Genomic DNA, 1,138,918 nt, shown 5'->3' with positions numbered 1-1,138,918 from the left:
TTTCGGTTTAGTGTTCTTTTATTTTAACCGGGGGATTCCCCGAAATTCTGCGCAGTGCTAGGCTCAGAACATAACCTAAGAATAAATGCATATTTAGTTGTTATTCAGTAGAAACAACATGGCGGATTTTCGATGCCAGTGCCCTCGATGGTACGTGGCACAAATTATCTATTTTCGCGGGTCATTTAAATTTACAACACAGAATATTCACTGTATTCTATGTTATTCCTTTCCATCCAGTTCCGATTTCGCAGTTTCCTGAATTCGCGTAAAAAATACCCTATATATAGTTCAGTTGGAATTTCTGGAACCGTTGGCCATATTCACACTGAATACACTGTTTACACCACCACTACACCAACACTCACAATTACACTGTCTGACGCGCGTTTCGATAACCAAATTATCGTCTTCAGAGATTGAAGGTGAACGAAAACCTAATGAGTTGATTTACCGGTTTTATATTAAATTTTCCCACCAATAAATCTTACATCAACGCTTAAGGTCAGATAATTTTGTCGAAATAACACAAAAGTCATAATTAAAACACAAAATACGCACCTTAACAAATGGAGAATAATTAATTTGTTTGGAACCCAGGTAAAATGGCCGACTTGCCAAAGTCACGTGTTGTGAAATGGTCCGTATTAAGAATAGATAGGATTGTTTTCCAATTTTATCATAAATATGAAGTTAATTACCGTAAAATAAAAATAATAGGAAAAATAAGAAGATTTTATAAAATATATTTGAATGCAAATGATGAAAGGATTTAAATAGTATTAGATCATCGAAAACGATATCAAGATTTTTAGAAATGACAACTGACAGGAAGTTTACAGTGACAGTTGACAAATAGAATTTTGTTTATTGCTACATCTTTCCAATATTACGATTTCGTTATAAGATTTTCAAAAGAAATTAGAAAGAAGGTGTGTTCAATTTAACAATGTGTTCCAACTATCATCTTTCTTTCGATTTGTTTAATGTTTTCCAATTACATTTTTAATTACTTAAGGGTTAAAAAAACAATAACGTATGTCTAATATATTTATTAAAATATACAAAATATATTATTCTATTAATAAATACTATAAATATATAATATATAATGTACAATATTAATAAACAATATACAAAATTGACGTATAACTTCGATTTGTTTTTATAAAAAATAATAAAAATTCGATTAGACTAGACTAACCTTTCGATGGTACAAAGTTTATGGCAGTAGAAAAAGCAACAAAAAATGATTTTTGTTTAAATGAAATTCAGGAAAAACCTTATGGAGATTTCCAGCAACAGGGACGAGTTGATGTGTAGTTCTGATAAAAAAATCCGTCCTCAAATTTGCCGTTTTCTATTAAAAATTAGTGTTTTTATAATATATAAAATATAAATGTTGTAACTAGCCAAAATGGCACTTATTTTTGTGTTTTTACCAAGTGGCAGTAGAGTTGACATTCGATAATCGTTAGTACAACACACTCAGTAATCCAACGTCACGCAAATTGTGTTAAAATTCGTTTTTTTTTGTTTTTTCTTGGTTTTTGTGTGTGTTTCTTCAATATAGCTGTAAATATAACAAATGGTATTTTAATTTAACAGATAATTCGAAGAAATGGAACGAAAATAGGCGACATATCGATGGCTGTTAGTCTGTTATACCGTTAATTTCTTGTTATGTATTACCAATAGCAAACATCTGCGTTTATTTAGTTTTGAGAAGTGTTTCAGATCGTGGTGGAACAGCCATATCTGAAATTGATTGCATTGGAAGAGCTACGGTTCACGGCCTTTTGAAAAATAGAGAAAAAATTGAAAATTTCCTTAGATCTGTTAAAAGCGATTCTAAAAATCCTCAAGTTGAGGAAGCCCTCTTTGCATGGCTCCAACAACAGAGAAAGAGACATGTCCCAATTTCCGCAGACATTCTTTTAGAAGCCAACTTTTTTTATCAACAAGTTAGAACAAAATACGATTTTCACGCTTGTGTTGGGTGGTTCGCAAATTTTATTTTTGCTTGATATCACTACAAGGGTTGGAATCATGTCTACCAATGGCCCCGTTTATTTTTGCTTGATATCATTACAAGGGTTGGAATCATGTCAACCAATGGCCCCGTTTATTTTTGCTTGATATCATTACAAGGGTTGGAATCATGTCAATCAATGGCCCCGTTTATTTTTGCTTGATATCATTACAAGGGTTGGAATCATGTCTACCAATGGCCCCGTTTATTTTTGCTTGATATCACTACAAGAGCTGGAATCATGTCAACCAATGGCCCCGTTTATTTTTGCTTGATATCATTACAAGGGTTGGAATCATGTCAATCAATGGCCCCAGTTTATTTTTGCTTGATATCACTACAAGAGCTGGAATCATGTCTACCAATGGCCCCGTTTATTTTTGCTTGATATCACTACAAGAGCTGGAATCATGTCAACCAATGGCCCCGTTTATTTTTGCTTGATATCATTACAAGGGTTGGAATCATGTCAATCAATGGCTCCAGTTTATTTTTGCTTGATATCACTACAAGAGCTGGAATCATGTCAACCAATGGCCCCGTTTATTTTTGCTTGATATCACTACAAGAGCTTGAATCATGTCAACCAATGGCCCCGTTTATTTTTGCTTGATATCACTACAAGGGCAGGAATCATGTCAACCAATGGCCCCGTTTATTTTTGCTTGATATCACTACAAGGGCAGGAATCATGTCAACCAATGGCCCCGTTTATTTTTGCTTGATATCATTACAAGGGTTGGAATCATGTCAACCAATGGCCCCGTTTATTTTTGCTTGATATCACTACAAGGGCAGGAATCATGTCAACCAATGGCCCCGTTTATTTTTGCTTGATATCATTACAAGGGTTGGAATCATGTCAATCAATGGCCCCTGTTTATTTTTGCTTGATATCACTACAAGGGCAGGAATCATGTCAACCAATGGCCCCGTTTATTTTTGCTTGATATCATTACAAGGGTTGGAATCATGTCAATCAATGGCCCCTGTTTATTTTTGCTTGATATCACTACAAGGGCAGGAATCATGTCAACCAATGGCCCCGTTTATTTTTGCTTGATATCACTACAAGGGCAGGAATCATGTCAACCAATGGCCCCGTTTATTTTTGCTTGATATCATTACAAGGGTTGGAATCATGTCAACCAATGGCCCCGTTTATTTTTGCTTGATATCACTACAAGGGCAGGAATCATGTCAACCAATGGCCCCGTTTATTTTTGCTTGATATCACTACAAGGGCAGGAATCATGTCAACCAATGGCCCCGTTTATTTTTGCTTGATATCATTACAAGGGTTGGAATCATGTCAATCAATGGCCCCTGTTTATTTTTGCTTGATATCACTACAAGGGCAGGAATCATGTCAACCAATGGCCCCGTTTATTTTTGCTTGATATCACTACAAGGGCAGGAATCATGTCAACCAATGGCCCCGTTTATTTTTGCTTGATATCATTACAAGGGTTGGAATCATGTCAACCAATGGCCCCGTTTATTTTTGCTTGATATCACTACAAGGGCAGGAATCATGTCAACCAATGGCCCCGTTTATTTTTGCTTGATATCACTACAAGGGCAGGAATCATGTCAACCAATGGCCCCGTTTATTTTTGCTTGATATCATTACAAGGGTTGGAATCATGTCAATCAATGGCCCCTGTTTATTTTTGCTTGATATCACTACAAGGGCAGGAATCATGTCAACCAATGGCCCCGTTTATTTTTGCTTGATATCACTACAAGGGCAGGAATCATGTCAACTACAGTGCACCCTTTTTTTTGGAGCCCGCACTTTACTGGCCTGTAATTTATTGAAATTCTGATATTTTTTGTATATTATTAAAAAACCAATAAATATCATAACAAAATTGAGAGTAAAAATGTTTTCTAGACCAGAATACCCCCTTAAGCGATTACTGAATGATTTGAACCAAAACTACCCGAAGTTGTAGGAGAGATCGGCGCAATTATACAACGCGCGGATTCGCTTCTTGTCACTACATAATATATTTTTGAAACAAACAGAATTTAAATTTCATCAAAATTTTTTTGATAATTCTAAGTAGAGTGACAAAAACATATTTTGTACTGTTACTTTTATACAAGGTGTGGTCAAAAAATAGATTCTCATGGCAGTATTTATAGTAACTATTGTTGAAGTAAATAGTGATAAGTTTGTAAATATTCCGGTTACTATAAGTTAAATTAAGACAATCTTAGTGACTCAAATCGATCTAAATAAACATGCCAGTCAAAGTCATTCACCAAGGTCATCAGTTTTTTTAATTGTGAGGGTAAATTGAGATTCAAATGAAACGAAAATTCTGAATTTTACAGGGGGCTATTGAAACTTTGACTTTGAAGATAAAGACCTGAAAAATGTATCAAAGTACTTCTTAATGGTGAACAGGAGACATAAGGCGATTTTTTTACCAATTAAATCCGTTCTCTTTTGTACTGTAAGTTTGTCAAAACGTGCGGTCTTGTCTATAATTCAACCTGACTTTGGCTATGATATTTGGGTACACAGTTTTCTAGTTCGATGACGTTGGACGGAGAAATAATTGTTAGGTAATAATTTTTTTTGTTTTTAAAATCATAAAGGTACCAATAAGTTTCTATGCATCGTGGATCTTAAATTAATTTTTTTAAAATTCTTTTTTCACGTTTATTCGCATGATTGCCTCGAATTCAACTCTCGATTCGCGCTGGAGAACTACCACTCAGCCTACCTGGAGTTGATCAATCGTGTCAGAAATGGAATTTCGAAAAAGAGACGCGACAAAAGTTTGCAAAGTTGAACTCTTCTCTCTATTATATAAAAGAGGTCACTTCCCTGCAGATTGGAGACTTGCTCGGGTTCAACCCAATACAAAAACATGAAAAAGACAGTTCCCAACAAGTACCGTCTGATTTCTTTAGTCCCAGTCATTGTCCAGGTCATGGAGAAACTCGTTAACCAGCACATCTTGAGTCTGTGTTAACATCATTAGCGATCATCAATACGGCTTTCAGTAGATCGACTGGGGATCTCCTGGTATATCGCACCAACGTATGGACTGAAGCTATAGAGAAATATGGGGCATTCATATATGGATATATCGAGGGTTTTTGATAGGGCTTGATATGCCAAACCTTCTAAATAAATTGAGATCGTACGGTTTGTCGTTTTCACTTATCGACTGGCTTAATAGCTTTCTCAATGACCGATCCATCCGGCTTGCTATCGATGGTCACACCTCAGAAAGGTTTGAGGTCATCGCTGGTGTTTCCTAGGGATGGATTTTATCACCTACTCTCTCCATCCTGTACATCAATGATCTACTCGATCTATAGCTTCGCCGACTGTTGCACAATGATACCGTTATTCAAATCAGTCGCCCCACAGCAACACCTCACCACCATCGATACCAATCTTAACCTTCCATCACTCGCGCACGGTGTGTCAGACCGGCCCTGTAAGGAAATTCCAGTAACTTGTATTTAAGTGGACATTTGGTACTGTCGCTCCATATACCTCTTCAGTAGAAAATCCACCACCGGCGAAGTACGTGTGCTGATTAAGATAAGTTATTAGGGAACAGGTTCTAGTACACCGGGCGCGAATATTGCGTACACATTTTTGTACTTTCCTATGAGATCTGGTAAATTTTAATTGGTAAGTGATGAAGTTGTTCAACGTTTCCTTCCTTATTTATATATATTATATACATATGGACTACGAGAAGGAACAAGAAATTCATTTGTTCGGTTTTGAGGTTAGAGCAATACAATTTCTAAACCTTTACAAGGCTCATATTCCTCCATCTTTAAGTATTGCTCGCACATTTGGAGCTCGGCTCAAAGGTATAGTCTGAGGATAGGATTGAGCTCGACTCACTACAGAATAGACTTATAGGCGATCCTAGAAACTTGAACAGTTTAGAGCATAGGAGAAAGGCCATTGATCTGACTCTATTTTACCGATTCTACTACGGTAGCTGCTCTTCCGAGCTGTCCAACATAATCCTACCTAGAGCACGCACTACTCGAACTACACGAGTGTAATAGGGCTTTCCCCCAAAAATTTTATTAGCTCTTTTGTCGTTTATTTCGTCGAATTTTAGCTATTTAATCAACTTATTAATCATTTTTTACTGTGAAATCGCGTCGAACACTCGTTTGAGAGATTGGAAATGTCGTACATAAATTCTTGGTCTTACTGTGTAAACAATACATGTGTTTATGTGATTTTCAATGTCGCATAAAAAATTTAATATTTTTATTAAAATCAATTGTCTAATCATACAAATGATATTAGCATTTTCCTCTACTACATTCTCCTCCCATTAATGCAAATTAATAAATTTTTTAGTTCTATTTTTTGATCAAACCTCGTATATATTCGATTAATTTGAGGCATAGTAGTTGATTTCCTCTTACTGTACATTCTCCGAGTACTAAAAACATTTTTAATTTATTCTATGCTGCCTCTTCAACGTTTAAATTCACTGGTTCTAACGATCTATCTTTGGTGTTGTTTCTTTTAATTTTTCTTATAAATGGAATCGAACACGACAATAGACTCGAAATAGTTAAAAAGCCGCTAGCTACCAAAAAACCGTGCGAATATGAAAACGATTTCATGATTAATCCATGTACAGGTGGTCCGATTAGAGCTCCGGAACCTCTGAAGAGAATTAAAAGTCCAAAGGCGCTCGTTAATTTTTCCAATCCGAGGAACTCTACTAACAGAATCGATGTCAATGAGATGTAACCAGCTGAAACAGAAAATGTTTCTCATAACGACATCTCAATTGTTTCTACAAAAATTTACATAGTTTAAAAAATATAATTTATATCATTTCACGTTTCATTGAGCTACAGCGTCGAAGGAAGGTGCTAGGCTAAATCCGACAACAGTGCTGTGTTCCTTATTAACCTCAGTCGGCAACTGACTGAGGTTAATAATGAAGAGTACATGTCCGTTCAGCAGGGCCACAATGGTGCATTGCTTTTGCTGAAAGTCGCATGGAAGTTCACGACGAAGAACGGAGTGGAAGACTACCGGTTTCGGATCTGATTGTCCAGAAGATCAGCTTCTTAAAGATTAATTTATGTCAGGTAAAAATTGGGTGATTAAATCCATTTAAAAGCTAAAAATGTACGTTTAGGCTCAAGAGCTGGCCTAAAAACTACAGAAAGGCCCAAAAATGTGAAAATTGGATGATTGAATCCATTTCAAAGCTAAAAATGAATGTTTAGGATCATTAACTGGCCTATAAATTATAGTAAGACCTGAAACTGTGAAAAATGGATGATAAAATCCATTTTAACGCTAAAAATATACGTTTAGCCTCAATAACTTGCCTAAAAATTGAAGTTAGACCTGAAAATGTGAAAACTGGATGATTAAATGCATTTCAAAGCTAAAAATGAACGTTTAGGCTCACTAACTGGCTTAAAAATCACAGTAAGATCCTAAAATGTGGAAATTGGACGATTGAATCCATTTCAAAGCTACAAATGAATGTTTAGGATCATTAACTGGCCTATAAATTATAGTGAGACCTGAAACTGTAAAAAATGGATGATTAAATCCATTTCTACGTTAAAAATGAACGTTTAGGCTCACTAACTGGCCTATAAATTATAGTGAGACCTGAAAATGTGAAAACTGGATGATTAAATCCATTTCAAAGCTAAAAATGAACGTTTAGGCTCACTAACTGGCCTAAAAATTGAAGTTAGACATGAAAACGTGAAAACTGGATGATTAAATCCATTTCAAAGCTAAAAATGAACGTTTAGGCTCACTAACTGGCTTAAAAATCACAGTAAGATCCTAAAATGTGGAAATTGGACGATTGAATCCATTTCAAAGCTACAAATGAATGTTTAGGATCATTAACTGGCCTATAAATTATAGTGAGACCTGAAACTGTAAAAAATGGATGATTAAATCTATTTCAACGTTAAAAATGAACGTTTAGGCTCACTTACTGGCCTAAAAATTGAAGTTAGACATGAAAATGTGAAAACTGGATGATTAAATGCATTTCAAAGCTAAAAATGAACGTTTAGGCTCACTAACTGGCCTAAAAATTGAAGTTAGACATGAAAATGTGAAAACTGGATGATTAAATCCATTTCAAAGCTAAAAATGAACGTTTAGGCTCACTAACTGGCCTAAAAATTGAAGTTAGACATGAAAATGTGAAAACTGGATGATTAAATCCATTTCTACGTTAAAAATGAACGTTTAGGCTCACTAACTGGCCTATAAATTATAGTGAGACCTGAAAATGTGAAAACTGGATGATTAAATCCATTTCAAAGCTAAAAATGAACGTTTAGGCTCACTAACTGGCCTAAAAATTGAAGTTAGACATGAAAACGTGAAAACTGGATGATTAAATGCATTTCAAAGCTAAAAATGAACGTTTAGGCTCACTAACTGGCCTAAAAATTGAAGTTAGACATGAAAATGTGAAAACTGGATGATTAAATCCATTTCAAAGCTAAAAATGAACGTTTAGGCTCACTAACTGGCCTAAAAATTGAAGTTAGACATGAAAACGTGAAAACTGGATGATTAAATCCATTTCAAAGCTAAAAATGAACGTTTAGGCTCACTAACTGGCTTAAAAATCACAGTAAGATCCTAAAATGTGGAAATTGGACGATTGAATCCATTTCAAAGCTACAAATGAATGTTTAGGATCATTAACTGGCCTATAAATTATAGTGAGACCTGAAACTGTAAAAAATGGATGATTAAATCTATTTCAACGTTAAAAATGAACGTTTAGGCTCACTTACTGGCCTAAAAATTGAAGTTAGACATGAAAATGTGAAAACTGGATGATTAAATGCATTTCAAAGCTAAAAATGAACGTTTAGGCTCACTAACTGGCCTAAAAATTGAAGTTAGACATGAAAATGTGAAAACTGGATGATTAAATCCATTTCAAAGCTAAAAATGAATGTTTAGGATCATTAACTGGCCTATAAATTATAGTGAGACCTGAAACTGTAAAAAATGCATGATTAAATCTATTTCAACGTTAAAAATGAACGTTTAGGCTCACTTACTGGCCTAAAAATTGAAGTTAGACATGAAAATGTGAAAACTGGATGATTAAATGCATTTCAAAGCTAAAAATGAACGTTTAGGCTCACTAACTGGCCTAAAAATCACAGTAAGATCCTAAAATGTGGAAATTGGACGATTGAATCCATTTCAAAGCTACAAATGAATGTTTAGGATCATTAACTGGCCTATAAATTATAGTGATGCCTGAAAATGTGAAAACTGGATGATTAAATCCATTTCAAAGCTAAAAATGAACGTTTAGGCTCACTAACTGGCTTAAAAATCACAGTAAGATTCTAATATGTGGAAATTGGACGATTGAATGCATTTCAAAGCTACAAATGAATGTTTAGGATCATTAACTGGCCTGTAAGTTATAGTAAGACCTGAAACTATGAAAAATGGATGATTAAATCCATTTCAACGTTAAAAATGAACCTTTAGCCTCAGTAACTTGCCTAAAAATTGAAGTTAGACCTGAAAATGTGAAAACTGGATGATTAAATACATTTCAACGCTAAAAATGAACGTTTAACCTCAATAACTGGCTTAAAAATCACAGTAAGATCCTAAAATGTGGAAATTGGACGATTGAATCCATTTCAAAGCTACAAATGGATGTTTAGGATCATTAACTGGCCTATAAATTATAGTGAGACCTGAAACTGTAAAAAATGGATGATTAAATCTATTTCAACGTTAAAAATGAACGTTTAGGCTCACTTACTGGCCTAAAAATTGAAGTTAGACATGAAAATGTGAAAACTGGATGATTAAATGCATTTCAAAGCTAAAAATGAACGTTTAGGCTCACTAACTGGCCTAAAAATTGAAGTTATACCCAAAAATGTGAAAACTGGATGATTAAATCCATTTCAAAGCTTAAAATGAACGTTTAGGCTCACTAACTGGCTTAAAAATCACAGTAAGATCCAAAAATGTGTTAATTGGATGATCAAATCCATATAAAAGCTAAACATTACCGTATAGGCTCAATAACGCCTAAAAATTGAAGCTAGACCCGAAAATGTGAAAACTAAAAATGAACGTTTAGGCTCACTAACTGATCTAAAAATCACAGTAAGATCTGAAACTGAAAAAATTGGATGATAAAATCCATTTAAAAGCTAAAAATGGACTTTCAGGCTCAGTAACTGGCCTAAAAATTACAGTGAGCCCAAAAATGTAAAAATTGGATGATTAAATCCTTTTCAAAGCTAAATATAGACGTTTAGGATCACTAACCCAAAAATGTAAAAATTGGATGATAAAATTCATTTAAAACCTAAAAATAAACGTTTAGGCTCAAGAACTGGCTTAAAAATGATTCGAGGTTCCGATGGCACAATGGAGATTGCTTAAACAAGATAACCAGGACACAAGGAGAAACTGTTTGACTGTGTTTTTCAACAATATAAGGGGGTAAGCAACAAAGAGAAGTTGTAGGACTCTATCGTCACAGGAGATGAAACGTGGTTGTTTCATTACATCCCCGAAATAAAACAACAATCCGTCAATGGCGTCACTCTGATTCACCAACACCAAAAAAATTCAAACACGTATTCGGCAGAACATGTTACGACTACTGTGTTTTGATAATCAGAAGGGGGTGTTCCTCTTTGATATCATGTAATCTAGTGGGATGTAGTTTATCTATTTTTACTTAAATGACTATAAAAAGTGTTAGTCGAGAATTTGGACTCAAAGATGTTCATGTCAATTGGTTACTGTAAATATGATTGAGGTAGAAAGAAAGGAGGCAGATCGGTACGAAAATGGGAAAGATCTACAACAGATAAACTTAACAGAAGACTACAGAAATACCCAAAAACAGAAAGAAATGGCGAGCCATCGTCAACAAACGAAATTCACCACAGCTCCTGATGACTTTGATAAGCCCTGTAATAACTGAAACGACAGGTGACGAGCTCTATTAACTATTTTGGTAAATATTTGTGTAGTGCATTAGTTTTAAAATTGGTTGAGTATTTGTTCGTGTTTCACCTTATACATATAACTTTTTATGTGAAACTTACCCATCGCACTGCCGTATATGAAAGTAACAGCAACATACGAAATGTAATGATGACAAAAAGCTATTCCTCCTAGTGCAATCGACATAACTATCATACAAACGTTATTAACTAATAAAGTATTAACTTTCGGAAAATCTGCAATGAAACCGCAAACTATCCGTCCCACGGTGTTTGTTATACCCATAAGGGATATAAGTAACGTACTTTGATCCTTACTGATATCCTAAAAATATATAATACAATAGAGAAATAGTATATTACATAACGAGAGAGGAAAATGATATTTAACCTTTATATATCAGTTATGAAAAGTAGTTATGTAAAAACTTTGCGTAACAGTTTAAGTTTCAAAGAATAATTTATTAATTACTGTAAAAACTGACAATTATTTTATTATTTAAAATGACAATTAGGTACTCATTCAATAGTATTTCAAGATCATTTACTCGGTGAATATTCTCTTGAACTTCTTGTCTAATGTTAATTTCATTTGAAGCTGTGATATCTACATGTATGCCAGGGGATTGGCCCAGAATATTTTATGAAATTCTTCTCTCTTATTTCTAATGAACTCTCAACAAAACCTTCGACCACACTGTTGGATTTCCATCCTCCGTTTCGTTTTATTTCCAAAATTTCCGCTCCTGAGTCTGCCAGGAGAGACGCTCACGAGCATCCTGTGTATCCTTTGACATTAAATAGACCCAGGTACTAAGCAAGTAAAAAATCTGTCGTTCTTTACAGAAGGAGATTTCTATACTTTTTAAGAGATCAACAATATTGATATTACTTCCAGCAGTGACTACAAATTAACGAATAACGTGTGTTTTGCTTTCTGGAATTGTAATTTTGAAAAAAAAGGTGCCTTTATCAAAAACGTCTTATCGTAGAAACGTGATTTCAGCCTTCCGCAATCCCTATAATCGTTGCGTCCTAAGGAACAGTCGTACTTTTGCAAATAGAAATATTTCGTCATCAGTCTCTTTTATAAATCTTTCTACATTCTCCTTCGTCAAAATTTTTCCGCTTGGTATCCTGCTAACCGTCTCTTCAGCCAAGCCAAAAGCATGAGTTCAGATCTCAACATTTAATATGTAGTCCACAAAGTCGACGCCCTTAAAGTTTTTAAATGAAATAAATTTTCAAAATAAGCAAGTAGTACCTTTTCGTTGATGTTCTTTATATTTTTTAAATCGCACCATCTTTCAAATTTTTGGTAGGCCAGAGCCTATCTACTTCTTGATTTTTCAAATCTTACTTCAAATAGAATGACTGAATCGCTATCTGAAGACATTTTAAATAATATTATTTTGAAAAATCGTTGTTTGCTTCCGATGAAGTATTGTTAAAAATCTACATATCTCCTAAACCATAAATATTATTGAGTTAAGCAAAGAGTTGTTAAAAAATCGATTAAAAAAATAATTTTTGCTATCTTTAGATTGTACAGGCTACGGATTATTAACCATTGGACCTCTGCCGCCCCTGGTCTTCAGTTAGTAGTGAAAATTAATAATGTTTGAATGTATATTTAAATAAATGTTTTGATTACGCAACTTTAAAGGCCTATAACTCATAAACGAGGGGTCGTACGAGAGGTCATCACTATATTGCTTAAATATAGTGAATTATAGTGAAAGATCTTGATTGTTTCGATCAGGTTTCCGGAAATTTAAGAAGAGGTTGCAAATTCTAGTCATTGATTTTTATTTGACTCAATTTTTGTTTATTGCACCAGCAATATCGACGATTAGCGCCACTTTTGAAAATAAATGTTGACACTTCACGAATAAATTAAATAATAAATTAATTTTGTTCAGTTTTCGATTTTTATTTCATGTTTTATTTTAACACTGGCCAAATCCAGCGTATGTTATTTTTTTATTTTGATAATCTAAAAAATGCTTACGTCTTTTTCTGTTGCTTCCCCTATAAAAACGAATGGAATGTACAGAGCTATAAAACCCATAAAATTTAATAGAATGATCACTATAAAAACTGGATTCTTGATCAAACTCAAATCTAGTAAATCGCCAAAAATTCTACACAGTCTTGATGAACTAACACCTAAAAGAAAAATTATTACAAATCCACTATGTAACTTTGTTTCAATGCTCATTTAATTCATTCTTCACTTACTGTATTTTGATTTGTCTGTGGGTATGTTCAACATGCTCTGTCTGAAATCATGTAAAGATTTTTGGGATTGATATTCTTTTAGATTCCTTATTGATCCTGTATAAAGGACGTCTTGTCTCGCTAATGGAGGAAGTACTTGACTTTTTTTACTTTTGTTACTAGCTAGTGAATGTCTTGATGCCGATAAATCTGTCTGTAACGTATAGTAAATTGATATGATAAAATTTTAAAACCGAAATGTGTATAGGAGCTCAAAATATGACAATTGATTTGTATAATGAGTTATAGAGCTTAAAATTATCGTCCTCAAAGACTGAAGGTAAATTGTCTCTGAAGACGATAACTTGGTTATCGAAACGAGCGTCAGACAGTGTAATTGTGTGTGTTGGTGTAGTGGTAGTGTAAACAGGGTGCTCAATATGCCTAATCGTCATATTTTGGGTTCCCCTGTATGACTCTGCTCCGTGTTCCGATCCAGGACATCCTGTGTGAAATAATTTTTGTGAAATTAAAATATATCTTTATTTTTGATTTACTGATTATCAAATTATAATCTTATATACAAAATCTCAAGAATTAGAACTTTGTGTGGTTCTTTATAATGTCAGTAAGCTTGAATCCAGGGGGGCGTCATGGAGGTCATGACCCCCTTAAATCCTGAATAATTAACTTGGTTTTTTGTTTCAAAATCGTCGAGGAATTGAGGTTTAAAGTGAAAATTGTCTGTCGATGGCGATCTGAAATCGATTAATCCAAGAATCGATTCCTCGGATCAAATAAATCGATTTTTTAAATTGATATGTTGTACTGAATCGATTTATTGGATCTATATTTACTGACAATAAAAATCTATTGCCATGTTCACTCTATAGCCGTGATTTATTTGAGTATCGAGGCTTTTTTCAATTGCCGGCAACATCGCAAGGGATGATTGGAACTGCTCGGATCCCAGTAGACTTGACAGACTGTTATTTTTAACTTCTTAACTTTTTAATGTACCAAATATGAATATATGTAAATTAGTACAGCCATTCAAGCTTAAAATCTACCGAAACAACGCAATTTTAAAGACCTTTATCGATCTTGTTGAAAATTTGGAATTAAGTTCATCTTACTCTCCTCTTCAAACTTGATTTGGTCGCAAAGTATGCTTTTTATTTTTAAGGGGTGAAAATCACCCCTTACTCCGATAAATTGAAAACTAATGAATTGAAGCGGTAATTGGCTATAGTTATGTTCAAATATAATAAATTTTGATTGTTTTATATCGTGACTTTGATATTTTGATATTTTACAGCTCACCTACCCTTAAAAACAACCCCTCATACAAAGATTATTTAAAAAATTTGGTAAAAAACATGAAATTTTTTTTATTTTGGATCGTAATAGGAGAATTTGTTTTCAAGTATAAGAAATCTGACCCTCAATATTTTTAATAATGCCACCAACAAAAACCACCCCTCAGAATGGGAAAAATTGCAAATTACTAAATGGAAACTGTTATAGGGCTCATTATGTTCAAACATGTGAAATGTTTGTTGTTTTTTAACAATGTATTATTTCTAATTTTTATATGTAACTACCCTTAAAAACTACACTAATACAGTTATTTAAAAAATTTAAAAAATTTAAAAATGAATTACGACGGAAGAAACGCACCTTTATCTTTTATCTTCCACTCATAACATACATATATATTATTTTTTTGCATGTATTATATAAATACTCCAAAAATATCAAAACTTAGACGTTTCGTTTCTAGAAAAATGTATTCGGTTTTTTAATAATAACTCGGCTTCCCTTTAAGCTTTTTGCATTCATCCATATATCATTTTGTAGGGAATTTCATAAGCTACAAAATCATGAGTTGCAACTCTTCTAGGCCCTTTTATTCAGAGAATTTTGATGTTAAAAGGCGAAGAAGACTCTCCCTTGGCATTGAAATTAATACTTTAAACGCTTATATCTCGTTTAATTTTCAAGCTATGTGAGTTTAAAAAAAGCCAAATGTTCAGTAAAATAAAAGCTTAATTTTAGTTCAAAAAAATTTTTTTCGTATATCCAATAGTTTTTGAGATATTTTGAAAAAATAAAAATTTTTTTAAAAATCGAAAAAAAAAATTCACATTAAATAACTTTTTTCAAAATATATGTGTTCCAAACCATTCAAACTTTTGGAACGTGTTTTTAGGGCTTAAACAAAGATAATTTTACATGGGCTACGATTAATTTTAATTTCGCCGCACATGATATCAAATTTACCGACAAACTTTTTTTTCAAATTCGAGTTACTCAACTTATTTTCGTCATAACTCATAAGTTGCTGAATATTATTTAAAAAATTTAATTTAAACTGACTAATTTCTTTGTTTTTTTATAAGCTTCAATTTTGATAAGAATAATTTTTTCCAGAAAATCCGTAGTTTTCCAGTTTTTCGTGAAAAACGCGTTTTTCTTTAAATTTTCAATCGCGAATAACTCATAAATTATTGGGTTAAATAAAAAACTTCATTCCGCATTTTGTGCATATAATTCGATTCTCTATAGATTCCCGGTGTTATTTTGAAATTTCAAATTTCCACCCGGGAGTAAGGGTGGCATTCACCCCTGGGGTGGAAGCATACATTGGCACCGAATCAGGTTTGTTATTTGGATCATTTTTGAGCTTCTGTCAAAATTTCCAACTAATCCATGAAGGTCTTTAAAATTGCGAAGTGATTTACTTGGATCACTGTACTAAATGTTTTAATTTATACCTGATCTCATACTTTGATATAGTAATAAATATAATTAATATTATCGAATTCCCTGAACTAAAAAAATTCCTGATTTTACTGATAAGATATCCCAGAGAATGTTTATTATGGTGCCTTTCTTGTTTTAGACCTCGATTTTTTTATGAATCGATTCATTAGATTACGATTCGATTCGATTTAATAATCGATCTTTTTTGGAAAGAATCGTCATCCGTTTTTGGTTACTGATGAATTGGTTCACGCAATTAAAGACAAGCTTGGGCAAAACCATAAAAGATAGTTGGCAAAGTTAACAATATTTTTGAAATTAAGTATATTTTCCATAAAATGACTTTTGTTGGTTAATTGGAGCATTCTAAACATTGTTTAGACTTTTGACCTCGTTATCAATTAAATACGAATGCATAGCTACAACAGCACTAAATTATTTATGTGCTGTTGAGAATTTCTTACGTGGTAGAGAAGTGAAATCTAAAAATATCATGTGTGAAATGGGGCTTGTCTTTTTTAGTTCGTCCGCATTTAAAATTGAAAATAGGTCTTCTCAATGCTCTTTATCTAATAGTATCTCCCGCTTTTAGTTGGACGTCAATAGTCAAGAGAGATTCACATTTTTAAAGCTTGGTAACCGAAAATCGTTTTTTAAAACTTTTTCTTAAAATTCATCTTCTTTTTGGAGTAGAGTATTTTGATTGAGCTACTCTGGGGGATATTATTTAGCTTCTGTATCTTATGTATGGTTTTTTGTTTTGAAATTTCGTTTTCTAGAAAAAAAAAAACGAATGGGGAATTAAAAGGGCTCAGTTTTCGTCTGGTACCTTGCTTAAACCAAACGCCCTTACAAGTAGATACATTTTACTCGTCTATTTACATTTTATAATTTGATATTCAGTGGTAGCAAGTTCGCGAGGTATAATATTGAATTTTCATTTATCGAGTTCTCACGAAAGGGTTTGCTGTGCATCGTTCACAGAAAATCTGAAACCAGTTGACAAATCTACTAAAGATTTTATACGTAGGACAATTTATAGTTTTTATAAGGAGATATTAGAAATAATACACCAAAAAGTAGCAGATTTTCCAGAATACAATTATACCAGTTTAGAAAAATTGCGTCAAGTTTTGTCAGCATGTGGATTTAAACAAAAAAACTGAATAAATGAATGGCAATAACCGAATTGTCAAGGATAGTTCGATGGCGACAAGATTATTTGCGTCAGATAAAATACTACCGAAGTTCTAATAGACGAATGGAATACAAAACGGGCTCAGTTCACGTCTGGTATCCTGTTTAAGCCAAACTCCCTTACAGGCAGGTACATTTTACTCGTCTATTTACGTTTTATATTTTAATATTCAGTTGTAGCAAGTTAACGAGGTATAATGATGATGTTTTAGATCAAACAAAGTTGTCGACAAGTTTTTATAATCTGCTGATTGATATTGGAAGAACTATATCAGAGAATGTATTTGAATTTCTACAAAATATCTGCTTGGCAACAATGTAAATATATAAACGATGACGTTGGAATATTTTCGAAATAAATTCTTTCGTCTTTTATTATTGAATTAATATTGAATTATTTTTTCATTAATGTCGATTATTGACGATTAGTTTGTTGCTTCGTCTTTGATTTGCGTTTAATAAAAATAATATGAAAATCAGGACAGAATATTGAATGTTAATTTTAAATATTGATTCTCATTTTAATAATCGCGACCCATGGAGGTTAATTTCAAGTTTTAATGATCATAGTTCATTGAATACGGAAATTTAAATTAATATTCTACAGGATGTTTCGTTAAAAGCAGAAATCTAGCTTGAAATCAAAATTTTCATACCAGTATCGTTATTACTCCACATAATTTTCCTATCAAAATATTCAAAAACAAATGTAGGAAAAAATGGCAAAAGCTGCGTATAAATTTCAACGCTCTTTATCGTGAATATCCTAAATACGGAATGACCTTTTCTTGAAATACCTCGTAGAGCATTAGAAAAATTTATAATCATTTGTATTTCCTATATACACTGCTGAACATAAAATTAGGGCTAGTTTATATTAGAAATTTGTACCTGATTGCTTGAATAAACAGAAAGTTCCAGTTGTTTTGATGAGCGTTTGACAAAAACCATTATCGGCAAATTTTTTGTTTTTGTCTTTTCAACTGTTTATTGTAAATTGTTTGTAATGAAGATGGCCGCGGTCAGCGCGAAATTGCAAGATGTACAATGCGTATGGCATTGTACAGGACGAGGCAAGACTACAACAGCTACAGATGACTTCTTTCTCGTTTCTAGTGCTTTGAGAAACCGAACGGTCATTGCAGCTTCCCTTAGAAACCATCTGCAAGAACCAAGAAATGTAAACATACATCATCTTCTCAAACTAGTGCTACTGGACCACCGCTATGGGATCAGATAGACGTGTAGAGAGATAAACTCAAGCGTGTATTGCCGAGCGTCTTCCATTTGGTGGAGGATCAGTTATGGTATGGGGAAGCATATCTTTTGACGCTAGCACGGAGTTAGTTAAATTGCGCGCAAGTAAATGATAGAAATTCTAGAAAATAATGTTTTATCATTCATGCTTATTATTGGAGACGACACAACCTATATACAGAACTTGATTCCCATTAAATACATTTTGGATGGTATGGGGAGACATGTGCATGCCCCTTGAAATTCTAGAGAGTTTCGCGACATACTGGTGCAGGAATGGTACAATCTTCCGTATAATCTATTCCAAAGCTTGCCACGTGGTTTGCTATCACTGAGGACCAGATAGACCTTGATCCATTTATGCAATTGAGAAGATTGTGTTTTACCTTCTGAATATATCGTTTCTTACAAGCATCTACGGTCTGCTTGCAGTTTGTACGACTTTCGGTACTAAGATTTGAACGAAGCAGCATACAGATATATAGTAAATTAAAAATAAAACTATTATACTGAAATCTACTGAAAATGCAGATAAATTCTTGAATGATCCTTCATATTACATTTTTAATCGATAGTGTAAAGCTGGTATCGGAATTTACTTACAAGGCTCGTATAGCTTTTCTTCAAATCGCCCATTATAGCAGGTGTTCCATTTTGATAGACCATAGTCACCGTCTTCTCCGGTTTCTTATATTCAATAGGTTTCATGAGGAATCCAAAGATAACACCGCTGAGACATACCGCTGCAAGTACTAAATTCGCCCCTTTCCATCCAAAAGTAACCAATAGGTACCTTCCGAAAGGCGCGAAAACTATAGTACCAACACCGGAACCACAAACGGCTATTCCGGTAGCTAAAGATCGTTTCGATTCGAAATAATACCCCACGCACACAACAGCTGGTACATACATTAAACCGAATCCTATACCACCGCATACACCATAAACGAACATTAATAATTCCACGGAAGGACATAGAGTCGATAAAGCGAAGGATGCTGATGCTATTATAGCTCCTGACATACAGGATATCCGGCAACCGTATTTATTAGTGACTACACTAACTCCGGGGCCGACTAACATGGTTACGCCGGCTAATAGTGAACCCACCCATGCTAATTTAGCCTCCGATTCTTTGTAATGTATAGATAAGTCTTTTAGAAAAATTCCGAAACAGTAGATGATACCGTCTACTAACATGTTACAAATGAACGAAGCGAAAACGATCACCCATCCGTATCCCCCATCGGGCGGCGCTGGAATTGAATCTTCATGCTCGGACTCTTCTGGTTGGTGGTTTTCTTTTGAATTGTCCTGTAAAAAAATAGAATTTTTACTTTGTTTAAATATCAGGTTGTTTCAGCAGCTTGTATTCGATTTGTTAAAATAATAATGACTGTATTTAGTTAATGTTTCGTTCGTTGAAAGTTCGATTGATAGTGGTTACGTATTCTCGTCTTTACAACTATCCTGACTGAGAGAGATCCCCTCCCATATTCAACGGTAGTGGCAGATGCAACCCTAACCTGTTCTATAATACAAGAATTTTCTACAAAAAGAGTATAAAACATTCCATACCATTTTATCGATAGGTATACCCCGAAGCACGTAATAAGCTGGTTGGCGAATGGGTGGTGAAGCACTTCTGGATCCCTGTGCATAGAGGACTAAATGTGCAATGAAATTGGAGCCACTAAACCCCATGAATGCTGTTAACTTAGTGATAATATTTTATGTAGTTCTGGTCAACAGAATCTACTCCATCAACCATATAAATTCAGGTGCCTGTGATTTGTGGTCCATTCCACTACGATATTTTCAGATCTTAAGAAGTCTTAGAGTCTGTATCCTTCATTTAGTCCTTTGCCTTTTCTACGCCTACGCCTACGTTTCATTTATCTTCGATCTAGTGATTTTTTTTACTATAATTTAGAATTGTATCCAATCCTGTTATAAGATTCTCGCTTCCCAGTACCCATGTTAATGAACTTTAGTATGATCACCCAGTATGTTTAGAGCATACATTCAATCCTACATTAGTTTGTAGTTGACTTTCTATTTCTCAAAGATAAAGACACTTTTCCATGTTCCTATTAATTCATACTTGATCAAGAACAATTATAGAAGATATTTTGTACAAGACTCTGTATCTCATGGTTCTGCTTCCTCCAAAGGAGGCTATTATTCTGAGGTTTTCATATCTTCGCGAGGTATTATCATTATTCCTTCTTCTTCTTCTTCTTATTTTAAGACTATGTCTTGTGTTTTCAAAGAGGCAGTCTAAGTTGTGACTCCGAGGACCAGGTGGCACCTTCGAGGTGCTTAAACCTTTTGATTAAATGGAAAGGACATTCGCGGACTAGATGCTCTGCTGTTTCTATGACTTGCTCGCAGAATTTGCAGTTGATCTCTTCCATGGTTATCATCTCAAGGAAGTATTTGACTAGTAAGAACACTGACCACCAATTTAATGTGTTTTGTCATAAAAAATTTGGTGGTCTTCAGACTTAGTAGAAAACGTATCTCTAGTTTTAGCACCACTGCTTCTGCTTCTACTAGTTCTAACAACTAAATCAACAATCTTCTGTCACTTGAAGGTCATTGAATTAGAATAATATTTCTTCAGGATGTTACACCTTTATTTCGTAGGAGTATCATTGCATTGTTGCCAAGTATATTCGACATAATCGTAAAAAACTTTAACTCGCGTTAAGAAGAACTAACATCTTTCCACGATGGGTCAACTTTTCGTCAACAACAAACACGAATTCAACTTAAAAATGGACACAACAAGTGATAAAGCTGCTCAAGCGGTCATCCTATTGTGACAAGGTCAGAGTCAATTGCGCTGAAAATAAGTCAATCTGCTGTTTCAAGAGATTACCGAGAAATCGGGCCCTTACAGTTCAACTCCAACAAGAGTTCAAAGAAACGCGAGGAGTAGCTGAACAGTCAGAAGAAGACTCAAGGCAGCTAACCTTGAGCCAAAAAGCTACTAGCTCCTAATTAACCCCAGCCTACCGAGCAGTTCGTGTAGGATTTGCCAGAGATCGCGTTAATTGGACTAACGACAAATGGGGCTCTTCTCAGACGAATCTACAGAAGACTTGGAGAAAGATTCGCGTAGTGTTTGACATTGCTTTTGGAGGAGGTTCCTGAATGGTTTGAGCGGGCGGTTCAATTGAAACAATAACCGAGTTGGTTTTTATTGGAACTTTTAGTTTGCAATTTTTTCTTTACCAAAAAAATATACCACTCATTATAGATATAAGACTAATGGGTATGGGATACTAAAATCAGAAATAGAATGGAAGCTGTAGGTTTTTTGCTAGAAACTTTTGAACGCGAGCGTGCGACTTGAGTCGATTTTTTTTCCCTTACGAGTGTAGTTTAATACATAATTTTTTAACACACACTGTATACATAGTTATAAATCGATAAATTTAACAATATCTAAATACCATGTCGACATATTTAGAACCAGTTCGTTGGTATGTCCCTTTATTGACACCATTTTATCTGAATTTAGAAATAATTTTATTGTAAATTTTTTTTAATTTCATCATTTTTTACTCTTTGATCTAATAGGTAAATACTGTAATAAATTATTTGTAAACGGATAACGATAATATTTAATGTATAACCTTGCTAGTGAAGAGTTAGTAGATGTTATTATTATATCCACCTTGAGTTATGTTCGTAATTTTCCATTGAAACGGTTTACAGTGCTCCGCTTTCATAAATTACAACGAATAAATTTTTTTTAATGATTCTTTGACTTCCTCTTCTACCCCGATATAAATTTTTCAACCGTTCCAATACAGAGCCCACGATATTCACGTTTGCAAGAATCTCATCTCACTCAGTCTTGAGTACGATGGTGAAGGATTTTCTCGGCATCCAATCCTTACAAAAAAAGCGCGGAAAGCGATTTCTATCACCTGCAGAAGATGAGAAGATGTTGAAGACTCAAAACTATGTTTCTACGATATCAACTCCAGAGTAGAAAAAATATTTCCAAAATTGGTTTGAGCGTATTCAAAAATGTTGCAGAGACTTTCGGGCGAAACATGAGACGAAACTTTTGTTAACAGACGAGACTCAATACTTTCCACTTTTTTGCGTCTCGTAGGCAATAGTACATTATTTCCCAAAGGCCGCTTGACATGATGCAATACAACGTGCAATGCAATGCAAGACGCAATATTTCTTGATCAAAAGCAACCACAGATGAAGTCCAGCTGATTGTTTTATGCAAGATTGTAAAGGCCGCTTGACATGATGCAATACAACGTGCAATGCAATGCAAGACGCAATATTTCTTGATCAAAAGCAACCACAGATGAAGTCCAGCTGATTGTTTTATGCAAGATTGTAAAGGCCGCTTGACATGATGCAATACAACGTGCAATGCAATGCAAGACGCAATATTTCTTGATCAAAAGCAACCACAGATGAAGTCCAGCTGATTGTTTTATGCAAGATTGTAAAGGCCGCTTGATATGATGCAATACAACGTGCAATGCAATGCAAGACTCAATATTTTTTGATAAAAAACATTCGCAGGTGAAGTCCAGCTGATTGTTTTATGCAAGATTGTAAAGGCCGCTTGACATGATGCAATACAACGTGCAATGCAATGCAAGACGCAATATTTCTTGATCAAAAGCAACCACAGATTAAGTCCAGCTGATTGTTTTATGCAATATTGTAAAGGCCGCTTGACATGATACAATACAACGTGCAATGCAATGCAAGACTCAATATTTTTTGATAAAAAACATTCGCAGGTGAAGTCCAGCTGATTGTTTTATGCAAGATTGTAAAGGCCGCTTGACATGATGCAATACAACGTGCAATGCAATGCAAGACGCAATATTTCTTGATCAAAAGCAACCACAGATGAAGTCCAGCTGTTTGTTTTATGCAATATTGTAAAGGCCGCTTGACATGATACAATACGTTTTTATTCGTTATTTTCAATGTTAAACTATGCACAAAATCTTAGTAAAAATTTGAGGTTAGGAATTTGTTTACTTTTACTGTTTACAGAGCCTTGCATGTAATTTCTTGCACGTTATATTGCATTATGTCAAGCGTCCTTTACTTTATCGATTTGGTGCATCAAGCTTTAAAAGCGAAGCAGCAACATATACAGTGAGTACCGGGACTTAATGCAAAAAACCGGTAGTGTGTAGACGTGAAAATAATGCTGTGACATAAAAAATTTTATCATACGTCCCCTCGTTCTTGAGTTATAGGCATTTAAAGCTGCAAAATTACAATATACACAATACTTATATTTAAGTATATTTTCTAAAATTATACATTCGAACATTGATTGATTACATATGTCCATTTAGTGTGACCAGGGGCGGCTGATGCCCAATGGTAACTTTTACATGGATAACCCTTACAATCTAAGGATAGCAAAAATGAATTTTTCAATCGATTTTTTCAACAAAAGATACTCGATAAAATTCATGGTTTAGGAGATATGTAGATTTTTAGATCGTTGTACATACAGGAGTTATCAAAACATTTCTAATTGAACTGCATATCAAGCGACGTGTGCAATATTAATATATGAATTATTTTGCATGCAATTTCTTGCAAGTTGTCTTGCACCATGTCAAACTGCCTTAACGACAAACAGTATAAAATTAAGTTAGTACATATCTCGTACTAACCTCTGTATATATACATTCTTCATTATTATAATAAACGACTGAAAGGTGACAAATAAACGAAATTTGTTATCGTGTATTATCAGCAGTTGTAAACCAGTTTCAACGTTTAGTGTTGCTGTTGGTATAATGATAAGTATTTTCCAAATAGCAACAATTTAGTTTAAATAACATTATTAAATAATGAACGAGGATATAGATAATAACGTTTCAGTTGTAATGGTCAGATGTTATTTAGATTGGATTATCATAATTAGTGCATTACTTAAAACAATAGATTTATTATAAAGTCTATTTTGGCGACAAACAAGAAATCTCTGACACAAATTTCCTTTTTTATTATCAATATAATGGATAACATATTATAATAATTTCTCCAAATACCAGAGCTACCATGTGATAAAATTTAATCCTGACTTTCATTTTTATGTATTTGAAAATGAACATGCCTATGCTCAATCCAATTTTCCATACAAGGCTATACCATAAACAAATTTTCTTTTTATCGATACAATGGACTATTTCTCGTGGGTAGAGGTTCTTAAGTATGAAAATTTAGAGCACCCAGCTGGAACCGTGGTGTCTTGGGGATATGGGATAACCCCCAGCAAAATCGTACCGACGGAAGGGATTTGATAGCTAGTTTTAAAGAAGCCTTGTTAATACTCATCCCCACGACAAAAACAGGAAATTTTTTCTGTTAGTAAGTCTCGTAAGAAATTAAAGTGTCCTTAAAGAACAAGTTATTTCCACATCCCAAAGCCTTTAGCTTTCTAATGAGTGGTCTGTGTTGTTATTGTTCAATTTGGAGCCAGTAACTTGCCTTTTTGGTTCAAAGGTAGCTGCCTTAAGTCTTCTTCTGATTGCTTCTCCCGTTTCTCTGAGCTCTAGTTGGAATTGAACACCAGCGATGGCCAGATTTCTCAGCGATGTGCTGACAATGAATCTGTCATCTCTGCCTCTTTTAAAAACTATGGAAACAGCAGACTCACTCATGTTCAGCGCATAGGCTACTTCTCGGACACGTATATCGGTTTCAAGACTTTCAAGTGGTGCGTCAACATATTTTTGGACTGTGAGAGCAAGGAGGATTTCAATAATTAATATCATTTTGAAGCTAATGTCATTAGCTTTGATATTTCACCAAGAAAAACACAATTTGGTTTTTAGTTTTTTTGCCAGTGACTTGCAATAGCAGTGGTATCGCCCAAGTCGATTTTTTTGCTCACAAACTTAAATTGAACAAAGAAATAACTAGAGTAATCACAAAAAGTTTTTGTTCCGATTTATTTATCACTAACTATGTTTCAAGACAAACTATTTTTCTCACAAATAATAAATACGTTCAACGAATCTTGAGATGAAATTATTGTGAAAATAGAGAGATGTATTTCTTTTCATTCAAAACAATTACCACTCGTTGAATAAAATTAGTATTATGCAAGGTCCAAAAAGTCTCAGGGAAAGTAGCAGTATACAACATAAAGTTTGTTATTTACATTATTAGAAGATTTATGATATAATTAATCATCTATACAAATTAAAATATAAAGTAATAAGTTTGTAAATTCATACTTTTCTATAAAAATTATCAGTTTGCTTCGTTATTGACGCCTGCCGACACAGTACATATATATTTAATATAAAAAAATATTTTTATTGTTTTTTACTAAAAAATAAATTTAAATTTAGTAATAACGTCCCGAGGATATTTAAGTTGACAGAGAAAGCTGCAGAATCGTTGTAAGTTGATGCAGTGGTCTTCCATATGAAAGCTAGTTTCTGTTGAGCTCGTTTGAATGTTTATAGGATGGATTTTTAAGGTATATCATCTTCTTTAATTCATCTGCCAGTTCGTTTATCAATTAATAGAAGGTGTCTCAAAAGAAAATTCACCTTTGTATTGTATATTGCGTGAGCGCAGCTATTCGAAAGCATGCTGTTGCTTCAAAGGAGAATAAATCATCGTAATACCACATTTTGGGTTTGTACTCTTACAGAAATCAGTTGGTGCGAGAATTTAAACCTTAAGAGGCTTGATTTAAATCAGATGTTTAAGCGGTTTCCAACAATGACCAGCATCTTGGTTTCGAACGAAGCTCATTTTTATCACACAGTTTCAGTGAATTTGTAGCGATATGTTAGACAGTTTCTCCACGCCTAAACTGCAAAACTTCAATCAATATAACCAAAGAACATGGTTCTAGCGCAGGACAGACCAATTTCACAAACGTCTAATAGACCTCTGTCGAGAGTTCGTGGAATTTTTCCTGACAAATTGATTTCCAGGAGAGGTGACATAAGTTGGCCTTCACGCAGTCGCGATTTAACACCTACGGATTTTTTTGCGGTGTTATGTCAAATCTAAATTTCACGATTTTCCTGACATAATTAAAAGAAAATATCTGTCACGAAATGGCGGCCATCAGGTGTTTGATTAAACGAATGCTGTCATCGCAACGTTTTACATTTGGACGATGCTTTTGTTTAGAAATAAATTTCGAAGCAATGTATTTTAATATGTAATAAACTTTTTTTCGTTAAACATTTCTTAAAATCCTTTTTTTAAATGTAAACTTTCTTTTGAAACACATTATATAAATATAGAATATTTTCAACTTACCCCTGTATAATTAATCTACTGATTTTTGTTCGAACACTTGTTAATATATTGAACTAATCATTAAAGTAAAATAACATTCTTAAACACAGTTTGAATTTGATTTTGTTAATTGTATAACACACGTGATAATAAAAATATTTTTTCACGTAAATAATCTAGTATAAAGGACAATGTAACATTATCATTTTATTAATGTAATAAAAAGTATTTAATTTATTAAATATAAAAAAGTAGTGAACTTACGTTCGTCATTGATACAATCTCCTAAAATTGATTCGCGATTAGTCTGTTGTTCACCGCTTTCTATTCCGCCTCGAAGAATTCCTCGTGCAGTACTTATGCAACACACAGTAGAATTCTCGTTTTAATTATTCCAGTATTATTTTATCGAACAACCTTCACCTCTTTTTGACTTTTGAAAAGGCGACAAACACACTAAGTATGGTTTTTGTATGAATATATAATAATGTTGATCGGCTTGCTCGTTATAAACGATTGGACAAACCGAGATAAAGCAGCAGTTTTTAAGGTTATCACTAAATTGTTTTCTGTAATTTATTCAATTCTTGTACTTTCAACGGTTATTTTTAACAACAACCATATTTATTTAATATGAAACTGATAATACGTCATAGTATTTGCAATAAGATTTTTGAAATAAATTTTTTTCAGCATCACAACGGAAGTAGATTTTATTTTATCTTTAACGATAACAATGCTATACTGAATGTCTCGTTCTCAATAATTTTCTTATCTAATAATAAGGTACATACGGGGTGTCCAAGAAATAAATATCGACATTATATTTATCGTTATCTATTGTTGAACTAATAGTCCAGGAACCGGTAACACTGAAAGTCCCGTCAGGGCTCCTTGGTATGCGTGGTTTCCTATTGCCGAAACAATTTTTTTGTATTCGAAACTAAATTTTATTGGATTTTAGTAAAAAAAACGCAAACACTTTTTCTTGGGGCTAAAATTTCTCCATCAATCGGAAACTCTTTTTTTTGGAGTTTACTCCTTAAGAATCGATTTGCATATATAAGAGGCCCGGTATGAGAAAAATGTGAGGAGTAAAATCTATCGATGAATGACCTCGTTACGTTCTTGGTGCGAACCCTATGATGCGCAACTTTCTAATTTGTCAGTGTCAACATACTTATATTGCTGTCATTGTTTTATTATCATTGTGTTCCGCTAAAGTGAACTGAAAGTATTTTCAAATAACTATGGCAGAAAGAGGTGTAGATGATATTGCCGGAACATCTAACAAATACGTGGTTGCAAGGTACGTTATAATTCATGTATTATATATGTATGAGCATGTGCAATTTGTATTTATTAATTATTTTAATAATTATCGATGTAGTTCATATAAATATATATTTGAAAACAACACATAAAATTAGATAATCAACCCAATATGAATTATCGAGCGCATCCACATAAAATAGAAAATTTCTAACCTAACCAAAAATTAATTTTTTTGTCGACGTCAATAAATTCTTCCACGTTATTATGATTTATTTTATAAATAATTTTTAAATATTAACAACTGTAGTCAATAATTCGATAATATTATCAGAAAAATCGACAATATTTTTTAATTATAATAATGTTTTTATATAATTTTCTTTCGAAAAGTTATTTTTTAGTTTATTTAAATAATTTTCATGTACTATTTATTATTGTATGTAAAAGATTTAGTAACATAATTATCTTTTTATAACCATTTTTGTTAATTATTAAGATAATATTATATTTTAAATAAAAAATTAATTATAATAATTTAAAAAAAATGTTTATAAAAACCTTTTTTTATCAATTTTCTTAAAGTCGGTTAAAATTTTTATAATTATGCATTTATAAATTTTCTAATTTTTTTTTATATTTTTTGACTAGGAAAAAATCTAAACCTCCAAAAACTCCAGCCGAGAGACAGCGAGCTTACAGATTAAAAAAAAAATTAATGAACAAAGCCCAAAATATTCTGGCAATCAACCAATCTTTTTTAAGTTAAATAAACTCTTTTTGCGCCTGGTTAGACTATCGAACTTAAGGAGTAAACTCCAGTCGTGCGTCGGAGCTGACACACACAATTTTTTTTAAATTTTATTCATTTTTATGTAATTTTTAAAAATATCTTGCTATGCGCCCTTAAAACGTGCCGGAAAAATGGCGCATACCATCTTGAAGTGCATAAAACATAGATGGGGAAACTGCGGCCTCAAGGCTGCATGCGGCCTCCGCGAGGTTCTTATGCGGCCCTTTGTCACTTAGTACAAAATGGTAGAGTGTTTTTTCTTTTTTCTTATTCTTTTCTTTTTTCTTTTTTCATTTAGAAGGAATATTGGGAATTAAAAGAATTTTCTGGTAAGTGAAAAATTGTCGAGTATTGCCGAAATGTTGGTTTTATGTCGAAATAAATAATTTTAAACTTTACACACATGCTAGCTGACGATATGTTTACATCGATATTGATTGGTTGCATCATCGATTACACAGAATTTAAATTAGCGCTAGTAGCGCCAACTTCCTTGTCTAAGAAGTAAACAAAACTCGGTTTCAGATCTCCCATTTTTGTGTGTCACACCTTGCTTTGGCTTCTCTGAGTCGCATCTCTCAACGCTTCCCTGTTGCGATCTTCAGCAAACTGTAGTTAACAGTGCGTGCTTATAACAGTTAGACGGTTTTATTGTATTTCTAGAAAGTATACACAACATAGGAGTTAGACTTTTTATTTACCGCTGAGAAAGATTAAATGATGGGTTTGTTGTGCAATACAGTTTTAAGTACTTTAAAAAAAGCGAATGCAAATAAACACTACTTGACTCATAGAGAACATTTCGATTTAGAAGGCGAATCACGAAAAGTTGCACTTCAAAAGTTGAAAAATGAGAAGCATCATCAGCAGGCATCTTTTAGTGCCTTTGTAAATCAAAATTCCGCAGCAAAGAATGTATTGTTGAAGCAGTGAGTTTGTTAGATCCAAGAAATGTCGATAAATACAAACAATTACCTCTTTCCAGAAGAACTGTAACAGATCGACAGTTTATTTTTCAATTGCTTCAGATGAAAGCACTGATAAAACAGATTCGGCACAAGTTTTATATTTTATTCGTGCTATAACTAAACATTTTTTAATGTTACGAAGAACTACTTGCGTTGGGTACACTAACTGGAAGAACTCGTGAAGCCGATATTTTCGAAAACTTTAATAAATTACAATTGAATGTCAGTAATTTAGTTACACTGAGTAATGTATTGGTTTATGTTAATTCATTGAAGATGAGTATCTTTAGAAGACCACTCACGTGCGGAAGATACTGTGACGGTGACTAATCCAAAACTTAGTTACTAATCCAAAATTACCATAAATTTTATAGCCATACATAACAATAGAAAGAGTTTAGGAAAAGCCAAAAATATGTGTGTTAAAGATGGTCCCAGAAGTACCTCGCCCAACAATGAAAGCACACAAATTTTGGAATAAAATATATTTATTATTCAACGTAATCCCTTTTTATAATAAGAATCGTCAATCTCCTCAAAATAGCCATTAACTGCCGACATCACCTCTTCATTGCCGAAAAATTTTTGAACGCCTAGCCATTTTAATAAGTCTGGAAACAGAAAATAATCCTAGGAGGCTAAATCTGGCGGATAAGCTGCATGAGGTACGAATTCAAATTTCAGTTCATTAATTTTGGCCATTGCAATAAGGGATGCGTGAGCTGGTGCAATTGTCTTTATGAAACAACATTTTCTTCTCACGCAAATGCAATTGTTTTTGTTTGATTTCTTCGCTCAAACGTTGCAATAAGTTTGCATAATACTCGCCATTGATAGTTATTCCTTTTTCAAGATAATAAATGAAAATTATCACACGCCTCTTTGGAGCCGGTTGTCCCTTTTCATTCCATTGTTTTGATTGTTCTTTTGTTTCGGGTGTGAAGTGATGAACCAACGTTCCATCCATGGTTATGAAATGGCGCAAAGATTTCTGTGAAACATTGCCAAACACTCGATGGAAACATCTTCACAACGCTGTTTTTGTTCCATTGGCCAATGCGATGATGGTTTTCGCAGGTTTTACTGTTAACAACGCAGGATCAGTCTCACCCAGAGTAGAATCTAGTTCAGCTCCTTTATTGTTTGGGCTAATGCCTTTTAAATAAAAGTATTGTATCATATAACGATGACCAATTTTTTCCATGTTTACAAATTCAATGTAAACGTTCATTATTGATGTCTGCCAAACAAATATTAAACAACTTGGCGTCTGCTGAGTAGATTGTGTACTTTCTAATACAATGGTAGTTTTCGAGCAACTACCACCATCTCTAGGGCAGGCCAGGTACTTCTGGGACCATCCTCGTGTCTATTTGCCAATAATAAAAGTTAGAAATTTCGTTTTATTATAATTCCAAGAATCTTTTCCCGAAAAATTTCACCGAAAATACGATTTTAGATTTTTCCATATAGTAACGAAGTCCAAGTTGTATATGCTTAACAGCTTAGTTGCAACTTTCAAGGCGTTGTATACAACATAATCTAATGTGATTATGGGGAATTTGAAAAGACCGCACAAACGCCTAAAAATCGATTCTTTCTGCTAGAAACTGCGATTTACGAAGATATTAAAGAAGAAAAATGTGGTGAGTTTCGAACAGCACAAAAAACTAACCTAACCTAACCTAACCAAAATTTCAAACAGAAAAACATTTGAAGGAAAGATTTCGAGAAAAAGTAGATGCATTCTTCTATAGAAAATTTTTTCCGACAGTAGACAAAGTTTTTGTCATGGTTCGAAGCACTGGAAACTTCCAGAAAGTCTGTTTTAATAGAAATAAGAAACATTGTAGACGGAAAAGAAATTACCTAATCAAAGAAGAAATATATCGGCAGGATGAAACTTGAAGACAAACTTTTCCAAATAATTCATCTACTGGTTTAAATCCATCAACAGGAGCGCAGACTGATAATAGTACACATCGGCAGTTGAAATGGTTTTGTTGGCGGTGGTTTGTTGACTTTTGAATCTACTCGTTCAGGTGACTACCTTGAGGACACAGAATAATTCGTACAAATGATAGATCTTCAACAAAGTTTTGGAGAATATGCTAAATTCGAAGAATATTAAGTTCCATACCGGCGAGAAACTGTATTGTTTTTGTTTCCTTCTTAAAGAGAAATTTTAAAAAATATAAAATTGGTGGAATCGCAGAGAATCGCGGAATGACAACAAATTCTCGAAATGAAAAATAAATTTTGTCATCTCGAAATAATACTTGACTAAGTTACATAAATTCCCAACAAGCTCAAAATCAATAAAATTGTTTACGATTTGAATGTTCCCCATCATAAAAATACCTTAGACGAAAATTGTAGATTATAAAATTATCTACAAAAAACGTGTCAATACTTTTTTTCTGAGATATAATGATTCAAAAAGTTGTAAAAGTTGTCGTATTTAATGGTTTCACCATTGAATTGAATTGAACCGAGACTTGTTGTGTTTGTAAAAAATTTCTGGTGACTGGTTGGAACTGTCATAAGTTCATTAAATAAATTATCAATTGATGGACATGTTTCTAAAGTTCCAGGATGTTGTTTGCAGCTTTGGTATTTCTCGTGCAATCATTATATCCATTAAATACGTAAATTTGAAACATTATAATTTTTACAACTTTTTGATTCTTTATATCTCAGAAACGGTGGCTCGTAAGAAAAAAAGTATTAGTACATTTTTTGTAGATAATTTTATGATCTACAATTTTTGTCTTAGGTATTTTCTTGATAAAACTTACCGTTTTGCCGATAATAGCGAAAAACTCTTTTTTCTATACACGGAAATGATGGGGAACATGCAAATTTTATTTTAAATTGTATTTTAAACAATTTTACTGATTTTCAGCTTTATGATAATATTTATGTAGACTCACTCTTATTTTTTGGTGTAATTTGACCGGACTATACAGTATAAAAAATAATAAACAACTTCTTTTTCACTAATACTCGTATTATAGTAAAGAATAATTAATTTTGACGTCAAGTTGTCGCCTGATAATACACGTTGCACACAGTGTCATATACTTTCTGTTATTCTTAAATTTATGGTGTAATATTCCTCTATGCGAACTATAAATAGTTTTTCGGTATTTGGGACTGTGAAATAAGAGCGGAATTGTCACGTTAAAGTTCTGTAACATTTGTCTTGATGGAAATTACACTTTATTACTTTTTGTCATCTCGACTCTAGCTTTTGTTACAAAGTACAGCACTAACTTATGTTAGTGCTGTACTTTGCCGTTGTCACGTGATACTGAACACATTGATGTAACTTTAGAAGCAATTAGTGCGTGAAAGAAAGCTGCTGCGTTTCACAAAGAAATATGTGAAGTTTATGGTGCTCATTACTTAACAGTGTACCCCTATCAGAATTGGTTTAACATATTCCGTTCTGGAGATTTTTCCCTCGAAAAAGAGCAACGTTCTGATCGGCCTACTGAACTTGATGATGACCAAATCAAAGTCATGATTAAAGAGGATCGTCATTTAACTATTCGAGAGGTGCGAATTGAATTGAAAAACCCTTAAAATGTCTCGGATATTGAAAGAAATTCATTTAACACGAAGAATCAACATTTGCGAAATGAAACGAACCCTTTCTTGAAAAGGGATCATCACTGGTGATGGAAAATGAGTCCTGTACAGTGACATAGTTCGAAAACAATCATGCAGCAAACACGATGAACCGGCACAAACCATATCGAAAGAATTGTCAAATCGTAGTTTTACTTATCCACCATGATAATGCAAGACCCCACACATCTTTGACAACTCGTGGAGATTGGCTGGGAAGTGACGCCACATCCACTATACAACCCTGATCTCGCACCATCTGATTATCATTTAATTCGAAGTTTGCAGAATTTTTTGAATGGTTAAACTTTGACAAATGACACTACTACACACAACAATTCTTCTGAATAGAAAGACAGAATTTACTGAATTTACTTCTGTAGCATAAACTTTTCCTTTAAGAAACGACTAAACTGTGTAATCCAAGGGATTAAAATCGCAGGACCGAAGAGGCCAATAAATCGGAGCTTCTGCACCTCTACCAATATATCAATTCCGAAAAAAGCTACTCAACCAATTACGACTCCTTCTATCAAAGTGCGATGGAGCTTGACATGTGGACTTTCACCACACACCAGTAGTGTGCGTTATGAGTGTCAAACATACCTTATCTGGTAAAATTGGCCTCGTCTGTAATGATAAGGATGTAGCTGTTGCTCTCTTAGTATCCTCCAAGTACTTGAAGAAGACGTTTTTTGTTGTCTTGCCACATGCCACGTTCAATTTTGATCAATTAATGGTTCTTGTTGTTCTTGGCCTAGCAGAATTTATTTTTTTAGGACTTACAATCTCAGTTTCTCGACTACTTCATTCAATGGATCAACAGCTGCACTAGAGTTTCCTAAATACGCGCCTAAGGTAAATAACATGTCAGTGTATTCAAAAAGAAATAACAAAGTTTCAGAAATGTAATTATTATTGATTCAACGCCATAACTATCAATGAATGACAGTTTTCTATGGCAAATTCAGAGAAAATGCTGTGACTGTGAGAAATTCAAAGTTAAATAATTATGGGTACACAGCTATTGGGGGTCTTAGTATGAAACAAACAACAGTTTGAATTCCAGAACCGCACGATCATCAAATTGTTGTTTGTTTCATACTAAGACCCCCAATAGCTCAGGGCCCATACTTATTTAACTTTGTAAAACAAGACCCTTTACTGATTGGACTGGATTTTTGTGAAATGTTACTAGAAACGAAAGCCCTTAGTCCTAATTTTTTTAAATGTTTTCGTATTATGGATGGGGTCTCATTTACGCGACAAAAAATTTTCAATTCACATAATGATTAATAATAACAATTAATACCTTTATCAATACTCTATACCAGTATCGGTTATTACTTCAAAATTTTTTAATCCAAAATATTCCGAAAACGGTACGCAGTATCGAGTTTTTTGTTCTAAAATGAATTAAATTTAAGATAATTTTCACGGTCCCCTCGTTTATGGGTTCTAGTAAATCGAAAAATCATCCGATTTCGATGATTTTTTTTAAGATCTTTGTTTTTATGGCGGATTTATGAAAAAAAAATATGGGAAATATCTGACCTGGAGATTTCATATAGTTTATGAATTGGCATATAACTTTTTTACAAAACATCAAACGCAGTTCGTATTTTTTTTTTGTTAATTTACGGGGTAATTATACACTTTCACGGTCACCTGGTTTTTTGGCTCTAGAAAATCGAAAAATTGATGGATTTTAATGATCTTGGTCTCAAAATGTTCCATTTTACGGCGGATTTATAAAAAAAATTAGTAGAAATAGCTGGAATGAAAATTTCTCATAGTTTTACTGTTTTAAATCGTAAAAAAACGGTTTTGCAAAATAATCCTTTACAAAAAATTATCTCATTATCAGATAAAGTTCTTATATTTTTTTTTTGAATTCTACATAAATTAATAAACAATTTGAAAAAAAAATCCAAAAAGAATGATTTTTTCAGTTTTTATAGCTTAAAATGAAATCGATGAAAAACAATCAATTTTCGTGAATAGTTTCGTACTATATTGTTCAATGTTTATAGTTTTTGGACCATTAAAAATCGAAAAATAGAAAAATTTTATAATTTTGGTCTCAAAATGTTCCATTTTACGACGAATTTATGAAAAACACGGGGGTAGTGGCTCAATTTGCGGTTTTTAATAGTTTTAAACCTTAAATAGTAGAAAAACTTTTTTTTTCTCAAAATATTCATTTTTTTATGTAAATTGCGAAAAAAAATATACGAACTTGATTCCACGACGTCAGAAACAGTTACGAAGGATTATATGTAGAAAGTCATTTTTTTTGTATTTAAAGTAATGAAACTGTAAAAAATATTTATTTTTTTTAATTTTCGTATTTTTTTTTTATAAATCCGCCGTAAAATGACCGCGATTTAAAACAGTAAAACTATGAGAAATTTTCATTCCAGCTATTTCTACTAATTTTTTTTATAAATCCACCGTGAAATGGAACATTTTGAGACCAAGATCATTAAAATCCAGTGTTTAATTACCATTTACGGAAAAAACGAACATTTTGGAAAAAAAAAATTGGTAAATGTTTGTTTATTCATGTTTTATCGCACTTTAAAGATTTCAAATGGTTTTCTGACTTTAAATATTATGATAAACGTTCGAAAAATCAAAAATCATCCGATTTCGATGAATTTGTTTTTTAAAATCTTCGTTTATACGACGAATTTATGCGAAAAAATATAGGAAATATCTCACTTGAAGATTTTATACGGTTTTATGACTTTAAATTCTCTTTAACAGTCAACCTTAGCAAGACACCATTTTTTTAATGGTGAAAGTTTTCAATTTTTCAAAGTTAACTTTTAATATTTTACACAATTAATGATTTCAAGAATTTTTTTGTTCATATAACTTTTATGATTAATTAATTAATAAAAAAGGTACAAACGATTATATGTGGAAAAAGGTCAATTTTAAGAGAAATTATAGATTATAAAAAAATATAAAGTTATTAACAAATTATACACGAATGAGGGCATTTTCATAAACATTTAAAGCCCTGAAACCAATCTAAGTTCTAATTTATTTTTATTTCCATAATATTTTTCGTAAATCCGCCGTAAAAACAAAGATTTAAAAAAAATTTATCGAAATCGGATGATTTTTCGATTTACTAGAACCAAAAAACGAGGGGACCGCGAAAGTATAAAATTACCAAATCTAATATGTTCAATACTACTTGGTACGAACTGTGTAACTAGCGCCCTCTATGAGAATCATATATAAAAACAAATCCATTGAAAGTATCAGCTTCCAGAACATAAAATTTCCATACAATCTGGCCAGTAGTTGCAGTAAAATCGTACAAAATATGTACATATAATATTTTTTACTAAGCAAACCACAAATATTTACAGTTTTATATTTTTCCTAGAGACGGGATCCCTTTTTTTTGAAACACCCTGTATTATTATCTGTGTAATTGTTAGACTATTGACGTACTAGTTTTTCTTTTAATATGTCTTATAATATTTAGGCAGACATTACCTTCTCTTTCGCCCACCTAATTAATACATCTTTTCTAATTACTATATTTTTTCTCTTGCATTCTCCCACGTAGCTGTTAATCGACCACTCCTTCTTCAACAATTACCTACACAACACATCTGTTTGAATTTATAAATCGCCGGTTATTTTTTCCACACACTCGTTAATGTTTTGTAACAGGACCGTATCAGGACTTTTTTTGCGCTACGATCGGAACTCGAGGCACCACCTTGCACTTATTTTTATCATATTTAAATGCTCATTGGGATCAAAAACACTTATTTTGGAAATGTCTATGTGTGCTACAGTAGACTATAGTACTGTTAACGTCACACACAGCCATTGTTATGGCAGGTTAGGGATCACTCTTCAAACAAAGTTTTAACTGCGGTGATAATCGTATATATGTTTAGTGATTTGTGATTTTTTCGTTTTTTCTTTGATATTTTTTGCGAAAATGTACCTTCTGGCACAAAACACTTCTTATACAATAGTAAGTATACTAATTAAGCACTTTTTAAATAACTTTACAGAAGGTTTCGAGGGCGATAAATCGATCCAGCTAGAATACATTTTTAATAAAATGTCGTTTCATTCGAGTTTTCAAAAATTAAAAGAGGTGGAGTTTAGGTATTAGAACTTTCTATCAAACACCTTATGGTCTGTTTCTAAGACTTTTGAACGAGAAAAAAAAATATGCGCTTTAATATAGAGCATTGATTCCCAAATTTTTGTGTTTCATAGACCAATTTCAAAATTTTGCTGGATCCGGTGGACTCCCTGCAGCTACATTACTACCAGTTTACAAATCGTGAGAAAAACTGAAGATTAGATCTATCCATGGAAACTGGCGTTGTGGTTGAGATTCAACGACGAATCAACAGTTTCCGAAAAAAAGAAAAGGTTAGAATTGTGTTTTTTCGAAAATATATGACGAGAGTTCATAGACCACTATCAAAATTTTGCTGGATCCGGTGGACTCCCTGCAGCTACATTACTACCAGTTTACAAATCTCGATAAAAACTGAAGATTAGATCTATCCATGGAAACTGGCGTTGTGGTTGAGATTCAACGACGAATCAACAGTTTCCGAAAAAAAGAAAAGGTTAGAATTGTGTTTTTTCGAAAATATATGACGAGAGTTCATAGACCACTATCAAAATTTTGCTGGATCCGGTGGACCCCCTGCAGCTACATTACTACCAGTTTACAAATCTCGATAAAAACTGAAGATTAGATCTATCCATGGAAACTGGCGTTGTGGTTGAGATTCAACGACGAATCAACAGTTTCCGAAAAAAAGAAAAGGTTAGAATTGTGTTTTTTCGAAAATATATGACGAGAGTTCATAGACCACTATCAAAATTTTGCTGGATCCGGTGGACTCCCTGCAGCTACATTACTACCAGTTTTCAAATCTCGATAAAAAGTGACGATTAGATCTATCCATGGAAACTGGCGTTGTGGTTGAGATTCAACGACGAATCAACAGTTTCCGAAAAAAAGAAAAGGTTAGAATTGTGTTTTTTCGAAAATATATGACGAGAGTTCATAGACCACTTTCAAAATTTTGCTGGATCCGGTGGACCCCCTGCAGCTACATTACTACCAGTTTTCAAATCTCGATAAAAAGTGACGATTAGATCTATCCATGGAAACTGGCGTTGTGGTTGAGATTCAACGAAGAATCAACAGTTTCCGAAAAAAAGAAAAGGTTAGAATTGTGTTTTTTCGAAAATATATGACGAGAGTTCATAGACCACTTTCAAAATTTTGCTGGATCCGGTGGACCCCCTGCAGCTACATTACTACCAGTTTTCAAATCTCGATAAAAAGTGACGATTAGATCTATCCATGGAAACTGGCGTTGTGGTTGAGATTCAACGACGAATCAACAGTTTCCGAAAAAAAGAAAAGGTTAGAATTGTGTTTTTTCGAAAATATATGACGAGAGTTCATAGACCACTATCAAAATTTTGCTGGATCCGGTGGACTCCCTGCAGCTACATTACTACCAGTTTTCAAATCTCGATAAAAAGTGACGATTAGATCTATCCATGGAAACTGGCGTTGTGGTTGAGATTCAACGACGAATCAACAGTTTCCGAAAAAAAGAAAAGGTTAGAATTGTGTTTTTTCGAAAATATATGACGAGAGTTCATAGACCACTTTCAAAATTTTGCTGGATCCGGTGGACCCCCTGCAGCTACATTACTACCAGTTTTCAAATCTCGATAAAAAGTGACGATTAGATCTATCCATGGAAACTGGCGTTGTGGTTGAGATTCAACGAAGAATCAACAGTTTCCGAAAAAAAGAAAAGGTTAGAATTGTGTTTTTTCGAAAATATATGACGAGAGTTCATAGACCACTATCAAAATTTTGCTGGATCCGGTGGACTCCCTGCAGCTACATTACTACCAGTTTTCAAATCTCGATAAAAAGTGACGATTAGATCTATCCATGGAAACTGGCGTTGTGGTTGAGATTCAACGACGAATCAACAGTTTCCGAAAAAAAGAAAAGGTTAGAATTGTGTTTTTTCGAAAATATATGACGAGAGTTCATAGACCACTTTCAAAATTTTGCTGGATCCGGTGGACCCCCTGCAGCTACATTACTACCAGTTTTCAAATCTCGATAAAAAGTGACGATTAGATCTATCCATGGAAACTGGCGTTGTGGTTGAGATTCAACGAAGAATCAACAGTTTCCGAAAAAAAGAAAAGGTTAGAATTGTGTTTTTTCGAAAATATATGACGAGAGTTCATAGACCACTTTCAAAATTTTGCTGGATCCGGTGGACTCCCTGCAGCTACATTACTACCAGTTTTCAAATCTCGATAAAAAGTGACGATTAGATCTATCCATGGAAACTGGCGTTGTGGTTGAGATTCAACGAAGAATCAACAGTTTCCGAAAAAAAGAAAAGGTTAGAATTGTGTTTTTTCGAAAATATATGACGAGAGTTCATAGACCACTATCAAAATTTTGCTGGATCCGGTGGACTCCCTGCAGCTACATTACTACCAGTTTTCAAATCTCGATAAAAAGTGACGATTAGATCTATCCATGGAAACTGGCGTTGTGGTTGAGATTCAACGAAGAATCAACAGTTTCCGAAAAAAAGAAAAGGTTAGAATTGTGTTTTTTCGAAAATATATGACGAGAGTTCATAGACCACTATCAAAATTTTGCTGGATCCGGTGGACTCCCTGCAGCTACATTACTACCAGTTTACAAATCTCGATAAAAACTGAAGATTAGATCTATCCATGGAAACTGGCGTTGTGGTTGAGATTCAACGACGAATCAACAGTTTCCGAAAAAAAGAAAAGGTTAGAATTGTGTTTTTTCGAAAATATATGACGAGAGTTCATAGACCACTATCAAAATTTTGCTGGATCCGGTGGACCCCCTGCAGCTACATTACTACCAGTTTACAAATCGTGAGAAAAACTGAAGATTAGATCTATCCATGGAAACTGGCGTTGTGGTTGAGATTCAACGACGAATCAACAGTTTCCGAAAAAAAGAAAAGGTTAGAATTGTGTTTTTTCGAAAATATATGACGAGAGTTCATAGACCACTTTCAAAATTTTGCTGGATCCGGTGGACCCCCTGCAGCTACATTACTACCAGTTTTCAAATCTCGATAAAAAGTGACGATTAGATCTATCCATGGAAACTGGCGTTGTGGTTGAGATTCAACGAAGAATCAACAGTTTCCGAAAAAAAGAAAAGGTTAGAATTGTGTTTTTTCGAAAATATATGACGAGAGTTCATAGACCACTATCAAAATTTTGCTGGATCCGGTGGACTCCCTGCAGCTACATTACTACCAGTTTTCAAATCTCGATAAAAAGTGACGATTAGATCTATCCATGGAAACTGGCGTTGTGGTTGAGATTCAACGAAGAATCAACAGTTTCCGAAAAAAAGAAAAGGTTAGAATTGTGTTTTTTCGAAAATATATGACGAGAGTTCATAGACCACTATCAAAATTTTGCTGGATCCGGTGGACTCCCTGCAGCTACATTACTACCAGTTTTCAAATCTCGATAAAAAGTGACGATTAGATCTATCCATGGAAACTGGCGTTGTGGTTGAGATTCAACGACGAATCAACAGTTTCCGAAAAAAAGAAAAGGTTAGAATTGTGTTTTTTCGAAAATATATGACGAGAGTTCATAGACCACTATCAAAATTTTGCTGGATCCGGTGGACTCCCTGCAGCTACATTACTACCAGTTTACAAATCTCGATAAAAACTGAAGATTAGATCTATCCATGGAAACTGGCGTTGTGGTTGAGATTCAACGACGAATCAACAGTTTCCGAAAAAAAGAAAAGGTTAGAATTGTGTTTTTTCGAAAATATATGACGAGAGTTCATAGACCACTATCAAAATTTTGCTGGATCCGGTGGACTCCCTGCAGCTACATTACTACCAGTTTACAAATCTCGATAAAAACTTAAGATTAGATCTATCCATGGAAACTGGCGTTGTGGTTGAGATTGAACGACGAATTAACAGTTATTTAATAATAAAATCAAGTAAATAAACGTTCGATTTAATCTAAATTGATTGTGCTATATAGAAAAGGCAAAATTGGATAAGTGACTCCATCCAACTACACTTTTTTGAAATATACAGTGACTCACAGGACAATCACCAATCAATTCTCACAAATTTTATTTAGAAAACTTCCCATTCGGAGTAGTTAAAATAAATTAAGCCCTTGTAATGTAACTTCTGTAATGGTAATTACAAAAAAAAATACAAATTTAATGAGAGGCATGTAATTGATGAATTGACAGCAAATTATCAATATTTGGCTTGAGTTTTGTAAGTAATAATAGCAAATCTCCCTGTTTTTTATATTCGATCTGCTCATTTTTATTGTGAATAAGGTACTAAAATTTTCTAGACAAGATATGACAAGGGAAATGCAATCAGGAACGTTTCCCATAGTATTTCCTCATTAATGCTCCTTTCATCAATCAATCATTAGTGCCCGTTTCATCAAAGGAATTTATGATCCATGGTGGTATTTCCATCGATAGGATATCTTCAAATCTGATTTTAAAATCATCATGCAGGGCAATCGAATGTTGAACGTATGTTTGGGATATCCTCATCAAGGCATTCTACTTGCGACAAGTTTGAAAACTGAAAAGTCGCGACGATCAATATTTTCCTTCCTTCCTTCCAAAACATTAAATGTTTTGAACCAATCTGTCAATCTGCGATGTCTGCTTCAAAGTTCAGGTTTTTTTTAAATCAGAATCTTTAGTTCCAGAAACTCTAAAACTGAGTCAACAAGTAAATAAAATCTTTCGACAACCAGCGTACTTCGATATGTAACTGCAATCGTTGGAAGCCTTCATCATTTTCATGGCAAATTTAATACATTGCTTGTTATTTTGTTAACTGCATCAATCCCAAATTGAAGCGACTAGATGTTACCTGTGGTAAATGACTTATAAATCCCCGATATAGCCCGACCATGGAATCGATTTTTCCGACACTGGAAATCACTAATGCCTATCGATTCACTTTACTTTTCATTTCGAAACTCTGGGGACAAATTTAGTCCATGGACAAAACTAATATCGATTGACTTTATGAAATTTCGGAAACAACGTTTATCTTTGACTTTCTTGTTCCTATTGGTGAAGAATCAGACAAGTTCATGCAAGATTGCATGCACATACACTACAAGTCGTATTAATTTGCATGTCTGAACAAGCGTTGCGGACGAGACAGCGGCCGGCGCGGTGACGGTAAGTCTCAACAATCGAAACTAAAAAAATTTTCATGGACCCTCGTTTTTTGTCTCGTAGACCCCCGTAGAGTCTCCCGTGGACCCTTGGTGGTCCACCTTTTGGTATCACGGCAATATTAGACAATTAGACCACATAAGTCAAAAATGACAACTTTTCAGGAGGAGAGAAAAAACTATGATTTTCTATATATCGCGAAAATAAAATGTAGTTTTTTTTTGAAAATCCATAAACATGGATCGTCTTCAATATTTTTGTCTGTCGATCATTTCGTTCTTTGTGTTTACCGGTGTTGCACATACCCAAAAAAATCGGGTATAAAACTGCCCGAGAACCTCCTGGATTCTAATGAGTTACCAGAAACCAAACTATACATCAAATGCATCTTAGAATATTCACTAAAAGTAAATTCGACCATATTGAAACTCCAAATACCATGTGATAATTATTTTTGACAGGTTTTGAGAAGATTGACAGCAAACTGACATTAACAAATTAAGTCGCTTGCATTTTTTAATTGAATATCACGTAGTAGCTTATTTGATAATCGCTTACTAGATGCAAATTAATTATTAAGTTGGTGATATTCATACTGAACACACTGTTAACACCCCCACAATTGCACTGCTTGACGCGCGTTTCGATAACCAAGTTATCGTCTTCAGAGATTAAATGTAAACAGTTTAACTTCAGTCTCTAAAGACGATAACTTGGTTATCTTACTAAAAAGTTTTCGCGCCACACAGAGTCTGAGGAAAATTACGTCGCCGGCTTAAGAAGAAACTGTTGTATCCCCTCGAAAACTCAAGATTTCGGGACGAAATAAAGTGCATTTTACTCGTTAGAGTCTCTACTCTACAACTGCATGTGCAAAAAAATTCAGACTTGTAAAATTTTCTTTGAAAACTAAACCAACGGGATACGGGATTTTTTTTGTTGGTTGCCTGGATGAACTTAAAACACATGTGTCTGTGACTCTGCTACACCCAGCAGCGACCCCTTGCTTGAGGTCTTCAATTAGACAATTACCTTTAAAAAGAGACCAATTATACCTTTGAACTCACTCTGTGATAGGAAAAAAGTACTTTTAATAATGTTAGATTTTTTCTTAGTTGACAAGTTTGGTTACTTTTTTATAAGTTGTTGAATACCAGACATTTTCGCAAAATAATGAGAAAACTAAAGCATATATTTTGTAGCTGGGTTGTCGAGCTTCAATTTCCTCTCCAAATTAGTTGGTAAAACCTTCGGTTTCCCATCAAAAAGCTGAGAACTCACCAAGAGCTCCAAAACGACATTTTTTTCTTACGTAAAGTGTCGTAAATGCCAGCATTAAAACACTCTTTGATTTGTAAAATGGTGAATTGTTTTTCATTGTTTTGATCGCGATTTTCTTCGATAAATTTGATTCTGTAGAGCCTCTATTTCACGAAATTGATCAGCAAATAGGAAAGTTGGCTTTGCGTGAATACGGTTTCAAGTATTTTCATTGTATCGGTTTTCAAACTCTTAAATGGCGAACCCTAAAATTGGAAAGCACGAATCTCATTCCTGCTGACTTGGGCGAAGAAGAATTTTTTGACAGAGAGACCAGTCCTGCAGGAGAAGACAGTGAAGACACCCTGACGAGCACGGAATTTCTCTTGGAGAAATGCTCGAGAGTGATGATGATATCGACTAGATTGCAATGGATTTCTTATATTCGAATTTTAATATTTTCTCTATTTTTGATGAATATTTAAATAAATTTCTCACAAGAATAGCGTTTTTAAGGATTATCGTTTAGAGTATTTACAACAATCAAGATTTTAAAAGAGCATTTCTGGAATTTTAGAGTTTTTTCTAGGTTAGGAAAAATCATATTTCAACTTTTTCGAAGGTAATTTCCTAAATTTCTAAATTTTAAGTCTTTTTTGAGTTACCCGCAAAAAATGCACTGTTAAAAAAATCCAGTAACACGAAATTCGCTTTTTATAAGAGTAATTTTGAGATTAGGAAAAAATCACAAGGAACCTTTTTTGTAGGAATTTTTTTGAACTACATTTTTGATCCCTTCACTTTTTTTGATATTCGGCATAGATTCCGAGTTATATGCAAAATTCGAAATTTTGCAAAATTTAAACAAAAATATTATCGTTTAGCGGCCAAAATTTTATTGTTAACTTTTACTGTATCGATAGAGATCCGGTAAATCAACGACATAACTAATTTTCGTGGGTTTTGGTTCTAATTGGGTGTACTCACTGGACTAAATATAAATTGTTAACGTTCGGAGAAACACTATTCGATGGTCATTATCCTAATTTAAATCCTGAATTATTCGATAGAAATTACTCCTTAAGTTATCAGAAGAAACTTTAGTTGCTTGGGCGTAACTTTGTTGATGTTGATTTATTTGTTCTAGACCATTTCGAAACAATATCAATTTGGGCATTAACGTGTTAAACAACCAGTTCATATTTTTTTTTATGGCGGTAAAACCGAAAAATATTAATCATATTTCATCTTTTAATCAGTATGTAATTCGTTTTTAAATATAATTTCTAAAAATTGCGCTTATTAGGACTTTTTATACCCGCGTATAATATTTTTCGAAGAATAACGGAAAAGAGATAAAAACTGGCTTGTTGAAAAAATGCCGACAGGCCATAAATATTATGTATTAAATCAATGGTGTCACTATAGTTATTTAATTGTAAGGTATAAAAAAGTTTAGAGGGTTAAATGCGTTCAAATATACAGACCTTATAAGAAAATATACTCATACATATATTTTCATTATGAAATGAAGTGAAAAAATCGATTTCCTTTTTGTACTTATAACTTTTTGTGTGTGTACGTTAAATGCGACTCAATTTCTGACATTTCTTACATCCCGTATATTATTAACGTATGAAAATGTCATAACTTTAATCGATTCTATTTTAAAAAAATCTGATGTATCTCAAACGAATTGCATCACTTTCTATTACGAATCAATTTCATTCGAATATATATTCAGTTGATGACTAAATGTTGGTAGCGCGTGTCTTAAACACAGTTTTACCACGTTTCGAAGCCCGTTTCGATTCATTCAAGAAAACATAACCGGTGCTTTATTCGATACTTTAGAAAAATATAACATATAAGTACGAAACCAAAAGGTATAATCATACATACCAGTCGTGGGTCTTTAGCCATTATCGGTGATAATACAACAAAAATAGATCTTAAAACGAAAGACGATATAAATAAACACATGGTAAGAACGTCAGAGGCCCGAGCAACCGCTACTTTGCAACTGGTCGCTAGAACAGAACTTTTAAAGTGGTACACACACTTCAGGGGCCATATTTTCAAACTTGTTCGGCATGCGAAACATTCGTTATCTTTGTTTAGCAAACGTATTTCTTTGTATCTGCGGAATCTTTTAGCCGTAACGAAGACTTTTAGTATAGAGACAACAACGACCCTGTATCTTTTAACGAACTTTCATTTTCAAACGTCTTATGTAATCATAAAAAATTTGTTCAGATTTAATAAATTATAAATAAAGCGAATCGTTCAGAAATATTCGAATTAATTATACAATCAAACCATAAACTATCGAGAGCAAACGTCCTCCTCATTAATAACACTGGTTAATACAAAAAACACAAACCTTATCTTTGTCAAAAGAAAAATTGTATAAAATTTTGAATTTACTACAAACTAGAGCCACCAAACAATAATAATGTGAATGAAAAAAATGACACGTCATGTTTTCTGCCGACATCAAAACATATATACGAGGAATGTTCGAATATAATCAAGACAAACGCTGTAGATGGCGCGCCTGTATGTTTTGAAAGTCACGGATTGATAATGTGTTAACAACTGACTCCCTTAATAAGGCCGGGCGCAAGTTGAGACGCCGTGCAGTGCAGCACAGTTTCTGTAACTCTTGTTATCTAATGGGGCCGCGTGAATTGAAAGCCAGAGCAGGGCAGGGCAGTACTGCGCCGGACGTGACATCACACTCACACAGTTGCCTACAGATGTTTAGGAAAAATGGAATCTCGTGAAGGAAAATTGATCGAACTAGTGCGAAACCATCCGGTGTGTTCCGAACTATATGAAAATTGAATTGAAACAAGATACTTGGACAACGATTGCATCCTAACTTCATCGAGCTCAGCTCGGCTAAGACGGAAATAATTATTAAAATGTTTATTCGAGAGTTCCCTCGACAGCGAAAATTCCCCGTGAGCTTGTCTTGTTTTTTTTTCATAAATTCACTTCTGTACCGCTTCGATCTTGACTTCTGATACAATAGAAGTATTATTAAGAACTCGTCATCAGAATTCGACTAAGAGCTCAAATTTAAGTTAATCCATGTCAGGAGAAATTTAAAGAGGAGAAAACATGTCCACTTTCGTCGAAATGCAGCAGTGAATTGGTCTCAATATGCGGAGGCAACTGCGCTACACAATTTTCTCGAGATGCTTTTCCTTGCGCCCGACCTAAGGGTGATATCATACGGTACAATTTTTATTCATTTCTGTCTTTCATTAAGAATGAAACGTCTAGGCATTAAATGAATCAAAAGTGATAAATTAATGCATTAGTGTACCAATCCAGCGATGTTGGATTTCGTCATTCGGCATCAATCACTCGCATTCCGAATGAACGAAAAATGAAACGTATGAACACGAAGAGAACGTTCACTCGAGTTCGTTTGACGACATATTCGAGGAAATGAGCGCATAAAGTGTCTTGTGAGCGTGAAATGAAAAAAAAAAAAGAAGAAAGCACTCACTTGTTCATCCGAATGAACTGAAAAGTGAACAGTCTGATATCACCTTAATAATACGGCATAATTTACGTGGAGAACGCATATTTTTCCGAATGAACGAAAAATGAAACGTATGAACACGAAGAGAACGTTCACTCGAATTCGTTTGACGACATCTTCGAGGAAATGAGCGAATAAAGTGTCTTGTGAGCGTGAAATGCAAAAAAAGGAGAAGAGAACATTCACTTGATCATCCGAATGAACTGAAAAGTGAACAGTCTGATATCACCTTAATAATATAGCATAATTTACGTAGAGAACGCATATTTTTCCGAATTAACGAAAAATGAAACGTATGAACACGAAGAGAACGTTCACTCGAGTTCGTTTGACGACATATTCGAGGAAATGAACGAATAAAGTGTCTTGTGAGCGTGAAATGAAAAAAAAAAAAGAAGAAAGCACTCACTTGTTCATCCGAATGAACTGAAAAGTGAACAGTCTGATATCACCTTAATAATATAGCATAATTTACGTAGAGAACGCATATTTTTCCGAATGAACGAAAAATGAAACGTATGAACACGAAGAGAACGTTCACTCGAGTTCGTTTGACGACATATTCGAGGAAATGAGCGCATAAAGTGTCTTGTGAGCGTGAAATGCAAAAAAAGGAGAAGAAAGCATTCACTTGTTCATCCGAATGAACTGAAAAGTGAACAGTCTGATATCACCTTAATAATATAGCATAATTTACGTAGAGAACGCATATTTTTCCGAATTAACGAAAAATGAAACGTATGAACACGAAGAGAACGTTCACTCGAGTTCGTTTGACGACATCTTCGAGGAAATGAGCGAATAAAGTGTCTTGTGAGCGTGAAATGCAAAAAAAGGAGAAGAGAACATTCACTTGATCATCCGAATGAACTGAAAAGTGAACAGTCTGATATCACCTTAATAATATAGCATAATTTACGTAGAGAACGCATATTTTTCCGAATTAACGAAAAATGAAACGTATGAACACGAAGAGAACGTTCACTCGAGTTCGTTTGACGACATCTTCGAGGAAATGAGCGCATAAAGTGTCTTGTGAGCGTGAAATGAAAAAAAAAAGAAGAAAGCATTCACTTGTTCATCCGAATGAACTGAAAAGTGAACAGTCTGATATCACCTTAATAATATAGCATAATTTACGTAGAGAACGCATATTTTTCCGAATTAACGAAAAATGAAACGTATGAACACGAAGAGAACGTTCACTCGAGTTCGTTTGACGACATCTTCGAGGAAATGAGCGAATAAAGTGTCTTGTGAGCGTGAAATGCAAAAAAAGGAGAAGAAAGCATTCACTTGTTCATCCGAATGAACTGAAAAGTGAACAGTCTGATATCACCTTAATAATATAGCATAATTTACGTAGAGAACGCATATTTTTCCGAATTAACGAAAAATGAAACGTATGAACACGAAGAGAACGTTCACTCGAGTTCGTTTGACGACATCTTCGAGGAAATGAGCGAATAAAGTGTCTTGTGAGCGTAAAATGCAAAAAAAGGAGAAGAGAACATTCACTTGATCATCCGAATGAACTGAAAAGTGAACAGTCTGATATCACCTTAATAATATAGCATAATTTACGTAGAGAACGCATATTTTTCCGAATTAACGAAAAATGAAACGTATGAACACGAAGAGAACGTTCACTCGAGTTCGTTTGACGACATCTTCGAGGAAATGAGCGAATAAAGTGTCTTGTGAGCGTGAAATGCAAAAAAAGGAGAAGAAAGCATTCACTTGTTCATCCGAATGAACTGAAAAGTGAACAGTCTGATATCACCTTAATAATATAGCATAATTTACGTGGAGAACGCATATTTTTCCGAATGAACGAAAAATGAAACGTATGAACACGAAGAGAACGTTCACTCGAGTTCGTTTGACGACATCTTCGAGGAAATGAGCGAATAAAGTGTCTTGTGAGCGTGAAATGCAAAAAAAGGAGAAGAGAACATTCACTTGATCATCCGAATGAACTGAAAAGTGAACAGTCTGATATCACCTTAATAATATAGCATAATTTACGTAGAGAACGCATATTTTTCCGAATTAACGAAAAATGAAACGTATGAACACGAAGAGAACGTTCACTCGAGTTCGTTTGACGACATCTTCGAGGAAATGAGCGAATAAAGTGTCTTGTGAGCGTGAAATGCAAAAAAAGGAGAAGAAAGCATTCACTTGTTCATCCGAATGAACTGAAAAGTGAACAGTCTGATATCACCTTAATAATATAGCATAATTTACGTGGAGAACGCATATTTTTCCGAATTAACGAAAAATGAAACGTATGAACACGAAGAGAACGTTCACTCGAGTTCGTTTGACGACATCTTCGAGGAAATGAGCGAATAAAGTGTCTTGTGAGCGTGAAATGCAAAAAAAGGAGAAGAGAACATTCACTTGATCATCCGAATGAACTGAAAAGTGAACAGTCTGATATCACCTTAATAATATAGCATAATTTACGTAGAGAACGCATATTTTTCCGAATTAACGAAAAATGAAACGTATGAACACGAAGAGAACGTTCACTCGAGTTCGTTTGACGACATCTTCGAGGAAATGAGCGCATAAAGTGTCTTGTGAGCGTGAAATGAAAAAAAAAAGAAGAAAGCATTCACTTGTTCATCCGAATGAACTGAAAAGTGAACAGTCTGATATCACCTTAATAATATGGCATAATTTACGTGGAGAACGCATATTTTTCCGAATTAACGAAAAATGAAACGTATGAACACGAAGAGAACGTTCACTCGAGTTCGTTTGACGACATCTTCGAGGAAATGAGCGAATAAAGTGTCTTGTGAGCGTGAAATGCAAAAAAAGGAGAAGAGAACATTCACTTGATCATCCGAATGAACTGAAAAGTGAACAGTCTGATATCACCTTAATAATATAGCATAATTTACGTAGAGAACGCATATTTCACTCGCATTCTACAACCATGAGTGAACCTCAAGTGCCGACCGACGTTGCTCAACGTATCATCATTCGTTTTTTTTTTCTTTGGAAGGGAATTAAAAACAAAGCAACAAAGCGTCACACCAGATAACGTTCGTCGCGTAGAGCAGCTCATTTTGGAGGACCGTAACCTGAGCTCGGCATTAGTATTGGTAGTGTGAAGTCTATAATTCACGAACACCTTCAATATCGCAAAATAACGGAACGATGGGTTCTCCAATTGTTAACTTCGAGCAAAAATTCATGCCGCCGCTTGTTTACGCAACACGAGGCGGTGGGAATCGTTTTTTTTTTTAACGCGAATCATCACTGTATTCTGGGTCCGACGAGGAGTGCTTGACGTGCGCGCACAATGTTCCATAAATGCTGCATACTACTCTAACCTTCTGAAAATACACGCGAAACCCGCTTAAAACAGAGAAGGGTTTCAGTGCGAAGTGTGATTTTTCTTCAGGATAACGCGCTCTATTACAATATAATACGGCGCGTCTCATACTCTGTACAATATCGGACCTGGGGTGATAGATACTAGAGCATCTCCCCTATAGTCCGGACTTAGCACACTGCGACTATCACGTGTTTGGATTACTAAAAGAAGCCATCGGAATTCAAAAATTCAAGTTTTTGCGCCCTTGGCTGACTGAATTGGGAAGGAAGTTGCATAGGGTCAGAGTATTGGGAGAACGTGGGGGATCAGAATAGAATGTTCCAAAAAATGTTTTATAGAGGTCATTATATGAAAAACAATCGATATGAGGCTTTGGGTTACAATTTTTGGGAATACGAGGTTATCAATTTGTTCAGATACAAGGGTAGTCCATAAAGTCAGGTGTCCAAGCAAGCGAGTCGTGTGACTAACTAAGAAAAACACATTTTTTTGCAAAAAATCGATTTTATTCATCAATGTAATCTCCTTCAAGAGAAATACAATAATTTCAACGCTTCTCTAATTTCTCGATGCCGTGCTTGCAGAGAGATTTATCTTTTGCCTCAAAATAGGCTCAGTTTCATCAATTGCTTCTTCATTTGAGCTGAATTTTTTACCGGCGAGCATTTTTTGAGATCAGCGAATAGCCATTAGTCACTGGAGGACAAATCTGGACTATACGCTGAATAAGGTAGAAATTCGAAGTGTAATTTATTCAATTTGACCATCCTTGCCATCGACTTGTATATCGTTGCATTGTCTTTGTGAAACAGTGGTTTTTTCTCGATGTCATGACATATGAGGCCGTTCTTCCTTGATTTTTGCATTCAAACGATTCAAAAACTCTATGTCGTATTCGCTATTGACCTCTGACGCAAAAAATTTGATTTATTACATGTAAACATGACCAAACACTGCTCTAAATCATGAACACGTTGTTTTTTTGGTAGGATGTGGGTGAACGCGGCCACCCACTTTGAAAAAACGTTTCTCATGGTCAAAAGTTCATGCTTATTTGTAAACACATTGCCTTCTGAAATCTTTCCGGCCCCGGCTGTCTAACGAAATTGCAATTTACGTTTTGACATAACCAATTTGTGGACTTTTTTCTATTTTCTGGAGTAACCACCTCATTTGGAGGACCAGAACGTTCACTATCGTCGGTGTCTGTACGACCACGCTTAAATTCAGCAAAGTAATAATAACTAGTTCTTTTCAATGGAGCAGAGTCCCGATAACACTCTGAAGCCATTGCTGACCACGTACAGTATTATTTATTTATCAAGAAGCAATAATAAATCCATTGTAACTTCACTTAAATTGCTGTCACTTCTTTCTAACTAACCGAAATGTCATGAAATTTGACACATACTCTTTTGAAAGTTGAAACTTTATAAACGTCATATGGATTTGACAATGGCAGCGCCATCTGTGTGTCAGTAACACGACTTATTGAGTGATGTATTAGTTCGAATACTAATTCAAAAAATTTGCTTATTTAAAAAATCACTCAGTCCAAAATAATTAGAATGGTCAGCGGTAATTATGAAGTGGTGTTGACAAAGGTTGGATATGTATTGAAAAAAATTTGGATGGTGGTTGGGGTCACGGTATCGGAAATACAAGACATCAAACTTGTTCGAATATTAATAAAAAAACATATGCTTGTTTGAAAAATCGCTAAGTCCAAAATAATTAGAATGGTCAGCGGTAATTATGAAGTGGTGTTGACAAAGGTTGGATATGTATTGAAAAAAATTTGGATGGTGGTTGGGGTCACGGTATCGGAAATACAAGACATCAAACTTGTTCGAATATTAATAAAAAAACATATGCTTGTTTGAAAAATCGCTAAGTCCAAAATAATTAGAATGGTCAGCGGTAATTATGAAGTGGTGTTGACAAAGGTTGGATATGTATTGAAAAAAATTTGGATGGTGGTTGGGGTCACGGTATCGGAAATACAAGACATCAAACTTGTTCGAATATTAATAAAAAAACATATGCTTGTTTGAAAAATCGCTAAGTCCAAAATAATTAGAATGGTCAGCGGTAATTATGAAGTGATGTTGACAAAGGTTGGATATGTATTGAAAAAAATTTGGATGGTGGTTGGGGTCACGGTATCGGAAATACAAGACATCAAACTTGTTCGAATATTAATAAAAAAACATATGCTTGTTTGAAAAATCGCTAAGTCCAAAATAATTAGAATGGTCAGCGGTAATTATGAAGTGGTGTTGATAAAGGTTGGATATGTATTGAAAAAAATTTGGATGGTGGTTGGGGTCACGGTATCGGAAATACAAGACATCAAACTTGTTCGAATATTAATAAAAAAACATATGCTTGTTTGAAAAATCGCTAAGTCCAAAATAATTAGAATGGTCAGCGGTAATTATGAAGTGGTGTTGATAAAGGTTGGATATGTATTGAAAAAAATTTGGATGGTGGTTGGGGTCACGGTATCGGAAATACAAGACATCAAACTTGTTCGAATATTAATAAAAAAACATATGCTTGTTTGAAAAATCGCTAAGTCCAAAATAATTAGAATGGTCAGCGGTAATTATGAAGTGATGTTGACAAAGGTTGGATATGTATTGAAAAAAATTTGGATGGTGGTTGGGGTCACGGTATCGGAAATACAAGACATCAAACTTGTTCGAATATTAATAAAAAAACATATGCTTGTTTGAAAAATCGCTAAGTCCAAAATAATTAGAATGGTCAGCGGTAATTATGAAGTGGTGTTGATAAAGGTTGGATATGTATTGAAAAAAATTGGGATGTTGGTTGGGGTCACGGTATCGGAAATACAAGACTTCAAACTTGTTCGAATATTAATAAAAAACATATGCTTGTTTGAAAAATCGCTGAGTCTAAAATAATTAGAATGTTCAGCGGTAATTATGAAGTGGTGTTGACAAAGGTTGGATATGTATTGAAAAAAATTTGGATGGTGGTTGGGGTCACGGTATCGGAAATACAAGACATCAAACTTGTTCGAATATTAATAAAAAAACATATGCTTGTTTGAAAAATCGCTAAGTCCAAAATAATTAGAATGGTCAGCGGTAATTATGAAGTGGTGTTGACAAAGGTTGGATATGTATTGAAAAAAATTTGGATGGTGGTTGGGGTCACGGTATCGGAAATACAAGACATCAAACTTGTTCGAATATTAATAAAAAAACATATGCTTGTTTGAAAAATCGCTAAGTCCAAAATAATTAGAATGGTCAGCGGTAATTATGAAGTGGTGTTGACAAAGGTTGGATATGTATTGAAAAAAATTTGGATGGTGGTTGGGGTCACGGTATCGGAAATACAAGACATCAAACTTGTTCGAATATTAATAAAAAAACATATGCTTGTTTGAAAAATCGCTAAGTCCAAAATAATTAGAATGGTCAGCGGTAATTATGAAGTGGTGTTGACAAAGGTTGGATATGTATTGAAAAAAATTTGGATGGTGGTTGGGGTCACGGTATCGGAAATACAAGACATCAAACTTGTTCGAATATTAATAAAAAAACATATGCTTGTTTGAAAAATCGCTAAGTCCAAAATAATTAGAATGGTCAGCGGTAATTATGAAGTGGTGTTGATAAAGGTTGGATATGTATTGAAAAAAATTTGGATGGTGGTTGGGGTCACGGTATCGGAAATACAAGACATCAAACTTGTTCGAATATTAATAAAAAAACATATGCTTGTTTGAAAAATCGCTAAGTCCAAAATAATTAGAATGGTCAGCGGTAATTATGAAGTGGTGTTGACAAAGGTTGGATATGTATTGAAAAAAATTTGGATGGTGGTTGGGGTCACGGTATCGGAAATACAAGACATCAAACTTGTTCGAATATTAATAAAAAAACATATGCTTGTTTGAAAAATCGCTAAGTCCAAAATAATTAGAATGGTCAGCGGTAATTATGAAGTGGTGTTGACAAAGGTTGGATATGTATTGAAAAAAATTTGGATGGTGGTTGGGGTCACGGTATCGGAAATACAAGACATCAAACTTGTTCGAATATTAATAAAAAAACATATGCTTGTTTGAAAAATCGCTAAGTCCAAAATAATTAGAATGGTCAGCGGTAATTATGAAGTGGTGTTGACAAAGGTTGGATATGTATTGAAAAAAATTTGGATGGTGGTTGGGGTCACGGTATCGGAAATACAAGACATCAAACTTGTTCGAATATTAATAAAAAACATATGCTTGTTTGAAAAATCGCTGAGTCTAAAATAATTAGAATGTTCAGCGGTAATTATGAAGTGGTGTTGACAAAGGTTGGATATGTATTGAAAAAAATTTGGATGGTGGTTGGGGTCACGGTATCGGAAATACAAGACATCAAACTTGTTCGAATATTAATAAAAAAACATATGCTTGTTTGAAAAATCGCTAAGTCCAAAATAATTAGAATGGTCAGCGGTAATTATGAAGTGGTGTTGACAAAGGTTGGATATGTATTGAAAAAAATTTGGATGGTGGTTGGGGTCACGGTATCGGAAATACAAGACATCAAACTTGTTCGAATATTAATAAAAAAACATATGCTTGTTTGAAAAATCGCTAAGTCCAAAATAATTAGAATGGTCAGCGGTAATTATGAAGTGGTGTTGATAAAGGTTGGATATGTATTGAAAAAAATTGGGATGTTGGTTGGGGTCACGGTATCGGAAATACAAGACTTCAAACTTGTTCGAATATTAATAAAAAACATATGCTTGTTTGAAAAATCGCTGACTCTAAAATAATTAGAATGTTCAGCGGTAATTATGAAGTGGTGTTGACAAAGGTTGGATATGTATTGAAAAAAATTTGGATGGTGGTTGGGGTCACGGTATCGGAAATACAAGACATCAAACTTGTTCGAATATTAATAAAAAACATATGCTTGTTTGAAAAATCGCTGAGTCTAAAATAATTAGAATGTTCAGCGGTAATTATGAAGTGGTGTTGACAAAGGTTGGATATGTATTGAAAAAAATTTGGATGGTGGTTGGGGTCACGGTATCGGAAATACAAGACATCAAACTTGTTCGAATATTAATAAAAAAACATATGCTTGTTTGAAAAATCGCTAAGTCCAAAATAATTAGAATGGTCAGCGGTAATTATGAAGTGGTGTTGATAAAGGTTGGATATGTATTGAAAAAAATTTGGATGGTGGTTGGGGTCACGGTATCGGAAATACAAGACATCAAACTTGTTCGAATATTAATAAAAAAACATATGCTTGTTTGAAAAATCGCTAAGTCCAAAATAATTAGAATGGTCAGCGGTAATTATGAAGTGGTGTTGATAAAGGTTGGATATGTATTGAAAAAAATTTGGATGTTGGTAGGGGTCACGGTATCGGAAATACAAGACTTCAAACTTGTTCGAATATTAATAAAAAACATATGCTTGTTTGAAAAATCGCTGAGTCTAAAATAATTAGAATGTTCAGCAGTAATTATGAAGTGGTGTTGACAAAGGTTGGATATGTATTGAAAAAAATTGGGATATTGGTTGGGGTCACGGTATCGGAAATACAAGACATCAAACTTGTTCGAATATTAATGAAAAACAATTGCTTACTTAAAAAATCGCTCGGGCCAAACTAATCGGAAATTTTTGGCTGTAATGATTGATATTAATATTGAGCTATTGATAAAGGTTGGGTATATGGTGGAAAAAATCAGGACGTTGGTTCGGTTCACAGTATTGGAAATTGTCTTTCAAAAACAAATATTAGAGTTTTTTTCATTTTCAAAAAATCTCTTCATCGACTTTCCTTTTCGATAGTCAAATATAAACTATGCATCCAAAATGTCTGAAATATTAGTTTGAAGTTTTCTCCATCTTCTGGTTGAGATGGTGAACTTCTCAAACATTCCTCGTACTCCCAAAATTTTTTCAAATTAAATGTGAAATAATAACAAAAAGTAAAAAAATAAATAATTTAATCTCTTTTCTTTCATAATATAGAAAGAGTCTCTTACAAATAGAAAAAATACTCTAAAATAAATATAATATTTACATATTATACTAACAAATTTTTCTTCTCTAAATTTCTTCGTTTCTCCCAAGCGTTAATGTAGTTCAAAGGGTAGCACATAACTGCCGAAAATATAATCAATCCACCGGAAAAGTAGAAACAAGCGTCGAAGCTTCCGGCAGCGTTCATAAAAGCCGCTGCTAATGGAGCTCCGATGATCGCCGCAACTCCTTGGAACAGGAGGAGAAGACCGAAAGCGTTCGTCAATTTTTCTAAACCCAGAAGATCCACTACTACTATCGGTCTTATAGATGCAAAACAAGCTGAAACAATGAATATTTATACGATTATTAAAGTTATAAAATCAACTTTTTAGTTAGCTACAAATTAGTGGTTTGTCACTACTGGTCAAATGCTTTTTCCCACCCTATAGTTTGTGTGATACACAACAAATAAAAAAAGCGATCGATTTTGATATTTTTATTTATCTGAGAGATTTGATGTGATTGTCTTTTGCTTTTATAGCTTTTGTACACAATTTAAGGATCGAAATACTTCGAAGAATGCTTGGAATGCTGGAAAATAAATTGTCTGTCGATCAGGCGCTGTCCAGACGTACTACATTTTCCATCAATATTTCTTATTTCCTTCTTTCTTCAAAATTACTTCAGTTTTTACCAGGTTTCCAGTCGCTTTTCCTCCAAAACATCCCCAAACCATCACCGAATCTCCGCCGTGTTTTACAGTCGGGATTACACTTAGATCTAACAACCGTTCTACCTTTGACTTGCGCCAAAACACTCCCATCTTAGACCTAAAAACCTCAAACTTTGACTCATCACTCCATAAAACTCTCTCGCACTCTTCATGTGTTCAATTATCATATTCTTTAGCCCCTTGCAACCTCTTGGTCAAAGGCAGATTTCTAGATTTATTGATCTGAGCTGCTATCTCTTGGCCCGTGAGTCGGCATTCAAGTTTGTGATGTTTTTCGAACTTTTTTCTGAACTTTTTCTATCGCTGAAGCTCTAGATCGATGCATTTTTCCATTGTACTTCAAAGTATTTTTAATTAGGCGGCAATGGTACGGATACTTTTTACGAGAACGAAGATAATTCGTATACGAACTTCACAAAAAGACGTCTTAGTCCGAAGAGTACAAATCACAGCACGTTATTGCGTCTCACAGGGCTAATTGGAACTAAACTACAATCATAAACACAAAAAAATAATTCATAGCTAGACACTCCCCGACAAAACACAAACATTGTTCGGATTCTTATTATCAGCGAATGTATTTGAATTTCTATAAAATATCTGCTTGGCAACAATGTAAATATATAAAGGATGACGTTGGAATAAATTCTTTAATTTTTTATTATTGAACTTATATTCTGGAAAAATTATTTTTTCATTAATATCGATTATTAACGATTAGTTTATTACTGTCAATGATTTGGTGGGCAAAACTTTTGACCGATATATTGTATGTGTATTCTATTGTCGCGTATATTTTTCAGTATTCCCATGTGTTCTCTATGCATTTTTCTTTAGTTTTGAAATGAAGAATTTCATTACTTATATTTAATATGTTTTTAAGAGTTTTCTTCGAAGTACGAAGGTTGCTACTTAAGTTTTGAGATTTGGCAACACTGATGTGAATATGTCTGACATTGCCATCATAAAGTTTGACCATTTTTAATAGTGGGCGTACTAAAAACTTGGTCATATTTTGCTACAAGATGATTTTTGTAAAGGTCGACTAAAATCGGCTGTCGTGCCAGAAAAAATCGATGCTGAGTATAAACTGATATTGCAAGATTATCATGTGATATACCGTGAGATTAAGGCATACTTGGGCATTAGTTTCATTCGCATTCAAATTGCAATTGCAGAAGCAATTGGTCGCCTGTTTTTTCAAAATAACTGGACATGTCCACCACCGTTCTATTGGAGCAACGTAGATCGGTCCATTCTGAATGGTACATCAGCATTTGTTTGCCAGAAATGTTCGAAAAAACCAGGGCAAACGTAGAAGACGAATAATTTTCTACCGCGACAATGCGAGCTCCCACACATCAATTGAAACCAAAACGTTTTTGAACAGTCGTCAAAACATCGAATTGATGGGTCATCCGCCGCGGAGCAGATCCAAAATATATAGCAAGGTCAACGTTTTTTTATATCTGAAAAAGTGGTTGATCACATGTTTCGGAAGTACCTCAATCGGAATTGCAAAAATTGGTTCAATTAAAAATTTTTTTGTCTATCCTAAAAGTTAAGTAGTAATGCCATTTTACCCGTAGCACCATACAAAGGGTAAAATAGTTAATGACATTTTTCATTTTGTTTGCAATAAGATAAAATGTTAAAATTAACGTCGTTCTAAATCGAAAATGGAAGTACTATTCCTGAAGCTTTAAAAAACTTTTTCACTTCAACCTAGTAGTTCCCAGTTTGCAAGTAGCACTCAATAGAAAAAATGGTATGCCTTTTTAGGCCACTTTCCCTTAATATATATATATATATAAAAAAATTATACTTACAAATAGCAAGACCGAAGACGACACAGTAACTGAACTGATATGCGGGAGTCAGTAGTAATCCACTGAATATGGTAGCCAATCCTCCGATCGTTAAAGCGATATTCGTGATAACAAGAGCGTTTGCTTTAGGAAAGGAACTAATAACACCATAAAACACCCTTCCGACTGTATTCGCTATACCCATCGTAGAAACCAACCACACAGCTGTCGTTTTATCAATATTCCCGCTCTTCGCTCTATCAACCAAAAACATATACGGTACGAAGAAACCCATCATGGTAAAGAACCCACCGATAGCTAATACGATGAACGAAGGTGAATTAAACAAGCTCAAATCCAACATGGTACCCAGAACTCTCCTGAGAGCTTCGGGGCAAAATAAACGTTTATTCGTTATCTCTTCTTCTACGTCGTTTTTAGTAGGAGCTCTCGTAACTGATAAATTATATTGTACCGAACTTTGTGACGTATATTGGGGCAAACGTTTCAAACTAGCATTAAAGAAAATATCGTCTCTATATAACGGTCGAACTACCTCGTGGCTCTTATGATTCTCCTTCGGCATTTTTAGTTTTTGTAAATGCGTCAATTGTAATTTTCCTTCAGTCTTGCTTCTCTCTCTTGTCCAAGCTACGTGCGGTCTGGAAGTTACGTTTCCGTTCGGGACGCATATCGTGTGATAAACATCCGATATCCTGGGATATACTGAGTTGTTATTAACACCCAGAAGACGAGGAATTGACGCTTGGTGATCTAGAACTGACGCGTCGGAGCCTCTTTTCATCATCCTAATGGCCGCTTCCATTTTTTGTTGGGTAGCTGTTGGCAGTTGATATTCGCTTTTTGATTCTTCAGTTGTGGGTTCGGGGTCTATTTTCACCGGTTTTAGAGGTCTGAAAATATAAATTAATTCTAAAATTTCGAAAACAAGATTATCAATTTTTATTTACCTATATAAAGAGCCGGCAACTGCGCAAAGTAGTATTAGAGCAGCGTGAACTAGCAGCGTTTGTCTCCATCCAAATTTGGTTATTAATGTAGCAGTCATAGGGGCGTAAAGGAAAGTTCCTATACCGGAACCGCATACTGCAATACCTGTAGCTAATGCCCTCCATCTTTCGAAATAGAAACCTAATATTACTACAGATGGGGCGTAAATAAATCCAAAACCAATGCCTGGAAATAAATGAAAAATAACAACAAAAGAAAAATATGAAAACGTAAGAGAGAAAAATCAAATAGATAGAAAAAGATCGACGGAGTTTAGAATGGAGATGGGTGTAAAACTAAGAGATATTCTCAGTCCTCTTCTATTTATATTCGTCATAGATAAGAAGAACTAGATAATATGGAAATCATATGACATACTGTGAGATTGAGGCATAATTCGAATAATTCCTATCACGATAATGCCAACTCTCACACATCAATTTGAACAAAAATGTTTTTGAATAGTCAAAACATCGAATTGATGAGTAATCCACCGTACATACCTTGTTTGGCACCCAACGATTTCTTCTTATTCCCGCAGATCAAAAATAAATTAAGAGTTCAACGTTTTTCTACACCTGAAGAAGCGGTTGGTACTTCTAAACCAAAATACTTCGAAAATTGGTTCAAACGTATGCAAAAATCTATCGATCTCAAAACTTATGTAGCAACTCTCGTATTTGGAAGGAGGTAGCAGCAGAGTGCAAACAGCTAAGGAAGATAGCAGGGTAAACAAGGATGGATAGCATAAGAAATAGTTATAAGACGTTTGAAGTACGAACACAACAAAGCCTAATAAGAGAAATGACAGAAGCAAAAAGATATAAGGAAAAAAGAAATAGAAAACCTAGAAAAACTTGGCTACAAGAAGCACAGAAAGAAGGAAGGACAAGTGAAAACAATCCAGCAGACGAATGAAGTAGCAAATGATCGGGAAGAGTGGAAAAATGGTTAAAAGAAGAATGAAAACTAAAATCTAAGCAATGGATATTTGTACCAATATATGTTTTGGCTCGGTGGGATGGTACTCTGCTAAGACGGCCCAACTTCAAACTCGTACAATATCAACAAAGACGTTCTATCTGTGGTAACCACGGGTAAAAATTAAAGGTCTCACACGTCCGGTCAAAACAGAAGAAGGAGAAGAAGAATTCTGCTGACAGGTAAACTTAGACTAAAAGATCTATCGTCCTTTTGCTAGATATAGGCTGGAAAAATATGGTGCGCCTCTTAATACAGTCCCAGAGCATTGATGAATGTTAATATTAGAGATGGTGTCAAGGGTAGTTCTTCACTATCAATTTTGTCAAACAGAATAACCCGGTACGGGTCCTTGCTGTTTCAGAGCATGCAGAAATGTTGATTGTTGATGAAAACGGACGATCATCTTCCTTCTTCTATCTCAAGAGGTCACCCAAGTAGTAATTTCTGTTCGGAACGCTACTTAAGCTATTAGAAATTGTTGGGGTATCTGTAGAATTTCGAATCAGTTCCATCAATAAATAGTTTCGTCAATCTAATTGCAGCTTTTACAATAAATGTTATGTAACTAATGCTGTTTTTTATGTTACATAATAACTTACCTCCAATAAATCCATAGGCAACACAGAGGGCAGTAATACTTGTGGCAAAATTACAAACGGCAAATGCTGCTGCACTAAGAAGACTGCCAAAGATCACCACCAATCGAAAACCGTACCTATTTACAATGGCGCTAACGAATGGTCCAACTATTAAATAAAAACCGGACATCAATGACCCCATCTAGAAAATAAAATAATTGATATTAATATCGTTATTTGAAGAATTAATATTTAAAACACTTGAATAATTTGTGGTACAAGTATTTTAAAAATACAATTTTGACAAAATTCATTAAATAAGTGACTGAACTTTTACTTGTATTATCTGAAAAGTTACCGATCTCAACTTGAAGATATCAACAATTAATTGGGAATTATATTCGCAAAAATTGACTACCGAGAGATTTATTTCTGAAACATCATCATCTTTAGCACGTATCTTCTACTACTGGACATAACCTAAATCATTTTACTCAATTTCAAGCACCTCGGATCCATTTGGAAGATATCCATGTCAAATCTTCCGTCCACGGGATCGGCGGTCGTCCCCTGTTTCAGTACCTAACTTGGGACGCCATTCTCTTCATCCATCTATCAGTTCAATTTTAAATGTACGACAATTGCATTCATAACTTTTGTTTTTCTTCATTTTGGATTTTATCTCGAAATCCATCTAGTATAATGGACGTCTCCATGACTCGTTAAATTATTTTATTCTCAGTTATTTCTGTCAATGTCAAATTCAAAGTCAATACTGAGAAGATATGACGGTATATCTGACTCGAATACATGTCTCAGCTTGCAGCCCAAGTTAATCCTATCCGTCTGTTTAGTTCGCTGTTTTGATTATCTTTTCCCAGATAATTTTTAGGAACAGAAAATATTATCCTGGAGGTACTCCGTTCCATAGAATTGTATGCTTGAATTGATCTAGTTCTATTACTTTGTATTTCCATACAAAAACTAGCTATGAAATCGACGGAAAATCGTCATGATTTTTCCAAAAAATAGCAAAGCATTGTCGGAGTAGGGATATACATAAAAACGCATAAATTAAGTATCTCTTTTAATATACAGACAGTTGCTTTGTTCTAGGACAAATATTTAACTTACCAACGTTACTTCCGCCGTTTCGACTCCAAATTCTTCGGCAATTTTCTCAAGGAATGTACCGAATGAAAATATTGTACCATCAACAACCAAATTACAAACAAAAGAAGCGATTACTACTACCCATCCCCAACCTCCATCAGGTGGTATGATTATATCGGGATCACTTGAAACTTCTAGTGCTAAAGGATCTGATTCATCGTTATTTATCACAGTTTTATCTATTTTTTCATTCCAGTCTTTTGTTTCTTCCGATTCCACTAAAGATACTTTTTGGTATCCACTTTTTTCTGGAGTATCGGTTATTGTATTAGGCATTTTGAGGTTATCTGAAAATAAGTAAAAATAATACGTTATTATCCAAGTCGATAAATTAACATTTTATTTAGTGGTGGTCACCATATTGCGACAATGCCAGATGCAGCGAGAAGTGGCCAGTGCTCTGTTTCCAGAGTTTACCGCCGTTACCAAGAGACTGATAACTTTCATCGAAGACGACGTTCCGAAAGAAAAAGGTGCATATAAGACATGACCGATTCATTATCAAGCACATCGCTGAGAAATCGGGTCCTCACTGGTATTCAAGTGCCAACAAGAGCTCAGAGAAACGCGAGGAGTAGCTCTGAGAGGCTGAACAATCAGAAGACTCAATGCAGTTAACCTTGAGCCAAAGAGATAAGCTACTGGCCCCAAATTAACCTTAACCCACCCGAAAGATTTGCCAGTTGCACGTTAATTGGAACGAAAGCTGAGGGTGCCTGTGTGGTAGCGATAGACGAAGACGAATCTACAGAAGACTAGGAGAAAAATTTTCGCAGTGTCGCATTAAAGACAACGTGGATTCAGGAGGAGGTTCATGGTTGGCTTATGCGGGCGTTTCAATGGAAGCAAAAAGCGATATATAGAAGAAGTTTTAGGGGATCACGTCGTTCTATACACCAGTTTCATCGACGAAAACTTCATTCTAAGGCTGGAAAGGTGACCGAAAAGTAGAAATCTTTTTTTTTCGCACATGCAAGTTTGTTGGACATAATTTCTTTACTATATTACGAAGGATGCCAAACAAATTAACAAAGTGAAAAAATTTATCGACATAATTTCAAAATTCAAAAGGAAATAATAAAATTAACTTTTTTATATGAATTTCGTTCCTTTTAATGTAGTGATTGGACAAAAGAAAAAAGTTGGGTTTTCACAGTCTGACAACGCTGCTTAAATATGAACATTTAGTGAAATTTTCAATCATTTTTGTTTAGGGCTCCCCCAATGTCTATTAATTGAACCAATTAAAAGAATCTCTTAATTACTGTATGGCATTACCAGTTTGTATTCAAAATTTAATAGCACTAGGACCTAATGTTATCATTATTCAATTCTTTTATTCGATTTTCATGATATTAGTAATTAGTTTTCTTATTGTTGACATGGAAATTGTTGTGTTTCAAATTCAAATTCAACATTCGATCGGTAAATTTTTGTTCAATTACGTTACGAAGTTCGATAAACGAAAGAAGCTCAATTAAATGCTGCTATGTGGTAAGAAATAGTTTATATATTTCAATTGTTTACAAACTAATATTTAAGTATGTCGTCTAGTTCCAAAATTGCAATATTTTACAACATATCGTTACAAACTCGTCTCCGACTTGTGCCGCGAAGCCGGTCCTTTTTTGTCATAATGAAAGAGATGAATAGATCAACAGTAAACACAAGGTTCCCCATTCTCGCAACAAGATAGATCCTTTGGGTCGCAGTGTATATGACACTCCAATATCTACATAACGTCTACGTCGAGAAGGTATTTTCTCACATGCAGTTCAAATGGACGAAGTCCTGAAACACTGGAGCGTGGATTTGAAAACAGCAGATGCGAGCTTCATAAATTCTAGACGTAGCCAAAAAAAGATCAGTTGAAAAAGTAGTGACAGCTGTTAATTTTTGGTTTTATAAAAATTGTAAATAGCAGTCTCTGAAGACGATAACTTGGTTATCGAAACTCGGATCAGACAGTGTAATAACCTATGGTTACCAAAATTCCAACTTAATTTAGAAAAGTGATTTTCTAGGAAATTTTGAAGAAGCGGAATTCGTTTGAGGATTGTTTTTATATGCGTTTTTATCATAGCGGCGATTTGTTTACTTTTTTCTTTGAACTAATTTCTAGGAAGGTCTTGTTTTTTCACTTTCTGGAATTTTATGATTGTAGTTTTCGATATATATATTCGAGCTTGTTTAGAGGCGAAAGTTAGTTTATAACAAATAGTCATAGTGAACGGGACAAGATAAAAAACTATTTTTTCGTTTCGATTATGAATAATGTATAATCCCACCCATTCTCCAAAATGCTTGTTACTTTATATTAATCCTTAATCCTTAATTTTAAAAAATCGTCCATATTAGAAGGGGTAACCAAAAATATATTTTTATTAGATAGAGTTTGGATGTATTATATTACGAGGGGTATCGAAAAGATAAACAAAGAGACAATTTTTTTGTTATTTTATAGATTTTGAATGTACACTTTATATAACGAGAAATATTCAAAAAAGTAAAACCAAAAAATCGATGTTTTTCTATTTCTATAATTTAGGTGTTGTTTCTATATTTTTACACAATTATCGATTGAATAAAGGTAAAGTTTTTTTAATTTTTCACTGGCAGATTTCACAATTTCATCGTTTAACCGGCAGTATTTACAGTATGTCGAAATCTCCTCCATGGATTGGCCAGCTCGTAACCCAGACCTAAATCCTATTGAGCATTTATGATATGAAAAGTACGGGCTGGAAATTCTGTACCAGCCATGAAGTAGCATCGAGCAAAATCGAGTAAAGACACTTATTCGATCCTTAAAAAATCGATTAGAAACTGTTATTAGGGCCAGGGGAAGAAACACTAATTATTTATAGATTAATTTCAAATAAATTATCATTTTGAGGAAATTGAGGTTGTATTTTTTTCTACTATTAATTTTTGTTTGGTATTTTTCCTTTAGCAAAAAAGCTCATTTGTTCCATTTGAGTATACCTAGTGGTTGAAAAGTTTCGTTCACTACCATTTTAATGTTGAAATGGCAAATAGTAATTCCAAACTCATAAAGAGAAAGTGTAAAAATGCTACGAACGCCACTGATTTTAGTTGTAGCATTTATTTTACAACCTGTCTACAATAAAAAGTCTTGGGAAGATGAAATTCTATTTTTAGAAAATTGTGCCGTTGTAGTCGTCACAAAATTATTTACCTATACGATAGCGGTAGAATGCATCTTCCTTTACCACGTAGGGGAAGATGGGGTAAAAAATATCTCATTATAAAATAAAAGTTTGTTAATTAAACTGCTTCGAATGATATATTATTGAAACAACCACTGAATATATTTAATAATTAATTAACGATTAATGAATAATTGACTACCTTGCACTAATAAAGAATGAATTAATAAAACGGAAAGAGATGAGTTTTCAAATAGCTTAGATCTTTTCAAGTGTAAATATTGTTGGAGTTGATTGCTTTTTCCACAGCTGTTTTCATCCTCTTCCATCCTGTATTTTGTTTCCATCCATCTTAATCCTCATTTTCCTCAACCATCTTTATTTTTTCTGTTCGGCTCCATTTTGGGGTGCGCTTTCAATCTTTTGAAGTAAAAATACCTCGACTCGGGACGGGTATATTTTAGGTAAACGAAAAAGTAATCCGAGTACATAATACATCTCGTAACGTATTCCCTTGGAGTATTACCTTGAGTTCAGTACCCAATCCACCTTCTAAAGTTGGAAAATCCTGAAATTAAAACCTATAATTCCTAATTTCTTAGGTTATCTAACGTAAATTCACAATTTTATAAATAGAGACAATGATTTAACTAATAACATACATTTGGATCTGAAATATCCTGTAAATATATATTTTAGTTTTGTTTTTCATTCCATGATTAAAATCCTGAGGTGCATAATCTTCCGTCACGAGTTGTTTAATCTTAATGACAACCACTATCACGAGTTGGCACGTTGTAACAGAAGTTAAAATTTTACGGCGGGTATTAAAATTACAAATCCCATTTCGTTCTTTCTTTCTTGTTGTTGTAAGCTCATCCTCCATATATCTTCCGTATCAATCTTTCTTCTTCTATTTTCAGGACAAACATCTTAGCGTATCTCTACTTTGTACCGGGCTTTTTTGTGCGTCCACGTTTCTGATCCATATGTCAGTATGGATAAGGCTATTTTTTACTTTGGTATTTCCTTTTTGCCCAGTTGTTCCATTCCTCTCGTTTAAATCTTGTTCCGGTTTTTCATCTAGTTTTATTGTCAAACCAAGGTTTCTAGAACTTTTCAGCGGCTCTATTTTTGATTATTCGAATTCTATCTTATACGTCTTCTTCTCCTTCTGCCTTATTATTATTTACATTTATTTTCCTAATCATACCTGATCCTCATAACAAAATTTTCAACAATTGAGCGAGTTCACAGGTTCTATTAATTTTTTTGATATAAACTTTGAAATGTTATTTCATTATTCTATATCGCATTTTATATTCAATCAGTCTATCAGCGGAAAATCAAATCAAACAGAGTTTCGAACTGTTTTTGCTTCCAATTCTAATTACAGACTCTAAAAGATTACTACTATATTCTGACGAGACTCAATTAACTCGAAACCGGTATAGAGATTATTACTTGTTTTTAAAAGATCGAACTATTGAAGATGTTAATATCGATATTGTCGCATTCGACGTTAGACGTGATTCAATAATCGTCGAAGCTAAAAACTACTAGATCTTTATTTAGTACTCTATTGAAGTAAGAAGAAATATTTAAATGAGGAAATTTCAGTTTATCATTATCGTAAGATCACTACAAATATGAAGATGATAATACAATGTAGAAATGTAGAACACAAAAAAATGAATTTTTTTTCTTCTGTATTTCGATTTTTTAAATTACAATTTAGAAACCGTCTAATTTATCATGTTCTTATTACTTCCGGTTGTATTATATTTCAAGACCAGTAAAAGGTAGACGAGTTTATTTACCAGGAAATTAGATCGAAACGATAAATAGTAACTTCCGGTTTTTTCATAACTAGAATAAATACCACGTGAATAAATTTGACCAAAAAAATAACATTTTCATGTTTTTCTATACAAACATTTATTCAAAATAGGCTTATCAAGTGCGACATACTTGTATTAGCTTTATCTCATTTTCCATACAGGGACGGTTTTCAGGATGACCAATTAAGGAAACAAAATATATTACCGGGAAAGGAATAAACCAAAACTTAGAACAGGTCTGTACGTCATAACTCTATGAGGCTGTAAAAGAAATAAAAACTTATCATGAAGCTATAAAGTAGGGCACTGAAAAATGTATAAAGTTCCATTAACAGAAGTGTGAGACATTGAAAACACGAAATTGTAATACCAAACAATCAAAAAATACAGTATGACAACAAAGATAAAATCAAGATGGTGACAATAAGTACAGAAACGAAGAAATGCGATATCAAAATATAAATCAGAGATAGACAAATAAAATATTTCAAATACCTCGACTCAATGATAGCAGCAGATAGAAAATTGGAGAAAAAAATAATATCCCATGTAGGAGCAAGCCCATCAAACTTGGACCAAGGCTGGGAAACCCGATCTTGGCAAACCAAGCCTGGTTGAAGTCTGGGTAACTTAGCCCCGGTCATTCTATAGTTAGCCAGACTTAGTAGAACTCTGAATAACCATATAAAGTTTTGTTCTAATATATTATTTATAATAGAATTCTTTTATGCATACAAGACAATAAAAAATTTCTTTATATGTCTAATTATTTAACTAGTATTTTTATGTACGTTAATTAGTAGAGTGCATTAATAAAAATTTGTCACAAAACTAAAATTTCATTAACAATATAAGCAACCAGCTGGGATGTAGACCAGTTTTGGATTTATCTAGGCAACCCAGCCTGGTCGAGGCTTGCAAACCAAGCGAGATACATTGTTATCATCACAGAGTCCCACCAAGTCTGGGCCAATAATGGCTTCCAAGCTAGGGCCAGAGTTGTACATACTTGGCCTATACTGGTCTCATCGTAACATCCTATATGGGATAAAAAAACCATCAGCTGTCCACTGTACATCTCGAAAATGAGAGCTTGGTTTACATTACTTGAAAGACACAAAAATATAATTCACAAGGACAGTTACCATCAATTTATTACTATATATCTTGACTAAAAAAACTATCCATATGGATTTAAAATTTCACTTTAAAAGAAAAAGCAGAGTAACGTGGCAGCAAAACTCGATTACCATTGATAATTCCTCACATTCTATACAACACCCTCAACCAAGTAACTTCGCAGGACTTTCTAGACAAAACTTAACCATTGTAAGAAAGGTGAGAATCGGCCGCTCAAGATTCACTCACAGATATTTAATGCCGTCTATCATCAGACCCATTTGAAGCAGCTGTAGTTCCAATTTAATAATAAAGCATAACCTCAATAACCGATTTTTTGGGACCCTAATGGTGGTCGTTATTCGAGGTATAGTAGCGAGTTTGTCAAATTAACTAGGCTTTAATATAAAATATCTGTTCACACGATAGGGATCCAACAATAACCGAAATAGCACTAGTACGCAGAAAAGTTGTATAGAACAACTTATTATCAGTTGAGTGGCGTTACCTGGTTCTTGTTTCGTTTTCTATGATACCAAATTTTGATAAACACCGTAGAGTTGTGAAATTTTCTTGTCTACATAGTGAAAATCTGGCTGAAACTATTTTAATATTGAAGATACAGCTTAAAAAGATGAATCTACGGGAAAAACTGAAGGATACGAGTGATTTGTAAGGTTTATAAATGTTGATTGATAACAAAGACGACAAAATTTTTTAATTGGAATGTTTTCCTGAACATAGAACAACAAAGACTCTATTTGTGGTAGTTAAGGGACTAGTTCATCCGCGATGACAATGCACCAGCTGACACAGCCACAGTTTTTGGCTAAAAATAGCTTTGCCAAGTCGCGGTCGATGTTAGGAGTACATATTTAGCACTAAATGAGTTCAATACTCAGAAAAGATTATAGCAACTGAAGTACGCATTTAATAACAAACGACAAACGTGTTGTATGCGAGTGCTATGGTGGGGGACGGAAACTTGGCCTTGAACTCTCCGATTACACGGAAGTATCCTCGTAGAGCATACAGTAAGTATATATCAAAAATAAACTTATTAGATTTTTGAAAGCATCGATGTAAACCTTCGAGATAATTCTAAATCTCCACCGCGATTTATCTGTTTTGGTCTCTTCCATTCACTTGTTCTGTTCTCACCTTTAGAGAGACGTGGAAGGACATTGATTTCACAATATTAGAAAAGTCAAGAAAGTAACGTTCAAAACGTGAAATAAAATTGAAATTAAATATTTTTTTGAAAATAAATTTTTTTGGTCCTAATAAACGAAAAAGAAATTTTTATCCAAATTTTTTTATGCCAAATCTATACAATAAGCTTTCTTTTCCTTAAAAACAAAGAAGTAGAAGGTTAGAATCGTCATAGTAAACTCAATTTGAGTTTTGTATTCCCTAATTTTTTTTCTATTTTACACATTTCGTAATTACCCAATTTTAGTTAATATCAAAATAAATTTGCCTTTATTATAATCTGAGGAGTATTTTTATTTATATATTTTTTCAACTATCCGGATAAGAAAATATCGACCTTGAAGTTTCTTACTAATGCAACGTGCCCAACTCTACCCTACGTGCGTGTTACAAATCCAGTTTAGAAAAATGATGCAATACTTATAATTTTGACATCATGTCCTACTGGAAGCTACTTGCGGTTAATAATGTTTTTTGTTTTAATTATTATATTACATTTTGTTGGCAAAACTATGGATAACTAACAATTTTAATTTTTTTCCACTCATTTTTTGTATCAAATGAAAAATGTGAAGGTGAAATAATAAATAACTAAACGTTGTTGTTTAATGGATTTTTATAATTATTAGAATAAATAATAGGGAAAACCAGTACAATTTTTATAGGAATATAAAGTAATTTAGTAGATACTTTAATATGTAATGGTGTGAAGACAAAAAATCCGAATATTTTTTGACAGTTTAGCAAGTAAAGGCGTTAACAGAATGTTGTTTCTCGTAATTTGACAGTTTATTTCTCTATTAGAAGTTCAGTTTCAATTAATTAATTGTTAAAAACTATTTATTAAGCAAAAAAACTGAATAAATAAAGTGATTTCAATAATCTAACAACTATCGTTGGATGTCAAGACGATTAAGAACACACTATGCGTGTAAATGCTCTCTTAAATACTAATTCTATTGTATACAAATACAAAAATAAGGGTAATTTGATAAGTGAATGGAACTTTAAGTCCCTAAGGGACATATGGTATCGCTTAACTTCGTTGGTTTCCGTCAGGGGCGGGTCAATTTACAATAAATTTTAACGAAAACAATAGTAACTAAAAGTTAACATTTTATAACTTAACATAACGATGTAAAATAATTATTGACAAGGTTTATGAAAATTTTTTTTCGATTGAAAGAAAGTCAGGATCAGACAGAAGAGCAAAAAAAGAAGAGCTCACAAAAACTGAGAATCAGTTTGAGAAAATTGGGTAGAAAATTCAAAATATAAAGTATGTAGTTCATAAATCAAGAAAACCGGTATCCAAATATTCTGAGAAGCTACAAATTGACTCAAAATCAAAACTTGAAAAGTCTCAGTGACAACTAGTTTTCGCTTGGTAAAGATTTGGAAATCGTTATCGACGACGAGTCAGATTTTACTTTTGTCGGGAGTGAAACAGCAAATAAGAAGATTTATTATTGTCAGAAAGGCAAGAAAGTGAATTCAAAAGACAAAAAGTTCAACTCGAAAGTGATGGTACGGTTCTGTAACCGCCAAAATATATGGAAAAGAATGGTAGATCTAAATTAACGTATTAATCATATTGTATTGTGTATTTTCCATATAAGGCAACTACTGATTACGCAAAGGGCGTTGTTGGACAATATTCCTTTATTGAGAAGTCAAGGAATGTTTCTTATGTGCCTTAACTTGGGTCAATTGAACGTTTTTATGCAAAACGTATATTTTGAAGGTTGGGAAGCAACTACTCACGAACAATTAGAAAAAAAGAAGTATTTCAGATACGTGCGTATGATTAGTAAACTGTTGAGTGCTTTACAGCAGCTCAGGAAAAGTATTTTCATAAGTATATTTCAGCTAGATACAGCAGTCCGGCCTCTGCTTCTTTTATGGTACATCTGATTGGGTCCAAGTTTGAACATGGGTTATCTAACAGGTTATATACGAAACAAAAAAAATATGAATGAGGTAAAAACGTTAAAAAATACACTTTGGTGTAAATAATCTTAGAATATATCACATTTGTAGTTTGTAGAGTAGGAATCTTCAAAAAATAATCAATTCTGTCTTTGTGGAAGGTTACCAGGAAAGATGCTTGACCAAGCCTACTTCTTTTCCGTCCTTAGTCTCAACTCTAATTGAACAGAATTTAATTAAATATTATCTTTTTATAGAAGGATGTCTTCAAGTTTTACTAGTAAAGATTCAAACTTCATATACATATACGGAAAATGTTGATGGAGAATTTCCATGAGGATGTACTCAAAAAGTGCAGACAGATTTATCATTAGAAGACAGGAAGACAGATTTGATCCTTTCAGTAAGTTAGCTTCCAGCAAACCTTTAAGAAACGTTGAGAAGAAAATTAAATAACTACACAGTTTTTGAAATACAGATATTGCTAATAATAATAAAATGACGTTTAAATCTGGTTTACCAGGATTTGGGTTATAGATTTAGAATGTAATATAATTTTTTCTTATTTATTTATACGATTTCTATTCGTTGGATGAATCAATAAACACCCTCTCTTATGTTCTTAATTTATTTAAACACTATACACTACACTATTTTATATAATAATTTATTTATCACTATAACTTAAATAATTTATTTAAATTTTTCGATTTCTTTCTATTTCAGTCTGCTCACTACGACTATTTATTATAATTATATCCCCTAAAGAATTTCAAGAGTTCTAGAAAAATAAAGAAACGAAAGAAATAAATAAATGGACCTTCCTAGAAATTATTCAAAAGAAATAATGTATACAAACCACTTGCTATGAAAACTGATATAAAATCGAAGATTAAATGAATTCCGGGAATTTCATCAAAGATGTCGCCTTCGCCACAACACGTTGTAACGATAGATAATGTCTTTTGAAAATAAATCTCTGGCAATGCAAGGCAACAGAACGCATAATTACACTGAAAAAGTAGCAATAACGTTAAACACGTTGTTTGTCGTTATGGTTCTGGATTGCCATATTGGTAAATTAAGAAAAAGTGAGGTTAATTATACTAATAACTGTTGAACGTCCATTTTAGAATCTTCGCATCTAAATGTTGGGTTTCTATTTTCATTAACCTTGTAACAACTATCTAGTATGTAAAATAATAATTGATAAAATCATAATAATAATAGTTTACTGTTTAACCTGTTTCCACTTTTCATTAACGATACAAAAGAGATCGCTAAATCGTAACGAAATATTCACAAGGTGATTACCATGACCAAATATATTGATGAGGGAAAAAATACGATCTTGATAATAATTTAGAAATGTAGCATGCAAAAACTACATTTGATATAGTCCATTCGTTTATTTTGTTATAGTTTTTTTTTATTTACGAAAAAAGGGCACCATACACGGTCAATATTATTGTGCAATATTTTATATTGAGTGAATTCAAAAAGTTTAGAAACATATTGTGCAGTCAGTCTGCCAGTTCTCTGCCCACCTTCTTATGCTAGTGTTGTTTGAAATTGTGTGTCTTCTGACAAAGTTCTTAAAGTCATTTAGCTCACTTGTTCGAAGCTCATTCAGCAGTCTTTCATGAGTAAATTCACTCCTTCTTTTCAACCATTCCTTCATCCATATCCGCTTCTTCCTCTTCTTCGGCTTGGTTAGCAATGCTACTACCGCGCACGATGCAGCAGATAACTAAACCTCGTCACTGAAACCAAGATGGACGACTACTCAATTGTGGGTTGCGCAAATTTATTGAACTGTGGGTTGTACAATAATATTGACCGTGTATGGGGCCCTAAAGAGAATTACTAATTCAAAACTTAGTAAATTAGAATTATTACTACAAAATGATCTAAATGTACCTAAACTAATAACACTGTAAAGATCAATAGAAACACGTTTGGACTTGTTAAGAGCCTTCTGTATTAAAGATTACGTAGCCGTATCATAAAATTTTGCTGTATTCAAACGGTTTTGTTAGAGATGGTTTATTGACTATTGAATCTACTCGTACCGGTGACAGCAATGCTGATGTCTTTAGAGAATAGTTCGTACAAAGGATAGATCTTATCAAAAAGAAATTTAAAAAATATAAAATTGATGGAATTGCAGAAAATCGTGAAATGGCGGTGGTTTGATTGCGATCTAAACCCGATCGAACTGGTATGAGTACAAATATAAGTAGAAATTTAAAAAAAAAAATAGTTTTTCCAAAATGGGTGATGTTAAACGGTTGTTTTTGGAGGACATTAATAATATGAAGTCTAAAAACTGGAAAAATATAGTAAATTAAAGAAGAAAATAAAATGTGGAAGTAGGACAATGTTTCCCTTTGGTTGCGATAACGATTTGAATTAAAAATAAATCATTATTTCTGAACGTAACGTTGTTTAAAAGTCAAAGTTTAAACCCTTATATCTAGTGAAAAAATAAAATGTTTTAGAAAAACTTACACTTTCTACCTTCAAGCTGTAGTTGTAGATGACAATATAAGTAAACAGTCGTTATATTCATTATATTTATACAATTTTTATTTGCTACGAAAATATTCGATGTATAACCTCAAAAAAAATAGTTTATCTGTTTACTAAAAGAAGCCTGTGGATTACGAATGCTTTATTATTTTAATACTCTCACATTTTAAAAAAATATCTAAAATAGAGCAATTTTATTAGTTTATAAATTCATGGGAATTTGACAGTCTCTGCGTGGATTATAGAAGTATCACTTCATCGGAAGTCGTATACAAACTCTTAGCTATAATCATAAAAAGTCGATTAGGAAATACATGAATGAACTCTCAACAGTCTCAAAGTCAACTAGCGATTAAATTTTCATTTTAGAGGCAATCCAGAACAATATCTATGACCAAGGATTAAACCTGCAGCTACTCTTTGTAGATTTCAAACAAGCGTATTTAATAAAAAACATTTGTTGAATAACACCAATAATGAAGTAGTTGTCGAAGGAAACCTATTGGAAAATTTTCGTACAAAAAGAGGTTTAAAGCAACTATCAATAGTGCTCTTCAATCTTTTATTAGAAATGATGCTGAGATGTAGTGGCATCCGAACCCAGGGTATGATTTACAACAATAAATACAAATCCTTGCCTACGCAGATGATTTGATACTAAACTAAAGAGGAACTACTCTTTGAAAAGAAAGAAACAGAATATGGACTACCATAACCAAATATATGGGGATGGGAAGGGAATAACTCCAATCAATTAAAAATTGCGACAGAGCAAAACAGAGAATTAGATTTGATAAAGTCCAGGAGTTCGAATGCCTAGATGTGACAATGACAAACGAAGGAGATGAGACCAGGAAAATCGACAAAAAACTGGGGAGAGAGAATAAAATTACAAATTTATAGGACGGTATACAACCAACGGTGCTATATGACAGCGAGTATTGCACACTGAACAAAAAATAACAAAACGAAATAAACATATTGGGGGAAAAAGGTATTTAGAAGGATTTTTGGAGGATTATAGAAGCAAAACGAGTTGATGAGGACAGATGCTGGGATGGGCTATGTAATCAGAGCAATATCCAGAATAGATCAGATAATTGAGTGAAAAGATCCTTATTAAGAAGAGAAGGAGCGAGAAAAGAAGGACAAGAGGACGTCCACGGAAAAAATGGGTAGAAGTTTGTATGGAAGGTCTAGAAAGAATACGAATAGAGAACTAGCGTTGAAGAAAACTAAATGGAGGAAAGCAATAGATCTACTACTCCAAGCTTGTGCCTATTAGACCTGTTCAACTGTTTTATATATACAAGGTGTTTCTAACTTTATGCGACAGAATTGAGGAGGTGAATGCTCGGATGAAATTAAGATTGGTGGTGACCCAAATTGAGTTTTTATTATTACTTCAGTAATTTTTCGTGTACTAAGGATAAACCGCGGGTATTTTTTCAATATTCCTGTTACATTATACGGGGGTTAAATTAGCTCTTACTATATTTCAAATAAAAACTTTGGTAATGATTTAGTTTATGTTGCATACACCCGATTTCCTTGAAATTTTGGTATGTTGTGGAGAAAATGATGCTGATTAATTTAATGTATATATATAGGGCGCGGAAATTATTCCTTCACATACTTTTTCGAGGTTGAAAATTTAGATAGGTTAGGTTAAGTTACATTCATACTCAAAATATTGAGTGACGTTTACGAGATATTATTTGTACGTGTAAATAAATGATTATTGTTATAAATTGATTTGTGTCATTACATTAGTCGTAACTAATTATATTTAATGTTGGAGAGGATTAGTGGCGAAGGGAGGTTTGTTAAAAGATAGTCTAAATTTTTAATAGTACCACCCCTCAACCCATAATCCTCTCCAACATCAAGTATTTACAAAATACCAAACTATTGCTAGATAGCTAGATAGTGTACATTTTCTAATGTTCAAACCTTTTTGATGTAAAATATAATACGATTCAAAATAAATGCTGGAAATGACAAACTCTATTTTGTTTTTAATTATAAAGTTTTAGAACAATAGGTTGTTGTCAATTCGATCATTCATTTACCGTATTTACTTAATGTTTATTAAAAATGTAATAGACTGATGCGAAACATTGTTGATGATACTTATAGTTTTTCCAATATCAATTGCAGATTATAAAAACTGGTTCGAAACCCTTGCCGATAATTTTATTTGATCTACCATAGACGTAGATAGCACATTTTATAAATTTATTATTTTTATAAATACTTTTAAAATATGTTTATCTTATGTGAGGAAGTATTCGTTAAAAATCAATCGAATCATTATAAATTGGAGGACATTATACGTCGTTATTCAAACAGATGCACTTAATTATATGGAACTTGGAAAAAAATCATTATTATATTTCGTTAACATGTTACAACTGAATATTAAATTATAAAAACGTGAATAGACGAGTAAAATGTACCCGCCTGTGAGGGCGTCTGGTTTAAACAGGGTACCAGACATGAACTGAGCCCTTTTGTACCCCAATCGTTTTTTATCTGGTAATAATGGTAGTCAGAATCTTCCGAACTAGAATCGTTATTTGATTCAATTATGAAGGGTTGTAAACATAACATGTTCAACTCGCGACTACTCGATAAATGTAAAATTTATTTACTCTAGTTAATTCAACAATTATGATTGCATGTACATACAGCTTCGGCCGATAGAAATGCATTTATGTTTACGATTCGATGCTTTCATTGGTGGAGATGATTAGTCCACGTGGACTGACGGTTTGTTATATGTTCACCGAATTTTATACGGGGAGTAAACATTATTTTTCATTTCTTAATTTGGTATGAGTGCCGTGCGTAGTTTGTAGTTAGTTATTTCGTGTTATATATGCTGAGAAATTTTGTTATAGGAAAGACCCATCTTAATTTCACACAAGCCATCACCTGAATTTTGACGCATGAATTTAGAAACACCCTGTTTATAAATTCAATTAAATTGACATTATTTTGATATTTTCTATTCGGGATTTGTATTTCTGGATATCTTTTATTATATTTATTGTTTGTAGATGTTTTCTGCTTGTCATTATTTAATTTTTCGTAAAATTTGTTTATGTCAATGTTATTGCTAATGTCGAAATAAATCGGTATTACACAAGATGTTATCGTTTCAATATTACTAATTACAATAATTGATTATTTATAATTTCAAAAGTATCATAATGTTACTAAGAAAAGCTAAGGAATATTACCAAACTGATAATATATGATAGTTGGTTGGGTTCATTCACGAGGCTAAAGCAAACTGACTTCCATTCATTACCTTCCAATGTACAAGGTATATCGGGAAAGTAATACGTCAAGACCTAGATTTAAAAATATATTGATCGGTACAATTTGTTAATCTTTTTCAGAATATGACTCTCTGTCATACTACTTTTGCTATCCAGATTTATATAGGCTTCAATGTTGTCCTTTCAACGATATTTTCAGGCAAAGGGACAAAGAGGAGTCTGGCGGGGCTGTAGGCCGGCTGTGATCAATTTTTTTTCACCTGTGACTCTCAACAGGATCAAAAGGATAGCACATGAAGTAATCTTTAGTATCTATATCATTTATCCCGCTTCAAACACTAGGATGAACTTAAAATTTGGCACACGTGTCCAAGACAGATGACAATACAAGTTGTTCTCTATCCTTGCAAAGATTTCCAAGATTAGCTCGATTCTTTACATTGTTTAAATTATAAATCCACACATTTTGCGTATTTATCATAAAACTAATAATTTTTTCTCCGAAGTCCTTATAAAATGAATCTATATTTGTGAATTGTTTCTTGTATCACTCTTTAAAAAAAACTTGTATTTCATCGTGGGTTTTGCAGGTTTTCTGCGCTTTCCCTGTAACCTGGTGAACCGGTTCCACAGCCACGATATGAAAAAAAAATGAGAAGAGCGGGGATGGTTAAAATTTTGTATTTTTAAAAATAGAATTACCACTTAAACCATAAATGTAGCGAGCCTTGATCGAATTTGACGATTGTATCAAGTCATTGTTGAGTTTTAGAGGTTGTAGAATAAAACTAAAGTTTTCTCAGTGTTTAAACCAGGCCAGGACTTAATAGTAATGGCAGAATGTGAAGCTTGTATATCTGGATCACTCCAGGTTACAGATTATGACCCAAAACTGAACCCCAAGGTACACCACTGCAAACTGTCAATTACTGGAAACATTACCATTAGCTCCTACGAGTTGTTTTCTACTTTCAAGGTAAGATACAAACCATTTCAAAGGAACATCTCGGATGCCATAATACTCTAGTTTGTTAATCAGAATTTCATTATCAACACAATCGAAGTTATTAGCGAAATCACAAAAAAACGAAGCCGTATTCAAAATGACAGTTTTGGATTAGTAACGAAGGAATTCTAATATCGTTGACTCTTCATTATTTTTATTTCTTACTACGCTAATCATTAATGAATTAATGTTGCTTAATAAGATCTTTTCAAGGATAAAAGATTATTACGATCACTAATTAACTAGAACTTCCTTTGATTCATCGTATTTGAATCATTAATACGCTAAACAATTTTATTTTTACGATCTTATAATTATTATAAACGAACGTTGTAAAAGAGATGCGAGGCCATTTAATGTACTCTAAATAGAAAGATGATGAAATAATTGGCCTAGTGAAAATCATGCACAAATAATATTAATTATTTAATTTTGGTTGAATTTATAATAAATTTCTATGTTGCTTCATGGGCAGCTGTATCAGCTAACTCGTTGCACACACCCACACGCTCGCGCGCGCGCTCGTGTGAGAAAGCCCTTATCTCTAAACATCCTCCTCTGGATAAATCTATAGATGGATACGAAGAAACCACTCCCTATCATTTCGATAGGTCTTCATCCTCGTCGCAGTTTCTCCTCTGAGTTCTATGGGAGATTCTGGAGGTCTTATGTCTGGATGTGTTTGTGTGTGTGTTTTCGCTGCCTCCGGTAAACCCTTTCCAACCTTGTTTGGCAAGAAAAGATCTAATCCGAATGGTTCTCGTTCTAGTCTTCTTCTAGCTGTTCCTGATGTATAACTCGGCAGTTGCTTAGGAAGTGCGGAAAACCTAGGATCTGGGAAGATTTTTTTTAATTTTTTACTAATTTAAATCAACCTATCGATTAACGAGTTATCTAATTTACCTCCCTTATTTTCTATAATCATGTCTGGTGTACCTGATGAGTTGCCTTAATACCTCGTTAGGGTGTGTTTCCATATCCTTGAATAGCTTTTTGCCATATCGTTCATGGGGTTCTGTCTCTCCAGAAAGTTACTCATCTCTTGTTGTCCACTGGACATTCACGAATAGTATTTGTCTCAGCATTATGTTTTGTTGAGCCTGTAGTTTTTTCCTGTTCGATTTGCATACGTCATAATCGGAAATCTCTAGCTTGCTTTTTCTATCTGTTAATCCGTATAGTTTTGGCGACAGTGTTTTTCACGTATTCGTTTAAAGTGAGACCTTGATCCAATGTTAGATCTACGTATTTGATCTTTTTTTCCAATAGATTTCTTCGTCGTTGATTTTTATGTTCCGGTCGGGTCAGTGGTTCCTTCTTATCTTCGCTTTTCTCGCAGTTTACTTCTATTTTCCATATTTTGCACCATTCATCTATCTCGTTTGGAGTCTTTTCGTAATGTTTTCCATCTTCACGCACCTTCACCAACTCAGCTATACGCCCAGTTTATCTAATTGTAGAGTGTAAGCGAATCAGTCATATTGACCAGTCATCGTTTTCTTTTTTTCTAAATAATGGATAAACTTTGGAATCCCAAAACATCCAGTATCTCGAAATAAATGATATGTACAACAAACAAGTAAAGGTTATCTTTGACAAAAATATAAATACAGAACATAAATAAAAAACATAAGAATTTGATGTCCGTTTTGGATTCTATGGATATCAATCAGTTACTTATCTACCAGCTGGAACAAAGATAAAAGTTATCCTTTTATCGATTCAAGGTTAACTTAGTTAATCTCGCAGATAAATTGATAAACCGACCCTAAAAAGTATAAAATGTTGAACATATATTATTTTAATTATCAAAATATACTAAAACTACTACTAATAGTGTGTTGCATTGAACTCTTGATCTTTGTTCAAGCAAACGAATTAAATTAAGTGATAAAACTGATCAGGATATTTTGGTCTTTTAAATAGTGTCTTTGGAATTTTGAAGAATCAACAAAATTTTGATTTGACCAACAAAAACTAAATCCCTGCTGTATTCCAATTACTATATTTAGAATCATGTTAGCAGGAATCATAGACCAACAGCTTCAAATTGATATACTCATATCGAATTGTTAAGTTCCCGTCTCGACATACCAATAGACAATTCCACTTGAAGTGTTTGAGGATTGGTTACTTAAGTTTTGAGATGTCAATATGTCAAATCTGACATCTGACATTTTTAATGAGCGTACTCAAAACGTGTTGTCATAATGGTGGTATTTGAGTTGTGTGCCAATCAACTCGATTAGACTTTTGGTGATGAAGCTCGACCACCGTGTTACGCCGGTTTTCGGATTTTATTGGACTGTTTATTCGGAATAAATGGATATATCGCCACCTTTTCATTAGAGCAGCGTAGTACTATCAATTCTGAATGGTACCCCAGCGTTTGTTAGCCAGGAGTGTCAGAAATAATCAGTTGCAACAATGGAAGAATTATTCTCCTTCACGACAATTCGAGCTCTCGCACATCAGATCAAACAAAAACGTTTTTCTCAAAACTTAAGTATCAACCCTCGTATTAAACAATATTTCCTTCAAAAACTTATGAAAAAGTGTATGAATTTTGAGCGTCTTATAACATTTTTTCACTCACTGTACTATTAGTATCAATAAAAATATTTCCAAATTTGATATCTAAACTCAAATAGTTTGGAATGTGCTAAATGAATATTCAACATAATTAAAATGTAAATCATTAGTGTAAATTGTTAGGTTATAGTACATGACATGTGATTGTTTTGATTTGAATTATCAGTGTATTAGTTGACCGGAGGGAAGGTCATTTACTACATTACCGATAAAATTACCGAACGAAAATATAACTATACCGTTACAATTAAATTTTTCTTTTTCGAAACTAGACCTTCACAACGGATTTAGACGAACTTAAAATAGATCAGATTCAGTAGTTTTAGTGAGACAAAACTCACTAGAAATCACTGGTGTTTGATACAAAAATTATACTGAAATATGGACTAACCCGAGGAGCAGATCAGGAGTGAAAAAATTTAGAATGGCAGAAAAAAATATACTGAAAGAAGATTTCTATTTGTCCATTGCCACAAAATGTGTACTCCAGGCATTAATATTTTTTTTCTTAAATACTATAACTAAAAATAGTTTTTTGGAAAATTCTCATTAGTATTTTCCCGATTTTTTATATACAGTGCTATTCAAAAGTCCGCTCTTATATCATGATCAAGTAGCTAGAGATTCGATTTGAGATCAGGCGGGAAATGAATTTTTTTTCTTTGTATTGGCACCACTACTTCTTATTTTAAAGGTTACTGTTCTTATTTGTGTTTTTTTTTTTTTTGGAAAAATGAGGTCAGTCTATTTTTCTCGATTTTTACATAATTATTGACAAATTTTAACTGAATATTTTTGTTAATCTAAACCAGTGGTCGCCAAACAGTTGATCGCAAGCCACCGATGGCTCGCTGTGTAATATTGGGTAGCTCGCGGCGACGCGGGTTGGCAACATTGAGTGTCTGGGAGCGCTGCAGTCGATTAGTCATTGCCGGAGTTACACGTTTTTGTTTTGCAGACTTTTATTGTCACGTGTGTAGCCAGAGTGAGGTTATGTCTGTGCGTTATGTGTTTAATTCAAGTGTACACGTTTAAGCTCTTTCCTTGTTTGTCAGTATCATGCAGAGTCGGAAACCGATTACTTTTTTACGCAAGTTAAAGATAAATGTATGTATTTAATTTGTAATGTCTCTGTTGGAAAGAAAGGAAATGTTGAGCGTCATTTAAAGACAGTTCACAGTGGAATTGTAAAACATTATCCTCTGAATTCAGCGCTGAGAAGAGAGAAGGTAATGCAGTTAAAATCTTTTTAAAACACTGTAGAAGAACAAGGCAGCTACCGAGACGTCATTACGGGTTTCCAAGGTGATCCCTCAACATAGGAAAGCGTACGAAGATGGTGAATTGATTAAAACTGCATTTTTAAAAGCTGCAGATACATTATTTGATAACTTCGAAAACAAAGCTGAGATCATGTTTGCTATTAAATCTGTTCATCTTTTTGCTAATACAGTGATTTAGTTTCGCAGCTTAAAACTGATTTTGATATTTGTAGTTATTTTTCCTTACAACTTGACAAATACAGGCTATTTTTACAAGAACGGTATTTGAAGATTTGGAAACAAAAGAAAAGAACTGGTAAAGGTTGTGCCGGTTACTGGGCATACAACTGGAAATGATAAATTTAAAAAGCTCATCGAATCTGACAACATTCCTGTGAAGAAGTTGGTGGCCCTAGCTACGAATGGAGAAAGGATTTATTGCCTTGTGTCAAAGATAGTGACATACCAAAATGTTTGTCTTACCACTACAGAGAACTAATTGAAGAGTTAGAATGCCAGTATGGTGATCTGTTGCTTCATATAGAAGTTCGTCGACTTAGTAGAGGCAGAGTTATGCAACGTTTCAAAGACTTGCTACCTGCACTAGTGAAATTTTTGAAAGATCTGGGTGAGCATCTCACCGAAATGGAAGATTCCACATAGCTACATGATATTTCCTTTCTTACTGATATAACTGAAAAATTGAATAGTTTAAACTTGCAGCTTCAAAGCAAAGATAAGAAACAACGGTGGAATAATTTTAGATGTAACATCATTTTCAAAAAAGTTCAAGCTGTGAGAAAAAAATATAACTCAGTTTGAGAACAAGCACTTTTTTAGTCTGAAGCAAATCGTTGACAAATAAAATCCTCCACAAAACCCTAGAAATAACCAAGAATACGTGGAAATTCTTTCAGACTTGAGACAACAATTTGATCAACGGATCCAAGATTTTAAAAGCACAGTTCGTCAACTCTCCCTTTTTCAGCTCGTAAAACATTTTGGTGGAAATAGAAGTTGTTGATTTTGTTGTTGATATAGAAACAGATTGAGTGATGAACATTTGGACAACAGCATCAGAATGGTGGCTACAACATACTCTCCAAACTTGATTAATATTAGAAATAAATGTTCGTTTGTAATAAACTGGTTTAAATCCCATTTTGGGTACTTTCTTTGGCCCAATATTACTAGGTAGCCCGCTAAAACGTTTATAAATGCTAGGATGGCTCACTAACTCAAAATTTTGGCGACCAATGTTCTAAATTACCTTTCTCAAAATTTTAATAACTCATTAGGCAGTTTTAATGTCTTTCGGTAATATTCGTAAATTTAAAAAAACTATAAGCTAAACGTTTAGTGATAAAGTCCTATTGACTGCGCCAATATAATTTAGTTGTTCGAAATCTAATATATCAGATCAATAATTAAGATTTTAAAAAACTGAAACACAAGACAATAATAACATAGTCAAAATAACCAAAGTGTAAAGAGCAGTGAACATGTCTTCCAAGGTATCGGGCTCGTCGAAGGTGATGGAGACACCTGGTATGAGACAAACGAAAGCACCTGGATCTATTATCAAACAAATGCTCTGATTAAATGCGACTAGTGACACGGTTATCTTAGACGCCCACACCATGGGCATCACGGATGATTCGGAGTGCCGCCGGAACACGTCATCTTTGAGTGCTCAGCACTCAAACCAACGCGGTTCAAATATTTGGACTAGTCTCACAAACAACTTGCTTAATGTCATCACAAGGTTCAAGTCAAAGTGTCTGATCGGTTTCTCAAAACAAATCGGCCTTTGGTAGTGTCAAGTTTGGGCACGACGAACCTATGGACGCTAGTTTTAGGATGATGAAGATGTAGTACAATAAACAAAGTTTGATTACTACTTAAAATTACTATATATACGTCAACAAAACAATATATACGTAGGGAAGTGCTCGCTTCGCCGTCCCGAGAGAGAATGAGCTTCTCTTCGATTTAAAACGTTTCGCCTGGGTTAGTGTAAGTATGTTGGTTTTTCCTAAAATGTATAACATGTATATCGGAGAGAATTAAATTATTGGCACGCCATTAAGAAGGTTGTACAAGAGAGGAAACTTGGAATTCCCTGGATCAGGTATCGGTCAGATAGGGGTAGAAAGATTATTGTTTTATTGGGGAAGGAAAAGGAAAAATGTGTACCAACGTATTCGTAGAGGCGATGGCACATGGCGTGTGCTTAATGGCCCTTTGCCGCTCATAACGCTACTTTGAACTATGAACACTTCTTGAACGTACGAGGGGGTACCCAAAAGTAACCCGAATAGCATTGCCATTGGTGGAGCTTTTGTAGTACTGATTTCTGCATCTAGCGCAACTTTTTTTTGATGGCAAATTTGAGTGAACAACGTGCCGGCGTGAAATTTTGTTTTCTACTCGGTAACAACGCTGCTGAAATTGTTTTAATGTTGAAAACTGCTTACAAAGATGATGCTATGGGAACAACTCGAGAGTATGAGTGGTTTTCTCGATTTAAAAATGGCGATTGATGACAAACCTCGCTCTGGACGTCCGTCAACTGCCCGAATCGATGAAAACGTTGATAGAATTCGATAGTTTGTGCGCACAGACCGTCGACAGACAATTGATCAACTGTCTGAAATCAGTGGAATATCTTGGAGCTCGGTTCAGCAAACAGGTGACTGGTTCTTCCACCATGCACACTCAGCCACCACTGTTAGCCAATTTTTGGTTAAAAATAACATGGTTCCGCTGCTCCACGCACCTTACTCGCCTGACCTGGCTCCGTGCGTCTTTTTCTTAATTCCACGCATGAAAAGGGGCATGATAGGATGGCGTTTTGAAAACATTGAAGACATCAAGAAAACAACGAGACAGGAGCTTGCAGCCATCTCTAAAGGTGAGTTCAAACAATGTTTCGAACAGTGGAAGCACCGCTGGGACAAATGTATTATTTGTAATGGAGAGTACTTTGAAGGGGATAAGGTTGTTTTGTAAATATATAGCATTTAAAAAATAATTCCGGTTATTTTTGTGTACCCTTCGTATATATTTGGTTAGAGTCTTTAATTGTACATCGTTATTAATAGCATTCAATAGATGTGTAAATCGGTGTATTTTTATTTATTTTCCGTATTTAAATAATTTAGTACGTCAAATAAAGTCATTATTTCGAAAATCGAGCTATTTATAACGATTTTATTTCTATTTTTGACTATTTTGAATTAATTTAATTTCCTTAGATTCAATTTGAATTAATACAACCTTTTAATTTAGTTTTTGTTAACGAATAGTTAAAATTCAAGACTTCGTTTATAAAAAATATTTCATATTCAAAAAAATTAAAATACAATGAATGTTCTATACATTTAAAAGAAAATTTCGATTCCTAACATATATTTACAAATTTTTGGGTATAATAAAATCGATTCAACTAAAGACGTACCTGTTTGAAAACAGAAATCAATCCTCTACATTAACACAATCGCACTAATCAACACTGTATATAAAAAATTTCTCTGGTTGTAGTCGAAGCTTCGAATTCTCGCGCTCAGATCTCGAAACTGAACTGAAATCGAAATGCGCGCGGTGTGTTACTCTGTGTTTAGATTTGTACCCCCTCCTACATATCACAACCGTCAAAGAAAAGACGTCTTTCCTTTTGTATTTTTTCATTTGTCGTTGATGTATAAATTGGGAATCGATTTCTGGACGTACATAGTTTTAAATACGCAAAAGAAACGAGAATATAGTCTCTTAGTACACGCATTAGCTCACGTGACTTTTTTTTCCTAATGGAGCAATAGACAAATAACATTAATTGTAGCCGAATATATTTCAATAGAAAATTCTAATGATTGATTTGCTTAAAAGCGTAGACTGGTCAGGTCTTCAGGTTCTTGGGGGAACCCCATGGAAATGGAAAAAGTAGAAAACACGCATAAGTGACTTATAGGTTTTCCTGCACTTTACATGCACTAAAACCTATTCCACTTATGTCTCCGTAGGCCTATAATACTCCATCAGGTACTACTTTGCAAAGGAGGCATTAGATAATTTGCTCTTTCGTCTTTATTACTTCCCTGCATCCACCAATCAATGCTGGTTGGTTAGTTGGAGGTTCAGGATGACGAGTTAGGCGCTTTTTGTTCTTCGTCTTCGTCAATTGGACACGAACCAATTTTCTACGTTCCTCTGCATCAGAGTACGGAACTTATAAATTGTGACACGTCCTACTCTTCGCGTCGAAGGTCCTGGAGGACTTTTGTTGTGAAAGTTTTCGTTACAATCCATTTGTGTAACTATATCTTCATCCCTCTGCATTCTGGGAATCCCGGGAACTTCTCGTACTTGTATTTGTACATGTATGCCCGAAAGCACTCATACCCAGATAGTATCTACTTCAGGTAGTAGTTAACGCTGCCGTGCTTGTGCTGTATCCACTTATTTTCTTGGGAATTAATCGGCAATTCCACCTTTCCTTGGAAGACTCTTTTGTCATCGTTTCTTATTCGTCTGTCTCTTCTCACTTTTGATATAGTTCGCATCCCCATTTAAAAATAGTTCTTTGAATTCTAAGCCAGCAATTTCACGCAAGCTTTGGAGTTCAGCAATGGTATCTTCCGCCAAATTTGCAGCCCGTTTTAAATCAATATTTCGTTGCTGGAAAGCTCTGCATAAAATACTACTGAAGCTAAATACTTGATTTACAACTTCTAAAGAAATAACAAATCCCGATTTTTCTATAGATGTTCCTAACTGATTTACTGCATTAGCTGAATCTTTATCTGTCCATTCTGCTAGTACAACAGGATCATAGAGCTCTAAATAACAGAGTTATACCTTTCTGTTTAATAATAGCTTGTGGTTTTGGAGTGTGAAAAAAGTCATACAATTTTCCTATAGTACCTAAACAGTGTCTTATTAAAGGCAAGTCGCAGGAATTTGAATCAGCTAAGTTCGAGGAATTTGCCGCACAGAGGACATACAAAGCCTTTGGATAAACATCCTGAATGTAGGCCTGAACACCATTAAACTTTCCGGTCTTTGTTGCTGCACCGTCATACCCTTCATCGCGCATTATATCAAAGTCGATTCAAACGCTGCAATACAACGTGCAATGCAATGCAAGACGCAATATTTCTTGATCAAAAGCAACCACAGATGAAGTCCAGCTGATTGTTTTATGCAAGATTGTAAAGGCCGCTTGACATGATGCAATACAACGTGCAATGCAATGCAAGACGCAATATTTCTTGATCAAAAGCAACCACAGATGAAGTCCAGCTGATTGTTTTATGCAAGATTGTAAAGGCCGCTTGACATGATGCAATACAACGTGCAATGCAATGCAAGACGCAATATTTCTTGATCAAAAGCAACCTCAGATAAAGTCTAGCTGATTGTTTTATGCAAGATTGTAAAGGCCGCTTGACATGATGCAATACAACGTGCAATGCAATGCAAGACGCAATATTTCTTGATCAAAAGCAACCACAGATGAAGTCCAGTTGATTGTTTTATGCAAGATTGTAAAGGCCGCTTGACATGATGCAATACAACGTGCAATGCAATGCAAGACGCAATATTTCTTGATCAAAAGCAACCTCAGATAAAGTCCAGCTGATTGTTTTATGCAAGATTGTAAAGGCCGCTTGACATGATGCAATACAACGTGCAATGCAATGCAAGACGCAATATTTCTTGATCAAAAGCAACCACAGATGAAGTCCAGCTGATTGTTTTATGCAAGATTGTAAAGGCCGCTTGATATGATGCAATACAACGTGCAATGCAATGCAAGACGCAATATTTCTTGATCAAAAGCAACCACAGATGAAGTCCAGCTGATTGTTTTATGCAAGATCATGACATAATCGGTTTTGTGCAATTTTTATTGCATGCAAGTTGCAATCTAGTTACTTTTGGCTTAACAGATCAGCTGATTTTAGTAAAACTTAGCTTCGTTATTTTCATTGTTAAACTATATACAAAATATAAGTAAAAATTTGAGGTTAGCAAATTGTTTACTTTTACTGTTTGCAGAGACTTGCATGCAATTTCTTGCACGTTAAATTGCATTATGTCAAGCGACCTTAAGTAACTATTTAAATTAAATACTTTCTTTCAAATTCATGGTAAGAAACCCTAACTAATTTATATCAACTTCTTCGACATTTTCTTTATGGTAGCAGCGCTGCTCATGCTCGTGAAAACGTTCTGCTGATTTCTTCGAATTATTGAAAGGTTTCAAACGTAACTGTCTTAAATTTTCGTGTTTTCCTAAAACTGCACTGACTAATGTATGAAATAAAACACAATATTTGCAATAGGCACCATCATCATCATTTTTTGGAATAGCTTAACCATTTCCACTTGTGAAGCCTTTTGGACTGAAATTTTAAGTTCTTAGTACCTGATAAAGGGTAGGAAAACGTCTCCGATGGATACCACCATTCGTTTAAAACTTTTTTTCTTTCTGGTATTTGTCAATTTTTATATTTAAAAAGTTAGCTATATCGTAGAAATCCCAGCATTCATTACTTATCATCTGATTATTTACTTGCTTAGTCTGATGGTCATTTTCAGGGATATCTTAATCAATCCCTAAAATTAAAATATGCTGAAAGTAAAAACTGAAAAAAATATTTGTTAGTGTAATATTAAACTAACTTTCTTTTAATAAATGTTTTATCTTAATTAAAAGATAATAGTGATACTTCGCAACTTTTATTATTACTGAAAGAAACAAAAATTAAATAGATAAAAGAAAAGTTTCGCTAAGAAATTAATACTTGGTAGCCTCAAAGTTAGAACTGGCAACAGCGCATCATGGATATCCTGTAAAGTCGCATCATAATTTAATTTTGTATAGGTTAGGTTATAGTTTGTACACAACTCAAGAAAACAACCTTTAGAACCTTCAATATAATGACTTTCTGTTTCAAATTCTTCTGTAACTTGTAAAATAACTTTTTTGAAAAAAAATATCAGCATATCTAACTGCCGCTTTGACATTTTTAATATTATAGTTTTTTCAATATCAATTGCAGGTTATAAAAACTCTTGCCGACAATTTTGTTTGATCTACCATAGACGTGGACTGACAGTTTGTTAGATGTTCACAAAAGTTTATACAAGGAGTAAACATTATTTTTCATTTCATAATTTGGTATGAATGCCGTGCGTATTTATGAATTATATTATGACGTAATTGACATCGTGCTGTTAATTTTTGGTCAATAAAGATATTACACCGTTCTGAAGAGGTCAGATTATATCGAAACCTGCTACTAAACATTTTGATATCTACAAAAAAGATCGCCACGTTCTTAGATATCCGTCGAGGGAAACAAGGGTTACGTGAAAAGTTTTTTATTTACTCTAATTAACGGTATATACATTTTTTATGGGGGGAAACGTAATTGACATCGTGTTATTGATTTTTGGACAATTTCAGTAATTCGGGAGTATATTATACCGTTCTGAAGAGGTCCAATTACATCGAAACCTGCTACTAAATATTTTGATATCTACAAAAAAGATCGCCACGTTCTTAGATATCCGTCGAGGGAAACAAGGGTTACGTGGAAAGTTTTTTATTTACTCTAATTAACGGTATATACATTTTTTATCGGGGGAAACGTAACTGACATCGTGTTATTGATTTTTGGACAATTTCAGTAATTCGGGAGTATATTACACCGTTCTGAAGAGGTCAAATTATATCGAAACCCGCTACTAAACATTTTGATATCTACAAAAAAGATCGCCACGCTCTTAGATATCCGTCGAGGGAAACAAGGGTTACGTGAAAAGTTTTTTATTTACTCTAATTAACGGTATATACATTTTTTATGGGGGGAAACGTAATTGACATCGTGTTATTGATTTTTGGACAATTTCAGTAATTCGGGAGTATATTACACCGTTCTGAAGAGGTCAAATTATATCGAAACCCGCTACTAAACATTTTGATATCTACAAAAAAGATCGCCACGCTCTTAGATATCCGTCGAGGGAAACAAGGGTTACGTGAAAAGTTTTTTATTTACTCTAATTAACGGTATATACATTTTTTATGGGGGGAAACGTAATTGACATCGTGTTATTGATTTTTGGACAATTTCAGTAATTCGGGAGTATATTATACCGTTCTGAAGAGGTCCAATTACATCGAAACCTGCTACTAAATATTTTGATATCTACAAAAAAGATCGCCACGTTCTTAGATATCCGTCGAGGGAAACAAGGGTTACGTGGAAAGTTTTTTATTTACTCTAATTAACGGTATATACATTTTTTATCGGGGGAAACGTAACTGACATCGTGTTATTGATTTTTGGACAATTTCAGTAATTCGGGAGTATATTACACCGTTCTGAAGAGGTCAAATTATATCGAAACCCGCTACTAAACATTTTGATATCTACAAAAAAGATCGCCACGCTCTTAGATATCCGTCGAGGGAAACAAGGGTTACGTGAAAAGTTTTTTATTTACTCTAATTAACGGTATATACATTTTTTATGGGGGGAAACGTAATTGACATCGTGTTATTGATTTTTGGACAATTTCAGTAATTCGGGAGTATATTACACCGTTCTGAAGAGGTCAAATTATATCGAAACCCGCTACTAAACATTTTGATATCTACAAAAAAGATCGCCACGCTCTTAGATATCCGTCGAGGGAAACAAGGGTTACGTGAAAAGTTTTTTATTTACTCTAATTAACGGTATATACATTTTTTATGGGGGGAAACGTAACTGACATCGTGTTATTGATTTTTGGACAATTTCAGTAATTCGGGAGTATATTACACCGTTCTGAAGAGGTCAGATTATATCGAAACCGGCTACTAAACATTTTGATATCGACAAAAAACATCGTCACGTTCTTAAATATCCGTCGAGGGTTACGTGAAAAGTTTCAGACTTCGACTTATTTTTCGGAAAATATATTTACGCATGCGTTGAGAGATTCTCAGTTTGAACGCTATCGACATATTTTTTTTAACAAAAAACGCATTCTAATGAACTTTCCTATACTTTATTGACGCGATTTGAAAGAAATTCGTTGGATTTTGTTAGTCCATTCATAACTGAATCTTCCACAACACTTGTGGAACAAAAAGAAGGTCAAGATATTTCTAAGCCTTGACAATTTCATTTGTTAAGTTGATAAATCAGAATTTTTTATGAAAAGGGTCATTTATAGTTCCGAAACAACCTGATCTGATACCAAAAACAGTCCCTATACAAACGTACGGAACGGCTACACTGATTTGTGGGATCTTTAACGTCTCACTGTGTATATATATAATTATTTATTTTTCTATATTACGTTATATTATGAAATGAAATTCGTCTTCCAATTTATACTATTTCACGTTACATTTTCCACGTAGTTGGCCGATTGCAACAAATCGTAACATGACTTGACTATGATGTACCATGCTAGGTTGCCGGATTTCCATATTTTGATTCCAGATTTCAGGGATTTCCACATTGCACTACAAAGGTATTTTCTATACAAAATTGAAAGTTTATAAGTACTTATACCCCAAATTATTTAATATATTTTATATATTATTATATATTTAACATATTTAAATTTTCCCCAAAACCCTGGATGCGCTATTGCGCTGTTAGAGAAGCTAGTTTGAGCTTGACAAAACATGCTGTGATAAGTCCTTCAAAATTTATGACGCTACGTAAAAAATTCTTGTTGTATCACGTTTTTTAAAGTAATCAAATTGAACTTACTTTGTGGATGTACCTCGTATAACAAACAATGACAATATAGTGATAAATGATGAATTTTTAAAGACGCTGATAGTGCAGAATAAGCACTTATCAAACAAGAAACTATTACAAATTTCTTGGGATGGATATGATAATAGATTAATACAACGTAATCTTTTATATGCTTTTTTTTATTTTGCAATTCATTGCGGACATTTACAATTTTTATGTTTATATGCTCAAATTACAAAGAATTGAAAATTATTTCGTCTAAAACATAAAATAAACACGGAATTTTCCTTCTGTTTCGTCTGACTATTCTACAATCAGTGGCGGCGCCAGGCATGTGCGAACTGCGCGATCGCACAGGGCCCCGCGCCTCCCGGGGCCCCGCAGGGCTATCAATCTGTCAGTATTTTTCAGAAAGCTGTGAAGATTTTATCTAATATTTCCCCTATTCTATTTTAATTTTATATTTAAAAATAAATATTTTATAAATAAATATGTATATAAATATTTACTACACGGTTTTAATGTTTTAAAGTCTGGGCCCCGCAAGTATTGAAGTATGGAATCAAACTTTTTAAATCGCGAAACTGCTATGCTACTGCTATTTTCCGGGAAAGGCCCCCCCTTACTCACCTCGCACAGGGCCCCGCGGCGGCTAGCGCCACCACTGTCTACAATTATCAGTCAATCAGTCAATTTTCAGTTTAAAGGACTTAAGTTTGAATAGGCTTTCAAAAAGTAAACTAAATTGACATTAAATACCCAATGCCAATATTTCATAAATACGCACGGCACTCATACCAAATTGAGAACTGAAAAAGAATGTCAGTCCACGTGGATTCATCATCTTCACTGTTTACCAATGAAAACATTTTTAGCCGAAGCGTATGTACACAATTTCTTCGAAATACTCCTGCCAGACAGTCTGTGATAAGCAGTGGGGTCGCTCGGTGAGATTCATTTGATTCATAAATAAATAGACCCTAGGCGATTGAAGACAATGAAATGGCATAGTGTAGTGAGAATAAAGACAGGTACGAATTTAATAATAAAGATTTATATATACAAACCCAGCGAGTTTAAAAAAGGAAAATATTCAGCAATCATAATAAGAATTGTTGAATTAATTAGAGTGTGTGGGCAAACGTAGAAATAAAAATACGAAAATGTAAACTCGTTGTAGTTGTAGCAGCAGACCGCCAAAAGCTTTGGAAAAACTGTGTTTAATATGTTATCAAAGAAGAAGATTAGTATGTGGTATCACTTTACAACCCGACATAATTTAATCAAATGAAGACTTTAGTTCAGACGATTCTGACTACCATGATTATTAAAGGGCTCAGTTCACGTCTGGTACCCTGTTTAAGCCAAACGCTCTTACATTTTACTCGTCTATTTATGCTTTATAATTTAATATTCAGTTGAAGCAAGTTAACGAGGTATAATAATTATTTTTTTCCAAGTAGGACTACAACTAAGTACAACTAACTCCACATTAAATGTCCGTGCCTAGCTCCTCTCCAACTCAACCGATTTAAGTGTTCAAAAACTCAAAAGAAAGAAGGTGTTTCAACGAGTGTTCTGAAACCAAAACGAATTCTGTAGCTATATAAGAACCTGAGATATAGATCTTTGAATGTAGAAAAATTGCCAAAAACCTACAAAAACCCATAACTCCACATTGAATGTCCGCGCCTAGCTCCTCTCCAAATTAACCGATTTAAGTGTTCAAAAACTCAAAAGAAAGAGGGTGTTTCAGCGAGTGTTTTTAAACTAAAACGAATTCTGTAGCTATATTAGAACCTGAGATATAGATCTTTGAATGTAGAAAAATTGCCAAAAACCTACAAAAATCCATAACTCCATATTGAATGTCCGCGCCTAGCTCCTCTCCAAATTAACCGATTTAAGTGTTCAAAAACTCAAATAAAAAAAGGTGTTTCAGGGAGTGTTCTTAAACTAAAACGAATTCTGTAGCTATATTAGAACCTCAGATATAGATCTTTGAATGTAGAAAAATTGCTAAAAACCTACAAAAATCCATAACTCCATATTGAATGTCCGCGCCTAGCTCCTCTCCAAATTAACCGATTTAAGTGTTCAAAAACTCAAAAGAAAAAAGGTGTTTCGGCGAGTGTTCTTAAACTAAAACGAAGTCTCTATCTTGAATAGAACCTGAGATATTGAGGATAGAACGTGTGTATGTGAAAAACTCCCAAAAGTAATGTACAGGAGGAAATCGCATTTGAGTATAACTTGAGAATTGTGAAAATTAGATGAAATCCGATGGTTGATGGCTGATCTGTGCATCAATACCTTTCATTGGAAAAAAAATTAAGCAAATCGGTTAGGTAGAACGCCTGAACGGACTATAAGATAAAATGAGGTATCTACGCCTATGGTAGATCAAACAAAATTATCGGCAAGAGTTTCGAACCAGTTTTTATAATCTGCAATTGATATTGGAAGAACTATATCTCTTTTATGTCCCTTGATATCTTGAGAAATGTGTAAGCGGCGAGAATTTTTCTTCAAACGTCTACTAGGCTAGTTCGTCCTAACGGAAATCAAAAGTCGTGGGTCTATTGGTGTAAACGAAATCTTTTATCCTGCTTCCTTCTAACATGGATCATCGTATTAGTAGGCTATAACCTGATCATTGTTAGCAAGTCTTCCCCGGAAGACGAAGTCTTCTCGCCATTGTTTAGGAGGTCTCCGTCCTCCTGGACTGTTCTTAACAAGTGTACTGTCTTCCATTCTGTTTATATGTTTGTTCCAGATACTGTCTTCCATTCTGTTTATATGTTTGTTCCAGATACTGTCTTCCATTCTGTTTATATGTTTGTTCCAGAATTTTCGAATTTTATGCTGTATCATACTTACAGGCATTTTTTCATAATAAGGTTCCCACTCTCCCCCACCGAGTATTTTAACAGATTATTGTATTCGATTATTGTACATAGTTGGGTAAATTTTGAAATTTTGCTTTCTTACGTGTTTCTTGGGGCCCTGTTTAACATAATTTTTTGTCTGAAGCTATAATATAATCAGTTCCCGAGATATGACCGATAGCCGTTCTTAATTGTCCACCCGGTACATGAAAAAATCGCGTAGAATAGATTCGTGTATTTCAAAATGTCGTACATCATTTTCTACACATGAAATCAATCGCTAACGGGCGGATAGGACAGCAGAATCAATTGAAATTGATTGGACGACTAAGTCCAGCATTCTCGCCATAGTTTACGAGTAGGTGGTCTTCTTCTTTCTGGGTTGTTCAATTTTGCGTTTTTAACGTGAAGTATTGAAACTTTTCTATTTTAATACTTAATTTTTTTCCGTTCTGCAGTACCACACAATCATTCAAGTGAAAATAAAAGCGATTATTCAAAATTTGATTAGGATTCATTGCTTTACGTACTTTTCGAATGAATTATATATTAATAACTATGGTATTAATTTGCCTTGTTTATATCAGTAATTTCATCATCAAGATGTTTATTATTTGTGCCTGAGGCCAGTATTTTGACTTATTTATATAAATTTATTTGAGTTAGAGTAGATCATTTCTTTCATCATAATAAAGGTTATCATTTTGAAAAAACCCATTACTTATAATTTACTAGACAAATATATACATTATAATGTATACCTACGTCAAAAATTACGTAATCCAGTATCTCAATTTATTGGAATAATGTATTTATTTTTTTTTTTTTTTTTAGAATAAATTGATTTTGAAACCCATGGGAAAAGAAAATGTTCACAACGTTTGTTATAAATTCAAATTTTCCCATATGCTCTACTACCATTGATAATCATAATAATTAACGTAGTTTGACATTGATAGTGTTCGTGAACTTACTAGAAAAAAAAGTAATTCAGTTATCGGAAGTTGGAATATATTTGCTGACGTCAAAAAGGTGTTACGGATTCCGGTTCCTGGTGTAGGCGGTTCCCCGTTCCTAATATAATCATTCCAATGACAAGTGTGGGTTAGATTAGATTTAAAACCATCAATAAGTAGTTACCTAAAGTCTATTTTTATCCACGAAAGAGTAATAAAACCTAATTTCTAATGCAAAATTTAATACGGTTATTTTAAATTTTATTATTACAGAATAATATAAATATTAACTGGGCTAATACAAATTTTCAGTTTCTTAACAATAAGATATACAGAACAATATAAAAAAAGTTTGGACTGGACAAAAGCCCTTACATAGCTGTATCATAAATAAATCCACCGTCAGAAAAGGGGCGCAGACTGATATATCTTAAGAAATGTCCCAGCTAACAATTTCATGTTCTATAAAAATCGTAAGAGCGTTTTCAGAACAAATTTTATAGAGCCCTGTTTGTTCTAAGAACAACATTTTCAAAATATTCTTACGACATAAAAATGGGCTACATTCTATAGAACTTTTCAGTTCTTTAAGCTGCTCTGTAAGGTCTGCAGGAAACAATTACGGAACTGTTGAATGAACGCTCTCGCAGATCTTGAAGAGTTTTTATAACAAAGCAATGTTCTGTTTAAAGAACTTTGAAATCGTTTAATTGTATTTGTTGAAAACAAAATGTTGTATCGCATTACAAAATGCTCTACACATGTCAGAAATAATATGGATGGATCTAGAACCAAGACCTCATCAACCTGCTTACGAATACTCACACCATTACAAATTTTTTGATTGGTTTTGTATAGAGTTTATGTGGTAAATAAATGGCGTCAAAAAGAAAGGCTTTATCTTGTACTTCCAGTATGGATTCCTCTATTAGGACATTTTTATATCAATTGCAGCAATTATAGAGCAAATATAATAAGGTATGTGAAAGCATTAAGAGTAAATCGGGCAGGACACATCATAAAAAGGAAACACACAGAAGGAGAATATCACAATGGATACCTCTTTGGCCAAGAGGCAGAGGCAGACCAAGAAATATCTGGAGACATCAAATTGAAGAAGATACCAAAATCCTAGGAATAGTAGACTGGGCAGCCAAATCCAAAAACAGAAAAGAATCCAAAAAAGTGACAAACGAAGTTAGGACCAACAAAAAACTATAACAAAAGAGCAAGGGGAGTAATCCACCCCATAAAGGGATATGTAGGCGCCCCAAGCGCTAGCCATAATCCAAGAGATGTAGCGACATGATGATGAATTGACCGGCTGAGACAGAGGAAAGCACCAGGACTAGATGGCATCACATATAATTTAAAAAAGAACGAAGGAGAAAGTCTAATAACAAAAATCTACGACATCATTAAGGAAATATGGGTAAAGAACCATATGCCCACAGAATGAGATATAAGAGATACCTCCAGCTGTGCGATAGTTATAGACAAATACAAATTCTGAGCACACTCATGAAATAATCGTATATATCGAAGAGAAACTCGGAGACTATCAGTAGAGTCTCAGAGCCTGCACATCAACAATGGATGAAGTGCATGTGATGTCACAGACAGCAGAAAAGTTTTATGAACGCGGAATGGACCTGCATGTGATATTTGTCAACTTTAAAAAGGCTTTTGATAATGTTAACATTAAAAGAATAAAGCAGACGGTTCTCAAGTCAAAATCTTGACAGAGGATGGGCTAACGAAGTGATTCCGGTACAAAGAGAGCAGGGGGACGCTCTCTCAACGACTCCGCTCAACTTCGCAATAAACGGAATAATATATGAGATAGATGCTGGGGAGACTTTATCTCAAAACAGTACGCAGATAGTAGGATTTGCCTTATGACCTCGCCTTTGTGTTAAAGGGTAAGATAAGCTTAGAAAAACTTATATTGCAGTTGATAGAAAAAGCTGGTGAAAGTGAATGTTCAAAAAGTACATGTTGATCACTAGGAAAAGAACAAATATAGGAAAGGAGATAATTCTTGGAGGATATCAATTACAAAGAGCGAAAGATGAAAGATTTCAAGTACTCAGGTGAAACATTAAGCGAAGCAAATAATAAAAACATGGAGGGAATCAGAGCGGAATAGAGAGCTGAGCACGAACACAAATTTAAAAATATACAGAATAAGAATTAGACCAATCATTACATATGCAGCCGAAGCCATGAGCCATGAGTCGGGGAAGGACGAGGAGGATCTTCCAATAATGCAGAGAAAGATCGATGGAGGATACCAAAGAAGGTTAATTAACTACGAGATCAAGAACGAGGTGAAATATGGTCATATAATGGCAGTGATGGAGATCCAAAGGTTTAAATGGTTTGAACATATACATAGAAAAGATCCGAAAGCCATGAAACGAAAGGTGACAGTGTGGAAGCTGGTCATAGAACGATCAAGAGGTCGATCCAAAGCAAGTTGGGAGCAACTGCAGGATATTACAGGAGGGGATGAGGAACTGGAGAAAAGTCGTGAAGGATACAGACAAGTGGAACAGGAGAATGAGAAAAGCAAACAGGAAGCTGTAACAAGCTGGAGAGTAGGCCTAGAAAACTCAAAGCGAAGTGATTCGCCGCATAAGAAGAATCCATAGAGCCCGAAAGGGGTCTAGAAAGAAACAGCGCCCTCTAGCATTCACGTGGCTAATTAAATTGATTGGAATTTATATATTTTGACTTGCTGGACAAAACCTCTTTCAAACAACATCTTTTATTCAAAGAGATGCACGGAAATACTTTTAAATTTATATTTTCAAATACGCGTTCTAGTGGTGGACCTAAAATTCTGAAAATAATTTCTATGTGTTCTTTGGGTCCACTTTTGTGTAGCTTTACGTATACTGGTGAGTTGTTATATTGAAATTATTATTTATGAACCTGTTAGGATTGTTTAAACCCTTATACCTATATAATCAATGCGACACAATGTTCTCCATATCTCGTGGAAAAATTAAACTGAATATTCAAGATATAACTTGAAAAAATAATTTAAGCTTCTGCTAAAAGGAGCGATACGCCTATGGATTACGGATGTTTTATTATTTTAATACTCTCTAATTCGTCAAAATAGACTATGGAAGTGGATGCGATCATTCCAGCATCATCTTAAAGATTTTTTTTTTCTAACAGCAACTGTGTTGGAGTAAAGATGATTTTTTTATCAACTATATCAACTAATATTGTATCCTCCCCTTTTTGATTAAGGGCGTAGGTCTTAATTTGATCGGAATATGAAATACGAGTCGCTCTATACAATTTTTGGTTTCAACTATATTAAATTTTTTAACAACAAACAATAAGCTTTTTTTATCAACCATAGAATGTAGAAAACTAAATTAGTCTTTTTCAAAAATGTATATGAGGAAAAACATGTTAATTTATTATAGATTATTTAATCAAATAATCAGAAATAAACCAGCAAATTATGAATAATTATTATTTTCAATTTAAAATTGGCGACCTTATAAAAATTACTTTCACTAAGGTGTCAATTAATGTTAATTCAACTATTTTAATTATTTTTACGATCTCATAATAAATATTGTTAATAATATATTAAATTTTTTATTTGTTTTTATAGAAACCACTTGAATAATATTGGTTCGTTATGAATGAATGTCTGGGACTGTTAATTTCACCACTTAGTATATATAAGGGCGTTCTTAGTTCGTAGACATTAATTTAAATTCGTGTTGAAGGTCTCTGGATTTATTTTAATTATAATTATCATCAGGCTATTGAAGCTGGTATTTAAATTAAACAAAAAATAGTCTGCAGTTTTAATTCTTCTTAACCATGAAATTTCTAACTAAATTCATATATTTTTTATTTTATTTTCTCCTATTAATTTTGATTGTCGTTGTCAGGATTTTTAATCCGTTGCGATGAGGATGCGCCAACTCGGGGCGGGGACATTTCAGGTAAACGAAAAGACTAGAAAATCCAAAAATTAAAACCTAGAATTTCTAAATCTAACAAATTTCATTTTAACATTGGTAGGTATTAAATAATATACAATAAATAAATAACAGATAACGCGGTTTGGGTGTTTGTGACAATTTAAAAATAACATTAGTAGTAGATTTTATGCTAAGTCAGCGGGAAAAAATTGCTTATAATCAATAATTTTAAATTTAAAAAACAGAAATTACAAAAAATTGGCAAAATTCTTTGAATTATAAGGATGTAAAGCAAAGCCATATCAATAGAGGTTAGGTTAGGTTTTTCATTTCATAGTTAAAATTCCGAGCTACATAATCTTGTAGTTGTCTAATCTTCATAACAACCCCGATCACGAGTTGTAACAGAAGTTAAAATTTTACGGCGAGTTGACGCATTGTCGCCCGTTTTGATTATATTTTGAACTTTGGTGTACATGTACATGTCTTGACTATAACCTATTAACACGTTGACTGAGGAGACAATTTTCAGAATTCTATTTAATCGTATTATTTCATTAAAAACTATAATTTAAATAAAAAGTGGCTGAGGGTAAAAAGTTTACCTTTACTCTCTGAAGACGATAATTTGGTTATCGAAACGCGCGTCAGGCAAAGTGATTGTGAGTGTAGGTGTAGTTATAGTGTGAACAGCTTGACCATATGTTTGACTCTAATTCCCGTTTCAATGCGATTGATAGTAGCACTTCTACTGTCTCTTGGACATTTTCTCTACCTTTAGCAATCCCATCTAACTTAATAGTTCCCTTCCACTTCATAGTGTCCAGGTACCTTTTTTATGTCCTCTGAGGTGTGTCGAGCTAATTACGTCCTCATAGAGGTGCTGTACTGTGGGACTTTCTACTCACTAAACCACAATTCAGAAGTAATGTACGCCGGGAAACAAATACTGTATATCTATCACGCATCTATGATATTTCTCCAATTCCCTCCTCTAGCTCATTTCTTTCCTATCCCATCGTACACGTTCATACAGGATATGGCCTGAGCCGTCCCTTTTCCCATAGGTGGCGCATCATTAGATGTCTTCCGAATTTTATACGTGAAGTTTCCGAACGAACCGTGTCCTTCAAGAACCTGCGTAATGAAATACGAAGTGGACCTGAACTTGCAGGTTACTCATCTTCTTATAATTTTTTTAACCTTTTTCGTTCATTGAGCCTTAGAGTCCAGCCTAGCCCATCCTTTCACGCGCCATATTACCCAAAAGTCTATGAAGCATATCTCGGCTATCATTGGGGTGGGAAAACCCGGTATCACTTGGACTGCTTCAGTCGGTACGGCTCTATAGCTCGCTGTAACCTTCAACAGTCACTTTCTTTGCGTGGAAATTATGTTTGTCTATCTCCATTACAATACCATGCGTTTGCAATACCCAGAGTCACCTTCATTCGGCATCAGTCTCTGTAGTTGCTCCGACTTTTTATTAGCCTTTCCTACCACGTATGCTGTGTGCTATAAAAAATTAGAATTTCTGGTTATTATCCCTAAATACCTGATTTTATTTTTAGCATCGATTATATATCTGTCATCTGCGGAGCTATCCTTGAGGCCATTTGCTCGTTGTCATTGGAGTGCTAGAGCCGCAGCCCTTTCTGAGCTGTTTCTGACCTACGTTTTTTATTACCTTCCATACAGTGCACTGGGTCTTCAATATATGCAATGACCTCCACTTTAGGTTTGTATTTCAACTCGAGGATCTCGTTAAATGTAACATTCTATAGTACTGGTCCTAAAACCGAACCCTGTGGAATATCCATCGTACACTTGACGAAGTATGGGCTTATTTTCTACTCTTTAAGAACCGTATCAATACTCGTCCATTTTGTCGTTATTAATATCTATACAAATTATTAGCACCCATTTTTGACTGCTAGTTTTCATTCTTTCTTGCAATTCCTTTACTACAGACACCGTTGAGTGTTTGGTTCGGAAGAAGTACTGCTTCTTCTTCAATCACCTTAATTAGTCTATTCGCAATCATGCATTCCAGTAAATGTCCAATGGAATTAATTAGACATATCGGTCTGTAGGTGTTTGATTCGTTTGGATTTTTTTCCTTCTTTGGAAGCAGTACAACTCTCGCTCTCTTCCGTGCATCCGGGAACCATTGCTTCTCTAGTAGATTATTTGGGTGGTTCAAAACTTCTTCTGGTTTGGTTTTTACTGCAATTTTTAGAGCGACGATTGTCGAAACATCTCGGAGCCTTACCGTTCTTCATATTACTTGTGAAACATTTCGGTGTTTCTAGACCTGAAGGATTTTCCATATCTGCCCGATGATTTGTTGTTAGAGTCCAGGTCTTTAGCAGAGGCTAACTCCAGTTGTCACGTTTTATATTTTGCGAAAAAGTGTCAAATTATTTCCCCCCCTTAAAGCACATTGGTAACTAGTGGTAAAAACTTTAGGTGCTCGATGTTACCAAAAATACGGATAAAATTCTGAAAAAATGAACATTCCTATTTCGCTGAAACTGTTGCTGAAGATTTTTACCGGAAAAGCCCTGTTTGCCCCCAACTCCCTTCACGATTTCACTAAATATCTCCGAAAATATTGATTTTAGAAAAAAAATTTCAAACACAAAATATAGTTCATAAATAGCTCTATAAAAAAGGTTATTTACATTTTTCACGTAAACTTATTCTTTTGGCTGTTATGACCCAAAATATCGCAGTAAGACACAAAATTGACCATTTTTTTTCCACGTATGATTTCCCACTCTTGATGTAGATTGAGGTTGTGAATAGAAAAGGCTCTAAACTCATCATAATACAAGGTACAAAAATTTTAAAAAAAAATTAGTGTTCATGAAAATATTTATTTACGTGGTTTATCCTGTATATGCAAATTTACGTATACTTTTCAATTTTTTATTGTATATAATAAATCATAAATTTCAATCCGGTTAAAAATAGATGTTACGTGGGAAAATAATTGATTTTCCTAATACATATTCAAACTGGTCATAAAGAAATTCCACAATTCCGTGTACCCTAACCAAATTCCCCACCGCCCAATTCATCGGAAATCTATTGTCAATATTCATGACACGTAACAGTTCGGTAAGACCCAGACAAAACCAGTTTTATCAATTAAATCCGATAAATAAAAGATGATGAAATTATACTATCTTCTGCATCATTAGGATTTCGTAACTGTGTATTGTTTTTTTTTCGGATATTTCAACTGGTAATTACATTTTATTTAACCTCAATTATCAACTGAGACATTAAGAATTGCTACTAGAAACATTTAACGTAATTTAAAAAGTACAGTGGTGTACCAGCTTTTTTTCCAATAGAATGTTTAAGGTTGATTCATAAACTTGACTTTACGTTTGCCGTTGATGACTTTCCGTTTGCGGTTACAAAACTGAAAACATTGAAATGCATAACACCTTTCGTAGTTGCCGTTTGACTTCTCCGTTGATGACTTTCAACATAAACGAATTTTATTTTATCCCGTCGGTCGTTCGTAACAACTTTCGTAGTAATAGAAAAGAACCAATCACATCCGTTTGCGTTTGAAGTTTGACGTTTGACATATGACGTATGAAGTTAGAACGTTAGATTTTAGACCTCTGTTTATTGGTCTCACTTTGAACCTTCTCATATTCTTTTCATTTTCAAGTGTTGTTATTGCCATTGTACAAACGATAAGGCATAATGCTCCCAATAAAAAAACTCTTTTTCATTTCCCATAATATCGTTCATAAATACCAGATTACAAACAAAAACACAAAATATCACGAAAACAAAAAGCAGTAGAAATGTCAAAAAGGATAACAAAATTTTTAGGTTAACGGTAATAACGTCAAGTTTTTAATTAGGGTAAAAAGTAGTTGTTGAAGAAGATCAAATAATTTTACTTTGTGTTTACATACATTTTCTACTATAAGGCAACCAGGGTTGGATCTTACGTACCAGTAACATTCATATTCCGCCCAAACAACGACAACTGACAATTCCCAAGACTGATTCGAACACATGATATCAGTAGCTGGTGAATCGTTGAATCGAGCTGAAAAAAGAAGAATAAGGGCATTTCAGTTGTCGTCGTTTAGTAGACTATAGACGTTACTGGTACGCAGGATCAAACCCTGGTTTTCTTCTGAATGGTAATCGTGTAATCATTTATGCTTATTACACGTACTGAGGTCTCCTTCGCCGACGTAACTAACCCTTTTCCAATTAGTACTCCTGTGCCTATCCGTCGTGATTCCATCTATCATGGTTTCGCTTCGTGCAAGTAGAACAGTATCTTCCTGTACAGCTGCAACACCGTGTTACTCTCAGATGGATAAAGGAACTCTTCTTCAGAACTTACTTTAATGTTTCTGTTTCTATAAAGTCCAATGGAAAACCACGAAGATTCATTATGGTCCTTCCCAGACTCATGTCTATTACCTATTACCTTATGCGTGAATTTTTCCGCACCAATTATTATCAATTGGATTTTTGTTACTTCATTTCAAGTCACTTAGTCTCTTAGCTAGCTTACTTACTTACTTATTTTATTTATACGCTTAAGCTAAGTACACTACACTATTTACTATTCACTAAAATATCCACTAAGATTTAACTATTCACTAACTATAATTTATTCAAATCCACAGTTTACTTTTCTATTCAGATGTATTCGGAATGACATCAGATTATTCAATGACTTCCTCACTGAGAGAGAGGGAGAGAGATTCGTTTATTTTTGGAAGGGGTGAGGAAATTTTTTCATAATGAGAGGGATTCATTGGATTTGGCACTGCTATAGGGATCGGTCCTCTGCAAGGCTGGGATTGTGGTGATTGGTTTGTGATTACACTGCTCCAGGCCACAAAAAAAAACGAACAGCCAAACGGGGTTTGGAGAAAGTTCATAAAAAACGGTTCTTTCCAGATTTGGGGATATATTTTGTGATTTTTGTTGTTTTCTTTTATTTTTTTTTTTGTTCATTATTTAATAGCGAAGCTGATTCCTGATTACAGGAAAACTACAGAAAGCCTGAAACACTGACGATCTTCCTCTCTAATAAACAAGCGTATATTTATACAAAATAAATTTCTCGATAATTCGGTTCTGGAATGTAAGCAAAAAAAAGGCCCTCCTAGAAATTGATTCTACAAAAACGGCCATAACGTACTGTGAATAAGTTATCAAAAACAATATAAAGAGATTGATAAAAGAGATAAAAATAACGCGCGTGGGTCAAACTTTAGATTCTATTAATATAGAATAAGACCAGCTTCACAATCTACGTCAGTAGACGAATTCGTAACAATAATACTTTAATCAAGGTTCTCAAAAATTTTAGCACATTTAAAATTCTTGTGAATATAATTGTTAACAGTTTTATGCAACTAACAATACATCTATTATATGGGTTTGTAATTTTACATATGATATCATCAATTTTGGACACGTCTTAAATAGTTTATGGGAATGAAAAACTACCATTAAAAAACTTTGTTTATACTTCATAATACATTTAATAATTTTTGTTTCTGCGTCTTCAGATCTTTCTGAATCTCCAAAGAATTTGGCAACAGCGTATATCTTTAAAGTGACGTAGGTATCGATATATTTTATTTTGTATTATTGTGTATACTTATTAAAGTGTCGAAGGATAATAATTAGATTAGTTTCCTTTATGTAACAATAACAATTGTTCAGTACAACCTTGTTTAATTTTTTCCAATTCGAAGGTTATTTAAATTGAAATCGCTGCTAATATTTTGAATGCAATATTTGAGAAGTAAAAAGTTAACCAGGAAATTGAAAACAGAAATAAAGTGTGTCATTACTTAGCGGATTTAGTGCAACAAAAAATTATGATGCAGAAGATTCGTTAGTTTCATCATCCTCATTGTTACAATAACAAAGAAATTGTTTTTAATTCCTTTTAACCAGATGATCATAAATATCGAATGGTTCATTAAAGAACATAAAGAAAACAAAACGTCTCCTACATGATATTCAAAAATGCTAAAAACTTTTTTCTAATCAGATTATGTAGATTTTAATGTCAAATATTTTTTCTACTACTATGCGTAAAGTACGTACTTTAGATACAGTTTTAGAGTGCGTAAAATTTTACTTTAGGCACTAGTGAAACATACTTTAATGACTGCACAAAGTGCACCCGTTAAATGTGCGTTTTCACGTGCGTGTTTTTCGCTGGAAATAGAAGGGAAACTCTCCTAGAACTCCCCCTCTTTCGTCACAGTATCAAGTGTAAACGCTTCTGAGAGTTACTCTCAGAAATTCAATTCGAGTTTGACTTTCTTAGAGGACTCTCAAGAATGTCCTCACCAAAAAATGGACGCACGAGAAAGTTTGCAGACTCATCGAGGCATATGAGTCTAATCCAATCCTTTGGGACATTAAGGAGCGCGACTATAAAAATAAAATTAACAAAAACCTACTTCTTGAAAAGCTAGCCAAAGACTTTGAGACAAATATAGTGGAAATAAATGAAAAATACACAACTTGAGAAATCCAGTAAGTTTATTTCAGATAAAAACAATAAAACAACAATAAAAATTGTACATTTCAATTAACAATTCACAATGTATCAAACTTTGTTTTTCTTAATAATTACAGGTTTCTCAGGAACTCAAAAAAATTAAAAATAAGAAGAGTTGAAATGGAACCAGTGAAACAAAAACTTTTGGTTAGCTATTGGTGCTATTTTTCGGTATTGAGTTTTAATGTTCCATCTCTTGAAGCCGCTCCTTATCAATTCAATCTAGTAAGTTTTTCTAAGACAATTTTTATAGAAAATTGGTTGGAATAGAAGGAAGAGCTTATACAACAATACAAGGGGTGATTGTATTCTGTGGAGACACCTCGTTCTCAAACCCACTAGTTTCAATTGGTATTTTCTCCGAATTTGACTTGGTTTATAATTCAAATGAGCAAAAATCAAATAAATAATATGCATAATGATTCAAAACTTAATCAATATTTGTGAATTTCATAAATACTGGGCAGGATTTGCCAATAATAGCAGTTGTTAAAATTTTGATATTTAAAGTGCACTAACACTACTGGAACATGTGTATGTAAGTGGAAAGATCGCAGGGAGGTTTTCGCAATTTCTACGGAATTTGGAGGCGACTTGGTACCAACTGTTTCCATGAGAGGTAGGGAGCAACTGAAACCACAGCTAATTAATGAATATAATCAGTTTAAGAGTGATATAGATCATTGTGATCAGCTCATTAGTTATTACAGTTGTGAACACAAAACTCTTCGCTGGTACAAAAAGCTGGCTATTCACATAATTAAAGTCCCTTTATCCCTTTATTAGAGTGGCCACCTAACAGGCCGGATATGAATCCTATTGAACATCTATGGGACCATCTCAAAGAGAGGATTCAAAGTCTTAATCCCCCTATTTCTAATCACAACCAACTCATAGAGGTCGCTGTTAAAGAATGGGAGAATACCGCAAGCTTTTGTTGAAAATTTTATATCAAGCATGCCGCATGAATACAATGATAAGAAGTAGAGGGAGGGCCTACGAGGTATTAGGATTGAACCATATTCATTTATTCTCTTTTATTGATTTTATTTTCTTTTCACTCTTCACAATTCATTGAAAAAATGCTACTTTACACACTTGTTCCATAAATAACTATTTAATATAACGTTGCAAATCTCGTAACTACATAGTCCCAAATTTTACAGTAGGAAAAAAAACTTAACGATTAAAAAAGTTGAATGAAGACTTGGCCCCTGATTTTTTTCAATAAAGAATTGAAATAGTGATCAGATATCAATTTCAAAAAAATAATTGAAGAAAAACAGTTCAAATAAATTAACAGAAAGTGCGAAACTTTAAACGAAATGGCAGTATGGAGTTGTTTTTTATTTATACTTTTAAATTGTGACGCATTTTTTCGAGTCTTTACTAGTTGTTCTGCAAGATGCATTCAGGGAGCATTCCATTAAGTACTCTCGACAATCATGTTCACGACCAGTTGTTTCCCTTAGTCCAGAGCATAATAGTCGTAAACTTAAGTGGAATGGCTTATGAGGGGTTTTGAGTGTTAAGATAAATATTAATCAGATAAAATAATCGTGGATTGTAGAATATTTTGTAATTAGAATGTTAGATCGTTTTTTTCGACTGTTACGAGTAAAAATTAACAGTATAGAAATATTGGTAAATATTGACATAATTTAAGTTAAGAATACTATTTTTTTATTTGAACACTATTTATTTTTACCTTGTACTATGACGTGGTATTAGGTTCATATATACAGTTGAATGATACCACCCATACTTTTCTAGTATTGTATTAAATTTCATTGGGTTAAAAACAGTTTCATATAAGATTTATATCTAAATGAAATTAACTTGTTAAATACAAATTGTCATGTGAAAAATATTATTTACACGTATTTAAAAGTATTAACTTTACTTGCATATCATTTGTCAGTTTTCAAATAAAACTCGCCACTATGAATATTTCCTTTATATAAGTAGTTGTAAAAGGAATAATAAAAATAGTAAGAGAGATGAAAGATACAATGGAAGGGAAAAATTAGAGGAAAAAAATTGTTGAAAATATATATTGTACATAAAATCAATTATAATTTCCATGAGCTCCCCAAAAAGGCAAATTTAGAATTATTAACAATTTTCAATAATATATTGACAAAGCCAATATTCACGAAATATTTTTATTATATATTGATTAGTGTTATTAATTTACCACACGTGATTGTTTGAAAAAAATCCCAATAGTTATTCACTGTATTTCACCTGTTGCAATAATCAAACACAAACATAAACCAACGTAAATACTTTGTGCCTAAGAGTAATATTCACTAAACATTTTTTTACGTCAAATACACTCATATTACTAAATAAAAATTTAAATAATATCAAATATATTCAAACAAAATCGAATTTAATTAAAAAATTCATATATTCTAAAAGCAAAATTTTCCAGTTCGATCTTTCACTGTCAAAAATGTCAAACGCAGATGACATTACACCTGAGGTCAAATACTTCTGTTCAATGTTACTTGTTTTACTTCGTACTCCAATTAATTACACAGTAATATTATTTTCTGATTTGATCTTGGAAAGTTTTTTATAAAATTAGTTTTCTTTTAATAATTTTCCATTGTAAACATAATATACAACTATCAAAGATACGTTTAATAAATAGTCATGTCGAAACTTCATATTAAATTACAACGATTAGAACATATAGTAATGTATTTTGAATACCACAAAATATGATTAGAATATAAAATTCCCATATTTCTAATTTTAATAGTTAGTAAAGGAATAAGCACAAAAACAAACGCAGTTATCAAATACTTAAGTAGCGGAACGCACCTTCACAAAATCCAAGCCAAGCCATACTTCAATCAATAAAGTCATTTCCCGCTTCGTTCTCATAATACCATTGGTTGCCATAAGTCACGTGCATGATTAGGATTTTTGTCATTTGCTTAGATTAATCGTTTGGCGCCATTAGCGTTGCGTATGCTACATTTTATACAAAGCTGTCAAGACTAATCGTTTGCATTTTAAAGTCGACAAAATACTAGTAATATGGTAAGTTTTCATGTAAATTTAATGCAAGCGTTATTTTTATAAGTTTTACGTCGTATGTATTCCATTGGAAACTACAAAAAATAACCTGTGATAGTGTGAATATAAATAATTGTTTTATTGTTTTAGGCTGGTGGTAAAGCTGGTAAAGATAGCGGAAAAGCAAAAGCTAAAGCCGTTTCCAGATCAGCGCGTGCTGGTTTACAGGTAAGATATTTTTTTATGGTTATATCAAGTGAAAGTGTATTGAAAATATTAGGTTAGTTTATCATAACCCCCATTCGCAAAATTTGTGATAAATGGTGTTTCATTTTACTTAAACAAGGTTCATGGTCATTATTTATAACTTTGTGAAATATAACTAGAATTATTTTATAATCGATATCAATTTTTTTATCTAGGTTAATATGATTCATGGTTTATGTTTTTAGCGGGTACTTTTTGGTAATGTCTAATCGTCCAAATGTCATTTCTGACTATTAAACCGATTAACTGAACTTAACGTAAATCGAAAAGATTATAAGTATTTTTATCATATTTCAAAATAGGATGAATAAAAACATTTATTTCTTCAATTTTGATAAAATATATGTAGATTTTTGGTGGTATTGGATTGGTTTGTATTGTTTTTAGTTTCCTGTTGGTCGAATTCACAGACATTTGAAAAATAGAACTACAAGCCATGGACGTGTTGGTGCAACTGCTGCTGTATACTCTGCCGCTATTTTAGAGTATTTAACGGCCGAAGTGAGTAAATTATAAATAACTTAGAGATATTTTTGTGACAAAAGTAAATATTTTGTTTTTAAGGTATTGGAATTGGCAGGTAATGCTAGTAAAGATTTAAAAGTAAAGAGAATAACTCCGCGTCACTTGCAATTAGCTATTAGAGGAGATGAGGAATTGGATAGCTTGATTAAAGCTACAATTGCTGGTGGTGGTGTTATCCCCCACATTCACAAATCCCTTATCGGAAAGAAGGGTGCACATTCTCAACCAGCTTAAGTTTGAATTTTGTATTTAATACGCATATATTATAGTAATATCAAGACTTGGAAAAATGTGTCGGATGATGTGTTTTAATATTATTCGATGCGTATGTTACTGTATGCAAGGCAATGCAGAAAAGTACTAAAAAAATTTTAATATTACGACTGAGATTTTTTCAAAAATCTACAGTCATTTTGTTTTTTCTTTCCATGTGTAACTAATATAAAGTTTCCGTTGATGTGCCTTGTAATTAAATTTTTTTTCTCTTATTTTAGCATATAGTTGATTTTACATTTAGAATTTAATGTATTTTGTGTTCATTTAATAAAATAATTTCTTACAAAGAGAGTTTTTTGTATTTTTCTATCATCTAACACAGTGTTTCCCAATTTTTTTTCTACCGAACCTAAAAAAAGGTCCGAAAAAATTTTAGGAAGCTCATATGTAGTTATTAATGACAGGTAAAAAAAGCAATAAAATTTGATAGAACATATATTTTTGATATTTCAAAATAATTGATTATATTAATTGTGAAATATTTAAATAAAACATTGATTTATAGCAAAGTTTGAAAAAAGATAAATTTAACAAACTGATTCTTATGTTTTACATTTGGAAAAACTCTTAATGGGATATTTGGGGCTGTTTGATAGAACAAAGCAATTCAAAGTTGTGCTCAGGAGCGCCTGGTTTCGTCACGTGACTACCCACGATCCTCTGTTAGTTGTTTACCTTTAATGCTTTATTTTCCACAGGGTGTTTGGATTGATTGAAAAAGAAGGACACTAGACTTAGCCAGAAGAGAATGAAGAAGTTCTGGGAAAACATGGAACCGTTCATCAGGTTGGAGTCAATGTTCCGGTTAAAGACTGGAAGTCTGAATCTGAAAAAGTGTAAAAAAACTGAACTTGTGGCACTTCAAGTTCAATCCATTAAAAAGGATTATGCTAAAAGAACAAGAAGAAAAATAACATTATGATCCAGTGTGAAGTCTTTTATAGAACTGAAACTTGTCAAGCAAAATCTGTCACAAAACCAAAGTTTGATGTCTCACATGAACTCAAAAGTCATCAACAAGGGAGTTAGCCCTAAAGCTGCAAAAATAAAGGATATTGTAAAACTGCTAACAAAGCATATAAGGGTGAAGAAACCACGTAATGCTAAAATTTTATCGAGGTTTGGAAAACCGAAGAAGAAGCCGAAGGATTTTGATTCTAGGCGCCTCAATTTTAATCTTAGATCAGGTTATCTATTTACCTTTCAGATAAGTCCTTGAAATGCAATCTACCTTTGGCCCATTGTAGCTTTTGCTGCTGTGATTCGTCCATGGTCTGCTGATCTGACACTGTGATGGTAAATATCCCTAGCCACATTAAAGGAGATTATGGAGTGTACCTCTCTCCTTTGACTTCTGTGTATGAAGTTGGCTGCTTGCTGTGTATATACAGATTTTACATTTAAAATTCCGTTTGAGAGGTATAAGCCTGATGTAGAGTGAAAACGAGGCAAACCAAAAAATCGTTTGATAGCTTTGTTTTGCAGAACATTCTAGTGCGGTCCAATAAATTTCCCTGATAAGTTTTTGGATACGTTTGCCGGAATTATGCAGAAAAACTCCTGTGGATGACATCCAGGTTCTAGTGGACTAGACATCTGAGGAGTCGTCGCTGATGCCAGTATTAAGAAGAAGGGTGCAATAAATTTTCCTGATAATATTTATGATCCATTTATAGGAATTTTGATGTAAAACTCCTGTAGATAACATCTAAGTTTTGGTTCACCAGGCTCCCAGAACGGTTGCCAACGCCAGATTTGGAGTCAAATATTCAAAGAAGAACCAGGCTGGAGCTATTTTACAGTTTGAGTGTGAATTCTAGGATAAATCTCGGAGATAATGTCATAAATTCAAGTCGCAGGTTGGCGATTTACATATACGTAGATCATATTTAAGAAAAACGTATGTTTTTTAAGACTGTTGCTGATCTTTCTTCAACTGCACATTCCAAATTTCTTTTGTTGTCCAGTTGAGTAAAAAATTGGTCAGTGTGAACGTAGCTTTAGCTTTATGCCACATATTTTATTCATCATTTGTCATATTGTTCTTTCAAAATAAATGGAACAAAAACTATGAAAAACCTTGTGGAACGATATATATATGAGTAAAAGGAGGCATAAATACTCTGAGGAAGGTGAGGAAAATAAAACAAAAATTGTTATTGTCGAAGAAATATTTTTATACATTCATAAATACTATTATTTTTTAATGTACATGGCCTACGTATAATTTACAGACTAATATTCACAAAAATACTAAGTATCACTAATCACAAATCATTTATTAAATCAATAATAAAAGAAAATATTTTTTACCAGTCACTTTTTTTTGATCAATAAAATTATATAATTATTGGTGCATCAAAAAATACGAATATTCTAAAAACGGTTTTTTAAAAAAATTACTAGTGACAAAATTAGAAAAAAAATTGGTTTTTTAATATATTAAGTATAAAACACGTCCCATTAAATCGTATTTTTGGTATAAAATGTGGTACAAAAAAAACAATTATATTGAATAATTTTTGTATATTGAAATATTTTAAAATGGATTTTGTTTGGAAATCCTCCAGATATTTTTATTGAAAAATTCAATTTATAAAATCACGTAAATTTAGACAAAGACAAAGGCTGTTTTTCTCGATTTTTTCAAAAATCATTTTAAAAGTATGAAAGAAAAATTTAAACGACCAAAATAAAAGAAAAACGTGAGAAAACTGTTTTTCTCTATGAGATGCGTGGTAATCCGACTATCAATTATATATATATATACATATGAGGAGTCCAGTTGCAAAAGTCGCTAATTTACTTTTTTTTAAATTTTGAGCTGGCAATGTCAATCGCCAGCCAATTCTACCTTCTATCGTTCTGTCTACTATATACGGCGCCAAAACCCGCTTATTTCCTACAAAATCAATCACAAAAGTGAAATTGGTTGCAAAAGTCATTAATTTATCACGGCGTTTGACTCCATAACTCATTTATTTTCCGAAAGAGGTTAGTTGTCAAAACTCGTTACTTTTCATATAAAATTTCATGTACCGTTGCATACGTCATTCATTTCTCATTTTTGAATCTGACAATATCATGTTTGACGTTTTACTGTATCAGTGATCGTGAACAATTCAGTCTTCGGCGTTTGTGCGGTTAGAGTGCCGGCTTTGTGAAAAGGTAAATATGAGTGCGTGAAAAATGTAATAATCGTATAGTTTTGTTAATCTAGCTGTGGTTTACAGAGATGGGTCGATGTGTCGGAGATTACGATCGTGGGAAAGGAAGAAAGAGAATTGCAAACAAAAGGGAATGGAAAAGGGAGAAGGCCAAAAGGATTCGGTATAAACTTTGTAATATTATTTACTATTCTTTTTATTCAATTATCTCTTTTTATACACAGGTATAGTGCTCATGCGCCTCCACAACTCCCTTCTTGTAACCACAAGGACACATCGTCATTTAAGTGTGCGAAACTCACGCAGCTTGACATTGAAAATTTCCACAAAATGTTGTATGCAAACAAATCAAAACAATCACAAGATTGTCTGTTGCTCAAGTACACCAATCAATCGCTGCCGAAAAAGCGAAGTGAAACTGTTGATGGCAAACGAAAAGTTGCTTTAACTACAACATACTTTGTCCCGAGAAAAACGGGAAACGTTAAGGTCTGTCAGAAAACATTTCTGAATGCTTTGCGGGTATCAAAGGACAGAGTGCGAATTTTGAGCCAACGCCACTTCCACAAAGGAGAAACGCCAAAGGAGCGACGTGGCGGATATCGAATTAACCAGGCATTCGCTGAAAAAAGACAAACCGTAAAAAATTTCATCGACCAGTTGCAGCCTGTTGAATCGCATTACGGGAGAGATAAATCAACGCGTCTGTATTTACAATGTGATCTAAATATCAGGAAGCTTTGGAGGCTGTACAACAGTGCACAAGGAAGTTCCTGTTCACAAGTGAAATATGAGTTTTTTCGCGGTATTTTTACCAAAGATTACAATATAAGCTTTAAAACTCCAGCAACTGATGCCTGTTCAACATGTATAGAACTTCGGCTCAGTATTCAAAATTCAAATGGTGCCGAAAAAATTCATAACATGGCTATGTTACGAGTTCACCGCCTAAAAGCAAAGGCATTTTATGATGAGCTGCGGACTGAGAAAAGCGACACCTTGATGTTAGCGTTTGATTGCCAAAAGAACTTAGTATTGCCAAAAGTGCCAGATCAGTCCGCATATTTTAGTCGGCAACTGTACTTGTTTAATTTTACTGTATGTGCAGGCTCATCTAAAAGTGAACAAAATAAGGAAACTGTCACTATTTATCCTTGGTTGGAAAATGAGTATTATCGCAATGCAAATCAAATTGCTTCCGCAGTTTTTTACCAATTAAATACCACTGCTTTTGAGACAAACATTACAAATGTCCAACTTTTTGCTGACGGTTGCCCTGGGCAAAACAAAAATATGGTTCTAATGGGAATGCTAATGTACTGGCTGCAAATGAAGGCACCTAAACATGTTAAAATCATTGAAGTGGTATTTCCGGTAGTTGGACATTCATTTTTGCCGCCAGATCGTGTTTTCGGAAGAATTGAACGGAGCATTAAAAAAAGAGAATCTATTGTCAATCCCAATGAATATATTGAAATTTTTGAGGAATCCGGCACCGTCAGACAGTTCGGCAATAACAACTTATTGGTATACAACTGGAAATCAGCCCTTGGCAAAATTCTTAAACCCACAGCGCAGTGGCATTTTAAAATATCACTGTATAAAAGAATTAAAATATTAACATCGTCACGTCAATGAACGACGGTCGTTAAAGGCGAAATTTCCTATAAGAACGAAGTCTCATGTTTTCGTTCTCTTCTGAAAAGGGGTTGCAAACTCAGTGATTTAGATAAGCACCTAGAGATCGTTCCTCCTGGAGTACCATTAAAAAGTGCCAAAGTGAATGATATACATAAGTTACTAGAGAAGCACTTTGGTAAAGATTGGGCTGGTGACGACCATTTGGCTCTGTATAAGTCACTAGTTAATGATAATGCAGAAAGTGAGGCTCAAGAAGAGGTTGAAATGTATGAAATACAAGCAGAAGTTGGTGATATAATGCAAATTTAGAAAACTAAGTATTGACAATATGAATAGTATGATATTATTTACTTTTGTTTTGAATTTTTATTTTTTATTTCTTACGAACTCGATGTTATCTGATGTTTATTAAATTCAATAAACGATGTCCATTTGTTGACAAACCTCAGTTATTTTAATTCATTCCCGTAGCAAAATTCATTCATTTTTGTGCACAGTAGCAAAACTCATTCATTATGATATTTGATCCTTTAGGGACAAGAAACGGCTTGTCTCTGATTTTTGATCAAAGGACACATAAATAACACATACAAGACACTATTGTTTAACAACAATAAATATTTGCAAAAGTATTAGTAACAAAAGTTAAACGTTTTTCCTGATTTATGAAAAATAACAAAAAAGTATATTAGCGACTTTTGCAACTGGACGCCTCATATATACATATATATGTATATATATACATATATACATATATATATATATATATATATATATATATATATATATATATATATATATATATATATATATATATATATATATATATATATATATATATACATTTAAGGAAATTAAATGGAATTTAATTAAATTAAAAATTAAAAGGAATTTAAGGAAAACGCGTGAAACTACAAGGTATATTTGTTTTCCAAAAACTTTTTCACATATTTTTGAAATTATTAAAAAATGATAACTGAAAAATAGAAGAAAAACGCAAAAAAATTGATATTTTGTTGATGTTCAATTGAAGCCTATTATCTATTATGAGTATACAGGGTGACGCAAAAATTAGAAAAATTATAATAAAACGTTCCAAAAAAATAATTGGAAAATTAGAAAAAATTGAGGAAAATCGGGAGAACATTTGGTATTTTTGTATATTAAATTACGTGGAAATGTGATTACAATCTTTTTGGCGATTTTTGACATAAAACTACGAAAATCTTGTGAAAATACAAGAAAAATATATTTTTCAAGGGTATTTTCACAATTTTTTCTTTTCAATCAACTTCGAATGATTGGGGAAAATTACTAAATAAAAGACTAGAAGTAAAACTGGATATATTTCGGTAATTTGTATACCAAATGCGTGAAAATCTTCAATTGAATCCTACTATCGATTTTTTAAATATAGGGTAATGCAAAAGGTAAGAAAAACGAAATTAAAATTGATTCAATCATTTTTTGTATATCTAAAATTAAAAACAAATGCCGTTTGGAAAACTCAAAAATTATCACTACAGAATGGAACTTACGAAAATCACGTGAAATTACAAAAAAAAACTTTTCTTTCCTGGGATTTTTCCAATGATTTATTTTCAATCATTATAAAATGATTCGGGAATATCAATTAGTGACAAAAATAAAAGAAACCCCGAGATTTCAGTGGATCAAACGAGTAGAATAACTCGTATCACGAATATCTGGTATACAGGGTGGTAAAAAGAAAGTTATGAAAAAAACGAGAGCTACATTGAAACCTAAATAACTAAATTTAAATATAATACTTGCTCGTTAAAATGGATTTCTTCTATAGAACGCCCTGTAAAAAATGTACATTAATTTAAAAATAATAATAATTGGTAACGATATTGAAAATCGTCCATAAAATTCTATCAACACACATACACACACTCTAGAAAAAAAAAAGAAATTACATCGTACGTACCTAATAAACAATTACAAAATATAAAGCGACAACAAAAAAAAATTGAACCGTCAATAAAAAGACGTACAGTATATTTTATTCTAATCCATTGCGAAAAATTAACACGCCACGACACTTCTTCTATTATTAATTAATCAATATCCCAAAACATGAGATTAAACGAAATATCAAATACCTTATTTCTTTTCATACAACCCTCGTATTCAAGTTTCTACATTTGATTGAGAAAAAAAATTATTTTCGATGTTATATTGTATTGAGTAACTTCAGATTAACCCTCGTATAAATATTATTGCGGATAAGCGAGTAAAAATTGTTGAAATTGATAATATACGTGGAGGAATCGAAAAATAATTTCAAATGGAATTAGAAATGGTAAATGTTATACGTGGAAGAATAACCGTTTCGAAAAAAGGAATTGAGGAGGTGCAAGAAAGAAAAAAAAGGTGAAAATCAAAAAATAGAGGGATAGACGTCAAATTTTATACGAGCTAGAATCAAAGAAATGAGTCGATAAAATAGGGGAGCGGAAGTAGTAATAAATGAAAAACGAAAATCAGTAGGTGAACGTTAAAAAAAGACAAAATCGTTGTTATACGAGGTAAATTCGAAACAATAAGTAGACAAAAAATTCATTGAATTAAAAAGGGTTAGAAGAAATACAAATCACTATTTTACTACAAGGAAATAAAAAAGTATTGTGACAAAATCAAAGAATGAATGTAAAAATAAGACAGAGACAGTGTTATACGAGGTAGACTCAAATAATCGGTTGTTAAAATAACTATTTTACCAACAGAAACCAAAAAATATTTTGATGAAAAAGGAAAATCAGTAGAATACCGTCAAATCAAAAGTATTGTGGCAAAATCAATAGATGAACATCAAAATAAGACAAAGACAGTGTTATACGAGGTAGACTCAAATAATCGGTTGTTAAAATCACTATTTTACCAACAGAAACCAAAAAAATATTTTGATGAAAAAGGAAAATCAGTAAATTACCGTCAAATCAAAAGTATTGTGGCAAAATCAATAGATGAACATCAAAATAAGACAAAGACAGTGTTATACGAGGTAGACTCAAATAATCGGTTGTTAAAATCACTATTTTACCAACAGAAACCAAAAAAATATTTTGATGAAAAAGGAAAATCAGTAAATTACCGTCAAATCAAAAGTATTGTGGCAAAATCAATAGATGAACATCAAAATAAGACAGAGACAGTGTTATACGAGGTAGACTCAAATAATCGGTTGTTAAAATCACTATTTTACCAACAGAAACCAAAAAAATATTTTGATGAAAAAGGAAAATCAGTAAATTACCGTCAAATCAAAAGTATTGTGGCAAAATCAATAGATGAACATCAAAATAAGACAGAGACAGTGTTATACGAGGTAGACTCAAATAATCGGTTGTTAAAATCACTATTTTACCAACAGAAACCAAAAAAATATTTTGATGAAAAAGGAAAATCAGTAAATTACCGTCAAATCAAAAGTATTGTGGCAAAATCAATAGATGAACATCAAAATAAGACAAAGACAGTGTTATACGAGGTAGACTCAAATAATCGGTTGTTAAAATCACTATTTTACCAACAGAAACCAAAAAAATATTTTGATGAAAAAGGAAAATCAGTAAATTACCGTCAAATCAAAAGTATTGTGGCAAAATCAATAGATGAACATCAAAATAAGACAAAGACAGTGTTATACGAGGTAGACTCAAATAATCGGTTGTTAAAATCACTATTTTACCAACAGAAACCAAAAAAATATTTTGATGAAAAAGGAAAATCAGTAAATTACCGTCAAATCAAAAGTATTGTGGCAAAATCAATAGATGAACATCAAAATAAGACAAAGACAGTGTTATACGAGGTAGACTCAAATAATCGGTTGTTAAAATCACTATTTTACCAACAGAAACCAAAAAAATATTTTGATGAAAAAGGAAAATCAGTAAATTACCGTCAAATCAAAAGTATTGTGGCAAAATCAATAGATGAACATCAAAATAAGACAGAGACAGTGTTATACGAGGTAGACTCAAATAATCGGTTGTTAAAATCACTATTTTACCAACAGAAACCAAAAAAATATTTTGATGAAAAAGGAAAATCAGTAAATTACCGTCAAATCAAAAGTATTGTGGCAAAATCAATAGATGAACATCAAAATAAGACAGAGACAGTGTTATACGAGGTAGACTCAAATAATCGGTTGTTAAAATCACTATTTTACCAACAGAAACCAAAAAAATATTTTGATGAAAAAGGAAAATCAGTAAATTACCGTCAAATCAAAAGTATTGTGGCAAAATCAATAGATGAACATCAAAATAAGACAAAGACAGTGTTATACGAGGTAGACTCAAATAATCGGTTGTTAAAATCACTATTTTACCAACAGAAACCAAAAAAATATTTTGATGAAAAAGGAAAATCAGTAAATTACCGTCAAATCAAAAGTATTGTGGCAAAATCAATAGATGAACATCAAAATAAGACAAAGACAGTGTTATACGAGGTAGACTCAAATAATCGGTTGTTAAAATCACTATTTTACCAACAGAAACCAAAAAAATATTTTGATGAAAAAGGAAAATCAGTAAATTACCGTCAAATCAAAAGTATTGTGGCAAAATCAATAGATGAACATCAAAATAAGACAGAGACAGTGTTATACGAGGTAGACTCAAATAATCGGTTGTTAAAATCACTATTTTACCAACAGAAACCAAAAAAATATTTTGATGAAAAAGGAAAATCAGTAAATTACCGTCAAATCAAAAGTATTGTGGCAAAATCAATAGATGAACATCAAAATAAGACAGAGACAGTGTTATACGAGGTAGACTCAAATAATCGGTTGTTAAAATCACTATTTTACCAACAGAAACCAAAAAAATATTTTGATGAAAAAGGAAAATCAGTAAATTACCGTCAAATCAAAAGTATTGTGGCAAAATCAATAGATGAACATCAAAATAAGACAGAGACAGTGTTATACGAGGTAGACTCAAATAATCGGTTGTTAAAATCACTATTTTACCAACAGAAACCAAAAAATATTTTGATGAATAAGGAAAATCAATAATTTACCGTCAAATCAAAACAATCAATGGATGAACGTTAAAAAAGTTAATATTATACGAGGTACACTTAAAAAGAGAGAGAGAAAAAAAACTTCGACAAGAAAACAAAATTAGTATATGCTCTTCAAAAAAAGACAAAATGATTATTATAAGAGTTAAATTCAAAATAATTTCTCAGTAAAAAGGAATGAATGAATTAATAGACGTGACATGAAATCAAATTAATTATTTTACCGGCAATTATCAATAAATATTTTGACAAAATTAGTGAATAAACATAAATACAAAACAAATTCAGTTTTATACGAGGGAGAATAAAAAAAAGAAATAAGAGAATGGATATAAAAGTAATAAAAATTGCTATTTTACAAGGAGCAATTAAAAAATACTAAGACAGTATAAGTGGTCGATTATGAAAAGGAGACAGAATGAATGTTATAGGAGGGAGAATTAAAAAAAACTAGTTATTCAAAAAATAAAATGAGTAATTAATGTGTTAGAGAAAGTAGAAAATATTTTTATATATACAGAGGTGAAAAAGAAAATAAATGTGTCAAAAGAAGACGACGATGTACATTAGAAAAATTTGTTGATAAAAAAACGAATTGAATTATCAGAAGTTTAAAGATATGGAAATCACTATTTTACCAGGAGGAATAAAAACATTCAATAATAAGTGGATAGACGTCAAAAAAAGTCTAAACCAGTGTTATGCGCGATACAAAAAAAACATTGATAAGAAAAAATGAATAAACGGACGTTATACGAAGTAGAACGACGCCAGAAGAAGTAAAATTCAGGATCATACAATGAAGAAGTGAAACAGTTGAAATGGAAGTAGAAGTATTCATTATACGAGGAATAATCAAAAAATTCTGTGAAAAGAAGTTTTTTAAGTTGGAAAAATCAAAAATAATGTCGAAGGAAATTAGAAATGCTCAAAATCGGTGTTATAAGAGGAAAGATCGAAAAATAATGTGGAAGGAAATAATAGAGAATAAAAAACTTTTGATACGAGGAGGAATTAAAAAATACTGTGGAAGGAAGTAAGAAATAGTCGAAATGAGTATTATTCAAGGAAAATTCTAAAAATATTGTAAAAGACAGTAAGAAAAGGGGGTTATACGAGGGGAAATAAAAAAATAATGTGAGAAAAATTGGAAAAAAACAAAATCGATATTATAAGAGAAGGAAATAAAAAATACTGTTAAAAGAAGTGGGAAACATTCAAAATTCGTGATAATCGATGGAAAAATAATGTAGAAGAAAGTTTACACTTGGTAAAATCCATGATATACGAGGAGGAACCACAAAATATCGTGGAGGGAAGTTAGAAACGGTGAAAATCAATGATATACGAGGGGGAATCAAAAACTGTTAAAAGAAGTGAGAATAGTCAAAATCGGTGTTATACGAGGATCGATGGAAAAATACGATCACAAAGAAGCCGGTGGATATTTTTTTTCAACACTTTGTACATAAAAGCAATTTTTTTTCTCGGCATGTTAACTTTGAGCGTCAGATGGTTGGATATTTTTACAACTCCATCTAGTGGTTATATAAATATTTTTTTTTACAAAAAAAAATGGCATCCATAATATTTGTTAGAACCTGGAAAAATATTTATTATTCACCGCATCATCACCCGAAATAGACGCATATTTACGATTTCTTCATTTCATTTTAAAATAAAACAAAAAAAAAAAAAATTGCCGCCGTCCTCCAACGACTATTTGGAATAAATGTTACAGTTCCTCTTATCACAGTTTAAAAAAACGTTAATAAACATTTTTCCGGGAAAAAATTCCATCAAGTAACCTAATTTCAACTTATTTATAAAACAGATTCCTTCAATTGTATTTCTTTTTCTTCGGGCGACGACGAAGCGGTTTCGGTTATTTTCGGAATATTTTTTTGACCTCCGCCACCGCCGCCTCCCATTGTAATAGGCTCGTCGTCCTCTTCCTCTTCCTCGTCTTCGTCGATGGGCGTAAGCGCGTCTCCATCACCCGGCGAAGGTTCGTCCGATGGTACGAAACCCTTCAAACAGGGGGCTATAAACGGAAACGATAATAATAAAAATAAATTACATTATTAAATTATCGATATTGAACATAATTTAGACGTAAGCAAGAGGGCGAGCCGGATCTGTGTGTAAAAAAAGATTTGAGAACGAAGAAATCCGAAGCACCACGACAACGAACGAGAATCTCGACAATATGGAATCCGGTTTATACAGTATTGCCAAAGATAAAAATTTTTTTTTCCGAATTACAGACAAAAAGAACTCGAAAACCGTTTAAATAAAAATTTATTTTTGACAATAAAATAATAAATTATTCAAATTGATATCAATTTGGAATACAATAAGCTTTATGCAACTGGCTTGAATCATCCTGTCTATTCAAAATTACGCATTTGATTCCAGCCCACGTCAATCGCCCTGTACTTTTCGATTTATCAAATTTAAACCAGATCACTCGAATCACCCTATACCTTTCAATGAATCATCCAATACATTTCGATCTATTCAATTTAACTTGAATCATCCTGTAAATTTGAAATTACGTATCTCAATCAGATGGATCGCACTGTAGTTTTTGACTTTCGAGTCACTATGTACGTTTCAGTTGATTTTATTTAACATAACCTTTAATCATCCTAAATATTTTATTTTTTTTCAAATGAATTCAATTTTCGTATTCACCTTGTAAATCTTAATTTTTGTAATAAGTAAAACAGTAGATTTTTCTTCACTTTGTTTAGTGGTAATACCGCATTCTTTTCTTCTCTTCTTCTGTTTTTCTTTACTCAATTATTATAATAACCTGAACTACAGTAAAAAAACAGAAGAAGAGAAGAAAAGAATGCGGTGTTGCCATTAAACAAAGTGAAGAAAAATCTACTTGTTTACTTATTACAAAAATTAAGATTTACAAGGTGAACACGAAAATTGAATTAATTTGAAAAAAAATATAATATTTAGGATTAAGTTACAGGGTTGTTTGAGTTGAAAGATTTAGGTTAAGTAACTCGAAAGACAAAAACTACAGTGCGATCCGTCTTAGTTATGATTGAAATACGTAATTTCAAATTTACAGGATGATTCAAGTTAAATTGAATAGATCGAAATGTATTGGATGATTCATTGAAAGGTATAGGGTGATTCGAGTTATCTGGTTTAAATTTGATAAATCGAAAAGTACAGGGCGATTGACGTGGGCTGGAATCTAATGCGTTATTTTAAATATACAGGATGATTCAAGTTGAATATAACTAGAAAATCACGTGTAATTTGGACTAAATTCAATAAAAAAAGTAGAAGGTAATTCACGCAAGTTAGAATAAATTTAATAAATCTTAAATATCAGGATGATTCAACTTGGATCAAATTGAATAAAACAAAAAATACAGGATGGTCCAAGTTGAACTAAATTGAATAAATCTAAAAGTACAAGGTGATTCAACACGTAAGTTAGAGTCGAATAAATCGAAATGTACAGGGTGATACGCGCGAATTAGATGAAATTAGACATGAAATTATGCGTACAGGGTGATTCACATAAGTTAATAAATTATAAGGTCATTTATATAATTTGCGTTAAATTTAATTTATCTCTAAGTACAGGGTGATTCACGTTAGTAAAGAGTCGAATAAATCGAAATGTACAGGGTGATACGCGCGAATTAGATGAAATTAGACATGAAATTATGCGTACAGGGTGATTCACATAAGTTAATAAATTATAAGGTCATTTATATAATTTGCGTTAAATTTAATTTATCTCTAAGTACAAGGTGATTCAACACGTAAGTTAGAGTCGAATAAATCGAAATGTACAGGGTGATACGCGCGAATTAGATGAAATTAGACATGAATTGACGTGTACAGGGTGATTCACTCAAGTTAAAATAAATTATAGGGCCATTCATGTTATTCGGATTCAATTGAATTAGTTTGAAAGTACAGGTTGATTCACGTTAGTTAAGATTGGAATAAACCTGAACTGACGTGTACAGGGTGATTCACGTCAGTTGGGTCATTCATGTAATTTGTATTAAAATGAATGTATCTTAAAGTACAAGGTGATTCAAGTTAGTTATAGTCGAATAAATCGAAATGTACAGGGTGGTAAGCGCGAACTGGATCAAATTAAACACTGATAGAAATGTGCAGGTTGATTTATGTAAGTTAATAACTTACCTATGAAGCTTGTGATGGCGGAAAGAGCGAAAAGTCCGCCTCCAACATAAAAAGGTACGGCATAAGTTTGAGTTGCGTCATATAAGGCACCTGCTAGTGGTGATCCCACTATGGCCGCAGCCCCTCGGAATAATATCAGAAGGCCGAAAGCGTTGGTTAATTTTTCCAATCCGAGAAGATCGACCAAAATGATCGACGTTAGAGAAATGTAACCGGCTAGAAAGAAAAAAAAATTATATATGCGCGAAATTTTTAAATAAGAGGAAAAACTTACAAATGGCGATCCCAAAAAATATGGAAACAGTGACGTAGAGGGTGTAGGTGTGACAAAACGGTACCACAGCAACAGATACCGTAGATACAATCAGACAACAATTATTAACGAAAAGCGCGTTGACTTGCGGGAAATCGGCGATGTAACCGCACACCAGACGACCGATAGTGTTCGTTATGCCGATAATCGACAACAAAAACGAAGCTTTCGAAGCGTCGATACCCTAAAAGAGAAAAAAAAATCGTACAATTCGAGTCGGGGTGTATTAAATCTGCAATATATGACTTACATCTAATTTTGCACATTCAACTAGATATACGAATGGTATATACAATCCGGCCATTCCGAATAAATTCGATATTCCTATGAGTACGAAAACTGGATTCTTCAATAAGCTCGTATCTAACATCTGCGCAAGCGCAGATTTAAAACTGTCAGGTAGCACCAAACAGGGGCAGATGTCTCCGGCTAAAATATGAAAATAAAATAAAAATACACAGATTCTAGTCGTGTAAATTATTTTTTTTCGGATCAGTTTTTCTGAAATAGGGTCACGTCAGCGTGATGTGACGGATGTGCAGATTAGATTTTAAAATTTTAGCGCGCGTTCAATGATGTAGGGATGGGAAAACCGCACATTAAAAATTATAAAAACGCGTATAAGCGACAAATACGTTCTTATATAACAATTGAAAGCAAAGGCAAAACAAAACAGAAAACGAACAAAATAACGAACATTGAAAGCGATCAAACTGCGCAGTATAGAGAAAATAGATGAGCCTCTGAAACAACAATAAATGGGACAGACAAACGCTTGTAAAGCGATAAAAATCCGCATAAATAGCGATAGAAACGCGCATTTAAAGCGATAGAAACGCGCATTTAAAGCGATAGAAAACGCATGAAAAGTCAAACAAACACGCATTTAGATCAACAATATTTTTGAAGAAACACTGACAGATAAACGCTTGAAAAGCGAAGGAACTGGTCCAGAAAAAGCGATAAAAATCCGCATAAATAGCGATAGAAACACGCATTTAGATCAACAATATTTTTGAAGAAACACTGACAGATAAACGCTTGAAAAGCGAAGGAACTGGACCAGAAAAAGCGATAGAAACGCATAAAAGCAATAGAAAGTCACAACCAAAGCAAAACTATACGAGTTTTCAAAGCAAGAATATTTGTGAATTAATGCAAAAAATAAGCGCTTCAAAAGCAATAAAAACGCTCAGAAAAAAAAACAATAAGATCGCGCATTTTAAAGCGATTAAAAGGCCAAATATACGCTCATTCAAAGCGACAATTCGTGAATAATCACCGCGTTTGAAAAGCGATGAAAACGCCCTCAAAAAGCGATACAAACGCGCATTAAAAGCAATAGACAAGACCAAAACAATATTCATAAAGAAACTACGACTAAAAAACGCGAATAGCTCGAACATACGAAAAGCTAAGTTGCGCACAATAAGAGCAATAGATAAGAAATAAAAAATATACGTGAATAAAAAGCATTTGAAAGGGATAATATTACCCATAAGAAACGATAAAAACGCACATGGCAAACAAAACAAACGCGCATTCAAAGCGATAGATTCACTTATAAAAAGCCATAGCAGAGCTCTCACAATGCGATAGAAATGCGCATCGAAAGCGATAGAATCGCTCATAAAAATCCATAGAGGAGCTTTCACAATGCGATATAGACGCGCAGTCAAAGCGATAAAATCGCTTTTAAAAAGCCATAGCAGAGCTTTCACAATACGATATAGACGCGCAGTCAAAGCGATAAAATCGCTTTTAAAAAGCCATAGCAGAGCTTTCACAATACGATATAGACGCGCAGTCAAAGCGATAAAATCGCTTTTAAAAAGCCATAGCAGAGCTTTCACAATACGATATAGACGCGCAGTCAAAGCGATAAAATCGCTTTTAAAAAGCCATAGCAGAGCTTTCACAATACGATATAGACGCGCAGTCAAAGCGATAAAATCGCTTTTAAAAAGCCATAGCAGAGCTTTCACAATACGATATAGACGCGCAGTCAAAGCGATAAAATCGCTTTTGAAAAGCCATAGCAGAGCTTTCACAATACGATATAGACGCGCAGTCAAAGCGATAAAATCGCTATTAAAAAGCCATAGCAGAGCTTTCACAATACGATATAGACGCGCAGTCAAAGCGATAAAATCGCTTTTAAAAAGCCATAGCAGAGCTTTCACAATGCGATATAAACGCGCATTGAAAGCGATAGAATAGCTCATAAAAAACCATAGAAGAGCTTTCACAATACGATATAGACGCGCAGTCAAAACGATAAAATCGCTTTTAAAAAGCCATAGCAGAGCTTTCACAATACGATATAGACGCGCAGTCAAAGCGATAAAATCGCTTTTGAAAAGCCATAGCAGAGCTTTCACAATACGATATAGACGCGCAGTCAAAGCGATAAAATCGCTTTTAAAAAGCCATAGCAGAGCTTTCACAATGCGATATAAACGCGCATTGAAAGCGATAGAATAGCTCATAAAAAACCATAGAAGAGCTTTCACAATACGATATAGACGCGCAGTCAAAGCGATAAAATCGCTTTTAAAAAGCCATAGCAGAGCTTTCACAATACGATATAGACGCGCAGTCAAAGCGATAAAATCGCTATTAAAAAGCCATAGCAGAGCTTTCACAATACGATATAGACGCGCAGTCAAAGCGATAAAATCGCTATTAAAAAGCCATAGCAGAGCTTTCACAATACGATATAGACGCGCAGTCAAAGCGATAAAATCGCTTTTAAAAAGCCATAGCAGAGCTTTCACAATACGATATAGACGCGCAGTCAAAGCGATAAAATCGCTTTTGAAAAGCCATAGCAGAGCTTTCACAATACGATATAGACGCGCAGTCAAAGCGATAAAATCGCTTTTAAAAAGCCATAGCAGAGCTTTCACAATACGATATAGACGCGCAGTCAAAGCGATAAAATCGCTTTTAAAAAGCCATAGCAGAGCTTTCACAATACGATATAGACGCGCAGTCAAAGCGATAAAATCGCTTTTAAAAAGCCATAGCAGAGCTTTCACAATACGATATAGACGCGCAGTCAAAGCGATAAAATCGCTTTTAAAAAGCCATAGCAGAGCTCTCACAATGCGATAGAAATGCGCATCGAAAGCGATATAAACGCGCATTGAAAGCGATAGACTAGAAAAAGTTAAAATCGCTCATAAAAAGCCATAGAAAAGCTTCCACAATACATTAGAAACGAGCAGTCAACGCGATGAAAATACGCTTATAAACAGGAAAATGTATGTGATAAAAAACACTTTAAAAGAGACAGAAACGAATAATTATAGCGAAAATATACGCCTATTGAAATCGACAAGCAAACGCCAAACAAACGCTCATTCAAAGTATCAATATTCGTAAATAGAGATGAGAACTAAAATGCAATAAAAACGCTCATAAGAAGCGATAAAAACGGAAAAATGTGAACAAAGAGAAACCAGAACAAAGGATGTTCTGGGATTTGATGCAAAATTCGGGAGTAGATGACGTGAAAATAAAAATATAAAAAAGATACTCGGAAACGTGAGGCCGTATGAGAATTTTTTTTATGTCACGGCATTATTTTCACGTCATCTACTCTCGAATTTTGCATCAAGTCCCGGAACACACTGTATTAACGCATACAAGGCGAAAGTGACGTTTCAAATTTGGAGTTTGTTTATGAGAAAAAAAAGGAGTATGGGAAAGACACCGAGTCACTCCGTCTGACCCTGGTACAAAATTATCGACGTGTTTGTTATGTCACCCGACTTAGTGTCGCTTCAAACTTCTTATTGTTGTTCTCCAGAATTTGATCTCAGATCAACTTAGCAGACGAGTACAAAATTTTGTAATTAATTAATTTTCCATTGTTGTCATTGTTTATTATTAAGTATGACTTCGTTTTTTAGTTAAAAGCTTCCTAATTGTGGCTCAATTATGACGATTATTTTTATATTTACGAAATTTTATAAAACACGTGATAATTGCGAAAAATTTTACCGATAGAATTATCCAAAATTCAGATAGTAAACAAATCCAAAAGTATTTCAATGTCGCTAATAAAATTTTAAATTAGAAAATAAATAACCACCGGACAAGATAAAACTATGTAAACATAAACTAAAAACGTTCATTCGAAATAATCAAAATAAAAAGGATGTAAACGATGACATGATAATTTTTTTAATTATTATTACACTCGCCTATAATTATTCGTGGTATTTTGGAATAAAATTATTTAGCGCTTTAACAAACACCCAAATAATAATTCGACTATACGTTCATTATATACATATACAGTATGTATCAAAATGGATGCGTATAAGAGATGAAACATAAAGGGAAAGATGTATTTAAATTGACATCCTGTATATAAAAGATACTTCATATCAAAACTAACTTTAATAAATTGTTAACGACTTGAAAATTTCCAAATCATCCAAAGGACTAACGTCAAAACGACTATGGGTGATTCTATATTCGTTTAGTTGCTTTTAATGCACTTCTCAGTTTTTCAAAAAAAAAAATGTTTTCTAAATAATGATTTAAAGAAATTTGAATACCTACGTGTGCCATCATCATCTCCTTTAATTTGAGGTATGCTCAGAATGCTCTGCCTGTAATTAGTCAAAGACTTTTGAGATTTGTATTCTGGTAAATTGAGCACAGATCCGGAATAGAAGATGTCCTTTCTAGACATAGGCCTAACCATTTGTCGTTCTCTTTTACTATTTATCGATAATTTTGAAGTATAAGCTAAACTTTCCACGTCGACCTGAAACGTGAAAAGTACATTTCACAGTCGAACTACAAACTTAACCTAAAAAAACGTTCATCCAAAGTAAATCATCAATAGAATTGGTCCTCCAGAATTTTACTCTATTCTTTAAGTATCCGCCCAAGTGCACAAAAATGTAATTTAAAATAAAAAATCAATCGACAAGGGATTAAGCAAAGTTTAATTATTAGTTAGTTGCAGTTTTGGAAATTAAGTTGAAATGTATTAGCATCGAATCCAGTCAGATTTTGAAAGTGGTGAACAAGGAAAAAACATTTGATCTATACGTTCCGTTTTGTCCTATTTTTTAAGCGATGCTTTTCTGTTTAATTTTTCCAAACTCTCGCGGGGCGCCTCTTAAGAGGATGTCGACACGATTTTTGGGGAACAGAGGCAACAAGGGTGGAGTAGCCATTCACACTCTCTATAATCACGTTGTTACGTCCTTTGACTAGTATTAGTGTGGATCGGACATTTAATCTAACGTTTTATTGGATAAGATTTATACGATCTCACAATTAGAGGAATAAGTTGAATAAGGTTTAGCCAGTTCTCCCAAAAATGTGATATTACGGAACGAGCAATAATCTTGGAAACGTAGGAAGTAAAAAAGACGAAGATCTCTGGCAGCGGGAGACATCCTACAGATTGAACTTTCCTAATTATATTTTCGAACATTATCAACTTTTTATGGATGATTACGTATGTCCATGTAGTGAGGTGGACGGAATAAATGATTCTACACTACTATTACTAACTTTTAGAGGGACAACCTGTACAGATAGCAAACATGAATTTTTCGATCGTTTTTTAATAAAAAGTTAATCTTTATTTAAATCGATAGAATTTATGGTTTAGGAGATATGTAGATTTTTAGATCGTTGTCAACAGATTTCCTTGAAAGGTTAGAGAAAGATCTGCTTTGAAAGAGACCCGATTTGAGCCGATGGAAACGGTAAAAACGACAAAGCTCCTAAAGGCACTCACCAAAGAAGACTTTTCCAGCACTACTTCGATCAATAAAAAAACGCATGGGAAATTGTGTGGCATCTCGCCAGTCGTGAGTTTGAGTGGGATCCTGTCGCTGTAGAAGTCTCGGGCGTTTGTTTTTTGACTTTCATCATAAAATTTTTTTATTTTTGTGAAATGTACAGTATGGATATTGAAGTTGTTGTTGTTTTCTACCTTACAGATATCAAAAGTCGTTCCTCTCGAGATATTGCTTCTATAAAATTTGTATTTTGCTTCTTTAATTCACTTTCTAGTAAATTGTAAGCCACGTCGAATTCCTTCTTGGTCATCCTGATATACATTTTGCATCTCGTTAATTTCGGGCCACAGAACAAGATATTCACCACATTCGTGCCTACGTTGGTTTATTGGATGAACCCAGTACTCCCTGGATTCATATTGTAGCACAAGCAATACTGCAGTAACCGCAACCATTTCATCTTCTTCATCCAACCAATCCATCTCTTCTCGTAGGTGCTCCGGAGGATTGTGAATTTGTATTGTGTAAACCTGAAGGCCGAGGATACTACTTAACAGGTTAAAAACATCAAAATGGCAGCTGGCACACACTTTTTTTAACACACTTATGTGTCCGGCCTATCTGATGTGTCGCATTCTGACGTGTCGTGTTGACACGTGTTAAAAATGCGTCATTAGTTTTAATGTTTTCAATCACACGATCCGTCCGATGACAAGTGCGTGACTACAGACAACAGAAACATTTCTAATTGAACTGCATACTATCGAACATGGGGATACTAAAATATGGAGAAAACAAATGAAAAAAAAAAAAAACTATTCTCTTCCGGAGTCTGCAGAACTTGGAAAAGCATTCCGAGATTCTGCCTTATAACGTCACAGTGGAAGTTTAAGATAACTCCAAAATAATGAATCCATTGTATTTAAATCAGGAGGACGTAGTGGCCATACAAATGGACCTCCCCGACTAATCCGCCTATTAGGAAAAATGATCGAAGTATCGCTGACCATTCAGGTTATTACAAAAAGCAATACGGACCTATTAAATTGATGTTCACTGTTTTCATAAAACCGTCTCGTGTGAAATCAGCTTCTACAGAAAGTCTCTTTTTGGCGAACGATCCCCTTAGTATGTACAACGATGTAAAAATCTACATATCTGCAAAACCATAAATTTTATCGAGTTAAACGACGAGTATATTTTTGATAAAAAATCGATTGAAAACATCGTTTTTGCTATTCCTAGATTGTACAGGTTGTCCCTGTAACAGTTACGGATTGTTAACCATCGGGCATGAGCCGCTCCTGGTCTTCAGATCGTAGTTGAGGTGAAATTGAAAATGAATGTGGACTTTGTTCTGATCCCACTCTATCGGTAACAAATTCCCCTTTTTAGTATTCACATTAACCGACATGTGCAGTTAATAACGAATTTCCTAGAATAATTTATTCATTAATTTTCATTGTTTTCAGACTCGAACAAAACTGGCAAAAAGCCATTTCGTTGATGGGAAATGAATCATACAAAGTTGTCGTTTAGTAAAATTCCGTCGTTAGCAGAAAACGATCAAAAAATTTTATTTGCATTTTTATTTTTTCAGAAACGAGCCAATTCCAACCTTACAATTTAATATCACCTCGTTTTATTATTATTTTTTCATTTAATATTGAACGGGGTATTTGAATAAGACGGCGGATGTCCACTCATGACGCCACTTCCGTTCCAAAATCGATTTTGCTTATCTAATCAGAAAAGACTTAAATTTAATATTTTCGTATTTTTTATTACTTTAAACTGTCCTAGGGAAAAAAGTAGTCTAGATAAAGTAGGCCCAAAATTTTATACTCGCATTTCGGGATCGTTTTTAATTTTTTCACCCTAGCCGGTGATTGAGAAGCTTTTTACATTGCCCACATTTTTTTGGTATTTCATAGTCTTCTTCTATTAGACCTTCCAATATAATAATAATACAAAGCTTTCTTTGTACAGGGTGTTTTAATTTGATTTCTTTCGCAAAATTTCAGATTATTGACGCCGGGGAGGTTTTGAAAGCATATAATGTTTTTCAACAACATTTGGGTCAAAGATTTATTGGTTTTTATATACAAAATACCCACCTTAGGTCAAATATGCGTTAAAAAGAACAAAAGAACGAACTCGTATGGGACGGGATATAGGAGGGTCGTTTTTTTTTTCAACCACCGATCGCTCCGTGCAGGGAGAAAAAAGCGGGCATGCTTTGTAGGCTACTGCGAAGCTCTCGCTCTACAGACTCCCACATTAAGGCGTCAGTCAGTCGGCGTTGTGCTACAGCCACGTAAACATGTCCGCCATCATTGATGCTCCCGCCAAGTGTGATTCGTTTTTATACAGGCTGAAGGCAATAGTGCAGCAGAAATCCATCGATGAATGAATCGTGTATATGGGGAAAATTTCATGAGTGATGGTGTTGTGCGTGAATGGTGTCGAAAGTTTAAAGATGGCCGTAATGATGTGCAAGTTGAAGGGGGCAAAGGTTTTCTCTCTGTCAGTAGTTCAAACCATCTTCACTGGTGTTCAAGCCCAACTGGAGCTGAGATAAACAAGAAGAGTAGTTATGAGTGGTTGGACAGTTAGAAAAAGACTTAAGACATCTAACTTTGAACCAACAAGGCCACCTACTGGCTCCAAATTGACCCCAGCCCACCAAGCAGCCCGTGTAGGATTTGCCAGAGAATACGTTAATTGGACTGACGAAAAATGGGCTCCGTTGTCTTCTCGGTAGAAAGCAGAGTGTGTCTGAAAGGTAGCGATAAAGAGGATGAATCTATAGGAGAACTGGAGAAAGATTTGCGCAGTGCTGCATAAAAGAAAACCCTTTTTCATTGTTTAAGATTTCTTTTTATTTTGATACTTTTACTTTAACAAAAAAAGTATCTAAATGACAATATAGACCATTCATTATAAAGCTAAGACTAATGGCTTTGGAATGATGAAGTCAAAAAATGAATGGAAGCTATAGACTTTTGACCACGAACGTGCGACTCGAGTCGATGTTTTTTTGCTTACGAGCGTAAATTTGGTGTGACAATAATGTTTTCGCGAAAAATATTCGATTTTTGGTTGCCTGTTGGCATATTATATTGGCAGTGAACGTGTTAAAGACGTAACAAAAGCTTAAGAACAAATTGTATTTATTCGGACGAACTTGAAATCTACACTTCACAAATTCAGCTTCCAAAACATATTCGAATACAATATAATTACAATGTTGCCAACAGTTTTGGTAAAATCGCCAAAAATGTGCACTCCTGGTTTAGGGGAGATGTAGATTTTTAGATCGTTGCACATGCTAAGGAAAAACCGATGCTGACACTATTCGCCGGCCGCTAAAAATATGGTTGAGGTGTCAATCGATTCGTAATCGCATGTAGAAAGTTATTGAAAAAATTGAAGATACGCACGCGAAAATTACAAGAATTCTAAACAATTAACTAAAAAAGGGGGTTTGATTTTTTGCTTGTATTTCAAAAACTATTTGAGATATTCTGAATAGTTAATTATAATTTTTGCGAGCACATCTTTTCCAAAAATTTTTCACACGCGATTACGAATCGAATGACGACACTTCAACCATATTTTTAGCAGCAGGCGAAAAGGTTTTGACCTAAAAAGCACTTGTTGACTAAATTACTTCAGTTTGAGTGACTGCTGTGCCACAATACGTTAACAAAGGAATATTCAAAATGTTTGAAGAAAAACGTAACAAGCCGAACGGCATGTTACAAGTTGAACCTGATGGACCATCAGGGGTTCACGGGAGACTCGACGGGGGTCCATGAAAATTTATTTGGTTTCGATAGATGTGGAGAACTAGGCGGATAATATTTTCAAAAATTCGGGTAAAAACTAGCTTATTCCATATTCAGTACAACGCGTCGAAACTTACCGTGTCGCGCCGGCCGCTTTCATGTCAAAGCATCATTTTCGCGTACTCACTCCCGAATTTTTTGTATCCCGGAAAACCCAGTATAATATACAGTAGTTTTCATAGAAAAAACATATGCAACACTATATAAGGTGTCCCACGACGATTTAAAACTATGGCAAAATACTTTTTAACTTTCAAAAATAGCCGACGTAAATCTACGTAAAATTTTACTATACTTTTTGTCTATAAACTTTTTTAGAAAAATGCATAATTTTTAAGTTATTAATTTGTTTGTAAAAAATTTGACCGTTGCAGACCCTTATAAATTATTTTTTTACGACGATACCCTTAAGGATATGAAAATGGTTTTTGTTCGGTTGCTTTCAGCAAGGTCAGACGTATTTGAATTTATGTTAAAGAATTTTTTTATTTTTTACAGGGTGTGTATAAAAAGAGTTCAAAGTTTAACTTCATAAATATTAAATTTCTCTATTTTTTTATATAGAACCCATCGGTTTTTTCTATTTCAATGCATTCGGGGGTGAAAAATGACGTAAATTCATGTATACTTTCCCATACCTAAACCTTACGTGCGGGTGTGATCTAAATTTTATTTATTTGTTATTAAATTGAGAACGAGCCGTTTTAATGATGAAAAATGACAGTTAAATAATTGTCATTTCTTAAAAATCCTACTAAAAGTATATATAAATAAATAGAACTGGTTAAAAAATACAATAATAATTTAAAACTTGCTTGTATCAACAGGGTCGAAATAAAATTTAGATAGTATACATGAATTTGCTTTATTTTTTACCTCTGAATGCATTAAAATAGAAAAAATGGGTGGTTCTATTTAAAAAAATAAAGAAATTTGATATTTACGAAGTTAAACTTTGAACTCTTTTTATACACACCCTGTAAAAAATGAAAAATTTTTCAACATAAATTCAAATACGACTAGCCTTTCTAAAAGCAACCGAATAGAAACCATTTTCATATCCTGAAGGGTGTCGTCGTAAAAAAATAATTTATGAGGGTCTGCAACGGTCAAAATTTTTACAAAAAAATTAATAACTCAAAAAGTATGCATTTTTCGAAAAAAGTTTTCAGACAAAAGTATTCTAAAATTTTACGTATATTTCAAAAATGTATTAATATATAGGGTGTTCCATTTAAAATAACAAAGTTACAGTCGACTTCCGGTAGAAATATTTTAGTTAAAAAGATCGTATCCGAAAACAGAAACGTAGAAATTTTCATGATTTTCCTATAAGTATTTTGCCATATACAGATAGTTTTAGCTCGTCGTGGGATACCCCGTATAGTGTCGAAATATGGACACAATTTTTCTTAATCCTTAATAAGATTTGTTGAATACAAATTTGATATATTTTCTTTTTCTGAAGATTATAAATACTTTTGAGGTAAGTGAATGTATTATTTTCGCTAAGATATAATTATTTTTTGCGAGTGCATGTTTTACTCGAAGAAACTAGTACCATTTTTGTGAGTATCAATTTTGATTCTTCAGGCATTCCGCCCTACATAAAACCTAAATACCTACTAATTCTTTAGCTATAAAAAGTCATTATTTTTCTGCATGGCTTTTTCGTAACATTGATGAACTCTGTATATTTAAATAAGATAAACTTACCTCGCTGGCGTTATTCCTGATGAAAGAACCAGTGGAATCGTTCCTTTTCTTCCTCATATCACCGTTGGAGCTATTAACCGCGTTCCTGGAAGAAGATTTAATAGGTACTAACGTAGGTTTGAATTTTTCCCCGAAGGAAGTTTTTCTCATCCTATCGAAAGTAGGCACCGAACCATTTTTCGGAATACCTTGAACGTGAGTACTAAAAGCGGGCTGACTAGCATTCCTAGGCATTATTTTCGTATTCCTCTGTACATCACTATTATCGGAATCCCTTCTAATCCTTGTAATCTGCGCTGGTTCCGCCGTAGGACTTTCCAATTTCACTTTAACCCCTTTAATTTCGTTAGTACTTTCCCTCGGACTGGGCGTACCGGAACTACCGCTATGTTCGGTTACTTTAGCTTCGGCAATAGTCGGTAAAGTAGGAACCGTCGGAATCGGCGTCATATTACTACCAGCTGCTAATTGATCCAACGCCAAACTAGAATGCACCCCAGGGTCCCTATTAATCGGCTGTTTCATCCTCTTCTCCATCGAACCATCGGGAAGTTGAACCATGAAATAAGATCCTCCAATGCTACCTCTCTCCATCGCTAATTTACGTTCTTCCGCCATTCTTTGTAACAACGGTTTCTCCCCGCTATCTTTGGGGTATTCTAAAGGTCTCATTAGAGCTCCGAATAGGATACAATTGAGTATTAGTCCTGCTAATATCAAATTAGCTCCTTTCCAACCGTATTCCTCTAATAGCATAGTAGCTAAAGGTGCAAAAGTAAAAGTACCGACTCCAGATCCGCAAACAGCTATCCCGGTAGCTAGAGACCTCTTAGTTTCGAAGTAATAACCGACGCAAACAACCGCAGGTAAATATATCAAACCGAAACCGATACCACCGATGAAACCGTAAGTCAACATCAACCAATTCACCGTAGGACTGAATATAGATAAAACGAAAGCAATCGTAGAAATTATACTACCCGATATACAAACAGCCCTACAACCGAATTTATTGGTTAGAGCACTGACCAACGGACCGGCGCTTAGATACATTCCCGATAACAGAGATCCCACCCAAGCTGTTCTTCCTTTGGTTTCCCCGTAGAAGAATACTATGTCGGAAAGGAAGATACCGAAAGTGTAGGCGATTCCGTCGACGACCATATTACACATAAACGAAGCGAACACCACAACCCAACCGTATCCTCCGTCAGGAGGTGGAGGGAGATCGTGGTAATAACAATATTCGTCTTCGAAATCATCTTCTTGTTGTTCGGCGGTTAAGCGCGCCGCTTCTTCGCATGCCACTTCACTGTCGGTCTGAAAAAAGAAAAACATCTTATAGACGATAATATCGACGTTTTTTTAAAGTTCTTTTAGCCCATTGTCAACGTAATTTCTACCATTTCAAATATCACCAGTACAAATTAAAATCGAAAGGAATGTACAGAAAGGAAGTGTTTTCTGTAGATCGGAAAATCAACAGATGACCAATCTACATCACGTTGGGATGACAAAGACAGGGCCCAACAAGTGAGGATACTCAACTCTGACCAATCATCGAAAGAAAATAGATATGGGATGCTTTGAGCACTCTTGTTCTGCTCGTGCTTAACGACAGTGTCAAGTCAATAAAGGGAAGATTAGAGACTCTTAAGAAGGAATTGTAACAAATTAAAACACAACAGAGAAATCTGTCAATGCATGTAATGGACAAAGACAAAAACACAGGCCAACAAAAAACTTTTTTATTTTAATAGCTGATCTCTATAGATTTTTATGTACTGAATCCAAATCTGACCTTAGTTTTTTTTGTATCACCCATAGTTTCCAAGCAATATGTATTGTATTATAATCTTTGTCAACTGAAATTTGTCTATATTTTTTCTTTGAAACCTCTTGTGTAACTTTTTCTGCGATGATTCGCTTGCTGAACTTCCCGATGAAGTGACCAACAGTAATCCCCCATCATGTTATTGGTGTTCCAGCGGCCCTGGTAACTTTTTTCCATCACTTTAACATCCTGGTGAAAACGCTCACCTTGCTCCTTACTAACATTTCCTAAATTGTCCGAGAAGTAATCGAGGTAGCTGTTAAAACAGTGAACTTTCAGGCTAATTAAACATCCTAACTCTTCAAACTTTTTTAGCATATTGGCAACAATAGACTTGATATTCTGGGCCTTTTTCATTTCCCAAGAACTTGGTGACAACTTCCTTGAAGGATACCCATGCTTCTTTTTCATTTGAGGTTATTGTGGATTCGAAGTTAACGTCAAACATCATTTTTCTAATATCAGGTCCGGTAAAGACGGCTTCTTTCAATTTAGCTTCTGAAAGGTGTGGAAATTTCTGACAGAGATATTTGAAACAAGGTCCGCCTTTAGGCAAAGCCTTTACAAACTGTTTCATGAGGCCTAACTTATTATTTAGTGGTGGTAGGAGCACGTTTTTTGGGTCTACAAAGTTTTTGCGTACAATGTTCTTTTTTGCACCAATTTTGATTCCTAGCTCTACTGTCCCATTCACACTGAAAACATGGAAACTTGGTAAAACCACCTTGCTGACCAAGGAGCATGTACTAACACTATTTCCAGATTTTCGTAGCTCTCTTTCATATGTATAGAATGACCGACAGGTACAGAAGCATACACGTGTAGTAAAACAGCCTTCAAACTGTTTTTGAATCAATAAACAGCCTTCGTTTTTGTACTCAATTCCAAGAATGTCTGAGCAGAACACCAAATATCACCCTCTTGTTCAAAATACTTTGAAAATTGCTGTTCTCTCTTCGTATACACATGAACGCTAGTTCCAGCCGCCAACAAGTTCTTTTCTTTTGGCCTAGAGCTAAGCCCAGATCCCTAACAAAGTCGTTAAGCTGGACCTGAGTAAACAATTTAAGCTCTACATTTTCCGTAAGACATTGAAATTCTTCATCGTGTAGTAGAAAGGGATTACTAACAACCCGATTGGGTCTAAAGTTATTTTCAGTATTAAGGGATGTATCTGGACTGGTTTGGTAGAGTTTATGTCTGTGAGTGGAAATATAAATGATTTGATGACTTAAACGTCGTCATTTCAACGTTTACTGGTATTGTTTTCATAAATTGATAAAATTAAATATTAAAAATGAATATTTAAAGAAAAATCAATATAGTTTACCTCGCAATAAATCCCGAGTTTATAAAAAACGGAAAAATTGGAAACACTATAAAAATTTACTTACATTTCTAACTTCATATAAAGTTACTATTTGCAAATATAAATCTTTGTCGATATTTTCCGCATGAACTTTCATAAATCGTTGACAGATAATGAGAATGACGTTATTATGTCCGCAATGACGTTGTGTGTCATTCAATGTCAAAATTTGAGGTTATGACAACGGCTATATCTAAACGAACATAACCAATAATTTACATACGATTGGGATCACTTTAGAGAAGAAATACTTAATGATTCGCATATTTGGATTAGATATTTGATAATGAATATTTTCAATTCTATACAATATACAATTTATTCACTTTCTCCGATATTTTACCTTACGAGTTTATCGTTTTTATCCTATCAACAGTTTTCATACTAAAAATTCATCCTGTATTTTGATCCTTTGACAGTACAAACCCTAAATTTTGTAAATATTCAAGATTGTTCGATTTTTTACTGAAATTTGACCCACCTATAGTTTTTTTTTGGAAAATTTCCATAACAAAAGAGTTATGAAACGTTTCCACCCTATAAACTCACCCTTTACGAATCCTGTCATAAGACAAACCCCAAATTTCCTAATTGCTCACGTTCATCAACTTTTTTACTGGAATTTTAGTCACCCTGTAAGTGTTTATTAATAATTTCGGTAATGAAAGAATGATCGATTCTCATCATACTAAAAATTCACCCTGTATAAATCCTGTGTCAATACAAAGACTAAATCTCCTTATTATTCAGGTTTATTCACTTTTTCACTTGAATTTGACCCGCCCTGTAGTTTTTTTTTGGAAAATTTCCATAACAAAAGAATCATGAAACGTTTCCACCCTATAAACTCACCCTTTACGAATCCTGTCATAAGACAAACCCCAAATTTCCTAATTGCTCACGTTCATCAACTTTTTTACTGAAATTTTAGTCACCCTGTAGGTTTTTATCGATATTTTCGGTAATGAATGAATGATCGATCGTCATCATACTAAAAATTCACCCTGTATAAATCCTGTGTCAATACAAAGACTAAATCTTCTTATTATTCAGGTTTATTCACTTTTTCACTTGAATTTGACCCGCCTTGTAGTTTTTTTGGAAAATTTCCATAACAAAAGAGTTATGAAACGTTTCCACCCTATAAACTCACCCTTTACGAAACCTGTCATAAGACAAACCCCAAATTTCCTAATTGCTCACGTTCATCAACTTTTTTACTGAAATTTTAGTCACCCTGTAGGTTTTTATCGATATTTTCGGTAATGAAAGAATGATCGATCGTCATCATACTAAAAATTCACCCTGTATAAATCCTGTGTCAATACAAAGATTAAATCTCCTTATTATTCAGGTTTATTCACTTTTTCACTTGAATTTGACCCGCCCTGTAGTTTTTTTTTGGAAAATTTCCATAACAAAAGAATCATGAAACGTTTCCACCCTATAAACTCACCCTTTACGAATCCTGTCATAAGACAAACCCCAAATTTCCTAATTGCTCACGTTCATCAACTTTTTTACTGAAATTTTAGTCACCCTGTAGGTTTTTATCGATATTTTCGGTAATGAAAGAATGATCGATCGTCATCATACTAAAAATTCACCCTGTATAAATCCTGTGTCAATACAAAGATTAAATCTCCTTATTATTCAGGTTTATTCACTTTTTCACTTGAATTTGACCCGCCCTGTAGTTTTTTTTTGGAAAATTTCCATAACAAAAGAATCATGAAACGTTTCCACCCTATAAACTCACCCTTTACGAATCCTGTCATAAGACAAACCCCAAATTTCCTAATTGCTCACGTTCATCAACTTTTTTACTGAAATTTTAGTCACCCTGTAGGTTTTTATCGATATTTTCGGTAATGAAAGAATGATCGATCGTCATCATACTAAAAATTCACCCTGTATAAATCCTGTGTCAATACAAAGATTAAATCTCCTTATTATTCAGGTTTATTCACTTTTTCACTTGAATTTGACCCGCCCTGTAGTTTTTTTTTGGAAAATTTCCATAACAAAAGAATCATGAAACGTTTCCACCCTATAAACTCACCCTTTACGAATCCTGTCATAAGACAAACCCCAAATTTCCTAATTGCTCACGTTCATCAACTTTTTTACTGAAATTTTAGTCACCCTGTAGGTTTTTATCGATATTTTCGGTAATGAAAGAATGATCGATCGTCATCATACTAAAAATTCACCCTGTATAAATCCTGTGTCAATACAAAGATTAAATCTCCTTATTATTCAGGTTTATTCACTTTTTCACTTGAATTTGACCCGCCCTGTAGTTTTTTTTTGGAAAATTTCCATAACAAAAGAATCATGAAACTTTTTCACCCTATAAACTCACCCTTTATGAATCTTGTTATAAGACAAACCCCAAATTTCCTAATTGCTCACGTTCATCAACTTTTTTACTGAAATTTGACCCACCCTGTAGGTTTTTATCGATAATTTTGTAATAATAGAATTATAGATGGTTAGGTCGTACTAAACACTCACCCTGTACAAATCCTGTGATAATACGAACCCTAAATCATGATCACTTATCACGATTGTTTGTTAAATTTCAAATCACACTCGCTATTATTATAAATATTTGCTGAACCGACAAGTAATTTACAACAATAATTTATATTTATCGTTTAGTCAACAATCAGTGAAATATTTTTGTCCAATTGACTATAATCTAATTACTTTATAAACACATTACGAATACATATTATTTAACACAACAATCATTTACCACACATTTTTTATATAAAACTAATGCGTAGTTGGTTCAAAAATTAAATGATTAAATTATTAAAGCAAACTCATTATTTTCTATTAACCTTTGATTTAATTCGAAACCGAGATAAAAAAAATATGCAAACCAAACAAAACGTATACAGAAATGTTGTACCTTCCCCGTAAAACGTACAGCAAAATTCGTATCAAATTCTTTTGTATAGAAATTAATACCAAGGAGTTGTCGGTTTTACTTCAAAACCATCGAACCGCCATCTTCTCGCGTCTCCGTTCACCCAGAACCCGTATGCATTCTTTCTGTCAAAGTATCAAGCATTTGTCACCATCCTATGGGCGCTTCCACATTAGGCGACTCGGCAACGACAGGATAACGACACGACAACAACGCCGACACGACATCCGACAGTTGATTTACACATTCAACGACACAAACTCAACAAATTGTATTTATTATATTTGAGGCGCAAAAAACAAGGAATTTATGGGTACATCCAATTATTAAAGTGCTTATTATAGTCTGTTTGAGAAGTTGGCCGAATAAGTTTTTTAATTATTTTCGCATGAGCAAAAATACCTTTGACTACATATTAGAGAAAATAATGAAGTTGATCAAAAAGATACTGGATTTAGATTGAGCATACCACTCGAAGAAATGCCGGCAGTGACAATAAAACAAAAATTATTTTGTTTTAAGTTTTATTTATAACTCAGTATTTTATATAAAACAAAACTTGAGAATACGTTCTGATAAGAAATAAAGAAATTAATAAACCGAACAAAAAAAAACTATTCCACAGTGTCAAATGAAGAAGTTTCATTAAATAGTAGCTGATACTTGTTTGTCTCTTTGTAGTTTGTCGAAAATCTTCTTGTTTCTGTTCCATGTGATTCGAAGGAGGAGGCGATTGATAAACGAAACCTTGGAGCGAACTTTGGTAGGAGTCTGAGTGGCTCATCGCAGGCGAAGTCTGTGGAAGATTACACAATTGTTGTGCCGGATTAACAGGTTGCTGTTGGGAAGGCCGTTGATTTTGAATACGTCCATACGACTAATCCATTAATTCTGTTTCAGTCATATCTCGAATATATGGAATAAAGGACATGAGTAATATTTCTTGATCGCACCGAAAATCTTGTAAATGTGAAGCCTGTTTTCCTTTTTTTAATTCCGATAAAATTTCACGTTCTATTTCATCCACTTGCTTTTTTGGTCTTGTCCGATGTTCACCTGAAGTTGATCGAGAGGTTGATGGAGTAGGCTGTGTTTGCGAAATTCAGTTTCTGTGGTCTTCTGTTTGAATCTGACTGAACTTTTTGTTCTTAGAGATCTTAAAAATGAGTCTCTTATATTTATCCATTTAGCCATAATCATCTCCCCTACAAAAAAAACAACTAAATGTTTTTTTTTAGATACTTAGCTACGGGGTGCACGCTGACAGAGCTGCATTATACTTATAGAATTGGGATTTCTACATTAAGCACAAATATAAACTTTGTGTGCAGTCAAATATGGATAGACTGGATAGAAGTAGCCAATGAATTCCAGAAAAAAACCGATTTTCCTCAGTGCCTTGGTGCTATTGACGGGAAACATATTCGGATCGAAAACTTTCCACATGCACGATCGATGATTTTAATTACAAAAAATATTACTCTGTAATTCTTTTGGCAAACGCCGATGTAGATTACTGGTTTTTATTCGTGGATATTGGAGCATATGGGAAGGATTGCGATTCCTCCATTCTTCAAAGTACTGAGTTTTGGAGAAGACTAACGAGCGGTGAATTAAACATACCAGAAGCAAGACCTTTAACACCAGAAATTAACCTAAAAGTTTTTGTTGCCGATAATGCGTTTCCAATGAACGAGTTTTTAATAAATAGCGAATATTCCACAGATCAATTAATGTTTCCAAAATCTTTTCAAACGTTATTGAAGCTTGTGTTGTACTTCATAATATAATACGCAAAAGAAACGGATATCACTCGGAAGATTTGATTATTTCTTCTGGTTCTAGATTACAAAACCTACCGCATACACAAACAACTTTTAAAACAGGACAACGCACTTATTTTGCAAATTATTTTGTTAGTAAAGCTGGACAATTATCCTCGCAGTTGTCAAAAATTTGAATTCTATTAAATAAAAGATATCAGATTGTATTTACCTGTCTTTTTCTTTACCGCTTGGGATAATTCCTCATATTCATTTTTATTACTTTCACTCAGGAATAACTTCACAAATAACATCAGTATTTTGACATCACTCTCGTGCAACCGGGAGGAAAATCGCCACGACACGACAGGACTGCTTACTCCTCGCCGACATGTCGTTGCTTGCAACGACACAATACCGACATATCGGCGAGTGTGAAAGCATTCCAATTCAATTACATGAAATAAAACGTCCACCGACATCGCTGTCGTTGTAGTGTCGCCCACCAGTTACACACAAAGAACTTTTGTTCGTCATCATCAGACAGTATAATCAGAAGTCTATACCTTCCAATCAGGAACTGAGTCCCCGACCTTCTTTTCGGTCCGCGAAAAGATCTTTTATTAGTCGTCGGATCCATTTACCTGATTTTTCTTCTGTCCACCGTTATTACTACGTTTGTCTTGTTATAGCAAGGTTGCCGCATCTTTTCGTCTTATATCTGAGCTGCTACCTTCTTACGCTCGAGAACCAGGAAGTCCTCGAGAATCACATCAGTTATTACTAGGACAGTCCAGAAGGAGCTTGTAATCCCCAACGCACCTTATCTATTTATTATCGTTTTTCGCAGTATTTCTTTATCATTAAGGCCTCTGACCGGATCTTCGCTCCATACAGAAGAATCGATTAGGTCGTCGTCATCAGCATCCTTCGTTTCCCCGGTCTTGGTCCGTTCATGGATGCGGTCCTTTCGTCTGCCTGGTGAACCGTCTCCAGTATAAGTAGTTGGAAAAACATCGTATCCAAGGTCATCTCCAGATAACATCTGGACAGTCTGATCTGTATTCGTTTCCTTATGAGAAAAGTCAGCTCAGACCGTTCGGTAATCCCCATTACCACATCATTAGACGCCAAGAATTAACTGCAGTCTAAGCAAGTTATGGTATAGACCATTCTATAGATCAGGTTCCAGTATTGACCCTTGAGCGACGCCTTACCTGTCCTTCGGTCGTCTGGTAGGTTATTTCTGTTTATCAGTTAATCCTTGGATCAAATAGTCTGAGATCTGGAAGCGCCTCTATGATGTCTACCCACCCGGTCGAGTTGAAAGCGTGCCGTATGTCTAATATTGCTCAGGTCAGGATAGGTCGCGCAGCGTGGAAGTGTCTGTTCAGTTCCAAAGAAAGAGACCGTTTCTGAAGCGTAGCTGCAGGTCTGTTAAGTCTCGTAATGTCTTATCAAGTTAATAGACATCGTTGCCTATGATTACCGTGGTGTGGTCCACATTGAATTCGTTCCAATTGGTGAAATGGTCAATAAGGAGTACTACTTGATGGTATTGAGGAGTCTACGCGAAACTATTAGTCTTAAACAGCAATGCAGACGATAATTCACCACTTGATTCGATTTTTTTACCACAAACGAAACGAGAGTCTTCGATCACCCACCGCATTTGCCAGACTTGACTCCCTGTGAATTTTTCTAAACTCGAAAAAACTCTTTGAACGCGCATGGTTGTGTTAGCTCGAAACGAGCCTATTTTGAAGACGATAATGAAGATTTATATTTTTTTATTAATCGTCGTAATATTTATAGTGTAGACAAAAAAATTCAAATAATAATTACTTACTTTAATCCTTATGGATTGTATCGCTTTATCAATCATTTTCTTTATGATAAAATAGAACAATTTTAACATCTAAGTGTAATTTGTCACGATTTACTTGCATTTTTCAAGCAAATCAACCATTTTATAACGAAATATATTTCCTGGAAAATATTAAATTTTGAGTCTAGATATTTTTTTATTGGTACGTATAGGCCAAGCAAAAGAAAGCTTTAGAAAATTTATTTAATTTACTTCATTTTGATAACAATGATCAAATTTTCATCACTCAAATAGCCTTGAATACACGCTAAAGGCTATGGAATGTATGTCCAAGCTAACGTGGGAGTGTAAACAAACTCTAAAAGCACTAGCAGAAAAAAAGTATCTCTAAAGTAACTACCAGATCACGAGGGTATATCAGGAAGGAAGCAGACACCCTTATGAGATTCCACATCAGAAACCAAATGAACGGTGGGCTAAAGAATTATATGGAGTCTTAATGGAAAAACACCCTACAGATCTAGAACAATAAACATAAGGGAGGCGTAGGTAGACCTTATGGACAGTAAGGTCAAAAAATTGGTAATAAGTGCGTGGGTAATTTATAGAAAAAAGCCATGGAAAGAAACCACAATGAGCCAATCAATAAATGGAGTAGCCTTTGTTCTTTATAATAGAGCAACCAGTAAAGAATCAAAACGTTACCGTTCGTTACCCATCCTTGAGGAAGAATTGCAATCAAAAAGGAAAAAAGGCTTCTCCAGCTCCTCCACCTCTACAAAATATAAGAATAAATGGTGCTAAACATTGGCCAACAGTGGGTGGGTCACTCCGGTGCAAATATCCTAAATGTGAAGGGTATTCGACAATTTCTTGTGAAGTCAATTTGTGTCTAAATAAAAATAATAATTTTTTTGTTTAATGATCATCAAAAATACCCTTCTAGTTCTATTTAGTACCAAGTTAATGATCGAACTTTGCATGATGATGAAAATTTCCATCATATAAACTAAAGTTACAGTTAACGAAACTGTATATCCTATTTTAGAGGAGAAGGTCCTGCTGCTATAGTTTGATTCAAAGGCACGTGCTGAACTGCTACGCAAAAACAATCGAACCCCTGGCAAATTTCCATTTTGGTAAAGTTGGAAAGAATTCACTAAATAAGTAGAGATCACTTGTTTCGATTGACATTTTTGTCTTTACAATCAGATTTAGCTTGCATGTTGTAGTCAAACTAGTGAAAATTATGATACAAATTACAAAAATGTCTCCACCTTACCACGAATGAAATAAAACTCTAATTTCCATACTCTAGCCCATCTTTCAAACCAACTTGATTAGTATTGTTTTTCTTTTCAATTGCGATGCCTAGAAGACAGCCAAAACACATTTCCGAGGTCCCAGATCGATAATACAAAGATTTTCACGAAATGAAAACAACTAGTAAAAACTAAACTTGGGAGGAAAACTGTGTTATGAAGTATGGAAGCATGGAAGTATTACGGACTTACAAGAAAAGACGTTCAAAGTATGGCTTACAATTTAGCTCCAAGAAACGGTATTTAGCATCCTCTAAAAAATGGTGTAGCCGGACGCTCTTGGTTGGACGGATTTTTAAATCGTCACAGAAATCTCTCGTCGACGCTAAGACCAACCGGCGGCACGTCTTTTGCTAGGACGCTAGGATTCAATAAAATCAATGTACAAGAGTTCTTCAACTTTTTGGAAGCTGAATACGACGAAAATAAGTTTCCACCTCATCGAATCTTTAATGTCGTCGGACAAGTTATTGGTAGAAAAGGAAAAAGACAAATAGCATCGCTGACATCAGCTGAGCGCTGATCATTAATAACGTTTATTGTAGCCGATGATTATTTTTCCTAGAAAAAATAGAAATGGCCAGTTTATGAGAGGTGCGCCACCTGGATCTGTATATGCAGTTCACCCAAGTGGATGGGTGCAGCAATCGAGTGGAAACCAACCGCTGAAGCTCCGGTATTGTTGGTACTAGACGGACACACTCGGAACGTACACGTGATAAGGCTAGCCAGAGATAATCACATCCCCACCACATGCTACCTACAAATTACAGCTTTTAGACAAAACAAGGCTTATTATAGCGAAGAGATGGAGTTCCGCCCAGGCAGTGCAAGTAATAGCAGAGACACGCCGCCAATAGATCTAATGGTGGTTGAAAGGTATTTCCTATAGAAAGTAGAAAGCAAGACGATTAGGAAAATGGCACTAGAAAGGACAATCAAATGGACCAGAAGAGTAATAGCGGAACAAACCCCGAATTAATGGAAGTTGTAATAGTCCGGATGACCTGGAACACGCTATATATGAGTGTGCCAGATGGGAAGAAGAGAGGAGGAAAATACAACGGGGAAAACGATGGAAAGCAGTGAAGCTAGGAATAACGTTTTTAACAATTTGGTAAAGATAATGATGAGAAAAGTCGAAGACAGAAAACGTGAAAGGGAGATGGAATAGACCAACAAAAGGAGAGAGCAGGAGAGAGCTGATGTAAGGGGGTAAACCTCATTCCGACTCTTCCTTGCGTACGGAAGAGGTTTGGTGAGGTGAGAGTCCCCATACGAAGCCACGGCATTGCACAGCCGGCTGTGAGGAAACCAACTTAATTTTACTACATTTCAAATTTTTTCTTATGCAACACAATGTTCGACAGTATACAGTTCAATTAGAAATGTTTGATTGTGTAGGTATTTTCAATAAATAATTACAATTTATGTTAATTTTCTTCAGAATGTCTCTTTATGGTGTACGGTAGAAATCTACAAGTCCCGGAATACAGAGTAAACCAACTCGAATGATGACGTAATTCTTTTCAATGTCCAGGTTATTAATTTAGTATACTTCATGTAAATTAAAAACTTTTGGTCGCGTAAACGAGACCCCATCCATGAAACAGATACATGATCCAAAATTAGGATAAAAGGCTCTCCTTTCATGAAACGTGTCACAAAAATCCATGAATCGGTATATCATGTTTTCCGCTAAGAAATAGGAAAACTGTAATTTTTTGAGTTATATTGATAAGTCATCAAAAAATAGAGAATAACGCCCACAATCTCAAATCAAACCTTGAAATAGTTTGCCCACAGACGCCATATTCAATCACGTGATTTTAAAAGCGTTTTAATGACATGTTAAGGTTAATTTGATAGTTTAAACCGCGAAACAAAGACACGTAAATTGACGGTGCTTTCTGTTTACTTTTTGTTGGTCTCCATCCCATAATTTTTTTATCACAACAATGACAGATCTTTTCAATGTATAAATATGTACTTCACGAAAACTCCTTTCTTCATGCCGATACCTATTTCACGATCCATGATTGTTTATTATCCATTTTCTTATACTTTTTTTTTCTTATCAATTTTTTTCTTGTTGTTGCTAAATTGTCTTATTTTAGGTATTTTCTGATTGAAAATTAGTTTTTAAAGCGAGTGAATCGTCAATTTTAAACCTGTTTAATTATTATTACTTTCCATCTTAATATGTAAATTTTCATATAACCGATTTTCCACAAATTTTCTGTTACTTGGCCTAACGACATGTCAAGAATTTCATGTCAATTCAATAAAATTCAATAAATAAAGTTTATATTAAGCCTTCTTCAGCGTAAATATACCTATATGAACTGGCAACACTGTAGTAATTCAAAATAGACGCCTATGTGCGAAGGTTTGTACAAAATTGTTGTATATGTACCAATAAATCAGCTGTATATCAGAAATATTATATCGTTTTACTAAAAGTAATTTGATAAAATCATACTGGACATTTTCGTACGTAAGTTTGGTCATAAATATTTATTTCCAACCATCTCTGATGTAGAAATAAATTTGGCAACATTCTAGCCTTCGAGAAACTGTGGTATGGGTCATTCCGACTAACGTGACTTGAAACGTGTGCCATTTTGTTTCATTAGTGTATAGAAAAATTGATTAATTCGAGTGCATTTTTTATTGAGATAAATATCTTTTAGCAATAAAAAAAAACGAAAATAAAATCCCACTACTACTAATAATAGTTTTAATGTAATGTTTGTTACTCTAGTCAACATGGCGGCTGATTATGACGTCATCCCGAAATAACCTATTCATTATCGATAGAATTAATTACAGCATTGCCATGTTTATGGTGTAAATAAATTTTATGTGTAATAAATATCTAATTTAACAAATATATTATTTTTGGTAATTCATTTGTATAATATGTAGATAAAAAAATAGTAAGGGCCTATTTTGACAGCCTACACAAACAAAGATAGATTGAGAAAGTGCTGACGTCATCAACTGTCTTTTTCACACTAAAATTATGATGAATTACTGCCAAATGTACTTTTCACGTTACTGTAATGTTTTTAACATCTTACAATAAATTATATGATCTAATTTCATTATTTATTTGTTTTTTCTTCTTATTCATAACTTATTAGTTGTTTTATATAATTAATAGAAATAAAACCAATTTTTATTACTTAACCTCACTTCGCTTGTTGTCTTACTAATTTAGATTGAAGTAGATAATAATTTTTACACGTTTAGTAATAGATTTCAACTTATTTTATACGAAAACATAGTAGAAAACATTAATTTCATTAGTTTTAGTAACTATATTTGACCACAACGAAAATTTTCATTCATATAAACTATTTTTAGTACAAACCAGTACTACCAACTTGTTTTATGAAGTCATATTTTTACATTCTATTTTGCTGGTTTGTTTGTTGCATAGAAATATAAGGAATATTAGAATAACGTATTTTGAGTCCGAAATTTCAATAAAATAAAATCATTTTTGTGAAATAATGCTTATTTCAATAATATTTACAAAAAAAGGTTTACAGGTACGCACTAGATAACTGTTTGTAAGTCCTAACCTAAAAATTGTAACGAGAATCTAAATGATTACTAACCTAAAAACTATTTTAACTGGGACGAGATTCTAAATGACTCTTCACCTGGAAATCATTTCAACACTTCGAGATCGTGATAAATTCTAACAAAAAACCTATTTTGATTGAGTTGAGAGTCAAAATAACTCCCAACCTAAAAGCTATTTTAGCTGAAATTACAATCTGAATGATTCCTAACCTAAGAATTATTATGACTGAAACGAGAATTATGACTTCTAACCTGCAAACTTAACTGATATGATACTTATAATGGACTAAAACGGGCGTATCACTACCAAAGGCAGTGTTATTATTAATGGGAATTTCAAAGTTCAAAGGATATACACTTTCTGATATACAGTGGATCAATTGATCATATCATAAGAGATTTATATACAGATATATGACTGAAATGTTGAAACAGAATATTTTGTTTGTAACTTCCCGATAAAAATTGAAATTAAACCTTAAAATATGTATAATTTTATAAAAATTCAAATTACATATAAAAAAAGTCGAATTAAAACGATTAAAATGAAGTTTCTACACAAAGAATGGATCAAAAAGACATCTGCATCGACATATATTACTAAAAAAACAACTAATAAACAGGAATCCAAAAATAGGGCTTTTGAAACAATTTTTTGTTGTCAAGTGTGTACATGTAATTTTAATATTATCAAGTATCTTACTTATATACACATCAAATTTCTTATAGATCAAACTTTTTATAATAAGATAATTTCACTTTTTATACTTTATTTTAAAATAAATTGTTGAAGATCTTATGACTTTGTTAAATAAAAGTAAGTATATTAATTAGCATCTATAATATTGCAGTAAATATTTTTTTAAATATGGAATTTACACGATATTGAGTAAAAACTGTAAAGATATGTGTACTAAAGAAGTTTACAATTTATAATAACCATAAATTTTAAAGTCAGTTTTAACGGAAAGCTTCATACAAAATAAACGAATAATTTACACAACTTTTATTACCTTTTTTATATTAAAATTCCAGTTAACAAGCACAAATATTGAAATTACAATGTATAATAAATTAGTGAACTAACTTATTAATTTCTTATTTCATAGACTATAAGAAAAACAAATTGAAACATCCTTGACATTGACAATACTGACGTTTCAACATGTGATTTGGTACATATATTCGAGAGTTACTTTCATAGAAGGATTTGACATAAAAGTTGATACTAATCCACTTCAACAAAATAAATTAGACTCAAGCCCATATATTTTCCAAGAAATAATTAATAAATTATACTCAAGTATCGAAGTATTTCATCTTTTGTTGAATAAATAGAGAAATATTGGCTGTATAACCGACTAAAACGAGAAGCCGTGGTTACTAGAAAAAGTAGATAAACGTTTCTAAATTATTCTTGAAATAATTATGATAATGAAGTAGTTTTTAAAAATTAATCGAATCTTAGTGTACGACTTGAATAAATACGGATTTACTACTACCAGGTATTTCTTCTAAAGAATTGTTTTGTTTATTTTATTATAAAGTTATAAATAACTGAATATATCGGTGTTGCCACGTCTAAAAATATTATACTATATCAGCTAATTTCGGAAACAATATGGTTTCCTTTATTTATTTTTAGTTTATAAGAATTGTATGAGAATGAATTTTATTATTTTGTTTTTGTTTATCATCTCATTAAAGATCTAACATGCTTTATTCTTAGAATTTGACGATGAATTTGCACAATATTTAAGATGTCTTTGTATGTAAAAACGAAAAAACGAGATTCTTTTCCAAAATAAGAGCATTTAAATTGAACGACTAGAAGTATATTTATAATAAATAATTACAAAATCTCTAAATATAATTAATTGTGTATGTCGAGAGTTTCAAATATTCTAAATACCACATGCTTTTGTTACTAAGTGAACTATGTACTTAAAACAGAAATACCAAAATAAAAATACTTGACTGTTGCCAAAAAGTGTTTACCTAATTTTTATTATATACTGAAAAATGTAACAAAGACAATAAGAAAAATAATCCGAATGAAATTTTTGTTTAGGATACTTACCTAAATTTTGAACAGAATAGAAGATTTAGGAAAGACTTTAGTGTTATTATCACTTGATCGTTTGTAATATATGTGTAAAAAAAGTTGTATCAGCTAGAATATTGAAAGTGCAAAGGTGTGCTAAATACGCTACTGTGTTATTCAAAATTGAATAATTTTCGATATTTTATACTACATTTTGATTCAATTTTGTTTTACATACATATATTTTAAATAAAAAACAATTGAAGTTGACCTTCTAAAATGTTATTTTTATCCACTATTTTTATACAAAATACATATGATTCATTAATTTAATGATATCTGTATTTACAAAGAAAAAAACCACGTGATTAATAGCCTTACCCTGTTTATCTTCCTATTGGTAACTTTACTTTCCGCTGACGAACTCATTTTTCAAAAATCCAAAAAACTATTTTCAAAACACACAAAAGCTTTCGTAACACCGCACGCGGTGACGTCACCCACTACAAGATGGTCCCTTAAGAAGGGTTACTAAGGACACAAAAAAATAACGAATCGCGAACAAGTCCACCCATCATAATATCCGCGATACTGTTGAAAACGATGGAAAATTAAATCGTTGTTACTGTGTTCGGTCGCTACTCGCCTTGAAGTTGTAAATATAAATTCATTAGATATGTGACGTCACATCGGGAACGAGTGTGTGCTCCGACAAGTCGATCAAAAATCATCGTGGACTTTATTGCCATTATACATAGGCGCTGCACAAATAAGGTATTAACATACAAAATTAATACCGCGCATAAATATATATATATATATATATATATATATATATATATATATATATATATATATATATATAAAATTAATTTCAACTATTTTATTTAAATTGACTTATTAACATATCTTCATAATAGTTATGAATTGAAATTAGAACAGGACCGTACTTGTAGTAATCTTAAATTTATTAATATAATATTGCTTCCTTTTTTTTAATTCCAGTGCTAAATAGCTGCTTCTAAAATGCATTTTCATCTCTTTATAAAATATACTAAAAATTGAAATCTGTAATAATAAAAAGCTATAATACTGTATCTGTCCGGCTTAGATTCATAATACAATTATGTTAGTTTAGCATTTTCAAAATTGTAGAAATGTTTGGGAGTGAGGACCACCCTAAATTCGAATTGGGAACTGATATTGCTCAGCAGACCAACGAACGGATCCGTTATCTGATTAGATTAGGCTAGATTAGATTATCATGCATCCTGCACAAAGTGCTTATGAGCTCAGAGGGGTTAAAGTCGGTGAAAGTCCGAAGCCACCCAATAAATGCCAGGAAAGCCGTCGGGTGTCCACGAGGATCTCCCCTCTAACAAAAAAAAAATAAAAGTATCTAAGGTTAGCTTAAGTTAGGATTACTTCACCTTCGGTTAGGTTAGGCTTACGTGAATTTAGGTTAAGTTTATTTTAGCTTCGATTAGGTTAGGTTCACTTTAGCTTAGGTTAGGTTAGATTTACTTTAGCTTAGATTAGATTATCCAAATTGACGATAACTTGAGACAAAGATATTTTTCTATTAAGTGTCACATATTTTTATAAAGATAAAGCGATTCTGCGATTTTGAAAACGCTAAATTTATGTTTTTATTATTATTCTAAGCCGTAGAGAAAATAAGGAACTAATTCAAAATAAAATGTCAAAATCGCAATATAGGTTAGAAATCTTAATAGAACTCCTAAATATAGGGACAGCTGACAGCCAAGTGTATCTAAATTCACCATAGAGGAAATATCAGTTAGCAGCGAATCTGCTTCTTCTATTTTTTTATTATTTACGACAATCGCAAGTTAAAAACATTTATATTAGAAGGAAAAAGCGTTTCACGGTTTTCTTGTCAATATTTTTTCCAATAAAAACTTTTCTCGAAAATCAAATAATATTTAATTATTTTTTATTTTGCAATACTTTTAATGATTTATTTTTATTCAAGTGATTTTATAAAAATTTGAATCAATTTTCTTCAAAGTACTGCCCTGGCTAGCAATGCTAGCAGTACTTAACACAAAGGTTTCCATCTAGTTCCTTTATTGCTATAAAAATTGTTTCGTCATATTTTTTGTTTCACTCCTTATATATCAGTATAATTCAGGCATTAACAAAATCGAGTGTTTTATTGTATTGTTTTCTTAAATAACCAACCGGCGCCACTGCACTCATTCATCTTGATTAATAAGTACTTGGATAAACGTGATACATATAATTTGATTGTGTGTTCTTATCAAACACTTTGATATTTATTCTGATGGATTCTAACAATGAAATCAGTTTTATTAAATATAAAATTATTATGAAACATAAACGCATATTGAAACTATAATTTCAACGAACAAGTCTAATACTTTGATGTTAAAATTTTTATTAGCTTAGAATGCCGACTGAATAGAATGAATTATCTAAAATTAGTTAGAGCTGAATATAAAAAAATTATAATAAGTAACATCTCATTTTATTTCATCATTATATTGTCAAACCTTCTACTTTGTTATAAAACTGTTCTCGCGAATGTTTCAAGGTTACATTACTTTTTGTTTAAATCCGTAGATGACTCTGTCGGTATTAATATAAATCAATTTAGCGAATGGCACGAAAGTTAATCATTATTTGTATTTTTTTTTATAATATTAATTTGTTTCATTTTTGAATGCCTTCTAATAAATTTAGTACTTTGGATGAGCTCATAAAGGCAATTAATTTATTATAATATCATCATAAATATTTGGAATAGTCCACATGATGGCTAGTTGCTACAAACAATGCTAAATTAAAATTTGTGCTTTGACATTTTATGAAACAAATTTTGTAACCAATCTTTTATTTCTTATTATATGAAACAAAACAAATAACTTACTTTCCATCTAGTGATTTGTGTATATATTATGAGTTAAAATAATCAAATTGAAGGGATTCGTAAATATAGTTCATCATTTTCAAATAAGATGGCAGCACTATTAGCAATCTTATACAAAATAGATTACATAGTTTATTAGATTTTCAAAATATTCTATTGACAATACGTAATTAAAAAATTACAATTTACATATGGAAATATGTTCTAATAGTTTTTAGTTATTTTAAAAGAGTCGTGAGGGACAGAGGAGAAAAACATTGATGTATTGTGTGTAGCCTATATTGACATATTATGTGCGATGGTGGGTAGATGACTAAAAAGTGAATGCATTTCCATTTATAATTAATTCGCCTCTATTTTATTATTCATTGTAATGGGTTAATGTACAGAGTATATTTTTAAAAAGTTATAGTGGATGTTTATAAAAATTCTCAATTCAAAATTGTCTTATCGATAAAGAAATTGATCGTAGGGTTTGGTGAGGCTAAATACTTATCGAACTACCCTCGTATTAATAACAAATGACGAGAAAACTATGGTTAAGTGGCAGCCTAAAGATAATGAATATGAACAATCGAAAGACAAGACAAAGATAAATCTAGAAGAATCAAAAATATAGTAGATATGTCAAAAGTTATAAATACTTTGACATGACATGATTTATACAGTTTCTAGAAAAAAAGAAAATACCAAAATAAATAAAAATTGCATTATATATAAAAAAATAACCATATCTATATTGATTTTTTTTATCAGAAACATGGACACATCTACATAGAAATAAAAAATCAACATACAGAAATGATATTTTGAAAAAATAAAGTCCTTTGGTAGCCAACTCACAATTAATTTATAAATGATTAAATATAGATACATTTTTTTGCATAGAAAAATCCAAATATCTCAAGAACTAATGATTTTAGATATAGGAAACGCACTATAAAAAAAGTATCTTGGTAGTACTTTTCGATACTTACATAAAATACAGGGGATTTATTCGAAAAAACCGAGAAAGTAATGTAGTATTAGTATTTTGATTCACCCTGTATCAGATTCAATGATTAATAACGAAATAAGTGATTTACAGAATTTTTATTACTATTCGAATGTTTTGGCCGCAACAGATCACCATTCTTGAATTTTTCTTACATTGTACAGGGTATTTAACTTGTTACGATTTTTATGGAAAATTGGTCACAACTTTTAAAGTACCCCGTAGAACACATCAATCTCAACCGTATATTATTGTAATCGGGGGTCAAGCTGATTTCAAATACACAATAAAATAAAGGATATTTCATTTAAAAAAATGTAACTTTGAAATGGTACAGCATTCTAGAACACCTTGTAAGATTGTAGATTATGATAATGATGGCTACAATTTTTCATCTTCTCTCAAACGAGAGAGAAAATTTGAATTTAAAATCGCCTACGACTTACCTTTTATAAACCGACGAATCCGTTTGATGTTTTTTTTGTATTCGATTTCATAGCAAGCGATTTATTTACATTGTTTCTTTTGAATAATTTCTAGGAAGGTCCATTCATTTATTTGATATGTTTCTGTATGTTCTAGAACTTTGTAGAATTCTATTTGCGGTATATAAATAAGTTTATGTAGCGCAGTTAAGTTCAGTTTATAAAAAATAGTCGTAGTGAACAAGTAATCAAAGAATTTGAATAAATTATTAGTTAGTTAAGTGATAGTGATAAGAGTGAATTATTATGAGTTAGTTAAGTGTAGCGTATAAAATATTAATAAATTAAGAACGTAAGAAACGGTGTTTATTATGAAAATTTGATAGCATTTTCTTCAACTATTTTGTAAAGTAGTAATGTCCAAAGCATTTTCCGGTCGAGTGGGAAATTTTGGAAAAATAAGCATAAATCTGGACCTTCGTGGATACTGGGTGGTCAGGGTGAGGGAGGAGAGTGCTAAGTATCAACGCAAGATCTGATCCACGTCGGAAAAGTTGAAATGACTTTATTTGAAAATAGGAAAAAGGTGAGGTTAGGTTAGGAGGACAAGGTCATCGGATAGTTGTAATCTATAACGCACAATTAAATACCGAAGTTTTTACCATGAAAAAAATGTTATTTTTATTGGGCAAGTTCAAATACATAAAAAAAACTTCAATTATCCCGCGATTCGCGAGTGAGCTTATTATTTTTGTCTTTCTCTATCTAACTAGACGTCTCGAAAAACGCGCGCAGCATCCTACACGAAACTTGAAAAATCTTTTTTTTCTAATAAATATTAAGGGATGAAATTGTCTGAAAAACTTCCTCAAACTATATACTTCCAGATTGTATATGTAATGATGGATAATTAAAAGCATAAACAATGAAAAGTTTCCAAAATTTCCCACTCGGCCGGAAAATTCTTTGGACATTTGGAACGTACTATTGAATTTTAATATTGATTTTTCGCTGACCGGGCGCGAGTTGTACTTCGAGAACTTTCCAAAAAATTCGATTTTGACAAATTTAGTTAAAAACAAACTTAATATTCGGATTTAGCGACCTCGAAAACATATGGATCGATCATTATTAGCCATTAGTACGAATCTGGTAACTATTATATATTTTTGGGGGTAGTTGTCCCTCGCCTATAAGATGTTTTGGTGAATCCGAATGGGAGAAGAAGGGTTAATACGATAAGATATATGAATACAGTAGCAAGCAATGAATACGAAGAGGAAGTTAAAAGTAGAAATAAAGATAAGAAAGAAAAACAAGGATTAAAACAAAATAGAAGGAAAACAGCTCTGGAGAAAGCAGTTTACGCATAGACTTAACTCCTGAATACTCGGATGCATTAAGATTAAGATAATAAAAGATATATAAGAATAAAAAAAAAAGATTCATTACTAAAATATCATCATTTATAAAAGGGAAAACGGCACACCAAGAAAATCAATATTAAAAATAATCTATAAATAGCAAATATCTGCAGCGATTATTAATGAAAAAAATTCTTCGAGTTCTAATAATATTTAGCTCTTATTATAAATCGAATATCTTAAACTGATTAAAAAAACGTATTTCTACAATATTTTTCTCGTTCTTAACCTAAATATCGGAAGGTAAATTCTAAAAACGCTTGTGATATTAAAAAAAAAGCATATATCAAACAATAAAAAAACAAATCTACTTACTAAATTATCAGATTCCCTCCTAGATTCACCACCGTATTTTTCTGGATCGTCTTCATCGTCTCTGCTTTCGGCCTGCCCCATATCCCCAACTAGGGCTCATCAATGAGCCCTCGGGGTTGCGGTTAGCAACCTCCGACGCCTCGACGCCGAACGTTTTCGATCTCGGCAGCAGACAGACGCCACTAAACTAAACGGGATACGCAAGGGCTGGAAAATTTTCCGATGCAAATTGTATACGGCGTTGCCGAGTCTAGAAACTACGATAAAACTGAGTATACGAGATGTAATCAGAAAATACGACTCTTGTTCGAATTATATACAATTACGAGGGTTGTCTGTAGTAACAAATAACAATTCCCATTTTCTCATCGACTGAAGAAAATATCTCCCCTATAAGTGGAACTTTGAGGTTAGGAAATAGGAAAAAATCATTGGGGGTCAGATCTTGTGAATATTATGGATCAACGTGCAATAACCGAAGTGTTGTTGGTTCAAATCCGGCCGCTTTGCTGCAATTTATTTTGTTACCTTTTTGAAGATAGCCGATCAAGACTATCCAATCACTTTTTCGGACGCTGAAACGGTATTCATCTCTTTCAAAGCAGGTTCGTTCTCTGCAATCCGTTGTATCGATTGTTCTTTTCGATCCAGGAGTGTAATGGAAGATCCAGGTTATGAATCGACGCAAAATACGATTTATTTTACAAATTTGAATAAGTCAATCGCCTATTTATGGACCAATTCCTCAGACGGGTTGAAGAAGTTGGAGAATACGTGGGTCCCCGGTTTTTCCTTTTCAAGTACAGTCGACTCTCGTTAATTCGAAACTCGATGGACTCTCAAAATAAAACTTCGAATTATTAAGTGTTGATCAATTATTATTTATTAACTGCTATTCTATAACAATGTCAAAAGCTTAGACGTACATTCGTGTACATACAAGTATTCGTAATGTGAATTAATTAATCTTTCGAAAGAAAAAAGTGCCTGAAATGAGGATCTTGCTTCCTTAACTGACACCTCTTCCAAAGGTTCTGCTGTATCGTCCTCATCTTCATCGTTACTTTTTTCATTCGTATCTGTCGCAGAATCTGAAACAGCAGCATCTTTATCCATTTGAACAAAGTCACAAAAACTCACACCGCTGATGTCAACTAATGGTTCTATTGCTGGTTCTTCATCATCCACAAGTATTGGAAGATCTTCTTTGGAGAAACCGGATTTTTTGAAGCAGTTGAGAATCGTTAGGGGTGTTACAGCTCTCCATGCCTTGTCAATCAGTAAAATAGCTGTCAGAACCGTGATATTTGCAGTTAGCAGCTTGTCGAAAGATTCCTTTGCGATAAAAGTTTGATCCCTTGGTCCAGTGGTTACAATTTGGAAGTTGTATTTGGAGGACTGTTGTGGACAGTGCAATTGTCTAAAATTAGTAAAATTTTCCGCTTTTGTGGTTTCGTTTCATGTCCCCATTAACTGTTAAAAGCCAATTGCTAAAAAGTTCTGTCTTCATCCAAGCTTTTTGTTAACACCATAATCAGTAGAAAACGATTCCATTCCTGTGAAACATCGCGGTTTTATTGCTTTTTTATTTTTCATCTTTAAAAGTAAGCGTCTTGTCCAATAAACATTAGGCCGGTTTCATCAGTATTAAAAATGTCTCGGGCATCATAGTTTTCAATCGTGGTCTTCAATTCACCCACAAACTTTTTTAAACACAACTAAATTTCTCTTTTTGAAATTTGTAAGCCTCCCTTCACTTGCCGCGATGTTTTTGATGCTTAGAGTAGACGCGAACTCTTTTGCTTTTTCCTTCAACAAGTTTCCGCTAATAGACACTTTTTGTCTTCTACACTGTCTTAGCAAAATGACCAGGTTTTCATCCAGACGAGGAAATTCACCTTTAGCAGTTCTTTTTGGAACTCCAGCGGTTTCTGCAGCATTAATTTTCTCCTTGTGCTTTATTATGGTTGAGAGACAGTACTCAGAGGAATCTTAAATTCTTTTGCAACATCAATTTTCTTCTCATCTTCCTCTACTTTTTCGATTAACTTCTTCTTTTCAGCAATCGTCAAAAATTTATCCTTTCTAGGGCCCATAACTATGAAAAATATAACTAAGAGTAACAGTGTAACTGAATGATAACTAAACAAACCCATTCGTGAGAAGTTTGTGTCAAATAGTCAAACAAATCGTAACAAAAACAAAGGCTTGTGTACGTTGATACAAGTTTGAACTTGTCGCAAAATGTACTTCAATATTTCCGGCTCTTTCTCTCTGCAACTCTGTCGAGTGTTGGACGCCTATGAGTTTGAATTAACGCGTCGTTTTGTTGTATAGCAATGATTTTTTCGTACGATTTACCAAATTGCATAAAAATATATTGATATAAAGAGATTTTGTAAGGAAGTTCGAATTATCGCAGGTTTGAATCAACTATATTTATTAAACCACCCTTGTATATGGATTGAAAAATAAATGAACTATAAATGCATGCACAATTGTTAATTTATCGTAATATTAGCAGTTATTGAATTGAATATATCGATTATTTTTATCATAGTTTGTTTTCTCGTCATCTCCCAATATTGAGTGTCAATTATGTCATTAGACGCGTGCTATTGTCGGAATTAATTTATATTAAGTTTGCATAATTTTCATTTTTGCATTGGCAACAATGTTTTTGTAGATCTGATTTCTCAAATTACGTTTAGACGTCATAAAAAAACACCAAAAAGTTTACTTAAAATATATTCAATAGTTGAAGACTATTATTTTTCTATCCCATCTCGTATAAAAAGTGAAATTAATGTGAAAAAAGTGAGGTTAGATAGTTTGAGAAGGCTTTCGCAACCTATTCATTTTTTCGATCCCTTCAATTACTAGATAATCCACCTCATTGGCCAGACTTTACGACGCGTGACTTTTCTCTATTTCCAGACATAAAAACTACATTGAAATTAATAACATATATCGTTATAGAAAGAAAAAAAACTACCAAGTTATTTAGTACTAAGTTAGCTCTATTCGATCAATGTATACTTGTGGTAAAAAGTTTTTGACCTTCAAAATTCATTCTTCAAATTTCACTATACATAATTCCCTTTAACAAATATCTCTTTCATATTAACAAATGAAGATCGATATGGTCATAAATTTCAGTTTTAGAGACCTATCAAAGAAGAAAATAACAGAAATCTGGCATTGGCATTGTTTTTATTTGTTGTATATCGCGCAAATTATAAGATGTGTTTTCTCTATTTAGTTTTAACTATTATAAGACGAATTTACTTACCAAAATTTGTTCTCTAAAAGTAGTACGTTAGCATGGAAACACTAATCGTGTCTTAATGAAATTGAATGCAAGTATATATAATTAAAGATTTACAATTAGATAAGAATTAATCCATTTCATATATGTTTAGTCAAGGGGACTTATTTTATTAAATACCATAGCGACTATTATAATTTATGATTTTTCCAATACATTTCATACAAACGCATAAACTTTTATTCTTAATCTATGAGATGCACTCCAGTCACCGCTATATATTTTTTTTCATTTTCAAACTTTAAAATTACATTCATATAATTATTTCAATTCCGCCTTAGTATGAATGTCATTTTCTATACATATAACTCTGGAGTAATCACCCCTTTTAAGTAGATTACCCTATTGTATGAATGTATATTGTGTTGCCTAACTCCAATTCAAAACTCTTAAATGGACAGATAATATTAATTTTCTCTCTCGTTCGAGACATTTTATCTATATTGCGCATGCTTGAGAATGATCCATCAAACAAAAAGCATTTCAGAATCGCTTTTAGTGTCTAAATTCTATTTTTCGTTAAATTTAACTGAAAATGGAGAATGATATACGGGGTGTTTTTGTTAAAAAGAGCATTCCAGATGCGTCTCTAGTGACTAGTCTTTTCTTACTGGAAAATTTAAGGAAATTAAATTTAAAATAAAATGTAGGGTTATTATTAAAAAAATATTCCAGATCAGTCTTTGAGGACAAAACTGATTTTTTTCTGTTCATTAGGAAATTAATGAAAATTGGATATAAAATACACGGTGAATCAATTTTTTGTCAAATTTATCTGAATATGGAGGAAATCTGGACGAACTACAGAGAGAATTCCAGATCCGGCTTTAGTGACAAAACTCTTTTTTACTGGACATTTTGATGGAATTCAAATTCAAAATAGAAGACAAGGTGTTTTTGTTAAAAAAATATATCAGGTCCGTAGTTTGTGACAAAACTAATTTTTTTCTGTTCTTTACGAATTCCAGAACCGTTTTTAGTGTCAGAATTCTATTTTTCGTTAAATTTATCTGAAAATCGGATGAAATAAGGGATGTTTTTGTTAAAAGCTTTCCAGATCCGTCTCTAGTAACATAACTCTATTTTTACTGGAAAATTTAAGGGAATTACAATTTAAAATAAAATGTAGTGTTTTTTGTTGAAAAAATATTCCACGTCAGTCTTTCATTTAAAATTATATTACTTAACCACAATAATATATCTATATACATTTGCATATATAGGTGCAAATGGACACCCTATTGCGTTTTTCTCTTCTTGAGCGACGGTTTTTCAAATACCGGTTTAACTCCCCCTGCTTGCTGCGAATGAAATTTGATATTTTGCGAATTCTCCACCGACCACGGCGAATCAAACTTAGTCGTATCCTGATCCACCAAATGAGTGTATTTAGTCCTACCAGACCTTCCGAAATTCTTAACTTGCATAACTTTCGGTAGAATCGTTTTATCGAAGTGGTCTTCCAGCGTGGCTTGCGCGAAATCCCTCTTATACACCTCGTCCTCTTTGTCCAAATAAAACGCCCCCCTGTGATAATATTTCTGCAAAAATTTGTATTTTCCCTTCACTGCTTTATTCGTCACCGCTTTCGGTATCAACCTCAAGTGGATCCTCCTCTCCTCTTCTGTCATTGTTCTTAATTTTTCTATTTCCAATTTTTCTTTTTCCAACGCTTCTCTTTCTTCTCGGTCTCGCTTGATCCTTTTCAATTCGCGCAACTTCCATGCTTCATATTCCACTTCGTCGTTTTCGTCGTCGGTACAAACGTCGTCGATATGCGGCTCGTGGGGTTTGTCTTTTGTTAGTTCTTTACGTATGGAATCTTCCACCATTCGTAATGTTTGTCTTCGACGTTCTTCGGCGTTCTTTTGTGCTTCTTCTTCTAATTTTTTCTGTTTTTGTAATTCTTTTTCTTTTTCTATTATAGTTATCCTTTCTTTCTTCCTTACAAACACCGGTTTCAATCGGGGACCTAAGAAAATTTATTAAAAAAAATCTGAAGCTAAAACAACGTTGTCATATTTAAATATTAATATTTTGCTGTAATTTGACACTATGAAATTAAATTTACAAAAATTACATTGAATTACAAAAAAAATTGTTTTTCTAAGATTTTTCTCACGAGTTTTTGTTAAAGTTCTTTTTCAATGTTTTAAGAAAAATTAATACGACAAAAATTGGAGAATACTTCGGGTTTTAGTATAATAAAGGAGTAGAAATATCCACTTGAATTCTGTTATCGATTTTTCATATACAAGGTGATGCAAAAAATAGGAATAACAAAATTATAGGCTTAAATACTTTTTTTGTATACCTAAAAATTTTGAAACCAATTTCCATAGCAAACCCTGAATTTTGTGACTTCAAAATGGAATTTGCGAAAATCCCGTGAAATAATGAAAAAAAATTGTTTTTCTACGATTTTCTTTTCCAATAATATTAAAACGTTTTATTAAAAAATATTAATTCGAAAAGAGAAAGAAAATATGGGAAAAATTCAGAATGTTATATTTCAAACACGTAGAAATGTTCAATAACATCCTATTAACGCTTTTTTATATACAGGATGATGCAAAATTAAGAAGAACAAAATTAAAATTGGATACCCGGTTTTTATACATATGAAAACATTTTAAACTGGATTTACGTCTGAAATAATTTTCTATGGTTAAAACCCAACATCCAAAATCATCTGACAAATCCTCTTGTCCAAATAAAACTTATTTATTTGAGGTCTATTACTTTATAGAAAATATGATAACACAGTTCAAATTGATATTAGAAAAAACCCAATTGAGAGAAAGTTCAAATCATAGAACAAAGTTTTTTTTCACAACATATTTATAAAAAATAAAACAAATAATAATAATATAAACTTCTAAATACCTGTTTCTTCTTCAGATTCAGAATATTCTTCATACTCGGAAGATTCATCAGAAGAATCGTCCTTAATCTCGTCTTCTTTCAACATAAATTCCTCATCTTGTTTATTCAACATTTTTTTCCTCATTAATTCTCTCCTTTTCTCAATTTCACTATCACTAAGTTCATTTTCGGATTCATCTTCATCCGGACCAGCTTCTAGTGTGTGCTTGTGTTCTAAAAAACAATAATTTACAAATAAAAAATTTAAACTATTAATTATTATTTACCTGGTAAGTGTACTTCTTCCACTTCATCTTCTTCTTCAGATGATTCTAATACTTCTGGTTGAAGAATATGTCGTCTCCTTTCTGGTCTAACTTCAGTTTCGGCTTCTAAAATTTTTAATCTTCTTAAACGGGGATCATTCAATTCTTCATCGTCTTTGGTAGGTTCTGGAGAAGGAGGTGCAATTATGATATTCCTTTTTTCCAAAAAATCCTCTTCGCCAGAATCACTATCAGAATGTGCATCTTGGGCGTAATCTGGCCGTTTTCCGGATATGTAACGATGTACTTTAACTTTCTGCATAGAAATTTCACCTTTTTCATTTCTAACAGGCACAGCTCCGGCAGTACTTTGGATAGCGTAAGTCGACTGTGGATTCATCATCTTGAAGCTTTATTAAGATAACTTAACACTATCTAATAATATTATTAATAATTATTTCAATTTGAAGACTAATTATTAATCAAAATATTTTACACGGTAAACATCTAGTAAACATTACCCATATTGACATTTGACGTATTTGACATTTTGATAATGATGGATTCTAAAGGTGTAATCACATAAAAAGCATATTGGTTTCGTAATAGACAGAGTAATAGTGGAAAAAGCTAATCAGAATATTTTCTAAAACAGTATTTTGAACACTATTAATTTAACTGAAATATATTTCTATATTCTCAAATTTTGATGGTATAATGTGAATTCTAATAGTTATAGCATGGAGTTTCGAAGAATAGTAGTGCTGCTTCTTTTACGTTAGGTCTATCCAAAACATGTATTCTTCTCTTGCGACTGCACCTTAATCCAATAGTGTATTTCTTTGGTGATATACGTTATTAGATCATGACATGAAATGACATTGACGTAATAACTAATAGAAAATATTATAATTCAAATTTTAGTGTATTGGCCATGTGTGATCAAAAGAATCAAGATTTTATTATAACATCGAAATATTCGGATCAAATTAATAGTCAGTTACTACAAAATCAGTCATTTCTTTATAAAGAAAATCAAAAACTACAAAAAAATGTCGCTAAGTTAACCAAGCAATTACAAGAAATTAGTTCGTCAAAATTAAATCAAGATTTATTGAACTGTTTCGAAAAAGAAAAAAATAATTTACTATTTCTCAACGACATATTGAAAAAAAAATTATTACATATTACGACGTTGACAAAAACCAAACATTTATACAGTAAGGACATTGACGATAAATCGAAATGCGAACTCTACGATACGATAAACGAATTGGACAGATTAATAGAAAAAATTAAATTAAATGATAAATTCGATATGAAACCTCAGGCAAATCACGCCGAATCTATAATAAACAGCCTTACAAAAAAACTAGAAGAAGAAGAACGATCCAACGAAGAATCCAAAGAAGCGTTGAGAAAGTTACGAGAAGACGACGAAAAGTATATACTACGAGAAAAAATCACTGATGTGAAACAACTTTTAACGAACGTAGAAGTCGAAAATACAAAATTGAAGTTCGAAAATGAGCAATTATTGGAAGATCTAGAGCAATATAAGAAGCAGTTGAATGAAGCGGTCGAAGAATCGAAGAATGTCGCCAAACAATGTTACTTGCTCGAAGATGAAAAAGATAAACTGAAACAAACCATTTCCGATTTGGAGAAAGAGAAGATTCGAATAAAGAAAAACATGATAGAAGAAATGAACGACGCGAATAGAGCGAAAAGAGTATCGATAGATACAGAAATAGCTTTGCAACATATTTCAGAAGCTTACGAGAATAAGAGGAAGGAAGTTAGTAAGCTAACTCAGCAATTACAAGACGCTGAAAGCATCATTAGTCATTTTAAGGAGCAATTTGTGCCTGTGTTGTATTAATAAAAGTTTATCAATTTCATCGCCTTCAATTTTGATCGTTATAATTAGAAAAATTCGTACTTAATATTAATATAATATCATTATTTATAATATATATATATATATATGGTTATAGTTTACGAACGTTCCTCGTATGAAGGAATTTAAAGGCTCATTATTATCAGATTGTTCATTTAGAATTTAATAATAAAATAGTATGCACTACCATCTACATCAATATGTGCATACTTCTGTAATGATATTACAGTTACCTTTATAAGCAATTACTATTGTTCAATAGATGGCGATAAGTTACGAGTGATATATATATATATATTATATATTTATATATATATATATATATATATATATATATATATATATATATAAATATATATAGAAGAGATAATATCGCGTGTTTTCGCCGTATTTATTTTGAAAAAACTGTAAAAGGCAACCTAAAAATTCAAATTAAGAAGTAATTATATAAAATGTAACGCGTATTGCCATCTACATGACATTGTATATACTACTACAATAATTTTATAATTACCTTCATAAACTATAAGAACTATTTATAGTAATGGCCGCTATTGTTCAACAGACGGCAGTGAGATGCTTTCGTAAATATTCATTTTAAAAATAATATTGATAAACTGTGAAATGTAACCTGCACAACATTTATAAAAAAGCGAAATTTTGCAAAAAATTATTACGATACAAAATTGAACTTTAGCATCATCTACATTTCTTTGTGTATACTACTTCAATGATTTTACAGTTACCTTTATATAAAGTTTTATAAATGCAAAAGTATCTGTTTCATTTTTGGGAACACACTCCTTTTAGGTACATTTTTTCGGCATGATTTTTATAGGTGTTTTTCCTAAAAACACTTAGCCTTACATTCTTGTTGGAAAGGTTTTGGAAATTATCAATTAAACATAGTTTGAAAAATAATTTATTAAAAATGTAACCAAAACAGTAATTATTTGTTAAAATATCAATTAGGTTATGTTCAAATTAGGACAATAACAATTTTTTATGCAAAAAAAAATAATACAAAATACTGTTGATACATTTATTAAAGTACAAAAATTTAGAATTAAAAAGGAAACACAGACTATGATGTGTTATTAAAGCTAATGCTGAATAAATAAAAAGGAGTAGTTGATAAGAAATATATTTTTCTTAAATTTTTAATATAATTTGAAAAAAAACTCGATTAATTTATTTAAAAAATGTGTAATTATGTGGTGCTAATATTTCCTATAATCTCATATTTTATTGACGGTTTGGCAATGTAGCATTGTGAATATATAGTGTTTTAACCACAAATTTGAACTTTAGACATATCAACAACAACTTTCCCACAAAATGTGTATTGATATTGTATGTTCATAGATTTTAGTTTATCAATGAGTTCTTGTTCTTCTTCAGTAATTATATCAGTTAATGTCCCTATTTCTACGCATTTTAATGCGGGAAAAGCACGAAAATCTATATATTTCAAAAATACATTAGTATCGAACATGATGTTTTCAAGTAGAGTGCCCTCGAAAAGTTTGTAATCAATATCTGTGGATATTTCGTTATTAAAAATACTAAGATTGCGCAATTTTGTTAATTTTGGTATGCTCCTATAATCAAATTCCCCTATTTTATTGTTCAAAATTGATAATAATGTTGTTTTTTGCATATCTTTAAAAATATCTGATAACCCTGTTAATTTACTATTTTTTAATATAAAATATTCTAAATTTTCTAGGCCGTTAAAAATACCCCCTTTACTATTTTCGAAAACACAATCGTCAATTAGTAAATAGTTCAATTTTTTCAGATGTGTGAAACATTCATCCCCAGAAAATTTCATTTCGATAAACTGTAAACTAGAAATTGTTTCATTGCCTTCAAAAATTTCTTTCTTTATTATGATATTACTGTTTTCTATTGTTACTGATGTTAATTTTTCTAAAAATTCAAAGGATCTCTGCAAAAAATCCAAATTACAATTTTTAAAGTTGAGAATCTTTAAATTTGGAACGTTGCTGAATGTATCAGGCGTTATAGTCCCTGCAACGAAAATAATTTCTCAGTTTTAACATTATTTTTAATTGAAATGATACCAAAAATAATAATTAGCTTTTTATTGAGATTAATTTCAATATAATGATGTACATTTTAATATCATGATAGAATTCTACTAATTTTTCGTCAAAATTGAAAATAATTATTACACTAGAAGCAATCCTCGTATAACTATATTTATTCGTTAATAATAGTCACTTACCTGACGCGTTTTTAACATCCAACCAGGTAATATTATCAAGAACTTCGTTTCTTTTGAACATCAGAAGTTTTTCATCGATTTTAAATTGATAATTTTCACAATGTACGTGATTGCTCATTGCTCCTAAGTACATGGTTGGTTCCATAATTTAATCTTAATATGAGACGAATTTTCACTTTTAGAATTAAAAATAATACATAAACAATGAATCATAAAACATAACCTCTTTATTTATAAGATACATTTATGAAACATAGACAATTATATATCATAGAACACGGTATCGAGAAATATATTCAATAATAGATAAAAGTTGATCAGTTACATTGAATTTCTTTCAATTCAGTGATCATTTAGTTCTGTTATTCTACTTTTATCATGTAACTTATTCTTTCAAGGAACCGTTGGACCTTAACGTTGGTGAGGGGACTCAGCGGGGCTCTGTTCGGTTAACCTTTATTTCTTAGATTATTCCACTGCAAGAACAGGGATCGCAACAAATCGTTCTCTTTCCCCCGAAGGCACTGACCAAACAGGAATCACAGCACCCATTACCTCCAAGGCATAGGTTCCTATCAATGTCGAAGCTTAAAACTGTGATTTTGACAAGGCCCGCTAAAACGCCGCAACGGTGGTGCGGAGAAGAAAACCAAGGATTGCCAAGATGTCTCAAAGTTTAAAGGCCACGGGTCCTAAAGTTGCATTTACCTCCAAAACTCCTTCCAACCTGGAGGTTCAAGTAAAATCTGCCTAGACGCCAAGAACCGTTGGTTCGACGCTCAGCGAGTTGGCCTCACGGAAGAGCAGATGCTCGATTTCATCGAACCAGGTCACCCAAACTCCTCCCTCTTCTGTTGGTCAGGAATCACATCCTTATTATGGCGGAAAACAGAGATAGTTTGGAGTGGCGGCTCAGGGAGCTCCCAAACTTATCACCCTGGAAGAGAAAAATTGAAAGAAAGAATACACTAATCCGACCAGGACACACTTAATGTCCGAGGAAATCAAAACCTTGGCTCCCTCTACTCTCAATGGAGAGACACAAAGTTACACTACTGGTGCTGGGTCTCCAAGTTTCTAATGAGGCGGAAAGACGAGGTTAGCTCCAAGGCCGTCCTCACCAGCGGAGAAACCTTCAGATCTTCAGAGAATGCTACTGCTAGCCAAGTAGCCTCTGCCAAAGGGCGGGAGCCGAAGACGATTAACCTAGATATTACCTCCACCGAGGAGGACTAATATGCGCTCAGGCTTCTCCAGAATGTGACATCAAGAGCGGGCATCTTCCAGTATCACTTTTTTGCTAGAATGTCAAATAAAATTTTTTAATCTACAGTACGGAAACGCTTCAACTGCTGTTCAGTAAACTTTACATAACCGTAGATCTTATACAGGAACCCTGATTTTTTAGAGGCGCCTAACTAAGAACGTGTCGCGCTTCGCACTTCCATATCCTGTACTAGGGACCTAGCAGTGTTAAAGACCTGATAATCTGCTCAACATACCGGATCTCCACCAGGTGCAGTTGCAAGGTAATACGAAAAAATGGAAATCCCCCTTCTCATAGTTTTTGACACTCATACCTTAACCTGTGGGGAAGCAAAGATGAGGATCCCGTTTTGTTAAAATTGAGTAGAACAGAAAGAAGGTGACTAATCATTATTTATTATTTACATATCCGGATAAAAACCTTCAATCTCTCACTATTAAAAAATTGATTATTAAATTAATTGTGGCAACACTGCTGTTAAACTTATCAAATGATAGTAAGATATAACGTAGATTTATATGTATAAGTGAGAGAGAACATTATCTAAATTGTAAACTAGATAAAGACAAGTAATGATTTTTTGTAATCAAGGTGCGTTCTTTTTAAGAACAATCACGTTATCAATAGTTTGAATTCATCGGAATACTAAGGTAATAAAATATACTACAATAATAAAATTATATAGAGAGTGCATCATGAAAAATGATTTTATTTTCCAAGTTTTTCATTTCTTTTGCTTCAAAAATTTGAGTTTGAAATTTTTATATTCTGGAAACATCGAACATTAACTCAAATTTGGGATCACAAACTTCAATCTGCTAGTAAAATTTCAATTTCTTCCATGTCGAAGGAAATCTTTTAACTTCGGCAACACCGCTGTTGTATTAGGATAAATGTGATCTTAAGTTTTTATAATTATTGTTTAAAAATTATTATTACAAAAAGAACGTGACTAATCACTGATGATTATCAATTAATATTATTTCCAAGCTGTTTTTCTTTCAACATTATAAAATTAATGATGACAACACCGCTGTTACACTTATTGAATGATAGCTGGTATATTCAGTAGAGTATAGTGTACATTTATATGTATGAGAAGAGAGAACATTATATAAACTGCAAACTAGAGAGAGAAGGACAAGTATTTATTTTTGTAATCAAGGCGCGTTCGTTTTATGAACAATTACAACGTTGTCAATAGTTTGAATTTATCGGAATACTAAGGTAAATTCAATTTGATATTAGATCGTTCTCAAATCATACAGGGTGGATCATTTTCCCCGAATATCTATCTGCCCGGGAAAGAAACTAAGGATTAGAGGAGGAAATATGGATTATACATAAAAAACGATTAGTAATTGAGATTATGTGTTGATTTACTGATATTTCACAATATTGAATACAATGTAAAATAAAGTTACCTAATTTTCGATAATATGCAAGTACACGTGAATAAATTATCTAATTTCAAATGACAATATTAATAATAGCCAGTTATACAACATTTTCAGCTATACAAGCGCACAAAGAGGGACGACAAAACACCATAAAAAACAACCTCATTCGAAACATGAATGTTACAATGAAAAAATAAACAAAAACGTAAAAAAAATCACATTTTTTCGTACTTTTTGCACATCCAGTCAATTTTCGTATCCCCCTTCGCGTTAATATACCGTCAAAGTGAAAATTTTTCTACTGGATAATAAATTAATTAGCGGCACATTGTACCCGTTGTCCTTGTCCGTGCATTTCGTCGTCTTCGTCGCACGCGTTCTTAGATGACCTTCTTCTCGCTTCCGTTTCCGGATCGAAATCGACGAGCATCACTTCCTCCGCGTTGTCGGATATCATGATTTCTTCTCTTGGAGGCAGAACGTTCTCCAAAGCCGGAATAATTTCCGGAGGAATGGTTTTAGGGAATTGTACCATAAACTGAATGATAAGACGGCCTTTCTCGAAGGGATTCTTATATTGAGGCATACCTGTTTTCAATAAATTAAATAAATAAATTTCGAAAATTTCATCAAACAAATATAATCAGAATTATGGAAATGGATTATTTAAAACTCCCCAAACCACAATGAAATACAGATTTCGAAAGTGTTAATTGTCAAACAAATTGTCAAATTTATTTTGAAAATAAAAAAAAAACATTAATAAACATCGATAGTTTCCAAAGTTTTAATTTAGCCCAGGGGCTACCATGTAAGAATTACACAAAAAGCAAAATCAACCCTACGCCGATGTGTGTTTTTGCCCTAGGAGTAAAAATTTTTATGTTGAAAATTGATATAGAACCAAATTTCAACCAAAAAATGTTTTTAACATATTTTTAAAACATCAATAGTTTTTTAGTTATGTGAGATACCACGTTTTTAATAGATTTTTCAGGAACAACTCATATACTTTTTTCAGAAAAAGTATGAGACACAAAAATAAAGCTTTTAAAAAAATTATAGAGAATGGTTTTTTTAAATTTTCTTAAGGATAAAATACAAACCGAGAGTTGTGACTTATTGAACATTTTTATAGAATGAAAATTTTTTAAAATTCAACGTCGAGTAACAGAAAAACCATCAACTTTTCAAAGTAATTGCATATAATCTTTTTCAAAGTACTTTTAAAAAGCTTTAAAATGAGAGTTAATAGAATTCTCTAGCATAAAAACTAAGAAAGTTATGGGCCAAATAAAATATTTCTTTTGTAGAAAAATACAGAAAAAATACTACCCAAATTGCAATTAAAATATAATCCAGTAATGATTTATTTTATTTAGTACTAATAATGATTTTTGGAAGTTTTAACGACTTAGAATGCAAAATTTCGAAAAGAATTACAATAGATTTCGATTCCAGTCCTGTGAGCTGTAGGACCTTATTCTTAATGGAGTAGCTTACTTATTTCCTTATTTCTTGAATTATAAAGACAAAAAAAATTACAAAGAATAGGTAAAACCAAACTTCAATATGGTATTTGGAGATTCAAATCATTTTTCAGTCAAAGGAAAAGAGAGGAATTGTTTAGTAGGGTGAAAGTCCCAGAAGAAGCTTTAGCAAACATTAAACCCTATTGAATAAACGGTTTCAACTTTGCTCAATCTCGGAGCTAAAATATGATCAAATCAGTAGCTGTAGCAAAAGGAAAACAAAATAAATTTTCTAAGACTAAGCAATACTTGAATTTTTGGTTTCTTGGAAACTCAAAGTGTCTTTGGACTACCCACACATTTCCCAATTAGAAATAAAGATTACATATTAGGTTAAGTTGGATCATATCAAATTAACTTCCCACTCTTGTGATCTGTGGAGCACTTTCCTCAATTGAGTAGCTTTGTTATTTCCTCCTTTTGTAGATTATAAGGATAAGAAAATGATAAATAAAGACGAAAGATTATGTCAAACTGGATTTCCAAGGCGATATTTGGGGACAAAATAGGATCAAATTAATAACTGTAGTTGTAGCAGAAGAGGAACAAATTTCTTAAGCCTCAATGGTCTTATTTATCTGTTGCTAAAGGTTTTTTAGAAGCTCCAAGTATCATGGGACTGTCATCATTTAGGACTATGCATCCTGGAAACTTTTCTCAACTGTTTTTTCCCATTGATTTCATCAACAAAAACAAATGTTATGTAGTTAGTAGGACCTTTTTCTCAATGGCATGGCTTTGTAACATCCTTATTTGTTGCAAGGTTTAAAAAGAACAAATGAAGACAAAGAATAAATGAAACTGGGCTTCAAAGATGATATTTGGAGATTCATTTTTGGTAAAAGGTATTGACTTTCCCCAACTCAGAGCAAAAATAAAATCAAATTAGGAAAAAAATAAATTTTCTTGGACTGAGTAATCCTCAGATCTTTTATTTCTTAGAAGCTTCAGATGTTATTGGATCACTACCATTCAAGTTCCTAATAGAAACAAAGTTTATGTTAGAGTTAAGTTGGATCATATTGAATTCAATTCCACTCCTGTGTAGTGTAGGACTTTTCCCTTAATTAAGTAGCTTTGCTATTTCCTCCTTTTGTAACTTATAAGGATAAGAAAAGGACAAATGGAGACAAAGAATAGGTCAAATTGGACTTCCAAGGTGATATTTGGGGATTCAGACCAATTTGATCCTTAGGAAAAGAGAAGGGTGGTTTAGAAAGGAAGAACTTTCAGAAGAAACTTTAACAAGCATATAAAAATTTTTTTTATCATCCTATACTCTGCTAACACATCAATTTTCCATTACCTCAGGGCCAAAATACAATTAAATTAGTTCAGTTTAAATTAAAAATAGTTTTTATTAAATCACATTTCATTAGGTTAGGTCAAATTAAATAAAAACTGATGCAAAAATTTAAAAAACTATTGATATTTAACACGTTCACTGCCTATTTACTTGTAAATCTGGATTATACTCAATTATCAGTGAAAATGAATATGAAAAATGTAGATTTATAGTAAATTTGTGACTAACCTTCATTCAAAACACACTTATAATCTCCATGTTTGATAACCTCTCCTGGAAGTGCGGTAATAACGAGTTCCCTGGAGTCCAAAGTCCGAATAGTTTTCTGGAAACCGCACAATGCCTCCACCAGTTGTATATCCATTCTCATAAACAAATCATTTCCGTTGTGTCTTCTAAATACTGGATGTTCTTTTTCATCGAGGATAATTATAATATCGCCAGGTTCTAATTCAGGTTCTTGATCACCTTCCCCATTGAATATAATTTTTTGACCATCGGTCATACCCTTATCAATGTGTACTTCTAATACTTTACGTTCACGTACAACTTTTTTACCATTACATTGTTTACAACGGTCTTTAGGATTAATGCGTTCACCTTGTCCTCGACAATCAGGGCAAATTGTCTGAATTTGTTGAAGCATTCCTAACAAATTTATCATTTATTTTTTTCGTGATTTTATGTATAATTTCATATAAAATCAGTTTAATGGTGACATTACAAATTATTTTGGTCTTTTTAAATTGACTTTATATGAAAAGGGAGAGAAAAAAATCAATATGAATCATTAAGAAGGATACATAACAACATCTAAGAAGTAAAAAGTTGAAGAAAGTTAATCATTTATTTACACAAAAATTAAATTTTCGGAATATTTACTCACCTACTCCTAAATGTTGAACTTGTACTTGCATTCCAGTACCTCTACACGTAGGACACTGTTCAACTGCCCCTTTCTTTCCACCACGACCTTCACATTTATCACAAATAACATTTTTTTGTAAAGCCAATTTCCTAACTGCTCCTTTGTAAAGTTCTTCTAGAGTCACTGTTAATTGATGAATTACATCTTTACCTCTTCGTTCTTTTCTACCTCTACCACTTCCAGCGAATCTACCACTAAATTAAAAAACACGTGAAAAGAAATTTTTTTTTTACAAAAATTTTACGTACTTGAAGAACATGTCGAATAGATCCATTGGACTTGAGAATCCTCCGCCGCCTCCTCCTTCTTTTAGTGCCTGTTCACCTCCTTGATCGTAGATTTTCTTTTTTTCCGGATCCGAAAGGACTTCGTAAGCCTGTGAGATTTGTTTAAACTTTTCCCCTTCATTAGGATTCTTATCGGGATGATATTGTAGAGCTAATTTCCTATACGCCTTTTTTAAATCGTTTTGGGAACATCCTGGTTTAACACCAAGAATATCGTAAAATTTCGTTTCCTTAACCATGCTCGAATTCTATACTTTATGTAATCCGATAAAAAGTAGCTTTATAAGTTTACTGCTGCCGTTAAATAACTCGACTAACAACTTTACTTTAAAGGATAATGCACCAAATTAATTATGTTTATAATCCAAACTCTCTGGAAAATTCTACAATGACCTCGAATCACTAAATGCTTTGTACTTCGTCGAGAACCAACAAAAAAAGAGAAATTTCTATTCTAGAATTATCGATAAATCGTCACGATGACGTACAAAGTGAAGCCAATTTTATATAACGTTTCATTTTTAATCGGCTGCATTTTAATATTCATTTATATGTTAAATCATTATCAAAAAATATTTTTTACACTCATATGTATTAAGAAATATAATACATCAATTTCTAATTCAAGTCTTCAATTAAAATTAATAATATATTATAGATAATCGACCAGTTAGGATGCTCGCCAAAAATAGGCTTAACCGATAATCTTTACGAAAAATAAATTTATCTCAAAAATTAACGCGAGTTATAAAAATTTATACTTTGAAATCTTTATTTTATGAATTTTCTTTGTTCATTTATCAAAAATTTATGGAAAAAATAAAGTTAAAAACAAAACAAATAAATCATAGAACTAAACAATTGGACCATAAAAATATATAGTATAATAAATATAGTTTCATCTTCAGCATGATTGATTACCCAGTAGTACAAGAACACAATAAGGAAAAACGAAGATTCTATAATTATTTAAACAAAAAATTAAATTAAAATATTTATTTGATATGAAGATACATGATATCAATGAACTATTTTTCTTGACCACCATTTTGTTAGATTAATCGTTTAAATAAGAATTCATTTTAAATTATTCATTACATACTAGTAATTTCTTGAAAATTGCGTGTTATATATTAAAAAATCATTGTTTTAATAACTTTAAAGAAATTAATGTTGAATTGTATTAATTAATAATAAAAAAAATAAGCCTTCTGCAATATAAAATGAAAATTTTTCAATAGATTAATGGTTTGGTTCTTTTAACGATTAATCGATTAATTCAATAGAAGTAATATATTTACTAGTGATAAAATATTTTATCAAAGCGATTGAAAATCATACATAAAAGATATAATTGAATACATTTTATTTATTATTGTTATATAGATTTATTTACAAAAATTCATTTAGTATATTGTAATGAATCGATACTACAATATATCGATACTGATCGAAATGTATGAAATTTTTGACAGAATCAAGCCTTTATTTGTATATGTAGTGTTGTATAATTATTTGCTTGTATGTGATTGTGTGTGATTTAAAACTTACTAAAACAGTATAATATATTCTCCATACTGTATTATCACTCTAATTTTTAATATATATTTAAAATGAATACCGTGATTCCTACTAGTGGGATTTCTCAAAGTGATAAAGAATTAAATTTAAATAAGAACAAAAGTAAGAATGAAGAAAAATCGTTAAATCGTTTGAACTTTACAGTCACTACTCAAAGAATAATCCTAAATGTATTCCATGCTATAGCAAAAACTCATCATCAATCTATAGCAGTAAAAAAAACTTCCGAATTGACTAACGTCGATATACCGACCATATACAAATTAATCAAAGAAGGAATACAAACTAAAAAATCTCGATTATTACCGGTAAGTCCTGTAATTGCAACGGCAATCGAAAATGCTATACAAGAATTACAATCATCACGTAAAAGTCTTTCAATAAAAACTATTGTGAAACTAATCAAACTCAGGTCACCTGAAATAAAAGCTAGTCCAGCAATGTTGCGTCTTTGGATGAAAAAACTCGGATACAAATACGCGTTAATCCCTCAGAAATTTTCCAGTAGGCAAGAAGTAAAAGATTTCTTAGTGGCACATAATTTACCTTTCGAGGAAACTTACAGTAAAAAGGAATTATTGGCTGTCATAACTAGATATAAATTTAAAGCAAAGAGATATATTTTATATAAAAGTAAACCTGTACCCTAAAAAAACTTCCATGGTTTATGAGAACAGTTTTGTGATTCATGTAAGACAATGTTTATCAGTTACAATGTAATTAAATAAATTGGTAAAACGATGAAATGTGTAATTTAAAGTTGAGTATCTACATTATATTTTATATTTAGAATGTGGTTTTATTCATTTCTTTTACTCATTTACGAAATTAAACATCCATTCCTTATACACCTATTACATGAATTTTGAAACATCTAATTGTGAAGATTGGTTAGGTTATTCTTGTTTCTCTTGTAACTTGGCCTTTGTCTATATGATTACTCAACTAGGAATAACATAGAAAATTAAAAAGTAGTTATTCAGGAAAAAACTTTTGAATTGTAAGTAGAAATTTTGAACCTCACTTTTACTTGCACAAATGTTGATTTGAAAACAGCTAATTATTGAAATTATTTAATATGGGTGGACAAGCATTTGTCCATTTTCAACAGAAATATTTGTTTAAGATATGGAATAACTAACTTTTAGACTTAGTGGATATGATTAATATAAAAAAATCACTTTTGAACTTTTTATTTCCAGTTATTATTTATACTTTAAATTTCAGATATAGATAATTGCAAATATCTTGTTTCTGGGTTTTTTGTCTGGACCGTTTTGTTTTTACTACAATCATAAATATGATTTTTGAGGTGCTTTTCAATTATTTTTGACCCCCCATATGAAATCCATCATTTTTTACTTATAAAATATTGTCAATTAAAAATGAAGCAAACAAAATAATTTACGACTATAACCAAATTAATTATGACCAATTTTTTGAGATATTTTAATATCTACATTTTTAATTGGAACAGTTTTTCACATCATTTCACGTTTCTGAGATATTTACTAATTTTAGTAAATATCTTTTTTGATTTTTGAGGAGATTTTGAATCTTTTTTAAAACTCCTAATCAAATTTAACATTGTTTATCAAGAATGTGTGTCGCATTTTCTAATATCATATTAATTAACCGTTTAATTGAAGTAAAGATTAACTAATGTCACGTATTTGATTGATATTGTCCTACTTATAAAAAATATAATTCTATCGACATGTAAGTTGCCGATCCATTGGCGTAAATGAATGCTGTGTTACATTGAGTATTTTAATGTGAAAAAATGATGATTAATTACCTAGGATTGATCAATATATAAGTTGAAGTTTCGCAAATTACATAATTTTAATTGCTTGCATATCCTTTGGTCCCCGCAAACATTTGTATGAGGTCAAGACACAAAACTAGCATTTATTCTTTAGTCAGTAATGTGAATATTTATTTTTTGTAACTTATATCGGTTTTAACGGTTCTAACTGCTAATAAATAAATTATAGAATAAAAAATATACTAGCATTTCGAAGTTTTTGTTGTCATTCAGTATTCAAAATCAGTCGAGTATAAATTTGCTGTAATGCAAGTTGCAGACCCTCTGGCGTAGATGAATGTTCTGTTGCGTAAAATATTTTTCTGTCATAGATATTTATCGTTGAATAATAAATAGTTTTTAATAAGATTTAAGTAAAAAGGATTGTTCAATACATAGGGGAATGTTTCGTACTTCGAAATTATGTTTTCACGTCACCTAGTGTTCACCAGTATAATTTTGATGTAATGTAAATTGCCAATAGGCCTAGGTGAGTGTTGTGTTGCATACAGAATATTTCTGTGGTATACATAAAAATATATAGGGTTTAATGATATTCAACTAAATAGGGCATGATGTAAAGATTACAAGGTGTGCTATAGCGCATCAGCTGGGAAGCAGCCAATGAGAATTCGCTCCCAAAACGACGCGCCAATTTTGGAGCGAATTCTCATTGGCTCTTGAGAGATGCGCAGAACGAGTCGAAAAATGAGCCCTCGGAAAGAACACACCTTGTAGTCTTTACATCATGAAATAGGGGAAGATTGAGCATTTCGAAGTTGTGTGTTTAACTTCCCAATTGTATTGGTTACTTCAGTTTTAGTTTATTCTTTGTTATTTTGGTGTTTTTTGTATTTACGAAGACTCTTAAGGCCGATTCATAAACTTGATTTTCCGTTTGGCGGTGCCGTTCGCGGGTGACGTTTGCCGTCTGACGTTTGTAGCCAATTTTACATCCTATTCATAAACTTGACGTTCTGTCGTTAACCTAAAAATTTTGTTATTCTTTTTGACGTGTCTACTGCTTTTTATTTTTGTGGACCACCATAAACAAACAAACAGAAATAGAAATAACTAACGTTATACGTCAAAATTGAGTGGCAAACACAAACGGATGTGATTGGCTCTTTTCATAAACTTGACTTTCCGTTTGCCGTTGCCTTTAACGTTTGTTGTTACAAAATTAAAAACATAGAAATTCATGAGACCATTCATAGTTGCCTTTTTGCCTATTGTTCTGCCGTTGGTGACATAAATAAATTTTATCTTTTCCCGTCGTCCGTTCGTAGCAATAGAAAAGAGCCAATCAAATCCGTTTGCGCTTGAAACGTGATTTTGACGTATGACGTTAGTTATTTCTCTTTCTGTTTGTTTGTGTATGGTGGTCTTTTGGATTTCATTGTTTTTTCTTCGTTATTTTCCATAATATCGACCATAAATACCGGATTACAAACAAAAACTTAGAAATATCACGACAACAAAAAGCAGTACATACGGCAATGGCAAACGGAAAGTCAAGTTTATGAAACGGCCTTTACTTAAAGGTATTTTGAAAATATAAAATAAAAAACGTAATTGATAGGGTCTAGAAGGTAATAATTAATTTTATCCTAATCTAATGGAGGAAAAATACTAGAAAATTAATAAAATAATCAACTGGTTTACTTTTTTTGCACTGTATTATATATTTTTAGTATAATTTTGTCAATTTTATTATTGGGAAATAAATGAAGATACTAACGCTCATGTATATAGTTGATTTAAATCGCTATCATTATATCTATAAACCAATCACAATGTAAAATTAACGATATTTTTCTAGGAAAATTTTTTTAAAAACAAACTAATTAGGACACAAAGTGACATTTCACCCTAAACTAGAAATGCGATTCCTTGTTAGTTACTTTTTAACATAGATACATCTATAAGGATGATTCTATATACCCATGGCTATTTTTAATTACTCAAAAATAATCAAAAAGAATTTTTAATGCTTTTGAATTTTGAAAATGGGTTTACAAGAATCAGATATCAATTTTTCAAAAAAATAATGAGAAAAAGGAATATTTCTATTTTATTTTGATAACTGCAATGCAAAAAGTATAGGACTACATAAATTGAAATCGATTTTTAGAAAACTCGCGTTTTTAACAAAATAAATCATAAAATTTGGCGTTAGTCCTTACATATTTTTTGCTGGGGAGTATAGAAGAGATAGCAGTCAATATAACTGCATCAAGGGGTAAAAAAATACAAAATTTCGTCAAAAATTTAATTTTTTTTTCAACTTTGTGTTTTTTTTTTCATAAAGTGTAAACAAAACTTTATAAATTAACATAAACTTGTTTTTCATATAGTCACAGCAATATTATATAAACAATGAAGGTGTTTTTGAAAAAGGTCATAATAAAAGCGGGATGTCACTATTTAAAACGATATTTGAAATATTTTGAAAGCGATAAAGATCAATTAGATATAATACTTACTATTCGACCGTTTTATATGTCATAAATATTTCAATTTTTTTAATTTCTAACTCAACATTCAAAGTAATCTCATTGTTTTATATTTCTTAGACCTCCACATTATTTTCACAATTTGGCAACTTTCGACTATGACGTTTATCATTTTTTTTATAGTCTCGAGATTGAGCCATAACGGACTAAAGCTTAATTTTACAAGTTTAAACCTGAACATGCAAACGTTATCGGCGATCTGAGAGTAGTTTAAACTTCAGTTTAATATGAAATTAATGATTCCAACCTAACTTTTTCAAATTTTTTACGTTTTTATGATGATGCCTTGTGTAAAAAGTTTTAGATTTGTTAAAATAACTGAAGATATGCATTTCACATTTAATAAACTCAACGATGATAATGAGTATTAGCAGCTAAATTGATTGACACACAATAATCCACGTGAAATTCTTACCAACGAGTGATAAATTATCGGATTTTGGGGTCTACTTCTCTGTACTTCCTCGGAATAGTACCGCCATCTAACGAGAAGGAGGTTAATTTATTTTGCTAATTAAGTTATAAGTATTAAAAACAACGTTTTATATTAAAAGAAGAATTTTTTTCTAAATCGCTTTCAAATATTCCCATTGTACAATATTTCTATGTAAGTTTAACTAAAGTCTTTCTAAAAATTGCCACTGTTGAGATAACTTTGAGGTACGATTAACCATTGTCACAACGCTTGATAATCTTGAAGCATTTCAGGAGGTCCTTGATGATACATCGGTTGACAGGAATAAGGAGTCGGCGCTGTAATCGTCTGATAAGGATTCAATTGATTTTGCAATAATCCGCTAGGTGCGTACGTCATTTTATGACCTTCATTTTCACTGTCCGATCCACTCGAATCGAGGTGGGGTTTTTCTGAACTGGTTTGAGTACTGAAACAGACAAATCATCATTATTTGGACGTAAAATCATTCCACTATTATTCGTATTCAGTCGTACGAATATTAAATGAAACACTCGTAGATCAAATCGAACAATCGACGAGAGATAAGGCTCCTTCAATTAGACATAACATTGAGTACATCGAACCTAAAAGAACAAGTATAAAACTGGAGGATATCGAATGAGTCGTCTCTCTATAATCATAGAATAATTTTGTTTAGACTAGAGTCAGAAATAAGTAGGAATCAAAAAAAAAACGATTGGGCAACATATAAAATCAATCTAACTATAACATAGAGGCCTGGAGCAAGCTCTCAGAGAAGTGATTGAGGCCATACTCGATGCATACGAGTTGCCACATACAAAAAAGTAAGAAAGGTAGCGATGCTCCCTGGTGGAATGATCATCTGAAACACGGGACCTCTTTAACAGAGCAAAGTGTTTCGGGGACTGGCAGAGCTACACCAGAAAACTCTTCAAGACTTTACAAAGTCTTGGAGAAGGGCAAAGTCGATACAACCATGGCACTGGTGGAAACCGGATGGCAGATTCACGGAGAGCGAAGAGGACAGAGCACAGCTTTTGACTCACTTTCCGGTAAGTGGCAATCCAGCCTCAGTACACAAAAGAACAGAACATAGCAAAACTATGAGAGAAACTGCAGCAATTGCAAAACAAGTATGTCTTCCGGGGTACGTGTGGCGCCACTCAATTTGAGCGATTCTTCAAACTACAAAAGAGAGGACTAAAGAGCAGAGATTTCTTCCTTCCATAATCATGTTTGAATCCATTTGCGGAACGCGGAGCGCGACCTTTAGTTTAGAATTAGTTAAGGCTCAATATTTTACAATGCAAAAAAATGCACAATCACTTGCCAATTGAAATCAAATCGATATCACCTTTTCCGCATTTCGCAATAATTTAAAGGCATTTTTACTGGAAAGTGCTTTCTACTCAGTAAACGATTTCTATTCTAATAAAAATATTTAATTCCGGACATGCTGATACTAGTTTAATTTTGCTATGGGCTTATATACGACTTGTATTGTAATTATTACCTATTATTTTGTTATTCATTGAAATTTTATTTTATTTGTATCTTTATTTAGTTATTTTTATGTTTTCTTTAGTTTTCACAAGCTTTTATCTATAAATTGTAACAATTTGACAATAAAGCATTTCTAATAAGTGATCCATCCTTCTTCTCTGTTTTTTCTTGCTGGTCAGTCAGCTCCCTCACATGAATGTTGGGGTAGATCGTATTCAAGATCCCGCTAATCAATTCAGAAATCAGCAAACCACCTATTAAGTGATTCTTCTTCTCTATTTTCAATTTCCATACTAGTCGGTCTCTCCCATCTGAATGTTGATGTGAGTCATTATATCTTCAAGTCTTTTTCTGCCGTTCTTTTCTTCAATGTTCTCATGATTAAGTTTCTAATTGAACAAGAAACTTACACTACTTGTTTTTAGGCATCTTTTCTGCTGATGAGGTGCAGCTCAATGTAGTTCCAACTTGAATCTACCTCTAGATACCTTCTACAAACTCAACATCCTTTCATTCTATCTAGAGAACGGCAGGCGGTTCAATAAGTGATCCTTTTTATATATATTTTCATTTTTCTCTCTGGCATAAGTCTCTTATCTGAATGCCGAGGTGGCTGATTATTTCTTCAGATCTTTTTCTGCTGATGTTACCCACGATACCTTGAATTGTTTTTTGGTTCAGCTTCTAAATAATCAAGTAGAGTGCACTGCTGGTCTCAAACAGATTTTCTGCTAGATTTAGAGCATATTTTTACGACTCTTAGTGGTGTAGTTCTTACAGTAGATGACGGCATTGATGAGGTGGATTGTAGTCTTCAATTCCATCTTCCTTGTACTAATTCTGCTCATTTATCTTGAGATTAACGACCGTTCTAATGAGTGATTTGTTCAGAACATTTTTCTTGCTGGTTAGATCTCTTCTGAATTTTGAGGTGGATCATTATTTCTCCATCTGATGGTACTACCCACGTGGTAAATGTATATATGTGTAAGCGGATCCAGCTTCATATCTTCTAATCACTAAATAATCGATGTTTATGCTTCATTTGTTGGTACCAGATGACTTCCAGTTACCTTCTTATATCTTCCTGATTAACACTTGGGTGTACTTTGAGTTGTTTCTTTCTTTAGTAGTATGTGTGGATGGTGCTAGTTCCGCCAAAGTTGAACTAGATTTTTTTTCGTTTAATTAATTTTTGGTGTTAGTTTTTCAGACATTTTGAAACATAAGGCTGGTTAATTATGCCGTTATTGCGTTTTTTGTTTCTGTAATAATAGCATTTGTTGGTAATTTTTGAATAATTGCGAGCTATAGAATTCTATAGAACTTATTTGGGAACAGAATAATTTTTTTTCGTTGTCTACTGACTAGAGATATGAAATTGTTTTATTTGTTATATCCAAAAAATTTTAATGATCTTTTATTTATACAATTTATCTATATTTCTTCACTCTACATACTAATTTGAAAATCTGGCAACGTTGTTAAAATGTCACCTCTAATATTTAATAATTACAATTAAAGAAGAAGAGCATAATGAAGAATGAAAGCACCAGAATAATCAAAATTGCATATTCATATATATTTCGACTTAAAATTTTATATAAATATTATGAAAATATAGTAATTACATTAAATAAAGAAATTAAGTTTGTATGGTAATGTATAGATAATAACGGTTGTGTGTAGTGTTTCTTCCATATTGGATGAAGGAAAAGATATCAAATTACTCGAGTAGGAACAGAAAGAGAATCCCTGATGAAATTCGATATATTAAAAGTATTCGGGCATCCTGTTGATAAATATTCTCATGAAAAATCGCTGCGGTTTTATATACTCGTAAGTATTTTAGAAAATGTTCGCAATTTTGACATTTGTTGTAACAATATAGTAACCGAAATCATTACTCGTGTACTTGGGGAAATTACATTCTAAATGTTGGCAGCCGTGTGGTATCCATATGCGGTGTTGTAAGATTTATTGTTCTCAAAATCCGACAATTATATGTGGGCTTTTGGTTTTTAAATGTATCGTTCATCATTTTACAATCAATTAATTATTGAGTAGTAAAGTACAATTGTTGCTACTTAAGTTTTGAAATAGAAAAATAAAACAATTAAGTTCAATACACTATTTGCATGCATTGTTTCCAGTTCGATTGAGGTACCTCCAAAACATAATTTGAACGCATCAACCGCTTCTTCAGGTGTAGAAAAACGTTGACCTCGCAATTTATATTTGATTTGTAGGAATAAGAAGGAATCATTAAGTGCCAAACAAGGACAGGTAAGGCAGTTGACATAATAAGTTCGATGTTTTGACTGTTCAAAAACGTTTTTGTTTGAGCCGATGTTTGAGAGCTCGCGTTGTCGTAGAGGAGAATAATTAATACTCAATAAGAAGAATAACTATAGGCAACCAAACATACATTTGCGTAACTAAAGGTTCGTTCCCATCTGCTAATCTGGACCGTTCTTGGAACGGTTTTTGGAAGCGTTTAAGTAATATTTTCTGCGCAATCTCTAGACAAAGTACTTGCTATTAACCAAATGTCAAAAAAATTGTCCCGGAAACAGTTCACAAACGATACTTAAGGAGGTTGAAACACAAAACAGAATCGTTCATTTAACGGTAACTGTCCGGTTGGAGCACGTAATATGTATTGCGCAGTATCGTCTCCGTGCCAAGGTCGATTTTTTATGCGTTGAAACAAACTTTCAATTCATGTTGTTCTTGTTGCTATCTTGCCAAACAATAAATTATAAAATTCTTGTTTAACGAATATATTAATTAATTTCATGAGTATTCAATTTATTATTCTACTATAAATTTTAAAATTGCTTGAATACATTACGTTTATGATTGAAAAATTGGAAAATTTCCTCAAAACTAAATAGTAAATTATTAAGCCAATGACCTATTGTGACAGGCAAGAATGATGTCTAAACAGACAACGTTGTTTTGATGAAATATGATATCAACGTTTCTACATATACTCCATTATTTAGTTTCTCCTTCAACCCCAAGTGTGCGGGTAGTGTAGGGTAAGAGGCGAAACGTTCCCTGTCTGAATAAAGTACATCAAATAATAAACCGAGTCTTCCATATACTTTTTGACATAATTTTTATAAATACAAGGTAATAAATAGTATTTCAAATATCATCTATTTTTCGTTATTATAATTCATTATAATATACAAGGTATGTTGTAAATAGTAGTTAACAAATAACCATAATCAGTAATAGATTGGAGTTATTACTTGAGTTTTGAGATATGGCAACACTGATATGTCAAATCTGACATTGCCGTCATCAAGTTTGACATTTTTAATGGTGGGCGTACTCAGAACGTGTGTGTACGGGTGCTATTTGAATTGTTTACAGATACTTGAAACATCCATAATTTGAAGACAAAAGATATGATAATACACCATTTGAAAATCATAAAAAGTGTTCTTTTTTTATATTATTTGCTATAGAATAATTTTTATATAGTTAAACGGATATTATCGTCCGCTATTTGCAACAACCATCCAGGGCACTTTTTTTTATTGTGCCTTCCTTCACTTTTTATTCAATGATTTTTCTATCTTAGCGTGTAATAAGAAAAGAAGAATAAGAATACTGTCAACGTTTTAAGTTTCCAAGTTTTGTTGTTTTATTTTCGATTATATATAAAATTAGTTATTTTAACAAACTGATTGTGCATTAAGAGTGATATAAAAATTATCAAGTGTATTTTGTTGTATTGAAAATCTTATTATGTATACTTGATTCGTGTAGTTTTTCGCCATAATAACAAGACAAATATTTCGGGATATCTATTTACATTTACAAATCAGAAACTTTCAAAAACGGATTTTTGTTTGAATGATATACAATGGGACTAGATGTACAAAATTCGGTAGTGACTAGATAACGTGAGTTGCGAAATCAACTTTTATTCAAGTATATTTTCTAAATTGTACATGAATTTTTAATGAATAATTACTTATGTCCATGTAGTGTGTATGACGGAATAAATAATTAAATAATCGATTGAAAAATGCATTTTTGCTATTTTTAGATTGTACAGGTTGTCCCTGTGAAAGTTACGGATTATTAACCATGGTGTAATTTAGAAAATATACTTACATATAATTTCTGATTTCGCAACTTTAAATGCCTATAACTAGAGGGTCGTTTGAGAATTTTTTTTATGTCTCTGCATTATTTTCACGTCATCTTCTCACTCGTGAATTTTTTGAATTCGGAACACTCTGTATAATATGTAAACAACGTATAATATCGCATTTTTTAAAATAAGAGTTTTTATTATTCAATTATCAAAAACATGTGAGTTTATTACCTTATAATAATCTTTATTTTTCCATTGAACACGTGTGATTTTTGATAAACTATTAAAAGAAGAAAAAAATAGTAAATAGTGGGTTATACATACACGCCTACCTTACATTAATTTCGGGTTCGTAAGAAGGGCAGTAATTGCCAATTTAATGAACTCGTACCTAGTCGCCAGTAGGTACGTAACTAATAGCACTTGATATACTTTTAGTAGAAATTACTTGGGGACTTCATTTTAATGGTTGTTGTGACTCGACAAAACTACAGACGATGACGTCACATTATACAAGGTGTACCTAAACGTACGAGCGATTCTTAGAGATTTTGAATACGTACTAATATTAGCAATTTTTTGTTTATTTAGATTTGTTCATAAAGTTAACATAACTTCCTACTAAACGACACACTGTATTTTGTATTTCTAAATGGGAAAATAAAACTACCGATTACTTAAAATACCATGTTAGTACAAAAAAGTAATTGTCTAATGGTAAGAACCCATCAGGCGAAGAACAATTCAAAGAAATCAGTTTCCGAATCCAGTAGGGAACACTAATGACTGAATAAACAATTTTTGGGACCTTTTTGAAGGTTGTTGTTCTTTTCAGTTTACCGACACCCCACGAAGTATGTGTGTGAGTCAAGTGTTGCACATATGTTTGTCAAGCAATCACAGATGTTTCAATTCGCATTTAACTTTGTTTAGGTACAAATAAGTAAAAGCTAAGAAACTACCTGTCGCACAAAGTTGAATATGAATTGGGCGGTTAGTACATAAGCGCTTTTGTGCTACAGGGCTTTCAAAACAATTGAGAATAGAAAAAATAATAATTTTACATAAATAGTATAACAATATACTATAATAGAATTTTGTAAAGATTTCAACTAAGAAAAGAAAAGAGAGAGATGGGCTATTTTGCAAAAATAAAACCTACACAAGGAAATTCAATAAAAAGACATGAAAACTCCAAATGCCATTTACATAATAACGTAAAATATAAGTCATTGGGATTAACCAATAAGATTGTGCCGATAAAAACATGGAAATTTGACAAATACGTTAATAAGGTGAGTTTTTTTTTGGAAACATTGGTTAAATAACTAAAAATTATTACCAAGAGCCAGTACTGGCATCTATTTACTTGCAAATAGTATTAGATTAATTGATCTAACTCTCTTAAAATCGTATTAGTCCGATCTAATTGTCATCCACGAATGAAAAAGCACTTAAGAATCATGTACCGTGAAAAAACTCATAAAAATATTAAAAAAGTTATATTTAGCATATGTAGTCATAATTGTTTGTATTTAAAATCAATCCATCGTTAAAATTATAAAAATCAATGGTTGCCATGTGGGGTCTGTACGCTGAGCATATATAACTAAGTTGTCAGATTTCTCTAGAACATTTAGAACAAAAAATACAACATACTAACAGTTGGGTTAGGTTACATTAAGTTAAGACAACGTCGTTTTCAATTTTTTAACTCGGCGTACTACGGTAATTTATAGATTTTCATGTAATAATTCATACAAGTAGTGTTTATATTTAAATGGGGGATGGAAATATATTTAGGTGGTTGAAAAATCGGGGAAAACTACCTCAAAAATCAGTTTTTTCAAAAAATCTCAAAAAAATGCGAAGGAAATGTCAAAATAAAAAAATTGTTTGAATAAAAATTATCTATAAAATTGTGTTATTGACTTATTTGCAATAGAAATTGAGATATTTGCAATAAACAATTTAATTTCATTACTCGGTATACGAGGATGGTCCCTTAAGTATCTGGCCTAACCTAGAGATGGCGGTAGTTGCTTGAAAAATACCATTGAATTAGAAAGTACACAATCTATACAGTATATGTTTCAAGTTTGGAGACTCCACGTTGTTTAGTATTTATTTGGCAGTCAACAATAGTGAACGATTTCAGTAAATTTGTAAATATGGAAAAATTGATTTTTGATATGTTAAACGAGGCCGTACGATCTACAAAGACCAGAATCGCGGTGGTCGACCAAAGAAGGCAAAGACAGTTCCATCTGCAGGCAAGATTATGGCGTCAGTTCTTTGGAATGGGATAATTTTCATTGACTAAATCCAGCAAAAATCATTTGGCTAAGAAAGTGTTGTTTCAATGCACCAGCTCACACATCCGTTATTGCAGATTTAACCCTCTCGGATTATTTTCTGTTCTCACACTTGAGAAAAAGGTTTTCCACAATGAAGAGTTGATGTCAGCAGTTTTTGGCTATTTTGAGCAGCTTGCCGATTCTTATTATAAAAAGGGTATCGAACTTGTTGAACATCGCTGGGAAAAGTGTATGGAGCTAAAAGGAGATTACGTTGAAAAATGAATATATTATTTTCCAAAATCTTTGTGTTTTCTTTGTTGTGCCAGGTACTTCTGGTACCACCCTCGTATAGAAATTTTCAGTCGAGTCCTTAAAAACTAATAAATGACCTTGGAGATATCATTTTTTTAAATTTATACAAGTTATTTTAGTTGTAAAATTACGTATATTCATAATTTTTGAATAAATCGAATTACATCTTTAAGATCATTTGTTAAATTCTTTGGTAATTATACACTTTCACGGTCACCTGGTTTTTTGGCTCTAGAAAATCGAAAAATGGATGGATTTTAATGATCTTGGTCTCAAAATGTTCCATTTTACGGCGGATTTATAAAAAAAATTAGTAGAAATAGCTGGAATGAAAATTTCTCATAGTTTTACTGTTTTAAATCGTATAAAAAAACGGTTTTGCAAAATAATCCTTTACAAAAAATTATGGTAATTATACACTTTCGCGGTCACCTGGTTTTTTGGTTAGGTTAGGTTAGGTTAGGTTAGGTTGGCTCTAGAAAATCAAAAAATGGATGGATTTTAATGATCTTGGTCTCAAAATGTTCCATTTTACAGCGGATTTATAAAAAAAATTAGTAGAAATAGCTGGAATGAAAATTTCTCATAGTTTTACTGTTTTAAATCGCAAAAAAAACGATTTTGCAAAATAATCCTTTACAAAAAATTATGGTAATTATACACTTTCACGGTCACCTGGTTTTTTGGCTCTAAAAAAATCGAAAAATGGATGGATTTTAATGATCTTGGTCTCAAAATGTTCCATTTTACGGTGGATTTATAAAAAAAATTAGTAGAAATAGCTGAAATGAAAATTTCTCATAGTTTTACTGTTTTAAATCGTAAAAAAACGGTTTTGCAAAATAATCCTTTACAAAAAATTATGGTAATTATACACTTTCGCGGTCACCTGGTTTTTTGGCTCTAGAAAATCGAAAAATGGATGGATTTTAATGATCTTGGTCTCAAAATGTTCCATTTTACGGCGGATTCATAAAAAAAATACGAAAATTAAAAAAAGTAAATATTTTTTACAGTTTCATGACTTTAAATGCAAAAAAATGACTTTCTACATATAATCCTTCGTAACTGTTTCTGACGTCGTGGAATCAAGTTCGTATATTTTTTTTCGCAATTTACATAAAAAAATGAATATTTTGAAAAAAAAGTTTTTCTACTATTTAAGGTTTAAAACTATTAAAAACCGCAAATTCAGCCACTACCCCCGTGTTTTTCATAAATTCGTCGTAAAATGGAACATTTTGAGACCAAAATTATAAAATTTTTCTATTTTTCGATTTTTAATAGTCCAAAAACTATTAACATTGAAGAATATTGTACGAAACTATTCACAAAAATTGATTGTTTTTCATCGATTTCATTTTAAGCTATAAAAACTGAAAAAATCATTCTTTTTGGATTTTTTCTTAAATTGTTTATTAATTTATGTAGAATACAAAAAAATATAAGAACTTTATCTGATAATGAGATAATTTTTTGTAAAGGATTATTTTGCAAAACCGTTTTTTTTACGATTTAAAACAGTAAAACTATGAGAAATTTTCATTCCAGCTATTTCTACTAATTTTTTTTATAAATCCGCCGTAAAATGGAACATTTTGAGACCAAGATCATTAAAATCCATCCATTTTTCGATTTTCTAGAGCCAACCTAACCTAACCTAACCAAAAAACCAAGTGACCGCGAAAGTGTATAATTACCATAATTTTTTGTAAAGGATTATTTTGCAAAACCGTTTTTTTTACGATTTAAAACAGTAAAACTATGAGAAATTTTCATTCCAGCTATTTCTACTAATTTTTTTTATAAATCCGCCGTAAAATGGAACATTTTGAGACCAAGATCATTAAAATCCATCCATTTTTCGATTTTCTAGAGCCAACCTAACCTAACCTAACCAAAAAACCAAGTGACCGCGAAAGTGTATAATTACCATAATTTTTTGTAAAGGATTATTTTGCAAAACCGTTTTTTTTACGATTTAAAACAGTAAAACTATGAGAAATTTTCATTCCAGCTATTTCTACTAATTTTTTTTATAAATCCGCCGTAAAATGGAACATTTTGAGACCAAAATCATTAAAATCCATCCATTTTTCGATTTTCTAGAGCCAAAAAACCAGGTGACCGTGAAAGTGTGTAATTACCAATTCTTTATATGAGATTTAGAAAAACAAATTCAAAATTTAAAATTTTTCGATTTTTTGTGAATTATTCAAAGCTTCCATTATAAATATCTTGGTTTCTATTCAAAATATGTCAAAAATGATTAGAGACGATTTTATAGAACATTTTAATCCCTACATTTTTTATTTGAATCTTTTTTCCATATCTTTTAACGTTCTCAAGATATTTCCGAGAAATTGATTTTTGGGGTAATTTTTAATTATTTTCTAAAATTTCTTATCGATCCTCATACGATGACCACTTTGAATACTTTATTTCTAGAGGAGTAATCTGGAAACCTTCATTAAGTAGTAAAAGCTCCAAGTACAGTCGCATTGTTGATATTACGATTTGCCATTGGAACATTCGCCTGATTTAGTCAATTCAGTAATTTTTTAAGAGCATTCCAAAAGATTCTAGAATAAGGTTTCAAATTGTGTGCGAAAGCTTCAGTTATTGATTACTTTGGGCATAAATAAAATAATTTCTAGTTTTTTGTTTCTGAAAATATATTGGGGGTCACAGTCGTGAAAAATAATTAAACGTTGATATAATGTGTTGTCACTTGTCCCATTCAACCCCACTAATCATACAATCATTGAGTATTTGATTCACTTTTTAACCACATCATAAACAATTAAAAGTTTTTTTTAATTAAGTTACTTTCCCACTTATCCCCACTAGTTAGGATTTTGAGGTTAGAATAACTTTTCTCGTACGAAATTCAGATAATAATAATAAAATATTTCATTGGGGATTTGATTCACTTTATAACCACAACATAAACAATTAAAAGTTTTTTTTTATTAAGTTACTTATCCCACTCACTCCCACTAGTTTCGAGTACAAAATTTATTACTAATTGTTATGGAAAGTTGAGGTAACGAGTACAATATGTATAACATATCAAAAAGCGTCGATGAAAATGTGTTAATTAAAGGTGGCGCCCTGTACAACTTTTCACACCTTCTTATATAGTTGTTGACATTCAATAATGAACTATGTTATTGAATTATTCAATTCGACATACTTCAATTCATCCACAATCGATACATTCATACTTCTACACCAGTGCCATTCTGGAAAGTTTTTAAACAACTGCACACTTTTCTCCCATTTGATATACTCTTTTTCCTCTTTATCCTTCATACTAATTATACAGTATGTTATTGAGTACTCATTTCACTTACAAATCATACCACAAACTATTGAAGGTTATTTTATATTACATTCCCCACTCACTCCTACCAGTTACTAGTTTGAGGTTATGGTGACTTTTCTTGTGAGAGCTATCAATATTAATTATTTGTTTATATAAATAAATTACAATGAAATAATAATGTAGTTTATAAATTATTTGAAATATTTAATACAATAACTCTTTTTCTAGTTTACAATTTGTTGTACAAATAATTCCGATTTGGTTTGTACGGGGATATAATAGAAACGCGAACCAGATGTGTGTATGTGTGTGAGTGTGTGTGTGTGTATGTAGATATACCACAAATACTCGTATCGGGTGTCGGTTTACTGAGTCATAAGTTAATTTTAACACTACGTCGCGTACTACTGGGTTCCTTGAAACTGAATAACTATGAATGTAATACTGTTTTAATATTTAAATCTAATGGAATTATTTGAACGTATAATAGATAAAAAAGAGATTAAATTTATTCGTTGATTGTTAGTTATTATATTTTTGTTATACTAAAATCGTGAAATTACATTACGTTAAGACAAAAGGTTTGTTCTTGGTAGCTGCTCTGGAACTGTACTGAAGTGGTCTAGTGCAGGCCAGTTCACGAGTGTATAGCATTAGTTCGATCAGATACAAAGAACGATATAGAGATGTAGAGCCACCGGTTCCAAATTACACTTATTGCACTGACTGAACTGACACTAAATTCAAGCAAGCAATATAGTGAACTGGGTGAACTAGTTCTCTTGCACTGCTACTAAAAACATCGACTCTAGTGCTAGTTCTGCTACAAAGAACGCTTTAGTGTACACTTCCTGTTCTGCCGGTGCAGCTACCGAGAATAAACTTATAACTACATTGTCAAACAACGTGTCAAACAGCATCTCCAATATGGCTGCCTTGACCAAACAAGTATGAATTTTATTTTGTTCTAATTATTAATAAAAATATTTTATATTTTAATATGACCTAGTTATTGACCTATAGTTTATTTTTATGTTCGGAACTAAGGAAATTATTACATTACATACATACATTATTACATATTCCTATAACTTGATACCAAAAAGACTAAGTACATGGTCATCAGCAGTAAACGATGGTGACCACTCAACAGAAATAAAATGTCGCATTGGGAAAGCTAGAGCAGCCTTCATTAGACTAAAAAACATCTTGTGTAGTCACGATCTAAGTTTACAGCTTCGCTTCAGGGTATTAAGAGTTTTCTATTCTTTTGTGTGGTGTGAAAGCATAGACACTGACGGAAGCAACTCTTGAAAAGCTCGAAGCTTTTTAAATGGTGAATATATCCTGCAATCCTGCATCTTATCATCCAGGAAAAAATAGAAGGAAAAAGAAGTCCTGGATGCATCATGGTTGGAAAATTTAGGTCAGTGGTTTGGTCAGACAACTAGTTCATTCTTCTTAGTTGCAGTGGACAAAATGATCGCCAACGGACGATAACAGACTCGCACTATAAGAAGAAGAAGAAGAATATGTCTATCTAAAGACTTAAATTGCGACCCTCGTACATCAAAAATTTTCACAATTCCACAATAAACTCAACCCCAACCCTACAGAGAAAAATGTCCCGACAATTTCTAAAACACATATTTAAAAAATGACGCTTTTCTCCCAAAAAACAATAACATCGAACTCTAGCAAACATTCCTAGTAATATAATCCACGGGCATTTTTTTTATATTATTAGTGAATGTTAATATTGACGGAATGGTAGATTTTAATTGAGTTAATCAAAAGTGCGATGCAGGCAACCGTATCAACCGACCGAACCACCAAGTATACCAACCAACCAAACCAATTCAGCAGATGTCTGATCAAATTACCACGGCGAGAGAGGAGGCGCGGAAGCCATAGACTAGAGGTGATTATTTGATATCCCGGCACAGCGACGGAGTTCAAAAGGATAAATAAAAAAAGAAAATTTTTCAAAATAATAGATAGAGAATTGTCGATTTTGAGGTTTGTCCATAAAATGAGCTGCCCAAGGAGATGCGGACGATAGGTACGCTGTTAGGCGGGATTTAGCGTGTTGCTTAGACCCCTTTCTTCTATTTCCAATCTAGACGAGCTGTCTACAATATTATTGTCTTGGTAATCGTGAAAGATGGAGCTTCCAGATTCTCAGGTGCGAATTATGTTCTGTGATTCGTTTTTTGAGACCTTCGGTGGATATTCATTAACAACTGTGTATGGTGTATGGTGAAAAGTGTATGAGTGTGCATATGGTACAGAGAATTCAAAGACGGACGTATAGAAGTCCATGGCAATCATCGTTTCAAGACGAAGTGATTGCGAAAGTGGAAGATCGAAAAGTGATGGTTCGGGTCCTCAACGAGATTATTTCTGATACAATCAAGTCCTGCTTTCACAAAATTTTGGGAAATCACCTAGGATTTGCCAAGGTTTTTGCAAGATAAGTCTCGAACATGCTGACGGATGAGAACAAATGGCAATGTATGGAAGCGACTCTCAATGATTTTTATTTTTTGCCTAAATTGAAGACGCACTTGGTAAGGACACATTTCACAAGTGACGAAGAGCTAAAACACAGGCATAAAGAAGATGGTATTATTCAATACTAATAAACATGTTTTTCAGGTAGCAAATACGAAAAAAAGTTATTGGAATAATTTGTTTGGAATTAACACCTAGTGCCTTATGACGAATTTCGAAATCAGTTGACGACAATAGTTTTCAATTTTTATTATAATTCAAGTTGTTTGTTAGCCAAACCTTTGACAAGGTTCATTACCTTTGAAAAGGTTTAGCAGACAGCATTGGTTTTCAAAATCAAGGAGTATCTTTCCATTACGTACCTGAAATTGGAACCTTGTTATGAAAAAATACCTGAAAAGTCCGATTCTGCTTGGCCGATTTTTCCTAAACTTGATTTCATTTTTTGCTTTTGTTCAACAATATAAAATTATGACTTCCAAATAATTTAATTAGCAACGTGAGTTGGAACAATCAATGGAGAAAGATATTTAGAATTGCCACTTTCAGACATACCCTTAGCCATTCGTTGCGACATGATGGCTGCGCGGCACATTATTCCATGTTTTAGATTATGGAATTGGAATTGCACGTTTCTTAATATGATCACCCAGATCTCCAGACCTAACTTTCTTATATTTTTATTTGTGGGACCTAATAAAACATCTCGTTTACAATGATAGAAGTATTTCAAAGGCAAAAATTCAAAGTGCTGTCCTATCCTCCTTTCAGCAACTGATTTCATGTATAGAAAATGATGGATGATATTTTGAACATTTTGTTTATTTAATGATTTGTTATCATTTTACATGAAAAACCTGGTAGTGACAGTGGTAAACGAAGGAGATGAAACCAGTAAATCAATAAAAGTCTGGCGAGAGGGAACAAAACATTTGGAGCCTTAGGAAAACTATTAAGATCCAAAAAAAATTCAAGAGTAACCAAGGTACGTATTTACAAGAGAGTTATACACCCAACGGTGCCAATGGGAGCGAGTGTAGGGCCATGAACAAAACGGAAGGTCCTTATAAGGGGGAGAAGCAACGAAAAGGAAAAGTGGGCGTCCACGGAAAAAATGGATAGAAAGATGTAGAGAAGAATAGAGTTAGCTGGCGTGAAGCAGCCAGGAACAAAATGTTTCTAAATCTTCTTGATCTTAGATCTCCACTTTTTTTTTCAATTTTTTAAAGACAAACAAAAATTTGACGTTTCGACCTGTTGCTGTCTTCATCAAAATATGCCTTGACACTGGCAATTTGAAAAATTAATTTTTCCTTAGTTTTTACATCTCATAAATACATAACAGCTATCGGTCAAATTATTCGTACTCGTATTTACAAAATAGATCTGTAAATTCCAATTAAATTTTTTAGGATTTTTTTTATCGTTGATCTCGTTTTTATGAATGTGAACCTTTTTTTAAAATTTCTCTCTTTCGTAATTCCGTTTCAAGAATTTTTGAATCTACATAATTGAATTTATGTTTTTTTTTTTGATATTTCGTGGTTCGTTAATGCAGTTTAATTTTTTTTATGGAGAAAACAACTACTTTCCTGGCTAATGCCTCGACGAATATTGAATTACATCTCCTCTAAAAAGCGTGACGTCTATCGATTTTTTTATCGATATTAACATCCCCAATGGCTCGCAATTGCGAGGAAAGGTTTGTAACCACCGACTAGTTTCGACGTTATTACTTCTCATTAGAGTGGTTTAACAACTCGCGGTCAGGCTCTGCAGAAAACATTTTCGAAATATTAAATTTCGAAATTATTCCCGAGGTGAATAGTAGAAATGATTTATTTTGATATATTTTACTCACCACATTTACTATGGGAATTAATATTATCGGCGACTACGCTAGATGTCTACCTGACCAGTGGTGCGCAGTTGTACGTGAGGATGGCGCCAGTAAGCGTTCGCTGAGAATTGCTTAACTACATGAACCGAATAGCGACGCTCTTTAGTTTAGGTCTCAAGCTCGAATGAGGGCTGTTAAACTGCTCTCATTAGACGTAATAACGTCGAAACTAGTCAGTAGTAAAATCTCTCCTTACAATTGCTAGCTATTGGGGATCTTAATATCGACAAAAAAGGCGATTGACATCACGCTCTTCAGAGGAGTTGTAATTCAGTATTCCTCGAGACATTAGCCAGGAAAGTAGTTGTGTCTCCTTTGAAGAACGGCTGGAAACATTTTCGAAATATTAAATTTCGACATTTTTTCAGAGGTGTATAGTTTTTAATTATTTCTGTAATAAGCTACTAAAATTACACAATAAGGGAGATAATGGAAGTCTGAAAACCAAACAACTAATATGGTTTGGAAATGTACAAAGAATGCTAGAGAAGGGGAAGACTAAGAAGAAGCTGGAGAAAGGACATAGATAAGGAAATGCAGAAGATGTATGTCAAGATAGAGACAGATGTCAGTTAGATATCGGAAGACGTCGAATAACGTTGTAAATCGAATTGAAACACAAGATTTGCACAATTTGAGAATAAATATTTTGTGAGCTACCCAGGCGAAACGGCCAACTTGTCACGTGTTTTAGAATGGTATCTTCAAATAACTTAGAATTGACATAACCACATATGGAGACGTAATTGCCAGAAGAAGTTTGTAACTGACTAGTTTCGACGTTAGTACGTCTTATCAGAGTGGTTTAACAACTCTCGTTCGGGCTTGAACCCTAATTGAACACAACGTCAAATTCTCACTACTTTTACTTTTATGCTTCTATTTAAATTTATTTAGAAAAATCCTATAATCTAAAATATATGAAACAATGTCCTCTAGAATTCACGTTGTTAACTGATATACTTAGAAAATGTTTATTTTGTATTACTGAACAAATAATAATAAAGATTATACAAATCGGCTAAGCACAACAAGGTTCCCACTCGCCCCCAACTCTTATACGAAGAGGTAGATCAAAATTTTTGAAAGAAAATATACGCAGAATTTGTTCTTTAATTTGAAGAATTCGATTAAAGTGCCACTTAATTAAGTAAATTTGAGAAAAATTTTGATTTTTCAAATTTATATTTTCGGATACGCTCTCTAGTGGTTCCCCGTAATTCTCGGGGCCACTTTTATCATAATATTATCTTCCCCTGAAACTGTAATATAATCCGTTGCGACGCCGGTTCTTAGTTACCCACCCGGTACGTAAATTGTTTCTGTAACGACACTGTGTCTGTTTATTTGATATCCTAACAGTGTGATGAGCTCGGGATATGAGCAAGGGGATGTTTTTATTTTTTGGTTCATTGTTTTTGTTAAATTGTGCAACGAGGTAGAAACGAGACTGAGGAAATTTTGAAAGGTATCTCGTTACATGTTCGATGGAGTAAACGTAAATAAAATAACTGGAAAGAGAGAAATAATATACCCAAGTCTATAGTTATATGGAATAGAAAATTCGATAAATATGTGAAAACACCGGTGTTACTACGAGGGTTGCCTGAAAAGTTTTTAACACCTCCTTCCGTCCTGTTCTAACGAACATCCTTTTCTGTAACTAAAACTTTAAGGTTAACAAACAGGAAAAAGTCGCTGGAGGTCAGATCAGGTAAATACGCTTGCGCAAATATATTTCCCAACTTACATTGTTGACAGGTTAACAGGCTAACGAAAACGAAAACTCGATTCAAGAGCCACGTCCGCCTGTCGAGTAGGTCCTTCAAAAACTGCTCTAGGTGGGATTATGTTGGACAGCTCGGAAAAGCATCTGTCGAAGTAGTATCGATAAAACAGAGTCAAATCATCGACTTTTCTTCTATGCTCCAAGCTGTCTAAGTTTCTGGTTCACTCTGGATTGCCTATTAGGCGGAATGCTCTATTTTCTATATAGCTACTAGCAATGTGCTAATAATATTCCAAATATGGACCTTGTAAAGGATTAGAAACTGTTGCAGAGTATTTAGCATTTTCATCTTGAAGAGGGCTCCTAGTTTAAGTGAAACTGTCTTAGTTAATTCGGCTATGTTACAACGCAAGGACATATTACTTCCAACCTCAACATCCAACAAGCGAATTTGTGGTGATGGTGATTTTTCATGTCCAAACAGAACAAAATCCTGAGCTGCAGTGTCAGCCTTTTTTGTAACTACTGTAGCTGCATCTTCGGAGAAGCGGCGGGTTTGCAGTTTGTCGAGTAGATCGTTGATGTAAAAAAACAGACAGTAGGTAACAAGATGAGTCCCTGAAGAACACCAGCTTTGACCTCGACTTTTTCTGAGCCGTTTTGATGGTCGCAGACTCAAGATTTGCTGGGACTAGAGCGATCGGACGGTAGTTGTTGGGAATCGTCTCTTTTCCATTTTATAGGAAAGGTTTAACCCAAGCAATTTTCAATCTGCATGGTAGAGACCTTTTTTATATGATAGAGTAAAGAGTTTGCATAGCAAACTTGTTAATTCAGCTGCGTATTTCTTCAATTCGATTGGTAGTATTCCATCGGAGCCATATCCAAACCTTTTTGTTTTGCCACATCTCGGAATGCTGTAGTTTTCCCCGCGAATAAATAGTCGAATTTGAGACAAAGATGCGACTCAACAAGCCTTGGGTGACTGCTTTTGTTACAGACCAGAAAGACCTTGATCCATTTGGTTATTGAAGAGTTTATTTTTCACTTTCTCATTATAGCGTTTCTTGCAAGCATGTGCTTGCAGGTATTTCTCGAGACAACAACATTTGTACGATTTTCGGTACTAAGATTTGAGCGCCATTTGATTTAAGCAGCATTTTTGTTGCAAAGCCCTTTAAGGAGCAAGAAATTTAGCCTTCCATACCTGCTAATATTACATCCGAAATCATTGGAATTGAAACAAACATCATTCCATGGAAACATGCTTCCAGTCGGCCCATTTATAATTCCAAACTTTACGTGGTTTACTTTGATCCTGAGATTAGATTTCAAGTTCACACATTGCTGTAATTAGTTTTTCATCTGATGTTTCTAGGTCTGGGAGTGGTAGTGGGCATCCATTCCTCCCCATCTGCATCCATTCCGATTCAGACTAGTTTGATATGACCCGTAGGGTCATGGTCATTCCCTCAAAATGTAATTTATCTAAAATGTAGTTAGATTAATACTGATTAGGTTGAGTTTGTACGTTTGAATGCCCACTTCGTCTTATCTGTTGTCTCTTTTCGGCGTTCTATCGCTGCATGAGGCAAATAAAACTCTATTTCTACATCGAAGCTTCCCGAAATTTTGGTCCTTTATCCCCTTCCACAAATAAAAGATTTCCTATGCGAATTTCCATATTTCCGAATGTATGCGTTTGCCACAAACCACTTCCTCATTCCATCTGCATTATGTATATGAAATTTCGTCATTTAGTGTACTTAAAAATCATTCTAGATCGTTGAGCTACATAGTAGATTTATATGAATGTATGAGGTTTTATCACAGAAATATCCAGGTTTAGTTCAGGTTCTGCTACAAGATAATGCTAAACCACTTACGCGGCAAAACATGGAAGAACATAGCGGAATAAAAAGCATTTACTGAACATTGGGAACAAATAAACTTACCTATCTTTATGTTCTGCAGCCCTGTCTCGTTGTCTTCGATTTTTGAACCAATTGGAAACTTGTGTTGTAGTTAAACCAGTAGCTTCGGCCAATTCCCTTTTTTCCCTTGGACTTGGGTAGGGATTATGAGAATACCAGTCTCTTAAAACGCTCCTAGATTTTTCTTTGAAGCAATAACTAGTTTCTTCCCCATCCCATATCGTCCTGGGCAGAGGAAATTTTCGCCTCACTCTGTATTTTCCTACAGCTCCTAGCGGTCTACCTGAATATATGCACATTATATTTTATAATAAACCAAATAATATTTTATCTTACTTAACTTAATTTTTGATATTTTGAGAAAAAAGTATTTAACTAGGAAAACATGGATAGAACACAGGAAACAGTCGGATCCACGGAAAGATAAATGTTGAACATAAAACGGTCAAACAGGAAAAGAACCAACTGGTCTCGAAACAAGATTTATGTAAAGAATGTCTCTAGATATGTGGCAAAGTTAAAGACTAAAAGGATTGATATTTATACATTGGAGATCGTGAAATTACAAGAGGAAGACCATAAATGTGTTGGTCAGACGTTTTGGAAAAGCTTGTTGTACCAAAAAGCTGATTAAATGGATAGGATAATAATTACTTACCCCTTAGTCTTTCTGCTTCGATGTAATGTGCTTTCAACCACAACGCTTGTAGTTTAGCGTGATTGTGGGGACTAAACGTGTGACTTTCTAGTATCTTATACAATTCTTTGAAATTACCTCTATGAAATGCTACTATAGCCTTAGCTTTTAAAACCGATTCATTATTATGTAGTTTATCACATGCCGGTAATGACCACAAAAATCTTCCTAATCTTTCAACGTTGCCGGCTTGTTGCAATACCTGGAAATAAAAGAAAATCGTGAGAAAAATAACGTCTAACATACTAGGTAATTTCGACGTCTATCTTCAAATTCAAGACTCAACTGTAGTCAGAACTCACTACTTCAAGACTGTGGTATTCAAATATTCAGTGTTGTCAGCTCTAACTCCTCTAGATTCGTGTCAATTCAAAATATACATAGTAACCCTCGTATGAAGCTTACGCTGAACGTTGTGGAATTTAGATAAAAATTTACGCGCACATAATCTTTGGATTTTATTTCTTCTGGAAAAAATCGATATTCGGGGGACATGCTTCAGTCTGCTGTCTACTGCTAACGACCGTAAACTGGTTTCAGAAGAAAAAAGTACACTCCCAAGAAATATGACCGATTGTCAGCACATCTCCGATGAATCGAGTCCAATAAAAACTCAAATTAAAGCAAGGAGTTGCTATGAGTTCATAGACAGTCAGGAGAAGACAGGAAGCTAAGTTTGAGCCAAAAAGGCCAGTTACTGGCGATAGGACTGACCAACTCCGGCTCCGAACTCTTCTTAGACGAAAGTAGGTTGTGCCTGCATGGTAGTGATAGAAGAGGACGAGTCTACATAAGACCTGGAGAAGATTCATGCAGTATTGCATTAAAGAAAACATGGCTTCTAGAGGAGGTTCAGTTCAAACAAAACCGTTTTGGAACCGTCAAAACATCGAATTGATGGGCAATCCACCGTACAGTCATTGCTTGGCACCCAATGATTCCTTCTTATTCCCACAGATAAAAAAAAACTGCGAAGTCAACGTTTTTCTACACCTGAAGAAGCGGTAGATGCGTGCAAATCACATGTTCTGGAGGTAACTCAATCGGAATGGAAAGACTTGGAGAAAGATTCATACAGTATTGCATTAAAGAAAACATGGCTTCTAGAGGAGGTTCTGTTCAAACAAAACCGTTTTGGAACAGTCAAAACATCGAATTGATGGGCAATCCACCGTACAGTCATTGCTTGGCACCCAATGATTCCTTCTTATTCCCACAGATAAAAAAAAACTGCGAAGTCAATGTTTTTCTACACCTGAAGAAGCGGTAGATGCGTGCAAATCACATGTTCTGGAGGTAACTCAATCGGAATGGAAAGACTTGGAGAAAGATTCATACAGTATTGCATTAAAGAAAACATGGATTTTAAAGGAGGTTCTTGGAAGGTTTGAGAGGGCATTTCAATGGAAGAAAATGGAAGGTTTTTATTAAAACTGGCGGTGGAACGAGGTGATGGTGATAGAAAAAGAATGGAAGCTACAGATTTAAGTCGATTTTTTTGCTCACGAGTGTAGTTTTGTTTTCGTTGGGTTCGACAGTCTCTAGGAGGAGCAAATTATCATCCAACTTTTATCTCATCATTTCACGCCTCATTTATTTATTTATTTTTTATTTCATTGCTGTGAACATTGCATCCTACTGGTAATATTATAAAGTTCACACACACATTCTAGTCCAAACCAAGCTTCCTACCACTATCACGTATGATGCGAGTTGTTCTTTCTTCTACTTTCATACGTTTAGTGTCAGGTTATTGCCTTTACTCATTATATTTGAACTTTTTAGTTGTGTGTTTTCGCAATCCGAAAATAGCAAATCCCTATAATAGTTGGTCCTTCCTCTTGTCTTTACTGCTGGTCATAGGCCTGCTACTCTAAAATCTATGACAGTTTTTATTGAAAATTTTTATGTGAGCTGTTTCCAAGGATATATATATATATATATATATATATATATATATATATATATATATATATATATATATGAGGACGACCTTTTTTAAGGATGATTGTGGTACTGGTATTTACGAATACTAAAACCGATCAAACAGTAGATTTATTTTATGATTGGGTACCAGTAAAAGTAAAAAAATGTTTATAATTTAGTTTTTAATGTAAATTACGTTCAAATACTGTTATTACTTAAAAAAAAGACCCTCGTATATTATAAATTTCATTTTCCTAACTAAATTTATTACTTCTTAGTAGTTAAACGTGTTTAATTTAAAAAAAAAATATAAGGTATGATAAATAATTTAAATATTTGTCGTACCAGCAAATTTTACTCCCTTTCAAGAGTATCAGTTTACGAAAAATGTTATAAAAAAATTTTGGGACGCTTAATTAAAAGAGGCGACTCGGCAACAAACGAGATTTCAAGACATTCAGCATCAGCATCGAGCCCACACAACACACACGTGCAAGTTACTCGTTCGTGCACATTTTCAAAACTCATTTATCAAGTCTCTTAATGTGTTACATATTTTCTAATTCCTGTTAACCATTAAGCTTTAAAAATTTATTTGTAAGGTAGTTATTACGCCATATATTATTTTTCTCCCTCAAAGCTTTAATAAAACAAAATTGAAATCATTGGGGATGGAAGTTTTCTGATAATAATTTTAGGTTAGGAGCTTGGGGAATTGTGGCGACATCTTACTAGGATATACGAAAATATAAACTTGAGGACTCGTGGACCTCATTACATTCTTTTTTTTTGGTTAACATAATTTAAAAAAAAAACGTTTGAAATTAATATTTCTACAGCTTTTTAGATATGGCTAAACATGCTGAAATTTTTGGTCGGTAAAATATTTACATATTTATAAATTTATGTTTTGATTTGAACAAAAAAATCCAATTTAAGTACAAAATTAAATTGTTTTTAAGTATATAAAAAGTGAAAAATGAAAGTTTTTAGGATTTTCTAATAAAACCCTCTCAAAAAAGCAAATCTTAACTTTGAAAATTACCCCGATATACCATTAACATAGGCACTAACAAAATAAGTATAAAATGAGAACTAATGAAGCCATCACAAGTTTTTTTCAAAAATTTCAGTTTGCGATCATTTGCGATCGGTTGGCGATAAAATGCGATGTCATCAGATCATTTTGCGACGCCGCCGTTGCAGCGTTATTCACTATTACGATTGTGTGCTCCAAGATAACCTAACATCTGTTTGAATCCGATCTAAAAGGTGTGTGCTTCAGCGTGACCTTGTGGTACACCATCAATATCGTAAAAAACGCCGCAACGGCGGCGTAGCCTAATGAACTATCGCAAACCGATCGCAAACTGAAATTTTTGAAAAAGGAAAATGTGAGTTCCCAACTAGGTTAAATTATCTTGTAGCACAGCATCATTATCGTAAATAACGCTGTAATGGCGGCGTCGGAAAAGGATCTGATGACGTAGCATTCTATCGCAAAACGATCGCAATTAAAATTTTTGAAATCGAAAGATGTGTTCCAAGGTAAAGTAAACTGCAAAGTGTTGAACTATGTTTCTAACACATCGTAGTCTTACAAGATGAACAGCGGAGTTTTGTTTTCTATCGTTTGATGGAGAACAGAAAGAGCAACGCCGTTTCCTTGGAGGCTCGTCGTTATCTGCAGCTGAACATACTGCAGAGATCTGTAATTTATCTGATTGCCAGTTTGATTCCTTTTTGAATGGTTAGATTTTCCAAGTGTGCATACAGCAATTGTTTGATTAGATTTTTAGCGAGTTTCTGCAGATACCTCCTTCTGGAGAGTTCCTTTTTTCCTTCATTGAAAAGGTGCAAAACCATAGAATTGACGCCAAATTGATTTAACATTCCAAAAAAAACGTCATTTATCAAATGTGTCGGTTCCCTTTTGGTAGAGTTATAAAAGATGACTATTTCTCGTCTGCACTTTGATGTATTATCGAGAGCAATATAACATTTCTTTCTCTTTAGTGGTCGAAAGAGAATAATGATCCAAGTTTGTCAGATTTAGAATTCAAATCAATCAATCAAATCAAAATTATTTGTCCCATATAGTACGTGGAGACAGGTTCTCTGTTTTGGATGTGAGGAACTTTCGTTCAACATGTAACTTGGATTCGACCAACATAACAATTCTAAGCCATACCTAAATCATTGGTTCCCAAAACTATTTATTTCAGAGACCACTTTCGAAATTTTGCTGGATCCGTTGGACCCCTGCAGCTACATTACTACCAATTACTACAATTTCCAAATCTCGATAAAAAGTGAAGATTAGATCTATCCATGGAAACTTGCGTTGTGGCCGAGATTCAACGACGAATCAACAGTTTTCGAAAAAAAGAAAAGGTTAGAATTGAGTTTTTTCGAAAAGATAAGACGAGGATTCATAGACCACTTTCAAAATTTTGCTGGATCCGGTGGACCCACTGCAGCTACATTACTACCAGTTTCCAAATCTCGATAAAAAGTGAAGATTAGATCTATCCATGGAAACTTGCGTTGTGGCCGAGATTCAACGACGAATCAACAGTTTTCGAAAAAAAGAAAAGGTTAGAATTGAGTTTTTTCGAAAAGATAAGACGAGGATTCATAGACCACTTTCAAAATTTTGCTGGATCCGATGGACCCACTGCAGCTACATTACTACCAGTTTCCAAATCTCGATAAAAAGTGAAGATTAGATCTATCCATGGAAACTTGCGTTGTGGCCGAGATTCAACGACGAATCAACAGTTTTCGAAAAAAAGAAAAGGTTAGAATTGAGTTTTTTCGAAAAGATAAGACGAGGATTCATAGACCACTTTCAAAATTTTGCTGGATCCGGTGGACCCACTGCAGCTACATTACTACCAGTTTCCAAATCTCGATAAAAAGTGAAGATTAGATCTATCCATGGAAACTTGCGTTGTGGCCGAGATTCAACGACGAATCAACAGTTTTCGAAAAAAAGAAAAGGTTAGAATTGAGTTTTTTCGAAAATATATGACGAGAGTACATAGACCACTTTCTAAATTTTAGATCCGATGGACTTCCTGTAACTACATTACTACCAGTTTACAAATCGTGAGAAAAACTGAAGATTAGATCTATCCATGCTAAAATTTTTGATATCTTTTTTCAAATGTCACTCTCAGCTCCTCATTAGTGCTAAGCTTGAGTAGCTCCTCTTGTAATATAACATTGTCCACTTCCGTTTCATCAAATTTATTTATTATCCATGGTGGTATCTCCATCGACAAAATATATTCAAATCTGCTTTTGAAATCATCATGCAGGACAATCAAATGTTGAACATATGTCTGGATATCTTCAGGTGTGACAAGTTTGAAAACTGAAAATTGGCACTAACCAATATTTTCCTTTCTTTTCAGAGCTGAAATTACAAAAAATCTGTCCGCTTTAGGGTTCTCTTTTAAATCAGGATCTTTCCAGAAACTCTAAAACTGAGACAAAAAATGAATCAAATCTTTATAAACATGCACCTTTCGACAACCAGTCTGAACGTGCACGTTTGAATAAGCGTTGTGGAGGGGCGACGCGTTGTACTGAATATGAATTAAACAAGTTTCTACCAGTAACAGTCGCCGAGCTTCTTAAAATATTATCTGCCTATATTGATAGGGGAAGTCAAGCCTAAATTTTAGTTCTTCATTATCGAAACTAAATAAATTTTCATAGACCCCCGCTTATGATTTTTGAGTCCTTCCGTTTCCCTGGTGGTGCACTTTGGGAATCACGGTTCTAAATCCATATCGACCACGATAACCTAAAAGTAGCTTATCAATCGGACAAAGCACAAACGGCTTGTAATATTGACGACAGTTTTCCAAAAAATTGTCACCCAAATATCGAATCACAGCTAAACGATCACCATTTACCCTCTATTGCCTAGTGAGTTCATCATCAAAGCACAGAACATATTCAGAAAGAGCCCTCGTGGTGAAGACATAGCAGTTCTGTGAATAGAAAATCCTATAACCATTTCCTTTTTACATGTAACGACTGTTTTACAATGTTACGTATCTGCTTGTCTATCTCTTCGTCGGTCCGTGGGATTATCTGTTTCATCATAGTATCATCAATAAGAAGTTTGAAAGTTTCTTCAGAATCCCAATATCTCAAGCAGCTCCCTTAGGATCAGGCAAATGTATGACAAGGTTTCTTTCTGCAACCCTACCACGGCGTTCTGGTTCTTTGATGTACCAAATAGATTCCATTGGCATTCCTCATTTTCATTGTCACCTTCGTTGTCTTCATTTTCTTCTATTACTTTTAGTATAATTTGTCCAATTTTCACGTGGTCGTTAAAAACAAGTTCGGTTCTGTTTATTTTAAAATTTATTTTAAATCTATTAACCTCTTATTGTAGGTACCTGCCTTAACGATCGATAATCGATAGCCGCCTCACTTAAATTGGTTTCTCTTTGGTGAGAAAAGAAGTGTTTTGTTTTTTGGAATATTATAATCAATAAATCAAATAGAAATGAGCACGCAAGAGTCAACATCGGGTAGTTGTCAAGTTGATTGGAATCATTATCACTTTTACTATTTTGTTTTAGGATTTCTCGCTTTGGCGAACTTCTCGGAATTGTAAATTAGGAGGGACGTTTAATTTTTCTTTTAAATAACGTAAACAATTTTTAATTTTAGAATGTTACGATAAAGGATACCGCTTTTCTTTTCTCTACGTCAATATTATTTTACGTCGTCATAGAAAAATTAACAAAAAAAATACATATTTACAGTTTTTATTACAAGGTGTTACTTTTGAAAATTTTCAACCACCGAAGCAACATTTCTCTCAAAAATCATCTACTAAGCTTAACTACTTATCGTGTTTTTCGATAAGTTGATTTTGGATTGTTAAAAAAATTGATTTAATTTTGATCTGAATTATACTGGAATGTTCAATATTATCGGTGTTGTTTTGAACACTTTTAATTATGAGGTGGAGTACTCTCCAAGTTAATATTTACGTAAATTTTCCTTGGTTTCTTCAATTGTATCTATATCCGCTAACAAAAAATTGATATACCGGGGCAACTTTTATACGAGGTCTGGCTATTAAATAACGAGATTGCGCGCCTAGAGGGCGCTTTAGACGGGTGGGGTAAAAAACGTGTAGTGCGTTGTGTATCTAGATATCTTGTCTTATGTACGTGCCCAAACACGTTTCCATCAGTATTATAGTATTTGTGCAGTAGCTATTTGAAACGAACGCGTCTTTTATCGTGTCGAAAAATCAAACTCGAATTTCTCGTTAAATTGAAAAAAACTCTAACTGAGTGCTATGAATTATTACAAGAGGCATAAGGGGTCAATTATCTATCTCGTGCGCGTGTTTTTGAGTGGTGTAAGCGGTTTAGTGAGAGTAGAGAGAGCACTGAAGATAACCAGCGCTCAGGTCGCACCGTGACTGTTTCCACTACGGAAACAGTGACCAAAATTAACCTAATTTTGCGTGAAGATCGTCGAATGGGCATCCAGATGATTGCAGAGGCTGCAAACGCCGATAAAGAAACTGTTAGAAAAGTTTCACGCGAGGAATTACATATGACAAAAGTCTAGGCGAAGTTGGTGCCAAAAAAACTGACCCCTGACCAAAAGCTCTTGCGTCAACGGGTCTGCTAAGATTTTGTTGAAAGTTTAAAAATATCTGCTTTGAGAGTTACCCGATTTGAATCGATGGGAGCGGTAAAGCTCCTATAGACCCTCACCAAAGAAGACTTCCAGTACTGCTTCGATCAATGGAGAAACGTATGGAAAGGAGCGTGTCGAGGGGAGGGGAGGATAGTATATTGAAGGGGAGCAATCGAATGTAGAAGAATTTTTATAATAAAACCCTTTTTCGTTACCAGTCTCGTTATTTAATAGCCAGACCTCGTAGAAGCTTTTATAATACCCATTTCTACCTGAAGAAAGTACTGAATTTTATTAGTTTTGTATTCTAAGTAACGTCGGTAAGTACCGCCAAAATACAAATGTAACATGGCGGGAAATGAACGATATACAGGGTCCTTCACGACGAGTTGAATCGACATGTATACGGGAAAGTAATGCGACTAGTGTTCTGAAAATTTGCTTGTATGGGTTTTCCGAAATGCTCGTTTCAGCTAAAATAATTTCAGTTTTCTGAAACTTCTGGTTATCCCGAAAGTGGACCCAATCTTCGTTATTTTAAACGGAATGCTATGGTTTTTATTATAGTTTTGGAATCTACGCGAAATTTGAATATAACTTTATATAAGGTATAGTATGCCTAAAGTCCACCATTTTTTAATTATTTCACTTTTTGAGAAATTTTTGGACACATGCAGACCTCCAGTCGGGTCTAATATTTTTGGGATTCGGACAAATAACACTCTTACAGCTTTCAAAATATGTGAAAACCTTGACAAAAATTTAGATAGGGGGTTCAGAAAATGGTGCCGAATTTCGCTATCTGAAAACTTCGAAAACCCATTTTTTTCTTTACCATTGGATTCTACGCTTTAAACTAAGGGGAATTTGTCGGTAAATTCATGTATCTCAAATTAACGGTTATTGTAGAAACTTGAAACAACTGAAATCTTCATGGTGATTTTCAAGTGCGTGTGAAATAAGGAGGGAAAAATCAAGCAGCAAGGAAATGAAAAAGTACATTTCTAAAAATTAAAATTTCCACAAAAAATTGTTGTACGAATTAACAGATCACAAGAAATCTACTCCCCATCGAAATATTGCTGTTTATCAAAAAGTGTAGGTGGATAAAATTAGTAAAAAAATATTTGCACAAACAAAAATCTCAATTTTGAAAATGAAGTTTCTAAAAAAAAATAAAACAAAAAGGTGTCATGAATTGAAACCAATAAACGTATATTGTCATTGATATTCGTGGAGCATTTTTTTTGTAAAAAATGTAATAAAAATGCGTTTTGGCCGTCCATAAACATGATAAGACGTCGATCAACATCAAATGACAATAGGCGTAAATTCATGTCATTTAAGATCATGAGTATTGTCAAGAATTAATAAGGACAAAATATTCAAATAATATTTATGAAATTCCTACGAGTCAAAGAGTTACTTTACTCAAGAGTTTCATACAAAAATTTTTCTACGTCTGTAGACTTAAAAAAATTCGAAAACTCTTTTATCAATTTTTATTTTGTAGTAATAATATTAAAAGTAGAACTGTGAGCATTATTAATTTGAAGTGAAGGAGAAGTTACATTACTATTGACTGTTGAATTGGCAACATTTAACGAGGTCAAAGAAATAACATCGTTTATAATTATATTGGATTGTTGGTAGAATCGTGAACATATACAATGTTGCTTGAAGTCGAACTAGTTGTTCCCGTTAAAATTTTTACTGCGGAATCCATTTTGTTTTTCATTGAACCCTCCGTAACTGTGTTGGATTTCCACCCTCTGTGCTTGTTTAGTTGAATTATATCCGAATCAATCTGGATCACTCCGAATCTGATTCGTCATCTCCACTCTTTCACACCAGCTCAATCAACCTGAATCTATAAAAATCCTTTCATCTTTTTTTTGTTTTCCTTCTTTTAGTTGCTTTTGAGCTATCATCATGGACGAAGTTGTTTTAAATGCAATAGTGTTTCGTAGGAGGCAACGGCGGAAACAGAAAACAAGAAAAGTGTGGATACATCACATGAATAGGAAAAGGCCGGATTTTGGTATGTTTCATCTGTGATTTTTATCACTGGCGTCGTCATAACTCGCATTTTTTTTTTTCAACTTTTAAAATTAATAACTCCACGTCCATATCGTATGGTTGTTGATTCAAGACTAATCGGACGAGGAATCTGATAGGTTGAATCAAGTGCGACCTCGAATCAAACCTGATTGAACCAGATTCGTCCGGTCTGAAGGCGGGAAAAGAGTCCCTTCACATTTAAACGGAGCGCTCGAAGCCGAATCATGGTCAATCAGATTCAACTTGATTCGGAGTGATTCTGATTGATTCGGATTCGATTGGTGTGAAAGGGCCCTAAGAGTACCAAGAGTACCAATCGATGTTGAACATGAGTTTTTGTATCAGGTACTGTGACAATTAAAACATTTCCCGTAATATTAATATTGTTATACTTCATTTTTTATCTTCTTATATACTAAAAAAATTGATGATTTCTATTCCGAGTCCGTTCAGGCGTTCTACCCAACCGATTTGCTTAATTATTTTTTTCAATGAAAGGTATTGATGCGCAGATCAGCCATCAACCATCGGATTTCATCTAATTTTCACCATTCTCAAGTTATACTCAAATGCGATTTCCCACATATGGGAGTTTTTCACATACACACGTTCTATCCTCAATATCTCAGGTTCTATTCAAGATAGAGACTTCGTTTTGGTTTAAGAACACTCGCTGTTGGAGAGGAGCTAGGCGCGGACATTAAATGTGAAGTTATGGATTTTTGTAGGTTTTTAGCAATTTTTCTACATTCAAAGATCTATATCTCAGGTTCTAATATAGCCACAGAGTTCGTTTTGGTTTAAGAACACTCGCTGAAACACCTTCTTTCTTTTGAGTTTTTGAACACTTAAATCGGTTGAGTTGGAGAGGAGCTAGGCGCGGACATTCAATGTGGAGTTATGGATTTTTGTAGGTTTTTGGCAATTTTTCTACATTCAAAGATCTATATCTCAGGTTCTAATATAGCTACAGAGTTCGTTTTGGTTTAAGAACACTCGCTGAAACACCTTCTTTCTTTTGAGTTTTTGAACACTTAAATCGGTTGAGTTGGAGAGGAGCTAGGCGCGGACATTCAATGTGGAGTTATGGATTTTTGTAGGTTTTTGGCAATTTTTCTACATTCAAAGATCTATATCTCTGGTTCTAATATAGCCACAGAGTTCGTTTTGGTTTAAGAACACTCGCTGAAACACCTTCTTTCTTTTTTTTGAACACTTAAATCGGTTGAGTTGGAGAGGAGCTAGGCGCGGACATTCAATGTGGAGTTATGGATTTTTGTAGGTTTTTGGCAATTTTTCTACATTCAAAGATCTATATCTCAGGTTCTAATATAGCTACAGATTCGTTTTGGTTTAAGAACACTCGCTGAAATACCCTCTTTCTTTCTTTTTTTTGAACACTTAAATCGGTTGAGTTGGAGAGGAGCTAGGCGCGGACATTCAATGTGGAGTTATGGATTTTTGTAGGTTTTTGGCAATTTTTCTACATTCAAAGATCTATATCTCAGGTTCTAATATAGCCACAGAGTTCGTTTTGGTTTAAGAACACTCGCTGAAACACCTTCTTTCTTTTTTTTGAACACTTAAATCGGTTGAGTTGGAGAGGAGCTAGGCGCGGACATTCAATGTGGAGTTATGGATTTTTGTAGGTTTTTGGCAATTTTTCTACATTCAAAGATCTATATCTCAGGTTCTAATATAGCTACAGATTCGTTTTGGTTTAAGAACACTCGCTGAAATACCCTCTTTCTTTCTTTTTTTTGAACACTTAAATCGGTTGAGTTGGAGAGGAGCTAGGCGCGGACATTCAATGTGGAGTTATGGATTTTTGTAGGTTTTTGGCAATTTTTCTACATTCAAAGATCTATATCTCAGGTTCTAATATAGCCACAGAGTTCGTTTTGGTTTAAGAACACTCGCTGAAACACCTTCTTTCTTTTTTTTTGAACACTTAAATCGGTTGAGTTGGAGAGGAGCTAGGCGCGGACATTCAATGTGGAGTTATGGATTTTTGTAGGTTTTTGGCAATTTTTCTACATTCAAAGATCTATATCTCAGGTTCTAATATAGCCACAGAGTTCGTTTTGGTTTAAGAACACTCGCTGAAACACCTTCTTTCTTTTTTTTGAACACTTAAATCGGTTGAGTTGGAGAGGAGCTAGGCGCGGACATTCAATGTGGAGTTATGGATTTTTGTAGGTTTTTGGCAATTTTTCTACATTCAAAGATCTATATCTCAGGTTCTAATATAGCTACAGATTCGTTTTGGTTTAAGAACACTCGCTGAAATACCCTCTTTCTTTCTTTTTTTTGAACACTTAAATCGGTTGAGTTGGAGAGGAGCTAGGCGCGGACATTCAATGTGGAGTTATGGATTTTTGTAGGTTTTTGGCAATTTTTCTACATTCAAAGATCTATATCTCAGGTTCTAATATAGCCACAGAGTTCGTTTTGGTTTAAGAACACTCGCTGAAACACCTTCTTTCTTTTTTTTGAACACTTAAATCGGTTGAGTTGGAGAGGAGCTAGGCGCGGACATTCAATGTGGAGTTATGGATTTTTGTAGGTTTTTGGCAATTTTTCTACATTCAAAGATCTATATCTCAGGTTCTAATATAGCCACAGAGTTCGTTTTGGTTTAAGAACACTCGCTGAAACACCTTCTTTCTTTTTTTTGAACACTTAAATCGGTTGAGTTGGAGAGGAGCTAGGCGCGGACATTCAATGTGGAGTTATGGATTTTTGTAGGTTTTTGGCAATTTTTCTACATTCAAAGATCTATATCTCAGGTTCTAATATAGCTACAGATTCGTTTTGGTTTAAGAACACTCGCTGAAATACCCTCTTTCTTTCTTTTTTTTGAACACTTAAATCGGTTGAGTTGGAGAGGAGCTAGGCGCGGACATTCAATGTGGAGTTATGGATTTTTGTAGGTTTTTGGCAATTTTTCTACATTCAAAGATCTATATCTCAGGTTCTAATATAGCCACAGAGTTCGTTTTGGTTTAAGAACACTCGCTGAAACACCTTCTTTCTTTTTTTTGAACACTTAAATCGGTTGAGTTGGAGAGGAGCTAGGCGCGGACATTCAATGTGGAGTTATGGATTTTTGTAGGTTTTTGGCAATTTTTCTACATTCAAAGATCTATATCTCAGGTTCTAATATAGCCACAGAGTTCGTTTTGGTTTAAGAACACTCGCTGAAACACCTTCTTTCTTTTTTTTGAACACTTAAATCGGTTGAGTTGGAGAGGAGCTAGGCGCGGACATTCAATGTGGAGTTATGGATTTTTGTAGGTTTTTGGCAATTTTTCTACATTCAAAGATCTATATCTCAGGTTCTAATATAGCTACAGAGTTCGATCTTTTCTATTATAATGATTTCTGATACTTATTTAATGGATTCGATGCGAGCGAAGCCGCGGGTAAAAGCTAGTAATAAATAAATAATATCTAAGCTTACATTAAAATTTTTTGCTGTCATACCTTTCTTCACAGGCAAATGTTTTTAGATTTTTTTGGGTCTATAGCCAACTGATTTATTTTTAAAATATGCAATGAATTTCGAGTATTTTCTTATGTCTATGTCTTTATTTACCATTGGGTGCCTTTCAGTTTTGGAGAAGTCGACCAAAGTGTTGAAGACTTCCATATTTTGGATTTAGTTTCAAAGTAAGCTTTTTATGCCTTTTTTAGTACGCCACTCCATATTCCTTTAAATATTTAAATACTGTTCCCTGGATTTCTCGGGGAGAAGATCCATAATCGCTGCAGTTGCCGATTCATCAACATCTTCTGGTGTGCAGTTTAAACTTTCCTCACTATTACTCTCCATCACTGATAATAATCCTACACTCTTTTAATTAGACACAAAACCGATTTTTTTGAACGAATATCAAGAAATAAAAGTATGACGGTTTATCGCAGGAACGAATTGACATGAGAAAGAAAGCTTTCACAACCTACTATTTTGATAAAACAATTTTATAATTCCGTTAAAAAATGACACGTTACGGCACTTTTGTTAACGCAAAAGCGTGAAAAAATGAACCGCTACTGTCCTTTTTTTCACGCTTTTTTTCTTTATGAATGTAAATGAATGAATAAAAACGTGAATATTATATATGTATAACGTAGAAAAACGGAATTATCGATATTTTCTTGTTTTATAAATTAAGTTTTTTTTAATATTTGCTGATTGCTAAAGGCAAAAATTGCGTCGAAAGTGCGACGACTTTGTTACTTTGTTAAAAACGCGCTAAAAATATGAACCATCAAACTTCGGTGTAATGATTGTTGAAGATTCCAGTTCTTCAGAGTTTTTTTCCAGATTTAAGATTGGGACGCCGCTGAAAACAGCAGAATTCTATGTTATTATTCACTTCTACCGTATTTTTAGCTCTTTCAAGCAAAAATAGAACCTCTATAACATTAGAACTTGTTTTTTCTCTATATTAACTTAGTTGATACGGCGGTATTTTTTTGAGGTAGAATTTTATGTAATTGTTTCAAAAAGAAATGAAAATCTGTACTTTTATTAATCAATTTTGGCAACGATTAGTCTATTAACATTTTAGTAATTAATTTTTTTTTTGAACTAAGTAAGTGTTAGATGTGTCGCAAGTATTTCAATCGAAAGACAATTTTCAAGCATCCATTTAAGACACACTGAATCCAATCTTCGATTTTTTCAGTTTTATAGTAGTTTTCTTCACACCTTATATAATATTTCCAAATTCAAGTAAGTACTTTCAATTAAATTTAAAAAAACTTTATGATTAGAAATTTTTAGACAATAAAAATATCCCAAACGACTAACTAACTATTTGGCTAACTATTTGGCTACAACAAGATGGTGCATCACCTCACAAGGGTGAGGGATGTTGTAAAATGTATTGCAAAGTTCTAAAAATCGCATTGTTGTATTGAAGTAAAAAGACAACGTGATCCATTTGAAATAACAAAATTTATTATTTTTTCGGAAAAAGGAAAGATCTGACAACAATGTAGATACCACCAATATATTTATAAAAATCGTACAAGACGTTTTCGAGTTAATTAAGGCGTTCCATACGCTCCAAGAAATTCATTTCAAAAAGCCCCCAAAGCCTGGGGTTCTATGCGTAGACGATCTTGTTGACAAACCTTTTGTAGATATTTAGTATTAAATTAGAATAAAATGTTGATTAAGTTGATTGTAATTTGTTAAAAAAATGTTATGGATTGTTTCAATATCATTATTATACATTCATCCGTAGTGATATAAAAATAATAACTATCGACACAAATATGCATTGTTGCTACTTTAGATAAAATTAATGATAATATATAATAATTACTAATGTAATGACACATTATCAACTATCGTATGAATGTGTCGATATCTGTAATAGCTTCCTGACGAATTTGTACATACGTTTTCGTTTATTTTTATTTACGAACAAAATCATCAATAACATTCAAAGATTATTTCATCTTATCTCGATATAAGTACAAATCGGGGGATGTAAGTTCGTCAAATTAATTATCTGACCTAAAGTTTCACAAAAATCGTTTGAAATTCGGCCAAAAAGTGTTACAGGTTAGGTTTCACTTTTTCATGATATGTAAATAATTTGTTGTGTTTCGTTCTCAGTTAAACTTTGGTTTATTATTTTTATATTTTTCAAATTTTATTATATTTGTACGAAATTATACATTTTTCGAAATATAAATTTACATATATCAATCTGACAATTGTATATCTCAACTTCCCTTACTCAATTGAAATATTTTTATATCCAATTCATTTTTTTGGCTTCAAAATGGCACCCTAAAATCTAGCCAAGTTTACATATACAAATATTACACCTCCAATTCCTCTGGCCGAATTTGCCACACCTAAAGGTCACGTACCTGCCGAATTTACCACTATTTGACACAAAAGTCCAGGGAAGCGTGTCCAGGTGATTCTGCGTTGATTTATCAAAATCAAAAACCAGTCTTGACCATAAGAACCAAAGTGTGTTCTAAATGATAAAACAGAATCAAAACTAACAAAAAAAACTTCCGAGCTTTCCAGCCCACCTTTTCTCATAGGATATCAGGAAAGACCTAATGGAAATGGTTAATAATATGTCTGAAATTGCAGGACAAGCTGTAAATGGTTTTTGATAAAAGCAGATCTGATGGAGCAGCACAATAAATCTTTAGTTTACCTGCATTTACTTTGAATGATGTCAGAGGGGATGTTTTGTATACTATTTGACACAAAAATCCAGGGAAGCGTGTCCAGGTGATTTATCAAAATCAAAAACCAATCTTGACCCTAAGGAACCAAAGTGTGTCCTAAACGAGTTTCACTTACAAGAGACGTTCGTATTTTAGCAACAATTTAAGGCATTATTAGTTATATACGATGAGAACAGACATTCAGAATAATATTTACGTAACTTTTCCTTGATTTCTCCAATTGATTTTGTATATATGTAAAATTTTGACAGATAAAGTCAAGAACATGACGTGAAATTAACAACGCATATCTTTCAGCTCTTGTTAACTTTGGTCAAGTATTTAATACACTATAAAAAATGAGAATTTTATTATTTCACACCCTAAAGTTTCACAATAAATCACTTAAAGTTATTATTTATCAGCGTTTAAGGTTAGGCGTTGGGTGAAGGATCATAATTTATTACATGGGGCGTGTAAAGTAATTTTCAACTATTACCCTTAGAAACAGATCCGTAATAAAAACACGTTCACTCAAGTTCGAAGTATATAAGAAACTTTTATTATATATACGAGGGTTATCTAAAAACTTTCCAACATAACAACAAAATAACATATGTTTTTATCAATAATCATTTTGATTCTAAACAGTTTCCAATGATGGTCTAAACTTTTTTTGGTATTTCTTTTCTACCAAAGAATAATGTTTCCATTGTATCAATTAATTTACCCACTTTTCTTACTTTTCCATTGATTTCCAGCTCTATTCAGTAATGGATTAACGCCTTAGCTCGAGAGGTCCAGACCTATGTGGACAAAATTTTTGGAACAACATGATTTTAGACACGAAAAGAAGTAAAAAAAATTTTTACATACATACAAGTACAATCTGCTATAATTATAAAATACGAGGGTTGCTAAACGTATTCAGAATGTGTTGTCATACGAGTGCTATTTGAGTTGTTTACAGATACTTCCGTATTCCGTATTCATATTCCAATTTCTAGTCGAGTTCGTCTACGCTTGGAACGACTTATTCCGAGGCTGATCGTTGGATCTGTGAGCAAATATAAGACACGAATGTGAGGTGGAAGACATAGTCAGATGGGGACGTAAACGGAGAAGAGCTTGGAACGAACACGTGGACAGAACGACCAGAGATCGCACGAGAGGGTAAGCCAGGGATTAGACGACCTTTAGGAAGACCAAAAAGATGAATGGATTCGTGGACATCAACATCTCAAGGATGACAAGTTGGAAACTACAGGATTAATGCCTACAATACGTTGAAGAAGAAGAGGACAGATACTTGAAACATCTTGGTCAAAAATTAGAATTGAATCTATAAATTTTCTATGGCTTTCGATGTGGATTAAACCAAAAGCATTCTGTCAATCAACTCGCTTCGAATATTGATGATGAAGCACCATCTCGAGACACCATGTTTCGCTGGTGTTTCGAATTCAATCATGGTCGTCCAAAATCGGTTTTTGTGCCAAAAAACATCGAGATGCTGTGCGTAAACTGATATTGCAAGATGGTCATGTGACACCAGTGAGATTGATTCAATTTGCATTAACATTTGGCTGTCAAAAAGATTTTTGGCTACATTCACAAAGTATTTATTGGGGTTATCAGGTGAAGTAGAGATTATGCTCGATGAAGAAGCGTTATTTCTTAGATCTATATATTAGGTCTGTAAAGCAAAATATATTGGGGACGCTTTGTTAAGGCATCGAGGGAATAATGGTTTGGATATAATGAACTGTCGCGAGCAATATGTCAGCTATATATTCAGGCCTTCAGAAACGAATCAAAACAATCCTTTAGCAGATTAGGTTATTTGTGCCTAATCTTCAAATTTGGTGCCGTTGAATTGGCAACAGAAGACGACTTCTTTTCTACTAAGTACACCACGTTGGGAGATCTTGGTGTAGCGTACAAATTCAAATGTCAAACTCGTTAATTTTTTCGATATGATGCATGCTATGCATTAGAAAAAGTGTGATCCGCAATAACTGATGCACTGAAATTAATTGAAGAAAGCAGAGATGACAAACCAACTACGCAAACTGAAGCTACGGATTACCAGCGAAAAAGACAACATTAAAAAATAGAAATCCCAGACATTATTAATGATGCTGGTAAGAAGCTTCAAGATTTCAAGCCCAAGCACTATCTGGAGTCTATTATAATTATTATTTTGATAATCTTTGCAAAAAATCAGAAAAATTAAACCAAATGACTCACGACTAAAAAGCACCTTTCTCTGAACAAGAAAATTTTTGCACAAATTTTTATTATCCAATTATGGAAACCCCGAGTGTATTTATCTGAAATAGACCCAAACGAGTAAGTATGTTGATGATTCGGAAGAGATGTGAGGCATTTAATGGAGTCCATTTCCATTATCAACTCAAAAATTCCTTTGCCAAAGCCGAAGATGTATGCTCTGCTCAAAAGTTTACTAGATGTTTTGCCTCATCTAATCTTTTTAACCTTCATAAGAAATACCAACATTTAATGTTGATAGCAGTAGATTTTTAATGCAACAAATCTTTGAAAAACGATTGATGAGTAAGACATCGAGGTTCACTATCTATGAAAAAAAAATCAAATGCAAACTCCAAATGATTAGAAAGCAGTGGCTTAATAATAAAGTGGCCATTCAAATGTCCCGATTTTTCGTCTCTTTATTTAAAAACATAGACAAAAACTCGATAATTGGAATTTGAAAATAAATAAAATATTGATAATAGTAGGCTAAATAACTAGAAAGATACACAGGTTACACAAGATATATTTCTACATATTTTGAGATATTAAAAACTTCATGAAAATTCAAATTTTTTGTTTTTCGGAGATAAAACGATTGGGCTTACCTCGCAAACGCAAGCTACTTGCTCTTGAGTGAATCCGAAGCTCGGAAGAGGGCTGTGTCTGCCTCCGACGTTACTACCGTTCGGGGGTGGACTATAAGGGGGCGTGGAATTTGTCACAGAAATGGAATTTTGTCCACCCCCATAACCAATTCCTGTAGACAGCATTTTTCTTACATGCGCGAATACCGATAAGCGTCTCACATATTACTGCGCGTATACAAAATGGTCAAAGGGAACCTGAAATAGAAAATTTTGGATTAATTCCTGATTTATATTATTTTATTTGATGTAATGTTTATTTATAAATATATTATATTAGTTCACGATAGTAACGTATGACGCCTATTATACGCAAGTAGAGGACAATACTTTCTCCACGACAGAAATCACGAGGATTTAACTCTGGAGATCGAGGAGGCTAATGTTGGACCAATCTGACCGTTGCATCTAAATGTTGCCTAGCAGTCCGACTGAAATGTACTGGAGCACCATCGTGCCTGAACCACATGTTTTGTCTGATACTGAGTGCGATGTCTTCAAGTAGTTCATGGAGATAATTTTCGGAAAAACTGGTGAAACAAATTCCACTTAATGGCTGAGGCAGAGAATGTGTTCCAGTTAAGTTATCTTCTACAAAGACCTTTCGCCATCAAAACACTTAACCAGGTGAGATTGAAGGTCATCGTTTTTTGTGAAAGTTGGACCATTCAAAGAATTCTGCAAACTTCGAAATAAATGGTAATCAGATGGTGCCAGCCTAGTTCCAATAGTTTCCCGCGAGTGGCCAAAGATGTGGGAGGCCTTGCATTATCATGGTGGAACACTAAACCTTTCCGATTTGAAAATTTTGGCCGTTTTTCTTTGATTGCTTCATCCAGTTTCATTAATTGTTGACGGTAAACATCAGAATTTATCGTTTGGTTCCTTGGAAGCAGCTCAAAAAACACAATAAACTATTAGTAAACCTCAATATGTACGCCCTATTACCTAACAACTATGTGGAAATTTAAAAAAATGAAAGTTGTTTTAAATTTTCTCATTCTCAATTCTTTTTCAAAGTTTGGCAACGATGCTGCATGAAGTTTCAAAGTGTAGCACATACCTATGCGGACACAGATGCAAAGTGACTTGTAAGCGCAAAAGGATCAAAAAGGAATTTTCTCGTGAAACCCTTCGAAAAATCGAGGCTTTTGTACTTTGCGATGAAATTTGTCAAATTAAGAAAGAGAAAAATATAAAATTGAAGGCTGCAGCTGAAGAACAAAAGAGACTAGAAGAGGAAACAAGAAATAAAAAAGAATTAGAAAAGTATCAGAAAATGTTTGAAGGAAAGAAGAAGATTAGGGAGAGAATAAGAGAGACGGTATGAAGATGGTATTTTGAAAAAATATTGGTATATTATAGTGGCTGTTTTGTTTGTTATTATATCTTGTAATCCCATCAAACTGACAGCATGAGATTTCTTGTTGTTTTCAGCTTTAGATGTGGTTACAGGATCCATTTTTCATCACCAGTGTTGGACGAATTTCTTTCAATTCGTGAGGTACCCAAATATCAAGCTTACTAACTAGCACAAGACGTTTTAAGTGTTTTTCAATTGATGTATAAGATATATGTAGCCTTTTCGCAACCTTTCGAACAGTTGTATGAAGATCTTCTTCAATTATAACTTTGATTTGGTCATCATCAACTTCAGTAGGCCGACCAGAACGTTGCTAATCTTCGAGATAAAAATCTCCAGAACGCAATTTTTTATACCAATTCTGACACGTGCGCTCTGTTGAGAAATCATCACCATAAACTTCTCATATTTCTTTGTGATCCGCAGTAACTTTTCTTTACGGAAATAAAAAAGTAAAATATGCCGAAAATGTTCGTTTCTGCACTCCATTTGAAATTAACCCACAACGGATAGCTTCAATAAAAATGACGCGCTACTTGCGTCTAAAGTTACGTCAATGTGACCAGTATCACGTGACAAACGGCAAAGTATAGCACTAACATTCAAAATATAAAGCGAAGCTCTCTATCAGTGAAAAGCCAAACTACTTAGTTGCCAAACGTATAAATACAATGCTCAATAAATTTTCGAAAAAATAAATTCTTCCCAAATACAAGCGATACAGTTCAGAGAGAAATTCGTCGTCGTATTAATTGGAGAAGAGATTCAGATAAATTGCAAGAGCTCCATTATAGAGAGAGTCAACCACCTACCCAAAAAAATAGCGTCCGACAAAGCCATGTCGGCAAAAAAACGCCTGCGTAAAGTACGTACTTTAGTGTTGTAAAGTACAGTAAAAAACGTATTATTAAGGTCTCCTTAGTGTAGAGTCTAGAGTACAAGGCTCACATGTGGGAGGTCCCAGGTTCAAATCGTGCTGATGTAATTTTTTATTTCTCTACTTATATAGTAATAATTATTTTTAAGTGACACTTATACATGCCAAAGAGAAGAGTTACGACATTTAATAACACAAATTCATCTGTTGTTGTTGTGTTAATTTGTTCTAATTTTGATTAAAATGTTCAAAATATGAATAAATTTATGATATATTATATAAGAAAAATTACAATTTCTATATTTCGCTAGTAGAAAAAATATTTTTTGCGATTCGTGTGTAAAGGCGTGTAAATTTTTGAACTTAGCTTTGTTTTTAAAACTTACTCGACAGTTTTTCGGCGCATATTATACGGCAGCAGCTAAATACTTTTATGGCTCTCTCGACCGCTCGATAGGGAGGAACTTAAACGTTCCACAAGCTTTTGATTGGCTAAACCTCATTGTTAATTTGTTAATTAATCTATGCGTTGTAGACATGTGATTGTTTGGTGATTTTTAATCGATTTTTTTCGCTTATTGCAGTGATATAACTCGCATACGAACGTTTTGAAAGACCCTGTATATTAGTATTGATATAGTACGAGTTCGTAGCTGGCCAAATAACTCGTATTTGGCGTTCTGGAACAGAATGCAATCTACGAGTTATCTCGTAGTTGGCAGTCAACGTGTTAACAAACGTGTCCACAAAATATGTAGTTTTCATATTCTACGACTTGTAGATTTTTCTCTCTATCCATTTATACTCGCGATTACGTTAAAGATGTTATTTTTCTTTTCAATTTACTCATAGTATACAGGGTGTTTCTAAATTCGAACGACAACGCTATACCACAAAGAGATCTCAATAAATGATTCATTTTGATATAGGAAATTGTGTCCTTACGACGCCTAGTTGCTGAGATATAAATTTTAAATCAAAATCAAAAATTTGCCATAAATCAAGAACGCCCAAATAAAAACATCGATAGGATTTGAGTCAGGTGATCTTGGAGGCCAACAATTGGGTCCACCCCGACCCATCCATTTTTCTCTGAAACGTCTGTTTAAGTAATTTCTTGCCGCTGCAGCTTCTTCGTTTTGAAACCACATGTGTTGTCTAATATTTAACTGTACATTCTCCAACAATTCATCCAGCAATTCCTCCAGAAAGCGCGTATAAATTGCTCTATTTAATTTATTTGGTAAAATGTAAGGCCTGATTAAGCAATCTCCAGCCATAACCACCTACATATTAACCAAATATTTATGCCGAAATCCCTTTTCACGAACAAAGTGCGGATTTTTTTCATCCCAAACGTGACTATTTCTAGAGTTGAAAACTCCTTCCCTAGTAAATCTATCCTCGTCAGTATTACAACACATATTTTGGAAAGTATTTTGTAAATACCAATTTGAAAATTCCATATGAACTTGAAAAACTTGTTCTTTTAAAACTTTCCATACAATAGAATGGTCTACTATTAAAGCTCGACGTACAGTTCGAATACTTATAAATACTTACAAAAAAATCATTTAATATTTCCTCTTCAACACGATGGGGCAACTGTTCATTTTGCTGCAGAGGCAAGAAATTACTTATACAGACGTTTTAGAGAAAAATGGATTGGTCGGGGTGGGTGGACCTAATTGTTGGCCTCCGAGATCACCCGATTTAAATCCTATCGATTTTTTTATATCATCATTCGGAATTAAATGAATAATTAATTTGTAAATTACTTAAGTGCTTGCAGACTTTTGTTTAGAGACAAATTTCTACAGCATTACAACACCGTTCATTTTAGATCCATAAAAGGTTATTAGTTTTTTAATTAGAAATAATCAGGCAATTTAAAACAAAATAGAAAGAAGAATTTGCTCCAGTGGCGTATAAAATAGGGGGATAAAAGTGTCAATTAACCCTGACAGCGCGTCACTGGTTAAATTGTTCCGAAGTTTGTTTATTTCAAAATATTACTTATTAAGGAGTATGTTTGTCACCAAATTTGAAAAAAAAAATAAAAGCGTTCTTGATTTAAGGCAAGTTTTTGATTTAAAATTTTGAACACCTTATATCTCAGCAACTAGGCCCCGTAAGGAAATCTCTCTGTGGTAGAGCGTTGTCGGTCGAATATAGAAACACTCTGTATCGTTTATTTGAACTTTTTAGTCGTTTTTTCATAAATTTTCTGTTCATGTAAACCAGCACTGATTTTTTGTTCTTTTCCCAAAAGCTAATCTACGAGTTATCTCTTAGTTGGCAGTCAACGTGTTAACATATGTATCCACTATGTAGTTTTCATATTCTACGACTATATCTTGTTAAAACCCCAACGATTCGTGCTTGATTCATTTAATCGAGTATTTGTTTTTCAAATAACGCTTCCTACTTTCGGTTTTCAATGTTCCCTCGGGAGTTTATTTAAAGAAAACGACCTGATTGCCGACATATTGGCACTATTTTTAGAACCGCGTTGTCTGTTATTACATGATCGTATATATCTAGTGTTTCAAAACAACGCATATACCTAAATTTAATTCTATTCTTTTGAAATACAAGTTGAATTTGTAGAGGACATTAATGATACAATAAGTTATATTTTTTCAATTAATTAATACGCATCTCAATAACGAAAACTGATAAAAAAATTTAATGGCATTTCAGAAGTTCGCAGATTTGAATAACGAGGACATATCGTCTTAGATCCTCTCCCACATGGGATGTTACGATGGGACCAGTATGGGCCAAGTATGTACAACTCTGGTCCTAGCTTGGAAGCCGTTATTGGCCCAGACTTGGTAGGATACTGGGATGATAACAATGTCTCTCAATGGTTGGTTTGCAAGCCTGGGCCAGCCCTGGTTTTTTTATATTGTTAAGAAAATTATAGTTTTATGACAAATTTCTATTAATACTATTTTTGGGGAGAGTATGATTTCCGTGGCGCCGCGATTTGGCTTAATCAGGCCAAAATAAATCGAAAATGAAGAATGACATTTTTTGATATCTCGCTTCGTTTTCGAGATATCGATAATTAAAGTTATAATCAAACGTTAATTCAAAATTCGCTTTATGGAACAGATGATGTTCAATACTTCGTTTCAAATGAATATTTTATCATTTTTAATTCAATATGAATCTTGTAATTCAATAAACAAAAGATTTTTTATTCAATTTTCATATTATTTACCCTGATATTCCAAAATTATATTGAAAAAAAAAACAGATTTTTATAACAAAATGAGTCATTTTTGATAACTTTCATCACTGTGGTGAATATACGATAAATACATGAATAATTTGATGTTTTTCATAAAGAATTGTCGGTTGTTCTTCATTATTTATAAAATAAAAAAATATTTGATGATAGTTTGAAGGTTTAATTAGTAATTGAATGTAAAAATATCATCTTTCGAGCAAAAAGTACGTTCTGAATGCTTTTAAAAGCCCCCAATCTTCCCTCTTCAAACTCGCGAAGCCCTCCATAAAAAAATAATAATAATAATAAAATAAAACTAAAATAATCCCCACGCGAAAAAAAAATTTTTTAGACAATTTTTGCTGTAAAAAATTCAAGATTTTTGAACTTTTTACACTCAAAGTGCATCACGAGAAGGTTAAGTTAGGTTAGGTTAGGTTGATATATACAAATATTAAATAAAAATAAATTTTTCCAATTTCAAGTATCTATATCTCGAAAACGAAGGGAGATATCGAAAAATTTAATGGCATTGGCGCCACGGAAAGCGTACTGGTGCCCTATTTCTTTTGTCCTTTATGCATAAAAAATTTTATTCATAAAAAAATATTAATTTTAATGTTAAGATATCTATTATGGATAAGATATTAGAGCAAAACTTTATATAGTTATTCAGAGTTCTACCAAGACTGGTTGACTAAAGGATGGCCGAGGCAGGGTTACCCAGAGTTCAGCCAGGCTTGGGTAAATAAGGGATGGCCGAGATAAGGTTACATAGAGTTCGACCAGGCTTGGCTGGCTATAGAATGACCAGGGCTAAGTTATTCAAACTTCAACCAAGCTAAGCCCCATCGTTCAAGTCTAGGGGCTCCTGCATCGGCTTAAGGTGCGTGTCCATCTAAGAGTAATATTCTCGCGAGCTGCACTCCAGACTGCTTAAAATCAATGGACGCACTCTCGAGAGTGGATATCTGAGATATGTCTTTTCTTATCTAGTGGAGAGAAGCTCGCGGAATTCGAACTGCGTTGGAATTGTGAAAGTGATTTTTGGAGAGTCGGTAACAAGATGTCGTCAAAAAACTGGTTCTTGTAAAAAACAAAAGAGCTCATTGAATAATAAGAAATTGATGAAATATTGTGGAATTCGAAGCTGATTGAATAAACATATCCTCAAAGAAATAACTAATACACTGTTTACACCACCACTACACCAACACTTCACGCTGTCTAACGCGCTTTTCGATAACCAAGATATCGTTTTCAGAGACTGAAGATAAACTAAAACCGAATGACTTTACTTAACGTAAACCTAATGGCTTGACACTCAGGTCATTAGCTTACCTTCGGTCTCTGAAGACGATAACTTGGTTATCGAAACGCGCGTCAGACAGTGTAATTATGAGTGTTATGTCACTTGTAACTCTCGAAAGTGCCCCGTAAGCTTGGCCGGATGTGAATACTACGGAACCGATATCCATCACTATATTATTGAGATTTGAGCCCTGACTTTGGTGAGTGACTGTTCGCGATAAATAAAAGCTCTATTAATAATTTCATTTCTAGAAAAATGTACTGAAATTGCAAAATATTTAATTCTGTAATGTTTTTCTTATTTTCTTTTTACGGTTTCTATTCGTGACGTGTCTCTTGCGTTCTTAATTTATTTAAACACTATATACTACACTAACTTATAACTATCACTGAACTAGCTTAAATAATTTATTTAAATTCTTCGATTACTTTCTATTTCGGTCTGTTCAGACCTTCCTAGAAATTATTTGAAAGGAACAATGTAAATAAACCTCAACATTATACGTCATAAACTGTTTAAGCCTATACTGCAAACCGATTTGAAAATGTCTGGTCAAGTTATATAGACAAAGTAAAAAGGATGAAGTTATTTTCTAAAGAGTTCCAGGACATACTAGAGTGGAAGAAAACGGAATAGCAGATAGCCTCATACGCTCCAAACGGTTTCAAGACAAATTAGAGTTAGAAGGAACTGGAATAGCAGACATACTTTACCCAGAAGATGATCATCTTGTCCGATTACCAACACCTCCGAGCTCCAGTGTCATGATATTCAACATGGTTTGAAAATTTCTGGTCGAGTTGTTTAAACAAGGTAAAAAGGATGAAGTTACTTTCTAAAGAGTTCCAGGACATACTAGAGTGGAAGAAAACGGAATAGCAGATAGCCTCATACGCTCCAAACGGTTTCAAGACAAATTAGAGTTAGAAGGAACTGGAATAGCAGACATACTTTACCCAGAAGATTATCATCTTGTTCAATTACCAAGACCTTCGAGCTCCAGTGTCATGATATTCAACATGGTTTGAAAATTTCTGGTCGAGTTGTTTAGACAAGGTAAAAAGGATGAAGTTACTTTCTAAAGAGTTCCAGGACATACTAGAGTGGAAGAAAACGGAATAGCAGATAGCCTCATACGCTCCAAACGGTTTCAAGACAAATTAGAGTTAGAAGGAACTGGAATAGCAGGCATACTTTACCCAGAAGATTATCATCTTGTTCAATTACCAAGACCTTCGAGCTCCAGTGTCATGATATTCAACATGGTTTGAAAATTTCTGGTCGAGTTGTTTAGACAAGGTAAAAAGGATGAAGTTATTTTCTAAAGAATTCCAGGACATACTAGAGTGGAAGAAAACGGAATAGCAGATAGCCTCATACGCTCCAAACGGTTTCAAGACAAATTAGAGTTAGAAGGAACTGGAATAGCAGACATACTTTACCCAGAAGATGATCATCTTGTCCGATTACCAAGACCTTCGAGCTCCAGTGTCATGATATTCAACATGGTTTGAAAATTTCTGGTCGAGTTGTTTAGACAAGGTAAAAAGGATGAAGTTACTTTCTAAAGAGTTCCAGGACATACTAGAGTGGAAGAAAACGGAATAGCAGATAGCCTCATACGCTCCAAACGGTTTCAAGACAAATTAGAGTTAGAAGGAACTGGAATAGCAGGCATACTTTACCCAGAAGATTATCATCTTGTTCAATTACCAAGACCTTCGAGCTCCAGTGTCATGATATTCAACATGGTTTGAAAATTTCTGGTCGAGTTGTTTAGACAAGGTAAAAAGGATGAAGTTATTTTCTAAAGAATTCCAGGACATACTAGAGTGGAAGAAAACGGAATAGCAGATAGCCTCATACGCTCCAAACGGTTTCAAGACAAATTAGAGTTAGAAGGAACTGGAATAGCAGACATACTTTACCCAGAAGATGATCATCTTGTCCGATTACCAAGACCTTCGAGCTCCAGTGTCATGATATTCAACATGGTTTGAAAATTTCTGGTCGAGTTGTTTAAACAAGGTAAAAAGGATGAAGTTACTTTCTAAAGAGTTCCAGGACATACTAGAGTGGAAGAAAACGGAATAGCAGATAGCCTCATACGCTCCAAACGGTTTCAAGACAAATTAGAGTTAGAAGGAACTGGAATAGCAGACATACTTTACCCAGAAGATGATCATCTTGTCCGATTACCAAGACCTCCGAGCTCCAGTGTCATGATATTCAACATGGTTTGAAAATTTCTGGTCGAGTTGTTTAAACAAGGTAAAAAGGATGAAGTTACTTTCTAAAGAGTTCCAGGACATACTAGAGTGGAAGAAAACGGAATAGCAGATAGCCTCATACGCTCCAAACGGTTTCAAGACAAATTAGAGTTAGAAGGAACTGGAAAAGCAGACATACTTTACCCAGAAGATTATCATCTTGTTCAATTACCAAGACCTTCGAGCTCCAGTGTCATGATATTCAACATGGTTTGAAAATTTCTGGTCGAGTTGTTTAGACAAGGTAAAAAGGATGAAGTTATTTTCTAAAGAATTCCAGGACATACTAGAGTGGAAGAAAACGGAATAGCAGATAGCCTCATACGCTCCAAACGGTTTCAAGACAAATTAGAGTTAGAAGGAACTGGAATAGCAGACATACTTTACCCAGAAGATGATCATCTTGTCCGATTACCAAGACCTTCGAGCTCCAGTGCCATGATATTCAACATGGTTTGAAAATTTCTGGTCGAGTTGTTTAGACAAGGTAAAAAGGATGAAGTTATTTTCTAAAGAGTTCCAGGACATACTAGAGTGGAAGAAAACGGAATAGCAGATAGCCTCATACGCTCCAAATGGTTTCAAGACAAATTAGAGTTAGAAGGAACTGGAATAGCAGACATACTTTACCCAGAAGATGATCATCTTGTCCGATTACCAAGACCTTCGAGCTCCAGTGCCATGATATTCAACATGGTTTGAAAATTTCTGGTCGAGTTGTTTAGACAAGGTAAAAAGGATGAAGTTACTTTCTAAAGAGTTCCAGGACAAACTAGAGCGAAGGGAAATGGAATAGCAGACAGACTTGCCCTTCTATGGAATCAGTTACAGCTAAATGGAGACAAGACTAGTAAAGAAAGTAAATGAGAAACAAATTTGTTAATGGGATAATCTACAATGATTGAGAGAGGTTGGGTTTAGTAAAGGATGAATGTGCAGATTAGATTTCAAAAAAAAAATAAATTTTATATGAGATTTAAGTTAACCTATGAATATTCAATATCAAAAAGAATCGGAACTGGTTGGCGCGTATCACCACATTATCTTTTTTTTTAATTTATACTAAAACAATGAATTACTAAGATGTCCCAAAGGATTTTCGTAATTGTAATTTAACATCATTTTATAACGTTATCCAAATGCACAACTTTGTAATTTATTTCGTTATACCAGTTCAAATTGTTTTGTTCTTTTAAGTCGTTTGCGGTCGCTACATTGACCAAGACTTGAAACACTTTGTGATTAGCATCTTCACGCAGATCTTCTTCATGCCTTTTTGCTATACCTCTGATTCCTTCTATCATAGTACGGACTCAATGAATGTCACGACATAAATGCCATGGTTTCGAAAAGTAGTTTGAAAAAGTATTAAATAACTTCGATGAAAAGGCTTGTACGAGGGTTGCTACTTATGTTTTCAGATAGACAAGAAGTACCTCCGAAACATGTTATTTGAACGCATCAACCGCTTCTTTAGGTGTAGAAAAACGTTGACCTCGCAATTTATATTTTATCTGAGGGAATAAGAAGAAATCATTGGGTGTCAAAGACTCTACGACAGATTTTTCATAATGATTGTTCTAAGAATCTGTAAACAACTCAAATTTTACTAGTATGACAACATGTTCTGTGTACATTCACGATTAAAAATGTCAAAATTTATTATGTCAATGTCAGATTTGACATATACACGTACAGTGTTGCCTTATTTCAAATCTTGAGTAGCAACCTTCGTATGATACGAAAAACTTATTAGTGACTTACATTTTACTTAAATTTATATTTTATGTTTATGTTTTACAAAGAAATAGTAACACAATGAGAGCAAGTATTGAATTACATATTATTCGTCTTTTATTTGCGTGGGTGATATATATATAAAATGTACTTGAAGAATGAGAATAATTCATCTTGTGTGGTATCTGGTTTTGTATAAAATGCGACGTTTTCTCTTCTTCATAATCAGTCACCGTTAGATTGATAAAGATAAGTTTCGTTGCAAGTTTTGTTTCTAAAATAATTTTTCGAATAATTAAACAAATTAATTTCGGGATGTTGAAATGGGCGGATGTAATTTGGGCGCTAAAGGATTAATGTACTTTTTACAACATGTAAACTAGGCGCCAAGACCGAAGGGTCATTTTAATCCTATGTGTATTTTGGGCGCTAACCGACTGAAGTACATGATTTATGAAATACAATTATTTATTAAATCACCGACATTTATAATAAGATATATTTTTGTATTTTTAGATTTTCCTATAAGAGAAATGACCTATTATCACTTAAGGTCAGAAAAAATTTACCGTTAGAGGGGGCTACTTTGCACTTTTCTTAAATGAAAAATCTGCTCTTAATAAAGTTTCCTCACAACATTTTTGTAACACTCTACAGAATAAAGTAAATTTTATATTTCTTTATATTTTTATTTAGTACTTAAGTACATATTACATATAAAATAAGAGATTTACATAACCTAACCTATTTAAAAATCTATCAACTTTCCCTCTATTGGGTTATTTTATGACTCGACCTACCTACAATTCTTAGCGCCGAAAATACATGTCGGATAATCTATCCTTCTTGGTCAGACAGGTAAAGAAGGATGGTTAGCGCCTAAATTACACCCGCCGGTTGAAATATGAATTTAAAATGAATTTTGTCCACTTTGCTTAGTTGTTTGACCAGGGTGGAAGCATTTAAAAATAATATAGAGTGAAAAAAATAATAGTAGGATGAAATCTATTGGAAAAGGAGAAGAATTTAATAAAAATGAAAAGAAAAATAATTTACGGGCGATTTGAGGTGTGTTTAAGGGGAAGAGGGTGAGTTTTTAAGGGTGAAAAAGAATTTATTTCGATATCCGGCAAAAGTATTATGGAAAAAAGTTTTTGTTTTTCTATCTTTTGCAAAAACATTTTTTTTATGTAAAAACTCAATTTTTTATGTCTTATATACACTGTAATTTTTATTTGGTTTGGAATATTTATTTTTTCGCGTTATTTTAACATAATATCGAAAACGGTAAATGTCCACGGTAAACTTTCGCAAAAAAAACGAAAAAAAATTCGCATTCGGAAATTTCAGGCTCTAATTACTTATATTGATCAATGTAACATTAAATTTCACGTTTTTCATGTAATTAGAGTGAAAAATTCTACACAATGATTAAAAATTTCGTCTTTTTTCTGCTTTTTCTTAGGAAATTCACCGTGGTGATGGAAATATGTTTTGACACCATCAGAAAGAAGAGATTTGAACAAACAAAAACCTCGTCGACTTTTTGAAAAAGTCGATATTTGACAGAAGAATTTTAGGTTGAAAATTAGGATGCTATTATGTCAAAATCACGTGAAATATATTTTTAACACGTTGCCTGCCAAGGCAATTTTCATAATTTCATTTAGTCGCATTAAATCATAAAAAAAATGATAATTTAAATAAAAAGTTAACACTGAAATGTATATAAACTGTAGGATTTTAAGAAAACTTTTATTTTTTAGTTGTTGTAGTAGAATTTTTAGCCGTTCATTAAAATTTCAGGCTCTAATTACTTATATTGATCAATGTAACATTAAATCTCACGTTTTTCATGTAATTAGAGTGAAAAATTCTACACAATGATTAAAAATTTCGTCTTTTTTCTGCTTTTTCTTAGGAAATTCACCGTGGTGATGGAAATATGTTTTTACGCCATCAGAAAGTAGATACTTCATCGAACAAAAATCTCACCGATTTTTTAAAAAAGTTGGTATTTTACAGGAGAATTTTGGATTGAAAATTAGAATGCTATTATGTCAAAGTCACGTTTCAGATAAATTTTGAGGTTAAGATAAAAAAAAAGTAAATACAAAAGTTGTAGATCTTTTTATTACCTACAACAATTAGTTTTCCTTTCATTTTTATCATATTCTCCAACTTTATGTTTGCTTATGAGTAAATTTCGACACAATTTCGTACTGAATTTTATGGTACTTAAACCCAAATTCTTTTTAACACGTTGACTGCCAAGGCAATTTCCACAATTCCATTTAATCGTATTAAATCATTTAAAATAACAATTAAAATAAAATGTTATCACTGAAAGGTATAGAAAATGTACGATTAAAAAAAACTTTTATTTCTTAGTTGCATTATGTAAAAAAAATTCTTCAGGGGAAGTGAATTATGAGTTATTTTGTAGTTGGCAGTCAACGTGTTAATCATAAAACAACATTAATTGAACTAGTTTACACTAGTACAACAATTGCCGAAGAAATTTAGGCTATTTTCAAAAATATAATTAGATTTTTATCAGCTCAACCTGGCCATTATCACTATGAAGTCTTTTTTTTTTCGCGAGCAGTTTCTCGTAGATCATTGTCGAGAGCTTTGAGCTTTTGTATACGCTTTCTTCTCAGTCCTCATTGCTAATTCTTTGCAAATCTCCGCAACTACCCCCTTCTCAATTTCATGAGATACTTTCTCCTTTTATCGCTTTTCTTTTTTTCTAATTTTTCTTAGCATCCCTCGCTTTTAACGTCGTTCTCTTTTCCTGTTGGTTTTCGGGCGAGGGAGTTTATTACCCCTATTAACCTTCTTATATCTCCATCTTCTAGGTTTTCTGTCAAACTCTTTTATATTCCTGCAAATGGTTTCCATTATTCTATCTTCCCTATATTCCCTAAATTCGTTTTTTCTTTCCATTTTCCTCTGCCTTATTTCATCTGAACTTAGCTTTTTTCGTTTCTACATACTTGTTCTTCTTTAAGCCTAGAAAGATTGTATGTAAGTCACTTTTTGAATGAGCTGTTAATGTTTTCCTCGAACCGTTTCCTTTCCACTTTTGTCTTCTTCCCTGTTCTGTTTATTTCTGTTGGTTTTTCATATAGTTCTCATGACTAGGGTCGAAGGAGTGTCCAGCGAGGCAGTGCGCCATTACCTCGCTAAAGTGGGATATTCTGGGAGGTCCCAGGTATCCCTAGGCACTCATTCATCTACTAGTAACGGTTGTTAATAACATAGGTTTGCGGATTCTTTTATTGAGGTGTATTTCAAAATTTTCAGATTTTGATCGGCTTTCAAAGCCTTTAGTTCTAACTCTGTCAAAGCTGATAAACATTTTCTAATTATATGTTGGAAATAAGCTGATATGTAGTAAGCAACAGCTTAAATTTCTTTGATAACAGCTGTGTTGAAAAACTGGTATAATGAATCAATAAATCTTACCATCAAACATTTTCCAGAAATAAAATTATTGGATGTCGTTTTCGTATATAAAGATTGTCTTAAACCCAAAAAAGAATCACTAAACACAATTTTCCACAGCACTAAACTCTCATATTAAAAATTTATTCACTATTAAAAAAATGTCTTAAAACAATCCCGTAAAATGTTAACACGATATGGAAAGTATGGAAGTATGTTTCAGACAGTTTCTATATACAGAAACATTTCTTGTAAAACTTCGTATTCAACTGCCAGAGGAGAAACTAGTTGTCGTGTGGTGAACCCTCTCTATATTTAGAGCGGTGTTGCCACCAGATATTCCATTTAATCCCGACCGCCATAATTTCTACAGAGTGAACGATTCTAAGATCGAAAGATAAATAATAGTTTGAGGTGTTTAAATATAAGGTAATTGTTTTTTACCCTTTATAATTTATAAAGAATTTAAGGCGTTTTCTTCAGACAGAAATTTTGTAAAAGTGATTTTTCAATATTTTTTCTTTGAATACGTAAATTAAATTATATTGTTTGGAAATTTATTGATGGAAATAATTTATACAGGGTGTTCCGGGATATAAAAAATTCGTGACATTAAAAAAAGTTTTCTCATACTTTGTTTCTGAATTATAGGCACTGAAAGCTGCTAAATCAGAACTTATATTTTAGTATATTTTCTAAATTATAAATTCCAACATTATAAATTTTCAATGGATGATTACTTATGTCCCCGTAGTGTGTTTGATGGTTAAATAACTCTATCTGAAAGCCAGGGGTGGCTCTTGCTCATTGGTTAGCAATTCCTAATTCTTACAGGGACAACATGTACAGTGTAGAGATTGCAAAAATGAATTTTTCAATCATTTAAAAAAAAAAGATACGATTCTATAAAATTTATGGTTTAGAAGATGTGTAGATTTTTAGATCGTTGTACCTACATGTCAAGGTAGTCGTTCGCCATAAAAAGACATTCTGAAGAAAATTATCATAAATTGTGATTGTTTTTTGAAAATACTTACAGGAGGGAAAAACATACACGATTGTTAACGATTAAACAATATAAGTTGAATAAAACAAATAAAAATAGTACATTTAGATGAATCTTGAATAATATTTACGAAAATATACGAAAAAAATTAAGCATAACAGTTTTAGAATTCAATAACAACTACGAATAATGAAAAACTTATTAAACGGTGAAAATTTTTATTGTAATGCTAGAAAAAGTGTTAAAAAAACACCCAAAAACTTTTGTAATGTTTTATTCAATATAAAAGTGAAATCTTGAAAAGTAGAATCGAGTAGTATGTATTCTTAGAAGACCTACACAATTCCCTTATATTGGTCTGAATTTTGTGAAAGAATATCAAGGAAGAACACGTCTAGTCTTTGCTGATATAATTTTGGTAGCTGTAAAGATACAGTCTTAACTTCTTTAAACTGCCTAGAACTCCTCGATATGAAACCAAGAATTCTAAAAGCCCCACAAAGCTGCTTTTTTGGCTCGAGATTTCTACCAATCCGACAATTGAATGCGTGCATCGAACGCACGTGAGTCGAGCGCTCGGTGGTTCGAGTTCGAGCGCAGAGAACTGATTATATAGGAGAGTACATCGAGCGCACATTTGCAGGTGTAGAGACGGTATCTTCACTTCCTGTATTTACCTTGAAATGATTAACCTAACCTAACCATTCTTAAATTCAAAGGTTGTTTTGTGGTAAATTCAAAATATTGATGGTTTTTCGTTTCGTCTTAATGATAATGAAAATGAAAATGATAATGAAAATCGGAAAAAATGTCGTTTTCACGTAAAGGTATTTGATAATGACTAAGTTGATGACTACGTTATTATTATTTGTGTGCAAAACAAGAAGGATTTTTCGAATTTGTGTTAAATATGTCGATTTCACGAAAGTTGTGTCGGAGAAAACCAGCAATCTGGGTTTTTTATTTAATGCCAAAAAAATGTTTTTGTTCTATTGTTCGACAAAATTTTTGGGAAACTTTAGTAGTCCGACGCTCTGAAATTGTCTATTTGACGATAACACATTTGGTGATTAGCATGAGGCGATGTGATCTTGTACTTGAAAATACTCAATACAGGTAAATATTTATCCGAATAAATTTCCTCAATAAAACGATAATCCACTCAAATCTGACTGACCGATACCTGACCCAGGAATTTCCAAGTAACTTTCTTAATATCCAAATAGCATACTATTAAATTGATCCTCTCTATTTTGGAAAAAACCAAAAACCTTCTACTTGATCTTTGTTCATATTTACACGAACCCTGGCGAGGTTTTGGAATCGTGGAGAAATTACACAGATCTAATTGATTTTCGGACAAAATGTAGGAAAAATTACACTAGTCCGAAAAAATGATAAAAAGTGATAATCAATTTTTAAAAGCATTTTATTTGCATACTTGTGTATCGATTGAAATGAAAATTGGTTTTCATTCTCCTTGTACTATCTCCAAGAACGGGATGTAAAATTTTAACCAAAATTTTCCACGAATTAAGGTGACAAAAAATATTTTTTTCTAAAACACACATTCATTTTTCTTTTTCAATTTTGCTCCAATTAGATTGAAAATATGTATAAATATAAATATGAGTTTTTACTAAAATATTTTTTTAAAATTATGGTAAAAAAATTATCAATAAACATTTGTTTAAATTAATTTATTTAAATTCCAGAAAAATGATATATTAGATTATGAACTAATTTCGAACAAAATACTTATTAAAGAATCACTTTCCAATGATTTCTAATCCGCTGCAATTGAATTTTGTAATATTATCGTCAAATTTTTGATTTTTCCTTTAAAAGATGGATCATCACATAAACATGCACCGAACAAACATATTTTACGACCACTTTTGAAAATGATAGATTAAACACTCATTTTTACCTAAGAACACAAGCTTATTTCACACACGTACTAATAAATAACAAAATATACATGTATTGAAATTCTTCTTTTTCTTATGTTATATTTGGTCTCGAACGATAGAGAGAATACACGAATACAATATGAATCTGGCTGGGCGCCGAAAGGCAAAAGGCCATATTTAAGAAGACTTGAAGAAGTAGACAATATGATTTTTTGAGGTTATATCAGTGTTTACAATCAGTGTTGTGATTTATGTTCAAATACATACTAGTGTCTGCAAGATAATTTAATCATTACGATTACTGGGTATTGTATAAAGTAGTTGAATGAAAATTTATTCTCCATACTGAAGGAAAACATTTTCCATGACAGTCTTGATTTTACAAACAGGTAAGTTTATATACTTTTCAACACATGTGTGATATTGTTTAATTGACTTTCTTATTTAAAAAATACGTTTTTTTGAAGAATTTTTATATTGTCGTAGGAAAAATAGTGTACACAAATCGTTGGAAAGAGTATTTAGCACTTGTTACATTACGTTATCAGGCGCACGACTTATTGAAAAACGAGACGAGAAGAAGAATACACTGGATATACCAAAATCCGGACTTCCAAGGTCTCCTAGAACGGTTTAAAACTTTTTTACTCGGCCTATTCGCGACTAGCAGCAGGATGGCACCATTATAAATCAGATGATTGAACGTTTTTCAGCATCTACAAACATCCTGTTTTCGGATTTTATTTCAATGGACACTTCAAAAATCGAACGATCATCAGAAACGGTTACACATTCGCTTAAAGTGACCGTACGGAATGCAATATCGGCGCGAGGAATTATAGATTTTTTTGAAGACGCAAAGTTACAGTGAATTTAGAGCGTTATATGCAGGACTTCTTCGTGCCTGAACTGCAGAACTTCAATCGTTAAAACCAAAAAGCGCAGGACGGAACATCTTCACATACGTCACGAGTTCCTGAAATGTTTTCAATGTAATTTATCTCCAGGATTGGTGACATAAGTTGGCCTCCACGCAGTTACCAAGGACTTTTTGTTGTGGGGTATCCATCCCGAAATGGCAGCTGAAATAAATTCCCAAGCAATGTATTTCAATAAACATACTTTTCTTAAAATTGTTGGTAATTATTTGGTTTTGGCTCGAATTTCTTGAAATTTTAGTATGTTGTATTATGATGATTTGGCGAGATATTCGTAATAACATACCTCGTTATGGAAGAACTAGATCTCATTATTGATATTCAAATAGAATTGAAGCATTTATTAAAAAAATGTCACGAATGTCTCCAATAGAAACTGACGATTATTTTTACAGGGACCTTCACGACAAGCTGAATCGACATGTATACGGGAAAGTAATGCGACTAGTGTTCTGAAAATTTGCTTGTATGGGTTTTCCGAAATGCTCGTTTCAGCTAAAATAATTTCAGTTTTCTGAAACTTCCGGTTATACCAAACTTCGTTATTTGAAACGGAATGCTATGGTTTTTATTAAATTTTTGGAATCTACGCGAAATTTGAATATAATTTTATATAAGGTATAGTATGCCTAAAGTCCACCATTTTTTAATTATTTCACATTTTCGAAATTTTGGTAATTATACACTTTCGCGGTCACCTGGTTTTTTGGTTAGGTTAGGCTAGGTTAGGTTAGGTTAGGTTAGATTAGGTTGGCTGTAGAAAATCGAGAAATGGATGGATTTTAATGATCTTGGTCTCAAAATGTTCCATTTTACGGTGGATTTATAAAAAAAAATACGAAAATTAAAAAAAATAAATATTTTTTACAGTTTCATGACTTTAAATGCAAAAAAAATGACTTTCTACATATAATCCTTCGTAACTGTTTCTGACGTGGAATCAAGTTCGTATATTTTTTTTCGCAATTTACATAAAAAAATGAATATTTTGAAAAAAAAAATTTCAAAAAAGTTAATTTCATGAAACTGTAAAAAATATTTATTTTTTTTAATTTTCGTATTTTTTTTATAAATCCGCCGTAAAATGGAACATTTTGAGACCAAGATCATTAAAATCCATCCATTTTTCGATTTTCTAGAGTAAACGTAACCTAACCTAACACAACCAAAAAACTAGGTGACCGAGAAAGTGTATAATTACCATAATTTTTTGTAAAGGATTATTTTGCAAAACCGTTTTTTTTACGATTTAAAACAGTAAAACTTTGAGAAATTTTCATTCCAGCTATTTCTACTAATTTTTTTTATACATCCACCGTGAAATGAAACATTTTTAGACCAAGATCATTAAAATCCATCCATTTTTCGATTTTCTAGAACCAACCTAATCTAACCTAACCTAACCTAACCTAGCCTAACCTAACCAAAAAACCAGGTGACCGCGAAAGTGTATAATTACCATAATTTTTTGTAAAGGATTATTTTGCAAAACCGTTTTTTTTACGATTTAAAACAGTAAAACTATGAGAAATTTTCATTCCAGCTATTTCTACTATTTTTTTTATAAATCCGCCGTAAAATGGGACATTTTGAGACCAAGATCATTAAAATCCATCCATTTTTCGATTTTCTAGAGCCAAAAAACCAGGTGACCGTGAAAGTGTATAATTACCGAAATTTTTACACACATACAACAAAAAATTATATTTGTAAGTTTAAGTGAATCAAGGTGAATATTTTTGGAATTCGGACACTTACAGCTTTCAAAATCTGTGAAAACCTTGACAAAAATTTATATAGGGGGTTCAGAAAATGATACCGAATTTCGCTATCTAAAAACTTCCAAAACTTAATTTTTTCAAATGGAAACCCCCATTTTTCTCTTTACCATTGGATTCTACGCTTTAAATTAAGGAGACTTCGTTAGAAAATTCATCTTTTTCACCGTAAAAAACTGTATAATATACTAAAATTTCAAGGAAATCAGACGTATGCAACCTAAAATAAATAATTACCAAATTGTTTTTCTAAATTTGAAACACCTTGAACAACTAAGAAATGTTATAGATCACACAATAAAATACAAAAAAATTAACTTTCTCTAACAGTGATAGGCTGATAAAAATGGTAGAATAATTTCTTATTTTTCTATTTTACCCTATTTTTAGCTTATACAAGTGAAAATAGAGCTACAACTCTAAATTTAACGTTATAGTTAATGAATTTCTAGCTAACCCTGTGTCTTTTATACGTCTATTAACATACAACGGGAATGATAATGGAATTGTCACTCACAATAACAAGAATACAATTTCTATCTAGATCACTATTCGAATTTCCGGAACATTTTTGTAAATATTTACGTTTGGCAGCGTCTGAAATGTATAGAAAGGGAGGCGTAGCTTGAACGTAACCAAGGCGGTAAGGGCGGAGTTTGAAATACCTACGTCCAATACATAACGAGGATATAATTTTATCCTGTAACCGGTATCTGAAGGATACGACAAGTCATTTTATTTTCAGGCATATTTTATTGTTAACAATTTATTTATATGGTAATACTCTCTTTTCTATATCTTTAAACATAATTGGAATGCTTGTTCGAAGGGATATAAAAGGGATGTTCCCTAGAAAATACTTGGAATTGCTTAAAATATAATATTCCGATGTCTTATAGGTAAATAATGTTGATTTCCAATGTACACTGTGTTTATTAAATAATTACGCAAAAAGTAAATCTTATTATTCGAAGTCTACCCCTTAGTTTACTATAGGTTTTACCTAACGTTCACCAAGCTCTATGAAACCTTGCTAAAACCATTCTTTTAACAAAAAAAGTCGCATCGCATTGTTAATATCTCCTTTGGATTCGAATTTTGCCCTCACAACAATTTCGCCATGGATTGGACAAAATGGTACGTCTTCTTCTTCTTATTCATCTCTTAACATCTCATGATCTGTAGAAGGTTCCTCTGTAACAGTTCCTGGAGGTAGACTGCCAGCTGTTCATCCATCTCACGTGGACGTACCAGTATCTTTTTCTTTCTCTTCCCCATCTTACGATGTCTTGCACCCCACATTGTTCCCTGATGTCAGTGTTCCTGATGTACTCTTGTTTTTCTCATTACAGTCCTGGGGCGTTTTCATTTCGGCTACCCGAAACGCGCTTTTCGTTTTGTTAGTTTCCTCTCTGGTTTCTATTCCGTATGCCATACAAGTCCTATAGATCCTAACCTTGCTATCCTTTCGAATGGATTCGTTCACCCCAAATAATCGCTCATTAACTAAGGTTACCCCTTCAATTTCACATATTCACCTTGTCGCCTTTTAATTCTAAATAGAACTTAACCAATTGACGGGCAAACCACCTGGACATGACGATATATCATCCACAAGCAAACAGGATATGGTGGAGCGTTTCCAAAGGAAGTTTCAAGCAACGATACGGTGCCATGAAAACGACTAGTGGACAAAAATCGTGACATCGGTCGTAATGGGTATCCCCACAACGAAGTGGTTGTTTCACAATACGAAATAGTATACATACAACCCATCGATGGCATTAGGGAGCTCCACGAGAGAAGCAACGGAATTTATCAAAGAGCTACGCCGGAATTTCGACATCCTACGATCAAAAGACATCAAACGATATTGCACAAGTACACCGTTGGTCTTTGAAGATCTGAAACTAAAAAAAATTTAACATCAAAGTCCTCTGAAAAGAATAGAGCTTAGAAACAATTATCGTCGTCAATTTCTACGCTCATTCCTTTGTATTTTCTTGTTTACTGATATATCTTAAAAAGCGTAGGAGAGATGCAGTGTCCTTTTCGCAGATCCTTGTCAATTCTAAATGTCTGATATTTCATTTTATATTTCTGTCAACGTCAATTTGAATATTGAATTCTGACCTATGCATTTAAAAATTTTTACAAGAATAAATTCAATTGAAAACCGCCGAAAATCTTAATTAATTATTTCCCATACGATGAATACATAAGTATTTGAAAGCCCTGAAAATATATTAGAGTTAGTACACTTTGGCGTTTCATTGCCACGTTCCCAATAAGAAACCGCTTATATATATAATCGAGAGTAGTCAAATCGGGGAATTTAGTCAGTCATTCCATCGTTCCACGTCTTCCAATCCACCTATTGGAAAAAACCTGGTTTAAACAATTTCTAGCTGTTTGTGCAAAATGCGTTGGAGCTCCGTTTTGTTGGTAGTAAATAGATCGATCTATTTCATTTGGATGATTAACATCTAGAAAAATTCTTTCTAATGTAAGCACTAAGAATTTAATTAATCTAGATAAGCCTCAAAAAAATAAGGTCTAATAAATTTATTGTTAATGATACCACCTCAAATGTTCACTTTTTTAGGATATTGAGTGTGAATTTCACACATCCGGTGAGGATTTTCACTACAGTTCTGTTTGTTAATAGAAAATATTTTGTTTATGAACTGCAAATCTGCGTTCATTATGTCTTCTAGAGAGATATAGAAAAATACTTTATTGTCAGAAAATTGTTACAATTTATAGATAAAAGCTTGTGAAAACAAAAATAAAATTTCAATATATAGATAGTAATAGATAAGTCCGTAGCAAAAATTAAACCAGTATCAGCATGCCCGGAATTAAATATTATTATTAGAATAGAAGTAGTTTACAGGGTAGAAGGCAGAAGATGATTTCAATTGGCAAGTGATTGTGCATTTTTTTGCATTGTAAAATATTGAGCCCTCAACTAATTCTCATTATTCTAATAGACTGTTAAGGAGGTGGAAAAGTTCAGTTCTTTGGAAACTGATCTCGGCGTAAAACAGAAAGAACTTAATTTTTTATGTAAGGCGGCAATATGTAACTCACATTTCAAGGAATTATCCACAACAAGCCCTAAGTATCATCTTCATTTAACTCCTGAACCAACTGAACTTTGTAACTCTCATAATAGATGATTTACTTACATCATTGTCAGCGGCGAGTTCTCGAGTTGTCTTATGCAGTTTTTCCTCAATATCTAGAAGTATCTCTAACTTTTTTTCATCAGTAACTTGAACATTTCTACCCGGTTTTCGATATTTTTACATGTTCGGTTTGAACTTTTTTCAATTTTGCTAACTGTAGACTGCGGAAAGTGTTGTGTCTTGGAGTACTTTCTTTAATTTTATGATGGATACGTTATCGAAAGCTTTCAGGCAAAACACATTATCTGTGCATGATCTTACCACACGAAAGCCACATTGTACATCCTCTTCTTGGTGTTTGTATTCTGTTTCTATAAGATCTCTTATTATGCTTCCATAGACTCTACTTATGGCACCGATTAGTCTCTATAGTTGCTACAGTCTAATTTGTTGCCTTTCTTTTGTACCCATGTTATAAACACTACCAAAAACAAGTAAATTCCTTTTAAAAGCTATTTTTCTGGTTTTTATTTCGAGATACCTAAGCCCTTTTGTAAAATTGGCAAGACATGCGCTGCTGTTTCTTCGGCTTGCTCGAGGAATCTACAGTTGTCATCCTCTGCCGTGTTTATATTCTTAAGATTTTGACGTGCTTGACGTGCTTGAAAACCAACCATCAGTTTAATATTGTGTCGTGACATCTCGAGAAGTTCTTCAAACTAAGACCTAGAGTGATTCTAATTATTTAGCCAGTCAGTTTTGTTAGTTAATAATGGAACAATCTCATGAAGTTCCAGTAAGTCTATGGTCCAAAATATGTTGTCGTTGTCTCTTTTTTTGGTAATACTCTGCTTCTTCATTACCTGGTATATCCTGGTAGCCTGCTAGTTACCTTAGGGTTATTTTGCTTCTGTTGGTGCCTCCAGTGACGGATTTAGGCCGCCCTCAATGTTGGAATCAATTTTATTAATTTTGGAATACTGACAGTGCTTTAGCTTTTTCTTCATATCCAGAAAATTATCTGTTTCTCATGCCTTGGAGGAATACAGCCAGAGAACTATAGCTTGAAAATACTTACAGGAAGTATAACTTTTGATAGGACAACCTGTACAATCTAAAGATAGAAGACATTAATTTTTCAATCGATTTTTCGACAGAAAGGTACTCTTTGTTTAACTCAATAAAATTTATGATTTAGGAGATATATTATAGATGTTTAGATTGTTGTACAATTCGTCATAACGAGACATTCTGAAAAAAAATTATCATAAATAGTAATTATTCATTGAAAATACTTATAGGAGGTACTGAAACACAATCAAACATTTCTAATTGTAGTGCATACTGTCGAACATCACGTCACTTACTTGAGGAAAAAATTTAAATGTAGAAAAATTTAGAAGGTTAGACTAGAACTTAACTTATCAAATAAAAACGAAAAATTTATATAATGAACACTCGAAGTGGGATATTTCTTTGAACTTGGAAGAGCATTCCAAGATTTTACCTTATAGCACCTCAATGGAAATTTATTCTATCGATCATTTCATTCCTTGATTGGCATATACCAAACTTTTAAGATATCCATTGTATTTAATTCAGGGTGACGTGGTGGCTATGCAAATTGAGCTCCTCGACCAATGCACCTAGGATAAGTGATTTTTCACATTATTAAGGAAATGTGGAGGGGCTCTATTGTAAGTATCACAAACTATTCAGGTTATTGTCAAAGAAATATAGACCTACTAAATTATTACCACAAAGAAAACGTCCACCCTAAGACTCCATGGAGAGATCATTGAACAAGTGTCATCTCTAAGATAACTGAGCGCGTTCGTCAACTGGCAATGCGACCCAAAACTCAAAATCAGATCAAGAATTGAACAAGCGCGGAAAACCCTAAACAACATGAGGACACTTATGGCAAACCGCAGCCTCAGCCTGGAACTCCGGACCAGAATGCTTCGCTGCTACATCTTTCCTGTTCTTCTGTACGGAAGTTGGACCACAGAGAAGAAAATTGATGCGGGGAAGAAATGTACGCCTACAGGCGAATGCTGCGGATATCTTGGACGGAACATAAGACAAACGTAGAGGTCCTACGGTAAAGAACTTCTCATGACAATCAAGGGGAGAAAGTTGCAGTACGTAGGACATATACTGAGAGGCGAGCGATATGAGGTGATAGAAGGGAAGATCGAAGGAAAACGGTCGATCGACCGTAGACAAAAAATTTGCGCAGTTGGCTCGGACAGATGTCTATAGAAATTTTTAGAGCTGCGGTTTCTTGTGCGCGGCAATAGCCATCTAAATGGCTAAATTATCACTTACTATTCCTGACCACACATTAAGATGTTGATTCTTTGTTTGAATTGTACCGTGAGGTTTTTGCATCTGCCCATGAATGAAATAAATAAAAACCGTCTCATGTTATACCCGCTTCATCAGTAAACAGTACTAACCAACTAAATTTTTCTACATTCAAATTTTTTCCTTGTGTAAATAACACGACGTTTGACAGTATGCACTACAATTAGAAATGTTTGATTGTGTTTCAGCACCTCTTGAAAGTATTTTCAATGATTAATTACAATTTATGTTAATTTCTTTCAGAATGTTTCTTTATGACGAATTGTGCAACAATCTAAACATCTATATATCTCATAAATCATAAATTTTATTGAGTTAATATGTCCTAACAATCAACTGACTCCCGATCAAGCTAACGGGGGTATAAACTAACTTTGGAGTCACTCAGTGATGGATTCACGCCGAGGCACGGGCCTTTTCGAAATGACAAAATTTCAGAGACGGAAAAAAGTAAAATCAATTCAAAATAATTTTTGTGAGGAACTATATCAACCCATCGTAGGGAAATCTTGCAGCGTACAAATTTAAAAGCTTTGTGAAACTCGTTGGTCTGTTTGACATGATGCCTTTTACGCGTTAGAAAAAGAATGGTCCGCAATAATTGACGCCCTGGAATTAATCGATGAAAGCAGAAATTAAAAACCGACTACATGTAATTTCAGATCGATTTAATGCTTCAAGAATCTCAAGCTGATTTATCATCGGGTGTGTTTATCTATAGTTCTCTGGCTATATTCCTCCAAGACCTGAGAGACGGATAATTTTCTGATTCTGGAGGCATTTGAGGGTTGGCAAAATTTTCGAAATGCCAAAATTGCAGAGACGGAAAAAAGTAGAATCGATTTAGATTAATTTAAGTTAAAAATCGATAGAAAAATTTCATTTCTTCTATCTTTAGAATGTACAGGTTGTCCCCGTAAAAGATACGAATTGTTAATGAGGGGTCGTATGAGAAATGTAGATCATATACCATAAAGAAAGTGGATTATGTAACAATAGATGTTATTTCGACTATTAGTTTACGATTTTGTACCCTGTATGTACGATTATAAATGTTTGAATACATTTTGATGTGTTTTAATAGATGGTGGTTATGAACATAAAAAAACTCTACAACAGAATTATTTTTATGGAATCGTGTCAAAAGATTATCCTCGTATATTCAAATTCAGTATAAAAACAGTAAAACTTGTTCGAAATCTTCAAGGTATTAATACGTTCCATAATTTATCCGCGTTCTGTATATAAAATAAAGTTATTGCAAATTGCTTTTATTATTTATGAATGGTCTATAAACTTTGGGAAGGTATTTTTCAGGTTAAACCAATAATAAAACATTATAAATTACAATAACCAGATTCCTCCCTTAGTAAAAGAAATAATGCGATCACTCTCAAGGGAATAAAGATAATCCAATCGGGACAATTGAGATTACACATACACTCAATTCAATAGACGGTGAAGAATAATAGATGACAATAAGAGTAGAATACCCTCACGGGCACGGTGATTATTTAATACAATGAAACTAGTTAGTAAAAGTCATTTATCTTATCTAAAATGGGAATATTTCCCTTTTTCTGGAATTGCACTTATTGTTTGCTACTCTGACTTCAATAATACAAATTTCTTTATCAAAAAACTGATACTTCAACGAACGTTTCTAGTTAATGTTTTAATTTATAAATTCGAGGTTTAAGGGAGAGTGAGAAAAAAATTATATCGGGTTTATTATATTTATGTGAAACGCTCACCCTACTAGGATTTTTTTTAATAAAATGTTTCTCTTATTTATTTACGCTTTTTTTATTCGTGACATGAATTTATAAAAATATTTATTCAAACACTATATAGTACACTTAACTAACTTATAATAATTAATTCATCACTAACACTTAAGTAACTATTAAAATTTACTTTTCTAATCACTATAACTATTTATTATAAACTAACTAATCTGCGCTCGCTCAAATATCCAAAGGAAATTCTCAAAAATTCTAGAAAATAAAACAAATAAAAAAAATAATACAAACAAATCGCATGCTGTGATAAAAACAAACAAAAAACGAATTCCGGGTATATCAAACGTTCCGCGCGTTCCAGACAGGACCGGCTCCACGGCCCATATCGCGGACTTGTTGGTAACAATAAGATGAAATAGAATTTTGAGAAATAATGAGCTCCGAAGTAGAAATTCCAGGCGAAGAAATAAATATAAATCAAAATGCAGTAAAAAATGCAATTAAACATGTAAAATATGAACTGAAAAGCTGTATTCTTTTCTGGATTATCTGGTTACAGAATGAGTCGAAGATGAAAATATGCCTATAAGTTCCTGGGAAGCCGAAACACCACTTCAAACATTGTAGTCCCATCTCATTGAACGCGAAGACGGCTACAATTTATACGATTTCTATTCGTGGGGTTAATTAATAAACACTTTCTCTTACGTTCTCAATTCATTTAAATACTATACACTACACTTATAATTCACTTATCACTATCACTTAACGAAGTTAAAAATTTATTTAAATTCTCCGTTCTGTTCACTACGACTATTTATTATAAACTGAAGTAAACTGCGTTACATAAACTTATTTATATAACACAAATAAATTCTTCAAACTTTTAGAGCGTTAAGAAACATAACAAATAAATAATAGAATTTCCTATCCAAAAGAAACATTGTAAATAAACCGCTTGCTAACGGATTCCGCCGTTTATAAAAAGTAGGTGAAAGGCATCGAGCACGATTTACGAACTCTATTATTTCAATGCATGTGGGCAGGACCGGCTCTAGAGCGGAGAAATGTCTGCGCTAAAACCTGCAAATCGATAAGAAAAATAGCATTCTATACCGGTACTTGTTCCTAGTCAGCACGATATGCGGCCTATGAGCTCTTAATCTAATATAGAAAGGAAGAATCTTTAGAGTCAAAATGTTCGTACACCGCCAGTTCAATTTCATCATGACTTTTAAATTTTTTACCCATTAAGTCGGTCTTCAAGTTTGAAAAAAAAAATAGTGGCACGGGGTCAGATCGGAGCTATATGGTGGGTATTCTATATCTGTGATGCCATTAGCCTTGAAAAACCGAGCAGTGTGAAACTGTAAGAGCTAGCAGTAGGTACCTTCCAGAACAAAGGTTAATTTTCAAAAAAAATAAACAATGACTATTTATTTTCTGTTATATATAAAATTATATTAGAGCTAGCGGCCTAAGCCAGTACTGGTTTGTTTCCAGTAAAATCCAGGTCGAGATATGAAAACGAGTATCAATTTTTCATAGAATGGCGAAATCTCAATAAAGTTAAAACTGCAAGTATTGATATTCATCTAGTTTATTTTGTCGAAAAGGCCAAGAATGAAATCTTCTACGATATGGAATTCTCAGTCAATTCTCAATGCTAAAGAGCTGTAAAAGAAATTTTTGCCAACACCAAAATAAATAAAAACTATTACTTTTTGTTAGGCTGTGGGCTAAATACCAAAAGAGTCTGCGCTACAACGATCCGTAATCATCTTTTTCTTTTCCTTCTTGTGGCACCATGATGACATTATTAGAGGTTTCTTGGATTTCTAACGAAGCATAATTCTCTCGGCCCTGCAACAAAGATATGATGAAAAAAAGTGAGAAAATGAATGAACGTAACTTTAATAAGTATTATGTATTGTTTACAATGGAGAAAATCTCTCAAGTCCAGTATGGAATCACGTACATTGCGCTACGCAAATGTTTTATGTTTTAAATCCACAATACCGATTTTTGTAACTAAAATTTGATTAATTTTAACTTTATCCAACAAATAATCGTGAAGAATGTTTAAAATTCCATAAATATTCAATTATTTAATAAATATAATATATAAAATAATATAAAAAAAATGAAAATAATTACTCACCTTGACTTTAAAACATTGATTTAAAACATTTCTTGCAGTGGCCGCGCAGGATTTTTTCTGGATATAATTCCTTTGCCATTCGATGGCTTATTTTTGTCTGAACACAATTTAAGACATTTGCAGATTAATGTGTCGATATGGAGTGTAAAAACACAAAAAAATATTTAATATATATAATAATTGTTTTTTTCCTTATTAATTTCAATTGTATTCTTTTTATTTAGCTTACAAAAAAATCGGACATCGGGTAAAATTTTCCATGCACTGTTCTGAAAATACCACCTTTGTTTCTTTGTAAAAACAAATTAAAACAAGGTTAGGTTAGGTCAGCTCTACTATGAAATTGAAGTTTTTGCAATTCCGTATTTATTTTTCCAAAATTCTCAAATTGAAATACATCGATAGATTGTAGATTATATTGGAGGCCGTTTCAAATTTTTCTCCTAACGATATTTATTTCAAAAAAGCATATCGTAATTTGTCGTTATAGAGCTAAAATTATATAATTACAAAGAAAGTAAAATATAATGTCGATAATAGGATCCGATAAGCATGCGAAAGAATCACCCGCCCCACAATGAACTTGAAAAGATGCAGTGAACTGAAGAGAGGCACAAAAGGTGCGGGAAATAATGCCTGTTGACAGACTAATTACTAGGACCAGACGTTTTGTCGGGAACAATATCTACCTAGCGATTTTCATTTTTTTATTTTTTCATAATAAAACATTTAATGAATTCTTTTGATTAACTGATTTTTAAATATAAATTATTGCTGTATAACAATAATTTATTATCACGATAATGTCATTCAATAATGAATCTTCTACTCTTCACGTCCCCAAACTATCACACCAGTCGTTTTTTTTTCAACATCCGGCTACAAATATAAGACAGGTTTTTAAACTCTCATTTCGTCCAATATATTGGTTGGTGACAAAGTAATTTCGGTTTTGTAGTATAAAATAAAACGAAATCTTAATTAAAAATAGTTTTTAATCAATCATATATTTTGCCATCTTTCTTTCAGCTTCATGATTCCGCGCTCATAAAATTTCTCGTCCTTATCAGGTCTTCGTCATTTGTGAAAGTTGTTCTATTCAAAGAATTCTGCAAACTTCGAAATAAATGGTAATCAGATGGAGCCAGCTAAGCCCCAATAGTTTCGTACGAGTGGCCAAAGATGTGTGAGGCCTTGCATCATTATGGTGGAGCACTAAACCCAAAAACACAACATGTAATCCCACCAAACTGATAGCTTGAGCTTTTTTGTTGTTTTTCAGCTTTCGATGGGGTTCGTGCTGGTTTATCGTGATTGCTCCATGATCGTTTTAGAACTATGTTACTGTACAGAACCCATTTTTCATCACCAACGATGATTCGTTTCAAGAAAGAATCAGTTTTATTTTGTTTAAGGTGCACATCGCAAATATTGTTTCTTTGCCATCTTTCTTTCAGCTTCATGATTCCGCGCTCATAAAATTTCTGGTTCTTATCACCAATAAACCGAACTAGGTGCGATTGAAGGTCCTCGTCATTTGTAAAAGTTGTTCTATTCAAAGAATTCTGCAAACTTCGAAATAAATGGTAATCAGATGTAGCCAGCTAAGCCCCAATAGTTTCGTACGAGTTGCCAAAGATGTGTGAGGCCTTGCATCATCATGGTGGAGCACTAAACCCAAAAACACAACATGTAATCCCACCAAACTGATAGCTTGAGCTTTTTTGTTGTTTTCCAGCTTTCGATGGGGTTCGTGCTGGTTTATCGTGATTGCTCCATGATCGTTTTAGAACTATGTTACTGTACAGAACCCATTTTTCATCACCAACGATGATTCGTTTCAAGAAAGAATCAGTTTTATTTTGTTTAAGGTGCACATCGCAAATATTGTTTCTTTGCCATCTTTCTTTCAGCTTCATGATTCCGCGCTCATAAAATTTCTGGTTCTTATCACCAATAAACCGAACTAGGTGCGATTGAAGGTCCTCGTCATTTGTAAAAGTTGTTCCATTCAAATAATTCTGCAAACTTCGAAATAAATGGTAATCATATGTAGCCAGCTAAGCCCCAATAGTTTCGTACGAGTGGCCAAAGATGTGTGAGGCCTTGCATCATTATGGTGGAGCACTAAACCCAAAAACACAACATGTAATCCCACCAAACTGATAGCTTGAGCTTTTTTGTTGTTTTTCAGCTTTCGATGGGGTTCGTGCTGGTTTATCGTGATTGCTCCATGATCGTTTCAGAACTATGTTACTGTACAGAACCCATTTTTCATCACCAACGATGATTCGTTTCAAGAAAGAATCAGTTTTATTTTGTTTAAGGTGCACATCGCAAATATTGTTTCTTTGCCATCTTTCTTTCAGCTTCATGATTCCGCGCTCATAAAATTTCTGGTTCTTATCAGCAATAAACCGAACTAGGTGCGATTGAAGGTCCTCGTCATTTGTAAAAGTTGTTCCATTCAAAGAATTCTGCAAACTTCGAAATAAATGGTAATCAGATGTAGCCAGCTAAGCCCCAATAGTTTCGTACGAGTTGCCAAAGATGTGTGAGGCCTTGCATCATCATGGTGGAGCACTAAACCCAAAAACACAACATGTAATCCCACCAAACTGATAGCTTGAGCTTTTTTGTTGTTTTCCAGCTTTCGATGGGGTTCGTGCTGGTTTATCGTGATTGATCCATAGTCGTTTTAGAACTATGTTACTTTACAGAATCCATTTTTCATCACCAGCGATGATTCGTTCCATTTCGTTCAAGGTTTATATCGCAAATGTTGATTCTGTTTGTTAAATAAATTTCGTTCAATTCGGGAGGTTCCCAAATATCAATCTTCCTAACTAGCACAAGAAGTTTTAAGTGTTTTTTAATTGATGTATAAGATATATGTAGCCTCTTCGCAACCTCTCGAATAGTTAAATGACGATTCTTTTCAATTATGACTTTGATTTGGTCATCAACAACTTCAGTAGGCCGACCAGAACGTTGCTCATCTTTGAGGGAAAAACCTCCAGAACGGAATATGTTATACCAATTCTGAGATTCTTCTAATACGATTATTGATCCCAACATATTCTTTATTCACATTATAGGGTTATTCAATGTTGTGGTTCGTAAATTCAAATAGTAGGATTAACCAAAAATATTGTACATCCAATGGCATTATGATAAATTGAGTTTTTGTAAAATTTAATAAATACACATGTTCTAAAATAATTTCATTTTCAGCTTTAATTGAAACAAGTTTAATTTTTTATTCACACAGCCTCTACACTCAAATTTCCCTCATCGTATATATTACATCACTCAATAAGTCGTATGATTGAAACACAGATGGCGCAGCAATTGCCAACTCCATATAACGTTCAGGAAGTACCAACTTTCAAAAGGGAATGTGTTAAATTTAGTCAGAAAAAAGTGACAGCCTTTTAAGTGAAGCTAATTTTGTTATTTTCAAAACAATTTCTCTTTGCTTCTTGATGAGAAAAAATATTGTACAAGCTCAGAAATGGCTTCAAAAGTGTTATCCAGACTCGGCTCCATCCAATAAAAACCTTTTATTATTGGTTTGCTGAATTTAAAGATCAAAAAAGACCAGAAATTGGTTATATCTAATCTTAAATTGAAATTGCGTGAGATAGCTGAGGCTGGAGTTTGTTTACAATTATGCAAGGACATCAAAGATTTTTTAAAAGTGGGTGGCGTGTTTACTCACAGTCGATAAAACGTGTTGATTATTCAGAGTAGCTCATTCAATGGATCAAACGTGGATCCATCAGTTTACTCCGGAATCAAAACAATTATCATCAGTGTGGACTGCTACCGGTGCACAACTTTGAGCTGGGAAGGTTATATGGCTTCAGTATTTTGGGATTCGTATGGAATGTTTTTCAGTGATTCTCTCTAAAATGAAGAGTCAATGGATCGTTTGAATGTACAAATCAAAGAAAAACGGCATCATATGTCGAAGATAAAACCACCGTTTCACTAAGACAGTTACGTGTATATACGAAGTGGCAAAAAAGAGAACTATGATCTGGTTTATTATTGTGTATATAAATAATGTGAAAAATCCTATACCGTTTGGACTCTTTGCATGTATACTTCGTGAGTATGCCCGTGGGAAACGTGGAGTTCTCCATTGTCCATCGAAAAGTTCCTAGAGCAGTTAAACATCTCTAGTTTTAACCATCCATCTCATTCGTCATGTGATTATTCTGTTTCTAGAGAAGAATGAAAGAATGGAGATTTGATTTGGTTAAAGATGTGAAAGACAGACAGAAGAAGTCTCTGTTTTAAACAAACAAAAATTCGCTTGGACTATTGGAGCAGTATACGAGGTCTGACTATTATCGAATCTTCCATTGTTCGAATCAGTCGTTGATTGTCAGTTCCTTGACGACGCGCGTCGCTTTTACTTCCACAGCGTCATTTTGTTCCATTTAATGCAGATTTCATTCGTCATACATTACTTTTTCTAATTAGTTTGACTCATTTTCAATCAATATTTTTGCAAGTATTTTCGCTTGTTGAAATTTTCATGCAAAATTTGGCGTACACATTCTTTATAATTTCCTGTAGATTCAGCAATCGCACGAATACTTAGCAGACGGTCAGATCTAAGAAGATTACCGATTTTTTCTATATTTTCATCCGCTTTGACGTGAAAGGACGACTCGTGAATCGACATGTACATCTTATCGGCCACCTGGAAAACGCTTAAACCACTCAAAAAGTTATAAGTTTCAGTTTGCAGTTTTTTCAAGTTTCTATCTTGTTCCGTTGCTAGTCTCGTTATTTAATAGCCGTATATTGATGATAATAATTGAATACGAAATAAAATATTTAATATCCACGACTTGTATACTACGATTTAAGTATGTGGAATCTTTTTCTTTTTTTAAACTACGAATACATCATGGTTTTAATACCCATAAAATTTAATAATAGACTTTTAGATCTTGTAAATTAAATATCTACCTGCACGAGACCGAATTATAAATTAGAAAACACAAAGGCCACGTGTACATCATTAGTTAACGCTTGCACGTGACCAGATAACAAGATTTGTGGAATATCCGTTACTAAATCTGATAAATTACACCTACCTGCAGCGAGATGGCATGCGGGTATGCGATGTGTAATTTCCAGATTTTACTATAAAGCTGGGAATTAATTTATTATGAGAGAATTTTCTTGGAATGTATCTTCGTCGATTTACAAGTGTATATATCAAGTTCTAAAACTTTTTTTGAAAAACTCAATTAATACGTCATGGTTTTATTTAGGATCGTTGAAAAGATTCCGACCTCAATATGAAAATGTGAAATAATGAGAAATATATGAGAGAAACTCAAATTTCAGCCATTTTGGACACTTAGTATTTGTTTGACAATCGTATGAGTCGTTGTGAAGATTTTTATGAAGACCAACCAAAATGCACACTAACGCGAAGTTGCAGTTTGTACGCGTCCCTATCTGCTTTATCTATGACACAAAATGTTTCAAGAAGAGGAAGCGTCGAAAGGAAGATCGATCAAAATGCACAATAACACGAAGTTGCAGCTTGTACGCGTTCCTATCTGTCAAGATCGTCGGTATGCTTTATCTATGACACAAAATGTTTCAAAAAGAGGAAGCGTCGAAAGGAAAATCGATCAAAATGCACAATAACACGAAGTTGCAGCTTGTACGCGTTCCTATCTGTCAAGATCGTCGGTCTGCTTTATCTATGACACAAAATGTTTCAAAAAGAGGAAGCGTCGAAAGGAAGATCGATCAAAATGCACAATAACACGAAATTGCAGCTTGTACGCGTTCCTATCTGTCAAGATCGTCGGTCTGCTTTATCTATGACACAAAATGTTTCAAAAAGAGGAAGCGTCGAAAGGAAGATCGATCAAAATGCACAATAACACGAAGTTGCAGCTTGTACGCGTTCCTATCTGTCAAGATCGTCGGTATGCTTTATCTATGACACAAAATGTTTCAAAAAGAGGAAGCGTCGAAAGGAAAATCGATCAAAATGCACAATAACACGAAGTTGCAGCTTGTACGCGTTCCTATCTGTCAAGATCGTCGGTCTGCTTTATCTATGACACAAAATGTTTCAAGAAGAGGAAGCGTCAAAAAGAAGATCGATCAAAATGCACAATAACACGAAGTTGCAGCTTGTACGCGTTCCTATCTGTCAAGATCGTCGGTCTGCTTTAGCTATGACACAAAATGTTTCAAGAAGAGGAAGCGTCAAAAAGAAGATCGATCAAAATGCACAATAACACGAAGCTGCAGCTTGTACGCGTTCCTATCTGTCAAGATCGTCGGTCTGCTTTATCTATGACACAAAATGTTTCAAAAAGAGGAAGCGTCGAAAGGAAGATCGATCAAAATGCACAATAACACGAAGTTGCAGCTTGTACGCGTTCCTATCTGTCAAGATCGTCGGTCTGCTTTATCTATGACACAAAATGTTTCAAGAAGAGGAAGCGTCAAAAAGAAGATCGATCAAAATGCACAATAACACGAAGTTGCAGCTTGTACGCGTTCCTATCTGTCAAGATTGTCGGTCTGCTTTATCTATGACACAAAATGTTTCAAAAAGAGGAAGCGTCGAAAGGAAAATCGATCAAAATGCACAATAACACGAAGTTGCAGCTTGTACGCGTTCCTATCTGTCAAGATCGTCGGTCTGCTTTATCTATGACTCAAAATGTTTCAAAAAGAGGAAGCGTCGAAAGGAAGATCGATCAAAATGCACAATAACACGAAGTTGCAGCTTGTACGCGTTCCTATCTGTCAAGATCGTCGGTCTGCTTTATCTATGACTCAAAATGTTTCAAAAAGAGGAAGCGTCGAAAGGAAGATCGATCAAAATGTACAATAACACGAAGTTGCAGCTTGTACGCGTTCCTATCTGTCAAGACGGTCGGTCTGCTTTATCTATGACACAAAATGTTTCAAAAAGAGGAAGCGTCGAAAGGAAGATCGATCAAAATGCACAATAACACGAAGTTGCAGCTTGTACGCGTTCCTATCTGTCAAGATCGTCGGTCTGCTTTATCTATGACTCAAAATGTTTCAAAAAGAGGAAGCGTCGAAAGGAAGATCGATCAAAATGTACAATAACACGAAGTTGCAGCTTGTACGCGTTCCTATCTGTCAAGACGGTCGGTCTGCTTTATCTATGACACAAAATGTTTCAAAAAGAGGAAGCGTCGAAAGGAAGATCGATCAAAATGCACAATAACACGAAGTTGCAGTTTGTACGCGTCCCTATCTGCTTTATCTATGACACAAAATGTTTCAAGAAGAGGAAGCGTCGAAAGGAAGATCGATCAAAATGCACAATAACACGAAGTTGCAGCTTGTACGTGTTCCTATCTGTCAAGATCGTCGGTCTGCTTTATCTATGACTCAAAATGTTTCAAAAAGAGGAAGCGTCGAAAGGAAGATCGATCAAAATGCACAATAACACGAAGTTGCAGTTTGTACGCGTCCCTATCTGCTTTATCTATGACACAAAATGTTTCAAGAAGAGGAAGCGTCGAAAGGAAGATCGATCAAAATGCACAATAACACGAAGTTGCAGCTTGTACGCGTTCCTATTTGTCAAGATCGTCGGTCTGCTTTATCTATGACACAAAATAACAATTCGAATGATAACAAGCGAAAACGTGAAAACGTCATACAGGTTTTATCTCAATACCGGAAAAATCTTTTAGAAGAACAAAAATAACGTCCAATAACAAAATATCATTTGGATCGTCAACAATGTGTATTACCAAAAGATCCAAAAAAGCTCACAGGAGCAAATCAAAAAAACCTATCCATTTGCAAAAACAACGTCGAGTAGAGGTCATCAAAGATATATTACATAACGTAATAGCTCGAAAATCTCGAGAGCCACCATATTCTACATATTTATCTTTTTGTGACTTTATCCTCTTTTCGAAATTCAAAAATCCTTGTTGGAAAACGCACCATGAAGCCATAAAAACTAATTCGTTCGAGATACGGAAGACCTTTCCATGGTTTATAAGTTTATGCAATTTTGACAAGCTTGTATTAGCTCGAGAGGAGTCTATTAGTATTAAAATACGTAAAAATCTTTATTGTCAAAAAATTTCTACAATTTGTAGGCATAAGCATGTAAATAACTGAGAAACAAACATAAAAATAACTAAATAAAGTACAAATAAAATAAAATTTCAATATATAGGTAATAGTAATAGATAATAATTAGTATATGAGTTTATAGCAAAATTAAACCAGTATGCAGCATGCCCGGAAATAAATATTATTATTAGAATGGAATGGAGTAGAAGGCACTATCTAGTAAATATACCCTCAAATTATTGCGAAATGCGGGAAAAGATGATATCGATTTGATTTCCATTGGCAAGTGATTGTGCATTTTTTGCATTGTAAAATATTGAGCCGTTAACTAATTCTGATCGTGGAGTAGGTAGATAAAGGTCATGTCCCGCGTTCCTAAGTGTATAGCCGTGCAAACAACCTTTCTGAAATTGGAGAAGCGTGCTTACGAAATTAAGCAAACAGATTCAAAAATGAATAAGGGAGGAAGGGTCAGATAATCTTTTGAAAAAGTCCCTGTAGTGAGCCCTGAGGTTTAGGCCGAGTACATAACAGCTCTCTTTTGTAGTTTAAAGATTCGCTCAAATTGAGTCGCACCACACGTACCCCAGAAGGGGACAGTAGATCGGAGATGCGACTCAATAGGGGCATAATAAACTGTTAAGGAGGTGGATCAGTTCAATTCTTTGGAAACTGATCTCAGCGCAAAACAGGAGGAACTTAATTTTTGACATAGGGCGTTGGGACACAGAAGATTGGAATCGCACCGTGATTAGGTCACTAGATTTGGTCCTATGAAGTACCGTGAGATCAGGGTAGCTCCAAGAGAGACTAGTATCGTTTGCAAAAAGACATATTTTGCCACTAGATAGGCGACGAAGTTTTTAAACAGTAGAAACAAAATAGGGCCTAGTATTGAGCCTTGGGGCACTCCGCATTCTATTTGTTTGCAAGATGACATCGTTGTATCAACCATTTTAAAATGAAACGTTAATTAAAGTATTAAGGTGATTTAATTTGCAATCGAAAACATTTTCAATGTAAGTCCATTTGTTCTAGATAGATGACTATTTATTTTTGATGTCATTAATTGTACTGCGAAGCTCTGCTGAAACTACGGGCATAAAAAAGAAACTGTTTATCTAATACTATTAATTATTAATATATTTTAGTACTCTTTCGTGCTAAACATGTTGTTTAATATTATTTTCATATTTAGAAAGAACGCATGGTATTTGGAGTGTGAACTATTCCCTTTTTTTTTTCTTCTTGATACCTACTGTAACTACAACAATCTACTGATAATTATCTGTCACTAGTGTAGTGCCCTGATCGACCCCACATTCAGAACTAAATATCGCATAGCAGGGGTCCTACGCAACTTAGATGCTGGGCTGCGATAAACCGTAAAGAGGTATATGGTCTATTTATAGGCATTGTCAATGTTCAGCACTGTTCATTTTAATGTGTTTGTTTTTCTGCTGTGGGAGAAACAGAAACGGGAAATAACAAATGTAGTAGGTTGAAAAGAGACGAATAAGGACTCTTAAAAGTATCGGGTTTCCTATAGTAGACAGCTGTTTTTATTTTATTTTATGAAGAAGGATCGATGTTGGATGTGAGAAAAAGATAATGCATCAACTTGTGAAAATTATTTATCTATCTACTTCACAGTTTGATATATATATTTTTGTTTTTAATAACTAGTTAACCCGATGTATCCCTGAAAGTCTACTAGTGCTGTTATAAAAACGAAGTGTAAACCACTACCTCAATTTTGAACATCAAAAACTTGTTGTGGATTTCCAAATGTAATTACCTATGACTTTATGTGATTTGAACATGACTTTAGATGAATTCAACTGATATTCAGACGATTGTCTTACGATTAATGATTGGTATGACGAGATCGGTAGCACTAGTTTCAAACATAAACACAAAATTAAGTGGATGATACCAGGGACTACCAAGGATAATCACATAGATCGCGTCTTAATAACAAAAAGGATATCAAAGATATAAGATCATACAAAGGATCTGGTGGTGAGATTGATCATCATTTGGTAATAATCGAAATGAAATGAAGTATCAAACGAAACAACTATTAGGAATTATAGAAATGGAAATTCTCAGGTGAATCTCGGAAGTAAGAACGTAGTGCGTTCCATGAGTCCTTGGCCTCATAAAGTAAATAGAGTCCGTTCGCAAAATTTTCTTGCACGAGTCACTGACAAGCTTTACCCAAAGTTTCAACTTGATGCTTGGATCTATTTTATTATAGTAGAGCTCGAACGACCATTCAGTTATTTTGAAAAAGGTTTTAAATTGAGTTTCACACTGTAATAAAAATTTTGGCTAGAGAAGGATTAACACCAACACAAAACAAAAACAGAATAGAAGCTGTTTGCGGTGACTACTCTTCATCATTTTCAACAATTAAAAATTGGTATAAATTTTTTCGCAGAGGACGAAAATCATTAGAACCGCGTACGGGAGGTCCTGTGACTATTACAGAAAACGTTAAATTAGTAGAAGAAATTTTTTCAAGTGACCAGCGCCTAAGAACAAATGGAATTACAACACAGATCGGAATTTCCAAAAAGTGAGCGATTTTTAGAGCTTTGCTGCGAGAACCAAAAAAGTGTGACCCAATCAATTTTGACTGGTCTTTTACTATGATACGATATCCAAAAGAGATTCCATGGAGTGCCATAGATAAGGAGAGCCCGTGCCCTTAAAAGCAAAGCACCAAAAAAATGATGGCCACAATATTTTGAGACTACAAGGGTATCCTTTTGATTACATCAAGGAATCAACTACAGCCGTGAACTTGGCATACTACTATGACTTACTAAGGCAGTTGCGCAAGAAGATTATCGAAAAAAGGCGTGGCAAAATCAGCCAGATTTGCTTCATGAAAATGTTCCTGTCCACAGGGCTTCACTTTACTCTACACGATTGCGACATCACAGAGATCAAAGGCCCACCATATAGCCCCGACGTGGCCCCGTCCGTCTTTTTTTTTGTTCGCAAAGCTAAACGCTGAATTAAGAAATAAAAGATTCAACAGCGATGATGAAATTGAACATTTTGACTCTAAAGTGGCTAAGAAACGTTCTGAAAATTGTGTGAAAATAAAGGGAGACTATAATGAATCACAGTTTTTTTATCTATGAGCTTTCTTTCTATGTTAGGTTAACAACTCATGGAGGGCACTATCACGAAGTTGAGGTCGACCATGAAAGAGATGAAGTGACAAGCTAGAGCCAGGATAAGAAAAAATTTCGAAATAGGATAGGCAGTAGACCTATTATGAAAGAAAGTATAAAGAGAAATTAAGAATGGTAAATATAGCGAACAAGACGATAAAAGACAGAAAATAGAATACAAAAAGCACCTACAAAAGAGAATATTGATAAACAATGGGCAGATATAAAGAAAAGCAAAAAGAATAATAGTCTGGACACTTAAAAAGTCAAATTAGTTCTTAAAAGTACCAAAATTCGTTAAAATATAAACAGTGAACAAAGCTCATGTCAAATTCAACTTTAAGGTTGATCAGTTATTCACGTTATGTCAAATATATCGTTCTCTTTTTACAAATACTACTTCCAATTTAAAGAAACTATTGTGTATGTCTTTTAGTGGGTCTTGTGAAGATGTTAATCGATATTTGTTCGCTGGTCCAATTCCGAATCAGTTTGGAACCGATCGTATGCGCACTTTCAAAATAATCTTTCGCGAATCGATGACTTCTCCCCACCCACGAACGACAATTTGGACAAAGAGAACGTTCACCATCATGGGTGACTTTATGACCACGTTTAAATTCAGCAAAGTAAAAACCAATGATTGTTTTCGATGGAGTAGAGTCCGGATAACACTTTTGAAGCCGTTGCTGAACTTGAAGCGATGATAAATTAACACATGAAATTGTTTTCAGTTTATTACAGTCCTGTTCAAGACTTTAGTTGGTTATACTGATATTGGACAAACTGTATATATCATATTAACTTCGGTAAATAGCAGGTTTCTGCGAGACATAAATACATAAAATGATTTATCCAAATTAGTATACGGTAATGAGAAGTTATATACTACAATTCCGAACAACAGTGGCTAAATGTAAAAACGAAATTAAAGATTGTTATCGTCGAACTTATAACTCAAACTTTAATAAGAAAGCAGTTTAGTCTTATTAATAGTCTGGAAAGTTGGGAATCCCTTTTTAAACTGCCACTAAACACGTAATATCACTATTTGTTACGTTGGTTTTACAGAAAATAGTTTTTGATAGAGTTAAGTAATCCAAAACAAACCTTATCACAGCGGCGCATCATTATCAATTACTTATTTATTATTATGAACTTGAACCTCATTAATTAAGTTTATCGTCACTATAAATTGTTTGTATTTCATATTTCTGTCAGTTTTATAGATTGTCAATTTTAACTCTATTAAGGTATCATCTAATATTTGAAGATCAGTTTGCTAAATAAATTGTTTTTAAAAAGCAATTTGGTGAATTTAGTTATTTAATTATAGCGTTATATTTTATTTATTTATAAAATCAGAGCTATTTGACGGAAATGTGACTTTTCAGATGAAATTTCGCGAATGATTAAGTTTAAATCAAATCTCCGTAGCATTTTTAATTCTTAAGAATGTATGAAAACTACCCTTGTAAAGGCTACTTGCGCACGGATGCAAGTAAGGATTTTGGTGCCTCCTAACGCATTTTGGATCGTGTTTTTTCAATTTTTTTGAAGGTAGGAAAGTAGGTAGGTCCTTGAAATAAAGCAAAAAACTGAACTTATGAAGTTTTATTTACTTTCATAAAATATACACTGATTCATCCAAAACCCCCAATAGAGTTGGGTCTGTTGTTCTTAATTCTTATAAACCTCTCTTGAAATTTGAATTACGTGACGTAAACTTTGTATATTCAGCATTAATATATGCTACCCTACAAGCTTGAGTCGAAATTCAATTAGCAAACCTACAAAAAACTGTAAACGAATCGTTTATTTCAAAAACCCGTTAACTCTTTTAAATTTTCGGAAAACGGAGAAAAACTTATTATCTGTAGTATTAATTTTTGGTTTTAAAAAATCCGAATAATATTTAATAACCTTTCAAAACTAATGGCTTTTGAATTTGATGTATATGTTTTTTTTTACTTACTCTTGAAAAAAATGTTTCACTTAACGGGTTTCCGCAGTAAAATTTGTGTTCATGGCCTATTTTTAGCAATATTTAATTTTTTAAAGTCTAAGTAGGATGTTCAATAATAAAAACACAATAATATAAACTTAAATTTAGTATTATAAACATTACAAAAAAAAGGTTTTACCGATAAATATCTTTAGGTAATTTTATACTTTCGCGGTCCACTCGTTTTTTGCCTCTAGAAAATCGAAAAATCATCCGATTTCGATGAATTTTTTTTTAAATCTTCGTTTTTACGGCAGATTTACGAAAAAAAATATGGCAATAAAAAAAATCTAAACTTATATTGGTTAGGTTAGATAAGGTTAGGGGGGGTTTGCTAAAAATTCAGAACAAATGTTCACATTTGGTCTGCTTTTCAATTCAACATTTTTATATAATTTTTTTTTCAATTTGTTCGTTTTTTTTGGTGTAGATTATGAAAAAAAAATGAAAACTCCATTTGACTATTTGGAAAAAAGTTATCAACAATTATACATTTTTTGTTATTCCCATATTTTTTTTTCGTAAATCCCCCGTAAAAACAAAGATTTAAAAAAAAATTATCGAAAACGGATGATTTTTCGATTATCTAGAGCCAAAAAAACGAGGAGACCGCGAAAATATAAAAATACCCAACTTTTATTAAATTTCTAGCTTTTATTAATTTTTTTTTCGGCAGAATCACTTCTTTTAGTAGACAGTTGAAATATTTTTTCAAGTTATACCTCGAGTATTTTCGTATGAAATAACATTTGAATATATCAAGCGTAGATTTATATTTTCACCTAAATTATCTACTTATAAGTTCAACAGCTGAGGTAGTCCAGGAGCGGTCAATGCTGCCGTTTGCAATCAAAGGGCTAAGGACAAAACATAGTTATTCTTATTTATTTTGAGACACTGACTCTAAATAAGCCCAGCGTTTTGTTTGAATCGAAATTGTTTGAACAAATTATTAATAACTGGTTTTTTCGGTTCGGACAATTTTTTTATGCAAATATGGCCCATTTTAAGAAGATAAGGTCTCTTGTTATTTTTCCGTATAATGCATATTTAAAAATTTATAAATTTTTGAATGTCGTAAAATCGACATTTTTTACTAACTTTCGATGTTAATAACTTTTCTACAACTGAGAATTTTTTAAAATTGAAAAATCGTACTTCTTCTTTGAACCTTACTGTACAAATTGGTATACTTCGATATTAGTGCAGGTCCGGCGTTTGGCACTTATCGCGATTGACAATTAAGGGCTTTCTCAACGTTGCAACGCGTGGCGACAAGCCTCGATCATCGCGCTTAATTGTCAATCGCGATAAGTGCCAAACGCCGGACCTGCACTAATATCGAAGTATACCAATTTGTAGAGTAAGGTTCCAAGAAGAAGTACGATTTTTCAATTTTAAAAAATTCTCAGTTGTACAAAAGTTATTAACATCGAAAGTTAGTAAAAAAATTGTCCTTACCGAAAAAACAATTTGTTCATCATTTAAACAAAACGTACCAGTTTTTGGCAAAAACGCTGGGAATATATGGATTGACCGCTCCCGAACTAAGGGTAGAAAAGTGCAATTTTAACTAAAATACTACATATATAGGTATAAAGGTTTGTCTTTGATTGTAAATCTTAAATATCGGACCAAAAAAATGTAACTTCTTCTGTTAACAATCGTCAAATTATTCGATTAAATAAATATTGGTTCACTCGATCCAATTGTTAACAATGAAGATCTGCATTAACAATGGCAGAACTTGAGACCGTCAATACCGTGTACTTTTCCCCAAAGACGCAGAAGTAGCTTTTTGAAATATAAACCAGCTTCGCAGTATTTTGTGGTGGTTGATACGGAAAGAGCGATGAAAAAACAGATCTACACGATGCAGTCTAAGTAATACGTTGAATATAATATACCCCATTGGGTTTGTTTTCTCGAAACAAGAAACTTCGCAGGAAGAAATTGGGGTTGTAATCCAAAGATCTTACTGAGGTTAAACAAGAAACCAATCATCACATATGGGACTAGAGCTAGTCTGAATACTACCAGAAGCAATCTCTCGATGATACAAAGACTTATGTACAATCGGGACCATTAAATTATGCCCAATAGCTGCACTAGAAGTGATTCTAAATCTCCCACTTCTCCACATAATACTGGAAAACATGTCAGAGAAAACGTCAATTAAATGATGTATGGATGGATCTAAAGCAGCAGTCGGAACTGGAATAGGAATAGAACCAAATATTCTGAGAGCCTGGGCAACACATCAAGCATTTTTCAAATGGAAATCTATGCAATCTATCCAACAGCCAAGTAACCATTAGAGCTTTAAGATCCTATATCATAAACGATTTAGACAAGAAAAATGGGTTTTGGGACACACCGGAGTGAAAGGAAATGATATAGCTCAAAAGCTCACTAAAACGGAGGCATACGAGCCCTTCATGGGACCTGAACCCTTCTGTTGTATCAGCTACAGAACAATAGAAAAAGCATTAGAAAAGAAGGTAGATAGGAGCAAAACCAGATCCTGGGAAACAACCATAGAAGATTTGCTGAATGCATCAACTTAAGTAAGAACGCTAGACTTGTGCAGACACGTGTGTGAGAAACTCTAGAGTATTACACCTGGGTGCGCTTGAAATAGAAGACGAAGATCTCTGGCAATTAAAGTCTGATGGATCAGCTTCAGTATCGTAGCAAAAAAAGGGAACATAATAGATCCTTTAGATCGCAGTGTATATGATACCACCTTATCTAATGGATCAAAAATCGACACGAGTTTGTAGCGCATGCCACTCCACAACACAACGACTATTATGAAACCTTTTTCATACAACTTTCACATATTTATATCATTAGCATGATTTGACGATAATTTGACCACATCGAGCGCTGTGATCGATCCACTATATACCCCGCTCTCTGTCAATAAAGTTTTCAAATTGATTCATATATTTTCTGTTGGCTTGTATATCTGTTGTAATATACAATTCATCGAAAATTCTTTATTGTATTAAATAATTTTTTAGTTGCATGAATAATAATATTTAACGAACTTTACAGTGATAAATCAAATCGGCCGCGGGGTAAGATAAGACATATAAAATCGAAGAAAAACCATTCGAGGTACAAAATTACATTTTTCAATATAATACTAAAGCAGTAAGGTGAGAATAAATATAAACAACCGTCCAATCCAAAGCTAATAATTTAAAGTACCTTGTAATCAAATTGAAAAGCATAAAATGTTGAAGCTCGAGTTCCTGGAAGCCATACGCTGTGTTTTTATCCTCGGGGGGTATTCTCACTAACAACATCTTGTTAGGCACCTTATTTATCACCTGTACCTCTCTTTCTTCCTTTCACAATAACATTTCTTTCTTTCTTTCTTTCTATATCTACAGCCACACACCCCGATAACAAGCAGTTATTTATTTAATTATTTATTTACACTATAATGGGTTCCTTTTACCCACCTTTCCGTTTATTTATGGAGCCACACGCAGTCAGGTATTCCAATTGAAAATATTTTAATATTTATAGTGCAATAACCAATATCTATGCTGATTGGATGAGCTACAAATCGTTATTGTAATCACTAGAATGAATTATAAATTTCTTGTACGCCGGGGCGTATACTTTTTGCTTTTGTTTTATTTTAGATGAGCTATTGTTTGACGCGGTCGATTATTGAACAAATTCATGTTAAATTGTGTATTACAGAAAAAAATCTTGGACAAAAGTTTTGTCTCAACTAATTCAGGCCATTTACATAAGTGAAATAAATCCGTAAACTCCGGAAGTACGTAAAAGTGTAAACTGTCCGTTTCGAACATTTATATTTTTGTTTGTTGTAGGCTAACCAATTGAATTTTTCTCTTATGTAAGTAGATATGCAGTTCAATTAAAAATTTTTGATTGTTTTAATAAGTATTTCAATAAATAATTACAATTTCTGTTGATTTTCTCAGAATGTCTCCTAATGGCAAACAGTTTCGTTGGCATCTACAACGATCTAAAAATCTCCATACGAGAGTCGTGTTTTGTCAACATCCGATTGCTCAGTGCAGACGAAACGCGAACAGAAGAAAGCTGGTATGTGCTGTAGGCGACTGCGAAGCTCTCGCACTACACACTTCGCCACTGTTGCCATTCAGTAGTCAGTCGGCGTTGTGCTACAGCCACGTAAACAGCTACATTGGCGGCAACTTTCTTTCAAAAAGGTATTAAAAAGTTTGTCCACAGATATGACAAATGTCTCAATCCCTCCAGTGATTATGTCGAAAAGTAAACGTAAGACCCGTTTCACACCAAACGAATCCGAATCAAACTGGATCACTCCGAATCAAGTTGAGTCTGATTCGTCATCTCCACTCTTTCACACCAGCTGAATCAACCTGATTCTATAAAAATCCTTTCATCTTTTTTTTGTTTTCCTTCTTTTAGTTGCTTTTGAGCTATCATCATGGACGCAGTTGTTTTAAATGCAATAGTGTTTCGTAGGAGGCAACGGCGGAAACAGAAAACAAGAAAAGTGTGGATACATCACATAAATAGGAAAAGGCCGGATTTTGGTATGTTTCATCTGTGATTTTTATCACTGGCGTCATAAATCGCATTATTTTCTTTAACTTTTAAAATTAATAACTCCACGTCCATCTCTTATGGTTGTTGATTCAAGACTGACCGGACGAGGAATCTGACAGGTTGAATCAAGTGCGATCTTGAATCAAACCTGATTGAACCAGATTCGTCCGGTCTGAAGGCGGGAAAAGAGTCCCTTCACATTTAAACGGAGCGCTCGAAGCCGAATCATGGTCAATCAGATTCAACTTGATTCGGAGTTATTCTGATTGATTCGGATTCGATTGGTGTGAAAGGGCCCTAAGAGTACCAATCTTTTCGGGGTTGCGTTCAGTAATTTAATTTGTAACAAAACAAAATTGTTGTTTTTATTTAAATCCGAGCATTTTCATATTTATTCACCTTTTAAACCTTCTCTGGACTTTCACAAATAATTCTAGATCAAAATTAGCCAAATCGGTCCAGTCGCTCTTGAGTTTTAGCGAGACTAACGACAGTAATAATTTATTTTTATATATATAGATATCAACGTTCACTCATATTATTATTAATAAAAGTGGCAACGTTGTTAAAACGTCACGTTTACTCGCCCTATGACATGCATTAATTTTTATAGAGTTATAAGATGCCCATTTAGCGAATTAATTCCATAGAAAATAAAAACAAAAACATATCGATAAGCCACATGTAGTTAACGGTTCTTTCAGTTTTTACACTTCATAATATGGGTGTGATATTTAAGGAAAGAGATAATTATCCATAGTCGTTACAAATAATATTCCAAAGAGGTATTCCATTATGGAATATTTATTAAATTATCATATATGTAATATTTCTATATGGACAGTTTCTATAAGTGAAAGCTGTTCCGACTAAGGAAGACAGAATGGCAACGATTTCTCTATCCTCCTAGGTTCCAGCTCGGTTTTGCGCATTCTCAAGCATGCGCAGTATAGATAAAGTGTCTCGAACTAGAGAGAAAATTAATATTGTGTGTATTGAGTATTACATATATGTAAATCATATCATCTTAACCTACAAATATCTGTCACGTCAAAATTAAAAAAGACAGTCGAGCTTGAAGCACCAGGTAAATGTTATAAATATCAAGGATTTTTTTAATTTACGAAAAAAAATCTATTGGAAGATTTTATACGGTTTTATGACTTCGAATGTTATCATAAACACACTTCTTTGAATATGATCCTACATAGCTTCTTTAGAAAGCATCAGACGATATTCATATATTTTTTTTTTAAATTATACTTATTTTAAACCTAATCTAACCATACTTCTTTCAAACCTAACCCAACCATACTTACTTTAGAACTAATCTAACCATACTTATTTTAAGCATAACCTAACCTAACCATACATAATTTAAACCTAACCTAACCATACTTATTTAAAACCTAACCTAACTTTAAATCAAGTCAAAAAGTAAGTTTTAAAAGAAGTATAGATAGATTCAGTTGGGAATGAGTATTGCAAGTATGGTAATCATCTTCTTCTTTGGGTATCCTCTTCTACAGAAACCAAATTGTTCATCGCTAATGTCTTGTTCGCATTTCTTGTAGATGCCTTGGTGAATAATTTTTAGAAACAGCTTTAGTATGTGCGACATTAAACTAATAAGTCTAAAATCATACTTAATTCAAACCTAACCCAACATGAAATATTTACGGTTAGGTTAGTTGTAAAAGAGGTATGGTTAGGTTAGATGGGAAATAAATGTGATTAGGTTAGATTTGAAATAAGTAAAGTTAGGTTAGACTTAAAATAAGAATGGTTAGGTTAGTTTAACATAAATATGGTTGGATGAGATTAAATTTAAAATAAGTGTGATTAAATTAGGTTAGGTTAAAAGTAAGTATTATTCAACTAAGTTACAACAACATTTCGTTGATTTTCAAAAATAAACTGTTCTTTTAATTCGTTCCCTTTTAAAAAAATCTAGTGTTTTGGGTTATGATTGAATAGTTGCACCAAAAATAACATATGTAAGAAGTAAATCTCTTTAAAAAACCTTTCGTAGTTGTATCAACTACATCGAGATAGTGCTAGTAGATTTTATGAAACTATTTAATGTCGTTTTTCTCTTTTGTATTTTTTGTAGTGTATGAAACAAATTTTTATTTTTTCTAATAACATTATGAGTATCTCCTATTTCCCTCTAGTTCGCGTTGCCAGTGTTGTTAATTTGATGATATTATAACGAGGTGCACGACTTAAGTGCAAGACTGCTCTTCGGTCTCTAGTGATTTTCGTAATGAATGCCTGCATGATGAAATAGTATGGAGGTTGTTGTATACGTGATTTTACACTGATAATAGAAAATTGATACCTTAATGATCGAATTATCTTTTATTTATTATTTTTGGCTTCGTCTCCTCTTATTATCCACCTCATTAAAATAAATTATTATATCACTTTAATACGTTGCACATTAATTTGTATCCATTTTTGATAAAAATTTTAATCAACTACGTGTCTTAACATTTACATTAATAAATTGCAAAAACTATGCATTTACAGTTTTAATGTGAATCGGGGTGCCAAAATAATGGAACCTAAATAACAAAAAAAAATTTTAATGCTTCTAATCGCTAAAACTAGATTACCACTGGACAATCCTATCGCTATTAGGTGAATCAAATTCTTAACCCATTTCAAATTCATGTTCACTCGCGTTAGATTATAATTAGTAAATTATGTCATTACAATGATATAAAAATAAGTTTTCCTATAAGGGTATTCTTTTTTTTTTTGTAAAAGAATATCTAATAATATATGACAGTCATATCTGGTAAAAGATAGTCTTTAAAGACGGAACAGTTTGTCTTCACCCCACTCTCCCTTACTTTAAAATAAGAAAATTATTAACTTGCTTTTTGTAAAATAAAGTATCATTAGACACTGAATGAGCTATACACTAAAAGAAACCGTTCCAACACCAAAAATCTTCCCCAACTAAGTCTTGTGGAGGAAAAATATTACCACACTTAGTCTTTCTTTGTCTCTATTGGGCAATAATGTGTGCTCACTTGTAATAACTAAACTTAAAAAAAAACAGCAAGATCTAGAAATTTGCGGAGGGATTATTGATTCTTGGAATAAAATAAAAAACAAACTAGAAAATGCTGAGAACGATTAAGAATAATAAATTATTAACAATTATTCAAATTATATTCAACTTGAAATACAAAAATTTTTCTTTACATTATGATATCCTGATGAATTATTTTAATATTTTCTTAATTAGGAATAAAAAAATTCATTTATTATATGTGCATTCCTACTATGCAGTTGTAGACGTTATTTACGTGAACTATGCAACACATAATACAAAAATCTGATTTGTACTTTCTGAAAAACAGGAATATAATTAGAAACGCTTTAAAGGTATCAGTACAGAACAGAATTCTATAGAGCTTTTAGTCTTTTCGAACGTACCTTTATTATTACACTACTTATGTGGATCGTAGTTTCCGAGAATCCATATTGTATTGAATTCGTTCAATAAATTTAATTTTTAATTGAACATGTTTCTTAATACTATTAAGCTTTAAAAGTTTTTTCGAACGTACTTTTGCGATAACACTATTTGATCTGGTTTCTAGTTTCATGCCTTCAAAGCGAACGCATCTTTACGATTATACATAAATTTATAAAAAAAAGAAGATAACCCAATTTTTGTATTGTTGATATGTAATGTATATTTAAAAGAATTTTAATTATAAGATGGCAGAAAATGCTGCGAATTTTACATTTACTCCCCAAAACAGACCTAGTATTTTAGAAGTAATTGCTCAACAGTCGTTAAACAACACTTTACATCCTGCCTTTCAAAAGATCGCCTTGGTAAATATACATACAATTTCTTGGTCAATTTAAAATTCAAATAATTTCAGTTTTTATCTACTAATGTACCTTATAAATTCGGATGGTTAAACAAATATTTTGAGGAAACATTTGCAATATTAAATGGTTTGCTACAATATCATTATTTAACATATTATGGTAAGTAGTTGCATGCAAAAAATTGTTCTTCACTACTTTAGTAAGTAAAACTGTTTCATCAAATTAATTTATATTGTTGCTAGATTGACATATTGTTATCGCTAATTAGGAAACTATTTTAGATGCATCTTTTTCCGAGAACTTTTATGGTCTCAAAAGACTGACTTCTTCAAATGAAACACTGAATAAAAAACATAGAGAACTATCATTAATTTTTTTAGTAGGATTACCTTATTTTAAGAGAAAGTTGGAAGAAAAAATAACAGTTATCAGGATAGAACAAGCTGAAGGTGCATTAAAAAGTGTGAGTATTATCATTGGTATTCAGTTAATAACAAATCTATATGTTATTGAATTGTTTATTTTTTTCATTGTAATTTGTCTTTACTTACACGATTATACAGTGATTGAATATTTTGAAGTGTATTAAGATTTAATAATAAAAACAGGACAAAAAATAAGTTGTTTATTTTGACTAATATATGTGTGTTATAAGACATTTATTTGCAGGATTTGGAGAGTATTATGAAGAAATTTTTGTTATTTACACATTCGACGTTCGAATTTGTTTGGGGGGTGTTTTTAATACATAATTATATAAAATATATGGCACAAAGTACAGAATATCAAACACCAATATATCAATTGATAGATACCAAATTAGTGTATGATAGAAATGTTGAAGATCAATCTGGTTTTTGGACGTCTCTCTTTAAAGGCAGTTTGAGGTAAATATGACATGTTTGAAAGGCACATATATTATTCTTTGTCTTATAATCATTTCTATATTTTTTTGACATTTTAATCTAGAGGGTACCGGAACAAGGTAAGGGGACTGGAGTAAACTAGGATTTAGGTAGGTTATTTGTCTTTTTATTTCGAGAACACTGTAAATGAATTTTAGTATTGACAATATTTTGATACATAATACATTGAAAAATATGAACTTTTTCATTGCTTCATTGGAGAGCTGATTGTGCTTGGTCTGTCCTACCTAAAATTATCTCCTGCTCTGATTATTTGTACACTTCCCTATTTTGTCGGAATTATTGAGTTTTCCTTCAAACAATTATTGTTTCTACTAATATTTAACATTCATTGGGAAAAATATTATTTACCATAAATTCATTCAGACAAATTAATTATAAACTTTCAAAATTTCATAAAAAAAATGTTATAACCAAAGTGATCTGGGACTTTCAGTGAGGGTTTCTAAAACCATTTGAGTTTGTAAAAAAATACATTTGAACGAATTTAAGGGCAAATTTTAGTCGGTTGTAGCAGTTAAATGTTAAAAATTTTGCGCCCCATTTTATGGATGGTCTGCATCACAAAATATTCCTCTAGATTTACTAAAGTAGGGTATAGCATGTCGGGAGAGCCTTACTGGTTCGACTCTAGAGGTGCCTCGCAGTCAAAAGTTTGAAAACATCAAACAATTGAATGGATTATAATTCATAATGTATTAGACCATGGTAGAGGCCTAAAATGATAGTAGGATGAAACCCATTAAAAAAAGGAAGATAATATAACTATAATGAATAATAATTTATAGATCTGAGGTCCAAAAGGAGGTTGAGTTTTTGAGGGTAAAAAACGATTTTACTAGATTCCTTTGGAAAAAAATCATACTGGAAAGTTTTAGGTAATAAAAAGATTTACAAGTTTTGTTGTCACACTTTTATGTGAAAAATTGAAATATTATCTTTTATAAAAAATATTTTTTTCACGAAATTTGGTGAAAACTTTACATTTTATGTCCCAAACACACTATAATTTATTTGATTTGAAATATTTATTTTGGCTTAATATTAAGAAGCACCCTAATTTTCAATCGAAAATTCTCCCGTCAGTTATTTTCAAAAAGTTATTGACATGGTTGCTGTGTAGATGAACTGAAAATTAGTATCTGTAAATTGTGTTTGGCAGGAGAGTTTCAGGACATTTTGTTTATATGCATATTACAAAAAAAGTCATTCAACTCTCAGAAAATTCAAGAGAATTTCTCAAAAAGGGAATGAGTCACAAAAATCCTTATATATTTGTAAAATTAAAAGAATTATCAAAAAAGGGAAAAATTTGAAATAATCAGAAAAATTCGGAGTTATAATTTTGGGAAAAATTTTTCAAAAAAACTCAAAATAATTGAAAAATCTTTGAGTAATTCAAAAGGATCGAAATATAAAAAGGTGTACTGGGGAAAATTGCTTGCTCATTACAATAGTGTTAGAATTCAATTTTTCTTGAAATATTCCACTTTTCAGTTTGTCTCAAATAAATTTTGGTATTATCAGAAACGGAATTTCGACAACTTTAGAAGTGGGCGCATTTTTTTTACAATTTTTGCAAGTATGGAATTCGCAAAAATCCAATTACAATATGACAGATTTACCGAATGTACCAGCACCGATGGTAAGCAAAAATATACAATATAAACCGAAAAATTATTTTAGATTTATCATTATTCAGTATGTCATTTTACTACTTGACAAAAAAATTTAATTAGAATTTGGTTATTGAAAAAAGTATTTTGATTTTAGTTCGAATTTCTTTACATAATCGAGCCCAAACCATTATTTGATAGAAAAAAAATTTGTATTTTGGAAAAAATTTTGATTTTTTCTATTTTTGAAAAAAAAAAATGATGAATGGAGCACTGCAAATTGATTTATCTTTATTTTTCAAAAACAAATTTTAAATAAATCTCGCAAAACAATAAAATAACGATGTTTTGCATTAGAAGGTTCAATTTTTTTACATTTTTAGTTGGATAATAAGGCGAAAAAATACGAAGGAAAATGTCCTTTATGTTTAAAATCCTGGACGATACCCACGGTTTTACAAGTTTCCGGGTAAGTATTAATTTTCTATCAAATGTATTGCCAATTTTTACTGCCGAAGAGAAAAATTATACACGTTAGACGAAAAATACCTGATTGTTCGATAAGATTTTCTTTCTACTCTTCTCAAATTTCAAAGGCTTATTCCAATTATAAATCCCATTCGTTCTATGGTTTCTTTTAATGGAAATGGTTGTCAATGCATCAGTTTTTCGAGACGTTAAAACAGCAACAAATCAAAGGGGGCTAAATTTTGCGAATAGAGTGTACGTTGCAATAATTCACACTTTAAAGTTAGTTGTGTAAGAGAATATAAAAACTTATTTTTTTATGTAAACCAGGTTTGTCTCATCACATAATAATAGTGAGGTGTCACATGATGCATACCGTTAAATAGATGGCGCCATCTTTTATTGAACAATAGAACTTACTTTTTTTTAGGTACATTTTTTGTTTCCGGTGTATATTGAGGCATTTAAACGAGCATCAAAAATGTCCGGTGACTAGTCTTCCAGCTAAACCACTTGATATTGTGAGATTGTATATTAATTAAATGAAAAATGAATTTTCGATTGGGATAAATGTAGATTATAGTGAAATTAATGAGTTTAAGAAATTTGTTCCTGTTAATAAATATTTTCATAAATTAGAGTTTTTATTTATTGCTTTTCAAATTTATCATTTTCTTAAAATTTCTTTTGAATTACATTTTGAATAAAATTCACTAGATTAGCGATAGAAAAATATTAAAACCAATTACATATTGAATATTAAAAAAAATTGAAAAAAACATGGAAAGTAAAAAACTAGTACAAGATAAATAAAAATAAAAAATAAGAAACTGAATCGTTCAAAAATATTTAGATTTGAAAATTCATCACAAAGTCCAGGAATTCAAACAACAAAAAAAATTTGGAATGCACAAGAATAGAAAGGTCGTCGAAAAATTCAAAATAAAACGTTTTCGAACACCAGAAAAATTATTAAAATTTCCATCCGTACAATTCAAAAAGAATTCCACAACTAGGAAATGAGAAAAAACCCAACATAATGGGAGGAATTCTACAAACCGGATAAGTTAGTAGAATTCCAGACAACTTTGGTAAAAGTAGAAAATCCTAAATATAATTTTTAGAAAATTCATAGTTTTTAAAAAAGGAAAAATTGAAGAACATTCATAGGTATTTTAAAACCATGAAAAATATGAAAAAATCGAAAAATATTTGAAAATAACTAGAAATTGAAAAAAAATCAAATTAAGGTTTTATGTTTCGGTAATTATCAAGATTAGGTTACACCCCTCCAATTTCGTTAAAACTTTAGTATGTTATTGAGGACATTATGTTGCAAAATTTGATACATATATGTAGGGCGCGGAAATCATCCCTTCACATAATTTTTCAACTTCGAAGTTCCAGAAAAAGAAAAATAATTTATACATCATAGTTTAGCTTCGCATGTCTCACCTAACTTGTCCACTAATTTTAACTAAGAATATTGATAGAATATCAATCAATAAATAGCAATAGTCAAAAAATTCATAGAATTTTATCTTTTTCATGGTCAAACGCGAAAAAAAAACGAATATTGATAGATTAACTAAGGATAGTCGTATGTGAACAAACTGGAAAAAGTATGTGAAGGGATGATTTCCTCCCTTTACTATGTATATCAAATTTTGCAGCATAATTTCCTCTTATAACATACTAAAATTTAACGAAATCGGAGGGGTATAACCTAATCTAGGTAATTACCTATTATTCTTCAAATATCTGAATATTTGTATACCTGAAATAATTTGCACGATTATCAAATGTATGATACTTACCTAATAAAATCTAAAAATGTAAATGTAACAAAGGGAGGGGTTTATTAATAACAAAATAGTGGAAAAGAAGTTTATTCAAGAATCAAATAGATACAAACAACACAAAAAATAAAAAAAATTAATTATACCTGCAAACAGATCCTCAAATCCTTTGAAACGAACGAAAAATATTTTTCAGAAACGTCGACACTCTTAGGAAAAGCTAGTAATAATATTTCTGCGAAGTATCTTCCACTTGCTCTTTTTATTTAATTTTTTTTTCGAACGTCATTTAGTTACCCTACATATTTCGGAATATATCCTATCTTTATCCTAGAAAATTTCACATCCTGATCCTCTCGGAAGTCTCCAGAATGCGAGACCTACCGCGTGGCAAAAAATAATTTATTTACAAACTTTTTTTTTTACTTTTTCACCGATGATATTGTTGTTAAGATGAGGAAAGTATCTCATTTTTATTTTATTTTTTTAAAAAAAATTAGCGCAAAATTTTTCTCATCTTATCATTCGCACAACACAAACACTCACATCCTAAAAATCATCTTAATATGTATACAGGATTAAATAAGGAATAAATTCGACAAATTAATAAGATTTAGAAGTGTTTAATCAAATTCTGTCACTGTTTTTTAATGTTTAAAATTAAAAATGAGATACGTTGAAGAAATTTTGAAAAAAAAAAAATTGTGTCCGCAACAATAGTTTGTGGTGGGATTAAGATGTGGAAAACAAAACGATTTTAAATGTATGGATTCAGTTTTATTCCTTCCATTTATGATTTTTATTGATTTTTTCATATAAATATATTGAAAATTAAGAATTAATTTCAAGAAAACTCAAATTGAAGAACTAAAATGCAAAAATTTTGTAAAAATATTGGAAAATTGAGATAAAAAACCTTTTCAAAGAAAAATAGAGATTTGATTACATATTCTTTAGTAAGAATTTGGAAGTACCAAAATATCAGTTAAATTTCCAAAAAAAATTAACAATTCGGAAATTGGACACATAAAATTAAAAATGCGGAAAAAACTCGTGAAATTATGAAAAGTTGTAGAGAAACTGGAAATTAGGGAGGACTTGAAAAATCCTAGTGAAAAAATTTAAGACACAAAAAAAGGTTAGTATTATTTGGGTATTAACCGAACTTTACGGACAATTTGGAAAGTAGAGGCAAAAATTGAATATGAAAAAAAAAATCAAAAAATGAGAAAACATAAAAAAACTAGATTGAGAGATTGAAAATTAGTAAAATATGAAATGTTTTAAAAAAAACTTTGAAAATTTATATGAATTCAAAATAATTAGAAAATTCGAATATGAAACTTATAATTTAAAAAAAATACGGAAATACATCAAAAAATAGAAATAGAGAAAATGGAAATTCGAAGAAAGTTGAAAAACTCAAAATACTGAGATAAATTCGAAATAAGTCATCCAGAAATTCGAACAAAATTTATTGAAGAAATCCCACAAATAAAATTAAAATCAAAAAATAATACAGAAAAATTCCTAAATCGGAAATTTCTGCCTTAAAAACGTAAAATTTACATGAATACGAAAAAATTTGGAACTTCGAATAAAATCTCTTGATTAAATTTGAATATAAAAATTGAAAGTGAAAAAATATGGAAAAACATCTAAAAAATAGACTGAGATATTGAAAATCCAAAGAAAAGTCGAAACGCTAAAAAATTCAGTTAAATTTGAAATAAGTTGTTTGGAAATTCGAACAAAATTGATAGAAAAAGTAGATATTAAAATTAAAAAAAATACGAGAAAATTCATATATAATTAAAATTTGAGAAAATACGAAAAAATACACTGAGAAAATGGAAATCTAAAGATAAAGTCAAAACACAAAAACCTTATTGAAAAAATAAAAAAAAACATCAAAATCAAAATAATACCGAAAAAATTCATGAAATCTGAAATTTTTGTCATAAAAAACATGATATTTAGATTAATACAGAATATAAAAGTTAAAATTAGAAAAAATATGACAAAATTCCTGAGATCTCAAAATAAGAAATTTGCAAATTCCATTATAAAAATCTATAGAATTCAAAAGAATTTTTGAGCTCAAAATACAAATATAAAAATTGTAAAATTCCAAGAGAAATTAAACTTATCTTAATTCCACCACCAAGTTCAAACTATTAGAAAACGCAGAAACAGAAAAAAACTAGTTAGTAAAAGAGCGAAAACTGTTTTCATTTTTAATGCATTTTAAAACAGAAAGTCATTTTAAAAATGTTAACAATGATATAAAAATGGTTTATTTACCAGATTATTTTCCTTCCAATTTTTAATATCATCCGAAAATCCTCCTATAGCCACATTTCCTCCTAAGCACTCTCCTCTTAATTCCGAACGTCCAAAATTTGAAAATCCAAAGTATACTTCATGGCTATCCATATTTAATGAATTTATTCATGGCAAAATGACAAAAATCAATGAAATTTCGTAGCAATTAAATGGTTTTTATTATTTTTTTCATGTATTTGTTGATTTTGTTTGCAATAATTCATTTTTTATAAAGAAAAACGATAAAAAATCAAAAATAATCAGTAGCAAATTTGAACCCTTTCTAGATATATACAACATAATTCCATCAATATATTAAATATATTAAAAATACAAAAAAAATTGGAAAATTTGAAATTAATTATTCTATTCAATAGGAAAAAGTTAAAAAACTGGAGGAAATTGTTACAATCTCATAATTAACTCTTTTTTTAATATTAAGCTTTATTTGTCAAAATACGACTAAAATCAATATAAACAGACTATTTTAATATCATGAATATTTGGAAAATATGAGAAAAAACACTAAAAATAGAAATAAATTTGAAGAAAAATAATGGTAAAAAACCGGACATGAATTTTGATAAAAAAAATTCGGTTTATGGGGAAAAATAGGAAGAAATATAAAGACAACGAAAGAAAGTAAAATAAAATAAATTCGAAAATTTGAAGAAATTAAATTTAAATAAAGAATAAAACAAACGTAATTTGATTAATGAGTAAATCATCATAAAATTGAAAAGAATTATGAAAAAAATTTGGAAAAACCACAAAATTACAAATTTTAATAAAAATTTTCAATAATTATGTGAATTAAAATAAATATTAAAATAGGTTTCAACTTTTCCTTGGAAAAAACCGATAATTCAAGTATAACAAATGAAATTTGATCAGTGTATATATTACTCAGGAATAAAAGAATTTCAGAAGGATAAAACAAATATTTTACCTTACTGTAAATTCCTCAGAATAGTTTGAATAAAATTTGAAAAACAGAAAAAGGTGAAACAATTCAAAAAATAAATAATTCTCAGCAATTATATTGTATATTCAGTAATTTTCTCCGAAAATTTATAATTTTGAAAAACAAAAAAATTTGAAAATACGGAAAATTACAAATTTTATTAAAAAATTTATGAGAAATAAAATATCAAAACAAGTTTTGAAATTTCTTTGTAAAGATTAAAAATTAAAAAACTAAAAAGGTGAAAAAATTTAAGAAACTCCAACAATCAGAATGAAAATTTAAACAGCCATGAAATATACTTATCGAAATAAAAATCCAAGCTGTCCAATAATCCTTTCCCGATCCTCACAAATTCCTTTATTTATTATTTGTCCTAATCCTATAAATCCCACGAAAAATCCTAGTTTAGACAAAATCCTTTCCCTCCACTCCTGTCATAAATCCAATAATATATTTATATACATATATTATTCATAATTCCTCTCTCTCTCTCCCTCCTTCCTTATCAGTTTTAACTGGGTGTTTTAACAGAATTCTACGCCATTATTTTTATCTTATTTTTTTTATTTTTTCCAAAATCGTCCAACGCTGATAACACAGGTCAGCAAAGGTACCAGAATCAGAAAACAAAAAATTAATACATTAGTGCCTATTATCTTATCACTATTTTTAAAAATGGGTCTAAAGACGAATTTCAATGACAAAAACCAAAAGTCAAAAAATTCAATGAATTCAATCATTTATATAAAAAAATAAATGAGCGTCGAGAAATTTCTTTTGGTTTTGCAGCGCTTTAAATCCATAGTTAAAATATAGTAGGAATGTACAACACACAAATTTTTCGATAAAAAAAAATTATATAAAATTATCGCATAGTAAATTATTACAAACAAATTCCCAGAGCATATTGTTCCTTTACGATAAAATTAAAACACTTCAGGAATTAATCAAAATTATAAAAAATTCGTAAAATAAAAACGAATAGAGCTAAATCTATAGAAAACTGCCCTGAAAAGAATTATACATACATAATATCCAAATTTAGATAATTATGAACGAGAACGGCTCCTAGAGAAACTTCTCTTGACGGGGCTGTAGGTAGGAGAACCGCGACGACGTGGTGAAAACGAACGGCTTCTTGATCTACCACCAGATCTTCTTTCACTACCCCCTTTGTCTTCTTTGACGCGAATATATGCCACTTCACCCTAATTGAGAATAAGAAAAAAATGTTAACACTTAGTTCTAAAAAAATATTTGAGAGTATATAAAAGGAAATTGTTTGAATATATTTCAGAGGAAAGAAGGTATAAGAAAAAAATTAAGATAAATTTCCAATTAAAATTTGAAAATGTCAAAAAATCTCTGGACGATTCAAAATATTATAAAAATCGAGAAAAGAAATCTTGAAATTCCTAGGAAATGAAAAACAAATTTGAACATAATTGAAGAATACAATCATCAAAATCGAATAAAACTCAAAATTGGGGAAATATGGTTAAATCTTTGAAAAGTTTGATTATAAAAATAAATAAAAAAAAATCATAAAATTCTTAGAAATTTAAGAATGACTTGAAACATAATTTCAAATAAAAAAAAAATTGAAAAACCTTGTAAATCTATAAAAAAAATAAAATGAAAACTATAAAATACATGGTAAATCAAAAATGGATGGAAACATAATTGAAGAATTCAAATATCAAATAAACAAGAATGTGAAAACCTAATTCTTTTGAAAATGAAAAAAAATTGGATTCTCGTAAAAATTAAAAAAATTCTGGAAAATTGAGGAATTGAAATACATAATATCTTATGCAAATTGAAAAAAGAATTGGAACATAATTGAATATAAACACAAAACTCAAACAAAACCAAAAATTGGGAAAAAGTCGTTAAATTGTTAAGAGAAAAAATTTCAACTTAATTGGAGAATAGAAAAAATGCAAAACGCTCAAAAATCTTGAAAAAAATAAACAATATCAAATATACAGAACAAATAGATATAAAAATTAAAGAAATTTGGAAATTCAAAAAAAATGGAAAAATAAAAAAAACTTGTAATTAGCAAGAAATTAAAACTGATTGATAAATCATTAAATAAAAATTTTAATCTAATAATTTCAAAATTCCAAAATATTTTTTGGGAATTCTATAAAAAAAATGGTAAAATTCTGAAATTAGAATTTAAATATAAAAATTCAAGAAATTCACAATAAGTGGAGAATTAGTAAAATTTCAGAAAATAGAGGAAAGGCAAAAATAATTTTAATATTGAAAGTTTGATGAATAAACTTAATAAGTAACAACAGAAACATTTGTAAAAAATTACAATCTATAGAAAATTGTTGGATATATAATAAAAATAAGCGAACATACTGAAAACAAAAAAAAAGAAAATTGAGAATGGGCAAAGTTATTAAAATTCAAGAAATTGTCAAAAATTGGAAAATTCCCAAAATAAAAAAAATGGAGCATATTAAATACAAAAAGAAAATTGTGAAAAAATCGCTTAAAATCTCCAAATAATTAAAAAAAATGAAAAATTCGATAAAGAAATGAGAAGATTAGCAGAAACAACAAGATTCAAATAAATACCTCGTGAGACCTAAATCTGGAATCGTCTAATTTCTTAATTGCATATTTCATATCTTCATATCTCAAAAACTCCACAACTCCTGAACCATCCTTGAAAGAATCCGCAAAACACACGTCTCCTGCTTCCCTCATATGATCTTTCAAATCTTGCCAAGATCCTGACGGTGGTAATCCTGCCACGAAAAAGAAAAACACTCAGCACCTAATTTTTCGATTTATAAATACACTTCTTCACTGCTACTGAGTTTGAAAATAGCAAAAACGACGTTAAACACAATAATTAATACTTATTGACGAATAGTTTGGACTTAAAAATAAGAAATAAACAAAGTACATACTATATGAAAAACTACTATAAAATACCTGTAACTAGAACTCTAAACTGAGATCTGCGAGCAGGGGGTCCTCTAGAGCCTCTTCCTCTATCTCCTCCGCCTCGTCCTCCTCTAAATCCACCGCCACCACCGTGTCCGCCGCCTCCTCGAGGAAATTCAACTCTTAGTCTATAACCATCATAGTCATATCCATCTCTAGCATGAACAGCATCATCGGCATCTCTGTAATTAAAAAAAATTTTTAATTCATTCAATTATGTTAATATAAAAATTATTACCTTGGATCTTCAAATTCGACGAATGCAAATGGCGGACCGCGTCGGTTTTTTAAATCGACAAATGTTACTTTACCGAATTTATAGAATAAATCTTGAATATCTTTAGTACGAATATCCGGTGGAAGGTTTCCAACGTATATTCTACAATCATTACGACCAGCTCCAGACATTATTAATAAAAATTTCCTTCAAAACAACGAAAATGCAAATACCAAGTTACACTCCTCGGGAAAATGGATGCGAAGAGGAAGCTACAAATGTGAACACGACATTTGACAGTTTTGACACGCTTCGGTTCTAAATAGGTTTGTTCCAACTAAAATGTATATCGAATTTGGGCGTCAAAAAGTTCGGATTAAACTATGACATTGAAAAGTTGGGGTTCATATTGGTTTAATTTTGAGATTTAATTTGAGTTATCTACGTTCTATTCCAATTATAATATTATTCTCGTTCGAATCACAGAACTTTGATACTAATAATAATCATAATCATAATTGATACTATTAGTATTAATTCTGTGATTTGAATATTGTATGCTTAAAAATAAACAAATATTTAATCGAAGAAAAATTACAAATTGGTACTCAATTGAAAATTTATAGAGTACATAGATAAAAAGATAAAAATTTTAGCTGTTTTAACACCGATGTGGTTAATGTCTTGTATTATAATTGTCTAGGTCATATTGGAAATAGAAGAGTTCCTTATGAAAATGAAGAATTAATGACGTGAATTGTTTAAGGTTTACGTGTATTAAATTAAAAAAAATATATTAAAAATGGATTTTATTAATAGTATTCCAACACATATGGTATTATTATTTTATTTATTACTACTTTCTGATAGTTTAATTCTTCAAACATAAATTTCAATATACCTACTGTCATTTATGTATTAAAATATTGTTAAAGTATAAATTATTCTAAGAAATTGGAAGAAATTTGTTTTCTGTTTGTTTTATTAGAATATATATATATATATATATATATATATATATATATATATATATATATATATATATATATATATATATATATATATTGAAAATTGAAACTAAACTTTCTAGAATCTATACAGAGTATTCCTTTTTTCAGGACTTTGAAGGCCAGGCTAGGGCAGAAAAATTATCAAGGATCATTATAACTTTATTTGGAGTAGTGGGTCTAACTTGGGGATATATTATTCAACAATTTTCACAAACTGTGTACATTTTAGGCGCCGGATTTGTCCTAGCCGCACTGGTAAGTACTTTTTTCCAGTTTTTTACATTAAACCAAATAATTTCATAAATTTGTATACACGGGGGGTTGATAAAAAAGATTTTTAATTGTTTATTATACAAATTTAGGAATTTTTATCGCTTTTTCAGTAATTTCTTTTTAAATGTATCCAGTCAAATGTATTACCATTTCTTTTTGTTTTGTTTACTTATTGCCCCCCGCCTTTTGATTTGTATATTTAGTGGAAGAAAATAATTTTTTATTTTCTTGTAGTTAACTATTCCACCTTGGCCACTTTATAGAAAAAAATCACTGAACTGGCAGGCAGTAAGAACTTCCGATTGTCAACATAAGGAAAATACAAAGAAAGGGAAAAAGAAGTGATTCTATCAATTTATTTAATTTATAAGAATATAAATATATTATGCAATTTTTCATGTGTTTTTATTTACTTTCCTTGATTTTTAAATGGTAATTTGTTGTATAGTAAACATTTTTTGGTTCGAAAAATAATGAAAATACAAGTTTTAGATAATGGTAAATAGTGCCACCTTAGACAGTCATGTCAAATGATTATGACGTGACATGTCAAAATTTAACAGTTGGTAGTTCATAATCAAAGAGCTTTACACTGTAGAACATATCCTAATTGTCAAAATTATGATCAAAATGGAGAAAGTTTAATTGAAATAATCAATTGTGAAAAGAATGATGAAAAAATTCAAACCTACTGGTTCAGTTAGTGATGCAAAAGCTTGTAGATTCAGAACAACACATCACGGTAGTTCGAGAGAGTATGATAGAAAGGCCAGAGATGTCTATTCATCATCTGATACAAGAATTGGACATCTCAACATGTACTCTTCAACAAATTCTCACTAAAGATTTACAGCTGCTTGCTTAGAAAAACCAACTGCTGCTAATCGACCATGAACAGACAAGAGAATTCACCAATTGGATCTTTGAGCTGCTACTGATTTTTCAAACAAAATCATTTTCAGTGATGAGGCCCATTTTCACTTCGGTGGCTTTGTTAATAAGCATAACTGTCACATTTGGGACTTGAAAATCCATGAATGATTCATCAGAAAGCTATGCATCCATAATGGGTCACTGTATGGAGTGCATGATGGTTTGGAGGCATAATTTGACCGTTTTTTACTAAAAACGAAGAAGGTAATGCAGTAATGGTGGAAGGTGAACATTCCCATGTGCCTCATATGGAAGCTATATATTTAACAGAAAATGTATGAATTTAATTTAAATAAAATTTGAGTATTTTGGATATTGGATTCAAAAAAATTGAGAGAAATGTAATTTATACGGGTATAACAATTTCGAAGTTAGTTTTTCGAAATTGTAATAGTTAAGAAGGGGAAAAATATTTTCTATAAATTCTTAAAGTGAAGTATCGAAAAAAAATTTTTTTGTCTTAAATCGATTACAATACGAGAATTCTAATAACCTCAAAATGACAAATCTAAAATTTTCTCGAAATCGTGAGTGAATTTCTGTTTTTCCGAAGACGAAAACACATTTTTAACTTTTTGAAAGAATATATTTTAGCATTTCCCGAAAATAGAGTTTTCCGAGCTACAAGTCAAAACCAGGCCACTTAAGGCCATGCTGTATGGTCATAATATCAATTTCATATTTCAGCATTTCTGAGGCTTTTCAGCATTTCTGATGCTTCATCTTCCATTTCCACAGCTTGCAGTGAGGTTTTTAATTTCCTGGCAGCCATTTGTAATCGTATTTTGCCGTAATTGCTCCGACATTCCAAATTTATGTTCGTGTGTACAATCCGCTTTAAATCCAAACTTGATGTCCAATAATCCGAGGCATGCGTCGAGGCTTCGCAAAATTAATTTTTTGATGATGTAAGATAGTTAACATCATGATCAACCCCCAATTTGGGGGACCAGTCTATTGTTTTGCTCCAATGGTAGAGCCGAGTTTATGATTTTAGCTTTTCCCACCTGCATTGACTTGGAAGTACCATACAACTCTTGGTACAACCTCCACTTTTTCACCTCTAGGCGAAGTTCCATTACTGGGTAGAGAACTCGTATGCTCGTTTGGGTACCCGGTCACTCGGGCAACAAAGGGAACGACGAAGCGGACTCACTCGTCAGACTGGGATCCGGCGAACCCACCAATGGGCCCAAAACCCAGTCTTGACCAAAAGTGCTGTAATCACGTCTCTTAACAGTCTTCTCGCAAGGCAGAGGCTCAGCAGAGAATTGCTCCAGCTAAATAGTCGCGAAATCAGACTAGTAACCGACTTCTAACCGGGCACTGCCATCTGAGGAGTTACCTTCATACCACGGGCATCCCGGATGATCCGGAGTGCCTTTGGTGCATGGAGGAGGACGAAACTGCAGAACACGTTATCTGTAAGTGCCCTGCAATAACACGGGCGCGGTTTAAACACCTGGGTAAACCCCACAATCTGCCTAATCAAATCAAATGGTTCAAGCCAAAGCTTCTCAAAGGACATCAGCAGATTTATTGATTAGTTGTAGATTTAAAAAGAGAAAGAGTTTTTAAATAACATTTTAAAGTAAGTAAAAACTTTTTGCAATAGAAAAATAAAAAAAATTGGCTAGTGTTGTTGTGTAATGATCAGAATGTTTTTGATTTTGATTCTTTTAAATTATCGGTGACATTTTTTAATAAAAACTTGTTTCTTAACCATCCTCCTGATAAGAAATGAATGATGAATGATTTTGTTCATTTATTTTAATCGCTCCTTCTTATCTATAAATCCACTATTTCTTCTCGTAATTAATTTAATATTATTTTCACAATCACTATCAATTTTTTTCGAAGTTTTAAAAAAAACATTCTCTTTTAATAATTGTTGTATTTCCTCCAAACTTTTACCTCTAGTTTCGGGCACGAAATACATTATAACAACAGCCGTAAATACAGTCAAAAAAGAAAATATATAAAAATGTATATAAATTCCATAAGCTCTTCTTAACATGAAATAAACTTGGAACACCCCTAGAGATGTTAAAGTATGGAAACCGTTACAAAAAGCTATACCACGTCCTTTAATCCTAGTTGAATAAATTTCTCCCAGGATTACGAACGGTACAGTTCCCATACCTAATTTGAACACCACAGCGTATATCATAACGGACACCGCTGGTATCCAATTAACAGCTTGAACATTGTAACCTTTTTGGTTCAGATTCAAAAATATTCCTAATAGTAATAAACATAAAGCTGTTAGCATACTCGATACGAAGAATATAATTTTCCTACCGAATTTATCAATCGTCACAGATGATATAAGAGACGATATTAATAATAATACAGCGAAAATAATCGCAACTGAAGATGGTTTTATATAAACGGAACCAGCTTGATCTAGCATTTGATGCATATTCATCAAAACAACTTCGAAACAACTACACAATTTGGTAAAATCGAAAACCAAAACTATAATAGAAGCGTTTCTATACCGATTAACAACAAATAATTCTTTAAAAGCTCCTTTTTTGTCTCTCATATCGTTATTAATTGCTTCCATTATTTCTTGTAGTTCTTCTTCGACGTCTTCCTTCCCTCTTAATTTCTGAAGTGATTTTTTGGCTTGATTCACGTCGTTTTTCATACACAAAATATACGGAGTGTCTGGCATGAATGAAAATATCACTAATTTGGACATTAGAAGTCCAGCTGCTAAGAATGGAGGTGTGGAAAATGAGGTAAACGGTCCGATGCAGTACATTATAAGAATACCTGAAAAGATCGGTCTATTTTCAATTTATAATTTATAAAATTACAAAATCAAACATAAAGTAAAATTGAACAATTGTAAAACGCGGAGGAAATAAATGGGCAGCTTCACAAAAACTTGAAACCCTCTTTAAGACAAAAACCTATATACCTCGCAACTATTTCTAAACCGCTACAAGGCCCAGATTCGTCCATATTTGGCTCCCGAGCATACCCCTAGGAATTCTGGACTTGTCCAGTATAATCCCAACTAGAGCAATATTTGCAACACTTACTCGACGGGCAGACGTAGTTCATAAGCACCGAGTTCGCCTGTAGATGCCCAGAACCAATTTTATTGGGATTAATTTCTTTGAAGTAGTACAAACCTGTGGAATCCGCCACCAAGTCACTTCTTTATCGAATACTACAACATATAGAATTTTAAGATCGATGTCCACAAGCATCTTCACGGTAGGCACCACTGAAACTACTTTTTGAATAAAAAAATACTGAATATTTTTTCATTTTTCCAATCATAATTGATTATCTTATGTTAATAGAATAGTTGACAGGGAATACTGGATAATTTTTGTAAGAGAGAAATGAAGAAAAGGGTCTGTTAGACACGGAAGAGCGTTTTTAGATTCTTTGTTCTCTGATAGGGCATAAAAGTAGTTTAAGCTGCTTGTATTTATGTCTATATTTACATATATGATGTTGCAAGGAAAGAAACACGACAATCATATACTAGAACCATCTTCTTCGTTATTGATAGAGTCTGAATAAAGACCCGAAATGGGTTTTTTCAGACCACTGAAGAAGCTGCTAAGCATTTAGCTACAGTCTAGAAGATTCTAGATCAAGATTAATTGGATTAGCTATTTCCTCAATATGCTGCAACTTTCACATCCTTGATTCCAACATTCTGATAGCTCTTTCTATTGAAGATAATGCCGTCGCCACCAGGAGTACTTAACTGGTAATGAAAATTTGAAGAAGACTGAAAACGATCCAAAAAGAACAGAAAGTCACCAGAAGACGACATGGACTTCGGAGGAGAAAGATCACCTCGACTACCAAGGCGAAAACATGGGAATCATCCTGGATCAAAGATTGATGTTCAAGAGCTACATCTTAGTAGAAAAAATAATAAGATGAGAAAATGATTCATTAGAAAATGAACGAAATTAAAATGATGACCACTTTCCACGTCATCTGGTAATACTTATCCCCATTAAGCTATACGGATCTACAGCGTTGTAGATAGTCTCCATGTCCATTAAAACACCAGCCTAAGGCAAGCAGTTGTACATTAGGACCTTGGAAATTTACCGACAGTTGGATCAGAAGAAGATATAAGAAATCGTGATCGATACTACTAGGAGAAGATTTGGAGAAGTGAACAAGAGGCTAATTTGATTAGAGAAAACTGCGTCTATTGACAGAACCTCGAATTAGGGCATATTTAGCAATGGGTCTAACCTTTAAAGCCGATTTTAGTCTTCATGAAGACCTGATATTCAAAAAGAAATTTTGTAGAGCTCCGATAAAGCTCCAGCGCAACCATTTGAAGAAGAGGAAACTCTGAATCGAGATCAACTGGATAAGAGTAAGCAGGTGTAGTACAAGAACAGTGTTTTATCCGGTACGCAACAACATGCATGTCCTTAAGACAGACAACATTCTACAGGCACTTTACACAGAAGATAAGTACTGTTTTCGATACCAGGAGTACTGAACTGGTTATGGTAATGTGAAGAAGACTAGTATACAACTTGGTAAATCGACATCAATGAGGAAAAAACTTAAGCGTCATACAAAAAGATCAAGAAGACATTTGAAGACGACATAGACTTCAGAGGAAACCATCTGGAGTACTAAGATGAGTTATTCTTGATTAAAGACTGATGTTGAAGGACTACATCTTAGTGAGGGAAATGAGATGAAAGGATGATTGGGATAATTCATTAGAACACGATTCAAGCTGCAATGATGACCAATTTCCACGTCATTTGGGTCATAGTTACCCCCAATAAGCCGTAGGGAATAGCAGTTCAAGCCCAGCAAGATAGCATGAGATATACTGAAAGATGGATCAGAAGAAGATCCAAGAAATCGTGAATGATATTACCAGGATAAGACTCGAAGAGTTGAAAAAGAACCTGACTAGATCAGGGAAGACTACGTCTATTGGTAAGACCAAGCTTAGGGGCATCTTTAGCTAGTGCGAAAGATATATACGAGATGTTAAAACAGAAGAAAAAAAAGGGTAAAGTGCGTGGCGCTTCCGTAGAGAAGAGGATATATGGACAAGTAGAAAAGAGAGCCAACAGCAAAGACGATTGATGATCCAATTGGATGTGATGGGTCTAGTGTGTGTGTGTGTGTTAAGACAAGATATTTTCCAGAACGCTAGAGTGCCATAGAAGTTTGCTTTATATAATATTGTTTTTTAAGTAAACATATGTTGTATACGTATGAAATAAGGTTTTTGTTCCAATTTTCCAACGAGTACTTTGAAGAGACTGATTCGTTACAGCTTCTGTCCATAGGTCGAAATGGCATCACCAAGTACACGATATCTTTGTCTATCTAAATGGTGGAGACAATGTTTTGGGTGTTGAGAGTAATTTCTGGTACCAATTCGAAGATTGCGCCAGGAGATTTTGAGATCGGATATCGAGTAAATGAATTTCGATGGCTATTGGCAGTGAAAATCTTTCAAAATGAAGGAAATTATATTTAACAATCATAAGGATTGTTAAACAGACAACGTAATCGTAGTTTGGAGTAGTTGCTGACATTGAACCGACTCAAACTCCCATTAAAACATCGTCAGTACACTTTGGGAGACACCGGTGATGAATAAGATACAGAATGTCTTAATACACGTCTTGTTAATGGGTTTTCGATGAGCACGATCTTGTCTGCTGAGGGCACAGCCACGAATTTTTTAGAGTGGTGACGATGCACACTTCCATTGCATATTATCCTGCTTTATCTCTTACTCGAAGTGATGACATCAGCGACAATCCACAGGGCTAGTCGTAGATCCAATTCCTTTTGCGATTGGCTTCGGAATACACTGCACAAATACCTTCCGGTAAAGTGACAGAAAATATTCGCATTGTGACAGCCTTAATGGAAACAACGCTCGGATTGTGAATATCGGCTGGCCTTGCAGCCGTGAACGATTAAGATAGAGATGGAGGGATAACCTGAGACCTTACTAGACAAATGACAGAAAGATCAAATTTATAGTTACAGGAGAGAAACAATAATTTAAATGAGTTTGATTCTTTGGAATATTAGTCTCAAAAAGAAGCTGCCGCGAAGCTGAATATTCCACAGTAGACAATATGGATGGATTTAAAGCAAAGATGAACTTTTAATGCAAATTCGAAGCGCAAATAATTGAAAATCGAAAGTTTTTTAAGCTACAAAATTGTGTAATGGAAGAATAATTTGCAAACCGATTTAACATTCAAAGTTTTTTTGCAACTGATGGTTGCCTGATTAGGAGGGAAAAAACTTAAATTTCGACTACAAAAAGTTTTTTGGAGAAAAAAACCGACACATGGATGATTAACATGTCACTTGAACTGTGTGTAATTTTCATCGTGTACTTCTAGATTTTACTATATTTAGATATGAATAAAGGTACGTATATATTTGAAAGTGACAAATTTTCAAAATAATGAGGAGTTTAAAGACCTCTGCGTTATACAAATAAAATATGAACTACTTTTCTTATGATGGCACCGTTGGTTTTCTGGAGTAATTTATGTCACAACAAAATCCCCGTTGTTTGTCCCAAACGACAGATATTATTGGAGCATCTTTAATAACGGGTAATAAATTTGGCGTGATTTATTCTTATCAAAATGTCCCATTGGAAACTTTAGTAACATCAGATAAAATGAGAAGCATTCATTCTTGTCAAAAACATATTTCAATATTTAGGAAAATATTAAACCATAATTTCTATAAATTGATGTAAAACGATTTAACGAATTTTGTTAATTAGAATGCTGTATAAATTTATATAAGAATCGATGTTAAGTAATTCTTGACAAACGAAAAAAGAAAAGCAAATGCGCAGAGCATAAACGAAAAATTAACTGTGTAAAGGATAACAAGAAATCACTATTTTGAGAAACTACAATCGGCTAAACAATTACCTAGGACGCAATTTTGTTTTACTGATGTGTGGAGTAGTCAAAGAAAGCTTAATCTCAAGTTTGTGGGGTTCCACCCCTTGTCCCCTGGCCACCGTCTTAAATAAAGGGTTGAAAAGCTATATTTGACGATATCTCGCGAACTATTGTCCCTACAAAAAATTCGTACAGACATAAATTGTGGAAAATCGCTTTGCCTACAATTTTGTTTATGACACTTTTTGCCATTTTTGCCATTTGCAGACTTATTTGAAAAGGTATGAGTAAAAAAGTGCCAAAATTTTGTCAACAATTTCTTAAATCGCTCAATAACTTTTTATTTTTTGATTTTTCAATGAAATTACCTCAGAACAATCTTTTACATCGTTTTTTCGAGAATATTTTGAATTCCACTCATTTTTGTGGATCGTAGAGCGCTCCAAAATTGCCGGTCACCACATTATGCCAAAAACACAATATTTGTTATCATTTCAATTTTCTTCATTTTTTCTTTTCTTTTTCAGATTTTTCTCAACTGTGATTTTAATCATTGTTGTTCTTCTTCTAATAATTTCTGAAAGGTACCAAGTCGTTTTTGTTTAATACTTTTACTAGATCAAACAAAACCTCTGAAAATACAAACAGAAGTGATTCTGTTATTGATGGTGGTTTTTTATTGCATAAAGTGGTTTGGAATCGAAATTCGTCAGTACACAACATTCTTGAGAAATCTATTAGGCATGGACAAGAATATTATGGACTATCTTCAACGATAATATTTGATGATATCGCTGGAACAAAATCTTTGGAACGTCTGCGACGCACCAAAAAACATCAATCTACAGAAATTGAGTTTGATAAAACTACTGTACTAACTATATCACAAGAAAAAATTCCTGGGAATTGAAAAAAAAAAAACAAATCTAACTTAATATATCTTCTCAAAACTGCTTTTTCAGAGGCGGGTTTTCATGTCGACCAAGTATCAGATGCAGATCAACTCATTGTCTCTTCTACGCTTATTATATCTCAATCTCGTGATTCTGTCATTATTGCGGCAGAGGACATTGACATTCTTGTGTTGCTTTCGGCAGTAGGTAGAAAACGATCCAACATATTATTTTTAAAACCTTTTAAAGGTGGTGCATCAGATCAGTTATATAGCACTTCAGGTTTTGTTGTTTGGCTCAGAATTTGTTGTTTCTGGTACAACATCAGCAGCCTATAAGATGAGGAAACTTAAATTTACCAAAATTATGGAGAAGCATACAGAGTTAGCTGGTGGTGTCGCGCTTTTTTTGTGCTTGCGATATTAGCGATTTGCCAAAACTGACTAAAGATTCATTTAGCTTGTCATCACTACCTACAACCCAAGATACAGCTCGTTCAGTAGTGGCTTGAGAGATATTAAAGTCCTGAAGATTGGTGCTGGAAGAAGCAAACAAACATGTGGATGCCAATACAAGCTTCCAAGCCTCTAGCTACCCCGGAGCTTATGAAATTAATTTTCTGCAGATGAGAAGGAAATTGTGGAAGCATATGTGCCTGCAGAAAAGCTGTCCTCAAATGCTCTGCAGTATATCTATATATATCTCGCGAAATTTGCAGCAACATCATGAAAATATCAAAGTTAATAAAAGAAAACGAATTAGAAGATGAACTTCCAACTATGACTCCAATTTCAACTCCCGTCATTCCACAAACCTTTACTCTTGACACAGATGTAGATACTGATCCTGAAACACAACCTGGACCATCAAAAAGAATTAAAATAGACTTGGTAGTACAAAATTCCAGGTAAATTCAATCATTATTCCAATTTCTCTCACCTACAACTTATCTGTGGATTGGGCCTACTGGGGATACCACGTAAAAAAACGCGCCTACGGACTCTACCTCATAGTGGCGAGGAAAGAGTCGATTAAAATTGATAAATTATATATAAATATTAAAACAAATCTGTAAGAAGAAGAAAAATAAAAAAAATTGAAATCATAACAAATAATTTGTTTTTGTGATGGGCATAGACGCTCCCCGGCACTTTTTGAGCGCTCTATGAGCCACAAGAACGATTGTTCTCAGGTAATTTTATTGAAAAATCGAAAAATAAAAGATTGTTGATGAAATTTTCGCACTTTTCTGCTCATAACTTTTCAAATTCGTCTGGCAAAAAGTGCCACAAAAAAATTTTAGGCAAAGCGATTTGTCACAATTCATGTCTCTACAAATTTTTTGTAGGAACAGTAGTTCGCGAGATATCGTCAAAAATAGCTTTTCAACCATTTATTTATGATGGCGGCCGGGGGACATGAGGTGGAACCCACAAACTTGGGGTTAAGCTTTCCTTGACCCCCCAAACATCGATAAAATAAAATTGCGACCTCAGAAAAATGTAAGGAGGATTGTAACATTTCTATGGACTATGATTATTCATACATCTAAATTTAATTGTTTTTTATAACAGAAAATCCAACATTTTTCTGTTATTCTTCATATTTTCTCATCATTTTAATCATAATTGATCATTTAATTATTTGATGCCAATGTGACAGATCTCAAGGAAGGTCTTGATAAAGAGGGCATGAAAAAAGGGTTTCTTAGACCTGGAAGAGCTTCTTTGACTCTTTTGTTGCTTAATATAGCACGTAACTAATTTAACTGATTGATCGTATGTTTGAATTGACATATATGGTGTTGCATGGAAAGAACAATAACTTTTATTAGTACACCCAGATTCAATAGGTACCAATCTACTGAAACCGTTTTCTTGAGAATTAATCGAGTCTGCATGGAGACCTGGAGACCTCATATTCAAAATGAGATTTTTCAAATCCCTGACAGAGTTCTTAAGTAACTAGCTGAATTATAGAAGATTCTGTATCATGATTAACAAGTTCAGATCAAACAGACGTACCCCAAACAGCAGTTTTACCTTGGTACGCTACAACCTCCATGTTCTCAAGACAAAGTTCTAAGCACAAAAGATACTGTTAGAGGTTCTAGGAGTACACAACCGGTTCTGATATGACATCAATATGGAAAAGATTTATGCTGTATTAAACAAAAAGAACAGGAAGTCATCAGAAGACGGTATGGAGTTCGGAGTAAAAGAAATCTCCTGGACTACCAAGAAAAAACACCTGGAAATCATCGTAGATTAAAGACTAACGTTAAAAGACTACATTTGGTGGAAAGAGGGATTCATCAGAATTCGATCCTAGTTGAAATGATGACAATTTTCTACGTGATCTGCGTTTTATTTTTTCCATTAAGCTATATGCATCTATAACGATGAGAATAGCTATTCAAGTTCATCAAAACTTCAGTGGTACATACTGATAAATCTACCAGGAGTTGGATCAGAAGAAGATACAAAAAATCGTGAACGACGCTACCATAATAAGAAGATAAATGCTGAAGAAAAGACGGATTCAATCAGGGAAGACTACGTCTATTGGCAGAATCTCGAGTAGGGTCACATCAAGTGGATCCACCCTTTAAGACTGTTTTTGTTTGCATAAAAACTTGATACGAGTATTTAAGATGAAAGTTTCCAGAATTCCGATGAAGCTATTGAATTGATGATTTTAGTTCAATATCAACAGGCTCAGATCAAGCAGGAGTACCACAAGAAGTTGTTGCATATCTTCGACAACATTCTGATGGTTCTTTATACAGAAGATTCTGCCCTAGATACCTGGACTAGGATACAACGTGGAAAATCAACAATAATGTGAAAATTCTCAAGCAAAGAGAAATTCCTGCTATTCCTGAGAAAGTATAATCGGTAAAACATTGTCTAACCTTCCGTTTTTTGATATATATCTTGCCTTTTCACACACTCACACCAGCTGTTACACAGTACAATAAAGTCTATCTTCATTAATTATTGCAGTCGCTGCTTCAATCAATTTCGTGCATCCGGAATGTTAGCTGATCCGGAAACAAATCCAAACTATCTTAGATGAAGCCCCAAAGGTAAAAATCACATAGCGTCAGCTCTGATGAACGTGGAGGCGATGCAAGGCAAGTTCTATCATCAGGATTCTGAAGATAATCCAGTGGTGTTTAACCAATCGCGTACATCATTATGCCACTGAGTGACGCACTATCTTGCTAGAAATTGAAGTTCTGTGTATCATGGTACGATACACCATCATCAACAAAGAAAGTCTTATAAACTTTCCACCGGGATATGGCACAACAAACATTAATTTTAAGGGATTCTCATGTAGTGACGATTTTTTGTGGAAAGGCGATTCGTTGCTGAAGACAACATGACACGTAATCCGTAGCCTGTTGGCTTTAGAGCCTGTAAAAAGTGAAGAAGTGGTTGTGCTTCGTTAAAATCATCAAAACAGTTGACATAGAAATGACTAATTCGCGACTTGTCTTGCGAATTAATTTCTTTAGTCAACCGAACTCTTATTCGTTCCAAATTCTCTTCAATAACTCCTGACCGTGTTCTTTTCAAAGACTGCCGTTATTTACAGATGTTATTATCACTGTAGGATCAGAATCGAACACGATACGGAGCAAACGTTTTGCAGTAGTTACAGATTCCATCTTTGTAAAATGCAAAACGTTTTCTGTTAACTAATGGCAATTACTACTAATTTATGTTTTTAATCACAAAGCGAGAGAAATGAATTTATACACTCGGTTTAATATACTATCATCACTTTCTAGAATCTTCGATTCCTGAAAATCTCTAGTTTGCTATAAAAAACGTAAATGAAAAGAGCCAGCGCGTTCACCAAACTTTAGTTTCAACCCCATTTTAGAACAAGACCGGCTTCGCGGTCTATATCAGTGAACGAACTCTGAACATTGTGTAATTAATAATGTTGAAATTTGAAATTATTACCTATTATTACCATGATCTGCATAAAACTGGTGAGGAATCCCCTGATTTCCTTTTGAGCGATCTCGCCTATATAAACCGGCACGGATACGAAGCCCAAATTAGTGCCCATTCCCATGAAAACTCTGGCTACATAAATATATTCCTTTTTGTAGACGCATCCTATAGCGATCCAGCATAACATTAATACCGTAGCTGCTAGTAAGAGACACTTTTTTCTACCTAATTTATTTGTTAAATATGCTGTTATCGGTATAGCGATAATTACTCCAATTAGGAAGCACGTTTCGATCCATTCCGCTTGGTCTTGCGTCATTTGTATATGACTATTTTCGCTTATGAAATAGGGAATCATGGGAGCGCTCCAAGCTACCGTCATGCCATCTGTTATCGAGATTATTGTTGCTGTAATAACAAAAAAAGGTTTAACACGTTGCCGGATAGCAAAAGCAAATTAACACAATTTGTTTTCGTAATTTTTAGATTATTACAAGTATAATTTCACTCTTTCTTTTTCAATAAATTAATTAAGTTGCAGCTATAATAGTTATGTCACTAACAATTTTTTGTATACAACGAAGTATTTTTAGTTGTTTCACATGAAATGTGAGTTCATAATGAAACAAAAATAAATATAAATGGACAAAAAACCATTATGATTTTTTAATTATTACACATTATTTTCGTTGTGCCATGTTTCAAAACATGGTGAATTTTTGGAGTTTACTCCTTAAGAATCGATTTGCATATATAAGGGGCCCGGTATGAGAAAAATGTGAGGAGTAAAATCTATCGATGAATGACCTCGTTACGTTTTTGGTGCGCACCCTATGATGGGCAACTTTCTAATTTGTCAGTGTCAACATATTTATATCGCTGTTTTTGTTATAAATATCAATAATTCATATTGTTATTGTGAAGTTTTAATTTTTATCATTGTGTTCCGCTAAAGTGAACTGAGAGTATTTTCAAATAACTATGGCAGAAAGAGGTGTAGATGATATTGCCGGAACATCTAACAAACACGTGGTTGCAAGGTACGTTATAATTCATGTATTATATGTATGAGCATGTGCAATTTGTATTTATTAAATATTTTAATAATTATCGATGTAGTTCATATAAATATATATTTGAAAACAACACATAAAATTAGATAATCAACCCAATATGAATTATCGAGCGCATCCACATAAAATAGAAAATTTCTAACCTAACCAAAAATTAATTTTTTTGTCGATATCTATAAATTCTTCCACGTTATTATTCCCTATTATTATTTATTTTATAAATAATTTTTAAATATTAACAACTGTAGTCAATAATTCGATAATATTATCAGAAAAATCGACAATATTTTTTAATTATAATAATGTTTTTATATAGTTTTCTTTCGAAAAGTTATTTTTTAGTTTATTTAAATAATTTTCATGTACTATTTATTATTGTATGTAAAAGATTTAGTGACATCATTATCATTTTATAACCATTTTTGTTAATTATTGAGATAATATTATATTTTAAATGAAAAATTAATTATAATAATTTAAAAAAAATGTTTATAAAAACCTTTTTTTATCAATTTTCTCAAAGTCGGTTAAAATATTTATAATTATGCATTTATAAATTTTCTAATTTTTTTTTATATTTTTTTGTGACTAGGAAAAAATCTAAACCTCCAAAAACTCCAGATGAGAGACACCGAGCTTACAGATTTAAAAAAAATTAATGAAGGAACTTAAGTAGTAAACTCCAGTCTTGCGTCGGAGCTGACATACACAATTTTTATTTAATATGTAATTCTTGCAGCTTTAGGATGTTTTCCTCCTATATCTATGTATGAATTTGGGGTCTCGTTTACACTGCGACCCTAAAGATTATTGTGTCCTCTTATCTTGCTGGGATACCGGAGAATCCAGCTGATCCATCAATCCCACTCCTTTTAAAAAGTCTAGAATGTGGGATGGCTTCCTTTTCCAGAAATTTTCATCTTCTATTTCATAAACACCCAGGTGTAGTGCTCTGGAGCTCTTCAGTGTTATACACTAGAATGTTGATAGAGGTTTCGTTCTTTGTGCAACAAAATCTGCACGCCGCGTTATCTGCTAGGTCTAGCTAGGTATTTTTTGAGGCGACAATGCCCCAATAGAACTCCTGTTAGTACATTGTTCTACTCTGGTTATAGTATCCCAGAAAAGTCTTTGCCCATCTCAGCCCTCGTAGGTTGTTCCAATAATTGATTTTGCTCTTATCTACCTTCTACCTTCCACTGAACACATTTCTGAATTCCATAAATTTCTGCTGGAAAAATGCCTGGTGCGCTGTCCAGGTGTTTGGTTCAAGGCCCGTACACTCCTATTCCAATTCCGTCTGCTGTTTGGGAACTGTTTTGGGAAATAATGGAGATATCAATTGTTTTTCGGGAAATTATAATACAAATTTGGACAAGCAGGTCTGATTTTCAACCGGAATCTCAAAATACGTATGTTCCCTTTGCTTCGGCTTCACATTAAAGTTAGACTACTCAAAAAATTTTTGAAAGCTATGAGTGTAGGATGCAAATATTTAAGAAAAATCTTTTCCAATTTAAAAGAGCGCCACAAATTACAAATTTTATAGAAAAGGTTACCACGAAAGAGCTTGAAACTTGTATTCCAGAGTGTCGTAATTGATTAAATTATTAATATCGACACTACAACTGATTTTAATTGGTACAGTCGTTTAAGTGCTTATAAAATAGAACAATACAACGATACAACAAACTCTTATAATATTATTTTTTAACCACGGCGGCGCCCCCCGCAACGCGGCGCCCAATGCGACGGCCCTACATTGAATATACTGATGTATTAATCAACAACTTTAAGACATTATGTGCTTAAAAAAAGTATGCATTAAAGTTCAGTGCCGATTTGCCGTCCAAGTAAAATCTTCTCTTACTTTAATAAGAAAAAAATTGCTGGCGATTTGGTGACATACAAATCCGTTGATTCCATAGCAAATCCCGATGATGTAGTAAATTATCCAACGGAGTTTTTGAACTCTCTGGAGTTACCAGGATTTCCACCACATAACTTGCAACTCAAAGTTGGTACAGTTATTATGATATTGCGTAATTTGAATCCACCGCGACTTTGCAACGGTACTCGCCATCTGTGATACATAACATGTACTACAAACCAATATTTTAAGTAGATGGTGCTGTATGTGAAAAAAGATTTTCCCGCTTTTCTGTTGAAATTTTTCCTGAATTTTCTTTGCTATGAACCTCACGGACTCCGAGACCTTTCCAACGAATGCAAAACCGTGGAAATCGGTTCGTGCGTTCTGGAGTTATAGCGTCAGGAAGAAAAACCTGACTTATTTTTATATAGTAGATTTACCAGTCAGCATATCAAATACATAGTTAAAACCATGTTTTCTTCCCATGAAATAATCATTAGAATTTTCTCTGATATTTTTTATTTTGATAATTGATTATTTCGGTTCTGCATCTTCAACTTTTTGGGTGTTTCGTACCCGGGTTTAGCCGGTCCTGTTGAAGTTACACCAATTTATGCTCTGATAATCAAGTGATAAATAAATAATTCAATGTCATGTAATATTTTTAGAAAGTCCAAAATTTTACGTATCGGCAAAAAGATACTTTAAGCTATAATTAAACATAAAGATAAATTATCGACCAGCATTACCATAACGTGATATATGTTTTAACAAAGTTTTAAAAAAATTTTCATATTTTCGAATTTGGTAATTAGTCACAAACGAGTTTTAATATAGAAAATGATGTAATTTTGGAAAGAAATGTACCAAGCGAACCAAATAATATCCAAAACATTGTTTATTTTGTGTTTTTTAGTGTCGAAGCGCAAACACAAATAGCTCACTAGTGGAAACATACATTTCAAAGAAACTCGCCGAGTTCGAAGGTAGAAAATTGATTTTTTTTAAACAACGAAGACTTGAGGAACCTTCGAAAGACTCTGAAGACTTCCCCAGGTAGGCGACTGTCTTTACGAGTGGCTCCAGTAGCACAGGAGAAGACACATGCTAATCGCAGGAGAAATTCTTCAATAAAAAACTTTTCTTAAAAAATTAAGAAGGAAGATTTTCTTGGAGAAATTCAATGGTAATGTAATGGTGATGCGGTAGAATCTTACAAATAAATTAAAAAAAATGCGATAAAAAAGTCATAGTTAACACCATATGAAACTTATAATGCAAACGAGAGCAGCTTGCTTTGGAGCCTCTTACCGAAAATGCCTTCGTTTGTCGTAGAGAAGCAAGTGCACCAGATCGCAAACTTGCCAAAGATCTGATAACTTTCATGCCCTCTTCTAAGTGGTACACATAAGCTTAGTTATTGTAAAGCTAAGATAGCTTTCAGATGTTGTACAAAAACCAGAGCAAAGCGTGAATGATGATGATTTCAAGAGCAATTCGTCCCATCAGTGAAACAATTTCTTAAGATGAGGAAGCTGCCATAAATAGCTGTCACTTTTCCAGCCAATGGATCAAAAGTTTTATCAAAAGACAGCTATGAAAATATTGTTCACATTCTCCAAGAAACAAATTTAAAAGATGTAGTTTTTTCTTTGGCCAATTCATGAGAAAAAACTTTGGTTTGCTCTTGGGGTCAGAAATTTATGGTTGCTCTTGGGGTAAGTTATGGCCTTACATGAAGCTTTTGAAAGAATAGAAACTAGGAGAAGAAGACAATGAAGGTTGCTCAGAAACCGATATAGTTAACGACTTTCAAGTTGAGCTAGGGAATTATTGCATATATTAATTGAGCGGTGGTTAGGTGTTAACAATCGAGGACGTTTCTGAGTGGCTTACCGGTGATGCTCAGAAAAAACACCAAATGTTCATGGATAATGTAGATGTAGATGTCTTTGAAGCAGAGGAGAAAGAGGAAGCAACAGCATCGACGCTGATGAAAAAACTAGATTTTAGGACTTCAATTACCACACACTTCTTCGAAAACTGTTTTCGGTTTCAACAATTTGAACCAGCTGCGCATACTGCTAGGAATATTATAAACCTGTTGCTTGAAATTTCTAACGTTTGTCGGATTTTAGAAAATTCAGATTTACACCTTGACCACCTAGTTCGCAAGAGTTAATTGCGTTTTATTGGGATATTTCTTCTTTTTCTTCAGCATTTTCACTTGCGAGTTCGCTGTTCTTGTCTTTAATTTCAGAGCTGTGTCCATGCAAGTTTTTCATTTAAGAGCTGGTTTTTCTCTACGTTTTCTTCCCGAAGAACTCCATTCTAGTATTCGTTTCGGCCACCTTTAGGTACTCTCAAAAGTTGCCATATTTCTGCAGATGTCAGTTTTTACGTCTTCAGTAATAAGCAGTTGACCTTCAATCTCTGAAGACGATAACTTGGTTATCGAAACGCGCGTCAGACAGTGTAATCGTGAGTGTTAGTGTAGTGGTAGTGTAACTAGGGTGTTTAGTAGAAATATATGTCAACAAAGCAAATACTATGATATGAAAAAAGAAAAGGAAATGTTCGATTTTTCGTCCATCGTATATACAAAAGAGAAAATAATCAAAATTCAAGAATACGGAGATAAGGCATCATATTACGAGTATCATTTCACCTCTATATACTTTTCCCTTCTCACATTTTCACAACCAAAATTGTTTTCGCATTCGTTGATAAATTTTTGACCAATAAGAAAGTAATTATGGTTGTCGAAAAATTTTGAAATTTTTTAGTGGGTTGAAACTGACTGGAAAATGTGGCATTTTAATCTTTGGTTTAAGCTTTTGATTAACAATCTCCAATCAAAAGTTTTGTCACTTTATAGATCTATTTTCGTCATTACTTTCTAGGGTGAAGAAAGGAAGAAAATCTTTTTTTTTTTCCATTTTAATATAAACTTAAAGGCATGATTAACATTTAAACATTTTAGACCACCAAAATAACAACGTGGTTCATCGTAGATCCTGGAAAGAGCGCACAGAATACGTTCTTATATCCAAAATGACGCTGCAACAGTGTGAATAAAATGTTCACTTCACTGAGTTGTTTATCAAAATATTACAAGGAGATTGCAACAAATTTTCTTTTAGAAAGAGATAATATTATTATTTAAATTATGTAACTGTCAGCTGCCAAGCATTGCAGGCCTGTTGCACTATAGGCCCCACAAAGTCTGTTTTAACCATAGAGTTAATAATAAAAATAGAGGTTTGGAATATTGTACAAGCAGGCTCAAATCAATCTCTAACTTCTCTACTCTATTCTGATTGGATCGCCATGACGTCAAGTAATCAGAAGCAAGAGGAGAGGGATAGAGAATTTTAAACCGATGCTCTATTATTCTCTTTCAATAGTACATATTTAATATCAACTCTATGGTTTTTGAAATATCTTACGGACGTAACTTAACTTTAAAATATTTCCATGACATAAAATAAAATTAAAAACAAGAGTACTATTGAAAAATGAAATCAAATTATATGTAATATTTATATAAAAAATTAATACTGATGATATCGTGAAAATTCTTATATGAATGTCTTTTTTTGAGTACATATGTAAATTACCTGCTATGCTAACAATAAACTGAATGTTTTTTGCACGAGCCATTGAAACTGTAACTTCAAAAATAAAATAACAGGCTTAGTATTTATCTGTATATAAAACGAAATTGACTATTTAATTTAATATACTTTTAATTATTTTTAGACTGTAGGGTCGATTTGCGCATCAATAACTTGAAATTTTTTAAAAAACAATGAGGGTACTTATGTATCAAACTATATAGGTACTGATGAAGTAATTAATGAAATATTTCCAAAAAAAAATAATAGAATTACTTGAGAAATGAAACAGCTTCCAAGCATGAAAAAAACACGGTACAGAACTTCCAACCTGATTGCAGATATTATTAGCGCTGGTGACTTTAATGTATATTACGTCTGATAGTTGAGTTTTTACAAAAAAACTGTTGATAATGGACGAGAAGCTGAAAACCTTGATCTGTACAACGCGACTGTATAAGCACCATTCGAAACGTCAAATTACAAATTAATTACAGCAACGTGTGAACTAGGAATCCAAACCCAGGATCCACCTAGACCATCCAAAATTAGAATTATAGTTTGCTTAAATGGGTGTATCTAAAGGATTTTCTTTCTATGTTTCTCTGGAATGACGTTTGCTTTAATTGCAATGATTTGTAAGTGTGTGCAAACGATATTTCGGAAGTAATCTTGACAGAACTGATGATAATGGACGAGAAGCTGAAAACCTTGACCTGTACAACGCGACTGTATAAGCACCATTCGAAACATCAAATTTCAAATTAATTACAGCAACGTGTGAACTAGGAATCCAAACCCAGGATCCACCTAGACCATCCAAAATTAGAATTATAGTTTGGTTAAATGGGTGTATCTAAAGGATTTTCTTTCTATGTTTCTCTGGAATGACGTTTGCTTCAATTGCAATGATTTGTAAGTGTGTGCAAACGATATTTCGGAAGTAATCTTGACAGAACTGATGATAATGGACGAGAAGCTGAAAACCTTGATCTGTACAACGCGACTGTATAAGCACCATTCGAAACATCAAATTTCAAATTAATTACAGCAACGTGTGAACTAGAAATCCAAACCCAGGATCCACCTAGACCATCCAAAATTAGAATTATAGTTTGGTTAAATAGGTGTATCTAAAGGATTTTCTTTCTAGGTTTCTCTGGAATGACGTTTGCTTCAATTGCAATGATTTGTAAGTGTGTGCAAACGATATTTCGGAAGTAATCTTGAAAGAACTGATGATAATGGACGAGAAGCTGAAAACCTTGACCTGTACAACGCGACTGTATAAGCAGCATTCGAAACGTCAAATTACAAATTAATTACAGCAACGTGTGAACTAGAAATCCAAACCTAGGATCCACCTAGACCATCCAAAATTAGAATTATAGTTTGGTTAAATGGGTGTATCTATAGGATTTTCTTTCTATGTTTCTCTGGAATGACGTTTGCTTCAATTGCAATGATTTGTAAGTGTGTGCAAACGATATTTCGGAAAAAATCTTGACAAAACTGATGATAATGGACGAGAAGCTGAAAACCTTGATCTGTACAACGCGACTGTATAAGCACCATTCGAAACATCAAATTACAAATTAATTACAGCAACGTGTGAACTAGGAATCCAAACCCAGAATCCACCTAGACCATCCAAAATTAGAATTATAGTTTGGTTAAATGGGTGTATCTATAGGATTTCCTTTCTATGTTTCTCTGGAATGACGTTTGCTTCAATTGCAATGATTTGTAAGTGTGTGCAAACGATATTTCGGAAAAAATCTTGACAAAACTGATGATAATGGACGAGAAGCTGAAAACCTTGATCTGTACAACGCGACTGTATAAGCACCATTCGAAACGTCAAATTACAAATTAATTACAGCAACGTGTGAACTAGAAATCCAAACCCAGAATCCACCTAGACCATCCAAAATTAGAATTATAGTTTGGTTAAATGGGTGTATCTAAAGGATTTTCTTTCTAGGTTTCTCTGGAATGACGTTTGTTTCAATTGCAATGATTTGTAAGTGTGTGCAAACGATATTTCGGAAGTAATCTTGACAAAACTGATGATAATGGACGAGAAGCTGAAAACCTTGATCTGTACAACGCGACTGCATAAGCACCATTCGAAATATCAAATTACAAATTAATTACAGCAACGTGTGAACTAGGAATCCAAACCCAGGATCCACCTAGACCATCCAAAATTAGAATTATAGTTTGGTTAAATGGGTGTATCTATAGGATTTCCTTTCTATGTTTCTCTGGAATGACGTTTGCTTCAATTGCAATGATTTGTAAGTGTGTGCAAACGATATTTCGGAAAAAATCTTGACAAAACTGATGATAATGGACGAGAAGCTGAAAACCTTGATCTGTACAACGCGACTGTATAAGCACCATTCGAAACGTCAAATTACAAATTAATTACAGCAACGTGTGAACTGGAAATCCAAACCCAGAATCCACCTAGACCATCCAAAATTAGAATTATAGTTTGGTTAAATGGGTGTATCTATAGGATTTTCTTTCTATGTTTCTCTGGAATGACGTTTGCTTCAATTGCAATGATTTGTAAGTGTGTGCAAACGATATTTCGGAAGTAATCTTGACAAAACTGATGATAATGGACGAGAAGCTGAAAACCTTGATCTGTACAACGCGACTGTATAAGCACCATTCGAAACGTCAAATTACAAATTAATTACAGCAACGTGTGAACTGGAAATCCAAACCCAGAATCCACCTAGACCATCCAAAATTAGAATTATAGTTTGGTTAAATGGGTGTATCTAAAGGATTTTCTTTCTATGTTTCTCTGGAATGACGTTTGCTTCAATTGCAATGATTTGTAAGTGTGTGCAAACGATATTTCGGAAGTAATCTTGACAAAACTGATGATAATGGACGAGAAGCTGAAAACCTTGACCTGTACAACGCGACTGTATAAGCACCATTCGAAACATCAAATTACAAATTAATTACAGCAACGTGTGAACTAGGAATCCAAACCCAGGATCCACCTAGACCATCCAAAATTAGAATTATAGTTTGGTTAAATGGGTGTATCTAAAGGATTTTCTTTCTATGTTTCTCTGGAATGACGTTTGCTTCAATTGCAATGATTTGTAAGTGTGTGCAAACGATATTATTTAATCTATATAGCTTACTCCTTCAATGTCTTTGCAGACAACAATCCATGTTTGATAGAAACTTCACTAGAGCAGTCATTAATAAAAATGCTGCTTATTATAAATGCAGCTTATATCCTAGTGCCGAAAAAAGAAATACCTGCACCTTTCTAATTGCACAAATGGATCAAGGTCTTTCTGATCTGTAACGAAAGCGGAGGCTTTTGTAAATCAAAATTTCCACTTTTGACTGGAGAAGATGGGTCAATCGCAGTAACCTTCTGCCTGGAGTTGGTTAATCGATCTCAGGAATAGAGTGTGGCAAAACTTCTCAACGGCTTGGATTTCAATCAATAAAGCCACTGGCCCCGATGGAATACCACCAATCGTGAAATGCGCAGACTAACAAGCTCTTTTCTGCAGATTAGAAACTTACTCATCTTCAGCCCATCCCTCCCCCCCCCCCAAAAAAAAGAAGAAAGAACCGTTCCCAACAACTACCGTCGGGTTCCTTTAGTCCCACTCTTTGCGAATTTCATAGAGGAAGTCATTAAACAGCAATTCTTGAGATACCTTTATCCTGCTAATATCATCTGCTACCATTAATACTTCTGGCGTATGTTACCAACGTATGGACTGTAACTTTAGAGAAATATGGGGAATCCCGAATCGTACTGGATATACCGAAGGCTTTTGACACGGTTTGGCATACCAGCCTTTTGAATAGATTAAAATAGTACGGTTCGTCGTCTTCACTACAAACTAACTGTACAAAAAGACATAAGGCCATTAAAAATGAGAAAAAAACGCTTAAAAAATAACTTTGTATATCGGGGCAGTTGTTTTTATTGCAACGAAAATTGAAAAATAAGCGGAGTTGCCGGTTATCAAATGTAGTAGAAACAAAAGAAATAAAAAAAGTTATTTTTCTATTCGAGAAGTGAGTTCGACTCCGAGAAGTTTTTATACCAAAAGTCTGGGTGTAGTACAATGATTACTTTTATAGAAATTGTGGTACAAAATAATTCAAAAAAAAAATACAAACAACAAACAACAAAAATAATTTACAAACAGTCCTATAAATAAGCATAATTCCATTAAGTCCTTAATAAAACCAACGCCAGCAGAACTATTAGCCCATACAACCATATCGTCGACACCCTCTTCCAAACCAACCCCCGACACTAATCCCTTTTCCAAGAGTTCTCTCAAACCAGGCATAATGACATTGTCGATTGGTTCCTCGATCATAGAAAACTTTCTCAAAGACCGATCCATCCAGGTCGCTATCGATGTATACATCTCGGAAAGGTTTGAGGTCAACGCTGGTGGTCTTTCTCTTGTACATCAACGATTTACTACTAAACTGTCCCATCTATAACTTCGCTGACGTTTGCTGCTGTTTATACAAAGAATGCTAGCACTGAAGCAATATTACTTGGCATAGTCACGTGGTCTAATTAGTTAAGGCAGCTTCACAAAAACTTGAGCTATATACTCCGCAACAACTTCTAATCTTTTACCAAGCCCAGATTTCGCAGTATCGATCGCACATTTGGAGCTCGGCTTCCAATCGTATCCTGAGGATGTTCGAATGATAATATAGACAGATGCAGAATAAAGCAATTCGACTTATAAGCAATTCGGAGTTGACCAGAAACTTGAGAGTAGAGATTAGGACAATGGCTGCTGAATTGATTCTGTTTTACTGGTACGATGACGATGATGCTCTTTCGAACTGTCCAACATAATCTTACCTAGAGCAGTGTTAACAAGACCTACTTGACAGGCTGAGATGGCTTTTGAATTCCGAGTTTGTCTGCAGATATCCAGAATGTTAATTTATCGTGACTGCTTTCTTTGAAGAAGTGCAAGTGGACTCAGTTACCAAGGCTTGACTTTCTCTTGAACATAACAACCTACAGAAGTTCAAGATCCCCTCTTGTGCTTGCTTTTTACATAAAAAACTGATTTATAAATATGCTTATTAATTAAGAATACAAATAGAAAGCCTTCATATTCGAACCCAGCAATCTATTTGAGACTTTTTTTTGAGTAAGAATTTAACAATGATTCTGAATAAACACTAATCTGATGATGCAAGGTCCGGACTGAATGCTAAATGTGGCAGGAGTTTAATATCACCAAACTTTCAGATCTGATTCGATGTCATTATGATAAAAGCGAGGGGTTGCTTTCGAATCCAATTACATCTAGACATTCTAGTTCACTCTGTGTATAATAACTGCAAGAAATATTCCTACTGCTATGTCAAAATCACCCGATTCTTCTTTCATTTTCATTTTGAATGTGAATGAACGTGAAGTTACTCCCCATTCGCGTTTCAAATAAAACGCCACTGGTATTATGAATTTTTTCATCCGTCGTTTTCAATTCCATTCTCGCAGATTATCGAATGCAGGTTACGGGAATGTTTTGAGTATTTTCAACTTTGCATATCCTCCTATTAGAATAACAAAAAGGAATCAATAATAACCGAGAAAACGCGCTGTCGTCGACCAGTTTCGACTTATACATTATTTATATTACGAAAAGATTTTTTACTGGAAAATTTATTTAAAAATCGAGTTTAAGTTTCGAAATCGGATTAGAAAAGTTGTTTAACGAATATATACTCGATAACTAGTGTAAGAAATTAATTCTTTTACTAAGAAATGGACATTTTGTGGTAGCAGTGGTTCGAACCCGGGTCCAGACAACAACAGACAATGAAAAATTAACCCTATCACCTCTCAGAAACCACCGATATTTATTTATAATTGTGAGTTTCTTCTATCTGTGGTAAGTGTAGATTCCAACACGATGAAACAAGGCAAAGAAGGCGTTTTGTCAATTTGAAAAGCTTGTGAATCATTTACACGGTTCTTACACACATGTCTCCACACGAAGGCAACGGTGTGGATTTACTTCATGGGTGCGTGATTATCTCAGTGACGGCCAGGTCGGCGTTGTCATAGAAGAATGGATAATCACATGCGCAATGCAGTTTAACGATACGAAATTGGGTTAATCTGATAATAATTAATTACGTAACGTTATGAGAAGAGCTGTACTGTTCAACAAGCGTAATATTTGCCAAAACGAGCAGCAGCTAGTTTTGCAAATTAAGCGAGTTATTATTATTATCATACGAAGAACTAAGCTGACTCTTCTATCAACCACAACGATGTCAGGTCTGTTATTCGTCACCTGTCCATCTTCTACGGCTGGTACTTGTAGTACGGTGTTAGTTGTTAATATTGTAGCTGTTAATGTTAATAAATGATCCTGGATAGTCATGAAGACTTAGTTAGCTATCTGCTCAAGTTTTCTTTGTCAATATACGGCTTGATAAGGTTGTGTAATGCTTTTTGTGACCATGGCTCCGTATTCTCGATGTTTAAGACTAACTTGTAGTCAGATTCTGGCGATTCGTGGTTCGGAGGTGAGTAATACTATCTGCTTGGAAATAATTCGATGTAAAGTTCAGGATTCTACTTTCCTGTAATACTCAGGTAGTTTCATTATCTATCGAGAGTGTAAATTAACAAGATTAATTAAGCACTTTCCACCAGTTTGTCAATTTATTGATTGAAATCACAATTACACTCACGAAATGGAAACTCAGTTAAGACAATGAAAAGTGATATTGACTGTTTTTTTGGAGTAGCTTTTGTTTTGTTTATCGAATATCTACAAAAAGGTGAGAAATTCTGTTATGACAGACTTTCTAGGATGTAACTCCAAGTAAAGCCAGCTCGAAAGAGGACTATAAGCTTCTTCATAAGGATTGGTAGTACTTTTTGGATTAGAATCTTGTTTAGTTTGGAAGATTTTATACACCAAGTGATACTTTCTGCAGTAGAGATTTGGGAAATCTTACGATTTGGCTTTTAAACCTTCTGGCAGGGTCTGCTTCCTCCTACGGTGAAAACTGGAAAATGAATATCCAAGAGAAACGTCAGTTTGCAGAAGTCACGCCACGTTTCCCTTTTAGATTTAAGTAGTTGTCTGCAGTATTTCATTGTGGCTACTCTATTCGCAATCTTGTCCTCCATTTTTCTAAACGTAGACCATCTGTTATAAAGGGATCCGTCTCAAATGTGCCAGATAGTGATTCTATTAGGGCAAGTCTTGCCGAAATTATAAGCTGAGTAGTTTCGGCGGCTACTAACTAGTAACTAGTTTCTAAGTAGTGTGGACTACCAACTCTCTTGGATGTTTTTCATCAACATTGAGGTCGAGAAAAAGGTCCCAGTTTGTGCACCACAGATTTCTCTTTGTTGTTTGTTCCTCGTCATTTGATATATTATTAAAGAGAATGTGCATTTGGTTGGAAAGTGAAGCATCCATGAATACATGCCAATTGCGGATTTTATGTTGGTGCTCGTCAAGATTTTATTTTATTGTAGATTGTGATTTTTGCAGTGATTTATGGAGTTAGAGACATCTTTTGGTGGTGACGCATCATCAATTGCTACCTCGAACTTTATCCCTGCAAATCCGCGTCAATTTTTGTTGCTGCGATATCGCGTTGTATAAATTTAGAACTAGGAGAATTTTTAATATTTTTTAATTAAAAATTAATATTAGAAATATCTTTGAGTTTATTAATGGGTCTTGGATGAAGAGGACGCCGATATTTTCTTTTTGTTTATTGAATATCTGCAGGTGAAACAGGAGATTATTATGTTATAGGGAGGAAACAAACAGGACAATGCACCCTCACAAACCTTTTTACTTTTCCTAACCTTAAAATTCCGCTAGAGGGAAAGAGAACTTTTTAGACAATCCTCGTATTAGACGATCTATGAGAACAACTAATTCTAATTCATATGGTGCATTCATTTCTAAATTTAATATCCTGGGTATAGGCATTGTTGTAATAAATGTGTAGCTATAATTTAGTACATTATTTTTAAATTATCCCGTATGAATGGGATTTAACAAATAATGATAGGGTATTATGTTGATAAGTCTATGAAACTTTCCATTCAACTTCGTCATAATATACCACTCAGTATAAAATACTTTTCATTCATTCTCATCTAACCCTCGTAAAATCTATAAAAAGATATTAATATCTCTCCACATATATTAATAGAAAGTTTTTTCCAAAAATCTGTCTCAATTTAAAAAAAATATGAGTAATCTTCGAGAGGAAAAAATGAAAAATTTACATATATCTGTTGTTTCCAAGGTTTCCAAGGTGATCCGGTCTGACGTTCGCTGGAGCAGGCACGCCGTCCGGGATGCTGGGGATCCTGAGCGTGTTGGAGCAGGGAAGGGCGTCGTAGGGTGGTTTTGAGAGCGCCGTCGCACCGAATTTGCGTCTGGGACGGCGACTACGCGCGCATGCATTTCGCGATGGGGCTCGTCGTGAGCCAGAACAGGTAGAGGGTGTGCGTGACCAAAAATTTCACAAAAATCGCGACTCTACGTTGTTGTTGTTGTGAATTATAAAAATAGACATCGCAATGGCTGTGAATTATGTTCTTTATACTTAACGCGATATGCTGTGCTGCTGGATATACTGTTTGGCTGCTGCCGTGTGGCTGCTATCGGCTATTAGGGGATGCTCATCGGCTGCTACTAAAAGAGGTAAGTGAGTTTTTTTGAGGTGATAACTTTTGAGTTTCACGCTTACGTATAATCGACACGCGTCTATACTTAAACGATTTATCTCTTTTATCTCATTGAAAACGTTTCACTGAATTTTTTATACAAATATCTCGTGTTATGAATCTGCGAATGAAACAACGTTTTTAACTCGAGAAATAATTAAAAGTTGCACTTGATTTTCTGTTTGAAACAGCTTCTAGGTCAATTTCTACATCAAAATTTGTATAAACAGATAGGGAAACAGTTTCTTTTTATTTTTGAGTGTATATTTGTGAAAAATCATTCAAAAATGTCGCTCTATATATTAATTTACTTTCTACAACAAAATTTGAGATATCAGAGACTTTCTGATAAACTTTTTCAATACTCTAGATTCTCTTTACCTTTCGGTTAAAACTTTGTATTTAAATTAAATTTTTTAATTATATAATACGATTAAATAAAATTCATAATTGCTTTGGCTGTCAAAGTGTTAGAATATTATCAATATTTTTATTTTTGGAGTGTATATCTATGAAAAACCGTTTAAAAAATGTCCTGTGATATATTTGTTAACTTTCTACAATAGAATTTCTGATATCAAAGACTTTTTGAACAAATGATAATGGGTTTTAGAGATTTTCATCTATTTTACGAAATAGGCTAGCAGTTTCTTTTTGTTTTGAGTGTATATTTATCTGAAATCATTTTAAAATCATCGTTCCATTCATTACTTAACTTTCTATACAAGAATTACTGATATCAGAGGCTTTCTGATCAACTGATACGGGGTTTTAGAGATTTACTGTTTTCCATCTATTTTACTTATTGTCATGAAATAGGTTAGCAGTTTCTCTTTGTTTTGAGTGTATATTTATGAAAAATCATTTTAAAATCATCGTTCCATTCATTACTTAACTTTCTATACAAGAATTACTGATATCAGAGGCTTTCTGATCAACTGATATGGGGTTTTAGAGATTTACTGTTTTCCATCTATTTTACTTATTGTCATGAAATAGGTTAGCAGTTTCTTTTTGTTTTGAGTGAATATTTATGTGAAATCATTTTAAAATCATCGTTCCATTCATTACTTAACTTTCTATACAAGAATTACTGATATCAGAGGCTTTCTGATCAACTGATACGGGGTTTTAGAGATTTACTGTTTTCCATCTATTTTACTTATTGTCATGAAATAGGTTAGCAGTTTCTCTTTGTTTTGAGTGTATATTTATGAAAAATCATTTTAAAATCATCGTTCCATTCATTACTTAACTTTCTATACAAGAATTACTGATATCAGGGACTTTCTGATCAACTGATATGGGGTTTTAGAGATTTACTGTTTTCCATCTATTTTACTTATTGTCATGAAATAGGTTAGCAGTTTCTCTTTGTTTTGAGTGTATATTTATGAAAAATCATTTTAAAATCATCGTTCCATTCATTACTTAACTTTCTATACAAGAATTACTGATATCAGGGACTTTCTGATCAACTGATATGGGGTTTTAGAGATTTACTGTTTTCCATCTATTTTACTTATTGTCATGAAATAGGTTAGCAGTTTCTTTTTGTTTTGAGTGAATATTTATGTGAAATCATTTTAAAATCATCGTTCCATTCATTACTTAACTTTCTATACAAGAATTACTGATATCAGAGGCTTTCTGATCAACTGATACGGGGTTTTAGAGATTTACTGTTTTCCATCTATTTTACTTATTGTCATGAAATAGGTTAGCAGTTTCTCTTTGTTTTGAGTGTATATTTATGAAAAATCATTTTAAAATCATCGTTCCATTCATTACTTAACTTTCTATACAAGAATTACTGATATCAGGGACTTTCTGATCAACTGATATGGGGTTTTAGAGATTTACTGTTTTCCATCTATTTTACTTATTGTCATGAAATAGGCAAGCAGTTTCTCTTTGTTCTGAGTGAATATTTATGTGAAATCATTTTAAAATCATCGTTCCATTCATTACTTAACTTTCTATACAAGAATTACTGATATCAGAGGCTTTCTGATCAACTGATACGGGGTTTTAGAGATTTACCGTTTTTCATCTATTTTACTTATTGTCATGAAATAGGCTAGCAGTTTCTCTTTGTTTTGAGTGAATATTTATGTGAAATCATTTTAAAATCATCGTTCCATTCATTACTTAACTTTCTATACAAGAATTACTGATATCAGAGGCTTTCTGATCAACTGATATGGGGTTTTAGAGATTTACCGTTTTCCATCTATTTTACTTATTGTCATGAAATAGGCTAGCAGTTTCTCTTTGTTTTGAGTGAATATTTATGTGAAATCATTTTAAAATCATCGTTCCATTCATTACTTAACTTTCTATACAAGAATTACTGATATCAGAGGCTTTCTGATCAACTGATATGGGGTTTTAGAGATTTACCGTTTTCCATCTATTTTACTTATTGTCATGAAATAGGCTAGCAGTTTCTTTTTGTTTTGAGTGAATATTTATGTGAAATCATTTTAAAATCATCGTTTCATTCATCACTTAACTTTCTATACAAGAATTACTGATATCAGAGGCTTTCTGATCAACTGATATGGGGTTTTAGAGATTTACCGTTTTCCATCTATTTTACTTATTGTCATGAAATAGGCTAGCAGTTTCTTTTTGTTTTGAGTGAATATTTATGTGAAATCATTTTAAAATCATCGTTCCATTCATTACTTAACTTTCTATACAAGAATTACTGATATCAGAGGCTTTCTGATCAACTGATACGGGGTTTTAGAGATTTACCGTTTTTCATCTATTTTACTTATTGTCATGAAATAGGCTAGCAGTTTCTTTTTGTTTTGAGTGAATATTTATGTGAAATCATTTTAAAATCATCGTTTCATTCATCACTTAACTTTCTATACAAGAATTACTGATATCAGAGGCTTTCTGATCAACTGATATGGGGTTTTAGAGATTTACTGTTTTCCATCTATTTTACTTATTGTCATGAAATAGGTTAGCAGTTTCTCTTTGTTTTGAGTGTATATTTATGAAAAATCATTTTAAAATCATCGTTCCATTCATTACTTAACTTTCTATACAAGAATTACTGATATCAGGGACTTTCTGATCAACTGATATGGGGTTTTAGAGATTTACTGTTTTCCATCTATTTTACTTATTGTCATGAAATAGACTAGCAGTTTCTTTTTGTTTTGAGTGTATATTTATCTGAAATCATTTTAAAATCATCGTTCCATTCATTACTTAACTTTCTATACAAGAATTACTGATATCAGAGGCTTTCTGATCAACTGATACGGGGTTTTAGAGATTTACCGTTTTTCATCTATTTTACTTATTGTCATGAAATAGGCTAGCAGTTTCTTTTTGTTTTGAGTGAATATTTATGTGAAATCATTTTAAAATCATCGTTTCATTCATTACTTAACTTTCTATACAAGAATTACTGATATCAGAGGCTTTCTGATCAACTGATATGGGGTTTTAGAGATTTACCGTTTTCCATCTATTTTACTTATTGTCATGAAATAGACTAGCAGTTTCTTTTTGTTTTGAGTGAATATTTATGTGAAATCATTTTAAAATCATCGTTTCATTCATCACTTAACTTTCTATACAAGAATTACTGATATCAGAGGCTTTCTGATCAACTGATATGGGGTTTTAGAGATTTACCGTTTTCCATCTATTTTACTTATTGTCATGAAATAGGCAAGCAGTTTCTCTTTGTTCTGAGTGAATATTTATGTGAAATCATTTTAAAATCATCGTTCCATTCATTACTTAACTTTCTATACAAGAATTACTGATATCAGAGGCTTTCTGATCAACTGATACGGGGTTTTAGAGATTTACCGTTTTTCATCTATTTTACTTATTGTCATGAAATAGGCTAGCAGTTTCTTTTTGTTTTGAGTGAATATTTATGTGAAATCATTTTAAAATCATCGTTTCATTCATCACTTAACTTTCTATACAAGAATTACTGATATCAGAGGCTTTCTGATCAACTGATATGGGGTTTTAGAGATTTACCGTTTTCCATCTATTTTACTTATTGTCATGAAATAGGCTAGCAGTTTCTTTTTGTTTTGAGTGAATATTTATGTGAAATCATTTTAAAATCATCGTTCCATTCATTACTTAACTTTCTATACAAGAATTACTGATATCAGAGGCTTTCTGATCAACTGATACGGGGTTTTAGAGATTTACCGTTTTTCATCTATTTTACTTATTGTCATGAAATAGGCTAGCAGTTTCTTTTTGTTTTGAGTGAATATTTATGTGAAATCATTTTAAAATCATCGTTTCATTCATCACTTAACTTTCTATACAAGAATTACTGATATCAGAGGCTTTCTGATCAACTGATATGGGGTTTTAGAGATTTACTGTTTTCCATCTATTTTACTTATTGTCATGAAATAGGTTAGCAGTTTCTCTTTGTTTTGAGTGTATATTTATGAAAAATCATTTTAAAATCATCGTTCCATTCATTACTTAACTTTCTATACAAGAATTACTGATATCAGGGACTTTCTGATCAACTGATATGGGGTTTTAGAGATTTACTGTTTTCCATCTATTTTACTTATTGTCATGAAATAGGTTAGCAGTTTCTTTTTGTTTTGAGTGTATATTTATCTGAAATCATTTTAAAATCATCGTTCCATTCATTACTTAACTTTCTATACAAGAATTACTGATATCAGAGGCTTTCTGATCAACTGATACGGGGTTTTAGAGATTTACCGTTTTTCATCTATTTTACTTATTGTCATGAAATAGGCTAGCAGTTTCTTTTTGTTTTGAGTGAATATTTATGTGAAATCATTTTAAAATCATCGTTTCATTCATTACTTAACTTTCTATACAAGAATTACTGATATCAGAGGCTTTCTGATCAACTGATATGGGGTTTTAGAGATTTACCGTTTTCCATCTATTTTACTTATTGTCATGAAATAGACTAGCAGTTTCTTTTTGTTTTGAGTGAATATTTATGTGAAATCATTTTAAAATCATCGTTTCATTCATCACTTAACTTTCTATACAAGAATTACTGATATCAGAGGCTTTCTGATCAACTGATATGGGGTTTTAGAGATTTACCGTTTTCCATCTATTTTACTTATTGTCATGAAATAGGCAAGCAGTTTCTCTTTGTTCTGAGTGAATATTTATGTGAAATCATTTTAAAATCATCGTTCCATTCATTACTTAACTTTCTATACAAGAATTACTGATATCAGAGGCTTTCTGATCAACTGATACGGGGTTTTAGAGATTTACCGTTTTTCATCTATTTTACTTATTGTCATGAAATAGGCTAGCAGTTTCTTTTTGTTTTGAGTGAATATTTATGTGAAATCATTTTAAAATCATCGTTTCATTCATCACTTAACTTTCTATACAAGAATTACTGATATCAGAGGCTTTCTGATCAACTGATATGGGGTTTTAGAGATTTACCGTTTTCCATCTATTTTACTTATTGTCATGAAATAGGCTAGCAGTTTCTCTTTGTTTTGAGTGTATATTTATGAAAAATCATTTTAAAAATGTCGTGTCACACATTAGTGAACTTTCTTCAACAGAATTTGTAGTATCAGATACTTTCTAATCAATTATTATCATATTTTAGAGATCTAAAGGTTTTTACTATTTTTGTCATAGAATAGGCGATCAATTTCTTTCTGTTTCTAGATGGATATCTATAAAAAATCATTCAAAATCTCCCGTTTGGCGTGGCGTATTGAAGGTTCTTCTGGCTAACTTGCAAAATGTTTTTTCTTTTAATTTTTGCAGTTTAATTATCTACATAAATTCTCATGAAAGTACCCCTTCAATTATATTCAATTGGTTCTTCAAAGAAAAGATTGTGGGAACCTCCATGAAAAGAAAATTACGATTTTCTCAATAAAGAGGTAGTATGAGCTAAATACCCACAACTGTGTTGTACTGTAGACACTAACCATTTTTTTTATACAAGTTTTCAAAAATAAAGCATCTTTGTTATTCCAAACTTTATGGAGAAACTACCAAAAATTCATATATTCTTATAAAAACTTCTACGTTCAGGCCTCAAAAATGATGGCACTTGAATCTTAGTTCTTTAAAACTGATTTTGATATAACCATATCCCTGATTAATTGCTTATCAACATTTTTAAATAATTGATTTTAGATTATTTGGTATTCTTAGATGAAACTCAAATCCATTAGGCTATTGACATTTTTGTCTGGCCTATTTTCGAAGTTGATTCAGCAGCAGCTTTAAAATCAAAGAAATCTCTGGCTTGCGAAAGGTTTATGATAGAAGGATTCCTTTTTTTCAATACACATAATTTAGAGGAATGTCCTGATATTAAAAATTTTGGATTTATGTATTTCCTGTTTCCAAAACACACTCATTTTCAATTCGACCAGTTATTCCTTCATGCCACAGATGCAAAAGTCCCTTAATAGTGTCACCTACAAAAGATATAACATGAAAGTTGTCCAAGATAAAATATTTGCTTGTACGTTAAAGCAGAAAGACATGATCCAGATCAATAGAAAATGTGCACGTGTCAAGTTAGAATCGGTTTTAAGATAGAGAATCTCAGTTACTTTTTCATAAGATTTGTACACCCTGTAGGAGATTAATATTTTGATTGTACGAGTATGTAAGGTACAGTTTATGGATTGATCTGAATATTAGATTTTTTTTATTTTTGAACAACTTTCGTTATTGGAAATGATAAAAAACAAAAATTGAATTGTTTTCATATAGTATTCTAAACTGAAATATCGTTTACCATACCACCGATAAAATTGAAGGCTAATATGGAAAACAACGGTTGAGTTTCTGAACAAGCAGCTACATTTTGATTTAAAATGGAATGTCAAAAGTTTATTTCAATAGTATAACAATCCTCGAACTACAGAAAAAAAATGTTGAATGTTCAAAAAATGGGATATCAACACGAGGTTATAATATTTTTTTGATAAATTTAGTGATGTGAGGTCTTCTAATGACGCAGAATTTCTGGTTTTTTGGAGCAGCCCTCCCGCTTCCTGTTTAATTGAATTGTACAACAAATCTGCTTAAGGCGCTTCTATAGCAAATGGAGATCTTTAAAAATCTAAAGATCTTTATGACTTCGAAGTCTATTGCCGTAACCTACAATCATTAGAATTTATAATTGTTCAATTCGGTTATAAACGGTGTCCAAAAATTGACAAGATTCAAATTTGCCGCCATTTATAGAGTAAAGTGTTGACAAACCTTTAAAAACAACAAGTTGACAGTTGACAGTTTTAGGTTAGTATATGTTAGAAAAACGTATCTCCATAATTGGGCAATAAATCAAACAGAATGAAAAATTGTAAATTCGAAAATATCATAAAAAATATGGTCGGAATGATGTTTAAACTTTGTCAAGTGTCAAACACAGGTCGTCTAAAAACAAATTATTCAAATGTCAATATCGATGTGGTGCGTGAGATTGTCGATGACAATCCAGGAATTCGGCGTCGTGGACAAGAAGCTCTTTACAGCGTATCTGCGTCTCTATGCTTCCAAAATTCAAATATGACAACAACTGAAGCCTGATGACCATGCACAGCAAAAGAGTTCGTTGAATGAATAATTGATCATTGAAAAAATGGATGCTGATTTTTCGAGTAAGCACATTTTCACCATGATGAGGATCTGAGAACCCACATATGATTGTAGAAAAACAATTGCATCCACTATATGTCACTGTTTGGTATGTATTTTGTACTAGAGGCATAATTGGACCATAGTTTTTTGAAAATGGAGCTGGTAAATTGATGTTGCCATTATGTAGTTTCAACAAGACGGTACCACATGCTATACAAATGCTATACAGCTTTATGAACCATTTCAATTACTGCATGAGGTATTTCCATTTCTTGTTTCGGTATTCAGAATTGGCTTTCTAGAAAGTGTGATTTAACATCATTAGATCTATTTTTATGGGGTTATTTGAAATCGAAGGTCTACGTCAAGAAGCCCACAACCACGCGCGCATTGAAGGAGGTTCAACGTTGCAAGAACGAAGCTCAGCCCCATTTACAGTTGTCATAGAAAATTTCAACAAACGAATGCGTATGTGTACGCAAAGCTGTGGAGGTCATTTGTCCTTTTATCTATCTACTTAATAGTTCAATAAAAAGTACAATGGAAAGACTAAAAATGATGTTTTTTATTTAATTAAAATCTTGCGTTACATAATTTATTTGTAGGTATTTAAAGCAGATTAGACGAAGAAGATTCCTATGATTGTACTTTTTAGGTCTGTTTAGTTATTGAATAGCTCATTTTACAGAAAACAACTCCACCTTTAATGATATAGACTGTTGTTATAAGCTGAAGAAATCGAAGGTTCTTCCAGAAACTATATTTCTGTTTATTCTTAAATCCTTGCTTATCTGTTGTCTTTATTGAGTTGGTAGACGATGTACCCACTGAGTTACTTCTTGGGAAAGTCTCACATTTTGTTCTCGTTTCCTTAGATTGCTTAGAAGATAGGTCTTTGAGAGTGTTTATTTTTTTATAACGAATAATTATTTCATCTTTACTAGAATTCACTTGAATTTTTCACAGTAGAATTCTAAAATTCTTTGCAGCTCTAATTGAGAGTACAACTAGGACCATATCATCGGTGTATTGTAGCATATCAATTTTTATTGAAAGTTACTCCATTTTCCCGGTAGGAATTTTGTCTTCTTTTCAAATTTTGAATTGATTTTATCGGCATCTATGTTAAAATAACGTGTTGTTGAAATAGATATCACAAAATACCAAGACGTCTTAAAAAGAATCTTTTGTTATGATAAATATTTCCAAATCATTCTGAATGTTTTTCTATAAATATCCAAATTATAATGATAACTTTGTATCATTAAGAAACGTCATGGAATATTTGCTGGCAAATGGATATTTGGCAAGAAAATTCCATTTTGATTGAAGTCTATGATTTATAACTTCTCCGTTTTGTTTTGAAAACCATTATGAAGCTTGGAAACGAAGTTTCTCCAGAAGTTTTCAATTTTTGAGGAAAAAATACGGATAATCCTGTATGAATCTGCGTTAGGAGAGAGTGAAAGATTGTTTTAAGAATATTCCTACACTAAAAAAATGTAATAATAATTATTCAATTCAACTAAAAACATTTTGTTATTTGGTTACGAGATGAGCACCTCATTTAAAGAAGATCTATGTAGAATTCAACAATGTCTACCTCCTTAATATAATGATAGAACCTTACAAATTGAGGCACCAAGCAATAACAAAAAAGAAAGAGAAATATGGAAGAGACTTTCATAGATAGAAGCCTAGAAAAAGTAAGGCCGCTCTACAGAATTACCATCACAGACACTACGAGAGATGTCTGTGAGACAATGAGATAAAACAGTAACAAAAAACACACAGCTTGGTGGAATGATGACTTTTGAACCCAAGCTAAAATAAAAAAGAGGAAATGTCAAAAATAACTTGGACCAAAAAATGCAGAGAAGTACCCAGAGCACAAAGAATGAAGTAGAAAAGTTGGAATTGCACTCCAAACTAAGATAATGTGAGGAATTTGAGAAAAAATTAGAATTAGAGAGTAGACCAAACCAAAAAGTCTTTATTACGGAAGTCGGCATAAGTCAAGCAACAAATTTGCATTAAGAGAAAAAAATGTCGCATCAGAATTAATTTATTAAGAGAAATTACAAAAGGGATTCGAAAAAGGGTTTCGATAAGCGTCCAAATTGGACTCCATCTTGATGAAAGCATTTGCTTTAACGTTTCTCAACGGACAGGTAGATCCGACGAAGCATGTCAAGCTGTCCACTAATAGTTTTAATTTCTTCTTCAATTGCAGTTCGGAGGTTGGGAATGGTGCGTGGTCCTCTTGCAAAAACGCGGTCCTTAAGAAGGCCCCACAGAAAGAAATCACGGAGTGTTAAGTGAAACTAATCCTTGTCTATCTATCAATTCTCTAAAATGAATCATTGTCAATTTCCCCACGTAAATATTTGAGTATTTCCAGATAACTTGTGACCTTGGCCACACAAACCCCAGACAGGTTTAATTTTTCTTCAATGAAGACGTGAGGATTTTGGTCGTTCAAGTACACGTAGTTATGCCGAATAAAAAAAAAACGTGGAGCTTGAAGATTGATTCATCCGATCACTAAATGGAATGCTAGATTTGTATCCTTCATTCGTGTGAAAAGCGTGGAGGATACGCAGAGGGTAAACTTGATAGTGTACGTCTTTCACACTGTTGAACAGTATGGTATTCTCCGTAGAAACAAAAATGCTAGGAATCTTGGAATCTGTGAAATTGGAGCAGCAGATATGTAAACCTTACAAGAGTGAAAGAATTAATTAGAAATGATAGGATACACAGAAAGAAACAACTAGCATGATGGGGCCACCTACGAAGAAAATATAACAACACCAGTTTCGGGAAAAAAAGTTGAAAAAGAGTCACCGTTGGCCAATTAGAAACCTTACAGGTAGCAGAATCGGTTGTTATTTTTCACTTTTAGCGTATTCTCTGTTTCTTTAAGTGAAAAACGAGGACCGGTAGATATCTCGATGCCTGAATCTCACTCGAAGTGTTCAATATTTTCCTCTCTAAAGTTTGGTATGAATGAGTTCTTATTTGTGAAACACTGTTTAAACAGAGTAACAATCGAGTAAATTCTTTCCACAATACGAAAAAGTTTCCTCTTGGATCTTTTAGGTTATTGCGGTGTATATTCCACTTCTTAATATTAAATTGTATTGATAAAAAAAAACCTTTAAACAACCCGACATATCGAGTGGATATAAACCTCTCAATATTTTTATAAGTACATTTATAGTCGCTATTGGGACTCGTGAAACTCCGCTAGTGGACTATAAACAGAATTTAAAGAAATATATTGATGGTTTTCACGTAAACACTCCAAAACGACACAAACGATATAGACGATGGTATAAAACATGAAAAAAAAAAAAAGAAATAAGTAGCGACAAAAACCAAGCCGTCTTTTAGAAGAGAAAAACTAACTATCCAGACGAAGTAAGCCAGTGGACAACACGTTAAAAACACAGTGGATAAAGTGAGACAAGATGGACACCAAACTCAAGTTTATTAGAACTATAATAATACAGATCGTCACGTACAAGTGTTGAATATCCACTGGACTACCACAAAAAGTTTACGACGTAATGGACAGAAAAGCTAATCGAGAAGCTGGACATACATTCAAATGAGGAATTAGGGAAACTCACGAAGTACACCAGGGAAAACTACAGAAAGCATGAGTGACTGAGAAGGCAATTGGATCAATGAGTTAAGTTGGGAGAATGAAAAATTTTATAAAAAATTATGAATAAAAACCACAGAGGAGTACATCAGATTAAAACAAAAAAATACAGAAAAATAAGATCCTGGAACTTGAGCCAACCCACAAGAAGATTTCTTTTGACACGGTAACTCCATAATTCATAAGCAAATGTCGAGTCGGATTAAATCTTTTCTTGTCGAAGTATGTTCTATTTGAGGCAGCGAAACACACAAACAAAACTCGACGAGTGAATAACTGCGACAACAAGGAAGCTAACTCTTACTAAGTTGGAATTTATGGAACCGTTGGTGATATTCATACTAAACACACTGTTTGATCAAACCCCACACACTAACAATTACATTGTCTGACGCGCGTTTCGATAACCAAATTATCGTCTTCAGAGACTGAAAGTTAACTATAACCTAACGAGTTGATTCACCTGTTTTTTACTAAATTTTCCTACCAAGAAACCTTCTCCCGCGAAAATTAAACCAGCGAGAAAAAACTCCTTGGCGGGAATCTATTGCTGGTCTACTAAACTATAGAATGAGCTGTAAGGAATTGGCCCTTTGTCCTTATTTAAGCTACTCTTACATATAGCAATTTCAGTGCTTTCAAATGCATTCAACAATTTATTATTAGATACATGTCATGATTATGACTGGCAGCGTGATCGATAATATCCTATTTTCCGATCCGTCCATACTTTAAATGAGCTATGTGCTCTTTAAACCGGACAATAACGGATCTCTTAGTCTGCCCAATATACTTTCCGTCACAATCACCACTGCTTATTTCATATATACCCCACTTTTCCAAATTTGTTGTTTTGTCCTCAGTATTGCCCAACAATCGTTTTAATGTATTGTTGAATTTATGAACGAATTTAAAACCCATTCTGTTAAATATCACTTCCAATCGTTTTGTATAAACAGGATTAAAAGGTATCAGAGCAATTTTTTCTTGTTTTTGGGTTTGGAAAAAAATGGTTTCGCCTAAAGGTATCTTCATGGGCTTGAGAAATCTCTCGGAACAAGAAGAGACCTTTCGAAATCTCCCATAGAACTGTAAGCAGTGCGACATACGACAAAGACCTGTCAGACTGACAGGGCGTGGTGGAATGGATGCCTAATTGGGCTTACTTACACGTACGCATAATGATGGTTCACTTAATACCAAGAATTCTGTTATTACATTGCTGTAATGAATGCCGTTTTTTTTTACATTGGGCTTTTTTTTTCATTTTCCATTTATTTAACATTATTATTGATAGCAATTTTAGTGATAGAATGACCTATTATAATTATTTTAGTAGACTATCATTAATGCTACGAGGATGGTCCCGAAAGTACCTGGTCTGACCTAAAGATGGCGGTAGTTACTTGAAAAAACCAATGTATTAGAAAGTATACGATAATATATATATGCAGCGTATGTTTCAAGTTTGAGGACGCCATCTTATTTAGTGTTTGTTTGATCTATAGTGAACGTTTTCAGTGAATTTTTAAACATGGAAAGAATTGGTAATCGTTATGAAAACGAAAATAGTCTAAATAGTACTTTTCAATTAATGGTGTAACTTTTTGACGCTGAGATGTAAAAGTTAATTCTCCATACACATAATAAAAACTGTCCGGGTTATTAGAATACTTTCGCGGTATATGATTTACAATGTTACAAACGTAACTTAGTTAAATGCTAACGTTGTACAATCGCCTAAATTAAGTTATTCAAACAAAAACAAGTAAATTAGGCAAGAAAATAATATATAGCTAGAACAAAAGGATATTCGATAATCTTTTTATAATAAGAATAGTTAAGCTCCTCAAAATAGCCAATAACTGCCGACATTGCTGGACAATCTTTGATCACCAAACCATTTTTTCAAGTCTGGGAACAGATGATAATCCTAAGGGGACAAATCTGGTAAATAGAGTACATGAGGTAGCAATTCAAGCTTTAATTGATTAAATTTGGTCATTCCAATAACGGCTGGTGTATTGTCTTGATGAAACAACACTTTCTTCTTAGCCAAATTGCAATTACTTCGCATTATTCTCGCCGTTGATAGTTTTTCCTTTTCTAAGATAGTCTATGAAAATGATCCCACGCGCATACCAACAAACCGACGCCATGACCTTGTTTGCGAATGGAACAATCTTTGGACTCGTTTCTCTCTTGTCAGTGTAATGTTTCGATTGTTCTTCTGTTTCGGGTGGTGAGTGATGGAACCACGTTCCATCTACGGTTATGAAACGGCGCAAATATATCTGTGAAATTTTACCAAACACTCGATGGAAACATCTTCACAACGTGCGTGTTTTCGTTCTATTTTGAGCAAACGCGGCACCCATCTTGTGCCCAGCTTCCTCATGTCTAAATTTTCTATTAATATGAGAAGAAACACACTTTTTGAAGTCATTACTATCTCTACTAGCTCGCGCACCTCAACTATATTAGAATCTAGTTCAGCTTTAATATTGGTTGGCCTTCCAAATAAGAGTATTCTATCACGTAATGATGCTGCCAAACAAATACTAAACAACGTGGCGTCTTCAACTTGAAACATATGCTGTAGAAGATTGTCTACTTTCTAATAAAGTGGCTGACTTCTAGGTCAGGCCAGGTACTTGTGGGACCATCCATTGTATTACTCTGAAACTCTGGATTTAAACCATGATTTAGAAATATTATAATCCCAAAAAGTATACATTTTGCATTCGCAAATCCTAAATAGAATGAAGGATTTAAATATCCAAGACAAGTCTGTTTCCAGTTAAAACAGGATACGAGTCAATTTTATAAAAAAACTTACCAAGCAAGGACCTTGGAACTGATTCGTTAGTGTTCTGAGGGAATTTTTGTGGATTGATGCAAACAATTAATTAATGAACTATTAGATTGCAATATAAAAGAAAACTATACGCGCTACAGCTTTTTATGACTATTTTCATATTTACTTAGATTTATTAAACTCAAATAATATGGTATTCAATTTTATGTTACAACAAGAAAATGTTATTGTCTCCCAGTGCTATGAACCTCCTTTTGAATATACTTTTTCATAAATATTACATCAATGCTGTTACGAAGTGAGACGCTACTTCATTGATCATATCATAATTTTTTTGCTTCTTTTTTAAGTAAGATACAAAAATAATCTTCATCCTTTAATCCATGGTGACGCTTAACAATCGTTATTAGACCCTTCTAAAGTTAATTTAAAAGCTATCTCGACTTTTTATTCCATTTGAAATTAAACGAGTTTTGAGGAGAAAACCAGCCGCTTCTAGGATGAATTTTATCTCCGAAAATATTATTATAAGCTTTTATAATTTACCGCACCGTCGTTTTCAGATTTTTTATGGGTTTGTTGGACTCGAATTTCGAATCGAACAATATTCCTTTTTGAGCTGGAATAAAAACAGATTTATGGTAAAAAAAAATAGTGATTATACATTGGATTGAATATCGCCATTCACAATCTTACTTCACCTGTCTCCACGGCGAAATATGAACCTTTATTTAGCAAACTCAATTCTTATATCAAATTCAAAATCTCCTTTTTGAAGATAATCGAGAAAATCAATCTCATGGCTTTCAAAAAAACGATCGCTATCAATTTTCTGGCCGCCATTGCCATATATTAAGGGCAGGCCCATTACAAAAAAATCGGCAATGTATTAGTGGATCATAATGAGAATAATATGCGTAATAAGAACAAAGGAAAGCCTCAGGTTCTAGTCTTATTAAAGGATGAAAGTGCATGGGGATGAGAAAACAATTGAGGATTTGATATAGCAACAATTAGAAAGATTGAAGACGCAACCTGCGTCAGACAGTGTCATTGCGTGGACTGTACAGTGTGATCAGTCTGAATATCATCAATAGCTCTAGAAATTCTGTGGTACGAGACCAATAAAGAATGGTTTCTAGGAAGACTTCAATCAGGTATTGAAAGGAAGAAACTAAGCAAAACAGATAATGTTGAAAGATCCAAATGTTAATTCAAACAGAAGGCGGGATAAAAGCCAAGGAAATATCAGAAGACAAAAAACAATGTTTTAATGAAGACTGCAAACAGACATTAGAAAGAAGAAACCAAGGACGTAAGAGAACGAGGAAAGATCCAAATGTAAATTCAAACAGAAGGCGGCAAAAAAGGCAAAGAAATATCAGAAGACAAACAACAATGTTAAAAATATAAGAGTAGCTGTAGGACGGACTGAAAAAACTTGAAGACTATTCCATGAACTAATACATTAGACATGCTTATTACGGGGTAAAATGAAATAAGATACGAAACGCGACTGAAAAGAAATATTAAAAAAAGGCGGCTCATTCATAAGAAGAAAAAAAACTGGACAGGTGGGGAGAATGATTCAATGACCTCCTAAATGCTGAATCAAGATAAAACGACGACGACGAGCTTGAAGAAAAGGAAACAGTTAGAGAATCAGTTTCTATAGAGGAAACACCGTCGAAATTCAAAGTAGAGTAACTAATAAATAATAGACGGAGTGGATATATAGTACAAAGAACAGATACCGAGGGAGGTGTGATAGACTGTGTGAATTATGGGAGCTTCACTTTGTTGGATCTCATATACAGAGTCCTAGCCAGAATCATAAGTGGGTAAGTATCAGAAAGCTTTAAAAAAGAAAGGTCATTCATAATAATAGCTATAACAAAGGACTACACCTGCAGTTCCTTTTTTTGGATTGTGTTACATGCAATAGCAGCGCTCGGAATACCAAAGACAATACTACTTTTGATAAACCGAATAATACCAAGAAAGAGATATCTGTAAAAGGAAGTCTGTCGAGAAATTTTGAAAAAATAGTTCAATCGGTCATTAGAGAGTTTTTATTTTGGGTTCTACTATGATTCCTCAGGGATGTAACTTAGTAGAAAAGTAACTTGCCCCCAATTTTGATATTTTAAGCTCTCCTATACGCCTCTGCTTTGTGTCGACTCTTATACGGAACATCCTTTATGTAAGTTTTTTTTCTTTTAAATATACATAGTTAACTGACGAGATATTCGAAAACTACGCTTCTTTGAAGCTCTATTATATAAAATTTGCAATTCCAAATCAGATTTTGCAAGATCTTTCATTACCGCGTCTCATCCTTGTCTAGAAACTTTAGAAGAAGTAGCACTGAATTCTCAATTGGAAACAATGAGTTTTCTAGCTATTATTAGATTTCAGTTCCACTCAGTTTTCTTGAAGGATTTTCATACACTGCCTCATGCATTTTTAAAATTAACGGTATTAGAACCAAACTTGATTCTGTTAACTACCTAAAAACACTCCGTTGGAGATTTGTTAGGTTGTGATAATGTGAAACCTGAAAATTATGACAAGATAGTATATTAAACGTTTGAAAGAAGAAACGTGTTAACAAAAAATATTATCGTTGTATATCATCAAAATGTCCAGAAGTGATTGTTACTATATATGACAAATAGGTAAGCAAAAAGTAGGCATCGATAATTGATAAAAGAATAATTTCAGAGGTCTATCGATTTCTCAAAGTAAAGTTTTTCTTGATAAAAAATATTCGTTATACTTTTTTAGTACAAGCTCTAGTTTTATGGGAAAAAATTATAGAAACTATCAATGGATACTCTGGCTGCGTAAAATACGAATTCCGCATAATACAGTTGCATTATTAAGTACATGTGACGCACGTTCAACATATGGAATTTTATATTGAAACCATGCATTCTGAAGCGGGAAATTTAAACTTTTCGGTGGATGTGCTAATTTTTTTTAATCGGCTAAATTATTGAATAGAAAATTGTGCATTCCTCGACGAATATTGAATTACATCTCCTGTGAGGAACGTGATGGCAATCGACCTTTTTATCAATAACCACCGACTAGTTTCGACGTTTTTACGTCTCATCAGAGTGGTTTAACAACTCTCGTTAGGGTTTGAGATCCGAACTAAAGACAACGTCAAAGAACGTCGATATTTGGTTCATGTAGTTAAACATATCTCAGCGAACACATATTTCCGACTGCGAATCACCGGTAAGTACATATAATTTTTTTAATACAAGAAAATAACTGTTTTTCTCGATGTGGAGCTCTCCATCATCACTCTATTATGAATTTTGGGTCTGCTATAACGCATATCAAGTAGGTTCAGAAAATGTAAGTATCGTACAAGTAAGAAAGTATATAGGTACAAAATACAATGAGGCCGAACTCCAAAATGAGTCAAGTTAAGAGTGAAAAATCTGATTCCGATATTGGCATTGATGAAGATGTAGATTTTACATGAGTTTTTCAATAAAATATTGTATAATAAGAAGAAATATTGATATGTATTGATTAAAACAAAAATCTATTTGGAAACTTTTCGGAAAAATATCCATTTCTATGAATCAATAAAAACTGATCATTGTGGCCTTTATAGGAGGTATTCATAAGCTTACAGAGAGTGAGAGGTAGGATGAGGAAAATTTGTAATACGAGGAAGTTTTTTTGGAGTTGGCCATAATATATAATTTAATCCTCTGAAGACTGGGGTTGATTTTTTTCGAGAAAACTTTTTTACAAAAAAAGTGTAACAACCTTTTTCTATCGAAAAAACTTAGCCTATCACGTGGTATTTTTCATTTTCTTCTATCTTAATCACTGACTGAATTTTAAAATCAAACTGATTTTTAAAATTTTTTCTTACTTTGGGAAATTGATAGGTCTCTGAAGATTTTCTTATGATATAAAAAATCAACCTTTTTGCTTACAACTTATTCTTTTGAAATATTCTTCCGTACCAGAAACTAGAAACAATAAAAATTGAAATGAAACTAATAGAACCATAAAATGCAGTTACCTCCGCAAACTTTCATTTAGAATTTCCATCAAACTACTACGAAACGAGGTAAAATATGTTTGATAGCTGTTCCGGTATATATCCATGAAGAATTTAATAGCTACAATCCGTATATCGTTAGTTCTTGTATTATTGCAGAAAACAGAATAGGCCAAGCTATAGACAAAATTATAAATTTCTCTCATTTTTTATGTCTTACAACCTTCTAAATGTTCTTGATTGTAGGCCTGTTCTGATTTGAAATTAGTTTATTTTATAATCTGTTCAAGAACATTTGAAAGACTAGAATATTATATAGATTTGCGACAAAAGAATCATTCTACCGGTTCCGTTTGCCCAAATTGGATTTAAAAAATATCTGCATAAAAGTTTATTTAAAAAAGTCAATATCGACACGTATTAAAGTGCCATGACGATCTAGAACTGGGCTTTCCATCGTGTGGTCTGTGGAACTCTAAGGGTCCACCGGTTTCCAAGGGGTCCGTGGCCACCTTCGAACAGCGACAGCGGTTCCCAAGTTTTGACCTGCAGGTAGTTTCGGGGGTCCCATCTTACGGCGCTCGATGTGTAGAAACCTTTTTCTATAATCTTCGGAAATGGTACGATCTCTGTCGATTAATGAGAGTGTCCACTGCCTCGTCTGTTCTTATCGCTTTGTTTGAGGTGGACGGTCGCCTTTTTTTCTCGTTTTTATCGAGACATCATTCACTGTCGAAGAAAGTCATTCGTCAGTACACCATTTGTGTATAACTCCAACCATTGATCTGTAGCTGGAGTCAGGATTATTGAAGAAGCCATCGATTTCTCCAACGCCTCCATAGTAACGAAATTTACTATACAAGTCCTCGATTTGTTGTAGTACCCTGTTGATGTAGAATGAAATTGAAAATGAGCTTTATCAAGACAGAGGAGGGTGAAGCTCAGTGTGTAATTTGCGCTATTAGCAGAGTTAGCGATTTTATTGACCTTTATTCGTTATGCATACTTGTGAAATATTTTGAAGAGAACCACTTATTTTGCAAAGCACAACCTGCCCTTACAACAGGTGCTAGATGTTGCTAGTTAAAAGTTGTTTCCATTGTCTGGATTTGTCGTGGGGTTATTATGGCATTTGTATTACGGTGGGCTTCGACTTGATTTTCATAGGTTACTGTATCATATTTTCTCATACAGCTTGGTGGCTTAAAGAAACTCTATGATTTTCTTCATTTCCTTCGGGCAGTTAAGTATCTCCTTGAGGTTGGTTTTCATATCAAACTGTTGATATGCGGTAGAATATTCTCTGCAGTCGGTGAGGATGTGCTTAACAGACACAGGAACTTGACAACTTTGGACGACTTTCTAACGACATCAAATAGCCTTCAGTAAGTTTTGTGTGGTTGATGCGGAATCTTCTTATTGTCTCAGGTTCTCTCCTATTTAAATTGTTTAGGGAAAGGCGAGAACTAGATGGGATATATCGCGTAAAGATTTTTGAAGTCTTCAGATCATTGGCAAGCTGAACTGAGCTATCAGAAAGATTCTTTGTGGCTTCGTGGCGATCTGCAGATTCGTTTTCAGCGATTTCGGCGTGCGATGGAAGCCAGATGAAAGAGACTGCAATATCAAGAGCAATGAGAGCATGGTAGATGTTAAGAATGTTTTGGACTATTGGATGGTCGGTGAATATGGTTGTAATTGACTGTATGGCGAATGCTTATGGGGAGGAGAGATAAATTTGAAAGCTTGAAAGATACTGTATAGTTCACCAGTGTAAACGCTGCACGTCGATAGTAAGCGGAAAGAGCTTATGAGTTCGTGATTTGTAGTGACTGCGCAACCGACAAATTGTTTATTTACATCATTTCCAAAGACCAATATTTTCATTTTAATTTTTTCATTCCTGCAATAGTTTCCTATTGTAAAAATATTAATAGCAAAAAATGCGATTCCACATTAATACCTTTTTATCTCATCATGTTTTATATGACATAAATCCTCATAGTTTGGCCTAAATATGTTTGATGGATATTCGCGCTTGACTGAATGAACTAGCAGTTACAAATCTGAAGTTATCGACGATAGAATATGTGTCGTTGAACAATTCCAGTTTATGTTCACATTAAAAATTACTAACTCAATTGTGATACATTGTACCTTAGATGAAGGTAGTTTTTATGTTGCGAATTTTTTTGAAAATCTAATAAAGCTGGAAATTCGTCAGTTTAATTATCAATTATATTGTTTAAAATTCATAAACATTTGTGGTTAATAACTTGACTGGAGATTCGCTGGAGAATTTTTAGATAGGATAAGGATTTGTTATAGGAGCAAGGTTTGTTGGAGTTGGTACTGATGTAGGAGCTGTCCCTCTGCAGAGCTGGGGTTGTGAAGGCTGCGTGGAGTTATGTTCGCTTTCCTGCATGGAAAGGAGAAAAAGCGAATGACATTTACTGAAAGAAAACGAAAAGAGAGCTCTAGTAAATAAAATCGATTCTTCTTGGCTTAGAGTTTTTTTTTATCAGTATTTTGTGAGTTTTTCTGTTTGTTTTTGGAAATTTTGTGTTTTTTGAACCCATTCACCAGATTTCAGGGAAAATTGCAGCACCGACAATCGAGGAAGTGATAAGGAAGGGTTTTATCTTATGGATATAAAAGAGTTCTCAAGGAAGTTGAGGTAGATATCAAGGAGGTCTTCGTAAGAGTTTTCTCTTGAGCTTTGAGTCCCAGGACCGTATATTGTTGAGCCACCAGGGGGTAATAAGAGTTTGTTTGGCAGCGGAATTGTTTGGTTCGATGGTACGAATCACCTGGCGGACTTGGAGGTCATTTATTGACATAAACGGTGTTACTGGGGCTGAATCTACACTTGTATTGGAAGTACCTGAGAATGAACTGCTTGCAGGTCAGGAGGAACCTAACCTAACCCAACCTAACCTAACCTCACCTAACCAAACTCAATCTAATCTTACATTTTATAAATTAATGGAATGAAAGTACTAAATCGATGATAAAATTCCACTTTATTTACAATGAAAGTCTGTATATTCGCGACGGATGGCAGAAAGCAAGACCTCGAGAAGATCGCGATTCCATCACCGCCAGAGATACCCACAAAGGGGGTCAGAAATGGTTTATTCAGGAATAGGGGGAGGAAGTCTTTTGCTGGCCGTCACTGAGCCTCAATGCGTTGAGTGTGAACTCCAGTGTTGAGAAAAACCATTACTCTTTCATTTTAACTGACAAACTTTTTGTTGTGGTCAACTGCTTTGTGAGAAAGTCATGTGAAGCAAGGTCACAGTGTCCATGCCGGCTGACTGTCTTTATTGACGATCAAGGCACGACGTGCTCGTCGATTATAGGAGTAAGCACGGTAGTTTTCAGGCTAGACAATCATACGAAAGTCGCGGGCTTCTTTTGAACTAATGCTCAGATCCCAGTGCTCTTCAACTAAGCGGTCGCGGTTATATTCGCAACCTAACCATATTCATGCTAACATCCGAAAAATTGAGTTTCTATTGCTCGATAACTGTTTTCTCTATGTAAACACATAAAATCAAGTGTCCATTAGATGAAAATTATTTTTTTCGGTGTACATATAATGAATTTACGAAATATTTGGAAAACTTAAATTTTTATTTTCTTTTAACTGTTTTTCAGTGTATAGTTCAACATAAATTTTTTTATAATTCGACATTTTCTTGAGTGTGTTCACGCTGACGTACGGAAAACTTCGAGAGATTGAATTTCTATTGCTCTCTGACTGTTTTTTCTATGTAACACATAAAATCAAGTTTGTATTATGTGAAAATTATTTTTTTCGGTGTGCATATAATGAATTTACGAAATATTTGGAAAACTTAAATTTTTATTTTGTTTTAACTGTTTTTCAGTGTATACTTCAACATAAATTTTTTTATAATTCGACATTTTCTTGAGTGTGTTCACGCTGACGTACGGAAAACTTCGAGAGATTGAATTTCTATTGCTCTCTAACTGTTTTTTCTATGTAAACACATAAAACCAAGTTTCCATTACGTGAAAATTACTTTTCTCGGTCCAAATATGATGAATTCCGAAATATTTGGAAAATTGAAATTTTTATTTTGTTTTAACTGTTTTTCAGTGTATACTTCAACATAAATTTTTTTATAATTCGACATTTTCTTGAGTGTGTTCACGCTGACGTACGGAAAACTTCGAGAGATTGAATTTCTATTGCTCTCTAACTGTTTTTTCTATGTAAACACATAAAACCAAGTTTGTATTATGTGAAAATTATTTTTTTCGGTGTGCATATAATGAATTTACGAAATATTTGGAAAACTTAAATTTTTATTTTGTTTTAACTGTTTTTCAGTGTATACTTCAACATAAATTTTTTTATAATTCGACATTTTTTTGAGTGTATTCACGCTGACGTACGGAAAACTTCGAAAAATTGAGTTTCTATTGCCCGCTAACTATTTTCCCTACATAAAAACATAAAATCAAGTTTCCATTATATGAAAATTACTTTTTTCGGTCTACATATAGGGAATTTTCGAAATATTTGGAAAACTTAAATTTTTATTTTCTTTTAACTGTTTTTCAGTGTGCAATATGAAATTTTCTATCATTTGATATTTTTGATTTATATGAATATTATTGCTGTCGAATTAGACACGTGATGGAAGATCTCCAACGTTTCTATTTTATTTTCGTATAAAATAACATTTTTATAAATATAATAATATATCGGATGTACTACATTCTAATTGACAAGTTTTTCTAAAATGTTTCATTTTTCAACAAGGTACATATTCATGAACAACAAGTTCAAGCTTTGAGTTTTAAGCAACGTGGCGTTCATGAAGAATAATTTCAATAAAACAAAATCCAAACGGAAATCAGAATAAGAAGATGGATAAACTATAAAACTATTAGGTACAAAGAATGATCCCATATTATCTATGTCCCGACACGCTTGTTGTTTCACGAAATTACAACTACGATTCCACCCTAACCTCAAAACTTGCTTTCTTGTTTCTAGTTAGGTAGTCAGAGAAAGTGTACGCTTGAAATATTAAACTCGTAAAGAGGAGAGTAGCCCGAAGAACTTAATTTTACAGTCAAACTTTGCACAAATGTTTACAGTAAACAAAAACTAACTCGGTAAATATTCAAACGGCAGCTAAATTCCACCGAAAGGTAGTAAAGCCCTTCGGGACCTTTAGGATATATAGTAATACTGAATATATGTTTTTATTGTATAATTAGCGTGTTTTGAGAAATATTTAATTATGTGAATCACACAAAGGTTGGTTGTTATTTGTTTATACTACCTACCAAAAAAGTATATAATACAACGAGCAAAAATTTCAGTCAAAATTGACCGTTGCAATATTTTATTCAGGGCTATGAAAACAGATAATTTATTCACAAATTTTTATAGTTAGGGGAGCGGGGTGCACGATGTTATAATTATTAGATTATTGTCGAAATGAAAATAGCTAACAAACAAATTATACATTTGATTACTTCTATTTATAAGTCCGGTAAGTGATTTAGTACAGTACGAGTAGATGTTTAGGGACGAGGCGACGAAGGAGCCGAGTCAAGAATATCTAATTAAGTAATAATAACTTCACGAACGTATATCGTAATATGTTTTTTATTCTGTTTTCGGTTTTACCGCAAAATAGCCCCTTTGTTTATTCAAAAATGAAAATAAAGAAGTACATCCAGTAATTCGAACGATAAATGTTTCTGTTGACAGTAGTTTCATCATTACTGTCAATATTCGAAAACTAGAATTAAAGTTTAGTTATTGTATTTTCATTTCCAATTCTTTTAAACGGGATTGGGAGAGTTTAAGAGTACTGTAAACTACAAGGTTTACAGTACTGAAAATTGCTATTTTCCGGACTCAAATTAGTACTGTAAAGTCGACTTTACGGTACTACAGGACTTGTAATTTTTTCACAATGGAAAATTTGAGCGATAAAGTCGATTGTAACAACTTACTCCTGATTTAGAGCTGGTTGTTACTTCTTCGGGACACGATGTTATGTTAAATTAATATTAAAAATCTTCTTACAATTATGAATAATTCGTAATTTCGAAAATGATATAACTTTGGCAGGAACTTTCTTAAACCTTATATAAAAACACAGAAACTTTTTCTGCGAATAACAAATTGTAGTGAATTTATAATTATAATTATTTTAATGAACCTTAATAGCAAACTAAAATACTTTGAATTCTGACATTTTTTAAGGCACTTATAGGAAAAAATATAGTTTATACAAAGGTGGCAACACTAATATTAAATTATTCTTCATCAGAATTGCAATTGGTCCATATCTAGGTAGGAATGAACATTTCTAGTTACACATTTACATGAGCCCACAATTTACATTCTAACAATTCCAGACTACCAGGTCTAGTCTCAAATTCGAGATGCTCTGCGAGGTCATGGGACAGCCAGTTCCTGGATTGGGGCGATCTGTGACATACGACTGTCTTGAAGAATGTCAGGATTTTAGGCCCATATCCGTGTGCATCTAAATCCACTAACAAAAGGAGGAAAACGGGTTGAGCTGGTTAGCAGAAGGCTTGACATGTATGAAATGAATTCATCAATTTTACAATTCCGTCATCCACATCGAGGAATGGCCTGTTTCAAAAAAAGATCTGTGTATCTTATTCTAGGAAATATGAACATCGACGGAACTGAATTTCCAGCAGCATTTATGGCACATGCAATGTTTCAAGTGTCCGTCTTTCGGCAGATGTAATCGCACTGATATGTTTTTGACTACGGGCAGACTTTTACACCGTCGTAACACCTGTTATATCAACGTTCCGTATGCGCGAAGTATTGAATTCATATGTTTGGAGTAAGCCTTGTAGTTTGTCAAAAAAATCCTCAACTTTGGCTTTGTTGAACGACGTTGATTTATTCAAAGATATAGCTTCTGGTGTTCGTAGAGATACAGCTAGTTTTCGGACTACTGTTGGTAGTAAACCAAAATGAATTTCTCAGTAGATAACAAGCTAATTCATGTTTTGTTTCTTATGAGAGGTGCAACGTAACCCAAGGATATACATTCTATTGAGAATTGTAGCCGCTCAAATTGAGCTCTTTTGTGGGTGGTCAGAGCCCACATTTTACCCTATTTAATTACAGCCCACCACATATTTTTGCAGCTTCGACTATTGTTCTCTATTTTTCTCTGTCCAGCATCTGTTTGTTCCAGAAACGTACACCCAGATTTTCCATATCTTGTAAAATCCGATCTTCCTATCTGGTGGTCTACCAGGCCAGGTTCTCCTGTTTTATTTTATTTTAATTTGTTTATTATGTCATTACATTCCGCTTCCGTCGGTTTTTCTTCATTTTCTAGTATGGTACCATTGTCGCTTATGTCATCTTCTTTTTCCGTTAATTATTTTTTGAAATACTCACTCTTCCATTAATATTTGTTGTATTTTGTTTCTCGTTTGTCGTTTATCCATTTTATTCTCTTTGTCTTTATTATGTTTGTGTTTTCTTTTCCTTCTTTTCTATATATATTATAATCATTTTGTTTCATAATTCTTAGCCATTTCAACCTAGCTTTTCTTTTTCTTTAATTTTTATTGTACATCCCATGTTAAGCCAATCGTTTTTTTTTCTAATATCTTTTATACCAATGACTTTCAGCAAGAAATGAAATTCAAATATCTTGGTATAGAACTATGCGGATATGGTGATATTGAGACAGAGGTAAGGGAGCAAACAATTAAAGCAGCAAGAGCAGTCGGATGTCTGAACGACACTATATGGAAAAACAAATACATAAGTCAAAAACCTCCAAAACTGTAATCAGACCCATAATGACGTACATAGCAGAAACTCGGCCTGATACAGCAAAAAAAAGGTTCCTGGAAACAAGCGAAATGGAAGTCCTACGAAAAATTACTTGAACAACGCCCCTAGACAGGGAACGTAGCGACGACATAAAGCCAAAATGCAGAGTGGAAAATATTGACGAATGGGTACTGAGCAGAACTAGAATGAGAGAGGAAAGAATAGTCAGAATAGCACGAGACAACTCACCACTGGGGAAAAGAAATATGGGAAGGCCTCGAAAAATACCATCAATTGAGGAAATGGGCATGCTGCGAAGAATGAACACGTAATCTGCCTAAAATGGAGAAGAAGAAGAAGACTTGCTGAGGTACATTTATAACACTTTTCTTAATGTCTTCCCATTGCTCATCAATATTATCTTTTTCTTTACTTTTTTGAAGTTGCTTTTCTATTTCTTTTCCGTATTTTCTTCCCTCGTTTTCAGTTTCTGTACATTCCTTTTTCTGCTTTTTATCGCCTTGTTCACTATATTCACCATTCTTTATTTAATTTTGATTATTACTAAATGATGATCAGTCTCAACAACTGTTCCTCTGTATGATCTTACATCTTTGATCTCCTTTTGAATATTATGACGAGGTCTATTCGGTTTCCCTTGGTACTACCTGGTATCATCCACGTAATTTTATGTTCTGTCTTATGTTTAAAGCTAGTGCTACTAATATCCTATATACTAATCCCTCGGCTAGACTACATATTCGCCCTCCATTATTGTTAGTCGTTTCGTGTAGGGTGTGTTTTCCTGCTACACTTCTTAAGTAGTCTTCTTTTCCTATTTTGGTATTCATATCTCCAATAATTAATAATGTATCATCCTCGCATACCTTAACCAGGTTTTCATAGAATTCATCTTTGTCTTTTGCTCCTTCTGTTGGTTCGTAAATATTAATTATTGTTATGTTTGCTACACTATTTTTTATTCGAAGCTTTGATATTCTCCCATTTCTAACTTATATATAACATATTCTACCACATTTCTCTCCATTCTGTTGCTGATCTTAAAATCTGTACCGTTCCTCCCTTGTTAATCTTCCCCGCTGTAAAATAAATTATATTTCTCCTTATTTATTTGTACTTTTCTTTTCCATCGTATTTCTTGGAGTGCTAATATGTCTATTTTTTATTCCAACATTTCTTTTGCAATTTCTTTCAATTTACCTATTGTCAGCATTGTCCTGATATTCCATGAGGCCATTCCCACTACATCCTTCCATTTGTTTCTCTTGATTTTACCTTTAGGCATTATATATTCCATTGCGTTGTGCCTTTGTTCTCTGGCTAATTTCATCTTAAGCAACAACTTTTTTCTTTCTATTTGCACTTTCTTTGAGTAGTCTTCATTAATCCATATATTGGTACCTTTCAGTTTTTTAGCTTGCTTCATAATTTCTAAATTTTTGTTCCATTTTTTGATTTTAACTATAATCGGTCTCTTTTTGTTCGTTTTAAATCCGCCTATTCTGTAGCATTCTACTAAATCAGCTTCCAGCTTGAATTCTACCTCTATTTTCCCAATTATCAATTGGATCTTTTTTTTATTTTTTGTTGACTATCATTTTCCCCATCTTCGATTCCTTGAATTATTATATTATTGCGCCTCATTTCTCTTTCTACATTTTCCAGTATTTCTTCTTGTTCGGCTATTATTTGATTAAGCCTTTGATATTCTTGTTTTAATTCATCTAAAAAATATACATTTCTCTCTATTTTTTCTTCCATGCTCTTGAGACTACGTTTTATCTGTAAGAACATTCCTTTTATTGTTCCCATATCGTCCTTTTCTTCATTTTTATCATTCATTTTCTTTTATTTTGTTTAATAGTTCATGCAAATATTCCTGAAGAGAAACAAATCTTTCACTGTATCTAGAGAACTGAGAAGACGCAATCTGGCAATATTCGATCAGAGTGTAGAACAAATGATGTGTAAAGGAAACCTAAAGAATGAAGTGAAAGCTCTAACAACAAAGGCGTCATTAATATGAACTGAAATGCGAACGCTGAGATCAATTTCACCACAAGAGAAATGATGGAATGAGTGAGATATGTGACATCCAGGATGTATTGAGATGGGGGAGAAATCCGCTAAGGGAATGGAGAAACCACGTGGAGAATGTCAGATGAAAGGTTGGCCAAGATTACAAAGGAAGAAAAACCGAATACATCTCTACCACCTACAAGATGGTATGAAAGTTGGTCTTCATTAACTCAGTTGCAGTTAGACAACCATTGATGCAAACACAGGTCCTAACGTACGATGAAGAAGAAGAAGAAAGATAATTAACACCGAAAAATTGTAACTACCTGTATCATGGCACGGTTTTTAATATAACTTGAACTCACCATTAATGGATATCGATATACATTTGAGGGTAAAAATTTTGATAAAATAAAAAACATAGATGTCAGGAATTGGAAATTTTTTTTACTTCATCATCAAGCCTTTCAATCCCATGTGGATTATGGCTATCGCTTTTGGCGCTTCAATTCCTTTTTTTTTGACGTGAATTGTTCCTCGTTTTCTAATTTTTATTTTTTCTATAGTTTGTCGTTTGTTTTGGCTACTTTTGTTATTATTTTTCGTTCTTTTTCGTCTTTCTCGGCTTGCCTCTTCTCCTTGGCCACAATGGGATTCATTGAGTTTTTCTTCTGATCATTTCAATTGGTTTTCTTCTCATTATGTGCCCGACCCAGTTGAGCCTTTTGTGTATCTCACTATATTCTTTCGTTTTTACTTGCTTGGTTGGAATCGAGACGCATGCACACAACATTGCAGCTTAACGCTCGGCGCCTCACTGATCGTTTTCATGAGGTTTAAAATTTTAGTTCTAATCACCTATTTTCTGAGTAATCTCGTAAATATGAAGTTCCTCATATCGCGGTTAGTAGTATTTATTTTTTGAAACAAAATCATTGATTTTAATATTTCTAAGAATAAAATGAATCTATTTTTTAAAATCCTCTTTTCATCTTTCAAAATAAAACGGAAAGAAATCAAAAGATTGATGAGAATTTCTCCTTTTTGATGATATATGCTCTACCGGAACAATTGTGCCAACTTTAAGTGATCTTTGTAGGGTTTCCGTTTCTCTGATGTGTAATTTCTCATACTCAAATTGAGTTATCCACTGATTCGTATGACATATCTTCAAATGGAGGGTTGGAACGATTCAATCAGTAGACAAAAAATTTCTTGTCTTGATATAATGTTAAATAGCATTCCGAATTAAATAGTAATTTACGTAATAAGTATTGTTTTATCGGACGAGTAAACAAGACTCTATGTCGAGGCGCAAGCCTGTCCTGCGAGTCCGAAAAAACATTCATCGATTGTGTTAAGTACATTATTTTTTGACAACCGTGTGGATTAGTTATTAACTTTAATATAAAAATAAGAAAAGCACTGCAATAATTGAATATAGGAATAAATATAGAACATTCATTCTCGGTCATTTTATTTCTTTTTAGTCTGGAGGTCATTAATTTTAACTGCTATCAAGACAGTGTCATCGGCATAACGTATATCGTTGATCCATCTACAATTTACTTTGATAACTAATTGTTGACCATCGAGGACTTCTTGAAATATGTCTTCCGAATAAAAGTTAAACAAGAATTGAGAGAAGACACATCCCTAAGGATTTTCTGGGTTTTTGGAAGTTCGTTGTCAACTCTAACTGCATCTGATTAGTTTCAATACAGTGTTTATCTGGTCTATGTTAAGTCACCTCAGTATTTGAAGGAGTTTATGATGTTGCATTCTGTCAAAAGCTTTTTTTGTAACCTAACCTAACATAACTGAATCTTTCCTCTGGTCGTAGCAGTACTTGCTGTGACTAATGCCCATCTTGTACCGAGACCTCTTCTAAATCCGGATTAAGACGAACCCGGAAACTTGTATCAGGTAAATTTATGAGAATTTTATGAAATATTCTGTAATAATATTCAAAACGTCCGTACTCCGTAAATAAAAATATAAGTAATTTCATTTCCAGTTAAATATCTTTTGAAATAAGTGTCTTTATAAAATTTTTGAAACAAGAAATGAAATTTTTTATTTTTAAAGTTACTGAATACAAATTTTCCAGGTTATAGGGGAACAATTGATTGCAATTATCCAAAAAAGCTTCTTTCGGTGTGGAAAATGTCGACGGTACGCCCGAAAATGAAGTTTGCCGGAAATAAGGTTCTCGTTGATTGTCTGTCGTGTTCGTTTCTTTTTTCCTTATCCTGTCTGTTACTGTTTTTGTCAGATCGAGCAATAAGACACCTGAACAAATAATAAGAATTTTTATATATCACTCGGATTGCTTCGGTTCGGATTTGAAAGAAAAATCGATGACGAAACTTGATTTTCTTTGAAATTTCGTTGGCGTATTATATACTCGAGGAAATTAAAAGAATTTTTTTTAAAATAAAAACGCGACATTCAAGTGATGGGACTGTATTTTACAAGCTACGAAACAAATTAAATTGAGAACGTAGCACTTTATCAACCGTTCTAAATATTGTGTTATACTTAAGAATCGGAGCTCTTATATATACATTTATTAATTTTCCACGTGTACGCACTTAGATCGGCGATTTTGATGTTGATCTGTTCCTCGAAACTACACCAAAAAAGGAGACGATCCTGAAAATTTGAACTCGATAAAAAACAATCAAAAATATTTTTGAAAATGTTCACTTATTTTCATTAATCTGGGACCTAGTGACCCTTGTCCAACGGGTTTCTTTTCAGAAGACTCCCTTTTTTCAATAAAACAAGTTTCTGTGGAGGAAACCCATCGAAACATTTTCTACTGCTAAAAATTATACTCGAGAAACAGGAAAGTTTTATAGTGTTAATCAAGATCTTCAAATTATTTTAGAAGACTCTGACAAACAACGGCGCATTAGCACTAGAGCTTTATCTAGACAGAGTGGCAAATCAAGATTATCTGTATAGTATAGTATTAAACATAGTTTAATTCAACCATGTCATGCACAAAAACTGCAAGAATAGTTAACACTGGTGGGACGTAAAAAAGTACACGTACGTTTTCTACGTTTGAAATTACAGCATAAATATTATTTATTCATAATATCGTTAATTTATTTTCCTGTTTCACTAATCACACTGAAATTCCAAGACTTTAAAAAAAAAAAAAACAAAACGTCCATTGTCCAAACGAGCCATAGCAACTACATTTTCAGTATTTGTCACTTTATTTTTCCATCCGTCAATCAACAATACACATTGGACGAGATCATCATTTTTTACCTGCTTTTTGTACTCATTAAAACAGTTGTTTAAAATAGGCCCAGCTACAGTTTTCCTACAAGGCACATTCTAATGCGAATTCAAAGCTTCCGCGAAATCTCTAAAATACTCTGACTCGAATATAACACAAGGTATGTTTCTACCAAAAAAAAGTTTTCCTAAGAGTGAGTCAATTTCTTTTTTCTTGTTAAAATTGATAGGACCGTTTGCAAATCTGAAAATAAATCGGTTAAAATTTTTATTGGCTCAAATGTATTCACAATTAACATAAATGTATTCAAAAATCGTATTTTCAATATGAAATATGGAGTAGAAAAGTCACTTTTTTACACTTTTTCTCTACATTTTATAAATAAATTGTCCATGGTATGAATTTATACATATCTAATACAGTGTACCAAATTCGGTATTTTTAATTTTTTTTCGAAATTTCGGGTCCTACTTTGTCTTTCTGTAGTTTTTAAGGGACGCAGTTTGGTATAGAGATGAATTGCCTTCAATTACCATATTTTAATTTCCCTATAGGACTCTGCTCTGAATTGGTTATTTTATGGGACACCCTTTATATGTTATTGTCCTTCTAGTACAGGTAAAATAGGACTAAACCCGAAATTAAATTGAGCATTTCCGATTTTCTGGATTCTCAGAGGTTTTCGTTTAGTGAATAAGCCTGGCAACTCTTAACAAAATCGCGGGCATGGGTTTTCGAAATTTTGGTATTTGGAACTCAAAAAAAATTTGAAACATTAATAACTCGAAAACAATGAGGAATTAAAAAAAACCTGTCGTAACAAAACAATGTAGAGTAAAAAAAATTTGAAAGGCGATAAACTCCAAAACTAAGAGGAATTCGAAGAAACCTGACAAAACAAAAAATATAGAGCACAAAATTTTCTACAAAAAAGCTCGATGGTTACTTTTTCGTTCGAGCCACCATTTCTGAGTAAATCTCCCTCAACGCCGAAAGCCGGAGCATTCTCTTCACGCCATTGCAATTCAGGCCAATTTACGTTCCAGGTGCTCATGGAAACTGCTCTGACTCTTGGAAAACTACTTCTTTCCAAGATATTAAAATGTATTATTATTGTTAAGATCTCTATTTTCATTCATTCATATTCACATTCATTTTGTGGTCTACAGTTTTGGCTCCGGCACTTTTTTTTCGAATTCTATGTAGTTTTCGAGTTAGTCTTAGTTTTGAGGCTGGGAAAAAATTTAAACCTTTTTTGTATAGAATGTTGTGCTCCAAATTTTTTGTCCCGGCAGTTTGTATCGATATCATACTTTTTCAGTTATTCGCAATTCAATTTTTGAGTACATGAAACCATTTTACGATGAAACTTTTGAGGTTAGGAAAAAATGCTTGGAGATCAATCTGTGAAGAATTTTGTGCTGCACATTTTTGCTTCAGCACTTTTTTTTGAATTCCTCGTAGTTTTCGAGTTATTCGCGAATCAAAATAATTTTGAGTCGACAAACCCATTTTAAAGTGAAAATTTTGAGGTTAGTTGCAAATACTTGAGATACGTTTGTGTAGAGAATTTTGAACTCTACATTTTTTGTTACGACAGTTTTCTCGAATTCGAGTTTTTCACGTTTTTTTTTTGAGTTTCAGTCCCAAAATTTATATAATTCATGCCAGTCATTTTGTTAGGAGCTGCTAGACTTATCTGAAATTTTGCTATATAAGGGTTTATGTTTCATAGTTTTACAAAACTTAATATGCTTTTCAAATACAGTTTGTTAGTTATAGAAGTTGAATCGTTTTTTCGATTTTTCCTATCTGAAATTTATTATAAGCAATCATAAATAGATCCTTTAAAGTTATGTACAATTTGTATGTCTCAAATCTCAATTTACATAAAAAAAATTAGTTATTACTTCATATTTCATTGTTGAAAGGATTAGGTGAAAAAATAATATAACTATATTTGAATAATAATATAAGAACATTTTCATTTCATTCTAGATTAATTATTCCGATTTAATACTTAAATTTGATTGAAACTCATTTCGAACTTTAAGAACTCAATTAATATCTCCTTAATACCATCGTCTGAAATGCCAAGTATCCTACAGATGTGAGACTAATTAAGATTTTTAATGGATCCTATAACTATACGAGGGCTGTTTATTGGATTTTCCTAGAAAGGGAAAAAGAAGCCAAGTGTCTTATTGCGTTACGAGAAATGCTCCCTTGAGGTCTATACATATTCGCTCAAACCGATTCTGGATTCTCGTCATATAATTGTATTTTTGGAATAATCACTCTGCAGAGTTTTATACACAAGTTCTATCACTAAATAATGCGAATCTACTTATAAAATGACATATTTCTATGCGATAACATATTTGGCACGTAATTCCTAAATCTACTGCTTAAATTTTGAGATATGGCAACACCGACGTGAATATGTCAAATCTCACATTGTCATCGTAAAGTTTGACATTTTTAGCGGTGAACGTACAGAATTTCGCTGGTTTTCCGAATACAATCGTGGTCGCAATTCGCCACAGGTTAAGGTCGTCCAAAATCGGCTAGAAAACATCGATGCTGTGCGCAAACTGATATTGCAATATCGTCATGTGTCATATCGTGATATTGAGGAATTCTTGGGCATTATTTCCATACAATGTTTCAACATTTGTCTGACTAAAAGATTTGCTCGCGTTGGATAAATCGCTCCAAACAAAATTCGTGTCGATTGGTGCAAAAAAATGCTTAAGAAATTCCAACGAGGTGCTTAAAAATACTGCGACAGGCGATGAATCATGAGTCCATGCATATGAATCCGAAACTAAATCACAATGAAGCAAATGGTCGACTTTTTTTCGGAATGTCACCACCGTTCCATTAGAGCAACGTAGAACGGTCAATTTTGGATGGTACACCAGTATTTGTTTGCTAGAAGTGTTCGAAACATCGAATTGACGGGTCATTCGCCGTATAGTGCTTGTTTGGCACCCAATGACTTCTTATTTCCGCAGATCAAAAATAACTTTCTAGGTCCACGTTTTTCTACAAGTGAAGTGTATTGATTTTAATGGAGAATGTTTTGAAAATCACTACAAAGTAGCAACGTTGTATACATTTATATTAATTTCGATGATAAAAACCAGTAGCTTGTATGAAAATATGATTTTGAATTGCATTCATTCAGGTAGATAATGTTAAAACTTTTTTCTCATTTCGAGATACATTAAAATATTCTTTTGACATTGAAGATAATAGAAAATCCGCATAAAAGTCTTTTAATCGCATAGTTCGTATGAAATTCATTTTGAAAATTGATAGAGAATCCAATACAATCACGATTAAAATCACAATAAGTTTTATAAAGTATGAAATATATGAGTTATTTCCGATATACATCCATTAGATTGATTAAAGAAAGTTTGTGGGTTTTGGATGACTGACTAAATTTGAACTTATATGAATATAACTTTACTACGGACTGATACATTTAAAAAAATATATGTAGTATGAGTTCTTGGTTTCATATAGTAAATAGTGCGTTCGCAAAAATATTTAAGGAACTTGCTGTATTCTCCAATTTCTTTAGGCACGATGTCCTTGATCCGGCTCATCTCTTTGGAGGTCGGTCTACCGATCTTCTGGTGATTGGCTTCTCGAATGCTTGTTTCCCCAGCCGATCCTCCTCTATTATCTTGATGTGTGCCTTCCACTCTCGTCTTCTCCTTCGTACACATCTTACTACATCTATTATATGGTCACAGGCGTGTCCAATATTGAAACTGCGTTTTCTGCCCTTTCTTCGACTATTGAAGTTGTTTGTCTCTCGTTTCAGCTGTATAGGTTAATAATAACAATACAACTTTGTTGTATATACGCGTCATAAAACGTTGCGCAAACTTTGAAGATTCTGGCAGCTTTGTTGGTTTGTATGCGTGCTTTCTTTTAGATTGCTTGGTGTTATAGCTTCTAGATACTTGAAACTCATCATTAGTCCCATCATTTTTTAGTCTATAGGTAATTTGCCGCTTCTTATTTAACTATTCTGTCATTTATTTGAATACCAAAATCATTACATGTAGATTGTCTTCGTATTCTGCTATGAGGACAGCATCGTCTGCTTGGTACTGTGGCATATAATTCGGAATTCACTGCTTCCCATCGTATATACTCTTTCTGCAATTTTGACTCTGTTTATCATGAAACCCATGACACAGTTGAAAAGAGAGTGTGTGTGTGTGTGTTGTTGACTCGTTCCCCTCGTGAAATGCGTTTTCGTCTTTGAGTTGTACCCTGCTGAATTCTGCTGAATTCTGATCAAGGTCAACAAAGCATCTATATTTTGCGAGAAGAACTGTTTTCATATCCTCATTAGAAAGTTCCTTATGTTGAGGATTCCTTTTTTCTTGCTGATGACTAGGGATGGTGATGCTAGTTTTTTACTCATTTGGTACTGTCCCACGAAGACATCTAGAAGTTAAACGATGCTGTCAGTTGGTGAGTTGCCAACATTACTTCGTGGTATAGTCCGTACCTTGAAAATTACCTATTTTTTAGCCTTAGGATCGCCGTTTCAACCTTCCTGTCACTGTATTCAAACTCGTGTTCCAGTATGCTGGTGGTATCATCTGAGATTCTCATAGGTTCTTAGAGTGAGTTTTCCAAAATTTATCGTTGGTGTTCTTCTTTTGTTTTTAGGCTTCGATAGGCTTCCCTTTTTTCTGCATCAATGAGTTTTACTTCACTGGTTCTACAACGTATAGCGGATTTACTAGTAGGTACATTTGGCAACGTTGATTTCCCGTAGGTAAATTACTTTTTAGTCGTTTACGTGAAATTTTAATCGACAAATAATGAAACATGTGTCACAGTTTAAATATATGATTCAGTTTCTACATCAAAAACTACTCAGGTACGAATAGAACGTGGTGAACTTCATGATCTCCATGAAATCGATTTCAAATAGATTAAAACTCAACTGAGTAAATCTATGTTGTTGATAAAATAACGCTTTATTTAAATCTCTTGTTGCGAGAACCTGGATTAAATAGAGAAATATAGCAGTCGCCATTTATTTTTTCACTACGCGTTTAATGCCCTCACTCTGGAGGTGAAGAAACAAAATATGGAAAGATAAGCCTCTAACAAATACGATCCCTATTTTCTTTATCCCGTTTCTTTACTTGAAGGACGTATGGAATTAGTTCTCAAGAACTGAACAAATTTGCAAGAGTGCGACTTGAGCGATTGGTCTGGATGGGGTCTGTAAATGGTTAAGCCTAAAAAAACACCGTTAGTCCCTCGAGAAATTTTACACACGTGAATGAAATTGTATGATATAATTTACATTCTAGTCACAAAAAAGGTTCAACGAATTTTCGAGAAAAGTTTGTAACTAAAAATTGAATGACAAATTATCGACAAAAGTAAATTTAGACAATATAAATAGTACATACACACTTTCCTGAAATTTACTTACTTAATCCTGAACCCTTTCTACCTTTTCAGGAGTGAGACATGCAGGAGTTGATTCATTATGTGGACTCTCTTCTCCACATCAGTTTCCATTTTTCTTATCCAGTTTCTTTTGCTTTATAACTCGATTTTCCTTCTGTCCAGCTCCACCTGAGTGTCCCATTTTTTTTCTAAATTCTCGCTTCATATATCTTCCATATTAATCGTTCTTTTCCCTTTCCAATAACTTGACCAAATCATCTTGATAGTCTTTCCTCAATTTTAGATGGAGAGGTCCGAAACATTCTAGGATTAAACCCTACCAATCTAAGGAATAATTGATTACTGAAGACGGCAAAGAAAATTGAGTTTAAAATTGAAAAATGATTTTTTTTTATTTTACCTTTATATCCAGCTGTTCTTATAGAATGGAAGCTTATTTGGTATAAGAGCAGCGCGCCAGCTAACGACCTCAGAGGTGAGCGAGACAGCAGACGAACTTGAGTTAGAAATTAGGGAAATACTATGCCGATCCACGTGTAAGAAGGAGCCCAAAAAATTGGAGGAAAAATTATGCTGACCACCGCAATAAGAAGGGTCCCATTTTGTGATATATTATCTTGATATATTAATTTGAGACAAAAATTGGAGAAATACTATTAGCACTGTGACAAAAAGGGGCCCGTTACGTAATATATTATACAGTGTGATGTCAGGCAATAATATCTAGCATAAAAAAGACGTTAGACCATTACACGAGGTGTGGTTACGTTGCCAAAACGGCTGAGCGAGTTAGCAGAATTTGAGACAAAAATTGGAGAAATACTATGCTTAGCACTGTAATAAAAAGGGGCCCATTACGTGATATAGTATACAGTGTGATGTCAGTCAATAATATCTAGCATAAAAAAGACGTTAGACCATTACACGAGGTGTGGTTACGTTGCCAAAACGGCTGAGCGAGTTAGCAGAATTTGAGACAAAATTTGGAGAAATACTATGCTTAGCACTGTAATAAAAAGGGGCCCATTACGTGGTATAGTATACAGTATGATGTCAGGCAATAATATCTAGCATAAAAAAGACGTTAGACCATTACACGAGGTGTGGTTACGTTGCCAAAACGGCTGAGCGAGTTAGCAGAATTTGAGACAAAAATTGGAGAAATACTATGCTTAGCACTGTAATAAAAAGGGGCCCATTACGTGGTATAGTATACAGTATGATGTCAGGCAATAATATCTAGCATAAAAAAGACGTTAGGCCATTATACGAGGTGTGGTTACGTTGCCAAAACGGCTGAGCGAGTTAGCAGAATTTGAGACAAAATTTGGAGAAATACTATGCTTAGCACTGTAATAAAAAGGGGCCCATTACGTGGTATAGTATACAGTATGATGTCAGGCAATAATATCTAGCATAAAAAAGACGTTAGGCCATTATACGAGGTGTGGTTACGTTGCCAAAACGGCTGAGCGAGTTAGCAGAATTTGAGACAAAAATTGGAGAAATACTATGCTTAGCACTGTAATAAAAAGGGGCCCATTACGTGGTATAGTATACAGTATGATGTCAGGCAATAATATCTAGCATAAAAAAGACGTTAGGCCATTATACGAGGTGTGGTTACGTTGCCAAAACGGCTGAGCGAGTTAGCAGAATTTGAGACAAAAATTGGAGAAATACTATGCTTAGCACTGTAATAAAAAGGGGCCCATTACGTGATATAGTATACAGTGTGATGTCAGTCAATAATATCTAGCGTAAAAAAGACGTTAGGCCATTATACGAGGTGTAGTTACGTGATGATTCGATGCCAAAAAGGCTAAGAGAGACAGCAGAAGATTATGTTTCAGAAACTGGGGTGAAACTATGGCGATACCCGCAGTAAGAAGGGTCCCATTACGTGATGTATTATACAGAGCGATGTCGACTGCCGACCACTTTACCAACCTAACCTAATAGCTTTATTTGGTCGAAATTGTTTAACAAATTAGAAAACGACATGAAAGTAAGTTTTCAGTATTAAAAGAACGTCGAATGCTTTCGTTGAGTATTGAGAAAAAAGCTACGAAGAGTTTAATTTGACATGAGTGAGACAAAGGATTATGAGTATCAGAAGCTTTGTTGAAAGAACTAGCATTAAAGGATCAAGAAGGAATCAGAAATAAGCCGACGATGTCCGAGATCAAATTAAGAAACAAGATTTTTCACATCTAATACACCAATGAAAAAAGTTGTGCAATTCTAACAAATATATTCCTAAATTGCTGCTGAGTTTTTTATTCTCATTACTATTTTCCTCTTCTTATGATTAAATGAATAATGAGGTAACTTTAATGCGATAACATACACGCCAAAGATGATAAATATTCAATTAAATTTATCATAAATAAAACATTGTTGTAGATTTTCTTTGTATAATGGAATTGAAGGTTTTAAATTACTGTTACGAAGTAAAACAGCTTCAAGGCGTGTTTTCCTTGAGTCATACAGAGGGTTTCAAGTTCTATATTTATTTTATATAACAGTTAATCCAAATTATAAGTTAATTCTTTTATAATATCATATATATATTTATTACAAAAAAAAATGCTTCAAATTTATACAGCAAGTTAAGTGTTATTTAATTGAGAATTTGTAAATTCAGTTCTAAAAATTCATTGTTATGTCAGTAAGAATTTAGAGAAAAATTTCTTCTCTAACTATTCGTAGAAGTGAGATTTGGAGCTTTGATACATTTAAAGAAAAAATTAATGCATCTAAATGTTCTTCATTTCAGGACTCTTTTGTTCTAGAATTATTTTTTTTAATAAATTTTGAAAAAAGATTAAAATTTGACGTTTCCACATTTCTTAAGTCTTTATCAAAATATGATATTGACACTGACAATTTGCGTATTTATATTAATGATTCTGAAACAAAATATCCCGATATAAGGGTCCAAAACATGAACCCTTCTAATTTTGCTAAAACTTTTGTTAAAGCTCATCCATGATTAGAGAAGATAATCCCTGAAAGGAGTTTCACAGACAAAGCTTCGTTCACTAACCAGCCTCTGTTAAAATATTGATTTTAAAGAAATGAGACAAATAATGAGGCTCATAAAAGTTTAACGAGAATCAAATTAGCTAACCTAACCTAACCTAATACCTCCCGAGTTTGTAAGCAAGCAACAGCGAGTGTTAGTTACCACAAAAATAGTCAATTTGACTCTAGCCGAGATATTATGGATCATAACAGACAAAAAAATGGGTTTATGAGAAAAATATACATAACCTGTTTTATAGAGGTTTAAATGAGCTTCATTTTTGTTAGCTTCTCTAGGTTACGGCAAAATGGGTAGTTTATCTTTCTAGCTACGCCCTAATTTTCTGTCTGACGTAACATTTAAACACTTTCGCAACAAATATTCGTTGCGGTGTCAAGAATTTAGGCAAGGTAATTTAGACTCAAGTATTCCTAATGAAGTTTGTGAGCTCTATTGTGACTTATCACATTAATATCATCAAGAATACGGGAGGATAATGAAGAAATCTAGTAGTGGATAGATAGAGTCTCGTAATATAATAAATATAAGTTCCTCATTACTGAAAACCCTGTTGTATAGTGGACTACCAGATCATGTTGTATTTTCAAGATCAAGACCATAAAATACGATACAATTAAAAAAAGTTGATCAATGTACATGAGTTTAGCATTAACCAAACATCATGGTATCGATTTACAACATCCTACAAGTCCTATATCTGAATCCTGGTATTGTAAAGTGTGATTCATATTATACAGAAATTTTATAGGCTAGGTTTTCAAATTAGACACCAACCTTTAGTCAAAAAGTTGGTTGGAATTTTTGAAAAGCGACAAAAAGAAAATAACTCAGAATTAGTTAATGAAAATAATATAAAATTTTTTTATCTACACTTCGTAAAGGTTTAAAAGTGGACTGGAAAGTAAAAGATAAGGACAGGATAGGGGTCGTAGCCCACAAGGTTAGAATGCTTTATGAGAGGATATTTACTTGAAATTTAGGCGCCCACACTTATTGTTATGGGAAGTGAGTAAACGGGAAAAAATTGAAGTCAATTCGTTAACGGAAAGTTAGTTAAATATTGATTACAAAATTTTGTACAATACAAACAGACAAACAGTATGAATTGAATAATGTTTGGAGAAAATAAGTGGGTTCTGTTCAATTTCTTACAAAAACCTTCACTCTTTAAAGACTATACGTTCAGGTAGATCCATGAAAATTGAGAAAATCTAATACCTCTGAAATGACCTTTGTACGTCACCGAGTAGTTGAACAATGGTAAGGGGCCTTATGACTGATTCTAGAATTGACAAATCACTTGCATGCATGTACTAGAATCAGCGTTGACGCCTTCTTTTAAGCCAAGAACCTGGAAGGAGTTATATGGCATGGCTTTGAGAAAATAACATTCTCATTTCTAGACTCATATAATCGATAACAAAGAAAGGTCGAAACGTTGCAAATGCGTCGTGTAGAATTCAATTACTACTAAAGTCAGTGAACATTTCATATTTTCTATACGAACGGCTCCACCACTGGGTCTAAGGGTGTCACGAGGGAAGGTGACAAATAAAAATCGAAAAATTCAGGTCACAGATACTATACGAGCGGTGGATAATAAATGAAACGGACATGTATTCATTTAGAACCCTTATTCAGTCCGCCTGTTCGACATCAATGCAATATCTAACTATAATTATCAAAAAGGAAAAAGTGAAGGTATAAACATTTCTTGTTAAAAACATTTCAAAAACTTTTTATTTTTAAAAAATGTGCAATTAATATAAATTCTGAAAAAAAGCTGACAAAATTGAATATACGATGAATTATAAAGAATATATAAGATTACAAATGTATGAAGATAGCACTTTATCTCTCAGAAGAGTCTCTTATCTAAAAAATTGAATTCCGCCTATTTTGGACTGAAATCAGTTTCCAAAGAACTGAATTTATCCACCTCCTTAAAAGTCTATTATGCCATTATTCAGTGGCATCTCAGATATGCCCTTCCCTTCTGGGGTACGCTAACGAATTAAAAATTCCGACTCTTTCTTTCTTATTCATCTTTAAATCCGTTTGTCTGATTCGTAAGCACGCTTCTTCAATTTCAGGAAGATCGTAAGATCGTTGCTCGGCTATCCACTTAGGAACACAGAGCAAGACTTTTACCTACCTACTCCACGTTCAGAAATAGTTATGAGCTCAATATTTTACAATGCAACAAAATGCATAATCACTTGCCAATTGAAATCAAATCAATACCATCTTTTCTCATAACGCCATCATCTTGTATCATAACGCCTGTGTTGTAAGACAAACTTACATTTTTATAAAATCCAACAGGTCTGGGAGCAGCAACAGATTTTGAGACCAATTTCATCTCGACCGATAATTTGTGGAATGGTAGTGTGGCCTTGTAACTCACAACACAGATTGCGATTGTAAGTTTTTTGAAATTTTGACAATCTCAAGTCGTTAATGCTTCTCAGTGATTTGAGCCCTTACATGCCACAGGAAGAGATAACCAAACGTGTGAGATAAAGTTAGGATGGATAGCTTTTGGCAAGTTGAGTAGTACCTTAAAATCAGACTTACCAATAAGCCTAAAGAGAAAAGTATATGAGCAGTGTGTTATACCTGTGATGTCCTATGGGGCAGAGACGCTTACCCTCACGAGACAAACTGCAGGAAAGATGAGAGTGGCGCAACGGGCAATGGAAAGGGCAATGTTGGGAATTACGAGAAGGGATAGAATTACAAATGAGAACATAAGAAGAAGAACAAACGTTAAGGACATTATTGAAATTATAGCTCAAAAGAAATGGAAATGGGCAGGCCATGTAGCCCGAATGACGGATAATAGATGGACGAAAAGAATATTGGAGTGGAGGCCAAGAATGGATAGGAGAAGTAGAGGCAGGCCGCCATCAAGATGGAGTGACGATGTAAAGAAAATTGTAGGAAATTGGATACATGCAGCTCAAGATAGAGATAGATGGTTTAAACTAGAGGAGGCCTATATCCAGCAGTGGATGGAAGATCTGAATGGACATCTGAATTGAGCCCTCGGTAAACTCATTAGATGTACGCATGATAAATTTACAGCTGACGCCTTTTTTTATTCAATGAATAAACACAAAGAAAAACACCAAAAATATTTCATTTTCGATTTTCATATGAGAGCTGACGTATAATCCCTGGCCTTATAGTGAGCTGACTTTTTTTTACTTAAGTTTTATGAAAACTATTAACTTTACTTTTCAACCGGTATGAAATAATGAAATTTGTAATTTTTTCTAACGTTTCCATCGCTGGTGCCGCAGCTGACGAGCACGAGGACTTCGTTACCCAACTGCCTAAATCATTATGCAAATTATTAGTCGAGATGTAATGACTGACAATAATATGCTATTGGCACCCGGATTAAAATGATTTGAAGAGAAATTTGAGTTTGTTCGGAACTAACTAATTGTAATCAATGATTTTTTAAGAGGTATAGAATTTTTTTTGTAAAAAACCAGAAAAAATTTGAAAAAATTGATGAAATCTTTATTTGAATCGATGGAATGATAAGTATAATTTAATGTTTGAAGATGATTTCATGAAAATGTTGGCCGCGGCTCCGCTTTAGATAGCCCATGCGCAAGGTCCAATTTCGGCACACTCTCTCCAACATATCGGCTGGTATTTCACGAATAAATGCTTCAATACTGGCTTCCAGTGCGTCAATCTTTGCTGGTTCATCCCTGTAGACATTAGCTTTGACATGGTACCACAAGAAATAGTCCAAAGGCGTTAAATCACACGATCTAGGCGGCCAATTGACGGGCCCCAAACGTCCTCACTGTACGTGAGGCGTGTTAGTGGTTTAATGTCCAATAGTGTAAACTAAGCTTGAAATTTAATCACAAGCTTTCGAATAGTTCCCTTAGTAGGCCAACCAAACTGCCCATAAATTGGAAAGAATGCGCGAAGCACTCTCTTAACCGAGCATGAATTTTGATAGTAAAATTCAATAATTTGCAAGCGTTGTTCGTTCGTAAGTCGATTCATGATTGAATTATTGTCCAAACTGAACAAGTTTGACAATGACACAAGACACGATTCACGCGTGATCTGTCAAAAACAGTGTTGCCAAAAAGATACCAGCAAAAACATCACTCGTTACAAAAAATACCATTTTCTAATGCCAAACGATTTCTTGATTATGTTCTTAAATTTAACATAGAGGAAAATCTTTTTCTACAATTGTGAGAAGTAGAGAAAGTTGTCAGAAGCTTGACATTACTTTGGCCAATTCTACGTGTTCCATTTCCAAACTTGGCGAGGCAAACATTCATCGTAGAGGACAGTTTTTTGAACAGTTATTTCTGAAGAAGTTTATCTAAATATATCCAGAAATGGGAGATTTGAAACTGATTATTATTTTTGATAAATTAGTGCTTACCAACGTTTTAAATAGAGTTGGGTTTTTTACTAGAAGGACGCAGCGTTGAAAATATTGAGAACCCCTGTTCTATCCCAAAAGGAATTTCTGTCTTAAGGCAAACGTTTACAATACCACTCTGTATATTTTGCTGAACCACCGTAGTAGTAAGTATATTATCAAATACCACCATCTTTACGTATTAAGTTGCTATTACGGAGTGTTCAATACTTTTGACCAAGATTGTATTTAATATCGTTTAACGATCGACATTATTACCCTTTTCTACCCTGAATAAAACATTGAGCAATTGTTTCAACAGTCCCAATAAAAGTTGGGAACAGGACGTCCGGCAAAAGGCGTGATTGCAGTAACAAAACGTGAAGAAAGCTCAAAAAAAAGCAACAAAAAGATTAATTGTGACGGGCCGTTATACCGCGTTGAGCTTTTGCGTGATAAGTGACAATTGTGTATAATTTTTAATGAAATTACTGCTAGATGATAACTTTTATACATCAAGGTAATTTTCTATTCAAAGTTGGCAGCGCACAAGTCTTTAATATATACATACATCAGAAAAATTAACCCTCGGAAGACCAAGATATTTTTGGTTTCATGTTGTATCATGATAAAAAGCATCACCTACTATTTAGTGTGTACTACCGCTTTTTATAGATTGCATGAAGTAGTAAAATATTATGTATAAATAACAAAAACTTCAAATGGAAAGTATTCATTGAGAAATACATTTAAAAAAAAATAATTTCCATTTCAATGGTAAATTCATACTTGTAATCAAAGTGAAGAAAATTTCAATTACATTTTTTTATGAAATACTTCCTGTAGCAAGCCTCACACACGTAAGACTTTTGGGAATGAGTCCCACAAGAAAAACGTTTACATTTGCTACAAATTATTGTAGTTTTTGAAATTTTTTTGGGGCGATATCTGTAACAGCAAATATGACCTCGACTTGTTGTTTCTACCTCTGGAGCTGCATTCGAATATTGTTCGCAACTTTTTACCAAGTATTGACTCCATTACCAGTATTTTGTACGTAGGAATTCCATTTATATTTTCTGATCTTTGCTCAACTAATGGTTTAACAAGAGAAGTCCTGGTTCTTGTAAGTAGATTAGCCTCCGATTTGTTTAGTTGCTATTTCAAGTTGGTATGCTTTCGGGTATTCAATGCCGCAATATCAATTATAGTGAAAAATACAGACAGGGGTCATTTTCTTGTTGGTCTTTTTTGCTTTCTGACCATCTGGTCCACCGTATCTACTCCTCCCTTAGTTGAGTTATAAAATAAATTCACGTCACTCTTATTTTTCAACTCAGCATTGATTTTTGCATCGGAATGTTGAGTGGTTAGAAAAATAAGCACCTTTTTTGGTTTTTCACGAGGTATGTATGATACTAATGTAACGGGTGGTTGCCTTGATGCAGGATCAGTAAACGCAAAAACATTTGAATGTAGTCTTCTGCTAATTCGACAGATGTATAAAACCTGTCAGTGGTCAAGTTGCGCCCTGTAGGTTAGGTTTGGTTAGGTTAACAGGGTGCTCTCCACTTTTCAGCCGAGATCCACTCTGATGCTTTAGGCCCATTGTGAGGCCCTAGCTGACTTTTCACTCAACACCATTTCACTCCCCTTCCCTATCTATTCCGTTGCCAGGTCCTTGTTCCGTCCTTGCTCCCTTCCCAAGCTTTTCCAGTTTGCATGAAGTGATTCAGGTCCTGCTGCTTCCAAATATTCCAATGTTTCACTTCCCATGCATTGTAGTCGTTTCGACGCCAATGCTGTGCAAAGACACATTAGGTGTTCTATTGTCCTTCTCTTCACTACATTCTGCACACAGATCGTTGGGTTCTGATACCCATTTTCCAGAGTCTACAGCCTACTGTGCAGTGACCGGTAATCACTGCTACGACCCTTCGGATCGAGGCTTTCCCATAGCCTAGCACCGTCCCATAGCCTTCCTCTTCTGTAGCACCGGCCACAAGGAGCGTTAGATGACACAGTCTCTATTACTCCGTCTCTTGTCGTGCTCTCCCCCTAATGTTCTATCTATCGTGTCTCTCAGCAATTTGATCGGTGATAATGGTAAGCCCACCGCTTCCTCGTCGCTCCTGGTTCTTAATAAACTTTAGAAATGATTCTAATATAGTTTGTACTTTTCCGTTTCACCACAAACTTGGTTTTACACGCAATATATTCTGTAGAAAACGACGTGAAATTCGAGGTACATCTTGTATATATACCCTACCAAGACAATCGTGTCTTGTTAGAGTTGTCTGGAGCCACTTCTTCTTCACTAGACGTAGCTTCACCTACTTCGCTAACATGATCTTCTTCATTAGTATCACTTGAGGATTCGTCACACTCAATAACCTCAAAGTCCGAAATATTTTCCACTTCTTCAAGCTAGCTCTGAGAGAGATATCGACTCATAATTGCACTTGTTTGAAGAATTGTAAAAAAAACAAACTATTATTATTGTTATTTGCCAATTTGCTATCCAAAAATTAGTCAGCAACGCGCACAGGCAGATTTCAAGTTGAAAACTGAACAGAATTTACGAAAACAAAAGAATCAGCTGATGACTTCGCGAGGGAGCGTGTTGGACCAAGGCATGGCACTTTTTAGCCAACCGATTTTGAGTTTAATTAAAAAAGTACGACGTTGTACTACGCAATTTATGTTCCCGTGGTAGAAACAGTATCGACCTAGGAACAATGTAGAATTTTTTCGAATTTTTTCTTGAAAGATACAAAAAAATTGTCTCCAGGTGCCAAACCTTGATCGTTCTAGTGTTGAGGGAATCATAAAAACTTCACGAAAATTTAGATTATCCTTAATATTTTGGGCTATTTTATCAATTGTGGATTTTCCTTCAGGAGCATCATTGTTTGGATAATGTCATTAGAAAAATTTGATACATCCGTCATGATGCATGAATCGTAGTTTTCTTAGTCTACCTGTTGAATTTTATCGTCAGCTTCGCTAACAAAAAATAGTCGAATGAGGTCAGATCAGAGATATATGGTGGGTGTTTAATCTCCATTAAGCAAAGCAATGTGTCTCGTTCCCGGTTATATTTAATGCCTTAAAGTCAATCAAAAGGATACCCTAGCAATCCCAAAGTATTTCCCAGAAAAACAAGCTCGTCTACAACCAGGGTTGCATGGATTTCAAGAGACACTCCCGTATTTGCCTAGATTGTCCCGCGTCCCGGAACAAAGTGAAACGGGACATTGTTTGTCCAGTATTTTACTTTCACGAGTAACAAAATTAAATGAAAAGTTACATAAAATGTTTTAGTAAACGTTGTATTATACCACAACAAAAAAAATTAATATTGGTACCACTCAGTTCAGTTCACAGCATTTGAGTTAAGCTCTAACCAAGTTAGGTTGTTAATTTATATATTGTTTGAAGGTTTGGCGTGTGATTTGAGAAACTCATTCTTTCATAATATAGTAAATTTAGGTTATCGGTACTGCTGCTAGATTCTTCATACGTACAATGAATCATGAAAAAAAAAAGCTGTAGCCCTGAAGATATGCCAAAGAAAAGGTGGTGCGTACTCAGGGAGGAGTGGATTAAACCACGTACAGGTAATGTACACAAGGCTTGAAGCAAATGTTGCAATAAACATTTCTCTATTGCTCATGGAGGCCGTAGTGGAGAACACAAAACTAAAACTTTTTCTGCAAGTGACAGGCATGATTTGGCCTCTATATTTCATACAGTTAAACATAATTTATCTTCTATATTAACGGATTGTAGTCACAAGTTTTTATCTAAACTATATGATGACTCAAATGTGGCCACAAAAGTTTCTTGTAGAAGAGCTAAACTAGAAGCTATTGTAAAAAATGTACTGAGCTCAATGTATACAAAATATGTAATTAATTGATATATTAGGGACAGTTTCTTTTGTGCGTGCAATATTTGACTAAAAAAAAAGAGCATTTGCACCGAACTGCTTGAGTTTACAGAAGCACCTCATAAAACCTGATAACATTGTTAATTGTGTTAAGATTTGCTTGACAAAACATAATCTAAGTTTAAGCCAAGTTTCAGCTGATAATACAAATGTAAACATGGGTAAGACCCGGTCAGCATTCACTTTGTTGAAGGATGATAATCCAAACTTGTTAAAAGCAGGCTGTTTATAATACTTTCCGTCATGCTATTGACTCGTTAGAAGTTGATGTTAAAGCAGTAGTCCTAAAAATGTATTCTTAGAAAGACTTATTTGAATATATTGATGGAGAGTACAGCTGTAAGAATCTGCTTAAGCATGTTACTACAACGTGGTTAAGTTTAGCACCTGTTGTTGTTGGAGTTATTTGAAACTGGTCGACTGTAATGATATATATCCTTTCGGGAAAGAACAATCTTCCAAAAACATTGAGAAATGTCTTATTTTCGTCAGAAGACAACTCTATTGAAAGTATTGAAGTAAATGCTCTACAGTTTATCAGTAATGTTTCCGTGGTGAAGTTGCTAGCAAAGAATTGCAAAATGAAGAAATAACAGCGGGTGAAATTTACGATTTAATGGTTAAATTGGTCAAGCAGCTAGAAAGCAGGGTGAATGATAAGTTTTATGGGTGCTTTGTATCAAAAGCTCAGTGATAGCAAGCGGCTAGCCGTGCCAAATGAGCTGAATGAATTCCTCCAAACAGCTTATAATTATTTAAAAAAAATTGTTTGATTTTTCTGAAGAAACATCAGAGACCAATGAGCTTAAGCCTTGATTTGAATTTTGATGATTTAACTAGAATTGTGGATTAGCTTCGTATTGAAACAATATGTACGAGGAATTTTCCATTATAAGGGAATTCCTTGAATATTTAACAGAACAGAAAGAAATCGATGTTGGTTCTAAGTGAAAGATGTTGTTTGAGAAGAACAAGACGAATCCACCAAAAATATTTAAATTTCTTATTGTCTAAGCATATCTCCCTCAAATGCCTTTGTCGAAAGAAAATTCCTCATACATGAACTAAAAGTGGACAGATATTAGAAACAGATGCACATCTGAACTTATCAAGGCGGAGCTAAATTGTAGCAATTAATTCATTTGGTGAGAACTGTTCGGATTTTTTCATTATTAATATTAGAGTTGACAAGAACTTCAAAAACATCATTGAAGCAGTGAAATCTAACAACAAATATTAATTTAATGTATACCTCAATGTGAAGTTATATTGCTTTGACACTATTATTAGCGTAATCATATTTTCAGTAGCAAGATTTCGCTTAAGATCTTTTCTATTTATAAAAAAAAGAAATATTAAATATTTGGTTGAAATACTGTTTTAATCGAAATAAAACGAACTTAAAACAAATCATTATTTCAAATAATCAAGTTGAATCAAACCAAACTTTCTTTTATTTACTATTATATTTTAATAATTTGATTAGAATGTAGTTAAAAAATCAAGGATCTGGCAACCCTGGCAACCCCAATTCTTCGAGGGAGGGCCCTTTCAGCTACAACCAGGCCTCAGTAATTCTAAGTCATATGACGATCTTAACTTAGTACTTACAAAACTTAAGAAAATCAAGGATTATGCCCTCTAATCCAATACAAAAAGTAGACAACTTCTTAAAACTAGAAATCAAGTGCTGATCTTTGGGCTGCAGAATAGCAGTTGTATTAAATGCGAGGTTTTTTTCAAATTTTCAAATTTGAACTCTTCGAGTAAATCATCAGGTTTGGTAATTGGGTAGGACGAGAGACTTGTATGGATAGTTTGTTTTTCTACCTATATTACTTAACACCAGGTTTGAACAATCTATAAAGAGTTTCCCGATGGCTTTAGCCTTTCCCATTCACATAACTTGTAGTTTTCAAAATCATATGTGTCTTGAAAGCTCTAAGTACTAGAGTTAATCTATCCTTCTATCCTAAAATCACAGCTCAAAACTTACTGGGAGATGTATCGTTTGGATTCTATCAGTTCGGAAAACGGTTTGATGTAATCTTCAGTTGCTTTCAGATCCGATCTTGAGTCTTCACTAGGCCCGATGACGAAGAAAATGCTGGTCCTGTTCCTAAAGTTGTCAAAATAGCTTCTATTGGCTTTGAACGAGTTTTCTGATTACTATTTTGTGGAAGTGTGTGGGTTGCATTTTAGCAAACCAATGTAAATCGCTTGTGCCTTCTCATCTATGATACTTTGTACTGTAAATGTACAAACAAAACTCACACAACTTATCAAAAAAGCTTCTAAAATGAGGAAAATAAGCACACAGACTAGGGTCTAGTTTGAGATGGGAGAAACTGTTAGTGTAGTGTGCAACTGCTCTCATTTCTCTCTCCAAATACTCCCATATTAGGGACCTCATATAATAAAGTACCACTTAAGCTTCTCAATTTTGTTTTTTGGATTGTCTTATTCTAATAACGAGATTTTTACTAACAAACTGAGATAAAATTTGACTTTATCTGAAAATTGGCGAGCGCTTAATTATATTAATACCATCTTGAAACATTAATTGAATTTTGTAAAGTAAAATACGGTCCAATGATCGATAAACTTGAACTGAATTTGAAATTTTTTGATTTATTTGACAAATCTGTCGATGATTCTCGAATAAAAGAGATGCTTGAAGTATTAATTAAATAAGAATCTAAAAATTTTTGTTAGATCGCTCGATTGCAATAAAATAACTAAGAAGCTAAATAAATTGAGAACTTCTTTTGAAACACCTCGTGTGTTAGATGATCTGAAAATCCCATCGTTTAACGTATGAAGCTATTCACTTATTCATGAGATGATAGCCTGACATCAATAATTCTCTTTATGTGGGAAACTAACCATAAACATAAGCCGGTTACCATATATCGATAGTAACTCCTTGTAATGTCTGTTTAAATCGTAGTTTAGAGATGCTTTGAAACCTCAAGCTATTCTAAGATGTACTTACGTACGTTTATATATTTCAATTCTGACGTTATTGACTGAAAATATCCATTACGAAAATTGTTTTACTGCTCTAAATGTTTCGATTAATATCAGGTTTATTTTAGCAAAAGAGAAAACTGTGCAAATTACCATTTAAATGACTACGGAAAATTGTAGTGGTACTCTTAATTCTTGAAAACACACAAGCATGCCCTGAGGATGCTAAACTCAATACGGGGAAGTGGGGAATTTGACTTAGAGGCGAGTCAGAGTGGACCAGAGCAAAGGTTGCTGATCTCACTTTACTGATAGTACCACGGCAGATGATCTTCCGAGCTATCCAGCATAACATCACCTAGAGCAGTATTTGCAATAGCTACTTGACAGGTAGATGCAAGCCTATGAAATCAGCTACAAAGGCTCAAACGCAAGTCTTTATTATCACTACAACCTGCTGAAGTTCAAGATCGATAGTTACAGCTCTTTCATATGGTAGGCACCATTCGAATTACTTGAAGGACTTTTCGGAAACTGTAACCCGAGTTCAGGTAGATCACCTTTCAGCTTATTAAGGATCCTAACCCAGAACTATATTTAGATTTTCTGTTTCTGAACGTCACATATAATTTTCGGTGGATATTTCACTTTTAAAAGGGGGAATATAAAGTATTTTTATGTAGGAGAAAGTGATGATAATAATATTAATACAAAACTTAGTACCGTCATTTTAAATATACTTAAGTACTGGAAATGTACTTAAGTTAATACAAGTTTTCGGTCTTCAATAACTATAAGCTAAACAAAACAACAGGAAAATGTTTGGACTGGTCAAAAGCCCTATATATTGAACATGACATAGCCCTATTATAAGATAAAAACTAGATATTTTGTTTTATTCCAATTCTAAGGATATAGTAAGGAGGTCCAAGTTGAGTTTATCCCCTGAACAGGGTGTCCCACGACGAGTTAAAATGATCTTTTTAACTAAAATATTTTCAAAGATGACCGGTTCTACCGGAAGTCGGCCAATGGTTATTCTGAATAGAACATCCTGTATATTAATACTTTTGAAATCTACGTAAAATTTTATTATACTTTTGTCTGAAAACATTATTCGAAAAATGCATACTTTTTGAGTTATTAATTTTTTTGTAAAAAATTTGACCGTTGCAGACCCTTACAAATTATTTTGACCCGTTGATACAAGCACTAAGAAATAAAAAAAATATATAAATTTGATTTTAATACATGGTAAATATGGCAAAGTTGTGACAAGAACATGTGGTATGCTAAAAAATTTTATGGAAAATTAAAAGCCAAAGGAAAATAGTCTGATGTTTTAAGGTAAATGTTGAAAATTGCTCCCTTGAACTTCAATGCATATTTCAAGCCTTCTCAGTACGCTTTCATTCGCCACACAGCTCATAATCATCTCAGAAAGGGAATTGGAGGAATTTCGAATTCTTAACTAAGGCTTGTGGGTAAACCTCTTGTTTTGTGTGACCCCATATAAAAAATATAGAAGCGTCATATCGGGAGAACGAGGGGGCCACCGAAAAGGACCTTCAGTTGCTAAACACCTGTCTTCAAATTGCTCTTCTAAAAATGTATTTATGACGATTGTGAGCAGGAGCACCGCCATGAATAAAAAAAAGTTTGTTTAATTCGTCTGGTGGCAAGCGGTCTAAATAATTTTGTTTTAAAGTTTTAAAAATATTAATATATCTTTCATCTAAAAATAAAATAAAAAACATTGAAAAATACAAAAACAGTGTTTTTTACACTTCGTGAATTTCGATTCGTCGCACCAAATTATGTTTTTTTAAAAAATCTTGGTCTTCCTGGCATTTTATAATTAAGCATTCTGCGAGATCTACTCGTTTAATAAAATCGGTTGGTTTTAAATTTTGATACAAATTGTAAGAATAGGGATGCATTTTATGTTTTCGTAAAATACGATAAATCGACGATTTGCTTACTCCAAGATCTCTTACGGCAACAATAACTGGTTTAATTCGATTAACTTTTGCTTCGTATAGCCTCAAATTGTTGACTTGTAACAACTTTATTATCATATTCACCATGTATTAAAAGCAAATTTACATAATCTTCGTTATTAAATTGAGAACGAGCCATTTGAACGATTTTCGAAAGTGTCAAAAATTGACTAATGACAGTTGAATAATTGTCATTTATTACAAAAAGTATACATAAAAAATTAAAACTTGTTCAAAAATATAATAATAATTTAAAACTTCAAATATCTCGGGAAACGACTAGAAGTTGGAATAGAATTAGTAAATACAATTTGATTTGATTTTTTTGAAGACCTTGAGAAGGTAAAGAAAAGTTAAAATGAAATTTAGACCACACCCGCATCTCTGAAAATTTACAGAAAACAGTTATTATCTGGATAGCGGTAATATTTTAGGTATAGGAAAGTATACGTGAATTTGTCTTGTCTTTTATATACACCCTGTATAAAATGAAAAATTATTTCACATAGATTCAAATACGTCTGACCTTGCTAAAAGCAACCGAACAAAAACCATTTTCATATCTTTAAGGGTATCCTCGTAAAAAATAATTTTATAAGGATATGCAACGGTCAAATTTTTTACAAAAGAATTAATAACTCAAAAAGTATGCATTTTTCGAAAAAAAGTTTTCAGACAAAAGTATTCTAAAATTTTACGCATATTTCAAAAATGTATTAATATATAGGGTGTTCTATTTAAAATAACAAAGTTATAGTGTGAAATTACTACCAAACGTAGAAATTTTCATGATTTTGCCATACACAGATAGTTTTAACTCGTCGTGGGACACCCTGTATATTGAACACGTATTATGATATCTATAAGTACATATTTGTGTATAAAAGCTAGAAATTTTGTTTTATTCCAATTCTAAAGATATCTTCTTGGTAAATTTCACCGCTAAAACGATTTTAACTTTTTCTATATAGTAAGGAGGTCAAAGTTAAGTGTACACCCTATATATTCATTATATTTAAACAAATATTATATGATAATACTCGGAGTATTTTATTGGTCTACCATAAGAAGTTTATTACGTATGCTTCATTGAAATAGACGATAATTTTTCATTTTTCGCCAATGAAATCTTGTTTAATAGATACCTTTCCTTAATGTCTTGTTACTTAAAAGTCCATATGCACTTTTCTGTAACATGAAAATTCATAATTGTTCATCAATTGCAGCTGGTAATTATCTCGGCTTCCCCTTATTTTTGTACGTTCAAAAGATCGCTGGAGTTTGTCATCCAATATAGAAATAGATTTTATATGTGATTTAAAAGGGAAAATGCATTATTACTAACCATATTTATAGGGAATCAGAATTAGTTTAAGAAGTTTTCATCAAAAAAATTCGAGGCTATTACAAGAAAATGGATGCGAAACACTCGCTACCAATATCGATCTAGTATAATTCATTTTTGTTCCATAAATATTTCTTTTCTGTTCTTTCTACGAGCTAAGTTTGCCGCGTAAAATGGAGCACATTTCCTCTGCTCAGTGAACGGAAAACAACCCCAAATCCCCCCGAAAAAATCGAGTTAATCATACTTTCTTTACATCTCGATTAGCTTTGCCTTTATACCATCAGATAACTTTCAAAATCGAGCAAGGAAACAAGTCGAGCTAGTTGCTTGTTAAATCGTGGTTTATTCAAGCCGAACTCAAAAAAAAATAACGTCGGGAAAATAAAGGGAAGAAATAAATGGAACGTGATCTCATGATCTTTGTTTTCACTAGGAATCGATTTGGATTGTAAATAGTGGAAAGCTGGTTATTTTGAGAAATTAAACAAACGTCATACAATACTTAATATGTTTGTCGATAATGGAATAATTAATAAAAGTGTTGATTCAGTTGTTTCTGTGGATATTGAGTCTGCAAAAATAGCAACTCCTACCAATAAAATCAGCTAAGCAGTACGATATTGCATATACCAATTTCCTGGTATAAAATGTAAAATGAAGAAGGAAACTTCAATGAACATGTTTTCTTACCATTTTTACAAGAACATAACAAATATAGAACTCATCAATGATACAGTTAAACGCCCTTGTCTACTTATCGAAGAAAAATGATGAACAAAAACAATGATCAGTCCATTATTATGACGTGAACATCTCGGGCGAAACGGGTCCACATTAAAGGCACTATACTGTACCACACATAAAAATCCACGTGGGATAAACTTCTTCCGCATTGCTAGATCATGTATAGTAAAGGGACGGCATTAGGCATCGTCTTATCGTACTGCAGTGAGATTTTTCATTTTTGTCTGTTGCGTAATTTTCCAACAGATGAAGTTATTGAAATTAACTATACTCCACCTAAAAACAGAGCTAAGAGCTTCATTTTAACGCTAGCACAGATGATTATGAATATTTATTAGAATGAAATACAAGAAAATTATGACAAGACTATTAATGATGTTAGTGTCTTCTTTAAGTGTCTACCGAATCGTTCGTAATTGCAGAGCTAAACATTCGATGACCGACTCAAAAAAGTATCTTAAATGAAAAGAAATTGACAATTCAATTGCTGATTTCGACAGAAGCGCCATTCGGGGAATTGTGCACAATTCTTTCTTTCAAATGAGCTACCTGAGAGCAGAATGGAATTAGCGCGCGTGAAATCAATCCTATTGAGTTGCCCTGTGCAGATGTGAAGCAATATGTTGCAACTGAAAATAAAATTTTTAAATTTTCTGTTGATAAAAATATTTTCTCGAAGCTATTCAAAGAATTACACCTGATAAGTGGACAAAGTGTATTCAATATTACCAGGGAAAGTTTGAAACCAAAATATGGGATATAAGGGAAGTAAGAAATTATGTTTATTGAGGTAAAAAATGGAGTTTTCATTTTAATGTTTAGATATTCATGAAACCGCAAACGATTTGTCAAATACTGTCCTGTTACATTCTCGGAATTGACGTTCTTAACTCTGATCACGTGCACTATGCTCGAATATGTTTTGATTTACTATTTTTCTTCGATAAATAGAGTATAGTAGAATTTTAAAGGAAATGGTATATTTAAAACGGAAACGTGAAGCAAATCGTCCCAAAAATATCGAAAAATCTCACACATGAACAAGTTGAACATCAGTCATCAGAGGAGAAATTCTTGATGGGTGAGGTCACAACTATTTTCTGATTATTTGGAGCCTGTTAGCGTAGAGAATGGGTCTGGAACCGATGTCGGGTTAAATTTTTAAATGATTGGTAACATAAATTTAGCTATTTACCGTTTTCTAGCACTCATAATGATATAAGACCGCAATACAACGTGCAAAGCAATGCAAGACGCAATATTTCTTGATCAAAATCTTGATCAGATAAAGTTCAGTTGATTGTTTCATGCAAGATCTCGCACTTGCAATTTTATCGATTTGATGCCATTTTTATTGCGTGTAAATTGCAATTTTAGAGGGAAATGAGTTTTTTCATCCATTCTCAATCAATTTCTGTATATCAATATAAAAATTGATCAAAATGTGAAATTTGTCAGATGACATGAAAAAAAATTGGTGGTCGTATACCCTGTTAAAAAATTATCTTTGAGTGAGCCTATGGTACTTTTAAAAAAATTCGGTATGAGTATTTGAAAGATACTGTCGAGTTCCCCATTTAATATCCAGGCAAGAAGGACGAAAAACGACAGATTTACATATCGAACTACTCCGCACTCTCATGAAAAAAGTTTTCCTTTTATTTGCATATGTGTGCGATTTATCTTGGGCTTTTCACGGTTACGTTCGATTTAAATAATGGAAGGTATTTCTCTCAACGAATATAATTTCGGAAGTATCACGAAAAAATATGAATAACATTTTTGAAATTTGTACAAGTTTATTTTTTCTCTTCAAATATTAAGTAGATCGAGAAGTTTTTAGAAATATCTTATACGTATTTAAGACCACACTATCCAAACAAAAATATTCAATAATTGTAAAACTATGGTATATTGAGACAGACTCAGTAATTTTCGCGCCAGAGTACAGTTTCAAAATAAAGAATCAAATTGGTATTACGTTCATATGTTTCATCTTTTTATATGTTTTTAATGATTAGAGCGATTTCAATTTCCGCCATTGAAATACTTCAAATTGCCTGTCGTTTTATTGGGAGATCTGGGTCCCTTTCACCTATCAGAGTATAGTTGATCTAAAAATACCTAATATTTCTTAAATAATTTTCCCGGAGCCAATCTTGGAATTTCTAGTAGTAGTAGTCACATCCCATAGAGGAAAGTTCCAAGGGCCGAAGCTTGGCCCAAGCTTGGCCCAACTATGTAAAACTCTGGGCCAAGCTTGTAAGCCAGGCTTGGCCCAGTCTTGGTAAAACTCTGGAGTGATAAAAATGAGCCAGGCTTGGTCACCAAGACTGAGCCATGCTTAAATGCCAGGACAGAAATACCAAGACTTATACATTACATAACGTTTTTTTTCTTTATCTTTATCAATTTTTTATTCAATATGATTGTTTTGATAATAAGCAAATAAATTTTAATATTTAATCTTACTCTTACTGTAATTAACAATAATAATATCAGTGAATTAGTTAAATAATAATATTCACTATCAGTTTAACAACTAAAATTACTATTATATATTGAACTTTGGGAAATTACTGTTCCCAAGTTCAATACTGATAAAAAAGAATTAATAAATAAAATAATCAAAGGCTGAAGAAATCCCAACGATATTTTGAAAAAAAATTCAAAATAATTTGAAAAATACAAATTTGTCCTTACAAGTTTTCATAAAAGGAACGATACACCTGAGGAATAAGGTTTTTTTCAAGTAGTTTGAACAAAACTTGTTTTTTGCTCTCTTGGATCCAATTTTTGTCTGGATAGTCTTGTTTTTAGACTAATAGTTTTGTATGTCTCATGTCTTGTATTGGAAACTATTGGGGATGTTTTTAGTAACCCTCAAGAAGATTTTTATGTCAGCGAAGAGAATTTTGTGACCATCTGTATTAATTGTAAAATTGTTCCCCACTCGCGAAGTATATTCTTTGAAATCAAAAAAGTCGCTGTGGCTTAAATGGGTTTTTTTCTTCGAGTCTCTCACGATCCGTGAATATTGTGCCGGTATGTAGATTGGGCTAGATCTCAATGAACTTTTAATTTGTTTTTCGATTACAGAATGTATTACATCGCCCTCATTCTGGTGCCCTTTGATTAAAAATTTATGGGTTATTCACTGTACTTTTTTAAATTTTTTCCAAGGTAAATAGGTATAGCTCAAAAATATATTTATTTTTGTTCTGTCCAACGCAGTTCTCTGATTAAAAAATTACATCGAAATTTGAATCAGGTCTCTCTTCAACTTTTGACTGCAAATAATTCAGATCCTCAGACATTGTAAACAGTTTTGTTTCCGTTTTAGCTGGGAGTGGATGAAAAATTTCTCCTTCAACATGATGAACTATATTTATTATCAATTTCATTCTGTGCATCATTGTTTTTATCTTTACGATTCGACGTTTTCATTGGTAAACAGTAGAGATGATGAGTCCACGTGGACTGACGGTTTGTTATATGTTTACCGAGTTTTATACGGGAAGTAAATATTATTTTCCATTTTTTAATTTGGTATGAGTGTATGAAATATTGATTGTTCCTCGCATAAATATCTTCTGCAATTGATATTGGAAGAACTATAATGGCTACACTTCGGAATTGGTGAGAAAACTTGATCATTTTTGATAATTAATTTGAGAATAATTCAACGTGAGTTTGTTCTTAAAGATAGTAGAAAGAGTTGTAAAGTTTTATTTTCGAAGCGTTTTTTTTAATCCGACAAGGTAATTTCAATACAAAGTTTCGTCTATTGAAAATTCATTTAAGTGACATTTCTGTTGAACTGAATATTTGATCAGTTGTTTTTTAAATAAGGAGAAACAATTTAATCGAGTTTAGAAATAGCGGAAGATGTGTCATTCAGCACATTCTGTTATCGAAAAATAAAGAAAAGAAAGATCGAAACGTTTATTGTGTTCGAGAAATTTGTATTCTACAGACAGAGCAAAGCTTCTATCGTTTTTGGAAAGCTGAAAGCCATTTAACGACTAGCGAAAATTTCCGAAGTTAATACAAAGGTCACTTATAGAGGGCGGTTCTAAAATCACGCGAAACAAATCAGTACATCATCCTCAATCAGCGATATGAAGATATTTGAGTATTGAAACAACTCTTTTTAGTTTCATGGAAATAATAATTTTCTAATTTCCTTTCCATGAATTTAGAAACACCCTATATAGAAATGAATATCATGTTTTTATGGATTCACAAACAATTTTACGAAGCTAACTTTATACTTCAGTTTCTTGTAATACAAACAGGTATATGTTGACGATCTGTTCAGAAGAGTTTCTTAACCTCTCAAAATTGGAAACTGATGATCTGTTCCGCATGCCTGGCATGACCCTTTAAGAAATATTATAGACCTTGACCTATAAACCTTAAAGTGTCATATTTTAAATGATACCATCAAATTTCAAACCAAACCGCTCTAGTAATTTGTTCCTTAGAATGATTTAAAGTGAAAATTCTTCTTTCTAAATTGGTAACGCGTTTGGAGGTAGTTGAGACAAATAAAAAGACATTTTTTATGTTCATTCATAATTAGATAGAGCTGGGATTCACTATTCAATTCCCTAATCAAAACAGTAGGGATTTGAGAGGACTGGAATTAGTTAGAGCCGTCCGAAGCAATCCAATAATCAGCTAGCAAGTGTTTTGGGATGTGAATAAAAAAATCGATCGCCCTAGACAGGTGGAGTAAAAATACACTTAGAAGAACAGGGATTTTTAGTCACAAAAAATCAGCTGCTAAATTGGTACTTGAACTAAAAAGATAGAATCCCTTTAAATATGGTATCAAGAACATTCAATAAAGATATCTCGAGATCTAAAGAGATCTTCAGATATACTATGAGCTAGTTCTACAGAGGACGACATAAATCAGGGTTTATAAAGGCGGAACAGAATTTTATTTGAGTCCTAAAGAGAAACCGATACTTGAGAAAAGAGGTTTCAAAGAGGTTTTACCCCCATGATGAAAGAATGAAAAGAAATCCTGACAGTTTTGCTCACCATCTATGCATATGGTATTTTGCAATCTTCACTTTGCATTTATCTATATAAAAACTATTTGTATCCAATATTATTACAAAAATGTCGAAAGGATGGGTCATAGGAAAGTCTGAAACTGGATGGATATCTTCACAAAATTACTTTACACGTACCTATAATCAACGTTTTGTTCCACAACATAAACGCAAATAACATACCATTACGACTTATATTGTTTGCTACTAACTAACAACAACAACAGACTACAACCGCTGGATGATGGTGTTTTTTTTGGCGTAATATACGAGTCAGTATTGATATCTAGTTAGCCTAGACCAGTTCCATCCATAAACAAATTATTGTGTTACCATAGCAACGAACAATAATTTATTAGAAGTGTTAGTGTAAAGTTTGACGTCAAAAAAGTGAACCAAAGTTACGCAATAAACCAGATTTAAGAAAATATGCTTTATACCCTTGGTGATCAATGTCCTTCGTATGTGAACGTGAAAAATTGAACTGCAAGCTTCAAAACAGGTAAATTTTATATTGAAGATGGCCAGCTTCTGTGTCATTCCCAGAAAATATCGATGCAATTTACGACATGATTTTATCAGACCGTCGAATTGGGCTAAAGTGGATATCTGAAGCGCTCAAAAGCGTTCGATCTGTGCTCGATTTGAAAGCGATGTAGACTTCTTAAACCGCATTGTTACTATGGATGAGACTTGGGTACATTTCTACGATCCAGTAACAAAGCAACAATCGATGGAATGGCGACACTCTGGTCCTCCAAGACCTAAGAGGTTTCGTGCCCAAAAATCTGCTGGAAAAGTTCTTGCATCAGTTTTTTGGGATTGCCATGATTGATTTTTTGGATAAGGGTAGAATAATAACTGGAGATTACTATTCGATTTTACTGACCACTCTACGGGAAAAAATAAAAAAAATCCCATGTTGCCATGCAAAAAATTCTAAATAATTTTTTTTTCATACATGGAAATGATGGGAAACATTCAAATTCTATGTTCAATTGTATTTTAAACATACTGGTTTGCCATCTATAGCATATTTCTGTCATGTTTGAACTGCCTTCGTATTTGAAATTCATATAAAACATGGTGGTGAATTTAATTGAAACATTCCGTTTGTTGTAATCTCAGTTATTGAAATGGAATAGAAAATAACATAAATTCCCCGTATATATAGAAATGACATAACAAGTTCTGAATCACGATGTTAACTTCGTTCTAGCAAATAAAACACATTTTTTTCTCGACATCGCTCGTTATCTGACTTTTACAAATTGCATAATTTTCGCAAACTTCCATCGGGTAACAAATTCAGCGAACTTTAAATTAATTTTATGCTGCTCTTTTACGGTTTTCAAACGATGTGAATTTATTATACAGTATTAATCTTTATTCTCTTTTCCTGGAAAAAAATGTCTTTATAAATTCAATAATAGACTGATGGATTCATGTTAGTTACAACAAACAGACCACTTAATATGTAGTACAGTCAAATTAGTCTTTGAAATAGAAGTAAGGTATGAATTGGTAAGAATGTTCAGAATACTATTATAAATGAATTGTGAAAAGTCCCCATCAATCTCCCTTGTGCAAAAAATTTTATTGATGGAGCAACTTTACAAAAATAGGTTTTTCGCGTTTTTCAGCTAAACGGTGAGTTTTACATCAAAAATAGTTCAGAAAAAAATTGTAGATCATCCGATTCTCTACAAATATATAAATATTGCCAGTTTTTTTAATGCGGTTTTCCCCGTAGGACTATTCCACGATATATTGTGATCCTATTGAATTCAAATTGAGTATTGAATAATCCTCTCGAATAATTGCTGGTGCAGTTTCTAAGATGTGAAATCGCTCTTCTTTTTCATCTGTTTTTTTTTTCGTACCAAGCTTGATTTAAAATATCATGGTGACTATCAATAAAACATACGAATGTTAACGATCCTGATTTTTCTGTAATAATAATTTTATCACCAAACTCCAACTTCAATCGCATTTTAATGGTTGTTGATTGTTCACAAATACTTTTCAATTCGTCTAGTGTGAATTAACAATCATCGTTATTTTCAATATACTTAAATATTTGTAGCTTCATCTTGAGGACGACCGACTTTACCCCCCCAGTGGTCGGTTTCAAAAACGAATTGTAGCCTCGGCAGCGGCTACATCATATTCAAATTCAATTCGAGCAGCAACAGCTTTGGCTATATCATCACAACGAGTTCTAACTATATTTAGTATACTGTCTTTGAACGAAAGTATAGTCACTTACGTGGGTACTGCAGAACTCTTCATTTAATTCATTGCCGCAAAATAAACAACACTGATTGAAGCAAAATGTAGTTTCACTTACTCGTGCTCTAGTACGAAGAGCACTTATTTTTTATGAACCAGCTTCTTATTCTTGGCGCCGTCTTTTCACGGTATCAATGCTACTTTTTCGAGTAAAATTTTTTCGACACTGCACGTGAATTTTTACAGATGTCTGGTCTTTCAGGTACTCCGAAAATACATCACCTATTTCAATACTAGCATCAATTAATGCTTCCATGCAGCGATCAACAGTAACAACTCCACTTTCAGTCAAAGATTGACCACAAATAAAGCAGAATTGCGACATTATTTTTCAAAAACAGTAAAATGCACAAACTGTTACAAAATATAAGCGATAGCCACGAGTTGTCACTACGAAGGAATGCTTGCCACTAACAGTATTTTGTTGACAATTGAATGGAAGACAGATGTTACTCAAGACCATGCAACTAAATGAAAATACAGCCGGAGTTTATGACGTTCATTTATATTCTAAGAGTTTTGGATAGTTATCCTGCCTTAAGAGAATCAAGTTGTGTTGTTGTTGTTGTTGTTGCCTTCTTGTTCTTGATACTTGTATAGGCTGCACTTGGAGGGCTACACCGATTCAACAGTTTCGTTAAGTTCTAAAAGACATGCTTTCAGATAAGATTTCAATTTAGAAACGAAGACAAAATGAGGTGAGTAAATAGATTGAAATCCATCAACCTCATACCCAATTCATTATCTTATTGACGGTGGTGTTACTGATTGCGATCAATTGAATTGTCAAACGAACATACATTTGGATCATTCTTGCACCTGAATGTCTACCGCTACCTACGAATGCCTTAAAACTCTTAATATCCCTGTAGCGCTGCTGCAGTTTCCTCATAGTTTATGCATTAAGCTCAAGTCACAATGTCATTATAAGAATATTTAGAATACGGTGTTAGAGAAATAATTGACTTAATGGCGATCCCACTTGTCATGTCTCCAAGTCACGTGCTTCTAGTGTTTCAAATAACACCTGCCAAAATATTAACCTTTTCAGGGTATTGCATATCTTCTTCTTCTATCCAGTGAGGATTTTTCCTCGATTCTAAAAAGGCGGCTAAATCAACCTAGGTGTGCGCTTGTTTCATCACAATGTTCCACTCCACACTTTTTTGCTTTCCAAGGCCTCTGTGACTTCACATATATTGAACACTCACCATATAGCCTTGAGCTGTCCATATGCTACTATTTTCTGTGTTCTTGAAGCTGATAACCGAATTGAATTAAATTGAACAGGCGATGTACGAAATGCAACATATGTTGTCGAATAGAAGCTTTATTCAAACGTTTTGAAAAGTGTGTTGAAATAAAGGAAGAATATACTGAAAAATGAACACAGTTTTTTCATTAATCCTATCGACATCGTCCTTTTAGAAATTCTTAGTTTCGAACAAGTGGAAAAAAGCTACGAAAATCTAGTAGACAATATTCCTCATTCTGTTTTCGACTCGTAATTTAGAATCAACCTAAAGAACAGGAAGACACTTTCATTTATGTATGTAACCAACGACAATGTCTACTAAACTAAGGTAATAACGTCGTTCATTTATCTTCATTTGCTTGAGATCTAGCAAACACCAGTTATTTTACTAGAGCCCTTGATTTCTAACGAATTTTCTTAACGCTAGACATCAATTTGCACTATGTACTTTATAAACAGACAGCTTTCCAGTAGAGAAAAAAATATTTGCAGTACGATGACATTATTTTTAACAGTATTTCTTCTTAACTAAAATATGAATTACGAGGGTTGAGGTGAAAATCAAGTTAAACATTATTTTCTTTGAAGACATAAGTCATACAGGCTAACGAATAAGATATGAATTAGATTCGTGGAAAATTATTAGCATACTAATTTGTATAATAAGATTGGTGGTCTCTCACGGTGATTGAGCTTCGGGACTCACCTACCACCTTGTGCGAAATACGGTCGTACGAGCTCTGAGATGTGAAAATTTCCATTCGCTCTCTGACCACGAGGGACAAATTCCTTGTGAACAATGCCCTTACAATTAAAAGAAAACAATCAACTTTGTCCTCACATTGAACCATCATTTTGGCGAATTTTGTTCTCGGTTCTCCTGGTAGCTGCCTTACATTGAAATTTGAGCTCCACAACGAATTTGTAAAGCCAAGAATCGTTTTCAGTGATGACTCTGTTGAGAAAGTTCTTTCCTCTACTTCCAACCGTCTCTCACAGCACTCAATCCCCTTTCTATTCTAGAGTCAAGAGCTTCGGTACGATTTTCGTACACAATTTGTTCATCACAAGTTTTTGTTTCATAATTGCGTGAGCGATTATTATGGGAATTGACCTTTCGTCAGTTATCATTTTTATTGTCAATCTACGGTCTTTAATCTTTTCACTGCGACTCTCTACTATAATCGGGTCAGTGAAGCTTTCCCAGCTTTGCCCTTTAGTAGGTCCAGACGAATATTCATTGCTTGCGGACACTCTCCAAAGTCGGCCGCAAGATTTTCAACATCTGACTGCTGCAACTGATTAAAATAGTCTCTTAAACGCATTCTAATGGATTTCATAAATTATTTACTAAATAATACTTAGCAGTGAAAAAGTTATAACACAAGCAACAAAAGTTAAAACACTTCTCGGTATTTCCGGAACCTTTTTAACCAATTGCTTACGGTTAGTTCCTTTAGAAAACTTGTTTCAAACATTCAACAATCTCACGGCCATTCTTGTCTATTTTCGCTTGATGTTAAATCGTTGTTCCTAAAGTAGAAAGAGCACAATGTCTACGACAAGTAAAAAAAGTCACTTTCAACAAGCATAGTGCTCTGACTCGAGCTGAGCGTTGATGGAATTGGATGCAGCAGCATTGGAACCTGGAGGCACCTGCAACCTGTGGAATAAAGTTATTTTCAACTTTTAAACGTATTTTTCGAACTAACCCCGTATGTCACATGCCCAAAAATGGAATATAAAACAAACGTTTGAATCTAAATCAGCCATAGATAAACGCCAAGGAAAACGTGGATTGAAAATATGCAAGAAGCAGCCGATATAACAGGAATAACCTGGATAGGGATCAAAGAGCATATGAAAGATAGAAAGGCATGAAAAAAAGATCCCAAATCGAAAAGTCATACATCTTACGGCAACCTAGCTTAGGATTACATAAAATATCAAAAAATTCTGCTCAACGCGCTCAACTCTCTCTACCGAAACCAAACAATGTTTCGAATAATCACCGACTCCGAAACAACCTACCACGCTTTTACCAAGAGCATGAATTTCCTCGAGTTTTCTCGAAGCCACAAATTCCAACGTTATTCCCGTATTTCACGAATATTGCATCCGGTCACTCCGCAGATTCTTCCAAGGCCAAACCCGTCTGTCCCTCTTGTGTTGCATCGGCGCAAAAACCCAGAAGACGTCCTAAATCAAATTCACCTACTTGTAAAATTGCGGTGGTTCTCACCCCGCTTTCCACCCCTGTTGTCCAGAGAGGATGGAATCCCTTAAAGCCCAAGTCACCCTGGAAAAAACTCAAACTCCCTACGACCTCTCAACTGATACCATAATCCTTATTGAAATTCTGGCAACTACCATCATGAATGCCACCCACACTTCTTGCATGCTAGTAGCCGAAACGCGACAACTCTTCATTTCCCCCTTTACGGAGATACAACTGTACCTTTACGGCCGGCTTAGGTAACCGCATCCATTTCGCTTTTACCCAAAAGCCAAGTACCTTCCACTGAAGTATAACTCTAGGAATGCCCTTTTTGGTGATACTAAAACCAACCTTGCTCGCAGACTTCTCGCCGGTTCTCCCATATCCATCAGATAAAACCCTACCTCTAACACACATCCCACACACTCCTCGTCGATGGTCGGTGTTGCAGGTTTTCTGCGGTTTCCCTGCAACCTGGTGAACCGGTTCTCCAGCCAAATGGCCGACGATAGAAAATAACGCAAAAAATTTTTCAAAGAATAAAAAAAAAAACAAAAGGAAAAGGACCGTTTTTACTTACTTTTCGATTTCCTCTGGCCAAAAATCTTAAACTTAATAATGATAGTTTTTCATTGTTTATATATTTTATTAAGAAATTTAATACTTTTTTTCAATAAAATGAGGAAAACTTGGGATGAATAATGGGAAGACCGCAAGATACACAATAAAACAGCTTCAACTAATGAAAATTGATTAGTTATACAACACTCTGTATATTTGGAGACAATTTCAAGAAACATCTACTATTTTTATTACACAATTCTGTAAACCACTGAGTTGTTATTGCCCATGTCGATGAGAAACGATCTATTAGAGCTAATAACCTTAGGCGTCGATCTTGGCCATCTGTTATCCTGCTTACTTGTCCTTTGCCTCTGGCTCTTCGTGTTCGATCTTCTTGGTGCCATGCTTGGTGATATCTGATAACCGTATCTACGCTTCTGTTTATTCTAGCCGTAATTTGTCGTAACGACAGCCCCAAGATCAACAATTCAATTTCTATCGTACTCAACTGCTGATAATTTTCATTTCTCTACATTTCTCACTTTTGTAATATATAGTAGATCTTTAAAAGCGGCATAGATGGAATATAGTATACACAGTCCTATTAATTCACGTTTTCACATGATCAATTTGTTACTTTATTATAGAGGATGTCAGTTTTCATATGTGAAAATTACTACGACTCAATTTAAACATGTGTGTTAAGATTAGTTTCTAAATTAATTATAAATGATGTTGCTTACTTACAAACAATAGTTTTCCTGAAATACTGCCTGTTTATAAGATTTCAATTTGATATTGTTAATCAATTTAAAGCTTTCTGATAGACAAAAATTTTTTGTTTTGTTATGTGGTGCGCGAATAAACTAAGAGAACACGCGCGAAACAGGGACAATTCAAGTTGATTCCGCAAACTTCCAATGACTGGACTTGCGATTTATTTATGGTCATTGCAAATGCCAGACGTAGACGGAATATACGCAGGATCAATACATCCTCTCCTTTGTATTTCATCTTTATGATTGTTGCCTCAATCACCTTTTTCACAGCTAGTCTTGTTCCATTGTACAGTCGAGGTTGATTAATGTTACGCAAATTGTGAGTGACTTTAAAAACTCTGTGGGTTAGTTGACTACGTCAAGGAAAACCAAAAATCGTTTTTTGTATGTCAATGAATTGTGAAAGTAGCATACTATCCTAATTTTGTGATTGTAGGTTTAGTACTTTGAATTTTACGTTAATAAATAAGTCTTCAAAACAGTGAAATGATTTAGTTTGCTATTAATGACTAAATACCAATAATAATTTATGATATTTTGAAGATTTTGACACATTTTTACGTGGTTTTCCATTTAAAATCACATATTAGGAGCCATCCTTTATACCGCATATTAAGCTAAGATTTGTATTTATCGTAAAACGTCAATAAGTGTATAAACTTTTAAATTAGAATCAAACTTTAGACTCCCAGTTTTGCAATGCATTATTTACTAATATAATAATACAGAATTTAACTTGTGATACGAACTTCAAAGTCCTTAATTATAACATTTTCAGCTTGTTCGTTTGGTTTTGAAACATTAGTTAACTTCATTGTCTCATACTAACTTAGTTCGATATCTAATTTTGAAAGTTGAAGCTATGTTATTACAGAAATATGATACTATTCAACCAGTGGTGATGGATGACATTAAGAAATTTCAATGATTCTTAAGGATTTAAGAAATCTATTTATAATGTGGAGCAGTCTCCTGAGTTGTACTTTCAAATTCAAGTTACCATCCGAAAGGAAAGTCTGCGTTTGTTATCAACCCTATATCGGGACCCAACCTTCGTTTATAGTCCGGTCAAATTGGACCAAAAATAAGAGTGAAGTTACATAAACTCCCATCAATTGAAAATCAGTAAAATTGTTTCAAATATAATTAAATATACTTAGAATTTGTTATCATTTCCGTGTATAGAACATTTTTATAGAATATTTTTCTTACGAGCCACTATTTCTGAGATTTAACGATTCAAAAAGTTGTAAAAGTTGTTATCGTCATAATAAATATGAGTACGCCACGTATATACATTTCTAGAGTTGTAATATACGTCGAAATATTTTTCTGTTCTTTTCTGTCGTATCACAAATCTTCGACAATTAATATTTTATTTGATGAACTTAGACAGTTCCAACAAGTCAACAGAAATTTCAAATGCTCATACCAAGTCTCGATTCATTTCAATGTTGCTGCTGAAAATGATGCTGATGTATTAATTATTGAAACAGCAATGGAACAATTCAATTTGACAAATATAACTATTGTTGTTGGTGAAGATGTAGACTTAATCGTATCACTCATTGCTCACACTCCAACTGAAAAAACTATTTTCTTCTTGAAACCATGAGAAGCTCCATATCAATTGACATTCAACAAAAAGTTGTCAAAATTTTTTTAAAAAGAACATTTAGTTCAATGTACTGAAGTTTTCGAAAACAATAAATCAACTCGACAAGAAGTTATTACCAATGGTATTCGCTTTCTTTTTTCTATATAGGAACCTCCTAAAAAAACTACTTGCATGGATAAGTATCAATATATAAAATAAGTTCAATTGGTTTGTCTTCCTCCAATCTCAGTTGATGCTTACCAACATCTTTTTCGACTATTTTACCAAGTTCAAATGTGACTTGGTTATCAGCTAGACCCTACAGACTGTGAAGTTGGTCAACAATACATTAGAACTAGTTCAAACTTTACTCCGCTGGAGAAACTGTTGAACACACTTTTTTGCGACTGCAAAAAGGGATCCAGTACTAAATGTGGTTGCAAAAAAGTCGGACGTTTTTGTTCTCTGGCTTGAACACCTTGTCATGGGGGGTGGTGCTCCAATATTGAATCACCAACAGTGGTGGATCCGTTTGATTGCAACGAGGCGACATGCGTTACATCGCTATTGACGCAATTTACATGCCCTGATAATGAAGATGAAGAAGAAAAACAGGAAGAAGAATCGCTTTTATCTTTTCAATCACTGCTAATTTCCATTATTTTGCAATGGTTCCAAATTAAAAATGATCACAACAAACCCTACTGAAGAAACCACGTTAAAAAAAACTACCTCATAGATGGCTTGGAAACGTGTGCATATTATGACGATTATAATTTTTGAATCATTATAGAAACAGGGTTTCGTAGGAAAAATTATGGATACGTATTTTGTAGATAATTTTATGATCTACAATTTTTGTCTACAGTATTTTTTTGATAAAACTGTTTTTTCCATACACGGAAATCATGGAAAACTTCATTTTTAATTATATTTTAAACAATTTTACTGATATTCAGCTTATGGGAATTTATGTACCTTCGAATGTCTAAACTAACCGGTCTATTATTGCATCTGGTTTTTTTTAAATCTTATTTCTTGAAGGGGATTTTAGTTATATTACTCCAAAAGCATAAAAAATTGTTGACATTCGAGTGAACCACTGGGTGCACAATTAATTTGTAATAATTGCTTCTCCATAGAAAGTTTGTAATTAATTTCATATATATTTGAAACTGTTTATTAATCAATTCAACAATTCACTACACAAAAAACATATTTTGATCGGTTAGGACGCCTAAATAGGTGATAGGTTGTCAAACAAAGTTTTTGCAGCACCAGCTCCTACGTCCATTGAGAGCATACTGTGATGTGGAAGGCAAAACTTTCGCCAAAGATTCATGGCGTTAATTCACGACACTAATGTGAAGGCGCCATAAGTCCAAAAAATATCACAATATTGCTAGAATATGACGGTGTATTATCGTGGTGAACACTACATGGTTACGACAAATTATTTCACCTACATGGCTCAAAATATGCAGCTCTCAACTGGATTCCCAGATGTTGTAATTGTATGAATTGGTTTGTTTTAGACTTCCAACCTGACAGCTGTATAACTGCGGGAAAAAACACAGATGGACATTACTAAAAAAGGAACGAGTAGGTAGAGCAGATTAGAATAACAAGAAGCTTGCGCTCTAGCATCTTAAAGACATAATTTATATTTTTTTGAAATATAACCAAACAGGAATCTGGTCTATTCTATTCGTTCTGTTCACCAAATAAATAGACAATACCAAATTACACTATTATTCAAAATTTGCTCAAAACAAAAGGAAAATATTGAAGCAAAGTTAAACAGATATTTGAGAAACTTAGCAGCGAACAGCAACTTTAGACTGTAGATAGATAGAGGACGATTTAACAACGAAACAGGAGTTTTATCGAATTCCTAGATTGGAGTGGGTGGTCGATAACAAATTAATTTCCTCAAAAAATCGAATACTGAAGTAAATAAATCGAACTTTGCTACAATACGTGAACAAAGAAATATTCAAATGTTTGAAGAGAAACGTATTAAACCGAATGGCATCTTACAGCTATTAAATAATACTGTTTAGTTACAGTTAGACCCTATGAAACGAATTCATGGTGAACTACACTACAGTAATTGAAGAGAACGATGATTTTCAACCGACTCTGCCTCATTTTTAGAGCAGCATTGTCTAGTTTGTTGGGAAATTTCAACCATACTCATTAATCCACGTATCATCTGATACGTTTGATGAATGTAGGGTCCTCAGCTACAATATTAAGCATTTCTTTAGTGATTTCTACTCGACGGTCTTTTGGCAGGAATCTAGTATTAAAACGCTTTATGACAAAAATATGTTGAGTCGATTCATAAGAGATGTTGGGAGTGTCTGCTATATCTTTGATGCAACCAGATGATTTTCGAACGCCATTTTATCGTAGTTAACAGAATTGATGCGTTAAGGCAAATTTTCTGGGTCTTGACGAACTTAACTGCATATTTTTTACGTCTTCAAGAAACATTTCTGTATTTTTTTAGCGATTCCGTTGCCGTATTTCCATTGGAAGTCTGGTCAAAATCACCAGATATAAATTTTTCGCAGCTTACAATCACTAACTAATTGGAATATGGCGTTCAAACTTCACACGAATATCAAAAGAAGTTGTGCCAACTTAGACAAGAAAATGTAGTTTATATGCACCAGTCGGATCCAATTTCATCAAACTATATATAAATTAATAGTAGATAAGATGAGTTTGGCTGAAATTAAATTTGAGGATATAATCGTTTTGGAAAAGGAAACTTAGGAATGGATCGTTTTTGTAAAGGAATGAATTAATTAGGTTAAAATCACCAATATCAATTTTTTTTATGTGTATTTATCTATAATAATTCAAAAAAATCATATGGTTGATCTATTGGTATTAAATTTTGTAAATAATTCAATTTCGGTCGATGGGGTAGAGAAAGAAATTGAATTCTATTCAAAAGTAAAGAAATAGGGTAGTTAAACCAACTGTAGTTGCCTGTTTTGCTAGTTTGTCGACCCTTTCGTTACCTTGGATTCCCTTGTGACTTAGGAATCAGATGAAATTCACTTCAAGATTTTTAGGTTAGGAAATAGGATCAGAAAAAACTCTTTGCATATGTTGTGAAGCGTTTAAAGAGTCTGTTTGTAATAATGAGTTTTTGAAGGATTACGAAATTGTAGCAGAAAGCTTTGAATAATATTATAGAGTTTGATTCCTAAATTTTATTTGAAAATATTGCAGTTCCTACATCTATAAGAGGGGCGAAAAATTAGTGGGTTTGGATTTAACCATGAAAAATCAAGGGTATGATTCGAATGGTTTAAACGATAATTTATTCTAGGGAATTGATATTGGTTTCTTGAATGGACTCTTAATTATTTATTCGAACGAAAATTTGATACTTTGTAGACTGTTTAAAGAAAAAGTTCGGAAGTGCAGAGAACGCTTCAAAAAATATAAATACTAAATTAAATGTAAGGGATTTGTTATGAAGTTCAAGTGATAAAATTCATTAAAATTAGTTTTAATACTATTCATTTTATGTTACATCTTAATGAATGAATGAATGTTTAGATTCTTAATATAATTGAAGGATTATCATATTTCTTCCAAAACCCGATTTGTCTACATTTCACTCGTTCTTCAAATAACTTCAATACTCACCTTCTAACAAGACACAACTATATAAATTTCTAGATTTACAATGTTTTCCATAATAGTTTTTAGCCAGTATTTTATTAAGAATGTCATATCAGTAGTTCAAGTACAGTCCCCCAGTCGATGTCAATTTGGTTCGAACAAATAAAAATGAAGTGATCCACCTAAATATAGGTTATGTCTACCCAACTATAAAGTTGACGTAATCCAACTATAATTTCCAGAAAGAAGTCAGTGCCCGATTAAGTAAAAGCAGAGCTCGTAGCGAATTCTTACACAGAGCCATCGATACTAATGATAAGATTATAAAGACCGATACAAACAAAATCTGCTACTACTTAAAAAATATCCTTCGTCTATACAAGGACGAAATAATCCCAGCTTATATTAAATTGAACATTTCAACGGATCCCGTTGAAGTCGTCGTCTTTTTTCATTTTATTTATTTTTGTCTTCGTATTCGTAGATGTACAATTTTAAAACGGATACGGATACTTTAGTTGTAATCGATCTAATCTCAGGAGGCCACCTAGAAAAATCTGCTTTGAACTACAGATAACACAATATTTCTGTTTTCCGTGTATCTCAACTTGTAAAATTGATCCTCGCATTTTTTTACATCGGATTTTATGTCTCTACAGTAAAGCTAGAGTCTCAGTGGAGCAGGAGTTTAAATTTATTGCGGTTCGGTTAATACAAAGGTTGTCTGAAAAGTTTACGACATCAACAACATCATTATAAGTTGATACATTGACATGATCGTGGAGATTGTCGTCATGGCTCTGGTTTCTTGTTTCTTGATGGTCTGGTCAACATTATCCAACTTTACAGGTCACTATGGTGGTCACTATTGCGAAATTTTTAGTTAATATGCAATGTATAGCACTTTTGAAATGCATATTGTACTGTATCCTGTACATCTTTGTGGATTATCTTCATCATTTCTGTAGTCGTCCCTTCATGTGGTCGATTACTGCGATGCTGGTCTTAGCAGGTCGTAACGAGGGAGCAATCTCACCCTGATTAGAAATTAGTTCAGCTTTTATATTGGTTGGGCTTAGACCTTTCAAATAAAAGTATTGTATCATATAACGACGACCAATTCTTTCCATGTTTACAAATTCACTGTAAACGTTCATTATTGATGGATGGCAAACAAATATTAAACTACAAGGCATTAAACTTGAAACATATGCTGTATATATAATGTACTTTCTAATACAGTGATGTTTTCAAGAAACTACCGCCATCTCTAAGTCAGACCTGGTACTTCTGGAACCATCCTTGTACGAGGTTTGATTATCAACTAACGAGAAGGATAATAAAGAATATTTTATTTTGATATTATGTATATCTTTTCATAATCATCCTCAGTGTATAAATCTATCCCTACATAGCTTCATGTGAATCTTCCATTGTTCCAAATAGTGCAGGTGTTTATCTGTCAGTTTCTTGAAGACGTGCACTGATTTTTCTCTGGTTTGCCTACAGGCACTGTAGACATCGTATTCGAACGAGTAGGATTCAGGCTAAACAGCTAACAGTCGCAAACATTTGACTCATGCGTACATAAAAATGATTATGGTAAAAAATGTCTTGTATCTTTGTCAGAACTTTCATATACCCCCGTAATTTTTCTGAATTCATTGTTTGAAAATAAGGCTTCGGTTACGTGGAAAGAAGAAGGTTGAAAACTAACAAATCTCTTCATTGAAAAAATTTGTTCCCTTGAAAAAGGTTTCGATAGAATATTTGTATAGACGTGAATATCATTTCTTTGAAATGAATCTATTATCTGTGGCTAACTTTGATTGAATGAATGAATTCGATTCTAAGATAAAAAAAAAATACATTTTTGTCAATTTTCATGTCCCCCTTTCCGCCTTTTGTTAATTAAAATTTATTGCAATACACTCGCACAAGTAGATAATATATTGCATGAATAATTACTTCTTGTATCAAAATCGCTATTGCTAATTAGATTTCCTCAAAGGTATGTTAATATCGACATTCGGCTTTAGATCATTTCACGATTGATAATGGGTAAGTGCCGCTACCTATTAAAGATCACAGAAACTGCGCTGCATTCCTAGTGAGCACTTCTATGATTAATGTACATCAGACTTAATTAACTCGTTCGACCGAATACTCTAAATTTACTTCCGATAAGATGTTCTTGAGCGTGAGTATCGTTTTCGCTACACGTCAAGCTTAAATTTCGATACCGATCATTTCCAATCAACAAGTTTCGATATTGTTTATAGACAATATTTAGAAAGAAATAAGATACGTGGTATGTGGATTGGCAAACGACTTGTAAGTTCGGGTATTTGACAGTTCTAGTCGTTTGAAAATATTTTTTCATCACATTCTATGAATTTTAGGCTGTCACTTTCGAAAAACGATAATGTAGATAATCTAGTTTGTGAAATATGACATTGCCCTTGCTAATACGAGGGAGGTTCAAATATAAGTTAAAGAAAGTTACGGAGATGAAATTTTTCAGTCCCCATCACACGCTGTACACTTATGCCACCTCTTCGGAAGCTTTCAAATGCCTTTTTCATCTTGACACCTAACCATCACGTTTTCGAACCCAATTAGTTCAACGTTTCTATCGTAAATTGAGCTGTATGCGGTCTGGCGTTGTCTTGCAGCAATATCGCACTACGGATTGGAATATCCCACCGTTTTATTTATATACCGTGTTTTTAAAAAAAATATTAGGATATTGCGCATTCAAATCTTGTTGTTCAATGAAAAAAACCGACCGAAGTTATTACTCTCATTTCCCAAAACACAGTACACAACACTGATTCCATAGATGGGCGTTTACTCTCCAGAATATGTTGGTGTACCCTTGTTTCGTCTGTGATGAATATTCAGAGTATTAACTGTTCTTCAAACCGCTGCAGGAGACTCGGCAAACTTGCCAGCGTACTGCTTAAAATTCAGAAGTCTTGGTACGCATTTGGTTGAAATTTAACGGTAAACGAGCCGTTCATGAATTATATCTTCAATACGCAGTACTGGCAGGTTCTCAAAGGTTAGTAATACACCATTCTGGCATGCAATGCACCGAATTTTCGCGCCTCTCTCGTAACAATCGAACCCATCAACTTGGCTTGGCTTGGCTTCTAATGTAGTCTCTACTTCTAGATCTCTCAGTGTGTTCCCCGTGATTCTCCGGTCGCGTTTCTGTTGTGTATGTCATTATTGTTCTGATAACTTTGTACATTCTAGTCTTAGTTTCCGTTCTAATATGTTTGTTTCTCCATATTGTATTATTGCGGCATCCTGCTGCTCTATTGGCTTTCTGTATTTGTTTTTTTACTTTTGATTCCTCATATCTATAGCTTGATAGTGTGATGCCTAAGTAGTTAGTTTCCATAATCTGTTCAATGCTGGTACCGTCAATTTCTATCTTTGCTAATGACCAGTATTTTTGTTTTTCAAGATGGAATTACCATGTTTACCTTCTTTGCTACTATGTTAAACTTGTGGACCAGCCTTTATAGGTCCTATAGCCTTTCTTCCTTCTCACTGCCTTTATTATTTCATCCATTATGAGATTAAAAAGTAGGGGGCTTAAAGAATATCCCTGTCTCATTCCCTACGTTTATTTCCTCTGTAAGTTGTCTGTATTCTGTTGTCCTTATATTTGTCTATTGTATAAAAGGTGAACCACGTCTTTTAATCTAACTCTGTTAAAGGCTTTTGTCAAGTCAATTAAGCAAATTTGTCTAGTTCAAATACTGCGTCTGTACAAGATCTCCCACTTCTAAAACCTTGTTGCTCGTCCTCAAAAGATATTCTTCGATTTATTAGTTGGATTAAAATTTTGGCTGTCATTTTTAGAGTAGTGTTTAAAAGATTGATTCCTCTATAGTTTTCAGGTTCTTTTCTGACACCTTTTTAAACAGTGGAATTAGTATATTTGTTTCACATTCTTCAGGTACTTTTTTGTGTTTTAATATTTTGTTAATGAACAGTACCAACTGCTCAGTCATTGCATTCCCACAATTTAATTTGCTATTCCGTCACTGCCTATAGACTTTCGGTTTTTTAGTTTTCTCTGAGCTTCCTCCACTTCCTTTGTACTTATTCTGGTCTCTTCATCAGTTGTGATTCAGATAGTCTATCTAGGTTTTTATTCCTATATGTTTTACTTCTACTATTTCTTTCATTTCGTGCCTCTGTCCTCTTATAAATTTCCACATTTCCTTTTGTAATCCGTAGAAGCCACGTTCTAGATCTTTTGAGAAGCGTTCCCAGTGGTTATTTTTCATTACTACTTGTATATTTGAATATTCACTTTCTTACTACTTTTCTGGTTTATTTGAATTCACTTGTTACTCTTCTAGTTCGTTTCGTTACTCACTACTCAACAAGCTCGAATATAAATCAGAAGGGATATTTCTAGAATTCTAGAAATTAGACAAATTAAACAAATAAATAAAAAGGTCTTCCTAGAAATTAGTTGTAAAAAAATAACATGAACAGCTCGCGGCTGTTGATAAAAAAGCGTCAAAGGTGCCACTGCATCCATTATAACAGGATAAAACCGGCTCCACGGATCATGTCGTCGACGAGTTAGTAACAATATACTATGAAGTTTTTGGCAAACATAACACAATTCATTATTAGTTATCTGTTCATTCACAACTTTCAATTCATTCACCTATTCCAAAATTTTCTGGCGTCTTATTGGATTGAATGATTGAGCAGAACGGAGTAAAGTCTAGCTCAAAATCGACATTTCACGGTAATTACTAACAATGGCGGATACAGCCGCAATATTTTCTTCGGTCTGTTTCTTCCAAATCAGTAGGTCGACCAAACAGCCAATAAATTGGAAGAAATGCCCGACGCATACTCTTAACCGAGCATGAATTTTGGTAGTAAAATTCAATAATTTGCAAGCGTTGTTCGTTCGTAAGTCGATTCATGATTAAATTATAGTCCAAATTAAACAAGTTTGGCAATGACAGAAGACACGATTCACGCGTAATCTGTCAAAAAAAGTGTTGCCAAAAATATACCAGCAAGAAAATCACTCGTTACATTATGCAGTGTAAACAAGATCTGATACGAAATTCTATTCAACGAAATCAAAAAGGTTAAGGGTCGTGAAGGCGATCCAAATGGCCCATTAGTATCAATCCACTTACGTGGAAATCCGGTATTGAGGTCATTTTTCACAATGACGCTATCAAGTTACGACATTTTGGTGCCAGCTCATTGAATGTTTTTAAAGGTTATTATTCAAAAACAGCTATGTGCAATTTCAGGCCAAAATAAGATATAATTTTTAATATAAAGAGTGAATCAAATATCGTAGATTGAAAATCAGCTAAATATCAAAATACTTTGCATTTTGTTACAGAAAAACGAAAATATAAATCGCCGTATGTGTACATGCAAAAAGTGTGAAGAAAATAATAATTTCCTGCACTAACAGTTCTTTTAACCTATTTGAATTGGGCGCTGTAACTTTCTATGTGTGCAAAAATAATACACATAGCGGAGTCCTACTTATTCATAATGGCCGTTTCCTGACTTTTTCGTCCATCCAGCTGGTTTGGTTTAGTGATCGTTTTTATATTTTCAATCAATAATCCAGTTTTTGATGAGATCAGAATACTGTATTGCGATTCTACGACTAAATTTGATAGATTTGACAGAAATCACAAAAAATATTCCTTAATAAATGGTAAGTCTTTAACAGTAATCAGCTAGTTTTCCTGAACGTTTTTCCCTTAGTAGCGCTTTTCTTTTAAGGAAATATCCTCTAAAAATCTTTTACCTTGTTCGTCACTGACAGCAGCACCAATTTCTCGGGGAAAAATCTAGAAGAGAGTTCAGCATGTGTATTTTCAAAGACATCGTACATCCCAAAGCTTTCTATAAAATAATCAGCTCATTGGTTAAGTCATTCATAAAATATTTCCGGGCGACTTTTTACAGATCATTCAGCTTTCCTATGAACATTGAATCCTTCATGTTCCCCTATTTGTTAATCAATAAATATGCCCTCTTCAATTTTTGTCTCACTGAGAAGAGAAATTTCTCTTTCAGGTAAAAGAATCCACTATAATGTTCAGGCAAAGCTTTCACAAATTTCTTCATAAGACCGAGCTTTATATGCAATAGTGATAAAAGTATGTCACCAGGGTTCACTGAAGAATCATTTTTCTTCTGCTCTAGAGTTAATGATCCTTGCTTGGGACATACTTTCTTTGCGTAGTGTCTTCTTCTATCTCTGCTGTCCCATTCACCGCAATATTTTGTGTAATCAAGCTGTGACCCAAGCAAAAGAGTAATGACTTTAAAATCCCCATAAACATCTTCACTGTATTTAATTTATTCAAGAATGAACTTTATGTTTTTGTAAGTTTCTAGTGTATCAGAACCATGGGCAAGTCGCACTGAAGGACATGATCAATTGTCAGTGATTTGGATCGTAATCAGAATTTAATAAATTCATCATTACAGGAATGTCATTACAATAGACTAAATCATTTGCTTTAAAAATAAGGTTTCATTTCATCGTGACGATGTCGAAAATAGGAAATTTTCGTACCAGGAGAAAGTAAATTCCAGTTGTTTAATCTAGACCCCAGAAGCTTTACATTTTTTGAGACTGAGAAATCAGTTTGTATCAATAAATACTGTTCTTTTGAAGTTGGCGGTTCAAAACTTGGATCACTTTCTTGAGATACCTGATCGGGTTGACTTAGAACAATCCGGGCTAGAAAGAGAATCCTGATTTTTTTGCTGGATTTGGAGGCAGGTCGGCATTATGTAGGATTGGTCTATTGGCCAATGACAAGTTTTGGTGCAATACAGTCTGTTTGGATTTGATTCTAACGCCTTTTGTTTGAATAAAAAAATATAACAATCACTTACATGATCTTTTGGGTCCGAAGAGGAGAAGGCATGTATAAAGAAACTAAACAAATCACAATATTCTTTTTTAAGACTTTGAAAGCGTTACAAACAATTTTTCATCGACAACGCCAGGGTAAAAGACAAGTGATGCCACAGTTGCAAATATCAGGACTATTCTTGTAATGGTAAAGTCTCTCACGAACTGAGGCATGACGATGAATGGCCTTTCCCGTCACAATGTAGATTCACATACAATGTCATACTCCAAAAAAAATTGTACAAGGGACAGTTGAAAATTGAAATGTCAAAGTATAAGGCATTGCAGTATTCAAAAGATTCAATAAGGACCATTGTCTTATCTAGTACAATCTAAAAAAAAGTAAATTCTACTAACATCCATGTGATATGAATAATAACAATAAATTTTTACTTTAGTTTTCAGATTTAAGGTTATGTTTACAGTTTACAGCTATGTGCACGTAAAAAATGTGCTTACCAAATATTGAAATAATTTTTATACAAAATATCCGATTTGTGAATAGAATAATGTTTCGAGAAATAAAATCTGTCAATAATATTTGTTTAATATTTGTATTATTGATAGTGAAAAATAATTTGGTGATAACGTTATTTATATCCCCAAAAATATTATCGAAAATGCTCATACCGACGGTTAATGAACCCACGTTGTTTGAACCATTAAAATAATTAATTTGCCTCAAATGAGGTTACCATCTCAGTGAGGTTTCTTGATAAAAAGAATTGAGGTTATGGTTGCTACGAATTTCAATTTGATATACCTCGAAGATTGAGTTCTATACACGAAGAATCTGGTGGTAGTACACCTGTCAAATGATTGCGGATACTAATTCATATGAAAATACTCGAAGTATACCTTGACAACATATTTTAACTGTTTAATGCTTCATCGTTTTATCACTCTATTATCACTAAAAATAGCCTATAATTTTGTTTTGTAAATGAAAACAGATGAACGGTGTATGCATTTTTAGTCAATTTTAATATCAAAACTCAATATAAACCAATAAGTTTTCCTATAAAAGCTAACAAATATTCTTAAAATAGCTTTGACACAATTCTCAGATATTTAAATTTGAATTGTCACTCATATTTTAGAAGCAAACCAATAAAATCGACCATAAAAATTTCGTTTGACGACTATGTGGAAAAGAAGAGTTTGAGTGTAGGTAGTTCAGATGTAGGTAATAATTTTTATTACTGCATTTGCTTATTTTCTATTTCTAAAATTTCTGTTTCATAGCTAACATATGACATAAAAAGTTGTAGATAACAGAGAAATCTATAATTTAGATTGGTGGTGCTTTTATCTAACCTCAAAAATTTTCTAATAAAATCCAATAAAACCAGTTAAATACAAATTATATAAGAATCATTAAATTACTTTTGAACAACTAACAGTATCTTTAAACCTGTTCCTAATTTGAAATTTTCATACCATCAGCATTAGTTGGTCGAGTATTTTTTTTGTGAAGGGGAAAATCCTCATAAAGACTACCTCGCTAGCTATGATATTATCAACAATATTTTCTGGTGTGACACATCCTCCCTCCCCAAATCGATCAAATGTCTTTCTTGGGAGTGTTTTCTAGAGATTATCAATCTTGCGTAATGAATATAATCAAAATTGTTAAAAATAGCGAGAAAAACTTATTAGCATTGATTTATCCCTCCCCGGGCCACGGAACTCTTATATTAACCCAGAAACGTGTTTGAGGGGGATGTGTGAAAAAATATATGGAATCACTGCTTTCAGATATAAATAAGAATAAAAACTCGAGAAATGTCGTTATTGAGTTTTGAAAGTCCAGTTACGTGAATCGTTTTCATTAATAAATTCAGACAAACTTGTATAAATCAAACGTAGAGACCGGACTTAACGGATAAGTGGAAGGGTACAAAGAAATGAATTCTCGAGAAATCACCATCAAGAAATGGGTATATCTATTTAATCATCGAACTCACGTTGTTTGAACTCATCATCAGTCTCATCGTCATTAGCTGCGTCTTCGTTTTCACAGTCTGGGACTATCACCAGCAAATTTTTACAGACTTCCGTCGTACATTTATTACAAATGCTGGTACATTTTAGACCATTCTTTTTGCATATGCAGGTATCTCTAATAAATCCGGTTGTGCAGTTACAGAAAATCATCTTCAAAATAGAATTTGGAGCAGCTTGAACTATCATTTCAATACATTCCAAAGTGGCACCCTTTTTCCACGTCCAATCGTTAGGGTTCATTTCATAGGACAACCATTTCTGAACCTGCAAATAAACTATAAACAACCAAAAATGTTGTCGCGCTGCATCAACTGTGGATAGCAAACTTTCAAGTTTGACTGCCTTCAAACTCTTTGTGTTATTGGCAACTGCTTTTGCAAACGCAAAATATCGTAGTTTGTTAATGCAGTTTACTTTTGCAGGTACCCCATGTAAAGATAATAAAAATTTTAGGCCGATATCGGAAATAGTTTATTTTTTTTTGGTTAGGAATTTTGATTGGCTCAATCGCTGCTTTCAAATCTGCGTTTTGCACAAAACCATGTACTAGAACCTTTCGAAACTTCGATTTGAACCATCAATAAATGTCGACTGAGCGTCATTTTTACATCGTGCTACTGCTGGCACTGTATCGGTGGTAACTGTCATCGTTTTATTTTGCTTCGTGAAAGAAATCTTGCCAACACCAATTCAAAAATTACCTTTTGCAGATGGACTTGTCAGGATATTTTGTACATATGACTTTGATGTTGGAGGAATGTTTTCATGGCATACGTCCATGGTATAAATTATTGTTACGAAAAAGCTCACGAAATGGGTTCTTAGACCGGTCCTATACAGCTACACTGGAATTTTGATATTCGGTGAAATCGGGCGGCGCCTTCATCTATTTATTATGAATGGCGGACGCGCCTTTGATGTTTCCTTTCAAAAGTTTTTATTATAGCAGGCGGTTTATTTACAGTATTTTATTTAAATTATAAGTGACAATGTTTGTAGATCTCTATTATAAAAAGTCTTACTAAACATACAATACCATGTATTTACATTTAGAATATCATTTTAATAGTATTAATCCACTTTTTGATAATCTTATACAAAAATTATTTGAAAAAACAAACAGTTGGAAATAAAAAGGAAAAACTCGAGTTATATTTATCGCTATCGAGCAATATTTACTCGTAACTTTTATATACGTTGTCATATCTTCATATAAATTTCTAACATACGACCTAGTTGCATAAAATCGTCTTGAGGCGATAACTTTCAATTTTCAGGACTAAATTAAATTATGCCCGTGTTCTTCTGCACTTTGTTAACTTTATTATTATTATTTACTTACGAAAAGTCACGAGGGAAACAATGATATAGTCAGTGTAATATACAGGATGTAGCATTTTGTTATAACTGCCAATAATTTGGTAATATCGGTACTATTGGATTTATTATTCATAATGTTTGTCCAAATATTTACTCCAAAAGTCATTTGGTGGAGAGTAGCTCAAATATGTACGGTAAGGTGATTAGTAATGCCATTTATATTGGTGGAAGCTTTATCAATAAACAAAATATGTATTAACATTACTTTCCATTGATTAATCTCATTCTTTTGGTATCTTCTACGTTGCCACGTCTGGTTCGATGAAATGATCATAATATTCTAAGAATTCTTCTTCTCCATTTAGATCCAGCCACCCTATTAGTCATATTTATCTCCCAGTAATTTCTTTATCTTCTAGAGTATAAACAAGCTCAATTTCAAGGGGCTGGATATCATTATAACTATTTTGAATTTGAAACCCGCGGGTTTCTGATCCAAGATATTCTTCTCTATTTCCAATAGATCTTTTTTAGTTAAATTTTTCCCTAAATTATGAGCTGTAGGATCTAATATTTTGGTTTTCTAATGATGTGGCCAAGATATTCTTTTCACTTCATGAAAGATCTTTACGGTTTCTATTCCTTTTCACAAAAACCAGCATCACATTTTATCTCGCATTAAAAATGTTTATTTCAACTAGGTAACAACAATAATTTCCAATTTAATGGTGCTTTAATGTGTTTTTGAACAGAAGGAAAAATAGAGAGCGACAGATCGAGTACTTTATTACAACCACATAGAAATACCTGAGCTGAGTAGTATGATATCAGAAAAAAACGTTTGCTTTCTGTTCCAGATATTCTTCTCGTTCCCATAGATCATTTTTTGTTGAATTTTCCTCTAAATTATGAGCTGTAGGATATTTTGAACTTTTCATAATGTGTCTAAAATACTCTTTCCATTTCATGAAGTATCCCTACGTCTTTCTCCATTTTTATACATTGGTCACAAGATTTGTACCATGATATTCTCAGCATCCTATGTTAGGATCATATTTCTAAGACTTTTAGTATTCGCTTTCCGCTGTACCTTTCGCTTCCGCATACAGTTGTTCATTGGACGCTTCAGTTTTGGGGACAATTATATATTTGGTTTTCTCAGATCATTATTCCCATCATTTTGGTGAAGATTTCTTCTGAATACATGTTTAGATGGGCTGGAAAAAGACCATAACCCTCTTTGAGCCCTACTTTCTACTGCAGAATAGAGGCAGTTTGTTTCAGGCACAGTTTAGTTATTATTTTTATACCCCTTGTTCAAGTAGAAAATTTGAACAAAGTAAAATCAATATTTTTATCAAATTATATTTCTAACGTAACATATATTTACGAATGGGATGAGTAAGATTGACAATCTTTAACTTAAATAAGTAATCTGTGTATTGGCCCTTAGTAACTTAAAGAAATGTTTCCACAACCTCTATAACATGAAATTATTTGTCAATGAGTCGTTTTGAAAGAGTGTGCAAAACAAAAGGTTAATTGTTAACGTAAATTTTTGGTTTCTTCGAAACGAATGCTTTGCGGCGGTTAGCCTTAAGACAACGGCTTACTTGGATCATAAGTTTTTGATCATTATCCTGGAAATATCGCTTTACCTACTATGTGATAAAACTGGTTCAAATGAGTTCAAAAATAAATCTAGCAACACTCACACCCGCTGACAAATTAAAAGCTTTAGAAGCAATTAAAAAATAAGTGAAAAGGAAAGAAGTTGCGACTCAGTTTGGGAGAGAACATTATCAATGTTGAAGAATTCTTGAAGAAACAAGAATCAGGAGAAAGTCTTCAATGTAAAAGACGAAAAATTGCTGAATTCCCTAGTTTAGAACAATTTTTGTTTACGTGGTTCAGTGTCGAAACAAAAACATGAGTATTAGCGGACCCCTACTGAAAGAAAAAGCGGAAAGAATTCGCTAATTCGCTGAAAATCGAAAATTTCATAGCCAGCAATGGCTGGTTGTAGAATTTAAGAAACGACATTATTTAGCCTTTAAAAAAATGTGAGGCAAAAGTACGAGCGTAAGCAAAACAGTCTTCCAAGAATGGAAATCAGAGGTACAACATAATTTAGTGAATGATGAATAATCCCAATGATGTTTTCAACGCTGACGAAATCGGTCTATTTTTCGAATATCTTCCCGATAAAACATTAACATTCAAAAATGAAAAATGTCATGGAGGAAAGCACAACAAAGAAGGACTTACGATTCTGCTTTGTGCAAATTCTACGGGCAAAGATAAACTGAAACCTTCAATTATAGGCAATAAAAAAGCATGAATGACAGCCGAACTTTTTAAAAAATGGCTGATTAATATAGACAAGCAAATGGTAACTTCAAATAGAGAAATTATTTTGTTTATCGACAACTACACGGGGACATACCACCATTAAAGGTAGTCAAAGGACAATTTTTTCCACCAAACACAATATCACAACTTCAACCTTCGGAACAGGGTAGTGAAAAACTGCTTTAGAACCTGCGGTTTCTCTTCAGAACCTCAAGAAATCATTGAAGAGGAAGATAATAATGTGTCTAAAGAATGCAATAAACACATGTCTGGGTTACACATTAGTTTTGAAGACCTTGTTACTTACTATGATGAAGTAGTCACGGCAGGGACGTTAACAGAGGAAGAAATATTGGAATCTGTAAACAACTGCATTGAAAGTGATAAAGACGATGATTTTAACGACGAGCCACAAACTTCATCTACGAGCGTGTCAATCAATTATCAAAAGATAATTTATTCTCCTCTCTATTTGTTGTTGAAAATCAAATCGATTTAGAAACTGTGAATTGTTTAAAACAAAAGAAAATTACAGACTTTTTCAAGTAGACTAAACCTTTAATTGTTGTTTTATATAACGTGTGCGATGTGAATAAATAACTATGATTATTTAAATTTCTGTATTTGATCCTTCTGACGCATTCGAGTAGAAATAGGGTGAAGGGTACATACATACATATGTACAGGGACCTTCACGACGAGCTGAATCGATATGTATGTGGGAAAGTACTGCGACTAAATGAAAATTTGCTTGCATGGGTTTTCCGAAATGCTCGTTTCAGCTGAAATAATTTCAGTTTTCGGAAACTTGCAAGCAAATTTTCAGAACATTTTATACTTTATATGAGTCCACCATTTTTTGATTATTTAACATTTTCGCCATTTTTGAAAACATGCGGCCCTCCACCAAAAAGTTTATATTTCTAAGTTTAAGTGAATCAGGTCTAATATTTTTGGGATTTGGACAAATAACACTTACAGCTTTCAAAATATGTGAAAACTTTGATAAAAATTTATATAGGGTGTTCAGAAAATGGTGCCGAATTTTACTATGTAAAAACTTCGAAAACTTAATTTTTTTAAATGGAAACCCCCATTTATCTCTTTACCATTAATATCTCAAATTAACGGTTTTTGTAGAAACTTGAAAAAACTGAAATCTTCATGGTTTTTAATTATCGGTTGTCTAGACCGACAAAAAAAACAAAAGATAACATATTAAGATACAAACAAACAATGAAAACAGCTTGACGTTTAAGAGTTGCAAAAGTGTTCATTATTATGTCCCGTTTAGGATTTATTATTTATTTATTATTTCAATTTGCCGGTAATATACAGGGAATATGATATGGTTACCATTTGAAAAAATTATGTTTTCGAAGTTTTCAGATAGCGAAATTCGGCACCATTATCTGAACACCCTATATAAATTTTTGTCAACGTTTTTCACAGATTTTGAAAGCTGTAAGTGTTATTTGTCGAAATTCCAAAAATATTAGACCTGATTCACTTAAACTTAGAAATATAATTTTTTTATTGGAGAGCTGCATGTGTTGAAAAATTTCGAAAATGTGAAATAATCAAAAAATGGTGTATAGAAATTTTGCGTAGATTCCAAAAATTTAATAAAAACTATAGCATTCCGTTTAAAATAACGAAGTTTGGTATAACCGGAAGTTTAAAAAAACTGAAATTATTTTAGCTGAAACAAGCATTTCGGAAAACCCATGCAAGCAAATTTTCAGAATACTAGTGGCAGTACTTCATTGTAAAGGACCCTATACATATTAACCTATCCCTAACATAGATCCTTGACAACAAACGAAAAAAAAGGAGTCTCTGTTTCTTAGCTATATTTTCAGCCGCCAGGAAAAGCATGCATTACAAAATAATTTTTCTATAACATTCAATATTAATTTAAAAATTTGAATAAATTATAGTGTCATCTAGACACTCAAAGGAATCTAGTCCTGCGCTTAGGTACCGAAACAGCCACGCAAAGCCCAATTTTCAACGTTAAATTAAAATTATAAATAATGGAGTTACAACCCCGGAAGACGAGACTTTTTTTACTAAAATTTCCTCCTCTTTTGGCATCTTTTCTCAAATTCCATTTATCTTTTATATTTTCGAAAATATAGCTAAAAAACGGATACTCCATTTTTTCCTCTTCGTTTTTTGTTTATAACAAATGAAATTTTTAATGGTGGATTAATTAAAAAATTCCTCATTCTCAGAATTAAATTCTGAATCCAATGCACCAATCACCATAATTTTAAGAGACTCGTAACTATTTTTTGCAGAAAACTCACTTGTCGACTAGACTATGTATTAGATTTATTAAGCAAAATTTCGAGTGAACTTAAACATCATTTAATTTTACACCAAAAAGGTACGATTGATAAAACTCGATACTGTGTACCGTTTTCGTAATATTTTTATTTGAAATGTATCAATTAAACAAAAAATAGAATTTAGATTAGAGTAGTTGTTCAAAATGTCTAATGTGGTTTTTGAACAGAAGCGAGCGAGAGATCGAGTGGGCTAGAGTTAAGTAATCCAAAACTACCCTCTTCACAACGGCGCATCATCATCAATTACTTAATTATTATTATGAACTCTAACCTCATTAAGTTATCGTTGATATAAATTTGTCTGTGTTTAGTCTGTCTGTCAGTTTTATAGATTCCACTTCAACCCCATTGAAGATTCATCTTCAGTTCATTATTATTAATGTGACAATAATGAACTTAATTAAATATAAAAATAAAAATTAAAAAAAATAAATATTTTCTAGTTTCATGACTTCAAATGCAAAAAAATGACTTTCTACATATAATCCTTCGTAACTGTTTCTGACGTCGTAGAATCAAGTTCGTATATTTTTTTTCGCAATTTACATAAAAAAATGAATATTTTGAAAAAAAAAAAGTTTTTCTACTATTTAAGGTTTAAAACTATTAAAAACCGCAAATTCAGCCACTACCCCCGTGTTTTTCATAAATTCGTCGTAAAATGGAACATTTTGAGACCAAAATTATAAAATTTATCTAATTTTCGATTTTTAATGGTCCAAAAACTATTAACATTGAAGAATATTGTACGAAACTATTCACGAAAATTGATTGTTTTTCATCGATTTCATTTTAAGCTATATAAACTGAAAAAATCATTCTTTTTGGATTTTTTTTTAAATTGTTTATTAATTTATGTAGAATACAAAAAAAAATATAAGAACTTTATCTGATAATGAGATAATTTTTTGTAAAGGATTATTTTGCAAAACCGTTTTTTTTACGATTTAAAACAGTAAAACTATGAGAAATTTTCATTCCAGCTATTTCTACTAATTTTTTTTATAAATCCACAGTGAAATGGAACATTTTGAGACCAAGATCATTAAAATCCATCCATTTTTCGATTTTCTAGAACCAACCTAACCTAACCTAACCTAACCTAACTTAACCTAACCTAACCAAAAAACCAGGTGACCGTGAAAGTGTATAATTACCGAACTAATATATGAAGAAATCTGTAAAACTTATACTTCGTTCATTCAATTTGATTTGGTTTAGTACACCAGTCAAATTAGTGTAACCAATTGTAACTTCAAATTATTAAATCCTCAGTTTGCTAAATAAATTGTTTTTGAAAAACAAGTTGGTGAATTGAGTTATTTAATTCTAGTAAAAAATTTTGCTTCCATCTCAAATATCACTAGTAATTTTTTAGTCACTTTAAATGAGATATCCAATGTAAGTAATTTTTTTTTAGCCTACGAATGTTTGTGAGCGTAAATTTTTCAGATCAGGTACAAATACAAAATGAAAATAATAACTGGTTAGGTTAGGTAAAGAACACCGAAGTGCAATTGCCTTCGGTGTTCTTTAGTTGGAGATATTAAATAGCTGTGTGTTTAGGTCAACAACTATGTAGGGTTTAACTAATTTCTTCATGGTATTTTATTGACGCGTCTCTAAATAAACAAAGTTTGTAAACATGTAGCTAGCTTGGGTTCTTTGCATTTAATTCCTTTATAGCTGTAGATGTTCCAAAACGAAAGAAATTTTGGACATTAATAGGAAAATAATTTAATCAAGAATCAAAATTTGATCATATAGATGATAATAGATGTCAATTGACTTCAATGGACATCAATCAAATTAAACTGAACCCTATAAATGAATTATTATAAACGATAAAACAGACATATACATTTTGGTTCACATTAGCTGCATCAAGACATTGTGGGCAAACAAAGCCTCTCTTGTACCGAAACCATTTCTTAAGCTGATCTATGTATCTGTTATAACTTCTTTCAGCTTTTTATCCTACGATGGATAAATATTAGAAAGACTTTTAACGTGTGGTTCAATAGACTATAGTTTTTTGCATTTTTAAGCTTTAGGTTTCTTTCGAAAATACTTAAACAGGTCCTAAAGTAGACACCTCAAAGAAAAAGTAGAAGAAGAAGACCACGAAGGAGATGAAGAGGATATGGACAGATGGCGGTTGAAGAACGGAAAACGTCGGAGTTGTATGTTTCTATGGAATTGTGACAAAAATTTATTGAAGCCGTTCGGTTTCCTTGGTATATCTCCTGTTGTAAAGATCTTATAAAACGGAGGTAGCTCCTGACAGGACCAGGAAGAAGAAATATATGAAATATTAGTATCAAGTGGAACTACCAAACTCGAACTGTGTTTAAATCTTGCGATCAAAACTAAAAAGAATCCCATAGATCATAGATTTCGATTTTGTTTCCATTGAAACAATTTTTTTACAACAGAATCATATCGCACTCAAGTTACCCCAAACCGAGCACTATATTTTTATATATCCCTTATAATTTTTTATTATAATCTTTTCGTCTATAGAAGAATATTGGTTTTCATTTTATCACACTATAATGCGTTTCTTTATAGCAAGATTGATACGACTCTTATAGTCCGTAACATGAGATTTTTCTTTTAAAATGACAGAAATATTGATAACCTTCACAATTTTTTGATGACTCCATATTTGGTAAGCGACATTTTTAGAGCATCTTCGAGCTTTTATCTTAAAATACGTTTGTAATAGGAAAAAGAATAGCCGAAGTTGAAGGGTAACGTGTATAAACTTGGGATCAAGACGTATTCAATAATTCATGTTATGCTTGTACGTCAAATTCATCGTTAGAAAATAGATAAATTATTCTATAGCTGAATTTTAATTTTGGATTTGACTTTGTAAAAAAAGGCAAAGTATTCACTATACTAAATAAATATAAAAAAAAAGAGCGAACCAAACAACAATCGATGCGTGATCGAAGTATGATCACCACGCATCTGTTGCCACGCTGGCCAATCAGATTTAGCTGCAATCGACCAGGGATATTTATTGATTTTGGTACTTCGCTTCTGGGTCGAAAGTGTTTGATACGGGTGGAGAAACTGATTATTTGGGTTTCCACACTCCACCGGAAAAAGATAAAAAAACTTCATTCCAATATTGATGAAAGAAATGTAATTTTGATCATTTACAAAAATGAAGGTGAAGCTTCAATGTATCTTCGGGCTAAACAATGATCATATTCTTTGTATTAAAACATTAAAACTACATTGTAAAAAACTATTTATTATGCAAAAAAATAATTAATTGAACTTGGTTTCAATAATCCCACTACCATACTCGACGAATGCCAAACTATTAACAACCTAGTATCTGTTCACAAATCGTTCTAAATACCAAAATCCTGTTATTTATAAAAGCTATAAATAATCATATTTATGGTCGTTGGTGTCACATCAGTATAAAATAAAGGTGAGTCATTTGATACGTTAATGGAACTTCAAGTGTCTAAGGGACACTAGTAATCGCAAAACTATGACTTTGGTTCCTATAAGGAACGGTCAATATACAATAAGTCTCAACGAATACAATAATAACTCGAAGTTAGGTAGGTAAATTTATGATTCTTCACAATCACATTAATATAAGACAAAAATTAGGTAATATGAGACTAGTGTCTAAAGAACACATGGAATCGCTTAACTCTGGCGTTGGTTTCCATTAAGAGCGGCCAGTATACATTAAATTGAGTCAGGATTCCATATAGTCATATTAGAATAAGAGACACTTTGTATCATTTAACTAGACGATTAACAGAGGTTGTATCTCTGTCTGGGTTACATTCGTGCAAAGTTGCCTAATTTTAAAGAGGAATTTATTATGTCAGAACAGAAGCGAATCATTTATTGTCGGTCTACTAAATCGTAAAAAAAGTAGTCTCAATTATCACAGTATTTCCATATTGTATTGCTTCTTCGTTCCTTTTTATTTTTATTGTAATTGTCCTTTTTCTTCTGTCACTTCCATTTTTTATAAAATAGCATCACAATATAGAAGTAAATTATCATCATTTCGTTTCTATTTATATTTATTAAACGCATCTTAAATTTTGAGCTATTTGATTCAATTAATTCTGTAGATTATATTTCTTATGAAAAATTACTTATAAATGATATATTTGGTAATATAATTATCAAGTTTTGAGTAATTTATAAACAAAATTGATTCACCTTTCAATCCATACAATCTGAATCAATAGACTCTTTCATTCAAACCGAAAATCTAATTAAACTTCTTCAAATAAATAAACTTTGTACATAAATATTCAATTTGAGACAGTTGTTAATTAGTTTGAGAAACATTTATGCTGGATCTACTACAGGAAAGACTTCGACATTTACATATTCTTAAAATGTAAAGGACTAAAGCGTCGCGTTTTCCTTTGACCTATTTAATTCTTTTGTATTCATTAAGACGGTGCTAATTTCAATTAAAGTTTTCTCTACTTATGAATGCATCAGAAACCATCGTAATACCCGCTCCAAATTCTAGCAAGGCGCCTCCTAGAGACTCAAGGCAGCAGTGATTGCTATACAGATTCTCAATATATTAGTTGTCCCCCAAGTCTACTACAAAATGGATGTGATTCAAAGTAATGAGTAAGCTACTTTAAGTGCTCAACTTTTATTGGCAAATAGGTATTTATAGATCTTGTGATTCGGATATGTAATTTTTAATACAGAGGGCTTTTGACCAGTCCAAACATTTTTCTGTTGTTCTGTACAGCTTATGGTTATTAAAGACCAATAAAAGCCCAAAAAGTTATATTGACTAAAGTACATTTATGAACATTTTAGTAAATATTTTGATTATTCTGTAATAATATTTCAAATGATAGTACTTAGTTGTGCATTAGTATTAAGATTTTATTACTCTATAGTACAGAAAAATGGATTATAAGTAAAAATATTCGATACTTATATCCGTACCTCCACCAATATTTCATTTACTCATTATCCAATCCCAAACGTCATTCTCTTTAATTTTATACTCGTGATTTATTGGATTCCAAATGATTCCATGATGGATGATTGGATTCCACAAATCACTAAACTATACCATTCAGAGTGTTAACAATTACCACAGGAAATACTAATTATTATAATATACATATAATAACATTTTTATCAGTAATTATAATTGTATTGACAAAAATTAATGATTTTCCGGATAGTTGTAGATAAAATATAATATTCTAATCGCGAGTAATGATTAGAATAAATTCAATTCTCACTCGCTCGTTGATTTTTATACTATTATTATTCCTATTATTCCTATTAGGAATAATAAATTAGGAGCAATAGGAAGAGGGAAATGAACAAATTTATATACAAGGCCTTGTTTGTGTCGCAGTCCTTGGTGATTGGCAAACAACTATTGTAATTCTTGAATTGAATTAAACACTGCAAACGAAATCAGAGTCATCTTAAATTTTGTTGCCAAGCAACGGTTGCAGATGGGCGACAGAAAAATCATGTGCTACGCCGATAACGCTATGAAATGTATCGAGGTTAGAGGACAAGTAACCAGATCAAATAAGGTTGCAGGATGCCTTCGGAACGTATTATGGCAAAACGAACAGCTAAGACAAGAAACAAAATCCCGAATCTACAAAACCTAACATAACAATTAGTCCTATAATGACCGATACATCAGAAGCAAAGTCAAACATATCAAAAACGAAGCAACTTTTTGAGACCACAAAAAAGGAAATCGGGAAACACTATTAGACCGAAAAGACTATAGACGATAGACTGGTAAAAATAGCAAGCAATGAATTCGAGTATCGAGCCATCTTCAAGGACCTGTATTTAATAGGGTTAAGAGGTAAGCAGATTTACGAAGATATGCTTAATACCCTTGGTAATCAATGTTCTTCGTATGCGAACCGTCAAAAATTGGATTGCAAGCTTCAAAAGAGGTAAATTTTCCATTGAAGATGATGACCGATCGGAAAGGCCAATTTCTGTGTCAGTCCCCGAAAATATCGATGCAGTTCATGACATGATTTTATCAGATCGTCTAATTGGGCTAATATTTCATACGAATGCATTTATCATATAGTTCACGTCAATTTGGACATGAGAAAAATTGCTGCAAAATGGATCCCCAAATGTTTGAATGTTAACCAAAAGCGAGCAAGGATAAAAGCATCACGTTCGATATATGTGCTCGATTTGAAAACGATGTAGACTTCTTAAACCGAATTGTTACTATGGATGAGATTTGGGTACATTTCTACGATCCATAAACGAAGCAACAATTGATGGAATGGCGACATTCTGGTTCTCCAAGACCTAAGATGTTTTGTGTCCAAAAATATGCTAGAAAAATTCTTGTTTTAGTTTTTTGAGATTACCATGGAGTAATCATGATTGATTTTTTGTATAAGGGTAGAATAATACCTGGGGATTATTATTCAGCATTACTGATCACTCTACGGGAAAAAATTGTAGAGAAAAGACGCGGAAAGCTATCCAAAGGTGTTTTGTTTTTGCAGGACAACGCCCCTGCACACAAATCTCATGTTGCCATGCAAAAAATTCCTGATTTAGGGTTTGAATTACTAGAACACCCCCCTTATTCGCCAGATTTGGCTCCGTCCGACTATCATCTCTTTCCTTAACTGAAAAAAAGAGCAAGAAGCAAGAAGAAACATTTTTTTTTGAAAGATCTAGACACGTTGCAGATTCGGCGGAATAAATCTATCCAATTAATAGGAGAATATGTTGAGTAATAAAATATTTTGACATCGAAATTTTGTTTGGTTCTATAGTAGGCTAAGAATTTTTCAATATATTCTCGTATATCGCGTTGTCAAGTTCGGCTTGCAGAGGAAATCAGTATGTTCTTTTACCACAAGAAAATAAAACCAAAAATATCATTTACAGAGAAGAATTTGAAATCTAAAATAAAAACTCAACTTGGAGTGGATGGGTGGAAAAAGTTACGTGGATGGACGTTATACAGACCCAAATCAAAAATTTTTTTTTTCAATGTAGCAAGTTTAGTTTTAGGAATTATGGAATTTTCTAGTTCACAGACATGATTTGAATGTTACTTAGTTGTTGGTCGAATTTATATTTCATTTATACAAAAAAGGATATTAAAAAACTAAACTTCTACACAATTTTAATATTAATATGAATAAATTAATAGTATGAACTACTGTTTTATTTCAAGATATTAGTTAACCAAAAGAAATTAAATGATACATTAAATAGAACATGAATGATTCTTTTTTTTTAATATCTTGAATTTCGTCATTTATACGATGAAGATCTTACAGCTTTCGCACACTGTATTTGCATGGGAAAGGCGTAGTCAAACTTTGCATTGCTTCCAAAAATACTTTGTTTTACTGTCCTGGCAGTTATAGCCTCTTCCTCTTATTCCTTGATGGAGGTTCCTCTCTTTCTTTATGTTGAAAGCCATTGATTCTTGTAGTCAAGTTGAGTATTTCTCGAGGATGCGCTCGCAGCAGCATGTTAGGTTATAGTAGTAGTAGTAGCCGTCCGAGCTCCTTTAGAAAAGAGGCTGATCCAGGCGGATTTCCTTTTAGAACTACACATGCATTTAGAGCATCTATATTTATAATGTGGTAAAACAAGCTCAAAGGCCATCGCTTCGTGCATCTTGCAACTGTATATTCTGCACATATGGCATCGACAACATCAACGCCACTTTTTGTAGCATTGTAGTAAGTAATATTGTTTGTACTCTTTTGATCTCCTGTATCTGTATCAACTTCATCGTCTCTATGCATTGCTGAGAGTAACCAAATACATTTGTTACATTTTGGTACATATGAGACCAAAGTCATGTCGTTTTAGAATCCAAACAAGCTGGAATATTTTTCCCTTTTGGTGTTAGCTAAAAATGATGGTGGTATTTGTTTTTTTTTCAAGGGTATTTACAATAGTTAATTTGTTAATTTGTTGTAATCAAGAAGAAGATCTGCTGTAGATTCGTAAGATGTAAACCATGATTACATTTCTGTTACTACCTTTGGTAAATCTTACAAATCTCTCAAAAATGTCTTCGATCTTATTGCTTACGTTATAAGGGCCAACGGGTTGTTTTCCACAAAACACTTAAAATATTTTTAACATAGTAGGTTTTAGAGCAAGCCAAATTAAATCTACAGCGACCGCGAAAAGGGACAAGTGTTTCATTTAGGGTTGCGCACTCAGAAATTAAATAGTATGTCTTGCAATTGGAAACAAATAAATCAACTTATGTACAAAAGCGACTTATGTACAAAAGCCCAAAGTAGACTTTCATCTCTTCAATTGTAGTATGATTTGCTAAGTTAGGATCCTTCCGATAATTAGGTCTTACCTCATTTATAAATACCCAGAGCCTGTACATTGTAGGGTTAATCAAGATCATAATAACAGAAATCCATATATTATATATTTTATTTACAATTTTCGAATGGATTTGTATATTAATAATTTAGTTAGAATTTCAATCAACAATTTAATTCACTATCCTACTCTTACAAGACGTATCCAGAAAATTGTCTGAGTAAACGCGAAACGAGAAATATGTCCTACAATCAATAAAAGAGTCCCTCAACATATTGAAAAGCATCATGATATTTCCTATCGAAATTCGTACAAGTTGTATATACTTATCTTGACCTTCTTTTACTAGATTTTATTTATCACTATCGCTATAAAGAATCCAATTTTTTGTGGTCCTCAGTTTTTGTTAGATGTATAAAAGATAAGCAAAAAATTGTTCGAATCCCATTCGGGTGCCGAAACGAGTAAGAATGTTTTTTTTTTATTTTTGTATCTACAGGATGTAGGTTAGATTATATGTATGATATCCTATTAGAAATCTTTTTAATTTATTAAACTTCTGAAATTTCACGTATTTCATGTATTTATCTCTGCTCGGACTATAATTAACTGAAAATTTAAAAGTTATATTATTTTTCAGAAAACGCAAAAACACTTTTCAACAAATTTATGTTGTTATTTACAAAGTGAGTTTTATGTATGAAATGCCGCAATTATCTCGGAAGCGGCTTGTACGATTTTTATAATTTTTTGTGCGATACAGCCGGTATTATGGTAGTATCTACATTGATGCCAGATCTTTCCTTTTCACTGATTCTTTCGCTTTTTGTATTACGTTGTCGATAAATTCTTGGGGTAAACTGTCCCAAAATTCCATCACTGCTCAACGATATTATTATATATTTACAATACAACAGGCCTTTAATATTTTCAACTGATCTCATAATTATACTTTACAGATTGTGAGTCTGTACTTTTGCGCTCCAATTCGGTTCTACCTCTCAAATATCTTTCAAAACTGCATCCACCAACTTTTTCTTAGATCTCCCCTTCCTTTTTACATCTCCTTCCACTTATTCAATGATCGTTTTTGCAAATCTATTTTCTAGCATCCTTTTAATATGCCCCAAGCATCTTACCAACTAGTTTTTCATTAGTTCTTTTTCTCAGTAGTCCTTCGCTTGATTCTAACACTCCTAAAATTTTCGTTAATATATTATTTTCTCATATAATCAGTTTTATTTCTCCAATATTTGTTTAAGCCCATGTTTTACTTCCGTATATAACTGTTGGTCTTATTATTGGTCATCAAGATATTTGAATTCATGTTATGTTCATGTTCATCCTTTGTCACAATAAAGATCAGTGATTATGAGTTCGGCTGATAGAACTATTCAACTATCAGATCCTGAATTTAGATGCTTAGCTATTCAAAAAGCAAAAACAGCATTGAAAGAAAATAATTATCCGGAAAAAATGATAAATAACATATTCAACAACAGACACTACAATCAAGTAAAAAACAGAACAGAAACGAAACAGTACAAGGACTTTCTCAACAACTATCCAATTATTTTAATTAATATGATAGTATAAGTCATAAAGGGCATAAAACGTTATCCAAATATTTCACTAAATTGAAATTTAAAACACCAAAAAACAAAAGAATTAATATTATATACCAAGTGAGGCTGTCTACATAGAGCAGACAACTCAATATTTAGGAAATAGACTAAACGGTCATCAATACGATAAAAAAAACAAAAACTGCGTCAACGAACCATGAACATAAATTCAATTATAAACATTCAAAAATTCTTGGAACGGAATCTAATATACGAAAAAGATAATTTTAAAAATGGTTCATATTTATAAAAACGAAAAATTATAAAGAGACCTGAATAATTTAAGTAAAATTTATAACCCTATTCTGTAAATTCTAATAAAACTACAAATAATTTGATTGATTAAGTGCTGTTATATATTTAAGATCTAAGGACTAAGGAAAAATTAATTTTTTCCTATTAGAACATTCTCTATTTTGTTTTTATTCGTATTTAGATGTTCATGATGTAGTATGACTAATATAAATACGTAAATTGTCAGTGTCAATATCATATTTTGAAGACTTAGAGAAAAGTCGAATTTTATCTTCTAAAAATTATTAAAGAAACTAATCTTGAAACGGAAATCATTATTATTGTTCAGTTCAATTTACTCATTGATCCCCGGCTTCACTGCTTTCGGCTATTCTTTTATTTATTTCAGTGCAGTCTTCATTTTATTTGACAGTGTTGTTCACAGGTACAACTAATCACTTTTTATCTTAGCACCATATACTCTGTTTTCTTTTGGTATATTCATAATCCATATTTTTTCCCGCCTCTTCCAGTTTACAGCATGCTCTTTCCATTTCTCTCTTTATTTTTATTATTAAAGCTAAATCTTCTGCATCAACATTATTGGCGGTTGGAATTCTGTCAATATCTTCCCAAGTAGTTTCAGATAAGCTCTATTAGATGAGCCTCTATTGAAGCAGCTCTTTATTATGCACAAAAATAAAATCTTCATTTATGAATGAGGCGAAAGATTTTCTTTAACTCCACCATAAGAATGAGTTTCGGGGAAATTTGCTGAGTATTAACGTTCCTCCCGATGTCTCCACATTAACGAAATTCACGCAAAAATTGTATTCGTCATTGAACAGAACAGGACTCTACTCAATCTTGATCCTCTCGAGCCTAGGATAATATAGTATAAAGCATTTTTAATTGAATTAAATTCGTAACAATTTTTCTGTGAAATGGATGATTTTTATGAGTCTTCAGCCAATAGTAAAATAGCTTCGATACCTCAATTGACATCAATAAAGAATGCAAGAAAATCTTGAACTTTGTATAAAAAAAAATTGTTCTAAACTCCAGTTACTCTAAATATATATTAATAATTGAATTGTCGTATGAAGAATGGCATGCGACGATGTCAACCTGATAATAAAAAGTTTTATCTCTATAAGAAACAAGGGCTCCAGAGGTCTGGAAAATATTAATGAAAATGTGTGAAAGTTTAAAGGTTACCATTATTATAACAAACTTTAGGAGGATATCTCTCGAGTATGACGTCCCGGAAATTACCGGATTAATTAACGCTTGCGAAGGAAGGAGAAATGGGATGGTGCACGTTTCGGTTCCCGGCCACTAAAAGATTATGTTATATTATATATTAATGTTTGTGTCCAACACGTCCTTTTACTCTAACCATTTATCATCCTGCGCTTTTCGAAATTCTTTTTCTCTTTAATCCATATTTTCGAGTACGTCTGAATAGCGTAATTGTCAAGGATGTCTTTTGTTTTTTCATCCTCTAACGGGATCTCTATAAAGTATATTTCCGGCTTGAGTTGGAAATATTAACAAATAAAAAAAATCGACTCTACATTTTTATTTATAATAATCTTTTCCGACAGTAAATATTTTTTTGGAAAGTCAATTGTTCTTATTCATAACCTAACCACGTAACCGTGAAAGATTTTTCATATTCGCGATATACAGAGAGTTCGCGAGATAGTTCTAGATACTTCGCAGTCACGTTCGAGTTGAAAATTTTGAGTTATGGGTAAATCAATGTATCCAAACCACCACCGCCATGCAGAACGTTGTCAGTTGTAGCCAAAATGAGGTTACATCTGTGAAGTATTTGCTCAAATCTTTAGTTTAACCACGGAACTCTTTATTTTATATTATATTTTTAATGAGTTTATGTATGAATATTATTACAAATTGAAGTTTTTAGATAAATTTTAAAATTTTAACAAAATAAAGTTAAAAAATGGAATAAGAAAGATTCTTTAATAGAATGGGGAATATACTAATAACTATTTTTAAGAACAGTTCAAATATATAAAAATATCAACTACAAAGATTCTTAAGTATAAGTATTACCAACTTCAATACAAATATAAGTAATTCTTTACATACTGGTGAGACACAAGATGTACACTGATGTTGTGTAAATCGGCTTTTTCTTTTGAGGCAATCTTCGAAGAGGAATAGACAAGTTTGGAATGGAAAAGCGCCTGATTAGATGAGGTATTGCCAACTGTTTTGAGAGATCTGAAATAAAAAGTCTCCTTGCTTTTATCTCACCCGTGTTGTGTTTCTAAATTATTCGGGAATTTATTGAAGCAATATTTAATAAAGCATAAAAAATGTTTACTAATTCGTGCTACGGAATATTCGGACTTTAATCGATCTACAACATCTACCCCACCTCTCGTGGAATTATAAAATGTTATAATTTCTGGCCTGTTTGCTTGTTTCGTGGACGAATCTATTGAATCATTTATTAATTCCTGGAATATACGACGCGATTGTTATCTTTCCCGTAAGCATACTGGACGATTTTTTCTTGAACAAACTCGGATAGGATCTCCCGCTTATTCTCTCGCAGTGTACCAACTAAAGTCAATTTGTGATTTAGAAGAAAATCCTTAGCAAGGGGAACTGATGTGGAGTATTTATTCATTGTAACGTTTCGTCCAGTCTTATTAATAGTAAGTATCAAACGTTTCACTACGCTGGAAGCATCGTTTGGCAACTTGTATGGTCCCTCTGGTTGTTTTTCGGCATATATTTTCATATTGTGTATATAAAACGTTCGTGCATATGCTAGACTGTAGATCTTCATGCCATATTTTGCTGGTTTATTGGCAATATACTGCCTGAAGCGGCCTCCAGCATTTCGTCTATCATAGCATACTCTCCAATGGAGAAATATGAATAGCATGCTTTTACAAAATTGTTAAATAGATCCCGAATTGGTGCTAGGTTATCATATTTGGCTCTTTCTTTCCTAGTATTGTTGTCGTCAAAACATAATGCCCGAATTAGTACGTGAAATCTTCTCTCCGACATAACAGTCGCAAAGTATTCAGGTCAGGGGCCGTTATTCAGTAATTAATAAATCGAAAATATTTGAATGTTGAGTTTTTTTACGCCTGCCATGTATAATAGCCCAAGAAATTCGCGAAATTCCTCGATATCAGTTGATGGACAGTCTCTGAGGCGCGAACATGATTATCGCTAGTTTCTGGTTCGTGAAACTAACAAGTTTGTCAATGGTTTAGTCTGAGAAAAATAGTTTCCAGCAATCTAAAATAGTACTAGCTCCTTCGGAAATTGCCTTAACACCAGGTAGTCGTTTTATAAGGTTGTGAGGACGTGTTTTTCTTCTAGGCACGACAGGTTTGTCAGTCTAGAAGCCACTCCTTGAGATTTTTACCTAAAAAAATAGGGTCCCTATTTGTTTCCGTTTCTGTGACACTAGCAGTTGGTCGAGCTGTACTAATGCTTGTCTGATTGCTCTTAACTACGTCAAACGACAGTCTGCCATGCGCTAACATATTGTCGTCTCCAGGCACTTCTAGAGGGGAGAGTATTTTAAACATACTTGTCAAATTTTATGAGCAAAGTATCGAAATTATTAGATTTTTTCTCTCATAGCGACCGATCGCGGGTTAAGAAAAAAGTCAAATATTCAACATTTTCAGGCATAGTAGGATACTAACTAGTTTTTCGCACAAATAGAAAGTGTGTAAGACCGTTGAAATCGCAATTAAATACGCGATATATAATATAACAAGAACGACACAACCACCGAAACCTCATCCTACTTTTTCAAGGCTATAGCCTACCATCAGATGCCGTACGAAGACTTCGAATTGCTTTAAGTTGCTTCATTAGAAGCTGCAAATATATTTGCTGCTTTCTATTCTCATCAAAGCTCAGATCATTCTCACTTAAGATATCATTCAATGCAATATACTTTTCAGTTTCACTAGTGTGACCTAACTTAGTGTTTACCACCAATCTGCACAAGCTGGAAACCGCGTGCTTTAGTGAGTTTTGTGAACTCAGGTTAAGGTTGAAGGACATCACATATATTGTGTGATAATTACAAAAACAAAACCGAGATGATGACGCCATCGAATCTGTTAGGCTCTCTTAATGATGCGAAGAGCTGAAGCTGTGAAATTTGATGGAACTCCTCAGCTCGAAAGTGAAATTATTTCTTACAACTTGACAAATCATTGACGAATCAACTTGCATAGCTAGTTTATCGTTTTTATGAGAATAGTATGTAAAGATTTGGAAACAAAAAAAGAGATGGAGTGGGAAAAGCTTATCGAATGTAGGAGTAGTTCTCTGAAGAAGCTTAGGGAGCTTATGCAATGGTAGATGTGAGAAAGCGTTTTATTGCTTTGTGTAGTAAAGACAGTGGTAATAAATAACGTAAGAACGTGTGCATTTTAAAGACCGTTGGAAAACAAGTGGAAGAGTTAGAATACCAATAGGATTATTTGTTGATTCATCCAAAGCACAGCTATATAACATTTGTAACAATTACTCCCTGCATTGATAAAATTCTTTGAACTTGCAGGTTTAAGACTGTGATAAAGACATTGGTACGATGATTTCACAATGCTTGAGCCATAGCAAAAATATTACATCGATTTGATTTCAATTGGCAAGTGATTGTGCATTTTTTGGCATTTTAAAATATTGAGCCTCCAACTAATTATGAACGTGGATAGCTGTGCAATTAGGCAAACGGATTCAAAGAGGAATAAGAAAGGAAGGGTCAGAGTTTTTGAACTTTTAATGAAGTCCCTGCAGTGAGCCTTGCAGTTTAGTCTTAGTAAATATCTAACAGTTTTCTTTTGTAGTTTGAAAATTCGCCCAAATTGAGTCGTACGATACGTACCCCAGAAGGGAAGGGCACATCGGAGATGCGACTCGATAAGGGCATAATAGACTGTTGAGGAGATGGACAAGTTCAGTTCTTTGGGAAGTGATCTCAGCGCAAAACAGGAGGAACTTAATTTTTTAGGGCGGCAATATGTAAATTACATTTCAAGGAACTGCTCATAACAAACTCCAAGAATTTCACAGATTCAACGACGTCAATGGTGGTGTTATTTAATAATAAAGACTGCAACGTATTTTTATATCATGAAACTTTGGTTTTATAAACGTTGAGACAGAGAAAATTAGAATCGCACCATGATTTAAGGGTGATTAGATATGGTTCTGTGAAGTGCCGTGAGATGAAATAGGGCCTAGTACTGAGCCTTAGGGAACTCCACATTCTATTGGACACCGTTGTATCAACCCCTACCTTCTGTTGGTAAGGTATGACTTAAGCCATGCGAGAGGTGTTTCCCTGAAACTGCAGTATTGCAATTTTATGATTAACACAATCGAAAGCGTTAAAAAAATCACAAAAAATTGTTGTAGTGAAGGTATGGCTGTTTAGGCTACAGTTCAGATTAACCAAGCATTTTTAATATTGGATTTTATCGGAAATTTTGTTAACACTTCTTCATGATCGGAGAGACCTGAATTAAAGACAGTTCAGTCGGTGACGATGACACGATATAGTCTATAGTAATAGAACTGGTCTTAGTTATTCTGGTTGGTAATGACTATACCAAAAGAATCAAAAATTAACTGAAGACATCAATTTGATATACGATTCTATAAATTCAAACGCATTAAAAAGTTTAGTTTCTAATCTCTCAATAAGAATATTCAACAGTGATTCAAGTTGCATTGATTGAGAGCCATTTTTAGCTTTTATATATTTGTGTGAAACATCTCTTTCAATTATAGAAACAGACTGAGCGATGCCCATTTAGACATCATTATAATAGCTGCTGTAACATACTCTCCAATTAAGAAAATATTTTCATTTTCATATGATTTTTTACTCTAATATTCAGTTTCAAATCTATTTTGTTTTTTCGACTGTAGCTTTTAATCCAAGTACAATTTAAATCACATTTTCTTTTAGCAATTTTATTATATTAGAATTTTTCTACAACTTGTGAAAAGCAGTCCTTGAAATATCTTGTTTATATTGGAGAAGTTGTAGTAGCTGCTTCTGTTCTCATTTGGCAGATACTACAAGAAGACTTTTTATACATTTCCTAATCTAGTTCCTCCAAAAAGGGCTTTATCAAATTGGAAGTTAAATTGATATTAACTTTTTATTGCGTTCAAAGTTGAACGCTCAAACTTCGTTTAAACTTATTCGTCAGGTTTTTTATTTATGTAGCTAGAGTACTAATAAAACAATTTTCTGACAAGGATATTTAATAAATTTTTCATTTGTATGCTTTGTACTTACAAGTTTGAATTGCTTCTTCGAATTTGCATGAATCTCTTGAAAATTTTATTCTGGTGGTTTGTTTTTCGTCTGAACTAATTTGACGAGATTTTTGGATAAGTAGAGGGACTTTTGAGTCTAATAATTTAATATTTCTTTGTTTCTGAAGTTATTTTATTTGCTATTTAAAGATAACAACTTTCTTTTTCTCTACAGAAAAGTGCCTTCTATGTGGAATATACTACAAATATTTGTTTTGAATCAAAGTTTACCAAAATCATCGGCTGACTATATTTTTATTTGTTCACTCCAAAATAATAGACAATTTATGAACTATTTCTGAAAACGCTCTTTTCTTGTATGAGAATTGTTATAATTAATGTATGTTTTTCTTGATATTTCATTATTTGATGACTTCCCAATCTAGGTTTTAAATATTGAGATGTTTGTACTATGTATGAGAATTTTTCTTCGTATTTAATTATTCGATGACTTCTTAATCTAGTTTCTAAATATTGAGATGTCTGTCCTATGTAAACAATATCACAATAATTACAAGATATCACTTTTAATCGAAATATTCCACCAAACTAAAATCTAATACACCCAACAGTAAATTACAGATGTAGAAGATTACGGTATGAAGTTTATATAGATACAAGTTTGGACTGGACAGAACGATAGGCCCGGCTTGAAGAGAGCCGAGGGTTTTTTCTTTGTCTCATGAAAACTTATATCAAATTTTGAAAATACTGTGGCCACGAAATTTCTAAAAGCTCTGCCTTGACCATAGTTTCATCGATATATTTATAAGTGAGAAACCAATTTTTGGTTTTCGAAAGTCCAGTTCCTCGTGTTAGTCTTCGTTATTTTTAGATTTAAATACCTATAAAACAACTGGCAGAAAATCATCTTCATTACCGATGTGACAAATTATTAGTTTCTGTCCTTTTCCTAAAATTAAATTTTCCAGGCAAGTATACAACCAAGCATAAAATGTGCTATTAATTGGAAATTATTTAAGCCATCCCAATAATAAATAATATTGAAAAAATCTTAAAATTTTAGTAACAAGCTTTTATTTGAGTGAAATTTTAGAGAATTCGGAATATGGCATTAAAAATGGAAGAAGTTCAAGTAACTTTTGACTGTTTAAAATTAGACAATTAAGTGAGAAATTAGATATTTTATAGAAATTAGAGAAAATAGATATATTAGATATGATTACATACATACAAAGTCAGGTGACATTAAATAAAAGCTTGTAAAATAGTTTTTTGAAATATTACCTACCTGTTGGGTTTTTTAAGTATTTAGATTGTATGAAAAATTGTATGGAAGTCTGCTTTATCTAATAATAAACTGTCGTTCCTCGTTCTCTACTACTACTCTCAGATCTTCATCCACTGTAGGTAACTTATTTTGAAACAAAAAATTGAACACAATTCTTCAGATGGCGTTCCTGTCGAAATAATCAATTGAATTGTTAATTTTCTTCTTGATGGATACTTTTTTGAGTCGGCCACTGAATGATTAGCTCTATACTCAAGAACGATTTGGTAGAAACTTAAAGAAGATACGCCATCAACAGTCTTGTCATAATTTTCTTGCATTTTATTCTCATAAATATACACAATCATTAATTTTTAGCTAATGTTAATAACTTTGATTTTGATTTGGATCAATAACGATGCCATACCGCGTTTCATCAGGTATGTTCACGTGAAAATCATGCACTGATCATTGTTTTGGTTCACTATTTTTCTTCGATAGATCGACTTTAGTTATAATGATACTAGAGATACTAGTAATGTGTTGCGGAGCTCCTTAAAGTTGCAGGCAGTAATGCTAGAAATTATTCTAGTTGTACGATTGATGTACGTAATTAATAATTGTTAAATATTGATAATTGGAATTTCCAATTTCTAGAATCATTATTATAATTGTTTTCAAATTGGGACTACCGAGTAATGAGGGGGCTGGTATATACAAAATACTTCACTTGTTGATGTAATATCGTGGAGGAATTTGTAATAATTGAAATAATCTGTGAACTAGTTTGGGAATTTTCGATCTAAAATGAAAATAAAACTTTAAAAACATATTTATAGAGAGAATTCCTTCTTCTTGACGAGTTTTTTTTAAATTGGGACTACTGAGTGATGAGGGGGTTTTTATATATCAAATATTTCAATTGTTGAGGTAATAACGTGGAGGAATTTGGGATAGTTGAAATAATCTCTAACTAGTTTGCAAATTCTCGATGAAAAATAAAAATAGAATTTTAAAAACATATTTATAGAGAAAATTACTTCTTCTTGACGACTTTTTTTTAAATTGGGACTACTGAGTGATGAGGGGGTTTTTATATATCAAATATTTCAATTGTTGAGGTAATAACGTGGAGGAATTTGGGATAGTTGAAATAATCTCTGAACTATTTTGCAAATTCTCGATGAAAAATAAAAATAGAATTTTAAAAACATATTTATAGAGAAAATTACTTCTTCTTGACGACTTTTTTTTAAATTGGGACTACTGAGTGATAAGGGGGTTTTTATATATCAAATATTTCAATTGTTGAGGTAATAACGTGGAGGAATTTGGGATAGTTGAAATAATCTCTAACTAGTTTGCAAATTCTCGATGAAAAATAAAAATAGAATTTTAAAAACATATTTATAGAGAAAATTACTTCTTCTTGACGACTTTTTTTTAAATTGGGACTACTGAGTGATGAGGGGGTTTTTATATATCAAATATTTCAATTGTTGAGGTAATAACGTGGAGGAATTTGGGATAGTTGAAATAATCTCTGAACTAGTTTGCAAATTCTCGATGAAAAATAAAAATAGAATTTTAAAAACATATTTATAGAGAGAATTACTTCTTCTTGACGACTTTTTTTTAAATTGGGACTACTGAGTGATGAGGGGGTTTTTATATATCAAATATTTCAATTGTTGAGGTGATAACGTGGAGGAATTTGGGATAGTTGAAATAATCTCTGAACTAGTTTGCAAATTCTCGATGAAAAATAAAAATAGAATTTTAAAAACATATTTATAGAGAGAATTACTTCTTCTTGACGACTTTTTTTTAAATTGGGACTACTGAGTGATGAGGGGGTTTTTATATATCAAATATTTCAATTGTTGAGGTGATAACGTGGAGGAATTTGGGATAGTTGAAATAATCTCTGAACTAGTTTGCAAATTCTCGATGAAAAATAAAAATAGAATTTTAAAAACATATTTATAGAGAGAATTACTTCTTCTTGACGACTTTTTTTTAAATTGGGACTACTGAGTGATGAGGGGGTTTTTATATATCAAATATTTCAATTGTTGAGGTGATAACGTGGAGGAATTTGGGATAGTTGAAATAATCTCTGAACTAGTTTGCAAATTCTCGATGAAAAATAAAAATAGAATTTTAAAAACATATTTATAGAGAAAATTACTTCTTCTTGACGACTTTTTTTTAAATTGGGACTACTGAGTGATGAGGGGGTTTTTATATATCAAATATTTCAATTGTTGAGGTAATAACGTGGAGGAATTTGGGGTAGTTGAAATAATCTCTGAACTAGTTTGCAAATTCTCGATGAAAAATAAAAATAGAATTTTAAAAACATATTTATAGAGAGAATTACTTCTTCTTGACGACTTTTTTTTAAATTGGGACTACTGAATAATGATGGGGCTGGTATATACAAAATACTTAATTTTTTAATAACGTGGAGAAATAATCTTCATCGTAAAATATTTTTGGTGATATTTTTTTTGTACAATCACTTATTAACCAAATTAACGTTAAAAATAGTTTCTATAAAATAAAGAATAAGCTACTTATTGAAATGAAGGGTAAATTGAGAGCATTTATACAAGATAATTAATAGTATTAATTTATATACAAACTAGATACACCCCTAACGTTCCTTCAGCTCTAGTACCCCCATTTTATTAATCGACTTCAAGTAATTAGTTCTCCTCAAAATTCCTATAATTAAAGATAACCAAGATTAATTATTTAATAATTCTCTAGAGCTGCTTACTTTGCTTATTTAATAGATTTTCATTTTCTCCTTAATAAGCGTACATATTTAGTAAGTTAAACTAGGTGTAAACACTCGCTTCGCTGGAATTTTTTCAAGCCCTTTTCCTCGCGTTGCATAATTTACACGCGTCAATCCAAGGTCTTAAATTTATAGAGTCCAATATATGATAACAAAAATTGAATTCGGAAATAGAATAAGAGAACGTATTCATTCACGAACTCATTCAACCGAATCTGAAGTCAAAAAACAAAACAATGTTCACATCAAACAGGTAATTTCGTTTCTCGTTTCAATTCCGCTAACAATGCCCTTAAGAAATCTCGACGAAGATATCCTAAAAATAATACTTTGTCCCGAGAGAAACTTGACTTTGATGTGTTAAATCTGTCCCCAAGGTCCTTTTACGGTGCATCACGATCAAAAGGGAAGCCAAAAAGCTTAAGTTTAGATTTTAATTAGAGGGTTACTGCACAGGTACATGTTTTGAATCGAAGGAGCATATGGGTATGAGATTCCAAAAATATTACTGAGCAAAAATGTCTTTCTGTAGCAAAGATATCAATTAATAAGCATAATCAATGACCAAGCGGAGATTCAACATTTCTCCAACAAGTACTGTGAATTAACTAGTGATCGACAGTCACGATAGTCAGTTATTGACCTTAGTATCAACTATTCCGATATTACAAGTCAATTAAATTGTGTAGAATTAAATGAAATATTGGAGCTAAGACATCGTAAACACAAGTTTTGATAAAAATTTGGAAAATTTATCTACAACAAAAACTCTTATGAAGCTCAAACATGGAAAATGTCAAGAATTTGACGATTCTGATTAAAATTGCACCTAGAATGAGGCTTAAAAATAAAAAAGACAGAAAATAAGAGAAAAATTCTAGAAACAAACAATGAGACAAAAGATACATATGACGCAAAATTAGCTAAAGTTATTAGAACTTTCGAAATCGATATCAAAGTGATTTAAATAAAACGACTGTCTTCCAAAACTAGTGCAAATAATTAATAACGAAGCAGAAATATGAGAAAAGAAAGAAATTTACAGTATTATTTCAATTGTAGCAATACTGAGGTGGATATTGAAAAAAATGATGGCAACAAAAGTAATAAAGAAACCAAAAGGAAAAAGATTCTAGCTGGAGCAATATTGAGACTGAAACATGAGAAAAGACAGAAATTGAACAAAAATTTTCGAATAGAATTAAAGATGGAAGAAAATTTTGAAAAAGGAGAGAATTCGGTAACTTTGATTGAAATTGAAGCTTTCATAAGCATAAAATATAGAAGAAGATGACAAATTGAAGACAATGATTGAAAACAGAACCAATAATGGACATGAAATATTGAAAAGACCATGAATCTGACCAAAATGATTGAGTTTGAAACAAGAATGAAGCTACGAGAATAAAGAGCGGATATTGAGAAAAATGATTAGAACTAAATGCAATATTGGAGCTAAGACATAGAAAACGCAAGTATTTGATGCAAATTTCAAAAACTTGATTAAAATAGGACAAAATATAGGACAAAATATAAAATTATTAACGACGTGAAATCATGGAAAAGGCAAAATCTGACTACTCCATATAACAAGGGAAAATAGTGAAAAACGTAATAAAAACTGGAGAAATTATGAATCTAAAACATGGAAAATGTGAAAAGCTGATCTAAATTGAAGCTATAATGAGGCTAAAACATAGAAAAAGTGTGGAAATTTAAACACAAACAATATTGAAGCTAAAACATGTAGAAATCCATGAATTCTGCAAAAATTTGCAATTTGAAGCAATAAGCGAGTTGAAACATGGAGAAAAGCAGAGATTGCAAGAAATAAGAAGCACTAATGATTTTGACAATCAAATTGAAGCAATAATGAAACTCAAATATCAAAAATAGTGCTTGGATTGATTGAAAACACAAAATATAATGAAGCCAAAACAAGGACAAATACAGATTTTGACAGAAGTGGAACAGAAATAGCAGAAATTATGTTGCAAAACCTTAGGAAAATGCAGAAATTCGAACCAGTAATTAGACTAGAACACGAAAAAACGACAGAAAATGAGAAACATGCTGATAGTTATTTGGGATCTTCGACCTATTAACCAATACAGTTTACTAAGTACTTTATTTTGTTGCAGAAGATGCCCGTTTACCATCACAGTTGAAGAGATTCTTCTCTGTTGCATTGAAATCACAAAATAGTATATCATTCACGAGTGTATAATGAAAGTTATTATTCATATGCCATATTATATACACTCATTGACTTTTCCGGCAATAAATTTAATGAAGCAACCTCAACAGCTGCTTGTGTAATTTCTGAGGGTGTCAAAGAAAAGTCACTTTCATTTGATATATTCAAATTCAGTTGATTTTTCAACATAATTTGACATGAATTATTGAAACATTAAGAGATTTAGATAATACAGATTTGGCTCAAATTCATATTGTTTCAGAAGGTACCTAAATTTATAAATTGCTTCAAAGACCATGGTACAATAAGGAACCGAATTACGACAAAAATATCCAATGTCGCTGAGAGCTCAATATTAATGCTCTGTGTATTCAAACTGCAGGTCCCGGGCTCGAATCTGGTTTATAAAAATTTATTTTTCCATGTATACAAAATTAAATTGATAATATTTAGTATTGTTATACAAGGCACAATTTGAAACAACAATTTTGTAGAAAATATTGTAACGTAGCTAAATCAAGGAAGCATCTGACAGCAGTGATTAATGAATTCATTGGGTATTATTAAGGTCTAGCGAGCTGACGTGTAATGAGTATATTATATAACAGTCGTGGATAAATAGATTTATTTTCATTCATTTCAATTCCAAAAAAATGTTTAGTTTCGAGTACATAGCCTCCATGTTTGTCTCCATTATTTGGGAAGCAATTCAGTATACAGAAGATGAAACCCCAAGTGAAACGCCTGACATTATTGCCGTAGAATTATGATATGTTCTTGAATTTTGACTTGAAAATGTCTGTTTTACATATAGGATTAGAAAAAATTTGTTCGATAAGTTTCATTTTGTGACAAATGTATTCTCAATTTATTGTTCATATTTTTCTTTTATGGATAATTTTTGGCGCGTGATGATTCAGGTCATTCCTATCAGAAAAATTTCATGACATTCAATTAATGAATGCGATCCGCCCGATTTTGCCGCTGACAGGTCCGTTAAATAAGTTTTATTTTTTCGTATTGAAATCCGACGCCTACGCTTCGAATTAAAATGTTTGGATCGAATTAAAAACTACGAGCCAGAATACAATTACAACAAAAAAGCTTTTAATTCGGTCACCGAGGGTATTTTGATAGTTTCGTCATTGTATGTTCGGGAAAAACACTTTTTATTTTGATAAAAGCCATCACAGAATCGAAATGATACGTAAAAATGATTGACTCTGCTCTTTTTGTCACAGAAATCAAATTAGATGTTGAAGAAATTATTGAATGGAATTATTCAATAGTACCCGACACTTTTTGAATACGAGGGCTGCTACTTAAGTTTCGAGATATAACAACATTGATGTGATTATGAAAGACTCTTGAGCTAACGTGTTTCGCTGGTTTTCCGAAATCAATCGTGGTGGCACTTAGCTACTGGATGAATTTCTTGAAGTCGTCAAAAATCTGGTATACTGCCAGAAAGAATAAAACTAACCCAGAATGGAAAACAAGAAAAATTTGCTCTGATACCTTTAATCAAATGAGTTGGAAGGAATATTTAGCAGGTTTTAAATTGGTTTATAAATCCAACAATACAATAAAACAAATGTTGGGCAATCCTAAGGATAAAATACCAAATTTGGAAAATAATGATATCTATGAAATTAGCTGTGGTCATTGTGACCGAAAGTATATTGGGCAGACTAAGTGATCCGTTGTTGTCGGGCTTAACGAGCATTTGAAATATGAACGGAGCGGAAAATAAGGTATTGCCGATTACGCTGTCAGTCACAATCATAACATAAATATTAATAATGTAAAATTGTTAAAAAATGTATCCAATAATAAATTGTTGGATGCATTTGAAAGTATTGAAATTGCTAGATGTAAGAGTAGCTAAAATAAGGACAAAGGACCAATTCCTTACAGTCCACTCCATAGTTTAGTAGTCCAAGAATGAATGGAAATATTTATTGGTGGGAAATTTTAGTATAAAACAGGTTATCAAAACACGCATCAGACAGTGTAATTGTGATTGTTGGTGTAGTTGTGGTGTGAGCACTGTATTCAGAATAAAAAATGTATTTAGGGACATTCCATATTAATCTATTGCCAAATTAAGGTCGAAGAGATTGAAGAAAGATTTATAGAGTAGATAATATTGATTAGAAAGGGTTGAGCTGCGATATACTATGGCAAATTATGATTCCTTTCGCTTTAAGAAAAATAAACATCATTTGTCGAATACCAAAAGGACTTCCTTGTATTCATTAGTAAAGGAATTGAAATTAAAAATATGCAGACCAGTTCTAAAAATAAAACATAGAAATAAAATTAGTTACGAAAAAAATTTAATACACGACATACTGTACTTCTATTATTTAGCTAGAATCAAATTGATATCACTCAACAGACACTGTTGCGATTCAACATATGGTAAATACCATAATCGTTAAGACTTTCACAATTTTATGAAATTTTAGACAATGACAAATGTCGAATGTCCTTTGTACCTTTAAACCCCTAATAAATAACTCTCTCTCCGCAAGAGACCAATCGTTAAATTTCTAAAGTGTCACTAATAACTTTCTCTCAAATAAACACAAAAGCAATTACTATTGAAAACCTTTAAAAACCTTCATTATACTTTTACAAACTATTCCAAGTTCATCTGGTCAACCCTTATACAAACAAAAGAGAAATTTCAAAAAAATCTGCTTGAAAAATATAGATTCTTTTTATTGCTTCACGGCAATTAACACAAAATATTACCACGATATTGGGATACTTTTAACCCCCATTTTAGCCCATATAAATAAAATTTAACATTCATGCACGAGACAGTAAGAGAGCAGAAAGTAACACAGTACAGAACAGTGAGAAAAAAGAATCCACAGTAAACAGAAACTAAACATACAGTGCGCGTTAAAACTAACGAACTATATCTAAATCAACTTAACGATTCTCTCTCACTTATCAAATCATAAAAAATCTTAACCTTACAAACGGGCAAAATTACGATTTACCTGAATAATCAAAATATCTCTCGCGTTACGACGCAACATAAAACGTGCAATTTTCTGTTACTTCGTTCAAGTATAACCGGAGAAATATACATATAAACTTCGCTATCTTTTGTAATCAACTATATATCACTGTGGACATTCTTGTTGATTTATCTTGTTGCTTATTTTGTACATCGATTTACGTGTAATATTGTCGTATTTAAGTGTTTTTATTAAACGTTACTTAAAATTACGACTGGTCCTTCATTCCGCAACCTCGTCGAAGAAAACAACACATCTACTTGGGTGCTGTAGTGAACGACAAACTCGACAGTCCACTTCATCCAACTAGTTCATTACAATCCCCCAAGATTGGTCCTTCGAGCCGGATCTAAACCAGTGCAACTCTAAACTAAACAAAATCTCATACACGTAAATCAAAGTGATCTCTCTCGCTAAGCAAAGTGAACTCTCTCGCTAAGCAAAGTGCAAGAAAGTGAAAAGAACAAGTCATCGAGTGTGCCATCAGAAACATACAACCGATCGAATCATCTATAAACTCACACCTGTAGGCAAGAAACCGCAGGTATCTCTCATCGCTGGATTGGAAAAGGTCAGTTTATTCCAATTTATTACTCATCAACATTTCGCTCAAGAAAACTTAAGAAAAAGACATTTATCTTTAAACTCTGTTGAAAAATTGCTTGCAATATTATTCAATTTTATATCTATATATTTAATTGTAAAAACACTGATTTATATAATATATAAAGCATTCCCAGCATCTGATTATATCCGATAAAAATATCATTAACTTTTTCGCTCTTAAACTTAAAATAAACAAACAACAATGGATTTAAAACATTTAATCAGCGAACGTGAATCTATTAAAGGTGAAATCACCAGAATAACTGAACAATTAGAATCAGAATTAAATAGTTTAGATGTCTTTGATCTGGAAATTCTACAAGAGGAAATTATCAAAAACTTTGAACAGTATAAAATCACACAAAATAAAATAGAAAGTTATACACCCAAAAAAAATGAAAAAGAAATTCCAGATCAAGAAGATAGGAACAAAGTAGAAATTTATTATCGTAAAACTAGGAGTCAATTAGCTAGAGCAATCAAAAAATTAACTATATCTGAAAGTAGTTGTAATGAGTCAGTTAGGGAAAACAGATTAGATTCAAACCACAACTCAGGTACTAGATTACCTGAAATAAAAATAAAAAAGTTTTCAGGAAATCACACTGAATGGGAAAGTTTTTACAACTTGTTCAAAACTAGTGTTCTCGAAAATCCGCAACTAAAATCAGATGCTGAGAAATTATATTATTTAAAAAGCTATTTAGAAAGTGATGCACTACATATTGTAGACGTTTTACAAGTGAACGATAGAAACTTGCAAGTAGCTATAAACTTGTTAAGAGAAACTTATGAAAACAAAACAAAAATTGTACATGTATATTTCTCCGAATTATTGAACATACCGCAGTTAAGTAAGCACAATCCTACCGAACTTTCAAAATTTGCTACTATCTGTAGGCGTAACTGGACACTCCTACAGAATCTTGAGCTTGATCACAAAGTTTTATTAGAGGCATTAATAACTTATCTTTATCAACAAAAATTAGATTATGGTTTCAAAAAAGAGTTTGAAAAATGCAGGAACAGGGATACCTTACCAACAGTAGATGAATTTTTACAATTTCTTAAAGAGGAAATTGAAATACTCGACAATGCCACTGGTAAAACTAGCCAATCGCAAACTTCGCAAAACTCATTTTCGCACAAGAGGTCACAAAGTAAAGTAGCGTTTCATTCGCAATCACAACCAAAGTTCAATAAAAACTCAAACAATCAATCATCTCATCTTAAGAATAATTCGATTAAACAAAATCAAAACATGAACGGATGCGTTATGTGTTCAGACACTGCACATAAAATTTATACCTGTGAAACATTCCTATCGTTGCCCATTACTAAGCGTAATGAATTTGCCAAAACCAAAACATTGTGTGTAAACTGCTTAGGCACTAGACACAGTGCTGAAACCTGTCTGTCACAGAAATCATGCTCCCATTGTCATAAAAGACATCTTTTACATTTTCAAAACTCACGCAATGTAGAACAAAGGCATTCGTGCAATAACAATTTCAATCCACATAGTAACTCAGACAATTCTCGGTCGCTAAATTCGAATTTCCAACAAAACCCTCAAACTTTTAATTTGGAAAGTCCTATTCAAATTCAGGACAGGCCGTCCACATCTCAAAGCATCCAAGAAAATCAAGCGCGTCCAAATTCAACTAGCCTATCAGCTCTCTCGATAAAAAACAACTTAGTGTTGTTAGTAACTGCACAAGCAACAATTTATAATCGACAGAATCAACCTGTTAAGGTAAGAATTCTTCTGGATAATGGAAGTCAGAGTTCCTTTATCAGCAAAGAACTTGTACAAAAACTCAACTACACCCCGTATAAGAAAATCTTAAACATTTCAGGTATATCTGAAACTAGTACTTTGTCTAACGAAATGTTGGACATAGTGCTACACTCAAATGTTGACCCCTCGAAGAACTTCGAAATCTCTTGTGCTTTACTCGAAAAAATTACCACGACTATTCCGCAAGTGAAAGTGAATGTAGATCACATAACAATTCCTTCGCGGATTGTGAACAAATTAGCTGACAAAACTTTTGCCACACCCGGTAAAATAGATCTGTTAATAGGAGCAGATGTTTATTATGAATTGTTAACTTATGGTCTCATCAAACTAGGTGACGGCCTACCTACTCTCTTTAATACCCATTTGGGTTACGTTATCTCGGGAAGACTGAACTCCCAACAAGAATCAAAAAACCCACACGCTATCTCGCATCATGTAGCCAGTGAAACCGAAGACCCTAACCCGGACACTGAATTACAAAACACTCTCTGCAAATTCTGGGAGATCGAAGAACTCCCAAACCTAAAATCTCTATCAACCGAAGATGAACTGACAGAATTCATCTTCAAAACCACAACTAAAATTCTCCCGAACGGACATTTCCAAGTGGATATTCCGTTAAAGTCCGTCACAGAACACAAAAAGTTAGGTGACTCCCTCGCAGTTGCCGAAAAGAGATTTTTCTCTTTAGAAAAACGCTTACAACAAAACCCCGACCTCTATTCGGAATATAAGAAATTTATTCATGAATACTTATCTCTAGGACATGCGAAATATGTACCACTATCGTCGCAAAATTCACGTTGCGAAAACAAATATTTTATCCCTCACTTGCCAGTTTATCGACAAGACCGAGTTACGACTAAGCTGCGAGTCGTATTTGATGCTTCTTGTAAAACCAACTCTGGTTATTCATTAAACGACATTTGTCTCAAAGGTTATCAAACTCAACCCAACCTATACGACATATTGTGTAGGTTCAGAACCTTCAAATACGCGTTGATAGTTGATTTGGAGAAAATGTTCAGACAAATTCGAATAAATCCCAAAGACCTATTCCTCCAAAATATTTGGTGGAGAGACTCAGCAAAAGAACCATTAAAATGCATTGAATTACAAACAATAACTTACGGTATGAATTGTAGTCCATTTCTCTCAACGAGAGTTCTGAATGAGATTGCAAGTACCAATAAACATCTCCCTCTAGCCTCCGACGCTGTTCTTACGCAGACGTATGTAGACGACATTTTAACAGGGTGTGATTCAACCGAATCCCTTGAAAAACTCTATTTGGAACTTAAATCAATGCTTGAACCAGCTGGTTTCCACTTGCACAAGTGGGGATCTAACTCTCAAACCTTTCTAAAAAAGATATCGCAGACTCGAATAACTGAATTTGACATAAATTTAGATCAATCTCCGTCTAAAGTCTTAGGCGTAAAATGGAATCCCATAAGTGATGAGTTCCAAATATCGGTACCCACTGAACTCGTCAGTGAGGACAATATCACCAAGAGAAATATCTTATCACACATTTCACAGTGCTACGATCCTCTGGGGTTTGTAAACCCCGCTATCGTTAAGGGAAAAATGCTAATGCAAAAAATCTGGAAATTAAAGTGCAACTGGGATGATAAGATCACCGACAAAGAAATAAATAGGAAGTGGCAAGAATTTCTAAGCACCATCTGCCAAATCAAGGACTTAAAAATTCCTCGTCTTATCTTCAATAACAAAGAAATAAGCAAAATCGAACTTCACTCCCTTTCAGATGCGAGTACTGAAGCGTACGGCGCATGTGTCTACATTAGAACTATCTACACTGATAAAACAGTTTCATGTGTACTGATATCAGCAAAATCACGCGTCGCACCTCTGAAAACTATCACAATTCCCAGACTTGAACTCTGTGGAATGCTATTATCCGCGAACCTGACTCAAGGAGTCAAAAACATTTTGGAATCTAAAGTCGACATAAACTCAGTTAACTTATGGACGGACTCTCAAATTGCACTGTGTTGGTGCAAAAGCCACCCAAGTCGATGGTCGACATTCGTATCAAACAGAGTAGCGAAAATACAAGCGCTAACAACAAATTTCCAATGGCGGCACGTAGGATCAAGCGATAATCCCGCTGACCTGCTGTCGCGTGGAAAATTCACACCTGAAATCTACTCCATGTGGTTTAATGGACCCAAATTCCTCAATGAGTTCAGTTCAGGTTTCCCCCAATACGAGATTAATAAGAATCTCGTCAACGTACCTGAGGAAAGAAAGGTATCCCTGACAACCATTTCCGAACAATGTAACTTTTGGCAAAACACCTTTTCACGCTTCTCTTCATTTTCCAAATTACATCGCACAGTGGCGTACGTCCTACGATTTACACACAATTCGAGAAACAAAGAAAGTCAATTCAAAGGACCTCTGTCAGTTAGGGAACTAAATTCATCATTAAACTTCATTATCAAACAAGTTCAAAATCAGTCCTTTTCAATAGAAATAGCGGAACTTTCAAAAAATAAAAACTTATCAAATAAACAACTTATATCCTTAAAACCATTTCTAGATACATCCGGCTATCTCCGTGTCGGAGGTAGACTGGAAAACGCTGAAATATCCTTTGACCAAAAACACCCTATCTTCCCGCTATCGCGCTTTCTTTCTTAAATGAAGCAGAGACTTCATTTCCGGCGGGAGAATGTTGCGATTCAACATATGGTAAATACCATAATCGTTAAGACTTTCACAATTTTATGAAATTTTAGACAATGACAAATGTCGAATGTCCTTTGTACCTTTAAACCCCTAATAAATAACTCTCTCTCCGCAAGAGACCAATCGTTAAATTTCTAAAGTGTCACTAATAACTTTCTCTCAAATAAACACAAAAGCAATTACTATTGAAAACCTTTAAAAACCTTCATTATACTTTTACAAACTATTCCAAGTTCATCTGGTCAACCCTTATACAAACAAAAGAGAAATTTCAAAAAAATCTGCTTGAAAAATATAGATTCTTTTTATTGCTTCACGGCAATTAACACAAAATATTACCACGATATTGGGATACTTTTAACCCCCATTTTAGCCCATATAAATAAAATTTAACATTCATGCACGAGACAGTAAGAGAGCAGAAAGTAACACAGTACAGAACAGTGAGAAAAAAGAATCCACAGTAAACAGAAACTAAACATACAGTGCGCGTTAAAACTAACGAACTATATCTAAATCAACTTAACGATTCTCTCTCACTTATCAAATCATAAAAAATCTTAACCTTACAAACGGGCAAAATTACGATTTACCTGAATAATCAAAATATCTCTCGCGTTACGACGCAACATAAAACGTGCAATTTTCTGTTACTTCGTTCAAGTATAACCGGAGAAATATACATATAAACTTCGCTATCTTTTGTAATCAACTATATATCACTGTGGACATTCTTGTTGATTTATCTTGTTGCTTATTTTGTACATCGATTTACGTGTAATATTGTCGTATTTAAGTGTTTTTATTAAACGTTACTTAAAATTACGACTGGTCCTTCATTCCGCAACCTCGTCGAAGAAAACAACACATCTACTTGGGTGCTGTAGTGAACGACAAACTCGACAGTCCACTTCATCCAACTAGTTCATTACAATCCCCCAAGATTGTTTGAGATGTGGACGGCCTGTCCTGTTTATAACAGACACACTGTATAATATACATATTTGGATACTCCTCTTCTGTCCTATTTATTTCCTAATATTGAGCCTCTTTCTGAGCTATTCTCGAGACGCTGTGCTTCAGCACTCATACCATATTTCTAATTCTCTGCCTGTGTTGAGTGTTTTTGTTTTCTACCCATTTTTCTCCATTTTCTCCATTTTGGTGCTGAATTTCTAGGTCTTCTCTAATATCCTGATTTCTCATATCTATCTCTGAGGATCACTCCTTTAATTGTTTCCAGCGTTTACATTTAAGTCGTCTTCATTGATTGTTGTTGATGTTTTGAGTTTTAGTATTTGTTGTATTATGTTGAAATACTTATGTCGATCTACCGTTGTTCTCATCCTATATAAGCCAGGACACTTACGAAAAAAAGGCTTTTGGTGACAAAATTAAAAGTAGAAAAGAACGCCATCGTGTTCTAGGGCATAAAACACGCAAAAACCGTTACAAATTTTGTTTTTTGCGTTACTATAGACAATATTGTAGAGAATTGAAAAAAATATTCAAAATAAGCTTTTATAAATTGATTTTCGATAATTTTTTGCTTATATAATTCGACCGAAAAGACAAAATTTTTAATTTTTTATAATTTGTTCGATTTTGAACATATAGATTTCTTATTCACTGAAAACCGAGATGTACTTAATCAATGCTCTAAAGATGGGCCCTGTGGCCCCAATTGTTTTTGCAAAATGACAATTAAACCATAGGAGACCCTTTTTTTTCAAAGGTCCATTCTTGCTTACCAGATAGTCGTATCATCATTTGAAAAGTTGCGTTGGAAAGAAGAAGAGTTAAACTAGAAATCCCTTATTTCATATTTTTGAATTTTTTCTTTTTTTACCTCATAAAAGTGTTAAAAAAAGGGGTAAAAAAATTTATAAACAAACTCAGTGATTAAGAAACCTTTATATTCAAAATCGAACAGATTATAAAAAATTTAAAAAATCAAAAATTTTCTATTTTCGGTCAAATTATCTAAGCAACAAATTATCGAAATTCAATTTATAAAAGCTTGAAGATTTTTCAATTCTCTACAATATTGCCCATAGTAACAAAGAGGAGTTTTGCATAGGTACAGCGCCAAACGCAGAAAACAAAATTTGTACAGGTTTTTTGGTGTTTTTATTGTTTAAAAAAATAGCGCATATACAAAAAATGTTGAATTCCATGCACATAACTTCCATTTAACCCCTAGAACACGATGGCGTTGCTTTTTTTCTACTATTAATTTTGTCACGTAATTTCGTAAATTCCCTGGCCTAATAAAGAAGGTGCTGCAGCTCATATCTTTTCCCTGCCACTAGTACACCATCATCTGCAAAACTTTTAATGATCGATTCAGTAATATGCCTTGTAGTTTGAGGAAAAGGTTACTTTCCTTTTGTATCCCGATCATTTTAAGTTTTTTGATAATAGTTTAATATTTTTGATATTGCTTCTACAATCGATCTGTTCTGACTGAACATCTATTGTCCTTAAAGGAAAGTTTTAGCATTAACCTCGACAAAGTTGGACACAAAAAGTGATTGGTCACCCTATTATGACAAGGCCAGAGTCAGCGAGAAACCTAACCTAACCAGTAAACTGAACAATAGGTTTGTTGTGTCCAGAGTTTACCGTCATTTTCAAGAGACTGGTAATTTTTATTGAAGAAACGGTTCTGAAAAAAAAGGTCTACATCCGAGAAAGATCAAAGATTCAACGTCAGAGCTTACAGAAACGTGAGGAGCGGCTGAGAGTAGCAGACGAAGATAGCTAACCTTAACCCCCAGCTTCTGGCCCCAATTTAACATCGAGCAACCCGAGAACACGTTGATTGTGTGTGTCTCCAATCGTTCAATAATTTACTGAGATTTTTATCGTTTTTTTATCATAATTAGCAATGATATGTATTTTGGAGTTTCTAATATCTTCTTCTCGTGTAAAATCATTCATATATAACATTTTCTATGTATTCTCCCGTGTTTTCTTATGAAACAGCTTTAAACACATCTTTTACTGTTCAATAAATTATCTATTCTGTACATAAAATTTTCTGATGCTCCATTAATTTGTTATTCTATATAAAACTTTCAAGTTTACCCTCACTGAATTCACCCCACGTCGATATCAAATTAATTTTTAGGGATATTCTCTCGGTTCCTTCCTGAAAGGGTCCCAAAACATCGATACAGGAACAGACAATACATTTATTGTGTCATAGGTTTCTAATGAAAGATCGTAAATTTCCTATTTATGATAATAATGTTGATTATGTACCATAGGAACTTATTATTTCTAAATTTTTGAGGCATATCTCAATTTGCGTGTATATTGGTAACGATAAGAATGAGGGGATACAAAGAAAACAGTTAAAATTCCGAATCAGTTTAGAAACAGATCGCATGCAAACTTTCAGAATTGTCTTTTCAATAATGAAGATTTGGCACTTGAAAATCTGCGGGTCCTCTACCTGCTTGGTGATAATTACAAGCAAAGCGGTAGAAAACAAAGTAGTACCAGCAATGGTCGATTATATCGGATTCCCTCCGGCCTCCTAAAGATACCATACATCGCCGTTTTGGTTATGTAAACAGCTCTTTGCCCTGTCAAGAGATAATCGTTTTTTCAACTGCATTATCACTTGCGATGAGAGAATTTATTTATTATAGAGAGAGATTTATCAAATATTGATGTTACTTTAGTATTATCTCTACTGTTAGTTTGTTCTACGCCTTAGCCTTTGTGATGACCATAAATAAATCGCAAGGCCAATTGTTGGAAGTTTGCGGATTCAACTTGGAGTTTCCCTGTTTCGCGTATGGATAATTATACGTGTCGGAAAACCGTCATCTTTGTTTATTTACAAAACAAAAAATTTAATTTATCAGAAAGATCTAAATTGATTAACAGACTGTATCATAACTGTGTGTGTTTTTCAATATCAAATTAAAACCTTATAAATAGCTGGTGTTTCAGGAAAACTCTGTTCTGTAAGTAAGCAACATCATGTGTAATTAATCGAAAATAATAAAACTTCATTCATACCGAGAATTTTCTTTATTTGTCTTAATAAAAAAATGGATACCATTTGTTTGTTTTAAATTCATTTTATACAAAAGTTTAGGTCTTCTATTTATCTGCTGGGTCAGCTAGCCTCTAATAATTTTCTTTTTTGACTACAAACAAGTATTCTAGTCTCTTATAATGCTCAAGAAAATAGCAAAATAATAATGACGTACTGAATCTTTAAACTCTTTTGTAAAAGCAAATGTAAGGGAATTGGAACCATGTGAAGTGTGCATTTTTAACAAATCATCACAAAAAGTAAGTAAATTATCACATTATATCATATGTTGGTTTATTTTTTAATACTAGACATTAGCAATATCTGTTTTCAGTATCGACTACTCTAACATGAAAAATTGTTGATAATTCAATTTAAGTCCCATAGCATATAATTTATATGCAAACTCATGTGAATATTCACTGATGAACATTAGCATAACAAAACGTAATTGTATCCTTTGTTTTATAATCCTCGTATTATGGTCCTTGTCGGCCATATGGTATATATATTTCATATATCATGAATAATTTCGGTTTCCAATCTTCACTTTTTTTTTGTTAAATACTTAATTATATAATAATATAACCTTAATACTTCAATACTTCAACACTTCTTATCTTGTTCCTGTGACATAGTAATAGAAGGAATTGATAAGGAGTTAGCTTAGAACCAGGATAAGGATATATGGTACTTTTTATGCCGTTCTTGTGACTTGTAAATAGACGAAATTTATGAGGAGGTAGCTTAGAACCAGAAGAATGATTTGGAACACGTTTTATCCCGTTCCTGTTACATATAAATAGGAGAAAGTCGTGTTATTTTCATTATTTATAATTGGAGAACGGCCGAAAATTGGTGAGGAGGTACCTTAGAACCAGGAGAAGGATATAGGGTACTTTTTATGCTGTTCTTGTGACTCGTAAATAGGAGAAATTGGTAAGGAGGTAGCTTAGAACGAGGAAACGGATATAGGATACTTTTTATGCCCTTCCCGTGACACATTAATAGAAGGAATTGGTAAGGAGTTAGCTTAGAACCAGGATAAGGATATTTGGTACTTTTTATGCTGTTCTTGTGACTCGTAAATAGGAGAAATTGGTAAGGAGGTAGCTTAGAACGAGGAAACGGATATAGGATACTTTTTATGCCCTTCCCGTGACACATTAATAGAAGGAATTGGTAAGGAGTTAGCTTAGAACCAGGATAAGGATATTTGGTACTTTTTATGCTGTTCTTGTGACTCGTAAATAGGAGAAATTGGTAAGGAGGTAGCTTAGAACGAGGAAACGGATATAGGATACTTTTTATGCCCTTCCCGTGACACATTAATAGAAGGAATTGGTAAGGAGTTAGCTTAGAACCAGGATAAGGATATTTGGTACTTTTTATGCTGTTCTTGTGACTCGTAAATAGGAGAAATTGGTAAGGAGGTAGCTTAGAACGAGGAAACGGATATAGGATACTTTTTATGCCCTTCCCGTGACATATTAATAGAAGGAATTGGTAAGGAGTTAGCTTAGAACCAGGATAAGGATATATGGTACTTTTTATGCCGTTCTTGTGACTTGTAAATAGACGAAATTTATGAGGAGGTAGCTTAGAACCAGAAGAATGATTTGGAACACGTCTTATGCCGTTCCTGTTACATATAAATAGGAGAAAGTCGTGTTATTTTCATTATTTATAATTGGAGAACAGCCGAAAATTGGTAAGGAGGTACCTTAGAACCAGGAGAAGGATATAGGGTACTTTTTATGCTGTTCTTGTGACTCGTAAATAGGAGAAATTGGTAAGGAGGTAGCTTAGAACGAGGAAACGGATATAGGATACTTTTTATGCCCTTCCCGTGACACATTAATAGAAGGAATTGGTAAGGAGTTAGCTTAGAACCAGGATAAGGATATTTGGTACTTTTTATGCTGTTCTTGTGACTCGTAAATAGGAGAAATTGGTAAGGAGGTAGCTTAGAACGAGGAAACGGATATAGGATACTTTTTATGCCCTTCCCGTGACATATTAATAGAAGGAATTGGTAAGGAGTTAGCTTAGAACCAGGTAAGGATATATTGTACTTTTTATGCCGTTCTTGTGACTTGTAAATAGATGAAATTTATGAGGAGGTAGCTTAGAACCAGAAGAATGATTTGGAACACGTTTTATCCCGTTCCTGTTACATATAAATAGGAGAAAGTCGTGTTATTTTCATTATTTATAATTGGAGAACGGACGAAAATTGGTAAGGAGGTACCTTAGAACCAGGAGAAGTATATAGGGTAGTATATATAGAACCAGAAGGATATAGGATGAAACAACTTATGTGCCAAAACTGGATGATTATTTTTAAATAACCGATTTTAAAAACATGTGGCACACGTTTTCAAACAAACATTAAAAAATAAAACCTTTTGAGTCCTCTACGATTGGCTAAATGGCTTATATTTAGGGTTAAAACTAGGGTTATTTCGATTTAGGTTTTATACACTTCCGAGTGCAAATGCATTAAACTCCCTATTTAAATTTGGCGCCTAAGCTGGTACTGAAAATACCGACCTATCTGCCACCATGCCATGGAAACTTTATATGTTGACCTTCGCAATTTCTTCTACCACATGACTCCAGTCAGTTAATAAAGAGAGATGACAGTCTATCTCAATCCCAAAGCCTTTAATCACTTGCATCATGTTGATCGCTGATTGTGAATATCTAATTCATAAAAAAAATGAATAAAATGACATCGGGCGTCTAAATGCAGCATCCCCTTTATGATACTTTATTTTTGATATTATTCTGGCAGCTGGAATTTCCATGATTGTTTTATAATATTTGTTTTAAAAGACTCATAGGGTGTTGCATTTAAATGCTTGAAACGTACATATTATATCAATCTAATAATAATTAGTGTATAACTGTATATATCCGAAACGGTGCGAGATCTGGAGATACGAGTTCATCACGCATGTGCTACAGAAACCCGGAAATTAAATTGACCATTGTACAGAGACGTTTTTCCGGTCGCGTCTGGATGCGTTAACCAGCGCTACGACGCTTCGAATGCAAATGAGGTGTCATTCTAGATGTGCCGTTTTGCAAGCTCTATGCGCAAAGCCTACTGGTTGTTTCTGAATACACATCACACAATTAGATATATTCTGGTGAAAATATTTTGCAGCCTGTGAAGTAGTTAAAATAATTCATTTCACTCAAGGTCACTACAAGCCTCTTTGCTGGTTCTACACTGATTTTGCTATGTGTGGGGAGACATACCCCATTTTTCAGAAAGTGAGTTGGAAAATCTGTAAAGTCAAGCGATTCGCATCAATTGGGTGTACCAATCAACGCTTTTTTTTCACGGTTAATGCCTAATACTAGCTTAATCAGATAAAAACAATTCTATTAAAGATAACCTGCTTCAGTTTTTTATTAATCAAGTTATGGAAATTTAGTTAATCTTTCTGAAAAATTCAATCAGTATGCTAAATTCTTGAGCCCTCAAAATCCTGGCAAGGAGAAGGAAAATATGAAACTTATTTGTTTGAAATTACTTACATATTTCCATATTGATTTTATTCAATGAAGATTTCAGAAATTTGTAATAAATAAAATGAAATTCTCAATATACTACCATTTATTTGGTTCTTTTTTAATATCATCAAATATTTATAGTTATTTGGGGGTTAAGGATTCATAAGGATATAAATCTGAGAACTTACCTCTTTCTATATATTTTAGCTGTAACAGAAAACTGTTTGTAAGTTTATTTTCGTTCTAATTATACAGAGGTCGTCCTAAGGCAACAAATTTCCAATAAGAGAAAAAAAAGTGTTCAAATTGATGCTCATCTTGATCAATGAATTTACAGCAACACAGATACCGGAGAGACCGGTCCTACGAAGCTAGTCAAGCAGTCCGCGAAAAGTTTCAAATTCTTCTTCAGTTGCGGTTCAGAGGTCGGGAAGGATGCGTGGTCCTCTTGTGGTCTTTGAAAAAGACCCACGGGAAGAAATCAGAGGGTGAGATGTCATGTGATCGCGCGGGCCACTCAACGAATCCTCGACTGCCTGTCCATTTTACAGATACTGGTCGTCCAGAACGCAGCGCGTCGGCAACAAAGCCCTTTTTTAAGAATTTTTGGTACAGCTTCCATACTGTTGAATGATTTGGTAGCGATTAATTTAGAAATTCTTGTTGAAATTCGATCAACATAGTTCCGTGATCCGCGTTCGTACATAAAACAATACAAACTTTGTATCTAAACATACACAACTGCCCGAAGCAAGTGAGTGCTTGGTTTTTATCTTTTTCCACAGCGTTGCCAGATTTATGAGCATTGCCGGACGTATGCTGATTTTTCGAGAGCGATGCCTGGTTTATGTCAACCTCCGTATTGAATCTTTAGCAAGAAGCAAAACAAGCTCTAGTATCTCAATTGAGATGTGTGGTACTGTTTTTCTAAATACTAATCTTATTATTTTTCGAAAAACCAGTTATTTTCTAAAGCTTTGAGACTCCGAGAAAACGCAGTTGTTGTTCTACTTTCGAAAGTTATAAACTGCTTTTCGAATTGAAACTATTTCAGTTGTCTTCATAAGTAAAAAATCCAGATAACTTACCTCGAGTGATTATGATGGCCATTCTATTCCTCTTCTCGCTTCAATTCATATACAGTGGGCTCGAAGTCAGTGGGAAAGAATTTAAAACATCTGGTATTACTATGTGTATTCACATGAAATCATTTTTTAAATAATTTCAACACATAGCAGCCTTCATTGACGTACCTAGCGCTGACTTTTGACAACAATCCATAAGCTATAGAAGAACAAAAAATGGAAATTTCGAATGGACCGAGATAATTCTCCAAGAGCTTATAGTGATGGCAGAAATAAACACCTCCACCACTACTACAGCTGAGGGCTATAACCCTTAGCTAGAAAATACATTCACACTCCTTCTCAATCAGTATTTGAGAGACCTGACAGCTATTAACACAACAATAACGAACTGAATGGATGACTGAAAATCAGTTGAAGTCTTACTGAGGATACTATCCAGACAATTCAAGAAATTTATAACCATATCAACTAAAGAATCTGGGGAACTTGTACCTTGGTCTTAAATATAAAATTAAATAAATTGAATATATAAAAATAGCCTCCTTTGAAAAGAGGTTACGTATTTTGGGGACAGGACAATGAAATGCAGAGTCATGTACAAGCTACTTTTTTAAGTTAAAGTGAAGAGTGGCTGGTGTATCGGTTATTAAATAGTGTCATTTCATGTATTAATGGAAAATAATTCCAAAAATTAGTGTCATATGGACATAGTAAAGAGAAGTTAAATGATGTTTTGTCAATAATTGAGCTTTAATTGTATGTGATTCTATAAAGTTATATTTTCTGTCCGCTTTAAGAGATCTCATTTATATGTATTTATATATATATTTCTTGTTTCTTTCAGGTAAGAATGTAAAATATTTGAGTTGGAAAACAAAAACTTCCTCCTTCTCCTACTGTTTTAAACAAAATACTTGTCAGTAGGTAAGTTGTTTTCCACTAATTAATTTGAAGAAAAACATGAATCCAACTTAGATTGGGTCTCTAATAATGCATGGAAGCTACAATGAAATCATTATATATATATATATATATATATATATATATATATATATATATATATATATATATATATATATATATATAAGTTCTACCAATATAAATTCCCTACGAATTGACGTTCGACGATTTCTATATTTGATTTTTGTTGTTGGTTACATCTAAAGTTTTACTATCTTCTCTACATTTCACTTGTGACAATTTTCACATTTGACGTTTTAGTGGTGTCATAAGTCAAAAAACAATCTATCGAGATATAAGTGTTCGAAATTAATTCTTACTCAAAAACTGAATAGGTGGCGAAAATAGTGACTATCCATATGACATCACTTGAGATGAAATTTACTTGGATGATTCAATGGAAGACATTTTAAAATTTTTTGTCTTATACTATTTTAGCGGATGTGCGATAATATGACGTTTTATAACCAGACATTTGGCATTTGACGGTTCGATATTTTATCGTGTCTAACAATTGACGTTTTTCACATGTGATGGTTGATAATCTTTAGATTTGACGTTCGATAATTTCGATATTTGTAGTTCGTTACATCTGACATTTGTCGATCTTCATATTTGAATGGTGACAATCTTCAAATTTGATATCTTAGAATCTTTACATATGACGTTTTATAATCTTTACATTTGAAGTTTAACGATTGATTAATTAATAATTAATTTAGATTTGACTTTTGACGATTTCTATATGTGACATTTGTCGCTCGTTACATCTGACGTTTGTCGATCTTCACATTTGAGTGGTAACATTCTTTGACACATTCGACGTTTTAGAATCTTTTCATTTGAAATTTGATGATTCGATATTTGTCGTCTCTTACAATTGACATTTTCAGTATTTGATGTCTGACAATCTTTAAATTTGACGTTCTCTAGATTTGACGTTTGACGATTCGGTATTTGTCGTTTCTAACACTCGACGTGTCTTACATTTGATGATTGATAATCTTCACATTTGATGTTCTTTTGATTTGACGTTTGACAATTTCGACATTTGTCGTTCATTACATCTGGGGTTTGTCGATCTTCACATTTGACTGGTGACAATCTTCACATTTGACGTTTCAGAATAATTAGATATGACGTTTTATAATCTTTACGTTTGACGTTCTCTGGATTGACTATTTCTATATTTAATAACTGTGGTTCGGTACATCTGAGGTTTAACGAAATTTGAATTTTACTTTTGACAATCTTTACATATAACGTTTTATCATCTCTACATTCAACGTTTGACGATTTGATATTTTTCTTGTTTTTTATATGACATTCCTCACATTTGACATTTGATTCTATTTAATTTGACTCTCTTTACATTTGACGTTCGATTTATTTACATTTGCTAGTTGACAGGTATTCATATTTGACGTTTGACGTTCTATACTTTCAATTCATATGATATTTGAGGTTTTCCATATTTGATCATTGGAGCTCTTTACATTTGATCTTTGACAATCTTCATACTTGACGTTTGGCTATTTTTACATTAGTGGTACTTAAAAAAATCCAAGAACTAACTTAGTTTAGTTTAATCTCCTAGTTGCAATATTTGGAAACTGTTTATTAGATTATAATTTTCAAACAGGGTTTTTTTGTCGGAAATTAATTTTTTTTTTTTTAAAAATATTCAATGGTAAAATTTTTTAGTGCAATGATTTGTTAGTTTCGCATTAAAAACGAGATTGACAATCGTTACTACAGGTATCTTAATATGAATATCAGGAGCGATAACTTCTTCCATAACTAATTGCTCAAAAAGTACAGATTTATGTCATTGTAAGTAAAATTCTTATTTTTAACCTTAAGAGATATAAAGTCTGTACATATGTTTCCAATTATGAAATAAATGATAACCTTTGCGTACTTTTGAGATACGCCGTAGCTAAATACACTCCTGTACAAGTCTAGGCATCAACAATAATACATTTTAGATGTCTAGTTGTAGCACTTCGCTCTAAACAATTTAATTTTGTAGATTAACTTCGCTAGAGTGTGTGAAAGATAGTGCAAATTTGACATACTTCTCCTCATCATATTCTCTTCGATGGGATTTAAATCTGGTGAGAGGGATGGTCATGGCAAATTATTAACGCCTGATTCTTGGAGAAAGCTCATCATTCGACGTGCAATATCATTGCTAGCTTTAAATATCGTAAAGAACAAGAAACAAATATTTTAAGGATTATAAATAGTTTTCTATCGAATGTCAATGTTAATAATCCTGTCTAGTCCAACCTGAATGAATTTTGGAAATAACATAATAATCTGTTAAAGTTTTTCTTGTTGAAAGTAAATCTGATATCTAATAAAGTGAATTAATTCAACCGAAAACCATTTTTGGTTAAAAAATATATACCGTTACATCTGACGTTTGTAGATCTTCACATTTGACTGGTGACAATCTTGGCATTTGACGTTTTAGAATCTTTACATATGACGTTTTATAATCTTTGCATTTGACGTTCTTTTGATTTGACGTTAGGCGATTTCTATATTTGATAACTGTGGTTCGGTAGATCTGATGTTTGACGATATTTACATTTCCCTTTTGACAATCTCAATATATAATGATTTATTTATGATCTCTACATTCGACGATTTACAATTTGACGAATAATATTTCAAGGATTATAAATAGTTTTCTATCGAATGTCAATGTTAACGATCCTGTCTAGTCCAGCATGCATATATTTTGGAATCAATATAATAATCCGTCGAAGTTTTGTTTGCTGAAAGTCAATCTGATATCTAATGAAGTGAATTAATGCAATCGAAAACCATTTTTGGTTGAAAATTATCCACCCACTGTATATTCTAGTCCTTATTGATGTCAATAGTTCACTGATATATATTCTACTTGTTTCTGTTATGATACTAGTAAAATATGATAGTTTTCTCGGCAATAAAGTGGTTTATGAATCTCTGACGATCTATAAAACTTTCATTTATCTGCCTTTTCTCGAAAACAGGTCAAGAGAGAAACAGCTCTAGGCACTAACTGCATTTGTTTCGACCGTTTCCACTTTATTTTTCTTTTCTTCGACAAAACAGGGATATAAGCAGGAATGGTACGGCTCAATGGTCCAGAATAATTTTAGATGACTTGACAACAAATATGCATCTTGTATATATACTGAAACATTGCAAAAAATGAGTATTTGGAAACCTAGTCTTTAAATTATGAAATTTAGTTCAATTTTTATTTGTTGAAAAAAGTTTTTTCTCCTCTTTGTTGGTGTTATTAATGTTTCTTTTGAATCTTTTGTTATGTTTAAAACATTTTGAAACTCACAACCGCACTCTTGGAGGTTTGAATCATTAACATTATATTTTCGAGATCCTATGTAAACGTAAATATATCAAGTCTCCTGTTTTTCTTTTGTTTTTATTTTTTCATCATTTTTGTTCGTTCCATAGTTGTTGCTCCCTTGTACTTCGATTTTTCTCCGTATTCAATCGATTTTTTCCTGATTCCCACTTTTACAACTGATTTTCTTCTATTTTTACTTCTCCCTTCAATTTACATGTTGTTGAACGTTTGTTTTTTCGTTTTTCTTCTTTATTTTATACTTCTATATTTCCTTCTCCATATATTTCCATTATTTATTCTGTCTCCTTTTATTGCTTTATATCTTCTCTGTTTTACGATTATTGTCTCTTATGTTTTTCCTGGCTTCTTTATTTTTTTCCTATTTTTTCTGTATCCTTTTTTCGTAGTGTCTTCATTCTTTTTGTTCGTTTTTGTCCCTCCAGTACTTTATTTCCTATTCGTTTTTGTTTTTCTTCCCTTCTTCCTTGTATTACTTATTTTTTTGATTTTCTTCACTTTGATTATTTATGTTTCCCTTATTCTTTCTGTACTTCCTTTCCAATTTTCTCTTTAATTTCTTCGTTTCTTTTCTTTCCTTTGATTACTCCCTTTCCATATGTTTTCTTCCTTCACGTTTCTTTCGATATTCTTACTGTACTTCCCTTTCCAATTGTTTTTGTTTTGATTCTTTCATCAATTTTCTATTTAATTGCTCCTTTTCTTCTTTTTCTCTTGATTAGTCTCTTTCCGTATGTTTTTTCTTTTATTGTTTCTTTTTGTCTAGTATTGCTTTCTCTTGTTTCTCCTGGTTATTGTTTTTTATCCTTTTTCATTTGATATTACATTCTTTCCTTCCGTTTTTTCTTTCGTTTCTTCTGCACTTTATGTTTTATTTGTTTTTATTCTACTTGTTATTCCCCTTCATCAATTTTCTCTGCTATTGCTTCTACTATCTTTGTTTTCATGTTTCTTGAATTCTTCATAATTTTATTTGTGATTCTACTTCCTCTATTTTTTTGCTTTCTTGTTTCTATTGTCTAGTTTCACTGGCTCTATCTTCGTACTTTCTTTAGAATTTTTCTTCAATTCTTCACCAGTAATTTCCTTCTCCATTTTTCCATTTTACTATGATCGTTACTAGTTTTATTTCGTTTCTCCATATTTAGTTTCCCTCTCCTTTTTTGTATTGTTCCTTCTTCTGCTCTCACGATTTTCTCTAATTACTTTCCTATTCTTCATTCGTTTTTCCATTTCAAATTTTCTTATCGTAGATTTTCTCCATTTTCAACGTATATTGTTCTTTACTTATATTATTGTCCTCATTCTGCTATTCCTTTTCGCATCTTCAATGCTCTGGTCTCAAGTGTGTTTTATTTTTCAATTTTCCTTTTTATTTGATCCCTCTATATTTATTCTGCTCTCTACTCATAAAATTTTACTCTCAACTTCTCATTTTCGTTCTTTTCTATCCTACTTTGTCCTTTCCTTACCACTTCGTTTGCTTTATCTCTTTCACAAGATTTTTTTGAGGTCAATCCATAGTTACAATGAAAAGAGGATATTCTAGTCTAATTTATTTTAATTATCTTCAAAAGTTTTGCGTTCCTGAGAGATTTATTTTGGAGAAGAATATTATCAAAGTTGATGAAACGGTAATCTCTTTAGTCAACCAGAACCAAAAACCTTTATTCTAATCATCATTATTGAAAAAACGTCCAACAGAAAATCATCATAAATATTTCAGCTTCACCGCTACATGTTAAACAGAAGTCCAACGTTTTAGATAGAATTTACAACCAGACTACAACAGTCTGTTCTGTATGTTATTGTCTTAATATGGTAATTCGATGTTCCACATGCAATCCAATGCTATTATTTGCACATATGAACATATGTAAAGCATTTCTGATATTAGATAATTGCGAAATTAGTTCATTTAAAAAATTGTTCTAAATTCATAAAGTCAATTTACTTAAAGTTATGTTCCATTATTTATTGATCAATATATGAAATTGAAGTGGAGAAAAAAATATACTAGGGATTATTTGGAAGCAGAATTCTTATACTAAATGGAATAGAAATTCAATTTCATCCGGATATAAGAGAGATAATTGAGAGGCTTATTCATTTATATTACTTCGTCGGCAAGATTTTAATTTTTGAAAGTTATATTCGTGAAACAAATAAAGTATGGTCTATTAAGAAACAAACCTTTTAAACTTGGAACATTTTATAGAGATTTTACTAAAGTTGTTAAAGGTATTCGAAATAATTGGAATATGAATTATAAAATAGAGACTAGAAGCGATTCGCATTCTTACTACGTGGATTGCAGCTTGTTTTGAGATATGGCAACACTGATGTGATTGTATCAAATGTGACATTGCTATCAAGAGTTTTGACATTTTTAATGGTGAACATACTCAAAACGCGTTGTTACTCAAGTTCTTTTTGAGTTTTTTACATATACTTGAAACATTCAACTTGCTCAGAAAATGGAATTAAATCACATTTTCCGTATTTCACTGGTTTTCCGGAATCAACGTGGTCACACTCCGCTACAGGATGAATTTCATGAAGATCGTTCATAATTGACTGTAGAGTCATAAAACATTGAGCAACGTAGGACGATCAATTCCAATTGGTACCTTAATCGAAACGGAAAAATGCACTTTGTATGTATGTAGGTATCTATGGATTTGAGGTCTCGTATACACTGAGACCCAAAGGATCTATCGTGTCCCCCTTGATTGCTGCGATAATGGAGAACCCAGTTTTTACAGCTTATCCATCAATCCCACTCCTTAAAAAGTCTAGAATGTGGGATGGCTTCATTTGCTCACTTTTCTTTTTTAAGGATTATTGGTTGGGGTAGTCTCAACCCTTTTCCTCATTGACGCCGATGATTGTGTTTTTGTTTCACTAGCCTTGGATCTATGCTCGAGTGCTTTGGCTCTGTGGCGCAAGCCCTTAATTGAAGTAGTGCAACCCGCCCCACTGAGTCTACTCCTCCTAGGGCCATCTCTGCCTCCTGGTTGTCCAGGTACCGGCAAGTTTTTTTCTTTTTCCATAGAAGAAGAGGATCTCTCTTCTCCCTGTTTCCCTGTGGTTTTTTCCTTTTCTCTTATTTTTTCCTCTCTCCTCTCATGGTTGTTCCCACGAGTTGCTAGGTCCATTCTAGCAGAGCCCTCCATATAATGGGGTGCGATCCGGCGCCCCAGGGTAATCGTGCGAGATAACAGTTGCCCTGTTGCCATTCATCCATCGCCACTATGTCTTCCAATTTGGATTTGGGCGACCTTCCGGTCTAGATCAGCTAGATTTAATTTCAACATGGTCACCACGAGAAGGTGCAATCGAAATCGCATACTCGCAATCGTATTCGTAGCTGTCTTGCTGGCCAGTTTAAGGAGGTGCAAAGTTCTAAGACACTCGGAACATCGGAATGGAAAAAATGTTGGTTGAACTAATGCAAAAGTATATTTATCTAAATGTAGTATATTTTGGAAAATCATGAAACCATTTCCAATTATAAATATTTATTTTTATTTGTCTATTTTAAAACTTAAGTAGTAACCCTCGTAATTAACTGTTTGTCAATATGAGCATACGAACGAATTTTTACTTTTTATACTGTTTTTACATAGTTGCAAATAAATCCCGACGTTATCTCTGCTAAATTATCGTACACGTTTACCGTTCGGAGTTGCTCTGAGCGGTATCTTGATAATTCATCAATGGAATTACTAAGCAGATATTAGTAAACCACGGCGTTGATTGAATAACCCTTGAATCTAAATCGATTTAAATGTAGATGACGGCTCTGGATCACGCATACACATATACTTCTCTCGTTCTGGTTTTAATCACATTCGGTAGAAATTCCTTCTGGTGAGAAATGGAAATTCGGAAGTCGGAAATGAATTGCTCACCGCCTAAGGAAATTGAAGTGGTTTAGAGACGGGGAAAGACCTTAAACAAAATTGATGTTTTCGGGATGAGTCGTTGAATGTTTGTTCTGAATTCGAAAACTGAAACAAATTATTTTTTTCATTCGAAAAAATGATTAGTCATTTTGCAATACTGACATCACAAGTTGGACGTGGTGAAGAATACTTCATACCAATCTAACGAATTGATAAAAGTCACTAGCGATTTTTTTTCAATTTCTTCCTTTATGCTTTTTCTTTGTTTATCTATTATTCACCTTTATTTCTATTTTTTAAATTATTCTTCTCTCTTAAGCTTTTTTCACAGTTTATTTTTTCTACTGTCTCCTTTTATCTATTGTAGTAGTAGTATCCTGTTGTTCTTTTCTGTTTTCATCATCCATCAATCTATTGATACTTTCTTATTTCACTTTTAATTCTTCTTTATTCTTCTTTATCTATTATTAGTTCTCAAGCTCTTTCCTTGTTTTTTCTGGATTCCTTGAATGTTTCCTGTTATTCTCGCAATTTTTTTGCTTTAATTCTTTTTGTTTTGATTTTTCATTTACTTTCGACTCATCAGTTTATCCCTTAATTCTCCATTTATCTTTGAGCGTTTTTTCTTCTTCTTCTTCGTTTCCTCCCCCTATGTTCCTTCTGATATTTTTTGTAGTTAATTTTCTATCGATACTCCAATTCTTAAACCCAATCTCCTTCATTCTCGGTTTTATTTTGTTTTGTTGCTTTTTTTGCGATTTTTCATCTGCCACTGTTTCAATACTTAACGTTTTTTTCTTGTATCTTCTCTTCATTTTCACTCACATTCTATAATTTAGTATTATCTTTCATCTTTCCATTAACAGTTTTTTCTTTCACATTTTCCTTGTTTTCTCGTTACTTCTTCCTTTGTTTTCTCCCATTTTTCCCTCTTTTTCCTTTATGTTTTTCTTTGTTACTCTTCTTATTTCCTTTCTCTCTTTTGTATTGTCCTTTAATATTTTATTTTCTTTTTTTGTCACCAATTTTCTAATTTCCTTCTTTCTCATATCAATTTCTAGCACTACCTCTCAGCTTTCCTTTATCTTTTATTTTTTTTTATCTCTTACTCTTATTCTTTACCTACGTTTTATCTCTTTGTTCTTGGTTCCTTCTTTTGCTCTATTTCTTATCCGTTTTTTTTCTGTTTTATTCTTGCTTTCATTCCGTTTCTATATCCATGCTTGTAATTTCTATTTATCCTCTTTTGTTTACTTTTTCTCTTGTTTTATTTTGATGTTTATTTTGTTTTCCATTTTTCTCTGTACTCCTTCTCATCTTCCTCTATCTTTTCGCCGCTTTTTCTTATAGTTAAAAATGACTGAAACTTTCAGAGCAAACTTCGTATAATCTCTTTAATTGTGTCGATGTGCTTTTGAAATACTATTTTTTGTATACTTCAATTTTAATTAATTTTTAATCAAGTTCACCAACTTATGCTGATAGAATATTTTCTAGGAGATTAAACCAATGTTTTTCAATTTCCTTTTCTTGATAAATTCGTGGAGAAACCTCCAAGAAATCTAATTAACGAAAGTCTATAGATATTCTAGCTTGAAATGGGAAAGATAATCTTTATGTTTGAAAGACGTGACAATAAATAAAATTGAGATTTCCAGCACCTGGATTTCCACTTTAACTTTTGAGCAAAATAAATTATATAACGGTACTTTAAACTGTTTTTCTTATTTTTTATATCATTTATTGGTGAAAAACCATAACGGTAAAACAAATTATACAAAGTAGTCTATTGATTTAACGGAACAATATTTTTTTTTTGATTCAAATCCCATCAAGAATCATCCTATAAAGGATTGATTTTCCTTCCGATTGTGTCATATGGTTGATGAGCTACTGTGAACGTGGATTTCAAGATAAACTTATTGTCGATCGATTTCCTATAACATCTACCGATAGTGACGTCATTGAAAAGGTCGGATGACATTTTGAGAAAAGAGCAATCGCAATAATGTATGTACGGGGTCGAAAAGATTACATTACGACGTATCACTTCAAGATGGAAAAGATTGATCAATCACAATGCCAATTGTTACAAATAAGTAAATATATTTAATAAAAATACATTTAACATCTGTGGAAGTATTCATTAAAAAAAATATGATTCTGTCAAAGTTCTCAGTACGATTGAACCGCCTGAAGTGAAGAATACAGAGTGAGTTTTATATATGGAACGACCTAATTATGTCGAAAACGGCTTGTACAATTTTTAAAATTTTCGTGCACAAGAAATATGGATCACCCAATATATTTTGTGTTTCTGTATCTGCAATTTTAATAAATATTGGACGTTTAGATGGCTACGGTTGAATAAACTAGTTTAATTTGAAAATGAAGATCCAGTGTCTGTTAGTTAGAAAAACTTTTAACAAAAATGACGCAGTGAAATATTTATGGCACAGAAAACTTACAACTCTATCCACATTTTCCCGAACACTACACTATACTAGCACTAGCACTAGCACTACACCTGAGTGCGTATGAAATAGAAGACGAAGATCTCTGGCAAGTCAATAAAATTAAAAGTACCCGTAAAAAAGGAATAAGCAATGTTATTCTCCACTTATGTTTATCAATACATTAATCGAAAGAAGATCTAAGGAAGTCGTATATTGACATAAGTTAATTTTATAAATTTGTATCATAATTTATCACCATTCGAAATTGCTTCAGAAACTTTCACAAGTTCGTTATACATTCCTGTTAATTTTTTTTGTCCTATTCTCGTTTAATCTTGTGTTAAATGGCCTGGAAATTTTTAATTAATAGAATAACAGGAAGTTTCTCATTTCCAAAGTTTCCTCCAACAAACTTCATCAGAGACAAACTTTTTTAATTTACCTTGTTGTCCTTTCCAGTTAACTTTCATTTTTTGAATGTTATTCAGTAGCAATCAGATACGCGGTTCAAGGTGAAGGAATTATAAACCCAAATATTTATTAGAACTATAGTGATTTTCATTTATCACGACCTTAGTTGTATCAACCTTTTGTCTATTACGACGTTTAATCTAATACCCTTGAAATTGCAAGCATTCTTTAGTACGTATAACCGAGCTCGAGACAGACCACTGTTATTTTATTAACAAGTTACTAATTTCACCTGTAACTTTGTTAATGACTTTTTGGCCTCTATTTTGCCTTACTTTGGATTCAATTTAAACCCTGCACACTTGTCAATGACTGAGGACATGCAATAATTCGGTCGGAATATCTGATTATCGTGATTAGCTTTGCCAGAATTCATAAATTTCTTCTTGTATTTTTAACATAAGACTGAAAAGGAAGAACTTGTGGGCGAATGACGTAAGCGCGCAGTACCAGACTTAAAAAATCGAGATACAAATATCAACACATTTTGTACATATTAAAATAGCCAAAAAAATACTGTTTTATTAATAAGATTAGTAAAAAGAAGAATTATTTTACACTCTTTCTAAGTTGATGATGAAGTGGTTGATGAATTAATAATATATTCATAGAAATCTTATAAATATGCTGCGAAGTTATATTCAGAGTAGCAATGGCGTGTAAAAATATATTTTTAACAAAAAATTAAGTCTATTGATATCTATTTCTGTTAATTCAGGTCGATTTATGTGGATTGATGTTTGTTCATGATGTAAAGACTGCAAGGTGTGCTATTGCGCACCAGCTGGGAAGCAGCCAATGGGAATTCGCTCACAAAGAGATGTACAGAACAAGTCGAAAATGAGCCCTCGGGAAGAACACACCTTTTAGTCTTTACATCATGTGTTTATTGATATCGACCGAAATCGATTGACGTCAATTCATGTCAATTAAGATCATATTATACCTAGTTTTGTCAATGACGATCGATTTGATGTTTATTGATGTTTATTGATGTCTTTTGATCTATCGATTGACGTCAATTAATGTCAATTGAGATTATTTCATATCTATGTTTGTCAATTATTGTCGATTGACGTTCATTGATGTTCATTCATGGCTTCTGATCTGTATTGGCGTCAAATGATGTCGATTGACTTCAATTAATCTCAATTGAGTGCATTTCATATCTATGTTTGTCAATTATTGTCGATTGACGTCCATTGATGTCAATTGTCAATTGATGTCTTTTGATGTTTATTGAAGTCTATTTATGTCAATTGATATTTACGTTTGTCTGTTGGTTGAAGTCGATTGATATCCGATGAAGTAGATTGTTAATTGATGTTTTTTGATATATGTTTACGTCGATTTATATCGATTGGCGGCAATTAATATCAATTGAGGTGATTTGATTTCAATTTTTGTCAACTCATGTCAATTTAGGCATCTTCTTATCCCCGATTATTTGAAAAAAACTACCAATACCAGTATTAAATTGCTGTTACATATATACTGTAGACTGTTTAGGACAAACATTAATCTTATCAGTTTCTCCACACCATTGAATTTGCAATATTTTGTAGTACGAAAATATATTATATTCACTCAGTTCTATGGAAACAAATGAAACATTTAGTTAGAAAGAGAGTATAGATAATACGAAAACAAGAAATATTGTCTTATTTCTACAAAAATTGAAACCCTAGAATGTAATAGAACTTTTATTTTGATTGATAAATATGATTTCAAATTTTTTTATCGAGATCCTAAATCTATTCAATGAGATTTCATCTAATAAAAAATCGTGTTCCATCGCCGAGGGACACAATTTTCGGTAGCAAACACATCAGTAATTGACAGCTGATTCAGAGAAGACAAGCAATATTTCTGCTGGATAATCATTAATATCAGTAGTCAAGCTGGAAGTATCAGCCAACCAACCAATAACAGTGGCGTGTATAGATCAATATTTTCTGTGTTTCCAATAGATAAAAAATTCACGGCATGAATTAACCTAAGAGATACGTACACTCAAAAAAATATTTCATTAGTATTTAATACAGTCATTTGGTTATTTTACCTGAAAAGTTCTCCAGGACTTTCGAAAATGTTCTCTTTTTAAATGCCAACTTTGCCTCACTCACGTCGCCATATTGTAAAAATGGCGCCTAATAACAGTTTTTGACAATATTTCCTTTCTGACAATAAATTGTAGACATAGAAAAAATTGTTCTACGTTATGTGATACAATACTTTTATTTGAAAGGCATAAGCCCAACCAATATAAAAGCTGAATTAGATTCTACTCTGGGTGAGACTGATCCTACGTTATTAACAGTAAAATATTGGGTAGCAGAGTTTATACGAGATCGTACGACCTGCGAAAACCAGCATTGCAGTGGTTGACAAAATGAGGTGATGACTCTAGAAACGATGAGGAAAATCCACAGAGCGGAACTGGATGATCGTCGATTGAAAGTTCGTGAGCTAGCAGACATAGTAGGCATTTCAAAAAGTGTGGTAGATCGCAACTTAACTCAAAATTTGAACAAGAGAAAGCTGTGCGCAACATGGGTGCCGCGTTTGCTCACAATGGAACAAAAATAGCGTGAATATGTTTGGTGTGTGTCTATCACTTCACACCTGAATCAAAAGAACAATCAGAACAATAGACTGAAAAGAAAGAAAGGATTCCAAAGAACGCAAAGACCGTTCCATCAGCAGGCAAGGTCATGGCGTCAGTTTTTTGGGTTACGCGTGGGATAATTTCCATTAACTATCTTGAAAAAGCAAAAACCATCAACGGCGAGTATTATGCGAACTTATTACATCGTTTGAATGAAGAAATCAAGCAAAGACGGCCACCTGTGGTAAGAATGAATTGTTGTTTAATCAAGACAATGCACCAGATCACACATCCGTTATTGCAATGGCCAAAATAATTGCCACCTCATTATTTTCTGTTTCCAGACTTAAAGAAATGATTCGGTGGTCAAATATTTTCTAACGATGAGGAGGTGATGTCGGGATTTAATGGCTATGAAGTTAGAAGGAGATAACAATGAAGAATAAATAAATATTTTTCCAAAATATATACATATATACAAAATATAACTAAAAACAATTGTCTACAATTTATTTATCAACAGTTTTGATAAACCTGGTACGGCTGCCATATTTTTCTATTTGGCCGAAGTACCTTCCTTCGTTGAGGCAAGTTCAGAGTAAGACAAGTTCAGGATTCGACAAGTTTAATCATGGAGAAAATTTGGGCATGAATCAGCTTTAGAATAAGGCAGCTTTGCCCATAAGTACACTTTAAGATGAGGCAGGTTCTTGCTTAAACTCACTTTTTTGCAAATGCAAGAAGGTATGTGGAAAAGCTTGTGGATACAGAAAGTCTGGGTTAAAGTGCTCCGTTATATACACTAATTGTAGCGATGTGTGTGGTAACTCGCAAGTTATGATAAATTCGAGAACGAAGTGGATTGCGATGAAACTGATAATCGCGAATTATATGGATGAAATTCCGGGCTGTCAAGTTGTTATTTGGTACTACAGACAGTGAATTCGCAACTCCTGGGCCATCAAGATCAGTATAGCGGAGGAGAATGCGCCAAATTTCAGGAAATAGAATTGCAAGTGGATTAAACCTATTGGGTATAACACGATAATGCAAACGCGCCGCCTACTTTACTTTCAAAGTGGTGTGGAGATGATTTTTTGGCTAAAATGAGTGTTGAAGTACAATTTGCAACGTTCGAAAGCAAAAACTTTCGATTTTGATTGCATCTAGAATTGCATCTAGAACAATTTTTCATTTGCCTTTTCCAATATGGCGTCTCGAGCTGTAAAAATTCGAGGGGGCAAAGTTGAAATTCGAAAAATCTATAAAACCAATTTTCAAATCTCTCGAAAAAATTCCCAAGTAATCTGTATATTACGAACCAAACTGTATCAATTGACTAATATCTTCAATATGCTTATTAGTTGGTAATAAAATTGGCTAATACAAGAAAGTTTACTAGTAAGAAAGCCTAGAAAATTTTTTGTTATAGAATGGACCTATCCTAATTTTATATTGAGAAACACCCTTTATATCACAAAAACTTTTATTTTTCTCACAATAAGTGTTGTTCAGTTGTATTGAATCAAAAATCTGGAACAATTTGTTATTAGAATGATTTATTTGTTTTTAAAATTAGGAAAAAATTAATTGATCATACGATCAGCGATTAGGAATTTCATAAATTATTTATTAATGTGAAGAACAACTTGTTTTTGTTATAATAATTAACGCTTTATAGCGAAGAAACATTGATGATGAACTTTATTGACAAGAAACTATGTCTGTGTAAATCAAAATCGGAATTTTTCATAAATAATATAACAATTTTTCTGGTATCATATGACATTTGACAAACAAACCTGAGTTGCCTTTAGAATTTTACTAATACTGTGATGTTTCCAAAACTATATGAAAGGCTGGATCGACAGCTTTCTTACTCATTAAAATAACGCGTAGTAAATTTATTTATTCTCTGGAGAATATGTGCTAAAAGAAAATGACGTTTCAACGTCATCCTATTTTGAAGGTGAAAGCTGATTTAATAAAATTTCAACAGAAACGCTTCCAGTGGCGATGCACCAAAGTAACGCTACTGATTCGATTATTGCTTTGTTTGAACAAAACAATCAGAGTCCAACAAATTTTTCTTGTTACCCAAGTATCTTGCGAACAAAGTCAAACGTTGCTTCTGGTGACCTTGTGATAACCAAACATTTCTGTTAAAGTTCTTTCAATTATACCTTGTGAATTTTCAGGACTGTAGTTCTTTGATCTTTGAGCACTTCGGTGTTGATTTTTTAGATAATAGCATTAGAACTCATCGTTAATATTCGTGCGAGCATCAGTAAAAGCCTTATACCAAATGCGGATGTGCTCGACAGGCATAAACTCTTCAGCATAAACCTCATGGGCGAAAACATGGAAGAGCTCGAGAGTAGGGGAACCACTGTAAACGGCACTATTGTCGAATTTGGTCTTTTCTTTAACCTTGGGAGAGCATTTCAGGATTTTGCCTTATAGCATCACAATGGAAGTTAATTATATCGATCATCTCGTTATTTGTGTTTACCGGTCTTATACCAAGCTTTTAAGATGACACCCAAAAAACGGATCCATTGTATTTAATTCAGGGGAACATGGTGGCCATACAAATGAACCTCCCCGACCAATCAAATCAGAAACGAGGTGTCGTATTAGAAATTTTCTTTCACGTCACAGCATTATGCTCCCGTCATCTACTCATCCCGAAATTTTAGCATCAAGTCTCGGAACACCCTATATTAACCTTACAAAATATGATGGGAATGCTATATTAATATGTCTCAAATTTCCAAGGTCCATATTATTGTGGCATTTGATTCTTCATTTTCATGGGACGCCACTGATATGAGGACGCAACGTTCTGCGACAACAATTTATCACAGCGTGTGTTGTATCGACACTCAATGATGAGTTTGTTGAGAATGTATGTGTGCGTAGATCGCTGCTGTATGTCGATGTCAGATAGAAGCAGCTGTTAAACTGGACCGTATCTCGATTTTCAATCGAATATCCATAGTTATTTTACATGCCATGAACATGCAATATTTCGTCATTTCAGAGCTCTCGAAAATGAAATACTACCTAAATAACGTTTTGGTACTGTTTCTCGTCAGTATATTTCGCACTGGAATATATTTTCCTTTAAACGTCATTATATGTAACGGAATTTGTTGAATTTTCATTCGAGAAATATTAGAGACAAGAATGTAGACACCAGAACCAAATAAATTGAGCTATTACAACTAGGGCGCAAAAAATTTGGATCGCGAATATACTGACTATATATGAATATACTGACGACTCATGAGCCCAGAGGTAGCAGTTCAGATCAGTGAATCTACGGATCTGCCTTTGAGTACTTCTATAGTAAAAAGGAGATTGAGAGAAGCTGGCCCTTTTTGAGAGGGTGGCAATGAAGAAACCTCTTGTAAGATGTCAACATAAAATTAACAAGAAGCTGCAGGACTGTAGAACACATGAACTATGGGAGAGAGTTTTATGGAGTTATGAATCAAAGTTTGAAGTCTTAGAATCCAAGAAAAGAACGTTTGTGCGCAAGTTAGAGAAAGATTTGGTTTTAGATCCATGTGTAACCCCGACTGTAAAACATGTCGGAGATTCGGTGATAGTTTGGGAATTTTTTGGAGGAAAGGCGATTGGAGACCTGATAAAAATTGGAGGGACTTTGAAGTGATAATACTATAAAGAATTATTGAAGGAAAATGCAATACATTCTGGCCAGAAAATTTATTTTCCAGTATGACAACGATTCCAATCATTTCTAGAAGTTATGCATGAAGTATGTGTAAAAATTGATAAGGAAGAATGTACTTAAGGTAATAATGATCATCACAATCGCCCAACCAGATTGAGTTGTGGGACAAATTAGACGGGACAGTCGAATGGGTCAAAATAGACGATGATTAATTGTTGAAATGGTTACAGAGAATGCCTAAATTGTGAACAGAATTAAAAAAAGCATCCATGAAACAAAAATTTGGATATGTAATTATAATTTTATCATTACTATATTTTGTATATGTTCTTTGAAATATAAATCGAACGTATTTCTTTATTTGTTATGTATCACTAAAACTATGGGGTGGGCAAAAACTTCTGACCTTTAGAGTACATACAATAATTATACAAGTTTATCTACTTACTTGTCTTTCAACATCTGTTATTAAATTTTGTAATAACTTGTGCTGTTTGCACATCTTTATGAAAACAGTCCTACAACTGAAGTTCCTCTTTCTATCCTCGTCTCTATTATTTAACAAAATATTTTCTCAAAATCCTTGCCGTATATTATATTCTCCATAATTAGTAACTCTTACAAAGTATACGTGTTCTTATTCCTTTCATGGGATGTTTGCCGTAAAAGGTTTGCACGAAATTTATCTTGAGTTTAGGATTTACTCGACCATAACGAGGTTGAGGAATTTCGTACGACACGACCTCTTTGTCATTGTAATCACAGTGGGAGTTCATTGTTAGCGGTCATTCTTAATTGCTTATTATTGCGGTTAACTCCCAAGTTTATTAAGTCGGAAGGTATTAAGTGAGTGGAACTTCTTGCTTATGAACAACAAGAGAAGAAGTACCATTCGCTATAACAAACATACGATTATCATTTACAAATATATTTAAAAGTGATAGAAAATTTATTGAATATTTGTGAAAATTTCGATTCTATACAATTTACATAAATTATACGTCTGATATTAAGGTTTGAATACCGTCTTCTGTGAATTTTCCATCTCTATAATCAAATTATCATTTAAGTTGGTACAGTACGAGCCAATTAGAGTGAGGTAAAGCTGCGCAATTAGAACTATATTGAACTCGCATTTCAAACGATCAGATAATTAACTTAAATTATGAATAAATATATATTTAACTTTGCTATTAAAAGATAAATGCATAATAGAATGATTGATATATGAACAAAAATATACATTCACCGGTATGCTTATGCGTAAGCGCAATGTGACGTCACGCTGGAATCAAATTGTAAAGTATTAAGTATGCTGTATACCTGTTACTGAGTTTTATTTTGATTTGAGAATTAATATTTGATTCAAAGACATGTTTATATATGTATTATTTATATTGTTTAACCTTCTTAAGACCGCGTGCGGTTTACAACTATTCTCTTCGAAATTAATGGAACAAACACGTGATAAAATGAATAACACATTGATAATCAATCCTATCTTATTATTTCCAACTAGACTAAAACCGTTTTTATTGATAATTCCACAAGTAAATCGACAACAACATAAAATAAGTATATTTATTGGGAAAAAATATGAATCGTTAGTGTTATTTTGTGTAGTAAGACATTTATTAACAATATTTTGAATTAATTTCGTCGATCCTATCCACTGCTTCAAGTCAAAACATTGAAACCTTTCTTATTGCAGCGTGACTTTATGCGCGTGGTGTGTCAAATTCGAGCCGATTACCTTGGATTATATAAAAACTTTTGCTTAAATTGCCCCCGTTCCTATATAGACTTAATAAAATGACTTATACGTATGTGGAACACTTGTTGTCTGTTACCAAATGGTATTTTCATTGCCCTAGTCTAAAATCGCTCCTTCAAGACATTTTTTTTTGCCCAGAGGTGGGGTGGAAGCTAATGCCTTCCTCACAACGGGCGGGTGCAAATGCTGTGAGTTTGTGTGGGACTCTCACCCACTAAACCACCCTCCTCAATCCTCGGGAGTCTCGTTCGCCGGGAGGACAACAAATTGTCATTGCATCAGCGTACAACACTTAATCCTCTGGATTTTTGAGCCGTTTCTTAGCTTCACTCCTCTCCACCAGTCCGTCAAGACGGCACAAGAAGAGAGAAAGTTACTGAGCCACTCCACCAACTTCAAGGTCTTACAGCTCCCAAGAGTGGCTCCTTCAAGACTAGAATAATTCGAAGCTGTTAAAACACAAGGGATGATATCCAGAGATTATCATTAACCTTGAAACATTTTCTTCATCTACTATTTTCCGATGCCACATCGTCTTATTGAACGTTTTAACACGTCATAGCGCGTGTTTTCAATATCTACGTTGGTCAGATTTTCATCAGAAGCGTTATAAAGTGTTGTAGATTATATTTACCAACTGTGCTGACTTTGTTCTGAGCGTGACTGAAAAGTGTTACCTTAACTATATTAGTTTCCGTAATATATCTATAATTATCTTTATGTTAATTGAGGTACAATTTATAGAAGAGGTACGAAAGTATGGGTTTTGTAAAATTTCCGAAATAAGGAATACCGAGAACGAAAACGACAATCTCAAACCAATACTTATGTTTCAGAAAATACTCAAGGAAGTTACTTTTTTAATGCATTGATTAATTTTACAAATTTATAAAACGTTAATCTACTTTTCCAAAAATGTGTCTAGTATTATAATAATTTTATACTCGGTTGTATTTAAGAAAATATAATATTTTATTTGTTGTTTTATACCGTACAGTTATTAAAAGTCGTTCCTCTGGAGATATTGCTACTCTAAAATTTGTATTTTGTTTCTTTAGTTTACTTTCTAGTAAATTGTAAGCCACGTCGAATTCCTTCTGGGTCATCCTGATATACATTTTGCATCTCGTTAATTTCGGGCCACAGAACAAGATATTCACCACATTCGTGCCTACGTTGGTTTATTGGATGAACCCAGTACTCCCTGGATTCATATTGTAGCACAAGCAATACTGCAGTAACCGCAACCATTTCATCTTCTTCATCCAACCAATCCATCTCTTCTCGTAGGTGCTCCGGAGGATTGTGAATGTGTATTGTGTGAACCTGAAGGTCGAGGATACTACTTAACAGGTTAAAAACATCAAAATGGCAGCTGGCACACACTTTTTTTAACACACTTATGTGTCCGGCCTATCTGATGTGTCGCATTCTGACGTGTCGTGTTGACACACGTGTTAAAAATATGTCCTTAGCTTTATTGTCACAAAATTGTTTGCCATTTGTAGTCAAGAGCTTGTGAATAGCTACAAAATAAACACACAAATAACTAAATGAATAGACAAATGAAAACTAAAGTTAACACAAAAAAAGTAACGATAATAATTTTTAAAATATATATTATAAAAATTGTATATGTAGTACAATGATGTGATTGAATCAGATTATAAAATACTAATAAAAATAATAAACGAGGGCTGCTACTTGAGTTTTGAATTGGACATGGCTTAATTGTTTTTCAAGATATTCCAAAACATGTAATTTAAACGCATCAACAGCTTTTTCATGTGAAGACCACGCTATTAATTATGGGTTTCAGAAGAAAACATTGGATGCTAAACAAGGACTGTACGGCGACTGACCCATCATTTCGATGTTTTAACTATTCAAAAACGTTTTTGTTTGAACTAATAAGTGAAAGTTCGCATCGTTGTGGTTAAGAATCAATCGTCTACTGCGATTGGTTTCCCTGATTTTTTATAACACACAAATGCTGGTATATCAATCAGAATTGACCTTTCTATATTGTCCTAATTGAAAGGTGGCCAGTAATTCTGATAAAAAGGGCAACCAGACGCGGAGAAAGTTGCTGCAAATTTGATTTTAGTTGACAAATAATTTTGCATTTTTTTCGTATTGTACAGTATGAGCACTCAACAAATTGTGAGTGTAGATGACTAAGTTGATAAAGATCATACTCAGCATTTCTAAGTGGATGATAAACCTGCAATGATCTCTCTAAAGCAGAAATAGTATGTCTAGGCAAAGAGATTCCATTATGAATAAAAAAGGAATAGTTAATATTTTGAATCTTCTAAAGAAGTCCTTGTAGTGAGTCCTATTGTTTTGACTGGATAAGCTGGAATTGAGTCTCATAACGCGTATTCCACAATAGAAGAGCTTATCAGAGATGCGACTCAAAAAAGACGTGGTATACTGTTGAAGAGGTTGATAGTTTAGTTCCTTAGTTTCAGCGCAATTTTTTAGATAAAGTGGCGATACCTATATATTTTCTAAAATATTATTTACATACTTTTTCTATTATTACTATTTACTGGTTAATATATCAGTAGAAACAAAAGGGAAAAAAAAATCAAAAGCAGACGTTTCTCATTTCCATTATACACGGATATTTATTTTCCCAGTTAGTAGTTGGTTTGTTAAAACGAGAAAATCCCGCAAAGCGCGATACGAAACATCACAAATAAACTTCTAAAAAAGAAGTTCATTTGTAAAAAAAGATTAATTATATCTGTTAATTTTTAATTACATTTGCGGAAGGGTGTGTTTCAATGTTAACACTGAATTGAATACGCCTGAGACTTCAATGTGAAGAGTTACCTCAATTAGTGTTGATAATAACACTGTGTTCTGAAAAGAACGCAGAACACCTAATAAAAAATTGAATATACCCGTTTTTTCACAGATTTTTCCATAAATAAATTTCTTGAATTGATATCTCATCGTTTGGATATTTAATTTATATTTTCATAGAAATCGAACCTTTTCCATTTGTCACATGATACTGGTCACATTGACGTAACTTTAGAAGCGAGTAGTGCTTCATTTTTATTAAAGTTATTAGTTGAGGGTTCATTTCAAATGAAGTGCTGAACATTTTCGACACATTCTACTTTTGTATTTCTGTAAAGGAAAGAAAGCTGCTGCGACTCAGAAAGAAATATGACCTACTGAAGTTAATGTTGACCAAATCAAAGTCGTCGTCAGATAACTGTTCGAGAGGTTGCGAAGAGTCTACATGTGTAGCATACAACAATTGAAAAACACGTCTTGGGCTAGTTAAGAAGCTTAACGTTTGGATATCTCACCTGTAACCGACCCTTTCTAATAGAATCATCACTGGTAATGAAAAATGGGTGAAATAGTTCGAAAACGATCGTGGAGCAAACAGCACTAACCACATCGAAAGCTGAAGAAAAACAAAAAAGCTCTTGAGCTGCTTACAAGGAACCAAACGATCAATTCTGATGTTCACTATCAACAATTAATGAAATTAGATGAAGCAATAAAAGAAAAACGGCCAGAATTGTGAAACCGGAAAGGTTTAGTGTTTTACCATGATAATGCGTGGCCTTGCACATCTTTGGCAGCAATTGGGAAACTATTGGAGGTTGGCTGGGAAGTGATGCCTCATCTCCCATACAGCCCTGATCTGGCACCATCTATTTCATAGTTTGCTGACCTTCGATCGCACCTGGTTCAGTTTTTTGCTAATAAGGACGAGAAATTTTAAGAGCGCGGATTCATTGAGGTGAAAGAAAAATGGAAAAAGTTCATTGAGGAAAATGGAAAGTATATAATTGATTAAAAACTATTCTTTGTTAAAAAACTGTTTTATTTCATACTATAAAACCGAAATTACTTAGTCGCCAACCATTAGTTTTGAGAAATGCTTCAGAAATTTTTGAAAAAATACCTTTTCTGGTGTAGAATAAAGTGGCAAATATTGAGAAATTATTGAAAAAAGTTTCTTACAAACAACAAATATCAAATTTCGAAATAAGTTTCTTCATAAGCTCATTCATTCATTATTTTTTAATAAAAGTTGAAAAATTCAGATTACATGGTAAGTTCCATTGATCCCCCTCATATATGTGCGCATTTTTTAAATAAAACTTTTCATGGAACGCTAAGAAGTTAACAATTGTCTTTTTCTGATTAGCATTCACTTAAGCAAAGAGGAAACGTCGAGAATAGTCGCCGGGAATTGTTTATTGATTGTTAACAATCATGTCACTTATTCGAGAGTTTATCAATTTCTATATATAAGTCAAGCGGTATTTATGGTATCCATTTCAAATAAAATTTAGAACTAATCTAGATTAGCAAGATCTTGTGTAGTAGTTTATTAGAGAATGTTTTTATAACTATAGTTTTGTCGTACTTATTAAAGGATTTCATTTTGTTATTCAAAATAATTTGATGAGACATGAATATGACTAGACAAACAAGTAAAAAAGTCTTTGTACTTTCTCCACGAGAGAATATTTTTTACCGCTAGAAATTAGTAGATTTTAACAGAAATCACAATTTATAAAAGGAAGTTTTCTCATTATTTCTTGACAATTCACATAATAATCGATTCATGAAATGAAAAATGACCTCAAAAGACGTTGATCGATGATATCATATGATCCTATTGATCCCATTTGATCAATAGGATCATATTTTGTTTATTCTAATCAATTTCTTCCTGATAATGCCCAGCGTTTTTTCGTTTTGGCACATCTAGAGCTGTACAGGAATTAAATGCAAGAAACCCGAACTCGCTACCTGCTTCCTATGAGGACGTCGTGCCACTGATCGGTTCATCAGGAGGCGAGAGCAGAGAAATAGCATCAATACCCGAATCGATCCGCTGGTAGTCTGGTTCACCTCGTCAAACTGGAACCTTCTCGAATACAGCTCGTTAAAAGTCAGATATCGTCTTTGAAAGACCTTCAATACCAGATAACTCTCTAGTTAGAATGAAGACAAAAACATGTAGACTTTCTCATCACCCCAAGAAGTTCCCACCCATTTTGACGTGAAAAAGAGAATTATTCCCTATTTACGAGGCCCGACGAAGACAAGAACACCCCGCCTATCCCACTGAGCTTGCCGGAGAATTCTAGCCCTACGAAAGAAGTATCCACCCGACTCCAATCAGAAAAGATTCTTGCGGCGGGGGAATGTGGTGTCACTGGTTGGTTCGGTCAGGAAGCCAGAGCGACGAAATAGAATCAATAAGCGACCGAATTGATACACTGTATACACTGTCAGTCTGGTTCACCTCGTCGAACGAGAACCTTCATGAATTCAGCTCCATCAGACTCCAATCCGGAAATTTTCTTTCGGTGGGGGATGTGGGGGCATTGGTTGATTCGGTCAGGAAACCAGAGCGACGAAATAGAATCAATAAGCGACCGAATTGATACACTGTCAGTCTGGTTCACCTCGTCGAACGAGAACCTTCTCGAATTCAACTCCATCAGGCTCCAATCCGGAATGATTCTTTCGGTGGGGGGATGTGGTGACATTGGTTGGTTCGGTTAGGAAGCCAAAGCGGCGAAATATGTAACCGAATCGATACACTAGCAGTCTGGTTCATCTTGTCGATCGAGAACCTTCTCGAAATTGAGCTCGTTAGAAGTCATATATCATCCTTGGAAGACCTCCAGCACCAGATGACTTCTTAATAGACAATAGCAAGTTTCTTTGCTCATCCCCACAGGTTTGAACCCATTTTAACACCAAAAACAGGATAATTGACGAGGCCCTCCCGAAGACGACAACGACTAGGAGATATCAGCTGCTACAGACGGTATTGGAGGTATTGGAGATGGAAATTGCTTATTATACCTTTCACCAAAAAACAAAACGCACTACTATGGTTTCTGATCATTGCAATGAAATAGAAGAACTATTTATATTTATATGAATGTTATCAGGTACTCTCAAATGTTCTCATAATTCTGAAACGATTAGTTCCTTCCCATGATTATAGCGTACCATACACATTACGCATCAGCGTCTGTAAGATCTTCTTTTTTTCACCTCCGTACCGTGCCGTATCTACCCGACTTAGGATCATTATAAATCAAGTCAAAATATTACCAATAATTTGATTGTTTTATTTCCCATTCGGCTTTTTGAACTGGACTCATGAATTGTACGAAAAGTTTTATTTTGGAATGTAAAGTTTCAGAAGATAAGGGCTGGGCCTACGAGAGGGCCTACGGAGTAGTTTAAGGTTACTCTAGCTTGAATAAGGATATATCAATAAGCCATCTATCTTTTTTCCCTTTTGGTGCTCACTAAGACCTGTTCAGGTATTCTGTTATCTGACATGTGTGTTTGACTTCTTTTATCTGCCTTATTCTATAATTTCATATCCTATCCATCCTGCTCCTCTCCAGAAATCAATTCATCATCATCGTCATCATTCAGAAGTTTGTTTCATCCACTTCTGGACATAAGCCTTGTTTAACCTAAACCATTTTGCTCTTGGGCATCCAATTGGGAGAAATATTTTCAAATCATCCGTCTATCAGAAGCTTTGGATTCTGAATGAATTATACATTTCCCATCAGCTTTATAAGAAAATTACTAATTGTACTTTTTATTTTTGGTGTTAAATTTCAAAATTTAATTCTATTTGCAAGGAGGTATCAGAAATAAGAATGAACCTTCATATATCTTAGAGCCAGGTCAATTTTCTTGCGAATATTTCATAGTAGATGGAACAGATCAACAAAATAAAAAAATCAACAAACTTATAACTGTAGAGTAATCTTAGTAATATTTGAGAAAAAAGGGGAACGATTGTGTTGATGCTGAAGTTCCGACTTGAAGCAAATACTAATGTAAAAATTTACCTTAACTTGAGAATTTACCTTTTTTGAAATGTAAATATTTATTTTTAACGTTCTACACGTCCTCCAAACGAACGATTTAGAATTTTCGTATATTATAATAAGTGAAAAGTTGATTCAATTTACTAGAAAATAAAATTTTGTATTTCATAATAAATATTTGTTTGCTTTGACATCAGTTAAGCTATTTTACAAATGTCGACGATACAGACGGTCTTTTAACTTAAAAAGTACGTTTGGCAGGCACTGGGTGTTAGTCAACCAAAAAATCTCTGACGCCAACTCATAAAACGCATAGCTCAATTTATCTTTTATTTCCACCCCAGGCCCCAGTCACCCTTACAACTTTGTTTCAAAGCCGAGATTAGGTTTTCATCCAAATTCCTCTATGGAAAAGAACCAAAAAATGCGCGTACGTATTTAGCGTGGATTTTTCAAAGAGAGGAAAAGAATAATCCTTGGATTATCTATCACTGAAAATAAAATCGATGATGTAGATTCTACCATTACTGCTCTAACAAAACATATTGCAAGTATATTCATGGATTCAAATAAAGAAAAAAATCTAGAATATATCATTATTTGATTTATATTCCAGGCTAATTATACGTGAAAGGAAGGCCACCTTTTTGTTGTTCTACGGATAATAAGCATTAATTTGGAAGGTTCTTACTTGAAGAAGAAAAAACTACGATGAAAGTTAAGAATAGCGAAAGATTCTGCCGTTTGTATGTTAAATTTAATTGTCTCTCTTGATATTTCGAAAATATTCTTCTTAAAATCCGACGATACGACATGATTTTATACGAGGGCTGTTATTTAAGTTCAAGTCTATTGTTTTTCAAAATACTCTCCATCGAGATCGATACACTTTTACATGAGTTTGTACCAATTGTCCGATTAAGGTACCTCCAAAACATGTGAAAAACCGTGTAGAAAAACGTTGAGTTCGCAATTTATTTTTGATCTGCGAGAATAGAAAGAAATCATTGGATGCCAAACAAGAAATCAAAGATGATGACCCATCAATTCGACGTTTTCACAGTTCTAAAACGTTTTTGTTTGAACTGTGTGAGTTCGCATTGTCGTGGTGGAGAATGATTGCCCTTCTGCGATTGATTTTGGTTTTCTGATTTTTTCAAACACTATACGGTATCCAACGCGAACAAATCTTCTTGACAGCCAAATTTTTATGCAATATTGAATGTATGCAAGTGGAATTAATGCAAAAGTATTCCTCAATCTCACGGTACGACACATGACGATCTTGCAATATCAGTTTATGCACAGCATTAATGTTTTCTGGTACAAGAACCAATTTTGGATGGCCTTGAGGCCATGAAGTGCGACCACGATTGAATTCGGAAAAACAGCTCGAGGTGGTGCTTCAAATTTACATTTTGTAACTTAAGGGGTATCGTTTATTCGTCGAAGATAAATTCTTTCCACGTTCAGTCCGTTCGATTAACTGTCGATTGGTGTGAATAGAGCCATATTAACGTGAAAATTCGGGTTTATCTCATTGTTTTTGATCGAGTTTTGCTCACGCAGCACCCATTTTGAACAGAGCAATCGCACACTATTTCACAAAATGTCCTTATCATAACTTAAGATCTCAGCTATCTCAATCAGCTTCACATTAAGGTTATCCAAAATTATTTTGAGGACTTTTCGTTATTGACAGCCTCTTTGGTGCTTCCATTTCGTGCATTATCTTAGGTCCTAATTTCGCCTCGTTAAAACTGAGTAAAGCACTTCCTGAACGGTTGATTTTGTTTTTTGGGCGAAGTCTGAATTATATACGATATAAATTACAAACCATTAGATGTACAGTGATCAAATTATATGGATTTAATACTAGTTGTGCCATCTATGTGTTTGTTTACGAACTTTTCAGCTCACCTAATCTATTAGCATCTTTCCTATTATGAATCTGTTTTGTTAATGAGTAATAATAATAAGCTTTAACATGATTTGTTATTTTGAATGTTTACTTAGATAAGAAGACTGAAATTTATGCTTGTACATAATTTAGACAGCACATGAGACTGTTGCGATATTCTTCAAGACGAGAGAGAGAGAAGGATAACGATGTTATCCCCGACAGTAACTGAAGTAATCCTGTTTTGTAACATAAACGATTACATGTTAGTGCCAAGGGCTTGAATAAAGGCGTACAAGGGATAAGGGACTGCGACGCTTTCCTCGTAGGAACCAACGCGTATCTTAGACGGCAAATTATGAAAAGAAGACAATTGCGTGATAAAGCATATTGTTAATATTTACAGAGTGTTAAAAAAGAATGAGTGTTTTGATCAGTGCCACTATTTTGATATTAAAGAAAAACAGCTGTGATAAATAAAAAAACTGTAGATATTTTTATCATATTTTGTTTTCTCTTCACAGCTACCGGAATTTCAGTAGTTTCATAATTTTCATAATAATTTATTACCAAATTTAGAATGGACAATAAAATGGCGACAAAGATTTTGCTTGACATGGCGTCAACTTCACGATTGTTATTGAAAAGAATTCATGTATTTGTTTTTCTTACAAAGCAGCTGGAAGTACTTTTCGAAATAAGGTAACTCTCAGCTCCAGGGGCCGATATATAAGGGTGGTAAGTTTTTATATTGACATCCTGTTTGAAGGTCTTGCATGATTTAACTTTTCAGTTTATTTTCTATATTTTCTTACTTTCATCTCTTTTGAACCATTTTACAGTTTTTGCAGCCATTTTCGAGTAATTTCTGGTATTCAAATTTCGGTTATACTGGACATTTTTTTTAATAGAGGATCCTGCATCTCACCGCATTTTCGAAACATGATTTGAATTTCTCGAAAATTTCCTGAGAGCCATATTTGATTACAAACTTCACGATTATTATTAAAAACAATTCATGTATTCACTATTTCTTACAAAGTAGTTGAAGGTACTTCAAAATAAAATAACTTTCAGTCTTCGGGGGCTGATATAAAGGGGATGTGATGCGTTGTTTTATCGACATCCTGTTTGGAGGTCTCTCCAGATTTCACTTTTCAGTTTATTTTCTATTTATTCTTAGTAAGTGTTATCTATTTGGAACTGTTTACAGTACTTGTAGCAATTTTCCTCGATATTTGTCGTCGTTTTCTTTGTTCAATAAGCAGGGCCATTCGAGTAAGTTCTGGAATGCAAAGTATGTGGTCTAACCATCTGGTTCTGTTTGCTCATCTTCTCTTATCACCTTTCTAAGCACTTTTCTACTCAATAATGAGTCTACTTCTGTTTTGCTATACAGAGTGTACACAGTGTGCTGTGTATGGAAACTACTACGCCTGAATGGGAAAGCTAAGCATCTAAATCTAGATAGATACGAGAATAGTCTTATTTCTCTCCACATAGTTCTGTGGGGGATTCCAAAAGGTTTTATCGTCTTCAAAAACTTATCTCTAGTTGCTATATACTCTTGTTGTCACGCTAATTTTCAGTTGAAATCTTTTCAAAACTTCTTCGAGTGGTTCTTCGCGTGTCCTTGTTTACAAAGAACGTGAGGTTGTCTATGCATGAAGAATCAACGAAGAACTAATGAAATATCAAAAAATGATTTTTTCACTTATGTTGAATCTAACATGGTTATTGAAAGAGTCCTTGGAAGGTTTACTCCTGGAAAATACTCTTGACTATATAATTAAGTTAATTAAGTGAAATAAGAAACAAGAAGAAACAGAAAAATTTTTCTTCCTAGTTCTACTGAAGCTTTTCTCTTCAATTGGTACTACAGGGTGTCTTCGACGATAGGTAGAAATCTGGAGAATCTGAATACCAGGTAAGGGGCGTTGAAGAAAAAAAAAAGGTGAAGACTTTTATTACGATTTGCTAAAAACACTGGCAACATTGTAATCAAATTTCATATGTTTTGGAAGCCGATACGTCCAATGAATTTATTTTAATATCTAGTTACACGGTTCGTACTTAGTGGTGTAATTTTTTGTATATTTATTAATACAAATTCAACTGCTGTTACCACCTCAAATTTAAAACAAAAATGATAGAAATGTTGAAATAATGAAGCCCAAATGTTGAAGCTAATAACATCAAATTACACGAAATCGTGAAATGAAAAAGACGTCATCTTGTATTTAGGGTAATTAATGCGGCTAGGCTAATTAATGTTAAATCTGATCAACAACTGATTAATGTGTATAAGCATCTGCTTATAACTACATACTAGTCACAAACTCTAATTGCGTCTGTCAAAGTAGAAAGGGGTGTATAGAGTGAAGAGTAGGACTGAATTAGGTTAAAATTAGAGTTATGGAAATGGTTTGAATCCACATTGGCTTCGTTACATACATTTTGGGGGCTATGATTAAATCAAACATATTATCAATTAAATTTCTAATCAGAGATTTTGTAAATTAGTTTAGAATCGGAACATGTACAGTACATTAAATACATATTTTCAACTCAATTTATTTCAATAGTAAAATAGCCTACAATTTGGACTAGATGTGCAGCTTCTAAATTGATATATCGTACAGGCAATGGAAAACCTGTAAAAACATGTGATTTTAGTAAGATAGATTACAGAACCATCAGCAGGCGAAACCTAGAATCAATACACAATTGAGTGGAACAACCCTCACCACTTGAGTAATCTACTATTAGAATAACCGAAAAAAGAGGGTGGAAGAGGCTTAATTAACCTTATTAACATACACTCGAGCAGGTAATGAAACTACGTGAAACGAAATCAAACGCGAAGAATGAAGTATGAATATGATCTGCCAATTTACTCAGTTCTTATAGATTTTCATAGCTTTATGAAGGATCTTATTTCACAAAAAAAAAACTAATAAGTCTTACCAAAATGACACTCGAACATAAGAAAAAGATGAGAATGGATGATACTTCAAATTGGATTTGAATAGAGTAGGGACACCAAGAACTGGGACAGCGCAGTTACCGGCGACGATGTAGTTATCCTTTCAACATCAGAAAATGAGCTAAAGGAAATTTGTAGAGTCTTTATAGAAACGGCAGAGCTAGTGAATCGACGAGTTAACGAAGATAAATCCAAGATCATAGTGATGACTTGACTTGACTCCAGAACAAGTTCAAAGCTATGTTTATCCTGAGGTTGTTAAAACGGACGACGTTGATGAGGAAGGAGATATAGATGAAAGGATGACGAAGGGAAGTCAACAATTGGGAGGACTGAATACGATAATAAATTTCGAAAAAACTTCAGAAGGCGAAGCTACATCTTTACAAAACGATAATAAGCCCCGTAGTGAGCTCTCTTAACTAAGAAAAAGAAATGAAATTAGAAATATGGCAAAGAAAAATACTTAGAAGGATACTAGACGGTAAAAAGGTGGGATATTTATGGCTGAGGAGAACAAATAATAAAACAAGGATCGACATAGAAGGAATAACAAGAAAAAATGAAGATCAAGGAAAAGATATTACGCGGGGGTGGTGAAAACCTTGAAAGAGAGAGAGAGAGAAAGAGAGATTTAGGACTGGAGAATGGGTGTAAAACATAGGAAAGAGTAGAAGAGAATATCTTACTATGGACCCAAAAGTTCTAATATGGGGTTGAAGCTTCTCGTATTACCTACTTTCACGCAACGGTTTCTGTTTTATAAATAATCTGTCACGAGACCTAATGCTACACCTCTTAGGTAATAGTAACTTCATTTGTCATATAGAACGTTGTATCAAATGCTTTGGACATGCCAATAAATACGACTAAAAACTTATTTAAATGATTCATCCAATAAGTTAAACATTTTTCCCAGAAAACGGTTACTACATCAATACAAAAAATCAATTGCCTCCCTTTTCAATATATTCTCAAAAATTTGGCTTAGGTTATTACTAGTAGTAACCCAAAAAAGCTTGTTATTTGGAACCCTTGGAATTTTTAAAATAATCTGACAGGAAAAGCGTTCCTGTAGTTGTTTTCTATTAAAAATTTGCTTTCAGTACATATTCTTCAACCACCTTGGCAAGTGCCGTTGAATGCAGGTTTATAGTCAACTCGATTTGTTACAGAACCATCGATTCGATACAAATAAAGTCAGTCAAGCAAGCAGCAGCTTCCTCACTTTCTTTCCCAGCTCATTCTACCGCGGCAATGAATTTCTGTTGCAGCCCTACAGGGATATTTCCATTCCATGAATCCATCATTTTCATTATTTCTACGGAACTGAATGCTGTCGAACCTTTTACAGCGATCTGATTGCAGTTTTCGTCGCGGGCAACACGCAATTGTTGGGTCAATAATAGCTTTCATTGCATTTTAGTACTTTTTCTTCTAATGTCCATAGCCAATCAATTCTTCAGCCAACTGATTTTCTTCTAATTGATACCATTGTAAAAGGACCTAGGTAAATGCTTCCCATATAAATTTTCTACTATAAATGGTATTTTTTTGTTTGTTTCTATCATTTTGTTAACCTTTAACTGCTACCTAGCGGTATCTCATACCGTCCGTATTGAATTTCCCGCCTTAATTTTTGAAATGACTTTTTGCTGACCTTGAGACTCTCAAGTTTAGGTTGATGCGTTCATTAGTACCGCGCTGGCGGTCAGTAGAATAACATGTGTGAGTTGGAGCTATTTTTTGAGACATACGGGGGAGTAGCATATAAGTGCTGGAATTTTTGTTATTGTTTTTTTATTTCTCGTTTTTTTAGGACTTTTCTTTTATAAAGATGTCATAGATGACGGAGCCATCGTCAATGCATCCAGATGATCCAAAATTTGAGAAATGCTGGAATCAACAATAATTTTATAAGCGTTGAAGATGAAAGTTACTTCTCTGAAAGTGATCATGATACAGAATCGGAGCAATTCGGAAATGAAGAAGAACATGAGGAAGTAAACAATGAACTTGAAGAAAATGTAAGAAGACAAGATTTTTTTACGGGCGTGAAAAGGTAAACGCTACGAAATAGTCAAAACAACCGCCTCCAGCTAACTCTAGAACAAGAAGTCACAATTTAGTGAAGAGTTCACCCGGGTTACGAGGTCCAGCACAAGCATTAAGAGAAAATGCAAGCCCTCTGTAAGTATGGGAACTACTATTTGGCACAGATACAAGACCATTCATTATTGAAAGATGTAGATGTTGCTTTTTTGGGTTTGCTTACATACACAAAAGTTTTTAAGGCAGGAAGAGAGAGTTTAGAGGGTTTTTTTGCTACTGATGGCACTGTAAGAGATGTATTTAGATGTACAATGACAACAAGAAGCTTTAAAACTTTATCAGTCGCAGTGATATTTGATAATGACACGGATAGAGCAGACAGAACGAAGGAAGATAGAGCTACAGCTACAGTCTATTTAGGAAGTTTATTGATAATTCTCTAAATAACTTTTCTTTGGTGACATTTGTTAGCGTGCATGAGAGCCTAAAAATCCTGCAAAATATGGTATAAAGATTATGTGCCTCACAGATGCCAGAAATAATTATTTGTATAATGCTTACATTTATTGAAGAAAAGGTTCGGATAGTCATGGATTATCAGCAAAAGAAAAAAAATTGTAGGTTCCCACTTAGTCTGTGGTAAGGTTAGTTAGAGTCCATAGAAAAGACCAACAGAATCGTGACAGTAGATAATTGGTTAAGCAGTTTACAACTTGTGACAGAATTACAAAACAGAGGTAGTTAATTATACGGATACAAAGAAAACATTACTCTGCTAATTTCTTCAATGCACCATTCTCCAAAAGATGACCCAGATACCGGAAAGCCAGACACGATTGCCGATTACAATATGTCCAATGGAGGTGTAGATAGCTTAGATAAGAAATGCGAAAATTATTCTTCTTGTAGGAGGACTTGCAGATGGCCCACGGCTGTTTTCCTACAAACGATGAATACGTGCTCTATCAACGTCTACATTTTGTATCAAAGCAATATAAGAATTACGAATCAATAGATCGCTCCGAGTTTCTCAAAATACTGGCAAAAAATCTAATCACACCATTCTTGCAATACCGATATAATTAAATTCTTAGACTACCAAGAGAGCTTAGAAGTCTACTGCAAATAGTAGAAAATCCCCAAGAAACAGATCCAAACGATGAGCAACTGCAAACTAAAAAGACTCGTTTCTTATGCCCCTACAAATTGAAGCGGAAGACATTTTTTGTTTGTCGAGAATGCGAAAAATCAAATTATTTGGATCATGCTAGAAAAATTTGAAACAATTGTGTAAAAAATAAGAAAGTATACATATTTGCCTATATAGAATTCATCCATTTATTTTATTTCTTTAATATGTTTATTTAGCCTTTTCGTTTCATTTTTGCGAATATTAATAAATAGAGAACAAAACAAATAAGGTAGTTTCAATTTTCGAAAAAAAATATGGGTAATACCACATATTATGTATAGCGGTATCTCATACCGGTGCGCGATGTAGTGAGAGTGTGAAAATTTTTCAGGATAGCGGTTAAATTGTGAAATTTTGAAATATTGAATATTTGAAAAGTCAAAATCGAAATAAGTCAATATCCATGGCAACGCAATAGTCCATGGCAACGGTTGTTTTCAGTACCATCTTGTTGTCTTCAATCAGATGACACCAATTTAATTAATTTCATTGGATTTATACTGGAGCAAAAATTTCCATTGTAATATCATTATAATTGTTCAATTTAACCGATTTATACAAAGGAGTGATTCCTTCCATTGATTTGGAATTTCTCCAGAAAGCATTTAAAGGAAAAGTCAAATTTTTCTCAATACAAAATTCTATATTTATTTATCTAACCGTATACTTTTAAAGTTTCAGTATTTTCTATGACCATCTAGTGTTGTTTTTACCATATGAGGTTCTCTAAATATAAGGGGTGGGTTTAGTTTGTTATTCAGAATAAATTTCATAAATAATTTATATTTTCCACTACTCGACCGACAACTCAAGTAAAAACTATGAAATAATGTTATGCATCATCATATAAAACGAGATAAAATGGTTTCTGTCACATCTTCTAATTACATAATCTTGACATGGATTCAGTGTTTCTAAACACAAAAAAAAATGTTACCGTAGGAGATAAAGGGATGATGAATTATTTCGAGCTTCCACGTACCAAAACCTAGCGTTCACTCGCAATGAAACTTTTAATTAGTTTTTCTCTCTAATTGTGAAATTTTGAATAGAGAAAACGATGTTGATACCTTTGAAACGAAACGTAATTGTTAATCCTATATTGATAAGAGTTCTCGAAACGAAGCTTTTTCATATTTCGACGTGTCACTATAACGCCGAAACGTCAAATATATAGGGTGGGTTTGAATAAAGTGAATATCTCACAAAAGATAGAAATTAAATATTATCAAATGTTACATGGTTGCCATTGGAGAAAATATGGAGAGTCTGAAAACGCGTAGATACTTTCTTATATGGAATATCATTATTAATACTCTTAACTTATAATAAGGATGAGCAAGATTGCAGAAGAACCAAAAACCAGACAAGCTACAGACTCATGCAAAACCAAACCTGAGCAGGCAAGACCCTTGCGGTATGTGTCACAATTTTTATTTGTTCAAATATACTAGGGTCGATATATAGACCAAAATAATCTTTTGACCTTTGTCAAATTCTCAAATTTAGTTGTGGATTGTCGTCTAAATTTATTAAAATAAGGGAATATACCATGTTGACTCATTGAGCTTGTTGTGGTTCTGTCTTGCGATGAATCCTTTATCCTCCATGTTCAATGATACGAACTACGGTTTTGATATAAAAGCTAACAAAAACACCAGTTGTTTCATTTCTCATATTCTCCAGATAGATGACATCAAACTATATGCAGCGAAAAAGAGTCAAATCAATTACCTTCTAGGTGTAACATATCACATCGATTTTCCTCTAATATACATAAGTAGAGCTAGAAAAGCTTTAGGTGGACGAAACTGAGACATGGGCTATAGTACTTTTATCCGAGCCTATATAATATATAACTTTAGAAAATAAATAAAAATCTCGAAAAATAGGATGCGTATATAAATTTCCAATATACTCGAATATTAAATTACTATCTGAAAACTAGTTTTTGTATCGTTTTTGTTTTTTTGAATATTTTATTTTGTGTATGTCCCCCATATAGGAAAAATATACTTTGTATGTATGTGTGTATTTTATGGATTTGAAGTCTCATATACACTGCAGAAAAAAAGATCTAGCGTGTCCCCCTTTCTTGCTGCGATACTGGAGAACGCAGTATTTATAGTGAATCCATCAATCTCACTCCTCTTGAAAAGTCTAGAATGTGAGATGGCTTTATTCGCCTAAATTTCTTTTGGGATCTTGGGTTAGGGTAGTCTCAACTTTTCCATCTTTGAAGCTGAGGATAGTGTTTTTGTTTCACTTCCCTTGGATCTATGCTCTAATGCATCTAGCTTCCTCTGGTGCAAGCCCATTGTTGAGGTGCCACAAATACCATCGGCAGCCCACTCCGCTGAGTTCACGCCTCAGAGGGTCATCTTTGCCTCTTGGTTCTTGGTTGTCCAAGTTCCGGTAGGTTTTTCTCTTTTTTCGTAGAAGCAGGGGATCCCTGTTCTCCCTGTTTCTTTTTCTTGTGAGGTATTCTCACTTGATCCATTCCAGTAGAGCCCCGCATACCGGAGTAAGGTTTGGATACAGTGGGGTGCGTCCCGGTTCACCAGGAGAATCGTTCGAGACACTCATCAACCTGCTGCCATTCATCCGTAGCCACGATGTCTTCCAACTTGGATTCGGGGGATGTTTATCGATCTTACAGTCTAGATCAACTACAATTAGTTTCAACAGAAGAAGCACAAGCACAAGAAGGATGCAATCGAAGTCGCATACTCGTAATCGTATTGGGAGTATTTAGTTGTCTTGGTGGCCAATTTAAGGAGGTGCAAAGTCCTAAGATTCTACGTGTACAACTTGGCTATCCTGGGATGGTCCTCCTTCCGTTCGGCTTTTAACCCAATTAGAAAGCCCCATGACCTCAAAAAAATATACTTCACAACACGCGAGGAAATGAATTTGCTTGTGAACTAACTATTGAACTAGTCTGGGTCTTGAATTCACTAACTAATCAATAATCTCCAAATTTTATGAGTAAAGCGAGATTTTTTTGCATGAACAACGTCCATATTTGGAAAACATTATTAAAAGTGTATGAATTTATTTGAATATTAATGTGAGTAATGATGGCTATTACTCATCATAATGATTCGCATCACCATCGTAGCGTACCTGTCATATTGTCAAATATTTTTTCGGTAGTAATTGTTTATACGTTGTTAATTTTTTTTTCTCGTATTGACTTATTATTTATATTGTCGTCGATGTAACCTTTGGTGACTGTAATTGTTGGGCGATAAAGTGGAAAAGTAAAAAAAGTTATAGTACGTAAGTTGGTGGAGATTTTGGGCACAAAGATTCACGTGTCCAATGTCAATAGGGTTGTTATAAATATATTTTTCCTCCTCCCTATATCATATACAACTGGTGTCGAACTTTATTGAGCCGTTTGTTGAATGTTACTTACCTCCTTTCTCCACATATGAAAATCGACATTACTTATGAAACACCCTCTGCATTTCCCATCTAATTATTGATAAGTGGTTCAGATTAAGTTATAAAATTCTTCAGACAACTCTTGTACTTTATAAACACACTGTAATAATATTTCGTAATCAAAATAATTAGTAGTTATTTATTGATAATCACTACTCATTTCGAATATATCCAAATGTATGAATATGTCTTGAATCTTATAAAATTTATCACTTGTGCCGTAAGTAGCAAGGCACATAAAACCAATAACAATTTTTTTCCGAAAAAAAAAGATCCTACTCTCGCATTTCCCCTTCGTGATGCTAATCTTTATAATCCTCTTCTTTGGAAGTAAATGCTACAATTTATCTGACCCAGCAGCTCTAAGAATTGCAGACTTCTATGATTATAGACAAAATGGCAGTTTCAACAGAATTGTAAAAAGAAATTGTGGAACATTCTCTTTTTGAAAATTCCTTTTTTAATCACCGACCCTGTTAACTTTTTTACTGCTAGATATATTTTTCTTGTAATATGATTCGCATTTTCAAGTCTTGAGGTAATTGAATACATAGGAGAAATATTACGTAATCTTTGGAAGACTATTTTACATTCTAAATAGTTTCCAAAATTTCTTTTATGAATAAAATAAATGAATTTAAAAAACGTTATAGTGACTGCTTATAACTTCTTCTGAATAACAGCAGTAAACATTATGAGTTAGAATATAAACAATTTGAATCCTATATGTCAAAAAAAAACCAAAAAAATTAGTAAACACCGCATATATCACAGTAATACAAAATCCTCACATTCCAACATTTATAAAATCACCTCAGAATAATTCTTCACTTGATGGGACCTGTTTCCGGAGGGGTTTGATATGGAAAATAGGTTTTCTTTGCTAATGACAATGCGAGCGACCAATTTGATGCTTCATGGAGCCATAGAACACCAAAAGGAGTTATTCAGATACACCAAATCAACTTAACCTAACTTCACCTAATCTAACCTAGCCTAACCCAGCATTCCTTAAGGTATGGTATAATCTTTTTTAACAGCAAAACTGTCCAAAATGTTTATAAAATCACTTCAGAATAATTATTTACTTGACGGGCCCTGTTTTCGGAGGGTTTGATATAGTTAATGGGTTTTCTTTGGTGATAACAATGCGAGCGATCAATCTGATGCTTCATGGAGTCATAGAACAACGAAAGGAGGTATTCAGATCAATCAAATTTTTTTAAACAGCAAAACTGGCCAATATTCACATATCTAGTGTCTAATTTTTTCCTCCAGCGCCCTTGAATACAATTTTTTTTGAGCAAATCGCAAATATTTTTCAGTTTTCTATCTATCCTAGAGATGGTATCACCTTTTTTTGAAACACCCTGTGAAAATAAATTGTTTGCTTATGATAATCAAAATCCAGATTTTGAGTTCTTTTAGAACAAATTCACAATTTGGAACGTTGCAGATTGTTATTCAACCAAGATACACATCTATATTGGAAACTTTTCAAAACAAACTTATCTTTCAGCTTTACCTACAATTGCCTCAGGTAGTTGAAGACGTTTTACTGGGAAACATATGTGGTGCATAGTAATCGTGATGGAGGTTCCACTATACGAGAAGTCGTATACGAATATATAAATTTTGAACTTGTTTCAAATATTCAAAAGAAAGAAGCTGCTCCGAGAAGGAGTTTAGTATTCACGAACGTTCCAAGTAAACATGCAAATAAAACTAACACATAATATGATAATAAAAAAAGTGAATAGATCTAATTTTCTACTCAGTTTTTACTATTCATCTTGATGGGTGGGATAAATTTGAATTGATAACCTTTAATTTACTCACACATTTATGACGCTCATTCTATTCAACAAACGATGTGCTGATGCAACTTTCTGGTGTTAAATGATGTTTACAACTTCTTAAATGGCTTGGGAGGGTTGTTAGACTATTTATTCAATTATATATACAATAAAAAATTGTGAATAAACATTGTTATAAACCATACACACCAACACATTTTCGTAAATTTTTTGGGGTCTAGTTTTTGGTATCCAGTAGCTCTGCATCTATACCCAAACAAATGTTTCGGGTGTGACTATGCACCTCAAAAATACGTAACCTTTCCTCAAAGGGATCTAATTTTTTAGAAATAATTTTCCCAAGATATTAGCGATCCTCCTCATAAGTACTTTTGTTGATGGGATTCGCTGAGTAGATGCTTTGTTGTCGTTATGAATCGCTCGCAAAATCTGTAGTTGTCGTCATATTCCTATCGTCTTGAGCCGATATTTGACGGGATAGATACCCATGAAATGGCGTCGATAACTGCGCCAATCTTCATGCATATCATGCGTTCAACGTTTGCTGTAGCATTCAGTCTCCAACTTTGACTGAACAATCACCAGATTACTTTCTGAATGTTGTTGACATTTTCTGACAATAGTAAGACTTTACATAACATCACAAGCGGAAAATCGAACATAGATGGGATAGATTTTCTTCTTCAATATCATAACTGTTGTTGTTGTACTGAATTCGCTGATCAATTTTGTCTAAATAATCAGCAGAAGGTTTTTGTTTTTATAACCTGGGTGTCTACTATCTTACAGAATAGGATACTTTCCATACATATTCATAAAATCGATGGTTTGTTCTCTACTCCAAACTTCTGTTAATGATAAAACTTCCAAGGTGTATAAAAGTTTAATCATTTCTCAAAACGGGTCGATTCATCCTAGCTGAAGAAGATAATACAAATATTCACTTAACGATTACTCACTAGATCTTCTTCTTATTCATTTTTAAGATCTCATGATCTGTTAGTTTTACAGGTTTCTCTGTATCAGTTCCTGGGTGGTGGATTGCCAGCTGTCCATCCATCTCTTAGGTGGTCGTCCGGGTTCTCTTTTACCTATTGGCATCCCTTCAAGTTCGATGCGTGGCAGTCTATTCCCTTCCATTCTTCTCACGTGGGCGTACCAGTATCTTTTTCTCTGTCTTCCCCATCTTACGATGTCTTGCACCCCACTTTGTTCCCTGGTGTCAGTGTCCCTGATTTTTTGTTGGTTTTCTCTCTGGTTTCTATACCGTATGTCATGATTAGCCTAATACAAGTCTTATAGATCCTAACCATATTATCTGCCTTAAGCAGCCTGATATGGCAGTCGCTTTATTGATCTGGCTTCTCAAGTCTTTCATTGGGTCGTGATAACTCCACAGGTCCATACCCAGGTATTTAAATTGTGAGCCTTGTTCGATGATTTTGTCCTGAACTACCAGCTCACATCATACGGGTTAGCAAAGGTTATGCTTTTCATTTTTTCTGTGGATATAGTCATGTTCATAGCTGGATAACTAGATAGCATAAAAAATTTATTGAATATACTGTTGTAATTTAAAAAAAACAGCGTGCAACATATATAAACTCTTGTAAAATGAACTGGATGAATCAAGCAACTTTAGTTTTTCGTACAAATACGCAAGGAAGTGTGTGTGGATCCAGCTTCGTTTCAATGTTGAGTATTCCTTTGTCAATAAAACCGACTTTCAATGTCAACACCTGAATCAAAACATTCGTCTATTGGCATGCGCTCTACGACCATAGTATGCGTCCAATTATACCAGCATCGGAAGCATTGGACCCATCGTGTGGATTACAAAATATTTCTTATAAATGGTTTTCTGAAAATAATACTAATCAATATCTATCTTGCCTGGTTTTCGTATTTTTGTTAGTTCTGGTATTGTAACAATAATAAAATTCCACTAATGTTGCTTTTATAAGCAATGTTGCTGTTTTTATTTAGGATACTTTAATGACGGAGTGAATTTCTCTTTTTATTATTTCTGTGGACTCCGTTGGATGTTTCTTCAATATCTATAAAATACAGGTGTATACTTCTATTTTTGCTTTTTCGACTGTTTGTCTATTTATGAAGCTTGCATCTGTTGTTCGGTGTTTGGTTTGAATTAAAGCTGTGAATTCATTTTAATAACATAAATAATTGATACTTCTCGTTCTAATTAACTCCCAATTTAACCTAAAGGCGATGAATTTGAGAATAGAGTCGGAATTGAAATATAGAGTGTGTTTGGATATTTATTATTCGTATTCCGTATTAACAAAAACTTGTTACAAACTTGTAATTTATAAACTTGGTGTTTGTAAAGCTGCGAATACAGGAAAAGGGTTTAGATATAAAAAAATCTTGAAACCGCGTTAAAAAATAAGAGTCAATAAAAAACGTTATAAAAGCAAGCGAAGCAAATTTCTCCACATTTTCGCTTTTTTATATTTTTAGGGTTATGTCGACCTGCACCGTAGGGTGTAAAACTGATAAGAATAAGGGAAGTAGTAAATCTTGACGCACATGATAAAACACATTTTAGAAGGACAAATATGTGCCAATTGGTAAAAGAATCTTTTGGAAATAATTTATATTATGGAGAGAAATTGAATAACATTTAATTATGGGAATATATATAATACACAGTTAGTTAAAAATATTACTTATTATCAATTTTCATATGTAAAAATTTCTCCTAAGTCTTATTTTAAATATTTAAATGAAGCTAATGAGTCTCCACTTTGGATCAGACGACAGCAACTACTTATTTCTTATGCTGCCTCTGTATCATTTAACCCTGTCTACCTTCTTTTCGTAACCACCACTAAAAATTCATCACAACCATCAACCAATCCACCAATAAAGCCCATCTCATTTATTTTATCACAGCTTCTCTACAGCACAGATATCTCACAAACAAGCTCCCTATACCCCACCATGAACCATCGACCCTCCTTAATTCAATACATACCTTAAGATATAATCTAAACACTTAACATCCAAACAAGAAATCGAAAATGCTTTCAAAGAAATAACAACTGACAGCAACTATGATCTAGTAGTAAAATACAGATGCCCCATGCTCACCCATGGTTATCTAATGTATTCAACCGCCAGACTCATTTACACATTTACACAAATATGTCCCCAAAGATTGCAGTTCCGGTTCATTACCAATTACAAAGACATCCTTGGCATGACTTGGAGCAAATCTCTTTAGTTCTTCAATTCTTAACGGAAGTGAATACCATAAAAAAGTAGCCGAGGACGTGAAAAATGAAAAAAAAAAACATGTAAATTTTTAGAATTTTAGACAGATAATATTAATTTGTCTCCACAACTGAGATCATTGATGCTTATCCTGGATATCCTACGCGATCTTCTCAAGTAGTTTATTTCCACAGCCTCTAGTATTTTCTCCTGTCTATCCGTCAGTTGCCAGCACTCGCATCGATACATTAAAATGAGTTCCACTACAACTTGTATATAAGTTAATTTGACCAAAGCAATGAGTTCGAAACTTGTGCAGCTTTTTTCCCTTGCTGCGCTCTATTTCTTATATCTTTTGTTGATGTTCCATTTTCCGAAATTTGAGTTGTATACTTCTTCTAACCCTATTCATTTGCAGTTCGGGGTCTTCTTGTGTACTGTCTATCGGCAGATGATCTGTTGTTGACATATTCATATCTTCCGTAATTGTAGTTCAATTTTCTCAGCATATAATCTGCCTCGTTTTCGTTGAAAGCTATAATAAGTTGGTCGTCTGCGAAAAATGAAGCTGTTAATCACTTATCCTCTGTTTCAATTTTCATTCTCGCAATTTTAGTTCTCCAGCTGTCCAGAGCTTCCTGAATATATTCAAATAATAATTGTGTTAAACTGCACCCTTGTCTCAAACTTTTTGAATGCGAAAATGGTTTCGATATGGTACTCCCTAGCTTGACTACACTGTATATATTCTGAATAGCCCAAAAATAAATATTGCTCAGGACAGATTTCGTCAATATATTGAACAGAGTTTTCAGCGACATCGTGTTGTAGGCCTTTGTGACAAATACAATGTGAGTGGCTGGATTCCTTAGATTAAGAATTTATATTTCATTATATAGATTGATGTCTTTTAAACAATGAATCGTGGTAACTGCTCCGAATTATTTAAACTTCCTTGGAGAGAATTTGCTTGGAGGTGGTTACGGTGTTAATTGGAGTATTGTGAACAACTTGTTAGTTTGTGATTAACTGTCAGTGGTATTTTGTAGTACTGACATTTTGAAGGATCAGAAGCGGCCATTAAATACCTGTGAGTCAGTCGAGTATGTCCGATACGTATCTGCGTACAACAACTGAGTCTACGACTCATGGGAGGTAGGTTTTTGAAGTCGATGGATGGATGAATGGGTCTCTCAGTGGAGTTGTGAAAATGTTTGCGAACCAAACAAACAGATACTAAAATGAAAAGAGAGGGAGGGTTAGAATTTTGTTATTCTTAAAATAGAATTCGCAATGCTACTCAAACCTCAAATATAACGAATGACTCTTTTTGTAATTTGATGATAGATTCGAAGAGGTGCAAACTACAAGAGACAAACCGTACTGAAGATGCGATTCAAACAACGAATAGTAACAATACGAGACTCGAGCTGTTCCGACACAGATTCAATCGCAAAACAAGCAGAGGATAAAGGCCAAAGTTTGTACATGTACAGAACACCGTCAATATGTAAACCAAGAAACTTGATCGAATTTGAGGATCGTATCAAGTTACTGTTGAGTACTAGAGCATGTAAAGCTCCTTTATAGGATAAAACTAAAGTTTTATCAGTATTTAAACAGAGACAGTTGGCGTCAGACCAAGACTTGATAGTAATGAAATCTTTGCCCAAGTCTGTGATATCATTTATGAATAGCAAAAAAAGAACTGGACCCAAAACTGAATCCTGAGATACACCACTGCTAGCGAGCAATTTACTGGAAACTTTGCCATTAGTTCTTACCAATTGCTTTCGACATTCAAGGTGGGATATAAAACCATTTGAAAGAAACACCTCGGATGCCAAAATACTCTAGTTTGTTAATCTGAATTTCATGATCAACACAATCTAACGCTTTAGCGAAATCATAAAAAATCGAAGCCATATAAAATTTTATGTTAAGTGAGGAATTTATTTCATTGCTACAGTTAATGTATAAATGTATAGACATGCGGTTTTCGCTATTTAAATTTTTAATTCAGTTAATTTTCAACAATTTTGGTATTTCAATTGATTATATTCAAATTAGTTTTCTAATAGCAAACTTGAAATTCTGAAAATAATTTTCTTGTATTCTTCAGCGTCATTTTTGTTATAATCCTTTTTTCCCTGATTCTGTAATATAATTTGATCAAACTATTTGCTTACATTCTTTACCAAATCTATATTAGATAGAACATTCAATCTAAACAATTATACTATGAGTAAAATTTGTATCTTTAGTTTTTGCCTTGGAATTTATTTGAAAGCTGGATGTTCTTGTAATGTTTTTGTTCTAATCTTCCCCATACAAAACAATCTCTTATTGTAATCTCTGGGGACCTCTGACTAATATCTCATGGGTCCATTGAAGCCATAAAAAGTAATTAGTTTAAGGTATTGAAGGCCATTCCAACCGAAGTTGACAAATGTATGTAAAATTGAATTTAGTGTTGGTATTAATGGATTGACCTATTTTGAGGACGACAATTAACATTTTTATTGAAATATTTTTAATTGAAGTACAAAATTATGCAGGTACATTTGTAGATTAAATAACGAACGTTCTGAAAAATGACTCGACCGACCCTTTTAAAATCAATTAGAAAGTAAACAAATTCAAGTGTTTTTCATAGCGTGCAGTCTTGTTTTCGGAGCGAACCGAAAGGATCCTCCAACTTGAAATTTATGAAACAAAGATACAATACTTGATGAAACATGCGTAATTGGATAAAATCTTTATTTAATCAAGAGGGTTCCCTCTGTTTGTATTATTTTTCAAAAAACGAGGCTGAAATTACAATTTTACGGTTTCAAATTTCATCAAGTTTCGTGGTTAATAATAAATATTAAATTTCGTTTCAATATAAAGTGGATGTTACACATATATACAAAAAATAAATTTTTTTACACAATGGAATTTTTTAAAAAAAGACAAAGTTTCTACAAGGTATGTTTTTTTGTTCGGAGCATTCCAGAACAATCCATATTTTAACAAATCGCCACTATTAAAAGTTTGGTGCAGTAGAAGTTCAGTTGCTGACACAAAAATCAGTCTCACTACTTGAATGACATACCTCGTATATAAAATCACAGTTTACGATTCTTATGTTAATAAAATGAGATAAATATGGTTTATATAGAATGTGTTCTTGAATAGGTGAATAATTTCGAATAATTAATGTTCAAAATTCAAAAAAACACCAGAGGCCTATCCATGGATGTGGGCTCCATTTCGTCAACAGGATTTTCAATAGGAATCAAACCAAAATCTTGAAATCAGTTCTTCGAGTTTGGTGGGAGGTTAAAGCTCTGAATGGGTTGTTAGGAAGCCATGTTTCAGCTTCTTGCGAGTAGAATGCTCATAAATGCAACGGCCATTTGCTGCATCCTTGGCATAGCCCTTACCCATCAGTTCGACGAGTTGGTGAGAGGTTGAAGCTCTGATTGGGTTGTTAAGAAGCCATGTTTCAACCTCCTGCGAGTAGAATGCTCATAAATGCAACGTCCATTGGCTGCATCCTTGGCATAGCCCTTATCCATCAGTTCGACGAGTAGGTGGGAGGTTGAAGCTCTGAATGGGTTGTTAGGAAGCCATGTTTCAACTTCCTGCGAGTAGAATGCTCATAAATGCAACGTCCATTGGCTGCATCCTTGGCATAGCTCTTACCCATCAGTTCGACGATTTGGTGAGAGGTTGAAGCTCTGAATGGGTTGTTAGGAAGCCATGTTCCAAGCTCCTGCGAGTAGAATGCTGATAAATGCAACGTCCATTGGCTGGAGTTTGTGCGATGTGTGGGGAGGGAGGGAGACAATGATAAGTCCATCATGTTTCTTACATGAGTTTCATCACCATCTTAAACTAAAACAACGGGATCCTCTGGAGTCGATTCGACGTAGTCTATGAAATGCTGCAGCCAGTCAATAAAAATATGAAATACTATTAGTGAAGGAATAAATATCCCTGAAGGGCTCCTGCATGTGACGAGAGTATTAGTAGCATCTCTTTCTTATGCAGATAACGTACCAAGCTGTTTTTTGCCTTTCCCCCTATTCATACAAATGGTATTTCGTACTATAAAGTATAATTTCAAAAAATATTTTGACTCACTACCAAAAGAAGTGATACGCCCATGGATTAGGAATACTTTATTATTTTAATACTCACTCATGTATAAAAATAGACTATAGGTATTCGATATTACGGATACGAGAAGTTCAGATATTGTTTTCAGCTAGATGATGATGATGATGATGATGATGATGATGATGATGAACTGTTTTTCTTTTATAAAAGTAGAGATATTACTTGTGTTATCAATGTTTGATTATTAAATTTACACAGTTTGCTATTATTATTAACGCAGTCAGTAGTTAGTTTCGTTCTGTTAACCGCATGAGCTGCAAATATGATACGAGTAAAGCGTTTTTTTATTGTAGCTTTGTTGTGGTGTAAAATATTTGTTTGATGTCAGTTCGATATCGGTCCGATAGTAACACACATACAAACTCATATCAAAGAGCATTCATCAAGAGGCGTATAAAAGGCAGTATCATAAATTATATAGTTATCGTAACGTATTCATTACGAAGCCCGGTATCATACTGAATTCGGGGTATCGGGAACAAGGCATTAAAAACAACGTTCCGTTATCCAGTTTTATTTTCTGTAATACTGCTTGGTGGCGTTGTGACAAATTGTTTGTATTTTGGCATGTCAGAGCATTAGTCACTCCTAGCATTTCCCGTGTCACAATTAATCATATTTTATAATTTGCCATCGACTTGTATACGTGTCAGTGTACTTTCGAGTTTTTTAAAAGAGTTAATGTGTATTAAATTAATTGATTTATCGACATGGCTATTGAATATTTGATATAACGCTGATATTTCTAAGGGATTCGATAAATCGATGTTTCAAAGTTTCAGATGATAAATTCGCTTGTATTAATGTAACTTATAATGAAATTTAATTTTGAAAAAGTTGATGGAGAATAAAAATTATTACTAAGGTTGACTGTTAAAGAGAATTGGAAGTGGAGCGAGGGGCCTAATCTAACCTAACCAATATTAGTCTTAATTTTTTTTATTCCCATTTTTTTTTTCGTAAATCAGTCGTAAAAACCGCGAAAGTATAAAATTGCCAAATTTTGGGAACATGCATAAATGCGGATGTTTTCCAAACAGATTTTATGAAAAGTGTAATAATTGGTTTTTCAGCTAGGCTACTAGATGTCACCATTTACATATAAGTTGTTACCAACTTAACAAAACCGTCACGTCGTTCACAGAATAGAAGGCACTTTCCAGTAAATCGTTTTCCAAACTCCTGCAAAAAGCGCGAAAAGATTTTATAGATTCGATTTCAATTGGCAAATGATTGTACATTTTTGTCCACACTTTACATTATTGAGCCTTTAACTGATTCTGAACGTGGAAATAAATATAGTGCTAAGCGTTTCTAAGTGTGCTATGAGCTCTCTGCAATAGGAGAAGCATGCTTACGGATAATTGTAAATGCATTCAAATAAGGATAAGAAAGAGAATCTTTTGAATCTTTTAAGTCCCTTCAGTGGGTCCTGCTCTTTTTTGTACTTTGAAGATTCACTCAAATCGAGTCGCACCACACGTACTCCAGAAGGGCATATTGGAGATGCGCTTCGATAAAGGTATTATAAAATGTTAAGGAGGTGTATAAGTTCAGTTCCTTGGAAATTGATCTCAGCGCAGAATGATGATGATGTTTAGTACAGAATGCCGCAACGTATTTTTATATGACAAAACTTTAGTTCTAGAAAAGTTGAGGTACATAGGATTAGAATCACATCATTATTTAGGTGTGATTAGGCGAAAAGATATGAGACAAGAGGTTTGTTCCCAAGATAAAATAGTATTTTAAGAAGACATCGTTGTATTCTCTCTTCAATGGTTCTGTTTTTTTGTTATTTCCATTCCTAAGAACTTGTATTCCTCTCCGTGGTTTGTGTCCTATCCTGAAAATTTATGTCTTGTGCTGTATATTCCATTTTCCTAACAATTACTTCAAAACCTCATTCCTTGTATTCTTCAATATGTTTCTGAGCCATTTAAATTAAATCGTCATAATTCTGTACTATTACTATTTGCTGCGGAGTGAAGTTTTTATGGCGTTTCCACTTCCATATATTGAGTGCTTGCTCCAAGTAGATCTTGAATAGAGGTAGATAGAGGCAATACCCTTGTTGTAGACGTTTCATGAGAGTAACCACTTTAACGAATCCTTTGATAAAAATAGGGCTGGGACTATTGGTTCAGACAATGTTATAAGGGAGCAGATACAAAATCACACTTGTACCATTACAATTGTTACGAATGCGTCTCCGCCCTGGAGCCGGTCCTGCCTAGATTTATTGGAATTCTAGAATTCAACAGAAGCGCGGTGCTTTCGATATACATTGGAAATACTCGAAGTTTTTATTATAGCAGGCGGTTAATTTACATTGTTTCTTTCGAATAATTTCGAGGAAATCTATTTATTCATATGTTTTGTTTCTTTATTTCATAAAACTTCTAAGAATTCTTTTAGAATATATATAAGAAGCTTTTTGAACGCAGTTTGAGTTAGTTTATAATAAATAGTCATAGTGAAAAGTCCGAAATAGAAAGTAATCGAAGAATTTAAATAAATTATTCAAGTGTAAGTGATAAATTGCTTATTATAAGTTAGTTAAGTATATGTATAGTATTTGAATATATTAAGAAAAACATTACACAATCAATTCAGGAATTATAAAGCGAATTGTCAAAAATTCGTACATGAAAGGAGTTTTATTTATATTTGAGAATTCAGTATGGAAGCGTTGAGTGATGTGATATTCAAATATAGCAATTGATGATACAGGTTTTCCCAAATTAATTTTTTTAGCGCTGAGGATTCATTCACCAGGTCAGAAGTAAAGTTAAGTTAAGTAAAATTAAGTAAGAGTCGAATTTTCTTCTTCTGGTGGGGTAAGCACGAATGGGTCTCTAAGTTGAGTTGTGATAATGTTTGCGAACCAAAAAACAGATTATAGAATTAAATAAGCAGGGAGAAAGAGAAGAAAGATTTTTCAACACAAAACAAGATTATGAACATATCTGTTATGTAAGATGAAGATTTAAAAAAAAAAGAAAATTTCATTAAATCATTTATAGTTTGATAAGTTGATAATCAATTAATAAATAACTTTAGACCAGGTGTTTAAAAATGTAAATTGTTTGTTTAGTATTTAGTGTTTATTCAATAGCTTCATTACCTTGGTTTTTCATAGGTAAAGAAATATTTTAGAAAATAATCACTTCTCTTTCAAATAACTTTGAAAAAGTACCGCTGCTGTTTAACCAAATATAATATTCAAATATTCAATACCGTTCAAGTTACATCTTTGTAATTGAAATTCTAATTATCAAATTAATAACTCAATAATAATTTATTCATTAAATTTCGTCAATTTTATTCCAAACCCCTTTTAACTTGAAATAAGTTGATGATTTAAAACCCCAGTAATATTAATGTAAAATAATATCAATGAAATTTTCAGTTGAAAACTTGCCCGAATTTATTTTATTATAACTTTGTTAAATGATAAGAAAAAAATTTGCTTTCCCCATTCCACCTGTTCACCTTTATAGAAAAAATGTTGAGGTTCTCAAGGGAAATTTATTTCCTATAATTAAAGGAAAATAACTGATAATTCCTAATAAACCTTGACAGACCAATATAAACTCGTGACCTTAAATAACGCACCACGAAGAAAGATTTGCGCAGTATTGTATCATTCCCAGATAGCCGTTTCAAGGAGGGTCTATCATGTTTCGGCGATGAATGTGTTTTGAAGATCGCACAGAATTAGTGTCTTTTCCTAGATCCGCCCTTAACGCAGCAAAATACATAACTGACATTCTTGAAAATCACGTCGTTCTATTTAGGCCATTTATTGGTGATGATTTTCGTTCAATGCATGATAATGGTAGACCACTCGTTGCGGCAGATATTCTGAATTACCTAAACGAAGTAGGAATTCATACCCTGGACTGGCCACCAAGAACTCTAGATATGAATCCCATCTGGGACATTCTAAAACGCCGTATTCTACGTCGAAATCCATCTCCTCAAAATTTAAATGAGTTTGAGCAAGCGGCATTAGAGGAATGGGAAAACATACCTCAAGAAGTGATACAGCACCTAATTGAAAGTATGCCCAGGAGAATGTTAGCAACAATTATATCCAAAGGTGGAAACACACTCTACCAGCGTTTAAAAAAAAGAAACATTATTGTTTGGAATGCAAGTTTTCTTAAGAAAATTTGGTTTTATCGTAATCTATATTTTTACGCATTAAAAATCACTCAAAACGACTACTTATTCCTTATTATTGCGTCAAAACGATTGAAAAGAAGTTCAACAATAGCAATATTAATTTAAATTCTTTAAACAGAAAAATATTTCTATAAATCTGGGTGGTGCGTTATTTTTGATCACGAGTGTACATATACAACGGTTTATTCTTGTAATACTTGTTTACAATCGTACTGAAGGAAAATTAATCACAGTTTTTACAATCTTTTTTCCACAAATTGTTGTTTCTCTCTATATTTATTATATATCGTGGAAATAGTGTTGATATCGATAATAATAAAGATTATTCCCAATCAAACAAAATACTAAAGTTACTCACTTTAATTTTGAAAATTAATACAATAGAAAAATTTCGACAAATCTCCAAGTGGCCTTAGTAAGATAGTTTATATTGATATTGACATTCCAAGCCGTCTAAAAGACTTCCAAGCTCGAAACGTGATTCTTACTTTCGAATGAAACAATTTATTTTCCAACACCCTGCACACCTCATAGATCACCCTATCCTCCTTTTCGGTTGCTTTCGAGGGTATTCCAAGATCTCTGTGTAAACTATCTTGCATTCCTTGATAATTTCCTTATCGCTGTTAAGTGCTACAAATCCCACGATGTCGATTCTGTAACCTGGTGAATAGGCCGACGATAAGAAGTCATACAGCCTTAGCTGTACCATTCTAGTGTCTGCGAAGAACCGTTTGTTTCCTGGACCTTTCTTTCTTACCGTCAATCCACCACAACTCCAGTCTTGCTGATGAATCTTTCCTCGGCCAAACCTATTATATCCCTTCCATATGAATAGTGTCTTTTTCCAAATGATGAAGAACACAATGAATCTTTCTCTTTTAGTATCTTCCAGTCCTAGGAACCAGTAAACAATTTGATGTCATAATGACTACATCGAGATATAAACCAAACGGTGTATGTTAATAAATTAGTGGGTAGTTTAGTGTATTTTGTGTGTTTTATAAATAAAGCATGTTTTTAAGATGTGTATTTACTCCACCTCTAAAAACAGTATTATATGAATAATACCCCAATTACATCGAAACGATAAAGTTAAATTATTTGGGAGTAGTAGCTTATACCCATTTGAACATCAAAAAGTTCACATTAGTCTTTTAGAACGGAGTCAGTGAAAATGCATTTCTATGCTGAATAAACAAATTCCACACGTTCGTATATTCCACTTATCTTTCAAGTTCGATGAGTAAATCCCCGAACTCAATCGAATTCCCAAGAAATCATCGCTATTCCCAGCATTTAACTTAGGTAAAGATGCGGTTACGATGTGGAGATAGCAGACCTCAAGGTGAGATATTTAACCATCCCAAACGATCCAGAGGAAAAGCTCGGAAACTATACCAATGGCGAGCGTGACGAAATACACTGAGAAAAAAAATGGTTAAAATCTATAGGGTGTAGAGGATGTAGGAGGGAAGCAGTGGGCACTTTTTTACATAAATTATAACAAAAAGATCATTTTGATACAGAGTTGAATTTTTAGTTTAGTATTTATTCAATAGCGTATATATCTGGCTTACTTTATTATAAAGTACTAGTTCATAGTTCATACTTGAGCACATGGGCCTTCAGTGCCCCACTTGACATTACCAAAGTCCGACGTACATCAGTCGCTTTGGCTTGAACCCTTTGATTTAGTTAGGCAGGTTGTGGGGTTTGCTAAGGTGTTTAAACCGCGCCTGTGTGAGTGCATGGCACTCACAGATAACGTGGTCTACAGTTTCGTCCTCCTTCATGCACCAGCGGCACTCCGGATCAGCCGTGATGGCCATGGTGTGAAGATGACGTCTTAGATGGCAGTGTCTGGCTAGAAGTCCGGTCACTAGTCTGACTTCGCGCCTATTTAGCTGGAGCAGTTGTTTGGTGAGAGACAAACGGGGTCCATCTATATGGGCCTTTGCTTGTCTTCTGCCAGGCGCCTCCATCCATCTCTCCCGAGCCCGTCTTGCGAGAAGACTGTTGAGAGACGTGTTAACAGCGCTTTTGGCCACACCAAGACTGGGTTTTGGGCCCATTGGTGGGTTCGCCGGATCCCAGTCTGGCGAGTGAGTCCGCTTCGTCGTTGCCTTTGTTGCCTGAGTGACCGGGCACCCAAACGAGCATACCATTAAAGTTATTCGTCCTCCTAAAGGGTACTGCTAGGTAGAGTTTTCTTCTCTACCCTGTAATGGAACTTCGTCTAGTGGTGAAAAAGTGGAGGTAGTACCAAGAGTTGTATGGTACTTCCAAGTCAGTTCAGGTCAGAACCTTTTCTTTGGTCGGAATGGCACCAACGAAGTGAGCTGTATTTTACAGTCATCACTCTCTCACACTCCGGCACTACTAGAGCTTACCTTTACGGCCGTTATAGCTTATACGGCAGCTTAACTGTGCAGAAGGAAATTACTGCGTTCCTAAGGTGTCGATTGTGTTGTAAAGTAGTAGTCTTCTAGTATAATGAAACTTGAACTCACCTACGAATGAATTTCTAAACCCTGTCAAATATTTGCAAGCCTCCCAAAGTTTTTGTGGTTTGGGCTCCCTTGAGGGAGGTTTGGCTATGGTATTTGAGACATCACATATTTCTTACTTATTTGAATTTTTGTAGCATATATATTAAGCCTACTATAATTAGTACCTAAGCCGGTATCAACAGTTTTTTATCCATTGAGAGCAAAAGTCTTGCCCACATCTTTCTCATGTCCAAACTTTCAGTTAATATGCGATTTACCTCACTTTTTGAAATGACTGCTATGTCTTTCAGTCGATGATCATCCAGTATCTCTTTGTGGATTTTTTTCAACATTTCTGGAGTCTTCCTTCACCTTACTTGGTAGACCACTGCGATGCTGGTCTTCGCAGGTCGTACAGCCTTGTTTAAGCTCTGCTACCCAATATTTTACTGTTGATAAGGAAGGAGTATTTTCGCCCAGAGTAGTTGAGCTTTTTTATTGGTTATTAGTTATGCTTATGTCTTTCTAATGAAATTATTGCATCACATAATGATGATCAATTTATTCCATTTTTACAAATTCACTGGAAATTTTCACTATTCATAGCTGCCAAACAAGGTAATTAACTCATCCAACCCTTCCTTTCTTTTAAGATAAAACTTTAATAGAAACAATAATTGTATACGGTCAGCGAACAGTTAAACTTGTTTTAAAAAATATTCCATTACATTCTTCACAATTTTATATAGTCAAAGCTTAATTTAACTAATTGATTCGTTCCACATTCCAGAAATAGATACAACAATATCTTCTTTGATCCCAACATGAACGACATAGTTTCCGTTTGAGAACGCTGTTTTCGATAATTATAAATTAGTAATTAGAAATTCTGCAAAGCTAATTCATATAATAAGGTGAAAACTATGTAATATATACAGCTGGTGGAATATTCACCTCGAAACTTGATTAATGAGGAGATTGAATACGTGTGATATTTATGCTTCAGAATCATCTCCTTTCATTATTATACTGAAAATAGATATTATATAGAATGTTAGGGGAGATACATGTCATAATTAGGAATAAGTTAGTCTGTCTTCGATTGAATATGATCTATTTTGAATTAACAAGGCCTTAATAGGATTGAAATATTACGGATACTTGGTTATACGAGGCTTGATTATAAATTATTCAAGTTAAAGCTCAGTTAGAAGTTTTGAAACACTGTTCAGAGACTGGAAGTAAACTAAATCTCGAATATTGTTTTGTAATAGTGAAAATAAAATCTAGTGGTAATCTCAATCACTGAAGATAACTTGATAAATCAGATCTTTCGTTTGTCTTTGTGCTCAGTTTATTTGTTTTCCGAGTAATGGGCTTATACTATGAATAGTTAATCTGGAGTCACTAAAATATTAGAAACTAAGAAGACCCTTGCAATGGATAATTTGTTCGCTACATGCAACTGAACTTCCTTTGATGCACCTATTTTAATATCTTGATGGACAGACTACGGGCCCTAGAAGATTTTCTGGTCCAATAGGAAAACAGCTTGAAAATTGCGAAGAACTTCCATTTGCAATTCATGAAAAAATTGAATTGAATTTGCCGGAAATTGATTGGGAAGACTCAAGTGTTGACCAGAAGTACTTTTTTGATATTTGTCGAACAGTATCAATCGGAATATTATAGTTAAGTAATCCAAAACAACCCTTTTCACAGCGACGCATCATCATCATTTATTATTATGAACTCTAACCTCATTAAGTTATCGTTGCTATAAATTTGTCTGTGTTTGGTCTTTCTGTCAGTTTTATAGATTCCACTTCAACCCCATTAAGGTATTGTCTTCAATTATTTATTATTTAATTATTATTGATGTGTCTATAATGAACCATAAATATATTTATCTAATTTTATGATTATGATTGTATAAGATAAGAACTAATATTTGAAGAAGTCTGTAAATCTAATACTGGGTTCATTCAATTTGATATTCGTATAGTACGCCAGTAAGATTAGTGTAACCACTTGTAACTTCAAATTATTAAAACCTCAGTTTGCTAAATAAATTTTTTTTTAAAAAAACGAGTTGGTGAATTGAGTTATTCAATTTTATCGTTGGCAAAAAAAGAACAAGGAATAGTTGCTCATTCTCGATGGTTAAGGACTGTGAATATAATTTTACGTTTATATGTCTCGTGTGAAACTTCTCCCTGAAACCTTGAAGTTCTTGCCGAATTTATCATTAAGGTTTGTAATCGAATGTAATTCAGCATAAAAAAAACTTCCTACAAGAATGGAGCTATTCATCAAATATACTAGGTACCTAGAAAAAACCGTAAAGAGACGTGGTCGATGAGTTATTCAAACAAATACGTTTTTTGTCAGCTCAAAAAATATTCTTCCAACGATGGTAACTGAATTTGAGCTTAGGAGGATTATGGTGACTAGATCAGAGCATAATGAAAGTGTTAGGTGCTTTGGAGTACCTCCTCTTAATTTTGATGCATCTGAATATATAGATTTAATAAATTGGAATGATTGCGAATACGTTGAAATTCCAATCTTGTCACGATTGACCGATGAAGAAATTGAGAAAATGGTTTAGTCAGAAGATGACTCATTTTCTACGATTTCCCTGTCATTCTCAGGAGGTGGAAAGATGTGTCAAAAGTGTCACGTAAGCGACACTTCATATGCTGTATCAGTATATGAAGCTAGAGATGGTTTTATTTTGGGAATACTGATATCACGAAATATTTTGCCAAAGTTTGGAACCAAGAAGAATTATTAGCCGATAAATTGGACAGATAGAACACGTATGTTTTTTAGAGGATTGGAGGTGAGTGGAAGTTGATATGCAGCCAACTTCTCGTGGAGACTTATTACAGTTCCGGTGTTTTTTTGCTACGTTACAGGGTTATTTATTGGTATTGCAGTTGGATTGGATGGTTGAAGTTGGCCGGCAATATCTGGGAATCGTGACGATATGCTGACACGTGTAACAGTTACAGGCATTTATCACTACGATTTCACTGTGACCAATCTGTTTTTACGCTGAAACGTCAACAAACTCGAGATGTTTCTATTGGATTTGTCCAACTTGTCCAAAATTTAACGTATTTTCAGCTTGCAAAATAAGCACGAATAAAAACACAAGGCTTTTATTGGGCAGGCAAGAAAGTTCTTGTTTACAGTCTCAGATAATTTCACCAGTCATTTGGTTCATCTACACAACACCTAAAACCATTCGCGGTTCCACTATGCTCTTGGTTTTAGTGACTACTTCACTTACTAAACAACTGATGTACAACGACACCATCACTACGTCCTCCATGGCTAAAAGCTTTTCTGAGGTCGATAGCGATCAAGTAAATCACATTTGACAAGAAATCGGTACAATTTATCGTAGCGTGTAAATTTGTTCTACTCTTTCGATTTGTTGAATTAATAAATCGGTCAATCACGATTTATCGTAGCGTGTGAAACCCCCTTAGAGTGAACTTGAAGCTACCTCCATGGTTGTAGTTTATTTTTTTCTCTATGAGTAGATAATAGACGAGATCAACAATGATGTCTTTTCACGTTCAGTTTCGATGGTACGTGGACTAACACCCAAGGAGGAAAAGACCAGGGGCATACATCAAATAAATTTGGAATAATTTATATATTGGTTAAAATCTGCTATCAGGAAAAGGGCACAGATTGCAAATAGTCAACATCGGCAGCTCAAGAGGTTTTGTTAAAAGTGGAGTTTCTACTAACATGAGGACATGAATGTTGACGTATTTGAAGAATGTTTTGAACAAATGATACAGGGTTCCCAGCAAAATTTGCCTGATAAATTCCCTGACTTTCCCTGACCAAAACTCAAAAAATTCCCTGACCAAAAAGTACGCGCAAAATCAGCTTGGATTACTTAATGTCAATAGTAGTATTAATCATTATTATTAGTATTAATTAAATTAATTTAAAAGCATTTTCAATTAGCTTCAGATTGATTTTTATGAAAAATTAATAAAAACTTAGAAAGAGAAAATAAATTTATCAGGAACATCCCTCAACCATTTGTTGAATTCAGGATGCAAATCAGGATCCAGCCACTGTTTGTTAAATTTTGTCTTCTTCGACTTTCTTTTACTTTATTTTAGGATTTTCCCTGACTTTTTGAAATTTTTTGTAAATTTCCCCGACTTTTTGAGAATATTTCCAAATTTCCCTGACTTCCCCTGACCATTTTGCAATTCCCTGAATTTTCCTGACTTTCCAGGTCGCTGGGAGCCCTGTGATAGATCTTTTTCCTCTAAATAATGGTTAACAAAGTGATCACTCGAGACACAACTCAGCCTATAATTCCGATCTGATGCCGATTAAACTAACATGGGCACAGATAACGGGAGAAGTGTCAAGAAAAAATAATTCTTCCAAAATGAGTAATGCTGTACAATGGTTTTTAGATGCTATAAGTGATGTAAAACCTGGAAAATGCGAAAAGGCTGTGAATCATACTATTAAAGAAGAAAAGAAAATCTGAAAGTTGGATAATATTACTGATGAAATGATAGATACTATAAATACTAATGGCGATAGTTATTCTTCTCATTTAGGTTTCGATTTTTATCTATAACAAATCTAGTTAATGATAGACCTGCACAGCGTTAATTTAATCGTTTTAATAGTTGAGATTTGACGCTAAGAGATCGTTCGCTCGCAGGAAGTCCTCCAACTGCGTGGGATATTGAGGTTACATAATCATATGTATTATTTAAAAGTTTTTTATAATTAATCACTATTGCACGCCTATGATTTATCGATTTCCTTTACTATAGACACCCAAAGGTCTACGTGTCGATACAAATATTAGTCAATTTATATGATATCCTACTAAGGTCATGGAAAGAATGCGCAGAACATGTTTTGTATCCCCGATTAATATTGAAGTTGTATCGGTTTAGATTATTATTGATATTTTCAGTTCTGAATTCTGCAGCGCTAATGTACTAGCTGTGTCTGAGATGAGTGAGGTCAGCTAAACAAACTAAACATCTGCTTAATTAGTTGTTAGTGATTGATATTTTGGAGACGAATGAAGGAACATCAGCTTCATCCTTAATGTCATCTAACTTCAAGATGAATACTTTGCTATTTTACAAACCTTTTCGTGTTATCAAACGATTTATTTCTGTGTCCAGGTTTCATTTTATGAACTACACCCTTTATATTATCGAAAATTCTCAGTATACAGGGTATCTGTTAACCTTCCTTTACGCGCGCGGGTATTTCTAATGTATTTGGTCGCGTTGTATCTAGCAGATACATATATCAAATAAATTTTTTTTTGTTATTATTATTTTTAATATACTAATACAGCAAATTTTGTATGAATACTTCTTTTTTCCGCTTTTAATTTAACATTTTTTCAAGTAAAAAAAAATAATTATTTTATATGTAAAATGTGTAAAATTTTAATTAGGTTATCGACAGAACTAGGTTTAATTATTTATTCAAAATATTTTACAAATTTATAAAATTAATCGGAATAATTACCCTCTTCAATTTCTTTATTATAATATTTATTACAAATCATATTATTTGTATGAAATGAATTCCACATTTTTTACAACAATATGCAGACACTGACGTTTTCTTATTTTCTACATAGCATGGTTCGCATCGCTTTCTTTTACTTGGTCCAGGTATTGCCTCTTGAACTTCTTGTTGTGCTTCCAAGGTTTTGTAGTTTTTAAGCAAATCTTTGGTTTGTCGTGGAAGACTTTTTATTTGGGCCCTCACTTTTAGTTATTCGTCTAGCAAGGCTAGTCCTAATTTTTTCAAATATTCTCTTCTTGTGACAAACGTATTTTTGTTTCTAAGAAATATCACCCGCGAGTTGATTCCAGCTACGTTCAGTAAATGGTAAAAAATTACCATAGGCCACCTCTTAGTTGATCTAGCAACATTATAAGTAGCGCAAAGCTTGTCGACCACATCAACGCCGGATTTTGTGTTGTTATAAAATGATATTATTCCTGGCTTTTTTGAAGCATCTTCTTTCACTTCGTTCGACGCCACATGCAAACTGGAAATAAGGACTACGGTTTTTCCTTTTTTTCGGGACATATGAAACTAATATTTCATTTTTTGTATATCCAAATATACTGTCAGATACTTGACGCCCTTTTGGTAAGACGAAGTTAGCTGGAAGTTCTCTTTTATTCTTCCGAACTGTCCCCACGTATGATAGCTTCCTTTCTTCTAACTTTCTCATAAGCTCTACACTTGTGAACCAATTGTCTGCGGTAATATTTCTACCCGACTAAAAAATTGGTTCAGACAATCTCATTACTACGTCAGAGGATGAATTGCTTTGCCGAAAGGGTCCCTCTGGCTGTTGCCCACAATAGATTTCCATATTAGAAGTATAGTAAAGTTTGGCGTCACACAAACAGAAAATTTTGATACCATATTTGTTTGGTTTCGACGATATGTACTGTCGAAATGCACATCGACCACGGTATGCTGGCAGCATTTCATCTATGGTCACGTTTTGCCCAAGATGTTAATGTTTTTTGCAGTTTTCAATGAAATTACTGAAGAGATTCCTAACAGCTGCTAACTTGTCAAATTCACGTCTTTCTTCTCTTGTACACCGATCATCAAATCTTAGACATCTGAGTAGAAATCTGAAGCGCTTTTCAGTTATTGCCATTTTGAAAAGATCAATTCCTAGCCCGTCAGATGCCCAAAAATCTTTCGAATTGCGGTGACCTCCTCGAAATACACCTGCTAGTTATAACAGGCCAAACAATGCTCTTATTTCAATCAAGTCTGTGGGACGACAATTTCTTTCACGGTTGTATTTGGCTTTTATACTTTCTATATATAGATTTGTGGAATCAACTATGACTGTTTGACCAACTAAACCAGGTAACTTCATCATAATATTATGAGGACGGGCTCGAGTTACTCTTGGAACAATTTTACTCCATCGTGTTCCGTCTTTGCCTACAATGACCATTTCAATGTAACACAATAACACAATACAAGTGCATAAAATAGCTCCAGCTTACCCAAAAAAAAATTACTGTTTTCTTGGTTTCCACTGTCATCGTTTCCATCGGCATCGTTTTCATCGTCATCGCTTACTTCAGATCATGATCATCTTGTCTCGACGTGGTCTTCTGTTTCAGATTCATCAGAGTCATCCACATCTTCTTGTAAATTTTCGTCCTCGGAAAAAGCGAGACTAGTAAGTTCTTCAATATCTTCTGGTTTTGAAAAGTCGTAAATTTTTGTACTCATGTTTTAATTTGACACTCGCACAAGCACTTCTAAAATACAAATAAACACTTAAAAACAATAAAATTTACGTTTGAATAATTACAAAACGTCGAAATGAACGAGAACTTATCCCAACTAAATCTGAAGATAAACTGACGCTTTTGGTCGCGCTGTATCTAGCAGGTACAAATCCGGCGGTCGAACGAGTTTAGGGTGGCCAGGGATTGTAAAAGTGAAATTAGCCGATTGTACTTCTAGGAAATGCTTCGAGATACATCTACCGAGAACTACTGCAAATCTCCATTTTCTAGAGCTATTACATAAATAAATATTTAGCAAAAAGTTAGCCATGTATCTCGTCTCGCGACGTTATATTGGGGCGCAATTAGTAACCCTCACTTTATTTCATATCCAACCTTTTATTCTCAATTTCTTGAGAAATTTATAAAATAAAATTATAACTTAAAATCCTCGTCTTTTTTAAAAATATTTTGTATTCTAAATTTTTTTTTCCAAAACCAATAGCATAATAATTTATCATTTTTTCAATTAAAAAATTCTTCATATACACGGTGACTGGATGACTGAAATTGAGTTTTCATTTTTTTACAGAATTTCAGTACAGCTAGAAACTTGAAATTCTGTAATTTCCGTGAACTCGAGTATTTTTTTAAATATTTTAAATATTCCTGTTAAATTATAGTAGGGTGCAATTATCAACCCTTACTTTATTTCATATCCAACCTCTTTTTTTCTCAATCAAATTATATGTATATATATATATACATAATTTTTTTTAAAAATTGAATGGAAAACAGTAAAGACATAAAATACAATAGGATTCAAAATAAATGCTGGTAATAATCAACAACGTGTCGATTATTGTACACGTTCAAAGATTTGAGATTTCTAGTCTACTAAGTATGGGTGTCGGGTTGTCTAATTAATTTAGGTAACTACATCGATAGAAATCACAAGGATTCAAATTTTAGTCAATACTTTTCTAGGGTGATAGGTATCTCCGAAAAGCGTAGACTGAGGAAATTTTGTTATAGAAATCCCATCTCCATCTCCATTTATACGGGCAATCCCTTCTTGAATTTTGTAGCATGAATTTAGACAGATCCTGTATGTATTCGTCGATTATTCAAACAATAAATGATGTAAAATACATAAAAAACATTTGTCTCTGTATGAAATTAATTTCATTTATTTGTATTTATATATCGTAACCTTGTACAGTAAATATTTGGGAAAAAACCAAGTCGCTTAATTGAATAATAAATGCAGCGGTCATGGTTCGTATAACAAAATTTATTTAATTAAAAAGTTCTAATTAATCTTCGTGTGAGTGGAGCACTTGTGCTTCCGAATACTCTCCCGGAATCATAATCTATTCGATGGAGAAGGTAAACAGATATTAAGTTCATGTCTAGGTGTTTTCTACCTGAGTGAATTACCTAACTTCATAAAATAAAGGAGAGCTATTTTATACTTCCTTCAGGAGAATTTTATGGCGTCCATAAAGTTTGTTGTTTTGTGAAGATGATTTCAGAACATATCTTTCATGTTAACTAATACATCTATCAACATAAAACCTGACTATACTGAACGGTTTTCATTGGAAAAGTTGTTTTATGAGACAAACACGTTACTTCTGAATGCATTAACCTATTTTAATCAACTTGGACTTAATTTGAAGACCATTAAAGGTAGATTCCTGGCTATTAAATAACGAAACTGAAACGGCTACAGAAAAAATACGTATGGATCAAAAGTTAACGACTGTCAGTTGTTTAGCTCTTTCGAATGCGATCTATAATATATTTGTAGACAAACCAAACTAGCCGTAGCTTCAAGTGTAAATGGGTTGTTTTTTTGTTTTCACTTAAAATAGTGAAAGTTTACAAGAAACTTGGAAAAACTCGTACCATAACTTATATAATTTATCGAAAGAATTGTATGGCAATGAATGTTTTTAGCGTCCACGTGTCTTGGAATGGTTTAAGAGTTTTCCAGATAGCCGAAAAAATGTTGAAGGTGATTCACGTTCCTTCTCAAAAACGTATGAAAAAATCGGTAATTTTGTTCGGTCTGCCCGTCGCGCGGTGGGCGAAAATGTCAAAAAGCTGACCAAAATTGTGAAAATTGGATAATCTTATCAACCTTTAGTACTATAGCTTAATAATTCGTAATGGATACCAATAACTTCAGCACTATATTAGTTACAATTATAAATCTGTGGAATGTGAAGAAAACTGGAGTCGTTAGAATAAAAAAAAAGATTTTTTCGCTATTTTATAAAAAAAAACGTATCTTTGTCCTTTTTTCTGTCTATTAGAACCCACAAGACAATCTCTTTTCTTTTCATTTAGCAATATGTGCAGTCTTTGTCCAGCCTTGTTTCATATGTTGAATTGGAATGTCTTGATGGATCTTCGCGGAACTCATCTACAAGTTGATCGACTAATCTCTTGACAAACCTTTCGTTCCTGCTTTTTATCCCAAACTTATATAAAATGTATGTATCCATAACAGACATATTCATTTCTCAAAGGACATTTTCCACGATATTAGATATTTTCTTAAGAAACTATGATGATGCGTATTGATCATCGTGATCAACTCCAACCATTGAAGCCGTGTAGTTATCATTTTTGGCTTTTCCATATTTTGTTGTGCATCGCCTCTTACGCCTCTTTTGTAATGAATCCAGCACTATCACTACTGCTTAATAGCATCGTACAAGGAAAGATCGAAAGGAAAGAGAGACGTAGGCCGAAAATAAATGTCAAGGCTATACAATATAAAACACTGGACTGGCATAAATAACACCGTTGTGCTGTGTCATGCCGCTATAAATAAGATGTCTGAACATAAGATAATCGCCCACGCACTGTAAGTGCAAAGCAGTAGAAGAAGAAGAAGTATCTCCATCGTTTACAACTTTTACATAAGGTTTTTTTATTACGTTATCATTAAAAAGTCGATATGACCGACGCACTTTCTAGCAACCGTAATACTCGACGATGTTTAATATGACTTGTACTTTATCTTTTTTTTTGTGTCTTCGTCAAGTAGAACTAGGAAATCCAAGTCATTGACATTGTTTCTGTAAGAGTAAGGATATTCAAATTCAAATACTTTGCTAGACAATTGTTAATATATGACCATTATAACCCCTTGAAGTCTTGAAATGCCATCCATTCAACATCGGAAATTGTGATCAAGGAAACCTGCAGAGTCTTCATAGAAATTGCGGAGACAGTGAATCTACGAGTCGACGGAGATAAATCAGAGTTCATGATAAAGAAAACACCAGAAAGGAAAAGAGCAATGAGAAGATTGTCTATATAATGCCAATGACCTTGGAACAAGTTCAAAGTTATGTTAATCTTGGGGTGGTAATCAAGGACGATGATGACGAGGGAGAAAATCTGGAAGCGAGAATGACGAGGGAAAGTAAACAGTTGGGAGCACCGATAAAAAGATCCCAAAGAGTATCCAGGAAGGCAATGCTTTATCTAGAGAAGCTAGATATATAAGAAAGAAAAAAATACTTGGAAAGATACTAGGAGGTAAAAAGGGAGAAGTTTTATGGTTGAGGAAAACAAATAAAGAAATAAGAAATCCATTTGGAGAAGGGCAACTAAGCAAAATAATGAGATTAAAAAAAATAGAGTGGCTGGGTCACAAACAGAGAATGGCCGATTTTAGAGCAACAAAAAAATAGGAAAAGGAGGAACAAGAGAACAAAGAAGACCATGGAGAAAGTGGGACGTAGAGGTGATGGAAGACCTCAGAGAGGAAGCACCTCTAAATATCAACCATGCCAAGCTCATAAATGTATTAACGTGCCAATTCTCCACGAGGTCAAGTATATTATTCATTGAAAATCAGTTCTCCATCGGAGCTCCCCACGTACTCCCCACAAATGTAACAATTCCCCGTTTTTAATTCTGGGAATAATTATTTGTTTGAAATATTTCATCGGCAAAAACACGAAAACAAAAAAATAGCAAGAAAACCTTATTTTTCTCTTAAGGTGCCGCTATTTTTGACACCGTGGCACATTGAATGTTGCTAATTGGCGCAGCCCCAATTCTTCGATTTTTCAATAGTTGAACATTCATAGAACCTCATAAAAAAATTGAAATTGAGCAAGTGTGGATGAGTGATAAGGTTTTTCAACAATAAAAACATAAGAAAATATATGGTACAAATGCAAAAGCAGGTTCGAGTAGAATGTTTTGAACGATTCTATCACGAGGACAAAGAAAATGTTATCCGATCAATAATAGCGGATATTAAAACTAAAGCCTTTCACTACGATCCGACAACCAAAAGAGATTCCATGGAAATCGGAAAATAAAGTCCGTGCGTAAAAAGCAAAGGTCATGAAAAACACCAAAAAAGTGATGTACCTTCAACACGGCTCCGCTTCCCAAGGCTTTTTTGTCCACAAAACTTAAGGATGATTTAAGCGGTATAATACTTCACAGCGACGGAACATTTTGACTCTAAAGATGTATAATATTTTTTTAGTGGGATAGAAACTGTAGCTTACTATTATATCTTATGGTACAAAGAATATTTTTCACTCATTCCAAAACTATAGTAAAAGATCATTCACTACGGTTTCTTATTTCTCGAAGAAAAAACTGTAACAAAAATATTATGGTATTTGAAAGAAGTATATGGTTTGCCCGATTTTGTTTGAAAACTTCGATCTTCGAAGATGAAACTCCTCCTGGTGTATCCACTAATGATAGAGCTCATGAAATTATTCAAACATCAAGGTAGAGCGCTTGCACTACCACTAAGGAGGTATATGATGACCGTAGAAGAATTTTTAAGCATTTACATTGAACTGGATACCCAAAGCAGCTCGACACTACAATTCCACATGGAGTAACTGCTGAAATATAACGACATCTTATTACAGGGATCACGAAATACCATAATGTGTTAGAGAGATTATCGTTGAAGCTTGGTTGCAATCAAAAGAAAGCTCAGAAATAAAGACAGAAGCGTAGTCTTATTATTGCTTCATAAAAGTGATAATCTATGAGAGCGACACGAAAATTATTAATTAGTAAAAAAAAATTAGGGCTAAACTAATGATCAATCGACAGTATCAAGTAATCTTGCTTCCTAGGAAATTAGCGAACTAATCACGGGAATGTATGATCAAGGTTTTAGAACATAGTTCCAGGCTCAATTTCACTAAGACACAAAGCGGAATGTTACAGAAGTTTGGTAATTTTAGTCTGTTCGAGGTATCAAATAATCTTCTTCACGAGCGAAACAACCGCAACAAAAAGTTAACCAGAGGACGTTAGTTGTTAATAAACAATCTAGGTAACCGGAAGAACATAAGCTCGGCCTGTCGTTATTTTCGAAATGAGGGTAACCAAGTTGAAAATGTCGATAGTTCATTCGATTATGAACTTTATTGTTCGTACGTATCTTATATAATGACATGAATCTAGTTAATCAGCATATATTTGATAATATTTTTGAGATTAGCTCCACTCAGTAAAAAGAAACAAAAAAACCTAAGAAGAAGTATGAAGTAAAAATCTCACTGTTTCTCTAATGCGTTAATTTATTTAGATAATGAGAACTTCTGCCAATTTTTTTATATTACCTCCAACAGTCTTTTAGGAACACTTCTTACTAAATTAATGAACATACTTTCCATAGCTTTTCCATGTGTTTGCCATAGCTAGTGTTATTTCTTTTTTGAGGTTAGGAATGTTTCAAATTCTTGGTTTCTGGAGGTCGCAGACTTGCCATAACTCCCTGAACATTTTCTATTGAATTGGACCGAGACTAAGAGTTGGCCATTTGAAAATGTCGATTTCGAAATCCTTTAACTGGCTTCTGGAAGTCGCAGACTTGCCATAACTCCCTACACATTTTCTATAGAATTGGACCGAGACTAAGAGTTGGCCATTTGAAAATGTCGATTTCGAAATCCTTTAACTGGCTTCTGGAAGTCGCAGACTTGCCATAACTCCCTGCACATTTTCTATTGAATTGGACCGAGACTAAGAGTTGGCCATTTGAAAATGTCGATTTCGAAATCCTGAAACTAGCTTCTGGAGGTCGCAGACTTGCCATAACTCCCTGCACATTTTCTATTTAATTGGACCGAGACTAAGAGTTGGCCATTTGAAAATGTCGATTTCGAAATCCTGAAACTAGCTTCTGGAAGTCGCAGACTTGCCATAACTCCCTGCACATTTTCTATTGAATTGGACCGAGACTAAGAGTTGGCCATTTGAAAATGTCGATTTCGAAATCCTGAAACTAGCTTCTGGAAGTCGCAGACTTGCCATAACTCCCTGAACATTTTCTATTGAATTGGACCGAGACTAAGAGTTGGCCATTTGAAAATGTCGATTTCGAAATCCTGAAACTAGCTTCTGGAAGTCGCAGACTTGCCATAACTCCCTGCACATTTTCTATTGAATTGGACCGAGACTAAGAGTTGGCCATTTGAAAATGTCGATTTCGAAATCCTTTAACTGGCTTCTGGAAGTCGCAGACTTGCCATAACTCCCTGCACATTTTCTATTGAATTGGACCGAGACTAAGAGTTGGCCATTTGAAAATGTCGATTTCGAAATCCTGAAACTAGCTTCTGGAAGTCGCAGACTTGCCATAACTCCCTGCACATTTTCTATTGAATTGGACCGAGACTAAGAGTTGGCCATTTGAAAATGTCGATTTCGAAATCCTGAAACTAGCTTCTGGAAGTCGCAGACTTGCCATAACTCCCTGCACATTTTCTATTGAATTGGACCGAGACTAAGAGTTGGCCATTTGAAAATGTCGATTTCGAAATCCTGAAACTAGCTTCTGGAAGTCGCAGACTTGCCATAACTCCCTGAACATTTTCTATTGAATTGGACCGAGACTAAGAGTTGGCCATTTGAAAATGTCGATTTCGAAATCCTGAAACTAACTTCTGGAAGTCGCAGACTTGCCATAACTCCCTGCACATTTTCTATTGAATTGGACCGAGACTAAGAGTTGGCCATTTGAAAATGTCGATTTCGAAATCCTGAAACTAACTTCTGGAAGTCGCAGACTTACCATAACTCCCTGCACATTTTCTATTGAATTGGACCGAGACTAAGAGTTGGCCATTTGAAAATGTCGATTTCGAAATCCTTTAACTGGCTTCTGGAAGTCGCAGACTTGCCATAACTCCCTGCACATTTTCTATTGAATTGGACCGAGACTAAGAGTTGGCCATTTGAAAATGTCGATTTCGAAATCCTGAAACTAGCTTCTGGAAGTCGCAGACTTGCCATAACTCCCTGCACATTTTCTATTGAATTGGACCGAGACTAAGAGTTGGCCATTTGAAAATGTCGATTTCGAAATCCTGAAACTAACTTCTGGAAGTCGCAGACTTGCCATAACTCCCTGCACATTTTCTATTGAATTGGACCGAGACTAAGAGTTGGCCATTTGAAAATGTCGATTTCGAAATCCTGAAACTAGCTTCTGGAAGTCGCAGACTTGCCATAACTCCCTGCACATTTTCTATTGAATTGGACCGAGACTAAGAGTTGGCCATTTGAAAATGTCGATTTCGAAATCCTGAAACTAGCTTCTGGAGGTCGCAGACTTGCCATAACTCCCTGCACATTTTCTATTGAATTGGACCGAGACTAAGAGTTGGCCATTTGAAAATGTCGATTTCGAAATCCTGAAACTAGCTTCTGGAGGTCGCAGACTTGCCATAACTCCCTGCACATTTTCTATTGAATTGGACCGAGACTAAGAGTTGGCCATTTGAAAATGTCGATTTCGAAATCCTGAAACTAGCTTCTGGAAGTCGCAGACTTGCCATAACTCCCTGCACATTTTCTATTGAATTGGACCGAGACTAAGAGTTGGCCATTTGAAAATGTCGATTTCGAAATCCTGAAACTAGCTTCTGGAAGTCGCAGACTTGCCATAACTCCCTGCACATTTTCTATTGAATTGGACCGAGACTAAGAGTTGGCCATTTGAAAATGTCGATTTCGAAATCCTGAAACTAGCTTCTGGAAGTCGCAGACTTGCCATAACTCCCTGAACATTTTCTATTGAATTGGACCGAGACTAAGAGTTGGCCATTTGAAAATGTCGATTTCGAAATCCTGAAACTAGCTTCTGGAAGTCGCAGACTTGCCATAACTCCCTGCACATTTTCTATTGAATTGGACCGAGACTAAGAGTTGGCCATTTGAAAATGTCGATTTCGAAATCCTGAAACTAGCTTCTGGAAGTCGCAGACTTGCCATAACTCCCTGCACATTTTCTATTGAATTGGACCGAGACTAAGAGTTGGCCATTTGAAAATGTCGATTTCGAAATCCTGAAACTAGCTTCTGGAAGTCGCAGACTTGCCATAACTCCCTGAACATTTTCTATTGAATTGGACCGAGACTAAGAGTTGGCCATTTGAAAATGTCGATTTCGAAATCCTGAAACTAACTTCTGGAAGTCGCAGACTTGCCATAACTCCCTGCACATTTTCTATTGAATTGGACCGAGACTAAGAGTTGGCCATTTGAAAATGTCGATTTCGAAATCCTGAAACTAACTTCTGGAAGTCGCAGACTTACCATAACTCCCTGCACATTTTCTATTGAATTGGACCGAGACTAAGAGTTGGCCATTTGAAAATGTCGATTTCGAAATCCTTTAACTGGCTTCTGGAAGTCGCAGACTTGCCATAACTCCCTGCACATTTTCTATTGAATTGGACCGAGACTAAGAGTTGGCCATTTGAAAATGTCGATTTCGAAATCCTGAAACTAGCTTCTGGAAGTCGCAGACTTGCCATAACTCCCTGCACATTTTCTATTGAATTGGACCGAGACTAAGAGTTGGCCATTTGAAAATGTCGATTTCGAAATCCTGAAACTAACTTCTGGAAGTCGCAGACTTGCCATAACTCCCTGCACATTTTCTATTGAATTGGACCGAGACTAAGAGTTGGCCATTTGAAAATGTCGATTTCGAAATCCTGAAACTAGCTTCTGGAAGTCGCAGACTTGCCATAACTCCCTGCACATTTTCTATTGAATTGGACCGAGACTAAGAGTTGGCCATTTGAAAATGTCGATTTCGAAATCCTGAAACTAGCTTCTGGAGGTCGCAGACTTGCCATAACTCCCTGCACATTTTCTATTGAATTGGACCGAGACTAAGAGTTGGCCATTTGAAAATGTCGATTTCGAAATCCTGAAACTAGCTTCTGGAGGTCGCAGACTTGCCATAACTCCCTGCACATTTTCTATTGAATTGGACCGAGACTAAGAGTTGGCCATTTGAAAATGTCGATTTCGAAATCCTGAAACTAGCTTCTGGAAGTCGCAGACTTGCCATAACTCCCTGCACATTTTCTATTGAATTGGACCGAGACTAAGAGTTGGCCATTTGAAAATGTCGATTTCGAAATCCTGAAACTAGCTTCTGGAAGTCGCAGACTTGCCATAACTCCCTGCACATTTTCTATTGAATTGGACCGAGACTAAGAGTTGGCCATTTGAAAATGTCGATTTCGAAATCCTGAAACTAGCTTCTGGAAGTCGCAGACTTGCCATAACTCCCTGAACATTTTCTATTGAATTGGACCGAGACTAAGAGTTGGCCATTTGAAAATGTCGATTTCGAAATCCTGAAACTAGCTTCTGGAAGTCGCAGACTTGCCATAACTCCCTGCACATTTTCTATTGAATTGGACCGAGACTAAGAGTTGGCCATTTGAAAATGTCGATTTCGAAATCCTGAAACTAGCTTCTGGAAGTCGCAGACTTGCCATAACTCCCTGCACATTTTCTATTGAATTGGACCGAGACTAAGAGTTGGCCATTTGAAAATGTCGATTTCGAAATCCTGAAACTAGCTTCTGGAAGTCGCAGACTTGCCATAACTCCCTGAACATTTTCTATTGAATTGGACCGAGACTAAGAGTTGGCCATTTGAAAATGTCGATTTCGAAATCCTGAAACTAGCTTCTGGAGGTCGCAGACTTGCCATAACTCCCTGCACATTTTCTATTGAATTGAGACCAAGACTAAAATGTTGATTTCCAACTCCTTAAACAATTTGTTTAGTAGAGCGTGTATTAATATAAATGTTATACGAGTTTTTCACGAACTAAGACAGTGACTCTAGTTGATATGTGAGATGCAATAGAATAGACACTACCTTTACATTTATACATGAATCCAACAGGGTCGAATTAAACAGAGTGTTTCAATAAAAGGTGATCCAGTCTCTAAGATAAATAGAAAACTGAAAAATATTTGGGGTTTGCTTAGTAAAAAGTTTCCGTAAGGCCGTCCGTATCCAAGATGAATATATTTATTTTTCATAATTTTTCTTAAAATAACCAGTTATATATTCGACCACAATTTGACTGGTTGGAGACAAACGCAAAGCTTCAGGAGAAGAGGTCAAGGTCGCAAACAATCTATGGCATCTCAGAATGAGAAGTCCACAGATTACTAGATTCTTGGAAGTGAATGATAGAACCAGTAAACGGAAACTTAACGCAGAACGAGAAAGCTTCACATCGACGATTATCACAAAAATGGGTAATGTGTAGGCTACCGTGTGTCTGGAGGATTTGTATTGATTGAAGAATGGTAGATCATATATTACATTGCAACTATGCTTAGAAGACCAAGTCTTCTAACTACGTGAAAATATCTTCTTCCTTAGTTAGATCGAAACATTTTTAGGCAACTCTCATAATAAACGACTAATAAGATAATAATAATATAATTTTATTCAATACAAATTCAAAGTTTCCTACTAAAAACTCCACATTCCATGAAATAAATGGTTCTACGTGAAATTGTTTCCGGTATTTTGGGAAACTGCTTCGCGTTTCCGAACATATCCTTTTATGTGCGAGAAGCCAGCGGGTAAATTTTTGCGATTTGCGAAAATGCACGTGGTTTTTAGAGGAAACGAGATTTCAGTTTTCATCCAGGATTATTTATGACATATAAAATGAGATTTTAAATATATTCAAATGTGATATAAATTCGATTCAAATATATAACAGTTTCTCTAGAACTATATATTTATATTCTTAAACATAAAGGTGATGTAAAATTTCTGATGTAAATTTGATCTCAATATGAAATCACATTGAGTGGCAAAGAAATATTTGTTGAAGCAGTACATAATTTTTACAGTGGTAGATCTTGTGAAATACCTAACCCACCCTAACCTAACCTAACCTTTTTTGGAGTCTAGTAGTAGATGAATTACCTCACATATTTCTGGAAAATGCCTCTAGATTATAGGAAGTGACGATATTTTTGATAAACTCAGTTAATATAGAAACACCATGTGTTAACATTGGGCTAAAATTAAGTTGGATATATCAAATTGCTGGTGAAGGATAGACAAGATAAACCATTTTAACTGTTATGCAGTTCCAGTATGAATGGGAGTAACCTTCTTAGATTGAAAATAAAGTCTACATAATAAATTAATTTTAAAGATCCCCTTCTAGTGATGGAAACAAGTTTATTAAGGAACTGAACGACGTTTTCGACAATGATAATGAAAAATGCGACTACAAGCTCTTTTTGGGCGATATTAATATTAACATTCTAGAAGAAACAAAGGAAACAAAAAATTATCTTGATATCATGAGTGAACATGGTTCTAGTTCAACAATTAATATTCCCATCAGAGTACAAAAAAATTTCCTCACATGTCTGGACCATATATTTGTTCATACAAATAATTATATTAACAAATTACATATTAAAATTGTCATATCTATTACTGACCACAAATAGTTAATGGATAAAAATGGAAACACATTATACCAACTTCAATATTAAATATGAAAAATCATTGATAACAAAAAATTGCGCCTCATTGAACGACATCCTTCTGGGACCAGATCCTGATAACAAAACAAAAAAATTATTAAAAAATAATACAGAAAGCAGTACAATCTATTATTTACTCAAAGGTAATATATGAGGAGAAAAAAAAAACAAGAAGCATGGATTACTTCCTTACTGACGAAAACTATTAGCAGAAAAAATTGAAATTGACAAAAGATACTAACAACAATATGAGACAAAAAAAGATTATTTTAACTATAGAAAAGACACAAAAAGATTAGTGAAGAGAGCAAAAAAAATATTACAAGTTATGGAAACTAGTCTATGAAGTTGTCTTAAAAACAAAAAGGAAGGAGATTCAAAGTATCAAAGACAGTAACCAAATAATCAATGTCATTGAACGAATGGCCAATATATTCGATAAGTTACATTTGTATCCAGCACTGAGTGTGAGGTGAAACAAATAATTAACAATGACTTGAAACCCACATAAAAACCCCTGGGTATGATTATATCAGTACTGAAACGCTTAAAATTATAATAGATCATATAAGCATTCAAAAACAGTGTTGTGATACCAATTTCTAAATTTGGAGACATGAATGATGAGGCAAATTTTGACAAAGGCTTTTCATTTTACTAGAAACCTTAGAGGACCTATGAATAAGAGGTCCAGCATTCAGTTTTTTTGAAAGTAATCTGGAAAATCGAAGACAACAGATAGAAATCAAGAATAAAATGAATTTTCATTCACTATTTACTTGAATAACATATTTTTATAGGAGAAAATGGGACAAATCATCAGCTTTGATTATGATACTGTGATTGTATATAAAGGAACAAACTGGTACAACTGAAAGTTCAAAATTGGAAGGGATTTTGTAAAAATTAGAACTTGTTTCGACTACAGATTAATATCGGCGATATTAAAAAAACAAAAGCTCTTCCAAAATTTGATATAACAAAACAAAATTCTAATTTCAGATGTCACTTTTCGATGAAAAACTCATGTGTAACAAAAAATTAAGGAGCATTCTTCATAGTTTTGAAAAAATTGTCAAATTTTTTTAATATAAAAGAGAGAATCATTATCAGAGTTGCTTCAAGATAAACTAGCACTAGAGACTTATCTTACCACTGATTTCCAGATAGATAATATAGTTGATAGACATTATGAACAGAATATGGCCTAGTATCGAACCTTGATCCCCCCTAGAACTACATTCTATTAGCTTGCAAGAAGTTATTATTGTATTAATCATCAAACCATGCGAGATATGTTCCCCTGAAATCGTAGAACTGCACTTTGTTAATTGAAATATTATGATTAACACAATTGAAAGCCTTGCAGAAATCACAGAAAGTTTTTGCAGTAGAATAATGGTTCTTTAGGCTGAAGTAAACATTATGTAGAAGAGAGAATATAACATAATTTACTTGAAATGGATGTGTAGTAAGTATATTTTATATTTAAACAAAAATCATAAAATTTGAAAACAATAGAAAACATCTTCTAAATAGATGTGATATAACAGATTTGACATCGCCATGATTTCTTAACAAAAATACGTTTTTCCATCGAAATCGTCTAAATTTATGCTTTTCGACAAGAATTTTATGAGTTTCCATAAAACTCAAGCATAATATCAAGTCCCATATCATAACTTGCTGAATGATTAGTTTTTTTCATCTGTCTTACAGGATCAAGCTCACAAAACTGATTTTCTATTTTTTTTTTTAATTATTTTTTGGAAATTTCTCTCTCAGTGTGTTAACTCCATAACCAATCATTTGTATAATTATTATTTAAAGCATATTTGCAGAAATGTTCAAAAATTTACCAACTATTGATATGAACGACATTAAACTGTTTCAGAAACAACATTTCAAAAATATGTATATAGAAATGTTGTTTGTAACTTTTAAAAAACAATTTTGTTTCCAAAAATACACTTATTACCAACTTAAGAGTTCAAATAGCAATGAGTCACTTCTTCTTTCATACTCTTCAACTCCTAGAATCTCCTAGTCCGACTCTATGTCTCCTCCTTGAGACTCCGCAACTCCTAGAATCTCCTAGTCCGACTCTGTCTCATCTTTGAGACTCCGCTACTCCTAGAATCTCTTAGTCGGGCTCTACATCAGTTTTAGATCCCCCTAGAGATTCTGCAACTCCTAGAATCTCCTAGTCGGCTCGATTTCATATCACCCAGTTAATTGACCAGTTTTTATAGTTTTTTCCCTTCCCTACTCTGTAGTAGACGTAGCGAGCAAATAAATAATCGAGAGTGTGGATCTTTTCGCCTCTACTTGCCAAAACTAGTACCGATAGTATTCGGGAGGCGTTTACCGGACATGAGGTTTATCTTTAGTTAGTTTACTGGACTTTTAGACGCCTTTAGAAGCTTTTTTCAACCTAGATGTTTTGCTCGGTCTTAGGAATCTTGGATCCAGTTGAAACATATCAAATCATCCGTTCCTCGAGTCTGTATGCATCCTTTTATGCATTTTTTCGTTTCGACGTGGACTTCTCCATGGATCGGTGAGATAATCTCATTTTATTCATTGTTTTTTGTGTCACAAATCACTTGTGTAGTGGAAACTTTCATTAACTTACTTGAATGCGTCTAAATCGTTCAATCTACAAAGTTCGTCCCACGATTTGGTAACTAACCAATCGGTCGGGTTTCTATAATTTTTTTAAATATCAAAATTATCATGATGAAATTTTATTCTGATACAATTGGCTCAACAAACCCTTGTAAAAACATGAAAAAATTGAAAAAATATATAATATAGCATTATCTATTTGTTTTTTTTTTTGGATTAGATGTGTTTATCAAATGAAAATTAGATGTGATTCGCTATAGAAGACACTCAAAATTAATTATTATCAATGGCTCGAAGATCATTTTGAGATGCCACCAAAATTAGACAAGATAGAGAAATTTCTCATTTTCAAATGTCATAATAGATTAGTTATTGAAGCTTCGATTACAGGAGGGCATTATTGTGAACATAAATACAACAATATTTTGAAAAGACTTTAAACTTCTTGTATCTCTAAATATATAGTATCGACCTCGTAATAGTATGAAAATTTAACAAAACATCGTTTCAATAATTGATTATCAACTTGAATTAACCTGAGAATATTTCATTTAATGGTTCATTGGAAAATTGATATTTTCACGAGGCAATTTTATTGGTTTATCCTGAGGTTAAGTGGCAATAAAAGATCGATAAATAGTGTAGAAAGTTTAACGGTTCGTTGGACAAGGAAGACGTGGAATACGACCAAGACGACCGTGATAGTCGCCACAAATATATCGGTTTGAAGTAATTGTTCTTAAATAGATCGTATTTAATTGAAAATAGCATCATATTGAAACGATTTTTTAAAATATTCTTCTCAATCTATACCCAATTCGCCTTCCACATTGTTAACTTATCGAAGATTTTGTATTATTGAACAGAATATGAACAAAATAGAATAAATCTAGAAGAGAAAATTATATTAGAAAAGCTACAAATGGAAATAAGTAGAGAGAAAGGCACCAAAACACCATAATTAGACAAATCAAAAGGTGAAATCAAATAATTAAAGCACTACCGGGAAGGGCTGTGAGTTACTCACACGAAAAACCTTCCAAAGACTGGCAAATAGTAATTATAAAAACAATATTTCAAAAGGGGCACAGCCAAGGATATAATAACCAAAGAAGCACTACCTTATTGAGTAAGATAGCAAAAATATTCACCTAAATAAAAAACAAAATCTTCGATACAAGTAATAAAGAAGACCTACCTAAGTAATAAAGAAGAAGATTTGATTCTGTCTGGACGTAGAATATCACCATCATCGCAAATTCGCTTACTGGGTATTGAGGTTGGGGGCAACATGTCTTGACATAGATAATATTAGAGAGGTATACACTCTGCAACAGCTTCTGATCCTCTACAAGGCCCAGAATTAGCCATCTTTGTAGTATCACTTAGAGCTCGACTCAATACAGAAGAGAGCAAATCGACTACAGTTCACCAGAAACTTGGACAGATGTTCTACCGATACTACCTCGGCAGATGCTCTTTCGACCTGTCCAAAATGATCCCACCTAAGTAGTAAACTACGGGTCATTTGGGACCGCAGTCGGAGGGAGGGAAAAATCCTTATCGCGTCACAGCAGTCGGTGTTGAGGTTGGAAGCAATATGTTTTGGAAAAGTTGATATTGAAGAGCTATACTCTTCGCAACTGCTTCTAATTTTCTTCAAGGCCTATATTTGACCATCTTTGGAATATCGCATGGAGGTCGATTCAATACAGAAGAGAGAGAATCGACTTATAGGCGATCTACAGTTCACCAGAAACTTGGACAGATGTTCTACCGATACTACCTCGGCAGATGCTCTTTCGACCTGTCCAAAATGATCCCACCTAAGTAGTAGAGTACGGGTGATTTGGGACCTCTGTTTCAAAGGTAAATCCTTATCGCGCCACAGCAGTCGTTGTTGAGGCTGGGAGCAATATGTTTTGGAAAAGTTGATATTGAAGAGCTATACTCTTCACAACTGCTTCTAATTTTCTTCAAGGCCTATATTTGACCATCTTTGGAGTATCGCATGGAGCTTGACTCAATACAGAAGAGAGAGAATCGACTTATAGGCGATCTACAGTTCACCAGAAACTTGGACAGATGTTCTACTGATACTACCTCGGCAGATGCTCTTTCGAGCTGTCCAAAATGATCCTACCTAAGTAGTAGAGTACGGGTCACTCGGGACCGCTGTTCCAAAGGTTAATACCTATCGCGTCACAGCAATTGGTGGACGGGAAACGTTCCAAAAAGCGGCGGGAAAAAATTTGGGGAGAGTATCCAAAGAGGTGGGAAAAATACACGTCTGGAAACTGTCGATGTCAAAAAGACCGTTTTTGTGATTACTATTGAAAGTTGGGCACATATTATACAGGTATACATATTATACAGGGCGAAAAAAACTATCGAAATCAAAAAGGCCGTTTCTGTGATTATGAGGTTGCGCACATACTATACAGGTATACATATTATACAGGCTAGAAAAACATTATCTATGTCAAATTTTATACAGGGCGGAACAACCTAAGGGTTCTTCTGTGATTGCTTGTTGGTGTTGGGCTCATACTTTACACATTATACAGGGTCGAAGAATCGATGTCAAAAAAGCCGTTCTTGATGAGTCATTGAAGTTGGGCACGTACTATCCAACCATAGATAGGGTCAAGAGAAACTATCGATGTTGAAAGGGCATTAAAAAGGCGGAGCAAAAAATTAATGTCAAAAAGGTATTATTGAATACGAGAATTGATGGCGTTATTATCTATGCTTTCACGAATAGCCGACGTTGAATGGATAATTACATCCAGGATATTATAGATACTTCATATAACTAGGATTAAACTAAAAAAACTGGGATAACATTAAACTAGGAAGTAAGACATTTTAAAAGTGAAGCGTCATACTAAATATTTAAGTTAGATGATATTGTTGCAAAATAGTTGATCCATACCTTTACACACAGCAGAAAATGGAAGAAAAGCACCTGTCAAATACCAGCGCACACATATACACTACTAGTATTGATGATATAAACAAATAAAAGGTAAACATCGACATTAGCAGTTTTTCCAAGACCTACTCGAGAGACAGACGTGGCTCATGAACCCCGAGCTTGCCTTAGTATGCCCAGAACATCAATTTTTTACGATCCCTATATATGAAAAAGTGCAAACCTGTAGAATGAGCAGCCAAGGCACGTCTTTTCTGAGCCCTACAACCTATAGAAGTTTAAGTCCAATATCCACTACTCGAACTACTCGAGTGTGTTTGCTTTTTACATAAAAAAGGTATTAGAACAGAAAACCAACTATTTTATTAACTTATAATGATACTTTTTATACTTTCTCTTTTTGTAGATGCCTATAAAATGAAGGTTAGTCGGTAGTTTATGATGATTTTCGAACACACAGTATTTGTGTGAAATAATTAGAGACTGAAATTACAAGCTCAAAGTATTGTTCAAACTTTAAATCTCTTAGAAGACTTTTTTAACTTGGCAGAAACGACACGTATCTCATTGTGGAACTACATTTCCGTGGAAACCGTTAATTTATTACTTCACGTTTAAACCGTTGTCAGGTTAAAGAGAAGTTTCTTTTTATTTTCGAAAGTGATTTTAGCTTTTAGCTCGAATAGCCCAGTGAAATAGTATATATATATATATATATATATATATATATATATATATATATATATATATATATATATATATATATATATATATATATATATATATATATATAGACGATGTAAACCAAACAAGACTTTCCTATTTGTAAAGCGGCATTTTTTCGTGCTTTTAAGCCCGACTTTATATCACAGTTGACGTTTCTCCGTTCTGCTTGAAAGTCTAGAGGTATAATTAACTTTGGATTATATAGTTCGAAATTGTTTGTTTGCTTTTCGACTTCAACCTTTGGAATTTGAATGATGAATGGCAGATTGCTCGGAAAATATTTATCATTTTCAAATTACCTGTTCGCGTTTTGATATACTTTATTTTTCAAACGAGATTTGCAATTCTGATTACAATTTTTACTCGGAAATTTTGAATGATGAGCGAATTATTTTGCATACTTTTTCTTAAGAATCCAATTTTGTTGACTGTCATTGTAATCAACAGAAGTTTGATTGGATTGATTCATGATTGAATTACGGAAACTTCATTCTATTTCGTGGAAATTCACATATTTTCTCCATAAGTATTGCAAATTCTACAAAGTTCCTTATATTCCGAAGTAATAAAGTTAAAATTAGGAATAAATATTTTTACATATATCTATTGTTGAAATCAACCATTTCCGAGGACGTTATATAAACTTGGGCCAAGTATGTACAACTCCGGCCCTAGCTAGGAAGCCGTTATTGGCCCAGACTTAATGGGACTCTGGGATAATAATAATGTCCCTCGCTTGGTTTGCAAGTCTCGACCAAGCCTGGTTGCCTTGATAAACCCAAGACTGGTCGGCAATGCCAGGCTGGTTACTTGTAAACATAAATTTTTAATATATTGTTAATAAAATTATAGTTTTATAACAAATTTCTATTAATACATTCTACTAATCAATATACATAAAAATCTTATTTGAATAATTAATTGTACAACAAAATCATACTATTTTTTATTGTCTTATTAGTACAAAACCTTACATAGTTATTTAGAGTTCTGCCTGGTCTGACTGACTATAGGATGGTTGATGGGGGGTTACCCAGAGTTCAACCAGGCTTGGATGAATATGGGATGCCCAAGGTAAGGTTACATAGAGTTCAGCCAGGTTTGGCTGACTATAGAATGACCAGGGCTAAGTTACCCAGATATCAACCAGACTTGGGCCATTATTGTTTTGCCAGAGCCGATTTTTCCAGCGTCGACCCAAGCTTAGCTTCTTCGTTCAAGTCTGTGATATTTTTAACGATGATACTTTGTCAAATCAACTCCTATTTATCCTGTTATTTCATGTTATCTAGAGGCAAGTAGGTTCCTCTAGAAACACGTCGGAAAATATTATCAGTCGAATATGTATCTGTAACAGTTTTTTACAAAAATCTAGTTAAATCAGTATTCATCGATTTATTTACTGCCGACCCTCTGTATTGCAAATGTAAAAACACTCCCCCTATCATATGGACGTTGTAATCGCTTTCCAAATACTTTCCTTTTATTTTATAATATGATAAATTTCCTTGTTATTTTTTCTCATATGAATCTCAAATTGATCGAATCAATTTGTTAGAATTCAACGTAGAAAAGACATCAAGTAACTCTTCTACTCCAAAGATATAATCTACCAATTTCTCTGGCTCTATTTTTATCACTGATGCTTCCAAATCAGGAAGAAAGATAGGATACGGGGTAATCTAAATCTACCCCTCTATTTTTTCAGTAGAATGTGATGGCTATCATGAGTATTTTAAAAAACTAATACAATCTTTTACGATTCCCAGAGCGCAATCAATTCGTACCTATCCTTCTCTTCATCCTCCAATCCTTTCTTTCTTAAAATAAGGGAGCTACTTTGTGAGTTGTTACAGCTAGGAAATGCAATCGAATCGGCTGATACCTACACACTCTCATATGAAGAGAAATAAGAGAGTGGATGATTTCGGAAACCTAGTGAAAAACCATCGAATGTTCCATCTTTCCTGCCGAACCTTATCTAGATGAGATTTGGTACAGCAAATAAATAGTAATGTACTAAAAAAGTGGCATTTAACATTTAGAACACTTAATTCGTCAGAGGGAAATTTATACTTGCAATTTATCAACTTTCCGAGAAGAAACCCCTGGTTTTCCGCGGGGGCTAACTTATCCAAAAAAGATTAATGTTTCAACCCAAGAATACGCTCTAACCACTGTGTTGAATTGGCCTTCCGACATAAAATTAACAAAGTGTCCTCAGATTTATATCGCTGAGGCCAAAAACAAGACCTATATCACATTTTTTATAACTGTTCCTTTAATAACTCTAATATTTAATTTCTCCACAGTTCTTTGAAAACTACGAAGAGAGCTCAGGATGTATATATACTCAGTGCAAGACATAATTTTCAAATTTCCAAGCAGTAAAATTAAAAACCCATAACAAACTTGGTCAGTTTAGTCTACAATGTGAAAAAAGCCAAATATGAACCATAGATAGATAGGAACTTGGTTAGGCCGAATAGCCATGACAGCTGAGACCATTCCCACATTAAAAAGAAGAAGAAACGAATACACTGATAGTGGTCAGATTTGTACAAGAAACTCTTTCAAAAATATTTGTGCCTGTTTGTTTTTGCTTATTTGGTTGTATTCAGTACCTTAGATGTAAAAGGCTGGTCAAAATTTGAAAACCTTACTAAAACCTTGTATCTTGTGGTTCAGCTCTATAAATAAAATAACCCTTCCCTTTCCTTCCATCTTAACTTATTACCACAAGATGGGAGCTTAGTTGTAAGTCGTTTATTTTATTGCGAAAATTTTGGTTAAGTAAAAGATTTAATTTCAGATTTATCCGACGAATCTTCCCAATCCCTTACTGATTTTGAGCAATTACTCAAAAACAAAGAAATAAAACAACAACTTTCGTCTATAAAAACCAATTATAGCTTTGTTTCTAGAATAATAACAGGAATAGAAGAATTCAATTTACCATTAATCCAGGGTGTAAAACTGATAAAACAATCTGAGGCAACTTTTCAAAATGTCACAGGAAAAACTGGAGGCATAATTTTTCAAAAATATAAGTGAAAAAAATTTTTGCATTGATAAATTTTCATATTTCGAATTAGTTTAGTACCTTCATATGTTCATTTCAAAATGAATCAATAAATTGATGTATGTAAATTATTTTGGATATTTTCAACATTTTTGTTAACATTTTGACTAAATTGTTCGCATATTTTGGATTTTCCATTTGCATATTTGGGTTGGTAAAATCAATCATAGCTGTACCGTTCTCTAAATTATTCCACATATCTTTAGTGTATATATCCCAATATTTCATAGAGCCTCCTATATATTTTGAATTAATTTTTTCTGTACTTGATTTTTTGATAATTAATAGTGGAAGTTCTAGTGGAAAACGTGAAAAAGATATTGCGACATTCCTCGGTCTTAAACTTTTCTCAATAAAGAAAATATTTCATAACAGACATCCATTTCGCAAATGAGGGCACATTTGAAAAATTCTCGAGAACAGGACAAGAAGAAACAAATTAAAATAACAGCGATAATTTTTCTTCGGATGACAACCGTTGTAAAATATTTCTCAACTCTTTTGTCTCGGTCTTTCCTGATATTCCGGTTCTATTTTTATACTTTAAAAACTTTTCGAAGAGTCAGGTGAAACTGGAAAAGTTTAGAAGGACGATTTTCTCGACTCAAATTTTTCAATTCGGAATTCTTTCATTATTATATTCAGTTAATTATTCATATTTTTCTTTCATTTTAAAAACATTGTAACGTTATTTTGTCGCTACATATCGGTTTGACGCTGAAGTTCAGGTATCAGATTGACCGAGGGCCAGCTTTTTATCGTAGTACGCTCCATTTGCTCCAAGGAGAGTCTTTGATGAAAATGTAATACTTATGATGGAGAAGCTGAAGCTAGATTAGATTTTACTTACTCTCCTAGATTGGTTACCTGGGTACTTGCTATGGATGTTTCTTACAAAGCTTCTCAGTTATGGAAACGTAGAAAAAAGCAATACAACTTTGAAACACAATTTCCTTTATTAAAAACAAGATATACATTAATAAAAACAAACTCGCTGGAAAAAAGAAAGACACCAGAGGCGTTAAACTCTACCGTAACTTCCTAGTAACTACCGAGTGAGACACGAACGGTTGCAGAGCATCCAAGGGAAAGCGGTTGCGTGCAGAAGCGGCATGCAGAAATTAAGCTTCACCTTATCATCGATGGTTTTTATATATCCAGTTAGCAGATTACCTCATGGGCGTTTATCAATTTCAGTAACGATTTTTCAAAGTGATTCCCTACTCATTGGGCTGAAGGCACTACCACGACCACCACCGAGACGTGAATACTCAGCTTCTTCAATAGCAGTTTGGTGACTACAGAAGCAATCCCATACATATAATAAATACAAACGAATTTTGGATTCTAACCTGAAAGATCCGGTTTGATCTCCGGCGGTTACCGCCTATACTTCTACTGATTTACTTCTCACAATTTAATGACGGTTTACCTAGTTTTCTCTAACTTTAGTTCGTACGCACTGATGCAGGAACTCTTCAACGGATTTAGCAAAACTTTGGACACTCTGCTCTGGATCTCTTCTTTGCTGTATGCTGCGTGGTGTCCTGGCTGCTGGTTCCAAATGTTAAAATAGCTACCAGTATCTCCTTTCTACAAATCCGCTAAAACTGCGCGGATTCTGAATGGGACTTGCAAAAATCAAACTTCTTACGTACATTTTTGGAAGAATCATGGTCATATCTGTTTAATTTGCGTTTCTTTCCGGCTGAAATGGGTAGAATATTTCATAATAATTCATCATTTCACCCAAAAACCCTCACGTATTTCTAATTTCATTTCCAGAACGCAATAAGTCCAGGAAAAACTGCTAAAACTCTATTTTTCTCGGAAACGGAAACATCCACCCACTCTATTGGTATAAACCTGTCACATTGTGTAGATGCCTCCCATTTACCAACAAGGTCCTTTAACAACACGTAAAGTTCATTTTAACGATCAAAAGATATAATTGAACTTCTACAAAAAAGGAATGCAGAACCCGAGTACACCTTCAAAAGTATTTCGTATTTAGGAATTTTGAGTTAAAACCGATACCAACACGTGGGTATGTATTGATTTGAATGTTACATTTCTCATAGTTCAATTGGAAAATACAACAGAAAATAGTTTTTTTTTACCACTAAAATCCACTTTGAAATATTCTTTGGGCTGATGTGGCTTTTGGCCTGTTATTATATTGAGAAAGTGGCTTCCAATCTTACCAAATATTCTCAAGTTTTTTTTACCAATTCTTTCAGTACTTCAAAGTTAATACCACTTGAAGAACAATCTTTAGGAGGAAAAAAAATACAGTTGAGATCGATGAATGTGTAGTAGCCAAAAGGCAAGCACCTCAAGACCACCTGTTTTCTGGGTTTGATCGACGAACAGACTCGCCGAAGTGTCATTGTTTATGTTAAGAAACAGGGAGGATCTACAATGTACTAGAAGTTTAGGGAGTGTAGAGTCTGGAACTATCATTTAGAAAAATAAAGTTAAGAACTACTGCGGAATGAAAAATATCGTAAACGCTTAATTTTTCTTTGAGTATGGAGATTTGGGTTGAGAAGTTTGGCAGTGACATATACGCTGCTACTTAGGTTTTAATATATGGCAACACTGATCAATTCTGATATTGCAATCATACAGTTTGATGTTTTTAATTGTGAATGTACTTAAAATGTCTTGTTATACGAGCTCTATTTAAGTTATTTACAAATACTTGGAACCTTGGATCCATCAAAAGTAATTTTTCAGAGTAAATTGTCGCCTGTTGTTCGAAACAACTAGACATGTCACCAGCTTTCCATTGAATCAATGTAGAACGATAAATTCTGAATCGTACACCAGCGTTTGTTTGTCAGAAGTTTCAGAAAATATCAGGGAAACTAATCGTAGAAAAATTATCATTCTCCACTATGACAATGCGTGTTCTAGCATACCAGTTTAAACAAAAAGGTTTTCGAACAGTCAAAACATCTAATTGATGGGTCAACCGCCGTACAGTTTGACGCCCAACGGTTTCTTCTTATTCCCGCAGATTGATCTCAATGGAGAGTCTATCTTAAAACTCAAGTAGGAATCCTTGTACACAAGTGGATTAACATGATTTAACAAATTAAGGAGAGAAGAAGAATATGGATATCTCTCATTCAATTTTAGAAAAGCGACAAATTTAGAGAGATTTCTGTCATATGAGCCATTTAGTATATGAGACAAGTCATGAGACTTTTTGTTAAAAATTCTACACTCTCTTTTTAATCATTATTTCAAACTATGAAAAGAGCGTTTTATATTTCGTACCAAAAGATTGTTATGATAGTAAAGTTGAATCTACCTAAAATTTACTTTGTATTGTATATAGTATCTTATATTTTCATTTTATAAAGAATTTTATATGAAATACAAGCATTAAAAAGATAAATTTGACGCAGGTCCGTGGTACTTCACTATTATTCATAGTGTATTCAATGAAATCGACATAATCATCAACTCTAGTAAAAACTCCAGGAAAGTGATCATCGGCACATCCAACTCCCCAAGAAACAATCCCATATTGCACGTCGTCACACAGTAAAGGTCCACCTGAGTCTCCTTGACAAGCGTCTTTACCACTACTAAAAGTACAAATTTGTTTCGCTTCCTCTGCTATAATTTCTCCAAGTAAAACCTGACATTTCTTCAAGGATATCGGTGTTAAGTGAACGCAACTTAATTCGTTAACAGGTGAACCTCCTATCTTCTGCAACCCCCATCCCATAACCGTCGAATCATTACAAAAAGTCGTTATATCCGCACGCAGTTTTCCTTTAGGAAGCTCAACGAATTTGAGAAAGGAAACTGGTTCCGCTAACTTCAAAATTGCTATGTCGTTTATCATACTGTCAAGATCGAAATCAGGATGGGCCGTCTGTTTGACTATGTACGTTTTAAAGAATATGTCTGTACTTTTCGGAATCAGGAAATTACTACCGATAACGACGTCTTCTAGTTTTATTACGAGGCAATGTGCGGCAGTGAGTACCCATTGTGGGGCTATTAGTGTTCCACCGCAGTAATGGTGATTATTCGCTCTTATAGATACCATGAATGGGTAATTTGATTCACATTTTGTTCCTCCTATTATGCGTAGATGGGCATCCTCCGATGAAATTATTCTAAATTGTATGCAGTATAATATTACAAACGACCAAAAGGACATGTTCATAAGTTTCTTATTATTGACGTTCATTTTGAATGTTTTCGTAATGATAGAATATGTTTGTCAGTGTCGTTGTCACAATTAACGTCATATACAATTTATTATTAAGGCTATTTCAACCGAAATAGAGAGGATGAGGAGTCTTATGTTGACAATAGACCTCGACTGCGGAGTCATAAAGAAGAATGTGCTGTATTAAGAGAAACACATTTTGAAATACCTTCAATTGCTTCAACACGGTAAGAAGAATGCAGCGGATTAATTAGGCCAAAATAAATCGAAAATGAAGAATGAAATTTTTCGATATCTCGTTTTGTTTTCGAGATATCGATAATTAAAGTTATAATCAAACGTTAGTTCAAAATTTACTTTATTGAACAGATGGCGTTCAATACTTCGTTTCAAATGAATATTTTATCACTTCAAATTCAATTTGAATCTTGTAATTCGATAAACAAAATATTTTCCATTTATATTATTTACTCTAGTACTCGAAAATTATGTTGAAAAAAAAACAGATTTTTATAAAAAAATGAGCCATTTTTGATAACTTTCATCACTCTGTGATAAATATAACTTAACATAATATAAATAGATGAATAATTTGATGTTTTTCATAAAGAATTGTCGGTTGTTTTTCATTATTTATGAAATAAAAAAAATATTTGATGATAGTTTGATGATTTAATTGGTGATTTGATGTAAAAATATCTTTTTTCGAGCAAAAATTACGTTCTGAATGCTTTTAAAAGTTATTTATTTTCGTTTGTTTTATAATTGAAAAGCCAGACTACTGTAGTATTTCCTAATTATCCTGGAAATGTTCTCTAGCAATTATTTTCGCATCATTTATCCTATTTCTAACGGCTAAATCAATCGAATAAGAAAAATGACCCCTCACCTGTTCATCGTGGCCTGTAACTTATATGCAAGTCTTGAGGGGGGTCGAGTGGGGAAGCTCCCCATAAGAAAAACATGGAAATAAAATAAAACCAAAATAGTCCTCACAGAAAGAAAATGTTTTTTAGACAATTGTGGCTGTAAAAAATTCACGATTTTTTACACTCAAAATGCACCACGAGAAGGTTAAGTTAGGTTAGGTTACGTTTGATATATACAAATATTAAATAAAAATAAATTTTTCCAACTTCAAGTATCGATATCTCGAAAATAAAGCGAGATATCGAAAAATTTTATTCTTTATTTTCGTTTTTTTTTGGGTTGATTCACAAAATGAAATCAAATCCAAGCGCCACGGAAATCGTACTCGTGCTGAAAAAACATACGTACCCATTGATTACAATTTTTGTTTCCACGTAATGACAAAATTTGCAGTGCAGTTAGTTTTTGCATCCCAATACACATCACATAATTTGAATTTCTTCATAGAATACGATTATAATTCTTGGGGAAGATTTTTGTAATTTTTGAGCTGTGTAAATTAACTTGACATTTGTTGTCATTTTTACCAATATTTATCGACCTAGAAGAGCTTGAGTGGATTTGGACACTTGGTCAAAAACTGTGTTCCTTGAGCATTAGAAAAAATGTTTAGGGTGATCTATAACGGAGCAAAAAAGGTAAAACGATGAGGTCTTCCAATATTATTACCAAACTGAGCTACAGAATGGAAACCTTTAAACAAATCGTATTGGTTTATACGAGAAAAGCAAAATTGATTGCTAGATACTTCTCTTGTACTGGAAGAATTAAGATAGTTTCCCATGACCTGTTATATTACATATAAACGAATCACGTTCGAAAGAATTTCAATCACTTTTTCCAATTTTCTTGGCTTGGAGTGAGTAAGATTTCGACGAAAATTTCCATTTAAATCAAGTTTTGCCCATGATTTTCCATAGTTCTTGATTTCTTGGACGAAAATTTTCCTTTTGTAGATGTTTTTTATCAACCACTTCCATAAATTTTCGATGGGATAAGTCTAGAATATCAAGGTAAACTTCAATTGAACCTTAGACCAATTTTTCAACAAAGAATTTGGTGGCTTGTGAACGCGAATAACCGTCATTGCACGACAAGACAATTCGTTTCCAAAAGTCCAGATCACGATACACATAATTAAGTGCAAACACAACTCTGGATTGCTTGCACTAATTCAATAGCAATGCTTTCCTAGCATTTGCACACTATTTCAAATTCGAAGTTTTGGTTTATATATATATTGGTAGACCAATAAAGATGATGCTACTTATAGTTTAAGTGGTAAAAATTATAAAACTAATGGCAATACAAAAAAATTAACAGTACATTCACTGAATAAGAAATATCATTCATCCTCAGAGCTTAACACGCAGAGTTTCATAATGAATCTGGTCGTCAATTCGCAAAAAATAGAGCACCAAAGAACTAAATTTCGCTGTAATATATGCCAAATAAACTTGTCTTTCAAATGTTTTAGTTTTTGTTGTCTTCGATTTTCATTTCACGTTCAATATTCTAAATAAATGTTCTTTTCGATATCAACAATGCTTATATTTGAAATGTTTCTTTGATTTTGATGTTGCATTTATTCTAAATAAATGTGCTTTCAAAAATTAGTTATGGATCTATTATTTATTATCATTTAAAAATATGTGACAACATCTAATTCCATAATCAAGTATACCCCGTATTGCCTAAAACATACTCAATAACATTTTGTTAGCAAAATAGGGGATAAAGTTGAGCCCCCGTGGCAGTTTATGTGTTAAAAATGGTAGTGGTAAGTCATTCTTGGATTCTAAATAATCCGCATTAAAACAATAACTTGGTCACTTACAGTAATGAGTGATGTAAAGTTTCCAAAAAAGTATCGATATATCGATATTTTTTCCTTGAGATATCGACGCTAATATTGATATTCTAATAAATATCGATACATTGATATTTTTTTTATTTCCCAAATCCGTACTCCAAAATTTTCTACACATATGAAGATTTTATATTCCCATTATGTTTTTAATAACTTCGAGCATATTAATCCTAAGGGAACATAAGATATAAGAAGATTATTTCATAACATACCAGAAATTTATATTGTTTTTGTTATTTTGAACAAACCACTTCAACATAATAATAACTATGTTAATAAAATTTTTATAATGCTTCTACTTGCCACGTAATTTGACCAATCTAATTCCTTTTAACGGTTATAAAGGGAGATAATGATTTCCGCTTTTGAGGATCTCTAAAACCCTTTTTCGTGGTTGAATAAAGAGAAACAGTTTAGAAATTTCAAGTAAAACATATACGAGGGTAGTTTTTGATTATCTAGCTGGTCAAATTTTGCAAGAGAAATTCAGTTTACGCCAAGTGCTCTTTCAAAATTTACCAAAACAATTATAGGAGATGTACATTTATAATAAATAGAAAAATAATTTTGGTTAGGTTAGGTAGCCATCACTTCTAACGGTGTAAGTTGATAAAAAAATGCTCAATCGTTCCCGGACTAGAAAAAAAATCAACTTCATTAAGAATTTCAAGAAAAGGATACTTTGATCCGATATTTCAGATTTTTTCATAGATGTAACAAAGCCGAATGGTTTATTCTTCTTTTCCCTGTAGCTTGATCTTTGTCAAGATGAGTATTCAGCTATCATATTCGTGGTGGCTATGAAAGCATCTCACAATGGGACCGAAGAGAACGTCGGAAGGAATAAACAGAAGTCGACATTTCAATATGGAAAAACGTCAAAATCTTCCATAATCTCAACAGAAGAAGAGAGGACGATTGAGTAGGTCAATTGTTTCAACGGCGCATTTTGAATATGCTGTGAAGGTGATATCAAACAGTTCACTTTTCGGTTCATTCGGATGAATGTTCTCTTTTTTTCATTCCACACACAAAATAATGAACTTTATTCGCTCATTTCCTAAAATATCTCATCAAACGAAGTTGTGCGCCGTGGAATTCGCCTAATTTGCGATCATTTGATCGAAGAATTTGAAAAAAAAGGGGCAAAGAAAAATTCGACGTTGTTCGGTGCGACCATGGATTGCATGGAGAATTGTTTGTGAAGCAGGAGAATTAGCAGATGAAGATCCTGATCCATACCGTAACCATCTTGAAATGGATAAAAAAATTGAAGAACTTTTACATCTTGTTACTCCCTTCATAACGAAAGAAGATATCTGCATTCTTTTGGAAGCTTGGAATATTTATATAGAATATTTTATGTAATATCGTCGTCAGTTACTTCTAAGTTTAAATCTTTAATTAACGCTTTCATAGGATTAGCCCGGTTTTTTCTGTTTTCATATTCATTGAGCTTGTGGTTCCATTGACAAGCATAATTTTTAAAACACTCCAAAAACCGCACCGTGTTTTGATCATTCCACTTAAAAACCATTTTACAAACGGTCACATTAGGCGGACTAAAGTGACCGAACTTGAGTGAACGTTTTCTTCGTGTTCATACGTTTCATTTTTTGTTGATTCGGGTGCGAGTGATTGATGCCGAAATCCAACATCACTGGATTGGTTCACTAATAAATTCATTTATCACTTTTGATCCATTTAATGCGTAGACGTTTCATTCTTAATGAAAGATGCTGAATGAAAGACAGAAATGAATAAAAAGTGAACCGTCTGATATCACCTTTAGGAATAATCTAAAAAAATTTTCAGATAGATGGATAGGAAGTAGACTTGACCACAGAGATATCTAGATGGCTTTTTTCATGAAGCATGTGGAAAATATTCATGATATGAGTATTAGAATAAGGAAAATGTTCGTTGCAATTGCACATGACATTTTAAGAGTCGTAAGCAACTGTTGGGATTTATTTCTTGATATCCGTTCCACCGTTTCAATATCAAATTAAGTCATTATTTCGTTGGTTATCTGTAAGAAATTGAGTTTGCGATATATGACACTAATTTTCTTCATTAATTGGAAATGAATATATGCCCAATGTATAGAATTGACACAAGAGGACATAGTTTTTAATTTTGAATGAAAAACTGTAATTAATTATAGGTAGTTGCATAAAAAAATCATATGGTTATTTGTTTAACTCCTTTTTGGACATCGTGTATGGCTGCAAATAATTTTGAACATTAGCTGTAATTGATATTCGCATCATTACTAGGAAAAATGTTTACTAGAAACCTTAAGGATACACGGTATACTATATATTCCTTTCAATTTCCATTCCATTCTTTTGTTGAAAATTTCCATTTTTCCAGCTGTAAACTTTCTTTGTACCTTCTCGTACTAGAAAAATTCTTATAAAGTGTTGAATAATATCTAATAATAACACTGATTGAAAGGTTTTCATACCCGAACTAAATTTTGTTCTATTTTTTATTTAGGAAAAATTATTTAGAAAAAAATAAGAAAGTTCTGTCACATCCGGTTTAAAAGTATTTTTTAACTCAACTGAAAAACATAATTTTGGTATTAATACTAAAAAAAATTGGAAACCACTAATTTTTCCTTTTTTTATAGCTTTTTAAATCAGTTTCTCTTAAAAATTTTGAGCAAAAAACTTAAATGAGAGTGTGGAAAATCAAACTTTGATGACATGCTCAATTCATCCTATAACATTTTCCCTAATTTCCACTTTTTTCTTAAAAAATTTCTCACAACCATTTTGAATGATTTCCAAACAGATTTTTCATTAATCTATGAAAGGCTTTCAAACCGAGAATCTTTCATAATTTCACGGATTTGTGGCCCAACAAATATACTCTTTTCCAGTTTTCCATTTTCTCAATACCGGAAAGCATCACTGTTTTTGTTAAGCGTAAAAGTGATGTTGTTGGGATCCACCAACAGCTCGTGTCTAATGTTCATTTTCCCCTACTGTCCCACAAACAAAAAGGAGACAAAAGTTATTTGTGCAATCACCCTGCGATCCCAATAACATAACGATGACCTTGAGGTCACCCCACACTTCCCATTCATTTTCCTTATACTATATCAAATTAAGTGAAATTCGCATCGTTTCATAACTTTCTTTACGATTCACTGCGTGTCCTATATGGATGGTTTTTATCACAATTGTGTGATAAAACGTCTTTTAGAATATATTTTGAATTGTCTATGAAGAAGCGCCTCTCTGTTTTATCATAGTTTCGATTCATTGCTTCAAAAAGTCCCAGGATATCAGTACAATAACAATAATAACCTTATCCTTCGAAAAATTTTAATTATATAAATTTTATAAATAAATTAAACAATATTTTTTAAAAATGTAGTAGATATTACTTTCAAAGTAATAGTGTTTATTGGTAAGATTGCGAGTTGTTTTTAATTTGAGTATCCGCTTTTATCATAATCTTGAAACAATTTCAAGCGATCAACCAATTTTAATTGACATAGACTCAAGTATACGGTTAACAATCGACTGTTTGAATTTTTATTTGAATTTGATCTGGTCTGGCTATTCAGAGTAAAAAAGATGGATATACGATAAAATGAGATTGACATTAACTGAGTGGTGACGTCATAATTATGCTGTGTCTTTTTAGTCGAATTTTTCGACTATATATATATATATATATATATATATATATATATATATATATATATATATATATATATATATATTTTTATTTATTTATTAAGCTACAATTCTTATTTTCGTCTCTCGAGCAATTGCTATGGGTCCGATTTGGTTCAAAATTAGCATACATGGCTTTTTTGGCGGCGGATTGATGTTATTAGAGTTTGGTTGGAAACAAATGAATATTTCGAGGGGTCGCAGTGCAAAAAAAGTGGTTTTTGACCTTTGCTCACCTCTGCAGGTCAAACGAAAAGCGACTGAAAAATGAAATTTCACATGTGGGTTCAATTAATTGCGAGATGATTTCCTGTCTAAGGTCGAAACTTTCCATCTCCATCCCTCTCCATTTTATGGTCATTTTTGTTATATTTTCTTATTTTTTGGCCGGAAAAAGTTTAACTAGAGGGTTCGAACTTGGCATGCAAGTAGGGGTGATGTTGAAGAATTGTCTTTCTCAAGTTCAAAGTTTTCTTCCTCAGTTTTCATAGCACAAAACGCCCGAAATCATTTTGATCGTTGTAATTGTTGAACTGGACCGCCTCCTATTTAATGAATAATACGAGTATGATCGTTGTTAGGGTGATTTTTTTTACCTCCCATTTTCGAAATATCTTGTCATTATGACAATTTTTTCTTTGTTGTCAATTGGAATTGAACAAGAGGGTTCGAGACCACCGGGTCTATTGAAATTATGAATTTTCATTCGAGAGAGAGAGAGAGAGTTTACTTGTGAAATGAAAAGTTATTGAGGAATAGCAAATTTTCCATATAAAGAAATAAGATTGGGAATTGATATCATTTCCAAGAAATTCATTTTATGGAAAGATTCGTTTGTGTATTAGTTAAATTCTTCATTCGACGAAAAATTCGACTTTCGTGATGGAGCTCTGCTGCTCACGGCTTTTTTTCTTATTTGATTTGTACTATGATAAATTCCATTGTTGTAGGCGGGAACCAAGAAGCTCTGCCTTAAATCTTGATAATTGTAAATCTCTAATAAGATCATCCAGTTCGGCCAAGTTAATTAAATGTGGAATATTTCCTTGAAGTGGGAATTTATCAGAATCACTAGAAATTGATTTGAATCCAACATTACTTTTATTGCTATCTGGTATATCGGATTGCTGGGTTATACTGAATGTGATAGATCTTTCGAATATGATATTGGTTAAGTAACAGACGGAGCTACGGCGTATATACTACTAGTCTAACTTTTTTATTATATCCCAATGTTTTTGTGACACAAAAGTAACAATCATTTTCATGATTAATAGGTTCTCTCCATAGTATTGGTGAGCTAAATGGAAGGTGAACGTTTTCTCCTGATGATCACTGAAGTAAAACGATTCTACAGCTTTCACAAAACACATGAGGCCCCTACTTTTTGTCTTGATTCGCAACAGGAAATCCAGAATACTGAAGTTTACAGATGGAAATTGAATAGGGTCAACAATCAAATACTCTGAATGCCTAGATAGCACACCAACCATTTTTTAAGCAGCATCTTGTCCGATAGAGGAGCAGATTTTAAAGCTTTAAGCTCCAATATCATAAAGTCCAAACTGTTTGGGAATGCATAGAAGAATTAAACGAGTTAGGCAATAAAAATAAAATGGCTGATAAGTTAAGGGGACAGATAAGCCCTTCATGGAACTCGAGCCCTTCTAGACTCCTTGATTTCTTCTCCAAGCTTAGTGTTTTCTTTACCACCTGTGCCATTATTTTTCCATTTGCATTCACTCCATTTCCACATTGTCGTCTATGTTCATTGTTCTCAGATTTGTGCTGAGATTCTCTTGAATTTCTTGTTTCACCCCGTGTAATTGATACATCACATAATTTGCAAAAAAAATGTTTTCCATTGATATGGAAAATACAGTTTGGTGGTACGGTGGTATATCGACGTTCTTTTGTTCAAATAATACACCTGTACAAATATATTTTCGATGAGATTATTATATTATTATATCTGAAGGCTATTCTCATTTTTTCAATGCTCACTAAAATATCAGAAAGCAATTACTCACATTGTAAAGAAAATAACTCAATTCGAAAGCATTTGGTTCTATTAAAATATCTAGGTACTGAGAAACAAGTAAATTTTCAAATTTTGTGCATATTAGAAATTAATATTATTGAAATTTCACTCACCTCGCCATATCTTTAATTATAATTGGATTTGGATAAGCAGATTCGATTATTTCCAAAACTTTTTCTACGGTCGATACAACAATATGGCCTAAAGAATTTCCTTTTGGTGCAACTGTATAAAAATAAACATCATTGACATTAAACGAAATAAATATACATTATACAAGAAGTTAATGGCAAACTTCCAATTTGTTATCAAAAAAAAATGTAGATATATGTATAGCATACAAAATAGTAATTAACAGTATAAGGAAATTATGCAAAAATATGCAAAACGATTGTTAGACTGTTATTTGACTATTAAAACTGCTCTTAAAATCAAACTAGTTTGATTATTTGTTGCAATCAAGCCAGGCGGCAAGGAAACCCTTCTGGGAAACTAACAGGAGTCTTATTGGGGTACTGTCGCCTCAACAAACACATGGAGACGTTAGATTTAGCAGATAATGTGACGTGCATATTTCGCAGCACAGAAGACGAAACCTCTATCTAAATTCTCTCGAAGTATGAGAAACTCTAGAGTATTATACCTGGGAGCGCTTAAAATAGAAGATGAAGATCTCTGACAATTACAGCCATCTCACATTCTAGACTTTTTAAAAGTGAGATTGGGATTAATGGATCAGCTGTAACCACTGGGTTCTCCAGAAAGGGGGACACAATAGATCCTTTGGGTCGCAGTGTATACGATACCCCAAAATTCCAAATACACACTTTTTAACAAATTTACAATGTATCTTCTCTTTTTTTTTTTGAAAACATAAACTGTCCTCAAACAACAAAAATGATCAGAACTCTGTGAGAAGATTCACAAATTTACAAACATTTATTTTGGCGTATCAAAAATAAGTTCAATTTTGTAAACTAGTGTAATTAATCTTTTTTCCAAAATTCTTGTGTTCGAATACTTGACGTGATTTAAAGCGTTATTCTCAAACAATCTTGCAGGAATTTATAGCTGAGAACATCACAAACACCTGCAGGCACGCACAACCCACTATGAATTTGACCTTCTTTTGTACGAGTTTCGACAAAAGGAACATCGTTAAAAGAAAATACCTGTTTATACGAGTGCATGGAAATTTTACAAAGTATTTCATTTCAAATGAAAATGCTTCGGCATTATTTCTTTTTCTTTTAATATTTCTAGGAAAAATATATTTTTGTCATACTTTCGATACTACAACATAGAGTTATACATAGTTGTTTAAAAGTTACGAGTATAAGCAGTTTATCTAAAAAGTTTCACTGTCTAGACTATAAAATTGCACTTATTTCCAAGTACATTTGATATTTACTATGAAAATCAAGAAAATCGCAAAAAAATCAATTATAACAGCAGTAAAATACTATATAACCCATATTCTAATTACATTGTATCGAAAACAAAATTATGGATGCAATGAGCTGCTAGCGGTTAAAGTAATGTGCTCAAAATTTGAGCAAAGTGTCCTACAAAAACTGATGTGTGACAGCTACATGGTCCAACTGATATTTGGGTCCCTAGGCACTCATACAACGACGAGGTCCGGTAAACTGGGATCAGAAAACCATCAATAAGAACAAAATTCATTGTCTGTGTAGCCATTACATCTCTAAGTAGTCAACTTAGAAAACTAACTCTGCGGGGATGGATGCCCACATGGCACACTCATTTGGTCCATCTGCCTGTGTTACCAATCAACTGCATAACATGATAAACTGTATAACATAAAAAATGCCCACATCATCTGATCGAGATCCACGAAGACAGTCTGATGATGTAAGAATATATTTGTGGTACTATAAAAAATATAGCGGTTGTAGTGATGTGCTACAATCTAGCTGATTTGGGTGCCTAGACATTCAGACAACGACCAAGCACGTCAGAATAGGATCAAGAAACCACCAACGGTTACAAAACTCTCTGTTTATGTAGCTATTACATCTCTGAGTAGTTAGCTCGGAAAACTCGCTATATGGAAATGGATGCACACATTGCACACTCATATGGTTGTTCTGTCTGTGTTACCAATCACCTGCTCCACTTAAACAAGCGCTAAATTTAATCTTTTCATTGGACACGATATCTCTAGAGTAGGTTCAGCTTGCTCGCTAGTTTTCTGTGCTAGACAAGCCTAAAATCTATTGTTGTTGACCGTCCATAATGAACCTGTGAGGAGATTCTCTGACTCAGACATTCCGTTTTTGACCGGAATAGTTCATCCTGATTCCAGATTATCTTTTTGCCGGACGATCCTGCATCATTCAACCAAAAAATTCTTTGTTCCAACAATAATATAGAATTATTATTATAAAAAGGTGAAATACTATGTATTTAAAATATATTGAGTTTTCCAATTAATTCAGACATATTTAGCAAATATTAAGGGTTTTACTGACCTTAATATGACTACTAATGTTTCTTTGAGTTGAATAGGGGTAATTAGTCCAGTTATTGGTAAGCCTACGTTCAATTTTGGTTAAAATGTATCCAGATTCATTATATTCATATTTTTTCGGCAAATTATGTGTCTGGTGTTGAGACTGGTAGTAATATGTCCTGGCATAGTCACGTGGCAAAATTAGCTGAGGCAGCTCTTTAAGACCAAAAAGCTGTACACATCGAAACAGCTTCCAATTCTTAACAAGGCCCAAGTTCGTCCATTTCGCTCCCAATTATACCCTTAAAATGCTATAATAAATACAGAAGAAAGAATCAAAGTGTACTAGAAACTTGGACAAGCATACAAGAAAGGTGACCTCAGACTGTTTTATCGATGCTACCCCGATAGATCCTTTTCCCAGATGTAAAACATAATTCCATTGCAATATTTTTAAGACCTTTTCGACATAGTTCAATATCCACAGGCATTTCCACACAGTAGGCATCAGTGGAACTAATCTAGTTAGATCCATGGTGCACTAATGAATTCTTATTAAAGTTCTTCCTGTTTGCTGTTTCCTAACCTGTTTGCATTATGTCTATTACCACTCATCAGCTTGGAGTCAGACAATCGACACGGAAAATCGGTATCAGACTATCAACGTAAATGCCGGACGTACCCCTCTTTACTAGAGGAATTACAGATGATCCGGAATGCCACCGGTGCATGAAGAATGAAAAAGCTGCAAACCACGTCATCGATGAGTATTTAGAAGTAACACGTGGTTAAAAAACGGATAAGCTTCAAAATTTTGCCAGTGGCGATGAAAGATTCAAGTTGCTGGGAATTTCAAGAGTCACTTTACACCAAAAGCACATTTAAATGAACATTTACAAGACCTGATAGGCGCTGTTCAAGCAAAATGAGTCGACGTATGACTAGATGATAACTGGATGCAATACTATAATTTTAAAATGGATCGACAGGCAAAACAATGGATTGCAAAGGGCGAATCTACTTCGGAAAAGACGGGAAAGTGATTATGATCATTTTTTTGAATTATTATGTGATTTCGTGCATCGAATTGGTTGACCATAGATAGTATCAATCAAATCTGGCCCCCAGCGACTTTATTCTATTTTCTGGCCTTGAGGTTTCACTTGCACTACTCAATTATTATTTTGCTTGGAAACGTTGGAGCTTCTCTAAAACAAGTGTATAAACTCAGAAGAAGATTATAGCAATTTCACGTCCTCTTTTCAACAACAGCACATCTCTGTTGCGTACATGGTGTGGAATAAAAATACTTTGAAATATTCTATAAAAAATAGTAAAAAACTTACGTAAAATTGGTATTTTAAGATTAAATGTTATGTTTTCTTTTCCAATAGAATATAGACATTTTTAAACTATTTGCGTTATCTCCGTTACTATTATATAGAAATTTTAGATTTTAGATTAATTTCGTAACATATTAAAAGCTGGAGACATGATTTAGTTAAGATAATCTCACTGTTAATACTCGTATCATGAAATTGTCTCTTTATTACTGTTTTATGTGTAATATTTGGGTTTCAACGTCATTTGAACAATAAAATTGTGTTCGTTTGAATACAGAAAAAAAGCAAACCAAAATTTTATACTCTCTGTATTCAAAAACAAGTTTTTCGATACAATAATTTCAAAACGTAAAAAGGCGTATAAATGTCTATACATAAGTAACTAGATATTCTATATCAAAGTGTATATTTAATAAGTGTAGAAGTAGAAATTACAGAAGTTAATAGTATTTATTTTACGCACTAGTGCGTAAAGTAAATTTTATTATTCTTCAGAAGAAAATATAACGATTTTATTAATTTTTGATGAAATATGTTAATGTTGAATAATATTTTGAACAAAATTAGAACAAACTAAGGAAACAACATACGCACTATTGTGTCTAAAGAAAATATTTTACGTACGGTAGTGGAAAATAGTTATTTACACATGAGTTTAATACAATTTTTTTTTCTACGTCCGTAGACTCAAAAAAATTCCACAAAACTTTTATCTGTTCAACCAGCCAATCGGCGTATTGACGACGCTTGAAATGGTCAGCAGCTCTTGACTCAATTGAATCTTATAAGCGTGTAAATTCAAATCTTTTTCGAAATTCGCATCAGTGATGTTCATGAGATGTTTAATTGTTGAGCACTATCGCGAACAACAGCATTGTTTTCCGCAGAACGAACGGGACGAGTATGCACATGTGTTTTCACATTTCCTACAGATCCGGTTTGCTGAAATTTGCGCACAATTCTCCCGATTGTGGACACATTCGGTCGATTATGCTGACCAAAAAAATCCCGAGGTGCATGAAGTGCATTTTGATTTGAACGCCCATTTTCGTAAAAGGCTTCGACAATCTTAACGCACTGCTCAATTCTGTACCTCTCCATGGTTGAATTTGTCAAACAATGAAACAAAGAAATGTCAAGTTAAGTTGGGCAAAAAACTTGAGGTTATGGTGCGACTAACAATTAACATCGTGCATTGTAGTTATTAGTACTTATTTGATTGTTGATGGGATCGTGAACATTTACAATGTTGCTTGAAGTCGAAGTAGTTGTTCTCGTTAAATTTTTCAGTGCGGAATCCATTTTGATTTTTAATGAGTCGTCTACGTAACCCTCAGAACCGTGTTGGATTTCCAACCACCGTGCTTCTTTAGTTGAATTATATCAACACCGGAATCCTCTAATAGAGACGTCGAAGAGCGCAAATATGTTGCGATGAGCGAGTAATTTCTGAAAAAGTATTGATACCTTCAACTTGAATTTTGTATTTTCCATTTCTATAATGTAAAAAGAAATGATCTATTTCGACATTTGTGGGTCGTTAGTTGTTATATTTTTTATAAATGTTTACCAAGTTTAATGTATTGTCAGATATTTTACTAGTAGCAGTAAATCGACGTTGAACATGATTTTCATTTATCAGGTATTGTGATAATTGAAACATTTTCGATATTATTAATATCGTTACACTTGATTTTATATAATTTCTTCCTCCGTAGAACTCCTGCGATTTCGAATATTAAAGCAACATGAAAGATGTTACAAATAATGATCGATCGTCTAAAGCTTCCAAAAGAAACTTATTAATTCCTTCACGGACAAATGTTTTAGATTTTTAGGGTCTATAGCTAACTGATTCATGTTTCAAATATGCAATGAGTTTCGATTATTTAATGATATCTACTTCGTTATTTACCATTAAATTGTATAAGTAATTGAATAAGTAAACCAAAGCGTTGAAGATTTTCATATTTTGGATTTAGTTTCAAATTGAGCTAGTAACATTCTTTCTGTGAAGCTGTTTATGCCTTTTTTAGTACGCCACTCCATATTTAAATAATGTTCCCTGGATTTCTCAGGGAGAAGATTCAATGTCGCTGCAAAAACTTCTGGTGTGCAGTTTAAACTTTCCTCACTATTACTCTCCATCACTGATAATAATCCTACACTCTTTTAATTAGACACAAAATGGATTTTCTTCAACGAATATTAAAAAATAAAAATGTGACAGTTTATTTGAACCGCTACGGTACTTTTTTCACGCTGTTTGACCGATTCAGAAATTACATTCTTTATTAATGCAAATGAATGAAAAAAACGGACGTAGAAAAAGATATTTTATCTGTTTTCGTATCTCTAAAGAGAGTTAAGTAATTGGATTTTCTAATACTATCGTTCCCTGTATCTTGTTCTCATGGTCAATTTAGGCATCAGTCATAGATTAAAGAATAACATTTTTCTTTTTATTCTATGAGCGAAAATAAAGGAGGAAACAAATAATGTAAATAACCAAAAATAGTTATTTAAGTAACAAAGGTGTAACGTAGTCTTTTTATGACGGATGTGAACTAAAAATAATTATTACTAAATAAATAGAAACAAAATTGGAATGAGCGCGACTTGAACCTGGAATCTCCCGTATGTGAGCCTTGTACTATAGCCATTACGCTACAGAGACCTTAATAATACATTTTTTCACACACTACCACTTAAAATATGTTCCTTCACTCATTAGTGTACGTGTAAAAAATGCTTTCAACTGATGCCAAGTGAACTATATCAATGCCGCAATCAGAATCATGAAAATAAAAATAATAACAATCCCATATTTACCGTACAAGATCATGAAAAATATCCGTACCAATAAATAACAATTTAAGCACCTGAAATATGTGAAGTTTTGATGCTAGATTAAGATACTCGAAGTACAAAAGCACCACAAGTAACAGATAAGGCACACGTTAAAATATTGATGATCAAACATATAATCTCTCACGGAGATACCACCTTTGTTGGAAAATACAGTGTCGAATAATTCACCGGGGATTTTCCTCCGCGTTTCCGGGCGTAAATCAAAGTTATGCGCTGTATAATACGCTAGCGATATTAAAAGTACATTCTCTAATGAACGAGTTGTGTAGGCGAAATATTGTTTTAGTAATGATTAGCTTTATCAGATACAGAGATATATTTTGCACCAAGAATCTAATAGCGGACTTAGTATAGTAAGATGTTAAAATAACGTGCACATTAGGTTTATTAATCGCTGTGTCTTTTCCACTGTCTCCTTTCCATTACAGCAATTCTCTCGGAATTAATCTAATTATCGTCGATCAACTTTGACCCAACTTGTTATATGGAGCTAACGAATTGACCATTTCACGCCTTTTTGGAAAACGTTTTTATCCCGTAAATGAATTAATAGAAATAACTTTTTTGTACGTCCTATCTTTTAAGTACCTTGTATTTCATCGATTTGTAGGGCTGTAAATGGAGAAGTTACTTTATTTGACGCTTCCCATAAGCTAGCACAGTTGGTTAGTACCATTCGTCCACAGATTTATTGAAAATAAAAATATCAAGTTACTTTTGATTTTAACATGACAACACATGAATTGATTTGGCTTCAATCAGTAATTCGATTTGTCTCAATTTATCAATATAAATAGATGGAAAGAGAAGATTTGGAATATGTTCTCCTGAAGAAATCAAAGGAAAAGGCAAATATGGCAAAACTATCTATAAGAATATAACACTTTTATTGGAACCAGGTACCAACGCCTTTTGTAGATCAAACAATTGTCTACAAGAGTTTTTATAATCTGCAATTGATATTACATAAATAGCTTCTGAATTCTCAAGTTCTTTCTTTCCATAATATGTAGTCATAACCTACCTTTTTTTCGAATTCTCAATATTTTTTTCACATTAATATTCACAAAGTATTAAAAATCTTCTGGTTAAGTAATGGGAAATATATTATTATCAACGATTATTTAAATTATGTGATTAACATTTCTTTTAGTTCTTTTTGAGAGATTTGCAGTCCTGTAGAACTACCCGTCCTGAGTATTTCCATATATAGGGAGTTCCGCGACTAGTCAGTAGATGTTAACAATGCGGAACTTCTAGAGGGACAACCTTTACAATCTAAATAGTGCAAAAATGAATTTTTCAATCGATTTTTCAACAAAAAGGTTCTCATTGCTCGAAAATTTATGGTTGAGGAGATGTAGATTTTCAGATCGTTATACATGCCGCAGAAAACGTCCGCCATAAAGAAATATTCTGGAAAAAAATATCATAAAATACTTACAGGAAGTATTAAACACAATCAAATTTTTCTAATCGCATACTGTCGATCATAATGTTACTAATTTAGCTGGTTAGTTTACAACCTATCAAAAACAAAATAAACTATAATAATTGTTCGAAGTGGGCAGCTTGTGCTTCTAAACATTTCTGTAGTCTACGGAGGATATTTCTGTCGATCATTTCGTTCTTTGTTTTTACTGGTGTTGCATAAACTGAGCTTTCAGGATATCTCTAAAAAAATGAATCCATGAAACGTGGTGGCCATGCAAATGGACTTCCCGATCAATCCATCTATTAGAAAAAATGTTATTTACATGATTTTTTACATAATCTAGAAAGTGGGGAGGGGTATGAGAAAATTTTGTCTCATATCACAGCATTACTACTAACTCCCGAATTTTTTGCATCAACTCCCGAAAAACCTTGTATAATAATCATCTAAAACTAAACGTTTCATAGTCTCGTTCTTTCATATAAATAAAAGAAAGATGTTCAGCAATAAATCAATATAATGTACCCACAAAGTTGCGGCTGTGAAGTTTGGAATCGATAACGAATGAGGAATCTCCTCAGAATATAAACGTGATGCAAATATCAACTTTGAATAAACTAGGATACGGAATTTCCATATTGCAACTACTTGTTTACTTCAGCTTGTGGATTTGTCTCTAATTCCCTAGAAATAAAATAGTTGTGAATACGTGAGAACAATGAACGGGTTCAAATCAATAATTCATTCTTAATTGCAGCTCTAACAATCGTATTAGTTGGAAAAGAAATTAGAATCTAAGAGATAAATCTATTTGAGACTAAAACCAAGATATACAGTGTGTCTACATAAATTTATGCATATAGGAAACTTTCATAAAGTTAATTATAATGCAAAACATGAAATATCTATATTCGTTAATTAAATGAAGTTTTGTAAGAAAATGTGATTTCTATTCAATAGTCTAGTAGATCTACTTTTGATTATGTCTAAAACTGAATACAACCTCACTAAAATTGGTACTGAAGTAACATACACAATGTCTCTTATTGGAGAGTTCATGAAAATGACAATTCTCTTCGAATTAGGAGCTGGATTTTCTTAACCTCGTCGAATCCATGTTCCAGGTAGCCCCAGATATGTTCTATCGCTTTCATATCATGATGTCCAGTTCATTTGGGTGAAACTTACCCCTTTAAGGTAGTTTCTTGTTAGAGGCGTTTGTTATCATGATGAAACTGAAATTTTTACCTATAAATGAAGCAAAGACATGACTTGGGGTTCTAAAATTTCTCCTGCTCCGTGTCACCAGATACGATCACTGACTCCCTAAAATATGACTCAATTCTCTTAAAAATTCTCACTCTCAATATCTCCACATTCATTGCACAGCTGTTTGATGACTATTTCTTCTTTCTGACTATGAAATGATCGTTTAAGGCGATAGTTATCTAATATCTTGACGACTCTGTATTTTTTTCACTTTCATTGACGAAATTTATGCAAAACGGCTCTCGTCACTAAACAAAATATCTCTTCCAAATCTTGGTGCTCCTGTGAGATTTTCACCTCAATTTCTTCCGATAACTGTCTTTTCATCTACACTGACGTTAGGAACTTTTTCTAAGCGATTTCAAATCTGAACAGCTTTTTTACGACGATTTGATCTTCCTGGCCATGAAACGGTAATCGAAGCCGTTAGTTACGCAATACCTCGATGTGTCTTTATTTTTTCTCTTTCATTCATGATATTTACGCAAAAGTGGACCTTTGTACTGGAGAAAACATGCCTTTGAAATCTTGGTGGTCTTGAAATAATGGTAATCTTACTACATGATGATTTACCTTGAGTTTTAAGGCATTTGCTGAAGAGTGATAATTCATATTCATTTCTTTAAACCCATTTCTAGTTGTACTTTTATTTATAAAAACGTTACAGTCTTCTTCTAATCTTTTTCGAGTCTAAACTGCTGTTTGATGACTAATTCGTCTTTATGACCATGAAAAGATCATCTTAGGCCCTTTTTACCCAATATCTGATATATGCCTAGTGTTCTGTGATGAATTACTGATAGCAAAACGAGTACAAACACGTATAACTGAATTTATTTTCAACAGGATAGTGCCACTTTGACATAAGTATAACAAAGTAAAAGATTAAATGTCAGAATGTAGTATTTCAAAATGGACATTCAGTAGTCAAGATCTCTTGTAAAATAAAACGTTGTGGCGTTACATGAAGAAACCGTTTCAGAATCACATGACAGCTGAACATTGGTTGATATTGTAAGACTCGATGCAGTCGAATAGATGCAGTAATCAGTAAACAGTAATCAGTCAAAAAGACGATGTGACGCAGTGATAATCTAACGTTTGTTTTTCTTGAACTAAGTTCTGTTTGGTTATATAAATAGAAGATAGAGATAAAATAAATAAAAGCGAAGTTCAGGCTATACGAAGGATGAACTAACACGTCCTGACCAAATTCCTGTAGGAAATTTATGCCACGTATTATTGTTGGAAAAAGCAGTAAATTTTGACAGAAATCCTGGCCGCAACAAAATTTCTTATTGATCACACAGTAAACATGTGCATTGATTGTTTGTTCTCATGGTAAGAAATCAATTAGCACAATGCTTTTTCTGTTTAATTTCATCCCCCGTAATAATCAGAGATATGAAATAATAATCATCATTGTACCGTGTCAAAAACTGCCCATACGTTGTTGTTAGTGTTGTTCAGTGAGAATCTTAGATATGTGAGCAAAGTTTTCGAAATTTTAGTTTCAATTATAACGTTACAGTTTTTTAAGGAATTAATTTTTTGTTGACCTCCCACTCTATACGAAAACTACGATGAAATCTCAATGTCGAATCAAAAAAGTTTTCTATCTACATTCTACAATAGCCAATTAATGTTAAAATCAAATAAATTCTAATAAATATGTGCTGACACTATTTCTTATAGTAGCTGCTGAGTTATCCTTATATCGTTTTTAACTTTGTTTTTTCTATGTAGTGCTCACAAAATTTCAATTTGCTTTCATAAGAATTACTTCTTTAAATTATGCAATCCTACCAACGCGAGCCTTGAATCTCTCTCCATTCCTGTACCAGAGATTCATATTCTATCCTTTTTTACCTTTGAATTTTCTATCTTTGAATTTTCTATTTTTGACGTGAGTACATTAGAAGCTTGGTAACCTTCAATGTTTGGAAGGTCTTCCATAATCGTGATTGGTATATCACATCTAAAGTTAACACTAATATTTTGTACAAACAAATTTTCAGTAACTTCCCAATGGAAATTCGGGTTGATTGCATCCCTGAGCTCAGAACAAGAGCACGTCAGTACTTTTTCTTAAGTCAAAGTAACTGCTCGCAATTGCGAACTTACATTGTGGATATACATCGTAAATGAAAATAAATCTATTTATAAATAAACCTAAAAAACAAATTTCGATTTGTGATTTATACAACTCTTTTTTCCCCCAATCATTTAATTGAAAAAAATATGTTTGAAGTATTGCAAATACTCGTTATAGAAAGCTCTTGTTCTCTCTTCACAAAGCTCTCTTGAGTTTCTCCTAATTGCGAAAGGCAAATTAAATTCTGATTAAATTTTCAACCGTACAATCTCTTTGACTATTTTTCTTCCAAAGATTCTCCCATTTTCTCAGTAGAACGAATCAGAAGTCAATACAATGCGTGTGCAAGTGAAAACTTTGAAACGCGTTTTTTCTAATAAGCATTCCTCCAAACCAATACTAATAACTAATCATCTCACTGAAACAAATTCTATGTAAAGTGATTCAGAAATTTATAAACCGACGTTATTGACTATTTTTCTTCCAAAGATTCTCCCATTTTCTCAGTAGAACGAATCAGAAATCAATACAATGCGTGTGCAAGTGAAAACTTTGAAACGCGTTTTTTCTAATAAGCATTCCTCCAAACCAATACTAATAACTAATCATCTCACTGAAACAAATTCTGTGTAAAGTGATTCAGAAATTTATGAACCGACGTTATTGACTATTTCTCTTCCAAAGATTCTCCCATTTTCTCAGTAGAACGAATCAGAAATTAATACAATGCGTGTGCAAGTGAAATCTTTTAAAAGCGTTTTTTCTAATAAGCATTCCTCCAAACCAATACTAATAACTAATCATCTCACTGAAACAAATTCTGTGTAAAGTGATTCAGAAATTTATGAACCGACGTTATTGACTATTTCTCTTCCAAAGATTCTCCCATTTTCTCAGTAGAACGAATCAGAAATCAATACAATGCGTGTGCAAATGAAAACTTTGAAACGCGTTTTTTCTAATAAGCACTCCTCCAAACCAATACTAATAACTAATCATCTCACTGAAACAAATTCTGTGTAAAGTGATTCAGAAATTTATGAACCGACGTTATTGACTATTTCTCTTCCAAAGATTCTCCCATTTTCTCAGTAGAACGAATCAGAAATCAATACAATGCGTGTGCAAGTGAAAACTTTGAAACGCGTTTTTTCTAATAAGCACTCCTCCAAACCAATACTAATAACTAATCATCTCACTGAAACAAATTCTGTGTAAAGTGATTCAGAAATTTATGAACCGACGTTATTGACTATTTCTCTTCCAAAGATTCTCCCATTTTCTCAGTAGAACGAATCAGAAATCAATACAATGCGTGTGCAAATGAAAACTTTGAAACGCGTTTTTTCTAATAAGCACTCCTCCAAACCAATACTAATAACTAATCATCTCACTGAAACAAATTCTGTGTAAAGTGATTCAGAAATTTATGAACCGACGTTATTGACTATTTCTCTTCCAAAGATTCTCCCATTTTCTCAGTAGAACGAATCAGAAATCAATACAATGCGTGTGCAAGTGAAAACTTTGAAACGCGTTTTTTCTAATAAGCATTCCTCTAAACCAATACTAATAACTAATCATCTCACTGAAACAAATTCTGTGTAAAGTGATTCAGAAATTTATAAACCGACGTTATTGACTATTTCTCTTCCAAAGATTCTCCCATTTTCTCAGTAGAACGAATCAGAAATCAATACAATGCGTGTGCAAGTGAAAACTTTGAAACGCGTTTTTTCTAATAAGCATTCCTCCAAACCAATACTAATAACAAATCATCTCTCTGAAACAAATTCTGTGTAAAGTGATTCAGAAATTTATGAACCGACGTTATTGACTATTTTCTTCCAAAGATTCTCCCATTTTCTCAGTAGAACGAATCAGAAATCAATACAATGCGTGTGCAAGTGAAAACTTTGAAACGCGTTTTTTCTAATAAGCATTCCTCCAAACCAATACTAATAACTAATCATCTCACTGAAACAAATTCTGTGTAAAGTGATTCAGAAATTTATAAACCGACGTTATTGACTATTTCTCTTCCAAAGATTCTCCCATTTTCTCAGTAGAACGAATCAGAAATCAATACAATGCGTGTGCAAGTGAAAACTTTGAAACGCGTTTTTTCTAATAAGCATTCCTCCAAACCAATACTAATAACTAATCATCTCACTGAAACAAATTCTGTGTAAAGTGATTCAGAAATTTATAAACCGACGTTATTGACTATTTTTCTTCCAAAGATTCTCCCATTTTCTCAGTAGAACGAATCAGAAATCAATACAATGCGTGTGCAAGTGAAAACTTTGAAACGCGTTTTTTTCTAATAAGCATTCCTCTAAACCAATACTAATAACTAATCATCTCACTGAAACAAATTCTGTGTAAAGTGATTCAGAAATTTATAAACCGACGTTATTGACTATTTCTCTTCCAAAGATTCTCCCATTTTCTCAGTAGAACGAATCAGAAATCAATACAATGCGTGTGCAAGTGAAAACTTTGAAACGCGTTTTTTCTAATAAGCATTCCTCCAAACCAATACTAATAACTAATCATCTCACTGAAACAAATTCTGTGTAAAGTGATTCAGAAATTTATAAACCGACGTTATTGACTATTTTTCTTCCAAAGATTCTCCCATTTTCTCAGTAGAACGAATCAGAAATCAATACAATGCGTGTGCAAGTGAAAACTTTGAAACGCGTTTTTTCTAATAAGCATTCCTCTAAACCAATACTAATAACTAATCATCTCACTGAAACAAATTCTGTGTAAAGTGATTCAGAAATTTATGAACCGACGTTATTGACTATTTCTCTTCCAAAGATTCTCCCATTTTCTCAGTAGAACGAATCAGAAATCAATACAATGCGTGTGCAAGTGAAAACTTTGAAACGCGTTTTTTCTAATAAGCATTCCTCCAAACCAATACTAATAACTAATCATCTCACTGAAACAAATTCTGTGTAAAGTGATTCAGAAATTTATAAACCGACGTTATTGACTATTTTTCTTCCAAAGATTCTCCCATTTTCTCAGTAGAACGAATCAGAAATCAATACAATGCGTGTGCAAGTGAAAACTTTGAAACGCGTTTTTTCTAATAAGCATTCCTCCAAACCAATACTAATAACTAATCATCTCACTGAAACAATTTCTTTGTAAAATGAATCAGAAATCTATGTCTCGGCGGTATTGGTAGAATCGTTTTGAGACGGCGGAAAAAAAAATAAGGAAATTCGCTATAAGAGATGCATAGACCGCGGCATTACCTCACTAATGGAAGGAAAAAGGAAAAACGTGTGAATACTCAACGGTTTCCCTCTATCTCAACTGTGAAATATCACTCGGAAATATATTTTGGCTACAAGAAAAGCAAAATGTTACGGAAATAAACGAGAATTTACTTTACAGAATGAAGTATACACACAATGAAAACGATGGCAACGTTTGCATTTCCAGTGATATAAATTACTTTCCAAAGCAGGGACGCTGAAAATATCCCCGTCCATTGACGACCGAAGGCAGAAGGCAAAACTATTAATCATCAAAAAGTATTGAATAAGTGATAAAAAAATGTTTTGTTGATTTAACAGTTTATACGATTTTTTTAGATTTGTTAAACCCTCGATTTATTCATAAGCACATAGCTTGAAGTCTCTTCACTGCTTTTCTCCAAGTCCTTTTGTTAACGATTGCATTTAGCCCGTTTGTTGTACACCTAACCTTAGATGAATCTAGACGTTTTCTACCATTCTGGATTCATACCGCAACCAAAAAAGTCTTTTCGACTTTACTATATACCCGATTTCTGCCTGATCATAAAACCCTTCAATCTCTACTTTCGTTTTTATTCTCCATTCATCTAGCTTCCTTGTTCTTGAGATGTTTTTGGAATTTATTTTGTCCCTTTCACGTATTACTGTCACTCCTATGTCATCAAACTCTTCTACTCTATCGAACCGGAACTCTTCGTTTTGCTCTATTGTGAGTTTTAACTGGTTGTCACTTAAGAAGTCGTTATCCATTTCCAGATACTCAGTCTTATATTCGTTGACTTATAAGCCATATTCTATTGCTGACTTTTCATACAGTAAAAACAATTTTTGTAGTTCCTGTTTTGTTCTGGTTATAAGCAATTGGCAAGTCTCGTTGAATGCATGGTTATATTCAACTCGATTTATTACAAAACCATCGTTGTTTGAGTCGGATACATAAAAAGTCAGTCAAGCAAGCAGCAGCTTCCCCATCTCATCAAATTAATTCTGCCGAGGCTATGTGATAAAATTTCCGTTGCAGTCCTTCAGGTTCATTTCATAAATTATTATTTTCGTTATTTCTACGGAACTGAATGCTGTCGAACTTTTACAGGGATCTGATTCCAGTTTTCGTCGTATAGAATTGCAGGCAGCTCGCGCTTGTTGAGTCAAGTATAACTTTCATTTCTTTTTAGAATATTTTTTGTTAAGTTTTACATGGTTTTGACCGTAGAGTCTTCAAACCTAACTGTCCGATTTCCATCTAATTGCAGAAGTACTTCTTAAATGCTTTAAATACAAATTTTTTTACTGTAAGCAATATTTTACGTTATCTTTATATGTAGGCACTCCTTTGCGATTATAAGTCATTCCTTGGGATCGCAATGCACTACTCCTGAGAATCACTTCTAGTGGGAAATTAAACAACACAGTTATGGATTGAAATTTACCTAGAATCCGCTAGATCATTGTTATATTTGTATGAATTCGTTAGTCTGCTGTATCAGCAATACGATATTTCTTCATTGTTAATTATAATAAATTTTTCGAGAATAACTTCACACTTCATTGTACTAACTGTCTAGAATAAATTGAAGGAATTTTTTTCAAAATTTACTTTGTGAGTTCAAACGTATAAAGAGGCGCAGTCAGTAGGATACTAAAAAGGACGTAGCAAGAAAGGAGAAAATAGAATTATTAAGGAAAATAATAGAAATGAAGGTAACTTAAAGAATATTGCGTAGTTGTGATATGGAATTAAACGTATTTTTTATTATTTAATTTGAGAAGCGTGGCTACAATCTTACAACCTGAAAACGTAACCCAACCTTACAACGCGCACTTAAAAAGAAACTAGTGCCCTTAGTTAAATTATCAGCATTCCTTCACCCTTAATATAACAAAACTTCATCTCTAAATTATTAACATCTTCGAGAAAAACGAATGTCAATATGTTTTGACCTAGGTAAATGGCAATCATTATTGGAAAAATGTGAGAATTTTAATTTAAATGTGCCACTCCTTTACTCGTATCAACGATGTATAAGTTGTTGCTCAATATTGCAGTGCACTAATAATTTCTACTTGTTATGTGTATGGATGCATAGGAGTCTAGACACCATTTATCATCATTCATGTTTTCCTGGGTGGTCTCTGATAATTCTGCTACAAAACTGGATTTCTCTTCTTTGTTTGCAGATTGTTTCTTTTGCTGTTTGCAATATTTAGCAAAATGACCACTCTTATTACAATTGAAGCATCTAAGTCCCTTCGATTTCACTCTCTGCGCATTATTTCTTGTTTTTTCAGTGTTTATGTAGAAAGCAGTTGACTTTGATGTATCAATTTCTTGTGTGGGTTCAGATTTAAATGCATCAGCACTGATTTGAATATCAGAACTCTGTAACTCTATTACTAATATAGTCTGCAACACTTTTACTCGACTCCAGTTTAGTATTTATCAGATATTTAAGTAGACCTAGTTAAGTCAAAAGACCTTTGTAAATTGTCATATATATGTTTTGCAGTTTTGCAAGACTTTATACTAGACTTCATAGTGTTCACATTGAAATCCGTGTAGATTAAATTGAAAAGGTTTTTTTTTTAAATTTATTTTGTGATTTCGAAAATATATAAACAGGCGCAGTCAGTAGGATACTGAAAGGGATTTTATGGCAAATAAACCTTTGGTATCAATCATTTGATTAGTGATAAAAAGGATCTACGTATATATTTCCATAAGTTGCGCATTCATTTTAATTTCTGTTTTTCTCCTCACCTATTGCATTATCTATTGAAGAAAATCACCTTACTGTGATTAGTTTTGATATAAATTATATAGAAGACAATATATATTTTGATCTAGAAAGGGAATTAAGTAATTTATCTATTGAAGATTCAATAAGTAATTCCTTTATATCGAATTTAAGGAAAAAAATGTCAATTCCGAAATTCGATACTGATCTTTGGGATATAAAATTGCTGTGTTCTATTTGCTGGGCATATCTTCTAATTTTTAACATGTTGAATATATGATTCCAAATAATATCTTCTTTTTTCATTAACGAGGGTCGCTATGTCAATTCTAACATTGCCATCAAAGAGTTCATGTTGTCAAACGTGTGTTATTTGAGTTGTTTACAGATACTGATATTGTAGGATCGTCTTACCACGAGATTGAGTCATATTTGAGCATCAGTTTCACTCAAATACATTTAATATTGCATGAACATTCAGCTGTCAAAAAGATTTGTTCGTGTTTGACAATCGCTCAAAAAAATCTCGTGTGTATTGGTGCAAAGATGTGCTGAGAAAATTCAATAGCGGTGCTTCAAAAGACGTCCATCAGATTGTGACAGGCAACGACTCATGAATCTAAGTATACGAACCCGTAACTAAACAAGCATCGACTGTGTGAGTCTTTCAAGATGAGCCAAATCCATCAAAAGTTTTTTCGGAATAACAGCAGACGTCGCCACCGTTCCATTAGAGCAACGAGGAATGGTCAATTCTGAATGGAACATCAGCATTTATTTCCCAGAAGAGTTGGAAAAAATTAGGAAAACCAATCGCAGTAGACGAATTATTCTCCACCTCGAGAATTTTGATCTCTCTTACATCAGTACATAAGTCCAAACATCGAAGTGATAAATCATCTGCTTGTTTGGTACCCAATGATTGCTTCTTATTTTCGCAGATTGATCATAATGGAGAATATGTTGTGAAACAAAGATTATAAATAGTTTTTTTATTTATCTTTCAAAACTCAAGTACCAACCCTCGTAGAATACTGGGACGAATAGAAGCAGTAATCATGCGGAAAAAAGTTTATTTAGTTTTATTGCTCTTTATGAAAGATATATATTTGTTACAAAAAAAAACCTACATACTATAATATATTTACTCGGTACGCCATGATTAACGAGTATTGATTATTCATGAAACATTTATAAGAAAAACGTAAATGCAAATATTCACTACCGAGTTTGAATGTTGAACTATCACAAATACATAATCAAACAAAACATATTTGTGTACATATATGTGAAATTATGTTTATATAACAAACAAATTGATAACCATAACATAAACACGTATTGGCTGTAAATATAGGTAAATATAATTTGTACGACATGTAATGAAACTAAAATTTGATTACATTAAACGGCAACTGAAAAAAACCAATGGTCGTTAGATTATTCATCAGTACCGTGCTTCTACTTGGAAAAACCAAATTATTTTTGCCTCCTAGGATCTGAGGAAAATTTAGTCTCGGAAATCTGTATTACTAGAGATGTGCTAAATTACAAATGACAAGAAGAAGAAATAAATTTGAAATTACACTTGTTAATAAGAGTTTAATTTTTTTGGTCACATGAAAACATCGAATTTTTAATCAACTGGGGTCACCATATAATATCTGAATGAAAAATAAGTGACACATCAGGTTTCCCTGTGAGATATGTTTTCTTAAAAAGTACGAACATCAGCTTCATTGAGAGATATTATCGCTCGATAATTGCGTTCGTTAAAACTTTGTAGTTTTCCGATTTACTTATGATTTCCTTGAAAATGTTGGACAACATTTACAAAACATTTCCATGCGAGTTTTTCCTGGTCATTCTCTTTTAAGTCCATAGCAATGATCAGCTGGCTTTCCTGGACTCCATTTCCCTTCATGGCGCTTGTCCATTATGGAAATGATCCGTTGTACCCATTCGCTTTGTTTCCTTACTAGAAGTACTCAAATTTGACGAAAAGAAATCAAGATGAGAGCTTTGAATATGTTTTTTTAGGAACATAGTACACCCCAAAACTTTATTTGATATAATTTCATTCCCTAATACTTTGTAGCTCTCCGATTTACTCATAATTTCCTAAAAAAATGTTGGACAACATTTACAAAACATTTCCATGCGAGTTTTTCCTGATCATTCTCTTTTAAGTCCATAGCAATGATCAGCTGGCTTTCCTGGACTCCATTTCCCTTCATGGCGCTTGTCCATTATGGAAATGATCCGTTGTACCCATTCGCTTTGTTTCCTTACTAGAAGTACTCAAATTTGACGAAAAGAAATCAAGATGAGAGCTTTGAATATGTTTTTTTAGGAACATAGTACACCCCAAAACTTTATTTGATATAATTTCATTCCCTAATACTTTGTAGCTCTCCGATTTACTCATAATTTCCTAAAAAAATGTTGGACAACATTTACAAAACATTTCCATGCGAATTTTTCCTGATCATTCTCTTTTAAGTCCATAGCAATGATCAGCTGGCTTTCCTGGACTCCATTTCCCTTCATGGCGCTTGTCCATTATGGAAATGATCCGTTGTACCCATTCGCTTTGTTTCCTTACTAGAAGTACTCAAATTTGACGAAAAGAAATCAAGATGAGAGCTTTGAATATGTTTTTTTAGGAACATAGTACACCCCAAAACTTTATTTGATATAATTTCATTCCCTAATACTTTGTAGCTCTCCGATTTACTCATAATTTCCTAAAAAAATGTTGGACAACATTTACAAAACATTTCCATGCGAGTTTTTCCTGATCATTCTCTTTTAAGTCCATAGCAATGATCAGCTGGCTTTCCTGGACTCCATTTCCCTTCATGGCGCTTGTCCATTATGGAAATGATCCGTTGTACCCATTCGCTTTGTTTCCTTACTAGAAGTACTCAAATTTGACGAAAAGAAATCAAGATGAGAGCTTTGAATATGTTTTTTTAGGAACATAGTACACCCCAAAACTTTATTTGATATAATTTCATTCCCTAATACTTTGTAGCTCTCCGATTTACTCATAATTTCCTAAAAAAATGTTGGACAACATTTACAAAACATTTCCATGCGAATTTTTCCTGATCATTCTCTTTTAAGTCCATAGCAATGATCAGCTGGCTTTCCTGGACTCCATTTCCCTTCATGGCGCTTGTCCATTATGGAAATGATCCGTTGTACCCATTCGCTTTGTTTCCTTACTAGAAGTACTCAAATTTGACGAAAAGAAATCAAGATGAGAGCTTTGAATATGTTTTTTTAGGAACATAGTACACCCCAAAACTTTATTTGATATAATTTCATTCCCTAATACTTTGTAGCTCTCCGATTTACTCATAATTTCCTAAAAAAATGTTGGACAACATTTACAAAACATTTCCATGCGAATTTTTCCTGATCATTCTCTTTTAAGTCCATAGCAATGATCAGCTGGCTTTCCTGGACTCCATTTCCCTTCATGGCGCTTGTCCATTATGGAAATGATCCGTTGTACCCATTCGCTTTGTTTCCTTACTAGAAGTACTCAAATTTGACGAAAAGAAATCAAGATGAGAGCTTTGAATATGTTTTTTTAGGAACATAGTACACCCCAAAACTTTATTTGATATAATTTCATTCCCTAATACTTTGTAGCTCTCCGATTTACTCATAATTTCCTAAAAAAATGTTGGACAACATTTACAAAACATTTCCATGCGAGTTTTTCCTGATCATTCTCTTTTAAGTCCATAGCAATGATCAGCTGGCTTTCCTGGACTCCATTTCCCTTCATGGCGCTTGTCCATTATGGAAATGATCCGTTGTACCCATTCGCTTTGTTTCCTTACTAGAAGTACTCAAATTTGACGAAAAGAAATCAAGATGAGAGCTTTGAATATGTTTTTTTAGGAACATAGTACACCCCAAAACTTTATTTGATATAATTTCATTCCCTAATACTTTGTAGCTCTCCGATTTACTCATAATTTCCTAAAAAAATGTTGGACAACATTTACAAAACATTTCCATGCGAGTTTTTCCTGATCATTCTCTTTTAAGTCCATAGCAATGATCAGCTGGCTTTCCTGGACTCCATTTCCCTTCATGGCGCTTGTCCATTATGGAAATGATCCGTTATACCCATTCGCTTTTTTTCCTTACTAGAAGTACTCAAATTTGACGAAAAGAAATCAAGATGAGAGCCCAACTTCATTCGTTAAAATTTTGTAGATTTTTAAGTCACTCATTATTTTTTTAAAAAATATTGGACTACATTAACAAAACATTTCCAGGCGAGTCTTTCCTGATCATTAAGTTATTCTTCAAAGCCGAATTTCAGAAATTGCTGGTCCATTTTCAACAGTTTTTAGGTCTGCAATAAATGATTTACTATTGAACCACGTTTTCTCTGTATAGTGACTTTTTCTGTCCTTACTGTTCTATTCACAAAATTTCGTGTAAAATAGCTGTAGTCCAAGCAAAAACTCGATGACTTCGAAATCGCCATATATTCTCTTAGAGGGTTTACAGTGCTCAATTTTTCAATAAGAAATTCCATATTTTTATATGTCTCCCAAATATCAGAAGCATTAGCTACAGAGTTTAGAGAAGTTTATTTCCTTTATGCAGTAACACAGCTTTCAATCTTGTTCTTGAGGAGTCGATGATTTGGATGGTATTCAACATTCAATTAAGTCATCAAAATAAGAACGTCATAAATAAATCGCATGGTCTACAACAAATAAAAGTTCCATTTCATCGCCACGATGTCGGAAATAAGAAATTTTCATAGTGAATTCCAGTCGTTTGATCCAAACTTAAAAAGCTCAACCAATCACCTAATAAATCGTCTAAATCACTTCGAGTCAATAAGTTTGATTCCTTTGATGATTCATGACTTCAGTCAAATTTTCAGTGCTGACTTAGAACAAGATCTGAGTACGATTCTGACTTTCTGATTGACTTGGTGGCTATTGCACAGGCAGTTTGCCTCTATATAGAATGAATCTGTTAGCCGAAGGTAAATTTGGATACTGGATAGTGTGCTTGGACTTGGTTGTGACGCTTTTTCTTTGATTCGAACAAAAATAACAAACACTTACATGATCCTTCGACTCTAATCATGGATAAAGTAAATGACATCTGTCTGTGGTCTTGTTTGAGGTCAAAAATGAATTTGTCCACCTACTAAATAAGACAAATCTTCCTAAAATTATCATGAATGTAGCTGAGCTAATACAAGTTTTCGGACTTGTATAAGTCTTTTCCAAACATAACCTGTACATAACAATAAAACAAGGTTTGGAGTGGTCAAAATTATGGATGGTTTATCATCTCATTACTCTCTGATTTATTAAAATAGAGTATAATGAGGGTACATCAGCATGAATAAAAATTATTAACAACAGTGTTTACTCAGTACATATAAATCTAGCATCAAGAAATAAAATGAACTTATCACTGAATTTAGAATAGTTCAAAAAATTTAAGAGTAATTATTATGTTTTTAATTTATCTCAATCATTTCCATAAATTCTCTATTATATCCCGCTCAAGAATGTGAATACTGCTTAGGACATTCGAAATTTGAGTCATGTACTCTATCTCTTCAATAGTTGCTTGCGAACGAATTTTCAATAATATTTGTAGAAAATTTCATGCCTCATAATGTATTGAAACCAGATTCTCAGTAACTGTTTTCAAAACTTTCAAAATTTTTTGTGAATTGATGAAAAATTTGATTATTTGCTTATTCATATCTACAAGTACAATAGAAATAAAAAAATCAAACTAATATATGGAAATATAGAGAAAATGTTTATAAAAAAGATTGTGTTTAATATGTTTGGAAAATTTAAATTGATGAACTTGTATATTATTTTCATGAGCAAGGACGGCGACAACGCAGCTTTGAAAAAATTGAGTGGATAGAAATGAGCCGCAGTTGGTTAGAGTTGAATCGACGACAACGTAGATAACAAGTTTAAAGACCATATTTGAAGAGAAAATAAGTGCTTTTCCATCAAGTCTACGCACCTTCCACATTTCCGTGATCGACATCAGAAATTCACGATTTACATTTCGAATTAGTTAAACAACCAACGTATGCTTTGCCCCCCAACAAATTTTTCCTAATTTCAAAGCTTCACTTATAGAAAAACAGCAGAATTATAATGATAACTATGCTAGGTGAACTTCTCTTGGATGTTATTTCGATATTGTACTAAAAATTGCTCATTAGAAGATGGAAATGAGAAATAGATGGTAAGGACACCATCCCATCTCATCAATTTGGTTTTCGAGAAAATCACTTAACGACCAATTAATAAAATCATAAACGTGATCGAAAAGTCCTTAGAGAAAAACGGTTGTTTCTCTAAATGTGGCCCAAACCTTCGATAAATTTTGGCATAAGAGCGTAAATTGCATCTTAAGTATGTTACGTCAATATTCAGCATTATTAATATCTTAAAAATTGAGACTAAAACAGGAAGAAGCATAATTTTGTCTACTGTTCTTTACTGACTGTATACCAGCGATATACTACATCCTGAATACTATACAGTTTACTGATGATGCGGCCATTCTGACTATCGGAAAAACCTCCGAAGAAGCTAATATGATATTAAAAACATCCAAAGACTTGATTAACCCCTGGATTAATAGATCTTAACTTCACGAACGATTCTAGTACCATAAAGGAATCTTCAGTCTTTATACCCTGGTATAAAATGTTTACTGGTGTTTAGGAAGATATTCCAAATTGTCCTCACCCAACAAATTACTTCTTTACATCGGAAGCCGTCTGAACTTATGGTATACAACATTAGGATTGCGTCAGTTAAGGTAACGTTACAACGTTTCCGAAATAGATTATAAAAAAACATCGTTGATGTATCTTGGTACCATCCTAACAGAGATCTCTATGGGGTCCTCGATATAAAAACTGTTGACCAGACTATCGCCAAATTTGCCTGTATCTATGACTAATAGATACTACATGAGAACGTTGAGATTATCCAGCTCCTCGACGATGCCAATTTAGTGAGAAGGATCAAGCCATTTGAGTTAGTGAGTTAGTTTGAATGACGGTGTTAGTTAAAAGCCCGAAATGGTGATGGCTGAAATTTCTAGTCAGTAAAGTGAGAGGAGAAGAGAAAAAAATGCACATTGATGTTCATGATCTGATTATAATAACAAAAAAATACCCAATTTGGGTTTTTTCTTAAAAAAAACTTGCTGAAAGGAGATTTTCACGAGCAGACTAGGTTGAGAAATAACTACTTAATTTTAATAAAGTAACATATTGATCATGTCTGGAAATTTATTTTCCGAAATAATATTTTTCCTAGTTATTCTAGCAATTTGGTCATCTGAGGACTTTCCAATTCCTTACGATTAATTTCATGTAATAATTATTAAATTTATTGTTCCCGTATCTCCATTTCGGGACTCAAGCGATGTGGGATGATGAATCCGGCCAAGTTTCGTTCCTTTTGTATGAGAAGCTTTGTACGTCGTCGTCATAATACCATATGAATAAGATTATGGATCCCTGATTAATTACTTCTGTTTCTGAAGGTTGTTAACGCTGTAGAGGATATCGGAAGGTAGTTTCTCAACGTCAGATCGAATCCATATTGAGCCACGTATTATAAAGGATGACTAAGATCTCATATTAAAAAGATTCTCTTCTTTGTCAAATATTTTACTCACAAGTGCATACATCTGGCTATTAAATAACGAGATTAGTTACGAAAATGGGTTTTATTATAAAAATTATTCTACATTCGAACGCTCTCCTTCAATATACTCCAATCCCCTCGCCACACACCTTTCCATACGTTTTTTCCATTGATCCAAGCAGTGCTGGAAGTCTTCTTTTGTAAGAGCCTTTAGGAGCTCTGCTATTTTTTGCTTTACCGTTTCCATCGACTCAAACCGGGTCCCTTTCAACGCAGATCTTCCTCTAACCTTTCAAGGAAATCTGACGCAAAAGCTTTTGATCAGGAGTCAGATTTTTTGGCACCAACTTCGCACAGACTTTTTTAATGTGTAATTCCTCGTGTAAAATCTCTTAACCGTTTCTTTATCGGCGTTTACAGCTTCGGCAATCATTCGGATACTCATTAGACGATATGCATGAAGACTTTGGTTGATTTTGGACACTGTTTCTGAAGTTGAAACAGTCACAGGGCGATCTGCGCGCTGGTCATCTTCAGTGCTCTCCCGGAGCTTCCTGAAGCGCTTTCTCGGCGCTTACTAAAGCGCTTACACCACTTAAAAACATAGAAAATTGTCCCCATAGGCCTCTTGCAACAATTTATAGCACTCAGTCGGAATTTTTTCTCAAAAAACACGTTCGTTTCAAACCGCTACTGTACAAATACTATAATAGTAATGGAAACGTGTTTTGGGACGTGGATAGACAAGATAACTAGATACCAAACACACTACTTGTTGTTGAACACACCCGTCTCGTTATTTAATAGCCAGACCTCATATTGCTCCATATTTTGATAGTTTTTATTACAGATTTATACTATAAAATATTCCCCCATAATTGGAAGTCATTCATCTATAGGGAATTTGATAAGTTACATTTAAGTTAAAGTAAGATTAAGTCGTAACAATTATGTATACAGGATGAGTAATGGAAAACAGTACATCTCGATATTTGTGAGTATTCATTAGGGCTTATTTTGCGATACAAAAATCTGTTATTTCCACTTTTCAAAGCCCCTTTTAACAAGAAATATATCTACTTAATCTACTGAAAGTATATCAAACAGTATCTCAATATACTGTTCAGATGAATATAAATCATGTTTTATACATATACAGGGTGCTCAGGGACTTGATGCAAAAAATGAGTAGATGACGTGAAAATAAAGCTGTGACGTAAAAAAATTATTATACGGTTACAGGCCTTCAATGTTGCGAAATCAAAACTATATCTAAGTATATTTTATAAATCTTACATTCGAGAAATATGAATTTTTAATTGATGATTAAATATGTCCATGGAGGGTGTTTGACGAAATAAAAAAATCTACATAACTATCTAAAGACTAGCGACGGCTCACGCTCAATGTTTAACAACCCGTAACGTTTACAGAGACAACCTGTACCATATAAATATAGCAAAAATAAGTTTGTCAATCAATTTTTCAAAAAAAGTTACTTCTTGTTTAACTCGATAAAAGTCATGGTTTATGAGAAATGTAAATTTTTAGATCGTTGTATATGTCAAAGAAATCGTTCGCCATAAAAAGAAATTCTGAAAAAAAAAAGGTCAAAAATTGTAATTATTTATTGAAGATACTAACAAGAGTTATAGAAACACAATCAAACATTTCTTGGAGAGCTGATGAAATAATGAGTAAACTTTTGTATCACATACTATCAAAGATCATATTACCGGCATAAGGAAAAACTTGAAAGAAGGTAATAATTATTTTTCATCTAGGAGGCTACTACGTAATATTCAATTAAACATTTCAGGCTACTTAATTTGTAATATCAATCTTTTCAAAACCTGTCATCAATAATTATCACATCGTATTTATAGTTTTTCAATACGGTAGAATTCACCTTTATCGATATGTCGACATGCATTTGATGTATGGTTTGCCTTCTGGTAACTCGTATGGTAACAGCCAGAAGGTTGTATACTGAACGCTTCCCTGACAGAATCATACCCGACTATTTAACTTTTGTTAGGGTTGATCGTAGCTTACGGAAAACAGGTGGTCTGTATAAAGTGAACTCGTTCCCATTATTTTATGTAAAATGCTAACTTCTTTACCCCTTTCACATACAGTTCATACCATGGAAGTAGAGGATTATCCAGCAGGACTGGTCTACGCACGTTGGTTTCAAGAAAAACAACGAGTTGATAATAAATACATTTGGTGGAAAAGTACTGTTTGCTGATGAAGCTGGTTTCACACGAGACGGTTTTACTAATTACCATAATTTATATTTATGGGCAGATGAAAATCGTCACTGTACAAATTGAGCAATGAATTAACATCGATTTTCCATTAATAAGGAATAATGGGGACGATTTATTAGGTCCATATTTTTTTATAATAACCTGAGTGGTCAGCGATACTTAGAATTTCTCCTCACTTCCTAAATGACGTAAAAAATCATTTAATTTCATATCACAGCATTATTTTCACGTCAACTACTCACTCTCGAATTTTTCGCATCTCTGTATACACTGCTCAACAAAATTTTTTCCCACTGATAATTAGTTGTTCGGCAAGTAAACTAATGTTGGATCTTAAGGAGAGAAAGTGTAGATCTAGATCTTAAAAAGAAAGTAGTTCAACTCAATATTTTTGAAATTGTAATGTATCAGTTTGAGTAAACTTTCAGCTATAAGTATTTTCTTTCATATCCACAAAATCCTGCTAACTAACTTAAAATTATCACCACTGATGATATTTTTTATTGTTCTGTTGATGTTGGGCTTGCAAAAGATATTTTTTTGTCGATCGGTGTTATTATTTTGCAACTTTATTTGCATTCAGATGTCTTTGATATATTGTTTGACTTCTTCTCGATTGAAAGTTTTCTTTAGAAACCCGTCAAATGATTTTTGATTTACTTCGACCATAAGAGTGCCGCACTCTGTGAGATGTTGGTGGTTAGATCAGAAATAGCTATACCAAACTAGTGGTGGAAACTCCCCCAACTTGGCAGCTGTAGAACTGCGGGAAAAAAGTGAAATGAGAAAGGAAACGGAAACACAGATAGAGGAACGAGTAGAAAGAATAGATTTAAATAGAAAGGAGCTTATGCTCTAGTATATAAAGAATCCGCATATATATTTTCTAAAACATAACCAAAGAGGAATCTGTCCTATACTATTCGTTCTGTTCCCCAAATGAATAAGGAATACGAATTTATATGGAAACTATTATACAAAATTTGATTAAAACAAAAGAAAATCTTGTGAGCACATCGATACAAGAAACAAGGAAAAACTTACCGACGAATATAAAGAATGAAATCACCGCAAAATTACTAAAATTCACTTTGATCTTAAGTGTAGATAGGTAAAGAAAGAATTCGAATCAATTTAGAGTTCCACAATACGTGAAAAAAGTCATAATACAACTTGATGTATGTATTTTCTTCTTTATTGCCTATTTTTATTGTAATATGAGGTAAATATTTGAAGAAATTTTGTATGATTCATAAACCAATACGTTTATGATTAAAATCTTGAGCTACTTTATTATGCAAATTCATATCTATTATATTAACTTCCATCTAAATCAACACTGTTATCTTGAGTTTACCTCTAACAAATATACAATACTGTAGAGTAATTTATCCCAAACTTTCTTAAGATAGAAAAACAAAACTGCATGTATAAAGTTTCTAGCTAACTTGGAGTATGGATGAATGGGGTGGGAAAAATATTACGCTCGTCAATACCACCGGGACTTGGTTGCATGATGTAATATTCAATTGAAAATGTATTTTGCGGAAGTAGTTTCAAACTTTAATAATAAATTTATGATAAATTCAAGTAGAAAATCATTGCATAACTTTGGCTTAGGTGAAATAGAAATTTTGGTAAAATAAGTGAATCTAGAGAGAGGAAAAATGGTTTTTGACAAACTGCATTATGAAATAATAATGTCTCTCTTACCGCTTTTTTATTATTTGTTTAATTATGAAGTTTGTATCTGTTGTTTATCTGTTTGCTCTACATCCTTGTTGAGTTTTTATACTAGATCTGTTAGTCTGTTTACTGACTGTTCTTAGTATGATTTCTCAATAATTATTGCAGTTTATAGGAGGTTCAGTCGAGCTAAAGCAGGTTCTCTCTCAACAAAGCAATGCTAAACCCAATACTGCGAAAGTTAGGCAGAAGAATTTGTATTGACTTCCCACCACATCCACCATTTAGTTCAGAGCTTGCGCCGTCAGAATAGTTGCATTGCTGAACGTTGAGTTAAAACCATAGAATACGATGGATCACAGAACGTGAGAAAATTATCTTTTATCAAAAATTTATTTTGTGATATGTACGCACATTCCTTGAGACATTTGCTTTTGTGGTAGTTTTTGCCAATGAATCCTTTTTCTTGATCATTAAATGATCTAACTGTTTAACCCAAACTCGGCGGACTTAGCATTGACTTACATTTGGAACATGGCTGAGAAAAAAGTATATAGCTAGAAGGAAAATATATTTTTTTCCAAAATTTTTGTGTTCCCTTTTTTGGGCCAGGTACTTTTGAGACCATCCTATTCTCGTTTCACTTTTATTTGAAATAAAACCATTCAAAATATCATCGGTGTTAACCTAAATTTCTCAGGTGGTGAAATTAAATCTCGTATATTTCTAAGGGGACAGATGTGGGACCACATACTCGTTTAATTTAATAGTTTCTATAAAGTTGCGAAGAACCTTTGGAACAACAAACGACAAAAGTCGCAGTCAGCTTGGATTACTAATTATAACCCTAATTAAAGTTTACTCTTGAATATCCCGGTTGTGTTACTGGGGGAATTGTACCAGTTGATATGACAAATGTTACTGACGTACAAATCCAATAATGCCTTATTAAAATAATTGTAATAATGGAAATTAACTCTCTCAGTTTTTTGTTATGTGCATTTGAAAACATTAAGCTTTTTGATGAATTTATACATCAATAATAATAAGTATTAGTTTATACACCGACCCAACAAATATTCATTATTTTTATGTTGTTTTAGGTAATGGTCAATTTGATAATAACCCAAATCGTAAGTATTACATTTGAATACAGCAAATAAATTGATTACTAAAAATTGATCTCACAAGATGGTGCATTTTTAACCTTCTCACACCTATGTGTTCAAAAGAACTATACAGAAACAATTAAATATTAAAGATTTTGATTCATAATTATGAAAGAGCATGGCTAAGTGTGCTACTTGTCTAGTTGTGGTACTTACATGCTACACAATGATTTAAAGACATATATAGTCTATATGCTTGGATCAGCAATTCAACCAAAGAGCCCAGAACCTATTCTTGGGGTAGCCGTGTTGCTATCAAGTCTCTCAACGGTCTGCTTGCAGGGCAGGCTCTGCGGAGATAAATAGAAACACCTGAGCTAAGGCACACATAGTTGGTGCTTATACCTCTCCTATAAAATAACTATTCCACTTAAACATACTCGAATTCAACTAGTGTCTAGTTTTTTAATACGAAAAGGTTATCTAAGACGCCATCTGTACACTATAGGTTAATCTGGAGTACCGCTGATGCGTGGAAGAGGAAAAAACTGCCGACCACGTCATCTTTGAATTCTCAGCACTTACGCGGGTGAGATTCATGCATTTGAGCAAGTCTCACAATTTGTCTAGTGACTTTAAAAGGTTCTAGTTAAAATTTCTGACTAGATTTTCAGATTCCAAGTTATAATTAACAGGAAGGCATAATTTTAGTTTGATATTCATGGTTATGTTGTTTTTTTTTTTTTCATTATTGCACATTATTTAGCAAACTGTTCAGAAAAATGACCCATTTATAGCTAAAATAATTTCTCTTAAAAGCTCTATAAAACTTTTTACTTCATTGTATATTGGTAAGTAGAGATTTAATGTAATTTAATATCAAATTCTAACCATTTGCGACTTCCAATTTATGTCTAAAATGTTGTGAGTCAGGAACATTAGATTAATTAACATCAATTTAAGAAGACCGGTTCATTAGAAAGCAACATTTGTCAATATAAGTATATTTCTTTAATTTCTTCTTTCTTAGACCTTTTTATATGTTTATGTTTCTAAATGTTCTTGATTTGAAGTTATTTCTGTTTTAAAATTAGTTTTCTAAACAGAAGAGACCTGAAATAAAGAATATTTAGAAGCGTTAATATAAGAATATTTTGGGAACTAGGATCGGATCAACTCAATCACGATCTGAATGCTCGGAAATTAACCTCGATCACGTTCATTGTTGTTCGGAAACAGATCGAATTAATCGATTCGCAGTCGTGGTCTACCCTGTAAGACCAGTGATTAAATGTGATCAGCTGAAGGGTTGTTTTTTGAAATTATTTATTGCTGTCCACTATTAACAACGTAATTGCAACGTAATTGATAGATTTTTCCATACTTTTTCGCATTTCAACATTAAAATAGCTCATTAGTAATAAACAAAACGGTGTGGGGGAACTCTCTTAAGTTGGCAGGGAACTGCGCACTTATACAAAATTACGCCGTTCATTTGAATCTTGTTTATATCAACACAAATAATAATTACACCGGCACACAAAAAAAATAAAAGTGCTCCGTACACTTGACCGGACCTTTTGAAGTCCTTGTATTTTAACCCGCTGAATCCGAATCCGAGGTCAGTGTGCCCTGTATAGTCTTAAAATTTCAAGAAACCGAAAAATAAAGGAATTCCGCAGTTATGGTGATATAAAAAAAATTTTCGAACTCACCAAATATGACTATCATGCATTTTGATCTGCCGATTATAAGTCTCAATTTTATTTTGATCATTAGCCGTTTAAAATCTAAATAAATGTTAAAAAATGCTAGAGTATTGCGTTTTTGATGATGTAAAACATTTTATGGAGCCAATTTATGATTTTCAAGTATTTTGATTTGCTGAATCTAAATTTTGAGTTTATTTGGCTTCGAAAGTCTGTATCAATAGCAAATCAAAATCCTTGAAAACTACTAGAAATTGGAGTTGTTATGATAGAAGAAATTTTAAATCTAAACAAAATGTATTTTTCATGTTATAAGGTCTATGCAGTATAAATTTGGGTTTTTTTAAGATTACTTATTAAAACAGTAACAATTATTAGCATTACAACCTCAACCATACAAAAAAAAATTCTACTGGTGAATTATTTTCTTTTTCTCTTTTAACAAAAAGATATATAGAAACATTGAAATTTTCCTGAATGAACTACTTTAGGAGCACAAGTAAATTTTTTTTCTTTGTAAGTCAAAATCTCTTAGAAATAGCTGAGAGATTCTATTGTAGTAGTTAAGATTCAATTATTTATTTTTCACACATATTCAATCTTCAGAACAGTTTTAATAAAGAATCATAGTCTTTTGTTGATTGATTATTATTATATTCAATAAATTATTATTGTTCATGTTGATTATTATGAACAAGATTCAAATGAACCGCGTAATCTTGTATAAGCGCGCATGCGCAGAAATGATAATTAGAACATGATGCTAGGGAATTGAAAAATTAATTATTAAGAATAAAACGATCGAACAAACATATTTTTTGACCGAACGAACGATAACTGACTGAGATAGAGTAGAATAATAAGAAAAAACTCATAATTGATTACCTTAAGAGCTGGGTTATGGCCAGAATTTTGATAATAATTTATAAAAAAATTAATTTCGAACAAACATCAAATTAGATCGAACAATCAAGAACAAACGATTTAGCAAAAAAAGAGTAAAACAAATTATTTGTCCCCGCCAACTTAAGATATCCGTGTGAGGGAATAAATCGTTTCAATCGTCTCAATAATAATTATTGAGCATTTAGAATCTATTCCACAACTGAAAAAAAGTAATGAAAATGAAAGTTCTTCTAGAACATGATTTAAATTAGAAAAGTCCCCCGTGATCAAAATTGGCTCCGGGCTAGATGATCTGGTTCTGATAGATGATCTACCCGACTTTCAATCATAGTTTTCGAAAAGCCCTCAATTAATAATAATAAATAGAAATGAGGAGAACCCAGATTAGGAAATTGTTTAGTTTTCATTATATAAAATTGATAACACAATTGATAACATTCATTTCCACTAACATTTTTATTTGATGCAGATGCGTATAGGTGCAATCTCATGTTCATGTTCAAGTAATTTTGAATGGAACACAACAACGTCAAGCTTCGAAACGGTGGAAAAAATCACTTCGATATACCATCTAAGTCAATGTTATGAATGAATATTAATGGATGTATCGCATTTTTAAGCTCGTTACCTGACTTAAAAGATGCAAAATGTTTAGTTGTGACACCGCATCAATTTCAATTTACGCTTTAGTTAAAATTGTACCACTCGTCCAGGCTTGAGTCTCTGAGTGACTATCAGCATGAAATTGCACCTTATAAGTTACATGTTGAAAAAGCTTGACGCTTCTGACGCTGCTTTGCACTGTTAACTGTATTAAGAAAATGTCTTCGATAACTAAACCACCTAGCGGGTTAATAGAACTATCAAAAAATGTGGACGACAGCTAATATATTTTCTACTGAGCTCAAAAAAAGAGCAATATAACGAATTGCTAAAATTAGTTGACGGCTGCTCAAAAATACCCGCCGTTGGAGAGAAATTATTTCCTATTTTATTGAAAAATGGCTTCTTAAAAAGGTGTTTCTTAAAGAAGTTGGTTTTATTCGACTATGGAGTATTTGCTTAGGTTAAATAAACGGTAAATATAGTTTGAAAAGCAAATATATTGAAAACTTGTGAAGAATGAGCAGGATTCTAACGAAACCTTTTTTTATCTAATAAAAAGAGGCTCAATCTACATATAGCTTCAAGTTTGTTCTTGCACCTTTCAGCTGTCAATTGTTTATCACTTTAAAAAGTAGAATGAGATAGTAATGGAAATATGACCATTAAAATTTCTATTATTTCAGCACAAAACAAAGAGGAGCGTTCTAAATTTTGTAAAATGCTTGCAAGCTCACTTACAGATGAAGCAAATCTTGAAAGTATATGGGTGATTCCGTTCTAACTGTGATTTTTTGTATTCAAAATTTCAAGATTTTAAAATTTAACTTTTCTAACTTTTTTATGCATATTATTCATCTATTTTACTGTAAAAATAAAACTCTAAGAGGAATTTACTACAACTTCAAAGTATCACGAGCAAGACACAAATGTCGGATTTTGAGTTCCACGGTACTGACTCATTTATCCACGGTACTGACATGGTAACTTAAAATATTAAACAACAAGTGCATCAATTTTCCTCAGTTTGATCATAAACATTAGAATTTATAAGGTAATTAGTTTAAATCATTTGTTACGACAAAAAAAATTAATAATTTATCGGTAAATTCTAGGAATGGACATGACACGGTACTGACATTCAAGTGATGTAGTATAAGTTTTCTTTAAGTGGCAAGTTATATTGTATAAAAATAATGTTTAAATATCTTAAGAATTATTCAATTAACACAAAATTTTTATTAATTGATTATTAATTAATGACTAGTACAAAAAAACAATACAGGACATTGAATATCACAGTTATAATGGAATCACCCATATATGGAGTCCTCTCACATGGTTTAAGTCATATCTTACCAACAGAAGTCAGCTTTTAGGGGTCCTACAAGGCTCAGTTCTAGGCCCTATTTTGTTTCTTCTGTTTATAAATATGTCTATTTGCAGACACTAGTTTCTCTGTTATAACGTTTTTAAAACTGAAGTTTTATCATATAAAAATACTTTGCTGCCTTTTTTATCAAACAACACCACCATAGACGTCGTTGAATCTGTAAAATCCTTGTTGTGGACAATTCCTTGAAATGGGAGTTACATATTGCCGCCCTATGTAAAAAATTAAGTTCCTCCTGTTTTGCGCTGAGATCCGTTTCCAAATTCCTTGTTTGGCACGTGTGGTGCGACTCTATTTGAGCGAATCTTCAAACTACAGAAGAGAGCTGTTAGATATTTACTTGGATTATCAGGGCTCACTGCAGGGAATTCTTTGGAAGATTAAAAATTATGACTCTTTCTTATCCATCTTTGAGTCCGTTTGTCTAATTCGTAAGCACGTTTCTCCAATTTCAGAGAGATCCACTTAGGAACGCAGAGCACGATCTTTACCTACCTAATCTACGTTTCTAGAATTAGTTAAGGGCTCAATATTATACAATGCAAGAAAATGCACAATCACTTGCCAATTGAAATAATCTTTTCCCGCATTCCGCAATAATTTGAGGGCATATTTACTGGAAAGTGCCTTCTACTCTGTAAACGACTTCTAATAATAATATTTAATTCCGGATATGCTGCGTACAGGTTTAATTTTGGATATGGACTTATATAAGATGCTAATTATTACCTTTTTCTATTAATTATGATAATTTTGTTACTCATATTTTGAAATTTTATTTCATTTGTGTCTTCATTTAGTTATTTTTATGTTTGTATTGTCTACAAATTATAACAATTTTTTGTCGAAAATAACAAAAGTAATTAATTATAGCACGCGGCCATTTTGAATCGATTGAAAAATCCATTTTGCTATATTTAGATTGTACAGGTTGTCCCTGTGAAAGTTAGGCATGAGCCACTCCTGGCTTTCAGATAGTGATGTAGAATTATTTCGTCAATCCAACTACATGGACATATGTAATCATCCATTAAAAATTCATTGTTTGAATGTATAATTAAGAAAATACTTAAATATAAATTCTGATTCCGCATCTTTGAAAGCCTATAACTCAGAAACTAGAGAGTCGTATGGGAATTTTTTTCATTCACGATATCATTTCACGTCATCTACTCACTCAGGACTTTTTTGCATCAAGTCAATTATTTTTTGGTGTAACCTAACATCTGTTTAGTGTTTTCTTCCTTTAATTTCATCTAAAAATTTCAAAATTTCACTTTATGATCAATAATAACAATATTGAAGTAGGTAAGTTATAAGCAACAAAAATCTATTCAACAATTTTCTATGAAAATTCTACACTAAAACAAGTTGTTTTCTAACTCTTTTATTTCCAACATTTCGTTGCACCATTGGATGCGATTACTGCAGTATAGAAAATCATCGAATTGAATTCGACTTCAATAGAACAGACTCCAATCAAAAAGAGTTACGGGCGGAATTTCAAAGAGGCATTCCGTTTACCACGAAATGTGTTTCTCAGACGGATAACGCGTTTTTTCTTTGCTTTTTTCTTTGTGTCTTGAAGTTTGTAAAGAAAAACTGCCAGTATAACGGCTTGAAAACTTCGGTAACAAGAGATCAAATAAAAAAAAAACTGATAAAATTAAAGTTAATTATAAAATTTAATTATCTGTAATAATGAAAATATAGTTTAAAAATTTATATCAATTTAGTTGGAACTTTATTTTCGATATTTCCGAAATAGGTAAAATTGTAATTCAATACTTCAATACAAGAATAACGATTTGTTTGTACCATCTGCTATAATTCAATTTATACCTAGTACGGTTCTGTTTCGAAAATCGATATACGGCAATTGTCTTCGTAGTCGTTAAACCAATGATACTTTATTATAAATTTAGATGGGATAAATTGGTAGTAGATCTTTCATCCGTTCTAAAACGGAGCTTAACAAGATTATACACCGGGTAGTTCACAAGAACAAAGCTGTTACACTAATGTGATTCTGAGATATTATTGATAAAGAATCAAATTGTTCATGTTCAAGTTGTTCGAATATCAATAATTTGTTCATAGTTAATCCATAATTCAATGGAAATCATGGACTACTACTACCAGTTAAAGATTCAATTTCTATTCTAATATTCTACTCCAAGATTTTTGATTAATAGATTAAAAGGAAAATTAGTGTATTGTTCATCACTATAATATCATAGTTCAGTTTAGAATTACATTGTTTTCAAATTAATATATTATATAAATAAGTTTGAAAGATGAAATACCTTTTCAATTGATGCTTTATTCAGATACGTATAAAGTTGGAACCGCAAGTGTTGGAGACTATGGAGAAATTCCCAAACTTTAAAAAGTCTAGAATTGTTGAGAAATTACTTAAATCTCGAATCATAAGAAATATTGGACTTTTGTGGAAAGAATTTATCTATACGACGAAATTGCTTGAATTGTCTGGAAATTTTCGAAAATTTAATCGATTCCATAGGAATTGATGGAACTTGATAATTTGATCAAGAAATTTTAGTGATAAGTTTGAAGAATTCTCGAGGAGTCTTCATATTTTTTTTATGAAAATTTAGAAGAATTGTTGTTTTTTCCAGATATTTCTTAATACTGAATATTCAAGAAATCAGTCGAATTTCCCAGATAGATTCCGGAATTAATTGGAAGATAAGTCGATTTACCAGAAAAGTCCTAGAAAATCACAAATTTGAGAAAAAAAATCGAATTCTTCTCAAATCTTGCCATTATTTGCTAGAATTTTCCGGAAATTTCTCGGTTCTTTATTAAGAGTCTCAATTTTTCTTGCATTAGCCTAAAAAGTTTTCTTTTTTCAAATATTGCAAGAATTTTCTTGAATTTTACTGAAGTCACTGAGTCACTGAATTTGTCCAATTTCCAGAAACAGTGGAACTAAAAAAAATTAGTGGTGACTTTAGAGAATTCTCAAAAAGGTTTTATGAATTCATCAAAATTTAAAGGAATTTCCAGAAAAAAAGGATTTTCCGCATCTTGCGATAATTTTCCAGACATTTTCAAATATTTGATGTGTATTCAATCAATTGATCTAATTTCATAGTAAAAATCGCGAATATGTTATTAAAAGTTACTAAATTCCAATAAAAATTCTTTCAGAGAAAAGGAAAACAAAATAGAATCTTGCAAAAGTTTTGCTTGAATTTTTCAGAAATATTAGTGTGAGTTCCAAGAATTAATCGAATTTCACAGAAAGATTAATGTATCTCTACGGAAATTTATCGATTCTCCAAAAAATAGCTCATATTTTCTTTTGAATAACCTAAAAAGTCACTGAATTCTTTCAATTTCCAGAACAAATTGATATTATTCTCGAATATTGCGAGGATATGCTTGAATTTTGCAGATATTTCCAAATATTTGATGATTCGTATTAAAACAATAGGTCAAATTTCACAGTGAAGTTGGAGAATCTATCTTGAAAAATTACTAAATTTTTATGAAAACTATCCAATTTTTCAGAAAGAAGAACCAAAAATTGAATTATTCTCAAATTACCTTGAATTTTCCAGAAATTTTCGATGTAGTTTTTAAAAATCAATCGAATTGTACAATAAGATTGATAAATTTCTCCAGAAATTCCTCTATTCTCTAGAACATAGTTTCCATTTTCCCGAAATAGCCTAAAAAGTCACTAAATTCTTCGAATTTCCAGAAAAAATGGAAATAAAAATGCGTTATTCTTAAATCCTGCAAGAAATTTTGTAGATATTTCCAAATATTTGATATGTATCCAAACAATTGGTCTAATTTCACAGTAAAGTTCGAAAACCTACGTTGAAATGCTACTAAATTTCCAAGAAATAGATCAAATCATTTTCAGATCTTCCAAGAAATTGTTTGATTTTCTAACAAATTTAGAAATCAACTTGAAATTGATCTAATTTTCTAGTTATATCAATATCATTTTCCAGAAATTTCATGAAAAAAATACAGAATTATTTTATTTCTCCAGTTTTGAGAAAACTATTGATTCCGTAAAAATTCACTTCATTATTGACAAAAAAATTAAAAAATTATGGAACGTTTCTCTGGAAATTCTTCATTTATCTAGAAAAAATTGAAATAAAACGTGTTTTGTTTTCAAAACCAGTGAAAATTTGCTTATATTTTCCAGATCTTTCCAAGTAATTGATGTGTATGCGAACAATTGATTTGATTTTGTAGTAAAATTCGAAAAACTATCATGAAAATCTACTTAATTTTGATATTAATTCAGCATTCAATTTTTCAGCAAAAATGAAAAACAAATATGAATTATTCTCAAATGAGAAATTTGCTTGAGTTTCCAATGTATGTTCAAAAAGTTTATCGAACTTTACCATAAGAAAAATCTCTTCAGAAATTTTCCTCTATCAACCGGAAATAGCATAAAAAGTAACTAATTTCTTCAAATTTCCAGGAAATTCCAGAAATAAAACGTGTTATTTTCAAATCTTCCGAGATTATGCTTGAATTTTCCTGGTATTTGGTATATATTCATACAATTGATATAATTTCACAGTAAAGTCCAAGAACCTATTTTGGAAAATTACTAAATTTTGGACAAATAAATCAAATTATTGTTACATCTTCCAAGAAATTGCTCCAATTTTCTAGCAAACTTTGAAATGATCTTGCAGGAAATTTATATAATTTCTCAATTAGATCGAGGTAATTTATTGAAAAAAAAAATATTTCACTTTTCCAGAAGGTTCAAAAAACGTTTTGATTCCGAAAAAAATTGCTTCATTATTAACAAAACTCTAAAAAATTATCTATCGTCACCAAATTCTCCAGTTTTACAGCAAAAATTGAAATAAAACGTGTTATTTTAAATCCTGCAAGAATATAGGTACTCGAATTTCCTAGATATTTTCAAATAATTGATGAGTATCTGGGTGATTCCATTATAACTGTGATATTCAATGTCCTGTATTGTTTTTTTGTACTAGTCATTAATTAATAATCAATTAATAAAAATTATGTGTTAATTGAATAATTCTTAAGATATTTAAACATTATTTTTATACAATATAACTTGCCACTTGAAGAAAACTTATACTACATCACTTGAATGTCAGTACCGTGTCATGTCCATTCCTAGAATTTACCGATAAATTATTAATTTTTTTTGTCGTAACAAATGATTTAAACTAATTACCTTATAAATTCTAATGTTTATGATCAAACTGAGGAAAATTGATGCACTTGTTGTTTAATATCTTAAGTTACCATGTCAGTACCGTGGATAAATGAGTCAGTACCGTGGAACTCAAAATCCGACATTTGTGTCTTGCTCGTGATACTTTGAAGTTGTAGTAAATTCCTCTTAGAGTTTTATTTTTACAGTAAAATAGATGAATAATATGCATAAAAAAGTTAGAAAAGTTAAATTTTAAAATCTTGAAATTTTGAATACAAAAAATCACAGTTAGAACGGAATCACCCATCTACACATAATTGTCAAATTTCAGTGAGAGGAAGAGAAAAGCTTCATTGTAAAAAAATGCTACAATTTATAGACAAAAGCTTGTAAAAACTGGAAAACAAACATGAAAATAACTAAATAAAGATTCAAATAGAAAAGATCCAAAACTTCATCAGAATTTTGAGATATTGCTTTAATTTTTCAAGTATTTTCAAAAATTTTGTCAATATTCAAGAGATCTGTAAAATTTTCTATTCTATCCAGACAAAAGTTGAAAAATTTTTGGAAATTAGTTGTATATTTTTGAGATTCGGAGAATTCTCAAAAAATTGTTAAAAATTTTCTGTAAGATTCAAATTTTTTTTATATATATATTATTATATATTAAAATCCTTAAATTCACATAAATTTAGAGGAATTTCGTGAATTTTCGAGATATTTCTTTGAATTCAGTTGATGTAAAGGAGATCCAGAAATAATTCTCAAAAAAATCCAAGAATTTTCTCAATTCAAGGAAATCGCTGAAATTATTGAGATATTTAAGAAAACATATTTGAATTCTCTGGAAATTTTCCAAATTTTTCTAACAAACTTAGCAATCCATCTAGAAATTTTCATTCGAAAACATATATGCAACAGCAAAACTTCTTTTCAAAAAAATTTATTGAGAAATTTCCTATATATACCCTTATTACCTTATTACTTTCTACCCCTCCATTTTCACTCCCTTACATTATGTAAGATATTGAGGATACCACCATACAGTATTTCTTTCATGTCACGTGGTATTCTTTGTGTACGTTATTATATTATAAAAACTGTTCAATAAATTAAATTTGTTAAAACGTCCAACTCAAAATTGAATAATCATTTCAAAATAATTTAAAACATTCCTATTTACTGGTTTTCTTTAGGTTGTGAAATTTTTTGACGTAAAATATCTGCTAATTTGAATTCTCCTCATCTTGCTCCGAATGCACCGAGAGGACAACCGTTGCCTTGACAACGGCCGACATACAGGCAGTGTTGTCAATTCTGCAAAAAAGTAGTAGTAGCTACAAAATACAAATAATTTGTAGTTGAGCCATATTTATGCAACTAATTCAAAGTGAATATATATAATTTGCACACGTTTTGTGGAACTAGAATAATTTATGATGATTTAATAGCTCTCTCAACTGTTATTGTGGCTCAAACTGTGGAAGGCTAGATCAAAAACGATTCTCAAGAACGATATCCTCGTTAAGGATTTACCAGTTTTGAATATTGGCAACGCTGTTCGGGAGGTGAATCGACTACGGTGACGTCACTGCGTTAAAGTCCCTATTACTTCTCCTGTGACTTAATAGTACTGGTGACGTCATTACGGTGGCAAACCGAAGATATGGAACAATAGTTTATGCTCTCGGCTGACGGAATGGAAAGCGGAGAATGCGGCGACAAAAATGGAATAGGAAAAACAGCGAGCGCCAAAGATTTGGAGTTCACTGGAGCAAAAATGTTCGCGGTGATTACAAATATGACGGAGTCGGGTATTTCAATCCGAAAGATGGATGTTAATTGATTATTTGATCCGTAAATCGACAATAATTTCTACACAGAGAATAATATTCCATGTGAGATGCAGGTTGAAGTAATAGAAAATATTGATCAAATATTTTCCATATATACATATCGATCAACATTTTCAGAGATATTTATACTATAACCATCAATTTTCGAAAATTATGAATGAAAATGGTCGAATTTACCCCCAAATTCATGAAGTTACTCATAATTTCTAGAAAAATTTCATTGAAATGTAGAGAAATGACTAGAATTTTTTGAAAAGTGTTGAAAAATTATTCATTACCAGATAATTGTATTGAATATTCGACTCAAATCCAGAAAACTATGAACAATTTTCTACCCTTATTTAGTTGAATCCAGAATTAAGTGACATTGCTTGAGTTTTTCCTAAATTTTTCACAAATTCCTCATAATATTGAGAAATGACTGGAATTGTCTAAAAAGTGTCGAATAATTATTCGTTTCCAGATTGAATATTCGGCTCACACCTAGGAAATTATGAAAAAATTTCTTCACTTTCCACTTATGTCTAGAGTTAAGAGACAACTCTTGAATTTTATTTGTTCGTAATGGTCGAACGTCCCCACAAATCCAGGAATTTTCTCATAATTTCTAGAAAAATCGAGAATTTTACTAAAATGTCAAGAAATGAATAGAATTTTTTGAAAAGCATCGGAAAATTATTCATTACCAGGTAATTGTGCTGAATATTCTACTCACCTAGAGGAAATTATGAAAACTTTTCTACACTTATCCAGTTACATCCAGAATTAAGAGAAACCGCTTAGATTTTCCCGAAATTCTCGGAAATTTCTTATTTGTTTATAAGAATGGTCGAATGTCTACTCAAATCCAGGAAGTTTCTCATAGTTTCTAGAAAAATTGAAAATTCCATTGAAATGTCAAGAAATGACTAATAAAAATTTTGAAAAGTTAATTATTTCTTTTCCATGTAATTGTGTTTAATAATGGGTTCTTATCCGGATAATTATGAAAAACTCTTCACACTTTCCGAATTATTTCCAGAATTAAGAGACATTGCTTTAATTTTCCTGAAATTTCCAAAAATGCGTTTAATGTTTAAACAAGTTGTCGATGTCCCCACAAATTTCCATAATTCTGAGAAATATCTAGAAATTTACAAAAAGTGACGAAAACTTATTCGTTTCCAGGGAAATTCAATGAATTTCCAGACAAAGACAGAATATGGGCGTATACGTATGAATAACGTTCTCGTCGGTTGAAAATTTCTCTCCTGCAAGTGAAATATTGAAGTAAGGAAACGTAAAAAGTCGCTGGGGGTCAGATCTATTAGATACGGTGGGTGGTCAAACAATTCGTGAATTTAAGCTATCACGATCACAGAAGTGTAAGAATGTGTGTTGTTCTTATAGAAAAACACTTTCTTTCCCTTCGGTTTGCTCTTTTCCTAATATATTTTTCCGTTTCGAGTGAGAAGTGGAGAATCCAGGCTTCATTCTATGAAAAAACCAACTCATTTTGCTCAAATCGCGTCAATAAGTGCCGATATCTTTAGGTTGAGGATGGAAACTTTCCAGGGAGAAAAACTAAGAGAATGTTGTGATCAGGACTTCACGAAATTCGAACAATGTAATCCAAGTCAATAATATGAGAATATGATTGAACATTCTAGTATAGGCTTAATCAGGGAAAGTTCGTTCGAACACATAATATGGAGCAGTATAGTTTTATCCAAGAATTCTAAGTAAAATGGAACAAAACATTTCGTACATTCATTCCGTTCCCCACGATCTAAACCATTGGTTCCCAAACTTTTTTGATTGATTGACCACCTGCAGGTATATCACTACCAATATCCAAATCTCAGAAAAAAATGAAGATTAGATCTATCCAAGGAAACTTGTGGCACACTTACCATTTGATGTGGTGAGAAGGAATATCTTGTCTTGTTACTTATGTAACGAACTTTACAAAAAAATATGATTTCAATGGATGTACAAATATCCCCGTTCTGGGGTATTCAATCTGTCTTCTTAGTAAGTTTATAACGACACAAAAACTTTTTCCGACTAGAAATGACGGCGATCAGAAGCTTCTGAGCCATTCCCCACAGCCCAAGATATTTTCCGAGTAAGTATCTCACTTACTTGCAGCCAAAATTTCTTATACCCTCTTTCAAATGTCACTTTTAGCTCCTAATTCTCCACTTCTCAACAAGCGTTGCGGTTGGGACAGCGGCCAGCGCGACAACGGCAAGTCTCTACGCGTTGTATTTGAATATGGAATAAGCTATGAATAAGTTTTTATAAGTTACAGTCGCTGAGCTTCTTGAAATATTATTTGCCTATATTGACAGAAGTCAAGAACATTTTAGTTCTTCACTATCGAAAACAAATTTTCATGAAGCCTGGCTTATAATTGAAGACCCCCATTTTTTGTGACGCCCAACGTAGACTCCCGTCGAAACTCCCGTGGGCCCCTGGTGGTTCACTTGGACCACTTTGGGATCCAAACTAAAATAAAATTTTGTGTTGTTAACCCAATTCATACATGACTGAATCACTTCATTTATTTTGTTAGTTCGACAAATTTTACTAAATATTCCTTCTTTTGTATCGACACGATTCAAAAAATGTAACAAAAAACTATAAAATTATGGATAGATGTTGTCAGATAGATGATGTCAGTTTGTTGGAAAAATCAATAAACATTATCTAATCACTATTCCAAATTTCGAATAAATAAATTTATGATTACGAAAAGTTTAATAATATACTAGATTTGTCGAGGTTGATTACTTTCAAAAACTTGTAGAAACTTCAAATTGTGGTAAACGTTCACACAAATTATATAAAGTATTGGTAAAGTGAGTTTGAAAGTCATTCAATATCAACACATTCACTATATAAATGGGAATAGTACCGCAATGTCCATTTACTTTCCGTCACCAACAGTTTCAACCACAATTCCGTCTATTCAATGTTTTCAAAACGAACGGCATTACACACCTTCAAAATAATCGCCGTAGTTTGAATCAAATATCTATTAACCACGCGAAAGCCAAAAGGATCTTTTTAAATTACGCGACAGGTACAGTGACCACTGTGTTGGATTTACACTCAAATTCAAACGTTTCCATAGTTGTTGCTGCTACAATTTTTCTATAAAAGAATACTTCTAAAAGAGATGAGCTGCAATAAAAAGATTGTGTAATATATTTTTAATGTGTCAAATTTGGCCCAGACTAAGAAGAGAATAAAATTCCAAATTCCAAATAGAATTCCACGTATTCCAATACAAATATTATGCAGAACTGAAGAAGGAACTTTAATATGTAGAAGATAAGTAATCTAGACAACAAGATGCCTAGAAGAAATGGGTAGATTGCGAATATCGTAGAACTGACTACCTCCCAAGCTAAGATTTGTCAGAATGTGGGATGTTCCGGATGGATGCAAAAACATTTGCAAAGAGCGACACAGAAAATTGCATGTATTGCCTATGAATAGACACCTTGGACTCACTATCTTCAATTGCAAAAAGTGGGAACGAAATAGAAATGAAGCATATCGGATGCTGAATCTCAAAATAATATCCAACCACAGAGAGACAATAATTGTAGACAAATTTACGTGAATTGATTTCCTCAAGAATTCGATTTGAAGGATTCCACATCGGATCTTCAAATATTCGCCATTTTGCTTTCTATACCTAGGCTACTAATTCCAACCACAAAACATACCCAATAAAAAGATCAACTTCTAGATTTCAGCAACACAAAATTTGTTCTGCCATTTATCAATCGTGGCGCTAGTGTAATAAAAATGTGACAAGTAATGTCACATTTGACATTGACAGTAAGTCAATGTCAGTTGTCAAAATAAATAATCATTTGTTCCAATTTCCAAACGCTTTCCTAATGTGTTTTCTAAATACGGAAAATTTTGTATTCTATACCTGTGAATACAGGTATAGAAGATATTATCGTCGAAGAGCATCGAGTTGACAGTGTGAGTGTTCATTCCTCAACATTTGGAAATTTATCTAAAGAAGAGCCATTGGATGTTTTATGTTAATTACCAGACTTCATTTTTACAGAGTGAATTAATAGTTTTGATAAACAAAAAACGGATTTTTTTACTTTAACTGGAACTGGTAGAATATTTAACAGAGAAATGGTAATGTATCAATTCAAAAATATAACAGCAAAAATATCAAAATTAAAAAACAGTTTGAAGAATAACGAAGAGCAGTTGAAGATATTGAAGAAGATATATGAAACTGGAACATTTTAGTCTATGGAAGAAAGTTTCATTAATTCACAGACAAGGTACAGCAAAATGATGGGCTGTACAGAATAATACATTTTTTGTCCAATCCCAAAATTCAACTGAATTAATGTTTGACTTCTGGTTAATATTTATTTACTTACTAGCTGATTCGGCAGATTTTGTACTGCCTCAATCGATGAATGAAAGTAATTTTGTATGAAATAAACTTAAGACATATGAAAGGAATCATTTTTTTATTAAAACAAATGCTCGGTTTGAATGAAGTTTTATCATTATTTTCGATTAATTATACATGTTTTTGCACAAACAGTCTGATAAACAATTCGAAGTTTTCTAATAAACTATATTTTTCGTTTTGTTTTGTGGTGCGTGAATAAACAAAGACAAACTCCACGTTGATTCCGCAAACTTCCAACGACTGGCCTTGCGATTTATTTATTGTCATCGCAAAGGCCAGATGTACCGAAAATTGTGAACGTTTATAATCGAATGGTGAATCTGTTGGAATCATCGGTATATGCGGGAACAAGATATCTTCTCCTTTGTTTTTTTGCCTTCATGATTGTTATTTATCACCTTCTTCACAGCTAGTCTTGTTCCTTTGCCCAGTCAAGGTAATCCAGTATAATCCATGCAATTCCAGTGAATTAAAAAACTCCGTGGGATGGTTGACTACGTTATCTTGGTACATAACGGTGTCGACTGATTTGAAGAAAACCAACTGTCCTGGAAAAAAATTCTGTTTGGTCACATTGAGATCCTCGATATTGAACTGATTAGCTATATCTAGGAAAACACGTTAAATAAGCTCCTCTTTTGAATCTGTGATGTGGCTAATGTGATGAATCCGGTTGAGGTATCCACTGCAACTTTATTATTTCCAATGTTTAACAACTGCTTCGCAAACACATTTGCAGTTTCATCTCTCTGCAACAAAAAATCTCAACAAAAAAAGTGCACATAACTTGAAATATCACTATAACAAAGTTATCGCGCACTCTTTGTCTGAGGTATCGATCAACATTGAGGATGGATCGACATATTAGTTGGTTGTCAAACGTCAAATATTATGGTTGCGTTCAGAAATTTAATTTGGGAAAAAGAATTGTTGTTTTTATTTAATTTTGAGCATTTTCATATTTGTCGACATCTTAAACCTTCTCTGGAATTCCACAAATAAGTCAAGTTGAAAATTAGCCAAATCGGTTTAGCCGTTGTCTAGTTTTAGCGAGACTAACGAACACTAATTCATATAAATCGATTTCACTTTTTACTTGTTGGGAAAATCTATATTCTGTTTGTTTTCATTTTCAAATTGATATGGTTACCATATTTACTAATTTTACTTGGTTTAGTTGAAAATGTATGTAAATAAACATGTCCCAGTTTCAAGATTTCTTCTAGCGTGAATTCGGTATACTACTAAATCAGAACTGGATGGAAATGAATAACAAAGAATACAGTAGATATTCTGTATTGTAAATACGAATGTACCGCGAAAATAAGTTAGTTCTGCCTCGTACCATCGAGAGCACTGACTTCGAAAATCTGCCAAATTGTTTCCACTGAATAAAATCAAATATGCATTTCTTCTTAAGGTATTCTCTGTGGTTCCAGCCTCGCTCTAATCGAATCAGCCCACTTATTGTACTTATAGAGTCAACGTTGTTATTGCCACCATTGCAAACAACACTCAAATACCCAAAACACGCTTATCATAGTCATGATCACTTCTGTATTTTGCAAATATATAACATATTATTTGAATATTAATCAACCAACCATTTCTATTCGGAATGGGAGAATAAGAGACGTTACAATGCAACTAGAATTCTCAACAGAACCCACGAAGCAATTTGGAATAGTGTAAATGATAGAACGAACTTACAGGTTCCAAACTTTACATCATCATTGGTGGAAGGAGGAGGTAGGAAAACCACCGAGCTACTACAGAGAGCCAATCCTCTACATGCCAATGCTTATTCCAATTTCCCATACACTTGTTGCGAGCATAGGCAAGGTTAGCCTTCAGTACCTTAAGCAAATTACTTTTTATGCTGGAAAAGGACGGCGAATTATAATTGTGAAAAATCAATACTAACAAATAGGATCTTTTAAGACCAATTGTTTCACGTAGACGAACCAAAATCTGGTCACGGAATTTAAGAAAACTATAAGCATAACCTTGATTTTCATTCGTCTTCAGTTAAGAGAACTGCTTTGTTGGTTTAACTATTTTTGAGATGGATTGTATCCCGAGAAAGAATTGAAGGGAGTATTAGCTTCAACAATAAGCTAGAAAAATTCTATTTGAATAGCTTTCACATCTATTTTAATTTGAAGCTAGATGAAGCCTCCTCCAATATAATTCATCAGGCTCTTTCTTTATAACTTATTTCTACAATCATCTTCTCTTTATTATGAATCCATATGCTTTTGATTGGTGATATAATATTCTTCATGAGGAAAAAAATTGATCATTTCACACCTTCCCCGTGGTGAGTGTTGTCCAGTATTCTTGGGGAAACGATTAGATTGTGCAAATAATTTTTCAAATCTTACTTTTTTTGGCTACACAAACTGAAAATTTTTTAACAAAATACTAATTTGGTAGAGGACTCAGTGCTTTTAAACAGATTATAATTCTTTCCAATTTATTTTGGGTTGTTGATTTGACTAACCAATTTGGATCTTTTTCTGATATGACAAAAACATCTTCATCGAATTTGAAAGTGTTTGAAAAACAAATGTTCCAATAAAGTTAAGATTGTTTGTGGTGCCTATTCTCGATAAGTGAACAGCCACTCCCTAACGTCGTCGTTGAATATAAAATTGAAATTGCTTCAAATTACATCGTCACATAGACAAGATACGTTCGAACTATTCCATTTATTCGAAGCCGGATTTATCGCGATGTAATCAACTATTGTCATAGAAACCTCCGTATTTCTAGACATCAAATCAAACTAGGAAACTTACTTGCTATGATGAATTTAATACACGTACTAAATTTTATATGGCAGGAAGAAGAAGGAAAACTAATTTAGAGAGGTTTTAGTTATATATGTATTTCGAATAACCAAATAAAATGATATTCTCAAGTAGTTCCTGATAATATGAGAACGTAAGTCCAAAAAATTAAACTCATATCAATTTTTTCACGGAAAGGCGTTTTATTTGCTGAAGATTGCGAGCACAATGACCTTTTCCTGTTTCCTAACCTTAAATGTTCAATTGCAGAAAAAAAATTTTTAATAGACAAGGACGTTATCACAAACGTAAACGCCTATTTCAAAGACTTGGCTACTACTGAAAAAAAAAAAATGGAATGGAATTGAGTTACACATCTTCCACAACTGCTAAGCTCCTATTAACTCAAAAAAGAAAAGTCTTGGGATTTGACTTAGTGTGAGAGCTCAGCTTCAACGTTAAAAATACCTGGAGGATTCCCAGATTTATTGAGAATCTCCATAGAATGGCCTTGGAGACTGAAAACTGTATATACAATAAGTAGTGTCAAGATTCGATCAGAATTAGTATTATAGTTTATTTCTAAGACGTTCAACGTCGTACCTTAACATCTTTGATTATAAATATGTTTATCTATCCATGTATGTATGCATGTATATATTGATTTGGGGTATCGTATACACCAAAGAATCTATTGTGTCTTCCTAGCTGATCCATTAATCACACTACTTTTAAAAAGTCTAGAATGTGGAATGATCCTTAGTGTTTCACACTTCGAAAGAATGTGGGCAATGGTTTCGTCCTCTGTGAAGCAAAATCTGCACGCCACATTATCTGTATAGCGTCTTCATGTGTTTGTCCTTCTTTTCAGTGCTTCTTCCTGCTCTGTAACTGATACCATAGAAGGGTTTGGATCCCATGAAGCTTATCAGCTATATTTCCCTTTGCTCCTTTGTGTCCTGGAACCACCTGTAGGGTAACTTCATTTTTCTTGTCTAGCTTGCTTAATTTCTGTACGCAATCCCAAACGATTTTGGATGTTATGATATTAGAGCTTAGAGCGTTAATAGCTGCTTCTTTATCGGACAGGATGATGATCTCCTGTTTGTTAGAGTTCATATCTAGATTGAACTGGACACATTTTTCAATTGCATAAATGCTTTATATGCTGCCCAGGCTCTCAGAATTTTGGTTCTGGGCCCGTACAGTCCTATTCCACTTCCGTATACTGTTTTTGATCCGTCCGTATACCATTTAATAGCATTTTTGCTCATTTCTTGTGTTATTATCTATCCTTGCCACTCATTGAGCCCAAATTATTTCTAATCACAATGGTGAAGTGTAAAAAGTGAAACTGTGTGTTTTGTGGGTACTATTCAATAAACAACTACAATAGAAGTATACCTGAGAATGTACACTGCCAGTACTCCAAAACCTAGAAAGGCAAGAATGAGCAAGTCCAAAATCACTCCAAATTTCCGTCACCTGGACAAACCGTTGATGTTGTCGAAGTGCCATAAAGATTAAAACAAATAGTTAATCGAGACAAGCCGAAGCTTGAGGTTACTTGGCAGCTTGTAAACGATAATTTACTCGCTAAGTCGGCCTTCACAGCTCCGAGGTCACCTCGCCAATTTTCTTTCTGCTCCCTCAACTGAAATGATAACATTTTGAGACCCTGACCATATTAGAGATGAAGGACAACCCCCTTGGAGCCTTCCAACAAATAGATCACAAAAGTTTATTGATGGAGGATGATCGTATTTTGAAAAATATTGACAAATTGTATCCAACACTTTCAGTTTCTGAAGACGATTGGTTTTCGAAACGTGCGTCAGACACTGTAATTATGGGTGTTGGTATAGTGGTAGTGTAAACAGTGTGTTAAGTATCACCAATGGTTTGGGAGGTCCCAATTTTTGCCTTTTCATACTTTTCCTGTATACGAGGGATGGCTATTAAGTAACGAGAAAAGTGCTGCTACAGAATCGGATTATTGTGAAATTTCACATAAAACTGAAACTCATAGTTGATTGAAACAAGTGTATGTTTGTTGTGTCCACGTGTTTTTGGGGGTTTGAGCGGTTTCTATATGGCTCAGAAGATGTTTCACTTTCTTGTTCAGTCTGACCGGAATTGACAAAAAATGTGTGCGGAAAATTTTACATGAAAATTGCGTGGAAAGTTTCTGCCTGAAATTCTTACATTTTAACAATAGGAAGCTCGCGAAAATATTTGTATTGGCACCTTGAATGCGATTTAAAGTGACTCAAACTTATGAAAAAGGTTATAATGTATGACGAATCAAATATGGACTTCCTGGAGCGGTATAGGGACAAAGGAAGGGTTATATTGAAGGGGATTATAAATAAATATATATAATATTGAAATTAAATGTGTCTTATCATCACTCTCATCACCTTGTATATACTGATCTTGTATTTTAAATTTTCGATAAATTTTTTTTAAGAAGTCTTATAAATAATTAAAAATATCATATTTGATAGATAGATACATCTATGTATTTGCAACCTTGAAACTATTAAAATTAAATAAATCGAAACGAAGTAAAAAAAGACTCGTACATTTCTGTACAATTCATATGACTGCAATATATTAAATTTGTTTATATAAAATAGAAGATTCTTTGTTGCCGTTTACTCTGGGAAGCATTTGAATGAATTTCGAAACTACCGCTTTGTATTTTCTCATTTTTGTTCAGCGTTACGCATTAATTATTTTCTGTTCTGAATAAGACACTTCTTATTAATATTTATGATAAATTTTCGATCCAAAGAGCTCTCCTTTTTCATTCATCACGAGTCTAACAATGTGGAAACAATCACCGCGAGTTTTCAATTCAATCTAAAGTAATCGATTTACTTCCAAAGTTATGAATGGCCTTTCATGTCCAGCAGTCCAGCGAAACTTAATCTTTATTTTCCCTTCGCAATTGTTATCCTAAAGTTATATATCCTTTACATTCCCGCAAGTTTCTTGGAGGCGTGGTTGTGTAGTGTCCGGTGACAGACTACTTCGTACTTGACAAAGGGCCCGTCCATAACTTTACGAAGCACACGAAACGAGGACCCAACGGAAGGTATCTTTCATTCTGACTCTTCCTAATTTAGCGTATTTTTTTCAGTTTCCATTTGATAGCTAAATAAATAGAAAAAGGTTTCCGAATAGGTTGTAAATTTACTTGAAGAGCTATTTGAAAATATTTTGATTTTACAGAATATATCAGCTAATTAATCTCGAAAACATCGAACAAAAATAAAGCTAATAGAAGAAAGATATGACTGAATTGGAGCCTCATTTAACAAAAAAATAAGCGAGAGAAAAAAATCAATTCAGAATACAAGGAATAGAATACAAGGAATACGGGAATTCAGGATACAGGTAATTTTGAGATCCCAGGATAATGAATACGAACTAAAACAACTTTTTTTAGATAAAAATTTTGGCGGAATAATTGATTAAATGTTTGTGAAATGAATCAAAATCAAAAATCGTAGCCATACTGAATGTTGAACTCTAAATCTCTTAATTCTAACCTCAATTTTAACACTCAATTATTATATTATATTACCTATTATATTACCTATTAAAAATGTATAAAAGTCTTTCTTTATCCAGCGACTACACATCAACATGTATCGTGGCGTGACTTTTAGTTGTTGAAAAGAACGTGTATCACTTCTTTGGATTCTCAGCCACTGGATAAAATGTATTTTTTTTTTAATTTTTGAACTCTACCATCATTTCTTGATGAAATTACGTCTGATTGTAGCCGCTCAGATTGAGCTGTTTTTTATATTATATCAGTACTAAATTACAACTTATCACATGTTTTTAAAGCATCGACTATTGTTCTCTATTTCTTTCTACCCTGCATCTGTTTATTCCAGTCATGTATTTTTGCATATCTTGTACAATCTGATCTTCTCATCTATTTTTTGGTCTACCTGGAAAATTTTTCTCGTTTGGTCTTCATTCTCTAATTTTCTTTATAACCTGCCGTTTTTCATTCTTTTAATGTGTCCTTACCATTGTATCCGTTTTGCTTTTATTGTATTCACTTTATCCTCATTTTCTAATTTATTGTTAATTTCATAGCTGATAACTCCTCAATACTCATTATTTCCCAATCTCAATGATCCACAAATTTTCCTAATCTTTCTTCTCTTATATATCTTTGTCCATATTTGTTAGTCTCATAGTTTCAGAGGCTTATGTAACTAATGGTTTTATCGCAGTCTTGTAGACTCTTAATTTGATTGCCTGGCTTGTTTTCTTGGTCTTACCGTTTCTTGTTGATAAAGTTTATTTTAATTTCCACATATTTTGTCTTTTTCTGATTAATTTTCGATACTATTTTTCCTGCATCTCTTACAATTTTTCTTATGTGCCTTACCCCAGCGTTTATTTCAAAATCCTCAGATGGTCAGTTTTTTGTTTTTATCTTTTCCCTTGAATTTAACATAGTCATTTTCACCAAATATATCAAATTTTGGGGTACTTGATCTTTTTTTCAGACTGTCAAATGCTTGTTTGAAGTCGATAGAAAGCATTTGCAAATTAATATTGTGGTCATAGCCTTTTTTCTATAACTTCTTTCATAGTATGTATGACATCTACTGTTGGTTTTCCTTGTCTAAAACTATTTTATCCTCCCCAACTTCTGGTTCCATTACGTTTTTCTCCAAAACCCTCTTTGTTTTAAAACCTTCAAATTATATTCCTGAAACCATACATCAAATTTTCAAAGTTTTTCGAAAGAATTTTCTTGAATTTCTCGATCTCTGTAACCGGGTGAACGACTAAATAAATAGACAATGATTTTAAAGTGGGATAAAACTCTTTGGAAAAGCTACTTTGTGAAATTACTAGATTTTTTCTCAAGATTGTTTTTTCTTTCGATTTCGTTGAGAGTTATCCCCAAATCAATACGTATGAGGATGAATAGTATCTTGCAAGAGAGAACATTTTTTCTAAAAGTTCAATTAGTGGACTATATGGACTAAACATTCCATCCTTTCATTTCACGGATTTCATTAGAGCTTGGAGTGACACTTTTACTTAAAATACTGATGCGAAGGCATATATTTCACGTACATACTTTAATATATTATTGAATACAAATTATTTGAATGGATATCGTTGTCCGATGACTGATTGACACTCGCTACAACATCCATGATAATCTGTTTATTTATAGTTCTCACATCTCCCTATAATTTCATTCTTCTCTAGTTATATGTCGGTTGTATCCTCTCCTAAAAACAAATTCTACGTTTATGTGCAGTCTTTATTTTCCGTATTTCTCTTTCAGTTTGCATGTCATGTATTCTAAGTTATTTATCTCGTTTGAACATAGTACCTGATCATCTGCAAACTGGAGGGTGTACAACAAGGTATTATCATTGATTTGACTCCCTATTCCTTCGCATTTCTTCTCCAAAGTTGTTATAGCTTTAGAAAGATATATTTTAGAAACTGTTGGTGAGATGTAGTACCCTTGTCTCAGGCCATTTCTATTGCAAAATTAATAGCTCTAAATAACCTTTGGATGGCCTTTCTAACGATATAATTGATGGTTACATTGCAGTGCATGAAGTAGAATTCTAAAAACCGAAATCATTATTACCAATTCTTTCAAAATTATTTGAGAAGATACTATTAATAAAAATACAAACTGGACTAACAAATGGCGTATTCAAATCAATGGGGGAAAACCTGTCCATATCAACTTTACCTATAAGAAGATAAACAATTTCCTAGTTACACTAAACGATAAGATTGTCCCATGTAAGAAAACTGTCAAATATCTAAGAATACATCTGAATACGAAACTTAAGGGGCAAGAGCATATCAAAAAGAAAACAGTGGTCCAGAAACTATATCAGTTACAAGAAAGAAATTATGCTTCACAATTATGGGGCTGTACAAGTAAAACTAATTATGCTTGCCTCTAAAGAGTCCAAATCTGAACATTAAGGAATATAGTTAACGCCCCGTGGTATATCAGAGACAAGATAAAAAAGATTGCTGAAGGTCACGAAGAACGACTTCATAATCAAATAAATAACGAAATGTTGGAACTTCACGATAATCATGACAGTTAGTAGTTACAGTAGTGAAATTCGCATAAACGTATATTTCCTAAGTGAACCATTTGGAATACTTAGGACAGTAAAGTACTTGGTAAATTAGATTAAATGTATTTGGTGCATTGTTTCTGTTATGTAATGTTTTTCGAATTTATTTATACGATTTCTATTCGTGTGGTGAATTGATAGATACTGTTTCTTACGTTCTTAATTAATTTAAATACCTCACACTACACTTAACTAACTTTTACAATTTATTTGAATTTTTCGATGACTTCTTATTTCGATCTGTTCACTACGACTATTTATTATAAACTAACTAAACTGCGCTACGCAATTTCCTCATATATAAAACGAACATCAAATGACAAAAAAAGAAAATATTTCTAATGTGGTGATCTATATTTGTGTTACTGTTGTGTTGTTTTTTCTTGAATTAGAATATTTCGGCTTTGAGTAAGTTATATCTGTTTTCTCTTACATCATGATATAGATCAATGAGCCTTTCTTCGTTGTCATATCTTTTCCAAATGGTCCCATTATATTGCTGTTTGTCATTTTTCCGATCCGACTATTCAAATCTCCTAAAATTTTTATTCACCAGTTGTCACCTACTTTGAAGAGCTCCTCATTCAATGTTTCAAAGACAAATATTTTTTTCGCTCACAGGAGCGTCATTTTATATTCCATAAACATTTATTTAAACTCTGTATATTCATAAAATAGTTATTAACTTTAGAGTAAAATATACACTACTCTGAATTAGTACGCTCGAAAATAAGGTTATACACTATTCACTGCACTTAATTATTTATTATTCCTAACCACTTTCCACATAGTTAATGGAAATATGTGAAGTTGATTTGACTGTAATTTGACGATGATTTAATCACATTTATCTGTGATCGATACAGTTGTTTCCACTATTTACTTCGCTTCCTGCCCATATGCTACACCCATTTGTATCAAATTTTGTTTATATTTGCTTCAAATTACTGCACTGGGATATTTACTGTTCCACCATCTTTATTCGCTTGGATACGCGACTATAAAGATGAATATAATTGCCTTTCATTTCCGTACCTTTGCGTTTCTTTTTCGTTTCAGTTAATGATATCATTGCAAAATTATGTTTATTCAATTCGCGTACAACCTGTATCAATTCCCTTTTGCTACCTCGTGAGATTATCGTTCCAACGTTTATTCCCTTTTTTTCATGTCATTGCCGTTTGCTTTTAGGACCGTTCAAATTTTCGACGCTACCATTAGGCAAGCCCATTATCACAATCCTCAGCCTGTAATACCTAACGGGGCCTTCTATTCTTAGTTGACATCTTCCAGTTATAAAGCACTGGAAACTGGCTTTTCACCCTCTCTCTTCTGTACATCCATTTATGGAAAGATCCCAGAAGTCACTTGATGAAAAAACTGATGATGAGTTTGATTTGTTAAAGCCCTACCCAGGAATTAATGAGCGTTTCTCAAGACTTATTGCTTCGTAGATTTCAACTTTCTATACAAAATCTGAGACTCTTCACCAACATTTTACCACCATTTCCAAAAACTTTATATAGATTTACAAACTTTCAATGAACAGTATTGATCAACATATCCATTTTATATGTTTTTTTAAATCGATGTATTCCTTCTGCTATAAGTCACTATTTTCGTAAAATATTCAACCAACAAGCGTTGAAATAGCTCCCAATAAAAGCATGTATGTTTACAAAACTTTGCCGCATGTCCCAGGCAACTTCTCCCATTGAAAACTATTAATACTTGTCATCAGCATCGACGTTAAATCCTCACTTTTGTGGATATACATGATATCGAATCACTTTACCGAAGTTTCATATTTATTTATAATTTTGATCAACAAAGAAATTGTATCGAACATAGAAATAATAATCAAACTAACTAGTTCAAATAATTAGCATGAAAATAATAGATTATAGTTTTATTTTCAAGATATCTTCATTCATTTGCGAAAATTATGATAGTTTCCAGTTCCAGAAACTGGAAACTACATACATTTTTAGGTTCTAACCTTTCTACGAGGGTTGCTCCAACAATTTCCGCTCGTTTATGAATGATATCAGATTACAAATTATTTATACAGTTGTATTCAGACCGAAATTGCAAAATATTCCAGCTTTTTCCCGATTAATACACTGAATAATAATAGTACAGTAATACCCCGGACTTACGCGGTATGTGGGTCCGAGCGATTGCCGTGTAAGTCGAATCCGCGCAAATAATGTTTAATAAAGTGTAAGATAATGAAACAATTCACATTGTTATGAATAAAGTAACCTAAACCGAAGTTATTTTAATGTCGAGGGCTCCATATATTCCAAGAATGCTTCCTGACGACTTAAGTTTTTCTTCTTCACACGCAAAATTTCCTTCTAGCAAACCAGTAATTTTTTTATTCCCGTTTTGTAGTATTCGTTCTTCATTAGAATCTACTTTTTTCTAAAATTTGTAACCACTTTTCAATTGAATTAAGACCTTCTGTTAAGTTTGTAATTCACATTTGATTTGCCGATTCAACTGGTTCTAGCGAATTAGTTTGTTCAATGTCTTGCTCATACTTACGTATTTTTATAACCTTGGCAATTGTTAGCTCTTGATTGTGTAAATCTAGCAATTTTTGAACTTCATCATAATCGACCTCTAAATTTAATTCTTTGGCGACATCGACCACTTCTTCTATTATGCTATCGATTTGTTCAAGATCTGAAACTGATTCTCCTTGGGTTTCAGTGGTGAAAAAAAAAAAATGGATACAGTCTTATTCCAGCCACCATGAAGAGTTCTTTGTGAAACCTCATTCCAAGATTGTCCAATATTTCATACAGCATCTAAAATATTGAATTGCTTCCAAAAGTCTTGTAGTGTTTGGGGGCAAAAATACAACTTCCACGCCTGGAGTTGCGGGAAATTGACCTGGTGTATTGTCAATTAGTAGCATCACTTTCTTTTTTCAGGAATAAAATGATGGCCAAACCAGTCTTCAAAAAGAGAAGGTGTCACAGAAGCTTTCGCATTAGACTTACAAATGACAGGCAAACCAGCTTTTGATTTATTTTTCAAGGCTCTTTGATTTTCTGAGAAGTAGACTAAGAAAGGTTTCAATTTACAATCTCCAGCTGCATTCGCACCGACTCTTGGCGGCTTTAGAACCTGGAAAGGTTTTCTCTTTAAACACACTAGAAGTTCTTTTAGGCATTTTCTTCCAAAAAAAAACCGATTTCATCTACGTTGAATATGGTTTGGCTAGTGTAACCACCTTCATCTTTTATTGTTTTGAATTTTTCTGGATAGAGAGATGCAGCTTCTTTATCAGAGCTTGCCGCTTCTCCACTCCCTCCGCTGCAATGCCGATTATAATGACTCTTAAATCGGCTGAACCAGCCGTTACTGGCTTTACACACTCCATTCTTAGCCGCCTCCCCAACTTCTTCTTTTAGTTTTTCAAAAATCTTCTTTCCTTGAAAGCACACTGTATTTTGATCAACAGGAAAATTTTTCACTCTTACTTTTGATAATCACTCCATGACTGTAGTATTTGTTAGCTTTTATAACTGTATAACACAAATTTTAATTTTTGCTTCAAAGTTTTTGATTATATTCAGCTTATACTCCAAAGAGAGTGTTTTTCTTTACTTGTTAGGCTCAAATGACTCATTTTTCGTTCTTTTAGATGACATAATTAGAGATTATAAGTCGAACGCACTGCGTACGTAAAACAATTCAACGCGGAACACGTTTAAACCTGTCGTGGTTTTATCATTTTATTCACAAGAAAGTTTTATATGGGGAGTCGAAAATAGGTAGAGCTGCTTCGACAAAAAAGGTTTGGCAAGGAACTACCATGCAGATATACAATAAAAAGGAATCAATATTTGAAAAATGTGTGTTTAAAATAATTGTTCAGTTTTTTTATGTGAAAAAAAATTCCTGCCAAAGCTTCGATAATATTAAAGAAATAATTATAGAGAGATTATCATCAGAAAATAAAAGAAAACTAATCCACTAATTTGAAGTATCTAACTCAATTATCAATTTATTAGACTATTCTATCCATTTTGTTCACTAATTGAGAATTAATCAAACAATACATTTCAATAATTCAGTATTCATTAATCTATTATTCGATAAACATTGAAAGCATCACTGGTTTTTTCATCTAATTTGTATATGAAATTAATACCGTTCTTCGCTCTCAGCTTATTAAAGTGTATCTAAATATTTTGTTATCGGAATAGATACTCAATAAAGTTGCTATTTTGTTTTTCATTATATTGCGAATTTTATTGCATCGTGTTTACCATTCAAAGATCTATATTTATATCCATCACAAATCAATAAACCATCCGTTAATTAATATTAATAAGATAAGCAATATCAGAAAATGTATATTTTTATTTGTCTCAAGAACGGACGATCCGATTTGGCTGAAAATTAGTAAGGAGATAGCTTAGAACCAGCAAAAGGATATATTCTACTTTTTATCCCGTTTCCGAGGGAAAGAACATACAGGGTGGTCTAACAAAACGCACTAAACAGAAAAACGAATCCACGGAATTTATATAAGAAAGAGGATGGCTTTTAACCATTTTAGGAAACCTGAATCACACTACTAGAAAACAGTAATAAAGTTTCTAGATGGGAAGCTATGACATCAAATACTAGTCATACTAAAATTATTCAGTGTGAAAATGATGAATTACAAACTAAAGACCGCTTGACATGACGCAAGACAACATGCAAGAAATTGCATGGAATTCATTGCAAGATCAAAATATTACATAGAAAAATACTGCATAGCATCATGGTTGGTACTAATCAAAATTCCAAAAGTAGTAGTAAACAATTTCTCAACCTCAAACTTCATTCAATATTATGTGGATATTTTAAAAATGATAATAGAAAGCTAGGTAAACTAAATAAGAAGAAAATGTTCAGTACATCACTGGCAATAATTATATCTGTTGCTTCTTTGCTTTTGGAGTCTGATGGAAAGAAAATAGCACCCTGGGGATGATAGCTCTTGCCCTGGCTAGATAGAAAAAGGGGAAACAAATTAGATCTATAAAGACTTTCAAAGTCGGTGACTACGTTTGTAAGAAGGTATCAACCTTCAACACTTATCAAATTTGATGGCACATGAGAACAAATTTTTTGGAAGACGCCATCTAAAAGCTGTTCGTTCTGTATTCATTTACATACCGAAAGTTGCGTTTTGAGTGTTCCATGTAGTGAAAGTGATAGTTCCGTACTACAAAACACTTTCTGGACGCTTTGTTTTATCCGAAGTTTTATCTAAATTAATGAATAACAAAGAATGATGATCAAAAAGAAAACATCAGCGATGAAGAGTTACTCAAATCCACACCACCTGATCTCACCGAAGAAAGCAATGCGGCCGTTCTTAATTCGTTGCCGAATAAATCTCGTACAAGGTACGAAAAACAGTACGAGCTCTTTATGAAGTGGTGTCACCAGAAAAAGGCGAAAAATCCAACGGAAAACGTAGTATTCGCTTATTTTTCAGAAAAATCTAAAATCTAGAAAAGTTCTACTTTATGGTTTACATTCTGGATGATTAAAAGTACTCTCGCAATAAAACAGTGTGTTTACATCAACAAATATCCGAAACTCATCAATATCCTGAAGAAACAAAACAAAGGGTACACTGCAAAAAAATCAAAAACTTTAACTAGAGAAAATATAATAAAATTCTTGTTACAATCTTATGCGTCGTCTAAAAAATGTGGTGTACGCCGCGACTGGAATACTACTTTGTTGGACTCGTCTATTGCTCATCTCGCTTCGCTCGTCTCGCAATTTTCAGACTCGTCCAACAAAGTAGCACTGTCAGTTTTTGGCATACAAATAACTATTAAAGCAATGAAAAGATCTAAGTCGTTTCTGATAAAGTGAAAACAATTTAGAATGTAGAAACTATAATAGGAAATTGCATTATTCAGATAGTGGAGGATGTTTATTTTTCGAAGATTGAGAAACCAGATCAGTTGAAGAAAAAATTGGTTCAGTATAAAATATGAGAAAATGTTCGATTGCGAGTTGATTATCATTTGATTTAAAAATAAAAATAAATCACCAAAAATATCTGTATGTGATACACCTTAGGAGAACAATGTATCTGTTATCACTTCTTCCATTGATTTGGAATATATTTTATAGCAAGATCAAGTACCTGCATAAAAGAGGAAATTCCCAAATGGTATAAAAATAGAACTTACCTATTATAATAATCCTCATTCTGAAAACAATAATTTCGGTACTCAGATATGAATTTTTCATTTAATATTAATTGTAAGAAATAAACATTTCACAGTTTATCAAAACTATTAATTACATTGCCCATTATTTGCAAATTCAAGAAACTGGATGCATTTCATGAAAAGTTCTGAATAATTATTAACTGAGAATGGACCTCACTTTCATCACTAGATAAAGAAATGATTATCGGTTCTATAAGATCATCCACAATCCTATCTAACTTGAACTTTTCATCTTCTTTTTTATGACATGTGCAACATAATTTTTCCAGTGAATGTTTGTCACATTTTCCAAGGCTTGCATGAGAAGATCCTTCACATCTCTTAGTTGAAAAGTACAATTTTTGACTGTCACCTGAGCCCAAATCAAAAATACAATGCGGTCCATATTTATGGAGTAAATTCAATTTTCGTATTATGTACTATGTGAAAAAATCCAGAAACCCGATATCACCTTATCATCGATATTGATCATTGATATTATTGTTTTGATTTCTTCAGATATTTTAATCAGATTCATACTCTTGAAAGTCTACTTCAACAGTCGTGCTCTCTTTCCTCTTCCTTTTACTGGATGTTCATAAATTGTTCAAATATGGCTGAGTCATTGTTTTCTTCATCAAAATCACAGGAATCTTCCTCTATTGTACTCAATTGGACATCTGAGCAAGACTGACATTGGCAATTGGTATACACTGGAGAACACAGCAACCCAATCAACTTTTTTTGCAATTGCAAAAAATAGTGTGGATGAGTTTTTCTGGAGCAGTTGGGAGTAAAGTTTTAATCGGTTCCAGAGTATTATCTCAGTTGATTGACTAGCCATATTTGAACTGTAGTATACTCGATACAAGTATTGAAGAGCAGATGCCCATGTAGGAAGAAGAAAGAAGAAGTCTCTTTTAAATTTTAATTTAAACACTGACATTTTGCCCCTTCTGTAAATTACTGACGAAGTGACGCAGCCCGTTATGTAACATGTAAAAATAAACTATAGTTTTGGCATTTTTGACAAGCAGATAAACCAACCGCAACAACTACAATTGCTGTGTTTATTGCATTAAATTTTTCTATTGCTGTTTCAGTTACGCGTCATTTTTAGCCTAACTTTTAGAAACAGTATATCTCAGGAATGGTAACTTTTAAGAAAAAAAAAAACATTCAGACCATTTTTGTAGAGATTTTCAAGATCCAGAACTTGGGTGTGAGGTTTTTTGATAAAACTCACCGTTTCCGAGAAAATCCCAAAAAACCTCAAATTTTGAACTTTGATTCCAAATAAATTTTGTAATACACATACGATCGATGAATTTTTAAAACTTTATTTGTAATGGTAAACCCCAGCTCGGCATGAATATTTAGCTTTCCTGGAATTTTTTTTTTTGATCACTATCTTCATGACTAAATTGACCAAACTATTATAATCTATCATTCCTATCATTCTATACTTTTTAGTGAACAACTAAATACCCCAAAAAAATTATCGCATCACTCATTATTTTTTAAATATTTTAAATATGTTGCCTGTTTTTCGAATTTTATTATTATTACGAATTAAAACACCAAAAGATACGACTTTTGCAACATTTATTTTATATCACTTCAATCAACAGAGGACAAAAAATTTGATTTACCAAAACATCAAAAATATCAAAAAAATTATACAAATTTCTAATAGCGTGTGTTGCCGCCCCTCGCTCTAATTACGGCTTCCATTCGTCTTCGAAGGTTCTGGACGTATCTTTGCGGCATGTTTTCCCAGAAGTTAAAAAGAACATTTTGAAGATCATCTAGTCTTCTAATTGGTGCCGGATGTTGCTGAATTTGACATCCTAGATGGTCCCAGACATGCTTTATTGGGTTAAGGTCCGAGCTACGTGTAGGTCAATTCAGGGTGGGTATCTCGACCTCTTCTAAGTACTGCCGAACCACTGTAGCAGCGTGTAGACGAGTATTTTGGTGCATTAGCACATAGTTGTCACCGATATGAGTCATATAGGGCACTACATGGCGTTTTAGGATATTGGTTATGTACCTGTCAGCATTTAGTCTTCCATCATTCACTGGTACTAACTCGAAAGAAATTCCTCCCCAAACCATGATAGAGCCACCACCAAAGCTTTCAGTTTGACAAAAATTAACCAGATCGTGCCGTTCACCACGTCGCCTATATACTGGTACACGCCTATCTGATAGGTACAGACAAAATCTTGATTCATCCGTGAATAAAATATTGGACCAATCTTGAATATTCCAATTTGCGTATTCTCGAGCAAATTCCAATCTTGCTACTCGATGTTCTCTGGTAAGACGTGGACCTCTAGCTGGCACTCTGGCTCGTATACTTGCTTCTCTCATCCTATTTCGATCTTTTTGTAGACTTATTCTGACATTACGAGCAGCCAACAGATCTGCAACCTTCGATTGGAGGTATGCCTAATTGTTAACGCTGTTAACCTCAAATAACGATTATCTACTACTGAAGTTACCCTTCCGCAGCCTTGTCCGGGTGTTCTGGTTGCTGCCCTGTTTCTTGGTAGCGAATAACAACTGTGGATATGGTGCTTTATTGAACTCCAATTACTCTGGCGACGTATCTTTGACTGCGGCCAACTTGTATGAGCCCGATGATTCTAGCGGCTTCTTCATTCATCACATGTCTTGTTAAACGTTGAGGCACATCCAATATTAACAAAATAAATTTGAATTTTCACTATACAATAACACAATTTGCTTAGAAAGTTCTCGATCTCAATGCATTATCCAAGACAGACATGATTTACTCCAGCATTTTTGCTTCCATGAAAATTTGTGAGAAATTGTGATATTTTTTTGCCCATGATAAAAAACCAGAAATATCTATTAAGATGATACATATACAGATTGTTCCAAATTAAGTATCAAAAATATCCTAAAATACCAGTGATACGATAATTATTCTGTTCTGTATATCAAGGCACTTCATATTTTTTATAACTTTAGGATAATGGGTGAAAATAATGAAACTCTTGTAATATTATAGATTCTTAATAAGTGTGAGAATCTTAAAATTGATTCAATGTTTTGAAATTGATGAAAATTGAGTTTGAAGATAAATAAATACATACAAATAAGTGTAATGATATAGATTGTTAGATAATTGAGAAAATAAATGAGAATTTCGTTGAAAAATGTATAAATTACAAACAATCATGAAATTATAGAAGGATGTGCTATAAAAAATATCACATAGTAATTCATAACTTTCATATTGAACAGAATACTTATTATTCTATATCCGTGGGTGAACTAACATTATTCCAGTTCAATTTTCACATGAATTCCGATAACTCGGTTGAAAAGTAATTTCATATTGGCTGCAATTGCACCGTCTTCGACTTATATCACGGACGTGACATCCGTTTTTTTTTTCATCATCCGCAACTGTTGTGGCCATAGAAAATTCCCCTGGATTTGTTGTTATCCCTTCACTTTTTCATGCATAACACTAGTTGGGAGAATGAAACATATTCCCTTGCGATACGGACTCCAACCACCAAATTGCTGACGTGACTGACACGCTACGTCTTGAAAAAGAGATCGAAAAGTCGAGTTATTCAAATTATTCCCGTGGGAAATTCTTCATGGAAATTATATTGATGGGACTCATAGCTGGGATGAAAACTGACTTTGATTGACATGAATATTTTGTTGTGATCAAAATTCATAAGAAAATCATATTTTTAGAAAGAAGACTTAAAAGTGGGGAGCAATTACTTGTTATTGCAAAAACACTGGGCTACATATTGTTGTAACACAGTTTAAGCAATTATATTATTATAAAGCTAATACCTCACAAATATCCATAAAGACCTTGTGTTCGGGAGAACACAAGACAAAACCGCATCCGATGATGTTAAAAATACCATCTCGAGATATTCAAATTGGATCCGAGAAAGAGTCAATATCAGAATAACTGAGTATATATATGCAAGTAAGCAGGTATATCAGGTGTCAGGGTAATGCTGTGATGTTGAAAACGAATTCAGCGACTAGATTGAAATAAACGAACTTCGGTAATCGAAATAAACACATCGTCTTGGAATACCAAGTAACTAGGGAACAAGTTAAAAACGATGCGGAAATTGAAAGTGAATCGGTGGCGCAAATCGGTAGTTTATACGTAATCTAGGCGGTAGCTGGATAGAATGAGAACATCGAGACATTCCAACAACGTAATTCTTTTTTTTTTTTAACTTCGAACATAGTTAATATGCTTGATGTAGAATGGTGGAAAAACTTAATGGAAACTAAATCAAAAACGTCAAATTTTTTTGCTGATAACGGTGTCGTTTATCCAGTATTAGTTGAAATCATATACAAACTTGAATAAGTTTCTAATTAATTAAAAATTTGAAAAAATATATCCACTCTGTAACCTTGAATATTGATTTTTTATTGTTCCAAACATTAAACACTTCTGGTTTGTTAGTAATATTATACTAGAATGGTCCCAGAAGTATCTGGCCCGACATAGAAATGGCGGTAGTTGCTTGAAAATGTATACAGCATATGTTTCAAGTTTGAAGACACCACGTTGCTTAGTATTTGTTTGGCAGCCATCAATAGTGAAGTGAAGTGAAGTGCCGTACGACCTATGAAGACCAGCATCGCAGTGGTCGATCAAATGAGGTGACGATTGGAAGTGCGCGAGTTAGCAGACTTTGTAGACTTTTTAAGAAGTGCGATGCATCAAATTTTAACTAGAAATTTGGACATGAGAAAGCTTTGCGCAAGATAGGTGTCACGTTTGCTTACATTGAAACAAAAACAGCGTCATGAAGATGTTTTCATTGAGAGTTTGGCGGAGCCGTTTCATAACCATGGATGAAATCGTGGGTCAATCACTTCACACTCGAAGCAAAAGAACAATCACAACAATGGACTAGAAAGGAAGAACTGGCTCCAAAGGAAGCAAACACCGTTTCATCTGCAGGCAAGGTCATGGCGTCGGTTTTTTTGGATACGCGTGGGATAATTTCCATTACCTTACCTTGAAAAAGGAGAAACTATCAACGGCGAGTATTATGCAAACTAATTGCAATGTTTGAGCGAAGAAATCGAGCAAATAGGGTGGAATTTGGCTAAGAAGAAAATGTTTCATCAAGGCAATGTACCAGCTCACAATTCCGTTGTTACATTTGACAAAATTGATAAATTATCAAAGTTTGAATTACTACCTAGTCGCCAAATTTATACCTCTCTCGGATTATTTTCTGCGCCCAGACTTGATAAAATGGCTCGGTGAATTTTACAACAATGAGAAGGTAATTTTGAGAAGCTTGACCATTCTCATTATAAAAAAAGTATCGATCTTCGGAAAGTGAATAAATTTTTTTTCAAAATTTTTGTGTTTTGTCCGCTGGGCCTGGTACATCTGGGACAATCCTTGTCTTATCTTCCACATTATAGAGGATTTCGCTGATACATAAACTTCCTGCACCAAACATTAATACATGATTCATTTTCTGGTTCTCTATTGAAGGCAAATGTCAAATCCAGATAGGACTCCTGCTAATATCCTGGAAAGCGCATTTTTAAGGATATCCATCAATAAAAGAGTTGCAGACGTTCGACGTAAAGAATTTTTCCCAATTGTGTCTTTTCCATCAACGGCTTGGCTTTTTTCTGAGTAGCCACGTAGCCGCAGAAAAATCTCTGAAATATTTCAAACTCTTCAAAAACTGATTGACTGATTTTCAATTCTCTGACATATAAACAAAATTGTTGAGAATTGATAAAATTGACAGCTGACCCGACCTATCCTATCCTCACGTCACACTATTTTGTTTTCTATTGAGTCAAAGTTGGTAACCATGTTCATGTTAATTTTCAATTTAATTAAGTTGGCAGGCGATAAGCACTGCGAAAAAGCGAAATGAATTGTTAAGTATTGAGCAACAATCCGACGATTGTTTGGCAAGAGTTTTGTTAATCAAAACAAGTATTGTAAAACGATTCAAAAGGTACTTTTTGAAACTCTGTTCAATAAACTGAATTTTGTCAACTTTGGACTCCATCATTTCTCAACAAAGAACCAAAACCCACTGAAAAAAACAAAAAAAATCTTACCGTCTCATTTAAATCACATAGAGCTCATGGAAAATTTTGCGGACAAATGAATAACATATCCGAACAGCACAGTTTTGTTAATATTAATATTAATATTCTTTATCCTATGAGTCTCCAGTTTCTCTGTAATAAGTTTTGTACTGACTTTCTTCAACAGGAGTTTCAGAATATATGAGTTTTGACTTTGATATATTAGTTATCTTCCAAGTAACAATAATGTCACTGGTAAAAATGAGAAATTGGTAAATCAATCTATATTTTAAGAAATATTTTATTCAGAACGAACTGCTATGATGTAATGAACAACTTATGCAATAAGGTAGGGCTCAGAATAGATCCCTGAGGTAAGTCGTTATATACTGTATGCGGATCACGTGATACGTTATTATGATCACGTAAAGATATTTTTCGGCTATGAAATAGATTGCACAAACCGTTTTATTAATTCCAGTTTTTTCCATTCTATTTGCTTAAATATTCAGATCAACTACATCGTACGCACCTCGTAAATCTACAAACAAAATGTGTATAAATTTTTGGAAAAACTTATCTGAATATCTGAAACTAAATGAGCTACGGCGTCTATTGATACACGTCCTTTGCGAAAACCATATGGAATGCTGGGTACTCTCTACAAAATGTTCTAATCGAATTTTTATTAACGTTTCAAAGGCTTTTGTGATACAAGTTAGCAACGAGATGGGGTGGAAAGATGATGATAATCCGGGGTCTTGTGTATAAGTTTTTGGGATATGGAATTTGTATGTAATTTTGACCGCCTTCCATTAAAATTCGTGTAAGACTTCGAAGCAGAACCAATATCGCTAATTTCGAAGAAACTTCGTATGTGAGAAGTGTTGAAAAGGATAATGCTAGAGAAATTCGTTACTGCGGAAACTCTCTTCCTAGTGGATATGTGGCAAAAACGATTTCAAGCGCCCTGAAATGATATGTTGATTGAAAATACAGGATTCTAGATTCTATTGATAAGCAACGAAGGGATCCAGAGAACCAAGTGATTTTCTCTTAAGTGCATAGAAATCTGACACGCACACTGTTTTTGATTGGCTCCCATATTCGGTTTATCCAGTTTTATCTGGTTTTTTCCAGAAAGTTCTAGCTCTTTAAAGTCTCCACATGGATGAAGGATCTCAGCTTGGACCTTAATACATCTTCCAGCGTTGTTAGGGTTTCTATGATAAACATACAAACTCAAAGTCTTGATGGAAAATGGTTTTGGGGAATTAATCTTCAGACATCTAATCAGACAGAGGAAAGGGGTTTATCATCGAAAGAATCGGTTGTTGGTACTGATGATGAACTGAAAAAAAGATTCTGGGTTCTGAGCTCGTGGGTATTCTTAAAAAAAATCATAGATCGAAAGTGTAGTTACGAGATTTATAGCAACGAAAGGATCCAGAGAACTGAATGATTTTCTCTCAAGTCCATAGAAATCGCGTTTATCCAACCTAACCTACCTAGCCTAACTTCATCTAAACAAACCTTTCGGAAGGTTCTGACTCTTTCCAGTCTCCACATGGATGGAGGAGCTCCGCTTGGAACTTAATGCATCTTTCAGCGTTATAAGGGCTTCAAACCTCCAGTTAGACAGAGCAAATGGGTGCATCATCAAAAGAATCGTTTTTTTGGTACTAATGATGAACGAAAGTTCGTGTCTTTTTCTATTTTTCGAGTGCCCAATTCTCGTGATGAGATTATGTATAAATACTTATACATTTTCTATTTGCACGTACTACAAAGATATTTTTATACAAAGAAAGTACTATTTGAGAGAAAAAAATTTCTACAACTTGTTTTTTACCCAACTACTAGTATTAAAATGAATTTTTCGCAATTTTCTAAATACTCACTCATACATAGAAATCTGGAACTAGATTTCATTCATGCGAAAATTGAAATATGCTGCGACGTTTGCGTTCTTTTTTTTTTTTATCATTTTTTGCACAAATCCCTTTACCAATTTCACGCGCATCATTTGAATTTACAATCACATCTTGTGCTCCATAGTCTACGGAATTCGCAAAACTCTCGTCAAAAATAGATGTATGTGTGTAAATCTGATCCGAAATGTCACCGGTATTAAAAAATTCACGACGTGTGTACGTGTGTCGTTCTACTGCAGATGTATTGATTTTGAAAATGGGAATTTTATTTATGTACTATAAATGGACTGGATATATCATACAAAGATAAAAGAGAAGCAATTTCTATATTTATATTCCTAAACAAATGATCTTTATTTTATATCTATAAAGAGATATAATGTATTTTTGAAACTAGTTTTTTGCCAGTTGATTAGGATGAAGCTGAAATATTTTGTTGTATTTTTAACTAGTTGTTCTCTAATCGGGAGAACTTAGATTCCTAGCAATAATATATACCTTGAAGTCAATGGGGCACTTATCAGCAGGCTGAATTTTGTACCGCAATGTTTGATTTCGATGCTTAAGATTGGAAATAATTATTCTTCATGCTAAAAAGATTTGAATTTTGAAGAAAAGGCGATGAAATGAAGCTTATAGAAAGTATAGGCTACGAAAATGGAAAAAAGACAACAAGGAAGAAGATTTAATGGAACACTAGTTATTATTTTATAGTTAATACGTTTTTCGTTGTCTCATATTCCAGTTAAGAAATAGGCGTATAACGGATTTAGCTAGAAATTTCCATTTCTTATGAAATTAAGTGAAATTTTACCATCTGATTTTGGAAAAATTGTACATCAATGATTTAGAATCCAAATTAGTTCAGGAACGCGAACACTTTCAAAGCTACTAGCTTTTACCCGCGGCTTTGCTCGCATCGAATCCATTAAATAAGTATCAGAAATCATTATAATAGAAAAGAACGAACTCTGTAGCTATATTAGAAACTGAGATATAGATCTTTGAATGTAGAAAAATTGCCAAAAACCTACAAAAATCCTTAACTCCACATTGAATGTTCTCGCCTAGCTCCTCTCCAACTCAACCGATTTAAGTGTTAAAAAACTCAGAAGAAAGAAGGTGTTTCAGCGAGTGTTCTTAAATCAAAACAAACTCTGTAGCTATATTAGAACCTGAGATATAGATCTTTGAATGTAGAAAAATTGCCAAAAACCTACAAAAATCCATAACTCCACATTGAATGTCCGCGCCTAGCTCCTCTCCAACTCAACCGATTTAAGTGTACAAGAACTCAGAAGAAAGAAGGTGTTTTAGCGAGTGCTCTTAAATCAAAACAAACTCTGTAGCTATATTAGAACCTGAGATATAGATCTTTGAATGTAGAAAAATTGCCAAAAACCTACAAAAATCCATAACTCCACATTGTATGTCCTCGCCTAGCTCCTCTCCAACTCAACCGATTTAAGTGTTAAAAAAACTCAGAAGAAAGAAGGTGTTTCAGCGAGTGTTTTTAAACCAAAACGAACTTTGTAGCTATATCAGAACCTGAGATATTGAGGATAGAACGTGTGTATGTGAAAAACTCCCATAAGTAATGTACAGGGGGAAATCGCATTTGAGTATAACTTGAGAATGGTGAAAATTAGATGAAATCCGATGGTTGATGGCTGATCTGTGCATCAATACCTTTCATTGAAAAAAAAAAAAAAAATTAAGCAAATCGGTTGGGTAGAACGCCTGAACGGACTCGGAATGGAAATCATCAATTTTCTTAATACATAAGATTAACTTTCAATTCATATTGTTCTGTGTACGTCAGCATAGAATTGTTCAGGTGAGATAAGTTTTAGCTCTTTTGTGTATAAAGTCAGACATAATACAAATTTTTTCATACGACGATATAATTATGATTTTGTTAAACTGTGAGTGGGATGAAAAAAACTCGTATGCATCCGCGTTTCTCGATATGTAAGCTTTATTTTTATTAAATGTTGAATTGTTTTAAAACCTTGATTCACTTTAAAAGTAGTACATGATTTATTTTTGTTCAAAATAATATTTTTCAACAATTCTTTATAGTAAAAAAAATGTAATTTGATTAATTGTGAACTGAGGTATCAAATTTCAGAGGATTTTGGAAAATCTTAGATGTTGCTGATATTTCTTCGTTTTGTTTTAATGATAATAAGTATTCAAAAGTTCGTATGTTTGCCCATCTCTAGGACTCACTTCGGCAGATTTTCTTGCTCTCGTCGAACCATCTTTCGGATTTAATACAGGTGCACTAGATACACGAAATGTTTTCTAAATGTGCACGTGCACTATTCGAACCTCTTGATATTTATTTTTTTCGCAGATATAGATATAGATATAGAAGCTGACACAAAAAGCATAAATTCTAAAACGCACATAAATACTCAAAGATAAATTGGTTGAAGCTGTAGAAATGATGTCCATTTCAAAATACTTCAAATAACATCTCCATATTTTCAAAATTACTAATTCCAAATCCACTGACTGCTTGTCCACAGTTTATTTGATGAGAGAAGCTCTCTCTTTTTTAAGAAGATAATAAATTTATATGTTTTTGAAGTCATTAAACTCGATTTCGATGCACACCTGATCTATCAAGGTCAAGGTCAAAAGTGTCATTTGTAAAAATCTTAATTTCTGATCGAGGGTTTGGAAAGAACTGGAAATCTAAAGCCAAAAAATGTATCTATATCTAAATCTGATAAAGTGACTTAATAGACAAATCAAATATAAATGTTTTTTCTTCAATCCTTATATAGGGGTTGAAAATTTACCTTATTTGTCATAGTTGTGATTTCTAATTTCTCCTTGAATTAGCTTCGTTATATAATAACAAATACAACGATTTTATATTGATAAGTCAGTGGAACCTCACGGGACACTATCGACTGAGATCCTCTCCACACAAAAATCAATTATTGTGTGATCTGGGAATCTAGCAAGCGTCGCACTCTTTCCCAAATTATCTTCCACCAAACTGATTATTCGATTAATCAGTGTAGAATTAACAGCATCGCTGTACGCTTTAATACTGAAAGAAAAGTACCTGTTTCATATTTAAAAGAATTTTTACTGAGTTTTATTGCCCCTTTGCTTTAATCACGTCATGGGGATTATCTTGACTTCAATATTAATAGTATTGGTAAGACCGAACACAATTTATGACCGTCAGAAAAAAATTACGAAAGTTTTCGTTTTCTAAAAACAGTTCCTTGGAATACAAACAGAAATCCAATCGTTTTGCTTTTCCACCATTTTCCACATTCTATTTGCTTCTTAAATTCTCTGTGAATTTAATTTTTTTCATGTTTATAACTACGTTGAATCATTACTGACAGATATGCATCTACTGATTTTAAAGCAACGTTTATTTCATCATGAGCTTTCTAAGAACGAATTCTAGCTCAGAATTAATGTTGCAAGTATTAAAAAATCTCTTGACGAAATGACAAGCACTACTTTTTCACCATAGCGGTTTTGGTTAGAAATATTGGTGGAAGTTAAACCCATACTCAATAGTCTTTTGAGAAGGCACTTTACTGCGAGAAAAAAGGGTTCTTAGGACAATTCTAAATATTTAGTTCCACAAAACGTTAATTAGTCATCAATCAAGAAAAGCTGTACTGAAAAATAGACTTTTAAATCGACAGTTTTTTATCCCAGTTTATACACTTCAAGAGGAATGCCAGATGTATAAATCTCAAGCTTCAGTCTTTAGTTATAATGTGAATTTTAACAAATAAGTTCTTACAATATCAGTTGCAGATTATAAAATCCCTTAAGTTGGGACTTGGAATTTTACTTATTATAGTTCAGTTTCCGCTTTTTGTTTGCACATTTCACACTAAAAGTGGAATCATTCAAGTTGTACATCATAATTTGATCGAATATTTGAAGGAAAAACAGTCATATTACAATCAAGAAACATATTCGACATGAATTATGAATGCGGTTTCAAAATTAATTTATGAATAGGTGCAATAATAAAGCGGATGTAATAATGAATGACTTATAACTGCATAACGAATGTCGTTTCTCTCATACTCCTGTCTTCCTAAAACTAGAAATTCATTTTCGAATGCGACAGGAGAATTGTTTGTTCGAAATACCTGACGCAGCTCGGTGATGGAAACTTTCCTTTTGATGGATTTCTAACTCTCCGACTGTATTCAGCTTTTCGTTGGGAATCCTTCCAATCAGGATTTTATTGTTTAAATAAATATAGTCAGTGAATCGATATTTAACTCTAATATTCTTCTTTACACCGATTTGTATGGGCCTAAAATTTTGAATCGGCATTTTCTAATAACGGTTTTGATAGTCAACTTAGGAGCCAAAGATCGACAATGGTCACGGTACGTGAAAATGAAGTGTAGTTCCTTTGAATACAAAATCTCTAATTGAAATCCTTAAAAATATATTAAAAAAAAGTTAGAAGATTTTAGATTGCACACAAACACTTTTTCTAGTCATCAAATTTATTTATAAAAAATAAGTAAAGCGTAGGTGGATGTGAAAATTGTTTGGTGGATGGAAGCCTGTGTTTTCAGGGTTGTTCATTCAAGGTTGTTGTAGCCATTGTTCATTTGCTTTATTATGCTCAACGTCATCGTCATATACCTCCCAGTGGAGCAAAAAGCACCTGTTGGTGTTACAGCAGCTGTAGAAAAAACGATTAGATCGGTATTTTGTTGACGGCTCTCAATTCTCCTCTGATTTTGGTTATTTCTGTAACTTATTTCCTTGTTAAGTTTAGTTATTGCAGTTTTTTCTCGACAATTCTTTCCCATATTCGTACATGTCTGCCTTTTATATTATAATTTAATGCTTGTATGATTAGTTTTGTTGCTAATTTCCGTAGTGTATTCATCCTATTTCTACCAAAAATTTTCCACATAATTATTAGGCACCTGTTGCTGAACGTTTGAGTTTTCTGGATAATATTTCCAATATAAAACGGATTTCATATTGCTCTGGAACAGTCTTACTTTTGTTGTTCTTGAGACAATTGTTGAGAACCATATTTTATATAGTGATGCTAAGGCATTTTGCACCAAGCCAATTTTCCTTTGTTTGACTTGCTCTGTTGTAATCTTGGGTTTTTCTGTTCATGTTAAGTGAAACTGAAGTTGATTTATTAAGAAGCTTGTTTGTTTTTTCTGCCTGTGATTTCTATTTGTTGATTCATTTATTCGAATAACTTCCAGTTGATTGCTTATGTTTTATCTTATCTTCTCCCCATTATACAATTCAGTTGGAATTTCTGGAACCGTACTGAACACACTGTTTACGCAAATACTAACAATTACACTGTTTGACGCGCGTTATCGTCTTTAAAGACTAAAGGTAAACTAAAACCTAATGACTTACCTGTTTCATACTAAATTTTCCCACCAATCAACATTCTCCCACGAGACTTGACTACAAAACTATTCAGTGAGTTGTAAGGAATTGTCTCTTTGTCCCTATTTAAGCTACTCTCACATCTGGCAATTTCAATGCTTTCAGATACATTGAACAATTTATTATTGGATACATTTTTTAATAATTTTACATTATTAACATTCATGTTATGATTGTGATGGACAATACCTATTTTCCGGTCTGTCTATATATCAAATGAGCTTTGTGCTCTTTAAATCGGACAGTAACGGATTTCTTGGTCTGCCCAATATACTTTCCGTCACAATCACCGCAGCTTATTCCATATATAACACATTTTTCTATTAGTTAAAACTACCCACCATAATCTTCCCATTGCTTCATCTAAATTCTTAAATGTTTTATTTTTCAATTAAATTTTTCATACACTTATTAGAATTATTAGTTAAATCTGGTTTTTTAGGTGTGCATATCAAATAGGTATTAGGGCATTTATAGTTTTTGCAAAATTCAAAAAAGAGAGAAAAGGTGTACCAGGTTTTTAAAAAGTGGTGATTCCTATTTAAATAATTTTGAGCTTTTTCTATCACATAAGTGTTTTTTAGGTGCAACAGATTCTTCTCAAAAACTATTCCATAGTCAACATTTGACCATCAAAAATTCCTTAAATGACTTTTACTTCGATAGGTGGTGGATCTTGATGAGACGTGTGCTTGTTCTAATATCAATGATCGTATTTAAAATCGTTTATTCACACTTTTGTGGAATTGGCTCTTTTTCCTTAAGGGAACCTTGAACCTTGAGTCTTTGAAGACGATAACTTGGTTATCGAAACGCGCGTCAGACAGTGTAATCGTGAGTGTTGGTGTATTTTACCACTGCTTAAATTTAAATCTCTATTTAAAATCATAGTTTAATTACAATCTTTACTTTCATTTTTTGTTTTTATGTTTTGATAGTTTTTCAATTCAATTTACTTTTGTGCTAGATTCAAATAATATAATCATTTACTTGATGTCGAAGCTGATATTCTAAACTCACTTCTGATATATTCAAATTTAGACGTTACTTTTTATAAGAATACTCTGTATATATACACATTATTCTACGTACAATTTTCTATTGATATTTCGAGTATAATATACCATATTGTTTTTGGTACAGCTCATTCGAACAAAAACATACATTGTGTAAATTTAAATGGATCGTTTTATATTATAAATCCACTTTAATATTCTCTTTGTTTTAATATGGAATTTTAACAGTTGGCTACGTATATAACCACGTAACCGATATTAATATTTAATCAAAACCACTGATTTGCTGTATACCGAATTTGGAGAGCAATATTTTTTTAAACGTTCATTTGATTATCATGTTTACCGTTAGATTCTGTTTATTTTTTCCCATCAAACAGAAAATACCTCAAATATGAGCTCAAATATTGAAGTTACGAAACACGTTGATTTGAATAGACAGTGTCAAGCGTCTTATACCTTTTAAACCTAGTCATGGTGCAAATCCTACTCTCCTATCTAAACTTAAATATCAGGTAATGAGTTCGCAATAATATACAGTTAAAAAATGTTGTGAGATTGTAGATTGATAGTCCAGTGATTACGGCCGCCAAATTAGAACCAAAACCCACGAAAATTAGTTATGTCGCTGTTTTTCAGTATTTAGCCAGTTCTTAAGGTGCTTTATCGTTAAGTTAACTTCAAAATTTTGGCCGCTAAGCGATATATTTTTGTTTAAATTTTCAAAATTACGAATTTTGCGAATAACTCGAAATCTATGCCGAATTTCGAAAAAAGTGAAGGGATCAAAAATGTAGTTCCAAAAATTTTCTACAAAAAAGGTTTCCTGTGATTTTTTCCTAATCTCGAAATTACTCTCATAAAAAGCGAATTTCGTGTTACTGGATTTTTTTAACAGTGCATTTTCTGCAGATAACTCAAAAAAAACTTATTTAGTGGCGAATTCATGAAAAAAAAAAATAATGAGCAGGAAATTATCTACGAAGAAGCTCAATTATGATTTTTCCTAATCTACAAAAAACTCTAAAATGCCAGAAATCCTCTTTTAAAATCTTGATTGTTGTAAGTACTCTAAACTTGAGACAGGAATAATCCTTAAAAACGCTATTCTTCTGAGAATTTTAGGGTTTGCCAGCTAAAAGTTTGAAAATCGAGATAACACATTAAAAAGCTGGTACAATGAAAATACTTGAAACCGTATTCAAGCAAAGCCAAAATTCCTATTTGCTGATCAATTTTGTGAAAGAGAGTCTCTACAAATTCAAATAAGCTCTGTTTATTAGGATATAGACTCAACATAGTAGAGTTCACTATTCAGAACCTAAAAAATCCAAAAACACATCGAAAAAGCTGGGACAATGGGAATATCTGGAACCGTACTCGAGCAAATCCAAAATTCCTATTTACTAATAAATTTTGTGAAAGTGAGGCTCATCAAATCGCGGTAGAATATTGTATAATTCATCATTAAATTATAAATATATAGCAGCTCCTTGTTCACCACTATGCCTGTCCACTTATTTCACGACTTGGTAATCTGGGCTACACTTGCTATGAATATTTACATCAGACTCGTCAAGAAACACTTTACGTACTAAAACAGAAAGACAATTAATTTTTTATCATGAAGCACTCCCATTAGGTTCCTTTTCTGCCATTTCACTATTTTTTTTTTCACAATTTTCATTCAACAATTAACGTTGAAACTTTACACGTGCTCTAATAAGATATTTTTTGCCGTCTGTCTGTTTAGCTCCGACAGCGCCCTCTACACTCGTAGAATTGTCGGCTGATGTATTGAAAAAACTCTCCCAATAGAAAGAGGTTTCTTTTTTGCATTTCTCTATCACGTAAGCTTTCGTTTTCCCCCGTATGATGCGATAAAACCAAACCCTCGAAAATCGCAAAAAGATTTCAGAAAAAAATGTCGTTTTGGAGCTCTCGGCGAGTTTTCAAATTTTTGATGGGAAACCGAAGGTTTCACGAACTTATTGGAGAGGAAATTGAAGCTCGACAACTCAGCTACAAAATGTATGGTTTAGTTTTCTCATTATTTTGCGAAAATGGCTGGTAGTCAACAACTTATAAAAAAGTGACAACTATGAAAAAATCTAACATTAGTAAAAGTAGTTTTATCACAGAGTGAGTTCGAGGATATAATTGTAAAGGTAATTTTAAAGGTAATCGTCCAATTGACGACCTTAAGCAAGGGTTCGCTGCTGGGTGTAGCAGAGTCACAGACAAATGTGTTTTAAATTCACCCAGGCAACCAGCAAAATACAATCCCGTTCGTCTTGTTTACCAAGAAAATTTCACAAGTTTGAATTTTTTGCAGATGCAGTTGAAAAGAAGAGATTCTAATGAGTAAAATGCACTTTATTTCGTCCCGAAATCTTGAGTTTTCGAGGAGACGTGATTTCCCTCAGATGTGGCGCGAAAACTTTTTAGTAAGATGCGACCCCGAAGTTTGAGCGCATTTTACAAAGAAATGACAGCTCTTAGAGAAAAATCACAAATAATTCTTTTTGTAGATAATTTCTTAAGCTACAGTTTTGATCTCATCACTTTTTCCGAAATTTGGGATAGATTTCGAGTTATTTGCAAAATTCGGAGTTTTGAAAATTTAAACAAAAATATATCGCTTAACGCCCAAAATTTCGACGTTAACTTTCACTGTATCGATAAAGCACCTTAAGAACTAGCTAAATACATAAAATTAGCGATATAACTAATTTTCGTGGGTCAGGAGCTGTGATCACTTAACTATGAGTCGCGAACAAATAAAGAAGCAAATTAGTATCACGATAATTTTGAAGATGAGTTTGTTTGAAAATTATCCCAATTTTAAGTTTTCGAATTTTCCCAGCTCAAATATATTCGTTTTAAAGAGGAGAAAAGGATTTTTATTAGCAGAAAAAAAAACAAATAGAACCGAGTTTTCATATTAAAATAAATCTCGACTCTTTTCATTTTCTGTCAAAATTAAAAATTCTATCGGCTGTACCAACACTTTTCGTCGTCCCTAAAATAAGTTGAAATTAAAACGAGACCTCAATAAACAAACAGGATTAACTTTTATTGTTCTTCCTCCATTATAAAATGTTTTCGTTATACACTTCGAGAGCCGTACGATATGAAGGCAGTTTATAGCCGATTTTCTCTCGCGGGGTTTCTGATTTCGAACACAAATGGAGAAACTTCCAAGTTGTTTTATAAAGTATCATCAACGTTTTATAATCTCCAGGTTTTTGAGAAATCGCCTCTTAATTCACTGATAAAAATGAACTTGTCCTTAACATGGAGTAAGTACATTTCATTGTTTACTTTGTTGCTTGAGTATTTTTCTACATTACTTCAAAACCCATTAACGCCAACAACTTCTTTTCTTATATTTCAATAAAACAGTGAAATAATTCGTTTCAAAATTTGATTTCGAACAAAACGAGACACCGAGAAATATACCTGATTGGAGAATATAGGATGTTTCGAAAGTATGAATCAAAATAATGTCAAATACTTCGTACCAGCTATTCCTACTTTTTCTACACACTTCAAAGTTTGATTCCAATTTTGTATATAAATTAAATTCTTCAATTTCTTATTTCTTAGACTTTTTGATATGTTTATGTGTCTAAATCTAAAAGACCTAAAATCAAAAAGATTTAGAAACATATATATAAAATTCTTGGCATTTCTATAATGTGTATATGAATGGTAATTGATTCTTAATTTCTACAAATGATACACCCTATATGAAATAATCCAAAATAATCGACTCCGATGGAGTATCTATCAAAAATCTTTTGATATTGAGTATCACTTTCTATATCCTACGCCAATTCAAGCACCCAATTTTGGGATAGGACCTTGAATAAGCTAATACGTAATAATCAGTTTTGAAATATGGCAACACTGATGTGAATATGTGAATCAAACATCATAAAGTCTGACATTTTTATTGGTGAACGTACTCAGAACGTGCTGATACTTGAAACATTTCCGTACGATGATTTTCAATGACTTTTGAAGTGGATTAAACCAACAACAATGTGCCGATCAACTCGCTTCGACTTTGAGTGATGAATATACATCTCAATGCAGAATATTTTGAAAAACAATAAAGCCTTATCCAATTATAAATATATGCTTTTATTTGTCTATCACAAAATTTATGTAGCAACCCTCGTATTGGGTAATTGATCGTTTATTGGAACTAGATTATCAGTAACTGCCAGTGTTAAGATAAACAATAATCGATTTTGACACTCACGTAACTGCTAGTGAGATATGAGTCTTCTTGTTCAAGTACCATACACTTTGCAGCGTGTAGGTGTTCTCTTGTCCAAAACTTCTAATCTTTTATCTGAACGGACCCCTCTTCTGCACGACCAAAAATTTTTGCACACCATTTTCTTATAATCCGTAGCCAGAAATGTAGTTTACACCCTGATTCTCTTCTTTGTTAGATCTTTCCTATCAGTGTGAGCTTCAGAGTTGAATATCTCGGTCCTCGCAGGAAATGTCCCAAATAAGATACTTTTCGTTCTCCTCAGTACTTCTTCATTCGTTATGTGCTTGGTCCATGGGATCAGCAGAAGTCTGCGCAACAGCCACATTTCTATTGCTTCTATTCTGTTTAAGGATCTCACTTTCAGGGACCGCGTCTCCACACCATACAAAAGGATTGGCCAAATATAACATTTTATCACCCACAGTCTAAGGTTTAGGGATACTTCTCGGCGGATTAGGAACTTGCAATTGCTATCCGAGTTTTAGCTTCTTCGTCGAAATCCCATTTTTCGTTTAACATACATCCAAGGTATTTAAATTTATTGACTCTCTCTATGTTATTTCCATTGACAAGTAATTGAGCTTCGTCATGTTGTTGTCTGTTTGGTTCCAATTTCGTTAATAGAATTGACTAACTTTTGTAGGTATTCTACGTTGTCGGCTAATATCGTAGTACCTAATATTATTTATTAGAGTTTCATTTACCTTAATGCTTTTTTGATGGTTTTTTCAGAAGATATGAGTAAATAAATTTAATTATTAGACATGTCAAACAAATAATCAGAAGCTTTCTATGAAAAAAATTGCGACAGCGCAGTATTTTGGTTGAGTGGTTGAGTTGAGATAGTACCAAGATTGGTCATGGTGTTGTGCTTAAGTATTTGGACTTAAGTGAAGTGGTACGATTTATCCAGGTTTCTGGGTTTGGTAATCATCAGTAATAATCAGATTTTTGTATACCTGCCTAGAGATTCTGTTCAGCTCGATAATTGAATAACTTCGATAGTGAAGAGTGATTGAAGAGGATGTTTTCATTTAGATTGTGTATCCATTGGGGCTGCGAGCTAGATTTCTGGTAAGAAATATTATATCTTAAATCAAATTTTACCACTTGTTCAGAAATATGGGACGATGTGTGTTTGGTGATGAAAAAGGATATCCAGCATCAAGGAAAGATCAAGAATGCCAAATAGGCGTTAAATAGACGGCAGAGCTGAGTCTAATCATCCCAGGCAATTTTTTTAATGCCTGCTTGGAGATTCTATACAGTTCGACAAGCCGATTAAACAACCTCTATACAAAAGAGTACAAAAAGTGGGATGTTCTATTTTAGATTGATGATTTTGTTGTGGCTTCGGGTTATATTTCTGGTTAGAAGTTCTGTATTTGATCAAACATTCAAAGATTTTATCAATTGATGAGTGATATAGGGCGATAAGATTTGAGCTTTGATGCGTTTGGTGATGAGAACAGATTTTACACATCGAGGAAAGTATATTAACACCAGAAAGGCGTTGAATAATCAGCAGAACTGAGAAAAAACCATATCTGGTGGGTTTTCCAATCCCCGCGTAGAGTTTTCGTCCAGCTCTCCCAGCCGATTGAACAACATCAATAGTGAAAGATGCGTGAAGTGACATGTTTTTATTATGATTAAGAATTTAGTTGGGCCTGCGGGTTATGTTTCTAGTTAGATGTCTTAGATTATCTCCTTAATCAAATGTTGAAAGACTTTACCTGCTGATGGGGCGGTGAGATTTAGGGTTTTGGTAACGAGAACAGCTTTCCAACATCGAAGAATGGTCAGTTGGAGTAGAACAAGCTTAATGGATGTTTCTGAAGACGATGGAATTATCTTTTGGCGTGAAGGATTTTTGACCCTGCACTTCCAGTTGCGCCTTTCTCGCCATTTGAACCTGTACAATTGAGATCAAAACACACGATTTTGTCTATAGTCTTCTGTAACACCAGATTTGTGTATTTTTCATTATTTGCTATATATTCTTGGAAAGAAACATTGATTTTGAGCAAGTTTGTGAATATTTGAACGAATTGTGTTTATTGGAAGACAAACTACAAAGCTATTGAATTCTTTGAACTCTTTGAGGTAAAGATAATATCGATAATTTCCATACAATTATTATTATTTTGCTTAAGGATTCATATAATTCAAAATTTCTATAATAAACATCCACATTTATTTTTTTATCCCTACGTATTTATGTTTAGAATATGGTGCAGAGTTTACGGTTAGCGACAACAAAATATTTGTTCTAGGATTGCTTTAGTCGCTGTTTGCAACGATATTGATTATTAATAGTGTGTATTAATTAGTTGCAGAGTGTACATTGGCACCATATATGCAAAATATAATCTTATAATCCTCGGTATTTGCTCAAATGGATTCAAATGGATTCTGTTTCCATAATAATATCATACAATCGATACTTTACAGCATTTCGTCGAATTTAAGCGTCCTTCGGTTTGTTTATAAAATATTTCGCAAAAATAGGAAGGAAAAGATTTTCGGATCAGAAAAATATTTGATGTTATGAAGTTCCTTACCCATAAACACCAACATTAATTAGATACTGCAATGTATATCGCACTGATTGAGTGGTTCACATCATTGTTAACTTAACACAGAATATCAACTCTATTAAGAAAATTTTAGTGAAAATTTTTTACTTCAGTAGAAATCGAATGAAATCAATTAGTCTGATTGAAGACAACCAATTAGTACAATATTACAGTAAAAACAGATCCCATGGCTCTTTTCACTTTATGCATTTATGAACTTTTGTAATGATAGAAAGTATCAATTAGATGGAAATTGAACGGCGGAAGAATTGGCGTTAATTTTGAACAATTAGACTCTGAACCCGAGAGAAAAATTTGGTACAGAGTTTAAGGAAATATATGAAAGATATCATGAAGAAAGAAATTTTATTCAAGAATGTGAACTGAAAGCAAATTTTTAATAGAAAATAATGACAGCAACGTTTGTCTTGTCAGATTATTTACAAACATTGATCTCAAAAAGGGGCCCAGATATTGAAATCAACAGATTATTTCTAAAAATAAATCATCACTGGAAAACCTAGAATGATCATTGGTATGATAATATGTACATAGGAAGAAATACGATTCAAAACTGGACAAAATTGTCTGCCCAAACGATTGGCTTGAATACCAAGGAAAAAAGATTACTAATCACTCCAATAGATCGATCACGGTTAATCGATAGGCTTATAAAAGAACTTATAAAAATGTCAACTCAATAAAAAAACATCTTCGTCAGTTATAGAAACTGACACGTCTGGATTTTCACTCAGCTTTTCCAATTGTTAATTGCACCTTCGAATAAATGGTGTTTGCTCTGTATTTTTCCTATACTCAGCAAAAAGTTTTGTATCTGAATAACCTTTGAATATTGATAGATGCTCAAAAATTTTATAACAACATTCTCAAGCAACAATCTTGAGAATGTCGGTGTCGGTCGGTTTCCAACAAAGAAGCTTTCGAAATGTGTTACAACACTTTTTCGAACAATTATCAATGTCTTTGGGTTATTTCTTACTGAAAAAAGTCGTGTTCATATGAAAGACGTGCTTAATTATTTACGTGATGAGAATAATTAGTTTCATATTTCACAGTTCTTCAAATACTATGAATGAGGAAATAGCCATGTAAACCAACAAGGAATTATGATAAAGAAATGAATACTAACGAATTGTATTAGTTTTTGGGCATATTATTTCTACATCTATCGCCTGTTCCTTCTTCGATTCTTTACTCACCCTAGCTATACTTCTCTTCTACCGTGATCGACTTCTACCACGTGATACGTGGACTGGCATTCGACATGTTGGTTAAATTAAACACCTGAAGAAACTAGACCTAGCAGATAAAGCGGCGTGCAGATTTTATTGCACAGAAGACGAAATCTCTATCCACAATCTCTTGAAACGTGAAACACTAAGAATCTTCAGAGCACTACACTTGGATCATAGTGTACACGAGACCCCAAATCTATATTCACACATATACATCGTTTGTTACTTCTTCGATTCTTTCCTCATCCTGGCTCTAGATTGTCACTCCACCTCTTTCGTGGTCGAGCGATACATCGTATTCGATTTCTACTCCGTGCTACAAAGCTATCGACTGGCATTCGACATGTTGTTTGTTTATGATATCCATTTATGTTATCATGTACGTCTGATGTTTTCGCTTATTTCTTGGTCTAATAGTGTTTTTCCCGAGATCCATCCGACAATGTTCAATTTTGTTCTTTCCAAGAGTTATTTCATTTTTGTTCCCGATCTTGTTTCTGATCTATAGGTTGTTTGTATGGCCTTTACCATTAAGGCGAGAGTGGAGTATGTTTTCGATGGTCTGGGCTTAATCTATAGGTGAATAACATCTCCCAATAAGGTGAAAGACTTTTGTGAGGTAAATGAAACAAAGGAATGCTGGTTTGTTATATTATATGAATTCCTCAACCAGTTGTCGGAGTAAATACTGCATCTAAGAATCATATTCCTGATCTGAATCGTTGCTGCTCGTCTTCTAATGTTGTGATTGAATTAATTTTGTGGGTGATAACTTTTCTAACGAGTCTCATTGTTGTATCTAGCACTTTTAAACATGCCTGGTATTACATTATAGATATATTCTGTGAGCTCTTGTTTGAGATGTTGGCCACCATAAGCCAGTAAACCATTGTTTATTCTCTCTAGGAGATTCTCGATTTTTCAATATTTTTGGAGCTTGGTCGACTTCTTGAATGAGGACCTTCATCATATCCCTCTTGTGTGGTATGTTCTTAGTAATCTCCTGATAATGCCACTAAAGTTTTGAGATTGAAAAATAAAATTCATAATTGAATGTGGCTTGATTTTTCAAAAGATTCTCCATTGAGATCAATACACTTTTGCATGAGTTTGTACCAATTGTCCAATCAAGGTACCTCCAAAACCGTGTAGTAAAACGTTGACCTCGCAATTTATTTTTGATCTGCGTGAATAGAAAGTGCCAAGCAAAGAATGTACGCCAAATGACCCATCACCTCGATGTTATAACTGTTCAAAAATGTTTTTGTATCATTCAGAATTGACAGTGCTACTTTGCTCTAGTAGAACGGTGGGATATGTCCAGCTTATCTGAAAAAAAAAAAAAACAGGCGACCATTTGCTGTGAAGTGCGTGAACAATTTTTGTTGATTTTGGCTCGTTTTGAAAGAATTTTCTCAGCATTTATTCACACCAATCCACCCGAGCTGTTTTGATCTATTTGTCAAATTATGTGGTATCCAGCGCGGACAAATCTTCAGTCAAATATACGTGTAATATTGAATGTATGCAAGGGGTCCACGATTTAATTTGAGAAACCAGCGAAACACGGTGACACGTGATGGTGCTTCATCACCAAAGGGAGTTGATGCTGCTGATGGTTTAAACCACGTCGAAAGTCATACAAAATCATCGCATGAAAATGTCCGCGATTCAATACCATTTTTTGACAAAGATGAATGCTTCAAGTATCTGTGAACAAATCAATTAGCTTCGTTTAACAAGTACATTCACCTTTAATATTGTCAAATTTTATAATGCCCGATTTTACATTATTTCATATTAGTGTTGCAGTATTTTAAAACTTGAGTAGCGAACCTCGTAGTTCTATTAGTCTATCCATTTGACTTGATTCGCAAAAAACGTCCTCTTCCTTTCATAATCTAATAAGTAACTGCGTAGTTTCTACTTCATAATCTTTTTTTATCCCCATATTTTTTCATTTTATTTATTCTATGTACCTAAGTTAGTTAAACGTCTGTACACGTGCAACATTTTAGGCAAATTAAAAACTGTTAGTGATAGACTCCATTAGGCAAATTGCAATAGCTGCGAAGCAGGAATAATATAGCTTAATATTCCCATGCTACTATTTTATAACCAATACAATTTCTCAGTTAAAGGGTGAGACTTATTCTAATCAAGAATAAATTCAACGTGAAATATAATTAACATTTATTTGAGTTAATTAAGAATGTATCAGATGTAGTTTTTAATCAATTGTATATTTTCCATTTTGCTCAATGACATTTTACCATCTTTCTTCCAGCCTCACGTTTCTGTGCTCATAAAATTTCTGGTGCTTATCAGCAAAAAACTGAACGAAAATTTGACAATGATATAAATGGTAATCGGTTGCTAAAGATGTGTAAGGCCTTACATTATCATGGTGGATCACTAAACCTTTCCTATTTGACAGTTCTGGCCGTTTTTCTTTGATAGCTTCATCCAGTTTCATTCAATGTTGACAGTAAACATCAGAATTAATCGTTCCATTCCTTGGAAGTAGCTCAAAAAATACAACACGTTTGTAGTCCCACCAAACTCTCTGTATAAGCTATTTTGTGGTTTTTCAACTTTCGATGTAATTTGTGCTGGTTCATCGTGTTTGCTCCATGATCGTTTTCGATTTATGTTACTATACAGGACTCATTTTTCATCACCAGTGATGATTCTTTTCAGGAAACGGTCGGCTTCATTTCGCTTAAGGTGCAAATCGCACAAAATGTTGATGTTTTGTGTTAAATGAATTTCTTTCAATTCGTGAGGTACCCAAATATCAAGCTTCTTAACTAGCCGAAGACTTTACAAGTGTTTTTCAAATGTTATGTGCGAGCAACTTCGAAAGTTCTTAGTTGCCAACTTTCTATATTTATCAGTATATTCATTATTTTGTTCCTCTGTCTAGGGTGTCTACGAAGAAAACTTCTACTTTATATTAATATACTATACAATCCAAGATGGCTCCATCAATTTCTATAAAGCCATATCCGTGTATTGGAAAACGAATCAGTGTAGACTGGAGCATAGTCAAGAAGCAAGCGCAACTCTCTGCTTATTTTGCCTCACCTGAAGCACCACTCTGGCTTTATCCTTTGCTGTTCAAATAAAATGATTTGCCCCACTAATGTTTCCGCATGGAACCACATTTTCTCCGTGCTCTGGAACCCTTAAGTGTAGTCGCTTTGCTCATTGTTAACACTGTGTTAAGTTAACCTACATTCTATTTTATCTACGTTGTATATTCTCCCTGGTTTATTCATCAAATCAAGCTCCTACAAGACTTTCCTAAGTTTGTCTAATTGTTCTTTTGCAATAACCTATTCATCTTTTGAGCTTCAACATTTTGCGCTCACCTAATAATGATTTTCGGATTGCGATTCAAGAACGCCTTCAACCGACCAGCAAATCGTTCGTCGTGCGCAAATATATGAGGTAAATGGTTTTTTTTTCATTGTAGTTAATAAGATATTTCCGTAGAATCCGTTTGGATAACCTAAATTCAGTCCTATAATTCGAGTCACCAATTTGGCTCCATTTTCCGTTTTTCTTTTCTTTCCATTTTGAATAACCAATAAAGATTGTTGAATATTTTTCTCTGTCCACTATGAGCCTTTGTTGCTGTAAGGGGACATCTGCGAAAAGTATATATTTGAAAATGAAGATGAATCATGATGAATTATTACTTCCATTCAGTCATGGGCAGAATAATCACACACACACAACACACTTTGAGAAGCTGTAATTACCTTTTCGCAAACATTCCACTACAAAATATGGTACCATGGCAAAAGTTAGCTTTCTTATAATACACGCATGGAAAATGAACCTGGACCACGACTCCCAGTATTAAAATAGATTTAGATTAAGATCAAACTGCCACAAATAGTATCGGTTGATACTTGCTACGCCATCGGTTGTCTGTGTTGCAAGCAAGTAGAAATTACGGTGTGAGCATATAACCAATATGGGTATGTTCCTTACAACACCTACCTTAGCAATAACTTTTATGGTGCTTCTTGTGATCTTTGCTTCTTTGGCGCGGGCTGTTCCTCCCGATGCTATTTTATGAAATCTCTTTTGGATATAGTTATATAGTTTTATCACTTGTTAAAATTGATTACTCTTCTTTGGGTATCGCAGCAAAGCTTTGAAAATCGCTCACAATATTCTCCTCGATGCTGATTTTGCACAGCGCTTACAGGTTTTAAATTCTATTAGATAAACAATAAAAGATTCATTGATACGGATTAGTATGTATTGGAAATAGGTTATTACAGAATATAGAAGAGGAAAAAAAGTTTTCACTTTAAGAAAACCTGTAATGGAACCTGTAATATTAACTGCAAAGTGAGTTACAGAAATAATAATCGAAATTCGATCAATATTTGAATAAGCACCTTTCTAATATATTCATACTTGTCTAATTATTATGTGTTGAAAAAAAATTGAGAATAGAATATGTGAATTTGATGTTCTTAGTTTTGGAAATTAGTCCAGTAATAATTTATAGAAAAATTTCATTCATTTTTCCATCAATTTTCAATTTAATTTCTACAAATCCAAAATTTCAAAATAATGTTGCATCTCACCTAAACGGAAGTAGACGAAACAGATTTTTTATCTACCTAGGAACACATCTTCCGAAAAATATGGCACATCAAATTAAAGTATATTATTGGGAGCCTCTGGTTTGAGTAGAACTATGTAAAGAAAACTGATTCAAATTTCTGCTCAAATAATAGAAAAATGCTGAAAGACGTCATCATGAAACTACTCATTTGAATTTGAAACGGAAAACTAAGGCTAGATAAAGAGAAAACAAAACAACGTTTAGAAATCTTAAAAGGAGTTAACAACCGAACCTTACGATTACAATTACAAAAGATTTCCCGTATGTGGATCATCTTCTAATGATTCTAATTCGCGAAACCAATTTTCAATAGCTGCAAATGATGGACGGAAATCACCATAAACCGCCTCCATTCTGGTTTTGATTGGTGTTGTTATTACTCCTTTTTCAGTCAAAACTCAATTTGACATATTTTTTTATACAACTGGACTGAGTGGTAGTTCGAGCTTCACTGTTATAGGATGTATCAAAGCAACAAGTTGAAAGTTTATGTGATTTTCAATTGTTTCAAATGATGGACTATAGTCACCATAAAAAGCCTCCATTCTGGTTTTGATTGTTGTTGTTATTACTCCTTTTCCAGTCAAAACTCAATTTGAAATATTTTTCAAAGCCACTTGACTGAGTAGTCGTTCGAACTCCGCTATAATAATAATTTTCGAAACATCAAATTAACAGTTCATGTGATTTACAATTATTGCAAATGATGGACACAAGTCACCATAATCAGCTCCCTTTCTGGTCTGGACTGAGTAGTTGTTCGAGCTTCGCTATAATAAAATGTAATGAAACAAGTTTGTGTGAAGCTTGTTGAGACTTATTACTGACGCATAAAAATTTTTGCGAACGCAATCTATTCACTATATGAGACCAAGAACTCATGATTGGCGCTACGTACATATGTCTGTGACAAAAGAAACTAGAATGCGGGGCTATGTGCAGTGGTGCTGAAGACAAAAAACGTAATGGGTGAAAGAAGGGTAGACAAAAGGATTCTTACGCTTATTTCTAACGAATTGGGGTTTACATCCAATAAACAAATGCCAAATATATTCCGCAAAAGGTAAAAGTGAAGGAAATATAAATTCATAGGAGGTGTCGATCAATTAGACACCAGAAATCCAATTACCGTATTTCAATGAGAAGGAAAAAATGGTATATACCAATAATTCTATCTTAGATGATTAATGTTAATACAACCAATCTTTCGCTTTTAGCACGTGAATATGGTTATGTTGACGATAATCTTTGACTTGAACGAAAACTGCCTAAAACAAAGTTACAAACTCTTGTCTCGAATGATCTCATATTAGAAATCCACAAATTGATAGTAGACCAGAGCTCAAACCTTCAAATATGGTGGAAAGTTAATAACAAATAATTAGAGTGATAATCTAAGGTCGGGAAGTGGGAGGGATTTGAATGGCAAAGCTATAGCTACTTTTTTACTTTTTTTAAATAACCTCCCCCTTTTTTACTCTTGAAAACTCACCCCCTCCTGCATTGGATTGCTCGTAAATTATTTTTCTTTCCATTTTCTCATATTATTTTCTCAATCCAAAACGTTTAATTTTTTTTTTGGTTAAAAAATTATCAACCCTGGTATATAATGGAATGCATCTTGTTATTTCTCTACAATATAGACGCTAGAGGGTGTCAACTTTGCAATAAAATGATTTGTAATTCTTGTACACGATAAATGTTATGAAGGGATCAAAACTCTTCCAAATAAATATTTCTGGGCGTTATGTGGCTTACCTAATTTTGACATTTATGAATATGTCAAATGCAATAAAATCTATAGTTTTTCTAAATTTATAGAGGCCAAGAAATCGTTATATCTCACGATCATTTGACTATAAAAGATAAAATTAATTTTGCATTCGATTTAAGTCTTTTATAAGTTCCCTTCTCGAATTTCGTCAAATCTCATTTTTATGTTTATTCAACTTGATTAATTTGAGAAATTGCGACCATTTTTTTTTTCGTGGCTTGCGCTCCAATCTTCGTATCCATGACAATTCAAATTCGACTTGACAAACAGTAATTTGTTGAAACGATTGAACATTCTTTCGAACGCTTGCATCCAATTTCTTTAATCCGTTCTGAATGAATCGTAAGCTGTTCGAATGAAATGGATCTTTCAGTATCATTTAGTCTAACATGGTTGACGTAGTTTATAGTCAACAATACGAAAATTCAGTATCACATTTTTTTTAGTGAAATAACTCGCTTTCTCTAAAAACAACCACTTTGTTTTTTAATGTGATGAATGTTCGTTCTAATAGCGTTATGTGAAACGAATTGGGGCTTTTATCTTTATTTATAACAGCTTTTTCTTAGATGGGTCAATGTAAAACTTTAATGAATGTTGACTGTTTAAAAGGTTTTTTTACAGACGCAATTGGAAGAATCAAATTTAAATGTTCCTTGTTTCTTGTTTTATAGAAAAATATCAATTATCATTCATTAAAGTAATAGTTTAAGAGATTTATAAAGATTAAAATAGATTAAAATATGATTAACACAATCGAAAGCTTTGGAAAAATCACAAAAAGTTGTTGCAATAGAGTAATGGCTGTTTAGACTGGAGTAAACATTATTTTTGGGAGGGAAAATATCGCATTATTTATGCATTTGTTGAAACCTCTTTTCGAACCATCTTCCTATGATATTAAATAACGTGTGCAAGTCCATCAGTTCCAGATGAGTATTTATTTTTTTTATTTAACCTAGCCTAACCTAATCTAGAGCTAACTTACCAAACCTAATCTCAATCTGACTCAATCTTTGTTAACCCTAGACTAACCTAATCTCTCTTAATCAAACCTAACCTCATTTTAACCTACCTAACCTGGTCTAAACTAAACTTAACCTAACCAAATCGTAACCTTACCTAATGAAATCTCAACCTAACGTACCCAAATCTTTGCTTAGGTCAAGATTTGGTTAGATAAGGTTAATATTTGGTTAGATTGGGTTGAGATTCGATTAGGTTAGGTTCATAGGTTGGGTTAGGTGAAAAATTTGAATTATTAGGTTCGATATAAGAATAATGCAATGCAGTTAAGTAACAAGTTTTCATTCTTACGAAAATGATTAGTATTCTGCCATGATATTGTCAACATTAGATCACACGCAATTTTTAAAAGTCCGTAGATTGTTTATTGACATACTTAAAGAAGTTCGAAGGCAGTTTCACTGCATAACGATGATTCACTTTTTCTATAGAATATGACGCAAAAAAATTCATTCCAATTTTGCAAATAGCTCCGGCAAAATTGTCAGAAATGTGTATACATTTTTGTTTTTCCATCGCTCTCTATCTTTATTTTAATCAAGAGATAGAGTTACTTTTTTAAACCACTCTGTATGAGTCTTTTCTCCAGAACTATAGACCCTATACATATCATAACATTTTGTTTGCGTAGATAAGACTGTCTAATGATACGGATAAGATGTATTCGGTCCCTTCGTGAGTATGATCATTGAATCCTTCCTCTTATATCTCCTCGATTAGGGTTGTTAGTTATGCCTCTGGTTGATGAGATCTATGCCATGTTCGATACTTCGTACAGCTAATGATGATAATCCCACTGACAGCGCCAATTTCTAATCATGATAACAAATACAAAATAACACAATAGTTGATAACATACTCAAAGATATAATTGAAAATATGAAAATAGTATCATAGATACAGCAAATTTTTTTACATAGCTTCTGAAACTTTGTAGGCACTTTTCATGGCGTGGCACAAATTTTTCTATGCGTTCTTCATAGTTCCAATCAAAGTTTTTTGTTACTTTCGCAGTGTGAGAAAAACATACCACCTTTTGGTAGTAATCTTCGGCGTATTTTCTTAATATGGTCTCGCACTGAATATGTGCATGAATTTTTTAGCCAGGTGCTAAGAAATTGATTAGCGAAATGCCGTTTAAGATATCAAGATTTGTTTCACATAGTTTTTAATCGAGATGTCGATCTCGTCCTTCATTGAATTGACTGATCCATCTTTTAATCACTAAATAACTCCTAACATTTTGTCTGTCAGCCTTGTAGATTTGACAATATAGATCTGATATCACAAACACCAGTATTTTTAATTAAAAAGGACTCCAAAGAACGGAAATAACGTAAGTTTCTTCTGTTTGAGTGATAGTAAATCCCACGCATGCTTGGAACTGTGATGGATATAGTTGATAGATATAGAGACCGGACTTATATTGTGGATATACCTCGTATTTAATGAAATGACTAATGGAAATCGTTTGTTATCCCACAGGCTCAATGGGGTCATAATTTGTAGTCATAATCGTCTCTATGGGGTTACTATAAATCACAGCAGGGAGTTTTGATAAAGTAAACTTTCACATGCGTTATATATTTATACATTGAAAACAATTGAAATATATTTTTTGAAAAATATCTCCATCACTTCTTAGTGCCAACTAAATTTGAATTTCTGGAACCGTTGGCGATATTCGTTCTGAATACACCACCAACACTCACAATTACACTATCTGACGTTTCGATAACCAAGTTACCGTCTTCAGAGACTGAAGGTGAACGCGCTTCAGACAGTGTAATTGTGAGTGTTAGTGTAGTGTTGGTGTAAACATCCTATTCAGTCTAATGACTAATTTACATGACTATTCTTATTAATTGGTGAAAAAATAGCAGAACCATCACTTTTCTAGTTATTCTTATAAACATAGTTTGGAATCATATTGAAAACAATTTATTCTCATAGCAAGATGTTGTAGAAACTGATCATGGCTCTTCCTGCGAAACAACTTGGATAAAGCAGTAATGCCCACTCTTGCATATCAAGCGACAAAATCCAGATTTATCACAAGCTAATGTTCAAAAAGATCTTGAAATTTTATTATTTGGTAAAGATATATCAATTGTATTTGAATTACTGCTCAAATAACATTTTCACATGGTGCCATCTCCTTTATAATTTTCTAGTGATCCTTCCCAGATATTCCTGAAGACCTTCCAATTCGATAAGGTTGCAGGATAAAAGGATGAGACTTTTCTTAATGAACCCGATATACCGGGTGTTTCAAAAAGGTGATCCAGTCTCTAGAATAGAGAGAAAAATATTTGGGGCTTACTTAGTAAAAAAAATTCGTATTCAAGATAAGAAGAGTAAACATTTTTAACGATAGTTTCACGGTTTGTACCAAGCAGTATCAATTTTACACCAAAAAAGGTAAAACTATTTGTACTGTGTACCGTTTTCGGAATATTTGAGAATCAGAAATTGAAGTTATTAATTATTATTATTATTATTAATTCGTGGGCTTAAGTGCATTGAAAATTTTTTGTTGCGTAAACTAGAACCCATCGATAAAACAGATACATTTCAAAAAATTAGGACTGAAGGCTTTCGTTTAACAAAAATCCAATCTAAACAGTATATGATTTTGTTTACTGCGGTTTTGGTTCTCCAACTGTTGTTGGTTTCATACTAAGGCCCCCAATAGTTGAGTTCCCATAATTATTTAACTTTGAATTTTATGTTTGTAATGGAAAACTGTTAGTTATTGATAGTTCTGATTTTGTTTTACAGTTTTCTATCTATCATAGAGACCATTTTTGAAGCACCCTGCAGACATCTTACTACCAATGTTATTTTTTAGAATGATCGGTAGATTTTTAGTGGGGACATAATATTATTTATGGGGAAAACATTGCTGTTAGCTTGATTTCTCAACCTTATTTTCCCTAGCTAAAAAACGTCAAATCGTCTTATTTGGGATTGAGGAATATGTGATAAAAACATTTCAAACAACCATAATGTTGTACATATACTTTTATTAGTAAAATATTGAATTTGGTAATAAATTATTATGAAGGTGTTTCCTAACCAAAATTACACGTTATACCAACCTGTCTTCACACCTATTGTCGCTGTGGTTGTCCCAACTGAATACATGTGGCACTATTTGGCCAATAATAGTTATGTCGGCCATTATGTTGACCGCAAACGTTAAACTTTCATGTTCTCAAATTAGAACGTTTTACCTCGGACGCTAAATTTATTTAGACATAACTTTGTTGAGATTCCTAGGTAGGAACTAATTAGTTTATGCCAAAAAGGGGTTAAGTTTATTCGTGATTTCAACGTTTAAGGTTTATTAACAAAAGTTAACAAACTTGCTTTTCGTATTTATCAGTTTATATACCAAATTGCTGAAAAAACTAGCAAATTTTGATGCAACTTTGAACATCGATCAAACCATTTCTTCAAGATAAACTAATTCACATATAAACATTCTCAACTGGTAACGAAAAAGGGTTTTATTATGAGAATTATTCTATATTCGAATGCTCTCCTTCAATATACTTCTCTCCCATCACCATACATCTTTACTAACGTTTTTTCCATTGATCGAAACAGTGCTAAAAGTCTTCTTTGGTGAGAGCCTTTGGAAGATCTTCTGTTTTTTGCTTTACCGCTTCCATCGACTCAAAACGGGTCTCTTTCAAAGCAAATTTTATCTTTAGAAACAAAATCTGGTAAGTACGGCGGGTGTTTGAGCACTGGAGTGCGCTTACTGGCCAAGTACTGCTTCAAAGATAGAGCGTTATGGGCAGGTGCGTTGTCCTGGTGCAAAATCCACGAGTTGTTCTTCCACAACCCGTTTTTTACGAACTCGTTCTCGCAGTGTTGCCAAAACTGACAAATAGAAAGTCTGGTTGACCGATAATATCGAAAAAAAATCGATCAACATGGCCTTGAATTTTGATTTGCTCTCTCGGCCCTCACTAAAGCGCTTCTACCACTCAAAAACACAAGCACGAGATAGAGAATTGTCCCCATAAATCTCTTGCAATAATTTATATCACTCATTTGAGTTTTTTGAAATTAACGAGAAATTTGAGGTTCATACGTTGCTCATGGTTTTTGACACGAGAAAAAAAAACGTTCGTTTCAAACCTCTACTGAACAAATACTATAATAGTGACGGACACGTGTTTTGGAACGTGCATAGACAAGATATCTAGATACCCAACACACTATTCTTTTTTTATCCCACAAGTCTAGAGCGCCCTCTAGGCGCGTAGTCTCGTTATTCAATAGTCAGACCTCGAAACCTAGTTAATAGCACCGATCCTAAGGTAGAAGTTATGAACGCACAAGCTACTGAAGAAAAAGTGATTTCAAGATTTTTATCGGCACTAAGACCCGTTTTTGAGGATATCAGCAACGCACTTATGATCAAAAGAACAACAGTGTTCAGTGATAAAACTCACCAGATGGCTCACAAAAAAAGTTTTACCAATTATGTGTTAATGAATTTGCATTGCGTGGTAACGAATGCCTTGTAAACTTTTTCTTATAAAATGTGAGGTTCTAAGTAAATTAAAAGTCAAATTAAAAACTACACCATAAGTATATAAATTCCATAAAACATGGATCTTACTAGGTCGAAATTTTACGTTTTGGAAAAATATGTGCTAAATAGAGGTCTGGAACCTAAACCCACTCATATGAGACGTTTACAACAAACTTTAGAGCATCTTAAAAATGATTCAAAAGTCGTTTCTGTGTCGTCCTGTTATTGTATATGTTGGAGCATCAAAAGAACTAAACAATCGGAACACAAATTTTATGACATTTGCATTCTACTGAGTATTGTGTACCATTTCTGACAGAAATCTTGAGTTTTAGAAAGTTAAGTGCTTAATAAAGGCCTGTAACGAAAATGTACTCACATAAGACTCTATCAACAAATGCTCGAGATTTTAAAAGATTAAGACAGTTTTTTATAACTGTTGATGTATATATGTATATAAAAATTCAGGAACAAAACAACGTGCATCCTACTTGGTAATTTGTATGATATTTTGGCAAAAGGCTCGTGTTTTCGTAAAATATATGTTAAATAGATGAATGGAGCGCTGAAACACTCATATACGAATTTTTCAACAATATTTGAAGCATTTTGGAAAGGATCAAAAGAATTTCATGCGGTGATTGTTATCTGTTATCCTTGGGGTTAACATCATGATATTTAATCAAAAATGATTGCCAAATAGTGGTATGAACCAGGTATTTTAGATTCCGGAAATCGTGCAAGAAGAAGGCAAAATCATTTATTAACAATAATCCTCAGTGTTTTTTTTTCTTCAATAAACTGGCTGTGAATATCTTAAAAAAAGATTTGTTTAGTTAACAAATATCGCAAAATTAGTAGAATTAAGCTCCCTAGAATAATAAAAAACTCATGGAAAACGATTCCTATTAAATATGGACAGTTTTCTATATTAAATAACTAATGTACTGATATATTTGCCTGAACTAAACTAAAGCAATGATTTATTATGTTAATTTTGGTCAAGTTCCGGCAGTTTTTGAATGATTCATAAAACCAACACTCTAACAACATAAACTGCGCTACCCTAAAGTTTGATTCTAAAAATAAAACCCAAATAAATTGACGAGCAGCGCTCCATCTCAAACTAAACTTTAATACTTTAGGGCCGACTACCCGAAGTTATCGCTAAGGGATGAGGTAGAGGACATAAATTATTGAACGTGAGTTTGCAGTACACGTATGGTTTTATACACGCTTCTAATAGTATTAAGTTAGACACTTGTGGAGTAAGACATCGTTGGAAAGTGATTTTGTATGAGGTTGATTTTCTGGAAAGTCTTCATATATTGATTTATCAGTTTTAAATTCGAATACACTCAGAAAACAGTGGTCACTAGATGGTCTATATAATGAATTGTAATTTAGAAAAATAATCGACGACGTAAAGTTTATGGAGCTAATATTCGATTTTATGAAATACTGGTTGAATTTGGATTGTTTACCTCAATATAAGATTCATTTTGAATATAATAATAGTCACATTTCATGAAATCGTCAACGATTTTTTAAGGTTTTTTCCCGTTTCTTAGGAAAAACATTAAATATAAACCAGAATTTTCCAATAAATAGTTTATTGTCGTGAAGAAAGTGGCTGCATTGAGATTTTTACAAAGAGGCATCCCATATCTTTCAGAGAGGCTGCATAAGTATTTGAACCACTCTTGTAACGTCAGTTTTGATCTGAAAAATTAAGACACCATGTGAATATATATTTCATACCTCCTCATCCCTTTCTGACCTTTTGTTCCCTTCCTATAGACTCAGTATTCTTTTCAAACATATTATATACTTTTTCCAATTCCAAATACAAGTTAAATTGTAATGTAGATGAGGCGTACCACTGCTTCAGTCATCTTTTTCCTAGAAAACTTTCTGATAGCCTTCCTTTCCAAAATACTTTGATTTAACTTCTATCTAGAATCCGTTTCACCATCGTTTTATTATGACACCAAAAAAATCTTCATAATATATGAACTCTAGATCTGTAGTTTTTTCTCTTAATCTTAAGACTAACAGTTCTGATTCTTGCTTTGATAAATTAAACACATATGGAATCACTGAGTTTTGGATGGAACTGTCTGATCATATAAATAGACTATAGTGTGTATGAAAATAATAAACTCATATTCTCATTGATTAATATTTCTCTCTTTTAACCAAGACAGCGAATGAAGTATTGCATTGTTTCTCGTCGGAATATTTTATTTTCTTTGATAGTCTCCAACAGAATTAGTTTCATTGTTTTCAGAGAGCTTATCAATCAAATTTTATTATTCCTCGAAGAACAAAAGAAGTTCCCGTTGTATCTTTTGTGCTTGATTTGTCTCATAATCTCTTTTAGGCCTCAAGAGCAGCGTCTGCCCTGGTTTTCATTAATCCATCAATTAAATTTTCGACAACAGTCCAAGAACCATTAAAACCTCCTCTGAATTTCTAATTAAAATTGAGAAAGTTCCCATCGTGTTACCCAAAATATGTAAAAAGGCTTTCAAGTGATCCAGGGGTCTATCTATCTTTTTTCATGGATATATACTATCAATGCGTACACTAGTCTTTCAAATACTTTCTCTTGGATCTTCCATTATGACCTCATTAATTTGAACAGTAGCGACTAATTTTTGCGGCAGTGACGCGAGTTATACGACTCATACAGAGGTCAGTATAACTCAGGCAACGGATTTGCATTGAAAGAAAAATGCAACATCAAAATAAATTTATTAGAACAAAAGGGATCCGAAAAAGGTGACTGTGAGACCCTCCCTCCGCACACGGGTCGTTTCATTTGCAATTAGAGCTTGCAACTTGACTGCGCAACGCGCAATCGGAATCGTGCAATCGGAGTTGTGCAACCTGTTTGCAACTGGAGTCCGCACACAGGAGGGCCATGTAGGCAACTTCAGTCCGCAACTCTCGGCTGATAAGATGTCGAACGGAAAAGACAGTGAGTGACATTGTGAAAGCTGCTTGCGTACTCCACTACTACGTACGCACAAAAAAAGGAATTGATTACCTATCCCGGGACATACAGGAGGATACTGATCTGGCGGGAGTTTCTACAAATATTATGATGCAAAAAGAACTTGCGATAAATTACAGTTCTTCAGCTAACGCTGTCAGAAATTATTTGGCGAACTATTTCACCTCTCCTCGTGCATATTTACCCTGCTGTACAAATAAAATAACATATTGTATTAAATAAATGTGATAAATTAATAATAAACTACTTACTACTCACATAAGTACTTTGACTGCTACCTCCAGCCAAGCCTCTTCCGTCACATCTTTTTTTGAATAACCAGGAAGGTGATAGCTGTACAACACTTCATGCTTATCCACCTCTTCAACAAAAGAAATATTGATTGATTGAGATTGATCACTAATTTGAAATATTATAAGGCCCTCCGCACCAGTGGTCTTCTATTGTACGGCACGCAACTACGCACCTGAGATTGCAGGCGACCGGAAGTCAGCGTTGCGTGCAGCTCGTGCGAATCACGTCGCCAAATGGATTTGAGTTGACGACTGGCAGTTTTCCCGCGTGAGGACTCTTGATCAATACATTTACGGCAACGTTACTCATCGGAGAGGCAGATTGGGCTAAGCAAGTCAAAAAGACATTTTCAAAATTCTTCTTCAATTGCAGTGCGGAAATTGGGATGGGGGGGATCTGTTATTAAAAAAGAGTCCGTTAGAAGGCGGACGGAAGACAGGAAGAAATCACAAGGTGTTAAGTCACATGACCGTGAGGGATGTTCGCGAGAGCTGGATCGTTGTCTATTTGCCCACGTAAATCGTCCAGCATTTCCAGATGACTTTGGCCCGACACGTGCCCTCAAAAAAAGTACGGAATCACGAGATTTTACGCATGTTTCATGCCCACACACACACACACACACCCCAAGCAGGATTCTTCTTCAATGAAGACGTGGTTTTTCCAGTACACTTAGTTATACCGATTGACCGTACCCGTTCAGCTTGAAGGTTGCATCAACCGATCACAAAATGGAATTCTGGAACTGCAGATCATCCCAACTGCATCCATGGTTTAACTCGCAAAATTTCAATATGCGATGGAAATCATCCTCGTGAGGTGCATACGGTAGACTCGACAGTATATACGTTTCAGCATTCGTCGTGAATAACAATCGGAGATTTGAAGTTCCCCATATAGTTGCATGTCCAAAACGCGTCGTTAGATGCAATTGGCTGAAGTACAAACATGATTAGATTTAATATTTTTCGACAATATTGCCAGACGCGTTGCTAAACTTATATCGACTTTTTGAGAGCGTCTCCTGACTTATCCCTTATTGTCCTCATTGTTTGTTTCAGTTGTTCCAAATTTATGATAACAAAGAAGTAGTAAAAGTATATCATTTCTGGTTATAGTATGAAAATAAATTTTGGAGACATAATTTACATATATCAAGATGTAAGTAACATCGAGCTGTATGCAGATGCAAGTCATCTGGGATACATATTAAATTGCGCAACATATACAACAGAGGTAATTACAGTTCGTAGAATTACGTCCGTTGTGGATATAAACTTCTTATTCTCATACTTGTTTGGAATTTGTATAAAGCTTCAAATTTTCAAGAAAACACTGGAGCATATGTGACTTTCTGTAGTAAAATTATTGTCTAGTTTCTATTATTTTCTAAACTAATATCAAATGATATTTATTACCGCAATGATCTATTTTACATCGCGAATAGGATGCATCATTTCATCTAAAACTAAAACATATTATATTATTGATAATTGTCAACATGGTAATTAACTTGCTATTTATGCTGTCGTCGATGTCCACACCTCTTGTGTTTTCACATCATAACCACCTACACAAATTATTGCCGAGGATCGACGAAATGAATATAAAAGTTTTAGAAATATATATGATAAGAGCTGGATGCTCATGACAGCCAGTTTTTTGTATAATCATTAGAAAATAGAATGTTTGATATGACATGTGAAAGATATTTGCGAAAAATGTCAATGAATACACACGTGAGTAAAGAAATCGACTGAAGTCACACGTTAGCGGTCGAAAGTTTCCAGCAAACAATCTGTAGCTTCTATCCTTTTTTTGATTAGTCTTAACTTCATGAGAAATGGACTGCGAGTGCTGTTAATGAGTTATTTTTTAGGTAAAAAAATATCGGAATAAAAGGAATCTCAAACAATGAAAAAAGGTTATTATTAACAGTAAAGAGAATACGAGTACCAGTTTAAATGTATCGAAATAATAATTTATTTGAAGATAACTTATCAAGTTTGAGGTACAGTTTGTGGCTGGTGCAGGATTTCTAGCCTAAATTCCTTGAGTTCGTCCTATGCTTCATATGAATTGAGTCCAGGCTACTCGCTGGTCAATCCATAGCGATAGTTACGAGACCCTGTAGATATTATTATAATCTCTCCGCTCCAACACCAGTTTCAATAAAAACCAACTCGGTTTTCGCCTCCATGGAAATTCTCGCCCAAACCATCCAGGAACCTCTTCCAAAAGCCACGTTTTCATTTATACAACGTGAATCTTTTCTCAGGTCTTTTGTTTTCGTCTAAGAAGGGAACGGACCTCATTGTTCATCAGTTCAATTAATGTTTTCTCTGGCAAATCGTAGTCGGGCTACTAGGTGGGCTGGGGTTAATTTGGTGCCTATAGCTGGCATTTTGAGTTCAAAAAAAGCTGCCCCAAAGCTTCTTATTGCTATCCAGCCACTCATAGCCACTCGTGTTTTTCTAAGCTTTTGTTGGAATTGAACACCAGTATGGGCCCGATTTCTCGGCCATGTGCTGAAAAGGAATCGGTCATCTCTCTCGGATGTGCACCTTTTTCTTCTGGGTTTTAGACGGAAGTAAGAAATATCAAACTAATTCATGTTCAGCGCATTGGCCACTTTTCGCTTGATTAGGGTTTGTCGCAATAGGGTAAAGCTTGAGTAGCTGTACAACTTGTTGCGTCCTCTTCAGTTAGAATTCTTGTTTATTGTCAACGGGTGGTTACCCATCATAACATAACCTACAACCAAAATAATTCATTTTCAATTGACTAGTCATTAATTGTCAATAAAACATGGGATAGTTGTGGAAAAATTTCATAACGTACACCAGGTAGATATAAACAAATGTATTTGATAATTGAATTCGTTGCAATTAATTTTCTCGTGAAAAAAATCAATATATTTTTCACGAAATCATGAATTCAATTTCAAAAGTAACGATATATTATTTTTTAAAATGTCTTCAACGAGTTTCTTCCTTATTTATTAACCCGGGAGAATTAGAATTTTCATCACACCAGAACTCGCTAGTTAGAATTTCTTTCTCGGTGCCTTATTTAAATAATTTTACCATGAATTAATGAAAATTTTATTCCATTTTGTGATATTTATCTATGAAAAGAATGTGATATAGTTTATATATTAACTAAATTTTTAAATCCAAATGTATAAATTGTTGAAATATTTCTCTGATTGCGGCTAGATTAACCTGTCCCTTACGATTCTTTCTGTCATCGAGATTGTCAAATCGAAGAACCCTCAGTAGTGAAAAGAATCGTTCACGTGACATAGTTGAAATTTTGAAGCAGTGTCGTCAGTAGCCCATAGTTCCATCAGATTAAGGTGCTGAGCTTTTTTAACCCAGGCATGTAAAGTAATCCTAGTAAGGCATAAATCTCTATCAAATCAGTCTGTCAACAGCATCGAGTTCGTTTATATTCTTCTCTCATTCGATCTTACAGTGAAAGAAAAAAACCTTCCAGCAATCAACTGATGACATCGCACTGCGAGCGAAAACTCTCCCACCAGGTGGACGAATGATTTTTCTTGGCAGTACGGTTTCAATTTTTCCAATGCCAAACTGTTGTTTTGTATCTTCTCATAAAATATTTTTAAGATTTATCATTTTCAAATGAACTGATATCATCTTCAGATTGCTCAGAATCCCTATCGTAATCAGATGATCACTTTCATCATCAGTTTTTGGATCATCTAATCTGTTTGCTTGGTCATTCAGATCCTGTCGGAGTGTTGGATATTCCATGATAGTTGGACTAGAAAAATAAAAAATAATAATAATTAGCTAAAAGAAATATGATTGAAGAGTTCGGCTAATTAACTCGCTACAAGGAAATATCTCAAAGCTGAAACAAAATTTGCTACATTGGAACTGGCTTTGAGAGAAACGCTCACATTCAGACATCAGAGATCAGAAATCACCTGCCAGTACACGTTCCAGATGGATACTGAACCTAAACCAATGATGGCGGAAGATCATGTTCCCTCCTTACTAAGCAGCCATTTGGCGCCAAAATAGTTTGCAGGTGAGAGAAAATCTCACCTAGCGAGTTCCCCGGGTTAAATTCTATGATCTCAAATCATTTGATAGAGTCATGGAAACATGGAAACTGTCAGTATATAAAAGAAAAATATTTTCCAATGAATTTTCTCGACTCTGAAAATATCCGTAAAATAAATTTCAACTCTTCTTCTAATCGGATTACCGGACTGACTGGAATAGATTTTAATTTATTATATGGTCCTATCAAAATTATGATTTTCGCGAAGTTTGTTAACAAAGTTTGTGATTTCAGGTTCTGCTAACGTAAAATCAAATTAAAGCCCGAAAGTTTAATCCACTTATATGCTCTTTGCTTAATTCATACTCTAATATATTTAGATAGGAGAGTTTACATATAATAATTAGATCAAGGGTCGCATAACTGCAAACTTTAATGTCACAGAAAGGAAAGTAGGTGATATGCCTACGATGGGGATTACGTGAAACCAATTAACGCGTTCTCGAAATATTTTTGTTCCTTACAACATAAAATCGCTCTATTTGAGCCTATGAAAAACTATGAAACTAGAAAAAGAGAATCAGCTCGCCACCACGCTGAATATGCTACAAAAATAATCAGGTTCTCATCAGAAAAAATATCTGAAATGAAACTAAAATTATAGGAGAAAGTATATGTTACATAAGAGGATTTATTGATAGCTAGTTAGCCTAGACCAGTTCCATGGATAAACAAAATTTTACGTTACCATAGCAACGAACAATAACTTAGTAGAAGTGTTAGTGTAAAGTTTGACGTCAAAAAAAAGTGAATTAGAGTAATAAATTAAAAGGGAAAAGATGTCCACCGAAATTGTGAAAATATAAAAATTGGAGTATCGGGCCATCGTCAAGCACCTGTATTTAAAACGGTTAATAGGTAAGAAGATTTACGAAAATATGCTTAATACCCTTGGTGAACAATGTCCTTCGTATGCGAACCGTAAAAAATTGGACTGCAAGCTTCAAAAAAGGTAAATTTTCTATTGAAGATGATGACCGATCGGGAAGGCCAGTTTTTGTGTCAGTCCCCGAACATATCGATGCAGTTCATGACATGATTTTATCAGACCGTCGAATTGGGTGAAAACAGATATCTGAAGCATTGAATATTTCATACGGATGCGTTCATCATATAGCTCACGTCAATTTGGACATGAAAATTGCTCCAAAATGGATCCTCAAATGTTTGAATTTAGACCAATAGCGCGCAAGGGTAGAAGCATCGCGTTCGATCTGTGCTCGATTTGAAAACGATGTAGACCTCTGAAATCAAATTGTTACTATGAATGAGAGTACATTTCTACGATCCAGAAACAAAGCAGCAATCGCTGGAATGACGAAGTTTCGTGTCCGAAAATCTGCTGAAAAAGATTTTTGGGATTTCCATGGAGTAATGATGATTGATTTTTTAGATAAATTTGAACAGTAACTGGAGATTACTATTCGACATTACTGACCACTCTACGGGAAAAAATTAAAGAGAAAAGACGCGGAAAGCTATCCAAAAGTGTTTTGTTTTTGCAGGACAACGCCCCTGCACAAAAATCTCATGTTGCCATGCAAAAAATTCATGATTTAGGGTTTGAATTACTAGAACACTCCCCTTATTCACCAAACTTTGCTCCGTCCGACTATCATCTCTTTCCTCAACTGAAAAAATGTTTAAAAGGTCGTCAATTTACTTCCAACGAGAAGGGTGATAAAAGCTGTGGAGATCTGGTTTGCAGAGCAAGAAGAAACATTTTTTCCAAAAGTCTAGAAACGTTGCAGGTTTGCTGTAATAAATGTATCCAATTAAGAGGAGAAAATGTTGAGTAATAAAATATTTTGACATCGAAATTTTGTTTGGTTCTATAGTAGGCTAAAAATTTTTCAATATATCCTCGTATAATCATAAATCCTTTGAAGGTGTTGGGTACGTGTGTCTTTTTATTCGTGCACAAATATTTGCCACTCTATTTATAGTTTTTGTCATGGCATCTCTCCATGCTAGCTTTAGTCCCAGAATTGTAGCAATTATGTTTCCCCTTTTTCTCATTTCCATTTCTTCGGCTTTCTGAAATCCTCTGTCTATGGTTCTTCATTTCTATAAAGATGTACAAACCATCTAACCTGCTTTTTTCATTTATTTCAATTCGATTTTTGCTTTTTTCGCTCTTTTCTGAAGACACCTCTGACTGTGCGTGGGTACTTCATTTCAGCTTTTTGAATTATGCTTTCGAGTGAGTTGATAAGTACCCAGCTTCCGCTACCATGTATAAGAAATATAATTATAAACGTTCATTTGATGTTTTTCTCATTTCTTTTCTCTCTATTAAATTTTAGTAATAAACTTTGATTGCCGCGCTGATTTTTTCATTTTCCTCTGTATATCCACGCCTAAATATTCGAAATTTTTCACTTTTTTCAACTGTACTCCATCTATTTTGATGTCTTCTTCTTGCTTTTTCACCACCATTATTTTTATTTTCTACTCATATTTCTAGGCAACAAAACTAAATCGTCGGGTAAAACCTATTAAGAGATTACAGCAATTCCTTTATTACTGTATCCCACTTGTACCTTTTTTACTTTTGTTTCCACTTCTTTCATTATCATTATACATAGCGCCAGGATCAGTACTCCTCCAAATCTTAATCCTTCTGTAGTTATGAAATCTTCGATTTTTTTTTGTTCCATATAAACATTTGAAATTGTTTCTCAATTTTACTCCCAACTCCTCGTTTTTGTAAATGATTTTCTGTTTTTTTCTAGAACGTAGACTTACTTTTTAATTCAATTTTAGTTTTGTCTACTATCCTTCATAATTTTTGCTGTTCTGTTTTGTTGTTTGGAAGTACAGAAATTTTGACTTCTACTCTTTCTTTGTTTGGTTTTCTAGTTTTAGATGCCTTCAATTTTGGATGTCGAGTTGTTCTTCATCATTTACATTAATTAGTTCCTCAGGTCACTGCTGTATTGTCTCATATACAACATTTCCATTTTTCATTTGGTTTATATTCTTCGATTAACTATTTCTTAGTGCTTTTAGAACATTGAGGAAGAGTCTCTGATTTATTCCACTATCTCTTTGCTAGAATCTTCTCATGCTAGTTTTTAGCCGCGATTATCATGTCTTCAATTTTTCTCTTGTAATTTTATGATTTTCGCATACTTCAGTCGTCTTATTTCAAAGATATTCTCTGCAGTTTTATTTATTGAGTCTGGTTTGTTCTTATACATCTTTGTTCCACCATCTTGTTACCAGCCATCAGGTCTTGTAATCTAGAAAGGAATCATGGCCTGAAGAAGTGGCAAGAAGCTCTACTTCAACAAATTTGTACAAAAAATACTCTTTCTACTATGCAATAGGATTCCAAACCTCCATAAAATTTTTTTGATGCTTTGGAGGGGTAGAAAATACTTTAAATTTCGATTTGACTACAAATAATATAGCACTATAGTAGAATAAGTGTACCGAGTGGTGAAAATAGGAGCTGCAGCACAACAGCTTTCTATGATGTTTCTCAGTCTTCGATTACGTCTATCTCAAAGGCCTTACTGAATAAACAAAAACTATTTTCACCCGACATAAAATCTTCTTTAGTCGCACCTGTTTGACAAATTTTTACCAGGTAAACTTCAAAGCCCTTCATTTCCCATGGTCTTTAACATACACTGCTAATAACAACATTCGCTGACAATAGGTTCATCATGGCAGTTCTAGCACTTCATAGCAAATGCTACTGAACCAATAAAGCTCCCAATGTGATGTAATACGTGAATTTTACGTTCAAATAAGAGGAATAGTTCCCACTGAACATGAATGGTGGGCGATTGCTGATAAAAAGTGAATTAAATACTTGGAGAACACTGAAATTTGATTAACTATCTGTGGGCTGAAATAGTTCAATTAGTACAGAAGATGTATTGGTTTGCTAGAATCCCAAATGAAATCGTCATTCACAAAAGCGTGCCGAGATCAATTTGAAAGTACACCATTCACTTATGGGGCACAGCTAGTATCATAAACTTTTTGATGTAGTAAAACAGATAAGCAGCGCTTTAAGGTATATTCCAAACCAAGTCGTTTCCCACAGTAAAGTAGAATCAGTAAGCTAGAGTTTTATCTAAACGAAGAAGCCAACATCCTTGTTTTGCAGTCAAAACACAGAAGACGAAAAAGATAAAACATTTTTGGATCTGACTAGATTTGACCATAATCAATTCCCAATCTAACATCGAAGTATTTTTTAATGAATCCAAATTGATGAAAAAATTCGAAAATGATTATTACTGTAACTATCATAAAAAGAAGGTGTTTTGTTTTGTATGTTTAACTGAAAAATGATTAAATAAACTTCTAACGGAAAACAACAATTTGTTTATGCAGTAGTGTCAACGATTTCCACAGCCCTTGTTATTGAAAAGTATTTATAATTACTACAATGCATCGAAACTAACGTTTAATGAGACTGTAGATGAAAATTTAGTTATCAAAACGTGCTTTAGACAGTTAATGTTGATATAGTGATAGTTTTCATATGAATGGATGGAAATAAATTAGATTTTTTCAAATATTCGATTGAAATCTTCACTTTTCTCTAATTGAATTCTCTAATACTTGTTAGTCAGTCAATTTCATGGATGAGTTGATTTACGATTCAGTAGTCGTAAATAAGCAATCGTGAATATGAGAAAGATATTGAAGGGGAAAACATGCAAATATATTTTATTTCCATACTAGCCGCAAACATTGGCTTCGATGTTTTTGTTCGAGCTACATATTTATTTATATATAATTAAGGTTCAAGGATAACTAATGGAGAAATAATGATATCAAAAATTAATATTCAATTCGTGAATGCAAATAAATAAATATAGTTGTAATTTCCGTTAATTTCTTATTTCTTAGACCTTTTGATATGTTTAGATAATGGTCCTGATTTTCTGTTTCTTCTGTTTGAAAATTATTTTTTTCAATAATTTTTGGAAGACATAAAAATATAATATCTCAAAATATCTTGATGAAGACTAAAAGAAGTCGAAACGTCAATTTTGAAACAGAAGAAACTGAAAATCAAAAACATTTAGAAACATAAAGTTATAATTTGTTTATGAAAAGTGTGAGTAGGTCTGATCTCAATATATTAATAACCATTTCAAAAAAAAGTACGAAATTACAAACGAAAAAAGTACCAGGGTGTTTGTATTGACGATAACTATTTCTATTTATATGAATCATGTGTGCGGGGGTGGAATAGAGTACGGGGAAAGAGAGAGATATTTCATGTTTACCGCGTATAAGGGTGTGGGAACAAAAAAATCCGTACTGCTTGTTTTAAATCAATCATTTGCACTTTACTCAATGTTTACTACATAATAATTACATACATTTTATATAACTGAATCTGCACCCAGTCGACTGAGGTTCAACTAAACAACAAACCCTTTGTATCGTGTAAATCATAAATTGAAATGTCGGAACAGCCTCGACAAACCTACCCCAGTTTAGGCAATTCTAGGCATTCAAGAGATTGATAGCCAAGAGACACCAGGATCACCTACTACAGTAGAGACACCTACTATGAAGTTATTGGACATCTATGTCCAAACGGAAGAAGACACAAGATAAAAAGTTTGGTTTTAATTTTTTGAAATTAGTTGAAGCTCCAGATTCAGTAGAAGATGAAGTAGAACATGGCTAGCAATTAATATTTATACGAGACATAAATTTCTTAGGATCGATTGCTAGCTATTGTTCTACATTCCGTACGTGGTTATAGTGACGTAGTTTTCTTGTAATTTTGATTTGTAGAATCCAAAATTCAGTGTAGTTATTCATTATTATGATTAGTATTCTCAATTTTGTTTAACAGACCATCTTTCACTTTTAGGTTTTGAATATTGTTATAGCATGAATGCTATTTTAATTTCATGTATGTGGGGGTTGTTTTGCACAAAATTAAGACACTGTATCCTGAATTTTACTGTAAGAATATTCGTAAGCGTTGTTTTAAATCAATAATAATTGATTTCGGTTGATATGGAGTAACTCAACATAAACTTTAACGAAGTTATACCCTTGTCGAAGCTATAAAAAATACATAGCCAACTAAAATGTCCAAACGTAAGGAAAATGAGAGAATTATTCTGAATTGAACAAGAAAGTAGCCTTTCACTAAACCCTTTGGAGTAGCATATATGGTGAGAAGTATTTTAAAATCCCAATTTTTTCAGGAGGCGGAGTTAAACTAGTATATATTTGAACCAGTCCCATTTTCATAAAGATTTTGGTGAAAATTTTGTACTATCAGGGCTTCGTTTCCTGCCTGCAATTTCCCATCCCGACGAAAAAACCTCCTCTATCTCTGTTCCCTCTGGGAACGCCGTTAGGCACTGATCGTGGAAGAATCTAGCCATGAAACTTTTTCGCTGCTTATTTCCTCTCAATTCTGCTATTTTTTCTTTTTTTTTATTCTTTAAAGTGTAGTTTTCTAAACAATCCAGAGACCAACGTGCTCACTACTGTCTAAGAAGTCTCCTTTGACAGAATAGCCTCCAATATATTTCCAGGTGTTACTTCAACTTCTATTACAACTTCCCAGGTATGATACAGCATACTAAAATGCAGGCATACACTCCGGAGAGCGTAAAAGTATTCTGTAGAGGTTACATAATCAGCGAACATCTAAATTGAGTAGTAATTCGCCTAGAATTGGTAATCTACTAGTTTCAAGCCGACTGACTATCCACCTGGTGATCTTTTCCGGATTTATTTAACGTGAAGTTGATCTCCTCTACGCATTTTATCAAAATTATTACGGCTTCATCGTCCACCAATTCTACGAGGTTTGCCTTCCCAGCAGCATTTTACATTGTACATGATGTTCCACAAGATATGACCTAGCATTGAGGAAGTTTTCTCGTGACTTTATACTCCTTGGAAATTTTGTATGTGTCGTATTTAAGATTATATTTGTAAAGTAGCTGTAGGTATCCTGGCACGCCTATCTTGCCTCCAGTCTCATCGGGCTGTGTGGGAAGAGTTCTTTATGTTAAACGTCGTAACTAGGCAGTACTGACCTTATCGTCAACGGTATCGATTTTCTTCTAGTTGCTTCTTTTCTTTTGGTATGAGCACTAGTGTTTGCTGCGTCCACGTGGCTGAAAAGGCTTTTTTGTATAGCAGATGTTACATACATGTATGTATAAATGATAATTTTCGAGCTGATATTAAAAAAAAAACTGTTATTTGAGTGCCAAATATGAAAAGAATTGATAAAGCGATTATATATTCCAGTTATTCATTTTCGCCACAGGTACATTATACAACCAAAATTGGTTCCGTGAAATGAGCGTCATATTATTATTATTATTTCATATTGAAATTCGTCGTATAATTCACCGTTTTATTCTGAACGAGTGAAAGCTCGACTAAGCCCTAGGAACATTAAAAACACATTTTGAGACGTTGACATTATGTACCAAAGTCGATGGTAACTTTGCTTTTAAGTGAAATACCTGCTTTTCATTGGAGTATAAAAGTGGTCGCAATAATGGATATAACGTTGAAAAAAATGCTTCACAAACAACCTCCGTACATGTAGCTCTCGTTTGTATTTCTAGTTTATGCTGAGATCGTGAATTTCGTTGCAAATGGGTTTTTATTACATACATTCTAAAAAAATACACGTGGAAATTTTGAATTATGTCATATATGCTTCATCAATTTTTCTGAAATAAAAGTTTAACAAATTAGCATTATATTTTTTAGAGTGGCAATTACTGAGTATATAACTAAATTAACAACAAATATATGGCACGAAAATACAAATAAACCAAAACTCATTTCTTTATATTCATCAAATATGTGGATAACAAATCAGAAGAAACTAAGTTTGGGGTGTTGTCTTATGAGAAAATGCTTGAATTACGATTGGTATAAAATAACCAGATTTATTACTACTCTGAAGGTCTCTGAACGAAGCTTTTGTCTTAACATAGTTTCCCAAGTACTGCTGAATGATTCAAAACGGGGGCATGAAAAAATACATGCTCAGCATATTCGTTTACTCAACAATTAGGAGACGTATCGTGTTTTGAAACGATAAGGTATTTCCGGAAGCACCCATGCCCTGATATCATCCATATCAAGTACTAATTAATCTCTTCATGCTCACGGTTCACCCAGGCGTCTATTTGTAGAATGTCCGTCGGCAATTTTCCGAGAAATTCCACTGGTTTTGTAATCTTTGTAGACTGTTTTCTAGTCCTTCATTCATGAGTTCTGCTTGGGTTAACTCGATAGCACCTCTTCGCCGTTAGAGTGCACTTATCTCTTCAGCAAACAAGGTTATAGGCTGCATTTTGATTATAATGCACATAGCACCGTGAGGAGAGCGCTTGGCACTCCCAAGGTACTCAGTCGATATACTGAGAATACCTACCTCCGCGATTCCTGTGCTTTTAATGCATCAATCTATATTGTAATGCCATAAGTGAGTACACAGGTTGTAGATGATAGTAGCTTCCTTCTTATCTGCTTTGGACCTTCTATGCTGGGCTTTACTTATGCTAAGATTGTTCTGACCATCGCCCAAGTGCTGTGCTTGCTGTTTGAAGTTGCGACGAGCGTCAATCATTAAATCATTACATCTAGGTATCAAATATTAAACTTAGATGTTATTTCATCCGCCTCGACTTGCAGGCTTATCGTTTCCAGCTGCGAGTAATGACCACTACATCAGTTTTGTATTTAGCCGATTTCATGCCAGCTGTGTCCATCCATTAGCTAATCTTCTTGAAGTAAATGCTAAGTTAATCTCTTCTAGGTGTTTTGCAACGATTACCACGACAGCAGCCTTGGCGTACACGTGTGTTTATTAGGTTACCATGTACACCCCTTTCTTGATGTGATACTAAAGATCCCAGTGGTTACATCTAATCTATTTATCCCTCTCCTTTTAGAAAGTCCAGAATGTGGATTGGCTGTAGCTGCCAGAGATCTTCGTCTTCTATTTTGTACGCTTCCAGGTGTAGTGCTCTGGAGTCCTGTAGTGTTCCATATTTCGAGAGAGTGTGGATACAGGTTTTGTCTTCTGTGCAGTAGAATCCGCACGTCGCATTATCTAGCGTCTTCAGATGTCCATTGAGGAGACAGTGCGTAGAGTCCCGACAAGATTCCTAATAGTATCCGTAGGCTGCTCTTATTTAAGTAGATACTAGTTCTTCACTGGGAATGTCTTCAACTCCAGTAACTGGTTTCAACCTTATCTAATATCTTTTTCAATGCTTTCTTTATTGTTCTATTGCTAATACCACAAATAGCTCAGGTACTATGGAGATGGTGGATGCCCATTATTTCTTAAACCCTTCAGTATGTTTTTGTTGTTGAATCAACCCGATTTCAAGTCTCTTCTCATTGGAAATTGATCTTTATAACAGGAATTATTATTATTGAGTTATAATAATTTTTTATTGTGGTTAGATTCTCATTCACATAGTCATGTTATTTCAAAAAACAACGAAATAAATCGGAGGGTCCTTCTTTATTTGTTTTAGAATTTGATTTTTGATACGAAAAGACCTAAAATCAAGACGAATTAACAAATAGAGAAAAAAATTTATAGACATTAAATCCTAACTAATAAATAACCATTAGTCCTTATTCTTATACGGTATATTGTTCTCAAAATTATTATTTTCGTAAAAATTAATATTTTTTTTGAAGTCTGAAAGATATAGTACGAAATCGTTGAATGATTAAAGCAAATCGATGTGCATTATAAATGCGACCTTTCCCGCAACTCGAAAATTTCATTTCGTGGATCTCTTACTTCTAATGTACCGTTGAGACGGCAAGAATTCATAAATTCTGTATTGTTCTTTTATCCGGATGAAATGCACCAACATCCAAAAACACTTAAGTTGCAAATCGTAGCTTATGCAAATGATTTACAGTCGCAATTCGAAAAAACGTACAGCTTCTAAAGCTCAAATTAAATTACTAATCAAAGAATAAATTAAAGTCATTGTCTATTCCCGCATTCTTCAATTAGTGTTCCTAATTGAACGTTATAGTCTTTGTCCTAAGTGAGGCGATTAGGATAACAGGTCACGTAAAGTCATAGTTGCCTGACATTTGGAAAAAGTACAGACAGAGAAAAAAGAAAAATGTGTCCTTTGTGACTCGTTTTAATATTATTTTCTAGTTTTTCATCCCATTCTACTAGAGTTTGCAACGATTAAAATGTTATTGAAATTACGAAAGGTTGACTCATCGAAAAGAACAGAAATTTCAATCTCTCTAGAGCTTGAATTAGTTCCGGAAATTTGTTCGAGGTGCGAATATTTTCAGAAAACTTTTCGATCTCTTCGGGTTATGAGAGTATTTACTTACATAAACAAGGACGAAATGTCGCCGATCTGACCAACCTCGCCTATCCTCCTGAATCCAACCTAAGAGCAATATTTGCAAGAACCACTCGACAGGCAGAAGGAGCTCATGAAGACTCAACACTACGACCTACAGAAGCTCAAGATCAAAATTCACAGGAATCTCCACACCTAGACTGGCCAAGAACATGTGGTACTGTCCAACGAACTTGATCTTGGTGCTCCTCCAAATGTTATCGTGGACATATCAAGAGAAATAATCAAAATTACAGATTATACGAAGGTTGCTATTCAAGTTTTGGATAGTTATAATTCGATATAATTATTGTTTCTCAGAATATTCTCCATGGAAATCACTTTTGCATGAGTTTGAACCAATTGTCGAGGCATTTTCCCCAATTCGATCGATGTATCTCCAAAACATATATTTTGACGCATCAACCGCTTCTTTAGATGTAGAAAAACGTTGAACTCGCAATTTATTTTCGATGTGCGGGAATAAGAAGGAATCATTTGGTACCAAAAAAAGTACGACGAATGACCCATCAATTCGATGTTTTGACTGTTGAAAACGTTTTTGTTTGAACTGATAAAAACATTAAAGGCATTGACTTTATGGGCTACATAATATTCAATATTTAAGTTCACCGTGCGCATAAACGTCGATATCAAGAAGTTCATTATGCTTTTGACTTGGCATGATACCATTTAAGAAATGTTTATAATTTATTATTAAATAGATACGTTCCTTAGGTCGTAATGATACTTGGGATTGCGGAAGCTTGAAGGAAGGCTGAACTGACGTTCCTACGAGAAGGAGACGTATTTTATGGAGGCACCTCCTCTAAAATTAGATTTCCAGAAAACAAAACACACGTTATTCACCAATTTGTGGTCATTGCTGGAAATATTGCTGGTTTCAATTTTGTAGACCCCTTCAAAAAGTATAGAAATATTGGACCTCTTACTGTGAAGCAAAACAGATTTTTTGTTCGAATCATAATGGATAATGTAGCATACAACCCGTGGGTAGGAATACAATTGACTAATTACCAGTGAAGATAGCTCAATACCTGAATTATCTAATGTTAAAAGATACACAAGACATTGTTTCAGATCCTCGTCAGCGTTTCTCCTTGCAGACTCAGGAGCGGACATTCTGAAAATAAAACAACACAGAGGATGAAGATCCAACAGTGTGGTCGAAGGTTTTGTTGAGAGTTCATTAGAAATAAGAGAGAAAATTTCAGAAAACATTCTGGGTCAAATCCCTGGCATATATGTTGATACCACAGTTTCAAATGTACTCAACATTAGACAAGAAATTCAAGAGAATATTCACCAAAAAAATAGACTTACTTCAAAAAACTGTGTCTTTATCAATGTCTTGTTCAATGTTTTCAAATCTTAAAATAATGCGTTAAATGACAGTTTCAATAATGGAATATTCATTAGTTTTTACAATAATGATAAATAGTTCTTTGAAACTTACAGATTTTACATAACTACTTTTCAAAACTCAGATATGAAAATTTCAAACATTATGACGTCGCTTAACGTCAAGAAGTGACTTTTGATAGCGAAATTAGATGAAAATATCGAGGAAAATTGAAAATTCTTCTTTTTTGATAATAAATACGGATAAACTTCAAACTTTGAGGAAGATAAGTTGTAACTGTGAGTGTTGGTGAAGTGGTAATGTCAACAGTGTGTTAGTAGGGCTTAATCTCGGAAAATAAAAATTGGAATCAATAATTTTTCATCTTTCGTCGGTTCACCTTTACGGGAATACATTATATGTATCGAAGATTTTATTATATTTTCATATATATTGAGCTGTTACTAATTTAGAAGCTCTCAATCTCACACTCTTTCCGTCACTTTGCCTTGTTATAATGAAGATTGAAAAAATAACTACGTATTTGATCGTTTCTGAGAATTCTATACTTAAGGAGATGAATGTTTGTACAAAAATCATTGTCATTTTCGAAGTTGCTATCGTTAAATTTTGTCTGTAAATCTTCTATTCGCATTAGTAAAAATTATTAAGAAAATTATTTTTTTTTCGTATCCTAATGAAAATATTAAATTCCTAGAATTTTGACTCTCATTTCAAATAATCTTTTTCCGATGCGAATCACGATTACCATCAAAAGACATTGTTTTTTACCACCTAACTTCACTTGACAAAAAAATGCCCACAGGAATTTTGTTTGGAGGTGATTGATCATCCTACTTAAAGCCCAGACCTCGCTTTTAGCAACTTTTATCTCTTCCTGCACCTCAGATATCAACACTTCAATGATGATGACGACTTGAAAGAGCATGTTATCAACATGAACACACTGTTTACACTACCACTTTACCAACAGTCACAATTACACTTGCTGACGCGCGTTTTCGTTACCACGTGGTTGTGATTAAAAATATACAAATCTTGTAACAATATAACAATTATCTGCTAAGGTTTTTTTTTAATATAACCTCAAATTATTTTGTAAACATACTTTGTATAATTGTAAAAAAATAATGGTTAGAAACGCGACTGACATAGCAAGGATTTGCGTTGATTGCATCTGCTACTTCAATTAAATCTCACTATCCGATCTTTGTTAACTTGATGAAGGAATTTGATCAAACGTAAATGAACTAAGACGGAGTTTATTGACAGCTCAAAGCTTTCGTAATTTGTAAACTCAACATTCGTACTTTGTTTATGAAATCTAATTTATTGCTTATTCTGGATGTACATTAATCACCAGCACACTTCGTAGCTTCCGTTGATAGAACGTGTACAAGATATTTCTGTAAATCTATTCATTATTTTGGCGCATGCAGGAGGTACGGAGGTGCTTTTGTGATGAAATTAGTTTTTACAAACATCAATTCTGTCATTTTCAAGCACAAATTATGAGCTATTGGAAACGAAATTATAAATTATTTCGTCAGTATTTTGCACAGATTATATTGATCATGAGTTTAATGGTATCCTGCTGCACCAAGAAATCACATTCACCAATGTAGATGAATTTCACGAAATTAGTAAAAAAATATCTTTCTTTTCGACAACCTCATATCTCATCAGAATCTCCATTTTTTGAAATATCAAAATGGCAAATGCATTATATAAAAACATGGGCAAATAAATTGATATATTCCTCAAATAAACTTTGTTTGAGCAGGGTAACGATATTACAGCTGTATGAAACGTTGGTATACAATCGCAGTTCCTAAGGATTACATCGACAATAACAGAAATAACAAATAAGATAGACGAAGAATAATTATGGGTATGAATAATCAAAATAACAAAGTATCCATAATATCAAAAGTACAACTATCATGAAGTACTATTTATGATACGACGGGTGGAGAGAATCCAACAGTAACTTCCAAGAACTCTTTGGTAGGTGATATTACCTCAGAATCAATGTTTCCAACCTTGTTTTCAGGTGTGCGCTCGGCTTTTACACTATTAGTCGATTATTGACACTTGCTGGATAATCTAAACAGACTGATCTTAGAGGTAGTAGTGACTTCACTACAAAAAGTGTTATAAAATTGACATTATCACCTCGTTTGTTAAGACGATGGGTGAATTAGATACAACTGTAATTTTTGAATGGTGAAGAATATAATAAAATCTGGGTCGAGCTACCAATATAATAAGATTCGATGGAGGTTGGGTGGGAGGAGATTTATTGTTTTGGTCAAACTGAGCAACGATTACATGAAGCAAAAGCCACAATATTTTCTAGTTCATGAAAGAGGTACCTTGAAGAACGTAGAGAGTCCTAAATCTTCATGACGAATGGTGTGAATGAAAAGGACACAAAAAAATGTCTAAAAAACACCACTGAGAATACAGAAAAAAATAATTACTTAGGAATACGAGAGTTGCAACTTAAGTTTTGAGATATACAAATGAAAACAAATATTTATAGGTGGATTGGCTTCATTATGTTAGAAAATATTCTCCATTAAGATCAATATACTTTTGCATATGATTATTTCAGTTGAGGTTCCCCCAAAATATGTGATTTGAACGCATCAACCGCTTCATCAGGTGTGGAAAAACGTTGACTTCGCAGTTTTTTTTGATATGTGGGAATAAGAAGGAATTATTGTGTCCCAAATAGGTACTGTACGGCGGATGATCCATCAATCCGCTGTTTTGACTGTTCAAAAACATTTTTGATTCAAATGATGTGTGAAAGCTTGCATTGTCGGGCTGGAGAACGATTAGTTTCCTTGATTTTTTCGAACAAACGAATGCTGTTATACCATTCAGAATTTTGTTTGTTTTGTGTGGGAGCTCCCATTGTCGGGATGGAGAATGATTTTTCTTCTGCGATTGGTTTCCTTGATTGTTTCTGGCAAACAACTGCTGCTGTACCATTTAGAATTCACCATTTTACGTAACTCGATTGGAAGGGTGATGTCATAGTTAGTTCGAGAAAACAGGCGACCATTTGCTTCGAAGTGCTTCGTGCGTGAAAACTTTTGTTGGATTTGAAAGACCTAACAGCCGATTGTTAATTATTTTGGAGTTCGCTTGTGTAGATTCGTCGTCGGTCTTTAAAAGCACCGCGATGGAATTTTCTCAGCATTTCTTTGCACCAATCGACACGAGAATTTTTTGAGCGATTGTCAATCTCAATCTCACGCTATGTTACATGATCATCTTGCAATATCAGTTTGCCCACAGTATCAATGTTCTTTGGTACAGCAGCCGGATTTGGACGACCTTCATGAAATCCTCCTTAAAATCAATTGCGACTACGATTGAATCGTGCGACTTCATCGATGGCAATGACAGATTTGAAACATTGAAAACCACAAACGAAGCGATCATGTTGTTAACTAGATATTCACTCCAAAGATAGCTAAGGTGCTGTTTGAAAAATGGGGCTACAACTAAGGTCTTGCCGCTACACCAATACATTTTAGAAACAAGGATCTTTGATATTTCATCTGGGTACTTCTGTATTGAAATCGAGGATGAATCCAGTTTACGCGAAGTTTGAGGTTCGAAAAAATTCATTAATATGAAAATTATGTGCTGTTCGTTGTATAAACAGCAACTTTCTACTGAATATGTCTGCTCAAATTCGAAAATTTCTATGCATAAATTATGTTACTGACCAATTGCAATTTGCCTTTATCCAAAATCGAACCGATGTTCGAACTATGAAATATGTCAGCCCTTTATTTTTGCAACCCCCTCTGTGTGTAGCGGTTTTATATGCCAATCAACAATTAACGAACGGACTAGGACCAACGCCATATTGAATAATGTTACGAGGAAAATATGATTAGAGCAGATATTGGGAATTAGTAATGCTCCATAAGCGGTTATGTGTCTACTAGGTACGTGATCAAAAAATAATGAAAGCATAAAGAAAAATCATACAAGATATCTTATTGAGGGAAATAGTAGACTTGAAACAAGTTATTGTTGGTATCTCAATGCTTCCAAGTAGTTTTTTTTGTCAGATAAGAAACTTCTGAGGATGTTTTATAATTTCACGGATCTGGAGGTCAATAGAATATCCCTTCTATAGTTTTCCTTCTGTAATATTTTGAAAACACGGAGGGGCATCTAAGAACGGTCGTCGGCCAGATTATATTACAGCTTGAGGGAAAAAATGTAACAAAAGTAGCCCCGAGAAACACGTAGATATTATTTTCAGAATCTTAGGTACACCATAATAAGGTGCATTTGAAAATAAAAGATTATAAAAGCAAAATCATCTGAATTTCACACAATTAAGTGGCCCTTCATATACTATAATCAAATTCGTCTATATATTCTGCGTATTTTCATTACAAGTTGTAGTTTATCTCTTTAAATAAGATGTGGGGGAGATTGGGAACTTTGTTATATAAAAATATCCGAAGTCCAGATTTGCTCAGCTCATTTATAAAAACTACATGTTGTATGAAAGAGCTTCTGTTCAGTAATAGAAAATATATTGATTGTAAGTAATTTAATTAACAGTGAATGCTAGAGGGAGTTGCTTCTTATATTTTGGATATTGTGTTTTCTCTTCACAAATTGAAACAGAAGCATGAAATTTTGAGTGGGTATTTTGAAAGAAAACTAAATAAGAATTAGAATAAAATGATAAAAATTGTTTTAATCATATCATCTCTTGTCTTGGGTCAGTAGCTTCTATATACGCAGCACCAAAAAGTTTATGGATCTGTGAGGTAGTCATATATAGTATAATATGTACAATCGGAATGAAAAAAATCGGTTGAAACTAATGAAAAAATTTTATATTCGTTTCCGTTTGTCTATCTCGAAATTCAAGTAGCAGTCCTCGTATGCACTTTTTAAAAAAAATTTCTGCAAAATACCATAAACTCTCTTCGAACGTAAACAAAAACGATCAGTACTCATTTGCACATTCCACTTGATATTTTAATTGAATGCAATGCACACGGGCGCCATCTTTTAGGGGCGACAAAACCAAGAGCGCAAAAAAAATTAAAGAAAAAAGACAAAAATAATTTTAAAATAAATAAGTTAAGAAATTGAATAGGATTAGGTATAAGTACACACAAAATTTTATTAGTATATCGTCCAGTTACCGTTGATTTCTATGTTGCGAGACTTGCAAGAATATGTCAGGCGGTAGTTTCTTGATTTTTCCTGTTCAGACATGAAAAATGCCGGGAGCTTTGAAAGCGATGCAACACCAAAGGCGTTTTAAACTTATTATTTTACTGGACTGTATAAGTGTATAAAAAAAGTTATCCTATCAATTAATTTTTATATTTAAAGTTATTTTTATTTTCTTGTATAATACAAAGTGTTGTTAACTAAATTTTTTCTAAAAAATCAAGTGCTGAATACCTTGTGGCTGCAATTTCAACGGTACAACCGTTTTTATAAAATGCCTACTTTATACTACCAACATAATCCCTTTGTAGGATACTGGTTATAATATTTTTTTACGAAAATATCTTTTAAAACGCTCTATATTATCTTCACTTGTATGTTTGTTTGCTTGTATGTAATTCTCCTTTTTAACACGCTTCGTATGTACTGCTGTGATATGGGTATCAATAAAGCGTAAAGGGTTCCATATATCACTTCTTGAGAATCGCCCCACGCTTTTTTCACAAAAATATCATTTATTGTTTCTAAATTCATCTTTAAATTGATATTATTATGAAAAAAGCGTGGGGGCTCCATATATCACTTCTTGAGAATCGCCCCACGTTTTTTACAAAAAAATATCATTTATTGTTTGTTAATTCATCTTTAAATTGATATTATTGTGAAAAAATCGTAGGGGGCTCCATATATCACTTCTTGAGAATCGCCCCACGCTTTTTTCACAAAAATATCATTTATTGTTTCTAAATTCATCTTTAAATTGATATTATTATGAAAAAAGCGTGGGGGCTCCATATATCACTTCTTGAGAATCGCCCCACGTTTTTTACAAAAAAATATCATTTATTGTTTGTTAATTCATCTTTAAATTGATATTATTGTGAAAAAATCGTAGGGGGCTCCATATATTACTTCTTGAGAATCGCCCCACGCTTTTTTCACAAAAATACCATCTAATGTTTGTTAATTCATCTTTAAATTGATATTATTGAGAAAAAATCGTAGGGGGCTCCATATATCACTTCTTGAGAATCGCCCCACGTTTTTTACAAAAAAATATCATTTATTGTTTGTTAATTCATCTTTAAATTGATATTATTGTGAAAAAATCGTAGGGGGCTCCATATATCACTTCTTGAGAATCGCCCCACGCTTTTTTCACAAAAATATCATTTATTGTTTCTAAATTCATCTTTAAATTGATATTATTGAGAAAAAATCGTAGGGGGCTCCATATATCACTTCTTGAGAATCGCCCCACGCTTTTTTCACAAAAATATCATTTATTGTTTCTAAATTCATCTTTAAATTGATATTATTGAGAAAAAATCGTAGGGGGCTCCATATATCACTTCTTGAGAATCGCCCCACGCTTTTTTCACAAAAATATCATTTATTGTTTCTAAATTCATCTTTAAATTGATATTATTATGAAAAAAGCGTGGGGGCTCCATATATCACTTCTTGAGAATCGCCCCACGTTTTTTACAAAAAAATATCATTTATTGTTTGTTAATTCATCTTTAAATTGATATTATTGTGAAAAAATCGTAGGGGGCTCCATATATCACTTCTTGAGAATCGCCCCACGCTTTTTTCACAAAAATATCATTTATTGTTTCTAAATTCATCTTTAAATTGATATTATTATGAAAAAAGCGTGGGGGCTCCATATATCACTTCTTGAGAATCGCCCCACGTTTTTTACAAAAAAATATCATTTATTGTTTGTTAATTCATCTTTAAATTGATATTATTGTGAAAAAATCGTAGGGGGCTCCATATATTACTTCTTGAGAATCGCCCCACGCTTTTTTCACAAAAATACCATCTAATGTTTGTTAATTCATCTTTAAATTGATATTATTGAGAAAAAATCGTAGGGGGCTCCATATATCACTTCTTGAGAATCGCCCCACGTTTTTTACAAAAAAATATCATTTATTGTTTGTTAATTCATCTTTAAATTGATATTATTGTGAAAAAATCGTAGGGGGCTCCATATATCACTTCTTGAGAATCGCCCCACGCTTTTTTCACAAAAATATCATTTATTGTTTCTAAATTCATCTTTAAATTGATATTATTGAGAAAAAATCGTAGGGGGCTCCATATATCACTTCTTGAGAATCGCCCCACGCTTTTTTCACAAAAATATCATTTATTGTTTCTAAATTCATCTTTAAATTGATATTATTGAGAAAAAATCGTAGGGGGCTCCATATATCACTTCTTGAGAATCGCCCCACGCTTTTTTCACAAAAATATCATTTATTGTTTCTAAATTTATCTTTAAATTGATATTATTATGAAAAAATCGTAGGGGGCTCCATATATCACTTCTTGAGAATCGCCCCACGCTTTTTTCACAAAAATACCATCTAATGTTTGTTAATTCATCTTTAAATTGATATTATTGAGAAAAAATCGTAGGGGGCTCCATATATCACTTCTTGAGAATCGCCCCACGCTTTTTTCACAAAAATACCATCTAATGTTTGTTAATTCATCTTTAAATTGATATTATTGTGAAAAAATCGTAGGGGGCTCCATATATCACTTCTTGAGAATCGCCCCACGCTTTTTTCACAAAAATATCATTTATTGTTTCTAAATTCATCTTTAAATTGATATTATTGAGAAAAAATCGTAGGGGGCTCCATATATCACTTCTTGAGAATCGCCCCACGCTTTTTTCACAAAAATATCATTTATTGTTTCTAAATTCATCTTTAAATTGATATTATTGAGAAAAAATCGTAGGGGGCTCCATATATCACTTCTTGAGAATCGCCCCACGCTTTTTTCACAAAAATATCATTTATTGTTTCTAAATTCATCTTTAAATTGATATTATTATGAAAAAAGCGTGGGGGCTCCATATATCACTTCTTGAGAATCGCCCCACGTTTTTTACAAAAAAATATCATTTATTGTTTGTTAATTCATCTTTAAATTGATATTATTGTGAAAAAATCGTAGGGGGCTCCATATATCACTTCTTGAGAATCGCCCCACGCTTTTTTCACAAAAATATCATTTATTGTTTCTAAATTCATCTTTAAATTGATATTATTATGAAAAAAGCGTGGGGGCTCCATATATCACTTCTTGAGAATCGCCCCACGTTTTTTACAAAAAAATATCATTTATTGTTTGTTAATTCATCTTTAAATTGATATTATTGTGAAAAAATCGTAGGGGGCTCCATATATTACTTCTTGAGAATCGCCCCACGCTTTTTTCACAAAAATACCATCTAATGTTTGTTAATTCATCTTTAAATTGATATTATTGAGAAAAAATCGTAGGGGGCTCCATATATCACTTCTTGAGAATCGCCCCACGTTTTTTACAAAAAAATATCATTTATTGTTTGTTAATTCATCTTTAAATTGATATTATTGTGAAAAAATCGTAGGGGGCTCCATATATCACTTCTTGAGAATCGCCCCACGCTTTTTTCACAAAAATATCATTTATTGTTTCTAAATTCATCTTTAAATTGATATTATTGAGAAAAAATCGTAGGGGGCTCCATATATCACTTCTTGAGAATCGCCCCACGCTTTTTTCACAAAAATATCATTTATTGTTTCTAAATTCATCTTTAAATTGATATTATTGAGAAAAAATCGTAGGGGGCTCCATATATCACTTCTTGAGAATCGCCCCACGCTTTTTTCACAAAAATATCATTTATTGTTTCTAAATTTATCTTTAAATTGATATTATTATGAAAAAATCGTAGGGGGCTCCATATATCACTTCTTGAGAATCGCCCCACGCTTTTTTCACAAAAATACCATCTAATGTTTGTTAATTCATCTTTAAATTGATATTATTGAGAAAAAATCGTAGGGGGCTCCATATATCACTTCTTGAGAATCGCCCCACGCTTTTTTCACAAAAATACCATCTAATGTTTGTTAATTCATCTTTAAATTGATATTATTGAGAAAAAATCGTAGGGGGCTCCATATATCACTTCTTGAGAATCGCCCCACGCTTTTTTCACAAAAATACCATCTAATGTTTGTTAATTCATCTTTAAATTGATATTATTGTGAAAAAATCGTAGGGGGCTCCATATATCACTTCTTGAGAATCGCCCCACGCTTTTTTCACAAAAATACCATCTAATGTTTGTTAATTCATCTTTAAATTGATATTATTGAGAAAAAATCGTAGGGGGCTCCATATATCACTTCTTGAGAATCGCCTCACGTTTTTTACAAAAAAATATCATTTATTGTTTCTCAATTCATCTTTCAATTGATATTATTATGAAAAAATCGTAGGGGGCTCCATATATCACTTCTTGAGAATCGCCCCACGCTTTTTTCACAAAAATATCATTTATTGTTTCTAAATTTATCTTTAAATTGATATTATTATGAAAAAATCGTAGGGGGCTCCATATATCACTTCTTGAGAATCGCCCCACGCTTTTTTCACAAAAATATCATTTATTGTTTCTCAATTCATCTTTCAATTGATATTATTATGAAAAAATCGTAGGGGGCTCCATATATCACTTCTTGAGAATCGCCCCACACTTTTTTCACAAAAATATCATTTATTGTATGTTAATTCATCTTTAAATTGATATTATTGTGAAAAAATCGTAGGGGGCTCCACATATCACTTCTTGAAAATCGCCCCACGCTTTTTTCACAAAAATATCATTTATTGTTTGTTAATTCATCTTTAAATTGATATTATTGAGAAAAAATCGTAGGGGGCTCCATATATCACTTCTTGAGAATCGCCCCACGCTTTTTTCACAAAAATACCATCTAATGTTTGTTAATTCATTTTTAAAATGATATTGTGAAAAAAACGTGGGACGGTTTTTAAGAACCGACATAAGAAGTTTTAAAGTTCAGTTCATTGCTTTATTTCAAGCACCTACCTACCATGAACAAAAATAAATCAAAGTGCCTTGAGGGGTGCCATAATCCTCTTTTGCACACAGGCAATTGTAGCCCTTACGGGGGCCCTGTTTGAAAATATCTCGTTTTCTATGGGTTTTCCGCTATTTATTCTCATTATCAATATTGTGGAGAATTTAGGAGATTCCCCTCGGAAAATCGACATACCCAGTATATGAACACGTGAAAATTAGTATTTTGACATCCTCAAACTATTCTCAAAACTCACATAAAATTTGATGGTAGCAAGTTTTGAAGTCAGATGTCAAAAGGTTTTTTATATTTTTTGCAAATATCCCTTTTTCTGAATGTTTCACGCTATTTCTTTTATATGAAGTCCCAATCAAAAACTTTTAATGTTGAGGTTATAATTTATTGTTAAATATATATAATTATCATTTTTTAGATTTTTAACTTCTAGATTGAATTTGATCTTCCTTTCTAATAATTCTAAAAGCAGCAGTTATAATAGATGAAGATATAATAGACTCTAATTGGACGTACCTTATCTCATAAGCAAGATTTTTTTTTAAGTTGGCAAAGAAAAAATTGAAATATACTCCATTAAAAGTTTTGATGAGTATCCTCGTTCTAAAAAACACATTTTGTTTCTGTACGCATGAAGTGGATGTGACACAACTTCTGGGAAGAAAACTTTTTTAAAAACATTTGAGAAACTTCCTAATTCGCTTAAACTTGCTGCAGCATTTGAAGAAGAAAACTGTCCGATTCAGAGATTATTTAAGAGTTGAAAGCAAACCATATTAACAATTTATAATGCTCCGAAATCTGTGGATTGTATCGATCATCTTCGTTATAAGTATACGTCAAGTTAACAAAGTCGAATAAACCTGTGCAGTTATCAAATATTCCACCAAAGAGTGGAGCAACTCACCAACATTTCAATCGTGTTTATTATTAAATTTAAACTTGGTTAGAGAATGATTTGAATCTCTTGGAATGGGGTTGGACAGTGAGTAATGAATTCCTGGAACCTTTTATGACTGCAATGTTGCTGTGGCTCATGATATGGATGCAGGTTACAGCTCTTTAGCTTGCGGCCAGTGTAATGAACAAGCTTGTCTTAATGCTGTACCATATCAGACCGATATTAATGATGAACGAACCTTTGACACAGTAATCATGAGTGAGTTGAATACAAATGTCGTTGAAGATGGTAATGAAGAGGAACTTCAAATTCTGCATTAGACAGACGATGACGACGATGGTGAAAAAGAAGAAAAAGCAAAAGAAGAAGTAGAGAATTGAAATCAGAACTTTTTGAAGCAACCGAAAAACATGAATTTGATATAAAAGTCGATAAAAAATGATAAATTAGTTTTTGATGGGACCTACCAATTGACCTCTGACATTATTCTTTGAGCGCGCGCTTTACGTCCCCTATCTCGAAAACAATTCCAGGTATAAAAAAAAGTTGAATACAAAAATTGTAGGGAATTGAATTCTCTACAATATTGATAATGAAAACAAATAGTGTAAAACCAATAGAAAACGAGATTTTTGCAAAATTTTAAAAATTTTTTGTGACTTTTGACCCCTAACTTTAAAACTTACGATCATCCAAATGTATGTGAATTTTTAGAATAGTTTTAGGATGCCAAAATACATATTTCAACGAGATCATATACTGGGTATGTCGATTTTCCGGGATATTCACCTAATTTGGTGACTAGATTATTTTAGATTAAAAAAAAGTAGATGGTTACATTTATAATCATTTCTATGTTTTAATGTGTTAACTACTCCAATAAATGACGCTTGAGGTAAGTTCAAAACATAGAAATACTGATATCGGAATGATTTTTAGAACAATTTTAACAAATCTATCTTTGTAAAACATTTACTGCATTCTTTGACTTATTAGTTAGGTTTGAATGAATCGATTGCATTGCATACACAATATCCTCAAGTTATAAAATAGAATTTCTTCATCAACTTTTCGAAAACTATGTTGGTTAGAGGGGAAGTTCTCTTGATCTAAAACTTTCTAATAACATAAAACATGATGAATTGGTGTAATGCCTCAAATACGACATTGCTTTTGGTTGTTTTGCATTAATCTTGTAAATGTACGACATCAATTGAAAAGTTGAGGAAAATTTCGTTTCAAATTAGAAGTCACATCAGAAGTAACATTCGAAAACTTTTCCAAAGAAGTAAACCGTGGAATTTGAATTATTAACATGGAAATGTTTCATAAAACACAAACTATAAAGTGTGTAATGAATAATATTTTGTTGTGAACGCATTTAAAATGAAATGAATACAGTAGATGGGACATTCGAAGCAAATGAATAAAAAAAATGCAACAAAGAATAGTAGAAGAAAATAGACGGATTCCACGTCACTAAAAAAGGTCCTAAAGGTCGAAAATTGTACAAACAATGATAGATAGAGAGATAGAGAATTTATGAGAGCTAGTGCTGAAGTTGAATGTGATTATTAAACAAGCCAAATAGAAAATGGAAATTTTACAGTAAAATAGAAGCAGTAGAGATGGCTGAAACGCATTGAAACTTCTGGTTCATAAGGTAAAAATGGATTCATATCATAAAGAAGGATGGTGAGTACTGAAATTAATAAAAAAATTGAAATTGAATGCTGAAAAAAAAAATATCCCCTGATGTATTCGAAGTACTAATGATTTGTTGAAAATAGTAGGGACAGTTTTTAGTTATCGAGTCTGGTTACATATTCTAGTCATCCACCATCTATTCTCCTTCTTCGTTTTTGTTTCCAATTGGTAATATATTCCAATTTGATCTTATAATATCGTATTGTTTTATTCTCTATTTCTAGAGGAATCTCATTTCTGTACTTTATCTTCCGCTTTTTGTTTCTATGGCAGTATCCATGTTCCTGATCCAAATATCAATATAAGTATGGCTATTTTTCTATACATTTTGTTATTTCCTTTACGGCTGAAAACAATGTCCAGTTGCTCCACTTCTCTCGTTTATCTCTTGTTCTAATCTTCCATCTTGTGTTGGTATCTTGCCGAGGTATTGAAAGCTTTTATAAGCGTGTTTATTAACGATTCAATGTTTTATCCACAGATATTTATTGAATCAGGTTTATGATCGATATCTGTTCAAATTGATTTTTAATTGAAATTGTATTTAGACCCTAAAATTTCAAGTATCCTTCCGAGTTGTAGATTTGATGATGATCTTTCTTAGTTAAAAGATGGACATTGAGCGATTATGTGTTTTAAGTCAATTTGCAATTGCAGATACTACGTTTTGGTTCAGGTTTCGCATCAAATAAGTAGCTATGGGTCAGTCGCTTACGGCCTGCGTTAGAAGAGCTTTCGGTACTATTGACCATGGTTTCACTGAGTCTTTCACTTCACGAAGTTACTGTTTGTTCTCCTATTCACCGAGCACTTAACGCTTCAGGATTGATTTAACATCGACATTAGTTAAAAAGTTCACGCACTCCGCACCATTAGCTTTCTTAGCGAGCAGGTCTACCTCTTCGTTTCCTTTCATTCCAATATGTGAAAAGATAAAAGAGGATCCAAATGTTTCGTTTTAATCTTGTATATATTGCAATTGCTGCTGAATTTTGATTGCCAAAAATTTGTGGTGTTTCGATTGAGCTAAGGGAATCTGTGAGTATGAGATGATTGAAAAATCAGCTAAATGTGCATATAATTTAGCAGATATAGTGGACGAGTTTGGAGAAGCTTTCAGCATATATTTGGAGATTAATGTGATAAAAACGTTACCCATGTCATCATAAGATTTCATGCGTCTGTGTAGATACGTACAAAGTTTTTTTATTCATTGAGTATGTTTTTAAAGTGTCCATAGATGGTTGGTGTGGTGTTTGTCGAATGAGGTAAGCTTAGTAATGAATTTGGTGCTTTCTAGTGTCCATGGTGGAGTCTGAGAATATTCGATAGGAAGGCATTCAAGAAGGAAGAAATCTAATTCGCTTAGATATGATCTAATTCTAGGATTGAATTTTACTTTCGCTGCATACGTAAGTCCCAAATATATTCTTCTGTATCCTAAGGATGGTTCCTCTGATTCGCAGTACAAACTTTCCACTGGTGTTGTTTTGAATGCACTTGTTATCAAACGTAATGCTGAATCGTGAAAGCTGTCGAGTTCTTTCAGAAGCGATTTGTTATCTGTTAAATATGCAATTGATCCATAGCCTAGTTTTGACCGAATAAGTATTCGGTGTAATGTTAGTAATTGAAAGCTTTTGATCAGTTCTGTTTTTGATTTTTTACAATAGCTTCAATTTATAAACACTTTGACTTTTAATACAGTCATAGATTTCAAACGATTAACTTTTGACATAATTTCCCTGAATGCCTATCCCTTAATCCCTTTTACCTACGGCTTTATTCACTTTTAACCGAAGAAGACGGTTTAAGCGTAGCTTAGTTTGATGTGGTCACTGTTAGTGTATCCAGAAATGGAAACTATTTAGACAATTTTCCGCATCTAGATATTCGTCGAGTTAAATTGGGACAAAGTAAAAGTTTTTATACATTGTAAAATATTTTTGGTCGTTATGCTAGTAGTTTTTCTAGTGAATTAAAACTTTCTTTGTTCATAATTGTTACAGTTAGTTTTAACTGGAATGGAATGGAAAGAATAATAATTGAAGTGTACGCTTGAATTCCAGTATAGACATTTTCCATACATTTTGTTTGAATTTTGCCATTTCTTGAGCTTGGGACTAAACACAGCTTCTGTTCTTTAATTACTATTCTCATATCTTGGTACTTTTATTGCTTACAAATTTTTTTGTCAACAAATGGCTGTTATTGAATCATAGTTTGTTATTTTGATCCCTCACCAAAATACTTTGTAAGCTCCAGTTGTATTTACAAGGGATTTCCTTTTCTTTTGTCTTGCTATTCCTCGTTCCCATTTTTTTCATTTGTAAGATGGCCTGGCTTGGAAAGTACTGTTTATTCTCATTTTAATGAACACACTGTTCACATTAACACTACGCCAATCTTGGTTATCGAAAGGCGCGTTAAACAGTGTACTTGTTAGTATTAATCTTGTATTAGTGCGGACAGTATATTCAGTGTTAAGTCCATGTAGAAGCTTCGAAATCGGCCATTTTCTAATAATATTTTCAAAGGTAATAAAATAATTTGCTTGTTTCCAAATTTAAAAAAAGAAACTTTATTGAATATTTTTAGAATACAAAAAAAATTTTGATTTTTCAATTCAAATGACGGCTTGATATAATTTCTTGAATGCTGTCTCCGACGCGAGGTCCCAAAGGTCACTTATTAACGATTGATCTAAAGTAAAAAAAAGTTTTTTTTTCTCTGAGACATATAAACGAAAAGAAAAAACCGATAAAATTGAAAAAAAGTATAAACTTAAAAAAACAGAAAATTATCAACGCGAAATAAATGAAATTTTGGCTTTATCCTTTCGATATTAATGTAAAAAAAAATCAGCCAAATCGGTAAATAATTTTTTGAGTTAAAACACGAGCAGTTTTCAAAAATATAGTGTCGAGATAATCGCGTTTTAAGTTTAAGTATAGGAAAATGGCCAGTTTTAATTACTTACCGATTAATCTGCAATCCCGGGTCCGTATAACAGTCCTTCTTCTTCCTCGAAAAGCTGATTTGGTGTTGCCTGCGAGCTGTATGAGCATCTTTGATTTTGTCGGATTATTCAAGCCTGGTCTGTATTATAAGCAAATAGTCAAATTCTTGAGCTACATTATTTTTAATACTGAACCATAACCTTAATTAAATATCCCAGTAGCAATATATGCTGACTGAGATTTCAACTACTTTTGGATCAGAATACAGGTGTTTTGGTGATAATCGTCAAACTGTCGAGTTAAAACTTTCATTCGGGTTCTGCGTATGACCACCAAACCATCGCTTAAACAAATCACCTTTGGACAAATATTCGTATACTGATAAAAAATTTTCTTTTATTTCTTCAGCAAGTAATGGAGCTGAATCTTTGTTAAGAGGATCTTGATTTAGAGCTACTTGCACCAGCTATCAACACCTATAGGGCAGTTATCATATTGAGGTTTTTCTTCATTCATCCTTTCATCCCAAAACTTCATCCTTTTGTCTACATGACTAATATATTCACATCTTCATAACTGGCAACTCATTACCGTAAATTTCTAAATCTAGAATAGTCTTGAATGTTTTAGAATTTCCGTCGCCAATGTAGTTACCATATTCTACTCCGAATTTCTCCAAATTTCTATTCAGTAGTCGAGAAAATTTCTTTCATGGCATCGACTTTCATCTTTCCTGGATTCGTGATATTTTCAACATTCATCCTCGTGATCCTCAAACCAATCATCAAAGGTTCTAGAAATTCAAACTCTTCTCCATCTTCTATTATTTCTCTCTTTCTGGTTTTATACATTCTGTCCTCTATTTTTTCATACAAATTTTTGATAATATCGTTTAAAAAATGTTTTTTAATGCTTTTTACGTAGTCCTTCAGTTTTTTCGTTTTGTTTTTTTCTTGAATTTTTCACTTGTTCAAATTGTTTCTCTTGTATTTGAACATTATATTCTTCATCATTCCTTTTTTATTCACTTATTCATTATTTGGTCGAAGGCTCACTACAAATCTATAAATCATGAATGAATTTCCCGATATTCATACTTCAAGTTCCTCATTCTATTGTATAATTGAGAAACTGTTTCGTTTTTTGTGCTCCTTCTACTTTTAAAGCCACATCGTTGTTGATTTAGAATGTTCTGATCAATTTTCGCAAAGTGACTCATAGTTTTCCGTGAGTCGCTGGTACGTTTTTAGCTTTTCTGCCTGATTCTAACTCACTTTGAATCGAAATACTTGCTTTTCTGGCCATTCTTACATGGTAATTAGTCGTAGAAGATCTTTTCAGATCTTTATTTTGCTTATAAAACTTGGCAATCATTTTAGGTCGTTCGTTTTCTTTCAGATTTTCCATACTTGAAACTAAACTCCCAACAAAGACACATACAATAACATTCAAAACCTACTTCACTTGCTAAGATGTCTGAAAATACACGGATTTTTTGTCCTCGCACCCTTATTTCATTATTTTATGTTTGTATGTTGACAATGTTACTTCCTTGCGTTTTTTCTAACTTCAAAGCTTCTACTACTTAGTGAAGTAAAAGGTGCATCAAATTTACTTCACTGACGTATTTGGAAACTAATTATATCTCGATAATTCCACCAGACGTAGACACCACAAACTAGAAGACTTTCTGCTCGATTCGACCTCTCCTTGGGACGGATTTTGGTAATTGTCCTCTGTCAAACAATCCATTTTCCATGCTCGGATGGTTTAGGTGAATACGTCTAAAAAAACGATCATGTTTCGATAAGGCATAAAACTCTTCACACACTTTCACTTGACGTTTCACACCAAAAACAAATCACAGAGTGAAATTCTCACCTGGCGTCAGATTCAAATGGAAGTTGAACAAAACAGAATGAATGTTGTAAAAAGCTCGCTCGGCAGAAACAGGAAAGAGGCAGCCTAGCTACACACCAGTCTCGCCAAATCCCGCCTAACAGCATCCATGGTGTCCACACCTTAAATTGCTGCCACGACTGCCTTAAACTTTTCACCCAGAAATATGTGAACAATACACCAATTTTATAATAATCGCACCCCATACTATCTATTGAGAAACCGTACAGTGTTCTCAATAAACATTTTTAAATTGAGGCGACATAGGAATTTCCACGAATGAAACAAGATGATATTCATCCGCAATGGAAGGATAAACGTTACCGGATTATTATACATTAAAATTGTCGAAGATAAATTCCGGATGACCTGCGGCTACTTGAATGGGGTTATAGCGTGGAATATTTCAATATATGTCAAAATCGATTAATGAGAAATTTTCTCACAATACATGGAAATTGAAATCGAGATTTGGTTAATGGAGAATTAATTCGTGGGACGTTTTCAATTAAAATGATATTCAGTGGACGTCGTTGAAGCTAATTTGGAAATGATACAAACGTGGGAGCTCAACTATCTAATCCTTTAATCCAAACCTTTTTCAATACAATCCTATAAATTGGAGATTATCATATCGTGAATAGAAAATATCATAAAGGATTTATGAAATCGTTGATAAGATCGATATGTATTCTGAATTAGGATGAATAAGTTTTTTGGATTCAAAGCCCTTTTATATTTTGATATGAGTTTTCTTGTACGAAAAATTTATCATATATCTTCATTGTGTCGAATTCAGTCAATAAATAACCCTACAAAGTGGTTAGGTTAGGTTTTTTCTTTCGAATGTACCAGGAAAACGGTAAACAATCATTTACGTTATTAGAGACGCCATTTTTTTCTTTGTTTTCATTATTTTTCACAGATTCAATCACAGTACACTGTAATAACAAAAACATTGAATACAAAAGTTATTGGTATATAAGACATACGATATTATTAAATAGTTCCTTCAATATCTTCACATAAAAGACACTATTGGAGACAAGGCTTGACTTTATATTCTTTATTATTCGAACTTTTCGCCAAGAAAATCTACCGTTGATTAAGGGTTTGCTAATTTTAAACGCTGCACGCAGTAGATACCCCAAAGAAACTTTTGCTCGGAACTGCTAAAGTCAGTTTAGTTCCTCAAGATATCACAGGAAAGTGTTGATCCAATATATGATGATATAGCGTCACCATATTGGGATGTGGATTGTATCATATATATTGACAATCTTAAAATGAACTAAATCACAAAAAAACGGTCCCATTTGGAGATGAAGAAAGTGCTAATGTATTAAGACAATGCATCGTGTCATGAATAATGAAACTGATGGCAAAAGTGTAAGTTTTTAATCCCGAATTTATCCTGTATCCACTGTATTCTCCGGATTCGGCCCCAAGCGACATTTTTAAGATCTTAGACCTCAAGAGAATGCTCGCTAAACAGAAATTTCACGTTGATTAAGAAGTTATCACCGAAGCTGAAACCTATTTGTAGCTATAGGCGAAATAGTAATATAAAAATGACCCTACAAGGCAACTATAGTTAATCATTCGCAGTTAGTGGAAAATAAGATCATTTTTATTATCTTTGTCAATCTTATAAGATTCATCCATCTCAGGTTTTTTTGGTATATTCAATAATCAAAACAATCTGATCTTTAGCTAGATATTCTCTCATTTGAATATCCTCGAGGATATTTCTTCCGCCTGTAAGCCTTCATCCTTTTTGTTACTGTGTTACCGCTAGTACGGATTTTGTTTAAAACAATTAGAAATGGTGGTTGAGAAGAGATTCTTCCATAGTGTAATCACAATATGTACAGCATCAATGAGGTTCAAAATATCCTTAGTAGTTGTAGATAGTTAACAGTTGCAAACCAATGTTGTATTTGCAAGATAACTTTATATTATTAAAACTATTAATATATGGATGGGACGTGCACGTATCCAGTAGCAAAGCAAATTTCTTCTATTCTACAACTTATTCTTATAGTCCCTATAAACCTGACTGGCTGTCGCTTTCTCTCTTCATAGATATTGTTTGTACGTGTTTGTTGGAGGTGAGACCTTGCTGCAAAGTAATGTCCAGGTATTTGGCATTGGTGGTGTAATCGGATTGGTGGCTGGTTCCTTCTTTGAATAGAACTATTTGGATTTCCTCGCTGTTAATTTCCATCTAACATGTTTTTTCTCTTCGCGCACTATTGTGATATCGTCCGCGTATCTGCTTTTCGGATATCAAAAAACTCGTTTGTTCGTTGAGAGTTCTCAGTATCAATCTCTCTGCGTTTTCACTCATGGAAGATAGCAAGCTTATCGATTAGTCATTTGAGGGAAAATGAGATCATTTCCGGGCTTTCTTAGCTCTTGTTTCTCAATGACAAGTATTTCGTCCTAAACATGCTTTTTTATATTTGTCGTGTGCCTCACTAATGAAAAACTTTATATTTGAAGGGAGATTTTTCTTTTGCCTCTAAATAGGCTTCAGTTTTAGCAATTGCTAAAGCTTTGCGAGCATTTTTTGGAAATCAGCGAAAAAGCAGTAGTCACTGGGGCTTCTATCTGGACTATACGGTGGATGAAGAAGCAATTCAAAGTGTAATTCATTCAATTTAACCATCGTTGCCATCGAATTGTGAATCAGTGCACTGTTTGGGTGGAATAGTGGTTTTTTCTTTGACATGAGGCCGTTTTTCCTCGATTTTTGCATTCAAACGATCTAATAACCCAAAATACTGGAGCCATAACTTTCCCAGCCAACTGTTGTGCCTTTGCACGCTTCGAATTTGGTTCAGCGACTGCATTCCACTCAGATGATGATGGTTTTGAGTCCGGAGTGAAGTGATAGATCCATGTTGCATACATTTTTACATATCGATGCAAAAGTCTGATTTATTTTCGTCTGAATAATCAACATTTTGTTGTTTTGGATCGACTGTGAATAAACGTGACACCCACTTTGAAAAAAGCTTTCTCATGGTTAATTGTAAATACACTGCCTTCTGATATATTTTTAGCCTCAGCTATTACGTTATTTCAATTTTTGATTACATATGACCAATTTGTGAACTTTTTACATGTTTTCTGGAGTAATCACTTCAATTAGATGACCAGAACTTCACCATAATCGGTGTTTGTTCGACCACGTTTAAATTCGGCTAACTAATAACAAATAGTTTTTTTCGATGGAGCAGAGTCCATCGAACGCTTTTAAAGCTATTGCTGTGCTTGTACTTATTTTTTTTCCATCAAGAAGCGATGATAAATTAGAACAAGAGATTGTTTTTAAAATAACAAAAGCAGCTTAACTTAAACTTAAATGAGTGTCACTTTTTTCTGGCTAATTGAAATGTCATGAAATTTCACAATTTAGTCTTTTGAAAGCTAGTACTTCATAAAATTCATATGGATTTGACAATGGCAGCGCAATCTGTGTGTTAGTCACACGAATTTTTGAGTTATGTTGCATTCCAACGCTCTATTTTAAATTCCGTTTTTTCCGGTAGCTTTCTTTGCCGATGCGACCCTAATCAGTTCTTCTTTTTCTTCTACTCGTCTAATTATTCGTTTATATTTTCTTTTATCATGTCTGAGAAATCCGCGGGATTTTCATTCAGTGTAGACTGAATTTCCATAGTTTTTTTCAGTGCTTCTTTCTTTCATTTTTTGTATAAGCCATCCCGTTAGTTCCGTTTCTCGAATCAACCGACATCGTACTCCATTGTTTTCTCGTAGTTAGAGTGAGGACGATCAATTTAAGACTGTCAAATTGATACTTCTTTGGTCACTGTATATTTTGTATGTGGTAAAATTAGAATCCCTCTCGTTATCTAATATCATATATTGTTTGTCGGAGCATCAGTTTTGTAAAAATTTTCAGCGGATTTGGATGGAAACTAGTATTAATAGAGAAATTTTTCATATTAATGGTAAACCCAGTATTCAATTAAATGGAATAGTCTCTTAATTGACGTTGATGCAACGGCTATCGTATTGAACTGAAAGTGAACTTTAATGAAACTGCTGCCTATCAAATTGATTGTTTTATCGACGAAACCCAGATTCGACTGATAAAACTTGGAAACAATTAATATCTATCCAAACGGAATGTTCTCACTGAATTTTACTCGACTTTTCGGACTCCGATACGCAATTGGACTGTCAGATACACCTTTCTAATCAATTTCGAACAATTTAATTTCGCTACTTTCAAGTTTCACCTCGATTAATTATCTATGATTCAGGAAAACGCGATACTTATATCGTATGGATAAATCTATTTGAATAGAAAATTTATTGAACATTTCACCATGCACTTAACTAATAATTAACTATTCACTAATACTTAACTAATTTTCATAATTTATTTAAATACAACGATTGATTTTCTCCCCTAAGCAAAGTCCTTTATATACCCAAAAAAAATTTCTAAAAAAAAACTAGAAAATAAACAATCATAACAAATGATTAAGTAAACCTTTCTAGAAACTAGTCCAAAAAACAATGTACGTAAGCTGCTGCCGCTGCTGTGATCAAAACAAACATCAAAGCGCCGCGAAATTTTCAAATTTTAGAATTCCATTATAACCGGACAGGACGGCTTCACTGCCTGTCGTGGACCAGTTCGTAATATTATAAATAAAATATATATTTTTGTACGAGCCTTGAGTATAATATTGAATTAGAACTTGAATATTAGCGAATTAATTGAGTTTAAAAAAAAAAGAAGAATAAGAAATGATGACTTTTTGTGAAAACGCGTTGCGTTCTCTTCTTCGCTCTCCTCTTTCTCATCCTTTCAGTATGTTGCTTTTTGAATAGTACGAATAAATGATAAAGGAGTTGTAATACGAGAAACTGAAACTGAAAGCAAAGAGAAAGAAATTTTAGAGGATAGAAGTACAATAATGGAAATGATAACACATAAAAATAATCTAAAAATATACAGAAAAATAGAAAGAAGAACAAGAAGGTGGATAGAGATATCCAAATTAATGAATAAATGAATAATGAATAAAAAGATGGAAAATATTGACATTAAAATAGAGGAAAGTAGATAAAATAACATGTGAGTTATAGAAGTTTAAGTTGAAGAAAAATTGTACAAAGAAATGAAGAATACAAAGTATGATATTGATAAACGATTTCATAGAGAATTATCAAAGAAAAAGAATTTGGAAAAATCACAAAATAAATAAGAATTGAAGTAGCTGAAATACAGAAATGAAGATAGAATGGAAATAGATAATTATATACTACCGGTCAAAAATTTTGCTCACCATACAGTTCGCAAAAAATACGATCTATTTTGATATTGAAATTTGAAAGAATATTTTATATAGATAAGAATCTAGTGATAATTGAAGTACATTTTGTATTTATTATATATTTAAATTTCCATAGATGTACTTGCTATTTGCTTTGATCATTTCGGTTCACAATTTTGGAAATTTCAGTAACAATTCCAACAAATAATCGTCGTCTATTTGTTATCATTCATTTTTCAGGATATTCTAAAAATGTGAAGTTCTTTCTGACTTCTGTCCAATTTGGCCTACAACAACTCAATCAGGTTAAGGTCGAACGACTGTGACGGTCAAATCATCGTTTTCAGTACATTTTCCTTTCAAATTCTTCCAAATACTTTTTGCATAGCTTCGAGGATGACTGGGTTCGTTGTTATGCTAGAAGATACCGATCAGAACGTACTAATTTTTGTTTGAATATCAATCTTTCCTTAAAATCCCCTAATTTCCACCAGATCTTTAATCGCCCTTCCTCCAAAACATCCTCAATCCATCACCGAGTCTCCGTTGTACTTTACAGTCGGAATTACATGGATCTAATATCCGTTCTTCCCATGACCTACGCACAAACGCTTTCTTCTTAGACTCAAAAACCTCCAACTTTGACTCATCACTACATAAAACTCTCTCCCACACTTCATTCGTCCAATTTTTTGTCTATTTGTCCACTGCAACCTCATAATTTCTTTTTGACGTCTTAAAGAGGTTTCTTCATTGCCACCCTTCTAAAAAGTCGAGCTTCTCTCAACCTCTTTTCTACTGTAGAAGTATTCACAAGGAGATTCCTGAAGATTTGCTGTTTATGCACGAATTTCAGCTGATAGTTAATTGGTTTTACCAATTTTAAAACTTACAAATCTGAATTTGCGAAAACAAAAAACAATTCCAATACGACCTTCACGATAAGACGTCTAGTACCAAAAAGTATAAATTACAGCACGTTCTTGCGTCCCACAGAGCTAACTGGCACTGAACTACAATCATAAGCGCCGAAGAAATGATTCACAGTTGAAAAGCAAAGAAAAATAGCGGATGCTTGAAATTTTTAATTTGTCGCATTCACCGTCAAAATATATAAACATTATTATTTTTGACACTATTTCCAGAGAAGTTTGTTAGAATGTGAAAATTTGAAATTTGATGAGTGGATTATGGAATGGGCAAAAACTTTTGACCAGTAGTGTACTTATTTATTATTTGACGAGCTTCTATCAGTGTTCTATTTCTCAATTTATCTCGATTATCAGGTTCCACCTAGTATAGAGGGATTATTTATGTTTCTAATTCCCAATAGATGATATTCGATGCTTATTTTATGAATTATTTTGGTACAGAAATGAAGTGAAGTATCAATAGAGATGCAGAAAAGTCAAGTTTTTGCAGTTGTACAAAAATTGTGGACTGCGGTAAAGAATTTCAGGAGTCATAAGAGGCGGTAAAAGATAATAAGCTTACATTCAGGAATGGAAATCCGCCACTGCTCTCTGAAAATAAAACATTACAATTTTCCACATTTTCGAAAATGACAGTAATGACTATAGGCTATATTTCTTACGAGACATGAAATAATCTACTCATATAGTGTCGTTTCGCAACTTGTTCAAATTTTAAATAGAATCTGATTACCTGAAGCAATGAAAGAGGAATAATAATTTCCTGTCGTTATATCTAATTGAAATTCATTGTCGTCGTTAACAGTTCAAGAACAAGATGAAGTAGAGCTCTCAGATTGGAGCTCATCTGTTGTTTCAACAGATAAAGCTATTCCGGAAACTTTTCCAAATTAGATACATACATTGAGAAAATAATTGAATATGTCTTCATATTGTTTACATCTTTGATGAAGTAGCTGGTTTTACAGCGAATTTAATTTGTTATTGTTTCCGAAAAGTCGAAAACAAATTAAAGCAGCTCTAATTAACTATGTACTAATACGTAATTCATCACACCTCTAATTCCTTATTTATTATTTCACACTATGTGCTTTTGACACGTTCTGAATGTATGTACTCAAATCGAGTTTGTTGAGGATTTGTATCGATACACCAGTTTTAACCCCTATCAAACTTTCACTTTATGATAGACACTCATTAACGTTCACTCACGTTTGTATAATACATCATGTACCTAGAAAATTTATCATTAATCGAATATTTCCACTGTAAATTGAAACACTCAACTTACCCACTTCAATGTGAGTACCTAGTATTAGTATTAGTATTTCAAAAACCGCTTTATGTAGAACAAACATGTTTTTCTTTCAAATGATATTTGTGTTATAATTTTCGTTGTCGTTGATCGATGTCACTACTGTTTCTACATATTTTTCTGTTATGTGTTCTAGATCTGAACAAATACAATCACTGACAGTTTCTAAAGTATTCTTCAGAACACTCCATTGATTTCCATAAATGCTTCGAACTCTTTGTTAAGAGCAGTGTTGTAGAAATAAGCTAGATCCCACCCAATAACCGAAGCCTAACAAATACCACCAACATACAACACATTGGTACTTATCCTCTGAATGCCTAGAGTGTTGTACAAATATTGCCCAATGACAAAGCTGAAGAAGTAGAGGAATATGTTAACGACACAAAAACAAAACTAACGAGATGCTGGACCAAACCAAGACCGAAAAGGAAGATTGCAAGTAGAATCAGAAAAAAGTATCATCACCAAAAGTTCTTCAAAAGGGTTATGCAGAAATAAGAAAGGACTGTTCTTGTGAATGAAATGAAGAAAACGCTACGGAGTTATTGAAAGAAGGTGGATTGCTAGAACAAGTAAACTACGTCCTTTCAAAATTCAACGGAAAAGTCAGCCAGTTCTCCATACATTTATGTCTGTTGCATAACTGGAATAACACCAGATTATGAAGTTTCCGATCTCTCGTGAAATGCATGACATGAATTGAGGACTGCTGAAAATGGTGGTGTCAAAAACCGATTCTATTCCCACTTTAGCAGCAATGAATAAAGAAGGCAGTATCCATCACCATACTATGTCTCTTGTTTGCTACACCATTGTGACATAACTGACAGGTCCTACATTATAATGGGTACTAATTGCTGACCCAATGGAATTATCGTTCGATTTCATAAAAGAAATGAAAGTGTATTCCTCAAAATTTGAGTCATAAGAAGCCCTCTCCTATTTTAACCAATATTGCTTGGTATCAACGGAGAGGTTTTCACGAATTGTCACTGAGGCAAATAATTGAAAAAAGACAACAGTTGGTGAGAGGCAATAACTAATCAAAGAAGATAACACGATTCTGAACATTTCTCGCATGCGTCAAAAATTCAAGGACTACACTCGCGATAAGTCCAAGATCAAGTAGATTGTCAATACAGGTCTCAAATACAGGTTTTGCTTCATCGATCTGAACTTATTTCATCGAGAAAATTTAGATCTGTTCAAAATGGTGGTTTCAAAATCCGTTTTTAATTCCACTTTAGCAATTTTGAAGACTTCATAACTTTTGTCGCGAAATGAAATAAATTGTTCAACGAGTTTCTACATGTTTTTCAAAAATTGAAATTGTACGTTCTATGAATTTTGTGCATTACTTTGTTATAACCCTATATATACACTCTTTGCTATGGATGATTCGCATTAATCTAACTTCAACAACATTGACTCGATACTCATTAAACATCGTCTTACATTCACTTATAACAAAAAGAAAAACCTTCTGTATCCTTCTGATTTCCGAAAATAATTGAAATTCAGATCTATAGATTTCCGATAGAAAGTTTTTTCGCATTAATAAGCAAAAATATCTGAGTAAGAAAGGTGTTTTGGAAGAAACTTTAGAAAATCTGCAGAATCGTTATTACAAAACTTTTCATGCAATTACCTTTAGCCAAAAGACATCTATATCATCGGCGACAAAAATTCAAGTCCTTCACTCGCGACAAGTCCAGATCAAATATCGTTTTTGCACCAAGGAATGAACTGGTAAAGACATCGGAAAGAGAAACTACCAGACTTAGAATTCCAAACGGATAGGATCGAATTTAAAATATAAGGAACCATTTGCTCATTAATATACAACTGAAATGGAATAATTCCAAACTGTAAATATTTGATCGAGTCAAGGAGGAACGAAGTTTTGCGAATTTATCGGTTACATCCAGGTTGTAATTATCATTCAAATGCAGGCTGTGCTTTATCGATCTGGACTTATTCCAGCTCAAGAATTTTTTGTGTAAACACATCATCGATGACAATGATGTTGTTTTGAGCGTTAAATTTTCTAAATAAAAAAGCTTTGAGGAATCAAGTGCTTGATTTGAATTTGATTATGCATATTGAATAGAATTCAAAACTCGTACACACTGAGGATAGTTATGGAAGTTGACAAACGTTGTGCAAAGACATGAATAAAGACAACCCTGTTAATAAGGTAGCTTTGATCAACCCTTATTATTGAACATCGACAAAAACAACTTGAACATATAGAATAAAAAAATTTTCATGTTCTTTTGTAATTGTGATAGATTTTAATTTGGTCAAAGTCACCTTGATTCTTGGTACTCATCAGGAGCTTCAATCAAGAATTTTTTGTAGGCCTTTGTTATCATTAACCAGCTCCAAAGACCAGATAAAGTAATTTTAGTATTCTTGGTGTAGTGCTAATAAATAGCCTGCAAGTGAGAAGGAAGGCTATAGAAATTTTTCTCGGAATAATAATGTTGTTTTGTCCATATTTAATTTTTGCAAATGTGTTTTTAAGTTGCTTTGGGTCGATCTAATATACAATAAAAATTATCTAATCCTCTCAGGCAATTACCCAGTGAAAAACTTTTTCAATTGAAGTCGCCTTGTACGCTTTGAAACTGTAAATAAAATTAGCATACTTGATGTTGTGCCGAAAGGGCGTTGACAAACCGCCAGCTTCGAGTTATTGTTAATAATTCTTTGCGGTGGCCCAATTAAGGCAGGTTTTATTGGAATTTCTTTTTAGAGGCACAGCAATAACCGCTCGAAAGGGAAATTTATTTCCAGGCGATTAACCGCCGATGATATTGATGTCTTTCGGCTAAAGGTAATTGCATGAAAAGTTTTGTCGTCACGATTCTGCAGATTTTCTAAAGTTTCTTCCAATGTAAGCTCCTTTCTTACCTAGATATTTTCGCTTATTACTGCGAAAACGCTTTCTATCGGAAATCTATAGATCTGAATGTCAATTATTTTTCGGAAATCAGAAGGATACAGAAGGTTTTTCTTTTTATTATAAGTGAATGTAAGACGATGTTTAATGAGTACCGAGTTGAAGTTAGATTAATACGAATCATCCATAGCAACAAGTGTATATATAGGGTTATAACAAAGTAATGCACAAAATTCATAGAACGTACAATTTTAATTTTTGAAAAACATGTAGAAACTTGTTGAACAATTTATTTTATTTCGCGACAAAAGTTATGAAGTCTTCAATATTTTTTTAACGGAAATTGCTAAAGTGGAATTAAAAACGGATTTTGAAACCACCATTTTGAACAGATCTAAATTTTCTTGCTGGAATAAATTCAGATCGATGAAGCAAAACCTGTATTTGAGACCTGTATTGACAATCTACTTGATCTTGGACTTATCGCGAGTGTAGTCCTTGAATTTTTGACGCATGCGAGAAATGTTCAGAATCGTGTTATCTTCTTTGATTAGTTATTGCCTCTCACCAACTGTCTGACAACAATCTTTTTTCAATTATTTGCCTCAGTGACAATTCGTGAAAACCTGTCCGTTGATACCAAGCAATATTGGTTAAAATAGAAGAGGGCTTCTTATGACTCAAATTTTGAGGAATACACTTTCATTTCTTTTATGAAATCGAACGATAATTCCATTGGGTCAGCAATTAGTACCCATTATAATGTAGGACCTGTCAGCTATGTTATAATAGTGTAGCAAACAAGAGACATAGTATGGTGATGGATACTGCCTTCTTTATTCATTGCTGCTAAAGTGGGAATAGAATCGGTTTTTGACACCGCCATTTTCAGCAGACCTCAATTCATGTCATGCATTTCACGAGAGATCGGAAACTTCATAATCTGGTATTATTTCAGTTATGCAACAGACATAAATATATGGAGAACTAGCTGACTTTTCCGTTGAATTTTGAAAGGACGTAGTTTACTTGTTCTAGCAATCCACCTTCTTTCAATAACTCCGTAGCGTTTTCTTCATTTCATTCACAAGAACAGTCCTTTCTTATTTCTGCATAACCCTTTTGAAGAACTTTTGGTGATGATACTTTTTTCTGATTCTACTTGCAATCTTCCTTTTCGGTCTTGGTTTGGTCCAGCATCTCGTTAGTTTTGTTTTTGTGTCGTTAACATATTCCTCTACTTCTTCAGCTTTGTCATTGGGCAATATTTGTACAACACTCTAGGCATTCAGAGGATAAGTACCAATGTGTTGTATGTTGGTGGTATTTGTTAGGCTTCGGTTATTGGGTGGGATCTAGCTTATTTCTACAACACTGCTCTTAACAAAGAGTTCGAAGCATTTATGGAAATCAATGGAGTGTTCTGAAGAATACTTTAGAAACTGTCAGTGATTGTATTTGTTCAGATCTAGAACACATAACAGAAAAATATGTAGAAACAGTAGTGACATCGATCAACAACAACAAACAAGTCGCGAAAAAACACAATATAAGTGAAGTGTGAGTTAATTATCTTTCACCAATTCTACAGATTCCTGAAATTCGCAGTTCACAATGATTTTAATCAAATTTTTGTACAACTGACCAAATTCGATATTTCTGCATCTCTATTGATACATAACTTCATTTATCTGCCAAAATAATTCGTTAATAAGTTTGAACAATTACTTCCAACATCAGTAATCCCTCTATACAAGGAGAAAACTGATCAGCATCAGCTGTTATTTTTTCTATAGATCAGTTCTTTGGTGCGTGTGATTGTAGATCAGTTTCAATTAGCTCTATAAGACGCAAGAACGTGCTGTAATTCATACTTTTTGGTACTAGGTCTTTTTTGAAGTTCGTATGGGAATTATTTTTTATTCTCGCAAATTCACTTGTAAGTTTTGGAATCGGTGAAAGTAAGGAACTGGTAAAACTCGTGCATCAATGACAAGTCTTCATAGTCTGGACAAAAGTAACCGTACCATTAGCCCTGAATCAAAGATGATAAATAAGCATTCACCAGGTGTTTCCTCACCTCTCAAAATTTAATTCGCACAAGAGAGATTGCCATCAATCGAAACCATTATCGTAAACTCCTATAATGAATAAGTTCAATGGTGTACTTAGTGTGTAGATTAAGGTTTTTACAGCCTCGTAGTAGCATTTATTCAACGAATTTTATTGGTTAGGTTACAAAACTAATAAAACTATATCAATTATTGTATCTTTATGAGTCTTAATGTACTGATATCTGATCAGAGAACCACTACAATATGATTATCATCGTAATTATAGGACAAACTACTGCTTAAATGATGTCCATATTATTTAAAACAAACATACATCCCTCCAGCTTAACTTAACTACAAAAACTTGTCCAAAATATACATCACAAAGTTGATTTATGAATGAAATTAATATATGTACGCTGTTGGTATTAATTTACACGCATTTAAGTAAAGCCGACATCCATTTACAAGCAACTCATGTTCAGAATAAATAATTTGTTATGTAGAAGCGAGATTGTTGCGGGAAATGTTTATAGTTTTGTTCGTTGCATTGTATCTTCACTTCCAAGAAGCATCAAGTATATATTTTATAACAAATTTATCACTATACAACGTGACTGAAATATAATGAAAACAATTAATTCTAAAATTTCAAATATGAGTTTGCTATTGCTAATGAAATCCGTCGAAAAAAAGCCATTGGACGCAAATCAGAACTAGAAACTCGAATTATAAGACAGATAATGAAATTAAAGTACTTTGGACTTGACATAACCAGTCATGGAGATAAAAAAGACGAGGTGAGATGAGAAATAGCCTGAACAAAAAAGATAATGTTTTGAGAATGTAGAATGGCATGTAATATGACAAAAACAAATGCAAGAATTTAAAAAACAATTAAATCTATAATGACCTATACATCAGAAGCAAAAAGCAAAACAAGGAAATTACTTTTGGAAACCACAGAATTGAATATTCTCAAACAGATCTCAGAAAAAACACCACTAGACCTAGAAAAAAACTATCATGTGATAACATAATTGCATCATAAGAAACAACGTATAAGTCAAATGACAAGCGATAGAGTGGTAAAAATAGCAAGGAATAAGTCTGTAATTGGAGCACGGAGTTAGAGGTCGACCAAAAAAGAGGTGGAGTTGAAACCTAGAGCTAGAATGAGAAAAGACGTACAACAATCTGCAGGCGATAGACCTAATATGAAATAAATAAGAAAAAAGATTTCAAATCATCAGTGGATGGATTGGTAGATATGTAGAAGCTCCGATTCATCAGCTTCCTAGGTCATACAATCAAAACATATTAGATTACGCAGTTTGGTCGTATCTTCTGAAAAAATTATACGTTATAGAGATAAATTCATATGCAATTGGTCTATGTCTATCATCCACAGGTAAATTAACTCCAAGAATTGGAGTAGAAAAACTCAAAATCACTTCAATGATTTCTGAGCTGATCCCCTATCAACTAAAACATTATTGGGTCGCTTAGAGAATAGAAATACAAGTCATCCATGTCCAGTGGGATTATTAACAGTGAATAATGCACCATACTACAGACAATTGAAACTTGTACCGTCAATAAAGCTTCATAGTAAATGAATCATTTTAGTTTCATTGGAATTAATTCGCGGAAATGCTTTACACAAAGAAGGAACTTCATATATTTAAGGCACAAGAAATTCCTCAAAAACTTTCTCGGAAATAAGAAAATTTGCATGGTTAGGCGTTGGCGTTTGCCTCCACATTTTGAGGTTATGTACTGAATCGATTAGTATTATAAATATTGCGAAACAAATTAGAAAAACACCAGTATTAGACTAATAATTGTAGGAGACGATAATCATCGAACAAACTCTATTTAGTAGTGGCATCTTGTTATTATTTGAAATTCTTGTAAAGAAAAACTTCAATGTACAAACTCCTATACGGGAATCATTCTTTTGACAAGGGTAATATTAGTTTCTGACACGGAACTAATTTTCACAAAACATGAACACAGTTTACGAGAGCTTGTCAACAAACGCTGTCATTTGTCAATATCGGTGTTACGAACAGCTGTTTGAATGGAAATAAGCAGCTTGTTTTTGGTATTGGAAACTGAAAAACATGCTGGAAATCGTTCGGTTATTTCTAATAGCATCCATAAAATGTTTATTCTGAATATGCGAGTAGAAACTTTAGAGAAAAAAATATAATATTCTGAAATTGTGAGAGAGTTATTGTCAATAACATGTTTATCCAAAATGATTTCTCTTTGAACCGAATATGAGAAAAATTCATCAGAAATATACAACAGCAGCTATGTTATTGCTTGAATTAAATATTTGTATTGAAATACCATGTATTTTTCTGATATGTTTCTGAAATTCCAGTGAAATTAATTTCTAAATATACTCAGTAATACATCAAAAATGTCAATCTAAAATTGATACATTCAAAGTTAACAAAGGTAATCCATTGTTACAGATGTTTTCTATCCTATTGAATATACGCAAATTGTACGAGGTAGCTCTAAATATCTAGGTTTTTCTCTTGAAAAATCCTCTAAATTTTAGGTCTCTTCTAATTGAGAACTAATTATTGAAACAGGTAAAAATATTAACGTTTTGACCTATTTCTATCAAAATATGACATGATATTAAAAACTTGCATAATTATATTGTTTCAACCTGTTTTAACCATAAAAATAATTATTCCTTAGGTGTCATCCCTCCGAAATAAGTAGCAGCCTTCAATTGGATTATTTATAGTTGCATTGAAATATGAATTATTTTGTAAATTCTAATTTTAAGTTGGTGATAATCATTCCGAACACACTATTTTCATTACCAGTACGTCAACACTCATATTAACACTGTCTGACGCACGTTTCGATTACCAAGCTATCGTCTTCAGAGACTGAACTTTACAGCCTCTCCGCCCTTATCTCATTTTTAAATATTCTCTCCCGTTCCGATAATTTTTGAATTTTTATTATTGAATGTTTTCATGGTTCGTTGATGCATTTTTTGGCATCTTATTGTTGACCTTTTAATCTATTTCATCAGTACTGAGATGTTTGTACTATGTAAACAGCGTCACCATCATTAGAAGGCTTTCGAGTATTTCATATTTTGGTTTAGTGAAATATTTCGATAATTTTTGTCTTTGTACATATGGCAAAGAGAAATGTTTTACGTTTTAATGTTTAGTAGAGGTTCTGTTTTTCATTGATTGAAGTATTTTATCATTTATTGAGGATCATGTTTCATCTTGTTGATGCATTTTCTGCTTTTTGAGTAGCTTAGCATCTAAATATTTTTATTTATTCAAGTGGTCCGGACAGCGAATTTGTACGTGCTTCAGGTGTTGAAGTAATACTTAGTGGATCTAAACAAAATATTTATGTACAACACGCTGTTAATCCAATCGCAGCATTTCGTGAACTCACTTGAGAAGCTTCTTCGTAAGTTCAGAAAAACGAATTGCAACGATTAGAAAAGATTCAAAAAGAGAAAGTAGAAGTTATAGTAACGTTTAGAAGTACATACAGTCAAGTATTGGGTCTGTTTCTTTTAACTACTAATTTAAGTATTGGTTAATTTCATCTTTAGTAGTTCCAATAGATTTGTGCGTATTCTACACAAAGTGGTGTGTAGTTTTCGATTAAAATTTGTAGTTTAAACTTGAAACAACAAAATAATGCTGACATTTCATTTATTCAGCACTTTTTTTTAACATATAGTTGATAAAAACAATCTAATCATACTTAAAGGGACATTTTCTTCAATTGCGCTTAATTTTTACTTAACGCGTTACATCATGTACTGGATGTTGTGAATGTAAATTGTTTTGAATATTCTACGTCGAAGCTGCTGCGCATTTTCAGCTTCCGAACCCTTATCATACATTTTTTTACTCAATGTAGCCCAAAACTTCTCAATAACACGAGTATGGAGAACTTATCTTCTTTCGGTATAAATGGTATGTCGTGAGCCTTTAACTAATCTGTGGTTACTCTGGTGTATGGACAAGAGGCTAGATTTGAAGACATCTCCATGTTTAAATACGAAGAGAGTTTTATGTATGGAACGCCTTTATTATTTCAAAAAGCTTTTACGATTTATATAATTTTATGTGTACAAGGTTCTTGTTGTACGGTCAGTATTTCAGTAGTATCTACATTGTTGTCAGATCGTTCCTTCTCCGGAAAAACATTTAAAGATTTGTCTTCAGTTGTTGTAGATTTTCTACGCCATGATTTGGGTAAATATTTTACTGCACCAGTTTCGTTTAAAGTTTTACTATCTTACTGACACTAGATCTTGTCATGAGATTTGTATTAAAACATAAATTATTAAAGAATACTCAAATTAAACTATAAATGTACAATATTTATTGTAACTTTGGTGGATTGCAAATGTAGCTATAACCTCAAAATTATGGCATTTAGGTAAAGAGATAATCACATGAAAAATAATTAGTATTTCTTGACGATTTCTAATAACACAAAATATATAGAGTGGTCTATTTGAAATAACAAAGTTTATTATTTTTCCGGAGAAAGGAAAGATCTGACAACAATGTAGATACCAGATAGAATACCGTATCTCTTGCGCACAAAAATTAATGAAAATGGTACAAGCCGTTTCAGAGATAATTGAGGTATTTCCTTACATAAAACTCACTATCTCTGTGCATCCAACGCCTCACACCTCACATGCCTCACATGAGGAAGTGAAATACCTGATTCAGATATGGCACACCAGACCAAAACTTTATCTTTGAATTTTTGGATTTATATTACACGTTATAGGGATAATTTTCTATGTAATCCGTGTGAAATTCATCAATCCTTTTAATTTCTCAAAGTGAAAGTATGTTTTGTCATTCAAGAACCACTTTTTGGAAGGTTTTCCTTATTCATATTCATTTTACTATCCAAATATATGTTTTCGACAACCGTCCAACTAAACTGTATATACTTTTTCGGATCTTTTACGCCATAACTAATTTAAAATTTGACAAAAATCGATAAGGCATATAAGAATTGAAACATTATGAGATCTGTGTTTATCCGAACTTTTGTTACATAAGTTATTTCGATTATTGAACTTACCAGTTGATCTAAAGTTTCTTCCATTAAATTGATAGTTTGTAGAGAATCATTTCTCTTTGTACCGTTTCCTTTTCTATACTTTATAGTTTGAGAAATGATGTCGCTTCAGACATGGAGCCTTTAAAAATCGATTAATAATTATCACCAAACTAAACACACTATTCATTGACACCACTATACCAACACTGTCAGACGTGCGTTCAAACATTTTACTTTTGGTCTCTGAAGATGATAACTGTGCTAGCGAAATGAGCACCAAATGTTATATTTTACAAAATGTTGTTTCATTGATGCAAACTAGCTCAGGATAGCTTCTGATTCAGTAATATACCAGGCTAAAATTGTCCTTCAGCATCAACAAAAACTCCTTTACGAACATTTTGACCACCGTCCAACTAAACCGTATATACTTTTTCGAATATCCAGCTTGTCAGCCATAACTGAGTTAAAATTTGACATAAATGTGAATGAAAATTGAAGCGGTCTAAAATCTGTGTTTTCTATAGCAATTGACTTCAAAAATATTTAAAATTAAATTAAGGCAACGCAAAATAGAATATTCCATTGTCAGTAAGTGAATGGAGCTCCCCAAAAACAATTCTATCCAGTATAAATAAACATAAACAAGATTATTATTAATGAATAAGTGAACCATGTGGTTTTGAAGAAATATTTCACGAATACCTCATGTATTATCACTACTATTATCATCCATTCTTGATATTTAGCTACCAAAGCTAATCTAAAGATAAGAATGGTTAATACTTCCGAATATCACTATATAGTCACAGCAACAAAGTTATAAATATATGAAAATTGTTAATAAAAATTCCTTCCTTCCTCCAACTCTACGTTCGTAGTTCTTATTCGTTTTTCACGGTAAATTTGAAAAGTGGAATGCCGACTCGACTGGCAATTAGTCTCTAATCAAGTTATCTCGGAATTAATGTTTGCTCTTATTGATTTTGCGACGTGACTCTAATATTGGTTGGTTTATCCTGGTGCTCCATCAATTTTACCTGAGGTAACGTGGACACAACATCATTCGGAAAGTTATTTAAAACTGAATATGTAGAAGTTCGAAAGGTACCTTCTCCAAATAAATAAAACTATTTGATTGATATTAAATTCTATTAGTAGTGGAAGTTGTAGTAAAATCAATTCTGATTTATTTTGGACAAAAGATGCATTCTCCAAAAGATACATATAACTAAATATAGAATAAACAATAAATAATATATCTGGAAGAATAACCACGAAGTTAATGTACACGAAAATAGATAGAACACTATACATTGTATTTATCAATGACTATGACACTATCTTTTATGCGTTCCCATCGAACAATATAACTACTTTGGAGCTGATGAAAACATATGCCGAATAGCCGTGTAGACTATCCATCAAAATTATCTTCACTTCGGATAGCGGATTTCATCAATAAATTAACGATAGTTCGAATTAACTGGACTGGATCCGGTCGTTACACCAATCAAACGTTTCAATGATTCAAATACAAAGCAACCTTGTGGATAAGCTATTTCTATTGTTCTAAATCAACATAATTTAGAAATATAGTCGATTTATCTCATAGAGTATCGATTTAGTTGTAGATACTACTTCTAGGGTCAATGTTGTTCCAGTAAGGTCGATCAATTGAAATATTTGATAACACGAATTTAAGAGATGGAATAGGGCAACGACGAAGCGGACTTGCTCACTAGATTGAACTCGACAAATCCCCCAATAGAACCAGACCTCTTGGTGGAGTCAAAACTATTTGTTATTACGTCAAGTTCTGCAAAGATATATAGAGACACATGACATGAGAAAAGCTATTTATTGAGCAACTGATCCACTAAAATAGGCGCTAAATTCGATTAGAAACTAATTTTTTAACTGGACACGGTCACCCAAGACGCCATATTCAACCAATGGGCAGCACGGACGAATTGGACTGCTACTGGTGCATGGAGGAGCTAAAAACTAGAGACCACATCCTAGCACTCACACGGGAGTAGTTCAAACACTAGGACAAACCTCACAGCTTGCCTAGTGACCTCACAAGGTTCAAGCCAAATCGTCTGATCGGATTTGAGTAATGTAGAGTACTATTCTACTATGAATTATGAGAAATGGGACTGGGAATTGTGTATAGCTTTGGAGTATGATGAACCGGCCTTTCTATGCTTTGTTGACCCAATCCAGACTTTTCACAGAGCAAATATCTAAGACACGTATTTTATAGGAAAAAATAGACAACAAAAAGTGATATAAATAATCACGGATCTTACCTCACCAAACCATACAAGAATACAGCAGGACATCACATTTATAAATGACTTTCCAATAACAACAGAAACTAGGCGAGGTAAAAGTCTAAGTCCAAGCAGAGAGTTCCGAATTCAATGTTACGTAATGCCATGCTACCAGATGCAGAATAGTCCAATATGAAAACATCTATCCCCAAGACAAAGTCTATGACAATAAAGAAAGACCCAGTATAAAATAATAGTTATGAACTAGGAACTATCACATCAAGGAATAGGGAAAGCAAGTATACAAACCAACAAGGTCACCAGAATATTCGGAAGTTTGCGCGACGATATATGATGCAACAAATCCATGTCCACCTCAAGCAAGGTGTTTATATGCAAACCAGCTGTACGTTAACATTAAACTATAGAGCTGAACTGAGAGCAGATACATACAAGACAAACTTATCCAAAACACAGAAATTAAAACCATTTGATCAATAGTCGGAGTAATCCTCTGAGGCAGGAAACTCAGTTTCGACATTATACAGGCCAGCGATCAGAAACAGATTTGAGAAGCCAACAACCAGAAGATCAATAGGCAGACCTCCAAAGAGATGGGGCAAATCGTAAAAATCCTATGAACGAAACCGAATAAATTGGAAAATACATGGCAAGTTCTAAAATAAGTGGATGAAGAAGAAGGGACTGGGAGTTTCATATTAAAAAAATTGGTACTGGGTTGACGTTCAATGGTAGCTAGCATATAGGCAGCTCTAAGACAGCAAAAGCTTGTTTTGGGATTATCTACTTCGTAGGGAAATAACCAAAATATAGTTTTTCCAAAGCCAATCCAACATATTATGATCCTGACATATTGAAGAAATTCATAAACAAAACGTTAAAAAATAGAAATTAATCATTCAACAGCTTTCCATAGTTATCATTTTTCGAACTTAACATACAAGGATTATTCTGAAAAATCAGCCTAGGGTAGGTCCTGTGTTAAATCCGACAGCAGTGCCGTACGCAGAGGAAGAATTGATTGCAGTTTCCACAACAATCTGGTTTCTACACGCAAGGAAGTTACTGCCTGGGAAGATTCATCAGCAACTGACTAAGATTTATGGTGAAGTATATATTTCTATTTAGCATATCCGCATATGGTGCTAAGCTATTACTGGAGGTCGCACAGAAGTTCACAATAATGTCAGATGCGGATGCGGTTAACCAGAAGGTCAACAGTGAGCTGCTCAAAGATCTGAGGATCACTGTTCGAGCAGATGTCACACGCTTCCTCGACGAATAGGAAGAAGACTTAAAAATACAGAAGCCGCAGTTCAGATTGAAAAAGTGTTGAAAAAATGGAGAGTATGTTCAAGAATAGACAAAAGTTTATGAATGATGAATTAATTACAATAAACAATACTTATACATTTGTAAAAAATAAAGAAACCTTACTTTTGGTAGAAACGTTCTTTTCAATGGTTGATTTAATACAAAATGAGATCTGTGTCTCTATAGGAAACTAGATCAAAGTACTTCAAGCATACTTAAAAATCGACGTTCTTTTAGGATATCAACGTTGAGGAGGTTGCACCATTTGGAGAACTGACCGTTTTATGCTCTACTTGCTTCATCATTGAATTCGGTTATTACATTTATCTGTCGTAGCGTGTGCCTCCATGTAGAGATTTCTTTTCATCGTGCATCAGTAAATTTCGTTACGAATATTCAGGCACGACATTAGTCGAATAAGGGTCCGGGTTACATTTGCATGTTTACTCTATTGGAAATGTTTGAACGTCTTTTTTTCCTTGTATTTACTCTTATCAAAATAGTTAAAGTAGCACGACAAGCATCGATATCTACTCTCAATCTAATGCATTAAATAAAAATAGAAATTATAGTCTTTTAACCAATTTCAGTATCATAATTGAAATGGTGGACGATATGCTGGTCCTCCATATCTAATAATACATTTTAAGGACTTACAAAATGTTTCAGAGTTTTCTTATTGAGTATTGCTCAAAATAAATGAGTGAAAGAAGACAAGCTTCAAACGCTTGTTTAAATTAAGAAGTTTTTCTAACAAAAACTTATGTTTCCAACTTATGAATAGGACAATCAAAACTTTTACAAATTTTTAATGCCGTTATAGCGAATGATTCGTTGTTAACTTTAAATATCTTAAGAAATTGCCAATAGCTCCAGTAACGAAACCAATTCAGTTATCTGTCGTCATTAGAATGAAATATTATTTTTTTTGTCAGAATTAAGACGGAAAATGGAATGCGTGCTTCGGAACTGAAAACTTTTCAGAGGAATCGTGACTTTACGTTGAAAGTAATAATTTACAGAAAAAACTGTTAACGTAAGAAAAAAAGAGAATAATGATTTATATACTTACTAATATATCAAGTAAGATTTTCATCGAATAGAGTTGTGGACATTGTTTCCCTGCTTGTGGCTAATTACGCTGTACGCTGACACATAGATGGTGCTACAATTTTCAGTTAGCTCCAAACTTCAGAAGACACGTGCATAAATATAACAGCTCTCGAGCTTTAACCCAGGAAAATCAATAGTGTTTTGCTAAGATCAAATGAGACGAAATGATCACCGAGAACGATGCCCGCTGTGGACGCCTCAAAAAAACTGTCACCTACGAAAACATCAGATAAATCTAGAAAATAATTCCGAATAATCCTAAACCGAAGTTAATTGAGATAGCTGAGTCCATAAAAATATTGAAAGAACGTATTGGACATATTATGAATGAATTTTTGGATATGTGAAAGCTCAGTGGTTCCCACGCGAGATCTGAGAAAGAATTCTAATTTTCTATCGTCTACTATAAGACTTATGACCTCTATGCTGTTTGTATTTATAGAACACTTGACGCTAACGAGCATACTTTCTGTCACAAATTATTGGAGTCCTTACCACTAAAAAAACAAACTAATTGATTAGGTCGCGATTTCAATATTGGTTATTCCAGTGTTTGTGTTTGTAAAAAATGTCTTCAGTCAATTTTAGATTCTTTTGGTATTATCATGTATATAACGGCACCAACCAGATTAACTACGAGCAGTTCTAGTACTGCAGACTATGTCGTATCATCGTATGATCCTGAATCCACTGTACTGTCTTTAATTCAGGTCTCATCGATCATTTTTTCGGAAAAAAGTTCTTAAAGCTTCAAAGCACTGTTGTCAAACAACAAATGGAACATGGTCTCTGGTGACCATAACTCGTGGCCCACTAAAGGTTCATGTATATCTGCAAAGAACATGCGATGCGAAGGAAATTCTGGGATAGTGTCTTCTTCAAAAATCAAGTATCGAGTTATCCCCAATTGCACTCCTTACAACGTTATCTAAGATCATACAAAGATTAGTCAAAAAGAGGCTCTTATGATCTCGGAATAAATATAAAATACTTACTACTCACAAATTTGGGATTTTGAGTAATAAATGCACAAATGATGCTATATTCTTCCTCCTAAATAATGTCTTCTCTAGCCTAAACAGTCAACTGTAACAAAGTTTTATGATTTTAGTTGGTTTTCGATTGTGTTAATCATATATTTTTATTAACTTATTGCATCCCACCTCTCGCATGGTTTGAGTCATACCTAACCAAGAGAAGTCAGATTGTAAGGGTTGATACAAAGATGTCTTCTTGCAAGCCAATAGACTGTGGAGTGTTCCAAGGCTCAGTATTGGGCCCTATTTTGTTTCTTCTGTTTGTAAACATCGCCTATCTCGTTATGAAATATGTCTTTTTGCAGACAACACTATTTTCCCTTGAAGCTTCCCTGATCTCACGGCACTTAGCACCATATATAGTGACCTAATCACCCTTAAATCATGGTGCGATTCTAAGCTTATCTCTTTCTCAACGTTTTTATAACTGAAGTTTTATCATCGTCGTTGAATCTGTAAAATTCTTAGGACTTGTTGTGGACAATTACTTGGGCTCAATATTTCACAATTTAAAAAAATTCACCATCACTTGCCAATTGAAATCAAATCGATATCATCTGGTTTCATTTTGCTACGGACTGATATTCTAATCAATACCTATTACTATTACCTATAATTTTGTTATTCATTGTAATAAATAGAAATATTTCTTATTTGTATTTTCATTTTCTCATTTTAATGTTTTAAGGTTTTGTCTACAAATTGTCACAATTTTTTTAAAAATAAAGCTCTCTTCGACAAACAATAAAGAGAAGTATGATAGTGTATTTGATTGTAGAAAAAATGCTGCAACTCGTTCATTTGATACGCCATAAAAGGAAGAATAGTTATGCTACGTCAATCAATGTAGTGGCAGATGACCGAAGAAAGAAACTCGAAATTATCCAATTTTATAACAACACCAAGTCAGGAGTAGATGTCGTTGATACATTTTGTGACACATACAATGTTGCTCAACCATCAAGAAGATGACTGATGGTTACTTCCAATCATTCATTGAACATAACAAGGATAAATGCTTTAGTTGATGAAAATGAATGTCACTAGGCAAGAGTTCCTAAAAAATTATCTCTGAGCTCAATTAGCGAACAGCTGGAAAGAAGGTCGCTTATTGAAATATTGTCATATGAAAATATTGAGAAAATATGAATCAGTTCCACTCCAAAGTAGTGAAACTCGACCTGGCATTTGTACAACAAGAAGAACAGTGAAAATGTGAAACGTTAGGCAGTATATAAAAAATAACTTGAAATTGTTCAATGGAAAACGAATCGTTAGTGAAATAGATCATTTCAGAATAATTCATAGTCTTATTAATTGATATTTTTTTGGGTTTATTACTTTTGAATGGAATCAAATATTCGATTTTTTCTTCCCTAAAATGTAGCTTTAGCTAAGCACTTGAATTCTGTAACTTCAATCTCGTAAAATGCATTTTAAGTATACATTGGTTCACCAAATTATTGTGATATGGAGTATTAGAGAATTGTAAGGATTTAAAACGCATATTCAAAGGTAAAACAAAGGTTTTCGGAATTGGGACTGCCAGTCCCAGCGCGACTAACAAAGTTACATGTAGAAACGTGCCTAACAGAGCGTTGACAATATGGTAACAGTCAAAATACTTGTAAATTTTTTTATTGTTCACTTTTCAATAATTTTATTAGGTGGTGGAATTTGTTCGAAAAAGTAAAAATGCTGAAAATTTTAATTTTTACTTGTTATTTCTCAAGATATACAACAGATTTCCGTAAATCGTCAAACTTCTGCTAGTTTTAGTTTCCTTTGTATGCAGCTTTTTTTATACTTTTTGCCAACAAAGCAGAACTGTTGAATTTATGGACGAAAGGTCGGTGTTTTGACGTTTATTTCACTTTATGTGGTCTTTCTAAATATCGAATAGATAGAAAACATCGACGTAGAAACTAGAATTATTTTGAATCGAATAATTTCTAGTCAAGGGAAGTTGTATAGGGTAGTAATATTAGGGGTTTCTTCTCGCAATAGGGTAATAAGATGTGAACGCGTATATACTTTTATTTTCAAGTTTTCTGTATAGTAAGTTATTCAAGGTTAAATTAAAGAAAAAACGGTTTTTCGTTATTACCTTCTACGGCACCAATGAATTTGATATTTTTTATAGAGAATACAAATTTTATCTAAGATTGACAGTTTTCGATATAGAGGGCGGAAAGCAAGCAATCCTTAACAATACACATTTTAATGCATGGTAAATTCTAAGTATAATACCTCCTATCAAGTCATTAAATCACTGGAATATGATAAAAAAATAGGAATTAGTATTATTTATCAAAAAATGAATTGTACCTTGAAAACATTTCACAAACTCGGAGATTCACGATTCATTTTGAAGTTCTACTTAATCCAGTATGATAAAAGGTATATGACAAAGATTGTTACACATTTTCTACCCTACAACTTTGATTATGAATATTAACAACATAGAAGCCATAGTCATAAAGATAATCGCGACAAATATTCCAGTCCTTTCCATCTAACTTTCCATATTTCTAATTTGTTTTAAATATGTATATGAAATATAAATTTATTAAAATAGTGGATTTCCTATAAGGACCACTTTGTTGTAGGTGAATCTTATGCAAACATCCTTAAAAATATATATCTTGCTCCCTCATAAATTTATCTTCATCAGCCATCAGTACTGACCATAAGCCTCTCTTAATGTTTTTCAAATTATTCGATCTTCTGTCGTTCGTATCCAGCGATTTTAGGATCTATTTTCTTGTCTTCTTGGTCGCCATATTGCGATGTTTTTGGTCCATCTCATCTTCCAACATGACGGCTTCTTACGTTTTTCGTCAAACATTTTTAATATACCTTTGTTCACGTATTGTGGCACAGTAGTCACTTCGGATTTGTTTATTCTAACATTCAAGAAATTAATTTTTTATCGACTTATCAGTTCATTCGAGAAATTCGATGAAGACTTGAAATGTATCCGAAACCTACGTCTATCTATCTACAGTCCAATTCAAATCAAAGTAAATGTTGATAAGTTTGTGATGATTTTATTCTTTTTATTCACTGGGAAGTTTTTCAAATATCTTCTTAGCTTTTTTACTATAGTCTCCTTTTTCGTTTTTCCTTCTTGTATGGTAGATTTAAAACCCGTTTCTTCTTCGGTCTCAGTCTCCTGGATCCAGACTATTCCATTCTTATTTTGGTTCTAGTACCCAGTTACATTTTTTACCTTGCACGTATTTCTTATGTTTTCACTTATTTTTCTGCCTAAAAATATCTTGCCTGCTTTCCCTTCTCACATAGAAAGCAGCCAATATGTTCCTGAAAGAATAGTATGTGTTAAAATTACCACCGATAAGAAAAGACTCAACGTCCTCTCAATACACATTTCCTAAGATTGCAAGCCTCGTGATGAATGAGAAAATTTCTATAAACAATTTATTCTAGTCCTCACCAAAATTCCAGTTATCTCTTTTATCCTTTTTTCTTAATCAAATTTAGTATAGTAGTTTTCATGTAAATTTATATTTTCTATTTTTTGGGGAACAGAACGACTCTATGGAACCGTTTCCTGTTTGGTTATACTTAAAAATTATATAAACTCAGTTTTGTTATACGCTAGAGCATAAGCTCCTTTTTATTTGAATCTGTTCTCTCTACTCGTTTCTTCTTTAGAAGTGTTCCCATTACCTTCCTCATTTTATTTTTTTCCGCAATTCTACAGCTACCAGGTTGAGATTTGAGGAATTATTTTGAGCACTACAATAAAAAGATATTTGAAAAATTTACTAGCGAAAAAAATAAAACTGGATTGTAGATAGGAAGATTTCGAATACATTTCGACTACCGTGCCACAATACGTGAATTAAGGAATAATCAAAATGATTAAATAAAAACATAACAAGCCAAATGGCATGTTATAACTGACACCCTTGTTCACGTTAAACATAAATTGAACAGTTTTCGAAGTGTGATTTGTAGACACAAACACCTTCGTTCGCGTTCAAGTTAACGCGGAGTTCGCGCCGGAAAATTGGAAGAATACCAATAAATTGCCCCATGACTTTTGACACATCTTTTTTCTTCTTTACACTTGTCTTTACATAAATAACCAAATTCAACTCTAATTAGAATAGACACAACATTAACAAATCTAAAAGATGCTGAAACAAATGATACAGAATTCAATTCGAACTCTGACTTGAACGGAACGCGAACGAGAGCGTCAGCACGAGCGTGAACATAGAGTTTATAAATCCAGCTTTATATAATATCACTTCATTTTAGCTATACGTTTTATGATATCTATAACTCCTGTACGCTTTATGATTTCCTTGTAATGGATCCTATCTACGAACGAAATTTTTAACACGAATCTTTTCCATTGCTGTCTGTGTTGTTCTTTGTCAGTTCATGTTTTTTTAAGCGAGTGTCATTATTTCCATGCCGTGTGTCACATCGAGAAGTATACATGATTCATATACGAGTTCTCTCCTCGTTACTGGAATTGGTTTAGTCATTTAGGATATGATGAAGCTCACCAAATGCTGTCCAATTTAAACCAATACTTTTGTCCATTTCGGCTGTTTTGTTTCCCCAATTACGATTAGATAAGTTACACCACTCAGTATCTTTGTGTTGTTCACGTTCATTCGTAATACAACATTCTTCGCTTCTTCCAACATTTTTCTATGTTCACCAATAGCTTTGGAAATTGAAAGTTTATCGTTTACGAAGGGCAAATTATTTATGTAGAATCCCTCAGTTTTCATCTCATTTTGTTACGCGTTATACAAAAAAGTTTCCTCGCACTTCGTAAACGGTACACCATATCGAGTTTTACCATGACTATCTGTTTATTGCAAAATTGGATGATCTTTAAGTCCACTAGAAATTTTGCTCAACACTTTCACTGCGGATATCATTTTTGGGGGTGCATTTTTTGTTGGAATTTTTCATATAGACATTTTTTTATCATGATTCTAATAGTAATACAACAAAAAAAAATTAATCGGAAGTATATTTCCGGAAGTGTCCTTCTGGAAGGTCAAGAAAACTCCAGAATTGTAGACAATTTTTATTAGAATAGCAAATAACAATTACCAATTATATATAATTATTGATTCAAATTATTATTTTGTTGGACATTATTGATAACTCAAAGAGCGTAACAAGTTATTTACTTTGTTATTTATTTTATTTTTTAAAGAAAATATGCACTCTTTAAATTATAGAATTATATTTAATATAGTTAAATGTATTAAAATACGTTGCTACAATAAATGTGATAAATAAACAGCAAAAATTACCCAGTGACTCCCAAGAATCTATATCGAACGCTGATTTATACAAAATATCCCTCGTTGTTAATCGAAATCTGCAACAAAAATTCAACAATTTAGTGAATAATGTTCAAATATATCAAATCATGAAATAAATATCCATTGTATAATAAATTGTACTTACTTATAAACAATTTATTGAAGAAAAATTTTGAAAATTCATAAAAAATCACCCAGTTGGACGATTCGAAAACGGAACACATTGTTAGCAAGCTCTAACGATACTGAATGCAACTGTCACTACGTGAAGTAGTGAAAGTTAATCCCATCACTTACGAGCCTTTCGAATCTAAAGGGAAAAGTTACAGAGGGGCGTCCTTCCGTAAGGACATTCATAAGCGGGTCCATTAGCTGCTGTCCATCTGTAAGAACACCCGCAGCGAAAGTGTTAATGCATCACATATTGAAATAGTTATTTTTGTAACTCATGCGTAAAGTGATACTTTCCCGCACGCGACTGCAGTTGTCCCGAACGACGCGGAGTGGACATTATTTTTTCTACGACCGTATATACAAAAAAGTATACCAACCCATTTTTCTAAAATTATTTTATTCCAACAAACATAATAATATACAAAACTTTAACTAAAAACTACTAATTATTATAAATATTAATATTGAAAACACAATTTGTTGTATTCTGTAGACTAATAAGAATTGCGGGTCCAGTGGAGTTATTTGGTTTTAACTGGAAGGTAGATGACTTAGATGAGGATAGCATCGGTTGCAGGTAACAGCTCGGTATTAGTTTCATTTGCAGTCTTCAAAATGACTTCGGGAAGTTTTTCATCGGATGAATCCATTAATATTATTGTATCGGATTCGGTTTAATGTGGTTTAATTTAGAAGAAGATTGCACTTATTCGGTCACTTCGAAGACGTTTTGAACAACTTTGACGTTTTAGTAACAATTACATGGTTATATAAAAAATATCTGTATTATTTTATATTTTCAAAAAATTAAAAATGCTACAAAAAGCTAGAAAAGGTTTAAATTTTATTTGATGGACTATTTCGTAAATATTTATTTACCTGTAGTAACAATTTTACAAGTAATTTTACTACTAGTGCGGGAAAGTGACACTTTCAGAACTAAAATGCGTGCGGGAAAGTGGGTTAAAACGCCCGGTCGTAGAAAAAAGTTATGTTCAATACTACTTGGTACGAGCCGTGTAACTAGCGCCATCTATGGGAGTTAGACATAAAAACAAATTCATTGGATGTATCAGCTTCTAAAATATATTCGTATAAAATTTTAATACAATGTTTCCAGTAGGTGCGGCAACCACCTTTATCGTGTATACAGATAAACATTTTTTACAGACCAAACTTGAAATATTTTTCAGTTTGGCGACAATTTTTTATCAATGGTATTATATTAAGTAATGAACAATGGTTTAACTATTGAATAATTATATTTGGAAATAAATTTGAACTGTTTAAAAACTTAATATTTTAAATGGATGGCACTTAAAATCCCGATCTGCATAATCAGAAGTTGAAATTTTTTGGCGGGTATTAAAATTACGAGATGACGCACGCCTCTTTTGTCAAGTTCCGCAGACCAGTCGGTTTCAGTTACTAATTTTTGCCGGTTTGCAAGTAGATTCGTAGAATTATTATTTTGTGAATCCCTTCACGAAAGACGATGGAGTGATTTATTGGTATGACCATGAACGATTTTAAATAATTTTCACAACTTCATTCCATACGAAAAAGCCGTCTATGCATCGCATTTTCTTGTAATGCTAAGTAGTTATTGTAAACAGCGTCAACAACATTGATTTAAGTATTTTTGGAGCTGGATATCAGATATTTCATAGATAAATGAAATGAAATGTTTAATGAATCAAAAAGATCAATTGCTCTGCGAGTATAGGGGTTATCCATGATGATCTAATGTCTAACTCAGATTCAGCTAGATTGAATTGGTGGGTATATCATTCAAATCGGACCACTAGAATAGAATATCTCGGTTTGAGAATATTTACTACCTGATTTAGAAATTATGCTGTGGAGGGTATCCTTGATCATGCAATATCAATCTATGTATACCAATTGGATGACTGAGATTTCATTAGTTGTGTTTGGTTATGGATTATCAATTATTCTTCCCCAAACTAAGTTTTCTGTGGTTTCTCCATATCAAATAGATGATTGTAGTCTGTACTCACCTCCAACATGAAAAAATGGAAATACAAAACACAAATTCCCTGAAAATATATTATGACCTCGTTCATCAACTACTTTCATGTAGAATGAAATACATTTCTATCAGCTATTCATATTCACAAAGATGTTACTATGTATATATTTATTTTATATAATTGGCGCAGTCTAGTAGGATGCTCTTTGTGATGTAAATGAATCGCCGCGTTTTGTTAATTCTCAATTTTTGTTATTAATGTTGTCAGCAAAGCGAGGAGAGCGTTACTACGATTGTTCCACGGTTAAATGACCACTGCGAACAACCGTAATGAACATAGAATAAAAGCAATTTATTTTATGTTTTCGGTTTCTCTCTTCCTTTTTTAATCTACAAAGGACTCCGTTACCGTACACGAATGCTCATTAGGAATTCGAATTATTCAGACCTTCTAATGCTTAATTTGCGTTCCCTCTACTCATATTTCAAGTAAGGTACACAAGAAGTGCATAGAAATATACGAAACTGCAGACAAAAAAGGAACATAATGTTGTTTGGGAGTTTCGTTTTCCAAATTCATATTATTATTTGAAATAAGATGAGAAGCAGCAGGAAACGCGGCGGAAATGAGGATCATATTTAAAACTTAATGTCATAAAAATATCATGCGATGAAAAGACAAGATATTTCAAAAAATAGCAAGATAAACTTTATATTGCTAATGTGATCTCAATTTACAATGTAAGTATTGGCTGTAATAATTATCCAATAGAGAAAAGGTATTTATCATAATATGCTCTTTAGTTCTAAGTCTAGTTCGACGACAAGAGGATCAGTGCAAAACGCACCTACAAACCAAAAAACAGGAAATAACTAGAGGAAAAACTATATAAGAATCTATTGTGTCTTTTTGTCTTGCTGCAATACTGGAGAAATCACTGTTTACAGCTTATCCATCAATCCCACTCTTTGGAGTTTGGATTTTATGATATTGGAGCTTAGAGTTCTAATGTCTGCTTGGCTATCGGACAGGACACTTTTTTCAATTGCATAAGTTTCTTCGCGAAAAATGCTTGGTGTGTTGCCCAGACTTTCAGAGTGTTTGGTTCTGAGCCCTATTCCATTTCCGTTTGGTATTATTGATCCATTTCTATACCATTTAACGGCATTTATGTTCATTTATTGCATGGTGTTTTGATCCCACTTGCTTTTACAGTTTTTTTATCGAGGTGAAGTTTTTCTCGAAGCTAAACTTTTCTTTGATGCATCGTCCTGAGGTATGTCCCGAGGTTGGTTATTATTTACAAACGGGTTTCCTTTGATGATTCCCATCCCATAATCCATTCATTCAATTTAAAAATAAACAAAGTTGAAACTTACAAGGACCGACTTGTTTATTTTACTTAACTGTAAATTATTTCTCTGATGTTGATGATTATGGTTTAGTCCCAGCTCGTCCTCTCAGAGGCAAGACCGTGTTGTGATTTATACTTTAAAGAGAAAACATCTTTTGTTCATATAAGAATTGTTCTCGTTTTTGCAAATTCAGATTTGTATGTCTTAAAATGGATAAGACCAAGGAGCTAACGTAAGTTTTCATACCCTAGACAAAAGTAACCATACAATTTTCGCCGACTGAAGAATACCATAAAATATGCAAAAATCGATTGGCGTGTAGTAAGTTACTAATATTATAAATCTCTCACTACTCAGAATGTTCTCAGCTTCCTGTCTATTTGATTGAAATACAGAAATGTGAACGAGATTTTATCAAACTTTAATTAAAAGGTATCTTTATTCAGAATGAACTCTAATGCGGTTCGTTCCAACATTCTTGCGGAAATTCCAATAAATTCTTAACGAAGATATACCTGCTAGCGGCATTCATTACACGATTTTACGTTTTTTTTTTACATAAATTCTTCACGTTCATTGAAAATTTTCTAGTTCATTAAAAATCACCTCATCATAGTGATTATTAGATAGCATCGGATGAGTTTTCAGTATCAATAGTGTCAATGAATTCTAAAGAAATATACGATTTTTCATTATTACACTGATTTTATTTAGTGTAGAAAAAACGCCATCGGATGTATTCGTTATTTCATTTAGTGTGAATGGTTAAAAAAATCTGAAATTTCCAAATTTTAAACTACAATTTAACATTATATTTATCTTTTACATTAAAGCCGTGGAATAACTGAAAAAAAAAACCAAAACATGGGTCGCCGGTGACCCAATGTCTAAATCACTTTTCTGTCAAATGTCAAAAAAAATGTTTCCATTCCAATTTTTTTCCCAGTTTTTCAATACTTATATATTTGGCTAAACTTTTATTCATTCAACGATAATATAGCATACTGTAAAAAATTCTTAATGGCCATCTTCATTTTTTCTGAACGACTGTTTTTGAAAGACACAGCTGGTCGAAATCAAAGTAGCATTTTTGATTATCCCAATAATCCCAATTTTGCTCCTATCTTTCTTCTTATTCTGTAGCTGATACCACAAAAGTTCTCAGGTTCTATGAAGGGGTTGCCTGCCCCCGGCTTAGAGAGCTTATCAATATTTCGTTTCCCTTCCCTCTGATGTGTCCCGGAATCTATTGTAATTTCTTATTCTTTCCTAGCTCGACTAATTTTTCTAGCCAATCCCAAACGAGTTTGGATTTTATGATATTGCAACTTGGAGCTCTAATGGCTGCTTGACTCGAATAGGATGATGATCTCCTGTTTGCGATAGATCCTCTCTAGATTGAACTAGACACATTTTTGAATTGCATAAATTTCTACTTGAAAAATACTTGGTTTGTTGTCCAGACTTTCAGAATGTATGGTTCTGGACCTTTACACTCCTATTCCAGTTCTGTATACTGCTTTAGATGTTTCCGAATACCATGTAATGGCATCTCTATACATTTCTTGTATAATGGTATGATTTCTTTTATTTCTACAGCTTTGTAATTAGGTTCCAGGTTTGGTCGTTAACAAGGGATTCCATCTCTGAACATTCTAAGTGATGTTTTAGTTGCCACGAGTTTTACTAGTATGTGGGGAGGTGGGAGATTTATAATACTTCTAATGCAGCTGTTGGGCATCTCTTTTAACTTTCGACAAATTGTTTGTTCCTCGTGATATTCAGACTAGTTTTAATACCTCAAACAACTGCCCTATATGTGATAATTACTCCCTGCAAATTTGCTGCACAAAATCAATTTCTTTTTCATGTTTGCTATCTAGTGTGAGTCCCAGATATTTTTTCTCCGTTTACCACTCGATTACTTGACCGTCTAGCTTGATGGGTTTGAGGTTTGCTCATGAATAATCGAGTGAATTAAACAAATTCCTAACGTCAAATATCATATAATATATTGCGAAAATGATTAATAAATAATAATTTTGAAAATGAAAATAGCAAACCTAATAATAACATGAAAGAACGAAAAAGAAGTAACTAGAATTTACTCTAGAATTGCAACTTGCACTCAATGAAAACGGCATCAAATCGATGATATTTCAAGTGCAATAAAAAATTTAGAATAAACTTAAATCGGTTTGTGTATCAAATTATTACTGCATTAAATTTTTTTGGATGCATTCTTCCAAATTGAAGCAAAATTAAGCAGTCCAAACAAAGTCATAAATTCCACTTTGTTTCTTGTAGATATCGCATAGTATATATAAATTTCTGAATCTCTATTTTTTTATTTATATTTTCAATAATGATTTCCAAAATATCGTTGGTAAAAAAAGCTGGAATGCTCACTCTTTATTGTTTTGGTTTTTGGTCAGGTAAATCCACAACAAGCTTCTTCATTTGTTGCACAATTTCTTCATAATTGTTCATTCTCTTTTCTATCTGCATGTTAATAATCTTTGCGTTATTTATTATCTCCCCTTCTATATGTGGTATATCCGTGGCTCTGCATTTCTTTCGATGTCATTTAAGAGAGTCGTGGATTCAGGTAATTCCCAATAGTAATTTCTATATTAACATTACGGTGTGGAAGTGTGAAAGTGTGAGAATACTGCAAACAATAATAATACAACAAGAATATAATAAAGTAATTACATTACACAATCAACAATATTAAACAGGCATAACTTTAACTGAAGTTGAATTGGATTATAGTTTTATATTAGCTTTAACCAAAATCATACTTATAAGAATATAAAAACGTGCATATCATAAACTAAACAATAAAAACTGTTTAAAGACATTTTCATTGCCTCTTTTTCCCACAACATTTCAAGTATGACTGTTTTTTATACATTATGACATATCATTCGATCTCTTCTTTTTACCGTCGTAGGTTTCTCAAGGCAGTTATTGATGATTTTATTATTTATAGATGACGTGAAAATAATGCTGTGATATGAAAAAAAAATTTTTCATAAGATTGTTTCTGAGCTATAGGCTTATAAATTGGCACAATCAGAGCTTATATATCAGTATATTTTATAAATTATACATTCGAACATTCTTAATTTTTAATGGATGATTAAGTATGTTTATAAAGATTGTTTGACGTAAAAAATAATTTTACACTGCTATCTGTGGGCCAGGGGCGGCTCATGTTCAATGGTTAACATTCTGTAATTCCACAGGGACGACTTGTACAATCTAAAGATAGAAAAAATGAATTTTTTGATTGAAATTGTCCCATGAGCCGCCCCTGGCTTTCAGACAGTAGTGTAGAATTTATTCCGTCAAACATACTACATGGACATACGTAATTATACATTAAAAATTCATATTGTTCGAATGGATAATTTAGAAAATATACCTGATTATAAGTTTTGGTTTCCCAGCTTTGAAGGACTATAACGCAGAAAACAAAACTCATCGAATTTTTTACATCGAGTTCCGGAACACCCCTTATATAAATGAACATAAGCTTTCGGTTCCCAATATATTTTTGCTATTAAAAAATTTACCTTTTCCTTTTTATGTATATATTCGTTTTTCGATTTCACAATCTGACTTTTCTAGCTCTTTCCCGACTGCCTGACTGATTGCTTCTCCCGATTTGATCAACAACATATCTGCTGGGTAAATAGAAACCTTTTACCTTGTCGATACAAATTTCTCCCTCGCTTCTGCTCCAAAATTCGTTTTATTACCATCTTCTAACGATTTCGGTCCGAGGAATTTTAATCTCGACCTATTTCCAATTCCAGATACAGAGTTCAGCTCCGAGTAATTATAGAGTGAATATTGGCGATTTATTTTTTTTCTGCTCCGAAAATTTTGTTAACTACTGGACAGGGAAAAGGTTATATCTTGAGAGATTTGGAAAAACTAATTAAAAATCTTATAAATTCGGTGAGAGAACATTATTGTACATTTTTCGTTCGATATAAAATCTTTGTAGGAAGTAGTGAGTGATAAAAACCAAGGATTTAGCCTTAAGGTCGCCATTCGATTTGAGAAATCACCACAAAACATTTTCCGTGTAAAAACGTTAACGCGGTCTTTCAAAATAGTAAAAGTACTGTTGATACTTACATTATCAGACATTCAATAAGTTATTTATGTTAATTAATAAAATTGAATCATATGAAGATGAGCAAGCGTCTTTGCAACATCTCAGTCCTTCTGATGATGAATCGGAGTTGAGTAATAATGAAAGGTTTTTCCATTTAGGTGGTACTGTTTGAGTTAACTAGAATAATGAGAGAAGAATACAGCCTCTCAACAGCATCTTCTAGTTGTGCACAGAGTTTCGCCCTGTAATTCTCCTGCCTTCTAATTGAAGATGTCCTTTAGATCCTTCATTTCATTCACACTTGATGGATTCTTTCTCCGCATTACTTCCTAACCGCAAACCGCCAAATGCCTATTTTAATGGACCAAATAAATACTAATTGCATAGAGACAAATCGGGGCTATAAGGAGGCTATTCCAGTGTTTACCAACCCAATACGTTTATCGTTTTCATCGTAAACTGAACTGCAATATAGCACTACGATTTGGAATATCGCGTCGTTATCATTTGTAGATAAGTTTCGTCGTGTTTTTTGGACCATAATATTGGGTTTTCATAGTTGATTGTTCAAAGAGAAAAACCTAGCCAAAATTATTCCTCTCATGTCCCAAAACACAGAACACCTTCCCCTAAACCCAGAATCGCCAAACCTTTCTATGCTAGAACTAGGCCCAGTCTAAGCAAAGTAAATTTATTTCATTCCGAATGTCTTCTCATGAATTATTTTCAGACTGCACCATGGACAATAAAAATAACCAAATGTCAATGGTGAAAACTGCTATTTCAAATTGACTTTGAAACACTTAACCCAGAAAGATCATCATCAAATCTACCACTATGAACAAATCTTTAATTTAGAGCCTAAATACAATATAACGAACCTCAAAAGTTACCTCAGGCAGATTATAAACTCAATTTAACAAATATCTGATTAGCAATAATCAACTTGTACTGTTGAAAAAAATAGAATCAGTAATATCCAGTATATGCTTGATGAACTGGCACTCCTTAGTCTTTCTTCCTCCATTCCTTAGATGCCCGTTTACTCTTCAAAATATAGGGTGTCCCACGACACTTTCTCATATGGCAAAATACTCATAGCAAAATCATCAAAATTTCTACGTTCAAGTTTTTGGATACGATCTTTTTAACTGATATATTTTTAAATATGGCTGACTTTCGGTTCTACCATATCAACCATCAGTTGACAATTTTTTTGTAAGAAATTGGACCGTTGCAGACCCTTATAAATTATTTTTTCAAGAGAATACTCTGCAACATATGGAAATGGTTTCTATCCGATTCATTTAAGCAAATTCAGACGTATTTAAATCTATGTTGAGAAATTTTCCATTTCATATATGGTGTGTTTAAAAAGGATTCAAAATTTAACTTCATAAATATCAAATTTTCTAATTTTTCTAAATAGAACCACCAGGTTTTTGCTACTTCAATGCATTTAGGGGTAAAAAATAAGGCATGTGTAATTTATAAACCTTTCCGTTATCGAGATATTAAATTTTTTCTGTAAATTTTTAGAGAAGCAGTTGTTTTCTAAATTTTATTTTGACCCCTTGATATAAGCACTAAGAAAAGTATTTTTCTTTATCTTGTCAAGGTCTGTGAAAAAAATCAAATCGTATTTGCTAATCCTATTCAACTTTTAGTCGTTTCCTAGATATTTGAGGCTTCAAATTATTATTGTATTTTTCAACAAGTTTTAATTTTTTATGTATACTTTTAGTAGGCTTTGTAATAAATGACAATTATTCAACTGTCATTGGTCAAATTGATACTGATACTGATACCGAAAATCGTAAACATTTATTATCTGGATAACGATGAGGTCTAGGTTTAGGAAAGTACAATAATTTCCTTCATTTTTTACCCCTGAATGCATTAAAATAGAAAATAATAGGGGGCTAAATCCAAAAAATAAAGAAATTTGATATTTATCAAGTTAAAATGTCGACACTTTTTATAAACAACCTTTATGAAATTGAAAATTTTCCAACATAGATTCAAATACGTCTGACCTTGCTAAAAGCAACTGAATAAAAACTATTTTTATATCTTTAAGTGAATCCTCGTAAAAGAATAATTTATAAGGGTCTGCAACGGTCAAATTTTTTACAAAAAAATTAAAATCTCAAAAAGTATGGACTTTTCGAAAAAAGTTTTTGGACCAGAGTTACAGTCGACTTCCAGTGGAACCGTATTTGAAAATATTTTAGTTTATTTTTATTATTATATTATTTTCATTATTTTACTATAAGTATTTTGCCATATAGACAGATATTTTTAACTCGTCGTGGGACACCCTGTATAGTGGAGAGGCCTAAACTCTTTCCAACGTGTTAATTACCGCTCAAATTGAGAAATCACGGCACCCACGGGGCTGAAATTTTGCGGTAACCGAGCCGTACCCAATTCTTCAGAAATATCGTGTACAGTACAGCGTCGGTATTCCAAAATGAATTTTTCTATAGAGCTGACGTCCTCATCGGTAATACTTATTCTGATACACCGCTTACACTGAAACTGATTAAAAAAATCCAATTTTTATTTATAGCCAGTTAATTTTTTTCTAGAATTCGACGTAAAAATGAGGATTCAATAAAGAAATCATCGAAATCGGTTGATTTTTCGATTTTTTAGTGTCGAAAACGAAGGAAACACGATACTATAAAATCACCAATTTTTTTATTACTTCAGTAAAATCCTATTCAGCATAATTTCGTATCGCGTAGTTCTTTCGAATCTAATAATCAATATTAACATGATTTTAGTTCCTTCCAACGAAATACAGTTTCGTATTACAAAGCTCTTTTTAAACGTTAATATCTCTTTCTCATGTTTCCCATAAAAGAAAACTCGTTTGGTGGAAAACAGAAATATATGGAGTTTTCCTCGATTTTCTTTCCTCTCTAATTACAATTTTCTTTTTTTGTTTTCGCTAAAGTAATTTGAGATTCGTTCATGGAATCATCGCATTAGGAAAAACATTATTGTCTTTTTTTTGAGCGAATAACAGTCGTTATTATTTACGGGGTAATTATTTCTTTTTAAACTGTTCCATTATCTCCTAAAGACTCAATTTTAACAATTATATGATTATGATCACCCCAGAAATCTCTACAATTATTCGGATTGATTTAAAGAAGATTCTATCTAACACCAATAAAGTACATCTGACGAAATGAGAATATATCTTCTTCCAGCTGATTCCAAATGCAAAACGTTTTTCCTACCACGTTTGGTTAACTCACAAATAGATAATTTATATCTTTAGGATTCATTCCAGACCACAAAATAATCAGATACCCGCGACGCTAAATATAAAAGTTAAGCCAATTCATCGAAGGATGGATTTAGTCCAGGTTCATTAAAGCAGAATTAAATCATCTAAACGTATCGAGTTTAGATTTGAAACAGAAAATCTCTTAGTCCTAGGTTCATTCATTTCATGGTATCGCTATAGACAACGAGATTAACAACCTTTACTTTACTTTACTTTTGTTCTGATATTCCTGATCTAATGAACTATTTTGGAATCACTTAAGAAACGTCTACTAAGTGGAGATTTTTATCAATTTCTATAAAAAAAGTTTAAGGGAATTTCTTCTACATAATGGCAATGAATATACCTTCAATTCAGTTGCCATTCTTTTCATTTGAAGGAAACAAATAAAAACGTTGAAAATCTGTTGGGCAACATCAAATATACGAAGCACCAAAGGTCAACACATATCTTATGTAAATATGAAAGTAGAGCTTGTGATAAACACTGAAAACAAAAATTGTACCTGGTATGAAAAACATCTTGCATTGACCATTGATTGACCCTAAAGAGATTATGATACCGCAACACAAAGCTCGGATTTATGAAGCAACTTGTGACTGAGTTATTAAAAAAATCCGCCCGCTTCAAATATCGTTTAGGAAAATTTCTCCGTATTACCTAAGAAAAAATCAAGACGACAATTGTCGTGGGTCCACAAATCCTAATTTTGATGGAGGTCGCAAATTTTTAAAGGAGTATGAATCAGAGAGAAATCTAGCTTGGATGGGCTTTAAAAAAGTTGTGCTTGGTTTTATGAGCAACATTATAATTATGTTGAGTGAAAATAAACGTGAAAGTGCGCTTCCTACATTTCCACCTTGACTATTGCCCTGAGAACCTAGAGGATTACAACTAAGACATAAAAAATTTTTTTACGTTACTATCTTATCTAGTTTTACATGCTTATGTCTTCATGACTTTTCATACATCTCTGTGCACGTCAACTGATATCGAAAATAATTTTTAATATGGGAAAAAATTTGTTTCTCTTCATATTCTACATATCATAGTCGAGTGAAATCAATTTATGAGATTGTACAAAATCTAAACATGATAGAGAAACACGGCATTAAAAAACATTTCAGAAACAACTATTTTCATCGCTTCACCTGTAAAAAGATTTTATATGCAGTTTGGTCTGATTTATTCCTGAGTATACCATGTACACGATAGTGACAATCATAATTCCTTCGAATGTTTTGACTAAACCTTATATATAACAACTCCTTTTCTCTGAATATCAATTTGGAAGTTTGTGGTCCCAATCTAGAAAATCCATGTTTGTTCCATGGTCGATTATATGTGACATATTAACGGGTCGAAAAACCATCTTCAATATTTGTTCTTGTCCATGATAATAAAAAAAATCGTTGAGCACAAGTTGCATAAAAGAAGAGTTCGACTTATGCAACAGAATAACTGGTCAAGAAAGAGTTATTGGAGTAATTGATTGATTGATTCACTTTACCAGAATGAACATTCATATTCACATAATAGAAATGCGAATAATTTTATGACGATCAAATTAAAAGTAGGATAATAGAAAATAAAAAACGAAATTGAAAACAAACTTTTTAGTAAGAAAATCTTGTACGAGGTATAAGGCACAACACATATTCATATCAGTGTCCTCATATCTCAAAATTCAAGTAGCAACCTTCGTAATATCTTTTGAATCGATTCTTTTTTGACGACCATTCACTTAGAACTTTCTGGGACAAACTGTATTCACTTCCCAAGTATAAATAGTATGAATGGATTTTTCTCTTTCCTCAATAATCAATATGTCTTCTTTCCACTTTGATTTTCAGTTCAATCATGTCTTTCTCTTAGTAAATCCTAACCCAGAAAAACCCGGGAGAAGATCTGACCCATATAGACACATTGACACTTATCTAGAAATTGTATAAGCTCTTATTTGTTTTTCATTTGAGGAGGGCTCTTGCAGTACAGTCAACAAGAATTAGAAATATTAGATAGATAATTAGAAAATCTAAAATTAGAAATAGATGGGTGATTCCATTATAACTGTGATATTCAATGTCCTGTATTGTTTTTTTGTACTAGTCATTAATTAATAATCAATTAATAAAAATTTTGTGTTAATTGAATAATTCTTAAGATATTTAAACATTATTTTTATACAATATAACTTGCCACTTAAAGAAAACTTATACTACATCACTTGAATGTCAGTACCGTGTCATGTCCATTCCTAGAATTTACCGATAAATTATTAATTTTTTTTGTCGTAACAAATGATTTAAACTAATTACCTTATAAATTCTAATGTTTATGATCAAACTGAGGAAAATTGATGCACTTGTTGTTTAATATCTTAAGTTACCATGTCAGTACCGTGGATAAATGAGTCAGTACCGTGGAACTCAAAATCCGACATTTGTGTCTTGCTCGTGATACTTTGAAGTTGTAGTAAATTCCTCTTAGAGTTTTATTTTTACAGTAAAATAGATGAATAATATGCATAAAAAAGTTAGAAAAGTTAAATTTTAAAATCTTGAAATTTTGAATACAAAAAATCACAGTTAGAACGGAATCACCCAGATATCATTTGATAAGAGTTCTTCATTTTAGTCAATTCTCTTTTTATTTAGCGTTCTTCTCACGAAGGAGTCATCACAATTTGGATTCATCGCTCGATATAATTAAACCTAGTTTTAGTAGCGTCTAATTTTTTGTGAGATAAGTTTGAATCCATGATGTAGTTGCTTGTTAAATCTATATCGAGGTTCTCAAAGAAACGATTGCAGTTTTCGAATGGCACGTTCATTTTCTTAGGTAATCTTCAATGGTCAGTTTCTTTTATGAATGTGAAATTATATTTTTCATAGTGAAATTTTAAGCAAATTTATGTCTAGAAATGAAATTTGAAATGATTATTTTCTACATTAAATTGAAAATGACATTTTTGGACAAAGCTAAATTTGGAAAAATCATAATTCCCTCTATTAAAATACCCAGCTTTCCGGTTCTTGTTAAAATTAATAAAGGCACTTTGTGTACAAATTAAATAGGAAGTAGCAATTTCTCATAAAAATTAAATTCGGAATCATTTTTGTCCTAATTAGGATAAAAAAAACCTTTTTTTTAATATGAAACTGGAAAAGATATTTTGTGTCAATTAAGTTCAAAGAAATGATTTAATATCAATTCGAAGTTGGAGAAACTATGTTGTACAATAAATTTGTATAAGAAAAGCCAAGGAGAGGCTGGAAAAACAGTTTTGTACACATATAGAACCATTTTTCTGCAATTAATTTAGAAAAACAACTTAGGTATATAAATTTGGAAAAATACAGAAAATCATTTGTTTATGACTTTGAATTTGGAAAAATCGATTTTTTGGTTAAGTTTTCATAGGAAAAGCCATTTCTGTCGAAATAAATATGGAAAAGCACTTTTACATGAAGAAAAATTTGGAAAAATTATTTTACCACAAAAATTTGTATTTGAGATTCAATTTTCGTTAAAATTTGATTTAGAAAAACACTTTTATATGGATTGAAAATTGGAAAATTTTTTTTTTCACAAAATTTGGATTGGAAATGCAATTTTTGTTGAAGTGAAATTCAGAAAATCATTTCTATATGACTTTGTATGTGGAATTTCTCAAAAATTTTGTATGTGAGAAGCCATTTCTGTCAAATTAAATTTGGGAAAGTACTTTTATATGAGTATTATTTTGGAAAAATCACTTCTGCCCTATAATTTGAATTCCAAATGCCATTAAGCTTGAACTTAATTCGGAAAAACACTATTATAATAATTCAAACACTGGAAAAATCATTCTTTCACAAAATTTGGATTGGAAATGCCATTTTTGTTCAAATTGAATTCAGAAAATCAAATCTATTTGATTTTGAACTTGGAAAAATCAATTTTTTGATTAAGGTTAGATGGAAAAGCAATTTCTGTGGAAATAAATATGAAAAAGCACTTTTATATGAATATAAATTTGGAAAAATCATTTTTGTACAGAAATTTGTATTTAAAGTTCCATTTTCGTTCCAGTTTGATAAAGAAAAACACTTTTATATGAATTAAAAATTAGAATAATTTCTCTTCCACAAAATTTGGATTGGAAATGCCATTTTTGTTGAAGTGGAATTCGGAAAATCATTTCCATACGACTTTGTATGTGGATTTTCTCAAAAATTTTGTATGTGAGAAGCCATTTTAGTCAAATTAAATTTGGGAAAGTACTTTTAAATTTGGTACTATTTTGGAAAAATCACTTCTGCCCTATGGTTTGAACTTAATTTGGAATAACACTATTGTGACGATTGAAAAACTGGAAAAAGCACTCTTTCACAACATTTGGATTGAGAAAGTCATTTTGATTAATTAATTTGAAAGCATTTTGATAAAACTTTGAATTTGGAAAGATAAATTTTTCGATAAAGTTTACATGGGAAAAGCCATTTCTGTTGAATTTAATATGGTAAAGCTCGCTTATATGAATCGAAATATGGAAAAATCATTTTTTCCGCAGAAATTTGTACTTGAATTTCCATTTTCGTTTAAACTTGATTTGGAGAAACACTTTTATAATAAGTCAAAATTGAAAAAAATGCTCTTTCACAAAAATAGATTTGAAATTTCATTTTTGTTCAAGTGAAATTCAGCAAATCATTTCTATACGACTTTGAATTTAGCAAAAATAATTTGGAACCATCATTTTTGGTTCTAAAATTCTTATTGAAAATGCCTTTTTTTTCAAATTTATGCTTAAAAAGCAAATTCATATAATTTAAATTTGGAAAAATGAATTTTTCTATAAAGATTTGTTCCGAAATAAGTTGCGAAAAACTACTTATTTGTCCAAAATTTTGCTATCGAGAATAATTTTGACGTTTCCAAGTGATTTCGCTCTACATATTGGATTTACAAGATCCAATATGAGCTTCATATTTGACAATTATTAAATATTTTTCTTTGAATTATATAATGATCAATTTCACAATTAAATCACCTTACAACGAGCTTGATTTGTTCATATTTTTCTTCTTCTTTTCATTTTTCCTTTCGCCCTATCGAAATGTATTTATTATCCAATCAACAATTCCCTCAAACTTCTACTGTATTGCGCTAGTATCATTATTTGATTAATTGTCTGTTGTCTTTGCTTTTCCATATCTAGTATTTAATTGTTCCATCTTTTTCTTAATCTGCCCCTTCTCCTTCTTTCCGTAGTTCTTAATTTCTATATTAATTTTGTTCCCTATCTTGTTCAATATCCAAACTAGCTTAAGATGCTCTTATTTATTTTTCCTTCTATTGTTTCTCGTTGTTTTCTCTAATTTTCATAATTTCATTTCTTATTCTATCTATTCTAGATTTCCTTTTTATTTTTCGTACTTACTCTACTATTTTTTTCATTGAATATATTTGTTTATTTACTACACAATATAATATCATTCTTCTTTATTTATGACGAGAAAGTTTTTTCTGTAGATGTGAACATATTTCGTGGTCAACAAAAATTCAGGAACTAGAACGACTTTATTGGAAAACAGAAAAAATACTTTTCTCATAAGCAGACGCGTTTCTAAATTGTCCGCCTCGGGGGTCAAATTTTTTCATGTTTGAAAGACTCCAAACAAAAAAAAAACAGAATATCTTAAAATAGAAAATGTTTTATTTACTTTTCTTCAATTCCAAAATCTATATTCGCAGCTCAATAATAGCACGATTTAAATATATATAAACTACTTGCGCGTTCTAAAATAAACTGAATTTTCGATTTTTTTATAATAAAAAACTTTATTACAGATTTTCTAAATAATTGAGAATAAATAAATTTATTGAAACTTGGCGATTTCGTGACGAAACATTTCCCATGTATATAGAAAAAGCGTTCAACCAGAATCGATGTTCTTCAATCGTTCACAACGGATACATATAGAACATTCTCATTTAGTCAATCAAGAAGCAATAAAAATGCATGATTTCGATAACAAAATCAAGAAATCTTAGAAAAAAAGAAAATTCTCATGTGCGTGTAAGAGTTTTGACAAAAACACTTCATTGTGATGAAGTTAACAAGTAAAAAAACTGAGAAACAAGTCTATAAAAAGATTTCACCAGTTCAAATTCAGTTTTGATCGTCATAAAGTGAGTGAAGTAAGTTTTCGAAGAACCTTAAGAACATTTGAATAGTCCGAATCATTGTCTCAAAAAAGAAATGTGATTCCACGCTAAACTAGTGGATTTCATAACTAGATAGTGGTTAAGGTCATATGTACTGCAATCCAAAAGACCTTCTTTTATCACTACGGCCCTGAGGATACTAAGAATTCATAGTAAATCTTCTAATATCCATCATTTCAGAAAATACAGAGTGCGGTATATGTCCCGCTGCCAAAAATCTTTATCTTCTAACCTAAACGCCCTCAAACTTCCAAAAAATGTGGCAGAATTCACATACTGCATTATTTGCAGTTTCTAGCATCTCTCCTTTGATTTAGATAAAATACTATTGGCATTATGGTCCACTGAGTCCTTGTCTCAATTGGTCGTCTCTAGGTCTTTGCCTGGAGGTGGAAAAAAGAGTATCCCTCTTTATCATGTATCCCTTAACGTATTCTCTTTCGAGTTTTTAGGTGGGTTCCACATTTTTCAATATTTTTGTTATTTTCTTCTTTCACTAGTAACTAGAGAAGAGCTGGACTATTTCAGCAGAGTCTGGCACGCGGGATCAAAATCTGAATACAATCATATTCGATCCAGTCTCCTAGAAGAAGCGTTCAAAACAGCAATCACCTTGCTGTCATTCAGCCGTCACGATAATGTTTTCAAACTTAATTTTGCAGTATTTCTATCAAACTCCTGGTGAATTTCAGGTCAATACAATAAGGTTGCAATCAAGATTACATACGTATTTTTAGGAGGTGCAAGTTCCTTAGACTTAGACTTCGTATACAGTTTGGTTATCCTGGGATGGTCCCTTCTCTGCTCAGATTTGGCATGATTAGAAAGATTCCCAGAGTTCTACAATACTGGAAGTGACTTTAAACTAATATGGATGGAATTCTAATAGTAAATTATGGAAAAAATAATTTCACTACCTCGGTTGAAGTTTAGAAGACAAGGTGATGATAGGCATCCTTGATGATGAACATCCTTGCGTCATTTGTCTCTTTTTATGGTGTTCTGCCTTTGCATCTTAAGAATACATAGTTTTATGACAGACTAAGAAAAATTCCCATTTACCACCCTATATATATTTGATCTCAAACTATACAGTTTTATTTATTCTCTATATATTTATTTCGGATATTTTTGGTCAGCATAACAGCTGAAACAGAAAAACGTATAATAATATAAGAAATAATGGATCGTTTGGTTTTGCTCATCACCATTTTTTTTCAGTAAAAGCGAGTTGGTAGCTACTATCCATATATATATCTGGTAGTCAATACGATGATTTATATTTCTATTTTGGCGTCTACTCGATTTATATGGATATCTAACTATATTCATTCGAATTTAAAGTACTTTTTGTTGTATTCGAAACGACATAATTCTATATTTGTTGTTCTCTAAATATTTCCCAAACCTCCTGAAACCGTGCGTCCCCAATATTCCCAAATTATTTCTTATAGTGAAACCTGTGTTAAAGATTTATTAAAAAATGAATCAATAAAAAAATTTATCTGGAAATTTTTTTGTGGAATAAGAAACGTCAAAATCAAGGCATTAAAATCGAAAGAATTCATCAATGACGTATACATTTTTTTTTCAGCTTCTCAGCAACGTGTAATAGTTGAAATCTTGAGAAGTTTTCGTTAAACTCAACATTGTTTGTTTTAAACCAAGTGATAATTCCATTCCAATCCAGGAGACAATTATGCGAGGAACAATCAATATTCCATAAATATGCACGGCACTTATACCAAATTAATAAATGGAAAATAATGTTTACTCCCCGTATTAAATTCCATTCCATCATTTCCACTGTTTACCAATGAAAACATCGAATTGTTAACATAAATTCATTTCTATTAGCTGAAACCGTATGTACACGATTTTTTCGAAATTATTCTGTTAGAAAGTCTGCGATAAGCATTGGCGTGGCTTGGTGAGATTTATTTAATTAATAAATTTCTTTGACTGAATAAAAATATGTATTTCTTCAGAGAAAAACTATGAAATGACACAGTGTAGTGAGAATAAAATTAATGATAAACATTTACATATACAAATAAAGCAAGTTATTTCAAATATATTCGAATGCTTGAAAAAGGAAAATATTCCACAATCTGATAACGCAATCTTGATAGGAATTGCTGAATTAACTAGAGTAAATGAACTTTCCATTTATCAAGTAGTCACGGAAGGGGTTGCTGTGGATCAAAACTGAAATTAGTTCACAAATCTACTCAAGATTTTATACGTAAGTCGATTTATAGTTTATATAAAGTGACATTAGAAGTAATACAGCAGAAGATGCAATACACAATGCACGACTGCATAATGCCAATATGACAAATTAACTTCTCCAGTAGCTTAATTAGAAAGGCTACTGATCACCGATCTCAAATCCCTGATCTACAACGGATCACCTTTTCCACGAAATGAATGCGTTGTTGAGTAAAGAACAATTCGTTGTCGATGAGAAGCTTCAAGATGCTGTGAAGAACTACTTAAGCTTACTGGTGACACTTATTTGCACGAGGTATGACGAAACTGGCATCTTGGTATAATGAATGCTTTCTACTCTCTAAATTCCACGTTTATCCATGGCTTTCGGACAAAAAAGCCTTATCCAGAATACAATTATACCAGTTTAGAAACATTGTATCAAGTTTTCTCAGCATGTGGTTTCAAACACAAAAAACTAAATAAACGGATGGCACTAACCGAATTTTCAAGAATCGTTCGATGACAACAAGATTATTTGCGTCAGATAAAAGTACACGATGTAGTAAATTTCAGTTGGGTTGACAATAGTAAAATTTGCTGTTTAAATGGGCCATCTTATAAATAGTGCAGTGGCAGTAACAGTAAATTTTGAAGAAAAAGTGGCAATTAATGATAGAAGCATGAAAATTGGTACGTCGGGCAGTGATACCAAAAGAAAATGTGAAAAAGTGGGGTGAGCAATTTTGACGTTCTTAGGGTCGATTTTACATATTTTGACGCTCCTATTGAAAATTTCAACATTTCCTGATTTTTGTGAAAAATACGTCAAAATTGCGGTTTTTCTTCAATAGACCGAATACATTTTTCAGTATCGAATTTTCAATACGATATTCGAGTAGTAGAGGTCAAATATGACATTTTAACGTATATATGAGCATCGAGTAGATTACAAATTGTTTGCACAATTATTGACAACGATAGGCACTTAGATCGGTTTGATGGGAGGTGGATGTGGTTCTTGATGCAAGCACGATCTACTGCTCTACTTTTGAACTACAATGAATTGTTTAGTGCACTTGAATAAGTATGCACTGCATTAGCGATGGTTTCTAATTTTTTGGCACTTTGCCCAGGAAAGCTTCAATTCTCCCCAAATCTTTATTTATTTTTGCTCAAAAAATCCTTCTGGTGCGATAGAATCACAGACATTTTTTGATAATTCGGTCACCAATTACACATTTCGTTCCATTATTTGCTTGTAACAAAGAAAGTCGAGCATCTAAAGCTTTAGTCGTCCTGTATAAATAGTTTTGGGTAAAGTGATTGGAACTTCTTTGGAAGTTTATCTGGACAAACCTCTACTTTCTATTCGTTTCATAAATTCATACCGTGGTCCTTGCCAATGCATAAGGTATAAATGCTTACAAGCTTATATCTAGAAGCTAGTTTTGTACTGCTATTATAAACAGAAATTTAAGTTTAAATTATTTTCCTCATTATTCACATATCAAGCTGATGTTCAAGTGTTGATTATTCTTCTGAGTTGATTGATAAAGTAGACCAATAGATGGATGAAGTATTTAACCAACTATGAATATGCTAGAGCTACAATTTACACTATAAGACATATGCATTTTATGATCAATTTACCAAGAATTATTGATTAATTAGAGTCGTTGAAGGATCTTGGGGAACCATAAGAAACGTAGTCAACACAAGTAATTTATGAGCGCTGTTAAGAAACCAAAAGTGTATTACAAGGGTACTACATTTCACGTTGGATACCGCGTAATTCGAAAATTAAACAAAAAAAGCTTGTGTCGATTGGTGCAAACGCAAAAGACTTTCATCATATCGTGACAAGCAAAGAATCATGGATCTATGCAAATGAACCCGAAACTAAACGACAATCGACACTATGGGTCTTTCAAGACGAGAGAAACACAACCAAAATTGTTCGCGCACGATGCACTTCGAAGCAAATGGTCAATTTTGAATGGTAACCAATCACAACAGACGAATCATTCCCAACCAAAACAATGCGAGCTCCAACACATCAGTTCAAACAAAAACGTCCTTTAATAGTCCTTATTTTCGCAGACCAAAAATAAATTGCGTGGTCAACGTTTTTCTGTACCTGAAGAAGCGGTTGATGCGTTTAAATCACATGTTTTTAAAGTATTCCAATTATAACTACGACATTTAGTTGAAACGCATGCAAAAGTATTTTGATCTTTATGGAGAATATTTTATTTGTCTCAAAACTTAAATAGTAATCCCCGCACACGTTACCTACGTGTAAACATCCAATATTTGAGATAGGAGGAATAAAAAATCAAAATTAGTGGGGTAAATTTTTTTATTAAAATCAAATTAAACTCGTTCAAATCTCAAAAATATTGGTTCTGTAGTTTGTATTAAGAAAGCTCTCTCATCAAGTTGTACAGGAACCTTCATACTTGGACTTACGTTCACTTTATATTTTGACAATATCCTAACAAGTCCTGTTTTTACTTGCATTAGTCCAAATCGTGAACCTGAAAATATTCAATAACTTATTAAGAAAAGATTTAATCAGATTGATTTCAACCATATGTTCATATTCTAATTTTTTCTCTATTTTTATAATGCCAACATTCATTTTCGCTTTCAATTTTTACAAGAACAATATCTGGAGTACTGAAGAGAAAACAGAATGGAACCATGTTATCAGTCTAGTTACTCTATAACTCTCTTTATGTGAACCACCAATTGATTTTTATTGAGAAAAATTGTATGCAAAAAGATATTTGACTTACCAATGCAATTTCTAGGACCGTCTCCAAATGGTAAATAGCAATCTTGGTTCAAAGTATGTTTATTTTCTGGACTGAATCGATCTGGATCATATTGTAACGGATTCGGAAAATATTCATGATCTCTATGAAGACTAATGATCGGTATAGTGATTAAAGTGCCTTTTTCTAAAACCTTATCAGTATCTCGAAGTGTATATTCTTTCACAGATTTTCTTTGTAAAATTGGAACTGATGGGTAGAGCCTAAGACTTTCTGAAAACGAATCTTATTTTCAATAGTTTATATATTTAACAAAAATTGGTTACATCTAAATTTTTCCCCATCCTATATTATAAGAAACGCAATTTGATATTGTTGAGAATACCCAAAAAGATGGGTTGTAAGTCACCCTTAGATAATAATAATTCATGACCTATAAAACACCCTATATCTAGTAAGTTTCAACTACAAAGATAGGAAATACCTTCATTTTTTCATTTTTTTATAAACAGTAAAAAACAGTTTGTTCTAAATAAATCCATTTATTGACAAAAAAAAATAATGATGAATTGAACAATACAAAACAAACCTTCCTATGAAACATATTCTGACAACATTTTGAACAGATTTTTACTTGAACATTGCTGGCACACAGCTTGTATCTAATGCCCCGAATTTACACATATTCGCATTTAACAGAAAAACTTCCCGAAATTCAAAATTATCAATTTATTTCACAGAAAAATAAATTTCAATGTTTATTGTTGTATTTCAATACAGTTTAATTTGAGTTTTTTGAACTTGAACTGCATATAGTAGTTTTTAAAAATTAATAATCCCACCCAATCAATAAAATTTAGTTATCATAACGATCTCTGATACTTATTTAATGGCTTCAACTCCAGCGAAGTCGTAGGTAAAAGCTAGTATTTAGTAATAATGCCAAAATATAGTTTTGAAAAGAATTTGCTACAATCTCGAAAGGCTTTTAAAGAACTGAACATTCACTCAAGAAAACCATTCCAAAAACTATATGAGAATAATTATTACAAAGTTTGAAGAATTGCTTAGTTCTTTGTGGGAAATAACTCTCAAGCTTTCAATTTTTTTTAATCTTTCATCTACACGTGACTGAACTCATCAAAATTGCTCTAAATAATGAGCCGAAAAATATTAGGCCATACTAACCCTAAGGAAAATTTATCTCAATGAAATTTTAAATTGATCAAACTTCTGGTCAATAATTACGCATTTTTTCAATAATATCCTCAAACTACTGATATTATTGTAGGGATATTGAATGAGATTAATATCCAAGAACAAATTCTGCGGAAAGGAGAAAAAATCTTGTATACTACTATACTTCAAACTTGAAACCCAGTTATCGCTATTACTCCCCACTGGTAAATGTTACCTCCATCCCTTATAGTATAAATAATTAATTATTATCGGTTAACTTATTATAGAATCGTATCGATTATCTCGAGAGATTGAAAATAATCGATTATTTTACGAATAACGAGACATAATCTCTGGAATGTTGAAAGCTCTATAGGTAGTTAACTATTTTGTTGGGGAGTATATATAATTGATTTCCACCCAAGTGTTCATAATAATTTTTGGAAGATAAAATTTGATTTTTCCTCAAGTCTGTATGAAAATATTTTGATAGATTTTGATTTAGTGAAATTTTCTTGATATTTTTTTCTTTGCATTTATTAAATAGTGATACAGCTCTTTATCGACATTTTTCTTTGAACTTACCATATGTACGAGGACATTTCCAACAATTATTCCGAATTATTTCAATAAATATGATATCAGTATAAGTCATAAACGACATACATTATCCTAATATTTCACTAAATTGAATCTGTATACATAGGGTAGATATCTCAGTATTTAGAAAATAGACCAAAAGGTCATCAATATGATAAAAAAATAGAACTGCATTAACGAACCATGAAATATGAAAAAAACATAAGATTCACAAATTATTGATACGAAATCTAATACAAGAAAAGAAGAATTTTTGAGAATGATACACAATTTAAGTAAAAGTTATATTTCTATTTTTTAAATTCTAATAAAACTACAAATAATTTAATTCATTAATGCTACTTATTTGAGAAGAAGGGACTAAGGAAAAATTAATTCGTCGTTTTAGAACAAAGTTCTATTTTGATTTCAATCTAATTTTGATATTCATGAAGGTGATCTATAAATCAATATAAATAAGCCAATTGTCAGTGTCAATATCATATTTTGATAAAGACTAAAATTAAATCGAAACGTCAATTTATTTTTATCTTTCAAAAATTATTGAAATGATTAAGAAAAACCAATTTTGAAACATATATTATATATAAATATCTTACCATCTATGACTTGTTGAAGATAAGACATTTGATTGAGTGTGTCATAGGTCAGTTCTCCATCCGATTTTTTCAACGTATCCTGTATTTCATTTCTCAATTTATCTTGAATATCTTGATTCCTTGCTAGTTCATACATTGAAAAGTTCAAAGCCGAAGATGAGGTGTCGAAACCAGCAACGAAAAACAAAATAACGTTGGCAACCTAATGAGAAGATTCAAAAAACTGTGAACCCTTGTACATTGGTTTTTGAACTTACCAGTTGATCTAAAGTGAAAGGGAAATCTGTATCTTGAGTTTCTTCCATCAAATTCATAACAAGCTGCAGAAAATCATCTCTTTTTACATTGTTTTCTTTTCTATACTGTATAGTTTGAGATATTATGTCTTTGAAAAATGTCAAAGCTTCAGGCTTCGTACTGGGAAGTCCTTAAAAAGATTCAATAATAATTATAGAACTGTTAACGTTCAGTATCTGAAGACGATAAGTTGGTTATCGAAACGCGCGTCAGACAGTGTAATTGCGAGTGGTAATGTGAACAGTGTTTTTAGTATGAATATCATCAACGTTTCTATAATTTCCAACTAAGTATTATTGAATCAATCACAATAAAAAATTTAGAAATTATGGAAGAGAAACATAGAAATAATTCACGACCTAAAAGTTTTAGCATCCAGTGGCATAACAATAGATTGGCAGAATGGGCAAAATGACACGAACCCTCAGCCGGAAGAGGTCCTCAGCCCGAGAGAGTCGTGGGCACAGAATGATATTATAAATTTTTTATTACAATATTTAGTATTATTTGAGTTATCTACGTGCATATACAAGCTAAAGAGAAAATTTCCATGAATTTTTTGGAAAAATTGTCATCCATCCTCGCCACGTTTAAACGCAGCGCTGTTGATGTAATAATGGGCGTATAGATGGCGTTGTTTATGCGTTGTTTATACGTTGTTTATGCCGTCCATATAAAAAGATAAGAAGTTGTAAAATTTTTAGTATACATTGGTATAAAATTGAAAATTTTCAAAAGCATAGATGTAGTAGAAAGTAACAAAAAATTTTTTTGAAACTGCAATAAATTCAACAATTTTTTGGAGAAAGTGTCAAAATTGGAATATATTATCATATTATTATCATATCATATTGTCATATCAATGAAAATAATAATAAATAATATTTTGACGAAAAACTAAAAGAAGTCGAAACGTCAAATTTTCATATGTCTTAAAAAAAGTATAACAGAAACTAATTTTATAACAGAAGAGACCTAAAATAAAGAAGATCATAGTAATATTTTCATATTATTCCATATAAATAATAAAGAAGAGTCTGGAAAATCTTCAATTTTAGCAATATTAAAAACAATAAATCCAACATGACTAACAGGACGTAACGATGCCATTTTGCTTTGAAATTTTGGTGTATTGGAGTTCAAGAATCGATAACAAAAACAATTTCATCAAATTCCAAAGAAGATGAGAAAAATGAAGTCATTCTACTGGAGAAGAAGGCTAGAACTCCATTATGGTTCTCCATTGCATTGCAAAATTTTACAAACCATCGACGGTGCCTCTAAAGCACTTCAATCTAAATCCATCGATCTTTCAAATTCCTCAAAAAGCTTGCAAGTCTCACTGGAATACCTTCAAAAGTAACGAAATTACAGAGTTTGAAAACGAAAGCAAATAGTACAGCAAAAAAATTGTCGATAAACTTTGATTTTTTAAAACTCGTCAGAGGAAAGTCTCCATAATCCTGAGAGCTTGTCATCACTAAAAGAGAGAGAAATGCTTTATTGTCAAAGAATTGTTACAATTTGTGGACAAAAGCTTGTAAAAACTAAAAAACAAGAATAATAGAAACAACTTTTCTGTAAATATGCCCTCAAATGATTACGAAATACAGGAACATATAATAACAATTTGATTTCAATTGGCAAATGATTGTACATTTTTTTGCATTGTAAAATATTGAGCCCTTAACCAATTCGCATTCGCTCAAATTAAGTTTAGATGGATCAGTTCAGTTCTTTTATTACTTAGATAAAGCGGCAATATCTAACTCCCATTTCAAGAAATTGTCCACAACAAGGATTTCACAGATTCAACGATTCAATGTATTTTTATATGACAAAACTTTAGTTTAGGAACATTAAGACAGAGAATATCAGAATCGCACCTTGATTTGAGGGTGATTAGGTCACTAGGTACAGTCCTATGAAGTGCCATGAAATTAGAGTTTTTTCAAGAGAAACTAGTGTCGTTTGCAAACAGACCATGTCGTTTATGAGCAGAAGAAACAAAATAGCACCCAGTACTGTGCCTTAGAGTACTCCACATTCTATTAGTTTGCAAAAAAAAATCGTTGTATCGACCGTTACAAGATAACTTCTGTTGGTCATCATCATCATCACCCAACTGTGATTGCGCTTTCTGGAAATGAATGAAATTGCTTCCATTATCAGTGTCTTGCAGCCTACCATTTTGCAAAATTTAAACGATTTGTTGGAAAATGCGTATTTGCCTAGGAAATTCTCAGATTTCCTTCCGCTTTGAATCTATATTTTCTGTAGGGAAACTAGAATAGATTTGTGTTATTTTCAACCATTTCTGTGATTGAAAATTTATTTAGGAAATTCTATGGGACACGAAAGCTATTCTATCCATTGAACTTTCCAAAATTCGCAATTTGAGGATGTAATCAACACTTCTGCTGAACAGACAGCCCGATAAAAGGAAACGAAAACATTTTGTACTAAAGCAAAAATTGTAGGTACGGTATTTATATTAAAAGAAAATGAATAATTGCAATCTTGAAATAAAAGTTCGTGTTTTATTTAGTGATTGTTATTCATATGGAACATGTCTGCTATTCAAAGAACAACATTAACGATTACTTACTCATTTTTAGAGCTAAATCTGGTGCGTAGTTTCTAATTATAAGCGCAAATGACTCTAATATATTACGGCTTGTCAGTATTTCCTTTCCTATGTGCCTAAATTTGTGATTAGGATCATTAAAACAATCGCTGTTTAATCCGAAAGCGCAAGATACAATCACGTCTATCGTGAACATACACATACACTGAAATTTCGAAAATGTTCATAAGGATTACACATTAACTCAAATAATTAATAAACAGAAAATTATTTTTCACCTCTTTGGAATCTATATCTTGTTTTTTATCTATAGATTTCTCTATTGCTCCCAAAAGTCCTTCGGTTGTTTGGACTATCAACGGAAACATCATTTTCATTTTTCCGCTTGTGAAAGTTGGTGTTAATTTGGTTCTAAGGTTTTTCCATAGAACTTCATCAACGTTAAATAAATGGTGGGTGATTGGTTGATATTTCTGATAATAGAAACCTCTGTCTATGAAATATTGAAAATCCTAAAAAAATTAGTTTAGAAGTACTTTAGAGTACACCAAATGGCTAACTTTATAGCTTGCTTAGTGTTGTTAAGAGTTTCAATCCAAGATGTCTGGTTAGATTTTCCAAAAATATCAGTTTTTGGTTGTTTTAATAATTCAACTATGAATTATATCGTGAAGAGATGATGAAAAAAGACTTGAAATGCTAAAATTGATATTTCAAAAAATTTGGAATTAACTCAGTCAAAAGAAATATGTATTGGAAAAACGATGAAAGATATATCCCAGCCATGTAAGAAAAGGAATTTTTGTATTTAGATATCTCTTGAAATTACCCATCTAAATTAAATTGTTGTTCAAGAACCACAACTGTTTTTCACGAAAATAATTATACTCAAAGTTTGTACACTTAGATAAAAACAGGTTTCTTTATCAATACTGAACCTAGACATAAATAAAAACATTAAAAAGACATGTTATACTGATGGAAGTATCATTATTAAATCAAAGCAAAGGATGTGCTGAAGATTTAGGTCCAATTGCACTGTTCTGCAAAAAAAATTTAATGGAACCACTTTTCTTGTTGATAATTATGTAACATGACGTCCTCGATCCAAACTACCATTTTCTTCCATCACCTTCGTCTTCCACCATTTTTAAGGGAGCTCCCTTCTTCTATTTTCTCCACTTCTCGATAATAATAACAAACTTATGGATATTTTTTTGATTTTAAAAGGTGAAAAGATCTGTTTAGGATTGAAACAATAAAGAAATGTATAATTACTTGATGCTTGCTTTCCTTTCATACCATGAGGTACAGCTGTCTCGTCCCAAAAACCAGCAGTACTTACTTGCACTCCACTCCCTGAAAATCTCTCCACCAATTTAGCGATGTCTTGCTTAAACCGTTTCACGTGTTCATAGGATACTTTCCACTTCCATAGCAATTCTCAACGTGAGAGACGTAATCATCACTTTTGTGGTTAGTTGTTCAATAAACGTCGATTCTTGAAAATGTTGTCTAATTCGGGGACCCACTAAAACTCCTTCTTTGATTCTAGCTTCACTAACAGGAGATTATTTATCCTTTGCTTTCAAAAATTGCTAAATCAATCTAAGTTTGATGTGCAGAGATCAATGGATCGAGGGCGACATTTTTTTGACCAGGGATAAAATTTTCTTGCAGAAGCCAGTTCCTACGATGGAATGTTTGTTTCAGTCTCGGCCCCGTTCATAGAGGAAGATCGAAACAACGCAAACCTGTACACGTAAGGTATTGAAAGCACCGGCGTCGTGCAATCAATATGCCTGTTTCTTTATATTTTTATTATTAATCTTATATTTTTGTTATTTGTCATTTTACATGATAATCATCCAAAATGGTGTCGACTTTTATGCAGATCGGTGTACCTTGGGGTAGAAAAAGTCTTTAAAGCACATTAGAAAAAACTATAAGAGAAACTGTAAAAAGATGATTGAAAATAAAAAATATGAGATACATATATGGAAATACAAAAGAGAAAAGAAGTTGACAAACCAGAAACCAGACAAGATAAATAATTACAGAAAACGATATACAAGAAATAAATAATGATGTATTTTTTTACAGGAGAATCCAAAATCGGGCATATTGAATGGATTTTTTAGTAAACCAACAGTTTAAAGATAGATTGATAGGCTTTGTACCAATATCGGATAGATTATGTGACATTAGGATAAAAGGAAATAATGGATACATGTTTATTGGTAATATACATGCACCAACAGAAGGAAAATATGAAGACACAAAGAATATATAAAGTAATATATGAACATCATGAGTACCCACTTTCAGAGAAAAGAAATCTGTGAAAGAACTCGGATGATCCTAGGTAGAAATGATACAAATCAGATCGATTATGTTCTAATACAACAGTATCCAAAGCTAATCATAAAAATTAAAACATATCGTGGAGCAGACATAACTTTGGATGACTTTTTGTAGGTGTCAAAACATAAAAAAAGAATGGAGAAAACGAAAAAAGCAAGGATGAAACAAATTCTGTACAACTTGGGCGATTTGAAGAGAAGAGAAAATATTGAAAAAAGGTCTACGGTAGAGTACTTAGGCAGCAGAGTAGAAAGCCAAAAAAACTAGGAAAATATTCAACAAGTAGTAACAACCACCACTAAAAAAATTGAGACGAAGAAAAGCACAAAAGAGGAAAAGTTGGGTAGATGATGAATGTGACAGTGGAATACAACAAAAATGAAACCAAGGCAGGAAATGTTGCAGAATAGAAAAGTATGAGTGAATATAACAATAATATGAAAAAGAAAGTAAAGAAACTGTAGTAAGAAAAAAGATAATCTTCAGAAGATGAAATAGAAAGTATGAATATGAAAGAAAGGAAATTAGAAATTTTTACTAAGATGTGGAAGACAGAAAATTTTTCATGATTACTGGCAGGCATTAAACGGGATAACCATCATAGTAAAAATTGAAAACAAGACAAGTGAACCTTTCAAAACACAACAAGGATCAAGACAAGGCAACCCCCTATCATACTATTTAATCTACCTTTGGAAGGCATAATGAGAAGAACTATTCAACAAAAGGTCATGATATTTCAGTTAGAGTTAATAAAAAGAAACAGAAATTTTAAAAAACCACAAAACAACTGCCAGGAGTAACAGCAATGCAGGCAGCCTTAGAAGAATATTAAGATCTAAAGAGATATCCAGATCTACGGAAGTTCTAATGTACGAACCAATTTTGAGACGCATCCTGATATACGCCCGTAAAACTTGGGTAATGACGAATAAAACTAAACAGAAATCGGAAATGTGGGAGAGAAAAATACGAAGAAGAATTTTTGGAGGAAAGCAGACACAGTTAGGATGGGAGAGAAGATCAAATCGTGAAGTTTACATACTTTTCAATGAGTCAACAATCAGCGCGTTTATAAAGACAAGAAGTTTATAATTGCTAGGTCACTTAGAACGAATACAGACTCGTCAAACGAGTTACATGGAAGATACCAGAAGACAAGCGGAAAGAGGTAGACCACGAAAACTATAGAAGGAAGTAGTAGAAGGAGACCCTAGGAAGAAAAACATCTAGAATTGGAAAAAATTGAAGAATAAAAACACGGCACGGTATACAAAAAATCACCTGTTATAAAATCAAAAAAAATAAATGGGAAGATCAGATTGTACAGGATTTATAAAGTCTAGGAGTGTGTGACTGGAACAGACAGATGGAGAGGAGAAAGAAATAATCGACTCCACAAGAGCACGAATTGAACTCTATATAAATACTTGTTCTAATTGAAATATATTTTTTAAAAAATCAATTTTCTTCATCAAGAGGAGAAGATATCATTTCTTTAGGTTTAATATGAACATAGAAAAAATAATGTTTGTAATACGTACAAAAAGTGTACTCAAAGTCTCGTACAGTACACTTCACTTACACTAATTTACGGTTATACCTATCGAGTATATTCACTTCTTCGTATAAAAAATAATTATAAAATTTACACTATTACCTTTTTAAGAATATCCTTGATATATTGGGGATCAGTTACCATAAATATAGGCCAAACTACACCGTAGAATCCTCCGAATTTCCATCCTCTGTTTTTGATTTGTGTATACAAATCCATCAATTCCAAACAAAATCCTTTGGTATAACACAAAAGCTCGCGTCGATTGCCATAAGGAAATCTCGGTTCGAGATATGGAATTTTCCTTCTAGCCCAGTATTTGTAGGAATATAAGAAATAAGCATAAATCGATAAAGAACATATGAACAGCACGAGAATTACGTTCGTAACAACTTCGCAAATCCAGTGCATCCTTCTATCTAGAAAATATGAATTATATGAAACAAGTTATGACTTTCAGCGACCTTGCAAAATACTGTTTTAAATTTTTTTTCATAATTTGTTTTCAAATCCTCATATTTTCTTATTCTTGACCATCTTTAACTACAGACAAGGTGAATAAAGCCTCATATAATGTACTATTTTGAGAACCCAGGTAGTAATATAAGGACTGTTGATAGGGTAATAAGAAATAGGCCAACGCAATGTCGTGGTACGATATACACTTTGTCTTAGTAGGTTCGGTTTATACCTTAAGATGTACCACGATGCGATTAATCAACTATCCACTCATTATTTGTAGCTAATGAAAACATATTCACCATGCCGTGGATATGAACAACAAACAATACAGCTACCAATCACGATTACGTCATCTTTGTTTCAAACCTTACCAATTTCCCCCCTCTTTTAAGTATATTGGAAAGTGTCGGAATTATACTCAAGTATCAAGTGATAACCTGACTTGTTCAGGTTGAGCCGTACCTCTGGATGTCACTGTTCATTGGTAATAACTTGTACCATCATCAGGATTGGATATAATTAGCTTTTGTTAACACTAGATATTCGCGTCGTAATGATTATTAAATGAGATTCCACATTAAATGAGAAATTCCACGTTGATCGTCTTCAACCGATTCCAGTCTATATTTGAACCGTTTAACTAATTCAAACACACTTTTAGAAGGGGTTTTAAACGGTCACCCTGTATATATCTCAACCAATATATTGATACATTTGTTGTATCCAAAATATTTGTATGTATTTTAAATGGTTTCACTTTTACTTCAAATTTGTAATAATATATTGTTTAAATAAATATTATAAAACGTAAACTTTACCTTTTATTATTCAATTTGTGTCAAAGAAACTACAAAAGTGTTTACCTAAATAAATTACACAACAATATATTTACAACTACCAGGGTCTGAAGGTTATTTTATCCTCGCTCCGTTTATAGATAAGCTGCTTATCTGTAATTTTTAAATTATAAATAATAAACCGGTTTTTAGTAGTGGTAATACTGCATATCTTATGAATAGGACATTGAAGAATTCAAATAGTTACAGTGTGCATCTATCAAATTCAAAAGTTTCTTTTTATGTAGAGATAGTCCGGTAAATATGAGTAGACGATTCAACTAAACCGTCCAACTCCTTTCAGTTATTCAAGAAATTTTTATTCCTCGGATTTTTTTCGGTTATAACATAGTTTGATGACTATTTGCAATTGCAATAATTTCGAATTATGCTAAGTAGTAAAAATCAATAATTTTCCTTTGCTATGATTTCCGTTGAAACAAAAGAAATTTGAAACTCTTCAGTGGCGAGTATTTATTTCTGTGGTAAAGATACCCCTCAATTTGGCGACGATCTAATTTATTGATTAATTTTTTTTCTTCTAAATTGTTCTCTAAGGTCTAAATAAGCTAATTTCAGTTTGAAAAATTTGGGTTCATTTTTGGATGAGATATGGAATATGTATCTTGTAGAATACCTTGCCAAATAAGCTGGTTTAAGGTTGGCGGCAGAAGTAATGGAAACAGCAATCGACCGGTCCAACATTGTCTCATCCTTTGACACTTGTGATTCATCATCTGCATCAAAACATTCTTCAACGTATACATCTAAAAATTTGCTCGTTGCCTAAAATAATACATTTTCACTATCTAAATTTTCTTCATTTCTTCTAAAACAAAGACGCTAAATTTAAACAAAAATTTGCAAACTACGAGGCATTATTTGGATTACATTCTACAGAAAACTATCCCATTCCTGAATCAGTAAGTCACCAAGATCTCTAAAATTTCAGGGGGTACATATCTCCCTAAAAGTCTCCTTATTCCATCCCAAATGTGTCTAATGCGAGCAGGTCAAACAAATAGCGTGATTATTATTATGGTCTTCTAAACCTCTGTAAGATATTTGTGTGCAGTCAAAGTCTCATTCTCGATAAAGACTAACTCTGTGCGAGCGTCAAAAGATATGCATCTCTATAAAATACCTCATCTTCCAACAAGGCAGTAGCTTGGCAATATACGCTTGAGCATATCTCTGTTCACACTCTCATATATCTATCTGAACCTATAAGACAGAATCGCGATTTATTAGACTTCAATCCGATATTATCGAAGCGACGGTCCAGTAGCTTTAGTTCGAGAAGATAATCTAGCAAGTGGCCTCTTAACAGCTCACACACTTCTCGCAGATGATTTCGAAAGGGAGACTGCCGTGACTGTTTGGTTTCTCAAATTACTAGAAACGAAAAAGAGGTCACTCTTGGTAGTATGGTCCTGTCTCGTCAGGGATCAGGTCTTCGCGTTAGCAAACCAGTTTCTTCGAACGGCTGCAATACTCGTTGCACACTAGATAAGAACGTTTCTCGTCGGTTCACGCTGACCACGGCTATCTTCTGGAGGTGCCACAATAACAGAAAAAATGAAAAAGATAGAAATAGAAAATATGCGAATGTTGAGAATTGATCAAATTGAGTAACCATGTTCACGTTAATTTTCAATTTAGTTAAATTGGCAGGCGATAAATACATTTTGATATGGCATACGTGGTCCAATTTGTAATTTCAACAATTGAGCAACTGAGCAACAATCCGACGATTGTTTAGCAACAGTTTTGTTAATCAAACGAGTCAAAAGATACCTTTTGAAACTCTGTTCAATAAACTGAACATTTTGTCAACATTGGACTTCATCATTTCTCAACAAAGAACCCAAATCCACTGAAAATAACAACAGATGAAAATGGTTCTTATGAATTTTTTCTGTGAAACGTTTATCAAAATAACGTTTTGCATTGAATTATCGGTAAGAAAATTTTTATATTTTTATGCAAGGTGATGTTATCTTCCGGCAAAGCAATTCAATATTTCATATGCATACTCCATACTATTTATTAGATTTTTTTCCAAAGCTGCTAATCTGAACCGTTCACGTAACCGTTAATGGAAGTGTATTTTCTACGCAATCTCCAGCTGTACACAGTTATTGTAACAGTACTTGTTATCAACGAAGTACCGAAAAACCGTCTCAGAAACGGCCTAAGTCGGTTGGAACACAAATCAGAATCGTTCGTATAACCGGATTCCGTGTTCCAACCACCATGCTGGAACACGTAATCTCTATTGCGCAGAATCATCACCATATGGGTCGGAACGAACCTCTTAAACGTATTACATCGTCAATATTTAAAAAGCGATCGATTGAAAGAAAAGCAATTGTAGTTTTCATAGAATAAGGGACTAATCTAAACAAGCTACGACATGTTTGAATTGAGGAATAGGAATTTCTACATATGAAAACCGACATTACTCAGGAGACACCATATTTTAATTGATTTGGTTAGAACACTTCTTCCTCTTTCTCTATTTTATCATTTCCAAACAAGTTCTATTTTTATTATATTATTCATTCGTTTCTAATTATATCTCGAAGCAACTCATCTTGAGTGTGTTTTTTATGACAAGCAATTAAGAAAAGAGAAAAAGCGTAATGAAACGAATCATATATTCATGTTTAAATCCATAACAAATTACAATTGTAGCTTAGACCGACCACTATCTTCATTATTCCAGTTTTTCGACCACTGTTGGTTCAATAAGGTTCAATTTCATCAGTACTCCAGAAGTTAGTTGTGGAGCTAGAGATATACACGTTACAGAAACCAAAATTTTATGTTATTAACTGAAGTACAATATCAATATGATTGTCAGGGACTCTATGTTCTAGTTAGGAAAATATTAGTGGAGAGCGTTTACATCTATTATTGTCTGAAATATACAGAGTTATATTACAGAGTAGCTGAATCTACTGTTTAATACAGCGCTCAGCGTAATTATCAAGTATTTATTCATATCAACACAATCGATAATTATTTCTGTACCACATGAAGGACAGCGAGAGCATTATCTGTGTTGGACATATTACCTTCTAGCTTGCTGGCAATACGGGGTCAGGCTATTAAATAATCAGACTCGTTATGAAAAAATGTTTTATTATAAAATTTATTCTAAGTTCGAATGCTCCCCTTCAATTTACTCTCATCTCGTCGCCACACACCTTTCCAGGCAGTGCAGGTAGTATTCTTTGGTAAGTGCCTTTAGGAGCTCTTGCCGTTTTTTGCTTTACCGCTTCAATCGACTCAAATCGGGTCCCTTTAAATGTAGATCTTTTTCTAACCTTTCAAGAAAATCTTAGTAAACCTGTTGACGCAAGAGCTTTTGGTCAGGAGTCAGATTTTTGGACACCAACTTCGTACAGACTTTTGTCATGTGTAATTCCTCGTGTAAATTTTTTTTGTCTATTTGAGGATCGATAACATTTGACAAATACAGTTCTTTGTTCGATCTTAGACCATAAGGTTTTTTATACGAATCTGTGCTATATATTTTTTCCTTCTAATATTCCACTTTTTACACCGTTCTACAGCGAAGGCTGAAAACTATATCACCACCAACCGCTTGACATAGTTGATAGTTGTGGCCACTCAGCTTTCTTTAAATGTATCCTCTCCTGTTTTCTGGAATATAAAAATCTAAAGCTGCTTTCACGATATAATCCCTCGTATCTGTTTTTTTTGCAGATGCAGTTATACAGCAATAAATATTATTTTGGAAAAATATTTAATTCTGATTAATAAAGAATTGAGTCCATCTTGTAACTCCAATAAAACAGATAACAATTATTACTCTCATCCACCCCACTGTTAAACATGAAGTTGCTACGAGTTCTCCTCAATCAGTCATAGTTCAGTAAAAGTATTCAGGCCATCATTCAGTGTGAAATAAGATACCAAAAGATGAAAGTTACGGGGCCAAAGATGCCTCCCGTGCTTGTAAAGACGGTTTCCCGCTTATTTAATTTTATAACTACAACGTATAACGATATTCAGTATTTGTATATCAATCCCACGTCTATTTTTCAATCTTTTGGAATCACTTGTGAACCATTTTCACTGTATTTTCCATGGACCCGGCGTTTTACGTAGAGGAAAAACTCTAGACATCCAATAAATTTCTATACTATTGTGTTTTCAGATTTTCCACCTTTTTTATGTTTCAACCACAACTTATAACATCCAATTAAATATTAATTGTTTATTCTACCCTCCAATCCAATATGTGATAATTATCAATGATATACTTAATAGTACTGTTAGTTACAATAAAGGGTTTTATTTTAAAAATTATTCTACATTCGAATGCTCCCCTTCAATATACTCCCCTTCTCTCGCCACATACCTTTTCATACGTTTTTTCCATCGATCAAAGCAGTGCTGGAAGTCTTCTTTGGTGAGGGGTTTTGCTGTTTTATGCTTTACCGTTTTCCATCGACTCAAATCGAGTCACTTTCAAATCAGATCTTTTCCTAACCTTTCCAACCTTTCAAGGAAATCTGAGCAGACCCGTTGTGGCAAGAGTTTTTGGTCAGAAGTCAGATTTTTTGGCACCAACTTCGTACAGACTTTTGTCATGTGTAATTCATCATTCATTATCCGGATGCTCATTCGACGATCTGCACGCTTAATTCGGTTGACTTTGATCACTGTTTCCGGAGTTTAAACAGTCACAGGGCGACTTTATCGCTGGTCATCTTCAGTGCTCTCTCGGCACTCACTTAAGCGCTTACACCACTCAAAAACACGCTCACGAGATAGAGAATTGTTTTCATAGGCCTCTTGCAACAATTTACAACACTCAGGCGGGGTTAATTTTTCACCCCACCTGTCTAGGGCGCACTCTAGGCGCACAGTCTCGTAACCAGTATGCAGCATACTCGGAATAAAGTATAATAAATAGAAGTCGTTTATTTTATAAAAAGTTCTATTAGAATTTTTGTTCTTTGATAAATAAATGTATATTTATATCCCTATTTATTTGTCTTTGGGTTCCTTGGAGTTTCTGCTTGGTTGCTGTAGGGATGACACATAGTACAAAATAGGTTTATTATTCTCGAAATGTTCAAAGCTTTCCAAAAATAGAAAAAGACTAATTGACCCAACTAAAAACATCAATGAATTTCGTCAGCAGGACGTAGGCCATAAAACACAGCTTCCATTTGCTCGTTACAACGATTCTAACGACTTTTGCCGCAATTAGTAACACAGAAAATACTTCGTTTTGGTCCGTTTATGAAAATTAAACTGTCACCGTGGTTCAGTTCCTAAAATGAATCATGTAGTAGTGTTAGTTTATGGATTTTAATAAACTAGCTTTCAACTCGACTTATTTTTATTGAGAAAATAATTCATCTTGATTCATAGAAAGGTTCTCGGTGCTATTCATAGTTCAAATAAAGTAATTGAAATTATAATTGGGAAAATGAATCATTTTCAATTTTTTATATTTATTTGACGGTGTTTTCTTTAGACTTGGAGTGTATCATTGTATTATTTGAAACACATTGAAGCATGTGTTTCCATCAATCATTTCCAATAATTTCAAACAGTCAATCACTTGCTTCTAGTAAGTTACAGGCAACCTTGCGCAGTACATAGGCACTCTTCCAATGAGAGTTTTTCTAGTTCGTTCTTAGTTCAAGGAAAAGGCCAAAAACCTCTCATTTACACAGGGTCTTTCAAAACGTTTGCATGCGAGTTATATCACTGAATCAAGCGAAAATGCCAATTTTAAAAATTTATAACCAAATTTGAAAGTTAGCAGTAGACTTCTTCAGCAAAATCAGGTCACTCGTCATGACGACAATCTATCCAGGTGCAACAATAGCTCAATTTCGAAACAAATTCACTCATTAAAACAACCTTTCAACGGACTGAACAACCAAAATTCAATATCCGCAAAATTTATAAAAATACTCCACAAATAACTTAATTCATGAACAGTTAACTGGATGTTGCTCGAACCTTTCAAGGGGAAACAACTTTGCTCTTACAAGCAACATAATTCTGTAATTATACCACGTTTGGCAAATTTGGAATAATGCGAGCGTCCTCTAGACCAAGACTTAACCTCAAAAGAAAATAAACCAAACAATCAATTTGTTTGAATCAAAATAGTACAACTATACTAAATAACTTAAATTTCGGGAACCCAGTATGTCACCAACAACTATATACAAAACTAAACAAAAGTATTGGTTTTGATAATTCCTCCTTAGTTTTATTAGAATATTTGACTTGAAAGGGATTTTACTTAGCCTCAATGGAGCTGAGTCACGCTTCATCTGTGTGTGACCTTTAATCATAAATTTCTTTTCAATGGTGACTTTATATTGTTGACTCAATATTAATAGGACATTGCGATGGACTGTATTTCTGATATTGACACCAGATCATAATCGTTAACGTTTTCTGCTCCAATGTTTTTGCTAGCGTATCGATAATACAAAAAGCAAATGTCGAGGATGAAAGTTCAGACGCAGTATAATCAAACTAGTAGCATGAAACATCTTGTCTGAATAAGTTGAAAACCGAGCCGTTTTTTCGAGTATGGAAACAGAAGATTATCCAAGGGGGCTGAGTCTAGTGAATAGGGTACATGAGATAGAAATTCAAACTTTACCTGATTAATTTCGGCAATTGCAATAGCAGATGTGAGAGCTGGTGCTTCGTCTTAATGGAATACCATCTATTCTCACCCAAATCCAGCAGTTTTTGCTTGATTTCTTTACTGATACGCATAATACTGAACGTTGATGGTTTTTCCTTTTCCAAGCTAATCAATGGAAATTATCCCAGGCGCTTTCAAAAAAGCTATCGCTATGATTGTTTGAAGATGCATCGGTCCCTCTTGGGAGCCGGTTCTCCCTTTCGAGTCCATTATTTTGATCGCTCTTCTGTTTCAGGTGTGAAGTGAAACATTACCAACACTCGATGAAAATATCTTGAGACGTTGATTTTGTTCCATTTTGAGCAAACGCGGAACCCATCTTGCACACAGCTTTTTCATGTCCAAATTTTCAGTTAATATGCGATGTATCGCACTTTTTGAAATGCCAACTGTTTATCCTGAGAAGCGTCCAAGTTATTTCGAAATTTCATTTTATTTGTATCTTCATTTCATTATTCTAATGTTGGTTTTCTAGTTTTTATTATTTTGTTGCTACCAGGTAATTTCACGATAATTTCTTGTATATATAAGACATTGAAAAGAAGAAAATAGAGAAATAGGAGTATAATAAAAGTAAATGATACTATCACTCATGCTTTGTATAATTCAATCCTTTTCCTTTGAAAAGAGTGTCGTTCATAATTGTCGACTGTTCTACAAAGAAAAGAAAATATTATCAGCGGGCGTACCAGTTTCATTCGGTTAATTAGGAATTCGGTACCTAATTTTGAATGAGCTTCTGTTCAGTGTTCTTTCTACTTCTAATTAGAAGCTGTAAAACCATTGTATAGACTGAAATATCTCTAGATTCCTTTCATTTCAGAATCAAAGAAACATGAATATTTAAACGTTCATATTTCTTGATTTTTGATTGTGTTCGCAAGAAGAAGATTTAGGTTATTGATGATTTGTTCCTTATTTAGTATAAAACACTTTTCCTTAATTTAATCGAATGTAGTTTCCTAATGATTTTATTTATTCAGTATTCCCCCAAATATATATTCAATTGAATCGTACAAGGAACGGCTATTTTTGGTCAAAACGTATTGACAATAAAAGTCTATAATAAAATAACGTTTAACAATATACCGTGAGTTATCATTTTCGTCCAGAAAAGTTGTATATCGAAGCAGGAACGCGATGAACATATACGCGATTTAACTCATGAGGTAGATCAAGAATCTCACTTCAAAAAACTATGCTCCAAACAAGTGCATAGACCATTATATTAACCGAAAAGTTTGACTAACGTTTCTTGGTATTCATAAGATTTACATCAATTAACACGAAATGGATATAAAGGTTACAGATCCGATTGTTGGGCTGTTATGACGCGGAATTGGAGATAAAACAGCTCTATTTGGACGAGAAAAATCGCTCTTCATTCACCATAATGGACCAGCTCACACTTCTGTCCTCACAAAGACCAAGTTGCTTGAATAGAGCTAGAAATCGCTACCATCTATACTATATTCTCCAGATTTGGCACCGTACGATTTTTCATTGTTTCCAAACTTAAAAATCACTTTTGATAAGTTGGTCAAATCTATCGTGCTTAAAGGAGACTATGTTCTAAAATAAATAGCCGCTTCACCAAAATTTCCGAGCTCAACACAGAATAATGTCTTTTTTCTTCTAGTAATATATTGTTTCATCAAATTTTCCACAATTCTATTCTATTTTAGTTTATTTTTATGCATTAGAGGGTATTGAAATTGAGAAACAATCGTATTTCATATGCGTATCATTTCTTCTAGTGAACTTTCAACATTTTCTTTGCAAACATCATCTTTCCTGTCCTCAAGGTAGTCACTACAACGAGTAGATTCAATAGTCAACAAACTTCCTTCAACTTTACGCATATTTTCATCTTGCCAAATTTTATTTAGTGTATATTTCTTGTTGATCCATGTTCCATCTAAATAGAATATCTTTCTTCTTTGGTTTCTCATCCATATTATGGTATTTGGTCAATAAACCCAAACCTGGACATCAAAGGACCACCAGAACTCCGGAAAATGTCGAAAGAGTGAGTCAGTCAATTCTGCGTTCTCCTCGGCGGTCCATTCGCAAACATGCAGCTGCTCTGGGAATTTCTGACACTACTGTTCGGCGAATTCTTCATGAAGACCTCCATTTTCATCCCTATAAATTGGCTGTTGTGTAAGAATTGACTAAACGCGATTTTGTTGTGAAAATGCCTGAGAAGTACTGCTTTACAACCTGCCTCAGGAAGCGGTAGTTTTGTTCAGTGCTCACTTTCACATTTCGGGCTGCGTCAACAAACAAAACATGCGTTTTTGGAGTAGTGAAAATCCGCGTGAACTTCACCAGAATCCACTTCATTGCAAATGAGTTACTGTATGGTGTGCGATATCGGTAATGGGAATAAGTGGTCGTTTTTTTGAAAAAAAAAACGTGCAGTTACCATGAATGCAGCTCGTTACAGTAACATGATCCACGTTAGGGACGTGTAGTTCAGCAAGATGGAGCCACAGCACACACTGCACGAGTCCCAATGGATTTGTTGCGACAGCATTTCCCCATACACCTCATCTCTCTCAGAAGTAATCTCCCATGGACGGAATGCTCTCCAGATTTGGCTCGGTACTATTTTTATTTATGATGTTATTTGAAATCCCTGGTGTATGATGATCGACCACGGACCATTACTCACCTGAAGAAGAACATTCGTGATGCCATTACCAACATACCCATTGATATACTGCGAAGAGTGGAGACGAACTTCCGAAATCGCCCAAATTAGTGTATACACAATGGAGCTCGCTATTTAACAGATGTTATTTTCAGCACTGAATGAAAAAAAACTTGGGACATTGTATTCTCAAATAAAAAAATAATTAAAACAATATCTGAACTACTTTTGTTTCTATCGACCTTTTCAATAAGTAAGTTTCTCTGGCGCACCCTGTACAATATTGCCTCTCTTTATCAAAATAGAGTTTCTGAAATGGTTTTTCCAGCGAGAAACTATTTCTTTTAGAAGTGTCCAAAGTATGTTTCTCATTTCAGGGTGATTCTGATCATCTCGAACCGTGGGAAGAATTTGTCTGCTGGTAGAAATTCTTTTCTAAAGAACTCACCCGCTTTCGTTCGAAGACTTTCTTCCAAATGATTTTCTATCTAAAATTTTGGTTCTCCTGAAGCTTTATGTGCTGTTTGAATATCGCCAAATTCTCTGTTAATTATACACAACTTGTATCTTTTTACTAAATGGAAAAATCTACTATCGTTTTTTTAGTGAAATTTGTTGGGAAGAGAGTGTTGGATTTAGAATAAAACAAAGTTTTTGTTGGGTTTATGGATGAGGTATTGGTGTATTTATGATAAAATACGTTATGGAATGGAAAATTATTTTATTTCTATTATAGTTTACAAAGGATCGGAGAGAACTAACTACCTACTACTGAATTTCAGTAAATTGTCGATTTTATATTCAAACTTATACCTGGCTTTATGACCTGTAGCTCTAAAAAACATTTTTCTATTTTTTTCATGAAATACCAAAATATATTCTTCAACAAAGTTGAAAATATATTTAACAGATGTTAAGTAAATATTATAAAAGTATATTATCTTAAAAGGGAAGGATTTTTCCATTCAATATTCCCACAGTTTTTAATTAGTAGTTTGAGTGTGAGTAGGCATTTATTGAAAAAAATTAATTGATGTAAACATCAATACACAGGACTTTAGGCCTGTCCAAACTATTTTCTATTGTTCTGTATAGAGTATGGTTTCAAAATAATATTCAGATTATTCTGTAAAAATCTTCAAAATCACCAAACGTATGTTTTGCATTGTAAATTATGTTTTATCGCTCTCTTCCACATAAAATTATACCATAAAACAAGAATTATCACTTCTTTCTTCAGTTATTTTCTAAAAAATCCATTTCTATAATGTATATTTTCTTTCGTATTAATTAAACTTTTTATTCTGTTAATTAATTCCTGAATCCACTTTTTCAAAATATTTAATTAGTTATTTGAAAATGCTATTTGTTTGGAATCAAATTTAGCAGAAATCTGATTTAAAAACGAAGTAAATTAGATTCGTTTAGGAAAAAAAACGAAACAGAAAGTGAAACTCCAAATGAAAACTGTCCCTTTTTTGACGCGTACTAATTAATACAAAAACAACAGGTTTGTGATACCGTCAGAATCCTCGTGCTTTCATTATAAATAAAGCCAATTTCCAACATTTTCCAAACCCTAGCACTTTCCATCAGAGTTTATATTTTTTTAATATGTGATCGGTATTGGAAGTATGCGACAAGCTGTTAGAAATACATAAACAATTTGAAAGACAATTTCATCTTCCTGATGAGTTTCTAGGAGATCAATCATTAAAGGTAGAATACCAAATTTTATGGTGCAAAGGAATGAATGCATTGTACATGAAAATAAATTCTATTATTTTCTTGGTTGTTTGAAGAAAACTATTTGTCTCAAAAATAGACAATCAACAGGATCAAACTATTATGAATTTCGCGGTTGTTTTTGAACTTCCATTATTGTGGTAGTCATTTCAAATGGGAATTTTATGAAGCTCCAACTATCCTATGATATAAAATTTTTTTGATGAGGTTCACCCATAACTTTGCCTCATAAATCACCCTATCTATTGATGAGAACTGCGTAAGAGTCAACCTAGTAATTTTTGAATTAATCACGAATATACCGTGTATATACTGTAGAAACAGCATAGATCTTTGTTTTGTAATGTCTAGTGATTTGCACTAATGCACCCAAAATATCCACATAATATATACTGAGATCTTTCTCATGCATCACTTTATCTATTGGTGAGAATTGCGTGAAAATCGGTCCAGCAGTTTTTGAGTTACTCACGAGTTTACCGAACCGCAGAAGCAGCATGGGGTTTTTATATTGTGATACCATGTGATTTCCACTATTTCACCCAAAACCTTGAAATATTATCGATAAAAATCTTCCCAACGAATCACTCTATCGATGGAGAAAATGGCGTGGGAATCTATCCAACAAATTTTGTGTTAATCACGAATATACCAAACCGCAGAACTAGTAATGGTTTTTATATTGTAACAGCACTAATTTACACTGAACCTTGACATATTATGAGGAGAAATCTTCCTAATGAATCACTCTATCTATTGGTGGAAACTGCTTGAAAACCCGTCCAGTAATTTTTGAGTTAATCACGAATATACTTAACCGCAAAAGCAGGATAGGTCTTTATTTTGTAATATATAGTAGTTTCCACTAATTCACCCAAAACCTCGACATATTAAGGATAGAAATCTTCCCAATGAATAACTCTACCTAATGGTGAAAATTGCGTGGAAATCCGTCCAGTAGATTTTGTTTTAATCACGAACATACAGAATCGCAGAAATTGCAAGGGTTTTTATATTGTTATATCATGTGATTTCCAGTAATTTACTCTAAACCTTGACACATCATGAAGACGAATGAATCAGTTTATCTATTGGTGAGAACTCTATTCACTAACTTAGATTATTTGATTCATTCGAAATGCAGTCAATATTCTATTGAATTGTTAGTCTTCCTTTGATTTTTGAAAGTTATATCAAAATAATATACGGTGATGGTACCAGATTTAAAGCCCCAACAAAGAAAACACAAAAATTGTGGGAAAAAATATCTAAATTTTACAACGTTATCTTCTTTTAGGTCCATACACTTTTCTCAGCGATGTTCAATAAGTTCTATATCCTCTTTATAAGAAAAATGGTCAAGCTTCTCAAAATTGCCAGTAACTGCCAGCTTTACCTCTTCATCTTTGATTACCAAGCCAATTTTGCAATTCTTGGAACAGAAAATAGTCCGAGGGGCTAAAACTAGCAAATAGGATGCATGAGGTTGCAATTAAAACCTTAATTAATTAATTTTGACCATTGCAGTAACGGATGTGTAAGCTGCTGCATTGTCTTCATGAAACAACATTTTCTTCTTAGCCTAGTGCGACCGAATTTGCTTCTTATATTCGCTCAAACATTGCAATAAGTTCGCATACTACTTGCCGTTGGTAGTTTCTCCTTTTTTGAGATAGTAAATGAAAATTATACCACGCGTATCAGAAAAAACCGACGACATGTCTTTGCCTGCAGATAGAACGACCTTCACCTTCTTTGGAGCTGGTTCTCTCTTTTCAATCCATTGTTTTAATTCTTCTTTTATTTCGGGTGTGAAGTGACGGCTTTATTTTTGTAGAACATTGCCAAACACTCGATGGAAACGTTCTCACGATGCTGTTTTTGTTCTGTTGTGAGCCAACGCGGCTTCCATCTTGTGCACAGCTTTCTTATGTCCAAATTTCAGTTGATAGGCGATGTACCGCACTTTTTGAAATGCCTACTATGTCTGCTAACTTGCGCACTTTCAGTCGACGATCATCCAGTACGGCTCTGTAGATTTTCTTCCACATTCCTGGATTCGTCACTTTATTTGGTCGACCACTGTGATGCTGGTCTTCCCAGATCATACGGCCTTTTTTTTTTCACTGAAAACGTTCATTATTGATGGCTGCCAAACAAATATTTAAATAACTTGGCATCTTCAAACTTGAACTATACGCTGTATAAATTGTGTACATTCTAGTACAGGGGTATTATTCAGTCAACTACTGCCATCTCTAGGTGAAACCAGGAATTTCTGGGACCTTCCTCGTAGATAGACAAATGTTGAGTAAACAAAGCAAGATAAGTATTTGAAGAAAATAAGCCTAACTCCCACTCATACAATGGAAACTAAAGCTCAATCATCCACATCATCAAAAATTGAAGCTTAGCATCTGAATAAGGGCTATTTATTTTGAATCCGGAACGGCATGGAGTTTTATTTGAATAAAAAAGAGAAACAGACTCGTACAAAGTTAACATTCAATTCAATTCTTCCCAAAATTACCACCACATTTTGATACCTGCAGTTGAATGATCAAAATATTATTAAACGAGTTAATAAAATTAACACGACAAATTATTTTGCCCTTATTACTTTCTAGAAATATCTATTTCTATCATGGTTACGACGTATCCAGGAAAAACATGTTCACGTTGATAAAATGTGGTTGAATTTTTTATGATATTACGAACATTTACTTTCAACGGCATCCGGTATATTTTCATTCTAAATTTATAGCAACTGCTCTCCTTGTGTCGACATTAAATCAACCATATTGTCAGCTAATAAATCCAAATAGGAGTAGAAAAAAACAGTCATTCCTAAAAGATGTCCTTGCTTTGCTGGAACATAGGTTAAAATAAATCTGTGGAAAATATAAGTTTTGATATATCTGCGGTTTCGGAACTACAAAAGCAGTGACGAAACTACTTTTCGAGTTAGTTATATGAATCTTATAAGGAGTTGAATAATACTTTGGAAGTTAACAAGTTGATTTATGGCGGAGAAAATTTGGTTTTTATGTCTTTAAAAGATGTTCGTCACTTAAAGCAAAACGAGACTCTCTCAAGTTTCGAGTTCACGCTTTTATTTATTTTTTTTTTTCACTGTTTAACTAATTCAAATTACACTAAGAGATTCTTTAAAACTACAAGCACATACATAAGAAACTATTTTTACGTAGTCTTCAAGAAACACCTTTTGAAAATAAAGTTTTGTTTCCAGCATTCTTTCCAAGTTATTCAGCCGTCATAGTCTTTTAGATATTATTTTGCTAATTTCTTGTTTATCATATTTTCATTTACTGGTTTGCCTTCTTCTTCGCATGTCTCCCTCAATTTTCCTTCCTAAATATGGAACAGCTCTTTTCTCACTAGATTAGAAACTTGTTGTGGTGAAGTCATACGAAACAAAAGAGAAAACACAATTCACAGCAACTATTGTCAGTATGCCTTAGTTCTAGCGGTTGCTAAGGTCATGCAGACCAGTTAACCAGCAAACCTTAAGATATCTTGAACTTCAATACGGCTTTCGTCAACATAAATCAACAGGATCTCCTGGCCAATGTCACCAATATATCGACTGATACTATAGAGATATATGGGAAATCCCGAGCAATCGCACTGGACAAACTAAAGGCTTTTTACACGGTTTGGCATAGCAACCTTCTAAATAAATTGATATCCTGCGGCTAAGTATCTTTCCTCAGAGAACGATACATCCAGGCTGCTATTCATGGTCATTGATTGAATATTTCTCTGGCCTTAGTAACGCGGAACGAGATGGTGGATTCCAAAGGGCGAACTTGTTTCGAAAATGGCAAAAATCGGTTGGAAAAATGATGATAAACGAATTGTTTTCATTTACCAACCTCAACCGCATTTTAAGGGAAAGAAAACGCTTTTTCGTTAGGACAACGCATCTTCTCACACTTCATTAATCACTGTGGCGGAAAATTCACAAAATACACTTCAATTTAATTGACCACACATCTAGATCTGACCTCCAGACCTAGATCGGACCTCCAATGACTGTCTTTTGTTTACTAAACTCAAAGTTTCACTCGTAAAATAGGGACTAGGATGAGGAATATATTGAGGAGTAAGTTGAAAATTATTGTTCAAAAAGAATTTGAAAGATCAGAGCATTTATGGATTTGGTGTATGGAAGAATTATTTGAAAATATTAATGATTATGGTTGAATTGATTTCAGGATCAAAATAGGCCTGTTGTATTTATTATAAAAACGAAATACATATGAGAAATTAATTTATTGCCACAATCCCACAACACACTGTAATGTCAAAAATGACATTTATTTCACTTTTCCACGGAATGATATCAAATATATAGGAAAAATATTCATACGTCAAGAACAGCAAACCAATGTTTAACCTTCAAAATAATTTTTCAAAATCAATAATCGAGTAATTAATGCAACTGATAAATTCATTTTTGCAAATTCATTTAGCCCAAAACAACTTATTTACGATAAAATATGCCAAACAATTGTAGGTGACGATTATCTTATCAACAAAATATTATTCAGTTTCTAGAACAACTGAATTTTATGTATATTAATTATATAGATATCTTTTGAAAATAAATTTATATGTATGAAAAATTATTGTTTATAATTCCCTCAATTTTTTTTATTTAATCAACACCACTCAACTTTTCCAAAGCGGCTAAACCTTATCCTAGTTGGCGGTTGATACATACTTTATTGGATCGAGCTCATTGGAAACAGATATACTAAACCTGATTACCTATCTTGACAAATATTTCTCTTCTTCTTATTGTCTCTCTGATGTTTTCAATCACATGATCCTTATTTTCAGCCTCTCCAAAAAATTATTCGATGCTTCGTATGTCTGTTCATTCCTGAATATTCCTCAACCAGAAGATTTATTATCTATGGTCCTCTATTTTTCCCTTTACTATAACAGGTAACGAGTTCTTCCGAAGACATGGCCAAAATAAAACATTTTTTATCATTCAACTGTTGTAAATCTGCATTTTCCTTGTTTAAACATGCTTCATTCCGTTGCATAGCTATCTATCGTATTTTTATTTTGCTCTGGTCTCTATCGCGTATGTCATTACTGGTCTCAGGCACCCTGATATTATGGTTGTTTGAGCTTTCACTTCATATATCGAAAGTTTACATCTCTAGATACTGTAAAGTCTGTAAAATAATTTTTCTTATGTAACAGAATTATTTTCACTCACTCTCGAATTTTTAGCATCAAGTCCCGGAATACCCTGTATATCATTTAGTAGTTTACTTAAGATATACATGATTTTCTTGTTATTTCTGGTCATTCATTGTCATCATAGATCGTTATTGAGAATTGAGAACAAATTTTCATGGAAGAAAAGTAGTTGTACATTATTTTCGAACAATCTAAAAACAGCCGTGGTACAATACATGTTTTTTGAACAAAAATATATGTAATATATATAATTTTGAAACAACGGGAGACACTCCAACAGCTTCCTTTCATGATGTAATTTCATTAGAAGAGGAGTTGACTACACTAGCTCATAATAAATTTGGAAAGTAGATCAAGGACTTGATATTGGAGCGAAAAGTTACTGAAGTGTTGTTGTTTAAAATAAATCGCTTGGCACCACATTGTTATTTTGAAAGCTGTGGTGCGAATCGATTTATAAATAGACCGCAACGTGTTACATCTGTCAAGAGAAGCTTCAAATTTTAAAACTGTTGTTTGTTCCATGGGTAACGTATGTTATTTCAATGGCAATCGTAATTCCAGTTTTGTTGTCGAAAATAAAATGCTGCAAATCGAGAGTTTTTCATTTTATATGTTGTACAAACAAAATTACTATGCTGTTTAGATATTTAGAGATCGTTGACTAGCATTTTCTAGAAACTATAACTTTGGGTATTACATCAGATATCAATAAACCTCCTTTATTAAACTGTATAGAAATATTTTTCGATAAAACCACGAAAGTATTCGAATCAATCGTATGAAATAAAGTAAACAGCTAGGTTCGATGTCGCAGACACAAATAGACCCGTACAACCAAATATAAAATTAAATATGCATGATTCGTTGTGATGTTTTAATTCTTTTTCGTTTATAAAGGAGGAAATTGTTATGATTATATAAATGAAAATGAAATTCCATTATGCATGCTCTCATAAGTATGTAGTTTATATAAAATTTGTCAATTATATAACTAATTTATTTTATTTTCTAAATTTCGAAAAACTGCTATGGAAAATGAATGTTGTTAAACGAAGAGGTGTTAAGATGAAGATACATTGAGCTCAAGAGATAATACACAAAAGGAAAAAAGACGAATTGACGAAAAGACGAAAAAGAGACGGCAAAGAAACAGCAAGAAGTTGACAAAGAGATGACTAAGAGACAGTAAAGATTTAACAGAGGGACTACAAACAGTTGATAGAGAAATGGTAGAGAGACGACAAAGAGACTGAAGAAAGACGAAGAAAAAACGACATAGAGACCACAAAGTGATATCAAAGAGACTATGAACAGACAACAAGAGGTTGACAAGGAAATGACAAAGATATAGTGAAGATTCAACAGAGGGCAACAAACAGTTGATAGAGAAATGGTAGAGAGACGACAAAGAGACTGAAGAAAGACGAAGAAAAAACGACATAGAGACCACAAAGTGATATCAAAGAGACTTTGAACAGACAACAAGAGGTTAACAAGGAAATGACAAAGATATAGTGAAGATTCAACAGAGGGCAACAAACAGTTGATAAAGAAATGGTAGAGAGACGACAAAAAAATGGTAGAGAGACGAAGAAGAAACGACATGAAGACCACAAAGAGATATCAAATGGACGATGAAGAGACAACAAGAAGTTGACAAAGAGATGATAAAGAGATAGTAAAGATTCAACAGAGGGATAACAAAAAGTTGATAAAGAAATGCTAGGGAGACGACAAAGAGACGGTAGAGAGACGAAGAATAAACGACAAAGACCACAAAGAGATATCAAAGAGACGTCGAAGATATGATATTGAAATGGTAGAGGAACGACAAAAAGGCTGCAGAGTGACGGAAAAGAGACGATGAATAGATGTCAAAAAGACGATAAAGAGACGACAATAAAGGTGTCGAAAAGATGCCAATAATATGTCAAAAAGACAATAGTTATACGACAAAAAAAGCCCGTAAAGAGACTATAGAGAGCCGAAAGAGAGACAACAAAGGAATAAAAAAGAGACGATATAGGGGTGACTAAAAAGGGACAAAGAATTGATAAAGAGACGACAGAAAGTCAACAAAGAGACAGTAAAGATATTACAGAGGGATAACAAAGAAATTACAAAAAGACGGTAATGAGACGACAAAGAAACAACCAAGAATTAACAAATAGACGTCAAAGAGATGCTAAACAGACAGCAAAAGGACAATAAAGAAACTGCGAAAAGACAGAAAGGAGACAATAAAGGAATGACAGAAAAAATTATGAAGAAATGTCAAAAAGGCAATAAAAGACGAGAATAGGTGTCGAAAAGACGTCAAAGGGATGTCAAAATGACAAAAACAATACGACAACAAGATGTCAAAAAGACAACAGAAGATAAAAAAAACAACAAAGAGCCAATAAAGAGACTATAGAGAGCCGAAAGAGAAACAAAAACGGAATGACAAAGAGACGGTAGAGAGGTGACAAAAAGGCGACAAAGAATAATTGATAGAGAGACGATAAGGAGTCAAGAGACAGTAAAAATATGACATAGGAACAACAAAGAGATTATTAAAAGACAGTAACAAATAGACGACAAAGGGATGCCAAACAGACAACAAAGAGATGATAAAGAGACAGTCAAGATATGAGAGAAAGGTAACAAACTACAAAAAGACGGTAGAGAGATAACAAAGGAACAAATAAGGATTAACAAATAGGCGACAAAGAAGCAACAAGGAGCCGACAAAGATACGACAAAATGATATCAAAAGACAACAAAGAGCCGACAAAAAGATTTCAAAAAAGAATAAAGACCCAGTAAAGAGATTGTAGAGATCTTAAAAATCTATCTAAACGCAAATATTGTTTTCGTTGATGCCTTCAATGTTCAATGTTCATCACGTCAACTGGTTGAATTCTACCAACAGAACTGACGATGACTTATCAAAAGACAACCAGAATTCCCGATCACGTTGGTGTCTTTGCTAGGTTCTTAGACTTGTTTCTAATAACATTTTGGCAGGTACAAAAGCCTTTATTCTTCACTCCTCCAAATGCTCTGCAAACAACAATCCACAGTTTGATAAAAACTACACCAGAGCAGTTCAAAGACAAATATGCTGCTAAGTCGTTCAAATCTTTGTACCGAAACTGATACAAGCCTTGATGGCTTATGAAACACCAGTAAGCAGACCATAGATGCTTGCAAGGAATGATATAATGAGAGAGTGAAAAATTGACCACAAAAGAGAGAGCGGATATTTTGCATCACATTGGAACTTCAAATTCAGCTCTTGATTGGTATGGAAAACTACTACTCAGTCTGTTTGTTTGGACATTATAGTTAATATTAAGGATGAATAAATTGTAATTGATAAGAAAAAACAATTTTTCACGAATATTACAGAGTTTAAAAAGAATTCTGAACTTTTCAGAAGTAGCAGTAACAAATTAAATTTACTTCCAATTATTAAACCGTATTCACGGAGTTTAATTTCGTGTTTCCGTATCGTAATTCAAATAATCTCAACTGACTACAACCGTGCTTTTGATGGTCTTAATTACTTTTTAATAGTCCTACGTATATATCCTGATTCCCATCCGAAACGGCCGTACTTCCATATATCACAAGTTAAATTTAAATTTAAGTAACGGCCTGGAAAACCCTAGGCAATTATATATTTATATAACAATTAAATCAACTATCAACTGTGTATTTTAACTCGAGTTAGTCTTACTTTTAATTCTGAATGTCTGGTATTTTAATTGCTGATGAATAGGAACAATTCTAAGAGACTGTATATGATTGTTTTAATTGAGAAATGTATAAGGAAAAAACTGGTATGAGGATTATGAAGAAGAAATTGAAAGATGTTTATTCTATTTCACTAGATATCTCTTTGTCCTTTCGAGAGCAAGCGTATTGGTATTTTGGTTTCAATTCTCCTTCGATCCAGTTTAAAAATCTTTCAACTTTTTCGTTTCCTATTGGTATATGGGTGATTCCGTTCTAACTGTGATTTTTTGTATTCAAAATTTCAAGATTTTAAAATTTAACTTTTCTAACTTTTTTATGCATATTATTCATCTATTTTACTGTAAAAATAAAACTCTAAGAGGAATTTACTACAACTTCAAAGTATCACGAGCAAGACACAAATGTCGGATTTTGAGTTCCACGGTACTGACTCATTTATCCACGGTACTGACATGGTAACTTAAGATATTAAACAACAAGTGCATCAATTTTCCTCAGTTTGATCATAAACATTAGAATTTATAAGGTAATTAGTTTAAATCATTTGTTACGACAAAAAAAATTAATAATTTATCGGTAAATTCTAGGAATGGACATGACACGGTACTGACATTCAAGTGATGTAGTATAAGTTTTCTTTAAGTGGCAAGTTATATTGTATAAAAATAATGTTTAAATATCTTAAGAATTATTCAATTAACACAAAATTTTTATTAATTGATTATTAATTAATGACTAGTACAAAAAAACAATACAGGACATTGAATATCACAGTTAGAAAGGAATCACCCATATATCCATCCTCGTTTTCATGTTATTTACCTCAGTTGCTTCATCTCGGCTGCTACTATTCTACACTGTGCCTTTAAGTTTCAGTTATTTATCTTACTTGGTAGCAAAAAAAGCTGGTAGACTATAATGGCCCCATTTTGGAATCCTTGAATAGTGAAAGAAGTACTTCTCGAATTATAAGAATGTTCCGTCGATGTACAGCATTGTTCAACTTTATTGGTTGACAACGTTTCGCTAGATCCGATGCTGAAGACTCTGTTTTCCTAGAAATCGGATCTGGAAGGATTTTACGGTCACTTCAATATATATTCTTTCTAATGTAGCCAACATCAGTAGTTGTAGGAGACGATGGCAAATTTGTTGCTACAATTTTACAAATAATTTTGTTTTGAATACCTTATATCTTATTTAGCCTTCTTCTTACATGCCTTTTAAAATAGTTTTTCTACTCCTTTTCTCCTCAAATTCTCCAGATTGTGCTCATCTTATGTCCTAGATTTAAGGATCTTCGTTCCTCCAAAATGCGGCTTCTTTAGCAATACTCCCATGATTTTCCAAACCTTGTTTTTGGAAAATTAAACAAGCAATTAAACTTCTGCGTTCATTTCCAATAACTTACGCTTCGATCTAATGCATAATTAGAAATAAATTGAAGGAAATGGAGGTCATTCATTCAGATATAGCCAGAATGAAATTATTTTAGATTTAAAAGACGTCAGCTCACGGAATATAGTGAAGCTTATTAATAATCATTTGGTAACAAAACACTCATTATTTTAATAAACCTTTAATGGCAACGTTTTTATATATATTTTATATCCATATAGTCAATAGTTTATATAAATTATCAACAGTCGTTTTAATGTAAAAAATATATTACTAAAATCAATCCTCGCTTCATAACTTTGTTTGACGCAGTTAGGTTAGATTAGGTTAGGTTAGGTTAGGTTAGGTTAGGTTAGGTTAGGTTAGGTTAGGTTAGGTTAGGTTAGGTTAGGTTAGGTTAGGTTAGGTTAGGTTAGGTTAGGTTAGGCAGGTAAGGTTAGGTTAGTTGTATCAGCTATTGACTATATGGATGTAAAACATATATAAAAATATATATATATAATAACCATTAACCTATTGTCCTGTACCTACAGATACAGGAAAACACCGGCGATGAATTTACGTGTCATTAGTTGTGACCATTTCTGAAATATAGGTAAAAGAACTACATTAGTGACCAGTTTACATCTGTTCTTCTCTTTATTTCTCTCATTTTACATTAAATCAGTATACTCTGATCATCATAGTGACATGGTGAATACATAATTATGACAGCTCCCAGGAGGCACTGCGATCCGTATACTTTATATCAAGACGAATGATTCCTATGTTTTGGTTTAGAATTCCTACGCTTTACCGTACATTTTTGGAGGCAAAGCGTTTGGATTCTGAATCGAAATGTACTGGCCTTTCATTTTTCGAATTCAAAGAAGAAACGAGGATATTGAATGTTTGCTTCTATTCTTACGAATCGGATAATTAGACAATTTGGAGACAAAGCTTGTTAAAATTGAAGAACAAACATAAAAATAACTAAATAAAGATACAAACACAATAAAATTTCAATAAATAGATGATAACTACAACTTTCCAGTAAATATGCCCTCCAATTATTGCGGACTGCGAGAAAACATGATATCGATTTGATTTCTATTCGCAAGTGATTGTGCAATATTTTGCATTGTAAAATATTGAGCCCTTGACTAATTCTGAACGTGGAGTAGATAGGTATAGATCGTGCTTCGCGTTTCTAAGTGGATAGTCGTGCAATGACTTTTCTGAAATTAGAGAATCGTGAATTAGGCAAACGGATTCAAAGATAAATAAGGAAAGAAGAGTCAGAATTTTTAATCTTTTAAAGACGTCCTTGCAGTGAGCTCTGCTCTTTAGTCCGAGTGAATATCTAGCAGCTCTCTTTTGTAGTTTGAGGATTCGCTCAAATTGAGTCGCACTACAAGTACCCCAGAAGGTGAGGGCACATCGGAGATGCGACTCGATAGTTCTTTGGAAACTGATTTCAACGCAAATCAGGAGGAACTCAATTTTTTAGATAAGGCTACAATTTCAAGGAGTTGTCCACAACAAGCCTTAAGAATTTTACAGATTCAATGACGTCAATGCTGGTGTTATTTAAAATGTTGAAGATTAGAATCGCACCATGGTTTAAGGGTGATTAGGTCACTAGATATAAAGTGCCGTAAGATCAGGATTGCTTCAAGAGAAACTAATTCCATCTGCAAAAAGACATATTTCACTACTAATGTCTAGATAGGTGAGGTTTATGAAATTAAAGAAACTAAATAGGTCTACTACTGAACCTTGAGACACTCCACATTCTATTGGCTTGCAAGAAGACATCGTTGTATCAACCTTTACAAGCTGACTTCTGTTGGTAAGGTATGCGAGAGGTGTTCCCCTGAAGTGGTGGTACTGCAATTTGTTAATTAAAATATTATGATTAACACAATCGAAAGCCTTAGAAAAATCCCAAAAAGTTATTGCAGTGGAGTTATGGCTGCTTGGGCTAGAGTATTATTTAGTAGTATAGCATCATTTGTGTATTTGTTACTTAAAAACCCATATCGATTCGTAGTGGATGAAATAAATCAGACGTTGTTGTTTTTATTTTTATACATATTATTCTAATTTATTAACAAATATCGACATATTATTATTATGTGCTTTTGAACAAGTTTTCTATACAAGTCCGCCACTGGTTCTTATCTTTCCTACGGATTCATGAACAGAGAGTTTTATCAGCATCAGCACCAATTATATCTGGTCCCCATTGTGGCAGTAATCTTCGTCCAAATCATAATCATTGACAATTTGAACATGGCGAATTATTGGAAGTAATAACATAGCAGTTTTGAGTTTCTCGTTTGATAACGAAAATTCGTTTGAAATTGCAAAAAGGAAAATAAATACTCGGAAGGATTTTCAGTTCGAGTTTCTCATATAATATGTTGCAATCAAGAGAAAATCAATGAGAATTTCTACAATAAACGCCTAAATTGAAAAAAGATACGGGGGGTAAAAATTGGAACGTGAAAACTTCTGAAAAATTACAGTTGTACCTTTCTTACTAATTGTAATTGTTTTGACAAAGGATTACTAGTCAATCAATTTTAGTTAGAAAAAATTGTGAATAAGAAAGAAATTGTCATAATTGCACTTTCATGAATCTTTGATAAACTTTGACTTCCAAACATCCCCTACTTGCTTTCTTGTAGTTAAAAATGTCTGTAGTATAATATAGAATGACAAAAACGACTGGTTTTTATTTCAAAAATATTGCGTAGAGAGAAGTGGCTAACTACGAAAAAAAATTAGTTTCACCCTATAAACAAAAGGGAAAACCAGCATTTGAAAATGAAACTATGTTCAAATAGATTTTTCATAAAGTAATACGAGAGTTTTCAAGTTTTGAGTGGGCAACTAAAAAAAAATATTTATAATTGGATAAGACTTTATTGTTATACAAAATTGAAATCTCCATTCAAATCAATATACTTTGTTATGCGTTTGAACTGATTTTCCACTCCGATTGAAGTACCTTCAAACATGTAATTTGAACACCCAGAATTTTTATATCAATTTAAAGTTAATCCGGTGAGCGTTTGTGAGATTAATTTGACATAACGTACAGAGTGCTTTGAGTGTTTTTACGATTTATCAGAGTGTGAATTGGAAACTTAACATCAATTTTTTACCCTGTATATACTCTTTTCGGCATCGATAGTATCTTTCTCGTTCTGTATCTTCTTCTGAGATCAATTTTCGATACACTCTGTACACCCTCGCACCTTATAAATAGAACTTCATCGTTTATGCCTCCATGGCATCTTATGTAACATCTCTATGTAGTATCTTTTTCTTACTGAACCTTATGACTTTTTGACATCAATAGCTGAACGGTCACGTGACTCGAACCTTATATATCGTATCATATATGGTTCTTTTGACATCTTAATTACTTGGATAAAATTTTTTTTAAACACTCCGTATAATTTTTCCCGGTGTCTCTTCGCCCGCGAGCTTTTCCGTTAATTTGTGAGGTCGACGCGATAAGCGTTGGTGGCGCTGACCTTTGAACGTCTGGCCCAACCGGCGCATAATGTACTCAGTCCATTGTTATTTATTTTCGATTTCATATGCATATATTCATGATTCGTCGCTTGTCAGATCTTATCGATGTCTTTTGAAGCATTATATTCGATTTTTTTCAGCACCTCAGACTTGGCAATTTCTAGCTTTGGTACAAGATTGGTGGGCTTAGAATCTACTATTTCTATGGTTATCATCAGAACTGGAGAGCCCAGCTGCAGCGAGAACTTTATTTATTCATCTTTGGATACAAATTTGAAAAATCTGATGATAACCAAAAATTGATAAACCAAGGATACTCCAAAATTGACCTTCCCTGCTTTGACTACTGATTGGTATACCAAAATTGACTCAAGGTTATCTTAGCATTTGTCCTCCATTCTTGACTTAAGACTAGAGAACCTAAAATGGTAGATAAATAGAATATCTACTTGTAAGAACACGTTTGTTGCTTAAATCAATAATCAGTTTCCAGATCATGCTACATCTCGTTCAAAACAATAAATTGAATTTACTAAGAATAGTATCTTTCGGCAAATCGATTCCATCAACATTATCTTCCAGTCTGTCCAATCTTAACCAGGTCTCCAGTCGACCTCCATCCAAAAGAACCTCAAATCATACACTTAGATCTAACCAATCAGGTCTTCCTTTGACACGCGCATACTTTTCTCGTAGACCTTGAGGTTTAAATCATCATTCCATAAAACTCTCTATCATTCTTCATGCGTCCAATTTTAATTGCTCTTAAGCCCACTGCAACTTATTAATTTTATTTTGATGTCTTGAAAGAAGGTTTATTAACCATCACCCTCAAAACAAGGCCAGTTTATCTTAGTATCCTCTTTACTGTAGAAGAATCCAAAAACAGATTGATCTGAGTTGCTATTTCTTGGCTGGTGAAACTTATACGACTTCATAAGAAGATATGTTGGTCCATAAAGTATAAATCACAGTACTTTCTTGCGTCTTACGAGTACAGGGCTAACAGGGACTAAACTACAATCATAAACGCCAACGAAAGAAACACAGTTGAAAAATAATCAAAAAATGCGATGCCTACAAGTTTCAACTTGTCGTACTTACTGGTAAAATATAAACATGCGCTCGTATGAAGTAAAGAAATTATGTACATTAACATTTTTGGCTTCTAAGACACAGAAACCTCTAATTGCTGATAGAGATGAAATAATTTGGTATTGAATTTAAAAAAAAAAACACCTAACGATGCGGCTGACTGAGATTTGGCAACCATTCTCACGTGACACATTTACATTTCATTCTTTCAAATGGAATAAAATTATAATAAAATTTATCACAGGTGACTGCGGAGTTACATACGCCGCTTATCGAGGAAACTTAAAAGCGCAGGAGAAACATTATACTTTCTGAGAAATTGTTACTTAACAACATATGTAGATAAATCTTACTTTCTTGTAAATTCAATTGATATAATTCATTCTCTGTTCAGATCTCTAACAATAAACTTGTAATTGCTTGAATAAAAATTTGTTTTATAAACGAATTTTTCGTTAAGAAAACCAAAATTGGCGCAGTCAGTAGTATTTTTATTAAAAGTTGAATTGGCCCTTTGAAAATTTTGGGTATGCGTATGCTGTCTATTACCATTATTAAGTTTATTTTGTTGATTATTTTTATCGTTTAAAGAACCGTACAGTCTTTCAAAATTTTCGAATTCGGCCACATAGGCCATCGCGTCTTCTAAAGAGTGTGGTTTTCGTAAATGCATATTATTTTCGGAGTACCGTCGCACCCTGCAATAAACGTATTTAAAGCGGTTTTATCGTATTGATTTATTTGACAATTTCTTTCTTTAGCAGTTTTATTGGGGTCATTGCTGATTCTTTGAATTAATTGAAGTCTACTTCCAAAATCAATAAGATGCTCGTTTTTTAATGGTTTGGCTCTGATAAACTCTTGCACAAGACAATTTAAATCACTTCTATCAGCAAAACACTGCAATAAGGCCGTTTTTAATTTTGACCAAGTATTTAATTTAACTCTGTTACCGACCATGAAGGCTGCTCCACCTTCTAATTTCTCGTGATTACATTCTATAATGTGTAAATTTAATTCCGCATCATTATAAATTCTATATGACTCTATTAAATGCTCACACCTTGTAATGAATTTATTCAAATATTTACTGTCACCGTTGAAAGGTTTAATATTTGATAATTTGGATTTGAAAAGATCCCAATTCATTGCAGGAGGAGCCATTTTGTTAGTACCAGTTTGTTCTACGTTATTATCGACTAAAGAAATATTATTGAACAATTGAACTATGTTATCGAGATTACTAGAGTTTAATTCACTCAAAAATTGATAATTTCTTTTTTATTAATTATATATATTTTTGAAACTTTGAAACTTAATAATCAATCCAATTTTTCCGAAATCCTTTTGAAATCTTCTCCCTTGATTCCCTGTTGTCTCCAGTGTTCACTACTAAAGGGCTATTGAACGATAATTGCAAGTCTAATATTGTACGTTGGATTCGTACTTAAAACGTTGAAACGTTAAAGTCGTGGAGTCATTATTAATTATTTCGCACTATCCGAAATTTTGTTACACACCGTATGCCCGTAAACGTTTTAGTGATTTTTAATTTCCACGGCTTGCGCGAATCCTACTGACTGCGCCAATTTTGGTTTTCTTAACGAAAAATTCGTTATTATATATATAATTCTGTTATTGTTCGTACATTTTTCTTTCGATATTTTTCATTCATTCTTATGGCCAATCTAGCATTCATTCCTTTAATTCTCCCATAATTTCTCCTCTATTTTCCATAATTCATAATAATGTCGTCTCAAAGGTAACCAAGCTCTGACAACAATCCTGGTTTTGAAAATTCCAGAATAGAGCAGATGAAACCACAGTTAAAGTTAAGTTTATTACTGGAAATCAGTGTAATCATTTTACTGTGTTTTTATTGAATAATCGTGTTATTTATATCAAAATATCTGACGCTATTCTTAAATCGAATTTATTTCCTATCTAGTGACACTGATCTGTAGATAAACTCAATTACTGGAATCGTTCCTTGAAAATAGAGCGATCGCGCTAAACCGACGTAAAATTCTTCAATAACACCCCAAAAAGCTTCTTATCAACGAAAGCTCGTCATGGTTCGTGGAACAGTGACAATGTGTCCCTAAAATAGCTCAACCAACTATTAGGAAAGCGACATGGCTTCACATCCCACTAAAAAAAATGTCAGACTATCATAAATCAAGCGATTTATCTGGAAAGTCTTGGAAAGAAAAAATATATCTAAATATTAAATTCGTAGCAATGTTTTCTTTATCAACAATCAAACAAGATATTCGAAAAATGTGAGCTAGAGATTTTATTTTCTTAGGATTGATAGTCCTGTGTATATTTGAATCATAAAAGTCACATCGAGCAAAAACGGTCGTGATATTTGAATGATTTACCTTCTTATCTCACAGCTGTTGCTTCAATTGATACTAAAATTGAAATAACCTCGTTTAGACGATGATATATGTGAATAATCAAAAGTGGTGCAATCATAATGCACGATGTTGTTGACAGTAACGTATGTCAAAATAGTTTGGCACAAAATATTTAACAATTTATTTCTCTAATTAGTATCTTCGATGAAATTATTATTATTTGTCATAATTAACGGCTCAGTAACTAACAAAGTTGATACCTCAAACTAAATGCCCTTCTTTTGGTTCAAGCCATTTACCACGTGCTTCTAGATGTAATTTTCTACGAATATCTCTTAGTAGACCTCAAACATCTATTTCGGGTATTTTTTTTAACTCTCGTCATAGTGAATGCACTATTTACACCACCACTACACCAACACTCTGAATTACAAAGTCTGACGCGCGTTTCGATAATCAAGTTATCGTCTTCAGAGACTGAAGGTAAATTGAAATCTAATGACTTGACTTATCTGTTTTATACTAAATTTTCCCAACAATCAACTCTCTCCCGCGAAAATTGATTCCAGCGAGAAAAAACTCCTTGGCGGAAATCTTCACATTCATCCTTTGACTATTGAATGATAGAGTGGACTGTAACAAATTGGCCACTTCTCCTCCTTATTTAAAGTACTCTTGTATCCAACAATTTCTGTTTCTACTTCAATAAATAGATCTTTCCCAGATCTCTGGACTATGTCTGAAAAAATATCAGTGGGAAATGATGTTGATGTACCTTTTCCTCCCCTACTTGTAAATGTGAAAATGCTTTGTATAAAACCACTGCTTTGTCTCCTCGCTATCCGACTTTATGGGAAGAGCGTGTTCATGCGAACCTGGTGCATGTTTTCAAAACAGAGTTACTCTAATGAGAAGGTTTGCATATATTTCCTTGGTTTCATTTTGTCCTTCGTTCCACAGACTGGGATTTTCTCTCAAATCGATGTAATGTTCACTAAGGGTTTATAATCAGTTACGGTTACTATTTTTATTGCAGGAGTTATAAATATCAAAGCTGCGTCCTTTTAAAGCGAGAGACAAGCTTATAAAAACTGAAAAACAAACATAAAAATAACTAAATAAAGATACAAACACAATAAAATTTAAATATATAAAAGAAAACCACAATGAGTAACAAAATTATGGATAATAATTAGTTCATAAGTCCGTAGCAAAAATTTAACCAGTATGCAGAGTGCGGAATTGAATATTATTATTAGAATAGAGGTCGTTTATAGTGTAGAAAGCACTTTCCAATAAATATGATATCGATTTGATTTCAATTGGCGACTGATTGTGCATTTTTTTGCATTGTAAAATATTGAGCCGTTAACTAATTCTGAACGTGGAGTGAGTAGGTGTAAGTCGTGCTCCGCGTTGCTAAGTGGATAACTGTGCAACGATCTATCTGATATTGGAGAAGCGTGCTTACGAATTACACAAACGGATTCAAAGATGACTAAGGAAGGAACAGTTGGTGAGGTATGACTTAATCATGCAAGAGGTGTACCCCTGAATTCTAAGTACTGCAATTTGTTGATTAGAATATTATTATTAACACAATCTAAAGCCTCAGGAAAATCACAAAAAGAAGCTTTATTTCTTAGATCATTTACAATGGACCATGCTTCTTCTTTCTCCTATTACAATAAATGTCTTCGGCAGTTTTTATTGTCATATGATACATTTTTCTGACTTTTTGAAGAAGACACTATCCGATAATTTCCTCAGATGAGATAAAGATCCTATCTTCTTTATAGATTCACGTAATCTTTCATTATTATTATTATTATTATTATTATTATTATTATTATTATTACAATAAAGTAATAAGGTATGGGCAGGGACCCTAAGATCCATATACCCTGAAATATACTATATATATATATATCTCTCCAAAATTTGAGTTATTAAAGTACCTAGTTAGGAAATTAAAAACTACAGGGAAAAAAAAAGATTTAATTAGAAAATAGAAAATAAAAATGAAATGTTTCTTAAGTTAGCATAATTGAAATTTAAAATGCGATAGGTGATTATCATATCCCCACGAAGACGACGTTGTTCAAAGGTATTTAGTCTTTCTGTATAACTATGTCTTGTCTGGTTGATCAACGCTGAACTTTTTCGAGAATATCTTTATCCCGCACTAGTTCCGGGCACCACACAGTTCCAAAATACACCACAATTGGGCGAATATAAGTTTTATATAAACGAGTTGAATTATGTAATGATATCCTTTCGAAAGACTTGCAGAGGAGATACAGTTTACTTTTTGCTTTGTTGGCAATACTTATAATATGTTCGGACCAACTAAAATTTAAGAAGTACGTATGTATCTCGGATTGTTTTTACCTAAGTAAAGAGCTACACACTTATCTGCATTAAGAGGCAACATCCAGTCTGAGCACCACTTAGAGATCGAATCCAAGTCTTCTTGAAGATTCGCCATAGAAAACTTTGTTGCATTGAATATGAAATTGGAGGTCACTTGCGTATAGAGAGGACCCAGTACTGATCCCTTCGGAACACCGCTTAATAGGGGTTTCTCAGCTGAAAACTAATTTCCCACTTTCACGCAGAACTTTCTGTTTGTTAAGAATGAGTCAATCCCCCCCAGTAGATCATCTTGTATTCCAAGATGTTCTAATTTATACAATAATCTTCGTTTTGGCACTCGGTCGAATGCTGTCTAAAGATTTTGTCCATTCATTAACACACTAAAGTAGATTCGTCATTGTTGAACGTCCTTTTACAAATCTATGTGGTCCAGTGTTATTTTTTTGATCAAAAGAAATTCACTGACATATTCTGAAATTATAGATTCCATAACCTTACAGATGATTGGTGTAAGGCTAATGAAGCGGTAGTGATTGGGACCAGGGTTTATTTTGCTTATTTTAACTACACCTGAGGAGAAGAGAATTGGATCCCAAACTAATTAATGTTTTGATGAATCTAGAAAATTCTTTGCACATCACCAGAGAGCAGGTTCTAGTCAGTTGTTTGACAACTGTTCTTGAAGATTTGAAAACTAAAACTTTTTCCAAAAGTATTGTTCATATATTCAAATATTGTTTATAGGGAACTAAGTCAACGAAATTCTGGAAACCCGAGCGTTATTCTGAAACAGATTTATCATCATCATTAGCAATTACTTCAAATATGGATATTGCAAAAAGGGAGCGAGAATGTGTTGAATGTATTGACGTAACACGTTACTTTCTAAATAGCTTTCGTTCATTTAAGTTGTAATAATGAATAAATAAAATAGTTTTCATATAAATTACGGATTTTTCTTATGATTTTACTTTCAAAATTATTGTTATAATTTCCAATTTTCTTTATCGATCTAAAGATGTCAAGATTTACCAATATAAATTGAGAAATATATTTGCGCATGCGTTGACAGTTTCTAAGTATAGATCAACTCATTTTGACGCTGTTCTAAAATAGTATAAGTGAGTAATAAGGTGCTTTTCCAAAAGGACAATGCACCTTCTCACATTTCACGAATTGGTTGATAAACCACAGTATTTACCAGAGTTCCTAGCGTGAAAATTTCATATGAAAAAGAAATATTAAATGATTTCCAGACTTATGTAAAGAGGGTCTGAAAAATGAGAATGAAAATGCTACAAGAAACTCTTGTTCCTTTGTAGGGTCAGATCGTTTCTAACAACCTTTGTGAATGTTTATTTCAAAAAATTTTTATCACCCCCAATACCCCTTTTCTTTAGTGTAACAGAAATACTATTATGCATATCTAATTATATAGTTATTAGCTATTAGAAAGATATTCCTCCGAGATTTTCCTCTCAAAACAACATTGTACCGTAATCTTCCGGATCTGTTCTCGCAATATCGGTGATAATTTGGTTAAAACAAACAAATTGCAGTGATAGTAACAATACAATCAACTCCCAAGAACTGAATGCGCCATCGCCTAGTATACGCTCGATGTCTGAATCCGTATTTGAGTTCATCTTATTTCAAATTTGATTCCAGTAGCGGAGGTATTCTAAATATGCTTTTAGAATAATTTTGGAATTTCCAAACCTTCTGAAACTCACTACGGTAATAAAGTAACATATTTTGTTAATAATATAGTCTCATAAATAATGTCTATGGTTTCAATCCAATATTTACCAAGCTCTTTGAGACTTTAGTAGAACCATTCTTTGCGCTTCGATGCGGAAAATTGCATCTTCGTCCAAATTCTTCCAAACCCAAGAATAATGTCATCAAATGCTAGAAACAGATCTAACTAGAACTCTCTATAGAATTAGTCTCAACAAGTTACGACATGTATGAATTGTGGCCTACATATGGAGACCGACATTATTTATTATACAAGAATTCTAAGGAAATTATTAACTGCTGCAGGAATAATGATAAAAGGAATATGGTAGATTGGCTAATGTACTCAAATAACTTGACCCTTATAAATTAGCACTCAATTAGAGAAGCCCCAACCCTATCCAACAAATATCTTGTAGGCCTGTTTTGATCTTAAAACAATTATACTTCGCAAACTGAAGCTATTTTCATTATTTTTTTTTTTGGAAACAGGAAATGAAGGTCGAAAAATTCATCTTCGAATTATATTTTTTGAGGCTACGTTTTGGCATTATTTCTGGGATACTGAGGTCCAGAGGCTGCACCATTCCTTCAGTGGTCTTCCTGTTTTGTCAATTCTTCAATTTAACTGATGAATTTTTTTCAAATTGAAGAGTTACTATTAGACATTATTCCTGCGATGTTCGGTACCAGATTTCTTACTGTCTCTTCAGTGATCTCTACTTGTCTATCTTTCTTTCGTTGGTAGCATTTCTTAGAAAATTCTGAAGCTATGATTCTGCTTTATTTCTATAATGCTGAGTCCCAGATTTTCACCAAGCCCGTGAAGTACGTGGAAGAGACGCGGACGGTAAATTAGATAGTCAATGCGTTCAGACTTCGTCGTGAAAAAGATCGAAGTTCTCCCGATAGCTGATTGCAGATGGGTTCCGTGGTTCAACTAACCTCAGCGCTACTGTTTCCATATTTTCGTTGTTGCAGGTATCGGTCGTCCAGAACGCGACGCCAACAGAGTCCGTTTTTAAAAATCTCTAGTACGTCTTCCACACTGTTGAAGAATTTGATAGCGGCGAGTTCGGAAATTGTTGTGGAAATTCGAAAAACATAGTTTCGTAATCCGCAGATACTTTTCTTGAAGTGTGAAATTATATCGGATATTCATTACGTGTTATCATGACACAAATTATATTATACAAATTTTTCGACAGCGTTGCCGGACTTATGCCGACCTCTGTCTTCGATAATTTTTTCTGTTTCAATATGAATATTTTTTGATATCTTCTGTCTGGAATCTTTTTGTTTTTCACTCACTTGAGTGTTTTTTCGGTCAGCATTTTTAGTATCAGGTCCTCTGAGAGACTATTATAACGTAATAAGTAGAAATACAATACAAGAAAATTAATATATTTATGGAAAGAAGCAGCATACTATAGTTTGTAATTGAATATAGTTTCTCTGTATTCTCTTTGATGTTTGTTACTGTAGTCTAATTAAATTCTATTGGAACACTGGCCTATTAGGCATAATTGGAAAACAATGCTTAAAATTGAATTGAGAATGTCGGGAATTTCAATAAACAAGATCGAGGTCTAATTATTGCCCCAGATGAGGTTTATTGTTTCCTGAAATAGGTTTCGTTGCCAGATCGAGATATGTTGATTAGAGAAATGTTTTGAGTGAGATAATAACATACAGAGGGTCAATTTACAACATACCATCTTCTTTGATCGAAAATTTGTTTTTTATATATAAGATTTAGAATTCAGTTCTTCTATCAACGTAATTTTGAAATATTTTTGTGAGTTTTCAAAGAAACTAAAAAACACGTTTTCAAAGAGAAATAAACTGAAAAAAAAAAATTTCAAAATAAGCTCTCAACAATTACTGTGAATGTAAAACGTCTGCAGCTTGATGTACGAGAAATACGGAATTAAGCCTCTAACGTTTATTGCTCACTTAAGAAATTATTTTTAGTTTTATTTGCTTTAAACGTGTGTCTATTAGTATTTTCAAACTAAATCTATTCTCCACCTTTCCGTTCCCTATGCTTTGAAAGCGTATTTTTTTAGTTTTTCTAAACTATATTTTCCACTTTTTAGTTCGATTTAGTATACAAAAATGAAATTTTTCTATAAGATCTAGTTAATAGTATTGTTAGTTTTCAATAGAAGGCAGATAGTTGTAAAATTTGTTTCGATGTAAACAGAAAATTTGCAGTGATAATTTCCCAAAAAAATCGCCAAATAAATTTTTTTCAAAGCGTGAACAGATTTGAACCCACTACCGGCGAATCCAGAGGTTGACGCCTTATAACGCTAGGTTAAAGAACGCAATTAAAGTGGTAGGATATACTAACAGTGATAATCCCCAAATGAGCTCACAAACAAACCCTCATAAAGGTGAAGCTAAGCGTGTTCAATAAAGTAATTATAGTAGGAAATGACGTAGCTGACAATGGAATTATAGCATGCCACTAGGTCTGTTAGGTTTTTCTCCAAATACTTTGATTATACTTCAAATCACTCATTATGGCATGGTAGTCATATCTGATTTATTAATTCTAATGGTAGAGTTTTTAAAGAAATCAATATGGAAAATCAAAGTAAAATTTGTGGTGATATTATTCTTCATTTTGGCTCCTAATATTTTCATAACTTTGCTTTGTATATAAAATGCTCACAAAATTCCAATTATCTTGTAAAATTTGCTCAAATCAGAAGGGAAATATTCTAGATTAGATGTTTTTTTGAGCCCTTTTCTCCACCAGGAGCTTTGGCGATAGCAAACGTTACACAATTGATGAATCTAGGAATCTGCATTTGAGTACTTCTACAGTGGAAAGGAGACTGAAAGTAGTTGGCCTTTTTGGAAAATAAAATTAAGAGATTATTATCAGCTAAATAACATAAAAATTGTTCGCGTTAACAATGGTAGAGAGTTTTATGGAGTGATGAGTCGAAGTTCGAAGTTTTTAAGTCTAAGAGAAGAGTGTGCAGACCAAAGGAAGAACGGATGCTAGATCCATGTGTAATTTTAACTGTAATACACGGCGGAGGCTTGGAGATGGTTTGGAGATGTTTCAAAGGAAGGGCGACTGGAGACCTGATAAAAATTTGAGGGATTTCGATGAAAGAAGGCTAAAAAGCTTTTAAGAATGTGATATGGTCTAGCCAGCGCCCGACTGGCTCAACAGTTTTCTCCAGCAACAAAACGACTTCAAGTATTCCTCAAAGTTGTGCAAAGAGTATTTGAAGGAATTGAAATCCTTGCAGAGAATGCCAAAATTATGCACCGAAGTAAAAGTATCAAAAGGAGGTTACATCGACGAATAAAAAATTTAAATTATCAAAAATTACAATCGATTATATTGCTTTTATTTGTTGTGTATCACGCAAAATATTTGGTAGGCAAAAACCTTCGATGGATATAAATCCATCCATACTTTTCTGTATATTATGAATAACATTGTTGAAAACATGAGTTTTGTCGACTTTTCATTAAAATTGGCGAAGTTTCAGGATATTTTGTGATATTTTGAGATTATGCCCTGCTTATTAACCCCCAGAATGGGTTGATTGCCTTTTATTTACTATTGCTTAATGCCCTTTGCTGTCTCATACAGAATATCACATTTGGTATTGATAGTTAACAAGCTGCAAAGAAATTATTTTTTATTTTCTAAATTCCGGGCTCTACCTTGAAACTCTATAACTTTTCAGGTATGCAACGTACAGAGGTAAATTCTCCCCATTATACATTTATTGGGCTGTAGGAATTAAATCTGTGTCGGTGTTTATGCGGGATACCCTATATATTTTTTAATTATTTCACCACTTGATTGTCTATGTAGGTTACTCTAAATCACCCACTATAATGATTATTTTCGTTAAACAACTCTTATTATACAAAAATTCGATACATTATGAAGAAAATTATATTTCAACTAAGTTAGAAAGTAATTTGATGCCTTCGTGTCTCAATATCGCTCCCCAAGTATATAACACCCTTCTTGTAATATTCAATTAACCATTGAGAAACTAACCCATTATGAAGCAACTGCAGTTTGTAGAGCTTTCAGGGCAGAAACCAAATACCCATATTTGAGTTTACTCAATAAATTTACCTGAATTGGACGAGTACAGAGAAATGTAATGAAACAGGAGGCGGCGCGTTGTTCTAAGATCAAATACTATGAGAGTATTCGATACTCGAGATGCATTATTACGAGTTATAACTCCTTATGTAGATTAAGACGCCCCAATTCTGAGGGATATACAGGATTATAAAACGTTTTCAAGCATTTGTGAAGATTAAGCGGATTAAATATATGAATATACTGGGTGAGTCACATGTATATCTTATGTATGTGTGACAATTTTACTGATGATTGTGTTTAGAATCTCTTCCATTTATTCAAGATTTCTCATCGTCTTCGTCTGTATTAAACGTCTTTTGCATCGTGTCAGGAATAGAACCGTTTCATAATTCATCTTTTGTGAATGATATCGGCTAGAATATTATTTGTTTATAAAAATTCTTGACTAACTATCAATATAACCTCTAGTTCTGCTCGATTTTTGATTAGTTCTCTAGCTTCTCCTTCATGTATATCCTTCCACCTTTCTCTTAGACACATTTTCCCATGATTTTGTTATGAAAAACTATTGAATGCAATAAAATAATTGGAAAGGTTAATAAAGTATCATATGTACAAATGCACGTTCTGAAACTTATAAATCCATCTGAGATATTTGTGGACAAAATGCTAAAAGTGTTTCAATGATTATAAGATGAGTGAGACAGTTCAATGTTGGACGTGATCAAAATTTTTCTACATTTCACTGAAATATCAAACACTTTGCACACCTTGAATATCCAAAGTTCTCACAGAACAGCACAATAAAAAATGTATCAGCAATGTAATACTACAATGAAGACTTTGAATATTTTTTTGGTGATCAACACCTCAACGATGATTACATTCTATATGATTCTATTCTATAAAGAAGACATACATAAACTTGTACCACGCTATGACAAGTGCCTACAAAATTTCAGAACCTATGAAGAAAATTAGTTCAACATCATTATTTAAATCTTTATATATTTTTTTTGAAGTGAAAATCACTTTTTGAATAAGTTACTACATCATTGATTCTTTCTCGAAATAAGTCGTAAACTTCCATCTCTTGTATTTGAAAATTAGATTTTTTTCCTAAAATGTTAATTTGGGGTGACAAAATTAAATGTTCAGATTTATAAGCAAAAATTTTTGATGTTAGCATTTCAGCAAATGCTATGTGAATTGAAGGATATAACTTATGAGGATGGTCCCAGAACTACCTGGCCTGACCCAGAGATGGCGGTAATTTTTTGAAAAATACAACTGTTTTTGAAAGTATACAATCTATACAGTTGTTATATGTTTTTAGTATTTGTTTGACAGCTATCAATAGTGAACGTTTTCAGTGAATTTGTAACTATGGAAAAAATTGGTCATCGTTTTGTGAGACCTTAGCCGCTGAATTAGATTCTACTCTGGGTGAGATTGCTTCTTCGATATCAACAGTAGAATATTTTTCCAGAAAGAAAGATTTTACAGCGATAGAGACAAATTTCTGTGCCGATTCATAACCGTGGAAGAGCAATCAAAGACGGTTTCATCCGCAGGCAAGGTCATGGCGTCGATTTTTTAGGATTTTCGTGAGATAAGTTCCATTGACTATCTTGAGCAAGGCAAAACTATCAAAGCTGAGTATTATGTGAACCAATTGCAAAGTTTGAGTCAAGATATCAAGCAAAAACAGTCGCAATTGGCTGAGAAGGAAGTGTTGTTTAATCAAGACAATGCACCAGATCCACAGACCAACATTTATAAATTAAAGTTTGGATTACCATCTCATGCACTCTATTCGCCAGATTCAGCCTCCTCGGATCATTTCCTGTTTTCAGAATTGAAAAAATAGTTTAGTTATGTCTCCAACAATGAAGAGGTGATGTCGGCAGTTATTGTCTATTTTGTGGAGATTTACGATTCTTATTATAAAAGGGTACCGAACTTATTGAACTTTGTTGGGTCAGGTACTTCTGGAACCATCCTCATAGCCACAAGTTTTATATACTTTGTTCAGGTGTCGGTAGAAAAGAGAAACACCATAATTCTTTAAAAATTATGAGCAGACAAATCCAAAATTCACCAGAGCTAACAGGTCACATTCTCAAATTGAGAAAAATATCAACAGTTCCCTATATTCGGTACCTTATAGGGCACCAAATAGGACGAAATATTAAATCTTAATCCTCAAAGCTAAAACACACCAAATAAATTTCGAGATGCTTTCAAATATAAACTATAATTCAAGCACTTCCGAAATTGACAAGCCTTCGTGTACTTTAAGTGTTGGTAACACTAGTTACAGTTTGTATTATACAAATATTTGTCTTATTACTGAGAAAGCAGACTTGCCATTGTTTACCGATGGAGTTACGACGATCTCCCAATTGATTGCAACTATATTTTACAAAACAATTTGAAATTAGGAGTATTTAAACTAGAAATTTAACATGTAATGACATGGATCCAAGATTTCATATAATATATTCAATAACAAATAGAATTTACGAAATCAAGTATGTATTTCCAAGATATTAAAAATTTTATTCTTTATCAAGATCAACATAAGTGTATTGATTGTTTGATTGAACAAAGACTGTACACCAGATGAAATCGATGTTTTGACTGTTAAAAAACGTTGCCAAATGTTAATACAATATTGAACGTATACGACTAGAACCAATGCCCACGTTTGCCTCAATCTCACGGTATGTCATAACGGATCTTGCAATATGAGTCCGTGTACAGCATTGATGTTTTCTGGCACAACGAAATTTGTCCTGTAGCGAAGTGATTGAGTTCTAAACACCATCGAAAAACGATGTCTCGAGATGGTGCTCCATCATCAAAAGTTTAAGCGAGTCGATCGGCACATTGCTGAGGGTTAAAAACACCTCTAAAGCCATAGAAAATTATCGCACGACAATGTTAGTTCAGAAATTAAACGAGAAAGATCCAGACTGTAGATTGTCGATCGATATTTAATGAATAAATCAACGTTAAGAAACAAAATTGTCGATACTGGCTAATGACATTTTGACCTATTGATCTATTGTGTACTCATGACTGTTAACCAAATGAAGCTGATTCTTCGAACCACAGTACTTTTTAAATTTCCTTCACAAACTTTCTTACTGATAATCCCTTGCTTTGATGCTTTATCACGTACTGTGCTCTAGTAAACTCATTTTCCTCTGCCCTCTTAGCATATTACTGGTATGTCTTAGGAAATCCTTCGACCTCATTCGCTTCACGCTAAGTGTAAGAGTTTTTTTTCTCTCCTTTCGGCATTAACAGCTCGCACAGCTGTATTTTCGATTGTCGTGGAATCTCAGAGTATGAGAAAATTAGCTGATTACGCTCGATTTAATTATTGAGTCTCAGCTCCTGCAGTAGCTTCTATAGTTTAGACTCACTCGTCTACATCCAGTGCAATAGATTAACCAAATACAGTGTGCTCTACAATAGAGTGCCCGGTCGGAGTAGATTCTGAAGTTATACCTGTTTCACATTCTGGGCTCCAGTAAAAAATGAAGTTTGATTACTTTCAGTTTTAATACTTGGTGAAATGAGGAATACACTCTTAGATCTTCTGAACCCAGAGATATTAATAAAACATAAGCTTCGCCAACAAAGGTTGTCTGAAAGCTCTCCGTCCTCAACCTAAAGATATCAGCAGTTGTCAGCAGTGTAACAATGAAAACCGATATCGAAACACTTTGAAAATAGTCAAGACAGTGAATTGCAAAGGGCGAATCTGCTTTGAAAAATGCAACGATGGTTTCAGTGATTCGAAAAGTCATGAGATTATGTTCAAAAGCTATATCTTATCATTGCTAGCTGAAAAAAGAAAGAATTTTCTCACATTTCGGTGATCTCCAAGAGTAGAATTCTCGAATTGCATTCCGTATTAGTCACTCATCTGCTATATTTATCAGATCTGTCCCTCAGTGACTTTTTTCTGTTTCGTAACCTCAAAGTTTCAGTAGGAAGAGAAAGATGTGCATTAGATAAGGATGAAAAATAGAGAAATGCTTTATTGTCAAAAAATTGTTATAATTTGTGGACAAAAGCTTGTGAAAATTGGAGAAAGAATATAGGAATAACTAAATAAAGATACAAATAAAATGAAATTTCAATCGGCAAGTGATTGTGCATTTTTTGCATTCTAAAATATCGAGCCCTTAACTAATTCTGAATTTGTTACTTAAAATTTGTTTTGTTACTTAAAATCCCAAACTGATGGGTAGTAAGTATATTATATTGTTTGATGTAAACGTCTATTTTGATAGGAAAGACGGTAATTATCCTTTGGAGAAATTAAAAAAGTTTCTCTGGACAAAATGTATTTGCTTGAAACGATTATAAAACATTCTCAAAAATGCTTCTATTAGCTTCAAATCCTTCCGTATCCTCACTATCCTCGTATCCTGTTTTCAGACAAGACGCGTGAGGTAAATAAATTCAGTATCCATAAAGAGAATAACATCCTCGATTGGTCGCATTGTCGTGGCTAATGTGGTTTAATATTAAAGTTGAAATACCATGATTGTAAGCGGGTCACGTAAAAGACGTTCGCTGCGGATCGAAGATAGCCCGTCAGATAAAGACATTGCCTCGAATTCCCGTTTTCCCTTATAGGGAAATAGTGTTTTTAAAAGAATCTATCTGAATAAGTTGCAGCTTATTACTATCTACGCCGTTATTTCGAAGCTAAAGATATTTCATGCGAAATTCAATAGAAAGTTTCGTGAATAGTTTCATTATAAAACTACAGATGAAAGTAGAAATATCACTTTGTGCAACTGAATTTGAATTTAATAGGAAAATATAAGAATGTCGAACGCATGGGAGCCAGCTTTGTAAAAAAGTTTAGAAACACCTGCAATTCACTTCGTTTTGAAGATAGTACAAAATTATTCTCCAAGTATACTATATACTATATGAAACTCCACAGATATCAGAAATTTATTTTGCAAGGTCTAGAACAAATCTTAATCTGCCACTTGCGTTAAATATCGGTTTGAGATGAAAATATTCTTATTTCTAATAGTTTGAAATTGATAGCTCAGTTTCGTACTACGAGGGTTGCTACAGGAGTCTTAAGATAGACAAATAAAAACCAATATTTATAATTGCTTATCAAAATACACTTTTACGTGCGTTTGAACCAATTGTCTTTTCCGATTGATATCCCTCCAAAACATCTGAACGTATCAACCGCTACCGATCTAGAAGAACGTTGACCTCGTCATTTATTTTTCTTAGTGGTGTACGTAGTGGAGAATGACTCGTCGTCTGCGATGGATTTTCCTAGTTTTTTAAAACAAACAAATGCTGGTGTACCATTCACAATTGACCGTTCTACGTTAATCTAATGCAGTAGTCGGCAAATGGCTGCTCCAAAACCGCATTTGGCTCTTTAGATTTTTAATTGTGGTTCTGCCTCAAATATCCATAATAAGATTTTCATTTAAAAAGAAAAAAAAAACATGAAATTATTTCGATATCAATAAATGGGGACAAAAGTTCGACCGATTTAATAAAAGAGTTTGTCGGTATCTGGAAAAAAAAAGATTCATGATGAGATACTTGTTTACCATTTTGTCACACATTTCTATAAGGAATTTGTGAAGTTAGGGAATTAGTTATTACCATTAACTCTATTTTATCTAAAGCTTAATCATCACCAATTAAAAGGATTCTTATTTGAAATGGATACTGAGTACGTTGATCTTTTACTTCATATTGGTTTACATTTTGCATTCATTTTTTCATGGAAATTAAAGCATTTTATCTTAATAAAACCATTCACAATCCAGAACTAACAGACCTTTAGTAGATCCAGAACTTTAAGGTTAACTTTACGATATCTCATCTTAATATTAAACTAAAAGGGAAAGGAAACTCAGTTTTTTTGATATTTGAAAAAGTAATAAGATTTAAAAACAAATTATTCATTTTTGTCCAGGATTGTGGAAGGGTAACAATGTTTGATAAACACAATTTTGAAGAGAGGAAGGAAGCATTTCTCTTCTCAGTTGCCTTTTGAAACTGACATGTTTGCTTCGAATTCAAAAAATAAGGATATTTGGTGGTTTGAATTAGAAAGTCTTTGCGTTCAATTGGAAATTTGGAGAAGAAGTGTTCTGCTTTGAATGACCTTGAAAAGGAAGTGAGAGAAAAAGTATTCCTGACTCTTACGATAAGCTGAAAAAGCATATGTTAGCTCTCCCTTTTTGTCTCTAAATATAAATTTGATACAATCTTTTTCAAGTATGATCTCTATCAAGACTGAGCTGAGAAGTCGTCTTATTGATGCCTGAAATTAGAAACATACAAACCTGACTTACTCGAACTTTTCAAGGAGATCCAAGCCAATTGTTCGCACTACTTTTTAAGTGTGATATATGTTTACTAAAAAAGCATATTTGGCTCCCAATTTTTTTTAAATTATTATAATGTTCATATTTGGCTCTTTGGCTAAGAAGTTTGACGTATCACTGATTTAATGTAACGGTGCGGTCATGTCTAGTTATTCCGACAAAACAAACGACCATTTGCTTCAAAGTAATTCGTGCGCGAACAGCTTCTTGTGTTTAATTTCTTTGCACCAATCGACACAAGCATTTTTTTGCGATTGTCAAATCATGCCGTATCCAACGCGAACAAATATTTCATTCAGTCAAATATTCATGCAAACTAATGCCTTAATCTTATGGTATGGTCACATGACGATCTTGCAGTATCAGTTTACACACATCATCAATATTTTAATGTACAACAGCCAATTTTGGAGCGAGTTGATCGGTGTTATGTATCACGCAAGTTGCCTATACAAAACATGTGTAGAGCCCCTGAATTGTGTTGGATCATTAGATATCAATTCAGTTCAATCTCGAGGTTTCAGTAAGTGTAGATTGCGTAGGAAAAAGAAAAAACTCAACTCACTACACGACGGGAATCATGTAAGAAAATATTGCTGGCTGGGATTTACTCAAAATTGCTGTTAACATTGTTAGACAGTGTCCTTTCCCCCTGAACTATGAACTTCAAGGTTAATTTAGCTGTGAACTTGCGGTTATGGAAACGAAAAGTTGAATTTCATTTGCTAGGTAATGACAAATCCAACAAAACGGACGAAGTTGGAGTGGCAATATTATTAAATTTCTTGGGCGATGAAGGCACAGATATTTGAGGATGAAAGGGATAGGAAGAAATTGTCCGCAGTGCTTGAGAAGTTCGGATAGTACTGAAAACCGATCATATATCTTGTGTTTGAGCATTTCAAGTTTTTTGAATGAGAACAAAAAGTGAATCATTTGAACAGTTCGTTACAGCTCTTAAGCAGCTATCCTTATCTTGCAACTTTAAGTAAAGATAGGTTATGATTCTTAATAGAATGGATCCTGGAATTCGAGATGGACGGACGCAAGAGAAACTCCTACAAGAATTTACCTATCGAAAAAGCGTGTTCATTGTGTCGAGCTGTTTAGAGTAGCTCAGTTCAACAAAATGAAAACTCTTGCGAAGCAAAAAGTGAATTTTTATCGGTAAATATGATATACTGAGTATATTGTATACTGAGTATATCAGTTCACAAAACGTGAAATTTCTTTGACATTTTCAAGTGCCGAGAAATTCTATTCAAACACATTAGGAAAAATGCAGAGAACACGCTTTTAGATTGACTCAAATTAAAAATTGAAAGATGGAACTACTGATGAAAAAATTTATGTTATTATTACAACAACATGGGGTACTTTCTACGACTTCTTAAAACTAACTTTGCGTTTTGCAACCAATAGATCTGAGTCAATCCCAGTCTGAGAATATCAGAAGAAATTTTACGATTACTGAAAATAATTCATAAAGTATGAATTTCCTTTCCATTATCACAAATTATTACAAAAATAAATTCATAAATCTTAGTGAATATAATCAGGATAATCAGATATTTTGTCCGAATTATTGAAGTATGGTCAGTCTTTAAAAACTATGCGAATATTAAAGAAAATTTCATCGTTCAAGGTAGAGCAAAACGACCAAAAAGTCAGTTACAAACATATAGGTGAAACCAACATTATATAATTGATAGTTCCACAGGATGTTCTCAAGTTTCCGTCACAAATATTTCCCAATATCTTCGTATTGAAAATTATTTATGAATTTTAGCATTTGAGATCGTTATGAAACTTTTCTATATGTACCTGGCTCGCCTTTAAGGTCCGAATCTCTCAAATATCTCTCTTTTCCAACTATGAATGTTTGTTCTACGTAGTATGCATCTAAAAAGGTATATTGAACACAACTTCATATTCCAACTCATAAAATAAAAAAGAGCCTAAATAATATTTAAAAAGTGCATTTGGTGTTATTAGCACAAAAATAATTGTTTGAATTGTGTAAGCCAGTGTAGTCACTTCAGCAGACGATTATAAACGTCATCTGAAATGAAATTTAATATTCAACAATTTATTCGGAATCCTACAAATAGAATCGTTCCGGCATTCCGGCGAGTTCCCGATTCCTCCCTAAATTATTAGCAAACTTCCGCACGTGATAACTTCAATTTCCGTTGGACATCGAAATGAATTTACGATCAAGTTCTATTTCAAAAATCATGACTGTTCAGCTTAAAATGGACTTTTTTGTCATTTAAAGTCTAGAAACAGGATAATAAATGATATCTAGTATCCTTATTGATATATACCTCGGTATTATAAAGGAAAACAATTTTTTTAGACAAATATCATGAGGATAATTTCTTCTAGGGTGATTCAATTACTTTTATGAAATTATATCAACATGGCTCTCCTTTTATGAATCCTTTCCATTATGAACAATTTTGTTCCAGAACAAAAAACAGTCACTAATTGCTTAGGGTTAAATCTGGAAAATATAGTTGAATTCGAGGTTGAAGTCAATGAATTTTATATTCGCTGGTGACAATTCCTTTCATCTCTTCATGGCTCCGTTCCATTGTGATTTTCTTCTTCAATAATGTTGAAAGTAGTTCTCCTTATTTCGTATGTATCTCAAAATTCATAATCTTATCTGTTGGTTTATATAATTTCGCTCTCTTTGATTCGGGTATATACTCTTGAGTTTCTTATGCCCAAATGCTCATGTAAAATACGAAGATGTCAGAATTTATCTAAATAAATTTAGAAATATATTTGCGCATGTATCAAGACATTTTCATTTCAGTTTGAGCAATTTTAGATGCTTAGTTCCTGTTTGACATTCGTTTAAGTTATGCGTTGTGAAAATGGAACTGGAGATTCTATAAAAAGCTCTGCAAAATCATTTACGCCCATAGCATTACCCTACCAGTTTGACTAACAACGATTGCTCTGGATGTCAACAAACTGCGGTGAATGGCCGTTCACAAAATAAACTACCGTCTCAGTAACGTTGAATGGATGGAAGAGGCTATCGATACGAGGTCTGGCTGTTAAATAACGAGACTGCGCGCCCATTGGGCGCCCTAGACGGGTGAAGTGAAAAACGAGTAGTGCTTTGGGTATCTAGACTATCTAGATATCTTGTCTATGCACGTCCAAAACACGTTTGCGTTACTATTATAGTATTTGTACAGTAGAGCAACGTAATGGTCTCAAATTTCTCGTTAAATTGAAAAAACCCCGACTAAGTGCAATAAATTGTTGCAAGAGACCTATGGGGATAATTCTCTATCTCCTGCGCGTGTTTTTGAGTGGCGTAAGCGCTTTAGTGAGAGCCAAGAGAGCACTGAAGGTGACCATCACCCAGGTCGCTCTGTGACTGTTTCAACAGTAACCAAAATCAACTAAATTGTGCGTGCAGATCGTCGAATGAGCATCCGGATGATTACCGAGGCTGTAGATGCCGATAAAGATACGGTTGGAAAATTTTGCACGAGGAATTACATATGACAAAAGTCTATGCGACGTTGGTGCCAAAAAATCTGACTTCTGACCAAAAGCTCTTGTTTCAACATGTCTACTAAGATTTCCTTGAGAGTTTACAAAGGTTAGAATGAGAACGGCTTTGAAAAGGACCCGAGCGAACCTTTTTTGTAACCAGTTTCGTTATTTAATAGCCAGATATCTCGTATATCACAAGTAAGCATTTGCTATATACCATATGTCAATCTTATTTTCCAACAAGATTTTTACTACATTTTTATGTTTTCTGGTATTGTAGTATTCTCACAATTCAACAAAAATGCTTGAGATTTGAGATATCGAGCTAAAAAGTTGACTGCTCATATTTTAAATATGCTACCCCTAAGAAAATACATATTAAATCCATTTGTGATGATAGAAATGGAAAATAATAAATAATTTTCAAATAATATTAGATCCATATACCGTTAATTTTGACACACTCCAGTCGTTGTGAAGCGCTGAACAATTTTTTCTCCCGTAAGCCTGAAAATCCCATATTTCTAGTATCACATCCCTTTTGGGTGGAAAAAAGCAGCAACAAGAGCGACACCAGCGGAGCTCTTAATTCGATAGAATTGTGGAGAATTGTGGATTGACGTTAAGAGACACGCGATTGACATGGATGTGAATAATTCTTGAAACAATCAGTTTTACCACCACAATACACTTTACCTGGAATATGCAAAATTGGCAAGAGTTAGTTAATTAAGTATTTTCAGGATCCAATTCTATTAAATTCTTCTGCGATCTTCTACAATATTTTAAGTAGCCCCATCTGTGATCCAGATTTCTACACCATTGAACAAAACAGAAAATTTGTAGTACCTAACTAGTTTTAATCTTAGTTATAGAAGAGTATCTTTACTGGTATATAGTTTCTTCATGTTGTTAAACGTAGCTCGACCTCTTTCTATCTGTGATGGTATTTCTGATGCCCGGTCCCAGTTTCGTTTAGTGTGGTTCCATGAAATGCGTTTATTTGCACTCTATCTATGTCTTGACTTTCTATCAAATTTATTTAAGGAGAGTCCGCTTTCTGCGTAAATTTTTTGCATAATATTTCGTAGCTCATCATTATTATTCGCTATTACTGTATCGTCGGTGTATCTAATATTATTGATTGCTGCTTTTTCACTGGAGGAATGAATTCTTTCACAGACAATAATGCACACACGTGGTGGGGCAAAAGACAGAGTCCTTGTGAACCGTTTTGAGCCGTTTTTGCGAGCGACAACAGCGGTATGATACAAAATAATTAGAAGTTGTCAAAGCTTCTCTCCAGTCGGTCATTTGAGATTCTCATATGCTTATACATTAGTTTGAAATCGCCCACATAGAAAGAGGTCTTATTACATTGAACCTTTCCTTAATCTCACCTTATTTTTCAATATCTAGAATAGACTTCTTGAAATATGTTACTAATTACTATTTTATCAACATATCTAACTGAATTTTTCTTTCTTTTTTTCATTTTTCTGTTTCTTATATTCAATTTGGTCTAGAGTGCCTAATGTGTAATATATTTACTTTCCTAATGTATATTTTTTTTATTTCAGAAGCCGATTATACTTTGGATGAATCCTATTGGATCGCAGAGAGCCCTGCTGGTAAGTAACCTCTTATTTTATGATTAATTGAGAGTATAAGAACAGAGACAAGAAAATTTTCTGGATATTATAACACAGCCATTTTTAAAAGTGCAAAATGATGCATCTACTTGATATATACCTCTTAAAAAATCAATTTACGATGAAAATTAATTGAAATAAAAGGTCTTGATGATAGTCCTAAAACAGTCATTTAAAACAGAAATCTTTGATAATGTTCGAAATAAGGTCAGTGAATTCTTAGCCTAACATAGAAAGAAAGGTCATTAATCAAAATTGTTTTTTAATATATTTTCCTTCTATTTCAACACACTGTACAGAACATGTCACCATAAGCCTCATCTTTAGAGTTAGCTCAGACCAATTCTTGTTATGGAAAATTATGGACACAAGTCACCGTCCATTCTATTTTTGATTCGTGTTGGTGTAAATTCCTCTCTAGTCAAAAATGTTATAACAGTGCGAAACTCAATCAAAGACATTCCTAAAGACGTTCGTTGAAGCTCTACTTTAATAAAATGGATCGAAGCAGCAAGTTGAGACTTTGTGTGAAGTTGTTGGGATTCTTCACTGACGTGTACAGGAAGATTTTCAAGATCGTACATGAGGTCAAGCATTAATGTACCACATAACGTGTGTTCAAACAAATTGGAAAACTGCAGCATACTCAACCAATAATAAACAGAAAAACTACTAATATAGCATAGGCAATGTGATTTGATATGGTAAGGGGGAAGGTTCACGGCGCCACATCATCTAAGACGCAAAAATGTATTTTTAAAGCCCGCTCAAGAGATATGAACGATATTTAAGACATGTTTGCAGAAATGGTGATTCCATATTTTTTTTATCTAGTTTATCTGGTATTCATGCACGGATAAGCGTCATGGAATGCATTCTTCACATAAATTATAGATTTGTCTTTCAAAAACGATAACTAACAAAATGAGTTTGAGAGAAATTTAAGAATCAATAAAATTTACTCATAAAATAAATTTAAGATCATAATTAAGTATTAGATAGAAGATATGATAAGGTTTTTTGGAGTAATTTTGCAAGCTATGGTGAATAGTTTCCAAATTAATATAAAATGTTCAACATATTGTTTGGAAACGAGGTATTGGAAAATTTGATCTAGTTTATATAGCACCTTTAGTTCATAAAGTTCTTGTACTTATATGGACCTCAAGTGATATCTTGTGTTTCATTCAGATGAAGATTTAAAGCGTTTCCGAAGAATCAACACAACAAAATATTCTCGAATGTCATTTTCATGATGTATCCACTTAGTTATTTAGCCTTTAGAACAGTTTGATGTTCAAGAAATTTGAATTTGTGTGAAAAAAGTAGCAGAAAAGACGTCAGGTAGTTAGTTGTCAATTGTCCGATGCCTATTTGCCACATTTTCTTGTCGCTGCAATTCTTATCATTCATTTTTCGTACAATCATTGATTTCACTTCCTGCATACATCTAAAATAATCTTGATGTTCATCTTTTTCAGTAGAATCCTTTTCATTATATTTTTTTGGTAATCTTTTCTCACCAATCATCAGCACGTGCCCGTACCAAATCACTGCGTTTTCTCAGTATGTTCTATAATTGATCCTTTCATGTTACTTTCTTTTCTTATTGGGTCGTTCCTGATTAGAATTAACCTTGAGGTTTTATTTGCTGTTCTCCAGCCCCTCCTATTTTTGTTCGTTGTTTTCTAGTAGTATTATCCTTTTCTATACGTAAGCACAGTGTCTTTTCTATGTCCATCTGCAGTCCTCATTTTTCCTATTTTTCCTTCTTATTCTTTGTGTGCCATACATTTGGACAAATTACCTGATAATATGGAAACTGAAGAGTGTATAATTAGATAATTTGAAGCACATATACTGTGAAAAGTGTTTTTGTTGACTGTGGAGGATCTAGATTTTTACTGCCGACTTCATATCTTTATAAAGTTTTAGATGGCCTTTGTATTATTGTATTAATATACGTATCATTGCACGATCAAAGTTGCTCTGAATTTTTCAATTTTTGTCCCACTATGTGGTAGGTAGAACTAATGAGTTATAGCGGAGCCCGAAGGTTCCAAGAACCGATTGATAACGAAAGTGTTGAAAATGAAGATTGTTGATTGGGCATAAAAAATTTATCGGTTAATATAAGCAAACGATTTTGAATTTTAGTCTTCCTGTGTGTTATCTGGAGATATAAATAACATTTTAATCAAAAAAACCAACCCTCCAGCACACCCTTTTATAATAAACATTCAAAATAGTAGTTCTTATAATATTAAAATATTTGTTTCGCTTCCACACACTTCAAATTTCTCTTATCAGATATCGAATTGGTTAAAACCACATATTTTGAGACGAAACATAAGTCTTAGGCCGTTATAACTTTTTTAATAGAATACCAAAACTAAGAAACCGAAAAATGAAATATGGTTCAAGAAAAAAATTTACTTTGCATTGTGTAACCAATATATCTGAGTCTGATTCCTACTCAGGGAGCTTCACGAATGATTTTTAATAAATTACTGACAATGATTTACTGAGTAGAATTCCCCTTTCTATTATTTTTTACTTTCCCGATATTCGTAATGGTTCCCAGCAGCGCAAAATCGAAAGCTATAAAGTCATTTACACACATACGGTTGAAAAAATGTCAAGTTAACACTAATAAACTCCAAAAACGTCAACCGTAAATTTGAATGCTCTAGCAATTTACCTACATACGAATAACGTGTGTGTAGACCAAAATGAGATAATATTCTAGTCTCTAGAGAGACGTCAAGATTGATGAGCATACGTGATCGTTCAACAAACAACGCCAATCTAGGGTTTGGACGTGTCGACCCTTTGGATTGGTTGCTTATTGCCTGCCCATTAGTCATGTTAAAACGGCTTTGTTTCGGCGGAAAGACTAATAGGTCTCTTTGAAACTTCTTAAGTAGGTACTTGAGCATCAACAAGATGAGAAAAGTTTTAATTAACGGCACCATTTGGCACAATCGGTGAGATATTTAACAAACAATTTGGGATAATTCAATTTAAAATCTAGTTAGATGTAATCATTTTTTAAATATACTAGAACAATGATAGGAAATAAATTTATTGGATGCTAATTGAAATTATGCATTTTAAGCTTCTCCAATGTACTTTTTGTCAGTGTTATGAACCCATAGTTTCAAGATATTCCAGACCGTAGCTGTAGTTACTATTTATTTCACTTTAGAGGAAACTGTTGTACCTTTGAAACTTTAACATAAAAAAGTTTGAATAATTATTTGCAAGAATTTGAATGGGTGATTTTAATTTGTGTTCATCCATGTATCAAATTCACAAATTGAATTTGAAAAAAATATTATGCACTAAGAGGGGGTACTACAAACTTTGAATTGCTTACATTGCGTTCCAAATTACTTATGGCTCTTGTTTATTTAGAACTTGAGAATAAATTGTGAAAACTCAGAAACAACACAAAACTTTTCTTTTATAGAAATTCTGCACTTAAATAAAATTGTCTCAACTCTAGAGTACCAGACCTGTCTGAGGGTGCAGTAATTACCAGGCTATCGTAAATGTAACGATAACTAATATTGGAACAGTTAGAAATAGTTTAATATAAGTTTAGCTCAAATATACAGATGTTGAATTGATAATAATTAGTTGTTGTTCATTTTTTATTGGCATATCTTGATTTAAAATAAAATAAATATCTTGTAATATTGCTCGACTCATACTTTCCATTTTTTCCTCACTTTCAACCAGAGCTTTATAAGTTCTTTAGTCAATTCTAGCATGAAATTTTTGCGCGAAATTGGTTTATTCTTTACCTTATGACTATTGAAGTTATAAATTACAAAAGAGTTGATTGCAGCTATATTTAACATGTTGTGAAAAATTGTCAATCGCCAGCATCTAGTTTTTGGTACCGTGAACAGTTGCTGTTAAAGTTTTCACATAGTAATTAGCTAAAGACAGACCTCCGTGATAAGTTTTCTTTCCTAAATATCAAAGAAAACATTTCGAACATCTCGAAAACATGTACTGAGAATCAAGAAAACAAGAAAAACTGTCTTTTATCAACATTGGAAGATACCCGTCCAAAATCACCAGAGAGATTGGCTTTTAGACTTGTTATCAATGATTTTACTAGTGAAATAAAATAACTGTGAAAATTCTGTTTGGACTCGGAATGAGGCTTCATTGTGATCTATAATTTGGCTGGGAGGAATATCCAGCAAAATATTGACTGATCCATTGGAAAGAAAGATTGACGATGTACACGAATTGATTCGATTAAATTTTCAAGTTGCTAGCGACATGATAGAAAAACGCTACGATATAGAATTCACAGCAGTTTCAAAGAATAAGGTCTGGTGACACAACTCAAAGAGGAGAAAAGTATTTTCTTACATTATTTAGAAAAAAAAAAGAATCAATGACTCCATTTACCGCATCAACAAATGGAAAATCGAAAGCAGTCTACCAAATTCGACCAAGACCATATATGTGAAGATCCTGATCCTACTTTGGGGTGCGTATAGAGGGAACAGGAAAGTTATATATGGAGTCACCATAGAACAACGACCAGATTTGTTCACTTTTCCGTTAGAGTATTGACTTGTATACAAGGTCCCAGCCAGGATCAAGAACGCACGAGGATTGGCAACCGTCTTCTAGAAGAAGTTTGAGGAATTATGAGAATTTCAAAATCAAATTCTAGTTCCCGCAAGTCTCTGAGACTCTGGAACGTCTTCTATCTACTGCGATGTGTAGGACGTGCTCCAAAACCTACCAAATCAGTTGGAGTACATAATAAAGACGGTTCCTTGATGTTTACATAAAACTAGGAGGAGTCTAGTTGCTGATTAAATGTCTATTCCCAAATAAAAAAATTCAGTAAAGGAATTCTGGCTAAGGGATGGTGCGCTGGATATTTGTTTCATATATTTCTTTTGTTTACAGTTTACATGAATAAACACCAAGTTTTCTTGTTGCATCTGACAATCTTGTTCCTTATTTCGTAATTAAAAAGTCTTATTTCTCCATTGGTTTGTATTTCTTTGCAAGGCTCATCACTCCTGCTCTATAAGCTATTGTCGATCTTCCAATTTATAAATAAACAATCCATGTTTCTTGAAAGTTTTAAAAAATGGTATGCGAATAAGTTTTATCAACTTGTTTTGAAAATATAAACTTATAATATCAGACGATTCTTTTCGAAGCGGCTTGTATATTTGGAGGATAGAAAGAAGATATAACCTATCACGTTGAATACCTTATTTACTACCTTTAGGCCAGAATTCACACTTAAACTGTCCGGCGCACGTTTCGATAACCAAGTTATCGTCTCCAGAGATCGGAGATGAACTGAAACTTATCTACTTTATCCTAAATATCCTACTAAATTTTAAACGCAATTGTGAGTAAGAGGAAAGAATTCCACGGGGATACCTACTCCAAAAAGAGAATTTTCATCTAATAAACTGTAAGGAATAGATTCTTTTAATGTATTGAACAGTTTTATCATAATGTAAAAAATAATATAAGTACAATTTGAAAAAAAAAACAAAAGTTTGGATCCTTATAGATCAAATTCGAAATCTTCTTAGCTACAAGGATGGTCCTAGAAGTACCTGGACAAACAAATAATCTCTTTTTCTAGCTCCATACACTTTTCCAAGAAATAAATTCGATACTCTTTTTATAATAAGAATCGTCAACCTCCTCAAAATAACCATTAACTGCCAACTTCACCTCTTCATTGTTGGAAAATCTTTGATAATATTTGACCACCGAGCCACTTTTTCCAGTCTGGGAACAGAAAATGATCTAAGGGGGTTAAATCTGGCGAATAGGATGTATTGAGTAGCAACTTTAACTTTAATTCACGGAATTGTGATCTGGTGCATTGTATTGAGGAAACAACACTTTCTTCTTGGCTAACTGCGAACGTTGTTTCTTAATTTCTTTGCTCAAACGTTGCACTAAGTTTGCATAATTCTCACCGTTGATAGTTTTCCCTTTTTTAAGATTATCCATTCCACACGCAAAAAACTGCCATGATTTTGCTCACAGATGGAACAGTCCTCATCTCCTTTGGATCCGGTTCTTGGACTAACACCTTCCAAGTATTGTATTACAGAACGATGAGCAATTTTTTCCATTTTTACAAATTCAATGAAAACGTTGACTATTGATGGCTTCCAAACCAATACTAAACAACGTGGCGTCTTCCAACTTGAAACATATGCTCTATGGATTGTGTGGTGGTAGTTTTTAAGACACTACCACCATCTCTAGGTCTAGGTATTTCTGGGACTATCCTTGTAATAGTTGTCCAATGAGATCAAGTCCATATTCAATTTGAATATCTTACCACATATTTGTAATAAGTAGTATTTTCATTAGTTTAACAATAAAATAATCTTAAAAGTATGTTATAAACAATTCCTACCTATCTTATAGTTCAAGTTATATTCAGGAATATTTGACAGAAAAGATTATTTTGTAACAACAAGCACGTTTCGATAACCACGTTATAATCTCCAGAGACTGGTGTCCATCATAGGAAACAAAAAGAATGTTCACAGAAGTTAAGAGAGAAGTTACAACTAAAAAAACTTGTTGAAGAAGAAGAAGAAGAAGATGAAGAATTAGACATGGATTATAATAAAAAATAAGAAACAATAGTTATGAAGGAGATAAGAGAAACCATTAAAAAGGGGGAACTCGGCGACACATGTTAGGATATCATTGGAAATGATGATAAATCTAGGTGAATAATACTGGTCTATTTTTACTGAGAATAATCAACGAATAGAGAAAGAAAGACAGTTCTGATTCTAATAAATACGAAAGAAAACACCAGGATTTGGACAAATTATAAAAAGGTTACTTCAGTCAACACTGTTTACTAACTATACGCACATTTGTTGAGGATCAACTAGGTGAAGCTCAAAGGGAGCTCATGAAAGGATACAGTTTACAAAAATTATGACACACACAATTAGATAGTTAATAAAAAACAGGAAAACTGAAGTACACATTGCTTTTCTTGAGCTATAACAAGTTTACAATAGTGTGGAGAAAACAATTTGTTTGGGATAGCCTAAAACAGAAAAATGTACCTAAAAGACTGATGCACACAAAGAAGTGTATTCACCAAAAATTACATTTTCGTAAGGGGAAGGAAGAAGTTCTGATACCTCTGTTGTTCTCAATAGTAATGGATGACATAATTAAAACGTCAAAACGAGAATATAAGAAATTGATAATGGGTTATTATAGGTTGAATACGATTTAGTTAATGATTTGAGGGATCTAATAAGTGATACCAAAAGATGCGGAAAAGAACTACATAATTATATTGTTCAACATCGTTATCTTCTTCTTCCAGTGCCTGCTTTATTCTAATGAAGGTTGGCAATCATCCATCGGAATTTCTCACGATCTTCAGTCATGCGTATTTGATTTACGGCTTCACGTACATGGAACCAATCTCGAAGGGTTTTCAACCATGAAAATCTCTTTCTACCCAGGTCGCGCATGCCTTCTGTCTTCCCTTCCATGATCAGCTGTAACAAGGCATATTTTTGATTTCTAAAAATGTTGCCAAAGTAGGAAGCTTTCCATTTCTTTACAATCGTTAATAGAACAAACATCATTATGGACGTAATGGAAGTAATAAAAAGCACTCGTAACCTGAAAGAGTAGTATAGAATGGAGAGCAAAGACATCAAGATCCTATGCCATGCCGATGATGGTGTTCTGTTTGCAGAAGATGATCTACAGAGATTACTATTCAAATAACAAAACGGTAAAAGTTTTAGAAATGAAGATATCTACAAAAAAACGAAATTCATTACCACTTCAAAAATACCTATCAGATGCAAACTGGTTGTAGATGATGAAATTATACAACAAAACATAAAATTTGAATATCAAGGTATAGAAATATCAGGATACGGTGATATAGAAGAAACTAAGTGGCAAAAGCAGCATGAACCTCAGCTTACCTGAACGATAGAATCTTCCGAAACAAAAATATCGGAATCGAGACCAAATTCCTATCTACAAGGCTGTCATCCGGCCTGTATTAACATACACAGCGGAAACCAGACTAGACACACCGAACAATGAGAACACCGAGAATGAAAATAGTGCGTAGGATCGCTGAAAAAACACTTTTTGACAGGGAGAGAAGCGAGAAAATTAGAAGAACATGCAAGATTGACAACGTAGACGAATGGATATTGGAAAGAAACAGAGAGTTAAACGAACACATAGATCGAATGAATGACGACGGAATGGTCAAAATAGATAGAGACAAGTCGCCCTTAGGCCTTGACAGACCCCGTAAGAAATGGAGCGACAACCTTTCTAATAATTAAACGGTACCAAAATATATGGAAAAGAACACAAGTAGAGAAATATGGGAACCAAAGTTGAAAAGTTGGAAAAGCAAAAGAAGACAGTTAGACATAACAAAGGGGAGTTGAAGCTGGGTACTGATAGACAGAGCAAAAGAATGATACATGCAATAGAGATACAGTATTCACTATGATAAAGAAAACAAGCAAAATTAGCAGCAAATCAATATTTGAAACGATACAATGCAACAAGCTAAAACACATGGCTAGAATGAGAAATAATAAACAAATAAAAGCTATATGGAAAGCAAGATTAAATAAAGAATGAAGAAGAAAAAACGTTTAATTAACATAGTCGGAATATATTAAAAAAAAAACATGGAACTAAACAAAAAATTGAAAATAATGCAGTTCATTCATGAAAATAAAAAAAAATACTAAGCCTTACACCCAGGGCCCCCCCTCTTACATAATTTCCTCAGTTACTGACGGTGAGGAGAAAATTTAAACCAAAACTAACTATGAACACCGAGATTAGACCCTTCATGAACGAAAAACTACCTTTAAAATTCGTTTTCTTTTTTAATTATGAATCAAACTTCAAGCTATTCAAGAAACCGATTTTACCTATTGAATTAATATGATTCGAATTCAAATTGGGTGACAGCGATTTTTTAAAACGTTATTTTCTTGCAAAACGACTGACAGATCAGTATAATAAGAATATAGACTCGAATGATTTGTTTAATGAAATCAAAACGTTAAAATTGTTCTCGTTACTTGAGGAAACTGACCCCCTCAAGTATTTTACGATATATATTTGAAAACAATTCAATCTCCACCCTTCCGAACACAGGCATTTCATTAAAAATTCTTTTGTCGTTGCCTGTAGCGTCTGGCGAAAGATCTTTCTCAAAATTAAATTTTTTTTTCAATAATTCTATCTGCATATTTTCAAGTACAGCCTGATTAGCTTTTTTTCAATAATTTTAGAAAGATTGATAAAAAAAATGACGTTTCGACTTAACTTCAGTCTTTATCAAAATATTTTGATAAAGACTGAAGTTGGGTGATATTATAGGCAATATTTCTGTTATACGTTTCTAAAAAAATGTGATTTTTAGTTTTGGGTTATTTTATAGTATTTATAAACAACGTATCTATAACCCATTAAATGAATAAACGCTTTAAAATGGATGTAAATAAGAATTTATTTTGTTAATGTTTTTATTCTGTTTGGTTAATTTTGATATTCTAGTTAACAAATAAATGTGATAAGGTTCAGTTTTTTGTTTTAATTCAAGCACCTACCTACCTACATACTTTCAAAAAAATGAATAAAGAAATGATCCAAAAAGCCTTAGGAATGCCAAAATAGGTTTATGCACACAGCCGGCAGTAGCCCTTGCGGGGGCCCTGCCTATACCTCTAGGTAGACAAGGATTATCATACGTGTATAAAAAAAATCGCATGTTATATGATACCTTATGATTTGCTATAAGTATAAATACGATTTTCTCGAGATAGGTACATATTATTGTATGAGAAAAGAGAAAATATGGTATTGTCTTGAATCTATAATAATAATTCCCTTTGAAATTCAACCCTCTCGTCATAATTCCTTTCGAATTCGTTAAATTGAGAATGGGATTTCCAATGCTGGGATCGTCGGTAAACTATGCTCCAATATCTTACTATAAATATTTTCCTATTGTCAACAACAAGATATTAGAAGACTTTTGAGTAAGTTGTTGCTTTAAATCAGTTCCTTTACAGCGAACATAAATTTCCAACAATGCAGAATGCAGTTAAGAATTTAACGAGGAATTATGTCGTCTACTCCAAAATACCAATTGCATTCTCGATATAACGTCAAGCTTGGGAAATTTCAGACGTGATGTTTAACCATCAATTTGAAAATGAATATTTGTGAATTGAGACGTACTCAATTCGAAAATAACTGAGTTGACGAAGATAGTTTTTACTTTCTATTTCTTCTTCAAAAAAATTTCTTCTTGCTATTTTTTTAATGTTACGAATTCTCTAATATCTACAGGACAATAATACAACATAACAAAAATTGGAAAATTTTTGCAACAAACTATGGAAAAATACATTTTCTATCGAGTTATATACGTTGTTTTTCCTACAAATACTTAATCTTGTGAATATTGGTGACTAATTTTGTATAGGATGATTTAGAACTATCTCTTCCCAAATATTTGGAAAACAACTTCATGTGAAGAAAAATATGGTGACAATATTTTGATCACAAATTTTAGGTCGTCACGAACCCATAGATGCTACATTTTTATAGTTTAAGAAAACTGATAAAAATACTCTTAGAAATGTACAAATTGAGAAATAATTCTTGTCATAAAAATAAAATTACTGATGCTCATATTTTCCAAAATTATTTGCTTTTGGGTTGGCATTGAATCTTGAATCCATACAGTACTCAAATAATAACCGCCAGTTTTCAAATGATATTTACTTCCCCTCGACTAAAATAAATTTTCCTTATTATGTATTGCAAAGAAAATTAGGAAGAAAATAGTAAAAAGACCTTGTCTCAATCTGTTGTTGATTGTTCGGTTATTGGAAGCTTTTCGAACAATATTCATCTTTAGTTTGGCAATGCATCTTGAATACACACAGTACTCAAATGATATTTGTAAATAGACAATTTTCATTAAAACATTTATTTTGACAAAATGTGCTATTATACCGGTTTTACCGTAACTAGTCGTTCGTGTCACAAATTTGTGAACAGAGGGGTACATGAAAATCTGCCTATCAAATCACTTCTTTTAATCGCTCGCTTGTGAGAGGAGTGAGTTGAGAATATTGGCTCCTGTCTTAATCTCTTTTTGATTGTTTGTTTACAGGAATCTTCTCAAATGATATTTGCTGGTAGTTTGACAATGAATCTTGAATCCACACTGTATTCAAATGGTATTCACCGGAATTCATATGATATGTGCCAGTATTCAGATGATATTTTTCAGTATTCGAATGATATTTGACATAATTCATATGATATTTGCCATTATTTATAGGATATTTTCCAGTATTCATATATTTGCTAGTATTCATATGATGTTTGCCAGTATTTATATGATATTTGCCAGTATTCAAATGATATTTGCCAGTATTCATATGATATTCTCCAGTATTCATATAATATTCTCCAGTATTCATATGATATTCTCCAGTATTCATATGATATTCTCCAGTATTCATATGATATTCTCCAGTATTCATATGATATTCTCCAGTATTCATATGATATTCTCCAGTATTCATATGATATTCTCCAGTATTCATATGATATTCTCCAGTATTCATATGATATTTGCTAGTATCTATATGATATATGCCAGTATTCATATAATGTTTGCCGGTAATCAGATGATATTTTTCAGTATTCGAATGATATTTGACATAATTCATATGATATTTGCCATTATTTATAGGATATTTTCCAGTATTCATATATTTGCTAGTATTCATATGATGTTTGCCGGTATTTATATGATATTTGCCAGTATTCAAATGATATTTGCCAGTATTCATATGATATTCTCCAGTATTCATATGATATTCTCCAGTATTCATATGATATTCTCCAGTATTCATATGATATTCTCCAGTATTCATATGATATTTGCTAGTATCTATATGATATATGCCAGTATTCATATAATGTTTGCCGGTAATCAGATGATATTTGTCAGTATTCGAAAGATATTTGCCATTATTCATATGATATTCGCGAGTCTTCATATGAGATTCGCTAATATTCATGTATTTGCCTGTATTCAAACAGTGAAATTATTCGATAATATCTATCGCTGGTTATTTCAGTTTTTTGACGTTTCTTATGCTCGTGGTCAATCACACAATGATTGTCATTGACAGAAAGTTAGTTTCAAAAATGGATAAAATTTCTGTGATAATTTCTCAACAAACGCGCGGGTATATTTCCTAACTTATTCTGATAAATGCTGATATCTTCGGTTCGAGGTCGACAATTTCTGTGAAAACTCTCGAATTTCTACGTGAATAAAATATTTTGACGTCCGGGAGAGAATTCGTCGTCTTTGTCGCGCTTATCTAGAAACTTTCTGGTTCCATCGAAAAGAAACAAGTTTCCTAACTCGAAAGTCAATATAGACAAACTCTCATAACGGACGAAATATTAACAAGTTTTCTACGAAGTTTTGTCATTCTTAAACAAATTTCAATAACAATATACGATGTATTCAATGTTCTTCAGAGTCGTTAATTTGAAATTTGTCAAAGAAAAATTGAAGGGCGCGTTTTCAATATTAAACTTTATTGGAAAAAATTTTTGGATGAATTTCTTATACACAGAGTGTCAATTTTACTGCAGAGATGAAAATATACATTTTGTAATCGTGAAATATCGGTAGAATTGAAATTAAATTAATTATTATTATACAGTATGTACTAAAAAAAACTGTGACTTGAAGTAGGACATTAAATTAGAATTTTCATAAAGCATTTTTCTCATTTAAGATATTTTATGATAAAATTGGTTTTTTTATACAAGTTCCGATGAAGAATACTTTTTCGTATTTCTAGGGCATGGTATGACGGATTTTTAAGATTTTTCATACCGACTACAAACCCTTCTCAACATTCGGTTTCTATTCTCGCTACATTAGGCATTCCTACGAAATGGAATTAAGCTTTACGAGGTTTGTCCAGAAAATACGTATAAAAGTTAAATGATAACTTTATTTTCATAATTATTCAGGTATTACAATATGGTCTTCTCCCTGTGACAAGATGCCCTTCTGCTAACGCCGTTTTCACTGTTGAATAGCATTGCTGAAAGTTTTCAGATGTGATATTGTTAAGTTTCTATCAGGTTTCTGTCTTGATGGCTTCTACATAAGTCGCGATGTAGAATCCAACTGCCCCCTTGTGCCAAATCCACTCCAATTTGGGCCACACTAACTCTGAGACGTCTCAAAACTCCAACGTAAAAATTTCCGTTCACTCTCTGGCCGGGAGGAACAAATTCTTAGTGAAAAATGACATAAGAAATCTAGGAAAAAAATCAACATTGTCTTTACAGTAGACCTTGATTTTTCTGACTTGTTCTCAGATCTGTTGTTAACTTCCATTCCTCACATTGAGAATTGAGCTTCTCATCGAATTCGTAAAACCAAAACTCGTCTCCAGTGATAACCAGATCGAAAAAGTTCCCTTTTCTTTTGCTTCTAACCAATTCTTACAGCACTCGACATTCTTTGCTCTCTGTTCTGAAATCGAGAACTTTGGTATTAGTATTTTGTGAATGATTGTTTTGCGGATCGACATCTCGTCAGCTATGATACTGGCTATCAATCGACGGTGTTTTAATTGAATTCGTTCAACATTCTCATCACAGCTTGATGTCGACGAGCGTCCTGGACGAGAGTCTCCTCTCCCTTCTTCTTGGCCTTCCCGGAACCTCTTTAAGCACAACGGTTGGTTCCTCCAGAGAAAAGTCTTCTTAAATTAGTGTCTCCTTTTCTTCTGTTTCTAACTAATCCCTACAGCATTCGACATTCTTTGCTTTCTCTTCTGAAATCAGAAACCTAACCTAACCTAACCTAAACACAATTTTTTCAATTCAAGTTTTTGTATCAGAATTTTGAGAACGATTGTTTCGCGGATTGACAGTTCATTAGTTATCTTACTGTCAATCGACGGTCTTTATGAACACAAACCCGAATACGTTTAACATTTTTCATCAGAACTCGATGTCGACGAACGTCCTGGGCAAGAGTCTCCTTTCAGTTCTTATTTTCTTATTGACCTTCCCCGAATCTTTTTAACCACTTGTTCACGATTGGTTCTTCCAGAGACATATCTTTGTAAATTTGTTCCAATCGCTCAAAAATCTCACGGACACGGACACTCTTTTCTTTGCATGAAATTTGATGTTGATACGCTATTATTCAATCAGAGAGCGCTCCATGCCGACGGTTGGGTTAGGAAACTTTCAACAAGCAGCCACTCGAATTGAGCTTTGTTGGGATTGGATACAACAGCCTGCAACCTGAGATATAGAAGTATAATTCAACTTTTACACGTATTGTTTCATGGAAAAACCTCTTTTGTGAATTGTTTCCTTCCTTTCGACTTTGTTCTAACTTCTTATTTTGTCTTCGGAGGAAAGTATCAGCGGCAAATTTACTCGTTGTTGTACAGAACATGGTCTCCAACATACTTCCAGACGGTACGTCTGCTCCAAGTGCAGTTTTCTACCCTTGAAGAATTATGCTGACGCTCGGGTATACGAGGAATATGACCTCCACATATTCCTTGGTTTCTATATAGCCTGGTCACCACGAGGAGTTTCCAAATTTGAGTATATTTTTCGTGTCTAGTTCGTATCTGATGTCAGATGTTTGTTTGTGTGTGTATTATCCGTTTTTATTTTCGCTCTTGTTCTCCTAGTATAGTCACTTCACTGACAATAATCAATAGTTTGATAAAAATAGATTGTTTATTGAATTATAAATAGAGTTGGAGAATAATATTGGTACTGACAGTTTTATTTTCATACTAAAATAACGAAATATCGAATAATATCTCGTTCGCGATTCATATTTCATCTATTCACACCCATTTGCTTCTTTTCCAGTCATAGAATTCAAGCTTCTGGATATATATATATTATTAATAAAGCTGAGTTGCTATTTGAAGTCATGTTCAGCACTTCTACAGAATTCTAGTGAATCCACTTTGGTATATTAGATGTTTTAGACCTTTTTGCATAGAAGCTTGAAAATAATTTTCCTTTTGAAACTCCTGTTATATTTAAAAGGAGATTTCGTTTATCCATTGAGAGTAGTGAAATTCGTTTCACTTTTATTTCTATGAAATCGGTGGAAAACTGAAATGAAAAGAGGATTAATGCGAAACTGACAAGATTTCGTCTACTCATTCTATCCAACAATCACAAAACTTCGATGTTATTTGATCGTTTCAAACAACTTTAATGACAATACTTCTAATATACGAATCAATACACTAGATGATTTATTTCAATAGTACAAAGAAATTCGAAATAGTGAGCTAGATATTTATATAAAGAACGGCCGTCGACCGTTAGAAACGAATAATAGAAAAAGTCCCTGAAGACGATAACTTGATTATCGAAACATACTTTAGACAGTGTTATTTTGAGTGTAGTGGTAGTGTGAACAGTGAGTTCAGTACTAGCAAATGAAAAAAATCATTAAATAAAACATGTAACAAATCTCACAATTAACAGCTTAGACAACTAACTATGTATTCAATGGCGTCCTGTGTGTCCTAAATCTATTCTCTCATTGATATAGTTCATATTGCCTGTTGTATATATTCTTCCAACCGTATCATCTCTTGTTGTGCGTCTATACGTGTAAATGAGATCTGAGAAGTTAGGTCTGGAGATCTGGTTGGCTAAATAAATGAACTTTCACATCCTAATCACCTATCAGTGCATGTTTGATCTAAAAAATGCTGTAATATTTGGAATAATGTGCCGGGCAACTATCCATGTGGTAAACATATGTTACGACGAATGGCTGAAGTATGTTTTCCGAAAGAAGCCCTCTCCCTTATAACTGCCTTATTGAAAAAAAATGGCCTTTTACAAATTTCTTCAACATTTGAAGACAGAAAAGAGATATTGACAACTTTTACTATTTCAATATTAATTTACAATACTTTTAAATGAATTACTTAAACTTTGTTTTGCTTCTATTGAAATTTGATAAAAGCAAACTCAATATATGAAATAACGCAATCTATATTTCACGTTGCTAATAAAATTACTTACAATTATATAATTGGTATTGCTAAACGGACGCTTTTTTGAAGTTTATAAAAATGGGCTTCTGTTATTGTTGATCAATAATTAAATCTCTAGATAAATTGTCCAATATTTGACCGATAGTTATAACGAAATTAGAAAAATCTTCTACAGACGAACTATTTTTCATCAGTTTTTCCGAAATATTCTGGATAAAAGAAGTGTTGAAACAATTTGTGATGTTCAAGAAAGTTTAGATCTATCATCGGGGGATTTTTCCCAGAAGTTTAAGACTCCTGAGGCAGTATCACTCCGAACTATGGAATTAAATTAATTCGAAAAGGAAATTGAAAGCATCTCAACGGAATATTACAACCAAAAAATATTATTTCTTTAAAGAAAACCATCATAATGTTGCTAAATCATTTTTGAACTATAAATCTCTTGATGAATTGAGATTTCAATTAGTTGAAACTTATTGGACAAAACGACATTAATTTTGAACTCTATTGGTTGGAATTCTTGAAGTTTCTTTATAACCTCTCACTGAATTAACCTTCGAATAATATAATATTGAAAGTTTCTCCTCAGGATGATATCCTGATACTTAAAAGTTTGTTTCATGATAAACATTATTTTTGCTAAGTTACGTGTATTTATATTAGGTATAAGTCTATTTATTGAAGAAAAATAGTGAACCAATACAATGATCAGGGCCTGATCAGCACGTGAGCATCCCGAGCGTAAGGCGGTGCGGCATACAAATCAGTGGGTTCGTAATATACCACAAATAAAACGCCGCGTTGCAGGTGCGAGTACCGCATCGCTGAAGAAGCCGTTAGATTTCGTAAACATGGAGACAGGTAATGAAGTTGTTGACATTTGTTTTTCGCCAGGACCAAAATGAAACTTTTTAGTTCTTTTCTTAGGCAGAATATAACTAATGTCAACCACCTCATCATCTGTCTCCGTGTCAGACTTGTTTAAGAAAATTATGATACGATGCGATCCACACCTGATCTAACGAGTTCAGTTGGAATGAACTATATTTGTAGAATGGGCAATTTCAACATGTATGTTTGATTGTGGCATTTTTTGGTTATTAATAAACATTGGTAAGAGTTTAGAATTTAACGAGTGCGTTTGATTTGAGCAGGGTAGATCCTAAGACTAATGCTTATCAATAAAAAAAAACAACAAAAACAATGCATAAGTGTTTGATAGTATAGGTTATTAATTCGTTTTAAAAAATTTCAAAAACAAAATTCAACTCGACTGGTTTAGAGAAAGATGTGGCAGCTTTTATGAAGCGGTGCGATGAATGTCAAAAGTACAAGTATTCCAATATATTCAAGCAGCCGTTGGTAATAGTACAACAGCTACTCCAGCTTTCGAAAAAGTTGGCGAATGGGTATTATAAGCGCTTTTTTGAAACTCGTCCCGGTAAGTTTTGCGTTCGGAACTAAGATACTTTATATAGGTCTTCAAATATACCATTTATCATGAAAAAGGTATGTTGTTTCACTTTTTGTTGGTGAACTGATGCTATTCTATATAATCTTTGTTCTGATGAAAAATTCATCAAAGTATTTGTTCCATGAATAGATCGTGATTCTATAATAAAACCAGAACTTTCCGAATTATCCTGTATAATCTCGTCTAAAATTTAAAATATGAAAATTCCTCCCACGTTTCAAATTAAGTAGCTTCCGCTTGTAATGTTCGATAGTGTTTTTTTTTTTCTTATATTGCGGATAGAAAGAAAAAGTAGCTAAAGGGAGATACCGAAATAGCTGAATACTCGCCAAACGAGTCCTTAGGTTGATAAAAGGGCACTTTCGAAGTGTTCAGCTTGAACGACAAAACTTTGAAAGTGTTATAAGAGGATGCATTTTTTTTGAAGACCGACTTTTCTTAAAAAAAGCTACAATGTATTGTCAGTTGATATAACAAAGATAGCGGATGTGATCAATAGGGCTTTTGAACTTATCAAGGTGTAACTCAATTTAGCATCATTAATATATGTCTCATATATACGAGGTACACTACCCGTCAAAAGTTTTTGCGAACGCTATAGTTTGCATGATACACAACAGATAAAAACAATAGGATTGGTTTGGATCGTAATTTGGTAAAAACATATTATGATTTTCGAAATTTTGATATCATTGATAGTAATATAGTAATAATGATAATAACGACGTTCAAATCTAGGAATTAGATTGGCAGAGGACGGTGAAAACGTCGTGGGACATCCTCTACATCAAACATCACTTACAGTAAAATGAAGACCCATTTTCGCATGTTTATCTACATGAGATGAGACAAACTACCACCAGATAGTGAGTTAAGTACCATCTAGAGGTTAATTAGAGTCGATATTATAGACCATAATCTTATTATTACTGGGTCTGTAAGGGTCTCAAAGGGCCAACAACACCTATATTCAAGATCGATACTGAACTAGCCTATTGTTAAGGTGAGTTTATCCTTGTGATAATCCAATCACACGAGGAAATGATGTGAAACAAGGAAATGATGTGAGAAATCCTTTGTCGATAAAAGGGTTCTGAGCCTGGGAAAATTACGATGTTTCCTCGAATTACTTATAAAGTTAAACGGGAAATTGTATGCTTTGGCTAGAGAAATACTTTTTGTATTACTATTTTGAAACTTTTATAAACTTTACATCTGTTGTTGATTGATTTGGAGCTGATTTTATTGTCTCTAATTTAGTTTATAACCTCACTTCTTCGGTAGGAGACTCTTCCTTAAGAGGTTTCATTCGGTCTCAGTTAAAGTATATAAATAATTGGATGAACTCAGATGGGGTGAACAGTGTTAATATTAACACCAGCTTTTTATCTTTGAATTAAATTAGGAATAAAATTATACAATCTAAAACTATAGCGATACACGATTTATATTTATTGTTAAGAACAATAGAAAAAGTTTCAACAACAAATAAATTTATTAAAAAATCATGAAATCGCATTTATATATAAAAGATAAGGATTGTTGCAGCCCTCAACGAGATTCCCAAATGTTTGAGTGAGTTGATGGTGATTTGTGGTTCTGGTGGTTGGATCTTTTGTGATTGATACTCCACTCCTGGCAGATACCTCAAAGAGGTATCTTCACTGGAAGATACTTCTGATTGTCTATCAAAATAAACTGAATTACATTGGTTAGATTGCAATTATTATTGGAGGGTGAATAAAAATATCAATACATTATTTTCTTGGTTTGTTCAAATGACTCACACTGTATTTTATATGAATATCGAATAGTATCACCAGCATACTTCTTCTTTATCAAGTATTTCCTAAACCTAAAATTATTAGTTCCTTAGATATTTTGATTTTTCTGTGAAAAACCATGACAATACGTAAATTATCGCTTTTTGATGTAGCGATTTGGTTAATTTTTTGAAGATTTGAAGAATATGAATCAGGGCAAAAATGAATTTCACTGATGATGAAAAGACGACTGATTTGATCTGGATATTTGGAAAATGCAATGAAAACGCCTTACTATCAGCAAGCTTATACCATGAAAGTTTTTCCTGAAAGCCGACAACCTACAAAAGCAAGCTTGGAGAGATTGATGAAGCAGTTCAATCGCACGGTTTCAGTTAACAATGAAAAGTATGAACGATTAAAAACTTCTATGACAGAATTTTACTGGCAATTATTAAAAACCCACACACTAATCCATATCACATAGTGACACACAATCAAACTATGGTGGTGGATATGTAATAGGATCATATTTTTTGAGGAACATTTAGATGCTGAGATGTATTTAGGTTTTCTAAGTGAACTAATTACCTCTTTTATTGGAAGAAATTCCAATCCTTATTTTCCAATAATAGATGTTATTTTGAACAGCCCGCTATTTCGGTAAATGTCACTTTTGAAGCTGTCATTTTTTGACATTTGACAAGTAGAAACTACGCCATTAATAAAAATGGAACGATACACGCTTCAACAACGCATTTAAATTATTAAAATTCACTATTAAAATGGTGAAAGTTTGGCAGAGACGGTTCGTAAAACTAAAACATTTTTGGGTCGACGTGAAGCACCTTCTCGGACCGCAATACAGAAATTAGTGGAAAATTTTGAGCTGTTGGGACAAGTTAGTGATGTGAAGAATAAAACCCGTACACATCGTACAAGAACAACTGAGAATATTGTTGCTGTAGCTCAAAGTGTTGAAGAAAACTCAGATTTCTCCATTCCTCGTCGTTTTTTGGAATTAGCTATTCCATTACACCGTATTTTGTATAAAGACTTGGATCTTAAGGCCTATAAAGTTCAGTTAACACGAGAACTCAAGCCGGCCGATCATCAACAACGTCGTGTTTTTGCTGAATGGGTCCTTGAAATGCATGAAAATGATCCGGAATTTCATCGAAAAATCATTTTAACTGATGAGGTCCATTTTCACCTTGGTGATTACGTCAATAAACAAAATTGTCGAATCTGGGGCTCGGAAAACCCAAGAGTTATTGTTGAAAATCCTCTCCATCCTCAACGCGTGACTGTTTGGTGCGGTTTATGGTCTGGCGGTGTCATTGGACCTTACTTTTTCGAAAATGAGGCTGGAGCAGGTGAATGGATTGCGCTATCGAAAGATGATTAATGATTTTTTATGGCCGGAATTGGATGGTATTGATTTGGACAACGTTTACTTTCAACAAGACGGCGCTACGTGCCACACAAGCAACGAAACCATCGATCTTTTACGGGAAAAATTTCCGGACCGTGTTATCTCTCGAAGAGGTGATCACAATTGGCCACTGAGATCTTGTGATTTAACACCTTGCGACTTTTTCATTTGAGGCCACGAGGCCAAGATAAGGTCTACGCCAACAGTCCAGCATCGATTCAAGCTTTCAAAGATGGAATTCGTGAGGCTATCGAGGACATAGGGCAGCCGCTTTGCAATTTCATGAAAAGGATATGGTCCTGTAAGCGCAGTCGTGGCGGCCATTTGGCTGATGTGTTCTATTATTAACGGCATACCTTCCTCTTTATAATGAAATAAACATCCGATAATTTATCTCAAAAAATGGCATTTTTCTTTGAATATCAAAATAACACCTCTTATTGGAAAACCCCTTATTTCCAAAGGCTGTGGCTTTTCAATAGTGATGTATATACTCACTCAAATCAATCAATTAATGGTGAACTGACTGAACTATTTTGTGGAATATAAATCGAAAGATATGGTCCAGTACATTGACCTCCAAGATCACCAGATTTCAATAAAATGGACTCATTTTTCTGAAGTTACATAGGGATTGAAGTCTACAAAGTACCTTCAACAACAAGGGATTTCATTATGGAGAGAATACGGAATGAATTTAGTAATGTTAGTAACTCCTCCAATTATCATTTCTAAGACCACATAGTTGTCTTTGGACGTGTTCGTATACTGTAGTGAATAGGATAGTTTTTTTAACATCTACAGCATGATGAAATGTCAGTTTTTAACAAATAAACCATAGCCAATTCACAATTAATTGTTAAATTATTAGATTCAGGTAAACAACCTTTGTTTTCATTAAAAAATGAAAATTGTAGCTACACTTTCTCTTTATCGTGAATGAATGTGTTGATTTTGTGAGGTTATTGAGGAACAATCAAAAGAAATAATATACATGTTTATTATTTCCAAGATAATGAAAGTGAAGTAGATACTTCGTTAACAATATTATTATAGTCGTATCGGCAGATTTGTAACCAGAGGACAACGAATGAAAGAATGAACAGTTTTTCGTCGAGATGCGTATGTTTCTAGCAGTAAACATAGTTTATGACGCGGTTCGAGATGATGAAGATTACTACGAACCCAGTCAAAGAAAACTATGGAAAGTTTTGGAATAAATAGTTTGTCGCTGGAAAAAGCATTCAAGATCATCATTTTCATAGAGAGAAACGAAATTTTAGTATGGAGAAGAAATTACGAGAGGAGTATGGAAGCAATAGAAATCAAAGAAGAAATATATTTCATTTTGATGAAACGTGGATCAATAAGGGATAAAACTGCTACACATCGAATACAAACTTTCTATATAAAATATTTCTACTGGCTCCAGTCCACCAACACGAAATAAACGCAGACTGATAATAATACACATGGGCATTCCAAATGGTTTTATTCAAGGTGATTTACTGACTTCTGTTTCTACTCGTTTCGGTGACTACCATGAGGACATGAACTGATGTTTTAGATCTTCTTACTTAGAACAATATAATAGTAACGAATAATTGCACAGAACCATTTGTCAATGGCACAAAACTGATTCTACGTTGCTACCTTTATCATATTCAAACAAATTTGGAATGTAACTTTAGTTTTCTAGCGCTTCTAGCGTATCAAGCATTTCCAGTTTTCTCAAAATCGTTCCTCCTATATCTATATACAGGGTGTTTTGGATATTAATGCGACATATTCGTAAGTTAGTGGATTATGTGAAAATAATAACCTGATAATAACCTCAATGGCCAGCAATACTTAAAATTTCTCCAGAATTGTTTCTCACATGATATTCCTCTAAATATTCGCAAAGACATGTGGTTCATACACGATGGATACGTCGGAGAGGTCGATTTGCATGGCTGCTACGTCCCCTGTATTTAATACACGCAATATATAGAGACAAGCAAAGAAAAGATCGATGGAATGAACTTCCATTGTAACACTATAAGGCACAATCCTGGAATGCTATTTCAAATTAGAAGAAATATGCTCCGGAACTGTCCAGAAGTGCAAGGTGTCCACTTCGAACATTTATTATGGTTTTTTCTGTTTTTATTTGATAAGTTGTAAGCTGAAAAACCTTCAAATTTTCCTTACACGATGTTTGACAGTATGCATACATTGAAAATTGCATATGTATCCAATGCTTAAACATAAGTTCTAATTTCGCAACTTCAAACGCCTATGACTCAGAAACAACAGGTCTTATGAGAAAATGTTTCTATGTTTTAGCATTATTTTCACGTCCTCTACTCAATCTCGAATATTTGCAATACTTGGATTCAATTTAGTCAGAATAAGTTCCAAATTATAAGTTCAAGAAGGTAGCCGTAAAAGACTCTATAAATACAGATGACACACCTTGTTAAGCCAACTTCAAGTAGATAGGAAAGTAACAAAAAAAGCGTAAATAAAAGTAAAGAAAGTAAACTTGCTGTCATATTTATAGAAACGTCTAATTCCGACAATTTACGTTGATAATTTTTGAGATGAATTTTCATATTTCTATAATCGCTCACCCTATACCTATATAGGAAAGTTAATTGATGAATTTGTTGTTGTAGATCTGTATCCAGTAGAGCATTCTTGAAATTTATGTTGCTTTTCCCGCTGTCCTGTTTGCTCCGAGCTATGGACGCTACTACGTTACCTTGCTGTGACATTGAAAAATGTTTCGAAGTCGTCTCTTCACCGCTCGCCAGTTATTTATGAAATAATAGAGGAGGAAACATATTCGGAGAAACCCCTATTTATACTTACTTTATTTTCATTTATCATGTTGCCTTTATTGCTTTCGTCAGTTTTCTCGTGTGTGAAGGCGTGGGCTTTACAAATTACCTCCGTAAGCGGAGCTACTGTTGGTACATTCAGACTTCTACAGAATCAAACATTCGATAGTCCAGAATACAAGATGATATATTATATATATATATATATATATATATATATATATATGGAACGTGGCAAAAAAACACCAGAGTGGACTAACTTTAATATATTTTCCGAGCTTTCAAATACTAATGTATTAATCGCCATTTTCATTTCGATTTTGGACCATAACCTTAAATTTTTAACAGCTAATTGACCATAAGTTCTTGAGATGGTTTGGAAGTATCCCATATTTGTATGTGAATTGTAAAGAAGTCTTTGCCAGCTATATTATGAACGGTTTCTTATTGGAAACGTGGCAATGAAACACCAAAGTATTTTTGATATATTTTCCGAGCTTTCCAATACTTATGTATTCATAGATTTGCAATCAAACTCTATATCGGTTTTGAATTGAGAGAAGTAAATGTGATAACAGCGAAAATTTCATATTTGTCCAGCTAGAAATTTTGAAATGAATGAAGTTTGAAAAAGAAATGGTTATATAGATACAAATCAAACACAAAGCCGATGCTTGATGTAATATTTCGTTGTAGTGATAAAATAATCATATTATTATGAATGAGTATTCGAAAGCTCGGAAAATATATTGAAGTTAGTCCATTTTGGTGTTTCATTGCCACGTTTCCAATAAGAAACCGCTCATAATATAGCTGGTAAATACACACGACAAACAGAAATAAAAATAAACTCGGTTGCTACAATTTTTACTTGGCTCTTAAAATCTGGTATCATTTTCTTCCAAAATTCCCTGATTTTTTTTTATATATAGATTTTAAATCAGTACAATCGCCGCATATTCAGAAAATCTTCCGAACAAAAGCCCGTATGGAAGTACAAAGAAAACAGATTTCATAACTGTATTGGGAACTGTCGGCAGGTAATCGAATTTTTTTTTCCAGAAATTCTGAGGTAGAATATTTGAAATAAAGTGCCGTAATCAATCAGCAGCTTGATTCGCGTGACAAATAATCGAAATGTCGGTTTTTGCGCCTTCCGTAATGGGAAACCGTCACGCGAAATGGAGGATAATTAATTTATTTTGTCGGAAATGATTGATATGAACAGTAATAGTATGGTTCGCATGGCTTTATTAGTAACGTTGTTCAAGTAATCAGTTACAGACTATGAATCCATAAGTGGCTGCTTCAACACATCGCAAATTATTTGGGATCTAATAAGAGTCGTGGATGGGTTTAATACTAAATACTAAATAGTACGTCGATATGAGGATAAAAAACATTCCAAAATTGGTGATTATCCCACGAAATGGTGCTTTATATTTGAAATAATGAATCGGATCAAAAATATAAACAAATATAATATATATATAAAGGTGGTCTAAAAAGGTCCTGAGTTCAAACTCAATATGTCTCGTATTAACCCTTTTAGCATCAGTGTAGGACAGGTATTTAAGCATTTCCTTTCCAAATTCTTCAATACACCACCGATTTATTCGAAATTTTGACAGATGATAGGTGTGTATCTTAAAAGCAACCCCTCTCCCAGAAGAACACCACCTTTTTCGGGGTGGGAATTTTTCACCCAAAATAAACCCAGAAATCGAAATATCAGCAAATTTAAAGTAAAAAATGTCAAGTAAATTTTTTCGCCAGATGAATAGTTTTTGAGTTATTCGCAATTGAAAATTACGATTTAAGGATAAAGCAAGTTATAGATACTTGAATAATTTTTGTTTTACGTAATTGAGTATTTAACCTCAAATAACGGGAAAAGGGTACATTTTTCAACAAAAAGTAATGGAATACTTTTCAAAGAACTCAAAAAGACCTTTAAACTGACAACAGATGAAATTTGTTTCGACTGAAATTTCAGTGAGATATGATGTGAAAATAGTTAAAGCTAAAAAAAATGCACTAAAACCAATGCCATTTCATTGAAAATCAGAATTAAACTTATTCCTTGTACCAAATACTTTATTTGGATGTTATTTACGACATCTGAAAGTTTGGTTGATTAAAAATGCATAATTTGAAAAAAATTATCATTAAATAATACTTTTTTTTTTAATTTTCCATAAAAAATTTTTTCTCCATAACTATGAAAGATACAAAAACACATGAGCAATCAAATTGAAGAATGTTTCATGACAATTATTTTGCTTTTCTTATTTTCTTTTTAGCAACAAAATTAACGTAGTTATAACCAAATTAATCTGTCTTTATACTGCGAGGATTGCTTATCCACAGCCCTTTATTAATAAGATGTGAAGGATCTCAAACCCTTCTAACATACATAGGCTTGTAGCCCTGAAAATTACCTTTAAAATGGCTTTCTGTAGGATGCCATAGCTTTAAAATTAATTGAGTTGCATGAAGAATAAGAAAATGATTTTTTTTTTGTGAATTATAGGATATGAAAAAGTTTCAACTCTTGCCGTACGGATTTTTTCTGTTGATGGTACGTCGTCTGTAGGTACATTTGTAAGTACCGAGGGTTAACAGGGTATAATTACAAATTAATTCAAGTAGAGACAAGAAATATCAAAAAGAATGCAAAATGCAGAAAGTTGGCAGTTATGAGATTTATTTTTATTTCATTCTCTGAAAAGGGGTAGTTTTAAGGGTTGATTAATAAAAATTAATAACCAATCAAATTTTATTAGAATGCTATGAATTTTTCACAGTAAAAATGAAATTGCAATGTTTTAAATCATTGAAAGATTTTTTCCCCTATTATTTTCATCAGAAGGGTAGATTTTAAGATTTTTAAGGGTTGATACTACGAAATATATAAATTTTATATTATACAATATGTTGAGATATTTATGCTGCATAAACGAAAAATATTTGAATTGGAAAAAAGTAGGAAAAACTATAAAATTGGTATTTTTCGATATGGGGTGGTGTTCACCCATTGAAAATTGAAAACAATTTACACACCTTGCGTCCATGTAGATCTTGATATGGAGTGTAATATGAGCTTAATTCTAAATCAGAACTGCTTTAAAGAATTTGAAGGTTTGACACCATTTTGAGCTTGAATCCCTGCACTAGTGGACGTACGTCAAATATACGTTGTTATGATTGTAACTTGAATTTTTTGCTTACACTGAAAAACTATTTATCGACAACTATTACTATTCGTATATATTCCAATATAATAGTTCTTCTCCTCTGTCTTACTTGTCCGATAAGCGGCTGGTTTCAGCCTAACAATGGTTTTTAATTCTATTTAAAATTTAAGTTTGGATTTGCGAGTATACTAATTTCAAATTTTGATTTGAATTATTTATGCAAATATCTGCAATAAATTCTTCTCTAATCGTGCGTGACAGTGATTCAGACTCTGATTTTTCACTGATAGTGACGATGAAATTTCATCAGACCTTAGTAACACTTCATCTGTTGATGACGATCCACCTGTATGGAATATGATAATCGATCCATTTGGAGATACTCGACCTGATAATGTGCCATAATTCCTTGGAATTGTTAGTCCAAATCCTGATGTTTTCCTGATGAAGACATATCTTTTACAAGGTGTGTAGATGCCTTTTTGTCAGATGATTTACTCAATTTTATTGCATTGCATTGTACGAATAGGAAAGTTTCATTAAATTTTGCAAATCAACCATATCCAAGTTTTAAAATTTAAGGTCTACAATATCGCGATGTTACTACAAAAGAAATTAAAATATTCTTTGGATATCTATAAAATATGGGCCCCAATAAAAAACCACAAATTTCAAGGTATCGGTTTGTGGATAAAGGTCTGAGTGGAAACAGATTTTTATCAATATTAAAATTCCTAAGAAATGCTAACCCAAATTCTCTACAAGCAAATGATAGATTATGCCGTATTAGACCATTTTTGGAACGCTTGGAGAGAGAATGTTATGGTTGATGAATCATAAAATATATAAAGTGAAAGCGTTCCAGATTCGGAGTGAAAGTTTTTAGTCTATTCACCTCTGATGGATAAATGTACAGCTTTAAAATCTATACTGGACAAGGTCAGCAACAGTTTCTTCTTTCTGACGATATTGATTATTGCTTTCAGAAAGAATGTTAGTTCACCTTGGTAGAAACTTACTGAACTTGGGTTATTCTTTCTATACAGATAATTGGTACAGTAGCTCTCGAATTGCTGAATATTTATTACAAAGAGAAACGCTACTTTCTGGTACGATGCGATCGGATAAAGGGGATCCAAATATATTAAAAAATTCTACACTCAATAGGCACCAGTCAGCATTTGCAAGAAAAAGAATGTAATTATTTCAAAATATTTTGACCTAAGAGACGTGTACGGTCTTTGGTACAATATGTTGTAGGTGGTCGGCGAGAATTGTTTATGAAACCCGCAACAATTCAACAATACACTCCGTGTATGCGAGGCGTCGATAAAATCGATCAATAATTTGATCCGTACTAAAATTTTGTAATTGACTATTTCGTGGAAGGACGTTCAGAAGAAATCAAAGACGTCGTCGAAAGCAACAAATTGAAATTCCTGATGAACCCGTTGTTAACATTTCCACCTACTCGTTGTCGTCAGCATCTACAACGAATATGTGTCAAATACTGCGATACTATATACGTTTATAGTTTGTGCCCTTCAAGACCTGATTATTTTGTTTAAATTTTAAGTAACATAAATTACGTATAATGTAGATTCATTATTATGACGTACAGCGTACATTCATTTTTAAATAAATCTGAAACCGTTCTTCGAGGGGTTCTCATTTAAATTTAAGCCATTTTACATGCTTATTTTCTATTTAATAATAGTATGAATGTGTTGTGGTGATTTTTCTGGAACCTGAATATCGAACTGTCGTTTAATATTTGTTTTGAAAAGGTAATGCACCTATGCATATAAAACAGGAGTTGATACTGAGTACAAAGACTTTGCAGCTTCATTTTTGATTGTAACATTTTTAGCAGATAAATTGAAACTTGACTGACGACGAAAATACACAAAAAAATTGGAAAAAAATATTTTTTCGAAGTTCCTAGGTTTACTGAGACAGCCCAGCCTACAAGAGGACACCCCTGACATGGCAATTCCATACTTCATAAGTAACTTCTGAGTTATACATCGGGGACAGCTGTAAAGAAGGCGAAGAACCACTCGGATTATATCTTTTCTCACCAAAGAAGGTTGGAAAAGGTTTCCAGCGGAAATACACATTTTAAGACGTCCAGAATAAGAAGACAGGAGTTTGTAGCCAACAAGCTAGCTCTTAACAAAAAGATAAGGCTTCCCAAAATCCCCCATAGAACTGAGAGCACCTGTCGAAATGACAGGGGGTGGTGGAAGATTCTTCTTCGCATCTTCGCATTGGTTCAACTTGCTTACATTGAATATTACATGAACATTTGGCCGTTCAAGACCTGGATGTCTACAACAACGTGACGGGTGTCGAATCATGGATATATGCTTATGAACCTGGACTTAACAACAATCAACTGTATGGGTCTTTCAAGACGATCAAAATCCAAAAGAAGTTGGAACCTCTTCGAAGTGATTGGTGACTTGTTTTTTCAAAATAACTGGACACATCGCCACCGTTCTATTAGAGCAACATAGACCAGGCAATTTTGGTACATCGGCATTTGTTTGCCATTCTCCATTACGACACTGCGAGCTCTCACACACCATTTCAGAAAAAAACGTTTTTGAACAGTCAAATATCGAATTATAGTGCTTGTTTGAAACCCAATGATTTGTTACTCCCGCTGAAGAAAAATAAATTGCGAGTTCATCGTTTTACCACACCTGAAGTAACGCTTGATGTGTTCAAATCACATAATTTGGAGGTACCTCAATCACAATGGAATGCATCGACGCTTGGTTCAAACGAATTCAGAAGTGTAGTCATCCTAATGGAGAATATTTTGGAAAAAAGCTATATCCAATTTTCAATATTTGTAGATCTTAAAACTTAAGTAGCAACCCTCGTAATAATTGCCATTCCAATCGAACCCCTAAATGGTTTAACAACACGACTCAACTACAGTATATCATTGGTTGAAACCATTCTACAATGAAGCCATTTCAAAACAAATTTCAGTAAAAACTATCATACTCATACGAGGGTTTCTCTAAATTTATAAACGATTCATAAGCCGCGATATATAAGAAATGAATTTTTTGCTCCTGGATGTATATTATTACGATTCATTGTTCTTAAATACCGAGTTTCATGAAGTTAATAAATCAATCTTATCAAAGATAAATTATAATATAGCAAGGTTTGTCTACTCATCAGATTTAGTTGTCAGTTTGTGACGTTTATTGATGAGATTCGCTTTCAGTTTGTTCTTCGGATACCATTACCCCGATTAGTGCGGCTCCTAAGTATCATTTGTTATTTTGTGTTTGGTTAAAGTTGGAATACTCATGTCAGCTAACAATAGATAACAAGCGCTGTTTACTTTTAGATCAATACAACTAGTTTCATAAGAAGTTGTATTTGATACATTCAAGCATCAAATATGGTGTGGAACAAAAATAGATTGTGTACTAAATATAGGTTTAGAGCTAAAGGGAAGAAAATACCTGGCGGATTGTGATTGTCAAGAATAATTCGAACACTTTTCATATTTAAAACCTTTCATGATTCAATCCGTAGATATTCAGATAAAGTTTCTCAAGTTTTTAGTAATTAGGACACAATTATTATTTGTTTTTATCTAGATTTCAAAATGAAATATTATGAAAATTTTGATTATATTGCTAAAGCAAAATATAACTCATTCTAATGTATACCGAGAATATTTAGATATATGGAAACAGAGTAACGCCACTTGGATAGATTCTATATATATATGAGTAAAGCATAAAGCTGTAATTGATAAAATATCTAGTACATCCTATCGAATTGTCTTTTATAACGACTCTTATCTTGTGAGCAGGCACCTTTCTCTAATGCTAACACCAGTCTTATTCAAGAAATAACATTCATGTCAATGCCTTTCAAATGAACAGCTAGCAAAATACGTGATTCATAATATGGAATCGCGGAAAACACCCTCAAAACCTTCAGGACAACTTCACGTCCTTTTTTTTTTCTAACAATCCACAGATAACTTTTATATTTCCTTCTACAACTGTTAGCAACGTCTTCTCGATTACTGTCCAAAAATCTATTTCCATAACTCCACTTATGACCTGGAACTTCTTCGTAACCTGATGAACTGGTTCATCAGGTTACGAAGGCTGGAGGTTTAAGAAGCCTCATAATTCTAGTGGAAAAACAAAATAACTGTTCACCGCTGGCCACGCATCAATTTTGGAAATATTAAAGGAAAATAGAATGTATGCCCATAAAAGGAAATTAAACATTTTTACAAAGATGTTGAGGACATTATAAAACAAACCGAGAGTACTATCAAATATATAAAAGACAAAGAAGGAAACCTTGTAGATGACGAAAAAGAAAAAAAAAATATTTCGAAGAAATATCAAATATCGAATGCACTCAAAGAAATAGCAAATGAAGAAAACCTTGAAAAATAGCGGAGAGGAAGTTGAAGAAGTAATTAATAAGATCTAAAACAATAAAAGTTGGATCTGGAAAACGGATAAAACTCCAAAAGCATGGAAAAAATCATTATTTTTCATCTATAAGAAGGAAGACAAAATAATGTGTGAAAATTATAGAGGAATAGACTTTCCAAACGTCACATATAAAATATTCTTATTAATTTTGAAACATATGCAGAAAAATTGTTAGAGAAGTATCAAGGAGGGTTTAGAAAAGGCATAGAAACATCCAACTAACTTTTTCTGATAAAACAGCTGATTAATGATTGAATGAATTAATATGAGATTCCAATACAGATCCTTTTTATTGATATCAAAAGAGCTCATGATAGTAATATAAACAGAAAAAAGTTGATTCAAATATTATGGACACTAGAAATTCCAAACAAACTAATTCAACTAGTTAGAATGGCTTTAGAGGACACAATCAATAAAGTAAAAAGAAAAGTGAATTATCGAAAATACAACAAGGATTAAGATAAGAAGATCCCTTATTAACGATACTATTTAATCTAGTTTTGGAAGGCATAATAAGAAGAACCAATCTCAACAGAAAGGGCATGATATTTAACAGTAGTCATCACTGAGTAGCTTATGCCAATGATGTGGCGTTTATAGCAAGAAACAGAAGAAAACTTCAAGAAACCAGAAAACAACTAAAAACAGGGGCAGGAGAGGTGGGCTCATACTTCAATGATGAGAAAACAAAGTTCATGCAAATAAAGAATAAATATGGAAGCAAGACAGTAAACAATTCAAATGTACATCAATGGGACGTTAATAGAATTCGAGGAAGTAGAAAATTTTACGTTTTTGGGCGTAATACTAGATAATAAATGCAAAGAAGAAAAAGAAATCGAACCAAGAAGTAACAGCTGTGCCGACAGCCTTAGAAGAATATCAACATAGAAAAAGATATTCAGATTAACGAAAGTTCGAATTTATTGAATAATATTGAGCTCCACATATGACTGTGAAACTTGGATAATGACGAATACAACTTAACAGAGATTGGAAATTTTTGGACGAAAGCAGAAAGAGTAAGGACGGGAGAGAAGACCAAATCATGTGATTTACACAAGTTTTCAACGAGTCCCCAATCTGCGCATTTATAAAGACAAAAAGGTTACTATGACTAGGTCAATTAAAACAGAAGCACAAAGACAGACTATTGAAATGAGTTGCTTGGAAGAAAGAAGTAGACTAAGAAAACGGTGGTGGAAAATTAAGGAAGAAAACCTTAGAGAGGGAAACAACCAGAACTGGAAAGAAAAGCAAGGGACCAAAAGAATTGGAGAGAAATTACAAGGCTATGGACCTGATATATTTATGCTTCCAAATGTTCTTGATTATAGATCTCTTTTGATTTAAAACTAATTCTTTTCATAATTTTTTATGGATGAAAATTTGATGTTTCCACTTCTTTTAATCTTTATCAAAATATGATATTTCCCGTTTTATTTTGAAAAAACTGGAAATATCGCTACCCTTAAACTTAGCAACGTAGAATGGTTCACCAGCATTTGTTTGACAGAAGGGTTCGAAAGGAAGCCAATCGCAGAAACCTAATCATTGTCCATCAGTACAATGCGAAATCTCACACATAGTTCGAACAGAAATATTTTTGAATAGTCGTTGTTTGGCACCCAATGATTTATTTTTAATCTCGCAGATCAAAAATACGTGATCGCCGTTTTTCTACACCTGAAGAAACGGCTTATGTGTTCAGATAACATGTTTTGGATCTGAATGGGAAAATGCTTCGACAATTGGTTCAAACGCATGCAGTGTATTGATCTTAATGGAGAATATTTAAAAAAAAACAGAGCCGTATCCAATTATAAACATTGGTTTTTATTTCTCTATCTCAGAAAATAATTAGTCATCAAACGCGAGAAATTTTCCGTCGATAAGTTGATTCGAAGTCAAAATTTCATTAGAAAATCTAAACAGAGGAAAAAGCTTGGAGATTAAGTTATCATCTTTTTTTTTAACTGATTGTGCTTGCGGATGTTCAGTATAAATTCAGTGAAGAGTTTTTAAAACAGTGGATATAATTAAAAATGTTAGAAGGAAATGTTTTTATCTGATATTTGTTGTGAGTACTGGAAGCGGATACTTACAACATACTGAAAGTTGTAGTCCTCATATATACAATGTGGTCCATATGTATGGAATAAATTCAATTTTCACGTTATTATGTACTATGTGAAAAAAACCCGAAACAGTTCGATTTTTATTATTAAATCGACCACCATTTACTTCTTGACAATAACCGAGGCGATTTTGGAATTCTTTTGTAACTTTTGTATGACCTCAGGAGTTATTTTGTTAATTTTTTCCGTTATTGAAATATACTTCTATCTGTTCTGTTAAAAATGAAGATACTGAAATATTAGTCGAAAAGCCAAATAAACAATTGATATTAATCTAGTAAGCTGCTGTCATTTAGGCATTCAAAAAAAAGACATTTTAATTATGATTAGTTGTGGTAATAGAACAAGATCTCAAAAGGAGGTTTGTGAAATTTTTAATAATAATAAATATTCTAATCAACACGTTTCGCAGTAGTATACGGTTAGCAAAATTGAAAAAAAAGTTTTATGAAACTGGACATGTGAAAAATATTGAAAAACCGAGTAGAAATATTCAATTCATTCAAGAAAAAAAGTTAGATGTACTTCTAGAGATCCAGAAAAATCCACATAAGGCAACTCAAGAACCTGCTGCCGACAATTATGTCTAATCATCATCTATTTTGAAAGTTTTGCATAAAGAAAATTACCAAATACAAAGTTCAGTTGGTTTAGATGTTAAATGATGATAATTCTGTGAATTGATGATGGATAGAATGAACGCAGATTTACAGTTCATAAACCAAATAGTTTGTTCTGATGGAGAGAGGTTTCATTTAAACGGAACGGTTAACAAACAGAACTGTAGATATTGTAGCAAATGATATCCACTCTGGATGTCTGAGTCTCACACTCAATATCCTAGAAAATTGAACGTTTGAGCTGGCATCATTAACAATACAATAATTTTTCTTCTTACAAATACTTTTTTCTGATGTTATTCATCCAAATTAGATGAATTTATCTATTTACTATCAACAAGACGGAACTCCACCGCATTTTGCAAGTAAAGCTAAAAATTATCTCCATTCTATGTAAAGTTATCAAAATTTTACATCTTAAAAATTAATTTTCAAAGTTATGATTCTCCAAATTTAAAAAACCTCATACTGCAAAACCGAGGACTAAAATCCCTCTACACCCAGGTTCCATGTGACTCCCTTTGCTAGTGCTGGGGGAAGATAATATTCTCATACTGTGAATTGTCAATTTAAGAGTAAAAATCCACCTTTTTCAGATTTTTTCCACATAGTACATCATAAAACATATGGACCGCATTGTATATAGTATATTTCTTAGGTGATTGAGAGTCCTATTAATTTACTGTTAATTGATTATTTATACACCATAATAATATGAAACACGAAAGGATATACTGCATGAATTTTTGATTAAAAGCTTGCTTTTGATCTACATACACAATAATCTGTAATTTAGAATCATCCACGGCTGCATAAACCAGTTGTTAATGGTTACAATAATCGTTTTATAATTAGTTGTATAAATATATTTCAAATCCTTCAATCGTACATAACACTAAATACATCTGCACTCTTCTATATTTTCTACGTTCTTTCATAAATCTTGAGAGGGCGTCACTTTCCACATTTTACGGCAGCTATTTCTGCACACTTAGGTTGAGAAAACATCGAGATAAATTTGAAGTGGGTTAGAAACAGACCGCAAAACTTGTAAAGATCGGTCACAAAGCGATGATGTTCCATAAAATTGGGAAAAGTTGATGTTTGAAGTACTTAAGAGTTTCGGATTTATCACCAAGAAGTTTAAGGAATCGCCCATCTTCAGTGATTATTTGTTTATTGATCCGAAACGTTTCTACTGATTGTTAGTAATAGTTATAAGATGAGAACATTTTGAAATATCATCGAATGATCGAGTTCTCGATTAATTTTTGTGACGGGTGTTGAACCAGATCAAAGAAGGCATTTAAAACCATTTTCACTTAGCTATATATCAATTTTTGTTTCAAAATAGTTGCTACAACTATAATTAATTATTCCAATTTTTTACTTTCTAATTATTACAAAGAATTACTAAATCATTTCACTTGGTATGGTAGGAATGTCTTTCTTTAAAATACTTTACCATTACTTGCTAATATCCTTATCAATTAATTTCAATTTATCTTCAAATTTTTCTCACGTAATGCTGGTCTAGAATTTCTTCATTCGATTTTTGATTGTCTTTAATTCAGGTCTCTTCGATCATGAAACAAAAGTTCAGGTAAAATCCAATACTAAAAATGTCTCTCGCAAATTATGCCGTGTCTTTTTGGAAAAATGTTTTCAAAACATCGTTGTCCAACAACTGACTGGATTATGTTCTCTGGTGATGTGGAGTTCGAATTTTCTAGATTCTAGATAAGACAATAAAAGCTGTCAGAGATATTTATTACAATCTCGTTAAGTTTCTGAAGAAACATGGTCAAACAAGAAACAAGAAATAAGGCTTCTTCATCTTCGCCTGATAACCTCAATAATTACTTTGTGAATGTAGCCAAAAAATAATCAAACTCTTTCTCATGTTCCGCTTTCATATTTCCCTGATGCTAATACTTACATCAAAAATGTTTTCGAGTCTACCCGATTGCACATTAAATCGCCTTACCACACGTTGCAGTACTACAGTTTCAGGGCAACATTTCCCGCATGGTTAAGTTATAACTTACCAACAGAAGTCAGCTTGTAAGGGTTGATACTTTTTACAAGCCAATAGAATGTGAATGTGAAGCCTCAGTACTAGGCCCTATAATACCACAATTTACATCGTTTAATCCATAAAATTCTAAGTGGTTATTGTAGATAATTCCTTCAAATGGGAGATACATATTGCCGCCTTATCAAAGAATTAAGTTCCTTCTGTGCCGAGAACAGTTTCCAGAACACTGAACTTATCCATCTCCTTAACAATTTATTATGTCCTTGTCGAAACGCATCATCGATATGCCCTTCCATTCTGGGGTACGTGTTTTCAAACTACAAAGGAGAAAGTTATTTACACAGACTAAACAAAAATTAGTTGCACGACTATCCACTTAGGAACGCGAAGCACGACGTTGAGAATTAGTTCTCTAGGGCTCAATATTTTACATTTAAATAAAATGCACTTGCCAATTGAAACCATCTTTACCCGAATTTTTCAATTCCAGAGATGCTGCTTACTAATTAAATTTCGCTATAGACTTATACGTATATTAGTTTCCCACAAATAACATATGAACTCAATCATAATGATGACTAATATGATATATAGTAAAATTGTTGTCTTTATTGTAGAAATTTCATCCTCTTCCATAAATTTGTTCACCACTTTATTATCCCAAATCCCCATATTTGACAGCCAGTTTCTTAAATTTAGCTATGAAATCAAAAATTTCCATTATTGCCAATTGTTGATTGATGGCGAGAGTCCTTCAATGTGTGGGAACGTAATTAATCACTATCTTCGACTTTGATTGTGTTTTAATAACTCCTGTGAGTAGTTTCAATAAATAATTACAATTTATGATAATTTTCTTAAGAATGTCTCTTTATGGTGAACGATTTCCTTGGCATGTACAACGACCTGAGAATCTAGATATCTCCTAAACCATAAATTCTATCGAGTTAAATAAATAGGACCTTTTTGATAAAAAATCGATTGAAAATTAAATTTTTCCTTCCATTGTATAGCATAGATTGTCTCTGTAAAAGTTACGGTTTGTTAACCATTGGGCGTGAGCCGCCCTAATGTTATAGTTACAAGGTTTGCTATTTCTTAGCGTCGTGCTTTTAGTGTCTTTTACTTGACTGGAATCACATTTTTGATAAATAGTGTCTTAAAATTAACCTCATTAGGCTTTAACAACCTTCTGGTTCAACAATAGTTACGTTTTGGAAGTTACCGTAAAGTATCACGAATTTTTCTCGCATCTTAAACCGAAATCGGCCTCATTTGATATATTCCAAGATATAATTACGTCCTCGGGAAAGAGTGAACAATTTCCTCAAAACCTCTGTTCGAGAATACTTGAAATCTAGCGTTAGAGCTGTTTTAAGTAGTTGAGTTGTTAACATCTTCGCTTCCACAAATATCCCGCTCACATCAACATATGTTACTTTGTCATTTGGTGACCCAGGATTTTTTGATCTTCCTGATAGAATCAGCGTTCATAGATTTCTGTGATAATGTCCTTGGAAGAGGCCATTTCTGAAAAAACTTGAAATTATCCAGTATTGCAGAGTAGTTGTATTTCTCATCTTCTATGAAAATGTTACACTTTTCTGTATCATATCTCCAGTTCTGACATCGCCATCTTAAGGTTTGACATTCTTCATGGTGCACGTACTCACAATGTGTTGTCACACGAGTGCTTATAGATTTTTGGAACTTTCATCTTGGTTTAAAAAATGGAGTCAAATCACGAACATTTTAGTGCGATGATTTTTTATGACTTTCGACGTGGATAAACCAACAGCTTTGTGCCGATCAACTCGTTTCGATTTGATGATGAAGCATTAACCTGAAAACCTTGTTTCACTGGTTTTTCTAATTCAATAGCGGCTGTTTTGCCAGGAAACATTGAGGCTGTGGGCGAACGAATGCTGTATGTGTCTTTCAAGATGAGGCAAATTCATGAGAAGTTGTTCGCGCACGAAGCACTTCGAACCAAATGGTCGACTGTTAATTCTGAATGATAATAATGATTAATAATTGCAAAAAAATCAGGGACACTAATCGCAGAAGACGAATTATTCTGCACCACGATCTGCGATCTCTCATATATCATTTCAAACAAAAACGTTTTTAAAAGTCAAAACATCGAACTGATGGGTCATCCGTCTGGGACCCAATCATTTATTTTTATTTTCACAGATAAAAAATGAATTGCGAGGTCAACGTTTTTCTACGCATGCAGAGGCAATTGATGCGTTTAAATCGCTTTTTTTGTTGGTACCTCAAACGGAATAGGAAAAACCGTATTGACGTTCAAATGCCTGCAAAAGTTTATTGGTTTTGATAGATGATATTTTGGCCATGGACATATCCAATTATGAATATTTGTTGTTATTTTTTTTATATTAATCGGGTTAAAACGTTCTTCGCCGTCTTCCAATTCCCAGTTTCCATTTTTCTCGATCTTCCCAAAGATCTTCTTCCAATCCTCTCTCTCGAACATCCTTCTCGATACCTTCTCTCCAGCTTAATCTTGGTCTTCCTTTCTTTCTTCTTCCTTGTGGTGCCCAATTTAAAATTTGTTTGGGTATGCGGTCTTCAGGCATTCTTTGGACATGTCCGTACCATCTTAACTGATTCACCCTAATGTCTTCCGTAATCGTATGTTGCACTTTCATGATCTCCCTGATTCTGTCGTTTCTTATTTTTTCCAGTCTTGATATTCCTGCCGCGCGTCTCCAATAATCCATTTCTGTGGCTTCAAGCATTTTGACTGTTTTTTCTTTTAGAGGCCAGACTTCGCTACTATATGTTGTTATACTTTTTATTATGCTATTGTATATTCGATGTTTGTTTTCCTTGGATATTTGTTTGTCCCACAATACATTATTTAGTTGTCTTATTGCTTGTCTTCCTTGGTTATTTCTTTGTGTTATTGCTTCATCTAATCTTCCATCATTAGTGATGACCATGCCTAGGTATTTGTATTTTGTACAATAACTTATTTTTTGTTGTGTTTCTTCAAGTATTAAATTTTGTTGTTCTCCTCCAATACACATATATTCCGTTTTACTAAAATTTACTTCTAGACCCCATTTCCTGTATTCCTCTACTAGCTTTCTTGTCATATATTCTAAGTCTTCGTAGTCCTGTGCCAAAATTATTTGGTCATCTGCAAAACACAGGGTATATAGTGTGGAATCGATTAGTGGAATGCCCATGTTCTTACATTTCCTTTTCCAGTGTGCCAGTGCGTGTTCCAGGTATATCTTGAAGAGTGTGGGCGACAGACAGCATCCTTGTTTCAACCCCTTATTGATAGAGAATCCTTTTGAGACCTTGTTTCCTATTTTTACTTGTGATTTACTGTTTTCATAAAGCTTTTGTACTGCTTTTATTAGGGCCGCATTTATATTTGTTCTTTCCAAGGCATCCCATAGTTTTGTTTGCGGTACGCTGTCATATGCTTTTTTAAGGTCAACATACAAAAGGTGGAGTTCTTGATTTTTGGCGGTTTTCTTATCAATTATTTGCGAAATCGTAAATAAATGATCAATAGTCGACCTCCCCGCTCTGAGGCCTGCCTGTTCTTCTGCCTCCATGTTGCAATATTCCTGTTCGATTTTATTTTTTATGATTTTTCCATAAATTCTGGATATTGTACACAGAACTGTAAGTCCCCGGTAGTTGTCGCAATTTTCTCTGCCCCCTTTTTTATATACGGTAGTCATATAAGATGTTTTCCACTCTTGGGGTAGCGCTTCACCATTTATACACTTCTGGAAAAGCACTTGTAGATGAGAAAAAAGTTTTTCAGTGCCATTTTTAATTAACTCTGGTGCTATTTGACCCGGGCCTAGAGATTCTCGATTTTTCAGTGACTGACAAACGTCTTTGTTGTTATATATCTATCTTAAAGCTTAAGTAGCAGCCCTCGTATTATGAAAAAAGCTCCATTGGGATATTACCGTCATGAAAATGCATAAAAGTTTCATGAATTGTTGGAAATGATAAAATCTGTTAAAATTGTTGAATAATTTGTGAGAAATATTCCAAAAAGGTTCAGGTAGAAATGGTGGTTCAGTAAATAAAAAGTGTAAAGCCGTTTTAGGAAAAAAACAGCGGCTTAAAATCCCTCGAAAAAATTCGCGGAGTTTTGGAAGAAAACTTTGAAATTGATGTACACATAGAGTTTTCAGATTTAAGTTATTTCAAATATACATCGGTTTTTCGTATTATAAAAATATATTATTAGATGAAAGGCAAAATATGCGGATATATAACAAAGGAAGACACTTTCATACAAATTATAATGAAATATTTTCGTTATAGTTTCGATGGAATAATATACAAATACTTCATTTGTAGGTATCAACAATATTATAAATAAATATATTTGAAAAAAATATGTTAAATGTTTATTTTTTGAATTAAACATATTCCGTTTTCTAGTACATATGTATGCGCATATTTCATGGAAATTTCTCTGATATAAATCCGCTCTTCAACCATAACTTACATAGTTGTACCAACTTCACCAAACATCATTTTTTATACATTTCTAACCAATAATTTGTTATTGTCGATTATAGAAATTGGGAAAGTTCTTTCTATTCTTAAAAAGATTATTTTGAATAGTATGCTAAACCAACATGTTTTATTTTTTCTTTATTTCAGGAGAAGTGGAGAGACTTCTTCGGGAATACACCCAGAATCAGGAGATGGTACGAAATATCGGTTCCCATTATTATCAGATTATCTATCCTGTACAATTGCGGCAACATAAGAAAATGGGAATATCGACTAGGGAGATAGGGTCGTCTAAGGTACGCAAAGCCAGGAGTACGGTATGTTACAGCACTTTTTCATCTCATCTAATCACTAAGTCTCATTTCATAAAATACAGCAATAATATATAGATTTAATTGAAAAAAAATCGCAGCAATATTCTTAATTATGTCAACTATACCTCACTATGTTGAACATTCGTTCATTACACTATGGAAAATGTATTTTGAAGCACAAATTAATTTTATATATATATATATATATATATATATATATATATATATATATATATATATATATATACAGAGTGTTTCGGGATTTGTTATTGGCCTTAATATTCGCGATATCAGATCACTACCACTACACCAATACTCACAATTACTGTCTGACACGCGTTTCAAAAACCAAGTTATCGTCTTCAGAGACTGAAGGTAAACTAAAATCTACTGACTTGACTTAACTGTTTAATACTAAATTTTGCCATCAATAAACCTTATCCTGAGAAAATTAATTCCAGGGGGATAACCTCTTTGGCGGGAATCTATTATTGGACACATTTTTTAACAATTTTACTTTATTAATATTTATATCATGATTTGGTATTTGGTATTCTATTACACAACAATTATTTTAATGTATTGTTGGATTTACGAACCAATTTTGTCAAATAATCCTTCCAATCCCTTTGGATAAACAGGATTGAGCAGCAAATGTTTCATGTTTTTTATTTTGAGTTTGAAAAAAAGTGGTTCCACATAGAGATTTCTCAAACTCACGAGTGTTAAGTAACTTATTCACAATTCTCTTATCATAACCGTTGAGTACTGCTACATCTTCGATGACCGATTTTTCCTTATTGTATCTCTCGATGTTGAGTGGTAAAGTCAATTAAACGATGTACTAAGTAATGGCCATTTTATGTTGGATACAATGAAAAGAATCAGCAGGAATGTACCTTCATGAAGCGGTGTTTTTCCTAAATACATAAAATCCTAGCTCATTTCTATATTTTTAATCACCAAACTATCTAGAAATGGTATCAGTCCATAATTTTCCATTCCATTGGTAAACTTTATAAGTGGTGTTGAATTGTTTATAGTTGTCCCGTCCGGGATTAATACTTTCGCTAGGTTTTATAAAATTTGTAATTGGTTCTTTACAAGATTTTTATTTTTCTAGATTGATTTTAGATATTAAATTGGTTGCTAAGAAGAAAAAAAACAAATTATGTGTGTCAGCTCCGACGCACGACTGGAGTTTACTCCTTAAGTTCGATAGTCTAACCAGACGCAAAAAGAGTTTATTTAACTTAAAAAAAGATTGGTTGATTGCCAGAATATTTTGGGCTTCCTTCATTAATTTTTTTTAATCTGTAAGTTCGCTGTCTCTCGGCTGGAGTTTTTGTAGGTTTATATTTTTTCCTAGTCAAAAAATATAAAAAAAATTAGAAAATTTATAAATGCATAATTATAAAAATTTTAACCGACTTTAAGAAAATTGATAAAAAAAGGTTTTTATAAACATTTTTTTCAAATTATTATAATTAATTTTTCATTTAAAATATAATATTATCTTAATAATTAACAAAAATGGTTATAAAAAGATAATGATGTCACCAAATCTTTTACATACAATAATAAATAGTACATGAAAATTATTTAAATAAGCTAAAAAATAACTTTTCGAAAGAAAATTATATAAAAACATTATTACATATAATGAAAAAATATTGTCGATTTTTCTGATAATATTATCGAATTATTGACTATAGTTGTTAATATTTAAAAATTATTTATAAAATTAATCATAATAACGTGGAAGAATTTATAGACATCGACAAAAAAATTAATTTTTGGTTAGGTTAGAAATTTTCTATTTTATGTGGATGCGCTCGATAATTCATATTGGGTTGATTATCTAATTTTATGTGTTGTTTTCAAATATATATTTATATGAACTACATCGATAATTATTAAAATATTTAATAAATACAAATTGCACATGCTCATACATATAATACATGAATTATAACGTACCTTGCAACCACGTGTTTGTTAGATGTTCCGGCAATATCATCTACACCTCTTTCTGCCATAGTTATTTGAAAATACTTTCAGTTCACTTTAGCGGAACACAATGATAATAAAACTTCACAATGACAGCAAGTATGTTGACACTGACAAATTAAAAAGTTGCGCATCATAGGGTGCGCACCAAAAACGTAACGAGGTCATTCATCGATAGATTTTACTCCTCACATTTTTCTCATACCGGGCCTCTTATATATGCAAATCGATTCTTAAGGAGTAAACTCCAAAAACGTTGTAACATTCTCGATCATTAACAAAAATGTAAAACTCAAATAAGGATAAACATAATAAAAAAAGATACAACAGATGGATCTTTTCTCAGTTCAGTTCCAAAATTAATTCATCCACGTTTGTCTTTTTCGTATTGAATATAGCAAAGTGTAGGAAAATTCAGTAAATTTGTCTCAACTTATCAAATAAAAACTATAGTAATTGCTCGAAGTATGCACTTCTACACACTTTCGGAGCCTATGGAAGATACTGAAATGTTCACTAATTAAGCTGGTTGTACACAAGACGGTTTTTTCGATTACCTAATTTATATGTACTTAAATATAAGTTCTGATTTAGCGAATTAAAATGCCTATAACTTAGAATCGGAGGGTCGTATGAATTTTTATTTATGTCAAAGAATTATTTTCACGCACAATTCACCTCCGAATTATTTGCATCAAGTCCTGGAACACTCTATATATAGGAAAACGTCCTATTTTTAACATGGATGGATTTATTCTTTTCATTTGCACTTAAAAGACGGAATGGTTGAGCCAATTATGGACACTAGAAACCAATTCCAATGGCGCTCATCTTTTAATAGGCTTTTCTCTGGACTAGTAGGAGATAGTCGTCCTAGTACATACTGCCGAATTGAACAAGAAAAAATTTTAATGCGTACAAGCAGTTTTTATTAATACAGTACAAACAAGACAAAAACTAGATTTTAAAACAAGTATTTCAAGCACATTTTTTATATATTCTTGCTGTAGCTTTGAAAATACGCCTACGTTCATTTTCAACTATTATTTTTTCCATGTACATTCTTCTATTTCCACATTAATAGTCTTAGCATTCTGAAAAGCTTTAGAAATTTTGTAGCCTGCTTGTAAAAATTTACATAGAATTTTCAGTAGATTTCCATGATATAAAAAGATTTTACACCCCTTATATTGTATATAGAAAACATTGGAATCCATCACTTGTTTTGTCTAATATTTAGAAATCCAAATCTCACAAATGTCTCGACATATCGCAAATAAAACAACATAATTATGAAGTTTGAAGCCGCTAAGCGGCAAATGTCTTTTGTTTATAATAACTAATATTTATTTTGAGTTTTGAGATAGACTAATAACAACCAAAATTTTTAATTGGATATGGTTTTATTGTTTATCAAAATATTCTCCACGTGTGAACTAATTGTCGAAGCATTTTTCAATCTGCGAGAATAAGAAGAAATCACTAGATGTCAAATAAGAACTTTACGGCGGATGACCCATCAATGACCCAGCGCTTGGTTTCCCTGATTTTTTCGCACACTTCTGGCAAACAAATGTTGGTGCTACGTTCAGAATAGACCGTTGTCCAATAGAACGGTAGCGTCACGTCAAGTGCTTTGTGCCCGAACAATTTGAAGCATCACGATCGAATTTTTCAGCATTTCTTCACGCACAGCATAAAGTTTAAAGTATCTGTGAAACAACCAAAATAGCATGACTACACTTTAATAGTTTGTTCACCAAACTTTATGATTGCAATGTCAGATTTGACATATTCACATCAGTTTTGCCATACTTCAAGACTTAAGTAGCAGCCACAGCAAATTATTTATCAGAGTCTGAAATGTAAAACACTAAAAAATATTATGCAGAATTCCTCATTTATCATTTGTCACAATAGCTTCCCCACAAGGATTTTTTTCTGGGGACCCAATAAGGACCTTATCGGGTAATTCTGCAGTCTGGTAAGGTATAGGTCAGGATCGACCAATAGATCGAATTTCTCGAATTCTAACCTAACCTAAACAAATTAATTTCTTAAAAAACTCGAATGTTAGAATAAATAAATCAGAAATGACTACTGTGCCACAATACGTGAACAAATGAATATTAAAAATATTCAAAGAAAACGTAAAAAGCCGAATGGATTACACAATTACATAGTTTCTCATACCAGAAGCATTAAATCGTATTTGTGTCTTAGGAGGGGGTCCTGGAAAGTTTGATGGATATGCAGCATCAGCAGCTGATTAAAAAGGATGTTATCTTAAAAAATTAATCCAAGCCACATTCTCGACCCAATAATTCATCGGTGTTTTGGCTACACTCTTGGATGATATCGTCCATAAATATAACAAATAGTATTGGGCTTAGCCCAGTTCCTTCCGTCGTGTGTCATAAATATATCTGATCTTATATTTTTACTAATCACTTAATTGTTCGTTCTTTCATACATTGATTTAATATTTTTAATCAGCTTTTTTCGTTCACATTTTTTCTATATAGACTTTCAACATCTGCAACCTAAGTATACTGTCAAATGCTTTTCCTATATTTAAAAATTAAAGATACGAATTTTGTGTACTAGCTCTTTTCTTCTCTATTATTTGTTTTAATGTAAAAATATAGGTAGAATTCAATATAATGAATACTAATATACAATCAAATCTATTGGAGTTTATACATAATGTTTTAACAAATTGGAAAAAATAAATACATTTTCAAACCAAACGATTTCCATACAATTTTTTTACTTTGATGATTATTCATTCATATGAATTTATAATCTAAGAGAGCAGTTGAGTGTTAAAATTTTCTTTTAACGTTAGAAATTATGAACAGTTAAATTCCTTTTAATAATTGGAAGATAGAATATGAAATTGTTTTGAAATTCTGTCTCTAATAAAAACCAATAATAAATTTCACTACAAAAGAATTTATTCAGTCGGAAATATAAAGACGCGTATAATTTGTCAAAGGTAGATATTTAGAAATGGAAAACTACCAAAGGAATGAAAATGCTTTGTTGAAATTTATTGCTGGTTTTTTTAAATACTCCAATTTCAGAGGGGAAAGTATGAAGAGTACTTCGAGATGTCATTAAATGAGATATATTCCAATTTAATAGCTACTAAATGATTTTATAACAACTAGGATACCGTACGTAGATTATCGAGTTTGTTTTCCATTATAATATTTGTTAATATTTAAAATAAATAAATATAGAATGAAATATATTGATTATAACATTAGTTACCGAACTTTTTTGTTCCGTAGACCACTTTCAAAATTTTGCTGGATCCAGGGCATAACTACAAATTTCCAAATAAATGAAAACTTGAGTTGTGGCTGATAATTAACAGTATTCGACATAAAAGTTATTATTGTTTGCTTGATAGGGTTAATTATTTGTTAATAAAATTCACCAAACAAATTTTCAATTGAAATTTGATTCATTGTGCTGTGAGTGGATTAGTCCGGGCGCTGGCAACGAAAAAATGATTGATATCTATGTTTTTGGCCCGGAGAATCGATTTTTAAGGGGTGGTCAGTTTCTTGTTATTAACAATTTAATTGTTTAAACGGTCGCAAATCTTCTAACGAATATTTTCGTTTTTTAGTTTTGAAAAATATTCATTAGAACCAAAATTATAGGCAAAGTGATGTTATAAAAATGTAAAAATGCGCTGATTTCTCTTTCAATCGGTCGTATTTCAGCCTGGGTAAATTCAATTGACACTTTTGAGGATCCATTCCAAAGAAAATACTTTTTCCTTCAAAACGAGTTCTCGTACGTACATTTTCAAACATTTGGAACAGTTTTATAGCACTTGGAAGACAAAATTTTAATAGAAAAATGACAATTTATTATTTGTTCATAGCGCCATTATTTCCGTATAGCAATAGACAACTTTTAAACCCTCTCTTGAAATTCCATGACAATTGCTTGATAAACTACAGCCGATTTTCGGAGCACGGCCGGTTACCGTGGGCTACGGACCTCGGAAAAGCAAAGCAGGCAATCGAAAAAATGACTTCATCCAACTCACGGCACAAAAATCAATCAATTGTCATAAATTTGATCTAGAAAACTTCCCATCGTGTTTGTTTTTTATCTAGTGTGAGTCCCATATATTTCTCCTCTGTTTTCCACTCACCAGGGTAAAAAAATCGTATCATATGTGTACGACCCGATCAACTCTTTGATCTACCCTAGGCGTAGATGAATCATTTTATAAATTTACAGTGGGCTACAACGATTTCTCATCAGTTGATGTAAGATACGCCAACTTTGGGATATTTCAGGTGAATGAAAAGGTAGTCCAAATACATAATACAACTCGTTACGGATGCATTGAGAAAATTACCGGGAATTTAGTACCTAATCCACTTTGTAAAGTTGAAAATGACAAAAATTAGAACCTAGAAGTTCTGAATCCTTCAAATTGCATTTTAATATTAGATAGGCACCAAGCAATATACAATTGAGAAATGTATCTTCACAATTTGCGGAAGCCGTAATTAGTAAAATTCCATATAACATAATTTCAATTATGGTTAAAATTCCACCCTAACTTTTACTTTTTTCTTGTGTTTAGAAAATAATATTCTCACTGACACTGTGAACCTATATCTTATTTTTGCTTTTCATTTCAAAATTCAAATCCCGAGCTGCATAATCTTTCATCACGAGTTGACGCACGCCTCTTTTCGATCATTCAGATCATAGTTTCCAAAAAGTTCTTTTATTTATTTAGTTTAATTTCCAGTTAAAATTTAAATTCAGTAATTATTTTTGTGAAACGTCGCATTTTCTATAATTTTAACTCATTTTTGAGTTGATGAGTTTGGTCATTATTCCAAATTTCAACAATTGAAATTCCATACGAAAAATTTTCCATATTCCACGTCGGATTATTGACAAATTAATTTTAAATAGAAACTCACCATTCAAAGCTATAACAGCTGGGACTCTATTGCATTCATCGATCGTATATAATATCAAAAATATATATTCGATATCGAAGTTATGGCGGAATTTTATTATACCTGACACTAGGGCCTCATACAGTACAAAATGACAGTTGCAACATACGGAATAACGCGATTAAAACATTAAATCGACATATTAATGTTTTACGAGACTTAAATAACTTTTATTGTCACCGTATTTTCAGTTTACATTACAATTTAATTAGTTCTGGTCAACCATAACGACATTAATTATGTTAAATTCAATTAATAATTGGGAAAAACTGGTGATCGTGTCCCACCTTTTTGAAAAATTAAAATAAAAAACTTTATTACTTAGAGTACGTTTTATTTGAGACTCTAACTCAATTTACCTTCATCAACTTTAAGAAACCAACTGAAATAAAACAATTTTCTCAATTATTATGAATGAGAAAATTTTTGGTAAACGTTCAGATTATTCTGTAATATTATTCAAAATAATTGTACGATAAAAATCATAAATAAAAAAAGTCATAGATGTGAAACTAAAATATTTACAGATGAGCGTCATAAATGCCTAAAATAATTTCATTATTCAATCATTTTTTTATTCATTTTATGCTAAATTTTTAATAAACCAAATCGTCATTTCCTAAAATTTTCTCATGAATCTACTTTCCTCGTATTTTATAATGAGAAATCTGTATTTTTTGTTATCAATACTCATACTTGATTTTCAATGGGAACAATACATTAAATCTATCCGTGAAGAACAAAAAATCATCGAAAAATATGAAAGAATTGGGGATAATACACAGAATAGAATCTCAAGGCGTAGCCAAATGGATGACTAGCTAGTTCATTGTGTTCCATTGTTTTCACAAACGCGTTGTTTTAAACGTTAGGATATCGAATTTCCCAAGACTTTATAGAAAATCCAGACGTGTATTTGTGTCATATTCTCGCCGCCTTTTCAGAGTTACCGTACTTTATATAGAGACAAAGAAATATATCAAACACGTTCTCATACCTTACAAATTTCACGATTAAATAGTATGAATATCAAACTTATTGGAATCTAAAAGACATTCGTTACAAAAAATGCTTTTGGATTACGTTTTATTTTAGAATGTTAACAAGATTTATATTTAAAATTCGTAGTATTTTTCTCATGAAGAGAAAAAAGAAGAAGAATGCTTCATTGTCAAAAATTGTTCACAAATTGTGGACAAGTGGTTGTGAATAACTACAAAATAAATATACGTTCAAATTTGGAAATATATGTTACAGATTTGAATCCAATTGATGAATGATTATGCATTATTGCATTTAACAGCTTTGAGCCTTTAACGTGTAGTAAGTACTATGCTGGGAACTCTAGATCCGTTAGTGATATTCATAGTGAACACACTGTTTACATTAACACTTCACCAAGACTCACAATTCCACTACCTGACGCGCGATTCGATAAACAACTCTTCAGAGACTGAAGGTGAATTATTTGGTTATCAAAACGCACCTCAATCAGTGTAATTGTGAGTGTGTTCAGTGTTAAGTAGGTAGATAAACATCGTGCTCCGTGCATAACTGTGTAAGGACCTTTCTAAAATAGGAAAAGCGTGCCTAAGGATTCAGCAAACGCGCTCAAATTTGAATAAAGAAAGAAGATTCGATATTTTGAATGTTAACAAGATTCATATTTAAAAGTCATAACAATTTAAATTGTGAAATTAAATGCTCCATTGGCAAATGGTTATGCATTTTATGCATTTCACAATTTCGAGCTTTTCATTAATTTTGAACGTGAAGTAGGTACTAAGCTGAAATTTCTGGATCCTTTGATGATATTAACACTAAACACACTACATCCACAGTCGCAATATTACACTCCCTGACGCACGTTTTGATAAACAAGTTATTGTCTTCAGAGACTGAAAGTTGTTATCGAAAACCACGCCACGTATTATAATTGTGAGTGTTAGTGTAGTGGTATAGTGAATAGTGTGAAGTAGGTAGATAAAGAACGTGCTCCGCATTTCTAGTGGACAGTTGTGCAATAGAAAAGCGTGGTTATGGATTAAGCAAATGAATTCAAATATAAATGGAAAAGTAAGAGTCAATATTTTGAATATTTTGAAGAAGTTCCTATAATGAATACTACTATTTAGTTTGAGTATATACCTCAGCTGTCTTTTGTAACTTGGATTTGCTCAAATTGGGTCGCATAACATGTATCCCAGTAGTCCAAATCGAACATGTGACTCAAAAAGGGCATAATAAACTGTTATAGAGGTTGATAACATTAGTTAACATTTACAGATTTAAAGACGTCAATGATGTGTTATTTGGCACAAAAGACTGCAGCGTATCTTTGATTTTGAAAACGTCGCGAGAGAGGATTCAAATCGTACTAAACAGACCTAAATAGAAGAATATAGGGCTTACTACTGTCTTTGATGCATCGTTGTATCAACCCTTACAAGCTGACTTCTGTTAGTAAGCTATGACCTGGACTATGGTACTGCAATCGTGGAAAGTAGTTGCAGTCAGGTAATGAGTGCCAATGCTGGAGTAAACATTATTTAGGAGGGAGAATATAGCATCACTTGTGCATTTATTACTTGAAAATGCAAATTGATGTAATAAGTATTTTATATCTAAGCAGAAATGATAGAAGCCTTTTCCGACCAATCTTTCAATGATCCTAGACATCCTGAGATGGAGTTCAATTGGATGATAGCTCGACCCTACAGCAATTTGGAGAAGTGTGTTTTTAAATCGAAATTTTCATTGAAGTGTGTATCAAAGTGCATTCCGGTAGAATCGAAAACACTTTTGATGTAAGTTCATCGGTACCAGACGTGGATTTATTTTTCATTAACTGTACTACGAAGATCTGCTAAAACTACGGGTATAAAGATGAAACTGTGGAAATTTACATTAGCATCAGAGAGAAAGGTTATCAGGAGACATAGAGATTCCCTTGAGGAAAAAGTCTTGATCAGATTATGTACAGTAGATCAGATTTCTTTGGATCTTATGGTTTTTCTTTATAGTTTTGCATGGAGACACTGATCAAGTTAACTAAGTTAACTTTTAGTGGCCCAGAGTTTATTTAGCTTATTTTTAATACACCTTAGAGGACAAGAATTGATAAATCTTGAGTATTGTTATCAATTTCACAACAACCGATTCAATTTTGAAAATAAGAGTAATTGAGTAGCCTCGGTAATAAACTGCCAATTGCCTGTTCTCTAACATAACAAATTTTCTTGTACACGATCTAAAAAAAGTGTTGAATCTTTCCTAAACTAATTTTATCGCTAATATATATCAGTTGAGGTTTTACGGATCTAAACAACGCTGTAAATTTCAAAATTGAAGGATTTATAGCTTCTTCTTACCGTAAAATTCGAAATTTTTATGGTTTGAATATGTCATGTACCGAGCAACATATACCGATAAATAGTTAATACAGGAAACGACGTCAGTGTTGCCGAATCAATGAGCCATTATAGCGTAACAATCGAGAACATTAAATTGGAAAGAACTAACTATAGTATCAGTACGGTCAATTTATGAATGCCAACGTACAAAAATTGGTATGAATAGATAGTAGATCACACACCTAATGCTATGTTCCAAACAAATATTGATCCTTAGAATGGGTAAACAAACTGAAAAATAATCTGGGTTGTTCGAAAACTATTAACGACATTGTGAAGATGACCAGATGGCGCTAGTTACACGTTTGCAGCTGCCCTAACATCCCCCATATATTAATGTTGGTAATGTGATACACTTTTCTTAATTCTCATCACACCAATAATGGAGTTGATCCAGTTAATATACTTTGTCACGTGAAAACATTAATCTATAATAACTTGTATTTAGTGCTGTTTGTTCTTGTAATGTTCAACAGAAATCTGGTAGATCGTTTGGAAAAGCTCCTGGATTTGTTGGTAATAACAAGGATGTAGTTGCTGCTCCTGCAAGAGCTTGAAGAAGACGTTATCATTCGTCTTTCCACTGTTGATTGCCCATGACCATTTCGTATTGAATTAGTGGTTTACGTGATCATTTTTTGACAGTTAGTTTGAAATACTACTTTAGTTTTCTTCTAATCGAATTATTAAAATTATAGGAAAATAACATGAAGAACTTGCTTGAAGATTATTGTATGAAAAAACACGCCCTCTGAGTTACAAGGAACTGTAGAATAAGTCGTACAAAAACAAAGATAATGAGAATACATAAGAATAACAGTCTCTGGATGAAGAAAATAGCGAAAATTAAGACAGTAATGTAGTCAACGATTTAGTACCTGATGAATTGATATGAAGAGACCTGAAGAAGGAAATAGTAAACATTGAGGAACATGAACGTACTAAAATCATGGATATATCACCTATAGAGGTGGGAAGATAATAAATAACAAGTAGGTGATGAACGTCGAACCTATAGGGGAAAAATGCGAAAATAATGGAAAGCAAAACCAGTTGCTCGGAAAACGCGACTGAAATCAATTCTTTTCTTCTGTATTGATTTCGAACTAACTTTTACACGTAGAATGGAAGCAATCTTTTCATGACTACCTTGGATATGCATCAAATGTTTCGTAGCAACAATTTCCAAACCTCTTACATCGTTGTGACATCTGCCCACTATCTTGGGATCGACAAGGACGTCACATTGTGATCTTTGCTCAAGAAATATGAGTGCAAAGCATCGATTTAACATTTATGGAGACTATATATATATCCCCTTTTATAGCGTTATACGCCTTTGGGTTCCTAATCTCCAGGCCTGTCTATCTTGCCAGTCGTCGACTGCTAGGTTCCTTTCGGACATTGCTCTAGTGATTCCTTGTAGCCATGTTCTAGGTGGTCTTCCCCTCTTTCTTTTTTCTGTGGGGGTCCATTCTAATATTATTCTTGGTAGTCGTTCTCTTCCCATTCTCTTAACGTGTCCGTACCAAATCAACTGTTTCTTTTCTATATCTTCTACTAAAGTTCTTTCTACTTTCAATTGTCTTCTTATTTCCTCGTTTCTTATATGTTCCGTTCTAGATATTCTTGCTGCTCTCCTCCAGAAATCCATTTCCACTGCATTTAAGTTATTTTTTTGCTTTTCTGTAAGTTGCCAAACCTCGGAGCTATATGTAATTATTGGTTGTAAAATGGCGTTGTATATTCTCTTTTTTGTTTCTGGTCTAATATTCTTTTGCCACAGCACTGAGTTCAGGGCTCTTATTATATTTATGGAGACTGTGAAGCTTAATAATGCTTTATTTTTATTTTGTTTTCTATTAAAGGTTTTGAGGTTATGTATTTTTAATTGTCATTCATTTTATTGTGTATCTGTAGATAAAAGTTTAGCTTAATATATGAGTATTTAAAAATTTAATTGAATTATTTATCACCTCGGGATAGTCCTAGGATTAATAAATAATATTAATCATCATGCCAGCATTGGTTATTACTTTATAATTTTCAAACCAGAATGATACAAATTTTTGCTGTAGAATTGAATGATATTCGTGTTTACTTGAAATATTGTATATAAAACTAACCTTAAAAAAGTTATGTTCAATACTACTTAGTGCGGATCTTGTAACTAGCGCCCTCTATGAGAGTCAGATATAAAAACTAATTCATGGGATGTTTCAGCTTCAATGAAGTATGAAATTCCGTTACAATGTTGTCAGTAGTTCCGAAAGAAACGTAAAAAATATATCTATAGATTGTTTTTCTTGAATACGGATGCCGTTGGGAAATTTTTTTACTAAGTGAATGTTTCATACTACTTTTCTCGAAACAACCTGTATAAAGAATGACATTATAAGTGCGTTGTTAACATTACCAAATTTTAAATGTGCAAATGGCAAAGTACATGTTTTGCTTTAGCGAAAATTTATCTTGAGTGGAATTTTGGTTCTTAAATACCACACCTTCTACATTAAAGACGCACACCCTCTTATTTAAAATTAACAAATGAATGTTCACGAGTTAAATTCCTGAAATTAAATCTAAACAACTCAATTTGTACCCCAACTGTATAATAACCCGGAGAATGTCATCAACACACCAACCCAAATTGCTGGTATACTCACCTGATTACTTCTCGGATCTTTTGCATATTTTAAAAAGTGTATTCCGACGACGCCAAGCTGAATCGTTAAAGAAACGGTGGAAACTTGTTCAAATAATAATTCTAATAGTCGTTTTACTAAGTTTAACTAGAATCTCGACTGTTAAGTACGAAAAGATTATTAGCGAAGTTAAGAAGTTCGCGGATTTATTCTACTCCGCATTGCGGAGACCTTGTTTATGATCTCTTCATATCATTTACTTCGAATTATGTGAACTTAATTGGAAAGGATTGTCGAAAATACGTGTTATTTTAATGAGAACTCCAAATATATTCATGCAGTTAATGAAGATGTTAACCTTTATAAACCCGTGGTCGAAAACTTGCATTAAATACCGAGTGCAACACTTTTTGGGTTTATTCTTATTTTTTGATTATGTAATTGGAAGATTTTCAAAATCGAAAGCATATTTTCATATAAAAAAGTTGTAAACTCCGATAGATGGGTAAACACATTTTGAAAAAATATTGTGAAATGATTAGTTATATTCAAATCAATAGTTATTTGTATGCCTATGACTGAAAGAAGTTGGACGAGTCCAACGATGTAGTATTTCAGCCGTGGCATACACAACATTTTTTAGACGACGCTTAAGATTCAAAACTTTTTCAATTACAGTGAGGAAAGAAAATAAATAATAGAGAATTATAAACATTTTATTTATTGAACAATATAATGTACTTAATGATATTTGCAATGTCAATATGCAAAAAGTAATGTTGATTATACCTCCAGAACAATTATTAATATTTATTGAATTGTATGCAGATGAAATATTCTCTTCTAGATGTCGATGGAATCTCTTTAGATGTGTTTGTGTCTTCGATAGAAATTGTTGATTGAATCGTATCTGTGGTGAAAGAAAGTATTCTGTTAGTAATTTCAATCTTGTTTGTTATTGAGTCATCTATCTAAGCTTCCGCTATAGTGGAAGAAGCCCACCCACCATGCCCATTTAGATTTTTCTGAAAAATAAGCGAGTACTACGGATGGCGTTGTAATCTATATCATCCAATGATTTCCGAATTGGCAAATCATAAATATTTTATCGTATGTCCCATTTTTAAAACATTTCACTGCAATTGACATAAAAATAGACTTATAATCTGCATTCCTCCAAAGTGGACGTAGACCGTAGATGTAGATGCCAGAACGCTCTTAATGTTGCCAGTTGCATTATTACTTGCACACATATTATATGCGTTATATTCAGCTCTGATAAACTGCATTTAACTAATTAAAAGTGAATAGTACAAATTAGACATTATTTACTCAAATAATAGTGTATAGAAATAATACTCAAAAGTATATCTGGAAAGTACTGATTTTTACTTTACTGTATATTTAGTTTTTTGCAATAAAATTGACGAATGTTATGCATGAATCATATTTTTATTCAACAAATTCACAAGGTTTCTAGTATACTTTGACTCTCCTATTCAGGGAATACAAAAAAGGTTTTTAGCATCTGACAAAGGCAAGTGACAAAGGCAACGCTTACAAAGTTTCAGAATCAACCGATAATCGTCGAATAGCAAATTGAAGAATATACAGAAATTTTGAAAACATCGGAGACTGACTGCACTATTGCAGCTGTTGAATATTTGGGTATTTTAGCCTGATGCAACCACCTTCAAGGCAACTCCGCGTTTTTTCATGTCATCGCTGCACTGAATCAGTATCCAGTCGACTCGCATTTATAATTTTTGTTTTAAAATGTTGTATCGAATCATAAAATACTGAATATGGAGGTTACTCAAAATTCTTTCTTTTTTAATTCTTCATGTGTAGCTGCTTCCCAACCTTCAGAATGTACGTTTCGTTCTAAAATTCCCAAAAACGTTCGATTGGCGTCAGCTTCAACTCTACAACATCTCCCGCAAGGTACTTTGCATAATGATCAGTTGCCATATCTGGCCAAAACACAAAATTTCCTTCAGGATGCTTTTTTATGAACTGTATCAATCTAGAAAGACAACGAATTGATATCGCCTACCATACCAATACTTTCGAGTTGAACTTTTGAAGAACACTTCTGAATTTACTTCCTCGCTTTCTGAAAATATTATGACTCATTCTCTTTAACGATTTTCAAACCTTTAGCGGGCGAGAACTCTTGGTCACTGAGACTTTTAAGTTCCGATTTCCGTTCCATTCGTTGCTTTTCAAAATATTTTGGTGCTGATTTCCTTGATTTATTAACTACTTTCTGTTCTCTTAGGATGTTGCTCGCTTATAGATTTTGAATTTTATGCCCGATTTAGCGCAAATCCACTCCCAGTTTTCTGTAAGCCTCTTTAACCAAAGCTTCTTTCTTCTTTTTTGGCATTTTTTTTGCTTTCTGCCTGATTCTAAATTTTTTTCAATCGAAGTAGCTACCTCCACACGCCGACAGATATCGTAAACTGTTTGTCTGGCTATTTACGCCAGCAACCAGCGGTAAAAAACGCTAAAGCTGTAAAATTTTGGTAATCAACGTCGATTTTTATGAAAATTTGGATTTAAGCTCTACTTATTCAAAATCTACCTGTGCCGAAAGGTGCTTTTTATTTTTTTTTTTTTGAGTAAAATACAATTCAAAAGAATTATTCGTAGATCTGTTGATATTCTCAAACAAGTTTATGATTATTTGGACCCCTCAAAAGACCATCCTCTAAGGTTAATAATATTAAAAGTTCTTTCTAAAGACATTTTATATATTCTCGATTTTCATAAGAGTTTCAAGTCTCAGATTTTATGCATGTTTGGGGTAAAATGAAGTTTAAATGTATTATTCGTGAATCTGTTGACATTAGCAAACACGTTTACGACCAATCAGATTTATACAACTTGTCCAAATCATCCCCTAATCATAAGAACAATGCAAAAATAATCTCAACGATTCTTTTATGATTAAAAATGATTCTAAAGTGTTTTTATATTGAATTGAGAATATTTCGTCAGTATTTTTAAGAAGTGCTGCACACATACACAGAATACTTTCACTATATGCAAGTTGTTGCTCGATTGTACATTCCAAAATTTTGAAAAAAGAAACAGTTGGTTTTTCGACAATAAATCACTCAATTTCAAGGCTAGAAAGTTTTTTGAGAAAGTATTTTGTGGGAAATTTCAAGTACTTTCCAGATTGAAACTTTCAATTCCCAGTTTCAAAAAGGGTGCAACTAATAGGGGTTGCATAAGCTACATTTGGTATGCCACCTCTTAACTAAGGTATCTCCTTCAATTTTCATGATAAAAGAATCGTTTTGGGTTTATTTAAAAAAGATTCCGGAATTTTCTTAAAAAATAAAGAAAAAGAAACTTTATTTTAGTTATAAAGCAGTCAACTCTTATGCAAAAGACTTTTGACAGTGATCATTTCGAAGGTATTTTTATGTGCTTCGAAAAAGATCTCTTGAGTTTTTTCCAAAAATTTCATCAATTTGAAGTTATTCGAGGTTAAAGGTTCTCAATTTTGGGGCTCTCCAAACATAGCCATCCTTCAACGAGCAATAACTCAGTTATTATTGAATTTACAGAGATCCCTAAACAAAACGAATCTCTTCATTTTTTCATTAGCTACATTTTTGTTCTCCATAATCTGGAAACTTTTTCAGTTATTCATGAAAAACGGTTAAAAAAATATGCGTTTTTCAATAAAAAGATTCAATAGTTAATAATTCTAAGAGTACCAACTTTAGAAAAAAACTTTTTAGAATAAAAGTCAAAGAATTAGTCAATATATCAATCTACTGGGTTATTTTGATAAAATAACCTTTCACCCCTACGTCCAAAGCACCCTTTGGCACATCTTTAGTATTGAAACTAAATTAGCACCATAAAAACATGCAATGGAGACTTCCTTTCAAAGGTAATTATTAAGAATCAGCATGAGCAACCGTAGAAATATACAGGGAGTATCCAGAAGAAATCGTTTGAAGTATCAATGCTACACTCTGGATATACAGGGCTCTTCAAAACTATAAGATTCCTAATCGGCATAAAGAATACTATAAATGTCTTTTTGTATTCTCAAAATTAATGAGAATAGGTGGGAGTCAAAATATGCTGAGAAATATAACTGATATAAGTATTCTTTTCAGAGAGGTCAGGGCAGTGACAGCAGCACATCATCTTCTGGATTTTCCGGAAGGGGTCGTCAAACTAAAGTAAGTAATTCATTTTCTGCCACGAATTTTATGAACGTGAACCTTTTATAATAAAATTTCCCGTTCCAGTTGACTTTTTAATATAAACTGAAATATTTTTATTTCACGAAGACTATTGTTAATAAAGAGAAATGAAAGCGCACGGCCCAACAAACACTCAAAGGACGTATTGCTTTTTTCTTTTATTCCTATGGAGACAATTATTTGTCCTTTTCATAAAAATATTTAACGAGGAACAAAATAAAAACAATGTATAATTTTACTCACCAAATTTCATTACTTTTTGTGTATTGTGAGAAAGACGGATAATAATTTTTTTTTTCAGAAATTTAATTGTAATAAAATTGTGAAACGAGAAAATTAAATGAAAGAACCATTTATACACTAAAATGGCATTCAATACACTGGCATTCAATACAAAATACAAATTAATACAGGGTCAGAAGTTATTTGTGTATCGACGGCCATAAATCTGTGAAATTTCTATAATAAATAAATGAAAGTGGCTAGTATTTATATTGCTTCATTGTTTATCAAAATATTCTCCATTTTGCATGCGTTTGAACCAATCGTCGAAACATTTTTTCCATTCCGATTGATATACTTCCAAAACATGTGATTTGAACTAATGAACCGCTTCTTCGAGTGTAGTAAAACGTGAACCTCGCGATTTATTTTTGATATGTATTTTTGGGTGCCAAACAAGGACTGCACGGTGGATGATCCATCAATCTGATGTTATAATCAAAAAAGGTTTTCGTTTGAACTGATGTATAGAAGCTCGCATTGTCGTGGCGGAGAATGATTCGTCTTCTACGATTGGTTTTCCTCATTATGGCAGACAAATGCTGGTGAACCATCCAGAATTGACCGTTCTACGTTGCTCTCAAGAAGCGGTGGTAACATGTCCAGTTATACCGAAAAAACAGGCGATCATTTGCTTTATGCGCGAACAACTTTTGCTGGATTCGGCTCGTCTTGAGAGACCTAGACAGTCGATTGTTGTTTTGTTTTAGATTCATATGAATAGATCCATGATTCATTCTATGGAAGTCTATGGAAGCGTTTCAGGATTTCCTTGCGCCAATCGACACGAGTTTTTTTATGATACCCAACGCGGACAAATCTTCTTGACAGCCAAATGTTCATGCAATATCAAATGTAGGCGAGTGGAGCTAATGACCAAGTATAACTCAATTTAATAGTATGTCACATCAATGTTTTCTGGCAAAACAGCCTATTACCGTGCCAAATACGGTGGCTACCAACTCTCGTAAAGCTAAACATATGTTAATGATCGGATTTGACGGAAACATCGCACATAGTCTCACGATTAACGGATACTTTACATACAGCTCAACCCACTATATATTAAAGTTTCCTAAGCATTTCCAATGGTCCAGTTGAGAAATTAACTACTGTAGCTTCTTAATTGAATTGGGCTTTAATTATTTCTTTTCACACAAGTTCGAAAGGCTTGGTGCGTTTGAGTTTGCAGTGTCGTTGATTATCGAAAAGATAGAAAATTGCTCTGATAGCAACATTATGACAACATTAGAAGAAAGAATGAATCTATAGAGTGAGTTTTTGTTCGCAAGGGTCTGGTGATACGGCCGGTATTATGGTTGTATTTACATTGTTGTCAGATCTTTCGTTTTTTTGGAAAAATAATGTATTTGGTTATTTCAAAACGATCACCCGCTTTGCGAAATCCGTGAAAAATACTTATTATTTTTCTTCTAATGTTCCCTATACATTAATGCCATAATTGTGAAGCTATAGCTTTATTTGAGTTATCTCCGCCGAGGTTAAAATAATACATTTAGGTGGCTTTGATTGTTACAATAACAAATTTAACGTTTAAATAAATTATTATTGTTGAAGTTTATTGGAAGTCACAATGAATCTTTTATCTGAAAAAGAATGAATTGAAATTTTAATGATATTAGGTTATGGTGATAGGCGTAGAAGTCAACAAGAAACGTGTAATATCTTTAATAATATATATCCTATCCGAAATCCCATAACAAGATTTCCTGTCAGTATATTGGTAACGAAACTGGTTCAGTAAAAGATTTATTGAAATCTTCAGATGTTTGTATCCTGTTAGAAGATGATCCACACTTGAGTACTAGACAAATATTAAGGAAACGTCGCAAATATTCGTAATGAAAATTTATGATCATAAATTCTATCCATACAAAGTAACGTTGATTAAAGAGTTGTCAGATGACGATTTTGATAGACGCGGACCTGCTGATGGAAAAATGTTACAACCAAAATGATCCAAATTTTTTAAGTAATGTTATGTTTTGCCACTTCTTGTAATAAGGGAAACGTAAATCGACAAGATTGTAGATACTGGTCACGTAAGAATCATCGTTGGATGCGTGAATCCCAACCCAATATTCCGAAAAACTGAATGTATGGGCGGGAATTATGGGCGACAAAATAATTGGTCCCTTTTTCATTGAGGGTAACTCAAATGGTCCGAAGTATTTAGAATATTCAAATTAAACGAATTTATTCAATCGTAGCCATCTAAATGTACAATATTTATTATAACTTTGGTGGATATATTATAAATGTGGGAAAAATCTGACAATAATGTAGATACCACCATAATATCACCCTTTTTTGAGGTGTTCCATATATAAAACTCACTCTGTATAAGTTAGACGATAAGCATGGAATGCTAAATGAACTTCATGCGAGAAATCTGTCCATTATCTGCAAAGAAATGAATTTTCTAATCGATGCAAATGTAAAAAGTCATTCCTTATTTTTTACTCAGCATGTCGAGGAGTTTGTAAAAATAAATAAAAATTATGACTTTTGTTGTTTTCAAGTATCATTGATGTCCTCAATTCATGCGAATAAAATTGATTTTAAATATTTTATTGAATGTATTAATCTTTAAAAAGTTCTGCCCAATATTTCCATTGATCTCTTTTTTTCTTTCATGGCTAGTGGGCTTGAAATTCAATTAATAAAATCAAATTACTTCATATGACAAACTAAATTGAAGTAAAAATGTTATTTATGACAATATTATTATAATTTGTAATATAATTTTTACGATAATTATTAATGTTGTTATTACTTGTTGTATTACTTCATTCAAGATTTAGAAGATATCATATGAAATTTATTGGTGGTTAATGTGATTAATTCTATATCATCCATCACGATATCTAAAATTAGTAGACCTTATAAATAATTACTGGAAAGTACAGGGTGTCAACTACTTCAGTTGGAAAAAAACTCCATTATACTTATTTTTGTATGTATTTATTGGTATTTGTTGAAAGATGAGAAACAAAACTTTACGACATTGTTTAAATGGTGGCCATCACGTTGACGACACTTCTCAATCTGTTTGCGTACATCTTCAAAAACTTTTTGAAGAAATGGTCAAGGAATACTCCTGATCTTTTCTTCAATATTGTTTCCTAAATCTGTCAAATTTCGTGGATTATTCTCCTTGACTACGCTCTTAAGATGACCTCACCAGATAAAATCAGGTGGGGTCGAGTCAGGGCTCCGAGGTGGCCATCAATATCACCTCTCCGTGAAATCACCTTTTCTGAAAACAACTCGTCCAATGCAGCTAAAGAGTTGTTAGTGGTTGCAGTTGAGGCCCGAAAATATTATTTTGATATAGAGTGTAGAAGTTACAGTCACTGCATATCCTCTGTTATCTCCATAGCGACCCACACGGTGACTTTTGGGCTATGCAACAGGCGTTATCATCGTTATCATTGCGTAACTTTAAACTTGCACATGAGCATTTGTTTCTATATACAATATATACATATATATTGAATTCCTTCAGTTTATCTTTCACTCTGTTAATAATTGTGTTAGGTCTTCTATTCTTCATTTTTAAGATATTTTAATATAACCATTACACGTTAGATTTAATGCAGTTTCCCCACTCCAAGCTGAAGTAACCTAAATTGCTTTCATTCGAAGGGATACCATTCGAACTCTGTATCAATCCAGGTACTCTAATTATCTCACTCAAGCGCGGATCCAGGGGAGTCATGACACCCTCCTCCCTAAACCCTAATTAATATCCATTCCGATATGTGCATATTAGCATAGTTTAATTTTTTATAAATTACTTTGGTAAAATTGTCTTTGTCTGTAGTCCTTAGACCCTTAGTCCATCCCCTTCAAATACCTAATAAGATGTAGTTTTGAGTTAGAATTGATAGACTGTAATGGAGAACTACCCTAAACAAAACTACAATATACAGTATACTGACTGACGTTGTGATATATGATTCAAAGTCGATGAGGAATTGAGGTTGTTTAAAGTGAAAATTGCGTGAAATTCGTCATTATGCTGTCAAAAAGAAAGTAATTAACTTATATTTTGTGGGTAAAAGACTTAAAATGCCATGTCTTTGGGTGAGGACTCGTCCTAATACTAATGACCTCCCTTTGTCAAGACCTTGTATCCATCTTTGACCTTGACATCATGCCTGCTTTAAAATCTATTTGTTTACTTTAGAAGTGCTTGGCTTATGTATCACATTTTTCCAGTTTGTTATTGACTACTTGTTTCAGGAATTGTTTGCCTTTTTTGCTTTTAACTCCAATCCACTCAGTTTTTTGGTTAATTTTTATTGAGATTGAGAGGTTGACTGGGCAAACATAATATGATTATTTAATTAGATTTAACAAACTATTAATTTTTATTCGTTGTGTGTTTTGTGATGTTTTAAGGCGAAAATCTCATATTTTTACCAGAGAGGTTGACCGGGTAATCATGATATGATGATTTAATTAGACTGTGCAAACTGAATTATATGAAAGGCCCGTCGAGTACTAATAGGATTTAACTTGACATTAGACTTTCTAAGTACAAAAAATCACGGATCCACTGAAGAAAAATAAATGCATTTCGATATAGGCAGATTTTTGTACCATAAACAATAAAGACTCAGATGGAAAATCATCCTCCCACTGTCGTTTGTTTTATTTATTAGTCTTCAATGTAACCACAGGCAGTGAAAAGTTACCCACGACTTTAAACCAAACTACCAAACTAACTGTTTCCATTTTGGTGAATTTTAACGTCGAAGTAGCTTTGGACCCTTCTTTGGCAAGTTCTTCGCCTGTTCTATTGTGAACTGGGAGACATTTAATAGGTTTATAAAATGACGAATATTTTACCACAATACCAAATAATTCAAAATCGCCTTCCATTTCCTTTAAGTTGCTATAGCTATGGAGACATCTTCTGATTTATGAATAGACATAACTGGATTACAGCTTAAAATTTGAATGAGCTAATCGCAACCAGCTATTCCAATTCATTTATCAAACTTTTGTTTTATTCTTAGCTGTTCTGAGAATTGAAAAAAATTGGTTAACGGAAAACGGTTTTGCCTAGGCAGAACGTGTCGTCCTAGCCTCTTCATTATCTCTTCCAAACACACTGCTCCGACTTATGCTTTCCTTTTGAAAATTTCTGGTTTTAATTCTACGTTCTAAGATCTCATGTGGTACGTTGAATTCAATAAATACTCGACGAACAAAACTATTTTCAACACTTTTGCCTGTGACATAACATTATATAAAATCATTAGAAATATTTTGGTAAACGTAAGAAATATCCTAATAGTAGTAAATATCGTTCGTTTAAAAACACACTGTATATATCTTATTATGATTAGAATGTTATCAATAAACACCAAACAAGTTTCAAAGAAAACTTTCTAATGTTCTTTCTCTAACCAGGGCGTTTTTATCACAAAACAAAGTCATTCTTCAAAGTGTATTAGGAAGAAAAAGTCAATATTGTAATCACACTGTTGATGTACGACTAAATAACCCAATTATCATCTCCGAAGGCCAAAAGTAATGTCAAAATTTCCATCTAATTATATATAACCCATTATTTGTAGTTTATAAATCATCTATTATATTTCTACTTCTATAAATCTCGATTGGACCCAATAAATATCCTTCAAACTTCGCTCCTGTATACGGATGTAGTTTCATAGCCTGCTTGGCGAACTCGAAATCTAAATCTAAATTATCCACAAGTTTCCATGGCGCACAGTTTCCTTCCACAGTTGCCATTGAAACTGACTTGATTTCTCGTGATGAATCAAGTTTGCCATTCAAACTACTGATTATAAGCACAGCACGTTGAAATTAGATATTGATGTAAACTATGTGGATATGACGTATCAACTAATTTATAGTTTCTATAAGTTTGAAAGTGCAACAGAACTCTTGAAAATGAAAATACGAGATTATAAGCGATTGGTGCATCCAGCTATGTTAGATATAAAGTTTGTACTAGCATTGTCAATTTCCCCCCTACTGCTTAACAATTTTTATTTTTGTTCCATCAAAGATTTCCATTCCGGAATTTTCATCAAGTCACGGAGCACCCTGTATTTCTACGTTGATATTCGAATAAATAACATTTCAACATGTATATTCATTAATTTAATTAATCAATACTGTGCTTTTAGTTGAATTATTAATTATGCAGTTTCGTTGCACTGGTTTTAATTAAAATAATTTGCACGTGGTGAACAATTGTTAATGCGGTGTTATTAATGCTTATTCAATTATATTGACGTGCCTTATTCTATCAATTCGATACATTTAGGAATTCTAGTCCCCTACTTCTTGTTTACGAAGTATAAAATAACGCAACGGCTTGATTAAATACAATGGAGCATTGTAGCTTCAAAAATTTGATCCGGCTGTAAATTCTATTCAATCAGCAATATCTAAACGTTTTTCAGTCTGTACAAATCATATTAAAGCAACAATCAATAAGATAAATTGTTATACTATTACTTATTATGATATATTTTGAAAAAGTTGGGAGTTCCCCTACTAAATCATAAAGTTGTTTTTCATATGTTAACACGTTCAGTCCCAACCAAAACTGACAAACTTTCCCCTGGGCCAAAAAGATTTTTACACTTCATGTAGGGTGTGGATCCAAGGAAAAATGAAGAGAAAATGTTAATTATCTAGATTAAGTTACAGTCCTCCGATACTGTTAAAATTTTAGTATGTTATTTATCAATTTAGTCTAGTAAATCTATCAATATTTGTTCTCTTTTTGATTCGTGTTTTACCATGAAAAAGATAAAATTCTATGAATTTTTGTGTATTGCTGTTTATTGATTGATATTCTATCAATATTCTTAGTTAAAATTGGTGGTTAGCTTAGGTTAGGCTAGACATGCGAAGCTAAACTATGATGTATAAATTAATCTTCTTTTTATGGAATTTCAAAGTTGAAAAACTATGTGAAGGAATGATTTCCGCGCCCTACTTCTATACATCAAATTTTTCAGCATAATTTTCTCTATAACATACTAAAATTTTAACGAGATCGGAGGGGTGTAACCCAATCTAGATAATTACCGAGAAACTTTATTTTAAATAAAAAGTTTCAGAAAATGATGTTTTTTGGGTGCGGTCAATATGCCCTCTCTGGATACCAGAAAAAGTTTACTGCTAAAATATTCCCCAGGATCCAGAACGGTCCTATTGATCGCACACAGGAAACATTATTTTTTGGACTTTTCAATCGAAATAAATCTTTTCATTATATTTCTTCAAAACTACATCCTACAAACAATAGAAAACCACAATTTTGGTTGTTTTTTTTATCATTTGAACAATGATCTACGTTTTAATTTGAAATGTACAAATATGTGTTTTGGAAAATATCATATGAGATCAAAGATAATGCTTTTGGGTGAGGTAATACTTAGTTATCTGCGTTTATTTTAAGTTAAGAAACTTAGAAATATGCACGATAGACAATACGAAGTGAGGAAAATGTGTCTCCAGGTGGAAGTGGTTTGTGTTGAGGAGATTATGATTCCTTAATATGTCAATACATTTCAAACAAAATAAACAAATACGGCAAAAAAATTTTCAAACTTTGCTGTAGAGCGGGATACACTTGGAATATGAAATTTTATACCAGGAAAGAAAGAGAAGAGGTTATGTCTGTATACACAAATATTGTGCTAAGTCTGGTAAAACATCTTCTTGGCGAAAAAATAGGAAAGGGGTAGTCATTTCCTATAGACGTTGTACAAAAGAAGCTCAAGAAACATGAAATTTCAAGCAAAGAAAACGAAAGAGAAATAACGATATTAAAATGGAAGGATAAGCTTTCTATAAAGCATACTGTTATAACAGTCAGGTCGACTAGAACAGAAGCAAATCTTACAACACTTCTTTGAGAAGAACATTGAAATGGTATAGAAAAATTGTTATTATTTGTTATGTGTTATGCCCAAATTCTTTATAAAAAAAATAACAAAAAAGATTAAAGTAATTACTGATTTTCAAAGCAGTGGAGCAGAGAAGTTACTGAAGAAAGAAATTACGCCGCCAACGCCAAAACCAAAAAAAAACTCATTAACCAGTGAAGAAATAAAGTTCAAGTCACAAAAAGAGGAGATATTTTGTAGGATACAGCAGGAAAAAATAAAAATCATTGGAAAATCAAAAGTAGAAACGGGATTAATTTTTGCAGTATTTGTTTTGGAAAACCACATTATTAAAATCCTTGTTTTTGTTAAGAAGGAATTAAAAATACTAGAAAAAATCAAATAGACCAATGTTTCGAGGGCCTAGGGTGGTCCAAACAAACTGTAAAACACATTTAAATACATTCCCTAGTGCCGTGAAGCAGGTTCGGAGTGAAATATCTCGTGGAGTTCATAGGATTGATCTGGGCTGTGGGGAAAGTTCCTTTGCGGACGTATGGACCGCACCAAAGTTCAACGTGTTAAAATTTCTACGCCTCTATTTATACATGTCGTAACTTGTTGAAAATCAATTAGTTTATTGAAGATGCAATAAATAGTGCGATGAATATAAAATTCGTGTATTCTCAAGACATTATTGGAAACTAAGCAGCCGCTGCAACAAGAAAATATGTAAAATAGAAGGAGAAGACACAGTTAATGGTACAGCTTTGATTCGATCATTTTAATAGTTGAGATTTGACGCTTGAATATCGTTCGCGCTTATGTCTACCACTTGCTTGAGATATTGAGATTACCAGATGACAGCTAAGGTCTATAAAATTCCTAAAATAAAGGTATTAATAAGTGCAATAAATTTGGTCGAACTAGTGCAGAAACGGACTCTGAGCACTAACTCTGCTCCGGATCTTGTTTTCGCTGTAGATCTCGTGGTGGACAGCTGCTGGTTATTCGATGCTCTTCCAAATATGAAGGCTGCTACCGGTATTTTCCTCCTAACAAACCGCTGTTGCTGCGGAAATTCAAGTCAAGACTCTGAAAAATATTTCTACATATAACGATATTCCTTAGTTGTAATTTCGCTGCTTTGACGAATTTTTATCCTCGAGGAACATTTTCTTAACATCACGAATCAAATTTACTGAATTGATATAAGTATCAATGACTACGAAGCGTGTTTTTTTTTTCAGCTTTTTAAACTGTTATTTGATTGTTTCAAACAAACTCTCTTTGTATTACCACAGACACCTAAAACTGGAGCAACTAAATGTTCTTATTCCACAGAAAATGTGACAAAAAAAAAGTGAGTCATTTATGTACTGAAAAATAATAAAAAATCATATTATATTATTAAGATGCTGATAGACTGAAAGTCACAACATGTTTTGGAAATGGTAGACAAGGGCAGCTTTTCTTCAATACAGAGGTCGGTATAAGTCAGGCAATGCTCTGGAGCCTGCTTGGGGTGTGGGTATCTGAGTGAGTAGGTATCCATCCAAAGGACAACAATCAGACACTCTCAAACATCCGTCATGCAGGTTGGAGCTTCGTGCAGAAGTACCTTAAAGTTCATTTTGGAGAATGGGAGGACCTTCTCAAGGACCGCGTTTTTGCAATAGGACCACAAACCCTTCCCGACCTCCAAATTGCAATAGAAGAATAATTTAAGTAATTGAAAATCTTAGCGAGCAGCTTGACATGCATTGATAAAGATGGGCATCAATTTGAACACGCAACCCTTATTCCAACCTTATTATTTGTCTACAACTAATTGTCTAATTCCGAAATCTGAAACAACCATTTACTATTTGCAATCTATGGAATTAACAATAAGCAGATAGTTGGAGCAATTTATTTTGTAGGAAGATTGTCAAGTGACAATTTCTTTTCACTTCAAAAACTATGAGGGGAAAGTACACAACAGAGCTTCCATTAGAGGTTGAGCCAATGCGTTGGAATGAATTTCAATGCGGCGAATAGGATATATAACTCAATTTGAAAAAATTACAAGCAATAACCTTATTGGATACACACCATGGAGCATTCACAAGCATTCTAAGTATTTTTGCCTAAAATCTTTCTATAATTGGTATACTTGAGTTGGATGCAGTGCCCCATAGTTGAATATCATTACCTCAGGTGAACTTTATGACCTTGTATAGTAGCCGCTAGTTATAGATTGTTAATTCGATCTATTAACCAGTACAGTTCACTGAGTATCAATCAGGCCCAATTGCTTTCTTTTGCTTAGTATGTGTGTTCTAAAGGATAATCGTCGGTTCAGATCAATTCCAAGGTATTTTGCTGCAAGAAATGCTTATTTAATATAATTGTTGGTCAGACCCTTCTCCTCCACAAACAAAGTTTGTTTGCAAAGTTAAAAGAAAACAACTGGGTCCTGATGAGTTGCTGGACCCTATATAAGATAGAGAGGGAAGTTTTTCCTAATTTTGTATAGTAGTCCTTCGTAGCAGGTCGAATGAATGGGCGCTATATAAAAATGTAGTCGAAAAAAGTTAGTTACACTTGTTTTTGATTCTAGTGACTTGCTCTATGGAAGTATCTGCCCCAATTAAAGTTGGTAAACGTGAATACAAGTACTACAAATCATTTTTGTAGGATTAATCACACAATAATACCGAGACATGAGTCCTCCCAATGCTATCAATAACTCCTTTTTTGGTAATCTCTTTAAAGAGGTCAGTTTCCATAAATGTAGACATCTTTACTAATCAAAACTAATATTGGGATTTTGTCAGATGAAAATGAAGTTTTTGGTTAAAAAATCCTAACTACCAGCATGAGAAATAGTTATTGTTTTCTCCACGAGCAAGAATTATATCAGTTTAGCGGTTCGAACTTCTTATTTTCCTTTGGGTCAGAATATATGATGTATATTCTCATACTTAGCAGCATATCTTGTGCTCTACTTTCTGTAAATGGATTCGAGAAGTTTCCTTTTCTCAATATGAACATGAAAATAATAGTAGTTGATTTGAAAACGCTCTGATACAATGTCATCACACTATAAATGATTTTTCTTAATGGCTCTGTGACCTAGATTCTGCTTATCGTACAAAAAAAAAGTTTCAGCCACAGAAAAAAAATTAATTCAACTCACATGTTAGATCCTACTCTTAATGAAGCTTATGAAAGAACTTGAAGCGAAATTAGTGTTGACAAAGGAGGCAAATTATAAGCATTTTCGTAAGGGGACTTGGCGGAAATGTAGACGCGAGTATATTTGGAACAGCGGTTTTTTAAATATATGCCATAGAGAAAGACTCTTCAAAGAACTACAGCATCATAATTACAAGAACAAAAGTTTCATTTATAATGCACGTAGGAAGAATGGCCTGCTTTTAAGCAATTGTTCACATGACCGGATTAAGGAAATGAATTAGTTGAATCAATAAAGAAATTAGATATTATTTCATTTTAAGAAAGAAATTTATATAATATTATTTATGAAGCAATTTACTAAACAAAAACCTTGTAAATATTTTGTCGATAGTTGATATTTTGATAATAGTGTCACAACTAGAAACTATCATATTTATCATTCTCTCTTATCACAGAGTTTATAAATACTACGAGGGAGATTCGAATATGATCGAGACAAACGTTCTAGCCTCTCCGGAAGCTTTTTAATACCGATATCGAGAAATTTCTTGGACAAATCGGACTAGCATGTGCTCACAAATTACTTTTTCTCTTCGTCGACGCTGGACCTCCGAGGGCTTCTTTCAGTGATCCAAATATGTGGTAGTTTCAGGTTGATGAATCCGGATTATAAGGGAGATGTTCTATTATCTCCCACCCCAGTTCTAATATTGTATCGCGCTAAAATGCTGTTAACGGTTTCGGTTAGAGTGGCATCTTCCCAAATAATGGAAATATTTTTAGCGAAGATGAGTTTCCACCATTAATTTTTATAAACTTCCCAAATCCACAAGCTGTCGAACTGGAAAAAGATCGCCCAGAGCAAGCATAATGTCCAATCATCATCATCATGATCAAGCCTTTCAATCCCATGTGGATTACGGCTGTCACTTTTAGCGCTTTAAATCCTTTTTTTATGAGGATTACTCCTCGTTGTCTAGTTTTTATTTTCGTTATAGTTTGTCGTTTGCTGTGGCTGCTTATGTTATTATTTTCCATTGTTTTCGGTTCCGGTTCTTATGTCCTCCTCTATTTCGTTTCTCCAAGTTTTTCTCGGCCTGCTCCTTCTCCTTGGCCACAATGGGATTCATTGCGTTATTCTTTTGATCATTTCAATTAGTTTTCTTCTCATTATGTGCCTGGCTCAGTTGAGCCTTTTTGCTTTTATGTATCTCACTATATTCTCCTTCCTCAATTCTTTCTCTATTTCTCCGTTTTTCTTTGCTCTTCTTTCTCCTTCCTGTGTTATGTTTGGGCCTGTTATAGTTCTCATTATCCTTCTTTCTAATTCTTTTTCTTCTCTTTTGTTTATTACTGTTGTATTTATCGCATATGTGATTACTGGTCTTATTAGGGTTTTGTGCATTTTTATTTTGTTTTGTTTGGTTATGTTTTTGTTTTTTGGTAGGTTTTTGTTTCGTCCATAGGCTCTATCCTCTCTCTGGTTGTTTGTCCCAACGTTATTCCTAGATAGTTAAAGGTCGATACTGTTTGAAAATTTTATTTGCTAGTTTTTAGTTGGTTTGCTCTTTGCTCTGGTTTTCCTCCTATTTTCATATATTTTGTTTTTTCTGCAACTATTTCCAGTCCGTAATATAATGATGTCTAATACTGAAACTAATTCCACTTCTTCTACCTCAACCAGTCAAGCTGAATCTGATCATGGTGTATATAACAATGAAAATGAGATGGCGGATCCAACACATATTCTGAAACTAATATAAGAAATAGAGAAGCTGCTGTTCTAACAGACATCCCTGAAAAGAACGCATTAGAAGACGAAGGAAATGAAACTGCTGGAAAAAATGAAAAGCCATAAATGGTAATAGATAAAAAAGTAAAGAAGAGAGTTTAAAAGAAGTACTCCAGTCAATTGAGGAAAGCAACGCTGTTGATTATTTCTGTATAATTTTTTACGAAGCTTATTCTGAAAACTTACCAAAGAAACATGGATACAGTGAAAGAAATAGGTGCACCAGGTACTAGTCTAGCTCTCGTTCATGTGACATTCAACTCATGATTTGGCTAGACATTCGAAGTGCTCGATTTACTTTAGATCTTTGTTCAACTCACCTCACCTATGTAGTACGTTGAACATACTTTACCCTTTGATTTTAAGCAGCTGTAGCACTTAAATTCGAAATGTGGGAAATCAATTACTATGGACACTTTTACAAACGGATAAATTCGTAATCGTTCAGTATGCATATCAACCCAATAATACTTATCGTTGACGAGCTATAACCGCTTGAGTAAAAAAGTGCTCAATAATCATCACCCTACCTATTATTCACCTCATTTCTGAAATTGTATCGAGCGTGAGTCGCGAGGTATCGTTCGTCGTGCTGGAATGCTTCTCCATTTCTAGCGATAAGCTGTATTTCTAGAAGATTGGAGGAGTATACAGCATTTATGAAACTTTCTGAGTGTAGAAAGTCAACTTACATCACTCCTTTAGTCCAAGAAGAAGTTTACACAATCTTACCATCGTACTTGGTTGTTTCCGCTTCCTCCTTCTTCCTCGACTCATTAGACAACACCTCTGAGTTATCTCTCTCCTGAGAGTGATAGTGTACTCATGTTACATTTGTATGTGAAATTCGCGTCCAAAATCGTCCTCCTCCCCTTGTATTGCCTGAGCAAGCGGCGACAAACTTCCCAATGCATGAATTTTTGCTCGGTAGTTTAGAAACCCATTGTGCCATTATTTGGCGACATTGAATGTGTTCGTGGATGATAGACTTTACTCCATCAATATTAATGCCGAGTTCAGCCGCAATTTTTTGACCGTTTGATAATTCAAAATGAGTTGTTCTACGCAACCTATTTAGATACATACTTACTCAGGCACTATTTACCGAATTGATATCGTTTACGCCAAGGAATTTCCGTGTTACTTTTTCATACCAAAAACCGAATGACAATAAATTGCTAAACGGCAGTCGGCTCTTGACGGCACTCATGGTTGTAGCGCATGCCTGAAACGTGCGTCGCGGAAAAAACTATATGCCACACTGCTGGTAAAGACTCTACATCTCATTGTTCTGCTCCAAAAATACATAGAGACCTTCTACAAGAGGCTATTTTCCTGGGGTTCCTCGACCCAATTTCCAAGGTGTCAGCACTACCCCTTGTATTCAATGTTTCCATTACTTGCTCATAAAATCTGCAGGAATCGTTTTCTACTATACCGAGTCAGAAGTCTAATTACCACTTACATGTTGTTTTTGGGCATTAGGAAAAGTTCCTCAGACTCTTTAGATGATAGGTTATGGATTTTTTTGAATATGCACTTTCCACCAATGTTGATAATAATTCCACAATAGTATTCATCATCGCGGGTTTTGAACTTCTTCACAAGATCTTCGCGTTTAAGTTTTCTTGATGAATAATGTATTCGAAATTTAATAGTTGCTGACGATAAAAAAATAGAAATCCCTCATGTACCTTGATCATTACATCGATCTGTTCCTGTTACAAATTTCCTGTGAATTCAGTAACTGGTCTCTAAATAATTTGCACCGATGCTGCTATATCTTCAATCCGAAACAGGTAGGAGCATCATCAAACAATACATTCGCACTTCTCATCAACGTTTGCTTCATAAATTTCTCAACAGTAAAAAATCTTCCAATTGCTCCTAGATCTGCAATAATTCTCTTTACCTTTTCTTTCACTAATTTTTCTAAATAATGCCTGTACTTTATACTGAGAAGACTGCTAGTCGGATTGAGTCAGTTCTAGAAGCATTATTTTCACACTTCGATTCATATCTTTTTTGAAAATGTCGTTAAACAGTAGATATTAGGAATACTTACTATGATTTCTCGATATAATTGCTCGATTTCTTTGCTGTACAAACCATTATTACTTGTCCAAGAAAGGGCCGAAATAATTTCCTGCTTTTCAGCCGCCATAACGATTAAATATCCTGAATCCGTCTGGTAATACCTGGTATAACTTTTACCACTAAATTTCGACTTCGGAATTTTCCAATACCTCATACTAAACTGAACTCTGGATACAGGCTCATATGAAAGTAAATTTGCCTCCCAGAAGTTTTCGGCATAACCCTTGAAATGCCCCACGGAAAGCCGAAAACCAGCTCGCGTCAAGGAGTGTTTCGCCGTGGTTGCATCATTCTAGTTTTAGCTTAATGAAATATTTTGAGTTCACAATAAAAAACTTTAAAATTAAATCTGTTTCATAGCTTTATTTTAAAATATTATTTCAAATCTGTCCTGGTTCAGAATGATCTGAATTACTATGAAATACGTACTGTTTGAACTTGTTTATTGCACACTTTTATTTATGTCTTCGATTTTTTTAAACTTTCGGAAATAATTTTGCATTCAATTTAAAGAATTATGGCAACTTTCATTTTCCGAAAACACGTTTTTTGAGCCCTGTCGTGCCATGTGGGAGTTTACGTTGTGAATACGCTATTTAAGCATTTCAAGAGATACATGCAGCCGCCATTATGTCCCAAATTGATCTACCGGGACCAATTTTTTTTTTCAAATGTGCGTTGGTGTTCTGAGAAGTAAAAATGAATCAAACAAAACTAAAAATGACTTTTTTGCAGAAATCGATTTCTCAAAAATCTCACCTTTAATTTACGCTAAGTTTGGATAAGTTTTTCAGGAACTCCCGACCTACCTTTTTGTCTAACGGCAGTTTATCAAAATGCCCTATTCGGAAAAAACGGCCACGCTGCGAAAATATCGATTTTCACCTATCCAAGACTCAAATACGTTATGAGTTTCACTCTTGGCGCTTTTAATGTAGGGTTTTTCGGAAAACTAACAATTCCATCGTATTCTACGTGAAAAAATACATGGAAAACATCTATCACTCTATTATTTCTTTCTTTCTATTAATTATTTGTAAAATAAATTATTTAAAAAAAAATTTGGGTCATAATGGCGGTCGTTTGAAATGAGGTTACCACTTAAAATACTTAAAGTTTTTGGGAAATATGAAAATGGCCATATTTCTTCAAATCGAATAAATAATGATATCTCCATGTTTTAAAAAAATCCAAGACTTCGATTTTTTTCGCTGTGTGAATCCATTTGAAATGGGCTACCTGATATTTGACTAAGTTCTTTTATCTCCGAGAATTATCACTTATTTTTATGTATTTGATAGTCTCCTAGGTTATTTTCAGGTTATTTTTAATCTTTGAAACGAAATTAAAACTTTGTGATATCCATTTTATAATCAAAAATTAATAAATACCTGATTAATCTCATTTTTTATATTTTATTAGAACATAAAGGTCCGTAAAAATTGTAAAACTTTGTGCGAGTATCTGATTTATCATCGCCCGATTCAAGAATTTTCCCGATTTTAAAAAACTATTTTTCAACGGCCCTTTTGTCCAACTAACCACCAATGGAAGCTTTGATAATTAATTGTCCTTTTTGGAACCATTTGAGCCCGATGAAAAATTGTCCTGTTCGAAAAGTTTGGTTAACCGTATCCAGGAAAAAAATTAAGATTTGAAAAGGAAACTTGGCCATAACGTTTGATAAATCGATAGGCGAAGGAGAAACCACCGTCGGTCTTGATAATTCAAAAGTGAAGATTTTATTCTTATCTCGACTTGAAAATAAATTTCGCACCCCCATATTCGATATTATTATTTAAAATATCCTTTTATTGCGTATTATTTCTATACACAATCAATTAGTATGCTCAAGATAAATTAGTTTTAATTATAATAAATGAAATTTTTATTTTAATAAAATTTAGGATACACCATATAGTATATTAAAAAAGAATATATACATATAGAAATTTATGAATTAAATTAATCTCACCTAGCCACGCCAATGCTTATCGCAGACTGTCTCTGGCAGGAATATTACGAAGAAATTGTGTACATACAGCTTCGGTCAATAAATTGCATTTATGTTTACGCTTCGATATTTTCATTGATAAACAGTGGAGATGATGAGTCCACGTGGACTGACGGTTTGTTAGATATTCACAAAAGTTTATACGGAGAATAAACATTATTTTTTATTGCTTAATTTGGTATGAGTGCCTTGCGTATTTATGAAATATTGATTGTTTCTCGCATAACCGTCTTATGCAATTGATATTGGAAGAAATACACGTATTTCTATAAACAACTTAACTAGTAAAACTTTTAGTGCGTAACCAGATGCATCTTGATTACGTTCAAGTTATTTCGTGGCGTCTGAATCGAGCATCTGTCGTATTTTATTATCGATTAATGAAGAGATTGCGTTTATTCATGAATCTTTCTTTTTCCAATAGAATGATTTTAAAATTTGCGAAATACGGGCACATTAGACCCCTCTTCCGGGGAATTAGAAGAGGATTTTAAATCAAATATAGCACAGGAAGTGAGTAAATACAGCCGATTTCGCTTTGACTACATTCTATTGAATGAGGAAAATAGACTGTTCAAACATACAACTCGTTGAATTCCGGAAATACTAGCGAAGTTTGGTGAGAAAATGCAAACTTGAAAGGTACAGAAAGTACAGAAAAAAAAAGACGACGACTCTCTAATCACAGGGATGGAATAGAAAATAATAATGCTTTAAATGAACAAATAAACTCATACACGAATTTCCAGTGGATAACAATTTGTTTATAATATTCATATGATTACAAATTTTGACTAATTCAGTATAATTAGATATAAAATATTTTTTTACACGTCTGTTCGTAAATGAGTGACTGACTTCTTAATCTTAATTCTGCTTTTGAACGATTATATTCAATTTAAACTTTCCAGGCTTGTTCGAGGCTTGTTTTTTCCCAACACAGATCATATCCCTTCTAATTGCGGTCACATGGCTCTTTCTTTTGAATCTACTGAGACAAGTGTGAATTGCGAGATGTTATTCGTTTCTTATAGACAGACATAAGTATGACTCGCTTGTAATGAGACACCTTTATGAGTGTTGGTATTATTCGAGATGGTATCAAACATTTAAAGATGACTCACTACAGACGACATTGTTCAGCGAGTTGATTAAAAGGTTTAAGAAACTCAAAGGTTCACTATGAATGAATTATAGATACAATTACTAGAAGTTTCAAGATCCGCCATGTACTCTATCGTTACTAAACAGCTGCGCTACAATAAAACAGCTTTGGAGTTTCGAAACGATACGAAAGCCACAAATTCTCCAACGAACTTGCAACAGCGTTTGATTATGGCAACTGTTTCTTGGGACCAAAAGTTGTATTGATGAAGATTTATATTGTGGAACTTTGCGGCATTTGCGGAGAGCTATTCAAAAGAGGGTTGCTAACTTCTAGAATCGTTCAAATTCCCGACAACGCCCGTCCCCACAGCGCGCGTCTAAGCCAAGACTCCTTCAGTGCAATTTCAATGGAACATTCTCGAGGACCCACCATACAGTCCCGACCTAACACCGAATGATTTTTATCTTTCTCTTCAAATTAAGCAGTGGCTTGGAGGGCGGTGTTTCCAAACTGACGTGACCCACTTTCAAGAATTAGCGGCTACATTGACAAATATCTTAATCGTAAAGGTAATTATGTATTTGTACCTTACTTTTGGTGATAAAATACTTTCTCTCCATAACCCTCGTATGTATCTGTCACAAAGACAATTATTTTTTGTTGCTAATCAATAAAAATTATGGCAATGTGACAAAAATAATGTTTACCAGTGAATTTACTTCCGGACAAAATATTCAGTTAAAGTGAAAACAGTTTCGTCTCCTTAATAAAATTAACAGAACGTTGAACTAAGGGAAACTATTATTGACGTTTATCATTCAAAATATTCCAGTTGCTATATCGGTCGAACAAAGAGAAAATTTTATATTCGGGTCCCTTTACAATGGGCTAGCCGAAAAAGGCAATTCGGAAATTGATTTTTTATTGTACGTTTCCTTTTTTTGTACATTATACCACCTAGAAGTGACAGCTCCCTCGAGGGTGGATTCGAGGTTATTCAAGAATTTTGTTTCGAGAAACAGTTTGTTTTATTTAAAAAAAAGCTTTTCGTGTATTTTAAACGTTTTTGTGACTACGATGTTGAACATTAAAGGATTGTCCGCAGTTACTAAAAAATATATTTCTTCGAAAAATAGTGACGAAAAAACAATTTAAAATTATTTTAAAAATACAATTTACGAGTTTATATCGTTAAATGTTTTTAAGCGGCTTATTTCAACGTGAACTCTTTTGTCAACAAACACTCGAGTCCTTGTTTCTTTTTGATCTGTTTATCAGATATTTTGCTATATTTCGAGCTGGTTATAATGCGAAAAACATCGATGCTTTGAAGTTCATTGTGAATATGAGCGTAGTAAAGTGAGAAAACCACATCGTCCAGTCAACTAGTGTTTCGGTAAAATCAGCTGGATAGTCAATGGATAAAGGAATGTCATTAGTCAAAGGGCATTAGCAAAAATAGAGTTAATTGAAACCTTTGTTGATAATATAACGTAATAGTTAGTATACTAACAATAAAATCATAAGGACCATTCATCGACGCAGAATTTATTTTGAGGAATAACTCACAAAGGTGAAGGGTATGATTGTTGCAGTTTTTCACCATCGTCGTCAGCAAGCTAATACGATCATGTTTGAATACAGCTGCCGCAAATTTTACGGTCATAAATGATGTTGTAGAGTTTCTGCACACCCACCCATATAGAATTTTTCATTGGGCCCATTATAGGACCAGATTTGGGACAAGTATGTACAACTCTGGCCCTAGCTTGGAAGCCGTTATTGTTGGGACTCTGGGATTATAACAATGTCCCTCGCTTGGTTTGCAAGCCTCGACCAGGACTGGTTGTCTAGGTAAATCCAAGACTGGCCTGCATCCCTGGGCTAGGCTTGTGAAAATAGATTTTTAATATATTGTTCATAAAATTAGAGTTTTATGACAAATTCCTATTCATGCATTCTACTAATTAATGTACATAGAAATATTAATTAAATAATTAAACATATAGATAAGTGATACTATTTTTTATTGGAATTTTATTCATAAAAAATTATTATTTTCTATGTTAAGATATCTATTATGGATAAGATATTAGAACAAAACTTTATATAGTTATTCAGACTTCTGCTAAGCCTGGCTAACTATAGGAAGGCCAAGGTCGAGTTACCCAGAGTTCAGCCAGGCTTGGGTGAAAACGGGATGGCCGAGATAACGTTATATAGACTTCGATCACGCTTGACTGACTATAGAATGACCGGGGCTAAGTTACCCAGACTTCAACCAGGCTTGGGCCGCTATCGGTTTGCCTAGGCCGGGTTTCTCAGCCCAAGATAAGGCTCGTCGTTCAAGTCTGGAGGTTCCTACATGGGATGTCTAACTCCTGTTTTATTTGCGTAAGCGTTTAAATTCAATTTTTCTATTTCCCGTGCAGCAAAACCTCAGTCACGACTCACTTTATACGATTATCGAACAAAAACTAAGCGTCCAAAATAGTAAAATAGATAAGTAAACATATTTCCCAACATACACTTCAAATCATCTTCTTCTCATGCTGTCTTGTCAAACAATTCGACGCTGATTTGTCTATTCGTTTATGTTACAAAGCCAGGATTTCTTCTTCCTGGCGATGCCTTTCTTTCCCCTCTACTCTGCCCTGCATTATCTTCTGTAGCAGTAGGTATTTGTCGTTGCGTAAGATGTGTCCTTCCTGTACGATGTTTTTCTTATCTTAATAATTATCAACAGCTTTTGCGACCAATGTGTCTTAGTACTTCATCGTTGGTGATTCTATCAGTCCAAGGTATCTTCAGGATGCGTCTATAGAGCCACATCTCAAATACCTCAAGTTTTTTTATCATTTGACCTTCAAGATCCAAGTTACCACTCCGTACAGCAGTACATAACATTCCATGAATCCTATTCTGTAGTTTGTACTTTTCGTACTAATCCATTGACCCAGCTCAATACAAACTGTGAACTAATAATATTATTCACAGCTATGTGGTGTTGAGACGGATTGTTATTTTCGGAAACCATAACCCGGGTTCAGGTAGATCAGCATTTAGCTGATTGCAAGTCTTAACCAAGAACAAGATCATAGTTATCTAACGTCGGGGTTTGGTAGAAATGTTAAATTCAAAACATGATCTACAGGAATAACAAGATTTTTGTTATTTCATTGTACGTTAATTATTCCATGTTATTCATCAATAGATTCTAGATGTTTACCAATGATTTACCGCTCACACGGATTTTGCACTGAAGTTTAATACGAATAAGCTGAAATGCCGAAAAGTATAAAAATCTCAAACCTCAGTAGCCCATCAAATTTTGAAGTCTGTTATCTCCCATGAGTGAAGTTCGAATGTATAAGTAGAGAAATTACTTTAAATATGTGCATATATGGGCACACATATTTAAAAACAAATCAATTACTGATGCCAGTAGTTAGTTGTACGAGTTGTACTTAAGTTTGAATTTTGACAAATAAAATCAAATATATATGATTGATTGTGGATTCATTGTTTTCTAGTTTAATAACTATACAAAATTATTTTCTTTCTAGTCTTTCTATGTATCAGATTTGTAGCATTTCCGGCACTGTTCCCTCATGGGACGTCCCATATTATTTCTTGGAAATAAAACATGCAAATGAGGACTTTTTCAGTGATAAAGTTGGGAAGTTATTTGACAATGTCTTACGCAAAAGTTAATTTGGAGCAAGAAATAGAAAAATGTTAAAAAGTTAAAGAAAGTCCGATTTGCTTGAACCAATGGGATACTTGAAATACGTCAGTCCCAACTGATTGCCAGTTCTCCTCGGTTACCGAGGTAAGAAAAGCAGGAAATACCGATATTATCAAACTCTGACATATAGTCCACGAACCTTATATATTACCCTTAATAAAAGGCTTTCCCAGAGCCGATTTCTGCGGAGGACACACCAAAATAATCGATTTTTCTCGCCAGATTGGGATCGGAAAATCCTTGTCTCTTAACGATCTGTTGAGAAGGATAGAGATATCTGGCAATGACCAGCTAAGGCACATATACGTGTCCCACGATGAGTTAAAACTATGGCAAAATATGGCAAAATACTTATAGTAAAATCATGAAAATTTCTACGTTTGGGTTCTATCGGAAGTTGACTATAACTGTATATCAATACATTTTTGAAATCTACGTAAAATTTTAGTATACTTTTGTCTAAAAAGCTTATATCGAAAAATTCAGGTCAACAACTGGTTTAATTCAATTAACTTTTGCCTCAAATGAACCGTATAGCTTCAAGTTGAGGATTCTTTTAACAGTATGCGAGTTTGGTCGTGGTCTATCTTGCAGCAAATAAAGTTCATGTTCTTGTAACAACTTTGTCACATTCACCATGTATTAAAAGCAAATTTACATATTCTTCGTTATTAAATTGTCATTTATTAAAGGGCCTACTAAAAGTATACATAAAAACTAAAACACGTTCAAAAATACAATAATAATTTAAAACCTCAAATATCTCGCACCAAAAGTTGGAATAGGATTATTAAATACAATTTGATACGATTTTTTTACAGACTTTAAATAATTTTTTATTTCTCAGTGCTTGTATTAACGGGTCATAATAAAATTTGACCACACCTGCATCTCTAAAAATTTACAGAAAACATTTAATATCTGGATAACTGTATGGTTTAGCTATAGGAAAGTATACATGAATTTGCCTTATTTTTTACCCCTGAATGCATAAAAATAGAAAAAACCAGGTGGTTTTATTTGAAAAAATGAAGTAATTTGATATTTATGTGTAGTTAAATTTTGAACACTTTTTATACACACCTTATATAAAATGAAAAATTTTATAAAATAAATTCAAATACGTTTGATCTTGCTAAAAGCAACCGAACAGAAATAATTTTCATATCTTTAAGGATATCCTCGTAAAAAAATAATTTATTAGGGTCTTACAAAAAAATTAATAACTCAAAAAGTATGCATTTTTCGAAAAAAGTTTCTAAACAAAAGTATACTTAAATTTTACGTAACGTAAATTTCAAAAATGTATTAATATACAGGGTATTCTATTTAAAATAACAAAGTTACAGTCGACCTCCGGTAGAACCCGAAGTTACCCATCTTTAAAGATATTTTAGTTGAAAACCTTACTCACACGTCGTGAGACACCCTGTATAAGGACCTTCTGCTTCTTCTACCAAACACCTCCTTCACTTAAATAGGCGCGAAGTTTGACTATTGACTAGAATTTTAACCTTTAACGGTTATCTAAGTCACGTAATCTGTGACTACTCAGCACAGGAGGCGGATTTACTTAACAGTCTTTACCGCCCACCGCCCACTATCCTCCTATTGAACTATTGAAAGTTTTCCACGGAAATTAAAATAAATCTTCCGAAATAAAATAATTATTTGATATATTAACTTCCTGTGAATTTCTATAGAAGCATCGTTGCATTTATTACTAAGTTTATTATCAAAATATGTACAATATGTTTCCAGTTATTCGTACGATTTTGAGAATATAAAAACTAAACAACCACCCCGAAGATATAATGAGATATTTCTCGATGTGTTTTTATCTCATATATATTTTATATGTTTCACTGCTGTGATATATAATCTTCGAAAGAGGGAGCCCAGTATGTTTCTTGTTGATAAAATATCATCGTCATTTGGCAAGTAGGAATTTACAGAGAACATCTGTCTGTTTTTTCAACAGAGCGCTTATTCTTCTAGTCGCCTTATACTATAATTTTTTTAATATTTCAATAATTGGACATATAAAATAATCAATCATAGGAATTTAGTATTATACAGTGATTTTTTAAAAGGTATCGGCTTTAGAAACTGCGCAAGGTTCAATTTTGGCACACTCCCTCCAACATATTGTTTCACGTACCGTGTGGCAAGTGGCACCGAATGCTGAAACCGCTTGTCAGGAATGTCAATTCTTCCATTTTGCCATTTTGGGCACAAAAAATTGTTAATCATTATATGGTATCGCTCGCCATTCACAGAAACGTCCTGGCCATCGTCGATTTTGAAGAAGTACGATCCGATGATTTCACCGGCCCATAATCCACACCCAATCAGTGATTATTTCGGGTCGCATAGGTAGATCTTGCAATGCTTCTGGCTGGTCTTCACTCCAGATGCGGCAATTTTGCTTGTTGACGTATCCATTCAACCAGAAATGAGCTTCGTCACTGAGCACAATTTTTGCATTCGGCATTTCTGATAAAAAAAAAAAAACAATAAAATAGTGAAAACTTTTTTCATTTCATCATTCATTCGATTAGTTTTCTAGCACACCCCGTATTTCGACACTTCTATGTTGTCGTTATCGCCTCGCTTCTTCTCGATAGTTCGATGCTGCGGACAGACGTGGCGATAAGGATACTACAACGTATCCCGTAAACGTCACATCCGCTGTTGAACCAGCCTAGAGCATCTACTAATAGGTTCCATACATAACTGGCTTATCATCGGTAAGCTTTATCGATGTTTTCGTAAGTACATGGAATGAGCTGTTTTTCATTCAAGGCAAAATGAAAGGATCCCTCTCAATGAAAATTTTAACTTCACATTAATCTTATTTTTGATTAGTTACAATATATTATAGATGAGAATACAAGAAACTAATCTTGTAAATCAACAAAAAAGGAAAAATAGATTATGCATCTATAAAAACTACAAAATAAAAGTATAGGAATATCAAGGAAACGTAAGCAAGAAACTGAATTACGACGAAATGGTAACTTTACAAATAATATATCAAATCCTATACGAGAAATATGTGGAACAAATTGAATAAAACATAATGTGAAATGAATATAACTTCTGTAAGTCTAGCCATTGTCTACGTGAACGCCCTCTTCTACTTTTTCTTCCATTCTGGCTATACGCCCCAACCAAAGCAGTCTTTTTGCCCTCACTCTTCTTCTTTCCTTACACTTGGTCGTTATAGTAAAAATATTTTCTGTAGTTCCTGTTTTGTTCTGGTTATTAGTACTACGTTATTTGCATGTGCAAGGATTTCCTTTTTGCTATTTTAAACCATTCCTTGGGATCGTAACCCACTATCCCTTAGAATCACTTTTAGTAGGAAATCATGATGATAACGAGTTTCCCTACTTGAACCTTTCTTTTGATTCGGATAAGTTTCCTTCTATGGCTACTATGTTTTTGGTTTTGTTTAGTGTCATTTTCATTTTTTAACTGTTTCAAAAAATATACTTAGTCCTTAAGAAACAGGAATTAGAAGATGTGACACTCTTCTTTTAGGTCTTGGAGACAACCTTTGGAAAATCTTGAGACGAAAAATTATGTGGAACGTTGTAGCTTTTATACAAGGAGTCTTGATCAATCTTCCAGGCGAGATTGCAAAGAACACATAACTAACTAATATCTGTGTTTGAATTAAGAACTTAATGTCTGTTTTGTGTGTAAAATGAACTTTGAAAACGTATGACAATATTTTCTAGAAAGTAAAAACTGTTAGTTACATAATGAAGTTTCTTCAAATTATTATTTGTCAAAATAATTGATAAAGAAAAGAATGGAGGAATTTTTAATCTTCTTTTTCCCAATTTTCTTTTTCCATTTACCCATTTCCTCCATATTTTCCTGTTTTGTTCTAGTACAATCATTCGATTTATTGTTTGCTGTCTTTGTTTTCTCATTTGTTCATTCCATGCTTTTCCTGATCTGTCCCTTCTCCTTCTTTCTATAGTTCTTGCTTTCCATATTAGTTTTTTTTAATTTAACTTGTACTATCCTTGTTAAACGTCCAAACCAGTGAAAATTCTCTTAATGATATTCAAATTTGTGACACTTTTTTCGTTCTCTCTTTGCTCTTAGTCTGACCTTGTTCTCATCTTTCTCTTTTATTATCAGTGTTTTGGATTTTTCCATGCTAATTTTCATTCGCAGTTTTCCTATCTCTCCTATCCAAAATGTTGTTAGTGCTTCCATCTTTCTATAATTTTCAGACATAATTAAGATGTTATCTGCAAAATTAAGCCTTAATATATTCGTTTATAGATGTCCATTTCTTCACATTTTTTTTGTATTTCATCCTTCATTAGTATGAACAACATTGAGCTTAGAATGTCCACTTATTTTATCCATTTTTCCACCCTAAAGCCTTTTGATCTTTATCTTTTCCTTTTCGCTCCTTTATATACGCTTCTTGTGATATGTATAATTTTTCCTTTATATTTTCAGTTCAATTCATATTTTTCACATATTTTTTTGCTTTTTTCTAAACTGTAAACACGAGTGTAGACCATGTCAGTAAATGTCGGTTAAGGCTTTTTATGGTAGGTAATAAAAATTTTGTTTCATATTCTAACAATAAATTACCTATTTTTCAATCTATTTGATGGTTTTGTCGATTAATTTTGAAGAGATATATACCGATATACTCGAAACGTCCTTCATTAATTTCAAAAAACATCCATCTTCATGATGTGCTATCCACGTCGTCGATACTTGGTGATCTGCAGTGTTGTCACGTCTTCGACCGCTAATCGAGAATGATAAATGTTATTTTTACCCACCTGTTAGACAAATTATTGCCTGGAATGCCGGCGTCCGGCAATTTACCGAATGAATTCGAACGAGCTATGCAATATTTAGGAGATCTATACCATCGTTTTAACAACTCAGAGAGCACGTAAACTAGAAATTTAATACAGTGGGAATGGGCAAATACGATTTTTGCTTAATTTTTAGTATTTTAACAAAAAATTATCTATTATGTGCATGACAGTAAAACAATTATTCAGTTTCCACTAAGTACATGCGGCACTCACTTTTTATCTTGATTTGCAATAGCCCCCACGCTTTTTTCATAATAACAATAGTATTTTTTCATTTATTATTATTTTAAACTAAAATTATTTCCAATATTTTAGTTTGATGTGCTTTAAAATCTCGTTTTTAGATGTTTTAAATTATACTTATTTCTCACTTTTTAGTTTCAGAAGCTATAAAAGTTTTTTAAACTATGTTTTCCAATTTTTGAATCGATATATTGTCAAAATAGTTATTTTCCTAACAAGTGCGGAAAGTGATACTTTCCCGCACGCGACTGCAGTTGTCCCGAACGACGCGGAGCGGAGTTCGAGCAAGCGGTCAAGTGCGGGAAAGACACTTTACGCATGAGTTAGGAACATTATTTTTTCTACGGCCGTATATACATAAAAGTATACCAACCCATTTTTCAAAAATTATTTTATTCCAACAAACATAATAATATACAAAATTTTAACTAAAAACTATTAATTATTATAAATATTAATATTGAAAACACAATTCTGTAGACTAGTAAGAATTGCCGGCCCAGTGGAGTTATTTGGTTTCAACTGGAAGGTAGATGACGTCGGTGAGGATAGCATCGGTTGCAGGTCGCATAAAGATGACTATGACGGTGACGGCAACGGTTTTAAGTCATTTGTAGTACAGAGAAACTTTTTACCATCGAATAGCGGAACCGTAATGTATTAGATTTCAAAACCTTACTTAGGTCTAAAAAATACGCCAGAAATACCTCTTCCTTATAAGTTTTGGCCCCTTTCTCCTTACACCATGTAACAAAATGGTCGTATTGCTTCTCATACTTTAGTCTGGATTTGGCAGGTAACAGCTCGGAATTAGCTTCATTTGCAGCCTTCAAAACGGCTTCGGGAAGTTATTCGTCGGATGAATCCATTAATATTATTGTATCGGATTCGGGTTAATGTGGTTTAATTTAGAAGATTGTACTTATTCGGTCACTTCCAAGACGTTTTGAACAACTTTGACGTTTTAGTAACAATTACACGCTTGGGTTGTCATAGCAACTGATATCAAACCAGTTTTGATATTTGTTTCTCCTTTGAAGAATGTCACTTTCCCGCACTAGTGCGGGAAAGTGACACTTTCAAAACTAAAATGCGTGCGGGAAAGTGGGTTAAAACGCACGGTCGTAGAAAAATAATTTTTTTCTTTGAGCATTAGTCATTAGTATTGTAAATCTTCCACAGAGGGCGCACAAATGTACAATTCTTCTCAAATGACATAAACAATAAAATTTAAGGTGTTTGCTAAAGTAAATAACGATGCAAGTAATATAGTAAATCTTCAACATACGGCATACAGCTGTAAAATTTGTTTCGATGTGTATGTGTGGAAGGAAATGGCTTGAAAGCAAGTTCACCAGCCACAGAATTTTTCAATGATATTATTATAATAATAATTTTTAAATCCTTGATAAAATTTACTAATAAATCTAAAGTATGTCGGTTATTTATGCTAAAAAGGTGTGTGAGGTTTAGAGATAGAAAATAGTTTTTCTTAACAGCAGACCTGTTCTTTCTAAAATCCTGCTGTCCCTACGAGATACCAGATGACATCACTTCTTGCCATAAAAAGATAGTGAAAAGTTTTTGTACTGCAATCATGAAGCTAATACCTCGATCATTTTGTAGATCATTCCTTTCACCCTTTTTAAAAATTGGAATCAAAATACTTTCTTCCCATTCTGATAGTATACTCTTGGTGTCAATTATTTTATTGAAAACAGTCCGTAGTTCTTCGTGTTACTTGGTACCTCCATACTTAATCAATTCGTCACCATTTGTTGTTTTTTCTCCAAAAATATTGTACACCCCTCAATTTGTTCCTAATCTTGATGTAAATTAGGTGTTGTTGATGTACTTGTTGTTGTTGACTCGTAGAGTTTTTCAAAATACTTCTCCCATTTTTCCATAGTCACTTTTGTGTGAATAGCTATGCATATGAATAAATAACATTGAAAGACTGGACTTGGCATAGTGATGATGGTCTCTTTCGCTTAACGTCTCAGGAACAACAAATCCACCGCGTTGAAATCGGTCAGAAGCTGCAATAGTTCATTTTGCAACTGCATTTTTTTGTCGATCACTTTTAGCGATTTGAAAATTATTTTTTCATTCTATTGTTTTTGTTTTTTGCAACATACTGATTCGGTATTTTCAAAAGATCACTTGTCTTGATGCAATCATGATGATCTTGATCAAAAGCATACGCATATAGAGTGCAATTTATTGTTTCTTGCAAGAACTCGCACTTGCAATATTATCGATTTGATGCCGTTTTTATTGCATGAACAATTCTAGGGAGATATCTAGTTACTTTTTTCTTGTTCATTTTACTAAGCCCGTTGTTTCCATTTTTAAACGGGCCACAAAATATTAAAAAAAGTTTGACTTTAGGAATTTGATTGATTAACCAAGAAACAGTGGTAAGAGACTCGTGAAACGACGTCCAATATTATTCTATACAATATTGTGACTTGACAAAATTACATGCAATTTCTTGCACGTGGTCTCGCACTATGTCAAGCTGCCTACATTGTTATCCCATATCCTTTCAATATATTATAATAACGTTTCATTGACTGAAAATTAAAAACAATCCTGTTACTTTACTGAATGATTTTTATTTTTGTAGTGTTTCCAAATTGCATTACAGATGTTTGATTCAAAATTTAATAGTACTCCATATAACTGAAATAAATAAATGGAGTCAGCAATTGAATTCATTAAACTGCAATCGGATTCTGACAAATTGAAGAGATTTTATCAATTTTATTTATAAGCGCATTTCTGTGATCGTAAATTAATGTATGCCAGAGTATGCAATTATTTGAATTACGTTTTCGATGTTCTGCGTGTTGTAACACTCATAAAATCACAAAAGTAACGATTGAATTGTGATGGTTCATGAGTATCATGATTATAATTGTAACTTTATGTTGGGCATAGAAAACTAAAGTTCTGTTTGGATCGTAATAACTTGTTAAAAAGAAAATTATCTGCTTCACACAAATCCAATGACAATAATTAATTTGGAGTCAGCTGATTGAAGACAACCAATCAGTATAACATTGTATTGAAAGCTGATCCCATGGGCTGTTTTAATTTACACGTCGCCATGGATACATATTAAATTATTCCGATTCTTATAAATATTTAATATTTCGAAATGTCACGAGTCGGTTATGATAATGACGAAAATATCAATGAAATTATAGAGCTAATCATATCAAAAAATGTCGCTTACTGTAAAAAATGTGTATTGAAGGCATTTATGGAATTAGATGGAAATCGGACGGTTTAGTTTAAAGAAACTCCGGTCAAAATTATTTAGAACCTAACAAAAAAAAAATGTTAAAAAGGATTTGAAAGTTATAATTGACCCAACAAGAGCGAAATGCCCGCAATTCTATACTACAAAAACTAGAATAAGATTCTGGTGAAATTAAACAAAGTTCGACAGCATTCAGTTTCATAGAAATAAAGAAAATGATGATTTATGAAATGAACATACCCGTGAAGGGGGCTGCAACGTAAATTCTATCACATAGCTCCTGTAGAATTAGCTTGGAGAGGTAGGGAAGCTGCTGTTTTACTTGGCTGACTTTTTTTGTATCCGAATCAAACAACGATGGTTTTGTAATAAATCGATTTGAATATAACTCTTCATTGAAAAATTGATGTCAAATGGGGACCCAAATATTGGAATAAATAGAATAAATCGTCTTTGGAAATCAGAAAATAATCACTGGTATCACGATATGCCCATTGGAAGAAATACGAGTTAGAATTGGATAAAATTGACTGCTGGAGTATTGGCTTGAATACCAAGAAAAAAATCTAATCTAATCACTGCAATGGATCGACTGCGATTAATCACTTGGGGTATAAGAGCAAGAGCTTTTGAAAACTATGAGTAGAACAAAGCTAACTCAACAAAACCCTTATAGAATCTCAACAAGTTAACAGCATGCTTATTGGAAATACATCTTCATCAGTTATAGAAACTGACACGTCTGGATCTTCACTTACCTTTTCTATTTGTACTTTTGTTAATTTCAGCTTCAAATAAATTGTTTTTGCTGTTTTTTTTTCTCTATTAGCAAAAAATTTTCTATGCAAATAACCCTCGATATTGATAAATGCTCAACAACTCAAGCTTGTTGCTTATAGGCAACAGATCTCCGCCTCGGTCTGTTTCTAGGCAACAATTTTTCAAAATCCGTTATAATTTTTTTTCCTGAAAACTAATGAGAGTAGTGGAAAACGTCTTAAGCTATGACTTTGAAAATAATTGTGAGACCTGAAAAAGTTTGCTTGAGAATAGCATAAAATGGGCTCGCATCTTATAGCCCAGGAAAAGTAGGTTAAAAATCACTTTATAGTTTTATTTAACCTTCAACTATGGTGGTGAAAAATTTTTACGTTTCTATAGTCGTGGGCCCAGTGGACCCATGTATTTTAAAATGGCCACCAAATCATATGATACATATTTTTTAAGGTTATTTCAAATAAAACTGATATTTTGTTTTACAAAGAATCCACATTTATAAAAATCATCAATAAGAACTTACATTCCTTACTTTAATGGCACTTACAAAGTCAGTTTTTTCTTACCATCAGAATAAGTTGGCTTACAAAAATCTAAATAAAAACAAAAAAAATAAGTTTCACATTTTGTCTATTTTTCTCGTTACTAAATAAAGTATCTTTTTTCATAAAACAAACAAAAAAATATTCAAACTTTTGGAAAATCTGACACCTACTCAATCAATTGCATGAATTACGCGCAAGTCATGCATATGGGCTCCGTGCACAATCTTAGCTCTTTTGCCAGGCAAACAGAATATCTATTTATGTTATCTCCAGAAGATCCCGCTTCTGTCAACTCAATATTTAGAGCTGCCGCAATGCTCATTCGCAGTGGTGTGGGCAGTCTTTGATTGTAGCATCGCGATTTCATATGAGGTTCACATAAAGACTGAACCTTTCAAGAACCTCATACGTGCCATTTTAGGTTTTCTTTCATGACTCTGTTGAATGATGTGAGCGTTCAATGCACTCATATCCAATAGTCTATACAGAATTCTATCTATAGTCCTGGGTCCAACGGACCCACGTAAAAGCTAAAACGCATCTATGCAGTGGAGAGCGAAAGACGCGTCCGTCTCACGGCGTTTCTTCGGCCTCGGCGTACTGGATGAAGGTACTGAGAAGTTGTTCGGCGCGGCGTATACTGGACTTTCAGCCTGGGTCCATTGGACCCACAACTATAGTTAACGGTTAAAAATAAAATTTAAAACATTTATTTATTCATAACCCATAAAGCATTAGAGGCTATTTGAGTCCGCAAGCGCAGAAGTGGCCAAAACTAAAAGATAGAAGTGGAAAAATTAACACTCATAAAATAGCATATTTTGAAATTATTTGTTAGATATAAATTTCAATGAAAATTTATTTTATTTCAAATTTGTTATTGTTATAGCTAATTTACTTTTAAGATAGAATTATTTTAGAAACAAAAAGTGTATTATTTATTTATTAATTGTGATTTAAGGCACTTTTGCATTTATGATTTCTCTGATATCAATTTATAAGGTTAGGCCATTTTGACCAGGAATAAAAAACAATATTACCATTAATACCTTTATTTTTGTTCCAACATTGAAAATATTTTTAAATTACTGTAATTACTATGATGAATTTGGGGTATGTAAGACAATAACTCTATCAAACTTTCATTGATTATGTGAGTAATAGGATATAAAAGTTCAAGATTTTCAATGATAACAGAATAGAATATTTAAAATAAGATTTAAGAGGATGTATTTCACAAAACATTAGCCATTGCATCTTTAACCGTTCAACTTTGCCCTTATCTGCACATAGTTTACAATTTGTAATATTGTTTTCTAGAGATATGCAAGAAAAAAAATAAAAATTTTACATAGAAATTATTTTGAACGGTTTCGTCTTTCTAGCCACTAAAATAACTTGCTTCCAGTCTTGAGGTACATAGATGTTTTTGAAGAACCGTTTCTGTTTTTCCACATCCATCAAAGTACATTATAAGATGTTTGCATTTTACAATATTTTTGAAGAGATAGAAAAAACAGGAAGCTATTTCTTGGGGACCTTTGGATGTTATAGTTTCACCCCACTAAAACATGTAAACTTCTTCATTTTTCATATTACAAATTACACATACATATTATCTTTATAGATTTCTATATATTTTTTTAAGCCTTTTCTTGTAACATTTGCTTTGAGCGAATGCAAGTTTCTTTCTTGTTCAAGTCTTGTTTTTTCATCATTATCAACCGCTTTAATTTTAATATTAAATGCATCACACTTTTCGCATGAATCAGTTACAGGGGATGAAAACTTAGGTTGAATGGTTCATTAAATACTGCTAAAAATAAACTTGTACTGGATTTTCAACTCTTTCAGCGTAAAGAGAAATGTGATTCATAGGCAGGAGTTACTAATAATATAGTATTTATATACTTATTTTCATATGAAAATTATTTTATTTCACAAAAAGACAACATAACCTCAAGCTTCAAATGTCACTGTCAACTTATCACGCCAAATTACAGAGTTGATAGTTTGCAAAAATGGTTAGACCGCTTTTTTGTCACAAGGTGTTACTGCTATGGGAAAAAAATTTAGTGGTGCCTGTTAGTTACATGAGAAACTGAGATGAGGCCATTTTTGCATCGAAATATTGTACAGTACAGAATTAGTTTATGTACTGAAATTCAATATAGAGAAATTGTCGGTTAGGCCACTTTTGCGCTGACGGCCACAGGTCTAGTCGTATAAAGCCAAAATTATATCTAGAATCTATATTTATAAAAGAGGATGTCCTGTCTGACTGATTCATTCATTCATCAACGCCCAGCCAAGGTTATTGAAGACAGAGACATGAAATTCTGAGGGTATGTTTGTATCGGTGTGTAGAGATGCGCTTAGAAAGGATTTTGAGAAATTTGAATTTTAAAGTGGTAAATTTTGATTTTAAAGGGATTAATTTCGATTTTTAAGGAGTAAGTCTATATCTATAAAAGAGGATGTCCTGACTGACTGACTGACTGGCTGATTCATTCACTCATCAACGCCCAGCCAAGGCTATTAAAGACAGAGACAAGAAATTCTGAGGGTATGTTTGTATCGGTGTGTAGAGGTGCGCTTAGAAAGGATTTTGCGAAATTTGGATTTTAAAGTGGTAAATTTTGATTTTAAAGGGATTAATTTCGATTTTTAAGGAGTAAGTCTATATCTATAAAAGAGGATGTCCTGACTGACTGACTGACTGGCTGATTCATTCATTCATCAACGCCCAGCCAAGGTTATTGAAGACAGAGACATGAAATTCTGAGGGTATGTTTGTATCGGTGTGTAGAGGTGCGCTTAGAAAGGATTTTGCGAAATTTGGATTTTAAAGTGGTAAATTTTGATTTTAAAGGGATTAATTTCGATTTTTAAGGAGTAAGTCTATATCTATAAAAGAGGATGTCCTGACTGACTGACTGACTGGCTGATTCATTCACTCATCAACGCCCAGCCAAGGCTATTAAAGACAGAGACAAGAAATTCTGAGGGTATGTTTGTATCGGTGTGTAGAGATGCGCTTAGAAAGGATTTTGAGAAATTTGAATTTTAAAGTGGTAAATTTTGATTTTAAAGGGATTAATTTCGATTTTTAAGGAGTAAGTCTATATCTATAAAAGAGGATGTCCTGACTGACTGACTGACTGGCTGATTCATTCACTCATCAACGCCCAGCCAAGGCTATTAAAGACAGAGACAAGAAATTCTGAGGGTATGTTTGTATCGGTGTGTAGAGGTGCGCTTAGAAAGGATTTTGCGAAATTTGGATTTTAAAGTGGTAAATTTTGATTTTAAAGGGATTAATTTCGATTTTTAAGGAGTAAGTCTATATCTATAAAAGAGGATGTCCTGACTGACTGACTGACTGGCTGATTCATTCATTCATCAACGCCCAGCCAAGGTTATTGAAGACAGAGACATGAAATTCTGAGGGTATGTTTGTATCGGTGTGTAGAGGTGCGCTTAGAAAGGATTTTGCGAAATTTGGATTTTAAAGTGGTAAATTTTGATTTTAAAGGGATTAATTTCGATTTTTAAGGAGTAAGTCTATATCTATAAAAGAGGATGTCCTGACTGACTGACTGACTGGCTGATTCATTCACTCATCAACGCCCAGCCAAGGCTATTAAAGACAGAGACAAGAAATTCTGAGGGTATGTTTGTATCGGTGTGTAGAGGTGCGCTTAGAAAGGATTTTGCGAAATTTGGATTTTAAAGTGGTAAATTTTGATTTTAAAGGGATTAATTTCGATTTTTAAGGAGTAAGTCTATATCTATAAAAGAGGATGTCCTGACTGACTGACTGACTGGCTGATTCATTCACTCATCAACGCCCAGCCAAGGCTATTAAAGACAGAGACAAGAAATTCTGAGGGTATGTTTGTATCGGTGTGTAGAGGTGCGCTTAGAAAGGATTTTGCGAAATTTGAATTTTAAAGTGGTAAATTTTGATTTTAAAGGGATTAATTTCGATTTTTAAGGAGTAAGTCTATATCTATAAAAGAGGATGTCCTGACTGACTGACTGACTGGCTGATTCATTCACTCATCAACGCCCAGCCAAGGCTATTAAAGACAGAGACAAGAAATTCTGAGGGTATGTTTGTATCGGTGTGTAGAGGTGCGCTTAGAAAGGATTTTGAGAAATTTGAATTTTAAAGTGGTAAATTTTGATTTTAAAGGGATTAATTTCGATTTTTAAGGAGTAAGTCTATATCTATAAAAGAGGATGTCCTGACTGACTGACTGACTGGCTGATTCATTCACTCATCAACGCCCAGCCAAGGTTATTAAAGACAGAGACAAGAAATTCTGAGGGTATGTTTGTATCGGTATGTAGAGGTGCGAAATTTCGATTTTAAAGGGTTAAAACGGGGTATGTTTGCAAATTCGATTTTTTTTCGTTTTTCTCGGCCGCTAATTGAGATATCGACTTCGTTTTTGCACTAAAACATTCTCTGTACAAATACCTAAAAACCAATTTCTGCGATTTTCAAAAATCGACTTGGAAAGAGTTCAAAGAGTTGAACAAAAATTTTTAAATTCATTTGATGGAGATTATATAGATTCTGTGATACAAGTTGATAATGTTGTGCAGTACCCATCAGAGTTCCCAAACACGCTCAAACCTCCAGGTTTCCCGGCAAATAGACTTATTCTAAAGGTTGGAACACCGATAATGTTACGAAATCTTAATCCTCCTAAACTGTGCAACGGTACGAGACTACGTGTGAACGCTATTAAGAAAAACGTAATCGATGCCACAATTATAAACGGATGTGCCAGAGGGGAATCAGTCTTTATACCACGCATACCCCTTATACCTTCAGACTACCCTTTTCAATTTAAAAGAATGCAATTCCCTATTAGAGCCTGTTTTGCTATGACAATCAATAAATCACAAGGTCAATCTTTGAAAGTGACAGGAATCGATTTGAGAGAGAACTGTTTCTCCCATGGTGAATTTTATGTAGCCTGTTCAAGAGTAAGTTGTCCGTCAAGTTTATTTATTTTAGCAAAAGATGGCAGAACAACTAATGTGGTTTACAGAGAAGTATTGACATAAATTATATATGATACAATATTTTGTTTAGCGTTTTTGTAATCATTGTTACTTTAATAATAAATAATTTATTTAACATCTTTATGTTAATGAAATGTATGTATCTATTTGTTATATTATTTATCGTATAAATAAAAAATGTGTGTAATTTTTAAATGATAATGTGTCCTTTCTTTATAACAATTCCAAATTGAATTAATGCATAGAATACATAAGTCATTTCTCATTGAATTTATACAACAAGTGAGTAAAGTAGTACTTTTTTTCACGAATAGAACGGTTGTTCCTACGAGTGAAAAAAATTATTTACTCACGAGTTTCATACAAAATACACCCGAAGGCGCTAGATCTAGCAGATAATGCGGCATTCAGGTTTGATCGCACAGAGGACGAAACCTCTATCCACATTCTCTCGAAGTGAGGATCACCAAGGAAATCCAGAGCACTACACCTGGATGCGTGTCAAATAGAAGACGAAGATGTCTGACGATAAAATACATCCCACATTCTAGACTTTTTTAAACGAGTGATATTGATGGTTCAGATGTAAATAGTTCTCCAGTATCGCAACAAGAAAGAGGGACACAATAGATTCTCGCAGTGTATACGAGACGCTAAATATATACAGGGTGAGTTTTATTTTTGGAAAGCTTCAATTATCTCAGAAACGGTTTGTACGATTTTTATTAATTCTTGTGTACAAGGATCGTGTGTACGGCCGGTATTGGTTCAAGCGTTGTCAGATGATTATTTTGAGAAGAGAGAGGAAACATCTGACAACAATGTAGATACCACCATAATTGTACAAGCCGTTTCCGAGATATATATAAAACTCACTCTATATAGACATACATACACAACACTTGTTGCGGTTTAAAAAAGCAACCAAAACTGCTTGTATGTAAAAGATACAACTGTCAAAAACTAATAATTGACAGAAATAAAAGTCTAGACAATGAACGTTCAACACGCTCCCGAACGTTATTGGTCTGGGCCGTTGAATGGGCCAAAATCAAAGTAACTCTAAAATTCTGATGAAAAAATACTCGACCTATTTCTCAAATCAGACGAACGGAAATTCGTATATTTGTCTCTGTCCTTTTTTTATATACCGAAAAAAATTCGTATAACAAAGAATTATTGATTTTTCATTTACCCATCGGGACCGTTTTCACAATAGATGTAAATTATTAGATAGCGCGAGATATATCATCCGCATGTGGAAAAATAAGCAACATACCATACTACAAAAAAGTGACAAATGTTATCCGTTTCATCACACGCCGTTACTGTCATACCCGAATTCGTGAATAGACATAAACATCTATATTTTCCTCCCTTTGTTTTTTGTTATCCTTTATTTTCGTCCGTTTCCAGCTCACCGACAATTTTTGTTTGTTTCTTTTCCGGTACAAATCACATCTGAGCTAAAATAAATATTTGCGGAATTCGACGATGATGGATATTTTCAGTTGATTGCTAAAAAAAATAATTTCTAATATAAGTCGTCCTATTTTGTTATTGAAATAGTCACCATAATATTTTCTAAGAATTTTTTTGTGTGTTTGATTATTTCTACCGGCTATAATCACCTACAGCTATTTTGAAGTAATCTATCAGTAGTTTGTTACAAAGCAGAAGTCTGATTCAAAACAAACTCACTTATATAGACTTTGAAGCCGGTTCTGTTGAAATATATTCCATTGTAGTAACGAACCGGTCATTAATATTTACATTATGATTTGTTTGGCCTGTTTTTAAAGCGACAATTTCTAAAAAAAGCCTTTTTGTTTGTTTAGGGCAAATTACTGGAATGTTAATATTTGAAAGTAATTCTGCGCATTCTTTATTCCACAAGTTTTAGTTTATCTTATCAAATAAACAATGAGGGAGCATGTTATGAAAAAATTCCTGTAAACCCGGCTCTGCTGGCACGATTTGATAAACTAGAAATTGTATTAGTCCGGGAGCCAGCGACCTTTTGAGGGTGGTCATTTCACCAGGGCTGAAAATTTATTTTAAGCCTTATTTGGTATCACTAATAAGTGAATGGACCTCCGACTTGCGTAGTGCCGGGGGGTGTATCTGCGGCAGCCTCCCACACATGTAAAATAATAATTGAAAAAAAACTAATACCGCAAAAGCTGAAACTTTGTTAACATTTACATTATGTGACAAAATAAAGAAAAAACGTATCCAGACGAAAGTACAGTGGGAGATTAGGTCCCAACTTTTCACGTAAAGAAGTGAAAAATGCGCACTGACTAAACTGATAAAGCAAACGTTGAAATTTGATAAATTTATAGTTAAGTTAATAGCTTAAACGAAAAAAACATCCAGCTTCATATTTAGTGGGGGAAAAGTGTCCAGCTGATGCATTCAAAGATACAACGCGCCCAAGCGCTTACCGGTACCGTCTTTGACTGCATCTGGACGTCTTCTTTGGTGAGTGCCTTTAGGAGCTCTGCCGTTTTTTGCTTAACCTCTGAGTCGATGGGGACTCAGATCAGGTCCCTTTCAAATCAGATCTTTTTCTAACCTTTCTAGCCTTACAAGAATCTGAGCAGACCCGTTGACGCAAGAGCTTTTGGTCAGGAGTCAGATTTGATTGCATTAACTTCGCACAGACTTTTGTCATGAATAATTCCTCATGTCCACAATTTGGTTGATTTTTTTCACTGTTTCCGGAGATCTTCAGTGCTCTCTCGACCATCATTGAAGCGCTCAAACCACTCAAATTAAAATAATAGCCAAACCTTGTAAATATACTTGGAAAATAGACTGGAGACTCCGGTTTTCATTTTTCTGCAACTTCTAGTAGGGTGGCTATGAACGGGTTTCTCACATGAGTTGTTAAACTGTATGGAAATCAAACAAACGGATTCCAAAATAAAAAAAAAAACGGGAAGAGTTGTATTTCTGTATTTTATGAAATATAATTCCGAAGCCGTTCCACTACTCAAACCATGGACAGAACGAAAAGTTCTTTTTTGTAATTTGAAGATAGATTCGAAGAGGTGCAAACTACAGGACCTCCAGAAAGGCAGAAAACATAGCGATGCGATTCCAAAGATTGATAAGTTGTTGAAGCAATACGAAAATCGAGCTAATTAGACACAGACTCAATGGCAAAACAAGTTAATTTTTTTGTCAGGTTTTCTATATGTACAGACAGACCATTGTCAATATGTAGACCAAGAAACTTGATCGATTACTTAGCCGAGGATCCAAATATTGTCACAAATTATGAATTGTTCAGTAAGAGTAAAAACTAAAAGAGCAAAACATGCGGATTCTTTTTACTAGGAGGAGGGTTTGTTGGAGTGAGTCCTGATATAGGGATTACTCCTCTGCAGGACTGGGGTTGTGTTTGCTAAGAAAAAGCGGAGATTTAGGATTTTTGACTAGAATATAATGAAAAGAAGGCTTGCAAGTAAACTCGGCTCTTCACGATTTGAGATTTTGATTATTCTAAAAATTTTATTAATTTGTTTGCTGATTGTTTGGAAAATTCTATTTATTTTTTAGTTTATTTTAAATTTAATTTTAAAATAAGGGGGCGGGTACAGCTGCGGCTGCGTTATTTCCCACCATCGGCCATTTGGCTGGAGAACCGGCTCACCAAATTGCAGAGAAACCGCAGAAAACCTGCAACACCAACGATATGTTAAATTAAAATAAACTAACAAGATATGAATTTGTAAAACAGGTCTTTTAAAGATACAAAATGTTTTTATGTGTTTTATTATGTTTCCCATTCCATAATTGAAATTCCGGGCTACATAATCATCTCGAGTTGTCTAATCCTCATGACAAACACAATCACGAGTTGGCAAATTGAAACAGAAGTTTAAAATAACGAATTGGCGCATGCCCTAGCAACATGTTGACAACAAAAAATTCCTCAGATGTGTGAAAAGTTCTGGAAACTTATTTCTAATTATTATCAACTCAATAATGTGAGATGTATCAACATATATAAGCCAACCAACTATTTCTCAACTCTAAACGCATGGATAATTATTTGAATGAAGAACATTGTTCAAGCTACTAAAATGAATTTATTGAAGTCTTTTGTGACATCTAGTAACTCAACTTTGATATTTTGTTCTCCCTTTACCTTAGCTAGACTGAAATGCTTACTAAGCTTTTGCTTATTAAAGTCTTTTATCTTCATTGAGATTAGTCAGAAAATTAACGATTCAAACGTTTAATATTCACAATCTCGAGTGAGTAGGAGTGCTTAATTCAGCTTTTGATTTAGAGTAGAAAGTAGAGAAGGTACAATAGCAATTGTATGGGAGTTATATTGAAGTTGTTCATACTTTATAATTTCATAAATATTTGAAGTATTGATATGTTACTTAAAATTATGTTATGAGAAACAAAGAAAATCATTATTGGAAATTGTACATATTATTAAAATAAATCACTATTTTAAATAGCTCAACTCCAGATCTCAAATACGATTTTCTAATTCGTTGATATACAAGGGTGATTCTTTATTATTTGAGATACAAAGACTTTAGTAGCTAAAGCTTCTAATACAACTTCAATTTAGGAATGTTCTCAAAAAATGAATATTTATTATTATCAGGCTTTTATCATATTTGTTCATATATAAATCACCTACTACCCATCAATTTGGGTTTTTTAGTAAGAAATGCAAAAATGTTGCTATATTCCCCCTCCTATATAATGTCTAAATTAGCATAAACAGCCAGACAATTGGTTCAAACACATGGAAAATGGTAACGATATAAATGGAGTTCATTTTGAAAATCACTCAAGCCACATCCAATTATAAATATTTGTTTTTATTTGTCTATCTCAAAACTTAAGTTGTGACCATAAGTTATTAAGTTAGAGGACTTTTGCTCTACTCTTTTAATGATATATAATTTTATATTTTTTTTATTTGTACAAAATTTTTCACCACCTGGAAATTATTTCATTAGGTAGAATTAGATGATTAAAGGTGGGGAAGACATGTTTCATGGGGTTTCATCGAAAAAAAAACCTTTTCAGGTATAGATATAGCTTAAATTTGAATCATAAAGTGACAAGGTGGATGGAAAGTGCGGCTGGGGGGAAAGGGGGTGTTAAAAGACCATACAAATTATGAATAATTACAAAATTATTTTTTCTATCTCAACACTCGCCCCTACCCCTGCCGCACTCAAGATTAAAAATATATATTTTGGAATGAATACAGTTTGAAAACAAATTAAGAGTTATTAACCCTAATCAGCACAAGTAAATTTTTTCCTTAATCCACATGGGTGGATCGGAAAAGTACTTGCATATTAAGAAATTTTTTATAAAACTGAACAAATGTTATAAAATTTATAGTTTATTGTTCATTTTATATTATAAGCATTCTTCAAAATATTCTATTTTTATATACAAGATTGACACAGAACTGATTTTTCATGTTTTGAAGCGTGGCCTTTGTCATGTAGCACCGTTTCTACTTTCTAGAAGACTCAATTTTTTCGTCTTCAGAATAATTAACTCCAGATGGCACTATTTTACAAATAATATTTTTTAGTAACTCCGATAAGTATGTAGTAGTCCTTCGTAAAATTTGGGATGTAACCAATCCCTAAGAAAGAGTCGTCTTTTGGATGCATTCCACTTTGGATACATTTTTATCCAAATTACGTACGCAGCTATGCCTGCGACATCAATGAGGTTATGAAAAATTGCAATGAGCCACCTGTTTAACTTTCGTTTGACTGAAAATGCGTGACACATCTGATCCAAAGTATCTACCGCCCCTTTAGTTGAATTGTGAAACAAATTTATTATTTGCTTTTGTTTTGTATATCAATTGTTTTCGTGTGGTGCATCATTGATAAAACCAATTTGTTTTTTTTTTCGGAACGTAGCTCACTAATGACATTTTTTTTCCTGGATCCAAATAAACTAGACCCCAGATCCCTGCTTTTATTGGAAGAAATTCTTTTGGAATGCAAGCTTTGTTTTTTTTAAGTGTTCCAGCGCAAGTCAGACCCCTGCTCAATAATTGATTTGCAAGATTGTATCATGTAAAAAAATTGTCAAACGTGAGATTTCGGTTTGAATCAGATTAAAATACATTCTCCGCTTGGTTGCAATCTCTGTTGTTTCCTTCCTTTTCAAGGTGAGGAATGACGTATAAGGTGTGAGATGTGGAACTATCACAAATCCACCAGATGTTAATGCCATATTTATCCGGCTTTGAAGGAATGTATTGCTTAAATTGAACTCTAACTCTAAACGGGACCAATTGCTCATAAATTGCGAGGTTCATTCCAGACACATAAAACTTTTCCAAATTTGTCATAACGGAATTCCAAAGATCTCTTATTGGTGCAAATTTGTTTCTCTGTCGTCTATCAGATCTTGATGATACATCAACGAAACTTAAATGTTGAGAAATTTTAAGGAACCGATTCTTTGACATTGTTGCCCTATATACTGAATAGCCGTGAATTTCATCTATAAGTATGTAAAATGAAAAATGCCCTCTTTTTTAGTGCCCGCATAAATAAGTGGCCCTATGTAACTTTTTATTTAAATGGCGTCAGTGAGCTTCCAATTTTGGCCTTCTTTTTCTGTACCATTGCCATTCATAAATTTTACAATATGACCAATAATTTCACTATCAAAAATAAGTTCAAATGCGTCGCTTACATCGTCAATACGCTTTCCAGGAGGTAAAACATCTTAACATATATAATTCACCTCGTATAATGTTATGACTGGCCGTTCTTCCTGGATTGAACGGTTCAGATTGCCAATCAGTTCCATCTTTGCCAAGATATTTATCGGCATCAATGTTCTTAATGTTGGCATCATCGTCCTCATCACCAACCTCTAATTCGTCAGCTAATTCCTCAAAGACTTCGCTATGATCTCGCTCACTATCGTCGATATCCATCAAATCATAATTATTTTGAGTCTGCTTCAATCGCCCTTCTTATATCCTCTTCTGTAAGCTTTTTCCATTGAGTCATTATTGCTTGAATGTCAATCTGTATAATATAAAGTAATTGTGTAACGCATCTAATACAATCCGAGAAAAATTGTAAACCTACCAATATATGTACCGATATTCTCAAAAATATAAAAACTAAAAACATAAACTGAATTTCGGAACAAGTTCCTAGAACACAAATATCGCAACTGAATTCTGCAAAAATTACTTGAGTACTGATACAACATTTTGTTAATCATAAAAAAAATAACGGGACGCTAAATAAAATTTACCGCTAGCAACCATGACAATTCAAATCCACTTACATATCAGAATACACTCTTACATTACAATTACAATTTTTATGTTATCGAATGAGTACAATTAATATCAGGAACGAACTAACAATATTCATTGAATGAACTGTATTCATTAAAAAGTTATTTACAATATTCTTATTTATAATAAAATAAATGCTGATAAATGTTTCTGAAATTTAATCTTATTGCGTTTTATTTTGAAGAATGTTCTGGAATGTTTCTGGTATTTTTCATGTCTCGTTTTCTTCTTTCTTCAAATTCAATTCCTTCTTTTCTTCAATTTCTTCAAATTTCTCTTTCCTCACAAATTTTCCTTTATACTTTCGAATTTACAAAAATATTAAGAGAATGCACAAATAGTCCTATTGATACATGACTTTGCGGATTATAAATTTAATGAATTGGTTTTATATTTTCAGCGATGTTATTTATTTCATATAGTTTTTCAAAATCTATTTTAGTCAAATCTGGAGATTTATAAATTTGATTATTTAGAAAGTCTAATTTCGGCAATCTTACTGATTTTCATTTTTAATTTGTATATTGGTTGAGTAAATTTCACTTTCTATTTGAATAGTACAGTTATTTGGTATTTTGATAATTGATGGATGATCTATTTTTATGTAACGGTTCGAAACACATTTGGAAATCACTTCAGTTTCTAAATTTGGAATCACTAAAAATTCATTGTTCGTTACTTGCTCTAATATAGTTTCTTGAAGACTAACAACACAATTTTCGGGAGAGAGTCCATTTAACAATTTTACAGTACAATTGTCCTAAAAACTTAAATATTTGTTTACAATAATATTTTTCTTCTAATGCCGGACATTCTGCTTTGATAAAATTAACTTCTTCCTGACTTCTGGCCAAGTAAGGTTGAGGAGGGATAAATATTGTATGATTTTGGATTATAGGATAGGATAGGATTGGGTTTTAGGATTGGAACATGGGTAGCAAAAATAATTTTGGATTTGGAAAAGGTTACTTGTGAGTCCAGAAAGAGTTAATACGTTGAAATATTATTAAATTTTGTAATTTGTTCTTCGTTATAAATAGTAGTTAAATATTTCATCATCTCTAAAATTTCTTGACTCGATATTACTGAACTGTGAATTGTATTTTATTTGGAAAATGTTGATGCGTTTTCAATATTATCTATTAATGTAATTAAACTTTGACAATCCAGATTAATCTGTGAAATTGTACTATAAAATGTTATTAAATTATTTAAAGTTATTATTTTATTTTCTATTGAAATGTAAAATTTCTCTAAATTATCATAAAGTTTCTTTTGATTGTTCCATAAGATCGTGATCGATTTATTATAATGATCAATCAATCAATCAAGCAAATTAACTTGAACGTGAATTATTTGTTTTTGCTTTTGTTGTAACACATTTATTGCATTGTTATATCTTTCTTCATCATCTGAATCTAAAGTTCCACAAAGTCATTTATCTAATTTTCCTACTGCGTTAATTAAACCTCTTTTTTATCTTAAATGTGGATAAATATTTTCTGATTTTTAATCTGAAGTATTAATCAAAATTTCTCTTCTATTTATTGACTATTTCTTAAACTATGATAATATTGTTTTAAAGTTTTAATTTGTTTATGAATATCTTCTGAGTCTATATAATATATGAATGTATGTTTTGTATAAATAAGGTTACTTGTTCCCAAATTAATAGGTAATAGTAAATTATTTATTTTTGTAATTTCTATGTCTTTTGTTTTAGTTGTCTTGCAAATGAGTAGTGATATTAGTATCGTTGCCAGCTTCATCTTTCTGTAACAAATTTTTAGTTTTAGTTCTAGGTTTTCTGATTATGTTATTATGATAAGTTCCCTAATAATATACCGGAGTCTTTTACAATTTCTGCTTCTTTGAATCTGGGTAATTTTTTATCTCTGAATTTCGTCTTAATATAATACACAAACCAAGACATAGGTTTGTGTAGGAAAGAGGATCATTTTTTATATTTTAATTTCTTTTATTGATTATTCTTTCTTTAACATCACCGTTTCTATCTTTAATTTTTTCGTATAATAATTTTGATGTTTCTTTATGATTCTAAATTTAATTTGATATTATTAAGTGATCATCTAAATCAAAAGGATCAGGATTATTTTTGTGGCCTTTAATAATTTCGAATGGTGTAAATTGTGTTACGGAGTGAATAGAATTAATATATGCCAAGATTGAATGTTTAATTAATTGATCAGGTGTTAAATTTTTATTAATTTCTCTTAAGCATCTGAAATGTTCGATTAAACTAGTATGAAATCGTTCGACAGATGAATAAGAATTACTATTTTTGGATGTCGTATAGTGTAGTTCAATTTTATGCAATTTGCAAAAATTTTGAACCGCAATCAGCTGTAATTTTGTAAGGTAATCCGTGATGAGTGACATAATTTAATATGTTATCAACAACTGCGGTTCCATTCACACTTGACAGTGAATATGCCTGAGCGTAACGAGAGAATGCGTCAATTATAGTTAAATATGAATGATTAGCTATGTTAAAAGTGTCTAAGTGCATATGTTCAAATGGTTTGCTAGCTGTTGGGATTAAACTAAATTCAATTATTGGGGGATTTCTATCATATTTATTCTTTTGACATATTTCACAATTATTAACAAAATTTTCTATATCCTGTAACATTTTAGACCAATAATATTTTTCAGTTAATTATTTCTTTAATTCTTCGTTTTTTATTACTTTCTTATTATCTATTGGTTCGTATCAATTTATTTATATTTATTTCGCGCCAATTATATTTTTGCCGATTATATTTTTCTTATTCATTTTTGATTTCTGTAAAATAATTACAATTATGAGCTACATATTAACTAGTTTCAAAAGGATAAACATTGAAAGGTTCATTTAAAGTTGTAGAAATTTCTTAAAGGTTTCATTTGTGTTACACTGATTATAATTTAAGTTTTTATATTATTTTTCCTTCTTTCCATTAGTTAAATAAACAAAGTTATGAATTATATTAATAAATTTCCCATTCAATATAATTAATGATATTTGTTTTCAATTAATCTAGTTCCTAAAAGTATATTAACTATTCTATGTATTTTACTTATTCTAATTTCTACTGATTCTAATTCTTATCTATTCCTATGACATAATAATAAAAAAGAAAGGTCTTGAAATAAAATTCCATTTAATAATTTTTTGAATTGTGTACCATTTTAATGAATGATAATATTTATTTTTCAAAAATAGTTCTTCTATTATTTTTTCATTTAATATTGCATTTAATTTTCTATTGAAATATTTTACACTTGTTTCATTATTATTTCTATCTAACTCTTTGTTAATTGTTTCATAATTAATCTCAGCTTCTTCACTGTCATTGTTTATTTCTCTTTTATCAACGATATTATTTTCATTCTGTATATATGTATTTAATTCAGATTTTATAACATAACATTCGTTTCCTAAAATATCATTATCTATTTTTTTAATATTCTAATTAATATATATAATATTTAATAATATATATATATATATATTTTAATTAATTTTTAATATTTTTTATTATTCTGTAGCTTCTCCTTCGTACACTTAATGTATCTTGATAAACGATTCGACTTCGCTTTCAAACTCTGCTGAAGCAGATCAATATATATCCACGCAAATGTTGTTGGTGTTCTGGATGCTGTGTGTAAGTACCTATATTTTTGAATATTTTTCTGATGTGGTTTCTCAAGCGTTTAGAGGGTTGTGCACAATTCTTGTACTCCGTTAGGCGTCCTAGCTCACTCCTAATCAAATCGATGGAACGTTCCAGGGAACATTGCCACCAGAGTTTTTGGTGGTGTTATTGGTACGGATATTTGTCACATATATTTGCTGATTATGTAGTCGAAATACCGCAACAGCTCCACAATAAATAAGTGAATGAAGCCGCTCGAGCGGATTGTACTCGGCACAGATGCCTCCCATTAATGAATCGACCCCTGCAATGATGTTATTAGAGTTTTTGTTGGTCCTCAGCTTAGGTAATTTTGGACGACGTATAGGGTTTGTGTCCTCAAATTCCGCTAATGCCTTGTGACACTTTATTCACGCTGTTTGGTTCGGTATTGTCTAAATCAGGTATAGTCTGATTGTGATTGTTAGTGATTATATTTTCATGTTCGCCAGTATGTGTTTCACCGTGTGCACCATTTGGATCTTGCACTGCGAGATGATCATCTATTCTTTGAAAATCTAGATGGACCTCTCCTCGTATTTGCTGCAGGATAGGTGTAGGAAGCAAATTGTTTTCCACAATGCTCCTTCTCTGTTCATCTATTCGTTGTTCTGTTAAATGCTGCAATTCTGGGTAGATTTCTACTAGGCCTATCTGTAAAATTCCTCGATGTCGTAATCAAAAGTCGAAGGTTTGATAAGGAGATAGAAAACAGGATTAAAATTAAGGATACTTGGCACTTACAGCTTACAGGAACTTTTTATCGCACTTTGCGTGAAAAATCGCGACCGCACTATTCCTACTGACTGCGCCAATTATATTTTTCGGTACTTGAAAAATATTTAAAAAATTTAAGTTTACACAAAAATATTACAATTTTTATGTTATCGAATGAATACAATTAATATCATGAACGAACTAATAATCTTATTTATAATAAAATAAATGCTGACAAATGTTCTGGAATTTTTTTCATGTAGCTTGCGGTATTATTTTATTTCAGTTATACATTCATTACTTTTTTGTTTACTTTCTATGTAGTGTTTTACCAAGGAAACAAAGTCAATGAGTCAATGCTTTTCAAGATTTTATAAAAATTGATCTCTAAACTGAAATGATGACCCAAAGTCACCAAGTGAGCGGATTATTCAACATAGAAATCGCGAATAGCAATGGTAAGAGCATGCAAACGGATTATTGTAAAGAAAAAAGTTCATCGCTTATATTACATGTTTATGTACATCAAAGTTCTAATAAAATAAAAGCGTGGCCGAAGGAAGGCGAACAAGGGAAAGACGAGTAAACGTTAACCAAATTATAAACAATTCTCCCCCTCGTTTCTTTTTTCTACCTTTTGAAATGTATGATCAACGATTTCAAAGAAATTCATTGATTTATCATATGTAAGTTGAACCATGTAATGTCTAAAATAATGGAAATAATTTGTCTTCCTGTCTGCCTTAAATTTAATATTTGTACCTTCAGAAACAACCCCAAATGCTTGAAAAGTTTTTTGGAGCGAATTTTGCCAGGAGACCTAATTCTAAATAATAACCCTAAATATGAAATTTTCAATAATTTTGATATAATGACCTCCATTGGGTACAACTTTTATGCTATTCAGAGACTGAAGGTAAACTTAGTTTAGTTTCTGAAGACGATAACTTGGTTATCGAAACGCGACAGTGTAATCGTGAGTGTTAGTGTAAACAGAATTCAGTTAATGGTCATAGTTATTATTTCCGATATCTTTCTAATAAATTTTTCGTATTCTAAGAGGAATTAGTGATTTTTTTAAATTTTTTAACACTGTAGATTCTTTTTTCATTCGTCTATTCATTCAAACCCAAATAGAGACTTAACTAACCCATAAAATTGTCTATCTCGTAAAAGCTTGTTCACCTTGGACGACTCCATTTTAACAAAACGTTATAAAATGACTCCCGTGATCTTTTCATCCGAATTTATGTATACAGATATACAGAAATGGTGACAGAAACTATAAAATATGTCTGCACAGAAGCGAATCAGCTGACAGAAAGAAAAACGATGTTATTAAAAAATACATGAAATATTTAGTTTAATTATCAGTTTTTTCCAATAAAATTTATTTTGACTTGAATTATCAAGGCTTTAGATGATCTCTCTTTTATTGAGTTTCTCGTCATACATTGTTGTTAAATGTTATATAATAAAGGAGGTTGCTTCGTTCTATATAATTCCCTCGGACAATTTCCCATAGAATTACTTGAAACACTATCATTTTTTGTAACACTGGTACATTTTATCCATATATGCCGGTTTTTTTTCGCATACACATTTAATTATTTTCTAAATTAACTAATTTGTATATTTATTTCTGTAGGTATCTGATTAAGTATCTGATTAAGTACACTAATATTATTTAAAGAAAGAAGCTATCTTCTATCTTAAATCGATCTTAACCAGAAATAATTATGACAAATATTACTTCCAAGCTCTTCCTGGTAGTTTTTTGTTCAGTCTCGATTCTTTTCACGATTTCATTTTGCAGTTTACCACTCTTCGTGTTGGTGTTGGTCTAGTTTGGTCTGAATTTATTCATCGTGGTTTCAAAGCTGTTCTTCAGGCGTCATTACAAAGTGTTTTCCGTCGTCTACTACATGTTTTCAAACTTATGCAAAAAAATTTGATTATTCCGATCTTATCGCTATTTAATGTTTGTATAGTAACTAAATTGTCCAAAAATCTTGGAGTATACTTCTCAAAATTTTGGTTGTGGAAATATGATTGAAAATTTCTGCATTATCCCAAAAAGTTTTCATCTTTTTTAATTTTTTCGCGATTCCACTTCAGTCCAGTAGCTGGAAAACCTAGACGTTGTCATGGGTACGAAACCGCTCTTCGTGCAGCAATGCAAAATGTTTTACATCGTCTGATACCATTTCAGCTTCTAATTTTTCTAAAAACGTCGATATTACATTTCACATCCAAGAAGCTTCAAATGTACTCCTCGATATCTTGTCCTGAAAAAAGCTTTTTGCGTTTCAGGAACCAGGACAAGCATAATTTTCTTATGTAATATCAATCGTAGCTTTCGGTCTAATATTATACCAAATTTTCCGACTTGATTCAAATCTTCTTGGGGCTTTTTATAAACATTTGCTCAGTTTTACTAACTACCAGTATACAAGTGTCTTGTGCAAATTGTTGCTGTACTGGTATATCCAAATTTAATTAGAAATACAGCGTACATTACACGTCCAGGTTCCAGGTTCGAGTCCTCAATATCAGACACTTCCAGAAATACTAAAATACATCTTCTTCCATTCCAGAGCTTTTCCTGGTTATAGATATAAGGAAACATCCAATTTTCTTCAATACTAATGTTGTTTTTCATTCGTGATCAATAGCAGAAGATCTCCGTGTGGTGAAATCAAAATCTTCGTAGATTCTAGGTGTAAATAATTTAATAATCTTAGTAATTATTTCCAAAATTTTGCAAATTAATGAAAACCTTTCCATTTAGACATACTTATATAATAAAAGAATTGACATAATTGTGTGATCATTATCAGATTACTTATTAAAAGTCATTCTTCTCGCCTGTAACCCGCCACTGTTTTCTAGCATCGCCGGTAACCGTTCCCCTGGTAACCACTTGCTCTTAATTGAAAACCAACCTGATGACGAATCAATAAAAGGGGCTACGCCCTTCAAAACGTGCTCGACAGATGCTTGTTTAGGTTAGAATTTTCGTTAGACGCCGTTACGCCGATCGGGGCATGGTTTGGTGACTACCGGAAAAGCACATGCCACATAATATTGACATAGTTAAGAGAGTGGCGTACTAGATTTTTATCTTTTCGACTATAATAATATGGAATGAAATTGGTGATTTCACTCAATATCTGTCAATTTTGAGAAGATAATGATAAATATAGGGAATATAACTGAATGGGTACTTATTCGTTATAACACCACCACGGAAGTATGAATAATAAAATTGTCTGGATGGGGTGGAAGATTATTTTACATAAAAAAATGGCTAGGTTGGGTTAGGTTAGGTTAGGTTAGGTTAGGTTAGGTAAGGTTAGGTTAGGTTAGGTTAGGTTAGGTTAGGTTAGGTTAGGTTAGGTTAGGTTAGGTTAGGTTAGGTTAGGTTAGGTTAGGTTAGGTTAGGTTAGGTTAGGTTAGGTTAGGTTAGGTTAGGTTAGGTTAGGTTAGGTTAGGTTAGGTTAGGTTAGGTTAGGTTAGGTTAGGTTAGGTTAGGTTAGGTTAGGTTAGGTTAGGTTAGGTTAGGTTAGGTTAGGTTAGGTTAGGTTAGGTTAGGTTAGGTTAGGTTAGGTTAGGTTAGGTTAGGTTAGGTTAGGTTAGGTTAGGTTAGGTTAGGTTAGGTTAGGTTAGGTTAGGTTAGGTTAGGTTCATGTGACGCGATGTTCGCTAAGAACGGTTCCACATGCGTCGGTGGAGAAAAGGGTGGGTTTTTAGCTGGTAGACGCCCGGTTAACGGGTGAATTCAGCACACCTGGGACACCTTCCCAGGCGTCTTTCGAAGATTTTCCCACTCACAACAAAAAAAAAGGTTATGTTAGGTTAGGTTAGGTTCATGTGACGCGATGTTCGCTAAGAACGGTTCCACATGCGTCGGTGGAGAAAAGGGTGGGTTTTTAGCTGGTAGACGCCCGGTTTACGGGTGAATTCAGCACACCTGGGACACCTTCCCAAGCGTCTTTCGTGGAGTGCGGGTTCATGTGGAGGTATAAGTAATTAAAAATTATTATGGAGGTATAGGCATGGAAATATATTGATTAAGTTTTTTTGTATTTTTCTTAGAGGCATTGCTGATTTCGATACAAAATTTTGAAAAATATTATATACTTATTATATTCCATCTACATATATGTTTCATAAATAATTTTTATGATTTTCACGTGATCTTTATTGGGATTATGTATGTAGAATTTTTTGAAAATATAATTTTTTTTGCGTTTTCCGCTTTAATTTTGATTGCTTTCCTTCTAAAACACTGTATTTTGTCGTTATTATTATTTTCGTGGTGACGGTATTTCGCAGAAGACCCGCTGAATGATATGGTATGAACACCATTGAAAATGACAATGAAAATAATATAGAATTATATCAATACATGAAGAGCTAAAATTGGTGATTGATGAACTTCAACAAATATTGAAGAAAAAGTTGATGAAAGTTATAATGGTACAAAATAGTGCACACGTAGATATTTTGGAATCATATAAACAGGAACCCATAAGATATATTGTTGCTGCGATATGGGGGAACCCAGTATTTACAGCTGCTCTGTTAATCCTGCTTCTTTTAGAAAATCCAGAATGTGGGATGGCTGTAATTGCCAAAAGCCAAAGATCTTCGTCTTCTATTTCATATGCTCTTAGGTATAGTGCTGATACCACAGAAGGGTTTAGGTCCCATGAATCCCTAGCATCTTTGGATTCCATTATATTGGAACTTAAAGCTCTAATAGATGCCTAACTATCCTACAGGATGATCTCCTGTTTGCGATTTTTCGTCTCTAGATTGAACTGGATACATTTATAAATTACAAAAATTTCTCTTTGAAAATACTTGGTATGTTATTTAATCTTTCAGATTGTTTAGTTCTGTGCCCGTACACTCTTATTCCAGTTCTTTTTGCTGCTATTAGATCCGTCCGTTACCATTTTCGAGACTCTGTACCTTGGCATATGAAAAGAGATCATTTCATTTTCAAAATAAATTCCTCCAACAGCGATGGCCGTCTTGAATTATCTGCACAATTTGTGCACATATACTTTTCCTCATATACCTCATAGGTTTAGGAATTGATGTCCACCGGGAGAACCTTTTTTGCACAGAAAAAAACGAATCACAGAGCGTAATTGGCACCTGGCTTGATAATAAAATGTAAACTTCATCTTTCAAGGCTACCAAGACAAGAATGAATGTTGTAGAGAGCTCGACAGGGCGGAAACTGAAAGAAGGGACCCAAGGTATGAGACAGTATCGCCAATTATTGCTTAACAGCGTTTCTACAGTCCCCAATTCCTTTGGAATTTCATTTCACAGACAACCCTAGTAGCTCATTTAACTCGTATAAGCTCTCAAATCAGCTTGGATCTTTATATCTTGGCTATCTAACAAAACATTGATAAAGACTTAAAGAAAAGTCGAAATGTCAAAATTTATCTTTCTATTAAAAACTAACAAAAAATTATGATATACTACCTAATTTGATTTGACACACTTTCCAATTGCATGAATTTTTGCTTGGAAAATATTTCACTCACAGTTTTTAAACTCGTAACTCCTATTTCAATTTCATCTGCTGTTTAGAAGCCATCCGTGTACTATTTAATATCGTTCACGTTCCTTTATAGTATGATATAATCCCATTTACTTTTACAGCTTTGTTTTTAGGTTAATTTCTTCTCAAATTTGAACTTTTCCAGTATATCATCATGCGGTATGCCCCAGATTTAAGGAAGGTTACGGTTCATCCTTGGTGAATATTCTGAATTAGGAATTTCTATCACCTTGTGGAGAGGTGGGAGATATCATTCATTAGTGCAGCCAATTTATAACTGAATGATTTTGAATTATAACTTGAATTCATGTGAAAAATTTACAAAAGATATCACTAGAGATTATACAAACACATATGAGTGAGTCTCTATAATTTTAAATTCAACATTTTCGTACATTCGTATAGTTTATTATCAATTTTTCTTTGATTTTACTATTCTATCTTCGAAATGAGCGTTGAATTCGTCAATACTGAAATTCCATCACGAAATACGACACATATTTATAAAAGAACCGTATAAAAAAATTGAAATTATATACAAATACAATTTCTATCGTGAATATCCTCCTTTTATCATTTCCAATATCATCTAAGAAAAATGTGACAAAGAAAAATATATGTTCTTGAAAGCTATTACGCAGAAAGAAATTGTTTCACTTATCTCAAAAAACCTGTTTCTACCGTCGAATTCTATTCACACTTTATATAACTTTCATTTCTACGCGAATATGAAATTTAACAATCCGTCAAAAGAGAAAGAGAAAGATTTTTAACTAATGTATCGAACAAAAGTCTTATTTGAAATTCAAAAAGGTGTCTGGAACGTGAAAATGTCCTCGAATTTGACATATAAAAAAATACACTTGGTTAAAGTTTCTTTTATATTTATTATATTATGGAAATCTAACAATAAAACTTGTATACGAGGGTTTCTACTCAAGTTTTGAGATAGATAATTAAAAACAAATATTCATAGTTAAATATAGCTGCATTGTTTTACAAAATCTTCTCCATTAAGATGGGATTTTTTTTCAGAGCCCCTACGAAAGCACGTACGTACCAAGGGTTGAAGGAAAAGTATTTTTCCCTCCGGGATGAAAAGTTCGGTTTTCGTCTTTGGTATACGGTTCAAAAATGCTTCATTTTTCCCGGCGAAAGTTTTATTTTGTTTCCGTAATCCTAGCAACAGCTCTGGTATCTAAATCATGGATTTATAGTGCAACGTTAAAAAATGTTTCGGGTTTCTCAGTGACTAAGTGCTACAAAACTGTATCGAGCACCTTTAAGAGATCTCTACGAATAACTAAGTCAAGCTTGAAAATTGATGACACGATTACCGGTCTATCTCCTCCAGTTCTGTATCCGATGGTTACATCAAAACTCTTATGGATAGTAGAGCTATCAAAGGTACTGGCAGATAGTTTAATTGAACTAGAAAGACCGAGACTCATCATCGGTTTGATTAATCGCCGCTAGTATTCTGTAAAGCGTTTCATGACGAAGCTTTTCATGGCAAATACCCAATGGGGCTACTGCACTTGACGTACGAAATATGTTTCTATATCATATACTCTTACTCAAAAACAATCCTTCATAGGGCGCGGGTACGCTGGTCAATATTTTTACTTTTCAACACTTTATTCTACGAATCAATAGAAATTGTGTAAAACACAATATAAAAACGGATGTGAAAACAGTAGTTTAGACTTGTTGTGGTATATTCTGGAAGAATTACCGGCTGGCGGAAAGTCATGATTGATTACAAGTCTAAAAACATCAATTCGAGGTCATTAATCAAGTTGAAGTGAGAGTATTTGAGAGAAAAAAATATATCTACGTCATCAAAATCAAAGATTTTTCGTATGTAGGATATTCAAGAAGCAATCTGGATGGGAAACGGTTGAGTATACAGGATTAATATGAAATATATGCAGATTTCGTTATTGCTTACCATATAAATAAAGGAAATTTGTATAGTGGAGAGATTGATTGCTCATGTTAACTCGTTTATTTTTGAGGACTATAAAAAATGTTAAATACACTGTAATGGACTATTTTATGATGGAATATAAGCTTACTATTCTAGTTCCTGTACCTTGCCTATTATTTTTTTTTGTTATAATTTTGATCAAAAAATCGTATTATTGTCATTTTCTATCACTGAGTGATGAGTTATAAACAAATTACTAAGCTACAATTTTACAATTAAGGAGGAAACTGGAGATAATACCAAAAATTTAAACTAAAAATTAAGCTGTAGTTGAAATTTATCTTTTCTTAAAGAAAAAGAATCAGTTTATATTTGTTTTGTATTTTAATTATTTAAGAAAGGTATACCAAGACGAGTTGAAACTATCTGTCTATGGCAAAATACTTATAGTAAAATCATGAAAATTACTACGTTTGAGTTTCCGGATACGATCTTTTTAACTAAAATATTTGGCCGAATTCCGGTTCTACAGGAAGTCGTCTGTAACTTTGTTATTTTTAATAGAACACCCTATATATTAATATACAAAAGTGTTCAAAGTTTAACTTCATAAACATCAAATTACTTCATTTTTTCAAATAGAACCACCCGATTTTTTCTATTTTAAAACATTCAGGGGTAAAAAATAAGGCAAATTCAAGTAATACCTAAACCTTACCGTTATCCAGATATTAACTGTTTTCTGTAAATTTTCAGAGATGCGGGTATGATCTAAATTTCATTTTAACCCGTTGATATAAGCACTAAGAAAAGTATTTTCCTTTATCTTGTCAAGGTCTGTAAGAAAAACAAATCAAATTGTATTTACTAATCCCATTCCAATTTTTAGTCGTATCCGATATATCCGAGGTTTTAAATTATTATTGTATTTTCGAACAAGTAATTTTTTATGTTTTTTTTTTAGTAGGCACATATGTAACTGTCATTATTGAATTGTTTATAATTTCTATAAATGACTTGTTCTCAATTTAATAACGAATAATGAATTGAAATAGAAAATCCGGGTGGTTCTATCTAACAAGATAAATAAATTTGATATTTATGAAGTTAAACTTTGAACACTTTTTATACACACCCTGTATAGAAAGAAAAAATTTTCAACATAGATTCAAATACGTCTGACCTTGCTAAAGGCAACCGAACAGAAATCATTTTGATATCTCTAGGGGTATCTTCGAAAAAAATCATTTATAAGGGTTGTGACAGTCAAATTTCTTACAAAAATATTAATAACTCAAAAAGTATGCATTTTTTGAAAAAAGTTCTCAGATAAAAGTATACTAAAATTACACGTAGATTTCAAAAATCATTATACAGGCTGTTCCATTTAAAATAACAAAGTTCTACCGGAAATCAGCCCTCTTTGAAAATATTTTAGTTAAGAAGATCGTATCCAAAAACCCAAAAGTGGAAATTTTCAAAATTTGAATATAAGACTTTTATGACGTGTGCTGACTTGAAAAGAAAAGGGTGAAAATTAGAAGGATGGGCAAAATAATTCAATTATAAGATTAAAAAATGATGATGTTTCCATTAATACAACATCAAATTCCAGAAATAAGTGAAGTTATGAAAAAAAAAACCACGCTTGTCAAATTTTGCAACTGAAAACCAAAGTTTTTATGTAATTGATACAGGAATGTTATACCTATCTCTTAATACTACTAGATGAGAAGATCAAAGAGATCATTTGGGTCAGTAACACATTTGAAGTAGTTCTTACAAATGAATCATATAAATACTAGAGTGAATATGACAGGATGGTGAACACATCTTTGTAACCAAATAAAAAGAATCACTAGAGCCACAAAAGCCCTGATAGTGTGCAAAAACTTCACAAAGTGGAATTGGGGTTGTAACCCAAAGACCTTATTGTGGATGTACACGGCAAATGTGAGAACCATCATCACATATGAGGCAATAGTTTAGAGTACTAGAACTAGTCTGGATACCACGAGGAACGATATCTCGAAGGTACAAAGACCGGCTTGTATATGGCATTTATCACTTAGAATCTTCAGAGACGGAATCACCAAAGAAAAACCGTCACTAGATAATGATCAAACTTGGGACATGCTGTAGGATAATGCATAGAAAAGTTTAGCTTTGAAAAAAATTTTATCTCAATTACAGACTTTAGAAGTGAGAAGATTCAAAAAATGAACAGGAATGCCATTGAATGGTGAAAGGACAGATGTAAAGCAGCAGACAGAACTGGAAGAGGAATGTGCGGGCCCAGATTCAAACCCTATGAGTTATAATAAGAGAAGATCTGTCGATTGTATTAACCTAAGTATGAACAATCCACGAATACTAATAGAAGTCCTATCAGGGCACTGCCGCCTCAATAGACACCTAAAGACGCTAGAGCAGATAATGCGTCGTGCAGATTTTCCTGCACAGACCACGGAACCTCTATATGAAATAGAAAACGAAGATCTTCGGCACCTAGAGCTATACCAGAATCTGGACTTTCTAAAAGAAGTGGGTTTAACAGATCAGCTGTTAACATTGGGTTCCCCAGTATCGCAGCAAGAAAGGAGGTTAAAATAGATCTCCTTTGGGTCACACTGATACTTCAATATCTGCATACAACTAAATTGAAAGAATTGTTTATACGTAAGTGAAAATTGAGAGCTGGCCAATCGAAAGAGTGAAAAATACAAATAGATTGAAGACCTAAAAGGAGAAACTGAAATGGGAGAATCTGAATTTTTAGTGGAAACCATAAGAAAGTCCACCACCGGGAAGGATTTTCAAACTAATATTTTTTAGTCGTGATGATAAAGGAACAAAAAGAATCAGACATATACAACCAGATGAAACACTTGAGAGGATAGGAGAGGAAATAATTACAAAGAGAAACCTTCGGACCTAAAAGGAAAGAGCCTGCTAATAAAACTAAATCCCAAAGGAAAAACACAATACGGAGATAAAGTACTGAGGCTAGAAGGGAAAGTACAGCAAAAAGTTTTCGAAGATAAAATGCTAGCCAAAGCCAAAAAATAAGGAGCTGTCTTTAATATGCTGGATCTAGACCCAACCATCAAAAAGCATGAGTTTGGGAAAGAATTAGCGAAGAAGATAAACATCAATATTGTAGAGATAGAGATGGAAAAGAAACTAATTCCAGCACTCCCAAGCCTGTAATACTTTAAGATAATTTAAGGATAAATTCCTGATTCTGAAGAAATCCATAAGATCAGGGATCTGATCTGAGAGCCAATATGTTGAATTTTCAGTTAACAAAGTTTAATATTTAAGATTATCACATCCTACTAATAACTATTTACCTTTAGTTGTTGTTAGTGTTAATTGGAAAACGACATTATTTATGATACACCCTGTATATAATGTACATAAATTTGAAACAATTCTTCTAAATTTTGAAAATTGAACTGGATAGATGAATGACCAATTTCACTCTCTCTACTACTGTGGATATTATTAGGAAAATCAGAAAGCTGTCATGAATAAAAATCAAATCTGTTAAAAGGCTATTTATCTAACAATGAATCCATATTAGTTTTGTTTTATCAACGAACGGCTTTGTTTATTCAGTATCCATTGTTGACATTGTTAATCTCGTTGGATGGTGAAAGAATGATTCAAATTCGGTTGTAGTATTAACTTCGGAAATTGCGCATTGTAGCAGAGAAACGTTGGAACTAATTTTCAAAAAAAATCAGTTGTGAATAATGAAATATCGGAAAGTAAGTTAAACGTAAATATTAAGTTACCGAACTCTTCTGAAGTTTTAGTTACAATTTTATATAAAACTTTTCTTGGAATTAATTTAATGGTAACAACTTCTAAGTAAATGCACTTCAAACAGTATATTTATGAAAATATCTTGAAACTTCCCAATCAGTTTATCAATTTTAGCTTAAATTTACCCACGATGTTTTTTCAAAATCGTTTCCCGAACTTCTTTTCTTCCAGATATTCTGTAATAAACTTTCAGAAAGTATAAAAAATTGATTCTATCAGTTATATATCGGAAACTTGGTAGCAAAAATTTGAAATAAGATTTATTTCGTTTTTTTTGTCATATTTACAATAATAATTACATTCAATATTCTCTTCATCATTAAGATATGAAGATGTATAAGTCATCGAAATGTATTTCTCACAATTGTAGTCATCATATCGTAGACATAATATGAGTTGAAAAATTACCAACAACAGTCAGACATATATACGTTTCGCAGAAACCCCGGTAGCGATTTTTCACTAGTCCTCATGAATGCACTCCCTCTGCTCGAAGCTCACATCTCCAAAATTTTCGGTAACCAGTCCAGGTAGCTAAGAAAGTAAAGTTTTATGTTCATATTACACCCCAATTTTTCCAATTGTAGCAGAAGATTTTTTGCACAATTTGGGGGCCATAATGTATTCCATAGTGTGCTGAGAAAATTTTTGTCTTTATCTAGTAATTTGACAAACTCCTCCATGATACCCACTCCTATACAGAGGTCTGAACATTAGAGGTCGATATGAATGAAAATAAAAGAGTTATTGTTCAGATTGATGCCCATCTGGACCAGTGCATTTCAGACTACCTTTTTCGACAGAGAAACAAGTCGAGTAAAGCATGTCAATCTATCCGCGAAGAGTATCAAATCATTTTTCAATTGCAGTTTGGAGATCGAGAAGGGTGCGTGGTCCTCTTGCAAAAACGCAGTCCATGAGAAAGCATCACAGGAAGATATCACAGGGTGTCAAGTCTCATGATCTTGCGGGCCTCTTAACAAATCCTCGTCTGCCTTTCTATTCTCCAAAATAAACATTAAGCTACTCCCGCACGCATAACGCGTAGTGTGACGAAGCTTCGTCCTGCATGAAGTGACGGATGTTTGCGAATGTTGGATCGTTGTAAATTTGGTCACGTAAATTTTCGAGCTCTTCCAAATAAATTTGGTCCACCACGGGGCTCTCAAAAGAGTACGGTTCCACGATACCTTCCGCGTGGATACCTGCACATACACCTAGGCAGATTTAATTCTTCTTTAATGAAGATATGACTGACTGAAACTGCGGGTCATCCTCACTGCATTCTTGATACGATTAGCAAAGTTTCAATCAAATCATCCCCGGAAGTGCATGAAAGAGACACGAACGATAAACTCTATAGTGCATGCGTTTTAGCATTCTTCGTAAAAACGATCGAATATTTGAAGTTGCTGCAGATGGCGCCACTGTTTCCATATTTTTGTTAGTTGTTACAGATAGCGGTTAATCAGAACGCGGCGCGTCGCCAACAGAGCCCTTAAGAATCTTTGGTACGTTTTCCCAACACTGTTGAACGATTTGGTAGCAGCGAGTTCGAAAATTAATCTGGAAATTTGGTAAAAATAGTTTCGTAATCTTCGTAACAAAGTAACAAAAAAAAATTCCTCTTGTAGCGAGAGCATGTATCAGTTATTCATTCTGAAAGCGTGTTATCATGATACAGGTACAACTGTTTGAAGTACGAACATGCTTCGTTCTAATCTTTTTCAACAGCGTTGCCAGACTTATGTCGAAACTTAGTGTACATAACCGAGAAGAATATTGAAAAAAGTTAAATTTTCTAAAATGGTCTTATTGTACATAAATCTAGAAATAAGAGAATTGTTACCAGATAGAATTCACCTTCACCAGAAAATTGATAAAATGATACGAATATTACGAATTTATAGAATAACTGTATTGACATTTGTTACTAATATTGACGCTTTGTAGTGGCTGGAAATCAAGCTTATTATTCATATAAACACATAAAATATCGTTAATAACAAAAAATGGGTGAATTTTTGTATATATTATTCATTAATTCTATCCAAAATAACACTAATCAACCTCGTTAAAATCTAGGATAATAGTGTGTGTAATTGCCTTTAAAAGTATATCTTTGGAAACAACATTTCAATTTTACTCGACCAATCGCTCTAAATCAACAGGAATTTGTTTGATCCCAACAATAAATAATTTTGATAAATATCTCCCCAAAAATAATTTGTAACGAGAAGACAAAAGCCCGACCGAAAAAAGGAAAGATAAGAAAATAAGAATCAGAAGTCAACCTCACGTAAATCACTAGGACACAAAAGCCGGTGATAACTTTCAACCTATCATCGGAGAATATCCAATTTTACCCTATAAATCTCCATATAATCTGGTCTAATTTAGCTTTTATTATTGTTACAGACCGGCAAGCACTTTCACCGCACCTCACTTCTCATCAAAGCCTTCAACCACAAGTTTCGTCTGGATCTCGAGCTTAACACGTAAGTTATACAACTTTGAGTTTATTGGGGGTTCTTGCTAACGACAATCAAGTGAGCAATGATTAAATGACTCGAAACGATTTTATCAGGATTCCAAGTTAGAAAGTTTTGTAAAAGAAGAAATTTATTTTATAGGAACAGTGTTTTTAAATTTCGTTTTAATCTGTATCAAGTTAGATTGTAAAAAATGGATTCAAACACCATCTATTTCTAACCTGCAAAAAATTAACATGAAGATTATGAGAAGACAACAGTGAACTGTCCACTTTTGAGCAATGTCAAAGGCGGACACCTCCTCCGTTAGAAAGAAGCTTCTCATTGAAACTGGATTTCATCGTATGTCTCTTTTTGTAACTTTTCCCATGTATATAATCCTACTGTCTGCGCTGTTTGTGTGTTTACACTCATAAAAAGCTTTTCACAAATAATTATACATTTAACAAAGTTACAAGTAATCAGATTCGAAATAAACTGTAGATCAACACATTTTTACCAAAAACTGTTATTATGTTTTCTTACAAAACACAATTAAACAAATAAATTACATAAAAGTGATAAGTACACAACAGAGAATTGTCCTTAGGTGATACCTCCTCCTTTAAAAGGAAGCTGCTCCATTTAGCTGGATTGTATCTGCTGTGGCTTGTGGATACTTATTCGTTTTTCTCGAGATTGTTTTCTTGTATATAATCTCACTAACTACAATACTTAATTATTTCACACCCAGTAAAACTTTATTCATAGAATTATTTACATAATGAAGTCACAAGTTTTCAGATTCGAAATAAATTCTCGATTAACATATTTTTACAAAAAACTGTGATTATAAACTCCCACAAAACACTATTAAACTGTCCATCTTCTTCTTTAGAAGAAAGCTCTCCAGCTTTGAAGCTGGATTCTATCTTCTCTGGCTTGTGGATCCTTATTCGTTATTCTCCAGATTTTATTCTTGTATATAATCCTTCTGACTGCGCCACTAAATTGATGGTTCATATAAGAATGTTACAATTATGCAGAATTGAAGTAAACTCTAGATTGATTCTTATCCACAAAAAACTGTTAGTATAAATTCTTTCAAAACACAATTAACCAAAAAATTAGATAAATGTGATGAGTAGAAAACATTGAGCCGTCACCTTATGGTAACAGCGTAGGTAAAATACATTATTTAGAGCCCTAAGTCCAGTGCTCCCAAATGAATTTCTCTTTCGATGAATAGCATTCATTTCCTGATTGTACGAATGGATGTGTGGTGAGCCCACTTTTCTCAATGCGGTTTTCCTGCACAGTCATTTCTCAATCTAACAATTACGATGAAGAAGACGAAGAAAGTACATATATATATATAATGTCAAATCCATTCTGAGACTTTTGGAAAATGCATCAAAATTAAATCGAATATACAATGAATCTTTTGCTTCTATGAGTGGTAAATCAATACATTATGTACAATGGTCACATATTTTTCATGGATAATGGACTATTTTTACTAACCAGATGCTGGTTTATCGCGAAGATAGTTTCCAAAGCAGTGAACGTGACTGATATATAACTATGCTGTATGATTCACTATCGCTTGTTGTTGGTTTTGCTCTATCATTGGAACATTTTATAGATTTATATCAACAATCTTTGATTATTAGCTTATTATCCTATTTCATCATTGATAAATACTTAATCGTCTAATATAAAGGTGGTAGATGTCATCACGATCTCAACCAGTCGTATAATGACGAAGAAGCTTCAAACAAATGTTTTGCTGGCGGCAAACTCTTCCAAGGGACCGAAGGCTTCATGATGGCCATCCAGGATAAAGTTATTAATAAAAATAACTATATGAATAATGTTATTAAGGATCCGAAAAATCAATTTGACGAATGTAGAAAGTGCCAATAAACATCAGAGGCCATTCAACACGTAACATCTGATTGCAGTGTGTTAGCTAATACCGACTACCTACACCGTCATAACCAACAACATTATCCACCAGAAACTGGCTAGCAAGTTCGGTCTTCTCAATATTTATACGCCGTAATACAAGTACTAACCGCAAAAGGTGCTCGAAAATAACAATTTTACACTCTACTAAATCAATTACCGATAGACATCGCTTGTGCTTGATAAAAGAGTTGGGACAAGTTGGGATTTTAGCTAATATCCCAGGATAATAAGCAGTTGGCTGATGGCGCTCCACGCATGCCTATTCTCCGGGAATATTAGCTAAATGCCGGACAATAGATTATTCGTCGAAAAATGACCAAGCGTTTGTCTATTCTCCTGGGACTTTGGCTGAAATTCGGATAACAGACTATTGGGTTTACAGAATAAGATAAAAAGAATAGGATAAAAGAAGTCTTATTTATTTATTTTTAGCATGTCAATCAATCATTTATTGTAACACGTGGAGGCTCGGTGACATTGTGATTTACATTTTATTTCATTTTTAAAACAAGAACACCGGTTTTTCCCACATTGTTTACCTAACCTAACCAGTCTGAGCAAAAGCTTCTTAAATTTTCTCATAATAATCTACAAGTACACACTAAATAACAGCATCTGTTTGTTTTTTTTTTCTTTTTGCGATTACGTGACATTCATTTTCGATTGTAATAGTTCATTCGCATAATGATAGTAAGTATTGTAAGCTTTGGGTCCAGCTTCTCTGTTTAGAGGACCAACGAGTAAAATTTGCTTTACTTTGTCTAACTGTTCTTTATCCCATATAGCAATTTGGCCTTTTTCAATAGATATTCTAATATCCGAATTTCAGACCCAGGAAAATAGCCAAATCTATTGTCCGGCATTTAGCTAATATTCCCGGAGATTAGGCATGCGTGGCGCGCCATCAGCCAACTGCCTATTGTCCTGGGATATTAGCTAAAATTCCAACTTGTGTATTGACCTACGATAGCTATACCGAACAACCCTAACGTTCTCAACAGACACCAGGAGAAACTGGTCAAATACGCGGATCTCGCAATTGAAATTAAACAGATGTGGCACAGCGAAAATGTGAAATGTCCCAGTTATTATGTCGGCAACCGGCGTCGTGACTGAGATTCTGCACTATAACCAAACTGGAATTATCGAAAAACCCCTTCGCCGACATCCAGAAGGATGTAATATTGAATACTTGACACACATTCCCAAGTTTATTATGTGAACCCAGCCTTTTGATACTTTGTATCCGGGACAGATAAATAATACCGGCTCTAAGGTGAGTAGTGCAGAAGTCCTTGGCATAATAATTGAAAATTTAATGATAATAATTGAACACCTGTCAGTAGTATCTACTTTTAAATATTATTTGTTCCAAATTAAATTCTTTGGAAGCCACGCAGCTTTGTAGATGTTTATCCACTCTTCATAGCAATGCTGAACTAGGATACTAGGATAGCCTTCAACTGCTCGGTTGATCGTCACATAAAATCATGAAATGACCTGCCTACAGATGAGTTTTCCATTTTGGAAAATAAAAAAATTCACTTACTAACATCAGTTTGATAATGCGCATATGATATAAAATCCAATCACTCTCAAGCGCTTTATCCTTTTTCCGAGTATTTTATGACCCTCGCGGTAAAAGGATTAGACTTTAGGCACAAACTCTTCATAGAAGATTCCCTGGCTAAAAAGCATACCAGGCATAAAGTCGTTATTATGGTCATTACACACAGTCATATAGTTGATATGACAGTTCTAATTACATGTCTGGTCCTTCTTCTTTATCAGCACCTGCTGATTCACTGATGCCTCTTCTTTTACCGACATCTGCTGGCTTACCGATGCCTTCTCCTTCACCGATGTTTGCTACCTCACTGATACCTTCTACCTTACCAATGACTGCTAGCTCGCCGATGCCGATGCCTGCCTTCGACCGCCTCCAGCTGAATATTAAATATTTAATAATAATATTAACTATTAGTGTACTGAAACATTCACGTAATGTGATCTATCAATTATTTATTAATTAATTTGATTAAAGTGAGTTTAATAAAAAAGTTCATTTGATCTATTAAAAGAGTTATAAGAAGATGACATTTTATTTTACCTTAACTTAATCCATCAACATCTCGATTATGGCGTTACATAACAGTTTCCTTTGCCGCATCCCGCATTTCCTACACCACATTTTTCTATCCATCTACCCACATTCTTGGATAACTCATGGTCTGCTCAATTTCTTCCTTCCAGGTCGTTGAGGGTCCTTCTCATCTTCTTCGGCCATCTGTTCTGCTCCATCCTCTTCACACGTACCAGAGCATTATCAGTCTGTATACTCTCTGAAGTCGATTATACTCGACCTGTTCTTCGTCGTATATATCTTCATTCCTTCACGATCTCCTCAAGTAGTCTATTTTCACAGCCTCTACCATTTTCTCGAAACGCGCCCCAGACAGTGTAATTGTGAGTGTTGGTGTAGTGGTGGTGTGCCATACTTTGAAGTTTTATTTTCAGATTGTGTTAAACTCAAATCCTCAATGTGAGGATCATTTGTAATGAATACCAATAAGTCTCTTTCCTTTCTAAAACTATTCTCGTGCAGTTCTTTCTTATCTTTCATGAGACAAAGGACTTTAGATCAATCTAGCTAGAAGTGAGATAAAATGACTAATTTATGACTTTTTCCATCAAATTTACTCAACTTTTTCCACTTTATTTTGATATAAAAATTTCTTGTTACTTTGATTAATGTTTCTTAACGATATACTTGACTTATAGTTTTCATTTAAGTACACTCTGTATACATGTTACTTAACTAGCTTGTTAAATTCACATGTGAAAAAAGGTTATGTTTCCAAAATACTCTGGGGACTTTCTAATTAATTTCTGTTCGCATTGTCTCCTAGATTTTTCAAAAAAGCTTCGACGTAAGATAATTTTTTTGTGATAATTAAGATACTGCTTCGTTCACAATTTTTTTTTAGTGATAATAATGCAGTTAAAATAAATTTTCGCGTTCAAGCCTTGTCAGCAAGTTATACGCTCACTTTTCGAGAGTGGAAAATTGCTTTTCCTACCAAATTTTTTATCGGTTCTCATGCAAAATTTGTGATAGAATCAAGTTTAATGAAATTTAGCTTACCTCACTAGTTTCCATTGGGAAAATTATTATTTTGATAAGAAAATAATTTGATGTATTTTGTTTCACCACAAAATATTTGAGAATTCTTCAGTAATATCACAAAAATATTTGGAATAACAAAGTAAAAATGAAATTGATCAGCTAAAATTATTTCATATTATGAAATTTTCACAGTACATTCATTTTACAACTTCTGGCCACAACCTCTCAGAAAGTAGAAATTTTGACATATTCCATTCCCAATGGGATCAAATAGGAGCTGGGAAACAATGGGAAAAGATAAAGGAATTCTCCTGAATATAAAAGTAAGAAAAACAGCCTATTTAAGTCACATACTCAGAAACCTTAAGTACTGGCTTCTTTAACGCATAGCCGAGGCTAGGATAGATGGTAAACGGAGAGTCGGGAAAAAGTAAATGTTTTGGATGAGGTATATAAGACATGCGTGAGAAATATATAAGATCTGGCACACACGGCGGCGTACAGAAAAGCCTACAAAAACGTAATCGCCAATATCCAATAATAGTGGATAAGTAGCAAAAAAGTTGCTAATAATTTCAGAAATTTATTTCTTATTATATAATGTAGAGATGTAAGAATTAGAATGTAGTAAAGGTGAAATAGTTATACGAACGGTACACAAATCGAGTGACATATAAAGTCCCAATTCACTTTGTTCAATAAATAATCACACAAAAAGAAAGCTTTAGTATTCGAGGTATATACATAAATTTCCAACAAGCTGGCAATTAGTAAAATTGTTTAAAATACAATTGAACATAGAGTTTGAATGTTCCCCATCATTTCCTTGTATGGAAAAAATTTTGTTCAAGGTCAAAGGTCAAACAAAAATGAGTTTTTCGCAATTTTTAGTGAAATGGTGAGTTTTATCATAAAAATACCTTCAACAAAAATTGCAGTTCATTAAATTATCTACAAAAAACGTATCAATACTTTTTTCCCTACGAATCACTGTTTCTGAGATATAATGATTCAAATAGTTGTAACAGTTGTCGTGCATAATGTTTTCACCAATATATTTTCAGTAGTAAATTTTTCTTACAACATAGAAATGAATCGAGACTTGTTGTGTTTGTAAGAAATTTCTGTTGACTGGTGGGAACTGTCATAAATTCATCAAATAAATTATCAATTGACGAAGATGTTGCTAAAGTTCGAGGATGTTGTTCTGCAGCTTTAGTATTTCTCGTACAATCACATTAAATCCATTAAATACGACAGTTAATCTGAAACATTATAATTTTTACAACTTTTTGATTCTTTATATCTGATACGTTTCTTGTAAATACTTTTATGATCTACAATTTTTGTCTCAAGTATTTTCGTGATAAAAGTTACCGTGATAATAATATCGTGATGATAATCGCGAAAAACTCATTTTTTTGATCTTTGATTGTGATATATGGTAAATTTTTTTCCATACACGGAAATGATGGGGAACATTCAAATTTTATTTCCAATTTTACTGATTTTCAGCTGGATGGGAAATTATGTAGCTTTACTCTTATTTTATAGACTAATTTGACCGGACTATATACGTTTAGCAAGCTCTTCTAGACTTTGGTAAAACCACCTTTGAAATTAGATGCAATAACATAAATATTTCCCTACATAATAATTTCGCCTTGTATCTGTTTAAATAGTAATCTGACTACGAACTAAATGCTAGATGTTGTTGAAAAATCTACAAATAATTCGACAGAAAATAAAATAAATTATGAATAAAGGAAAAGAATTGGAGAACTTTCACCAAGAAATCTGGAAACACCACAGATAGACATCAACAGTTCTAGAAAGATAAAAAAAATACAATCGAAAAATAGCAAAAACAAAATTTTCAACCAATTTTTGACAAAAAGGTTCTCTCTGTTCAACTAGATAAAATTTATAGCTCAGCAAATATGTAGATTTTTAGATGCCAAAGAAACCGTTCGACATAAAAAGACACTCTGAAGAAAATCATCATAAATTGTAATTATCTCTTGAAAATACGAGGTATTAAAAAACAATCGAACTAATTGAACTGAAAACTGACGAACATGGTGTTAATTACATAACGAAAAAATGGAATGTAGAAGAATTTAGTTGGTTAGCCTACAACTTGATTACAAACAAAAAAAAATGGGCACCTTGCACTTCTACACACTTCCGGAGTCTGCGGAGGATATTTCTTGATTCCAAGATTATGCCTTTAAGCGTCAGAAGTTTATTCAACTTTGATTTCGTTGTTTGTGTTAACCGGTGTTGCCTACACCAAGATTTTGAGAGTTATCCTCAATAAAATGAATCGATCATCCATTCAAAATTCATATGTTCGAATGTATAATTTAGATTAGAATATATAAAAGAGAAACTTTGACTTTTTTCACAGTATCTCTGTATATAAAATGAGAAGCTGGTGAAGCAACCGACAGAAAAGAAAATTGTAGAATGAATTTTAACTTGGCGCAGGTGAGATTGAGAGCTGGAGCAGGAGTTTAATACGTTGTCGATAAAATAAAGTTACATAATTACAACCGTATATTACTAAGTCATTTAGGCACAGAGAGAGGCGCGTCATTATATTTGTACATTAAAAATCGCAGCATGGAGTCTTTGATACGTACTGCAATAGATGTTGCACAAAAGAACGCAATAAACAGTTTTCTTGTGAATACTCTTATTCATATTTATCATTATATTGAAGTATTTACAAAAAAAATTGGATCAAGTTGGATTTATTAAAATCTTCTATATAGATCAACGAATTAGAATTGAAGAATTTAATTAATAAAGTTTTTTTCAAGAAAAATACGACGTGGAATTAAAAAAGAACCAATTTCCATGAATTCCAAAAATAAATATTGTCGTACAAATATAAAGCCGCAATTTAATCAGAATTCCCTTATTAAATCCACCCCAAATTGATCCTAAATCCGTTTTCATTCAATCTGAGTCACGTTCAAATTGATGTACATTTTCTATTGTATTCTATCTAACAATAACCGAAGGAAATCAGTAGAATCTAAAGTAAATTATATCAAAAAGAAAAAAATACACACATGGGAAACGATTTATAAGAATAATACATTTTTCTTTTAATCAATGTATTTCATAATATCTGATTATGTGACAATTTGTATTAATAGCTAGAAAAACACTGATTTCTCTTCAATTTTTGCTGTAAATTGATAGTAAAAATTGTAATAATCTTTCTTCTACCAGATCCATACTTTCACTTCTTTCTGGTAACTTTCCAGGTTAAAAAAGTAGAGAGTTTTCTTTTGTTCTGTCCAAGAACTTTTAGAGATTTCTTCGTAGCCTAGGAGTAACGACAAAAAATTTTCCAAAAAAAAGCACGGAATGTAGAGTTTGAAGTTAATATTAATAATGTTGAAGAAGACTACCTACCAATGCTGTGTCCTCCCGGTGTATAAAGTTAAAATCAACTACCTGTTTAATGGGATTATTCTGTATAACCATTCGTAACATCTGTAAATTTAACATCGATGAAGATAACATAGCAATGTTAAATTAAAATTAACAACGCGGCTAAAAATCTTATTCTGAACAATCCGACGTTTTGATCATCGTTATTTTAACAACGAAAATGTTGTTATAAATCCAAGTAAACTATCCAGAATATTAATTTCGTAAATTTTATCAATCTTGAAAATTAACATACAGAATAAGCCCATAAGTTAGGTTATTTCCAACGACTTAGGAAAAGTAGAACAAAATTGCAACTCTTGGTAGGAAAAACTGTCAGCTTTTAATTTCTGTCTCAATCTTGTTCCTCTTGTATATTTTGAGTAGAAAGATCCAATGGTCAAACATTCCTTCTAACCAGTCAACAAATCAATCAAAATGTACATGGAAAATATGGAAACATCAAGTTGATTCAGTCGAACATCAACAATTCTAACTATGTGAATAACATCAAGATAAAAACGTGAGAAAATAGTATATTGACATGATTTTTTTCTATTCTTCTATGAGCTCTCTTTCTTAGGTCCATAATTGTGGAATTCTAGCTTGACTATTGAAAATTTTATATCATTTTACAATGGACAGAATCGATCTGTTGCTCCTAATGATCATGAGAATTTGTTATTATAATGTTATTGGTACATATTGTCTCTTAGACTCTAAATTGATTCAAAACTTTTCTCTGTTTTCTTTCCCATTTACGTTAAGTCAATTATTCTTCGAATCTTTCTCTGCTTTATACATCTTGCAAGGTGCCGAATGATCCCTACAGTAGTTTCTATCCTTTTATCTTTTGGTATCTTTCCATTTTTTTCTTGTTTTTTTAATTAGTTCATCTAATTATATTTTTATTTCCATCTCCTACTTTTATTTGTTCCACTAGTCTCCTAATTTTTAGAGTTATGTGTTATATCACAGGAGTTTCCACTGATAAGTGTATGAACAAAATAACTTCTGTTCACTTCTGATATTTGGTAGGTGTAGAATTCGAAACTGAAGATCACACAGAACAAGATGAGATTGTACAAAACAGACTCAAGATCTTTTCTGACGTTTACAAGAGCCGAAATATTAACAACGAAAAAAGAAATGAGGACGAGATGGAATGAAAACGCTAAGTAGAATTAAGGGAGTGGGACTCAAAGATAAAATGAGATATCAGGAGGTGGTGAAGTGAGTTAGACAACTTATTGTTAAACGAGGTTGGTGAAAACAAAACAAAACATGAAGACAAAATGGGTAAAACACCAGAAAACAAAACACGAAGAGATTACTAAGTGAAGCACCAAAAAATATCAGTGTTTCAAGAAAAGCTCAGGAGGAGATCCAATATTCAATAATAATCTGAACTATATGAAGTTTATATCTAGTTTTTCATCATAATTCCTTCGTTTCCCATTATAGCTACTCCTATTAGTACAATTAGAAATAATTGTGGTCGCGCATGAAAATACACTTTATAATTGAACATTATTTTGAAATTATATATGCATTTCGTTTAGTAAATTCAACATATTTTTTATAGATACTAAAAGCTTGATGTTATGTATGATAAAATATGAAACGTCGAGTAAAAAGCTTGTTAAATCAATGCCCCAGATAAAATTTAATGGCCCATTTACATTTCCTACATGTATTTCAACTTAAACATTCAACTGTAGGCATTTTGAAATTATTTTTAAAAAAAAGTCACGTGTTATAGCGATACAAAAACAAATACCTATCACTACTTTTATTAATTTTACATAAGAGGATTATTCATAAAGTTTAATCAAGTTCAATCAATCCGGTCAAGAAAGTCATAGCTTACTAACAGAAATCAGCTTGTAAGGGTTGATACAACGATGTCTACTTGTAAACCAATAGAATATGGAGTGCCCCAAGGTACTAGACCCTGCTTTGTTTTTTTTTGTTTATAAACGACTTCAGTGGTAAAATATGACTATTTGCAAACGATACTAGTTCCTCTTGAAGGAACCCTAATCTCACTTCATAGGACCATATCTAGTGACCAAATCACCATTAAATCATGGTGTGATTTCAATCTTCTCTGTCTCAAAGTTTCTTTTTTATTAAATAACATCACCATTGACGTCGTTGAATCTGTAGAATTCTTAGGGCTTATCCACATCTCAAACAGTCTATTATGCCCTTATTGAGTCGCATCTTTGATGTGCCCTTTCCTTTTGGTGCGAATCTTCAAACTAGAGAGAGCTGTTGGATATTTATACGGACTAAATAGCAGGGCTCACTGCAGGGATTTCTTTGAAAGATTAAAAATTCTGACTCATATATCCCAAATAAATTTTTCCTAACATCTGATTTCTGTTTTAAAATTTTTCTTATTAGAGCAAATTTCTATTTTGATTTTATTTTTATTTTGATGTTCATAAAGCAAATTGTCAGTGTCAATATCATATTTTGATAAAGACTGAAGTTAAGTCGAAACGTCAATTTTCTATCAATCTTTCAAAAATTATTAAAAATAATAATTTTTAACATGATACAATGGATCATAATAACAAAACAAAACAAAACGCATGAAATGAAAAAGGTTATACGAACCTATTGGACGTGACAGAATAAAAAAAAATGTATGCGTTCATCTCGATGTTCAAACAAAACCAACCCACCAAAGGGATCATGATAGCTTTAGAATGTGGTTAATACTCCACAAAAGCTACAGTTATTTATTTTTTGTTATAGCATAGTTGTCAAAAATCATGATTCCATTTTCATTTTGGAAAATACATTTTTCGATAATTTGAGATTCAGAAAAGCCAATATTTGTTAAAAACAAATGAGAGAAATCAATATATTAGACATAATTTAATTCGAAATAGCCCATTTTTTATCAATTTAAACTCAGAAATGAAAATTTCCGACTGAATTTACTATTTTTTGGAAAATTTACACTCCGAAAAGTGAATTTTGAACAGACTTAAACGTGATAATGTCAAATGCTGAATAAATTTTACCATAAAAATCATTCTTTTGATGAAATAGAATCAAAAAGGCCAATTATCGACAAAATCCTCTGATAAAAATGAGCTTTTGGGAAAATTACACTAAGAAAAATGAATTTTTAACCGCATTGAACATGAAAACCCCAATTTTTTACTAAATTTTACCATAAAAATCTTTCTTTTGATGAAATAGAATCAAAAAGGTCAATTTTTGACTGAATCAACTCAAGAAACTGATTTTTTGGAAAATTTACACCCCGAAAAGTGAATTTTGAACAGACTTAAACGTGATAATGTCAAATGTTGAATAAATTTTACCATAAAAATCATTCTTTTGATGAAATAGAATCAAAAAGGCCAATTATCGACAAAATACTCTGATAAAAATGAGCTTTTGGGAAAATTACACTAAGAAAAATGAATTTTTAACCGCATTGAACATGAAAACCCCAATTTTTTACTAAATTTTACCATAAAAATCTTTCTTTTGATGAAATAGAATCAAAAAGGTCAATTTTTGACTGAATCAACTCAAGAAACTGATTTTTTGGAAAATTTACACCCCGAAAAGTGAATTTTGAACAGACTTAAACGTGATAATGTCAAATGCTGAATAAATTTTACCATAAAAATCATTCTTTTGATGAAATAGAATCAAAAAGGCCAATTATCGACAAAATCCTCTGATAAAAATGAGCTTTTGGGAAAATTACACTAAGAAAAATGAATTTTTAACCGCATTGAACATGAAAACCCCAATTTTTTACTAAATTTTACCATAAAAATCTTTCTTTTGATGAAATAGAATCAAAAAGGTCAATTTTTGACTGAATCAACTCAAGAAACTGATTTTTTGGAAAATTTACACCCCGAAAAGTGAATTTTGAACAGACTTAAACGTGATAATGTCAAATGTTGAATAAATTTTACCATAAAAATCATTCTTTTGATGAAATAGAATCAAAAAGGCCAATTATCGACAAAATCCTCTGATAAAAATGAGCTTTTGGGAAAATTACACTAAGAAAAATGAATTTTTAACCGCATTGAACATGAAAACCCCAATTTTTTACTAAATTTTACCATAAAAATCTTTCTTTTGATGAAATAGAATCAAAAAGGCCAATTTTTGACTACGTCAACTCTTGAATTTTGAACAGATTTAAACGTGAAAATGTCAATTTTTGACTAAATTTCATCATAAAAATCTTTCTTTTGATGAAATAGAATCAAAAAGGCCAATTATCGACAAAATCCACTGTTAAAAATGAGCTTTTGAGAAAATTACATGCAGAAAAGTACATTTTTAAGCAAATTAAACGTTAAAAAGTAAAATTTTGACTAAATTTCACCATAAAAATATTTCTTTTGATTTTTATATACAACGGGTATAAAAAAGGTAATGATACTGGATTTATTACGAGCGATCTAGTGACATCATCAGGTTAGGTTAGGTTAGGTTAGGTTAGGTTATGTTGAGTTAGATTAGATTAGATTAGGTTAGGAGTCAATGACTATAATCGCATTGATGAGAAAGTATTAACTCTTTGTTACTCTATTGTTAACTCTTCTTTCTTCTTTTATTTACGGTAATAAATATTTCAAGCTAAATACAGGGATTGAAGATACCGTCTTGAAATGTGCGCTCGAACCATCGTGCGCTCGACTCACGTGTGCTCGATGCACGCATTCATTTCTGCGATAAATATAAGGACAAATAAATCTTAGCCTTACTATTTTTACCCAAAACATTGACTTTTTGTGGACGTTGAAGGTATTTTGTTTGAATCCAGTGGGGATAACAAGAGATCTGTAGCGACGATTGTATCTATGTACTGCACCACATTTCCTCGTCTTAAAATATTACAATATCAATGAATTTTGATTTTCATCACAATGCCTCATGAAGATTTTATAAAATTCCAATTTTCTTCATGGCAACAATCGTTTTATCATAACTTGTATAATATCATCTTTGTCATTTTTCATTTTATTGATTAAAGGTACTTTTTTTGTTAACAGATCCTCGCCCCTTTGAAACATTATCATAAATTGTGAAACAAAAAATTGAATACGTATCTATATTCAAATTTTCGCGATGAAAAACGTTTCGAACAAACAAAAGTGTTTTTGTGACGTTAACCGGTCTATTACTGAATATTTAGTTCGAAAAAATGCACCAAATGCACTTTATTGTTACTACAAACTGTTCGGAAACGCATATTAAAAAGTGATTATCGATGTTTTCGGCATTAGAACCGAACTTTGTTCGAAATTTATTCCATGACACTGAATGTGGATTTTAATGAAACATTGAGAATTATTATTTTGCTTTCTAGTAATTAATAGTCTCTATCTATAAACATGAGTTTGCATATTTTCGTGGCAGATTGTTCAGTGGAACGCCGTTATAACTCTCATTCTGCCGCCATTATTTTTAACGGCTTCGGTGGAGATTTCCTCTGTATACACTTTAAAAAAGAGCACACCTCTGACTCTTCTCTTGATTTACACTGCATTCGTCAGTTTAGACTGTAGGCCAAAATACTCAGGTCGATTCCCATACAGTTTGGTTATAATTTGTTCACCCCTTGTGGCAAGATTTTTTCTATTAATTATTTGTGTCTTACTTTATCAAATGCCTGAATATAATTGATAAAAAATACGTATATAACCTCACTAAATAATTCATGTGACTGACACACAGATGACGCTGCCACTGTCAAATCCATATGACGTTTATGAAGTACCAACTTTCGAAAGACAATGTGTCAAATTTCGATTAGTCAGAAAATAATGACAACCATTGAAATGAAGCTACTCTTATTATTTTTCAAACAATGATTTCAAAATAATTTCGTGTGTTAATTTATCATTGCTCTTTAAGGAAATAAATACTGTACAAGCTCAGCAGTGGCTTCAAAAATGTTATCTGGATTCTGCTCCATCGAAAAGAACCATGGCCATATATACACCGATAGTGGTGCATGTTCTGGTCCTCCAATTCCGGTGATTACTCCATAAAACATCAGAAAAGTCAACAAATTGGTTATATCTAATCGTAAATTGATACTATGCATGAACATTTGACTTGAAGAAACCTTTTTTCACAGTCCATCAAAAACATCAACCTGTTAAAGATTCAGAGCAATGTTTGGTCATATTTACAAGTGATAAATCAATGGCAGAACAGTCAGCTGTTGAGGTTATAGCTTCAGTATTTTGGGATGCGTATGGAATGTTGTTCATCAACTATCTCGAAAAGAGAGTAGCGAATACAACATAGTTATTGAATCGTTTGAATGCAAAAATCAAGGAAAAACGGCCTCATATGTCATGACATCGAAGAAAAAACCACTGTCTCACTAAAACAATGCACCGATTAACAAGTCGATGTCAACGATGGTTCAATTGAACGAATTGCTCCCTCATTTACCGTATACTCCGGAAGTGGCTCCCAGTGACTACTGGCTATTCGCTGATCTCAAAAAAATGCTCGCCAGTGAGAAATTCATCTCAAATAATGAAGCAATTGCTGAAACTGAACCCTATTTTGTTAGAGAAGTTAGAGAAGCGTTGGAATGATTGTATTGATCTTGAAGCTAATTACACTGATGAATAGAATTGATTTTTAACAAAAAAATATTCATTAATTAATCACACGACTTATTGAGGGATATTATAAGCTTTAGTTGACACCGATGCATTGAGATATTGTTGATAAACAAAGCCTCTCTTGTGTCCGACTTATTTATAAATTTGTTCTGTAGATCTGTTATATCTTCTAGCTTTTTATGAATCTTTTGGTCAATAGCTTTGAGGAAGCCCTTCAGCATGTGGTTCATTAAGTCAAAAGTACGGGGTTCTCCACATTGAGATTGAGATAAACAATCATTGAAGCTATTCGTTTGGTAAGGGTCCTGCTACGTAGATCTTAAAACTTCAACAAGAAGGTTATCTCATCTATATATTGATCGTCTATTAGCTTTAACGGATCTGCTGGTATGTAGTAAGGACTACGAGCTTTTCCTAAAACTTTCTACTGAACGACCAGTTTATTTACACTATATTTTCAATATCAAATATATTAATCATTATTGATTCTCTAATAACATGAAGTAAGCAAAGTTGAATATAAAAAAAAAACTATTCAATCACGTATTCATAATTTTTTCAGTTATTTTCTAACGACGAAAAAATATCTGAACATTGCTAAATAATATAAATACATTGTTACTTTACGTACTGCAAAAGTCGCAATCAGCAACCACAATCTCTCCGTTTCGTCTGAAACGAGAAATTTTAAATACCAGCCTTAGAAACAGCTTTCTCGGCTTACTCAGCGAATATAGTATTTGCTTTTAATTCCCATTTGTTTGTACGATTTTCAATTTAAGCTGTTGATTCAACACTAATTGCTCAATTAGTTATTTATCTACAGCTGCCATTAGTGTGCTTATTGTTTCGATTAAATACAAGAAGAAATAAAATATTGGAAATCTTCATATTATGATATGTCCATATCGAACTAGTGAGATATTTTTATATAGTCTATGTTTATGTACGAAACCCTAATAAAAAACCGAATTTCCCATGCAAAACTTAGTCATTTTGAATTATTACACTATAATCTAAGATTACTGGGTTTTTAATCACACAATAAATAACATATTAACTATTATTTTCTGCATGTTCCTCAACCGTGGGCTCTGGCTCCGAATGAGAACCCTTCACCTCAATAAAGTGCATCATCTTTTATTAGCCTGTCCGTGGAAGCTACCAACAACTTATTATAACGTTTTTTGTATTTATTCGTCGTCTCTCTACAAGCAAATCAGTGTTCAGAAAAAAAAAGATGCTGAACAACAAAAACTAGTGAAAATATAATCGAAAAAGGGAAAATACGTTAAAAAAACAGAAGAAAACTGCTAGGAAAATTCAAAATGAACAATCAAAGAAGAAGAGGAGGACACACCATGTATGTATAGTGAGGAGATATTCCGTTTCCATCGAAGAGTGGATATCATGCTCATTATGTGGAAGATGGACTCAAGCAGCTGCGCAGGAATAGATGATGATGATTTATTTTAATGTTGGCCTAGAAATAAATCTAGACAAAACCAAATTTATGACAAATCTGGTAACAAATGATAACATAATTATCGATGGAGGTGAGATAGCGCAAATATATGACTATAAATATCTAGGCCATGAAGTGAGGATAAGAAGAGATGACCAAACATGTGAGATAAAGCGTCGAATACAGTTAGGATGGATAGCTTTTGGCAAGTTGAGTAATACCTTGAAATCAGACTTACCAATAAGCCTAAAGAGAAAAGTATATGAGCAGTGTGTTATACCTGTGATGTCCTATGGGGCAGAGACGCTTACCCTCACGAGACAAACTGCAGGAAAGATGAGAGTGGCGCAACGGGCAATGGAAAGGGCAATGTTGGGAATTACGAGAAGGGATAGAATTACAAATGAGAATATAAGAAGAAGAACAAACGTTAAGGACATTATTGAAATTATAGCCCAAAAGAAATGGAAATGGGCAGGCCATGTAGCCCGAATGACGGATAATAGATGGAGTGGAGGCCAAGAATGGATAAGAGAAGTAGAGGCAGGCCGCCAACAAGATGGAGTGACGATGTAAAGAAAATTGTAGGAAATTGGATACATACAGCTCAAGATAGAGATAGATGGTTTAAACTAGAGGAGGCCTATATCCAGCAGTGGATGGAAGATGGCTGATAGATGTGTTACCAAAAGTTGCTAATGACACCAAATATTAGAATAGAAATAATTAGTTGTTGATTGAAAAATAAATATGATTCTTTCACTATGTTATTTTTGTATATTATTGAGCTTCAACGCTAAAAAACTCTCCATCAGAATTTACTTGAAAAGAACGTACGTGGAAAATTTAAAACTTGAATATCAATTGAAATGGTGAAAATTCTGGATTTAGTGAATCATCATCAATCAGTGAACCTAAACATAAAGTGGAATGAAAAACATCCTACTAAATAAGCAATAATAATATCAGTTTTCACCCCCTTGATATCAATTTATTAAAATAAGCTTTAGTATAAAATAATTTTTTATGTCACAGCAAAAAACATAAAAAGTATAGGGATAAATTTTTCGCAATTTTCAACTCTTTCCAACTCAACAGCCAGAATATTTTGTGTCAATCCATCATACTATATAACCTCAAATTACCATAGAAATCGTACGAATCGTTCTTGAGATCTTGACGCGGTATACCTGCATGTACCTCTCATGCATCGGCATTTCTAAATATTTTAAAATATATAAATTTCTTCAATTTCTCATTTATTAAACCTTTTGTTATGTTAAAGCTGCTAAATCGTTTTGATTTTAGGTCTCATCTGATTTAAAATAAGTTTTTCTATGATTTTAATGTGTCTTAATCATGAACGAATCAATTCAGAAGAGACCTGCGATCAAGACGAGTTAGGAATATAAATAATTTTGATTTTTATCCCGCATAATAAACATATTCAACAAAAAAACTCAATAAAACGCTATGGTTCTCTCAAGAAATCAAAAACAAGAGCGAAGAGAAGAAAAAAGCTTATCTAAAATATCGAACGATGAGGACACAAGAATCGTACGAACAATATAAAACCGAATCCGAAATGAGACTAATATAATCCTAAGACAAACTAAGACGGATCACTATGAAGCTTTCTCAAAAAGAATGGAGAGCGACTTCTATGGCCTCCAAAAGCATATCTGGAGATTTATCAGAAATCCGAGAAGAGAAACCAACGAAATAATTGTACGTAAACATATAACAAATGGGTCGAATATCTCACAAAACTATACAGTGAAGAGGAAGATGCTATCGAGCGCAACACTCCAGATATAACCACAAATGAGGGTATACAAATAGAGAGCAGAAACATAGAATTGGCGATCCGACGATTAAAAAACAGAAAAAACCCTGGACCCGACAACATTCCCAATGAAATGCTTAAGCAACTAACCAAACTGATTAGAAATATCTTTACATACCACAGAATACCTGATGAATGAGGAACAAGCACCACCATTCTTATGTTTAAAAAGGGAGTCAAAAATGCATTAAACTAATAACAAACAAAATAAATTGTATTATATCCCTGTCGGATGAACAACAAGGATTTAGAACGGGAAGATCAGGCATTGATGCAGTGTTTGTTATAAGATAGATTACAGAGAAGTCGATCGAATACAACAAACCAGCCTACATGTGTTTCATAGATCTGCAAAAAGCATTTCACCCGGTTCAGTTAGAGGATGCTCTACATTAACTCTACGACAGACAAGTACCCCATACCTTAATCAAAATCGCGCGAACAAAATCCAGGAGAGCTCAACGAATCAATCCCTGTGGAAAGAGGAATACCACTGGCCGACTCAATGAGTTTACTCCTTTTCAACATAATTATGGATGAAATAATAAAGCAAGTACGCAGCTTGAGAGGATACAAAATGGGTAACCGCAATATTACAATCCTGTGTTATGGTGACGATGTTGTGCTGGTTGCAGTAAACGAAGACGACCTTCAAAGGCTGCTATATCGCTTTAATTGCACAGCAAAATCTCTAAATATGATGGTTCCTGCTTCCAAAATAAAAATCCTGTCAACATCCAAAATACCTCTTAGATGCAAGCTGGTCGTAGACGACAAAATAATCCAGCAAGAAATGAAATTCAAATATATGGGTATAGAACTATCCGGATATGCTGGTATTAAGACAGAGGTATGGGAGCAAAAAATAAAAGCAGCAAGAGCAGCGGGATATCTGAACGGCACTATATGGAAAAACAAATACATAAGTATAGAGGCCAAGTCAAGAACCCACAAAACTGTAATCAGACCCATAATGACGTACACAGCAGAAACAAAAGGGCTCCTGGAAACAAGCGAAATGGAAGTCCTACGAAAAATTACTGGAAAAACGCTCCTAGACAGGGAACGTAGCGACGACATAAGGCAAAAATGCAGAGTGGAAAATATTAACGAATGGGTACTGAGCAGAAATTAGCGAGGAAAGAATAGTAAGGATAGCACCTAACCACTGGGGAGAAGAAGTATGGGAAGGCCACGAAAAAGATGGAGTGATAATCTTAATATAAATTGAGGCAATAGGCATGCTGCGAAGAATGAACGGCAATCTGCCTAAAATGTAGTAGGAAGAAGAAGAAAAAGATCAACCTTGTCCTCATGTCAGTTCAACACAGTTGATATTTGTCTTTCTGACCTTAGAGGTTAATAACCGCCACAGTGGTATAATATCTATTAGAAATAAACCAAATCAAAATTAAAATAACGGAAGCTGCATGTTGATATCTTTTTCTGTCCCGAGATAAAAGAGTAAACGTCTATTAGGCTAGTTTGCTCAAACTAAACAAATTAGAAATTTGTTCTCGCCAATCAACAAGTAGTTATATACAGTCTGTTGAGACCTCTAAACTCTAAATATGAGAAGAGGAAAACAAAATTTAAGATGTGCGTACATCCTAGTTGGTGCGTTCTGAATTACCGGATGTTTTAGATTTTTTGGCACCCAGTTCCTGGACACACTATATATGCTAGTCGATCAAATTCTCATACCAAATTCATTTAATCTTCATAATGTATTTTCCTAAGGACGCTATTCGTAAAAGCTGTATATAAAGTTGATTAAAGATAATTAATTTAACAAGGATACTATAAAGTTTTATTATATTATGTGGAAAGTGTTTTAATGCCCTAAGTTATTTCTTTATCATTTTATTTAGTTTTATTCTTCCATTTCAACATAATTGAAGTTAAATTCAAGCGGAATTTATGACACCAACAAATTCATATTTAATGAGCTGTATTAATTATTTCAGGGAAATTAACTTTTCGGAAACTACGATTAGTCGGGTAATCATATCATTGGATCATTTTTACCGTAGTAGACCGGTTTATTTCATTTTTCTATGTTTTTTTTTGAGCTTTAGAAATCACTTATTCCCTTTTAATGGGTTTGGGGTTTTTAGATACCTTTCGGTTTTTCACCATAAACATTATCAGTACAAAATCCGTGTGAGTGGGTAAATCTTTCATAACAATTATTGGACATCTGAAAACTGTTAGACAAATATATAGGATGTTTCGAGACTTGATGCAAAAAATTCGGGAGTGAGTAGTTGACATGAAAAGAAACGACCCCTCGTTTCTGAGTTTGACGCCTCCAAATCTGCGCAAGCAGAACTTTTACAGGGACATTCTGTACAATTTACTGATAGCAAATATAAATTTTTCGAACGATGGAGGTACTCTTTGGTTAATACAATGAAATTTATGGTTAAGGAGATATGTAGAGTTTTAGACCATTGTACATGTCAAAGAAACCGTTCTACATAAAGGGACATTCTGAAGAAAATTATCATAAATTGAAATTATCCATTGAAAATAATTACAGAAGGTTTTTAAACACAACCACACATTTCTTTGGGAACTTATAAATAAATAAATAAACATATGTACTACATATTATTCAAGATCATATTACTGGCATGTGGTATATGCAACATCGCTAAATACAAGGAAGAAATGAAGAAATTCAGTAGTACAAGTGTGAAAAAGTACAATGTGCCTACTTCGAACATCCATTATAGTTTTTTTTTTTTGTTTCATTTGATAAGTTATAGGTTAAGCAACTGAATTATTCTGCACACAAACACGATATTCGACAGTAGTCAATTTAATTAGAAATATTTGATTGTGTTTCAATACCTCCTCTGTAAGTATTTTCAATGAATAATTACAATTTACGATTATTTTATTTAGAATATTTCTTTAAGGCAAACCTCCTTGGCATGTGCAGTGATATAAAGAAGTATAACGCACATAAAAGTGAACAAAAGTTGTTTTAGACTATATTTTAAATTTGAAATTTTCACTGAGAATTGAACGCGACCTTATTAAACTGGGATCTAAATCTCGTTCCAGTTTAAGATTCGCAATCAGCTGAAGAATGATCTATAAAAACCAGGTTATAGTTTCCCAAAAGTCCTAAAGTGGTATAATCAGACCCTCCAGAGTACCATGGCACCCTTTAAGTATCCGTGAAATGGTACTGAAAATCTAAAATTGTTAAATAATTTCCTGTTGTTTGTTTGATGAATTTTGACACAATCCCAAGTACAACCTTTCCGAAAGCTTGGTATAGTCTCCAAAAGTTGAAATTTCAATGCTATTCAACTCGTTTCTTGTTTCTTGATTTTGTCATACTTCAAATGGACCATGCTGTATATTTTCAATGCAATGAATGACAAGTTTTGTTTTTTATCATAGTACATATCATAGTTCCCTATGGAACTTTTCAGTGCGTCTCTGTATTTATAGAACACTTTTTATTTGGAGGGTTGAAGTTGATTAATATTCGTTGTTTCCACTTTTTTTTTATTTATTTCATTGTTTTTTATTGTCCCATATTCGCAACGGAAGCGCCATACTTGGCAGTAACTTTCGCTACAAATTTCTAGTTTTTTGGAATTTAATTATTTTATCAAATCTTGTTGTGTACTCGAGAGCGAGAAGGCATTCTTTGGATATAGATTTGACAATAGACGTGGGAACGTGAACAGAATTTTGAACAGAAGCAGGCGTTTAATAAACTATTGTGAAACCAATTTATACTTCAAAGAATTTATTATTAATTTGTTTCATTACATTCTCATTCCGAATTTATTAGCTTTTATTACAGTTGACTAATAATGATTTCATGCTAGCACAAATCGTGTTATGAGGTATACAAATATGAAATATTCACGCCTAATAATTAATCTACAAAAAATAATAAATTTTGAGCGCTGTCTTTTCCATTTCCAAACGGAGGACGTAACAGAATTGTCAGTAAATATTTTCTAACATCTAAATTTTTTGTTTCTATTTTTTTATGATACAGCATTAAAAAAAACATACTACCCAAAATTTTCAAACCCCTACGATCAACCCCTATTTTTTAATTTTTTGGCCAGATTATCATTTTCTTTGTCATGACATAGAATAAAAAATATTATATTATTCTGAATTTTTCCCCCCTCTATGATCAACCCCTATTTTTTCATCGCAATTTCTCATTTTTTTTTTATTTTTCATAATTTCCTTTAATTATGATTTTTTTCTCAATTCAATTAGAACTTACGCCTTAGCCAGTCGATAACCGATCAATTATCAATCGATCTGTTAACCCCGTCTCCTGTCTCATTCACTATACAGTTTTCGGCCATTTTTTTTTGTTTTTCTGAATCGATCGTAGCAGTGACTGTTTAGATATTAATTTTTCTTTCCAACAATCATGTTAATTTTACTCTCATCGTAAATTTCTCTTAATATTAATTGGTTCGAATATAAATGACAATAAATTTTATAGGTTAGATCGTTGACATTTATAGGTTATGTGAGGTTAGTTGTTTGTTGATGACGTTGAATTTGTTTTTTCTAAATCTAAAAAATATGCATAAATTACACTAAGGTTATTTAAATCGGTTTCTTTATTGACGCTTTGATCATTTTGGGCAATATATGTTGTTTCTAACAATAGGGGTTTTTTTGTAGTTTTTTTTCTGTGGTAAAAATTTTGGCAGATTCATAATTCATATTGTATCCTTCATGATAGATATGAATTGCTAATGAACGCATTCTTCAGTGTAACAATTATTTATTCACAATTTATTAATAACTGATAGACAGTTTTAACTCTCAGTTAAATGGGTGATCTCATGTGAATAAACACGTGTTGTGAGTTCCCCCAGCAACGACGATTAACGTACTTGTATATAGTGTACTTGAAATTTTTTGGAAATAGTTTTAAATCAAAACGAAAACGTGTACGTGTTTCATAAATATACCTGTTTCATTATTGTGAAAGGTAAGTCCAATAATAAGCAAACTTTTCACCAATACGCTGTTAGAGGGATTTATTATTATTAATTATTGATCAATTGAATTTTTAAATTCAATTGATTTCAATAATATAATTTATATGCCGGGTCAGCTAGTAAAATTATAATTTAGAGCGCATTCTCAAAATAAATGACATCAGTATCGAGTAAATTGACTCAGAATAGAGTTCAGTACAAGAGAAAGTTCTGTAAAACTTCAGAGAGATTGTTTTGTTGAAAGTCAAGTTGTTTCGGTGTTTTGAATTGAGATGAAAGATAAACTACGTAGCGGAAATCTTTTAATCTCGAAAATTGTAAACAAAGAGTTGGTATCTCAAGGTCAAACAGTAAATCTTCACGTTCACCGTGACTTTATGAAAATCCTATAAAATAAAAGGTCATCAAGAATGCGCCTTTCTATCTTTAGAATGAATGAGAGTTTTTTTACGAATAAAAGTTCTAGCACCGCTGTAAGGATTTGAAGACTTTCTATAGCGTTGCACGGTTTTCTGTGGGAATTAACCAGGAGGAGACAACTACTACTGGAATAAAAATCATTTGGAAAAAATTCCTTTTCTAATGCAATACATTAATGGATGTTTGCGATATTCTTTTCCATTGTTTATCTATTTCTTATAAACGTGTATGAACGACTGTATATTATATATGCCTGTTTATTGGTTGATATTTCGCAGTCAAGACATTTTTCTTCTTTAGATCCCTTTTCGATTTTCCCTCAATTGTAGGGACTGATATTTCGTATCATATGCCTTAAGTTTGCCGTTTTCCACTTCACAATAATTCTAAATAGCTCTGATTGTTTATTTATACGTCTTAGTAGCTCTTCATTTGTGAGCCTAGATGCAGGATACTCCAAGGAATCTGCCATTTTGAAAGCCTCCAATCTATTCCATTCTCCTTCAAGGTGCGACCTTCGATGCTTTGACACGAAGCACCGACCATACTATTTGATGAATCTTAATAGTATATTGAGGTAAAAGTATGATGTACAGCCATATACTCAAATACTTTATCAATAACGACTACAACTTATCAAATAAAAAAAACTGTAATGAATGTTCAAAGTGGGCTGGTACTCACTTCCGGAGTCTTTGAGTTTTGAAGAGCATTCCAAAATTCTGTCTTATAGTTTATTCTATTGATCATTTCTTTCCTTGTAATTACCGGTGTTGCATATACTAAGCTTATTAGATATCCTTAAAAAATTTAATCCATTGTATTTAATTCAGGGGAACGTGGTGGACATTCAAATGGATCTTCCCGACCAATCCACCTATTAGTAAAAATGTTATTAAGATGATTTTTCACATCGCTTAGGAAGTGGGAAGGGGCTCCATTGAAAGAATATCGCTTAACTTGGGTGGGAAATCATTTGGATATATTCTAAGTATCCCTGACCATTCAGGTGATTTAAAAAATATGTACCTACTAAATTATTACCTCTTCTGTAAGTTTTTTCAATAAATCATTACAATTTATGATCTCTTTATGGTGAACGGTTTCTTGGGATGTACAACGATCTAGAACTATACATATCTCCTTAATTTTTGGTTAGGTAGATTGTACAGGTTGTCCCTGTAAAAGTTATGGGTTGTTGACCATTGCCACTGGCCTATAATTTAGAAAATATACTTAAATATAAATACTGATTTCGCAGATTCAAAGGTTTATTTCAACGTCGACTATTCACTCCACGAATTTTTTTGGATGAAGTCACGGAACATCCGTGGTTTCTAAATATGACCATATATCTCTTTTTCAATGTATATTTCTATGTTTTGCTTTGTTCTCATACTTTATTGATCAACTGCTGTTACTCCCATTTTTAGAGCCCCCTTAAAAATCGCCTTTGAATATAAATTAAATTAATAATTGAATTAAAATTAATTTTTATGATATCGGAAACAATATCATCCACTTTTAATCGTTTTATCACTCAATTTTTAGATATTTTCATAGAAATACTATCATCATTGATACAGTATAACCTTTTAAACTTAGTTACACATCAATAACGCCACGAAGAAAAAAGTATTGGCCTATTTCGCATCAATCCATCCGTATCTTGTCCGTAACATTCATATGAATAATCCACTCCATTTTAGTTCACAAAGGCTCACGTCAGTCGGCTCTTAAATCAATTCCCTCTATCCACGGCAGAGCTATCTAAAAACACTTGAATAACGGCACACGGCTATAAAAACGGGTATGGCAATGAAGGGTCATCGAGAAATTGGAAATATGAGAGATAAATAAGGAGGCGAGAAGGGGAAAGCATGAACAAAAAACAACATAATTTTCCTATATTACGTTCATTGGAAGTTTATAAGCTGGGCTTAATTAATTGCGTCCAATAAATTTCAGTTTGAATAGTTCTAGTACGAGGAAAAATCGCTGAATTCACCAATGATTATAAAATAATTTAGCACGAGGATAGTTTTAAAAGAACCGTATTGATTCAGAGAATTTTCACAAACACCTATTCAATAGGTTGGAATGTACTCCATTCTCACTAATTTTTAATTTTTTTAACAACAGTTTATTCAATAAAATCCTGATAGTTACATTGAAGGAAGCCTACATTTTAATTCAGATTTACTACATAAAATTACTAGAACCCTATCAAACGCTGAATTGAATCAATTCATGTATGTTTAGCAAATAAGAAATGCTAGTGACGCAGTTATAAAAAGTCTATTTACCTATATTTTGAGGGCATTAAAGACATCTTGTTGAAAATCTCTGTCTTTTTTATGCAGGTTCTATATTCAACTTTCTGTTCAATTCCCTTTTGGCATACAGACTTCTTGGTAATATTGGATTTTGTAAACGATTTATTAATAGTATCAGTGTATATATTTCTTAAGCGTTCATTCCGACACAGTTTCGTGAAGCAAAAAGTACAGTGAAAGGCCATCGTCAGAGTTGCAGGTTTTCTTCGCTTTCCCTGTAAAATCGTAATCCATTCACCAGCCAAATACCGACGATGGAGAATGATGTAGCCACAGCTGTACCCATCTGCCCGCCTATTATCCGCTTCCTACCAAATATTAAATGAAAAAATTGGAAAACAACACAAAAACTAAAAAATAACAAAATAACCACAAAAAAACAGAAAAACTTGAATGTATATCCCTAAACCTAGAGGGAACCGTTTGTTTTTCAGGCTGGAGCTTTCTTTTCTTTTTTGTCCGAGCTACGTTTGGTCGTATGCAATCACAAACCTATCATAACAACTCCAGCTCTGCAGAGGAGCAGCTCCTATATCAGAGCCAATTCAAATAAATCTTCCTCATTATAAAAACATCCTCATCCTATCCAAATATACAAAACGAGTCTCTCTCTTCATATCTTGCGATTAAATCATGTCAGTCATTTGAAAAAAACAACACATAAACAAAGTTAATAAATTTCGTATTCTCACAGAAACAATTTACTGAACTTCTGCAGAAAGAGGTGAAAAAATTGAATAATATATGATGTCGAATTATAGACCAACGCGATTTCTTTTATCTCCAAAAAGTTTACTGTTTTCGTTATAAGGTATTTTTTAAAAGACAGAATCGTTCATTCAACTGGATTTGTTCTTTTGAACATTTTAGAAACGCGTTAAAGGGTCTGAAAATTTTTAAATGATTGGGCACGCCGTAACATAAATTTTGCAGTTGACTGCACGTTCGTAGCACTCATTATAGCAATGAAATGAATATCTGAACATGTAATATTTTTACACCGCCCTTATTTCTTCTTGCAACGCTCCAATCGCTTGCTTACGTCACCAGCGCCGATCAAGTTTAATCCGACAAGCTACAGCAGAATTAAAATCTCTAAACCATTTTCTAAAAAGCATATTCAAAACTTACGGTGTAGCTTGATGTATTATTCTAACAATAATATACATACTGGTTTTAAGGTGATATAACTGGTGATTTGATTTTCTTCTTTTTTTTTGCATTGAAATGGTGTCCAGACGAGATCTAGCTCAAATATTATTAAATGGAGGAATATCACCGGTTTTTCAGAACTACTAATTTCCAAAATTCACATTTAATATGGAGGAAATTTGACCCCTAGACTTTTTTTCAAAAATAAATTCGATCTGATTTTCATGTTGAAATGTGGTACGGACATTTCTCATTTTTTGACGAACGTACAATAACTGACTGAGATTGAGTAGAATAATAAAAAAATAACTAATAATTGATTACCTCAAGAGCTGGGGTAAGGCCAGAACTTTGATAATAATTTATAAAAAAATGAATTTCACACAAACATCAAATTTGATCGAACAATCAAGAACAAACGATTTGTCCCCACCAACTTAAGAGAGCTTTTTGCTAGTTATTGGACAATAACTTGGATAAATTTGCTCCAAATGAATTATAATTTATTTGTTCAAACTGGAACACTAGGTATCTGAAAATTGAGAGGTTTGGTGCACATAGAATCTACTTCTTTTTGCCTTATAAATATGTCGTTCTATCAATCTACTAGTTCATCTGGTACATGCCCGAATTTTAACAATCTAAATATAGTTGTTTGCGAGGAAATACACCTATTTGAAACGGATCTTGGACGGTATAAAATATATTCACTCTTCTAGACTTTGTGAGTTTATCAATATTAATCCTATCAAGTTGAAATATTCACTATTATTGTTATTATTTAAACAAAACGTGGTTCGTATTTTCTGACATTCAATATCATCTAATTATTCTTAACAAACGATGTAGTATGAAATTCGTTTTAATTAACATATAATTCAAATTGAAAATCAACCTGACATTCTCAACTGAGTGTCTATTACAGGTGAGCAAAATTAAACCGCAACGTTCGAATTTGAGAACTATAACGATGTCATACGGTAACTATAATAACCCTTGAACTCCAAAGTTTGTTCCTATACTAATAATAAAGTTAAACCATTTCGGTTGAATTGACGAGTATGTTTGGAACGCTTTCCTAACAACTTTGAAATTTATTTTAGTTTAATTAAATCTAGAGTTCACTAAAAAGTACCCCGGCTTAGGTGTGTGTAGTCTAGTCGTTCGCCACTTCGTAAATTTGTATATAATTCGAAATGACTTTGGTAGTTTTTGTTGAACTTCATCCAATTAAATATTAATTAACGTACATGTTCCGTTTTTCCCTAAATATGTCCTTAAATAACCGAAAGTAAGTTTATTCGATGATTTTAAGTTGTATTTGTGAAAGCACGTTACTCAGAATCGATTGCGATTCGTGACATTGTATTCAGAAATTTGGTTTAAGAGAAAAAAAACTTTCTTCTTGTCTGTTTCCCATCAGAGATGATCACCGAAAACCACAGACGATGTTTTTAGAAGTAAATACTGCCTAGGAACCATTTTATTGAGAATTTTGTGCTCTATAGTAGTTTTCTTTCGAATTCTACGAAGTTTTAGAGTTATTTGCGATTCCAATCATTTTTAATCATTCAAACCCATTCTATAATGGAAATTTTGAGGTTAGGAGAACAATGAAACCTTTTTCGTACAGAATGTTTTACTCCACATTTTTGTCCAGACAGTTTGTATTGAAATCCTTATAGCTTTCGAGTTATCCGCAGTTCAAAATGTTTTTGGGTACATGAACCCATTTTACGGTAAACATTTTGAGGTTAGGAAAAAATGCTTACACACCAATCTGTAGGAAATTTTGAGCTCTACATTTTTTGCTTCAGCACTTTTCTATGGATTTCCTCATAGTTTTAGAGTTATTCGCGATTCAAAATATTTTTGTGCATATAATCCCATTTTATGGTGAAAAATGAAGTTAGGAACAAATACTTTTTTGTTAATGTTTTTTGTAGAGTATTTTGTACTTGTATTTTTTGTTTTTGGCATTTTTTTTTTAATTTTCCATAGTTTTCGAGTTATTCGCGTTTCCAATCATTTTTAATCATTCAAACCCATTCTATAATGGAAATTTTGAGGTTAGGAGAGTAATGGAACCTTTTTAATACAGAATGTTGTACTCCACATTTTTGTCCAGGCAGTTTGTGTTGACATCTTTATAGTTTTCGAGTTATCCGCAATTCAAAATGTTTTTGAGTACATGAACCCATTTTACGGTAAACATTTTGAGGTTAGGAAAAAATGCTTACACACCAATCTGTAGGAAATTTTGAGCTCTACATTTTTTGCTTCAGCACTTTTCCATGGATTTCCTCATAGTTTTAGAGTTATTCGCGATTCAAAATATTTTTGTGCATATAATCCCATTTTATGGTGAAAAATGAAATTAGGAACAAATACTTTTTTTGTTAATGTTTTTTGTAGAGTATTTTGTACTTGTATTTTTTGTTTTTGGCATTTTTTTTTTAATTTTCCATAGTTTTCGAGTTATTCGCGTTTCCAATCATTTTTAATCATTCAAACCCATTCTATAATGGAAATTTTGAGGTTAGGAGAGTAATGGAACCTTTTTAATACAGAATGTTGTACTCCACATTTTTTGTTCCGGCAGTTTGTGTTGACATCTTTATAGTTTTCGAGTTATCCGCAATTCAAAATGTTTTTGAGTACATGAACCCATTTTACGGTAAACATTTTGAGGTTAGGAAAAAATGCTTACACACCAATCTGTAGGAAATTTTGAGCTCTACATTTTTTGCTTCAGCACTTTTCTATGGATTTCCTCATAGTTTTAGAGTTATTCGCGATTCAAAATATTTTTGTGCATATAATCCCATTTTATGGTGAAAAATGAAATTAGGAACAAATACTTTTTTGTTAATGTTTTTTGTAGAGTATTTTGTACTCTACATTTTTTGTTTTTGGCATTTTTTTTTTAATTTTCCATAGTTTTCGAGTTATTCGCGTTTCCAATCATTTTTAATCATTCAAACCCATTCTATAAAGGAAATTTTGAGGTTAGGAGAGTAATGGAACCTTTTTAATACAGAATGTTGTACTCCACATTTTTTGTTCCGGCAGTTTGTGTTGACATCTTTATAGTTTTCGAGTTATCCGCAATTCAAAATGTTTTTGAGTACATGAACCCATTTTACGGTAAACATTTTGAGGTTAGGAAAAAATGCTTACACACCAATCTGTAGGAAATTTTGAGCTCTACATTTTTTGCTTCAGCACTTTTCTATGGATTTCCTCATAGTTTTAGAGTTATTCGCGATTCAAAATATTTTTGTGCATATTATCCCATTTTATGTTGAAAAATGAAGTTAGGAACAGATACTTTTTTGTTAATGTTTTTTGTAGAGTATTTTGTACTCTACATTTTTTGTTTTTGGCATTTTTTTTTAATTTTCCATAGTTTTCGAGTTATTCGCGTTTCCAATCATTTTTAATCATTCAAACCCATTCTATAAAGGAAATTTTGAGGTTAGGAGAGTAATGGAACCTTTTTAATACAGAATGTTGTACTCCACATTTTTTGTTCCGGCAGTTTGTGTTGACATCTTTATAGTTTTCGAGTTATCCGCAATTCAAAATGTTTTTGAGTACATGAACCCATTTTACGGTAAACATTTTGAGGTTAGGAAAAAATGCTTACACACCAATCTGTAGGAAATTTTGAGCTCTACATTTTTTGCTTCAGCACTTTTCTATGGATTTCCTCATAGTTTTAGAGTTATTCGCGATTCAAAATATTTTTGTGCATATAATCCCATTTTATGTTGAAAAATGAAGTTAGGAACAGATACTTTTTTGTTAATGTTTTTTGTAGAGTATTTTGTACTCTACATTTTTTGTTTTTGGCATTTTTTTTTTAATTTTCCATAGTTTTCGAGTTATTCGCGTTTCCAATCATTTTTAATCATTCAAACCCATTCTATAAAGGAAATTTTGAGGTTAGGAGAGTAATGGAACCTTTTTAATACAGAATGTTGTACTCCACATTTTTGTCCAGGCAGTTTGTGTTGACATCTTTATAGTTTTCGAGTTATCCGAAATTCAAAATGTTTTTGGGTACATGAACCCATTTTACGGTGAACATTTTGAGGTTAGGAAAAAATGCTTACACACCAATCTGTAGGAAATTTTGAGCTCTACATTTTTTGCTTCAGCACTTTTCCATGGATTTCCTCATAGTTTTAGAGTTATTCGCGATTCAAAATATTTTTGTGCATATAATCCCATTTTATGGTGAAAAATGAAATTAGGAACAAATACTTTTTTTGTTAATGTTTTTTGTAGAGTATTTTGTACTTGTATTTTTTGTTTTTGGCATTTTTTTTTTAATTTTCCATAGTTTTCGAGTTATTCGCGTTTCCAATCATTTTTAATCATTCAAACCCATTCTATAATGGAAATTTTGAGGTTAGGAGAGTAATGGAACCTTTTTAATACAGAATGTTGTACTCCACATTTTTGTCCAGGCAGTTTGTGTTGACATCTTTATAGTTTTCGAGTTATCCGCAATTCAAAATGTTTTTGAGTACATGAACCCATTTTACGGTAAACATTTTGAGGTTAGGAAAAAATGCTTACACACCAATCTGTAGGAAATTTTGAGCTCTACATTTTTTGCTTCAGCACTTTTCTATGGATTTCCTCATAGTTTTAGAGTTATTCGCGATTCAAAATATTTTTGTGCATATAATCCCATTTTATGGTGAAAAATGAAATTAGGAACAAATACTTTTTTTGTTAATGTTTTTTGTAGAGTATTTTGTACTCTACATTTTTTGTTTTTGGCATTTTTTTTAATTTTCCATAGTTTTCGAGTTATTCGCGTTTCCAATCATTTTTAATCATTCAAACCCATTCTATAATGAAAATTTTGAGGTTAGGAGAGTAATGGAACCTTTTTAATACAGAATGTTGTACTCCACATTTTTGTCCAGGCAGTTTGTGTTGACATCTTTATAGTTTTCGAGTTATCCGCAATTCAAAATGTTTTTGGGTACATGAACCCATTTTACGGTAAACATTTTGAGGTTAGGAAAAAATGCTTACACACCAATCTGTGGGAAATTTTGAGCTCTACATTTTTTGCTTCAGCACTTTTCCATTGATTTCCTCATAGTTTTAGAGTTATTCGCGATTCAAAATATTTTTGTGCATATAATCCCATTTTATGGTGAAAAATGAAATTAGGAACAAATACTTTTTTGTTAATGTTTTTTGTAGAGTATTTTGTACTTGTATTTTTTGTTTTTGGCATTTTTTTTTAATTTTCCATAGTTTTCGAGTTATTCGCGTTTCCAATCATTTTTAATCATTCAAACCCATTCTATAATGGAAATTTTGAGGTTAGGAGAGTAATGGAACCTTTTTAATACAGAATGTTGTACTCCACATTTTTTGTTCCGGCAGTTTGTGTTGACATCTTTATAGTTTTCGAGTTATCCGCAATTCAAAATGTTTTTGAGTACATGAACCCATTTTACGGTAAACATTTTGAGGTTAGGAAAAAATGAGCTCTACATTTTTTGCTTCAGCACTTTTCTATGGATTTCCTCATAGTTTTAGAGTTATTCGCGATTCAAAATATTTTTGTGCATATTATCCCATTTTATGTTGAAAAATGAAGTTAGGAACAGATACTTTTTTGTTAATGTTTTTTGTAGAGTATTTTGTACTGTACATTTTTTGTTTTGGGCATTTTTTTTTAATTTTCCATAGTTTTCGAGTTATTCGCGTTTCCAATCATTTTTAATCATTCAAACCCATTCTATAATGAAAATTTTGAGGTTAGGAGAGTAATGGAACCTTTTTAATACAGAATGTTGTACTCCACATTTTTTGTTCCGGCAGTTTGTGTTGACATCTTTATAGTTTTCGAGTTATCCGCAATTCAAAATGTTTTTGAGTACATGAACCCATTTTACGGTAAACATTTTGAGGTTAGGAAAAAATGAGCTCTACATTTTTTGCTTCAGCACTTTTCTATGGATTTCCTCATAGTTTTAGAGTTATTCGCGATTCAAAATATTTTTGTGCATATTATCCCATTTTATGTTGAAAAATGAAGTTAGGAACAGATACTTTTTTGTTAATGTTTTTTGTAGAGTATTTTGTACTCTACATTTTTTGTTTTTGGCATTTTTTTTTAATTTTCCATAGTTTTCGAGTTATTCGCGTTTCCAATCATTTTTAATCATTCAAACCCATTCTATAATGAAAATTTTGAGGTTAGGAGAGTAATGGAACCTTTTTAATACAGAATGTTGTACTCCACATTTTTTGTTCCGGCAGTTTGTGTTGACATCTTTATAGTTTTCGAGTTATCCGCAATTCAAAATGTTTTTGAGTACATGAACCCATTTTACGGTAAACATTTTGAGGTTAGGAAAAAATGCTTACACACCAATCTGTAGGAAATTTTGAGCTCTACATTTTTTGCTTCAGCACTTTTCTATGGATTTCCTCATAGTTTTAGAGTTATTCGCGATTCAAAATATTTTTGTGCATATTATCCCATTTTATGTTGAAAAATGAAGTTAGGAACAGATACTTTTTTGTTAATGTTTTTTGTAGAGTATTTTGTACTCTACATTTTTTGTTTTTGGCATTTTTTTTTAATTTTCCATAGTTTTCGAGTTATTCGCGTTTCCAATCATTTTTAATCATTCAAACCCATTCTATAATGAAAATTTTGAGGTTAGGAGAGTAATGGAACCTTTTTAATACAGAATGTTGTACTCCACATTTTTTGTTCCGGCAGTTTGTGTTGACATCTTTATAGTTTTCGAGTTATCCGCAATTCAAAATGTTTTTGAGTACATGAACCCATTTTACGGTAAACATTTTGAGGTTAGGAAAAAATGAGCTCTACATTTTTTGCTTCAGCACTTTTCTATGGATTTCCTCATAGTTTTAGAGTTATTCGCGATTCAAAATATTTTTGTGCATATTATCCCATTTTATGTTGAAAAATGAAGTTAGGAACAGATACTTTTTTGTTAATGTTTTTTGTAGAGTATTTTGTACTCTACATTTTTTGTTTTTGGCATTTTTTTTTAATTTTCCATAGTTTTCGAGTTATTCGCGTTTCCAATCATTTTTAATCATTCAAACCCATTCTATAATGAAAATTTTGAGGTTAGGAGAGTAATGGAACCTTTTTAATACAGAATGTTGTACTCCACATTTTTTGTTCCGGCAGTTTGTGTTGACATCTTTATAGTTTTCGAGTTATCCGCAATTCAAAATGTTTTTGAGTACATGAACCCATTTTACGGTAAACATTTTGAGGTTAGGAAAAAATGAGCTCTACATTTTTTGCTTCAGCACTTTTCTATGGATTTCCTCATAGTTTTAGAGTTATTCGCGATTCAAAATATTTTTGTGCATATTATCCCATTTTATGTTGAAAAATGAAGTTAGGAACAGATACTTTTTTGTTAATGTTTTTTGTAGAGTATTTTGTACTCTACATTTTTTGTTTTTGGCATTTTTTTTTAATTTTCCATAGTTTTCGAGTTATTCGCGTTTCCAATCATTTTTAATCATTCAAACCCATTCTATAATGAAAATTTTGAGGTTAGGAGAGTAATGGAACCTTTTTAATACAGAATGTTGTACTCCACATTTTTTGTTCCGGCAGTTTGTGTTGACATCTTTATAGTTTTCGAGTTATCCGCAATTCAAAATGTTTTTGAGTACATGAACCCATTTTACGGTAAACATTTTGAGGTTAGGAAAAAATGCTTACACACCAATCTGTAGGAAATTTTGAGCTCTACATTTTTTGCTTCAGCACTTTTCTATGGATTTCCTCATAGTTTTAGAGTTATTCGCGATTCAAAATATTTTTGTGCATATTATCCCATTTTATGTTGAAAAATGAAGTTAGGAACAGATACTTTTTTGTTAATGTTTTTTGTAGAGTATTTTGTACTCTACATTTTTTGTTTTTGGCATTTTTTTTTAATTTTCCATAGTTTTCGAGTTATTCGCGTTTCCAATCATTTTTAATCATTCAAACCCATTCTATAATGAAAATTTTGAGGTTAGGAGAGTAATGGAACCTTTTTAATACAGAATATTGTACTCCACATTTTTTGTTCCGGCAGTTTGTGTTGACATCTTTATAGTTTTCGAGTTATCCGCAATTCAAAATGTTTTTGAGTACATGAACCCATTTTACGGTAAACATTTTGAGGTTAGGAAAAAATGAGCTCTACATTTTTTGCTTCAGCACTTTTCTATGGATTTCCTCATAGTTTTAGAGTTATTCGCGATTCAAAATATTTTTGTGCATATTATCCCATTTTATGTTGAAAAATGAAGTTAGGAACAGATACTTTTTTGTTAATGTTTTTTGTAGAGTATTTTGTACTCTACATTTTTTGTTTTTGGCATTTTTTTTTAATTTTCCATAGTTTTCGAGTTATTCGCGTTTCCAATCATTTTTAATCATTCAAACCCATTCTATAATGGAAATTTTGAGGTTAGGAGAGTAATGGAACCTTTTTAATACAGAATGTTGTACTCCACATTTTTGTCCAGACAGTTTGTGTTGACATCTTTGTAGTTTTCGAGTTATCCGCAATTCAAAATGTTTTTGAGTACATGAACCCATTTTGAGGTTAGGAAAAAATGCTTACACACCAATCTGTAGGAAATTTTGAGCTCTACATTTTTTGCTTCAGCACTTTTCTATGGATTTCCTCATAGTTTTAGAGTTATTCGCGATTCAAAATATTTTTGTGCATATAATCCCATTTTATGGTGAAAAATGAAATTAGGAACAAATACTTTTTTGTTAATGTTTTTTGTAGAGTATTTTGTACTCTACATTTTTTGTTTTTGGCATTTTTTTTTAATTTTCCATAGTTTTCGAGTTATTCGCGTTTCCAATCATTTTTAATCATTCAAACCCATTCTATAATGAAAATTTTGAGGTTAGGAGAGTAATGGAACCTTTTTAATACAGAATGTTGTACTCCACATTTTTTGTTCCGGCAGTTTGTGTTGACATCTTTATAGTTTTCGAGTTATCCGCAATTCAAAATGTTTTTGAGTACATGAACCCATTTTACGGTAAATATTTTGAGGTTAGGAAAAAATGCTCACACACCAATCTGTAGGAAATTTTGAGCTCTACATTTTTTGCTTCAGCACTTTTCTATGGATTTCCTCATAGTTTTAGAGTTATTCGCGATTCAAAATATTTTTGTGCATATTATCCCATTTTATGTTGAAAAATGAAGTTAGGAACAGATACTTTTTTGTTAATGTTTTTTGTAGAGTATTTTGTACTCTACATTTTTTGTTTTTGGCATTTTTTTTTTAATTTTCCATAGTTTTCGAGTTATTCGCGTTTCCAATCATTTTTAATCATTCAAACCCATTCTATAATGGAAATTTTGAGGTTAGGAGAGTAATGGAACCTTTTTAATACAGAATGTTGTACTCCACATTTTTTGTTCCGGCAGTTTGTGTTGACATCTTTATAGTTTTCGAGTTATCCGCAATTCAAAATGTTTTTGAGTACATGAACCCATTTTACGGTAAACATTTTGAGGTTAGGAAAAAATGCTTACACACCAATCTGTAGGAAATTTTGAGCTCTACATTTTTTGCTTCAGCACTTTTCTATGGATTTCCTCATAGTTTTAGAGTTATTCGCGATTCAAAATATTTTTGAGCATTCAAATCCATTCTATAATGGAAATTTTGAGGTTAGGAAAACAATGAAACCTTTTTCGTACAGAATGTTGTACTCCACATTTTTGTCCAGACAGTTTGTGTTGACATCTTTGTAGTTTTCGAGTTATCCGCAATTCAAAATGTTTTTGAGTACATGAACCCATTTTGAGGTTAGGAAAAAATGCTTACACACCAATCTGTAGGAAATTTTGAGCTCTACATTTTTTGCTTCAGCACTTTTCTATGGATTTCCTCATAGTTTTAGAGTTATTCGCGATTCAAAATATTTTTGTGCATATAATCCCATTTTATGGTGAAAAATGAAATTAGGAACAAATACTTTTTTGTTAATGTTTTTTGTAGAGTATTTTGTACTGTACATTTTATGTTTTTGGCATTTTTTTTTTAATTTTCCATAGTTTTCGAGTTATTCGCGTTTCCAATCATTTTTAATCATTCAAACCCATTCTATAATGAAAATTTTGAGGTTAGGAGAGTAATGGAACCTTTTTAATACAGAATGTTGTACTCCACATTTTTTGTTCCGGCAGTTTGTGTTGACATCTTTATAGTTTTCGAGTTATCCGCAATTCAAAATGTTTTTGAGTACATGAACCCATTTTACGGTAAACATTTTGAGGTTAGGAAAAAATGAGCTCTACATTTTTTGCTTCAGCACTTTTCTATGGATTTCCTCATAGTTTTAGAGTTATTCGCGATTCAAAATATTTTTGTGCATATTATCCCATTTTATGTTGAAAAATGAAGTTAGGAACAGATACTTTTTTGTTAATGTTTTTTGTAGAGTATTTTGTACTCTACATTTTTTGTTTTTGGCATTTTTTTTTAATTTTCCATAGTTTTCGAGTTATTCGCGTTTCCAATCATTTTTAATCATTCAAACCCATTCTATAATGAAAATTTTGAGGTTAGGAGAGTAATGGAACCTTTTTAATACAGAATGTTGTACTCCACATTTTTTGTTCCGGCAGTTTGTGTTGACATCTTTATAGTTTTCGAGTTATCCGCAATTCAAAATGTTTTTGAGTACATGAACCCATTTTACGGTAAACATTTTGAGGTTAGGAAAAAATGCTTACACACCAATCTGTAGGAAATTTTGAGCTCTACATTTTTTGCTTCAGCACTTTTCTATGGATTTCCTCATAGTTTTAGAGTTATTCGCGATTCAAAATATTTTTGTGCATATAATCCCATTTTATGTTGAAAAATGAAGTTAGGAACAGATACTTTTTTGTTAATGTTTTTTGTAGAGTATTTTGTACTCTACATTTTTTGTTTTTGGACTTTTTTTTAAATTTTCCATAGTTTTCGAGTTATTCGCGTTTCCAATCATTTTTAATCATTCAAACCCATTCTATAATGAAAATTTTGAGGTTAGGAGAGTAATGGAACCTTTTTAATACAGAATGTTGTACTCCACATTTTTTGTTCCGGCAGTTTGTGTTGACATCTTTATAGTTTTCGAGTTATCCGCAATTCAAAATGTTTTTGAGTACATGAACCCATTTTACGGTAAACATTTTGAGGTTAGGAAAAAATGAGCTCTACATTTTTTGCTTCAGCACTTTTCTATGGATTTCCTCATAGTTTTAGAGTTATTCGCGATTCAAAATATTTTTGTGCATATTATCCCATTTTATGTTGAAAAATGAAGTTAGGAACAGATACTTTTTTGTTAATGTTTTTTGTGGAGAATTTTGTACTCTACATTTTTTGCTTTGGCATTTTTTTAAATTTTTCATAGTTTTCGAGTTATTCGCGTTTCCAATCATTTTTAATCATTCAAACCCATTCTATAATGAAAATTTTGAGGTTAGGAGAGTAATGGAACCTTTTTAATACAGAATGTTGTACTCCACATTTTTTGTTCCGGCAGTTTGTGTTGACATCTTTATAGTTTTCGAGTTATCCGCAATTCAAAATGTTTTTGAGTACATGAACCCATTTTACGGTAAACATTTTGAGGTTAGGAAAAAATGCTTACACACCAATCTGTAGGAAATTTTGAGCTCTACATTTTTTGCTTCAGCACTTTTCTATGGATTTCCTCATAGTTTTAGAGTTATTCGCGATTCAAAATATTTTTGTGCATATAATCCCATTTTATGGTGAAAAATGAAATTAGGAACAAATACTTTTTTGTTAATGTTTTTTGTAGAGTATTTTGTACTGTACATTTTTTGTTTTGGGCATTTTTTTTTAATTTTCCATAGTTTTCGAGTTATTCGCGTTTCCAATCATTTTTAATCATTCAAACCCATTCTATAATGAAAATTTTGAGGTTAGGAGAGTAATGGAACCTTTTTAATACAGAATGTTGTACTCCACATTTTTTGTTCCGGCAGTTTGTGTTGACATCTTTATAGTTTTCGAGTTATCCGCAATTCAAAATGTTTTTGAGTACATGAACCCATTTTACGGTAAACATTTTGAGGTTAGGAAAAAATGAGCTCTACATTTTTTGCTTCAGCACTTTTCTATGGATTTCCTCATAGTTTTAGAGTTATTCGCGATTCAAAATATTTTTGTGCATATTATCCCATTTTATGTTGAAAAATGAAGTTAGGAACAGATACTTTTTTGTTAATGTTTTTTGTAGAGTATTTTGTACTCTACATTTTTTGTTTTTGGCATTTTTTTTTAATTTTCCATAGTTTTCGAGTTATTCGCGTTTCCAATCATTTTTAATCATTCAAACCCATTCTATAATGAAAATTTTGAGGTTAGGAGAGTAATGGAACCTTTTTAATACAGAATGTTGTACTCCACATTTTTTGTTCCGGCAGTTTGTGTTGACATCTTTATAGTTTTCGAGTTATCCGCAATTCAAAATGTTTTTGAGTACATGAACCCATTTTACGGTAAACATTTTGAGGTTAGGAAAAAATGCTTACACACCAATCTGTAGGAAATTTTGAGCTCTACATTTTTTGCTTCAGCACTTTTCTATGGATTTCCTCATAGTTTTAGAGTTATTCGCGATTCAAAATATTTTTGTGCATATTATCCCATTTTATGTTGAAAAATGAAGTTAGGAACAGATACTTTTTTGTTAATGTTTTTTGTAGAGTATTTTGTACTCTACATTTTTTGTTTTTGGCATTTTTTTTTAATTTTCCATAGTTTTCGAGTTATTCGCGTTTCCAATCATTTTTAATCATTCAAACCAATTCTATAATGAAAATTTTGAGGTTAGGAGAGTAATGGAACCTTTTTAATACAGAATGTTGTACTCCACATTTTTTGTTCCGGCAGTTTGTGTTGACATCTTTATAGTTTTCGAGTTATCCGCAATTCAAAATGTTTTTGAGTACATGAACCCATTTTACGGTAAACATTTTGAGGTTAGGAAAAAATGAGCTCTACATTTTTTGCTTCAGCACTTTTCTATGGATTTCCTCATAGTTTTAGAGTTATTCGCGATTCAAAATATTTTTGTGCATATTATCCCATTTTATGTTGAAAAATGAAGTTAGGAACAGATACTTTTTTGTTAATGTTTTTTGTGGAGAATTTTGTACTCTACATTTTTTGCTTTGGCATTTTTTTAAATTTTTCATAGTTTTCAAGTTATTCGCAAATCGAAATTTCGAAAATCGTGCCCGTAAATTTGTTATGAGTTCCTCGACTTATTCAGTGACCCAAAAACTTCCCAGAATCTAGAAAAGCAAAATCGTTAAACTTAATTTAAGGTTTAAACCAAAAATCGTCTAATTTACCTGTACTTTAGTGAGTGCAACAGCAAGAAAACGGTCACAATAAGTTCCTGGGTCTTAATGTATTTGACACATTTGAATTAATTCGAAATTAAAACATTTCCTAGCTATTTCCAAGGGTGAACTGAAATGTCAGCTTCGTGACAGGACTATATTCTTATCTAACACACCACACCCTGTATTCTTCTAGTTCATTTTCATAATAAAAACATAAAATGCATTGTTTCTCTTATAAAAAATAATTTTCAACACTAACTAAAGCCAAGTTCTATCAAAAATTTTGATTACTGATGTTTAATTTATCCGCACTGTTACCTACATACCAATTGACACTATAGCTTTGGCCTCGTTTTCTCACATACAGTGTTTGTAAGTCTTCTTGAGCTTGATAAGTTAATCTATTTATTTTTTTGATTGTTTTGTTCTCAATTTTTCTAATCCGGCCATACCATCTTAACCTCTGGGCTTCATTGAATAGGAAGATGTTTTCATTAACTATTATTTCATGGATTTCTGTGTTATTTCAGATTCTCCAGTGATTTGTCCATTCCAATCTCTCCATATATTGTTCTCATAATTTTTCTCCCAAATACTCTCAATATTTCTTTGTCTTATCAACCAATATTCACTGACATAAGTATTAGAAGCAATGTATTTACGTACGTAGCAAATACAGTGATTATTATATCATTGCTTGTAACTACAAATGTCTATTGGTTAATTAACTGGAAATCACCAAATATACGTCCATGCGTAGCATCCATTCACATCTTGTACATACAATTTAATTAAATCTCTATATCGCATCATGTCGGGTATGGAATTGGCTTTTGATTGCCGCGAGTCTTTGATCAAGCTCTGATGTTCTACCGATGAACATTACTAGAGTGTTGTAGGCTCAATAATACGATTATTACATTGACATTTATCAAAATATCATTCGACATGGACAATACAGAACATACAGTTCTTTCCTCTCATATTTGAAACGATTATACGTGAATTATTTTGATGATTTGGAATTTGAATTCAGTGTACTAGTATTGGAATTTGACAAGGTTGAAGTCGTTGTGTGACGACGAACAACTCTTCTCAAAGTTATTACACAAGTTCATCGGATGAAACTTACAATTACTAAAAGAGATTTAATCTGAGAGCAGTGCTCCCACCAAATCGAACAAAAAAAGCGCCCCCCTATAACTTCGTTGTGGATTGAACTAGAAGTCTGCATTAATAGTAACCAAAGAACCATTGTATAAACACGGTACATTTCAAATATCATTCAATTTCAACCAGTTTCCTAGGAATTACAACTTATCAAAGAACCAAGACAGAGAAAGTAGACATAGAAGCTTCAAGTTTTGAATAAAATTAGATTTCAAAATATAAATCATAGAAAAACTACAATATATTGCAATAGGTATAGGAAAATCTCATATGATATGATATAGAAAAAAAATAAAATGAATGATTAATTACTAATTTATTGTTCTATCAGTATAGTGCAAATAGCAAAACAAATGATTGGGGAAATATACATTACATTCAATAAAGAACATGTGTAAGAGCTTGAGTGTTTGAAGAGATACCGTTTGCGACAGACAAGGACTCAATGTGTAGAACTTGTGTATCTGGACCACTCCAGGTTACACTAGAGTCATCCGCGAATAAAGTAAATTGACCATTGATACGTAGGTCTGGGAGATCATTGATGGAAATCAAAAAAAGAGTTGGACCCAAAACTGAACCTTGAGGCACACCACTGCCAATTGGCAATTTACTGGAAACTTTACCATTAATTCGTACCAATTGATTTCGACATTCAAAGTAAGATACAAACCATTTTAATGGAATAATTCGGTTGACATAATATTCTAGTTTGTTAATCAGAATTTTTTGAAAGCTTTAGCAAAATCACAAAAAACCGAAGCCGTATAAAATTTATTGTTAATTGATGTATATATCTCGTTTACATCAGAAAAGATAGTTCGGGAAAAACCCCTTTTTAAAGAATTCATTCATTGGCGAACATAAAACGTCAATTAAAACGTCAATAATTACTTTCGGAAAACCCAAAAGTAGCTTAGCTGATTATACACCAATGCCGCAAGATGTCTTTGTTTTGGATGCTTAGTATGGTTTGCTCTAGCTCAGATCTATTCACAGGTCTGGGGAAGAGACTGTCAGTGATCGATAATGTTTGTTGAACGCAATTTGTTTCTCAAATCATTGATAACAGACCAAGTTTCTTTCGACGAATTTTTAGCTCTCGAGATGCGATTGTAGTATCAGTTTTGCATCAATGCCGCAGGTGTCTTGTTTTGGATGCCGAGTATGGTTTGCTCTAGCTCAGATCTATTCACAGGTCTGAGGAAGAGACTGTCAGTGATTCTTTTAGAAAGAACGAGAAAGTCGAAATGTGGATATTTCATAGCTATGTCCATGAGGTCGTATCAAATTTCTTTGTAAGTCACAGCATCGTTTTCACGTTATCTAACCACTCCCGAATTTTCACATCAAATCCCGAATCACCCTGTATAAATGCAAATCATTTTGCTTGAAAAATTTCCAAAGCTGAAATCATTGAAATGTTAAACTTGAATTATATAGCAGTGCTATTGTAGACGTAGAACATTTTTCAAAACTTGTGAAAAAATATTTTTTTTCGTGTAAACGGTAATTTTAGAAAAGCGATCTTTATAAAAGACATATCCACAATTTTTCGCAACATTCAACTAACCAATTACGTGTTTTCAGTGTATAACTCTGCAGTAAATATCATTTTAATAAAGTGTATTTACCAAAATAATTAAAAATATCACGTGAGAAGATTTTTTACATATGACAAAAAAATTCAACGGAACTAGTACTAAATTCACTTAAATCTTGTTCTCATGAATAAGTAAAAGTGGATATATATCAATATAAATATATTTGTATTAATTGAAAGTTGCTAAAAATGTTACAAAATTCATAATTGGATTCATCGCAGAACTTTTCAATCTCGGCAAATATAAAACCCTCTCAACTTTAACTACCTACTCAACCGCAATATAAAATGAAAGATCAAGTTCATCCCGAAACCGAAATTGAAACACGTTTAGTATGAAAATAACGCGTTCCTTCTCTCTTTTCATACCCCAGAAGCAGAAAAAACGTTTCTATCTATCAGTGTCCAAGAACACCTCCTTAACCTCACAACGTTTACCAGATCCTTTTTTATCCTATTCTATCCTTTTTCATCCTGTCGGACCCGCGGCGAAACTCGTCATTCACCTACGTCTTTTAAAAAATTGATGAAATAAAACACAAATATCTCCGGGGGTAAGGTCAACGACGTTTTCCGTGAAAGAGTTAGAATATTTTAGTTCTTTATAGTGTGGACAAAACGTATTATTAATTTGTTCCAATTTTAATATCTTAAAATGGCATTGGAATCCATTCTAAGTAAATCTCATCATTTCTCTAGATTTACTACCGGCAAGAATATAGTTAGATCACAAGTCTTAAGATTCTAAGCAAAGTTAAAAATTGTTTCTTAGGAAAAAATTGAAACAAATAAACAAAAACCATTAGCACCAAATTTGGGAATTGGATAACAAAAAATTGTGTAACAAAGAAATATCAAAGCTTCCTTCATATCAACAACTTCAGGAAATATTTCAAGAAGTAGAGACTTTTTTCAATATTATCCATTAATTGATGTTTGTGATGATATTTTCCATTATTTTTCCACAGTTTGTATTAACTAATGTATATCCTATAGGCCAGTCCGTTTTCCTGATATTTTACAGCAAAAATATTTTCCTTCTGCGTCCATTCCTCTTCGGCATTCGATCTGGCATCAATTAAAATTTGCAGACATTAATATTTCGTGATTCGAACTAAAAAACATAACCAAAAAAAAAGAAGAAGAAGAACTTAAAAGAACCGAAAGCAAGATAATGAGAACTATAATAGGCCCAAACATAATATAGCACTGGAAGGAGAAAGAAGAGCAAAGAAAAACGAAGAAATAGAGAGGGAAATGGGGAAAGAGAATATACATAAAAGCACGAAGATTCAACTGGGCACATAATGAGAAGAAAACCAATTCTTCTTCTTCCTGCTGTGTATAGGCATCATTGCCTGTTTTTCTTCACATCATTGCCTCTACTCAGTCACCTGGGAGGTTGTCACTCAATCTTTTCCTAGGTCTTCCAAGGCTTCTTTGTCCTGCTGGTGATTTGTCCCTTGATATTTTCACAATTCGTTCTTCCGTCATGCGGTCAATGTGCTCATTCCATTTTATCTTTCTATCCAGTACCCAGTCATTGATGTTATCTATCCCGCATGTTCGTCATATGTTTTCCATTTCTTTCTCTATCCATTAGTGTTCTTCCCGCTATTCTTCGAACTATTTTCATTTCTGTAGTCTCCAATATCCGTTTCGTTTTAGAGGTCTCAGGTCGGGTCTCTGCTGCATAGGATAATATAGGTCTGATTGCGGTCTTGTATATGCGGGCTTTTGCTTCAGTTCGAATGTATTTATTTCGCCAGATTGTGTCATTTAGGTATGCTGCTGCTCTTGAGGCTATTGTAGCTTGGTTTCTCACTTCCAATTGAAATGATCAAAAGAATAACGCAATGAATCCCATTGTAGCCAAGGAGAAGGAGCAGGCCGAGAAAGACTTGGATAAACGAAATAGAGGACGACATAAGAGCACTCAATATAGAAAACTGGAGAGCAAAGTGCCGGAACCGAAAAGAATGGAAAATAATAACAAAAGCAGCCAAAACAAACGACAAACTATAGAGAAAATAAAAATTAGAAAACGAGGAGTAATCCACCTCAAAAAAAGGATTTAAAGCGCTAAAAGCGATAGTCATATTACAAAAGGGATTAAAAGGCTTAATGATGATGATGAAGACTCGAATTATTGCCGTTAACACATGTCGAGCTCTCGTTTTTTCTTAAAACGTCTCAGTATCTCTTCATTTGTTAGTGTAGCCGTCCAGGATACTTTGATGATGATAAGAAGCACCCATTAGAAACAGCTAAACCCTGTTTGGATTTTCAGAAACGCCTATCGAGCCAGTTTCCTGCGGCATTTTATTTCTATACTTGATTTTACTCACAACGAATGTCCTTCAAATCTATATCTTTTGAGGAGCGTTATCATCTTCTTTTAAATCTACAGTTGGACACAATTTCTTCAAACATCTTCAATTGATAAGTGATTTATCCACACCAATATTTGAAGATTTTTTGATTTATTTGTCCTTAACATCGGCAGGATGGTAAGGAGAAGTACTTAAAATAGTTGTGAAGCAGATAATTTCAAAGTACAATTGAATACTATGATCGATAAATTATATTTGAATGTAGTTTTAGTAGAAAGGTGAATATTTATCGAGGACAAGAATATTTGATTCTTTCCATGGAACCTGCATGAGTTAAGTTTCTATTAAACTGTCAGGAAAGACTGGAAACAGGAACAAATAGTCCTTTCACACGTATTGGTAGGATATTTTCTTTTATATTTACTTATCACCATATAAACTCTCATTTCACATCAGTATCGACAAAGAAGATGTCCATTACTTCAAAAATTCTACAAACCTGATGGTTGTCAAACAGCAATTACCTCAAAATTGAATTTCGATGAAGAGAATTACTTTTGAAGGTACTAAGTAAACGAAAAGTAGTCTACAATGTAGTGGATTTAAATAGAAATAAAAAAATATAATCTACCATGAAAAAAAGGTCGTATCAACTAATTATCTACTATCACCAAAGAGAAGAAGATAAACTTTATTCATTACCAGTGTACAGGGTGTCCCACGACGACTTAAAACTATCTGTATATGGCAAAATACTTATGAGTAAACTCATGAAAATTTCAACGTTTGTTTTCGGTTACGATCTTTTTCACTAAAATATTTTCAAAGATCGACTGTAGCTTTGTTATTTTAAATATAATACCCTGTATATTATCACACTTTTGAAATCTACGTAACATTTTAGTATACTTTTTTCTCGAAAAATCCATACTTTTTGAGTTATTGATTTTTTCGTAAAAAAATTTTATCGTTGCAGACCCTTATAAATTATTTTCTTACGAGGATACCCTTAAAGATATGAGAATGATTTCTATTCGGTTGCTTTTATCAAGGTCGAACGTATTTGAATCTATGTTGAAAAATTTTTTATATCATACAGGGAGTGTATAAAAAGTGTTCAAAATTCATAAATATCAAATTTCCTTATTTTTTTAAATTGAACTACCCGGTTTTTTTCATTTAAATCCATTCAGGTGTAAAAATAAGGCAAAATCATGTACTTTCCTATACCTAAACCTAACCATTATCCAGATATTAAATGTTTTCTGAAAATTTTTAGAGATGCGTTGCGATTGTGGATCATCCTGGTCTGAACCCAGTATCTCCTCATTATCATATTTTTTGTATATTGGTATAAATACTACAGTATCCCACTCCTGTGGGATCTTGTTTTGTTCCTAGTCTCGATAAGTTGATGAATTTTTTTTTCATTTATTCGCCGTATTTGAACAGCTTGGCCTCTATTCGATTTTTCCCAGCGGCTTTTCCATTACGCAGTCTTTTTATTTCTTTTCCTACCTCAGTTTTCATTGAGCATTTTGCATCTTTCTCCTTTGTCATTCCTCAATTTTTCTCTCTTAAGTTTTTTTCCTCCTTCGTATAATTTATTTCCATGGTACTCTTTCCACATTTTCGCAATTATTGCAGAATCATTTTGTATTACTCCAGTCTTATCTTTTATTCATTTTGGTTTTGGGGTAGGGCTTTGATATCTCTTTACATTCCTTTTGGTCAACCGTTTCTAATTTCTTATTCTAAATACGTATAGTAACCGAAATAGAAGAACATTGAGAAAAATATTTATTAAATGAGTTAAGTTAACAGACTAGTTGCTTTTCCTCGTGAAACTGAATAAAGTGATTCAATTCGAAATATATCTCATCGTTTCCCGGTGATACGTATGAAAAATCGAAATAATTTTTGTAATGAACAAATTATGTAAATTGATTGATCAATAAATTCAAATTCAAATCCTGAAGACTCTATCACCCAGCACGAAATGACGGGATAAAACAGCTGCAATTTCATTGCAGCGATCCTAATTTAGTCAAATTTATTCAGACTATACAACTAACCCCACGGAAACGTGACAGTGGATGTTTTATGGAGTCTTCGGCTTGAGTGCGAGCTCGCCACAACATTTGCTCTAGCTCTAATTTTATTAACCATCTTTTATGGCCGGGATTGTCCGGGATATTCCCTTGGATTTTCAACCTTCATATTATAATACTTAACATAATTTACAGTTTTTAAATTAGGTTCATGTTAGAAAGAATATAACGGAAAACAAATTTTGGGGGATTTTATAAGAAATTGACGGATTTTTTGGAAAGATTTTCAAGAGATTAGAACGTCAAGTCCTATATATTGCAAGACAGATTATGTTTCTTTCCTTTGTAGCATAGTTTTTGTTTATATGATTACGCAGTACTAATATATAGTCCATTAGAATCATTCTCAAGCACTTACAAGAACGTTCTTGATTCTGTAATCGCTTCTAAAAAAGAAGAAGTGGACCGAGGTTGATAGGAGTAGTCATAATTGGGAAAATATAGAAATTTTAAATAGACGATCATAAACCTTTGTTTTACTGTCAAATACTCAATCTGATTTTTGGGGTGAAATCTGAGGTTCTTTAAAAAAAAAAGCAATGATGTCTGGTGCCTCGTTTGCTTATACATTCCCGCACAAATAACGCGTAGTGCGGCGGAGCTCTATCCATATTTGCGAGTGTTGGATCATTGTTTATTTGCTCACGCAAATCTCCGAGCATTTCCAGATACATTTGGCCCGTCACGTGACCCTTAAAATAACTGTCGATGTTTCGACGTATACCAACCTCTGTCTAACAAAAATGATCTAAATTTTTCAAACAACGTGTCTTTGTACAACCCATCAAGCCCCTGCTAGCCCAGGGGGATATTGTGACGTATGACTTTGCTGCAGATATTCAAACTAATTTGTTCTAGAATGAGCCTGCATAAAATTTATAAACATTATATGAGGGCCTAGATTTCGCTCATAGATCTCATTCCTGATTGTCTTAATGGCAAATATCTGTTTGGTTGTTTCTCTTTCTTACTTGAAACCTCCTTGGTATTCCCCGGCTATCCTTTCTTGGTATTCGTTGAGTCTGTTTCTCAAAACTTTACCCAAAACTTTATACACCACATCAAGAAGATATATTCTCCAAAATTTTCACATTTACTGTTATCTCCTTTCTTGAATATTGTACATATTATTCCATAATTCCATCTCTCAGGCATATGTTGTTGTTTTGTTAAGTAACTACACTGTTATCAAAATATCTCCAAGCGAAAAACCTTGATTTTGGACAAGCTGGTGAGTCAAAAATAGTCTGAAAGACCTTGAAGGCAGGTTCAATGAAACAATAGAAGTAGCATAGACGTTCATTGCTAAATTTAATGAAATAGGATAAATGTCTTGACTTGGATTGTCGACACAATAAATTGAATAAATTAAAACCGTTTTGCCAAGCTTAAATTTTTGTATTTGGACTTGGCTATCTTCAACTCTCGAAGATTTGATTGGATGAAGGCAAAATTGCCAGAAAAAAGACAAGCTCAAAGAAGACGAATGGTTCAGTATAAGCAGAAAGTCAAATCAGCAAGATTATTATACTAATTAGACTAAAAGATGTGATAGATGTGAAAACATTCAGGGAATTGAAAGTATGGATGATGATTTATGTATACCTGAAGATGAAGAAGATAAAGAAACCGTGGACAAGGATGTTGAAAACTTCTCATCTTACACAGTAAACTCTTGTATTTGAAGTGATAGTGGATTAATATGTACTCTCCCCAATATACGGAATTGTACAAAGTGTTCAAATATTTACTAACAATTTCACTTGTACAGGGTACCTGCGAACGAGTTTTTTCAAAATCTAGATTGAAAGTAACAGCGACTGATGACAATTTAGAAGCATTTGTTTTGATGCACAAAAAGAGAGATATATTGATTAACATTTATTCAAATTTGGTTATTAATAAACTGTGTGGATAAAATTTCAAAATATGAAGATGTTTGATCGTCGAAATGAGGCCTGGTTTTAGAAATGCCTTATTTGGGATTTTTCATGAATTTTTGAGCAATTTAGTAATTTTTTCCCTTTATGTTCATTAATTTCAGTAATAAATTAGTTAAAATTGTTATTTCACAAGTGAAATATTTAAAATGAGTTGATAGAAATATACCATTTACCTTTTAAATTCTTGAAAAATTGTAAATTTAGATTTAAAAGTATAGCAACTGATTTTATTCACTTACAACACAGAATTTCTCACATGTTTTGAGGGTATCAGTGAGTTTTAAACATAAAAAATAATGAAATATCATCGTTTATAGTCCCTCTATATCACTCACTTTTTCTATGGTAAAAAGAAAATCCAGAGACGACATTCACCGTGCTTCGGAAGCTTTGAAAAACAGACTTTGCGTTTTTTTGAGTTCCTAAATTTTTGTTTTGGTACGTCTTATGTTGGTATTAGCTGGAAACAAGTAGTATTCTACAAATGCAAGGATTTTCATGTTCTCTTTTTTAATATTCATGAACTCTTATGCGTGAATAAGGGACTCAAAACTGGATATGAAGAGCAAGAATAAGCCCAACAAGTAATTTTTATTATTGTTATACTTTCATATTGTACTCGATCAGAATTTCAGTCCCAGACGATGAATAAAAAGTCTTCGATAGATTGGAAATATATTAGAGTTAGTACACTTTGGTGTGAAAACGCTCATACGTGTGTGTGGGCGTGTGTGCGTGTGTGTGTGTCTAAATCTTCTCGACTTTAGATCTCTTCTGATTTAAAATTAGTTTCTTTTTATTTCTAGAAACAGGTAGAAATTAAAAAAATTTAAATAAATATACTAATTCTAATTAAGCCTGAGCTGCTTAAAAATCAAGAGATTTGACAAAAACAGTCATAAGTGAACATTATCAACCACTAAACGCGGGTCAACAAAAACTAAGTGAAATTTTGTAGACTATTGTCGTTTTTATGAACAGAAAATAGTGGATGTCTAGAAATTAGTAAATTAGATCTTCGCATTGTGAAATAAGATCACAAAATCTCACCGTTTTGTGATATACATGTACTTTTTACTTGAATTAATACAACGACGACTTGATAGTTATCAGAAATTGATTTAAATTGTATTTTTTTTTGTTTCAGGCAACTGATAGCACCTAATATCGCTCAAAAACATTATTTAGCAAACGGGGCGGAGTACGAATCAAAAAGGGTGAGTTTTCTAAAAAATCATCCCAATTAGAATGATTAGTTTCATAGTTAACAGTAGTCAACAATGATTTCCTTGTACTCGATATAATATTTCGAAATTTTTAAAACTATCACGATTTTGTAAGCTTTGCTCTTATTTTTTTAATATCGGAAAACATGCAATGAATTAACAGATAAGTTTATAATAATATCGGTTTTGTTTTGAGAAATTCAATCGTCAAAATGATACTTGGGCTCCATCCAGATCATACCAAAATCTAATCCAGCAGCACCTTAACAAATTTTAAAAGGGTTCTGTGATTTATATGAGGCTTTTCAAAAACTATAACCCAGGTTCATATAGATTACCTTTCAGCTGATTGCGGATCCCAACCCAGGACCATATTATGGTGACAGCTTACCAACGTTGCGTTCAATTTTCGTGGGAAATTTCAAAATTTAGAACTTGATCTACAAGAACTTTTGGTTTCTATTACTTGTTTTGTGCGTTAATTCATCCATAACATTCATTAAATTCTTTAATAGTTTCTAGATGTTCACAAACTGCTATTAAGATTAGTTACTGAACTTATTTTTCCTTTCTCATCGGTCTTCCACTTATTTCACAATTCTTCTTCACAGGTTGCGTTTCTGTACTTTTGCGCTCCAATTCGGAACTACCTCTCTAATATCCTTCAAAAGTGCATCCAACTATTTTTTCTTTTGTTCACTCCTTGTATTTCCTTCTCTTTCTCTTTCCCGGCATCCTATTAGTATGCCCCAACCATCTTACTCTTTGGGCTTTTATGAATCTTGTTATTGATGGTTATTTATACAAATCCTTCAGGTCTTCATTAGTTCTTTATCTCCATAGTCATTCACTTAGTCGTATTATTGTTCGGTGTCTTCTAATTTTGGCTACTCTAGATAACACCTCCAATTTTATCATTCTCATTCTCTTATTTATGTCTGTCCGCTCTGTATTTTTATTTGAAGGTGTTGCTCCCAGGTATTCGAGCCTGTTAACACATTCATGATTCAGATTTTTGTGAATCTGTAATTTTCGTCTTTCTTGTTTTTCACTTCTATCACACGGAAGTTTGTCTCTATAAGCAGCCGATTTTAAATCCCTCCAAGTTTGGTATTCTTGAATAAACTTAAAATTGTGGTTTCATTTGTTTACTTTGACATTTTGGGATCAACAAAAAGAACAACTTGATGATGAAATAGACAGTAATTAACTGGTCGATTAATTGTTAATGATAAGAAAGTAGAAGGCGGGGACTCGCCAGCCGCAAACGTAATTACACTGGCCGAATAGGAAGGCGAGCGGCCGATGACCGTGTGGATGAGTGTTGGGGTCCCTTCTCGGCTAAAACTAGAACGTGATTCTTCGTTTAAAATTACGCGGTCATTTTGTCATACTGGGCCGAGTGCATTTGTCTCGGCCGAACACTCAGCAGATGTAATATAACTCACTCAATTTCCGAAGAACAATTAACGTGATCTTGGTTAGTTTTCGAACATTCAAGTCCATCCATCATAGTCCATTTTAAGAAATATTTAACACAAATCTTCTTCATAAAGTTTGTAATATTTCTTCTTAATTTTTTTGGTATATTACCACCAAAATATGATAATATAATAACACTTTCTTATTGACGAACTCATTAGCGGATAATTGTTTAAAATATTTGCAAAAATCATTAAAATGAGAGCCCATTCAGTAAGATTACAAAAATATTCGTCATACAGGCATTTGAAAACATTTATGAAGATTTCTAGAGCACAAAAACATTTTTTGACCTGTTTAAATTCCGATACAGAGCAGTAGTTAGTCAGTACCGTTACAATTATTCTATTATTGATAAATGAGCGGCTTTAATTTCAAGTTTTGAATTCGGTATCACATTATGGAGTGTAAATTTCACATAGGAAGAAAACATAAGTGGTTAGTCCTAAGTAAACTCTTCCGAAAATAGGTTACCTCCCTGTATTAAGTGGCGTTTACTGTATTAGAGGCAGATTTCATCTAAGGCTCTCAATTGAATGACTCTTATCAAGACTCATCCCTTTTAAGAGTATTAACAAATTTGAAATAGAACTAAAATAAGTCCAGATGAACTTAAGCAAAGGGAAATTTTTTCATTTATTTTATTTTAGACTTGTCATAGGAGAATGTGAATTACTAAAAACAAACAGGATATAGATGTTGAGCGATATAAATGGAGGGATTAATTTTCACAGTGCTTCTGAATCATAATTTCTTCTTTATAATGCTATTGAACTTTTCATAGACGTAATTTCACTTAAATAATGTCTTCTTGTACCGAAGAATCTAGCCATAGAATAGAACAGAAGATAAAAGAAGCCACTTGCTAGTGAAGCTTAATTTTTCTATTATTCTTTACCTGTGAATCATTTATTTGGTGTTTGTGATTGTAGTTTAGTCTCAGTTAGTCCTTTTTGACGCAAAAACGTGCTGTGATTCATACTTTTTGGACCAAGATATCTTTTCGTGAAGTTCTTCTACGAATTCTTTTCGTTCTCGCAAATTCAGAGTTTCAAAATATATAATATCAAGAAACTATTTGTTGAAACTCGTGCATTTAACGTCTTCTTAGACTAAGCCTAAGTAACTGGACTACAAGACACACCCACCAGAAGCTTTGGCGATATGAAATGTTCGGGGCAACCACGGAAAACCACGACCGCCAAAGATGAGCATATTGTATTGATCAGTATATTTGATCGATGACTCACGGGTCCAGAGATAGCTTTTAAGGTTATTAGGTCTTAGAGGAGGATGTTTGTCCGCAGATCAACCTAATAACGGATGTTAAATTCATGTGTAATCCCAAGTGGAAAACACTGTAAAGACTAAAAAAGTATCTTCCAGCAAAACAACGATCCACACAATATTATCGCTCCATCTGCTTCACTTTCTTCTTAAAAACCATGGAAAAGCAAGAAAGTTACTTGACACCAAAACAATTCGCGAGCTCCCCACGAGTGCACTAGTTAGAGATATTAAAGAGGCACTTGACAGCAAAGATATTGCTCTAACACTTCATATGAATTTATCAAAAGGGCGTTAGGATAATAGGAAGTGGAAGTCCCCATTCTAGAATAGACCGAGGCGATGCCACAACAACGTATAGTAACAGAAGAAATCAACGAAAATACTGCTACTGCAGTGAAGGGCTGTCCGCAAAGCGGTGGTCATTGATGGTGGACTAAATTCTCACTAGATTTATCAGCGTTATGGGCTACGCGAATGATCTAATAGTAGCAAATTATCTAGGAGTCATAGTGGATAAAACGTTTGGAAAAATCACCTCGACAAGGACTTATCGTTGGCTTGTTGGCAAGAATTGAAGACTAAATCCTAAAATGGTATTCTAGGTATACCAAACTCATGATTACACACGCAACGCTTGTTTCGTGGTCGAAAACTCAACAAACAACAGCTCAGAAAAAACTAAACAAGATTAAAAGGCTACTCTACCTTGGTATGTGAACTTGCCCCCTGCCTATTTTTCACTTCATAGTGAAAGAAGAAGCATTTAGCTACGCCCACTGGTTAATCCAAATAGTAAAACAAAAGCCAGGAAATCTGATAGGATTCCAGAACTACTAAAGCTAGGAATCCGTGACAAACCAATAGATCAAATACATAGCATGTTTGACAAAGAGTGGTAATTAATACCAACCAATTGATCGGTCAACGAAAATCTTCCGAAATGTATCTCTTTGGTACCCAGACACAAGCTAGCGCAAGAAGCTTAACTGGATATTTTCATACTTCTAGGAACATCACTTACCATTTTTCAGATAGAGTTACTAGCAATAAACAAATGCGCTCAAGAATTTTTTGATAGAAGCCGCTTTAAAAAATACATATCCAACTTAGTGTGGGCGGAAATAGGGAAGCAGACATCCCTGCCAAAAAAGGAAACGACTCCATACCTTGGATCAGAACACTACTGCCGCATCACGATATGGACATGACAAGAGACGATAACTGCTGATTCTGCGAGTAAGCCATATAGGGACAGTATAGCATCTACTCTGAGAATGTCTAAAGTACCTTGAAGGAGTAGTTCTAGCATCTAGAGTTCTAGCATCTAGGGAAGTGGGATATAAGAACCCCAAACAACAGCTCCCTTCGGAAGTCTGAGACTGCTTTCATCACATCTACAGCTTTAGTAGAGGTCACCATCTCAGTATAAAACATCATTTCATCCTTCATTCTTTCATTTTCAATGTAACGAACATATACAATCAAATTAGAACATTGTGCTACGTCTGTACTCTCGTCAATCTGGATACTAAGAAACGGGGATTTTTTTATTGCATCAACCACCTGGTTTTTAATGTCCTCGACCATATCATCAATTCGGCGTTTTACGGTGTTGTCTGAAACTGGTATTTGTGCTTTTGAGCTTTTTCCTACTATCAGTTCCAAGGGCAACATCGGCTGCTTTTAAAAGGCCTAGATTCTAGAATGACAATGATTCAAACATTATTCGAAGCTGTGCAAAAAGTATTTGGAAGAATTAGAAAGGAAAAAAGTTCTAATATGGCTGTCAAAGTCGCGCGATCTCAACTCGATTGAGTTGTTGTGGGACAGAGTGACCGGCAGAAAAGAATTCTGATCAGTTATTACATCCTAGGATGTGGTTTGTCCAACGGACTCAATCTGTTCGTCAATAACAGAGACTCGATGAAGGGTAAAAAGAAAAGTACGTTATTTTTGGTGAAATATTGATAGCTTTTTAGAACGGTTGAAGAAAAATATAAAACTTAGAGTGCTTTAATTTATTGAAATAATAAAAAGTGTGTTGCATTCGAAATTATAAAGTAAATGTATCTGAATTCATGAATAGTAATCTTAAATATTTGAATATCCTATTATAAAATAATGGAACAACAAACTCTAGCTATGTGAGTGGCTTTCATTAAAGATTTCGTTAAACATCCTCCCACTCATTTTGGTGAAATTATGGTTGTTCTACGCCTTATTGTTGGCAAGATCCATTGAAGTATGTACATATAATTAATAATTTTATCGAAATAATTGGAATCGCCAAAAGTTTCCTACGTTCCGTTGTTGTTCTTGTTAACAAGAGCTCCCGTCCTTAACCCGTTTAATCATCCTATTTGTTATTTCACGAAAGGTTTTTGGAAATAACCCGAAGGAAGGTTGTTTAATTAAAATTGTATGAACCTTATTGCCAATTTCCCAAATTACCTCACTTTAAAATTCATAGATGTTTACGCTCAATTTACAAATTGGTAGACTTTGTCGCATAATGAAGATTACTTCAATGTATTAGATAATGTCCTACATACTGTGTACAGGATGTATCACGAAAAGTGTCAAAATCAGTTATCCTTTAGACATATAATGAAACATTTCAAAAATAACGAAGATAACGCAGGCTTCCTATATTTCTAATTGAAATTATCTCGATTCATTACTTTGAAATCGAAAGATAGAAGTTTTTTAGGTCCTTATGACAATGATCGATGCATAAAAAAAGTTGAAAGGCTGTGTTTTAATTTGATGATACTACTACTACTACTACTACATGGTCGTGAAATTCAAATGGAAACGTTGGAATAAAACCTAATGAATAATTGAAATTATATCACTATTTGTGATAGACCAGAATTGAAAGTCTCTGAAAATGGTGGAAAAGGAAACGGTAGTGAGATGTACCTCATTGAAAAAGGAAGATCAAATTGGGAGGATAAATAATTTTCGGTCAATCTGAAATCAGGAAGTGAAAGTGAGGGTTTTTAAGGGTTAAAATCGATTTCTGTGGATTTTCGATTATACTACAAATCCTAGGGAAAACATAACAAATTTGTAAGTAACAAAAAATTCTACTACTTTTGTATCAATACTTTTCTCATACAATCTAAAAATCAATATGAATAATTCAAATAACCAAGTTATTATTTTTTTTTTCGTTTTATCTTTTGGTATTTTTATTTCAGTGAAATCTTTCTGTCTACGAAGCTCACTGTAATTTTTTCTATTGAAATATCTATTTTCTTACCTTATTTTGACTTAATACCAAAAAAGCACCCCAATTTTCAATGGAGGATACGTCAAATCATCTTTTTCACATTTAACCTTGAAAACTTTTATAAATTATTTCTTCCTTTCTATTTTTGTCATTCCCTTTACCTTTCTCAATGGTTTTCATTAGTTCTAGTTCTTTCTCTCTGCCTGATCTGTGATATTTCTATAAATTTTGAGATAGGGTTGAATTTTTCATAGTAAGCAGTACAATTTTCCATTTGTTCGTAGCTATTTCTAATTTTATCCATCATACGTTCATACAAAATACAAATCCTTCTACAAACACGACATCGAGAAGTTAGAGAAACGTTGGAATGATTGTATTGCTCTTGAAGTTGATTACATTAATGAAAAGAATCGATTTTTTAACAAAAATGTGTTTACCAACTAAATCTTCAAAGAATATTTATTTATAACAGACATTTTATTCAGTACGTCTTCTTACATCAAAATATTACAGATACATTACTCTCAAAGAAATATAAATGGAAGCTTTACAGTCTGAGTGTAACTATTTCGAAAAACAACGTATTTATATCATTAATTAATTATATATTTTGAACCATTAGCAGTTTAAACTTGAACATTTCGTTTATATTTGATACAGTCCAGTAAATTGATACCCGCTTAAACATTATCTCCTATACCTTGATATTTTTGTTCTATTGAGATTGTCGTGAAGAAGAGAAAGTTTTTCAAATAATTTTATCTAATAAAGGGAAATAATAACCCCAAAGTCCCAAAAAAACTTAATTTTCATACAATCACCAAGCGGCGAAGACACAGAAATATTTAGAAACCAAAAAAGCTTTTTTATCAAGAACAAATTGTTGTAATCGCCTCATTTCTTCTATTGAATGTGACATTGAAGTCTTTTAAATCCATTTCAATCTATTTTTTCTCCGTAAGGATGGATTAGAAAGTATTTTGTGGGTGTTTCCATAGTGTCCAACTATGTGTATGTAACAGTGAGTAAATAATTAGAAAACATCGCAATCGAGGAAAATGTCATTGAGCTTTAATAATTAGAAGAAAACTAAGTTTTTGATAGACTAGGTTAATGAGTTACTATTACCGGTTCAATATATAATTCAATTAAAAATATTTGGTTCAAATGTTTCCGTTGCATGTTATTGTAAATCGAAACGTTACAATGATTATTTCAGGTTCTATGTTAAATAATATTAAGAAATTCAACGTAATGAACCATTTCTTCCGTATTCTTCTAGTGAATCTACGACTTTTAAGAGATGAGTTGCCTGTGCTGGCAATGGACAGACAATTCCTGTGCTGGAGTAGACGACGATGATGATGAATCCGTATGATATTCAGTCCCACATTTTGCCCTACCCAACAGACAAAACTGAATAATTTAAGTCTCTGTTCTAGACAACATCGATGATTTACAATTCGGCGTATCATATGAAGGTCACGGCAGATACTCATTGAGCCTCAATTTGATATAAAACCTCTAATATAACTGGACTAATACAGATTGTAGAGGTTAAACAGTAGGTTTAACCTCTACTCTGAAGCCCTCAAGAATACAACTGCAAGCATAAAGATCAATGGAAACATTATAAACAATCTTGTACTTACAACTATGGGGTAGAATCTGTTTGTGGAAAAAGATACGCGATACCTTCAAGAAAAAATATAGAATATTTCGACTTTCTGCCAAAATTCAATAGAAAGTTGTATAAATTTGTTTGTTCCTCTTATAAGACATCAAAAGCGATATTTGATCCTTCTAAGGAACTATACATGTTCTATTTTTCTTACAGGATATCGAACATTGTTACTACCACGGAACTGTACAAGACTATCCAGGAGCGACAGCAGCTTTCCATACTTGCAACGGTGTCAGCGGGGTAATACACGTGGGAAACGAAACTTTTGTTATTCATCCGTTTTATGGAGGAGATCTGTCGGTCAGTATTATTCGTTTTTATACTTTTTTGCATTAATAAAATTTGTTACTTAATGCATTAAGAAGTTTTAACAACATAAATGATATTCATGGCGCAATCTATGGAATAATGATAATTTAACAAATCTATGAAATGCGAATAATAATAATATGATAAAGATTCATCATCCTTTTTGGCATTACGCCGCAAACATACTCTCAAGATCCTCTTGTTAAGGTGGATCATTCCCCATTATCTCTCGCCACAACTTCCTATTTCCTGTATGTTCCTGCCAGTTTATAACTCCTATTAGGCATATATCTTCTTCTACCTATTTTAACCATTTTGTTTCAAAGCTATCGCGTCATTTTCTACCACCGGGATCCCATTGCATCATATTGAATGCTACAGACTTTGTACCTTCTTTCTATACATCCTTAAACCACTGAGCTTTGGTTTTTTTTTTACAATATCTTCAACACTTATTTGTTTTTTCGTTCTTTTACTATATTTTGTTTCACTAACTTTTGTTTATTATATTATTGTTCTTTCTTTTCTTCTTCTTCTTCCGTGTTTTAGGCGTAGGTGCCTGTTTAATCTTCGACATCCTTGCCTCCTAATTTGCTTCAAGGTTGTCGCTCCACCTTATTCTGGATCGGCCGGTACTCCTTGGGCCCAATGAGGATTTATCGCGCGCTATCTTGACCAGTCTGTTGTTATCCATACGACTTATGTGTTCATTTCATTCTCTCTTTCTTTCTGGATAGAACCTATTCGTTAACATCATCCATTTTGCACAATCTTCTGATGTTCTCACTTCTTTTCCTGTCCAGTAGGGTTATTCCGGCTATCCTGCGTAGCACTTTCATCTCTGCTGTTTCCATCATTCTTTTGGTTTTCGCCGTTTCTGGCCGTGTCTCTGCGGTGTATTCATTTCTCCATATGGTTTCGTTCAAACATGCTGCTTTTCTTAAGGCTTTGGTTGTTTGCCCTCTTACTTCGTTCTCTACGTCTTGAAATCTTGAAATCCTGAAATCTCGATTCCTAGTTATTTGAATTTCATTACTCGGTGAATTATCTGGTCGTCTAAGACTAGCTTACATCTTATCGAAGTTTTGGATGCGGTAAGTCACTTTGTTTTGGACGCAGATATTATCATATTGAAAGATTTAGCTGTGCAGTTGAACACATGTAAAAGCCGTTGAAGATAATCCTCATTTTTTGCGACTAGAACAGCACCATCGGCGAAACATATTATTTTCCTTATTTTCTTGATTATTTCGTCCATAATTATATTGAAGAGCAACGGGGCTGAAGGTTTCTCCCTGGCGAATCCCTTTGTGTATTGCTATTTGCTCCGTTAGCACTCCGTTCACTTTGGCTTGGATTTTGTTGTATTTCTTTTCGTTTTTCTCAATTTTCCTTCATCATTTACATACTCTCACTCATGCTATTTAACATTTACGTAGAACGAATTTTTCAGCTAGTATTAAAAGACCATCAAAAAGGCATTAAAGTAAATGGAACTCTCGATATTAACCGACAACGTAGAATACCTACAAGAGTTAGTCAATTCTATCAACGAAATTGGAACCAAATACGGACCCAAAATAAACGCGCATGAAACCAAACTAATGTTCATAAACAGACAACAACACAGCGAAGCTCAATTACTTTTCAATGGAAATAACATAGAGTCAACAATTTTAAATACATTGGAAGTATATTAAAGTATATTAAATGAAAAATGGGATTGCGGCGAGGAAGTTAATTAATAGCAATTGCAAAAACAGCTTTTACAAAGCCTTGGATTGATGGTGATAAAATATTAAATTTGGCCAATCGTTTTGTATGGAGTGGAAACGTTGTCCCTGAAAGTGAAATACTTTAACAGAGTAGAAGCAATGGAAATGTGGCTGTTGCGCAGACTTCTGCGGATCCCATGGACCGAGTACAAAACGAATGAAGAAGTTCTGAGGAGAGCGGGTGCGTTTAAACAACGAAAAGTATCCTATTTGGGACCGAGATATTCAACTTTTAAGCTCATACTGAGGGAAAAGATCGACGGAAGAAGAGGACCAGGACGGAAACAACATTCCTGGCTACGGAATATAAGAGACTGGTGTGGCATTCGAGGTGCGGCAACAATTTCTCTTCGTGCAGAAGAAGGGTGCCTTTAGATAATAGATTAGAAGTTTTGTACTAGAGGACACCTACACGCTGCAAAGTGTATGGTACTTGAAAAAGAAGAAGTAGCCTGCCTCCTCTATAATTGATCATAACGCCGAGGTACTTCAACTTCTCTACATCTATAAAGTCATAATTGCCAACGTCAACCTTTCCCCATTGACATTTTGTTTAGTTTTCCCTCTCAAATCCATCCCTTTTCCCTCTGTAACTATCTTGCTTACCGTTGGCTCCATTATAGATCTGTCTTAGCGATAGCGAGTGGCCTTGTCTTACACCTTTAGTAAACATAAACTCTTCAGATTCTTCTTTAAATACTAATATGATGACTCTTATTTCGCTCGTAGTCATCTTGAGTAATCTTCGTAGTTTTGCATCCTTTTTCTTTTGGAGCTATCAACGAATTGTTTCTTTTTATTGAGTAAGAGACCTGTTGAAAATCAATGTATGTCTATTTGATGCTCATGTGCTCTATCCATTGTTTGTTTCATTGTATGTACTGCGTCTGTTGTTAATTACCTTTTAATTTAGATTAAAAATTTGTCATATACTTCTGGCATCCTTTTCTCAAACCATATTATCCTAATTAGTTAGTATATTCTTTCTTGTTTGGTTTCTCCATACTTCATCAGCTCTATACTTATTACTTTTTCACAAATAATACCTCGAATAAATAGCTGAAATTTGGACCTAATATATTCAGGAAATATTTAATATGGTCAATATCGTATAACTCTTGGAGATTGTTTGATCAAAAAACATTTAACGCCATTCGTATTGAAAAAATAATGTTTATGCTCATTTTTTAGCGATTTTATCGAAACTATTAGCAACATTTTGAAGGAATTTTGTGAAAATATGTTCTATAAACCTACACATTATATAAATTTGTTTTTATATCTCATATCATCCTACAGAGGACGCTACTTACATAAGTTGTACCAAGTAATATTGAATATGATTTTTTTAAGGTTAGGTAAGCAACGATAAAGTTCTTCTTCTTCTTTTATCTATAATAGGTCTATGGCCTGTTCCTTCTTTGATATCTTTCCTCATTCTGGGCTTAGATTCTCAATCAACCCCAGACATAGAGTAGAAACGGATCGTAAAAGAGGTGAAGTGATGATAAAATCAATATAACAAAAAAACAGAAGGAAAAAATTGAATTTAAAACAAAGAACATAAAATAAAATTCTATTAGAGTGAAAGCATTTTTCATAGAAACCCAAGTAGGTATATTTTTCTTTTTAAAGACATTGTTAATCTTCTATTTGTTCTAACATCAACTATGAGGACATTAAAACGTTCTGGATTTTATCTTCCAGTTCTGAGTGTACCATAAATAAAGATATTACTGAAATGTATAGTCTAAAGGGTTGGAATTGTATGATTAAAGATACCAGTGAATTGAAGCTACTGCACATCTAACAATCCATCGATTTATAAAATGATTACCAATAACATTTTTTCTATCAAATTATCTTGCACAAAAAATAGATATCTATGATCACATAGCAATAAATCTAATATCCCGAGTGAATAATTTTTCCAAAAGTCCAGCTACACATGAGACATTTAAGCTTCAAAATTTGTTACTTAAAGTTGCAGCAAAAACTTTAATGTTGATAATGTAATACCTTTCAATGAACAATATTATAAAAAAAACTTCTCTCTCAAATTTAATCCTATACTTTTGTAATTATTCGAAAGCACAATTTTCAAAGGGATATTCATTGTTTTTTATCAGTGTTATGGATAGTCCCTCAATTAATGTGTCTCTTGGGGACTCCATCAAAATAATAATTGTCATTTGGAACAATTTTTTGATACGATTTGAAAGTAACGAAGTCGAATAAGATCTAAACTTGATACAATATCGATTCTAGAATTTTCCTCCTCAGCATTTCAAATATTACTAAGCATAGGTTCATATTCTGCAAGGTAATCTATGACTTCATTTATTCTCTTCCAACTTCACTCAGTTTGTTGTTTCTTTCTTTATATAACAGTTGCGGTTCCTGTCCAATACGTCTGGTTTTGCTCAAACCACGTCCATTAGTACTGGGAATTGTTAATTTGAATGCGTTCTTTTGATATGTTGATGATGATATCTTGGTGAGCTTTTTTGATGATATTTCTGGTAATTGCAATTTTCGGCCTTGCCAATCACTCATCGTCAATCCAGCTGACACAGCTACATTCGAATTCAGCTGCCCAGATTCATTAGCAAATAGGACAGAAGGGATAGAAAGATCACTATACAAAGTGTAGCCCAAGCATGTAAATCACTGACTCTAAGCCATAAAAATGATCCTTTAGTGAACCCTGATGAAAATCCTTCTTCCATTTTTGGAGTATTCCTCGCACATTTAAACTTCGGCTCCCAATAATATTCTAAAGATGCTCAACTCAATACAGAAGACTCTGTTTTACTACGACGGCATATGCTATTCCGAACTATCTAGCATAATCCCACTTAAAGCAGTAAGCAGATGTGGCTCACGGACACGGAGTTTGCCTGAAGACGTCCAGAATGTTAATTTATCAAAAATCTTCTCTTTGGAGAAGTACATACTTGTGGAATCAGCTACCAGGTCACGTCGTTCCCGAGCACTACAACCTACAGAAGTTCAAGATCATACCACAGATTAATTTGAGTTTTTAAGTAAATTTTATATTATTTGTATCTTCATTTAGTTATTTTTATGTTCGTTTTTCAGTTTTTATAAGGTTTTGTCTACAAATTGTAACAATTTTTTGACAATAAAGCATTTTTTATCTTTCTATCCACAGGCATCTCTACACGGTAGACCCCAATCGAGTGTAATAGAGTTCACCCTCTTATGTTTGCTTCTTAAATAAAAAAATTAATGGTTGAGAAAAACCTGACCTGAAAATTTTTTGTGAATAGTGTCTAGAATTTTCCAATAAACCATAAAACAAAAAATTACTTAACACATTATGATATTATAATGTCATTTAAGGATTTGGGATGTAATATGTAATACAAACTTTAACAAGTCCTTCCAGAAGTTCAATATTCACGAAAGTCATAGGTATTATTTTTCTTTAATGCAATACTTTATTCAAATGTAGCTGATGCTTCTATTTTTTATGAAAATATATGTTTCAATGTCACTAAGAAACCTTACGTGACTTTTACATATTTAATGTTGTCATGTGACAAAGGAAGTTAAAATTTTGTTAACCTGGTTTTCCCATATAATATTCACAACGACTCGTTCATATATAATTGTAAATCTACGCTAATAAACATGAATAAACTTGAATATGACTTGATATTCGTCCATTATGTATATTTAACTATTAAATATATTCGTTAAAAAAACAAACTCTCGTTTACTTATCCTCGTATGGTCCCTAGTATAAATAAAACTTGGAAAAGTTTTTGTTTTCAACAAAACGCCTTATTCGGATATAGAGAACAATAGCTTGGACTGACCTTTAGCGCCATTTTCTGTAATTAGAAGCAGAGGAGTACAATAGGATGTGATCAAGAGAGTCCTCGGGAACTTGTGTAAAAACAAATAGCCCAGCTTCCTTTGTGGCGAATGATTACGAACACTAAACTGATGACCGTCCAGAATTCAAATGTCAAATGCATTGTTTGAATCCGAATCTAGATCTCATAGCTTTTTGTTCTCTATCCGATTCCATTCCGTTAATTTGCATATATGAGGTTTACTGTAATCTATTTGCGATGTTTTTGTATACTAAAATAACCGGAAACACGTTCAAAACATTTTCTACTTCAACATAGTGACTTTAAAAGGAGTTGTATGTCATCCGAGCATGTTATATTCAATTTACAATATTATTATACAGATTCCTACATACCTTTTTGTGGAATGAGTATACAGTTATCATTTGTTGGAGTGTGAATTCTTCAAACAAAGGATGAAGGACTGTTGATATCCATTTCTATCTACCTCAATAATAACATAAAATTAAAACATCTTCGAGGATGTCCAAGAAGTACCCGGCCTGACCTAGAGATCACGTTTGAAGACGCCACGTTGCCTAGAATTCGATTAGCAGCCATCAACAGTGAACGTTTTCAGCCTAAAATATAAAAGCTGAACTAAATTTTACTCTGAGTGGAACTGCTTCTTAGTAATCAATAAAAAAATATTGACTAGCAGAGTTTGAACGAGGTCGTAGGTCCTGCAAAGACCAGCAACGCAATGGTCGACCAAATGAAGTGACGACTCCAGAAATGTTGAAGAAAATCCACAAAGCGGTACTGGATGATCATCGACTGAAAGTACGCGAGCTAAAAGACATGGTAGGCATTGAAAAGGGCGGTACATCGCATAGCGTTTATTCTTTGGATTCCGCAGAAATAGTCAAATCTAAAATTCGGATATGTAGGATATGTAGACGAAAATAATGCTGCTACATGAAAAAGTTTTTCTCATACTTTTCTTCAGAATGTGTCTTTATGGTGTCTTCATGGTCTTGGCATGTACAACGATCTAAAAATCTATATATCTCCTACGCCACAAATTTCATAAAGTACCTTTTTGCTTGAAAAATAAATTGAGAAATTCATTTTTGCTTCAGATAATACAGGTTGTCCCTATAAAAGTTACGGATTGTTAACTATTGGGCTTGAGCCGCCCCTGGCCTTCATATACTAGTGTAGAATGATTTATTTCGGTAGACACACTACATGGACATCTCCCGATTTTTTTGTAACAAGTCCTGGAACATCTTGTATATTCTAGTAATGAAATTAATTGTTTTAATATTCTAAGAAATAAATAATCTGAAGCAGTTATTTCTACAAGTGAATTATAAAAATATTTTCCCTATTACCTTGATCCCGTCGAGTCCTTTTCCTAGTCGTTGAGATAATGATGAACGAACTATTGAGATCGTTCGGATTAAAAGATATAATTCCCTTTTAATAGGCACTTTGTGATTGCGCTAATGGTGAATATGAAGTTGTCCAGATTATTTATAGTTAACCATGTATCTATGTTTTTAACACAATTTTCAACGGTTCATGTAATATTGGAAAACAAAAATTTCGATTTAAATGAATTCAAATAATAAAATGAATCGCAGCATATCCTTTGAAGGACTATATACGATAAGTTATCGAATACAACTTTTAGATTTGTTGGTAGATGACTTGCGTTGTTTGGAAAGGATTCTCTGATAGTCCAAATATTCATAGTCATATATTGCAGTACGTAGCAGACGCTCCATGACTGCAATTTCAAATTTTACATTGAGATAGGACACGTAGTTGTTTCTAAGTAAGTTCTAAAGCCTTGTATAGTGATAATAATGAATTATTTCATCAAAAATGTACGTGGTAGCAATGAAATTTGCTGTATGTAATTCAATATCTGCTTAAATTGATATCTTTTGAAATTAGAACCAATCCCTTTTCAAAATTTGAAATGGAGAATAGACTCAAGCAAAAGTTCGAAAAAATCTATGTCACTGTCACTATGATAGTAATAATATATTTTTATAACTCAATTGGCCCATAACTAAGATCAATAGCGAATCAATACAAACTTCTTAATGTATGGAAATTATTAATTTCTATTTTAATCCATCACACTTACCTTATTGGTTGAGGTTTTTATCAGCAGTGCTTCTCAACATCGAATTTTTTGTTTGTTTATATTGAATTTCATCGAATTTTTAATTTCAAAGCGTAAATTTCTCTAAATACTAAAAGCAGCATTGCAAATAATATTTTTATTAACAAACGTAAATGCATCTCCAAGTACATATCCTGTGATGAATATTTACTATGGAAATCTCTATATTTGTGAACAAACAAGGACAGAATTCTTACATAGCATATATTTTATCAAAATTTCTCATGCAGATTGGAACGTACAATATCGGACATAAATATCCCGGCGGAAGATTTATAGTTCAATTATCTTTGAAATCATTAGAGATTTAAAGGGAAAATGGGACACCTTTAGATGAAAAGTGAGGTTATAGGTTGCCGATTCTACCACTATTCGAAAGTATACAGATTGAGAGGTGATCATGAGACACTGGATTAAAATGATGGATTTTTTTCGTAAAATTATAAAATATGATTCGACGAGGATGGAAGTAAAAGTTTCTAGCCTGTCCTAGAGATGGCACTATTTGCTTGAAAAATTCCACTGTATTAGAATGTACACAACCTATACAGTATGTAGTCTAAGTTTGAAGATACCACCTTGTGTAGGTTGTAACCCCACCAATATAAAAGCTGAACTAGATTCTACTCTGGGTGAGACTGATCCTTCCTTAATTTAAACTAAGCTGTTAGACCTGCCAAGCCCACCATCGCGGTGGTCGACCAAATAAGGTGACGACTCCAGACATGTTGAAGAAAATCAACAAAGCGGTACTGGAGGATCTTCGACTGGAAGTGACAGGCAAGATAGGTCTTTAAAAAAGAGCTATACCGCATAATAACTGAGAATTTGAAAATGAAAAAGCTGCGTGCAAGATGGGTGCCTTGTTTGCTCACAATGGAAGATGTTTCCAGAGTGTTCGGCAATGCTAGACAGAAATAAAACCGAATTATTGGGCTGTTTCATAATCATGAATGGAACATAGAACAATCAAAATAATGGACTGAAAAGGAAGAACCTGCTCCAAAGATGGCAAATATCGTTCCATCTGCAAGGGAAGGTCATAGCGTCGGTTTTTTGGAATGTGTGTTAGATAATGTCCATTGACTATCTTGAAATAGAAAAAAATATCAACGGCGAGTATTATGCGAACTTATTGCAACGTTTGAGCTAAGAAAACCGCCGTATTTAGCTAAGAAGAAAGTGTTAGTTCATCAAGAGAATACAGCAACTCACACATCCGACACACCAGAATATTTTTTATTTCCACGCTTGAAAAAATGGCTTGATGGTCCAAGATTTTCCAACAATGAAGATTTGATATTGACAGTTGATGGCTATTTTGAGAAGCTTGACGATTCTTCATATTTTTTCAAAAAATTTTGTGTTTTCACTGTTGAGTACTACTTGTTCTGGTACTTGTTGTCGTAGAAGCTGCGACGAAAATATCTATTATGTCCCTTATCCGCTTTTCGTACTGGTCCTGCTGAATGTTTACAGCTGATCTATCAATAAAACTTCTTCCAAAAAGTTCATGAAGAATGAAGATGGCTGTCAAACGTTTTTATCTTCTGTTGCATAATCTGCCAGATATAATGCTCTAGAGATGCAGTACCGTAATAAAACTCTTGCCTACCGTTCGTAAATTGTTTTTACTTTATACATTCAATGGATCTTCTTGGGTTATAGATGTCCAGAAAGTATATAATCATATCTAAGCTATCCTTTCTAGTATCCCGTGGGTCCTGCAAACGGTTCATTCACCCTTATTCTAGCAAATCAAACTGGTATTTGATTGCTATCTATCATGGAACCCTAGTGGGTTTAGTTGGGTTACTTTTTCGTAAGGTTTTTTAACTTATCCAATTATTTCCAAACCATTCGGGACCTTGTGATATCGAAGCTCAGAATTTTATTGTCTGCTAGGTTATCGGACAATATGATAATCTCATATTCGCGGTGAATCCTTAATTGGATTATAAGTACAAGTTTGTCGATTACGAATATTTTTTCTTGGTGTACATTTCTTACAGTTTTGCATCAGCTGTTTGAAAGCCGTGTATCATTTCACGACATTTCTGTACATTTTCAATACTATATTTTGATCCCATTCACTTCAACAGCTTAGCTTCGAGCTATATTTTTTGATATTCCGTCTCAAGGTCATCATTTTCTTAAAAGAAGCAAGGCTCATAACGCACGAATTTTTCTAAATATTCTATAGCTTATTGAAAAAGTTTGAGTCTACATATTCGTTATGTGATGTTGCCGTGCCAGTGAGACGGATTGATCGAAGTGTCGAAAATATCGATGTTGTTGAAACGTCCGTAGCAAATGATCCAAATCAGTCAATTCCTCGGCGTTCTCAAGAGTTAGCCATCGCCAAGACTACTTTATGGCGAATTTTGCGTTACTGTAAATGGTGATCGCTTCGCGCCATGATTATCGATTATTTTTTGTTTGTTGTTTCAACTGAACGGCGCCACAAGCCACACAGCACACGTTACAATCGATTTATTGAAGAACAAGTATGATGAGCGTGTTATCTCAAGTAATGGACCAGTCAATTGGCCGCTTCGTTCCTGCGATTTAACGCCTGTAGATTTTTTTTAGGGCTATGTCATATCATTGGTCAAGGAAAATTTGGTCCAACGAATCAACCGCTGCAAACGTGCCCGCGGTAGCTATATGAGCGAAGTCGAGTTCAATTCATAAATGTTTTGAATGTACTTCAACCCGATAATAAAGTCTTTGCAATATCTCAAATGGTTTTCATTTTATTTTTAAAAAACCTTGTCAAGTCCTTATTGGAAAACCCCTTATATAGAGAGGTTGAAGATTCAGAAGCACTCACATTCCTTTGCTAATTTTGATATTGGTGCCTTTTCACTTTGATCATTGTAATTTGGATCATTATGTATTACTACATCATTTTGTGAAGGAAAATTGGGTATCAATTTTTTTGTCGAACCACTTAAAAGACATAAGGTTGTGACGTCTGTTTTAGTATCAATTTGAGAGTCTAGGCTGCTTCTTGAATACAATCACTCTCACCACAATAATCGAATGATTCCCTTTTATTGTGGCTTGCTTAATACCTTCATTTAAATAATCAGTTCCAACAAGTGAACTGTCATGGGGGATAAACCTTATCCCCCATTTTGCTAACAAAATTGAAATTAATACAGCCATGGGGGATCGATGTTATCCGACATATCAAAAAATATTTCTTTCCGAACCGGATACTATTGATGCGACATTTCAGTGCAAGTGATATGGGATGTTATTGAGTATGTTTTAGGCAATAAGGGGGCATACTTGGTTTTGGAATTAGATGTTGTCACATATTTTTAAATGGAATAGATGCATAATTAATTTTTGAAAGCATATTTATTTAGAATGAATGCAACATCAAAATCGAAGAAACATTTCAAATATAAGCTTTGTTGATATCCAGAAGAACATTTATTTAGAATATGCAACGTGAAAATTTTCTTGGCATATATTACAAGGAAATTTAGTCTTCGGTGCTCTATTTTCTCCGACTTGACGACCCGATTCTACTGAAATTTAAGCATAACATCCGCTAGATGATCTTTCCTTCTCGCAGTCTTCCAGGATGTGTCCAGACACTTGTTCTTCTTTATACTGGGGCATTTCTTCACATTTGATAAGAATCTTGATATCTACTCGGAATTTGGTAATGGACATTTTGTTTTTGAGCAATTTGCTGATGTAAAACGTAGGCATTAACTAATGCCGATCCAACAACCAACTCTATAGCTAATTTTCGGTACTCCACGGCGCAAAGATGAATTGTAGGACAAATCAACATAAGCCTTATGTTTATTGTACTTAATAACACTTTCTGGCTTTGTTGTTTCTCCTGATCTTTTCTTTAGGGTAACCATTTGGAGAACAAATTTTGTATTTAGCATAAGAACGTTTTCTTTGTTTTTCCATTTTTCTAAAAAAATTCCGTTATTACTCTGTTTAGCAATGTGTTCTCCTAGTTTTAGATTTTTCTGGGTAACAATTTTTGAGTTGTTCTTTCCGTTTCTCCTTACAGTACCCAATAAGTAGGTTTTTTTTGGAGTAATACCTTGGCTAGCTCTACTGATGTTTAGTAGTTATTGGATTTGGATTTCTTTCTTGTCCGCAGTAAATGGAAAGATTATAAAGGTAGCCAATTTTCAAGCATAGCTTGAAAAGTTTTATTCCAAATTTATGAAGCGTGTTGCAAATACATTGCTTAAATCTTAACCTGCCTTTGAAAGGCACTGAGGAAACATCTATACATATAAATTCACCTGGAACAATTGTGACCTGTAAGCCTGCTAGAAGCTTTGTCACGAGTGAAGCTATTTTGTACAGTCATTTTGGTTTGCCATGTCTTCAATAACAGCTGAAAGCGATTTCTTGACATGATAGTTTTTGGGAAATTAGTATGAATCTTATTAGTCGAACAATAAGAGGTTATGGAAGGCATTTGACCAAACCCATTAGCATAATACACCCAAGAAATTTTTCTTCACGACTTGTTTCCTTGCAATAATGAATACGAGCTCTTGATTTTGTCGCTTGAAGCTTCTGTTGTTCGACGTATAAATTAGTTTGTTCCTCAAAGAAATCAAATAGTTCGTTAATAAACATCATTTTGTAAAAATCGTATGTCGATTTCTCACAAAACTCGTAATGTAACAGGCGACCAAATAATATTTGTTGTAACTTCTCTTTTGTCTACGTTTTCTTCAGTGTAGTTAAGATTTTTTCGTATAACTTCTTCTATAATATCATCTACATTGTCAGTGTCAGCTGGCGGTGGGAGTGATTTAGAACTGGATACTTTTGGAAAAATTACACGTTTGACTGAAGTACTTTGAACACTCACTGTTTGAACTACAGCTTTCGGTGAAACGGAAAGTCTAATTTTCTTCCTTGGGTTTTCGGGATCCTCTTCTGAACTAGTTGGTTCATAGTCACTGACTTCGAGCGAAAAATCGTCTTCACTAGCTGACGAAAAATCTTCCCATAATTTTTTCTCCCATCCTAAACACAATACAAAATCCAAATCACGTCATTATAGATAGAGAGTCAGTACAAATCCTAAACTGCAATCGCTGGCAAGAAACGTAAACGACGTGAACTCCACTAAGTCAGAACAAATACTAAACGGCAAAGACGACAAACAACACAGAAATCGACAAGAATGCGTTTGGCTTTTCCCCTCCAGGGCTTATGAAGCATAGGCCGTGAGGGATCAATGCAATCCGACGACGAAAAAGGCCGTTATTTTGGAAAATAACTTGAATATTTCACTGTATTCAATATTTTTATTATTATTTGACTAAAAATGAAGTGATACAATGAAAAAAATTCAAATTTCTCACTCCTTATATATTGTTATTATAACATAAAATCAACATTCCAAAAGAAAAAATTTTTTTTAGGAATTGAGATCAATTTTTGATCGCTGTTTCCCGGACTAATAGTTCTACTAGTACGGATGTATATTGAAAGGTTATCATCACAATATGACAGTTACTCTTCTACATCCAGTTATATAACTCGACGAAACTCCAATTCAGTTTTGCTAACGGAAATTAGCAAACTTAATCCGAAAGAGGGTCAGGCAACAACTTCGGATGGTCAGAACGAGGAATTATTAAAATTTCGTACCTACCTACGCCATTATCAATCAAAATGTCAATCTCCGCTTTTACGAAATACAACAACTTTACGCAAATCGAATACCGTGAAAACACCTGAATATTGTACTAGTTATCTTGATGTATGAATACAAATCTGTCTCTAACATTCTCTCATACATTTCGCAATTTATTTTCAGAAGATAGTCAATATTGACTTTCTTGTTTTGTGATATAAAAGTTCCAAATATTCCTACAAAAATAGTCATTAATGTGCAGTTTCGATAATCCGACCTAATAAAAACCAAGGCGATTCGGATTAATAAATAATTCGTATTACCCAAGCAGTTTTTTTTATCAAAATGTTTATCATGGAACGCAAAAAAACAGTAATTACGAATAAGTAACACTAAAAAATATATGTATAAAAGAGTATGAATATGGTATGCATTAATTTCTAAAGTAATTTGTAATTTTCGCTTTTTGATTATTCTTGAGTGCCATTTCTTTTAATCTTTGAAGTACAAGTATATCATTTAATGGAATATCATTTTCTTAGGCCCATTTTAAACACAGCTTCAGCGTTTTTAACTTTTTTGTTTTGATTATCTAATTCCGAGCTCCCATGCTCGCTAACTTCAGCTTCATCTCCAGCGGTAACAGATCTTCATCATTTTCAACCCAATTATGTACTTCCACGTTTGTTAGATTTGGTTCTGCCAAAAAATTAAGCATTCCAGCAACATCTACATCTTTTAAGTTAAGAGTTTTTAACAATGTAACAACGCTGTGTTCGTTGCTTGATAAAATGTGGGCTAAAAGGCTTTTTCGGTAAAATGATTTTATTAGTTTGATAGCATTTTTAACCATAGTGCTGTACAATTTGGTGGGAGGAATAATATGTGAATCTTCCATCTTCACTAGTTAGCTCTTCTACACTTCCGAGACTTGATTAAAAGCGCTTTGTCAGGAGGCAAGTCATGACTTCTTAAATGCCTCCTAACCTGAGGTATAAATGATTGATGAGACCAAACTATAAAAATCTGGAATCATCCATGCATTAGCAGAGGATTTGTATTCAACAAGAATGTCTGCGTTTTCAAATGCTCGTGGATATTTTACCTTTCCTATCACTAGCATCTTTAGTTTATGTGACCCATCTGCATTGCAACAAGCTAAAAATGTTACCCGTTCTCTGCTTATTTTTCGACCTGGTGCGGTCTTCTATTGAGAACGAGCCAGCGTTTTTTCCGGCAACATTTTCCAGTAGAGGGCCGATCCGACTGCGTTGTACATTTGAGTATCTTCAAGATGTAATTGTCTTACCTTCTCTTTAAATGTAGTCAAGAAAGGATTGACGACACTTTGATCATTAGATAGTTTTTCGCCGCACACTTTCAAAGCACGCAGACTATGCCTTTTTCGAAAGTTACAAATCTAGCCCCTGCTAGCTCTAAAATTAGCAGATAAAATTTATAGAAAATTGGGACATGCCTTGATATTTGTCTACAAAAACACGCATACAAACTAGTTTCCATTTTAGGTATATTCAGCTTTTCACAAAGTTTTTCTGCGACCTGGGCCAGAATCACACTGACTAATGAATCTAAAAAAATACACAATTGTACAGCTGGTTCCTAAAAAAATGCGTACGACTCTTTAACTACTTTTTTCAAAAAAATGTGCAGTATATTTTAGGGCCACTAATATCTAAGTATTATATTTTATAATAAAATATTGGTCAGATGTTGACTAAGTTGCGATAGAGTATTATATATATCAATAATTATTCTTGTCGATCTGACATAAAATTTATTTAAATTTGCAAAATATGTCAAAAGTATTCGCCTCAAATTGATGATGTGTTTTCACTGCTCAAAACAATAAATTTTTTAGATCGTATGCAAATTTTTAGGAACCAGATCTTCCAACCCCATACTCAGTGGCCAACACTTTTCCACTTTCTCCCTTGTTAATTCTTCCAATAATTTACTCAAATATTAAAATAAAAACCCACTTATATCACCTAAAATGGCATTACAAACATCCCAGCAAACCTGTTTAATGTGAGTTCCAGATATAAACAAAAGGGTGATTGGGGGAATTCCTGAACATCTAGTCATAATGTCTATTGAAAATAGGTCTAAAAGTACATAATCGAAATTCAGATTAGAGAGTATCCAATGTATTGGAAATGCTTGCTTGGACTACTGAAGAATTCGGATTATCGAATGTTCGGATTATCGAGTCTGCACTGTATAGCCGACATATTAGTCCTCAACAATTAACAGAAGCTGTTACACATAGATCATCCACTCCTATAGCGTTCTAATAAGTTTCTTCTATTCTTTTGTATTTCTTATCTTTGCTTTCCCTTCATCATATCTCCTTGTACCGCCATATCTTTTTTTCATGCTACAATCATATTTATATCTGTCATTTTGTTTGTCGATTTTGATCCAGGTATCCTAGATATCTTCTGAATAATTTTGCTAATTCTTTGTTCAACATATAGTTTTCTGGTTTGTCCATATTTCTCCCTCCTCGAACGATCACTTTCTAGCGCCAGTACAAGCTCTTCCTTCAACCCCTTCAATTATTTTCAAGTAAAAATAATAACAATACACATTGTAGAAAGGTTTGACGTTAAAATTTTATCTGGTGGCTTATTAGTATTCATTGTATCAGGAATCACTGCACAGCTTTTCTTTTTTTTCAGCAGAAACATCCTCACGTGATTTTTGAAGCCCGCACCAAAGCAAATAAGGGATGTGCTAATTCTGGAAGTATGGAGTGGAGGGTTAATCCACATTCTGGATTTTTTCCTCACAATTCAAGGTAACTCAAATATAACTTTTTTATGGTATTATACACAAACTTTCATATAACTTGCCATACAAAGAATATATAAAACGTCTGTATTTAACAGAGTTTTCCGATAAAAAGGTTGAATATTATCAATCTAATAATGTACCTATCATCAAGCTGGATGAAATAGTATCCTAAAATCCCTCAATTTAATTGTTATTTGGGGGATGCGGTATATATTCCAACTACTTACCGATTGCATCCTATTCAATAAGTTCAATAAAATATACCAAGGAAGAAAAGGGATGTTGTAGCCCAAAAAATGTAAGGACGTCACTTCTTCTATGGGTTGTATTGAATAAATATGCTTTTCATGCTTTCGACAATCGTAGATATCACTAGATTGAAATTTAGACCATTCTTATTCTAAATTCTCTGTAGATTCGGGTAGATATTGAAAAATTTATAAGAAAATATATCTATGGACTATAGGAATCTGATTTAACGAAAAATAGTTAACATCCCCTTCGACCACTTTTCCATTCATTTGCAATTTAGTGGAATTTCTTTGTTGCAGCTCGTATCCAATTTATACGAGTAATTATCATTTTAATGGATTCAAATAGGATGTTCTACATAGCGCACTAACAATCACGTGATTTTTTGCGGAATATCAGCAGATGGAGGTTTGAAAGATGTAGTCAATCACCAAATCTTCTACTGATTGTATTCCTCCCATGTACAATGAACTACAAATCAGACGATGGCTCAGACGAAAGGAGAAAGTGGAAATTAGCAGTACAAAAATTTGTTGTGGCTCTTAAGTACAAGGGCACACATTAGTTTTTAGAGTTTATCATATCCTGATGATAAGGAAACTCAACTGTCTTAAGTATATTGATAGCTTAACCGGCAATAATTAGATGAAAATTCAAAAAAAACTAACACAGTGAAGTATGCAGATGTGAATGAAGTATGATTAGAGCATTTCGAAGTATAATAAACCGGAGTACGGCAAAAAAATTCCAGACTAAGAGTATTAAAAAAGTACTGAGCAGAAAAGTAATGAAAGAGATAATCTTAAATTCGGAATTACCAAACTCTTGAAAAGAAGGAATGCATGTAAAGTTATGTCAGTTGCTCAAGAAAATATGAGGAAAAAGAAGATGCCAAATTATTGTTAATAATTATACAGAACAGAAGAAGTGCAGTATGATAAAAACAATAAGCTATTTCTCAAGTGGTTATAGAAATTCTAAAGCATGTCTATAGCAACAGTAAAATATTAGGTGGTACAGTTTAAACGAGACCGTACGACCTGTGAAGATCAGCATCGCAGAGGTAGTTCAAATGAGGTGACGACTCCAGAGGAAGCTGAAGTTGGAGGAAATCCATGAAGCGGTACTGGATGATCGTCAATGGAATGTTTCACAGAAATAAAACCGATTTATTGCGCCACATCGTTTCACACACGAAACAGAAGTACAATTAAAACAATGGACTGGAAAGAGAGAATCGGCTCCAAAGATGGCAAAGATCGTTCCATCTGCAGACAAGGTCATAATTTTGATTATCTTGAAAAACGAAAAATTACCAACAGCGAGTAGTATGCGAACTTATTGCAACGTTTAAGCAAAGAAATCAAGCAAAAACGGCCGCATTAGGATAAGAAGCGATTGTTGGTTCATCAAGACAAAGCATAAGCTCACACATCCAATATTGCATTGACCAAAATTAATTAATTATAGTTTGAATTGCTACCTCATGTACTCTACTTACCAGATTGAGCCTCTTCGGATTATTTCTTGTTTCCAGACTTTAAAAAATGGCTCATTGATCGAAGATTTTTCAGCAATGAAGAGGTAATGTCGACAGTGATGATGATTCTAATGATAAAAAGGGTATCGAAATTTTTTTACGTCTCTGGGAAAAGGGTATGGTCCTAGAAAAAGAAAACGTTGAAATATAATTATATATTTCACCAAAATTTTTTGTTTTCTATGTTGGATCAGCCATCTTTATATAAAAAGTAATTTATAAGGCCCAGGGACATGATATGAGTATAAGACAATTATTTACTCATAGCTTTAAAAAAAAGTAACATCTTGTTAGTACTCGTATCTATCAGTTTATGTCCTTAAGCGTCTTCATTATTCATATGCTGTGAAATTATTCTGCTTCAGGAGTAGTACCATCACAATTGTGTCACATCATCCACAATTTTTTCATACCACTCTCAGCTTCGCCTTCCATTTTCAATGTTAATTTCATCGATAAATTCTTTGATTCTAAAGATGTTCTATGATTGAAATTCAATTTTTTTGTCATTTCAAATTAAACACATAATATTTTATGTGACAGTTTTCTAATATTCAGTTTTTGCAGGGTGAAACGAGATGTCCGCGAGGCAACCAAATACATCGAGACAGCATTAGTAATAGATAAAGCGATGTTCGACAAAAGAAACGGGAGTACTAGGAACGACGTCGTACACGATTCCATCCAAGTGGCAAATATCGCCGATCTTTATTTTAGAACTTTAAATACCAGGGTATCAGTAGTTTATGTTGAAACATGGCAGGGTAAGTGAATTTTCATGTATTTATATACGAAAAATAAACAACAAATACCTACGATTCGCTGTTGAAAAAAATATGAACCTAAAAGAAGGATCAGCTACTTTTGTTACTAAGATCCATCATAATCTTATCCTTCTGTCTTTTCTAGTCTATAACTTAGTTCGTTGGGTTTGATAAGAGATGGCGTAACACAAATATGTTGAACTTTGTTCTTGAAAAAGTGTTTTTGCGGGAAGTTCTTTTTCATTACTTTAATATGAAGAAAAATGGTGCCGAAAATCATCGTATTTTTGAAGAAGTTTATGGTGAACATGCTCTAGTTGAGCGAACGTGCCAAAAGTGTTTTGCACGATTTAAAAGTGGTGATTTTGGCTTGGAAGACGATGAAAGTCTTGGGCGGCTAAAAAAGTTTGAAGATGAAGAACTGGAAGCATTACTCGATGAAGAAACACAAGAAGAGCTCGCCGAATCTTTGGGTGTCAATCAAGTAGTCACTTCAAAACGTTTAAAAGCAGCTGGATTTATTCAAAAGCAAGGAAATTGGGTTCCATATGAACCCAAACTGAGAGACGTCAAAAAGCGGTTTTACATGTCCGAAATGCTACTGGAACGCCACAAAAAAGTCATTTTTACCTCGGATTGTTACTGGTGATGAAAAATGGATCCATTACGACAACTCCGAGCGCAAAAAATCATATGTGAAATCTAGCCAACCAGCCAATTCAACGACAAAGCCGAATATTCATGACGCGAAGATTATGCTCTCTATTTGGTAAGATAAGAAGGATGTGCTATATTATGAGCTCCTAAATTCGGGCAGTAGCCGAAAAACGCCCGGAATATGCAAGCAAACACGAGGCAATAATTTTCCATCTTGACAACGCTCGGCCCCGTGCTGCTATTCCGGTTAAGAACTATTTGGAAAACAGAAAACAGAAAAATTGTCAAAGCAGTTTTCCAATTCTGATTAAGGTACGTCCAAAACGCGATTTAATTGCATCAACCGATTCTTCAGGTGTAGAATAACGTTGACCTCATAATGTATTTTTAATCTGAGGGAGTAAGACGTAATCACCGATTGCCAAACATATATTGTACGGCGGATGATCCATCAATTAGATGTTTTGAATGTTGAAAAATATTTTTGTCTGAATTGGAGTGTGAGAGTTCCCATTGTCTTGGTGGAGAATGATCCGCCTTCTGGGATTAGTTTCCCTGATTGTTTCGAATATTTCTAGTAAACAAATGCTAACGTACCAGTCTCAAAATTGACTATTTTAAGTCGCTATAATGGAACGGTGGTGACATGTCATGTTATTCCTGAAAAACAGGCGACCATCTGCTTCGACGTACTTCGTGCGCGAACTATTTTTGTTGGATTTGGCTCGTCTTCGAAAACTCATACAGTTAACTGTTGTTTAGTTTTGGGTTCATAAGCATAGATCCATGTCACGATCTTATAGACGTATTTTAAAGCATCGCCATTGAATTTCTGCAGCATTTCTTCGCACCAATCGAGCGGTTGTCAAATTATGCGGTATCCAACACGAATTATTTTTGACAAGCAAATGTTTATGCGATATTAAATGTATGCGAGTGAATTTAATGCCCCATTATGCCTCAATCTTACGGCAAGTCAGCACGCACAGCATCGATGTTTTCTGGTACAACAAACAGCTGATTTTGGTCGATCCTGTAGCGAAGTGCGGTCACTATTGAATTCAGAAAAGCAGCTCCAGATGGTGCTTCATGACGAAAATGGGGTTTTGCTGTGCTGTAAACAACATTTTCTGAGCACTTTTGCCATGAAAAATGTCAAACTTCATGATGGCGATATCATATTCACATCAGTGTTGCCATATATCAAAACTTAAGTAGCAACTTTCGTAGAAGTAATTTTAAACTCACTAGTCATTCTGGCTGGTTGTTTTAGGAGCAAACCAAGCAATGATAAATCCAAATGAAGATATAGGAAAAGCTTTATCGAATTTCAATGATTATTCTGCAAGAAAATTATTCAAGGTCGATAAAGATACAACACAACTTCTAACCGGTGAAGTCTTCGTTGGCGGAGAAGCTGGAATGGCTGTTCCCGCGACTGTTTGTACAGCGAAATCTGTTGGAATTAGCGTAGATATCAATACTTACGAACCTCATTTATTAGCTGGAACAATGGCACATATGATAGGTGAGTTATATCATTGTCATTATGAAAATAATAGTTCGAAGTAACTTGCTTTTAACAATAATCAAACTAAAAAATGGAAAATAATAGATTAAAATTACTGATGACAATTTCTCCCACGTAATTATCGTTTTCTCCTCTTTCTATTATCCTTTTTTCTACTAGTCAGTACCTTCTATTTAAAAGTAGTATGAGACATAGTAAATAGTGGTTATTGTTGATCTTTCTGAATTATTTTTTCTATTTTGCAGGACATAACATCGGTATGGGTCACGATGATGGTAGGGAGGAATGTTCTTGTAGGGACTGGCATGGATGTATTATGGCTCAAGCAATAGTCGGACAAGACAACGTACAACCTTACAAATTTTCGGAATGTAGTAAAGAAGATTATATCGACAGATTAAGAACAGGAAATGGGATTTGTCTGCTCAATAAACCAAACGAACTTACAGTAAGAAATTTTCGGAATTCAAAATTGTTTAAAATATATTGATGTCTTGTAATTCAATGTTGCTTCATTCAATTGCTGAAATAGCGTTGAACGTTCTTTTGGTTTCATCGTACTAAATTCCGAAGAAAATTAAATGTATTTTGGGACTGTCAATGATAGGTATTGTTGTATTTGAAAATTAATTTCTGCTTTTACAAGGTAAAGGGAATGGCCTGTCTACAGTACATCAAAAAGGTCTTGTTATGTTCACCAAGCTGTAATTTTGATCTTTTTAACTCCTATGAAGCAGAACGACAACTTTTAGATAATTGGAACAATAAGCAGAGCAGGTGTTTGTGTCTCCCATAATCTGTTAGAAGAAAGCTTCAAAGACACCATACATTGTCTTTTTTTATCACTACCCCAAAATGCCCAAGATAGTGGTTGTTTTCAAATAAAATTACATGCTGTATTGGAAACCCAGAGTTAAATCTCAAAAAAGAGCTTATGTTGTTTGGTGGAACGATAAATTGATCATTTTGAAGTTCTAAGTCATCAGAACTAGACCATTTTAGCCAACCTTCCCCTTCGCCTCATTTTCACATTATGGACATCAGTGTCGACATGAAGTTCCACTGGTACATAGAAGAAGAGAAAACTGCAGAATACGTGAGAGCCCAGAAATCACACGATTACGATTCAAATACTTGAGCAAGGTTCACAACTTGTCCAGTGACATGGAAAGGTTAAGACCAAAGCGCATGTTCAAAAGATATCGGCCTTTAGTAGTTTCAAGTGCATCTACTGTAGCTAACCAGACACGGCGGTCTAAGTGGCCTCATCTTCACATTATGGACATCAGTGGCGACCAGTATATCCGCTCGCGCTGGTGCATAGAAGAGGAGAAAACTGCTGACTACGCCATCTGTGAGAGCCCAGAACTCACACGTCTGGTGACGTGGAAAGGTTCAGGCCAAAGTGTCTGTTCAAAATATATCGGCATTTGCTAGTTTCAAGTGCACCTATTGTAGCAAACCAGACAAGGCGGTCTAAGTCGCCTCATCCTCACACTATGGATAAATATATGGATAAAAATAAGTATTTGTTACGTTTAATGATTTTCAATTATCACTAGAAAAAATAGAACCCAAACCAGCAAGGATCACTTACGTTTGTCTTAATAGCTTTAGCACAAAATTCAGAAGTTTGAACAAAGGTTGAAATAATACAATAGCAAATTGGATTTATTAACAAGTGAATATTTATTCTCTTGAAATTAGTAATACAAGTCATTATTGATGTCAGTTGTGAAACATAGCTTGCAATTTTCAAAACCAAGTTATGTCAAGCAGAAACATTTACCGTACTTCGGATGAATGTGAAGAAGGAATTCCTCTTGTTTCAACCTAACCTAACCAAAAATTTGGGAATACCACACTTCAAAGAGTACCATATCGCGAGAATTAGCAATAAATGGTTGAAAATATCTGTGAAGACTCCACTAAATATATACCAAGAAGCGCGGATACCAAGAAGCTTTCTTCAACTAAGATGAAGGAGAAGCAAAATTTACTGATAGAGCTCTTGATTCTGATTGGTGTATTAACAACTGCCTCACTAAATTAGTTGATTTCGTACATTTTGTACAATATCACGCTGGAGACGATATAATGTTTTGACGGGTCTTAGCGTAAAGGCAGCTCAAGATTGGCCAAATCAAAATAACCTTTTCCACCAAACCAAGATAATCCCTGAGATTCATCCAATTAGAGATTTTTGAGCACTTCAATTGTATGATGTAGCCGAATATAAGAAACAATTTCGGTGTATAATTTACAAAAAAAATACGCAAAATAGATGTACAAGACCAATTGAGAGGCGTCCGGAAAAAATACGCCTCATTGAGAAACACCAGCAATTAAATTTAATTCAACTTTGATAGTTACTAAGCCTTTAATTATGGAGAATAAAGAGAGCTTTTTCAAAAACATTTATTATGAAAATATATGGTGGAATATGTTTTTCCAAAACTATTACATACAAGACATACGTTACAAAATCATAAACTTTTCTCATCTTATCAAACATTATCCATTATACATTATTTCTACGTACAAAAAACTCCGCATCCATTTATAAATTTCATTTTAGGATCGTCGCACTTGCGGTAACAACATAGTGGAAGAAGGTGAAGATTGTGATTGCGGTAGCATAGAGAACTGTCACAAAAACAATCCATGTTGTGATCCGATCACTTGTAAACTCACCAAAGAAGCCCAATGCGCTTCGGGCAGCTGTTGTGAAGACTGTCAATTAAAAGAGAAAGGTGTTATTTGTAGAGAAGCTACCAACGAATGCGATTTACCGGAACGTTGTACTGGAGTTACAGGAGAATGTCCAATAGATACTTTCAAGAAAAACGGCAGCCCTTGTGAAAGCAATACAGGACAATGTTTCAACGGATTGTGTCCGACTTTGAGCGTACAGTGCGAGCATATATGGGGATTAGGTCAGTAATCTGTGTATTTAGGTTCATTTAAAATTGACGCTCATCTATAGCGACTTGTATCGATTATAAAAGCTGTAAATATTGTAATTAACGTGTCAATTACCATTTTTCAAATAGATTTGATTATCTCACGATTATTTTTGAAATATAGGAGGGATAGAAGCCGATCCGCAATGCTACGAACAGTTCAATTCTAAAGGTTCTATTAACGGACATTGTGGAAGTGACAATACCGGAAGATTTATCAAGTGCTCATTGGAAAACGTCAAATGCGGTTCGCTGCAATGCCAACTGGGTAACAGATATCCAGTTGTAGAAGGATTGGATCAACCGCAGGATCATTCTAGGACTATCATATCTACGAAAGGTCACGAATACGAATGCAAGTAAGTTTCAATTTGTTTATATCATTTTATAGACAGAGAGAATAAATTTGAATATGAATAATAAATAAATTCGAGTTCAGAGCGTCCTACGACGCATTTCCTATGATTAATTTCCACTTTTTCCTGTCGTTTCAGCTCTTATCGCTCAGATTTTGTACATTCATTAATTTTACTTATTTCATGCAGCCCTATCAATCTTGACTTTTCTCTTTTTCTGTTCTTTTTTCCTGTTCTATCACTATCATCGCAAATTCGCTTATTGGGTGTTGAGGTTGACCAAAAAGCTATATAACCCTACATACATATTTGAAGCTCGGCTCCAAAGCATACCCAGAAGATGCTCATCAACGTCTGGAGAATTTCAGCTACCAAGGCAGTTCTTCCGGTCTACAGAAGTTCAGGATGAATATCCACAGGCATCTTCATACTACAGGCACCACTGGAGGGGCTTACCCTCTGATGCTTACTTTCTACATAAAAAAAACATCCATTCCATTATTTTTTTTTCTGGTAATCAATGGTTGCCCCCCAATATATTCTATAATTGTTCGTTTCGATCATATGCAAATTGGAGGTGTGTATAAACAGAAGTCATCATCGATTTGGATCCTCATTCCTTTCCATTTCTTCTCCCAAATTGCTAGAGCTTTGGAAACATATATTTTGAAGAGTGTTGATGAGACGCGGCGCCCTTGTCCCAGGCCATTGTTGACTGTCAAAGATTCCGATACTTCATTTCCGATTTTTATTACAAATTCTTCATCTTTATATAAGCTCTTCTCATATTGGTATTCCCATCATCTTCCTCATATGTCCAAATAAATCTACTCTGTGTGATTCCCTCAAGGTTTAAAACATTCAATGTCTTCTGATACTTCAATCTGCATCTTAAAGTCCTTTCTTCTCAATTTCTTCAACTGCTTTCTCCATCCAACGGCTCCTAGGTCTGTTTCTCTCACTGGATTCAACTCAATAACTTCGATCATCCCATATCCACCGTCTTCCTCATATGTCCAAATGATCTCCTCAATTCTAAATATTCTGAGTTTCGTTATTTAGATGATTGGTGTTGCATTCAAGATTAAGATATTTCTCACAAGTGAAAGATGAAACTTCAATCACTTCATCAGGTATGTCGGTGTGTCAGAATTTTCGATTCATTTCGATTTCATTTCATTTATATTTTTATAAATGGGTTGTTTTTTCGATATTTCTATAAAGATGGGTAGTAGTCGAGATGTATAATCTTATCCCAACTACAAAAATAGACAACACTAATTTCAAATCAGGAAAGACCTGAAATCAAAACGATTTAGAAACTGAAAATAAATATTTCTATTTATAGGACGACGGCTGGACGAAAGGACATTACCAATCCGAAAACTGTTGATCTCACTTACTTAGGACTAGTCAGAGATGGTACACCGTGTGGGGAAAACCTCATTTGCCTTAACCAGACCTGTACTAGCATCTTTCCGTATATTAAACAAGACAAATGTCCTTCGAACCAAGCCAGCAATGAATGCTCTGGCCATGGGGTGAGTCTCATCATAATAATAATATGAAAATTCTAATAATCAACCACCTGTTTTGATTTATTGATGTTTCATTTCGTTTAAGGTTTGCACTAACCAAAACAAGTGTTTCTGTGATTCCGGTTGGACCGGCAGTGATTGCTCAATTCAAGTGGAAACGACTCCACCACCTTCTCAAGCGACGTTGTCTCCAGGTTTATCACCTACTAATCTACAAGAACAAATGACAAAGAAAGAAACCCCCTACGGTACGTACATTTCTCGTTTTTTTTCTTTTTCTAACTTTTAGTTTTGATATGATAAGAATTGAAATTAGAAACAGCTGAGATTGATTTGAATTGAAATCAAAATATTCAATGAATCAAAGATAAGAATACGGTAAATTTGAAAATGAAGTATAATTCTCGAAAAATTTTAACGTGTGCTTGAAATGCAGAGGAACTACCGCTGAATATTAAGTTGAATCGTTTTCTCTGTCAGTTGATTGTTCTAATACAAGTCATTTCCTGTCTGTGTATTATTTTTGCTGTGAAATTGAAATCTGCATTATTCAAAATTTTTTCAATTGACGTGATTCGTCACAATCATGGAAATTGGAAAATTCATTTTACCAGCACGTATACTACAGAATGAAAAATTTTTTATATGTGGTTATATACTTAAATTTGTATAAAAAATCTTACAAAGAAATTTTTGATAAATGAATAATTACTTATTTAAATATTCTTTTCTTCGAATACGTTAGTTAAATAAATTAAATTGGTCTAATCGATTCTTTATAGATAATTCGATATTATCGAAATTGTCCTAATTTTCAGTAATAGTCCTCTAATTTATGCTGATTATTTATGTTCATGATAGCAAACTCAACTGACTTTAACAATTTAACGTAATTCATAAAATTTTTGGGAAAAAATACGAATGATATAACTTAATTTCTAATGAAAAACTTCACCTCATACAACTCATAAGCTGCAACCGTCGGAGAAGACGTTTATGAGGCTATTGAAAAATCACTTCAGTGAAGAAATACAAACCTGGATCAGAACAACAACAGATCACCGAACCCTTTTGACATTGTAGAGTTATTTGGATGAGCTTACGTGGAAGTGCAAACAGGCGAAATTGCAGTTAACGTATTTCGCGTTACAGGTCATTGAATAAAACTATATTCAGCGTAGCAGATTTTTTTGCTGCGGAGCAAAATGCTATCAAAGATGGATGCACAGGAAAAATCCACCCACAATTATGAAGAGTCATCGACTAACAATCCAAGATCCTCACTTTCACCATTGACTTCTATTCATAATGATGAGAATTTGATTTCGAACGAATCACCGGACTTGCGTTCTAGGTTTCAAACCTCAAACAGAAGAATTTACTTTTGGAACTGGACATGAACCAACATATGATTATCAACCTTCGTCTTCCGGAATTGGTCGTAGTAGTCTAGGTCTATTATCTCCTTATGACATAAATCCCGTGTCAAAACAGTCAGAGACACATCTAATAGAGGTAGAAAAGCTGCTGTGGCCTTGGTTATAACTTCGATCCAGATGAAAATGACCTTATAGAAACTAATGAGGAGAAAATTGAAGAGTGAAATAAAACCAAAAATAAACCCAAGCAAAAAAATGAAGTATAGGAAATAAGGAAGCCAAGACCAGGTACGAAAGGTAAGGTGAAGAAGATCCAATTTGATACAGATAGTGAACCAGATGCCTCTATAGGAGGCTCCACAAACTGCTGATGCTGCGTGTATGTTTCGTCAGAAATTTTTTTCAAAAACGCAGCAGAAGAATTGTGGATGGGCATCTTCCGAAATAATTTGATCTCTCATAAGATTAATATTTATAATTGTTATTCACGTACAAGATATTATAAGTTTCTATTTGTAACCCATATTTGAGTACCGTCTTATTGATATTTTGTTTAATGCTCAATTTAATAATATATTATAATATTAAACACATAAGATTGTTACTTAGCTCTTTAAAAATGTATGTGTGATTATTTTGAAGTCAATAAATGTTTAATTTTCTGATTTTTTTTATTTTTGAAACAAATACAAAGTGGAAGCCCATATTTGGTAACTTTCTTTTAAGCCTGGCAAATTCAACCTTTTCAATACCAGTTTTTCCTTTTCCAAAAAAATTAGAATTATAACTTATAACTAAAGTGATAAATGAAGTGAAAATAAAAATATTCTACCTCCCGCCGGTGTTTTTAGATGGGACAGAGACGACGATATAAAATACAGTGAAAACTTCTGTATACTAGTTCAAAAAAATATTTATTAAGTGACACCCTTTCACATTATTTATAATACAACTTTCTACGTATGATACAACTTAAAACAGTTGTTGCAGAGAGCAATTTTACACTTGGCGCACACAGTTTTTTTCCTGTTCCCTTATGTTGTTTGGCACAGCACTTCTTGTTGATCCTTCCAACGGTAAATGGTCCCCAATATTCATCATGGGTTTTGTTGCATTTGAAGGTCGAACCAAATTTTTTTATTTTGGCATTTTCTTTCCTCGTGCCTCATTGATTCAGCTAAGGGGACAACGAATTGCAAAGAGGTATGTTTCACTTCTTGGAATATTACATGGTATTTAAAACAACCGTCGTCAAAAGTTTATAAAATACCTTCTTCCACCACTTGGTAGATTTTCTGTCAAAGTCATATAACATATCTTTTGGTCAGACAAATCTACTACTCCAATGAATCTGTTGTAATCGGCAATAGCAGTAGGACGATTGGTCATGATTTTTTCTCCACCTTTCTGTTTACGTTTCACTTGTGCGATGCCTGGGAAATGGCGGTTGGAAAGAATTAAAGCCTCCTTTGAATCTTGCCACCTTGCTGCTATAGTACCTTTTCTATTTTAAAGAAATTCGGCATTCCCTTTTTGCTGTTTTTTATTTGAGAATTTTGGCATATCTCTCCTACGAGATGAAGTTTTTTTTTTGGATTTTGTCCCAACTCTTCATAACTATTACTGTCAGAGCAGCTAGGCACATAGTCTTCATCTGCATATGAATCGTTCGATTCATTATTTGAATCTGGTTCATTTAACAATTTTATCAATTCTTCGTTTGTCAATATTTTCCTACGAGTGTGCATCATGATATTTGGAAGCTTAAAACTTAAGAAATGACATTCCTTGAGAATTGGACATACCAGTGGGACAATAATATCCCATTAATAAAAACAGTTACAATGAAAATGTACTTACTTGAAATAAATTGCTTGATTTAGAAAAATAATAAAATACGAAAATAATTTACGTGCACCCACTGGTATTTCTCGACTAAAATGACTGCTAGAATGCAAAACAAACTCACTGGTAGGGCACTTGTGCCATCTATCGAGCGAAAGTAACATTAAAATATTGAGTTTATCACCGAGAACCAGTGGGACATTTTTTTTAATAAGTTACATGCTTATTAAGCTTATAGGTAGTGTTGGAAATATCTGCGGGACATATATGGGTGATTCCGTTCTAACTGTGATATTCAATGTCCTGTATTGTTTTTTTGTACTAGTCATTAATTAATAATCAATTAATAAAAATTTTGTGTTAATTGAATAATTCTTAAGATATTTAAACATTATTTTTATACAATATAACTTGCCACTTAAAGAAAACTTATACTACATCACTTGAATGTCAGTACCGTGTCATGTCCATTCCTAGAATTTACCGATAAATTATTAATTTTTTTTGTCGTAACAAATGATTTAAACTAATTACCTTATAAATTCTAATGTTTATGATCAAACTGAGGAAAATTGATGCACTTGTTGTTTAATATCTTAAGTTACCATGTCAGTACCGTGGATAAATGAGTCAGTACCGTGGAACTCAAAATCCGACATTTGTGTCTTGCTCGTGATACTTTGAAGTTGTAGTAAATTCCTCTTAGAGTTTTATTTTTACAGTAAAATAGATGAATAATATGCATAAAAAAGTTAGAAAAGTTAAATTTTAAAATCTTGAAATTTTGAATACAAAAAATCACAGTTAGAACGGAATCACCCATATGTCCCGGTGGTGTTGATCTAGCAGATTTTGTTGCACAAACCTCTATCCACAAATCAAGACCACTACACCTGGTAGGGCTTGAAATAGAAGACGAAAATCTCTGACAATTGAAACCATCCCAAATTCTAGACTTTTTAAAAGGAATGGGATTGATGGAACAGATGTAAACACTGGATTCTACAGTATCGCAGCAAGAAAAAAGGACACGATAGATGCTTTGGGTTCGCAGTGTATACGAGACCCCAAATTTATATATACATACCCTACTATTGCTTCCCGGCTGGTGTGTTCATCATACGTAACCATGGACACGGACTCCTTGAAAAGTTCTATCATCCATAGCCAGCTGAATCCAGGTTGTCACTCCCAGATCCCTCCTCCTTCCTTATCTCTTGCGTGGTAAGGCCCCAAGCTTGAGATTTTAGGTATAAAGAACCTTTTTAAATAATACAATAATTCAAACATCGTTTCCAAGTGGATTGGGTAAAAATTGGGTATAAACTCAAAAAATATTTTAAATGTCTTCAAAAAATGATACGGCTATGGATTACGAACGCTTCATCAATTTATTACACTTTTTTTCATTGAAATAGCCCATAGAAAATGAATTCGAATTTATTAAAGCGATTTCAATTGACAAAAATTCACTAATTTTTAATTATCAAGCAAGAGAAAGATTCATTATATGCTATTGATGTACGTTGTGAAAAATTATCCCTAGGCAAAAGAGAATTGATTAAATAAAGTGTAGAAATGTAGATTTTTGTAGACATATGATGAATATTGAGTGTCAAATATAAAATTGTTGATATTAAGCCACAATTGTATTTGTTTTATTTGTGTTTGCTCCATTTTGGCCAAAGTGAGCTATTTAATTAGAGTAGAATATTAGAGCTGAAAAGTACAAAGTTTGAAAAGGTAAAGTATATAAGTAATTCAAAATTATAACAATATTGTGTCGTCAGTTTTGAAAATAAATAAATGAAAAAGAGAATGTATAAATACAATACGAAATCACATTCACCAGCATAGTAATTAGTTTAAAAGTTATTTAATTTTATTTCTACATTACGTAAATCGGACTAACAACAAACTCTACATCTGGGAATACATCTACCGACAAATAGGGAGTATGATTACGAAAACTAATGACTTTAGAGAGCTAGAAACTAGTTTATACCGGTTTTCGAAGTCAATTTATATTGTCCAAACTTTCAGCAAAAATATTTGGGGTAATTATAACATAGGTCTGCAAATGAAAAACTGCATTTTTCATAAATTATCCTTCATATTTTGATGTCCTAAGACCGGAAAAATATCTATAAAATCTTATCAATTTTTTTATCTACGACCACCATTAAAAATGTTTTTCTCATTTATTTAAACGATTTCTATTCCTGGGGTGAGTAGATAGACACTGCCTCGTACGTTCTTTGGATACTAAACATTAAACTTCACTAATTAATTTAATTCACCTATCACGATCACTTGAATAATTTATTCAAAATCTTCGACCACCGTACACTACGACTATTTATTAGAAACTAAACTGAACTGTGCTACAGAAACTCCTTATATATATATATATATATATATATATATATATATATATATATTCCAAAAGAATTCTAAAAGTTCTAGAGATATAACGAAGCAAAAACAATAAAGAAATAGAGCTTCCTAGAAATTACTCAAAAGAAACAATGTAATAGAACGCCTGCTATATCACTTACAAAGTAATATAAAAAACAAACATCAAAGGCGACGCATCTGCCGACTTTTATAATTCCACTAAATACAGACAGGGCAAGCTCCAGGGTGGAAATGAGTCTGAAAGCGTGCGAAAAAGAATAATGCTTTCCAAAAGGGATAATCTTCTTACACTATTTTTCATTTATGTATTTATCAAGTTATCTTGAATAATTTTGTATTATATGCTCTGTGTAAAGTTCTGTAATTTTAATAATTTTGTACACTCATCAACCATGAAACGTCATCGTCATTTTGCAAAATATTTTCCAAATTTTGATTGATAAAATTCTGATTTGTTAAACCAACTAAACATGGAAAAAAAATCTGATTGGTCTCGTCATGAAATTGCAGAAATTGCCTGAAATGTAACTCCACACCTGCTTCCAAAAAAAAAGTCAACAAGAATATACATAAAGTGTTCCAGAGCTCTGAAATACCAGTTCCGAACGCACCTCCTAATTTAGAAGACATCCTGTGTGGTGCATAGAAACATTTGCTCTCTAGAACAAATCTGGCTCAAATCTGGCTCAGATTTTTCAATTTACGAGGCTAAAAAAGAAAAACCTTTCATCATCTAGTATGTCCAAACTGGGAACCACCTAGACCACGTAGAGTTTGCAATTATAGATAAGCTAAATGGAAGTATCTGAAGGACTTCCTTTCTATGTTTACCTCATTTCCAATGACCCTTAAGTGTACACAAACGTGGTATGGAAGCCTATATTCCTTATTTCTTCAAGGCTTTGCAGACAATAATCCATGATCAAACTGCGCTAGAGCAGTCACCAATTATGTTGCGTATCGCAAAGGGCGCTCAAATCCTAGTAGGGAAAATCGTATTAACTCCTCAATTGCTCAAACGGATCAAGGTCTTTTTGGTATGTAACCAAAATGCTCATACCAAGCTTTTTAAACTCAAAAATTCCACTGTTGACTCGAGAACTTGGGCTAATCGCAGTAACTGCAAAAAATGGCGAACTTGTTGGGTCTCATGTTTTCTGCAAATTCGGCTCTTGATTCGCGGAAAAGCTACCACTCAGCCTGCCTGGATTTTAACCATCGATACCAGAAAAAGAACTTCGACACCGAGATGTGACGAAACTTCTTAAAGACAAGTGATATTATATCAAGTACTTTGTGATGATTGGTACGTTGTTTTCAGGACCAATCTCCCAGTATCCAGAAAATAGAATAAAAGGTCATTGATACGATAAAAAAAATAAAACTTCATGTACAAACCATAAAATATCAGTAATGATAAATACTTAAACAATTTGAGTCTATTTTACTTTTGATACAGTTAAAAAATTAATTGATGGCTGCTACATATTTTTGAAATGTAATAATCAATAAAAAATCTTTTTTTCTGTAGTTACCAACTTTTTGACACTGATTTTTTATCATTAGAGACCAAAAATTGAGACGATTTATCAAGAAAAACGAATAATAAAGTCTAATAAGTGAACAGTTGAAAAAATTATGAATACAATCAAACAACAAGCTTTTAGTTTTAGTTTAAAACTGAAATAATGTTTGAATATACGATAATCGTTATTATAATTCAATTATAAAGAAATACTTCCAAATCACTCTATTTTTGACAAAATTTTGATAAAAAAATTTGGTTTTGGTATAAAATAAACCTAAAAAAACAAATAATGAAAATCTTTCGAAGAGATTTATTAATGAATTGTAGTTAAATCATTTTATCAATGAACAGACAAACTTCAAATTTAACTCGAGTGTTAACCAAAAAATTCCGAAAATACTTTACTAGAATTAGTGACTAATTTGAAAAAAAATTGCATATTTATCTCAGCTGTTTCATAATTATAATTCACAAATATTGAAACCGACTGAAATTATAATCAAAATGTGTTTTATATTTGAATCAGTACTTTCCAACAAATTATACTCTACAAACAAATCAATATATAGAGTACTCCAATAGAAATACGTCGAAAATTATATTTAGTCGTAATTCCTAATTCTACATTTTGATTTAAATGTAATTCTATATATACAGAGAAATTGTTAATCAGGAAATATTATTAATTAAAAAAATGTGATTCATCCTAGCTCTTTAACGAGCTAGTACAAGATACTTCAGCATAACTTCCTCTTTCAAAACTCCATAACACATGATGTATAAATCTTACGAGTTCAATTTGATTTTTACTACGTTGATACATACCTAAAATTTTGTTTCCAGCAAATAATGTTTTCCATTCTCCATACATTGAGTATCCCCTTTTCTATCTTTGTCATGACTCTTTCAAACATAGCAGCAATTCCTTTCTGGATGTTCTCCTTCAAATTTTGAAAAGTCTTTGGGCGGTTTACATAAACACAGCATTTTATGAACAATCAATAGGGAAAAATCACAAAAAGAAATCGAGTGAAACACTGCAAATCTTCTACAAGAACCAACGAACAATTCAATTACATTGAAGAAATTTTACAACACACTGTGATTTCGTGTCAATACAAAAGATTTTGGTGGCAGGCCTGTAGTGTCTCTTTAGGTCATTGACACAAATAGAAATGAGTCTATAAGTTAAAAAGCAGAAAAAACAGCCAGAGGAATCTCAACTGTATTATTCTGAGAATTAAAGTCACGATTGGACAGTTCCTGCACAATTTCTTCTCATAAAGCAATCGGAAAGTCCAAGAGCAGTCGCATATTTGCACCCACAGCTCACTGCCTCAATGCTCACAGTTGATCTAATTGGTCTATGAGATCTAGATCATAGTCTTATAGCATTGGCAGTATGCGACTCACATAGAAATTGATTTCCATGTTAAACTAATGTGATTTTGAAACTCGAATTTCCTGAAGGAGAGTGGGAACCTTGTTATTATGAAATGCTTCTAACTTTAGTTTTTCTAAGCCGATTTTTATAAACTTTATGTTGTTTGGAAGGACTTGTATTAAAAAAAAGAAAATATATAAATTATAAGCAATTAAATTAGCCATGTGAATGATAGATGGCGTTGTGATTTCAGATATTATGAATCTTCTGGACAGAAGCGTTAAAAGTTTGAGTAGATCCTTCAAAAGTGAACTAAATTAGCAACAGGATAACGAGAACCGCATTTCGATAACTTCCTGATGAAGGAAAATGTTAAAAATTTCTCTCATTATTTAAAAATGTTATAAATGTAGAAACTTATTTAGTTATCGAATAACAGCATGGGATGGGACGTGGAAGTTTATTTATTTAGCCACCCAGATCTCCAGACCTAAATTGCTTAGATTTTTATTTGTGGGGCTGAACAAAAAATCCCGTTTACACCAATAAATACAGGACAAAAAATATGATTGATATAATATGACAGGCAATAGGAAATATTTCAATTGTAGAAATTGACATTTTGAACACCTGGGGCGCAACTAATTACGTAGTTAAAAATCTAAGTTCTTAATAGCTAGATTTGCTACAAGGTTTATTTAATAATTTGTTTTACTTGTTAATAATATCAGCCATATTAGATTCTTTTGATATGAGATCAAATTACTGCTGGCAGGCCAATGTAAAAACTTCCCATTCGGAATAAATTCTCAATTCCATTGTTTGTGAGCCCGCCTAATATAAGGGTTGCTACTTCAATTTTAATATAGAAAAATGAACCTAAATATTTATAATTGGGTATGGCTTCATTGTTTCCTTAGTTTTGCATGTCTTTGTATCAATAATTTTTCCATTCCAATGGAGATATCTACAAAGCATCTGATTTGAATACATCAACCACTTCTTTATGTGTAGAAAAACGTTAATCTCGTAATTTATTTTTGATCTAAGGGCAGAAGAAGGTATCACCAGGATTGTACGGCGAATGACCCATCAATTCGATGTTTCCACTGTTCAAAAACGTTTTTGTGTGAGGTGTGAGAGCTCGCAACGTCGTGGTAGAGAATGATTCGTTTGGTTCCTCCAAATACAGAATTGACCATTCTAATGGAACAATGGCGACATGTCCTGTTATTCAGGAAAAACAGGCGTTCATCTGCTTCAAAGTACTTCGTGCACAAACACCTTTTGTTGGATGTGGCTTGCCTTCAAAGACCCATACAGTTGATTACTGTTTGATTTCGGGCTCATATTCCTCACCTTGCACCATCTTATAGACGTATTTTGAAGCATCGATCGCGATTGGATTGTTTCAGGATTACTTTGCACCAACTGAAAGGTGTTTTTAATTAGTGATTGTGTAATTATGCGGTATCCAAATCTTATTGACAACCAAATATTGAATGTATGCGAGTGGAACTAATGCCCAAATATACTTCAATCTCACGGTATGTCTCATGATGATCTTGCTAGTCGCAGCGAGTTGATCAGCACACTGCTGTTGGTTTAATCCACGTCGAATGTCATAGAAAATCATCGCATGAGAAAGTTCGTGGTTTATTTCCATTTTTTGACCAAAATGGATATATGAAATATCTGTAAATAACTCAAATAACACTCGTATGACTCTTGATACATTTTGGTATATACAGATTGGTGTTACCGTATCTCAAAACTTAATAGTAACCCTCATAGCCGTTTGAGCGATAATTCTCGTCTTTTGTACATTTTTAAAGATATCTCGAGACAGAAAAAAAAATATGAACATTGAATCTTTATTTTGAATTTATATATTTTATATGGCTGAAAAACAATATCAAGTTTATAAAAGTCGGCTAAGGAAAACCGTATTTATATGCATTTTTCCATATTTTTCCATTTTTCCAGTCAACTCCACCTCTTATTTGGAGGGATAGACTAAGCCTTGTGAAATGGAGAATACGCAAAATTTGTTGAAGAATTTGATTATCATAATAAAGTGAATTTTGAAAAATTTACTGCCACCCCGTAAAGTATCTTTTCTCATTTATCACGGATTTTCACAAAACTGTTTTTTCTTTTCTGTATATAAATTTTAATTCTGGTTGTATATAATTATGAAATATAGTATTCTTATGTATATAAACTATCAAATAAAATATCAACTTTGGAAGTTTTAAATTGTGTATATTCTCGAACATAATCCAGTTTTCTACAAAGTTATATCCACTAAAAATTCAATTTAGCTTCTATAGAATCCAATACATCATCCAATGTTATTTTTTGTTCGAAAATTGTAATTTATATTAGCAACTAACTTCTCCAATATCATCAAAATATAGTAACGATACTTTCTAATATCATATGATCTATCAAATCAACATTATATCACTGTAATTCATGTTTGTTGATTTTTTTGTCTAATAATTGATTTTTCATACATTTTTTAAGAAAATTTTTGAGTTGGTTTCAGTCGGTTCGATATTTTTAACGAGTACGTACACAGAGCAGTAACGGTATCAAAATCACTGCATATAAATACCGAGAAAAAAATGTTTCAGTGGAAAACAAAAACATAAAATTAAGGTATGACTGTTAAGTGATAAACTGGATTTCAATGCAACGATTTTCTAAATATAAAATCCATTTACTGTAAGAAAATAATAATAAGAAAAAGAAATATATTTTCAATTATATTACCCTTTTATTATTATAAATAATAGTCCACGAACCAAGGTTTTTAGCCTGGCATTAAAGCCAATAGAAATAATTTTTGGTGTAGGAGCAGTTTCTGAACACAATTGTTGCACACGAGCACGTATGGGGCAAGATCAGGACTAGGCTCATAATTTGTTGCTATTTTGTTGCTAATTTGTTGTTAATTTTATTGCTTGTGGCAGTACCGAGGTGATGCGTGGCCCCGTAGCGTAATATTAAGTTGCGTCAGCCATATAACATTTCGGTAATGAGAAAAGCTAAAACCTGACAGCATATTTTGTTGCTATAAGATGGTCTGGTCCAAAAATTCACAAAACAGCCCCTACCCACAAAACACACCCCCTGCTTTTGCGATATTGAGATGTGGCAGCCATTTACATATTTCTGTATCGAAAAGAGCTACGAATACGGACCAGACAGAAAATTTTATTGCTAATATGTTACTGTAAAGTCTTATCACAAAAATTCCAACTCCTAAACGTACAACTCACTAAAAATTTTAATCCCCTGTGATTAATAAGAACCTTCTAGTCACCGATTTAATGACGTATTAGTTCTCAGGATTCGGGGCTGTTTTGGGAATTTTCAATGGCTGCCGCAGCTCAATATCGCAAAAGTAGGGGATAGATTTTGGAAATTTTTAGATCATAATATCTAAAAGCAACGGATTAGCAACAAAATATGCCGTCCGGCCCGTATTTGTAGTTATTTTTCTTATAGAAATATGCAAAATGGCTACCGCATCTCAATATCGCAAATACAGGGGGTGTGTTTTGCGGGTTGGTGCTGTTTTGGGAATTTCCGAATCATAACAACTTAAAGCAACAAATTAGCAACAAAAAATGTCAAAAAAAATTAATATTTGGGCAACAAATTAGCGACAAAATAGCAACAAATTATGAGCCCAGTTCGGACCGTGCATTATTAAATGGCTGCCGCGGCTCAATATAAGTCACGGGAGCGTCTATGGAAACTGGAAACTATGGAAATCCCCGGACAATTGGTATTTTGTCAATAACGTGGAAGGAGTTGAGAATTTCAATTCAATATTTGCACACACTTGTAGATTGTAGAAATCTGCACAAAATGGTACATTTCCGATATAATGAGCTATAATTCGTAATATCAGATCCACGTGTTAAAAACTCGGGATACTGAAATCTCTTCCTTCTTCTTGGGTGAAAAGTCCCAAAGTAAAAGAAATTTTAAAGAAAAATCCTTCAGCAAATGATATGTACACCTGATAAGTGCCGTCAATAGTGGTCTCTATTTGTTATCCAAAGCTGAAATAATTTTGTTTGATAAATAAACAATTTTACTAAGTTTTGATATTTTAATGGATTATTTTAACAAGCAGAGTTTGTTCACATTTCCGAGTTACAATCATTGATCGCGATTGTCATTCCGAATCTCCCTATTCTTCATCTTTCGGCAACATTTGCAACTTCCGTGTAACAGTTTTAAAAATATTGTACAACCATACACACTGGTGTCATCACTTAAGTCAGCCGCCCCAATAAACTCAGCAACACTCGAATTCGGAGGCACTTGTTAGGTGATGAGGTTGAGAACAATATGTCTTAGAACCTGGAGGCCTCATCCAGATCAAAAAAAATGCTATATTCTTGCCTATTCTTTATCTTTCGACAACAACTTCCATGCAACAGTTTTAGCATCGTTTAAATGACATTTTGATATATATTGGTCGATTTCCAACACTTGTCTGATTTGAGCTCACTTCGAACTCTATTCATCAAACTCTTCGAAAATATTGTACGACCATAAACACTGGTATCGTCATTTAAGTCAGCCGCCCCAATAGACTCGGCTAACACTGGAATTCGGAGGCACTTGTTAGTAGGCCTCTTCAAGATCAAAATGCTGATAGTCCGCAACAGCGTCTCATCCTCTACAAGGCCTAGATTCATCCCTCTTTGGAGTATTTTTCGCACTGCTGGAGCACGGCTCCAAAGCATACTCTGAGGAGGTTCGAATCAAAACTACCACTGTAGATGCTTTTCCGATCTGGTCAACATAATTCCATCCAGAGCAATATCTGTAAGACTCGACAGCTCGCCTGCAGACGAACAGAATTTTGGATTTATAGGATAATTTGGTAAGTCGATCCTGAGTAATCAGCTACCAAGGCATATCTTTCCCGAACATTACCACATACAGAAGTTCAAGGTCAATATCCACAGGCATCTCAATTTTAATAGGGTTTACCCTCTTGTGGTTGCATTCTACATAAAAAAATATTTCTTTGGATACTGTATCAAGATTGCTTATCATATAGGGCGATTTAGATATATCAACTGTTTAGTAGGCGTATAATTTTGAGTGAATAAACGTCATCATTATTATTCTTATTTAAATTTCATTATCAATAAATCAGTTGCATTGAAAATAGTTGATGTTTTACGTACAGTCATACCTTATAATTACGTTGAAATTGTTATTTCACAGATGCCGATAATGCTGACAACATTAGTACTTTATATCTGGTTATACTCATGGTCGGCGTCGTTGCACTGGTTTTTGCTTGTTTTACTGTATTGGCAGTTTGTTACAGGTAGTAAAATCATTTTAAAAAAGAAAATTCTATCGTTGTTTCTTTCAAACAAGCTGAAATTTCGCACCAAATCATGGATTTCGTATAATCGCCTAAAATATATGTTGTTTGGTAAATTTGACATGAAGATTGGTGTTTGCAGCAGTGTATTTTGTGTATATTGCCTTGGATTAAATTGTAATGTATCTCATAACAGATATAGAATGAAAAATCCACCGGAATATCGCAATATTTTCCCTCATTTTTTATTCGTAGATACATTAATACATTTATTTACATTCATTTTTTTGTTTGTTTATTCTTACTTTATGTAATTGAAAGAGATAATCAATATCATTATGTGAAGTAATATTTTTAAAAAGGATTACTGTTTGTATTAGTACAATCTGAAAATTTCCAATCTACAAGGGTAAATTACACACCATAAATTATAATGGACTTGCTCCAATTCAATATTATTCCTCATTGTGGCTATTCTACTCATTAAAATCGAAATTGATCAGTATTAAAATCTTAGCACGGCTTTGAAATACGAGAAACAACAATTTGAAACTGACCGAATTTTGTGTTAATGTAATGAAAAGTTACAATTTTCTCATAGAAATTATATGAAATTATCGAGAAAATATGAGATCACAAATATCACAAAAATGATAAGTTTATGATAATGCGAAAATAAAATAAGGAAAATAAAACAAAACTATAGTAGCTGAGAAACACAAACAACACGGAGAATGAGAAAAGTTTAACCTAAAAAACGACGAAGAAAAAGTACATAAACCAAATAAAACAGCAGGAGCTGATGAAATTAACAATGATCGTTCAAAACTTGGAGAAGAAGCACTACTGAAAAAAATATATAATTGAAAGAAAGTGCCTTCAAAAAAAGGAGAGAACAATGGATATTTAAATTAACAAAAATTTACTTCTTTTTTCTTCCAAGTCTTTTTCCTTCTTCAGGTCATATCTTCACCCTTTTACTGCAGATTTAACTACAGGAAAGATATGGAGCTCGTACGTTGCAAGATCCGGCGAATAAAGTGGATGGTCTAAGACTGAGATGTTGTACTTGTGCACACAATTTTCGAATGTTAAAAATTGCCGCACACATACTGTGTCAATTCCTATAGATTCAGCAATCCACGAATACCGAAACAACGGTCAGATTGAACAATATTGCCGAGATTTTCGATTCTTTAATCCGCTTCTAACATTAGGTTGTCACTCTACATATTTCGGAAAGTCAACTAAAAACACAAGAATATCTGCTGTGTCAATCGTGTCAATCTTGTGGTAGTTCCTAGATATTCTAATGCCCTGTGAAATAAACTCCCCAAATCTCGTACCTAAGTGACAAAAGAGCCTTTTTAAATATATAGAGATAAGAAATCAATTGAGGCTGATGGTCGGTTGATTTCTGGCCACTAGTAAGAATAACATTCCATTCCATGTCCATTGTTCAACCGCGCTCGCTTCTAGGATGTCAAAAGAATATCCTAGGAAGTAGCGTGCACAAAGGCACATCGAAATCAAAGAATTTTGAGAACAATGACAGGTTTTGAAACCAAGTTTATATTACGATAATAAATTTGAGTTTTCAATTGTAAAACCAAACAAAACAACATGTGAAGGTATGCAAGAAGGCGAGCGAAAAGATTTATTGTTATATACAGACTAACCTTTGTGGTCATGTTTCTTTTGGTTTTTTCATCTTCATTGTATTATTTCTATTAGAATTACACTGAACAGTTTCGTAATTCATATTCAATTTTCATCACCTACCTAAAAATCTGCTGGAGGAATTCGATGTCCTGTGTGACTCTTATCAAAGCACATAATCTTGGAATGCTTGGTATTTCTACCCAAAATTTTGGGCAGGAAGATTTTTAACCCCCTTTCTAAATTATAGCCCCGCGACTTTTGGTCGTCAATGGTGTTTTGTCTTCCATACCTCAATTGTACCTTCTCCAAATGGGCAAATTTCTTTCGTGATCGACCCCTACTCCGTGCTCCAGCTTTTTGTTATACTGTAATACTAATTCGTTAATGTTACATCATTGTCTTCTTTTTCTGTCTAGTTTTTTTCTGAGATTCGCACAAGAATTATCATCTCTTTGGTCTCCAAGAACTGTTTCATTTTTAATCTGGTCTGGCCTTGTTTTTGATATCTGGTATCACCTGTTTGTAAATGCGGAAGCTGAATTAGCTTCCTCGGCAAGTAAACAATCCAACATGTTTTGTAGATCTTCGTAAAAAGCTTCCTATCGTGTTGGCGTTTTTTATTAATTTGTTTACATCCTCCTTGGTTAGCTCTTTTATCTTTGTTAACTTCCATGTACAAGGATAGTTCCAGAAGTACCTGGTCTGACTAGAGATGGCGATAATTGCTTGACAAATACCACTGTATTAGAAAGTAGAAAAAATCGTCTACTTAAAGCGTGCGAGTCAGTAGACATAATAAGTATTTCTAAAAATGCCTTCACCGTATATTAACTGAAAATTCGGATATAATAAAATTGTGCGCAAGACGGATACCGCGTTTGACAACAAAGATGTTTCCATTGAGTTTCACAGAAATAAAGCTAAATTGTTGAAGAGTTCCATTACCAAGGATGAAACGTGAGTCCGTTCCTTCACAAGCGAAACAAGAGAAAAATCAAAACAATGGACTAAAAAGGAAGAACTGGCTCTAAAGAAGGCAAAGACCGTTCCATCTGTGGGCAAAGTAATGGCATCCGTTTTTTGAAATGCGCTTAAGATAATTTCCATTGACTAGAATGAAATTATCAACGGTGAATATAATGCGAACTTATTGCAACCTTTTAGCAAAGAAATCAAGTAAAAACAGTCGCAATCGACTAATAAGACAGCGTTGTTTAATCAAGACAATGCACCAGCTCACACATCCGTTACTGCAATGGTCAAAATTGATAAATTACATTTTGAATTGCTATCTTCGCTAGATTTAGCCCCCTCGTATTATTTACTGTTCCTAGATTCAAAGATTTGGCTCGGTGGTCAAAGATTTTCCAACGATGAAGAGGTGATGTCCGCAGTTCTTGCTATTCTTCACGATTCTTATTATAGAAAGACTGTTGAACTTAAGGGCATTAGAATAAATAATATTAATCTTAAAATTATTGTCTCTTTGTTGGACCAGGTACTTCTGGGACCATCCGAATATTTAAATGTGTAGTTTCCAAATCTTTTTGCTCTTTGCCTTTTTTCAATATTTTCTTGATGCCGCAAATCATGATATTCCTCTCTTTAAATTCTTCGACCACCTCTTGATCTATGTTATTGACGTTATGTTGCGAGTGGCTTTCTTTGCGTGAGTTCTCATCGTTGAATGAGACCATACTGGAAGAAAATTAATTTCGACCACTCATATAAAGCAAAAAACGTAACAAACTAGTAGGAGAAAACAAAATTAGAATTGCAGAAGAACGGACTCTGGGAATCAAGAAGTTAATACCAAGAAAGACAGAAATCCAGATGGAAGAACCAAATATAAAAATTCTGAAACTACTACATGCCGTCAATTGGAAGAAAATAGTCGAAAAAAAGAGGAAATTTTCATTAATACACGGAGGAAAACTATAATATTAGACCTAGTGCAAAGAGTTTTGCTCTAAAACTGGCGAAACAAGGAGAATTCTTCAGATCAGTGAAACCTTGATCATACTACGATCCAAGTCAGGACCAAGAAAGAATCTCCATTTTAGTAATAATACTTATAGTACAGGTGAAACCCGAAATTAAATTGGGCGTTTCTAACTTTCTAGATTCTCAGAGGTTTTCGTAGTGGAATTCAAGTTTCAATTCAAATCCAATTTGTGATAGAAATTTTGAGGTTGGGAAATAATTTTACCGTTTTTGTACAGAATATTGTGCTCCACATTTTTTCCCGGCAGTTTGTATCGAAATCTTCATAGTTTTCGAGTTATCCGCAATTAAAAATGTTTTTGAGTACATGAACTCATTTTACGAAGAACATTTTGAGGTTAGGAAAAAATGCTTGAGGAATAATCAATAAAAAATTTTGTGCTGTACATTTTTTTGCGAATTTCTCGTAGTTTTACGTGTTATTCGTGTTTCAAAATGTTTTTGAGTGTAAAAACTTATTTTAAGGTGAAAATTTTGAGATGATCACTTTTTTGTAGAGAATTTTATATTCTACATTTTCTGTTATGTTAGTTTTTCTCCGAATTCCTCTTAGTTTGCAAGTCATTCGTGTTTCAAAATTTTTTTTAGTTCAAGTCTCAAAATTTCGAAAAACCGTGCCCGTAATTTTATTAAGAGCTGCTAGATCTATTCAGAATCTAGAAAATCGAAACCGCCCAATGTAATTTAAAGTTTTAGCCCAAATTTGCCTGTACTGCAATAAGTATTGAAGTTTAAATCTTGACAAACATAAATATTTGGTGGACTATCTAAGCGTAACCACCAAAATTGACTATAATCAAATACTTGAAAAATAAAAGTCCTTTTGAGATGAAAAATCACTTTTAATATATGGAAACAGTGCAAGAACTAAGAGAATCGGGGAATCAGCAAATATCAGACGAATTTGTACATGAAGAAATCCATAAAATTTCCTGTTTAAATTAATACTTAAAATTTGGTGGATGCACATACATTATAATTACAAGAAACCAAATTTATTGAAAATGATTTTACTTAACAAGATTTTTTCCACTTTTTCATACAAGGTACTAATGAAAATAAAATCCAAAAATATGAGTTAGAACACATAATTCGTTCATAAATTAATAAAGAAATTTAAACTAAATACAGAAATCTCTGTGGTCGCTATATTTAGTAATTAACTAACCTTAAATTAAACAGAAAAGGATTTCAGAGGAATTTTTGGAGGCAGTATCCAAATATAGTCAAAATCATTTCAACAACTATTTTGTTACTCATGAGCATCAGAATTCGACAGATTAAACTTTCAAGTTATCCACAATGATTAATCTTACATTCACATTGTCTGACGTATGTTTCGATAAATTTCTTATCGTCCTCAGTGATCAAACTACTTATCAAAACACATATCTAACAATGTGGATCCATTTGTGTGAAAATATTTTTGTTAAATTATTTTGAATGCTTATAAATTTTCACTTATCATTATTTACAAAATATCAAGTGTCAGTACCAAAAGTTATGTATACTTTTTCATCGCTTATTTACTCCAATCCGTTTTTATTTCCGTTTTCTTCGAAGCTTTTTGAATTTCTAATATGAAGATGGATTTTTCATTCAAATATTCTATGATTTTTACTGTGCACATATTGTATAGTGTTGATGATATGCTGTGTGTACTGTACATATCAATATTGTGGTTCACTTTTGTATATAAAGAAGTTGTGGTATATATTGAAGCCAAAAACAGGAGCTAATTGCTTGGCAAAACGTTGTATTTGTAATTCAAGTACTTTTTATCATCAAGGAACTTATCACTCATCATAGATACACGGTGTCAATTAGAAAATTTACCTTCTTTATTTCGATTCTAATATTCACATTTTTGATTTAATTACATACAAATATAAAATAGCGGGAGGAGATACAACCCTTTAAAGCGAAATGGGGGTTTATTGATACTTTATTATCAATATTTTTGCAAAAGTAACAAATTTTTTTGAAATATATCAATTATTAGAAAATTTCTAAGATTTTGAAGAATCACTAGCTGAAGTTTTTGAAAGTAGCGGTTATTCTTATGAAATTTTCCATGTTATTAACCTTAGTCTTATAAACAACCAATTTGAGATGCCACTATAAAAAACTAGGTAAAGTTAAGCCATCGTGGTGGTAACTTTTGCTACTAAGAAACTGTTTGTTTCAAATCGACAAATTATCAAGCTCCATCTTAATAATATCGATGAAATCCTCTGCAAATTTATTATTTCTTGAATCAATTGAATTTTATTACAAAGATTTTATTCAACCAATATAAATCCAGTTATACTATGTTCAACAATATCAAACAATCAATTTCTGCGGATACTGTGAATGGTTTTTTTCAAAGTATCAAAAATTTCGCTTTTCAATGATAAATCAAGAGGCATTTCAACAAAATTTACAAAAATCGAATCCCCTTTTCAACCTGGACGACAAAGAAACATTATACTTTATTTAAAAAAGATTTTTTCCTCAATAATTGTGTCAAATTTTAGCATATGGAGACGATTTTGTCCTAATTACTGATAAGAAACATAAAAGAAAATGTATTGAGAAAACTGACAACAAAAGGAAAAGAGATGAATATAAAGAATAAACGGAAATAAAACAAAAATAATAAATTATGATGAAGCAGTTCAGAAAAAAAAAACACTAAAAATAGGAGATTATAAATTTTCAGATGTACTAAATTTCAAATATATAAAAATAATGATTAACAGTAGCAAGAAAAAATCAAAAATAAAAGATAATATATTTGGTTGACTACCTGATCTAAGTCACAGTGACTTTTTCCTCTCATCTAACCTCAATGAGTCAATTTGAGGACAGAGATTCTCAACAGTCTAGAACAATTATCGCATACGTTAACAACTCTATTGAGGATGAAGTCAGCAATCATTATTTAGAAGAGTCGCTGTACTAAGTGTATAGACTCGAAAATAGGTTATAATATAAAATAAAAACGACCATGAAAAAAGGACTTATTGCTTTGTATTGTCAAAAACTTGTCAGATAATTCCATATTCAGCCATCATGACCAATAAAAATCCTTTCAATTCTCTATATTATGTAAATTATTTCATTAAATAATATTTGCTTTAATTTTATGATGCAGTAAATTTACAACTCTCAATATAAAAACCCTTGCCAACAATTTTGTTTGATCTACCATTATCAAATTGCTGAATATCCTTCTTTTTTAAAGCATTCAAATATATTCGAAATAACTTTCTATATCTAAATTTTTATTATTAAATTCATTCTTACTACATTGTGCAATTTCATAGTCTTCAATCGTTTATGGTCTAAAGAACGCCTTATTACTATTTATTAGAAGGAATTCATGAAGTAAATTAATCTCACTTAGCCAAACCGACTATCTTCTTCAATTGATATTGGAAGAACTATAATAATCATAATCTTTTGAAAATAAATTTATAGAAAAACGAAAGATAACATACATGAAAACACCATCGTCTTATTCCTAATATTACAAAAGTGAATATGCATCCAATTATAGGTTTCAAAGCTACCATTCCATAAAAACTTTCAATCGACATAATCCAAAGTCTTTTGGTAGTCCAAGAACTACAAAAACTTTCAATTTTTAATACTTTGTGTACGTTAACTTTTCCATGATATTTATTTGGTTTCATAATAGATTCTATATGTTTAATAGTTATTTTTGAGCAGTTATCAATGATTTATCCTCTAGCACAAATTTTGCACTAAATTTTGATACTAATAATCTATTCATGTGTTGAAATAGCAAAAAGTGCAAACACCACAAACCTCATTAACCTAATAATTGAACTGCTAATGAGAATTAATGGTAGACAGCTACTAAAGGGGAATGAATAATTTTCAAACCAAAAACCATAGACAAATGAAACAACACATCAGCTGATCGCGTTCTCCCATTGGATTAACTTAATCAGTTTCCGAATAATCAGATCATGATCGATTTAACTCGATCATGGTTTTCGAAATCCATACAAGTAGGAAAACACTTTATGTATCCCATAATCTCATTTAACACACTGTTCATGAAAGAATGTCTATTTATGAATATATGATAATTTTAATAATTTGAAATGTCTATGTGAGTGAAAGTTTTTGTTTCAATTAAGCAAACGAAAATGTGTTGATAAGGTATGATTACAAGAACAACGATGCCAGAAGCAATTGCATAATATGTCAAAGCTATGAATCATATATACATACAGAACTTGAGATAAATCAATTCATATACTATGGAATTTCAAATAGATCTAGTGAAAGAAGTTTTATACCATATTTCGGATAAAACTTGATGATTAGATGAGGGTTTACTATTTTTTATTCCTTAGAAGTGTAAATTATAAGAAATTTAACAAAATAGAACGGTATATCAATTACTTATAGTACAGTAAATAAGGAGAAAAATCTAGTATTAATTCTAAATTATATCGATCAATTTATGTGATACTATCAAATAATTTACGAATTTGTTTATTGAATCATAAATTGACATTAAAGATGAGAAATTTCATATCAAGAGGTTAATTAAAAATTATTGAACAGACAGACAATGAAGAAAGTTTTTATTCCATGGAATGACAGTGTATCAAACTTTTTAGAGTATCAAGACAATATTTTCCAAATTGAGCTTTCCTGTCATCGTTAGACATGATGTTTGACAGTTATACAATATAAATCACCATAAAAAAATTTAGTGACACATTTTAATTTCGTGTCAAAAATTGCTTTTTGTAAATCAATTAGTACGTTTAATTTTCCAATGAAGAAAAATACTATTGAGCTTATTCCAATCTACATAGACTCAATATCAAAAAAATATATACGGGATGTATTATTAAAAATAATTAGGTCATATTTCGAAATATATTTATTGACTTATATTTTGCATAAAGCTTTTTTATTATACAGAGTGTTTTGATGCGACAAAATTCACGAGACAATTGCTCGAATGAATTTAAGATGGGTCTTTCCGATACCAAAATTTCCCCAGCCCACCCCTTTCCGAAATATCACCTATAAAAGATGGTGACTAATATCGAGTTTTTATTTTTTTTTTCTCTAAAATTTAAGAAATGCTAGAAATTCTGTAATTTTCCTTGCACTCGCAAAGAACTAACTATTTGTTCAATATTCCTGTTACGTTATACGCGGGTGAAATTAGCAACCCTCCCTTACTTCAAGGCATATATCGTTAATCTTATAACATCTTTACTATTTTCTACTCAATTTATTTTAAAAAAAAATATAAATCATGATGTCAATTTTTTTCTCTACAGCTATTGGTTTTGATTTAAGAATTCAACGATAAAAAAAATTTTTAAATAAATCAACGATTTTGATATGAAATAAAGTGAGGGTTGCTAACTTCACCCCCGTGTAATGTAACAGGAATATTGAATAAATACCTGTAGTTAGTCCTTTGCTAGTGCACTAAAACTACAGAATTTCAAGTTTCTGGCTTCACTTAAATTTATTTGGTTATAGGAAACACCCATCTTAATTCCATACGAGCAATCACCTCCTGAATTTACAAACACCCTGTATATTATACTGGTGAACAGTGGTTTTATTGCCCTCCATGTAAAATCGATATTGGATATATTAATTTATAGAACTAGCGATGGTTTTTAAGGATTTGCTTTCGTTTTTTTTTTAATTTTTATTTTCATTTGACATTCTAAACACGAAACATACTAATATATTTGTTTTATTACGAAATATTATAAAGCAACGAAGTAAATAAATCGAAAAATATTCAGAACATATATAATATCTCAATAAAATGCATTTAATTTACCTCCATTTCATATTTTTCTTCTTAATAATATGCCACCCACACAAGGGGAAATAAATTCTTCAATTATTAAGGGTTTTTCTTAAAATCTTGAAGCTAACATTTCTGATCCTCGTTTTGATCCTTGTATTAGATTATGTACTTAATCACTGAGTTTTTTTTGAGAAAAATATCTGAAGTAAATGTTCATTTCCACTAGTAGACTGTACCGCTTTCTGCAATATTGGGAAATTTTCAGTGGGTGAAACAAAACGTTTTGTAAACTGTAGCTCTGGACGTCCCCACATTTAATTTCGATAAAAATATTTTCTATGTATTATCCAAAAGTAATAATCATGAAAATAAATCTTAAGCTTCATCCAGATCATAGGAAATAGAATCCAGGAGGGTATCCTTTTTTCCACAACCGTAAAGACACAGAACTTACAAACTTCTTGAGGAACCAATGATTTACCTTGTTTAACTTTTTAATACTGAAATAATCAAAAAAATTCTCCCTTACAAAGTCTATATAATTTTCTTGTATTATAAAATCACTACAAATATAACAAAATAATCATTTCGGTATTTACACTTCCTCTATAACAAATTAGTGATTCAAAAGACAATATAAGAATATTGAATAATCATTCAATAAATTAAAGTATTAACACATGACAACTTATCAAGAATCACATTTAGGTCACTGACATCTGCAGAGTAAAACGTAAAGGAGCCTGAAAATTGAAAAATACATTACAAAACAATCATTCTCAAACTAAAGAAATCATATTTAATAACATGTTTGGCTTCCTAGAGCTCAAATCATATCACGACAACGCCGTGACATTCTTCTGATTATGTCCTCCAAGTAATTTAGGTCCAAATTCTCCTAGTCAGTAATAATCAGCATTTGCATTTGTTGAAGGTATGCTGGTATCAAATTTGTAGATCTCCATCTTCAGTAAATATTATCCCATACATGATCAATAGGGCTTGAGTCCTGGCTGCGTGCGAGCTAGTCTGTAACTACAATATTTACCTCTTGAAAGTACTGGTATCATCATCAATTAACACAGTCATTACCTACAAAAGAAGGACATATAGATCCAAAATCTCTAAGTAGTTGATGATCCTGTATCTATTCTATGTGGTCGCTGATAGATATTCCACCCCATAACATGATAAACCCTCCTCCAAAATTTGTTGAAGGTCCTATGTTACTTGGAAATTACCCACCATTTCCTAACACATCACTCACAGATTCTGAAGTTAGTTTCAGCTAACTCTTGTTCGTAAAGCTTGCAACCTCAGAAATTTATTGTCTGCTGGTCGACCCTGCACTGGTCTTTTATGATATCTTTCAGTCTTTGGTTATCTTGCAACTACCGGAGACACAGTTGACTGATTAATTTCTAGTATATTGGCAGCGTACTTCTGACTGCGCTCGTCTTCAATAACAATTTGCGCCTTTGTTGAATTCAAATTTCTGATTACAAACTGTGTATTCTAATTGAGTAAGCAAAATTCAATTAACATTCCTTCAATTTTTTTTCAAATCAAACTAATCGATGTTTATCTTTAGTTTTTGTAATTTTGATAATGCAATAATAATAAAATTCTACTGAAGGTAATTTCGAGAGCAATGTTAGTGCCTTGAAGTTTATAAATCCTCGAAGGACCATCAAAATATGGAATAAATCATATGTTATTGCCTTGAATGCTTTAAAATCCTTTTCGAAAGTCAAAAAATGTCAATTGTCAATCATCTTTCACAGAATAAATCAGGTTATCCAGCTTTCAAACACACAGCTACCTAATTGTAAAGTTGGTTGTCTAATGTATTAAAATATTTTGCAAAGATATCGAGGGCAACAAAACAATTTTCATTTTAAGAGGTGATTTATAGTGAAAAATTCAATGAACTTATTTTAAATCTCAAATATATTCTACAAGTTTTTTTTAGAAGTACACAATTTTTAGTTGGCAACACTGATCAATTCGACAATCCATTTACCAACTGATCTGTTCAATTTGGTTAGAGATATCGATTTATGGATTCAATATTCAAGCTAGTGTAACTACTTATTATAGATTCGATTTGGAAACTTATTTATAAAACCAAGCAATAAGTGAAATAGATGTGAATCATAGTTTTGTTTCTGTGACACTAACCGCATAGCAAAGTGTCTTATTTGGTGCTTTCCTTCTCTTTATGTGTCTGTCTACCGCCTGCTGTGTATGTGCATGCGATGGCTGCCCGTGGATGACGTCAAACCGACTCCGGCCGATTATCGCCGAACAGAGGATTATCACGGCTCTAATACGATCTTTCTCGTGAGCACTCTCATGTCGGTGGTAGGGGGTGTGTTCGTTGTATTTGCTACAATGGCCCTTTGCTACAGGTCAGTCGTAGTACACAAAAACTTCTCGCTCTGTCTAAGGTTAGTGCGCAGGCTATAAACCAGGTAGAAATCCACGTTTTTTTCTCAGCATCCGTATACATTTTTTATTTTAAAAATTGCCATTTTTTTATTTTATTAATTGTTGAAAACGCTTAAATTCAGTTGCGTTGTTGCAAAATTATTAACTAATCGAATGTCAAAACTGAAAACCTGAATACTCACAGGCGACTACACAACAAAATAAACAAGGTTCTTAATCTACTTTTGTATATTCCAAATCAAACTAAATCACGTGATAATTTTTTTTCAAAATTTTAATGTCAGTAATAAATTTGAAAGTAATATTTTTATTTCAGATTCCATAGAAGTTTTCAGTTTTTTCATTGTTTTTAAAAAGTATTTGTCGACTTTCTGGAAATTTCATTTTGCCTTTTGAGCTCTTTAGATGCCTGTTTGTACTCAAAAAGTGGCTTTGTTCAAAATCTCTTTAAAAAAAATGTATGATAAAATTATAAAAGAATTGTTGTACTTTCGTACCCACACGATTTATAATCTCATTGAAACTCGCTAATTTGGCGTTTTCAAGATTGTATAATCCCTTTATCGAGATCTTAGATATCGGAAATTGATACTTCCGGTTTCATTGGGACTTTTAACTTTCTGTTCGGCTTTTTGAACTAGATTTATCAATTAGACGGAACGGCTGCTCTTTTTGATTAGAAAAACATATCCCATTCCATAGGAAAGTAATTTTTCTAGTCTAATTATCGGCCATGTAATATAACGTGGCCTTAGCTAAACCAAACGCAGCTTAAGCGAAGCTAAAGTGCTTCTAACTCAATTCAAGCTAGAGTAAATTTAACCTAATTGAAGGTCAAGCGATCTTAGATTAAACTAAAGTGAACGTAACCTAATCTAAGCTACAGTAAACTTAAACTAATCGAACCTAAGCTAATCGAAGCTAAAGTAAACCTAACCCTATTGTAGCTTAAGCTAACCTATTTCAATCGAACTTAAATTAAACCTAACCTGGCTTAAGCTAAAACACTTAACTTGATCGAAGCTAAAGTAAACTTAACCTAATCTAAAATGAAGATAATGAGAAAATGGATCGGTTCCTTAGTTCACTGACAGTTATCTCCTAAAAATAGGCACCTCAAAAAAACCTTTTTTTCTAATTCATAAATCCAGTTCAAAAATCCGAACCGTAAATCAACCAATCAAATTTCGGATTGTATGACCTTGAAAACGCTAAACTAACGTGTTTTAATTATAATCTTGAACCGGGTGGATCCAGAAGTATGGTCATTCTTCCTTCAATCATTTCCAGTTTATGAATTTTATTAAAACTAAATTTATATGATGCCATTAGCTACGATATATTACATTATTCAAATGTTGGACATGGCGTCCAAAATATTCAATTTACGTCGATTCCAGTGCATAATTTAGATAGTATTGAATCATGTTTTCGTCTTATACGCATTGATCTGCTTCTACAAAAAACCTCCAAAAAAACTCAACGCTCCACATTTCAGAAGAAAAAATCTTGTTCATACATCTTTGTTTACTGATCTAACGAAATTGTTTCCATGATAAATATACTACGAGTCCTAACAGATGAATATTGGAAGTCTGGAAATTACTATAATGTAGAAATCAAGAAAAGGAAACATCGAGGATCCCCACTTTCAAAATGCAACACTTATAGGTTGTGCTAACCGTATTATAACAAGCTCCAATTTTGATTTTTGTATATTTTCTGTACAAGGGGGGGAACAATAATAGGTGCTTATTAAACCAATTTAGTTACAAAATTACGTGAGACCATGAAAAAACATCAGGGCTGTTGTATTGCATCAGGAAGAGGTACAACAGTCGCAATACCTCAAGCAAAGTTGAGCTTCCATCGTATTCTCCAAATTTAATTCCTAGAGATTACCAGCTGTTTCTAAACCTTGAACAATACGGTTACGAGATTTTCTGGGTTCAATAAAATCAAATAGTTTGCAAAGGCAAGATTATTAACCTTAATAGAGAATATAGTACATCCTTATCAAGTTTTTGTAGTAAATTGGTCAGGGACAAAACAACGAGATAGCCCTCGAATTCAAGATTCCAATAATGCAAATACCACTATAATTTCTTTAGAAAAGAGTTAAACAGGTGTTTGTGATTCGTCATCAATTCGGGACTCGGAGTTTTTTGAAGAATAAGCACCCGTTTGATCTCCTCTTCTGTCCAATATCCAATTACATTTTTTGAACCGGTTATTAGTCTAAAGCTGATCGCCACGACTAAGGTACTTTCACAAGGCTGAAACTTTTTCTATATGTTATTTAATATATTTAAAATAGAAAAATCAACTTCTGACAGGGCTAGCGATTTTTGCATATTGCAGTATCTGTAAAATGGATTGAAAGTTGCTAAAACGTCTAATACGATCTTCCAAATCTAATTTCTAAAAAAACAGATCTTGTAAACTATTTTGTAAAGTTGGGCAATTAAAATGGAAGGTTCATTTTCATCATTTGCATTGTATGTTGAGATGAATTTGAAATATCACTACGTCCGGTGATATGAACATTTCCAATATCTGGTAATTTTTTTTGATATGGTATGGATTTCTGAAGGATTTCGAATTTTATTTTTTAAATAATTGCAACCCAAAAATTATTTGGCATTTTTTTTATACTCTAAATTATCTAAATAAAAATATACTCGAAAGCCAGATTTGTGAAGATACATTTTTTTAAATAAAAAATTTGCAATATGCAAAAAACCCCAGCTCCGTCAGAAGTTGATTTTTTTATTTTAAATATATTAAATAACATATAGAAAAAGTTTCAGCCTTCTAAAAGTATCTTAGTCGAAATGGCAACCAGCTCCTTGACTATATCTATTGAACATACGATCTTCACAAGAATTATACCAGGTTAATTCAAAATAAAATAGAAAAAGGTTACAGAGTGGATATGAATATCAATATATATATATATGTATATTACCAGTTTATAAATTTCGACGTCGAATCGATTGATTTTATTATTATGTACTTTATTCCCGAGTTCCATAGTTTATTTATTTTCAAGATAGATACGATGAAAACAATGCGAAACGTTTGAACAAGACAGCAATTTATAATTTGGTAAATTCGTATTCAATTGATTGAAAAAATAAAATAATTCATAGTAAAAGAGATGATCATTATCAATTTGTTGGACACAAAAAAATGGTTAAACAAAAAATAGAAAAAATGATCTTCCAAGGTTTCATCGGTAGATTCTGAATATTACTTTATAATTGGAAAATATTCTGGTAAAATCAGCATTGGAAGGGCTCCAAAAATGACCCAAAGTACCGAATTTATTTTCCCGTCTATATCTCAAAAAATGGGATGTAAAGAAACTTTGGGTCAGCTTATTATCGGCAAGAAAAGTTCATTTTTGTCGAATATTCGTTTTCGAGATAACGAGACGCGAATGTATCCTTGTGTCCTGTGTTCAGAACAGTATTTTCTCGTTGCTGCCCGTACAAATTATTCATCAAAATTAGTATTTTTGAATGAATAAAAGTTCATTTGATTTAAAAGATCCATTGCTATCATCTTATGTAACTTGACTACAATTTCTATTGTTCCAAAATAAAGCAAAATTTGTTTTTTTTTTCATATTTTTCCAGCGTTCAAACATTAAGGAATTCGCCCATTATCATTAATTCGATTTCTTTTTAATAATAGATCTTTAATAGATGTTAGTGTTATCATAAGATTACTTTGAATTTCGTTTTTAATTTATATTTTTTGAGTTTCGCGCACCAATGCAAAACTTATATATTTTTTTCATATATATGCAGCGGAGGTCCTACAGCTTCCTTTGAAACATCACGCATTTCGTACTCTACATTTTTCTACCTATCCACTCGTTTCCTGGCTCTGTCTTTCTTGATCTGTTTAATCCCTTTCTGTTCCATTTTCATTATCTCCTATGGAAAGTCAATGCACAATCACAGCCAAAAATCTGTTTATAAAGAGCTAAACAAGTCAATTGGTACAGTTTATGACAAATCGTATACTTGAAGATGATCTGGAAAATGCGTTAAATAAAATAAATACAACGGATAATGCAGAAACTTAGCCTGCAGCCAGTTGCAGCGAACAGTGAGAAAGTCGGTTAATATGACATTGAAGCATTGAAGTATTTACGGCTCTAGAGTCTCTTATAATAAATGTGAATAAAAAAAAAACTACAAGGAATCCGGGTACACAGCACATCAAAACTTAACAAAACAGGCCAAGAAAATGACATTAGCTTCAGATGCAATACACGTGTCAGTTTCTAGTGAACAACGGTAAAAATATGATATCGCCTCAGAATTCCATCAAGATGCAGAGATTTGCGTGAAGTTTTTGAATTGAGTTGTATTTATCCTTCACTTCAAAATCTACCCTATGGCAATATATAAGGTGTGAAAACTACCCCTTATGGTCAAAGTTTTATGATAATACTCATGTTTTTCAACCCTTAATGAATGTATTTCAACCCTTAAAAACCAAACCCTCTTATGATAAAAATTGAACAAAAAAATCAATCCATCTTCTAAAATTATGCTTCCTAAGTATTTGATGTTCGTCTGACCCTATTTATTTGTAGCTCGGGGTCTCCTTCTGTGCTTTCTACCGGCAAATATTCTGTTTTTGACATATTCATATTCAAACCAAATTTTGCATATTCGTCGTCCACATTTCTCAGCATTTAATCTGCATCGTCCTCGTCGAAAGCAAGAAAGAAACTTATCTCAATTCCTATTATTGCAATTTAAATTCTCCATCTACTCAGAGCTTCCTGAATATATATTTTGAATAATGTTGGTGATAGACTTGTACCCTTATCTCAAACTTTCGAATGCTAGAATGGTTTCGATTTGATAATTCATAGCTTGACTACACCTTTTGTCTTTCTGTATATATTCTGAATAGCTCGAACTTAAACATCGCTGATGTCAGATTTCGTTAATATATCAAAAAGCGTTTTCAATGGCACCTTATTGTAGGCCTTTTCGAGATAAAAAAATACGAGGAGAGTGGCTAAATTTTTGAAATGTATTATCAATTCATTAGCGTCCAGTACGAAATCCGTTCTGTTCTTCTTCATCTATTGTATTTACTATCAAACCTATTTTTTTATTTCTATTGATGCAATATGCGCCGTAATTCAGTCTTCTGGGATTTCGTCCCCATTCAACAGGCACTTATTAATAGATTTTTCATATTTTTTATATTTTCCGTCCATGCTTTACCAACTTAGTGGGAATGTTTCTGGGGCCTGCTACCTTTTCATTTTATGACAGTTATAAAGCTTTCCGAATGTCGTCTACTTCTTGATTATCAACTTGAATATCATTATACCGTAATTCAAATTGTGTTTTCTTTTCCTTCAGCAGTTGTTCGTAATAATCTTTTAAATCTTATATTAAAAAAATTGAAGATTTCCATTCAGAGTCCGTTCAGGCATTCTACCCAACCGATTTGCTGAATTTTTTTTTATTCAATGAAAGATATTGATGCACAGATCAGCCATCAACCATCGGATTCCATCTAATTTTCACCATTCTCAAGTTATACTCAAATGCGATTTCCCACATATGGGAGTTTTTCACATACACACGTTCTATCCTCAATATCTCAGGTTCTAATATAGCTACAGAGTTCGTTTTGGTTCAAGAACACTCGCTAAAACAGCTTCTTTCTTTTGAGTTTTCGATCACTTGAATCGGTTGAGTTGTGGAGGAGCTAGGCGCGGACATTCAAAGTGAAGTTATGGATTTTTGTAGATTTTTGGCAATTTTTCTACATTCAAAGATCTATATCTCAGGTTCTAATATAGCTACAGAGTTCGTTTTAGTTTAAGAACACTCGCTAAAACAGCTTCTTTCTTTTGAGTTTTCGATCACTTGAATCGGTTGAGCTGGAGAGGAGCTAGGCGCAGACATTCAATGTGGAATTATGGATTTTTGTAGGTTTTTGACAATTTTTCTACATTCAAAGATCTATATCTCAGGTTCTAATAAAGCTACAAAGTTCGTTTTGATTTAAGAACACTCCGCTGAAACACCTTCTTTCTTTTGAGTTTTCGATCACTTGAATCGGTTGAGTTGTGGAGGAGCTAGGTGCGGACATTCAAAGTGGAGTTATGGATTTTTGTAGATTTTTGGCAATTTTTCTTCATTCAAAGATCTATATCTCAGGTTCTAATATAGCTACAGAGTTCGTTTTAGTTTAAGAACACTCGCTGAAACAGCTTCTTTCTTTTGAGTTTTCGATCACTTGAATCGGTTGAGTTGTGGAGGAGCTAGGCGCGGACATTCAATGTGGAGTTATGGATTTTTGTAGGTTTTTGGCAATTTTTCTACATTCAAAGATCTATATCTCAGGTTCTAATATAGCTACAGAGTTCGTTTTAGTTTAAGAACACTCGCTGAAACAGCTTCTTTCTTTTGAGTTTTCGATCACTTGAATCGGTTGAGTTGTGGAGGAGCTAGGCGCGGACATTCAATGTGGAGTTATGGATTTTTGTAGATTTTTGGCAATTTTTCTACATTCAAAGATCTATATCTCAGGTTCTAATATAGCTACAGAGTTCGTTTTAGTTTAAGAACACTCGCTAAAACAGCTTCTTTCTTTTGAGTTTTCGATCACTTGAATCGGTTGAGTTGTGGAGGAGCTAGGCGCGGACATTCAAAGTGGAGTTATGGATTTTTGTAGGTTTTTGGCCATTTTTCTACATTCAAAGATCTATATCTTAGGTTCTAATATAGCTACAGAGTTCGTTCTTTTCTATTATAATGATTTCTGATACTTATTTAATGGATTCGATGCGAGCGAAGCCGCGGGTAAAAGCTAGTTGGAATTATTTTGCTGTTTTCCTTCCTTTCTTATGGTTTTTTTGTTTTCCACCTTCGTTCTTCCAATATACCTGTCAATCTTCCACTTGATACTTCATTTTTGATTTTTATGTCTTCTTTCTCCACTTCTCTGTTCCAGTACTTATATAACTTTCGTTATGAAGAAGAAAAAAACATGTTTTTCATTTCCAGCACTTCTCCAAAAATTTTGGATCTTTGTACAAGGGGTGAATACAGTAATCGTTTTTTAATGATTTCTTTTTCTCTTGGCCCATATATTTTTTATTTTTAAACCTAGTTTTATATGAAGACATATTAATAACTAGTATGTTCAGTCTTTCTGAACTAATTCAATACGAACACAATCAAGAAATATTTTAATGGAAACGAATATGTGATAAACACGTTTGAAGAAATTTATATGAACGTGTAAACAAATATAAATACATTTTCAACGTCGCTTTGAACTTTTTCTCTTTGAATTTCCATTAGAATTCCAAGGTTTTTCTTTTCTTGCCACATAATAGATGTGAATTTGAGGGTACCTACTATTATGTTTGGTAACAAAATTCTTTGCATCTTAATCTCCCCGTTTAAGCCGAATTGGGTTGAGTTGACATTGTAGACAACTCTCGTATTTACGACTTTTGTACAATTTTCTCACTCACATTTACAAACTTTGAAAATAATTCAGATTCTTATACTTGAATGAATTTTTTGAACATGTTTCATATTGGCTCAAATCAGCTTAATCTTCAATTTTATCTGCTGCATGTGTAGTAAAAAATGAGTGGTCTCTTGAAAACTCACTTTTGTATAAACACTTTCATTGATCACAACTTTTGGAAGAAATTCAAAATTATACACAATTAACAATATAACGAAACTAAAACTAAAGTAAGACTAAGTTATATAATTAATTTTGGTTCGGTTAATTTATATAAAGAATATTGATGACAAGGCATCGAATGTCCTTTTGAAGTTTTATCTATCTAAAGTTTTTTCACTTAGATGATATAACAAAATTAGAAATAATTTTCTCAGTATCACGTATACTAATAATATTTCATTAATATTTTTTCAGAATTTGTTGAGTTAACAAAAGTCTCATCCGATATAATTTGTTTATTCGAACGTAAAGAAATACTGATACAATCTGTTTATAGTCCAGTAACTGAAGACCTGAATATATCGAAAGCTCCAGTTAATTCCGAGAATTATTCCCTTGTGGCGCAATTTGTAGGTCATGACAAATACTTTCAAGGGAGAAAATCTTTAACACGATAGCGGCTAAGAATGGGGCCCAAAATGGGCCCCTAAACCCAAGAAAATGGGTTTTCCGCCGATATCGGCCAAAATATAGGACTTAGAGAAATTTCCTTTAGACAAAAGATGGAGACCTTTTCATTATCTACAATAATGACCTCTACCAATTTTTTCGCAAGACCAATATTTTTCGCAAAAATGGACGTCGAAAAATCCGTAATTTTCCTAGTGAATAGATATAGTAGTTTCTGGCCGAATTTTCGCTCGATGGAGTTGAAAATACATTGATCTCTATCTTTTGACCTCTGGAGACCAATTGTAGATGGCGCCAGGGCATTTGCTCTGCCGCTAAGTCGCGGATTGCGTAAATGAAAACCCCGACAAAAATGAATTTCTCGACCTTTACTGGTTTCTTGTTTCGACACAAGTACAATAACACGCTTCTTTGTCAAACCTCCTTTTTTCATCTCTTTTTCTATTGAAGCTGGTAAATCACAGAATAAACAATTGTTTTTGAAGTCAAAACCACCACTGGAACGCTTTTTTTGTCTCTTTGGGCTTGTTAAATGATCCAGTCTTCTTGAATGGTGCTTTGCAAAGTCGTTGTAAGCGAACTTGCCTCGAGATTTAATAGTGTAGCGTTCCCTACACTTATTATGCATTCGTACGGAGGATTGTTTCTGGAGCATAAGGTAAAAATTATCGCCTCTTTCCTTACTGACTTGAATCAAAGTGTCTAAACCACGAGCAACATTTACACTGTCATCCTCAACATCCTGCTAACAAACAAAGCATTCTGAAACCGAGTCCGCCTCCATTTCTAGAACAAGACCTACACCAAAAAATCAATAATATAATTGTCACAACAATAATCCCAAATTGATAATGTAAATCAAAAGCACGCAAACCTTATTTTCTGCTCAACGAACAACTGAAGAAAAAAATCTTCAAAATTGACTAATTTTTTTTAATGGCTGATTCAAGAAAAATTTTGGAATTCCTGACTAAACACTTTTCACTTTTTTTAAATTCCCGAACTGTTTATATTTATTTATCGAATTAATTTATTATATTTATTGGATAAATAAATAATATGAATAACCGGGCACGCCAACGACTCCAAAACAGAGTTTGTTTACCAACAGAAGCAGCCGACGAACGTGGCTGCGTGGCCACGCGAGGTTAGGGTATGTGCCACGCCACGAGTCTCGGACGGAGAGCGTAGAAACGAAGGGATATAATTGTAGAGAACGTTCAAGAATCAAGGAGAAAAGTAGGAATAAATTTATATCACTGGAAAGGTGAGAATATGAGCTTTAATTTGGTGTAGTTATTGATCCTTAAAAAATAAAGAGCAAAGAACAAGAAGAGTTTAAACATGAAAGTCCAGTTTTAGCTCATAGTCTCAATTTTCCTTGATTTCTGGGAAATTCCTAGCCCTGATTTAAAATTGAAAAATGGATTCAAAAAATAGAGAATCTCAGCTTTCATGTGATGTGCCTTGTTAAACAATCCAATGAATAAAAAACTTTTAAATCACGCTTGTTCTAAAGATTCTATGGAACTCCGAGCACGGCTGAAAAATGCTAATAAACAAATGATTTTTTTTTTAACGCGAGAAAGATGGTGTACAAATTTTTCTTACATCATTTAAGACATCCCAAGGGCCCATTATCAAAAAAAAAAGAAACAGAAAAGAATAATTTTTGGAAAAAATATGAATGGATTAATGAAATAGACTCAAAATATTGTAAAAAAATAATTTGACCGCTTTTTTAAATATTCTTGGCAAATAGAAACGGACTGCGAGTCACATGCCGTAATAGGGATTGGTTTTCCCATTGCAATAAACTTTGAATCATGAAAACATGTTAACTTTTGGCCGAGATATGGAAAAAATTGTCCGCCTGCTTATCCAAGTCAATGCCTAGACAGCGGCACTCGCAGAGATCCAGCATCGTGAGAATGAGCGGACTTTTGGGTCCCATTATCTCGAAAAATATCGAATTTCCGAGAAAAATGATAAGGGACACTTTTGTAGATAATGAAAAGATCTCCATCTTTTGTCTAAAGGAAATTTCTCTAAGTCCTATATTTTGGCCGATATCGGCGGAAAACCCATTTTCCTGGGTTTAGGGGCCCATTTTGGGCCCCATTCTTAGCCGCTATCGTGTTAAAGATTTTCTCCCTTGAAAGTATTTGACATGGCTTACAAATTGCGCCACAAGGGAATAATTCTCGGAATTAACTGGAGCTTTGGACCTTCAGTTACTGGACTATTAGTCAATCTTAAAGAGGTTCATAACTAGAATGATATTTCTTTACCACAGCTAATTAGCTAAAAATAATGCAAAGTAATAGAAATAAATTTAAATCGAGAAACTAAATTTGAACGCAAGCAAGTGTTCAGACCAGAAGATCAATAAACCTCAGTCTACATGATGACCATACTTTACGATTGTTTGAGTCTTGTCTATCTCGGAAGTAATACACTTGAGATTGTAATTCTAAAAATCTCGCTCAAAACTATATTCGCTGTGTTTAGTTTGCACCATATGGGAAATTTTCTTATTGTTAATATTGCGATAAAGAGTTTTTCTTCATAGCAATCCTGCATGGTTTTAAATCTAAAGTACAGCCAACATATTTCAAAATTTTTATATGATTCCACTCAAAAGCAAAGTATATCATTTTTTATAATAACGCAAATTAAACGATTTTTTATGAAAAATTTTATTTCCATTTTCTTTGTTGCAGCATTTGTTGTTTTAAAATAATTGATACACATAACAAAATTTATTATATTACAATTTAACATGAATAAAATGCTGATTAATGATAATATCATTTTCCCAATAAAAATTTCCTTGCTGCGACAAAATCCTTTTAACACATTTCCAATCATGCTGGGAGTCATAGTTTGAATGGTGTCCCTAACAACCCTTTCCAAATGTTGGACGTTTTTTAACAGGCCTTGTTTGTATACATTCTCTTTCAAAATTAATCTAACAGGGTTAAATCTGGTAATCTATTTGGCTACTGTTCCATTAGAAGAATATCCCAAATAATGCCTTACTTTGACATGTTGTACCGTCCTACTGGTACAATTGACTTTGTAACAAATTTAAATATCTTTGTGAGGTTATGGATGCTCGAAATAAAAGACGTGATTATTTTATCCTCGTGAATGCCACACGAAAAATTTGTTTCGAAGGAATATTGATCAAGAGTCTTAATCGAAAGTTAGGATTGTTGTCACTACATCAGCGACAAGTTTGAGAACTCACCGCTCCGTTTGAACTTCGTCTGAAAACATTATTGTCCTAACCATAAAACGATCCTCTTAATTTTTTTCTCAAATGAGTAGACAAAATTCTATTCTCTTATTAAAGTCTCTATAGGCCAGGGTAGAAGACTTTAAAAATAATAAATAGTGAAAATAGTGAAAAAATAATAGTGGAATGAAGCCTATTGGAAAAGGAGGAGATCATAAAAGGGTCAATGGAAAAAGTTGTAAGCAATTAGGAGATCTACAACTTTTGTTCTCTCACATTTTTCACATAACCTCAAAAAAAAAACAAGATCTTCGCTTTTAAGTTTTATCTTTTCGAACGAAAATTCTCCCGTCAAAATAAAAGCTTTTTTTTGAAAAGTCGGTGAGATTTTTCTCTACTTTTTGATGGTGTAAAAAAATATTTCCATCAACTTTTTCAGAAAGGGCAGAAAAAAAGGAGAAAATTCGCGACCGAAAATTTGATTATGCACAATATTTATTAAAATTTTCCACTCCAATTACTTATGTTTATCAATGTGACATGAAATTTTATGTATGTACATAAAAAAAATTTGGGGTGCTAGTTTGTTTTGTCTTCTTCTTTGCCTTTTTTGAGAAAATTTACCATGGTTCCATCAAAGTAGAACGTAATATGAAATAGCGCTTAGGCTAGGCTATTTTATTTATTATTTCTCACAAAAATTGAAACAATATAAACGAATTTACTAATAAAAACAAATAAAATTCTAAGTCAGTCAAATCATTCAGTCTATTCTGTGTTTCTAATTCTCTGCCTTTTTGTCAAGAAGGTATCTATTGCAGTTTGCGTCTTTTCCATTCTGTAAGAAATTGTTGATAAGTGGATAAAGTAAATACTACAGCCCAGGTCTTGCTTTTGCACTACTGTTAAAATTTGTATCATTTTCAACAAATTGGTATATAATTTCAGTTACAGTGGTCAAATTTATTTTTACGAACACCATAGAAAGTTTTCTTGCACTTCTTCTAAATCACTACTATTATTATTTTTGTTGTCTTCTTGCTCAGTTAATTTCGTGAGCTCAGAAAGACTAGCTGCTATTTTTTGAACATTTACCTTATCTAAACCACTTCGTTTCGCTAATTCTACTATTTCATCCATAGCTACAGAGTGTCCAATGTCCTAGCTCTTACTGATATCTGGTCAAATGTCCTTCCATACTCCTTCCAAAGATCTTTCTAATATCTCATTCCAAGAAAGATTTATGTTTTCTACAACATTCATGATATTATAGTTGTTCCGAAATTATTGATTGCTTTTCTTCTCCATCTGTTTTTTCAAACATCTGCTTAGATGTTTGCTTGGTCCATTGGTTGAATTGAGATATTTGTATTAAGCGCCACGAAAACCTCTTCGACTGGACTGCATGTTGTTAAGCCTGATAAACTTGTTGGATGATTTGAAGCATTATCAACTACTAGTAATGCTCTCTGTTCAAGTTTTTTGATTTCGCAATAACGTATAACAGATGGGCAGAAATGTTCAGTGAACCAATCCTGGAAAATGTTTATATTTATCCATGATGCTTTGTTAAACTCCCACATTACAGGTACAGTTGATTTAGATATGCCTGTTATCGCTTTTGGGTTTTTGGAGTTATGGACTGAAGTGGTTTTAATTTGAAATCTCTGCGTTCATTACCACCAAGTAGAAATGTTAAGCGATCTTTCACAGCTTTTAATCCTGACGATTATTTCGTTTTACGGGATATAAATGTTCGTTTTGACATCCTTTTCCAAAACAGACCTGTTTCGTCGACATTAAAAACTAATTCTTTGTTCAAGTATTGTTTTTGATGTCGCTGAGAATTCAACCGCCGCTTTCGTATCACCATCCTTATGTTGTGAAGATTATTTCGATGTTTAAATCTATTAAACCATTATCGACGAAAATTTCATTTATATCACTTGCCTTAGCTTGAATGTAATTGAAAAGTCTTCTAGCTTTTTTCATCATGATAGATTCGCTTAACGGCGGATTGTGTTCAATTTCGTCGTCAATCCATATAGGCAGTCGTTTTCCCATTTCCTCTATAATGTTATTTCTAGAACTGGTAATTCTAATTGCAGAGCTTGGTGCAGTTGCAGTTACCAACGACAGTATTCTTTCTTAATTCTTAAGAATTGTCCTTATTGTTGAAGTTACCAAATTCAGTGCAGCACTTGAGACTGACGTTTCCCAGAATCTTATCTACTCACTTGCATTTTAATTTCCATTGAAATACTTGTTCTAGTTGCTTCCTTTTCTGGTTTTTATTATCAGACATGATAAAAACTTTAACATCATGAGCTTTGTCACTGTATTAATGATTAATAAATTTAGGTCTCTTCTGTTTTAAAATTAGTTTTTTTTGATAATTTTTAAAAGAACGATAAATTTAAAAGTCGAAACGTCAAAATTTATCTTTTTTTTTAAAAACTATCAAAAAAAACTAATTTTAAAACAGAAGAGACCTAAGATCAAGAACATTTAGTTGCAATAATATATCAAAAGGTCTAAGAAATAAGAAATTAAAGAAATGTATTAATCATTATAGTATTAAATAAATTGATACACTCATAATAATGTCATCAATTGTTTCTAATGATAAAAATACGTCCGTACGCTTCGAATATGTTATTTGGAAATCAAGCAATGCGCACTATTTCGGGGAATCCCTGGGTTTAAATAAAAGAGCGCTAAACCGAAACAGCGTTAAGCGGGGTCTTACTGTACTTTGAATTTCCTTCATGTCTGTTATTAAATATTTCTTCTTGTCTCTCATTTAGCACACTTTATATTTTTTCTTTTAAATTCATCGATCATAGTCTCTACTTCACCTGATAACCTCAATAATTACTTTGTGAATGTAGCCTAAAATTTATCAAATTCCATAACTCATTCTCATATCTCCCTGATGCTAATGCTAACTTATGAAGTTTCTCCTTTATGCCCGTAGTTTTAGAGCTTCGCAGTACAATTAATGACATCAAAAATAAATACTCATCTGGAAGGGATACTTTGAAAACCGTTTGTCTAATTCGTAACCACGCTTCTCCAATTTCGGAAACATACTTATCCACGCTCAGAATTAGTTAATGGCTCAATATTTTACAATGCAAAAAATGCACAACCACTTGCCAATTGAAATCAATATCATCTTTACTGGAAAGTGCCTTTTACTCTGTAAACGACTTGTATTCTAATAATATTTATTTTCTTCTGTGTCATGAAATTTTATTTTATTTGTATCGTTATTAAGTTATTTTTATGTTTGTTTTTTAGTTTTAAAAAGCTTTTGTTTACGAATTGTAACAATTTTTTTCACAATAAAGCATTTCTCTCTCTCAATAGCACCGGTATTTTTACTTAGAAATTATTGATACTTTGAAATATTTATTTGACGTTCAATGTCAGTTATGTATCATAGAAATTTGTACAATATGTACTAGTTAGTACATTTATCACTAAATCATAGTCAACTATAGAAAACGTACAAAATCATCGTTTTTTAACATATTCAAATATTTTAAATAAATTTTCTGGTAACTTTGCTCTTGAGTGGAATTATATTTTTTATCATACCTCGTATACGACTAAAAAATTTTAAAATCTTTTGGTTTTATTCTATGAACTTTTTTTCGTGATATTAACAATAAGAAAGTTTCCCATCTGGTGCGAAATTAAGTGAACACAGTATAAATGGAATATTTTTGAACAATCACCAAGTACCAAATGAATGTTTGAAGCATCAAATATAAAGATGAAAATAGAATTTCAGGTAAATTTTTACCTCGTTCTGGACCTTCTTATCCATCTTCAAATGTCTTTTACATGCAAACGTGTGCCTTTGGACGTAAAGTACGATGTCTAGTAGTCTCGAAGCTTTAATCTTAGATACGCGCCCAAGGGATATTGCTTTTTTTGATTATTTCCTCTTTTCTTTCCATATTTTTCCTTTCCATTGCTCTTTAAATTACTATAATTTAACTTTTATTAAATTACCATGGTTTCTAGATCATGGTTTGTCATTAGAAAAATACATTTCCCCTTCGTTTCGCACAGTTTTGACTGTGATTAGATTCCAAACAACTGAATATTGAGATCAATATTATAAAAAATCACACTATATATACACAGAGATTAAATGGAACTAATTTTATAAAGACGTTGAATAAAAAAAAAGAATATTATATGATAAACTGCATATTCTTAACAGAGCAAATTTTGTATCTACTTAATATAATTTAATTAAAAAAAATAGAGACCCCCTCCCACCGTTTATAAATGGGATGCTGCGGAAAATTTTCAAATCTCACACTGTACGTTTGTAACTATTGCATGTTCTTTTCTAAGTAGAAAAATATTTCTATTTTTTAATTACCGAATGATGCATGCTGCTTTAATATTGAAATATTTTCTTGAAAATAATGTTACGGGAATAAGGCAACATCAAAAATATATATTGAAATTGGTCTTTTGTCCTCTACTTTTTTGAAATATATATAACATCAATTGGAAGTCTACAAAATGCATATTAGAAATGATTAATCATTGTATAACTATGTTTTAGACAATTTTCTTTTATAAAAAGTTTACAATTAATACCATTACCATCTTATTTGTTTATAACATTTTCTCAATGGTAGAAAGAAACATTTCATTCTCACAAGCATTAGTTCTATTTTCTTCTGTCAAAGAAGTTTTTAATCATTGATGCTTTTCATAATAATCTGAACCCGTGCTCCATCAATCTCTTCAAGCTTCCAATATCCAGATCATATCAAACACTCATCATCGCTAATGACACTCATTATTGCACTAGTTCAAATTCTTCAAAACTTCAAAAAATGAACCAACTAAATTGTTGTCATAACATGCTTGATAAAATAAGAAGAATGTTGGTTGGTACTTTACGAGATTCACATAAAAGACAAGGTAAATTCATTTGAAAAAAACCGAGAGAATAATATACTAGTATTTTGTTTCACCATATGTTTATTAACGGAATAAATAATCTTTTACTATTCGAATCCTTTAGTGGCAACAAATTTTCATTCTTGAAAGTCTCTAACATTATACAAGGTATTGAGCTTGTTACGATTTTTATGAAAAATTGGTTATAATTTTTTTAATACCCCGTAGAACACATCACAACACCATATTGTAATAGAGAAGTCAAGCTGATTCCAAATATGCAATAAATGATAGGGCGATCCATTTAAAAAGGTATAACTTTGATATAGTACAGCATTCTAGATCACCCTGAAGATTGGAGTCTACTGTTGACTATAATCCTTCATATTTTCAAATTGATACCTCAAAAGACAAAGGAGGCGTTGAACTATATCACATTAATCAATCACCCTGTATAGAATTTTGACGGTTTCTACGGCCAATACGTCAAAAGATGGTAATTATACACTTTCACGGTCACCTGGCTTTTTGGCTCTAGAAAATCGTAAAATTTTTCGACCTAACCTAACCTAACCTAACCTAACCTAACCTAACCTAACCAAAAAACCAGGTGACCGCGAAAGTGTATAATTACCTATTCGGTAATTAGGTTAGGTTAGGTTGGCTCTAGAAAATCGAAAAATGGATGGATTTTAATGATCTTGGTCTCAAAATGTTCCATTTTACGGCGGATTATATAGAATATAGTACGAAACTATTCACGAAAATTGATTGTTTTCCATCGATTTCATTTTAAGCTATAAAAACTGAAAAAATCATTATTTTTGAATTTTTTTTTGAATTGTTTATTAATTTATATAGAATACAAAAAAAACATAAGAACTTTATCTGATAATGAGATAATTTTTTGTAAAGGATTATTTTGCAAAACCGTTTTTTTTTGCGATTTAAAACAGTAAAACTATGAGAAATTTTGATTCCAGCTATTTCTACTAATTTTTTTATAAATCCGCCGTAAAATGGAACATTTTGAGACCAAGATCATTAAAATCCATCCATTTTTCGATTTTTTAGAGCCAACCTAACCTAATCTAACCTAATCTAACATAACCTAACCTAACCTAACCTAACCTAACCAAAAAACCAGTTGACCATGAAAGTGTATAATTACCTATTCGGTAATTAGGTTAGGTTAGGTTGGCTCTAGAAAATCGAAAAATGGATGGATTTTAATGATCTTGGTCTCAAAATGTTCCATTTTACGGCGGATTATATAGAATATAGTACGAAACTATTCACGAAAATTGATTGTTTTCCATCGATTTCATTTTAAGCTATAAAAACTGAAAAAATCATTATTTTTGAATTTTTTTTTGAATTGTTTATTAATTTATATAGAATACAAAAAAAACATAAGAACTTTATCTGATAATGAGATAATTTTTTGTAAAGGATTATTTTGCAAAACCGTTTTTTTTTGCGATTTAAAACAGTAAAACTATGAGAAATTTTGATTCCAGCTATTTCTACTAATTTTTTTATAAATCCGCCGTAAAATGGAACATTTTGAGACCAAGATCATTAAAATCCATCCATTTTTCGATTTTTTAGAGCCAACCTAACCTAATCTAACCTAATCTAACATAACCTAACCTAACCTAACCTAACCTAACCAAAAAACCAGTTGACCATGAAAGTGTATAATTACCTATTCGGTAATTAGGTTAGGTTAGGTTGGCTCTAGAAAATCGAAAAATGGATGGATTTTAATGATCTTGGTCTCAAAATGTTCCATTTTACGGCGGGTTATATAGAATATAGTACGAAACTATTCACGAAAATTGATTGTTTTCCATCGATTTCATTTTAAGCTATAAAAACTAAAAAAATCATTATTTTTGAATTTTTTTTTGAATTGTTTATTAATTTATATAGAATACAAAAAAAACATAAGAACTTTATCTGATAATGAGATAATTTTTTGTAAAGGATTATTTTGCAAAACATTTTGAGACCAAGATCATTAAAATCCATCCATTTTTCGATTTTCTAGAGCCAAAAAACCAGGTGACCGTGAAAGTGTATAATTACCCAAAAGATAATTAAATGTTCTCATATCTACCTGCGATTTTGAAATATTTCTGAAAAGTGATGTTCGGACAATAATGCTAAAGGATTAATTGCAAATAATTATACTGGTTTAATTTTTTTTATCTAGCACTGATGTCATTAGTCATGTTATCATAATATCTTTGACAATCGATATTCCTTTAATCATAAACTTAATAATAAATAAATTAATAAAAAAATGTTGAAATTAACGTTATTTACAATTTAGAATAAAACTTTATTCAACGAAAAAAACCAACAAATATCCCTGACATTATTTTCGAGAAAATTCAAAGCCTTGCCACATTATTTTTTATTCGGAGCATTTGATGGCTGTGTGGATATGTGTGAAGAGTGTTTGATGGTCACCTTTCCGATATTTCCTTCTCATAATAATTTTCGAAACGCAAATAGAATAACACGTCTAATAACAACTATATTTACGAAAGCGCGATAGAATTTCCAGAAATAAATTTAAAATACACCAACCAAATTTCCATTCAAAGTGACCATCCTTGGGATATGAAAAAAATAATGTTTTCATCTTCCAATATGCATTAATTTTACGATCGTTTTAAAAAGTTGAAATAAGTTGATATTAACCAGCACAAACGGGATATGATGAAAAGCTTATTTTATTTGTTGGGAACTGAACAGACTTTTTATTACCAATACACCAATAGTAGAGGTTTAATTGAAGGCTATAAGGCTTTATCGAATAATTTTTGATGCTTTTTATTAGAATTCAGGTAAATATGATGGAAATGTTTCAGTACTGTCAATTTAAAAGGCTTTTTTATCGATTTAAAACGATTTTATCTTAACTAAAGTATTCAAATGAACCACAGTTTCGAAAAAATCACGTTACAATACAAACCTAAAAGATACTGTGAAATGAGCAATAAACATAGAAAAAACCCTTCAAAGTTACAAAGTATGGTGTAATGATATAATTGGGTCACTGAAATACGTCAAAAACATAACCTCGAATGACGATAGTCGAAAATCACTACTGATTCTGAGGAGAATCGTTAGAAGTAGCAAGAAACTTCTGAATATACCAATTGTACGAGACGAAACGTCAGATGATATTTTCGTGGGGCACTTTATAGTCCAAGTAACGAACAATATGTTAGAAAGCTTCACACAATTACAGAGGGTGTCTCGTGAGTCGTTTGGACTTTCTACAGATACTGTACATCGCCATTTACAATCATTAGGTATTATATCAGTCAATAAGTCGTGTGACTGACACACAGATGGCGCTGCCATTATCAAATCCATATGACGTTTAGGAAGTACCAACCTTCAAAAGACTATGTGTCAAATTTCATGTCATTTCGATCGGTCAGAAAAAAGTGACAGTCATTTAAGTGAAGATACTTTTGTTATTTTCAAAACAATGGATTCAAAAAAATTTCGTGTGCTACTTTATCATTGCTTCTTGATAATATAATAAATAATTATTGTGCCTAAAAATATTTTTTATTTGGATAATCCAATGTGAGAAACAAAAAATACATCACTATAATTATTCAAAGTTTGAGTGTAGGATTTGAGAATTCTAAACATCTCAACATTGATATAAATCGGAGTGAATTGTTTTCTGTAGCTCACTCAGTATATTTGTTCGTAATAACATCAAACATCAACTAGTTTTTTGTTAGATCCTTATTACGTATCCTGTCTGATGAATTTGTGTCAAGATGAAGATAATAACCAAGCCAAAATTTACCTCAAGTAGTGGTAGGAAAAAGTTTGTTCATTTATTAATATCATACTGAAATGTATCCTGACTAATTGATTCTGGTGAATAATACCGTTGTTTTAACTATTTTGCGTTACGAAAAACAAAATAGTTCTAATTCTTACAAAATATAGTTGAAAACGTATTGATACTGATTATAGTCCGGTCAACTTAGACCAAAAAATAAGAAACTACGTAAGTTTTCATCAAGCTGAAAATCAGTGAAATTGTTCAAAATATAATTAAAAATAAATAATGTTCCCCAACATTGCCGTGTATGAAAAAATTTTTTTTCATGGTTAGTTATTTCAAGTTAAAAGAAATGAGTTTTTTGCCATTATCAGCAAAACGGTAAGTTTTATCATAAAAATCCTCTCACAAAAATTATAGATCATAAAATTATTTACAAGAAACGTGTCAATACTTTTTTTCGTACGAGCCACCGTTTCTGATATATATCGATTCAAAAAGTTGTAAAAGTTGATGAACTTATGACAGTTCCCACAAGTCAACAGAAATTTCTTATAAATACTCACAACAAATCTCGGTTCATTTCAATGTTGTCTTTTATGTCAATGTCAACTTTTACAACTTTTGGAATCATTATATCTCAGAAACAATGGCAGATAATTTTCTGATCTACAACTTACAGTTTTGTTGAAAATTGTGAAAAATTCATTTTTTCGACCTTTGACCGTGAATAAAAAATTTTTCCATACACGGAAATGATGGATCACATTCAAATTCCATGTTCAATTGTATTTTAAACAATTTTACTGCTTTTCAGCTTCATGGGTATTTATGTATGTCTCTAAATTGACCAGATTATTGAATGAGTTTTTGTTTTAATGTAATTTGAAATATTATTCATTTTACAAAAAGAGTAGATAGATTAAAATCAGAATTATAAACGAAATAATTAAATTGAATTTTGTAAATTTCATCTCATTCATTACACTGGTCGACAAAAAAAACTTTGTAGTAACACAAGAATGCATAGCATATTATGATAAAATGGACCTATTCAAATAAGAACATATGAGAAAAATTATTGTAACACGTAAGATTTTTATGTTACATTTATAGAATCATATTCAATGGTAAAATATTTAATATTTATTGAAAAGATAATTTCACGTTTTTTAAATCGTATATATTGACAATATTTATAGTTTACATCTAACAAACATGCCTCACATCTATTAAAAACAAAAATAAATCACATAACAATTAGCTCTACTTTTTCCTTTTATGAGGAGTTGCACTTTTTAAAAACCAACAGTAATCACCCATTATGGCGAAATCTCCTCGTTCTTGATACCGAAATTCCAAATTTTCGAGAAAAAATGCGAAATGGGAATAAAGGAAATAAATTTCCAATGAAATTCGAGCACCAAGTAAGAGTCTAGAAGTTTATCAATTAACTGTTGGTTGTTTGGATTGAAGGAGGGACAGAAAGACATTCTCGGGATCCACAAGGGGTTTAAACTTGACATTTTAAGACCCAGGCCGAAACTCGCTATTATATAAACCGCCCCTTTATAAAATTACCTACCTGCTAATGTAATGTAATGATAATCAAGCTATTGAAAAGTGGTACGTGTTAGTGCTTAATAAATATTTTTCCTATAAACAAAAGGTCTCGCTTGTGTTACGAAAATTTTGTCGGCCAGTGTTATTTGATATTGTAATATTGATAGCTTCCAGTACAAATAACTGGTAGCTCTCAATATATACAAGTCGCTAAAAATGAACCTACCACTGCATTCATATATTAAAAAATAATAGATCACAATAGTCATAATGTTTAGAATTACACCCCAATTACACTTAAATGTATAGTCCATTCATTTAGCATGCGAAACATATTGACTTGAGAAGAATCAATAAGAAATAAGGTGAAAATTTGTATTTTATGATCATATAGGATGATTCCGCAATCATACGATATTTCAATTTCAATAACTCACAAACTTTGCGCAGAGTGTGTAGAAGATTATTGAGTTTGCCTGAATAAAGAAAAATTGAAAGTGTGAAATAAAAATCTTTGGTTCAAATAAAATAAGAAAGATTATAGTTGAAAGAGCTTAGGATATATACCGAATATCTCAATAAAAATAACTTCGATTTATGTGAGAAAACTGCGGAAAAAAATGCGACTTCAAGAAGAAATATGAAAGCTTAACAATTAAATACCGCCATCTAGCTTGTACGTTATTTATTAACTTTATTATAATTTATATTGGTTCAAAATTTCTAAAAATTTATGAAAATCCATTAAAAAGAACCAAAGCTAGAGAGGTTGTTTGGCAACAAAGTTTCCACTTTCTTTGATTCCCTATTTGAACAGGAAATTCATAGCTATGCAACCACGCTAATGCACCATCATATTATAGAAGGATTGTAATTTACTCCATAAACACGAGTGAATCCTCAGTACCACAATGTGCCATATTTTTCTTCAGGAATCACTTTTTCACTTCATGGAAGCTACAAAAAGTGATTCTATAAAGGTATTAGGGGCCAGCTTATCCGAAGCTTACTAGTGTATAGAAAATTGTATTGGGTGTTGTTTTTTGGAGATTACGGTCAAATTTTATCACATAATTGGAAAAAAACAAAATTTGTAATACAAATTACATGAAAACAATTAATTTTCCAACTTATAAAAATAATTTTTCCATAGAGAATTAACTTTTCTATAAGATCACGTATTATGAATATTAAGAGCTCTATTTGTGAACGTAAACTTTTTGTAATAATGAATAGTTTCCAAAAAAAACACACAGAATTTTAGAAGAAATTACTGGATATGAAACATATCGATAACAACAAGGTTGTTGAGTTTTTTATCAGGAATACCTCAAGATCATTCTTTTCAAGTTAATAAACAGTCGACAAGGTCTTATCTACACTCAAATGTATGTGCCCATGTTCAGATTCAATAAGATACAAGGTGCTCAAGCGAAATTGACAGAAAAATCTATATACAAGTAAAGATTTACCGTCGCGACGCCTTATTTCTATTGATTTCTGTTATTAAATAATCTGTTTACCTCGCTAAACATTAGCAGTCCAGAAAGAATAGGCGAATGAGTAGCGAGAGCCATTCCACCTCAATTTTTTCCATGCGATCCTCTTCAAATCTCCCTACTGATAATGTAAATGAATGTTGCCATGGGCCAACTCCGAGCCATATTGCTTGAACCAAAATTGTTCAAATGATAACAAGGAATTGTTATTTTTCTGTGTTATTTTTGATTTTTATTATTGAAATACAAATAAAAATATATTATCCCCCTCCAGCACCACCTCGAAAATTTTAAATAAGAAAGGGAGTCGAGTGGCAGCTTGTTGAAAATTGATTTCAGTCCTCTGACCAGCAATTTGAAGATTTTTTTTTCAATTTGGTGCAATCATGACAGGAGAAAATTAATTCTTAAGATGTGAAATTTTGATAATGATTATTTAAACGAGGTTTTTCCCAAAAGGTGAATTGGAAGGCGTGGAACGATCGAATGGCCATCTAGATCCCCCGATTTGATTTCTCTCGATTACTTCTTATCGGGTTATTTCAAATATAAATAAAATATTTTAATAGATCAGGCAATAGTGCTGATTTTTAATTTAAAAAAAAAATAACCCCTGAACTTCATATTGCTGGACAGTGGACTAAAATCTCTTTCCAAAAAGGTGCTACAACTTCATCAAAATTGTTAAGGAGAGAAAGATTATTAATAATTAAATTATTTACAATTTATTTTTTATAAATATTATTTCTGGAATCAATTTTACAAAAGTTTTTGAAGTATGAAGCGAAACATATATTATAAATTATTTTTTTGCTACTATTACGGTAATTCATGAATTTTTATCAACAATAATAGGATAAAATTGTATTTGAACCTTTTTTTGGATTCACAATTACAGTGAAAACTCGATTAACCGGACTAATTGTTGTCTTTAGGGATCGGATAATCGAAATTTTGCATAATCAAATGTATGAAGTGAAGCGGGTTTTGTGAAATAAAATAAATTTAATAATAGTAATATTTATCAATAAATAATATTATCAATCAAAAATAATAATAATTTTATATTACGCTGACATTTTTTTACCTTGTATTTCCAATTCACGAATTCCGTGACGAGATTTAAATCTTTATAACTATCCGTTACTTGCGACAAACGATTCATCACCACCTAATTTTTCATTTAACTGTAATGCTTGTAAAAGGCCAGATATCGGTAAAAACCAACAATACAAAGCGTCTTCTAAAAGTTCGTTTTCCGGGTTCTCCATCATTTTCCGATGTTTACTCCCGTCTTCACTATCTAATTTGCATACTCTTCTCAATATCACTTATAGTGGATGTACCTACACCAAACTTATCATGAATCGATAATATTTATATTTATTATCAGTAGGGCGATTTGAAGAGGATCGCATACAAAAATTGAGGTGGAATAGTTTTCGGCACTCATGCGAAGAATTCTCCTGGACTATAATGTTACTAGCATGTTTTCAATCACTTACACCGAAAGTAAATTGAGTTATTTTTCACAATTTTCTCAATTCATGTAGCCTTCCTGAATCAGAACGAAATAATTTAAAAAAAATATTAATCGACTGAATATTTCAGTTGAACCACATATAATTATTATAACTAACTATATTTCCAAACTATACGTACTTTAATTTGAAATTTAACAGTAGAATTCACAAAATAAAGTGCTTTGATTTTTCCTGTAAAAATTTTGAAGAATTTATAAAGAATATTTTAATTTGTTTTCCATATGATTGCATCATAGAATAAGTTATACAGTTTGTCCCAACTGTAATTTATATGGTTTCTAGTGAACGAACGAAGACATTTTTCAGAATTTTTTCTCTACTATCTCATCTAAAAGTGTTTGTAATCATACAGAATGTCCCAAAAACGAGTTAGACAAGTCAAGCATAGGACTTCTTAAATGAAACGCACGATATTTGAGCATATGTTTGAAAGCATGTACCTAAGTTTTGCGAAAATGAAAAGTTTAATTCTAACGATACCATCGAATGCAACACATTTCCAATGCATTGAATGTCTATCGTAGTGCATAATACCTCCCTGTACACACTGTGAATACTAGATGTCGATAAGTCCTTTGTGACTGAAAAATCCAATGAAATGTCAAAATCAGCTGATGCTCATTTAAAAATGACCGCCGTAGGGTAAACAAATGCTTTTGTCGTTTATGTGCGGTTTGTGAAGTTATTTGATGGATTTCAGACATCATTATTTCCAGTTTCATTTTAAAACGGCTTCTTAAATAGTTGTTACTTGAATAAGTGCGAAATTCCCTCACAGAAACGTATGCAATATACCCTGAAAGGCGAATATATTGGAAGCTGGTGGGAAATGAGTAGGACTAAAGAGCTCCAATCATCTAATAAAAAAGACATAACTCCACCTAAAGCTTCAAGTTTGTCCTTGTACCTTACCGCTACCACTGGGTTAACATTTGCAGCTTTAAAAAGTACTCACTCATGTTCGATAAACTTTAACGCAACAGTGGAAAGTAATTTCCAAAAAAAAAAGAATTTTCCTAAATTTTGTGAATTCTTTGCTATTTGCTACATTAATGTCTATCTATGAAAGTCGTCTTAACAGCATAAAACAAAAACAAACAATACAGAAAAAACAAATTGGTATAAAAATTAAGACAAGCTAACACGGGTACATACGAAGAAGTCGATTGTTTATCCCACGGCTGTCATTTTGACATATATCAGCTGTTTTATCAGATTACCTGATTTGATCATCGAATCCATGTAAACCGATAGTATACAAATTACAAAATGGTGACACCAGAGTTTGTAAGATGCTCAATAGTCTCTTGAATATCATGAATATTTGTCCAAAGGAGTTTATTGATGTGAAAGTCTGTACATATAGTAAGTGCTAGGAGATAGAGAATTTAGAGCTCAAAAATTGTATAAAATTCTCGTGTGAAGACGCTAGTGAAATATGTTTGATTATTATTTGAAGGAAATCGGCTACGATACAATCTACGACCGCCTCAAATAATTCAGATGCACCAGTATATAAATTTTATTATAGTGAATGTAGAGTGGTTCTTGATCAAGAAATATTAAATTTTAGTATATAATAAATGTAAAAAAAAACAGTTGAAGAAAGGAGAGGCACCAAGAGAAACACGGAAGAAAAAGGGTAAATAGAAAACCAATCCCTAAGATTGGAAAACAGGTTTGATACTATAAGTGCTCTAAAAAGAGACAGCAAAGACTGTAATAAATATAGAGGAATCTTCCTGTTATGTACACCACTAAAACTAAAATACAACCATGTTTGAGAGAGACGAAAAGTGGACCTCGGCAAATTAGAGACGCCCAAAGTCATGAGTTCATTCTAGAAGAAATCCTTTGTTGGTTTGTTCACTAGATACCTAAATATTACCCTCTTGTTAAAACAGATTCTATTAACGATAGAAAATCAATAAATTATAAGTTTTGGGCACATTACATAAGCCAATTAAATGTAAAGGGAAAAATATTTAGATTTATAGAATGGAGATAAACAAAATAATCTCGAGGCTACATGAATCACCAAGTTTCATATAAAATTAACTCGGTTTATTATTCTTTCTCAATCAACCAAAAATTTAAATTACAAAAATGGAAGGAAAACGACCGTACGTAAATATGAAAAAGAATGCAAGCAGCCTATACAGAAAAACTTCGTAGTGACCGGCAACCATTCCCAGGAAGACTGTTTAGATAATAACAAGATACTCACACTTGGTCCTGGAAGTGTGACGTCTTTTGGGTAAGTTTTTCTAACCCCTATCCCTTCTTTCGCATAATAAACACAATATAAATATTCAAAGATACAGCGTTTTTTCTAAGAACAAACATTCCCTATAATTATGTCTTAGAACAACAAATATTTAACTTACCTGAGAAAGAAATGTTTTCTCTTTATGTTTCAGAACTAAATTGAAAAATAAAGTTATTTTTGTGGTATTAGAAGAATCAAAAAACATTTTATAATTTCTGATATGATAAAGCACACTTTTTTGATATAGAAAAATAAATTAATTCAACAGAAAGTGGCCAAATCACTTACCAAAGTACTCAGATTCTTGTATTTTCTAATTCAGCTGAAGAAATCGGCAGTAAAGGGAAACATTAACCTAAAATCGCTTTTTAGTGCTTAGACACTGAAATATCTTAACGCCGACTAACTTATAACCCTTTAACATTACGAACAATTCAGAATTTTCCATTACAAATAATATAAATAAATGAAACGAACTAAATAGTCCAGTGAACAACGGTGAAAATACCTCAGAACTCTATCAAGACTCACGGATTTGCTTGAAACTCTGGAATTAAGTTTTATTTACCCTTCACTCCAAAATTTACTCTATTCCAATATGTGTGAATTATTGTAAAGGCTGAAAACTACTACTTATTGTTAAAATTCAATAAAATAAAAATTAAAGAAAGGAAAAAAACATTTTTAGGGTTAAAATAAAGATCGCATGATGTTTTAGGATACTATTTATATTTTTCAACCCTTAATCAATGCATTTCAATCCATATTAGGCTCCTTTCGCCAAAGCAGATGTTGCTAGTGGCATATACTTAAACACACGTTTCTCAAAGGAGAAAACAACTACTTTCTTGGCTAATACCACGAATAATATTGAATTACATCTCCTCCGAAGAACGCGATGTCATTAGGGACGCCAATTGTCATATATCTGTTTTTTTGTTCTGAAAAATAATTTGTAAAAAAACAATATTTAATGTCAAAAGTTTACATTGGGCAGATTTCTACGCACGCGAGTAACACTTTTTAGGGTTTTAAGGCAAACTGTTCGGCAAAAATTCGAAACTTATTTCTCTAAAATCATATTACATATTGATTTCATGGTAAATTCTCAATGTTCCATCGTAGTCTAGATGACTACTTTTGCTCTATGGACACTACAAGCTTACCCTTGTCACTAATGTACTAAAAAAACTTTCATCCATATAAATGCGAGTTAATACTTGAATTCTTGAAATAACAGCACCAACTCTCTTTATTGCCAACATCCACAACATCCAATAAAATAGAGCATTTAATAAAAAAAACTTAAGTGCCAAAAAGTCTTCAGACTATGACCTAGTCACAAGTAAAATAATCAAATAACTGCCGAAGAAGGGAATAGCAAATCATCTAAGCAATAATGAGAGTAGGATATTTTCCAGAACAGTGGAAATTTTCTAAAATCATCTCAATTAACAAACCAACCAAACCTCTTAATGAAATTGTATCCTATAGAACTATGCATGCGGAAAAAATCATTGCAAATAGATTGCAAGAAGAAATTGACGAAAAATCTTCAATACCTAACCACCAATTTGAATTGAGGACAAAGCAGTCTATTATTGAGCAAGTGCACAGAGTTGTAGAAACTATTCAAGAAACTTTTCAAGAAAAAAGTTATTGCGATGTTGTATTTGTAGATGTCAGTCAAGCTTTTGACTTAAAAACCAGTTTTCTCATGCATATATGTTGTCTTAAAGTCGTAATTCGAAGAAAGACACTTTCAAGTAACATATGCTGAGCACACTACTCAAATTGATGGAATAAATATCAGAGTTCCCCAAAGAAGTATCATTGGCCCAATTCTATACACGCTCTTCACCGCTGATTTCTCCTTAAATGATGGTTCATTAACGGCCACTTTGACAGATGATACGTCGATACTAGCCAATGACCAGAAACTGGAATGATCCTTTGAATTACTTCAGCATAGCATACAAAAAACACAAGAATGTGCAAACAAATGGAGAATACTAATCAATGAATCAAAATTCTGTTGCCTTCACCAAATGCCGTAGTAAAACGCCTCATATTTTTATGAACAACAAATTAATACCAAAGGCAGACAGTACTAAATATCAAGGTACCAAATTAACGTGGAGAACACATATATGGAGCAACTTCAGCAAACACGATTGGTTGCTTGGTCATAAATGGCAATTATCCCTTCGAAGTAAGCTCCTTGCATACAATGCTATCATTTGACTTTGGAGCACAGCATCAGATAGCAGCATCGCAATTATTGAACGGATATCTATCAACCGTTAAACCTCTTCTTGGTTGCACATGGTCGCCCCTACTAATGTACACAGGCTCGGTTCATGCTCTTATAGAAATTGCACCCCAGATCATGTAGGAACCACCTCCATAAGCAACTCGCTGTTCAAAGCAGGAATCTGCAAATCGCTCTCTTGATCTTCGGTACACTTTCCTTCTAATCTATGGTAGTAAGAGGAATTGGAAATGCTGCTTGGTTCATTCCAAACAGGAATTATTTATCATGACTTAAACGTGTCTACGGTACATAAATACAAATATCAAGGGACTTGGATTAATTCGAGAAGTGACATTACTAAAGAAATAATAGTAAGAATTGAAAAAGAGAATGATAAAATGTTACATATACTCGATTCTTCTGTACGATATGGAGACTTTAAACAAAACAATAATGAAAAAACTGGAAGTCTTTGAAATGTGGATATTTAAAAGAATACTGCAAATATCATGGACAGATAGAATCGTAAATGAAGAAGTTTGACACAAAATGACAACACAAAAAAAATTATTAGGTAGGTACAGGGCGACGAAGAGTATCATGGCTGCGAAGCTTAAGGGAGTATTGTAGCAGATGGCATTTAATAAAACGATAACGATTTAAAAGAGTAAGTTTACATTGTGCATTTTTCAAAAAGTTTTCTGTGCTTAATATTCGATGTTGTTGTAGATTTTTTGAGGTAATTTTTGTAATAACTTCAACTCAATATAATATAACAAAAAAGGTTTGTATTTTATATAGTGGGTTTACAAATGTTTAGGAATACAACAAACACAAAACATTTTTATTAGATTAGAGCAACAAAGAGCTCAATAATTTGTTTTCCATATATAAACGTTTAGCAATCGCTTTATATTAGTTTTAAATACGAAATTATATAATGAAAATCATATATAAAATGAATTCTTAGGAATAAATTATAATTTCCAATATTCTGGGAATAAAAATTTTATAAATAAAAGCGCTGAATCTTTTAATAATAACAAATCACCTACATGATAACTTTAGTTCCATACCAAGACCATAACCACCCTGTAAGTTTGACGAATAAATGATTTTATAAAAATTAAATAAAAACACAAAATGATCGTTTTATTTAGTTTTATTTAAGCTTTAATTTGTTTGTGGTAGTGCTGCTGAACTATATTCTCTTTATAAAACTTTTGTGCTGCTAATTCAGCAACATTTAGCTATTTATCGCATTTCATTAGATATAATTGTTAGATATCATTTAATTAGTAGATTTAGAGCACTAAATAATCAATTTTTATCCATAAAATCAATATCCTCGGTCTGTATAATTTTGTTGTAAACAAATTAAAAAGTGATAAAAAACAAAATATTTTCTTTGGTTACTTTATTAATCAGAAATATAGCATAAAAGAGGATGGAATAAATCACCCCCTACCTTGTAGATTTTTTGAGAAGTCGTCTATGCTTTTCTATACCTGAAAAGATACTTTGTGCATGAATCTGCATCGCATAGCTCTGCTTCCAAAGTACGTAGACTGTTCCCAAACTAAAAGATTTTTCTGGGGTTTTTCCCGATTCCCGAGGTATTAGGGTTACTTGTTCGAGGTACCTAAGATTTTTAAGGAAATATGCAGGACATTCGCATAGTAGATGCTCTCCAAAATCGATTTACATAATGTACTATTATATATCCACTCTGTGATAGCAGCTACTCAATTACTTAAGGATGGTGACATTTTATAATGCAGTGTTACTATTTCTTAGTCCTCTAATATCGTGGTATATCAAAATATAGAGAGTGCCCCCAGTTAGTTGCTTCAAATTACGATCTTACTTGAATAAAATGAAGTTCTTCAAAAATTTATTCGTTCTCGTCAGATCCATTAATATCTAGTACAAGCTAGATTGTAACTTTAGAATCTTGAGAAGAAAGGAGGTTCGGTAACACAACAACGAAATAATGTCATATAATCACATTCATAAACGATTTGGCGCTTTCAGGAAGTGTGCAGAAACCCCTTATACGGATGTTCCGGGACTTGATTCGAATAATTCGGAAGTGGGCAGATGACGTGAAAATTATGCGGTGAAAAAAAAATTTCTCATACGATCCCTCGTTTCAGAGATATAGGCATTCAAAGTTGTAAAATTAGAACTTGTAATTGAGTATATTTTCTAAATTATACATTCGTATATTATGTATTTTTGATTAATCGTTACGGATATACGTTTAGTGGGTTGGATACAATGAATAATTCTTCACACTGGAGGTCAAGAGTGGTTCATGCCCACTCGTTAACAAGCTGTAGCTTTCACTATCTAAAGATAGCAAAAATCAATTTTTTTAACAGAAACTCTTTGTAACCATTTAAATTTTTCTACACATGAGTTTTTCCCTATGTAAGTAACACGATTTTCGAAAGTATGCAGTTCAATTAGAAATATTTCAGTACTGAGTGAGTATTTTCAATCAATAATTACAATTTATGACTTCTCTTTAAGGTAAACGGTTTCCTTCTACATCTAAAATCTACAACAATCTAAGAATCTACATATTTTCTGAGCTATAACTTTTATCGAGTTAAATAAAGAGTAACTTTTGTCAAAAAATTGATTTTTGCTATTTTTCGATTGTACAGGTTGTCCTTATAAAAGCTACGGGCTGTTAACCATTGAGCACGAGCCATCCCTGGTGTTCATATAGTAGTGTAGAATTATTTATTCCGTCAAACACACCACATGGACATACGTAATCATCAAAAAAAAAATTCATAATGTTCTAATATATAATTTGGAAAATATACTTAAATATCATTTCTTTTCTCGCAAATTTAAACGCCTACAACTCAAAAACTACGGGTCGTATGAGAATTTTTTTTTCACAGCATTATTTTTACGTCATCTTCTCACCCCCGAATTTTTTGCATCGTGTCCTGGAACTATATAATTTATGTTATCATCTAAAATCGGCAACAAGAGACTGAAGATGTGATGATTTTTTGAGTACAAAATTTGTCACGTGGTTTTTGTTTCAAAATGATTTATTACATGTCATTTTTGCACATATTTGTATAGTGTAGCACGCAGTGTAGTAATTAGAAACAATATTAGTGCAGTCAACATTTTAGGTCTCATTTTCATTCATTTAACAGCGTTGCTTTTGTTGCTCAATTCCACAGAATCGTTCTTATTACGAGATTTTGTTTAGTATCATCATATTTGAAGGCTAGCAGAATGTGTTTTTGCTACTTATTCACAAAAAAGTGAAAAAATAACAGTTATTTTTGATATCGTTAGTTTCTTGTATAACAATTTTGACATATACTAATCCAAATCTACCTACCTTTCAAAAAACGATGTATTCCTGGAATACTCATCCGATGAAGTCATCTCCTTTGCTATTCGTTCTTCTTCCTACTTTTAGTGGTTACGCTCTTGCTGGTTTCTTGACCTTTTTTCTAGATTTGTTCACAAACTCTTTTATATAAATTTTGGGCTCTAAACTCTAAGAATCTTCGTCTAGCGGTATCTTTTATGATTTTTTCTATCATCGTCTGGTCTAATTCTCGATATATCTGCTGGATTCTGATGAGGGATTACACTGCTTCCATTAGTCTGTTGTTCTTTTGGGCAGATTAATTTCATCAGAAGTATTTCCATTATTATTATTAATTCATCAATAGTATTGTACGATGTTATTCAAAAACTCAATTTAACATTTCCATTTCTGACGATGCCGTTAATTTGACCTTCTAGAATATTTCTTTACCTTCGGAAACAGCTCCTATGAGAACAAATATGGTAAATATGGTGGATTAGAATCAACAAGAAGACTCGAAAACTCACGTATCAAAAACAGAGCTTTATTATGATCATTTTCCTGGCTTTTTCTTCACTTATTGTTTTGGAAACTTTCTTGTATTCTAATCGTATGTTCTATTAATAATTGCTCATACTTGTCTCTTTTTGAAACAGTTTATTTCCATTAACTGATTCATTTCCATTTTTAAATCGCTTATACCACTTCAGATTTTATCCATTGTCATCTTGAACTCACCTCGTATATTATACAGAGCGTTCATTATTTCTCCTGAACTGAAAAGGGAAAATCTGACAACAGTGCAAATACCACCATAATACTGGCCGTATTACAAAATCCTTGCGCACAAAAATTTATAAAAATCGTTTCCGGGATAATTGAGTCGTTCCATATATAAAACTCACTCTGTATATTCGATAGAATATATTTTATATAACCTTAGATTAATTTTTTCGTGAAAATACATATTTACTGACATTTTTGTAATAAGAACGATCGGAAAATCTGTTATTATATAATGAATTTTGTTTTCACTTACGAGTAATGTTTCAAAAAAGTTAATTGTTCTGATAGAGCCGTTTCCATCAAAACTTACTATGAGTGAATTCTCCATCTGATAAAAAATTCACTTAATTTCACAATTCACCAGCTAGATTAGGGCAAATACTTTTAAGTGCGAGCCAAAATAAAATTTTCAAAATGTCTTGCTGAGCACACGCAAATGTTTTTTTACAAATATACTATGAGTATCATTTTAAATCATTTGGTCAGAATAATTTGACAGTTAATAAAATATAATAGTAATAATATTTTTACAATAAAATACACACACAAAGTTTTGAAATTTTATTTACAAAAACCCCACTTTTTCAATTCATTATTATATTTGCAAAATAACAAATTTTAATTTCAAAAAAAATTCGACAAGTGCGAAATGAAAATAAATAGTACGCGTGCTGTCACCTGTCGTACCTCGAAGAGTAAGAGAAGTGCACGTTCAATTCTATGTTGTTAGCCACCAACTAGCTTTATCAGAGTATAGGTTCGTTCCGACCCATGAAAGAACGGTCCTTGGTACAGCGACGATTATGCGCAATAAAGATTACGTGTTCCAAAAGGGCAGTTACCGTTATAGAAACAGTTCTATTTTGTGTTTCAATCGCTTCTGGGAAGTTCCTTCTAATATTTGGCTAATAGCAAGTACTGTTACCAAACCCGTGCATAGCCGAAGATTGCGCGGAAGTATCATCTAAACGCTTCCAATAATCGTTCTAAGAACGGTTCAGATTGGTAGATTGGAACAAACCTTATGTCACATAAATTCGAGTAGGGATATGTTTATATATCTCATTATTTATACAGGGTGTCCCACGACGAGTTAAAACGATCTGTATATGGCAAAATACTTATAGTAAAATTATGAAAATTTCTACGTTTTGGTTTTCGGATACGAATGTAAATAAAGCACCCTGTATATCAATACCCTTGGAGATATGAAAATGGTTTCTGTTGCTTTTAGCAGAATTAGACGTATTTGAATTTATGTTGAAAAATTTTTCATTATATACTTGGTGTGTATAAAAAGTGTTCAAAGTTTAGCTTCATAAATATCCAGTTTCTTTATTTTTTTAAATAGAACCACCCGGTTTTTTCTATTTTAATGCATTCCGGGCTACAGAATAAGGCAAATTCATGTGAACTTTTCTATACCTAAACCTCACCGTTATCCAGATATATTGCATGTTTTCTGTAAATTTTTAGAGATGCAGGTGTGGTCTAAATTTTATTTTGACTCGTTGATACTAAGAAATAAAAAAGTATTTTTCTTTATCTTGTCAAGTTCTGTGAGAAAAATCGAATCAAATTGTATTTATCAATCCTATTCCAATTTTTAGTTGAGATATTTGAGGTTTTAAATTATTATTGTATTTTTTAACAAGTTAGACCTGCATCTCTAAAAATTTTCAGAAAACATTTAATATCTGGATAACGATGAGATTTAAGTATAGGAAAGTATACATGAATTTGCCTTATGTTTTACCCCTGAATGTATTAAAATAGAAAAAACCGGGTGGTTCTATTTAAAAATTTAAAGAAGTTTGATATTTATGAAGTTAAACTTTGAACACTTTTTATACACATCCTGTATAAAAAGAAGAATTTTTCAACATATAATCAAATATGTCTGACCTTGCTAAAAGCAACCGAACAGAAACCATTTTCATATCTTCAAGGGTATCCTCGTAAAAAAATAATTTATAAGGGTTTGCAACGGTCAAATTTTTTACAAAAAAATTAATAACTCAAAAAGTATACATTTTTCGAGAAAAGTTCTTATACAAAAGTATACTAAAATTCCACGTAGATTTCAAAAATGTATTAATACACACGGTTTTCCATTCAAAATAACAAAGTTAGTTGATAAGATCGTATCCGAAAACCCAAACGTACAAATTTTACTATAAGTATTTTACCATATACAGATAGTTTTAACTCGTCGTGAGATACCCTGTATATATACTCAAAAATACCGTTGATTTCAACAATATCGCATATAAGAGAATAAAAAAATTACATGCAGGATTTTTGAATGGGCTGGATAAAGAAAGTAAAAACGCCGCATTCGGCCTGCGGGTCCATAAAATTGTCTTATCACTTTATACTCTAATCAAATTAGACGTTTACTTTGTAAGACAGTGACTCATGTGTTTGGAGGATTTCGAGAGAGAACAAAACATGAAAAAAGCTGCGTTTTGGAGGAATATCATAAAAATATAATATCATTACCCATAAAAAAAATTTAAACGAGGAAAAAGAATTGGGATATTATAGATCATCTCCAAAACTCTTCTTCGTGGTATAAAATAATTTTTTTATATACAGAACCTCCATGCATCAACAGACATTGAATGATTTGATCTCGTGTCTACTTACTTTGCAACTTATAGCTATAATAAAAAACAACTGATAAAATATGTTCTTCAACATCAATAATTTGTTGTCTGGTATTCAATACACTCTTAAAATTATCAATTTTTTTATTAAATCTTCAAGCAGGCGCGGCAAACGGTTATTTCGTTTTAAATATGGTAAAAATCTTGTTCTACAAGTCCTAATAACATAAGTTTTTTGAAACAATCTATTGTACTTATTGTGAAACAATCCTTTACTGTATACTATTAAATTCTGCTTTGTTGATAGCCGTGCCGATTCTCAAAGGGTGCTCTTTAGACCAACGAACCATATGGGAGCTGGAGGAGCAGCACATTTCCAGTAAGTAAAACCAAGTTTTATGATCTTTCATATAATATATCAATCACACCACCCAAATACCTATTTAACTTTCCTAGTGCAGCTAACCTCCAAACAATCAATTTTCATTGACCACCTTAAATGAAATAAAGATGGCTCCAAACATCACTACAGAAGCCGGGGTTGGAGCCTTTAGAACTAGCACCAAATATATGGGTGATTCCGTTCTAACTGTGATTTTTTGTATTCAAAATTTCAAGATTTTAAAATTTAACTTTTCTAACTTTTTTATGCATATTATTCATCTATTTTACTGTAAAAATAAAACTCTAAGAGGAATTTACTACAACTTCAAAGTATCACGAGCAAGACACAAATGTCGGATTTTGAGTTCCACGGTACTGACTCATTTATCCACGGTACTGACATGGTAACTTAAGATATTAAACAACAAGTGCATCAATTTTCCTCAGTTTGATCATAAACATTAGAATTTATAAGGTAATTAGTTTAAATCATTTGTTACGACAAAAAAAATTAATAATTTATCGGTAAATTCTAGGAATGGACATGACACGGTACTGACATTCAAGTGATGTAGTATAAGTTTTCTTTAAGTGGCAAGTTATATTGTATAAAAATAATGTTTAAATATCTTAAGAATTATTCAATTAACACAAAATTTTTATTAATTGATTATTAATTAATGACTAGTACAAAAAAACAATACAGGACATTGAATATCACAGTTATAATGGAATCACCCATATATCATCGCTAGATGTGAGAAAACGAATTTGGTTAGCACTTGAGATCAGAGTACCACAGATCTATACGCCATGAAGCATTTGAGATGGGAGCTCACATAGCAGTGAGTCTTTTCCCAGGAGAAAAATAACCAAGTTATCAGCATAGGATTGATTTAATCGGTGATTAAATCTTCAACAACTAGACACCACTGGGCTGGAGAAAAAACTACGGCAACCTCTGACCGCAACCGTTTTTATAACTTTGCTATTTATATAACTCTCATCAATTTGTAACGATGTAGACTTCTTAAACCGAAATTGTTACTATGGATGAGAATTGGGTACATTTCTACGATCCAGAAACGATTCAACAATCGATGGTTTGGTTCTCCAAGACCTAAGAAGTTTCGTGTTCAAAAATCTGCTGGAATAGTTCTTGCTTTAGTTTTTTGAGATTGCCATGGAGTAATCATGATTGATTTTTTGGATAAGGATAGAACAATAACTGGAGATTACTATTAGACATTATTGACCACTCTACAAGAGAAAATTAAAGAGAAAAGACGCGGAAAGCTATCCAAAAGTGTTTTGTTTTTGCAGGACAACGCCCCTGCACAAAAATCTCATGCTGCCATGCAAAAAATTCGTGATTTGAATTACCAGAACACCCCCCTTATTCATCAGATTTGACTCCGTCCGACTATCATCTATTTCCTCAACTGAAAAAAAGGCTATAAGGTCGTAAATTTTGTTCCAACGAGGAGGTAATAAAAGCTGTGGAGGTCTGGTTTGTAGAACAAGAAGAAACATTTTTGGTAATTATACACTTTCACGGTCACCTGGTTTTTTGGCTCTAGAAAATCGAAAAATGGATGGATTTTAATGATCTTGGTCTCAAAATGTTCCATTTCACTGTGGATTTATAAAAAAAATTAGTAGAAATAGCTGGAATGAAAATTTCTCATAGTTTTACTGTTTTAAATCGTAAAAAAAACGGTTTTGCAAAATAATCCTTTACAAAAAATTATGGTAATTATACACTTTCGTGGTCACCTGGTTTTTTGGTTAGGTTAGGTTAGGTTAGGTTAGGTTGGCTCTAGAAAATCGAAAAATGGATGGATTTTAATGATCTTGGTCTCAAAATGTTCCATTTTACGACGGATTTATAAAAAAAAATACGAAAATTAAAAAAAATAAATATTTTCTACAGTTTCATGACTTTAAATGCAAAAAAAATGACTTTCTACATATAATCCTTCGTAACTGTTTCTGACGTCGTGGAATCAAGTTCGTATATTTTTTTTCGCAATTTACATAAAAAAATGAATATTTTGAAAAAAAAAAGTTTTTCTACTATTTAAGGTTTAAAACTATTAAAAACCGCAAATTCAGCCACTACCCCCGTGTTTTTCATAAATTCGTCGTAAAATGGAACATTTTGAGACCAAAATTATAAAATTTTTCTATTTTTCGATTTTTAATGGTCCAAAAACTATTAACATTGAACAATATAGTACGAAACTTTTCACGAAGATTGATTGTTTTTCATCGATTTCATTTTCAGCTATAAAAACTGAAAAATACATTCTTTTTGGATTTTTTTTCAAATTGTTTATTAATTTATGTAGAATACAAAAAGAATATAAGAACTTTATCTGATAATGAGATAATTTTTTGTAAAGGATTATTTTGCAAAACCGTTTTTTTTTACGATTTAAAACAGTAAAACTATGAGAAATTTTCATTCCAGCTATTTCTACCAATTTTTTTTATAAATCCACCGTAAAATGGAACATTTTGAGACCAAGATCATTAAAATCCATCCATTTTTCGATTTTCTAGAGCCAAAAAACCAGGTGACCGTGAAAGTGTATAATTACCACATTTTTTTGAAAGGTTTAGAGACGTTGCAGATTCGCTGTAAAAAAATAATAAATTTAAGAGGAGAATATCTTGAGTTATAAAATTTTTTATTTGGTTCTACAGTAGGCTAAGAATTTTTCAATATATCCTCGAATATGCAATTCGAAAAATAAACTTTCAGACCTTTCTCCTAAGAATTTGGAATATATTCTGTATGCTTGAGACAGTTCTGACATGGGGTACTAATAGAAAAAATCTAAATTTATTTTTTTTTATATCGTTTTTTTCATTTATTTATTAATTTATTTGATTGTTACTTTCCAGGGACCACAAAATGCAGCAATTGAAAAGGATAGGCGTTGGATCATCTGCTGAAGAAGATCAATCTCAATCAGGTAGAGCAAATATGAAATAATTTATATATAACTATAAAGTCATTAAAAAAAGGTATTATTATAGATTTATAAGCAGCTTGTTATTATTATAAACCCACTAGCTGACCCAGCAGACTTCGTACTGCCTCATTCGATAATTAAAGGACCTAAACTTTTGTATAAAATAGTTTTAAAACAAACAAAAGGAACCTTTTTTTTACTAAAACAAATAAAAAAATGCTCTGCATGAGTTTAGTTTTATTATTATTTTCAATGAATTACACATGATGTTGCTTAAATACAAAATAGAGTTTTTCTGAAGTATTGGCTAACTATAAGGTTTTTTTAAGGTCAAGTTTAGTAAAACAACACATGCAGTAGCGAAAACTAGCACGTCTATATGATATCGGACCAGAAGAAAAATTAAAAAACAAGTCAAATCAAAACAAAATAAACATTCAATACAAATACCAAGAAACGCAAACACACACGACCGTCTTCAACGACTGCTAACATTAAACTTTCAATTTGATATTGACAGACAGACACAGTTATGATTCAGTCTATTAATCAATTCAAAGCTTTATGATAAACTATATTTTTTATTTTTTTTTTTTTGTGGTGCGTAAATAAACAAAGATGACGGTATTCGGACACGCGAACACGCAACGTATAATTGTCCATGCGCGAAACAGAGAAACTCCAAGTTGATTCCGCAAACTTCCACCCGATTGGTCTTGCGATTTATTTATGGTCTTCGCAAAGGCCAGACGTACCGGAAATTATAAACGCTTGAAATCGAATGGTAAATCCGTTGGAATCATCGGTATACGCGATATCAAGACATACTCTTTCATATTTTCCATTTATAATTGTTGCCTCAATGATTCATCACCTTTTTCACAACCAATCTTGTTCCATTGAACAGTCGATGCTGATTAATGTTACGCAACATGATGAGAACTGATCCTACTGCAAATTGTGGGGTTATCCACTGATTTCAAGAAAACTAACTGGGAAAACACGCTGTATAAGCTCCTCTTTTGAGTCTGTGATGTGACAGAAATCTGTTGGTAATGTGATGAATCCGGTCGAGGTGTCCAATGCCCAAAAATTGCTTTGCAAACACATTTGCAAAAATACCAGCTTGCTAGGAATAAAGTGTAACTATCACAGAAGATCAACAAGAAAAGGGGACAGAGAACTTAAAATGTCACTATCATCAAGGATCACTCTTTGTCTGAGGTATCGATCGACATAGAGAATGTATCGACATATTAGTTGATTGTGATTGAAAATTTAATTTGTGATAAAACATCAACATATTTATTCACCATTTAAACCTTTTCTGGACTTTCACAAATAATGCAAGACCATAATTAGCATTATCCAAATCGGTCCAGCCGTGCTCTAGTTTTCTTGAGAGTAACGAACAACAATTCATTTATATACTTTTATTTAACAACATTATTGGTATAAAATTCATATACTGGGTGTATATACAAGTCAAAATCAATTGGAGTTTCCAATAAATTGCAATTCAAAATTTGTTTCTATAGATCTACGTTATAATTATTTGAAATTTTCAGAGAAAAAGGGGATTCTGAAGAAGCACGACTACGGTATGTTATTATTGGGAGACGGAAAAGAAAATTGGGTGAACAGTACGCAAAACGACGAGATTTTAAGTCAAGTTGATATTTCGGAGTTGACAAGTGGAGCGGAAGTCGAAAGAACTTTGAAAACTTTGAATGGATATCATGAAGATATAATAAAGGCGTTAAGGAATGCTGCTACACATAGGTGTGTCTTATACTGTAAATATTTATCATTAAAGTACTGTTTCCCTAATTTTATTTGTTGCTTTAGGCACTCAATGACTATGCTTGGAAACTGAGGCATGTTTTCTGTTTCAGTGTTTTCATTTTCAGTTTTTCTAACCTCTACTATTTGTAACTCATAATTGTTCACCTACGTTGATTTATTCTGCTATATTCATTATCATATTCTGTAGGAAAAGTCTCTTCATTGTCCTGGTCTTGTAATTACTTTCTCCATCAATTCCAAAGGCTAGAAGCATTCATTTCAATCCAAACGTCATTTTTGCCATTTTTATATAAGACCAGATGGTAAACTAAGATTTTTCAGTATTTCAAGAACAGAATGCTTTTTTTTTCAGATTAGCATCACTATCGAGAATTCTTTTTATCCACAGTTAATAAACTGTTCTACTTATTTTGCTACTATTTTTAGATTTTACCGAAAAAATACATTGCCAACACGACAAATATTATAGACAACGTATATTAGAATTAGGACTTGGTTTCTATATGCAAATACTTATTTATATGTATCCACGATTAGTTGTGTTTTTATTAGTTTAATAACAGACTCAATAGCCTGGATTTTTTGCTACTTTGTGCAACCAGTTTAATCTAAACTCTGCCTACTTAACAAAGCCTAATGACAATGAAATGCTCCGATCAAAATATCTAATTATCCCAATTAGATTCGCCAGGAATAATAAATTTCTTTTCGTATCCTTTACATCAGGGGTTCCCAAAATGGGGGGGCGCGTGGAGAAAGTCCAGGATGGACGTGACACCCAAATAAATAAATAAAAAATTTACAAAAATAATTTCCTGAAATCTTTGAAATAAAGTCTTTCTAAGTTTTTTATAATTGTTTTTGTAAAGTTTTAATAAAGTTGTAAACTTTATCGAAGAAGGCTACAGTTTTTAAAACTACAAAACACACAAGAGTTCAAGGTTCTCAAAACCGTACCCCTCCATAGCAGTTACGGTCAGACGCAACGGCCGTGTGTACCGATACCTCCGTATGGCCTTGGTGTGAGTGCGAGTGTCCCCGCACCCCTTCCACCCGCGCCCCAACCGCAGCTTCAGTCCAATGTCAACAACCTTGCAGTTGGTTTAGTGCTTGCGTTGGAACTAGTTCGTTCTGGCACAGCGCTTTCCGTGGAATATCGGCAAAGAAACGCAAGTATATTGACGATTATATTCAATATGGGTTTGTTTCCTTGCTTAAAGATAATGTTGATCACCTTCAGTGCGTTATTTGCTATGAAGTATTAAGCAATGACGCGATGAGGCCTAATAATCTCTGAGACATTTGTCAACCAAACGTGCCTCTTTAAAGGACAAACCTAAAGAGTTTTTCGCTGCAAAATCTCAGAATTTAAAGCGCATGAAGTTAGATAGCACTGGATCTGCTACTCAGTCATCTCTTAAAGTGCTTGAAGCTTTCTATGAATTATCTCTTCTTATCGCTAAGGAAAAGAAAAGTCACACTATTGGTGAAACGCTTGTTAAACCGTGCCTTTTAAAAGCAGCCGATGTTGTCGTTGGAACTGATAGTAGGAAAAAGCTATCACAAATACCACTTTAAGACAACACCGTAAATCGCCGAATTGATTATATGGCCGAGGACATTAAAAACCAGGTGTTTGATGCGATAAAAAAATTCCCGTTTTTGCTATCCAGCTTGACGAGAGTATAGACGTAGCACAATGTTCTAATTTGATTGTATATGTTCGTTACATTGAAAATGAAAGAATGAAGGATGAAATGATGTTTTCTACTGAGCTGGTGACCACTACTAAAGCTGTAGATGTGATGATAGCAGTATCAGACTTTTTTGAGAAACACGAAATTTCTTAGCAAAAACTTATTGGTGTATGCACAGATGGTACTCCTTCAATGCCCGGCTCTCGCTCAGGCTTTGTTCAGTTGGTCAAAGAGAAGAATGCTGACGTGGTTGGGATTCATTGTTTTATTCACCGTCAAGCCTTGCTGTTTTGAAGCTATGTATTACAGTAGTCAACTACGTGAAGATTTAGGAAGTGACCACAAAACGCTGCTATTTCATACAGAAGTATGATGGCTATCAAAAGGCAATATGTTGAGAAGACTATTTGAGCTCCGTGATGAAGTGATTACGTTTTTGGCATTGCAGAAACAAAACGAGCTTAGTGCAGAGTTCAAAAAACCCAGTAACCAAGTGATTTTGGCTTATTTATCAGACTTTTTTGACACGTTAAATAACCTAAACTTGAAACTGCAAGGTGCAGACTCAAATATAGCAACACATCGGGATTCTATCAAGGTGTACGTTGAGAAACACCTTTGGATACGTAGTGTCAATGAACCCCAGCAAAGTAGTGTCAGTCTCAGAAGAAGCATGTTTTGAGGACGTTTTTGAAGAACCGCTTTTGAAAAACTTGATAATTGACCATTTGAAGAACCTCAAGGAGGAGTTCAGCAGTTACTTTCCTAACTTATTAGAGGAGTTTTACAAACTATCAACCGACCCGTTCAACATGGACATCAGTTGCTGCCAGAAGAATTGCAAGAGGAGGGAATAGAAATAAAAAATGACTCTGCTGCAAGATACGATTTTGAAAAAATGGACAAGCCCTCACTTTGGTTAAAGTACTCAAAAGTTTACCCCAGTGTTTCAGAGAAAGCTGTTCGGATATACTTGCTTTTTTCAACAACATACATGTGCGAAAAAGCGTTTTCAACTCAACTTGTGGCGATCAAAACCAAGTACCGCAACAAACTTGATGTCGAAAATGACCTACGCTGTGCTTGGTCTGAAACTTAGCCCAGGATCTTATCCAGAACATGCAAGCGCACCCATCTCACTAAATTACATTTTATGTTTTGTTTTTGTAAGTACGTAGGCCTATTGCTCTACCTTCCTTAAATTGAAAATGTATCTGTGTTACAATGTAAAATTTTGTATCATTAAGTATACAAATCGAGATGCAACCATCAACATATCTATACATATTGCAGACGGCTTTAAAAGAAATAATGAAAAAGGAAGTTCTACTCCGTGGATAATTTTCAGTAATCGAAAAAGTCATTCTGACATTTCCTGGACTGGGCATCAGATTGGGTACAAAACGCAGTTAGTTTAGAAACGTCACACAAAGCATTTTACGCTTTTATATTAATTTACTCATCAGTAATTTTATTATTATCCCCAGGGGTACCTCGACGCCTAGCGGAAGCACTAGTGCTTTGAGTGAAGAGTTATTAAGAAGGAGTATTGCGCAAGTAGCAGAAAGTTATTCTGATTATAAGAGAAGTGGCAGTAAAGAAACTATTTGCGAGCCATCGGTAAGTTATTTCATCAATTTCGTTATTACTCTCTGACTTATTCCAAAAATAGAAATTAAATTTGATATATTTGAAAACAATACGTGAAAAATACTTTCTATACGGCTGGCAAAATGTTTATAGAAACAATAGTCTTTAAAACATATTTCATATTGTCTTCTTCATTTAAATTTTTAATACTACGAATTTATTCTTGGATATCTTCTGCAGCACTGCAATTATTTGAATCTTAATAGCTGCAAGGGAAGAATAATAAGCAAAAAGCATATTCTTCTGCAGAATGTATAACTTTTCAAGCTAAACTATGTAGGTAAAAAACAATACAATAGAAATAACGATAAAAACCAATCAGAAAATACTTGTCTCACTAAAATAAGTTATTGAAGAAAAATGAACGAATATAAATACAAAGAAAGCACCTGATTTGGATCTAAAATTTTGAAAAATCTACCTCGGAAAGGAAACAGAAGTAATTTCATAAGAAATGAATTTAAAACAATCCACACACGATTAAATACATTGTTTATTGATGTAGCAGCACAAGCATTTAATAAAATGCGGCATGAAGAAGCTAAAATATTAACATCATATATTTCAAACAGGGTATTTTCGACTAATTAAAAAATACTCTAGTCGTGACTCCAAGACCGAACAACGCCCCGAAAAAAAAAAAATTAAAAAAAGATCATTCCAAACTCTTCATACTTTTCATACTTCATACTTTTGAAATAGTATTTCAAATTTCGGAGGTTAAAAAGTGCGGCGCTCTTGGGTTCAAGGTTGATGATCGATAAATACAATAAATATAAGAATTTTTAAATGAATATTAATACTGTGTGCTAAATGTCCTCCTAAAATGTACTTAATGTGAACATATTAATAAATAAGGTAAACTAGAGTCATAACTGTGATCGAATTCTTTTCCATATCCGTTGATTTTGAAAATCTGGTTTGCTGTTGTACATCTGAAAAATATACGTGTGGTAATTAATGCACTCCAAACACACACGCACATACATCTAAATTTTCAAAGAAAATAAAGTGGTGCATATGAAACTGATGTAAAACATAGAAATCAGTCACATGATTGTAAGAAATCATTTAAAAAAATTTGTATAAAAAATCAAACACAGTACACAAAAAAGTAATACACCAATCAATTTTCAAAATACATACTGGCACAATTACACTTACTCTCAACATTTTGTGTTATAAGCAACCCATTGTACATTCGAACATTCAGATTACATATTCTGCAGACCTACATACTTGTATGTACATAGAAATTTGTAATACATAGAAAAGTACGTATAACATTTAACAGAAATTACTTACGAATAGTTAAAAATCAGAAAGAATTAATTGCAAAATCGAAGTAAACTACTTACAAGCCAAAATAAATTAGATACAAACATTTGCATTAATTAAAATAAGCGATTTATTGGATATTTGCAGAACTTGATGTCCATTTGTAATGAAAATAAATATTTGCATGATTAAACTGACTCTAAAAATGTCTCAGATTTTCCTATATGCTTAGCTTTAAATGCCCAATTAAATTGCAAGAGCGAGTAAAACATTCCTGACAAGTGTATACATTTGTAAGCGAATCAATGTCCTTTTTAGAATGTACCTCATTATACCCAGTTAAATTAGTATTGTTGACGAATATGTAAATATTACACATTTTATTTACTTCAATGATCAAGCCATCAACCTAAAATATATTTACAAGTGAATATTAACGCAAATTGTTTGACGGTTGAGAAAGAAATCAAGTACAAAGTTTGTACCAGGGGCGTTTGACGACATTTGACGAACGCTAACCGCGCAGACGACGTTACGTTCTAGAGCATGCTCAAAGCGAGCAAGGAGGAGCGGAACCGTTTGGCATTTACCCACTCGTGATAATTTCACTCAATTTATAATTAGAAGCATCAAACTAGAATACAGAATCTCTGATCGATTTTTTTGTTACTTAAGGTGGTGATAGAGCAAGAAGAGGAAGACGACGACGAGGTCCCTCCTTGCGGGCCGATCCGCATCCGTAATCTAGAAGATCTAATCCGGCAACTCGAGCATCATTCGCGTCACATGAGCCCGAGCGGTTCCGAAGATATTCGAATGTCAGAAACCGAAGCCGATCGACATTATCGACAAGAATCCTCCTCGGCTTGCAGCGAGAGCTCCCATCAATCGCACAGGGACTCACGCTTCGTTTATGGTCGCTACAGGTAAAACATATTTACTCGATCAAATTTTCATCATAATTTTTTTGTTTTCAATTAAATAGGCAGCCGTCGTCAAGGCTACCTTATCCTCATCCCCATAGCCATCACCAAGTCGAGGAGGAGAGTATATACGAAACCGCAGATCATGAAAGAGGAGTACCATGCGGTGATACTCCTGATAGTGAAAGGTAAGAGCTTAACGAAAGTCATTATTATCGTTTTTTTCAATCCAAGTTCTGTTTGGTATACGACCTTCCAGAGAACATCTATTTTTGTTTATATTTAGTATTTAGCTGATCCTATATTTCTCTTTGTAAGTCGACCAGTGTTGTTTCTGCTTTTAAGATTCCTTCTTATTGTTTTCTTGCTAATCAACTCCAGAAATCCGTGATAAAATAGGCTTGTTATGAGGTTTTTCACTATACCACACTGTATTCATTTCATCTGTTCTTTTATTTCCTATTAGAATTGACCAAGACCATCTTCAATCATCTTCATTTTCTCGATCATCATATGAATCAAGTTTTTTCTCCTTAAAAGTATATAAATAAATTTGCTACCAACTGGTATTGGTAGTACTGTTTTAGTCTTCCTATTTTCTAGTGATGAATTTATTCAAGCTCAGCAGCAACTAGCCCGATGGGCGAGTGAAGACGCGATGGGGGTTCAGCCAGGTCCCAGCGGCGGCGGCAACGTAAGCAATACCGTACCACGAGAATACTACCCTTCTCCTAGTAGTTCGACGAGCGAAGAGCCACCGAGCATCGCTCGAGCGCCAGCGCCGACGCCTGGAGGTCATGTCCCCCATCCCGATCACGCGACTATCCACAGGCCGAAGAGATACCCCGAATATAAACACTGATAGTGACTCACGGGCGCCTTCGAGGCGCTGTACTCTCGTAGGCCCGATCTTGACCTAGCCACGTATACGCCCGCGAGGTACGTCGATCACCGCTCGAATCTTTCGTTGCCGAGACGAGTGAGCGCTCAAATCGCGGACACTGTTATTTAAATCGTAATAGTGATGCTTTTATTAAAACTTAATCGAATACTGATAATTTATTAAATTCAACAGAACCTTGGTTAGGTTAATACGGATAACCTCGATCTAAGTTGGTTGTGGTTTACTCAAAGACCCATTGTAGAACAAAACCTGATAGATGAATTTTGTTGTAATCATATAACTAACAAGCTTTTGACAACGGAGAAATATTTATAAACGGAAAGTAAGAGTTTGTTGGAAAGTTTGTTAGATGTTAATTGTTAGATGGTGGCGCTGTCCATTCTATGGATTCTATCCCCCATATGAAACCATTGGGAAAAATGACTCCAAAGTAATGGCAGATACAGCTCATAACCACCTCATTTTCAAGGTTTAACTAGCCAAAGTTGTCACGGAAAATTTTACTTAAAACTACCGCATAGCAAGACCTGAATGAGAAATCAATTATCAAGATACTGTAACCATTTCTGCTAATTACTTGATATCTTTTTGTTTATGATAATTGTTGTAATAAAGATTATTTTTCAGTGTAGCAAAAAAAGACTTCTCATTCGAAATGACACGAAAAGAAAAATCACGTTTTCCTTTTGGATTTTTCTCACTATAATACAATTCAGATTGAATGTATTTTCTTAAGAACGTTATCAAATTAATGAAGTAGAATATTCATTGCAAAAATTTTCTTATGAAATTTATAGAGAAAACGCACTTCACAACTAATCATCTTATATATCGGATTGTACAACCCTGGTCCGACCCTGGAGGCTGTAGTACTCAACATCTTTACTGTTTTTGTCCTCTTGATTGTTATTTCGTGTTATACATTTTGAAAAGCAAATTGAATTACTTTAAAAGAAAGTAAATAGGCAGAGTAGCAGGCGCAAACAGTGGCAAACGTGTGGAACGATTACGGGGGTCCCTCCTGAGGTTCTATTCACTGATTCGCCCAAAATGTTCCTCCGAGTTTGTTGTTCCATTGTATTCCAATTTCACTCATTAAGTATCTCACCTCATATGTACAAACGAGAAAGATTGGTCAAGATTTTGTTCCGGAAAATAATGAAACAATCAAAAAATGTTATCAAGATTGAAATGAGAAACAAATGGGTGTGAAAAAGACTGTATAAAAAGGAAACAACTGGTATGTTCACAGAATGACAGAAGCAAGATTATCAATGAAAGTAATGAGATAGATTCAACTCTGATGAGACTAATAACGTCGAAATTAGTCAGTAGTTACAAACCTCTCCTTGCAGTTACGAGTATTGGGGATGTTAATATCGACGAGGAGATGGAATTCAATATTCGTCGAAGCATTAGCCAGGAAAGTAGTTGTTTTCTTCCTTGAAGATCGGCAGAATACATTTGCGAAATAATCAATTTCGAAATAAGTATCAAAATAAGAGAGAGAAAGTGTTCGTAATGAGATATTTTATCCAGATTATCAGAAACAAAAAGTTTCTATCATTATTTTGGAAGTTTATGGCTTACAATGGGAGTAACTTGAATTCCAAATGGGCTGTTATATTCCAGCTAGACTAGGCTATGTCAAAAATCAGATTAAAATATTTTGAGGATAGTGATATACCGTTTTTTGAAGAAGGACGTACCTGCATCTCCTGCAATATCAGTGGAAGTATTAAAGGCCAGGCTACGAAAATATGGTAATCGAGCAAAATTAGAGGTCATTAATTTCTATGAAAAGTCATTTTTCTAAAGTTTGTTAATATATAATTATTATTATTGGAATCAGTTGTAATTTTTGTCGAAGTATTTGATAACATGAATTTCTTCTTATAAATCTAGAGATGTACCAATTAATAACGGACAGGGTTCATATTCTATATTAAAATTTGGGAATGAAGTGAATTCCAAAGAAAAATTCTAAAAATTAACTCAGCGATAGTTTAAGAAAACAGAAAATAAAATATCATCGTAATAAGGACTCGAATAATCCTTTCAATATACTGATTTATTATACAACAACATCGTCGAGAAAAAATAAGTATTTTTCAAGCATAGAATTGATATATTTATAACTGAGGGTAAAAAATATTACTTCGACGCATTTCGTAATCAGAAAGAAGACCAGCTCCGATTCTAAAAGGTCACCAGGCGACGATATGAAAAGTAAAAAGGGCTGCCCTTCGAGAAAAATATCAGATGTATATGAGAACTTTGACAAACAACACATTGAATCCTTTCCTTTCTACTCCTCAGCACCACAAGACTCATCAGAGTACAAATTTAATACAAAATATGCTTTCTCCATGTAAGTTAGGCCATATTTTTAAAATAAAAATATCCAACTTATATTTAAGTAATGTGGAAAAAGGAAATCTAAAGAAAAACAAAATGTACACAGTACTGCAGTACTACAGAGATTTTTGAGAAGATACTTACTGAAAGATATCTTCAACTTCTTCCCCTCTTGGCAGAGATTTTTGAGAAGATACTTACTGAAAGATATCTTCAACTTCTTCCCCTCTTGGCAGAGATTTTTGAGAAGATACTTACTGAAAGATATCTTCAACTTCTTCCCCTCTTGGCAGAGATTTTTGAGAAGATACTTACTGAAAGATATCTTCAACTTCTTCCCCTCTTGGCAGAGATTTTTGAGAAGATACTTACTGAAAGATATCTTCAACTTCTTCCCCTCTTGGCAGAGATTTTTGAGAAGATACTTACTGAAAGATGTCTTCAGCTTCTTCTCCTCTTTCCAAAGATTTTTGAGAAGATATTTCTGAACCTCTTAAAAAATATTCGATCATCTCGAGGGAACAATTTGGTATAGAAAAAAAGTACTCAACATGCTGATACAAAAATATCTTCATCAAATTTCTAGCTCGCTTTGAAAAAGGTAAACCCTCACTCTGTGTCTTCCTTGATCTCCTGAATGCCTTTTAAACTGTGAATCATACATAGTTGTTGCAGCTTACGGGTTTTTGGATTCTTTGTTTGTTTTTCTTCACGAAAAGAGTGGAATATTCACACCATAAGCTGGATGGCGATTTAATACAGCAGGTTTTTATGGCAAACACGCACTATATGCTGATTCTTCTATATCCTTTTTCTACTAAATAATTAGGTAAAGATGGATAAATACTGATATTTGGGGATTCATTGTACTGATGGAAATATTGGATGTTTATAACATTCTGTTCAATCGATCTTGATAATTTTCAGCATCATTGTCTCCCTGGAATTGATTATTATGTAGAAATTTTGATACTAGATACAATTTTAAAGAGTTTTTATCTTCAATAGGACTGTAACCAATGTCTAAATGTGTAGGTTTTTGCTATTAATTTTCGTTAATCTTTTTCTTTTGGCAAAGAAAAAAGTATTAATCCTTTTTTATAGTTCTGCGGAAGATTTTCAAATAAATTTTGGATTTCTCATCAATTTCAGAACTTCAGGTTCCATTGGAAGGCTACGAATTTTTCTAATACGTTAAAATGCTTGATTTTTTTGATTCTACATATAATTTGATATCATATTTCAACAAAATACACTCAATTAGATATATAATGTGAGAAAAATGATTTGGACCCACTTTCTAGTCCACTTACAAAATCGAGTTTAAATTAAATAAAATGGAATAGTTTTTAAAAGCATCAGTATTACGTACGTGGATAGAAATGATAATAATTGTTCACAATAAATTTATTAGGCTGTTGAAATACACTTTTTGTGCTTTTTAACACGCACTTTTTACTAAAATTGATATTCGTATTATTCAGTTAATATATATATTAATTAATATCCAAAAAAGTGTTCTTTGTTGACGCAATGAATTAGGTTAACATGTCTTCAATTCACAATAAATTAATAAATGTTTGAGTACATGTTATCAAAATTTTGTGATCAGCACAAAATGTATTATAAACAGATTTCATTAGTAACACTCGATTTGATATTCAAGATATACATTTTCACTTATTTATAAATTAATAGCAAACCGTCATTTAGAAAACAATCGTTTTCCTATACATACCACAGTTTTTGCTTAGATTCAACGTGAATTGAATAAAGATCATAATTTGATTTAAAGGTTTTATAAATATTAAGTAATTTATCCCCATCTATATTTATGAATACAAAAAAATGCGCATCCGCATCAAGACCGACTGGTGTATGGAGCTGTACCATACTAAAATCCTTCCTCTTTAAGATAAACCTTTTCGACGCTTCCATCCTGGACCCGCGTTCGAGTTCGAGTCCTAGTAAATCTACTGGAATGGTTCCTACAAAGGATTATATTACCAATTTTTAAAATTAAACGGTATACACTGCATATACTAAGAACAGCTTTGCAATTTTTGCTGCGTAGTCTCTGCCCATACTTCTGACTGACATCAACAGTCTCCTCTTGGTAGTAGTCGGACCCCTAATATTTCTTATTAGTCGCCTAATCGATTGATCCTTCTATTATGATCCTAAATATTCAGTGGATTCTTCCAACTCGATGAAAACTTCTTCGATTCTCATAGCTTGATAATTGTAAAGTTTTGCTTCGATCAATTGATCAAATCAGCTAGCCAACAAGCCATTTTTTGAAAAACCGCTAAGTGCTAGTAACTTTTGTTGATTAACCTCTTTGTTCCTTCCATTGATAATGATAAGACAACTCTAGTCCAAGAATATCGTCAAAGGATATGTTCCAATACTGAGATTCTAGAATTAACCCTCGTGCGACTCCATAAAGGAGCTGTTATTTCCATGCGAAATATCTCTTAAGGGTTCTTCCAGCTCGCCAATTTAACATAATTCCCAATGTCGATTTCCTTCTAGTATTGATTATTTCCTTGTTTTATCTGGAAAGTTTCGAAACCACATCGACAATTGATTTGCCCTTTTAAAAATCGAACTACTTGTAAGATAAGTTAACTTCCACTACTGTTAGAAACTTTAGTCTCATAAGCTTTTCTAGCACTTTGCCTGCAGTGGAAGGTTTCCTGATGCACTATTTGAGCCTCTTACCTAAGGTATGAAAACTCCTCTCTACCCTTTCCATATATCTGAGAAAGTTTTCAGACATATATTTTTCTTTTTGCCGAATTTAACTTTTCTCGTGCGCAGGAAAGAGTGCTAGGACTATCATCTCCATCATCTCGACGTGTCGTGGTGGTGATTTTGATACTTGCCGAGTTTCTTCTTCGGTACAATGTTGTATCCTAGTCTCAAGGATCTGTATCAACTCAGATACCTTGTTGCTACTCGCTCTTCATATTTACTTGAACCCTTTTTGAATTTATTAACAAATCATTAGGCGGAAAGTCTTCATTTTTTATCTGTTTTTTTTGACATCGTTGGATGCTGGTTAGCGTTTTTCACATTCTTCATCGGAAGTTTCTCTTCTTCATGCTGACATAATCCACCATCTTACCAAAGAAAGCTATTGTGGAACAAAACATTCGTCAAGAGATGAGCGCAATTTAAACGAACCTACTATAGAGTCTAGCGTGAAATACAAGGCTACGTTTCGAACAAAGCGTGAACTCGATGGAAGACATTCAGATGACATAATTTTTACAAAACTAATTCGGTAACTATCCTTTAATTTTATGTATTCAAAAATAAATATTGAGGAAGTACAAAATAAAATAAAAAAAGCTCTCAATTCTTCTTGTTAGATGACTACAAATTATTCTTTTTTTGAAAAACATCAACATAAATAACAATAACTTGTCTTTTTCAAATATGATTCGAATTTCATATTGTCGTGAAGGAAATACAGTCTACAACTCGGTTAAAAAATCGTTACTAGTATTATTATCCACGTGTTCAAATAAGGTATGAGTCTATGATATATGATTAAGAGTTGCACAATTTAGTATAATTTGCTTTCAAATTCAAAATAACGAAGGATAATGTCTTGTAGCTCTCTAAATTATGATCTTTGAGATTCAATGATGTATATTAGTGAAATATTGTAGTTGTTTACTCAAAAACAAAATGCTCACCCAGTAGTTGAGCTCATAAAATATTTCTGTTTATTCTTACGTCATTTGTTATCGTAAATCATTCTAAAAATTATGTAAAATCACTAGAATATTTTGTACATTTATTGTTATTGTCAAAATAAATGATTAAATTATATATAAAGTTAAATAAACACCAAAATTTAAAATGTATAATATACAATATGACACTTTCACCAATATTATTATAAATTAATCGGTTTTGAAGTGTGGATATTCAACTTCATGATGTAGTTGACAGGAATTTAAAAAAAAATTCAAAAATCTTGTTAATTTGATACATTTTAAACTACATAATAAACTGGCTTTTGCGATAATTTTGCAATAAAGTAACGACAAATGTTTTACGTTGCCACGTTATAAATTTTTTCTAGATATATAAATTAAAAAATAGTATATACAACATTTCGGAATTTGAAATATCTGCTTTTCTGATTGAGACAAATGGCCCTTATTTGGCTCTATGAAAAAAGATTAACAATATATGCTCTTCCTAACAAGTGGTAAGCTTTTCCTAATGAGTAAATTACCTCTTATTTCACTTTACGGAAAAGGAATCGTCTCTCTGCTTCTCCGAAAGATTCGAATGACCTTTATCTCACTTCATGGAAGGGAATAACATGTTTCATTCTAAAAAATGTACATGCCTTTTCGAAAATAAAAATGTTTAGTTTTCCCAGAAAGAAATTCCACCTGTATTCCCCTTTAAGGAAGAGACCACTTATACACTTGTCTTCATAGATGGTAAATCCATGTTGTTCGGTTTAACTCGACTTGGCAACAGCTATACGTCCCATATTAAATTGAAACGAGAGCAGATACAAGCAGGATAAAACAATAGAGAAGGAAACCCCAGATCAATAGCCAGAGTAACCTTCATCAAATCAACAGGCAGACATCGACTATCCAAGATCGATAGATATTGATAATAATGGGCAAGTTTTAGAATAAAAGAAGAAGAAGAACAATTTTTAGACACTGCAATCGACAGTGGAAGAAAAATATCAGTAATTGTAGAGGAACAGTCCTTCAGAAACCACACATTTTGAAGAATACGAAACCGAGATAACAAAAGTCAAAAACTAATACTTATAGCATACTAGGAATTCAAAAATCGTGATTAATTGGTTTGGTTTGTGATATTCTTATTCATTGTGATGTAATTTGAACTAAGGTTACCATCATTGTCTAATAGAATTCCATCAATCAATTGTTTGGTGGTATCTTCGCTCCCATCCATGTTAGATAATATGGAGGCTGCAATTTCTATGTCAAATCCGTCCGCTATGATTTTGCTGGAATGATTGCTCGGTCTCCTTTGTATCTATGCTGTTATATTTTCTGTTCTCGCTAAAGAATTTTTCCGAGATGCATTTATAGTTAAAGTTATCTTCCTAACTAAATTGTTAATTGAATTCAAAATATTTTTATGGTGCCCAGTTAGCATGCAATTATATCTGATTCATTTAAATATTTATCAACTAGATTCTCTGTTCGCTCTTGAGGTCAATTTTTTGAATTCTTGATTTCTTGATTTCGAGGAATGTTTCGTCTTATTTTAAGTTCTAAAAACAACAGCGTACTAATTTGAGTATATCTATCTTAAATTTGCTGTTGTTTCCATCAGCAGTAACACCGCCACTATTTCTATTTTGTGCTATAATCATTCACTGTTTCGAATGAGGTTTTCCATTTTCTTAAAACAATTTTGTTTTCGAAGTTAAAATGAATTAACTAACTATACTATTAAACACTTGGCTCTGGCTGGATCGACTCAAATTATACACTCTACAAATTCCATCTGAGCTCATTGTCAATCATTTTTTATAAAATATTTTAACATTTTGAAAACTATACGTAGATATTTGGAGCGATAGCAACAATAATACGATGGTAGCATATTTACTAATAATTTCAGAATTCAATAAACTGTACGCATACCATCAAAGGTTGTTGGAACCAATATGTTCGTTGTTCTCCCCATCATGATCCCTAAAAAGCGTTTTTTAGCTATATATCTAGAAAAAATTGTTAAAATCTTGTTCATGATATCTATCTTTCCTCGATTCCAGCAAACCATTTCTAAGTAATTTTATACTTTCGGGTCCACTCGTTTTTTTGGCTCTAGAAAATCGAAAAATCATCCGATTCCGATGATTTTTTTTAAATCTTCGTTTTTACGGCGGAATTACGAGAAAAGTTTTGGGAATAAAAAAAATGAAAACTTAAATTGGTCTCAGGGTTTTAAATCATTAAAGTTATATGAACAAAAACTTATTGTAATCAACTGTACAATATTAACAGATAACTTTGAAAAATTGAAAATTTTCACCTTTAAAAAAATAGTGTCTTATATCTCAAGAAGTGCATTTATGATCACCTTTAAAGTTTTAAAACTGTATGAAATCTCCAGGTGGAAGATTTTGAAAAAAAATTCATCGAAATCGGATGATTTTTCGATCTTCTAGAGCCAAAAAACGAAAGTCTAAAATAACCCATTTCTGATATTCATAAATCGGATAGAAATCGAAACTGTATAAATCTCATTCACGTTAGCGCCGTTTTGAATTTAAAGAATTTTAGAATACATTTGATTTTGTTCTTTTTTTTTGAAATTATTTGTAATTATTAAGCATACTTTTTTCGAAAGTCTGATTAGTGTATTTTTTTTTATCTATAGTTTAATTGTCAAATTAATTATATGTAAAATTATTGGGTGATATATATAAATAGTATATAATCCGGTAATTTTATACTCTAGGCTCTAGAAAATCGAAAAATCATCCGATTTCGATGATTTGTTTCAAAATCTTCGTTTTTACGGCGGATTTACGAAAAAAATAATTGGAATAAAAAAAAATGAAAACGTATAATGGTTTCAGGTCTTCAGATGTTTATGAAAATGCACTCATTCTATCATAATTGTTGATAACTTTTTTCTAAATAATCAAATGCAGTTGTTATATTTTTTTTCGTATTCTATACTAAAAAACGAACAAATTGAAAAACAATTTACACAAAAATGTTGATTTATCATGTTTTTACAATTAAAAATAATAACAATTTTTCTTAAAATTGACCTTTTCTCACATATAATCGTTTGTACCTTTTTGATCAAGTAATCATTAAAGTTATATGTACAAAAACATTCTTAAAATCACTTATTGTAATCAACTGTACAATATTAAAAGATAACTTTGAAAAATTGAAAATTTTCACTCTTAAAAAAATGGTGTCATACTAAGGTTGACTGTTGGGGATAAAAAATGAATAAACAAACATTTTTCAATTTTATTTTTCCAAAATGTTTGTTTTTTTGTGTAGATTAACAAAAAATATATATATGAACTGCGTTTGATGCTTTGTAAAAAAGTTATGAACGATTATATACGAAGAAGTGTGTTTATGATCAAATTTAAAGTTATAAAACTATATGAAATCTCCAGATGAGATATTTCCCTTATTTTTTCCATAAATCTACCGTAAAAACGAAGAATTAAAAAAAACTCATCGAAATTAGATGATTTTTTGATTTTATATATCCAATAAAACGAGGGAACCGCGAAAGTCTACAATTACTCATTTCTAATATTCATAAATCGTATAGAAATCGAAACTGTATAAATCTCTCATTCACGTTAACGCCATTTTGAATTTCAAGGATTTGATTTTGGTTTATTACTATAAATAAGAATAGATACAGTATTTTGAAATTTTTTAAAAACTATTCGATGAAAAAATTTCATGTTATATGACGTGAAATTTCTCAAAATTTTTTGCACGACCATTAATATAACAGATGAAAAAACTCAAAGTCCACTGAGCTGTGCTTGGAAATACGTTACCAGCTTCAGAGGAATCTGTTGGAGAATTCAACAAAATGATTGAGGAACGATAATTTTTAAGTGCAAAGAAAAACAAGTTACAATTCTTGAAATACCTGGATGGAATCAGTTTCAAAATATTTTGATCCGATTTAATTTCGAATAGATCATCCTTTCAACTCACCTAAAATTTGTTTTATCATCTAGTTTCAAAACCGTTTAATTTTATAAGATTTTATCGCGAATTTTCTCACTATGGACTAAATATAACTAAGTACATTGCAGTTTAGGTTAATTATCCATACGAAGACATCAATCAAAAAATAGGGAATGTTATATTGATTATACAGTATTTTATAAAGTTAATTATAGAGCGCTCAATTCGTCTCGTAGATTTTAGAAACAACGTATTCGATTTCGAACAAGATTAGCACTTTGTAAATAATTAGATTGTTAAACAAACGTGGCCAGTTATAGAATGAAGTGGTTGGTTAAAATAAAATCAAATTCGATATTAGTGAGGACTTTAATGTTATTACTGGGGCGTTTATCGAAATTTGAGCAGAATGATTAAGTTTCTTAGCATATTTCATAAGTCTAGATAAATCATTCAACTATTTTCACGTTTTTATACTTTATTCTTTATCAACGCATTACACGAGTCAATACAAATTCAACTTCCATTTTGAAGCATAAAGTTCTGATTTCAGATGTGAATAGACAAAAAAAATATATGACATGGAAAAGTTTGGTTTTATGTTCAAGAGTTTGTAGAAATATTCTTCGGGTTACTGGAATTATTTCATGAAACGCATTTTAAATTGAAAAGTCGGTTCAAAATGAAGCTTTAATTTTTGATACAACATTTTTTGATATTTGGAATGCGTTTTTGGTAGTATGTATGACTTAAGTACGAACATTCCCCCGTGTATTGAGCGCTTGTGCAAGTGATAAATGACTGATCTTACTGAACGCTCTGCGAATAATACTATTAGAAGTTTTTATGTCTGCCACCCGACTGACTCTATACCCAGGAAATACTGCAACCACAACTACAAGTTTCCATTTCGGGGATGGTATATTTTCTTCCTTTACTAAGCCCAAGGTATTAATAGCGAGAGAATTGTTTGATCGCGCCATTTAGTACGTTCTTGATATTCAGAAATATATTTTTTACTCCATCTTATTCAAAAATTCAAAAACGTGCACCGTACGCATTTTACGACGCGTCTGAAATAATTTTTTATGGTTACTTCAAACACAAACGACGCTTTGTGGAATACGAATTCCATTTACCACAGATTCCATACGGAATTTCATTGTTTCATGACATCTTATAATCCCATTACCATTAGAATATCATTTTGAAAATTTTTTAATTCTTGATTAAAGATGAAATCATGCAAATAAATATTTCTCTCCCCGATCATGCTCTTATTGGTTTTGAGAACGTTGTTCCAAGCTCATAATGTCCTTAAGGAAACTTTCTTCTTGCTCTTCTGAATACGCTCCCCTGTTGTTTTGAAATTTATCTAAATGCTATTTGTTATTTTCTAAAAATACAGATACGACTGTTATAAAACTATTAGAAGGTTTTTGAGTACGATTTAACAGTCTGTCCAATGTTTGAACCAACAAAAACCCAGCTTTAATTTTTACTAACTTCGGAAAAGCTTCTTCAAGTATCCAAAAGCTTCAAATTGTTCATTTCTTTTGGGTAATGAAACAGCTTTCCAGCTATAATCTGTCGATGAATTTACGTCATTCTGTAGGAGCACAAAGTATCCCAATTTTCCGAACATACCTTTTATGACATAGCAATAACAAGCTAAAACAAAGCCCATCTTCGTTTATGAAAATCGTGAAAAATGTTTCTTGGCTAGTCCGCTAATATATAAGTTTAACACATACAGAACATTCCATTGTTTTAAGGGAGATCGTTAAAATCTTCTATAGTAATATGTCGATTATATTCGATTCCCCGCTCAAATCAAACTTTTTTATCTTCCAATAAAGTGTAAATGAATTGTGGAGTTTCTGGAATCCAAAATAGGCTGCGTGAGATTCACAAAGAACATGAGACGTCTTTCAATAAGATTCACAATGCAAAAGTAGAAATTATTGACGAAGTTTTTTGTTTCTTGTCAGATTCTCGTTATTGCAAACTTCGTGGACTTTTTCACAAGTCAATACCAACGTAAAATAAACGAATATATCGATTATATTCGATTCCCCGCCCAAATCAAACTTTTTTATCTTCCAATAAAGTGTAAATGAATTGTGGAGTTTCTGGAATCCAAAATAGGCTGCGTGAGATTCACAAAGAACATGAGACGTCTTTCAATAAGATTCACAATGCAAAAGAAGAAATTATTGACGAAGTTTTTTGTTTCTTGTCAGATTCTCGTTATTGCAAACTTCGTGGACTTTTTCGCAACTCAATACCAACGTAAAATAAACGAATATATCGATTATATTCGATTCCCCACCCAAATCAAACTTTTTTATCTTCCAATAAAGTGTAAATGAATTGTGGAGTTTCTGGAATCCAAAATAGGCTGCGTGAGATTCACAAAGAACATGAGACGTCTTTCAATAAGATTCACAATGCAAAAGTAGAAATTATTGACGAAGTTTTTTGTTTCTTGTCAGATTCTCGTTATTGCAAACTTCGTGGACTTTTTCACAAGTCAATACCAACGTAAAATAAACGAATATATCGATTATATTCGATTCCCCGCCCAAATCAAACTTTTTTATCTTCCAATAAAGTGTAAATGAATTGTGGAGTTTCTGGAAGCCAAAATAGGCTGCGTGAGATTCACAAAGAACATGAGACGTCTTTCAATAAGATTCACAATGCAAAAGAAGAAATTATTGACGAAGTTTTTTGTTTCTTGTCAGATTCTCGTTATTGCAAACTTCGTGGACTTTTTCACAAGTCAATACCAACGTAAAATAAACGAATATATCGATTATTTTTGATTCCCCGCCCAAATCAAACTTTTTTATCTTCCAATAAAGTGTAAATGAATTGTGGAGTTTCTGGAATCCAAAATAGGCTGCGTGAGATTCACAAAGAACATGAGACGTCTTTCAATAAGATTCACAATGCAAAAGTAGAAATTATTGACGAAGTTTTTTGTTTCTTGTCAGATTCTCGTTATTGCAAACTTCGTGGACTTTTTCGCAACTCAATACCAACGTAAAATAAACGAATATATCGATTATATTCGATTCCCCGCCCAAATCAAACTTTTTTATCTTCCAATAAAGTGTAAATGAATTGTGGAGTTTCTGGAAGCCAAAATAGGCTGCGTGAGATTCACAAAGAACATGAGACGTCTTTCAATAAGATTCACAATGCAAAAGTAGAAATTATTGACGAAGTTTTTTGTTTCTTGTCAGATTCTCGTTATTGCAAACTTCGTGGACTTTTTCGCAACTCAATACCAACGTAAAATAAACGAATATATCGATTATATTCGATTCCCCGCCCAAATCAAACTTTTTTATCTTCCAATAAAGTGTAAATGAATTGTGGAGTTTCTGGAATCCAAAATAGGCTGCGTGAGATTCACAAAGAACATGAGACGTCTTTCAATAAGATTCACAATGCAAAAGTAGAAATTATTGACGAAGTTTTTTGTTTCTTGTCAGATTCTCGTTATTGCAAACTTCGTGGACTTTTTCGCAACTCAATACCAACGTAAAATAAACGAATATATCGATTATATTCGATTCCCCGCCCAAATCAAACTTTTTTATCTTCCAATAAAGTGTAAATGAATTGTGGAGTTTCTGGAAGCCAAAATAGGCTGCGTGAGATTCACAAAGAACATGAGACGTCTTTCAATAAGATTCACAATGCAAAAGTAGAAATTATTGACGAAGTTTTTTGTTTCTTGTCAGATTCTCGTTATTGCAAACTTCGTGGACTTTTTCACAAGTCAATACCAACGTAAAATAAACGAATATATCGATTATTTTTGATTCCCCGCTCAAATCAAACTTTTTTATCTTCCAATAAAGTGTAAATGAATTTTGGAGTTTATGGAATCCAAAATAGGCTCGGTAGGTTCCAAAAAGAACATGAGATATCTTAAGCGTTTATTTTATACCACAATCTCACTTCACTATTTTAAGTTCCTCTTGTCATTTGAGTGACATCTAACGGCACTATGTGAACGTAAAACCCCACTCGGATTGAGCGATACATTTGAATGTATTGAAATTTATGATTATGATATTGAAATTGGGATTATTACGAGAACTATCACAAAGGCAAACAATACCAAAAAACAAAAAATGTTTTTTTTACGTTTTTGAGCGTAATTGTTAAAAATCTTATAATAAAATTCAGGGGTTAATTTGGAGTCATGAAAACCACATTTTCAGATAGTTTCAAAACTTTAATGCAATTGTTTGTTTTGCAACAGTGAAACATAATTGATTGGTAAATTGTTGTGTGTGTTAAATCAAGTGGACATCGCGATCTTTGGATCTCATACTACTTGATTTTTTATAAATAAATTTCTAAATATTACTCAACAATTTTCCAAACAATAAATCAAGTAGGTATTCAAAAAAGCTTAAGACCATTGAAACTCATAGGAAACCCTGTAAAAATATATTTTAGCTTAGTCATTTTTATGTATTTATTTATATACCATAAAAACATGATGTATCCCTAATTATTTGTATGTTGTTTAGACCTATGAAAGCTATGTTTACCTAAGTTTACAGTTAAAAAAAAATTTTCGGAAACAATTCTTCGAGAGAAATAATTTTGTGATCAATTACCTCCAATTGGAGCCCCGAATTGCGACGTTTTGAAAATATGTAAGGTAGAACTTTCATAATATAATTCATAGCTAATTTAATCAGCTTTAAATTGAGTGCAGAACGAAGTATTGTAGCCTCGTAGTTCTCTAAAAAATTTGTGAAAGGTATATTTCGTATAATCGTATATTTCAAGAGATATAAGTTGATTACGTTATTAAAAGAAAGGCATGTAATTATCAAAAAAATGCGTAATCAAAAATGCAGTATGCAACTTTAAAATAGATTATATTACTTTGACATTAACGATGATTACCCAAAAGTTATTAAATTTTATTGTTGATTGGACAAACCTTCGATGTTATATGGGGTAGTCTAGATTTTATTGAAGGGGATTGTGATCTATTCTAATTTTTCAATCCAATTTTTAACAAAAAGGTACTTTCTGTTTATCTCGATGAAATTTATGGCTTAGGAGTTATTTAAATTCACTTTAAATATTAGAGATCTACGTTGATACGGAGAAAATCCAAAGACTCACTTAAAAACAAAGTCCTTATTTACAAATTTGTCATCAAGCCTATAAAGAGATATGGAATAGAGCTTTGGGGTTGCGCTTCCAAATCTAATATAAATATTATTAAGAGATCCTAATCTGAAATACTCGGTCAACTAGTAGATGCTTCATGGTATGTACCACTTAAGTGGACCTGGAAGTGCCCACTGTACAAGAAGTTATCCAATAGAGGATCATCAAATACCACAAAATTATAGAAACACACCCAAATACACTACTAGAGGAGTTGTTAACGCCACGAAATGCGAAAAGACTAAAAAAAAGCTGGCCAATAGACCTAATATGAGGTGTAAGAGGCTGCATCACTGGATCTAAGCCTTACCAAGACATTATAGATGTTATACTATCCAACACTCGCGAGCAAATTAACCCATAGAATGTATAAAATATACTGATTGTTAATAAAAACTTGTTACGAAAAAAAGAAGCTCGTGAGTTCTTTGAAATCATTAATGAGATGCTTAGCTATTCATTGCATTGAAAGAAAATAATTATCCGGAAAAAATGATAAAAAATATATATAAGAAAAGGATCAACAAATACTATAATCAATTATTAAACAAAATAGAAACGAAACATAAAACATTTCTTCTCACTATATGTACAAGGACTTTCGAAACAACTATCTAATTATTTTAATAAATATGATATTATTGTAAGCCATAAAGGACATTACAGCATAAAAATTACTACTTAGTATTAAATTTTAGTGCAAAAATCATGTAATCCGATAAATCATTGAAGATTGGTCAGTAATAATTGAATGTTCTTATAGATGACGTTTTGAATTTGAAATTCCTACCAAAAATTATTATAATTTCTTCAAAAATTTAACATTTTCTTGAAAACTAGTATAAAAATCGTCTTGTGGTGTGAAAAAGCAAATGAAGCCACACAAGAAATATTCATTACAACCACAACCTTTTCAAATACTTGTTTATTAATAAAATAGGTACTAGTTTGGATATTTAATTCTGTTTAAAATTTTGAAAAGTACGAAACTTACAGACCTCATTCTAGAGTTAATTTAAAGCTGATTCAATTATCTACAAATTATGTTCCACAAGTTTTCCTCGCAAGATCAGTATTTTCGACACAATTTTAGATCAAAGTGTAAATAATTGGTAAAACTCAGCTTTGTTAATACTCAAAATACCGTACTTGTGTAATCGATTGACTTACAAAGCTCCGTTTGGAATGATTTTACCACAAATTTAATGCTCTTAACAAATATACAGATCAAATTTTGTGAAAAAATGCATGAGTTAAGATATATAAGGCAGTTCGAAAATTTTTTATTCATTTTTCCACAATCTAATAGTAACCGCTCACTCAAGAGCTCTTTGACTCATTTATTGTGGTAAGTCAAACCACGTTTCTCTTTTAAACTAAAGTTCATTGCATGTGTTTTCTTTTTCCATTTTTTTCTGTCCTGGGTACTCCACCATCCACGGACTCCCATTTTGTTCACATCATTTATTGCTTGACTTTCCCATTGGCTTTTTGGTCTTCCTTTGGGCCGGTTTCCTAATGGTGCCCATTCTCTCCATTTAAGATTCAGTTAAGTATTCAAAATTGATAACCACCTCGAATATATATTTCCCCTTTTTCTATATTTTTATGTTTGGTGTCATGTTTTCTTCTTTTCAACTCTATATACTTAATCTTCCCTTCATTTAGTTCCAATCCCTTTTTAATAGCTTCCTGTTCGATCTTCGAGAATGTTTCCTTTAGGCTCTTTATTATCACCAGATCATCAATTGTACATGTCAGCTTCCGTCTAGTGAGATATTATTATTATTTGTTAATAGATAGATAGATAACACTCGGTCATCAGCATTCTGGTGAGCTCTATTAATGTTTTTGGGACGTGCAATTTTGACATGTCTTTTAGTAGAATGTCTAAACTACATAACCAAACAAAATAGTCAAAGATATATCGTGATTTTGCGAATCTACTTTTCGTTATCGATGTTGATTAATAAAACAGTCAATAAAATAAATCGTTTTTACCAAAAATCGATAAATGCTCCTATTACAAAACAGGTCCTCTTCGGAGGGGGTGCGTTCGAAATTATAGGGTGCCAAAAGAATTTGAATCAAGACTGATGTAATCAACCTCGCTTGCCGGTAAGGAACTAACGTCTTAGTGCGTGTGTTATAAGATAAACGAAAGTGTTAAGTGTTGCCCAGTCGAACAATAGACTGACTTTATAGTTGTTGACATAGATAAAAACGATGTCGCAAACGATACGCGAATAGTGGTTTCAAAACCTCTCCCGTACACTATTTTAACGATATGTGATACGCGTGTCATGGCATAGCACATTCGAAGAAGATGTAAATAGATAACTTTTATATAATAATGGAACGTTTAATTATAAAAATATACAATTAATTTATAATAAACTACATGACTCAAATTGATTATTCTATAAAAGCTTTACGTGTTAAAAATCACAGGGGATGTAAATTCGGTCAAATCAACTGTTCAAATTCACTGGTAAATTGTTATGAATCAGTTCGTTAAATCGGTTGCTTACTTTTATACATTTTTATAAATAATTTGTGATGTACTTGAAAAGAAATAATGCACCAAGAGAAGATGGATAGTACAGAAACTTCTTTAACATGGTGGAAGAAAACAAAGTAAACATATTCATCAACTAATGGAGCAGATATGGAAACAGAACAAAATCCCTGACGATTCAAACACAAGTATAATCACACCAATATTCAAGAAAGGCAATAGAGAGTTATGTGAAAATTATAGAGCCACAACCCTATTAAATATTGCCTACAAATTTGATAAAAGATTGAAAGAATTCGTAGAGATACAGCTAGGGGATTGTCAGAACGGCTTTAGACCAGGAAGGCCAACAATTCATATTCTAGACCAAATCATAGAAAAGGCAGTAACAGATAAAATAGAAATACTTATAGTTTTTATTGACTTCAGAAGAGCATTCGATTCAATAAAAAGAGAAAAAATAACAGAACTAAAAAGACGAGAAATTCCAAAAAAATTAAGAAAATAAATAGAAATAATACTAAATAAGAGCGACATTAGAGTGATATTCCAAGGTGAAGCATCAGAAAAGACACACACCAACGTTATTATACAGAGTCTTTCAAAACGTTCGCATGCGAGTTATATCACTGCATCAAACGAAGAAAAAATCGATTAAAAATCAACAAACAATCACATGTTATAACGTGTAGATTAATCGCAAATTAACACAAAGTTTTAACCAATCAAAGCTTTGTGGAACGTTTTAAGTTCCTCCATTTCGAGCGGTCGAGAAAGCCATAAAATATTTAGCTGCCGCCGCATTTTCGAACTTACCTTTGTTTCTAAAACAAAAGCTTTGATTGGCTAAACCTTATTGTTAATTTGCGATTAATCTATGAGTTATAGACATGTGATTGTTTGGTGATTTTTAATCGATTTTTTTCGCTTAATGAAGTGATATAACTGGTATACGAACGTTTTGAAAGACCCTGTATAATATTGGAAGGCATTGTGAGAAACGCAGGATCACAGAATAAAAACATTATGACACAGATGATGTAACTATGGACAGAAGGAATTAATAAGAGCGATCAACAAATTAGAAGAAAAAGCAAGAAATTACGGACTGGAAATAAACGCAAAAAACAAAATATATGAAAATAGGGGGAAAACCAGAGAGAGCGAACTTACTGTAAACGAACAAACACAATTTTTAAACAGTATCGACCTTTAAGAAACAACCAGAGACAAGATGAAGGAAAGGATACAAAAAGGCTTCAGAATCTATGGAAGAAACAAAAACTTATTAAAAAACATAACCAAACAAAACAAAATAAACTATAAACTATAAGGAACATAAAAATAGAAAACGAAAAGTAATTCACCTCAAAAAAGCGACAGTCATTATTCAAAGAATTGAAAGACTTAATGCTGATGATAATGACTTATTTTTTTAATAATAGCACCCTAAAATCTAGCCGAATTTACATGTACAAAAATTGCTACCTACTAAATTTCTCTGGAGGTATTTACTATACCAAATGGTCACCTAGCTGCCATTAACTACCGCCCAAATTTAATATAAAGGATGTCCAAAAAAGAATGGTAAAGAAAAGTTTGTAAGCAGAATGAGCTTGTTTTATTTAAATTTTCAATAGAAATGATATCAAACGATTTCAGCTCATTTTAGAGCGACATTCACTAGATTTTTGGGGAGTTTGATTATTGTACGTGGGAAAATAGGCTACTATGCTTATTTTTTAGAAAAAATCGTTAAAATATATTCCTAAAACTCATGAAAAAACTGCATTGATTATTGTTCGTCCAAATTTCATTTTGCAATACATTTCGAAAGTCAAATTCCCTGCTATTTAGAAAGAAACTCAAAGATGCAAATGGAACACCCAACATATGCCCATAAATATTCAAATGATTTGGTCAAAATATGTAAAAAATGTTGAAAATATAGAAAAAGATTCTCATACAACAATTTATTGATTAACTTTGAAATTAACTGGCATCACAATTTGTTTACATAGGTAATGAACTAAGCCTAAACATCCATTTATTACATCAAACAAATTTAAGATTCCCAGATTCCATTTCTCTCAATTTAGCAATATGCAAAAATGATAATTACTCACGCAGAACCAAGGGCATAGCCAGGATTTAGTTTTGGGGGGGTTTGGTTTGAAGTAGTCCATACCTTTGAGTTTATCATCTTTCCATTTTTTGTCCCCTATTTTTCGACAGTAATAATGATTCACGTATCTATCCTTAACACGGTCACATTTGTTCACCACTTTTTATTCGTTTTGAGTTCGCATGGAACAATACAGCCGTAAACGCGGTCAAGCGCCTCTTATATAGCAGCCCAGTTAGCCGTCCAGAAACTTCCACAAAGCTCCGTTCATGCCGACCGAGGAGCGTGACAAACAATCGAGATACAGCGCAAAGTTTCCATACAATACAAAATAGTTCATCTACTCGATTAGAGATGGCGCTACTGTGCGCAACGTCCACTAGTTCGGCTGTAATTGCGTCTGCCTCTCGTCAAAAGATGGCGCTAGGCGCTACTATACAAATTTAATAATTAAACCCTCTGCACTCCTTGTATTTTCCGGTATAATATTAGTTTGAACCCTCAAAACCTTCTATCTCAATCACATGTCGCATACCGTACCTAGTTATGTGGGGAATAATCAATTTTTCATAAATACGCACGGCTCTCATACCAAATTGAGAATTAAAATATAATATTTACTGTCCAAATAAAATTCGGTAAATATTTAACAAACCGTCAATCCACGTGGACTCATCATCTCCACTGTATACTTATACAAATCGTAAACATAAATGCATTTCTATTGGTCGTTTTGATATACAAACACAGCAAGTTATTTTAAATATATTCGAATGTTTATAGAATATAGAAAATAAATTCCTTAAATATATACCCCTCCTTTAACCCTACATCACTTCATGCGAATCTTCCTTTAATCGAAGCAGTGTATGAAGTCTTTTTCTGTCAGTTTCTTCAGGACGCGCACAGCTCCTTATTTTTTTCCAGGTTTCATGTGGTATTTCACAAGAATCCGTTGCTCCATTTTTAGGTCAAAACAAAAAAGCAGCCCCTATACAAACGAATGCAACGGCTACACTGATTTGTCCACAGACATGACAGATATGGCATTCCAAGGAATGGACTTCAGGCTAAACAACTGACAGTTGTCAACTTTTGGCGTATGTGTAATTTTTCTGTAGCAGTGCTATATTTCCTTTCCTTTAGAAAGTTCCGGCATAGGTATTAACATGAATAAATTGTTTCTTGAAATGATTTCCGCTACATCGAAAACAGCTTTCTATACGTAAGAACCAATCATCAAACCGATTTCTCTTTATCCAAGCAACTATAAACTTCTTTCCCAAAATAAACTTACGTTTTTTTTAGTCGTGATTTTGGCAATGAAAAATCACTTAAATCACATGGTGATGAGTCAGGACTATAGGGTGTTTAGTCCAATATTTGGATTCTCTTAGTATGTTGTAATATCTGAGTATGAAGATATGGAGATACCACAACCGCGTAGATGTTGGTATCATATTTTCAACATGACTGTTTATCCAGAATATTGCTTACTGAATATCTTCCATCCTTCTAGAGCATTGGTTCCCAATCTTTTTTATTTCATAGACCACTTTCGAAATTTTGCTGAATCCACTTCAGCTTCATTATTACCAATTTCCAAATCTCGAAAAATAGTGAACCTTGCAAAAAAGTTTAGAATTGATTGCGTGATAGAGTTAATTATAGAAATCAACCTCCCCTGGTGGTCCACTTTGGTAATCATGGATAAAAAGTATTAAATCAAAATTTATCAACATTTTTTGCATCAAAGTACTGCGTTCTGTTAGGATTTAGTAAAATACAAAGGGGAAACATTTTGGTTTAATTTTTATAAAAATTGGCTAAGTGGAACCAAAATTACAGGCATTTTTTCATAGAAGATTCCCACTCTGCCCCAGCTTTATTTAAACTAATATAGACTGGAACTTTGGGAATCAAAAAAGCAGAGAATTTGTTGGTTAATTGGATAAAATTGAAAAAAAAATGCATTTATAATTGTATATGTTTGAAAATAACTTCCACGTGTTTATTGAGGCCACTTTCGATATCATCTTTTTCCTGAAACTGTGATTCACTCCATTATTGAGATATTGTCAACAGCGGTTCTTAGTACTTGATTTTCAGTCTATTACAAATAATAATATATTTTGAATAGACGCAAATCAAAAACATTGAAAAAATATTCCCGATTTTCATGTTACTTTACTAAAATTTGACAACGTTGATTTCCATAATTGTTTGCAGATAAAATAGCCAAGCAATGGCGTGGTAAATAACCAGAAATTATGTTTATTAGTTTCTCATAAATCTAATTGTCATATTTAATTTAAAAATATATAATTATCATTAAACGTTCCATGAATCGATAAAAATTGATATGCAACTGTTAATATTCTTACGACTTGAGTATATTCCACGAAATGTACGCTATGATCGTTTAATGTTTTGTTAGAATACTTTAAAAAAATAAATAGTGTATAACTGGAAGAATGAAATGGTTCTAGAATTGAGTAATCGGACGCTACTGTATAATATTTTATTTTATATCTTCATAATGTTTTTTTGTTTCTGTAAAATTCACTGAATATTTGTAGCATTCATTCAGTAAATATTTCATTATTGTCATATGCATAATTATTTCTATGATTGAATAGAAAATTATGAACGAGCAAAAGGTAAATAAATATTTTGAATAACAGAAAAATCGTTTTATAATTCAAATCAGTGTTAATTCGATGTAGAATCACTGAAAATCATTGTAGAAATAAGTTAATTAGTGAAAAAATTTCAAAAATTATTTAGAAACACCTCCAAATAAATTTGGTTTGATTTTTTGGTTTTTCGCTTGTAGCTCGTGGAGTACGTATATTTATGAATTTTTATAAAGATCTTTGAGCAGGAAATTTACCTAAAACAAATTAAACTCAGCCCTCCGCGCATCAATGTTAAATTGCAGCACCACCTCGAACGTGAAACTTTTTTAAGGTACTTACAGTAAATTGAGGAACCTAAAAATTATATTATAATCCAAATACTTTAGAGAAATTATCCTATTGGAATTTTTCATTCAAGGTAATTTTTAAACAAATCAAAATTTGAATGTCATAAATTTATTAATTTAGCTTAATATCAGATTCACACCTAAAATTTCTTCGCTCCCTTTATAACTGATAAATTCATATCATTTCCATTTGCTACACTAGCGCTATTGTGGTGAGTTTTCGAACAATAATTTGTCAAACTTGTCAAATGTCAAACGCAATTGTCAAACTAATTTGATATTATGGAGGGCACAGGTAAGGTCTTGTATGGGGGATTAGTTGAAAAAGTGTCCAGCTGTCAACAGCAAATTATAATACGAAGACACGCCAAAATAGTGTAGCAAATGGAAATGATATGTATTTAGCAGTTAAATGTTTTATGTATAATTTTCTAATGAATCTGAATTTTAATAGTTTCTTTCAAATAGTTATGGCTTTCAAAAAAGAATTTAATTTAATGTCCTACTCTAATAGTTTGGGGCGCTCTTTTTAAAATTCTTCCACTTGATACTATAGCGCCACCTTAATTTGCTTCCTTTCAACACACACTTTTCGATACACCGAGATGGTGATGGACATTTAGCCTGAAATGTTTCACTTGAAAGTCTTCTTCAGTGGCAAATGTTAAAAGGCTATGCTTGAATTATAAGTTAGCCCAAGTGTCTTTCTAATAAAAGGTTTATGAAACTAGATATCGTAAAACATAAAATTCAAACTCATACAAAGTCGAAAAATATTTCGACGTAAATCAAAACTTACAAAGTGCTGTGCTTCGGATTCGTAACTTTATAGCGTGTTGGCGAGTTTTCGTTCACGACCAGAAAATATTCAACAATAGTGTTTTGAGAAGGGAATTTGAAGAAAGAAACTTTGGAAGAAATTTTTTAGTGGGTGACAGCAGATATCGCATTTTAAGATACTTTGTGTCAAAATTAGAAAACGTGACAACAAACGTTCAAAATTTATACAATAAATCTTTTACAAGAACAAGTGACGTTGTAGAAGTAAAAATTTGCTTAACGATTATATCGAGGTTATGTAATGTCAAAACAATACAAATAACTGAAAATTATGAGAGACCAGACAATTTGTGCATGCTACAGAGCAAAACAGTCCAGCTTTCAGCCCTACATTCTCTGTCTTTTGGATCTAGCTGATAAATAAGCCACACTTGAACTAGTGTATCGTTCTCTCTCTCGTCTGGGTGCTTCACTTAGTTCTGCGCATCTTTTGCGCGCATGAAGCATGCGCTGTATATATAAAGTGTCTCGAACGAGAAGAAAATGATTATTGTCGACGTAGGAACTGTCCATTACATATATGATTAAGATAAAGCAGGTATACCACCCTAATCATTCAAAGTGGCAGATGTTGGTCAAAGCACATGACAGCTGTCAAGCTAGGGAAATTATCACTCATCTAATTGGCTTAAAATGAAAGATATTAAATGTTTATACGTATTTCCGTAACCTTTTTAAAGCTAATGTAACTAGAATACAATAATTTTATCATATCATACTGGGTGATTCAAAATTAATTTTGGAAATTTTGAATTCAATCACTAGTTGTACATAAGAATTTTATTCCTAATTAACATGCAAAATAATGTCCAATTACCAATATATAAAATAATGAATACAAATTCTTCAGTGAATTTCTCTATACAGGATTTGTTCTATTTACAATAATTTTATGCAAAAAATTGATTTTGTTAATGTAATAACACTTTTTTGCTAAATCTAATATACTTGTTTCGATTTTTTTTTTATTATTTGTATCCAAATACCTTACTGTAAGTGTAGTATTAGCACGAAAGCATAACCATTTTGCAGGTAGTAGATATCTTCTTTGACTAGTTATGATGACGTGCGCCGGAACAGCACATGCATAATTCTAAATTTGTGGTGTATCTAAGTAAATCAACTACTCATATAATTAACAAAAAAATTAATGATCATATTATAAGTTATAGATATTTATTAGTACCATCTTCATTATGGCTCATCATTTTGATCTTTAAATAACTTTTCAGAAAAGAAATTAGACATATTAAATAGGGAACACGTATACAATAAATATACCAGAGCATCGAGCAAAGACAGTATTAGGAGCAAAGGTAATGCAACTTATTTGATTTGATAATATTGATTTTGATAATTAAAGAAAACGCTAGACTCAACTCAAATATCCGCACCAAATTTTCCTTCTATTCAACCAATTCCAACTCAAATAAACGAACTAACTCTTGTGAATGGTCTTAAATCAAAACAAACGTTGTAGCTCTTTTACAATAATCGGATATGTGGATAGATTCGTTGGATAGTTTTTAGGTAGGATGAGGAAAATCTTTTTTATTGGAGGAAGGTTTGTTGGAGTTGCTCTTCTGCGGGGCTGAGGTTGTGGTGGTTGCGTGGAGTTGTGCTTGCTGTCCTGGCTGGAAGGAGGAAAAGTAAATGACAATTGACCAGAAGAAGACGTAAAAACAGCGCTGGTGTAAGCTAAAACGGCTGTTATCGGTTTGGGGATATTTTGTAAGTTTTTTATTTGTTTTTCAGTTTTTGAAATTTTTTTGTTCATTTTAAATTCAAATGGGGGGCGGGTGGGGGTACAGCTGCGGTTACATTATTTCCTATCGTCGGCCATTTGGTTGGTAAATCGGATCACCAGGTTACGGAGAAGTGTAAAAAGAGTTATTTTCTGATGGATATGGGGGAATTGTCTAGGAAGTTAAGGTAGATGGATATATAGATCTTGGAATACATAAAACTTTTCATATAATCCAAGAAAACTACTCTCCGATACAGACACTTTCGGTGCTTGAAAACACAAGCGAATAAGATCGTTCCAGTCGATGTTCATATCCAGAAATTGATTCTGTAGTTTATTTATAATCGATAGTATGGATATTTGAAAGTACAAAATTATTGAAAGAAACCTTGATAGTTTAAAACTCAATATCCACCCCAGTTCAATCAATAGTATGAAGAAAAAGAAGTAACTCAATGTAGCCAACAAACAAATTCTGTAACCTATGCAGAATCGAAAATATGAATCTAAAATTCTGCTAACAAATGGAATAACTCATTTCAGTGAATGTATACCCAAAAAATAAATTTCTTAACCATTTAGAATTGATAATATAGATCTTTGAAAGTATAAAAATAAAATCCATGATAGCTCAGTTATCTGGATAAGTATCCTCACTTAAATTTTTCCAAATTCATCCAAATATAATATTGAATGAATTGAGTTATTCAAACGAATGTTTCTGAATCGTAGCGAACCTCTATAAATGTACATAATTCTGTAAAATTGAAAGCTCATTCTTTGTCTGAACTTAAGCAAAACATCTCAAGCTCAATATCTGTATCATAGATCTTTGATATTACAAAGTTCTCAAAGAAATTCCAAAAATATCAGAAATCAACCTGGATACCCACACCTATCCTTCTTCCAATATAACCAAATCTAGTATTAAATAAACTCATTTCAGAGAATATTCGTAGATCAAAACTTACCTCTTTGCTCGTTAGAATTAAAAAGATAGATGTACAAAATCCCAGAAAGTTGATAAGTAGTTTCCACTACTCTTAATTTTAACTTTCCTCTAACTCACTTAATCTGAGTGGTGTAAAACTCAAATGAAAGGACTTTTTTTAGTTAATGTTGTACACCAAAACGTCAAGAAGTCAACTCTATTTTCCTGAGAAAACCTTAGTTGATGTTTGGTCATATTTTTGTCAGTAAATTTTCGAAAAAAAAATGACCTTTCAGATCTTTCCCTCTTCTCGTTTTCTCAGTCATGTGGTTCCTAATCTCTTTGGTACGTCTCTGGTACGTTTCTAGTCCCTTCTTTATTGTCCTTTTCTATATTTCTCAATCTTCAGCCTGGTGTAACGATACGTGAAGGGGTTGATCTGTAGCTTGTTTTATTGAGTAGTTTCCACTGCTCTTAACTTTCCTCTAACTCAATTAATCTGAGCGGTGAAAAACTCAAATGAAAGGACTTTTTTTAGTTAATGTTGCAGACCAAAACGTCAAGAAGTCAACTCTATTTTCCTGAGAAAACTTAGTTGATGTTTGGTCATATTTTTGTCAGTAAATTTTCGAAAAAAAAATGACCTTTCAGATCTTTCCCTCTTCTCGTTTTCTCAGTCATGTGGTTCCTAATCTCTTTGGTACGTCTCTGGTACGTTTCTAGTCCCTTCTTTATTGTCCTTTTCTATATTTCTCAATCTTCAGCCTGGTGTAACGATACGTGAAGGGGTTGATCTGTAGCTTGTTTTATTGAGTAGTTTCCACTGCTCTTAACTTTCCTCTAACTCAATTAATCTGAGCGGTGAAAAACTCAAATGAAAGGACTTTTTTTAGTTAATGTTGCAGACCAAAACGTCAAGAAGTCAACTCTATTTTCCTGAGAAAACCTTAGTTGATGTTTGGTCATATTTTTGTCAGTAAATTTTCGAAAAAAAAATGACCTTTCAGATCCTTGCCTCTTCTCGTTTTCTCAGTCATGTGGTTCCTAATCTCTTTAGTACGTCTCTGGTACGTTTCTAGTCCCTTCTTTATTGTCCTTTTCTATATTTCTCAATCTTCAGCCTGGTGTAACGATACGTGAAGGGGTTGATCTGTAGCTTGTTTTATTGAGTAGTTTCCACTGCTCTTAACTTTCCTCTAACTCAATTAATCTGAGCGGTGAAAAACTCAAATGAAAGGACTTTTTTTAGTTAATGTTGCAGACCAAAACGTCAAGAAGTCAACTCTATTTTCCTGAGAAAACCTTAGTTGATGTTTGGTCATATTTTTGTCAGTAAATTTTCGAAAAAAAAATGACCTTTCAGATCCTTGCCTCTTCTCGTTTTCTCAGTCATGTGGTTCCTAATCTCTTTAGTACGTCTCTGGTACGTTTCTAGTCCCTTCTTTATTGTCCTTTTCTATATTTCTCAATCTTCAGCCTGGTGTAACGATACGTGAAGGGGTTGATCTGTAGCTTGTTTTATTGAGTAGTTTCCACTGCTCTTAACTTTCCTCTAACTCAATTAATCTGAGCGGTGAAAAACTCAAATGAAAGGACTTTTTTTAGTTAATGTTGTACACCAAAACGTCAAGAAGTCAACTCTATTTTCCTGAGAAAACCTTAGTTGATGTTTGGTCATATTTTTGTCAGTAAATTTTCGAAAAAAAAATGACCTTTCAGATCTTTCCCTCTTCTCGTTTTCTCAGTCATGTGGTTCCTAATCTCTTTGGTACGTCTCTGGTACGTTTCTAGTCCCTTCTTTATTGTCCTTTTCTATATTTCTCAATATTCAGCCTGGTGTAACGATACGTGAAGGGGATGATCTGTAGCTTGTTTTATTGAGTAGTTTCCACTGCTCTTAACTTTCCTCTAACTCAATTAATCTGAGCGGTGAAAAACTCAAATGAAAGGACTTTTTTAGTTAATGTTGTAGACCAAAACGTAAAGAAGTCAACTCTATTCTCCTGAGAAAACCTGAGTTGATGTTTGGTTATATTTTTGTAAGTAAATTTTCGAAAAAAAATGACCTTTCAGATCCTTGCCTCTTCTCGTTTTCTCAGTCATGTGGTTCCTAATCTCTTTGGTACGTCTCTAGTAAAGGGGTTGATCTGTAACTTGTTTTATTGGATCAAACCATCTTATAGACGAACGGGAACTTCTTTTTTCTTGTACTTTTCCCATCACCATGAACCCGTCTATATTGTCATCTCCTCTTCCAATTACGTATTCAAAACATTGCAAAATTTTCTTCATACATAACGATTATAATCTATTGGTTATACTTAACCCACCGAGCATCGACTGATTAGTTCTTTTCGCGAACCAGAGAAATCTAAGCAATCTGCAGTAGCACCAAATTTTAAACGAGTCTGCGCTCCTTAGTTCTAAGTGTCGATTCTCAGCTGTATAAGAAGATAGATTCTTAGATTATAAACAAAATTTTGTATCCATAGAGCATAATTTCAGTATAAAATTATTGTTTATTAAGACATAATTGCTTTCTTAATTTTTGTATCATATTGGCCACTTCTACCTGTCATATTCTAATTTATCACTGTTACAAGGAGACTATGAGCTTTGTGACAAATCTGTGGAAGAATCGATGAAAAAAACATAAAAGACAGTAAGTTCTAATAGTATGAGTAATTTTAATGGAGGAAATTATAATTTAAGGGTAGTTTGGGTTCGCTATTATTTGCTATATTTATAACAAATAGAATAGTCAATTTTTTGTTAATTATATGACTAGTTTCTAAATTTGAACAGTCCCGATTTTGCCTTAGTTATAAGGAGTTTTGTTTTCGTGACCAATAAAACATTTTGGAGGAATGTAACTTTTTTTTAAATAAACCTACATACCTTTTTTCCTTTAGCAATTATATAGAGCGACTAATAATTAGAGTAGCTTTCCATATTCATATAAAAAGAAAGTATTGAGTTTATTTATCGAAGAAAAATAGTAAACCAAAACATATTCACGCATAGTGCACGTGATCACGGTTGAATTAACAGGACCGCACTCCGCACTTAATAATAATTAGCGATTTCATACAGCAGATTAATAATTTAAATTACAAATAATTATGCGCAACTATTATTACAAAAATATACAACGTAAACGTGAAGTTTTAAACTCTTCCTGGACATGTTGAATATAATTTTACCACTTATCAGGTGTAATTCTTTTGAAAGCTTCATGAAAAATATTTTTAACGTCGGAAAATTTCAATATTTTATTTTCAGTTGCAACGTATTGCTTCACATCTGCCCAGATCAACTCAATGGGATAGAGTTCACTATGGTAGGGCGATTGACAATTTCTAAAAGCTTTGCCTTGACAATGGTTTCATCAAAATCGATATTTTTAGAAGTAAACCATTCTTGGTAGCCTGCTCCCCTTGATGCCATTGTTGGAATTTTCTAGATTTTCCTCGTTTGATACGAAACATTCTCTAATACGACAACACAGTTCGGTAGAGTTTTCGAAAACCAATTTTCGAAGGAGACCTCGTTGTTTCCTCGTGATATTCTCAGATTTTTTTCGATTCAAATACTCATCAAGGCTCAAAACAGGCACGTATAAAGCCAAACGTAAAACGTGCTATCAATTGAACCAAGATTACTAGAATAATAGAAGGTTTGTGACAATAACAAGATGCTCAGTAGTCAAGTGACGTCACCGGTTCTTCATAGCTGTGAGAACGGCAACAACGCTAGCATCTGTCAAAATTATAAAAGTAACAATAGTATAATTGTTTGCATTAATTGATTAAAAATGGTTTTCCTTCAATAAAATGCCTTGTTGTGTTGTGAATGGATGCAAAAATAGTTTTAAAAACACGAAATTAAATCAAAAACATGTATCCTACCATCGTTTTCCGAAGGAAAAGACTTTTAAAGAAGTGGATAGATATCTGCGAGTAGCGTTTCATTCCTTCATTCAATAGAGCAATAAAGGCGTACAAAATATTTATTGCTGATCAATTTAGTCTCAATAAATTCATTAGTTAGAAATATATTCGTTTTTATAGCCAAACACAAATTAAGAATGCTGAAGAACAGCAGGGATTTACAAAGGGACGGTCAATAACAGACGCAGTGTTCATAATAAAACAAATAAAAGAAAAAGCTACAGAGTACAATATGCCAGCGTATATCTGCTTCATTGACCTAACAAAAGGCGTTTGATAGGGTCCGGTTGGGGGACATTTTGCATATAGTGATGGAAAATAAGTCACCAGCAAACATAACGAAGATAATCCATAACCTAAATAACAATAACGTAACAAAGGTCAAGGTAGGAGATCAATTCACTGAAAATATCCCAACACCGGGAGGAATTAGACAGGTAACAGTCTAAGTCCTTCTTGTTTAATCTCCTCATGTATAAAATTATAAACAAAGTAACACGTATCAACCTCGGATACAGAATGGGCAACAAAAGAGTTGGTACAATGTGCTACGCCGATCATCGCCGAATCAGAAAACGACCTACAGAGACAACTCTTCCAGTTCTTCTTGGTAAGCCGCCAACTCAATATGAACATTTCTATTAGCAAAACCAAATGTATGACAATCGCGAAGGATCCGCTCAGATGTAAGCTGGTGGTGGAGGACAATCCCATAGAACAAGTGATGCAATTCAGATATCTGGGCATAGACATATCAAGTACCCACGACCCAGCTAAAGACCTAAGAAGCCAGATTAACAAAGCATCCGCACTATCAGCATGCCTACGAGATATAGTCTGGTCCAACCCGTACATGCGCAAAGATAGCAAAATTAGAATCTACGAGACTTGTATCAGACCCATCATGACGTACGGCACGGAAGTCCGAGAGGCCACCAACAAGACGAAACAAATGCTGAAGGTGGCCGAGATGAAAACACTGAGATCAATAGTGGGGAAAACAAGAAGAGACAGAATAAGAAACACAGATGTCAAAGAGCAGTGCGGGATACAAGACATTGTAAGATGGGGAAGACAACGTAAGAGAAAACAACCTAGAAACATCCTAGAAAACAACCCGCCCGGCTCAAGGCCTCCCGGGAGACCACCTAAAAGGTGGAAAGATAGTTGGCAATCCACTTCTCAGGAAAAGATGCAGAGGCAGCTTCAGAATTAACAGATCGACAGATCTCCAAGAAGAAGAAGAAGATTAAACCATTATTTAGCATTAGATGCAAAAAATTATTGCACGGCATTTTCTTTGGATTAAAATTTTTTCCAACGTAAAAATTTCGCCTTAAAACTGGAGTTCAAGGTCCGGACTAAAAACTAGAAATGGTACGAGCACTATACCACCAAGATCTTCGATCTTATTCTTTCGCAGTATGTGGATTAGCATTGTCTTTAGGTTGATTGAAGGTTTTTTTTGTTGAGGTATCGCTTTATTGCGCTTGTGTCCACCTACCACCACGTGGAGAAATTACTGAAGTTAAAAAAGTGGCTCGACAAACCAGATAACTTATTAGATAGTGTCATAGTTTTCTATTTCTTCTAATTGGTTACAGAAACCTAGAACTGGTAAAAGTTGAGGGATTTGAATATACAGACGACAAAATAATAGTAGCAGATACATTTAAGAAAATAGATGATAGGTAGACATGTGGATAAAGACTATAGAAGACCTAAGAATGGAAGTAAATATCAAGAAATGCAAAGGAATTGTGATAAATCAACAAAGAGAACTTGAGGAATATTTAAGGACAAAGAATGATCACATTTGAATAGCTGGGAATCATTTTCATACAAAGTGAGAAAAGCAAATTACATTATGCTCTAAATTAGACAATTTTCGGTAAAACAGTAAACCAATAAGAAACAATATAGTTGAAGTTGGTAAGGACACATAAAGAGAAGTACACCAAAAAACATAATAAGAAAAGTATCAAAAGAAAAATGGTGAGAAAGATCTAAAAAACTTGACTATAATTAGTAGCTTAGGAAGGAGGAAGACAATAAAGTTGAGTTGAATTTCTGGGTCGATTGATGACTGAATCCACCGTTACACTTCGAAAACGATAAAACAGACATTGTGAAAGGAGTACTTGCTCTGAAAAAAGCAAAAACTGTTTGATCGGCTGTAAAAGAGAGTTTTTGAGAAAGTCATGGATTGTGTTAACCTGCTTGATAACAACGAATCTTCTCACATTTCGGTCATTGCCATGGCCATAATTCACAAAGTGCTCTTCGAATTACTTACTTGACTTTTTCTACTTTCTAGCCTCAACATTTAACTTACAGGAGAGACACTTTCATCAAACGAATAAAATATCTTGTGTCTTTGATCGCAAACTTTTCAGGCAACCCTCGTAAATACTTAAGAAACTAACCATCCTCGTTCAATATCATTACAATAACATAACTTGTAATATTAGAATCAATTTTTTGTTCAAGGTAATTATTTCAAATTGATGATGTGAAAGTTATAGAAAAAAAGTTATTTTAGGATCTCACTTTGTATTTAATGAATGATAAACTTAACATATGAATCTTTCAGACAATCAAATGGGCGTTTTTCTAAATCTAAGCCGTCTACCGCCTCATCAATACTTCCTGCATATGTTTCGAGTTCCTTTTTTCTATTGGACACAAAAAACAATTGATTTTCTATAAACATAACCGCGTCTTTTTTAGCAACGTTTTTTATCAATTCTTGATCGAGATATTTCAAATGTGTATTCGCGTAATATACGACATCGAAATATTTCCTATACTGTTCCTTATAACGCATCAAATTATAAATTGAAATCGAGATAATGTTAATTTCATCATCGATTTCAAGACACTTCTTCGTTGGTCTAGGTATAAAATCCAGTCCGGATACATCGACCACCATATCAGTTTCTTTCATAACGACGTTCCCCATACAAGTATCATTCACGAATTGATGTATATACTTTTGTTTATGTTCGATTTCATAAAAAATTTGTTTCAAATTTCTCTCCGTTACGTCTGTAGCTCTGTAATAATTTTGACCGTGTACGGATTTTAAAAATTTTTCGTCTTCGCAATCCAAACCGAAAGTAATGAAAGGTCCGGTCAACATATCACCTAAAATAGACGTTACAATCTTTTTTTTTCGGCTTCAAATAAATTCTAATCAACTTTACGGATATAATAATTCAATCAAATCACATTGTTACTATAAATGAATGGACTATAGTTAATCACGACAGATACTCCGCTCATTAATTAGTCGCTGGGTTCTCAAACACCCATAACTGTAATATACATAAATTTACCATTTTAAATACTTGCTAGGGCAGGTACCTCAACTTAGAATCATCGTTAGGGACTCTAATGCACACAACTCCAATTGGGGGTCATGAATCTAAATGTTCTAGATAGAAAAACTGATTTCAAAACAGAAGAGATCTAAAATCAAGAACATTTAGATGCATTAATATATCAAAAGGTCTAGGAAATAAGAAATTGAAGAAGTTGAAATTATCGAACACATAACTGATCAGCACAACCTTGTTATTTGAAATGATGGGAGACCTACCAGATTCAATATTTGAACTAGAGACTCTTCGTGTATTTACTTTCAATCTGCAGCCTAACATTGTTAACGTACAGTAGCTAATAACTGTAGATGTAACAGTATTAGTATCAACTCTCCAAACATGGAATTCAAAAGAATGCAGATTGGGATCTCTTTTCATCCTTAATGGAGAAAAAAATCGAAACCTGCACAGTTTCTTCTGATAAAGACAAGTCATCGAAACACTTTACAAATGGGTGATTCCGTTCTAACTGTGATTTTTTGTATTCAAAATTTCAAGATTTTAAAATTTAACTTTTCTAACTTTTTTATGCATATTATTCATCTATTTTACTGTAAAAATAAAACTCTAAGAGGAATTTACTACAACTTCAAAGTATCACGAGCAAGACACAAATGTCGGATTTTGAGTTCCACGGTACTGACTCATTTATCCACGGTACTGACATGGTAACTTAAGATATTAAACAACAAGTGCATCAATTTTCCTCAGTTTGATCATAAACATTAGAATTTATAAGGTAATTAGTTTAAATCATTTGTTACGACAAAAAAAATTAATAATTTATCGGTAAATTCTAGGAATGGACATGACACGGTACTGACATGGTAACTTAAGATATTAAACAACAAGTGCATCAATTTTCCTCAGTTTGATCATAAACATTAGAATTTATAAGGTAATTAGTTTAAATCATTTGTTACGACAAAAAAAATTAATAATTTATCGGTAAATTCTAGGAATGGACATGACACGGTACTGACATTCAAGTGATGTAGTATAAGTTTTCTTTAAGTGGCAAGTTATATTGTATAAAAATAATGTTTAAATATCTTAAGAATTATTCAATTAACACAAAATTTTTATTAATTGATTATTAATTAATGACTAGTACAAAAAAACAATACAGGACATTGAATATCACAGTTATAATGGAATCACCCAAATATCATTATTGATTCTGCAACTACGTCGATTGATAAAACTAGCCATCTTTATAAAAACCGTCTTGTTCCAACGAATGCCAAACCGCCATCGAAGCCAGCAAAAAAATATTTGATAGATGTAAAAGACTGAAAACGATGAAATCCAAAGTAAACGTAATCCATGGGAAGACTACGTATTATCACTAAACTCAGATATACCATTAACCAAAATTTGGCAAAAAGTGAGAAGAATATTCTGCATTAAAAGTAATAATAGAATTGAGGTGGAGGAGAGCTTCAGCACAATCAATCAGGACATATAAATTATCCTTCACAAAGATCTCCAAGTTCAAAATGACATTAAAATCAAAATCCTCCCTTGATCCTGATCAGATTCCTATAATCATTCCTAATCATTTTCCCGAAAGACCTCATCAACATGTGTTCCCAGTTATTCAATATTATTTGGCTAGAACCAGTGACGTAGCGTGCTTTGGAGGGGCCCTGTATCAAAATTAGTTGGAGGCACAAATGAAGGGAAAAATTTTCTCACAAAAGAAACAAAAATGCTTGCAATAAATTAAAATAAATATTTATTGATTATAAGTTATCGCATCCTCCTAAAAATTGAGCTAGCCAAATAATTCAAATTAAATTCGCCTCAAAAGCATCAATCAGGCAACGATAGCTTTGTTCGAAGAAACCTATAAATTTTTGGACTCTAATACGCTCGTCCTTACGCAACTTTAAATCCGTTTGCCTAATTCGTAAGCATGATCTTTACCTACCTACTCCACGTTCAGAATTAGTTAAGGGCTCAATATGTTACAATGCAAAAAATGCACAATCACTTGCCAATTGAAATCAAATCGATATCATCTTTTCCCGCATCCCGCAATAATTTGAGAGCATATTTACTGGAAAGTGCCTTCTACTCTGTAAACGACTTCTAATAATAATATTTAATTCTGGACGAAACTATCCGTCCAATTTCTACTACATTCTACTAATTATCGCTTAAGAGGAACTTAGTCGTATATTTATGTTGCTGGCTCTCGGACTATACATGAATCGATTTAAAAATAAAATTATATCATTACCTAAATATCCGTGATGTACGAAACTAGTTCCGTTCGGTATAGTAGCGCATACTAAGGATCGATTCGGTTTGGAAACTTCCGATTCCAACCAAGTAAAAGCAACTCCGTTATTTCTGAAATTCCTGTATTCCTGATTGCAAATTTGTTTAGCGCCGATATCATATAAACGCATATGTAAATCCCAATCGAAAGCCCCGGTTTTCGAATCGTATCTAACGCCGAGGTATTTCCGAAGTCTTCTATCCCAAATGTTACAAATATCGAACTCGTCTTTCGAACACCAAAATTTCAAAAGATTTTCCAAATAATCTCTCTCTTTATATTTTATATCCAAACATGCGAAATTCATCATTTGTCGTAAGTAATCGTAGTCGGTGATCATTTTTATTAAATCGCTTGCTGTAGATTTAAAAAATTTGGCCACCGATGGTCGTACTAAACTATTACCGTATATTTCCATGAATATTTTCGTTTTTTGTGATAATCCAACAACTTCTTGAGGTTGCAGAGCGATATTTAATAATAGTAATTGTCTCGCTATTAATTCTACACAAACTTCGACTAAATAGAAATTAATTTTCACGTTTCCGTGTCTGTATTTTCGAGCTTCTGTTTTAAGAACGTGTCTACAATCCGCACTTCCCACTATAAGTATATTAAGTGTTTCAGGTACTTCACTTTTTAACGTTTTATATTCTTTTAGCATATCTAATGCTGGTGTTAATCCCCAAAACATTTTGTCACCTTCAATTTATAAAATGACACTAATATTACGTACGTGTTTGATCAATTAGCAGTAGTTATAGAAACCAGTAAAATATGAGGACTTTTCGGAAACTATGATGGAATTAACACAATCATGTTCTGAATGTCCGGAAACCAACCCGGATCACGTTGATTTTTGTTTGGAAACCTATCAAGTTAATCGAGTCCTGTTCATGTAATTTGATCATTTAATACGTTTTTAATTCTAAATGCGAACCTATGTAAATGAAATTGAGGACATGCTTTTGAAAGTAAAGTTTTGCATTTAAAATTCAACTTATATATATAAATTACATCTATTATGAAATATTGTTATTCAAAACCAATATTAGATTAAATATGACTCTATGTAATGTGAGATAGTTTAAAAAACAATTGAATCCGCAATTTTAATCTTTCTAAAGCTTGATTATTAGATGCAAATTTAGGCAATACTTTAAACAAACCAAGGTATTGATGATTGCATAACTCAAAAATTTTATCGTTCTTGACCTGTTGGGCATAAACAAATATTTTATTGGTCTATATGTTTTAATAAGACACGAATAATTCACTTTAAAGAATCCTTAAAAGCCTTATCGGTGCAGTAATATGTTTATTTATAGTTTCACTAATAAAACGTAATTTTCATGACGTTTCAATATGTGGACATGGACCGGTTTCAGTATCTATGGTCAGCAGATCATATTAACACAGTCCATTTTCCAATTAGCTGTTTGAATAACTTGAGATATAACAAAATATATTTAATACTTATTTGGAAGTACTACTAATTTCATTCAATTCTATTCTTAGCTAATGTTTCCACAGGGTGGCAATTGATAGTTTAAAGATATATAAATACTTTTATATTATTAAACATTTTTATTTTTACAGGTGAGGTAAGGCATTTATTATTTTTTTTAAAAAACGATACAGTTTAGTTTACGGAGTTGATATTATCATGTTGTTACCCACTAATCTTGAAGATAAAATGATGTATTAAAGAGTTTATTTTTACATAATTTTCAATCTTACCACCTGAAACGTTGACAGATGGCTCCTAAAAATACGGCGACTCTTAATACAAGCCCTTGATTCATTCATTTGAATCAAATACCTTTCTACTGATAATATTCCAACAATAATTTGTGCTCTTTTTCTTTTCGTTATAGAAATAGTTCAATGATTTTAAAATATTCTGTGAAATTTTAGTAATAAAAATAAAAATTCTTGGTAAATTTGGAATATTCAAATATCCTTCGAAACACGTTGCGGACTAGGATTCTCAATCATCTGATTTATCTGATACAGGATTATAGCTTTGACGTTTGGGTTGACCCAGTCAACCATCGACCAAATGTCAATTAGTAGATATATACATTAGCAGTTGTCAAAATTACAATATTTTTTGTTAATCTTCTATTTTTCTCAAGCGAAATGAAAAAACATTTACTTTTAGCGTAGTACACTATATTATTCCAATAAATTTGTGATACCACGGTAGGTTTGTTAAACAACCGAAGAATGTTACATTATATGTAATTAACTTTTTATTATTTAGATGACCAACATACCAATTCGATGTTTAAGAAAAGAAACCAGGGACCTGATATCTGCTCTATTAAACCCTAAAAAAATAATACCAAACGAGACAGGTCTATCACGGTAAACTTTTATGCATATTTTTTGATTTGTAGAAGCTTTTTATGAATATTATTTATATAGGAAGGATTTTTAAAAGATTTATTTTTTAGTGATTGGTATGGTCTTGCTGAACTATGCGGTATAGGGGGTGAGAAAATACCAAACATTGAACGAAACAACGATCCGACAAAGAAAGTTTTAGAATTGTGGTCTGAAAAGAATGGGGATGAAAGTACCACTGCCAAATTAATATCATACTTGGAAACTTTAGATAGATTTGATGTAATTGACGATGTAAAGTTATTAATAGGTGAGCTTTTCACAAAATTTATGAATACTAGTTAGTGTATTTGATTGGTTGATAGAAAATAATGTTCAGCAGTATTTTGGAGATTAATTTAGCGTTTGACAATGTCTCTTTCCCCTTCTCAGTTTATTTTTTTTTATAGAGGAAGATGCAGAATATTACACACAACATCCTGAGGGTTTTACAGTTTCTAGAGTAGAAATAGATGACAAAGATATAATAACTTTTGATGATTATGAGCGTAAAACAGCAGGGCTTCCGCCGCAAACTTATGACGCTTTTGTTTTGTTTGATGATGATGATATAGGTTTTGCTACAGACATTATTCAAACTTTGGAAGGTCAATATAGTTTGAAATTGTGCGTCAAAGATAGAGATGTACTAGGAGGAGAATCAAACTATGATTCTGTGATTAGGTTGATTTCTACTAGGTGCAACAGAGTAGTAGTTGTAGTCTCTCCTTCATTTTTGGGAAGTCCTTCGAATAAATATTTTTATACTTTGGCTCAAATGGATGGAATTGGTAAGTTAGTGATGAAAATTTTTAATTTCAAACAATAGTTTAAGGCTTTTCCTGTGATGGGCGATTGTTTCTATTATTTTGTTTGTATTTTTTCATAGTGTTCCCTTTAGATGAAAATTCTGTGTGGAAATTATAGAAAATATTCTTATTAGTAAGATAAAATAAAAAAAATCATTTAGTTCAGTATTATTAGATGGGTAATATTAATTTAGTATGAAGTAAGCTAAAAAGAGACTTACTACCAGAAAATAATAGCTGTTTTTTACCTATCTTAAAAATTTGCAGAAATAATGTAAAAAGTAATTTTTTTCCAAAATAAGACTTTTATATAAGTATATACGTAAAAGATAAAAAGGTGAATATTTTGCAAAAAAGCTAAAAATGCATTTTGTTATTGAAAAATATGGTTTCTTTAAGCTCTAAACAAAGGATCCAGGATTAATAATGGTTGCTTCTTTTACGTCTCCCCAAAGTATGCGAAAAAATCTTCAAAAAACCCTTTTTTTCCAATTTATATTTTCTTCCCATTTAAATGAGACTATATTTGCCTAAAATCGATTGAAAGGTAGTTTTTTTGTCCACCTTATTTCCATATCTGGAAAATGTTGATTTGTTTCTGAAAGATCTCAATTTATCAAGAAAAAAAAGCACTATTATGTCTATATAACATTTAACTGCAAAAAATCTATTTAGAAATATCTGAAGGGAGAATTTTTATCTGTTTTCACTATTAATTTAGAAATATAAATAAAATAAATAACTATTAATTATGCAAGAAAATAAGTAATTAAACTTAGTTTTAATAATCCGACGATTGCCTATTTAGAACCTCATATTTATATTTATGTTAGAGTCACATAAAATAAAAGTAAGTAATTTAATACATTAATGGAACTTCAAGTGTCTAAGGGATACTTGGATCACTTAACTATGAGTTGGTTTCCATTGGGAGCTGTCAGTGTACAATAAATCTTAACACAATAATAAATTGAAGTTATGTAGGTCAATTTATGATTCTTCACACTCACATTAATATAAGACAAAAATTAAGTAATCCGAGATGATATGTTAATGGGAGGCACTTTGTATCATTTCATTTGGTGATTAACAGATCCTAATGGTTCCTAACACAAGAGGTTGTATCTATGTCTCAGTGTTACATTCGTGCATTGCTACCTAATTCTAAATAGGAAATTATTATGACAAATTATGCACTCAGTTTGTAACGTGCCTTCCATAATGGCCCCCGCAGATTAATATACATAGAATCTACCATTAATGTTAGTAATTTTTGTATATCTATTCTCAGTTTATATATAGTTCAGCTCTACGGGTGTTCCAGACCCTTAGTTTCAATATTCTACTTCCCTTTTTTTTAATACTTTTGTGTATACTTACAAAGGAAAAATTGAAATAAAAATAGCAGTTTATTTTAGGGAAAATTACAAAATAATTAATATTTTCAGAACGAGAAGAGAGAAAAATAATACCTTGTATATATAAAGATTATCCCGATATGCCTTTGCAGATAAAAGCATATCACGTTCTCAATTATACTAGATTACAATCAGCTTTCGGAAATTTTTGGGAACAACTCTATAAATCAGTCAAAGTTGCTAAAATTTCGTCCACGAAATCAAACTTGATATCTCAAAAAGAAACCAAAGAAGTGCCCAAAAAAACGTGAGTAAAAATAAATAATAATAATAATTATTATTTGCAATTTTCTTACCATGGGATATTGTTTTGAGGTCTGTTAACATCCATTTGTCACTGAGAGCCATATCCGGAGAATGTGGTGGCTGAGAACCAATGATAATGCAGTGTCTAATATCAATGATAAATAATAAATTAAATTTGATTATTATTTTCATTGATATTAGACACTGCATTATCTTTTTGGAAGAAAATGTTTTTTTCTCTGTTTCTTTGTGATTTTTTCTTCATTAGGTGCAATAATGTAAGGTTAGGTGCATCATAACATTTCCAGTTAAAAGTCAATGCCTGATCAACCCAATTTGGTTGTTAAAAAAATGTTATTTGATAAGTGATATAATTTATTTTTAAAAATATTCTAAAAAATGCGTAGAAATTACATTACAAAAGTACTTAGGAGCTTTCTAAGGATTAATTATTTTAGTTGATCCTTATAATTGAAAGGCCCCATTGAAAAATGTGTTCAAAATTGATTTGAAAAATACGTAGAAATAAATAAAAATTCAATAAATCAAACAGAAAAACATTGCTATTTATTCCGTATTAACCATTTTTTCGAATTTTATTTAGTTGTTCAGATTTTTTGATATATGGAGGCTAATTTAGTTTCGTTTGAATAAAAAATAGAATGTCATTTCATTTTTTATGCCAAATAAATTATTGAAAGTCCCCGCCTTCTTAGGGGCGAAATTAATTAATAATTGTATTAAATTTAATTTGATTTTTTTGTTGAATTTTCAATCAATTACAAAGAGGGTTCAAAAATATTTTAATATTTGAACAATAGGTAGAAATTCATAGAAACCGAATATACAGGATGACAAAAATTGATAATTATTATAATTTTATATGTATATATTTTTTTAATATTTATTTAGTTATTTGTTATACAAGGAGACTTTCAAAAGTTATCAAGTAGTTTTTAAGGCTAATTTATGCACAAAATTTAATGTGTCCACTTATTTTATTGTGTAAAATTGATAATTAAATATTTAATAATAATAATTATTTTTTTTTTCTAAAAATTTTCAGTCAATTGAAAAACGTTTCCAAAAATATCTTCAAAATATCTAGAAATTGATAAAAATATAGTATAATGGACAGAAAAAATCTAATCATTGTCATAATTACACTTTTATCATTTCTTCGACATTTATTTTCGATTTTTGATACGTGGGTGCCTTCAAAAATACTCAGGACCGTTCTAAGGATTGATTATTTTTGAAATTGAAAATCCCCACTCAAGTTATTATAATGGTATTGAATTTGATGCTGCAAATATTCATATAATTGAAAAATAGGTAGATATTGATAGAAATTGATGAGATGACAAGGACTAAAAATTGGTATAATTTTATAGTAAAAATTTTTTTAGTATCTATTTAGCTATTTTCCAAAGTAATTAATGACTCTATAAGGCTAATTTATATTCAAAATTGAATATTTTCATTAATTTTTTTATCCAAAATTGATAATTGAATATTTTGTGTATTGTTTTGAGGTCTAAAACAGCCAGTTGTCACTAGGAATCATATCTGGAGAATATGGTTACTGAGGAATCAGTACTAATGTAAATTAATTAAATTTCACTATTGTTTCCATCGATTTTAGACAGTACGTGATCTTTTTGGAGGAAAATGTATTTTTCCTCTATTTGTTGGGCTGTTTTGTTGTGATTTTGTGCTTTGATAGGTCCAATAATTATCATTTACTTTTACCAATAGTAAATTAACAAAATACTGATTCCATAACATCCCCATTCAGTATTTTCTTGTTAAAAACCAATACTTGATCAATTTTTCTAAACAATTGTGACAACAAATTTTTTTCATTTCTGCTTGATTATATAAAAAAAATATGCTCTAGAAGGTTTTGATTGAGTCAGTATAATTTTAGTGTTAGGAGGAGTTGTTTAAAAGTATTTATTTAGAAACAACTGTTTTGTATTCTTATTTTTTTCAACTTTTAGTACCGAATCAATGAAACTATCGAATCACGTAAAATTCGATAGCGAACAGACTAAACATATCGAAACGAAATTACCTACAGTAGAAATTCCAATATCCTCTCCGCCGATTCCGTCCTCAAATGAAAAATTAGAAACGTGCCAAAAGGAATTGAAAAAGAAAAATTCTTTATATCAAAAATTCCGAAAAATCCTCAACCAAAAAACTGATAAGCAGAAAAGCGTGGAAGAAGTACCAACAATTAATGGAACGATGAAGAAGAAAAAACGATTTTTCAAATCGAATAAATTGAAAATTGCAGTAGCGAATTGATGTAAGTGCAAAAAAATATACATATCAAATATTTTTATGACATTTTATCACAGTTATGTATTATAAAGAGATTTTCTAGCAAATTTATATAATTTTTTTCATTTTCTTATCGTTTCCTCTTGATTTTAGGTACAATTAATTTCCTTTTACTTTCAAATATCCTCCATTGAATTTATTTTCTATAAAATATGACAAGTTAAGTTTTCTCTTGTATACTGTTCTCGCTTATCTTTTGTATTTTATTTATTTATTTCATTTAACACTCTGACTGCCAGCGTACTGAATTTTGTTTTTTTTTTTTATTATGTATTTATTATCAATTGTATATGACTGACTAATTGATATGGATAATTTAGCGTCCTCAGTCTTTTTGGACTGGAAATACATAATTTGGAAATTACAGAAAACTTTATTAGAAATCTTTTACATTGTTAAAAAGTAATTTATAATCTATGATATTTAATTTGGCACTGTTGAAGGTTTTTCATCAATCACTATATCGTGCGTGTAATTGTGAATAATTGTATGTCAAAAAGGTCATTTTTCAGAAGAGCAAAAACATTTAATGATCTGTTACTTTTTCATTTTATTTATATAGTATTAAGGGTTCTATTATATAACCAATGGTTATATTTAACAACATTGTATAATAGGGTGACCTAAATGACCTAAAAAAAATGTCAGACCTAAACCAGCCCTTAATATTCACTCAAATCGTGCCTAAATCATTTACCAATTGAATAAAATGAGATTTTTGCACTTTTTGCAGTTTATTTTCCATTTAAACAAATGTAGTTAAAACTATTTGAACAGCTATTTCTTGTAGAAAATTTAACGCTCTATGAAAAAGATCTGAATGCTTTTTTTAATAGAATTTAGCGTTTAAAAGTTATTCAAAGATAAAGTTATTTTCATGGTTAAATTTATAGTTTTCCTATTTTTTCTTTACTATCGCTTTTTGTTTGAAATAAAATTATGGAGTAACTCCAATAGCTCGATTCTGAAAATTTTTTTCATTTTTATATACAATTTTGAAGTTTTCATTAAAATTTACACTTTAATTTTTCGAAACATGTAACACAGTTTAAAAGGCACAAATTTATGTTCAAATTGGCACGGTTCTAAAATTTCTCCCATATCGAAGAAAAAAACTACGAGGGAGTTGATGGTTCAGATGAAAGTCTGGATGAAGAACTAACGCAGACTAGAAGTAATATGAAGATAATGATGGTCTTTAAGATTAGAGACCAAATCATCTCTGTCAGTGACATGGCAGTCAGAGTGTTAAATCCCTTTGGACACTTTTTCAAATTTTCTTCTCTTTATTGTGGTTTCTTCTTCATAAAATTCCATTATTCGTTCATTTTTTTTTCCGTTGTTTACGAGGGGTAATCTAAAATAAATCACTCTAATGTTCAATTTTTGCAAAATATTTTATACGAAATTATTTTTTTTGTATATAAAAATTTTGCTTGGTTTGATTACACTATTTTCTTGTTTAAATGAAAAGTATTCACTACTGGGAACCCACACATGTTTTTAAGCAAAATTAATGATTTATTCAGTTTTTCGTTTGCTAATTTTTAGTTAATTAAAAAGTTTGTATGGAAAAATTGAATAAAAATCATTCAATATTAAAAATATATATTTGTGGCAGCAAAAAACTTGATCACCAATTTGGTTTTTTTTGTTTCTCTCGCCATCCAATTTTACCATAAATTTCCGATACATGGTTACATCTCTATAAAGGAGATTCCAATAATAGTCAAGGGGTTAATTTACAAAATTAACAGTTTGCACTTTTTCTTATAAAAACAATTGATTTTAATTCATGAGTTTTCTTCAAATGTCAGTCAAATAAAAAAATTTTCAAGCAACGAAAGAATAATTAGAAAAAATTCTATTAACATTAAATTTTAATCGTCATTTTTCAATTTCCTTTAATTCGTGATACAAGGGGGATCCAAAATTAAGCAAAAAGTTGCTGTTTCCAAATTTCTATGTTTTATTTATATTTATTTAATGCCCTTCTGTTTTAGTTACATGTGAGCTTTCAAAGTTATATTGTATCGGTTTACTTTCAAAATTAAATCTCCCCAGTTATTTTTTGTAAAAAATGGATAATTCAATACTTGATAAACATTTTCAAAAATTTTCAGTCAATTGAAAAATTTGATCAAAAATATTATTAAAATACATAGAAATTAATTAAAATCGAAAAATACAAATAAAAAAATCTAATAATTCCACGTTTATCATTTTTTTAACATTTATTTTTGATTTGTGATACGCGGGGGCTGCCAAAAGTCCATAGGAGCTTGTAGTATAAAAGGGTTGTGACAATTCCAATATTTAGTTCAATTTTTTTCAACAAACCGCAGTTAATTAAAAAAATGTATTTAGTTATCCACAAATTTGAAGGTGTCTAGTAATTTTTTGAGCAAAATTGATATAACAAAATTTATTTTTCAGAAATTTTTGGTCAATTAAAAATGTGTTCAAAAATACCAACCAAATATTTCAAAAATAGATAGAAATTAATATAAAATGGAATCGATTTGGTAGCAAAAAATTTGATTAAGGAACATTTTTTTATCTTTATCAAGTTCTCTGTGATTTCTGATACAAGGGGATGTCAAAAATTAGTCATGTACTCTTTAATACCAGTTTAACAGTGTCCCTACAAATTTTTTCACTCCAAATTCTTTCCAAAAAAATTAAATAAAAAGTTACATATAAACAGAATAGATCTTGAAAGTATTTTGATAATTTTTATTATTGAATAATAGTTTTTGATGTATACAAATAAATCAAAAATATCAACTTTTGTTACAAATTAAAAAATATCATCTATTCATTAACGTAGTAGCTTGAATTATACAGGGGGTATCATAATTATTGAAAATTAATTAAATTTTATTACAAATATCATAACACTTTTTATATCGTTGAGATTATTTTGAAATTGGAATAAAATACAGGTTGTTTCGTTTTATTAATGTAGAAAATGCTTTTTATGGGAATAGTTTGATACAAAAGTTGATAAAAAAATATTTGAAATTGATTATATTTTTATAAATATTATTTTTTATATTTATGATATCCACTAGTCATTAATTTAAAATTATGGAGTTGTATCACCGTGTTTTTGAAAAAAAAAGGAAAATAGAAAAAACGTGCCCTCATTTAAAATTTTTTTATTGTAAGTACAAAATTAAAATGTTTCATATAGTTATGGTTATACGATATTTTATGAAGTACATAATTTGTTTATAAATTTTTGAAGAAAAATATATTTTCCAAAATATTTTTTCTTTCAATTTCCTAACAAACCCGGAAAAATTGGCGCAAAAATAATTTTTCATTTTGGTACTATACTGTTCAGATTTCCGAATGGCGTTGTTATGTATTCGTTGTAAAAGGACTTGTAAATAAAAGTAAAGGAAATGTTAAATCAATTTTATTAAACCATAAAACACACAGGACGAAAAATATGTTCAATATAAATTAAACTAATATACAATTATACATTTTTATAAAAGCAAAATTTAATTTGGTTAGTTCAGAACAATTTTAAGAAAAATATTGAATAATTATTGCTAAATGTACGTTTTGAAACATACAAAATTCAATACTATATAATTACACACCAATTAAAGATAAGTAAGGTCGAATTTCAGGAACCTTTGGTTATATTCCCAGCTGTTTTTTATACCAAAACTCACAAATACCTTCGATCACTGAAGAAGATAACTTGGTTATCTAAACGTGTGCCAGGCGAAGGTATATGTCTATGTAGTGGTAAATAGTGGATAGTGTGTTCACCCTTTATATTATTTATATACTTATTAAACGCCGAAACTAATTAAATTTTGTATTAAAACGGAAACTTAATTTTATACAGTGATTTATAAAAAGTAATAGTCTGTTTGGTTTATTTTAAACAAGGCACCTTGAATATTAGTAAAATTTTGAAAATTCTCTAGAAATGCCAATAATTGAACCCAATAAAAACTTGATATGAATCATTATCTATCGTTTGTCAAAACTATAACTGAAAAAATGCAGAAATTTAGTTAGAATGGCAAACTAATTTACAGAGATGTATGTATAGTTAGTTGCATAATACTCACAATATATTGTATATTGGCAAACTAATTTACAGAGATGTGTGGTTAGTTGCATAATACTCACAATATATTGTATATTGGCAAACTAATTTACAGAGATGTGTAGCTAGTTGCATAATGCTCACAATATATTGTATATTGGCAAACTAATTTACAGAGATGTGTGGTTAGTTGCATAATACTCACAATATATTGTATATTGGCAAACTAATTTACAGAGATGTGTAGTTAATTGCATAATGCTCACAATATATTGTATATTGGCAAACTAATTTACAGAGATGTGTAGCTAGTTGCATAATGCTCACAATATAGTATATTGGCAAACTAATTTACAGAGATGTATAGTTAGTTGCATAGTACTTCACAATATATTATTGTATATTGGAAAATTTATTCTCACAGACGTATTACGGGGTGCCTAATATTTTTCGAGGAATTATATCTAAAATTCAAGGAAAAAACTGAAAATATATCGATTAATTGAAAATAAACTATACTTAATTATAAATTATACTGAATTTTATCTAAATTTATGAACAAAAGTCGTTTCTTTTCCAAACTCATTTGTCGATTTCGCTCGTTTTTTTTTGATTCCCAAAAATTACGATAACTACATAATTATATCGTCAAAAGTCAAATTGTAGGAGAAAGTAGAATGACTTATCCAACTGAACAACCTAGTTAGCCTCACAATATGTAAATGGTTGTTATTCGAAATTTATTTTGTTCTGAACTGCCAAAAATATTTTTTTACGAATACAAAGAGTGTTTGCTAAACGTGTTACATGTAATAAATTAGTAATATAATATCTACATCTACTGGATGCCCTTTCAGACTTCATCCTGAAGTAAAAAAAATTAAAAAGCAACTTCGGTAACTAAAGGACATCCCGTAACGTGTTCAAAACTTTGGAAATATCAAAAATTTGAAACTATAAGTAAGTATTTGGTACGACATGAGCAAAATAATTTTTTTATTGATCAGATACAAAATTTATCGGGGTAATGAGTGAATTTGTTTCTGAAATTTTGTCAGAGCGTTGACATTAACAATTAATGGTACTTTTTCGGTGATATTTAGTTTAATTCAAAAGTCTAAAGATGCAAATATTTTTCGTAGTCTTTTCTAAGTTCTAATCTCTTTCAATTTTCACTATAGTTTGTTTTTAAATCAATAGGAGCATTTTAAGAAACACTTAAAAAATACTAAACGAACCATAAATTGAATGATTAAGTCTATTTTCACATGATTTATGAGGGAAAAAACAACATAAATCGATTGTTTACCCCACGACCGTCTTTTTAAAATAGATCAGCTGTTTTCTTAGATGAAAGAGTTGTCAAATTTCTTATTTTTTTATCCATATATGTCGCTGATTATTGTATTATACAGCACATGTCTTTAATCATTCTATTGTACAGTATATATCACTTTTTACTCTATAAGAAATGACCTCTTCTTCTTTTTCAAATTTTGAAGTATCACATGACCTGGATATTTTCAAGACAATATCATATCTTCTTCTTTTTCAAAAGTTTCTCAATTTAACCTGAGATATTATCAAGACAATTCGATATTGTTAGGTAGCACTTGGTCAAATTTATTTATTTATGTGAGTTGCTAATTGTATCAATGTTCCAAAAAGATACAACAAAATTATTGAGATTGATATTTCCAAAATGTCGAACCCAGTAACGTAATAAATAAGAGTGCCCTTTTTTTTCTGATGTTTAGTAATACTACTAGTTAGAATTGAATTATTGTTAGGTATATAAAATGTACACAAAAAAATTTCTTGTATAAGAGGGGAGGTTCACTATTGTTGCTCTAGAGAATAGTGCCGAGATCTTTTCCACAAGCTTTTAAAGAAACCTTTCTTTTTCTGAACTTCTTCACCTGAAATTCAACATATTTATGTGAACTAAATGTTATACAGGATATTTGTTATCTTACCGTTAGCGTTTTCGTGTATTGTCGGTGATACCAAATCCTTTTCCTTTTTTCCTTCTTTGCCGTTATTTCCTGGAACAAAACAGGAAACTAAAATTGGTTTAACTGAAGAATACAAGAAGCTGGCAGATTCTAATTCACATTTTTGTGTGATATTTACAGTGCTATTAAAAAAAACCAACACCAGCTTTTTTACAATAAAAATTTGAATAGCCTCATGTTCTTCTAGGGTTAAGTGATTTATTATATACATACAAGGCCTCTTATTAACTTTTCCATAGTTATCTACACAAGCAGTAGCTTCAAGAGTACACTCTGTGAAATCAGAGAGGATTAAATTGCACAAAAGGGTGGTGTCGATTGGTGGGACTAAATGTCAACCACTAATAACCTTGTAGGTAGGAAAACGTATATCTCAATCGCATTGAGTGGAAAACAGTGAGGGAATAGCCTTGAGGGTGTGTAGAAATTTCGCAGGGAGGACTTGGGGTTGTAACCCAAAGATCTTACTAGATCAATATTGCAATCGAGAGACCAATCATTACATATTGGGCAGTGGTTTGGGGACTAGAACTAGTCTGGACACCACGAGGAACAATTTCTCGAAGATTGGCTTGCTCATGTGCAACCGGAGCCATGAGATCATGCACAACAGCTACACTAGAAGTGATTCTGAATCTTCCAGCTTCCAATATCGTCTTGGAAAGCGATGCGAAAAGAAACGATAAAACAAAACAAAAAATGATCACATCTAAGACATGTCGCAGGACGAAATACCGAAAAAGTTTATCTTTGAGAAAAAATTTACCTGAAAACTAAGTTGTAGAAGCAAATTGGATTAAAAAACATCACGAGAAATGAATCGTATACGGATAACACCAACAGCAGACAGAACTGGAATAGAAGTTTACAAGCATAGAAGCAAACAATTTGAAAAATGTTTTTGGTTCAATTTCTATTTTCCACACCTCAAAAGATTTGATGTGTTAATGAATTTGTTCATACTTGTTAAGTGAAGCCGCTAATGTATGATGAAACTAACCTTTTTTTATCAATAAACTGGTAACCCTTCTAAGAGCATCCCTGGGCGATCTCTGGAAAAACTTCGGAGTTAAATTCGGCGGTAAAGTCTGCGGTTTTCTATTCGACGTCGTGGTATCCCACGGATTGTGACCCATCGCCGTTCTATCTAGATGTTCTATTGAAGCTGGACGTCGATGTCTCTGTTTGGGATACCAACCGCGTCCTGGTCCGCCAGCTAAACGAAGAAGTTCAGCTCCGACAATGGCTTGTTCGAGACCGGTTTGTGATAGACCGCGGCGGTACCCGCCACTAGATATCGTCGTACCGATGGTGTTAAGGCTACCTAAATGGATGGGAAAATGCGATGGAGTTAGTCGAAGCTGAATGTTAGTACGAAATATAATGAATTAGTGACATATAATATATTTTTTTTTCTAACCATTACCATTTCAATATTTGGGTATCTTTATCATTTATTAAAAATATATGAAAATGTGTGAGTAGTAAAAAGTTGTTGATTCTAGAAAATCAAAAAATCATGATTTTTTTTAAATTTTTGTTTTGGGAATGGGAAAAAAATTTCTATTACTTTCAGAGCTTTAAATGTTTATATATACACACTCATCCATGTATAATTGAGAACTTTTTTACAAGTAATTAAATGAAGTTTTCATATTTTTTCTTGATGTATACAAAAACAAATTGAAAAACGTTATACAAAAATGTTGATTTTTGTAAAAATAATAATAATAAAAAATAATTTTCATACGATCTTTTTTCAAAATGTCAATTGTTTTTGGTAGTTTAACAAAAAAATATAAAAGCTTCGTTATAAAATCTTCAAGTGAGATATTCCAAATGATTTTTTTTCGTAAATCCACTATTAAAACAAAAATTAGAAAAAAACAATTGTATTCGGAACAGTTCTCGATTTTCTACAGCCAACCAAAAACGACGGAGGCGCAATCGTATGAAATTATCAAATTTTTTCTTTTATTTTGAATCTTACCGCCTCTCAAGTCGATAAAGTAGAAATCACGTCGATTATAAAGCTTGTAAGGTTAGGTGAAATGACGGAGAGTAATTAAAAAAAAACTTGTGGAAAGTGCTTGATAGATTTAACATTGAATTTTCGGTCTTCGTTTCACAAGTAAGAGTTTTATACACAGAATAGATAATAAAAAAGTTTTCATCTTTCTTCTTATATCAAACTCTTTACGCCGTTTTGAGCATCAGAGTATTGGGATTTTAGTTGTAACAGTCCTTTTACATATTTTTTCCAATTTTCTTGGTCCTATGCTACTTCATTGAATTCTAATAATTTTTCGATTGTCTACATAAAAGAGGGACTAGGATAGTATAATATTACCACATTTTTTTTATTTTGAATCTTACCGCCTCTCAAGTCGATAAAGTAGAAATCACGTCGATTATAAAGCTTGTAAGGTTAAGTAAAATATTGGAAAGTAATAAAAAAACTTGTGGAAAATTATTGACAGATTTACCAATGAATTTTCGGTCTTCTTTTCACAATTGAGAGTTTTATACATAAAAAAAGTTTTCGTTTTTCTACTTATATAAAACTATATGCCCTTTTGAGCATCAGAGTCCTTTTATCCATTTTTTCCACTTTTCTCGGTCCTCTGCTACTTCATTCATCTATCGTATTGTTTATCTCTTTCTCCTTTCTTCCCGTGCTACTTGTTCTAGCCAAGTCTTCTGTTTGTTCTTTTCTTATGTCTTTTTACTTCTGCCATTCTTCTAAATGGATTTTGTGATGTTCTCCTCTGTATGTATCCGTACCAGCTCAAATATTTTGGTTTCTTATTGGTTTTTATTTGAACTTTTCCATAATTACCTCATTTGTTATCCTGTTCAATCTCATTTCCCTCCCCAATGTACTTCTTCATATTTGTCTCTATGTTTCTCGTATATGTTTTGACTACAAATATATTGCTATGTAGTTTTCAAACTTTATCTCATCATATTATTTTCTTTCCAGCCCCTGGGTTTTGTATTTTTGTTCCAAGCTAAATGGAGTATCTTTAAAAGCCATTTCTCTCTTGCTCGCCATATTTATTTCATGATTTTGGATTAACAAGCTTTACTTATTTTAAATTTCCTTATTTCTTCTTCCTCTTACGTGATTTTCTCACTCCTCTTGTAATGTGTCCACTATTGTGAAAGAATTTTTCTCTAAAAAACTCCTTCCATGTCTTCAATATGTCTTCTGTGTTTTTTTTATATTCTTCCTTCTCTTATTCTTAATATTTCCTCATTCGCTGTTATTATTCTTATTTCTTCTATTTTTATTCCTCCTACTGCTCTAATTTCATTTCAAAAGCCTCTATTATTGTCTTTATAGTTATTTGCTAGTCCTTCTTCAAATTGTTTCAACGTTTTAATTTCTTTTGTGACTTTGTTTCTTATAGTTTTGCCTCTTCATTTTCTTCACCTCTATTTTCAATTTATTTCTTTCATGCTGTTTCTTCTGCCTATCTATTTTACTTATTTCTTCTCCTCCACCATTTGGTTTTGTGTTTCTCTCTTTTTATCGTTTTCCCACACAAATTTCCTCATACGATATTTATTTTTTTATAACATAAAATGAAGGAAATATTTGGTAATAATCAAAATAAAAATTGATAACAAAATTCATAATATAGAAGAATATTGATATTAATAGCAAAAACGTGTTTTAAAATATTTTGCTACTGATTTGGTGATTCCAAGAATATTTTGGACACTATAACTATTCTATGTATTCTATGCCTATAATGAATATAATCGAAAAAGAAAAACACTCACCTATCGTATTACTCTGCCTAGGCGTGGTTTGATTACCGCCAGGTATATCTGGGGCTCTTCTATGCGGAGTCCTCGGTATATCACAACCTCTAGCAAAAATAGGAGTTTCTGGTAGACTACACGATGTCTGAAGATGGTGCTCGTCTTGTGGGCTCTGTTGGGAAGCTCGTTTTTGGAAAGGTCTTCGTTTATCTTGCAGCTCAGCGGGAAGAGTTCGACGCTCCGATGGAATGTTTCTATTCGACGAGGTATAGAAATTTGTTCTACGACCTGCAAAATCATCTGATTATCGAACTGATCACTATCCGATCGAATTCGACACATACCTCGGCTGTAATTAACGTCCATAGATCGGGTTTTCAGACTGTTGGATCCCGGTTCGCGATGCGGAGGCACTGTGGGTGGCTCGTTATTATTCGGCAACGTATCGGCTCTGCTTTTATGTACAGTATGTAAAATTTCCGTGTATTCGTCTTCGTCTTCTTCAACTGGCGATGGTGGTAAAGGCGGAAACTCGTGCTGGAGGACCTCCACTCGTACAGGAAAATCCGCCGATGTTGAAGTAGGAAGAGGTCTTGGTTCTCGATGAGCTATCAGCATTTCCTTCGCACTTTCCGATTTCTGGATGCCGTTTCTTTTCGGAAACGGAATACCACCTAAAATATCAAAAATTATCTTTTTATGATCAGTTATTAAAACGATTGGCTAAAGTAAATAGCAGATTTTATTGATACGAGGGGTGGTGTGGTATTGAATAACAAAATTAGCGCCGCTACAGAAAAAGTACGCATGCGCCAAACGTTTGAAATATTCCATATCACCAGTCCGGTTAATTAATAGCTAAACCTCGTATGTAAACATTCTAGTTGGTCGCGATGTTGCCAGTTTTTTGCAGACAGAAACATTTATGGTTAAATGATGTGACTTGTCCAAGTTAATGCACTTTAATTATTAATCTAATAAATATATGTAATGAGTTTTTCATCACTGATTATGATTATGAATTTTATGAATAATAAACACTTTTTAACATACTTACCAGTTCTCTTGCGGTAATAGTCTTATAAATAAATAAAAAAATATTTCAGAATTTTTTATAAATGCCAATTATAGTGATTTCCATAATTTCAAAAATATATTTGACTGGTAACACAGATATGACTCACAATTCCCAAGGAAATTCGAGAAAAATTAACTTTCAACGATAAAATCAAACCAGAAAATGAATTCATTAAACAAAATTATTAAAAAAAGTATCTAGAAAGAGCTTAGTGATAATTACAACTACCCAAAATTTATTTTTTAAACAGAGAGTCAGTTATTTGTACATATGGTTAATTTTTTTAATGTATAGACTAGACTGCAATGACAATAACTGGTCAGTTGGTTCAGTGAAGTCTAACTTTTTTTACCAAGAAGGTTTTTTCATTAACAATAGTCCCTTGGTTATGGTATTGATAATAACAAAAAAATTAAAATAACGATTGACAACATTTTTAATTAGTTCTACAATCTTTTGCTAATTACTTATCAAAAAAATGTTATTGCTCCAGTCAATTAATCAGAAACATGGTGATTTTCTTTAGGTATAAAATTTTTTCAAATGTAATATCAAAACGCATATTACAGAAATATGCGTTGCTAATTTATTGCTGATTAATTGCTAATAAATTTATTTTTTGCCTCAAAGGACTAATCAAAATGTCTTTAATTTTTACTTTACATTAATAAAGCAACAATTTTGCAATTACAATAATACAAAAATACATTATACAGATATATGTTGCTAATTTGTTACTGATTAGTATCTATAAAATCAATTTTGTTGCTCAAACCAATTAAAAAGTGACGTTATTACTTGATTTACATTAAGGTAGCAAAATTTTGCATTTATAACAATATCAAAACTTAATTTATGGAAAAAGATGCTGAATAATTGTCAAAAAGTTAATTTTGTTGCTCCAGTTAATTGTTTGGAAACTACGTTAATGTTAACATTAGTATAAATTGCTCACTACCAGATATTTTGTAACCGATTGGTTGCTAAAAAATTGAAATTTTGTAGCTGATTCCCTCAGAATTGCATTAAGTGAACCTCACAGATTTTATATCAAATGGAATTTGTTCTCAACGGATTTTTTTGTTATAATTATTCATAGAGTTAGTAAGAAATCGCTTATATTTGATTTGGTGATTTTAGTAAAAACTAAGAACGACTGAACGTGTTCTGCTCTGTAGGGAATTATATTAGCAAAATCCATTAGCAACACTTTCCAAATGATTTTAAATGCATTTTAAACACTTGTGAAACCACCAATTTTTTTCTGACTACTAATTAGCAACACATTTTTCTGTGTAGTGTATTTTGATGGGCAATTAATTAGCAACACATGTATATTGTGTTTGAGATCACAGTATTTGCCAAATTGTTATTTTCTTAAAGTAAAGTGAACAATAATGAAATTAATGATAAATTGGCTAAAACAAAGAGATTAATTTTTCAACTAATTAGCGATACATTTTTGATTAATTGGCTAAAGAAGTGAAATCAATTCTTAGCAACTAATTAGCAATAGATGTATGCTGCGTTCTGATATTATTGTATTTGCATGAAAACCAGGCATCAATGGTATTTCTAATGAATTAGCTACAATAATAAAAGTTTTGGACAATTGATTAGAAACAAATGTATAAAGTGTTTATTGTATTTGTATGTGATTTAGACATAGATGACATCTCTGATCAACAACAAAAGAAATAATTAGAAACAGATGCATTATACGTTTCGAGATTATTGTTTTCACGAAATATTGTCCATTAATATAAGGTAGAGCAACGAGCAACTAATTAAACATTTTTTTTATTTCGCCAACTTCTCACATCTAGCTTTTCGGCATTTTATCATTTTCGTAAAATGGATTTGTTATTCAACAAAAAATTGGACTAGTGAATACTGAAAATCTAAAAATTGTGTGATATGGGGTATCTTTGAGGCATATTTCTTCAAAAATGACAACTACTATGACATGTTATGAAATATTTTGAGGCTAACTTATGATACATTTATAAGATTTTCATATAAAAGAAAACTACAAAGTTATCCACCTAAATAATTGAGTTTTCTTTAAACTCTTATTCCTCCCCACATTAGTCTTTTATCAGCATCCCTTTTGTCATCATTATCAGGTTAAGTGTTATTTTATTTAAGGTGGAAAATAAGAAAAAGTCGCAGGGGGTAGAAACAAGCAATATTAATTATTAAATTGAATATTTACTTGATCTATTTACTTACCTTCAATCAAAAGTCGTCTGTAGTATTCTTCAGATTTCTGAATTTCATTGTGACTGCTAGATTTCTGCAAATCAATTCTCTGTTTGGCATCCCTGCAAGGTTTGGACGGAGCCCTTCTCTTTTCCTTATTCAAATCCTCGACTCCATTTAAAACGTGATCTTGTTGTACAACTTCGATATCTCTCCTTTCCAACAATTCGCTAATATTTTGCTCAATTTTCCTCAAAGGGGATATTTCTGCGCTAGGCTGGGAGCTTTCTATTTCTTCTTCTTCTTCAACTGTCACGTCTAATTCCCGCTTCGGCGTGTATTCTTCGGCGTTTAAGCTCGGTAGAGAAACTACCCTCACTATCGGGGATACAACCGGACTAAAATCTTTGGCGGTTTCCGTTTTCGGAGATACCAAATCTTGAACGACTCCATCTTTCATTAACGATCTAATATTATCAAAAGTTGTGCTGTGTTTTTTTAAATCTTGATCGTGTTTGCTGGGTGTGCTGGATCTACTGCTCGACAATTCTACGCTGTGTCTCGAAGGGGACGAACTCAATTCTTGACTGAGTAATCTCGAGTTGTTCAAATCCAAACTTAACCTAGATTTTGGGGAGTTGCTTAATCTCGAATGCGGCGTACCAAGATCTACGCTATATCTAGAATTCGGCGTGTGGAGATCTCGACTTAATCGATGGTTTATTTCTCCACTGAATCTACTTGTTGGTATACTAAATTCTGAACTTAACCTAGAGTTAAGCGAAGAATTTGAGGTTAACGAGCTGCCTATAGCTTGGAGGGACTTGCGTTCTTTATTACCTAAAAAAAAAATTGTCATTACTTCAAAAAGTAATAAACATTTGTTTGTATACGATATCAAAAAAATTTGTCTATTGTACATTTGAAAATTTCCAAGCCTTTCATCCAGTGGTAACATGAAAGGTAGTAAAGTCGAACTCGTACAAAAACGCACGAACCATTTAAACGCTTGAGTTATCAACCAAGTACCAAGCGATCAGCTTTCTACATCAATAAACAAAAAGGGTATAGGACTTGCAGAGGTGAGTTTGTCGAAAATTTCTGTGTAGTGTCTTGATAGAAACGACTGCATACTACTAAATAAGCTTCCTTCTTTTGGATTCGTTCCGACCGATCTATCTGCTACACCAGGGAACAGGGAGTTTTTTTCCCAATTCTGTTGGATGAATTACATATAGGGCTTCACGGATGCTCACTCTATATACTTAATTATGGATCAGATGGTCTACAGAGGACGCACTTCCAAATAAATGACTTCTCGGTGGAACTCGAGGCGTGGTTCCCATAGTATCAGGCGGAAATCTTGTGAAAAAGTTTCTTTCTAGGTGTTGGGATGTTTTGAAGACTATAGCTTAGGTTTTTTTTCAGCACCAATCTCCGCCCAGCGTGTTGATTAGTGATAGGTTTGGGGTTTGGAAGATGGGGTCTTTGAAGAGGCTAAAGATAAGAACATTGTTGACAGATTTTAAGCATCAAGGAAAGAAAGAAAATTCCAAATAGGCTTTGAATAGGCTACAAAAAGTGTAACTTTTTAAATGGATGTGGTAGAAGTTTCTCACTTCTTGGACTTTTTCCGGCACCAATTTCCACTTATTGCGCTGATCAGTGATAAACTTTGAAGCGTATTTATGTGGTTTAGGGATAAGTTTATCAATGCCTATCTTGAGATCCGGTCTTTTCTGGGTGTGGAGTTGGTTACCTTGTTATAACATGTAGCGTTACACTTTCCAAAAGGCGTCGTTCCAAATAAAGAGTTCCTTCAATCTCATGGCATTTTCCCCAAAGTACCTGGAGGGAATCTTTAGGTAGAACTCTTTCCCTAGGTATTATAAACAGTAGCTTGAGTTTTTTGGGTACCGATAGTTCCCCTTCATCTCCGACACCAATTTCCATCAAGGGGTAACTTTTTAAACGGCTGTCTTGAGATCCGATGTTGTCCGGGTGTGGAGTTAGGTATCTTGATATAACACTTATCCGTACTCTTTCGCACCCATCAAATAAACGGCTTCCTTGTGAATCTCAAGGCGTGTTACCCAAAGTATCAGGCGGAATTTTTAAGGTAGAAGTCTCTCACCATGGGTGCTGACACGTTTTGAAAGCAATGCCTTGGGTAACAAGAGTTCACCTCCATTTCCGGCACCAGATTTTGGAGGGTTTCTGTGGGATTAGTTAAACAATATTGACGGATATTAAACAACAAGGGAAGTAAGAAACTGCCAAATAGGTGTTGAATAGTCCACAAAAAGTGGCCAGTTTTTGAATACCTGTCTTGTGATCTGGCTTTGTCCGAGGGTGGAGTTTTTGTCAGCTTGGTAGGTCAATTGAATGTCGTCGATAAGGAAAAATAAATTAAGTGAGATGTTTTCATTTAGTTTGATATATACCAGGTTATATTTTTAGTGAGCAGAGGGACAGTTGAGGCAAACAAGTGTTTGGTTTCGTAGAAAATGCGTTAGAACGATTTAAATTGGTGTTGATGAGTGACACTCACCTCTTCTAACGATATAAGTGTTATTTCCCGACATATTAGCGTTATTCAATTCCGTTGGTAACATAACGTGTTCATCGGAATCCGAAAATGGGGAAGTTACTTCATCTTCAGTTGTGCAAGGAGGAGGATCCGGCCAATCTTCTAGTTCTTTAAGTCTATTAGGTATTGAACTCGTACTCGAATACGAACCCGATTTTCGTCTTCTTCTCCCTATTACTTTTGTGCTACCTAAAATGAATCATAATAAAATAAATAAAAAAAATCAAACGGAAAATTAAAATAATATTACCAGGTGTAAGAAGAGCATCGTCGTCTAAAGGTACTTCCCAAGCGATACTAGCTCGTTTGTTACAAACAGGCGGAGGAGGTGGGGGAAGTATTTCCTCTAAAGAATCATCAGAAAAATGCTCGTCGTCTAATTCACTACGAATACGTAAGGCTGGGATTTCTTCTAAGTCGCTAGATAGATTGTCGTCACTGCCATGTCTATAAAAAATAGTTAAAAACATAGTAAGTCACTAATATGTTATATCGAGGTTTTGTTGTTGAAGATTAAACTAACCTTTTCACTTCTCTATGTCTTTCTAAAGCAGTAGGCACAGTTCTAGGAGGTACCCTAGTAGGTGAGGTAATGGGGTAAACACAGTGTTGGTATGGTAAACTACCAAAACGATAACCAGGCGGAGGAGGTGGTGGATCTAACGTGAAATCATTATTTTCCCAACCGTATGGTCGTTGATGTTTTGTTTTTGGCTAAAAAATAATGAAATACTGATTGAATTATGAACCTAGAAATGTTTTTTTTTTAATTAAATTTCGTTTATGGGATTTTTATATTTTTTCCGCGTGCATTCAATGAATACGAGGTCTGGCTATTAAATAACGAGTCTGCGCGCCTAGAGGGCGCCCTAGACGGGTGTGGTAAAAAACGAGTAGTGCGTTGGGTGTCTAGATATCTTGTCTATGCACGACCCAAAACACGTTTCCGTTACTATTATAGTATTTGTGCAGTAGCGGTTTAAAACAAAAGTGTTTTTTTCTCGTGCCGAAAACCATAAGCAACGTATCAATCTCAAATTTCTCGATAAATTGAAAAAAACTCTGACTAAGTGCTATAAATTGTTGCATTAGGCCTATGAGGACAATTCTATATCTTGTGCGCGTGTTTTTGAGTGGTGTAAGCGCTTTAGTGAGAGCCGAGAGAGCACTGACATTGACCAAAATCAACCAAATTGTGTGTGCAGATCATCGAATGAGCATCCGAATGATTGTCGAGGCTGTAAACGCCGATAAAGAAACGATTAGAAAAATTTTACACGAGGAATTAAACATTACAAAAGTTGGTGTGCGAAGTTGGTGCCAAAAAATCTAATTCTGACCAAAAGCGTCAAAGAGTCTGTTCAGATTTCCTTGAAAGGTTAGGAAAATATGCTGGACTGATGAAAAACTTTATTACTTATGACAAAACGTGGATTTTTCAATACGCTGTTGAAACAAAGCGACAATTGATGCATTGGAAGACGTCTGAATCGCACAGAGTCAGTTGTGAAAGAGCAACTCGTGAATTTTGCGCCAGGACAATGCACCTGCCCATAACGCGCTATCTATGAAACAGTATTTGGCCAGTAAGCGCACTTCAGTGCTCGAACACCCAGCGTCCTCACCGGATTTGGCACCGTGCGACTTTTTTTGTTTCCGAAGATAAAATCTGCTTTGAAAAGGACCCGATTTGAGTCATTGAAAGCGGTAAAGCTGAGCTCCTAAGGGCCCTCACCAAAGAAGATTTCTAACACTGTTTCGATCAATGGAAAAAACGTATGGAAAGGTGCATGGCGAGGGGATGGGAGTGTATTGAAGGGGAGCAATGGAATGTAGAATAATTTTTTTCGTAACCAGTCTCGTTATTTAATAGCCAGACTTCGTATTATTAATGAACTTGTTGTTTTGAAATAATTATTCTATAAATATTATTTCATAATTCATAATAAAAATTATTTTTCGAAATTAAGTACGACAATAAAAATTTAAAAGTTACTTAAAATATAAAATGGTCTTCTCCTTTTTCAAATATATCTCCTCAAACTAAAATAAAATAAAAGGCAGGATTTTGTTACATTTGTACATCAATAAGGCCTGGCCTATTTCTAGAAGATGATTTCAAAAAATTAAGGTTTCTAAGAACATAATATTATAGGATTTGGGACTTTATTATTCCAATTTTTATTGCTTTTCCTTTCTTGGCATTGCCAAGGTTATGGAGAAAAACTTCTTCTTCTTCGACGTATTGTAGACATTAGGCCTGTAGTTTCCAACTTGTCATCCTTGAGATGTTGATGTCCATGAATCCATCCATCTTTTAGGAGGTTGCCTAAAGATCGTCATGTCCCTGGTTTACCGTGCGATCTTTGCTAATCTTTCTCTGGTCATCCTGTCCACGTGTTCGTTCCAAGCTCTTCTACGTTTACGTACCCATCTGACTATGTCTGCCACCTCAAATTCGTGTTTATGAGTGTTTTCATTTCTGTTGTTCAAATGATGTTTTTAGTTCTTTTGTTGTCCGCTCTTGTTTCTCCATCTGTAGTTGGTTGTTGGGTGGATAGCGTAGTCTCGTGGTCCACTGCCGGTCCCAAGCCCGGGTGAAGGAGGAGGGTTATCAGGTGAGGCCAGCAACCTTCCGGACGTAAAAAGAATTTATCTGCTCACTGATCCAACGATCAGCCTCAGAATAGGATGGAGAAAGATGTTAACCAAAAAATCCTGAGATATTTTGAGCTTTTCAACATCATCAGCGAACATCAATACGGCTTTCGAAAACATATATCAACTGAGGATCTCGTAGTATATGTCACCAACATATTGACTGAAGCTAAAGAGAATATGGGGAATTCAGAGCGATCGCACTGGACATATCGAAGGCAAGCCAATAAATATCGATGGACACACCTCAGAAAGGTTTGAAGTCAAAGCTGGTGTTCACCTACTCTCTTTCTCCTATACATCAAGGATCTACTCGACAAAACTGCGAACCCGATCTATAGCTTCTTTGGCTTGTGTCCTCGTTCAAATCAATTTTCCCGCCCCAATAACTAATAATACCTAAATCCGTCGGCAGCAACAGATCACCACACCATTTATATCGATTTTTAAAATATTCTTGAGTGGGGTGGAAGCAATTTGATTGAGTTGGATGCAGGAAACATCCTGGCGACTGTTTTTACAAAGATATCTGGCACTGCAGCTCAGGATTTGGTCCTGTCTGGACATAAAATAACACCGTCACTTCAAGACTAAAAAGCTCTACATCCCACAACATTTTCTAATCCACTACCAGGCCCAAATTCGTTCATATTTGGAGTATTGGTCGCACATTTTGAGCTCAGCTACCAAGCATACGCTGAGGATGCTCGAATCAATACTATCGCTATAGATGCTTTTCTAAGCTGCCCAACATAATCCCACTTGAAGCATTATTTGCAAGATCTACTCGACTGGCAGACGTGGCTCATGAATATCAAATTCGCCTTCAGAACTTCAATATTTCGAGACTTATTTCTTCGGAGAAGTGCTAGTCTGCGAAATCAAGGCACGTCTTTCCCGAACTCTACAACCTACAGATGTTCAAGATCAATATCCACAGGCATTTCCATACGGAAGGCACTAATCGGGCTCAATGAGATTTACTCTGTTGTGCTTGCTTTTTATATAAAAAACACAGGCCTATTTGCAAGGGATAATGCCGATAATTCATATACAAATTTTGATTTTATACTAGTTAATTATCCTTATCATACCATTATATACGATAATGATAATTTAAAAGTTGTCTCTTATACAAAAAGGTTTCTTACTGTTCCAAGAAATCATCCTTAAACAAGAGACAGGATTTTTCTTTACAAATACACGGCTAACGAATTCATTTTGATACCAATAGTTGAAAAATCAGCTGAAAAATATTATTGCATATTCAGTAAGTTATCCGAATATTTATAAATGTTATCCTATTATTACAATTATATATACATAGTTGTCAAATCAATTAGAAAATGCTTTGTTATTACTAAATTTCCATAACCAGGAATAATAAATTCAAAGTGGATAATAGGACCATTATTACTTAGTCTTTCTTACCAATGTTGTTTGTGTGGCCGTATGAATTGGATCAGGAGGTAGACCGTTGATATTAGAAGTGGCGTTATGATCATTTTGAAATCTTTGCGGAGGCGGTATCGTGTCCATACGTTGTGGTAATTGTGTGAGAGGAAATGAACGGTTATTTCTACCAGAATTTCCTACCGGTGTCGAAATACCGCTAGTACGATTTTTTGAAAGGCGGTGAGTTGGCGAAACTCTGTAAAAAGTACTATATACAGTGATAATAGAATAGTTTTTTCAATTTCAGTCGAGTTGGAGGTGGTTAATAGTAAAAAAGTTCGTTTTTTATCAAAAATTGGCCAAATCAAATAGTTTATTGTTGTAAGATCCACTTAAATTTTTTTGCTTCCACTTAAATTTATCACAATATCTAAAATATATAAAACACCGCCCTCTAGCATTTACGTTCTTAATTAAATTGCTTTAAATTTATACAGGTCGTTTCGGAATAGCATTTCCAATCTCTCGGCAAATGATTCTATAGGTAAATATAAGGAAAAAAGTTGATATAACAAAACTTCCCGCCCGGATTTCAGATCCACCAATAACAGGAAGCCATATTGAATGCTTCGGGTCTGAAATTGTCTTGAAAATTTATTTGGTCTACACGTATTTTGACCTGAAAAATTGATCTCAGATCTGTAACTCTAATAGTTTTTACGTTAACTAACATAAAATACAAAAACTCACCTCCAAATAACGTTAAATACTCAATAAATGCATTAAACTTTCAAGTAAAACATACAGAAAATTTAATTCTGAAGAGAACGATGTGTCCAACATCAATAAAAAGTAAATTCAAGTTGAAAATATCTTGATTTTACTGATTGAAAATTTTTCTGTAATTTTCTGTGTGTTTTATTTGAGGGTTTAATGCATTTATTAGGCATTTAACGAAGTTATTTTACTTCAAACGTAACAAAAATTTATTTTGGAGTTGAGTTTTTTGTATTTTATGTCAGTTAACGTGAAAACTATAACAGTTACAGATCTGAGATCATTTTTTCAGGTTAAAATACGTATAGACGTTTTTGGAAGTTTTGTTATATCAACTTTTTTCCTTACATTTACCTGTAGAATCAAATCCTTATTACGAAACACCCTGTATGTTTTGTATTACTGGACAAAAGCTTTTTTAAACAACATCAAGTTGATAAAAATCGGCTAAGCAGAACCGGACTTACTGGAATTTTTTCATAACAAGATTCCCAGTCTCCCCCACTTTTCATTTGAAGAGTTTGACTAAAACTTGTATAATGAAAAATTCGTAGAATTTATCGAAGAATTTGATTATTGTATATAAAGTGCCACTTAATTGGATAAATTCCAAAAAATTTTGTTTTTTTTTTAATTTTGTATTTTCAAATACGCCCTCTAATTTTGGACCTAAAATTCTTAAAATAATTTCCACGTAATACTCGTGCTAATTTTATCAGCATTTTTTTGTTGTAGTTGTAATCAGTCGTTCCTGACTTACGGACGACGTCTTTCTAGTTGCCCACGGTACAAAACAGACTGAAACAGCTTTTTTTAAAACGGGCATAAATATTTTTTTAGATTTCAAGTTTTTGGTGGTCTTGTTGTATAAACATCAAAATACATCGATTTTTGTGAAAAGAGTAATTTTCTCACGAGTGGAAATGGGTCAAATCAGAATTTTGCTCTTAATGAATGCCTAAAATCACTACCAAGCCAATACACTGGCTTCGTCTGTTCAGTGATAACTGTTCAGGTCAAAACAAAAACCAAGGTTCTGCTTATACCTGACAGATTCAGGTAATTTCCAGAAAATATACAAATAAGAAGTCATACCTTATGCATGAGATAATGATCGATCGTCTGGAGCTTTCAAAAAAAACTTATTAATTCCTTCACGGGTAAATATTTTTTGAGTCTATAGCCAACTGGGCACGAGTACGATTTCCGTGGCGTCTGGATTTGACTATTCCATTTTGTATACTGACGCAAAATAAGTCGAAAATGAATAATATCTCGCTGAGTTTTCGAGATATCGATACTTGAAGTTGGAAAAATTTATTTTTATTTAATATTTGTACAAATATTTAATAAATAATAAATTATGATAAATTGTAACCAATTCTTTTATTGTAAATGTGTTTTCTAAAATTATTATTACTAATTTTAAAAGATGAGAACGGTGAAGTTGCGCCATCTCACGTTATTTGTGGCGGAAAATAAATTTAAAATTCAATTGACGATCTCTATTGACAGAATTATTAATTATCTATCAATTGGCATTAGTTTCAACTGTTCTTCCATATTGTTAACTTCAAGTTTCTTTCAACTGTCATTCATTCTTTTAAGCTTCCAAAATGTCAAGTTAATGTCTTGATTTGCATAAAAAATGAGTTAAGTTTTCGATCTATTATTCGTTTGGTGAAATGTTAAAAACCAATGAAGATGCAATTCAATTTCTTGAAGAAGTTGGATTGATTCCTTCGCGTTCTTCAAAACCACCAACATGCTGCAATCTTCCAATGCGCGTTGAGGATTTTGGAGACAAAAATCTCAAATGGGTATGGAGATGCGCATCAAAAGGATCGATAGTAGCTCGTGTTCTAAAATAATTAATCATTTGTTTCATGATGCAAATGCAAATCAATGACGCGTATTTGGATCTTCAAGCTTGGCGTCGACATAGAGTTGACTACGAGCTTAGTATGAGCACGATAATTGATTACTACAGTTAGTGCCGAGAAATAGTTGAAGTAATCGCTTGCAATCTGATTTGGTACTGGGTGGCGAAGGTAAAACGGTCCAGATTGATGAAACGTTTTTAACGAAGAGAAAATATCGTCGGGGCCGGGTTACCGAGCACATGACAACAACCGTCCTGGGTTTATATTGCAAGGAGGGCATAAAATTGGCTCGTTTTTCAAACTCCATTCAAAAAGCAAGAAGTAATTGTGGCCGTATATGAAAAAATACATTGATTCTTCAATATCTCGCTTGTGTGCTGATAGCAAAACAGTACGAAGTTGAACGAATTTTTGGGCCTGGTACTGTTCATTTGCGAACAAATCATAGCACTTGATCAATCAAATCCATTGAACACCATTAATGATTTGGAGAATCAAAATAAATTATTGAAAAAATCAATAAAATATCGTGGAAGTCCATAGTTACTTCACCAATACATGGCTCTCTATTTTTATGGAAAAGTATGTTTCGACAAGTACGAGGATGATCTGGGTTCCCAAATCATGCAGTTCCTTCTTGATATTAAATTAGTATGTCCGGGAGTAGTGGAAGGAAACTTGGAAGAAGGTTTAAAAATTAAAGAAAATGATCCTCCTTAATTTACATCATCTCAAGAGGAAAAATATCTTCCTTCGGCAAAAAAGCCGCGATTAGAAGATGAGGATGATGAAGATGATATAAATAGGAAAAGCCATTGAAGAAGACACAACCGATCCTGAATACAATGGTAAGGATGTCTTTTAAGATTCACAAGAATCTTACCCAACAGAAGAGGTTTGGAGTCATTAAATACTTCGGAAGTGACGAGCCGATGGGTCCTCTTCTTGTTGGGATGAAGTGCTATTAGACAATACCTTCTCGTGGTGCACTTTGAGTGCAAAAAGTTCGTGAGTATTATTTTATTATTATTATTTTTTCTTATGGGGAGCTTCGCCTTCATTTGAAAGGAAGTATTGAACGCCATCTGTTCAATAAAGCGAATTTTTAACTAACGTTTGATTATAACTTTAAATATCGATATGTCGGAAACGAAGCGAGATATCAAAAAATTTAATTCTCCATTTTCGATTTATTTTGACCTTATTAAGCCAAATCCGCTGTCAAATAGTGGCGCCACGGAAATCGTACTCACCCCGCCAACTTATTTATTTTTCAAATATGCAATGAGTTTCAGTTTTGAATAATTGGACCAAAGACTTCTACATTTTGGATTTAGTTTCAAATTAAGTTACTAACACTCTTTCTGTGAAGCCATTATGCCTTTTTTAGTACGCCACTCCATATTCCTTTAAATAAAACTGTTCCATGGATTTCTCAGGGAGAAGATTCATAGTCGCTACAGTTGCCGATTCAGCAACATCTTCGGGTATGCAGTTTAAACTTTCTTCACTATTACTCTCATCAGTAATAATAATAAGACATTCCTTTTATAATTGCGTTAAAAAATGACACGTTACGGCACTTTTTTTAACGCGAAAGCATGAAAAAATGAGCCGCTCCGGCACTCTTTTTCATGCTTTTTGACCAATTCCGAAATTACATTCATTATGAATGGAAATGAATGATAAAAAAAACGTGAATACTATAACGGACGTAAAAAAATGATATTATTCATCACAACTGTTTACTGGCTAAGACAAAAGCAGATACTTTCTCCCCACCTTCGGTTAAGGCTTACCAAGATCGAGTGCCAATAAAAACTACAAAGATGGAAGATATTAAAAAAATGAGAGCCTACATTCCAGACGAGCATCGGGGATTTTTCGAAGAATGACAGATCTAAAGAGATTACCAGCGATTTCGAGGTTGAAGGAACCAACGATGATCAATAAATCAGAAATATGTCCTCAAATCTACATCTTTGACTTTTCTTCCTCTTTTAAACTCATATAAGTAATTTTACTATGTTTTTAGTGAATTGTAAACATTGTCTTATAATAAAAATAACAGTTTTTACTTGAAATTTAATGATTGTTTATCTCCTTATATCTTTAAGAGTATCCAAGTAAAAAAATAATTTATAAGGGTCTGCAACGGTCAAATTTTCTACAAAAAAATCAATAACCCAAAAAGTATGCATTTTTCGAAAAAAGTTTTAAGACAAAACTATACTAAAATTTTACGTAGATATCAAAAATGTATTGATATACAGGATGTTCTATCTAAAATAACAAATTTACAGTCGACTTCCGGTAGAACCGGAAGTCGGCCATCTTTGAAAATATTTTATTTAAAAAGATCATATATCAAAACCCAAACGTAGAAATTTTCATGATTTTGTCATGTATAGATAGTTTTAACTCGTCGTTGGACCCCGTATAACTAAATTATGAATAAAGATACAATGTAAAATTTTGAATCCTGTTGTAAATTGAATTTATTTACATGTTGATATTTTTTAAAAAATATTTCAAGTGAAATATTTTGATTTAAATAGTTTTTTTTTTAGTTTTCCGAAAGCCCACTTTCTTGAACTTCCGCCCGTTTAAAAAAACCGATTCTACTATTAACACTAGTTTAAAATAAAGTTTTTGTAATTCTTATTTCTCTACTCTTAATTTAATCACTCAATTCGACGCGTTCTACGGGCGTTTTATAGTAAGTAAACACAATTAACAAACTCCAGAAATCAAAACTACAAATATTCTTGACACTAAACAAAGTTGAAATGTCGGTACAAACGACGGAAACGTCGGTTTATTCAGAACGCTGTAGAACAAATTCAAGCCATGTCGACCCTCCAACCGATTTGATTGCTCTTTGACCAATCGGAGCGTATTTTCGTAACACGCCACGTATATTATTTATTTATACCTCCCCGATATGATTTACTGGTTCGTGAATTATATTTTCCGCTACCACATTTGTCTTTATCATCTGTTAAAGTAGATGTAACGAGATGCCAAGATTTCTGCAAAAACATAACGGCACTGGTTTAATGAAATAACACTATATTTGTCAAATTATCCGTTTCGTCATGAAAAAATTCGACAAAACGTCAAAAAAATGATTTAATATAATCATCGGTGAGATCACATCGGCAAAATATCATTCATCAAGCAAATATTTTATTTTTGAATAATACGCGATCGGATTATTTTCGAAAATATAAGGTCTCTATTCAACACCCACCGATGTATCCTTTCGATTCTAACCTAACATCACTGACCCACATCAAACGTCAAACGAAAAAAGTCACAACTATGTCCGGCGATTCTCCAAATTCGCTCAAAAACGAAATTTTCATACTTCCAGATGGTAGAACGGCGAATTCAACGATACCAGCGACTACTAAAGACGTGGGTATACAAAATGGTAGCGGAGGTGTTTGTTTACTATCTGCGGCTGTGCCTATAGAAGATAGAACAAGAGACGGTGACGAAGGTACGCAGAATTCCACATATTTAACGTCGAATAATTTATGTAACTTACAAATTACGGATGAAGATGTGGCGCTTCCCTTGATCGAGTTATCGACTTCATCGAAAAATAAAAAAAGTGAAAAATCCACTAAATATAAAATTAATAAAAAGTGTCAGCAGAAAAAAGGGATCGAAAAAGATGAGTGGACAATAGATTGTATGCATTATACGTTGCAGTGCTGTGAATGTGCCATTATGTGATTTTTTTTCTCGACTTTTCATATAATAGACGTAAGAGAAAAGATTTATGAATGAAAATTCTAATAAATATTCCGTTAATTACTTTGCTTTGTACATAAAAAAATAGCTCCGTACATTTGAACTGGATAACATAAAATTTCCTTATGTTTACATAGTTCAACAAACTACAAACGAAATCAATCAACTAAGTATTTAAAAAAAAATTACAAAACACTACTTTCGAAGTACATCATTATTTAGACAACTTCTTGTGTTTATGTACACTACCGATGAAAAGCTTTTGCCAAACCTATAGTTTGGCATTCTCTGAGAAAATTTCGACAAATAATCGTCGTCTATTTGGCTCCATTTGTTGTTCAGGATATTCCAATGGTGTGAAATGGAACTAAAACCCTGATTTCTGACTTCCCTGTTCAATTTGTCCTACATCAACTCAATCGAGTTGGGAACTCTTGAGGATATGCAAGAGAAATTTGTTAAAATTTGTTATTTTGAAATTTAATGAATAGATTATGGGGTGGGCAAAAATTTGTCTAAAAAATCATTTACCGTCTTCGAATCGCAATGGCCGCTCAAAAGGAGTATTCTTATTAGGGTGCTATGTTTACTGCGACCCACAGGCCACGTAGGGAATTTGGATCGGACATCAGATTGAATCTTCACTAATTCTTTTCCTGTATCCGCGCATTTTTCAATGCGTTTTTAATCGTATTTAATCTATTTGGTTTACCCTTCCTCCGAGGGTTTTTATCGAAACATCAAAGGGCTTTTGGGCTCAGTCTGGACGTATTTTCTGAGCAAGTAGTTGTATCATATCTCAATATTCGCTCAGGTAGTTAAGTTAATTACCTTATATATGATTTTTTTAATTATTCTTTCAAAAAATATACATAACAAATAATATTTGAGGATATAATAAAAATCAGTATTTTTTTAAGTTAATCAACTTTTTTTAACCAGAATTACTGAGTACAAAACTTTTTATATTTTTCTAAAATATGGATCTTTTTCAGTACATATTTTTCGATTCGAAGGATTGCATATAATTCTGTACAATTTTCTTTATAAATAACTTTAGTAATATCGCTTTTATTGTGTCTGTTTCAAGTTGAGTCTTGTCATTTGTCCAAAAACTATTCATTAAGAAAATATTTTAACGAAAGGAAATAAAAATGACAATCTGAATATTAACTTAAACTGATAAACTCAAGTTGACAAAAACATGAGATCTAAGGAGATCTCTCCGTACTGTGCAACTACCACGATTCTGCGTTTTCTCTTCCACCTAACGCTCAGATACACGATGTATAAGAGCCCTTGTAGACGTCCGTTTTTTTAACCGGACAACAGAGCGTTTTTTTGCCGGAATCGCCGTGGTGTACATTTCACACGTGCGTAATCTCTGATTACCAGTTCGAAACTATTAACTAGCGCAGTCCCAGGTAACATCCATCCGGTCAAAAAAATATATGTATACAAGGATAGCCGTTTATTGATGGTCCGTTATTCGGTGAAAAAAACGGGCGTCCACAAGCGCCCTTACGAAGCACTGATTTCCAGCGCCTACAATAAACATCATGTCTCAGAACGTCAGATGGAAGAGCAATCGTAGAATCGAAAGTTCACTGTATGCTTCAAACGATTTCAAGTGTGCTGTGTATTTTGATATAACCTTTTCAAAAATTCGGGACAATCCGTGACAAAAAACCTGAGTTCGCGACAAATATTACTTCCACAAAAATCCAGGACGTAAGGTGGAAATCGGGGACTGTCCCGGCCAATCCAGGACATATAGTCACCTAATCTAACCTCACCTAACCTAACCTCACCTCACCTAACCTAACCTTACTAGAAAGAGCAAGTGGATCGACGATTTTCGCGCACTAACAAGTGTGTTGTGTCCTTAGCTCGGATCTCAACTCAATAGATAATTTGCGACGAATTATAACAAAAATAGTCTATAATCTTCAGAAGCCAGGAATCCAAAATATTGATAAGTACAAAGAAAAACAGTAGCTTGAGAAAAGATACCAGCAAAAAATGACATTATAGATCTTATTATTGAAGTAAATTCACTTATTAAAGAAAACTTTGAAGTTTATATTTTTTTTGTGATAAGTGGAGCTAATCTCAACAATATTATTAAATTTCCAAGAAAAATTATAATTAGTAGCTTAATTAAATACGAAATAATATCTTTTGTCACTCAAAGTCCGAAAACAATGACTTTTCCTATCGAGTTTATACTTTTGCACAGGACAATATATATTTTTGATATTTTACAAAAATCTGGACACACAGTAAACGTCGTTGATATTTCCTTGTATATTGTATAATACCAAAACCAGGTACTTACTTTGGTAGCAACGTAGCAATCAACCTTTGCGCTTCCTCGGGAGGCGGTGGAAAATCATCCGGATCTCCTGGTCTAACTAATGTCGTAGGAGATCTTAATTGGTGCGGCGATAATAGAGGAGGCGGGGGATTTTCATGATGTTCTGCGAGTGGTTTGAAAGAAAGATTAAATTTTGCTTTCCGACCGTTCATACTCATGTATCCGTCGTCTTCCGATTGGTGACCACCCAGTGAAGGACTCTCGTCGTCTGGCGTTGTCGTTGTTGTACCACTACTAGGAGCTGTTGAATTATGGTGGTTATTGGTGGTTTGATGGTGGCGTAGTTGAGGTGTGGATGTAGAGGTAGTAATCTGCTGAATCTGAAAAAAAGAGGAACACCATATCTGTATTTAACACCACAACTGTACTCGCAAAGGTTCGCAACATACACTGCCCGAATTCTCCGTTTCGACTGAGTGAATTTTAATAAAAAGATCTAGTCGGAGGTGAAGCCGTTTGATAGTGTAGGGCTTTCTTAAAAAAAGGTAAGTGCTTCAACACACGCGACTCGCGTTACCAAACTATCATTGGTAAGTATCTTTCATGTTATTAGTTTGTTCATATATTGATATTTAGATCTTTGTTAGATGTTCTTGTGAAAATGTGTCTTCATTTTCTTTTATTTCAGTGCGATGTACGTGAATGATAAACCGTTTTTGTTTGTCGGGTCGTTAACAACCCTTGGCTATCTGTCAAACAATTTACAACTCTGATTTTTTAGAGAAAAACCATATTCAGCTGCTAAACTGCTAAAGGATGCCAAAAATTTTGACAAGGATGGTATTCAAATTATTCCAGAAGGCATATACTAAGCTCTCCCCCTAACATGTTGACAACAGAAGGATTGTTGAAAAGGCCAAGAAAGGAATATAGAAAGTCAAGGTCTTGATGAATGAGTGCAAAAATTTGCTGATATTTTTGATAAAGAATATCCTGGTTTACGTGTTTAATTATATTTTGTTAACTTCTTACGTTATCGAAGTTGATGTCTGAATTTCAGTCAGATTTTCGGAGCTACACAGTTTTTTCTCGTGCCGAAAACCATGAGCAACGTATCAATCTCAAATTTCTCGTTGAAGTGAAAATAAAAATCCGACTGAGTGCTATAAATAGTTGTGGAACAATTCTCAATCTCGTGAGCGTGTTTTTGAGTGCTGTAAGCGCTTCAGTGAGAGCCTAGAGAGCACTGAAAATGACCAGCGCCCAGGTCGCCCTGTGACCAATATCAACCAAATTGTGCGTGCAGATCTTCGAATGAGCATCCGGATGATTGCCAAGGCGGTAAACGCCGATAAAGAAACGGTTAGAAAAATTTTACACAAGGAATTACACATGACAAAAGTCTGTACGAAGCTGGTGCCTAAAAATCTGACTCCTGACCAAAAGATCTTGGGTCAACGGGTCTCCTCAGATTTTCTTGAAAGGTTAGAAAAAGATCTGCTTTGAAAGGGACCCGATTTGAGTATTTAGAAGCGGTAAAGCAAAAAACGGCAGAGCTCTTAAAGGCACTCACCAAAGAAGATATCCAGCACTGCACCGATCAATGGAAAACAAGTATGGAAAGGTGTGTGGCGACGAGAGGGGAGTACATTGAAGGGAAGCATTCGGATGTAGAATAATTTTTATAATAAAACCCTATTGTCAAGTCAGTATGGTGTTTAGCCCATCAAAAATGTAAAAGTTTCTCGGTTAAAGACAAGAAGGAAATAAATGTGGCCCAACGGCATGTAATAAAAATGTTCAACACATAAATGGGAGGTGCTAATCAGTTAGCCTGTTCTTACGTATATGAGAGATATTTCACACTATATCCTGAAAACATATGGAAGTAAACTAACCAAAAATTACGAGGCTTTAAAAAGGTTTCTGTGTATTGTACCACTTCGAAAGGATCTCACTGGATAATCTGCCAACAGACAGAATAAGATTCTTGCGAGAGTTGTCTAGTTCCACTACACGATAAATGTTTTGATCAAGTCTACAAATTGTGCTTCAATTACATCTACGTAAATATAAATTACGTTATTTTTTATTTGTTGCTATAAGTACCTAAGGGATCGTTAACGACCCAGGATCAAAATCATGAACTGCAATTCAAAGATATGTTTTTTGGTCAGATTTCATCATTTTTCAACATTTACTGTTTCATTGTAAAACATTTTCATAGTTCTGGGTATTAATGGGTTAATTGATTTTCCTAATCAAAATTGACGAAAATGAACATACTTTTTATCAATTTCAACATTCACCCTTTGAATATTTCGCTTCAATAACTTAAACCGGAATCACTATTTTTTTTTAAATTGAAATTTAACAAACCCTTCTCCGCTTTACGCATTTCCTTCCCCACATTTCAAAATTAAACTGAAAGTGAAGAAGATGGTGACTCTTAAGCAGAGAAAATTGTCATATAATTGAAATCTAATTTGGCTTTTTAGAGGAAAATTAAGTGCTTAAAATGCGTAACGAACTTGATGTACGCCTCAACAATTTAAGTACAACTTTTTAATTTTGTACGTACGAAAAATGAATAATTTTATCAATAAATTATTGTTATTGTTGTTTATAACAATAGAAAGTAAAACAATGTGTCAACTACTGGCCTCTAAAATGCAGAAAAATACGATCTTTTCAAAGAGATGCACTGTTTCATAAAATTGATTAAAATTAAAATTAAAATTAAAATAAATGCACTGTTTTCACAAAACATATTTCTTCTGTATTAAAAAAAGCATACGAGGATGGTCCCAGGAGTACCTGCCCTGACCTAGAGATGGCGGTATTTGCCAGAAAAATACCACGGTATTAGAAAGTACACAATCTATACTTCAAATGTTTCAAGTTTGAAGACGCCACGTTATTTGAGTGAATAGTGAATGTTTTCAGTGAATTTGTAAACATGAAAAAAATTGGTCATCGTTATGTGGTACAAAACTTTTATTTGAAAAGCAGTAGCTCAATCAATGAACTAGATTCCACTCTGGATAAGACTGCTCCATCGTTAGCAATAGTGAAATATTGGTTAGCAGGATTCAAACAAGGCCGTACGACCTGCGTAGACCAGAATGTTGAAGAAAACCCACAAAGCGGAATATTTGGCAATGTTCCACAGAAATAAAGCCGAATTTTGGCGCCGTTTCATAGCTCTGGATGAAACGTGGGTTCATCACTACACAACCGAGACAAAAGAGCAATCAACACAATGGACTGGAAATGGAGAACCGGCTCCAAAGAATGCAAAGATCATTCCATCTGCAAGAAAGGTCATGGCGTTGGTTTTTGGGATACGCGTTGGATAATTTCCATTGACTACCTTGAAAAAGGAGAAACTATCAATGGCAATGATTATGCGAATTTATTGCAACGTTTGATCATCAAAACTGTGCCTCAGCTCACACGTCCGTTATTGCAAGGGCCAAAATTAATGAATTAAAGTTTGATTTGCTGCCTCATGCAACCTATTTGCTAGATTTAGCTTTCTTGGATTATTTTATGTTCTCAGACTTGGCGCGGCAGTCAAAGATTTTTGAATAATGAAGAGGTGATATCGGCAGTTGATGGCTATTTTGAGGATCTTGACGATTCTTATTATAAAAAGGATATCGAACTTATTGAACATCGCTGGGAAGAGTGTATAGAGCTAAAAGGAGATTACGTTAAAAAACAAATATATTTCTTTCCAAAATTATCGTGTTTTCTTTATTGGGCCAGGTTTTTTGGGACCATCCTCGTAATATGGGCTAAGTACCAGATGGAACTTTGGCGTGTGTAAGACTTGCCTTTTTTATTATATCATCAACGTAGTAATCACTTTCTTTACAGAATTTTTTGTATGAAATCAAACAAACATGGTTTCCTAACAAATCGAATTGAATATAACCCTATATTCAGCCAAGGTGATTGAAGAATATGTACTGAAAGCAAAGTTTCAATAGAAAACAACGGCAACAACGTTAATCCTGTCAGATTAGTTCTAGTAGCAGACCGTCAAGAGCTTTGGAAAAACTGTTATCAAATTCAATTCAATTAAATGATTATCTATACAGATACTTTCGAATTGAAATGTTTATTTTTGTTATATTTGCAAACAATTTATTTTCCTTTATGAATTTTGCGTTGAAATTTCGTTTTCCAGATAAAAAAATGGATGGGGTACAAAAAGGGGTCAGTCTCATCTAGTACCCCGTTTAAACCAAACGCACTCACAGACAGGTTCATTTTACTCGTCTATTTATGTTTTATAATTTAATATTCAATTGTAGCAAGTTACCGAGGTATAATAATGATTTTTTTCCAATTTCCAAGTAGGACTACAATAAATGCATCTGTCTAAATATCGGCGTATAATGCCGTCCAATTTATCGAAAACTTTCTCGCATAAAATATACATATTTTCAAAAGTATTTATAAAAATAATAAACTTATAAAATAAGGTATCTGCGCCTATGGTAGATCAAACAAAATTGTCGGTAAGGGTTTCGAACCAGTTTTTATAATCTGCAATTAATATTTGAAGAACTACACCTGAATATTGAGGAAGATCATATTCAAATTATTAACAAAATGCTATTTGGAAATACATCTTTTATAGAAACTAACACATCTGGATCTTTACTTAAAGGGCCATCCATAAATTACGTCACAAGAATTTTAGGACTTTCGAATCTCTCCCCACGTCCTTGTCAAAGGTTGTTACATTTTCATAATCGTCCCTCCTGATGTGACGTGACACATTTTTTAAATTAATGCATGTAGTATTTGAAAATAATCGAGAGAAAACATTTATTGAATAATCAAATCAACGTAATGTCCAATATTTCAGATAATCAAAAAACAAACAAACGACTATTTGAAAATAATAGAAGACTAATTTAATTAGTAGTAATTCATCATAAAACTTTTTACCCCCTGCCCCTTGTCACATATTCTCCCTCCCCATGACACCTTTAAATAATTTTTTGTTCTCCAACATTTCTCAAAAATTTTCAGAGCTTGTTGCTTATGCGAAATCTATTACAAAAAATTTTATTACTACTGATAATTATCAGTTCTTATAATAGTAATTCAAGAGATATACTAAACTCATCACTTCTTAATGAAACATTTAAATGATCCATGTCGAATGGTTTCGAATGTGAATGAAATAAACAAAAATATAATACTAAAGGTCTAAACAATTATTTTCCTTGTAATCATAAAAGTGAACAAAAGATCCCGTTTTCCGTTTATGAGGAAAATATTAAAAAACGGAATGTATATCTCGATAGTCGATACTTACGTTTTGAACCTGATTCGCATTTTCCACATCATCGAATTCGGAGAGCACTCGATCTAACAACTCGATGGAACGTTGAACGTCGTCACCGCTGCTACTGAAACAAAATAAAAAACGAAGATATTCAACACTTTTTGCGAATGACCTAATAGTCTAAAAATAAAAACAAAACAATGTAAACTTTGGCGACCTGGTTTTACAAGTCGATTGAAACTATTGTACCAGTAAAAAGTTTCGCTAATGAAAAATATGGAAATGGTTTGATTAATTTGAATCCATAAATAATTATAGCATCAGATTTTATGGATTGTAGGTAATTTCATACTTTTACAACCAAAAACCATTCCAAATATTAAAAAATATCATATCAAAAATTAAATCTTCATTTTGAACCGACTTTTTAATTTAAAATATATTCTATGAAATAGTTCCAGAAACCAGAAGAATATTTCCACAAACTTTTGAACACAAAAGTTGCATAAAAATGTGAAAATAGTCGTTGAATAATTGATCTAGACAGCCTCATTTATGAAATATGCTAAGAAACTTAATCATTCTGCTCAAATTTCGATAAACGCCCCAGTAATAACATTAATGTCCTCACTAATATCGAATTTGATTTTATTTTAATCAACCACTTCATTCTATAACCGGCCACGTTTGTTTTAGCAATCTAATTATTTACAAAGTGCTAATCTTGTTCGAAATCGAATACGTTGTTTCTAAAATCTACGAGACGAATTGAGCGCTCTATAATTAACTTTATAAAATACTGTATAATCAATATAACATTCCCTATTTTTTGATTGATGTCTTCGTATGGATAATTAACCTAAACTGCAATGTACTTAATTATATTTAGTCCATAGTGAGAAAATTCGCGATAAAAATCTTAAAAAATTAAACGGTTTTGAAACTAGATGACAAAACAAATTTTAGGTGAGTTGAAAGGATGATCTATTCGAAATTAAATCGGATCAAAATATTTTGAAACTGATTCCATCCAGTCATTTCAAAAATTGTAACTTGTTTTTCTTTGCACTTAAAAATTATCGTTCCTCAATCATTTTGTTGAATTCTCCAAAGATTCCGCTGAAGGTGGTAACGTATTTCGAAGTACAGCTTAGTGGACTCGACATTTGAGTTTTTTCATCTGTTATATTAATGGTCGGGCAAAAAATTTTGAGAAATTTCACGTCATATAATATTTCAACGAATAGTTTTTAAAAAATTTCAAAATACTGTATCTATTCTTATTTATAGTAATAAACCAAAATCAAATCCTTGAAATTCAAAATGGCGCTAACGTGAATGAGAGATTTATACAGTTTCGATTTCTATCCGATTTATGAATATCAGAAATGGATAATTTTATACTTTCGCGGTTCCCTCGTTTTTTGGATATACAGTGAAACTCGGTTAAGTGGGACCTGGATAAATGAGAAACCTCCATAACTGGAACTCATGCTGAGGTCCCAACACTTTGGCACTGAATTACCTCTATTAGTGGGACGAGGTAAGCCTCTATATCTGGGATTTATTCTTTCGATTTATCATCATAGTTACCTCTATAACTGAGACAGCGAGTAAATTTTATATGCATAAACCTCTGTAACTGAGATAATATTGTTTGTTTACTCATTCTTATTCTATCCACAAATTCCACACATAATTTCAAGTACGTAAGACAAATTTTGAGCTTCAATTACCTTCAGTTTTAGTTTCTCTTTACTATCATACAGATGTTTATTTGAAAAATGCCAAAACGAAAGCTACAATCGTTATCATTACGTGAAAAACTGAAGTTAATATCCGTTTATGAAAGTGGGAAGACACGCGAAGAAGTTTGTGCCGAATTTAATGTGCCAAAATCTACTCTTTGTAGAATAATTCAGAGTAAACATAAAATTGAATCACAATGTTCTGAAGGACAAGGAAAACTAAAACGTGTACGTTTATCAGAATATCCTGAACTTGAACAGTGTTTGCTAACATGGGTCAAGCAACTTCGTAACAAAAACGTTCCGGTAAGTGGACCGATTATTAAAGAAACGGCACAAGATTTCGCGCGAAGGCTCGATATTCATAATTTTTGTAGCAGCAATGGTTGGATGGAAGGGTTTAAGAAAAGAAACGGTATAGTTTTCAAAGCAATTTGTGGAGAAAGTAACGCTGTTGATGTTAACAAACGTAGCCAATGGATTGAAGACCTACCACTTCTATTACGCAATTATTCTGCTGATGATATTTTGAACGCAGACGAAACGGGTTTATTTTACAAGTGTCTACCCGATAAAACTTTTACCTTAAAAGGTGAGCCTTGTCATGGCGGGAAACTCAGTAAAGAGCGCATTACAATACTTCTAGGTGCTAACATGTCAGGAACTGAAATGTTGTCTATCCTATTAATCGGAAAATCCAAGTCTCCGCGATGTTTCAAATGTGTTAAAACTGCCTGTGAATTACCAAAATAATAAAAAGGCATGGATGACATCCATTATTTTTTCTGATTGGTTGAAGAATTTAAACCAAGAAATGAAAGCCCAGAAGCGAAAAATTTTAATGTTTGTGGACAATTGTACTGCTCACAATAATATGCCCGATCTAAGCCACATTAAACTCGTGTATCTGCCTGCGAATACGACAAGTAAATTGCAGCCAATGGATCAAGGCATCATCAACAATTTCAAAATTTATTACAGAAAAGAAGTTGTTCGACATGTTATTAAATCTATAGAAGACAATCAGTGCCCACAAATCGATATTCTTCAGGCGATGAGGTTTGCTAGGAAAGCTTGGTTTTCTGTGACCAAAACTACTATAGCAAACTGCTTTAAAAAATCTGGATTTAAATCTGAAGTAACTGAAGCTGAAAGCTCACAAGAGGAGGACGAAAATTTAGAAACTGATCCTGAAGATTGGAACTTAGCCATCAGCAACGACAATAATCAACAACCAACATTCCAAGATTTTATAAACGTCGATGACGGTTTAATAGTTTCAGGTGAACTTAATGAAAGCGACATTGTTCATGCCTTCTCGTCTTCTTCATTGGAAAATGAAGAAGAAGACGATGAAATGAGCGCGGAAGTAAATTTAGTAAAAATTTCTAAACGCGAAGCAGTAAAAGCACTAGAAACTTTGCACAGTTATTTTGAAATGTCATCAATTGGTGACCAAAGCATATTTGATAAAATTTATAACATCGAAAAACATCTGATGGCTGATACTTCCAAACGACAAACTAAAATGACAGAGTTTTATAATTGATACATTCTGTTTCCATATTCGTACATCATCATCATATATTTAAGAGCTCAGCTCTTTTCGTTGAGTACATATTACGTGTAAAAACGTGC

General features: G+C 32.9%; 20 protein-coding genes and 1 long non-coding RNA gene across 39 annotated transcripts in view; 7 read left to right on the top strand and 14 right to left on the bottom strand.

Moving 5' to 3' along the window:
* Window positions 1-1,547: 1,547 nt before the first annotated feature.
* Window positions 1,548-27,290, bottom strand: LOC130901400 (monocarboxylate transporter 14-like). Its single transcript, XM_057812792.1, has 6 exons — window positions 27,041-27,290; window positions 19,091-19,801; window positions 13,289-13,481; window positions 13,059-13,216; window positions 11,150-11,372; window positions 1,548-6,798 (listed from the first exon to the last, which is right to left on the bottom strand). The coding sequence occupies exons 1-6, from the start codon at window positions 27,047-27,049 to the stop codon at window positions 6,500-6,502; spliced, it is 1,593 nt and encodes a 530-aa protein (XP_057668775.1). The 5' UTR covers window positions 27,050-27,290; the 3' UTR covers window positions 1,548-6,499.
* A 29,607-nt stretch (window positions 27,291-56,897) lies between these two features.
* LOC130901399 (monocarboxylate transporter 12-like) lies at window positions 56,898-86,818 on the bottom strand. The gene is made up of 6 exons (XM_057812791.1): window positions 86,631-86,818; window positions 63,182-63,507; window positions 62,069-62,249; window positions 60,446-60,671; window positions 59,496-60,388; window positions 56,898-57,272 (listed from the first exon to the last, which is right to left on the bottom strand). The coding sequence occupies exons 2-6, from the start codon at window positions 63,494-63,496 to the stop codon at window positions 56,995-56,997; spliced, it is 1,893 nt and encodes a 630-aa protein (XP_057668774.1). The 5' UTR covers window positions 63,497-63,507; window positions 86,631-86,818; the 3' UTR covers window positions 56,898-56,994.
* Window positions 86,819-110,235: 23,417 nt separating this feature from the next.
* On the top strand, window positions 110,236-111,715 carry LOC130901406 (histone H2A.V). Its single transcript, XM_057812799.1, has 4 exons — window positions 110,236-110,380; window positions 110,507-110,584; window positions 111,011-111,124; window positions 111,188-111,715. Exons 1-4 carry the CDS (start codon window positions 110,378-110,380, stop codon window positions 111,380-111,382), a joined length of 390 nt encoding a protein of 129 aa, XP_057668782.1. The 5' UTR covers window positions 110,236-110,377; the 3' UTR covers window positions 111,383-111,715.
* A 5,408-nt stretch (window positions 111,716-117,123) lies between these two features.
* Window positions 117,124-163,247, bottom strand: LOC130901396 (monocarboxylate transporter 3-like). Of its 6 annotated transcripts, none has more exons than XM_057812782.1 (8): window positions 163,204-163,247; window positions 159,912-160,168; window positions 137,148-138,467; window positions 130,379-130,586; window positions 126,054-126,232; window positions 125,765-125,987; window positions 125,491-125,706; window positions 117,124-123,340 (listed from the first exon to the last, which is right to left on the bottom strand). In XM_057812782.1, the coding sequence occupies exons 2-8, from the start codon at window positions 159,990-159,992 to the stop codon at window positions 123,120-123,122; spliced, it is 2,448 nt and encodes an 815-aa protein (XP_057668765.1). In that variant the 5' UTR covers window positions 159,993-160,168; window positions 163,204-163,247; the 3' UTR covers window positions 117,124-123,119. The 6 variants fall into 6 exon arrangements, with proteins under 6 accessions (XP_057668765.1, XP_057668771.1, XP_057668770.1 ...); XM_057812788.1 differs by lacking the exons at window positions 159,912-160,168; window positions 163,204-163,247 and adding exons at window positions 146,901-147,040; window positions 153,876-154,028; XM_057812787.1 differs by lacking the exons at window positions 159,912-160,168; window positions 163,204-163,247 and adding exons at window positions 146,901-147,040; window positions 152,809-152,923.
* A 1,154-nt stretch (window positions 163,248-164,401) lies between these two features.
* LOC130900816 (microfibrillar-associated protein 1) lies at window positions 164,402-166,922 on the bottom strand. The gene is made up of 3 exons (XM_057811707.1): window positions 166,392-166,922; window positions 166,126-166,338; window positions 164,402-165,211 (listed from the first exon to the last, which is right to left on the bottom strand). Exons 1-3 carry the CDS (start codon window positions 166,771-166,773, stop codon window positions 164,478-164,480), a joined length of 1,329 nt encoding a protein of 442 aa, XP_057667690.1. The 5' UTR covers window positions 166,774-166,922; the 3' UTR covers window positions 164,402-164,477.
* A 766-nt stretch (window positions 166,923-167,688) lies between these two features.
* LOC130900579 (centrosomal protein of 290 kDa-like) lies at window positions 167,689-168,252 on the top strand. The gene has a single exon (XM_057811278.1). It carries the CDS (start codon window positions 167,689-167,691, stop codon window positions 168,250-168,252), a length of 564 nt encoding a protein of 187 aa, XP_057667261.1.
* Window positions 168,253-169,176: 924 nt separating this feature from the next.
* On the bottom strand, window positions 169,177-170,770 carry LOC130901049 (uncharacterized). Its single transcript, XM_057812125.1, has 2 exons — window positions 170,522-170,770; window positions 169,177-170,304 (listed from the first exon to the last, which is right to left on the bottom strand). Exons 1-2 carry the CDS (start codon window positions 170,664-170,666, stop codon window positions 169,559-169,561), a joined length of 891 nt encoding a protein of 296 aa, XP_057668108.1. The 5' UTR covers window positions 170,667-170,770; the 3' UTR covers window positions 169,177-169,558.
* A 2,379-nt stretch (window positions 170,771-173,149) lies between these two features.
* Window positions 173,150-177,740, bottom strand: LOC130901048 (dnaJ homolog subfamily A member 1). The gene is made up of 4 exons (XM_057812124.1): window positions 177,203-177,740; window positions 176,913-177,148; window positions 176,255-176,674; window positions 173,150-173,776 (listed from the first exon to the last, which is right to left on the bottom strand). The coding sequence occupies exons 1-4, from the start codon at window positions 177,478-177,480 to the stop codon at window positions 173,502-173,504; spliced, it is 1,209 nt and encodes a 402-aa protein (XP_057668107.1). The 5' UTR covers window positions 177,481-177,740; the 3' UTR covers window positions 173,150-173,501.
* A 5,147-nt stretch (window positions 177,741-182,887) lies between these two features.
* On the bottom strand, window positions 182,888-237,266 carry LOC130901483 (homeobox protein six1-like). Its single transcript, XM_057812914.1, has 5 exons — window positions 236,993-237,266; window positions 222,686-222,922; window positions 203,880-204,120; window positions 203,243-203,504; window positions 182,888-184,029 (listed from the first exon to the last, which is right to left on the bottom strand). The coding sequence occupies exons 2-5, from the start codon at window positions 222,848-222,850 to the stop codon at window positions 183,822-183,824; spliced, it is 876 nt and encodes a 291-aa protein (XP_057668897.1). The 5' UTR covers window positions 222,851-222,922; window positions 236,993-237,266; the 3' UTR covers window positions 182,888-183,821.
* A 36,264-nt stretch (window positions 237,267-273,530) lies between these two features.
* LOC130901482 (peroxisome assembly protein 12) lies at window positions 273,531-277,414 on the top strand. Its single transcript, XM_057812913.1, has 7 exons — window positions 273,531-273,766; window positions 273,817-273,925; window positions 274,048-274,229; window positions 274,436-274,653; window positions 276,190-276,337; window positions 276,692-276,777; window positions 277,207-277,414. The coding sequence occupies exons 1-7, from the start codon at window positions 273,647-273,649 to the stop codon at window positions 277,316-277,318; spliced, it is 975 nt and encodes a 324-aa protein (XP_057668896.1). The 5' UTR covers window positions 273,531-273,646; the 3' UTR covers window positions 277,319-277,414.
* A 1,235-nt stretch (window positions 277,415-278,649) lies between these two features.
* LOC130901412 (serine/arginine-rich splicing factor 1A) lies at window positions 278,650-285,352 on the bottom strand. Of its 4 annotated transcripts, XR_009060277.1 has the most exons (6): window positions 285,076-285,352; window positions 284,826-285,019; window positions 284,463-284,635; window positions 282,896-283,075; window positions 280,880-282,455; window positions 278,650-278,955 (listed from the first exon to the last, which is right to left on the bottom strand). XR_009060277.1 is itself a non-coding variant. In XM_057812807.1 (5 exons), exons 1-4 carry the CDS (start codon window positions 285,243-285,245, stop codon window positions 282,917-282,919), a joined length of 696 nt encoding a protein of 231 aa, XP_057668790.1. In that variant the 5' UTR covers window positions 285,246-285,331; the 3' UTR covers window positions 278,650-282,455; window positions 282,896-282,916. The 4 variants fall into 4 exon arrangements, 2 of the variants coding, with proteins under 2 accessions (XP_057668790.1, XP_057668789.1); XR_009060276.1 differs by having other exon boundaries at window positions 280,880-283,075; XM_057812807.1 differs by having other exon boundaries at window positions 278,650-282,455; window positions 285,076-285,331.
* A 297-nt stretch (window positions 285,353-285,649) lies between these two features.
* On the top strand, window positions 285,650-286,733 carry LOC130900780 (signal peptidase complex subunit 1). The gene is made up of 3 exons (XM_057811650.1): window positions 285,650-285,889; window positions 286,173-286,319; window positions 286,572-286,733. The coding sequence occupies exons 1-3, from the start codon at window positions 285,857-285,859 to the stop codon at window positions 286,680-286,682; spliced, it is 291 nt and encodes a 96-aa protein (XP_057667633.1). The 5' UTR covers window positions 285,650-285,856; the 3' UTR covers window positions 286,683-286,733.
* A 2,105-nt stretch (window positions 286,734-288,838) lies between these two features.
* Window positions 288,839-305,724, bottom strand: LOC130900779 (facilitated trehalose transporter Tret1-like). Its single transcript, XM_057811649.1, has 3 exons — window positions 305,615-305,724; window positions 299,055-299,456; window positions 288,839-290,051 (listed from the first exon to the last, which is right to left on the bottom strand). Exons 1-3 carry the CDS (start codon window positions 305,655-305,657, stop codon window positions 289,036-289,038), a joined length of 1,461 nt encoding a protein of 486 aa, XP_057667632.1. The 5' UTR covers window positions 305,658-305,724; the 3' UTR covers window positions 288,839-289,035.
* Window positions 305,725-314,102: 8,378 nt separating this feature from the next.
* LOC130902529 (disintegrin and metalloproteinase domain-containing protein 11) lies at window positions 314,103-1,064,154 on the top strand. 3 transcript variants are annotated; one of them, XM_057814746.1, is made up of 24 exons: window positions 314,105-314,346; window positions 779,016-779,066; window positions 819,920-820,089; window positions 837,306-837,371; window positions 899,785-899,864; window positions 950,989-951,058; window positions 958,915-959,061; window positions 975,216-975,334; window positions 977,690-977,886; window positions 979,817-980,071; window positions 980,320-980,522; window positions 982,653-983,010; window positions 983,162-983,396; window positions 984,742-984,934; window positions 985,017-985,179; window positions 1,010,643-1,010,781; window positions 1,037,667-1,037,810; window positions 1,047,131-1,047,202; window positions 1,050,118-1,050,188; window positions 1,051,757-1,051,970; window positions 1,055,179-1,055,311; window positions 1,057,295-1,057,545; window positions 1,057,605-1,057,730; window positions 1,058,146-1,064,154. In XM_057814746.1, exons 1-24 carry the CDS (start codon window positions 314,259-314,261, stop codon window positions 1,058,402-1,058,404), a joined length of 3,804 nt encoding a protein of 1,267 aa, XP_057670729.1. In that variant the 5' UTR covers window positions 314,105-314,258; the 3' UTR covers window positions 1,058,405-1,064,154. The 3 variants fall into 3 exon arrangements, with proteins under 3 accessions (XP_057670730.1, XP_057670729.1, XP_057670731.1); XM_057814747.1 differs by lacking the exon at window positions 1,037,667-1,037,810 and having other exon boundaries at window positions 314,103-314,346; window positions 819,920-820,068; window positions 975,219-975,334; XM_057814748.1 differs by lacking the exon at window positions 1,037,667-1,037,810 and having other exon boundaries at window positions 819,920-820,068; window positions 975,219-975,334; window positions 1,058,163-1,059,103.
* LOC130902532 (trypsin-like) lies at window positions 527,061-527,963 on the bottom strand. The gene has a single exon (XM_057814752.1). The coding sequence runs from the start codon at window positions 527,946-527,948 to the stop codon at window positions 527,094-527,096; it is 855 nt and encodes a 284-aa protein (XP_057670735.1). The 5' UTR covers window positions 527,949-527,963; the 3' UTR covers window positions 527,061-527,093.
* Window positions 719,885-730,914, bottom strand: LOC130902530 (cytochrome P450 6a2-like). Of its 3 annotated transcripts, none has more exons than XM_057814750.1 (8): window positions 730,785-730,914; window positions 729,607-729,923; window positions 725,861-726,094; window positions 725,604-725,787; window positions 722,956-723,125; window positions 722,699-722,900; window positions 720,342-720,593; window positions 719,885-720,080 (listed from the first exon to the last, which is right to left on the bottom strand). In XM_057814750.1, the coding sequence occupies exons 2-8, from the start codon at window positions 729,913-729,915 to the stop codon at window positions 719,917-719,919; spliced, it is 1,515 nt and encodes a 504-aa protein (XP_057670733.1). In that variant the 5' UTR covers window positions 729,916-729,923; window positions 730,785-730,914; the 3' UTR covers window positions 719,885-719,916. The 3 variants fall into 3 exon arrangements, with proteins under 3 accessions (XP_057670733.1, XP_057670732.1, XP_057670734.1); XM_057814749.1 differs by having other exon boundaries at window positions 729,607-729,919; window positions 730,785-730,885; XM_057814751.1 differs by lacking the exon at window positions 725,861-726,094 and having other exon boundaries at window positions 730,785-730,887.
* LOC130902533 (uncharacterized) lies at window positions 1,008,256-1,010,118 on the bottom strand. The gene is made up of 2 exons (XR_009060410.1): window positions 1,009,424-1,010,118; window positions 1,008,256-1,009,366 (listed from the first exon to the last, which is right to left on the bottom strand). It is a non-coding gene; the product is annotated as an uncharacterized LOC130902533 (long non-coding RNA).
* Window positions 1,064,155-1,089,449: 25,295 nt separating the features above from the next.
* On the top strand, window positions 1,089,450-1,090,516 carry LOC130900578 (uncharacterized). The gene is made up of 2 exons (XM_057811277.1): window positions 1,089,450-1,089,976; window positions 1,090,426-1,090,516. The coding sequence occupies exons 1-2, from the start codon at window positions 1,089,450-1,089,452 to the stop codon at window positions 1,090,514-1,090,516; spliced, it is 618 nt and encodes a 205-aa protein (XP_057667260.1).
* An 838-nt stretch (window positions 1,090,517-1,091,354) lies between these two features.
* On the bottom strand, window positions 1,091,355-1,095,273 carry LOC130901253 (dynein axonemal assembly factor 3 homolog). Its single transcript, XM_057812472.1, has 2 exons — window positions 1,094,450-1,095,273; window positions 1,091,355-1,091,968 (listed from the first exon to the last, which is right to left on the bottom strand). The coding sequence occupies exons 1-2, from the start codon at window positions 1,095,183-1,095,185 to the stop codon at window positions 1,091,379-1,091,381; spliced, it is 1,326 nt and encodes a 441-aa protein (XP_057668455.1). The 5' UTR covers window positions 1,095,186-1,095,273; the 3' UTR covers window positions 1,091,355-1,091,378.
* Window positions 1,095,274-1,096,526: 1,253 nt separating this feature from the next.
* Window positions 1,096,527-1,103,848, top strand: LOC130902497 (myeloid differentiation primary response protein MyD88). The gene is made up of 6 exons (XM_057814691.1): window positions 1,096,527-1,096,696; window positions 1,096,758-1,096,861; window positions 1,096,951-1,097,150; window positions 1,097,290-1,097,670; window positions 1,099,137-1,099,353; window positions 1,101,356-1,103,848. Exons 2-6 carry the CDS (start codon window positions 1,096,758-1,096,760, stop codon window positions 1,101,663-1,101,665), a joined length of 1,212 nt encoding a protein of 403 aa, XP_057670674.1. The 5' UTR covers window positions 1,096,527-1,096,696; the 3' UTR covers window positions 1,101,666-1,103,848.
* A 1,262-nt stretch (window positions 1,103,849-1,105,110) lies between these two features.
* LOC130902495 (uncharacterized) overlaps window positions 1,105,111-1,138,918 on the bottom strand; it is a 212,283-nt gene continuing 178,475 nt past the window's right edge. The window contains exons 3-14 of one of the 7 annotated variants that reach the window (XM_057814686.1): window positions 1,135,563-1,135,656; window positions 1,130,246-1,130,604; window positions 1,121,522-1,121,741; window positions 1,117,956-1,118,146; window positions 1,117,683-1,117,879; window positions 1,117,394-1,117,621; window positions 1,114,873-1,115,682; window positions 1,111,907-1,112,236; window positions 1,111,581-1,111,850; window positions 1,108,792-1,109,115; window positions 1,107,753-1,107,821; window positions 1,105,111-1,107,695 (exon numbers count right to left, since the gene is read on the bottom strand). In XM_057814686.1, the coding sequence (XP_057670669.1) occupies window positions 1,107,616-1,107,695; window positions 1,107,753-1,107,821; window positions 1,108,792-1,109,115; window positions 1,111,581-1,111,850; window positions 1,111,907-1,112,236; window positions 1,114,873-1,115,682; window positions 1,117,394-1,117,621; window positions 1,117,683-1,117,879; window positions 1,117,956-1,118,146; window positions 1,121,522-1,121,741; window positions 1,130,246-1,130,604; window positions 1,135,563-1,135,656 (3,172 nt within the window). In that variant the 3' untranslated portion in view covers window positions 1,105,111-1,107,615. Of the gene's footprint in view, window positions 1,107,696-1,107,752; window positions 1,107,822-1,108,791; window positions 1,109,116-1,111,580; window positions 1,111,851-1,111,906; window positions 1,112,237-1,114,872; window positions 1,115,683-1,117,393; window positions 1,117,622-1,117,682; window positions 1,117,880-1,117,955; window positions 1,118,147-1,121,521; window positions 1,121,754-1,130,245; window positions 1,130,605-1,135,562; window positions 1,135,657-1,138,918 lie in introns of all 7 variants that reach the window. The other 6 variants (XM_057814687.1, XM_057814685.1, XM_057814684.1 and 3 more) reach the window with 6 other exon arrangements.

This window comes from Diorhabda carinulata, chromosome X, assembly GCF_026250575.1.
Source record: "Diorhabda carinulata isolate Delta chromosome X, icDioCari1.1, whole genome shotgun sequence".
Lineage (NCBI taxonomy): Eukaryota > Metazoa > Arthropoda > Insecta > Coleoptera > Chrysomelidae > Diorhabda > Diorhabda carinulata.
Note: the sequence above shows the minus strand (reverse complement) of the source record. Positions and strands in the feature narration are given on the sequence as shown.

What these genes read in the sequence shown, in the direction of transcription:
- LOC130901400 (XM_057812792.1), bottom strand. An exon ending in AGAAAAGCTATACGAGCCTT is followed by an intron (nt 13,482 to 19,090) that starts GTAAGTAAATTC and finishes TATACGTTACAG; the next exon opens with ACAGATTTATCGGCATCAAG. An exon ending in CACAGACAAATCAAAATACA is followed by an intron (nt 13,217 to 13,288) that starts GTAAGTGAAGAA and finishes TTTTTCTTTTAG; the next exon opens with GTGTTAGTTCATCAAGACTG.
- LOC130901399 (XM_057812791.1), bottom strand. Translation starts at nt 63,496, where the DNA reads ATGCCTAATACAATAACCGATACTCCAGAAAAAAGTGGATACCAAAAA. An exon ending in AAACGGCGGAAGTAACGTTG is followed by an intron (nt 62,250 to 63,181) that starts GTAAGTTAAATA and finishes TTTATTTTCTAG; the next exon opens with ATGGGGTCATTGATGTCCGG. An exon ending in TGCCTATGGATTTATTGGAG is followed by an intron (nt 60,672 to 62,068) that starts GTAAGTTATTAT and finishes ATTTATTTCCAG; the next exon opens with GCATTGGTTTTGGATTTATT.
- LOC130901406 (XM_057812799.1), top strand. An exon ending in CAGCGCGTGCTGGTTTACAG is followed by an intron (nt 110,585 to 111,010) that starts GTAAGATATTTT and finishes TATTGTTTTTAG; the next exon opens with TTTCCTGTTGGTCGAATTCA. An exon ending in TAGAGTATTTAACGGCCGAA is followed by an intron (nt 111,125 to 111,187) that starts GTGAGTAAATTA and finishes TTTGTTTTTAAG; the next exon opens with GTATTGGAATTGGCAGGTAA.
- LOC130901396 (XM_057812782.1), bottom strand. Translation starts at nt 159,992, where the DNA reads ATGGGGCAGGCCGAAAGCAGAGACGATGAAGACGATCCAGAAAAATAC. An exon ending in TCAGGAATAACGCCAGCGAG is followed by an intron (nt 130,587 to 137,147) that starts GTAAGTTTATCT and finishes TTCACGTTTCAG; the next exon opens with GTCGACGTGGAAAGTTTAGC. An exon ending in TTGAATGTGCAAAATTAGAT is followed by an intron (nt 125,988 to 126,053) that starts GTAAGTCATATA and finishes TTTCTCTTTTAG; the next exon opens with GGTATCGACGCTTCGAAAGC.
- LOC130900816 (XM_057811707.1), bottom strand. Translation starts at nt 166,773, where the DNA reads ATGATGAATCCACAGTCGACTTACGCTATCCAAAGTACTGCCGGAGCT. An exon ending in GGAAGAAGTACACTTACCAG is followed by an intron (nt 166,339 to 166,391) that starts GTAAATAATAAT and finishes ATTGTTTTTTAG; the next exon opens with AACACAAGCACACACTAGAA. An exon ending in TGAATCTGAAGAAGAAACAG is followed by an intron (nt 165,212 to 166,125) that starts GTATTTAGAAGT and finishes AAATTTTCTTAG; the next exon opens with GTCCCCGATTGAAACCGGTG.
- LOC130900579 (XM_057811278.1), top strand. Translation starts at nt 167,689, where the DNA reads ATGAAACCTCAGGCAAATCACGCCGAATCTATAATAAACAGCCTTACA.
- LOC130901049 (XM_057812125.1), bottom strand. Translation starts at nt 170,666, where the DNA reads ATGGAACCAACCATGTACTTAGGAGCAATGAGCAATCACGTACATTGT. An exon ending in GGATGTTAAAAACGCGTCAG is followed by an intron (nt 170,305 to 170,521) that starts GTAAGTGACTAT and finishes TTTTCGTTGCAG; the next exon opens with GGACTATAACGCCTGATACA.
- LOC130901048 (XM_057812124.1), bottom strand. Translation starts at nt 177,480, where the DNA reads ATGGTTAAGGAAACGAAATTTTACGATATTCTTGGTGTTAAACCAGGA. An exon ending in AGTTCAACATTTAGGAGTAG is followed by an intron (nt 176,675 to 176,912) that starts GTGAGTAAATAT and finishes TAAATTTGTTAG; the next exon opens with GAATGCTTCAACAAATTCAG. An exon ending in TAAGTGTGTTTTGAATGAAG is followed by an intron (nt 173,777 to 176,254) that starts GTTAGTCACAAA and finishes TATTGAAAACAG; the next exon opens with GTATGCCTCAATATAAGAAT.
- LOC130901483 (XM_057812914.1), bottom strand. Translation starts at nt 222,850, where the DNA reads ATGCTGTCTACAGGAATTGGTTATGGGGGTGGACAAAATTCCATTTCT. An exon ending in AAGTAGCTTGCGTTTGCGAG is followed by an intron (nt 204,121 to 222,685) that starts GTAAGCCCAATC and finishes TTTTATTTCCAG; the next exon opens with GTATTGCAACAAGCCGGCAA. An exon ending in GCTGCAGAACATAAAGATAG is followed by an intron (nt 184,030 to 203,242) that starts GTAAGTTTATTT and finishes TGTCTGTTTCAG; the next exon opens with TACTCAAACCAGTTCAGAAA.
- LOC130901482 (XM_057812913.1), top strand. Translation starts at nt 273,647, where the DNA reads ATGGCAGAAAATGCTGCGAATTTTACATTTACTCCCCAAAACAGACCT. An exon ending in TCATTATTTAACATATTATG is followed by an intron (nt 273,926 to 274,047) that starts GTAAGTAGTTGC and finishes AAACTATTTTAG; the next exon opens with ATGCATCTTTTTCCGAGAAC. An exon ending in CTCTTTAAAGGCAGTTTGAG is followed by an intron (nt 274,654 to 276,189) that starts GTAAATATGACA and finishes TCCACTTTTCAG; the next exon opens with TTTGTCTCAAATAAATTTTG.
- LOC130901412 (XM_057812806.1), bottom strand. Translation starts at nt 285,245, where the DNA reads ATGTCTGGAGCTGGTCGTAATGATTGTAGAATATACGTTGGAAACCTT. An exon ending in GTTTAGAGTTCTAGTTACAG is followed by an intron (nt 284,636 to 284,825) that starts GTATTTTATAGT and finishes TTTTCGTGGCAG; the next exon opens with GATTACCACCGTCAGGATCT. An exon ending in CCAGATTTAGGTCTCACGAG is followed by an intron (nt 283,076 to 284,462) that starts GTATTTATTTGA and finishes ATTCTCAATTAG; the next exon opens with GGTGAAGTGGCATATATTCG.
- LOC130900780 (XM_057811650.1), top strand. Translation starts at nt 285,857, where the DNA reads ATGGATTTTATTAATAGTATTCCAACACATATG. An exon ending in ATAGTATTCCAACACATATG is followed by an intron (nt 285,890 to 286,172) that starts GTATTATTATTT and finishes TCCTTTTTTCAG; the next exon opens with GACTTTGAAGGCCAGGCTAG. An exon ending in GATTTGTCCTAGCCGCACTG is followed by an intron (nt 286,320 to 286,571) that starts GTAAGTACTTTT and finishes ATTTTCTTGTAG; the next exon opens with TTAACTATTCCACCTTGGCC.
- LOC130900779 (XM_057811649.1), bottom strand. Translation starts at nt 305,657, where the DNA reads ATGGCTCGTGCAAAAAACATTCAGTTTATTGTTAGCATAGCAG. An exon ending in GTTTATTGTTAGCATAGCAG is followed by an intron (nt 299,457 to 305,614) that starts GTAATTTACATA and finishes TTGTTATTACAG; the next exon opens with CAACAATAATCTCGATAACA. An exon ending in GCAGATCATGGTAATAATAG is followed by an intron (nt 290,052 to 299,054) that starts GTAATAATTTCA and finishes CGATCTTTTCAG; the next exon opens with GTATTCTTATAATGTACTGC.
- LOC130902529 (XM_057814746.1), top strand. Translation starts at nt 314,259, where the DNA reads ATGCTGTGCTGCTGGATATACTGTTTGGCTGCTGCCGTGTGGCTGCTA. An exon ending in ATCGGCTGCTACTAAAAGAG is followed by an intron (nt 314,347 to 779,015) that starts GTAAGTGAGTTT and finishes TTTTTATTTCAG; the next exon opens with AAGCCGATTATACTTTGGAT. An exon ending in TTTTTTCCTCACAATTCAAG is followed by an intron (nt 975,335 to 977,689) that starts GTAACTCAAATA and finishes CAGTTTTTGCAG; the next exon opens with GGTGAAACGAGATGTCCGCG.
- LOC130902532 (XM_057814752.1), bottom strand. Translation starts at nt 527,948, where the DNA reads ATGAACGTCAATAATAAGAAACTTATGAACATGTCCTTTTGGTCGTTT.
- LOC130902530 (XM_057814750.1), bottom strand. Translation starts at nt 729,915, where the DNA reads ATGCACTGGATTTGCGAAGTTGTTACGAACGTAATTCTCGTGCTGTTC. An exon ending in AAGATATAGATTCCAAAGAG is followed by an intron (nt 725,788 to 725,860) that starts GTGAAAAATAAT and finishes TCGAAATTTCAG; the next exon opens with TGTATGTGTATGTTCACGAT. An exon ending in CTTTCACTTTAGATCAACTG is followed by an intron (nt 722,901 to 722,955) that starts GTAAGTTCAAAA and finishes TCTTCTCATTAG; the next exon opens with GTTGCCAACGTTATTTTGTT.
- LOC130900578 (XM_057811277.1), top strand. Translation starts at nt 1,089,450, where the DNA reads ATGAACATTTCTATTAGCAAAACCAAATGTATGACAATCGCGAAGGAT. An exon ending in CCCGGGAGACCACCTAAAAG is followed by an intron (nt 1,089,977 to 1,090,425) that starts GTGGAAAGATAG and finishes AATTGGTTACAG; the next exon opens with AAACCTAGAACTGGTAAAAG.
- LOC130901253 (XM_057812472.1), bottom strand. Translation starts at nt 1,095,185, where the DNA reads ATGTTTTGGGGATTAACACCAGCATTAGATATGCTAAAAGAATATAAA. An exon ending in CGTACATCACGGATATTTAG is followed by an intron (nt 1,091,969 to 1,094,449) that starts GTAATGATATAA and finishes CGTCTATTTTAG; the next exon opens with GTGATATGTTGACCGGACCT.
- LOC130902497 (XM_057814691.1), top strand. Translation starts at nt 1,096,758, where the DNA reads ATGACCAACATACCAATTCGATGTTTAAGAAAAGAAACCAGGGACCTG. An exon ending in GGCTCAAATGGATGGAATTG is followed by an intron (nt 1,097,671 to 1,099,136) that starts GTAAGTTAGTGA and finishes TAATATTTTCAG; the next exon opens with AACGAGAAGAGAGAAAAATA. An exon ending in AAAGAAGTGCCCAAAAAAAC is followed by an intron (nt 1,099,354 to 1,101,355) that starts GTGAGTAAAAAT and finishes TTCAACTTTTAG; the next exon opens with TACCGAATCAATGAAACTAT.